Source organism: Lepidochelys olivacea (genome assembly GCF_965140295.1).
Source record: "Lepidochelys olivacea isolate rLepOli2 genome assembly, chromosome: 6".
Classification (NCBI taxonomy): domain Eukaryota; kingdom Metazoa; phylum Chordata; order Testudines; family Cheloniidae; genus Lepidochelys; species Lepidochelys olivacea.
In genome coordinates this window covers 50,969,663-52,123,095 of record NC_140416.1, presented here as the reverse complement: position 1 = coordinate 52,123,095, position 1,153,433 = coordinate 50,969,663, and the positions used below count along the sequence as shown (strand labels likewise).

General features: G+C 41.1%; 1 protein-coding gene across 4 annotated transcripts; it reads left to right on the top strand.

Annotated features, from left to right (window-relative positions):
- Nucleotides 1–265,866: 265,866 nt before the first annotated feature.
- Nucleotides 265,867–1,127,284, top strand: LRRC4C (leucine rich repeat containing 4C). 4 transcript variants are annotated; one of them, XM_084631105.1, is made up of 5 exons: nucleotides 265,867–266,570; nucleotides 630,717–630,806; nucleotides 759,426–759,559; nucleotides 964,282–964,368; nucleotides 1,124,672–1,127,284. In XM_084631105.1, exon 5 carries the CDS (start codon nucleotides 1,124,714–1,124,716, stop codon nucleotides 1,126,625–1,126,627), a length of 1,914 nt encoding a protein of 637 aa, XP_084487231.1. In that variant the 5' UTR covers nucleotides 265,867–266,570; nucleotides 630,717–630,806; nucleotides 759,426–759,559; nucleotides 964,282–964,368; nucleotides 1,124,672–1,124,713; the 3' UTR covers nucleotides 1,126,628–1,127,284. The 4 variants fall into 4 exon arrangements, with proteins under 4 accessions (XP_084487231.1, XP_084487232.1, XP_084487233.1 ...); XM_084631106.1 differs by lacking the exons at nucleotides 265,867–266,570; nucleotides 630,717–630,806; nucleotides 759,426–759,559; nucleotides 964,282–964,368 and adding exons at nucleotides 978,064–979,820; nucleotides 1,030,311–1,030,485; XM_084631107.1 differs by lacking the exons at nucleotides 265,867–266,570; nucleotides 630,717–630,806; nucleotides 759,426–759,559; nucleotides 964,282–964,368 and adding an exon at nucleotides 978,064–979,518.
- Nucleotides 1,127,285–1,153,433: the final 26,149 nt, after the last annotated feature.

Sequence of the window (1,153,433 nt, the reverse complement as noted above, 5' to 3'; positions counted from 1 at the left end):
AAAGGCAAATGCCTCCACCCTTCTTCTGCATTGCTACTATAGGTGAAACCCATTCCAAGGAGTCAATCTCCTCAATAATGTCCTTTTGAACAAGTTTTCTAAGTTCCTCTGAAACAGCTTCCTTGAATGAAAAGGGTAAGCACCATAACTTCTGTCGTACAGGTATCACATTATTCTGCATTTTAACTTTATGTAGAAACCCATAAGCACAGCCGAGTTTCTCCTCAACCTGGTGTTGGGTCCCAGCTGAAACTGGTGTGTGTACCGCAAGAGTGCTTTGCTGAGGAAGATCAATTCATCCATTAACTACCCTGAGACTTAAAGCAGCCAATAAATCTCTGCCAAGGATAGAAGTGCCTTTGTTGACAATGTAGAACTCTGCAGTTACACAGCAATCACCAAAAGTAACTGTTGCTGGCAGGCAGCCATGTACTGGAATATGGTTTTTCAAATAGCACACCAAGTGAAGTTTGGGTTCAGTAAGAGGCACATCTTTAAAGTAATGCAAATAGATGGAATCAGGTAGTATAGAGACTGCTGAGCCAGTGTCCAACATTAGCTGAATAGAGTGTGATTTGCCTGAGGGTCTGGCAGAAATGTTTACAGTGCACTTCATTTGTTCTGGAATATGTGCAATAGTGATTTTGTCCACGCTGAGCACAGTAACATCTTGTATTGTAACTGCATGCACCTGTTGATTGAACTGGCTGCTGTGACATATTTTAGCAAAATGTCAAATCTTTTTGCAATGATTGCACTTAGCTACTTTTGCCGGACATCCTGCGTAGCTTGCAAGGTGTTGTGGGGATCCACAGCGAAAGCATGCTTTTACTGTATTTTGAATTTGCTGATTCAGTGGTTTTTCATTAGTTTTCCTCTTGGAGTCATTTGTCTGCAGTGATAGTGAACCTTTCTGCAAAGGAGTCACAGCCTGGACTGTGCCTCCTGTATCCATGCTCATTATTTTGGCTTCAGCTATAGCTGACTCAATCTGAGTAGCAATGGTTATTGCTTTTTCTAGTGTAAGTTGTGCTTCTAGAAGTAAGCGTTCTCTTACATGAAGAATGGTTGTTTTCTCAATGAGCTGGTCTCTAATCATCTCATCTGCCATATTCCCAAAGTCACAAGTTACAATCAGACTCCTCAGGGAAGCAGTATACTGCATTATAGTCTCCCCCGTTTTCTGCTCACGCTGGCGAAATCTGTAGCGATTAGCTACTACATTCACTTTTGGCACAAAACAGTTCTTTAGTGCAGTGAGTGCAGTCTCATATTTATCATCTGCAAGGGGAAAAGTGTAAAATGTATGCTGCCCTTCTGCTCCAAGGCAGTGGATTAGCAGAGCACGCTTTCTTACTTCAGAAATCTCTGTAGCAGTGATTGCAAGCAGATAAGTCTCAAACATATGGATCCAGGCAGTAAAAGCAACTGGAGGCTCACCTGGGCTTTGCAGAAAGGGTGCAGGTGGGTTCAGAGGCAGAAGATCCATCCTCATTGCCAAAATGTTGTAACAACCAGGCCCGGTACTAACAAAGTTCAACAGGACTTTATTTTTAAAGTGGAAACCTCTTTACCAAGCTGCTGCACCATTGGTAGCTCTCACTCCGCCTCCTCAACTTCCTCCCCCTCCTTCCTGTTTCCTGTCCTTTCAGACTCCCAACATCCAGTGCTCCCTGTTCTAATAATTACAGAATTACCCCAGGGAGTGGCTTGGCAAAATAAAAATCTAGCAGGTAGGAGGAGTGTGTGATAATATAGACCCCAATCCTTTACAAGGGGAAAGAGCATGTGTCTCTAAGGTGTGATGCACCCATCAATTAGGGATTGGTAGCAGGTCCTCAAACAATTTTCTGCTCTTTCTCCCCACACCAGACAATTTGGGAACTGTTGGTAGTATAAATGGAGAATAGTAGTAATACTGTCTAGCACTAATTATAACAAATGGTTTTTACTGTGTTAGTAAGGACTGCGTTCTTTAATGATAATGACTAACCTTTGATTAGTGCCTTTCATTTCAAAGTTTCCCAAAGAGTTCTTCAAAATTTAAACCTGATCTTTCAGAGCACATGCAAGTCCTTTATCAAGGATGTCTAATAATGACTCGTTCTATTATGCAAAACTATTGATCTATTTTATCTTTGTAATATTTAGCTCTTTTGTAGTACTTATCATCCAGAGATCTCACAGCAATTTACAAAGGCAGGTGCTATTATCTGCATTTTACACATGGCAAAACTGAGGCAAAGAGAATAAATGACTCACCAAGGTCATACAAATCTGTGGCAGAGCTGGGACTAGAACCCAGGTATCTAGACTCACTCCAGTGCCCAATATACTTATTTATATATAAAATAAAACTACTGCGATGTGTGGTACGCATACCAACCTACCTTATTCTTTCCTCTGATCCTGCAATCCTCCAACTTCATACAAACTCTCCTCCATCATATCACATATATCCTAGGTTTTAAACTCCTTGGGGCAGAGACTTTGCCTACTTTCTTTACATAAGTGCCATGCACACATGATATTGTGTACCAGTATTAAATCATAACAATACTCATTGATTTGTCTGAGTCAGGACTTCAGAATTGGGCCCTAAATAATTCAGAAGCACTTCATCCATCACTGAAATGCAGTAATTCCTGAACAGATAACAGCACAAGAGTTCAGGAAAGGAAGTAAAGATGAACATCTTATTTTGCTGAAACCATAGGGGGAAGTTTAGGCAGGCAGAATGGAATTAACCAAATTAAAATCTGGCCAGGACATAAGGAAAAAAGTGCCTGGAGGTTTAATGACTACTAATAGCCAGCACCTCTACTTTATGCCTCCGCCAAGTTCTAGTATTTCCAGAACAACAGTGGGATATTGGCTCACTATGGAATCAGGGAGAAGAATGCCAATTAAGTAAGAGCTATCCTCTGTGCAGCGACTGAGGTTTCCTTAGAGGTCTCCATTCCAAGTATGGATGCTCCTCATGTCCGAGCAGCAAAACTAAAGCTTGGCTTTGAATAGCTGCATGCTTCTTTGGAACAAGATCTTCCCTGAATTAAGAAATGTGGGAAATTCTAACGACTCTGTGGACTTTATGCCTGCTGTTCCATCAATTTGATATTCTCTGAACCTATTTTATGAGTCACAGCTTTGAAATATGGCACAAGGGAGCCTGACTACTGTCTAAACCATTGACTTCAATGGGGTTTAAGCATATGCTTAAAGTTAACTGCTCAAGTGCTTTGCTGAATCTGAGCTTTTGTTGCTCAAGCCCCTCTTTAGTCTTATTGCTTTTCTGGGAGAACCTTTCTGCCTTTCTCAGCGGCAAGCATCAATAAAGAGGCCTGATTACATTCCAAAAATGTCTACCAAATACCACTGAATGCAGACTTTTCAGGTCATCACTGGTGGGAATAGCAAAATGGATTTTACTTTGCAAGGTAAGATTAATTTCTAAATAAATGAGGCTGAAAAATACCCTACACAGCATCTGTGGGTTGCGCTGCTTCCGCGACTGGAGAGAAAAAAAAAAACAGAACAGAGCATTTTAAAAGCTTTCAGTTTGAAATATGTTGCAATATCTTTTGTTTATTTTCCCTCATTAAAAAAAAATCCCAACCAGAAAGATTGTACGCAAAAACCATGGGTAATAATTTCTCCTAGTTGCTCTACTTTAAAATAAGAGATTGACATTTCCTCTGACTATAGTCTTATAATGCTCCAATGTTGAAGTAAATGAAATATAATATATATATAAGAAGGCTGATCAGCCCATTAGAGAGCCAGCTTCCAGTGTTCAATAAGCACCTTTACTTTTAGGAGTGCTGTAACAATACTGAGCAAAGCTTCTGAGACATATTCCAACTAGGGGGAGAAATGCTAGGGATTCATGAGCCATACCTGGCTACCGTCTGTGTGAACAATAACATTTACCTTGTGTATGTTCCACACTGACTTGGTGTGTGTCAGTAATTGCTATTCAATAATAGCTATACAATATATCATGCTTTGGTGGATTAGTGTATCACTTCAGCAGCCTGCCACTGATGCCGATTCTATAAAGCATTCTATTACACTAGCCATAAAGTAAAACTGGTCTGCCTCAGGCTAGCAGAACACTTAGGATGGTGGTGACTTAGGCAGTGGACAGGGACTCAAAAAAATCTGGTCCAGTTCCTGACTTTTGCTTGACATTTTGGCAAGTCACTGTGTGCCCCATTTGTAAAGTTGGTATAATGCTTCTTCCCTAATTCATAGTGGCGTTGTGAGGCTAAATCCATAAATACCTAGGAGATGCTCAACACCCATGGAGATGGGGGCCAGATGAATACCCCACTAGCTAGCCAGAACACTGCCTGGCCTCCATTGGGAAGAATGCACCCTGGAGCAGAGGGGGCCTAGCTAGCACAAGAAAGTGCATTTATACCCTTTTCCCATCTACCGGCCAGCACCAGTTTCTTTGCACCATTAACAAATTACTAATCTTCGCACCCCCTCAGTGAGGCATGTAACTACTGTGATCCCCATTTTACAGATGAGCAACTGAAGCCCAGAGAGTTTAAGGGACTTGCCTAAGGTTAGTGTCAAAATTAGGATTAAAACTGCAGTGTCTGTGGCTTCAATATTGTGCTGACTCTCCACTCAGCATTGCCAACTCTTGTGATTTTTATCACGAGCCTCGCAATATTTAGTATTTTTCATAAAGCCCTAGCTCCTGAAGTTACATGAATATGTGAAACTCTCAGCTTTCATTTAAGGAAAGGATAAGTTTCTAGCCATTGCGGAAAAAAGCTTGACAATGTGACCCAACTGCACCCTAAAACATCAGGAACTAGAAGGCAAAGAAAAAGAAGTCCAATTATACATATATATAAATGATTTTTAAGACAATCTGATGATATTTTGGGTGCCTGAAATATGAATTTTGCACTATTGGAATTGGCAGTACTCCTCACTAGCCTCTACTGCAACAGCATGTGTAACCCAAAATCTGTGAATCATAGAATCATAGAATATCAGGGTTGGAAGGGACCCCAGAAGGTCATCTAGTCCAACCCCCTGCTCAAAGCAGGACCAATTCCCAGTGAAGAGGAGGAGGACAAAACCAGGAGGCAAAGAAATGTGATTCTCCAACTTCCAAAATGTTAGACCCCAGGACCAGTTAATACATTACAATCTACATATGAGGCCACCATCCTTCCAGTTGATCTTGTTTCATTATTCTTTATATATAGGGTTGGAAGGATTAGATTGTTATGGGTAAATGTTGGTATCTCTTATTAGAGTCAATTTCACCGTATACACACAAACTGATGAAAAAGTATTACCATTGATAATAATAAAAATTTACATATAGGCAAAGTTAGAAAAATGCTACTTGAAAACTTATTAGAGTTTGATTTAAGGATATTTACTTTATTTGGACATGAGTTTTATCATTTGTGTTTCAGAAAATTAAAGCTTTATAACCGTGTCTCAATGTCTGTCATTAAATAATTATTGTCTGCCCCCACATAATTTCCCATACTTGTGAATATTAAAATGGATGAAAACTGGAAAAAAAAGCTTAAACATAAATATCACTATTATCTTGATCTTGTCAAAATTATTTTAAAAAAGGAATTGTGCCAAGTCTGTTTATATACTGTGTCTCATTTAAACGGTCCTTCATGTTAATAGGGTAAACTTGCTAAATATCAGATAGAAAAATGTAAATACAAACCCTGTTGGGTTTTATTTTTTGCTCCCTGGCAGCATGCAACTCCTACCTAGTCTTAATTGACCGTCTTTTCTATTTTTACACATCTTGATATACTAGGGGGTGTCAGTATTTTCACAATGATATTAACGTAATCTGAAATCAACTTGCATTAGCTGGCTGGCTGGCTTGCAACAAGGGGTTAAAAATTTTTGTTCTGTTCAGTAGGTATTTTAATGGATTCACTTACGTGCTTTATTGAGCCACTTACACCCATTTAATGACAGAGATGAGCAGGAATAGGAAAGAGCTACCTTTGCTGTTTTCCCCTTCAGAGCCAGAGGAGTGTTCTACCCATTAATCACAGGTGTATACTTTCTAGCATGTCATTACCTGCAGTGATTTGGGCAACAAACAATTATCTTAACTGCATCTTTGTGTAACTAGATGGAAAACTGATGAGGAGAAGGATAGTTTTTATTAGGAGAGAGAGCTGGATGCTAGGGTCCTGAACATGTGATTGGATTTGTGAGGATGGATGTCTGTGCCATACTGCACAGGCATCCATCCATGCATATTCAAGCACAGGATCAGAGCCTAAAAGTGGATCATTTGTTGAAATGAGAATTATTCACTTCCCTGGTGTCCTGTTGCTTTCTTTGTGATGCCAGAACAGAAACCTCCTATTAAGGCCAAATCCATTGAAGTGCAATGTAAAAGCAAGAAAGTTAAACAAAATAAAGTATTTGTGCATATTGTTTCTTGTAAGATGCATGAAAATGGCCTTATGATATTCATTTGGAAAAAGGTCTGCTTTCTGGTTTTTTAACCCTAGGAATGTCACATTCCGGATATCACCGTTATATTTAGGAGAACTTCAGCAAGTTTCTGAAGGACCAGACAAAGGAGATTGAAACCTCAGCAACAGCTTGTCCATCTTGGGGGGGCGGGCATGCTGACTAGTAGGGAATGCTATAAAAAAATTCTTACTGATCCTAACACCGGTGTTGCAGTGGCAGTAGAATGCCACTATAGTAGAATGCTCTGACAGCCATTTTCAGCGCCACTTTGGTTAACCCTGCTCAGGGCATGCCTAAGTCACATGATGTTGAAAATGGCTGCAAGTGCTGCAGAGCCATCTATAGTGTGGCTCCCAATGTTAATGCTGGTGGGAATGCTTTTGCTAAAAAAATTCTGCTGTAAGCAGCATCTTAAGCTGTGTGAGATGTATGATTACTATCAAAGGTATTTGTAATGTAGCAGATACTATCCAGTCAGGTGTTTCGCCTCTAACAGTAGAAAATATTCATTGCTTCAGAGGAAGGAAAATAAATTATAATATGCCTGGCCTACTCTGCATGAAACATTCCTCCCTGACCTCTCCTAATCACCCCACGGTCAATGAGCTAATCCCTTCCCTGAAGCATGAGATTTGGCTACTCTTACCACTATTTTACAAATGTTGTTAGCACTCATAAAATTGTTCAGTTCATTTACAAACCCAACAACAGCAAGTACTCAGTTGCAGCACTTTTGATTCTCTAGTGTCTTTCAGTCTTTCAAAGGGCTTTATTCTTGTGGTTGAAATGCGTTGGCAAGCTGCAGCCTGGGGTACCAGTACTTTTATGGAGACTTCCTTCTTCTGCTCCAGAATCTAGTTTTAAGTTGTTTTGTTTTTAAACAAAATCAAATCTCTAGCTCATGTGATTGCATAGAAAATCTTCAGTTTGTGAACCAAGTGTAACCAAGTGCAGCTGTATCTGCCTGTGCCTGCAAATGGCCCGAGACAATAGCTCTGAGAACGAGGAAGTGCCCATACTTGTCTCAGTGGCCTGTTAACTTTGAAGCCTAATAAATGATCTTTAAAAATTTCTAGATTGTTAATTCTGTAACTGAAACTCAGTTTGTGTTATCATTACCTCAGCCTCCCAACCCACGCTTACCCATGTTGTTTCATCCACCTGGTGTACTCTGTCAGATTGTGAGCTCTCTGGGGCAAGAACTCTCTCTTCTTTGCTAAATGTCTACAGAGCATCTTGCACAATGGGTCCCTGATCCTTGACTGCGGGGTCCTGGGTACTAAAGTAATATGAATAATAATAATAATTATAAAAAAAGAAAACAATGATCAGCTGACGTCACTAAAAGTATGGCACATAAGGAAAAAAGGGCCATCGTATTAGGAATAACTGCAGTCTAAGGTGAGTGGCATCTCATTTGGGTGTATGAAATGGGTGGGGCCCAGTTCATGGGCAGAGCTTCATAGAATCATAGAATATCAGGGTTGGAAGGGACCTCAGGAGGTCATCTAGTCCAACCGCCTGCTCAAAGCAGGACCAATCCCCAATTAAATCATCCCAGCCAGGGCTTTGTCAAGCCTGACCTTAAAAACCTCTAAGGAAGGAGATTCTACCACCTCCCTAGGTAACGCATTCCAGTGTTTCACCACCCTCCTAGTGGAAAAAAAGTTTTTCCTAATATCCAACCTAAACCTCCCCCACTGCAACTTGAGACCATTACTCCTTGTCCTGTCCTCTTCTACCACTGAGAATAGTCTAGAAACATCCTCTCTGGAACCACCTCTCAGGTAGTTGAAAGCAGCTATCAAATCCCCCCTCATTCTTCTCTTCTGCAGACTAAACAATCCCAGTTCCCTCAGCCTCTCCTCATAAGTCACGTGTTCCAGACCCCTAATCATTTTTGTTGCCCTTCGCTGGACTCTCTCCAATTTATCCACATCCTTCTTGTAGTGTGGGGCCCAAAACTGGACACAGTACTCCAGATGAGGCCTCACCAATGTCGAATAGAGGGTGATCACGTCCCTCGATCTGCTCGCTATGCCCCTACTTATACATCCCAAAATGCCATTGGCCTTCTTGGCAACAAGGGCACACTGCTGACTCATATCCAGCTTCTCGTCCACTGTCACCCCTAGGTCCTTTTCTGCAGAACTGCTGCCTAGCCATTCGGTCCCTAGTCTGTAGCTGTGCATTGGGTTCTTCTGTCCTAAGTGCAGGACCCTGCACTTATCCTTATTGAACCTCATCAGATTTCTTTTGGCCCAATCCTCCAATTTGTCTAGGTCCCTCTGTATCCTATCCCTGCCCTCCAGAATATCTACCACTCCTCCCAGTTTAGTATCATCCGCAAATTTGCTAAGAGTGCAATCCACACCATCCTCCAGATCATTTATGAAGATATTGAACAAAACCGGCCCCAGGACTGACCCCTGGGGCACTCCACTTGACACCGGCTGCCAACTAGACATGGAGCCATTGATCACTACCCGTTGAGCCCAACAATCTAGCCAACCTTCTACCCACCTTATAGTGCATTCATCCAGCCCATACTTCTTTAACTTGCTGACAAGAATACTGTGGGAGACCGTGTCAAAAGCTTTGCTAAAGTCAAGAAACAATACATCCACTGCTTTCCCTTCATCTACAGAACCAGTAATCTCTTCATAGAAGGCGATTAGATTAGTCAGGCATGACCTTCCCTTGGTGAATCTTGACAGAACACTACCATTATTTATCCACCTAAACTCTTGTTTGTCTATCATTTCATTCACCAATGAGCTGTAGCTGCCTCTGAGGTAACACAGCAGTTCTTGAACAATGCAGAGGAACTTTGACAGGGTAAGGTATAGAAGAGAAGAAGATCTTTGTCCAATTAAAACATCATTCTTGAACTGTGGATATCAGAAGTGGATAGAGTATTCCAGAAGCAGTTTCACCAGTGACAAATACAGAGGTAACAGTCCATCTCTACTTCTACTTGGAATTTCCTTGTTTATGCATCCCAGGACTGCATTAGCCCTTTCGGCCACAGGATCACACTGAGAGCTCATGTTCAGCTGATTATCCACCACCACCCCACAAATCTTTTTTCAGAGTCAGTGTTTCCCAGGATAAAGTCCCCAATCTTGATACTTCTTGATTTGCTTTGCTTATAGACACAAACTTTAAAGATATCACAGTGTAATTTTCTGTCCACCCACCCCGTGTTCTTGTCAAGTTTTTTTGTAATATTTTAGCTTTTTTTCTTCCTATTTCATTCTATCAAAACACCACCTTTTCCCACCTTCTTCCTTCCCCAGCAGGAGATGCACCATAAACCCCTCATGCCTATTTAAAAAGTGCCAGAGGCAGTCATGAGATCTTTTCCCTGCTGACTCATTGGGGTGTGACTTACTCTATGTACCAAAGGTTAACATAAAAAACACTAGTTCACCTTGAACAACTGTAGTGGACAGGATTTTGCTATGTTATATAAATCCTTTCACAATTTATATTCATTAAATATTCAGTCAAAATTTATATTCAGGTTATATTGTAAACCTTCCAGGACAGGAACCATGTCTTTCTATTTGCATCACAAAATGCTTAGCACACTTTTGGACTCTGTACAATAATAAAAAATAATTTGGCTTAGAGCTGCCACATTCTATTCAGAGGAAGTTACCTCATGGTCTATGTGTTAGGTGGCTGGTTATTGTCACAAATGCACACACACAGCCATTCAACGCAGGTGATGAGGTTTGCTGCATCTGCTCAGAAGTTGGGAATGAGTGACGGGATGGATCACTTGATGATTACCTGTTCTGTTCATTCCTTCTGGGGCACCTGGCACTGGCCACTGTCGGTAGACAGGATACTGGGCTGGATGGACCTTTGGTCTGAGCCAGTATGGCCAATCTTATGTTCTTAAGTGCTCATTTCAAATCCTGTGTCTCCCCATTGTGTTTGTCCTCTGCAACATGTGGAGGAGCAGGGCTGAGAACTGAACACACATTTTTTTCTTTCCAGGAATATGCATTCTGGCTCGTTTGCCCTGACCTCAATAAAAATTTATATTATGGCATTCAGCTAGGGGAAGTTTACGTGTTTGTTTTGCTTCAGGTTTAAACAGCTAGGTTTGCAATATAAATTGCATACGAAAACAACCAAATTACATTTTAATCCTCCTACCACTTTAAACTTCAGGTACTGGAGACAATAGGAACACTACATATTGCAAACCCTGACTTCCCTCCCCAACGCCCCAAGATCTGTAAATACAACCCAAGAGTTTTGATTCCCCTCTGATTTTTCTCCTAGCCAACAAACTTACCGTCCTTTCATGTGAGTGAGACAAACTTCTTAACACATTTCATTCCTTGTGGAAATAACTAGCAGAACTCACCATTACTGAAGGAGGGGATAGGGAGGGTGGAAAAATGGAACTTTCAGAGAGCTCTCCCAATCGCATTCTCTCCATTCAAATATGCATGAGGTGATGGGGCAGATAAATTGTTCTGCTATTTTACGTCTGTCCCGGCTCCCTCCTCCACGTGTGCATGCAGCAAGCACTTGCTGTCGCATTGTGACCTTGTGAAAGTTATTCATTTCCCACTCGAACCAGCTGTAACAAACAATTTGTGCATGTTGCATTTACTGAAGGAAAATTATACTTTTTTTTCCTTTGTATTACTGAGTGATTTTTATTTTGAAAACATTTTTCTATTCCTTGGGTTTTCCTTGCTCTAGATTACAGCTGGGATTTTTTCAAGCAGGAATATGAACAGTGCCTGGAACTGTCACATTCAGGTGTGATGAGACCATCATAGAATCACAGAGGATTAGGGTTGGAAGAGATCTCAGGAGGTCATCTAGTCCAACTCGCTGCTCAAAGCAGGACCAACCCCAACTAAATCATCGCAGACAGGGCTTTGTCAAGGGCTGGGCCTTAAAAACCTCTAAGGATAGAGATTCCACCACCTCCCTGGTAACCCATTCCAGTGCTTCACCATCCTCCTCGTTTTTAAAAAAAATAGTTTTTCCTAATATCCAACCTAGACCTCCCTCACTGCAACTTCAGATCGTTGCTCCTTGTTTTGTCATCTGCCACCACTGAGAGCAGCATAGCTGCATCCTCTTTGGAACCCCCCTCAGGTAGTTGAAAGCTGCTATCAAATCCCCCCCTCACTCTTCTCTTCTGCAAACTAAATAAGCCCAGTTCCCTCAGCCTCTCCTCATAAGTCATGTGCCCTGGCCCCCTAATAATTTTCATTGCCCTCCACTGTGTTCTCTCCAATTTGTCCATATCCTTCTTGTAGTGGGGACCCCAAATCTGGATGCAGCACTCCAGATGTGGCCTCACCAGTGCTGAATAGAGGGGAATAATCACTTCCCTCGATCTGCTGGCAAGGCTTCTACTAATGCAGCCCAATACGCTGCTAGCCTTCTTGGCAACAAGGGCCCACTGCTGACTCATATCCAGTTTCCCATCCACTGTAATCCCCAGATCCTTTTCTGAAGAACTGCTGCTTAGCCAGTCAGTCCGCAGCCTGTAGTAGTGCATGGGATTCTTCCGTCCTAAGTGCAGAACTCTGCACTTGTCCTTGTTGAACCTCATCAGATTTCTTTTAGCCCAGTCCTCCAATTTGTGGTTCCAATTCAGCATGTGCTGTTTAGATAGGAGATATTTGTCATGATGCTTGGACACCATGCTGATCTGACACAAAGTGAGCCAGCTATATCCTATACAGCTGGCTTAGAAGAGCGCTTTCCTCTAATGAAGAAACATCACTGCAACATAGTGAAGAGGTTGTTTCCCCAAAGGACTGACCCAGAAGAATCACTTGCTCTAGGTATTCATGCTTGGAGAAAAGGGCTAGTTGATTTTCCATGCAGCCAATCCAGGAGATGCCAGCTATTACACAGGGCCATGAGTTTGTGGCACTGGAATTTGCTACGTAATCCGTCTCCACATCGTAGCAGAATCTGAGCTCTCTTTCCTTTTTAAATAAAGAATCTGGCCCTTTTGACTGCAAAGAAAAGCTTCCATATGTGAACTAATGCAACATCATATGTCCAAATCTGCAGATGGCATGAACCAGTAGCTCAGCATGGCATATACGTTCTCCGTTCATCTCAATGGAGTGTTAACTCTGATGCCTAAGGACTACAATTTAAATGTTGACATTGTTAATTCTTTCAAGGTAATGATGTGACCTTTTGTCTTGGGTAAAATGGTTGTAGTCTGAAAGTTTACTCCCTAGCTGTCTTATTTCAAAGCAGAAACCACACAGGCAGCTTCTCAAATTGGCTGCAGTTACCTGGAAATGGAAACACTTGCTGTAAAGTGCTATGTGGGCCCACTAATGATGTTGTGGGATTCCAAGGTCCCATTGCAATCATCTAGTCTGATCTCCAGTGTAACACAGGCCAGAGAACTTCCCCAAAGTAATTCCTAGAGCAGAGCTTTTAGAAAAAAAACAAACCAATTTTGATTTCAAAATTGTCAGTGATGGAGAATCTACCATGACTCTTATTAAATTGTTCCGATGGTTAATTACTCTCACTGTTAGAAATGTACACCTTATTTCCAGTCTGAATTTGTCTAGCTTCAACTTCCAGCCATTGGATCATGTTGTACCTTTCTCTGCAAGACTGAAGAGCCCATTATTAAATATTTGTTCCCCATGTAGATACTTATAGATGTAACCAAGTCACCCCTTCACCTTCGTTTTGTTAAACTAAATGGATTGAGCTCTTTGAGTCTGTCACTATAAGCCATATTTTCTAATCCTTTAAACGTTCTTGTGGCTCTTCTCTGAACCCTCTCCAATTTGTCAACATCCTTCTTGAATTGTGGGCACCAGAACAGGACAATCACACCAGTGTCAAATACCTACTCCTACTCGAGATTCCCCTGTTTTATGCATCTCAGGATTGCATTAGCTCTTCTGGCCATAATGGAGGGATTAAAGGGATATAGTGAAGTGCAGTCTCTCTTTGAGATTAGAGAATGGAGAGACCAGGAGGGTTGAGGAGGAAGCCCAGGGGGAGAGTTGACCCTGGGATCCTCTCCTGAGTAGGAAAAGACTGGCAAGAGGCCAAGAGAGATTCAGAGCTGTCACTGTGGGTGAGCCCTCATTACAGAACAGGATGTGGAGGACTCCAGAGAGAGAGAGAGAGGCCTTCAAGGTGTTCAACTGGGGAATAGAGGAGGAAGAATGTCAAGTCTAAGGAGGGCAGAAAGGGATTTACATTTGTACTTATGGTTTGGGATTTTATTGGGAGATTCCAGGAGAAAACCCTATGAATCCTGGTCCTCAGAGAAGGGTGAACCTAGAACTGTTGTGGGGAAAAGGCCTGAAAAAGAGGCTACAATAGGAAGAAGTCCAGGGAGTCTGAGCAATAAGTTTGACATAACAGACCTTGACTGCCGCTTATAGGGTCCCTGGACTGGAGCCCAGTGTAGAAGGTGAGCCAGGGTTCCCCTACCAATCATTGATAGGGTGGCATGAGGCCCCTGAGAAAGAAGACAAGGATCACTTAAAGCCTTGAGAGAAGGGTGGTCCACAGGGACCAGAGTCAGACTTCAACCCCTTTATAAGGACGTTAGATGGTTATTTGTTGGACTTTGCTACCCCAGCAAAAGTGTGATGAAATGTGACCTGGCCAGAGGGGCAAGTCATGAGAAGAGGTGGAGTGCTACAGGGCCTCAGTGGCCACTGGCAGGTGGCATTAGGCAGAAAAGAGCTGCAACACTAGGCCTTGCCCAGGGTGTGTGTGCCCCTACCAGTAGGTCCACGCTTTTACTGGAAGCCAGCATTTAACTACCTTAATAGGCTGTCCAGAAGTCAATACCTCAATGCATATATAATGTTCTATGTGCTGATCTGAACTTACAGATGCACACATGCTTGAAAACCAAACCATAAATATGGTGTCAGTGGGAGTTATGCCTGAGCAAGCATGAAGTAAAGACAGGGCTTAATTTGTACAGAGGTGCTGGGGCTCAAGCAATTAGGTGCTGGGGTTCAAGCAACTTTTTTACATTCATAACTGGTGCAGCAAGCCTAGAGGTAGCAGGGATGAGCCCTGGTAAGCTTCTGCACAAATTAAGCACTGAGTCAAGACTATAAATTCAATGGGAGTTGTCATAAATATAAAGGGAAGGGTAAACCCCTTTGAAATCCCTCCTGGCCAGGGGAAAGCTCCTCTCACCTGTAAAGGGTTAAGAAGCTAAAGGTAACCTCGCTGGCACCTGACCAAAATGACCAATGAGGAGACAAGATACTTTCAAAAGCTGGGAGGAGGGAGAGAAACAAAGGGTCTGTGTGTCTGTCTATAGTCTGTCTTTGTCGGGGATAGATCAGGAATGGAGCCTTAGAACTTTTAGTAAGTAATCTAGCTAGGTATGTGTTAGATTATGATTTCTTTAAATGGCTGAGAAAAGAATTGTGCTGAATAGAATAACTATTTCTGTCTGTGTATCTTTTTTGTAACTTAAGGTTTTGCCTAGAGGGGTTCTCTATGTTTTTGAATCTAATTACCCTGTAAGATATCTACCATCCTGATTTTACAGGGGAGATTTCTTTATTTCTATTTACTTCTATTTTTATTAAAAGTCGTCTTGTAAGAAAACTGAATGCTTTTTCATTGTTCTCAGATCCAAGGGTTTGGGTTTGTGGTCACCTATGCAAATTGGTGAGGCTTTTTATCCAACATTCCCCAGAAAAGGGGGGGGGTGCAAGTGTTGGGAGGATTGTTCATTGTTCTTAAGATCCAAGGGTCTGGGTCTGTAGTCACCTAGGCAAATTGGTGAGGCTTTTTACCAAACCTTGTCCAGGAAGTGGGGTGCAAGGTTTTGGGAAGTATTTTGGGGGGAAAGATGCGTCCAAACAGCTCTTCCCCAGTAACCAGTATTAGTTTGGTGGTGGTAGCGGCCAATCCAAGGACGACGGGTGGAATATTTTGTACCTTGGGGAAGTTTTGACCTAAGCTGGTAAAGATAAGCTTAGGAGGTTTTTCATGCAGGTCCCCACATCTGTACCCTAGAGTTCAGAGTGGGGGAGGAACCTTGATAGGAGTTTTACACGAGTAAGGCTTGAAACTCAAGAGGAGTAATAATAAAGGGCAAATCCAACTTTATTCCCATTCATTCTGTTTCTGAAAATGCCAGTTGCAGGGCGTTTCTTTTGATGGACACCGAACCATAAGGTAATAGACTGAGAGCCACTCAAATCATTTACACAGGACAAGAAGATGGTAACAACTTGCAGTCCCCACTAACCTAGCCCTTAATCTAGCAAAACACCTAAGTACATGCTTAACTGTAAGCATGTTGGCAGCTCCATTTGATACTTATACATGGATTTGTGCCAGTGACCTACAAGTGAAAGGTTCTATAGTTCATTTTCAAGCCATCAAGTTATCCATTTGACTGCAAGAGTTGGTGGTTGCTCTTGTTATTGCTAAAAAAAATAAAAATAAAAAGCCCAGGTTAATCTACCAGGTATGGAGAGATTTTAAATTCCATGTCTGCAAAATGTCAGCTTTAAGTAAGTCATGCAAAAACTCTATTTAAATGAATAAGCCTATCACTGACTATGAGAAACCAAATGGGAAATACTATTCGGTAGTTAGAATAAAATGGTCTGTATGGTGGAGATTAGATTAGGTTGCCTCACAGTCACTGAGCAGAGATAATAGGAGATGATATGAATGTGGAAATAGTAATTTGCGATGGGCCTCATAACACTCGCAGCATGTGTGAACAGGAAGAGCACGGAGATCTGGTTCTTTCTTTCCTTATTTAATGAAAGCTGAGGCCCAGGCATTTGCCAGGGAGAGCTATGTGCAGCTGACTTCTCCACCCTGATGTGACATGTAGGGAATATTCTTTAAGCATCCGGGCATTGCATTAACTGTAGCAATATCTGGGTTACTGCAGTCAGAGAGCAGGAGTACCCAAAATTCACAAAGTGGCCACTGTTATTGTGGGACCTCTGTTTTGGGGTTTCCTAGTCCTACCTCTATTTTGACACCCAAAAATGGAAGCCTGCAAAATCAGTGTCCTCCATGGAAACATTCACGTACCATCTAAAGTCATGCAGAGACAGATACATCCTGGAGGTGAATGCCTGGCTGCGAGGATTTTGTCGCCAGGAGGACTTCAGCTTCCTTGACCATGGGGTGCTGTTCCAGGAAGAAAGACTGCTAAACAGAGATGGGGTCTACCTATCGAGGAAGGGGAAGAGCATATTTGACTACAGACTGGCTAACCTAGTGAGGAGGGCTTTAAACTAGGTTCAACAGGGGCAGATGACCAAAGCCCTCAGGTAAGTCAAAAACATGGAGACCTGGGAGGAGGATCAGAATCTGGGGGGAGCATGGGTCGTTATAGTAGAAATAAGGGAGAGACAAGACACAGCTGGGGGGTGGGAATCAAATCAGTATCTTAGATGTCTGTATACTAATGCTAGAAGTATGGAGAATAAGCAGGAAGAACTCAAAATGCTTGTAAATAAACACAATTATGACATAGTTGGCATCACGGAGACTTGGTGGGATAATACACATGACTGGAATATTGCTATAGAAGGATACAGCTTGCTCAGGAAGGACCAGCAGGGGGAAAAGTGTGGAGGTGTTGCCTTATATATTAAAAATGTATACACTTGAACTGAGGTTGAGCTAAAAAATAAGAGACAGACTTGTTGAAAGTATCTGGGTAAGGATAAAAAGGGTAAAAAACAAGGGTGATGTCATGATAGGGGTGTACTACAGACCACCAAACCAGGAAGAAGAGATGGATGAGGCTTTTTTTAAACAACTATCAAAATCATCCAAAGCACAGGACTTGGTGGTGATGGGGGACTTCAACCCAGACATCTGTTGGGAAAATAACACAGCAAGTCACAGATTATCCAACAAGTTCTTGGAATGTATTGGAGACAATTTTTTATTTCAGAAGGTGGAGAAAGCTACTAGGGGGGAGGCTTTTCTAGACTTGATTTTGACAAATAGTGAAGTACTGGTTGAGAATTTGAAAGTGGAAGGAAACTTAGGTGAAGGTGATCAAGAAATGGTAGAGTTCATGATTCTAAGGAATGGTAGCAGTGAGAATAGCACAATAAAGACAATGGATTTCAAGAAGGCAGACTTTAGAAAACTCAGGGAGTTGGTAGGTAAAATCCCATGAGGAGCAAGTCTAAGGGGAAAAACAATTGAAGACAGTTGGCAGTTTTTCAAAGAGACATTATTAAGGGCACAAGAGCAAACTATCCCACTGCATAGGAAAGATAGGAAGTATGGCAAGAGACCACCCTGGCTTAACCAGGAGATCTTCAATGATCTAAAACTCAAAAAAAGACTCCTTCAAAAAGTGGAAACTCAGTCAAATTACAAAGGATGAATATAAACAAATAACACAAGTATGTAGGGACAAAATTAGAAAAGCCAAGGCACAAAATACGATCAAACTAGCTAGGGACACAAAAAGAAACAAGAAAACATTCTAAAAATACATTAGAAGCAAGACGAAGACCAAGGATAGGGTAGGCCCATTACTCAATGAAGAGGGAAAGACAATAATAGAAAATGTGGAAATGGCAGAGGTGCACTTCTTTGTTTTGGTTTTCACCAAAAAGGTTGGTGGCGATTGGACGTCTAACATAGTGAATGCCAGTGAAAATGAGGTAGGACCAGAGACTAAAATAGGGAAAGAAGAAGTCAAACATTACTTAGGCAAGTTAGATGTCTTCAAATCACCAGGGCCTGACGAAATGCATCCTAGAATACTCAAGGAGCTGACTAAGGAGATATCTGAGCCATTTGCAATTATCTTTGAAAAGTCATGGAAGATGGGAAACATTTCAGAAGTCTGGAAAAGGGCAAATATAGTGCCCATCTATAAAAGGGAAATAAGGACAACCCAGGGAATTACAGACCAGTCAGCTTAACCTCTGTACCCGGAAATATAATGGAGCAAATAATTAAGCAATCAATTTGTAAACACCTAGAAAATAATGTTATAAATAACAGTCAGCATGGATTTGTTAAGAACAAATCATGTCAAAAGAACCTGATAGCTTTCTTTGACAGGGTAAAAAGCCTTGTGGATGGGGGAAAGCAGTAGATGCGGTATATCTTGACTTTAGTAAGGCTTTTGATACTGTCTTGCATGACCTTCTCATAAATAAACTAAGGAAATATAACCTAGATGGAGCTACTATAAGGTGGGTGCATAAGTGGTTGGAAAATTGTTCCCAGAGAGTAGTTATCAGTGGTTCACAGTCATGCTGGAAGGGCATAATGAGTGGAGTCCCGCAGGGATTGGTTCTGGGTCTGATTCTATTCAATATCTTTATCAATGATTTAGATAATGGCATAAAGAGTACACTTATAAATTTTGCAGACAATACCAAGCTGGGAGGGGTTGCAAGTGCTTTGGAAGATAGGATTAAAATTCAAAATGATCTGGACAAAGTGGAGAAATGGTCTGACCTAAATAGGATGAAATTCAGTAAGGACAAATGTGAAGTACTCCACATAGAAAGGAACAATCAGTTGCACACATACAAAATGGGAAATGACTGCCTAGGAAGGAGTACTGTGGAAAGGGATCTGGGGAATCATAGTGGATCACAAGCTAAATATGAGTCAACAGTGTAACGCTGTTGCAAAAAAAAGCAAACATCATTCTGGGATGCATTAGCAGGTGTATTATAAGCAAGACAGGAGAAATAATTCTTCCACTCTACTCTGTGCTGATTAGGCCTCCGCTGGAGTATTGTGTCCAGATCTGGGTGCCACATTTCAGGAAAGATGTGTACAAATTGGAGAAAGTCCAGAGAAGAGCAACAAAAATGATTAAATGTCTAGAAAACATGACCTATGAGGTAAGATTGAAAAAACTGGGTTTGTTTAGTCTGGAGAAGAGAAGACTGAGAGGGTCCATGATAACAGTTTTCAAGTACATAAAAGGTTGTTACAAGGAGGAGGGAGAAAAATTGTTCTTAACCTCTGAGGATAGGACAAGAAGGAATGGGCTTAAATTGCAGCCAGGGCAGTTTAGGTTGGACATCGAGAAAAACTTTCTGTCAGAGTGGTTAAGCACTGTAAAAAATTGCCTAGGGAGGTTGTGGAATCTCCATCATTGGGGATTTGTAAGAGCAGGTTGGACAAACACCTGTCAGGGATGGTCTAGATAATACTTAGACCTGCCTTGAGTGCAGGGGACTGGACTAGTTGACCTTTTGAGGTCCCTTTCAGTTCTGATTCTATGATTCTATGTATCCCTGTGGCTGGAAGGTTAACGTGTAAGGTGACAAGTTAGCTAGGTAAATTATATAAGTCAGCAGTGAGAGAAACCCTGACGTGTCTGTTTGTTTAGGATAGGGAAGCTAGGTAAAGATGCAGTTTATTCAGTTTATTGCCATGAGCATGACAAAGAAAGTCAACATGACTGCCAGAATTCAGGGTCCAGATTTTTTTCAATAGACAGTGGCCTAAGCAGCCGTGTTTGGATTCAGGTCCAGATCCAGAGTTTTGGTTTGGCACATTATAGAGATGGGTCAAATTGTGAAGTTTAGCTCCAGATAGAGAACCAAACCTCTCTAGAGATCAGGTCAGAGGGTTGGTTCAGTTTTGTATCTAATGCTGAAGTGGCAAAAAAGTTGTCAGTGTCAGAAAATAGTACCATGGCTATTGTGGGGCTGCCACAAACCCCCTCACTTTTTCAATGGGAGGAGGTTTCATGCCAATAGTGGCACCCTAAAATGATTCTCTGATCAATCACCACTGCATACAGAGGTGGGTAAGAGAAACGTTATGGCACTGAATTCTCAATGACATCTTGGAAAGGAGTCCTCAGATAGTATTTTGGCCCTTTGTAGTTTAGTATCAACTTTATAAATGTTATCTGTATCTATGTGAACCAGGGATTTTTATTCTGGCTTACTGGGGGAGGGGAAGTTACCGAGCTCACCCCAGGAACCTGTCAGCATATTGCATTTACTCTGAATGCCTTGATTTGCCACTGACTAGCAGTTGGATAGGTCATGTACACTTGTGTAAAGGACACCAAGATGCTATCGGAGGAGAAGGGTAATGTTTCTTACACATTTTGCGCTGGTGCAAATGACACCACCAGGGGCTGGGCTATCGTGAATCAGGCCCAATTTCTTTTTTAATTTCCTTGCCATTTTTAAGGAACAAACTGTGTTCAAAGTTGCATTAACCCTGGAACTCCTCTCCTTATCATACCATTTCGGATTTGTTGTTAATTAATATCTGTACAGTGCTCTGAAAATGTAAAATGTTGTGTAAGTGGCAAGTATTATTACAGTTTCTCGATGTAAAAAGAAAACAAAACAGACAAAAACCATGACCGCTTTATCTGTAAAAGTTAATTAATGACTGACCCATTAAACTAATAAATAATACTAGTAATGAAATACTACGGTTATATGTTACTAAGGCATCCAATTATCCACTTGCCATTCATTAAAATGGAATTTCTCTAGGCCTCACAAATAAGAAAGCCTAGCAGCTTCAGTTCTTTTGTGCAGCAGAAGGCCTAGGTTGTGTGTGTTTGTGTACTGAAAGGGAAATATGCCCTGTCAATCTTGCCCACCTGCTCTCCACGTTCTGGATCCCCTAATCCCACAAAACAGCCTTCTGTGACGCCAGGTGGAAGCAGGGGACCACTGTTGCATGGGCAACTGAGTCCCATTTTCATGCAGAACACAGAAATCCGTGCATAGAATATCCCCTCTGCACATGAATTTCTTTGGTATATTCAGCACCTGTATTATTATGACCATTTTACAGATGTGTAAATTAAGGTACTGTGCTGTTAGTGGCCAAGACTATCAAAAGTGTCTTTAGAATCAAATCAGTAGGAGCTGTGAGTGATGGAACACCTCTGATAACCAAGCCCAAGGCTTCTCATGTTGGGCACCCAAAATCAGTGGCCACTTTTGAAAACTTGGGTTCAAGGGACTCAACCTAAGTTTAGGAGTGAGTCATATGTAGAGTTGGGAATAGCATTTGACCCCGAGTTCCGTGCTCTAACCATCAGCCCGCACTCCCTCATTAGATAGGCAGGCTGTGTATATGTAACACTACTTTGGGCAGCCTTTAAAAAAAAATGACACCATTTTACTATTAGCAAGCATCACCAAGCTTTCTTCAATGGGATTATGTGTTACAGTACATGAGGAGTGTCAAAAGAACTTTCATCATGATTAGTGGGGTGACAGTAAATAACAAAGGAAGAAATAATAGTTTGCCACTTGTTATCAGGTAATTGCTGCTTTCTTTGTACAGAATGCTAATTTGTCAGGAAAAATCCTAGGCAACACTTCTGTGGAGATCCGAAAAACATATTCACTCACATGTGAGTGCCAGGCACCATGAGCTTTTCCACTAGACCAGACGGTGGCCTGGGCTGTGTACCTGTGCAGAGCATAAAGTGGAGGAAGAAAAGCCCCTTGCTCAAATCTTGTGTCTAGCCACCCACATGTAAGTAGATGTTGCATGCCGGCTCCCCTCCTACTCACTCACTAGGGAGTGGGCATTGCCTGTATTGGGGTGAGAGGATTACTACTTTGCTATTGGAATAGGTCAGCAGCAAACTATTGCACCCTCTATCTCCCTGGAGCAATGTGGAGCAGAGAGGGCTTATTAAAGGCTGGATTGTAATTTCCTTGGTACAGGCACAGACTTTTTGGTCAGTTTGTGCAGAATCTAGCAAAATACAGACCTGGCCTAGGAATAGGGCTCTGAGGCACTACAGAAGTGCAAATAATAAATAATTGTGCCTTTAGGAACTGCCCTTCCCCTGCCCCCGGAGGAGCCTCAGGGCTTGGAGAATCAAACTTCCTTCTCTGAAGCAAAGGGAGAAATATGGGAAGGGGTAATTTTTTTTATCAGCTGAAGCATACTCTCCCTGATCACTGTCTGAGTCCCATGGTTTGGTATCTGAGGGGGTGTGGCAGTGGAGCTGGTCTTTAAAAGCCCATGCAACAAAGCAAACCATGCCAGGCATACACAAAGTCTTGGCTTCCTGCTTTGAGCAGGGTGACCCATGCCATAAGCTTGGCATCAGTCTCTTAAACAGTTAAGTAACAAAATAACTCAGAAAGGTGGCTGTCTGCACCTTATAAACAGAGAAACAAAAAGCCTCAAAGGCAAGCAAGTTTTTAGTTGCAGCACATCATTCGGGGTAGCTCTAAGGCACACCTGCCCCACCACACTCTCCCCCAGGTCTGCCAGTGAGAAGTAGCAGGCAAAACTTCTTCACTGGCCTGCTGGTTCCAACTGACCAGTGTTTCTCCGGGCCCCTCTAGGCCTTGGGAGGATTGCCTTGTTGGTAGTCTGGTCTGAGTGGGTTTCTTTGAGTGGGGCTGCCAGGGTGCAGATGGCTCCAGTGGAAGGCAGAGAAGATCTGATAGACTCTGTCACAGCTGGGCAGAGCCAAGATTCCAACAGGTGGACCTGGTGCATGCCCCTGGATCCAAACTGTGCCAAGGACCATGGTGGCATCCTTTTTCCCCTGACAAGCCAGTTCAACTGCATAAGGGCCAAAAAACGTCTGGTCCTAACTAATCAGAATAAAATATTGGAACTATAAGCCTTTTTCCTCTGTGGCATAGATTTAGGAATCTGTGACATACTTCATTTTCACCTACAGATACTGAGTCCTTATAGAACTTTGTTTGATAAAGTTCAGATAAGCTCACTTGATACTAACAAGTTTTGATTCTCTCAGTGGAAGAAATTAGATTTGGGATTTGTTTGCTTCCAAAATGCTCTCTCACCCTTTCTCTCATTGAAGGAAGCAGAATCTTTGTGACAGACACTGTACTTACTTTTTCCTTTGTGAATTTCACAGACTAGCTAAGGACACTCCTGGCAAAAGCAAAGCTCTGACAGTTCTTTCATGCATAGGAACGCATAGGTCATTAGCATCTTCAGTCTCCTTTAATAATACCCTATCCTTTATAAATTTCTAACAATCTCTTACAAGTCTTTCAGCACCATCTTATAACTCTATGGAGTCACGCTTGCATTTTTCATAGAAAAGACCCAACAATAATTTTAGACAAATTTCCAGGAAATAATTTATTGATGCTGTCTTGGCATGACCACAGTCTATAGGAGGGAACCTCCTGGAAACAACCCACAGCTTTTTCAGCCATTTCAAACCAACTGCTGCATGCAACATAATGAATTATTTGTAAGGAGCAAAAGGGATCCCATTTAATCATGTATAGTTACACAAAAGATACTTACTTGCACAGCTTACTAGGCTGGTTGCAGATGCCCCACACTAAATTTGTGAGCCCTATCCTAAATGACCCACAGTGAACCCTGGGCCCTCTACTCTGAGGGCTTGGTTTGCTCCCAGGTTTCCACTGTCACAAAGCAATGGAACAAAGACTGTGAGTTCACAGAGCTGGGAAGTCCACCTGGAGGAGAGGAAAGGGCAGCAGTTCAAGGCACCCACAACACCCATGTTACTTTGTCAGGTGCTTGGAATAAGTCAGCTCCAACCCAATGCTAAGCAGTGCAGGTCGAAGAGAGGTCATGGTCAGGGAGCTCTGAAGATGCTCTTATTCAGGAAGCCTGTGTTGGCAAAGTTCCTAAGGGGAGCTCTGGATATGTTTGAAAGTTGGCTTCCCCTAGAAAGCTCAATGAGGGAAGGTAATAGTGAAAGTAGAGTCAAGGCTTGATTCATCCTTCTGTTACAATCTATCCCTTCTTAGAGTTTCCTGCTTCGGATAAGTAAATTCAATGATGGTGCTTAGTTCTAACTTTTTTTTATTCTCCCTATAATGTTACATGCCTGGCTCACTGATTGCATCTATCTGAGAGTTTTACCAGCACAGGACCCTAGCTGTTCTAATTGGTACAAGCTCAGTAAGTACCCTTCATCGCACCAAGTAGTGCACTTCATTCCTTTGATATCAACTACAACTCTGTGCATGTCAGGTAGAATTTTACAGACTCAGATCTGCTAGTGCAGATATCACAGCAATTACTAGAGTATAATTATATCGGGAACATATGCAAGCATTTATTACAAGTGCAACCAGTGTATGTCTCTGTACTTTTATACTATTCAATGTGTACTCCATGCCAGTTGCAATAAAGCATTACTGAAATGCACTCTGTTCTCCAAAGGTGCAGCTAAGTTGTATTCCTATCTGTATGAAAATCTTAGCCTAACCTACCTGCTCTAGAAATCGCAGTGAACAGGTTGCTCAGGCACTGTCTTCTGACTCTCTGGTTTCATCAAGGTAATAGGTAAAAGACAGGATTCTATTCCTGTATAAACCAAAGCCCATCACCCTGTGTGTCCTTCCCCTGAGGTTTCCCTGACTAACTAACCAGACAAGGGAGAGGGGTCTTTGCAGATAAGTGGCCTCTAAATGTTTCAGGAATAGGAGCCGATTAATTAGTCCACAGCAGACAGTTCTCACTTCAACTCTTCAGAGGAACTAATAAAGCTCAGTGTCTAAGCAGTGAATTGTCCTCTCAGCATCATTGGGAAAGCTTCCATGAACTGGAACAGTGGATCAGATCTTCGTTGCTTTGATTATGGGACAGGATGAAGAAACAAACTGCAATTACAACTGTTTCCTCTATCAGTGAACACTTTTGTACTGCTGCAGCAAACTTCCAGCCCTTAGTTAAGACCTGACTGTGCAATGCTTGTGGGAGGGGCTGAATATGTTATCTCGGGAACACTCCAAACACCTTGCAGCTTTGTGGGGCGGGAAAGAGAGTGGACCTAAGACTAAAACACCAGTGTGATACAAATCATGCACAGTTCCCAATGCAAAGCTCCATACAAAGAACACTACTGATCTGACTTTGGTGTTAGCAATCACTCCTCTTTGTCTCTGACCCTAACATTTCCTCTCTTGTATGTGAAAAGAAAAGGAGTACTTGTGGCACCTTAGAGACTAACCAATTTATTAGAGCATAAGCTTTCGTGAGCTACAGCTCACTTCATCAGATGCATATCGTGGAAACTGCAGCAGACTTTATATATACACAGAGAATATGAACCAATACCTCCTCCCACCCCACTGTCCTGCTGGTAATAGCTTATCTAAAGTGATCATCAGGTGGGCCATTTCCAGCACAAATCCAGGTTTTCTCACCCTCCACCCCCCCACACAAATTCACTCTCCTGCTGGTTATAGCCCATCCAAAGTGACAACTCTTTACACAATGTGCATGACAATCAAGTTGGGCTATTTCCTGCACAAATCCAGGTTTTCTCACATCCCCCCACCCCCATACACACACAAACTCACTCTCCTGCTGGTAATAGCTCATCCAAACTGACCACTCTTCAAGTTTAAATCCAAGTTAAACCAGAACATCTGGGGGGGGGGGTAGGAAAAAACAAGAGGAAACAGGCTACCTTGCATAATGACTTAGCCACTCCAAGTCTCTATTTAAGCCTAAATTAACAGTATCCAATTTGCAAATGAATTCCAATTCAGCAGTTTCTCGCTGGAGTCTGGATTTGAAGTTTTTTTGTTTTAAGATAGCGACCTTCATGTCTGTGATTGCGTGACCAGAGAGATTGAAGTGTTCTCCGACTGGTTTATGAATGTTATAATTCTTGACATCTGATTTGTGTCCATTTATTCTTTTACGTAGAGACTGTCCAGTTTGACCAATGTACATGGCAGAGGGGCATTGCTGGCACATGATGGCATATATCACATTGGTGGATGTGCAAGTGAACGAGCCTCTGATAGTGTGGCTGATGTTATTAGGCCCTGTGATGGTGTCCCCTGAATAGATATGTGGGCACAATTGGCAACGGGCTTTGTTGCAAGGATAAGTTCCTGGGTTAGTGGTTCTGTTGTGTGGTATGTGGTTGTTGGTGAGTATTTGCTTCAGGTTGCGGGGCTGTCTGTAGGCAAGGACTGGCCTGTCTCCCAAGATTTGTGAGAGTGTTGGGTCATCCTTTAGGATAGGTTGTAGATCCTTAATAATGCGTTGGAGGGGTTTTAGTTGGGGGCTGAAGGTGACGGCTAGTGGCGTTCTGTTATTTTCTTTGTTAGGCCTGTCCTGTAGTAGGTAACTTCTGGGAACTCTTCTGGCTCTATCAATCTGTTTCTTTACTTCTGCAGGTGGGTATTGTAGTTGTAAGAAAGCTTGACAGAGATCTTGTAGGTGTTTGTCTCTGTCTGAGGGGTTGGAGCAAATGCGGTTGTATCGCAGAGCTTGGCTGTAGACGATGGATCGTGTGGTGTGGTCAGGGTGAAAGCTGGAGGCATGCAGGTAGGAATAGCGGTCAGTAGGTTTCCGGTATAGGGTGGTGTTTATGTGACCATTGTTTATTAGCACTGTATGTAGCACTCAGCTGACTAACAATCTTGGAGAAGCAGAAGGTCATACCATGCCAATTTTGTCTAACTAATACAACTAAAGCTTTATTAATAGTCTTACAGTCTAATGAAATGGCAAGAGCCTGGATGGGAACAGAAGGTGAAAATTGCCATGCCAGTAAAGCCTGCATGAAATGACACACACATTCATCCATGAGGTGGTGTCAGCACATCCTAGGTCAGTGTTTCTCAACTGCTGGATGGTGACCTTCTGGGGAAAGGGGGAATTGTGAAGGGTTGACAATTTTATTACAATCTAAAGCAAATAAAATCTCAATTTCCCCACTCTCTGAACATCCTTACCCTTCAAAGTCAAGTATGGATTGCCAACCTACACACACACAAACTATATAGGTTTATCATTACCACAGATACATTTTTAGGGTTACAGTAAATCTAAGGGGCCTGTGAAATATTTTTACTTCAGATAAGGGGTTGCCAACCTAAAAAGGTTGAAAAATACTGACCTAGGATCATACCTATTTCTATCTATTGGCCCTGATCATAAAAGGTCAATATGCAACACCCAAGAAGCGCAGGGAGCCTCTCTCTGCATATGTAAAGTCCTGGCCCATTTAGACTTTTCTGGTCTTGTCAGATGAGTGTAATTGTATAACACTGAATGCCTGTAAAACAAACAAATAAACAAACAAGCAAAATCGCTGCTTTCCTGTAAGATTTAGTTGACACGGAGCTCAACCCGGTGTGTATGGACTAACAGCACCTGGGAATAAAATAAGATCCTAAGGCCAAGTGCACAGGCAATAGATGAGCCTAGATCTTCCTTGATTATATTTTGGCTCCGTCATAACATAGCAGGTTAACTTTATAACTGTTGATGTTGCAAATAAATTCAGGGTTGGGGTCAGGTGAGTACATTCTGACAAATCTCTTCTTGCTTGTCCGAACCAAAGCATCTCAATATAAATTTATTCCTCCAATTTGCTCACTAGTGTAATTAATTCTGCTTTGCTCTAGATCCAGGAATAGCTGTTTTACAACTGCTGCAAATCAAACTGCTGTGCCAATGAGGTAAGCACTTGCCAGGAGACTGTGACACTTCATTCATTAAATGGTTGATGTTTGAAAACAGCCAGCTTTTCTTTGTCCCTATGAGAGTGTCGCACTAAATGGACATCCTCTATATAGTTGTACTGAGGGGATGGGAGTTGAATCAGCAACATTCTTATAATGCTTAACCTCTATTATTCTACATCCAGGAGCACTAACATTTGCATGGCTTAGCAAGTTGCAAGCTGTAACAACAGCATTTAGAATGGGCAGCAGCAGGACTGAGATCCAACGAATGTAGAAGGTATAGCCCAATTTCAAAATTCACCTTACAGAGATATGCAGAGCTGTTCAGCACATGGCTAATGGTCCCTAATTCATTTGGTATTCATTGTAAAAGACTATTATTCATGCTACAGCTATTTGCTTTTAACATGGATGTAATGTACAATGCTATCAAAAATTCCAAGTAATCCAGCTATTACATTTTCAATAGCTTCTACTTCTCTGCTGTGCTTTGTCCACTTTGAAGGTAAGAGAAAAATGTACTGCTGACTGTGTAACTACATATGGAACAAAAGCATTTATTTCCCCTGCAATTTCATTCTACACGTGGTATATGCCAAATGTGTGTATGTGTGTGTGTGTGTGTGTGTATATATATATATATATACACACAAAAATGTCTATCTCTAGTTAAATATCTTTAAATCACTCTCCAGTTAAATATCACTATCATATGGATAAACATAAATGGTGAAATACATAATATGTAACTTATGTAAAATACACATGGGGAGAGATACAATGATGCTGAAATAAGGCTGTGTTGGATCTGTCTCAGATTTTTACAAGCTGTGAGCTATATATTTGATGCTAATGCTTTGTACTGATATACTTGTAGAACCTTTCATCCTAGAATCTCAAGGCACATAACATAGTTTATCCACATCTTTGAGGTGGGTAAGTATTGATATGCTTGTTTTACAGATGGCTAAATTACAGTCAAGAGCTTAATCCTGCAAACCTTACTTGCATCAGTAGTCCCACTGAATTCAAGGACTATTGATAAGGTAAGAATTTGCAGTACCAGATGTATCAGATGTCTTATTTGGAGCCGCACAATAAGTCAGTGTCACAATGAGGAAAGAAGGAAATAAATGAGGAAATAAAATCTGAATGGGGCAGTGCCATGAAAACCAAAATCCAGAGTGATGTATGTCATAGTTCATGGAAATTGCACCTGTATTTTCCCCCTCATGATCCAGCAATGGAATCTACTCCAGGCTCCTGGCTTCTCAGGTGTCACCTCTCTTGGGTGGAAACCCACATCTCTTTCCCTCATAACCAGGGTTTTTCTAGGCTGCATTATTCCCTGCCTCTACTGTGAGTTTCCTAGCAATACAAATTGCCTAAGCCTGTGTGTTTTGCTTTCTCTTCAGAGGACACATACAGTGTAATTATTTACAGTTGTAAGTTACCACATCACCCTTTCTAAGCAAACACATTTATTTTTAAAGTGAAAGCATTGTAGAAAAAACATTAAAAATAAAAAAGAACCTACATGCACGCTAATAAGCTTAGCAGAGATCACCAACTCGAACAAGAGTTATGGCAGATGATCAGAACCCCACCAAGGTTTTTCTTTCTGTGATTACAAGGCCAAAACAGCTATTATGTCAGAACAGTCACATGCACAAATCGTTCAGTCTTTCCTATATATGGTTTGGGCCTTTGAGCTTGTCCTCACATAGCAGGTGATCAGCAGACAAAGGTCCACTCCTCAGGATGAAGCTTCAAAAGTCCACGTTCTTGCATAACCAAAGGCAGTATGTTTGCTTTATATATAGCTTATAAATAGTCCTTTGAAGTTCATAACACTACTCAGGGTTTACTCTGGTCACATCTCCCCCGATAGAAGTTACATACACATTCACAATAATACATCAACTTTGCATTTTTAAAACAATGGACTCCAAAGCAACTTAAAGTTTAATTCAGTAAGATTTTTTCAAGGTTATAGTAGGAAACTGTCATATCTTAATTATGCATGGACGAAGAGGGGAGTTAAACCACTTCCACATGCCTGGACTTCAGGTATCAGAATGTAAGGGGAAAGCCTGCACTGCGCATCTGTTACCTGCCTCCTGCCATGCCCCAGTTGAGTGGAGAATGGATAGAACATTAGCTCTGCTGACCATCACAACTTAGTTAGCACAGTGTGGTATGGGTCACTAGCAGATTATTACCCGCCAGGTACAAGGAGGAGGAGGAAGGAATTGTGCCTATGCGGGGCTGCATTGCTTTGCTCTGCCTCTTATACAGTCAAGATTGTATAGCCACAAACTTGCCCCACGGGAGGACAAGATTTTGAGAAAAAGGGCATTGTCAGAAGTGTGAAAGGCAGAAGTGGGGGTCAAGAGGGATGAGGACTAAATAAAGACCATGAGATCTGGTCGTGAGGAGGACAGTGGATACCTTGGTGAGAGCAATTTCAGTGCAGGTGGGAGAGAGTGGACGCCAAACTGGTGACTTTATGGGAGAGTTCCTTTTTTTCTAATTAATTTTTTATATCTTTAGCAGCAAAAGGAATAAGAGGACATAAAGAAAAATATGATTTCATTGTAACTGGTGGGTTTCTTAATACCTTTCACTCTGTTAAATTGTCCAGCAGATGGTTAAGATTCTTTTCCCCAGATCTTTACTGGAGAAAGGTCAATTAATTACCAGTTAGATGGCATGCACAGTCTGGCAAAAATAAACCAGTGCCCTAGTTAATAAAATGAAATGCTGCTTTGTTAATATAAATTGTGTCCTCCAGCGGAAGAAAGCAAATAATTTCAGTTTATCAGCATCTGGAATGCACCCAAATGTTGTTCTCTGGCTAAAGCATTTATCACACTGAAAGGACAATTCAAAACAAGAACTCTAAACATTCTCAGGTTGGGTTTGCATTGACCTGACCATTGTTTATTATTAGGAATTGTAATAAATTCTTATTCATTAGATTATATATACACAATAAGAAAAAAAAACCTTATAAATGGATTAGGAAACAGTCTGGGTGACTGAAAAAAAACTTATAATAAATAATTAATAATAAAAAGTACTGTTTCTGTGTAATAAATTACAGGAAGTTGATGTGTAATTGTACAGCTTTATAGCTATTGGGTTGAATTTAAAATTATATGTACTGGAAATTTAGTGACTGTTGACATTTGAACAGGGTTACACTAATTAATAAATTGGCAGTTGCAGTTCTGATTACCAGTTGTGATTGTGATTAATAGCAGGTATTGATTAATCCCCCAATAATTCTGGCACAGTTTATGTCCAGAATAAGATGCATATCACGAGATGCTGGAAGCATGATTAACAAAAGCAATAATAAAATCACTTCATTCTCATTACAGAACTGTCTTTGGGGACAAGATTTGTGAAGCTGGGAAACATGGATAGACTCTCTGTAGGTGGAAGCCAAGGTAAAACATTTTGCCAAAAAATGCCTCAATAAAAGAGATTTATCGGAAGACTGGGTATATTTATATAATGATAAAGCTGCACCATGTTTACATTTATTACACCTCCCTACTACACAAGTCTGTTTCCACTTCAATGGTGTTTTCATTTCACATTGCTCCTGACTGCTACCTTTTTAGTTCTATGGAAAAATATATGTGTTCTTTCCAAAATGCCACATGAAGTGGTTCATTCTCAACTCCTTTTGCAAAGAATCACGAACTGAAGGTCACAAGGTGATGAAATATATTCATGCTAACTAGAGCTGACTGGAGGATGAAACTGAAAAACAAGAAGGCAGATTAAAAGAAACCAAACTTAATTGTTTTATTGTTGTTGTTTTTAATCTCATGATTTTTAAGTCCATCTCATGATTTCTGAGAGCCTGACTCATGATCTCTGAACACTTGTGGCTGATACTACAGTTCAGTTAACTATTTTACTGGAGTAAGGCACTGATCCTTAAATCCAATGTGTATGGAAAGACCCTTAATTATGTGTGGAGCCCATCTGACTTCAATGTAATGCATTCAAAAGGATCCCACTCACGTGGCCCCAAACGATGGACCAAGACTAGTCAGGCTGGTTCCCTGTCCCGAAGCTTTCCTAGATAATTCAGTGCCAGCATTCTCAAAACGATTCCAGACTGTGAGGTCTGACTGACTATCAGTGTAGGTTAAAAAAAAAAAAAAGATGGGCCTAACCCTCAAAGTTCTCCTCTGCATCTGAGCTTCCCTGAAGTTCAGTGTGTTTTGATCCAAGGTCTGGGTTTGGGCCTGCTTCTCTTAAAGAAAATGCACTAAGATTAAAAAAAAGCAATTAAAAAACAAACAAGGAAAACCAATGACTATAAATATGAAGGGAATCTGATCAGATGTATCAAAATGTTCGTAACAGCGCATCCAAATCACAAGCCTTCTAAAGCTTTGATCTATTTTATGTGTCTCTGGTGAGAAAGAAAGCCACAGGGTAAGAATTAAGATACTTAAGGATACATTTTTAGAGTGATGTCATGTTTACATGAAAGGAATTCGGAGGCTAGGACCAAATTCAGAAAAAATTATGACTCTAAAAATCTAAACAACAGGAAGAATGTTGACTTTTCTTTTTCCCTGACACAAAGAAATATTTTAAATATCACATTTAAATAAAACATGAGTGAAAGATTTCACTGTGTAGAAGCTGTCACAGTTTAAGGTAGCTACATGTGTATTTCGCATCCCTGCACACTAGCTGAGGTCCACTCCAGGAGTGCCCAGTCAGGTCTCTGGCCTCCAGCCATCATCTGTCTCTGGGCAGGTATCCCTGTCCCACTCTTTTCTGTCCAGGTGGTTTTAAGGCTGATGTACATACATTACCAGTGGTTCAAGGGATAGATTAAAAAGGAGCGGTAGGAGGGGGCAGCCCTTTTGTATCTCTCTTTCTAGCTGAAATGTGAGGGAAATAATTCCATTAGTTAATACTGAAGTGAGGGGAGAGTTGTAGAATACGCTGACCCAATTCAGGAATATTGATCCAAATCCAATTTTTTTTTTTTAGGACAGCCATTGAATAAGGCCATTCAACCCTATCAAAGGCCCTTTCTGCATCTGAGCTTGCTAGATCAAGTGAGTGATTTTTCTGGTGTTATCAGCAACCAATCATTCTATAATAAAACAAACCTGATCTGCATGTATAACTGATTGCATGATGGTGTTCCGTCATATCACTAAAATGTTTGCGATTATTTTGCAATCTATGTTCAATAGAGATATGGGATAGAAGCCACCACATTTGTGATCATCTTTGTTCTTCTTTAATATTAAAGTAATTAAAACAGTTCTCACATAATCAGAAATGGTTCCTTTTTTAAATGTTTCAGTAAATACCTTTGAAAGAATAGAAGATAGCTGATTACAAAATGTTTTGTACATATCTACTGGAAAGCCGTCCGTCTGAGGGCCCTTGCCAGAACTCATACTTTTTATATAGCCTGTTCAATCTCTTTGTTGAGAAGCTTTGTCCATAAACAACACTGCTTTTGAAAAGTTAGGGTATTAAAAGACAGGCCTTCAATAAAATGATTGAATTTATTAGAGTCAAATTGGTTGTCTGATTTATGTAAAGCTTGATAAAATTGCTTAAATTGATTATTCATCTTTATTAGTTTAAAGATGGCACTCCCAATTTCTTGTTATAAGAAAGAAATATTGTTTGTTGACTAGCTCCATACTAAGTCTTGTGGCAAGAGGCTTACCGGCTTTATGTCGCCATTCATAATATCCGTATTTGACAATGTTCAGTGTAAGTGCAGCTTGGCTGGATAAGCATTCATTATATTTATATTTGTCATTGATTAGAGAGTGCAGGAGGTTTTCATTTTTTTGGTCACTCTTGTGTGTTCTTGCCAAAGCATCTATTTCGTTGGCCAGAGAGTCTAGTATCTCTCTCTCCTTTCAGAAGGCGTACTTTATTCATTCACCCCTTACAGTCGCTTTCAGAGCTTCCCAAAAGATGGGATCTATGCGGAGTGCTTATTTTCTCATAAGAAATTAGAGATGATTGAATCACCTGTGCAATGAAAGTTTGTATCTTTTAGTAGCAGAGTGTTAAGCCACTGCCTAGAATACTTTAATAAGTTGTAATTAGTGTCTATGGTAAGTATAATTGCAGCATGATCTGAAATGAATATATTATCAATAGTTGCTTCCAGATATGCTGGAATCAGGTCTGAAGACACAAGAAAAAAAATCAATTCCCGAGTAAGATGAATGTACTGTAGAGAAATATGTATAGTCATGCACGTTGGGGTGTCTCCGTCTCCATATATCTTTTAATTGAAGTTCATTCATTAATGAGGGTTGCCTCTTATGCTTTGAGAGCTGGGTCTCATGTAATTGGATTTGCCCAGGTGTCTATCTGGTGTAGTATTCCAATTGCCTCCCAGTATTACCAGAATGCCTTTTTTTATTAGAAAGAATGTCTACAATGTCTTTGAAAAATTCAGAATTATCTTGACTTGGATTGTAAATGATTCTTAGAAATAGAATAAACTTTTTGAGTTGAAACAGCCTTCAAGAAGGATGTATCTTCCTTCAGGATCAGACCAAGACTGTAGACATTGAAAAATTATACTTTTATGAATTAAGATGGATGTGCCTCTCCTTTTAGAATTCAGTGATGAATGATACTCAACACCTACCCACATCTTCTTGATTCTATTGCATCTATTTCTGCTAGATGAGTTTCCTGCAGTAAAGCTACTTGGCTCTTTTTTGATCTCAGGGTTTTAATTTTTTTAAGGTTGATTAAGTCCCTCACATTCCAGGAGCACAGTCTAAAAAAAAATTCATGTCAGAGTCTTAAAAAGATATATTCAGAAATATAACCTTATTCTAAAGATACATATTTCCCCATTTATATTGTCTGTATTCATACATATTAGATACTGTTTAGTTTTGAATGAATTTGTCTTCAGTTGATCTTCTAAGGGTGTCAGATACAAATATACTTTGGAAGATACATTATATTTAACCATAGAGCCTTTTGTGTAACAGAAAACAAACAATTAACAGCTTTAAAACAAGCCATTGTGGGCATGTTCAGATACCTGTGGGTTTATGCTCCTCCCTTCCCTACATTATCTAATAGTATTCTAAACATCTCTAAAGGCAAATATATTTAAGTCAAATATTACCCTGTAAGTGCCAGTAGGTTTTCTAAGAACATGTATAATATATTCAAATGTACAGAAGTTGATATGTATGCAAACATACACATATGTATGTACGTACATATTTAGACTCATCACATGTAAATTTACAATTGCTTTGGCAAATCAACACAAATTAGGACAATCTAAATATGAAAAATACTATACATATATTTATATATTAAATATATATTAAAATGATATTCATAATCTGTCCAATGCCCTGATGAAATTGAGTAACTAGTGCTATTTAAAGTTTAGATGATAGTCTAGTTTACATGACAGAAGTATTAATTGCTCCAAGGGTCTTGTGGTTACCATAACATGGTCCATCAGAGGCAGAATTAGATGAGATTCTGAATAGCTGTGCAAATTATGATTAGTGTGACTAATGCTTCACTCAGTAGATGGTGCTCTATCCACCAGCTTAGTGCTAAACTGTTTCTCTACACATTGCAGTCATATTCAATTGTTGTTATTGATCTGTACAAAAGGAAATCAATAGAAGAGTTCAGCCTAGCTGGTTATCTGCTAGGAGCCGGAAGATTATATAAGAGAATATTACCATATCTATAAGGACACATATTAAAACAAACCAATTTTTAAACTTCTTGAGATATGGGTGGAAATAAACATTATGCTATTTTTGCTCAAATCTGTTCTCAGTCTTTGAAATGTCTGTTAAGCATCAGAGGGGTTTTGCAAGATCTTGTGGAGCCTGCTAAATCCATAGTGAAGGTGAATGGGTACCTGATGTTGTATCTGATGTTAGTTTCCCTCGGGATCTGCTTTATGCCATTGAATACAGCTCTCTTTTTGTTAAGCTTAGCTGAGAATTCAGGAAAAGAAATCTTGTGGCATTTGTACATAAGGGATCTAGTTTTTCTGGCAGCATTCATTAACATTACTGCATCATTGACCTTCAGCAGCTTGAAGACGCTGGGTCTGGGCTTCTCAGACTCTCACCTTCCAGTATCAGGAATTTGATGAGCCCTTTCAATATCTAACAGGGGTACTTGGGAGTCCAATTTAATAGTCAGGGAGCAGCTTCTGAAGAAAGATATTATCCTTCTCTAAACATTCACCAATGCCCAAGAGATTAAGGTTGTTTCTTCAAGATCTGTTTTCTAAGTCATCCTGTTTTTCCTCCAGTTGATCTAGTTTAAGCTTTAGGAAGGCAGTTTCTTCTTTAATTTCATTGGTTTCAATGGCAGCCTTTTGTAGCTTGTTTTCCAAGTGAGGCATTCAGGATTTTACATCACATACATCTTTAGAGAGGCCAGGGATACCTCTGGAGATTGAATCCAATCTTTCAGTGAAGAATTCTTTCAATATCCCCCTATCCTGGGCTAGGTTGGGCTGTGGCCTTGCGGTCTCCCACTTTAGCTACGTAGGTGATTCAGGCCTAGGTCTTTTGTTACTTCTCATTTTTTCATTTGAATCCATATTCAACAGTTTGATATTTATTCAGGAGATTAAACTTTTATGACAAACTTATTGCCAATTTGCTAGGAAAGTAAATTATTAGAGACTAATTAATATGTGAGGAGAGAAGAAGTCTGGGACTAGACAGTCATATTTCTCCTGGGTACCACATGACCCCATAGTCCTGTCTGTTTGCTGGATCAGAAAGAAGGCCCCAAGTCAGTTTAAACACAGTGTTTGGTTGTTTTTTTTAATCAAAAGCCCTTTATTTTTATATTCGTCTCCAAAAAGCTCAGTTGGAAGCAGTACATGCACGCCTCCCCAGGGGGTCATGCCTCTCTGGTATTTATAACCTAAATGATCTTAATTGCCCCTCACTGTTTTTGGTTCATGGAGGAGCTGTGGTAACTCTCCCCCCCCCTTCAAGTTGCTTACGATCCGTGGTCCACAGTGATATCTAAACTATTCATAAACTTAATATAATGTGATCCCCAAAGATATTTCATGGGGAATAGAAGCCATCATTCTATCCCTGTAACCCAGTAATTTGATGAAGCTGCTGCCTTTTTAGTCTATGGGGCCAGTCATGTCCTCATCCCCGCTCCTCTTGATTAGTGAGTAATTTTTAAAATGTATTAAGGAGTCTTTTGAGCTTTAAAAAGCATTGTTTTTAAGTTGGATGCCATTGTTTGGCTGCAAACCAGAGACAGCAAATACGAATAATGATGACCTGAATAACTTCGTTCTGCAAATGTAAGTAGCTGTTCCTAATCTTCTTGGGAGCACAGAAACACTAATGGGCATGTCTATGGAAAGTCATTAGAATTAGCAGCTAATGGGAAGTGATTGTCCTCAACTGAGGGGTCTTGTACACCTCTGGGATCTCCAGAATCAAAATACTGAAGCAGGTGGCCTCCTATCAAAAAGGTGAAAGAAATACAGGGGCGGGAGAACAGGAGTTGGGTCAGCTAGTTCAATAATAATTAGGTAGAATTAGCTTTTAAAGATGATATAGAAAAGAAGGGCTGTTAAGGCACTTTGCAAAATGCTGAGTTAGATACCCACAATGCAGTGACTAATCCAGGCAAAAATGTCACTCTGTGTCCTGGGCAGTAGCTCACATGGAGCCTTGGACCGGTTTTATTCACTCCCCCACATGCTAGTCTTGTCTTCACTGGAGAGTTAACTCAATTCATAACTCATTTGTCCCCTAACTTGAGTCCTGTCCACACACAAAACATCTTTACTCAAGTGCAGTGGTGCTTTGAGCTTGTGTTGGCTGGCCAGTTGGGGAATAGGCTAAAGTCTAAGTGAGCACAACTCATCAGCTGCTAACACAACCACTCTGCATAGCTTTAGTGATATTCCAGTGTGGCACACTCACCACAGCTAGGCTAACTCTGCAGTGAACTCAAGCACTCAGTGCAAGGTAGGCCCTGTACAGCCATTATTCCAGTCACTGGGTCACAATAGTTGCTGTAAACTGTGCTCTGCCTTCCTTTGTGTAGATGATTGTGGCACCTGATGCCAAATAAGTGCTATGGTGGGAGTTTTCTGGGGCTCCAGAATCCTCTGATTGAATTGTACCTATTCTAGGTTGTTTGAGTTCTTCTTGTGACTCACTGTGACATACCAGGGTACAATCCAGACTAATGCACCCTTTCCTGTAATCTGGGGTGCCCTTTATAATGCCTTGCTGTTGCAGCCTCCAACCTGGACTGCTCACAAAAGGCCTAGCATGTAAGTCACTCCCAGTTATGTCTGTGTGCTGCAGCCAGCCAGCCATACACTGGCTCTTACCAGTCTTGGTTATGCTGCAGGGTGACCCCAATATTGCTAGTCCCAGATTTCCCCCCCAGAATTGTGTCCTGTACTGCCCAGCCCTCTCCTGGACAGTACAAATACTGTAAGTCCGTTATTCCTTTAAGAGAATAATGCACACACAACTTGTTACACCAAATGGAGTTACCCAGACACTTCAACTTGAACACAGTGGATTAGATAAAACAATAAAACCAGTTAATTATTGACTAAAAGCTAGACTTTAAGCGAGTGCAAATATTGATGCATAAAAGTCAGAAATGATTACAAGAAAAATAAAGATACAACACTTACTGTTGCCAAACTTAACAAACTACATCAGAGTCAAAGCAAAGCTTTCTCACCATGTGGTTTCAGTAGTCTTACTGACCAAACTGTTTAGGTCAGAACCCCTCCCCAGAGTCCAATGGCTGCTTCCTTGACTCTTTAGATGCAGTGAATTCAATGGTTGAATGGAAGAGCCTTGGGTGTTTGTCCCTCTTTTTAATAGTTTTAGTCCCCCTCTTGAAAAACATTTCCAGCTGAGATCCAGGAGACAGAAAATCTATGTGGAAGGATATTCCCTGCTGGTTTTCTCCCCCGATGTGAACTTCCTTTGTTTTCCCTCCCTGCTTGATGACTATGTTTACTACTTAAATGCAATTAAGGCAAGCATACGTGCTTTCCTTTGTTTAGGACAAACCTGAATTCTGCCTGTGCAGGGCTGTGGGGTTTGGAACATGTATTAAGAACTTCCTAAAGGGGAGTCTGATAACTTCACACACAATGTTGCAACACATATTGTATCAGGACAATACTGACCAGCAAATTATGAGTTCTCAAATGATACTTTACAAGGCATACTTTGTACAAAGATTATTACAATAGTATGTAGTATAGTGTGTAACAGTATAATTACAATAATATATGACTAGAGGGGTGTTTTCCATCAAATTCACCCAAAAAGATGGTATAGGAACCCTGCAACAATTGAACTCCGCTGACTCACTGTAACAGGTGCAGCCCATCCTTAGTATAAGGAAGGTGGGGGTGGTTCTTCTGATCATAGTGCTCTTAAGAGAGGAACCGTAGTCCCAGCCAAGCCTGCGGAGAACACTTGTACTGGAGTTTATGCTGCATGTTTTGTATTAATTTGTTAATAAAATTAAACCCAAAGAAGAGGGTGAGCTTTGGAACCTAAGCAGTGCTTTGATTGTTGGAATAGAGTGGAAATATCACCCGTTTAATACACTCATATCAAGAAAGATTGTTGGAGTGAGTAAAGGCACACTGGTGACTGATACAGTTTAGGTATCACCACAAATGATCATAGACCTGGAGGGCTGAGAGGGATCTCAACATGTCAATTCTGTGCTGAGGCAAGATTTAGACTATCCTTGAGAGGTGTTTGCCTAAACTATTCTTTAAAACCTCCAATGACGTGAATTTCAGAACCTCCCTTGTTAACTTGTTCCAGTGTTTAACTATCTATATAGTTAGAAAGCTTTTCCTAATATCTAAGCTGAATCCCCCTTGCTGCAAACTAAGCCAGTTACTTCTTGGACTACCCTCGCTGGACATGCAGAACAATTGATCATCATCCTTTTCATAATGACCTATTATATATTTGAAGACTGCTATCATGTCCCCTACAGCCTTCTCTAAACTAATCATGGCCAGTTCTTCCAACCTTACATCACAGGTCATGTTTTCCAAACCTCTTACCATTTTTGTTGCTCTTATCTGGACTCCCTCCGGTTTGTTCATGTCTTTCTCAAAGTGTGGCACCCTGAGCTGGACACAACTGAGGCCTCACCAGTTAATATATCCCAGAATTCCAGTTACCTTTTATGCCACTGCACTGTTGACTCATATTCAATTTATGATCCACTATAACCCCAAGATTTGTTTTTGCAGTACTGTTGCCTAGTTATTCCCTATGTGCTACACAACCTGATAGGAGAGTGGGAAATCAAGAAATCCAGCTAAGTTCATCTCTAGGTTTATTTACTTACTAACACTTTTCCTTCAGATAGTTAACTATTTCTTATTGGAGCCTTTAGTGGCTTACTGTAGTCATTTTATGTTCTGTAGCATTGTTTATACTACCAACATGAATTACCTTATGCAAGAATGAGTTATCAACTATGTAGAGCCAAAATATGGGCCCCAGGCACAGTGGGAGTACCCACAAAAATGACCAGACTCTGTACATCCCTGCATTTGAAACATAAATTAGATAATTGGCCACATACCCATTCTCAGGCGGTTTCCAGTCGGAGAACACTTCAATCTCTCTGGTCACGCGATTACAGACATGAAAGTTGCGATATTACAATAAAAAAACTTCAAAACCAGACTTCAGCGAGAGACTGTTGAATTGGAATTCATTTGCAAATTGGATACAATTAACTTAGGCTTGAATAGAGACTGGGAGTGGCTAAGTCATAATGCAAGGTAACCTATTTCCCCTTGTTTTTTCCTACCCCCCCCCTCAGACGTTCTTGTTAAACCCTGGATTTGTGCTGGAAATGGCCCATCTTGGTTATCATACACATTGTAAGGAGAGTGATCACTTTAGATAAGCTATTACCAGCAGGAAAGTGGGGTGGGGAGAGAGAAAACCTTTTGTAGTGGTAAACACCCATTTTTTCATGCTTTGTGTGTATAAAAAGATCTTTTATACTTTCCACAGTATGCATCTGATGAAGTGAGCTGTAGCTCACGAAAGCTTTATGCTCAAATAAATTGGTTAGTCTCTAAGGTGCCACAAGTACTCCTTTTCTTATTACCAGCTCTGACTCTGGTCTGCTGCGTAAACTTGAACAAGTCACTTCACCTGTCTGTGCCTCAATGTCCCTATCTGTAAAATGGGATTATAATACTTATGCTTCCTTGTAAAGCTTTTCAAGACCTATGTCTAAACAATGCTATAGACGAGCTAAGTATTGTCATGACATGCACAAAATTATGGGGATTATCATTGCAACACACTTTTTGGAAGGGAATCCAGGATAGTAGTTTGGTCCAGTAATGTAAATTAGTGTCAAGGGTACAGATCGTGGAGAGTATTCATGAGAATGAACATGCTCGCATTTTCTGTGTTTAGGCCACGTATAGAGGAAAGGTTGTGTTTAATAGTATCATTTGCTTTAAGTTTGTCAGAGAAGTACATTCCAAAAGTACACAGGATCTTGAGGCCACATAGCTTCTAGAAGAGGTATTAAAGTGTGTATATCTTCAAGCCAGAGTCACTAATGATCATTGCAACCAGTAGGTTTCCTTTAAATTTAATCTAAATCACCTTGAGTAACTTCTGCTGCTCTTGGAAAGGATAAGTAAGAGGATGAATTTCCATAGGAGCAAATTTCCATTCTGAAGGTCCTCTGGAATCATTTCCCTTTTATCTGAGAGATTTTCATATCTGTTTCCATATTGGTTCCATACATCTTGCACTGAAGCAAGAGGGAAAAGGATATTCGCTTCTGTATCAGATAAATGCCACAAAGCAGCTAAACTTGGCCAAAATTATAAATGCCTTCCCTCAGCAGAACAATTTTCACTCCCCTGTAACAGGTGGAATCAATCACTATGCCCGTTCATATGCTAATATCTGTAGCTTCTCCACTTCTCCAGTGGAGACTTGGGCACAAGACTCTTACACACAGCAAAGGGGAGAACAGAACAGATTAGGAGGAATTACTAGATCTGAAAAACATATTGTTTAATGAATAATTATACAGTTACCCAGTGGCTGCCAATAAGCATTCTAGGCTGTGCTGTGGTTTACCAGGCCTCTGAGACCTTGCTGTCTAATTAGTGTGGCATCCAGGAAAAAATCGATCAGCATGTTTCCTAGCAAGTCTGTTTCCCTGTCGTCAGCTGGTGGTAGTTTTATTAGTCAAATGGGCTGAGTCATACTGTGTGGGGTTTATTTATCCAAATGAGGCTGTCGGAGACATACCAAGCTGAAATGTCTTTTGGCTTTGTGCTGAGAGAGCTGGCTGTGGACAAATACACGATAGTTCCTCAGCAGGCAATTGTAAGGAGGCAGGCACCATGTATACCAGGGACGGAAGTTAATTCAGAAGTAGCCCTGCTGGAGTTGATGGAGTGATATTAACTTAAAATGAATGTAATAGGACTCATGCACACAATTACTTATGGCAACAGCCAAGTTTTTTGTTTTTCATTCAGCCTGTTTCTAACAGGTGGCTAGACCTCTGTCTGATGGCACCTGCTGAATTAACTGTGTAGTGAAGAATCAGAAAGCACCCACTTTGAGTTTCTTAGCAAAATGCCAGTAATACATAGCCTCCAAAGAATGAGAAAGGAAAACATCAGTTTAACTAGCACCCTTTTCTACACAACTCCTTTTCCTGGGTGAGTAAATACGGATGCAGCATAGAACATTAATTGCAACAGTACATCATCTTTTGTCTTTTCCACTGTAGCCAACAGGAATGCATCAACTCGCAGTGCGTACAGTATAGGGCACATGTATGCACAATGAGATAGTTAATTTAGTTACCCAAGTAAAATATTGTATAAAACATGTATCTTATACTAGTGAACATGCTGTATGTAATCACTTGTGGAAAATTGCAGGCATGTGGATGATGATGGATTCATTAGTATATGCATACATTTCAAGTTGCCATTTATAACCCAGGATCAAGTGACTTGTGGCAATATTTTGTCTCCATTAAGAACACATGTGGTTTGGAGATAGAAGCAAAACTTCTTATTTTAAACACTGATCTGAAGCAAAATGAACCTCCAAACCTTCTGAGCTTTGTCCTGCCCTTGTGCTCATTAGCTCGGAAAAGATCAAGAACAGACCAAAACTTGAACACAGGTTCTGGAGGCAGCTATAGAGAATAGCACTGCCAGGAAGCTAGGGTGAGGGCAGGGAACCTGCACAAGCACAGGGCCTCCATCCATATAGCTTTGGCCTCATGGGAACCATGAGTTTTGGGGATGGCTCTGCTTCATGGTCATTTCCTTGGGGAAGGGCAAACCATGCTCCTCTGACAGGACGACAGGGAGAGACATTCATAAAGAGTTCTTTGTGCAGATTTCCTGTCTAGGAATCTTTTACATGGGTTCCCCTCCCCCGCCCCCATACATGGGATGATCTAGGCCTCTGGCCATCACTTTTGCCATCTCTACAATGTAGATAACAATGCTTCTGTGTCTCGCAGGAGGTGGTTGGAAGATAAAGTTACTACTGCATTTGAGGTGTTCAGATACAATAGGGATGTATGCCATAAAGAAGCTTATATATACAGTATATATAAAGAATGGTTTGGATTCTATTGCTCGCTCCACCATGTCTTACTGACTGGGCCTGCGAGTTACTTATCCTCTTTGCCTTGTTCTTCAGGTAAACAGATGCAATATTTAACAATGTGAACTGATAAGTATTTATAAAGCACTCTGAAATGCTAGTATGAAAGGTGCAGTAGAAGCAACAAAGCATTTTTAATATTTGATATTTTACATGTATAATGACCCCAGTGCTGCCCACTGAAAAGCAACAGAAGTTTGCAGACATCCAACAGGATTCTCATTCATTGTCCACAGGAAACCAACAGAACCTGAGAGACTCATGAACATTTCCTCACAAGATCCTGTTGTCTTTCAGCAGATGACACTGTAGGTAATAGTGTAATAAGAATACATTTTATTTTTATGGTCCTATCCAGTGAAACCTTCTAGATGCCTCACAAAAATCCACCATGCAGTTAAAATACTACATTAAAAGTATCTAAATCACTTAAAGTAATATGTGACCAAAAAGAAGACCGGCACACACAAAAAAGAAAAAAAAAAGAGGACTTCAGCCTTTTTTCAGAAGAAAATGATTATGTGACACTTCTACACGGTATTTTAATTACTATGATTATGACTTACATTACATTTATATGGTGCCTTTTATCTCCAGGGATGTGAAAGTGCTTTACAAACTTTCCATAGACAAGAATCACTTCTGCTGCTGTAAATCAGCCACCCTCTATGATGGAACATGGCAGCTGCTTAAATACCATTTAGAACAAGAAATGCAAAATGATTCTTTGATGTGCAGTCCCTTTAAATCTTTGAGCACTCTCCCATCTCCACCTCACTTTCATGTTGGTTTTGATTTTGCTGCCAGAACAATAAAGCTACCACCACCACAGACAGCTGTGTTTCTCTCAGCTCCCTCTGTGCCCATCTCCTCTGCGGGGGACAAATATAACTGATCCTGATTCCAACTGAAATGATACAGAGGGAAATTTGGGATGCAGATTGGAATGATCCATCTTGGAATTTGGGCTGGGCACTGGTTTTAAAACATAGGTCCTAAAGCTATTACAAAAATCTCACCCCCCACCCCATCCCCCAGAAAAATCACAAGAGGCCCTCGGTTCTGTTCTTTCTTCCTATGCCAATCACTGTAACACCTCCAGAACCAGTTTGCCCTGAATGTCATGCCAAAATTTTGTCTGAGTGCTTGCAATGAAGAGTGATACCTGCTGAATCATTAACATCCCATCCTTCATCCTAGATTTACCAAACATAACATCCATGGAAACTATGGGGAAAAAAGGGAACTGCCCTATCTTTACTCCTGTCATAAATTCAAGCCTTACTTAAGTTACATCCTAGTACATGTCATATCCATTTAATATCTTCCAATCTACTGTCTAATTAGAGGCTTCTTTCTTGAGTGAGGAAGTCAGACAAAGATATGCGTCAATGTTTAACTCTCCATGACATTGAATGAGCTTGATGTATTGTATCTTGCCAGGGTACTGAAGTGTGTCACAGTGTATCCAAAAAAAACCCAAATGATGGTCCACAGATGGTAATTAAAATCCGGTTTTTCCTGGAATCTAATTCTTGACATTTTCCCCTCCCCTCAAAAAAATAAAAGCTACTGAGAAATGGTGTTTTTCTTTGGAAACTTTTGTTTCTTGTTTGTTTCGCACTTGCAAAGTCCTTAGTGTCACCAATTAGGTTCCCTAGTCCAGGCCCATTCCAACACATGATTTCCCCAGTCACTGCAGGATGTTTCCAGAGCTTTCCCTAGTACAATTTTAAGTCACTCAAGCAATGGGGCTTCAATCCTTTCCCTTGGAACATTATTCATTTTTCTAATACCTCCCACAGTTAGGAGGATTTTCTAGTTATCAGTCCCAAAGTTTCCTTTATTCAAATTCATCCCCTGGGAACATCTTAAATAATCACTCTCCCGTCTTTGTGTGACCTTTGAAATATGTGTAAAATGTTACCATATTTACTACCCCAACATACCCCAATTTTAAGTTAGGTGAACTCTATGGGGGGAAAAGGGAGACCTTAGGGATACAGTTACAGCTCCCTGTACAGTTACACCCCAAGCCTATGGGACCATACATCATCTGAAAATTGGGATAGTGGAGTGCAGTTCTGCTGTGTGCTACCCTCAACACTCTCCTGTGGTACTTGGCATAAGAGCCAGATATGTTGCTTTATACTATCTCTGACAAAGGAGTTCCCAACAGGCCAGTTGCAGCCAGATTACATCCCCTTTGTCCCATTCAAATGTCAACTAGGGCTGAGAATGTGGTTCAATATATTTAGTTCTTTTAATAATCTTTCCTCTGAAATTTGATCCTCCTGCTCCTTAAAGTCATTGCTCTTCTTCATTGCTCCTAACTCTCCAGTTGGCCATGTATTTCTAATCTTGAGAAAACCACAATTGAAACAGTATTCCAGCTTTCTCACTAGTGATATATATATAGTAGATCCTGTAGTGCCAAAATAAAACCTAAATTCAGCAGGATATCAGGGAAAGCATTTCCACTAATGCAACAATTGACTTCAGAAGATAATCATAGAAATCTAAGGCTAACAGGAACCTTAAGAGGTCATTTGGACCAGTGGTACTCAGGCTTATTTGATCACACACCCCCCCTTCTTTGTGCCTGTAGTAGTTTACTCTCCTCCTGCCCACCATCCAAATACATATACTGGTTAAAAACACCAACACACAACTCGCACTAAATATAAAAAAAACAGTAAGGCATTGATTCAAACAGAGCTATTTAATTATATAGTATATAGCTCTCCAGCTGCCCAGATCCGAAGGCAGCGCCACCACCAGCAGCAGCAGAAAAATAAGGGTGGCAATACCATATCATATCATCATGACTTCTGTGCTGCTGCTGGCGGCCTTCAGAGCTGGGTGCCTGGCCAGCAGCCACTACTCTCCGCTTTGCCTTCTCCCCCTGCCCCCCCGCCAGAATACATTCTGCACTCTGCTGGAGAGTGCACCCCCCCCAATTTGAGAACCTCTGATCTAGACCATCTCTCACACTGATGCAGGATTAAGTATACCTAGACTATCACTGACAGATCTTTTTCTAACCTATTCTTAAAATCTTCCAGTGATGGGGATTCCACAACCCCTTTTTGTAGCCTGTCCCAGTGCTTAATTATCCTTATAGTTAGAAATGTTTTCCTAATATCTAACTTAAATCTGCATTGCTGCTATTACTTCTTGTCCTACCCTTGGAGGAGATGGAGAACAATTGATCACAATCTTCTTCATAATAATCTTTCACATATTTGGAAACTGTCATCATAATTCTGTCTCAAGCTTCAGCGATGTTGAAAAAAAAGCTATGTAATAATATGTAATAGCGCTAAGCCAACAATGCAAATAATTTTCTGCAAATATTCTTTCAAGTTTTTAATTAATTCAAATTTTTTATGTGCTACCCCTTTTGAGCTCATTTTCCACACATATTGATGTGATTGAGCTGTAGTGGCAAAATGTGAATTTCAAAGTCATGTAAATGAGAATTTGCAGACAGAACATTGCATTCACATTGTGTGTATTAGCTGCAGAGATACTTATAAACTGATCCAGTCAGGGAACAGAAACAGTGCCATGTGACGAAGATCTACAAGAATACCCATGTTTTGCACATGAATGAGTGTTTGCATTAAGTACATCCATTATCTTATCTAATCTAATCTTCTTTTATTGACATCCTTGTTCATGGGAAATTGAATTTGCATGACTTATTTGCATGAAGGAAAGCCATTCCTCAACTCTCTGTTCTTGGGTTTTGACAAATATTCACAAAAAAGTGATCAAGAAGAGATGCAGCTATGGATGGATAGGACAGTGAGCTGACATTTTCAAAGATGTTTACAAACAGTTGACCCATCTCTGGTCTGTACAGAAGAGATCAAACAAAGACCCCTGAAGGAGTCATGTTTGAGGGATTGTCTACATGGGAAACCTTGCCAGTATACTTATACTGATATAATTAAACCACTATCATTACACTGATATAATTCTCTCTGTGAACACTGTTTTTCTGGAATAAAAGTTGCTTGTTCTGGTTTAGATTAAACCTCTTCCAAAGTGACAAACTAAATTGGAAAAAGGCACTTATACTGGAATAAGTGTCCCCACAGTTATAGTGGTTGTGACTGAATGCACCCCTATATTCGTACCCTACACATTCTTGTCATATTTGTACAAAATATTCCTTGTGAGGTACCATTTAAAAACTAGTAACTTTCTGGTCAATGATATCATCATAAAATACTTGTAGCAATATTACATATAAAAATGTGAACATAAACTGAAATTAGATCTGAAATGTGTTTACCTAACAAGTCTGGTCAAAGACAAAGGACAAGCTGACATCACTAGCCAGGTGTCATCAAAGTTGAGGGGCAATCACCTGTCAAATGGTCATTCTTTGGCAAGGATGGGGGACAGGAACAAGGTCCTCATTTTAACAAACAACAGCACTGAACTTCTTTCACCATAAAACTTTGTCTCTGTCCTTAAGAAAATACATTTCAGAGGGTGACTGAGTTATAAAAGTGAGGAGCAAAAAAACCTCAAGGTATCGTTCCCTATCCATCTCTCTCTCCTTCACCTAAGAAGGCAAAAGAAACAGCCTTTGTACTGTGGGAGCAGATCCTGGCCTGAGAATTTGGTCAACAATGTTACTGGAAACGTGGTAAGGGACTTCACCTAAAGCCAAGTCTAGTTTATTGAGTTTTAATACTAGGGAACATTTTATCTTTATTTCTCTTGTAACCATTGCTGACTGTAATGCCTTATACTTGTATTCACTTAAAATCTCTCTCTTTGTAATTAAATAAACTTGTTTTGTTCTTTAATTGTTGGGTAACTCCATTTAGGGTAGCAAACTGTTATATTTTGATCCCCTTAGAGGAATAACAGTCCTAATATATCTGAACTGTCCAGGAGAGGGCTGGGCAGTGCCTAACACATGTTTGGGAGGAAATCCAGGACTGCGCATGTTTTGGGATCACCCTGCAAGTAGTAAGCAAGGCTGGTGGAAGCTGGAATGTGACTAATGTGTGGCGGGCAGGCTGCAGCTATGCACAGACACTCAGGGTGTTACCTGCACGCTGGTAGGCAACATCAGCAAAGTATTGTGAGGTACCTGAGTTTGTAGGGCAGGGGTGACAGAGCCTCTCACTGGTCTGGATTGCACCCTAGAATATCATAGTTCTAAAACTATAGTACTTTAAATTGACACCCAACCTTATACTGGTATAACTTCCCATGTAGACAAGCCTTGGCTCCTGAAGATGAAAAAGAGGTTTCCTCTGCAAGGAATTATTGCCATGCAGAACACTATTGCTTGGCTTGTCATTAACATCACAGAAAAGGATCCCAGTAAACACACATGGAGCTTCCTGTGGGGCTTTTTACATTTTTATATGAACAATTTATTTAATGATGTCACACAGCAATGTTAAGTAATTTCATTTTTAAATTAGTTTCTGGAATTAAAGGGGTTATATTTAGAACTTGTTTAATTAAAAATGGATAAACTATATTTCCCGTGCATAATACAGATATTCTCAGAACTTTCTACCATTTGCTATTTCACAGATATAATTAACAGGAGGGGTTCTAGTGCATTTCCAAGAAGAAAGGGCAAACATTTCTTTTTTTCTTTCTAATGATAACAAGCAGCCCCAATCCTCTGGACTCTGTAAGTGGATAGGAAGGGAATGTTTATTATTCAATGCAATCTGCTATGCTGACATTTCTTACCATTTTAGCATAACAGGGCCAGAGGGTCTGTAAATAGTATTTGCCTCCTGGCAATTTTACACAATGATACTATCTTTTGATGTCAGGGCTGTGCCCAACGGACATGGACCCTGAGGCTATCTCTGTACTTCCCAAAGTTGATAAACCTTTTTCTACAGCTTAAAAAATCAAAACAAAAAAGCAACAATCTCAGGGTTCCCTACCCACTCTGAACTCTGGGGTACAGATGTGGGGACCCACATGAAAGACCCTCTAAGCTTATTTCTGCCAGCTTAGGTTAAAAACTTCCCCAAGGCACAAATCCTTCCTTCTCCTTGTATGGTACTGCTGCCACCACCAAGTGAGTTAGACAACGATTCAGGAAAAGGACCACTTGAAGTTCCTGTTTCCACAAAATATCCCCCCAAGCCCCTTCACCCCCTTTCTTGGGGAGGCTTGAGAATAATATACCAACCAAATAGGTAAACAAGGTGAGCACAGACCAGACCCTTGGTTTTTTAGGATATTTAAAACCAATCCGGTTCTTAAAAGCAGAACTTTATAATAAAGAAAAAAGTAAAAGAAGCACCTCTGTAAAATCAGGATTGAAGGTAATTTTACATGGTAATAAGATTTAAAACACAGAGGACTCCCCTCTAGGCAAAACTTCAAAGTTACAAAAAACAGGAAATAACCTCCCTCTTAGCATAGGGAAAATTCACAAGCTAAAACAAAAGATAATCTAACTCACTTCCTTGCTATTACTTACAATATCTATCATATTAGATGTATCATTTCAGTAGAAGCTGGATTACTTGCTTGGTCTCTCTCTTTGTCTCGAGAGGGAACACACAGAGAGCACAAAACAAAACCTCCCACTCCTCCCCCGATTTGAAAGTATCTTCTTTCCCCATTGGTCCTTCTGGTCAGGTGCCAACTAGGTTAATGGAACTGATTAACCCCTTACAGGTAAGTGATTCTGTACCTCTGGCCAGGAGGGATTTGATGTTACTGCATATATAAAGGTTGTTACCCTTCCCTTTATATTTATGACAAACAGAAAAATTGCATTCAATAATTACTGAATTTATTTTTCCACAACAGAGGCAGGAACAACAAGCTTGACGGTTACTGGACAAATTCTAAATGGAGAAGAGGGTCCCTCAGAAATTTGTTCTGAGCATGCATTGTTCCACATACATACAGAGTATTTACCATTCTGTAACATAAATGGAGAGCTTTTTAAAATTTAGGAATCATTAACACCATATAGAGCCTGAGTTTCACAACTGTTGAATCCCCACAGTTCTCTCTAAAGTAATTTGGAGTTATGGGTGCTCAACACCTCTATAAATCAGTCGAGATCTCTTGTCATGTACAGGAGGGTTAGCAGGAATCTTTTCAAAAGTCTATTGTAGGTAACTCCAGCAGCATTATTATTAATTTTTTATTTATCATCAGTTTCTGGGAATGCTGTACTAGGTGCTTTTCAAATACAAAAGTAGGCATGATAACAGCCCCAGGGCATTTCAATCTAAAGGCCTGATCCAATGTCTATTGAAGTCAATTGAAAGACTTCAGTAGAGTTTGGATTAGTCACTAAGGATGAAATCCTGACCCCACTGAAGTTAATTGAAAAACTCCATTGATTTCAAAAGGCCCAGGATTTCACCTATTTGTATAATAACAATCTCTCGTTATAGACACTGATATATTTCTGTGGTAGGTGATGTGATTCCTGGAAATATATCAATATCTATAACAAGAGAGATTATTATTATACAAATACGTATAAATTTGTTATATTATAAATTTGTTATATTATAAATTATAAATACGTATAAATTTGTTATTATTATACAAATACGTAAAAATTTGTACTGAAATGGAATGGGGTATCCAAATACAATACACAGAGAAAGGGTGAGTTTCACCCAGGAGGGCTTACATGGGACTTGCATGGTACATAGACCTTGTGAGGGGTGAATTGCCCTGTAGCGAATATGATGCTGATGTGTCTTATATGGAGGAGTTTGGAATGGTGAAGTGACAAGTGAGTTTTGCTGGTCATCCCAAATGAATGGAATTGGTATTACAGGGAAATTGACACTAATTGTAATGCTGCACATGCCAGATATGACAATATCCTGGACAAACTTTATGGAATTAAGTTAAACACGGTTGAATTGGGGTTAGGTGCTTAAGAACTCATTGTATTAAAAATACAATGTTTATGTGTTATTGTGGGATTGTATATAAGCTTCAAAAGTACTTTAGGGGACAAAACCTGTGAAGTGGATTTCCTAGGAAACACTTTGGATGCGGGAAATGCAGATGGCCCCCCCCCTCCAAATCCACCCTTTTGAAGCTGTGACTTGAGCAGAAAATCTGTCTGGCTGAGTAGGTAATCAAAGTCTCTTCCAAGGCCCAAACTGGATAACTGAGTGACTCTCAGGCTGTAGCTACACTATAAGGCTTTTAGCAACACGGCTGTGCTGCTACAGCTGTGTCATGAAAAGTCACGCAGTGTAGCTGCTGTTTGTCTGCAGAGGAGAGCTCTCCTGCCAACAAAAAACTTCCACTGCCTGTGAGCGGCAGCAGCGTTGTCAGCAGGAGAGCGCTCCTGTTTGCACCAGTGCTTTTCATTGGCAAAACTTTTGTCGTTGGGGGGTGTCAAGGTTCCTCCCCCACTCTGAACTCTAGGGTACAGATGTGGGGACCTACATGAAAAACCTCCTAAGCTTATCTTTACCAGCTTAGGTCAAAACTTCCCCAAGGTACAAAATATTCCACCCGTTGTCCTTGGACTGGCCGCTACCACCACCAAACTAATACTGGTTACTGGGGAAGAGCTGTTTGGACGCGTCCTTCCCCCCAAAATACTCCCCAAAACCTTGCACCCCACTTCCTGGACAAGGTTTGGTAAAAAGCCTCACCAATTTGCCTAGGTGACTACAGACCCAGACCCTTGGATCTTAAGAACAATGAACAATCCTCCCAACACTTGCACCCCCCCTTTCCTGGGAAATGTTGGATAAAAAGCCTCACCAATTTGCATAGGTGACCACAGACCCAAACCCTTGGATCTGAGAACAATGAAAAAGCATTCAGTGTTTTACAAGAAGACTTTTAATAAAAAATAGAAGTAAATAGAAATAAAGAAATCCCCCCTGTAAAATCAGGATGGTAGATATCTTACAGGGTAATTAGATTCAAAACCATAGAGAACCCCTCTAGGCAAAACCTTAAGTTACAAAAAAGATACATAGACAGAAATAGTTATTCTATTCAGCACAATTCTTTTCTCAGCCATTTAAAGAAATCATAATCTAACACATACCTAGCTAGATTACTTACTAAAAGTTCTAAGACTCCATTCCTGGTCTATCCCCGGTAAAGACCAGCATATAGACAGACACAGACCCTTTGTTTCTCTCCCTCCTCCCAGCTTTTGAAAGTATCTTGTCTCCTCATTGGTCATTTTGGTCAGGTGCCAGCGAGGTTACCTTTAGCTTCGTAACCCTTTACAGGTGAGAGGAGCTTTCCCCTGGCCAGGAGGGATTTCAAAGGGGTTTACCCTTCCCTTTATATTTATGACAGGGGGTATGTGTTTTTTTTAACACCCCTGAATGACAAAAGTTTTGCCAAGTAAGTGCCAGGGTAGACAAAGCCACAGCATCATGAGAGTTCTTGTTCTGGGCAAAGGGTGTTATGAAGTTTAAAACACAGGAAACACCCTGTGTGAGTGTGCAAAGGACTGCTTACATGGTGATCTCTGGTAATCTTGTAAGCATGCAAATAGATTCTTCTATTGTTTTTACTATGTTTTTCTTTGTAGGAGAATACCTACTTTATACCTGGGAGGGAAAAGTGCTTGCTTAGAAAAAATGGTTTGGTAACTTAAAACTGATGGCAATTACTCTGCTAGTTTCTGAAGAGATACCTAAGGGCTGATGCTGGACTTTTGGATAGCCTGCATTTCTGGGGAATATCACAGTATAGTCAGGGAACTGTTCAACCTGGAAATACCTCAATCAGAAGAGAAAGAGATGCATATCTCCACCCAAAAGAGGGAACACCTGGGGAATCAGAAGACGAGGGTGGGTGCCTGCCTTTGCTGGACCACAGATGGGGGATACAGTGCAGCTGTCCTGAAATGTGACACTTCAGTTACCATATTTAATGTTAGAAACATTTTCAGTATTTTAAAAAATAATTTACATTTCCCCCCAATTGGCTTGTGCTCTGCCCTTTTTGATCACTTTTCCATTAACAGACTTGGGATTTTAACCCTCCTTCCCTCTCCTCCCGCCCCCCATACATGTACTGACAAGTGGCTGCTCTTCAGACAAACATCCATAGTCACATATAAGCCAGGGTATTCCTGTGGATCATTTAAAATGAAAATATGCAATTTTGTAGAACATGGAATTCTCCGCATGTTTTCCCTGTGCTTCCACCCCAAAGAATATTAAATCGTCTCTTCTCTTTAAACAGAGGATCAAATCAATGTCATGTCTTCATTTTTTGTCTTTGCATTTGTGGCTATGGCAGGCCTAAAAGTGCCTTTTGGGGCAGCCTCAAAGATTATTTTTCACTCAGAGAAAAAGTGTGCAAGACAAAAAAAATGCCTTTGAGATGTAATTATCTTTCTTTAGATAATGTACTAGAAGTATGCACAGATTTCTGTACTAGCTGCTCTTTTTGTTGTCAATGGCAATATCTTTTAAAATGAATGACACCACCTTCCTTTCTTTTCCCCTTTCTACTTTTCTCTTGCTCTCACTGTTTCTTTTGTGTGCATAGATGGGCATAGGAAGTGGTGGAAATAGGGAAAAATTACTATTGGAACTCACCATATTTGTGTGGCAAGAGTTGGTGAGTTTACTGCTGACCCATAGCTATTTCTCCTACAGGATCTGGGGTGGGTTGTGGAAGATCTTCCCATGTCTCTTGGTCAAAACTGCTCCTTTCACTGGGGAAGAGAAACCTCTTCCTTCTCATTCTGCCAGCTTATTTCCCCTTAGAGTTCAGCAAAAACAAACAAACAAAAAAAAAACACAGGGACTTTTTTTTATTGTCTGAAATGTCAGCCCAGCCTTTGCTTAGGACAAGCAAGCAGGAAAAAAAGTCCTTTCATTTTCTGTGTACTTGCCTGAGCCTCCTCACGAAGAGATCTGTCAGAGGAACTGTTTAGAATAAGCTATATCCTAAATCTATAGATGACACTATTGAGTGGTTTCTAGCCTGAAGTCAAATGCCTCCCCCCACCATATCCTGGTGCTTTTTTTTTTCTTTTAACTAAACTGGGCATGTCTAGATTACCCACTATTCCTGGAAGGTGAATTCCACTCCACCTGCATAAAGCCTAGGTGTTCGGGCTTTATATAAGCAGAATGTGGAGCAGTTGGGTGAAATCTACCCTCAGCCCATCATCAAGGTATGAGGCCCTTGTGCAGCCGCCTTCAATCCCCCTCCTGTTGCTATGCCATTCAGCAAAAGACGAGCTCTGTGGAAGATCAAAAGTTTCTCTCTCACCAACAGAAGTTGGCCCAATAAAAGATATTGCCTCCCCCACTTTGTCTCTCTATAGTTTTTTCTCTGTCAGCTGAGGCCATTGAGGCGTCTGGATCTGCAGCTTCTCTCAGGCCCCAACCCTGACTGTACCTTTCTAAACTATATTATACACGACCAGTGCAGAGACCCTATTCATGGGGAGTGCACAGGTACCCCATGTGATCATTACACCACCAGTTCATCAATGCAACTCCTATACAAGGGTTAAGTGATGCAGAGCGGCTTGCCCTGACCCTCCACATGATCATCATCATGACTCACCTGTCACAAGGACATTGTCAGGTCATCACAACTCTTCTCTCCAACACTTTTACAAATAGAATACTTGTTTTTTCCCACTGGTTTGTGGAGACAGTAGCTGACTTTAGATACATATGTGGTCTCTTTAAAATATTTCACCGTTGTTTAGGGCTAGCACAGGTAATCTCATACAATTTATTAAAGTCATAGGCAACTCTGTCCATTGTGAAAACTGAGCAACTACCAGCACAGTTCTTCTACATCACTGATTTCATCACTTAGCACTATGTTTCTGACCAGGACATTGGCCCAACCAAAATAGAGGCAACATCTAAATTAATGCTCTGCATTTTTTTCTTGCTTACTTTTGGCACCTACATTTTTTCCATGCTTGCTTTATTGGACCTATGATTTTATATGTACAAAAAACAAGGTGGGCCTTGGTACAGCATCTTCATGTGACCATGTCATAACCCTGAAAGGTATATGACTAAGAGGAGTGAAAACCAAGGGATGCATGTTATAGGCATTTCTTGACTATTGCCTCTAACCATCCCAAGGCACTTTTCCTAAAAGATCTTGTCCTTGAGGCAATTTATATACCCCTAGTTGTTGTGTAGCTTTGCTAGTTGTTGGATGATTTCTGCATTCCTCCAAGAAGTAGCTGAATAATACTGGTCTTTAAAGTGAATTGAATCCTTTGGAGAATATAACATTATTAGTATTATAATATATCTAGACTTCACTTTCAAGAAAGGAATTTTGCCCTAACATTTATTAGGGTTTTGCACTTCAGTGCTGAGTTTTCATTAATTAATGACAGGATCCCAGTAATGTGGAACACAATAATAAGATTTACTGAGCTATTTTCATCTATAGATTTGAAAGCTGCTTAAATATACTTTCCCTTTGTACCAAACAGGGAAATCGAGGCATGGAACAGTTAAGAGGCTTCCAGAAGTTAATTCAGGAAGACTGCTGGAAAGCAGGTGTAGACCCAGGTCTTCTGAATTCAACTTCTATCCTCTAGCCAGTGGGCCACACTGCTGCCTCAAGCATATACCTTAGTTATATGCATTTTACAATGCAACATGTTTTAAACCATGCTGTGTTATGACTGAGGTTAACACAAGGGTGATCATGTCAGATTGTTCTACCATTGCTTGATCCAGTGCAAAATCCTTGATGACATCTACTGTCAAGGGGAAAAGAATCCATTCCCACTAACAGTTGGTTTTGAGTGATTTTATTTTTTTAAGACAAAAAAACCCCTATTTTTTCAGCCATAATACTTTTCAAGGTTCACAATACAACCTTGTGTAACTTGCTGATTTTTTTAAAAGCCTATTTAAGCAATACGTAAAGATAAATGATCCATTTGCTTCTCAGGTACTTTTACCTTTATCCATATAGATGCTTACTGTATAATGTCAGACTTACTGTATAATGTCAGATTTCATCCTCCTGAGGCAAGTTAACTTTGCCTCAGGAGGACGAAATCTGACATTATACAGTAAGTCTGACATTATACAGTAAGCATCAATTTGCAAAATGTGCCGTCTGCTTTTCTCCAGGAGGAATGAAGAAAAGAGCGGATGCTAAAAGAGAGGCGTAATGTCCTAGCGTTTGCCTTAGACGTAAAGCTAAACAAACAATGGGCCAATTGATTGAATTGTAAATGAAGAAAGGAAGGAAAAAGCAACTCACAAAGAACTACATTTCTACTGCATCCTACTCCCTTCACATTTTCCCCAGAGAAGAAAAGCAGACAGCTGACATTGATTTAAAAGCTCTTGCCACAGGGAATGGCATTTGGTGACAGAACAGAGGAGCTGCACGTGTTTAACAGGGAGACTGTAGGCCTGATCTAAATCCGATTCCAATGGGAATCTATCAACTTCTGTTGCCTTTTGGGTCAAGTCCCATACGTAATGTGAAGGGAGAACAACTTGATGCTGGGAGGAATTGATTCATGAGGAAAGATAAAAGAAGGATTGAGAAAGAACTGGGTTGGCTAAAAAAATGATGGGGGGCTATCTATCTACAAGTGAATGAAAGGAGTTGGCTAATGTGGGCTACTGAGGTTTAGCCAGAAGCAATGGAGGGAAATTGAGGGTAAAAATCTAGGCTGGATATCAAGAAAACTTCCCAAAGCACAAGGGCTTTTTAGCCTGTAGAGAAGTTTTCCAAAGGATCTATCATTGGTATCATTTAAATTAGATAACTCTAAAAATGATACCTCAGGATACAATTCTGCACTGGCCGGGGGATGGACCAGATGGTCTCATGAGACTTTTTCATTATGATTTCTAGGATAATAAATCTCAGCACTTTGTTTTCAACTGGGTCATCAACAAGGTGTATTTTTTTTATGTTTTATTACTTGTTTCCTTCAACTGCATTATGCTTTAGATTGCTCTTTTCTGCTGATAGCTCCCTTAATATCAAACCAGAACAGATGTGCTTTACGAATGTATAGTTACACATCTTGATTGCTTTTCAGTGTTGAGAATAAAAAGAGGGTTTGATCCTGAGAGAGCAAGAGAGTTTGAGGGGGAAGGTATAAAATTTGAGTTCTCTAGGTGTGATGAACTGCACATTACATTCAAAGCTGCTGGTTTGAAAGAAGAGTCATGTTTGGGTATGTGGGGAAGAGAGTGGAAATGTTTTTCTTTCATTGGGGTGCATGTTGACTGTTGCTCTTCTTGAAGCCATCCATGCCATTTGCATAGAATTGATGTCACAGGATCACATTGCCCTTGTAATTCCATGATAGGATTGTGAAATAATTTCTTTCTATTTAAGGCACACTTCCTAATACATATATTTGGGAGATTCTAATCAAACAAATTACTGCCTAGAATTATTCCTTTCTTGAAAGGCCATAACAAAGTTTATTTCCTGTTAGGCACAATCAAATGTCCATTCTCTTGTTTGCTAGTGGTGATCATTTATTCTGAATCTTTGTTTTTATATCTGACCTTCTGAGAGTGTACTCAGAGAGAAAGTTAACAGATGACTTGCTCAAAGTCTAGAAATACCTACATGGATAGAAGATTTTTGCTAGTAGAGGGAAGGCTTTTCAATCTGACAAGTACACAGAAAGATCAAATGCTGGAAGCTGAAGCTACACACATTCCAATTCAAAATAAGGTGCACATTTTTTACAATAACCAACAGAACAACATATCTAGGGATGCAGTGGATTGTCTATCACTTGAAGTCTTAAATTCCAACTGGATGTTTCTAAAAGGTCTGCTCTAGCGTAACCAGAAATTAAGGGCTTGCTGCAGGAACCACTTAGTGAAACTCTAGGTCCTATATTAGGCAGAAAATTAGACTGGAAAATCGTAATGGTACCTTCTTACCTTAAAACCTATCAATCTATTAAACCTTCTACTTCAAGTTTCATTTGGTTACTGAACTGTGAGAATCAAATATTTACTCCAGAGCTATGGGAGAGTCAGCTGGATTGTTTTCTCTTACATCATCAGCAAAATTGTCCACTCAGTTTTGCTGCTCTTGCTTTATTATGGATGATTTGGTAAGAGGCAGAAAGAACCAAGAGACCAGGTGGAATTTGCTGAGGTCTGTCAGTTACAACAGCAACAACATCATCTTTTGACTTCTAAACTCAACCAAATTAACAGGAAATCAGTGAGAGGGAATGAACACAGAACCTCGGGATTTTATTTTTACTGACTCACTTTTCTGACTAGAATCATACTTTGAAGTATACAGAGTATATAGTACATAAGATACTTGAAAGCACTAACTTTTTCAGGAACTGCCTGCCCCAAGTAAACCTAATTTAAACAATTCTGGCTTTAGCATCACATCATTTTAAATTGACATAATTAAGCACTCTTCAAAGGAAAATAGACGCTGATGCCTCCAATATTATTAAATATTTAAATCACACATCATTGCTGTAAATTTCTTGATGGAGAATAATTTTACCGAAGTAGATCAAATGAGAACATCACATCCCCTTGTAGTAAGTGTATCCAGCTCCTTGAATTATTCACCACCATATAGCTATATACATAAAATATACATGCAGTAACTGTACAAAATAAAGTCTGGGTTAGTCCATGAAAGCATGTCTAGAATATGTTTTGCAAAACCCTAAATCTCAGTTTAAGCAGAAAGCACACTTAGCTCTGTGTGCTCCACAGGAAGTATTTCCCCCAAAGTGACTGATTGTTCCAAGTTGTGGTTGGGGAGAATTATAATTATATTGTGTATATCAGTGGTTCTCAACTAGGAGTACGTGTACCCCTGGGGTCTTCCAGGAGGTATACCAACTCATCTAGATATTTGCCTAGTTTTACAACAGGCTACATTAAAAAGCACCAGCAAAGTCAGTACAAACTAAATTTTCATGCAATGACTTGTTTGTACTGCTCTATATAGTATACACTGAAATATAAGTACAATATTTATATTCCAATTGATTTATTTTATAATTAAATGATACAATTCAGAAAGTAAGCAATATTTCAGTAATAGTGTGGCTGTGACACTTTTGTATTTTTATGTCTGATTTGGTAAGCAAGTAGTTTTTAAGTGAGGTGAAACTTGGGGGTACACAAGACAAATCAGACTCCTGAAAGGAGTACAGTAGTCTGGAAAGGTTGAGAGCCACTGGTGTATATGATTGTATTTCTTGGGGAGTTGTTCTCCATTTCACCTAATCAGGAAAGAGCTTGGGAATATTGTTCATTGCTAAACTACTTTAATGTGATGCCAAAATTTTGCCATGGAAGAAATGAAACTCAATTAAAATGGTTAAACAATAAGTTAGTGGAACCAGCATACTTTGTGGCACTGGAAGGAGGGTAGCATCATTGATAGTAACAGGCAAGCTGGATGAACTGAAATAATAAACTTCTTAAAAATTAATGTTTGAGGTGAAAGTGTATTTGTCTCATGTGTCGGCCTATGCAACATGAGTGCAGTGTGTCATTTTCTTGACCCCTCCCCCTTTCATCAAAGACCATCATTGCCCTTTTCCCTCTTGCTTGATTACTGCATCTTCCTTCCTATGGCTTTTCAAGTAACTGCTCTTAAAACTCCAGCATGTGCCAAATGTTGTTGCATGCTAGCTTCACTTATGACACAAAAGCCTGACTCCTCTCTCCACAAGTAGAGTGGTGAGACTATTTCCACCCGCATTTCCCTACAGAGAAGGGAAAGAGGAGGAGAAAGAAAAGAACCATACCCAAACAAAACAATGTGAACATGGAGCAAAAGAGTGCAGTGCCTTTATGGAAAAAATGTTATTGTGATCTCAGACTTGTATTTAACACCTAGATAATACAGTGTAGATCTCTAAATCTCCTCTGAGGATAGGAAGGATAACTTTGTGGGGGGATCAATTTCCTGTGTGATCTTGAGCAAGCATCTCCTCTATCTGTCTCAGTTCCCCAGCTCCAAAATGGGGAGGATCAGCATAGTGTGTCTTCACCAGATGTGCTACAGTGGTGCAGCTTCATTGGTACATCTGCGCTGCTGCAGCACTGTATGTGTGGACGTGGCCTAATTCAAACTCAAACTACAGGATTCATTTGTATGGAATATTATTGTTCTTGCCTTTGCAGACTTAACAAATCCAATGCCTAAAACGAGGACAGATAGTTTATATAAAATTCTGTAAACAGGTCTGAGTTAGACAGATGTTAAATGCTTTTCGAAAGCTACATAACTCTTGGCTGTATGGAATTCGAGGCAGATATGGGTGCTTTTCTTGACCTGCTGCTCACAAACCGGGTAGAATTAGTGGGGGAAGCAAAAGTGGATGGGAATCTGGGAGGCAGTGACCATGAGTTGGTTGAGTTCAGGATTCTGACGCAGGGAAGAAAGGTAAGCAGCAGGATACGGACCCTGGACTTCAGGAAAGCAGACTTCGACTCCCTCAGGGAACGGATGGTCAGGATTCCCTGGGGGACTAACTTGAAGGGGAAAGGAGTCCAGGAGAGCTGGCTGTATTTCAAGGAATCCCTGTTGAAGTTACAGGGACAAACCATCCCAATGAGTCGAAAGAATAGTAAATATGGCAGGCGACCAGCTTGGCTTAATGGTGAAATCCTAGCGGATCTTAAACATAAAAAAGAAGCTTACAAGAAGTGGAAGGTTGGACATATGACCAGGGAAGAGTATAAAAATATTGCTCGGGCATGTAGGAATGAAATCAGGAGGGCCAAATCGCACCTGGAGCTGCAGCTAGCGAGAGATGTCAAGAGTAACAAGAACGTTTTTTTCAGGTATGTTGGCAACAAGAAGAAAGCCAAGGAAAGTGTGGGCCCCTTAGTGAATGAGGGAGGCAACCTAGTGACAGAGGATGTGGAAAAAGCTAATGTACTCAATGCTTTTTTTGCCTCTGTTTTCACTAACAAGGTCAGCTCCCAGACTGCTGCGCTGGGCATCACAAAATGGGGAAGAGATGGCCAGCCCTCTGTGGAGATAGAGGTGGTTAGGGACTATTTAGAAAAGCTGGACGTGCACAAGTCCATGGGGCCGGACGAGTTGCATCCGAGAGTGCTGAAGGAATTGGCGGCTGTGATTGCAGAGCCATTGGCCATTATCTTTGAAAACTCGTGGCGAATGGGGGAAGTCCCGGATGACTGGAAAAAGGCTAATGTAGTGCCAATCTTTAAAAAAGGGAAGAAGGAGGATCCTGGGAACTGCAGGCCAGTCAGCCTCACCTCAGTCCCTGGAAAAATCATGGAGCAGGTCCTCAAAGAATCAATCCTGAAGCACTTGCATGAGAGGAAAGTGATCAGGAACAGCCAACAGGGATTCACCAAGGGAAGGTCATGCCTGACTAATCTAATCGCCTTTTATGATGAGATTACTGGTTCTGTGGATGAAGGGAAAGCAGTGGATGTATTGTTTCTTGACTTTAGCAAAGCTTTTGACACGGTCTCCCACAGTATTCTTGTCAGCAAGTTAAGGAAGTATGGGCTGGATGAATGCACTACAAGGTGGGTAGAAAGTTGGCTAGATTGTCGGGCTCAATGGGTAGTGATCAATGGCTCCATGTCTAGTTGGCAGCCGGTATCAAGTGGAGTGCCCCAAGGGTCGGTCCTGGGGCCGGTTTTGTTCAATATCTTCATAAATGATCAGGAGGATGGTGTGGATTGCACTCTCAGCAAATTTGCGGATGATACTAAACTGAGAGGAGTGATAGATACGCTGGAGGGGAGGGATAGGATACAGAAGGACCTAGACAAATTGGAGGATTGGGCCAAAAGAAATCTGATGAGGTTCAATAAGGATAAGTGCAGGGTCCTGCACTTAGGATGGAAGAATCCAATGCACCGCTACAGACTAGGGACCGAATGGCTAGGCAGCAGTTCTGCGGAAAAGGACCTAGGGGTGACAGTGGACGAGAAGCTGGATATGAGTCAGCAGTGTGCCCTTGTTGCCAAGAAGGCCAATGGCATTTTGGGATGTATAAGTAGGGGCATAGCGAGCAGATCGAGGGACGTGATCGTTCCCCTCTATTCGACATTGGTGAGGCCTCATCTGGAGTACTGTGTCCAGTTTTGGGCCCCACACTACAAGAAGGATGTGGATAAATTGGAGAGAGTCCAGCGAAGGGCAACAAAAATGATTAGGGGTCTGGAACACATGACTTATGAGGAGAGGCTGAGGGAGCTGGGATTGTTTAGCCTGCAGAAGAGAAGAATGAGGGGGGATTTGATAGCTGCTTTCAACTACCTGAAAGGGGGTTCCAAAGAGGATGGCTCTAGACTGTTCTCAATGGTAGCAGATGACAGAACGAGGAGTAATGGTCTCAAGTTGCAGTGGGGGAGGTTTAGATTGGATATTAGGAAAAACTTTTTCACTAAGAGGGTGGTGAAACACTGGAATGCGTTACCTAGGGAGGTGGTAGAATCTCCTTCCTTAGAGGTTTTTAAGGTCAGGCTTGACAAAGCCCTGGCTGGGATGATTTAACTGGGAATTGGTCCTGCTTTGAGCAGGGGGTTGGACAGATGACCTTCAGGGGTCCCTTCCAACCCTGATATTCTATGATTCTATGATTCTAATAGCATGCTCCAGCAACTGTGTCAACAGAACTAACGATACTGCAGTCAAGAAGCAATAAAACCAGAATAAGAAGCTTGCTGGGGAAAGAAGCATGAGCGAGTCAGTTCATTAGTGAGTCTTCCATGATGTTATGAAGCTACAAAGTACTGTATTAGCCCTCTTTTAATTTCTTGACTTTTGAGTTTGCATTTGTGAAAAGAAAGTATTTAGGTCATACGGTGAACTGATATATTATGGAAGGTAGAAAGGAAAGGGTACATGGAGGCATTTTCTCAAGCAGAGAGGAAGGGGCTTTGGGTATGGAGTGACGGAGTGGGAAATGTAGGCCAAGGAACCAAAATATGGATCTGAGTCTAACTGTGGTAGCACCTGTGTGCAAATCCAGAACTGACTTCATTGGGGTTAGTCTGGGTTTGCACTGGTGCTACTGAGATCAGAATGAGATCCAATTAAAAAGCAATCTGCTGCAGTCCCAGACACTTGAGACCTACAAAGATAAGACCATTTAATCACATGGCTGCCTGGGTGGATGAACATCCTACTTTGTATCATCAGTGTATAGGGAACACTGGTAGGAATCTGGTAATTGCCAAAATCTTATTACTTCCAGAACTGAATATTGGTTATCTGCAGGCTTACTCATGATGCTGGGAGCCCAGAGTGTGGGAATTCCAAAGAAAAATCAGTACAGGCTCATAGCCTTCTAAATCTAGTCTATTAATTCTGATGCAGCAGGCTTAGGGTCTAGCTGTGTCTGTTTGCCTGCAGAATCCATCACACTGGGTCATCTGCAGGGCTTCCTAGTGTCTCCATTGTGGATAATTCAGACTAACCTACATCTTAGGTAACATATATTCATTGACAACATGACAATTTGTGAAAGGTAATGTTATAACTTGGCAGCTATTAGCATTGTCACTGATAACAGTTAAGCCAAATTGGATAGGCTGTGCATTGTAGTCATCAGTCCCTGCCCAAGATTGCTTCATCTGAGAGAGGGAATCTGTAGTTCAGGCCTTATTTATTTGTTTGATTGTTTAATGAACCCAGTCTCCCCTTTTTAGTGGGGATCAGATGATGGGAACTCAAATTTTCCCATAACAAGCCTGTCCTAACCCCCTACTGTAAACAAACAAGAGTCCAGAGAGAAGGAAAATTGATTCATAAAGGCTCACTGTCACTGATACCTATTTCTCCCTCTATCATATATCGGACCAGGGTCCTAACTAAGGTAGGTGTGGGACAACTAAATGCAGATGACATCTCACACCATCCCACTTAAGATAGGTACTGTATGTCACCTTCACTTTCCCTAACACAAGGAGACAATATCATGGGAAGTGTCAGTGAAGATTTATAGCCCTTTGAGATCTTTCCCCCCTTTCCCAAGAACTAATGTGAGCAATAAAGTACACAAGCGCATGAAACCGCATAACTCTTTCTGTCAGCCATGTCACTTGGATTCAATATATCCTGGTACAAGATGACAACAGTGTCTGCTATTGTGTAGTGAATGTCCTAAAAAAATGTAATTCTCCCCCTTCCTTTACCCACACAACAAAAACCGGAATCAAAATCCTTGCACATGAGCAGGTCTGTCTAGCATTAATCTATTTGTCTCATTTATCCCCTGATTTTGGAGCGCCTTTCTTTTTTTGTAGCTTCTGTCACTTTTTCTTTCATTCAATCTTTTTCCTTTCATTTTTGTTTTTCATTCTTTGGATACAGAAGTAGCAGAATGCTAACAAATCATCAATAATTCTTGACAACTTACTCCTGTTAGGTCAAAACTGTAGCCATCTAAGCATTGTTGAGGCACGGAGTATTTTTTCTCCTCCCCAGATAGCAGAGATAAAGGTCCAAAAGAGATTTGTTACCTTCCAGAAATGAAAACTTGCAGTGAGTGATTATGTAACTTTAGGTTGAACTTCTCAGCATTTTTAAAATTTGTATTTTGTCAGCACTATTGCTAGTTGAAACAACCTTTTAAGGATCTGCAAATGGATGGCAGGGCTGTGCATGTGACACCACTGGGGACATGTAAATGTAAGCTGGACAAAGCACAGCAAAATATATTGGAAGGAACTGACAAATGTATATGTGTATCAGTGCTCTGTCTTGGCTGGAACTGGAACTGCTCTGCTGTGTGTTTATAGGCCTTTTATTACTAATAACGGAAAGGGATTCTCCTTTTGTTGAGGGACAGTTTTAGAGGAGGAGAAGCATGTTATAGGAGGCAATGTGGGCAGCTATTAGCAGAGGCAGATTATGATTTTGTGGGGCCCTGGCCCAAAGCAAGTGGGGACTCCTCCACACCCCTTCCACCTGCAGTCAGAAGGGCTGCCCCGCATCTCAGGCAGCGCAGCTTCGTGGCCTTAGTCTTTAATACAACTCTTGCTCTCAGAGCAGTGTGGTCTACTGGCCAGAGTCAGTACTACAGCCCTTGCTGTCAGGGCAGTGAGGTCCAATGGCCAGAGTCCATAATACTGGTGAGTGGGGCCACCACCCCAGTGGCCAGGATAGGGGGACCCAGGCCCACCCTCTCCACAGCGTCCCAACCCAGGGCCTATCGGTTGCCTGCCATCAGCTCATCGGGGCGCCAACCAAAACACGCCAAGCCTTGGTCCGGTTCTGTAACCGTTTCCCTGCAAAGCTTCCCTGGGTTACTCCCTACCCAAGTCTCTAAGGTTCTCCATCTCTGGGATTCTCCAATCTCTTCCCTCTCTACGATGTCTCATGCCAGTGTGTCGGGGTCCATCTCCAACTGGCGGGCCACTGCATCTTGGAATACAGGAGCTGCTTTCAGGAGCTGGCAACACACCTCCTTCCCCACCAGCAGTCAGCCCTGACTGAGCTGCTCTGTTGGCTTTTATATTCTGCTTCTAGCTGTAGCATGCCCAGCAGAGCCGGGGGTGTGTGGCCTCCTCAACTAAGAGAGAAAGGTTAACCCCTGCTATGCAGGGCTGATATACCCCATCGCAGCCCCCCAGTTGGCCTGGGCCCCAGGGCACGGGCCCCATTGGCCCAATGGCTAATCTACCACTGGCTCTTAGCATTGCCACTGATAACAGGGGAGCCAAACTGGATAGGCTCTGTTCTATCCCCTGACTGCTATAGTGAAGTGTAGAAAAAAATGGTGTCCTCTGCACAGCCTGACCTCGCATGCATGGTGTGTGGGAGGTCACATTGTGCAGAGGACACCATTTTGCGAACAAAATGGCTTTCTCTGTGTGGCAAAAGTGTCAGAATATTGTTCGAGTGTGGCTCAAGGGATGTACCCATCCAGAACCCATAGCAGACCCCAGGTGGTTTAGAGGAAATAAAGAAGTTTTCCTTTGTCTCATTAGTATCAGTAAAAGCCATTGTGAAATATGAAATATGTGAAAAATTAGTTAAAATAGTTTGCATTTATACAGAAGATATTAGATGATTTTTTCTTGAGAGAGCTCATTCACTAAATTGAAGAGTGGTCATATCGCAGCACCAGTGAGCCATTTTAGTAGATTCCACACTTACTAACACTGTACTGCTGTTTTGGCTTAAGTGTTGAGTCCTCTGCTATATCACACTGGAATAACTGGAAGCATCTTATCTTGTGGTCAGTCCATATGGTGTCTAATGCTGAACTATAGGCAGAACAAGTACCATCTCAGGGCTGTGTGAAATTAAAGAAATACACTGTTCTTCTCAAGGTGGTCCCTTTAAATTTAACTCTGGGCTCACTACTCTCCATTTACTTTTTTCCTCTAAATGTAGCTTGGGTGAAATATCCAGTTTAACAGACAAAGAAAATGAAGTCTTTTTTTAAATCTGGGCAAGGTGCTGTGCCATCGTCTCTCTGAATGTCCTGCCAATGTGCCTCAGTCCCAAACTGGAGGGACCATTTCTTGGAGTAAGAGGAGAGTGTAGTCTCTGTGGTCCATTAAATCATTGGCACGTCTGCTGAGAATAGTGTGTGTGTGTGTTTAAGGTATTTGGATTGAAACCAACAAGTCATTTCATGTAGCCCACCAAAAAGCTTCCAGGTGATATTTACTTTTGCTCAGATGTACTACCATCAGTCTGGAGAGTGTTCAAACTGGTAATCTACAGGTGAAATGTTTCATATCCCAATCCATTACCAGTGCTATGAACCATCCACTTGAATGCATGGATCACTCAAGGGCAAAGTTCTTATCTGTTGTGTGTAGATCATTTATGGACTTCTCCCCATTGTGAAGACATCAAAATAAATGGGGATCCTAAAACAAGGCCCAGATTCACACTATAGTGCACCTGGCAGAGGTACCATTTGTATGTCACTGGCAGGCCCTCAGGAAGAAAGCATGGCACAAAAAGTAGATGGGCCTGACTATCAACAGTGGATGGGCAAGGAGGCCAATGGGATATGCTATGGCACCAAGGCTTCTGTGAAATCCTGACCCCTAACTTAAAATAGTTTCCTGGTGAAGGAAACTCTGAAGGAAAGGGAGGCAGTGGTAAAATCATTTGCTATCCCTTTAGTGACTCCCCCCTGTAAAAGTGAGGGGTATCTGTTCGCACAGGGCAGAATTTGCTTGTCCTTGCACCAATTTAGATTTTCTTAGCTTCAGGAGTTTGATAAGAAGGATGATGAGATACCTCCAGGCTGTCTTCTCCCTAACTCCAATCTTCAGAAGACTGGAGAGCACATTCAAGAAGGCACGTCTGCTGCACAGGTCCAGTGAGCCGCTCCCAACTAACAGAAGCTCTTCTAAAGTACATTCAGATGGCAACTGCTATTCCATACACCCTTACACTCTAGCACATTTCCAGGCTCTTAGCTGCGGCTCATTACCTTCCTGGCCCTGAGGCAAGATTGGCATTTTAGCAAGGGCAGAAATGTGGGATTTTGAGATAATGAAATCTGTGTCCAAAAAAATTTAAACAACTTTAAAGGGTTTAAATTAGAAAAATTAATGTACTGTGTGCTTAGCTAATTATGTCTAGGGGTTTTTCTACTTTTTTGTGTAGCCAGAGTAGAGGGTGGAAAGCTGCAAGCTGTTTCTTATTTTGCTGTCTCCATTTAGCAGTTAGAGGGAAGGAAATTACAGTTATAATTTTGCTTTAATTTTATTGTTTTTGTGCTTTGTACTCATAATTAATATCGTGTTCTGCACTACAGAAGGATGAAATTATATGATCATTATGGAATTAATTAAAGTCAGATTAAGTCAATTGATTCCCCTACTCTGTCTAGACTTTTTGCCTTGTGTGGCCTTTTGGCAGTAACTACGATAGCATCTCTCCTCTCTGATTCCTTTGCAACTCTAGTGGAGTCTTCTGCTTCCAACAAAAGTCAGAAGAAATGGAATTGCTCTTCTGTTCTTTGGGTTTTGTTATATGCCCCGTAGAGGGGTGGCTGCCCCACTCCTGGAGAACAGGGGTTAAAAGCAGCCAAGCTAGGCTGATTGGGGAAGCAGCCACAGTTGGGGCCACACCCAATCAGGCCCAACTGGCCCTGATAAGAGGGCTTGGGGCCAGGAGCTGGGGGAGTCTTATTCTAGCCCTGGAGTGGAAAGGTCTAGCTGCCTGGGAGCAAGGTACCTGAGGTAAAGCAGTGCTGGGGAAGGGCAAAGGGAGCTCCATGCTGGTAAACCCCCAGGCTGCAGGTCTTGTTGGAGTCCTATGAAAGGTACTGGGGCTGCAGAGGGACAGCCTGGGGATTGGCAAAGGTCCTACCACCTTGCCAATGATGAGTGGTTTACAGACTGCACTCTGCCCCAGTGAAAGAGGGCTAGATGATGACTGGCAGTAGCCACTGAGGAAAGGTGGGTTTAGAAGGTTGGGGGTTCCCCTGGGAGGGGCGATCCAGAGCATGGACCCAGAGTAAGGGGGTACTGCTGGGGGCAGAACCCGGAGGTAAAGAGGCACCAGTGTCCAGGAGGGACATGGGGCCTGAGGCAGGTTAGACACTGCCCAGCAGAGGGGGGTCTGGAGCTGAGCTAATTCCCAAGAGGACCAGCAGGAGGTGCTGCACTGGTGCATCTTGACCTTAATACAAGCCCTCATTATGCTCATCTTATACATGTCCAAGTATGTTGTGTGTCAACCTGAGAACAAATCTCATTCTTCTTTGTCCTTTCACTTCACAAAATTCCTTTGTCTCCTCCATGAATTTAAGGTAGCTGGAGTAACCTCTGGACAGTGGTTCCACAATTGCTCCCCATGAAGCATAAAGGCCTTAAAAGCCTAAACATTCCCCATGGGTATGCTAAAAGAATTGTCAAGGAAGACTCCCCAAAAGCTTTGCAAATAATGCTAAGAGAAAGGTAATAGGAGCTTATTAACAGATATCATTTAAACTCTTTTCAAGAGTAAAAGATCATAATATAATTTTGCAATCCATTTTAAGACACTTTCTGCTATACTAACCTGTAGCTGAAATGGCAAGAAATGGTATGCCAGTTAAGAAAATGTAGCTCACCATGCAGGTATATGGAAAACTTGTTTTTGCTTGTGCTAAAGTTATATAGAAGCTATTAAAAATAGAGATGTTACAGCTCAGAGGAATTACATTGGTATTTCTGCTCTATGGCCCAGCAAGGTCACCCACTCTAGGCTCCATGCTCACCAGCTGTCACTGCTTTTTGGTGGAGACAAACATCTCTCACCCTCTTAAATAGGGTGTTTCCACGCTGCACAGTTCACTAACTATGATATGAGATCCCCACCAAAAGAAAAACTGAGTAAGCAGGCCTGTACTGCTTTCTTACACAGTATAATTGCCACAGGTATAAGTTACCACACAGCTCTTTATAAGTATGGTGGGGTAGGTACGCCCCCTCATGGGGTGTCAGGTCACACAGGGATAAATGGAAGGGCGGAGGCGATTCTGCAGGTGGTTAGGTCCTACGCTGATGACCCTTACTGTAACATGGGGTAGTGTTCCTTAGTGACTAGAGTCACTAAGCAGCCCTTCTATCAGGGTAGTGTGGTCCAATGGCCAGAGTCAGTGAAGAAACCCACCTCTGTGAAATTGCATGGCTGATTGGCCCATTGAGGGAGTGGGGTGCCACTTGGGGGGTGTGGCACCCCAGGTAAGGGGGCTCAGGCCCTCCTTGCTCCTCCGAGCCTCAGCCCAGGTCCCTGATGGTGGTGGGGGTGCTCACCACCGAGTCAGCAGAGATCTTCCTGAAACACGCTGATTGGCGAAGAGTTCAAGTCCCTTGGGCTGCTTCTTACCCTTTCCCTCTCATTGAAACCCCCAGGGTCTCTAGGCCACGCTCCCCTGGTGTCATCCTTTCTCTGGACTCATCGTGCAGCCTGGAGTTTCCAGTCAAGAGCCATAGTCAGAGTTTGTAGCAACTCCCTACAGGGCGCTTGCAGTCTGCATCCTTGCCCATCAGCAGCCTTCTGAGTTGGGCTGCTACCTTTTATATGCTTCCTCCATGCTGCACATACCCAACAGGGTCGGAGAGATGGGGCTTCCTCAGCCTGCCAAGCAGAGTTAACCCTTTCAGGGATGGTGCAGGGTAGGTACACCCCATCACAATAAGCAATCACATTTATTTGTAAGGTAAAAGCAACACAGAGAAAAACGTAGGAATGGCCATCCTGGGTAAGAACAATGGTCCATCTAGCCCGGTATCCTGTCTTTCAACAGTGGCCAGTGCCAGATGCCTCCAATTGGATGGACAGAATAGGGCAATTTTCAAGAGATCTGTCCCCTGTTGTCCAGTCCTAGCTTCTAGCAGTCAGTTATTCGGGAGTTGCTGAAGATTCTGGCTAATACCCATTGATAGATACATTCATGGAGGATAGGTCCAATTCTTTTTTGAACCCAGTTATACTTTTGGCCTTCACAACATCTCCTGGCAAAGAGTTCCGCAGGCTGATGACTGCATTTTGTGAAGAAGTAACTCCTTATGTTTAATTTAAACATGCTGCCTATTAATTTCATTGTGTTCCCTGGTTCTTATGCTATTTAAAGGGATATATCATAATTCCCTATTTACTTTCTCCACACCATTCATAATTTTATAGACCTCTATCATATCCCCCCTCAGTTGTCTCTTTTCTGAGAAGAAAAGTCTTTTCACCTCTCCTCATATGGAAGCTCCATACCCCTAATCGTTTGTTGTCCTTCTCTGTATTTTTTCCAATTCTAATATCTTTTTTGAGATGGAGCAACCAGAACAGCTTGTAGTTTTGAAGTTGTGGCCTACTATGGAGTTATAGTGGCAAGAAATATTTTCTATCTTATCTACCCCTTTCTTAATGGTTCCTAACATTGGTAGCTTTTTTAACTTCCACAAAACATTGGACAGATGTTTTCAGAGGACTATCCACAATGACTCCAAGATCTTTCTTGAGTGATAATGGCTAATTTAGACTCCATCATTTTGTATGTGTATTTGGGATTATATTTTCCAATGTGCATTACTTTGCATTTATTAACAGTAAATTTCATCTGCCATTTTTTTTGCCCAGTCACCCTTTAAGCCCAGAGGGGGCCAGATTTACACATCCCCAAAATGTGGTTATAAAAAAGGCCTAATGTGGCTGAAACTGGAACGGAAGAAAGAAGGTGCTCCCACAGGATTAATGGTTAGGGGAAAACCTAATCTCTTTAAAGACCTGGGACCAAGAGCCTGTTAGTGTAGAGTGGACAGGACTCCTGTCTCTATGTCAACTGAGATGAGGAAAATATATATATGCTTCCTTCTTCTTAACAGGAGGTGTTAGCAGAAGGAGGAAGCCTACTAGGAAAAGGGACTAAGTAGAAAATAGGGACCAACGGGAGAGAAGTAGCCAGTTGGCAGGAATTGCAACCCAGTTTTGGGAGGAGGCCTGTGGATTCCTGATCTCAAGAAGGAAAGACTTCCTGTATTTTATCCAGCCCTGGGAGGTGGGCTATAAACTCCTTATCCAAGAAGGTGTGGAGAAAGAGAGACTGCTTTACTCTAACCCAGCCCTAGGACAAGTGCTATAGATTACTGATCCAAAGAGGGAAACTGTGTCTATCTTAACCCTGCTCTGAGAGGGGACTGTGGACTCCTGATGCAAGAGGAAAGAGGCTGATTGAATTGTGACTCTTCCTCAAGAGCAAGGCTGTGGACCCCTGACCCTAAAAGAGGGAATTATTGGAATTGGTACCCACCCCACCCCCTGGAAGGAAGGCTTTAGACTCTTGGTTCCCAAAGAGTGAGACGAGAGTTACAACCCATCAAGGAAGCCTACCCAAACCTTCACACCAACCCCAGAGGGCATTGGACCACAACAAAGCTGAAGAAGATGGAAATTGAGACAGGGTGCCTGCTGAACTACCTCAGGACACAAGAAGATGTACTGGAGGTGGTAACCCTACAATACCCACCCTAAGAACCTGATTTTCACAGGTGCTGAGAATCTACAGCTCCTGTTGACTTTGGTGGCAGTTAAGAATGTTCAGATGCTATGAAAATAAGGCCACTGATGACTTGCACAACATCACATAGCAAATCAGTGTCCGAGGCAAGAACAAGAAACCAGTTCTTCAGTGATTACCAGTGAGACTAAATGCATCCCTGCATTCACATCCTACACATTATTGTAAGAATCTTTGTACAAAGTATGCCTTGTCAAGTATCATTTGAAAACTAATAACTTGCTGGTCAATAATATGATGTGTGCAGCAATATTCTATGTAAAGCTATAAACATAAACTGAAATTAGGTCTGAAATGTGTTTTACCAGACAAGTCTGAGGTCGCTAGCAGGTGTCCTTAAAGTTGATGGGCAATCACCTGTCAAGTGGCCACTCTTTGGCAAGGAACGGGGACAGGAACAAAGTGATCTGAATTTCAACAAACAGCATTGAACTTCTTTCATTGCAAAACTCTTTGTCTCTGTCCTCAGAGTGGAAATTACCTTTATCTAGGAGTAAACCTTAGGAAAATGCATTTCAGAGGGTGACTGAATTCTAAAAGGGAGGGGCAAAAACACCCAAGGTAACTGTCCCTATCCATCTCTAGCTTTCACCTAAGAACATAATGCCTTTGGACTTCGGGAGCAGAATTTGGTCAGCAATGTTACTGGAAACATGTGGTAAGGGACTTCACCTTGAACCAAGTCTAGTTTGTTGAGTTTTAGTAGTAGAAAGAATTGTATTTTAATTTCTCTTGTAGCCATTCTGACTTCATTGCTCTATACTTGTACTCAATCTATCTTCGTAGTTTTTTCTTTAATCAAAATTAATCCAGTGTTGTAAATTGTTGGAGTAACTCCATTTAGGGTAGTAAACTGTTGGATATTGTTCCCTTAGATGGACAATTGACCTAAAATACCTGAACTGTCCAGGAGAGGGCTGGGCAGTGCAGAACACACGTTTTTGGGGAGGGAAATCTGGGACTGTGTTGGGGTCATCCTGCAAGTAGTAACCAAGGCTGCTGGAAGCTAGAGTGTGGCTGGTGTGGTGTGGACTAGCTAATGGGGTCAGAGTTGCTGGACCAGGGTTGTGACATGCATGCTGGCAGGATGATTGTGAGTGACCCAAGTTGGAAGTTACAACAGCAAAGCAACGTGAGGCACCTAAGGTTGCAGGGCAGGAGTGACATGGCCCCTCAGTGGTTTGGATTGCACCCCAGAATGTCATCATAAATCTCTTGCTATAACCACTAGACAGTTGCTCCCTGAATCAATACAACACAATGAAAATTCAGTATCACAGCAGAAAGTCAGTGTACCACAGTGGGGAAAAAATCAGTACAACACAGTGAACACGTATGTAAAATAAAGAGCAGAAGTAAATTTCCATATTAAAGTATGGAGTTGAATAGAAGTATCAAACAAAGTGCTGCTGATGTATTTCAGTGTGGGCACATTTTCTTTAATTAGTAGGTGTCTATTTGCTACTCTAACAGAAAAGAAACCTCAACAAAATAGGAAGAGCCACATGACTCCCTTGGCAAATGCAAAGGAAAATTACATTCCCATTAAAAAGAATAGAAAGATCAGCACAAAGAAAGGAAAGGAGAGACAAGAAGCATAAGAAATGCATCCTCAACAAAATCTGGAGACAAGCTACAAGGTGGATGTTGCACACACAAAATCATTTGAAAATGAAGGGACCTCTTGTGGATTATTCACTCCAACAGCGTTCCAAATGTCAAGTGTTAGGTAAGTTCAAGTCAGGTGGTGCTTCCTTTGTTAAATAATACTTGCCCATATTTTTGTGTTTAGTATCTGAATTTCTTTTTAAGGAAAGAATTCGTTGAAATAATTGGAAGGGAAAACACTTTGCTTGCTGTACGAGGGAGGGATTAGCTTGGATCAAGTGATTAGGAGTCTGAAGTCTTGGTTTATTATCCCTGCTCACACTAACTTGATATGTGACTTAGAGTACTATTACCTAAGATGAAGATCTAAAATTAGACAAGTAAATCCATATTTATGCACTTAAATAAATGTTCTGAATTTCAAAGACACACAGCTCCCATAGACTTCATCTCAATATGAATGTAGCTCCCTAATCTTAAGCATCCAAGTTTGAAAATTTTGGCCTCGCTATCTCTGTGTGTCGGTTTGCCAGTACTTACTAATTGTTTGTGGAGTGATTTGATATCCTTGGAAGGCAGCAACATAAGTTCAAAGCAACATTATACTTAAAAACACCTTCTAGGGCCAGATCCTCAACCCCTGCCATGATCTTTCCCCACAATGCTATACTGGCTGTACACTACCTGCATATAGAAGGGAATCCTCAACTTCTCCTTTAGGGAAGCTTTCTGGCTGCTTTGCCTGCTGAGGAAGCACAAAATAATTTGGGCCAAGGATCTGCTTCTTTATTCTCTTTAAAAAGAAAAGGAGTTCTTGTGGAACCTTAGACTAACATATAGTTTCTAAGGTGCCACAAGTATTCCTTTCCTTTTTGTGGATACAGACTAACACGGCTGCTACTCTGAAACCTGTCTTTATTCTCTTTATGGCTCAAATATATTTTTCTGAGAATCAGAGAAGTGGCTCAGTAACCGAGGGAAACGGAAAATTTCCCCACAGAGCATTAACAGAGACTGCAATTGTAGGCAGTCCCTGTGGCAGAAAAGTTCTTATCGGAGCTGGGTGGGAACTAGATTTTTCTATTTCATTATTTCAAACTTTTTTCCATTACAAAACTAAAAATCAAGTAATTTTGAAATTACCCATGAAACAAAATTCCATAAACATATTTTTGGGTTGATAGTGATTTCATTTTGCTAAAAATCAAAACAGTTTGTTCTAATTTTGACATTTAATTTTTTTTTTCAAAAATCACTTGAAAACAAAACAAAAAAATCAGTTCCAGAAATGCCAAAATGGGACATTATGAGATTACAGAAATATTTTATTCATGGTTTTTTTTTTCAAAATGAGATTTCGGCACAGTTTTCTAAATGTTTTGATTTAGATGAAAATGGCATTTTTCCTTTTTTTTAAAAAAAAATCCAACTAGCTCTAATCTGATCTGTAGAAAGGATATGATCCATTTATTTTCACTTGTCTATCTTAGATACTTATGACTCCCATTATCCTACGGGGTGAAAACCTCAGTCTTTAATGTATTTATCCTCACAACAGCCCTGAGAGGTAGGAAAGTTATCACCATTTTACAGATGTGAAACCAAGGCACAGAGTGACAAAGTGACTTGGCTAAGGTCATACAAAAGTCAGAGCTGGTCTCCCACATCCTAGGATAGTGCCCTGACCCTCCTTCCTCACTTCACTGTCTTCCACCCATATACATGGATTGCAGTCAGAATTTCTATTAACACTAACTGGATTGCCAAGTAATTTTATCCGATCTCACTGCAGCATATTTTATGAATGTGCATCATGCTCCAGACCCAACAAATCCACAAGTTACATGCTGAGCAATTCTTCTTTTACTGACCAGTCTAAATCTAGTTGGTAACATTCCCTTTGCACTAGGGGGGCAGTGTGCATCTTCCCCCCGCCCCTCTAGATAAGCAATACATTTCACTGTGAATATTACAGCATCCTACTGTTACTAGGCCAAAAAACCCTGACTCTGCAAACAACGATCTGGCAAGACTGTGCAAGTGAAAGAAATAACCCCATGTCAGCAACCCTTTGCACTGTAGAAAGAAAGCAAAATATAGCACTGACAAGGAACAAAAGTCTATTACCTAGTCTTCTGAAGTTACGAATTAAGAGAGATTTATATTCTCCTCTGTTGGTAGAAACGACTCTGACAGTCCTGCTCCCTATTTGTTCAGGTGATTTTGATGAATGTAACTAATTGTTTTATTGCTGTTATCTGTTGCAGGTTGCTTAATAAGTCTTCATAAAATGCCTTGGGGAGGCCATTACCCTTCTAGTCTTCGAAAGGACACTATAAAATGGAACTATTAGACTATTCCTTTGAGGTTCCACACTGAAGACTGATAACTGGCAAGTCAAGAGTCTAGGCCAAATATATTTTATTAGGTGAAAGTAGTAATAGAGCTTCTACCAGGAATGGCACAGACCCTCAAGGGGGGAAGAAAGAGGCACTGTTATGGATCTTTTATTTTTCTCCTTGAATAAAAGAATGAGCTCCCTAGAACAAGGAGAGAAAAATCTTGCTAGCACCAACCAATATTCCTGGACAAATTTTCTAATCCCAGAACACTGAGAGAGCCAGCCAGGTGCTTTAGGGCAGGAAGTGTCACTTATATTTGCGCAGTGCCCAGCACAATGGAGCCCGCAATCCTGATTGGGGTCTTTGGAAGCTACCGTAATATAAATCTTCTGTGACATGGAAGATCTACAACGGAGAAGGTGGTCTGAAGTTTAATACTGTAACCCATTCTCTCTGCCATGGGTGGCCTCTGGGTGCTTGGCAGAAGTACCCCAGGTTAGAGTATGGCATTGGCCTCACTCCACAGCAAGATCTCGGGATGGATCAGGAGAAGTGCAGATGTGCACTAAGAAGACTTCCATTCGACCCACCTCCGTGGAAGGAAGGATGTTCACTTCAGTGTGGGGTGTTGATGAAAGAGAGAATAAGGAGACTCTCCCTTCAGAAAATCTGCACCTAAGAGACTTAATATTGCTTTGCAAATCTATAGCCTCTGTCCTTCAAGGATCTCAAGGCAAGTAGGAATCAAGCCACTCACACACTTGTGAGATGGGTTGTTAATATCCTCATTTTATAGATGAGGAAATTGAGGCACAAACAATCAAGTGACTTCCCCAAGGCCTCCGAGTCCATGGCAGAATTTAAAAGACTGAGTCCCTGACCGAGTGCCTATTCAACCATTAGATCTCACTCCTTTGAGAAGGCAACTGAGGATGACATGCAGATGTTATCAAATTCATTTCAATAAGAAGGGGATATAAGAGTGTAAGGCTTGCCATTTATGGCTCCAACTGTCAGGTAGCTCAGTCAATACTTCCATTATCTAAAAGGGAAAATAAAACCAGGACTGAACCATTTTCCATCATTCCGAGTAACTCTTTTGTGCTATTGACTCTGGAGCACCTGCTTTGGAGGTTCAGTATTTGGGAAAAGGAACAAACAACTTTTGTAAAGCTGTAGCTGTAGTTGTTCAAAACTTCAAATTATTATACCAAGTTCTACGTGGGATCCCTCAATGGTCTCTGCAATAAAGTACTAACCTGTACTTTTTTCAAATCTGAATTTGCTCTTTGTATATCATTACTTCCAGGAGGTATAAGTGAAAAGAAATGCAGAGGAATAACATGCACTGAATTAATTGCCTTCTTTCTGGCAGTCTTAGGAGATAGATGGAGACAGAGGTCGTCTGTCAAGGTTAGGTCACATTGTCAGGGAGTCATGCATGTGTGACGCTTGACCTACTGCTATCCAAGCTGTAACACTCACTGGGTAAATAAAGAACATCAAACCTAATTTGGAGCTATCACTCTATCACTTTTCAACAGCACTAAAATTTACTTTAAACAAACATGCCCATTAAGCAAAGGTCATTTAAGTTTGTCAGACATTTGACAAATGGCCAATAACTCAGTCCTTTTCCTATGTGATATTTAATAGCAAAAAGCATTAATTAAGCTAATGACCTTATCAGATCTTTGGCAGTGTTGAATTAAATTCAAGTATTAGGTCTGTAGAAAACTTGTTCCAGGGCAGTGCCTGCTGCTTTCTGATGATCCTCAGACATGAAGACAGTCATTTTCAAAAAGTGGTCACAGATTTTGGGTGCTTCAGTTTTTGCATGCTTAAGTTTGACCTGACTTTCAACTCCTGAAAGCATCAGCTGGAGTTGTAGTGTTCAGTTCTTCTATATATCAGGCTCAGACTTTAAAGAGTGCAAACACTTAGACCTGGTCTACATTACACCACGTGTCAATGTACGCTGACTTATGTCGACCAAGCTGTGGAAGTGTCTTTACTTAAATTTGGCTGCCGTAAGTGCCTCTCTACGCCGACTTAATAACACCACCTCCTTGAGTGGCGTAGAGTCACAGTCAATGTAATTAGGTCAGTGCAATGTCAGTGTAGATACTGCATGGCTTACACGGACTTTTATTGGCTTTCAAGAGCCCTCCCACAATAACCCATACTGACAATACAATCAACACAGGTGCATGAGGACATGCACCGCTGATACCAGGGGCCAAGTGTTCACACACACAAGTGATTTAATAACTGTGGTGGCTGTATGTTGGTGTAAATTCAGCTGACAATTTTATAGAGTAGACATGGCATGACTCTCTAGAATCAGCAGGATTTGACTTCAAGTGTCACTACTCACCTAGGTAAGGTTCTGCATGTGTATAGGTGGCTGCAGTTTGTTGCCCACTAATGCTCTTCATGCTTATGGAAGTTGAGAGGAGTAAAAGAGCTTCTCTTAGAGTGCAGTAAACTAAGCCAGAAAGCCCACCTTTTCACTACTCTGATCCTGCTGCTGCTCTGTGCTGGTCAGTCTCCCTGGACCTTGTTAGAGTGCTCTGAGGGTGGCCATGGTCATAGACTAGTGAAAGTGCAGTCAAGGTTTGGTGTACAGCAGGAACATCTATTCCATGCACTCATTCTCCTGCCACATCCTCTTTGCCCTACTATGCAGGCTGCAGGGTGTGGAGTAGCTTATAAGCCCCTGTGACCTCTACACAACGAGAAGTTCACCTTTACATGGGGATGGTCCTCTACAGGTTGGTTAAGATAGCTTCACAGATACCTTATGCCAACAATGTGGCACAAAGTGGCTGAATTGTGCTGGAGGATCTGGCCCTATGTCAACAATAAGGTGACAACAGCAAATTCCAGTATACGGTAACCAAATGTAATACAACTCAGGTCATACCTACAGTATTTTTCTTTCATTAAAATGAGCATCTTGCTGAAGTTACTTTGCTACTGTCTGTGTTTTGTCAGAATTAATCATTGACTTCCTGTCAATGTGGCCAGCTTGCCATGCTAATGAAATCTCTGCATACTTTTAAGGGATCAGGTTCATTTTTATATTCCTATGAAAGAGTTTGAGAATTCAACTGCCAGAACTAAGGGTCTATACTGTGTTTGAGCTGAGCTCCTATCAGCACAGGCTTGCACGAGGGTAATGGCAATTTGCTAGGAGACTGAGGCTAACATGCTAACAATGTATATATTTACATAAAATTTGTTACAAAAAATGAATGCACAAAGCAGTCCCATTTACCCGCACTTACGTCTTCCTTGGTACATAAATAAATATGTTCTGAGATTTGTCTACCTGTACCACACTCATCCTCATGATTTCTGATGTAAATGTAGTCCTTGCCCAGAAGTTACAGGAAGAGCGTAGCTAAAATTTAGAATTTCCTGGCTCCAATAGGGTCATCAGTTCCCACTTTATCCTCTCATAATGTAAAAAAGCTTCATGAATATCAGGTATCCTTCAATCAAAGCAACAGTATGCCTAGTATGTGGTAGATTTTAGAAGCACGATGTGGACTGTTAGGCCTAGGTCTATTTATGAAGATCCCAAATTAAACCCTTCGGATCTTCCTTTTCTACATATATTTTGTAAAATTTCTTTCCTAAGGCAGAACTATTGGAAGTTACCATAAGGAGGCCAAGGCCTTGTTACAGACATTGTGGGAAGACTTTGATATATCACAAATATTATCAATATATAATCTAGACACACAAGAAATAGAGAGAAACTGTAACACATCAGTGCAATTCAATCTAAGCTGAGATAGAACAGAAAGGCCAATGTAACAAATGCAGATAGTGGCACTGTTAAGAAGCAAAAAGGCTCCAAGTGCCACCTGCTGGTCAAATGTCTCAACATGCCCATATGTCATTGGAGGTCCTGAGCAGAGACATTTTTCATCCCTGGAAAAAATAGATACTACTCTATTCCAGGCTGTAACTTTAATTCTCTTGCCAGGAAGAGCAATGGAGCCATCAAGGGACAAAATGACATTTCCCCCACCCAAGGTTTTGAACAAGCTGGCTAACTGCAATCCCAGAGTTTATGTTCCATCATACAACACCAGTCATTAAAGGTTTAGGCAGGTTAATTGGCATGGTAAATCTGCAGCCAGGGAAATCTAAATGCAACAACAAATACTACTCCCTAAAGCTGCTGTACTTGACTGCGATAAAAACCAATTGGTAATTGTTAGTTTTTTGCCTTTTCGCTCTCCCTTGGTGGAATGGGAGAGGGGTATCCTAGGCATTTAGATAAGTCTCTTTCTTCTAACCTCTTTTATTCTCATCACTCAGAGCCTTCTGTGGGTGTGTGACCATTTCTAGTAGCTTCAACATATTGGAGAATAACCTTTTATAACCGTTCCATGCATCCCAACAAGCTCTCTGAGGGCCAGAGCAGAGACAAGGAGACAAAACAGGCCCCTTCTCAGCAAAATTCAGCCAGTGGAAGGTTTTGCTAAGGTTTTCTCTACACTGAAAGCTTACACCAGCATAGCTACCATCTTTCAGGTCTGTGAAAAATCCAGACCCCTGAGAGACATAACTATTCCAACCTAACCCCCAGTATAGACAGTGCTAGGTCGATCAAACAATTCTTCTGTTGACCTTTCAGGAAGGTGGATTAGCTACAGTGATTGGAAAACCCTTCCTGTCACTATAGTGAACCCTGGTCCACACTAAGAAATTAGGTCAGTATAACGATGTTGCTCAGGGGTATGAAAAATGTACACACGCACACAGACCCTGGAGCAATGCAGTTAAGATGACCTAACCCTCCCTAAAATGGGAGAATTCTCCTGTCAACCTAGCTACTGCTTTTCAGGGAGGTGAAGTACCGATGCTGATGGGAAAACCTCTCCCAGTGGCATAGGTAGTGTCTTCACTGAAGTGCTACAACAGCACGTCTTCATTGCTGACGCTGTGCCACTGTGCATTTTAAGTGTAGCCGTAGCTTAAGACAAATCCACACAGACATCAGCACTATTGTCTGCCTGGTGGCCCATGTTTTGCTTGAACCAGACATCACCTTCATGACAGAGGCAGAATAGAGTGCTGCTAATCAATCTTCCCTAATCCATAATTTAATAATCCTAACAGCCCTGTGTGAAGCAAATAAGTATTGCTCTCCTGGTTATTCAGATGGACACACCAAAATACAGAGATTAGGAACAGGCAGATTAAGAGTGGCCCATGTTTGGGGGGTGGTGAGGGGGGCAGTCAGTGCATGAGGAACCAAACGTCATATCATGATGTTACTGCTGCATGGCACTGACTTCTGCACTGCAGTGACCGGACATTAACATGATGCCAACACCATGCTCCCTGCTACCCAAGCAGGTGGGATTTTCTGTTTATTCTCAGTGGATGCAAAATTGTGCCAACTCCTGCCCTATAAGGACCTGGTCAACAGTTGTACTGCAGGTCCAAGCTCAATGTTGAGTTCTGGCATTATGTGAAGAGAAACTTGGTCTATGCTATATTATTAATTACTATTCTGAGTTTTATTTTATTTTTTTTTTCTTGCTGGAATTTGAAGACTTATCTCTTAACTATGCCGAGCGCAGCTCTACTGCCCAGGGCTTGCAGTTTCTTCCCAGAGTATGTGGCCAGCACAGATAACACTAACTCACAGTGGCAAAGCAAGCAAAGCATAATAACCACTATTCAGCCAGGCAATGCAGCCACATTCTTCGCTCAATTAATGGTTTCCTCCTGTTGTGGCCTTTGTTCAACTGCTGACAACTTCTCAGCTTTCTCATTAATTTCTCAATTCTATCGCGTGGTCTGAAATCCCATTTGTGGGATGAGTAGGCTCTTCCTTGCATGACGCTTCGAGCTTTGGAGCCTCTATCACCTCATTTAGTGTTTGCAAGAGTACGCTTCACTCCCATTCACTGCACTTTAAAAAAGCCTCCCTTCTTCTCCCCAGCTCAGTATAACAAGTTCCCATCCTGACTATAGCGCATTAAGATTTTCAACTAATGCTTTAAATTTGCATTGCTCTTGAGTTCACAAAGACAATTGCTGAATAGTAGTTACATATGAAATGATGATTAAACACTTTGTCATGGTCCTGCTTATACCCTTTTTTCATTCCCCTGAATACAGCCTTTTCGAGCATCAGGCCCAAGCCCCCTTCCTCTTTGAGATGGGGCCCCAAAGCACAGCCACTCCTGGACTGGGTCTCTGGATTGCACTCCCCTGGTAACCAGGTGTAATACCTACCACTTCTAATGGATTTAGCACTTGTCAGACTTTTCCTTTTGGAGCCTAGGAACAGGGTTAGTATGCAGTGATAGACAAGCAGCTCTCTAAAACAAAGTAAGATTTATTTGCCTATTAAATAGGCAGTGCTTAGAGAAGTGGATTTAAAATAACAGAGGCATATTGTCTTACCTACACTCAGCATTCATTTTGAGCCCTTAGGTGGACATGACTTAGCCTTGGCATCCCCTGTTCTCTTGGGGACTGAGTTGTAGCCTGCTTGCTGCAGACCCTGGATCTCAATCAATCTGGGTCAGTCTGAACCATGCTTTCTCTGCATCAAGTTCCAACAGAGCTGATCACTTCCCTCCTTTTTGAACAGGGACATCTTTTAACAGCTCGGTGTCTTCTGACTCTCTCTTCTCAACCTTGACAAACAAAGATGTTACTGTGGTCGCATCTGAGGAGTCCCTGTTCACGGCTGAAAACCTGGCTATTGTGTTTGAGAAGAGGTCATTGTTTTACCTTTCCTGCCTGGTTTCAGAGTAACAGCCGTGTTAGTCTGTATTCGCAAAAAGAAAAGGAGTATTTGTGGCACCTTAGAGACTAACCAATTTATTAGAGCATAAGCTTTCGTGAGCTACAGCTCACTTCATCAGATGCATATCGTGGAAACTGCAGCAGACTTTATATATACACAGAGAATATGAACCAATACCTCCTCCCACCCCACTGTCCTGCTGGTAATAGCTTATCTAAAGTGATCATCAGGTGGGCCATTTCCAGCACAAATCCAGGTTTTCTCACCCTCCACCCCCCCACACAAATTCACTCTCCTGCTGGTGATAGCCCATCCAAAGTGACAACTCTTTACACAATGTGCATGACAATCAAGTTGGGCTATTTCCTGCACAAATCCAGGTTTCCTGCCTGGTTACTTCTAAGGATCCTTTTTGCTCTAGCTGTGCCTTCAAGCAGTGTAATATCACACAGATACACTGAAGGGTATGTGATTATTTTTTATAACTATCAAAATATTTCCCAGGTTTCCACACAGTAACACAACCATTTTGTCTGTATATATCCAAGGAAAAGTTAATCTTCAATATTTTGCCTCAATGAGATGATTTAATTGGGCCAAAATCTTCAGTCATTCATCAAACAAACTCCCATTGATCTTAAAGGGAGTTTTTCTCAAGTCGGAAATGCAAGACTTGGTTGAGTGGCCAAAAAAAGTCAAAAATAGGAGCCTAAAGTTAGGCTCCTAAATCCCTATTTATGCTTCTAAATTTGGGATTTAGGAGTTAAATCTCATTACTGTATTGGTAATTAACAACTGGAACAATCTACCAAGGGTTGTGGTGGATTCTTCATCACTGATAATTTTAAAATCAAGATTGGACATTTTTCTAAAAGATATGCTCTGGGAATTATTTTGGAGGTCTATGGCCTGTATTATACAGGCGGTCAGACTATGATACTTTCTGGCCTTGGACTCCATAAATTTTCAATCTCTTCCTTAAGATGCTTAACGAGTGGCCTAATTTTCAAAAGCACTGAGCTCCCAGCAGTTTCCACTGAAGTCAGGGAGGGTGTTGACCACTTTTGGAAATGAGGCCAGTTATTTAGGAGTCTAAATATGGTTTTAGGCGCTTACCTTTACACCCCTATTTTTCAAAATCTTGGCCTAAGTGACTTCCGCAAGGTCACATGGGGATGTCAGGGCTGCTCAGGTTTGGCCCCATGACCCCTCTATCATGACCCTTGTGCACCAGGTCTCAATGCGACTCACTCAATTTTGGTCCCACTATCCCCTCCCTCCTATCATGACAGAGGGGCTGTTGGGCCAAACCTATGCTGTGCTGGTACCCCCATGTGCAGGTCACAATGCACAATGCACCACTCATTCAGTTTGAGAGGCCCGTGGGTCCAAACTTGAGTGTACAGTGTAGTTGCCAGTGCTGCTACCCCTTGTCAGTGCCGAGAGACCAGCTCCTGCACCAGTACTCCTCCCCTGAGGCCTACCCAGTGTCACCCTGCTGCCAGAAGCTCATGTCCCCTCTGCTCTGCCTGCAGGACTCACTCAGCAACAGCCTCAGGACCTGCAACAAGTACAGGAATTTGTGGCAAGTGCCTGCACAGAGAAGTCATCCAGGAGAGGGGCAGAGGTGAGCCCTGGGGAGGAGGGTGCTGACATGCGGGGGGTTTGCCTCGTGTAAGATGAAATAATATATGTGTACATGTTACACTACAATAAAGTGTGAGTGGCTCAGTTATGTGTACAGTGTGAAAGATTTCGGGAGTACCCTGGTTGTACTTTGAATTAACAAGCCTTGATTTGTGTGCCTAGTAGCTTAGGGGTGAATTTTAGAAGGGCCCTTCTTCCCCATCAGCACTTACTAGCCAGGAAGATCCAAGGTTCTGTAAATGTTTACGTTCTTTGGTGACACGGTATTGGGCTATGTCCTGCAGATAATAGTAAAATCTATAAAGCCTGATCCGAAGCCCAGTGAAATCAATGGGATTCTTTCCATTGACTTTAATGGGCTTTGGATGAAGCTTTGTATGTACACACCCCTTTGTATGTACACATGCCAAACTGCCTTACAGACTGCAATTCCTTCATTCGCCACTGAAGTTTAGCCTCCTCTGATGTGGAATGTAGCTGCTATCTAACAGCGCCCAACAATCCTACACAACAGTTTTGCAAAAAGTGAAGAATACCTTATTCAGTTAAAACCCACAGGTATTTGGATTAGATAGATGGATTGTAACTCCCCAAAATGGATGCTGGCTTGGAGCCTGAGGGTAGCACTTCTGACTCCTACTCTTGTCAAAAACTCCATGGGATCTTTAAAAAAGGAGTACTAGTGGCACCTTAGAGACTAACCAATTTATTTGAGCATAAGCTTTCGGGAGCTACAGCTCACTTCACGAAAGCTTATGCTCCAATAAATTGGTTAGTCTCTAAGGTGCCACTAGTACTCCTTTTCTGTTTGCGAATACAGACTAACACGGCTGCTACTCTGAAACATGGGATCTTTAGTGACCATAAATGATTAGGACTTTTGTTTTATGTTTAAAAAATGAAAAGAGCACCTCTAGGAGCCAGTATCAGCACTGTACTAGGACATTAGTTCAGTACAAAGAAAGAAGGCTTTTCTATGCTAACTCATTTTGATGCTGTGATCCCCAGAATGCATGTATTCTCACATACATACCTAGCACTTCTTTCTGCTCATTGGCATCAAGGCTCTCTTTTTGTTCTGTGTTTGTACAGCATCTAGCTAAATTGAGTCCTGATCCAAGACTGGAGTTCCTAGGCACTACTGCAATACAGAATGGCAACAAAGGTGTGACAAGATTATGACTATCAACAGATGGCTTAGGCAGTGGTGCTATAAGGAGGGCTTTGGGATGTATGGCCACTGGGAGGCATTCATGGACAGAGGACAATTCTCTTGGGATGGACTTCATCTGAGTAGGGAAAGAAATAGACTTCTAGGATGGAGGCTGGCACAACTGATTAAGAGAGCTTTAAACTAGGAATTTGAGGGAGATGGTTGGGAGATGTCCACGTAATCTCCACGCCAGATTTTAGCATTGAGAGGGAAGAAAACAAAGTAAGAAAGGATACAGCCATGGGTAGGAGAATGGATATAAGGAGGAAGAGCAGTGTGGATACCAGTCTAATAGGTTATACTGATTGTAGAATGACCGTGCCTAATCAGGTACAGAATGTGAACAAGGCCAAACAGCAAAAATTAAGATGTTTGTACACCAATGCGAGGAGCCTAGGTAACAAAATGGAGGAACTAGAGCTACTGGTGCAGGAAGTGAAACCAGATATTATAGGGATAACTGAAACATGGTGGAATAGTAGTCATGACTGGACTACAGGTATGTGCTGTTTAGGAAAGACCAAAATAAAGGTAAAGGTGATGGAGTAGCATTGTATATCAATGATGAGGTAGAATGTAAAGAAATAAGAAGTGATGGAATGGATAAGACAGAGTCCGTCTAGGCAAAAATTACATTGGGGAAGAAAACTATTAGAGCCTCCCCTGGGATAGTGCTTGGGGTGTGCTATAGACCTCCGGGATCTAATTTGGATATGGATAGAGCCCTGTTTAATGTTTTTAATGAAGTAAATACTAATGGAAACTGTGTGATCATGGGAGACTTTAACTTCACAGATATAGACTGGAGGACGAGTGCTAGTAATAATAATAGGGCTCAGATTTTCCTAGATGCGATAGCTGATGGATTCCTTCATCAAGTAGTTGCTGAACCGACTAGAGAGGATGCCATTTTAGATTTGGGTTTGGTGAGTAGTGAGGACCTCATAGAAGAAATGGTTGTAGGGACAATCTTGGTTCAAGTGATCATGAGCTAATTCAGTTCAAACTGAACAGAAGGATTAACAAAAATAAATCTGCAACTAGGGTTTTTGATTTCAAAAGGGCTGACTTTCAAAAATTAAGGAAATTAGTTAGGGAAGTGGATTGGAGTGAAGAACGTATGGATCTAAACACAGAGGAGGCCTGGGATTACTTTAAATCAAAGCTGCAGAAGCTATCAGAAGCCTGCATCCCAAGAAAGGGGAAAAAATTCATAGGCAGGAGTTGTAGACCAAGCTGGATGAGCAAGCATCTCAGAGAGGTGATTAAGAAAGAGCAGAAAGCATACAGGGAGTGGAAGATGGGAGGGATCAGCAAGGAAAGCTACCTTATTGAGGTCAGAACAGGTAGGGCTAAAGTGAGACAGGCTAAAAGTCAAGTAGCGTTGGACCTTGCAAAGGGAATTAAAACCAATAGTAAAAGGTTCTATAGCCATATAAATAAAAAGAAAACAAAGAAAGAAGAAGTGGGACTGCTAAACACTGAGGATGGAGTGGAGGTTAAGGATAATCTAGGCAGGGCCCAATATCTAAACAAATACTTTGCCTCAGTCTTTAATGAGGCTAAAGAGGATCTTAGGGATAATGGTAGCATGACAAATGAGAATGAGGATATGGAGGTAGATATTACCATATCTGAGGTAGAAGCGAAACTCGAACAGCTTAATGGGACTAAATCGGGTGGCCCAGATAATCTTCATCCAAGACCATTAAAGGAATTGGCACCCGAAATTGCAAGCCCATTAGCAAGAATTTTTAATGAATCTGTAAACTCAGGGGTTGTACCGTATGATTGGATAATTGCTAACATAGTTCCTATTTTTAAGAAAGGGAAAAATTGTGATCCGGGTAACTAAAGGCCTGTTAGTTTGATATCTGTAGTATGCAAGGTCTTGGAAAAAAATGTGAAGGAGAAAGTAGTTAAGGACATTGAAGTCAATGGTAAATGGGACAAAATACAACATGGTTTTACAAAAGGTAGATCGTGCCAAACCAACCTGATCTCCTTCTTTGAGAAAGGAACAGATTTTTTAGACAAAGGAAACACAGTGGATCTAATTTACCTAGATTTCAGTAAGGCGTTTGATACTGTGCCATATGGGGAATTATTAGTTAAATTGGAAAAGATGGGGATCAATATGAAAATTGAAAGGTGGATAAGGAATTAGTTAAAGGGGAGACTACAGCGGATCATACTGAAAGGTGAACTGTCAGGCTGGAGGGAGGTTACCAGGTTACCTTCCTCAAGGATCAGTTTTGGGACCAATCTTATTTAATCTTTTTATTACTGACCTCGGCACAAAAAGTGGGAGTGTGCTAATAAAGTCTGCAGATGATACAAAGCTGGGAGGTATTGCCAATTTAGAGAAGGACCGGGATATCATACAGGAGGATTTGGATGACCTTGTAAACTGGAGTAATAGTAATAGGATGAAATTTAATAGTGAGAAGTGTAAGGTCATGCATTTAGGGATTAATAACAAGAATTTTAGTTATAAGCTGGGGATGCATCAATTAGAAGTAACGGAGGAGGAGAAGGACCTTGGAGTATTGGTTGATCATAGGATGACTATGAGCTGCCAATGTGATATGGCTGTGAAAAAAGCTAATGCAGTCTTGGGATGCATCAGGAGAGGTATTTCCAGTAGAGATAAGGAGGTTTTAGTACCGTTATACAAGGCACTGGTGAGACCTCACCTGGAATACTGTGTGCAGTTCTGGTCTCCCATGTTTCAGAAGGATGAATTCAAACTGGAACAGGTACAGAGAAGGGCTACTAGGATGATCCGAAGAATAGAAAATTTGTCTTATGAAAGGAGGCTCAAGGAGCTTGGCTTGTTTAGCCTAACTAAAGGAAGGTTGAGGGGAGATATGATTGCTCTCTATAAATATATCGGAGGGATAAATACTGGAGAGGGAGAGGAATTATTGAAGCTCAGTACCAATGTGGACATAAGAACAAATGGATATAAACTGGTCATTGGGAAGTTTAGACTTTAAATTAGATGAAGGTTTCTAACCATCAGAGGAGTGAAGTTTTGGAATAGCCTTCCAAGAGAAGCAGTGGGGGCAAAAGAATCATAGAATCATAGAATATCAGGGTTGGAAGGGACCCCAGAAGGTCATCTAGTCCAACCCCCTGCTCAAAGCAGAACTAATTCCCAGTTAAATCATCCCAGCCAGGGCTTTGTCAAGCCTGACCTGAAAAACCTCTAAGGAAGGAGATTCTACCACCTCCCTAGGTAACGCATTCCAGTGTTTCACCACCCTCTTAGTGAAAAAGTTTTTCCTAATATCCAATCTAAACCTCCCCCACTGCAACTTGACCTATCTGGCTTTAAGATTAAACTCGATAAGTTTATGGAGGAGATGGTATGATGGGATAACATGATTTTGATAATTAATTGATCTTTAAATATTCATGGTAAATAGTCCTAATGGCCTGTGATGGGATGTTAGATGGGGTGGGATCTGAGTTACTACAGAGAATTCTTTCCTGGGCATCTGCCTGGTGAATCTGGCCCATATGCTCAGTGTTTAGCTGATCGCCATATTTGGGGTCGGGAAGGAATTTTCCTCCAGGGCAGATTGGAAGAGGCCCTGGAGGTTTTTCGCCTTCCTCTGTAGCACAGGGCACTTGTTGGAGGATTCTCTGCTCCTTGAAATCTTTAAACCACAATTTGAGGACTTCAATAGCTCAGACATATGTGAGAGGTTTTTCGCAGGAGTGAGTGGGTGAGATTCTGTGGCCTGCGTTGTGCAGGAGGTCGGACTAGATGATTATAATGGTCCCTTCTGACCTTAGTATCTATGAAACTATGAATACAGATAAGTAAATAATATTAATATTCAGGATTTCACCATCATGATTGCACTTGCTCAGAAGAAAACTTAGCACCATTGCTAAATCCTGGTCCTCATGCACCATTGTAGGACCATCAGCTACAAGTACTGAACCTGCAACAGTACAAATGGTGCTCCCTGTGCTATCCCTCCGTGCTGCTTCTCCATGTTTACTGACAGGCAACAGAGACGCTGCTTTTGTTCTTTCTTGATGGTTTACCTTAATCTAAGATAGTCACTTTTGTGTGTGGAAATATATTACTATTAATTATCTTTTAAAATCTTGGCCATTAAAAATGCTCTCATCAGTACTGGATGTGCTATGAGGAAGTAAAATTTCATCTGCTTTCTATTCAAACCCAGGCTTTATTAAACCATGTGTTTTCCACAGTCAAAGAAGCCATGTGTAGAATGCTCAAGACACACAATTCCACCCAGTGGCATAACACCTTTTTCAGAGTAGTTTGCTCTTTTCTTGGCTTAATTAGTCTTTGACAGGGACTGAAGCTTTTCTGTGTTATGTAGCAATGCAGTAAGTGATGTGGAGAATCTCTTGAGCTCTCGTCATGAAAAGCCTGTGCCATGAGCTCTCAACATGATCCCCTCAGTAATGAGCTGTTTCTAACTTTATCCACAACATCACAGACTGTCAGTACATTATGGATTTGAACACTTCCACCCAATAGCTGGCATCCCAGAGCAAGTCAGGATGCCAAAAGAAAATTATGTGTAATCCTTGATTTCCTATAAAATGTACTTCAGGATTATCAAGCTAGCAAGGAGACAAACTTTGGTTTGTTTTCCTTCAGCATAACTCCAGATGATCTGACGTCTGACAGAACTTGCACAGCATTTGTGCATTTTAATCAGGAAGGGAAAAAAATCCCCCAAACAACTCCAAATTAGCTGTAGAACAGAAGAAAAAACTCCATGAATTATTCACAAAGTAACATATGCTCCCACCCATCTTGTCTCCACATGGGACTTGTCAAACCTCTGTTGGGATACTTAGAAGCCTGAAAGCAAAGAGTGATGGTGTGTGCGTGTGCATGCATGTTTCTATCACAATATTGGTATTGTACAGTAAAACTCAGGTAAGGAATTTATCAACAAGATAAGGTCCCAGCTGCCATAACTCAGTTGGGACTGATTAAAAAACACTTTGCAAATCCTCAATCCTACAACTGGATCTATGTGAGTGGATATCAACTGAGCTAAGTGCATTGTGAAGGGGTTGATTTACCGGTGGCTCATCCTTGTGGCAGGCAGTGCATAGCAGCTCTTCCCCTGCAGGATGTCTCCTGCCAACAGCTACTCTGCCTCTGTGGTGACCTGTTTCTTTCAATGACTCAGCCGTCTGGGCAGGTCACTTTGAAGTCTCTCCCCTTCTGGGTTTGTCCATGAACAAAAAGCAAGAGAATCAATACAAATAACTGAGTTAATAAGAAATAGAGGGGACTGGTTCCCTATCAGGGTGTGTCAGGATCTGGCCCTCCCTTCCCTCAGGCCTGGTCTACACTACGAGTTTATGTCGGATTTAGCAGCATTAAATCTGAATTAACCCTGCACCCATCCACACAGCGAAGCCCTTTTTTCTATATAAAGGGCTTTTAAAACCTATTTCTGTACTCCTCCCCAATGAGAGGATTAGCGCTAACATTCACGTCGCCATTTCGAATTAGGGTTAGTGTGGAAGCAATTCAAAGGTATTGGCCTCCAGGAGCTATCCCACAGTGCACCATTGTGACCGCTCTGGACAGCACTCTGAACTCAGATGCACTGGCTAGGAACTTTTGAATCTCATTTCCTGATTGGCCAGGCGAGCTCATCAGCATAGGTAACTATGCAGTCCCTGAATCGAAAAAGAGCTCCAGCATGGACCGAACGGGAGGTACTGGATCTGATCGCTGTATGGGGAGAGGAATCCGTGCTATCAGAACTACGTTCCAAAAGACAAAATGCCAAAACATTTCAAAAAATCTTCGAGGCCATGAGGGACAGAGGCTACATCAGGGACGCAACACAGTGCCGCTTGAAACTAAAGGAGATCAGACAAGCGTACCAGAAAACCAAAGAATCAAACGGACGCTCTGGGACAGAGCCCCAGACATGCCGCTTCTACGCTGAGCTGCATGCAATTCTAGGGGGTGCCACCAGCACTACCCCACCCCTGTCTGTGGACTCCGATGATGGGGTATTCTCCGCCATGCCTGAGGATTTTGCAGATGGGGAAGATGAGGAGGAGGAGGGCGAGCTTGGAAAGAGCACACAGTACACCGTTCTCCCTGACAGCCGGGATCTTTTTATCACCCTGACAGAAATAACCTCCCAACCCAACAAAGCCAGAGAAGGGACCTCTGGTGAGTGTACCTTTTAAAATATAATACATGTTATAAAAGCAAGCAATTTTAATGATTAAGTAGCCCTGAGGACTTGGGATGCATTCGTGGCCAGTACTGCTACTGGAAAAGTCTGCTAACGTGTCTGGGGATGGAGCGGAAATCCTCCAGGGACATCTCCATGAAGCTCTCCTGGAGGTACTCTAAAAGCCTTTGCAGAAGAGGGAGAGCAGCCTTATTCCGTCCTCCATGGTAGGACACTTTACCACGCCATGCTAGTAGCAAGTAATCTGGTATCATTGCATGACAAAGCCTGGCAGTGTATGGTCCCGGTGTTTGCTGGCATTCAAGCAACATCCGTTCTTTATCTCTCTGTTATCATCCTCAGGAGAGTGATATCGTTCATGGTAACCTGGTTGAAATAGAGGAATTTAATTAAGGGGACATTCAGAGGTGCCCGTTCCTACTGGGCTTTTTGCCTGTGACTGAAAAGAAATCCTCCCTGCAGTTAGCCACGTGGTGTGGGGGGGGAGGCACTGGTGCTGAGCTGTTCGCGTTTGGATCTTCCCTGATACCAGCCAGGCTGTGGAGGGTGGGGAAAAGTGATCAACTCAGAGAAGTGGATGTGGGGAGGGGGTTAGTTTGGTTATTCCTACCATGGAGAACGGAATAAGGCTGCTCTCCCTCTTCTGCAAAGGCTTTTAGAGTACCTCCAGGAGAGCTTCATGGACATGCACGTTAACAGGAAAACCAGAGCACTAAATGGCCAACTCAACGGGCGTTGCTTGGTATGGGAAAGGAGGGGGCTGCTGTTATGAAGGTTGAAGAGGCTGAAAGACTATGGCTTACCATGGCTGCCTGCAAGCCGAATTCTGTTGCCCGGCACTGCGTGTGTGATCTCTAACACCAAAGCCACAGGCACTCAATATAAGATGCAAAATGCGACCTTGTACCAAAATCACATGTGCTATGTAATGTAAATAGTGTTGTTCATGGTGAAAGAGTATAGCCATTGTTCTGTAAAATGTATCTTTTTAAATACTTCACTCCCTTTTTTCCTTCAGCAGCTGCAAATGTTTCAAGCCTCCCTCCTCCGTCCCAAAGGCTATCTCAGATAAGGTGGTAAAAAAACGCATGCATGATGACATGTTCTCTGAGCTCATTCAGTCATCTGGCACTGACAGAGCTGTGTGGAAGGACACAATAACAGAGTACAGGACAGTGGCCAATGAACTTGCAGAGAGGTGGTGGCAGGAGGATCAGAGGAGGCATGAGGCAACGCTGGAGCTACTGTGGGATCAAACCCGCTCCGGCATCTGGTGGAGGTTCATGAACGGCAGAAGGATCACAGACTGCTGCTGCAGCCCCTGCTTAACCGCCCTCCCTCCTCACCAAGGTCCATAGCCTCCTCAACCAGACACCCAAGAATGAGGGGGGTGGGGGAGGCTCCGGGCACCCAACCACTCCACCCCAGTGGACAGCCCAAGCAACAGAAGGCTGTCATTCAACAAGTTTTAAAGTGACCTTTTCCTTCCCTCCTACCCTCCTCCCCACACCTCACCCAGGCTACCTTGTGAATTATCTCCCTATTTTTATAATCAATTAATAAAGAATACATGTTTTTTAAATGATAGTGATTTTATTTCCTTTGCAAGCAAGCTGTGATCGAAGAGGGAGGGCGGGTGGCTTACAGGGAATATAGAGGCAACCAAGGGGGCGGGTTTTCATCAAGGAGAAACAAACAGAAGTATCACACCATAGCCTGGCCAGTCATGAAATTGGTTTTCAAAGCTTCTCTGATGCACAGCACTTCCTGCTGTGCTCTTCTCACTGCCCTGGTGTCTGGCTGCATGTATTCAACTGCTGGTAGGACTGAATCACCATGAGACGAAATTTAAAAGGGAAATGACCTGGCTGAGTCACTCCCATGTTTGCCCAGGCGCCCCGACCTCATCGAGGTCAGTTAAAAGAGCACCCAGGACTACATCAACGACGGCTACCAGTCATACTGCACTGTCTGCTGCCAAAAGGGGGGCCTGAATTCTACCCAGAATTCAAATGGGCAGCGGAGACTGCGGGAACTGTGGGATAGCTACCCACAGTGCAACGCTCCGGAAGTCGACGGTTTCCTCGGTACTGTGGACACACTCCGCCGACTACATGCACTTAGAGCATTTGTGTGGGGACACACACAATCGACTGTATAAAAACGCTTTCTACAAAACCGACTTCTATAAATTCAACCTAATTTCATAGTGTAGACATACCCTAAGCAATCTAACTCTCATTGCTTTCCAGTGAGATTTAGGGGGAGATTTTTGAAGCAAAAAGGGGAGTTCGGCCTCCTTGTGCCTTTGAAAATCTCCATAAATTACCTTTGAAATGGGACTTTAATCTCCTAAGCCATTTAGGTGCTTTTGAAAAAAAATTATCTTAATCACTTGTACTTTAGCTTCTCCATCTGTAAAACAGAAATGTGAGTAATAATATAGTCCAGTATGTACTTTGGTTAACTCCTCTTTGATATATACGTTCAAACTGTTGTAACAATGGAAAGTATTATTAAGAGAGAGAGAGACTATGTTGCCAGACTTTCCTCTAGCAGGTTTTTCCATAGCTGCCAGTGACATTTTAACATCTTCCAATAGTCCTGTTATGCATTGCCTCTCCAGCTTTTTCTTCTTTTTTTCCCTGTAGGCTTTGGTCTGTGCCAGTAACTATAGTTACACTCACTAGCAGTGGCAGCCTTGTGCATGTCACCCCAGAGTTTTCTGAAGTTGCACTCCGCCAATAGCTATTGCAGCACAAGTGGCATGTGTTGGCTTTCCCTAGTGAAATGTCATTCAATATTCTTCCCTGTTATTTACCATTCACATCCTCATCATATACCCCGAAACTTGGAACTGACATGACCAACCCTGTTAGTTGCCTGAGCTTGATTTTAGCTGAAGGGTACCACAACAGGTATCAATTTGAGTTTCAAATTCTCTCTTTCCCTGGTGACCACCTAGCCCACCTGTTTATTGCAGTCTGCAAGTGGCTTGGGAAAGGCTGGTTATGGTTGGTTTTGGTTTTCAGTCACTGCCATTCATCCTGATGCTTGCATCTGATTACTGAGACTTGAAGATCCCTGTCCACTCCATTGGTAACCATTTGATGTGATAAAAGTTTTGCCTGAGCCAAATGTGTTTGTGGGAGGTAGTCAAGTGGGGAAAACACTTTGTGACATCTTAGTAGTTTCCATCTCATTTTGAAGTAGGCCTAAGGTTTTCTTGCAGGGCATACCTTTCCTATAACCATCTGTAATCATTTGGCAATTTAGTAGAATTTATTTCCAAATACCATGGGGCGACATACATTGCATTTATATGCTTCTGTGGATCACTGCATAGTTACACATAGCAGATCAAAAAGCAATTACCATGCAACCAGCACTGCAGTTTAGCAGACAGAAATAATTGTGTATTTATTTGCCTTACAAGAAGATTGTAATTACTATGTAATTACTGCATGATAATTAATTACTACGTAATTCAAGGGTAAGCGGTTACCATATAAAATAAGAAAACATACTTATTTCAATGTAAAGTGTGGTCTTTCATTTTATAAAGCTGTATTTTTCTAAACTGATTTACACAGTACATCTTGTGCACGTGTATGCACAGAGTTATGATACCTCATTGTACTTGTGCAACTGACAATGTCAATACTTTAATGACTGTACTTAATGCAAGTTTAAAATTGTTAACCATTGAAAAACGAACCCATGAATAATACCTTCTAGTTCTATAGTGTCTTCTATCTGAAGAGCTCATAGAATTTTACATAAAGTCATGAAATGAGCCCCGCAGTATCCCTTTGTCCATATTATTATCCTTGTTTTACAGCTGGGGAATCTGAGAAGCAGAATGATACAGGAAAATTTTCTCAAAACTAGCCATTGATTTTGGCTGCTTCTATTTTAGGTTGCCCAACTTTGGGCATGATTTTCAGAAGTGCTGAGCACTGGCCACTTCAACAGACTTCAGTTGGGATTATGGGTACTCAACACTTCAGAAAATCCAGCTCTAAGTGTTCCAAGGTACCAGAAACCAGAGGCCCCCCCACATCACTGAGCATTTACAAAAAAAAAAAAATTGGATCAAGTGATTTGGTCAAAGAAGCTTGTCTCAGAGCTGGGAATGGAACCCCAGTCTCCTGACTCCTAGCCCTATACTTTATATCTGTCCTTCCTCCATTTGTCTCCCTAAATGTGTTCAGCAATCTGTAAGTCAAGAAACAACGGAAGACCAAGGTCCATCATGGGCTGCGCCTTACAAGTGCACGGAATTGATTGTGTGGACATGAATCAGGTGTATGTTTCCCTATCAGCAATCCACATAATTGTAAACATTGTTCCCAAATCCCTTTTAATATGCACTATGCAAAACTCCTTCCTGGGCCCAAATTTGGTGAATGCCTCTGTTTCCCATACATAAAGAGCAACTGTGTACTTTCAGTCTAAATTGTGTTTACTTTAGATCAAGGAGAACCAACAGAACAAGCAAGGTAAAAAGTAATGCCACCATGAGACAGAACAGTGCATGTGTTGTCTCTGTAACAATCTACAACATAACTGAACACAAAATGGCAGCTGTATTCAGGATAGAGCACATGGCTGGGGATTTAAATGTGCAATATCCACAGAAATAAAATCATAATGGTTACGTAGCTTACGTGCATGTACAGTTCATGTGATGGAGAAAGCCCCATGAGTATATTAAGGATCTGGTAAATAGAAAGTTTGATTCCAAGAACACATGGATTTGGTACAGCCTGCAAGATGGCTGAAAAATCTCACCATGCTTGCAACACTGAGCAGAAAACCGATAGCAGAATTCAGCCCATCCAACAGAATTTAGTTTAAATTCTTTCAGTAATAAAGACACACATTGGATGGCTCCAATCCAGCCTGCTGTGACCATGTGCATTTCTTCTGGGCAGAACCTTAAAGGGAATTTAGCAATATTTGATGTCAGATAAATCTTCAAATGTTGTGGAACACAGTTTTATGTCAGTCAGCAATCCAGAAATGGATTAGATTTGTCTGTCTAAACAAGGGGCTTAAAATGAAAGTGCTAATCATGCATCTTGTAAGCACCTCTCTCCACTGTTTGCTTTGTGAACAGTGAGAGACAACTGCAACAAGCATAACTGAAAAACTCTCAATTCTATTGGTGCAACTGAAATTACCTCTAGATGTGTCTCCTATCTCTGCCCCCAGGGCTCATTCCTAGCATCTCAAACTGACGCATGAAAACAAGGCAGTGGAGGTAGGCAGCACAAGTGGAAGATGCTCTCTTTGGAAAGGACAGTGGGGAGCTGATGCAGTGGGTGGAATTATTGGTGTGAGGGCAGATGTGAGGTATCCACTAAAGACTGGATCCTGGGTGCTAAATTAACACTTACTTCATTCTGATACCCTTCCACCTTTTCTGGGGTAAAGAGCAACCAGACTCTGGATCTTCAACAACAGACACTGCCACTTCATAAATATAGGTCTCTCTTTTAGCTTCATACCCATTTGCTTAACAGCTCTGTTGACTTGATTCACATTTCTCTTCACCACCAATTCTTCTGGCTCGACAGCCTTGTGTTATATTACTAAGGATTATATCTGTTCTCATTTGAGTTAGAGTTACTTTCTCTGTCTGCCACATAATTGTGTATGAATGCAGCCAGTGAAGTCTGGAGAATAGCTATTCATCCTCATTCCTCTTATACCTCACCCTTATGTTTATCATCTGTATTGGTGTTTCTCACTCAAGGAGAAAAGAGCAACCCAAGTGAGACTCATGCCCAGCCAGCCTCTGGTTGCTGGAGTTGGGATGTTTCATGGAGGTGATACGTGGGGTTCTAGCAATAAGCGTTGTAATGGTGCTATGTTCTCGGAGTTTTCTGTTGTCTTATTTGTGGTAGGATTGATGGCGGCCATCTTGAAAGGGAAGAGAGGTAGCGTACCTTTCCCATGGTGCACACTGAACCTGGGGGTAGAAGGAGTCTCCTGGTGAAACCACAGAATGAGCAAGGTGATAGAAAACTGAGAACCATGTCCATGTCAGTCATCTGTTTGACTGACTGAACTGAGTCACAGAGTGATAGAGGGGCAATTCAAAAATAAAAATAATGATAGTGTCCATAGTAGGAATTTGGACAAATAAAGAGTGGAAACAGGAGAGAATTCCAGGATTCTATAGCAATGTATGAATCCTTTTAAAAATCATTGTGAACTCATATATTGGGCCATTGGCAAGCTGGCTTTCCTCCCAGAGATAGATAGTCATTTTTCTTATGGATTGTTCCAACTATATGGGAAAATTTAAGTGTACAACAGAAGAAATACTATGGAGATTAGTAAAATTAACTTGCAATGCATGTGTTTTATTGCAAAGACATCTCTGACAAGAGGCTTGTGCTTTGACTGTAGTCTTGAGGAATAGGTTGCCCTGGTACTGTTCTTCTGTACTGTTCAGTTGACTCATTTATTATTTATTAATTATTATTATTATTATTATTCAATATGTGTATAACAGTGGTGCCCAGATGCTTCAATTAATATCAGGGCCTCCCATTGTATTAGGTGCTGTACAAACACACAGGCATGGCCCCTGCCCAGAAGAGCTTATGATCTTTTCAGAAAATAAAAGTGATAGGATTCCAACCTAGCTAACAGAAACCAGAGCATTTCTAGTGAGAAATGAAGCTCTGTCCCTTCCCTCAGGCCATTGCATTGCATTCTGCCCACATCCAACACACACACACACACACACACATACACAAATTGTGCGAGTTTGGGGTGGACTTCAGCCTGAGAGATGCACTTTCCAGTTTAAGTGCACACTAGTCTGAGGTGACACATTTATATGTGGATGGACAATAGGTTGGCTGATTCACGCTATAGTCTCACGCTTGGTATTATCTATGTATTTCATAATGGAAACAGAAGGGATTTCTTCAACACAAATCCTGTGCCTCAGTCCCTTCTGCTCACTTGCCATGCACCAAAGAACAGTTAAGGAATGAGTGGACTTTAGTGTAAGGAAAACCAGACAAGGTATCCTGTCATCAGCAGGTGTTACTGTGAGTAGAACATCATGCTTGAAAGAGTCTGTCTCTTAGGCAATAAGCACCAACTTTGATTCTATAAAATGCACTTCCATGTCTTTTGGAAGAGATTGAAGTAATGCTGAGGAGGCTGCTCTGACAGACATGGCTGGTGCCACAATAGTGTTTGACAGCTTGTTATGAAGGAGTCAGATTGAGCCTGATAGTCTAGTATATGGGAGCCAAATGTTGCAAACCATGGGGAAAGCATTGACATATTTGGTTTCTTCTGCTTCCTTGATAGTAGTTTACAAATAGCTACTTAATGTATAATGCACATTACTCTTCAACATTATTACTGAAATCAATCCATGACTCTCAGAAGGAGGATAAGATAGACCTATATAACAGTTGATAAGCAAAAAAATCAAGATTCAGATATTGTATCTGGTGAAAAAGTTAAGTAAGCTGCAGTTTCTTACCATACCGCTGATTGTACAACTGTTTAGGAGTGTTATTTCTAGTATCTGTGCAATGATAAGAAATGTACAATGCTGTGGTTGTTAAGAATATTACCCAACAGGCAGGCAAGAGGGACAAAAACTTGTATCCAGCAGTTAGGGAACAAGAAAGTAGAATTATGCACAGAACAGAAGCTCAATTTCACAAAGGATTTTGAAATTGCTTTGTTCCAATAAGGAATGAAACACAAACAAAAAAAAAAAATTAAATTCTCCATGAAGGAGAAGTCTGAACAAATACAGTTTTTGGAGGAAGGGGGTTCATTCAAAATGTTTCATTTTGACAAAAGCAATTAATTTTGTTTCAATTTTGACTTTTTTATTTTGTATTATATGATGCATGATATTAAAACATATAACACAAAGAAGTTTAAAACAAACAAGTAATTTCCAACAGAAAAATCAAAATGTTTTGTTCCAAAAATGCTGAAATAGAATGTCTCAACATTGCTGGAACTTGTTTCCCCGATGTTTCTCCAGAACGTAATTCTGGCAAAATCAACCTGATTTCATGAGGTGTTTACATTTTGACAGAACTACATATTCCAATGGAATATAGTTCCATCACAATTTCTCTGATCAGCTCTGCAAGAAACTATCGAAGCTCAGACAGTACAGCAAAGAAAACCATATAAGTATCTAGACAGACACTGCAAAAAATCAGAGAAAACCATCTTTCTACTGACTTTGGTGCACAATACATATGTGACGTCTCTGGCTGGACAATGGAGTTGGTGGATGTGGTGTGGACAATGGAGGAATTCCTACTTTGTCCAGTTGGATGAATGTTCCAGAGAAGGCCTAACTGATGGAGAAAGCTTTGTTTAGTTGTCAGAAAAGATGAGCTCAAGATACATAATTTGGATTCAGATAGAGATTTAGAGTCCCAAAGTTCTCAGGTGTTTGGGTTAAAAAAAAAAAAGTTTCATCCACACCTCAGGCTTCCTGAAAAAATTGGGCAGTTTTCTGCAACAGGCAGGAAGGGAATTTTTATTTTTCTGGCCTACTTTCTAAATAGGTCTGGCCAGCATTTGAACACGAAACCAGGATTTTGTGTGCACAGTCCTTTGAGTTCTCAGCAAATCTGAATAGATTAACTGACATGAAAAAAGTGGGGTTTTGGAAACATGAACTATTCTCTAATTTTTGAAATAGTGTTTGAAAGTCTGGCGCTAGATCTGGCCTTGAGACCAATAGCATTAGCTGGATTCAGTTAAAAGGAGGGGGGAGAAAAAGCTAATAATCTCTGGCCAATTTCTGATCTCACATGAGTATAAAATGAGAAGTCAATGGTGTAAAATTGGTGTAAGAGACACCAGAATCAGGCTCTGGGTCTGCTATCCGTACCCATTTTGTCTTACACTAATATAAATATATAAGGCATTTTCTTTCTGATCTTTAATTTAATACAATGATTTCCCTTTGCAAACCCAGGGTATGAGAAGAAAAAAAAATCCATCACAATCTGTCCCTCCAAAATAAATATTAAATATACTGGAGTGTGAATAAACTTTAAAATTAACATAAAATTGATGGATTGTTTCAGATTTAATTAAAAAAAAACCTGAAAGAATCTTTGCCTTTATTTAATTTCCTTCACCTTCATTGAAGTTGGATACTTTTAGTTGTTTTTGCAATTTTAATTTTTATTTACTTTGAGGGCAAAAGCTAACATGAATTCTTAGGTCTGCCAGCTCAGAATGCAACTTTGATGGAGATTATAAAATTCAGTTCACTTACCAAAGGCAGCTCTTTTCTTCAGCACATCCAATTAAGTTTTCATCCTAAAGCAAAGTCTTTACAGTTGATGCTGGAAACAAACATATAAGGGGGCTGGCTTTGACTGTTAATCATGACTTCTCTCAATCTACCCCACGTACTGTGTGTTTAACTGTGACATTCAAAATACTATAAAAGAACTGCAAGCTGCGTTTTTAAAATAGTATGGTTTTAAAAGTATGTGATGAAGCCTGCATTCATCTGGTACAATGTAAGTACAGCTTTCTGAATTCCTAAGTTCAGAAGGTTTCTCTATAAAGAAACAAGTGTCAGGGAGCATTATGTACATGCACTTATTTGTAGAGAGAAGTATTATGTAATGGTTTAAACAAAGTTTTGTTTCTTGTAAAGAAATCTATCATGTTTTAACAAAGTAGTGGAAGAGCAATGGGATAATTCTGTGACTTCCCACCATCTTTCAAGCAACCCTGCAAATATGGAAGGAAGCTTTAACCTGTTACTACAGTTCAGAACACCTATGCTTTACTCATAAGCCAGGATGACTGAATGGTAATAAATGCCTGTGTTATGACAATTCACATGGGTCATGAGAAGAGTTTGATGTTGTGATCACGAGCACGACAGCACAGATCTCTCCCATTTGAATCAATGTGTGATTGATTCTAGCAGGTGTGACAATGTGTAGTAGGCATTTGCTGCCCCCTACGCAAAGGCCCCACTGCCTTGGAATACCTCTCTAAGAGCGTGTCTATGCTATGAAATTAGGTCGAATTTATTTAAGTCGACATTTAGCATCTGATTTTACAAAGTCGATACTGCATGTCCCCACTATGCACATTCTGTCAGCGGAGTGCATCCTCACTATCATAGCTAGCATCGACTCACGTAGCGATGCACTGTGGGCAGCCATCCCACAGTTCCTGCTTCCGACTGGAATTCTGGGTTAGGCTCCCAATGCCTGATGGGACAAAAACATTTCGTGAGTTGTTTTGGGTACATATCGTCAGCCTCCCATGATGCACTTGCCTCCTCCCTCCCTTCCTGAAAGAAACGGCAAACAATAATTTCCGTGCCGAAGCCTGGGTTACTCGTGCAGACACTGTCGCATGGACCCTGCTCAGCTGTACACTGTTGTTGTGAGCATCACAAATACCTTGCACATTGTCCTGCAGTATTTGGAGAGCCTAGCCAGGAGCCACCACATGGAAGAATGTGATGCCACGCAAATAGCCACGCTGAAAACCATAGAATGGAGCAATTTGCACATGCTGGTGGCGGCAGCCGGTCTTGTTGACATGATGGAACATCGCTTCTGGGCCTGGGAATCAAGCACAGACTGATGGGACTACATAGTTATGCAGGTATGGGATGAGGAGCAGTGGCTGCATAACTTTCAAATGCGTAAGGCCACTTTCATGGAACTTTGCGAATTGCTTTCCCCAGGCTTGAAGCGCATAAATAACAAATGAGACCTGCTTTGACAGTTGAGAAGCGAGTGGCGATAGCCCTGTGGAAGCTTGCAATGCCAGATTGCTACCAGTCAGTTGGAACTCAGTTTCGAGTGGGTAAATCTACTGTGGGGGCTGCTGTGATCCAAGTAGCCAGGGCAATCTGCTAAGAAGGGTAGTGACTCTGGGCAATGTTCAGGATATAGTTGGCTATATAGATGGCTTTCCCGCGATGGGGTTCCCTAACTGTGGTGGGGCGATAGACAGAATGCACCTCCCTATCTTGGCACCAGACCACCTTGCCAACCAGTACATAAACTGAAAGGGGTACTTCTCAATGGTGTTGCACGCACTAGTAGATCACAAGGGCTGTTTCACTGATATCAACGTCAGATGGTTGGGAAAGGTACATGATGCGTGCATCTTTAGGAACTCCGTTCTCTTCAGAAAGAAGAAACTTTCTTCCCAGACTGGAAAACTACCATTGGGGATGTTGAAATGACAATAGTTATCCTTGGAGATCCAGCCTACCCCTTGCTCCCATGCCTCATGAAGCTGTACACAGGCAGCCTGGACAGCAGTAAGGAGCAGTTCAGCCATAGGCTGAGCAAGTTCAGAATGGTGGTAGAATGTGCCTTTGGACATCTAAAGCAGAGCGCTGGGCAGCAGATTTTGGTTTGCAGGCAGGCATGGTAAGCACACAAGAAAGGATAGGTGGTGTCAGGACACACCCAGGAACATTTTTTGATGGGGAATTCTTGGCACATAAACAGGCTTTTCCAGGGAGCACCCTTTGCATAGCTGGACTGGCTGCCACTGAATCTCGTTTACTTCAGATTAACCATTAATCACAATTGCATTTAACCCCTGTAGTGTGATTGCAAGTGTGCACTCACCAGAGGTGCCTTCGCCGCCACCACAGTCCCGCACTAGTGGGTCCTGGGAGGGGATTGGCTCCAGAGTTAGGAAAAGGTCCTGGCAGTTGGGGAGAATGGATCCTCCACTTACCTGCTGCACATTCTGCTCCTCCTCTTCTTTCTCAACAACAATGTCCTCCCCATTGTTGCCTGTGGCCACCTGGGACCCCTGGGAGGTATCCACGGAAAGTGTTGGGGTAATCGTGGGGTCCCCGCCTAGAATCACATGCAGCCGCTCACAGAAGCAGTATGTCTGTGTCTCAGAACCAGAGCAATTGTTTTCCTCCCTTGTCTTCTGGTACGCTTGTCTGAGCTCCTTTATTTTCACACGGCACTGCTGTGTGTCCCTGGTGTAGCCTTTGTCCCCCATGCCCTGTGAGATTTTGGCATAGATGTCAGCATTTCTTCTGCTGGTTTGGACCTCTGCCTGCACAGACTCTTTTCTGCACACAGAAATGAGATCCAGTGTCTCCTGTATGCTCCATGCTGGAGTGTGTTTGTGGCCCCTGGCAGGCACGGTCAGCTGTGGTGGTGAGCTCTCCATGCTGATCAAAAGGAAATGAAATTCCAAAGTTCCCGGGGCTTTTCCTGTTTACCTGGCTGAAGTGCAGTGGAGTTGAAAGTGCTGTCCAGAGCAGTTACATTGGAGGACTCTGGGACACCCCCCAGAGGCCAAACCTGTCAAATTACACAATGTTGTGTCTACACCATCCCTAATTCGACCTGGGAAGGTCAACTCTAAGACTACTCCTCTCACCGAGGTGGAGTACAGGCACTGATTTTACAAGCCCTTTAGGTCAGTGGAAATGGCTCGGTAGTGTAGACAGGCACATTATAAATTTGACCTAACGTGGCATATGTCAATCTAACGACGTAGTGTAGACCAGGCCTAAGAAAGTGTCATTCTGAAAGGGAAAAACAATGAGTTCAGACCTCCAGGGATGCCTAGAAAGGCTTCCCATGATCAGCTGCATGCAGAATAGAACCAGTGAGTGTTGATTCTCAGACACATAGAAGGGCCAGAAGCAGGCAGAGGTCAATCAGAGCTCAAGGCAGGCAAGATAAAAAGGGCTGGCAACTTCTACTATGGGCCAGTTCTGGGAAGTAAGGATCTCCCTGCCTTAACCCAAATAACCTGGCCCAGTCAGGGGTTAACCTTGACAATCTTAGCCTTGGACCTTTATGAAAAACTAGTTTTTATATTATGGACTTTAATGCCCAGGAGATTATTCTGAGTTCATATTTAATTATTTTTCAGTTAACCCTGGAAGGGGAGTGGACTGAGAGCTGACCTGCCTGGAAGGCAAAGCCACGAGGCAGCACACCATTGTGTATCCAGGACACAAGTGAGGCGGCGAAGGTGCTAGAGAGGAATGCTGTGTCCTCCTGTGTGGGGGTGCTCTGGCAGTGAATGCATGCTATTACAGTAAATACCAGAAGTGTGCTGTTATCCTCATGGACATGCCACTAGAGAAGAATGCAATGCATACTTTACTAGCTAATTAGGAAGCTTTCCTCTTTCCTCTTGTATGGAGAGTTGACCAGGGGGTCTGAGTCAGGTGTTCCTTGCAAAGCTGAATTTTTGTAACTCACTATACCTGCAGTTGAAGTTGATAGCCACTTATTGTCCAGCTTATGTAGAAGGTGGCAGCATGTCTCCTCAACATATGTAGCTTCCAAAAGCACAGTTCCCTTCTGTTCTGCACCCTCCACTGATTCTCAATTCACATCTGAGGCTAATTTAAAGCCTTAGTCCTGATGTTTAAAAACAGCAACAGATCAGGACTCAGCAACATCAGACACCATGACTTATCCATACAACTGTGATTTCTTGGGATGTACTGGGGAGACCTGGAGATAAAATGTCCTTGATCGAAGACACAGTGGTAGGTGAGCAGAAGGAGAAAGGAGAGAGTAATGCAAGGGAGTAGGTTATTAATACTGTTTGGTAGCACAGTTTGTTCTCAAATATAAAAGAAGGTACAATACATGCTTTTAGATCCTCAAGTCCAGTCCAGTTCTGCACTAAACCACCTTTATACCTCCAAAATCTGAACAAAGGATAGGCACTGATTTGGCTTCTTGTACAATTTACAATTAATTTGTGCCTGGCTGGAAGATCACCAAAGGCCCGCTGGGGATCACTGGAACACAACAGCAGTTCAGTCATGTCCTCTTCTCGTAGCCATGTCCCAGCCATACCATATATGGTAGGGATAGCACAATGGATGGTATACGGTCAGATATATTGTGTCTATCTTGCCTGAGGTTCTCTTTACATGAGATATCCTGAGCTGCCCATTACATCCACCTTTTAAGTCTGTCCTGTGCCAATGGAGCAGCATAAATCAGTCTTAGTGGGGCTGAGAAATTGTGTCTCACAGGAGGAATGTCTATAACCATTGGAAAAGGCACACCTTGCCATCTATACAACAAAATTAAGCTAAGGATGAAATTTCTAAAGAAACCTCAACACATCTGGTAAATATGTCCATCTGATGCATGCAAATGACATATGCAGGCACAGATCTGAGTTTCAAGGTGTACAATTTAGAGGTCACTTTGGGAAATAGGAACATTGTTTTATTTCAGTGGACAATAATGATTCAAACCATATGCAAAATTGTAGGTTTACTTCAGCAGAAGCTGGTGACCTCTGAAATTGGACAGCCAAACTTGGTGTATAAAAGTACAGGTTCAGAGCCACTCACAGCAAAAGGTAGATGATATGATATATCTGATTCACAACAGCGCAGGTACTGCTCAAACTGCCTAGGGTAAGAAGTTTCACATACAAACTTTTAAAATTCTTGTATGTTTTTCTGTCATAATGTCCCCACATGGCAATACATACCCAATATATATATATATATATATATATATATATATATATATATATATATATATAATGTTATGTTGTTGCAAAACCCAGGCATGATAGCACAATGTTTACAATTCACTAATAACCTGGAATAATGAACATACTCTGCTAGAGTCTGGTTTTTCAAGGTAATTACATAGGTAAACTTTATTCAGATTCTGCAAGGAGAAGAGTCCACATTCTTAAGCAAATTATCAAACTTTAATGTACACAGAGGATCTTCAGGATACCTCTAGCGTGGGTACAAATGACTAGCCAGGTTTTTCATGAAGCTAATAACTGGCTGAGGTCATTTCTAAATTCACAAAAGGGCAAAATCTGACTGTTTTAAGGTTGCCCATTGTCTCTCTTTTTTTTTTTTTTTGGTGGGAGGGGAGGTTGTTGTTTAAGCAAAAACAAGCCTCTCTCTCTCTCTCTGTCCCTCGTCATTTCTGCCAAAATACAGGAATGCTGCTGTTTTCATTTTCTTGGAAACATGTTTTATTCATCTCTTTCACAATTGATTTCACATCTACTTGCCTAAAATGCTCTGTATGGTAGTACAGCATGTCTTGAGTGTATTTACCATAACATTTCTCCCTGTATGTCAGCTAGCTTTTGCCCTCCAATCTGCCACAGGCAGTATTTTGATAGCATCTGAATTTAACCCATGTGTGCTTGGTATTTTTTTTAAGGTGGGTGGAGGGGAATCAAATTGTATAAAGTACACTAGTCATGGTGACTGGCTTTTGTGTTCTTGTCAGACCTACTGGGGAACTGTGCATTTTTGGACAAGGTGCTTGACTGATCATTTGTTTTGTTATTTGCTGATGCTAATTATCTAATGTGCTCAGTGGCTTCTTAACAATGGGTGTTGTTGGATTTCACAGTGCCCCATTTGGTGTATTACAATTAAAAATCATTTGCTGCTGGTCAGGTAAATCACTTTTAATTATATTGTTCCTAGCAAGGAGCAGTGTAGCTTGATATATAACCAGGCATATAAAACATGCAGAAGCATGAAACTGTCCTTTTCTCATTTGTCTTTGGCACTGGGCTGCAGGCTGGAGTCATCAGCTACCATCCTAACATTAGATTATTAATAGAACCCACTCTTGGAACATTTCAGTTTATTTTTAAAGTGCATTTAATGCTGCAGAACAGTGCCAAAATGACAGATCTAAAAACTGACAACAGATACACTGCAAATAGCAGTTGTGTAGGATTCCACCCCTCCACCCACCATGTGTGCTTCAGCCTGGATGTGGAGGGACCACTTCTTGGATGAGTGGGGAAGTTAATAGCCCTACATCACTCACTGAGTCCTTTAGCCTATCTGCTCAGACTGATAAATAAGGGTGCCAACTACGGTCATTCAGGAAGGTATCTTTTCTTCTATAAACACTTTTCCATTTGGAACAGGTCCAAAACCCAGCGACAGGTTTTTTTTTCAGCTAGGTAGTCAATGATAACACACTTTTGACAGGAGTATGTTCCACACAAATATTTAGAAGATTTGTTTATTTTATTTTATTTATTTTTTGGGTAGAAAATCAGCAAAATATCTGGGGTTTTTTTTTAAATCATTTTTTCCCTTTCTACATCCAAGCTATTTCAATGTTCAACCTTCAATGTTATTTCAATGTTCAATGTTCAGGTTCAACTTTTCACAGCCTGGCTCAACCAAAACTGAAATAAAAAGTTTTTTTAAATTATTTTGTCAGCTCTATTAATTTAACTTAAAATAAATAAACAAATAAAAGAGTTCTCTGTGTCTGTAGGTAATGTCTTCTGTTTGAAGGTGTGCTAAATGAGAAGACAGGTCCTATCTACACAATCAAAAAGTAAGCAAAACATGCAGGTGGTTAAAACAAACCTAAACCATCATTCAAACCCTGTAAAAGTGAAAATTGAGTCTGCAACTTGCAGCCAGAGGAACTGCAAACTAAAGACAAAAAAAAATTTTTTTTAAAAATTCAGAAACATGAACAGCCCCAAATGAATGAATTGCTGCATTGACATTTCCATTGTTATTTATGTCTGGAAACCACTTGGTGGCAGAAAAGAATGCAATAATTTATAAGATAAGTACTGTCAAATGCTTTTGGATCTACACTGGTGAAACTCGTCCCTGTTTTGTTCTGGAACCTGATGACAACAAGAAAATCCCATTATGGCCCATCAGTCATAATAAGATGCATTATACTGACATGATGTAAAAGCATGACTGAAAATACAATAGCTTCAGAAAATTGAGATATCATCTGCCTGCATAGAAACCCTTATTCTGCCTCACCAACACCCATGTTAATGAAAATAGATTTCAGAGGTGAGACATTTATTATGGCAGCAAGTTAACAAAAAAGACTTGTCAGTTTGATGGAAGAGGTTATTTGTGCAACAAAACCAGAACATGATAAAATTTTCAGAAAAAAAAACTATGCCTCAAGAAGGGCCAACCCCCTTTCCTTCAGGCTTGTAAATGGGACATTGCATCTTGCCGACAGACGATAGCATGAGCCGGGACTGGATAATTCAGGAGATTGGGCTGCGGAGCATTTGCGTTCTAAAGCACAGTTTCAAATACATCCTAATATGGTTGAGAAATAGAGCTGGTCAAAGAGTTTCAGAAGAAAATACTTTTGGATGAAAAAGTGACTTGTTCCTAAATGTCATTTTTGCGTGGAATATGTTATAGTTTTCCAGTTTTTAAAACAACAACAACATTGTTTAGATTTTGCTGGACTGTTTTGGTAGGCATCCTGAATGCATCTTTAGTGTATGGGAGTGAAAGAGATCTGGTCGTCTAACAGCACCCCCTTGGGTTTAAAGGGGTTGTGTACTCAATCCAGCACTGCTAACTCACATGAGGATGCTCAGTAGGAGTGTGTTGGGGACAGAGTTTCAGCCCTTTGGCTAAGTCCTTCTGGGTGTTTACTTCTTTCAGGTTTCCAGGAGAACAAACAAATAGATGTAGTAGGAAGAGAGCCTGAGATGTAAGCCTCTGTATCAGAGGCCTGGTATGTGGCAGGACCTGCTCACAGAATTTGGCAAGAACAGGGCTGATATTACAGAAATACACATTCCTAAGAAGTGCTAGTCACAGAGTGCTCATGCAAACACATCCCAATATCAAGTGGTACCAGACCATCCCGATATCAAGGATGGTACAAAAACATTACCCAAGGATAGCAGGAACCCACTGGCCCCTCCTAAAAGATAAGGTCACAATGACAGTATGTAATAGAGATGTTTTGATAAAAACTAACATGTACAAGATGATGGGTGATAATCAGTGATGTCAGGGGGCAGTAACCAATTATGTCAAAGGAGCAGTACTAGCTTGTTTATATCAGGGTATAAAGATGTATCTCAGAGGGATTATCTTTTGTCTGGCCTAGGGAGGAATGGCAAGTCCCACCGTCCAGTGAGCTGGTCCGTTGTTATGGGCATACGTGTATTAGTGGTTCGGTAGAGTCTGCGGGATACTAGTACCATGCTTCGTCGACAATAAACCTGGCCCTTAATGGATCTTGTGATCATTGGGCAGTTCGCTCAAGGTCTGCCGTGCCAGCTGTATGTGCAGGGCTGGAGTGGCACACAGAGGGAACACACATATGCAGCCAAACATCTATCAACATCTAACCACAATAGGAACAGGAAAATAAACAAAGGGAACCAAAGTAGTCACTCCGAGCTGAGCTGTCAACCTCTCTTCCATCAGAGGGGCCTTGGCCAGACCTGAGTTTGGCTCAGAGTCTGGTAAGCTGGGAATGGATGACTGGGGGAGTGGGGGATTACTCAAAGATTGCCTGTTGTGTTCATTCCCTCTGAAGCACCTGGCATTGGCCACTGTCGGGAGACAGGATCCTGGGCTAGATGGACCATTAGTCTGACTCAGTATGGCCATTCTTATGGTTTTTCATCAGAAGAAATAGGTCCAGCCACCTATTGTCTCAGGGAGTTTATTCTTTCATTAAGTGAGGGAGCAGGTTCTGCCCTCTCTTGGGTCTTTTTCTGTGAGCTGGGGGGACCAGCAGTATACTCTCCTCCCAAAGCTGCCTGCTACTGAATGTACTACCCCCTGCTGCCCAGTGTCCATTTCTGACAGGACTTGCGGGTGGGATGGGGCAGGGCCACTCTATTTTTTGTCCTTCACTGAGTACATCTATAGCCTAGAACAGGGCTACTCCCAAATAATGTTCTTGATTTAATGGTTTAAGGGAGCTAGTCAAAGTATTTTGCCGCTATAAAATATTAATGTGTGTGTGATGGTGATGGTGGGGGTTTGGGGGGCAGGAGGTAATCAATTCAATTTCTACTGATTTCCATAGAGCTGGGGATCTGATTACCTTCAGCAGGAGGGCCCTATATTAATGAAGAGACAAGCTGAGATGGAACATGGTACAAAGGATTAAGTGTTATAAAGAGAACTCCTGTATCTGTGCTATATTTTTTCCTAAGTCAATCAGAAGAGTTATAAGTAGGATTCAAAATTTTAATACAGTCATAAAAGTTTAATATCTAACTTGCCAGGCACCTTCAATCACTGAAAAGAGGAAAATCTCTCCATTCCTATGCAGGAAATGGTATCTAACTCTAACACAGAACTTGTTCTGTAAGTAACTAGCAATAAGTATCAATCAGTATAACTTCCATGACTACAGAACCATTGGGCTGAGATATATTGTCCAGTGAATTTTGAATTCTCTGCCAACTTGTAGCTGCAAGTTTAGATTTGACATGTCCTTTCACTGCTGCTTTTCAAAAGGCAATAAAAACCTCAAGTCTGTAGGAAAAATTAACATCTCTTTCTAAATTATATACTCTCTGTGACTGTATCCTATTCTCATTCCACACAGGAGGTCTTTCAATAACTGTGCAGCTAGGGAAGTTAGAGCCAGAAGACAGAAGAGACCTCAAGAGGCTAACAAGTCCTGCCTCCCTGAACTTAATGCAGGTTCCTCCATCTATACTACATTGATTGTGCTGTCTAATGAAGGAAGAAGTGCTACATTATCACTCCTGCCCCCGCACTCCACCACCTTCTCCCCACAACCATCCAATAAAAATGGTCATGACAGATGGCATAGAAGTCAAGGCCCAAAGGAATGTCGATAAAAAAACATGAAGTTGCTCTCAGGCAATTTCTTCCTTCATTCTCTTGGTCCTAGCAAAATGCATAACTAGAGGCAGAATATGAAATCAAGGCTAATTGTGTGATGTCCCTTGGGAACCTGGAATAATCTCACAACTTGCTCCAAAGCCCATAGAAAATAATATAAAGACTCAGACCTTAAGACTCAGTATTCATGTAAGGAGCTATCAGCCTTCTCAATCATACCCACTCTGGTTGGACATGTACATTATGCTAACTAAAACTCTGAGGATCTGATTCTCATTTAAGATGCCCTAATTTCAAGGTAATTGCCCCTGTATTCCCCCTCCATGGTCCATCAAGGGCACTCACTTAAGGTTTCAGCTCCCAGCTTGGGTAGAGACTCACTTCTCTCTCCTGCTTCACTGGGGATTTTAAGGCTGCACAACCCACGCCCATCCCCAGCAAGCCAATGGCCAGCTTTTGGGCATTGTTTTCTCTCAGAGGACAAAAGCCTTACAGAGTAAACATACATAAAACAATAAACAACCAGGAATCATTCATCTGCCACAAAGGAAGTCTGATAGGCCAATGTCCTTTCCAACCCATCAGTAAGGGTTGGGGCCTCTGCTTGGACAGAGTGTCATGTCGATTTGCTATATCAAAATGAAGGCCACAAGTGATTTCAAGCTCATCCTTTTATACCAAAAGCTCTTTCTTTGTTTCCCCGTCTGAACTAGTATATGCAAACTATCCCAGAGTGTGGAACATAGCAAGTGGAACTTCTCTAGAGTTGTTTAGTCTCAGTGACTCTCCTGAAACACCCCACTATTTTTTAGTTCCTGTAGGAACAGTGGTAACCCTTCCTCATGGAGTATAACACAATCATTCATAAACCATTCATAAATTAAATACAATGGTCCCCAAAGTTACTGCATGGGGTTGCAATATTTGTCACACCCTGAGGCTACTTTTTGCTGGTCCCACAGTGTAACAGAGACTTAAAATTTGTGTGAATGTAATTCATGTCCGTACGGTAAATGGAAATCAGGCCCTGAAAGTCCTGTCCCACAAGGCGGTATATAAAAACATGGTATAGGTTTTATAAATTCAGCTTCATCTTCCATCATTACAAAGTTTTGGTGGGACAGTAACATGGACAGTAGAATAAAATCAGGCTCAGGATATTAGCTATTGAATGATACTGAGACACCATGAAATGAGTCCAAGTAATTTGTGATTTGGATAAAAAATAATTTCTCTTCTAGAAAAAAGTGATGGGTGCCAACTGGTGGGAAGGTAGACACCGTGTGGCTAAAAATACAACAACAACCCGCATCTACTGTGTATCCCATCTGTAGGAAAACAACTGGACAGAAAGGAAAAAAACATCTTAGCAAAATTTCCATAATGTTCTTGAAATTTCACTTAGTTTTTGTCGTCAGTGGTGCCCCAGACCTCACCTCAGCCTTGTACCTCACTCTGGCACACATGATGATTTATATAAATCTGATCGTGGTTATCAGCATCTGAAAAGCCCATATGTACAAACTTCTGGTTTATTTTGCATTGGGGCGGGGAGGGGAGGATAGTAAGTTACAGGAAGCCTCTTCCAGCACTGGAACACTCATACATGAGCAAGGCAGCTTGCAGACCTAAATTGTCCCAAGGGCCTGGTAATGAGGCAACAGTCTCTAACCTCTAGATTGGTTTCAGAGTAACAGCCGTGTTAGTCTGTATTCGCAAAAAGAAAAGGAGTACTTGTGGCACCTTAGAGACTAACCAATTTATTTGAGCATAAGCTTTCGTGAGCTACAGCTCACTTCAGCTACAGCTCACGAAAGCTTATGCTCAAATAAATTGGTTAGTCTCTAAGGTGCCACAAGTACTCCTTTTCTTTTCACCTCTAGATTGTTGTTTCACACCTGATGCGGGACAGTAGTGATGGAAAGTGGCCTCAGTATGTAAAATTAATTGGTGGCCACAGTTACTGTCAAGTGCCTAGTTGATAGGAGTCCTCACTACATAAACAACCATAACAATAGGAGAAGGGTGAAAGCTGAACCCAACTCTCTCCCCCTAGTTTTGGAATTTGAGATAAAATGGCAACCTCCCAACAGCAATCTTGTGTAAAAGCAAAACCACCTTGATTTTTGCCCATCTCTAATCGTGACTGGTGGTCTCAGCCAAAAAATCTAGCAATGAATGTACATGAAGACTGAACTCCACATCTTGTCTTTAGTACCTCCCTACAGCAGAGAGGTAATGGACGAGAAGTTGGTCTTGCCTGTTCTATGGCTAGAAACAGAGGATGTCAATCTCTGGGGCAGTCAACCTAGCTCTTTTCACCAGCACAAAATTTACTACAAACATAAAGGTATGAAGTGGTGTACAAGAGAAATCAAATACCTGCTCTCTGAATACCCATCTCGTGCAAGCAGTGAAGATATGTTAAATATAAAATGAAGATAAATTCATGAAGGGGTAGGAAGTTACATGAACATCTCTGGTAAAAGAACGATAACAGCTGTAACAGATTATGGCTAAAACAGATGGGAAAGGCAACTGACTTTTTGATAAAACATCAATAGAATTATTACTCAGCAGGAAAGGGTTGCTGATATAAATATGCCTATGCCACTTTACTTGAGCATGTCACACTGAGAAGGGTTGGTGTGTTCTGTGAGCGTATCTAAAGATACTTAAAAGCTTTTCACTGCTGTATGTTAAAGGAAAGGGTAATAAATAATTTAAGAGAACAAAATTTTAGCCCTTTTTTCCCCTCTGTGTCCCCCCCGCCTCCCTTAACTTGCCTCCTAAACTAGGTGAAAAGTTAAATAAATAAAACAATGATGACAGCAACAACAAACAATCATGTGAAATCAGGACAAGTTCACCGAGATCAAGAAAAAAAAGTTTTCACTGTCTATTCTGTCATAGCCACCAAAACTAAAGCCATATCGATGAGTTGGGAAAACTTCTGTCTATCCCTTAGAAAACCAATAACCATGAGCACCCAAGAATACAAAGATTGCGTTGGTCCTTGGATGTGAGATTTCTAGGGAGGGGAAAAACAAAAACAAAAACAAACAGTAACTACAGACAGTGTTGCTGGAACTAGGTTGGGTTTCACTAAGAGTATGTCTACACTATGAAATTAGGTCAATTTTATAGAAGTCGATTTTTAGAAATTGATTTTATACAGTCGATTGCGTATGTCCCCACTAAGCGCATTAAGTCGGCGGAGTGCATCCTCACTACCGTGACTAGCATCGATTTACGGAGCAGTGCACTGTGGGTAGCTATCCCACAGTTCCCGCAATCTCCGCTGCCAATTGGAATTCTAGGTTAAGCTCCCAGTGCCCGATGGGACAAAAACGTTGTCGAGGATGGTTTTGGATACATGTCATCAGTCACCCCTCCCTTCGTGAAAGCAACAGCAGACAATCGTTTTGTGCCTTTTTTCCGTACAGACGCCATACCACAGCTGGAATGGAGCCTACTCAGCTCAGCTCACCATCACTGCTGCTGTTGTGTCCTGGATGCTGCTGTCAGCAGGTGGTACAGTAGGACTGCTAACCGTCGTCATCCACCGTTTCCACTGCAACTCTGCTCTCCTGGTGCCATGAATCCACCTCGCAGGTCCTCTCATCATCGTTCTGTATAAATATCTATTCTCATGGCAGCTGTCGTCATCAACTACTTCCGCTGCAACTCTGCTCTCCTGCAGATGCCATACCATGGCAAGCATGGAGCCCACTCAGCTCACCGCTGCTGTTGTAAGCATTGTAAACACCTCATGCATTATCCTGCAATATGTGCAGAACCTGCAAAAGCAGGCGAGGAGGCAACGACAGCGCAATCACGATAGTGATGAGGACATGGACACAGACTTCTCTCAAAGCATGGATCCTGGCAATTTGGACACCATGGTGGTAATGGGGCAGGTTCCTGTCGTGGAACACCGAGTCCGGGCCCAGGAAACAAGCACAGACTGGTGGGACCGCATAGTGTTGCAGGTCTGGGATGATTCCCAGTGGCTGCGAAACTTTCGCATGTGTAAGAGCACGTTCATGGAACTTTGACTTGCTTTCCCCTGCCCCGAAGCGCAAGAATATCAAGATGAGAGCAGCCCTCACAGTTGAGAAGTGAGTGGCGATAGCCCTCTGGAAGCTTGCAACGCCAGACAGCTACTGTTCAGTCGGTAATCAATTTGGAGTGGGTAAATCTACTGTGGGGGCTGCTGTGATCTAAGTAGCCAATGCAATCATTGAGCTGCTGCAATCAAAGGTAGTGACTCTGGGAAATGTGCAGGTCATAGTGGATGGTTTTGCTGCAGTGGGGTTCCCTAACTGTGGTGGGACGATAGACGGAATACATATCCCTATCCTGGGACCAGATCACCTTGGCAGCTGGTACATAAACCGCAAGGGGTAATTTTTAATGGTGCTGCAAGCACTGGTGGAACACAAGGGATGTTTCACCAACATCAATGTGGGATGGCCGGGAAAAGTGCATGACGCTCGCATCTTCAGGAACTGTGGTCTGTTTGAACAGCTGCATGAAGGGACTTACTTCCCAGACCAGAAAATTACTGTTGGGGATGTTGAAATGCCTCATTATCCTTGGGGACCCAGCCTACCCCTTACTGCCATGGCTCATGAAGCCATACACAAGCACCTGGACAGTAGTAAGGAGCAGTTCAACTATAGGCTGATCAAGTGCAGAATGGTGGTAGAATGTGCATTTGGATGTTTAAAAGCTTGCTGGCATGGTTTACTGACTAGGTAAAATAGGAAACGCTGGCCAAACAGGAAATGAAATTCGAAAGTTCCCGGGGCTTTTCCTGTCTACCTGGCCAGTGTATCTGAGTTAAGAGTGCTGTCCACAGCAGTCACAATGGAGCACTCCGGGATAGCTCCCAGAGGCCAATACTGTCGAATTTCATCTGCACTACCCCAAATTCGACCCAACGACGTAGATTTTAGCACTAAACCCCTCATCTGGGAGGAGTACAGAAATCAATTTTAAGAGCCCTTTAAGTCAACAAAACAGGCTTGGTCATGTGAACGAGTGCAGGATTAAATCAACCTAACACTGTTAAATTCGACCTAAACTCATAGTCTAGACCAGGGCTAAATTGTGACCTTCCCTCAAAGTCAGTGCTGTACCCCTGCCCAAGTGTGACTTCAGATGGACTGAACTTCAGATGAAATGTTAAACAGAAACTTTGATTACTTGTGGTTATTAATGATTCCTTACCACTTTTCACAAGTTTAAGGAAGTGTTGTTAGCATGAGGATCTCAGGTCAAATTGCAAATTTGGGCACCTACATCCTACCTCCAAAAAATTCTGGTATCTCCATTCCATGCACCAGAGCTCAAAACCTTGATTCCAATTCTTTTCAAATCCATGAAATTGTCCTGTTTTAAATTTCGAACAAAACCAAAGTATAAAGCAAAGAAAACAACTTGACAGCAAATAAATTTTGCTTCTATCTCTTAATCACTGAGAGTTCTCCCTTTTATTCCACACAACAGTTTGATATGAGCAGGATGGAGATACCACATGTAGTGGTGCAAAGACCGATGGATTGTCCTCAGCAGATGAGTGGAAATCAATCATCATCCCTAAATATTATAGATCGACTTGCTTCAGGCACACATACCAGGTTTGTTATGAATGGGTTCTCCTCTAAATGGATTTGACAGCATGTGTTTTATAACACTGCACAGTGGATGCTTTACACTGTGTTTGAATTCTGTGAATGCTGGGTTGGAGAAACGCACTTACTGTGCTTACTGACAAGTTAATGTCAAGCCAGTATTAAGCTTTGGAGCCTGTAGTCAGCATTTGAGTCTACGACTGCTTAGTTCAGGTTAGGATTTACTGGAGACACTAGATATCAAAGCTATTCATCAATCAAGAGCTATAGGACCAGAGAGAACTGTGGGGTTTATCTGAACTTAACAGCCTCAGTCAAATCTTTTAAATTATATTAATCTGGGATGAGGTGCCTGCCCCGACACTACCAGGAAAAAGGTTAACCAGAGCTAGAAAGCTCAGCTAATGTGTCTGGCCACATCTGGACAGCCACAATTACAAATGAATTTTATCTGGGGAAGGAGCTGGAGGTTAGTATACAGAGAGGAAATTTATAGCAGAAATGGGACTGCAGGGAGAGAGGTAGGAACATGGCAGTCACTGTCTGGCCTCAGAGAATGGAAAGAGCCCTGGGAGGTGTTCAGCTGAGGACCAAGAGAGAGTCAAGCCCAAGAAAGGCAAAAGGGATTTTAAGTTTATACCTTTATCCGAGGATTTATTGGGGATTCCAGGGTAGAACCCTGTGAATCCTAGCCCTGCAAGAAGAATAAGCTTGGAGAGGCTGTGCAGAAGCCTACTGGCAGGCTCAGGTAGGAAGAAGTCAATGAGGTAGCAGGATTGGGTCGGAATATAAACAGACCTTGCATGTTAACTACAGGGTCCCTGGGCTGGGAACCAGAAGAGTGGGGGGTTTGGGCGGTGTCAAGGTTCCTCCCCCACTCTGAACTCTAGGGTACAGATGTGGGGACCTGCATGAAAAACCTCCTAAGCTTATCTTTACCAGCTTAGGTCAAAACTTCCCCAAGGTACAAAATATTACACCCGTTATCCTTGGACTGGCCGCTACCACCACCAAACTAATACTGGTTACTGGGGAAGAGCTGTTTGGACGCGTCCTTCCCCCAAAAATACTTCCCAAAACCTTGCACCCCACTTCCTGGACGAGGTTTGGTAAAAAGCCTCACCAATTTGCCTAGGTGGCTACAGACCCAGACCCTTGGATCTTAAGAACAATGAACAATCCTCCCAACACTTGCACCCCCCTTTCCTGGGAAATGTTGGATAAAAAGCCTCACCAATTTGCATAGGTGACCACAGACCCAAACCCTTGGATCTGAGAACAATGAAAAAGCATTCAGTGTTTTACAAGAAGACTTTTAATAAAAAATAGAAGTAAATAGAAATAAAGAAATCCCCCCTGTAAAATCAGGATGGTAGATATCTTACAGGGTAATTAGATTCAAAACCATAGAGAACCCCTCTAGGCAAAACCTTAAGTTACAAAAAAGATACACAGACAGAAATAGTTATTCTATTCAGCACAATTCTTTTCTCAGCCATTTAAAGAAATCATAATCTAACACATACCTCGCTAGATTACTTACTAAAAGTTCTAAGGCTCCATTCCTGGTCTATCCCTGGCAGAAACCAGCATACAGACCGACACAGACCCTTTGTTTCTCTCCCTCCTCCCAGCTTTTGAAAGTATCTTGTCTCCTCATTGGTCATTTTGGTCAGGTGCCAGCGAGGTTACCTTTAGCTTCGTAACCCTTTACAGGTGAGAGGAGCTTTCCCCTGGCCAGGAGGGATTTCAAAGGGGTTTACCCTTCCCTTTATATTTATGACAGGCGAGGGTGAGGGTCTGTAGTCTCCTACAAGCTTCTGGGGAAGGTGGTGGGAACTCCCCCCAAGAGACGGGGATAAGGCTGACTGAGCCATGGGAGAAGGGTGAGAGGATCACAGGGCCCAGAGCCAAGGCTAGAAAACATGATGTAAGGACTTACTTTCTGTTACCCTGTAAGATGTGGACCTAAATGTGAACTGACCAGAGGGATGAATCAGAAGAGCTGGAGCACCATAGGACTGGAGCGATGGTTCGCCAGGGTTGGTAGACAGAAATGAGGTGCTATGCTATGCCCATCTATGCCGAGGTGCACCAGGGGTGAGTCCACTCTTTTACATAATCTCAGTGAAGTCTTCTGTTGCAATTACAAATGATACAGCGGGGTGTCAATAGATGCAATCATAAATCAAGCTTTTTCTAACCATATCCATCTCCTGTCAAGTACTATGATTTAAGCCAAATAAGCCAAAAAATTACATTTAAACACTGGCACCCAATATACAACATAGTAGACCCTAATTACGTGACATTCCACTGTCTGAACTTCTCAGCACGGCTGACTATTGTAATGTATTTGGACTCATAACTATCTGATCTCTCAATTAAACATGTGTAGGCATCCCTTGAGTAATTTGGTTTCCTGTTTTCTAATGGAAAAACCTAAACAAATAAGTCAAAACCACTTATTGTTCTTTGCCCATCTTTAAGGAATGGCCCTCATAGGTATGTGTGCATGGGAGGGGAGGGTATTAGTGAGAAGAGGTAATACTGTAGTCGGAGATCTGGATGAATTCTAGCTGTGTCAACTAGATTTTCTCCTGGGACTCAGGGGAAGCACAAGTTATATAGAGAGCTCTGCCATACATAGAAAGGGTCCAGAATGTCATTCCCATGCATTGGCTTAACTGACTGACATAGTGGCATTTGGTAAGGAGGTGCTAACAGCCATGGCCCCAGCCTCACAGCATACCCTATAAAGTGGTTAGTGTCTCCACTTGCCTGAAACAGACCTTGCACCCAGTGTGTGCAGGGGCGGTAACATGGACTGGGTGGAAAAAGGTAGATTACCATCCCACACACAGCCATGCAGGGCAAGCTACAGTCTGGCCCTTTGTCTTTCAAAACAGTGAGGTTAACTTCCCTCTCCTCTGCACTTTCAGGCTCCAACTTGGAGTGGACAATAGAAGGGCCCAAGCAGATGGCAAGGACTCTGAAACATTCACTTCTGGCTACTGGTGGAGATATAAGATGAGGCTGCCTTTTTTGTTGCGTTCTGACACTTCCAGTTGTAATTCCAGTGGGACAGGGAACGTGGTGCAATGAGAGGGAGAAGCTCATCACTTCCAGACCTGGAGAATGTTCTGGACATGAACCTGGCAAAGCTCTGTTGGTTCTTCTATCAGAACTGGTTAAACCATCCCTGATGCAGTCTAGGCCATGATTCTAAGTGCTCTGGCATATGCAAGTGAATCCCAGCTATACTTCTACAAATTCTGGCTCGGCAACTAATGTAAAAATTGAGTTCCAGTCATAAAATTTGGTGGCAGATTTGGAATAGCCCAAAAGTGAAGAGGTGTTTAACTCCACAGTTTTGGTTTACATTTCATAGAATCATAGAATATCAGGGTTGGAAGGGACCCCAGAAGGTCATCTAGTCCAACCCCCTGCTCGAAGCAGGACCAATTCCCAGTTAAATCATCCCAGCCAGGGCTTTGTCAAGCCTGACCTTAAAAACCTCTAAGGAAGGAGATTCTACCACCTCCCTAGGTAATGCATTCCAGTGTTTCACCACCCTCTTAGTGAAAAAGTTTTTCCTAATATCCAATCTAAACCTCCCCCACTGCAACTTGAGACCATTACTCCTCGTTCTGTCATCTGCTACCATTGAGAACAGTCTAGAGCCAACCTCTTTGGAACCCCCTTTCAGGTAGTTGAAAGCAGCTGAATCCCCCCTCATTCTTCTCTTCTGCAGGCTAAACAATCCCAGCTCCCTCAGCCTCTCCTCATAAGTCATGTGTTCCAGACCCCTAATCATTTTTGTTGCCCTTCGCTGGACTCTCTCCAATTTATCCACATCCTTCTTGTAGTGTGGGGCCCAAAACTGGACACAGTACTCCAGATGAGGCCTCACCAATGTCGAATAGAGGGGAACGATCACGTCCCTCGATCTGCTCGCTATGCCCCTACTTATACATCCCAAAATGCCATTGGCCTTCTTGGCAACAAGGGCACACTGCTGACTCATATCCAGCTTCTCGTCCACTGTCACCCCTAGGTCCTTTTCCGCAGAACTGCTGCCTAGCCATTCGGTCCCTAGTCTGTAGCTGTGCATTGGGTTCTTCCATCCTAAGTGCAGGACCTTATTGAACCTCATCAGATTTCTTTTGGCCCAATCCTCCAATTTGTCTAGGTCCTTCTGTATCCTATCCCTCCCCTCCAGCCTATCTACCACTCCTCCCAGTTTAGTATCATCCGCAAATTTGCTGAGAGTGCAATCCACACCATCCTCCAGATCATTTATGAAGATATTGAACAAAACCGGCCCCAGGACCGACCCTTGGGGCACTCCACTTGATACCGGCTGCCAACTAGACATTTAACTTTACTATGCCAGGGGAGAGATGGTGATCTAAAGCTACATTACAGTTACATCTTAACATACCTCAGAGAGGATAGAGAGCAATGATGTTAGTGGAAATTACAGAATAATGTGCATCAGAGCACGTTTAAAATTAAACTCTCGACTTGTCATGTTATGTAAAGGGGGGGAAGGGGAGAGGCGGGGGAGCAAGGAGGAGGATCAAAAATAGTCACTGTTAGAAAAACAGATGTGTCCTAAGAGGTCTTTCATACATCAAGGTCTGTAGTTAAGCTGCTTTCTGGTTCCAAAAGATGCCTTGTGTTATTGGCAAGTTCTGTACACACTGCCTCCGGTGTTAGTGTTTAGCCTATGCAGAGAAGCTAGCAGCTGACTGCTGCAGCATTAGGAAGTCAGAGATTTACCCACACTGCCACCTACAGCATGTTAAGCAGATCAACAAGTAAGCAGAGGTGATTAAGCCAAACAGATGCTCCAGTTCCTTTTTTTGTTAGAATATGTAGCATTTGTCCAATCACTCACATTCTTCATAGCTTCATTATGGTACACTGCAATGCCGCACTCACTTACGTTCCTCCCAGGTTCACTGCAGAGCAGCACTGCAGCTCACTGCATCTTTTCCAGGTTCACTGTACAGCTACATTTTGCTCATTGCATGTTTCTATTGTTGCTCACCTGGTAGAGAAACTATCTGTGGATCATAAGGACCCCTGTTTGAGTCTTGGCTATGGTAACATAGTACCAACATATGTGGTCAATCCATCCACCATATGTAGAACTCTAATATCTGGTTAAGTGCCACTCTAGTGTCAAGTCACCAGCTGGCAGACTTAGCTTGACTACCACTCTGTTCATGACCAAGTCAGCATTTAGAGAAGAAGGAAAAGCCCCAGGCTGTTTCTTTTTCACTCATAAGACTCTACAGGGGAAGTAATAGCAACAGGTGCAGTCTCATCAGTAATCCTTGGCAGTTACAAAGGGATAAAGAAGGCTGAAGAGTCTCATCAGTGTTCAAGAAGTCTCTAAATATACTAGAAAAATACTCTACTTGTCATTCTTAATGACTCTCTGCTGCCACTTATGGTGATTGGCGCTCCATTTACAGTTTTTTCAATTGAAACCATCTCAATCTTAGAGCAAATTGAACAGATCAGAGAGTCCACATTTCAAAGTGCTGAATGGAAACTTCGCCACTCTGGATATACACACATACACACACATTTAAAAAAACCAAACCAAACCCTCCTTTTCTCTGCCAAGCTCCTTCTAACCCATACCAAACTCAATATAGTTTGTATACAAATCATTCCTTTCTAGTGAATGAATGGGTGTCAGCTGTGTAAGAGCTGCTGTATTCTCATCTGAATGTTCCATGCTTATCCAACAACAGGAAATAACATCATAATGTAGAAAGTCTCACAAAGCCAGTCTGTTTTGGGGGCAGAATACTGGGAGGGAATTTTGACCCTTGGCATTCATAACATTGAAATATAATGGGATTTCATATGAACTGAATATGTTTGTTAAACCTTCAGGATTTGGTGGAGGAGTGTAAAGAAGACAAAAGGTTATGAGGGGAGAGAAAGATGAAAATAAACATTTTAAATAACTCTTCTAGAAAGCTTTTACTTTTGAGAATTTAAAATCCATCCTCCCTAGAATAGTTCAGATGCCGCTTTATAAATATGGGAAGTTTTAACTCAATTTGGTTCTATCAATCTAGCCTGATCTTTTGAAAAGCAGCAAGATTTATTTTTTTTCCCCTCAAGAAGAAATAACAGGAATAGAAATAAAATCCTTCCTGACTTTCTGTCTCTTTCTTTTGAGGCATTAAGCAGCAGTCATGTTTTGATGCATGGTTTATTGTTGACTTATTTTGGAGGCAGAGGAGGTTGTTCCCCTGACAATATCAATAGCCACATTTGCAACAAATACAACTCCCTCACATTCAGAGTCTAACAAACTTCTCAGAGGGGGCCTGCTCCAAAGCTCATTGACATCTATGGCCTATTAACTTCAGTTGGCTTTAGATGAGGATCAAGAAGGGTGATGAATCTCCTTGGACTTGGCAAGGTATCTTGGATAATAAGAACTGGCCTGAAAATAACACCAAAACTCAATTTTTTAAAATTACATTTGAGAAGGTTTCATTTTTCTTTTTTCCACATTTTTCTGTTGCCTTTGTACCTTCCTGGTTTCTTTTCAAAGCCCTGGGATAAACTACGAGAAGAAGCCATTCCTGTGATGTTTCTGACACCTGAAACATTTGAACCTCCCTAATGGATTGCCTATTAGAACACAAGAAGCATTTCTTTCTCATAGGCATCCTGACCAGGGCTCTTAGAGTCTGAGGTCTGGTGAGCCATTTAGGATATATCTACAGAGCAAAAATAACCCTATGGCAATGAGTCTCTAAGTCCAGGTCAACTGACTTGGGTTTGTGCTGTGGGGCTAAACCAAAAAGCAGCATAGACATTTGGGCTTGGCCTAGAGCCTGGGCTCCAAGACCTGCCCCCAGTGCTGTGTTCAGAGCCCAGGCTCCAGCTCACACCCAAATATCTACAAGGCTATTTTGAGCCCTACAGCAAGAGCCCTATAAACCTAATCACTTGACCCAAGCTCAGAGACTCTGCCACAGGGCTTTTTTGTGCTAGACATACCCTTAGGATCACAAGGCAGATCCTCAGCTCCTGTAAATCAACCTAGCTCCTTTAAATAAAATAAAGATAAGTTGATTGACATCAGCTGAAGATTTAGCCCCATGTTTCAGGGAACAGCATACAAATATGTCTCCTTATACTCACAGGTCTGAAACAGAGCTGCCTTAGAGCATTCCTATCAAGTTTTTCACCAGGGCTTAGATCTCTGCAAACAAGATCACTAATGTTCTAGGGCCAAATTCAGGCCTGGTGCAAGTGCAGTTGCACCTGCCTAAGTTATAGCACCTAAGTTTGCCCCCCACCCAGATTTTAGAAACTTTAGGACTTCTTGAAAACTCTTTGCAGTGCTGTTCTCCAGTTCTGAAATGCCCAGTCTTACAGTGTTTGGCTTGGAAAATGGTAATGCTTCTTTGTGTTTAGATAGCAACTTGTGTCTGGGACTCTCAAAATGCTTCATAATACAAACAGTAATGAATTAATAGGCAGTCATGCTTATCATCATTTATCAGATGGAGAAACCCAGGTACAAAAACTTGCTCAAGGCCTCATTTATGGATCTGGGTATAAAAAAAAACTTTTGCTTCTCTGTCACCTGCTCTAATTACTACACTACACTTCCCTGTTGGATTGCTATGCTAAGAAAGTACAATTTTTTCATGCCATTTACATGTCATCCAACATCAACAAAGCATCACATCAGATAGTTACACTGAAAGATACTAGATAGCATTCTGAATTCATTTATTCCTTCCTTGAGGGTATTCATTGACTTAAGTACCCTTTTGTGGTTTCTTAGGGTCCAGATATGCAGTGCATCTCCTTAAGAAACAAACTATAAATGAACAAGACTGGTCTTTTTAGAAAACTGTGAAACTGGGGTTTTTATTCCTAGTTTTGGTGTTCCACCCATCACTAGAAGCTTAAATGTCTACTAAGGACCATTATGCTTCTCTCATAACTTAAGGAAGGAGCTGTCTCTTACAGAAAGTAATCCCAGATGACACTGGAGTAAAATGACACACCTGCCTGATGGGCTCACTCACTAGGCTGGGGAAATAATTGGCTACACCCCAATCAGTTCTGTAGGGCCTCCCATCTGTTTACAGTCCTCTACAGAACCACCTCAGCCTTGACTGTAGTTACAGGAGTGTTCCCCTACCTCTCTCCTGATCACAGGCACCCTAATTGAGCTGGGGCCCTCATCTGTATCTCCTAACCAGTAATCATCAAACCCAGTCACCTGATGCTGTCCAGATGGATCTAATGATTCCCAGCACATACTTGCTGGTCTCCTCCCTGGAACAGGGCTGGCCAGTCCCCAGGCCCACTGGTCCTTAAAGGGATAGACTTCCCTGTTGTGTGATGGTTTAGTAGTAGAGAGAATGTGTAGGTAGGAGTATAGGAATTAAGAGCTTCACTGACCAATTCAATAAACTGCTCTTTCTCAAGGTAAATAATCAAATGGTTCTATCTGTAAGGATTTGCAGTCCTAGCCCTATATCAGTACTTCCCAAGAAAACCAAAGGGATTAGAGCTATTTTGAAAAAAACTCACTTCTCTAGCAAACATGGAAGACCAAAACTGTTTGCTGAGAAAATTGTGAATTTCTATCCTGGACAAACTCATTGGCGCCCGTGATTTCTTTTATCCAAAAAAGTGACACATGAAACCGATGGTCACTAGGAAAACAAGCACCATTTTCCACTAGGTCCAGTTTGCAAGTGCTTGTGAAAGTTTTAGCAGTACTGTACACCATGAATAGCTCTGCTGATTTCAGCTGGATAGTTTGTGGACTTTTGATGATGACCCTCTGTGCTGGGGTCTGGTGCACCAACACTGCTGTTCGTCTCCAGTGCAGTCTGATGATTCTTGGGCTGCTCTAAACCCCAGCATCATTTACAAAAATCAATTATGCATTCAAGCATCACAAATGAATGGGAGGCAGCAGGAACTGATTGCTACAGCTGGCAAACCAGTACAGGTTCCCAAAAAGTTGGGAACCAAAGTACAACTTGCCTTCAGTCCCTTATCCATCCTCTCTTCCTGGACAGACTACAGGATACAAATGTCAGGCAGGAAGAGTTTCATCTTTATTAGCTTGTCCAGGTTCTTTGTTTTATCCAGTCTCTTTAAGACCAGATGCTGAGAGAAGCTTTATTAAAAGTGCGGGGAGATTTTTTTCTTACTTTTCTTCTGACCTTAATAAGCCACTGAGAAACTTAGATGAGATAGAGAAATCTTTTAAAAAGCCATTTTAAGTATATTTTCCTCCTCCTCCTTTCCCTTGATGATTCAGACCTATGCTGTCTCTTCAGAACCAGCCTTCTTGTGAAGGAAAAGGAAGAATACCTAGAGCATACCAGTGGCACTTTGATAAGAGCATGCAAAATGGAAATATTGGCTTGTCCCTGATACTTCTTTTAAATGCTTTTCTTTTTTCTGCAGTGCAGCAGATACAGTTCACAGATATTACTGTAAAGCAATAAGGGATGGCACTTTATTGGCTGAACATTCCACAGCTCAGAGAAACTGTTTGGAGAGAGAGGGTAGAATGCACTCAAACATGGAAGGGCTTCTTGTAGGGGAGTCATCTTGAATCTAGTACTCTATGGTACCTTCAGGAGCCTTACAAATTATAACAGAGAATCGCAAAGCACAGCCGCTGCTACTCTAAAGATGGTCACTCTTTCCCGAAAACTGCAGTGCACAAGCACATCTTCATTACTGTTTCACTCAGTAAGAGCTGCTGGACTATGTCCTTAAGAAGTCCTGAGTAAAAGGTGGTGCAGAAGTTACACTACCCCCAAGAGAATCCTGAGGAGGCATTGTGCTCAGGCACATTCCTAGGAAACACAATTCCCTCCCTGCTTCCCCTGTGCCCAGGGTTGAGGAAGGGGCAGTATTAATTTGGTGTGGGAAATTATGAGATCCCCTGCACTAGCTCAGTGAACGTGGCTAGTGCATTGTGGGAATGATTGTGGTTGGTTCCCTCCTGGTCCAGGGGTAAAGAATGAGCAGGCACACAGAACCCACTTACTCCTGTGTGTCCAGTCTCAAGGCATAGATAACCTCCTTACATTCTTGTGTGGGATATTACTGCCCCTTGCTTCCTTCTATGGACTGGTAGTCCAGATCAGAGTCTAGCCCTAAAAAGCAAACTCTCTCCCTATAGCAGGGAATATACAATTACAAGCCAGTATTTTTGTGTGGGCATTCACTATTTCATCTTTCTAGTTGACTGCAAGCCAGTTGTGGGGCTTGCGCTCCTGGCAAATTTCCAGTACAGTCATTGGTGTCACAGAGACCAGATATTCGTGTATGAGATGACTAGTTATAAATGTCATAGAGAGCATGGTGATAGGGGGAATTCCAATCTATGCAAAGTGAGCTTTCTTTGGTTTCAGTAACCAGCAGTTACCAGTAATCGGCACTTTATATCAAGTGTCCTCCTTCACTCTGCACTTCATTTAGACCTAATAAGATAGTGATTGAATGTTAAGTAAATATCAAACAAGTATTAAGAACATCAATTTTTTAAAGTATCACAATTATACAGCACAGAGATGAGTCATTTTTGTCTAATTTGAAAAGTGCTGCAAAAAACCAAAACAAACAAAAAACCAAAAAAACCCCACATATGTTTGCTCATTGCTAATCTGTTGAACTTTTTCACGTGCTCTCCCAGTGTTAGAGAATTGTTCACATCACATAAGGGGTGCAAAAAACTGCCTTGCAGCTGTGAGCTGCTCAGCTAGGGAGAGAATCATTTTTGGCTCATGTCATAAATATAAAGGGAAGGGTAAACCCCTTTGAAATCCCTCCTGGCCAGGGGAAAGCTCCTCTCACCTGTAAAGGGTTAAGAAGCTAAAGGTAACCTCGCTGGCACCTGACCAAAATGACCAATGAGGAGACAAGATACTTTCAAAAGCTGGGAGGAGGGAGAGAAACGAAGGGTCTGTGTCTGGCTATATGCTGGGCTTTTGCCAGGGACAGAACAGGAATGGAGCCTTAGAACCTTTAGTAAGTAATCTAGCTAGGTATGTGTTAGACTATGATTTCTTTAAATGGCTGAGAAAAGAATTGTGCTGAATAGAATAACTATTTCTGTCTGTGTATCCTTTTTGTAACTTAAGGTTTTGCCTAGAGGGGTTCTCTATGTTTTTGAATCTAATTACCCTGTAAGATATCTACCATCCTGATTTTACAGGGGGGATTTCTTTATTTCTATTTACTTCTATTTTTATTAAAAGTCTTCTTGTAAGAAAATTGAATGCTTTTTTCATTGTTCTCAGATCCAAGGGTCTGGGTCTGTAGTCACCTAGGCAAATTGGTGAGGTTTTTTACCAAACCTTGTCCAGGAAGTGGGGTGCAAGGTTTTGGGAAGTATTTTGGGGGGAAGGATGCGTCCAAACAGCTCTTCCCCAGTAACCAGTATTAGTTTGGTGGTGGTAGCAGCCAGTCCAAGGACAACGGGTGGAATATTTTGTACCTTGGGGAAGTTTTGACCTAAGCTTAGGAAGTTTTTCATGCAGGTCCCCACATCTGTACCCTAGAGTTCAGAGTGGGGGAGGAACCTTGACAGCTCACATTACAAAGCTACTGGCTATGGAAAGTGAAGGTTCTAGTAAGGATGTCCGTTTAGTGAGATCAGACTCAATTCCCACTGGACCAGATACCAGTTCCCATTAAGTCCTCTTGGTGCCACCCTAGCTTCTCTTCTGGGGAGTGTGGCAATGACAGGTGTGAGGAGTTGAAAGGGATTAAACCCAGGGTTGTGAGTTCAATTCTTGAGGGGGCCATTTAGGGATCTGGGGCAAAAAAAATTGGGGATTGGTCCTGCTTTGAGCAGAGGGTTGGACTAGATGATCTCCTGAAGTCCCTTCCAACCCTGATATTCTATGATAAGTGCTGCAGAGATACAGAGGGGATATCAGAAGTCCCATTCATGCTCCATTTACTTCAGTGGTTGCACCTAGCCTGTCTCATATGTAGTTGTTAATCACCTGCTGGTGTTAAACAACAATCAGTCGTTCCCAATCAGCTGCTCCCTTTGCAGCAGTCCCCTTCCCATTTTTCTTTCCAAAACAATATGCCCATATTATTGAATCCTTTGCCTGTGGACTTACTGGTTAATAGCAGATACATGTCAAGTTGTGCAGTGTTTTGAACTGGGGCTTTGGTTTCTCTATATGCAGTTCTATCTATAAGACCATTACTACAGTAACTGAGTACCACAAACACATTAATGCATTGTCTCACAATACCTCTGTGAGGTAGGAAAATAAGATCCCCAATTTGCAGATGGGGAAACTGAGACAGAAAGTTGAAGTGATGGTCACACAGAAAGTTTGCAGCAGAACCAGGAATGAAAGCCAGTTCCTCAGACTCCCAATCCTGTAGTATACCCACAAAACCATCTTTCCTCCCATCAGCCTTTTATAAACAGAATGTACGTCTGCAAAACACTTCAAACACTCCCATAGGCAGGCTATTTGGAACCTGGGTTTTAGCTCAGGGCCACATATTGTTAATACAACCCTTCTGATACACTTTGTTAGGGATGCTAAGTATTGAACAAGACCAATAGCACTGATGTACCATTAATCCTATGATTTTGTTAACAGGTTTTTCACTCAGAAATCAGCATATGTTTAATCTATCATTTTAAACACACACTGTTGACAAAGTGTTCTCTTCATTTGGAAGATTAATTTGTCTCTTATTACCCTTTCATAAAATCCTGCAGCCTCAGAGGAGGCAATACCCTCTTGACTTCTCTCTTTGAATTCTCTGAAAATCACAGGGAGTCAGATGCACAGGACTGGCTGATGCCGAGGCCTAGCTAAGTAAGAGCTCGCACACAGCTGCACACAAGGCCAGTCAGGGTGTTTGCTCTAGTTCATTGCGGGGAGAGGGGTAGGGATGATTGGTGTTCCAGAGAATTCTGTGAAGCTCTGTGCAGTGTTAGCGCCAACGTCTTTTGAATGAAACATGATTTCTCGTGGCTGTTAAATATTGTTATTATTTATGTAAGGCTAACAGTGTGCTAGGTGCTTTAACCATTATTCCCATTTTACAGATGCACAAACTAACTTTCAGATAAATTAATTATTTTTACATCTTTTCACTCAGCAAAGCAGTGAAAGAACCAGGATTAAACTCTGGGGGCTTCATTCTGTGCTGTGCCTCTCAGGAAGTGCAGGCCAGGAGGAAGATTTAAGTTATATGTTTGTCTCTTGAATGCTTTCAGGGCCACATGACAACCAGTTTGAGTTAGGACTGTTCCGTAGTCTGCTCTAATTTATGTCCACCGTCATTCCAGAATGACTGAACACTGAGCACCCTCTACCAGAGACCGCAAGGGTTGGGAGACGTGCAGAACTCTGTAAACTAGTTCTACGCACCTTCTGTGTCACGGAAATCTCAGTAGCTCAGGAACTATCAGGTCTAAAGCTAGGTTCTCTGTATCTCATCTGAAAGCTGGAAATCTCCCCTCAAAGAGTACAAAGTTCCTATTTCTAGCCCTGCAAAGTCATACGCGAGCAGACTGTAAACCTTTTTCTGGTCTTTCTCTCTCATGGGTCTCTCACAATTTTAATCTGTGTGCTGCAAATCTTTTTTTTTTTTTTTTTTTTTGAGATTGGTGGTGGAGAGAAGCAAACATTTCTCTGGAAGGTCTTTTGGCTTTTTTAAAGCTTCTCAGGGGGTTTGGAATGTCAGTAGTAGTCCTAACAGAGACGAATTAGTGAGCAGAGTTCAGGTGAGGTGTGACTGGTACATGGTGAATGCAATTTATCACAGGGCTATCACCATCACATTTGTGGTATGGTGATAGCTGGCAGACAGATATGTAACCCAGATAAGGAAGCCTGATATAATAACTGATACAAACAGGAATTACAGAAACGTGTAACCCTTCTGCCAGGTGCTAAGGCAGCAATAAGGGCATGTGTCAATGTGTCTAGGAGTCCTTATCTAAAAGAAATAAAACTATGGCTCAAGTACCCATCCAAAGTCATACTCTTTGTAATGCTGCCTATAGTGACTCAAGAGTGTGAATACCAACCTCAGGGCAGACTGTTAAGAACCAGGGCACAAATGACAGATTGGTTGTGAATTCTATCAGTTATCAAGTGTGAACTCCTTAAGCACTATAACAACCTTAACATGGTGTCACAGACAGTGCCCTTGAGTTATCTGATCTATCTTGCCACCCAGGTGACCTTACCTTTGTGATTAATGGTCCCTTACACCAAGAATCACTGAAATATTCAGGTTACTCCTAGGCCCAAAGGGCCAGTCACTTACCCCTGGTCAATTGTACCTTAGATTTCACACTAAGGACAATGCTTGTAACCAATCCTATAATAAACGGTATAAAGGTTTATTAAATAGGAAAAGGAAACAAGAGAGTTATTTACAAGGCTAAAGCAGGTTGAACATATATACACAAATGAGTTATAATCTTAAATTTCAAAAAGTAATAGAAGTTTCTATAATAAGCAAGCTCTACATGTCATTTAGGGCTAAGCAGCTGGGGATCTTTTGCTTATGCCTAGAAAACCTTGCCCCAAGAGTCCAAGCAACAGAGAGATCCAGTTACTTCTTGTTAGGGATTTTTAACCCCCTCCTCTCTTGTGCCCTGAGCTGCAAGCTCAGATGATGGGAGGAATCCACTGCCATGACTCATCTTCACAGGGAGGGGGGGAAACAAATGTATTGTGTCCTTTTTAATTTCCCACAATAGTCGGTCTGGTGTTGATGGACCTGGTCTGGTGTTGATGGACCTTGTCTGTTGGGCAGGATGTAGCGTCTTCTGTAGGAAATCAGCACTTCACACTAGTTAATCTCTCTCTCCTGTCTGGTAATTTGCACAGTCACAGAGACTCACAATACAATGGGTGAAATATTACATTGCAATGCGGGATGCAGAGGTTAGAGATGAGATAAATGCATGCAGCACTCACAGGTATTCAATAAAGTCTAAACATGAAGCACATTCTTATTATTTTAATACCTACTTTAACAATTCTAACCCATACGTGAACCACACTGACTCCAGCTATGTATTTGTTAGTATTCAATTGAGATGTGAGCTGGCACTTAGTCTGCCAGCATCACAACCCTATTTCTAAATCTGGGAAATAAAAATATAATCTCCATTGTCACCTTTCTAGTAGGTTCTTCTTTACTCACAAGCACTCAGAGTTTTTTGGAGCATGCTCTACAAGTATATTTTATTTGGGGAGCAAAGGAAAAACCAAACAAAAGAAACATATTAATCACATATATATTTACATACAGCTAGTAGCTGAAAGCCTGTGCCGTTTTATGAATGTAAAGTCACATGTGTAAAAAAGCTTAATATGGCAGAGAACTTAATAGTGGATGGTAATTGTGACACTGCACCCCATATTCTTCATAGTGGTCTGATTATGATATGATTATGACATAATTATGTTGCGTCTTGTACAAGATATGTCTTGTCAGGCGTCTATGAAAAAGTTATGATTTGCTGAATATGATTATCCTAGTTGTATGTATGTATCATTTTTTGTATTTGAAGTTATGAATATTCATTAGGTATCTGTATTTCATAGACTCATAGAATAGAATCATAGAATATCAGGGTTGGAAGGGACCCCAGAAGGTCATCTAGTCCAACCCCCTGCTCAAAGCAGGACCGATCCCCAATTAAATCATCCCAGCCAGGGCTTTGTCAAGCCTGACCTTAAAAACTTCTAAGGAAGGAGATTCCACCACCTCCCTAGGTAACACATTCCAGTGTTTCACCACACTCCTAGTGAAAAAGTTTTTCCTAATATCCAACCTAAACCTCCCCCACCGCAACTTGAGACCATTACTCCTTGTCCTGTCATCCGCTACCACTGAGAATAGTCTAGATCCATCATCTTTGGAACCACCTTTCAGGTAGTTGAAAGCTACTATCAAATCTCCCCTCATTCTTCTCTTCTGTAGACTAAACAATCCCAGTTCCCTCAGCCTCTCCTCGTAAGTCATGTGTTCCAGTCTCCTAATCATTTTTGTTGCCCTCCGCTGGACTCTCTCCAATTTTTCCACATCCTTCTTGTAGTGTGGGGCCCAAAACTGGACACAGTACTCCAGATGAGGCCTCACCAATGTCGAATAGAGGGGAACGATCACGTCCCTCGATCTGCTGGCAATGCCCCTACTTATACATCCCAAAATGCCATTGGGCCTTCTTGGCAACAAGGGCACACTGTTGATTCATATCCAGCTTCTCGTCCACTGTAACCCCTAGGTCCTTTCCTGCAGAACTGCTGCCTAGCAATTTGGTCCCTAGTCTGTACTTACCCACAGCTAGCCTTTCAGGTACAACAATGAGGAAGCTAAACAGTGCTGATGGCCCATCATCAAAGACAGTAGACTATGGAAGAGTTTTGCCTTCCCGTAAATGTTTCAGCTGGCCTGTAAGTAATGGCTGCTATGACTCAGCAAGGGTATGTGACCAGACCACATGATACTGAACTTTCCACAAACTGGGCTTGGAACTGAGTTTGGAACAAAGGTTTCATGCCATATGTTAAAGCTATATAAGGTGGGGTGTGACATCATCTAAGGGCCTCCCTGGCCCCACAAGAGAACTCCTGGAAACACTTGAGGAAGAAAGACTGAACTGGAGGTAGTACTGGTCCTAGACTAAGGGATTTCTGTCCTGTGTATGGAAACTTGGTGGACTGCTTGTAACATCAGTAACAGTGAGAAATTACTAATTCAAATTCTATCTAGTATGTTAGGCTTGATTCACTTTTTTGTTTATTTACTAGGTAAGCTGCTTTGATTGGTTTGCTATAACTTATTATCGCTTAAAATCTATCTTTTTGTAGTTAATAAACTTGTTTTGTGTGTCATCTAAACCAGTCTGCCTTTGAGGGAAGTGTCTGGGGAAAAATCTCAGCTTGGTTTACATAAGCTAGTTGTGCATATGTTTCCCACATTGAGGGGAAACAAAACATATTAATGAGCTTACTTTTTACAGATCCCTGTGCAGTGTAAGACAGTATAATTCTGGATTTACACTCCAGCAAGGGTGCAAGGCGGAGGAGCTGGTAAATTGAGTGTTGTCTCCTGGCTGTCTTTGAATGGCTGAGGTAAAGCACTCAGGCAGCTCATTTGGGTGTGTGGAGCTACCTGCCTTCATATTGGGTGATACAGCCAGCCTCACCAGACCCTGTTATCTCCAGCAAAGCAGTGTGAGCAGATCCCACCTAGCTGGGTGGTTAGAGGCGCAGCTGTTCCCATGGTTCCCAAAATGCACCATGGAGGTGGAAACCCGTCACAGTAATAAACTGTGAATCCTTACGGTGGTTGAACCTGCTGATATTCTAAACAAAAGGAGCTCTCAACAATGCTTGTAGCTGTTTCCATTGCTTCACACTCACTCAACAGACATCCTAGACTACAGAATGACAATCCTGGAATCTTGTTCTATAAATAAATAGATAAAAAACAATTAGTCTATCAGAAGTATGGCCAACACCACAGTTATAATATATTAACTCTCCATTTTGTTGAAGTCCAGAAGTCAGTCAGACAACACTCCTCACTCACCTAAAACCCTATTCACAGGTAGGGTCCAATTAGACTCTGTGATGGGGTATTCAGGGTGTCTAGCCTCTGTCTATCTGCTCCAGTCCAGAGAAGTATGCATCAGCACATTCTGCTCCAATATACAGCTAACTGGTCCAGTTCTGTGTTGTCCACTCTGCCACTACTAATCTTGTAAGGCCCTGTGTCATAAATATAAAGGGAAGGGTAAACCCCTTTGAAGTCCCTCCTGGCCAGGGGAAAGCTCCTCTCACCTGAAAAGGGTTAAGAAGCTAAAGGTAACCTCGCTGGCACCTGACCAAAATGACCAATGAGGAGACAAGATACTTTCAAAAGCTGGGAGGAGGGAGAGAAACAAAGGGGTCTGTGTCTGTCTGTAGTCGTCTTGGCCAGGGACAGAACAGGAATGGAGTCTTAGAACTTTTAGTAAGTAATCTAGCTAGGTATGTGTTAGATTATGATTTCTTTAAATGGCTGAGAAAAGAATTGTGCTGAATAGAATAACTATTTCTGTCTCTGTATCTTTTTTGTAACTTAAGGTTTTGCCTAGAGGGGTTCTCTATGTTTTTGAATCTAATTACCCTGTAAGATATCTACCATCCTGATTTTACAGGGGGGATTTCTTTATTTCTATTTACTTCTATTTTTTATTAAAAGTCTTCTTGTAAAACACTGAATGCTTTTTCATTGTTCTCAGATCCAAGGGTTTGGGTCTGTGGTCACCTATGCAAATTGGTGAGGCTTTTTATCCAACATTTCCCAGGAAAGGGGGGGTGCAAGTGTTGGGAGGATTGTTCATTATTCTTAAGATCCAAGGGTCTGGGTCTGTAGTCACCTAGGCAAATTGGTGAGGCTTTTTACCAAACCTTGTCCAGGAAGTGGGGTGCAAGGTTTTGGGAAGTATTTTGGGGGGAAGGACGCGTCCAAACAGCTCTTCCCCAGTAACCAGTATTAGTTTGGTGGTGGTAGCGGCCAGTCCAAGGTGTAATATTTTGTACCTTGGGGAAGTTTTGACCTAAGCTGGTAAAGATAAGCTTAGGAGGTTTTTCATGCAGGTCCCCACATCTGTACCCTAGAGTTCAGAGTGGGGGAGGAACCGTGACATGGTGGCACAGTGGTGGGATTAACCTGAAATCATTTTGAGATCCAGTTGAGATTTTTTGAACTAGAAATACAGATTTTAAAAAGGAATTTTTAGGAAGTCCAGGAAGCAGCTTTGAAACTGAAAGCAGCTTGGTTTCTCTCTGCTTTGTGGCCAAGCAGAGACAAAAGGGGATTATCTTGTGAATTGCAGGTTTTCTTTGCCTGGAGGCAGGGTACTTAACTCCTGCAGGGAAATTCACAGTCTTCCAACCCAGAGGTTTTTTTTTTTCTTTTCTTCCTAAAAGTAAATAGGGGGTGTGTGCTCTACCCCTTTGCCTGGAGACAAAAGTGGCAGGGTTTTTTTTTAGGATTTTGATTTTTTTTTTTTGTTTTACAAGGAGCACAGGTTTGAAAAGAATTTTTTTTTTCTTTGGGCTGGGTAAGCAGGTTTCGAAGTAGTTGGAGGTTTTTTGCTTTAATTTGGGCCCAGAGCAGAGACAAGGGAATTGTCTTTTTCTGTAGGCTGACAATCACTATCAGAGAATAGGTATTCTATTCCAGCACAGCAAAATTTTACAGCCAAGTTTTGTTTGTTTATTTCTAAACCTCGGGTGTAAAGTTAGTTAAAAACAGAGAGGTTAGAATGGCCAAATCCTCGGCTCGACTACAGCTGGAATTAGCCAAATTTCAGGCTGAGGAAAAACAAAGGGAACATGAAAGACAGATAGAACTCATGCGGCTGGAGAAGGAGGTACAGGAGGCTGCCCACAAGAGGGAAATGGAGGCAAGGAAGCATGTGGAGGAGATGGAGAGGATAAAGGCCCAGCAGAATATACCAACAAACCCTAGCAATCCTTCTCCAGGTACCACTTCCCATCCCAGAAAGTTCCCCACCTACAAGGCAGGTGATGATACTGAGGCCTTCTTAGAAAACTTCGAAAGGGCCTGCCTTGGGTACAACATCTCTACTGACCAATACATGGTAGAGCTGAGGCCGCAGCTCAGTGGACCCTTAGCTGAGGTGGCAGTTGAAATGCCTAAAGAACATATGAACAAGTATGAACTGTTTAAATCCAAGGCGAGAGTCAGAATGGGGATAACACCCGAGCAGTCTCGTCGGAGGTTCCGAGCCCTAAGGTGGAAACCAGACATGTCATTTACCCGACATGCCTACCACATTGTGAAACATTGGGATGCCTGGATATCAGGAGCAAGTGTTGAATCTCCAGTAAATTTGCCCTTCCTAATGCAAATGGAACAATTCTTAGAGGGTGTTCCTGAGGAAATAGAAAGATACATCCTAGATGGGAAACCCAAAACTGTAATCGAGGCAGGAGAGATTGGAGCCAGATGGGTGGAGGTGGCAGAGAAGAAGAAAACTGGTCGCAGTTGGAGCGGAGACCAGAAGGGACCACCCCAGACCACACCCTATTACCGGGGGCCGCCCAAAGCCCCACCTACCTCCCAAAGAACCCTCCAGACCCCTTATCGTCCCACCACCCCGTTCTCCAGCAACCCACCTCGCCCCGGTGACCCGTCAGCTGGACGATGTTTTAAATGTAACGAGCTGGAGCATGTAAAGGCCAACTGCCCCAAGAACCCCAACAGATTACAGTTCATTGCACCGGAATCACACCAGAGGTCCACAGGCCCAGATACCTCCCAGTTACCCTTGGAGCGGAGGGAAACTGTGAGTGTGGGCGGGAAGAAGGTCACCGCGTGGAGGGACACCGGAGCACAAGTGTCAGCTATCCATGCTTCCTTAGTGGACCCCAATTTAATCAACCCAGAGATCCAAGTGACGATTCAACCCTTCAAGTCCAACTCTTTCAATTTGCCTACAGCCAAGTTGCCTGTCCAGTACAAGGGCTGGTCAGGAATGTGGACTTTTGCAGTCTATGATGATTATCCCATCCCCATGCTGTTGGGGGAAGACTTGGCCAATCACGTGAAGCAGGCCAAGAGGGTGGGAACGGTCACCCGCAGCCAGGCTAAACAAGCCGTGGGGCCTAGCTCTGTTCCGGAAACTTCTATCAGGGCCCGGTCAGAGGTGATGGACCCGGACCCCAGGCCAATGTCTGCAACAGCAGTAGTGGATCCAGTCCCAGAGACCCAGACGGAACCAGTCCCAGAACCGGAACCAGCCAAACAACCAACACCAGACCCCGTGCCAGCACTGAATCCAGTACTTGCAACCTCAACACCAGAGGGCCCCACCGAACCTGAACTGGCAGCAGCCGATAACCCTACACAAGAGGCTCAGCCGGAGCCTGAATCCCAACATAGTGCACCAGCGGAGAGCGGTTCACAGTCAACAGAAACAGCTCCATCCCCTATATCGCTTCCAGAGGGACCAAGCCTATGTCCCCAATCCAATGAGGAACTGATGTCTCCAGCATCAAGGGAACAGTTCCAGACCGAACAGGAAGCAGATGAAAGCCTCCAGAGAGCGTGGACGGCGGCACGGAGCAACCCACCGCCTCTCAGCTCTTCTAATCGATCCAGGTTTGTTGTAGAAAGAGGACTTTTATACAAGGAAACTCTTTCTGGTGGACACCAGGAAGACTAGCATCCTCAGAGACAGTTGGTAGTTCCAACTAAATACCGGGCCAAGCTCTTGAGCTTAGCCCATGATCACCCTAGTGGCCATGCTGGGGTGAACAGGACCAAAGACCGTTTGGGGGGGTCATTCCACTGGGAGGGAATGGGCAATGATGTTTCTACCTATGTCCAGTCTTGTGAGGTGTGCCAAAGAGTGGGAAAACCCCAAGACCAGGTCAAAGCTCCTCTCCAGCCACTCCCCATCATTGAAGTTCCATTTCAGCGAGTAGCTGTGGATATTCTGGGTCCTTTTCCGAAAAAGACACCAGAGGAAAGCAGTACATACTGACTTTCATGGATTTTGCCACCCGATGGCCGGAAGCAGTAGCTCTAAGCAACACCAGGGCTAAAAGTGTGTGCCAGGCACTAGCAGACATTTTTGCCAGGGTAGGTTGGCCCTCCGACATCCTCACAGATGCAGGGACTAATTTCCTGGCAGGAACTATGAAAAACCTTTGGGAAGCTCATGGGGTAAATCACTTGGTTGCCACTCCTTACCATCATCAAACAAATGGCATGGTGGAGAAGTTTAATGGAACTTTGGGGGCCATGATACGTAAATTCGTAAATGAGCACTCCAATGATTGGGACCTAGTATTGCAGCAGTTGCTCTTTGCCTACAGAGCTGTACCACATCCCAGTTTAGGGTTTTCCCCATTTGAACTTGTATATGGCCGTGAGGTTAAGTGGCCATTGCAGTTGGTGAAGCAGCAATGGGAGGGATTTACACCTTCTCCAGGAACTAACATTCTGGACTTTGTAACCAACCTACAAAACACCCTCCGAACCTCTTTAGCCCTTGCTAGAGAAAACTTACAGGATGCTCAAAAAGAGCAAAAAGCCTGGTATGATAAACATGCCAGAGAGCGTTCCTTCAAAGTAGGAGACCAGGTCATGGTCTTAAAGGAGCTCCAGGCCCATAAAATGGAAGCATCGTGGGAAGGGCCATTCATGGTCCAGGAGCGCCTGGGAGCTGTTAATTATCTCCTAGCATTCCCCACCTCCAACCGAAAGCCTAAGGTGTACCATATTAATTCTCTAAAGCCCTTTTATTCCAGAGAATTAAAGGTTTGTCAGTTTACAGCCCAGGGAGGAGACGACGCTGAGTGGCCTGAAGGTGTTTACTACGAAGGGAAATGTGCTGGTGGTGTGGAAGAGGTGAACCTCTCCATGACCCTTGGGCGTATGCAGCGACAGCAGGTCCAGGAGCTGTGCACTAGCTACGCGCCAACGTTCTCAGCCACCCCAGGGCTGACTGAACGGGCATACCACTCCATTGACACAGGTAATGCTCACCCAATTAGGGTTCAACCTTAACGGGTGTCTCCTCAAGCTAAAACTGCTATAGAACGGGAGATCCAGGATATGTTACAGATGGGTGTAATCCGCCCCTCTGAAAGTGCATGGGCATCTCCAGTGGTTCTAGTTCCCAAACCAGATGGGGAAATACGTTTTTGCGTGGACTACCGTAAGCTAAATGCTGTAACTCGCCCAGACAACTATCCCATGCCACGCACAGATGAACTATTAGAGAAACTGGGAAGGGCCCAGTTCATCTCTACCTTGGACTTAACCAAGGGGTACTGGCAGGTACCGCTAGATGAATCTGCCAAGGAAAGGTCAGCCTTCATCACACATCTCGGGCTGTATGAATTTAATGTACTCCCTTTCGGGCTGCGAAATGCACCCGCCACTTTCCAAAGACTTGTAGATGGTCTCCTAGCGGGATTAGGAGAATATGCAGTCGCCTACCTTGACGATGTGGCCATATTTTCGGATTCCTGGGCAGACCACCTGGAACATCTACAAAAAGTCCTTGAGCGCATAAGGGAGGCAGGACTAACTGTTAAGGCTAAGAAGTGTCAAATAGGCCTAAACAGAGTGACTTACCTTGGACACCAGGTGGGTCAAGGAACTATCAGCCCCCTACAGGCCAAAGTGGATGCTATCCAAAAGTGGCCTGTCCCAAAGTCAAAGAAACAGGTTCAATCCTTCTTAGGCTTGGCTGGTTATTACAGACGATTTGTACCACACTACAGCCAAATCGCTGCCCCACTGACAGACCTAACCAAAAAGAAACAGCCAAATGCTGTTCAGTGGACCGGAAAGTGTCAGAAGGCCTTTAACAAGCTTAAAGCGACACTCATGTCTGACCCTGTACTAAGGGCCCCAGACTTTGACAAACCGTTCCTAGTAACCACAGATGCATCCGAGCGTGGTGTGGGAGCAGTTTTAATGCAGAAAGGACCTGATCAAGAATTCCACCCTGTAGTATTTCTCAGCAAAAAACTGTCTGAGAGGGAAAGCAACTGGTCAGTCACTGAAAAAGAATGTTATGCCATTGTCTATGCTCTGGAAAAGCTACGCCCATATGTTTGGGGACGGCGTTTCCACCTGCAAACCGACCATGCTGCACTAAAGTGGCTTCACACCGTCAAAGAAACTAACAAAAAACTTTTTCGGTGGAGTTTAGCTCTCCAAGATTTTGATTTCGACATCCAACACATCTCAGGAGCTTCTAACAAAGTGGCTGATGCACTCTCCCGTGAAAGTTTCCCAGAATCAACTGGTTAAAATCGTCCTTGAGATGTGGAAAATATTGTTAGTCTTTATGTACTTGGTAGTATATTTAGAGATGCATGTGTCTTATTAACTCTGTTTTCCTAGAGCTCCAGGAAGAAATCCCAGCCAGTGTTTCACCCTAGCTGAGATTTGGGGGGCGTGTCATAAATATAAAGGGAAGGGTAAACCCCTTTGAAATCCCTCCTGGCCAGGGGAAAGCTCCTCTCACCTGTAAAGGGTTAAGAAGCTAAAGGTAACCTCGCTGGCACCTGACCAAAATGACCAATGAGGAGACAAGATACTTTCAAAAGCTGGGAGGAGGGAGAGAAACAAAGGGTTTGTGGGTCTGTCTGTAGTCGTCTTGGCCGGGGACAGAACAGGAATGGAGTCTTAGAACTTTTAGTAAGTAATCTAGCTAGGTATGTGTTAGATTATGATTTCTTTAAATGGCTGAGAAAAGAATTGTGCTGAATAGAATAACTATTTCTGTCTGTGTATCTTTTTTGTAACTTAAGGTTTTGCCTAGAGGGGTTCTCTATGTTTTTGAATCTAATTACCCTGTAAGATATCTACCATCCTGATTTTACAGGGGGGATTTCTTTATTTCTATTTACTTCTATTTTTTATTAAAAGTCTTCTTGTAAAACACTGAATGCTTTTTCATTGTTCTCAGATCCAAGGATTTGGGTCTGTGGTCACCTATGCAAATTGGTGAGGCTTTTTATCCAACATTTCCCAGGAAAGGGGGGGTGCAAGTGTTGGGAGGATTGTTCATTATTCTTAAGATCCAAGGGTCTGGGTCTGTAGTCACCTAGGCAAATTGGTGAGGCTTTTTACCAAACCTTGTCCAGGAAGTGGGGTGCAAGGTTTTGGGAAGTATTTTGGGGGGAAGGACGCGTCCAAACAGCTCTTCCCCAGTAACCAGTATTAGTTTGGTGGTGGTAGCGGCCAGTCCAAGGTGTAATATTTTGTACCTTGGGGAAGTTTTGACCTAAGCTGGTAAAGATAAGCTTAGGAGGTTTTTCATGCAGGTCCCCACATCTGTACCCTAGAGTTCAGAGTGGGGGAGGAACCGTGACACCCTGTCCTGAAGTTCATCTCTGTGCTGCTGTGTAGTCAGCTCTATGCTGCTACTGCTGGTCTGGTTAAGACTCACTGCAAAGTCAGCTCTATGCCGTCTCTGCCATGTCCAATCCCAAAGCATCACTTCACACAAGTTCCAGAATCTCTAAGTGGGGAACACAGAGAAAAATTCTCCTGGTTTCTGACAGCCTTCTGTTCTCTTATGGAACTTCAGTCCTGTTCCCAAACCAAAGTCCACACTACCTGTGAGTTCGGGGTGATTCACACATTCCAGGACACGTCTTGCACAGTGTCAATGCTCTTTCATGTGTACAGTTACAGTATCAATCTATTATTTATACAATCAGAACACAAGAAAATTTCAGCTAAAGCAACAAAATACAGTATGTGGAACTGTGGGTAAGCAACATTATAATTCACCTGAAAGAGGCTGGCCAGAGTTGGTTTTTCCGATATAGAAGCAGCTTACAAATATACATATCTAGCTAATAAATGTCTGTAGTTGGATGTGGCATTCTTCACTTCCTGTCATAAATTGCTGCTATGTAATGCAGTGTTGTGCTGTGTTCTGTTAAAAAACTGCTGCCTTTCACCCCAAAGAAAGCTGCATTCACTTGGGGGAGTGAAATAATCCCTGCACACAGCTTGGTCAGAGGTCTGGGACCCATCAGGATAAAAGGCAAGCAAGTCAAGAGACAAAGCACTTTAAGAGCTGCTAAGTCTCTGACTACCATCAGTTAGGGACAAATTTGGCCATGTACCTATGAACAGCCTTAGGCTGCAACTCCAGACCACTAAAGCTTTTCACACACAATACTGGAGGCATCAGTTCATGAACAGCATTTCTAATGGACCTTTGAGTGCACTGCTTTCGGGTCGAAAAGTGCTGAAACAAAGGAAAACTAATGCCTAGGCAGCACTACTGATTCCCTGTGGCATGGCACTCACTAATAGACCAGAATGGGTGGGTTGAGTGGAGTAAGGAGGTTGTGGAGAGGCACACTGCTTTATTAAAGATGACTGTTTCTGCTAGAAGAGAAGAGAGAGCAGGGAGAGATTAGCAGAGCTGCTGACTGTGCACAGGGAGAACAGATGTTCATGGTTAATGGAGCATTAGGAAAAGAAAAAAAATCAAAGTCTCCTAATACCTGGCATGGTTATTGGAGTCACGAGATTCTTTTCAGAGATACACAAGGTTTATTCTCAGTTGGGAATTTAGAGTAAGGCACTGCATGGTACTGTTTAGCATAATGGCTTTTCATAGATATATATTGAGCTCTGACGTTGCCCTACATGAGTTTGTTGCATCAGCAGCATTATCTGTTATCAGGCTTTCCCAAGTATAATAGTGGCACCACCCCAAGCACAAAGAAAAAAAATGTTTGGGAGCCTCCCCTATGGAGTGATTTTATGTAATAAGATGACAAAGCACAGGATTAGAGATAGACATACACATTTGAGATATTTATGTATTGTTATTCTTCACTGACCAGGAGTTCTGACAACAAAAATTTTGGTGCCCTCAGAGTGCAGCCACCAACTCTTGCTGGTGACTGCTCTGACAAATTTTCCTAAAATACTTAATTAACTTAGGAAAAACAACTAAATATGCACATATACATGTCCAAATCATTGTAATGTATTTTATAGGTTTTTTTTTTTTTTACAAACTCAATAATAAAAATAATGTACAGTTATATTTTGGTGACTCTGCTGCCTCCCCTTCCCCTGCATCCATTCCCTCCCCCATCATCCTCCCGGGCCCTGATGCTTCCCCCCTCCCATTGCCCTCAGCTCCCTTCCACAGCCTTGCACCACAGGCTCACCCCATTCCTTGCCTCTTGACCATAGCACCTCATAAGGCCAGTCCTACTGAATCTCTAGCTCTGGGATGAACGAGGGGGGAAGGGGGCTTGAGCTTGTCCCTGGAGTTCCGTGGCTGAAGCTTCAGGCAGTGTGGCTGAAGGCTGAAGTCTGCCTCTGTCTGAACCAGGGGAAAGGGCAGAAGCCCATTGCTGGAGCCTCTGGCTGAACCAGGGGTGGGGGACTGAAGCCCACCCCTGCAGTCCCATGGCTGAAGCCAGGCGGGGGAAGCTGAAGTCCGCTCCTGAAGTGTAGCAGCTGAAGATGGGGAAGAGGAAGGGGGCTTAAGCTCTCCTCTGGAGCGCCTGGGCACTGCAGGGAGGGGCTGCTATTTTCCCCCCTCCCTCATCTCTGTCCAGGAGGCTGTCATGGCTGTAGGAAAACCCCCTGATGACCACATTTGAAAAATGCTGCTTTGGAGTACAGAAAGAAAGTAGTTAATTTACAAACCATATGGATTAAAAGATGTTTGCCATTTTAGCACAGATAAACTACAGTGATGGGAGATTTCAAAATGCAGAATTTGTACAAATATTTTTTATAATAATAAGGAACCTCTTATGCCATAAAAGTATAACTTCAAACCATACGGTTTTCTCTTCACTTGGTACAGACAGCAACTATCCTAAGCCATTAGACTAGGCAAGCATATTTCAAGAAAACCACCATGTGGATTTCATTGCCGGTTAAAGAATTGCTGTACTGACAGATTTGGAGATGAAACCATCTGCTTATCAAAAGAAGCACAGCACAGGCTGTAGCAATGTAAGTTTCCCTCAGACTGCCTGTCAAGGTGTGGGGTGCAGTCCAGACCAGTGAGATATTGTGTCATCACCTGCCTTGTAATCCTGCTGTTATTGCTCCCTTGTCTGGACACTCCCAGAGAGCATATGGGCATTCATTGAGTGTTTGTGTGATAAACAACTCTGGATCAGCAACTCTGGCTCCAGCAGCCTTCTGGTTAAACCACAGCCACATTCTGGTCTCCATCAGCCTTGTGTACATCTAGCAAGCTGACCTCAACACCCCCAAATTGTCCCAAAACCATCTGCTCTGCAATGTGCACCCTTTCCTGGCCCATTCAGAGGAATAATAAGGTTTCTTTACTCATCTGAGGGGACAACACACAGAGCTTCTCTCTTTAACTGGAGTTAATAATCACTTCAGTGAAAGTGTGACCCTGGGTTGGTTTAGATTAAAAGAAAGACAATTTTTTTAACAAAAGGAAATAGGATTTTAAGTGAGTTTGAATATAAAGGATAGTGTTAGAAATGGTTACAACAAATAAAAGTGAAAAATATGTTACAGAGACTAAGACTTAACAAAACTAGTCTTAGTTCAAGACTACACTACTTTCCACCAAGACGTCTGACAAACCCCCTTGGTCAGGATCTCCCACAAAGTCCAAAGTGCTTGGTTCCTTTGTCTTCTTAGATGAAAGATAACTTTCAGTTTTTTGCCCCTCTCTTTATAGTCTATGAACCTTTGAAATGGACTGTTCTGAAGATTATCCACCAAAGTAAAATTCATTCAAGCTGTGAGGAAGGCAACACGGAACCGGGTGATTAAGAAAGTCACATTCTGGTTTCTTTTTCCACTGGTGTTTGCTAAAATGCAAATTGATCTGGTCTTGCAATCTCCGCTCCTGCCGTGATATAGAGTGGTCATTTCCTCCCCTTCTTAGCTTTATGGTTTTGTTTACATTTTATGTAAATGGAATACCAGTATCTCTTAATGTATCCTGGAAGTATTTTCAAGGTGGAAGAACCACATTCCTTTGTCTAGGGTAGGTAAGTTCAGCCCTGCCTGGCAGACATACTTTAAGAACATATTTTCCAATATATTTGTAATTTTGCATTTTTCCTCCACACATACATCACACAGTAATATTAATGATCAGTTTCTGTTAGCTTTCTATTGATACCTTTTAGATACAGGTTATGGCATTATGAGTTGGGGTACAACTAACTGGTCAAGCCAGTTGAAACTCACTACCAAATGCCTGTGTGCCCCCAAACCTCTTGCATTGGGGTGCTGTTTGGGTCACACTGCCCCTAAGCAATGTGCCTCAAGCCCAGCGTAGAGGGACCATCTCTAAGGAAAATGGCCATGTCTCCTGGTTTTTCATATGATGCCCACTTGTCCCAGGAACTGCTGGCATATGCTAGTTTCCACTTCACTAATCAAGATGTTTTGTTTTATAACTACAAAATGTCTGTTCAAGGTGTATTGCTGTATCTAATACAATTTCCTCTGTGTTGACCAGGAACAAGCAGTCCATTGGAATAATTATCCAATGTGAAGAAGAGTGTTTGGGGTGAAGAGAAAGTCAAACAAGCATAGACACTTTATAAGCTGTTGTTTTGCTCCAGGCACTTAAATTACTGGTGAAAATCCTGCACTCAGAGAAACATGCATCTGTCACTGTTGAGTCAGAAGCTGGCAGTAGTCACACTGGTTCATTTTTTTTTAAAGGTTACTTTTGTATGAGTATTGTATGACCGTGAAAATAGCAGCACAAAAATGATTTTTGATATTGAAAATATGGTCATTCTATCTGCACAGAAAAACGCAGTCTCTGTGGCTGATCAGATACTACTGTTATGGACTCTGTGGAGAACATTAAGATATGTATTGTCTTGATATTATTTTAGGTATGAGGGTTGTGGGAGATAAAACGTGAGGATGGAAGTAAGAGAGTTGTTTGAAACCCAAGGAGTCTGTGAGGACCCATTGCGTTGCTAGGAGTCACCCCGGAGTACTGTTCCAAAGTCATCAGTAGGAGGAGGACTACTGAAGCAGTGAGTGTGGAAACTAGCCAGCTGGAGGTGGTTTTGTCCAGGCTTGTTGAGGTTGCCAAGAAAGGTCTCTCCAGGCTCCAGAGACTGGTTCATCATAGATGACAGAAGTCTGGACTACCGAGAGGATAACAGTGAGACCACATTGAGAGAACATCAGATCCTAGGGTTTATGAAAAGGAAGCCTTAGGTGAGGTATGAAAAAGGACTTTCTGGAGGCTTGAAATGGAAAGTGGGCTCTGCCAGATTATCAGTATTAGAATTCATGCAGAGTTCATATATGATAAATTATAAGTTGTTAAATCAGTCAGAGTGGAGCTGCGGTGAATGGGATTTTTGGAATGGCCTTTCAAAGAACACCTGCCACAACTATCACAGGACTCCCCCACACTCCTGGGAACAGGATACTTGTAAAAAAGGAGCAGAGGGAGGGAATACCAGAGTTAAAATGTCCATGTGAGAAGCATCGTGGTGGAAGCAGATAACCAAGATGGTTGCGATGAGCTCAGTTTAAAATAGATAGATTCAGTCCTTTGTCTCTCTTCTGAGACTATAAAGATACCAGTCGTGTTGGTGGTTTTGTGATGTAGATACCTGCCCTATTCACTGGGATGGAAACCAAGACCATCAGATTAATTCCACAGAGGACACTGACAGAATGTTTACTCTTCTTCTCTGGCAGAGAAACCTGCTGCTCATTTTTGGGGAGATTGGCTCATCTAATTTTACATCCAGTTCATTTGGATTGAAGCTCTGTGGGAAAAGGGGCAGAGTGAAATAAGTTTGGGCTTCTATTCAGAATCACCTCTCATGGATGTGCTCCAGCCTATATCACAATTCATGTCTGTCTCTCTAGCCACTACCTTTGCACCCACTTGTAATCAATCCCTGACCTTCTCCCTTGTCACCCCCACAATCTTGCTGCTGATGGTGAAAGAACCTGTTCTATTCTTTCTTCTGTGGTGTTCACTACTGTGCTGCCAGATGTTTTCTGATGTCTGGATCAGTGTTCCTGCATCTCTGCATCTCATTGGCTCACCAGTTCTTTTTTAAATCTCAGCTGAAAACAAATAGGGACAGATCCTCAGTTGGTGATTTCAGTGAAGCTCTGCTGATTTATACCCACTTAGGACCTCTTTCCTATCTTTTAATTTATTATTCCCTCTGCCATTATTATTTAAGTCCCTCACTATATTATTTAACTGTATCAAGCATGTGGGGGATGCAGTCTGCAAGAAAAAGGCTATAAACGATGAAGCTGACATGTATAGCACTGTAATCACCTCATCTGCCTATATATAACAAGGCTTAAAATCTGAACATCAATCTAAACATCCTATGTTGCTAGTGAATTTGTCTCATCATTGGAGAAGCTCCCAGATGTTGTCCCTTTTTTACTTCTGACATTCTTCTTCTGTTTCTTCCAAACAGCAGTTTTCCAACTTGCTGGCTCAGGTATGTCTGCGTAAGCATGTTCACCCCCTACCTAATGTTAAATCAAGCCCTTTAAAAAAATGGAAGAGAATTTTTTTTTGTTTACAAATTATTCTTTGAACTGAACCCATTCCCCTCCCATTATTCAGAGGACACATTTGTATCATTTCTGTAAATTCACACCCTGATGCAATGCATCGGAAAAATTAATTACTTGCAATATAAACCCTCAACTAAATAGTGATGTGTTGTAGCATAATAGTCTCCAAGGGTATGCACACCAAGGAAGAAGATGAGCTATGAGTGATCTGAATGGGTCTAAGTACAGTTAATAAGATGAAGCTGAGCAAAGGAAAATCTAAGATGAATAGCTGCAGAAATTTCTCAAAAGAGAGGTGTTCTAGACTGTGAAGAGAAGTGGTGGAAATCTTACATCATGGGGCATTAAAATTTGCGGATAACACAAAGTTGGGATGTATTGCCAAAATGGAGGAGGAGTGGAATATCATACAAGAAGATCTAGATGACTTTGTAAACTGGATTAATAACAATGGGATGAAATTTAATAATGCAAAGTGCAAGGTCATGCATGTAGGGACTAATAAAAATAATTTTTGCTATAATCTGGGGATTTATCAGTTGGAAGCGACAGAGGAGGAGAAAGACCTGGGTGTATTGGTTGATCAGAAGATGACTATGAACTGTCAATGTGATGTGGCTATAAAAAAGGCCAATGCAATCCTAGGATGCATCAGGAGAGGTATTTCCAGTGGAGACAGGGAAGTGTTAGTACAATATTCAAGGCATTGATGAGATCTCATCTGGAATATCGTGTACAATTCTGGTCTCCCATATTTAAAAAAGATGAATTCAAACTGGAACAGGTGCAGAGAAGGGCTACTAGGATGATCCAAGGAATTGAAAACCTACCTTATGAGAGGAGACTCAACGAGCTTGGCTTGATTAACCTCACCAAAAGAAGACTGAGGGGAGATATGATTGCTCTCTTTAAATACATCAGCAGAATAAATACAAGGGAGGGAGAGGAGTTATTTAAGTTAAGCGCCAATGTGGCCACAAGAACAAATGGCTATAAACTGACCATCAACAAGTTTAGGGTCAAAATTAGATGAAGGTTTCTAACCAACTGAGGAGTGAAGTTCTGAAACAGCCTTCCAAAGGGAGCAGTGGGGGCAAAAAACCTAACTGGCTTCAAGACTGAGCTTGATAAGCTTATGGAGGGGTTGGTATGATGGGACTGCCTATGATGGTATGTGGTCCATCGGTGACTGCTAGAAGCAAAAATCCCCAACTGCTGAAGGAAGGACTCTGAGTTACTACAGAGAATTGTTTTCCGGGTATCTGCCTCATGGGTCTTGCCTCCATGCTTAGGGTCTAACTGATTGCCATATTTGGGGTCAGGAAGGAATTTTTCCCCAGGTCACATTGGCTGAGACCCTGGGGGGTTTCCACCTTCCTCTTCAGCATGGGTCATGGGTCACTAGCAGGTTTAAACTAGTGTAAATGGTGAATTCTCTGTAACTTGAAAGTCTTTAAACCATGATTTGAGGACTTCAGTAACTCATCTACAGGTTAGGGGTCTTTTTCAGAAATGGATGAGGTTCTGTGATCTGTAGTGTGCAGGAGGGCAGGCTAAATTATCATGATGGTCCCTTCTGAACTTAAAGTCTATGAGTCTATTAAAAATGGACAAGACAAACCATTCAAAAATCTACTCTTGTAAACAAAATGTATCTCATAAGGTTATCATAATGAGGAAACACTTTAGAGAATAAACTTGTAGTAGCCAGGATGATAAATAAGATGATCTATGGGTCTTTTTCAATTCTATTTTTGGCAGTCTTTTACTGACAGGCAGTACACCAGTCTGAATGTTACCCAGTCCTTTATGGATGTAAGCAGAGTCAGGCCTTTGTGAGGGCCTGAAGCACCCATTGCACCTCTGTCTCTCTCCACTGTGGAATTTCAGAGCTAATTTTGGGTCTATTAAGAGTCTTGCTACAGGTACTGTGCTGAATTCACTTTGGCCTTATGGTGCACTAGCACTAAGGCTCCCACTACTATGAGCTGAAATCCCTGAGAGCTGAAATCACTGAGCACTGTGTCAGATAGTGGGGAGCCAGAAGATCTAGAGTGCAGCGGTGCTGTTTGTGGATAGGCTGGCGGAGTGTTCATGAGACGGCGAGCTGAGCAGAGCTGTTCGTGAGACGGCGAGCTGTGCAGAGCGGAGCTGGTCGTGGTGGAGCAGAGCTGTCCGTGAGACAGCGGTGTGTTCGTGAGACGGCGAGCTGAGCAGAGCTGTTCGTGAGATGGCGAGCTGTGCAGAGCGGAGCCGGTCGAGGTAGAGCGGAGCTGTTCGTGAGACAGTGGTGTGTTTATGAGACGGCGAGCTGAGCAGAGCTGTTCGTGAGACGGCGAGCTGTGCAGAGCGGAGCCGGTCGTGAGACAGCGGTGTGTTTGTGAGACGGCGAGCTGAGCAGAGCTGTTCGTGAGATGGCGAGCTGTGCAGAGCGGAGCCGGTCGTGGTAGAGCGGAGCTGTTCGTGAGACAGTGGTGTGTTTATGAGACGGCGAGCTGAGCAGAGCTGTTCGTGAGACGGCGAGCTGTGCAGAGCGGAGCCGGTCGTGAGACAGCGGTGTGTTTGTGAGACGGCGAGCTGAGCAGAGCTGTTCGTGAGATGGCGAGCTGTGCAGAGCGGAGCCGGTTGTGGTGGAGCAGAGCCGTTCGTGAGACAGCGTAGCAGAGCAGAGCCCTGTGGGGCAGTCAGCTTCAGGACACGTAAGGTGCCCCTTACCTCTTTCCCCCACACACAGGCACATTTTAGCCAGACTGGGGAGTAACACTATGCAGATGAACTTTTGAACTCCGGGGCTGGAATTTTTGGACTTTGGGTGATTTGTGGATTGCTGGACTCAAGAGACGTTTGGGTTCTGGGACTCAAGAACCCGAGGGAAAGGATGTGGCCCAATTTTCTGGGGTGGGTCTTTGCTCATGGTTTGGTTAATGAACACTAGTTGTGGCGTTTCCCCAATTTAATGCTGATGTCGTTTACGTCATGTTATTAAAGATTCTCTGCTACACCGAGACTCTGTGCTTGCGAGAGGGGAAGTATTGCCTCTTTGAGGCGCCCAGGGGGTGTGTAAGATTTTCCCAGGTCACTGGGTGGGGGCTCAAGCCAGTTTTGCATTTGCTTTGATGAGAGGGAACCCCTGTGTACTGAACCCGGCCCTTGCTGCTATCAACTTGGCCTGGCAGAAGGGTTACATGTAAAAGCAATTTTCATGTTTTGCTGCCATGTCCTCTATGCTAAGAATATAGGAATTGTCAAACAGACTAATGGTCTACTAGTCCAGTCTCTCCAGTGGCCCGTGCTGGATCCTTCAGCAGCACATGTAATGCCCCGTAACATCCCCACAGTAACTGCGCAGTACTGTACTATGTAGAGTAATCTTTTTTTGCCTCCAGCTGGGCATGAAGTTCGAGGATTGATAAAGCTTGTGATTTTCATTCTGTTAATTGTAACTGCTTATGTTATTCATATAAATCAGTGCTGAGTCTAAAATTTTGGGCAGTTCAGAACTAAAAATCAAATTTTGTGTACTGCTCTAATAGAATAGTTAACCTTTTGCTAAATCTTATCCACTTCATTTGCCCCAACAGTACCATGCACCTATGCATTTCCAAAGGTCAGTGATATGTTGCGGGAAAGGATGTCCTTTGATCTATTTTATAAATGTTCACTTTTTGTTTCTTTTATGATGCGGTAAATTAATGATCAATTAATATATTTCCACAAAGAGATAAGAACCCAGTACTTCAGAACTACCACAATTGCTTTAATTGATCTCAAAATTCTTTAACTATTAGGGGGTTGAGAAACTATTTTTTTTCTGTTTTCAAACCCAAATAGCCTCCAGCACTAGCCAGAAGTAAGCAGTGAAGGTAAGAAACTAACGAGGAAAAGATATAAATTATAAAGTCTCTGTTTTATTCCTACAAAATGTCATTTGAATGCAGACTCTGTGTTCCCAGTTTTCATCAGCTATAGAAATGCTGAGCAGCTCACAGTCTGCATATAAAAAATATCACTGACTGGTCAGACAAGTTGATCCCAGTTGTATAAAATTCCCTGAGGCATAGAATCTCTCTCTGTGTGTGTTTTATAACATTTCTTCTACAACAAAGTGAGAAGACGGTTTGCAAACTAAACTGTATCCCCTAGTGTTGTGGTAACCATGCAGAGGTACTGTATCTGAAATACTGCAGTATTTAGCTATATTTGTAAAGGGAATAACCTAAATCATCTTCCTATTTATCTAAGCATTTACACCACATTCACCACGGTAGCTGTCAAGGTTCCTCCCCCACTCTGAACTCTAGGGTACAGATGTGGGGACCTGCATGAAAAACCTCCTAAGCTTATCTTTACCAGCTTAGGTCAAAACTTCCCCAAGGTACAAAATATTCCACCCGTTGTCCTTGGACTGGCCGCTACCACCACCAAACTAATACTGGTTACTGGGGAAGAGCTGTTTGGACGCGTCCTTCCCCCAAAAATACTTCCCAAAACCTTGCACCCCACTTCCTGGACAAGGTTTGGTAAAAAGCCTCACCAATTTGCCTAGGTGACTACAGACCCAGACCCTTGGATCTTAAGAACAATGAACAATCCTCCCAACACTTGCACCCCCCCTTTCCTGGGAAATGTTGGATAAAAAGCCTCACCAATTTGCATAGGTGACCACAGACCCAAACCCTTGGATCTGAGAACAATGAAAAAGCATTCAGTGTTTTACAAGAAGACTTTTAATAAAAAATAGAAGTAAATAGAAATAAAGAAATCCCCCCTGTAAAATCAGGATGGTAGATATCTTACAGGGTAATTAGATTCAAAAACATAGAGAACCCCTCTAGGCAAAACTTTAAGTTACAAAAAAGATACACAGACAGAAATAGTTATTCTATTCAGCACAATTCTTTTCTCAGCCATTTAAAGAAATCATAATCTAACACATACCTAGCTAGATTACTTACTAAAAGTTCTAAGGCTCCATTCCTGGTCTATCCCTGGCAGAAACCAGCATACAGACAGACACAGACCCTTTGTTTCTCTCCCTCCTCCCAGCTTTTGAAAGTATCTTGTCTCCTCATTGGTCATTTTGGTCAGGTGCCAGCGAGGTTACCTTTAGCTTCTTAACCCTTTACAGGTGAGAGGAGCTTTCCCCTGGCCAGGAGGGATTTCAAAGGGGTTTACCCTTCCCTTTATATTTATGACAGTAGCCATAATGATGGTATCTGAATAGTACCAATATCTGTAGGTAAATACTGCCATTTTTATGAGCACTGTGCTTTATTAATTTCAGAAAGGATCAAAGTTTCTTTGTAAATGGATCCCACAGAGTCATCACCTACGCAGCCGTTTTCATTTCTATTATTCTACAGGAGAAATAAAACTAAGTTCCTGACTGCATGGGACCTTTAAGGACAATAGGGCATTTTCTGCAGACTTACTTTGTAATTAGAATTTCATCAGGGATGATAGGGATAACTACATTCTGCTTACATAATTTATCCCTACATTTCAGTGGAATATGGTATTCTTCTTCACTTCCAGTCCTAAACTGTTATGCAGTGAGCTATTGAACAGCACCTATTTTCTACCTAATAGGTGGCTGAATTTCAGTAGTGGAGGAAGTGATTCATGTGTGAAAGAGAGGGAGAGAGATAGATGTGTAATTTTCAGAAGCGCCAAACCTTCACAGCTCCAAACTGAAATCTATATAGTCTTCTTTAGTGCATTTGGGCTTTCCAGCAGGATGAAAAACATTATATAAATGAGAGAGAGATTAATTTATTATCACATTCCTTCAAGAAGCAAAAGAGAATTATCAGCTGACTTGGGGAACAGAACTGGCTGGCTTGGGGCACAGAACTGCACAGAAGGGGGCACTGCAACATAAGGAGGAGTTCTCCATCTCCCTCTTGGTTTGAAATGACTTCTTAGGTAAAACCTGCAGATTCAGGAAAAAAGTTTAAACTGTTTGGTAGTTTTCTCCTGTGAGCATATACATCAACTCTGATGGAACGGAGCTGACCTGGTGGAGTGTATCATTGGAAGTGCCTTTCCCATATACCTTACTCCTCCTGTATGCGTAGCTGATTTTGCACCTTGCACTGGAAAATCTCCAGGTTAGGAACGATTACGGAAAAAAAGCTGCTCATGGTGGGGAAAAGGAAGATACAGTGCTGTGCTAGTCCCAGATTTGCTATGCAAGTTTGTTTTTTTGATGGGGCAATAGAAAATGACAACAGAAGATAGTTAAATACCAAGATACCTAAAAGACAAAAAGTGGCTTCAAAGAGTGGGTGGGTTGAGAAAGTGCTATAAGGCTAATATTGATCCCAAATTGCCTTTCTATGTATCTTATTTGCACATAAAAAGCCTTGTCACAAAAGTTTTTGAGAGAACATCGCTACATGTGGAATGGGCATGTCTATTTCTAATTAAGACCAAATTCTACTCAGTTACTTTGTTGTAGTTGCACTTCAGTCACTGGGATAATACTGGTGAGAGCACATTTGGACCAATTTTTTTACATACTTATATACCCATTTTTTTCCTCTCAATTATACTGATACAAGGCCATTGAGTTCAGTGCAATTGGATGTAATAAGAGCCGAATTCGTCTGACAGAATGAAAAACAAACACAAACCTGTTGTATCAACAAAATAGACAGCCGACACTGACTCTTCACACTAATTACCACTTAAGTTCAGAATACTAGGAGGGGGGTGTTAAGGCACTCACCTAGGATATGGGTGACCCATGGTTCAAGTCCCTACTCTTCCTTATTCAGAGATTCACTCTTTCTTGTGGTTTTTCACGAACAATTTCTAAAGGTCTCAGTTTTGTGCCGATGTGGAACAAAACCAAATTTCAAAACCTTGAAATTTTTCATGGAATCACAATTGTTTTTCAGCCAATCCTAAAAACATTATGCTATAGCTGATCTGTTGTGATATGCTCAGCACAATTTAGCTAGTATGGATCTTAGAAACACTAATCCAAGTTCACAGAAAACATGCTAGAAGTGTCACCTAGCCCTCCTATGGCAAGATGTTACTAAATATACTAAATGCCTTTAGGAAAAGTAGTACAATAAAGGGAGCTGGAGAGGTCATCTCCGTTCATATAGACAAAGTGAATCGCACAAAGGCCATTTTAACAGGATCCAGTCCCTTCAGATCAGAGCTGTATAAATTATTACCCAGTCCAACTACGTTTTTCAATTCTGCTCATCTCACCACCCAGTCATCGGTGTCTGTATGCATGTCACTTAAGGAGTGTGTGTGTGGTGGCCTTACACAGTGTGCTATCCATTTCAGCAGTGCACAAACTATAGAGCAGTCAATAAAGAGGTGCTGCTTGAGAGCCTTAACCTGCCTTGACCTTTAGCCAGGTCTCTGATATGACTAACTTTGGAGTAGCACATGAGCACTCTTTCCCCTTTCTGCAAATACTGTTTGGGGACTGTGATACAGGAGGGCCAGGAAGCCATGGGAGAGTGCTAGATATATAAGATCAAGGCTAATTAAGGCGTGTTTCCCTGTAGACTAGGGAAGGTGGCTGCAGATTAATTGGAGCACCTGCATTCAATTAAGGCTCTGTTAGGAACCTGATAAAACCCCCTGCCTCAGGCAGACAGAGGAGGAGGAAGGACTAGAGCTTGGAGGTATGTTGAGAGATTTGGAAGACCTGAGAATTAGAATAAGGGAGACTCCCTAGCAACTAAGGACTGAGGTTAACCCCACTTAAGGGGGATGAGGGTAAGAAACCCACAGGGGTTGAGAGGGGCTGGGACTCAGAGCAAGGAGCAAACCCAGACCCCTTCCCTCCTCTAGCACCTTCCTGGGCCAGTAGTGGGGTCCATGGCACCCAAGAGCAGGGGCAAAGGGTGGTATCTTAGCTCCCTACCAAGAAAAGCACAGGACCAACCAAACTAAAATCTGGTTTCAGAGTAGCAGCTGTGTTAGTCTGTATCCTCAAAAAGAAAAGGAGGACTTGTGGCACCTTAGACTAACAAATTTATTTGACCATAAGCTTTTGTGAGCTACAGCTCACTTTATTGGATGCATTTAGTGGAAAATACAGTGGGGAGATTTATCTACACAGAGAACATAAACAATGTGTTATCATACACACTGTAAGGAGAGTGATCAGGTAAGGTGAGCTATTACTAGTGGGGGAACCTTTTGTAGTGATAATCAAGGTGGGCCATTTCCAGCAGTTGACAAGAATGTCTGAGGAACAAAGTGGGGGGGAGGGTGAAAATCTGCTATCTTGCCACAGGACCCACAGCCTCACCTCAAGATATTGTGCTTGCTGGGCCAAGCTTTTGTGTGTTTTGGCTTTGACTACTGCTGACTGATACAGTGTGAGTAAAAGCTCTGAATGCATGAGAACACTAGAAGATGCTCAGGGGCAGAGTCAGAAGAGGAGAATAAGATGGAGCTGTCCATAATATCAAAAATGGATTCTTTATTCAAGCAAACTCTCAAAACTGTGCAATGACACAAGTTTGTTTGTTTCCCTTTCCCTTTCCACCTGTCTTCTCTAAGCTCCTGGTAGGGCTGGCCAGTATGAACTGAAGCTACTCACTTCTGCTCGAGCAATTAGCAATATATACAGTGACATAATTTGCTGGCTGCCTCACTGTGTTATACTCCTCTTTTGTAAGATGAAACCAGGGGAGCTTTATAGGTCACATCACTTTTTTTAAATATAACCTAAGCAACATACTAGTTTGTACATCAAAGCACAGCTCTAATGGCATTAAACCAAAATAATTCTTTTGGGGATAGAATGGAGATAATCAGGGGTAGAAAACAAAAGATGGTCTCTACAGCTCTGCCTTTAATTATGAAACACTAATATAAAATCATTCATAACAGGTGCAATAAGGAAGCCCACAAGGGGCAACAAGTGTCAGTGTCCGTTTAAAAGCTGCAACATCCACACACTAAACTGTTTGGTTTTGGGAAGGGAAATTAAAATCCCTGTTCTCAAGTGGATTCCCAAGTGGGGCAATTAACAAGTAATACACACACTCATGCACAGCACCAACACTTTACAATGAAGGAGGCTAACCGCTCTCTCACTGAGCTGGCCATCTTAAATTTACAGGTAACACAGGCTAATAATTCTGCTGTTGCTGCTATCCAGTTAAATTAAAATCCCAGGATAAAAAAGGGGGAAATAATCTCTCATACATAGCAGTGAAATGGAATGTAAGTTAATTCTCATTTTTAATGAATGTTTTCCGTAGCTTGTTCCCTAGCAAAAGTAATATGTGAATGATTTTATCCAAACAGAAAAATTGCTCCTCTCATGTGTTGTGACGTGCAAGCAGAAGGGCCTCGGACATAATAGCAGCAAGCTTGGCTTGAGAAGTGTTATAATGGAAATGCTATGTTGTAACTTTAATTACTGTAAAAAGTGGCATTTGGGACCCCATAGAAGGCCCACCTGATCTTTGTCCTCTCTTTTTATATGATGGTTTATCAGCAGTTTGGAACAATCAGGAGCTGGATATTGCTCAATCTTCCACCTGCAAAGAGGTAATTTACGGAGAGGGTGTAGGCTACAGCTCTCTTGACTTTCTAGAGAGGAGGCTGCTCACAGCCTTTGTCACTTCAGAGACTGAGTGAGCAACATTAGGGTCATTCTAGCTCCTTTTTCCTGTCAAACTATTCCAGGAGTGGCAGTTGGGACAGGCAAAGTAACTCACCCCTACTCTGGAGCAGGGACTATAGAGGCAACTTGCAACTCCCCAGTTCTAGGGCTGCAAAGGCTAGTTTGTCCCTGATGTAGATGGGTACATCCCAGCTGACAAGCCCTCTACGTGTCTATCAGTAGACAGGGAATAGCTAGGGTGCAGGACTGCTCTGGCTATGCCTTTTACTGACTCTGACATGACTCCTCCTGGCCCCCATGCTGCTCGGGGAACAAACCCTGTGACAGTGGCTCCTGTGCCTGCTGGTTGTTCTTTGGGGTGGGGATGGGGGTTGGGACATGGGACGCCGTGTGGGGCTTAAACTGTCACAACCACAAAACTGCAGTAAAGTGGCAGTGAGGAATTCATTCTGGGGTGTTCAGGAGGTGTCATAAATATAAAGGGAAGGGTAAACCCCTTTGAAATCCCTCCTGGCCAGGGGAAAGCTCCTCACCTGTAAAGGGTTAAGAAGCTAAAGGTAACCTCGCTGGCACCTGACCAAAATGACCAATGAGGAGACAAGATACTTTCAAAAGCTGGGAGGAGGGAGAGAAACAAAAGGTCTGTGTGTCTGTCTATATGCTGGTCTTTACCGGGGATAGACCAGGAATGGAGTCTTAGAACTTTTAGTAAGTAATCTAGCTAGGTATGTGTTAGATTATGATTTCTTTAAATGGCTGAGAAAAGAATTGTGCTGAATAGAATAACTATTTCTGTCTGTGTATCTTTTTTGTAACTTAAGGTTTTGCCTAGAGGGGTTCTCTATGTTTTTGAATCTAATTACCCTGTAAGATATCTACCATCCTGATTTTACAGGGGGGATTTCTTTATTTCTATTTACTTCTATTTTTATTAAAAGTCTTCTTGTAAGAAACTGAATGCTTTTTCATTGTTCTCAGATCCAAGGGTTTGGGTCTGTGGTCACCTATGCAAATTGGTGAGGCTTTTTATCCAACATTTCCCAGGAAATGGGGGGTGCAAGTGTTGGGAGGATTGTTCATTGTTCTTAAGATCCAAGGGTCTGGGTCTGTAGTCCCCTAGGCAAATTGGTGAGGCTTTTTACCAAATCTTGTCCAGGAAGTGGGGTGCAAGGTTTTGGGAAGTATTTTGGGGGGAAGGACGCGTCCAAACAGCTCTTCCCCAGTAACCAGTATTAGTTTGGTGGTGGTAGCGGCCAGTCCAAGGTGTAATATTTTGTACCTTGGGGAAGTTTTGACCTAAGCTGGTAAAGATAAGCTTAGGAGGTTTTTCATGCAGGTCCCCACATCTGTACCCTAGAGTCCAGAGTGGGGGAGGAACCTTGACAGGAGGGATCAAGCATTTCCCTCCAGAGTTTAGAAGCTCTGTTTGCTGGGACTTACTGAAACTTTTCTACTTCAGTAATGACACTGGGCAATCTTTGGCATTGGCTAGTAAACATAAAATAGCCTGGCTTTTGAAGCTTGAAGGGTGAGGAAGGCTGAGTTGATCCTCTCCCAGCTGCTAGTCCCCCGTTCCAGGCTATGGCTTCATGACTGCTTATGTCACTCATGTAACATGCCACTCAGGGGTGTGAATAAGTCACCCCCTGAGCAACATACGTTACACTGACCGAAGCGCTGATGTGGACAGCACTATGTCAGCAGGAGAGCTCCTGCCGCCATTGCTGCCACCACTTGTTGCAGGTGGATTAATTAAGTCCAATGGGCAAGCTCTCTCCCACCAGCTTAGAGCACTTGACATTAGAAAGTTTACAGTGGCACTGCGGCACCAGTGCAGCTACACCACTATAAGTTCTCTAACGTAGCTATAGCCCCACACACTGATTCCCCGTGATGAGAAGGGTCATTTATCCAGTGGTGGCTGAATGCTCCCAGGTCTTTTTATGACCTCAACAGACACTGAAAACTTTTCTGAACAAGTAGATGTGAAAAGAGAGGAGGGAATGGAAGTTACTCTGCTTAGTCTGGCTCCTTCCCAAATGTGTCTATTACAGGGAGTTTTACTTTGTATTTCACATACACATGCCAAGAAATTCCCAGAAGCATTTTGAAATGTAATCAAGTGCAAGTGGGTGGGTATTCTTATTTTACAGATGGTGAAACTGAGGCACAGAATGGCAACACTGTTGCAATGCCAAGAACAGAACCTTTGGAGACCTGACTCTTTCTCCTGACTCTAACCACTAGAACATGCCACCATAAGGAAAATTATTTTCTGGGAAAGCAAGTCACTTTTCCATAAATATCCTCCCATTTTTAATTATCTCCTGAGGTTAGAGTTTCTCAACCAGAAATTTTGTGAATTTAGCTATACTACAATGGGGTAGCACAGAGTATAAATTACAGTGGAAAATGGCCTCTAGAGAGCAACATAAATTATACTAAAGTCTAATAAATAGACCCAGGGTAGAGAAAATAAAACAGTAAACAGACATTGAATCGTGTAATGGGAGGGAACTAGCTTCTATAGATGGGCCGAGAGAGTTCTCTTCTATATCTACCTTCTGTGAAAAATGCAGATGGTGACAAGGTGACATTTTTTCAGTTGCTTTCCTGACCCAGACATGACCTAAACATTCAGCAGCTATTCATAGAGCTTCTGCTTCTCTTCAGGCTCCCAGCTGTCTCCCTTAATGTTTGTCCCCTTTCTCCTTCCTTTGCTCTCACTTCCTATAGGCAAAGCTGATGTGCTGTTCATCCTCAGATGCTCCTCTCTTACATATCAGGCTCAGAAAGATGAAGCTTGGATATTTCTTCCATCTCTCTCTCTCTCTCTCGGTGGCATCTGGCTTCTTGGCAGAGGTCTTCAGGCAGCTGTGTGGCAGCTCCAGACAACACTCAGGGCATCTAGTTAGGGCCACTGACTGGGCCATCTGAGGTGCTTTGACCTCTCCAAATGACATTTTCTTTAACTCACCTTTTGATTCAGTCACATTTTTACACAGCTTTTTTTATTTTAATCTTGGTGTTTGAAACGGCCTCAGATGTAGACAAATGAGAGGAACTAAAGAACAGCCTAGAGATCTCTTCAGTTCCTAAATAGGAAAAGCCTTTTATGTAAGAAACCTTTATTTTGGAACAATGGGGCATTTTGTTCCCAGCCTGGATGACAAACAAGTCAGCAGCTATTCAAACAGCTTCTGCACCTAGAAAGAGGAGGTTGTGCACCAAATGACCTTACTGAAGTTGACAGCAAAGAGTATTTTCAGTTAGATTTGCAAATGGAGCAATTCCACGAGAACATAACAGCTATACTGGGTCAGACCAAAGGTCCATCTAGCCCGGTGTCCTGTCTTCCAACAGTGGCCAATGCCAGGTTCCACAGAGGGAATGAGCAGAACAGGTAATCAAGTGATCCATCCCCTCTTGTTCATTCCCAGCTTCTGGAAACGGAGGCTAGGGACACTATCTCTTCCCATCCTGGCTAACAGCCATTGAGAAGCTAGATTTAATACCCAGATGATGCTGAAAACTTTAGAGCAGGGAATGTTTAACAAATGAAAGCTTCTGTGACTAAGGGTAAGTAACATTCACTTGTTCACTGTACCTGACTATTGACATAGCCTCATCTGCTAGTCTCCATGACACCCATGTCACCTTCTCCATTCCATACATAGTGCAACTACCAAGATCTTTCTTACCAGCCCCCTCTCTGTATCTTCCATCCTTATCTGTATTTTGCTTTGCACCTTTGGCACTTGCCATGGAGCCAAGCAATCTTCCTAACTCCGCTCCAATTTTTTTTATAAGCATCCCACAGCACGGCTGGTATCGCTGCAACCCTAACATAGCAAAAGGGGGTGGGGTGGACCCTCCGGTGTGGACATACAGACCACTACTCAAGGAGGTTGTGATTTACAAAGCTGCCTAAGGGATTTGAACACCCAACTCCCATTAAACATAATGGCATTTAAATGCCAAAATCTCAACCTAAGATACTGGCCCATTAGTGCATTGTTTAATTGCTGAAAGCCCAGCGTCACACATACAGTGCATCCAAAGGGTTAGTAGTGAATGTAAGTGTGGGGAAAAACATGCTGATCTGCTCATCCATTCAACCATAGATATTCAGGGGACTGACAAATACAATTCCAAAGAAGCTAAAATGCCCCTGAGCTTCTGATGTTATCTTGTCAGCGATAAGGAAACCTCTCCAAAGAAAATATTGGAGTCTTTGCAAAGCCCAGGTGGTGCAGAAACAGAACGATAACAAAGGCAGCAAAATGTTACTTGGAGTTTGAAGCAGAGGCACGGATTAAAACTAGAAAGAAAGAGCCCTCCTATAATAAACCTTAGTGGTAACTTTAGTAAACAGTGGAAGCTGCTGCACTGTTACTTTAAGGACAATGAAAACTCAGGGCTCGTAATTGTATACAGGGAGGAGAATGTTGCTATACAGGCAGCCCTCCACATTTTTGTGCATTCTTCCATGTGCACTCACATAGAGCAGAGCCAAGAATTTACATTAAACACAGGGCAACCAAAAAGGCCCCTTGCAGAAATAACTTCATGGAGTCGCCAGTCTGAGAGGTTTTTTTTACACTGAAAATAATTAATCTTGCTAAACTCATGCCGGAATAAAATGTCTCCACTTCTGATGGCAAATGCAGCTTTTTAGTTAGCAAATGGGGCAAAATTATTTCCCATCAACCCTGGGAAAACCATGCTTTAAAAAATAAATGTGGTTGGTGCTTCTCCGTACAGATAAAATGGCAAGCTTCTTACCCTGAAGAGTTTATAATCTTTATCCCTGATCCTGCACCTATGTTGGGGGTGGGGTGGTGTGCATGGGTCTGCTAGTACATGGATATGCATGGGTCTCCGAGTGGCCGTGGTTCGCTGTGATCAGCCGAACCTGCAGACGTGACAGGTCAACAAACTGTCCTGGCCTGCCAGGGACTTTCCCCGCACAAGCGGCGGAACAAGTTTGGGAACCACTGCCTTAGGGACAGATTTTGTATTTCCTTTTATTTCAAGCACTGTGCACACTTAAATTACTCTAGAAATTATGGTTATCCCACTGGCAGCTACTGATTTACCAACTAAAAAAACTCCTTTTTTTAGGGAGTCAGTATTGTTCTATTTCACAAAATGGGCTTTTTTCTTCCCTCACCTCATTGGTAAGTGAGGCCAGAGTATTTTTTGCTGCCTGCTCAAGTAACCTGTAGTTAGGACCAAACAGATAATTTGCAGTAAATACTTACCGGACATACATAGCCTCCTTCTTCTGCATGCAGAATATCTGCAAAGAGATCACCTGCTCATTGCATTTGAATTTGCTCAGGTTATTTTTTTGCTAGTTTTTGTACTCTTAACAGTTGATCTCAAACCATTAGTTATAAGTAGTCAATACACTTTCTGAAATTCAAGCAGCTTATTTGCACTGGCTCACATATGGTACGTTGTTCTTTCTGCTCTCCAAGTGGATGAGTTTCCTGAGAGCTCTGGTTCCAGGACAGTCTGCCTGGTTGTCTACCCCTGTTTAACTCACCCACTTAGAGAATCAAAAGGTTCATATTATAGTCTAATCTACTGAGGGTGTAAATCTTTCAGGGAAAGAGTGTAGATAAACCAGATTTTATACATTTTTCCCTTCTGAGTGGATCTTGCAACAGGCATTGCCCCTAGTAAAACCAGCAGACTGTAAACTTAATTTATTGGCATGTTGCAGAGCATAATATAACCTCCATTAACCACACACACACACACACACAGAGTAACTGTGTGGGCAGGAAAGTTCTGAACTGCGTAGGTTGTGGTCAAATCCTCATCTGGCCAATTTAATTACTTCTGTGTGAGGCCTCTGAGTGGTTTTGAGGAACCCCGCTATCAAGCAAAATGACCCACAACATGTGAGTTTAGACTTTTGCAATTCAAGGTGTGCAAGCTTAAAATATGCTTTCAGTGAACAGCAATTACTTAGCCATATATGGATTGTGCACACAGAAGAGGTTGTGAGTACCACTAGAGGGAATTCATTTTTGTTCTGCAACATTGTTACAGTTTTGTCTGTTATGATTCCTAACTACACAGAGGCAGTGCTACACCCCATAATCATTAGTGGACCAGACACATATAACATGGGAAACAGAACACTAGACTTTGTGCTCCAGAAACTCAGGCCTCTACTGTCTGAGCTAAAGAAGAACTTCCATCCACTGTCAACAATATTAGTTTGCATCCTCTTTGCCAGCCCCAAACCACTAGACAGAGACAGTCACATGCACTCGAACACAACTGATTTCACGCAGTAGATGCCAGAGCTGGATTTAAAACAAACAAACAAAAACAAAAACCCAGAAGCCAGCACCACTGAAACTTACCTCTAGGTAGGCATCCTCTAGCATATAAACTCAGCTTTTCTTAGATGGTACTGGTGATGCTGCATTTTAGACAAGAATGTCAGACTTTCCTTCAAAATGCTGCTAAACATCAGCAGTATTCACAATGTCAAAGCTGGCATGATGGAGCTGAAGAAGAACCAGTTAACCCAGGGCAAAGCTATGGTAGCTAATGCAACAGACTTTTCTCTTAAAGATCTGGAGACAGACTGTTGTCTCTATCATCTTCCTGTGGATGCTCTCAGGAATTATTTTACACAGAAAAGCTTAGGAATCATTGCTGGGGGGGGGGAAGGTGTTTATTGACTGAAAAATAAAGAGAACATTTAAAATTCAGGTTCCAGAGCTATCTAAGGACCACATCAGGCTGGGAGAAATCACTTCTTAGGAGGTTGGGGGGGGGGAGTTCATTCACCTTAATCATTTAATTCTTGGTTACAGTGCTGAGACTGCTAATAAAGGAACCCAGTAGTGCCAATTGTGAAGGTGATTTGTATGACGTGGTACTTACCTAGTCCCTCTTACTGTTATCTATTTCTGAGAAATGAAAACCATGATCCTAATTGTAAGTTGCCACTGAAGTCAATGGATACGGAGCCTGTCCTATGTGAGATATATTCACATTTGTAACTCTGATCCAATTCAGGAAACCAAGGCCAGGTGAAATTCTGTCTCTGGCCACCACTCCTGTGTATCACATTTTTATGGTGTGGCAGCAGGAAAAAAACTTCCTCTCTGCAGAGGAGGAAATAAAGCTGTCTAGATCCCTCAATCCGGAACAGAAGCTGGCACAGAAGTGGAGGCAATTTAAAATTTTCCTGGGAGCAACTGGTATGACAGAAAAATCAGACAGTGAAATCTTCTGCAATGATGTATGTGCCAGGCCCAGAGGCATTACTGGTTTACAATACATTCCAGAAGAGACAGACGGATGCTGCAAAATGCCAGGCAATAACTTTCAAAAATATGAAAAATATTGTGCTCCAGGGAAGAATGTCATTGTGAAAGTCACATTTCCTTTAGAAAAAGCAAGCTGCCCAGGTAAGACAATTGATTGGAGCGGGGGAGGAAAAATCCATGGAATATTTTTTTTCATCTGAATTTGCCAGTTGGTCAAAATCAAAATGTTCCTTGAGATACTGGATTTTGATGAACTGTCAGAAACCATACAGGATTTTGATAGAAACCCTGCCTGGTTTCCAGCCAGGTGACCTGCGTGGCTCCTTGGAAGCCCTTGTGGTGGGTTAACATGGAGCTGAAAGACTTGAAGCAGTGGGAGCCCTATTTCCTAAACTCCTGAACAGCCCAGGCTCTTAGAGCTTCCAGCCACTCTGGCTCAAGGGTAGCCCAACAGACAGACTGTCCTGGAGCCAGAGCTCTCAGGAAACTAAACCTAATCAGAACAGAACCCAATTTTGAAATTTCAAAATCCTCCGCAAAACAGAATTCTCCACCCAGCTCTACAATTGATCCTTGTGTAACAGACTTCAATAATAAAGCTAAGTTACGTGAATTGGAACAGTTAGTAGATGGAACTAATTAGAAAAGAAATTGTTTGTAGTATGTCTGATATCATTTCAAAGCAAGGTCATATCAACAAATTGATTTAACAATGAAAACACTGGGGGTATTTGTAGGATTAATGAAAATTGTCCTTCCCAAATGAAAGCATTAGCAGGCAGTGAAATAATAACAATGCATCTAATTAAAAGTGCATACCTAGGTGTAAATATAGAGGCTCAGAGCCTCAAAGGTATTTTTAGACATCTAACTCCCATTGATTCTGAGCCAGAATGCTCAAATTGCAGATTCCAGATTTGTTTGCATTACACATGGAGGCAATCAGAATATAATGCAAAATGTCCAGCATAGAGTGTAGTGTCATACATGTAATAAAAGCAACCAGGGATGGGCTCTCAGTACAAATTACAAAAGAGATTTAAAGGCAAAGTTCATCCCAGAACAGAGAGCTGGATGATAAAGCTGTGATGCTGATACAGAGTTCAGTCTCCAATAAATTTATAAAGCAAGGTTTTTACAGCAAATTTGGCTTGTGATATTGAAATTAAGTGAGATGCACCTGATTATAGCAGGTATAATTTTTTTTAGCACCTTTAAAGAAATTAAAATTTTTAAGCCAAAGGAGAATCCTACTTGCTTTTCCAGAAAGATCACATTACCAACAAGCAAAATGTTTTAAAAGTGATGCTTATTCCTTGATGTGCCCATTGCTGAAGGTTTTTGCTTTTTTGTCTGGGCTGCTGTTTTTAGTGCTTGGTGTTTATGTGCAGGCAATTTAGATTTTTTTTTCCCCCCCATTTACATCCAGGTACTGTATCAGGATGCTTCATCAATATGAAAACCCAGTTGGAGGAAGCTTAATCAAACAGTCAGTCAATTTTTAAATTAAAAAAAAAACACCTCTAGCTTTAAAAATTACTTCCATTAATCAGCAAAGCAAGGGCAGCAAGTAATAAATGAACTAGTATCACCTCTTGCAAACTAAGACATTCATGGCTCAGTACAGAGAAGATCTGGTGTGGAACAGACCTGGACTGGACCTACATGCAGAATATTAGGGGCAAGAATTTCCATCATCGGTATTTTCCTACCTATATCAAAAACCAGTTTCAAAAGCTAGTACCTTCTAAGTGGAAATTTGCAGACCAGATGGAGTTAATTAATTTGCAATTAAAGATTGCCACAAACCAAACAAATATAATTAACTCCTTTGCAAGATTATGCTTAGGTACAAAACTGACCTGCCAGTTCTAAGGTGTTCCTTAAGCACATAATAGTTATGAAAACTGGTGGAGGTTTGAAGAGTCAGATAAGTGCCTTTAAATTCAGATGCTATAGCACACTATCTCAATTTCCTTAATCTACAAATCTAGGCTGGACACTTTGTAACAGATAGGAACTTCTGGTTGTTTGGCACCTCTATCCCTGCTGTCAGCTGCAGTTTAGATATGAAGAAGATGAAGGGGAAAAAACAGGCTAACCATTGAAAAGCTACAACATGGTTACATGATTGCAGAATCAGGTAAAGGCTTCACTGGGATTTGTTTTCCAGCTGCACTTCTAACAGACTACTGTACTTTAGACTGGGAATACTGGGAGAGTTTATGCTCTCACATGAGATTCTTGCTGGTCTTGATTTGACTCTGAATTACCTCAAAACAATCCTTCTTACTGTATTGGTGCATAAAGTGTTGTCTATTGATTAGCGAATGGGACTCAAAGTCAGGACTCCTGGCCTCTGCTATTGAATATGCCACGGTTTTGAGCTCTTAATTGTGTGTGATCCCACTGACATTCCAGTGCTATGCTTGAATGCAGCCTTCAATAAGGCTACCACCGTGAATAAGGGCTATGAAGACCGGAACAAGACTCTTCCCCTAATTTTGCCTCAGTTAGTAATGGGGATAATGATTCACAGGGGTGTTGTGAGGAATTCATGTTTGTAAAGCACTTTATGATCTTCACATTGAAGGTGTTATAGGCAATATACCTCCTAGAGACGAACTCTGGAAATGTCTCCCTAGGAGCTAGCCCAGGGGTCGTCAACCTTTCAGAAGTGGTGTGCCGAGTCTTCATTTATTCACTTTAAGGTTTTGCGTGCCAGTAATACATTTTAACGTTTTTTAGAAGGTCTCTCTCTATAAGTCTATACATTGTATAACTAAACTATTGTCATATGTAAAGTAAAGATTTTCAAAATGTTTAAGAAGCTTCATTTTAAATTAAATTAAAATGCTGATCTTCTGCCGCAGGCCCGCTATCAGCCTAGGGTTCTGTTCACCTAGGCTTGCAGCAGGCTGAGTGGGGCCTGCAGCCGGGACCCTGGCTGGCAAGGGGCCAGCAGCCAGAACTCCAGACTGGCAGCAGACTGACCAGGGCCAGTGGTCAGGACCCCAGACTGGCAGTGGGCTGAGCGGCTCAGCCCGCTGCTACTCAACCAGCTGCCAGTGTGGGGTTCAGTCCGCCGGCTCCTGCCAGCCAGGGTTCTGGCTGCAGGCCCCACGCAGCCCTCTGCCAGTCTGGGATCCTGGCCCTGCCCACATAGAGTGGGTACCTAACTTCTCCCTAACGTTCTCTTCCTCTCTCTCCGCACTGAGTGGAGGGTGGGAGTGCACTGAGCACAGGTCTGGGGGTGAAGGAGCAGGCTGGGGGTTGGGGTGCAGGGTCTGGCCAGGAGCTAGAATGAGGGTTGGGGCAAGAGGTTTGGTTGTAGAGTGCTTACCTGGGCATCTCCCATTTGGTGTGAGGGGTGCAGGTGGGAATGTGGGTGGGGTGAGGGTGCTGGGGTTGTGGGGGGGGTGCTGAGGTTAGGGCAGAGGGCTGGGGTCGTGGGGGTGCTCCCAACCCCCTGCCCAGAGCAGCTTATGGCAGGGGACTGGAGGGGATATGCCCTGATTCCATCCCCCTTTCCCAAGGCCCCGTCCCCACGTCTTCTCCGCCTCCTCCCTGGAGCAGCGAGCCCACTGCGGCTCCGCTTCTCCCCCTCCCTTGCAAGGGCCATCAGCTGGTCGGCGGCAGGGAGGGAGAGAAGGAGGGGCAGGAACCCAGCATGCTGAGGGAAGGGGGGGGGGGACACCTTGTCTGCTCTGTAGCAGCAGCTGGCAGGACCAAGCTTCTTCATCCTTCCAGCCGGGGGGTGGGGGGCACAACGCAGAGAAGAGCAGGCCGGGCAGGATTTTTAATGGCATGCTGCGGCCTGCCAGTGTCCCAGCCTGGGTTCGGCAACAGGCTGAGCAGGGCCAGCGCCTGGGACCCGGCAGGCAGCAGTGTGCTATTAAAAAATCTGCTCGCATGCCATCTTTGGCACGTGTGCCATAGGTTGCTGACCCCTGAGCTAGCCAAAAGCAGGGCTTAGTCTGTTCCTCCTTCTAGGGAAGGAGCTCCAGGAACTTCCTCTCCCCCACAGCCCATGCTTTGGCCACCGATGTAATCACTTCCACAACTGATGTTAGCTTGCTTGCTTACACTCCCACCCAGAGAAAGTGTAACCTATACCTGCTTGGTCTGGTGCTCTGTCCCCATCTAATGGCAACTAACCCAGCTAGAAATTGAGTCTGCTACAGACTTAACTAAGAGCTATGTGGCTTGTAGCTCATGTGGTGGAGGCTCATGTGCTAACCTTCAGAGTTCCCAGGATTGATCTGGTCTGCCGGCATGCTGGGAGACTGTCAGCATTACAGGAGCAATGGTAAGGTAGCCCCTCACACTTGCAGATGGGCATTCCTGTAAAGGTGTATATGCTAAAAAATGTCCACTGTCTCATGTCTACCAGTCCAGAATCCCAGTACAAACCAGCCTGCTGGCTCTCTGCGCAATGAGAGAGGCCCTGCTGTGCTTTTAGAATCTAGGGACTCATAGAAAGTTGGGAAGCAAAAAGGCCCTGAAGAGAACTGGTCATCAGATACCTGCAATCCCATCTTCAAGTCCCAAGGGTAAGTGGAAAAGGAGGACATCACAGACAAAGGTCTTGTAATGTGCATTCTTGACATTCCTTGCATTACAAAATCACTAAGAATTCCTGGTTCAACCACTTCTTGGAAAGAAGATCCTGACCCTAAGATATTGACTAATCATTTGAGTAGAAATGCATATACTTAGTCAATACAGCCCTGCACTATATCTAACATTGTTCTTTAAGAGCAATAGATAGGTAAGGCCCTTTTGCCTTAACCATTAATTTTTTGCCATCTTCTAATAAGCCCATCCCAACCCCTACTATACTGAATATAAGCTGTCAAGGCAGCAGTGCAAGACTTACTGATGAAGAATCATCAAACATTTTTTTGAGTGAGGGTAAAACCACCTGGAAATTGGAATTCCCTATATAAAAACTGTTTTTGTAAGAGACTTCCCCCAGGAGAGGTGTACAAAAAAACAACAATTGTTGAGCACTTGAATTGACACAACCCTATTCACAGAGAACTAGAAAAAAATAACCCAGAGGGGACTGATGTTTTTAGGAGTTGCAGGTCCTTAGCATCTCAGAGAAATCCAGCACAAGCTGTCTCAAGTGAAGCATCCCAAATTGAGGTGCACAAACTTAGTGACTGTTTTGGAAAATGCATATCTTACCTCTATTTTAATATTAGGGGATCTCAGGCAGAGAAATTAATACCTATCTCACAGTGATGTATACATATACTAGAATGCAGAGCACAGTTTAAATGACTGGATGGGAATCAGTTACCATTTGAAGATAAAAAGCTCTGTATTATTTGCTAAGTATTCTTTATTATACCAATATCTAGCAGCATTTGAGAAAGCACTGTCTTAGGACTTCAGATAGAACATACTGTAAGAAGCAGGCACAAAACTTTGGATAGCTCCTTCTACATGATGTTCTCAAAGCACTTCACAGCATTTATTAATTAATCTTCATCTTACCCTTATGAAATGGGTACAGTAAGTATATATATATATCCCCATTTTACAAGGGGGAAAACTGAGGCAGAGACATGACATGGATCTTCCAGGGTTATATCACAAGTCAGTGGCAGGCAGTTATAGAAGCCAAGGTGAAATCAAAGCCCCAGTTGAAGTCAATAGGAGATCCCCAGTTCAAGAGCCCCTGCTGACTGATGAAGAGAAGGGATTTGCACAGTGATCTACCACCTCTCAGGAGAATGTTCTAACCACCAAACTATGCACTATTCTGATGTGGGGCTCCCTCAACCTCTCCTGTTGAAGTTGTTCCACTTTAATTAAACATTAATTGGACAAGAGTGAGAATTATTCTGTTGTGCCCCCTCTCCACCTGGTTACTTTCTTTAATGCCAATCTGCTTACAGGTTTTGATGGACATGTCTGGGTTCTTCTGGATCCTGCCACCCACTCAGCAGGGTGTATCTTCTTTATTTTGCGGTGTCTCCACCCCCCTCGCTCCTTCCTGGCAGGGTCACCAGAGCAGCTTGGGAGGAAAACTCTAACCACAGGGTAATCCCCACTTACTTGCCAGATAGTTGGAGACTTCTAAGAAACAACACAAACACATACAATATATTCAACATAATAATTATATTAAACAGGAGACAAATATAACATAACAGGGTAAAACACTATTTTTAGCGTCACCGGTGCCCATACTGATAATACCCATGCCTTTCCCCAGTCATGGGACCTGATGTAGCAAATGTAAGATTAGTGTCCCATTGGTACGTGTACTTTGTTGGGGCCCTTGATCACCTATGAACACAAAATTCTTCTCTGCAGTGGTTTAGCAGTGTGGCTGACTGGGTTCAGTACAGCCCAAAGGACTCACAAGTGGGAGAAGGTGGTAAATCCCTCCACAGGTTTAATATGCAGCAGGTTATAAAATCCCCAAAACCTTACTCCCTGGCTTGAGGACACCGTTTAGAGAGTAGGGGTCCTCAAAACAAATTCCCTGACTAACTAAAAGATGGTGCACTCACAAACTCCATGAATGATCCTCAGGTTCAGAGATGACTTTGGACTCCTCAGTCACTGCAGAAGGGTGATCTCTGCTGGCAGGGATCCTCTTCAGACAGGAATCAGGCTGCTTCAGTCCCAGGATTTCCCCTCACCACAAAGGGGAGGAGAGTTCAAGGTATAGATTACACAACTGTACTAAAATCTAAACTGTAGTCTCCTAGCCCAGCTTCCAGATGCACACACACAGCAGGCAGCATCCCTAGCAGACAGAGCAGAGCTGACTATGTGGTGACTGGTCTCAGCTAGGGAGCTGGAGGGCGAACTCATCCTGGCTGGGGAAGTTTCCCAGCAAAACTCTACAAACTGGGAATCATCAGTGGAGAAGGAAAAGCCCAGCTGAAGGATCTTGCTTTCCCTAGATGCCAGTTTTCAGAGGGAACCCTGCATGCGGGCCTGGGACTTACCAGCTCCCCACACAGCCATTCCTGCCCTTGCCCTAGCTGGCTCCAGACTGACTCAGAAATGGCTTCTCCCCTTTCCTGAACTTCTGGGAAGGGCATCTCACTCCCTATTTGCTGTCGGGCAGACTCCGAGTTTACCTTGGCTCCCCCTCTCTACCAGGAACAGTGTGCCTCTCCCTGAGCTGCCAGCAGACAGAGCCCCAGGCATCAAGGTAATCTCCTTGGGGGTTACAATTCTATAGCCCAGTAGTTAGGGCACTCACCTGGGCTAAAGGGTATATGAGAGCGGCTTCTCCTTCTTCTCATCCCCCTACCTCATTTTATGTACAACTAGGTGGCCTCTAAGTGCACATACTGGATCATGCCCCACACTCAAGATAGGCATTCACCCACCTGCATTATTCTGCTTTGTGGATTGCAAGTGGAGATACCCACTCCCTCCAGCCAGTATTTAGGCACCTTCTCCATAAGAGGTGTGGGACTTAGAACTCACCCCTTTTGTCAGCATCTCATATTGGCTATCTTAGGCAGCTCCCTGCTTAGTGTGTTGTTGTTTGTGGATTGCATTTTATCAGCGCCAAAGCATCTAACCCAGTCTTTGTGCATCACATTGTTCCTGTGATTTTATGGCACTTAAAAGTCAGGCAACATCTACGTCCCTGACAGTTCATGATCTACTGACTTCTCCTTCTGGGGTGACCTTTAAACAGTCATGCCATCAAACTGGTTAAAAGCCATCATTGAAGTGAGAGGGGAGGGGAGCAAACGCTTTCTGAACTATGTCTATCTTCATACTACTGTTAGAGTACAGAACACGTGCTTATCCCTGCTCCCTGAAGGCTTGGGGAAATATTTGGCCAATATGAACCCTTTAACAATGGCAGGGGAGCTTTGCTTCTATCAAGCCTTAATCGGTTCTCCAAGCTGTTTGTTTGAGCTGATTAAAATGCAGAATCTCATCAAGTTCAGTTCCCTCATTTCCTCTTGCAGTCTCATATCTAGCTTCTTGCCAGTGCTCTCTGCCTGGCAGCCAGTCATGAAATGATGATCAGTGTACAGTGATACAAGCCTTTCCTTTTAGTCCTATTCCTGAGCTTTCCTTGTTTAAACTCCCTGAAGGGGAATGGGAGGACTTGGGTGATTCTGTTAAGAAATTACAGGCTGGTGAAGGAATATGTTTGCACCCAGAGAAATGCAATGTTCTGCTGTTTTTTCCCCATGAGCTTTTTCTTTTGTTGTTGCTCTTAAAGAGGATTGAGCTAATTATTTTCTGTTCTAAATAAAGCACAAATCAGGCTCAGATCTACCTTGTGTCAGGCATCTCATGTGGCACTCATTAATTTTGTAGCTCTGCCACACCTGCCCACTTCTCAGGTAAAATGTCCTGAGGGGTAGGGTAGGATGTAGAGGCTGGTACTATTCAGCCTTCCTTCAAATCCCTTCTAAACCCCCCTTTTTACATGATGGCTATATAGACTGTCCCTAGGTTTTTTTGTTTGTTTGTTTTTCCCCCCATACAAAAAGAAACCTCTTTTGCAATGTCCCAAATTTCAGCTGCTGCTCAGCCAAAAGGGCAACATTATTTGCTGTTACCAGCAGGAGAGTGGGGTGGGGGGAGAGAAAAACTTTTGTAGTGATAAACACCCATTTTTTCATGATTTGTGTGTATAAAAACAAACAGTTTCTGTATTTTCCACAGTATGCATCCGATGAAGTGAGCTGTAGCTCACGAAAGCTTATACTCAAATAAATTGGTTAGTCTCTAAGGTGCCACAAGTACTCCTTTTCTTTTTGCGAATACAGACTAACACGGCTGTTACTCTGAAACCTGTCATTATTTGTTTTGTGGTAGAGCTCTGGAGATCCCAGTCAAGGATTAGGACCCCATTGTGCTAGCACTGTACACAAATATAGTGAAAAGATGGCTCTTCCCTAAAGAGCTTGCAACCATATACAGGAGACAATGGATGGAAACAACAATTGAATGGGAAGAGGAGAAGGCAGGAATGAGTACGGCTGCAGTTCTTTCCTGGAGATCATGGAAGTCATGTATTCTGTAACTATCCGAGACCTCTGTGACTTCCGCAATGACTGGTGCAGCTAACTTCAGGGCCGCCTGAGTGGCTGCCCCAAGGCCAGCTGCTTGGGAACCCCATGGCCAGCTGCACCACCCACTGCTGGAGCAACCCGGGGCCAGCTTCTCCAGAGGTCGCCAGGGCCAGCCACACCAGCTGTTTCTTGGGAGGAGCAGTGGCAGTTCAGCTGGTCCCGGGGACTGCCCAAGCACCCGTCCTGGCGGCGGGCCCCAGGAAGCATCTGAGCAGCGGTCCTGGGGTCTGCCCCTGGGACCAGCCGCACTGGCCGCTGCTTGGGTGACCCCAGGCAGCTAGTTCTGGGGACCGCTGAAACAGCGGCAGGGGTGGCTGGCTGCAGGAAGCACCTGAGCAGCAGCCCTGGGGGTGACCCAAGCAGCAGCAGTCCTGGGGCGAAGTGGCTGTGGGGTAGTCAGCCTCCAGCACTGGAGCGGGGTCCCAGAAACAGAGATTTAGTCACAAGTATTTTTGTTAGAAGTCATGGACAGGTCACCAAAAATAGCCATGACTAAAACTTAGCCTTAAGAATGAGACAGTTAGTTCATTAGTGTAATAAACATTGGTCCCAGCTGTGCACCATTTTACCTTTGCTCTGGAAATTAAGAGTTTATTCAGTTCAGTTCCATGCCCAACTACAATGTGAAAATAATGCTTATATATGGCCCAACGTTTTGTTTTTCATAATATCTATTTCAGTGTTAGCCCCAGTTCTGGTAAACTATCTGTGAGCTGATTCTGATCTACAAATGATGAAAACATTCAAAGAGGATCATGCACTGAATAGTTTCAGTAAATAATTTTGAGTCAATGGCTCGTTCTGTGATTTGTCATCCAAACATTTCAGCTGGTTTTTTGTGTTCTGTGATTTGTCATCTAAATGACATAGTATTGTATCTACTCCTTGACTGGATGATTCCAATTTTTGAACAGGTGAAAAACAGATAATAAATAACCAACTTCCAGAACTAAATTTTGGATTACTAAACATTCTTGCTAAAATTAATGACGAGTTCAGATTCCATGTCCATTTTCACAAATACTTGTAAATAATGGATAACGTGACCCCATGATTCATAGTACCTGTTCTTATCGCTTTAATTTGTGAAGATACGTGTAATCTGGATTTAAACAAAAAACACTTTTTTGATCAGCTCTACTGAGATTGGAAACTAAAGCCAGTCTTCTCCTGAATTAATAAGTCACTGATTTGATAGGCAAAAGCTCCCATGAAGCAAAAAACACCTGTTCACCAAATAACCATGTTGAACCAGACTGTTGATTGTAGAGAGAGAAAGAGATGACACACAGATAATGTGACTAGGGGCCGGAACTCTAGCTTAGCTTAAATCACTGGCTTGGTTTTCTACTGAAGTTAGTGGGATTTGTACGTGCGTAGAGATTCCAGGTTTTGGCATCCTTACCTGAGCTTTCTTAATTACAAATGTTAATAAGCATAGAATGACTCAGCCTATAAACTCAGCCCTAATCTATGACTCAGCACCTTCCTGTGACAGTGCATTCTAGGGGCTGCAAGAAGCAGTACCGGTATATTTTTCCTAGCATTAAAAATTCTGCTGATCCTTTAATTTTATCAAGTGATTGTCTTGTTTTCACTTCATAGGACTATTCCTAGTATGGTTCCAGTTTAGCAGGTACCTAAAGTTAAACATATACTTAAATGCTTTGTTGTACAGTGGTGGATTGCTGCATTGGCACCTGTACACTTCATAATTTGAAACCTTCCACTTCAAGTATATTTCGCAAGTTTCCCTTCTGCAGCACTATGAAGAAAAGGAGACTTTGATGTCAATGAATATATCTTACTTTCTACGTGCACTAAATAATTTTTAACTAGGGGTATAATATAATGAGTATTATGGGGAAAATGAACAGCTACTCCAGTTTATCTCCTTAAGGAAATAAGAGAAAAATAACAATTAAGTAGATCTAGTCAGGAAACGGCTTTCCAATCCTGTGAGAATTTTCAAAATTTCTAGGTTTTTTTTCCCCATCCAATATCATGACAAAAATTTGAAATCTATTTTTTTTCACAGACTGAAAATCTAAAAAAATTCAAATCAATCAAAATGTTTCAATTTTGACCATTTTAATTTTTAAACTTTTTTACTATAATTTCTCTTTTTGTTTCAAAAATAAATTCAACCCCAGAACTGAACATGTTCACTTAAAAAAATCTTGAAATCTGACATTTTGACAATTAAAAAACAAAACAAAAACCCAACAACCTTGAAACAGAAGTGCTCGTATTTGCCTCTTGCAGAGATTTCATTGATGTTTAAAGGAAGAGGGAGGGATGCCTAATAGTGTTTTCAGAAGAGATGATGGAGTATTTGGAACTGCAGCTATGCCACCCTCTGTAATACAAACTGTAAGCTACAAATAACAGTAGTCCATGCTGAGCTCAGTCAGTCAGCTTTGTTTTTTTTCCCCATCAGTCATTTGGATTTTTCATGTTACCCATCAGGAACAAACTCAGACATGGTAAATCCCTATTGCTCGGAGCACAAGCTGGGGGTACTCACTCATTTTGGTGCTTCAGTTTTCAGTTTCAAATGAAAAAAAAATTGACTTTTGCTCCCTTTTGCCTCAGACTGAACAATTCACATACATATAAATATATATTTGTTCCTGGCAGATTGCAGCTGGGTCATTTCTAGAATATCATTCAAGTAATGCACAACAACAACAAAAATGATTGAATACATAAGTTTTGTATTGCTATTATGCTTGCTGAACTGGCCCTGAGTATGGTTAGAACTGAGTTAAAGGCACTCAAGCATCTCAGGTTACATTTATTACAAATGTTTCATCATTAGATATTTCTGTGTAAGTTAAAAATGTAGGTTTGTTTCGTCAACTGAGGGACTAGGTGAATCAGGTTGGAATTTCATAAATCAACAAGAAGTTTGGTCAGAAAGAGAGCATTGTGTAGAGGTGAACACAGGACTGGGACTTGAGTTCTGCGTTCTTTCTCTTGCTTCGATATTGACTTTCTGTGTGATCTTTGGCAACTCAATTAATCACTATTCTCTAGGTGTATCCCAGCAATGACATGGCTGATTGTCCACTTTTTCTCTGTAACAGTTTAGCACATCCACACAAAGCATGCTTTAAAACTGAACCTGTGTCCCAGTGCTGGCAACACTTCCTGCAACACATATCCATAATATCCAGCACAGTTCCTGAGGCCAGGGCTTTTACCAAACACAGGCTAACAATCTTCTTCCATGTGTTAAGGTGTACTGTGATTATGTGTTCACCCCTACACCAGCATGGAAGGGGTTAAGGTGGCCTAATTAACCATCACAGATGCACCAGGAGGGAGGATCAGGACTTTATAAATCACTAATTGCTGATGAAGTCTAGCTGGGGGAGGAGCTCAGAGAAGCATAAACAGAAGAGATGGGGGATGAAAAAAGGCTGTAGTGAGGAAACCTGTAGTTATTCTCTGGGAACCAGAGAGAAAGGAGGAAATCTAGTGGGAGAGTAGAAACCCTGGGGATCTAGGTCCTGTAGGAAGGATTTATCCAGAAGGGTGGTGGAGCAGAAGCCTGAGAGAGGCAGAGTAGGAAAAGGCTCAGGGAAATAACAGCAAGGTGGGACATTGCAGACCTTGACTGCTGATTAGAGGGTCTCTGAGTTGGAACCTAGAATAGAAGGTGGGCCTGGTTTCTCCTACTAGCTATGGAGGCGAAGTCTGGGCAGTGAATTGGAAAACTGCCTGATCAAGTTCGGATGGAGATCCTTTGATGCTCGGAAAGGAGGAAAACACATAGTGACCTGGCCAGAGGACTAAGCCCTGAAGAGGGAGCAACCAACTCATGAAATGGAAGTGCACAGAGTCCCAAAGAATACAAGGAGAGAAGGGAGTGATGGAAGGGGGAATCATCCCTTGAAGGATCGCAGAGCAGTCAGAAGGAGGTGTCCCAGTAGTGAGTGAACCCTGTTACAGGTACACAGACAATGTTGGTTTAACCGCTGGGATGGCTGTTGTATGTAAACATCCAACATAATATGGATGTTGCAATTTCAAAGTGTTCTAATCAACTCTTTGTGGCTGTAATTTTTTGCTTCTTGTAGACAAAGCCTCATTGCCTCAGTTTCCATAAGTCTGAAGTGAGGATCACAGTTCCTGCTTCACAGGAATTCATTAATATTTGCAAAGTGTTTTGAGATCCTCAGGCAGAAGGTGTTATAGAAGTACAAAATACTGTATTAGAGTAGCTGGATTAAATGAAACTCAAGTGGCCACTTTTGTTGTGAGTATTTAGATGGTATATTCTGGTTGTAATAGCAAATCAGAGATTTGCGTTTTCCAGAATTACTACAAGCAATTGAGTCAGGGACTGTACAGTTCACCTTTGCTCTAATTGGATAAAATCAAGAGCATTTGCCATGTTATATTGTCTATAGCGGAATACATCTAATAGCAAACATATGAACTACTTTCATTGGAGTTTCTTATGAATAAAAACTAAAGAAAACGTCAAATGAATGAAAAAAGTGCTTTTGTTTAAAAAAAACAAAAAAACCCTCACATTTATCTGGTAGCTAACTTATGCTGTCTGTATAATTTGTGATGGAAAAATCATAAGAGCATGCCTGGATTTGGCAGACCTGGGTTCTATTCACAGCACAGCAACTGGCTTGCTGTGTGATCACGAGCAAGTCACTTGATCAATGTACTGCTTAGATTTCCCACCTATAAAATGAGTGATCCATTCCAACCTGTAAAGCTGTCTGGAGTGGCTCACGAATGTGAGTGCCAACCTCAAGGCAGACTGTCAAGAAGCAAACTGGTTGTGTGTTCAGTACTTAAATTTCACCACCCTAGCAATACATGTTAACTCTTAAAGCACTATAACAGCATCACAAACTGTCCCCTGAGGCATTCCAGTCTAGCTTGCCCCCTGGCAATCTGGGCTTTGTGGTAGATGGTCATGTTAACCTAAATATTATTTTATAATTTTTCATGTATTCCCAATCCTAAAGGACCACCACCTTACCCCAGCTCAACTGTACTGAGATCTCAAATCAAAGAATACTTGTAGCCTGTCCTGTAATAAACTAACTAAAGACTTATTAACTAAGAAAAAGAAATGAGTTTTTTACAAGCTTAAATAGGTAAGCATATACACAAATGAGTTACAGTCAGGTTTCAAAACATAATAGAAGCTACTATTGTAAGCAAACTGAATATCCCTTAGGGCTAACCTTGGTAAAACAAGGGGACTCCTTGCTTATACTTAGAAACCTCACCCCTCAGAGTTCAAGCAGCATAAACATAATGATTTCTCCTTAACAAACATTTTTATTTCCTTCCCCCAGCACTGAAGCTGGGATGGGACCAGGGCTTGTGCATATACAAGGAATAAGCGTACCCCATGGGTACACAGAGGTCTTCTGGGGTGTACATAAACTCATCTGAATATTTGTCTAGTTTTAGAACAGGCTAATGAAATCAGTAGAAACTAAAATTTCATACAGACAATGACTTCCTTATACTGCTCTCTCTATATATACTATACACTGAAATATAAGTACAATATTTATATTCCAGTTACTTTCTCATTTTTACATTATAAAATAAGTTAAGCAATTTTTCAGTAATACTGTGCTGTGACACATTTTTATGCCTGATTATGTTAGCAAGTAGTTTTTAGTGAGGTGAAACTTGTGGGGTATGCAAGAAGAATCAGATCCCTGAAAGGGGTACAGGAGTCTGGAAAGGTTGAGAGCCACTGATATAAACAAATGTGTGGAGAATGTGTCTCTAATTACTGTAGGAATTAAATGTTTTGAAGCATAATTTATTAAGATGGATTGTTTTGAGTGAGATGACTTTTGAATTGTAGTTTGAGGGATTTTTTTTTGTTTCCCCCCCCACACCCTGCAGAAGCCAGTATATTTACAGAACTACAGAGATGCTGCATAAAGCAGCATGTTTTTTATTCTCTATTCTATTTAGAAGTGGAAGTAAATTTTTGCGTGCTTTCACACAAATTTTTGTGTGTTCTATATGTTGCCCTTCAGAGTAGACCTGATCAGGATTGCCCTGGTAATCGGCTTCATCCCAATCAGTATTCCATACTAGTCATGGAGAAATGGTAGCAAATGTAATCTAGGGGATTTGGGACTATGTGCACAGAGGTATCACAAATGAGATGGTTCTGTGTATGGGATCAGTCTAATTCCTATTAGAGTCAATGGAAAGACACCATTGAGTTCATTGTGGTTGGATCAACCCTATAAGCCTCTGGTGAAAACACACCTGGAATACAGTACTTTCCAATTCCATAGGAAGTCCAATAACTCTAAATAGTTTGTGATTAGTACTTTGTGTGTTTTATAGACTTTATTTTTGTCTCAGTGGGTCCTCTAAAGTTCTGAAACAATAATACTTTGCATTTGCCATCCTAAGATCTCAAAGGGCTGAAAATACCAAACTGAAGACACTAGGTGCTGCAGGTACTGTGCATCTTTTGAAAAATCAGCTGATGGATTTAGATGCCTAAATATGGATTTGTGTCTAAACATTGGTACCTGATGTTCATATCTGGGGCGTAAATAGCTTTAGCTTAGTTCAATGGTAAGTAATGGGACACACAAGAATCTACAGATCCTTGAACAGTGTAAACACACTGAGATCACTGTTTTAGTGTGGTATATGCAGGTCTAAATAGAGGTAGTAGGATGAAGTTATGAAAACCTAGCATTTAAACGGAGTATCAGGAAAGGTTTCTTAATGGTGAAAACAGTCAAGGGAAATAGTGAAACTCCCATTACTCAAGACATTTAAACAGATGATATGCCCCAGTAAAGCTGGTAGAAAATTATTCATCTTATTTTTTATGACAGAAAAGAGCTCTTCAGTGAAACTAATGCACTAAATCACCTAGTAAGTTCTTTACCATTTCTAACCAATATTGGCACATGTGCCACTTCCATCACTGTAGTATCTGAGCACCTCAGGACATACTGCAAAGGCCATGTAGACGGGGCATGCTGAGGTGCTAAGTGTGGGGTCACTGTTGAGAACTGGAGGGTTGGGAAGTTTAGGTTTGCTGGCTATAGGGTGGGTGCGATTTGCTGCTGGTCTTGTTCTTTGGCTATGGACTGTATTTTTAACTGATGGTGAGAAACCTAGATAGGCATCATTCGGGGAGGAGGGTTTGTCTTTTGATCAGCTGATGAGAATTGCTACATAATAAGATAATAGATACCTACCTCTTACATATCAATTTTCATTAGTAGAACTCACAGCATTTTTCAAAGGAGCTAATATAAGAGCTAGGAAATATTATAATATAGTGTGTCTCATCAGCAGATCAAAAGATAAATCTTCCTCCCCCAAAGATGCCTATCCCAATCTTAATCAAAAGGGTTGGAAAAAATCTCAGCCTTCTTGTTTAAGAAGCAAAACATAATGAATTGGACCTGACTTTATTTTGTAGAGGTGGATATAAATTAGGTAACTGTACAGAGTGAGATTGCTGGAGCCTTCATATAAAATATTGAAATAGCTTTTCTTTTTTTTGTCAGTCTCACAAGGAAATGTTTGTTCTTATCCTTCTATTCTGTATCTCTCCGAGAAATAGAAAAGATAGCATCTCCTTTATTGCTGGAATAGATCATCTTTAATGCTCCTGGAATTTCTCCTAGGTGTCTCAAATCAGCAGAATTTGGGAGCCATAATGAGAAATAGCATGGTGAGATTTAAAGGGAAATGCTTCAGAAATAGACATACATAAGACTGCCAAAAGCTTTCCATTTCCTGAACAGCAGTGCCACACTGACAGTGAACATGTAACTGCACTGCCTGGAAAATGAACCCTAGAAAGTTTTGAGTAGGACTAGAGAACCTTTTCAGAAAATGAGACCAGGGTAAAAATAGAAAAGGTGGGGGGGGGCGGGGTGAGAAATGAGTTGCCTGTGCCACACAGGTAGGTGTGAGAAATAAAGCCATGTGAGACTAACTGAGATGTAGGAGAAAAGTGATGTTCATTTGTTGCATCTCCCTCTTTTGAAGGAATGAATAGTATAACAGATATAAGTGAGCTGCGTTGAGCTCTTCTTCCATTTTCAGATGGGATGTCAATGCTGTGCATTTCTATTGCATTCACAATAGACCTGGGCTCTGCACTCAGTTTGATATATAAACTAATTGAATAATTGGTGCTACTCCACTGAAGATTCAGTGAGGACTGGTGGAGGAAGTGGAAGATATGGATTCCAATCAAGTGTGGGTGGAGGGTTCACTAGATTCCTCTTTAAGTGTGATAAAGGTATTGGGCCATGTCAGGGTTCCTTCCCCACTCTGAACTCTGGGGTACAGATGTGGGGAACCGCATGCAAGACCCCCTAAGCTTATTTTTCCCAGCTTAGGTTTAAAACTTTCCAAAGGCACAAATTCCATCTTGTCCTTCAACAGTATGCTGCCACTACCAAGTGATTTAGACAAAGGATCAGGGAAGGGAACGCTTGGAGTTCCTGTTCCCGCAAAATATCCACCCAAGCCCTTACACCCCCTTTCCTGGGGAGGCTCGAGAATAATATCCTAACCAATTGGTTACAAAGTGAACACAGATCCAAATCCCTGGATCTTTGGACACTGAAAAAAAATCAATTGGTTCTTAAAAGAAGAATTTTATTTTTAAAAATAAAAAGGTAAAAATCCCCTCTGTAAAATCAGGTTGGAAGATAACTTTACAGGGTAACAAAAGATGCACAAAACACAGAGGAACCCCTGCTAGCCTTAGTTTCAAAGTTACAACAAAACAGGGATAAACCTCCCTCCAGCAAAGAGAAATTCTTTGAGAAAACAAAGATAAACTAATGCACCTTGCCTGGCTGTACTTACAATTTCTGTAATATGAGAGACTGGTTCAGGTTTGGAGGACATGGATTGATGTCCCAAGAGTGAATGAACACAGAAACAAAGAACCCAAACAAAGCCTCTCTCCCCTTCTACAGATTTGAAAGTATCTTTTGTCCCCATTGGTTCCTTTGATTAATAGCCAACCAGGTTATTTGAGCTTCTTAACCCCTTACAGGTGAGGAGGGATTTAGGCTACCCTTATGGTTATGACGGGCAGATGCTGCCCTAAAGCAGGGGAGTATTGCACCATTCTGTTCGCACAAAATTGTCAAAAAGCTGGCCCAGCTGGCACCACCTTTAGGGCTGGTTCAGAGACAGTACCAACATCCTGAGTCCCAGGGATCACCAACTGCTGTATCAATAACTTAAGGCAGGGATAATCAGTTATTTTTGTCAGGGTTCAAATTTCTCTGTCAAGGGAAAAACTTGAGAAAATGATCCCCAATAAATAAGTAAAGAGATGTGGGGGTCTGAGTTTGGCCCACAGTCTGCCTACTGATTACCACTGACTTAGGGCCATTGACAGCCAGCACAACTTGGGGCACCCTTCAGAGTGCCCCAACTCGCACTGGAAGTCCACATAGGCTTGAGTAGCCCTCAGGTTCAGGGAGTACAAAAGTAGCTTAAACCAAAACACCATTAGTGTTGCCAATCCTAATCTCAAGAAAGAATATGTCCACAAACTGTTATATGCTATTTAAATCATCTCCTTGGGTGGGAAGTAAGGTGTCATGACTGCAAGGCTAGGAGTATGATACTTTGACTCTAGGAAAGCACTCGGGGGGGCGGGGGGGAGGGGAGGAACTGGAAGATGGGTGAGATTCTAGAAAAGTAGAGGGCTGATTGATTGGAGAGCAATAGGGTAAAAGTCCACAGAGGAAAGTGCATGCTTAATTTCCCCAGTGTGAGATGTGTATTATTGTTGAAGGATTACAAATATATATGGTCCTTTCCTGTTGCTGGTTGGCTATCGAGTGTAAGATACCCATTGTATTGTCTAGATGCAGTCCTCAGCCTGGACAGCCAACAATCCAGCACAGACAAAAAATCAGGATGCCAGTTCAGGTAAGGGGAGGATGTGTAATGATTACCAATGAAGAGACCAATGTAGGAAGATTGATTAGGAATAATGGGTTGAAATTGAGAGAGAGGGAAATTTAATTCTATGTCAGCAGAAAAACTTTTAGTGACGTTTAATTAGACTGTGGATTTAGTTTTGTAAGGAAAGTGGCAGTAGAAGAAATATTACTGGGGACATTTACAAGTAGGCTGGACAAAGCATTGGAGAACAGACTGTGGGGAGCAATTTTCCATTGTCAGGGAGATGAGCAAGATGACCTGATATCTTTCCCCATCTCTCATTTCTGTGATTGCCTTTAGTAGTACCCTGGAGCTAGGGGCTTACACAAAGTCCCACATTATCCATTCTATTCTGTATGTACAGAGGAGTAGATGGCTTCAATATTTTATATTAATGTTGACGCTAGCAGCCTCTTTGTATCCCATTGTTCCTGAATTGTTGGCTCATTGTTTTTAACTGCTGGCCATTTGCCATTGCAATTGGTCCTCTAAACTGCTGATCTCAGCAGGCAGCAAGCATTTCTGAGGGGCTAATCATGCTTCCCACCTAGCCCAGCTCAGTAGGCGTCAGACTAGCACCTTTCCGGCTGCCTGCACAAAATATGGAAGAAACACAGACCTCTTGATTTTATGTTGCCTTTTTTTCTTTACACTTGTTTTGACACACCATCTTTGTCCACATGTCAGATGCAAATACATGAAAGCAAAAGTGACTTATGTTTAATTAAAATGTTTTCTAAAGTGTTACTGAGCATAAAAGCTTTTGTAAAAGTACAGGCCTTGAGTAAGGACTCTAGAGAACCATCTATAGAAAGGGATTAAAAAAAACCCACAATACAACTACTTAGCAACCCGAAGTCCCAATTTAATAATTCATGCCATTTCTACTTGCTGTTATGCAAAGCAATGACAGGGAGAGGTCTGCAGAAACATATTACAAGGCACATTCTGAGTTTCCATCACATGGCCAACAGAATGGGTGACTACAGCCACATCCCAGAAATGTATCTTCTGACCTTAAACTGTTCAGGATAACTCTTTGGCGCGCGCACTCACAGTCAAAGAAAAGGCCTTCTTTTTTTCTGTAACAGTTTGTGTGTGTCGGGGGAGGGTTAGCACCCTTCATCTCAGTTTATGTACATGCTGCACACACAATACTTACGCTTCACAATCCCTCACTGAGGAAAAGATCTATTATCCCCTTATGGAGGGGTGAAATGAGCTATTGAAAGTCTGTCATTTGCCCAAGTTCAGAGAGCAAGTCTAGCTGATCTGGGAATGTAGGCCAGGAATCCTGACTCCAGTTTCCATGCTTTGACTTCAAAACAATACCACTTCCCTTCTAGTAATGAAAACACAATGCCATGCTGTGTTTCCAACTCTGGTGATTTTTTTTTTTTAAATCACAAGCATCATGGTATCTTAAAGTCCCAGTTTATTAGAGAAGAATTTTCTTAGCTGCAGAGAAAAATTTCGGAATGTGAGATGAGTGTGACTTAAAAGCTCAGAAACCAGAAAGTGAGGGGGAGGGAAACTGCACCAAAATGCTAGATTTTTAAACCTGGGTTTGGAGGACCTGATTCATGATTTTTTGAATGCTAGGGGATAGCAGTACTGTGCTCCTGACTGTAAATTTACCAGCATTTATTTAGGAGCTCAGAAACATGTTTGCCTCAAGTGAATAAGACCACTGGTCTTTCAAATCTGATATCTTGCTACTGGAGACAGGATGCATTAGTTAAGACTGACTAACCCCCTTGCTTCTCATAATACATATGGTCAGTTGTGTGCTGCCTTGGAAGGCGACAAAGGAGAAGAATGGGTTCTTTCTTCCTCTTTGTGCTGTACTGTGACACTTCTCCTTGAAACCATCCTTTGAAATAGACAGACCTCGATAGAGACATTTGGAGGACAGGGTGGGAAAACAGTTAAAACTGGTTATAAATATATGCGGGATGTGGCCCTCCCACACAGGAATAATGGCCTTATAAAATAAGAATATAGTAGTTAGCAGTATAGTATCCATCTCCTCTGCCCACAAAAAGAATTCACAAGAAGAGGGGAAAATCTAATTGTTTGGGTATTGTAAACTGCTTTCAAATTAAACTGCACTTGGATTATAGACATTGAACATACTATGGAAGTATTTTAAACTATCTGGACTTTTTATTTTTAAACGGTCACTTTAATTTGGATTCTACAAAGTTATGAAAGGACACAAAGAAAGAAGCATGTACCCAATTTTACTTTGCAAAGTCTGCCTATACTATGAGCTAAGGGTGTGATTTCCACTGTTTATATGCACACACACACACGCTAGCTTGATGCAGGAGTGGAGGCATGGCTTAGCCATGCTGACTATAAACACACTGGAAACTAGTGGGTATGTATGTGGCACAGCTGAGCTATGCCTCAGTTGCCCTTACCTGTTCTACCATGGCTACACTGCTATTTATACTCACTTACACTGTGAGTATGTGTCCCTGAGCAGGGGAAATCACAATCCTAGCTTTCTGTGTAGACGTAGCCAAAGGTGGATTTACTGTGGGTCATTGGTTAGCACAGTGATGCTAGGTATTTAAGTCAAAAACAGGAATCCTTACTAAATACATCCTCTAGCTGGAAGCCTGCATTTATCTTCTGGAGATTTATTGAAAATGTGCTCATTCATGAAATGATGACACAAATCCATACCAACTGGACCACTGTTAGCAAATAGCTGTCAAAGCTATTGTGTCCCACTCTTCCCTATTTTCCAAACTAGAGGCCAGCAAAAACAAAGTTGTCAGATTTCTGCTTTGGTGAACCAAGATGTATTCCAGAAGTGAGGTTCCTTTACTGAGCTTGCTCTGCCAACAGTCCCTTTCCATTTAATACAGGAGGTTGTTATCAGGAGCTAACGTGCCTCAGTTGATTGTAGTTGTTATGAATGTCTAACGGTGAGAGAAACTTTTGCAGTAGCCAGAACCTAGACAGTGATCATGTCCCAGCATAGATTATGTGTATGTCCCAGAATAGAATCAGTGGTAGTTGTTCCAAAATCAGGAATGCAGAGGGGATCTAATAGTTACCAAGTACTTCCTCATGTAATCACCTCCCATGCTCTGGCCCTGAGTCTCTTCTTCCATATACTTTTCATGAGACAACATAGAAGTCCATGTTCTTAGGAGAAAGCTGGTTGCTCTTCCAGGTGTTCCGCCTTCTCCTACCTTCCATCATCTAAGGAGTAGGCTCTGTGACCTACACATCAGTTTCAAGATTTGCAGCACTTTGTGGCTGAACACCAAACTCCCTTTATTTTTTCTAGATTTGTCCAAAAGCCTGACTGGGATCTTAAACGCCCTTTATATTAATTTAAAAGATTTTTACATTCATCTTTAAGTTGTCCCTTATTTTTTCAAACTTCATTTGCAATAACTGATTTTACCATATTCATTTAAAAGAGAATTTGCTTTAGCAGGAAAGAGAAAATTAAATATATTCTGGCACATATTGCATTTATTCTTAACAATTTTATTACAAGACATTTTGTCTAAATGGGCTTCAATGTATTATTGATTCTCTATCACACTGCATTTCCTAAAATATAGAATTTTTTCAATTTTGTCTTATCACCTCCTCTTGTGTTATAGCTCTCTCATAAATTAAAATTACATTATATTATATATTTTCATACTCTCATATTGCTGTCCTAGCATATTGCTTTCCATCTACAGAAGAGGTCTCCAACCTTTTGGCTATTACTGAGCCACATTAATATATATCTGTTCCAGGACTCGAAAGAGCCAAGCATCAGGATGCAAATGGATCATGTGGCAGAGGTGTGGGGAAGAGACGAAAAAAAGGGGAGAATTGTAGGGAACAAGACTCAGTAAACAAAGGGTTAAACAAAGTAAAGGGACAGCATGGTTTAGTGGTTAGAGCCAGGAACTGGAATCATGTCTTTGGGGTTCTATTTCCTACTCTACTACTGATTTACTGGGTGAACTTCCTAGAACTTAGAGGTAGGGAAAAGAAGACTTGTTCTGTACTGCAACTCCCTTCCAGAAGACAGCTGTCGTCAAATGATGGGGCTTTTATTTCATCTGCGAAATTATTTTTTAAACATATATAAAATGTTTTCCCCTGTATCTGGCCTAAATTTCTCCTTTCTAAGTTCATTTATCAACCTCTAATCTATTTATAAAGGCACCTATCGCCTTTCAGGGTATGTTTACACAGTGACTAGACATCTGCGACTGGCCTATGACAGCAAACTTGGGCTTTGGGACCCTGCAAGGCCTAAAGCCTTCTCAACACTATGAAAATGACCTATATCTGATAATAGGTGTCAACACTGGTAGTAGAACTGGTGTATAACCTAGCTTAACAAAAATAACTGCATTTGGTACTAAAACAAGTTTCTGAAACGCTGCCGAACACAGTTTGTCCTTGTCTGTGTTTGGGTGCTGAATAGGATTAAACAGTAATCGGCTGCACTCATTGTTGGCAACACTAGTCAGCAAGATGAACTTTTTTTAAAGTGTAGATAAGGCTTAAGTAATTTTCATTTGCAACTATTAAACACTTATTGATGAATTTTGTATCCCTGTAGCTATTGTGTGGCCAAGCTGCACATACTTAGTTCTTGACATTTTTTCCCCTTGTGCTGTATGTCAATTCCTCCAGACTCTTAATCATTTTTGTTTGTTTTTTTTCCTCTGAGTTGCCTCCAAACTAAAACATATATCAACATTACCCAATCCAGTTAAAAGAAAATAGATGACAGTCTTATCCAGAAGTGTACAGGAAAGTGGGGAATGAAGGATGAGTTCCCGTTCTTCCAAACAGCTTATGTAAGGATAGGCACATTCATTAATCCTGCTTTGTGTGCAAAAGCTTTCGTGCTGCTTCAGGGCACAGCACCACCTGTAGGGCTCCAGCAGAAACAGATCCAACAACTAGGTGAAAAACCAAAGCCGGGGATGGCACCTGGCTATAATGTAATTTGCCTTGATATTTGAAATTCTGCAATTCTTGGCTCAAGTCTCTTCCACTAAACATTCTGGGTGATGTAGTGTTCCCCTCAGCACTGCAGTATCAGCATTATCTGCAAGCCGATGAATACTGTTGACTTTGACTGGTATGGACATTCTCTGCCCGAAATCTAAGCCTGCAAAAAGCAAGCCAATGATGTAGATAAATATTTTATAATCCAGCTCTTCTCTTTGACATTGCCAGCTGCTGAGAGAATGTGATATTTAATTTACATAGGGAAAGAACTGTCTTTAAGAAACGAATTTACAAACTGTATCTAAAAGATTCAAAGATGTTGGTTCTTGTAATGTGTCAATGATCTGGTGAAATACAGTGGCTGACCCTGTGCTTTCTTTTTGAGTGCTTTTTCTGAACAATGTCATTGTGGTATTCAGTATTTATGCTGGATCTGCCTGTTGGGCCAGCAATAATAGGTTTTAACAACTGGAAGAGTTGGTAATTAATCAGAATCACTTAAATGGAAACTGCATAACTTGAGTAGCAATAACAATTGTCTGAAGCCTGGAGGTCTTCGGGACAAGTACAGTCATTATTACCAGCCATACAAGGTCTCCCTATATGCACGGTGGACCAAATTCTCATCTCACATTTGCTAGTGTGATTCTAGGGTAATTTCATTGGGCCAGATTCTGCTCTGTGCACAAAGATTAAAGAAGAAAGGAAAAGGAACAAAGGGTTGTTTGTGTGTGTTTTTTTTTTTTAAAGCATCTAATGGACAAGTGACAATAATCAACCATCACTTATAAGCTTCTTGCTGGAGCCATGGCTGTATTCCATTGAGTAGGCAGATTGCCTGGTTCATCTGAGATCAGGTTGCAGAAGATACTGTCCTATTGCTACATTGTTTTCCCCTCCTCTCCCAGTGACAGGAGCCAGTATCAAATGAGCAGGCAAAACTAAATATAGCAGTGTCCATGGTATTTTGATATAATCCAAAACCTATGTTCTGAGATTTCATACCCATACCGGGTGGTGGGGGGGGAATATAAAGGAAAGATCCAGACACAAAGCAACATGAAGATCTACTTGTCCCCTCCATTTTCTAAGTGACTCTGGAAAATTACAAGTTTGCTCATAGGTCTTCCCAGGGTGTTCCAATAGTCCTTCTAGCCCAAACAACCTTTATTTAGAAAACAAGAGATTTTGGGGCCATTTAAAAACATATCAGCAAGAGTCTTTGGTTCTCAAAATAAAGTTAAAAGAAGGTTCCAGCATGCAACAGGGTTTTTATTAAATGTTTAGAAGACCTTCTCTCAAATTTCTAAGGTAGTCATTTGCAGGCTATAATTCCATAAAACACTCTCCTGGAGTAGGTCATGGCGGCTGGTATACCACCATGACAAAGCTTCCATTGAACCTGGTCTACTTACATCAAGGTTGCATTTGACTTGGTTCACTTAAAGGCTTTTCTTTAATAATTTGTATCATAAATATGAAAAGTGATTTAAAAAAAAAGCCTTTGTTTTTTTCCATTGTCAATCCCATGCATATCCCTCATCCACAGACGTAAAAGCTGCTGTTAAGGCTCTTTAGGGTTTGTAAAACCTATTTCTATGGCGGGAGTCATTCCTGAAGTTAGATATACTGATTTTTGTTGTGGTGGTGGTGGCTTTTTTTTTTTTTAAGCTGGTATCCCCCTATTATAGTTGCTTTGCTGATTCATACTACTTCTCCCAGCTTTCTAGAGAACAACTTGGGAGAAGCTTATAAAATGTGCATTGATTTGTGAAATAAGTTTAGTGTTCAAAGCATTCCCCTTCTCTATCAATGTCAGTGATTTATTAGCCCCAAGATGTATTGCAGTGTTTTCTCCCCCACCCTCCTGCTTCACTACTGAAAACCATCACAGGTGTCTCTGTTTACAAGAGCAATGCCAGCTCCTCTGTAGGTAACTCACATAATCCACAGTTCTGGATAAGCTTTGTTATGGCATTTTAGCCACTGTTCCAAAGAAAATGTTCTCATTTTTTACCAAACTATTAATTTTGGCCTCTTTCAGCTCTCCCAAAATAAGCAGATATTTTTGCATCATGCTTAATACATGTTTAGTGCCTAAACTTGTACATATTAGCAGTGCCAAACCCTGCAGTCATTAAAGCCTCTCACTGTGATGCTGGGGTAATAAGGGCTAACGTGATCCTTGGGTACATAAATAGGGCCCTACCAAATTCATGGCCATGAAAAATGCATCACGGACCATGTGAATTCTGGTCTCTCCGATGAAATCTGGTCCGTGTGTGTGAGAGAGAGAGTGTGGTGGTACAGAATTGCCACACTTCAGCACTGCTGCTGTTGGCCGTACCGCCTTCAGAGTTGGGCGGCTGGAGAGCGATGTCTGCTGGCTGGGAGCCCAGCTCTGAAGGCAGCGCTGCCGCCGCCAGCAGCAGCACAGAAGGGAGTGTGGCATGGGATGGTACTGCCACCCTTGCTTCTGCACCACTGCCACCAGCAGCTTCATGCAGCCAGGGGAGGTTCCCAGGGGTGGGAGCCTGGAACTGGGCACACAGTATAAGCCCTTGGCTGGGGTGCTTCCAGCACTGACGCATCCTGGCTCCAGGTCCACCGCTTAGGTGTTAAAGGGACCTTGGGCTGGTTGTGCGTGTGTGAGAATGGGGGCCTAAGCATGCTGCTAAATCTGTAATACCAGAAGGACCACTGAAGGGCTGCTTTTTAACCAAGTATCACCTAGTAAATTAAAATACAAGTGGCCTTCCAATAGCTGCAATAACCTCAGTAAAACACTAATTTTTATGCTAACCTTTATAAAGGCAGCTATGCCCAATTACTCAAACTGTCAAGGCCAAAATGTACCCAGTGATTTCCATCTTCTAAAACCTTAAGCAACTTCTTTGGTTACCTTTGTATTATTTAACCTGCTTTTCCCTATTAGTACCACAAAGGACTCTCAATCTCAGATTATCGGAAACCAAAATTGAACAGTTTTACTTTAAACAGGCTTATCTTAAAACAGCCTAAAACTAAATACAAAGCAATGACTTGGACCTGCTTTCTCTGAAGTCAATAGCAAAACTTTGACTACAAAGAAGGAATGTTTAGATTGCAAATACCAGTAGTCCTTTCCCCAGAGAATAGTTGGTTACAGCAGGACTGAATGTGCAAATATATTATAAGGAGTCTCCTCTAATGAGAAACCTGCTACTGTATTTTATATTGCTATTGAATTCTGAAGAGAAGAGAGAATAAAAATGGGATCAGTGTCTATAAGAGGACCATATTGCAAGTTCTTGGGTACGTTAGTGCTAAAAAGTCTTTGTGTTCTCCTGTCCTCCTGCTTCTCTCTTTAGTCAAGCACAGCCATACCATCACTGGTGATTTTTTTTTTTTTTTTTTTTGCAACACTTTCAACCATCTACCACCTCTTCTTATATATATATATATATATATATATATATATATATATATTTTTTTTACCAATTGGCCTTATTATGTAGCGATTGTAATTTGCAATTAGAGACTGTAAAAGTTTCTGTATCACTCTGGCTGAATTTCCAAATGAACATCTATGCATTAATACTGGTTTTGGTTACAGCTGTATGTCTACACTGGATTCTTTTCTTCTCAAATGTTCATCAGCAAATCATAGTACAATGAAAATTAATTGTAAACTATGGTTTAAATCATGATCCTGATTTTAATTAAGAGTGTGTGTGACATCTTGGCTTTGTTGGTTGCAGCTCAAGCCTTTGTTCCGGCTGTTGTGTTGCTGATTGCACGCACAACAAGAACAGGGCAAGGACTGCCTTGTCAGTGACTTAATTATTTTCTCATCTATACTTGTTTTTGAAGCTTATCAGAGCAAAGTATTGTAGGCAGCCCAGCTGTCACTGTTATCATTGTATTCTGAATGTTGTAGTACTGATTTTCATTGTAATGCAATTAATCTTCTGCTGTGCACTAATGGATGAACAAGCATATTTACTACAGCATAAAATCCTAATTATTTTTGAACAGATGCATAAAGGGAATTTAAATTAATGGCAAGTGACAAATATGATAAATGTGGACTATATCTTTAAATACTAACATGGTTGCAATGCAGACTCTTTTTACTCATGGTGGCCAAGTGCTCCTTTACAGCAAGCAATTATCCTTCTAATGAGATGTGAATATCTGTGTGAAGTACTTTCCCAGGCCGAAGTTACAGGCTCAACAAGCATGGTGAGGAATATCGGAACCTTTGGGATTGGAGACACCCATTAGCTCCATGCAAGTTTGCCAGGAACCTATCACAGTCCACAACAAAGGCTCAGGTTCTTCTACCAGTGCTGGGGCACCAACATCAACCTTTCAAAAGTCAAGATTCAGCCCCTTTGCTCCCCAACCTAATGAGACTGGCTTAAAATCATGGAATGAGTCTTTTAGAAAATAACTGAGGCACTCTCTTCTATTTGCTTTTGTGGGTTTTGAGCCTTTAGGGTTCTTCTGGGTTGCATTTTCAAGCTTTTCTCTGCCCCACAAGAGCCCATAGCTAGCTAGCTTCAAAAATGAAAGCTGAGATTCTTAAATTACATTGCTCCAAGTTCTGGGAGCATCAAGAAAAACAGTGAGCCTCACAATAAAATCATGAGCCGTGGCAACACTGCAGCAGCACTTCCTTAGCTAGAAGAAACTTACAAAATGCAGTGTAGTCTTTCCCCTGTGGGGCAGAGGTTTAAGGAAAAAGTTGGCCTGGTTATGAATAAACTTGTATTCTACATGCAGGGAAAATAAGTTAGTTTAAAAGAGAAATATGTTTGAAAAATTATATTTTATACTTCTAGCAAAGCTGCTTACATGTACTTTCACTCTTGCATGGCTAGGATTTGTCGCATCCATGTGGAATCTCAGGTACTATGTTAATGGTGGACATGTAAGAACCTAAGATCAATGGGCAAATAGCGGGGTGTATGCGCACGTGCTTCTCTAAATCTTCCAAGGGTCAGATTTCAAATACTATGTTGTGGCCTTCCTGATAAAACACACTCCATCTTATGTATCCCTATTGTCTGTTGTTCGTTTTTAAGTGAGAGAGAGCTTGTATTTGACCATTACACCACTTTACTACAACAGGCTGCAGTCAACATTAGGCCTTGAAGTCCTGAATGCTGCCTTACAAAATGGAGGATGAGCCTTGATCCTTGCGTCTACACCTGCACTCTTAGAAAACAATAGCTGCTGCTCCACACTGTATTTGCTCTGCATTTACTCATATCTCCTCCATTCAGTTTCTTCCCTTCATTCACACAAACCATACCTCATTTGACCCAAATCAATCCTTGGGATGAGTGCGGCCTCATGGCAGCATACAATTCTCCCAGCAAAGAAAGTGCAGAAATGCAGGGAAAAAACAAAGCAAGATGCCTGTAAAAATAAGTAGGATAAAATCCTAATTGATAAAACATTCAACTGACAAAAAGCCCATTTTAACACTTCCAAACCACTTATGCCTTTACCCATTAGTGATTGGCTTCTTCCCTTAAGTATGAAGGCTCACATCCTTGTATGTTTATATCCTATGTAATATAACTGGGATGTTCTCATAACTCATGTAAGTACCTGATTTTTTTTTTAAATGCTACTTAATCTCTTGGCCTTGTGGCAATGAGTTCCACAGGTTAGTTATGCAGTGTGTTTTTAAAAAAGCATTTCCTTGTTATCTTTACATTTGAAGTCTAGACAATCCTTCATTATAACCTATTACAATTCATGTATTTTTCCTATAACCCGTCTGGCTGGTTCTCCAAAACTGGATATTTTTTTAGTTTGTTTCATGAGGAGGTAAGTTTGACACGTCATCCATTTTGAGTGTAAAAAGCTGTTCTATTTTAAAGTCATTCCATGACCTCTGTATCACCTGACAGAATGCTTCCAAGTGCATTCTACTTGAGGAACGGAACTTATTTATCCTACTGTAATGTTGTGACTTCTTGGCCCCTTGCGCACGTGTGTCTGTGTGTGAATGAATTCAGTCAAATTATTGTGCTTATTGACAATGTTCATCTTGTGCAAATCCATCCTACATGGGCTGGACTTTCAAAGCACAGGTAGAATGACAGAAATACAGGGCCCCAGAAAACATTATTGACATTCCCACCAAGCTTAGTTGCTACAAATACAGTCACTCTATGCAAATGTATTGTTCTGGCTAGATTTGAAAGCCTTACAAAAATCCACTGATCAAAAATAAGATCCTGGGAGATGGTCCATTTATGAGGCAGAGACCAACAAAGGCTTTTCTGGCATTAACACTGGAATGTGTGGTTATTTCTTTTATCGAGTCACTAACTGACACCTAATGTACAGGAAATAAATTTTCTAGGCATGGGAACTTAATCTACCAAAATTGACTCACTTTCTAGTCATCTGCTTATGTATCTGTCTACCTTCCTCCTCTCTATTGTTTAGGACATATTGGAAGAAATCCCCTGAGAAGACAGTGTAGGGAACTGCTTTGGCAGGACAAGCTGATTTAGTAGCTCTTCACCCATTGCCATGATGCTGTGGACTTTTTCCACAGATAATCTATCCATGTCCCTTTATATTACCATACCTTTGTGCTCTGCCATAGGATTGAAAGCACAGGTGTGGTCAGAAAAATGGCACCTTATTCCTTAACAGATGTGTACTCAGAGCAGAGACTAAGGTAAAGCGGCGTGTGTGTGGTGTTTTTGTTTTTTTGTTTAAGTATTGTTAGCTATACAGAGCCCACACAGCTATGAAAGAGTGTGACAGATTCTCTTCAGGCTTGTTCATCCTCAATAAAAATATCCTTTACTACAAGTTCAAATTTCAGGGCCAGGCTAAATTCAGTTAGACTCGTGTAATCCAATGAAGAATCTAGGTCTGCACTGTGTGGCATCTTTATCACTGATGATATAGGAAGCAGAAGGAACACAGTCTGACTCTTATCTAAGGCACTTGTAGCACACCCACTACTGTGGTATATAGGCGACTTTCTGTAACAGCCAACACTGAGTTTGCTGGACTGTCAGTTAGAAAAACGTTTCTTTGGGTTTGATTTGTGCCTTGTTAGCCCAACCCATTGTAAGGGGTGGCATAGAGCTGTATTATCCCAAAAGGAGCAATGAGAAGAATGAGTCCCCAGACACACACATGCTCCACTGCATGCCTTTTAATGTGCATCATACTAACCCCCTCACTCCCCCAGCCCCATAGCCAATGACTAAAAGGATCCTCCTCTCCATGAAGCCCCATCTCTTTTTGGGACACTGTGTACCCTCAGAGCAGTTCATAGTGTAAGGCCACCACCACCACCACCCCCACCACCCCCGAGGTAGGTTGTTGGCAGTAGGGATCAAACCTGGGATGTCTGGTTCTTAATGCATGAATCTCTACTGCAGAAGCTAAAAGAGACATCTCTTCGCCAAGTCTGTAGCAGGCCCACCAGTCCCTAGGTGGCCTCTGTACTCCTCTGTTGGGGGTGAGTCCTATACCAAGTGGGCATGGCTTACAAGAGGGAACAGTAAGGAGAATAAGTTCTTGTGCCCGTCCCCACCATTCTGCACACTCTAAGGAGCAGATAGACTCCCTCCTTTACTTGCAAATTGAACCCATTTGAGCTGGAGCCATAAAGACAGCAAGTATGGAGCCACACAAGGCTGTTTATCAGTCACATTTTAGAGTAGAATTGCATTTCAGTTCTCCAGACCTGTCATTCTTGCACGTTTCACCAGCCCTAAAAATCAACAAAACGCAGAGAAGAGAATTTAGAAAAATTGTAAAACTGAGCTGACAAAATGCACAAATCCATTGTTCTGACATCCGTTCAAGGGACTGTTTTATTCTATCCCAGTGATGGATTTGTGGGTATATTTTAAAAACACGTCTTGCTGTGCAACCATTCCCATAGACTGTGAGTAAAGTTATCCAAGCAAAAATACAATAAAGATTAGAAAAAAAATCTTCTGAGACACTGAAAATAGGTGACCTTCTCCCTTATCCCCCTAATCTGTATATTTATAGCATGAATTGGGATGGGAATTGGCTGTGATCAGCAGGCTGTGAAATGTCATCAGCAACAGCTAAATGACTAATGGGAAGAACCTTCATAAGTAGTTATTTGAGCTGAAATCCTGGAAAAATAAGGATTATGTCCCCTAATTTCTTTTTGATAGCTCTTAATAGTAAATGCTTTAGTGAATCCCCTCTAGTAAACTAATAATGAATTTAGCACATTTATGTTTATCTCTAGAACTCAAAGTACTTTACAAAAGTGGCTACACATTTATCCTTATTTTACATTTGGGGAAACTTAGGCACAGGGAAGTCAACTGTCTTGCCAAAAGTCACCTGGTGAGTAAATGGCAGAGCTAGGAAGAGAGCCCAGTTCGCTGAACTGCTATCCTGATATCTTTTTCTACTGAACCTTGTGGTGTCCTGAAGGTCCTGCTCCTCCATTTCTTGCACACTCAAGATTTTCCTGTTCTCAGTTGGGAGTTTTGGATGAGCAAGAAATACGTCAAAGGGTCAGAAAAGTAACTCCATAAAATATGAGGTCATTAAATCAAAGTCTGAGGCATTGGGGATGTTCCAGTTGGAATAAGAGAAGGAGTACTAGTGGCACCTTAGAGACTAACCAATTTATTTGAGCATAAGCTTTCGTGAGCTACAGCTCACTTCATCGGATGCTTATGATTATGCATAAATAAATTGAAGTGAGCTGTAGCTCACGAAAGCTTATGCTCAAATAAATTGGTTAGTCTCTAAGGTGCCACTAGTACTCCTTTTTCTTTTTGCGAATGCAGACTAACACGGCTGCTACTCTGAAACCAGTTGGAATAGAAATTGATGGAGTCTGGTATTTTCTTTAATGTAAACTTGTTTATTTACAAAGAATGTACAAAGTCCTTTCTGTCTGAATACAGAAGAAACCAAAAACCAAAAGGAACTGTTTTTAGCCAAACCTCTTTAGCCAAGAGATAGAAAAGCTTTTTCCAGGGTGATACTTGTGTAGGTCTTGACATGAGTACCTTAATGTGGGAGAAGCCTTAGTTTTTGGAAGACTGGATTAGGGAGGTAATAGATCAGCAGGCTGAAAACAAAATGTATGTGCTAAGATAAGCAAATGGGGCAATAAAGTAACAAAAATGTCTGAGCTAGCTAAAATGAGGGGCAACACCCAGGAAACCATTTACTAAGAACCAAACAAGGGATAAGAAAAGTCAGGAATGTAAAGATGAGGTAAACAAAAAGTTGCACATGAACAGTGCTTGGCCAGAGCAAGCTGTAAGGGATTGGTTCCTACAAAGTAACCAAGCCAATCCCAAAATGTGTAATGCAATGTCATGTAAAAAGAGTATCTAAAGGAAGAGGTTTACCATGTAACATTGAATGTGTTGTACATCCTATATCTACTCTTATGTTTTAGGCTGATAAAGTCAGCATAACTTTGCTATATGCCTGTCACATTGTGGGGCTCAATCTAGACCACTGCGGGGATGTCACTGTGATGGTCTATACTGTTGTGGTCACTACTTTTATAAGATTGATAAATTCTGTACAAAGTATGCTTTGTGAGCTATCCTTTGAAAAGTCACAATCTGCTGAATATCATTGTCTCGGTAAAATGTGTATCGACATTGTATATAAAGTTATAAGTTTCTCCTGTATGATTGTTACTGAAATACGTTGTAATTCTGGGTAACGCCCACAAACCAGTTTCTTAGAGATGGACATCATAGCACCCCAGACAGGTGATAAAGGGCCATCTCCTAGTAAAGCTTGGGGAAATACAAATACAACTTTTACTTAACCCAGAAGACAGAAAAGCACTTTTAATTCTCAGAGGGTAACTGTGTTAGTCTGTATCCACAAAAAAATGAGGAGTCCAGTGGCACTTTGAAGACTAACAGATTTATTTGGGCATAAGCTTTTTCTGGGGGGGAAATGGGGCATATCTGTTTTTTACCCGGGAAAGCTAATGCCCAAATAAATCTTAGTCTTTAAGGTGCCACCGGACTCCTCATTACTTTTAACTCTGTTTAACTAAAGTCAGAGTCACTGCACTGTATAAATGCATATCACATCATCAGACAAAGATTAGAACTCTTCAGGAACCAGGATTTCCATTTTGCAGGATAGCCCATGATTTTGAAGTTTTTGTTTTGTTTCAGTTTCAAACTGGAGCAAAACTGAATTTCTAAATTTCTTGTAAAACAGTTTCTGGGAAAAAAATTCATTTTGAGGTCAGTGTTTTTGTTTTAGATTGGGACCTTTTTCTAGTTTAAAAACTTTCAAAATTAAAAAATAAAAACATCCTGTTTTGAAACATTCTGACAATTTCAGAAGTGGTGAAATCCTTCCCCTCCCCCCCCCCAAAAAAAACAAATTTTCATGGAAATTGCCACTTTCCGGGGGAAATCTTTGGTTTTTACAAAATGTACTTTTCTGACAACTTTCAGCCAGTTCTAATACAGAGTCTATGTTGGAACTTGGATGAGAATTTTGATAATACGTGAAGCAAAATAGAATCTAGCTCACATTCCTATAGTTGTTCTGGCTCTGCAGGGCTAATGAGTGAAAACTTGTTCTGTCATGAAATCGGCAGATGTGATTCAAATATACCTTAGGAAGTATAAAATACTAATAAGAAGGGGACATTTTGTACAGACTTGTTTTCTGACCATTTGTATAATCCTGTCACTTATAATTGTACTAAATATGGGTCTCTTTAGAGCATATAAGATTGATCTCAACATTGAGATGGTGGTTTTTTAATTGCCATTTGGGCTGTGTATGCATGCTATCTGTGCACCATAATATGACAGAATAATGTAAAATATCCATTATTGCAATAACTGAGTGAAGAAAGCAGCCAGCAATCCGTGAGGGGAACATACACCGCACATAAAATGTCTGACTTGGAAAAAAATACCATTGACTATAAAAGGCCAGATTCTGTGGTCTGCAAAGACCATTTTGTGCCATGTATGTGGCACATAGTGACCTTAAAATGACTGGAGATAGTAAGTGGAGAACTCTCCTTGTTTAGGGAAACTGTTGGATGTCTCTTTTCCCACCGCCCCAGCCCACCTTCTGCTGCAATCACTTCACATCCTGTCATTAAATGGAGGGAGGGGGTCACATGAAGAGTATTCTGGAGTGTGGTAAGGGTGGGAGGGCTCCTCTATGCCATAGCAGAAATTAGAGAAGACCCCTGACTTTTCTCTAATTTCCTTTGGGGCTGGACAGCTGAGCATCAGGGCTGCTAGCTCTTTATGGCTGCCACTCCACTATGTCCAACTGCAGCTAAGACATAGTGGAGAATCAGAGCCTAAACCCTGGTCTACACTAGGACTTGAGGTCGAATTTAGCAGCATTAAATCAATGTAAACCTGCACCCATCCACACGATGAAGCCCTTTATTTCGACTTAAAGGGCTCTTAAAATCGATTTCCTTACTCCACCCCCTGACAAGTGGATTAGCGCTTAAATCAGCCTTGCCGGCTCGAATTTGGGGTACTGTGGACACAATTCGACGGTACTGGCCTCCGGGAGCTATCCCAGAGTGCTCCATTGTGACTGCTCTGGACAGCACTCTCAACTCAGATGCACTGGCCAGGTAGACAGGAAAAGAACCGCGAACTTTTGAATCTCATTTCCTGTTTGGCCAGCATGGCAAGCTGCAGGTAACCATGCAGAGCTCATCAGCAGAGGTGACCATGATGGAGTCCCAGAATCGCAAAAGAGCTCCAGCATGGACCGAACGGGAGGTATGGGATCTGATCACTGTATGGGGAGAGGAATCCATGCTATCAGGACTCCGTTCCAGTTTTTGAAATGCCAAAACCTTTGTCAAAATCTCCCAGGGCATGAAGGACAGAGGCCATAACAGGGACCTGAACCAGTGCCACGTGAAACTGAAGGAGCTGAGGCAAGCCTACCAGAAAACCAGAGAGGCGAACGGCCGCTCCGGGTCAGAGCCCCAAACATGCCGCTTCTATGATGAGCTGCATGCCATTTTAGGAGGTTCAGCCACCACTACCCCAGCCGTGTTGTTTGACTGACTCCTTCAATGGAGATGGAGGCAATACGGAAGCAGGTTTTGGGGACGAAGAAGATAGCTCACAGCAAGCAAGCGGAGAAACCGGTTTTCCCAACAGCCAGGAACTGTTTCTCACCCTGGACCTGGAGCCAGTACCCCCCGAACCCACCCAAGGCTGCCTCCTGGACCCGGCAGGCGGAGAAGGGACCTCCGGTGAGTGTACCTTTTTAAAATACTATACATGGTTTAAAAGCAAGCATGTGAAAGGATTACTTTGCCCTGGCATTCGCGGCTCTCCTGGATGTACTCCCAAAGCCTTTGCAAAAGGTTTCTGGGGAGGGCAGCCTTATTGCGTCCTTCATGGTAGGACACTTTACCACTCCAGGCCAGTAACACGTACTCGGGAATCATTGTACAACAAAGCATTGCAGTGTATGTTTGCTGGCGTTCAAACAACATCCGTTCTTTATCTCTCTGTGTTATCCTCAGGAGAGTGAGATATCATTCATGGTCATCTCGTTGAAATAGGGTGCTTTTCTTCAAGGGACACTCAGAGGAGCCTGTTCCTGCTGGGCTGTTTGCCTGTGGCTAAACAGAAATGTTCCCCGCTGTTAGCCAGAGGGAGGGGGGAGGGTTGAGGGGGTAGCCACGCGGTGGGGGGAGGCAAAATGCGACCTTGTAACGAAAGCACATGTGCTATGTATGTAATGTTAACAGCAAGATTTACCCTGAAAGAGTGTAGCCACTATTTTATAAAATGTGTCTTTTTAAATACCACTGTCCCTTTTATTTCTCCACCAGCTACATGTGTTTCAATGATCACAGGATCTTCTCCTTCCCAGAGGCTAGTGAAGCTTAGAAAGAAGAAAAAACATACTCGTGATGAAATGTTCTCTGAGCTCATGCTGTCCTCCCACACTGACAGAGCACAGACGAATGCGTGGAGGCAAATAATGTCAGAGTGCAGGAAAGCACAAAATGACCGGGAGGAGAGGTGGCGGGCTGAAGACAGGGCTGAAGCTCAAATGTGGCGGCAGCATGATGAGAGGAGGCAGGATTCAATGCTGAGGCTGCTGGAGGAGCAATCCAGTATGCTCCAGTGTATGGTTGAGCTGCAGCAAAGGCAGCTGGAGCACAGACTGCCACTACAGCCCCTGTGTAACCAACCGCCCTCCTCCCCAAGTTCCATAGCCTCCACACCCAGACACCCAAGAACGCGGTGGGGGGGCCACAAGCCACCCCGCCACAGAGGATTGCCCAAAAACCAGAAGGCTGGCATTCAATAAATTTTAAAGTGCTGTGTGGCATTTTCCTTCCCTCCTCCACCACCCCTCCTGGGCTACCTTGGTAGTCATCCCCCTATTTGTGTGATGAATGTGAAGCAACAATGACTTTATTGCCTCTGCAAGCGGTGATCGAAGGGAGGAGAGGAGGGTGGTTAGCTTACAGGGAAGTAGAGTGAACCAAGGGGTGGGGGGTTTCATCAAGGAGAAACAAACAGAACTTTCACACCGTAGCCTGGCCAATCATGAAACTGGTTTTCAAAGCTTCTTTGATGAGGACCGCGCCCTCCTGTGCTCTTCTAACCACCCTGGTGTCTGGTTGTGCGTAACCAGCAGCCAGGCGATTTGCCTCAACCTCCCACCCCACCATAAACGCCTCCCCCTTACTCTCACAGATATTGTGGAGCACACAGCAAGCAGTAATAACAGTGGGAATATTGGTTTCGCTGAGGTCTAAGCGAGTCAGTAAACTGCGCCAGCGTGCCTTTAAACGTCCAAATGCACATTCTACCACCATTCTGCCCTTGCTCAGCCTGTAGTTGAACAGCTCCTGACTACTGTCCAGGCTGCCTGTGTACGGCTTCATGAGCCATGGCGTTAAGGGGTAGGCTGGGTCCCCAAGGATACATATAGGCATTTCAACATCCCCAACAGTTATTTTCCAGTCTGGGAATAAAGTCCCTTCCTGCAGCTTTTGAAACAGACCAGAGTTCCTGAAGATGCGAGCGTCATGTACCTTTCCCGGCCATCCCACGCTGATGGTGGTGAATCACAAGGGACGTTTCACCAGAGCTTGCAGCACTATCGAAAAGTACCCCTTGCGGTTTATGTACTCAGCGGCTTGGTGCTCCGGTGCCAAGATAGGGATATGGGTTCTGTCTATGGCTCCACCACAGTTAGGGAATCCCATTGCAGCAAAGCCATCCACTATGACCTGCACATTTCCCAGGGTCCCTACCCTTGATATCAGCAGATGTTTGATTGCCTTGGCTACTTGCATCACAGCAGCCCCAACAGTAGATTTGCCCACTCCAAATTGATTCCCAACTGACCGGTAGCTGTCTGGCGTTGCAAGCTTCCACAGGCTATTGCCACTCGCTTCTCAACTGTGAGGGCTGCTCTCATCTTGGTATTCATGCGCCTCAGGGCAGGGGAAAGCAAATCGCAAAGTTCCATAAAAGTGCCCTTACGTATGCAAAAGTTTCTCAGCCACTGGGAATCGTCCCAGACCCACAACACTATGCGGTCCCACCAGTCTGTGCTTGTTTCCCGAGCCCAGAATCGGCGTTCCACAGCATGAACCTGCCCCATTAGCACCATGATGCATGCATTGGCAGGGCCCATGTTTTCAGAGAAATCTGTGTCCATGTCCTGATCACTCACGTGACGGTGATGTCGCCTCCTCGCCCGGTATTGCTTTGCCAGGTTCTGGTGCTGCATATACTGCTGGATAATGTGTGTGGTGTTTAATATGCTCCTAATTGCCAAAGTGAGCTGAGCGGCCTCCATGCTTGCCTTGGTATGGCGTCCGCACAGAAAAAAGGCACGGAACGATTGTCTGCCGTTGCTCTGACGGAGGGAGGGGTGACTGATGACACGGCTTACAGGGTTGGCTTCAGGGAGCTAAAATCAACAAAGGGGGTGGCTTTACATCAAGGAGTATTTCAGGCAGGACTTCATAGAGGGTTCCAATAAGAAATGGTGCACCTAAGTTATTGTTCTTATTGGAACAAGGAGGTTAGCCTGGCCTCTAATTGATACATGGCTAGATTTACCTCACTATACCTTCTCTGTGAGTGACTGCAGTGTGACCTAGAGGAATGAGTCCCCTAGACAGGGGAGGGGGGGAAGCAAATGAGTACAAAACAAATCTGGCCTATTTCTTGTTTTGATCCACTCCATCTCTCTTTTACATCTTTGGCTGGCAGCAGACGGTGCAGAAGGACTGCATGCCATCCTCCTCTTTTGGCTGCTCGGCAGAAGATGGTACAGTACGACTACTAGCCATCCTCATCTCTTGCCTGCCTGGCAGAAAATGGTACAGTACGACTGCTAGCAATCCATATCGCCTGCCTGCTCACCATAAGACGGTTCAATAGGACTGACTGCAGGACTAAAGAGAATGACCTGGTCAAGTCACTCCAAATTTAGTCCCTGCTCCCATGTCTGCCCAGGCGCTCCCGGCCGACGTGGCCAGGAGCACCTTGGACACGACGAGGACGGCTACCAGTCGTACTGCACCGTCTGCTGCCAGAAGGCAATGGGTTACTGCTACTGTGTAGCAATGCCGTACCGTGTCTGCCAGCACCCAGGAGACATATGGTGACAGTTACCTGAGCAGGCTCCATGCTTGCCGTGGTATGGCGTCTGCACAGGTAACTCAGGAAAAAAGGCGCAAAACAATTGTCTGCCCTTGCTTTCACGGAGGGAGGGAGGGAAGGGGGACCTGATGATATGTACCCAGAACCACCCGCGACAATGTTTTAGCCCCATCAGGCATTGGGATCTCAACCCAGAAATCCAATGGGCAGCAGAGATTGTGGGAACTGTGGGATAGCTATCCACAGTGCAATGCTCCGGAAGTCGACTCTAGCCTCGGTACTGTGGAAGCACTCCGCCGAGTTAATGCACTTAATGCCTTAGAGCATTTTCTGTGGGGACACACACACTCGAATATATAAAACCGATTTCTAAAAAAACGACTTCTATAAATTCGACCTTATTCCGTAGTGTAGACATACCCTAAGACTCAGTGACATTGAGTGATTCAGTTTAAAGATCTCCAACACATTCTACAGTACTTTTTTTTTCTTTCTGGCTTCAGAGACTGGGATGATGGAAACTATGTACTGACTGTTCAATATTAGCCCTAATTGTCATTTGAATTCACCTGCTCTATGATGATACAAAAGAAAATAAGTCATTCATGTCAAAAGATGATTGCACTTGACAAGCAAACTTCATAGCTTATTAATATTTCAAAATGATTTCAGTGTTCTGTTACTGATGGAATATTTAATTGCTTGTTCGGTCAATACCAATGTGCCATTTATTATTCATTAAAGGTAAATACTGTGTAATGCCTCTGGACTGAAATGTGTTACACAGAGATTATTAAGAGCACCCAGAGTTGATTTATTATTTAGAAATCGATTAAACTTTTGTACGGACTTTAATGACTTAAATAACCCCTCACCTCTTTAAAGTTAAAGTTTTTTGTTTTGTTTTGTTTAAAGAATGGGTGTGAGCATACATATAAGACAAAGGAGATTTACAACCTTGAGGTCAGAAAGAAGTTCTAAGCTTAACAATTATGTTGAGGTCTTAGGCCTGATACTGTGTTTCTTTCTTGCTCACACATCCACACACATGCTTTCTTCACTTTTGAGTGTGAGTGTGTCAGCCGCCTGCCTTTAGCACATGCTGTACTCTCTCATAACTCTGCCACACTTCATTCCAGTGCTCCATGGAATCAGAATATCCTCCTCCCCTCCCCCCCCTTCCAAGTTGAGTTAGTTGAAGGGCCTCATGTATAATTCATAAAGACTTCTCTCCTCTAATTCTTCTTTGGTTTCCCTAAGTGAGGCCAAAGCTCAGATATGGAGAAATCTATTTCCTTTGACTCCTGTCCCTAGTCTCTCACTGTATCTGAAAAGCAAAGAGAGAAATGATGCTTTCTTCTCTATCCCAACTGGTCAGTCAGTCTAGCAGTGAAAGGCCTACTGAGTTCCTACTAATGAGGCTTTCCATATATATCAGTAATGTCCTGAACATGTAGGTGGGTAGGGGGTATGCACACAGCTCTCCTCTAACTGAGTGAAAGCCAGAAGTGCTCAAGAATGTGATTTTTGCAGCTGTTTACTCAGGGAACGCTCACTTGGAGAAAAACAGTTAATGAAAATTCTACTTTAGCATACTGGGGGCAGATCATAGGTTTTTGACTCCCATGTGGCATCTTAGTGGTGTGACTGTAACATCTGTCTTATGGAGTGAATACTGAAGCTAAGATTTCCCCTAAAAACTAAGATTTCCCCCTCATCTTCCTTCCTGTATGTGGACCATACTACTTCAAATCTTCAAGAGAAAGTTGGGTACATGTGTTTTTATAGAATGAACAACAAATCAAGGTGAAGTACTAGCAACCCCCCCCCTCCCCCACACCCACTATCCCCTTTGAGACTATTAGGGCCCTGAGTGTGCTGTATCTTTCTCCTAGGTTAGAAAGAAACTGCTGTTTTCATTGTGTGGAGTTTTTCCTACTTCTTCTTCCCTTTTGAATATGGGAGCTGCTTGTTCCCCTGCCCCTAAAGGAGAAGCTTGCAGTCCTGATATCATGGATCCTAGAGAGTTACAGGGGTCAAGGACCATTCACAGATGCCCTCTGACTCATTCTGTCTGGAAAGCATACCTTCTGTGGGAACTATACCTCCTGGGTAGCTATGCATGCTAGACTCAGATACTACTGTGGTAGGCATAATCTAGGGAAAAAACCTAGGTGGACAAAAGCATCCCCACCTCACCCATCCCACCTCCCAAAACACAATAGGTGCTAGCTTTCTGTGTTAGTGCAATGTGGGGAAGGTCCGCACCTGGCTCTTCTGCTGTCACTACACCCCGGGGGCCAGCTGGCAGAGGGATGTGGTGATAGAGCAGCTGGAGTGGGAGGTCTTGGAGCTAGAGAGACACTGGCCACTAGCCCTGGGGATCCCTCTCTACAGAGAGTGCCAGGAAAAGCTGGAGGAGCTTCAGACCTTCAAAGGGTTCGGGGCACTTTTGTTCAATCCTGCATCTACCTCCTTCGGGAGATGGGTTGCAGCTCCCACTTCTATGCCCCGGAGAAAAAGAATGTGGGAGGGGAAGAGGTGGGAGCAGGAAGCACCTCACCTGCCTTCTGGCTGGAGACGACACTCCCCATCATGGATCCAGTGGAGATCTGTGGGAGGGCCAGGGCCTCTTCTCCCCAGATTCAACTGACACTTATGCCTGTGGGGTGCTCTGGGATGGACTCTGAATAGTCAGAGTAGGGGACCAGAACCGGCTGGAGTTACCTCTCACTCTGGCCGAGTTCTCGGAAGTCCTCCATCTGATTCCCTCTAATAAATCTCCAGGCATGGATGGGCTGACCATGGAGTTCGACCATGCATTCTGGGATGTCCTCGACCTGGACCTTGTCATCGTATGGGCTGAGTCCTTAGGGAGCAGAATGCTCCCCTGTCATATGGGCGAGCCATGGTCCTTGCTACTTAACAAGGAGGACCTCTGTGACCTTCTAACTGGCATCCCATCTCAGTCCTCAGCATGGACTGCAAGATCGTAGCAAAGGCCATCTCACTGTGGCTGGAGTCTGCTGGTTGACATGGTCCACCTCGACCAGACTTACACTGTCCCGGGCTGTACCGTCTTTTTGATTGTTTATTTGGTCTGGGTCCTCCTTGGGTGTAGGGATGGTCTGTCATTCACCGTCCTGTCCCTGGACAAGGAGACTGGACCACTGGTATCTGCTGGGCACTCTGTGGGCATTCAGCTTTGGGCACCAGTTTATGGGCTTTTTCTGGGTGTTATTCCCTGGAGGCAGGGAATATTTGGTCAAGCTCAACTGGCCGCTGAAAGTGAGCTTCATCTGAGAGGTGCATCAAGGCTGTCTCCTGTCAGTCCAGCTGTACGCTCTGGCCATTGAGCCCTTCCTCGGTCTTCTCAACAGGAGGTTGATGGGATTGGTGCTATGTGAGCCAGAGTTGCAGGTGGTCCTGTCAGCGTGTGCCAATGATGTGCTCCTCTTGGTAGAACCAAGGTGATCTGGCACACATGGGTGACTCATGGGAGGGACAGAAAGGGGCGCACCAGCTAGCAAGGGATCATGTGACCTCCCTACTTCACTCACCACGTGACCCCCCGCACACGTGACTCCTCCCCACCCCGTCTCCAGCCTGGGCCCCTGCACTCTCCCTGTCCCCTCCCCATTCCACATTTGCTGTGGGGGGAGGGGGGACTCTGTCCTCCCGCTGCACCGGATACCAATTTCAGTCAAACAGAGAGTGGCCCCATGCCAGCCGCTCCTCTGACATGGCTGTACTGCTCCCTGCACTTCCACACAACTGCATCTGCTGGGGCCTGTACAGCCCCATTGCAGGACAGGGCTGGGGGTAGTACCAGTATAGCCACACTGGAGGAGCTACTGGTATGGGGCACTGGGTCCTGAGAGTGGCGGCCCCACGTTCTGCTCCTTTTGCCCCTGTGGTTCACCTGGGAACCCTTGTTACATAATCCCCCGCTCAGTGTGCAGATGGTGGAGTTCCCATTGTGCCAGAGGTTGGTCCTGGCAGGTGCCACTAGGATCAAAGACATCCTGGACTATGACTGGGGGGACTGGTTGGATCCCCTGGCACTCGGCTGGTGCATGGAGCTCTCATCCCCTCCTAAGACCCAGTGTATAGTGCTAGCTGCCTGCCTCTAGGGTCTTTCTTGAGCAGGACGGTGCTCTCCGCCTGCCCTTCACCTCCTTCCTTTCAGACCTTGTTATCGGGCCCCGGTTCCATGAGCCCCCCCCTGGCCACCTCCTCTGTGTATCCCTAACCAGCTGCGTGATCTGCAGCCAGTTCATTTCTGAACCATACCTCGGTCACAGCTGTACATGCTTGTGCTCCACACATTTCATTGCCTCACCCTTGTGTCCCACCCCAACAACAAGTTATGGGACTTCCTACCACTCATGGAGGATTAGGAGCCCTGGTGGGCCAGTCTGTATTCTACCTTGGTCCCCACCAGAGATATCAGTTGTCTCTGAGAGGGCGCTGCCATGAGCACAGGCATGTACTTTGCACAGTTCACCCCTGCTCCCTTTCTGACACTTGTCCCTTCTGCACCCTAAGGGAGACTGCAGCCTGGCCCACTTAAGATAGATGTGCGCTATCTTAAGTGGGCCAGGCTGCAGTCCCTTTTCCGGCTCCTTCAGAACCTTCTCCTTAGGTTCTGGCTGCACTCTTCCCCACAGCACCTGATTTACACACAACCCATCTGTGGCCACCCACAGTCTTGAGACCTCTTCATCAACTTCCTCCTGGTGCTGGCCAACATGGCCACCCACCATACGAGGTGGAGGTTGTTGGATAGGGAAGCATTCTGTGACTGTGGGGCCTATTTCTGCTCCTCCCTTCAATTACACATCCTGGTGTAGTTCCTCTGTGCTGTGTCCTTTGGCTCCCTGGGTGCCTGTGAGGAGCTGTGGACACTGTCCAGAGTTCTCTGCTCGGTGTTCCCTTCTGCCTCCCTGTAACCCTCAAACCCATTCATGTTTTATCATTTGTTGTCCACCAACTTTATTTGAACCCTGGGTTTAGTGGTTTCTTGCATTAGGTTGGGGGAGGAGTCTTCAGATGTGGGCAGGCATGCACTCACCCACCTACCAGTACTTCAACAGGGGCTAGCTTCCAGCACTCTATCACAAGTTGGTTTAACAGTTCAGAAGGAGAAACTGTTAAACTTGTGCTGGTTTCTACCATATTTCTGGGATGGAAAGAAACAAGAGGCATTGAGCCAGCTCCTACCCTCCCCTCTCCTGATACTGGCCAGGGCCTCTGGCTCATCAAGGTTGCAGGGAACAAGCAACACATCACATGGGTGGACTTTCCCCCTTTCTGAAGCACGTGCTCTCCTCCTTACATGGCCATGATGGGAGGGGGGAAGGGGAGCCTGGTGCCTCTTGACTTTTCTGTGCATATACTTGGTACAGGTCTGTGTTTTACTCCATATTTGTACCTCACTAGCATTAGGACTCTCCATGAATAATCTTCATCGCAGGAAGTTGGTCTAGAAGCAGGTTTTTAGAGTAACCTTTGTGCACACACACACACCAGGTTAGTTTGTGTATGCAAACAAACTACCACACTCCCTAAATCCCATGCACAGGCAGACATCTTAGACATGAAGAAATTTACTTAGCACACTGTCAATCACAGTCAGAATTGCACATAACTCTGGAGCTGTCAGGAGTGATGGGGTAGCTTCGTTACAGGAAGACTAGGTAAGGGGGTGGGGGAATAAGAAGGAATTTCAGTGCTGAAGAAAATGTAGCCTTTGGCTGCATTCTAACAAATTGGATAATTTACAGTGGGTGGCCTGCCACTGGAGAGAGAGTACCGCCTTCTAAGCTGTCATATGAGTCTGGAGATGTCCACAGAGAATTGTCACAAACTTTACCCTCAAATCATCTTGTCATTAAAAGTAAAGGGAGAAAGGAGTGTAAATATCATCACCTTTGTGTAGCTTCACCTGATGTTGGCACTACTGAATCACAGCTCTGCTTTTCTTTCAATTCAGTCTCCCATAGAATGGAGGGTTGTGAGCTAGGTGAGTCTGCCTTGCTTAGCTAAAAGGGGTTTGTAACCAGGACTGAAGACCATATGGTGGCTCTGAATAGGAAATGTGATTGGTGGTGGATGGAGAGTGAATCTGCTGAAATAAACAGGTGTTTATTGGAAATAACTTGCTAATTTTTATAAATCTAAAATATGTATTGGCATATTTTTAAACCCATTAAAATCAACTTGATATTATACATGCCACATTCTTACAATTAACCTATGCAATAATTATATAAACTAAAAGAATGAAATTGAGTGAGTGAATTCTAGTAAACATAAGTAATCATATTAAAAAGATGTTGTTGGTTAATTCAGGACCAAACCTCAGCTTTGAGTAAAGTAAAGGGGGTTAATAGAACCTAACAGTAACTCCTTATTGACAAAATTATTTCAGAAAGCACAAAAAACATTTAAGCAGTTTCTGATGTGGTGGATCAGAAGTAAAGGGACTTACTGAAAAATTACTGAACTTTGTAACTTTTAAGCTTGGCATCCAACTACTTTTCACTGAAGAATATATGTCAGGATAAGTTTAAAGAAAAGAGGGTTTAAAATAAAGCTATGAATATCTAAACCTGTGGAATGTATGTGCAGTAATAACTCTTAGTAGAGTGCAAGCTACATGTTTAAAGGGACCAAACTTAACTTAATAACGTGCTTTTGTCTTAAAATGATTTCAGTGTCGCTCCATATGAGCAGACTTACAGGAACTAGGATCGGGGCCTCTGATTGTAGAGCCAAAAAAAAAAATTGCCATGGGACTCACTTTCATGACTACACCTGATTTTAATTTCCTTTAAAAAATGCAATAAAATATTGGCACATTTAAATTTAAATGTGTTCCTTTAAAGATAGATGTGATGTGCATGTGTGTGCAGCTAGTAGGTTAAAAGATGTTACCAGCTCCACTGGAAAGACCAGGAGAGCATTTAAACTTGACAAGCTACATAGTTTAGTTTTTTTTCAAAAATGAGGAGGAGTATATGTTAAATTATCATAATAGAATAGAGAAAATAAAGACAACGGGGTGTGAGTGTGTAATATATATTGAGAAATGCAACTGGAAACAAAATCCTTGTATTAACAATGGCAAAGACATGGAAATTTTTAAGATTCTAGCAACAGCCCTGATTCCAGCTGCTTCACCAAAATACTCTGTTTTCAACTCGTTTTTGTTTTTCTTGTTAAATGTGTAGCCTAACATATTATGATTTATCAATGTGTGTTTAAAAGTTCAGAACGTGTAATATGAGCTGATTAAATATTGCTTGATTTTAGGCCTGTGGACTAGTGTGATACAGTCCATATAATGTACTTGGACTTTCAGAAAGCCTTTGACAAATTCCCAAACCAAAGGCTCTTAAGCAAAGTAAGCAGTCATGGTGGGATAAGAAGGAAGTTTCTCTCGTGGATGAGTAAATGATAGGAAACAAAGGGGGAAATAAATGGTGAGTTTCCACAATGAAAAGTGGTAAAAAATCTCCCAATGATCTGTACTGGCACCTGTGTTCAATATATTCATAAATGATCTGGAGAAAGAGCTAAACACTGAGGTGGCAAAGTTTGCATATAATACAAAATTTCTCAGAATAGCTAAGTCCAAAGCTGGCAGAAAATAATTACAAAGGGATCTCACTAAACTGGGTGACTGGGTAACAGCATGGCAGATTAAATTCAATGCTGAAAAGTGCACAAAGTAATGCACATGGGAAAACATCATCCCAACTATACATACAAAATGAGGGTTCTAAATTAGCTGTTATCACTCAAGACAGAGATCTTGTAGTCATCGTAGATAGTTCTCTGAAAACATCTGCTCAATGTGCAGCACCAGTCAAGGAAGCTAAAGGTCCTAGGAACCTTTAGGAAAAAAGATAATACAGAAAATATAATAATGCTGCTATATAAATCCCTGATACACCCTCACAGTTGCGGTTGCAGGTCCACAGGGCTTCAGTACAGTGCTTCAGGCAGACTCCATTCTGAGTGACAACAGTGCCCAGCAAGCCAACCCTGACTCTGGTGCTGCATTAGTTCATCCTTCTGTGGTGCCTGTGATCACACCTAGGGCTGCTGCCAGGGAGGGAGGGAATAAGTGAGGGAGGAGGGGGGAAGGGGTACAGAGGAGGGAGCCAGCCATTGGACAGGGAGCAGCCTGCACACCCAGCTATCCCACTCCTCCAATAACTGACTTGTCAATTCTCAGGGTGCCCAGGACAGTGAGTCATCTTGTTACCACCTTGCCTCCAGTGAGAGATTAGTTTGTGCTTAGCTTAATGTCTCTTGATCTCTCCAGTCTGTTAGCCCAGAGGAGAGTGCTTGGATGGCTATGCAGCCTTTAATTTGCCTTGCAGGATAACGATAGGTGTAAGCCAGTCCCTGAGCCCCTTTGAAGCATTCCCTTGTAGTGTCCAGTCCTTAACCCCTGAGCACTCACCAGGTCTGCTGTCCCCAAGGGAACAGAGCACACATCCGCTTGAATGATTCAGCTCAGGATTAGCTACTGGTATAATATCACAGTATTGAGCTATAATCCTAGTGAAAACAATCATAAATTTATTATCAAATATAAAGATTTAAGACCTAGTATCAGAGGGGTAGCCGTGTTAGTCTGTGTCCACAAAAACAATGAGGAGTCCAGTGGCACTTTAAAGACTAACAGATTTATTTGGGCATAAGCTTTCATGGGTAAAACTCCCCACTTCTTCAGATGCATGGAGTGAAAATTATAGATACAGGCAAGGCACAGTGAGTAAGGATGATGGAAACGGAATGATTACAAATAAAACAAAAACCATAACATGATTCCTAGAGACTAAACTTGATGGGCTAACCTCCACTCTAAATAAGTTTCTCACCTCAAATGTCTTCTGCACCATTTTCAAGCAAGCCTAGTTGTAATCCTGTTTTTGGTTTTTGGGTTTTTTTTTTTGTGAATGTAATTGTACTGCCCGATTACTTCCTATGTGCAGGATAAAGGGTTGTCTTCTTTGCCTTTTACTTACATTGGGAACAGCAACCCTGGCCACTGGGAGCTGCGGGGGGACCATGCCTGTGGACTATCAATGTCCGCAAAATGTCTTGCGGCCTGCAATCAGAGTACCCTGATGGGCTGCAGGTTGCCCACCACTGTCCGAATGCCTTGAGAGCGCACCTCTCTCCCTAGTCACTAGCAATTAGGTTCTTCTAAAGTACTCACTAGTTTTCTTTAAACTTGAATGTCCGAGGCCGGGAGCTGCTGGTAGAGCACTGTGAGTGCGGATTCCTCCCAGCAGATCCAGGGTGTCTGAATCACCATAGTGCTGTGCAAAGCCCCACTATCCATGCAGGCTTTTGACTCTCCCATAGTAGCAGTGGTGGGATTTTTGTTTATAGTATTGCTAAAGTAGTGGGTTGGATTTTAACCTTGCTTCTATGTTGTTATAGCAGGGGGTAGCTGTAAATTTGAGGGCCTTTCTTTTGCAGTCTGCTGTTAACAGTGTGATGTTAAATGGTGTTTAATTTGCAATATAAATTCACCCAGAGTCTGAAGCAGTTAGAGTATTTGCTTGTTTTTTGTTTATTTGTAACTCAAAACCCCACATTTTTTGGCAAAGAATAACTAGAACAGAGAACAGTCTCTTCCTGCAATTGTAACTTGCACCAAAAAAAGGTTTTTTGAACCACGAGCATTCCACAGTACTGTAATTGATCTACTTTTGGATCAGCAAAATACTTCTGCTCTTGCAAGATATTTATTCTATTGACCTATATTTAGTTTCCTTTATAGAGGGCCCAATTCTACACTGCCACCAGTTTTATACTGGTGTTACACTGGTGTTACCAGCTTCCCTGGTGCTGCTTTTAAACCTTTCTTCTCCCTCTGTGGGGCAATAACCCCACCACAGGCTCTGTAAGGTGAGCCAGGCTCAGCCTTGCTTGTAAACAGACAGCTATCCCCCTTCCCCTGAATGTGATATGGAGACAATTATAATGATGGACCACAGCTGTTGGGGATGGAATCCGAGAGGGCTACATAAACAAAGTGCAGAAATACCCAGGAGAAATGAGGTAGGAAATTCTTTTTTTCTGGGAAGTACCTGTGGAAGGCAAATTGAAGAAGGTCACAGGGACAGAATTAATTCCTTGGGTGGTCCCTAGAAAGGAGGCAAGGCACAGAGACAGTCCTAGCAGGTTAGTGTTCCAGCAGAGAAAGAAGGTGTGAGGACCTAGGGAGAAGCTAGAGGCCTGAGAAGCTGAGGAAAGTTTGAGTTAAGCACAGGTTCCAGGGAAATAGCATGAGGTGCTCAGTAGCAAGAACTGGGGCAGGGAAGCAGCTGAGTGTCTGAAGAAGCAGCCCTAGCTGCTCAACAAGTGTCCCTGTGCTAGAATCCAGAGCAGAGGATGGACCTGGGTCCCTCTACAATCCCTGAGGAAGAGGGGTACAAGCCTGACTGGGGCTAAAGGATGGGCTGGAGAATAACCCAAGAGAGGGCAGAAGGCTCTTTTGGATTAGTTTGGTTTGGGATGTACTTCTGCCACCTAATAAGGGGTCTAGACTAGACAAGATATAGTCTGAGGGCTGAGTCACAACAGAATCAGACCATCACCAGGCCAGAAAGGTGACCAAGAGGGGGTGCTAGTGACAAAGACCCCCTATTGCTCCCTGACCTGATGCCATGAGAACTACAGTGGTAAGTACAGCTGCTTACACACAGGCACCCAGGATGTTTGGTATTGCTATTAAACACGCCTACTGACGACAGCACCATTACTGTGTATTTAAGATGCTGAACTGGTTCCCATTCAAATCAATGTTTTTTACTATTGCTATTAACTTCAATGAGAGTATGAGTCAATGAGATCTCAGAGGGCAAGATCTGACAAGTATTCAATTCTTTGGAACAGAAAAGAAATATGGCAGGGGTTTTTTGTTGTTGTGTTTTTTTTTTTGTTTTTTTTTAAATGCCAGAAGTCAGGCTTTCTGGTTACTGGAGGAAACCTGTATTAGACAGAGCAACTAAACCATATAATCATAGTCAGATTCCTGTCTGTTCAACACAGGGCTTTATTCTCCACTGTCCGGCACCTTATGTAGTCACTTACATCTGTGTAGACTGAGAGCAAAAGACTGCCATTCTAATTTGGTGGCATTTAAAACCCACTGTGCACAGATGTAAATGACTATAGACAAGGGAAGGAAGCAGAGAATCTGGCCCAAACACCTTACCATGCTCACTCTGAGAATGAGAGAGATGGTGGGCATTCTTGTAAACAGCCGGATATACATTTGGGTTTTCCTAAACAAATTCCCAAGAATTATAGGAAGGGTTTATGGGATTCTAATGAGGTGCAGAATAGGGTGGTTGTCAGTCTCCCACTTTGCTGACTATTAACTCTAATTATAGTTTGGTAGAGATGTTTCATCCTCTCAAAACCAAAATGTCTCCAAGGTTCAATTCAGAAACAACTTAAAGCTGCTGGGTGAATCTACTCAATATTAGAGCTAGGTTATTTGGTTTGCTCTGTTATGAACTTGATTCAATCATAAACAGGATAACTATCATGCTGGAATTCACTGCCTGTGACAATTACAGGAGCTCAGTCTGTCTCCAGATATGATTACAATAGTTCATAAGTAATTGTAAGGGCTGATCATTCAGCTATGGCTAATTATACAGCATCCTGAGATGCTATCCTGAAGGATGTTTGGCACATGAAGACAAGTTGTTGCCAATGTCAGGCAACCACTCAAATAGTTCCACCATATCCACTGCTTCTGAGAGGCTAAAATGATGAAATAAATGAATTTGACGTATTAAGGGGAAGAAAGAGAACCTCAAAGGGTTACTACTTCTTGGTTGTCTACTGCATTCTGTCTTTCACCATCTGTCTTCTAGATTGTAAACTGAGGCAGAGGTTGTATTCGTATCTGGTCCTGTACAGATATGAGTTCACCATCACTTAATAAACAAATAATAATAAAGTCATAGAGTTGAGAGCCGGAAGGGCCCATTAGATCATCTAGTCTGACTTAATGTACATTACAGGCAATTCAATTTCACTCTGGAACCCAATAATTTGTGTTTGGCCAAAGTGTATCTTTCAGAAAGGCATCCAGTCTTGATCTGAAGATATAAAGACATGGAGAATCCACATTTCCTTTGGTAGTTTAGTTCAGTGGTTAATCATCACAGTTAGACACAATCTTTTTTAACTTATATTTTGAGTTTGTCTGGTTTCAGTTTCCAGCCATTGGCTCTTAATTAAAGAGCTCTTTAGTACCTGGTATTCGCCACCAGGACAATACTTGTACACTGTAATCAAGTCACTTCTCAGTAGTCTTTTTTGATAAATTAGACAGATTGAGCTTTAAGTTACTCACTGCAAGGCATTTTCTCTAGCACTTGTGGGTCTTTTCTGCAGCCTCTTCAATTTTTCAATATTATTTTTAAAATGTGAACACCACAATTGTGTGCAGTATTTCAGGATTTGTCTCTCCAATGTCATATACAGAGGTAAAATCACCTCCCTAGTCCTACTTCGTATTCCCCTGTTTATGCATCCAATGTTCCAAATAGCCTTTTTTGCCACAGTCTTGCGCTGGGAGCTCATGTTAAATTGCTTGTCCTCCAGGACACTGTCCCCCATTATGTAGGTATTGCCTACTTTCCTTGTTCTTAGATGTATACCTTTTTGCATTTGACTGCATTAAAATGCATTTTGTTTGAATAGATACAGCTTATCAAGTGAAGTACATAGCTCTGTGTGATTGGGTTGTCCTCTTCATCATTAATTACCATGCCACCAACCTGTGTCATCTGGAAGTTTTATGAACAGTGGGTTTATATTTACTTCAAGATAATCTGATGAAAATGTTGAATAGCATTGGGTTTAGTATCAAGCCTTGGAGAAAGTTCCCTAGAGGCACCCCTATTTGATGATGATTCCTCATTGTGTCAGTTCTTAATCAGTTTCACCTGTGCTTCATTAATATTGCATAGTGCTAATTTTTTAATGAGGAAGTTGTGGGGTATTCAGCCCAAAGCCTTACAAAAGTATAGGTATTACATTATCATGGATCTTATGTGGCATACTCATTGGGCTCTCTGTCCTATAATATGGAGTTTCCTCATCATGTGACAGAACCGCCTCCTGACTCCACTTTCTGAAGCACAATCCATTCCCTGTAAGTCATGTGGCTCTTGTAATGTTATGCTATGAGGCAGATGCTGGAGATGTTGAGGACAGTCCTGGGATTCCTTGCATAAGACAACATATTTCTCTTCACCTCTGCTAGCTGTGAGTTCTTCCTTTCCAGCACTGCTGATGTATGCTCTCCTCCTTAACAAGTGCCTATCTACGAGAAATGGGGAACATTGTTCAGTATTTAGCGATGGACTATAGAATCATAATATGTGACTTAAGTGACCAATTACATGGCTCAAATTGCTAATATTCATGACTCATGGTGAACTGCTTGTGGACAAGCTGAAGACCAAGAGTTATTTTTCCAAAATTCTGCCTAATAATTTTGAGTAATAAATAATAATCATCTGCTTGGGGGCAATTTGCAAAGAGGAAAAAATGTGAAACTTGTCAAATTATCCATTTGCTCAGCTCAACATATTGTCTTGGAGACAAGCTGATGATGTTCAATAGGTCATAATTAATCTTGCAACTGAACTGTATAAAAGCCACTTATAACTTTCCATCAAATAACCTCCTTGGCATAGAGTATATTATTCAGTTTCAGTGAATAAGAGAAGAAAGAGGAATTCAAGCACATGAAATTGACATTTCATAAGACTTCCCCTCCCCTCCATCCATTATAATTGAAACCAAGTTTGAACAAAGCCCGCTTCATCAAGGAACAAAGCCTTTAAAGCTCATTGTCTACAGTGTACAACTGCATTTTTTAATAAGTTAAAATGTTTGTGTGTACCATAACTAAGAAATCCGACCACCTCTCAGTAAGGGGAAGCAAAGACAAGAGAAAAGAAAAGGGGAGCAAGGCTTTGTCTACACTAGCACTTTTGTTGGCAAAACTTGTTAGTCAGGAGTGTGAAAAAACACACCTCTGATTGGCATAAATTTCACTGCTAAAAATGCCAATGTGGACAGCGAGAGCATCTCCCACTGACATAGCTACTGCTACTTGTTGGGGTTGGTTTAATTATTCCAACAGGAGAGCTCTCTCACGCCAGCATCAAGGTGCTACACAGCTGCACCAGTACAGATGCACTGCTGTGAGGGCCGTAGCGTAGACATAGCCTGAGTCACAGATCCGGAGTACGCTTCCATAAACACTGGAGGGAAAGGGGGAAAAAATCTAAAATATTTGTTTATATATGCAGTGTGGGCCAGTCTTCACCTCTGATCTGGCCCATACGTGCCCTCTGAGAGGTTGGAATCTGCCTGCAGCTGTCAAGTTGAGAATTCTCTTAGCAGACATGAATTTTAAACTGACATAAAGCTAATGGAGCTGGATCCTGCACCAGCTGCCACCCATTCTCTGGTGTAAGGAGCATGTTGGGAATGGAGAGGTGGGGAGAGTATGGGACAGAGATTAGTCTCTCTGGAGCCATAGCTAACTAAGTCAGAACAGCCCCTAGATTGCTGTACCTCATGCAAGGGCTGGGGAAACTTGAGAGTAAAAGAGCCATAAACAGCTCCCTGATAGGCTTCTCTCTCTTTCGCCCTCTCTCCTTTATTTAATTTACATATTTAAGGCCTAACCACACAAATGGTGAATAATGAACAGGCAAAGAAAATAACTTGCCAACAACCCAAAGGCAGAAAATATTGCATAAAGTGCATGGAATTACAAATGTGGAGGGGAATTAAAAATCAAGGTGCATGGATCAATAACTTGTAAACAGAAAAAATGGCAAAATTCACTGAATACATTTGAAATGAATTCTTCAGTTACTTCTAATCCTGAGTCCTGTTCCAGACTTTGCTGGTGAAATGCAAATTTCACTCTCTTGAGGCTAACTGACTTGCCAGAGGTTACTTAGTGAGTCCGTCGCAGAGCCAGGAATAGACGGAATGAATACTGACCCAGGCTCCAGTTCTAATCAATGTGTTCTAGTCATGGGCTCCTAACACACCTGCCAAGGAACCATTTTTATGTCTTGTTGGAAATATGTTTCATAACCCTGAGTTGCTTTCTCACCAGAACCTGGCCTGGTATTTAAACAGAGGATTCTGGACATCTCTCATGCAATTCCAGCTTTCCCACTTACTCACGTATCCATGACCAAGTCACTTAAATGCTTTTTTACATATTTTAAGTCATTTAGCACCCACTGAAAAGTTGGCAACTATATAAGATAATACAGAATTGATGGAGATTTGGAAGGAAATGGACACAACAAACTTGGTAAGGAGCTACATATGGTAATTTGGGTTAGAGAAGGAAACAGTGTTTCATTTCAGTCCCATGTATCAGAATTTAAATGAAAAGTCTTCCCATATATTTTCTCACCTGTCGTTCACTTTGTAAACAATAGCTTTTGAGGGCATATTTTAGGTATAAGATTGTGATCTTCTGTAATATCATGTAAAGTGCTGGACAGAGTAGTATTTATCAGCTTATAATGGTGTTACTTTCTCCTCTCTCTGTGTTGGCATAAAAAAAAAGAAAAGAAAAGGAACCTAAAAGCTCTCTTGCTATAGAAAGCTAATGGGATATTTCTTTAGGTCTAGTCAGTGGCCTTTGTACAGGAGGTTATGACCTGAATTCTACACCTATTGTGTATAGAATAAGACTAAAGACCATTGTGGTTGGTTATATTTGGGGCATGAATTTGGGCAGCTGTTCCCCCTCCCTCCCTTTTTTTTTCAGGACATGTAAACTGAGCTCACATTCTTTAACAGAACGTGCTGTTGTCTTCACTTTCATTGGGGCTCCAGGCGTGCGCATGTTTGCCTGCGTGCGCGCTCTCTCCCTCTAAAAATAAATAAAATAATTTGGAACACACTGTACTTTTTCCCCCTTGCAAATTAGTACCATATGCAATAGCTTGACATCAGCCTTCATGTTGCTGAAGAAAACGGTTTTCTAAAGGTGCTTATAAACCCATCAGTATGTGCAGTGGTGAAGATGACAGTTTAATTTAAATACCACATCTGACAGGTTTGGATCTAAAAGGACACATTCCCTGGTTGAACACGTGTTTTAATACTGTCAGCTTGCCTTTGCCATCTCTCCAAGGAGATCTGCTTCTGTGCCTTGTGTTTTCCTAGCCACTGCTCCAAGAAAGAGCTGGGAGACAATCAATGGTAACTAATGCAGTGTTGGCTGTGATGCGGAGCTGTAAGTTATACATGATTGAGCCACATTCTAACAGACAGCCTCATTATGAGGAGCCCATTCCTCATCTAACTCAATCAAGCTTTCCTTTCACAGATTGTGGAGAGATAAAATGTTGCCTTAGCTCCTGGTTACAAAATCACATCCTCACTTGGTGCCCCTGGCTAAAGATCTGGCAAGACTCAAAATGGGGGTGACATTAGGTTTGTAGAAACACCTTTCCCACTTTGGTAGTGTATGTGATGGCCTTGCCTGAGCAATAAGCCACCAATTGCAGTGATGACACACCACAGGGAACTTGGTAATTGATTTTAAGAATTCTCTCATTCCAAAAAGCTGCAAGGGATGCTGACAAAAAGTTGAGGAACTGACTTGCTAAGGGACTTTCTTGATGGTAGGAACAAGAGATCTTGGTTTAGTTCCTCAGCTGCTGAGCTCTGTTCCATAGCTCTGTTCAAGTCAGTAGAACTACATCAATTTATGCCAATTGTGGGTCTGGCCTGGCATATCTGAAACAAAGCTGGAGACACAACTTATGTGTTTTTTGTGGGTTTTATACGAGAAAAAAAAAGGGCAGTCTGAAGGTCATAAGAAAGCAAAATAAGAGCTAGATAGCAAGGATCCCCCTTCTTCCCCGTTTGAGTCCATGCACGGAGCCCAGACATAAACCTAGTCCTTGAATTCAAGGAGCCCAAGGACTGCATGTGTGCCTCAAAAGGGGAATGTGGAGGGATAGAAGTAGTCCTAAACAGGGGCAGGGTGTGATGCATTTGTAGAAGTGTGTCACAGAGTTCTTGCAGACCCACAAGTCCCCTGGAGAATTGTGTCCTGGGAATTAAAATGATTAAAAGAGGCTGGAGGATTTAAGGAGTGGAACTAAGTAATTTTATGTCCATGAATCCTGAAACTCAAGTCTTATTGAAACTAGTGGGGCCTCTGCCACTAAGTTTAATTAGGGGCTTTTGAAAATCCCATCCTAGATTCATTCATTGATTTATTGTATTTTCATAGTACAGAAAACAAAACTACAGGAGTGGATGAGAGTTGGGTACTGATCAGTGTCAGAAAGAGCTTGGCTGTAGGCTTATCCTGCCTTTTGAAAAGGATTGATTTATGAGAAGAGAGATATCAGACTAGCTTGGCTGAATAATTACTATGAGCATACAGGACAAATACCTACAAAGGTTTGAAGAATATGAACACCAAGGAGGGAGATGAATTGTTTAGAGTATAATTAGGACTAATAGGAAGAAATTGTGCCTATGAAAATGTAGTGGGAATAGCAAGAAACCGTTCTTACAGGGAACAGGCCTAATCCTGTTCCCATTTACTTCAACTGGAGCAAAATCTGGTCTGAAACTTATTACTGTGAATAGTTTCCTAAAGGAATTGGGTGCTTGGACTGTACCTGATCTGTGGATAAACAGTAATCTTTACCCTCCAAGAGCTGTCAATTTGGGCCTTTTCACCTTTGACTTTAAGAAATCCAGCATTTCACCCCAAGAGTGATGGTTGAAACTGGGCAAAACATTTTCACCAAAAAAATCAGATTCAGGCTGACTGAAACATTTTGTGAATTTGTCAAATTCATTAAATTGTTTTGCCCCCCCGCCCCCCCAAATGAAAGCAAAACCAAAACAAAAAAAGCCTAAAAAAATCAAAATGGTTGGTTTGACACTTCCAAATTAAACATTTTGATTTTTTTTTCCAATTCAAAGTGACTTTTCACTTCAAATTTTACTACCCTTTAAAAAATGGGGCGGGGGAGGGGGGAACATAAACAAAATGTTTTCTTGAGCCTGGAACTAAAGTGACATGGGTGGGGGGTTATATTTTGTGGGGGGGTTTTTTCACTAAAACACTCACTTTTTTGTGTGTGGGTGTGGGGTGGGGGGAAGGGAAGGCAACAAAACCCACCAATTTATTTCAGTTCGACCACCGAACCAAAACCTCAGTTATTTCCACAGCTCTTGTCATAATTCTTATCCCTTGATCAAAGAACAAGAAAATGCTCTCTCGTGATCATTGTGGGCCCATTGATCCCTGAAGTTTGTGAATCTGTGGGATGGAGTTATAACAGGGGTGAATTAATTCCAACATGTTTAAATCTAAGGCTATGTCTATTTTACAGACCTTACAGCGGCACAGCGATACTGCTGCAGCTGTGCCACTATAAGGTCTCCTTGTAGCTACTCTGTGCTGGTGGGAGACAGCTCTCCCACCCGCATAATTCAACCACACCTAACAAGCAGCGGTAGCTATGTTGGTGGGAGATGCTCTCCCGCTGACATAACGCTGTCCACACTGGCGCTTTTGTCCGTCAGGACGGTGTCCATCTTCTTGCTACTCTGGTGGTTGAATCAGTTTCCATCCGAAGCACATTGCCAATGCAATGCCTCCTGGCAATGATGGTGCTCGTATTCTCTTGGCTGCACTGTGTCATTAGATATTGGTTTGAGATTGTTCTGGGCCAAACAATACGGAGAATTTTTCTAAGGCAGGTTGTATGGAATGAAGACAGTTTGGACATGCCATACTTTCTCATTCCCCAGCATTCTGCTCTATAAAGTAGTGTTGAAAGTATGCAGCTCTGATAAAGCTTGAGTTTGGTTTTGGTGTTGTATTTTGATGATGTCCAGACTGTATATAAGCTCCTGAAGGTGTTCCTGGCTTTACAGATTTTGTTCCAGGTGTCCTGTCTTGTTCTAGCATCCTGGCTGATGGTGCTGCCTAAGAATGTGAATGTTCTACATTGGTGAGAACATAATCCTCTATCTGTATTTGTGATGTTAAGGCAATATTAAAGGTCACGGTATGTATCTTATTGTGGTTGATTTTTCAGTCCAATTTGCTGGCTGAATGCTTTGAGTCGAGTTTTTTCTTGTATATGGTGATGGATATGTGATAGGAGAGTGAGATCATCTGCGAAGTCCAGGTCTTCAAGAGATGAGAAGCGTGTCCATTTAATGCCTTTTGGCATGTCTTCTGTTGTACACTGCATTACCCAGTCAATAGCAATATTGAAGAGAATTGCAGACCTGACACACCCCTGACATACTCCTGTTTTGACTTCAAAACTGAGCTCACTGTAATCAACGCTACCTGTAAAGTTGAAGTAGCTTTTGATGTTGATTATATGGAGAGGGATTCCATATGCCTGCAGAATGCACCATCGGCTGGTACTGTAACTACTATCAAAAGCCTTCTCAAATTCTATGAAGTTTATGTGGAGTTGCCGTTGCCATTCTAAGAATTGTTCTATTATGTCTCATACAGTGAAGATCTAGTCTGTACATCCACACCCTTTCCGAAAACTGGCTTTCTCTTTTCTAGGAACACTATGAACTGTCTCTGATACACACTGGACTATGATCTTGCACAATGCTTTGCTTGGCCCAGAAAAAAGTGTGATACCAGACCAGTTATTACAATCACTGAGAGTTTCCTTTCTTTGGTATCTTCTCTAACCCCATTAGTCCGTTCACCTGGCACTTTTTCCCTTTCCCAGAATGATGTAAATAGAGGGGTCAGGATAGATGCTGCTAACTCAGGATTTACCTTGAACAATTCTGCATTCAAGTTGTCCTTGCCAGGAGCTTTCCTATTTTTAAGGATTGATGGCTTGAGTGATTTCTTCCTTAGGTGGGGTGTCTGTGTTGACATCACAATCATCTTCTGCCTCCCTGGATGTTTGCTTCCTCTTTAGGTGACTCCCTGTTCAGCAGTTCTTTGAAATGCTCTGTCCAGTGCATTTCTAGTTATTTTTCTGTTAGTAGGTGGTCTTGTTTGTCCCTGATGAGTTTGTTGTGGGGAGGGGCCAGACAAAACAGACACCCTGGTCCTCCAGGTTAGGCACTGGGCTAACAGCCTTGTCCCATCAAAAACAAAATATGTTATGGAAACAGTGATGGAGAAATCGCCCATTACTGTGTGTGATGGCCTTTAGAAGTCTGACCTGTATCAATAGTCCATCTGGCTTATATACAGAACTGAAGATGGCGGTGTTTGCACGTGGAAAAAAGACAGTCAGTTTCTAAGGATATTAGTGCCTGACTAACAATAAAATTCCTTTCCAGTTTTCAAGCTCTGATTCATAATCAAGATAATGTTCCTTGTGTATATATTAGACCAAAATGAGCTCTCATTTCCTATGGTGGTTAGCTGCCTGAAAACAAGTCTGTTTAGATTAATGTAAAAAAATCCTCTACATATAACATAATAGGCATAATTTAATTATGAACACTGTGCCTTTTAAGCTGCAAGTGGAAAAAACGCTATTAAAATAGTCACAGTGACAGAACTATCCTAGATGCTTTGAGTGCCAAACTGTGCATACAAGCTCAAGAATAGATGAGTTGGAGAGTGGATAGGCCTGAGTCAGGTAGCAAGAAGAGAGGGGTGATGGTAAAATAGCAGTCTAACGTATGTAAACTCCAAGGTGGGAAAGGGAGTACTTATGATTTTCAAAGCCATAAATTAGGAGCAATAAGAAGATGAAAACTGAGGCTGAATGTTACAATTACCTCCTAATTTTGAAATCTAGTAATAAACTATGGAATGGTCTTGCAAGGGAAGTCTTGTTGTAGTTGAGTGGGAAGAGATGGGCAAGAAGATATAGGTGAGAGAAATGGAAAGACCTAGAATATGATGCCATGGAAAGCCAAACTATCCTGATGTGAAATTGAATCTAAGAGGAGAAGGCAATGGAAAAACAAGTGGGATTACTGGAATACCACACTCTGAAGTCAGTGGAGTTGAAGTAGTGTAAGAAATGACGTGAGGAATACATGGGTTACATGTGTACAGTAATGCTGAGTAAAATAATTTGCTGGGGTTTGTACAAACACTTTGTTAGGAGGGGGGACTCTTCTTCTTGATGAAGTCCAGCTAGCATTTGTCAGACTCAATGGACCACAGTTACTACATGAAGGGATGCAAAATGATCATAACACTCTTCAGACCATGACAGAGTGAAAGCCTTTTCAGAGAAACCTGTGCTAAAAGCTTTGACTATCTGCTCACTGTTTGTCTGAGGAATGGAGGGCTGGTCAGGGTGTGATACTGTTATCCAAGATGACTTCTTGTTTCCATTGGCCATACTGTCATGGCTGAACTTATTGGCCCCACCTTAATTCTGCAAAGGTGTTTGATTGGACTTAGTAACATCTGTCCACCCTCTCCTGCACCATCCTGCTTACTAGGATATACATGAAGTAAAGGTTGTCTGAGACACACAAACCCTAGCTGGACTGGAGTTCCCTTTCCACTCCTCTGGAGGTCTCAAGGTGGTATGTATGGTGTGGCATAAGGTTGAATGAAGATGATATTTCCCCAGTAAGGGAAATTCTGACAACTTGATCAGGTGGCAAAATACAGTTCTCCTAAATGTTTTGCCTTGGGTAAAATACAGTAAGTCAGAGATCAATGTACAGAAGGCTGTCTAAACTAGAATATCTGTGTGTGCCTTAATTTCTGTATTCAGAGTAGCAGCTGTGTTAGTCTGTATCCACAAAAAGAAAAGGAGGACTTGTGGCACCTTAGAGACTAACAAATTTATTTGAGCATAAACTTTCGTGAGCTACAGTTCACTTCATCCGATGCAATTTCTGTACTGTCTTGATTGGACTAACGGAGAAAGGAGTCTGACAAAAGCTTCTACTTAAGGTTTTTTTTGTTTTTTTTGTTTTTGTAATGGGAAATGTCTGCACTGGGGCACAAATGTATTTCCCTTCAGTGGGGGCTATTTCCTTTTCATATTTCATCTTTACAATCCCTGCTGCTCCAACACTAGAGCTGTTCAGAATATCATTGGAAGAATTTTTCATAATTGGTAAATTGCACTTATTTTTCACACTCCTACTCAAACAGCTGAACTGTTCCTTCTCAGACTTTCTAAATGTATCTGACTATAATCACAATGAAGCAGATGCTAAGCCAGGAAAATTTCAGCCACAAATGAGAATAAATTGGAAAGCTGTGAGTGGCTCAAAATATGGAGTTAGAATAGAAACATTCTGTGACCTTAATTGTGGTTGTCATTACTGCTCCTGTTATAATATATTTATATATCAATCATACAGAAATTTCTTTAGAGTACAAATCTGATTTATAGGTCTGAGACATCTTAATAAATGTACCTGTCACTTTCTCAGAATGAATAGCCTGTTTGGGACCATTCCTTGTAGTGCCAGTCTAATGATGGCTCACAGCTCTGTCTGTGTGCAAACCCAACCACCTTAACATTAAATTTTAATCATGATCAAATTACTTTTTTGTGCCTGGGACTCCCATCATATATGTCCTGGAATTGAACAGAAAGATAAGTTAGGACTGAATGTGGGGGTCTGGATCATCAGTGGAAGAGACGCAAAACCAAGGTCACATCTGCGTCTAGAACTGGGGCTGTATTAAATAAGTGAGAAGGATTTCAATTTCATTCTCATTTGACGTGCTTTATATTATTTTTTCTATTACTGAAAGAGTAAAAAAATACTTTGAGTAAAAAGATAAAATAAAAGCTCTCTATACTTGCATGTACATTCATAATTAAGTTTAAATAATTTAGCAACAGCCTAATCCTTTTCATTTTTAAATACATCACATTAATCAATTCGTAAGATATCATTATTTCTAGTTCTTTGAGACAGAATAGATGAGCTGAATCTTGCAGGGTCTTCATAAACAGAAAGGTGACTTTTTTATGAACCACTAGAAGTGTGATGCCTGATTCTCTAAGGCTCCTGGGAGCTGAGATTGTTTTCCGTAAGATCAGGCCTTCACTTCCTATTTTCAGGCAGGGGGGAATAAGCAAGAGCAGGAATCCCCCTGATACAAAGTTTGATCCAGCTCCCATCGAAGTCAATGGGAATTTTGCTATCCACTTCAGTGGATGCAAGAATGAGTCCTCCACTGAGGACTATGATTGGGAATTGTCCATGTTCATTGGTGCTGTCTGTCATATGCTGTCATTATTGTTTGAGAGGAGAAGTTGCCACAGGGATGAGGAAGATCCTAGCTCTGTAGGAACAAGAGATGCTTGTGATCTATAAGGAAAGAGATGGGATTTTAATGGTGTATATACTGGATGTATAAATGAGGATATTGAAAATGAATTGAACCCAGTTAATAACAAAAGGATTGCAATTGACCTATGCTCACTTAACCCTATAACATTGCCTCTAGGCTGCAGGGCTGCAGTCCCACTACCAAAAAAAAAATGGATTATTTTTCTTTTCTTTTGTCAATTACCAAATTTTACCAAAATTTGCAAACAATAGAAAATTACTCCAGGTAGTTAAATCTGAATCCGACTGCAAAGAGTTACGAAGGGATCTCACAAAACCGGGTGACTGGGCAACAAAATGTCAGGTGCCATTCAATGTTGATAAATGCAAAGTAATGCATATTGGAAAACTTAATCCCAACTATACATACAAAATGATGAAGTCTAAATTAGCTGTTACCACTCAAGAAAGAGATCTTGAGTCATTGTGTATAGTTCTCTGAAAACATCCATTCAAATGTGCAGTGGCAGCCAAAAAAGCTAACAACGTTAGGAAGGATTAGCAAAGAGATTGATAATAAAACAGAAAATATCATAATGCCTCTATACAAATCTGTGGCACACCCACATCTTGAATACTATGTGCAGATCTGGTCACCCCATCTCAAAAAAAGATGTACTGGAATTGGAAAAGGAACAGAGAAGGGGAACAAAAATGATTCTGTATGAGGACAGATTAAAAAGCACAGACTTTTCAACTTGGAAAAGAGGTGACAGAGGTCTATAAAATTTTGAATGGTGTAGAGAAAGTGAATAAGGAAATATTATTTACTCCTTCACATAACACACAAGCTAGGGTTCACCCCTGATGAAATTAATAAGCAGAAGGTTTAAAACAAACAAAAGGAAGCACTTCTTCACACAACGCACAGTCAACTTGTGGAACTCATTGCCTGGGATGTTGTGAAGGCCAAAACTATAACAGGGTTTAAAAAAAGAACTAGATAGGTTAATGGAAGATAGATCCATCAATGGCTATGAGCCAGAATGGGCAGGGATACAAGCCCATGCTCTTAGTGTCCCTAACCTCTGTTTGCCAGAAGTTGGAAGTGGACAGGATCACTTGATGGATCACTGTTCTGTTCATTCTGTATGAAGTACCTGACATTGGTCACTGTTGGAAGACAGGATACTGGGCTAGATGGACCATTGATCTGACCTAGTATGGCCATTCTTAAATTCTTATGTATCTAAAGTGAAAAAGTTTGGTGACTGTTAAAATCTCTTATATTTATACCTTTCTGCCATCGTTTTAACAGGTAGGAAAGGGAGTTTGAGTGGGATATGGGAAAACATTCACTAGTTGCAATATCTGCCTCATGATGATGGAATAATTTGCATTTAGAGTCACTTGTTACATCAACTTACATTCTATAGCTCCTTTCACCCAAAGGTGTTTGTCTCAAGTGTCATTGAGATTTACCAGATGGATATATAAACTCAAGGGTGAACTGCAACAGCTGGTGGTTTTTCAATAGCACAGAGCAACACACTACCCAACTCACTTGTGGCTGATAATTAGGTAGTGCCTACAATGTGTCCATCACGCTGTCTGGAGTGGCTCACAACCATGAGTGTTTTTTGACCATCAGCCCTGAGGTTGGCAGGGCAGGCATCCCGACTGGTCATATAATCTATAATTAGATTTCACCAATCTGGTAAAAAATGTGAACTTCTGAAGCACTATAACAGCCTTACCAAGGAGTCACAGAGACTGGAGTACCCAAGGAGCTATCTTGCCACCCAGAAAAGTTGGACGAAGTGATAAATGGTCACTTACATCAAAGATCACACAAGATTCAGGTTGCTTCCAGTCTCAAGAGACCAGTCACTTATCCCAGGTCAATTTGTACCTCAGATGGCATACCAAAGACAATGTTTGTAGCCAATCCTATAGTAAACTAACTAAGGATTTGTTAACTAGGAAAAAGAAATTAGTTATTTACAGGTTAAAGCAGGCAACATATATACTGAAATGAGTTACAATCAATGGTTCCAAAAGATGTTATAGTAACGTGTTATCTCTGAATGTCTTTTAGGACTAACCTAGGTTGACCCTGGGGATCTCTGCTTTTGTTTCCTAGCTCTAGCCCTGTTGAGAGTCCAAACAGAAAAGAGACAAAGAATTTTCATGTCAGCTATCTTTATTTCCTTCTTCAGAATTCAAACTGATGGGATTATCAGTACCTTGCGTGTGACACCTTCATGGGTGTAAGAGGGCCATCAACGCTCACATACAGCCCTACAGTGGCACAGCTAGACCAGTGTAGCTGCACAGCTGAAACCCTTTAGTGAAGATGCTACTATGCCAACAGGAGAGCTTCTCCCACCGGTGAAGTTAACCCACCCCTGAGTGATGTAGTTATACCAGTATAGGTCTGTAGTGTAGACCTGGCCCCAGTCTTTGTATCAGAATAGCCCATTTAGTTTTGATGATCTTTCTTGATGGGTAGGAGAACCACTCCTGCCTGAGCTCACTAGTTCAGAGTGGGCATTTGTACTGGCGCAGCTGTGCTGCTGCAGCTCCACGATCGTGAGGCATAACCAAATGGCAGATGATGTTGGATTTGACTTAGCCAGGGGCGACTGGAAGCCAGCATTCTGCGCTATTTGCAACCTCAGCAGTCAAGAGGTAGCCACTACAAATGGCATCCTGAATGACATCCAAGGCCATCCATATAAATCGGATTATGCCATCTGTCACGGTTCCTCCCCCACTCTGAACTCTAGGGTACAGATGTGGGGACCTGCATGAAAAACCTCCTAAGCTTATCTTTACCAGCTTAGGTCAAAACTTCCCCAAGGTACGAAATATTACATCCGTTATCCTTGGACTGGCCGCTACCACCACCAAACTAATACTGGTTACTGGGGAAGAGCTGTTTGGACGCGTCCTTCCCCCCAAAATACTTCCCAAAACCTTGCACCCCACTTCCTGGACAAGGTTTGGTAAAAAGCCTCACCAATTTGCCTAGGTGACTACAGACCCAGACCCTTGGATCTTAAGAACAATGAACAATCCTCCCAACACTTGCACCCCCCCTTTCCTGGGAAATGTTGGATAAAAAGCCTCACCAATTTGCATAGGTGACCACAGACCCAAACCCTTGGATCTGAGAACAATGAAAAAGCATTCAGTGTTTTACAAGAAGACTTTTAATAAAAAATAGAAGTAAATAGAAATAAAGAAATCCCCCCTGTAAAATCAAGATGGTAGATATCTTACAGGGTAATTAGATTCAAAAACATAGAGAACCCCTCTAGGCAAAACCTTAAGTTACAAAAAAGATACACAGACAGAAATAGTTATTCTATTCAGCACAATTCTTTTCTCAGCCATTTAAAGAAATCATAATCTAACACATACCTAGCTAGATTACTTACTAAAAGTTCTAAGACTCCATTCCTGTTCTGTCCCTGGCCAAGACGACTACAGACAGACACAGACCCTTTGTTTCTCTCCCTCCTCCCAGCTTTTGAAAGTATCTTGTCTCCTCATTGGTCATTTTGGTCAGGTGCCAGCGAGGTTACCTTTAGCTTCTTAACCCTTTACAGGTGAGAGGAGCTTTCCCCTGGCCAGGAGGGATTTCAAAGGGGTTTACCCTTCCCTTTATATTTATGACACCATCTGTCACGCTGGGTGGAACATTATCAGTGTCCTGAACCATCCCCCAGGTGCCACTTGTTCATAGCTGGATGATACGGCAGTCACTGCGGTTCCAGATCCAGATGAATACTTATACTGATGCACCAACATTGGATGAAGTGAAGTGTGCCATCTCTAAACTGAAAAATGGACATGCAGCCAGTGCTGATGGCATCGCCTCAGAGCTGCTAAAATGTGCTATTGATCCTGTAGCAGAATCACTTCTGGCCATCTTTCATCTGTTGTGGAGAACTGAAACCCTGCCAGTCACCTGGAAGGACAGTATTGTGATCTCACCCTATGAGAGTAAGGGACCGTGCAGTGAATGTAAGAGCTACAGACCCATCACCTTGCTGTCTATTCCAGGGAAGGTATTTGCGCATGTTTTTCTGGCACGTCTGGAGACTTTGTTACATCAGAAGCATGGTCCCCAACAGTCAGGCTTTACGAGGAACAGGTCCACATTTGATGCCATTTTGGCCCTTTGCTTGTTGTCGGAGATACATCGTGAGTTCAGGAAGCCCCTGCACGTAACATATGTTGATCTTAAGGCTGCATTTGATTCAGTAGACCATGTCACGTTATGGAAGGCCTTAAAGGGTGTAGGTGTCCCTACCACTCTGCTGGACATGATTAGAGAGCTGCATAATGGAACCACTGCTCATGTTTGTCTAGGGAACCAGATGTCAGCCCCTTTTAAAACAATATCTGGTGTTGGGCAGGGTTGTGTTCTGGCCTCTGCACTTTTTTGTCGGGCAATGGATTTCATCATGCAGCATTCCATCAGGTCCATAGTCATTGAGATTGGTGATCTCTCGCTCACAGACCTTGCCTACGCTGATGGCATTGTTCTCTTAGTACAGAGCCCTGACAGGTTTTGTGAGGCACGCCAGCGTATGGAAGAGGAGTCAGCTAAGATTGGTCTCCATGTTCATAGTCAAAGACAAAACTGCAAAATCTAGGACCACATCCACCTGCGACTCCAATCTCTTTGAACAACTAAACTGTTGAATCAGTTTCCAGCTTTTGCTATCTGGGTTCCATACTTATCAGCTCCTCCAATTCTCACACGGAGGTTCTCCATTGGATTGGCATCCCAGCATCTGCCATGGGATGCCAGCGGATATGGAATCAACATCATCTTAGTATGACAATCAAGTTCAGGATTTATTCAAGCTATATTCTTCACATACCGTTCTACGGCTGCGAAACATGGACGCTACGCCGCACAGACTGGAAAAAGCTGGAAGCTTTCCACACAAAATGTCAATGTCGTATATTGGGCATAAAGTGGAATGACTTCATCTGTAATGCAAATGTTTATGGTTGCTCGAATCTACAGACTACTGGGGCCATTGTCCATAGGCGATGCCTTACGCTTTTTGGACATGTAGCAAGGATACCACAAAACGTTCCAGTGAACGCCATTCTCTGGGTGGCTTGTAACATCTGGGATAAAATTCCACCAACCGAAGAGTGGAGGCAGCCCAGAGGCAGACCCGCTATTACATGGGTTCATCAAGTCTGTTCTGATGTTGGACTTGCAGGCCGTCAAGCCTTTGCGGTTGAGCAGGAATGGACGGAATGGTGAATGATCGCTGTGGCCGACTGTCTGGCTAAGCACTGAAGAAGAGAAGCTGTGCTGCTGTAGCACTGTATGTGAAGGCGCTCCTACGCTGATGGGAGCGTTTCTCCCCTCCACATAGTTAATCTGCTGCCCCAAGAGGCAGTAGTTATGTCAATAGGAGAAGCTCTCCCACCAACGTAGCACTGTCTACACTGGTGGGGTTAGGTCACTATAACTACATGGCTCAGGGGTGTGGATTTTTCACACCCCTGAGCCATGTAGTTATATCGGTATAAGTCAGCAGTGTAGACCTGGCCTTACATATTACTTTAGTGCATGGGATAGAGACATTACAAGTCAGATTAATGCATGGAGCAATTTACAAGCATTTTATAGCACAAAAGTACTAAAACACAAGTCTACAAGTCTAACACCACTTGAACAATAGAAACCTACAGTTGAACTGCTCTGGTTTCTAGCTATGAATTTTAGTGCTCAGAGGATACCTATAGCCTGGGCAAGAGCTGGCATCTGGCCTACCAGCATCAGTGCCTGGTGCTGGTTACACACACACAGAGGAAGATACACTGTGGGCCAAGTTCTTTGCTGATAAAACTTAATTGACCTCAGTGGAGTGCAAGAATGTCAATGGATTGACACCAATAGAGAATTTCACCTGCAGTCCCCAGAGCAACACAGAAGACGGGCTGATGAGGGAGTAGAGTTATTGAGACAAAAATAAGCAATGATTTGATTAGATGTTCAAATGAAAAAGTGACTTAATGACAAAGGCCATCTGTCTGTGTGTTCTGGTGCATTAAATGGCCATCAAATAGGTCAGCAAGGAATTGTACATGCTATGTTGCAGACTGCACGCTTCCTCTGTTGCATTTTCTCCCACCTTCCTCTGAAGCATCCAGTATAGGCTAGGATGCCAGACAAGATGGTCCAATTGTCTATTCCATTACAACAATGCCTAGCAGAACTTAGTTATTGTATTTACTTTGGATGTTCTCAGACCTAGAGCGCTGAGGGTTATCAATACAGTATCTGCAACCCATTTTGTTTTCTACATGTATACTGCATTATTAAAAAAATAATTGGAAAAATGTGAATATATAACCTGTAATTCTCCTCAGCAGTTAGTTATACAGTGTGTTTTATTGCATAATGGTTGAATCCATCACAGAATATACTTTTACCCATTTAGAAATGTAACTGTAGCATGGCAACTGGATTACTTGGAGGACTGAGCGTGGGATGTAGTTCAGAGCTGCACTAGCCACAGAAGGGTTCAGGGAGACCTCAAGGGCAGAAATCCTTTGGAGAACTACTCTTTCTCCACCGCACCCCCACAAAAAATATTATTCTTTAATGTTTTGAGTGAAAAATATGGAGAGGGGAGAAACTCAGCTTTTTGGATGTTGTTTCAGCATTTCTATTTCCAATGAGAAATGTCAGAAATCATCTCAAAAGTTACCTGCGTTTTGTAAAATCTCAGAGGCTCAGGCTGGTTATTATCTTAACTACATCAGTTCTCTATACCCAAGGGCCATATTCTGCCACTTTTCTGTACTTTTCTCCAAGAACAGTCACATATAAAGTAGGGAAATGGGATGAGATTTAAAGAGAAATAGAATTGGATGAAAAGACTGCTTCTTTGGGAAGCACAAGAGGGCAAGAGAACAGGACAGCTGAATGTAAGTAGTTTTGAATAACCAAGAGTTCCCATTTATCTTTTCAAATTAAGATATATTTATTCCTTGATGAGCTCTGCACTACAGAGCAATATATACAGGAACTGTGGCTAATTTAGTTTTCAGATGTACGCTAAGGGCTCTAAATAAAGTCAATGGGATGTACATATTCACTTGTGCTTTCACTTATTTATGTTTTTACATCTACACATAATCTATTTGGGTAAGATTAAGATGCCTCATGAACTGTCTTTCATGTGCTTTAGTTGCCTCCATCCCTTTCATAGATAGCAGATTCATTGCTGTCACAGACATAATGTAATAATGTTATGAATACTGAAATGTAACAATTGTCTGAACATTGTATGTGTTGTGCCAAGGAAGTATGCAGTGTAGTTATAGCTGTGTTGGTCCCAGATTATTTGAGAGACAAGATGGGTGAGGTAATATCTTTCTCTAGCCAAAAGAATTTGGTTTGAGACAAATTTTTGAGCCACGTAAGTTTTTATTCAGGTCTGGGAAAGCCTGAGGTACTCTGAATGTCATGCCTATCAGCTTCAAGGACCTTGCATCCTGTTGCCTTGGAAGATGTAAGCTTGTCTTGCCATGCTGAGAACTTGGAGATCAAAAGGATACTGAACAGTTTTAAAGTCTTCTGAGAAGAGGAAGGGTATCACTTCTCAGAAACTCTCTAGGGAGACAGAGATCCACTCTGCAGATGGAGTTTAAAGAAATTGGACCTTCCCAGATCGAGGGAATGATAAGCTCTGGGGAAAAGCTAGATATGTATATTGTTGTTTTTTAAAATATTTTCTTTGAAATGTTTTTCTTCTAGAGAAGTGATACTCTGCTTTAAGGAGGCTGCTTGGTTACTGATTATCACTGTCATTGCCCAAGAGGGAATAGAATAGCAGGGTTTGGATATGAGTCGACCTGCAGAGGTAAATCAGCAGAAGACTGAAATCTGAGGCCTAGTCCAAGAGTGGGAGAATCATGTGATTCCACCCCAAGAGACATGTGACCGCTAGAGACTTGAGACCTAGAAGGGGTGCACTCAGAGATACCAAAAGGGATCAGATGAGCAGTTTGCCCCGTAACTTTCAGAAAGAATTACTTCTGACCCATTGCAGCTTTGTTCTCCATTAAGTTATAGAAGTCCCCCCGGCTCCCCCGACCTTTCCCTCTGTTTTAGACACTTATTTCACCTTGTAAAAAGCCAGTCAGTTTTATCTGGATGTTTGGGAAAATCATACATGTTACTGTACGTGACAATTGCCGTTTACTGGCATGGGGTCCTGGACTTGCTAGAAGAATGACTGGTATGCTGGAAAGAAATGGCTAGCCAATTTTCCTGTGAAAATCCCGAGAGAGAGCCCTGCTGAAAGCATTAAGCTAGTCTGGGTTTTCAGACTTTGCAGTTTTTTGTGTGTATTTAGTTTTTTTCTAGGAGAGCATCCAAAGAAACAGGAGATTCTTTAAACCTCTGGATGAGTATTTCTTAGCTACCAAAGATGAAACATTTTCTTTAAAGAAAACAGTGGAGGTTTGTTTACATCAAAATGGTGCCTGGGTGCTTATGTAGCATTGAGAGTTATTGAGCTGTTTTTTCCTCTAGACATCGATGCTCAAATCTTGTTAAAGTCACAACTAAATGTGACTGTGTTAAGCTTGCAACTGGTCAAGATTTGGGGGCATTAAAAGATCTTGTCACAGTTCAGGGCAACTGAACCTGTATTCCCCCCTCTGTGGTCCACCAAGGGCAACCACTCTAGGCTCCTGGCTCCTCAACAGTCCTCTCTTCACAAGAGACCCATGTCTGTGTGTCTCCTGAGCAGGGGTTTTCCAGGCTTTATAGTTCCTGGCCTACGCTGTAATTTTTCTAGCAAGCCAGGCTGCCTAAATAGGCCAACATCTTCACTTTGCTTTCTCTTTGAAGGCTGTAATTATGATTCAGAATTTGCTTGCTGAGAAAGAGCTATCTTAGGATGGAAGCATTACAGAGAAAACATTTAAAAAACCAAAACAAAACAAAAATCCTACACACATCCTGATAAGTTTATCAGAGATCACTCCCCCCATCCCAGAAAGGGCTCTGGTAGGAGTCAGTCCTTCAAACCCCACAAAAGGGTTTGAAGTGTTCACAAGTTCATAACTGCCTTGGCTCAGATATGAATAGTTCAGTGTTTCCTTTCCTTGGGCCTTTCATCTTGAGACTTTGGGAACAGGTAATCAGTGGACAATGGTCCTCTCCTCAAGGTGTAGCTTTAGAAGGTTGGGTATTTGCATAACTGGAATTAAAGTTCACCTCCTCTTAGGTATTTCCCAGGAAATCTGCTTCACATGTGTTATCCCAGAAGTCCATTCTTGTTTGGCATGCTGTTCAATATAAATCTTTGATCAGTCACACCTCCCATCGCATCTCCCCACTAGACAGGCTATATACAACCCTGGCCCCACAATAATCCATAATTTTTTACATTTAGTACAACAGATCCACAAAGATATTTAAATGTAATTCAATAAAGTTTTTTTTTCCCAAAAGTATTGCAGTAAATCACCCATCTGTCACAGAGCTACGTTGGGGAAGGCTTGCACATACAGCACCTACCTACATGATTTGTGGCTATAAATCAATGTTCTCAAACTCTGACCACTAAAACTCATGCCAAAGTGCTTCAGCACTTTATCATCACATTTGCATTTAGGATAAAGGGAAAATTGTGTGTGTAGAAACTACTGTGAGTATTTGTGTGTGTGAATTTAAACCCCATTTCCTTTCTCTATCTTAAATAATCTACATTGACAGAGAGACCCCTATAGGAACTCATGCCATTGTATTTATATCCAACATTATAATTCTCATATGGAAAAGTACAGCACTCAATAGCAGTTGAGTGAAAAGAAAGAGATGAGAATACGGCAGCTCCTCTCATACAATAGTCGGAGCAATTGATTTCTTTTTAGCAGTAAGAACAGGTGGTTTCCACAGACCCGCAACTTCCTTTTTCATATTCCTGACCAGAACTTTGGAAAAGCACAAGGCGAATATCCATAGAGAATAGTCTCCAGGTTTTTACATTGGGCCCATTGTACACAGAGACAAAACTTTTGGAATTTAAGGCTTGATCCAAAATAAAGAAAAGAACCCAAAGGCATTCAGTGGGTTTTGGATCAAGACTTTAAGTGCTGTGTGAACAATCAACCAGTGCAGACATGATCAGTAAAATGTGGGGCACAGCAAGGATTCTCTTTCTCAATATGCTTTGCCATAGTAAAAACATGTCAACTTTTTTCTGGGGATGATTGATCTCAGGCCTCTCTCCTTTCCTCTCAGAATATAATAAACTACTCAAGATATGATATTGTCCAACATGATCCATTGCGTCATAGCTGTTAAAAGGGACAGACTAAGTCTCTGGGAAAAACATCTATATTTATAAAAAAAAGTATTCCATAGCAATGGTCCAAAATGCTACAAGTCATGCTAGTATGGCAGAATTCTGGGCTATTACTAGCCCTGGTCAAGAAACTTTTTGCTTTTGTTTTTTGTTAATTTGCAAAAAATGTTGACAATTATATTCCATGGGCTCTTGAACTCGATCAACTTCGAGATTTTTTTATTGATTTGTATATTTTTTTCAAAACCCTAAATATTCCAAGATGCATTTTCTTTTGAAAATGTTCAATTTTTGAAAAAAAATCCAATTGTGACTAAATTGACCAATCAAAAATGGCAAAACAACTGAAAATGTTCAATGATACTGAAAACCACACACAAAAACAAACTGCCAACAATTCTGGAGAAGTTGAAAAATGAGAATCAAAACAGGTTTGCAAAATATTTCTTTTAAAAATGAGAATTTTTTTTTTAAAGAGACAAATGAAAAATTCCAGCTACCTGTAAGTAACTACAAACCTTTATTTTTCAGTTATAAAATGTCTCCTAATGACTAATTTAGTGGAGATTCTACTGTTGGAGAAATAGAGCAACATCTTCACCCTGCATCCTTTAGAAAAATATAAGCCTTAATCTAATACCTTAGATTTTAAAATGAAGGTCTTTAGCAGGCTGGGCAGATCTTCCCATTTTCAGAAGGGATCTACTTCCCACTTGGCCAAACACTGCACAATCGGAGACAGCAGGACAACATACCTGCTACCAATACTGCTGCCGTGAGGAGCCACCTAATTGGAGCCCTAGTGAGGATGGGGGGAGGGAAAGAAAGCATACTGCAAAAAGAACGTTAGTGGGCCTGGAGGAGGAGAAGGAGGTGTGGGCAAGTTCCTTACAGACTAATAGATTTAGGGGTGGGAAAAGTGTGAAATTAATGGGCATGGTATTTTTTGTGGGGAAGGGGGCACAGTATGGAATTGATTTTGCTTTGGCTGTTTTTGGTGTTTGGGGGAAGAGTATTTTGCCCAAGTAATGGTACATGCTAATATTTTGGTAGCACAACACTGAGAATAAAATGGTTTTGTGATTGAAGGGCTTGTCTAGCACTTGAGATCTGGGTTCTCCTGATTCTGTGATAGATGGCAGGTGAGAGAGAGACACACACACAATAACCAAGTAACTTAGGTGGCTTGAGCTCAGTGCCCATAAATTAAGGTGCCTCAGGTTCATAGACAATTGTGAAAATTCAGACCCTAAATGTCAAGTTAAGTGTCCAAATTAGTGTATGCTTTTTAGAATGTAGGTGAATGAACATCTCTGGACCTGAATTCTTCCATGTGTAAAATGGGGCTAATATGATTTCTCTACTTCAGAGGGAGTTGGGAGGATACATTCATTAACACCCATGCAGTGCACAGACACTATAGTGATGAGTGCTATAGAAAGGTCTGTAAATTAAATTAAACACCCTTCCCGCCTGACCTTGGCTACAGCTATCTGTGAGAGAAGGAGAGTGCAAAATAACTATGAGACGTGGGTAATGTATTCAGTACTCTGAGATTCATTTTTGTTCAAGCTCCCAACATACACACGGCATGTCCTGAGGCTAGACCATGAATACCAGTGCAATCCTATTCTCTTTCAGCCACTTATCTACCTAACTAAACACATGAGCAGCAATTCTAATGTTTCTGACACATGCTTTTCTTCATAGCCAGAGACTTTGCTTGCCATTCACAACTTAAAGCACTGGATTTTATATTCAAATAACTTCTGCTGCTGCAGCTTCTCTCCCCCTCTGCTGGGAATCTGTAGAATTGCAGGTGTTTGCATAATATTTTTCCAGCAGCAATTTTTCCATCTCTATCCTGAAAACCACACATTTTTGCCCATCCTGTTTCATGTTTCACACACTCTCTGCTCTATGCTAGCTATGCTTCCTTTCTAGTCATGCTGCTCTCAAGTAGCTTTGAAAACTGAAAATTATTAGGGTATTTTTATTTTTAGTAAATTAAACCAGGTAGAAAAGCTCAATGTAATGTAACCAAAATGGAACTAATACTAATAATTAGGTTATATAAAGTTATTCTAAAACCCGATAGAAGATAATAGAGAATGATTTGTCTTTTTTCAGAAAAAACTATTTTATAGAGGTCTATAACAGGGATCTATAGAGAAGGTAAATGGCGTGTCCAAAGTCACATAGCAAGTTAGTGACAGAATCAAGCATAGAGCTCCCATGTCCTGGTTTTCTGCTCTTGCCACTGGTCAACAGTGCTTCCTTTTGAGATCAATTAGTACTCCGATACATGGGTATTAAATTTAAAGCAGAAAGCATAACTTTGTCAGAATAAAGTACAGACATCACTGTCCTCAGGGTAAGAAACAAATGTTTGTCAAACTAACAGCTTTCAAACAATGGCCTTAAGTAAGAGAGAAGGTCAGTGACTGATCCTCCTCTGAGGCTTTTCTCTCCCACCTTACAGGCACTCCCAGTCCTGAAGTCCCTGCTTTCAACTGCTGGGAATGGGCAGGTGTTCTCCTTTCCCTTGCTGTTCTGTAATGCTCCCTCAGCTCTCAATCTCTGCAAAACAGAATGGAAAAGCAGTTTGAAAGGAGTAAAGTGCCTGCTATAGTGAAGTTCCACTGTACAATTCTGTGATCAAATGCAGTGCATTAGATATCTCTGGTAATAGTATTTATACTTCCACATAGGTGCTGGAACTAGGAGTGTTGGGGGTGCTGCAGCACCCCCTGGTTTGAAGTGGTTTTCTTTACATACAGGGTTTACAGTTTGGTTCAATGACTCTCAGTATTCCCTTTATCCAAATTGTTCCAGCACCCCTGTATTCCCATGCATTAACTGTATCTAATCTATCAGGTTGTCTAAAGTGTCTGTTGTTGTAGGACCACATTTTAAGCTCATGTAAATCATCCCACTTAAACTTGCTGAGTATCTGGCCTGTAATATCTAGACACTGATTCAACATTCCTGCACGTGGATTTTCAAAAACTAGAATTCCCCTTGATACACTGTCATTCCAACACTATGGGCCTGATCCAGCCCCATTAAACTCAACTGGACTCTGCCACGGATTTCAGAGTGTAGAATTAAACCTTCTAGGGAAAAACAAAAGTATTTGTAGTACATAGAAAATAATAACTTAGGACTTGTGTAACATAACACTTTGCATGGTAGCTGAACAAACTCTGCGGGAAAGCAGCACTCTGATGATATGCATTCAGTGGACTGGATTTCAAACAGTGGCTGATATAAAGAAAATGCTTTGAACCTGAATTCCAAAACACTATGTGTGAAATAATTTGCTTCTGTGATTCTCATTATTCCCATGCAAATATACAATTTGCATGTGTGGTTGCAGCAAGTGTGGATTAAAATAATGTTTGGGAGGAGGGAGGCAGCTGGAGGCAGATGCAGAATCTTTTAACTTCTTCAACTTTCTCAAATAAGGAAGCAGTGATGAATTCCACTTAGGGGCAGCAAATAATGGAAGAGATCCCATAAGGAATCAGGTAGGAATCTGTTTCCAGAGAGATTGGGTTTAAATTGAACATCAGAAAGGATTTATTCAGCTGGAAATTATATGAAATAATATGACAGCTATACAACTTTGTTTTGTATAGTATCTTGCACAAAAACAGTATCCCTAAATTCTTTGTCATGTTAAGCAATCAAGTTTATTTGCAAAATGAAACTGCAATTACCATATTATAGACAAAACCCAGGGTTAAATTCTGTGAAAAAATCCTTTTTAACCCAGAGTGCATGTAATTGTGTAGTAAACTGGATTTATAGCCTGTAGAATGGCCTCTGGTGTTTGTGGAGCTTTGATGTGTCCTAGAAAAATCTCTGCAGCACCTTCATTTAATTGTTAGAAATTATTTTAATGAGTCAAATGTGAGAGTCAGTATGGCCAGAACAGTGTCCTCTGATAGGTATGTTGATATTTAATTCAGTTGACTTTTCAATGTGACTCTGAGCTATGTTATGACAACACAGATCTGCACTGTAGAAGTGGTTAGAGAAAACAGGAGACTTTGGCAGCTGGGGGCAAGTGGGGCTTCTGGAACTTCGGGAAGTGGGAGGCCAATTAGAATTGTGAGAAAAGAACAGTGGATGGATATTTCTGCTTAAATGATCAGTGGAGAAATAATTAGTCATCTTTTGTGCTATCGGCACATCTCTCAGAGCCGTAGTGTTTGGTTCTCTGCAGATTCAGAAAGAAAAAAAAATTGCTATCTTAAAATGAAAGCCTACATTCTGCAGCATGATTCTATGGTGAGGGGAAAAACAATTGTAAAATATACATAGCCCTGATTATAACATCTTGCATGCAGTTACTATAACTTTCTCAACTAAAAATTGGCTAAAACTTTTCAGGGTTGGTCTCTTCTTGGAAAGCTTGAATAATAATGATTCATCTCTCTTAGAGTGAAAGGAATAAAATAGTGTTAGGCTGGGTGGCTTGAGGATGTGTGTCTTTGATTTATAGGCAGGCTCAAAACTTATTAAAACTGGTGGGTATGATAACCTCTTTCCATTCAGGTTCAATGAGGGAACACTTAAGTGCCTCTCCATTTAGCTATAGCTGAAACAATAGAACCCACAGTCAATGTCGGAGATCAGCACGACAAAGCTGGAGGAGGGTTGAACCAGGCAGTCTGAGGGCTTTTACCTGGGGTCTAAATGCAAATGCCGTGTTTGGGTATTGTTTTAGTGGAGCTGTGAATAGTAATAAAAGTGTGGCTCAGAGAGCTTTTTGGTCAGTGCTGGCTGGAAAGAGGCTTGGAATTGTCAGCAAAGAAACTTTCCTGAGTTGTTTGATTCTACCTGTGTTCAGGAAAATAGGACTTTGTGTACATTCTTTTTAAATAAATGGTATTGCATCAAAGAAATACCTGACATAGTCAATTTCTCCCAATGGAAACAACCTGCAAGATCCCAAATATTGATTAACCTTTCAGCCTAAAAGGGGGTAAAATCGTTTTCCCATTGTAGAATAATTCTAGTGGCCTTTCTTTTTCTTTTTTTTTAAAGACTCTATTGCCTAGAATAAACCTAACTGAAGTTATTACTTGGTTTTTTGTGGCACCAAGTGTTCTAGATACTTTCCAAATAAAAAAGTAAGTAAAATCTACACCAGCCAAAGGAGTGGCAGAGATTGCTTTCCCACTTTTGAGCAGGAGGAAACCAGACATTAGTATGACTGAGTCAAGATCTGGTTCCTGCCCTCCTCCTGGGGCAATGCAACTGTGTACTGTCTTTTACTTGTTTTAGATTTTAAATTTATGATCCACCCCTATATAAGAAGAGTGTATTACGAGGAATGTGACTATGTAGCTAATACTTGGTAGGCTTTTTTTAAAAAAAATAGATATATATTTATTCCCAGTTACTCTTCGCACTTCTCAATATGTCAGTTTCACCATAGGCAACATGTATATTGTGAGGTTTCAGAGTAGCAGCCGTGTTAGTCTGTATTCGCAAAAAGAAAAGGAGTACTTGTGGCACCTTAGAGACTAACCAATTTATTTGAGCATAAGCTTTCGTGAGCTATAGCTCACTTCATTGGATGCATGTGAACTGCTTCTGTTGGTCTGTCTGAGTTATGAGATTTAGAAAAGTAACTCTTCCCAAACGTAATGGATGTGTTCTCCAGCATTTTTTCTCCTACAGTGTTTCTTAAAATCATGAGATGATAAAACCTTATTTTGAGGTGAATAAATATTTACGCAGTATTTATATCAATATTAGAGTAGCTTTCGAATAATGCAAAGTAAATTGTCAAGATATCAAAATGTTTGGTGAGTAGCAGACAGTATTTATCATCTACTAACATAACTGCTATATTTCCTGTGTTGGTCAATGCTGACATACATAGAAAAGGCAATAGATTCTAGTCCTTGTGTGTGCTTTTATTCTCTTTCGTGGTGATGCAAATTCATTCTTTGATATGTAATATGAAACGTCAGTAACAAACTACGAGAAACAAATCATTTCGTAACATTTTTGTACTTGAAGAGCTTTAAAAACTAGTAGGCCCGGATCCGAAGTTAATAGGAGCCTTTCCATATAATGAATTAAGTCTCACAGTATCACTGTGGAGTAAAATGTCCACCATGTTACAGGTGGGAAAACTCAAGGCACAGAGGAAAAAAGATCTCCTGAAATCACATACAATGGATGAATAAAAGAGCTTGGAACAGAACCCAGGAGAAGTTCTGTCAGTCATCTGATCATTAGCATATGACTCAGTCACATATTGGCAGTCATTAATGATAATCATGCTAAATCGATGACATACATGTATCTAGACATCAATAACTATTCCTGGATATATCTGAAGAGAAGATGTGCCTGGTGCTGGGAGGTAGTGGGTGGGTGACTGTGTGTGTGTGTGTGTGTGAGAGAGAGACATTCCAAGTGAAATAGCAAAAGCCCCAACACTTGAACAAAATGAGTCCTGTCAGTTTATATTGACTAACGTACAGAAGAAAAATCACTACTCATCTTAGAGAAATTACATTCAATAATTTAAAAAATATACTTAGAGATATCCATGAAACATTAAGGGTAGTCTGAAATAAGAGCTTTCGTGTTCATCATCCACATGGACTATATCTGGTCCAGCTGTCATAAATTTAAAATAATGACTTAAAAAAACCCATATTTTGTTCAATTTATAATTTCCTCTTTTCTAACTGCTTAAACATAATTTATTGCTAATAGTTTAGTATCCTGCATCACACAAAGTTCCTAAGCTCCTATAAAATGTAACTGATTACAAACCATGGTCCTCATCTTACAAATCTTTACACATGTAAATAACTATGCATGTGAGTTGTTTGAAAACCACTGCCCTGGAGTACAATCGACCAAGGGTCCGGGGCTCACTGGGGGCCCATGAGCAGGTTTTAAGAGGTCCACCTAGCAGGGCTAGCATTAGACTTGCTGGGGCCCAGGGCAGAAAGCTGAAGCCCACCTTCTGGATCTGAAGTCAGGGGCTTCAAGCCCTGCCACCCAGATGTGGTGTGAGGCCCTGGGCAATTGCCCTGCTTGCTACCCCCTAACACTGGCCCTGGCTTTTATATGGAGAAAAACAGTTGTTGTGGCACAGATGCGCCGTGGAGTTTTTATAGCATGTTGGGGTTCCTCAGAAAAAAAAAGGTTGAGAACCTCTGCTCCAAGGGACTACTTATGTACAGGAAATTACTATGTACTTAACCTCTGGAAGAACTGGGTTGTACATATATTATATACAGGACATTTCATGAACCACTGTACTGCAGTCTATTCTAGGGTGGTGGACTGTACACAGCAGCGGTGTAAATGTACAGTGGTGATGTAGCGTTAGTAAGTGAAGAATACTCTCTACACTTTATTGGGTGAGGTGGTTAGCACAAGAGAGCTAGGCAAGTGGATTAATAACTACTCAAACTGGAATTTGAACTGGTAATATCTGTAGTCTATGAGATGTGCTGTAGGATGTTTTTGGAGTGCCAGTGGTCAGAATCTAAGTTTTAGGGCACTGATTAATTTCTGCAGCATTGATTTAGAGGCTTACTAGGGCACTGATTGGGAGGAGATGGTTACGTGAGTGCTGGAAGGTATCTGGGATGTTGGGGAGATGGTGGTAGAGGGAATCTGGAATTCCTGATGGTGTCTGGGGGTTCTGGAATGGGTGGTAATGGGGTGTAGCTGGGTGGGAATCTGGAGAGTGGGTAGAGGGATAGTGGGAGTAAATCTGAATGCCCCTGAGAAAGCTGGGGAAGCTGGTGGCCCGTTAGCAGGGGGCTGGGTGTTTAGCAGGGGATCAATTTACAGTATTTAACCTAGGGGTTGAGGAAGGCTGTCTGGTGTGAGCTGGATGTTGTTTAGGTGTCTGGTGCATACACTGGGGGTTGTGGGTGCTTTCTAGGTGTCTGGAAGGGAGGGAAATCTGCAGCATGAGGAAGAAAGCAAGAGGGTAAACAAATACCGTTTGACTACAGCAGGTATTACATCAACCCTTAACCCTTAATAGCCAACAGCAGCAAGTGCTGCTTATTATGGAAGCCCAGGGGGATGCTGGATGTAGTCCAGCCAGATTACTACATCTAAGCTGGGCTGTGACCATGCAAAAGGGCCTGTCAAATGTGCAAGTGTCAGGCAACTCAGCAGCCCTATTTAAGCCACATTTACACCATTCTGATTCCAGCTTCCTTCAGGGACCAAAACAGCCCCAGGTATAATTGGAGCTCCTGGTGGATGTTCCAAGTTATAGAAGCCTGTGATTTCTAATGCAAACTAAAATTGCTGCCGTGGTGTGGCCTACGGCTCTACCCCTGGCACACCGACTGTCCTTACAGGTGTGGCCTCCTACAGAGGTCTACTGCAGCAGCTGCACTGGCAGAATTCTCCCTGGCACATAGATGCTTCTCCAGCAGTGTACAGGGCCTCTGCACCTCGAAGTCTTTAAACCACAATTTGAGGACTTCAATAACTCTGACATAGATTAGAGGTTTGTTACAGGAGTTGGGTGGGTGAGATTCTGTGGCCTGTGTTGTGCAGGAGGTCAGACTAGACTATCATAATGGTCCCTTTTGACCTTAAAGTCGATTATTCTGTGATTCTATGGAGCAGGGACAGAATCCCATTCAGAGCGAAGTGTCGTGCTGAAACGGAAACACAATGTCCATTGACTTGGATGGGAGCAGAGCTAGATCCCTAAAGAATGGTGTGTAGGTGATGTCCTTTATTTTATCTTTACATTGCCACAGAAGTAGCATCCCACCCATTTAACGCACATGTATTTTTCCAGAAAACAAAGTGTCATGTTTTGCTCCTCTAACAAAGAAACCTCACAGATACTACGGCCTGAAGAAGAGTTTGAAAGCGTATCTTTTTCACCAACGGAAATTGGTCCAATGAAAGATATCACCTCCCCATCCTTGTCTCCACGGCTACACCAACACTCTATCACAAGTTGTTCTCAGCTTATCACCCCAGTCTCAGTAGCATGTTCTTGGTGCATGCTCCAGTCGGAAAGGCAGGGCTTCCCCGGATCCTGGCTCATAGGAGGGGGGAGGGGCTCAGACCCCACTAGAAAGGCAAGCCCTTTCCAGAACCAGATCACATGAAAGTGAGGAGGGGCAGGTGGGTCAGACCCCATAGATGGACAGGGAACTCTTAGATCCTGGCACAAACAAGGGGTGAGGTAGGGAATGGGGCTCAGGTACCCCTATTTGGGCAGGGACCCCTGGATTATAAGGGGAGTAGGGAGTGGGACACACACTGCTCAGAACATGGCTCACATGAGGGGATCAGGAGGAGGGTAAGACCCCCCCCCCCATAAATGGGCAGGAGCCCCCAGATACTAGAATGGACATGCAGTGGGGCAGAGAACCGGAGTTCAGAACCTCTTAGAGATGCTCAGACCTCCTGATCTTGGTGCAAATGTTCATAGAAGGGGAGAGTATGGGACTGACAAGAGCCCCGCCCCTATTTTGCCCCAGTAACTTTGCCACTCAACCACATGTCCCCTTCCCAACGTAAGTCCCCATAATCCCCCTTCCCCTTGATGCAGCCCTCAACCCCTCCACCCCCTAAAAAGCCCTTCCCCTGCCAGAAAGCATTTGCATGTCTAATTTTTGGTTTTGTTACAAAAAATACTTAGAAAACATTCCTCTAAACTAAACCCCACCCCACAGAGACCGATTTTAGCTGGGGGATCAGGTTCAAAGGACTACAGCTTATCCTGATATTTAAATCAAGTGGTATGAATGGGAAAAGTTTAAACTTGTCAAAAACAATTGCTTGAAATTCTTTTAAATGTTGTACATCAATTTCCTTGGATTTATAAAGAAGGGCATCCTGATAACAGCCGTTAACTTCTAAAATATGGATACTTGAGATGTCCCTAAAGAATATAGACTCAGGGCTGGCCTACACTTAGGACGACATAGCTGTGTCAATCAAGGTGTGGAAAATACACACCCCGAGTGCTGTACCCATGACAACCGCAATCTACCGGTACAGATGCAGCCATGTCAGAGGAAGAATGCTACCATCATGCAGGGAGGAGGTGTTTCTACACCAATGGGAGGAGAAAATAAACCCTTCTGTCAGTGTAGGCTTATCATTGCTATGGGGTTAGGCCAACAAAGCTACAGAGACCTAGCTATGCCACTATAGGCTTCACAGCATAGCCATTACCTCAATAAAGTAACCTTCAGTTATCTATATTAAAGAACAGGGGAAATACAATCTTTGAAATGAAATTTCAGCACTTTTTCTTATCTCGGTAACACTGGACTGGGGAAGAGTACTTTCCACACAGCTGGTCCGGGAGTTGGTTACACTGTGGGATTCTGCAGTCAACTCCCACAAGATTTCAGAAGTTTATATATCCAGTGGCAGCTCTGCCTAGCTGAGGAGGGAACAGAAATTGCTGGAAACCCAAGAGAAACTAGAAATGTCAGCCAGGCTGAGGAGACCACTGTGCCTACCGCTCTTGTATGAAGCCTATTGCCACCCTTAAACCTCAAAGATTCTATGAGGGAAGAGGAGCCAATATGACTAATGGTTGGACCTATATTATTGCATATGCACATTTTGTGTATGAATATAAAGAATGTATATTTGCCTTATTTGAGGGGCTTCACCTATTTATGATAAATTCATGCACTTGTGGTGCTTGTACTTGTCATTTGCCTTTTAACTAACACTATTAATCTTTTTATATTTGGATTGAAATCCTGTAGGACAGGAACTTTGTCCTCCTAGCCATCTATACAGCACCTAGTACCCGACTGACACTATATCAATAGAGAGGAGGGATAGTCTTGAGGATAAGAAATTGGATTGGGATTTAGGAAATCTGGGTACTATTCTTGGCTCCCATACAAATGTCCTCTGTGACCTGGGCAAGTCACTTAACCTCTCGGTCTCAGTTTCTCATCTGTAAAATAAGGCTAATAATACTTACTTCTCAGATACTGAGAAGATAAATTCCTCAGTGTTTGTGAGCATTCAATTTGATTGAGATAAGGGCCAGAAAAATACACAGATATATAATTAATTAACAATATATATTTTCTTCAGCTATTTCATGCAATTGCCTGTCTAGTTTATTTGCATTTAGTATCTGTTTTCCCCCCGAATAGGCAGAGAAACAGCTAAAGCATTTAGTTGGGGTAATGTACATTTTCTTGGGGTAGTGTAAAATAAAGATCCTTTTTCGTGGTTATCTGAGTGTCTTTGTCCCTATAATAGAAATAGAAATCCCTCTACACAACCCCCTCATTTTCCACAACCACAGCTCCAAATCAAAAGTAAATCTCTTTGGAATTTCCTTTTTTTTTTAACTGTCATTTCTATCTCATAATAGCTGGGGGAGAGCACATTTTCATGGAATATCACTGCTCTTTTGGGGTGATTAAAGGCACGAGTCTGCTTAAAATCTCACTTGAGCTAAACAATAATCCCCCAGGAAAACACTGGTTCTCTTGAGCTTTATTGCTTAAAGTGAAGTTTTAGTCAGTAAAAATGACCTTGTGAGCTCCCCTATTTCATTCTCTCCCAATGACTCCAGAGCACATTGCTCAGAAGATGATTTTTGTAACAAACTCCACTTGGGATCTAAAAATCTCAGGTCCGGCTGGCATCATCACAAAACTAATCAAGATGCTGCAACTACGAATTTTTAGCAGGCAATTTTGCAGATAATGATGTGTAAGGCAGAATAGAATCTAGCTCAGTCTCTTTTAACTGGATTGGCTTTGCAAGGCTATGAAAAGTAAACATGTTTCTGTCAGAAAACCCAATAGTTATGACTCAGACATGCACAGGGATGAGTTTGTTGAGTAAGAAGGCACATATATATATATATTAAATAAGATAGATGATTATTTTTAAAAAAGCAACACAATATATTCTGAAAAGAGCTGTCCTAATCAACCTGTTTTAGAGAATATATTACCTAGAACAGTGGAGTCACCACATTGTCTGGGTGAGGAATGGTGTAAGAGAGTCTACTCTATTTGTATGAAATACATACAAACAATAACAAAAACAAGGAGCCTGGCTGGCTCATGAATTGGTAATGGAATATGGAACCTGTCACATCTCTCTATAGACTTTGATAGAAAGTGATACCCTTTCTACAGAGACTTGAACCATCTTCTAGAATTTTAGAGAATTTCATTACAGAATCATATTCCTGCTATAGAATTCAATAGGGTGCTTCAAAATACAGTAGAGAGATCATTCTCTAGTATGAGCTAAATCTTCATTGGCATGGATCAGAGAAGATGAGGAAGGTAGCTGTAAGCAGTATATTGCTGGTTCTGAATTTGTATGGGGACCTTTTAAGACACATCTAGCTGCTGCAGGAAGTGGCACTGGTGACTTGTGAATGGATGCACTTCTCTGAATCAGTACTAAACTAATTCTTAGAATGCTGTTTGTGGGAAGTATGTTGTTGGAGGTGCCATCTCTTGGGTGAAAGGTAAATCTTGAGTCCTGGACCTCTTGTGCAGTTTTAAAGACCCCCTTTAATTTTTTTGAAAGAGAAGAATGTTAGTTCTGTGAACAAGGCCACATTACAGTTCAGGCAATTATATTCTTCCTCCCAAGATTTTCTCTTTAGTTTAATATTCTTCTTCATTTGCTTTCCTAAATTGCTGTATAGGCTGTCTTCACTGCAGAAATAGGTGTTTGTTTACATGGAAATAACTCTGAGTACAACCCTGGTGGAGTGCAGTAGTTTTGTTCCTCAATGTAGTTTGTCTAAGTAAATCCCAGGTGGGAAGTACAGGATTGACTGTGACTAGCTACACTGAGGTAAAAATTACCTGTGCCTGGCCTCCGCTGGGACTTTACATCAACATAGCTATCTTGATGTAAAAGTACACCTATTTTTTGCAGGACAGACATAGCTATAGTGTTGCTGGGGGCTGTTAATCAGCTGTAACATTCCTTTCTAGAGGTGGCTGCCCTTTAGTGTTAGGTAAAGTGAACCTTAACCTACCTCACACAGGTGCTGTTCATGCTCACCGGTTAAAGTTCTTCGAGATCTAAGGATGAAGGGCAACGTGCTATTATGTATGTGTGAGGCAACAGCTTGTTGAAATGCCTGTTAGAAGCCTGAGGTAAAATACTTATAACCTGTATTTTTGTTCTGTGAAATGACAAGCGTATTTCTTTTATTAATGAGAAGAGCAGTCTTTCTGAAGTTGAACACTATCACCCAGCTGTGCAGTTTATTCCATTGTTCTGTTATTCCACTTATTCAACAGCACTAGGGACTCTTTTCCCCACCCCCTTCAGAACATGTAACAATTAGTAAACATTATTGCTTTGGCTGCTGACTGTCAAAAGTAATGTTGGTCAGGGTCATTCTTCAGTAATGTCCATTGGTCTGTGAAGTTAGAAATGTGTTCCTCTGTAATAACAATAGAAACCCCTAACTACTGCAGATTTTCCAAATTGCAGTGATTTCTATGCCTACATTTTGTTAAGGACACCGTTTTTGCAAGGGGACTAATGTAACCTAAGGACTGATGTGGTACCCTGTGGCTAAAGCTCTCACTATTGCACAGGAAACTGAGACTTCATGTCTTATTTCTCTGAGCTGGCTGACTTTGGGGGCAAAGTGTTAAAAGCCCCTTGAGCATTAACTGGGAGAAATGATGGGTGGAGCACCTAATGTTGCTCTGCAGTCACGGCAAAGGCTGATCTGGAGGCTTGTATACACACAGAATTCCACTGCTTTAATTTAAGGCATTATTTTAAACGGATTGAGGCGTGGTCTACACTAGGAATTGACATTTCTCAGGGGTGTGAAAAATCCACATATCCTGAGGATAGGCGCTGACTCCATGGGTGCTCCGGGGCTGGAGCACACTGGGGGAAAAAAACTGGTGGGTGCTGAGCACCCACTGGCAGCCTCCTTATCAAAGCCGCTTCCTGCCCACCAGCGGGCCCCACAGATCAGCCCCTCCCTCTCCCTACCCATGTCTCCTGCCCACCATGAATCAGCTGTTTTGAGGCATCAGAAGGTGCTGGGGGAAAGGGAGGATGAGCAAGGGCACAGCACGCTCAGGGGAGGGAGCGTAACTGGGCAGGGAAGAGGAAGGGCAGGGGCAGGAAGAGGTGGGATGGGGATACCGGAGAAAGGGGTAGAGTGTGGCCGGGGCCTGGGGGTAGCCAGGGGGAGGAGCATCCTCTGGCAGATTAGAAACTCAGCACCTATGCTCCTGAGAGATGTAGCCATACTGATGTAGCCCCCATCACTACATTGATGGAAGAATTCTTCCACTGACCTAGCTACCACTTCTCGGGGAGGTTGATTACTTATGCTTATGGAAGAATCCCTCCATCAGTGTCAATAGTCTCTACACTGAAGCGCTACAGTAATGCAGCTGCAGCAGCCCAACTGTGTACCACTGTTGCATTTTAGGTGTAGACAAGTCCTTATGTAAGTAGGTGTAGAAGATTGTGTGGATGCTCTTGTTTCAATTTAGTTTAAACAAATTGGGGAAGAGATTTAAAACTAATCCAAAATCAGACATGAATGGAATGGGAGTCTCTACACAGGGGTTTGAACTGGCTTAATTCAACCAGTTAAAGGGCTTGTCTACACACCGTTTTTGTTCTGCTGTAAATATAATGAGTTAGAATCTGATATAGTTCAGTGGTACAATAGACTAGTGTGGACCAAGTTATACTGGAATAAAAGGGTTTATATCATGATAGTTTTATAGGAATAATCAATAAAAGTACCTTTTTAGTGATATAACTTCATTCACGCTAGGGGGTTGTACTACTTTAAATATATTGGCATCTACAAAGTTATAGCAGTATAGAAACTATCTATAACAGCCCTAAATAAACCTGTGTGTGTGTTTTTTTTGTAGACAAGGTTGAGGGACTACTCAGAGATCCTTTTTAAGGGAGTCTTTTGTTGTCAAAGAAATGTCATGGGACAAAGGATATACAAAGAAGGATGGGGAGGTACCTGTCTTTATTCATGGAAGACTGGCCACTTACATTGGAGGATCACAAAGTGTTTTAGAAATACAAATGAACAAATCCTCACAATACCCTCAGAAAGTAGGCAGGTAAGATTAGCTCTATTATACCTATAGGGAAACTTCTGGACAGGGAGGTTTAACTAGCTTCCCAAGGCACACAGGAAGTCTGTGGCAGAGCTGTGAATAGAAATCATAACTTTCCAGACTCTGGGCTGCTCTGGGTGCTGGTCTGACACCTGATGTGGATTAGAGCAGCTCTGTGAACTGCTCTAACTTGTAGCAGCCTTACCTAGCTGTCTATAGGTTGTGCTCCAGCAACTCCCACTCCCACCCTGAAACACCTCCTCCTGGTCTTGCCAATGGCATTCCTTTACATTGGGGGCTTCCAGGGAGCATAGGGCTGTTTGTTTGTTGATATAGATATAGACATAGATATATAATTTTTTTTTCCATAGGAAAACTCAATGATGATCAGTGCTCACGAAACGGGAAGCTATAAATGGCTGGTTTTATCCTCTTGTTCAAAGTATAGCTCTAGGCCTTATTTACTGCACACTATTCAAAGACTGCAGTAAAGAGAGAATTATTAATTTTTTTTCCACAGGCTTTTCTATGGTGCTCATCACTGGAGTAGGAGTGTTTCCCAAACATGAATGTATTTATTTACACAACAGCCCTAGCACAGGAAAAGATTGTCTCGTTAGTCCAGGGCCAGTGTTGGGCACCACAGCAGCCCAGAGCAGCAATTGCAAAAGAAAGTCCCACTTAGTCCCTGGACTACAACATGGTTATTGTCAACAAAATCTTCAGACTGTGCTTGCCAAACTCTAGCACGTCTCTGCTGAGCCGATGTGAATTGAGATTTTCAGGGTCTCATTACAGGTCTGAATCTGGGTGATTTTTCACAGAAGCATCAAAAGGAACACCCCTGATTCTCCCTCCCTCTGCCACATTTCAAGTCCCTGCTCTGAAGCACGGAGGCACTAGAACTTCTTAAGAAAGCAGTTGTAAGATTTTATTTTTTGTAACTTGGGGGAAACCATGTATTTTCCCTGATCCCGTTCTCAGAAATGCCTGAGCTATTTTTGCTGAAGCTTTCCAAAAACTTGAGGAAGACACAGAATGGAACATTTCAGCCCAATAGTTGATGTTTACCAAAGTTCGAAGCAATTGGGAACAGCCTTAGTAAGAGAAGTGTCAGGCAATCTTAGCTCAGGTTGGTGCTACTAGCTCTGTCTAGAATAGTTTGTCATCGAATGTTATCATTGACAAAGGAGAGCAGAGCGGAACACATTTCTCCCGTTCATGTAGTCCCAGTGTTTCACACAGTAATGAAATCCTGATATCTGTATTCTGTACCTTCATGTTGTGTTCCACTTTCCTTTTGGTTTTTCCCTGCAGGATTATAAATGCTAGAGATGGAAAACACCTGCTGCATTAGGTCACCTACCACCTCTCCCTGCCAATAGCAAGATTGTTCCCTATTGTGCATTTACTACTGTTTTGTCCAGTCTCATTTTAAATAGTCTAAGTCAACGGGCTTTCACCATTTCTTTAATTACTATTCTACAGCCTAGTACATTGCATCACACAGGTTGTCTGATATCCAACCTAAATATTTACTTACCTTAATTTCATCTCACTATTACTAACCTCTTTATGACACAGAATTATTCCTATTCCTCCTTAAAGAAGACCCCAGTTGAAAGTTAACCTATTGCTCTCTTGTCCCTATACTGGATACATTTAATTTTTAGGGCAGAATTTTCGTCTGGTGTAGTAAATTGGTTCAGCTTCATTGAAGTTATCTGGTTTACACTAGCTGAGGATCTGGCCCTTTCTTCCTAAATCACTTTATAGCCATAAACAAGGCTTACAGGGTGGTTTTTTGGTTTTATTTTGGTTTTGTACAATGACTCCCTAAATCCCTCATTGTACTTCATTTCCTTGCTTAATCTCCCTTACCCTCTGTTCTTTCCTTGTTAATACAAAACCTGGTTGGATTTTAGTTAGTCTCGCAAACTCTTTCTGCCTTTTTTTATGCACATTTTCTCACTCCAATCAATATTCCTAGGGGCATTTCACATTCCCTCAAAGTCAGCTTTTCTGCTCCCGACATTCGTAGAGGAGATATTTAACTTTTTCTCTCCAGGTGTTTCCTTAGCTTTTCTATCTCTCTGATCTCCTACTGAGCTCGCCAGGAGATAGGATACACCCATCACTTTAGGATCTACTGGAGACAGTTTACCTTCTGCATTCTTTTTAACCTTCATTCCATCTCCAAAATATGCCTGGGGAAATCTCTGTAGTGTTTCATTGCAGTGCCCAGCACCATAGTTCTGAGTGTACTTGCTGAAAGTGTGAAGTTTATTAAGGTGGGAATGATGCTATGGTTTGTAGCCAATTAGTTTTATTTTTATTATTTAATTGTATTAGCTACTGTCATGGTTAACTCATTATTCATATTTAATCAATGTGTGATGAATAGATTTAAGTATATAAGGTAAAGATATAAGTAGGACAGGGTCATAGGAGTATAAGATCAACACTTATTTATGAATGATGAGAATGTGGGTGGTATATAAGTAAAGTAAAATTTCAGCTTAGTCATACTAAGCCTCGGCCCTGACATAAGTAGGTAACCCAGGAATAACTCTGTACCAGTAAAATTGCAAGATTTTCGTAATGAATGTGCCAGTAGGTGGTGATCATGAAAATATGCCACAATGTACCTGTTTAGACACATCATTGTAACATCATGGAAAGTTTTGCTCTCACCACAGGTTACCATGGGAAAAACGTTTACATAGCTATTAATAAGATGCTATTGAGACTAAGGGGAACTAAGAGAACACCTCTGAGAAGAAGGATATGGCAAAATGTATGGGGTGTGGAAGTACAGATTAAAAAAAAGGCTGTTGGAACCCTCATGCATATGAATAAGGTGGTAGATGTGGTCAGAACACAGGACAAAAAAGGGTTCCCTGGTATGGGAAGGGTGGTTCCTCATCAGGACCCACCTCTCTGTTGACCACCTGTTGCAAGATCCACCCAACTTGATGATATCTTTGGGTATGGCAGTATGAATACAGTATTAGCTATTGTATGGGCTCCCTCAGGTTTTGTATGCATGCTTGTGATTGTAACCTTGATTATCTGCTTAGTTAAATTTATATACAGACATAGTCATAATACTTGTGACTTTTTGCAATCGCTGTATTTGTTCTATGTTTACTCCTAATGATTCTCCTAGGTTGGGAGACTCTAAGGGTGATTCTCACCCTATTGATCTTAAAACCAGTGCAACACAGGTTCTGGACTCTCTCATTCATGAGGGACACTGTGGATTAACACACAACTATTGATTATTATATCCATTACGTTTAAGTAGAGGGTAGAGGCTCAGTGTGTGAGTAATACTACGCAGAAAGTTTTCCCTCTGGATCATCCAGCCCAGATAGATACTGACCAGAAAGTGCTAGCAAACAATGGTTGCTCACTGGTGTCAGTTGGGATTATCAAAGGAGCTTAAAGGAAATAGGCTGCACTCCCAGATCTCACTGAATTTGAAATGTATTTGATCATCTAACTCCCATGGATGCTTTTGAAAATCCTTAACCCAGTATCCAGATTCAGCCTCACAAGAACATTCCCCTTCACAATTGGCACATTTAGTGGCACTTGTAGCAGAGTAACCAAGGAATGAGTGGACGATGGTCCTCTCTCACCTTCAGAGGAGGTTTGTCTGAATGAGGGTTGAGGCCCAGTCCTGCCAGCTGACCCATGCAGCCAGACCATTGCTGAGACCCACTAACTTCACCCCCACCCTTGACGGATTGTCAGTAATTGATAGTGTAGCTAATACCATTTGTAGTAACTGCTCAATAACTAATGAGGCATACGCATCTGTGCATAGTTTCATGTAGTTGAGCAATGTCATAGGTATTTTTATATTTGTACTAGGAATAGCTGAACTGGTTCGGACAAAATAAAAACCAGCCTGCATTTGAGGTCCGAACTGAACTGATGGGCTCTAACTTTTCTTTTTCCTTTTAAAGATTTAAAAAAGTTTAGCACCAGGAAAACTGCTGACCATGGTGATGTGCAGGTGTTGTTAGCGAGGGTCAAGAAAAGACAGGTTGAGAAATTTCTTGTTTTATATCATGGACAAGGCTGTAGCAAATTGGCAAAAAAATATTAAACAGCTGTTTATACCCATAATAGCCTAGCCTCATTATGTATGAGGCCCCCCCAGCCCTGCTCCATCAACAGATCTATTTCTGAGATAATACAGCCTAGTACATATACTTACAGTAGCTCTTTACAAACATTAACTGTATTTGAGGTCTATTAGGCAGTAGAACAGTCTCCTAAGGAAAGTGCATGGGAAAACTTAAAATTAGACTGGACAAAGGCCTGGTAAATGCACATTAGGGAGCAATCCTGTGCTGACTGGGAGATGGACTCAATGATGTAATAAGTCTTTCCCATCTCTAACTTTTATGAAATAATTATGGGGATTGCAGTCCGAATGCAGTTACTTCATCAGCCTAGGCATATAACTAGATTCTCTCCTTTTGAATCCCTCTCATAATCATGCCTACTGCTGCTTTAGCAAGAAAACTGCCCCTTTTAAAAAACTTGCAAGTGCAGCTGTAATGTGTAAAAATTCTGATTTGCCTCTATTTCAACAGGGAGTCTTGGGCAGTCAATTTGCCTAGTTTAAGGAAAACATGCAAATTAGTTTCTCTTATAGTTTCTGCTTGATAGAAAAACATCTGAATAGTCCAGGTGAAAAAGAGACTGGGTTGGTCCCACAGAGAAAAGGATTCATATGTTCTTCATCTTTCTACATTCACCCAACTGAACATACAAGTGAAACCTCAGAAGTTTCAGTGGTCCCACAGACAAATGACGTGTTTATTTCAGACCCAACCTGGAGTAAGGTTAGAAGACCCATTCAGCTTTTGTTCAAAATGTCTTTAGTATGGTAAGAAGCAGAATCTCCCTATCTCAAAACCCTTCCTCCCAGGAACACAATTACCAGCTAGAACCCTTTTACCTTCATGTTGAATATGGGAAAAGGGAATCTTAGCCCAGTACAGTCCTTTGCACACCCCACTCCCTAGCATATCCACTTGCAATTTATGTATAATAATAAAAACCCTTAGTACTTCTGCATTTTCAAAACATAATACAAACACGTTTGAGAAATAACTTTCTCTGAGAGGTCATTACTGCCTTTCAGATTCTCTAGGCTGCATAAGGAATAGAATCACTAAAGAGGCTGTGTTCTGTTCAGATAAGCATCTGAACTACACTGAATTTCCAAACTCTTTTGGAGAGTCTCTCTTAGCCACACCTGCAGTGTAAAGATGAGTACAAAGCTTGCTTGCTGAATTCCTTTTCACGCAAGTGGGACTCTGAAGGAAAGTCAGACACAGCTGCTGAGAGAATGAAAATGTCTGAAGGGTTGAAATGTTGATGAAACTATCCCATTCACCCTATCTTTATTGGCAGTCAATAAAACTGGAACCAGTGTAAATATCAGAATCATGTTCATAGACAAAGAAAGCACAAAGTTGAGGTGCAGTTGAACAACTAAATGTTCCAGGGAGTTTAACAAATGTACTGAATCTTTCAGTGATCCAAGAGACACATGTAATAGTTATGGTTTATAGCTTTAAAATATTTCTCCTGTGTCTAGTTAAAGATCATTAAATGGGACTGTGACCTTCTAAAAAGTAAATTAAAAATAATCTGTTACTAATAATCTCTTAGAGAACTAAAATACAACAGATTGTAAAACTCTGATTTGACCATCGATGCTTTTACTGTGGTGAACCTACACTGGTCAGTCTTGTTTTAGATTAGTAAATTTTGCTCTGTTTCTCAAATAATAGCACAACATAGCGAAGGTGCCCTGTATGTCTTATCAACCAAGTTGTTTTCACTACAAAGACAAATGCCTGAAAGAAAGATGCAGACCTGTGGTTTGAAGAAGTCAAATTTTGATAATTGACCCGTCCACTCCCCTCCCCCTAATGAAAGAAAGGAAAGGCATAACATCAAAGATGACTGCAAGAGCCTATGTCAAATCAATCTTTCAACAGGAGAAAATTTTAATTTTTTAATTTTATTGATGTTGATAGGAGTCAGATATCACCTCTATAATTATGTTGGTTTTTTAGGAGGGGGCAAGAGGAGTTTGGGTTTTTTTCTTCAAAAACACACTTTCCATCACTTCCTTTTTCTTAAAAGAAAAAAAATCTAACATTTTAGATCTTAAATTACTGGACTAGGCCCTTTAAGAATGTTTTAACCATGAAATGAACTGTTTGTTTATTTCAAAATTATTTTGTTTTTGAAACACTTCCTCTCTCTAATCTTGTGTGTGTGTGTCACAGATAGGTGTTAGTCATCCAACTCTCACTGTTTTTTTTTTTTATTAAAATTGGGTGCCTAACTCTCCTAGGTCCCTTTTAAATACCCCAGCCTTAAAAAATAACAGCAAAAGAGCATAAATCAAAACCAGAGCAAGGGCATGCTGGAATACAAAACATAATCAACCAGAAATTATGGGCTTGATTTAGGAATTACTGAGTGAAATTCTATAACCTGTGCTATGCAGGAAGTCAGACTAGATTATCAGAATGGACCCTTCTGGGTTTAACATTTGCAGATGAATAATATTTACTATTCCAAAAGAAAATGAAAAAAAAATACTCAGACATTCACAAAGTCTCTATGAAGGGTAGATGGCCATACTTTGGGGGTGGTTAATGTTTTAGTGCAGTACCGGGATGCACTCATTGGGTGGCACAGTGAAGAACTCTGTGTGAGGCTGCACTTTTTCTTTTCTTTTTTTTTTCGGGCAAAGGGCTTATGGACAAGCCAAGTCATTGGGATTGGGAGTTCCCATTTTTGGAGAGTTGACCGGTTCAAGCCCATTGTGGATAGCTTTTTGATTTTTCCCTTTCTTTTGTAGAGGAGAGGTTTAGAGAAGACATTTATTATGATAAACTTGTACCGTATTGGTAGGTTGTGGTCGCATTGTACTAAGCACTGTACTATCTATCTATATTCATCACAAGTGTATACAATGAACATTTCTATTTGTTTTGGGCTTTCAGTCACTAATGCTGTGATTCTCTTTTTTGGGCAATAGATCCTCCTGTGGGTTCACCTTCCCTTCCAGACCCACAATCTCCCATTTCTGTCTTCCGAACATCTATATGTAGTGTTTATTCAGCATTCAGAAGACAGGTTGATTGAAGAGCAATAAAAACACTTCTGCTAACCACATAGCTGAGTCTGCATAGCCTTCTAGGAACAGTTGCTTCACACTGGGCATGCTCACAGGCTTCAACACAGTTATTAGCATGTCATTGCTTATACCACGTATGCAGTGTTGTTGTAGCCATTTCCGTCCCAGGACATTAAAAAGACCAGAGGGGTGAAGTAATATTGTTTATTGGACTAACTTCTGTTGATGAGAGAGAGACAAGCTTTGGAGCTACACAGAGCTCTTCTTCAAGTCTGGGAAAGGTACTCATACCATTATCTAGTCTCATTTACAGAGTGATAAGCTATATAGATAGTTCAGTACCTGTGTTGAGGCCATACAGCCATGATGCTTCCTTACTCAGTGATACTCCTAGTGAAGGCCCTGCCAAACCAGAGTGGCATGTGTTTATTTGTAGCTAAATCCCAGCAGGTGTTTTCAAAGAGACACTCCCTGTTGATAAGTGACTGGTCCAAGTGAGCTTAGGTAAGAGTTAGAACCTAAGAGGAAGATCAGCTATATTCAGGGAGAGGAAGGTGAAGGCTGGAAATTAAGAGAAGGAGCTCTAGAGACACCACATCTGTCTGAGCGGCAAAGAGTCCTGTGGTACCTTATAGACTAACAGTCGTATTGGAGCATAAGCTTTCTTGGGCGAATGTATTCATCCAACAAAGTGGATATTCACCCACGAAAGTTTATGCTCCAATACGTCTGTTAGTCTATAAGGTGCCACAGGACTCTTTGCCACTTTTACAGATCCAGACTAACACGGCAACCCTTCTGATATGTGACATTTTGTCTGGTGTGTATTTTTTGTAGATGGCTCTAGTTTTTGTCATTTGGTTGCCTAACTGCATAAACTGACTGTGATTAGAGGCTCTTATGGGATCTTAGTGGTGATTTTGATTGCATAAGAATCCTGTAAAAGTAACTTGAGACTCCAGAAGATATTTTGTCCCAATTGCAAATTAGCATGGCATGATCATTTGTGGCAGGGGGCAAAACTGACATAGAATGGGACTGGAAGAGATCTTGAGAGGTGTTCTAGTCCAGTCCTCTGCATTTGAGGTGGTACTAAGTATTATTTAGAGCATCCCTGACAGGTGTTTTTCTAACCTGCTATTAAAAATCCCCAATAATGGAGATTTCATAGCCTCCCTAGGCAATTTATTCCAGTGCTAACCAACCTGACACAATGTTTTTCCTAATGTCCAACCTAAATTGCCCTGGGTGCAATTTAAGTCCATTGCTTCTTATCTTATCTGCAGAGACATCTATTCTTATAATATGGACCTCTTCAGAAACTGAATGAGACTGGTGGCCAAGTGGCTATAGTTTGAGAATTGCTGCTAACAATAATTTATTCTAGAGCATCCTTTATTAAAGTCCATTCTTTCATATTCAGTTAATTTGAGGCAGAAATAATAAATTATAATGGAAAGTCTCTTTCATATAGAACCTCTTATTCAGAAGGATCCCAGAATTTTTAAGTATAAGGTGTGAATTCATCAAACCATCTTGGTGGTTACAGTTGTTTGATAACACACACCACAACAATGCTTGGGACAGGAAGTATACAATGCTTTAGTCAGCTGTAACTAGACCAGAGGTGGGCAAACTACGGCCCACAGGCCATATCCGGCCTGCGGGACCGTCCAAACCAGCCCCTGAGCTCCTGGCCGGGGAGATTAGCCCCTGCCCCCTCTCCTGCTGTTCCCCCTCCCCCGCAGCATTGCCACCACGCAGGCAACGGGGATGCAAGCTCCTGCCACTCTGAGCAGCCTGGTAAGTGCGGGGTGGCAGCGCGCACGTGGCAGTCGGGGGGGTTGGATAGTGGGTCCTGGGGAGCAGTCAGGGGATGGGGAGCAGGGGCGGTTAGGGGTGAGGGATCCTGGGGGGCAGACAGAGGACAGGGGGCGGTTGGATGGGGCGGAGATTCTGGGGCTGTCAGGGGTCCGGGAACAGGGGGGTTGGATAGGGCGTGGGAGTCCTGGGGAGCCTGTCAGGGGGTATGGCTAGGTCGGGGCAGTCAGGGTAGAAGAAGCAGGGGGGGTTGGATAGGGGGTGAGATCCTGGGGGCACAGTTTGGGGTGGGGGGTCCCAGAAGGGAGCAGTCGGGGGGGCGGGAAGTGGGAAGGGGCAAATAGGGGACGGGTGCCAGGCTGTTTGGGGACGCACAGCCTTCCCTACCCAGCCCTCCATACAGTTTTGCACCCTGATGTGGCCCTCGGGCCAAAAAGTTTGCCCATCCCTGAACTAAACAGATAACTTTAGTGTGGCAGATTGTGATTGTCCACACTGGAACTTGACCAGGACACTGGTGCTTCCTTACAAGAAGTTCTATGGGATATTTAATGACCACAAGTGGCAAACCTAGCTTCTTGAGAATCATTGAGCCTACTAATACCATGGTGGAGTATTGGTTTGGTCCTTATTTGAAAAGAAGAGCATCCGTGGTTCCCATTGTTTGGTTAGTGTCATTGATGTTTGTGGCTTAGGAAAATTATCTTCCTTAAGGAGTTTACAGACAGTGATGGTAGTAATTGTAGGTGGTCTGGAGGGGAAAGAATTGAAACATAAAAACAAAGGGAGTTGGAACAGTTATGCTAAACACATCTTATTCTGAGATTTTTTTATATAAATCATTTTATGTTAAAATTGGAGCGTGAGCTAAATTAGGGTTGGTTGGTCGGTCAGTGGTAGAAGGCTATTTTTTCAATCTTCTGAATCAGTTCCTTATAGCATCTTCTGTTTTCCCATCCAAATGCAAAAGAGATCCAGCCCCATTTAAGTTGAATGATCTGGTGAGCCCACAGTCCACAGTTTCATGGTTGTAGGGTTCAGTTACCAACAGTGCATCTTTATTCAGTACTTAACTGTATTCCCACGGATTATATGGGTTTCTGATAGGTGTGGAATTCTTTGCCCTGAACATTATTCTGAGCAGTAATAGCAGTGCCAGAGGCAGTTTCCCCATGCTGCCCAACCAAAAAAGGTCTGAACCCTGTCCAGGAAGGACCAGTTAAAACAGTGGGAAGATAATTCCATCTCTGTGCCCATTCAGTCACCATTTATTTTTCAGTCCTTGACCCAATGCTACTAATAAGGGGTTTGACTAAAGCTAATTGTGAAGGTCCCATTTGTGCTATGGGCATGTGTATGCTGAGACTACAAAACTCATTTCACATGTATCATTGACCAGCTATCTCTGTCTGGTATTGATAGCATTTACTGCTGCTCCACGTTGGATTCAAACCCTTAATTTGGAAGGCTCGATATCTCATTACCACTCCTCTGAGCCATCATCCAGTCTAAACATAGTCATAACATTAAAAAATATACACCTCTCTTTAAAAGTTTTTTTTTTTTTCTTTTGTTTGTAGGTTTCCCTTCCTCTGGTTCCTGAATTGAGTAATATATAGTGTAATCTGCTGGAAAAGACTGGGATTATAAATAATAAGAGATTACCTGCAGAACATCGCTCGAATGCTGAACCTAAACAGAAGAACCCAGTAAAAAATCACTGACTGAGCAGAGTCTTCCAAGAGAGCGAACCACAATGTGGATGGTGCTCCGCAGCTAGGATTTGTACACCCCGGATGCTCAAAGGCTAATGCACCGATGAAGGGCCACTACTTAACCAATATACTACAATTCCATTCTGTTGGCTGCATAGCATCATATTATTGAAGTACACTGTGCTGATAACTCCAAACTCATTTCACATCACTGAAATATTTCTGTAGAAGAATAGATCTCATTGAGAAACAGAGAATTATAAAGCACTGCTGGAACCATAATGTCTTATGTCTATCAATTCAAACCCTGCTTGACTCACTAATGTTTTTTCACCTAATCAAAAATCTGTCTCTTTTTATACCAATAATCACTCATCTTTGAATATTTGTTTGCCATCTCAAGATTGATAGGAAGGGGCTGCTTTTAAAAATCTTGTATATGCAGTGTAGCGGTGGATTTAAAATATTGCCTAGGTCCCTTTGAGCCTTTTTACTAACCTAATGCATCTCTCTCTGAACATTGTTTCTCTCACAACTGCCAGGCCATGGCCCCAGGCTTCTAAAGCATTTAGCACCCTCCTTTTATCCTAAATAAAATAAGATCTCTGGCTCTGATATTCCTTGAAAGTAATAATCCAGATTAATTCAGGCTTCTGTAGCAGTGTGGAAACAGTTTCCCATTTGACCTGCAACTAAATCTAGAGACTTCCCCACAGAAAATACACACACACATACACACCACACACACAGAGTACGTAGAATGCCTTGAAAAAACTGTAGCTAACCACCTTATTAGTATTCCTCCCTCCTCTGTGTTTCACTTGCAGCAACAGAGGGCTGAGCAAAATGCAGTAGAACAGGGACAGAGACAGAGCTGGCAATCATCTCAATGCAGGCTGCTGAATGTAGGGGGTGGGGGGATGCAGCAAAGCAAGATTAATAACCTTGCCATAATCCTGTGCACTCTGGAAGGAGATACCTCTGGTGACGGAGCCATTCTTGTCTTGATTAATTGGACTGAGTGAGTGACTGACTGGCAATCCACCTGGTTTGGAGGGGACCCCGGATTTTGCTGTTCTTTGAATCCTCTACCCATCTGAGAAGGTAACAGTGAGACCTACCATCTGCAGCACACACAGCAGCTATTGGAGGCTACTACTGACAGTTTGCACTACAGTTTTTGGTGAGCAAGAAGCCAGGTATAGTGTACAGTGGAGATTAATATACCCAGGCCACTCAATTTCACAGTCTGGTCCCCCAGCCACCTCCCCCACCAAACACCCTTTCCCAATTGCCTTTGAGTTCCGGGCTCACTTTTGACATAGACTTTTGGACACATTTTGCTGGGGATGGAAGATCAGTAAATGGAACCTTTGAAAACTAATCATTTTGCTCCTATGTGACTTGAAAAAATAAACAGAAAAGAAGAATCCAAGTTCATCTGGAGGATTTTTTAATTTCCTTTGGAGAAGTTTTAGGAGGGACCATCCAAAAGGTAAGTCCAAGGGCTTGCCTGCCCCTTCGTCCTCCTTATGTTGTTTATGCTTGATTTGTTTAATCTAGAAAGAAGCTAAAAGATGAGTATGGAGCACCTATAGTGCATGGTGACACTGTGTCGGTGTGTTGTGGACTCTGTGCTTGTCATTTGCACCCCCCACACCTCTATTTGCTTTCCTTTTTGATTTACCTAGTATTTGCAAAGCTAAAGTACCTGTAAAATAACGATCCAGAGTGTTGAGAAATGTTGGTAAAATAGCATTTGAAAGCTTTTTTTGGTCTGAGTCCAAAGGAATTCTCTCTCACACACTCGCAAAAAGCCCACGCAATAACTTCAGTGGGAGTCTCTGTATTTTCACAAATCATGTTTTTTTCACCCTCTATGCATTTCAGTCTGCTCTGAAGTGATGAATATGCGAGTACAGAAAGCTGCTCCTGCTGCTGTTAGCTGGAGCAGATGACAGAATGGAAATTGTTGAGGATTTGTGGACCACTCTGTTACGTGGAGTTTCTCTGCTATTGCTTCTCATTAACCTATTGAATGCATCTTGCACTGTTTTAAGGCTACAGCATTTGTGAAATATTTGGGGCCATAGCTCTAATCCTTCCAAATCAGATTGAAGTGCCAATTGCAAATGGTTTCTTATTGCCTCTCATTTATTTGGATGGGAGGGGGGACATAAGAGGGAGGTTTAAGGTAGCATCAAGCATACAGGTGTTCTAAGTAACTGCCTTGTCCAGCATGTTTTATTGTAGGTTAATGTTTCTCAGTATCTATTAAATCACATGTCTTTTGAGATATTCAAGGTCTGAACCTAGATCTCCCCACAGGTGCTTTTCTTCAGAAATGCTGAGACTCTTATAGCCATTCCCATCTTCCAATTATTTAATGAAAGTAAAATACTATTGTATCGCAATAACATCAGGGATCCTGCACTTGAAGACGTTTTATTGCTGCATTGACAGCACTTAGCTTTCCCAGAGAGGTGAGAGATCCATTCGTAAATACATTTCTGAGATTCCTGGTTCCCCAAGTGGAATTGCTAGGGACTTATTCCTTCTCAATTATATGAATACGAAGGACTAATATCGAAAGATGTGGTATCTATTTGATGGAATTATGTACAGCTGGCTAGGTGGTCTAGAAAGGCACAGGTAAAAATGTGGCAATACTGAATAGGCAAAATAGAAGGGTGTTGAAGTGTATATATAATGTATGTTACAATGCATCAGACCTCTGAAGGCTCATCCTCTTTGATGTGGCCTTTTTATTTGCTCCATTATGTATGAATAAATGTAATGAGGCTTTTTTTGATTGGGTGTTGCATTGTAAAACCAAACACTTAATGAAAAGGCCTCTGCTACAAAGTAATTGAATAATCTCATATTATTACATCTTTCCTGTCAGTCAGTCTCTCTGGCTGTGTTTGTGGCTGTTCTCTTATACCAGCTTGACAGAGGGATTAAACAAGGAAAGCTGGTTATAGCTGTGTTTCCCCTTGTTTTCTGCAAGTGATATTCCATCCCACAACAATGTTACTGTATAGGAATATGACAGGCAAATCTGTCTCCGGTCAAGGTATAATTTACCTTTTTTTTTTTGTTGTTCCACTATGCTTCTCTTCGACCCTCCTCATCTTCTCATGAGGCATGTGAATTGTGATTGCTTTTACATTTACATTGTCTCAGGGGGAGGATTTTAAATAAAATCTTATGGGAATCTCCAGGATTCTTTTCTTTTGAAGAGATAACTAAGCTAAAAAAGACTTCAGATAAGAAGAAAGTTAGGGGGTGGATAACATACAAACTGGAAATGAAAAACTTTCATATTCTGGGAGGATGGAGGACACACAAGATCCCCTAGCCCAATCCGGTCAGGTGCAAATTATCCTCAAATCAGTGGGACAACAGTGGGAATTGAAGGATTGTCATCACTTCAGTTGATTGGACTGTAATAATGCAGCCTAACCATAGCTAAATCCATAGAGAAAAGGCCACACTTCTCTTTGGTTTGGATGATCTCTGTGTTTGTGTGCATGAGGCCAATGTTTTCTGTTTTTTGTTTGTTTGTTTGTTTTTTGTTGGATGATTAAGCAGCAAAGATCATCTGTAGCCAACAAACTAATTTAAAAGTTATTCTTTAAAAGTGGGTAGATTAGCAAAGTTATTTAGGGAGAATGACAGGTTTCAGAGTAGCAGCCGTGTTAATCTGTATTCGCAAAAAGAAAAGGAGTACTTGTGGCACCTTAGAGACTAACAAATTTTTTTTGAGCATAAGCTTTCGTGAGCTACAGCTCACTTCATCGGGAATGCTTCTCTAAGGTGCCACAAGTACTCCTTTTCTTTATAGGGAGAATGCTTCATTTTACTTCTTGACCAACTGTTTCTCAATTTAGATTCCTACCTGGTTCCCTGAAACTAACCTTTCGTGGACTTGATTACTAATTTCCTAAATGTAATGTTCCATAGGCATTTTCTTCTGTGTTGTAAGTCTGATAACTCTATAGGATGGATGTTAAAGTTACTGAAACAGTATTAATTATCCTTATGGCATGGTGGAAGCAGATAAAATTCAGTATTGCCAGATTTCATGACAAGCTAGTTTATCTAGGAACTGACTTAAGCATCAGCTTGGAGTGTGTGGGAAAGTGGAATATAAAAATGTACAATTAAAACAACTATTTAAATGAAAATATTAAATGTCTCACTTGTACGAGGTTCCCATTTTATCCCAGTTCATGGCTGGGTTTGGAGATACAATTTTTTGCATTGCAGAAATATGGAGAATTCTGTAGTTAATACTGTTTTCCATGTATTATTATAAAAGCTCACTGTTCTGCATACTGTATGTATCAGCATGTTGCTATTGGAAGGTACGTAAAAGTCCTTACACCAAATGAATGTAGTGCCCCAGTAGAAGCTTCCTAGCAGAAATGTAGGTACAGTGAGATTATCAAAGACTGAATTGCCTAAATATTATTTTAAGAATATGTGGAAGATAAAAGGAACATTCAAATTTCTTCCCTATTTAGTTCCAGTCAGTTGAACAGTTCCTCTCTCTCTTTCTCTCTCATTGCTGAAGTCAGCCAACCAGGCACAATGATCCTCCAGCACATGTTTCTATGTTTTTAAGACCCTGGGTGCTTTACACATGAATTCTTCCCTTCCTCAGAAACAAGCTGAGCTGACAACTGGCAAGTGAGCTTAGGCACTCTGTACAGGCCAAAAAGGAAGAAAAAAGAAAAGAAACAAAATCCTTCCGGCAATGCAGGACTTGAACTAAAAGTAAAAGCTCTGCAGGTTGACAATGCATAGTTTTGATTGTTGAGTCACAGTATTAGTCTGGAATATTATGTTGCATTAAAGTGCTAACATTGGGACCAGTTTTTAAATAAATGGGTACAGTAGTTTAGTATAGAGAGAGTAGTTTAGCAGTAAACATGTACCCTGGATTGAAGAAAATGCACTTTCCTAGTGGCAGATGATTTTGCAGGTACCCTGTGACTGTTTACCCCTTTAGAAATAACTCTATGCCTAGAGCCAAAGGTGGACTGTAAAATTAGAATGAGGAGGAGGGTAAGAGGGGATATGGGGTTACTTGGTCTTGACTGGAGCACCTAGTAATAAAAGACCAACCAGGAGTTTCAACTGCTGTAACAAGTTAGCTATCTGAAACTTTTTAATTAATATAAATATTACTCGTAAATTAAATGTACCATGCACTCAACACTGCTTAAAAACAAAAAACATAGAGGAAACTGCAAGCTCTGCTCTACAGCCTGCAGTTTCAGTGCAGTCACATCACCAGTCTCTCTCTTCCCTTCAGCAGATGCCCAAACTAAAGTTTATTAGGGAGGCTGAACAATCTGTTCATCCCTAGAGAGGACAGTTCTTTCAGGCCGCCATCCAGGTTACCTGGGAGGCAGCCGATGTGCAATGTCTAATATGTCTCCTGGAAGAAGGCTTTATTTCTTGACATTATGAACTATCTTAGGTTCATTTTTAGTCAAGGTGAAATAAAAACACACTGACATAATCCATTTAAAAAAATGCTACTGTGGCCCAGAATCACTCCTGTACCAGTACACAGGATAGAATTTGCTGCATCTGTGACTGCATGTGGCCTGCTCAACAGTGTCATCTATTGGCATGTGACATTTTTATTTTCTGGAGACAGCTTTCATTGTTCTGCATTACTAACACAATTTTCTTATATTTGTAGTTTCACCAGCTATGTCATTGATCATATTTTGTGTGAGAGCACATCCACCTTGCCAGTTGGGAGGAATGGAACATCTGGTCTCTGTGACAAATCATGACCTGTTCCTTTAGCTTGTTCACTTTGTATCTAAAAAGTTTTCATGTTAGTAGCACAGCCTCTTGGTGAGTTGTTGTTGTTTGTGAGGATTGGATCTGGAACATCTGATCTGAGCTAAAAGATGCAGCTCTGTTACCTTAAAGGCTATATATATAGTCTCAACTTCTGAATGGGTCAGCCTCTGGAGAAGGACAGAAAGCCACACTGTAAGCATGGTTTACACTTACATATTTACCCACTAATGTCTTTAGATCTTAGTTAAGAGATAATTTAGAGAACTGCTGCAGGGGAAGTTACAAGATATAGCACTGGTGCTTCATGTTTGTTATTTCACTGTAGCATTTCCCTTTATATATACCCACTGCAGTTTAAAATATAATCAAGGTTGTGAAAGTGAGATTAGATAACTCCTGGAGATTAGTGACACAAGACAAGATGAAACAACCTTACAAAGGGATTTGAAGGAATGGAAAGCTTGCCCGGTGAACAGGAGAAAGGAGCCTGTTCCAGACATAGCAGTCAGCATGCTAAAGCTGCAGAGATGTGAGGACGGAGGACATGGAGGAGCACTTAGAGAAAGGTGACGAAAGTGCAGAGGATGAATATTGTGGAAGACAGTGGGTTGGAGAACGTGTGGGGGTTACTCCAATTAGAGGGGTGGGGATATGAGAGAAGGAAGATATGATAGGGAGTAAGGCAGTGAGGGGGTCAGTCTAGTAAGCAAAGGCAGAGCCCTGTAGGACTGTGAAGGTAAGAAGTCTGAATTTAAGTTAGGAGGATTGGGAGGAAGATGGAGTGATGGGTGTCAGAACAGCAGCTAGAGACAATGGAATATGGATCCAGTGGAGCTTGGAGAAGCAGTCCCCAGGATGGCACTAACACAGGTGGAATAGATGGAACCTTTCACATTTAAGTGTTGACCTGAGTGTCCAAACGCTATATCTGGAAGTCCTGTTCGGACTTACACTTTGAAATCTGCCTCACAGATGAAATATGGAGACCCTTCTATAAAAGCAAGGAACTCATGTCAGTGGGTATTTTAGTTCATTTTTAAAAACCCAGCCATTGTGATACTCTAATCTCTCCAGCAGTTTGTGCGGCTGAAGTAACCCCCAGGGCATTTGGGTTCTACAATGGCTTTTATGTAATCACACACCCGTCTTTGAGCGAAGACTGAAGCCAAAGCTAAAAGCTGTAAGGGCTTCTTTGAGTGTTGGTAGCGAAAGGCACCCATAAATGTTCCATGTATTATCTGTCCTGATATATATAAAGAAACCTTGCTATTTGTCAGTTGGACTAATTAATACAGACTTTGGAAGCCAAACAGAAAATACTGTGTGTTCTTTTCCAATTCTGCATGGTTTATATTGAGGCTGATCTGAAGGCATGTTTTTTTCTTTTTTATTTTTTTTAATGCTACTGAAATTTCAAGACTGTTCTACTTTTTCTGCAGAAGCCTTTGGCCATAATTGCCTAATCTTAGCAGTGCTTTTCAGATGCAGCTCTTGTTCTTGTGTATCATACAGAAGATACAGTGTCTGTCAGTGGAGTTTAATGGAGAACAAAAGAGTCTCAGCATAGCAGGAATTGCCTTAGTCCTACCATACTCTGTCCTGTTATATAACCACCACATGTCTTGGCCAAGCATTAAGTGAGAGAGGGACAGAGTGTTTATCTTGCCAGGCTTTTCCTTTCCTCTTTTGTCATAGATATTTTGTGGATCGCTGCAGTAACCTGGTGCCCTTATTCTGCAGGAGGTCACAGCCTTTCCAAACTGTAAAAAGATCTCTAAAAATCGGAATTCCCTGACAATCAGCTTTGTAGTATAAGCAGCTTTACCCAATCCTGAGAACAGTGACAGGGCAGAGAGGTAAATGAGAAGCTTCTCATAATAAAAATACTTGGCTTGGCAATGCCTCCTTAAGAGTCTTAGACTGTCTAAAAGAGTCTCTTAATCTGTGCTTTAATTCTTACATCCTTGTTCCTGAGGTGGGCAAGGAGGGAGGATCTCTCTCTTTGTCCCTTTAACTTAACACAGAGGTTCCACACTTACCTTCAAACCTCTGGAGTCTTTTGAGATGCCTCTGTTTTCCATGAAGTTCATCTGGGATAAGTTTTTCCTTTCATTGAATCATTGGAAGTCTTGGATCTTTCCATAACCTTGGAGACCAACTATCTTTCCTTTTCTACATAGAGAGAAACATGTTGGCTCCTAAGTGGGTCTACATAGTTTCTGTAAAGGAGATTGAAGACCAAGCAAGTAAACATTCCCTGTGTTGAAGTCTGCATGTGAAATACTCATTTAATGCAGGAGATCTCTATGTCTTTATAGAATATAGGTGATAGAACTAGGAGAGCCAGGACGTGCACCCGCACGTCCTGGCTTGACATAGTTTGCATCGTATACAGGGTTTACAGTTTGGTTCAATGGCTTTCAGCACCCTTACTATAAAGTTGTTCCAGCACCACTGCTGTAGAGAAAACTCATTGTACAGAGAAGAACTTGAGGAATAGAAAGCAGACACCTTCTTTCCACATGGAATTTAGTCAGACTCCCCCTGTAGTACTTCTCCAGCTCCACAGTTTTTGTTCTTTACAATTCTACCTCCCAACACAAATACTAGCTACAATGTGAACCTCATAAGGTTCAGAGATTGTTCAGAATTTTAATTGAATCTTTTGGTCAGCAAACTTGGACTGGACTTCTCCACTGCCAGACTTGTGTGACTATCCTGCACATGTCCATAGGCACGATTTGAAATAGCCCTTATTGTCCATGGGCAACGGCTCCACCAGGTGAGCCAGGCAGAGGTTGCTGCTGGTTATCCCCAGAAAATGTGGTGAAACTGTCTTGCCAGGATGTCACCCTTTGTTCCTTGTTACAGAGGGAGATAGAGGGAGGAAGATTTAGAAATAGAATTTTATAATCAAAATGATAGCTTTGATAATCCAGGGCTATTGGAAACAGGTAAGAATACTATTCTGTGATGGGCACTGATGTAGTTCCCATTGCGGGGAATTATTTCTGTGTCTTGTAGTGAGGGAGAGAAGAGACTGGCTCATCATAGATAGAAAGTCAGGATTGCTGCAAAGCCAGTGATATTAATTAGCAAAATGCCACGTCATCTTGGATGGATTTTAAGCAGTAATTCCTCCTCGAGGGATTTTGTCTGGATGAAATTCATATGTTTACAAATAAGAATATCCTTCCTTTCATCACAAATTACACCTTACATTACTAAGACTGAAATACTTTTGAAAATCTAATTTGCTTCCGAACACTAATGCCGTTTTGTTTTTCCTTTTTGGTTTCATTCACCTCAGACAGTGAGGCTACACTGGTGACTCCCTGGGCTGGATCCTCAGGTAATGTAAACAGGCACGTAGTTCCATTGGAGCCATGGCAGTTTGCTCTAGCTGAGGATCTGCCTCCCAGTGTGTAGCCAGTTTTAATTATGATCTTATTTGTATTGCAAAGCACTGTCTGGAACAGTGAATTGACACAGCACTCTGCAAATGTAGGGGCAATCTTGCAAACTCTTACTATCTGACTTGGGCCCATTGAGTTAATGAATTAAGCCTGGTAGTTAGCAGTACAACCAGTAGTAAAGACAAGGTCTTTGGGGCAAAGAACGACTTAAATCTAAGGCTCTGATTTTACATTTGACTTAAATGGGACTGTACAGATGCCCAGACCCATAAGGAACTGTTTAGGATAATAGTCCTAAAGGTCAGAATTTACTGCCGCTAAAATCATGAGCTTTTTCTTTTTCTTTTTCTTTTTTTTTCTTTTTTCTTTCTTTCTTTTGACAATGGAACTGGGACTTGTGTAGCACAATGATCTTATGTTTGAATTTCTAAGACTACAGGGGAAGCTTTAAAATAGGGGGACGGTGGAATACTTTCACTGGTTTATTTTCTTAAAGCAAAATTGAGAACTTGTCTATTCGTACATTAGGGTATGTGTCAAGCTCTTTGTCAAGCTCTTTTTTAAGGATAGATATCTTATGTTTTGGGACCTAAGCTCTGATTTTCTGCATTGTCCTTTTAATGTTCCCATTTTCTTTCTATGGTCTGGGATAGCTGGTGAATGTGGAGCTCAAAGGGAAGAGTGAAGTGATATATATAGGGCCGAATATATGAAGCCACACCTCCCTCCCATGCCCCAGTTTGGAGGTCTGTTAAAATTCATTGTCTCTTTATGCTCCTGTGACTCTTCTTGTCTTCCCCAAAAGCCTCTGTGAAAGTAACTCACATCAGTCTTTTGTCCCTCTCTTTCACATCGGCAAACCTTTCCCTATCCCAGTCGTGTCCTGAGAAACAAGATCTATACTGCTTCCAATAAATATGAATCTCCTTTAATTCTAGTATGAGGGGCCTGTGCTTTTGAAGTAGGAGGATCTATGTTTTGTCCCTGCTGCTCCCGTGAAGATGCAAGTAGCCATGTTGTGAAGCCATAGCTAGCCATGGATTTAATACAGTATGATTATGCACTTACCCTGTAGTTCCCTCATCTGTTTCATGTGTTGTATAGTGTAGTATAGTAAGGAACTTATTGATATGTCCAGGATGCAGACTACTTAGTCAAGATATTATATAGCTTCCCCCCCCCAAAGCAAGTCAATGGCTCCTGCTACACACAGCTAGCTAGTCTCCACGACATAAGTGGCAAAAATTTGCTTTTTTTTTTTTTAATTTCCCCACTCTTAAAAGTCATGCTAGTTCTGATTAATTTATTTTCTCTGCATTATTGGAACAAACGACTTTAATGACACTTCATTATGCATATAATGCTTTGAGTACTTTATACAATGAAAAACTGTTTTTCTTGCTAGGGCTTTGAATTTCTACTTGCAGGAGTTCTGCAAGCTGTAATCATTTTTGAATTTGTTCTTGAATAGTTTTTAACATTTGTTCTTTTGTGAAACAAAACAGTACTTCTGGCCTGAGATCATGCTGTCAACCTGGCAGAGTCAAAACAGGGGAAGGAGCACCATAAGGCCAACACATTGCTCTCTTTGCTGGCAGGAAAGGGTCAGGGATTCAGGCAGTATCTCAATCTAAGGTTTATTAAATGGCTTATGCTTAAACCATTTTCTTCTTCTCAGTCCCATTCCCCACAACCTTCTCCCAAGACCCCCTTTGCCCCTTGATAAGAACTCTGCTCTTTTCACCAGGTCTCAGCTCCCTCTCTTCTCCTGGATGCTTAGCTCAGTTTGCTTCTCAACTTTCTCACATCCCCTCCCCATCCATCCTGTTCACATCTGCCCCTCTTACCGTGCCCACTCAAATATGCATGTTCAAATATGCTTTGTTATGGGTAGTCACCCCTTTCATATCTGAGGCCTGGTGCCACCATTTCAGTTCTTGGATGATAGCATAATGGCCAGCTCCAGGAGCGCGAGGACTGAAATTGCAAAGGGAGCTATTGAGGCGTAGCGTCAAAGTGCATTGGCATAACTGGTTGGGATTCCAGCACCGCAGTAGTTATTTCAGGTCAGGAACAAGGTGTGGTGGCAGAGCTATGTGTGTAACACAATACTGTATAGTACAGTAACAGCTAGTGCTGATGCCTCTCATTCCTGATGCATGGTACTTTGCCAGAGCAATGAGAGGGAAGCTCCTCTGCACCTGCCCTGCGTAATTCAAGCCTGATCTATTAATCTCTCTTCACTTTATTTAATTCCAAATAATTAAATTAAACTATCATTAAATGTTTATCCTGGGCTCTAGGCATCCTTGTGATCAGTTACCAATACTAAGACCATTACAGAACAAAACAGTGTCTTATTCCTCTGCCGCACAGCCATCACAGCATACAGCTGCAAGTCAACAAGAAACCCCTCCTATACCAGAAGGGGTCCCATCTCCAACTGCCTCAGCTGCCCCAGTGCCTGTTCATAGGGGTGAGCTTTGCAGTGTTCCCAGAAGGTCGCCAAATCTGGATTATTTCAGACTAAAGGTGAGAGGGGAGTGAATTACACAGCTGAGGGACCCTTGAGGAAAATACCTTACTGGCAACTCCATTTTTTGTATATCAAGGGTGATCCAGCTCAGGTGCCTCTACTGACCTTCGCTAGGGCACTACAGCCTGGGGAAAAAGGGGGTGGTCATTCAGGTAGGCCCCAGGCTACTTTTGCCTCTATAAGTGAAAGGCAACATACTAAACTCCACCTAGACACCTATAGGCAGCCAGTACAGATTATAGAGCATGGACATTGTGTTCCTACTGAGATATTCCCACTAATCAGCAAGTTGATACGTTACACACTAGCTTCAGCTTGTGAATGGATTTAAGAGAGCACCCATAAGTGCACATGCTTTGTGGAAAAGTGCTACCAAATTTAATTTCACAAAGCCACAATTTTCTATTTTTAGACTACCCTACAGAACTTAATAGATAATTATATTGCTCTTATATAAGATTCTATTGGATGGTTCATCAAACCCTATAGAAAGATGATGTTCCATTACATTCCAACAGCTTTAAGAGCCCTATTACATTTTCCAAATTTCATCCATATTAAATGCTATAGGATTCTTATTAAGGGACATACATCCCTCTAAATCTGAGAGCAAAGAATCAAATACTGGAGCTACGTTTTCTTCAAAGTTCTTGCCAGAGAGCTTACTTCACTGACAACTGCAAATTCAGTTCTGCTGAGGACAGTTGGCCGAAATTCTGTAGGATCTGCGAGCCCTAGTGCTCATCTGACCTGAACTCCAAACCTTTCAACCTTTGCCTGCCACTGCTCTCAAAATGCTGTCAGTCTCCAGTTTCCACTGTACAGATGCACAAAGATTCAGACAGCAGAACACCTGCCTGGACTCCATAATATTCATCTGAGTTTCTCAAACTGATAACACAGTTCTGTTTTGTTGTTGCTTCTTCCCCACAATGAAACACTATCGACTCTGTGACCCCAGAAGACAGAGTATTGTAATGTGCTGTATTAATGCAGACTACAGCACAGATTATGGCAGGAGCTCCACACCCACTAGTAACAAAAGGCTAAGTAAAAGCGACATTTTAAGTGAGCTGCAGTCACCAGCCATGTGAGTCGAAGCTTCACAATGGGTTCGGTGACTCAGCTCCTGCTTAATGCTCCTCAAATTATTCTTAGATTAGCTGGTGTGGAAAAACAAAATTAGAAGTCACTTGTGTATTTATCTCCATCTGTCCTAATATAGGATGAACAAGCACATGAGTGAAATAAAAGGAATTGTTACAAGATGGCAGCAACATTAAAAAAAGACCTTGCTAATATTTCCCCACCGCTACCACCCACTTCCAAACAACTTGTATGTGGTTGTAGTGTCCATTACTTTGACATGCTGAATTTATCCAGTTTTGTAAGTATTTAATTTAGAAGACACAGTCGAGGGGCTACTGAGGATGGATCAGAGTGAGTCATTTGGAAGTGGATCATGCAATCATGATCTATTACTTTATCACGTCTACACTGGACTAACACAGTTCTCTCGGGTGGAGGAGTATGCACATCTCTAATGACTGTGTCAACACACTAACCCAATATCTAACACATCCTTCATTCTGGTACAGTGCTCACCATTTGCCAGTATAGACATTACTGTTGTATCTGGGATATCTGCCATACTGGGTAGAGGGATTACCACAGTAACACTAATCGGAAGAAAAAGGAAGATTGTAAAGATTTTATTGATGACCTCTGTATATGGAACAAATGTTTTGAACTTTTGCTAATGTTGGTAAATTCATTAGAACCAGAGTATAGCTTGCTCTCAAGTGGATTGTGCGTCCAATATGATCAGTTGCATCTCTAATGCACATGCAGAAGATGGAACGCTCCTTTAAACCTCTCAGGTTGATCAGACTGGACTGGACAGCTTTGGAATAGGCTTTCTCATGAGAGGTTATGGGTGTTTCCTCTCTCTCTCTAAGGCAGATGTTTTCTCATAGTATCCAAACCCTCCTGGGAAAATCGGAAAGCAAAGAGTCACAGGGAAGTGAAAATAATAATGGGGAATGGGGGAGGGGGCCAAAGGAGTTTGAGTTTTGGGAAAAAGTTCAGATGTGTTGCTGGTTTTCTAAAGTGGTTTACCCATCCCTATTTTACACCTCTATCCACCTCACACAGGTAGATGCTAAACCCTCTGAACACAGCCTACATTCAGTGAAATATGAATGTAAAATTGGTCAGAAAACTTGGGTGGAATCACTTTCTGTCAATAAATGCAGTTCCACCAAAGTCTAAATGCTTTGTAAGATCATATCATTTTCTCCAAAATAAAATTTTGGCATAAAAAAGCATTGTGACAATGTCAAAATGTCCTGTTTTGATGTTTTTTGGATGAAGTGTTCTGATTTTTTGTGTTGAAATGACTGTTTAGAAATTTAACAATTTGTATTATATAAAATAGATGAAATTTGAAACAATTTTTCCACCATTTTCTTTCATAGATAATTTCAAAATGCATGATTTCATCCCAAATTGGAATGAGGGTAACTGTTGAAATCTCAAATTCCTTCACAAACCAACTTCTGTCCTCTGCACAGTTCTAACTATAACTTTAATTTTACATTATTTATGTATTTAATATTATATGTTGTTTTGACGCCATCAAAATGAAATATTTTAGTAAGGTTGTTTTGATGTATCTGACTTGAAATATTTCAGAATATGTTGTTCTGCAGAAGATTTTTGTGCTGATTTGGGACAAAAACAAATTTTGAAATGTAGGTATTCCTTGGAAGAGAAATTCAATTTTCTGATCTGCTGTATGTGAACGTATATGGTTCTTTTCCCATGTTGCAGAACAATAAGTTTTCCAGACTCAAGTCAGGAATGGAAGAGACTGTCTGGAATCTTGCACTTCTCTCTAGTGCCTGTGAATAAGGAGGATATGGATGAATAGATATTTAATATGTAGTGCAGGTTCTTTCTTTACACTCTCTCACTTCTGCTGGAATCAATAGCAGATCTATTATACAAAGAGGAAGACTCTTGTAATTTCTGACCATAACAAGTACCAGAATTCTTTTTTTGAAAAATGTAAACTTTAGCTTTGCAAAACAAAAAGGAGGAACAAATTTCATAGCTTCCAACCAGCTTCTGCATGTGCATTAGGGATGCAACTGATTACATTGGGCACACAATCTGCTGGAGAGCAAGCTGTACTCTGGTTCTAATGAGTTTACCAACATTAGCAAAAGTTCAAATCATTTGTCCCAGATACCAGGTGTGCCAACCAATCTCAGCATACACGTGCCAGGCATGTTGAATTTCATGCTTCTCTGATTTGTCATTCCATTGTGGGCACAAAACGCCCATCTATCTTTTTTTTTTTAAAGTTCAAGTCCATATCCAGACTTTTCAAATATTTCTTTTGGTGATGTGTGGATCCAGATCCCAACTCTGCCATTACTTCTTTAAATCTTCTGAGGCTCCCCCCGCTCACAACTTTGTCTCGACTCTTTACTGAACTTTCTCATGTGGCCCTAACCTATTAAATGCTTTTAAATCTCCCACTTTTTTGTTTTATTTTTTTTCATGCCTTCGAACCCAACTATACATAGCTTTAATTTAGCATGATCTTTCAATCCAATTTATCATGGTGCACTATAAGCCTTGGGAGCACTAAGTTACCAGCAGTGCTCATGAAGCACCAGTTCAGCATGATTTCTCTCACCTAATTACAACTTCAAAAAGCACACAGCCAGTAAGAGGCCCTGGGGGTAATTACAAGTGGAATTTTTAAGGACTACAGTCTTGCCATGTGTCCTAACGAGCACTAGGTGTTGCTGTGGATCTGTGTTATATCAGGTCCAGAAGCATCCCCACAGGAGAAGCAATTTTTGCTTCTTAAAGATGGTCCACCTAACTCAGAATGTTTTACCTTATTAAAACAGATTTCCTCTAAGCAAACATAAGGTAGTTGTTCAAACAGCTAATTATTTAAATAGCTGCATGTGCTAATGTGTCTTAATATACTTAAAGGTGAGTACATCAATCCAATAAAGATCAAGGGAAAACTTGTCCATTACCTCATCTACCTTTTTCTGCTCTACTCACAATGATGATCATAGAAAACTCAACTTTAAAATTATTTCCTTTAAAAAATCATTGTTGTTCCCAAATTGTGGAACTCATTATTAATCTTTCCTATGCTGAAGTGCAGCTGCAAATGTAGCACAGCTGCTTGGCTTTTTATTTTCTTGGTTTGCTTTGCTCAGCATGGCTTGTTCCAAGACAGGCCACATTTGTCTGACATGGATTCTTCGCAGGGAACAGCTGGGCCAGAGTGTCAGAAAGTATATCTCAAATCCATATAGTGTTTATCATCCTGGAGATCCCAAAGTGGCTTCTGAACTGTAGGAGCATAGAATTTGCAGTAAAGAATTGGACCATTGGTTCATTAAATTTGGTCTCCTGCATCCAGCAGGGCCAATACCCAATGCTTCAGAGAAAGGTGAACATGTCCTGTATTGCATCCAGTGAGTTGTTCAGCATAATTATCATAGCATCAGGCTAAGAATGCCTTCTTGACCATAATATTGGGAAAATGTTGAAATCAGATGGGAAAGCAGTTCAAACTATTTTACTATTCTGCATATCTTAAAAAGCTATACGTAATATGTATTAATTTACAAATTATATTATTTTACATTTAACTCTTGATTTTGAATCATCATAAAGTGGTTTATAAAGTATGTGGAGCTATCACTGAAAGGAAGACACTTTGGGGGATGAATGTGGCAGTTGTTTTGTATCTCACTGCAGCAGTACATGAATGTTTTAGGATAGGAAGTGAAGAAGAATATAAAAACTCAAAGCCCTATGTGTACACCATACCAACTTGGACCTAAATTCTGGAGCAGACTCTCCAGATTCTGTTACATTCTGGAAATTTTATGGTACTTTCAGCTAAATTTTTTAAATTGAGGATTTTATTGAACACAGTGAATATTGCAATCGGTATAATAACTGCTGCACAATTTATTTTGGTATTTATTTTGTGCTGTCTCTGCATTTCACTTTCCAAATGCAGTAGACTTTTGCACTGATATTACCTAACTGCATCATAGAAATTGAGAGAGGAGAAATGGGAGACTGGTAGCAGGAGAGGGATGGGAGATGACTTGGGATTTTGGGATAAGTATACTAACTGAGTGTTTTTTGCTAAAATAATCAACAGTGAAGTAGCTAACAATATTAGTCTGTGTTTGTCATCTTTTGGTTTCAGAGCCAACGATCCATTGGTATGGATATGACAACATCTCACCTCTGGGTTATTTCAAGATGTATGGAGACTCAAAAGTACATTGCATTGGGTTACACTCAGGTCATGTTTTCAAAGTTACATTGAAACTGAGGCCTATTAACAGAGTTGCTATTTAGAAAGAAAGCTTAGATCCTAGAGCACCGTTCTGCTGCAAAGAGTGAATTCTCTGGCAAATTCCACAAAACGATGGAATAAATGAACATTTAATTATACCCAGATGAAATTGGCTAGGTCTAAAAGTAAAGTATATTTTCACAGTGGATCAGAACATTAGTCTATCAAGCCTGTATCTCATTTTCATTAATACCCAGTTCCTTACGGATCTGAAGAAGATGACACACCCTTATACTGCACCTTGCAAATTGTGTAACAATGTATGTGACTTTGTAAGGGAAGAATGTTATCCCCAATTCTGTGGTAGTCAACCTAATCCATGAAGCATGATGATTGATTATCCTTATCCTAGCATGTAGAACTATTCTTACAATAGGGGATTCCCTAGGGTGACTTAGAGATGGATTAGATGATCTAAATCAGTGATAGTCAGACCTTAGTGGTTCAGGAGCCAAATTAGCAATCAACATTACCCAAAAGACCTATAGTATTGTGAATTCATTGTTTCATTTTGTCTTTCTCATTTTATATAATAAAGATATATATATATATATATATATATATATATATATATATATATTCTCACAGCAAAATAACTGACCAAGTACTCTACAATTGGTTAATAACATAGTAAAAGCATCCTGATTGGTTAATAACTGAGATTGGTTAATAATTAAATCACACGGTGTTTTAATGTTATGTGCTGCAGAGAGCTGCAGGAGACACATTAAAAAGCCACTTGCAGCTCCTGAGCCTCAGTCTGAGTACTACTGATCTAAACAGTCTCTAATGTCTATGATTCAGGCAGTATGAAGGAGCATTGCCTTTTACTTGTTTTAACCTGAGCACCATTAATTTTAGACTTACAGTGGAAATATCACCTGTCACACTCCTCTTGTTTCCCTTGTTGAAAAACAAAGCATGTGAAAAAATTTTCATGGAAGTTTCCATGGAGCTTTTGCTGCTTGTAGAGAAGTGCTGGGTAAAACCTAGAAGAGCTGGAGAAGCATCTTGAAAGCTCAGATTCTTCTCTCAGGTTCCTTTTAACTTCTCAGAGCCTCTGTGGCTTGGAGCTGATACACAATCAGTCTTTGCTCTTCTGGAGGGAGCAGAAAGCTGTATTATTCCCTGTGCTGCCTGTTTAAGTTTCAACTGAAGCCTGTGCTTTCTGGATAGGTAAGAGGCTGAGGTGTAAATCAATACCATATACACAAAGGAACACAACATATCTGTTTTTCTCCCCAGTAATTAGATGCATTAAAATGAAACCATCACATTTCTAATACATTCAGGGAAATAGGGGCAAGTCAGGTACTCACAATAAGAATTTTTTGGCACATATGTATTGTAGCAATTTACATATATAAAGCTTTTTACAAGTATTAGAAAAAAAATCTCCTGGTCTCCTTGTGAAGTAGATAAGTACAGTGCATCTTTATTTTACAGACCTAGAAATTGAAGTTGAGAGTTTGGCATTCATGTGGGTGATGGGATTAGAACTCAGCTCCTTGGTACCAACCCAGCGCTAAATCCATAACATTCTCATTAGAGAATGGAGTTCAGAGGAACATGATCACCTGCTGAGAGGTGATAGGGGCTAGAAACCCAGCATAAATTAGTATATCATACACTGCAATAGAACCGGGTATTGTAAATTCAATTTAGGAAACATCCTACTGCATATTTATATTGTATACATAGTGGATCTGTAACAAAATGTCCCATAATTTGCCTATGTGCAACTATGTAAAATACATTCTTTGTTTTATTTTTGCTAACAAGACTCTTGAAGACCAGTTTACAGCTAGTCCTGAGGATAGAGTCCAGTTCTGAATAGCTCTTTGTTGAAGTAGTAGAGCAAAGCAACACACCATTTTATGGCACAGAAACCATCAACTCTCTCTCTCTCTCTCTGAATTTTGTGTGAATTAAATTGTGAATTGTGAATTAAAATTTTAATTTTAAAAAGAGTAATTTCAGCATCAGTGTAAATCAGTGTCCCAGAGATGCAGATTCAACATCTATAATTGATCTCTCCACCGTTTAAAACAAGGCCCAGTTGATGATTAGTAATTCATGTTGATGTTTTACAGATAGCTGAAACTGCAAGTAACCCTTTTTTCCTCTTTTTTTTCATCTGCATAAACTTTGTATTTTGTATTTTCCTTTCCCTTAAGAAATCTCACATGACATTTAACAAGGGGCATTTGTAAGAATGTCAGATTGATAAGAGCTGTTAGCTGAAGTCTTACTATATTTATTCAGCTGAACAATATCCATTGTTAAGAGCCATAATTACCATGAAAGTGTTTAAAGGACAAGCTTATTGCTGTACTTTGGCAACATGCTTTTGAGCTGCTGGTTACACAATAGTAATAGTTGGCACATATATTGCTTTTCACTTCAAAGTACTTTACAAATAGTATATAATGCAATTAATTAGTCAATATCTGTTGGCCCCTTGTTTTGTGGGAGGGCAGTTAATAATTGTGCTTATTCATTTATATAGCACAGTTCCTGAACATCCTAGTTTTTAATAAAATGCAATGGACAGGCAAAATAACATACACAATGAAAGATAAAGTACAACTACTAGAAAATGGAAAGGAAGTTTTAATGATACTTTTTAAGAAGTGAAACTGAATTGTTTGCTTCTCTGCTTTAATGATTTTGATTGCCATGGTCTGACCGATCGAATCCATGTACTTATAGCACACCTAGCCCTCTGGTGTGTGGGTTTTGTCCATATTATTACCGGTCAAATTCAGTTCCAATGGCTCTCTCCTCTACCTCTCTATCATACTGTGCCATTTGAGTGAACATGGAATTGGGATGGGTGTTCGTTTTTTTTGTTGTTTCATTTCAGTTTCTTATGTCCAAGGAAACGTACACAGGGCTGAGGTTCTAATATTGTTGGCAGAAAGATTGTACTAAGTGATGAGACTTACATTTTGCTTTAAGGTCGCCAGACTGCATCTCATTCTAACTTCCGACAGAATGGAATTCTGTAGCTGAGAAAGCCCTTCAGACTGCATGTTACTAGCATGGGCATGGTGTGACTATGCAAATGAGCTGACATAATGTTAGTAGGGAGGTGGCTTGCCAAAGCCTCTCGGAACATGCTCTAAGTGAACTAAATTTCCCAGAAGCCTCAGCAAATTCAGACAGAAATTGAGTGTTTGATTAGTTAATAAAAATGCAGAGTATTCTCTCCAAGCAGCCTGACCCTGGAGATTTTACTGAACCTTTTACTCTTGAGACCTCTACCCTGGACCTCTGTCAATAGTAGAGTTCCAGATGATGGCAGTTGTGGAGGGAAAAGTGGTAGTAAAGGCTCATCCTAGTGAGCGCTAAATAGAATCACAGAAATGTTGGACAGAAAGGCACCTTGATGGGTCATCTAGTCTAGTCCCCTGCACTGAGGCAGGACCAAGTATTACCTAGACCATCCCTGACAGATGTTTGTCTAACCTGTTTTTAAAAACCTCCAGTGAGGGAGATTAACTTCTTTTATTGTGTTTAGCAATTTTCAAAGGATCAGGGGCAGGACTGGGAATGGGGAATACCGAGTGGTAAACTCTCTAAGGGAATTAAGAAAATTTTGAGAAGGGAGTTGAATGAGAATTGAATGACAAGAATGAGACATCAGGCATATAAGAGAAAGGATCTATCCTGTGAAAGAAGGTGATGTACTGAATGTGTGGCATGACCACCATCTACTTGGAGAGGTTTGTAAACTAGGACAAGAGAAATTGATAGGGAACAAGGCCAAGGTTCCAGAAATGTATGGTAGTTGGTTGATCTGGGCTGACGGTCGATGAGTGATGAACTGACTATCCTTCCCTGCTTTATTACACTGAGATGGCATGGCTGTATATTGTTAGCCAAACAAAAATGGGCCTTCGGGCAAGAAATAAGTTCACACCTAATAAAAAATAGCAATAGCATTGTTCCACCTAGCTGTTCAATTTAGCTAAAGTATTCTACACTTCTTGTGCTGTGCTGCTGTCAACTGTGAGATGGGTTGTCTTGTTTTACTTCAGAGGTAGCCACATTTCACTGTTGGGTTGCAGTTATTCCTGCAGTTTGTAAAGCGCACTGGAACAGAAATTGCTTTGTAAATACAATACCATTATAGTGAGCTCTGTTCCTGTGAGCAGCCCTGAATCCATACACTTCTATGATCTTCACCCCTTTGTCACCAGTTGGACTTAATTATCTGATACAACGACAGCTGGTTCCTAGTTTTCATGAAGCAGATCAAATTCAGAGTAGGGACTGCTTTCCAACCTCTATCACTGGAGAGTGCTTCCCTTATTTATGTGGACAGCCCTTAGCACATGAGTAATCAAATGATGAACCTGACTCTGGGCTCTAATAAGCAATTTGTGCAGTTTGATAAAATGATTTGCTGAATGGCAGCACGGGAACCTAAACACATAATTGGGTCACATCTTGGAAGAGGTGCACATCTGGCCCATTGACTTGCTATTTCAAAAGTTTCTCTTTTCTTTTTAAGACAAATGTGGAAAGGTCTTGATTTCATTCTACATTAGAATGGAAATCAGTGTTGAAACCTCAGTTTTTCATGAAACCAGGTTCTTGTTTTCCAATCAGTTCTAGTGCACACCACCCACAGTGGGAGCCATATTCTTACAAGAACTCAGATCTTATTTGGGCATCTAAAGAAGGCCATATTGTAACAATTATGATTGCATTTTGAAAGTGAGCTCTCCCAAAAATCTGGCCCTTATTTTAGTACTGAAATGGGAGCTGAGCTCTTGGACATTTGGGTAGGCAAGTCTGAAGAACCTCAAAGATGACAACACAAGTGTGTAATTACACTTAGATTACAATAAGAGGTAAGTGTGGTGCAGAGTTCAGAACAGATTATTAGGAGTCAGGTTCCTGGGTTCTATTCCTGACTCTGCCATTGACTCATTGAAGTGGCTGGGAACTACAGTTAATCAGCAAGGGTCAGGCTTAGGTGTTCAGTACAGAGTATCTTTTCCTCCATATTCAGCAGCACTGGAACATAAGCAATAAACACTTCATTCATAGCCCTGAAGACCTATACCCTGTGATCCCAGAGTAAGGAGTTCCCTCTGAAGATGTAGGTTTGGCAGGATTATCTGAACTAGCCCTGGCTCCTGTGGTTACCTTTACTCTGAGTCAACAACTTCAGGGAGGTGTATTCCCTTAGCATTAAAGGAAGACTGTAAACATAAATACATAAATCAACCTTTCTGCTGCTCTTGCCATTATTTTTTCCAGTTATCTTTTTGGTGTCACTTTATCACTCAGAGAACAGAGTACAAGGCACTGTTCAGATTTTTTTTTTCATTCACTTGATATGAAATGGAGCATGAGTAAGTTGGATCCCAGTCTCTGAGGACCTAGAAAGCAGTTGCAATGACTCAGCCACATCAGAAAATCTCCATTAGTTGCTCTCCTTCACATGAACCAAACAAGCTGTCATTGAGAAATCCACTGTGGTGGTGAGCATTGCAAATACTAGTGATAATATTGATGTTGTGTGCACACACACCCCAACCCTGTATGCACCTGGTGATTTCACAGATGATTATACTTCCTTAATTAGTGTGGGAAATTCTAGGAGAGAGTCATTAAGACTGTTCTGGGCCTGGGGAATATCAGTGTGCGTATTAATGGGGTGACAGCGCCTCTTGAGAAACGTCATTGGGATGTTTCCTTCAGCAATATTGCTGCTGAGGCAGCAGACATTTTCTGTGTGTGAGGTTTGGAGGTGTGGGAAGCAGTTTAATAAGGATGTTCACATAAAAAACTTGTCTTTGGTTTAGTATTTTGACTGCTCCTTCTGCTTATTTTCCATCTGAAGTCAATACATCATCATCTCCAGCAACTGAGTGTGATTTAATAAATGGAACATAATAGGTTTGATGCAGTCCCATGTGAGAGGGAATGGGGTAGTATGCCCAGATGGGGTAGGGGTGGGGAGAAGATATAAATACAAGTGGCACCATCCTTGTCAAGGGAAGGCAACTTTAAATTCCAGGGAAGCTGCCTGGGAGGTGCACTGAATCAGCACATATCTTGGGAGACTTTGTCCTCAGCCAACCCCTTTGGTCAGCTCTGCCCATTTTTGGGGCTTCATCACTTTATGGAGCAGGAAGTTTATGGGTGGAGCAGAAGATTGTGAGTGTTCTGTGCAGCTATGCCTGCCTTCCAGGTAGATTTTCTGGCTCTCAGAGCCTGCTGCCTAGGTTTGCTCTCACATCCAGTGCCGTGAATCTAGCCTGGTCACTTCTGGAGGGAGAATAAACAGGAAGAGTGTAGGAATTCCTAAGGAGAGCTGGGCAAGAAACAGTTTCCCCATCTTGTGAGAAAAAAATTCAGATTTTCAAACTTTTCCCCATCCTGAATCAGGACCAAAAGGTCAAAATCTCAGATTTTTTCATGACACCTCATCCCATCCCCTCCCAACCTCCCAAAAAATTCAGGTCCTGTCTATCAAAACATTTCAGTCATTTAAAAATATATAATTTTTTATTTCAATCTTTTAAACTTTAAAATATTTTTGCTATAAATTAACTTAATTTTGAGTTGAAAAAGGTTTCAAAATGAAAAATAAACATTTCAAAAAAAATTGACTATTTCAAAACTTTTTTTCAAAATGGGAAGTTTGTCAAAAACTTTGAAAAGTTTTGATTTCAATAAATCAGCATTTTCCAATGAAAAAAACATCTTGTCAAAAATATTCCCAACCACCTCAACTTTTTAGGCAATCAAAGGGAACCTTACCCAAAACTTCCTTGGAGGCATTGGTGGCTCTTTAAATGGAAACTGACATCCCTGGCCCAGAATAATTTTCATAAACACCATCTTTTCCTCCAGTGCAAATGAGCTTCAATGGGGCCATGAACCTTTTCCAGTGAATACCTCTATAGCAAGAGGCCCCCTAAGAAGCTAGTTCTATGCTCAGCTGTGCAAGGCAGCTGGATTCTAAATTGGGGCCGTTGTCAGGTTTTCCCTAGCCTGTGCTGGGGGTCAGACCAGCCTGTGGAGTCGGAAGATGGGCTGCAGTTCCTTTTTTTCAGGCTTCTGACCTGTGTAAATCTTGCTCTTTGTTTGCTTCCCCCTTTGTCTATTCAGTCAGGCTTGGGCAGCCTTCCTCTTTTCTCTCTTACACATTTTATATTTATAATCTCTCCCTAATGTACCTGTACTTTTTTAATCTATTTTTCCTAAACTTCCTGTTTCTTCATGCTGTGCCTTTTTCAGGAACTTACACTCAGCAGCTGTGTACCTGACTTGTCCATACCTCTTGACAGTGAAGGAAGGAGTGCAGTCTAATGGTCAGAGCATGGCGTTGGCAGCCAGGACTCCTGGGTTTTAATACTTGACCAGCCACTAGCCCTGTGTAAATGATCTGTGCCTCAGTTTCTACATAAAACAGAGTTTAAATTATTTACCAACCTCCTAGGGGTGTTCTGAGAATTAGTGACTTTATGTAATTTTAGATATCCTGGAACAGAGGGGCAAAACATTTTGCCATTGTATATGTGTCTTCATGTGTGCTCTGTGGCTGATTTCCTGCTCATCCGTATTTCTGATTGATACCCCACTGTGGGACTCCTTCCCATCTGGGTCCCAGCTGATAGGCCTCCTTCCTGCATGATTTCTGTAGGAAATTTTAAAAATAAAGCTTTAAATGTTTCCTTATTTCCCCGTGCTTTTAGTCTTATTGTTGCTTATGCCATGCAGCTCTTTGATACAGTGCCTGTGAAAGGTGCCTATTAAATTAATCATGCAGTAGGGAAAAATCTATTTTATAGGAGTCAAAATGTCTCTAAGTAGTGTTCTGTGCCCCTTTCCAAGAGGCATATTTAAGCTGCATCACCTGAACTGATCTCACACTCAGATTGTTGAAGAGTTTGTTTTGAAAGTAAGTGCATAGTGAGTTTACAGAAGATGAAAGAGGAAGCTCTTAAGTTGCTACTTATTGTCTTAATTAACTAGGCAAACCCTCTCCACCTTAATGTTCTGCTTTTCAAAGCCGAATTACTGTTGCGGACTTTGCACAACTTTCAAATCTCGTTTGTAGCTTTCTCCCCAATGCTGGCCTGATTGGCTGCCTTGCTGTTGCTATTCGGCTTGCTCTGCGGCAGTCCTCTTTAAGAGGCGCTCTCTTCAGTAAGCCTGTCAATTGTTAAGATGCTGAAGGGAGTCTGAAAAGAGCTCTGGAGTCCCTAGTGGTGACAGATGGGAAACAAGTGGCTCTTTCTTCCCCGTTCATTCCAAGCAATGAGTGAGAAAGAAAAGACCGCAGCAGCACCTCAATGAATGCTAACGAGCGGTTGGTAAGGCACTGAGAGCTTTTTGATGCTGTTTACTGATTTTTGACATGGCGGTTTTGCCACTTAAGACTTCTGGCTGCTGCAATGTCATATTTACAATAAGTCTCCTTAGCCGGACCTTGTTTTCCTCAGGTTTCTTCATTTTAAAGGAAACAGCTTGACTTAGGAACAATATGGATAAAAAGGTTACTTTCCAGAGCTTGCTTGTTTTCTCTTTGCCCTGAGGTCAAATTTTTCATAGTGCAAAGCCGGAATAATTGTTTCCCCCAGCAGAATCTGTTTGTGTGTGTGAGATAACTCACTTTTTCTGCTACTGTGTTTAGTGTTTGTATAATTCAAGGAAAAAGCTGTGTTAACCTATTTAGAGTGAGAACGTTCTCTTTGACATTTATTTTTCCTTGTGAAATGTTGTGGTTGTAGTTGAACATTCATGATGATAGTGAGGGACTTTGACTCAGTACAGTATATTGTGGGCAGAAGATACATAAACTTCTAACATTCATCTACGGAATCTCTAGATATTCTAGTTTAGACCCCCTCTGCTGAAGCACCTCAATCCTTACCTTCAGTACTCTCTGCTCATCCATTCTTGAGCTCCCCCCACTTAACATAGGTTTGCTGGTGCCCAGTGCATCTGACCTACAACAGTTTGCTATGCCATGTCTGGATCTTCCTAGAGACTCTCATTTGTTATACATGGTGCAATATTTTTATGATATGGAATTGGATAATGATGATGATTTATTATTTGGGTTACTGAGTGCTATGACAATACAAGTCAATATTGGAGCTCCATTATACTGGGCATTTAGCAAACACACAGTAAAAATATACCCTGAACTGTTTACAGTCTAAATAAAGAGAGGACTTAACAGATGGGCATAACACACAATAGAGGAGGAGTAGTAGTGTGATCTACATGGGACTTCTGCCCAGGTTTCCTGATCCTCTCCATTCTTGACACTGGGAAAGTCCCACAATCCAGAGACCCCTTTGTCCCATTCCTGTCTCCTTGTTGGTACCATAAATACAGTGTGACTAACACTTGGGATTTATATGGCAGATACAATATTTTAACTATTTTGTTCTCCTTAATGGAAGAAAACTGGGGTGACCACTATCCTTGAGCTTTAAATAAGATTTCACCTGTGCTGCCGGGATGGAGGGCCGTTGTTGGTTGTTGCTGCAGGAAGCCTGGATTGTTCCAGCAGGACTCACCATTCAGGGGCATGGCATTTCCTTGCAGTTTGAAGGCTCCAGGAATGTACTGGGAGGATAAAAAAAAAAGGTTGGGATGTGAGCGGGGTGGGTTTGTTTTTTGACGTTCCACTTTTTCTTGCAGTTTCTCTCTAACTAGGAAGCAGCTGAATTGGTGCCAGTGGAATTTTGCAGCCTTTAAAGAAAAGCGACGTGACCCATATAATTTGTTTTTTAGTTGAAAAAGTGTTTTCTGAGCTGCCACCATGCGAGGCGATGACCCATCTGCGTTCTCTTGTGAACTGAGATGGCAGCAAAGCTGAGCCATTGACTGGCATCTTGTACAAACAGGCCACCTGCCAATGTCCAATAGAACCAGTAGAGTTCACTCTGCCTGTACTGAGGCAAGAGGCTGTGTGTCTGTGCATGCATGTGCTAGGGAGAATATGATGAATTGGCAGGTAGATACAGTGTCTCTGTTGGCATGGATAACTGCATGTGCTGGGGCAAGTATGTATCTAGTAGGCGTGGTTATGATGGAGTGGGTACGGCATGTGTTGGGGCAGCCATGACTAACTTAATTGTGGGTTGCAATAGGCATATATAATATGTGTGAGGGTCAGTTCTGTACATAAAAAGTGCCTACACCATTTTCTTACTTCACAAATCAACATACAAACATATTTCTGAACCCCAGCTGTATTCCCTTCCTAGGGAAATAACTGAAGTCACCTTCCAACAAACCTAGTTTAAGATGGAACACAGCTAGTAGAAGGTGCTAAATTACGACCAGTAGTAAACATTTAGTAGGTAGATATTTCAGATTCAGTCTCTCTCATGGGCTTGATGCACCTTCAATGAACACAAGGAAACGAACAAAAATAGGGTGACTTTGAAACCCTGAAAGGGAACATGGCTAGAGCACAGTTTTCTCTTATTGACCAATTATCTTCTTTTACTGTCCCCGAGACCTGCTGCAGTGTCGCATGAAAAGGTACACTCTGTCTCTCTGATACCATCCCTTCAGTGCCTGGACTGCCCTCTTGGTGGTTCCATCAATATTGCCTTGCAGTGCCACAGAATACAGGATGGAGTCTGTGCTGAGTTAGAATACAGTTCATCACAATATCAATAATGTTATTGATGCTATCTGCACTGCTGCTTGACAGAATTGCGCAAACCCAAACAACACGGTAATCAATTGTAGCTGAAAAGGTACTTAGCTGGGAGAGAGGGCTTGTAAAAAAGCCAATATGACCTTTCAAAATCATCACTCTATTTAGTACAATTAATGAGAAGGCTCCCATCTTGGGCTGACTTACCAAGGAATCCTCAGTTTTGGGGATTGTCTTTTAGGAGCCCAGAGGGAGCAAGGCTTGTGATGGGAAAATGAATATAATGAAACAGGCAGCCCTGGCGAGTGTCTCAGGTATGCTCTGTTTTGCTAACACCCTGTCAGATTATTGAAATTAATGTTGGTGTCACTGTTTACGTCACCACAACATGTCTTCTGACACCTTTGGCAATTTACCTCTCAACTGTGTTTCATTTTTCATCTTCACTATGCGCCAGGAATCTTTTATCACCACCGCAGAGCTGCTGTGTGCGCGTGCATAGCTCTGCTTGGAAGGAAACATTTTTACAATGGGTTAGGAACTCAGACAACCATAATTTCCTTTTCAGCAATGCTCCATTTGATCCATTTTTACAGATCAAATAAATGCACCAGGGTCAAGGAAAGAGCACTAAATCGAACAGCTTAAAAACCCACCATGCCAGTTAACTCCTGTATTTTATATAAACACTGGCACTCGATCCCCCTTTATTTAAAAAAAAAAATCCAAGTCCTTGCCAAAATCCAAAGCCTGCCCAGTTTGTATTTCATCACTTGTTTGTCACTGTCTGGCATATCTTGCGTGAATGGTTATTATACATTAATTCTTCTTTGTTGCTTTCTGTTGTTTTGCTGAAGCAAGAATGTCACTGAGACATTGCCTCTCACAAAAGGGGATCTTAGTGAATCATTTCAAACCTGTTTTTTTGGCTCTGTCACAATGATTTTGTGTATGTGTAGGAAGTACAATAGAGCCGGTCAACTGTTGTATCCATCTCTCTCATTGTCTTCAAGGACTAGTTACAACCTCGGTTTCTTCAGAGAAACACACACAGCTGCATGGTATTTATTCAGTCCTCTCCTAGTAGTTATTTCCTGGCAGGAACAGAGCGGAGTGAATTTAGAAATCATTTAGCGAAAGACTAAAACAGCTCATATGTCGGAGAATGGCCGGATACTATTGTTTAGGTGGTTTTTAAGAGTTTATTAAATTTAAAGTTTCAGAATGATAGATTGGGTTGGGGAGAGGGAAGAAATACTTACTGCAATGAAATATGTGTGCAGACTCTGGGATCATCTGTTAAGACCAGATAGCGTATATTGTACCATCCATTTCCTGTAAGTGTGTAGCGCAGCGGTTCTCAAACTTTAGCAACCTGAGGACCCCCATTTTTTTTATTAACATTTTTTGCGGACCCCTAAGCCGGTTTCTAATTTTCCCTGGGGTGCTCAACCTCTGCTCAGCCCCAGGCCCCACAACCACTCCCCCCCTCCTCCCACAAGGCCCCGCCCACCTTTCCCCACCCCTGCTCTACCCCTGCCCCTCCTCTTCCCCATCACTTTCCAACCCCTCCCTTGAGTGTGCCTCATCCCCTCTCCTCCCCCTCCCTCCCAGCACCTCCTGAACACTGCTGAACAGCTGTTCCGCGGCATACAGGAGGCACTGTTAGGGCGGGAGAGGAGTTGATCAGTGGGGCCGGACATGACGCATGGACCCCCTGGAATACCTGGGTGGACCCCCAGGGGGCCGCAGACCCCAGTGTGAGAACCACTGGAGTGGAGTATACAGGCATGGGGAAAACTCAAGCTGCCTTCTGCAATTTCTGTGCGTATGTCTACACAGAAAAAGTTGTGCATGAACTAGCTTGAATCCAGCTAGCGCAGGTAACAATAGCAGTGATGACCATGCAGCTCGGTCTTCAGCACATGTAGTATAAGCCTGGCTGGCATGGCCCTGTGTACATAGTTGGTTCACTAGCCCACTCTGAAGCACATGCTATGCTACCTTTGCTGCTATTGTTACCCAGGCTAGCTGGATTCAAGCTAGCTTTGGTAGGCTAGCCGATGCACAGGTTTTGCTTTGTAGACATGCTGGATGATACAGTGGTGACCAGTATTAACATGATGACTAGCCTGTGCAATTTTTAAGATTTCTCATAAGATCTCCCTCTAAAGAGAGACATGACAGAAATAACTTTCCGGGATCAGAGTCACCGGTCACAAACCATACATATTTACTGTTTAATTTTCGGTTTATTTAAAAAGTGCCCATTTAGGGCTTTGGGAACTGTAAAATCACTATGAACCAGGAAACTTAGTAGGTCAGAATCACCATAAAATAAAACTTCTCCACTCACCAAACCAACCTGCTCTCTTTCCTAAATTCCTAGTCAATGTGTATTTGTCCTCGCTCTACAGATTCCTTTATGGAGGCGGGAAATGCTTTCCAGAGTTGAGTGCCAATCAAGAAGATTGTCTGGGAGGTTCTTGCAGTGGCTGTCTTTAAAATCTTTTCAGTTGCCCTTGTAACAAATTACAATGTTACTGAAGTACTCATGGTATTCCTTATTCCAGGGGTTCTCAAACTTCATTGCACTGCGGCCCCATTCTGACAACCAAAATTACTACACAACCCCAAAGTCTGAGTCTGCCTGATTCCCACTGCCCCAGGTAGGGGGGCCAAAGTCAGAGCCCCACTGGCCTGGGCAGGAAAGGGGTCAAAGCCAAAGCCCAAGGGCTTCAGCCTCAGCCAGAGGGCCTATAACCTGAGCCCTGCCGCCCAGGACTGAAGCCCTCAGGCTCCAGCTTTGGCCCCAGGAGGTGGGGCTCAGGCTTCAGCCCTGAGCCCAGCAAATCTAAGCCAGCCCTGGTGACCCCATTAAAATGGGGTCATGACCCACTTTGGGGTCCAGACCCACAGTTTGAGAACTGCTGCCCTATTCTAAAAATGGAGAAAATTGGAAAGTGTTCAAGAGCAACCACTGTAGCTTCATCACTCCTGGATGAACGTACTAATCATAACCACCTTGGTATGAGGAGGAAGGTCTGAACTAAAGCTGGGTGAATTTTTTTTTCTGTGAATAATTTGTGCCAAAAAATCCAGTTTCAGTCAACCTGAGACTATTAATGAATTGATGTCTAGTTCACTGAATAGTTTTGACAAAACCAGTAATGGTAAAACAAAATGTTTTGGTTTTGACCTGATCTAAATTCTTCATTTCAATTTCAGGCATTTTCAGAAAAGTGAAAACTAGATTCACAAAATGTTGAAGGGGAGGTGTCCCTTATAACCGCTACCTCATTGGTTAGCGTACTCACTTGGGAGGTGGAAGACTGGGGAGAAGGGATTTGAACTTGGGTCAGAAAATATCCTGATGCCACTATATAAAGCCATGGTGTGCTCATACCTTGAATATTGTGTCCAGTTCTGGTTGCCCCATCTCAAAAAGATTATAGTGGAACTGGAAAAGGTTCAGAGATGGGCAACAAAGATGAACAAGGGTATGGAATTGGTAACATATGAGGAAATAGTAAAAAGATTAGGGCTGTTCAGCTTAGAAAAGAGATAATTAAGGGGCGATATGATGGAGATCTATGCAATCATGAATGATGTGGAAAAAGTGAATAGAGAAGTGTTATTTTCCCTTTCCCACAATTCAAAAACCAGGGGTCATCCAATGAAATTAATGTAGGCATCAAGTTTAATACAAAGAAAAGAAAGCACTTTTTCACAAGACGCACAATTAATATGTGGAACTCATTGCCTTGGGATGTGTGGTGATGGTCAAAACTATAACTGGGTTCAAAAACAAACTGGATAAGTTAATGGAAGATAGGTCTATCAATGGCAGTTAGCCAAGATGATCAGGGATGTAACCCCATGCTTGGGGCAACCCTAAACCGCTGACTACTAGGAGACAGGAAGGGAAAATGAGGGGTGGGATTCCACAAATTGCCCTGTTCTGGACACTCTCACTGAAGCTCTGATATTGGCCAATGACAGAGAGAGGATAGTGGGCTAGAAGGACCATTGGTCTCTTCCAGCATGGTGGTTGTTATATCTCTTATATTGCAAGTGAGTGTCCAAGCCACTGGGCTGTGGGATTTTCTGGTATGGGGATATCTGTTTATCTAGTTGGAACTGTTCCTGAATGAATACATAATTAGCCATTGGGGCAAGGACTTTAACTTGGGTCTCCCACATCTTAGGTGAGTGCCCTAACCACTACTCTACAATCCTTCTTGCTACTTTCTTGGCCCAATACCTATTTATTGCCGTTCGTAATGGCAATTCACAGTCATTCATAGTAACATTTGGGCCAGGGAAAGAGTGATAGATAGAGTTGTTATAATAATTTTGATGGGAAATGGATTAGATTCTTATCTAATACATAACAGTGTAAGATATGATATTGAGCTCCCAAGACTCCCGATCTCTAGGTGAGTTTCCCACGGCATGGAAGCTGAGTAAATAGAATGTGAAGGCTTGCAGTACCTTGGGTATAGCCTACACATTGCTTCTTGAACACCCACAAGCCCACCACTACCTGTCCAATCAGGTTCTGTTAGCTGATGGTTAGTAATAGAACCAGGGACTGGGATTCCTAAATTTGAGGGCTGAGGCTCTGTGGTTTAGCATCATTTGACCTTTGCCTCTGTCCACCCACAAGGATACTGAAATACCTACCTGAAAAATTAGGTAGTATATGAGTTTTCCTAGGGAGATTAAATATAGCAAGGAGCCTCTGTACAGAATGGTATGCTCCCCTCTGTTTCTCCTCACCTGCAAATATTATCCTGGATTGCCTCACTCAGATTTCTCGCTACTTGGTCATATTTGGCACTGCATGTGTCCTCATTGCCTTTAATCAAGCCCAACATTTGTGACAGTAGTGGAGTATATGTAATAGCTCTCCCTGTTTTCCCAAGCTGTCTTGGACTCTAAAGAGTCCCCATTTGTTTAATTGTGTCTTTGTTGCTTTTCAGTTCCCCCTGACCAGTGGAATGTAAAAAAAGGGGGCCATTTCCCCCCATACAGCTTGTATCAAACAGCAATGCTTTGGCTGATGCAAAAATTAGTCATTCAGCATCAGCCATCTGTTCCTCTAATCTAAATGCCATATCAGATTGGCAGGGACCCTTAGATTTTAAGGGAAAAAAAGCCCTTCGAGTGAGAAAATGACATTAAAGTTTTATGTCATCTTCTCGTGGCCCAATAAACAATATTAATGACAAAGCATACAAAGGATTAATATATCCTTCCTTCAGGGCCCCAGTTATGTAATCTGGAAGAATTCTGCCTGCTAAAATATGAGTCCTACAGTATCTCTGCGGGCATAAATTATTTGGCTTCTCTTCTCCTTGAAGGATAACCTGTCACTCTGAAGGCAATTTTTCTTTCTGATTTCTATGTACTGTAATTTTCATGCACTCATTCCAGTGCACACACCCACACACAGCATGTTGCTTCCACATCTACATTAATGTGGGTGCTTTAACAAAGAAATAAGTTTCTAAGATCCTATGTGGATGGCTGCTTGCTGGTAGCAAGTCAATTACTCTGGCTAACCTGAAATAGGACAGCAGCAGAACCACGGGGTTGTTGGGCAGTGAGTTCTCAGAACCAGACTCCAGAGAGCCAGGTGTATACCTGGTGTCTATGGGCAAACCCCATAAGGATGGATTTGGATGAAGAGCTGATTGGGGAATTTTCTGACAAAATGCTTTTTGCTGCAAAATACTGATGCGTCAAAACTGACTTTTTTTTGTGGAAATGTGTATTTTAATGATGCTTTCATTGGGCAGCTTCCTGAAGTGCAGATGGAATCTCTGGGGGAGGGAGGTGAGAGGAGAGGAAGAAAGAAAGAGAGAGACCCACGCCAGAATAGCCAATCAGCTGCTGGCTAGATCACCCACCTTGATCTCCCTCAGCCTAGGTGAATGCCCTAATCCCTGGGCTATAGATCAGCTGCTCTTTCTCTATGTCCCAATGAATATTTAATTTATATAAAGTTGAACAGCTTCAAGAGGAGAAACACACTGGCTCTGTACCTCAATAGTAAGGGCACTTGCCTGGGATATAGAAAACCCAATTCCTGCTCTCAATCAGACTGACTCGAACCTAGATCTTCTCCACCCCAAACAAACGTCTCTTGAAGCTCTTGATAGTCAAAAAAAATATCCCTCAAATATTGGAAAAACCCTCACAATGTCTGCGCACCCCCAACCAGGCCCTCTCAGAGGTCCAGAGAGGCCCGGGCCATAATAAAAATTACAAAATGATGATACATGAAAACAAAATAAGACTCCAAAAAAAGAGTAAACATAACTTTATTTTTTTTTTATTTAACAAATGCCTTTGTAGCCTTTTTCTGTGCAAATGCACTAATTATCGAGGAAAAATCTAGCTTTCGTGCTATGTCACAGTTAATATTAAGCATGGCGAGCCCATTCAAATGGTCTTGTCCCTTAGTTGAATGGTGATAATTCTTTACCTGCTTCAACACATTGAAGGTGTGTTCACCTGAAGCCACTGATGCTGGCAAACTCACAAAAAATATGCAATGCAAGTGTCTAAATTTGAGGACCCCGTTGAGCTTGAGGCCCAGGCCAAATGTCCCTCCTGACCCCACCTCTAATTGGCCTTTACCACAACATTAATATTAACTATGGATGTATCCCTGTTGGGATGGGGAGCCCACTTGGACACCCACGCTGTTCAGGGCAGGTGGTCTCCACTCAAGTACACTCGATATATCAACTTGCTGGAACTCAGAGCAGTCAGAAATTCCTGTACACATTGCCTCTTGCTGATCGGGGCAAGCACATAATAATCATGATGGACAACATCTCATGTATATTTTACATAAACCATCAGGGAGGAGTGAGATCACTTTCCCTTTGTGCTTAAGCAGTGAACTCAGGAATTGATGCATTCACCATCACGTCAACATCTCAGCTGCTTATCTCCCGGATATACAAAACACTATGGTGGATGCTCTCAGTAGACAATTTCAGCAGACACTTCTCCCCAGGACCACGAATGGGAAATAGACCCCTCCATTCTTGACTGCATATTTCTATGTTGGGGAGTCCCAAAGACTTATTCACCACAGTCAAAAACAAGAAATGCTCCCAGTTCTGCTCCAGGGCCAGTCAGGGTCATCACTCTCTTGAAGTTGCCTTTCTCCTACAATGGAACAGAGATCTCTTGTATGCCTGTTCATAACAGAGAAAGAAAGAGCCAGGGTTATACATGTAATTCCCACATGGCCAAGACAAACATGGCTTCCCTACCTTATTCACTTCGCAGTTTGCCAACCAATCCAGACCTCCCTTTGAACCCTTGGCCACCTGTTCCCTCCTACACCTATCTATGAAGATCACATTCCTAGTGGCTATCACTTGCTCAAAGAGTGGGAGAGATAGGGGCTCTAATGGCCTACCCCCAGCTTTACAATATTTTTTTGAAGTCAAGGTCACACTACGACTGCATCCAAAGTTCCTCTCAAGAATATCTTTGAACTTCCACATAAACCAACTTTCAACTTCCCAGTTTTCTTTCCAAAAATGCACCAGGACAAAAGGAATGTGACATTGCACACTCTTGATGTCAGGAGAGCACTAGCCTTTTATTTAGATAGGACTAAGCCCTTCAAGAAATCTCCCAGACTTTCTCTCCATTGCGGACAGATCTAAGTGATCCTCAATCTCTAAACAAAGACTCTATAGGTGAATATTGATCTGCATTTCCTACTGCTATTGGTCGTATGATCTTCAGCTTCTTTCTAGAGTACAAACTCTCTCCATGAGATGTCTCTCCACTTCCATATCCTTCCTCAAAAATGTTCTGGTCACCGAAATATGTAGACCTGCAACTTGGACTTTTGCTCATACATTTGCTGAACATTTGCAATCACCCACAACTCATCATCTGATACCATATTTGGCTCTGCTGTCTTATCCTCAATTCTAGACTTGACTTTGATGCTCCACCCTCCCTTAGGGATACTGTTGCGGAATCATCTAGAAAGGAGCAACCATAAGGATACTTCTACTCGAAGAAGAGAAGATTACTTGTCATGTGCAGTAACTATGGTTCTTCAAGATGCGTGTCTTTATGGGTGTTTCACTACCTACCCTCCTCTCCTCTGCTTCAGAGTTCTTTCCCATGAGCTCTGAGGTAGAGAAGGAACTGAGGATGTCCATTCAGCCCCAGCAGCGCTATATAGCGCAGTGCAGGGCACCAGACAGGGAGAGTTCATGCATGTGCCTAATGTATACTACTACCTAAAATCTCCGATCTGAGATGCTGGGGGCGCAAATGCACCCAGAATAGAACACCCATGGGGATACATATCTCAAAGAATTATAGTTACTGCACAGGCTGAGGAACCTTCTCATCACAGGTTGAGGTTTAAAGTTCTGCCATGAATTAGAAAATTAGAAACTGGTTGAGAGAGCGAGAGAGAGAAGTTTAGGAATAAATGGTCACTTTTTTCCATATGAAAGGAGGTTAACAGTATGGTGCCCCAAGGATCTTTATGGCAGTGCAGGACAGATGTGGGTTTTTGATTGTTGTAAATGATTTTTTTGGTGATTTTTTTTAAATTGAGTTTTCATTGAAATAACAAAAAAAAAAAAAACAAAAAAAAGAAACCTGGTATTGTTGCCAAAAATTGAAAGATACTTTTGTTTTTTAATGAACCCCCTCTCCCCCCCATCTCTGTGGAAAATAAATAAAAAGTATTGAAAAAAAATTAACACTTTTTCAGAGGAAAATAAATAATTTCCTGCTCTGCTCTATTCAATAATGATCTGAAAGAAGGGATGAAGAGTGAGGTGGAAACAATTTGGAGAATGAAATACCATTGTTAGGTTTGTCAATTCTAAAGTAGTTTATGGAGAGTTTTAAAAGGATCTTACAAAAATAATCCAATGCAGAAAAGTGCAAAGTAATGGAGATTACAAAGAAGAGTTTGAAATGTTCAGACACATTGATGGGTTATAAATTAACTGCAGCTACTAAAAAAAAAAAAAATCCAGGGTATCATTATGAACAGCTCACTGTAAACATCTACTCAATATGCAGCAGTAGTCATAAAAAAAGAAAAGAAAATATTAGCCTATAGTAAGAATGGATAGAAAATAAGATAGAAAATATTGCCAAATACAAGGTTTGTTTTGGTCTTTCCATCTTTAAAAAGAAAGAGAGTAGAAAAGATCCAGAAAAAAGCAGCAAAAATAGGGCTTGATCTTACACTAATTGAAATCAATATTAAGCTCACATTGACTTTAATGGTGCAGGATCTGGACTGTTTTAGGTTATAAATTGGGTAAAACTTCCATATGGAGAGGAATTATTTACTCAACAGTCCTAATTTTCAAAGGAAACTAATAAGACCTGACAAGATAGACAAACAAAATGATGAATAGCATGCAGAAATAAATTGGGAGCTTTCAGATAATTAGAGCTGGTTTACACTGTTTGAATGAAAAAAGTCAAAAATGGCCATTTAAAAAAAAAAATCTGAAAAAAATCATTTTAGTACTTTAAAAAAAAAATTCTTTGAAACCTGATAATGAAGTAAAATGGGGGTTTCCAGTTTCTCTTCTCCTTCATCCAATCCCTTTTTACTCATTCCCTCCACTCCTACTTGTCTTTTTTAGCCCCCCCCAAAAAAAGTTGGGAGGGGGAGTCCAAACATCTTCAATATGTTCTTTGCCATAATAATAATAATTAATAATAAAAATATGAAATAAATAAATTGTTCCTTTTCAAAAAATGACATTGAAACTTTTTGCAGAACAGCTTTACAAATAATACAAGAATAAGAGAGAATATTGAGATTAAAACACAACAAATTTAGAACAAATGGATATTTTTTTATAAGATGCTGCAAATTAGCCTGTGGAACTTGCTGCCACAGGGTATTACTAAAGGGAAGAGCTTAGTAACTTTCAGAAAAGACTCGTCAGCTTATAAGGAAAATAAGAATATGAATGCTTACACTATCCAAGAAAAATATTTACATTGCATGGCATATCAATCGTCATGCTTTAGCATAAACAAACCAGTAACTGTGTGGGATTGGGAAGAAATTTCCCTCATAGGCAGTTACTGCTTTATTTTCTATTATTGGGGATTAGAAGAGGAAATTTTACATTTTTCTTATGAAGCACTTAGTATCTCCATGGTTGTAGAGAAAATACCAAATGGAGCTGTGCAAATAACTGATTTGTCATTTTGCTGGCAGTTCTGAAAAATAAATAATAAAAAAATCATTTGGGGTCAACCCAAAACTGAATTATTTTAGAATTTTCTCTCCCCTCTCCAGTGAATGCCCTAACCACCAGGCCATAGAGTGTGTTTGGGGAGGAGGGGGGAAGAGGTGTCCTCTCATTCTCCTCTGTTAAAGCTGTCCCTTTCTATGTGAAATACTTATTCATTGGTTTAACAAGAAAGTAACAATGACTCTATGTCCTGCTGGTTAGGGCCCTTACCTGGGAGATGGGGAAACTTGAGTTCAAAGTGGGGATTTGAAATTGAGACTCCTACAGCCAAAGTGAGTACCCTGGGCTATTGGGTGTAAGAGGGCATCACTGCCACCATTTCTTTGATTTTGTGAAGGTACCTAAGTCCTCTTGTGCATCTAGTTCAAAAAAACAGATATGCCTCATGTCAAAGTGAATTGTTTTGACATTTTAGGGGGAGAAAAATGGAAACAATTTGAAACACACATGAATTCACTAACTGTTTCAGTCAAGCTAAATCTACATTTTTTTCTTGAAAAAAGGTTACAGACAAAAAGTACATCCATCTTAAATACTGAACTCAGTAGCCCATCATGAGTCCGATTTGGTATGGTAATTCCTCTAGTTCTACTTTTCAGTGCAGTTTGGGTCCTATGTACCTTAAAGTGCATCTTTCCCTCCATGCATTACACTATCATTGCTATCATCTTGAATGCTTTGAGCCAACATCTCCTAGGTTTGGTCATCTGTGTCTGGGGGCAAGGCCTAACTGGTGACAGGCCTGTGGCTCTGCAATCCACTCCCCCTTTGGTTTGAAAAGAGCAAGAGTGTATTGACTGTCAGAGCATATGTTGGAGGCCTTCCGTTTACTCAGGCCTGGTGCAAGAGTGAGCTAGTGTGAAGTTGCAGTGTACTTTTGTAATCTAATACTGTTTGGCTTGTGTATTGCTTTTATTGTAAATGTGGCTAGAGCTTGACAAAAGGTCCATCTTACAAATGGAACTGTGTAAATAAACAAAACAAAAACACCTGCAAGGGAAGGAACATGGCAAAACATGTGGCCAGCTCAGAATTACCATGGGCCGATGGGAGTTAGACTATAAAGTGGGACGAAAAGTGTTCTTTAAATGTGTTAATGTAACATACTGTGGTGTTTAGATGCTGCTTAGTAATTATTAGAACTGGGAGCACTGGCTGCTGGGAGTCTGAAAGGACAGGAGGGGGGGGCTTGAGGCTCCTCAAGTGAGAGTGAGAGCTACCAACAGTGCAGCAGTAGCTTGGTAAAGAGGTTTTCCACTTTAAGAATAAAGGCCTGTTGAAGTTTGTTAGTACCATGCCTGGTTGTTACAACATTTTGGCGACATTACAACATTTGGATCTTCTGCCTCTGAACCCACCTGCACTCTTTCTGCAAAGCCCAGGTGAGCCTCCAGTTGCTTTTACTGCCTGGATCCATATGTTTGAGACTTATCTGCTTGTAATCACTGCTACAGAGATTTCTGAAGTAAGAAAGCGTGCTCTGCTAATCCACTGCCTTGGAGCAGAAAGGCAGCATATATTTTACACTTTTCCCCTTGCAGATGATAAATATGAGACTGCACTCACTGCATTAAAGAACTTCTTTGTGCCAAAAGTGAATGTAGTAGCTAATCGCTACAGATTACAGAATATACAGAAGTATATTGCTTCCCTGAGGAATCTGATTGTAACTTGTGACTTTGGGAATATGGCAGATGAGATGATTAGAGACCAGCTCATTGAGAAAACAACCATGCTTCATGTAAGAGAACACTTACTTCTAGAAGCACAACTTACACTAGAAAAAGCAATAACCATTGCTACTCAGATTGAGTCAGCTACAGCTGAAGCCATACTAATGAGCATGGATACAGGAGGCACAGTCCAGGCTGTGACTCCTTTGCAGAAAAGTTCACTATCGCTGCAGACAAACGACTCCAAGAGGAAAACTAATGAAAAACCACTGAATCGGCCAATTCAAAATACAGTAAAAGCATGCTTACGCTGTGGATCCCCACAACACCTTGCAAGCTACACAAGATGTCTGGCAAAAGTAGCTCAGTGCAATCATTGCAAAAAGATTTGACATTTTGCTAAAATATGTCACAGCAGCCAGTTCAATCAATAGGTGCATGTAGTTACAATACAAGATGTTACTGTGCTCAGCGTGGACAAAATCACTACTGCACATATTCCAGAACAAATGAAGTGCACTGTAAACATTTCTGCCAGACCCTCAGGCAAATCACACTCTATTCAGCTAATGTTGGACACTGGCTCAGCAGTCTCTGTAGTACCTGATTCCATCTATTTGCATTACTTTAAAGATGTGCCTCTTACTGAACCCAAACTTCTCTTGGTGTGCTATTTGAAAAACCATATTCCAGTACATGGCTGCCTGCCAGCAACAGTTACTTTTGGTGATTACTGTGTAACTGCAGAGTTCTACATTGTCCACAAAGGCACTCCTATCCTTGGCAGAGATTTATTGGCTGCTTTAAGTCTCAGGGTAGTTAATGGATGAATTGATCTTCCTCAGCAAAGCACTCTTGCGGTACACACACCAGTTTCAGCTGGGACCCAACACCAGGTTGAGGAGAAACTTGGCTGTGCTTATGGGTTTCTGCATAAAGTTAAAATGCGGAATAATGTGATACCTGTACGACAGAAGTTATGGTGCTTACCCTTTTCATTCAAGGAAGCTGTTTCAGAGGAACTTAGAAAACTTGTTCAAAAGGACATTATTGAGGAGATTGACTCCTTGGAATGGGTTTCACCTATAGTAGTGACGCAGAAGAAGGGTGGAGGCATTCGTCTTTGTGTGGACTTAAGGGAGCCAAATAAAGCTATTGTGACTGACAGCCATCTTCTTCCTCACATAGAAGAAGTATTTGAAGAACTCCATGGAGCAAAGATGTTTTCTGCTCTTGATTTGCAGACCTCATACTACCAGGTTAAGTTGCATGAAGATAGCAGAGACCTCACAGCATTTATTACACACAAGGGACTATTTTGTTTTAAACGTGTTCCATACGGTCTCGCATCTGCCCCAAGTGCCTTCCAAAACATGATGTCATTGATTCTGAAGAATCAACATGGAGTTCCGTGATATTTAGAGGATATTTTCGTGTTTGGAAATACTTCTGAGGAGCATGACAATAACCTGAAGTCTGTACTAAACTGCATCAGCAAAGCAGGTCTCAAGCTCAGTAGGTCCAAATGCAAATTTAGACCAACTGAACTCTCCTTTTTGGGGCATACAATTTCACAGGCTGGACTAAAATCTGATCCAGATCATATCCTGGCACTTTCAAATGCTTCTCCTCCAACAGATTTGCAAACCTTATTTTCCTTCTTGGGTCTTACCTCCTGGTATGCAAAATTCATTCCCAATTATGCTTCTGTCATTGAACCGTTACGAGAATTACTATGGGGAAGTTCAACCTTAATGTGGACAATGGATGCACAAGCTAGTTTTGCAACGGTGAAAGACTTGATTGTACATAGTCTAGTACTGGCACTATTCAGTCCTGCATTGCCCACAATTGTAACTACTGATGCTTCTGAGTATGGACTTGAGGCTGTCTTCACACAACTTCATGAGGACAACACAGACAGGACTGTTGCATTTGTTTCAAGGACACTAAGTAATGCTGAGAGAAAATATTCTACAGTCGAAAAGTTGCTTGTGTCTGGGCTATTGAAAAATGGAGAACTTACCGGTGGGGCTGCATGTTCAAGTTGCTCACAGACCACAGCCCTTTGACATTGCTCACCACGAAAGGACTGGGAAGAGCAGGATATCGTATTGCTAGATGGTCTGCAAGACTACTCTCTTTCAATTATGAACTGGAATATAAGCCTGGAAATGAAAATGTGGTAGCTGATTGCCTTTCTCAACTGCCTTTGCCTTCACCAGATGGTCCACTGGAGGATGAGGATGTAGTAGTTGCTCTTATTACAAGCACTCTCACTGCAGTTAAAAGAGAACAATTTCAAGCTCCTTGTTCAGCGTATCCAATTCAACAAAAACTATGGGAATTTCTGACAAAGAGATAGCCCAGTAACCCTAAAAACCTTGACCCAGTTTTGCTACCTTATTTTAGAGTTCGGGATGAACTTTCTTTGCTTGATGGCTGTGTGCTACGAGGTACACACCGGCTGCTTGTGCCAGAAGAATTACAGTCAAAACTCATACACCTGGCACACGATACTCATCAAGGAATTGTCAGAACGAAACAATGACTACAGGATCTGTATTGGTGGCCAGGGATGGACTCTCAAACTGAAGCACTCATAAAATCCTGTGTCACTTGCCAAATGCATGATAAGACAGCAGTGACATGTACCCCTCCATTACACCCTGTTCCTCTTCCTGAATCTGCATGGGAAAAAGTGGTGATTGACATTGTAGGACCCTTTGATACTGCTCTAAGTGACTGCCGTTATGCCATCTCTTTAATAGACTATTTCTGTAAATGGCCTGAGGTAGCATTTACATCACAAATCTCTTCTGCTACAGTAATTAAGTTCCTTTCTTCAGTTTTTAGCAGGGAAGGTAATCCCAAAAAACTGGTTTCAGATAATGGTAGACAATTTACTTCCCTGGAGTTGGAAACTCTTCTAGCCGAGAGGAACATTTTACACAGAAGGTCATCCTTATAGTCCCTCAAGCCAATGGGGAAATCAAACGGTTTAACAGACGTTTGAAAGAGAGTTTGCAAACTGGAAGGGCATTTGCAAACAGCTAAACTGGAAGGGCAATTGTGGATCACCTTCACTACTGATTTTTTGCAAGCCTACTGGGCTACATGACGTGCCACCATGCAAAGATCACCCGCAGAGTTACTGCATGGGAAACAGATGAATACTAAACTGAACATTGTTGGATTGTTACAGGCACGACCTGATGCCCCAGCCAAGGATGATGTGAGAAAAACAGTTGAACAGAACCAAGCAAAGTATAAGGCTTTCAGAGACAAGGGGCGGGGTGGTAAGGAACCAAAGTTTGAGTGTGGTTCCTACGTTAGAATACGAAAACCTAGAATTTTACGAAAAGGGGATGATAAATTCACAGCTCCTCTTAAAATCATAGAGAAGAAGGGACCTTACACCTATCGACTTTCTGATGGGCAGGTATGGAATGCTGCTTATCTTGTACTTGCCTATGCACCAAGAGGAGATTATGCCAACACACGGTCTGCATTGGATGACTTCACCGTAGTATCAACACAACAAGACATTACACTGGAACCGGGGATTGAGAGATGGCCTGTCAGACTCAGACGACCACCTGTCTGGACTAGAGACTGTTATATAGTATCTACAATGTTTTCAGTGTCATATTTCTTCCAACAGTATAGTGTCTTGTTTCATATTTGTTCCTGTGGTTAGAACAACAATGTTTATTTTAGAGTTTCTTAAGAGAGAAAGTGGTGTTTAGATGCTGCTTGTAATTATGGGAACTGAGAGCACTGGCTGTTGGGAGCCTGAAAGAACAGGAAACAGGAAAGGAGGGGACTTGAGGAGGCTGAGTGACAGCTACTGAGGGTGCAGCAACAGCTTGGTAAAGAGGTTTCCACTTTAAGAATAAAGGCCTGTTGAAGTTTGTTAGTACCTTGCCTGGTTGTTACAACACATACTCTTAAAATATGCATAAATTATGGCTTCAGTTACATTTCAGGGCATTGGTGACACAACTCCTGTGGTTTATGATATGAACTGCCTAGGGTGATGGAATTAGAACTGTATTGTGCCCCATTGTGGGTATGTTATTCCTTATAATAAATTAGCACACAACAGGAATGAGTGTTTTTTATTTGCTAAGCCTGCAGTCTTCTTGGTACCAAATTGATACATGCAAGGAGAGGGAATTTGTTTCATACTTTATGCACACTAGCATTACTGAAAACATGCTGTGTCCCTGATATAAATGTGTGCTACAGTATTTCATAAATATAAAATGAGAGAGTATGTAGTGTTTTGGGTCTGCAACATATTGGCATGTCTTCAGTGACTTCATATTGTGACAGGGTTGGGCCAGATGGCTACAGGAGAGTGATAGAAGGCAGATATATTAGCACCAGGTTAAGCAGGTCCCTTTTCCCTGGGTAAGGTAACAGGGGCAGTTCCAGAACAATCAGGAACTTGCTGGAACCAATTAAGGCAGACAGGCTAATTAGGACACCTGGAGCTAAATAAGAAGCTGCTAGAATCAATTAAGGCAGGCTAATCAGGGCACCTGGTTTAAAAAGGAGCTCACTTCAGTCAGTGAGGGGCGCGCAAGGAGCTGAGAGTGAGAGGGTGTGCTGCTGGAGGACTGAGTACAAACACTATCTGGCACCAGGAGGGAAGGTCCTGTGGTGAGGATACAGAAGGTGTTGGGAGAAGGCCATGGGGAAGTAGCCCAGGGGGTTGTAGCTATCACACAGGTGTTACACGAAACACTATAGACAGCTGTGATCCACAGGGCCCTGGGCTGGATCCCAGAGTAGAGGGTGGGCCCGGGTTCCCCCCATCCCCCCAACTCCCCATTGGATACAGGAGTTGTTGACCTGGACTGTGGGTTCCATCAAAGGGGAAGGTCCCTAGCCTGTCCCCCGACCAACTAGGTGGACCAGCAGAGACGGTGGGGATTGTTCTCCTTCCTTTTCTCTATGCTGGCCAGTGATGAGGTTAGTTGAGTGAAAAGCAGGTTTGAGCCACAAGCAAAAGTGGCCAAACTGAGGGCTGCGGTGAATCTCTGAGGCAAGCAAATCCACCAGTAAGCACAGGACCCACCAAGGCAGAGGAGGAACTTTGTCACAATATACATTCATTACTTCACAAAGCAGTCTTGGGCCAGCAGCTTGCATCCTGTCTCCTTAATTGACTAATCTTGCTACTATTTCCAATTATGCACATTTCAGACCCTTGACCCTTGCACATTTAATTTTTCTCTGGGAAAGTGTTCGGTTTTTTTTAAGTTAGTGCTGGTGAGAAGTGCTACGTTGACAGCCCTGGAGCCTGAGGTCCTGCTTTTGTTTACAGAACATGTTCTACTAAAACAGCAGCAAATCAAACATGGAAATTCACATTGTATTGTCCAAGTGCCTTGAAATTGCCCTGGAGGAACTCCCTATAGGACTGAAGTGGGAACTTCATTCTTCACACTCATTCAGTGCTTGGCCTTTCTCTTGAGATTTCCAGGTGTGATGGTAGTTCTCCTTCTATGGACAGTCTTTTCTTCATCACTAGATTGAGACCACTAACTAATAAGCGTTGAAAGAGTCATCAGCTAGTAATGATTTTTGACCAACATCAACCTACACTCTTTTGTCAGAAAATGGATTTCATAATGCAGCATTCCATCAGATCCATAGGCATTAAGATTGGTGATCTTTCGCTCTCAGACCTTGACTATCTGGATGATGATGTTCTTCTAGTACAGAGCCCTAACAGATATTGCAAGGCACACCAGCAAGTGGAGAAAGAGTTGGCTAAGGTTCGCCTCCATGTTTCATGGTCAAAGACAAAGCTGCAATATCTAGTATGAGGTCCACCCGAAGCCCCAATTTCTTTCAATAATGAAACTGGCGAAGCAGTCTCCATCTTCTGCTGTTTGGTTTTTATACTCACCAGTTCCTCCAGCTCTCACATTGAGGATCTCCACTGGCTTGGAGCATTTCCCATGGGTCGTTTACAGTGAACATGGAATCAGCATCATCTTGGAATTACAACCAAGTTCAGGGTCTATTCGAGCTGTATCCTCTCCATACTACTGTACAGTTGCAAAACATGGACACTATGCCACTCATACTGGACAAAGCTGGAAGCTTTCTACACAAAATGCCAATGTTGTATACTGGACATAAAGTGGAATGACTTCATTTGTAATACAGATATTTATGGTCACTCTGGTCTACAGACTGCTGGAGCCATTGTCCTCAGATGGCGTCCTATGCTTTCCGGACATGTTGTGAGAATGCCACAAGAAGTTCCAGTGAATGTCATTCTCCAGGTGCCTTCTAACATCTAGGATAAAATTCCACCAACTGAAGGGTGGAGGTGGCCCAGAAGCAGAACCCCTATTACATGAGTGCATCAAGTCTGTTCCGACGTTGGACTCTCGGCACAGGCGATCAAATGGTGATCGATGGCTACTTAGCCGTTTGGCTAAGCATTGAAGAAGAACGTCCACTGAATTCACATCCGTGACCTAATGGGGAATTCTATCATCCATCCTTCCTGAAAGTATCTTATGTATTCTATTACCCTAACAATTTTTGTTTAAAGATCCTTATTCTCCAAGGAAATACAATGGTTATTGCCCAAAGAACACCATGTAGAGAATCTGATATTACCAGCAGGATCATGTTAACAACAAATACTTCTTCTTTTCAAACAATTTGGGTAATATCTGATTTTTCAGCTTTCAGAGGATATTGGATTATTATTTACATACTCAACAAAATACTAATGGTAAATTACAGACATGCTGACCAAAGATTTTTTTTTATGCCCATTGGTATTACATTTTGGTTCCTCATCTCACATTATTAAAATTAAATTTATGGTAAAGAATTATGGACCAAGGGACAAGGGTTAGCAGATTTATTTTTATGTGCTTCAAAGAAGGATATCTAGATGTCTCCAGCCTCATGAGTTTAGATACACATGGCACAATGGGCATAACAATTTATGTGGGGAATAATGCTAATACTTCCACATTAACTTTGAGATTTACAGTAGAACCTCAGAGTTATGGACACCAGTGTTATGAACTGACCAGTTAACCACATACCTTATTTGGAACCAGAAGTATGCAATCAGACAATAGCAGAGACCAATTTTTTTTTTAAAAGCAAATACAGTATAGTGCTATGTTAAACTTAAACTACTAAAGTAAAGGGAATGGGTTTTTTTTAAAGATTTGACAAGGTAAGGGAACTGTTTCTGTGCTTGTTTCATTTAAATTAAGATGGTTAAAACCAGCATTTTTCTTCTGCATAGTAAAGTTTCAAATCTGTATTAAGTCAATGTAAACTTTTGAAAGAACAACCAAGTTTTGTTCAGATTTTAGAGTTACGAACAACCTCCATTCCTGAGGTTCTACTGTATTTCAGATATTACTCTGGAAAAGATTTAGGGGTGATGGTGGATAATCAGGTGAACGTGAGTTTCCAGCGTGATGCTATGGCCAAAAAAGCTAATGCAATCGAGGTGGATAGAAATCAATGATTTTTTAAAAATAAAATAAAAAAAATCTGATTTTTTTTATTTAAATAGATTTTTTCCTCAGAAAGCATTTTATCAAAAAAAAATCCAATCTAAAGATAGTTTCAGTTAAGATACACTATAGCTCAAAGATATCTCATCATGGATTATAAATTCTCATTCTATAGTATGAAACAATATATTCATGTAATGTTTAAGAAAAGTTTTGTAAATGAGTTCCAATAGTTCATGGATTAGGGACCCAGTCTTATGGGGTTCCAGGGGCTTCTGTATAGGTTATTTAGGTTAATCTTTCTATCTACCCAATGGGACTCAGTCTAGAAGATACCATCAGAGATGCTTAGTTCTGCAGTTCTCAAACTGTGGATTTGTGTCTCCAGAGATGATAAGCTTGTTAACAGCAAAAATGTTTTAAAATAAATAAATAATATATAGAGCTGAGAAATAACAGATCTCAACCCTATTGTCCCTCTGCAAATTTGTGTACACAGAGTCGATCCCTTTCATCTCTCTAAAAGTGCAAAGTTTAAAAAAGTTCAATGAATAGAAGATCGTTGGGGGCAGAATAGATCTGGACAAGGAGAAGAAGTCTGGAGATAAATGTGAGAAGGGAGGGACAGGCAGGAGAAACAAAAGTAAAACTGTTTGAGCAGCATATTCCAGAAGTCTTGAGGTCTTTCTGAGTGTAGCCTTCGTTGATTTGAGACCTACCATATCATTCTCTCACTAGAAGGGAAAACCTATAATGGCAGCATGCCATAAAAGAGATCCAGTTTGTGAATATTTTAATGAAGTTCCTCTACCTGTGGGTGAGACAGGCATGCATACAAAATGCAAAAAGTGCAACAAAGAAATGCAAGGCTTGGTTGTCCAAATGAAGCAACATCATGAGAAGTGTTCCTTTTCAGGAGGAAGCTGCATTGAAGATGGTGAAAGGAACATGTCTGAAGATGCAGGATCTTCAGGGTGGTAAACTTTATTTCATACTTTTTTCTTAAGAACTGCCTGTCTTCCTTCTGGACTATTCTTGAATTCTCATGTTTGAGCACAAAATATAGTTGTTACTCTATGGTACAATCATTTTAGATGCAGTTGTGATAAAAAATAAATAGCTGAAATAGACAGATCTTCCTTTTACAATTTCTCCTTTAAAGTAGTATTGACTGTAAGTGAATGCAATAAGTAATACTAAATGAGCAGTATGGTAATAATAATTAAGTAACAGCATTGACTTATTTTGTTTAGGAGAATCCATCCTCAACATACAGGATTCTGAAGAGTATCCACCTTCAAGATCACCATCATTTTCTATAGTTTCAGAGTTATCTGCCAATGATAGTGTTTCAGTCACATCATGTAGGTCACATAGCCACAGTATATCACCAGTAGCAAAAAGAAAAAACAATTTCCATCATCCAGAAACAACCATAGATTAGTTTGTGATAAGAACCAGCAGATTACAAAAAGAGATAATTGATGAAAAAATTGCCCTTTTGGTTTATGCAACAAACTCTCCTTTCTGTATGATTTGAGAACTCACACTTCATTAACATGGTCCAGTCATTAAGACCAGGACACAATCCACCCAACAGAGCAGATGTCGCAGGCAAATTGCTAGATGAAGTGTAGGAAAGCGAAATTGAGCAGTGTGCAAAAGGTCTAGAGGGTGAAATTGTTAACTTGAGTCTTGATGGGTGGAGCAATGTCCACAATGATCCTGTTTTATGTGCTTGTGTGACAACAGAAGAAGGGCATGTCTTCCTTACAGAAACAATTGATACATCAGGAAATGCACACACAGCAGAATACTTCCAAGAAGTAGCAGTAAAAGCTATAACAAACTGTGGAAAAAAATTCAAATGTCTAGTACACAGCTTGGTCACAGACAATGCTGCAAATGTATCCAAGATGAGAAGAAATTATTTAGAAGAGAGTGAAGAGAGTCCCAAGCTAATAACATACGGTTGCAGTGCCCATTTGATGCACCTCCTAGCCAAAGATTTCAGTGTTCCAGAAATAAAGGCTAATGTTGAAATTGCAAAATACTTTCATAACAACCACTTTGTGGCAGCTGCTCTGAAAAAAGTGGGAAGAATCAAGCAAAGTTTCCCACAAGACATGCAATGGAACTCAGCAGTGGACTGTTTTGAGCACTATATCATAAACTGGCCTAATCTGATGACAGTTTGTGAACAAAATCGTGAAAAAAGAGATGGCACTGTCACAGCCAAAGTTTTCAACATTGGGCTTAAGAGAAATGTTGAACACATGCTGAGTTCCCTGAAGCTATTTCTGTAGCCTTGAACAAAATTCAGAGAAATAACTGTTTTATTGCTGATGCCATTGAAATTTGGAAGGAACTGAGTGAGATCTTAAAAAGAGAAATATGCAATGACAGAGTTAAATTAGAAGTATTTAAAAAAAAAACAAATGGGACAAGCACTATCTCTAGCTCATTTTCTTGCAAATATTCTCAATACTCGGTACTAGAGTCAAACCTTAACTGCTGAAGGAGTTGGCTATGACATGGACATCCAGCAATCATCCCTCCATAATCCCAACTATAATAAACTTCAGCGCTAAGGGTGAACCATTCAAGAAATATATGTTTGCTGACGATGTTTTAAAGAAAGTCACGTCAGTGAACTGGTGCAAGTCATGGAAGCACTTGGATTCAGAGACTGTTGAAGTGATGATCTCACTTTTAACAGCAGTAGCTTCTTCTGCCAGGCTAGAAGTAATATTTTCTTCCTTTGGACTAATTCATTCCAAATTGAGAAATTGTTTGGGACCTGAAAAAGCAGGAAAGCTTGTTTTATTTTTCCAGATTATGAACACACAGGAAAATGAACATGAAGACGACTTAGTTAGCTGCAGAAGCCAATATTTTAAGTTTTTTCATGTTGACCTGTCTGATCTAGTCAATTTATTTTTTGTGTTTTTTTTAAATATTTCATTTAACTATTTTAGTTAAAAACAATTTTAACAAAAACAAACCTGATTTTAAAAAACTTGAATGTTTAACTAAATTCAAAAATTCATATGCTTGTTTTGTTGAAATGTTATATGTTTGCTGTTGAAGAAAAAGATCCAGAATACATAACATTGTTTTACTTAAATAAAACAATTTAAATGTCTATCTGGTGATGATCTCCACCTAATACAGCATGGCAAGAAAATCCTCCAAATATTAATGATTAACCTGTTGAATTGAAGATAGTTCACCTCCCAGTGACTTCATAAATATCTGCTTCATTTACCTTTGGTAAATGAAATAACCAAACAATCATTCATTTTCTGATATAGCTGTAAAACTAGTCTGAAAAGTTTTCGAAATAAATCACTTAAAAATGTACAGTGTGTACTTCTAAAAATGAAACCTACATCTATCTCTGAGTTGTGAAGAATATGTATTAAGATTATAACAACGAACAAGAATGCACTTTTATGTAGAAATCCATGATTAAATCAAGTCTTCCTGACTAGTGATTTAAATCAAATTGACCCTGAATGCATAAACAGGGGAATTTCAAATACGAGCATAAAGGTTATTCTGCCTCTGCGTTTAGTACTGGTGTGTCTGCTGCTGGAAAACTGAGGTCTGGTGCCCACAATTTGAGAAGGATGTTAATAAACTGAAGAGGTTTTAGCTTAATAAAGAAAAGGTTAAGGGATGTGATCACAGTATATGTATCTACATGGGGAATAAATATTTAATAATGGGCTCTTCAATCTGTCAGAGAAAAGTGTAACACGACCCAGTGGCTGAAAATTAAAGATAGACAAATTCGGTCTGGAAATAAGGCATAATTTTTTTCAGGTGAGGATAATTGACCATTAGAACAATTTACCAATGGTCGTGGTGGACTCTCTGTCACTGATATACTGTATTTTAAATAGAAATTGGAAGTTTTTGTAAACGCTCTGCACTAGGAATTATTTTGGGGAAGTTCTATGGCTTCTTACTCTGGAGGTCAGACTAAATGATCAGAGTGATTCCTTCTGGTCTTGGAATCTATGAATCTATAGGCCTTTTTTTTCTACTTCGGGTCACTCATCTGGCACTTGCATCTTCTCTGTCCAGCTATACAGTCACTCATACTGTCAGTTTAAATGTCTTCTCCTGTCTACAACAGACTTACCGTGTATCTCCACCACTATTGGGAAATGTTGTGAAACTCTGAAACAAGAACAGAGAATACTGAAAGATGCCCAATAGCATAGGATGATAGTCACATAGCGTGGAGCATCTCTAAACACTCGGGATCCTTTATAGATCTATTATTGCATATTTACAAAATGATTGATGCACTTACAAAATAAATAAACTCTTGTGCATGTGGAGGAAAAAGAGAGCTGCTTTGTTCGTTATGCCCGCATGTATCCAGAGACTCAGTAGTACACAGACATACCTTCAAGTTCTCTTTCTTATTAACATAATGCAACCCATTACAATTCCTTAAGCATTTTAATTTTTTGAATACGTGCCAGTTGACTAAAATATTCATGTCTACGGTTAGCACAATTAGGGACGTTTACAACATCATTCAATGTTAATTGTAGTAGTGTGGTAAACTAGTGCTCCAATTAGCCAGGCCTCTGCATACATGGTTATAGCACGTCTGATCGAGGTCCAGTATCCTGATCCCGATATTACTTCAACATCAGTAATTGTTGGGGAAAATGGGAATATATGTTACATTGATTTTCCACAGTATGTTTGTGTTTGTGTTGACTGCTTCACAGCTGGGCTTCTACTCCAGTTCTTCTGATGCTGCAATTCTATTGATTTTTTTTCCCCACTGAAGCTAGTGAAATGTTGATCCTACATGTGGATGCACTTTGCTTTATGATTAGTGTGTGTGGGGGTGGGTGGGTGTGTGCTTGCACGTATGCATATGGGGGAGAGAAAATATGTATTTAATCTACATAGAGACCATGTATGATATTGATAAAGTCTGGGTACCCATGGGTTTCATTAACAGCCTCAGGACAGATCTGCTAGTGCTATGGCTTGAAAGGGGAAGACTCTCAATGAAACCTTTTCAACAAAGCCTGTTGCCTTGGGGTTCACCCGCAACTGTAAGTGGGTATGATACAGTATAAGGCAGAAGAGACACAGAAAGGTTTAAGGCCATAATGGATGGAATTGCTATTGTTTTTCCATAATTTACATCCTATCATGGGCCGAGCCCAAAAAAGCAGAAGACTAGCAAATACATTTTTCCCAAATATTTCATGAATATGGAATGAGTCTGTATATCCCAACAGCTCTCAATAGTCTTTTGTTTGAGCTTTGCTCTCGCATCACAAATACAGAATTCTTTGTGGAGGCTTCTCTGTTTTAGATCACACAAGCTTATCTCAGCGAACATTTTTTCCCCACAAAAAAGCTACTGATCTCCAGGGAATGCTGTATAGTATAAAGGTGCTTTAGAGTCATGTGGCTTTGTCTGAACTAAATCAGGTTTTTGGCAATCCAATGATGACAGGGCATGGCTACACTTGCAGATGTAGAGCGCTTTGAGTTAACCCTGCCTTCGGAAAGCGCAGTAGGGAAAGCACTGCAGTCTGTCCACACTGACAGGAACAAGCGCACTGGCGTGGCCACATTTGCCGCACTTGCAGTGGCATTGGGAGTGGTGCATTATGGGCAGTTATCCCACAGAGCACCTCTTCCCATTCTGGCCCTGTGGCTTGTGGAAAGGGGGCAGGGAGTGCGGGGCATTCTGGGTCCTGTCCCAACGCCCCGTGATGCATCGGTTCGCATCCCAGCAATCCCTGTGCTTCTGTCCACATTTGGCACCATCTTTCAACATTTTTTGTACTGCGCGCTCTGTCTTCCCTTTTGGTCTGCGAGAATGGAGCCTGAACTGCTGAGGAGTATGCTGACAAGTCTCGCCAGCACGTCACGTTTGGCAGTCGACTTATTCCTTATGATCCAAAGTGACAGTGAGGGCTCCGATGATGATATAGACTCAATTAACGTGTATGACATGAGTTTGCTTGTGGCATTCATGGACATGTTCACCACTGTGGAACGCCACATTTGGGCTCGGGAAACAAGCACTGCGTGGTGGGATCACATTGTCATGCAAGTCTGTGATGATGAGCAGTGGCTGCAGAACTTTTGGATGAGAAAAGCCACTTTCATGGGACTTTGTGAGGAGCTTGCCCCCACCCTGTAGTGCAAGGACACGATATTGAGAGCTGCCCTGACAGTGGAAGCTGACAACTCCAGACAGCTACTGATCGGTTGCTAACCAGTTTGGAGTGGGGAAGTCAACTGTTGGAATTGTGTTGATACAAGTTTGCAGGGTCATTAATCACATCCTGTTCAGAAGAACTGTGACTCCGGGCAACACGCATGACATTGTGGATGGCTTTGCACAAATGGGTTTCCCTAACTGCAGAGGGGTGATAGATGGCGCACATATTCCAATTCTGGCACCAGCCCACCGAGCCTCTGAGTACGTTAATCAGACGGGGTATTTCTCTATGGTTCTCTAGGCGGTTGTGGATCACACTGGGCTTTTCATTGACATTACTGCAGGCTGGCCCGCATGCATCTTTCAGAACACTGGCCTGTTCAAGAAGCTGCAAGCCAGGACTTTTTTCCCAGACCAGAAGATCACCGTAGGGGAAGTCGATATGCCCATTGTGATCCTTGGAGACCCTGCTTACCCTTTAATGCCATGGCTCATGAAACCCTACACAGGGAACCTTGACAATAGCAAGGAGCCATTCAACAACAGGCTGAGCTGGTGCAGAATGCCTGTGGAGTGTGCTTTTGGCTGTTTAAAGGGCCGCTGGTGCTCTCTGTATGAGAAGCTGGACCAGGCCGATGACAGCATCCCCATGGTTATATCCGCGTGCTGTTCCCTCCATAACATTTGTGAAGGGAAGGGTGAACAATTCACTCAAGCGTGGAACTTGGAGGTTCAACACCTGGAGGCTGAATTTGAACAGCCAGAGAGCAGGGCTATTAGAGGGGTGCAGCGTGGGGCTGCAAGGATTAGGGATGCTTTGAGGGAGCAATTTGAGGCTGAAAGCCACCAGTAATGTCTGGTGCCCTGCATGGGAGTGATGTGCAGTGGTTCCAATGTTAGTAGGAATCTGTGTTTGCTACGCTGACTTGCAGTGCCTGTTTCTTTCCTGAGCTAAGGTATCTTTTACTTCGTGCAATAATAAAGAATGTTTTCAAAGCCAAAAAATCAATTTGTTGAAAAGAAACAAAACTGCTTGAAAAACAGAAATGGCAAGGGGCTGGGGTGGGGAATGGTACAATCTTGATATTTGCCCGAAGGTATCGTAATTCCTACGGCTGGAGTGCAGCTGGGACTGGACAGCTTCCTCCTGCCAAACACTGATGAGGTCCAGCACCTCGCCATTGCTCCATATTGGGGATTGCATGGAGGCCTGGTCACCTGGAAAGATTTGCTGAGAGCACTGCACACCTGGCTGAGCAAACAGGAAGAGGATTTTCAAAATTCCCAGAGAATTTAAAGGGCGGGTCTGATGGTTGGTCACCTGAGGGCAGGGCAGTAGAGTTCAAAGTGATGAGCAGAGTGGCTAGCACAGGCGTTGTGGGACACTTCTGGAGGCTGATCAGAGCACACTATAGGACCAGGGCATCCACGCTGGTGCCGCGGTGCTCCAGCGGGGGCGCAGCAAACGTTATTCCACTCGCCGAGGTGGAGTACCAGCACCGCTGTAGCCGTGGAGTCAGAGCGCTCTACCTGCCTTGCCAGTGTGGACAGGTAGTGAGCTAGTGTGCCCGGGGCTCCTTTATCGTGCTGTAACTCACAAGTGTAGCCAAGCCCGTACATATATCTTTTGTAGATGTTTCATGAGAAACTCTATTTTAGCATAAAGAAAGGAGACTGGCACATATAGTAAAATATATTTTTATTGGTGCATCATAACATTTGCTCAGTTAGGAATCTGACACAAAAATGTGCCATGCCAGAGTTATCCCAGAAAATGATTGAGACTCACAATGTAAAGCAAAATACATGAATGCAATTTTTTTCTTTCTTTCATAGAGTTGATGGTGGGGAGATATGGTTATTGTCCTCAGCTATGATCCAGTTATCCAAGTGCAGTGTGGGTCAGAACATTTTCTTCTTTATACAACTATACCTAACCTTATTTGACTTGACCCTGAATAAAGCTTTACAAATAAAATCAAACTGTCAGATGGCAAGGAACTAATTCCTTTACTTCCAGAGCTACACTACACCTGCCATGCTGTCATTTTCCTCTACTGCCTTTGTATTTAAAACATACTTGGCTGTCTAAGCTTATCTAAGGTTTGATTCTACCTTGCTGGGCTGTGTTGGTACATATGGTACTACAGACATTCTGTAGTACATATGGTACCAGCAACACAACCCAACTGGTAGCCCAGCAACTGGTACATACAACACAACAGCAGGAGCCTTTCCTGTGGTACATTCTGTAGTACAGCACTGGCTCTCTACCTCAGTTATACTGTGTTCAGCAGCAGTCAAGAAGACTTTTCATGCTAAGTGAAGTCTGTAAAATGTGTGGGTAAGTGCTGGATAAAACTAAAATTCCTCCAAAATTTTGGTAAATTAAAAAGAGAATTTCAGTGGAATCTGGTTAAAATATTTGTGACTTATTATTTCCCCAACTGTTACAACTACCCAGAGGCGAACTCCTTTTCAGATTTCCCAATTATTTTCTCTATTTATGGAGGTGGAAAAAAACCCCAAACAAACTGCTAAGATTGTACCACATATCAAATTGTCAGTTTTAAGCTGAGGCAGATTAAAGAACAAATCAGAGTTGTGTTGTACAGAGTCCTCTATCTGTAAAGTGTCGAAAAGAACAGCAGAACTGTGTGAAGTCCCTTCCCCACTGCCGATTTTAGGTAAAGACAGTTAAATGATCTGTCATGTTTTACTAATGTATAGGAGAAATGATAATGAATTGAACCTCATAAAAAACAAGCCTAGGAAATCAATGCAAAAATAATATGAGCCAATACGCTTTTTGTCAATTATTTCCTTGGAGCCAAAATGCTGCTGCAAGAACTAACCATGTAGAGTATGTGTGTGTGTGTGTGTGTAGAGGGAGGGGGAGGCTAAGCTGAAATGAAAGTAAATTAGTTTGCTGTATGTTTTCATACAATCTTCCAAGAGACAAAATTGAGTCACTGCCTTTTAGGGGGAGAGAGTAGTTTGTTGGAGTAGAAGCCAGAGTTAAGATTCCTGATTTCTGTTCCTGGTTCAGCCGCTGCCTTGCAGTGGGATTTCAAAGAAGTGACTTGAACCTTGTGTGCCTCAGTTTCCCATCTGTACAAAGGGGATGATAATAGTAATCTACCTGAAATAGATTGTGGTCTAATTAGTGTTTGTAAAACATGCCCCCATGAACTATGCTGTGCAAATGCAAAGTATCAAGTCCTGGGGGAAAACACACCCCTATTCACTCATTAATAGAGGTTAGTGGCAAAAATATTATCTACTGTATTCCCATGCACAAAGAACATTCTTACCCACCAGGGAAAAGGAATATAGACTACAGAATAGTTGTACTGAGCTTTACTGTGAGAGTAAGAGAAAGATCTATGGGCAATCAACTGGGAACAGCTCATGCCAGAAGAGCTGCAATTACTTACTAAATGTGTCCTGCTTATCCTAAAGAGATGGATTAGCTATCTAGCCATTTGAAATGCCATCACTACTCCATGCTAGATAGGAATTAAAACTGCCTGCTCATTTATTTAAAGGTGCCTAAGAAGATAAGCACCTGCGTGTCTGTGCAATAGTCTAGGAAGCTGGACAGATTGGACTCTTGGCATGCTATATTGAAGTCACTTAAAAATAATTGTATCAAATTGAAGTGTTATGGGAAATGAATATATATTGCTGTAACAGTTAATATTATTGTCCTGAATAAATAGTTACATTCAACAATTATACTGTATATTCACATGAGGTTCCATCATATTTTACACTTACCTATACATAATAGTATATAAATTAATGCGTATCTATTTTCTCTGTGTGCGCTACTGCATAAAGGAAGAGAGACACTTCCAAATTCTCTTCTCGCCTAACTCTGTTAAAATCTATGGAGCTATGTCAGCAGAGAATTTGGTCCACAATGTATGTCGGGAGGGGATACAGGATTTGGATACAGATGTATTTCAGGTATAAGATTGGTATTAATGTAGCATTACAACTCAGAAAAATCAAAGCACTACAAAAGCTAGGAAATACATAGGTAAGGTTGAAAGCTCATCCTTATCTTTATCCACTGGTGCTGACTTTCATTTTTCTGGGTAGATGCTACACCCTGGCTTTGCCCCAATGACTGGCCCCTGCTCTGCCCCTTCCCCTGCGGTCCTGCCCTCGCTCTACCTCTTCCGTTACGGTGCTTCATTGCTGTATCTGTGTTCCCTGCAAAGCAAATATTGCATGAGAAAGTTGACTTGTTGCACATTGGTTTATTGCAACAAACTCTTTTCAGATACATGCTTTAGACCCTTACATAGTTCATGGCAGCTCACCTCTTTTGTCGCTGCATAAGGGTATCCTTCCATTCGGTGAACCAATGAATGAGGGAGAGAGACATGGAAGGGTGACTGCTGCCTTCATGTTTTTCTCTGCTTGAATGAAGGAAGCCCAGCTGCTTTTAGACAGCAAGACTAAGAGAATCAGATTACATACTGAGAATAATTAGGAGGCAAAAAATGGCTCTCATTTAATTATTTCAGGGCATTATTCAAACTATTGCACAGCAACTGCTGTGCTCTACTGCCCTCTGGTTCCCACGAATGCAAAATGGCCTAATTTAAAAATCACCAGGGCAAGGAAAACCAGAGGGAAAAATGTTGGGGAAATTCCTAAGAGCAAATTTACTCTGCCCTGTCTTTTCCCCCCGCCCCCCAGTCTTTCTGATTGATCCAAATAACTTCCCATGTGGAACATGAAACACCCTGAGATCATCTATAAAATAAGTCATGTGCCTCATCTCCTTTCTGCCCAGGTGGCTTTGGGAGCCTCCACTTTATCCTTCTTCCCTACTACTTGAAATTCAGTGCTCTTTTAGAATGTGCCGCACCATCTCTTCTGGGTGGGAGGGGAGAGAGCAATAGAGAGAAGGGACACTTGGATTTTGCAACTGTGAGTGTGAGGGGGAAGATGAGTACGCATGTGCGCGCACTCACAAACAGAAATAATCCAAAGGAAGAGCTGGTAACCATGGCAACACTGAGGGCATGTTTTGCATAAATGTAAAATCCCAGCTGCTTAGGACCATATGCAGGCTATATTTAACCACTGCTCAGTGGCAAGTGAGTTTGGAGTTAACTCTTCCCAAAGGCAGTGAGCCCTGCACTTTTAATATTTGCTAATGTTCCCCTTGCCTTAGTGCCGTGTAGTTTATCACTTCAGCAACACAATGGATGTGAATATGTGCAGGGAAAAAGCATTGATGTACCTGATCACAAAATTGATTCAAGTGCTCAGATGTCCTGCTTTTTACCTAATGCTTCAACAAATGGAGTGGTAATTTTGAAAAATTAAAGTGCAAAATAGAGCTGATTAGGTGGTATAATTAATGGCATACAGTTCTCTTCCTCCTAATCCCACTTCTGTTTCTCATAAAACAATAATAAAAATTTTCACTTTCAGTCTGAGTGACTTTCTTTCCAAATTAAGGAAATCAACCAAGAAAAAAAATGATAAATTTCCAGGTGGGGGAGAGACCAGATGTAAGTTACTCTGTAACAGGTTCCTTGACTGACTTTTAACACTCCCTTGCCACCTCATAGTTTAAGATGCAGTACACACAAAACAGGTGTGTATATATATGAAAAGCCTTATGATTGGATCTGGGTATACATCAAGCTCCCATCTTCCTGACAGGCTTCCTTTAAGATTTTCTGCAGTAGGGCTAGATCCATGCTGGCCATTGAGCCCTATTCAGCCCCATAGATGTTTCACCTGTAAGAAGTAGAAGCCCTTGGATACACTCTCCCTGAGACTGGAGAGCAATATTATCCTATTAGGATCATGCTGCAGCTTATATCTGCTGCCATATACCAGTGCTCTACAAATCCATCAAAGGCGTGCAGGTCAAGATCCTGATAGAAAAGATTCCTATTGTAAGGCCCTGTTTTCAGTTACTTATAACTTTGCCTAATTTTAATCACTGGAGCTGAAATGGTCCATACCAGGTGTTAGCTTGGGGCTGATTTTATTTCAGTCAAAATTATTCATCTGTTTGTCAGAATGAGGCTAGTGGGAAATCTGTTATTTTGCCCTTGATAAAAAGTCCTTGCCATTGTTTCACTGAGAAGCTTTAGTGACCCCAGGCTTTGGAGCAGGGATTTGAAATTTGGCAGAAGGGTCACTGTATTGTCAAGGATATGACTCTTTACCATGGGTGATGATCCACCCAAATTTGGCCAAGTTATGAGCCTCTGAAATTCTGTTTACAAATGCTCAGTAGAGACTTGTTAGAGTTTGACAACTAAATTCTCTAATTTCACTTTCACTAAATGAGCTCCATCTCCATGCTCTCTGATCTGTATTTGCACCATCACCTCTGAACAAATGAACGTGCTCCATCTTGGAGCTGGAGAGGCAGAAGAGGACTTCCTCTGCAATTGTTCCACCTGTTAGTTGGAGGCTGCAGTGGCTCTGGGTGCCAAAACTGAGAGCAGGGAGACTCACTCTCTTCTGTGGTTTCAATGTCTTCTGTTCTGCCCAGGCAGCAAGGAAGAAGGAACCACATGTGAGCGGGCTGGAGCAACTAGGCCTGGGGTGCTAGTGAGGGAAGTAACATGGAGAAGGGGGCAGGGATGAGAAGCCCCAGGAGGCTGGGATTGGAAGTGGGATGAGGTCCAGATGGAAGTACTAGGCATAGAAGGGGTCAGACTTGAAAGAAGGAGGCAAAAGGATCTGTGACCACTGACCTCTGCCACTTGAGCTAATAGCATAACTGACATCAGTAGCAGGATGCTATGCTCTGTTAGTCATCCACCACAGGCAGATAAGGACCCATTTTCTGTGGATTTTTCACAGTATTATCAGTATTCCCCCCACGTGCTGCAAATACCTTTAACACACTGGAAATACTTACGATGCCACCATAATGTCAATTACATTCTAATGGCAAATGTCAGCATTTTAATGGTGTCTGCTGTAGGCTGAACAGTTTCCATTTGTTCAGCAAAGTACACTTGCAGCTACATCTGTATCACAAAAAGGACGCATGTTGTGTTTCTACAGGTTAGATACAGAAATATGGTTCCAAGTTTAAAATAAGCCCAGGTGCACATTGCAGCATGTTGGTATCAGGCCCCTCAGTCTGGTCAACTGGTATTACCCACTTGGTATTAATCTGCAAGCTACATCCCTCATAGTGCTCCAGGCTCTAATGTGAAGTAGTAGCCACACAGTGTTTTCCTATTTAAGTGCACCCTGCCTACTCTCAGTGCGTTAGAAAGCATGCCAGCAGACAATTGCTATCTTGAACTCTTGTATTAAATTAAAACTGGGCTAATATTAAGGTTCCCTGTTAACGTTTAATTGCACATTAGCTTTGCAAAAAAAGAATCAAACACACTTCAAGGAAGGGAAAACAATTGCTTAACTTTGCTCCCTCTCTGAGCTACAGGCATGCATCTAATTAAACAGAAGCAATTTGGGTTAAAATGGGACTAAGGAGACTAGCAAAAACAACAAGGAAATAGTAGGGCAATAGGGGAGATGCACAGAGGTACCATTAATCCAAATGGTACAGATGCATCCCTCTACACTGAGCACAAGAGAACTCTCTCTGATTGTACTTCAGCATTCATGATTCTTCAATAGAAGCACTGAGAGACAATAGGGACAGTAAAATCTGACAGCTCTCCTGAGGGAGGCCAAACCTGAGTGGTGTTTTGACCCCCCTAGGCATCAGGTCACTAACAATATTGCTCACTCAGTTTTGGCCCCACTGCCCTCTTGTCACAACTAAGAGCAGGCAGGGCCAAACCTGAGCAGGCAGCAGGGTGGTCAACGCTGCTCCTCCGCACCACTGTCAATGGTACGTAATACATAGGAACTCTGGCAGAGGCAGGGATAGAATCCAATTGTCCGGAGCAGTATTCATCTGTCTTGACCATAAGTCCCCCACCTCATTCATTATACACATTCAAATGTCTTTTAACAAATGAGGTCTGTAGAAACCGCACAACACCCTCATTGACCATACAACCCCAATAACTCCCCAAGTACCTTCTTTTCTGTGCACTGAATGAGGTGGGTCTTGTGGAAAGAATAGTAGTTGATCATGTAATTAAAGATTGTATCATAATGCATATACTCAAGGAGGCCAAATCAAGGTTTCAAAGGCAACTGAAATTCTCCCATTTTCTAACCTTGGAGTACCTGTATTTGCAACCTTACCATTACTTTAATGTAGTTTGTGTGTCATTTTCTAGTTTTTTTTAAAAAAAAGGCAAACTGAAAAAACAAATTCCACCCTGTGGCATCATCCTGACACCCATATGGTTCATCATCAAAGACAGCCCTAGAGCTGACTGAAAAGCAGAATTTCTATCCCACAGAAAATGTCAAGGTTTCAAAAGAAAAAAATCATCCCACTTTGAGGCAAAAAGTAAAAATCTTGAAATTTTTCACAGGACAGATATTTAAAAAAAATATCAATTTTGGGACAACCAAAAGTGACTCCTCCCCCCCCCAGCTTGCAGGCAAAAAGAAAATTGTTCCTTTCAGGTGGGCTAATGGAAGCTGAATGCCCCAGTTCTCATCCTCCTGGCCTCTCCGGCAGCATAGCTGCCAGAGAGGCAGCTAACTATGGGGCAGGCAGAAAGCTGGGAAGCTGAGCCTTTTCACCTCCTCACAAGCCTTGTGGTGGGAGAGGCAGCCAGAGACGGGCAGAGAGGAGGAGGACAGCCAGGGCACTCAGCCTCCAGTAGCCAACCTGGAATACTCCTGTCAATTTCCTGATGAAAATTTTGATTTTGTGAAAACAGCTTTTGACATCAGAGAATCATTCTCAACCGGAGAAAATTCCCAACCAGCTCTGGTTAGAAGTTGAACCTCTGGATCTACCTCACAGACCTCTGCTCATTTGACATTTCTGATGGGAAGTGCCAACATTTTAAGGGTAAATCCTATAGCTCCAAACTAGCAACGTATACATTTCTTTTCCAGTTTGCATTTTCTTCAGTGATTCCATTATTCATAAAGGAATGACTGCCTCCCCTTATAGAAAAGCTCAATAGAATTTAGTAAGGTGTAAAATGATAGGGTTCTGCAGAAATTGCTGTTTAATGAAAAAGGAGGGGTGGGGAGAGAATATAGAGAATTTAATGAAGAATTTTATAGTTCTATGATTTATAATTCTCTGTTAAATTTTATAATCCTTGCCATTGAGTTTTATAAACTAGTTTACAAATTATATAAAAAAGTTATTATCTATTAAATTCTGTATGACTTTTCCCATAAGGTTTATCAGTGTTTAAGCTTTTAAAAAGTATATAGATGTAAATATTACTCTAAAAGACTTAACTCCCTGGTTAGGTAAATTTAGACTGCTGCAGATATCGTACATTTCTTTCAGGTGTCATTCCAAGTGGTTATTCCTTTAAGAGTAGGCTTGAATCAAAACCTTAGACCCAAACTTTGGGTTATTTGAGGAATGGATCTGAGTTACGCACTTGAACCCGTTAAAGTCCTACCCCAAATCTGATTGTTGCTCAAAGAGCTATACAACTCTTCCATTAGTTTGCAACCCTCATCTTTGGTGGAAAGAACTCAGCATGAGTCCTGGTATCATGAGTCCTGTGGGAGCTCCTTGCATCAGTGTGTCCCTTTTGAAGGACTCAGGCCAGGTGCAGTTGCACCGCTGTAGCGCTGTACATGAAGACAAGCCTTCAGGGCCCCTTCAATGGTAGTTCTCAACTGGCTGAATGCTTCTAACTCCTAGCCCATAGGTGAAGCAAGGTGCTTTGTATTATGGTGTAAGACAAAGGGACTGGTGTGAGCTACAGAGTATGGAAGTGCCCACATTTATGGGGTTAAATCCAGCTCATCTCTAAAGAAAAACAAATGCTAACTCTTTCAGTCATTTTTATGAGTGAAATTAATATTTTTTACTTGTCAGAAGATATAAATTTAAATAAAATGAATTCCCTGATCATTTATCAAAGTTTTATTCATTTGTCCAAGTCACTTTATTCAAACTTGTTACATCAGAATATATCCCTCAGCTTTGTGTCACAGGTCTGCAGCCAGACATCTGATCTGTTTACAAGGCCAGATTTAACTCCTGTAGAGACAATCTCAGAGGAGCATAGACGCGTACATTATAAATCTTTCATTTTGTAAGGCTTATTAACTTGTCATAAAAAAACACTTATTGCCAAACTGAATTTATTATTACAAGGTCATAGCCCAAGACCCTATTAATTTTCACTGAAATAAGCCTCTCCATTTTTGTTGTTGGAGAAAGACAAATTGTGTGTAGTGCTTTTTTGTGTGTGTCAATTTCAGCCACTTTTAACCTCTGAGTAAAAAAGTTAGTTTTAGAAAATATAACTTTTCAGGAGGGTGTCCTTATGAACACTACACCCCATTATGTATGTCAAATCCAGTATAAAAAGGGAATGGAAAGGGCTGTGCTAGCGAGGTTAAGAAAGCAGCTACTTTTCACATAGGGATTCTGTGGAAGTGAGCCTGCCTGGGACTTGAAAACAAGTAAGTAAAAAACAGATGGAATATATTTGTTCCCCTAAAATTAGTTTTGACTTGAATAGCCTGCAGCCACATCGTTGTGCTGTGTTGCCAGAAACCCTCACAAACAAGCAAAATCTGGTAAATACCATGCAAAATGTTGTGTATTTGTAACCATGCCTCAGTGGGTCACAACTGAGGATGCCAAATTAAGGACAAACTGCTGAGAAATAGGGCAAACACAATCCCAAACTGGTGGTTATTCTTTCATAAGATATACCAAACCACCCACAAAGGTAAACTCCTGTTCCACCACACTGAAGTCATAAAAGCAATTTTCTTTGGCATTCCAGTCTTTGTATCACCACCAAAAACACTGGATTCAGAGATGAGTGGTTCTTTACAACCAGTCTCATCAAATGAAAGGTTCTTCTGATCCCAAAGGACCAGCCACACACCCAGGTCAATACATAACTTAGATCTTCCCCCAAAATCACACTGATGTCAAACCTTTAGTATCTAAATTCTAAAGGTTTATTCATAGAAAGAAAGAAAGAAAGAAAGAAAGAAAGAAAGAAAGAAAGAAAGAAAGAAAGAAAGAAAGAAAGAAAGAAAGAAAGAAAGAAAGGTGAGAGTTAAAATTGGTTGAAGGAATCAAATACATACAATAATTGAGAAGTTCTTGTTTCAGGCTTGTAGCAGTGACGGAATAAACTGCTGGCTTAAGCCTCTGCTTGCGTCCAAATTATTGTAAGGACCTCAGTCCATTGTTAGAATGCTCTCATTAGTATAGTCCAGTGGTTTGGGCAAGAACGAGGCTGGAGCGGGTTAGAGGCAAAATGAAGGAGCTTCCAGAGCCATTTATATCCTCTGCCATGAGGAGGGAAACCCATTGTTTCAAACAAAAACCCCAGCACAGCTAGTGGAGAATCACACGTGATCAGACAGCATTTGGAGTCACATGGGCAAGTCACATGTTCGTGCCCAATTTTGCTCAGTCATTGCAGGAAGCCATTACGTATATTCCAGACAGCACGTTTATCGGACAGTCCACTCAGTAGAGATGGGAGTCTCCCATGGTCCACTGTGACTTAAGTGTCATTTTGATGGACCACTCAATTTGCTGGCTAACTACTTCGTGGGCATTACCCGAGGAGCAAACATTTGAAATACAGGTATAGAGTCAATATTCATAACTTCAAATATAAAAATGATACATGCATACAGATAGCATAATCATAACCTTTTCATAAATATTTTACATGCCACATTTTGTACAAGATTCATTGTAAATATATAATAGTGGTTCAACAATTATCTATATTGTCATATTTTAATCAGATAATGCCACAGATTTGTACAGTTTTTTTCATACTAATCATAGCCCCAGCATGTTTTTCAGGGTTAAGAGATGTGATTGCAGAGTTAAAATGTAGAGAGAGATTAAAGCAGCTAATGAAAGTAAAAGGTATTATTGGCTAGGGAGATGTTCTCAGTTAACATTTGTAAGGAGGCAGGAAGTTGATGAATCAGACTGATACAGGGAAGCTGCTGTAGGTGGAAGGGGCTGCAGATGAGAAGACACTTACATAAGGACCAGCAAGACTGAATCGAAGGGCAAGGAGAAGAGTGAAGAGTGAAGTTGAAGGACTGTAAAAAGGAGGGCTGTTGTGAATTAGAACCTGGAATGGGTGGTATTGATGGGAGGGGAGGGTCATTGCTTGGCGTGGGCGGGGGGGGGGGATAACTGACAGGAAACACTTATTCTGTTGAAGGAAGTGGTATTGATAATCCAACAGAGGTGATCCTTTTCCCTCTGAGTCCCACTGAAGCTGTGTTCTGGCATAGTTTAAAACTTATCAATCCTGTTTATTGGCGTGAAAGGCATAATCAACAGAACAATATGTTGCTATTAAAATCCCATGGCACTTTGGTATAGAGAGAGTTAACCTCAGTGTTCTAGCCCAAATCCAACTTGGGTAACTTAATTTTGCCACCCTAAATTTCCCCATGTAGTTTCAGTTGTATATGGCATTCTTTATCATTCCTTGCAAACTTGTGTATTATTGCTGTGTGCTAGATATTTGCCATATTTCTCCCAAGAAGTGGCTGCATTCAGAGCTTGGTGAAGTGATCACTTTCTTTAGTTGGGTTTATCAGTTTAAATTTGTAAATAACTTTGGGAACTTTAGGTTGAAATGACTATTAATGTAATATGATGGTATTGTGTTTGAAACTGAGGCCTTTGTCTAGATGTCAGAGGGATGTCAGGAAACAGATGTAATAGACACCTACAATGTTTTTGGTTGGATTGATTTATAGTTCAATTCTATGTACTGATTTATATGTACAACATTTTTCTTCAGGAGGCAGAATGATCCAGTGGATAATGGGCTAGACTCAGAGTCAGGATATGTGGCTTTTACTCCTGGCTCATCTTCTGTGTGACCTTGAGCAAGTTATTTCAACTCTGTGCTTCAATTTCCCCAACTACAAATGGGACTAATGATACTTTTCTGGGTAATGCTAAATATTAATTATTAGGGCTGTCAAGAATTAAAAAAATAATTGTGATTAATTGCACAATTAAAAAATTAATTGTGATTAATCATGCGATAAATCACACTGTTAAACTACAATAGAATACCATTTATTTAAATATTTTTGATGTTTTCTACATTTTCAAATGTATTGTGTTCAGTTACAACACAGAATACAAAATGCACAGTGCTCACTTTATTTTTTATTACAAATATTTGTGCTGTAAAAAACCAAAAGAAACAGTTTTTTCAATTCACCTTATACAAGTACTGTAATTCAACCTCTTTATCATGAAAGTTGAACTTACAAATGTACAAAATTAACTGCATTCAAAAATAAAACAATGTAAAACTTTAGAGCCTTCTTGTTTACAATGTCACCTGAAAGTGAGAACAGATGTTTGCATGGCACTGTTGTAGCTGGCGTTGCAAGATATTTATGTGCCAGATGTGCTAAAGATTCATATGTCCCTTCGTCTTCAACCATCATTCCAGAGGACATGCATCCATGCTGATGATGGGTTCTGCTCGATAATGATCTAAAGCAGTGCAGACCAATGCATGTTCACTTTCATCTTCTGAGTCAGATGCCACCAGCAGAAGGTTAATTTTCTTTTTTGATGGTTCGGGTGCTGTAGTTTCCGCAGTAGAGTGTTGCTTTTTTAAGACTTCTGAAAGCATGTTCCACACCTCTTCCCTCTCAGATTTTGGAAGGCACTTCAGATTCTTAAACCTTGGGTTGAGTGTTGTAGCTATCTTTCAGAGTAACAGCCATGTTAGTCTGTATTCGGAAAAAGAAAAGGAGTACTTATGGCACCTTAGAGACTAACCAATTTATTTGAGCATAAGCTGTAGCTCACGAAAGCTTATGCTCAAATAAATTGGTTAGTCTCTAAGGTGCCACAAGTACTCCTTTTCTTGTAGCTGTCTTTAGAAATCTCACATTGATACCTTTTTTGCATTTTGTCAAATCTGCAGTGAAAGTGTTCTTAAAATGAACAACATGTGCTGGGTCATCATCTGAGACTGCTATAATATGAAATACGTGGCAGAATGCAGGTAAAACAGAGCAGGAGATATACTATTTTCCCCCAAGGAGTTCAGGAAAAATTTAATTAACACATTATTTTTTTAACTAGCATCGTGAGCATGGAAGCATCTCCTCTGAAATGGTGGCCGAAGCATGAAGGGGCATACAAATACCTTACAATGCCAGCTACAAAAGTGCCATTCAAACGCCTGTTCTCACTTTCAGGTGACGTAAATAAGAAGCCGGCAGCTTTAGCTCCCGTAAATGTAAACAAACTTGTTTCTCTTAGCAATTGTCTGAATAAGAAGCAGGACTGAGTGGACTTGTAGGTGCTAAAGTTTTACATTGTTTTGGTTTTGAGTGCAGCTATATAATTAAAAAATCTAAATTTATAATTGCACTTTCACGATAAAGAGATTGCACTGCAGTACTTGTATGAGGTGAATTGAAAAATACTATTGCTTTTGTTTATCATATTTATAGTGCAAATATTTGTAATAAAATAATAATATAAAGTGAGCACTGTACAGTTGTTATTCTGTGCTGCAATAGAAATCAATATATTTGAAAATGTAGAAAAACATCCAAAATATTTAATTCATTTTAATTGGTATTCTATTGTTTAACAGTGTGATTAGAACTGTGATGAATCGTGATTAATTTTTTTAATCACAATTAATTTTTTGAGTTAATCTTATGAGTTAACTGCAATTAATTGACAGCCCTATTAATTATTAATCATAATAGTTAATTTCTACAAAGTTTCCACCACCAGGTTGTTCAGGGCATTGTGCCTGTAAATAATCATTTCTAAAAATACAGGAAAACATCATTTATCACTTCTGGAACATTTTTGCATCTTGTTACAGGTATTAATGGGCATATATATAGTTGATGGCGAAAAACTATGTTAAGGTTGCTTGGTGGTATGTCGTGCCCTTGTGGAATGTTGAACTGAGCAAAACTCAAACCGCTGAAAACCAGGAAATAAACTGTTAAGGTTGCCTAAGCAACCTTAACTCTGCCTTCTTTTGCAATGCCCCAGCACTCCTCATTAACATGAATTCACCTTTACTCTGCCAACCCCACAGTTGCTGGAATGTACAAGCTCTTTATATCCTTTCACTACCTATTCACTTTTACTCATAAGATTACTTTTAACACTGTTAAGGAGGGGAGAGGGAGGGAAGGTTTTCCATACCACCTTCCCTCTACTCTTTTTGAGGAATGCCTTAATATGCACATACTCACACTGATCCCTGATACTATAAGATTTGGGCAGTTCCATATCCTGGCATACACTCAAGCACTCTGCCAAGTCCCCAGAAAGAATAGCACACATGTACGCCTGAAGAATCAGTTCACAGCTTTTTACAACTCCCTTACTCTTTCACTTAACTGTCATAAAAACCTCTCAGATTCTGCCTCCCTGCTTACAATATCCCATGTCATAAAATTCTTATGTCCAGCTACAGACACAACTTATGCACTTCTGCAGAGAAACAATGCATACTGCATCGTGAAGGTACACATGCATCTTTTCCCTTTCCTCGCACAAATCAGGGTGTAAATGGCCTCCACCATTCAGTATAGCTATCCCTTCAGTATAGCTAATCACAGTTTACCTGGAGTGCATGCAGATCATAAATAATTAGACTGCTCACATATCCCTACTTGCTACTGACAATACCCTTTGTAATAAACGCCTGTGCTCTGCTAATTGTATAACATACAGAATTCTGCACTGAAGTGATGCATACTGGATCTTGAAGCTACACACATGTTTCTTCCCTTTGCTCACACACTTTGGAGGGTGCAAAACATAGATTTGCTCATATCATCATCATAGCTGTGTCACACATCTCAAAGTAATCCACATGTCTTTATAACCCAAACACACCTTTACCAAGCAGGCCCAACTCCTGCCTCCACTATTTAGTGTAGGTACACCTAACACACTAACTGCACCTGGAGTATATCTAAATAATTCCCATTAATAGTGATAGGTGGAATCCTGTGTGAGAGTGAATAGGTTGTAAAAGGAGGTGAAGTGCTTGTGCATTTCAGCAACTGTGGGGTTGGCAGAATAAAGATGTGTGTGTTAATGGGGCTTATTGGAGCATTGCTGAAAGAGGGCAGAGTTCAGGTTGCATGGGCAACCTTAACTCAGCATATCCAGATTTTCAGACGTTTGAGTGTGGCTCCTCAATCTACTTCAAAGGGATGACATACCACCAAGCAACCATAACTCAACATTACATTAACAATTTTTTGCCATTGAATTTCCTAGGCTTTTTTGGCTTGGAAAAGATAAGTTGTTGGTAGGAGTTAGTTGTCATTTAGGTAATTGCACATTGTTGTCCCAAAATTTGCATACCAACCGAGCCCTCCCCCTGCCATCCGTCACCTAGGACCCCCCAAAACCAGCTCTGGCACACTTCCCCAGCCATGACACTGACCCATTTGCTGTGTTCCCCCTCCAACCTGGCCCCCTCCCCACTACTGTACCCAGGCCCCTCCACTCCAAGCGGGAAACATATATCCTTAAGTCCTCACTCCCTGGTTCATGTCTATTGCCATTATGCCACACACCCCCAGCCCAACTCACATGCAATACCTGGACTAATGGTCAATGATGGTACAGAGGAATGGTGTTTCTGGTTGTGTTTCAGAATGGTCAGAAGGTGGAGTATGTGGCAGGGACAGCAAGAGAAATCACAGACAGGTTTTCTGTTCCAAAATACAGATCATTTTACATTTTTTACAGTGGTGTTGTATCTGTGTTGGTCCCTGGGTGTTAGAGAGACAAGGGTGGGAGGTAACATCTGTTATTTGATCAACTTCTCTTGGTGAGAGAGACAAGCTTTTGAGCTACACCAAACCCCTCTTCAGGTCTAGCAAAGGTACTCAGGGTGTCACAGCTAAATACAAGGTGGAACAGATTGTTTAGCATAAGTAGTTGACACATGTTGTAAGAGACCATTCAAGGTGAAGTGGTCTGTTACCACCCCTGTGATCATCAGACAAAAAGGAATTTTAGTGGGTTCAGATTGTTGGAATAGGCCATAAATCCAGTGTTTGACAGAGAGATCCTCTGATCCCTGTCCAGCAGATGTACCCCATCTCTGACAACTTGTCTTTGCCTATAGTGCGACTGTCGTGATTTAGTGAAGATGCTACTACACCAATGGGAAAGCTTCTCCAGTCAGCGTGGTGTAATTCACCTCCCGGAGAGGGGGTACCTACGTTGACGGGAGAAGCTCTCCTGTTGACATAGCACTGTCTACATGAGGGGTTAGATTGGTATTGCTATATCTCTAGTTATACTGATATAGGTCTGTAGTGTAGACACCTCCAAAGAAATCCTCTACATTTTTTTCCTCTTTGTTGGTGAAAACACATGGTAATCCTTCCTGACTGCATGTTTACACAAGCAAAGAAGTTGACATGTTCTTAAATGACATTCACATGTTGAGTCCCGCAAAGACTTAGTGGATACCATGTACTACTAATTGACTGATAGGCTATTTTGACCCACATCACCACAATAATTTAATCTCTAGATCTGTTCAGGAAATAAATAAAACAACAAACAACCCTACCAACCGAGATTTTTTTTAAACTACTTTTTTTTCTGGGGACTTATGTCTTCAGACCCCTGGCTCAAATAGCTCCAACTTTGGGTCACAAATTGACTTAGCACTCCCATGGAGCACAGCAAATTTCAAGAAAATGTGTGCAAATGTGAATTTTATAGCACTTTTAAGAATCTTCCATTAAACAGGAAGATTATAGTGAGACAAATGGAGGAAAAAGGCTCCTCTACACATTCATCAACACCTGCTACTGTAAGTAACAGTAAAAAGTACTTCCTGTGACTGTTGACCAGAGTTGACAGCTACAGCTGGCTCCCTCTGGAAAATCTTCTCTGGTGGACCCAGTGGTCAAGAACTGTGTGGACAGCCTAGGACATTAGCACTTAGGCAGGTGCTGAGGGAGTTGACTGATGTGATTGCAGAGCCGTTGGCCATTATCTTTGAAAACTTGTGGTAATTGGGGAGGTCCCAAATGCTTGGAAAAAGGCAAATACAGTGCCCATCTTTAAAAAAGGGAAGGAGAATCCAGGGAACTACAGACTGGTCAGCCCCACCTCAGTCCCTGAAAAAATAATGGATCAGGTCCTCAAAGAATCAATTTTGAAGCATTTGGAGGAGAGGAATGTAATCAGAAACAGCCAACATGGATTCACCAAGGGCAAGTCATCCCTGACCAAAATGGTTGCCTTCTATGTTGAGATAACTGACTCTGTGGATATGGGGAAAGTGGTGGACATGATATATCTTGACTTTAGCAAAGCTTTTGATATGGTCTCCCACAATATTCTTGCCAGCAAGTTAAAAATGTATGGATTGGAGGAACGGACAATAATGTGGATAGAAAGCTGGCTAGATTGTCTGGCTCAACGGGTAGTGATCTACGTCTCAATGTCTAGTTGGCATCGGTATCAAGCAGAGTGCCCCAGAGGTCAGTCCAGAAGCCGGTTTTGTTCAACATCTTCATTACTTATCTGGATGATGGGATGGATTGCACCTTCAGCAAGTTTGCAGATGACACTAAGTTGCGGGGAGAGGTAGATATGCTGGAGGGTAGGAATAGGGTCCAGAGTGACTGAGACAAATTGGAGGATTGGGCCAAAAGAAATCTGTTCAGCAAGGACAAGTGCAGCCCTTAGTGAAACTCGCCTAACTGAAAAAGGACAACTTACTGTAAAAGGCTAGCTATACCTTCTTCTGGAGTGGCCATAGTAAAGAAGAGCAACATATAGCTGGTGTTGGGTTTGCCATCAAAACACTGCTAGTTAACAAGCTTATGAATTTCTCAAAGGGTATGAATGATAGACTCAGGCTAATGGGACTCCCACTGTTTGGTAAAAGATAAGCAGCTATAATCAGCACCTATGCATCCATCATGACCAACTCATATGTGATCAAGGACAAATTTTATGAAGAGCTGTGGTCTAGGATGACCAGATGTCCTGATTTTATAGGGACAGTCCTGATTTGGGGGGATTTTTTCTTATATAGGCACCTATTACCCCACCACCACCACCCTGATTTTTTATACTTGCAGAAGTGCCGAAGGCAGGCAAGATCATCATCCTTGGTGACTTCAGTGGTAGAGTTGGTGCAGCTTGACAGGCCTTGGGAAAGGAAACAGCAACAAGCTCCTCCTCCTGAGGAAATGCGCCTAACATTACACCTCATCAACAACACAGTCTTCCACCTGTCAAGCTGCAACAAGATGTCTTGAATGCATCCACGCTCCAAGCACTGGCATTTCATTGACTATGTCATCATCAGTAGAAGAGACAAACAGGGTGTTAGAATGACAAAGACTATGAGAAATGCAGAATGCTGGATTGATCACAAGTGTATAGTCTGCAAACTGAATATCTAGATAAATCCTAGTAAATGACCACAAGGTAAAAAAACACCCCCAAAAGCTTAATGTCTCTAAATTGAAACAGGAGAGTGTGAAACAGGCTTTGTTGAAGAACTGCACAGCCAGACTTGTAACAATTGATACAAACTCTAATAACATAGAGGAAAGTTAGGCATCCTTTAGAGATTCTGTGTACTTGGCTGCATCTAATACCCTCAGTTGCCTCACACGTAAACATCAAGATTGGTTTGATGAAAAATATATTGACATAGTAAGACTATTGAATGAGAAACTTCAGCTCCATAAGGCCTATTTAGAAGACAGCACTTCAACATGTAAGAAGGCAGCTTTCAAAAACATCAAGAGCACTGTCCAGCACAAAGTTAGAGAAATGCCAAACTACTGGCTGAGAAACAAGGCAGATGAGATTCAGTCCCATGCAAACAGGAATGATATGAAGAACTTCTGTGATGCTCTGAGGACAATCTATGGGTGAGGGGTATCAGGAACATCTCCAGTACTGAGTGCCGATGGCACCACACTACTCTCTGACAAAGAAAAGATACTGCAAAGGTGGGCAGAACACATTAACAACATCCTCAATCAACAATCATCTATTAGTGAGGAGACAACTGGTCGACTGCTCAAGACTGTTGATCCCCCAATGCTGACTGAAAGTGCGAAAGTGATTGACCTGGTGTCAAAGGGCAGAGTACCTAGACTTCTGCTGGTATAACAGCTGCTTCACAAGGTCAGAGTCTCGCACATGGATCTGAAACTGATGGACTGTTTGACATTTTCTAGTCAATATGGACTCAAGGAACTATACCCCAGGAGTATAAGAATGCATCTATTGTCCGTCTATACAAGCAGAAAGTAACAGACAACCCCGCAGCAGCTATTGGGGCATCTCCTTGTTGTTAATAGCCAGCAAAATTCTCACCAAAATTCTACTGAATCACCTTGTGCAACACATTGAACAAGGACTCCTGCCTGAGAGTCACTATGGCTTCAGGAAGACGCAGGACCATAATGTTTGCAGCTCATCAACTTTAGGAGAAATGCCAGGAACAGAACTCCAACCTGAATATGACTTTCTTTGACCTGACAAAAAGCATTTGATACAGTCAGTCGGAAGAGCCTTTGGAAGATCATGACAAAATTCAGTTGCCCAGAGAAATTTATTGCAATGGTTTGGCAATTCCGTGATGGCATGCTCTCTTGCCTTATGGATGGTGGTGAGTCATCTGAACCATTCCCAATCACCAATAGAATCAAACAGAGCTGTGTGTTGGCCCCAACTCTTTTCAATATTGTGTTTTCTGCCATGCTTACAGATGTTTTTCATGACACTGACACTGAGATTGGCATCAGATACCAGACTGATGGCAAGCTTTTCAGTCTGAGGAGACTACAAGCAAAGACAAAGGTACAGGAAGTGACTATTTGTGATCTTCTGTCTGTGGATGGCTGTACCCTGAATGCCAGATCTGAGTCTGACATGCGGTGGAGTATGGACTATTTCTCCTCAGCTTGTGCCAGCTTTGGTCTCACAACATCAAGACGACAGAAGTGATGTACCAGCCTGCATCAGGAAAGCCTTATGTAAAGTCTATTATCAAACTGTGTGGCCAAACCCACGAGGCAGTGAACAAGTTCACCTACCTTGGCAGTACACCGCCACATTCAGTTCACATTGATGATGAAATCAATGCCAGAATTGCCAAAGCAAGTGTGGCTTTTGGCAGACTATGTGCCAATGCGTGGGAGCATAGAGGCATTAGTCAACAAACAAAACTGAAGGTCTACAAAGCCATTGTGTTGCCAACTGTGATGTGTACATGCAAAACATGGATGGTGTACAGATCCCATGCTCTGAAGCTGAATCACTTTTACATGGGCTGTCTGCGGAAACTGATGAGGATAAGATGGCAAGACAAGGTTCCAGACATTGAGGTTCTCATACAGGCAGGCAATCTGAGCATCCACACTCTGTTGATGAAATCACAGATGAGAACTACAGGCCACGTCACCAGAATGTCAGATGAGCAACTGCCAAAGAAGATGTTTTACATAGAGCTAAAGGAGGAAAAGCGCTCTCAGGGAGGCAAGAAGAAATGGTTCAAGGACTCTCTCAAGTTATCCTTGAGGAATTTCAACATTGACCCAGAGTTTTGGGAAGATCTCACTCATGATTGTTCTACCTGGAGAAGCCTCATCCATACTAAAGCTACAGCCTATGAACACTGGAGAACTGCCGAGGAAGAGCAGAAGCACCAGCAGTGTAAATCTTGCAACAGAAGCATGTTCACTGTTAGTCAAGTAACCCATCGCAGAATTTCCTGTTCAGTGTGCCACAGACAGTTCAAAGCTCAAAGTGGCCTGATCAGTCACTCACATGTTCACAGAAACCAAACCAACCTGTGATGCCAGGGTCATTTTTTAACTTGAAGGACCAACAACATTCTTCTGCAGCTGAGGAGGCTCTGAAAGATGTGAATAATCCCATTCATCTCAATGTGTTGTTCTCAGTTGAACAAGACAACTCAGTGGAGGTGAAGACCAACTGAAATGACTCCAAATGGAGGAGAAGACTCGAATGACTCCAAATTTGATTCACTAACCCTACCCTGTACCTTCTAAAGCAAGGTAGTCAATTGTTTTTTTTTCAAGGTCCACGTTTCTTGGTCAAGATATAGTCAAGGTCCAGACTCCAGAGAAAATATTTTTTAAAAAGCAGCAATAATAAGTAAATAAAAAGATTTTAGGGTCTGTTCAAAAGAATCTGGTAGTCCGGATTTGGCTTGAGGTCCTCCCACCTTGCTCCACCTACCACATTTCAAAGAAATCTAAGGACATAGAAAAGTTCACCTTTAGACAGATGATGTGATGCAACCTTATTGATAACGGTGCTGCTGTGCCACTATAATTAATAAGGTGAACACAAAGGTAACTGCAGAATGGACACTTAATCCTAGTAAAACTGGTGGCTTTCTTAGGCATCTTGTTCTTTTCCATTGGATGTATGAACTTGAAGACCCTATGTGGATATGCTTATCTGAGTAATGTTGTTTTCCCATGCCATTTTTTTCTTTGTGCAAGAATAAAAATATTCCCAGTGTTTTAGCCACGCACCTATTCTCTAACTAGAGTGGAGTGCTGAGCTTGTATTTCAGGGAGCAAAGTGGCATAACTTTTCTTATGTTAATATGTTGTAAACAGCCGGCCTTGGGCTTGTCTAAAAGGGTCTTTGAAAAGCTGTACGTGTTCACCAGCTCTGTTAAGGCTTGATATGCTTATCCAGTTTATTTTCTCTCATAAATATTTTATAGCTATTCATGCTTGAGTGGTTTTGAAAAGTCCTTCCATACTAGATTCTTTGCATTAATGATGCAAACTGAAGGAAATTCTCTGCTGCAATATTAAAGGGGAGCACAGGACTTCAGGAATGGGACCCACAGAGGACAGATCCCTGATTGAGTGCTAACAGGAGGCCTGCCCTTTCATTCTCATGCAATTCTCAAGGCTTCAATGTTCAAATTAAATTGGAAATGGACTTAATTCCCACTGTATGACGATGGCGTCTGATCTCTGTGCTCTGACTTTCCGGGTCCTGTTGGTTTTCCTTACAGCTAAAAACATCAGCTGTGTAGATTGTTAGGTTTTCTTTGCATTAACCTATATTTCCTGCTCTTCATTCTTTCTCTTCTTCCCTCCTTTATCTTCTAGCTCAGAAATGTCCTATGTGCCAACTATTGAGCCTGATTGACTGTGGTGGTAGGAACTGATTAGCCCAGATCGGTAATCCACCTGTCTCCTATCCACACCCCAATCTTTCTATTTAGGAGGTCACAAGAGGAATTTTTGCTGATTTGTTTTACTCATCTCACCCACTAATACCCAGTTTGGATTGTATGGACACCCAACCAGCCAGTTAGCTATAATATCCCTGTTAGTAGCTGTTCTCTACTTGCTTTACCTGTAAGGGATTTTAAAAAGCCCATATGTAAAAGGAAGGGAGTGGGCACCTGACCAAAAGAGCCAATCGGAGGGCTAGATGTTTTTAAAGTTGGGAAAAAACTTTCCCTTTGTTTTTCTGTTGTTGTTCTCTGGAGAGAGGAGACACAGAGCAGGAACAGGGCTGAACTATGCTGTAGGAAGTTTTAAGCCAGGTATGAAAAACCATCTGATCATACCTAGAGACTGTTTATTTGAAAACCCCAGATATGTAAGTAGATCAGGGAATGTCTAGGAAGACGTGATTAGGTTTATCTCTTTTTTCCCCCTTTTTTCCCCCCTTTCCTCCTCCTCTGTGCTAACCATCAAATGCTTTTGTTTTGCTTGTAACCATTAAGCTGAACCTCAAAAAGAACATTCTTGATGCTTAATTATTATATTTGCTCTTTTCAAATCTAGTAAGAATGTAAGTTCCAGATGTATTTTCTTTCTTTTTGTTTTTAATAAAATCTACCTTTTTTAAGAACGGGATTAGGGTTTTTTGTGTCCTAAGAGGTTTGTACATATGTTGTTTAATTAACTGGTGGCAACAGCTGATTTCCTTTGTTTTTCTTTCTCAGCTCTTCCCTAGGGGGTGAAAGGGCTTGAGGGTACCCCACAGAGAGAAATTCCCAAGTGTGCCTTCTTGGGTCTAAAGGGGTTTTTTGGACTTGGGCGGTGGCAGCATAGACCCATCCAAGGTCAGATAGAAGCTGATCCAGATTTGTCTTCCAACCCCACCTCAATGTTCAGGGTTGTTTGGATCCAGGGGTTCGGTTCAGGCCCAGCTCTGCTTGGATAAATAATGATCTCTGAGCTGTATTCCCCCTAAAATCTGTTTCTTCTTGTACTGCTCATAAGTGCAGTTGCATAAGAGCAGAAAGTGCTCTAAATTTTCCCTCAGAAGAGCATATACTTAAGCAGAATGTTGCTTAAACTTAGTGATACAGTCTGTCTAAATGAAGAGGAGAGTTCATTCCAGATACTGCTTCAATATTTGCATCACCAGTACTCATAGTCCAGCTGATTTAAGTCCTAGGTTTTTTGACAAGTCTTCCTCAGCTAATGGGAGTACTGTACACTGTCACGTGACAGGTCTTGGTTGAATACCTGATTCGTCTCTCTCGCTCATTGGGATGGGAATGCTAACTAAGCAGTGGCTGGAACATGGTCATATGCTACAGTGATGAGCATGGTATCAAAACTTATATAGAATAGAGCTGCCTTGCTGGATTGGAAGATGCACCTACTTACCTCTAGGAAGTCCTGGCAGCTGAAGGAGGTCATGACTCTGTGCTGGACAGTGTGATGATAGTTAAAGATGGGTGAACTGGTAGAGATGGGGAAAAAATCTGGAGCATCTGATTGAATCCCAACCTATGACTCCTGCTGGACATCCTTTATTTCATGATATCAGCAGGCTTTCTACTGTTACTTTGCAGAAATCCTTCTTAGCATCTCAGCAGGTCTTGCAAGAACTTTTGGTCATCCTCGTGGTCTCTTTAAATCTTGTAAATTCTGGGTGCAGGAGAATCAGAAACTTCAGATACATTTTGGAGGCTCATCAGAACCCGCAAACTTTGGGAGATTCACAGAATATCAGGGTTGGAAGGGACCTCAGGAGGTCATCTAGCCAATCAGCCATCTCTAACGATTCAGTGTGATATTTATGAAAGTCAGGGAGCTGTTACTCTTACATTTTGAACCACTGAGCAACCTGGGTTAGGAGAAGAAGATGAATTCCCTCCCCTCATTAGGACCACCTCAGGATTGTATGTGTCCTTCTCAACACTTTGTTTAGTTAGGAGCGTAGATGGACCCATCCCACACAGCCTTCCTCTAATTAAACAGAATGAATTGGTAAAAGAAACTCCCCAGCTTACCCTTTCCCCTGCTTTGTGAGCCATGGGGATAGGATCAAGAACCACATATCATTGTTTTCATTTAAACCATTGCCTGGAAACACAGTAACACTGTGCTGTGACTGCATAGTCCAGAGTTAGGGCATCTATCCTGCCATATAAAGGTATCACCACAATCCTCCTTTTACAAACTGAATTTTTCAGCAACTGTCACTGGCATGCTAGGATATTAGATACCATTAACACAAACATCAAAAATAAATTGCCCAGGGAGGTTGTGGAATCTCCATCGTTGGAGATTTTTAAGAGCCGGTTAGACAAAAACCTCTCAGGGATGATCTAGATAATACTTGAGTGCAGGGGACTGGACTAGAAGACCTCTTGAAGTCCTTTCCAGTGCTACGATCCTGTGATTAGTGTGCACCTGTAAGCTGGGACTTAATAATAATTAATAATATCTAAATTATATCACCATGTATGTATATGGCCCTTTACAGGTAAATACTTTTCCACTGGGTTTACAGTCTAAAGCTAGACTGAAACCAAGAACAAGGACAGCAGATCATGTAAGATGGGGATGACTGAGAGAGATACCAAAGTATAAAGGGTGTACCCTTTGAGAGCAGAATTTCTCAGAAAATATGGGACTAGTCACTTAAATTTCATATTTCTCATTTGTTATTTTTTTACACAAATATAGAGAGAGTTGGACTCCAGTTGGTGTAAACTGGCATAACTTTGTTGAAGTCAATGGAGCTATGTCAAGTTGCACCAAATGAGCATCTGACCCATTTTTTAAAATGTATTTATTCTGTAAAAAAAGACAAAATGAATGATTTTCTGATGGTGGATTTCCTTGATGGACCTTTCTCTGTATTGGGACTTCTGGAAATACAAGGCTAACAGCTAACCAGTCACCCCATATAATGAATGAAGGGGGGAGGGATCCTACTCTGGGAGACTGAAAGCAGCCAAGGACACTTGACATCACTGAGCAAGAAACTTTAGCAGCTGAGCATTAATTGGAGAGCTGCGTTCCTTGTTCTCATATGACTGAGTGGAGTACAGCCATGGCCATTTGTTTGTAAGAGAATGATTCTGAGAGAGAAATGCCAGGGCTTTTGTGTAAAGCATTCTCCTTTCACATCCTTCTCCTTTCTTTCTTAGGGTAGGTCTATACTTGACATGATGCATCAGTGCAGACTCTGCTGTGCTGATGGGAGAGCTTCTCCTGTTGGCATAGTTAATTCACCTCCGTGAGAGGCAGTAGCCACGTTGATGGGAGAAGTCCACATAAGGCTGTCTACACTGGGGGCTTAGATCGGTATAACTATGTCGCTCAAGGCTGTGGATTTTTCGCATCCCTGAGCAATGTAGTTACAGCAGTGTAACCTGGCCTTACACTTTTTTTAGTCTCTTGTTCTCCTGGAGGGACTTCTTTTTGGATGACACGATTTTCACAGGTACATACAAAAACTAATGGCTTTTCAGTCTTGAAGTGACATCTGGCATTTTGGCTGACTCTTTCCAAATGAAATCAGTATTTACTATATAGCTTTATATCTCTAGGGCTGAGATAGCATTTGCATAGCACCTGCATGTTACAAATAGCAACACACGTCTTCCCAGCAGCAGGTCTGCAAGAACAAATATTTAAAGGGACACTGTCAAATTATTTCAACTCAAACAAATGCCAAAACATAACAAAGAACATTCATTATTGACAGTAAAATAGATTTCTAAACCTTTCATGTTTAATGCTAAGTGTATATAGTTTATAGACATATATATATATGTGTGTGTGTGCATGTGTGTGTTATATATATATATATAAAAGTATATATAAAATAATTTTCATATTTTATATATAATAATATATATTTTAAATTTTATATATTTTTGTATATATATAAAAGTTGTCTGTTTACAGGGAGGAGAAGATATTCCACAGTAAAACCTTTATAGCATTACAAAACAAGTATTATTGCTTGTTGAAAATATGTGCTTAGAAATAAAATTCAATGACTATGCTTGGAGCTACAAAGGGAGATGAAGGAGAGACCTTCCAAAAAATCCTGTAAATACTCTGGAACATCAGGGCCCGAGTGAGAATACAACCAAAAGAGATTTTTAATATCGACTCCCCTCTCCTTTCTTGGACTCTTTGAGTTTGGAAGAATTTTGGCAATCCTGTGATGTCACAGATTATTTGGGCACAAGATCTTCTCTTGTGCCCATATATTTGTGTGACACTTTGAACCAAGGGTTCTCTGGCCCAGAGATGAGATAGCAGCCATGTGTTTCCTACTCTGCATTAGAAATATTGATTGATTGTACTCTTTAATCTGACTACTAATACTGCTCCAATAACATTTTCAACCCCAAGGATGTGAAAACATTCAACAACCTGAGTGAAACCTCATAACATATCCTATGAATCAATCTAATTTATTGCCTTGTTTTGCATATGACTAAACTGAGGCACAGAGTGATCTGAAACCTGACCAAGGTCACACACAGTCAGTGGCAAAGCTGAGAATAGAACTCAGCTCTCCTGACTTCCAGTTCTGTGTACTAACTACCAGACCATGCTGTTTTTCTAATTTCCCTTCTGCCCTCTAATATGAGTGACCAATAAATGACCCATGTTGGTTAATGTTGGAAACATATTTGTCTGATTTAACTTGATTTAATCTTCTCTGTTTAAGCATTTAATTTCACCTTCGATTGGATAACATTACAGCAGTGCTGTGTGGGAGCCTGAGCACCAGAGAGGGAAGTACAGCTCAAGACAGTTGGAAACTATTGGGCTCGCTCCGGGTTCTACAGGTGCAGGGGAAGATATTGCATGTGAGTGAGTGAGTGAGCAAGCAACCAAACAAACATCCTTCCCTTCCTTGGCACTTTGTCAGAACCTATTTGGCAAGCTTACTTTGGCTTCAGCATGTCTTACTGGTACAAAGAAGGCTGCCTCAGAAGACTCTTGCTTAGACAGGTACTTACGCACTTAGACTGATTTAGGTTCTGGGCCTGACTATCCTGAGAAGAGAGATCCCTGCCAGAAACTGATCAGACACTATCTTGAATAGTGGTTCCTGCTCACTCCAGTGGAGTTCCATTATAACTACATCATGAGTACCTGAGCTTTATTCAGGATGACCACTATTACATCAGCGGGCAAATTAGTTTCTAAAGCACATGTGCTGGTGTGGAATCTCTGGCTGCCTTCTGCCTGCTTTTATTAATGTTGATATTTAAACTTAATTTTCACATCTATGAAGGAGACACCATTGCAAAACTGAGTGCAGCATCCTGGTTGTTTGAATTTCTGTTGAATCAGTTTCAAACATTAGGATGTCTTCATCTGGATTCAGGGAAAGATAATAACTAGTCCAAAGCATCAATATTGCCTGGGATATGCATCCACAATACTGAGCTTAGAAAATCTTTTTTGGGGGGTGATATTCACCGAGAAAGATAATAAAATGAAACAAACTAATTACAAGGAATAAACTAGTGAATTATGAAAATGTGTTAGATTAATGGAAGATGGGATTTAAGAGATTTGTTAATGGGAGATGGTGACCTTAAATCTAACGTAGGTTGGTAGTGATTGAACGTCATTATTGCCTGAAGGCTGAAGGCTGGTTTATGTGAAATCAGCTGGTGATCTTCGTCCGGCATCCACATGGCATGAAAACTAGAGCTGGCTGGAGAACAACTATTCTGTTTGTGACAACTTTTACAGTTTCAAAGAGTTTTGCAAAATGGAATTGTCAAAGGTCAGGTTTTCAATTCAGCTCTCTCGCTTTCTCTCTGTAAGCAAGCAGATAGTCTGGCTGCTCCTCAGAAGCCTTCCTGTCAAAAATGTCATTGAAATCGATACGTCATCACAGAACATTTCAGCTTCCACAAAACAACATTTATGGACCAAGACCCTCCCTGCACAAACAAACAAACAAAAAGTCTCACCAGCATTTATTTGAAAATGTTCCCACCAGCTCTGATGAGAATCTCAGTCACAATATTAGCTGTTTGTGCAGAAAGACCCAGGACTGAATGGGCACATAGACAAAACTCTCCTTTCACCTTCAGGCTTCCTCCAGCTCATGGTGAAAGTACACAGGGCGAAGGAACTTGAACCTGCCATGTCCCTGCTGTGCCATTCTACAAAAAGAGCTAGGCCAGCTAGGCCAATCTTTCCCATTGTGTATAGTCAGTTGCAAGTCAAGTAGTAGAGATTTCTTGTCACACAGACCTTTTTAAAAGGGATGCCCAGTAACTGCGGTTAAATAAGAGAATATCATCCCAGTTTTAGCTGGACAGTGTACACTTTTTATAAGGAAAAGCCACTCTTTGCTGGAAGACTCATTTATGTGTACTTGCTGTGCTGTTTTAGTTCAAAGTTCTATGTGTTGGTAGGGCTCCCCTTGGCTGTTAATGGCTGGAGTCAGAGTTCAGAACAGCCTAGCATGCTCTCTGGCTTTGTGCTTTAAAAGGAATAGTCTGGAGACCGACTGATGGCGGACTGATAGTTCTGGGATCCAGGTGAATACATGGGGCAGATATCAAAAGAGGGAACTTGGAGGCCCCCATATGAAAGAAGGAATGACCCATCCTAAGGGAGTCCACCACAAAATAAAAAGGCATTATGGTCTCTGAAGAAAAGAGGGCTGTGTTAGGGATTTAGGGAGCCTGAAACAGGAAAGAATGTGATGGGGAAACTTCAAAAGTTTGTTTTCAGATAAACCCTAATGCTTATATATTTCACACAAGGGCTGCTACTTTCACATGTACAGGCTTTCTCATAGAATCTCATCACATCTGCTTCCTGGACCCAATTAAAAAAAAAATTAGCTGAACTGGTTTGAGAAACTTCCAAAATATTCCCTTAGGCAAAAGTTTGCTTCAGTGTTCACTTAACTGAATCTGTTTGCCCATATTTAGTGGTAAGCAGACCTTCATGTGATAGTGCAGTGAATGTCTCCTGGATATGGTTGATTACTCTGAGCTTTTTTTAAAAAAAATCTTATTTAGTGTTTGGAGCAATCTAAAGACAAACAAAATGATAAATTCTTCTTCAGACCCTTCTTGACACTGGTAACTAACTTATATCATAAAGTTTTATTTCACTTGAATTGTCTTACTGCTCTTAGTCAATCACCATCTTAAATGGATTTCTGTCCTCGCTGAGCTTTGTTTTTGTTGTTATCGCTGTTGTAAAACTACTTGTTCGTTTATTTTATTGTACATATTTTAAAGAGAATTTAGAGCTTAAGAGAGGTGCTCAATTTCAGAGCTTTGGGGAGTGAAGTTCTGTTTTTATTTTTTAAAAAAAGCAAAAAACAAAAACAAAAAAAACCCTACAGCCAGAGGCAGTGGAAACTTCTCCTTGGCTGCCCCTTTCTAGTTTAGTTCAATCATGAGTTAGAGGAGCACCTTCTAAGAATACGGAAAGGAGTCAGTATCTGTGGCCTTTCTGTCTTTAGTCTCTCTTCCGTGGCTGCCAATGACAGTGCTGCAAATTTATGATGGTGGTGTGGTTTGTATGCTACTGACCCATGTTCATTAGGAACAAGATTGAGACCCACAAAATCCATTTCAAGCAGGTTAGTAGGCCGTTGAAAAGTAACAACACCTTTATTCCCCCTCCATGGTCTACAAGGGAACCCCCTCTAGTTTCCCAGTTCCTCAGCCATCATCATTGTTGGGCAGAAACCCATGTCTCTCTCCCCCCCTCACCGTGTTTTTTCCCCCAGGTTGTGATATTCCCAGGAAGACAGACTGTCTAGACAAGCCAGCATTTAGGCATTGCTTTCTCTTGAGAGGCTACAAACAACATAATTGTCCACAACTGCAAGTTACCATACAGTCCTTTTCAAACAAGCAAATTTATTCTTAAGGTAAAAGCCTTACATAGAAAACATAGTAAGAATAAGAGAACCTACACACATGCTAAAAGCTTATCAGAGATCACCCCAACCTCAGGCTCCAGTGGGTCTCAGATTCAGACCCAGAACTGAGACTGAGCAGATCAGCCAGTTTCTTTATACAGCTCGGGCACTTAATCATGGCTTCTGGTAACAAAGACACTCTCCTCAGAGCAGAGCTTCATCAGGCTGATGTCACATGACTGGAATATGGACTGTTGTGCCTGCTGGTCAGAGCAAGAGTCAGTAGCTTGGAATTAGCATCCAGACTTTGAACAGGAGTCATAGGCCAGAGACGAGGGTCAGAGTCAAAATGAGGAATTGGAGCTGAGGGTCAGAGCCAGGGTTCCTGGAGTGAGGCAAGGCTGGGAACAAGGCAGGAGCTATTGTAGTCATGGACAAATGCTTCAGGCAGCCACTAAACTAGGGTGCCTACTGCTGCTGGGCTTAAGAACTGTTCTGCTGACTCTTCCAACCTATCAGGAAGACTGTTACAGGCCAGCTGCACTTGTTAGGTTGCCCGGAGACTGGCTCTGCTGCATGCCCTGATTCCTGATAGCATTTTGGTTTTGCATATCCGGAGTTGGGTAATTTGCATTAAACTCTCCCTAGGGAATCCCCAGGAAATCCACTTAATACTTATTGTCCCAAAAGTCCATTTTTATCTGGCACATTTTCAATATAGTACTATGAACTCCGAGACCTCACATTACATCCCTTCTCTAGGGATGTTATGTATGACCCAAGCCGACAATAGTACATAAACTTCACATTTAATACAATGGATCCCAAATATACTTAGATTAATTCAGTAAGGTCTCCCAAAGATATGCAGGAAATATGTATATTGCAATATATGTCACTAACAGCTTTCAGTCATTGCCAGCCTGGAATGGATTAGAACCAGCAACATAGAGGTAAAAAGCTTTATATCTTATTAATAACCCCTTGAGCCATGCCATTGGTGACATAGAAACTTGTAGAACAGATCACTCACCTAGATGCTTAGTTAACATGCTAACAGCTAGTCTTTGCCAGAACTGCATACCAGTGAGCATTAGGGTTGCCAGTTTTGATTGGCCGTATTCCTGGATGTTTCAGCACATGATATCTTTAATTAAAGATTAATCTTTAATTCCTGGAAACTCCAGGACAATCCTGGAGGGTTGGCAACTCTAGTGAGCATCTCGTTTGATTCACTTGTACTGGCACAGGGGAATACAGTTTGCAATCCTTGTACCAATGGAGTCAGCTGTGCCTGAGGGCATAGGAGCAGACTTCCCGCAACCAGAGGGTGCCCTGCTCCACCCCAGGCCCTGCCCCTCCTCCGCCCCTTCCTCCAAGTCCCCACCCCCCTCTTCCATCCCCCACTCAGCTACGTCCCACCTCTTCCATGCCTCCTCCCACAAGCGTGGCCCGTCCCCACTCCTCCCTCTCCCTCCCAGACCTTCCTACATGCCGCGAAACAGCTGTTTTTGGTGGGTGGGAGGCGCTGGGAGGGAGGAGGAGGAATTGGTCAGTGGGGCCACCGGCACGTGAGAGGTGCTGGGGAGCAGGGGGAGCTTGGCTGCCAGTGATGCTGCTGAACAACACCAGCCATTTTTTCTCTGTGGGTTCTCCAGTTCTGGAACTCCCACGGAGTCGGTGCCTATGCCTGAGGGGGCTATTACTGAGGCCATCTGAGCGTAATTCTGCCACAGGATGACTGTTTTAAGTATGGCTTAGCCTTCTTAGGAGGCCAAGAATGGAGGCAGCCCTGGGGCTCTGCCAAATCAGCATGTTTATTGGGCATCCAGGCCACAACCCTTCCATATCCAGTGCTACTTGTTTGTTCTCCCCGGGCTTTCAGTTACACCCCCACCCCTCATCAGTGCACTTCACAGTCCAGATTTTACTGGTAAAAGCTATGGCACTTTGAGCTGTGATATGGTATTACAGAAGATTGAGCCTGGTCAGTACTTGTGTGACAAACCTCCCAAGAGAACACTGGCAGAAATGCCTGAATAGCACAAAAGTGTCTGCTCTCATATTCAAAGATGCAGGTGGTTCACATCAGCTTCAGAAAAACACTCAGATATATGGATGTTTATCTAAACCTTACCCTTTTAAGGTTCACATTTAAAAAAAAAAATATCCAGCCTGGTTAAATGCCTTATACAGCCTAAGAAAGCATTTTTGATATAATGTGATGTTTTATTAATTAGTGTAAAAGATCAAAGAACCTGGAGAGACATCTGGGAATTTCTGGGGTTAGCAAGATAACAGCAGCACATCATATACATCCTGATTTTTATCCCCGACACAGCCACCAGTGAAAAGGCCCTAGTTCAGTTATTTCTCAACACTCCCTTGCATTTTTAATATAGACTTAGGTGTCTTTGTTCTTTCATAGCCCCATCTCAAACAGCCAAGATGACTGCATTATTGTGGAAGGGATTTCACCAAGGAAGGGAACATGGAAAATTAAAGCAAAGGAAAGATCAGAAATAAACTGGATTCTAATTGGATATTGGAACAGCTGCCCAGTTGAATTAAATCTTGCAGTGGACAGCGTCCAAGAGCCTGTGCTATTTGACCCTGGAGAATTAAATAGATTCCATCCAAAGTTTCAGATTGGGATGAAAGCCAAAACACCTTGTAACCTGAGCCAGCAAGGCAGTTTATCTCTGAACATGAAACTCCTGTACTGATTGCATTTGGCTGCCTACTGCTCACAAAGTCAAATCTGATGGGCTAAAGGATCTTGGGCTACCTAACTAAAAGGGGGGCTTCTCTTCATGCAGATGGTATTAAATCCCTTCCAAATTGATACCATTTGCTCTAACTCCTTGATCACAAAGCTGGGTTATCCTAGTCCTTGGAGATTAACTCTCAAGAAATATCTCTCCAAAGCTTCTACTTCCTCTAATGAGACGGTTTTGTAAGTGTAGCATGGTTGGTCTGTTAGGAGGGATTGAGGAAGAGAGAAAGTACCAGTGAGAATCCAAAGTAGATATGACGTTGACATTTTCCTTCTCTCTATTAGTAAATCAGTGTTACTTGGATTATTTAACCCATTTTCTGAGCTAATACATTTCTATTGTTTTAAAAGATACTAACACAAGTGACTATCTGCCATTTGCATTTGCTCATATTCTGTCAAGCATTTGTGATTAACTTTCCTATTCTGCTCTGAAATACATCAACTGCTAAGCATGGGTCTATTACAGTAAAACAATTTGCAGCCATGTTATCCCAGGCTATAATCCCATCTGAGTTTTCAAGATAATCAACGTCAGGCTTGGTTGGTATTCGCATGCTTGGTTATAAGGAAATTCTAGTAGGTGCCATTCTTCCCTCTAAGAAAGCATTGAACCAAACCCTCAGCATGATGTTAGGAGGCAGTGTTGTGTTGGAGGGTTTATCTTTTAGAAAAGCCAAGGTGCTCACTTCTTGTCATTGTAAATTCCCCCTGGGATTTTCTTGCAAGAGTTAGGGGTGTTATCTCCTGTGTCCTGACAAGTTCCATTTTGGGTAATTAGATTTTTCTTATTTAAAATCCCCCCTGTTGTTAAGTTCGTTATTTTGTAAAGTAGACTGTGGTATTGTGGTGCACATTTCCACACCAGAGGTGTCTGCATTACAGTCACAGGTGAAGTAATTCCAGTACATAGAATTATGGCCTTGATTGGGATGAAAGGAAAATTCAGCAGCAAGGAAGCATGGTTCAGTGGTTAGAATGCTGACTTGGGGGGCTTGGATTCAAATTCTTGCTCCCCCTTGCATATTTCACTTAGGAAAGCGAGGTACTGACAGGATATGTGTAAAATAGGGATAATAGCACTTCCATACCTTACAGGGGTATTGTGAGGATAAAATACAATAAAGATTTTAAAGTGTTCAAATTCTATAATGATATGGAGCCATATAAGTATATTAGATGGAAATATATCCTTTATCATTCACCTACAGACAGAAAGTAAGACAGATGGGATATACCATCTTCTGGGCTGAAATAAGAACAAACAGTAAGGAAAAAGAAATCTCTCTGTGCTGGATAGTATTATTCAATAAGATTTATCTCCATGGAGAGGTCCTTCTGTGTATGACATTTTCAGTGGTCTTGCGAGTGAGAAACACATGCAGTAATTTCAATGGGCTCACTGAAGCCCCCTGCAAGTGCAGCCTCCTCTTGTATTTTGGTAATGACAAGTGCTTTGCGCAGAACTGTTTGAAAGTGCTATCTTTCCACTCTTTGGAGTTGGTTCCTGAGCAGGTAACCTAGGGATGTCAGAGGATAGGAGGATGGCAGATGAGGTTCTGAGGCAGGGAGAATGGAGAGGCTAAATGAGTGTTGCTGCTGATTTACACAGGAGTCTCGTAGCTGTGCAACTGCTGGGACAATGATAGCTGCATCAACCCCGGATGTCTGCAGGCTTCTAAGCCCAAATCAGGGTAGTCACTTTAATGGTTTGTATCTGCCATGTTTGCAAAGAAGCCTCAAAACATGGACATGAGGAAGGCTTCCATAAACACAGCTCCACTGCACTGTGTGATGAGGCTCATCTTTGTTTGAGGTTTGAGCACTGTATCTTATTGCCTTGTGTAGTGTTGTTATGTCCTGATCCTGCAAGCTGCTGTGAATGGGCAAACCGTTGCATCCATATAGAGCTCTGTTAAAATCAATGGCGCTTTCTGAGGATTGAGCTCAGGGAACAGCTTGTAGGATCAGGACCTTTGGACATTATAAAATTTGGAAACATTTTCTTTTTTCCTCACTTTTTATTTTTCTCTCTTTGGGAACCCCTTTTAACCAGTCTGTAAAGCCTTATTTTACCATTGTTTTATTGCTGCTCACAGTCCTCATTGGATTCAAAATGCTCGCAAAGTTAATGATCAAAAAGTTGGGTATGGGTGACACTTATGCAAACCTTATGAAGACTTGCAAATCCTTGTGCATCTGCAAAATTTCTCTTGAAATATTATGGGGACAAAATATATTACTGTATTTTGGCACTTCCTTTTCCGGTCCCAGCCAGAACATAAGCATAGTCTAAGCAAAAATGAAAAATAATAATGAAAAATATAATTTGACAATTTCTGAGGGGTGGCTTCTAAAAAGGTCAGTTAACATTTTGGGTTAGTTAATGCATTATCCAATCTTAATTTCAATTGGCCATTCCTGATTGGCTTATCTATGTGAAGAAACCTTCAAAGAAATACAGTGTGAGTAAATGTTTTTGCCAAAATAATCTTTTGAGTCATTTAAAGATTTTCTCTATCTGCAGGAGTAAGACTCAAATTATACCTCTTCAGATAGCTTCCATGATTGTTAGTATTAGTTTTCCAAATGACATTGGAAGCTTGTTTCGCCAATAATTTTCACTTAAGTGCTATTTCCATAAATAGCGTTACATTTTTACTTCTTTGTATAGTGCCCAACAGATTTTAAATTCTGTGCCAAAATTTAGACACCTAAATCCATGTGGGTGCTCAGTACCTTTGAAAAATCAGGTCATTTTGATTAAGGTGCCTAAAATGGATTTAGGTGCCTAGCTCTTGTTTGAAAACATTGGTGGCTGTAAGTTAAGACACCCCCTTATATATATTTATTACAGCATCCCTGGTATAGCATCAGATGGTTGAGGTCCGAGGTGTTATATCAGGGCTGAGCATGGCCATAGATGTCTATTTCAATGAGGATACAGTTATCATAAATTAGACAGTATTTCATTCAAATTAGAGCTGAGTAAATAATTGAGGTTTGTGGTTCAGTAGCTAACTGTGGGGGCGGGGACAGAGAGGATGGATCATTTTGAGCAAAACTGATTCCCCACCCTCCCATTTTCTTGCTGACATAAAAAACCAAAAAAAAAAAAATGTTCAGGTTGATTCAAATTGTCCTTTTGGAAAAGGTTCATTTGAAAAGGGCCTAACTGAACCATTTTGACTTTTTTGAAAAAACAAAACAATTGTTCCTCTTTTTTTTTTTTAATTCAGCAGAAAGGCCAAAATGTTTCATTTTTCCTGAAACTGCATTGTTCACCAAAATGTACTATTCATCGGAGCGGGGGGGGGGGAGGTGAATGTTACCCAGCTCTAACTCCAGTACGTCTGCTTCTGTTGTACAGAATGAATTATGTGTTTTTTGATGATTTCATAATTTGGCCTGATACATCCAAATGCTATCAAAATAGGGTTGGTTCAATGCACACAGTAGAGTGGCCATAATCAAGCAGGAGCATGTGTGACACAATAGTGAAATGATCTGGCTTTCGTTTGCACCATTGCCACATACTGAATAGAGTCAGAATCACTGAGCTGTGTGGTTTTGGCACTACACTGCTAATTGAGGCTCTCCGCTAGCTCAAGTATTAGATGCCAGGAACTTTTGTACAGGAGGACCTGAGTTCTCTTCCTGCTGTGGTGAAGTTCCAGATGGCCAGAGTATGTACTGCAGTGACAAATGTGAGGTTTCCAGGGCGTCCCAGATTTGTTATATGGGGGCTATATAGAATACAGGAATAGACTTTTGGTTGGTGGCATGGGAGATTTATATTCATATTAAATGAAGTGCACCAACCTGAATGAAGTGGGGGTTGCTCTGCTGGGAGAGTACTGCACCAGAGAATTTCAAGCTATGTTTCTGTGCTATGCTGTGTACCGTCAGGTCTGTCATTGTTGGAGTCAAGGGTAACAACATGTATGAATCACAGTTCTTTCCACAGTCCTCCTCAGTTGGGGTTGAATACTGCTTGGCCTTCTATGTGGTCTTTTCCAGGCTTTCTGTGTCAGAGATACTGAATACAGTTTGCTCCCATCTACATCAGCAGCCAGACTATATTTAATCCCAGCTGAAGGAGGAGACAGGGAGGCTGTGATTGATACCCATTCTCACCCAGGTTTCCAGATCGTAGTTCTGGTACAGCTTTTTACCTGCTGTCAAGGGAAGATTCTGATCATCCACGGACACTTTTCTAGGAAGCATCCATCAGAGTTTCCATATTTAGCTAAAGGAGATGACAAATTGAAACATCACTTTGAAGAGTAACTACGCCATGGTATTACCCCTGTGCTGACCAGCTAAAGTCTGACAGCTTAAAGAACAGACTTGTTGGTGAGCTCAGCTAACTGAAAACCAGCTTATTTTGACAAACCTTGTTCTTTAAAATGATGTTACCTTTATGAATGGCTGGATTTTTGACACCTCCCCCGAGTGCAATGCATACACCACAGCTCTGCATACACAGCCACAGAGATTGTTCACTGGGATTTTAGGTGGACTTAACTGTGCCTCAGTACATGGCTGTCTGAGGGGCTGGGTGCATTTATATGCTGGCTCCCTTCTTTCCCCTCAAATTATTAGTGTCAGAAAGAGAGAGAATTAAAAGGTTGAAGATGAATGGCCTAATCCTCTGCCTTGAATTCTTTCATTTTTCTGCATTATTCATATTTCTTGGCTGGGTTCAGGGAGATTAGGCTGAATACTAATGCTTGTGCCACTTGCTGGCTGCTCGCTGCCACCATATTTCTTTCCAGGAGGATCTCTCCAGTGAGTACCTATTCTTAAATTCATGATTTTTGGAAGTGTCACAGCGTTGAGTGTCTGGCATTCTTTTAATCCTATCCTATCCCCCTGCTTTATTCATACAGCATAAGAGTTTTCTAACTAGGAAGGAATACAGGCAGTGCTATTGCCTGGAGAATGTAAGCATCCAGGAAGGAGATAATTTTGTGTGTCTGTCTGTCTCTTTCTCTGGTAGGTGGTTACCCTATGGCATGTTTTCTTTTTCTCTGGCTGTTCTGTTTTCCCCTCTTCTTGCCTTCTGAAACTGTGCCTGTTCCCTTGTATGAGATGGAGTTCCCATCTATCTTATGTTACTGAACAAAGCCCCACATTTTCACCCCTGCCCCACTACTTCCCGGCATAGGACCAGCTGATGCACTGTTTTGAAATGTTGCTGTCTGTGCAATAAGCAAGGCCCAGCTTCCAGATTGCATAAGTATAAATCCATCTGAGATACAGCTCCAGGAGGAGGACCTTTATAGCTGTCCTTGTAAATCTGATATCTATGAGGGTCTGAATTCAACTTTTAGCGGAAGCAATGTGCAAATCACACAGTCAGCAAGATGGGATTGTGGATGATGTCAACTCTGTTCATAGATTAAAGGTGAAAATCAATGGGAGTTGTGCTCCTAACTCACTTAGCGTGGAATTTTAATCACTTCAGGTAACTGGCCTTCACCTGAGAGGCTATTCCTGTTAAACCCTTGTGGATGTGAGGTAGAGTATCCACAGGTAGATGCATGGGAGAAGAATTTCATTTGCCCATTTTCTCTCTCTCTTTATTTTTTTATTTTTATTTTTAATGTGAATGGGTGGAAAGGTACCTGGGGAGCTATCCTAGTGTAGGACATAGTGGAATTCACATAACCACAGAAATTGTTTTGTACACTCTACTACTTAAAATTCTGTGGCTAGGTTTTCACCGGCACAGATGAATGGCAAATAAAAGTTATCACAGCTGTTCAATGAAGTGAGTTTGTGCTATCAGTCCACTTCTATTGAAAAGACATTCAATCTACATCCCAAAAATCATCACACTTTGAAATACTTGGCACCTTTGCTGGCACACAGCAAGGGAGGCCAAAAACTGAATGAACCACAGACACTAAACTATAGAGATTGGCAGGAGATAGATTTTCTGTTTTGTGGGAGAGCTTGTAATTTTTATTTTTATTTTCCATTCTGAAATGGGATAAAAACAAATTTGAAATTTCCCACAAAATGAAATCCTGGAAAAAATTGCTTCAGGTGGACTGAAATGTTTCATTCTGATTTCAACTTTATAAATTGGGGGTGGGGGGGATGAAATGCAAAGTCATTTAGAAATGGAAAATTGAAACTTCCTGTTCCAAAAAAGTCACACTGGGATGTTTCAACCTTATTATAATGCTCTATTGCAAGCTTTTTCTAAATAAAATTTCACTGAAATCAGAATTTATCTGCAGAAAATTTTCGGATTGGAAAAATGTTAGCAGGAAAATTTCTGGCCTGCTCTACTGGATTATCAATTCATGCTGGGATGAGCCCCTCCAGGTCAGGCTGGAAGCACATTTGTGAGATAAAAAGTTATTGGATCCTTTAATGATCAAGTCTCATCCTGGAAGGACACCTCCGGGACAGCATGCTGTAATGCCACAGGGGGACATTTGGTTCAGTAATGGGGCAGCACCTCCAAGTGAAGTAACCCTTCCTGCAGCACCTGGATTTGTCTTAGAGACCTTCTATCCAAGTACTTACAAGGACCAACACTGTTCAGCTTGCAGTGCTCTATGTGCATTCATTTTGTGGTCTCACTGCAAAAACGAACACAGATGGCTATTGTACCAGCTGTTACGGTTTTATAGTAATGTGGGTGACTATCTGTGAGAGAGTATGCTAAAGTTTCCAGCTCATGTCAAGACACTTGAAAGACATATTAAACTGAATTCTAACTGGGACTCTGTTGAAAAGTTTTCTGCTATGCTATAATCTTTCTCCATGCATCCCCACTTCACCACCCTGAGAGTCTCTCTGTAGGCTTGGTTCCAAGTGGGGAAAGATCAATCGCAGATATTGCTATGACCAGCTTCATTGCAGGCTGAGATACTAGACCCATCCAGCAAATGTATGATTCTGGAGCCACCAACAGCACCAGCCCTTCCAATTAGAGCTGTTTCTGGGCACCGGGCTATTGCAGCAGCAGTCAAGGGGTTAATAAGTGAAACCCAGGAGTGGTAACTCACAGCTCACCTAGGATGACCTCAACTCTGTGAGACAACAAATTAGCATCTTACTGACTGGAAAGCTGAATCCTGATTGTACAATGCCTGCTCATCTGAGCCATGTGTCAGTCTGCACAGAGTCAGTGTGAACAGAATGCCAATTAATGCTCAAGTAATACCAGTGCATGCATAGCCAAACAATGCCTGAGGCACAAGGTATTCCCTAGGAACAGTGACTGGCTAGGAGGAGCTACATCTCATCCCTGGGCAATGCTCTGAGCTAAGGCTCTAAATGCAATTAGAAACTGAATCTAAAAATACGTCAGCAGGTATGTGGGAGGACTTTAGTGCAGTCAGGCATCTGGATCCTCACTCCCTTCTTCCCAGTGGAAATAGGAATAAAACGAGAAAATATCCCCTTTTCTATGGAGCAGTGATTGAGAAAACAGGCATTTGTTTGAGGACAGAAAGCAGACCTGCCTGAGGAGCCCTGGTGCTGCTTGAGAAATGACAGTTGAGGGCTCCTTCACTGATAATGACATGAGTGAAGAGTGGCCACACCATGGGTGTAGCAAGGCAATGTAGAATTTGTCCTTGAAACTTTAAATACTGGTCTAGATTGATTCAAGCATCCTTGTTTTTTTACTCTGTCTCTAGGCATTTTGCTTACTCCTTCTTGCTCTGGTATTTGGGCTCCTAGAAAGACTCCAGTAACTCATGCTATTTGTCCGGGGTGCTGTAAATATTTTGCCTGAGCATGAGAAGCTTTGCTTTCCCTTGTGTGTTGGTCTTCTCCCCTTGCACTGGCAGTTTCAAGTCACCCCATGGACTGGTTCTTCCTGATTCCATGGCAGTTTTGGGTTCCCCCCACGTGTTGGTCCCCCTTTCCTTACACTGGAAATTGCAGATATGCCCACTGTGCTGGGTTTTTTCCCAAGTGCTGGATCATCTCCTCATGCACTAGCAGGTTCAAGTATCCCCCATGTGCTGATTCCTCCCAAGAAATGGCAGTGTCAGGAATCCCCCAGGCCCTGGTTCCCCTCTATATGCACTAGAAATTTCAAAAAAAAAAAATCCCACACACCTTCATTTCCACATTGTGGCAGGTTCAAGTTTTCCCCACACACTTATTCTGCACCATGTACTGTTAGTTGCTCCATGTGTTTAGATTATCAAATTTCTGCCTGGCACTCTTAAGAACTTGTTGTTGGTGGGACTCTTTGCAGGCAGCTTTCTGGAATAATTCCTCCTGTTTTTTTATTATCATTATTCCATTTACGGAATGAACAGAATGTGGTGGAGCCGGAGATTAGGTGGGTCTTTCCCTCCTCCTCCTTGCTTCACTTTTTTGTGATAAGGAGCATTGCTGTCTCCAGCACATAAAATATTAATGACCCTCATTGCAATTTCTCTCTTCAATGTGCTTTATTTTGGTACCAGTCCGAGCTGTGGAGATGAACCCCACTCTCCCCCCCTCGGGACCTGATGTAGAATATAATTTGCTCTGCAGTTTTGGCTGTAAACATGATAATAAATTAGAGGATGCGATGAATATTCATTGAAGCATGCAAAGTTCCTTCTCTTCCCCCCCCCCCCCACTCCATCTCTACCCGTCAATTCCCCCCGCCACCTCAACCCTGATAAAAGAGCCTTTCATGGATGTTGGCAGCCAGTGACTTGATGTGTTCACTGCATTATAGACAAGATATCTGCCTTGGGAAAAATATTTACGATAAAAAAGGTCAGAGGTGTCTTGTTCTTACAAAACCCACTGCAGAATCCCCAGGTCCCCGAACTTCTGTTTAATGTAGGTTAGCAAATTGCAGGCCATAATAAGCACTTCTTGATGTGGGTACAGCACCATTAACTTAAATGGGGCTATGCCTGCTTATACCGTAGTTGAATTTGGCTCCTTGACTGCAGTGAGATCCGTGTCTGCAGCCCATGGCTTTTCAGGTGTACTTCTATCAGGTCTTGCTTCTCAGCACGGTCACCCCAGGTCAGTTCACAGTGAACTTGGTTACAGTAAAATTCAGTTTATAGAATAGGGAAAGAAATGTCCCAGGTTGCTACAGTAACATTACATTGCATTTTCAGCCCATTATAGTAAAATTTTACTCCGCTCATAGTGACATTTCACTGTACTACAAAAGTACCCTTGAGATTATAACTTGGAAACTGTCACTACCTTATGGGGAGAGGGGAGGAGGAATCCCTGGCTTCTGAATTATTTATTCTGTGGAATTGCTGCCATCAGATGTGATTGAATCATCAAATACTGTGGCTGGATTTTCAAAAAGGGCTGAATCAACTGATGACCAGTGATATTTGTATTCTGCAGGCTTGTAATAACGGCGGTGAAATATTGGGCTTCAGAGAAGAAGCTGATCACTTAAAGGGTTGGGAAATATTTTTTTCCTATGCATAGCACTGAATTGGTAAAACATATTATGGTAAATTTTTACTTTCCACAGGAAGGAGATTAGACTTGTGGTCCCCTTTAAAACTGATTGGTGTAAAGATATCTTTATGAAAGATTGTGATTTGGATATACTCCCTCACAAAGGACAGTGCTGTGAGTGTGAGAATTTGGAAATGTGTCCTGGAGACAAAGGTTGGGAACAGTGCATGGCTGTATGCAGCAGTTCACCAGAGATGCTATCCAGTATTTTTAATTAAAGTTTTATTCCTTTCTCATTCACTGGGTTGTTATTTAATGAACTCAAAGATAGTTACAGTTGGAACATTTCTGAATATAAGGATGGTATGACACAATATGTCAATGATTTATCTAGCCCAGAATCCTGTCATCAGACAGTGGCCAGTGCCAGATGCTTCAGAGGGAATGAACAGAACAGGGCAATGTATTTAGTGATGTATACCTTGTCGTCCAGTCCCAGAATATGGCAGTCAGAGGCTTCGGGACACCTGAGCATGGGGTTGCATCCCTGACCATCTTGGCTAATAGTCATTGATGGACCTATTCTCCACGAACTTGTCTAATTATTTTTTTAATCCGGTTTAACTTTTGGCTTTCACATCCCCTGGCAATGAGTTCCAGAGGTTGACTCTGTGTTGTGTGGAAAAAGTACTTCCTTTTGTTGGTTTTAAATCTGCTACCTGTTAATTTTCATTGGGTGACCCCTGGTTTTTGTGTTACAGGGAAGGGTAAATAACACTTCCTTATTCATTTTCTCTGCGCCATTCATAATTTTATAGATCTTTGTCATACCCCCACCCCCCCCTTACTTGTCTCTTTTTCAAGCTGAACAGTCTATCTTTTTAATCTCTCTTCATTTGGAAACAGTTCTATAAGCCTAATCATTTTTGTTGCCTTTCTCTGTACTTTTCCAAATTCTAATGTCTTTTTGAGATGGGACATATGGTCACAACATGGATTTATACAGTGGATATATATAATGGATATATATGATATTTACGTTCTTATTAGATATCCCTTTCTTAATGGTTCCTTACAATCTGTTAGGTTTTTTTGATTGCCACTGCACATTGAGCAGATGTTTGCAGAGAACTATCCACAATGACTCCAAGATCTCCTTTTTGAGTGGTAACAGCTAATTTAGACCCCATTCTTTTGTATGGATAGTTAGGATTATATTTTCCAATGTTCATTACTTTGCATTTATCAACAATATATTTAGTCTGCCATTTTGTTACCCAATCACCCGGTTTTGTGAGATCCCCCTGTACTGCTCTTCACAGTCTGCTTTGGATTTTACTATCTTGAGTAATTTTGTACCATTTGCAAACTTTGCCACCTCAAGGTTTACCCCCTTTTCCAGATCATTTATGAATATGTTGAATTACACCAATTCCAGTACAGATCCACTATTTACCTCTCTTGATTCTGAAATTTGACAATGTATTCCTACCCTTTATTTCCTGTCTTTTAATCAGTTACTGATCCATGAGAGAAAGCTCCTTTTTATCCCATGACTTCTTACTTTGCTTAAGAGCCTTTGTTCAAAACCTTTCTGAAAGTCTAAGTACACTAGGTCCACTGGATCACCTTTATCCACATGTTTGTCGACCCTCTCAAAGAATTCTCCTAGATTGGTGAGGCATGATTTCCCTTGACAAAAGCCATGTTTACTCTTCCCCAATAAATTCTATTCCTCTTTGTGTCTGACAATTCTGTTCTTTATTGTAGTTTCAACCAATTTGCCTGGTACGGAAGTTAGGATTACTGGCCTCTAATTGTCGGGATTTCCTCTGGACCTTTTTTTAAAAAAAAAATGGCATTACATTAGCTAACCTGCAGTCATCTAGTATAGAGTCTGATTTAGGTGACAGGTTACATACCACAGTTACTAGCTCTGCAGTTTCATATTTGAGTTCCTGCAGAACACTTCGGTGAATACCACCTGGTCCTGGAGACTTATCACTGTTTAGTTTACCAGTTTGTTTTAAAATGTCCTCTATTGACAGCTCAATCTGGGACAGTTCCTCAGATATATTACCTAAAAAGAATGGCTCAAATGTGGGAATCTCCCTCACATCATCTGTAATGAAGACCAATGCAAAGAATGCATTTAGCTTCTCCACAATGGCCTTATCATCCTTTAGTGCCCCTTTAATAATTTGATTATCCAGTGGCCCCACTGTTTGTTTTTCAGGCTTCCTACTTCTGAGTACTTAAAAATATTGTTAGTTTTTGAGTCTTTTGCTAGTTGCTCTTCACATTGATTTTTGGCCTGCCAAAATACACTTTTACACTTGACTTGCCAGAATTTATGCTCCTTTCTATTTTCCTCAATAAGATTTGACTTCCAGTTTTTAAAGGATGCCTTTTTGTCTTTAATCAGCTCTTTTACTCTTATGTTTAATCATAGTAGCATTTTTTTTTGACAGGTTTCAGAGTAACAGCCGTGTTAGTCTGTATTCGCAAAAAGAAAAGGAATACTTGTGGCATCTTAGAGACTAACCAATTTATTTGAGCATGAGCTTTCGTGAGCTACAGCTCACTTCATCGGATGCATGCCCTGGAAACTGCAGCAGACTTTATTTATATACCTCCTCCCACCCCACTGTCCTGCTGGTAATAGCTTATCTAAAGTGATCATCAAGTGGGCCATTTCCAGCACAAATCCAGGTTTTCTCACCTTCCACCCCCTCACACAAATTCACTCTCCTGCTGGTGATAGCCCATCCAAAGTGACAACTCTTTACACAATGTGCATGATAATAAAGTTGGGCCATTTCCTGCACAAATCCAGGTTCTCTCACCCCCTCACCCCCCTCCCAAAAACCACACACACAAACTCACTATCCTGCTGGTAATAGCTCATCCAAAGTGACCATTCTCCCTACAATGTGCATAACTAAGGTGGGCCATTTCCAGCACAAATCCAGGTTTTCTCACATCCCCCCCACCCCCATACACACACAAACTCACTCTCCTGCTGGTAATAGCTCATCCAAACTGACCACTCTCCAAGTTTAAATACAAGTTAAACCAGAACATCTGGCGGGGGGGGGGGGTAGGAAAAAAACAAGAGGAAATAGGCTACCTTGCAAAATGACTTAGCCACTCCCAGTCTCTATTTAAGCCTAAATTAATAGTATCCAATTTGCAAATGAATTCCAATTCAGCAGTTTCTCGCTGGAGTCTCATCATCTGGACCCATGGAAAAGAAGCCCTTGAGGAATTCCACCATGATTTCAACAATTTCCATCCCACCACCAACCTCAACCTGGTCCAGTCCACACAAGAGATCCACTTCCTGGACACTACAGTGCTAATAAACAATGGTCACATAAACACCACCCTATACCGGAAACCTACTGACCGCTATTCCTACCTGCATGCCTCCAGCTTTCACCCTGACCACACCACACGATCCATCGTCTACAGCCAAGCTCTGCGATACAACCGCATTTGCTCCAACCCCTCAGACAGAGACAAACACCTACAAGATCTCTGTCAAGCTTTCGTACAACTACAATACCCACCCGCTGAAGTAAAGAAACAGATTGATAGAGCCAGAAGAGTTCCCAGAAGTTACCTACTACAGGACAGGCCTAACAAAGAAAATAACAGAACGCCACTAGCTGTCACCTTCAGCCCCCAACTAAAACCCCTCCAACGCATTATTAAGGATCTACAACCTATCCTGAAGGATGACCCAACACTCTCACAAATCTTGGGAGACAGGCCAGTCCTTGCCTACAGACAGCCCCGCAACCTGAAGCAAATACTCACCAACAACCACATACCACACAACAGAACCACTAACCCAGGAACTTATCCTTGCAACAAAGTCCGTTGCCAATTGTGCCCACATATCTATTCAGGGGACACCATCACAGGGCCTAATAACATCAGCCACACTATCAGAGGCTTGTATACCTGCACATCCACCAATGTGATATATGCCATCATGTGCCAGCAATGCCCCTCTGCCATGTACATTGGTCAAACTGGACAGTCTCTACGTAAAAGAATAAATGGACACAAATCAGATGTCAAGAATTATAACATTCATAAACCAGTCGGAGAACACTTCAATCTCTCTGGTCACGCAATCACAGACATGAAGGTTGCTATCTTAAAACAAAAAAACTTCAAATCCAGACTCCAGCGAGAAACTGCTGAATTGGAATTCATTTGCAAATTGGATACTATTAATTTAGGCTTAAATAGAGACTGGGAGTGGCTAAGTCATTTTGCAAGGTAGCCTATTTCCTCTTGTTTTTTCCTAACCCCCCCCCCCCCCCCAGATGTTCTGTTTTAACTTGGATTTAAACTTGGAGAGTGGTCAGTTTGGATGAGCTATTACTAGCAGGAGAGTGAGTTTGTGTGTGTATGGGGGTGGGGGGGATGTGAGAAAACCTGGATTTGTGCTGGAAATGGCCCACCTTAATTATGCACATTGTAGGGAGAATGGTCACTTTGGATGAGCTATTACCAGCAGGATAGTGAGTTTGTGTGTGTGGTTTTTGGGAGGGGGGTGAGGGGGTGAGAGAACCTGGATTTGTGCAGGAAATGGCCCAACTTTATTATCATGCACATTGTGTAAAGAGTTGTCACTTTGGATGGGCTATCACCAGCAGGAGAGTGAATTTGTGTGGGGGGGTGGAGGGTGAGAAAACCTGGATTTGTGCTGGAAATGGCCCACCTGATGATCACTTTAGATAAGCTATTACCAGCAGGACAGTGGGGTGGGAGGAGGTATTTTTTCATATTCTCTGTGTATAAATAAAAGTCTGCTGCAGTTTCCACGGCATGCATCCGATGAAGTGAGCTGTAGCTCACGAAAGCTCATGCTCAAATAAATTGGTTAGTCTCTAAGGTGCCACAAGTACTCCTTTTATTTTTTTTTGGTCCTCTTACTTTTTGTTTTTTCTGGTGCAACTTTATTTTGCTGAAGCTGAAACATTTTGCATAGGCATATTGACCTATTGGTTTTCATTGAGAACACTTTTAGGGAGACAGAGACTAATTCTCTTAAACTATAATCAGCTGATTACGGCACTAGTTAGGGATGTAGGAAACTGCGGTTAAAATCCCTGATCAAATTGGAGTGAACTTAGATGAAAAATGTGCTCTTATTCAGGCAGAGAAAGGACTAGAACTTGGCTACGTCCCATGCCAATGCCGTAAACCACTAGGATATAGAGTGAGAGTCAGTTTCTCTTGACAGAAGTGACCAGAGTGCCCTGGATGAAGAATCCTTCCTGAATCAAAAATTTCTGAAAACAGACATTTCCATAGAATTTTGTTTTCACCAAATAGCTTTGAAATATTTCATTTTTGTTCCTCAGTGGAACAAAAACAAAATATGAAGCCCCCAAATGTCCAGGAAATGGAATCATCATCCTTGAGACAGCTGTAGTCTCATTCAGTGTAGCAAAATCTGCATTCCTGATTTTTGCAGTTGCTTCTTAAGATACTTCACAAAGAGAAGACTCAGATGCAATGAAATACTGTTTTACATACATATAATTACCTTGTGAAACTTGCCACAACAACAGGATGTTCTGAGTTTGGAAAATGGATTAGACATACATAAATAGGAATATTAGCTGTAGTGACAACAGTGTAAGGGACCAGAGCATAGGTTGTCTGGCTTGAGTGAAGTAGTGATCCCACCAGGGATGGTAGTCATCAGGTAGGAGTTGGAGGAATAGCAAAAACTAGGTTCCATAAGCAAGAGTCATGGTCAGAGTGAGGCCAAGGTTGGAGACCAGAGATCAGAGGTAGTACCAGGCTGGAATCAGGAGGCAAGAGGGTCAGGGTCAGGGTCAGAGTCAGGCTGGAGTCAGAGACAGGAGATGAAGCAAAGTCTGGCATTGCAGCAGGCTGAAGTCTGTACAGTTGCCCAAACAACTTCCTGAGGCAACCCTTCAGGTTTAATAGGATGCTTGGCCAATCAGAGGGCCACAGGGTACTATCACTCTGGGTCTCTTGGGCAGTACTTCCTGTGTCACTTACTCTCCACAGTGCTCTTTGGCTGTGCTTCTGCATGGCCTTCTGGTTGTACTGTTGGAATATCAACTGTCCTGAGTGCTGTACACCTGGTTTAAGTCCTTATAAATAGTTATGACAAAAATGTTAATAGTTATCAATGTTTGAGCTTTGTAGTATATCCTGAAGGCCAGTTAAAGTTGGGAAGAAATTTCCTCCAATAATAAAATAATGAACAGTTAGACACATCATGAAGATTTTATGCCTTCCTGTATAGCATCTGGCATTGATTTTATGTGTGAATCACACAAAATACCAGATTTAGAATGACCATACATCTATCATGACTTGGCATTTCATAAGAAATCTGGCTCCCATTAGTCCAAGGAATCAAAGTGGTTTATTCGCTCATCAATATGTCATTAATGTAGTGTAACTCCACTATCAGGTTTTGTAGTCCCCAAGAATACCCCTGTGCTGTAACACTGGGTAAAGTATACACCTCCTGCCTCAGTATTGTTAGTTCATGACCTGCTTGTAATCTCAGAGATTTGGATTGGCCTTGACTTCAATACATCTTGCCTTATACATACTTTGTGTGTCAAACAATTAACTACGTAACTGCTGGTCCCTAAAGGGCATGGTGGGGAGAACTCATGTTAAGAAAAAGACTTATTTATTTATATTTTAAACATACAAACCTTAGAGAGCCTATGTCAGGCTCTGCATGCCATAGACAATAAAAAAATGCAACCCTACAAAGACACAGGCAGCAGCGGCAAACTAACAATCTTTCTTTGCACAAAGTCACGAAACTGAAATTTTCCAAACTTCAGCTCCTAGTAAGCTGATTTCCCCTCTAGTAAGTCCTAAAGGTCTAAACATGTGACCTACTTCAGACCAAGATGTGCATGGAGGGAGAGGGATGAAATCCAAAGTGAAAGGTCCCTTCACGGACAATGCCCTGACAGAAGCAACCCCTTTTATTTACCAAGATAATTTCAGCTTGAGTACCTCTGCATTCAGTTGGGACATTACGGCACAGAGAAAGAAGAGGTCCCTTGTGTAGACAGTTGTGATGCACTCAGGGGCACCAAGGGTTGTGAGGCACTCACCACAACCTGCCCTTATCTTGAGGAAGCCATGTTTGTGTCTGCTGTGGATCAGCTCCCTGAAACCAGTAGCCTCTGGTAGCACACACACTAACTTCCAGGCCTTGCTTGCTCTGTACAGATAGCAACAGACACACATCAATCCCTGAGTCCTCAGAGTGTTCCCTATAGGGTCCAGCCCCTTATCCACCGGACACTCACAGAATTACCAGGCCTGCTGTTCCCAAAGTACACACCAGTTTGACAGCTTAAATTTAGGATCACTACTTTGCTTAATACCACAGCACCATAGGCACCGATTCTGTGGGTGCTCCGGGGCTGCGCAAGGGCAGTGCAGGGGCAGGGCTGGTCGAGCACCCACTGGGAACAGTGGGAGTCAGTGCCTATGCACAGCACTTAGAGATATTTATAGTGAAGATCAGAATAAATGTATTATCTGAGATCCGAGATTCAAGTGAGTAAGCATATTGGAAACTAATAGTTACATAGAAAATTTATAACGTGCTTTCTAGAGACTAAACTTAACTAACAGGTTAACCTCCTGTCTGAAAAAGCTTATCTCACCCAAATTGCTCTCTGTTGTTTTCAGTCAAGGCTGGTTGAGATCCTTCTTTCATGAAGAAAAGGTGCTGTCCATTTGCTTTCTAGGTGAAGGATGATACAGTGTCTTCTTTGCAGGGGCAATGCTAGAATAATTAGTTCAGGGGAATGAAGGGGTTGCAAAGATTGGGGGAGCAAGGATTTTGCTACACATACTTTATAGAATGGGGATAAGTAATGTTGGTAACATTTTATTTACCATATTGAAGCTGGCTACACCTATTGTGAGCAGTAGAAAAGCTGTCAACAAATCTCTTCAGAGCAAGAGACATTGACCACTTTTTTTAATAGCCATGACAGCAAAGTCCCATAATTGGTCACGTGTCATGCAGTTCGTCAGGTAATCTTTCACCCGCTGAAGGCACGAAAATGTTCTTTCACATGCAGCACTTGATGGAGGAATATTAACACCAATCATACATAATTTATGCAGTTTGTGGAAGTCAAGTTTATATTTATCCAAGAAAATTAGCAGCTGCAGCAAACTGTCAATCTTGGACTTCTGTTATTCTTCATAACATTCAGTTACTATTGGCGAGAGTTTTACCTTGGTCTTCACAATGTTAATATCATATTCATAGTGTTCTTCAAGTGGCTTTCATTTTAGAAAGTCAAAAAAGTTCTCATACTTTGAGTTAAGGTAATAGACACCAACAAGAACAGATATTTTCAGAAAATCTTCTTTGAGGTTCTCTTGTTATTTGATCAGGCACTTGCAAAAAGGTGCATTTCCTGAAGTCTCCTTTATCTCAAAGGGGCTGTTCTGCACTTGACACTTCTTCAGTCAAAATGTTTTCCTGAAATTTTAAGGCACTTTCATACACGGCTGTGTATTCCCCAAACTTCACAGGGCTTCAAATAATTTTCTGAAGCTATGTTAACAGCTTACATAAGCATATCCATATTAGGTCAGACAATGGTTCATCTTGCCCAGAATCTCGTCTTCTGATAGTGGAAAGTGTCAGATACTTCAGAGGGAATGAACAGAACAAATCAATTTATCGAGTGATCCGTCCCCTGTCATCCGGTCCTAGCATCTGGGAGTCAGAAGTTTAGGGATGCCCAGAGCATGGGGTTGCATCGCAGGCCATCTTGGCTAATAGCCATTGATGGACCCATCTCCCACAAACTTATATAATTATTTTTTGAAGCCAGTTATACTTTTGCCTTCACAACATCCCCTGGCAACCAGTTCCACAGTTTGACCATGTGTTGTGGGAAGAAGTACTTTCTTACGTTTTTTTAAACCTGCTGCCTATTAATTTCATTGGGTGACCCCTGCTTCTTGTGTTATGTGAAGGGGTAAATAAAACTTTCTTATTCCCTTTCACACTGATGAGTGTATAGATCTCTATCATATCTCCCCTTAGTCATCTCTTTTCTAAGCTGAACAGTTCCAGTCTTTTTAATCTCTCATTATATGGAATCTTTTCCATAACCTGAATCATTTTGTTGCCCTGTTCTGTACTTCACTCCATATTTTATCAAATGTCCCTTCCAAATCTGTCATTTTCAGAAATTCACTGATTAATATGTCAAGAAATACGTATGCCTGAGACAAGTCACACTCAACTGCTTGCAAGTAGTCATGTATAACTTTAAGCAAAGAATTTTTGTGAACATGCAAAGGAGGACAGTTAATTTAGTCCTGAACTAAAACTTCGTGCACCCAGTTCCCTGTCTCTTCTTGACATATCTTGAGGTAGTACGGTGAGTGTCACAAGCATGGATTAAATTGTCTTTTTTACAACATTACAAGCAGAAACTTCAATTCCAAGGCTTTATTTTTGGGTTGTACTTTTTTTTGGAATGGCTATGAATTTTGCCTGTATAGCTGATCTGGAGAGAAACATGTACAATTTCTCCAGGATAGTGGAAAAAATCATTTCCTGTTTGTTTCCTTTGCATACATCAACAATACCTAAATTGAGGCTGTGACAGAAACAGTGAACATGCTATGATTGCGGTACTTCTTCCCATAAGAGAGCTTGCACACCATTAAAATTTTTCATTGAACACTGGCATCTGAGAAATACAGTTCTGTACATCAATACCACACCATGTCAGTGTGTTCTTCATGTGCTGAAGGAAAGAAATCAAGTGACTTGGCAGGATAGAAACCAAAAAATCTTCCCCATGCAATGCCATGCAAATAATATCTCAACATGACTGACACTTGTTCTACTTTGTAATGTCTTTAGTTTCATCAACGATTATATAGAAACATTACCTGCTTTCATTTCTTGGCTTAGACATTCAAGTACCATTTCTGACATAACGGGAATGATTTCATTTTGTATTGATGAATGGGTGTATTTTGCATTGCATGTTCCACTTTAAATTTTCTTTCTTACCATATCATGGCATTTGGCTATTAGAGTCAGGTGCTCTAGGAAGTTGCCTTCCTGGTCGAGTCCATTCAGAGGGAAAGAATGGAGTCCTGCTTGCTGGGGTGGGGGACAGAGAGGGAGGGTGTGTGTGTGTGTCACTGTGACAGTTCATTGCAGTCACATAACCTTTGAGGATATTCCCCAAAGAAGCAAAGACAAAGGACGGTCATGAGTGTGAATCTCACTTCTGCGGGTGTGTGTCCTGTAGGCTGTGCATTGCAGCAGAAATCTCCCTGCTCCCTGAGGTAAGGAACTACTTGCTTGTATTTCACTAATCACTTCTACAGTCACAGCTCACACACTATAGTAAGGGAACAAACGGCCTCTGCTGCTTATTCAAGTGGAGTAGCGGAGAGGATAGTAGGATGTATTTTGGGTGGGGGAGGAGGGGAGGAGAGACCAGCATTTCTCAAATTGGGGGTCCTGACCCAAAAGGGGGCCACAAGGTTATTTTAGTGGGGGTTGCGGTATTGCCACCTTTACTTTTGTGCTGCCTTTAGGGTTGTGTTGATGGAGAGCAGCAGCTGTTGGCCGGGTGCCCAGGTCTGAAGGCAGCTAGCAGCGGCACAGAAGTAAGGGTGGCAGTACCATACCATGCTACCCTTACTTCTGCACTGCTGCTGATGGCAGATCTGCATTCAGAGTTGGGCTCCCGGCCAGCAGCAGCCGCTTTGCCAGCTGCCCAGCTCTGAAGGCAGTACCACCGCCAGAAGCAGCACAGAAGTAGGGCTAGCAACCTTCCCTACAACAATCTTGCAACACCCTCACAACTCCTTTACGGGTCAGGACCCTTACAATTACAACACAGTTAAATAGCTGACGTAATGAAATTTACAATTTTAAAAATCCTCTGACCATAAAATTGACCAAAATGGACCATGAATTTGGTAGGACCCTATACATAACTCCTTACACAACAATCACATGTGAGTTTCATGATGATATTGATTACTTCTGTGACACCCAGCTTTTATTTCAGATTTCCCATGACACTCTTTGCTGAACTAGAATGTATTTGCCAGACCCAAGAGATACCCATCATCTCTCCGGTTGGCAATCAGAGGTTCTTGGATCACAACAATACCCAAGTCATTTATGGCTTTATAGATTAGAAGAAACCTGAGTCATGCTCACATGCTACTTGAGGAGAGAGCTAACCCTTTCTGTGTCAGTTTTAGTTTTCAAATTGATTTTAACATGGAGCTCCATGTGTAGCATATTGCAAGTGTCTAATCTTGAAGTGACAAAGGCATGGATGACAGTTGCAAGGTCCTTACTGAAGAAAAATGCCATAAATTAAATAAATTTACATCTTGATCACTTTTATCTCAGCAGCCATCAATTTTTAGTTCAGTGATCAATTCATATTAATTAATCAGAATAAATCCTAATATAGCATTACCCTCCAGTTGGCTGCAAGACGTTTTGTGTTACAAAGTTATAATCTATAATTTTTAGAAGCACCAAGGATGATTTCCGAGTGGAAGCATGAGACCCCTAGCATGTGCCCCCAGATAGAAGTTCCCCAGGATAATGTAGTTTCTCTTTCTACACATTATAGATATTTAAGGAGCTGCTCATTCTGTCCCCTTGTCTGATTTGGTGGGTTGTAAGAGACCCCTTCATGTTCCTTATTTTGGGGGTTATCAGTTAGAACATTGATCCTTAAACATCTCAGCCTTCTACATCCTGTCCTTTTGAATTGTTAGTAACTCTAAAGTAGGTAATGGTATCTTTCATATAGGTCCTCCTCAACGCACCACCTCCTCCCATTCTATCTTTCCTATATAGGGTGTATTCAGTGATTTTTACCATTTGAGTCATGTAACTCATCCTATCATTCCCGTTCTGATCACTGGACAATGCAGCCAATAACCTTAACTAGTGTATGGGAATCTGACCTTCTGCCTTCCAAACTGCTTTCAAATAAGAACTGGCTCACCCCATAGGCCTTGAGGTCAGGGATTTCTTGACAGCCACAGCTAATGAAGATCACATTAGCAGTCATTTTCTGTAAACCTTGACACAGCTACTTTGAAGATAATTTAATATACATCACTTGATGCATTTTAAACATTGAGAAATAGTTTCTAAAATAGAATTCCCACCTTCAAGAATAGTGCAGAACAGCTCTCAGAACCTGGCTTTCGCTAGAGAGTCACCCAGCGTATAGCCTTAGAATGGAACACCCTCAGGAGAGGAACCTCATAGCTCTCAACCCCACCGGATTACAACTTTAACAACTCACTTCATTATTAACAACATGAAGTAAGAGAGCTGCTTTTTCCTGCCTCTTGAAATGTACTTATCAATAGTAATGCAATGCATCAGGCTATTAAGTGAGAGGAGATAGCATGACCTTTGAGGAAATATGGGATTTACTGCAACCTCATGAATTGTGTCAGCTGCCTTGCTCACATGGCCTGAGTGAGTGGAAATAAGATTGATGTTTCAATGGAGCCATTACTGTGGGCAGACTCCAAGGGTCCAGAGGCATCTCACCACAGTGCTAGGTGAGAGAGAGGAGTTTCAAGTCCATGCCAAGGCTGTAGCTGCAAACAGTGCCAGGCTTCTGAAGGTTCTATTATGGCAGCACTCCCTTGCAAGTGGGACCCCAGCCCATTCTTGCCCTGATGAAAGGTGCCTTGATCCCTCATGCAAGTGCTAGAACCCCCCCGCCCACACACACACCCTGCTAACAAACACCCCAATCCCCCTCCCAGCTAACAAAACCTTCCAGACCTATGACTGTCAAAGTCTGTAGCACAGCACATGGCATATTATGAACAACAGTCCTCGTGCATTCCTTCATATACCCCCCTGCACATCCTAGGGTCAGCACTGGCTATTCAGCCTCTGGGAGCTAGAAAAACTTTTTTTTTTTTTTTTGCTCTCTGTCTCTCCCTACTCAAATGAATCAAAATCAACATTAGCAGCCTCCTGGGGGGATGATGGTTGCAACATTTCTTTGATGAGAATGGGTCAGTCTTAAGTGGAGTCCTGGATAGGGAAAGGAGAGAAATAAAGGGAAAACATGAGCGGATCCTGAAGTGCCCTTCTCCCACTCAAAAACAAAAACTCTGTGAGATCTAGAGACAGAACTGAGCTATGAGGTTCCTCTCCTGAGGGTGTTCCATTCTAAGGCTATACGCTGGGTGACTCTCTAGCGAAAGCCAGGTTCTGAGAGCTGTTCTGCACTATTCTTGAAGGTGGGAATTCTATTTTAGAAACTATTTCTCAATGTTTAAAATGCATCGAGTGATGTATATTAAATTATCTTCAAAGTAGCTGTGTCATTAAAAATAGATCTTCACAGTCACTATCTGCTGTTAGATCTTCCTTCTTCTTTCATTTCTCTAGCTAATCCATTATAGGGCCACACGTGTGCCTCTCACCTAAAAGCCTTTCATTATCAGGGCAAGGATGTAGGCAGCCAGGCCTAGAGATCAGCATAGGGCAAAGGACTGGATCCCATTGCTAGGGTTCAGAACCAGGAGGTCAGAAACCAAGAGTCAGATACCAGGAATCAGGTCAAGTCAAGACTCAGGATGTTAGGACAGTCCAAAGCAGGGTGGAGCCCAGTTCTACAGATAGCTTCTGTTCCTCAGTTTCTCTAAGGTAAGGGGAATGAGCCAATTAGGAGCTCTGGTGTTCTCCCAGTCAGAGCCCAGGGGTTGACTCATCTATCTGTGATGAGCTTCAAGAAATTCTGGTTCTAGCTGATGCCAGTGAGCCATTGAATGGAGGATTGGAGCATAATGACCCCCCAAGAAAGCTGTGGACTTGGGTTTAAGACCCAGGGTTCATGACGCTCATACAGGGTACATCATCTTACACAACACAGAGCCTTATGCCCACTCTGATAATATACAACATGGTCCCAAAAGAAAAGACAATTCTTAGTTTGGGAGACAAAATCTTGTTGTTTTCACTAAAGAAAGTCATAAAACGTAATACATGGCCCTTCCCTTTGATCTTAAAGCATTTTGCAAATGCCACTACGAGGTAAAGAAGTTGCACCATTTAAAAACATATTAGCAGAGGGATCCAGTGGCAGTAATTTACTTAAGGACACAAAGCGAGTAATGGAAGAGCTGGAGGCAGAACTCTACCATTAAGATCCTCTTCTTCAAGTATTAGACCATGCTCCCCATTTGAAACGAGAGTGGGTAACCTAGTGGTGGTAGTCTGCATTATTAGGATGAAAGTCCACTATGAATTCTAAAAAGAGACATGGAGGACACCCAGGGAATTTTGTGTGGTGGAGAAAATAATGAAGACAATGCCCAGGAAGAAGCTTAAATTGTAAATAACTGCACTTCTGACTGAGTTCACCTCTTCTACACAGAGATGCAGCATGTCATGACTTCTTCTGTCATATGATGATAATAGAACAATGAAAGCAATGGCATGATTACACTTGGAACTTAAGGTCTATTATCCAGCCCAGCAGAAGGAGTAGCCATGTGAATGGCTGCAACATGTCCAGGATGAGGATAGATTGGGCAACTGTCTGTGACATATCTGAAAGTGTGCACCATATCACAGTCGCAGTTCGGCAATTCCCGCACTTTCCATTTATGGAGTAAGAATGTGTATCTTCCATGTCAGCAGATATAGTTTAGAGCTGTCCATATGCACCGTGGGGAGAAGTCCAGAACTTGCACAGTGAGGTCATTGATCAGATTTTTTTTGGAATGTCGGTAGCCGCCCAGGCTTCAGATCATCTTCTGTGAACATCCTTATCTTCCACAAAGAGGGCTGTGGCACAATGCCATGACTAACCTGAAAGAACAAAGAACTATATAAAATCATAGATGAATTACTCTGTAACATCCTGGCTCAGATATCCCACTTGCCTTTATAGGATAGAATCTATATTAGATCTTCTCTTATCTTAGTTCCTATTGATCTGGTCCTCTGATGACTGGAGAAGTGGAAACGAGGCAATAAGCTGTTACAGCTACCAACAGGTAATGGAATGAATTTCAGCTCAGTGTTAGATGCATGTGGGGTCATTGTCAGATGACTATGATCTCTTTGTACTGTGAGTGTGCAATAATTAGTTTGCTAATAGCATATGGTTTTCAGACATCAGATACTTTACTAGTATACACAATATTTGACTTGAACTTAATATTGTGGGAGATACAGGCAAATGAAAGTGAACTTAATGTCAGTACCCAAATAACCTCAAATATCAGTATCATGACTTTTTTTTTTATCAAATATTTAGACTTAGGAGGGGAGAACTGGTATAGTGATCTCCATCTATCATAACATTTTCATTTAAAATATCACATCTATAAATTATGACAATGATGATAAACATCTCCAAACTGCTCTACAGAAATGGATTAACTAAACCTCACAACACTCAGTTGTGTGTATATATCCTCCTCCTTTTACAGACAAGAACACAGAGGTGCAGAGCGGCAAAGTGACTTGCCTAAAGTCACACACAACAACGGGGCACAGGTAATAGTGGAACCCAGGATTGACTCCCCACAAGTCTGTTCCAACCAGTAGCCCGCACTAGCTAGTGTGTATAATACATCCATCCACAGCTCACATATGAAACAGCTTTGATTGAAGTTACATTTAGCGAGCAACTCTCGGAGGACACAGATTTATCAGAATGATTCAGCTGAGCTGAAATTTCTGGTGAGCTTTAAAATCCTTAGTATGTTCAATTAAAAGTGGGGAGGGGGAAAGGAAGAAAAGAAAAGAGAGCTATTTTTTCTGGTTTGTGTTTTATATACGCTCCACCCAAAAAAGTAATGAGGGAACTCCCGGGTGTGTGTGGTTATCACGAGATAAAGTCAACTCGGAAGGATTAGGTATACTTGACTGATCCTCATTCCTTATCACCTTCTTTTTAGGGGTATAATAGTCTTCTGATAACTGCACCTCTTTTTTCTGTCATTAGCGTTGCAGCAATTTTCTGTCAAATCCTGTGGTTAGGAAACTCAGGAATGGGAGTTGTGTAGGCAGGAATAGAATGCTTGATATAACGATAAATAATATTCTAGGAGAATTACAGATGAAATTAATAAAGGGAAAAATACCAAGACAAAAATTCAAAACCACAAAAATGTTCATGGGAAGGGATTAAAAAAAAAATCTCTCTCAGAAGAATTGAAACAGAATTTTGCAGCTTCCCAGCCACTTGCCCAGAAGGTTCTTATCAATTTCACTTTCTGCCTGCAGGAGTGCTCTGCCTCTCCACCCACAGTCCTGCAAGGGTCAGGATGCTGAGTAGCCAGGCTCTCTGCCTCTCTCTGCCTCTCAGAGCTGGGAGGGAGGCCGAGTGTACTGACTCTCTGCCTGTTTGGTCCTAGAGTTGGGGGGGAAGTGGGAAGGCAGGGAGGTGGGGGGTATAGACACTGACTTCTGCTGGCGCCGGTGGGTGCTCGACCCCCCCCCACGCCAGGTCCCACCCCGACTCCCCTCCCTCTCGCCCCTGCCCTGCCCCTATTCCAACCCCTTCCCCAAATCCCCTCCCCGGCCCCGCCTCTTCCCCGCCTCCTCCCCTGAGTGCGCCACATTCCTGCTCCTTCCCCCTCCCTCCCAGAGCTTGTTACACTGCAAAACAGCTGGTTTGTTGCAGCAAGCCCTGGGAGGAGGCGGAGGTGGAGGTGAGGTGAGGAGGGGCAGGGAGCTTGGCTGGCTGCCGGTGAGTGCAGAGCATCCACCAATTTTTCCCCGTGAGTGCTCCAGCCCCAGAGCACCCACAGAGTCAGTGCCTATGGTGGGTGGAAGAGAACTGGGTTCTCAGTCCAGCCGTTCTGGAAGATTTTTGTCATTTTTAGTTTCGGCCTGCAGAATTGCAAGAGCCGTCCAGGTGGGCAGCTGTCATTTCAGTCTTTTGCCTCAGAATTAATGGGGGGAGGAAATTATTTTTTTTCAGCAGTGAATGTTGATTTTGCAAAAAGGGTATTTTCTGTCAGCATATTCCAAATGAGCTCTAATGACACAATATTGATGGGCTTTTTCACTGGATATATTTTCCAGTTTGCTCATTGCCACAGATTGACAAATGAAACAGACATTTCCAATTAGCATTTGCAAACTATTGTGTAACACCAGCCAAAGGAAAGTAGATTAATGTTGATCTGTAAAAACAAATTATGCTGCAAAGTACAAAATGTAAATTGCTGCCTTTTTATTTCTGATGCAGTGAGGGCCAGGGTCAATTCATCGTTTGAAATGCTATGAAAAATCCTTTTCTCTGTTTCATTAACTGATTCACTGCTGCTGAATTTGTTAGGCACGTGTTTTCAATGCTGCTGAAAAGAACCTGTTGGAGAGGGAATGGATGCAAAGACTTTCTCCCATTAAAACCTAGCCAACTCTCGTCACTCAGCCACCACTGAATCGGTAGTTCCTTCACTGATGAATTGTTCAGCATGGAGAAAATATTGCAGCCAAGGAAACAAATGCTGTGAAGGCTGGTCAGGGCTCCCATAGATTCTCCACAGCAGTGGTTTGAAGGGGAGCCAACCTCTTGATGAGGTTGGCTCTGCTGAGAGGTAGGTGCATGGAGGTGGTCATAGGAGAGAACAGAAGAATAGGCATAAAGTGGGGGAGAGTTGCGGAGAGGCCCAGGAGAGACAGACAATTTTTGCATTATTTAAATGTGTAACCTTAACTTTATACTAGCATATGCGGGTTTTTTTGGTTTTTTTTCATGTACATTATAATTAGACCCAAGCACACAGTTTCAGTATGAATGTCCCCAAAGTTCAGGGCTGACTGTTGTGTTATATGTTGCTGTATACTTACAGCAAAAAAGAGGTAATTCTGTTTTCTTTGTACTGCTTCATTAAAAGTAGAGGTGTCTCCCTTTCTGCTGTGGCTGGTTCCCATTTGCTGCATTCAAATCAGATGTAGATTTGCTTTCTCTGGGCTTGCTTGCTTTCTCTCATGGAGATTTCATATTATTCTTTTTTTTCCTTTGTATTTTCCATAATCTGAAACAGTTAATATAGACTGAAAATAAGGAGCTTGGATCCAAAGTTTAAATGCTGAGTTTGGATTTGGATCAGACTCTATTTATATTAAATGTCCTTTCCTATTTTAATATAATACTTTAGTTTATTTAAACTGACTAATTATTATTAATGGTTATTTATATTAAGATGTTGTGCATACACACTAGTCAGGATCAGGTACAATTTTGCTGGGTGCTGAAAAAACCTTAGAGATGTATAGATTTTAAGGCAAGAAGGGGCATCGTAATCATTTAATCTGACCTCCTGCATATCTCAGGCCACAGAATCTCACCCACCCAATCTTAGAATACAGCCCACCCATAACCTGTTGCTGAAGTCCTCAAATAATGATTTAAAGACTTCAGCATAGGAAGAAATGGTCCCAAAATTCTTATAGTCCAGCTCAAATGTGTATTTTGTTCACTTTGTACTTCTCTCAGTGAAACTTAGGCTGGTCAGTTTCACTTCCTGATTACTGTGCATTAGTGAATACTATTGTGTTTGGGTTGCCAAAAATGCAAAGGAATATTTACATTTTGAAAGAGGAACAGAAGGCAAAACCCTGTTTTCCATGTAACTTTTAAAATTCATAAGAACACTTTTGATTTGTTTTGGTGAAAAGAAATATTTTCTCTCAAACCCTACACTTTTAGCCTAAGTTAATTGGTATATTCTGCTATACACATAGTCTCATTTTCTCATCCTACCCCATCCTCTACTGCAGAATGAATGGAGACATGAGCAAAGGAAATCCATTTATGATTGTTATGATTAAAATTGCATTGGTATTTTGAATCAACTTTTCCTAGTCAAGAATGATCTTTTCAGGGGAGCAATCTGTTTGTCAATTATATGAAAATAATCATAATAAAAAAATAGCCATGAAACAACTGTGAAAGAGAAATTCCACACTGAGAAAAGTCAATGTAGAATTACCTTGTGATTACAGACACGTAAACTCATCCTGATATCTGACAGTGCTGTTTTTTTTTTTTTTTTCCTGGCTCATGCCTCTCCATGAATAAAGATTAAGCAAGTCTGATTCTATCTTCAGTTAGCCTTTTGCAATTCCCATTGCCTTCTGTGGGGTTATAATTGAGGGCAGAACTTGAACATGCAAACTGAACTTCATTAACTATCTCCTTTGAAGATGCAGGAGCCAGAATAGAATCCAGCTCACTTGCCTGGCTCTGCAGTGAAAAGCAGTAAAAGCTATAGTTGCTCAAGTCATCAGAAAGAAAAGCAGATCATGCTGAGTAAGACTGTCATTTTTTTTACATTAAAAACAAATCTTGGCATTTTGAATTAATGGAAAGATTGGGTCAAAAAATAATAGTTAGCACTTACAGTACCTTTCCCATTACAAACATTATCTAACACCTATGAGGAGCTGAGGGACCTCTTGTCCTTGTGCTTTGCTGGAGAGGATAGTGAGATGCTTTCCATGTTGCTTGTTCTGTCAATTCCATTTTTTAGTAATAGGGTTGGGGGGGGGGAGGAGTTTAGACTCCAACATCCCCCGCTTCTCCAACTCACCACTTGATCTTCCTCTTCCATCTCCCTTGGCAGTGAGATCAATAGGCCATGTAAATCTTGGCTTTCCTATTCTGGCTGTGGGAGGAAAAGGGGTGCCTTTTCTTTTTTTGCGGGGGTGGGGAGGGTATGAAAGCTTTTTTTATATACACACAGTTCCTCCTTCTGGAAGCCTGGACTTAGGGATAGGCTCTTGGCTTTTGGCATCCACACAATAGCTTTGCCATTCAGTGCTCTGTGAATAGTAAGGCTATCCCTGATTTAAAGAGACAGTACCTCTGTCTTATTTGTTGGAATTACAGATCCAATGGAGATTATTGAGCAATTAATCTCAATTAGCAGATTAGTTTATGTAAAAACAATTTGTCTCCTTCCTATTCGCTTCCCTATTCCTCATGCTGTCCCTCTCCTTATTTGTTTCCAGTGTTGGCTGGTTAGTGCAGCAGTTCTTCGGGAGATAACTTTAAATTACTATAGCTGGTCATTAAAAATGTATTGTGTTTTTCAGTTAACACACAAAAAAGAAATAACATCCCCCCCCCACTGCTTCCTCAGTTGTCCAATTGGAGACAATAAAACTGAAGTGGCCTAATTGCCAACGTGAGTGTTTGAGGGAGGGGTGGGACGAAATTTGCCTGTAGAGGAGAAAATATTCAACAGCCGCTTTAATATGGCATGAATATTTCACAAGAAACAAGACATAAAATCTTCTGTTTACAGCAAAAGTAAACAAACAAACAAACAAACAAATAAAAGCCCATTCCTGTGAAGTGCTGAGTGCATTGTGAAAGTGTTGTGTAGTATGCCCTCAACTCCTTCTGAAATCAATGAGAACTGAAGACTCTTCCAGGATTTGGCCTTAAGCATCTTCAAGTGACCTATAAACTTTTTTCAGGACAGAACTGGCATGCTGGACATAGAGTTGAACTAAATGTGGGATCATATTATTGCTACCGTCACCCTTCCTCTCTCTCTCTCTCTCTCTCCCACTTTTCTTGCCCGTCTGTTATTTCTGTTTGTTCTGTTGGATATGAATTCAGATTTTAAGCTCTTTAGGGAAGGAATGATTTCTATTCTTGTTTGTATGAAGCATCTAGTACTGTTTGAGGTGCTCACACATGAGATATAACAAGGACAGTAAAGAATATGACTTATCTCAGAACATGTCTACACTACAAAATTACGTTGCCGTAACTTACATCAGCATACAGCCACCACCGTTGTTAAATCACTTGTGTGTGCACACTTGGCTCTTTGTGTCAGTGCTGCATGTCCTCACCAAGAGTGCTTGTATCGATTGTACTGGCATTGTGGGATGGCTCCTGAGAGCCATTAGCAGTCAGTGTAAGCAATGCAGTGTCTACAGTGACACAGCATTGACCTAATTACATTGACTGTGGCTCTGTACCACTCAGAGAGATGGCGTTATTTAAGCTATATCTACACTGCATCCCTTAAAATGGCACGGCTGTGCAACCGCAGCATTATAAGGTAAGCAGAGGAGCCTCTCTTTGTCACTAGGAGAGAGCTCTCCAGACAAAAAAAATTAAACCACCCCCAGTGAGGGGCAGTAGCTTTGTCGCTGGGAGAGCGTCTTCCGCCGACAAAGTGCTGTCCACACCGGTGCTTTTCATCGTTAAAACTTTTGTAGTTCAGGGGGTTGTTTTTTGACAAAACGTTAACAACAAAAGTGCATAGCCTAATTACATAGCCTAAATCAGTATAGAGAGGCATTTAGGTTTGTTGGAGCCAAATTTAAGTGAAGACACTTCCACAGCTATGTCAACGCAACTAACACTGCAGGGTAGACCAGGCCTCAGACTCTTAGATACGGTAGTGATCACAGTGTAAAATGGTTGGATAGTCTGGCAGAAGAAGGCAATGCAAATTCAGAAAACATTTTACTAGTGCACTAGGAACCTAAAGTAGAATGGATTAGAAACAAGAGCTGATTGAAAAATCTGTTTTTAAAAAAAACAAACTCCAAAAATTTGGTGTTTTCTTTCCCCACTTTTTTTTTTATTAAATTTCAAAGTTCTGCTGAAATTTTAACGCTGAAAATTTTCAACCAGCTCTACTAGAAACACTCTTGAGATTGCCCTCTCTAGTTTCTCTGTCCAACATTGGTAGGAAATTGTAGATGCTTATGTAACTCGTACAAAATAATGACACTGTTTTTCTCTTGTACTATTATTTTACATTTGCATTTCACCCACCTTGGACAGAGAACCTAGAGGGGTCAGGTTTACTTTGGCACTAGTCAGTTTCATTTTCATTTTCTATTTCTAATTTTCTATCATCAGTCCAGTCACCCACACTGAATGGATCTTAGTCTAATTCTACAAGACTATTGTGTCCCATGTTAATGTAGATGATTATCCAGAAAAACGACAATGAAGAGGCTGAAAATTTTGAATAATAAACATGTAATTGACATCAAAATTGATGGCATTGGTAAAACTAGGGGGCTGACAGGGGAATTGCAGAACAGGACTGAGGTGCATTGGCACTGCTATGTATGTTGGCAGGACCAGGACCTGAATAGTGGAGGGAAAAGCTGGAAGGGTGGAAGAGGGGGCAGCACATCAAGACTGAGCTGCACTAGTAAAACTGTGCAGTTGCCCAAGATTGGGATCACAGAGGGTCTGCAGCTCAGCATTAAAATACATTAAGATACATTAAGCTGTGAGGGTATACAGAGTGTATTGCACAGTCTTTGCCTGCATGATGGTTATCTCTTGAGAGTAACTGCATCCAGGCTCTCACTTTTATAAGTATTACATTCACTCACAGAAGAATAAAAGTTAGTTAATTGATATTTCAGCTGTAAGGAAAAGAGGAATAGCTGGTCTTTATTTCAGTGTGAATAAAACCAGGATGAACAGATTCAGCTTCTTTTCCTTTACTGTACAGACGACAAGGGGCTTAACTTCCCATTATTGAATTTCATATTACCCTCGTACCATATAGCAATGAAACATCTGTCCATCGTTTCTGCTGAAGTCAGGTACCATTCTTCCAGGGAACAGTGAATAGGAACTATCTGTCAGACAAGCAGCCAGGCAGGCATCTAAACAACAGGTGCATTGTGTACTTGGAAAGCGAACAAAGATTAGCCCTAACGTTTTAAATTAAAATAGTTATGATGCACGGACCATGAAGGAGGCAGATCTCGTTCTCCCCAAACACTCTTTCATAAAGAAAAGAGAAGAGAGTGAGAGGATTTAATGAGGTCTGTTGCTTTTGACCAGATAAAGTACTCAGTCTACTTCATCTCTTTCTGCTCTTGGCCTCTGCTGCTCATAAATAGTCCTTGGGATCTGCACACTGACAAGGCCACTGTAGGCAATAGGTTTCTTGCCCTTGCTAGGTATTATGATTGACAGTGTAATCTGTGAAAATGTTGTGGTGCCATGCCTGTAGTGATATATATGAAATTTCTATATTGGCTACTGGGCTTTTTCTTAATTGTGATGGAGCACAGAGCTGGATTTATTGATATGCAAAATATGGGCAGGCTAACCAGATTTCCAGCTTAACCTTCACAGATCTTCAGTCTTATTTCGCCGAGTGCCTAGGCCCAGCAAGATCTTGCAAATAACTTGAATGCAAAAGCATGCACCTTTCAAATGGATGTTTTTTGTGTTGATTTTATATAGCTTATAAGCATTCTAGTAACAAATCCAAGTGCTTAGACAGGCACAATTGCTAAATAAATCATACACACACACGATTTAGGGAGCTGGGACTAAATTCCTGGTCCTTCACCTTAAGAAAACACAGGATTTCATCACTTGAACTAAAGGAGAACTTGCTTATACTAGAAGTAGGTACCATATCCCCTCGATGGGCTAACTTCCAGAGGACAAAATAACTCATTCACCCATAAGCATAGTATCAGTATAGTATATACTATATACTATATATATATATAGAGAGAGACAGCCTATTTCCCCTGACTTCTATAATCACGTTCTACTATGACCCCAACCCTTGGTAACCTACCAACTCTCAACTCTGTCCAGAGCCATGTGCTCTAATATACATGGAAACATACGTTTGATGTGCAGGCAGGTCACTTATTGACTTTGTCTGTACTGAGAATTTTGAGAATTCTTCTAGGGTTAGTCTACGACCTGTGCAGCTCCTCAGGTGCTAGCCTGATAGACTGGTCTCCACTCCTCCTCCTCCTGATAGGAGCAGTAGTGGAAACCAGTCTCAGGTTGGGGTGCTCAGTGTGTGTGTGTGTGTGGTGGGGGGGAGGTTAACCACAGTGTCATGTAGAGGTACTCGGGGTTAGATGACGTGTTGGTAGAGGGCAGCAACAAGTTTGCACTGCTGCTTCCGCCACTGTCAGCACCAGTACTAGATCAACCATGGCAGAATCCCCGAAAATTCTCTTTGTAGATCCAGCCATTGAAATGAAGACTCTCTCGACCTGAACCTGTGCTGTGCTTTTTTGTTTTTGCACAAGTTTGACACAGAGCTTTTGTACTCCAACCACTCACATGTGTATTGACTGGTAAACACACTATGAGATACAAGTAAGACTCTCCCTTTTTAATATTTCAGTTGCCCTGAGGTTGCTGATAAAATACAACAGAGAACAGAAAACTAGCTCAAGTCTGCCCAGTAATTTCTTCCAACAGCTTTAAGGAGGTGGTCGGGTCAAACGGTGTGTCAAAGCTTCTTTTCAATTCCTAGTTCAGCCAAAATGGAACATGAATGGAATACAACTGATAATAACCCCAGGGAGGCACAAATTCCACAGTTAATAGTCTAAACATTCTGAGGCACCTTCAGTTTCATTTTGACTCACCTTAGAATGCTGGCCACAGTACTGGTTCCAGATCTTGCCCATCTACACAGGTGACAAACTGATTAAAGTAGATAATATTAGTTGCAATAGTCCATAATGAAAATACAGTGCATCTAATTTAATTGCAAGGAAATTGTATGGTCATATTGTTAGCCTCCAGGTTGCCGAATTGCTGGTTTTTATTCATGGCTCTGCTACTGTGTGACTTTGGGGAAATCACTTAACCTTGCTGTGCCTTGGTTTCCTCAATGGTGCCAAGAGTACAAACTATTAAAACTGAGGTTTACTCATTTATAATCTGTGAATGAAGGGTCACATCCTCAGGTGGTGTAAATTGTCCTCGTTCAATGGAGCTATGACAGTTTCACCAGCTGAACATCTGCCCCAAACAGTTTCAAAGTCAGATTATATATAATATAGTAAATTGCACTGGACCAAAGCTAGTACTGGATTTTCCTTTGTCTCCAGAACTAAGCAAACAGCTTGTTGGCATGAGTTTATTTTATGAGATCTATTCTGCCCTCATTGTGCACACACATACCGCCCCCTGAATCTTAATGGGAGTCATACCTTTGAAGGCATTTAGTAGAGAATATGTCCCTTTAAGTATATGCTTTTGCTTCCAGGGCCAAATTGTGCCTTCAGATATGAGCCACTGTGGGGTGGGAGGGTCCGAGAGCCAGGGCTCCAGCCTGAGCCCAGAAGTCTATCCAGAAATGAAACAGCTCTGTGAGCCCAAGTTGGCCATGGGTTTTTCTTTTCCATGTAAACATATTCTGTCGCAGTAGCATGCATGGTGTCTCAGGCTAGCCACTGGAACACAAACCTGACCAGATGCCCTGGACATGCATCCATATGGCTGGCCCAAGCTACCATCCATGCTACTGTGAGCTACACTGACATTATTAGCTCACTAGCTAAAGCAGAATTAACCCCCATCTATCTACCCATACTGAAAGCATTGTCCTGGCTGCAGTGTAAATGTACCCACAGAGAAGGAACTTACTCTAGCAATAGGAATTTTAACAGGGAAGGGACCCAATTTACTGTAAACATTTACACACATGCTTAACTACTGCACGTAGTCCCTTTGATTTAAAAGGTACTGCTCATGGTAATAAAGTAAAGTATATGTTGAGGTATCTGCAGGATCAATTCTGCTGGGTGCTATAGAAATTTATCAGTAAATATACAAGTGAGATTCAGAGTCACATGGGAGCAGATACTTCAAATAAGAAGGGCCAATTCTTTCAGTCATTGACAGTAGCCACCTTTTCCAAGGCCTCAGGTGACCCCTGTGGTGCTAAGAGATACTACAGTATATTGGCCTGTGAACTCAGATCTTTGTTTCAGAAGAAAAGGAACAGAAAATAAAACAATGATTTCTTTGCAAAAATCCAACTTTGTAAAGTCGAGCTTGTAAATGATGCAAAGTGTCTGGCAGAACCTAACCTGTCTGATGTACTTAGCACAAGTTGCTAATGACTGACTTTATTTCTACCCTGTGAAGTCACTTGTTATTTCGGCTGGAATGATCCTTATGGTCTCTCTTCACAGCCCGACAAGGACAAATTCTGGAATACGATTTCAAACACATACAAAAAATGTGGTGGAGAATTTTGATATACAGTGGTTGCTACTTTTCAATTATTAAAGTAACCTCCTGTTATCTCTTCTGAATAACAATAGCCTTTACTGTAAGCAACAATGACAGGCCCATTATGGTGGGAACACAACCAAGGTTAATTATGGTGGGTCATGGGAAAGATAAAGAATTATGGAGTTACAACATTAAACAAATACTCCTCTCCCAAAAGACAAATATAGTTGGTTGCACTGTAATTCACATGTAAGTGGGAAAAATAAGTCAGAAAAGTGGATTCTTATAGTGTATTTCTACCTTGCAGCTGTGAATGTGGCAATGCTGATGTAACAGTTCCTCACGTGGGTCATGGGCAGGGTTTGATCCTGGGGCTTTCAGTACCACAGCACACATCTCTGCTACCTGAGCTAGAGTAACTCTGTCAGTTGGGAGCACTCGTAGGATGTCATTCTCTGTGTGTACTAGCGAGAGAGAACCAGCACATGCTTTGTCAGTCTTACGTAGATCCCCTTGTTTGTCATAGTTCACCTATATGTTATAATGGTAGGGCATATTCTAAATATCTGATAGGGAAGGCTAAAGCTGGCCTTTGAAGCAAACTCATTAGAGAGGGCCGGTGACTGAATGGTCAAAGGAGATTGAATTCCCTGTTCACACACCTAGAGATTGTCCCACCAGACAGGGCTAGGTACATTGATGCAGGGAGGAGGGGAAATAACTGTGTGCTGGAAACTTGCACTATTTCTGTTCCATGTTGTCTCCTTTCTTTAGCTGAAAGGGGACATAATTTTCCTGGGCATGTCACTATGGGCATGTCACTACTTTTCACCCACAGTTTTTCTATCTTTAAAACAACATGTAGTTTCTAAGGTGATGATGGCTGAGGGCTGGGAGTGGGTTGAATTGATGCTTCGGTCTTATCTCCTGTCTGTAGATGAGATCTCAAACCACTTTATAAACATTAATTAAGTCTCACGGTTCCCCTGTTTGACACAGTAGTGTCAATAGTCCATATAACAGACAAGAAGACTTAAGAGACAAAGACCGGTAAAAATCACACACACACACACACACACACACACACACACACACAAAAGGTCTGTTTTACATCATTGAACAAAAACAGTGTTGAAATTTTGATTTTTTTCTTGAAAATCTGTTTTAATTTTCTGACCAGCTGTACTAGTGATTTGGGAGCTGACATTTTAAAGAAGCCTGACTTCTGGAAAGTGCTAAGGCACTCCAAATGACGAGTCAGTTTTTAAAATTTGGATCACAAATTTGGGTCACAAGGCCATGTCTGTATGTTGTCAACTTATGTTGGCAAAACGTATGTCGCTCAGGGGTATGCAAAAACATACTTCAAGCAACATAAGTTTTGCAGGCCTAAGAGCTCGTGTGCACAGCGCTATGTCGGAGCCAGAGTGTCTCCCGCCAACATAAGTACCACGACTCACTGAGAAGGTTTTATTATGCCAATGGGAGAGCTCTCTCCCGTTGGTGTAGAGCGGCTACATGATCAATCTTACAGTGGCACAGCTGCATTGGTACAGCTGTGCTGCTGTAAGTTCGCTAGTGTAGACATGGCCTAAGTTTATACCTGGGTTTAGGGTCTCTTTGTTGGACCCAGCTTGCTTTTCCCTGTGCAGCCAGCTATGCTCACTGATGAGTGTGTGTGTGTGTGTATGTAACACTAAGGCTCTGCCTACTGCCCCTCTCCCCGCCTCCACTTTGTATGCAAGGCATCCCCTGCACTCATCAGACAGTAGGGGCTGTAGTTCTGCCAGGTACATACATGGCTTGTGCAAGTGAAGGGAAAGTCTTGAGGGCGCTGTTTTACAAGATAAGGACGAGACAGAATTAGGCCTTTTCTTTGTAAACAGTATCCCAGGGTTACATAATATGTGACGGCAGGTTGTAGATGGTCCAAACTACAACAAATGGTGGTGTAAGAGCATTGCCTAGTGAATTAGTCAGACCATTCAGTCATAAGGTCCAAAGTAGAAGGAAAGAGAAAACAAGAGGGTTAGGTAAGGGAGACATTTTTGGATGAAATTTGAAAACAGATACATTATCAGTGAGGCAGAGAGATGCAGGAAGGCTGCCCCAGACAACGGGAGAATACTCATGCAGCCACAGTAAGCCACTTGCTTTCAGAAGAATAGCTTCTAAAATAAAAATGTTTTCCCAGCAGTGTCACCGAGGCAGTGGCAGCTTTTCTACTGTCTGCTTTTCTATTACTTTTTGGTTTCAGGACGCATTGGTGCCATACTCCACTGCAGAAGGCAAAAGTCAATATTGTCTAAGGATTACTACAGGGGACCAAGAGTCACAATGCATGGATTTTGATCCAGCTTTTGCAACTAACTTGCTGTGTGATCTCTCTTCCTGCCTCAGTTTCTTCATCTGTAAATATACTCCCATGGTGGGGGGGGGGGGTTATGAGTGTTAATTAACTTCTGTAAAGTGATTTTAGATCCTCAGAAGAAGGGCCAGTGTAGATCCACAGTGGTAATATGATGGTGAAAGAGGAGCAAATTCAGCAAGGGCAGTAAAATCTCAATTCTCTGAGATGTTTCTCCATTACACATTCTATCCAACTTAATCATTTTTTTAAATAAAAGGATGAGGGAAAAAATCCATCTTTTATTGGGTACTGCTGTCCTCCTAAACTTCATTAAAGAGACACACACAGTCTATCAATAATGAGATTCTCCATCTCAGCCAGCTTCATTGTCTATTCATTTTTCTTTCCCACCTGCACTCACAATAGTGGCTGTTTGCTCCCACATACATTCAACAAGGCATCATTTGTAAGCTGGCCCTCATTCATTTCATTCCTGTTTGAAAGGCCTGACAGAAAGCCCTGTTTAAAAGCCTTTCAATGCAAATGCCACTTTAATGACTTGGTTCATTCAGCAGAGGCGAATCTGCAATAACTTGACTTCTTCCCGCCGCAAATACAAGAAAATGTTTTCATAAAGCCCTTAACGTGTCCCGATTTTTAATGAAATGCCTCTAGTTTGAAAACAGAAAGCTGCAACTGGAGTTTTCAGTTAATAAAATCTCAGAGTCCTGCTAATATCTTACCCAAATATGTGGGGGTGTGTCCATCTGTCTATCTCTCTGTCCATCCCCTGCTTTGGAAAAATCGGCAGCTTTCTAAGGCTTTAATTTGATTCATTTCCTTAGCAGAATGGCATTTCCCCTTGGGGATTAAACCCTTGTTTGATTGGTTCTTTCTGAGCATGCTTAAATATCAAATTATTGGAGAATTACATGTGTAGTTACCCTTGTTAAAGCCAAAGGACAAACAGACTTAGTCTGTTTCAACAGCTTGGTTTGGAGTTTGGTTTCAGGACAAATATTATTTTTCTTAAATTAATTTCCTTTTATTTTTTAAATCTTTTGTTTACTTACTACACAGCGAAAAAGGAAAATCAATCCTATGGTAATGTAACAGTGAGACCCTCTCACCAGCTTGTGCATGTATGGTAGAGACTTGAGTATATGATTATGGCAGTAGTATCGTAAAAAGAAATATACAGAATATCTGAGTTGTGTTTAAATTTAGAAGAGACAAATTAGTTTGATTTATGGGGAAGTTCTATGAAACTGAATGAGGATGAAACCATCAGAACTTATATAGAAATATAAAAAATGCTATAGAAATGAATCTTGCAGAATTTAACAGAGAATGATCTCCTTTCTGAGCCAGTTTTTTAATGCAAGGGATGCCATTGAATTCAACAGGATGATTTGAATAAGATAACAGAGTGTGAAGCAGTAGCACAAGTTTCCCATAACTGCTCAACCAAGACGCCTAAACTTTAACTCAAGAGAACCATCTCTAATGTATTGTTCACTTTCCAGGTCCATTCAAGCCTTGATCTTTCTAAAGCAACATTGAAAACAGGTGGCAGTTTGGATGGTGGCTTTTGAGATATGGATCCCTATCTTATGTTTGGAACTGACAGAGATGCTTTCAAATAAATAATAGAGCACAACATACCAGCTGTAGGTCAGCAGCTCTTACCTTGTTTTTCGACAGAGAAACAGACTGAAGATGGCTTTTGTTGTCCCATAGCTTTAAAGTGATACTGTTAATGTGGACCCATTTTCCTGTGCAAAGCCATAACAGTCCTTCAGGAGAAAAGGGCTCCTCTGACTCCAGTTCCACTGATGATGATGCATCTTTCCTATTTTACAAATAGCTTAATATAAACATTAAAACAAATAATTGATGCCCAGACTCCACCCCATGTCCTTTCAGCAAGCGGTTGCTTGCACATAGTGAAGTTTGAGTCTTGTCTTTACCACAGATTCAGCTGGTTTCATAGTCTTTGAGACAGTTTGGTGTTAGCAGGTGCCAACACTGGGAGTGATCCATCTTTGTCTCCTTGTGACCTGTCTCCAAGTCTAACAAACTATTTCTCTGTGGATTATCTCTCTTCCCTGTGAGATTGGCCTCTGGCTGGCCCTCTGTCTCTCTGTTTTGTGATGTTCTCAGTATGCTCGCTCAGGCTGTTGTCTACTAGCTCATTGGTGCCTCCTGTTCCCTCAGGTCACTTTTCCCTCTTGTGTGGTCACCTCATATAACTAACAGTATCTCCAGGAACACGGGCCCTCTGACTCTAGTTCCCCTGGTCGTGGTACATCCCTAGTATAAGACCAAGAGCACATTAGGAATCAAAAGCAAAAAATGGTTTAAATTAGGCCATGGAACTGCCACTAGATAGCAGTAACATTTTGTCACTACTGATCTAAGCCAGGTGCAAAGCAATGCCCCTTGTGGAAGCTCCTTTGCTTGTGTATTTTGAAACTGGACTGGACAAAATATAATGTAAGGAAACATTCTGTGCTGAGCGTAGGAAGGAAAGTGAGGGGGAATGTAGTGGTACGTAATACACTGTTGCTACATCTGTCTTCTTAAAAGATGAAAGGTTTCACTTCTTATTACCAATCCCCTGAGCAATCCACTTCCCGAACACAATTTTAAATGCAATAAAAACCAAACTACTTTTGGCAGTATATAGTGAGACACATTTTCCAGATATCGTAATACTTAGCAATTATGCAAAGCTTTTCATCTTCAAAGAGCTTCACAAATATTTGTTAGTTAATTAATCCTCACAACAGCCGGTGATGTTGGGAAGTCTCATCCCCATTTTACAGACAGGGAAAGTGAAGCAGAGAGGTTAAGCCATTTGAATAAGGCCACAGCGAGAGTCAGCATAAGAGCCAGGATTAGAATTCTGCTGTTCCTGCTCCTATCTATCTAGAACTGTTGGACGTGTTAGGTTGTTTTTGGTTTTTTTTAAATCCTCAGTGAGTTTTTGCCATTTTATTTCCTTCTCTTTGTGTGCAGAATTTCTAAGTGTAGAAACTCTTTTAAAAAGCCACAACAGCATACATGATTAAAAACACTTTTTCACCTCATACACAGCATGTATTGCAGCTCAATTACCCTCACCCTTGTTAATTCGCTTCTGTGCTGCAATAATTTTATTAGGCTGCATTATGAAACATGTACCAACATAAATAGCCATGGATCATGTCATGTTTTTGTGTAGTGTTGGTTGCTCCTGAAACATAAAAGCAAATGAAAAACAAAACATTATGCAGTATTTACCATTAGAGAAGACGGAGGAGAAGATGTTACACAGTAATTCATTTTATTAAAATAATAACAAAAGCATTTTGAAGGGTGTGATTCAGATAAATGAAAAAAAAAAAACTGATCCGAAGAAGCAGCAGAGTATATTAATTGTATTGTTAGTATCTAAATAATTCAATTAATCCATTATCTATACATCTATAAACCTCTCTGCCTTGTCACATTTATGCACACACTCCCACACAGTTTATCCCACTTAGGCAAAAGATTCTGTCTCTCCATACACTTAGGTCTTATATGTCCCCTACCACTGTAATATCTGTTTTTTGTTGCACATTTTTGGATCAGATTTTCATTATTCTTCTTTATTTGTATTGTGGTAGCAGCTAGAGGCTCCAACAAAGATCACAGTAAAATATAGTCCCTACCCTGAAGCATGTACAGTTTAAGGGTGGGAGGGGAAAGAGAGGACCCAGTGACTTGCCCAAGGTCACATAGTCAGTCAGTTGAATAATCACAAATAGAAACCAGGTATCCTGACTCCCAGTCAGGTGCCATCTGCTAGCCCCAGCTGTCTTCATTGATCTCAATGTATGCAGAGTATCTTTAGGTAGTCATGGAAGTGAATGACATATATTTAAAACTAAATGCATCATTTAGAGTTCCTGGAATCTGTACGCTGGTTTGGATTGCCCATGCTTTTGTTTTATCCTCCATTCGTGTAGAATCTTCTCCATTCACTCTCCTTGATATTTTCAATTTCCAGAGGGGTCCCAGGATTATCCCATGGGATCTCTGATTTTTCTAGGGAACTGCACTATCTGATGGAAAATACTCCATCAAAGATTTTCCATTCAAGGCCAGTCTTTATCCTCCCTGATGTCCATGCTGCCCTGTGCATCACTACAAAGAGCACTTAAGAGTTATGTTTGGATCTGCTAACTGAATGACAGTTGTGAGTCTGACCCTTTCATGACTTTTTTCTTTATTATCTTTTTTTTCTTTGTGATTGAAGCTCTCTGGAATACTTTCTTGGCACCTCTGCTACTCTGTGTAGAAAAGAAATCACAATGACTGACCCACTGGTTTCCTTATACTACATTATGACACAGCAACACAAGATATGAGAGGGAGCTAGGATCGTAACTGGTACCTGCCTCATCCACTTTCAAGCAAGCTATCCAGAAATCATGGCAGAGAGGGCGGGAGATTGAAAGAGTGTGTGTGACCTTATACTTCCGTAGAAAAGATGGGCACATCGTCCTATATACCCGCTTAATGAATTTAAAGCTGAAATAAGTTTCTGAGAATTTCCTTTCAGCATATTCTTTTTAGCAATAAAAGTACTGTAACCCACGGGAAAAATTAGTTGCAGTGTCTGTATGATATTTTTCATTAAACGGGAATTGTAAAGTTATCTACCTTTCCAGACTAATTTCGGAGATTCTCCTGCTACAGCTCAGCAGGTGACATTAACTGACACTCAAAGAATTGGAGGCAGCTGAATTCTATGTGTCTTTAAGTGTTTTCAGTATAACTCTCTGGGGATCGCTGTGATGATAATTATTGAAAGAAAGACAGAAAACCCTGAAATGTATTCATTACTTCCAGAAAGTTTGAGATAATATTGTGCACTTACCACACACAGCATTTTTTCCATTTCAACCTCTAAAAGCACTAGACAAATCTATCTATCATCTGCTGTATACCACTGCAGTTATAGAGGAAGTCTGGGGCACGAGCCGGGAACTGAACCCAGCACTTCTAAGGTCCAGTCTAGTGTCTTGGCCACCGAAACGTATGTACTCAGGTAGTCCCGGGTGGTGGTTTCTTTACTCCCCCTCCACCCCCCCCCGCCCGTATAGTCAGTTTCACTTTCTCATTCTCAGTTGCTGATATGAACATAAGACTCTTAGTTTTTGAATTTCCAGTGTGAGGAAGGATATTTAAATATCAATCATTTTAATTGATTTTGCTTTTAAAAATCACTATGCTATTGTTATTCATGTATGATTTTGTAAAACACTTTCCCATCTCCTCCAACCCTCCTCCCCAATTACTACTTTTTTTTCCCCAACAAACCTTTCTTTATGGGTTTAAGTCCTGGAGTGTAGTTGAAAGTAAACACATATAAACAGGGTGTACCCACTTCTCATTTGAGGACCGTGGAATTTAGTTAGGTTACCTGCTCCTTTTTTTACCACTACTCCACAGCATCTAACCCCACTTTATACTGCCCGTTAAATACATTAAAATAACCCCATTGCATTTAGTACCTTTATGTTTGTTTGTATTTTTAAAGCAATGGTGCTATGAAGTTTATCAGTCTCCCATTAGTGAATTGTTTTACTTACAAGGCTTATGCTTGTCTCTTGAGCCACATAGCCTAAAGATTTGGATCATCCCTCTGAGAGAAGTGGTTTGAAAATCATGTACATGAAGTGAGCCAGGGAATGAATGGCAGTCTGTTGAGTAGTGAAACTCTTGGGATGGAGCAGAGTAAGGGAGGTGCTGGGTTTCAATAGACCAAAGAAAAGAAAAAGGGAAAACAAATTCCTATAGCCAATCAAAAGAAGAGTGAAGTTTGACTACTACAGATGTAGCCCTGCCACCTGCTTTCAGGCGTGGCTGCATTGATTTATGCATTTCAGATTATTTTATCATTTATTTAAAAAATAGAGAGAGTTAAATTTTTGTGTGTGTGGATATACTGCTTATGAAAGATGCCAGATTGGCTGCTGTGTCTGCTCTTTTTCCACAGAGTATATACTTTGCAGGCAACAGCAAAGCAAACTTCCCCTCTGCCCCCTGTGAGGTACCTCACCCTGACCTGGTATTACCTCCAGGTACCTCCACACCAGTTGAGTCTGTGGCCTTTCAGCTGAGACTGCCAGTGAGGATTCTAACTGTGCTGGTGGCTGTGTGCAATGTCCACCTGTCCCCTAGGAAATGCACTGAGACCACTAAAGGAAGCCATTGATTGGTAACTGTGTTACATCCCTTCTGTCTTGAGTCAAATTTGAACCAGCATTCTAGAGATTTGATCTTGATCCCATTCCCTGTCCCTTGGACTATCTAGTCCCCAAATGTGTCTCACTTACATACACAAACATATAATATGCTGCTTCAAGAAACAGGCTATAATGCCATGGTGGGGAGATATTTCAGACTATCCTTACAGGTTTGCTTCTCAAGATGTGCATTGTCTGTGTCTGAGAGGGAAAAATTGAGAACATTTGACTATGCCCCGTATGTGGATTGTGAACAAGGCTACTTTCTGGAGTGGCCTTAGTGCCATTTTTAAATCTCAGTGATGACATCTCTCATTATTTTGTAGTCTCATTATTTTTTATGTTTTCTTGTTTGAGCCCCAACTCCTGTATTCAACTGATTAGGTGAGAATCTCCACTTTTCAATGTATTTACATATTTAATTACTGAGCAAGTTTTAGCCCTTATAGTTGCAGAGAAAAGCTTTAAAATGTGACCTGAGTGCACCCTAAAGGCTCAGAAACGGAAATTGAATAAAATGACCCCAAATTATTATTATTTTTAAAAAATGTAATAATTTTAAGTCATGTTCACATTTGTTTGGGCCTCACTGATCATTCTGGAACATTTTGGGTCAGCAATACTGAAATCTGCCGAGGATAGTAACCTCTAGAGACCCATTGACTTTTTAGATCTCTTCTAAAACACTTAGGAACCTAGATCTCTTAATGCTGTTTCCTTGTTATATAGAGATTTTGTGTAAAGAAAAGCAAAGTTATATGCTTAGAGCTGCAGAGAATAGCTCTGGATGAAGAAAACCAAGAGCCTGACATGAACATTGCTGGTACAAGTGATCAAGATAGGTATGAAAAATGATGGTTTCAGTGTGTAACAACCACTCCCTGCTCCATTTCACTGCCAAAATGTGAGACTGCTCTAGCTTTAACCAAATGGCTTCTATGGGCTCAAAGATTTTTGACAACTGTCAGCGTTCAAATGTCTAGGAGAACATTCAGGTTCCAGACCAACAGTCATGACCTGGAGACCCAAAACCTGCAGGCCCAGAAGTGAAAAGGATTATCCCAAGCATTACTGGGGAGGACAGATGTGGAAGTATGGCCCTGCAAGGAGAGTTCTTAGGATAATGGGTTTTCTTCAGGCCTACTGTAGATTGGATTTTTGTCAATAGTTTCTTGCACAAGGAAGGGTAAGAGAGAATGAGAGGTGTGATTTAGGTCTCAGAAATAAAGTAAAAAAACCTCCTTTAATTACCAGCCCAATGCACATATTTTTTTTATGTCTCAGTTGTATTCTGGCCTCCAAATCATTCCACGTATTTGCTTCTGTTCTCTCAGAAAAGAAAATGCTTTGCATATCAGATGTGTCTAGAGATATATAGCTGAGCAGTCCCGCAGGCTTCTACAAGAGTTTTAAATTTTACCCTATGTTGTGCCAGCAATCTCTTTCTATTTCTGTCGGTGTTGAAATTATGCCAATTGAAAGGGAGAGAATGTGTGCCCAAGAATAAAAAACGGTGCAGAGGATATAGTCTATGCGGGGAGCAAACCAAAATCTGCAACAACAACAAAAACAATTCCCAAGGTATCTGTTCTTTTCTTCTTTCCTATGCTGACCAAAGAAAATAAGGAACATTGACTATTATTTCCTGTAATCACGCCTAAGTTCCCTTCAAGGTCACAGATGGAAAACTCTGTATATCCACTAGGCACAGTCCTTATTATGACAAACAGAGGATGTGGAAGGTAGAGATTTCCGAGCAGAACTACAGCAGGATATAACTTTTTAATATTAAAGAATTTTGGTGTAAAGGGTCTGATCCTGTATCCACTGACTTCAGTGGGCACAGAATCAGGCCTCAACTGCTTCACAGTAATGATGATACCAGTATCTGCCATTATCTCATCTACCAGGCACAGATTCTAAGCCGCTGCAAAACTTTATAAAATTAACTTTATATAGGGAGTCCTCTACCTGCTACTGAAATTCAGCCACATCTGGGATAGGGTGTGGCCACATTTAAACTACATTCAGCACTATTGCAAAAAACATTCTAGATGTACAGTCTTCTTTACTTGAAAATGGAGAAAAAATGTGGGCGGAATGCAATTACCTAACTGGAATTTGGCCAGGACATCTTATTCTTTCAAAAAGTACCCAAGGGTATGCAATGACCACAAGTGTTTAAATCTAACTTTTTACATTTCATCCAGAAGTCCAGTACGTCCTAATTCTGTGCTAGGGCATTGGTTCAGTGATGACGCAGAAGGAAGAACACACCTTATTGAAGCACCAACACCTCTTTATACCTCCACCAGCATCTTCCCGAGGGGTCCCTTATGGAAGTGCCAGCTGGCTCACTTATGGAAGGAACCTGGCTTAATTTATGAGGCTGTTGAGATTATAGTGTGAGGTGTAGAATGCCTGATTTGACTTTTAAGGGCTGGGTTTATAGCCAGTCTCCTTCCCTAATCCTGCAAAGAAAGTTTAATGTCAGCTCCATTGCTGCCATTGAGTAGAACCACTGATCTATCCACAGGTCAGCTGCTGGTGTGCTGTATGAGAAATTAACAGGGGAAGTTAATCTGTCTAGGGAGAGGACAGTGGAAGACAAGGGCCTCAGTGGAATTTGTGGTTTGGTAACATCTTTGGGTTGCAGCTGTGGCAGTTAGTGATATGGCGTCAGCAGAGGCTAGTGACAATTAACAGGCCTGATGATTATATCATTTTCTTCAGGTATTTACATCCACTAAGGTTTCCCGATGACCAAAGACATCAATTTCAGTGATTGCTTCCTCTCAATATCTTGTTTTCAGTAACATAGGGAATTTTCTTTCCAAAATGCTGCTGAAAAACTGTTTCCTGTTCCTTCATCCCTATGACAATGGACCTTAACGTTCTCAGCAATGGAACTCTCTATACTTAGACCCCATGAGTTCACACTTTGCAGCCATCCCTCGGCTAGGCCTGGATCTGAGGATCCATAGGTAAACCCTAGGTGTCAGTAACCAATGTCTGATTAATGGCCTATAGTATTTAACTGTCATTTTCTCTTTCCATCAGGGAAAGGCTTACTTGACAAGGTAATAAATTCACCACTGTCACTAATTGACATGGATAATATCTCTTCAATTGTGATGCATTGCAATGTCATTTATTGCCTCCAAAGCACCCTTTTCATGAAGGATCACAAAAGGCTTTCCTGTTGGCGGCTGAATGGAGAGTCCTGGGCTGTGTAATGGCTTCTGAATGAGCTACCAGAATGGAAGTATCTCTGGACTGAGACTGGAGTTTGGTATACTTTGTAAGCTAAATAGGAAAACAACTCAGAAGGAAGTGCAGATGCAGGTAGATGGGACAGTATTAGTGGATGAATCATTCCCAGCTGTGGAGTGGGGAGAGCTGTATGAGGAAGAGTCAGAGAAATAAGACTGAGTAAATCCATCAGAATGCAGGAGTTTTCAGGAAAGACCAGGAATTTTATGCATATAATTTTTTTTATTAGATCTTACTCAGCAATTTGCCATATTATATCCAGTGGCAGTGAGTTCCATAGGACAAATGTTTGTGTATAGCATTTACTGTCTTTGAATGTCAAGGATGCCTCCTTCGTCTTGCTTTAGCAAAAAGGATAACTAAGAGGGCCTGATATGTTAGAGACAAGGTCATACTCCTCTAATTCTCCTTTGCATGCTAATTACATCTGTTTAAAAAAAGCTTTTTACGTCCATTGCCTTTTCATCAAGACATTCCCTATTTCTGTCTAAACTAAATGTAGTAGTCAATACAAAAGGAGCTGGTTGCATTTCAATAATGACGCAGTTATCTATCCCTTCTTATTACTCCCTCAAATCTTTTTTATCCTATGGCTGGCACTGAACACTAAGCAGATATCTTCCCTGAGTTGTCAAATGAGCAATCTCAGTCTGATAGGTTACAGCTAGAGCATGGAGGGAATCAGCTTTCTCCTCCCATGAAACTTCTTGAGATTTAATTTTTTGTTCTCATTTTAAATTGGGACAAAACCTAGACCTTTCAGGTTTTTCATGAAAAATCAGTGGGAGATCTCTGCTCCAGAATAGCTAATAGCCCTGTGGTTAATCACAGTCATCTAGAGGCATGAGCGACCCAGGTTCCACTCCCTGGTCTGAATCAGACAGACCTGGCACTTGAATCAGGGGCTCCCCAATGAGTGCCCTAACCACTGGGCTAGAGATTCAGTTCTGGCCTAATGAATATTTACTTATTTATACAAAATGCAACAGCTCAAACAGGCGGAATTGAGAGAGATCCAGCCCAGAGTCACGGATCCTGTGACTTTTCGTGCTCTCTGTGACTTCTGCAGTGGCTGATCCCAGGGCTGCCCAAGCAGCTGGCTCCGGGGCCAGCTGCTCAGGTGGCTCCGGGGACAGCCACACCAGCCGCTGCTGAAGCAGCTTTGCAGCCAGCCACTTGGGTGATCCCCAGGGCCACACCAGCTGCTGCTCAGGCAACCCCGGGGTCCACCTGAGCAGCAGCCGACTCGACGGCCCTTGGCAGCGGTCCCTAGACAGCCAGAGCAGCCGCTGTTGGTGACCTCTGGTAGTAGTCCCCGGGCAGCCAGAGCAGCCATGGTTGGCGGCCCCTGGCAGCAGGCTTGGGGTGGCTGGAGCAGCCGCAGTCAGCGACCTTTGGCAGCTGGTGCCACTGGCCCCACCCCTACCCCCAAGTAGCACCCATCCAGACACCATCCACAGCAGTCCCCCCCTCAGATGCCTTCCCCAGAAGTGTCCCCCCCAGCAGTGACCCCCACAAGATTTAGTCAGGGGTATTTATAGTAAAAGTCATGAACAGGTCATGGGCCATGAATTTTTGTTTATTGCCCTTGACCTGTCCATGACTTTTACTAAAAATACCCCTGACTAAACCATAGCCTTATTTATAACTAAATCAAGATACAGCCTCATAGGGACAAACTGTTAAAATCTTTCCTCCTAATGTTCATTATCTTCCACTTGAAATTCAAACTAGAGTCATCTACCACGTCTGTTGCCCAGTTACAAGGTTTTTTTAGGCCTTTCTGTGTTCTTCACAATCTTCTCACATCTTGATAGACCTAATTTATTCTGTGCTTTCAGCAAATTTTGCCACTTTGTTTCCCCCCCCCCCTCACTTCCATGTGCCTAATGAACATGGGATCAAGACATGTTCAAGAGCTCAGGAAAGCGTATATTCTTCCTTTCTCATATGTTTGATTTGCTGCACAGCATAAAGAAAACTGTACAATAGATATTAGTAATATCCGTATGTTTGATGGTTTAACCACTAACTGTCTGGGGTTAGGAAGAAATATCCTCCATAGGCATGTTATTGAATAGCAGTCTATTATGAGCAGTATACCCTCACTTTGAAACATCTGCTATTGATCCCAGAGATGGAATATCATGCTATAACATTTCCCAATCTTTTGATATCTAAGTCTCACTTCAGGAAAATAAAACTAAGGCTACATCTACACTGGCAAATGAACAACAAAACTTTTGTCTTTCAGAGGTGTTAACCCTCCCCCCGCCCTGAAAGACAAAAGTTTTGCTGCGACAAATGCAGTGCGAACAGCATGTTGTCGGCAGGAGCGCTCCGCTGCTGACAACGCAAACACCGCTTTTTGGGGCTGGACGTTTCTGTTGGCAGGAGAGCCGACAAACAGCGGTTCCACTGCACAACATTTAGCAGCATGGCTGTAGTAGCACAGCCATGTTGCTAAAAGCTGTGTAGTGTAGACATGGCCTTAGTACATCACCCCCACAACCCAGCATGTGCTGGCAAAAGGTCTGCACTTCTTAATAGACATACATCTTCCATACCCCCAAATATTACCTTTGTAATCTGATACTCCCTCTCCTTTACAGGCCTTGCTGATGAGTGAAAGAGTCAACAATGCTGGCATTTAAAGTATCTCCCTTGGCATCTAAGTTAGCCCCCATTCAAATAAATCAGGCCGTTCACCCCTCATAAAGATTGTTTGAGGCGTTCTGCAAACTCAGGCAGATGTCTCTGTATCGGTCACACCTGCTTCATGCTTTGAAGTTTTTCTTTGCAGCCATAACAGCCACGAAGCTTTTAATTGTTTTTAAAGTGAGTCTCTGATGAAACACTGTCCCTCTCCCTACATGTTAAGCATTTATGTTTCCGATAGTGGGTGCACTCACACTCTGGGAAACTGCTGTACCGGCAAACCATTGGCAAGCTGTTCAGCACCTTAGCTATACTGGGTGAGCTGGATCTAAGCTATTAACATCTATGCTGAGCAGCTGGTCATACTTCTAGTCACTGTTTGCCTAGTTTACAACAGCCCTAGACTTTGTTTTCAGGACTCAATCACCCCATTTTTTTCGTGTCTTCACTGACATGTGAAGTGTATCATTTTCAAGACGTGTCTGTAGCCCTATGTCATGTTCTGCCCGTTCCTAGCAAAAAGATAGGAAGCTGTATGGTCTATTTCCAGATCAGCTATGAATATTTATATATTGTCTGCATCTTTACAAATTAGAAAGCCTCAAGATGAATGAGAGTAGTGAATCAGAGAAGACACACAGTGTAATGCTGGCAGAAATTTACTATCTCATTTTTATTTAAAACCTGATGACTCAGAAGGAGGCAGTCCACGTCCATTTCAGTAAATTCTTTAATGCTCTCAGACATGGAGGTTTGAATTTCATTGCTTGGTGGGGGCTATTTGATTTGTTCCCAGAAAGAACCAATAGATTAAAAAAAAAACAACATTTTAAAGACAGCCCCAATAATTCTAGTTTAGCTAATCTCTAACTTGTCTCCTTTTTCAACACTAAGAAGCCATAGCCTCTGGCAGTAAACTATGCACACATCACTCTTCACAGGTTGTTTGTGCACATATGATATGTGGCCTTGTTTTGCAAGTAAAACCTGAATTGGCACGTAGATACCCTGGTGACTCTGTTACCTCATTGTGCCTGTGCTTGTGCTATGCAACAAATTCAAACTTTGTGTCCTTGTTCTCAAGGACTTATCTAACTCAACAACATTTGCATCTTTGGTCTGGCTTCTCTTTGCATCCCTCTTATGTGCTCTGTGCTCCACCAATGATGCCAGCCCAAATACGTCTCTTCCATCCTCCTTTCACAGCTGTGTCCTCACCCCCTTCTTTGTTGGCCCTTATGCTTGGAACCTCTTTGTCAAGTCACCACCTTTGCCATATTCAGACACCTCTGAGAAAATAATTTCTGCCATTAAGCCCATAAAAAAGCTAGAGGGAGGTAAAGAAGATAACAACAAAGTAAAAGAACCTTCAAGATGTGTCCATGCCTTACTGAGTAGCTCTCTTGCTAGTGACCTACTCATCATCCTCTTCCCTTCCCACCATCTTGTCTTTATGACCCTCCCTCATTGTGTCATGTAAAATCAGGGTTATGTGCTCATTTTATGAGCTGTCTGGAATGTCACTGATTGCTAGAGAAATACTAATGAGTAAAGTCAATAATATAAATAAATGAAAATATTGTGTTATCTCAGAGGTCAGAGAGCAATAACTGGGAAAAATAAAAAGCTAATGTGATGGTGGTGTAAAATTAATATCTGTGATAAAAATTAACAGAGAGTCCTAAGCAGCATGTAGTAAAATTGAATTGTAATACTAGATACTAACCGAAACATTTTGTTCTTGGTAGTAGTGTTGCTTGCAAAATGAAAATATGACTTTTATTATAGAATTCTTCACCAACAGTGAAACAGTGGGCTGAAAATATCCAGCACATTCTATAACTGGAAGAAGCCTGCTACCAAAAAGAGGTCAAGGTATTGACTTAGGTCACATTTGACTCCCTTTTATTGATCTCATGAATGAAAACTACCAATCCTCGAACTGAAGTCAGCCATGACCTACCATTATCAGTGCAAACATGGGAATACTGACTACATAAACAGCTCAGTGGACATTAATGATGATAATTATTCCAGAGAAACATGGGGCCAACTCTTCAGCTGCTGTAAATCTTCATAGCTCCAGTGAAGTCCGTGGCATGACATTTATTTACACCAATAGAGGATCTCGACTAGGTAGTGCAAAATGCTCACGACATACACGCCAAATTTGCTGTTTGATTATTTTTATTATAATGGTTGATTTTAACTGTGTTATGTTTAAATTCACAGAAGTAAGACATGAAATTTCCCTTTGAATACTTTTTGCTGGGAGGTGAAATGTCTGTCTTAGAAGTACTGTGAGAAATGTACAATGTTTTCACTCTTTGACTCTTGCTTGACATCACCCGTCTACATCATTGTCAGTTGTATTGGTCAAAAAAGGTGTTGAAAAGTTGATATAATGTGAATCTGAATATTTTCTGGCACAAAGGCAGTATTTGAGAGCTTCTCATGTATTTGTGGGTTCACTTTTAGAGGATGGGAAGGTGGATGTTGAGAAGGGGAAATTATATCTGCTTATTTGTTGTTTGATGAGCTCAGGTGGAGGATATTGCATACTAGCAAGGGACCATAATGAGCCTGAATGATTTGTTGTTTCCAACCACTCAGTGGGAGCTGGATAAGTGGTTCTTGCAGCCAGCTGATAGCACTTTATTTCATACCAGCCTCTTCCTTCAAGGCCAGATATTTCATCTTAATGCATTCCATGGTATAAATCCATTGGCCCCTGCTTTGTTCTCTCTAGGAGAGGTACGACCCAGGTAATAGTAATATACTGTATTTGATCGAAAAGGGTAATCTTTATTTTTCACCCGGAGGAAGGAATGTAGCAGCTGTTCTTATTTTGCAGGGGAGGAAGAGTCTTCATTTGTAAACCAAGTAACCGTAGTGTCATTATTTTCCAATGGTGCCTTCAAAAATGCTCTCATCTCAATGTATATCAATGGAGTTAGCAGGTGTACCTTGCCCCCCGCCCCTCCTCACATTGTCCCTATTTGTAGCTTTCAGATGTTGGCAGGTACAGCATGGGGTATGTGTTAGTAAACTGCCAAAAATGAAATCTGCAAGGGAATGTTAATCAGCTCTATGGAAAGACACTTACTGGCTGGATCTTTATAGAGAAGCCAGGTTTATTTATTTATAGGCATTTCTGGTGTGCTCATAACTATAGTATCTGATGACCTCACTACATTAATATATTGCAGTAGGAAAGCAATAGTCCCCCCAATTTATAGATATGAATCTGAGGCCAGGGAGATTAAGGGAGTGATTTTCAAAAACACAAAGGGTGATGTGTGCCTTTGAAAATTTCCCATGTGACTTAACTAAGGTCACAGAGGAAGTCTGTGGCAAAGGCAGGATTTGAACCAACATCTCTTGGGTACTGGTCCTGTGCTTTAGCCACAAGGTCATCCTATCCTTCCTTGTTGCTAATAATCAAATATTTGTAAAGAACAGATTTCTTTACCTTTGTTATGAATAACCTGAAAATATAAATCCAAAAGAATTGTTACAGTGCAATGCACTTTTCTCCTCCATTTATTATGTTACTGGGTGTTATTTTTTGCAGCCCACTTTGCTTGAGCGCAGGTGGAGGATATTACTTGGTAAGTGAAAAAAATGGACTCATCAAACTCCTGTCCCTAGTCAATTTCACTTTCTGGCTTTCATATGCTAGTGCAAAGCTGCAATGCTTCAGTGGCAAACGGTGCATGGGAATGTTCATATTCCCCTTCTAGCCCCCATCCCCCCAAAAAAGTAGTTTAATCCTTTTTTTAAAATGGTGTACATTTTCAAAAGTGACTCGTGATTTGGGAGTGCCCCAATTTCTACTTGAGACTTGACACCTGAAAAGCACCTGATTTTCAGCGGGTGGGGTGCTTACTACCTGAAATTGGGTGTCCCAAAACAGAAGCAACTTAAAATGCTAGTAGCTCCTAAAAATGTAGGCCTATGAAATTAGGTTAATATTTGATTTGGTGAAGCATTTTTTTTTACCAAACTAAAATATTGGTCCTAAGCTACCTCCCAGTATATGCTTAATGGTAGCTTCCACATTTTATTATCTTGCAATTGATATTATCCTTGATACTTCTGGCTACGATTGAACTCATTAACTCATGGAGTATAAATGGAATATACCTGATAAAAACTTAGTAAGGTTGACAATATAATCAGGGCTGGCCATTAGGTACAATTTAAGCAAACATCTAGGCCATACGTTTCTGGGAATCCTGCTATCTAACCATACTTTGCAACTCCTGGGTTAACAGTCTGGGAGGGTGACCAAAGAAGGGAAAATTCCTGACAGTGAGCTGTTACTCATTCATTTCCCTACTAGTACCTTTCTGTCTAAATTCCCATGGAGCATTTTTTTTTTTTTGCTTATATGTTATATGCTCCTTGACTTGCCAAGGATTCTTCTCAGGGGGATTGTAAGCACTGGCCCCACTTCCCACTTAACTTTATTTTTTCTAATATATGAGTCATTGTTTTAAGGTGCTCTGCTGCTGCTGAATATTAATACAGCAATTGCTCAAACTTAGAGGGTCGTCCCTTTCCATGTTTTCTCTTGGAAAGAGATTGCAGCTTCCTGAGCAAGTTGCAGGGTATGGTCACACATCATGAATGACCAATGATAATTTGGGGGGCAATAGAAATATACCTTTAGAAAGGCCCATGCACATGGGCTAGTTCTGCAGTCTATTCCCCTGCTATTGAAGATATGGGTCAAGTTTAGACCCAGTTTTAATCAGGTCAGGAATTTGCAAGCAATTATATAGAGCATGGAATTTCACATGAACAAAGCTCCATAACCTCTTTGTCAGGCCGTGTAGCTACACTTATGGTCAACAGGAATGTAATCTAGATAGAGAGGGCGTGTTAAAATGTATGAGCTAGGTTGTGATTTTCCCTTATGTGGGTACATGGCAGGGGTAAAAAGTGCCCCACAAGGAGCCTATGGGAGGGGTATAGGTGCCACACAAGAGCAGATCACAATAGCAGTCACTGTAATGCTCGAGTCTTGCTCCATCTGGGGAGTAAATCATCCAGAAAGAGGCAAAGAGGAGGCAAGGCCATGGCCTCACTTCCTCTGGCTCTAAACGCTGATATGGAGGGAGAAGTTAATGTTTACAAAACAGAGTAACAGAATCCCCCATAAATGCCCTGTGATTTCAGGAACACATTTCTAATGTGACATAAAATAGCAACAAGCAGTGCATTCACAGGACAGCTGGTGGATGCTGTTGTCAGCTTCAGCTTTCATTCCAGAGGAAGTATCCTATAAAACTTTCCCTTAATTCAATTTACTGTCCTTCACTGAGTCCACATGTTCCCAGAGTGAACACTTTGGATCATACTTTTACTTCATTCTGAAAAGGTTTAAAGAGATGTTGCATATTGCTGTTAGATAACTTTCCATAACATTAAGAAGGAGGGTAGTGCTGGATCCTTTCTGTCCAGAGCATTAATGAAATTTACCCATGTGAAACACAAACATCTGCACAAGCTATTTTGGGTTAATATGTCTCTATTATATTTCATTTGTTGCTTTCAGTAGAATGATGGGAGATGAACAAATTTAAAGGTTTTGAGGATGTTTGGTTCAGATAAGCAAAGTGGAACCTTATCTAAACTGTCATCACCTCCCAAGATCGGAAAATCTGGGCTGGAAATCTGACAAAGAACAATAGTCGATTGTGAGATTTCTGGTGCTTGTCATCTGCTTGGCTGCTCAAGACCATTTAATTTCAATTCACTTCCTGGGAAGCTGTGCTTATTTGAAAATATTTTCATCATATCAGATCGTTTTGTCTAAACACAATAAAATTTTCCCATTTGCTATCTATTAACAAGAAATGATTTTCCTTCCAATGTCAATTGGAAAACCATTTTCCTGATATAAACAATGTCAGCAGAAGAACGAAATGTGATCAGTGTCACAAAATTCAAAGAGGTAACATGGCTACAGTTTCTTCTAGACTTGTGAAATTGCTTTGTATTTAATCAGAAATCTCAAAACCCAATCAGGTACAGCAAATGAGCACCACTGAAATGTATGTTTTGGACAAGTTATGAGAGTAGAGCTTGTCATCTGTCTATAAATCTTAAAACAGAACTAACTGAATGAACTTGTGCACTAATTGTATTGTATAAGGATTTTTACTATATTCCTGTGACAGGGTTCATTAAAATGTATCAGGTTATATTCAGTTTAAAGGGCCAAATTCCTGTGGTCTTTGCTTGGTGTTTATCGGCAAACTTCTATTGAAATCAGTCAGAGTTTCCCTGAATGACTGAGTTGGGTGTTCCGCATGGTATATTTACAGCTGGTAAATGAGAACAAGAAGTGCTTAGATACAGTGGTAATTGGCCATTATAGAAACCCCATGATAGAGCGAGATAAGGTCTGACCTAGATGTATATCATGGCCTTTTCCTGTCCTTATGTGTCTCAATTTTTTTACATGGATTATTTCTCTTGTATTGCATGCAGATTCTGCTGCCAGAGCAAATTGATTGACTATTTTGAATGATAATTTACCAGAGACATGTTTGTGCTTTCATTTCTATATAAATTCCACTTTTAAGAACCTTTTTCACTTGCCCTCCTTTGCCTTGACACCTAAAATAAAGTCACTGACTTTTTGGTCTTGACTGCTTTGGACTTGTGTGACCGTGTGTGTGTTCAGCCCATGGGTAAGATAGTTTAGAGCAAGGCTTGAAAGAGCCACAGCGCTTGTGGAAAAGAATACACCTCTTCCAAATATACTTGCTATGCTGTCCTTACAGTGGTCATCTGTTTCTATCTGAGCATTTAATCTCTCCCATTTCTATTTTCCTTGTTAGGAGATTGTAATGTGGACTCTGGGTACAATGAATTTGCAAAATTACTTTTGTCTGAATCTCTTTTAATATTGTTTTCTCTCTTGCCTTTAAGTTATTATTACACTTCAGACACTGTGGGTACAGATTACTATCAAGCTGCCTTGCTAATATTTAGATAATTGCTTTCGCTTTAGGAAAGGAACAGGACAGGATTTATAATCCTGACCTGGTCCTTGTATTGTGGTTATACCATGTCAGATAATGGTCGCCTCAGGGAGAGGTATTTGGTGCACATTCTCCTAGTTTTTATTACATTTCTTTAAGTACATCCATTCATTGGACAGATGCACCAAGGAAAGTAAAATGCTATTGAATGAGCAATAGACTGAGGGATGAATTCACCTAATAAATCTATTGTAAACCATAAGAGTTTACAGTACATGTATGCTTTAAATAATAATAATAATAATAATAATAATAAATAGATAAATAACTCACCCACCACTCAATCTGCCTTCAGAAAGTTAATCAACTCATGCTAGAAAATACTGAGTATTTTCTGTTTTTAGAGCTTTGCATCTTTAAACAACTTTATAACCATAAATGAATGCCTCCCAACGCTCCTTAGAAGTGGGTAAATACATTCATCCCCATCTGAGACATCAAGAAGTTCTGACTTGCCCAAGTCTCCAGAGGGCTCCAGTGGCAGAACCAAGATTAGAACACATGATTTCCTGACTCCCCATAAGTTGATACTTGTTTTATTTACAGAAGATCGCTGTGTGATGTTACGCTGTATAATAGTTAATTAACATCACAAATTGTGTAATTTCCAATTTAATCATTGTATTCATCTCTGAGAGATAATCTAATTTGATGTGTGTTGTAGATATGCTTATAAAGCAATGTTTGTAGTTTTGTTTTATTGATGTTTTTGCTTCTAAAGCTCTGCTGGAATAGCTTTGAGAGTATTTTAATATTTTAAATGAGAAATGTATCTTGCTTGTCTAACTTTGATATCCAAAATAAGTTTGGCACTTATATCGTGCATCCTCCAAACACAAACCAGTGGATTCCTCAAGTCCCTCGTCTCCATGGCTCATTCCCTTGAGGATGGTAGTTCATCACCACTAACAGAATTGACACTGATTGTTTATGCCCCCATAGAACTCTCAACCATTACTTCATTTATCCTCACAATACCCCTGTGAGGTGAGGAAGTATCATCCCCATTTTACAAACAGGGAAACAGTGGCTCAGGGAGTTTATGATTTACCCAAAAACAGACAGGGTGCATATGGCAGAACTGGGAACTGAACCCAGGTCTCTTGAGTCTGATCCATGGTTTTAACACAGGGTCAGCCTTCCTACGTGTTTCAGAGTAGCAGCCGTGTTAGTCTCTATCCGCAAAAAGAACAGGAGTACTTGTGGCACCTTAGAGACTAACAAATTTATTTGAGCATAAGCTTTCGTGCGCTACAGCCCACATCATCAGATGCATGCAGTGGAAAATACAGTGGGGAGATTTTATATACACAGAGAACATGAAACAATGGGTGTTACCATACACACTATAACGAGAGTTGTCATAACTATAAAGGGAAGGCTAACCACCTTTATATCCCTCCTGGCCAGAGGAAAAAACCCTTTCACCTGTAAAGGGTTAAGAAGCTAAGATAACCTCGCTGCCACCTGAGCAAAATGACCAATGAGGAGACAAGATACTTTCAAAGCTGGTGGGGGAGGGGGGAAACAAAGGGTTCTCTCTGTCTGTGTGTTGCTTTTGCCGGGACCAGAGCAGGAATGCAGGTCAGAACTCCAAAGGGCTAATAAGCAATCTAGTTAGATATGAGTTAGATTCTGTTTTTTTTAAATGGCTGATAAAATAAGTTGTGCTGAATGGAATGTATATTCCTGTTTTTGTGTCTTTTTGTAACTTAAGGTTTTGCCTAGAGGGATTCTCTATGTTTTGAATCTGATTACCCTGTAAGGTATTTACCATCCTGATTTTACAGAGGTGATTCGTTTACTTTTTCTTCAATGAAAATTCTTCTTTTAAGAACCTGATTGCTTTTTCTTAAGATCCAAGGGTTTGGGTCTGTGTTCACCTGTGCAAATTGGTGAGGATTTTTATCAAACCTTCCCCAGGAAAGGGGGTGTGTGGTTTGGGAGGATTTTGGGGGGAAAGACGTTTCCAAGCAGGCTCTTTCCCTGTTATATATTTGTTAGACACTTGGTGGTGGCAGCAATAAAGTCCAAGGGCAAAAGGTAAAATAGTGTGTACCTTGGGGAAGTTTTAACCTAAGCTGGTAAAAATAAGCTTAGGGGGGTTTTCATGCAGGTCCCCACATCTTTACCCTAGAGTTCAGAGTGGGTAAGGAACCTTGAAAAGAGTGATCAGGTAAGGTGAGCTATTACCAGCAGGAGAGGGGGGAAAAAAACACCTTTTGTGGTGATAATCAAGATAGGCCATTTCCAGCAGTTGACAAGAACGAGTGAGGAACAGTAGGGGGGAAAAATAAACATGGGGAAATAGTTTTACTTTGTGTAATGACACATCCACTGCCAGTCTTTATTCAAGCCTAAGTTAATGGTGTCCAGTTCGCAAATTAATTCCAATTCAGCAGTCTCTCGTTGGAGTCTGTTTTTGAAGTTTTTTTGTTGTAATATTGCAACTTTTAGGTCTGTAATGGAGTGACCAGAGAGACTGAAGTGTTCTCCGTCTGGTTTTTGAATGTTATAATTCTTGACGTGTGATTTGTTTTCATTTATTCTTTCGCGTAGAGACTGTCTAGTTTGGCCAATGTACATGGCAGAGGGGCATTGCTGGCACATGATGGCATATATCACAACGAGCCTTGTGTGGCTGATGTGATGAGGTCCTATGATGGTGTCCCCTGAATAGATATGTGGACACAGTTGACATCAGCTTTGTTGCAAGGATAGGTTCCTGGGTTAGTGTTTTTGGTGTGTGGTTGCTGGAGAGTATTGGCTTCAGTTTGGGGGGCTGTCTGTAAGCAAGGATTGGCCTGTCTCCCAATATCTGTGAGAGTGATGGGTCGTCCTTCAGGGTAGGTTGTAGATCCTTGATGATGCGCTGGTGAGGTTTTAGTTGGGGGCTGAAGGTGATGGCTAGTGGCGTTCTGTTAATTTCTTTGTTGGGCCTGTCCTGTAGTAGGTGACTTCTGGGTACTCTTCTGGCTATGTCAATCTATTTCTTCACTTCAGCAGGTGGGTATTGTAGTTGTAAGAATGCTTGATAGCGATCTTGTAGGAGTTTGTCTCTGTCTGAGGGGTTGGAGCAAATGCAATTGTATTGTAGAGCTTAGCTACTGAGGAATGAACTGAGACTACCAGTTCACATCAGACAGGCAGTAAAACAATCACTAATGGCAATGGCAAGATTTGACCCTGTGAGCTAGGAAAGGAAAAGCTCTATATTTGTTTTCCAATTGTCTGAGCTCTCCAGATACCCCCTATTTTTTTTGTTTTGTTTTGCTTTGGTGTCTCCCAACCATCTCTGTCTTTTGTTAGAGCTCTCAAAGCCTGCACTTACTGTGAATGTGTTTATTAAAAAAAAATCTTTAATCATGCATTCTAACTAGATCAAAATTAAAATGACCTGACCCTTGAAGAGGTGAGTCAGGTTCTATTGGGGCAGATTGGTGGATTAATAACAAAAGACAGCTCCACACTCAGTATGTCTAATGTGGTTTTATTGTTAATTTATAAGTAGTGATTACTATTAGACATTGGTACAAAATAGCAGAGGTTAGAGACTGACTCTAATTGTGTAAATATTTGATACAGGATAGAGAATATGATCAGGAGATTTATACTGGGATATATAGAGCCTTTCACGCCTATATCAATTGTTTAACTCCAGCCCATAGGGCAGAGAATGAGTTGCTGGTCCTACCCATATTTAAGATAAAACACAATAATATTTCAGGTTATACAGTCCTGAATTTACGAGTGCATATTTATTTGTATTACAGTTTGGTGCAAAGACTCAGTTGAGACTTGAGATTCCATTGTGCTGGGTGCTGTACAAACACATAGGAAGATATTGTCCCTGCCCTGCAGAGTTTAAAATTGAAATAGACGAACAAAGAATGAGAGAAAAAGGAGAAGTGAAATAATTTGCCTGAAGTCTCCTGACTCCCAGTTCAGTGCTGGGATTAGAATATAGGTCTTCTGACTCCCAGTCCAATGCTGCATGCACTCTGATGTAGAGTTACTCTGTAGTAACTCTGTTTGTAAACTATAACCATTACTGTTGATAATTCATTTTCTTCTAAAGGGTGGTCTCTCCACGTCAAAGTAGAGGCATATAGTTGAATGTGGTCAACTGGGTTGTCTTTCGCTGCTACTGGCCACGTTGCACTTGCTGTATGAATAACTAGGGCTTTAGTCTTTGGCATGTCAGTCTGGCACCTTTCCCTAGTCCCCAAATTTACTCTAGGAAAACATGACAAAATATAGATTTTCATATCATGTAGCAGTGAGATATCACTGCAAAAGATTCACCTGTCAAGTTGTGTATTAATATAAGGGAGATGGCAAATACAGAGAAACAGACAGATTTGTAATATATTGTGCCTGATTGCTGTGGGGATATATGTGTTAAAAAGCAAAGGATTTACTTTTTTTTTTTTTTTTTTGCTATGCATGTGTCAGACAGGGAGAGATTGAAATTACCTGATGCTTATTTTTAAATGAGGATGGAAGTTCTCTGCTGTCCTTCTGTCAGTGTAGCTGATGAAATGCCAGAAAGAAAAGAAGGTGATGCCCAATCAGTTTTCATCCTGATGGATTACAACCCCTTTTTTTTAATTTATTTTGCCATTTTTCTATTTCATGAAGAATATGAGACAATTCAAGTTTGGATATTTTTCATAACTTTGTTTTGCCAAATTTATCAGGTCTGACAAATTAATCTATATATTTTTGAAATGTAGAAGTTTCATAAAAAGATGTTTCTTTAAGCTCATGACAGTAGCAACCATCAGAGCATGAGAAACATTGGATAGTTTATGAAATACTGAAGACAAAATCGGATAATGTTACACTTCTAACTTGAAGTTGATAAAGGCCAGGCACGTAGAGGTGAGACAAAACTAAGTCTCTGATCTGTTCTGCTGTGATCTGGAAAAACAGGGCAGTCTGAATGTGCTTAAACTGTCACAGATGCTGCAAGGCCTGGGCACCAGTAGTGGACTAGGGATGGACAAAGGTGTTTGTTAGCCTCTGCATCTCTTAGCGTTAAGTTGACACAATTGACAACACAACTTGGTGTTAAGTTGACAACACAATTGCAAAATGAACTTTTTTTTGGACACTGGAATTTGTTTTATGAGGAGTGGAATTGTGGGGAAGCTTGGGCCAGAACAGCTTGTGATAGGATCTTTAAATTTAAATTTGTGTAGCCACCAGAAGCCTTTGTGAAAACCTTTTCTGAAAGACTGTGTCCCTAGCAGTGCAGCCTGTTCCTACCACCTCAGGAAGATGCCTCCAGTGTTAGTACTGGGTATAAAGTCAAAGGCTGGTATAGGACTCTGAGCCATAACATGCTGGTTCAGAGGTAAGTACTGATAACTGAGCCATACTGAGACAGTATCCTTTCAGTATGATGTTTTGGAAAGCTTCTGGTACCCAGGAAACAAATATGTGTCCTAACAAAATGTCTGCCATTCTAGGAGGATTTCAAGCAAAAATTACTCTGGGAGATGACAATGGATAAATTGTATTGTTCACTGTGATATGCCTGCTTTGGAGACCTAACTAGTATAGGGGACTAGTATGTCCTCCAGGGCAAGTTTTCACTGTGCAAAATCCAACATGACTATTAACACTCATATCCTTCTGAACAATCTCAGTGGAGAATATGAGACCTTCTTTACCCTCTTTCAGTTGTATGGATGGCTCCTCTGTGGAAGTGTTTAGACACACAGAGACTGCACTTGAATGTTGCTTATGAAGAACCCATTCTGTAAATAACTAGAGATCATCTCTTTCCAAAGTTATTAGTCTACTACTTTCCATGAACAATATTTTTTTTCTTAAATCTCCCAAAACTCTATGGCAGTCAAACATCAAAAGTCAGTTGAACGGGAGAGGAGTTGTGTTAGGGGCTTCCCCCTCACCCTTTCCCCTGCTTCTTGTCACGTAGACAGAAAGCAGAAGACCAGAAGTCCGAAGTGCAGGCAAAGTGATGTTTATTGGGGTTAGTTCCAAGCAAGCATATCCATAGCTGTACACGCCGACAGAGACTGTTTCCCAGTGGTCCCTTCCCAGCTCTGATGCTGCAGAGCATTTGCCCTGTGTCCCCCTTTCCAGCTCTGATGGTGCAGAGCCTTGCCTGTGTCTCCGTTCCCTATTCCGCCCTCCTCCTTTTTAGCAGGCCGAAATATACCTGCCATGCATGCCCCTAGTCCCACCCCTTACAATTTATGGTCATGTTCTGTTTTGGAGGGTTGTGAGTCTGGGGTCTTTGTCCCACCTCTTTTGTATCCTATGGGAGGGGTAAGGAGTGAGGTTGTGTATTGGCCAAGGCCAGGCTTTTCTTCGGCTTTTGTGTGTCGTATGCCTCCCTTGCATCCCCCCTTTCACTCCTAACTGGTTGCCTGACCTTGGCTTGAGAGAGGAGCAAGGCAGCCTTCCAATGTATGCTCATATATTACACTCCCACCATACCCTGTAACACTTTTAGCACTATCCCTTGTCTTTTCTCATTGTACTTAAAACTCCATCTGGTTGTGGGAAATGTAGCACACAGTGTCTTTGTTCATTGTTCTTCACATAGATTAGTAAGGATACAAGAGTATCAAAAGTCAAATCCAAAATTCTATCTCAGGCTGACAAACAAACCTATGTACTAACAAGTTGTAGTGGGGGAGTTGCAAAGCTTAACAAAAACACAGCATTGTCATTTTATTCCAAAGCATTCCAATTTTTTTGAGGAATCTTAAACTGTTGCTGGTTCTCTGTATATTATTTTCCTTTTCTTTTTTTCTTTTCCCCAGTCAATGAAAGCTAGTTGTTCTTATCACCAGTTTAGCAACCTGGAACATGTGAGTGCCGTAATTTATGGATATTTTATTAACTCCATGGACTAGACTCAATAGAACAGTGATATATTTGAAGCTCAGGAACACCAAATTTCACATTTCCCATGCAAGTGTTTGCATATTTCCGACACAAGGCCTTTGAAGATGTTATCTCTTCTGTCCCTGGTTTCAGGCAATATTCACCCAGTGTTAGTCATTGCTCTTCCGCTACATTAAGAAGTAATTTGTGTGAGTTTGGCTTCTGTCTGTATCTATATGTAACCAGTATCCCTAACTCTTAATTTTCACAAATGAACAGTTCACTACACTTAATTTCAAGGACAGAGTACCTGGGCTCCTGCTTAGCAATTTGCTACTTGGTTAATCAGTCCAAGGGTATCTAAAGGGCAACTCAGCTTACACACAGAACCATTACATTAAAAAAACAGACTCTCTCCCTCTTTCTTCTTCTTTTTCTTGAAATAACAATATCTGCTGGGCAAATTCTTGCTGAAAGGAGCTGCAGACAAAAATAGCATCCACAAATAGGAAACACTGGTATTAAATTAGACAAGCAGCATACAAGGAAATGAACTTTATTTTCTAAAGTGTCTTTACACAGGAAATGTGGTCTGGTGTTACAGCTGGTGGCTAAGACCTCAGACTAGAGAGTTGCCATCCTTGCTCTGGTACTGACTTATTGTGTGACTTTAGGCAAAGACTTACTAACTTTTATGGATGGGATTTTCAAAATCATCCAAGCAAGTTAGCAGCACACACCATTGACTTTCAATGGAACGGATGCACTTAACTTTCTTAGGTGCTTTTGTGGGATCCACCTGCAGTGGGTCCCTTTATTGACCTGTCAAATGGAATAATACTTTATGGGATAAAACTTCCAACCCAACTTTATAGGCTAAAGTATGTAGATGAATATATCAAAGGTGCTATGAGGCTTAATGGATGTTTGTAAATTGCTTTGAGATCCTTGGATGGAATCTTCCATAGTCATATAAAGTATTATTTTTTATTCTACAAAAGAATTGCCAGATGATCAACAAAGAGTACAGAAAACACTGTGCCTGGATCTAGAGTTGAATGTGAACTCTGTAAACAGAGCACTAGCCATGAAAAATCCAAGAATTTTTTTGTACTTGTGATGGGGTATACAAATGCCACACTGTGCAACGAGGGGTTAAGGAGCTCATTCAGCCCCTCCCTGCCACACCTGCAAAGACATGCACAGGCTGCTGAAGGAGTTAAAAGGGAAGCAGAACAGTACACTTGTGGGCAGAGCAGGGAAGAGGTCAGACCTTTTACTTGCAGCCCCTGAAAAAAGGGCGGAGCTTTCCTAATAAGTGCCTAAAGGTACCTCCCTGAAAGAAGGGAGGACCTGACTCTGATAAATCCTGAGAGGGAGGCATTTGCCCCTCTCTCATATTGACTCCTTTAGTGTTAATTCCCCTTGTTTTTTGTTCATGGACTACCCTGGAAGGGGAGAGACTTGGAAGTAACTTTGCCAGAGAGCCAAGTCACAGGAGAAGGCAACATCTGTGAAAATGGAGCAGCCGGTGGCCACAGCCCTCTTAGAGAGTGAGAGCTGGCATACCATGTCTGGTGATGAGAAGGCGTCAGGTGGTGAGCTGACCTTTCACAGTACTGTAAGTGCATTGGAAGCATATTCTGTGAATGGAAAATAATTCCAAAAAGATTTTACGTATGCACATGTAACTACCGGGAACTGTCAGGACTCAGACCCTGCATCTGTATTGTCTCGGTAGTCCTGACACCCCCACAAGTCAGCAAGGCTGCCTGACATACCACCCTGCCTGCTTGGCTGAAGAAGCCAGCAGACTGGCTTTTAAGCCCAGCAGCAGCAGTAGCTCGCTGGCTGCTCAGTGCACACCACGGACTCTCTGCCTCCCTCTGCTCATCTCTTGCCAAGCCCTGCTCCTGGTTTACTCCTCCATGGCTCCAGTCTAGCTCCTGCCCTGCACTCAGTCTTGTTCTAGTCCTGCCCCAGCCTTGCTCCTGCCTCAGAACCAACCCTGTTCCTGCCTTCCCCGGCTCCTAGTAATCTGGTTCTGACCCTTTGTTATGATTCCTGACTCCAACTCTGTCTCGACCCTTAGCTGTAACATTCAGGCAGTGACTTCAGCTCTGACTTTTGGTTCTGGTTCTTGGTTTTGACCCTGTCTCAACTCTTGGCTCTGGCGTTTGGACTCCAGCCATTAGGCCAGACTCTTGCTCTGACCACTAGGCCTCACTCCTTCTTCAACCTGGTCCCCTGACAGGAATACTATCGTGGCAAGAATCTGTTTTAAATGAGGGGAGATCAAAGTGCTGTTGTCCAGAGTTGAAGTATGTATTTTAAATACGGCAGGGTATTTAGATTATACATCATGGAGTATTAAAGAAATGCCTACAGTAAATTACCAAAGCCCTTGTTTTTAGCCTTTTGAAGGACCTTTCCGCATCTCCCTCATTCAGCTGGCTTCAGGTGCCTCATAGAACAACTCTCTAAAGAAGGGTTGCATTGACAATAGTATTTATGCATATACAATGCTTACTGTAACATGTCTCCAGAACATCTGCTCACTATGATTTAGGTCTGTTAGAAGCCCTTGTTGAATATTAATTCACACAATTTTGACTTTCTAGCTGAAAGAACCTAATCCAATGGTAGAATTTTAATTCTTGGTCATGCTGGCTATAAAACTGTAAAAAGACTAAAATTCAAACCACATCTGTTGTGGCCAAAACAGGTTCTTGGTTGTGAAGCCAAGAAAGGTTTAGAGTCTGCAGCATCTAATTGGTTTGCCCATACCTGGGTGGAAAAAGAAATGTTTGTCTAAAATAACCAAGTCAAAATGATTTATCAAAATACCCACTGGATAGCCTTTCCATCTTAACAAAAGAGTTAGTACACTTTGTGTGTGCATTTGCAGATGTTTCAGGAATGAGATGTGAAAAATAGCACAAAAAGAGGTTGACTAAGTGGCATTTTTGTTTTGTGCTATTTCCCCTGTAGTAGTCAGTCTTCTAAGATAACCTGTTCTTGGGAGATTTCAGCTGAAATTTTGAAAGCCGTCTTTCATAGTTTTATAGAGTTTAGAGCCATAAGGGACTATTACTTCATCTAGTCAGACCTCCCATATATCACAGGCTTTTAAATTTCACCCGTGTTGAGCCTTATTTCCATTCAGTTTTATTTTGGATGTCTAAAATGGCAAAGGGGTGTCTGAATTCTTTAGGTGGCTTTGGAATTCTCAAACTTCCAGCACAGCTTTTGTAGACTTAAAAAAATGTGGTTTGAAGAAACATCAGAATGTTAAAACCAAGATTATGTACCTCATGGTGTACATAACTTGACTGAACTCCTGCTTGGAATCCTTTGCTCTGTCACTCCCATGTTCCAGCCATGTAGAGCTCATTATCACTGGGGCAAGGACCACGGAACCTCTGGCTAGTTTAAATCCAAGCCAGTCATATATTTGGAAGAGCGACCCCCAGTTTCAAAGTTTAGAGACATGTCTCTAAGCTTTAGTGGAGCAGATTATCCCACATCTGCCTCCTTTGGGGTTCTAACACCTTCCTCCTAAAGCATTTAGTTCTGGTCACTGCAAGAGACAATGGATGCTGGATCTGCTTCAGTATGGCAGTTCTTATGTGACTTTACCCAAAAAATCAATGGTGTTAGGAATCAGTTTTTTGGCTTCGACCTGTCACTAATATTAAGAGATGTTACTAATTTTATTTATTCATTTTTTTATTCCATTTAGTTGTGTCACTGTGAAGCTCTCTGTTTTATTTCGTACAAGGACTTCCTCTACCTAGAGAGGCTGCCCGTATCACAATCTATTTGATAGATGGGCTTCCACACATATTGCCCATCCAGCACCTGTTTGGGGGCTTCATGGCCCCTTGAAGGGCATTTAGCTGACGTAGCTGAATGTTAAGAGCAAACCTCAAAAGCTTATTTGCTGCTGGCTATTGGAACACTAATGACAGAGGTGCAGGGAGGGTGTTTCCTGGGTTTTAATGGGATGAGTAGATGGCTCATGGCAAAGTTTTGGGCCATTAACTATGTACAATGACTCATTAAACCCCATGAAATGTACTGTTAGGATCATTATTGCTATTATAACCTAAATATCTTTTGAAATCAGTTTATACTGGTACCTTTTTAGGTGTATTTTTCCTTGAATTTCCCATTCTTTGTGCACGATTCCATTGATGAGGTTGATGCTGTTAAGCAGCAATAATGTGTTCAGCTTTGATTCATCTCATACTTTATGGAGTGCTGATCCCTATTTATCACCAGTCCTTCCTCCAATCTCCTTTCAAAGACCTGCTTTCAGGTGGAATTTAACACCAAAGTCAGTTATTGTATAAATAAGCTTTCACAGCCCTAACACCAATAGATTTTTTTTTTAAAATAGCTGTTTTGGTTTTTTTAAATAAACTTTCCAACACTACTCCCGGAATAAGCTGCTATTCAACATACATACATAAAGTTAGAATGCTGGACATTATGGTTTTCATGATTTATATAGCACTATAAAGGAACATGACCGTCACAATTAGAGCGGGCTGAAACTCAGGATTTCTGATTTGCAAGACTTTTGGCATCTTGAAATTTGGTTTCATTCTGATTTGGAACAAAACCAATTTTTTTTCAAAAATTCGCATGCACCAGAAATCTCTCCTCCCCCCCCCCCCGCCCCCCTCCCAAAAATTGTTTTAGAACACTGACACCTGGTCCCTGGTACCAGCAGCTGCTGTATGAAATTGACATTTCCCAAGAGGAAGGATGATCCAGCACAGGACTTGGGAGACTAACATTCAATCCCCTGCTCTGCCAGTATGTATGACCATGGGCAATTCCTGTATGACCATGGGCAATTCATTTAGCCTTTTTGTGCCTCAGTTGCCTATCAGCAAAATGGGGATGATATTTATCTTCTAGGGTACTGTGAGGAAAAAGACAGTGAATAGCTTTGAGATCTACTGCCTGAAAAATGTTGTATATGAGTTACATAATATTGTTATTTCCAGGATCCCTGCTGTGGAATTGAGAGCCTAGACTCAGCATTCTAGTGAGAGTTGTTCTCCCAGGGTTGCCCCAGAGCCATGGACCCTAGAAGCATGGGGTCACTGACCTTAGGCTATGCCAGAGCTGTCAACCCTAGAAACCCAGGATCCCGGGCTCCAGGGCAGGCCATATGGCAGGGCTCCCCAACAGCCCAGTAGTTGAGCTGGCAGGGAATCAGGAAGATTTCTAACAGAAAACGCTGCCCATGGTTCAGTGAAAGTGTTTCAAGCCTAACTCACTTTCATGTGAAATTTCAGGTTCAATGGACCACCATTTTCTGATGCCACAGAGGAAATTTCCAACCAGCTCTACTTGCAACCTGCAAAACCAAAGCATCCGAAACATTTCCTACCTGAAGTTGTTGCAGTTGTCTTAATCTGATGAACTCAGATATCTTACTGCTTTTAAAACTAGATCTTATATCCCTAGGCTTTTTCATTGGATGCCATCTCCTGCTGTCCAACCTTCTCTGATCTAATAGACATCTGTAAAGTTCATGTTTGTTTTCCACGGCTCTGACCATGTCCAATTTTTCCTTCTGTCTTTACTCTAATTCCCTGTCTTTTCCCCCCATGCCCATGACATTCAAATTTCCCACTGAGTTCTGTCCTTATTTCCCTCCTATACCTTCCTTTGCTCCCTGCATTTCATCCATGCCTCCCCTCTTGTCCTGACTGCTCCCTTTGGGCCAGTCTGCTGTACAAATACATCAAAGTGAGGGGTATTGTATTACAATGTGGCATCATTGAAACATGTTTGTAATGTATAATGTAGATGAGTCCTTTATTGTGTTGCATAACTAGGCTAACACCTCTTTCCCTTTGATAGCACAATGCTATACCTTTTGGTTTTGTATCTTTCACTCTGTTCATGATGGGGAAACATGCAAGGGTGTTTGCGGGCTTGTGGTTTCTGTTTTTAGTAAGTGTCTGTTGATAGTTTAAAAGAACATAATTTGCTACTGGTGAGTCATTCTGCTACAGAATTCAAGATGAACAAGAAAGAAACACTTGATTTTTTTTTGTTTGTGTGTACACTCTCCCTTTAGAAATGTCATAAAATCTTTCACAATTCAGGATTTTGCACCTAGGGTTTCAAACTTCCATAGGGCAAGGATCCCCAGAACCACATGTTTTGAATTTATTTTACATGAAACAAAATTTCCCCTCTTAGGACCAGAGCCTCCACTGGTATAAACTGGCATAGCTTCCTTGACTTCAGTGGAGCTAAGCCAATTTACATCAGCTGAGGAGCTGATCCTCAGTGTTGTCATGTGTAATATAGCTGGCCAGAAACAAACAATTCCATTTTGTGAAAAATATAGAGATTTGAATTTTTTTTTGTTGTGATCCAGCACGAAATCAAGACTTTTGATTATTATTATTTTCCTTTTGCCAAAAATACATGAGAGAGACAGACACCTCTTTTCCAGAATATCCAATAGCCTGGTGGGAAGGGCACTTATCTGGAAAGTGGGAGGCCCTAATTCAAGTTTGTGCTCTGTGTGATTCAGAGAAGGATCTTGAACCCAGACCTCCTAGGTGAGTACCCTGATCACCAGACTATTAGCTCTTTTCATGTGGCAGTTGGTCTCTAAATTCCATTCTGGACCTGAGAAAACTGATATAATTTTCATCATGACAAATATACTTGCACAAAACATTTCAGTGTTGATAAACCTGCATTTTTAGTTGTAAAAAAGTTCAACAAAAAAGTTTTGATCATCTCTCATTATACCGTACAGAACATAAGAATGGCTATACTGGATCAGACCAATGGTCCATCTAGTCCAGTATCTTGCCTTCCAACAATGGCCTCTGCCAGATGCTTCACTGGCAGTGAGCAGGGTATTATGTTGAGTGATCCATCCCCTGTCATCCACTCCCAGCTTCTCGCAATCAGAGGCTTAGGGACACCCAGAGCCTGGAGTTGCATACCAGACCATCTTGGCTAATAGTCATTGATGAGCCCATCCTTCATGCATTTATCTGATTCTTTTTTTAACCCAGTTATACTCTTGGCCTTGACAACATCCACTGGCCACAATTTCCACAGATTGACTGTGTGTTGTGTTAAGAAATACTTCCTTATATTTGTTTTAAAACTGCTGCCTATTAATTTCATTGGGTAACCCCTAGTTCTTGTGTTACATGAAGGAATAAATAAGTTTCTTATTCCCTTCACACTATTCATGATTTTATAGATCTCTATCATATCACCCCTTAACTGTTTCTTTTCTAACCTGAACAGCCCTAATTTTTTTAATCTCTCCTCATATGGAAGGTGTTCCATGCCCCTAATAATTTTTGTTGCCCTTCTCTGTACGTTTTTCTGATTCTAATATATCTTTTTTTGAGATGGGAAGACCAGAACTGCACATGATATTCAAGCATGGGTGTACCATGGATTTATATAGTGTCGTTATGATATTTTGTCTTTTTATCTATCCCTTTTCTAATGGCTCCTAACATTAGCTTTTTTGACTGTTGCTGCACATTGAGCAGGCGTTTTCTCCCTCCAATGACTCCAAGATCTTTCTTGAGTGGTAGCAACTTAACTTAGACCCCATCATTTTGTATGTATATAGTTAGGAATGTTTTCCAGTATGCATTACTTTGCATTAATCAACACTGAATTTTATCTGCCATGTTGTTGGTCAGTCACCTAGTTTTGTGTTACACTTTGTAACTCTTTATAGTCTGCTTTGGACTTAACTATCTTGAGTAACTTTGTATAATCTGAAAACTCTGCCACCTCAGCGTTTACTTATTTTTCCAGATCATTTACGAATATGTTGAATAGCACTGGTCCCAGTACAGATCTTTGGGTGACACTGCTATTTACCTCTTTCCATTCTGAAAACTGACCACTTAGTCCTACACTTGGTTTGTGATCTTTAACCAGTTACGGATCTATGAGAGGACCCTTCCCTTTTTTTCCGTGACTGCTTAGTTTGCTTAAGAACCTTTGGTGAGGAACCATGGCAAAGGCTTTCTGAAGGAGAAAGTAGTTAAGGACATTGAGGTCAATGGCAATTAGGACAAAATACAACATGGTTTTACAAAAGGTAGATCGTGTCAAACCAACCTGATCTTTCTTTGAGAAGGTAATAGATTTTTTAGACAAAGGAAATGCAGTGGCTCTAATTTACCTCCATTTCAGTAAGGCATTTGATATGGTTCCACATGGGAAATTATTAGCTAAATTGGAAAAGATCGGGATCATCATGAAAATTGAAAGGTGGATAAGGAACTGGTTAAAGGGGAGACTACAACAGGTCATACTGAAAGGTGAACTGTCAGGCTGGAAGGAGGTTACTAGTGGAGTTCCTCAGGGATCAGTTTTTAAATCTTTTTATTACTGACCTTGACACAGAAAGCGGGAATGTGCTAATAAAGTTTGTGGATGACACAAAACTGGGAGGTATTGCCAACACAGAGAAGGACTGGCATATCCTACAGGAAGATCTGGATGACCTTGTAAACTGGAGTAACAGTAATAGGATGACAGGTTTCAGAGTGGTAGCCGTGTTAGTCTGTATCAGCAAAAAGAACGAGGAGTACTTGTGGCACATTAGGGACTAAGCAATTTATTTGAGCATAAGCTTTCCTGGGCTAATACCCACTTCATCGGATGTATTCAGTGGAAAATACAGTAGGAAGATACATATATACGCAGAGAACATGAAAAATATGGGTGTTGCCATACCAAGAGTAATCAGTTAAGGTGAGCTATTATCAGCAGGAGAAAAAAAACTTTTGTAGTGATAATCAGGATGGCCCATTTCCAACAGTTAACATACAAACACATCATACATAGGTGTTTGAGTAATAGTAGAGGGAAAAAATAAGCATGGAGAAATAGTTTTACTTTGTGTAATGACCCATCCACTCCCAGTCTTTATTCAAGCCTAATTTAATGGTGTCTAGTTTGCAAATTAATTCCAATTCAGCAGTTTCTTGTTGGAGTCTGTTTTTGAAGGTTTTTTTGTTGTAGTATTGCGTCTTTTAGGTCTGTAATCGAGTAACCAGGGAGATTGAAGTGTTCTCCGACTGGTTTTTGAATGTTGTAATTCTTGACGCGTGATTTCTGTCCATTTATACTTTTACGTAGAGACTATCCGGTTTGGCCAATGTACATGGCAGAGGGGCATTCCTGGCACATGATGGCATATATCACAATGAGCCTCTGATAGTGTGGCTGATGTGATGAGGTCCTATGACGGTGTCCCCTGAATAGGTATGTGAACATTCAGAGTTACCAATGGGCTTTGTTCCAAGGATGGGTTCCTGGGTTAGTGTTTAACCCCCTCAAAGAATTCTCATAGATTGATGAGGCATGAATTTCCTTTACAAAAGCCATGTTGACTCTTCCCCCAACAAATCATGTTCCTCTATGTGTCTGATAATTCTGTTCTTTTCTATAGCTTCAACCAGTTTGCCTCATACTGAAATTAGGAATACTGGCCTTTAATTGTCAGGGTCAACTCTGGAGCCTTTTTTTAAAAAAAACAAATCAGCATTACATTACCTATCCACCAGTCATTTGCTACAGAGGCTGATAGTGGTGACTGTTTGACTGCTACTGTCCTACAACAACAGTGCTACTTTTGTTTGGTTGATCATGAACCTTTCTGGGAGACATGAACTTTGTCTCAGAGTAACACCTTCTCTTGTTCCTTTTGCCTTCCCCTTGCTGCATTCCATCACCACAAAATGACACAGTGGCACATTGTCATGTGAGCTCCCTGTCAGATACTTCTACCAGTGATGATATAACTCTATATCTGGTGCCTGCTAGCTCTGTGCACAATGTATATTACTATATGTAAAATACTTTAGTACTTGTGAAGCATATTACTGAAGAGGAAGAAACAATAACAAGAAGTGGTCAGATTATAATGCTTATGAGCTGCAACAGTCTGGGTTTTGTCTGCACTGAAAACGTTTTCAAATGCATTAGTCGTAATTAGCAATCTTCTTTTCTGGCCATATTCGTTGTTAGTATACTAGGTAGTGGCATAATGGAATCTGACCGACCTCAGAGTCTCCCACTTCCTGTTGTCTAGAAAGGCAGCACAATTCATTAGTGAGCGTATCTAAAAAGTGACACTAAAGAGCTGTGCAGTATATTAAGATAATGGGATGGAAAAGCAATCAAAGAAGAAAGCTGCTGATGGAATTCACACAGTGGCCTGGTCCGAGAGGAATACATGATAAATTCTGCAGAATCGCAATGTGGTTTTCTATGTAAACCCTGACTGAATTTTTTTTTGCAGTGACTACTAGACCTAAATGGTGGTTATAGGGGTAAAATCTGTAGCAGGAGTATGGTAAGCATAGAAAGCCATGACATATTTATCCATCTCTATAAACTTTGCCACTTCAGTCCCATTCTATTCTAGTCATGTTTGATTCTGCTTTGGTGTAGAATTTAATCCTTACTGTTTTTAGGAAGGCACTTGACAATAATCTTTAGGAAAACTGTTGAAGCTTCCCTTGTTGTTTCACTATATTTTAAGTAAATCTTAGTGCAGAGAAGATGTTTAATTGGCCAGTAGTTGTGGAGGTTTGCCTTTCTGATTCAGAAAAGGGACTTTAACTTAGGTTTCCCACCTCCAGATACCTGCTCTGATCACTAGCCTAAAGAGTCAGTCTTCTCTCTCTCTCTCTCTCAATTAATATGTATTTATACAAAATAGAACAGTTCCAACAGGAAAGCTTGAACCTGCTCAAAATTTGGTAGAGCTTCAAATTGAACCTGGTTTCCTGCACCTACCTGAGTGCCTTCATGACTAGGCTATTCTGTGGCAGGTCGGTCTGTCTGTCTCAAACCTTAAATATTATCCTAGAAGTAAGAAAATTTCATAGAAACAGATATGTTTCTATGAATTGGCATTTTCTGACAAAACATTTGGTCAAAAAATTCCTCACCAGCTCTAATATGTACTGTTTGTAGATTCTTGGACAAATGTTTGTATTTCTAGATAGTATTTATTACAGTAAATTCAATTGCTTTCTGACCCTCAGGTTAGGATTAAATGTAATTGTCTGTTTTAGGTGATCTGAATATAGCTGGGAATATGGGGGCTGTCATATGTAAAACCAAGAGTAATGTAGCCCTGCCTAATAGCTTTCTGATGCAGGATGAATATTAGAACCACAAAAAGCAACCATTTAAAAAAAATCCCTGATCTTTATTCATTACCCAAATTTATTTAACATATTTTCCATTCTGTTATTTCTAGCCGAGTAGCACAGATGGAATGTTTGGGGTAACGATAAGCCCTGTTGCTGCTAGATAGTTGTGATGGTTAAGTAAACACAGCAATCCTCATTTAGTCACTGGATGGGTTCACCTACTTGGAAAGGCTTGGGAAACTAAAAGCTATGGCTTGAAGATTTCTCAAGGATGGAGATGTGTTGGAGGCAGCTTGCTCAAAGTTGCAAAACTGTGGATCATACAACTGTATATTAGGTCTCTGGAACCTGCTGTTTCCAAGACATGCAAGAACACTGGCATTGGTCCACTTTTTCTGTGGAAGATGGAAACATTTTATCTAAAGACTGTAACAGTCAATGTCAAACTGTTCATATCAAGCTACTTTTTCCTAAACTGCCATTCACTATGAACATGCACTCATATAATAATTAATTGCCGCTTAAGTGGGTTAAGATTCTTTCTTTGCTCCAATTGGTTCAATAGATTCATAAAGTTTAAGATCAGATGGATGACTGGATCATCTAGTCTGACCTCTTGCATATCACAAGCCATTACATTATAGCTTGTTACCCTTGAGCCCAATAACTTATGTTTAGCTAAAGCATATCTTCCAGAAAGGCATGCAGTCTTGATTTGAAGACTTCAAGTGACAGAAGAGACATCGCTTCACTTGGTAGTTTGTTTCAATGGGTAATCACACTTACTGTTTTTAAAAAATGTGCCTTATTTCTAGAAGCTGTGATTTCCTTTATAAATAAGAGATTCAGACACAGTCCACTAACATATCTGTGTTCCGTGACTGAGGTAGTCACCCTGGTAGGGCGAGATGAGTAAAATGCTGTGGCTAATTTAGATTCATACTGTACATTTACCATATGGTTCAGTGGATATGATTCTTCCCTTTTGAACAACAAAACTAATTAACTTCCTACCAGGACTTGGACAGATACCTTAGTGTGGCTGATACCACGATCCAGAAAAAGAACACTGCACAGTTGGGGAGGTGTGTTCCTTCACAGGAAACAGTATGCTGAGTTTCCATCTGTCTATTTTCAGCAGTTAACCAGTGTATAAAAAATATCTCACAAGAGGAAAGTAAAAGGGGCAATAACTTCAGCATCCCAGCTAATGATCCATCAGTGAATCTACCCCTCATGCTGAAATCTGCCCCCCTCTCCTTTTGGATGTACAATATTGTTCAATGCAGTAAAACAAATGAAGAGAAGAGACCAGGAGACTAAAAGGCCAATGGATTATCTGTTAAGCAGCCCAATCTCAATATGCCTCAATTTGTCTAATGCTTGATTTATTGCCTTTTGTGCAAAGGTCAGAAACTGCCATACTTTCCTTTGTGGTCCACCTCTCTTTTTACCAGCTCCATCTGGTTTGGGTAGATCCAAGCCATGACCACTGTGGACCACTTTATCAATTGACAGTTACTCTTTGGAAATGACTTTTAATCAGCAGAGAGCTTTGACAATGGAGACAAGGAGAGGAATGTTTTGAAGGTTAAAGGCAAATGACTTGGGAAAAGCTAATCTGGTTAGCAGAGGACTAAGAGCCATCTGTAGTGTGCTCAGTATATGGGGCAGATAGCCAAGTTTTCTCTCCAGCCGTAGCCTGTTAGGAGGGGGAGGAAAAAAAAAGCCAAGGCTGTAGAGTTTCTGTGGAGCCTCTATTCCCCCCCCACACACACACACATTTGGAAAGTCTGCTCAGTTCCCAATGGGTTAAGGCAAATATAGCACTGTACATTAATAAAAAGCTGTTAAAAGCAAGTCTGTAACACCAACATGACTCTGTCCCTCCTCCTCCTTATTAAACATTATGATTCAAGTGGACCCTTATGCAAGGGATGCCTTTTATTTTTCATTAAAATAATGTAATTACTAGTAATAAAAGTGACTATGAAATAATATGCATTGCCTGCTAATTTGTTCTATAATTCTTGGCTTTTGATAGGCTTATAAAAGGCAGACCACTGGCCTCCTGGTTGTATCCTTGACAAGGGTTCCTTAAATACAGTCAAGACAGTCCAAAGAAAATTAAAACATTCCCCATCTGCAGTTTATTCACTCTTCATGCGTACATTGGCCCTCCAGTCCCCAACCCAGTACACTGTTTCTGTCCCTTTAGTTGGAGGTTTCCTAGTGACCTTTGCCAAAGCTGGGCACAGTTCAAAGTCTCTTCAAGGACTTGTCTTTCACACCCTCTGTTTTCTGAGCATCCCCAGTGTACTGCACTCACCTGCTGCTCTTTGTAGGGAAACGGCTAGTCTCCCACAGGTGTGCATCCTTTAGTAATGAGTGTTGGCTAGCCCCAGGCCTTCTAGCCATTAATGGGCAAATAACCCACTGATGTAGGAATATAGGCCTTTTTTAGCCAAGAGTTTCAGTGGGCTATATTGTGTACTCCATTTGTAGACTACATTGGAAAGCCTACACTGTAATATTAGAAAAAAGATCTATAAAATATGTGGTTTCTGCAAAATTTTTGCAGAAATGAATTCATTTTTCCACCAGGGAAAACCAAAATGAATTTTTAGTTTGGGATAGGGCCAATGTGAATTGAAACTTCTGGGTTTGTATAACTGAATCAAAATGTTTTAATTCAGGATCAGTTAGATGTTCCCCAACTGAAGAAAGAATCCGAACCTCCCTGCCCCATAATTCCTCCTTTCTGGAAGGAGGTCTTGTGATCTCACTTCTCATATCCAATTGTCATGGGGTCATCAATGCCCTTGCCAGCCAAGCAGTGGCACTCATTGCTTTATTTTCCTTTGGGGGTGGATCTTCAGACGTTGGTCTGTTCTGCTGATGTCGTTTAGCCCTATGGCCAAGTCTCAAACTTACTTAATACCTTCTGGGGTATCAAAAGCCCAACTAAAGGGTCCCAGCAACCAAAAGTTTCCTTTGCCTTTTGAAACTTCTCTCTGCCTATCCTCGGGACCTTGTTCCCAGCTCCTTTCTGGGCTATCTTTAAGAATCTTTCTAGCTCTGGGACAGAGCACCCAGACTACTTCCCTGGAATACTGTTCTCAGTCTCTGCTGGTCTCTGTTTCTTTTGTCTTTCCCCACTCATTATGGGGCATTGGGTACTGAGCATCCTGCAAATACAAGCCCAGGGCCTTTTACAGGAGCCTGCTCACTCATTGTGGTTCTGTTCCAGACTATGCACTCTCAACGTTGTTATAAGGCCTGTGTGTCCATTAAACAGTTTGCTGATCCCCTTAGCCCTACCCCCTGAGGCTGGGGGGAAACTAATTAAATCTGTCACAGGTGGGTCTGGCCCCAACTCTGCTGAATGGTAGAGGGTGCCTCATGTCTGCTTTTTCTTCTTTGACTGGGCTCACTTGTTGGATACGTATTTCCCAGTTCAACTGCTGTGGTACATTAGGGAAGATGTGATTGCAGAGCCTGACCCATAGAAGAAAATGGAAGCATGGGGGCACCTGAACTAAAATTTCTCTGTAGCACCACAGTGCCTCTGAAGTTCTGGTAGTTCCAGGTATGGGTGAAATGAAACTTATGTTCAGAAGTCTCTAGAGAGTACTTGGTTTGGAGGCCCTTTTCAATCTCTTAGAGATCTAGCTGAACCCTAATATGTTCTCCAATACATTTACTTATTTATATTCTTAATGGAAATGTAAAATTGCACTTTTCCCCTTTTTTTTTGCATTAGCTAGTCATATTGAACCAGCTGGGATGACACAAAGGTGGCAGTAAATGCCATGAGAGAAACTAAAAAAAAAACATCTCCTAAATATCTTCAGCCTCCATTTGTGCACAAAAACATGATAGGAGAATACACAGAGCAAGAAAAATAAGAGCAGAGGAAAGAGCTGGAGAGGAGCAGGAGGTTATTTACTGTGTCTTGGGTCCCAGGTAGAAAATGCATATAACAGGCAGTTGACTGTACAACAAATTAGACGCTGTTAAAATCTAGGCATGAGTTGTGCCAGATCTGTATGTGGCCCTGTTTGTTATGTCTGGCAGAATGAAATCGACATGAGGGCCATGTCGCACATCTCTCAAGTTCTGAATATGAAAATGGCAAGACGTCAAGCCCCACCCACCGTAAAAGATAATTCTGAAACAAACGTGCAGAATCTCAGATAGCATATTCTAATCTGCAAGGTGGGTTTTGGTGAGGACCCTGCCTTATATTAAAAATCTTGGCCACCTAATGAAAAAAGTCAATTAAAAGGATCTATCGCTGTCAGACAAGGTAAGCTAGGCGAGTCGTATAACATTTAAAAGAACTCACTGAACTGTGAAGACTGACGTTTGAGTCATAAAACCAGACTTTGTTTAACAAAGTTAATACATTTTAAGCTTGTTCTGTCTTAAGATTTAATAAAACTGGAGCAATGAGTGATTGCAGAATTGAAAACAGATTGGCTTGCATTTCAGACCACATCAGGTTTAATTTAACAGAGATATTAATTTTGATTTTTTACATTAATAGATATGGAAGGCGATTGTGAACAATCTGTCAGTTTTACCATTCATATGCACTGCACAGAAGGTCTTTAAACTACCTTGAGATGCCAAGTAATTAGTTTCATATGCTTCTTGGTACCTGTAGTTGATGCTTGTTGCAGAAAAAATGTTGGAAGCCTGAACTTTTCCCTCCTCTCTCCACAAAAACAATGAATTATAAAAATATGTTGTTGCTACTAAGAAACTCAGAGCAGGATTTGTACCTGAAATGCCAGGTGCACTGGAGACATTGGCAATGTTGGGATGTCACATTCTAACTACTTTCCTCCCACTAGTCCACCCAGCTTAGCAAGAACACTTCCCATACCTTGACTGTACTTCATCCTCTTCTGCAGTGGTCCGTAAGATTTCACATGCCAACCAAGCATAAGTGGGTTCTGTGCTTGGATAGAAGATTTCAGAATAACTATTTAGAGGCTGCAGGAGGTTGTGCCGGTGATTCAGTAGTTGCCATTATTTGTTGGGATTGTTGAACTGATACCTCAGCATGGTGCTAGAGGGTGCTGTACTGCTTGAGTGATACCACCTTTCAGAAGAGAAGTAAATCATTAGGGCCAAAATGCTCAAAAGTGACCACTGATTTTGGTTATCCTATTTCTTGGATGCTCGGTCTGAGAAACCTAGGAACTGGTCTTGTAAGGGCTCAGCAACCATAACTCTATTTGAAGTCATTGGGAGCTGCAGGTGTGGAGCTTGTCTGAAAATCAGACTCAAAGTTTGACAGCTGGGGCACCCAAAATCAGTGGCCACATCTAAAAATATGGACCAAAATATCACCAGTTTGGCTTCTTTTTGGGGGAAGGAGGTTTGATGAGGATGAAGGGTGTTAGCCCATGAATTAGACACACTCTACCTGGGTAATTCTAGAGCTGGTTAAATAATGGAGACAATATGTTAATTTATTTGCAGGTTGATGACAAATATCAAATAATGGTATATGATGAATTTTAATCTGAATAATAAACCAATTTATTCATAAATAATTTATTCATCGGTTGATCGGGAAAATGTATTGTATGAAATAGTCTTGACTTCCATGGCTGAGTGAAATATTCTTGGCTGCTGTTCAACCAAATTACATTCTGCATGGTGTCTGTATTGCCTCTGTAGTTTCAATGGGATACAGTACTACTTAAAAAGGTGAATTGCAAAACACTTTCCAACAAATATTCAAACAGTTTTTAATGAAGTTGTTTTGACTCTTTTTTTTAATGCTCTTTTTAAAATTTTCTTTCTATGGACATTATAAAAACATTATTGCTTGTAACTCAGTATTAACTCCAGTTCAGGAAAACAGCCCTGTTTCAGAAGAGGGCTTAATCACATGCTTAAGACCTGCGTCAATCAATGGAACTTGAGTACATACTTCAGTGTTTCCAGATTTGGGCCCTTTTAACTTAATATTGGAATAGAATTGTGGAATGTCAATTTTGAGCTTGTACTCAAAATATTAACACTGGAAACCTAATTCTAATATTTACACTTATCCAGTTGGGAAGTGAAATAATACCATGTGACCTCTGTGTCCAATCAGACTAATAAAATTTATCTTTTGGTTACTACTTGCAAAAGATTTATTTAGAGCAAACTACAGAACAAGAACTGTTTACCAAAGTTATTCATCAAATGAGCAGTTGGTGTTTTCATCTTGCTCCAAATAAAGTCTACATGTGTTGTAGAAGGTTAAACTTTTCCCCTCCGTACAGTTTGTCTTTATTATTTCAGAAATTAATAACATAAACTTAACCCTAAACTTTTTCTGTGGTGCTGGTTGTTGTAGGATATCTCTGACCTTAATTTCCTCTTTCCAGATCCACCTTTCTCATTTCCTGGTGGAGTTCAGGAGCTGCACTAGCCACAATGAGTAAGCAAAATTTTATCACCAAGTTGATGATGATGCAGGGTTCTAACTCTGGCCAACAGGTGGAGTTCGAGAAAAAACCTGCATTCCTGTGTGGTTGTATATCATATTTCATGGAATGTTGTTGCTATTCCTGTTAGGAAAAGTTATGGTAATCTATGTGTATACAATATAGATTGCAATGTCCTGGCTCCAGTGTTTGCCACTGCCCTCTGCTGGATATAATCAGAACAGATTAACTGTGTACCTCAAGTGCTATAGTGCCAACAGCTAGAAGAAAATTTCCTTTATCTTAAGTGGCAGGCATTAAGAATCCAGCTGTTGTCATGAGTGGCTGTGTTCTGCTTACTGTCAATTCCCTAGATGGTTATGGATATGTTAGCTTTTAAAAGAATCGTGTGTCTGTTCCAGCAGTCTTGCAAGATGACTAATATCAGGACTAGGAATCTCTTTAAATAATTCCTCAGAGGTGTTCCTGAGCACTGGCTTGATCATTTGGATTCTGTCTACACTAATCTACATTAGCTGTTGTGGTACTGATGACAACAAGCGGGTGTGAGCCTCAGAAAAATAAGAATCATTCAGAAACTTCAGTCTGGTAGCTGGAAGAATATTTAGAAATAGAGAATACAACCAACCCCTGGAGTGACATTTTATCTCCTGCCTAAAATAAACATAGAGTGACTGTTCACCTTGGGGATCCAATATTTGTTCTTCCTAATACCAGGTTTGGGTCCAGTGCATAGGTAAAATGCAGATTGTGTCTAACATGACCTTAGAACAAGCATGTCATATAATTTATGCTAAGAATTAAATTCTTTAGCTAACTTATTCTCAATCACTTTTCTTTATGCAGTGTCCTCTATTGGCTGTGTCACATTCTGGGGTGCAATCTACACCAGTGAGGGGTTGTGTCATCACCTTCCCTGTAACCCTGGGTGTCTTAATTGCTCTGTTGCTGTGACTCGCAGCTCAGACACCAACAACCAGCAGACAAGCATGCAGTATCCCAAGTGTTTGAGTGCTATGCAGCCCTGGTTCAATGCTTTGACTCCAGAAACCATCCTATAATATGACATCCCCACTCTGGTTTCCACCAGCTTTGGTTACACCTGACAAGATCACCCCAACACTCCCCAATCCCGAATTTTCCCCAAATTGTGTGCTCTGCAAGGTCCAGCCCTTTCCTGGACCATTCAGAGGAATGATCAGGTTTGTTTGCTCATTTAAAGACACAATATACAGCAGTTTGCCACATTATCTGGAGTTAACATTTACTTCCATTCAAATACAGCACTGGTTTGGTTTAGATTAAAAATAAAACCAATTTATTAACAAAATAGTATAGGTTAAGTGATGCCAAGTGGAAGGAATAAAGTTAGAAAGGGTTACAAATAAACAAGAATAAAAATATACTTTTTAGTGGGTAAGACTTAACTCAGCAAGCTAAGGCCTTGGCTTGAAGTACATTTCTACCCAATCTTTGGTTCCCAGCACCTTCAGCCCCCTTAACTGAACCGCTTGCAAGAGCTCTAGCCCCTTTATGTCTGTCCAGTGATGGATGCCAAGATGGCTTCTACTTCTCCTTATATTGTCTTTCCAAACTCACTGTGTTATCCCCAGACTTAGGATGACCTCACACTGTTCTTCCTTTCCTGAAGACTTTCCATCCACTTGCTGATTTGTATGTAAATAGAGCTTCCATTGTTTTGGGTCACACCTTGCTTAAATTCATTGGAGAAAGGTAGATATCTGTGAGAGAATCAGTTTCTCGGTATGTTTTGGTCACAGACTTTAAAACAAAATATCATTAAGTATCCATATTTTATATAGTGTTAATACATACATATCACAATGATATTAATCACTAGGTTGCCATTAGCTTTCAGAAAAGACCTGACACACTTCTATTATACAATAATATTGTATATAATCAGTTGATTCAATTAATTTCATTTGATGGTCAGGTTTCCCCTCAAGAGGCAACCTCCCCCCTTATAAGTGTGATGTCTTTGTTTACCTTTTACATAAATGTGCTTTCATTGTCGCTGCTTGATGACAAGCAAATACACATTCCTTTGTCTAAAGCAGATTGGGTTTATGCACTGCTTGCCAAACACATTTTAAGAATATAATTTCAGCACATACTCATAAGTCTTTATACACACCCTGTAAATACACCATGCAAGAATAGTAATGATCAGCAAATTTGTAGTTTTCCAATGATATCGTACATGACACAGAGTACTGCACCACCGATGGGCCTGTGTGTCATAGGCTGAACAAATACAATGAAGACATGCTCCATGCTCTGTGGAGCTCACTATCCTCTGCGCTTAAGTTCTGAACTCCTACAGTAGTTAATATTCTAAACGCCATTTGAAAACTGGGATTACAAGCACACTGAAGCTGTACAGCATATTGTCTAGCTCTCGTAAGTCTTGACTAACACTCTGAAATGCAGTAGATTTCTCTTGTTGCAACAGGATATAAAATTTAACTGATCCTTTTGTTTCATGAGAAATGGGGCCTCAAAATGGTCACCGGTCCCTCTTGCTGAAGTGCCATTTGGGCATTGCTCCAAAAATTAATTCAGTAAGCTCCGCTCCTTGGACCAGTGACATTTTCAATCTCTAGTTTTGTATTATTTTCTTTATTTAATTAAATGTAGTTATATCATGCTTGCTGCAAAGAAAGTGAGAAGTAGACTGAGAATAAGTAAAGCAAAGATGTCAGAGCTGTTGAAACCTAACAATTACTTATTGATTCACATAGCATCTTTCCTAGGGCTCATGTACACTGACAAAATTGTTGCTTGCTGTATGCTATAGATACATAGTCCATTTCACCCAACACCAAAATTGAGAGGCAAGCTGCAACCATTATAATGGCACTTGAATGCTACCTAACAATTTAGGAGCTACAGGGGGGGAAAAAAGATACTTACAATTAAATCAGTAGGGAATTTTAGGCAGAGAGAGTGTAATTTCCATACTGTAATTCAGCTAGGACTTTGGGGCACAAATCTTCCAAAAACTGCATAGGATCTTTAAAGACTAGGAATATAGTCAGGACCTTGGTTTTATATTTCATCCAAAAGACAGCACCAGCAATAGCATGATGTCCTCTAGCATGATCTTGACAGAGAAGAGCACCATGCACTCAATTGCCAACATCATTTCCTGTAGCATCTTGCTTTTTCTTCTCATGCAGCTACCAACCTGGCTCAACTCTGCTTAGTTTGTAAACTGTAACAAGAGGACAGCCTGAGATGGCATGGCTGCAGTTGCTCAACTCTCTCAGGCTAAACTTTCCTGCCACATCACCACTTTAAGACAAGAACATTGTTTAGGTCCCTACCTTGCAGTGAGCTGGGACAGAATCTCGGTGTTCTTCTTTCCATTTCAGACCAGTGACCGGTTTGTCAGTAACTTCCTTTTCTTCATAGCAGATGCCAACTTGGCACGATGCAAGCTTCCTCTGAACTAGATGCCACTACTGTTTCCTAGACTGGTAAACAGGGAGTTCTTATGTGAGTAAATGCAGCTGGAATCCTCTTCTCCCCCCACCCTCTCTGGGACTAGAGAATATTACCTCTTTGACCCACCGCAGGCTGCTGAACCGTGGAGCAAGAACACAGAATTTCCTGCCAAAAGTGAGCCTTGTGCACAGCAGTGCAATCTACCACAACTAAAATCCTGAGCTAACTTGGAACTACCACTTGATTCAATTAGATTAGTATCTGATGCTCAGTTCTGCATAGTAGCTATGCATGTAATTTGGTTGAAATGATGCGTGACATACAGCTCTGCCACCCATCTCCCTTCCATTTTGATTTCCTGTTGCAGTTGATTGAAATGACTTCCCTGGTCTAAAAAAAGAACATTACGATTTCTCCTCTCCCTCCTCCCCCTTTTTTAAACTTTTACTGTTGCTTCTGAGACAATTAAGATAATTCAGCCATTTAGAAAGCAACAGTCACGGTGGTCTTAGAACCATTTACATTTTTAGTGTTAAAATGCAATAAAATGCCATTATTGCCTACTGGAGTGTTAATGTTCTCTTATTGTGTTTGGGCTGTAAAGAATGGCTGTGTTACGTCTCTGTGTGTATAAGGAAACTTGTTGCTAAGACCAAAGAGGAATGAAAAAAATTATGTGTCATTTGCCCTAAAATGGTTAATTTTTTTAGGTTTCCAAAGAGTCATTTTCTTGAGAAGGAAGGTTAGTTGTGCATTAATAATAACATTTAAATAGTGTATTTCAACAGTAGATCCTCAGCTGCTTTACAGGCGTGGGCAAGCATTAATATCCCTATTTTACAGATGGAGAAACTAAGGCACAGAGATATGAAATAACTTGCCCAAGTCAGTTGCAGAGCCTTGAACAGAACCCAGGTTTCCATGACTCTGACTCTAGTCCCTATGCACCTGCTCATCTTGGCTAAACATGATGTTGAACTTTCTGTCACCTTTTCCTAGTTATCCTTTCCTTTATTCTCTGAATCCCCTTATTCTTTTCTTTTCCTTCCCATGCCCTCAGTCATTGAAGAAATATTTAGTTTCATTAAAGCCTTCTTCTGCACCCACTGAGGCCAATGTGAATTTTGCACTGACTTCAGTAAAAGCAGGTTCAGACTCTACAATAGAAATATTCTGCAATATCTTAAAAGAAACCCAACTAAATAAATGTAATTCACATGTTATAAATATATATTTCTAATCCAATATTTAAATCACTGTGAAGCTTTTTATAATGTTTTACAGTAATGGTTCAATGCTCTACTCATGTGAATAACATAAAATATGAAAGAAACCTATGGTTAAGAACATAAGAATGGCCATACTGGGTCAGACTAAAGGTCCATCTAGCCCAGCATCCTGTCTTCCAACAGTGGCCAATGCCAGGTGCCCCAGAGGAATGAACAGAACAGGTAATCATCAAGCAATCCATCCCATCACCCATTCCCAGCTTCTGGTTATTTTTGACTAATTCTTTGCCAGAGATTGCTTTTGTACAGGTGTCTGATAACTCTTATTATGCATCTCCCCCACTGTCCACCTCCTCATCACCCCAACCCAACTGCAGTGTGGGGAGAGGGAAGCGATTAGCATTTGGGAAAAGTCTGGGTTGGTTGTTAGGAATGAATTAGGGTCTACAGAACCAGCAGAGATAGCACAGCTAATCTAAAACCCAGGTACTGCCTTGTAAATGTGACTGTACTAAAGGAATTTTGATTAAATTCATAACCTACTGGAAACAGAGACAGAGACGGACTGATCCTTGCATTTGCATTATGGCACAAATGTGGGCATGTCTATATAGCAAATTAAGGTGTGATGGTAGTGTGCATAGGCATACCATCGCTAACTTTAATTTGTCTAGCACACATAACAAACCTGTGAAGACATGGGGGCATCGGCTTCAGCACTGGCTAGCCACCCCAGAACAAGCCAGCTGGGAACCCTATGCACATTGTGCTGCTAGCCTTTGCTGATGTCCATGCCGCTACATCTTCACTGCTATTGTTACCTGTCCTAGCTACATTAAAGCCAGTTTGTGTACGACTACCTGCATTACAATTATCTTTTGCGGTGTAGACATACCCCCCTATGTAGCCTTATATCCTCAAAGAGCAAGCAACATACTGGAAAAAAACTACTGCACCCTGCTTTCAATTAGAGCATACTGCATCGGACTTGTTCACTCTATCCTCCATCTCACTGGGGACTGACTTACTTGTAATGTTCTAAGTGTCTGGAATTTAACTGAAAGATCATACTTAGGGCAGGCTTTTCTACACACACAAGTTGTAGTTACAGTGGTACACAATATAGTTAAAGACTATAGAGTGTAGACACAGCTATATTGCTATAAAAGTGCTTGTGTGTAGAGCTTATTCCGGCACCGGAAGGGGACTACGCTATATTGATAAAAAAAATAACGAGGAATCCAGTGGCACCTTAAAGGCTAACAGATTTATTTGGACATAAGCTTTCGTGGGTAAAAAACCCCACTTCTTCAGATGCATGGAGTGAAAATTACAGATGCAGGCATAAACATACTGGCACATGAAGAGAAGGGAGTTACCTTACAAGTGGAGAACCAGTGCTGACAAGGCCAATTCAGTCAGGGTGGATGTGATCCACTCCCAATAATTGATGAGGATAAAAAGCACTTTTAGCTGGGTACAACAGCATTCACACTAGGGCTTCTACTGGTATAACTATTTCTATAAAATAAATTACACCCTTAACTGAAATAGTTATGCTAGTACAAAAACTGAGCTCAATAATGGGCATCATCGACTTGAAGAATTAACTGGATTTGCTAGCCTTCTCAGGGCCTGTTAGAGATGCTGCTAAAGGGATTCCTAATGGACAGGTTCTGACCAACAAGCAGAGTTCTAGCTCATCTGATTGTTCCTGTGTTGTTTTCTTTTTCTCCTGTATGTTGGTCTCTCATCCTTCCAGAATCCATTGTTGCTATGGGTTTGGAAGAAGGGAAGGTTCACTTTAATTATTTTTTTAAAAAAAACAAATGCATATTTGTGATTTTAATTTCACTTACCAAACCAGTTCCCCCACCCCCATCAAAATGATCAGTGTTCAGAGTAAATTGAAACACCATAATGAGAGCCAAACTTGTTTCCCAGTAAAAATCTAGCCTATTCACTCGACAAACATTATAGAAGTGGAAAGTATTATTATTATTATTAGATGTTCTGTGTCTGAGACAGAAGTGTGAGGTGGCAGTTGCTACGGAAACTAGTACAAAATTGCTATTAACAGCAAATCTCCTTGTAAGACAGCTGTCACTTCTGACACATAGATTAGGTCTATCCTCATTTGTGAGGCTCTTTTAGAATAAATACAAAGTTCTTATGTTTTCCATATTTATGATGGGAATTTTCCTTTGTCAGTGTCACTTTGTCACCCATAGGAGCTGTGTAGCCTTAATGGAGTTTATATAGTTTGACATATAAGTTCCTTCCTGTACTGGAGTGATGTTTGCTCTCCCAGGCTGGTGCTGCAGAAAAAGATTTTCAGTTTCACAAGTACTGGAGATAATGACAACACATCATAGAACACTGAAGGCTTTTGTTGCCACAGTGGCAGAATTCTAGGTTTCATAGTTATGCTAGGACTGCTGCCTTAGACTTGTGGATCTTTTTGCTATTCCAGTAGCTCCTGAAACATGTAATATGTGGAGTTGCCATTGTAATTATCTTCTGTTAGATGATGTCCTCAGCCATTTGTAATTTAGCATGACCAGACTTGAGGCTGTCTATGTCCTTCAAATATCAGACAGAATGTCCACTGTTTTTCCATTGTCTCCCTATCATATTTTCACTTCTCATGTAGAAATTTCTTTACCTTTCATTAATGCTGAGCCCATGCTATGGGTCTGTCTAGTGTCACATTCCTTTGCTTCTCAAAGCCCTTCTTCCTGAGCCTCGTGACCTGGAAGATGAGAGAAGCAGATACAGAGAAGAAAGCTTTCACCGTCAAGGTTGTGAACATATTGACCAAATAGCCTCAATCAAGAAACTTAATCATGGGTGTAAATAACTTTTTATAACTGGTGCAGTAAAGGTATATCACACCCTCGAGTTGTTCCCTACAAGAAGTCTATTTGTTTTAGCCAGGTCTGATAGGGTACAGAAGCTTTCTTCACTTTATTCTCTCTTCCATCAGAAATCCAATGGCCCATCACTTCCTGTGCTCATCCCTTCCTATTTTTTAAAGCCCTCTCCTTAAGGAGAGCAGTTTTTGGAACCATACCCCCTTGATGTGATCTGTGGTGGATATACATGAAAATTTTCCTTGCACCCATTAACTGTGGGGATTAAGTTTTCTGATTTAACTCCCATTCTTAGTTTTTGGCAACAAACTTTTTTCCATCTGCCTCAGAAAATTTCTCCTTATGTAGTTTTGGGCTTCCATGTGAATGAGCATTTATGCCCACTGATTCTCTATCCAAATACCTTATTTCCCTCTCCCCCCTCTCTATTTTTAACCTGGTAAAATATGCCATAACACTGATTGTCTGAAATTTTCCTCAGGATGGGAGAAAAGGAATCTGAATTACAGTGATTACAGTGTATAAGGATCTTCATGGGGAGAAAATGCGGGGTACTAAAGGGCTCTTAAATCTAGCAGAGAAAGGCATAACAAGAAACAATAGATGGAATAGATGGAATTCAAATTAGAAATAAGCACCATTTTTATTATAGTGATTAACCATAAAAAAGCATGAAGGGAAGTGTGAGTTCTGATCTCTTGATGTTGTCAGATTAATACTGGATGTCTTTCCGGAAGATAACCTTGCATTTGGCTAAAATATTTGGGCTCAGTACAGGGGTAACTGGGTGAAATGTAATAGCTTGTCATATAGAAGAGGTCAGCCTCCAGGCTAGTCAATTATTTCTTGTCAAGGTCCAAATTTCTTGATAAAAGTCCAGACTCCAGAGAAACATTTTTCACACCACAATAACAATAATGATAATAAGTACATCAAATATTTTGTGATCCGTTCAAAAGCATCTGGTGGTCTCGATTTGACCTGCTGTCTGCCTATTGACTAGCCCGGTCTAGACACTTGTGCAGAAGGAAAACACTAATTAATCAGTTAATGGTAGAGATTATGTAATAGGATGAAATCAGTTCAGCAGCACAGATGCCCATTAGAGGTTTGCATTTAATGACTAGATAAACATTAAAACAATCATTTAATTATATTCAGAGGTGAAAGACAGTATTTTGTTTTGATTTAAGGCAGAACTTTTCATATGACTGACAAGGCAGTCAGCTCAGATTCTTCTGCTTCTGATACTGGTGACTGGCATAAACATTGATAATTAATATCATTTGCATTATTAGAAGTTTATTTCAGTTACATTATGGTTCTATCTTGAAGTGGAAAAGAGAGGTTTGGGATTTGAGAGGCAGCTGCCAATTGCATGCACTGCATTTTGTTTTCTGCTTGCTGTGCTTGGTTGGTTTTTTTTTTTAAACTATTCAAATTTGAGACCAGAAGATGTCAAATATCTTGCTCCCAGGAGGTGTGTGGTGCCAGGGTTAGAAATCTGTGCGTGATTGCTACACATCTCTGACTTTTTAGCTTTAGCAGAGTGTGCACAACTAGGGAGAACAGCACTGAGGGAATTTAGTGAGAAAACTTTGGAGTTCAACCCAGACCAGTAAGGGTTTGTGTCACCACCTGCCCTGCAGCTCTGGTTCCTTAAATGCTATCCTGTGACACCAACATCCAGCATACAAGCATGAAGGTCACTTCCTGGCATCTACCAGCCACTTACTTTTTGCAGGGTGACCCCAATACCTGACACAATAAAAACAAATTCCCAATGTTCATGGCAGAGGGGACAAACTGGACAGTCTCTACGCAAAAAAATAAATGGACACAAATCTGACATCAGGAACCATAACATTCAAAAACCGGTAGGAGAACACTTCAACCTCTCTGGTCACTCAGTAACAGACTTAAAAGTGGAAATTTTGCAACAGAAAAGCTTCAAAAACAGACTCCAAGGAGAAACTGCTGAGCTTGAATTAATATGCAAACTAGATACCATTAACTTGGGTTTGAATAGAGACTGGGAGTGGCTGGGTCATTACACATATTGAATCTTTCCCTATGTTAAGTATCCTCACACCTTCTTATCAACTGTCTAAATGGGCCATCTTGATTATCACTACAAAAGTTTTTTTTTTCTCCTGCTGATAATAGCTCATCTTAACTAATTAGCCTCTTACAGTTGGTATGGCTACTTCCACTTTTTCATGTTCTCTGTATGTGTGTATGTGTATATATATATATATATCTCCTTACTATATGTTCCATTCTATGCATCTGATGAAGTGGGCTGTAGCCCACGAAAGCTTACGCTCAAATAAATTTGTTAGTCTCTAAGGTTCTACAAGTACTCCTGTTCTTATTCCTAGTAAATAATATGTTTGAATGTAGCCCTTGTTCTATTCAGGAATTATCCACAGACATTGATTTTACTGATTTATTTACTTGCATGTGTATTTGTGGGACTTTCACTTTCTGTGAACAGTCTTCTGAACAAAAGAGTCACTCATACTAACATTCGCTGAAAATAAATAAAAAGGATTATGAATGCAGGCAAAGTGAATTCCCTGCTTTCATTGAAACGAATGCTCATGAATATTTCTTGCAGTATTTTCTCAGCTGTTGTGAAGACAGATTTCACTGTAATAGATTTAACCATTGATTGATGAACCTGAGTATGTTCTGAGATTCAGTTCCAAATGATTGTAACTTCTTGGGTCTGCAAAATTGGGCTAGAAATCTTGTGAGAACAGCCTTTTGTCTACCCCATGCTTCCAATGAGTCCCATAAAGTGTTTAGAAGAGACTATATTGAAGTATCAGAGGAAGGCTGGTCTTGTGCATTAGACATTGGTCTGTGGTTTGGGAGATTTACGTTTGGTTCCTACTCTGCTACAGATGCCCTATGGGAAGTCACTTACGCTGGGATTTTCAAAGAAGCCTAACGGAGGTAAGTACCCAAATCCCATTGGAATTCTGTAGAAGCTGGGTCCCTGACTCTCTTAGCGTATGTCTACACTACCCGCCGGATTAGTGGGCAGCGATCAATCCAGCGGGCATCGATTTATTGTGTCTAGTCTAGATGTGATAAATCGACCCCCGAGCGCTCTCCCGTCAACTCCTGTACTCCACCGCCGCGAGAGGTGTAGGTGGAGTCAACGGGGGAGTGGCAGCAGTTGACTCACCGCGGTGAAGACATCATGGTAAGTCGATCTAAGTATGTCGACTTCAGCTATATTATTCACGTAGCTGAAGTGCGTAACTTAGATCAGTCTTCCCCCCACCCCCTCCAGTGTAGACCAGGGCTTAGATTTGCTTGAAAATCCCAGTCATGGTTTCTCTGTGCTTGATAGATTGTCACTTCCTCTTCCACTCCTGGTAAGAATCCAGGCATACAGACAAATAAAAAATAGGGAAAATCAGTTAAGGTAAATATGTATTTTATCTGAATTGGCTTGGCCAGCCTACATTTTTAATCCTTTAAACACCTTAGAATATGGCCAAGAATGGGATTGCTGTGAGCCCTTGTGACCTGGTATCTTTCCCCATAGTCTGGAGAAGCTGGGACTAAGCAAACCTGATTACAGAATGAGCACCACATGAGGGGAATCAGGCAGTTCCCCATAAAGAGCAGAAAGGGGCTGCAATAAAGAGGGAAAGCAGGTTTCAGTGGAGACAAAGGGTAGCTGGAGAAAGAGCTAGAATGAGATCCAGGAGGGAAGCTCAGAGCCAGAATAAAAGCCTTCCATGCAGGGAGGCCTCGGAGAGACCCTGGCAAAACAGAGAAGAGATGGAAAATCTCCCTAGCAGGGAGGCATAAGAGAGAACTGATTAAGCAGGGAAGAGACTGGGGTCCCAGAGGGGAACTTAAGAAGCTGGGTAGAAACTGACCCAAGGAAAATTGTAGCTTGATTGAAGGAGCAGACCTAGTCTGTGGGCACTGTGCCTACTCGGGGCACTGTGCTGAGTAGAGGGTGGGACTGGATTTCCCTAGTGGCCCCTGGAACGGAGGCATACAAACTCATTGTGGGGATTATTGAGCCCAGCACAGGGGCTGCAGGCTAAGCGCTAAAGACAGGCTGAGGAATAGCCATGGAGAGGGTAGAAGGATTTTGGTTGTGTTACAGGCTTTTGGGGACTTTTGTTTGGACATTTGTGACCCCAGAAAGGGTGAACTTAAGATGGTGACCTGGCCAGAGGGCCAAATCATTGGAAGAGAAGTCACCACAGAACTGGAACAGCTGTTGGCAGAAGGTGCCAGAGAAGTGAGAGCTGCTACAGCATGTATTGCCATGAGGGGGCACTTGCTGGTGAGTGAACTCATTTATAACCCTAGAGATTTCCATTATACACTGGTTTCACAGTAACAGCCGTGTTAGTCTGTATTCGCAAAAAGAAAAGGAGGACTTGTGGCACCTTAGGGACTAACCAATTTATTTGAGCATGAGCTTTCGTGAGCTACACGAAAGCTCATGCTCAAATAAATTGGTTAGTCCCTAAGGTGCCACAAGTACTCCTTTTCTTTTTTCCATTATACACTGGGTATTTTGTGATATTTTTAAAGACAGTCAGTCTAGACACAGAAGGAGGCATGATTCAGGAAGGTTTAAATAAAATTGCAGCCGGGCAAACCCCTTCATAGCATAGCACTTATCTTGCCTCAGTTTCCCTCCTGGGTTTTCTAATAGCTGACAGCCAAGGGTAATTAAAATGGTATTTCCTGTCTCAGGGTTTAATGTATAAAGTCCTTTATAAACTCAGTTCTTGTGGCCCTTTCAATTTCCAAATCTTCTCATTTCTGGGGCTTTAAACCTTGGATCTCTTGGCTCCCAATTCCCTCCAAGCAACAGAACTCAGTTGGTCCCATTCATTCCCCTGGCTTCTCTGGAGAGTCTCTTTCCTCAGGTCTATTCTCAGCCCCAGTACTGGGTTTAAATTTCTTCTTCTTTGGGACAGGATAAACCCCATCTCTCTCTCTCTGGGGATTTCCTATATTACTAGGAGATCCCAGTTTCCAGGTTCTCCTTATGGTGGATTCTGGGCCTCTGAGAGTTCTTTCTCCAAGGTCTCATCCTTGCCTCAATCCTGGACTCAAACCTCTTCTCTGCTGGGACAAAGTAACTGCAGTCGTCATCCTTGAAACAGTGCTTCACTTCTAGTAGGCTTCCTCATCCCACGAGGATTCAGTTTTGCTCAATCCTTGGGATATCCCTTCAAGTATGTAATTCTAGGCTCCCACTTAATTGAGCTCAGGGCAGGGCTTTATCATGCTCAGGAGATAGTCATCTGATTCTAGAATCAGGTGATTATCACTAGAAAATGGGCCAGAATAGCTGTCATGTCTCTCTCTAGAGGTAGCCGTGTTTCACTGGTGGAAGGGTGGTGTGTATACTGAAAAGAACAAAAACATTCTGGCTTCCCACTCAAAATTTTTCTGTTCTTTTCAGGTTCTACACTCATCACCAGAGTATCTGAGCACCTTCCAGTAGCGTATTAAGCAAAATGACTACATGTCTGTCACACATCTTTCTATGTAAACTGATGTTTTCAGTGTGTGACACTGTTCACTCTGGAAACACATTGACTTGAGGTTTTGTGGGTTAGGGAGGGCTGAATGAGTGGAAGGGCAGAAGGAGAGAGAATTGTATATTACATGGGCTACATTTGGGGGCATTGGACCCATTTTATATTTTTCATACTGTGATATATTAATACTTTCTTCTGATTCAGATTACATCAAGGGAAGGGTTCTACCCAAAATTTGGGTTTTGATTTTAACTTCAGGTGTTTTGGTAGTACTGGGGTCCAAGGCTTTTGTTAGTCCCTATTTTTTATGATGGACCAATCTTCACATTTCAGACTAAAAAAAAATCCCAAAGTTCAGCCCCAATTCTGACTCTGTCTGAGTAGATTCTTAGGCCACTTCCCACGTTTGTGGTATCTGAGCACCTCAACAGTTCTATTGATAAATTGAGAGCCCATCTTGGTAACGTATATCTTGCACATCCAGGACCAGCTCAGAATATGTCTGGAATTACCCAGGGAGATAATTCACCACTTGCATGATTTAATTTGTATCTGGATTACTTCAAGCAAGACAAATAGTAGTGCCACAGAGAGAATAATGAACAAGGGCAGCTCATTATTGTAACCAATGTACAGTATGGATAAGATGTCTGCATTTAAAATGTTTATATCTTATGATTTACAAATGCTTTCATGAAACTTTGCTCCATAACTCAAATGCTTTTTAATGCCTCATCTGAATCATGGAAAGGCTTGAGAGAGGATGTGGTTGCACAATAGTTTAGCTGTGATCACCTATAAATACAAACCTGATCAATCCAGCTCTCATCCTAGTGAGATTTGCCTATCGTAGGGATTATTGGTGATGGGTTGCTTTTTTGTGGTTGTGGTGTGTGTTTGTGGGTGTTTTTTTTGTTTGTTTTGCTTTTTTAATTTTTGCTGTAAAATAAATTATGCATGACTTCAATAAATTCCCTAAAATTTTTGTACAGCTGGAAAAAGTGTGGATTGAATCCCTCTATATGGGCTTGATCATGCCAGATGCTGAAAAACCTCTGAAGTGCAGAGCCTCCTCAAGTTGCATTGAAGGATGAACCCTCTATCTTGAAACTAGCATGTTGGGCTCTAGCAGTTCAATCTTCCCTTCCACTGCACTATCCCCCTGAGAGGGTCCTTCAGCTGTGGTCTGGAGTGGGTATGCTTGCATGTGAAAGATTATTTCAATTTGCTGAAGCTGCAAGTAAGGTAGCAATAGTGATTTTGTGACTCTGAACATCACTTAATGGCTGACATGCCCCGAAGAATAGAGATTTATATCCCATGTATTAACTCCTTCTAGCTGTAGATGTTGAAATTAGCCATGTAAATGATTTTTTTTTAAATCCTTCTTAAACCTCTTGGCTCAAATGACCTCTAGTGACAATGGATTCAGGTGGATAAATATACATGTTAAAACGTTGTCATCTTTGTCCCAGTTTAGGGATGAAAAGCTCTGTACTTTTGGTATTTAAGGTAAAATTTCCAAAATTTTCCAAGTGACTTAGGAGCCTAAGTATCTTTTGAAAATGGCACTTAGGCTTTTAACTTGTTTAGGCACTCTTGAAGATATGACCTTCAGTCTCTTCCATACTTCCTTTTCCCCCAGCCAACCCCTCCATATGATGGCACCATCAAATATTTTGATAGTACTGATTGTTTTGTTGTTGTAGGAAGTAATAGGTGGAGCTCATGAAAAGAAAGTTAATATTTTAACTCCTCTGTGGATGAAGACAGAGGGAAAAGATGGTCTTGTGGTTAATATAAAAATATAAGGGGTACTGTGACCTGTTGGATTAAGTGGAAACTTAGTGTCCATACAGTTTGGTTCAAATCCTAGCTCTATACAGACTTCTTTGTACATGGGATCATCCTTCTGTGTCTTTGTCTCTATTTTCCCCTCCCCTACTTCTTTATCACTCCATGTGATGATACCCAAAGTGTTTACAACAATACCAATCAAGTATGTTGGTGGTGTTGGCCCATTTAACACTGAGAAGTAGATAGAAGTTCAGGTGGGAAAACCACTTGGCAGTAAATGCAGTTGGCCTGCCTAAGTCTTTTGCTGCCAGTATACTATTGTCTGCTAAATTTATCATTAAAAATATAGCCAATTATGGAAATTATTAAATGAGTTTTTTAGACAGTCAACCAGCTCAAATCATTAACTAAAAAAGTCTTAAATGGTGGTAATGGCCAATTTCTTGGGGATTATTGCTTCATTAATTATCCCATCTTGGCACTTCTATCTTATTAGAATTAAAATGTGGAAGTGTTTTTCTGCAGGCAGGCACTGATTATGTTAGTGTATGCAATGAGCTCTTTGCATGGCCTTGTTTTTAAAGCATGGGGCTGGGAATCAGAAGATCTGCATTCTGTTCCTAGCTTTGCCACTGTCTTGCTGAGTGAACTTGAGCAAACTATTCTCCTTGCAATGCCTCTGTTTCTTTTCTCTAAAATGAGAATATGAATACATGTCTACTATCTACATAAATAATTGGAACTAACATGCAGTTACCCATTGCTCTGTTTCATTCCTTTCCCTTGCCTTTCCTCCGTCTTGTCTATTTAGACTACATGCTTTTAAAACAGGGTGTTTTTTTCATATTACGTTTGTGCTAGGTGCTGTACAATAGGGCTTTCACTGCTGACTTGAGCAGTGTCAGTTGCTGCAGCATACACAATAATGACAACAATAAATGCAATCTTTCTTTCAAATGGCAGCATTGTTATAATTACACAATTTCAGGACAAGATTAATAGGCTCTAAGGCCTGACCTCCTGCTTAGCCCAAACTGTAGAATTTCACACAGGGATTCCTGCCTCTAGGTCTGCACCTTATGGCTGAGGTAGAGTATATATTTTTGAAATTTTGATTGAAAAATTTAGTGATGGAGAACATATTGCTTCCCTTGGTCATCTGCCTCAATGGCTAATTACACTCATTGTTAACCATTTGAATCTTTTCTATGATTTAAATGTTGCTGACTTCATCTCCCAGCCATTGGCTCTTGTCATAGCTTTATTTACTAGATTAAAAAGCCCTGTGGTATCAGATATCTTCTGCTTTTCTAAATCACTACAGACTAATCAAGTTGCCTGATCTTCCTCTCCCTCCCCCACCTCCCGAAAAAAAGAAAAGGCTCTTTGAAGATGGTCATGGACCTGGCCCCAGGAGGTGCTCTGAGTTGGGAACCTTTCCACTCCTTCTATTCTGAGGAAGAAACCGAACCATATGCCCTTCAGACCACTACCAGCTTAAGAAGTCTCAATGCCTCTCTGAACCTGGTACAAATGCATAGAAGGGGCATTAAGCCATCAGAAATGAGCCTGAGGCTGGCCATTACATGGCTGAACAGATATAATCTTAAAACTACTATGCTCTAAACAGGAGACCCAAGCACTGGTATATGCATGTTCTATTTGTGATATGCATTGATTAGTGCTGAGATCGATGGTGACACTCTTCTCCCTTCTCCCCCCTCCACCCCCCGGAATAGTACTACTTTTGTGGTCAGTCCATCTGGTGTGTGTGCATGTGTATGTACTCCTACATCAGCAGTAAGGACGAGTGTCCGATATAAGATGAGAATGTAGCACAACAGAGACCATAGGAGTTGAGAGACCATGAGTATGCATCCACTGTATGCATTCCAGTTCTAGAGATATGGTTCCAGCAATGTTTCCCATTTTTAGGTATAGATAATATTGCTGGAATCAGTAATATCACTAAAACCTGGAATGCACTTTTTATGTAGGTTCACTGTATTTTAGACTATTTCAGTCATTTTGCTTTTTTAAAGCAGTATTTCCCGTTTGCTCACTCTGTCCTCAGAGTTCAATTCTTAACCTAATACATGCAGTAAATGGGGGAATGGGGGAGTTGTTTTTTCTTATCCACGTTTCCACAGTGAGTATTTGTTGTTTTGCAACGATATTGATGGTGTATAGTGAAATGCATTCATTAGCTGCAGTCATCAGGATGCTAAAGCTCAGGACACTGGGATGCATGACAAGTTTAACTGCAGAATTCTGCAAACAAAGGAGCTCAGGTGGTGTAATTTCTCTGCAAACACTCAACAGATTCATCGGGTTTGTGTTTAGGCCCTGGTAAGATGTAGTCTATGCTATTTGGGGGAAAAAAAATCTTTAAAAAGCGTAAAGCCAGCACTTGAATAAAATTTTCATACATTGGGATGTTAGAAAAAGAAAAGTAGCCTATACCTTCATCAAAAACTGAAGCAAGTACTACTTCTGAGCAAGGAGTTTGTCTCCTTTCCCTTGTTCCATTAGTTTTCATTATTATTGACTCAAACCTCCGATCTACCTTGGACCAGAAGTGAAAGACAAACTTGGGGCTTGTCTACATAGTGTGTCCGTACTCATTAGAGGAGTGTAAACTGTAGCGCATTCTACAGTATTGCACTCTAACTGCCTTGTGCAGACCCTGCTGGGTGCATTGATGTAGTCTTGTCTGAAACATTACTGTACGCTAGGAACCTTTTAGAACATATCAGCTGGAGCTACACAGGGCAGTTAGACCACACCATCTTCAGAGCTCTGTGGTGTGCATTGTCACACTTTGTAGACAAAACCTTGGACAGTATGCTCCCACGGTTGTAAAGAGAACTGGAGATATGACACATAGCATATATGGCTATAAGATTCTCCTCAAATGGATATCTTATGGCTGGTTGAAATATAAATTGCAGATTTAGCCCTTTATTTTTCTGTTTGAAGAATTTTGTGAACCAGTCCTAGTTGCTGTGATTTTTCTCAAGTTCTTTGTGCGTGTTCAGATAATTCATGCAAATAAATTCCAGCGAACAGGTTATCAATAACTGTTAACTTTGAGTATTAGCAAATTCATTATGATCTGTGACAGAACACCTAACTCACCTGCTGTTTCTGTTCCCTGATTGAATGTTGGAAAAAGGAGGCGAACAAATGGGTAATGATATAATTTCCAGTACAAATTTTCAGGTGAATAAATATTTGTGCTAAAAATTCATGAAACTTTTGGAATTGGGGTGCTCATAATTACCAGGAAGCCACCCAGATACTTGCAAACTACAAATAGTATGATCCTGAAGTAATGATGAACTGAATTTCCTTCTTTTAGTCACATAATAGTCATAGATCACTTTTGTGTCTTTTGACCAGTTCCAGATTATCATTAGCTGTATTACAGTTGTGTTCCAAATGTGCGACTCTCTACATGGAGATATAGTGAAGATATAGGGTAAAAATTGCAAAGACACCTTTGTAATCTAGGAGCATGCAACCCATTTTCCAAAAGGCTGTAATATTTTGGTCTCCTTTCATTTGTCTGGTTTTATTAGTGGGTGATGGTGCTGGGTGAGGGTGGTGTTGGGCTTGACATACAAGAGATCAGCTCAGATGATCTAGTGGTCACTTCTGGCCTTAAGCTGTATGAATAGGGGTCAGATTTACATAGGTGTTTAAGCATCGAAAGTGCTTAGTGGAATTTACAACATTTAATGGGTAAGTCAGTTAATTGTAAGGGAAAGTCAATAGAAGTTAGGTATCTACTGGTATTTACAAAGGCACCTAGTTGAGTTATGTGCCTAAAGATGTAGATAAATACCTTTGTAAATCTGGTCCTTGTATTCAGGAGCCTAAATTTCATTAGAAATAAATTAGTTAGGTTTTTCCATAACTTGGGCATCTTTACCCACAGCCCCGACCCAAAGAGTCTATATACATAGACGGGGTGGGAAAGCACTTTGTACCAAACAATCATAGTAGTACAAGTATCAAGTTCAAGTGAGGCATAGTGTGTAGAAAGTCCAGAAAACTACTCTGAACTTGAGAATGTGCAAGAAAGATTTTTATCTCGGGCAATTCAACTGTTCTCATTTCGGTTCATGCGCGATATTTGTCACACAGCTGCAATGGATTTAAAAACATGAGTGAAGCTCTTGGAAAGAAACCATATTCTTTCTAATAGCCACTTAAAGGGTTAAAAGAACAAGGAGTACTTGTGGCACCTTAGAGACTAACAAATTAGTGTGCAGCTACCACTAGGTGTCACGCTGGGATCATCTATTGAAGCAGGACTGACTGGGGAAAGTGCTGAATGAGGGGATGGGACCTCTGTGCTGATAGGTTAGTTTCTGTCACTATTTATCTTCATTCCCACTGAAGCTGTTCCAAACAGGCTAATTTTGCAGGCTGTAATCACAGTGGTCAGGTCCAGTGTGTCAGGTATATTTGTGAGAAGCCATAATCATTCATACATGTATCGCTGAATTAGAAATGATCAGAGAAGAAATTCCATACACCAAGCAACACACTCACTGTCTTCTAGGAACTGTATTTATTCTCTTGCCTTTTGAAAGGCACGGGGGGGAAGAGGAGTTCTGAGACATCCACAAGCCAGAATGGCCTTTTCCTAAAACAAAAAATGTGCTTCAACTCCCTGGAGAGAGAGTTGTGATATATTTTTAAAAAATAAACTTTTCCTTGCCTGATGATGCAAACTTGCAAGGATTTTTTTTAAACTCCTAATTTACTCTTCTTAACTTATACGATTCTTGGGAGAGGAATTATTTCTTATACAGCCCTGAGCACGTTGTCAAATAACTATTACTGTTCTATCCATCTAAGTATTTTAATTGCCAATTACTATTGGATTTAGGTCTCCAGACCCAGTAGGTGGGCATAAATCTTGGACTTATCTCTGCTTATGCCATGTCCTGCTTGCACTTCAGTCTTCTTGGATAATGAAACTCCTCAGTTTCAGTGGGTTTGTAATGTTTGTTACAACACTTTACATCTTAAAAACACACTGAAGTGCCAAGCATTACAATGAGTTAAACTTTGTGATTCTCATAATAGAGCAATGATCTTCTGTTTTGCAGGGAAATGTTTTGATTTTAAAAAGAAGAAAGTCATGTTATATTGAATTAAACAAAAAAAACCCTATCTTATTATTGAAATGTTTGTATCTATGTTAAACTAATGTTTTGGCTCAAACTTTAATTCATCTTAAAGTATTCAAACACAGTGGATTGTCCTTCCTTATTTTTAAACTTTGTTACTAATCCTCCATGCCCTGACATTTTCCATGTTGCAAATCAAATAATTACTATGGATTATCTAAAATGGCCCTTTCATGGTACTTTCTTTGGGGTCAAGCTTGTGAACAGCAAGCACAGAGATGCAACAATAGTTTAAACAGGCAAGCAAGCAAAAAGTCTACTCCATTCCCCTAAACTGCAGGAAATGTTCAAATTTGGTTTTGTTGTGGTTAAGCCCTTACTTTTTACCTGAACTGGTTCACCCCTTCAACAGCCACCTAGCAAAGACAAGTAAATTGGACATCCTTTTACTATTGGTTGTAAGTAATTATATTTGTACAGTGTATAGTACATTTCCTGTTCTTGAACCCAAAGTAGTTTACAGAATGAAGAAAATAGGGATCATTCCACTTACCACTATAGGCATTTATTTCTGAGGTGGAACATGGCAACTGTTGAACAGTGTGCCTCCACATTACCCAGGAGTTTAGGACAGGAACTAAAGACTAAAGGGAATATTTATGATAGTGAAAGGTAATTACACAAATTGGAATCCAAACAAGACATCAGGGTACATGTATCCATTCCTGACAGAAGTGTCATGGGATCTGCATTGACTGCAAGTGGGCTAGATCTCAATCTTCTGTTCCATCTGAAAGATGGATCATTAGCATTTTGGGTTTATGTGGTTAATCCAACTACTACATTAATGAAGAACAGCTGCAAACATGTATAACAATTGTGTGGCAAAGATTTTGAAAAATAAAAGCATAAGGTTCACTTCTAACTCAATGTTTAGGCACCTAAATAATTGGTCTGGCTTTCAAAAGAACTCCCAACAGCTCCTTTTAGTTGATGGATATTGCTGCGTACGTGGTACTTTTGAAAGGCCAGCCATTTATTCATGTGCCTTGAATACAGATTTAGGAGCGAGCTCTATTTATTTACACAGCACCTCCACCCCAACCACTTCAGAGTAAAATTAGAAAAGAACTAGTGACCTTCAGGGCGGGAGAGGGGAATCTAGTTCTAATCCTGTTGATCACCATACAGAGAGAATGAGTTGAACAGAACAGGTCTGATGCAGAGTTAAATATTGTACCACAGATCTGTGATTGAATGGGAGAAAAATAAGCTGAGCAATATGTTCTGCCTAGCTTAATGAAGGCATAGACAGGCTGAGGAATGGTTCACTTGGCCAATTTTCTAGCCAGCCGTCATTGCAAAGTCTCCATTTGATCACACTTGAGTTTCTTGTGCTTTACCTTAGCACACTAGAAACAAGCTCTTGAGACCAAGGCAAGTCATCTCTCAGTGAAGGGAGGGACAGAGTTTCAGACACTTTTTTTTTTAAAACTTTTAGGCAAGAATGGCAGGACTTAGCTTCTGCCCTCCAGTTTGCTACATATTCTTTGTCATGATGCTATTGAAAAGAATCCAGCTGTTTCCATGATTGTGGTCAATCTTCTGTTTCGTAGAGCATAAGCAGGGCAATCCATTCTTTTCCAGCCCTGCCCTTCCAGTATGTCTCAACCCTGAGTTGGAGGGACCACTTCTGTGGGGGACTTATTAAAACTGCTTTGCAAAAGAAAAATAGATGGGGAAAGGTGCACAGGAAATGTAATATTTAGCACTTCTATGGAACCTCCCACCTAAGCACGTCAGAGTGCTTTATGCTTCAACAAACTCCCCCCTAGATAAAACACTCCTGTGACAGATGCAAGAGTTTTCCCTTTTTAATGGAAACTGAGGCACAGAAGTTAAATAACCTCAGATCACACAGCAAATAGCTGTTAGTCTCAGTCCTGTGCTCTAGCTATTAGACAATACTCCCTCCCCTGCCTTTAAAGAGCTATTTGGGATGCTATAGGAAGAGATGAGCAGTATCTTGGTATGATATGAGGGATATTCCCTGTTGCTTAATAGTTGGTTCCAGCCCTGCTCTTGCTTTACTCTTTGCCTAATCATAAATGTCTAACTGCAATTTTGGTCAATTTCATTATTTCAGCTCCCACCATCCTGCTAAAAGTATTCCATTTTAATTTCACTTTTTAGCCTCACTGAAGTTCCCTTGCTATTAGCAGCATAGCAGAGCTTCTCAGCTTCACCTGAGAACAGTAGTGAAAGCCTGCAACCATACCTTGAAGGACTTGACTTCATTGCAAAAGTATGCCCTAATCCTGTAAGAAGTTCTACACATGCTTACATTTACTGTTAATTGATTTCAACATGTAAGTCTTTGCAGGATCAAGGCCTGAGTTACTTGTCATACATTCAGTGAGAAACATAATAGAAATGGGGGGGAGGGAGAGGTAAAAGCCACTTGGGTGCCTTAGTAGAACACAAGAACAAGGAAGTACTTGATCAAATAGTAGGCAATAGATTTGAAACTGAAATATGTGTATTCTAGTAATGTTAGGTGCTTTCAATCTTCACATCACAGGGAGTAAATTAATTGTTTGCATATGTCAGGAAAAAAATCCTACCACTGATTATTACTCCCACTACCATAGCTAATTGGACACTTATTGGAAAGAGCTTATCTTCATGCAAAAATTGTGTTGCTTTAACTATGCTAGTAAAGCTAATGTGGTATAACTCCCCTAGTCTGGATGCTGTTACACTGATAGTCATAAAAATTTAAGACTAGAAGGGACCTGCAGATCGTCCAGTCTGATCTCCTGTATAACACGGGCCCTCAACAGCACGCAGCATCCACTGATCCCATTTCACTTGTTGGGTTTAAAGTATTATGCCCCTTAGAAAATTACGATATGCTACAGACAGACAATAGGAAAATCCAAGGTGGAGCAGTGCCTAACACCTCCCACAATGGCAGGGAACAGATTAAGTGAGATATACCCAGATAATCCTGGCAAATGACCAGGAAAAACCCTCAACCTCACTGCCAATATGATCTGGGGTAACATTCCTTCCAAACTCCACATATGGAGATCACTTAGACCATGAGTATGTGAGTGACAATCAGCCAGCAAGGCACCTGAGCGAAAGACTGCTTGGTGCCACCTCAGAGCCCTGGCCCTCCCTATTTGCTATCCCAATGGTTGCCATCTCTGAAGCTTCAGAAGGAGGAGACCCAACCCCTCTCTCCCCTGCCTCCCAAAAATGGTGTGTGTAGAGGGAAGGGGAATCTCTTCCACACCCCTGTAAGGGATGGGTTAAAACCCTGAAGCAGGAACCTTTAGGAACGTAAGATATACACTGAAAGTGAGCCCCAGGGCTGCTGAGCCCTGCCCCCTTCCAACACAAGTACCCCTGTAATACAATCACACTTATGAATTGGTCCAGCTCTCTCTCAGAACCAAATAAGTTGTTTTCCCCCACAACTCCTATTGAGAGGCTGTTCCAGAACTGTGTTCTTCTGATGGTTGGAGACCTTCTAATTTCTAGCCTGAACTTGTTCATGGCCACTTTATATCCATTTGTTCTTTTGAGAACATTGTCCTTTTGCTTAAATAGCTCTTTACCCTCCCAGGTGTTTCCTTTTTGAGGTATTTATCGAGAGGTGCTTATATTTGCACAGCTAATTCCTGTAAAGGAAAGGGAATAACCTGTGGTGCTATAAGCATCTTTACACCATTATAATTGCATCCACACTAAGTGTTGTAATGGTATAATTTCAGTAAACAAACAATACTGCGTGCTTAAAGGAATTAGTTATGCCAATAAAAAAACTGCATGTAGACGTGAATTTGCTGTGGAGAGGTATTTGTCAACTTCCCTCTCTGAATTTCCTTTTTTTTTTTTTTTTTAAACAAACATACATACATGCAACACCATTATGGGTCAACTCCTGGCCTTATTGATGATGATAGGAGTTTTGCTATTGACTTGAGTGGGGCCAGGATTTCACCCCAGATATTTATTTTCACCATCATACCTTTCCCCACTCCCCATGAAAGATGAAACAGGTTTACTACAATGGATGACTCCCCTATTGTTGGGGAATGCTGTGGAGCTTTATGTGGAGGGTGTTGTATGAGAGAGGTTGTGGGACCAGACAACTGCTTGTCTGATGTATTCCTTCTTTCCTTTATGCTTTGTCTTTTTAGACTGTACGCCTTCAGGCCAGAGGCTCTGTTACTCTGTGTTTTGAAAGAGCCCAGCACATCTTGAGAGCTATTAAAATCTAATTAATAGTAATTCAAGAAAATGGAGGCCATTGTGCTCCTATTATGCCTTGCTAAAGCATAAGAATTCCTGCTATTCAGGCAACAAATTGTAGAATGGAGTGAACCATTTCAACAGGACAGACCCTCCTCCCAAGAGGTCCAGAATATAGTTTTGAATAAGCCTTTGAGAAACACTGAACTTTTGTATACTTCGCTGAACCTAATTTGAAACTTCACACCTTTAGAAATTTACTTTTTTGCTAGTTATTTAATCAGCCAAAAGGGTCAAAAGTCAAATGTTTGTCTTTCCTAAAGAGATTTGTATGGAATCTTTGTGTATATGTCACAGTGAGCCTCTACTCTTCCCTCTGCTGAATGGAATCCTAACTGATGAGTTGTGTCATAGGCTATATACTGTTACAACTTGCTGGGGATTCTCTAATAGCAATTGGTGTGTGTGAGGGGAAAAACCTTATTTCAGCCCCCTTATGAGTATGCATTATGATATACTCTTTAATTACATGACAACATACTGTATTTTCCACAGGAACCCTGCTTCATTCAGTACACAGAATGGATGATGCTTATTAATCAGTAGCTATTCAATATGTTGTTTTCTCCTTTTTTGTTCAATGTGTGGCCACATGCCTTATTTACTGCACACAATTCCAACCCTTCTATGAATACAGATTTATTTATTTCTTAATGGGCTTTTTTATGTGATCACATAATTAAAGACTGTGTCATAATTAAAGCTAGTCAGGGATTTTCTAGTAGAATAATTTTCCAAAAATATACCTTTGTAAAATTGAAATTTTCCAGTTCAAGACTGATCTTTTTCCCTAACAATTTTTTTTTAATGGGAATGGATTTCCATTTTCTGGCCAGCTGTAATCATAATGCATATGTACAAGGAGGCCGAATTAAGGTTGCACAGGAAACCTTAACTAACATGTCCTGAGTAATTGCCTTTGAGTAATTGCCTTCACAACTTTAATGTTCTCTTAACGTAAGTTTTTTGTGTGTGATTGCCTAGGTTTTTTTCTTAAATGGAAACAGGTAAAAGAGAAATTCTATCATGGTATCCTGTTAACTCACAGGCAATCAGCAACATTGGCTCACAGATTCACCACATAGACCATTGACATTTGAGCAAATGGAGTAACTGATAGCAATAGTGGGCTGTTATCCCCTATGTGGACCAGCACTAGAAGGGGATGAGACACACTTTGGCAAAAGGTTCATAGATATTTGCTGACAGCAGAGGAATAGTGAGACTCAGATCTTTTTGGTTCTATTCCAGATGCTGGAGGAAAGTACGTTCTAGTGAGCACAGACTTTTCTTCTGCCCATCTACCCGCCCCCGCAACTTTATCACCTTCTGCCCCATCTCTGACTCTCCTTACCTACCTTGACCCTATCTCAACTCCTGGGGGTTCTCATTTCAGTCTTAGTCTCCTTACCTACCTAGTCTCAGTTCCTTCATCTCAGCTCACTGTCCAAGCTGTCTCTTCCCTCCCCACCCCAGGGGCTACCAGTACCAGTCTCCCTTCCCAGGCTTCTCATTCAATCTCAGCCTTCCTCCAACCCTCTGTCTTGGGGTTTTTGTCCCAATCTCTTTGAAATGTTTTGTTGGACCTGAACCATTCCCCCCCGCCCCCCCCAACCACCAGTGGTCCGAAAAAAGCAGTACCCGCACAGCTTTCGTGGTGTCAGAAGAGATTGTCCCTAGGCTGTTTGAGATTGTGGCCCAGAAAAAAACATACTATGGAGGAGTAGGTGACACTTCCAAATTCCAGAAGGGAGGCGATAAGGGGCACTGAATTGGCTGTCTTGCCTGAGAAGGTCTCAGAAAGACAACCACAACAGGTTGAGACAGCTAAGTAGAACCAGAACTAATGGACTTACTACTGCCTGACAACAATGGTGCTGATGTCTCAGGGGAGACCCACATGTCCCCGCAATAGTGATGGGCAACTCAGAACCTGTTTGAACATAATTTGTTTAGGTAGTAAATTGGCTATAGTGTTTGAAATTCTGTGTTCTATTGATGTTGATTGATAATGGTTTGGCTGCGGAAGGATGATGTGGGGAACTGCATCTTTAAGTGGCTCTAGCAAGGGCCAGTTAGTATGTTATGCATGCTTATCAGTTAGAACTTGAACACTGAATGATGCAGAGCTCAGTGAGACTTCTTGGTTCGGAGTGATCATTGAACACTGGCCTGGAGCAGTCATTACAAGTAAAGCATGGCTTCACCCCTGTAGCCCTGGGCTGGAGGAAGCATGTTCAGATGCTTTGTGGGGATGGTGCCTGGGCAGTCCTGTCATGTAGGAACTAAGAAGGGATGGAATGTGCTCAGTTGCACTGTAGGGATGGCACATACAGAATCTGGCCACAGGTAGGAACTGTTAGGGGACAGAGCATATTCAGTGAGATGGAGTCTTCAGAGATTTTAGCTGCTAAGTCTAAGATGTCTCTACTGAGTAGATGTGAACTGTGATAGCAAAAGGCACCTCTCAGAAACAATGGTCACTCCCTTTACCAAACTTCAAGCCCCTGCTCCAAAGCTGGGGGGGGGGAGGTATTACAGCTGTTCAAAACCAAAAAGTCACCATATTTTTTAACATGGGGAAAACAACTTATTTTCCCTAAAGCTTGTTCTTGGAAATGGTTGAAGTAACTTTGCTGAAATTTTCCATAATAATTCAGCCTGAAGCAGACATCCAACATGGCATGGAGAAATTCAATGCAAACTATTAACATTTGGCAACATTATACGTTTCTGATATCTAGGGTCTTATAATAGGAAGCACTGGGCTAGCTTAATATAGTCAGTGCTACCAGCCCTGCCTATAATAATATTTCAAGTGAAGACTTGAATTGGAGTGATAGGTTTTCAGCTATACATAACATGCTAGAATGTGAAATTTGACTGAACAAAAAAGAATATTGTGCTGCCTGCAGGTTTTAATCAAAATGAACCATGACATGAGAAAATTTGGTGCAAGATGGTAGTGAATCTGCAGGAGGTGATAGAAATATTCTGATGGCACTGCAGAAACAATTTGGATAAAAGCATCAATAATAAACTAAGATAGCTTGGTGATTCTGGATGCACCTTACAATTAGTGGAAGTCAATTGCTCTTGTGTGTAAAAGCAATTCTCAGCCTCTAAGTAGGCTTGAGTTTTGATCTTGCGGAACTTGAAATCTGTTTCTAGAAGTAGTGCCAACTTAGTCTCATCTCCAGTTTGTTCAACAATCTATACCATTAGAGGTCTTATTTCTTGGTTCCATTCAAGAAAGAGGCCAACAGGAGAAAAATAAGACTGAAGTTAAAGAGATTTCAAGATCCAGCACTCCATGGTTTGTGATGCCCATGAGAGAAAATATCTAGGGAGAAAGTAAAATAAGAAATGTAAGTTCTAGGTAGGATGACTCAAAGGGAATATACACAGCTCCCAACAGAAATGTGATATGAATTCTAATAATGAATATGAACCCTATACTATAAGGGAATGAAGAACAAGATCATTTCAGGATCAGTGTTAGAGAAGCAAAAAGTGAAATATTACAGGGTATTTCAGATGAAATTCAGAAGGAAACTGAGCCTCAATCAGTTTAGAAGGAGTCTGACAGTGTATTTCTCACCTGCTTTCAGTTCCACAATTATGTTATCACACTTCAAATAAATCCTCAAATTATATTCAAAGACAATTATTTAAGTTGCAAAGTCAAACATTCATAAGTTATAAAAATTCAGGTTTATGGCTTTCCATGGAACCTGAATTTTGTGTGTCCCTCCTGTGCACCAAAAGAAGTCAGGGTCCTGAGGGAAAAAAATAGTATTAAATCATGTAACTGAAGACTGTACCATAATGCATAAATGCAAGGGGATTGAATTCAGGTTGCATGAGCAACCTCATAGCTGGCACTTCCTAACTTTCAAGTTCTTGAATTTGCAACCTATTTTTTTCTTTCAATGGCTTTTTTAAATATATAATTCCCTAATTATTTTAAAGGAAAAAGTAAAGCAAATTCTGCTATGTTCATCTATAATAATCCTTGCATCCCATCTCAGTAGGATTTGAACTCTAATCTATGCACATCACAGCACAGATTTCTATTATTTGATCCACTGGACTATGTACATTAGCAGGTAACAAAAGAAGGCTGTTATCCTGAAGGCTTGGGCCAGGTGCTGGATCCGGGAGTATGGTTGACAGAATCTGGCCTGTCCACAACAGTGAAGGAGGAAAGGAAACTAACCAGAGGGTGTAAGAATAGGTAAGTTAAACCACTCATGACCTACTGCAACTTACACCTTCTCGTCCCTTTTTCCAGCTCCTCAGTGTGTAAGTTTTGGGAAATGGGTGTAAATAGGTCTAAAGAGAGTCTGAATCTAAAAGTCAGAGTGTAAGGGTGTGTCTGCCACATGATACCTTTGAATTTTACCTCTGGATCTAAAGAGGATAAGTAGTGATTTCCCATCCCCCACCCACCCCTCCCCCGTACTCTATTTTCTGAGCAGACAATCAGTATTAAGAAAGGTTTCAGAGTAACAGCCGTGTTAGTCTGTATTCGCAAAAAGAAAAGGAGTACTTGTGGCACCTTAGAGACTAACCAATTTATTTGAGCATGAGCTTTTGTGAGCTACAGCTCACTTCATCGGATGCATACCGTGGAAACTGCAGAAGGCATTATATACACACAGAGACCATGAAACAATTCCTCCTACTGACCGCTATTCCTACCTACATGACCGCTATTCCTACCTACATGCCTCCAGCTTTCACCCTGACCACACCACACGATCCATCATCTACAGCCAAGCTCTGCGATACAACCGCATTTGCTCCAACCCCTCAGACAGACAAACACCTACAAGATCTCTGTCAAGCTTTCTTACAACTACAGTACCCACCTGCGGAAGTGAAGAAACAGATTGATAGAGCCAGAAGAGTACCCAGAAGTCACCTACTACAGGACAGGCCTAACAAAGAAAATAACAGAACGCCACTAGCCGTCACCTTCAGCCCCCAACTAAAACCCCTCCAACACATTATTAAGGATCTACAACCTATCCTGAAGGACGACCCAACACTCTCACAAATCTTGGGAGACAGGCTAGTCCTTGCCTACAGACAGCCCCGCAACCTGAAGCAAATACTCACCAGCAACTACATACCTCACAACAGAACCACTTACCCAGGAACCTATCCTTGCAACAAAGCCCGTTGCCAACTGTGCCCACATATCTATTCAGGGGACACCATCACAGGGCCTAATAACATCAGCCACACTATCAGAGGCTCGTTCACCTGCACATCCACCAATGTGATATATGCCATCATGTGCCAGCAATGCCCCTCTGCCATTTACATTGGTCAAACTGGACAGTCTCTACGTAAAAGAATAAATGGACACAAATCAGATGTCAAGAATTATAACATTCATAAACCAGTCGGAGAACACTTCAGTCTCTCTGGTCACGCAATCACAGACATGAAGGTCGCTATCTTACAACAAAAAAACTTCAAATCCAGACTCCAGCAAGAAACTGATGAATTGGAATTCATTTGCAAATTGGATACTATTAATTTAGGCTTAAATAGAGACTGGGAGTGGCTAAGTCATTATGCAAGGTAGCCTATTTCCCCTTGTTTTTTCCTACACACCCCCCAGACGTTCTGGTTAAACTTGGATTTAAACTTGGAGAGTGGTCAGTTTGGATGAGCTATTGCCAGCAGGAGAGTGAGTTTGTGTGTGTGTGTGTTCCCGGGGGGAGAGGGGGGTGAGAGGGTAATCTTAAACTGGATTAAGTTTAGAAGTGTGTGCAACAAGAGTGATGTAGTGGTGGGAGTCTGCTATAGACCACCGGACCAGGGGGATGAGGTGGATGAGGCTTTCTTCCGGCAGCTCACGGAAGCTACTAGATCGCATGCCCTGATTCTCATGGGTGACTTTAATTTTCCTGATATCTGCTGGGAGAGCAATACAGCGGTGCATAGACAATCCAGGAAGTTTTTGGAAAGCGTAGGGGACAATTTCCTGGCGCAAGTGCTAGAGGAGCCAACTAGGGGGGGTGCTTTTCTTGACCTGCTGCTCACAAACCGGGTAGAATTAGTGGGGGAAGCAAAAGTGGATGGGAATCTGGGAGGCAGTGACCATGAGTGGGTTGAGTTCAGGATCCTGACGCAGGGAACAAAGGTAAGCAGCAGGATACGGACCCTGGACTTCAGGAAAGCAGACTTCGACTCCCTCAGGGAACGGATGGCCAGGATCCCCTGGGGGACTAACTTGAAGGGGAAAGGAGTCCAGGAGAGCTGGCTGTATTTCAAGGAATCCCTGTTGAGGTTACAGGGACAAACCATCCCGATGAGTCGAAAGAATAGTAAATATGGCAGGCGACCAACTTGGCTTAATGGTGAAATCCTATCGGATCTTAAACATAAAAAAGAAGCTTACAAGAAGTGGAAGGTTGGACATATGACCAGGGAAGAGTATAAAAATATTGCTCGGGCATGTAGGAATGTTATCAGGAGGGCCAAATCGCACCTGGAGCTGCAGCTAGCCAGAGATGTCAAGAGTAACAAGAAGGGTTTCTTCAGGTATGTTGGCAACAAGAAGAAAGCCAAGGAATGTGTGGGCCCCTTACTGAATGAGGGAGGCAACCTAGTGACAGAGGATGTGGAAAAAGCTAATGTACTCAATGCTTTTTTTGCCTCTGTTTTCACTAACAAGGTCAGCTCCCAGACTGCTGCGCTGGGCATCACAAAATGCGGAAGAGATGGCCAGCCCTCTGTGGAGATAGAGGCGGTTAGGGACTATTTAGAAAAGCTGGACGTGCACAAGTCCATGGGGCCGGACGAGTTGCATCCGAGAGTGCTGAAGGAATTGGCGGCTGTGATTGCAGAGCCACTGGCCATTATCTTTGAAAACTCGTGGCGAACCGGGGAAGTCCCGGATGACTGGAAAAAGGCTAATGTAGTGCCAATCTTTAAAAAAGGGAAGAAAGAAGATCCTGGGAACTACAGGCCAGTCAGCCTCACCTCAGTCCCTGGAAAAATCATGGAGCAGGTCCTCAAAGAATCAATCCTGAAGCACTTGCATGAGAGGAAAGTGATCAGGAACAGCCAGCATGGATTCACCAAGGGAAGGTCATGCCTGACTAATCTAATCGCCTTTTATGATGAGATTACTGGTTCTGTGGATGAAGGGAAAGCAGTGGATGTATTGTTTCTTGACTTTAGCAAAGCTTTTGACACGGTCTCCCATAGTATTCTTGTCAGCAAGTTAAGGAAGTATGGGCTGGATGAATGCACTATAAGGTGGGTAGAAAGCTGGCTAAATTGTCGGGCTCAACGGGTAGTGATCAATGGCTCCATGTCTAGTTGGCAGCCGGTATCAAGTGGAGTGCCCCAGGGGTCGGTCCTGGGGCCGGTTTTATTCAATATCTTCATAAATGATCTGGAGGATGGTGTGGATTGCACTCTCAGCAAATTTGCGGATGATACTAAACTGGGAGGAGTGGTAGATACGCTGGAGGGGAGGGATAGGATACAGAAGGACCTAGACAAATTGGAGGATTGGGCCAAAAGGAATCTGATGAGGTTCAATAAGGATAAGTGCAGGGTCCTGCACTTAGGACGGAAGAACCCAATGCACAGCTACAGACTAGGGACCGAATGGCTAGGCAGCAGTTCTGCAGAAAAGGACCTAGGGGTGACAGTGGACGAGAAGCTGGATATGAGTCAGCAGTGTGCCCTTGTTGCCAAGAAGGCCAATGGCATTTTGGGATGTATAAGTAGGGGCATAGCGAGCAGATCGAGGGACGTGATCGTTCCCCTCTATTCGACATTGGTGAGGCCTCATCTGGAGTACTGTGTCCAGTTTTGGGCCCCACACTTCAAGAAGGATGTGGATAAATTGGAGAGAGTCCAGCGAAGGGCAACAAAAATGATTAGGGGACTGGAACACATGACTTATGAGGAGAGGCTGAGGGAGCTGGGATTGTTTAGCCTGCAGAAGAGAAGAATGAGGGGGGATTTGATAGCTGCTTTCAACTACCTGAAAGGGGGTTCCAAAGAGGATGGCTCTAGACTGTTCTCAATGGTAGCAGATGACAGAACGAGGAGTAATGGTCTCAAGTTGCAGTGGGGGAGGTTTAGATTGGATATTAGGAAAAACTTTTTCACTAAGAGGGTGGTGAAACACTGGAATGCGTTACCTAGGGAGGTGGTAGAATCTCCTTCCTTAGAGGTTTTTAAGGTCAGGCTTGACAAAGCCCTGGCTGGGATGATTTAACTGGGAATTGGTCCTGCTTTGAGCAGGGGTTGGACTAGATGACCTTCTGGGGTCCCTTCCAACCCTGATATTCTATGATTCTATGATTCTATGAGAGAGCCTGGATTTGTGCTGGAAATGGCCCACCTTGATTACAATGCACATTGTAGGGAGAGTGGTCACTTTGGATGAGCTATTACCAGCAGGAGAGTGAGTTTGTGTGTGTATGGGGGTGGGGGCGGAGGGTGAGAAAACCTGGATTTGTGCTGGAAATGGCCCAACTTGATGATCACTTTAGATAAGCTATTACCAGCAGGACAGTGGGGTGGGAGGAGGTATTGTTTTATGGTCTCTGTGTGTATATAATGTCTTCTGCAGTTTCCACGGTATGCATCCGATGAAGTGAGCTGTAGCTCACGAAAGCTCATGCTCAAATAAATTGGTTAGTCTCTAAGGTGCCACAAGTACTCCTTTTCTTTTTAGTATTAAGAAACATCATGTCAATAATATTCTTTTAGACATTTTTCCCCTCATGATGCTGCCATTTGTGGTTCTTTGAAGACTCCCAAGATTCATATGCTCTTGTCACACTGCTTCCCCTATGAAATGCTGGGGTTGCAGGTTATGCTGTGTGACTCTCTGGCAATTATTTCTGTAGCTGCAGAAGTATTTGGTTCAACTTGAAATCAGCCCTAGTTTGAACACTAATAGCATCCATGGAACCACCATGTTTTCTTTATGCCACCCAAACTGTTTATGCTTTTTTTTCTTTGCTTTATTAGTTTACCACAAACTCTTTCAGCTTGTTCTGATATTTGGTTCATTTCAAGACTGCTTAATTGGGATGGGCAGTATGCGGCAAATCACATGGTTATCTTTCCATTTTGGGTGGTCCTGTTTCATATGCAGTCAAGAAGGGTCATCCAAGCTTAGAAGCAATTTTCAGCTGGTTTCTCAGAGGAGGAAACTACATCTCAGTTAAGCCTCCTGATCCATCTAAACAAATCTTGGATTTAAATACTCTCCGGTAGTCTACCTAGTCTTCATTTCCATGCCTGCCTGACTCTGACACACAGTGGGATAGTAGAGTAGAGTCTCAGGTACGAACATCATGGGAATGGAGGTTGTTTGTAACTCTCAACAAAAAATTATTCTTTCAAAGGTTTACAACTGAACATTGACTTAATACAGCTTTGAAACTTTACTATGCAGAAGAAAAATTCTGCGTTTATCCATCTTAATTTAAACGAAACAGGCACAGAAATAGTTTCCTTATCTTGTCGAATCTTTTTTTTTTTTTAAACTTTCCCTTTATTTTTAGTCATTTACATTTAACACAGTACTGTACAGTATTTGCTTCTTTGTTGTATCTCTGCTGCTGCCTGATTGCATACTTCTGGTTCCAAATGAGGTGTGTGGTTGCCTGGTCAGTTCATAACTCTGAAGTTCTACTGTATGTTCATTGTTGATTGAACCTTAACAGTAGGTTCAGCACTGTAAAGAACAAGATGTCTAAATAACATTTACTACCTTGTGTCATTCCTCTGGGAACAATTTTATTTTTATTTTATATTGGCGTGACATAATTCTCTCAAACTAAGCAGTTTGTCTCATCAATAACAGCTCAGTTTTCTCTTGCATCCTGAGCATTGAGGCCTACAGAGAGGAAATGGCCCCGGCTGATTATAATATGAAAGAGGGAAGATGAGAAATTCTCACTTTTGTGTCATGTTTTCTTTTACAGAACACACAAACTGCCCACATAGCACCAAAAGTTTGGTTTGGCATCATGAAATGCCACATACTATTAAGGAGAATGATGATAATTCTGCTGGTGGTCCTTCTCATGCTGCCACTAATCAAATGGCATACTCAGTGTCTTGTGCTATGGTAGAAGACAGAGAATGGGCAAATTATCCCTTACTCCCAAGCACATGCTTAACTCCAACAGTACCAGTCATTTGGTTTGCACTCATCAAAAAGTGTGCTCATTATCGGACTGTGGTTTTGTGTACATGTTAAAGTTTCAAAACACTTAACTCATTGCATAAATCAAGGTCTTGGACAGCAGAATGTTGAGCAGCAGCAGGTGCAATTGTCTCTAGCTTTTATACGTGCTGTGGATGGAGGGTAACCCACATGACCCCAGTGTCCTGTCAGGACAAGTGTTTCTGTTATGGATAAAGCCCTGCAGCAGCTGTAGTAGCATGATATGCACCAAACTCCTGGTTGCTGCTCTTTACTTGTTTTCTTCTACTATCTTGTAATCACTAATGATATGGATGGTGCTGGTTGACAGCACTGGCTGCATAGTGAAGGATGTCAGCACCTTACCAAAAAACTGTAGGCTACGCTCATGCACACACAGGATTTTGAGCTTATAGGAATGTGCAGTATTCTTTCAGTTTGCAGCTCATGATTTGTACATGGCCTGTGCTGTCAGGGACAGGCTGTAAGAAATCGGATTGAAAGTTTTCGCTTAGTTACAGTTTTAGGTACGTAGGACTGGAAGGGATCTCCTGGGCCACAGAGTCCAGTCCTCCGCTATCATAAGAACTTAGTCATCTAACCCTGTTCATAAACGTAAGTTTAACTTGTTTGGTTGCTTGCTCACACTGCTCCTTTTGGGAGACTATTTTAGAACCTCACCTCGCTGGTGATTAGACAACCTGTCTATCATTTCCAGCCTAAATGTATTCATGTCCAGTTCATACCCATTTGTTCTTGTGCCAACATTGTCCACTAGTTTAAATAGTTCTTCTCCCTCCCTGCTGTTTACCCTGATGTGTTTATAGAGGTGTTCATATCGCCCCACAGCCATCAATATTTTGGAATTTAAGCCTGTGTAGGCATATAAGAAAATAGACGATATAATAACAGTCCATACAGAATTAATGCATTATCACCTGCATGAATATTGCATGCCTGTTTTGACACCCCAACCCAATTCCAACACAATTAAAGGTATGTCAACACTGCAGTCAGAGGTGTGACTGAAGCATGCGCCAACATACAGGAGCTACCTTTGCTCTAGCTAGCTCAGATAAGAGCAGCATGGAAACCTTGGCAGCATGAGCTGTACAAGCCTGTGTGGGACTTGGGTATGTACTTGAAGAGGTAGCCCATGCTGTGCTGCTGCAGTTGGAATTTGAGCTAGCCAAATCAAAGCTTGTGGGTAGGTCCACACGTGCTGCAGTCACACACCTCTGACTGCAGTGTACACATAACGTACAAGTACACAATACTACAACGCATCTGCCTCTACTGCAGCAAACTCCAAAAAGAGAGGACATAAAGACTGAAACCAAGGTGGGCTTGTCAGACACCTGTGTTGAGGAATATAGGCTCATAGGAAGGAAATAAGGACATATAGTAAATGTATAGCGTGGATGGCAGAAATAAAAATGAAAGGATCGCTGTAAAGGTGCCTGGAGAGGATATGCTGATGTTAACAGCAACCCTTCATTGTTTTATTGGAAGACCATATCCCCCACAAGGGATTGACTCTCTCTTTTGCAGCTATATACCTGGAGAACACTACACATGGAAGCATCTGTAACTTCTGTATGTTTTAGAGTGTGGAAGAATGTTATGGATTATTCATATAGCACTGAATGTGTTTGGTGCTTTACAGACAAGCAAGAAGATGAGGTCTGTCTGGGAAAGCTTAAGTTCTGAATAGATAAAATACTGATGAAGGGGAAAGGAAAAGGGATGAGACAAAATTACAGACAAGATGTGGTGGTGATGGCACATATCTTGTTCCACTTCAATTTTTATGCTTGAGATTCAGATTTAAGACAATGAAGTCTGATTCTCATTTGAGGCGGCATCACTTGTGCCTTCTGTATTTGGATTATCCAATACTTTACCAGTTCTTGAGTGCTTCCAAGGGATGCACTGTAATGGAAGTGGTGATATTTGTTGAAAGTATTTTTCTGTAGCCTTGATTGTTCAGGGAACAGCGGGGGAAGGCAATGTGAAATCTATATGCGTGCACAAGAAAAGTTATAATGCAGGTGTATTCCTACTCCATTCTGAGCAGTAGTACTCTAAAGCTTCCTGTATGTCGCTATCTTACACTGTGCCCCTTTGCACATATAAGTGTGCAAGAAGACATGGGCTAAAGCACTTTCCTCATCTTACTAATGGGGCACTTAGCTATGTTCTCACCTTGTAGACCTCCCTCTTCCTACTAGGCAAGAGCAAGTTGGCACCATTCATTTATGTTCTTATTTCATGCAGGATTGGGTTGCCCTGCTCATGTCTCTAAGTATTTCTTGTAAGCACAACATTTCACACCTGCTTTGGGCAGTATCAAGACTTCCAAATCTATTTGTACGTGATAATTTCATCATAATAGAATAATTATATTTTTAAAGCATGTTTCAATTATTATTGGGGGGGGGTTCAGTTCAGAAGATGGGAAGCAACCATGACCTTTATATTATCATTGTGTTATAAAACAAAAATAATGTAACATTTTTCATGAAGACCTTTTATTACCACTTTTTTAAATTAAAAAACAAATAAATATTCAGGTTTTTTTTCTTGCTGTCCAACATCTTGAACTCAAGAAGAACGGGTGGGGGAGGGGGAAAGAAATCAAAGCCACCAAATTAAGCACCAGTTGGTTGGCTCTCTTTAAAGTCTTGCTTAATGCACTTGACCAAAATTCAACCTCTTTCCCTTACATTTTGATGCTATTTCTTGCAATTATACGCTATCCAGAATTCCATGCTTAACCTAAAAACATAGTTCCTTGTATATAATAAATGATGGATGGCTGTGTAAATGTTGGACTGTTCAACAGCAGATGCACGGTGAGTTGTTCACTGAAGCAGCACAGAAATGGTCCACGTTAGAGATATTTGAGCAAAAGCTTCTTCCCCCACACCCTTCTTCTTTATTTTTCCACATAATGGAAAACGATTTGGCTGCATTCAAGAACTTCTGCTTGTGTCTTCTCCTTGCATCCTGTCTCTCTTCTGACCCCAAATCCTTTTAAAAAGAATGAGCCAGACACTGGAAGGTGAAGAGCTGCCACATCTCCCATTGGAATAGGTGGTATTTGCAGGCTCTGGGACTAAGATGGTGGTAATAATAAATAGTAAAAGTACTTTCTAAGGTCCAGATCCTGTTATACTCACTGACATGTTCGTTCGTTCTCCAAGAATGGTGGTCATCATTAAAATATGTCAACTCTGCACCATAGATACCTCACAATGCCCTACCACCATTATTTCCTGTGCTGAGGAAATGGAATACAGTGGCATACTAGGAACTGCTTGGTGATACATGTGGGTATACACTGGGTTTTTAATGTTTTTGGTCCACTTGAAAGTAGGAGAAATGCTGAAATCTTTAAGTCTATTCTTGAGGAATTGCTTGTCCAACTTTGCAGATGCAGGAGGTCAGGATGATTTGAAGGTATGTATCATCTATCTACAGATGCTTTCAACTGGGCTGCGTAAATTGTGCTAACCTGTAAATACTGAGAGAAGTGTGTGTGTTTCTGGGGGTCTGAGGAAAAAATGTAACCTGATGGAGCTTATTGTAAAATGGGTCTTAATGTTAATACTTCAAGAAACCCTTAGCTGTGATAGCACATAGCAGAGACAGTTTTGCTTTTCATTGCTAAAGTATGCAACATTCTATTATTAAAGTAGAGTAAAATATAGGACTGCAGACTATATTAATTTGCATAACATTATGATAAAGTATGTATGTGAGAAAAATCTCTATTCCAAAAGTAAGTAATTACTAGAGCTGGTTGAAAAATTTTGTTCAAAAAGATTGGTCAAAAAAGTCAGTGAAGATTCAGGAGTGGAGAAAGGGATGTTGATTACTTAATCTGAAATGATTCACCTATCCTAATTCTCATTCTGTTAGTTAGTTTGACAGAGAGTCTTGTCCAGACTTGGGGGGGGGGAAACTCTTTTTCCTGGATATTTTCACCTTCCCCCAGCTGGAAAGAAATATTCTGCTGTCATTGGCTGAAGACAGTGGCCTTTGGAAGAGTTATCTATGCATTTGATATTGAGAGCTGAACTATCACTTTTCCAAAAGAGAGATCTAAATGTTGGAGGAGGAGAGATCCTCTTTTATAATTGCTTGTCACATTGAGGAATGGAGGGACTGCTGAATGGTAAGCCTTTGCCTTTTTTTTTTTTTTACCTGAAAGCCTTTGCCTTTTTTTATGATCCAATCTATTCTTATCCTGTCAGTGCTTCTCTGGAATTTTCCATTGGGACTTAATTGGCAGGAAATCCCACTTTATGCATCATGTAACCTTCAGCTGAGCCATCCTGAGTAAAGAGTGTGTGTGTGTGTGTGTGTGTGAGAGAGAGAGAGAGAGTGTGTGCATGTGTAAGTGAGAGTAAGTGATGTTTGTTTGTAGGTACTAAGGTTTGCATCTCTTGTTCCATAGTTACCACTTAGTCCATCCCTTAGTTACCACTGCAGTCCTCCCACACTGATAGGGCCCAGCTGAATGCATGGAGGCAAACAATTGCGGAGTTGGTAAAGTGTTGCATGAATACAAAGAGAGGAGGGACGCAAGCAATGAGAGCAGGCTCAATGCTATGGTCAAGCTCATGGGGGAGCAAACTGACATGGTCCGCTGGATGGTGGATCTAATGCGGGAAAGGCAGCAAGACCACAGATTGCTGCTGCAGCCCCTTTGTAACCGCCCTCCCTCCTCCTCAAGTTCCATAGCCTCCTCAACCAGATGCCCAAGAACACGGGGCGGGGGTGGGGAGGGCTACGGGGACCCACATACTCAAGCCCAGAGGATTGCACAAGCAGCAGAGACCTGGCATATCCAAAATTTTGATTTGGTTTCTGGACTTGTCCTTCCCTCCTCCATCCTCATCCCCCTGTACCCCCCCATCTACCTTCTGATTTCTCTCAATGTGCTCTGCAACAAATAAATAATAAAGAACATTTTTTAAACAATTGTGACTTTATTTCCTTGTGTGTGTGTGTATGTGTATGTGTGTATATATATATATATATATACACACATATATATAGGGGCCGAGTAATTTCAAGAGAAACAAACACAACTGCGACACCGTACCCTGGCCAGTCATGAAACTGGCTTTCAGAGCTTCTCTGATGCGCAGCGCACCCTGCTGCGCTCTTCGAATCGCCCTGTTGTCTGGCTGTGCGAAACTGGCCATCAGGCGAGTTGCCTCAACCTCCCACCCCACCATAAATGTCTTCCCCCTTACTTTCACAGATATTGTGGAGCACACAACAAGCAGCAATTACAATTGGAATATTGGTTGTGCTGAGATCTAACCGAGTCAGTAAACTGCACCAGCGTGCTTTCAAACATCCAAAAGCACATTCTATCACCATTCTGCACTTGCTCAACCTATAGCTGAACTGCTCCTTACTACTGTCCAGGGTGCCTGTGTACGGCTTCATAAGCCGTGGCATTAAGGGGTAGGTTGGGTCTCCGAGGATAACTATAGGCATTTCAACATCCCCCAACAGTAATTTTCTAGTCTGGGAAGTAAGCCCCTTCCTGCAGCTGTTCAAACAGAGCAGAGTTCCTGAAGGTGTGAGTGTCATGCACCTTTCCCGGCCATCCCATGTTGATGTCAGTGAAATGTCCATTGTGATCCACCAGTGCTTGCAGCACCAGGGAAAAGTACCCCTTGCGGTTTATGTACTGGCCGCCCCGGTCTTCCAGGGCCAAGGTAGGGATATGCGTTCCGTCTATCACTCCTCTGCAGCTAGGGAACCCCAGCGATTAAAGCCATCCACAATGATCTGCACATTTCCCAAAGTTACTACCCTTGATAGCAGCTGGTCAATGATTGAGTTGGCTATCACAGTAGATTTGCCCACTCCAAACTGATTCCCGACTGACCGGTAGCTGTTGGGCATTACAAGCTTCCACAGGGCTATGGCCACTCGCTTCTCAACTGTGAGGGCTGCTCTCATTTTGGTGTCTTTGTGCTCCAGGGCAGGGGACAGCAAGTCATAAAGGTCCATGAAAGTGGCCCTATGCACACAAAAGTTTTGCAGCCACTGGGAATCATCCCATACCCGCAACATTATGTGGTCCCACCAGCCTGTGCTTGTTTCCTGGGCCCAGAATCGGCATTCCATGGAATGAACCTGGCCCAACGCCACCATGATCTCCCAATCGCCACAGGCTGTGCTTCTAAGAATGTCTGTGTCCATGTCCTCATCACTATCATAATCGTGCTGTCGTCATTTCCTCACCCAGTTTTGCAGGCACTGCACATACTGCTGGATAATGCGTGAGGTATTTACAACAGTCAAAACTGCAGAGGAGATCTGAGCGGGCTCCATGCTTTCCACGCTATGGCGCCTGCATGGGTAATCCTGGAAAAAGGGCGTGAAACGTAGGAGAGCAGAGTGGCAGTGGAAGAGGTGCTGTTCGGTTCACGATAGTCGAAAAAAGGCCGGGAAATGGTTGTCTTCTGAAGCTTTCACGGAGATGGGAGCCCAGGACAGACAACATGGAGAAGCTCGGTAGCATGGCAAGAGTGGGAGAGCAGAGTTGGCGGCGAAAGCTGTGCTGCTCGGTTCACAATGGCTGAGCAGATTTGGCAGCGGAAGGGGTCGATGAGGAAGAGAAAGAGTAGATACTTATAGAGATTACATAGAAAGACGAGAGGAAATGTGAATTGGATTCATAGTACCAGGAGAGAAGCAGTGCACTGTACTGCACCGTCTGCTGAAAGCAGTATGGCGTCTGCATGCTAAAAAGGCACAAAATGATGGTCTGCTGTATCTTTCACGGTGGGAGGAGCGACTGACGACACACACCCAGAAACACTCGCAAGAATGTTTTAGCCACATTGTGCACTGGGAGCTTAACCCAGAATTCCAATGAGCAGTGGGGACTGCAGGAACTGTGGGATAGCTACCCACAGTGCACTGCTCCGACATTCGATGCTAGCCTCAGTACTGTGGATGCACGCCGCCAAATTCACATGCTTTAGTGGGGACACGCAAGACCAAATGTGTAAAATCACTTCCAAAAATTTGAATAGAATAATTTTGAAATAATTTCATACTATAGATGTACCCTTATTAATGTTTCTTTAATCAGTTTTTTCCCAAACCTCCTCTTTTGACACCTCAATTTGGATCAGTTCCTCAGATTTGTCACCTAAAAAGAATGGTTCAAGTGTGGGAATCTCCTTCCCATCCTCATAGTTCCCACTAAAATAAATAGGTACTTGGAGCGCTCAGCACTACTGAAAAATCAGGCCATCTACATAGTGCCCAGGCTACCCAGTACAAGGCTACCTGGTACCCAGCCAGTGAGCATTGGACAGAAGAGACTGCCAATTGTTACAGGCAAAGCTGAGACTGATCTCCTTAAAGGGCTAGCCCATCTGTGGCAGGCCCAGCTTTACCTGTTACAATTGGCAGTCTCTCCTGTCCAGTCCTCATTGGCTGGGTACCAGGTAGCCTTGGATAATGATTGGACGCAGCTGAGAGTGTGAAGGTTTGCACAAACAGCGGAAAGAGCCCAATTAAGGCCTGGTTGCAGCTGGAGGGAGTGACAGGCCCAATTAAAGGTGAGCCCTACTGGGAGAGGAGTTTGGCAGTTACTGTGGGCTTCATCTCTTCATAGTAGAAAGAGGCTTGTGGGGAGAGAGGGGAAAGAACTTTGTAGTGCCTCTCTTGGCAGTAGAGAATGTGGCTCTGAGAGATACAGAGAAGCCACCAGGGAAGTTCTGGCGGTGAGTCCTGATAAAAGGGCAGGATTCAGACCTCCAGGGAAGAAACCCAGAGTGGTTCAACTGCAGAACAGCATGCAGAGTGAACTTAAGTGGTATGAAAGTTCAAGCCAGTGGAGGGCAGGAGTATTTTAATTTGGGATTTGTTGAAGGACTCCAGGCAGGAGCCCTGTGAGCCTCTGCACTGAAAGAGGGGCAAACCTAGGGATGCTATGCAGCCAGGAAACACAGAGTAGTCATGAAGCCCCGAAGTAAAGTGTGTCAGAACCACTGGGCTTGAAGTCAGGCAGAAGAACTGATGCAAAGTCTTTGAATTATTCATTGGACTCTCAAAAAGAAAAGGAGTACTTGTGGCACCTTAGAGACTAACCAATTTATTTGAGCATGAGCTTTCGTGAGCTACAGCTCACTTCATCCGATGGAGTGAGCCGATGAAGTGAGCTGTAGCTCACGAAAGCTCATGCTCAAATAAATTGGTTAGTCTCTAAGATGCCACAAGTCCTCCTTTTCTTTTTGCGAATACAGACTAACACGGCTGTTACTCTGAAACCTGTCATTGGACTCTGTTAGCGCAGAAGGGAGTGGAGGGAGGGATCTACAAGTGGCTGGCTGAAGGGCCAAGTTATAAGAAGCAGACCACGTTAGTACCAAAGAGGCTATTTACAGGAGGCACTGGACTGGAAAAGCCTGTTAAGTACCACTGTGACATGAGAGGGCATGCTACCAGAGAATCCACACAGCTGCACTGCCCCTCTGAATAAGGAGGTTTTCCTGAGCCTATGTTTATGTCATGTTTTTTGCCTTTATCCACAGTCTTAGACTTTTTTTTCATTTCTAATTCCTCTCCTTCAGGAACTTCCCAAATCACCATGGGGGGAAAAATCAATTATCTTACTCACAGTGAGTGATGAATGGGGCTACTTGAGTGAGATGCCATGCAACACCAGTAAGAGTGTCAGAATCTGGTCCTTGTTTTGGCAGGGAGGAAAAGTAAAGTTAATCTACCATACAGCATCTTATACAATGCAACTTAGGGGGGGGAAATGCAGTGGGTATGGGATGGAAACAGCAGATTTAATAACAAGTGAATTATGTTAATGATATTTCTCAGTGTTTGATAAACCCCCACTTACTATCTGATTTTTAGCTTCTTTCTCTTTTCCTATGAAACAATAGTTATTGAATTTATTTATAACCAAAGGTTCCTAACTGTTGCCTTTTCAAGGTTATTGTCTAGCTCAGGAGTTTACAGAAGATGGATGGCTGCAAATAGATCTATTGTAGTGTGAAGAAGTGGTTCCCCCCCTTTAAAAATAGTTTAGCAGACAGTCCTTTGGATCGTTGTTGGAGCTGCATTTCCCAAATAGTCCTACAGATAGAATAATGTAAAACATTAAAGGAAAGAATTAAGAGAATTAGAGAGAACCAGAGCCAGACGTTACACCCGAGCATTTAAGTAGAAGAAAACCAAAGTCTAAAATGACCCCTGACACACTTCATTTTTTGTAATTCTAAATTGTGGGACCTGAGCGTTCATTATGATGATCTAATCTGACCTCCTGGAAAAATACAGACCAAAGAACCTTACCTAGTAACTTCTGCATCATGCTTATAACTTGTCTTTGAACTACAGCATGTCTCTTAACACTTCAAAATGTTTATTTTTAAATTAAACACACATTCTGTACTATTAAACATCGAATCTCTGTTTGTTCCTATATAGATAGCTGTCATCACTATATCTGTTAATCTCTGACTGCCAAAGAATTTTGAAACTCAGTGGGTTGATATTGGTGAAGTGAATCTTTCATGACAAGATTATAAATTCAAATCTACCCCTAAGGATATAATTCCATTCTCAGATTTTAGCAGTTCTCAGCTCTGTTGTTCTGATCTGGAGGGATTTAATTTATCTATATGGATAAATCATATGTGATCACCCAAAAACTAAAGGTCAACAATGATTGCTCTCTCCCACTCCATTTGTTATTATTTATTGTCTATATCATTGTAGTGCCTAGGAACCCTTGTCATAGACCAGGACCACACTGTGCTAGGCACTGTACAAACAGAAACAAAGACAGTCCCTGCCCCAAAGAACTTATAGTCTAAGAATCAAACAAGACAACAAATGGATACAGGCAGACAGACATGGGAGTAGAAGGAAGCAAGGAGAATATTGGTGAGCATGATCAGCAGTAGTGTCAGCATATCAGTGGCCTCACTATTGTCAATATTTTTTGTAGGCATCACGGCAAAGAAGATTCTTAAGAAGGATAATGGATAGTTTTTGGATATTTACAGGAAGCTCCTCCCAAGTGTGAAGGGCAGCATGGGAGAAAGAAAGAATGTTCTTCTAAGGAAATTTAATAAGTGGGGTTATATTTAGACTGACATTGGCAGGTGGGAGTTGACATCTTAATAATGAAAGAGAGATAACTAGGGTAGGGTTAGGCTGTGAAGGGCCTTCAAAGTAAAGACAAGCCCCTTATGTTAGATATGCTAGGAAAGGGAAAGACAATGTAGAGATTAAAAGAGAAGGGTGACGTGATCAAAGCAATATGGAGAAGAATTCTCTTTTGCAACACCATGTTAAATGAACATGTGTGGGACAAGATTGTATTTGTCAAGTCTGGAGAAAAAGATGATGGCATAGCAATCAGGATGAGAGACAAGTTTTAGCTACGAAAGGCTGTATCTTAGGGATCTTGTACAGAAAGAATTTGCAAGACATAGATATAGCCTGGATGTGAGCAAAGTATCAACATTGTGGTCTGAGGAAATTGATTTGAGTCAACAGTCATGATAGAAGTGGGATCTTTGCTTTGGCTGTCAGTACAGAACCTAATTTTGGTGGTGTTTTTTGTGTGTTACTAACTGGACCAACACCCACTTCTTTCACAGAAGCAAACAAACTTTCTCAGTAACCTCAACCACTATAAAAGCAAGGATAAATCCTGAATGGCCCCTGCCAGAGGATAGGTTTACTTTAAATGTATTTCAGAATATAAATTAGACAGACTTGAGAAGAAAACGTAAGCTATAGTATACCCAGAAGCAAATGTTATCTTTAATCTTGTGAGATATCTAGATATCTGCTGTGAGTGTGGGCATTGCAAAAATAAATGCCAATTTTAGATAAAGAATTTCATGCATTATTCCTTACACTGTTTTTCCTTACACTGTTTTGTTTTGTTTTTTAAATAAATGTTTGCTGGGAGAATAGAGGGAAGAAGTGCATTGCACAGAGTATGTGTAAAGGAATACAGAATATTTTATAGCAAGGTTACCAGTCTGAATTCAGCACCAAGATGAAGTAGTGACTAAATGTCATTACCTTCTGATGGCTGTTGTTGGGTGGCCTCTGTGAAGTGATTTAGGGTCCCATACAAACCACTAAAGACACCTTCATAATTCTTATTCTTCTTCATAGTCTTGAAAGAATGTCCAAGAAATGGTCTGTCAATAGTGCTTCAGGCTCATGGGCAAGATAGACAGGACTAGTGCTGGGAGCTTGAAAGTCAGGAACTGAAGCCATGAGAAAGAGCCAGTATAAGGGTCAAGGCAAAGATAAGTGAGAGTCAGGAATCAGGCAGAGGGGTCAATGCTAGGTATCAGGTCTGTGTTGGGGTTCCAGAGGTTGATGGGGAGTCAGAATCCAAGTCAGAATCCTAGTCAATAGTGGGAGTTCAGAAATGGTGCTACTTCTCTATCATGATAGCTAGCTAGGGATCCACATTGTTGCTTGGATGCTTCCGATTCGCCCTATGGGCTTGTATAGGATCAAGGATCCAATAAGGCATTGCTAAGACAACTGTCAATCAGATCACTCAAGACAGAACTTCCCATGGTGTGCAACCTCTGCAGATTGTGGATGTCAAGGAGCAGCCAGGCTACTGCTGCAGCCAGACGACAATGTGGGGATGTTGTCCTGCTGGGCAACCTAGATTCAGGTACCACTGATCCTTACATAGTGGCTTACCATCTCACATCATGGTGGGCACTTTCTAGGTCAGCATTGAGACATGTTGGTGGAGCAGCACATGGGGAAGCTTGCCCTGAGGTTGCCCATGCTGTACTTGTTCAGAGGCTTTCAGTCCTGGGCTTTCAGTCTGGCATCTCTTCACCAGGAGCAAGATCACTCTAGGACATTAAAATAAAAATGTAAAATATCATTCCCCCAAAACTCTGATGTAGAACTGGATTTCTATTTTCTAATGCTTAACCTTATTTTATATATCTACTTAAATTTGACAGAATAAATCCACAGGAGTAGTTTATTCACACTGTTTATTCAGATTATCCTAGCACTCATCATGTTATCACTAACAGCAGTAACCTTCCAATGAAGAGCAGTGTGTCTGCCCATCAGATCCACTAACCTGGATCGATTGGGTTTCTTTTGGAGGGGGCGATGACTGGTAGCATTTATATTATTCTTTCTTACATATATGAAGGCCCCAGGCCAGTTTGTACAACCCTATGAGAAACTCCTAATCTGTTTCCTGGGATAGGTGGCAAATGGGATAATAGGCCACAGAGTGAATTAAAGCTAAGCTGTAACAAGTTTTGACATTCACATTCTGGTGAATGAGACCATCCAAGCTGGTGAGCTCTAGAAGTTCTTCACCCCCTGTTCATTCAGGCTTTCATCCATCAGCATTAATATCTGATCTTGGTATACCTGCATGTAACATCACAGTTAGTCATAATTGCATACAACCTTGCTATGCAATGAACTTCTGCTGTGGGGACCCAGCTGCTGTGCACCAAAAAGTTGTGTAGTGTGCTTTGACATTTCAAACGGCAGTACGTAAAGTGCACTACAAAACTTTGGGCAAGGGAGTTGACTTCCTACATGTTTGTAAAACACTTTCAGTAAGTGGTGCTATATAAATTACAAATGATTCATTGTCATGTTGCTGAAGAGCAGAAAAATTTCATTCTTAAGGTTTCCCATGAACAGCCCTAAATATACCCCTGTCCAGCTAATGGAGGGGAATGGAAGGGATGAACCATAAAAACAGAGAGATAGGACAGCTATGTTTTCCATGTGAGTGTTTCTTTATTTGATTTTCCTTTTTATGTGTTAAAGTTGCAAGGTCAGGTTCATGAAAAGATTACAAGGTATTGTGCAAGATTATCAGGAACTCTTCAGAGTGCCTCCAACTTGGGAATGGGGCTTATTGATTGAGGGTGGGGAGAAAAGATGAGGAGAACGGTGGATCAAGACATGTGGATGAGGAAGAGCTTCATGGGAGAGAAAAGACAGGGAACATCCATATCAGCCACAGGAGAAAAGGCAGATACAATATCTTAGTAAAGAGGAGAAGGAGATGCCTGACTTGGTGTGTTTGGTGGTTGGGGGGGGGGGGGGAAAGGAAGAGGGAGGGGTGAGAAATTGAGTTTCTGCTGTCTCCTGTCATTTTTCCCGTTAAAGGAATCTGTAATATTCTGGCCACAGGGGGAGGATTATTTTTTGGGAGAGAGGGGGGTTAGAGACATTAAGGACTGGATCTTCAGCTGTTGTAAGTCAGTGCAGTTCCATTTATTTCAGTGTAGTTCCTGTGACACTATGTTGATTTACTCCATTTGAGAATTTGGTTCTAAGGCATTCATGGCAATGTTTTTATGAGGAGGTTATCCTCAATACAGTAGTGAAGGAAAAGGGAATTTCATCAGCTGGATGGTATCATTCGCAGCAGAGATGTCTGCATTTTCACTGTGTATGTAGTTTATGAAGCATATTGGGATCGTTTGGGATGAAATGTGGTACCTGAAGGTAGAATACCATTGTTGTTGTTCCCAGTTCTAACTTTTGACTGCTCCAAATGAAAATCCACAGCAGTGAATGTTCTTGCCTTAATTAAAATAAATTAAAAGTTTAATTTAACAGTACCACAGCACTAAAATAATCCAGTTGTGTTTTATCTGACCCCTCCAAATACTTCAGGCAAAGGAGTGTGATATAAATGTCTGGGTAAAGAAATAGCATCATTGTCTGGCTGCTTTGCATTTCATAACTGAATCCAAAATGCTAAGCGTGTTCATCCCTAACTCCCCAAAGGATGAGGATGGGTAGTTAGTCAACAGGAATAACACACTCCTTTGATCATTACAGACTCACGGGTATTTGAACTGAGGTCGGACCATCATTATTTCTTCCAGCCATTCTGTTTATCAAGCTGGAAACAGATTATTGCTTCATTTTGCATCACTTTACAATTTATAGCAGTAAATGTTTTCTAATGGCAGCCATAGATGTCAGGCCATAATAATAAAGCAGCAATATAATGAATCCCAGCCTGCTCTGCAGAGCTCATAAGGTAAAGCAAAAATAGATAGATTTAGATGCCCTGCCAATAAGGTCTCTCTCTCCTCCCTCTCAGACCCTATAATAAAGCATCTTGGACCCACCAGCAGACATTTCCTTGATTGCAATTTAACAGTGCTAGACAGCTATTTATTTTTAAACAAAAACATGAACCTTCATTTATCTCTGATTATTATGATCAGAATTTTGTCTGCATGAAACTGCCAAATCTAAAGCCAACTTAATTTTGACATTCAGATCAGGATCTAAATCTGTATCTGGTCCCTGTCCTGTTTCAGAACAACCTGTAAGAGTGAGTCTCATTAACTAATTCAATTATTAATTCATGTGTTTAAACTGCCAACATGAGTGCCAGTTGTGGGGTGGACAGCTGTCCAAAAGGAGCTAGTCTTAACACCAACAACTTAATTCATACAAGTCACTAACTGGGACAGTTAGTCCTCCTGTCTTTCAGCTACTCGGCCTGTGCCGCTTATAGCAGCTCCCATTGGCCTGGAGCAGCGAACCGCGATCGGCCGAACACGCAGACCTGGCAGGTAAACAAACTGGCCCAGCCTGCCAAGGGCTTTCCCTGCACAAGCGGTGGAACAAGTTTGGGAACCACTGCTCTAAATGATAATTACCATACCCATTTAAAAATGAAAATTCCCGAAATAAACCTTGTTGACAACTCTACTAAATTTCTTGGCCACCAAGGCTCACAAACACATGGTCATGTTTGACTCTTCTCTTTTTCTTCCCTATCTATCTCATAGGTGGTTCTTCTGCTGTCTAACCATATTGGCATTGGTCATTGTTGGAAGACAGGACACTGGCTAGATGGACCATTGGTCTGACCCAGTATGGCCATTCTTATGTTCTTGTGTACGCTCAAGCCTTTGTTAATGCCTTAGCCTGATTTCACTTTTCTCGGCAAATTTTGAGACAGCATGCATTGCAGTAGCTTCAGTAGAATTATGTAGATTTATACAACTGCAGATCTGGTCCTTGGTCTGTGAATGCTCTGTGCTTCACGTCACCCTCCTTCAGTCCACTCAGTAAACTGCTGCTGCAATCCTCTTTCTATCTTTTCTCTTCCTTTTTTGGTTTTCCCTCTTACTTTCACCATCATTTTCAAATTTCTAGTCCTCACCTTCAAGGGCCTTCCAAAACAATCTCCTCCTTCTTGGTGTGTTTGCACTCATTTCCTTCTAAGCCCCCTCTTACAAGCTCCATTCTGAAGCATCTTTCGTAACCACAAAATTTTTCTTTTCCACACTTGCCCCTCATGCTTGGAATTGTCTTTTTGTGCACCAACCTCCACCTTGTGCTTTAGATCATTCCTCATACTAAATTCCTTCTGCAAAGCCATTGAGAAATGACCTCCCCAAGATTCAACCTTAAGCTCTCATTGAAAATTCAGTTTGTGCTATTTAGTCTATACTGGAGTGTAAGCTTCCTGGCACAAAGACCTTGCTTCACTGTAAGTTGGGAGAGTATAGTGAACACTGTTGGCACCCAGTAAATAGCTATTTACAATCACTCTGTTTATTATTTTTGTCTGTCTCTTAATCTAGGTTCTCCTAGGATCATCAAACACCCTGTTTTGGGGGTTTTCTTGTTTAAAGACATTCCTCATGGGATCTGATCAACTAACAAAAAAGGTAATTCCAAAGTAATAGTGCATGAAACCAACCTAAGCCGCCTTCACAGGCCTGACTACTCCTAGGGTTCCCTTTCTGAGGTTTTCTCTTCCAAACTCTAGTTCTGAGTTCTATTCTTATCTCTCTCATCTCTGGGTGAGGTTATGATCCAACTGCTCCCATAAGTCAGTAAAACCTTTTAACCTTTTCCCATTTGGACCAATATTTACTAACTGGGGTGTTTCATGCAAATGCTGCTAGCCTGTTACACTCCACCCATTGCTATGGTATCTGTGAACCTCTATGGTATGTGAAAGGGAGACACCATGTATTATAGCATCTCTGTCTGAATTGGCATTATCCAGTGCCCTGATTCAGAATGTCAGGTATTCTTTTGCTTTTATCCTCACAATGTCCAGCCAGACAGAAAAATGTTTCTTTAGTTAATGGAGCAGGAACAAAGGAAATAAGAATAACAAATAGCTGAACAATTGTTCAAATAAAATATCTTCATTTTTCCCCTTCGTGTGTAAGTCTCTTTAGTTTAAGAGAAATAAAGTAGCCTTCTCATGCAGGTAACAACAATAAAAACAAAATGGTTGCCAGATGAAGGTGTAAAAAGAAATGTGTAAGTGGATGAGTGAAGCTCTGAAAAACATACTTCAAGGATCAGTCTCCTATAGAACATGTGTAGGGAGGGGAGTGAATGACATACTAGAACTCTAAATCTCCAGCTAATTTGAACATGTGCTTATCCTCCCTCAAAAATATGTTTTCAAGATCATATTTGATGTCCAGTATTGCTTGGATGCTGCAGACCTCTATTGACCACTCACAGCTCCAGCTTGTGTCAATGGGAGTTGCAGATGTTCACTATCCATGAAATCAGGTTCTGAGCTTTAGAACATGAGTTTGAAATTCTACATGGAGATCAAAACCCCCTAGTATTGTTCAGATGATAACAAAATGAGTAAGGGATGTAGCCAAATCATCTTAATCCTTTAGGGGGAAACTACCTGTAAAATTCAGATCACAAAATTGTTAATTCAGATTAGTTGGTGGTGCATGCTTTGAAGTTGTCCATGAATGAACACATGGCATGTGATCTAAAACCTTCTGTTAGTGGAAAGCAGTCATTTCAGATTAAGGCTGTAGTTCATTAGTACAGGAAGACAGAATCTGTTCTCTCAATAATGGGACATCTCAGCAATAGGCTTGATCAGAAAGATTAATTAAACAAGAGAAGGTACAAAAAGAGTGTTCTGTTGGTGCTAATTATATACTGGTGTGTATGGTCTAGTAATTTCAGAAGGGGAGTAGAAATCCAATCTCTTTAGTGTTCTATTCATGAGTCTGCCTTTGGAAAGTTATTTGTGTTTCACTGTGTCTTTATCTCTGATACTTCTTAAGGATGTCATGAGACTTCATTAATACTTCTGAAACACTTTTTTTAGATCTTTAGGTACAAAGCACTGTGTAAATGCTGTATATTGTTGCTAGAGAAAGTAAACAACAATACAGTTAAAAATTAATTGTATCGTAGAAAACAGAAATTTGATAGCAGCATTATAAGCAGTCTGAGTACTCTGTCTTTGTAATGGATTAAGATGACACAATTATGCCTGGAAAAAAAAATCTTTCACTTTTTGTACTGGGAAGATATAATCAAGCAAAAATACAACTACATGACCCATTTCTGCAAGACCATACTCAAGGGTGTAGCCAAGGCTAATAGGAGCAGTACCTGTCCCATCAAAGACAATGTAAATATGCAAGTGAGTAAGGATTAGGACAGTGGGACCCTCATTATATCGAGCATTTCTCATACCAACTCTATCCCCAAAGACTTCAAGGTGCTACCTAATAATAGAGTGAGTGAAGAGTTAAGTAGGATAGCCATAATGGTGGGAGTGAGGAAGAAACAATGGGAGGGATAGAGGATTCTGATGAAATTTGAAAAGAGATGAGTGATAGAGAAATACAGGGGAAGGGGCTACAAATGGCAGGAAGCACATCATAGGCAATGGAATTACAACTGCCTCAGTACTGCCCTTTCATTGTTCCTTCACCATGCCCTGAGGGGGATGAGTGTAGGAATGGGAGAGAATAGGTCATTCTCCAATTCCCATTCCAATTCCCCTTATTGTCCGTGGTGAAATTGTCAAGGAGAGAATCCATTATGAGGTGATAGCTTTTGTGAGGACCGCTGTCCACTAAGAACTGGACGGAAATCATCTCTGGGATTTTTTTTTAATGAATTGTAAAAGTGCCATGCAGTAACTGACAATCTTTGGTTATCAACAAGCTTTGATTATTCTTCCTCTGGGGGAGAGAACTCCATATCAATTATGTATAAGTACCAAGAAGCAGAGAGAGAGGGAAAAGAACCTTTGATCTTTTACACATTTCTGCTGAACTTACTTGCACTCAGTGTAGTGTTCAGTTCCAGGGCTCTCCTCCTTTAACCATCAAGAAGAAATCCACAGTCTGCTTCTAGTATTAATTCAGAGGTGAGGCTGGGGAGCAGCCACTGATAAGAACTTTTGGTGGGTGAGAACACACACAGAGAGAGGCTGTGAGGCAAATCCTCAGATGGTATAAATCAGCATAGTGTGTTAGCTAGGATAACATGATGAGCATTTTCAGTTCCTATGCCCTGTACATAAAAATCACTATCTGGGATCTGGAAAAAAACCACCATTTTGTGGCATATTAGCACTTGGTTTGGTGCATTAGTAGGGTTTAAAATTCCTTTGAGCATCTGGTGTTGGCCAGATATTCTGACATAAGATGTTGAAATTAGATGGATCTTTGGTCTGTTTTGGAATGACAAGGGCTGACAGAAGGAGAAACTATCAGAGCACCACTTCATATCCTTCATATGATTGTGAGAACTAATTCATTTTAAGTCCTGTATGTATGAAGAGGCCCCCGGAGAACTGGAACTCCCTCTTGGTTAGGTGGTAGTCTTCAGAGACCAAGGGCTGGGCCTGGATAGGACAATGTTTTTGTTCCCATTAAGTGTACATTCTATTCACAGCTGCTTGAATAATCCTGTCACATACCCCAAAGCCTCATGTGGAGTGAAATTATTCAGTGACATTTTAAATATATGTCCTTGTCTCTCTATTTGTGTTTCCTAAGTCTAGTGGATATATTAGTAGTGAGGGAAGTTTCACTTTTTTTTTTTTTTTAAAGCCTGCTGGAAAGTTGTTAGATCAGCTAAAAAGTTGCATTGATTTGAAACAAATAATTAAAGTTAATTTCATAACAAATTGATTTGAGCTGAACAGCCGTCGAACTTCTAGGAATTCAGTAAACAAAGTGAGGACTCAAATGAGTTCAGCTATCAAGCCTTTGTCATTCGTCAACAAGCTAATCGGAGTCATCCTCGCTTACAAAGTAATAATTGCTCTTGTTCATCCTTTGTGCTACCGTTATTGTTTTTCTGTTTGCTTTTTTGGTAAATCGATTTCATCAAGAAAGATGGCCAGTTTGTGTGTGTTTAAAATTTGCCTTAGAGCAACTCGGAGGCAATGCTATGGCATAGCAAATAATGTCATCCTTGATTAGCAGGGTGTTCCATGTAAGACTGTGCTAGAGTTGGAATGAACTACTTGTCCATTCCAGCATGCACACTATTATCAAAGTACTGCTTGGTCCAGAGCTTGAGAACTGGTTTCTTTGCTCTGCTGGGGATAGAGAATGGCTCACCTAAAGTTTTGTTCATAATACATTCTGTTTCTTTGAGGCATGAAGTACAAAAGAACATAGTAATTGCTATTGTGGGCCAGACCTGTGGGCCATCTAGTTCAGTGTCCTGTCTCTGACAGCAGCCAGCACCACTCGCTTCATGTGAAATTGCAAAAATTTAATGTAATGTAAAAATATAAAATAATGTATCTATAGAGGATGTTTCTTCCTTCCCCCAGTCAGTTAGTGGTTTTTGACCTGAACCAAGAAGGTTTATATTCTTATTTAGGTTTATTTTTCTAATCCTGTCCAATGTAACTGTAGATTTTCTCATATTAAACCTATTTATTTTTTGTCTCAATTATATCTCGTAGCAATGAGTTCCCTAGGTTAAATATACATTTAAAAAAAATCATTCCACAGTTATCAGCTTTTCATTTGTGGGCTGATACAGTGCTTGCTTGATAGAAAGCCTCCCACTGATGTCAGTGGGCTTTGGGTGAGGTCCTTGTTTTTGTACTGAGGGGTATATAGCACCTTGTGTACTTGTTCTGTACTTCTGGATTTCTTACATCTCCTTTTAAGCCTTGTCTGCATTCTCTTTTCTTTCCTAAAAATTCCCACAATTGTTACTATTGGTGCAGTTCCATCCGTCATAGCAACAATGGGATCTGTAGTGTACACAAGTTGCCAGTAATCAATCTACATGAGTGCTACCCACGAATGCCATGGTGGAAACATTTTAGGGGGGCAGGGGAAATGCTCGTGTTAGTGCACCTTATTCATCTTCCTTCTAAATGAAAGAATGTTAATCTTTTCATTCTCTGTTCATGTACAAGTATTTCCATGTCTCAAATCACTTTTGAGACATGGACTCTTGACTCCTTCTATTGAATTTATGTTGATTTTTGCTTTGACACTTTAAATTACAGTGCACAACCATCATGTAGCTATTCTTTAATTACATGGTACTTTATTGTTGTTTTCTGCTGCATCTTTGGCATTACAGTGAATTAAGATGGCATTCCTTTAAGTGACAACAATCAATGGAATGTTGGCCCTTGAGTGGAGATATACTTGATAACATAGGATAGACCTAGAAACTTTCTCCTGTATACTGGTGCCTAGAGGTAGCTCTGAGGTGGCTAAGAGGTTTTGCCCCCAAATGTCAAATAATGGAACAGTATTTATGGGCTTTAGTGGATAGCAGTGTAATTATGCTTAATGGAGCAAAAATTAACTAGTATAAAATCTGCGCTTGTTTAAAAACAGTAGGTAACTTGCCACGTTCCCACTGATGTGGCATTTATCATGCCATCCTCAGTCACTGTATGTCAGTTACTGTGTTTGCAGTTAAAATGTTAATAATGAGTAGGATATGAGAAGTGGCATTAGTATTCAGTACGGTAGGGTGCACTTTCTCTTCTGTCAGCAGAAATGAACTGATTTCCCATCATGGTAAAAGGCAGCACCATGCTGCAGGAAGTACCCCTTCTCTGAGATGTACAACCAACAACCTCTGACTTCTGGCCATTAAAAGTCCAATGGCACTTTTTTCAAGTGTCTTTTTTTCATGGTGTCCTGTTTAAGATCCAATCTGGATAACTATATTCTTCCTCCCTACATTCTCCCTAAATTTTCTGTGTAGGTATTTTATATTGTCCCATCAAAGTAATACGTGAGCACCTCTGAAACATTTATGGACTTATCTTTGTGATAACCCTGTGAGAGAAGGAAGTATCCTTATCCCCATTTTGTAGGTAGGGGACTAAGGCACAGAGAGATTAAGTGTATTGAAATTATCACACAGACCATCCCATGACACAGCTGGGAAATTAACCCTTGCGACCCAGTCCATTATCTTAACTAGAACTGGTTGGAAAATTTATGTTGAAACAGTTTTCCATCTGGAAAGGTCTTTGTTGAAACTAATTTTTTTCATGAAATCATATGAATTTTGACAATTTCATTTAAAAATGAGAATAAAACAGGACACTACAACATGTTTAGAACTAGAAGTTTGATTTTTAAAAGGATCAATATTGAAATGATTTATTTATCAAATTTATCAAAATGTAACATGTTGATTGACCCAAAACATTTTTTAATGTTACTTTGCCAAAAAAATTGAAAATGTTGGCTTTGTCACAATTCAGGACAAAAAAAAATCTATTTTTTTCCCCACAGGACAGAAAATCCATTTTCTAACTAGCTATAATTTTCACCACAAAACTATCCTTCCTTTTAGCTATAGTATTCCCCCCCCCTTGTCCTACACTGTTGTGTAGTGTTGCTGTATTGTGTGCTATTGGACAGCTGCTATGTTCCATCCCGTCGGTGACTTCCTTTTGGTGATGACTCCTGTATATGTAAAATGCCAGATTCCACACTAAAAAACTAAGATTTGATATATGATGTTGTATAAAATTACAGGGTGTTCTAAGTGCAGTATATTCTAAAATGTGCCCCAATCCAAAATGGTAAGTCATTGCTTCTCTAAATCTTTTGCCTTAGTCCAGAGGATTCCTTTTCTTAGTCAGTTATGTTTCAGCTGCTGTGATGTAAAATGAAATGGTTGCCACAGTCCTATCCCAACATCTCATGTTAACACTAGCATGCAAACAAACAAGCCTTGTTTTCCCAAAGCCACCAGTACAACAGCTGCCAATAACTTGTAAGATTCTGTGCTTCTGATTTAGCCTTCTGTTTGCTTCCTTTACATTCGTGCTATATAATGAAGGGGTCAGGGTAATACCACATCTTTTTAAAGCAAACGGTTTTTTCCTTGATCACTTGAGATATGCCTCATTAATAGCATGTTGTATTCAGCTATGTAAATGCCTTTTGGTTTTTAGCCACGGCAGCTCTTAATCTTTGTGAAACCTTTTGTCTACAGAGACAGGTAGTCATTTTGAGAGGCAGAGCTGCTGCAGCCAGTTAACAGAGGAGAGAGACATTGTTTTCTTTTATGCAGCCTTCACTTTTTTTTTCTTGGTTTATTTTATTTAATCTAAAATAAAAATATTCTTACTGGTGTTTTCATATACCATGTGCTTGGTAATACCCTGAAAGGACTCCATATTTCTAAAACTAAATTGGCTCTTTATTAAGAGAACTATTTACAGAGGTGCTGCACTAGCAACTAGCATTCCAGTCATGTGCATACAGACTGACTTTCTGGTGTCTCCTCCAAACTCTTCCCTTTTGTAATCTGTGCTCCAAGTTCCATGCAGATTGCTACAGCTGGAAGTGTCTGCTCTTTCTGTATAGAGAAACATAAGATAGTCCTGGAAAGTGATGCCCCTCCCCCCACCGCATGATAAAACTGATTTACCAAGTGCAGCAACAACACATGTTTTCCACACACTACCCTGAAAAAAGAGTTTGAATTGTGACCGAGAAGGACCCTCTCTAGAAAGGATGCTCTGACTTCATGTCTAGTCGTACCTTTCCTGTCTCCATTGTTGGGACAAGTGCATCAGCTGTGATGCTGGTTTTTGTGATATGGATTCCTTTTGACTGAAGTCACCCATTTTGCACTTAGATATTTCTAGGGTGACTAGTAGTACCATGAACGGATGGGAGAGGGTGTACAAAGGTATAATTGTGGCCCACTGCGCAGCAATCTGATCATGTTTGATCATTGTCAATTTGAACACAGCGATGACTACAGGACTCTATTGTCATTCAGCTATGCATCCTTGTTACATACTTAGCATGTCTTACATTGTGTGCTGGTGTAAGGGTTTTCAATGGTACCTAAAAGTTGAACTTCAGTGAGAGTTGGGTGCCTAACTTCATTAGGTTCCTTTGATAATCCCAGCCATTCACAGTAAGGATGAAGGCACAGGGCATTTGTAAGGGATTCCAGATACAGGAGGCATTGCTGGCTAGAGGTTCAGCACTTGAGTGTCATTAATTCCCAGCCAATGTCCTGCACTGGATTATTGCTATTATAAATTGAATTTAATCACCGAAGTTGTTTTGTTATGGAAGCTGCAGTTTCAGCCTTCACACAGGAAGTATTACCTGACAAAACTGGCCATTCAAATTCTGTGAAAGTCTCTGAATTCCATTCATCTTCTAATTGGCATTTATTTTTTTTTTTATTGCATTAGGCAAACGTGCTGCAGGGTAGCAACAACTCCATAGCCATATTGATTGAATATGCTTTTAGTATTGTTAAGTAAAGATTGTGATTTGAACCAGAACTCTACCAAAGTTGAGAGCTATTTGAGTTCTTGCCAAAACAGAATCCCCTCCTCCCCCTCACCACTTTCTTCTTTTGATGATGATTAAGCTTGAAATACTTGAGGGGAGAAATGATCTTTTAGAACAATATAAAGCTGTCCAAAGGCACCTTTCTTTCAGACTCCAGGACTGAGTGGGCCCATAACTCCAGTGCACCACAATCAGTGACTCATATCAGGCACCTTGGGAAATTGTAGTGATCCCATCTTGAATGGCTATGTAAAAATCCTAGCCTGAACTTTAAAAATAACCGCCAATAAAAAGAAATGCAGGGAAGGGTCAGCCTGGGTTGTGAGGGTATTAGCTGTTTGCACACATAACAGAAGCTCCTGTCCTTACACATGCTGAAAAATGTGTGACTTCTGACTGTAGATACAATTCACAGAAACTGCTGTTGTAAATATGCTTTGCATCAAGCATCACAAAGCACTTTACAGAGAGGGACTCAGTCAGAAGTTAGAGGCACTGCCTGGTCAAGAATGTTGTTATAAAAGTTTTTCTTTCTTGTCGTGTAGCTAATAACATTGTGTACTCTGGAAACTGAACACATTAAAATCCTATATTTTTTTCCAAGCATTCAATGATGATTATTTTAATTTCAGTTAGCTTAGATAATTAAATTAGACTGGTCAGTTTCAAATTCAGTGTAGTGCCTTTTGTGTTCATTTCTGTTTATCTCAGAACTTAGTTTTCCTCCACTGTGGTATCTTAGGACAAAGTTTAAAGCAAACAAGTTTACTGGAAAGAATCAAAGAAACAGAAAATTTTAAGTAAATATTGAGGAACTGCAGAAAGTGTTTGAGCATTAGTGTGTATACTAGGTTTCTATACCCTTAGAATCCTGCTAAGGGTTCCAGGAACAATTCCATGTAGCCTTTGTGCACAATCAAAACAAACTATGACAGCTTAAATATAATACACGTAATACTCACAGTGAACTGTTCCTGTCTGATTTGTAGGCCAAGAATTTATTCAGAAATGTTATGTACAGATAAAGGCCTGAAAAATATACAATCTAAAAGATACATACAAACAATGGGATGCCATGAAGACTGGGGGAGTTGGTTTTTGTTCATATAAAGTCCTTGTGAGCCTTGCAGAAAGCAGAGAGTTGAAGAGAGACTAGAATATAAGAAGGAGATGGCTTTTGAAATTGTTTCAAATAACAAATGTAAGAAAAGCCTGTTGTAAACAGACAATGAGGCAAAAATAATCAAATAAAAAATTGCTGACTTATTTTCCCAGCTCGAGTATTTCGTTCCTAGTGCAAATGTTTTTGGTAGATCTGATTGCAATTTTTTGCATCTAAAAGGAGTTTTTTGTGAAAAAACAATCTCTTTATAGAAAATTTCCAACATTTTCAAAATATTTTTCTCACAAAATAATCCATTATTTAATCAATATTTTAGTCAACTGAAAACACAATTGTATTAAAAATGTTCAATAAAAACATCATTTAAAATGTTACTGATTTTTTCACAAAAAAATATGGAATGGGTCCATTTCAAGCCCTGTAAAATAAAAACAATTTCAAAATTTAGCACAAAACTGTTTCTCCCACCACAAGCTCTACCTGCTGGGGAGTATTTAGGGACCAAACACAAAAAACTATTTCACTGGATGTTTTATTAAATGTACAAATATTTATATCAATGTTTGTTTTATAAAGTTTGAGCCTTCCATATCCAAAAGTTGAACCTAAATCAAACTGGCAGTGCACCTCTTAAGGGGAAGAGGACACTTTAGAGACTTGTAGAGAGGAAATGAGGAGGAAGTGAGAGAATTCAAGACACCTGGGGTATCACAGATGAAAGATTCATCTACCCAGATGCCAACTCCATGTGGAGTGTCACCAGGTCCAGGCTGGAGAAACAAAAGCAGGTGTCATGGGACTAGTTCCCTGGGGAGTTGTGCAGTCTACGCAGGTTTTTTTATTATTATTTATTATTATTTTAAATGGATTCTGACCTGGGCTATGTTTGTTTACTTCATTATCGGTTGTTTTGGTAGAAATGGCTATAATGACATGAATTCAGCATGGTCTCATGCAGCAGGGTCAGGAAGGATGAGAGAACAGAGTGGAGCAGAACAAAGCGTTATTTATTTTTAAATAACAATGAATAACAAACACATTAGGAAAATGAACTGGAATTTGTTTAAAGTAGAATATGCTTTGAAACTTTCCCTAGTGTATGAGTTATCCTTTTACCACATAAATAATACTAGTTAGCATTCATGTAATTTTTTTTTCACAGCCAGAGATCTTCACACAGCTAATTATTCGTCACAGTAAGTCTGTGTTCACAAGGATGGGGAAGCAGAGGCAGACCTGTTACCCAATCACTGTGCAGTAACGTTTACCAAAGGCAGAATTAGAATTCGGGCATTTCTGATTTCTACTTGATTGATAGCCTACCTAAACTACTAGCCCCAGCCATTTTCTCTGAGAACATCCTAAGTTTGGCCTGGAAATATCTAAGCACCTTTATGATTCATAGACTGACTGACTTATACCAGCTGATGACCCAATTTTGAATTAAATGGAACTAAACAAGAAAAGAAGTTGTCCCAGAGTTTCACTTTTAAACTGGGAAAGTTGGCATAGGAAGAAAATTCATGGGCCAGAAAAGTGCCCAAGTAGCTCCATTGATGTCAGTGAAATTAATTTCCCCCCCATTTTTTATCATAGCTTTTTATCAGTACTGAAATTCCCTCTTCCCACCCTCCAAAAAGGTCCGAAGGATAACAAAGGGATCATAAGTTCCTTGTTACACACATGGAAAATTGTGATACTGAATTCATTTTTAAAGCAAAAGTTATTTTGCTTTCACACAGTCATATCCCGTCTCCTCCTGTGTATCTTCATGGAGTTAGAATGCACTGCTGTGTGTTTTCTCTCTAAATATCCCTGTTTGTAGATTTTGGACCATCAGGTTGATTGTCAGTCAGAACGTAGGCAACACATGCCTGAATACACTGAATCCACCATATACCTACTATGATCACCTTTTGACTGATGTGGTTTGTTTTTTTAAAGATATTTGAGTTAATTTCATGAAACCAGGGCTCATTCAATCAGTCCCACACAATTCTAGTTAATAAAACAGAAAATCTTCCTGCACAGTGCTGAAATTCTCCCTCTGACTCAGAGATCTCCTTTCCTTCCCCCATCTTGGTGAGTCATCCTGCAGATTGTTTTTTATTATTATTATTATTTTATTTTAATAGCAAATTAGTTTGGATTCCCTTAAATGTGTATAGTGAGGAAGTACAGATTGTGTGGATGGGTGGGACTTGCTTATAGAAGATCTGATTATGAAGGCTAATATTCTCTTCACATATATAAAGTTACACATTAAGTATATTTGAGCAAATATAGGGTCTGATCCTGCATAAGCTTACTCACATCAGCAATCTCATTGACTCCAATGGGACTAGCCATGAGAGAAAATACTACTCACAAGAGTAATGACTGTATTTGTTCCATATTCCCTTAATCCTGCCCCAGACACAACTGTAATTTGTATCTGATTTCAAGGAATTTTATACATAAATTTGCTTCCATACCACACAGACCTGGCATTATCTCACTGTTTCGTACAGTGAATCTTTGGTGTCAGAAGTGTTCTATCATGAAACCCAGGTTCTAGAAAAATGGAGACTGGTTAAAGAAGTGAATCTGCACTACTTCTCAGATTTCTTCTTCCCTTTCTTTCCTCCTTTCCCTTTTTGCACTTCCAGTCAGATTTAAAAAAAAGAGAGAGCAGGAAAATGAGCAGGAAAAGGTGAGAAAAGAGTCAGAAAACAAAAATAAAATATGGGGTATTTGTTTTTTTTTAATGGAAAAAAATCAACTATGTTTAGTCAAAAAGCCATTTTCCATCATTATCATAAAAGATATAACTTTTCAACCAGCTCTACATCATAGTTAGTGTCTCATAATAGAATTATTCTCAATAAAGTTCTGAAAAGAATCGGCTTCCATAAATATGGCATCTGTAGGAATGGAGTTTTGTCATATAATGGGGCAATCTTTGTCCTCCCTGGTGACAGTAATGTTGGCTTGAGCACATCACACTGCGGGGTCTTCTGGTCAATACCATGAGCTCAGCTAATCCCTGTGTCTTGCATGCTGTCTTCATGCTGACTGTTGTGATATTCTGAATACCCCAGAAGTCACTAGATATCACTCTAACAGGCTGAGATTCATTATTTAAGTAACACCCGCAATTCTTAAAGTTACATTGTTCTGTAAGGCCCAAAACAAGCTGTATGGGCCATTTGTGTAGCTAACAATGTGAGAATGACAGGTGCCATTTAAATGTCCAGTTTCTGTTCAAAATTAATTGAAAACACTTAAACTACATAAATTGGCTGACATCCCAAATCATTAATTGATGCAAGGCAGATTAAAAGATTACAAATGAAAGTGAACAAAGAGCAGTGTCAGTCTTTGTTCTAATTTTCCTCCACCCACACCCTCAGCAGTCTTGTCTAGACGAAGATTTTAAAGTGTGATACTAGCATGTGTTAACCAATACATGAAAACTAGCACATTTTAAAAGTTAGTGTGGCCATTTCCTTCAACATCTGCTAAACTGGTCAAGTTATGCTTAGAGGGAGCCTAGGCTATAACCAGAAAGTAACACCAGAACTTTAGGTCAGTTAAGATTCTGATTCAGATCTGAGTATCATGGGGAAGCCCTTAACATGGGTAAATTGAAACTACAGTTCCCGGCCAAATTTGGGGTCCTAGGCGCACTCTGCATTGCCCCATCCTCATGCCATGGACCCACTCTGCTTGGTTTGATAGTGACCTGGTGTGGGTTTCTTCCTACAAAGGCAGGTACAGAAGCATGAAGTCCCCTTTGTCCTCCCAGGAGTAGAAGCAGGATCTCTTCCTCCAGGAGTATCAGGAATGGTAGCAGGGGTCCTATCTCCCATCACCAGAGATGCAGAGAGTGGCAGCCTGGTGAGCCCCCCAGTACTTTCCCCAGCTGCTGGGGCATCTGGTGTACCTGAGTGGATAGGCTAGTCCTGCCGTACTCTTCTTTTCTTGCCACACACACACGGAGGTAGGGTTGGGTTGTAGGGTTGCCAAATTTCTAATTGCACAAAACCAAACACCCCTGCCCTACCCCTTCCCGAGGCCTCACCACTTCTCTGACAAGGAGCCTGTCTAGAGATAGGAGGCAGTCCTGGCTGAGCAGAGCCTGGCACAAGTTAATGACCCGGCACCTCTTCAAACCCTGCAGTAATCAGGCTTTTAGTGTCTGGTGGATCAAGCGGATTTTCCAGTTGAAAACTGGGCACCTGGCAACTCTAAATGTCACCCAGAAACAGAAGCCAAAAACCATACTATCTGGTTAAACCCTGGACAGGCAGCAACCCTACCTGATGATGGTGGCAGGAGCCCCCAGAGGCATGCTTCTTGACACTAATATCCCATTGAGATTAATGTGGCAGGATACACATACCAGTGCTGCAATTTTAGTCTCTTGGTAGATCAGTTCACAATTTTAAGCTTTTTCTTTGTACTCATGAGGACTAGAAACATTTTTCCCCCTAAGTGAAAGTGTAGATTCTGCTTTAATCACATGATTTCAGGAGCTGGGACCCCAGGCAAGGACCTTTAGGGTATGCAATCTGATGCCCTTGGTTGGCCCGCGCCATCTTAGTGGAGCTTGCGATGCTCAGGCTGTGGGGCTGTTTAACTGCAGTGTAGATTTCTGGGCTTGGGCTGGGACCCTCCCATCTCACAGGGTCCTAGAGGTAAGGCCCCAGCCCAAACTTCGAAATCTACATTGCAGTTAAACAGCCCCACAGACTGAGGCTCACGAATCCTAGTCAGTTGACACTGGCCAACCATAGGTGTCTAATTGCAGTGTAGACGTACCCTTAGTGCCTATGCTTTAATTTGAGCCTTCTGACTCCTCAAACTTGGGAGATGCTTGCATCTGACTCTGGAGCCAAAATCCATGGTTTGGGCACAGCTAAAAACTGATGCAAATGTACCCATTTTAAGCATTAACTCTGGAATTTGTGGCGGGTGTTTGTTGGTCCATAGAAGAAATGGCTGTGGCTATGACAGGCTCTTGAGGCCTACATAATTTTCAATCTCCAAAATCACATTTTTGTGATTGTTTTCAAGCAGCTGTTTTTTACTCCTTTCCCCTTTTTCTTTTTTCAACCAGAAGAATAGTGAGTGGGACAGATTGGAATTGCTGGGTTGTCTGAGTGCCTCTACAATCTGTGTGGGAAGATTTTGTTTTATTTGTAATTGCTTCTGCTAAGAAAGGAAGAGCCTTGGATGAGCAAAACACTTTGTGTGTGTGTGTGTGTTTCCTTCTCTCTTTTAAACCTACCATTCTTCCTATTTGGTTTTCCATTTTCATTCATTTCTTCTGATTCAGGAGTCTTTTGTCTCTTACAAGTTTGCCTGTTTATTTAATCTACAAGCAATTGCAAACAGGGTTCCAAATCACTCCTCTGCTCCCTCTTCCATTTGCACTCTGGCCCCTATAGGTTGAACTTTGTCTCCCTAAGTATTTTCCCCATGTGAGATAATCTTTTTTTCATCTCAAGAAAATCTTATGCTGCAGTAACGGCATCCTTGGAAACTGGTAATACAGTGCCCTAGCTAACAGTAATTTTATTCCCAACTGAAAACTGTGGAAGTAGCTATTATGTTGTTAAGTTGCAAGCAGTGCAGTTTACCTTCAAGAAACTCTGCAACCTGCTTGAAACAAAATTTAGGATGAGAAATTATTATTGGTAGCCAGTATTCTTTAGTGTATTAAGCTTAGTTTGCCTCTTTTATTTGCTCAGTAATCTGCTTTGTTCTGTTTGCTATCTCTTCTAGTCACTTAAAATGTACCTTTTTGTAGTTAATAAACTTGTTCTTTGTTTATTCCAAAACCCAGTTTGTGTAATTCATAACTGTGTGTGTGTGTGTGTGCAAAAAGCTGTTCATATCGTCCTCCACATTGAGGGAGGAGGCGTATTTCATGAGCTTACACTGTATAAATTTCTGTATAGTGCAAGACAATATAATTTTGGGTTTACACTCCAGAGGGGGTGTGCACCAAAGTGCTGGGCAATTCCCTGAGCTGAGTCCTCCCACACACAGCTGGTTGCAGACTCTGTGTGATTCTACAGCTGGGCATGTCCCTACCTGTGTGTGTGCTGAAGAGCCTGACACAGCAACACAGAGTGCAGGGGGTGAATGGGAACCAAGGCTGGTGGGACAGGTGGGCTCAGTAGGACCCCAGTACAGATGGCACCCCAGAACGGGGATCCAGCTCGTCACAAAGTCCGTGCAGTATGGTGAATAGCACTCACTGGGAGACAAGTCAGGGGCAAATCTAGCAATTTCTGAAAAGCAATGGATATGTCATAATTCTACTATACACATGTGCACGTCAAAGAGGTGGTCTCCATGTCTCCTGTGTGCCGCCATGCATTGCCACTGTGGAAGTGATCTCAGCAGTATGAAGATGGCATAGGAGAGGTTGTGGCTGGAGGTTAGAAGAAGGGTAAGTATAAAGCCAGTGGATTCAAAAAGCTGAGCATACACCCTCAGCATAATGGTTTAATTGAGGGTCACAGCTACTCTTACATTAGCAAGGTTAGATGCTCCTTGCTCCAAGTGGGATTTATTTGTAGCTCCCTGTGACAGAAAGTAAACAGGTTAGCCTGCACTCTGATCACGCAGATGCTAATTAGCTGCCCAGAGGAACTGATTGGAGTAATAATCTGGTCAGGTTGTCTGGCTGGGATAAGAACCCAATTAGCCCATCAGCCCAAGTCTGATAAAGAGGCCCAGGAAGGAAATGCTTGGAGAGAACTACCTGAGCTCAGTTACACAAAAGCCTCAGGAGAACAGGACCTCTGTTCTGCTCCTCTGTTGAGGAGAGAAATTTGAAATGAAAAGGTGGTGTGAGTGCCCAACCACTTCATTCTCTGCAGTTTCTGCTGGGATGAAGCAAAATAACACCACGTTATGCTCCCGTGTAGTGTTTTGTTTTTTGGGGTTTTTTTTGCATTAGGCTTGTTTGCTCCAGCAGCATAGGCAAGGCTTGCTCCAGGATAAGCTTGTTGATTGTTTGGTATTACATTATTGGCCGGTAGGTGACTGTGCTGAAATATCTTTTTTGCATTGTCCTTTTGCATTTGTTCGATGAAGTGAGCTGCAGCTCACAAAAGCTTATGCTCAAATAAATTGCTTAGTCTCTAAGGTGCCACGAGTACTTCTTTTCTTTTTGTGAATACAGACTAACACGGTTGCTATTCTGAAACCTTTTGAAAAGAGTTACTTTTCTCACTGGTTTTTCTCTTCTCAAGATTCTGATATCCATGACTGACAATGCTGTTTATTTGGTGTTTCTTCTACTAGGAAACTATTGCTTTTCTCTTAACTGCTGTTCCTTTCTACTTCCCAGAGTTGTGGTTGTGTATGTGGTGGGGTGTTGTTCTTCCCTCCTCTTGTCTTATATTGTGAATAAGTAAATTTCTCCTTTTCTGGGGGATCTTGATGGAATATTATTCAGTTATATGGTGCTCAGTGAAAACTTTTTGGGCTCCTTTTATTTTGTTCCATTTATGTTTCTGGGCAACTTTTCTGGTAGGTTGGTTGTTCTTAAACTTTCCAAACCACAAACCCATGCTGCAACAGAAAAAAGGTTTCAGAACACATCTCCTGTCTAGCCAAATGGAACAGGAAGGTGGTGGTAACCCCCTGAAGCTCTTTATGACCCAAGCAAAGGTTATGACCCCAGGTACATAAACCTTGTTACTAGATCATTCTTTCTCTGCTGTCTGGTTGGTGGATCTTGCCCAGGTGCTCAGTGTCTAATTTATCACCATATTTGGGATTGGGAAGGAATTTTCCCCTGGGTTAGATTGGCAGAGATGCTGGGGTTTGTTTGTTGTTGCCTTCCTCTGCAACATGGGGCATGGGTCACTTGCAGCTTTAAACTAGTGTAAATGATGGATTCTATGTAACTTCAAGTCTTTAAATCATAATTTGAGGACTTCAGTATCTCACCTACAGGATAGAGATCTATTACAGGAATGGGAGAGTAAGGGACCCCACCTTGATTATCACTACAAAAGGTCTCTTTTCTCTCCCCCCCCCCCTTCCCCTCCACCAGCTCTCCTGCTGGAAATAACTCACCTTTCCTGATCACTCTTGTTACAGCCTATATGGTAACACCCATTGTTTCATGTTCTCTGTGTATATAAAATCTCCCTACTATATTTTCCACTGAATGCATGTGATGAAGTGAGCTGTAGCTCACACAAGCTTATGCTGTAATAAATTTGTTAGTCTCTAAGGTGACACAAGTACTCCTTTTCTTTTTATGGATACAGGCTAACATGGCTGCTACTCTGAAATGTGAAATCCACTGTGCAGAATAAAATGGTCTTGTATTTTAAATGCCTTCTCTCTCTCTCCTGCTACCAACTGCTCAGACGCATCCAAAGAGCGAATGTGTTCCTTTGTTAGGAAGCTCTGTGTAGTCCAGGAGAGTAAAGTAGCTAGGATGGTTATGTGATTGTGAAAAGAGGGGAGCAAAGCCAGTTATAGCTTTTAAGATCGCTGGTACTTTCATGGCTTATTTAGAAATTACATTAAAAGATTATGTGTGAGAGAGGGGGACTTTCTGTAGGCTTTGAAATAATCTCTTTGGTGCATTAGGACAAGAAAGTCTGAGGCTTTAAGCAAGCTCTTTTCTGGGGGTGGAGAGACTCCAACTTAGTTCTTTGTTCAAAAGGAAAGTCAGAAGTCAAAAGTGTTTGCTAAACCTTCCACAGCTATTAGGAGAGAGAAGTGTTCTCAGAGCTTTAAAAGTCTCTCTTAAAAGTCCTTTGTTTCAGTTTCAAAGGAAGTTTAATTACAAAGGAAAGCTTGAATTCTCCCTTGAGGGGATAGTATTTTTTTATAGCTATAATAATCTTTTTAATGTATCAATCTTCTTGAAAATAAGAAAGCTTCCGGTTTTTGGAGCACATGGATACTTATTGAAATGTGCACCTACTCCCATTGGGCTATTCATGAATGAAAATTGATATATTCATGAGGCCTGACATCTGTTACAATTGTATATTTAGTTTTGGCTTCCAATACTTGTTCTTGAGATATTGGAGAATACTGACATAGTCTTTATACCAGTAGTGGATGGATGGAGAATTTTTTTTTTCTTCTAGGCAATTACCTGTTACATCCATCAGAAACTCAAGAGCAACATGATAGTTGTTCTAAGAGTGAAATGGTTCATCCTGAATACTTTGCTTCAGCTATTTCTCACTGTACTACCTAATGCTCATCACACATTGAACTGTATACAACACTTCTCTGGAAATGCTCGGACTATCTGATTATGATATGGGAATGACTTATTTTACTGAATGCTTGAAATAATGAACCAAGTGGAAATGTTAATCCTTCTTCCAAGGCCAAATCTCCTATGAGTTAACATCAGGAGCAATGTATAGTCACTAGTTGCTTATCTCATATGCAATAGGATTTAGCAATTATTTTTTTGCCTAATTGCCACCTTTTACATGATATCTAGCTTATCAATTCTCGCATGTCAGTTTCAGAACTTGGGACAAGCATCTGGAATTCAGACACTTCTCTGAACATCTGTGCTCTAGAAAACAGAATTGAAATTTCTCAAAACCTGTCAGTCTTGTAAGATTCTTTCGTCTCAGCTGGGTTGAAAGTACATAGGCTGACTTTGATCCTCATCTCCCCTTGAAGACAATGCGGGGGGGGGGGGGCGGCGGCTTTTGCTCTGCTGTACAACCCCTTCTGCAGTCACGTAAGGTGAGTGCAATGTAGAAGTAAAATGATGCCATTCTGAAATGGTAGCACGTCACACTCTGCACAGATTAAAATGACAAGACTACCAAAGTACAAGTTAGTGGAGAATTTAGCCCTGGGAGTTAAGGGAGCTAAACATCACACAAGATCAGACCACATTATGGTGTTGTCTGGACTAGGTGTTAGATGTGGCTTTCATTGAGTTCAACTAATTTGACTGAGAGAACTTGACTGGAAAAAAGCAGCTTTTAATAAGACCTTATGAGAACATACCCAGTGTAGCATGGAGAAAGTAGAGTATTCCCATTTCCTAGCCTGTCCTGAAAAATGTCACAAAAGGGTATACGATCCACAACAAATATTCAGATTTTAGGAAGAGGCCTTCAATGATTGGGGAAAAGATGTGGCCTTATTTTTATAACAAACAGCTTCAGCCTTCTTTCATTTCATGGCCTCCCCCTTAAATCCATTTTAATCTTTAAAGCTGCAGCTATGCAGCTACCTTGACGACAACAAAAAAGGGAAAATGTAATTAAAAAATGAAATTGCTGGGATTGCTCTAGCAATAAAGTTCCTGGCTGCAAGCCTTGTCCTTCTGTGCACACTTGTAAATTTGTAACTTTTTATTAAATTTTGTGCATAGGTGCCATGCCTTTATGCCAAGCAGTCTCAGAAGTTTATAATGTTTTTTTTTCATCAGCTTCTCAATTGTGGAATTTTATCTTCAAAGGAGCTTCCAAAACTGTCTCCACAAAGTGTGTGCTAGCTCTTCATTAGTACATGTAAACAGATACTTATGAATATAACTGTCATATTGTACTCAATGGTTTTGCACACATTAGGCATTTCACTTAAAAGGTTAAACTTCTCTGAACCTTCTAATCATCCATAGAACTAATAGAATATGGGCAGCAGCACTGATTGGTTCTTCAAGACCTGATTAGAGCTGGTTGGATCGTTTCTGGAGAAATTTCATTTAGCCAAAATATGCTGGTTTGTCAAAGCCAAATTGTTTCATGGAAGCCTATCTCTTTCATTGGACAGGGGTGGGGGAGAAACGGAGAGAGAGCTGTGTCACCATTTGTAGCTTGATGGTTAGGGTATGGGCCTGGAAAGTGGGAGATCCAGATTCAAGTCCCTCCTCTGCCTGATCCTGAGCAAACCTGGGTCTCCCACATCCTGGCTAGGCTCTAAAACCTCCTTTCTCCTCCCCAACCCCACTTCCTGAATTGAAAGGCTGAGGTTTCACTCTGAAAAAGGAAATCTTCACTAAAATAGAACTGTCAGTGTTTAAAAGGTTTTATTTTAATTCCAGTGCATAATGAAAACAAATTTTGAAGCATCAAAAATTGATAGAAAACAGAATTGTCATCAACCAGTTAGCTCTAGACATGATGTCTCAAGGCTGAATGACTTTAGGGTTATGAGATGGTAGTCTTGTCTCTGGGCCCAATGCTGAGTCTGCCATTTAGAGTAAATTATAAAGCTGGCTTTTGTGATATGGTCACCTGTCTACTAAGAACTAGGATTTGGAGACATCAACTCATTTCACATACACTGCTAAACAGCCACCAATGAGTTTAAAACAGACTCAGTGAGATTTAGATTTTGGAGACTTTTAATGTATGGTAGTGGTAAGTCATCATGCCATATGATATTTGCTTTCATCCATAACTAAAGCAGCCAATTCTTCAGAAAGGGTGTTTTAACCACCTTTTCATCTCTGATCTGTGAATAACAAATGTGCCTGTTAATTTGTGACATGGCATGTAAGCCCATTGAGACCCAGGGTGCCCTCAGTGCCAACACCACACCATGAGTCCTATCAGGTCTAGCACCATTGCCCCAACATACCATTGTCATAACTTGTCCAAAAGGTGTTATGTAAGATTATATGCAAACGGGTAACCTGCTAGCCATTAATATTATTGTGTGTGTGTATGGATGGTGCATAAAGAATTAAAGATGTGTGATAGATATATGTGCTTAAAAAGTGTTATGCACTGCTTCCAAAAGCCGAAGCTTTCCTAGACAAAGGGATGCTGTTTAGCCTGTTTTCCTATGTCTCCAATGTAAATTGAGCCAGATATACTTTGCATTGTCCTCTGAGGTTATTTACATACAAGGTAAACTAAGTAATCATGCTATACAAGCAGGAGGTGGGGATTGGACTGCTTACTGATCATGGCAGGATCTGACAGACAATAGACTTTGGGATATACAAGCAAAGGCAGAAAACCATTTTGGCATCCATCACTGAGGGGAGGATAGGGTACAGCAGCCTTTGAAAGCTGGGTCCTCTTATTCTGGAAGGCAAAATTTGCTGGAGACTTAGGACTTGTAAAAACTTACCGGGGATCAATGCATCAGCGGCCGATTTTTAGTGGGTCTAATGGTGGAAGCCAGGGTAAGGCTACTGTGCTTTGAGCAGGCTGCTGGTTTCAGGGCTCTAAGCCAAAGCTGCACATCACAGAAGCACCCAGAGTTATGGGCCAGGAGGTGACATAACCCATTAGTGATCTGAGTGAACCCCCAAAGCTTCACACCCATATGGTGAATAAATGCATTTCCTTTTGTTCACCCCTCCTTAATCAAAGAGGGCCTTTGATTTTCAGTTTAAAGCTGGATGAGAAAGCAGATAGTGTAGATGAATTTATCCTTTGTATATACTGAAAGCTGATGAATAGGACAATACTTTGATAATAGTGAACAAGGAATGGCCTGGGGTTGCAATGTGTAGTGTATGTTAAACCAGATTTTCAGGCTGCTTTTCCACAAGTGTCTTAACATTTCTAAGGATTTTTAGATGTTTTTTCAAGCTTATTTTCTGGAAGTTAGTATTGTTTATCTGTACTTATCCACTGTATAGTACATGGTAATTATGATGGCTAAGTTTTTTTTAATGTAGATGTCTTAAATTTGATTTCCAAAGTAACTTTTTTTTGGCAGAAAGTTTTCACTAGTCAGCAAGACATTTAGCATTGTATTTAGTGCATAACATGTGAAGATGTGAGACTCGTACAGAAATTGTGCACCCTGTCTCCTGGGGAATAAAAATACAAGTAATGAAATCTTAAATGAACAGAAGGGGTGAAGGAAGGGTGGGTCTCCATAGAAGAAGGAGTAAGAGCAGAAAGGCATTTTTAGATAAAAGGAACAGGGGAAGGAGAGGGCATGAGAAGAGAGGCAACTACTGTAGTTGTAGAAGGGCAGACAGCGAAATGAGGCTGGCGGAAGTGTGGTAGAGATAAGTAGGCAGTTTAGAAGTGAAGTAAAAGTTGGAGCAGGAGTGCAGCTCTATGAAGAATGGGGGAGTGGGCACAACAATGTGAAACCCCAGCTAACTGAAATGTTCTTAGCACACAGCCAAAAACAAACCGAAGTCCTCATCTGCTATTAAGTTAAAACCGGACCCAAGAATTAGGGGCAAGTCAGCTGTTAATTGAAAAGGCCATGTGCTTGGTTTCTGTCTACAGCAATGCAGACGTCTGAATTTGGCAGCAGTAGAGATTTGTGACCCCAGAAAATTGGGGCCAGTGACCTGCCAGGAACCCTGAAAGTGAAGGTGTGTGCTCCTTTTTCACTCCATATCTCTACATCATCTCCCTTTAGTTGCTCCCTCATGCTACCAATTTAGGCCATGTCACACACTCCATGTTCATTTTGGCGGTCTCCCTGGATGCTAAATTACACCAGTGTATTCGAAAAAAAGCTGCGTTTCCAGTAATTCTAATGTTGCGGGGGGGGGCATGTTTCAGGAATTCATTACCATACTGAATTCTTTTCACAAAAGACAGTGAAAATCAATTACCACAGAGGGGTATGATAAGGGAAAGAACCTTAAGCCTGGATGAAAACCTGATGCTTTAAAGGTGAACATTATGAATCAAACATGTTCTCCAAATCCCTGTACAAAGGGAGACATTGTTCAACGGACAGTGTTGCTGATCTTGCATCTTATGTGCAGTGGAATAAGGTTTGCTTTTTCTTGTGGCTCACCAGTAAAATGTAGCACTGGAGGGAAGTTTAGGCCCTATCCAAAGTCCTCTGAAGTCAATAGGGGGAAAAAAAATTCTGCTGACTTCAGGGGCTTTGGATCAGGGCCTAATTTTGTTCAGTTATAAAATATTACTTTTTTTGCCTTTCAGATCTAAAGCCGAAAGCATTTCACTAATAAAATAAAATATGCCTAAAATACACTCTTTTCACAAATGTTCTTGACAGTAAGCTCATTTAACGGAATATAGAATGGAAACAAAACCAAAGGGGATGTGAACAAAAATTGTGTGGTGGCTTTTTTTATTTTTATTTAATTTGCTTTGATTGCCCAGCTCTACTGATGGCTAGCTCTGGTGATACACCCATCAGTGTTGCTAGAATATTTAGTTGAATTGCATGAACATATAGAAACCTCATGAACGGAAGTCCTACTGTGGTATGCATAGTGGAAACCTAGATTAGAAGCTCTTTGAGGCAGAGACCTTTTAATAAGTATAAGACAACAGTACATTTGGATAAAACAATCAGATGGGGTGCATAGTATGATAGGCAATGACTTCAGTATAATAGCGCAACATGATGTTTCTGGAACCTCTAAAACTAATAGGATCATAATGTAATTTTAGATTTCTCACTTGAGCCTGATGTTGTTCTCCTACCCACACTCGCTGATAAAGTAAGAAGAAGCAGTAAGGGGAGTTTACCTACATTAGCGTGATGACATCTTATGGGACACTTTGCAGGTTTTTTTTTTTTTTTTAAACTTTCTAAATCCTAGAGGGGAAACTATAGAGCATTCTAGAAATGTGTGTAATAACTGCTGCTAACTAAGTAGGGAGAAGTTGTTTGTGTGCAAACTCTAAAGTTGTTATCCTCCCAGTAGGGCTCTTGTGGGAAAGAGGTTCCATCCTGAGACTAATATAGTCCCAAAACAACCAACACTGACCGTATTCTTCTGTTTTTTCCTAGATATTAGCTCTAGGGTTTTTTCCTCAGCTGATATGTTTTTCAGTAGGCAAATCCCAGTGTTGTCCTTTCCAACAGAACAAACAGTGTTTCTGGCAAGGTTGCCAAGTTGGACAATGAAGCTTGTGCTCCTTTTACTGGAACTAGTGCAATGCCATCCAACAAGAGGACATCTGTATAGGTAGTGACCCAGTTATCAGCTCTCACACTCACTTCATTCTCTGTCATGTTACTTTCTCACATTCCTGTGGGTAACTGTGATGGAGTGTATAGACTTTGTGCTGCAAGAGTCACAATGGGGTTAATGGACAAAACAGTCACTTACCCACCTGCAGCTAATTATTTAACCCGCAACAGCTGGAGCCAAGGGCTGCAGCTCAGGCAGAGAGGAGCTACTGCCAGTCAGCCTGAGGAGCACTTAGCAGTGACTGCAAACTGTGAGAAAGCCTTGCAAGAAGTCAAACCTCTAAGGAAAAAACACTAGAATCAGCTGCTCTTTGAGGCTGATAAAGGTCGGAAATATCCCAAGGAAGCAGCTGTGAGTCTGAGGGAGAAGAACTTAGTTGCTTACTACAGGGTCACTTGAGCTAGGATTCAAAGCAGAAGGAGGGTCTGGCTTTCCACAATTTACCATCAAGGAAGGGAATGAAAAACTCTCCTGGTGCAAGGCCTGTTTGAGCTCACAGAGTGGCTGAAAACCTGGCAAAAGGTCACTGGACTATTTGATTCTGTTACTGCAGAAGGAGTAAGTGACATGGCTGTAGGGATGAGTTGGGACAAGGGGTAAACCAGTTGCACTTTACAATGGGTTCTTGAATCTAAAAGACTGATATAACGCACCTGCCCAGTGAGTGAACCTTCTACAGTAACATATCATCAGCTTAATTAGCTGTTCAGCTTTCCAAAGAAGACAGGTTGCTATGTAAATGTTTTTGGGATTTTTTTTTTTGTTTTTTTTTCCAAAGGAGACTTCACATTTGTTATGTATCAATATTAAACGTCCACTGATGCTTTCTATAAAAGTTGGAATTTTTTGACTGGAATTTTGTACTTTCCACATTGCTGTGTAAAATCATCATGTTGTAGCTGGTTGCAGCCCTCAATCCCAGAGGTGGCTATGTTTTTTGAGGTTTTTGTTTATTTGTGTAGTATTATGCATAAATAAAATGCACTATTGGGAACATACAATTTCATACAGTAACATAGGGTGAGACCCCCTCCTCCCCCACCCTGATAAGCTAAAGAACTGAGGAAGAATGAGAGGTTTCTTGGTATATGGGAGGGCAGTATTGGTCCTTGAGTGTCTTACTGGAGGGCATGATCTCCAGTCCTCAAATCGTTCTTGTGGTTCTTCTCTGAACCCTCTCCAATTTGTCATCAGACTTTCAAAAAGGAGATAGGAAAAATTTAGGGAAGGTTCAGAGAAGAGCCATAAGAACGATTTGAGGACTGGAAAACCTGCCTTAAAGTGAGGTCAATCTGTTTAGCTTATCAAAGAGAAGGTTAAAAGGTGACTTGATCATGGTCTAAATGTCTAGTTTCAGCTTTCAGGCACTGAATATTGTTGTACCTTAATCTGGAATTCTCCTCCTTCTGTAGGTACAAACTCAAACTAAAAATAACTCTTATTTTTTTTTATAGTGAGGGTAATTAACCATTGTAACAATTTACCAAAGGATATTGGAGCTTCTCCATCACTTGAAATACACTGCTGTAGCTCAATCAGAAATTGTCAGGCTTGATGCAAGAATCACTGGGTGAAATTCTATGTCTCTGTTGTGTAGACTGGATAATGACAGTGGTCTCTTTGGACTTAATGCCTACGAAGCTGAAAAGCAAAGCTGTTGACGTAAGTAAGGGGGGAAAAAAAGTAAATGGAAGGAGGAGACAAAGCATTAAGGAGGGAGGATTACATAAATGTTATGTTTCTCTTCCATGAATGTTCTCTCTCGCTCCTACTAATATGCAGCACACACCTTACATTTCCTATTATTCATACACAGCGATTCATCATATCTCATACACATAGATTTCCGGCTAAGATTTAGAAGCTTTATGAGTCTTCTTGACAAGGTTGTTTGAGGGGAGCTTAAATCCCAAAGCCACTAGGCCCTGAATATTTGTCTGCATTCTCTAGCAGAATGTCTGTAGTTATTGCTTCTCTTTCTGAAGTTACGTATATTTTTCTTCTCCTTAAATTGCATGATCAATGCTGCTCATTATTCTGACGTTGGGCTTTTGTGTTGTCATTCCCTTAATTTGGTACAGAGCAACAATGACTTCTTTTTTTTGGTTTGAAGAAAGCATTAACTTTATTTCAATCAGACGCAATCAATTAAACATAATTTCCAGGAAGTGGCTTGTAATCTGCATAAATTCTAGAGTTAAACTGGATGTTATCAGATAAATGAAAGACACTGTTTAAGGTTTCCAGTGTCATCTTAAAGACTAACAGATTTATTTGGGCATAAGCTTTCATGGGTACAAAATCTGGAGTGTTTTTTTTTTACTTACAAAAGCTTGTGCCCAAATAAATCTGTTAGTCTTTAAGGTGCCACCAGACTCCTTCTTAGTCTGTATTCACAAAAACAACACGGCTACCCCCTGATACTTGTTTAAGGTTTGCTAATAGTGTCCATTTCATAAAGGGAAACTAGTGATGTGTGCTTCTAATGCCATAAAGATGTATCATTTTGGGAGATAAAGAAAATTTTGATTGTCACTATCATCTTTACACTTTTAAGGAAAACATTTAAATGAAGTGTTTAAACAAACATTTTATGATCCTAGGATTGGGGTTTTGATGACCTGCAGTATCAAATATAACAGCCTTTCAAAACCCTTATGCTTTTAGGGTAACATTTAACCTTGTGCAGTGGGCTACCACGGGGCATATGAAACATTTTAGTTCTATTTATGTTCTATTCTGAAGATTTAAGTGGGATTTAATTAATGCTATACAGACCTTTTACTGGCCTTCTGCAACATGGTGAATTTAATCTTACTCCTCAGGGCACTGAGCAGTTTCTAGGGTGGATGACATCTGAATTCTAGATTTCCCTACCCCCCTTGGGGGGGGGGGGGACCTTGGGTTGCTGGTCAAGCAAAATGTGCTAACCCTGGGGTCAGGGAGGATTTACAGCATCTTGGAGCCAGGCTTAGTCAGGGATCTTTCCTCCTTGCTAAACACTCAGGTGCTTGGTACTGTACATGCATTGTACAGCATATGATTCTATTCAGAGGAGCTTATAGCCTCAAAGCTATAAATAGATGAGACTAGTCCCATTAAAAAGTCTGAGTAACAGCCATGTTAGTCTGTATTCACAAAAAGAAAAGGAGTACTTGTGGCACCTTGGAGACTAACCAATTTATTTGAGCATAAGCTTTCGTGAGCTACAGCTCACTTCATCGGATGAACATGACAACTTCTGTTTTTTGTTTGTTTTTTAAATCTTAATGTTGGGATGGAGAGGGCAATTGGCCAAGGTTAGTGTCTGTAGATGGAATCAAATAAGTGGGTCGCTTCAGGAAGGAATTGGAGGAGGCTGGTGCTTTACAGGCTGGGCTTGGGGTGGTGTTTTCTACAGGAGGGTGGCATGGAAGAAGGAACAAAGGCATGTGGGGGATGGGGATGGAGGGTTATCATTACTGTGAGAGTGAATGGGAGAGGAAGGGCAAACTTGTTAGGAGTAGAGATCTGAGATGTAGGCCAAGGTGGGGGATAAGAAGTTTGAACTTGATATGGATGAGGATGAATCAGTGCATGGACTCAAGGAGGGAAGAGTAACATGGTCTGACCGGCAGACAAGGAAATTTTGGAAAAAGGGAGTCCCAACTTGCTTTGTCTCCCTACTGCAAGAAACCCTCCTTGATCTCTTGGTTATTCTATCCCAGCTGTTTGGTAAGATAAAGTGAATATCTGGGGAGACAGTGGCACTGCAGGAAGAGTCAGGCTGATGTAAAATTACTCTCAAGAAATTACAGAAGAGCAAAGAAGCTAGGAAGGAGTTTAAGCTCTTGTCAGGCCTGATCAGCGGTTTGGAATGGTATGGGTGGCTTCAATTTCCTATATTCTAGTCTGCGTAGTTTCAGAGTGGCAGCTGTGTTAGTCTGTATCAGAAAAAATAACGAGGAGTCCTTTTGACACCTTAGAGACTAACAAATTTATTTGGGCATAAACTTTCATGGGTTAGAACCCACTTCATCAGATGCATGGAGTGAAAATACAGGGAGCAGATATGAATACACAAAAGGATGGGCGTTGCTTTACCAAGTGTTAGGTCAGTCTAACAAGATAAATCAATTAACAGCAGGATACCAAGGGAGGAAAAATAACTTTTGAAGTGGTAAGAGTATGGCCCATTACAGACAGTTGACAAGAAGGTGTGAGTAACAGTAGGGAGAAATTTAGTATTGGGGAAATTAAGTTTAGGTTTTGTAATGACCCAACTACTCTGTCTCTATTCAGGCCTAATCTGATGGTTTCCAGTTCTGCAGCTTCATGCTGGAGTCTGTTTTTGAAGTTTTTGTTGTTGTTGAAGAATTGCCACTTTTAGGTCTGATACTGAGTGACCAGAGAGATTGAAGTGTTCTCCTATGGGTTTTTGAATGTTATGATTCCTGATGTCAGTGCACTGTAGGTTTAACCACTACAGTGGATTGGGTTTTAATTGGTGAATATACCTAGAAGCACTAATGTATTTCATGCAAATGGCTGGGTGCTAGCCCCCCCAACTCCACCTTCACTTGCATTTTGATTTGAGACAATGTTAAAAGGAAAAAAAGCAGAACAAAAGAACTTGTGAGCAACACTGAAGAAGCTCCTTATTTTATAAGCTTGAGATACAACAGTACTGTAAAAGAGGCATGCACAAGGTATTTTCAAGACACTTTGTTGGATGATGAATTGCCCTGGCCATAATAAGATGGCAGACTTCTTTTGAACTGAGTCTTTGGTGTGACTTGAAAATTAATAGTGTGTGTGAGGGGGAGAGTAAATAGTTTGTAATTTTGTAGAATTATATTAAGTATTCTCCTGCCCCCTTTAGAATATTAGCTTTTACAGTGGGAGGAAAAAATATAGACATTGAACACTCATAGTTTCTATTGAACTCCCCAGCTGCTCTAAACTGTCAGCAGCCCACAGAGCTTTACAAACTGTTTCCCCTTCATAGAACCAGTGCTAACTGTACTTGAAAAGTTGGAAGTACGGAAGGCCTTGTTCCACCCCCTCCCATCCCCCTCAAATAAATAAATAGAAGTTATTTTATGGGACAGTCATTTAGGATATCAGTCCATAATTATGGACTAAGAGGCACAACTTGCTTTCCAGTTGCTGTAATGATGCTAAAAACAAGACGGAGGGGCGTTTCTTAGGGACTGTCAGAGGAGTGTGGGGAGGTGGGCTCCTGTGAACCTAGGCACCCCTATTTTCACACCCCACACAGTACTGCAATAATATTTGTACACAATATGCCTTGTTATCATATGAAAGCTAACGTGCTGGTTATTAATATATTATAAATACATGTGTTGTAGAAAGCACCAGCATGGAAGAAACTCTATAAGATTGCATGGTGCCTTTTCTTACAGGAAGGGCACTGGGCCTTGAGAAGTATACATTCCAAACGTTCACTGGACTATAAAAGAGAGGCAAGGAACTCCAAGTTTTCACCTAAAAACACAAAGGAACCAAGTAGTTTGTACTTCATGGGAGATCCTGACAAATGGAGTGGTCAGCCATCATAAATAAACTCTTTTACTTTTATTCTAAATCAGCCTAATACTGTGTTTGATGTGAAGTGATTGATTCCAGTTAAAGCAACAAGCTGCTGTGCTTTTGCTCCTTTAAGGGACTGACAGACCTTATTAGTCCTCTGAATGTCCCAGAAGAGGGCTGAACATTTTAGGGCAGAAGGTCTTGGAAAAATTCAGGACTGAGGGTGTGCTGGGGTCACTTGGATAGCAGAAACCGACGTAGGTGGAGACTGGGGTATGAATGTGTGGTGTAACAAGCAGGCTACTAGAGTCAGTAGCTGAACCAGGGCTGCTGCACATGCGCACAACCCCTACCTCTTGAGCTACTGCACCAGAGCAGTTTGAGGAATTCAAGGTTACAGGACAAGAGGGACCCAGCCTCTCACTGGTCTGAATTCCACCACCAGAGCATGAAAGCTCCTTAAGGGCCATCTCCCCTTTCCAAAGACAAATGAACATATGACTCTTTACATTTGGTAATTTATCCTCCAAATGGAGCCTAGCCTTATGCTGACTGATCCAGTCGGTATGTGAGAACTAATTTTACACAGCTCTCTAGGCCCAACACTGGGAAGCTACAGTAGGGGGCCTGAGGAGGGATCTCTAACACAGCTGTTAATAGGGAGCATGGGCTTTTAATGCCTTCTGAAAGCACTGATGTGCTATATTCAAGCAGCTTGCTGTACCAATCTGTTACCAACTGCTCCTGGATCGGAATGGTGCTAAAGAGCAATGGCAGGGAAATATGCAAGTTACAATTTCTCCCCTGAATAATAATCATGTTGAGTTATACGTGCTGTAAATAATAAAAAATGTAGATTAATCTTCTATTATGCTGATTCCTAAGTGCCTCTCAGAAGCAGCTCTTCCTGTGGCACAGTGTAGTCAAAGCCATTATCCTACCATACAGTGCAATAATGACAGAACACACGCAGTGTAATGTAAACTTACAACCCAGTTCTAGGCAGACATGATTAGTCTGTCATCTTTTCCAGCAGCAGCAATGAAATAAATATAAATAACCTTATTCATATTTATTAGATAGCTTTGCATTAGTTGAAGAAAGGGAAGCCTTGTGCAGACTTTTTTTTTGTTTTGGTTTGGTTTTTCGCTAGCTGGGGTTCAGATAAACCCAATCCACACAATCTTGAGAATGTGATCTTCAGGAGGATTTTTTCCTTCTACTTCTGAGTATGCATGAGAGAGTTTTTCTGTTGAAACATTTTCTTTTTTTGGTGGGGAGGGACAAGGAGAAAGACCTGGAGAAACAATTTTTTAGCGAATGAAGTTTCCCACAGTAAAGATTGGTCCACTCATAAAGGCTACATAAGCCCTTTATGTGGGTTCAAATCCAGGTCCTGTCAAAGACTGTCTATTTTAGATACTTACATGCCCTTCATTACTACAGTAACTGAGGACTTCCCAATCTTCAGTGTATTTAATCTCTCAACTCCCCTCTGAGGAAGGGAAGACTTTACATATCACAGCATTACTTGCTCATGGTCACACTGGAAACCTGTAGCAGAGCAGGGAATTGATCCACTGGGTCATCTTATTCTCCAGTTTCACTGCTCCCATTGACTTCCTGAAGACTAGGTTATGGTGCTAAAAGCTGAAATGATGGGCAGGCCTTTGTCTAGGCCTTTAGCTCTGGTGTGAATTTCTCCTGTAGAGCTTCACATTCCCTTTGCTTGAAAATTTCTTGTTTAATTATATAATCACATTGCCACTCTGTCTGTTTTTGTGTGTTCATTGAGTTTGTGTGTGTACTATCTAAATTTTCAGCTATGGAAAGTGAAGCTCTCTGATACAGACAAGAGGACAAAACACTTCCCAAATTATGGCAAAGAGGCCTGTGGCACCTTATAGACTAACACGGCTACTCCTCTGATACTTCCCAAATTATATGCCTTAACCCGGGGGAGGTGGGAGAGGAGAGAAGGAAGACTCATTTAGGAATGAGAAGTGAGTTCAATCTCCAGGGGTTTGTACAGTACTAGGTCTGTCTGCTGAGACTGCCAATCCATATGCCTAAGAAATGCTGTTTGCCAGGGTTCCGCCCCCCCGGCCCAAGGTGGTGGAGAACTTCTCTCACTAAGAACTTGGTCAGACAAGTAAGTCACTCCACCCAAGCCCCAGAACGTATGATGGTTTGATACATGGATCCATTGTCATCACATTTTCTCTTATCCCACATCATGACGCCATGGATTATTCATACCACCTTCTTTGACTGAAGCAGCCTGCTTCCTCCCCTACACCATGAAACGTTTTATTTTTTTCCTTCAAATCCTTCCTCAAAACTCCCATCGTATTGCTGGCTTCCCATTACCAATCTCTACTTCAGGGCACTCTACTGCTTCTTTTAGACTTGACCATGCAAACAAAAAATACATAAAAAATCAATATGTGAAACAGACACTTGTATGATTTGCTTTCCTGTTAAAATAGAGCTGCCCTATACGTGAGTGTCCTTCCTTTTGGTTGCTGTGTTCTTTTCCTCTTCCCTATACTCTTATGTGTGTGTTTCTCCTGGAATTTCTATATAGGCAAACTCCTGGGCATAGGGACTTGCCTTATTAGATGTATATAAAGCACCAAACACGGCACTGTAAACAAATAATCCAGCCATGGCCCTGGATTATGATATCCATAAAATGTCTTTCTGCCTAGGTTCCCAAGATGCACAGAGAATAGAGCGCATGGGAGATATCCCCATCAAATTATTGCAGAGGTGGACATGCTTATAGTCACCTGTGCACAGTTATTCACTGTTTCTTACATAGCAATTAGATATGTACAAGTCCAAATTTAAAAGGAACTTTCTGTGTGTAGTCCTACTCTTTGGAAGGCAGTTTTGTGTAGGTCCTATAGAAGCTACAAAATCTGCCATTTCATGCCCTAGAAATGTCTTCCTCTTCAAGTAGAAGCATGTTACTTAGAGAGATTTTCTTAAGATGACCTATCACACGGTGCTAATGTACTGACATATCTTTCTATTTGGCCTTTATTTTGAACATTTATATTAGAGTTTGGCCTCAATTATGATTATTAGTTCTTTAAATTGCCCACAATTTGCCAAGGGCTTCCCAAATCCTTATGAATATGCAATCCTGGTGGAGCAAGGAATACAGTCTAAAAATCAGATCAAAATTTCCTCTGTTCATGAAGTCTTTAGATCTGTGAGTTTGGTTTGACTTGGCTCATCATATGGGTAAGAGCCAACCCCAAAGTTCAGATGAGGAGCTTTGGGTCAGGCCTTTCTCTAGTTTACAGTAAAGTTCTTTTACTTATGTGTGCAATCAGTTAGCAAGGAAAGTGAAGCCCCTTAAATAAAATCTCCTCAACTAACAGGTAAAATGGAATGATTTGTGGTTGGTTCGCTGCTTGAGGTTACATTCCTTTGTGGGAAAGAACTGTTCGAATGTTCAGCCAACTGAGTGATCTGATGGGCTGAACGGTTTTAAGTGCTTTACAATGTGCATTAATCTGGTACTAAGTCTTCCAAATTGAAGACAAACACATGGGGGGGGGGAGGGGCACAAACAAATTAGCATTGCCAAGAAAGGATTGTGTAACCCTCAGGATTTATCTCCAGCCATGAACAGTTTTCCCAGTAGATGGGAGGAAGCAGAACATTTTTAAACAAGAAGAAAAGGAGTACTTGTGGTACCTTAGAGACTAACAAATTTATTTGAGCGTAAGCTTTCGTGAGCTTTCTTTTTCCGAATACAGACTAACACGGCTGCTACTCTGAAACCATTTTTAAACAAGGAAATTCTCAATTTGGCAAACAGACAGGAAGAAGTTCCAAGATTTTATCCAGAAACACTGCTGGAGAAAAGGGAAATGTTTTGTTATAAAACACTCACTGTCAAATGACTGTTCGATATTGCCCATGTTCAGAAGAGATGGGCCAGGATAAGAACTTCCCATCTGAGCCCCCTTAGAATTTCAGGCGGAGTTTCTCAAATCTTTGGGACAGACGCCATCCTTTACAGTTTTTGTGCCAAAATGGGGGTGATATTCTGATTCTAATTTGGACACTTCTGAAATTTTGCCAGATTTTACAAGGTTTTTGCTATTTGAAAGTGGTTGGCCTTGTTCAATTTCCACCACTTTGTATCAAAATCTGATGAAAATTATGGTGGTTGTGAGATTACCTGCTATCAGATCCATACCCAAACTTTCACCTTTACTCCAAATCCTTGTCCAAATCTAATATGGCGGTACGTCCAAAACTTGTCTCCTTTCCTCCGCCTTTGTGGTGTATCTAGCTGTGATTCTGTATTTTTACTTCATTTTTAAATGTAGGATGCCTGCCTGCTGTGCATGGGAAAAAAGGAGAAAGAAGAGGGATCTGTGAGACATGTTGAGATTAGAGGCTCTTACAGAGTGAGAGACTCACTCAGCTTTCCCTGTCATGGGGAGTTTATTTTTGTTGTTTTCCTTAATCTGAAACCATTTGGATGGAAAGTATGTATTTAGCTCTGCATTCCCATGAAATGACACAGTAACTAATTCTGAATTACTTGAGTATGCCAGAAGCATGGTTTGGAATCACAGGAGCATAACACAACACCTAGTTGATCAACCAGCCCATCTCCTGGCCAGGGCAGATTATGGCTTTTCAATAAAAGAAATAGAAGCTGCTGCTTCTATTTCCTCCTGTCATTGTGCCTGGATAAAACAGAATAATTCTACTGTCATGTCCCTGAGGGCTGAACTATATTTGTGATGTCAATGGATGTGTGGCTGTTATTACTCCTGAACCTTTAACTCTAAAGATTCTGCTGTCTGCAGCAAAAGGCAGCCATTTTGTGTTAGGTCCAGTTCAGATTGTTAAATAGGGGTTGTGTATTGTCTGCTGTCTCCTGTGGACAAAACAAATATGAACAAAGTAAAATCTAACTCCCACTGAATTTCTGTGATTAAAAACATCTGTTTATTCTTTGACTTGGTAGAAACATAAGTCTGACTAGTAACATTAGTAGTTCTACAGGTTAAGATGGGACCTCCAAATGATCTCTTCTTATCAACTCCACCCCCTTTTAAATACATCCACTGCATCTACCAGTATGTTGTCTGCCTTGTAGACCATACCTGTGCACGCACTATATCTTTGTGTCCACAGCTGAGCACACTGTCAGCATTTAAGTAATGAATAAAAATTATAGAAATTTTGACAAGAATTCATAAGTTTAATCATGGTGTAAAATGTTGCACAGGCCTACCTGAGTGCTCATGATGAAAAATGGTAAATCCCCCACTGAAATAAATGATTGTTTCTGTAACATAACTACAGTTTGTGCTCTTGTCTCCCTTTTGTGGCTAGTCTGTATCAGAAAAATGTTTACTGCAGCTGCTATCTAGAGACATTACTCTGTAGGCTCAAGAAGAAGTTTCTACTTTTAGTGCTAAAAGTCCCAGGCTCAAACCCCACTGGCGGTTAGGGGAGTGTTTAAAAGTATAAATTTGCTGCATAATAGGGAGAATAAATACAATGCTGCATAATGGAAAATGGAGAGTAAGAATAAGATGGGGAAAAAAACACACAGTGCCAAGTCATTTGAGATCATTTCACATCATTGCTGCTCCCAATGAAGAGTTTGTCTACAAAATGTCTGCTATAATAATATGTGGTCTTTCATAGAGGATCCAAAAGATAAAAATGTGATATCATTAAGCCCCATAATGTTGCTGTGTGTCAGGTTTGCCCCCATTCGTCACAAGGATACATAAGTCCCTATTTAACTCAGGCAAAAAACAACAAATAATGTACACTAACCACTAGAAAATAGCGTTTTATAGCATTTCTGGTACGTCTGTTTTTCTTTCTTTGGAGGAAGATAGTAAAAATGTCTCTCTCTCTCTCTTTCTCTCTCTGGTCGAACAGGGAAAGCTAAAGATAAACAAGGCTGAGAAATGGCTCAATTGTCTGTAATGAAACAAATGCCCTCAGTGGACACTTTCATTTTACAGCTATTACCCTTAGGACCCTCCTTATTCTCTGAACTAGCTTTTGCTGATGATTAAAGTCTTGACTGATGATTATTCTCTGGGTTGCTTTGGCAGGATTTATGGCTTTGAAGTGGCCACCTTATTTGCTGCTAAACTATTTCACTCCTCTTTTCCCACCCCACCACCTCCTCCAACCAAAAGGGGCAGGCTGGGCTGGAGCTTTATTGAAATTTGAATCATAGCAGCTTTGCCAGTGTAAATGTCCTGAGACCCAATTTAGTACAAAGACAAGATGGAAAAAACAGGTTTGCCATATTTTAGATGATGATTATTCCTGGGGAAGGTTTAATGATGTAATTTGTGAAAGTCTTTTTCTATGTTTTACATTATTATTGAAGTGAATAGGAGGTTTGAACAAATTTACAATGGAAGTTATATTTGTTTTATGTGGACACAACAAGAAAGTAAAGATTTATTTTTTTTCAGTAGGCTTCTGGCTCTTTTCTTCTTAGTATTAATAAAGAGTGAAATTGAGCATGCTACTTAGAGCATATTAAATAACTTTAATGACTTGAGTTGCAATGAGCACCAAAAAAAGTTCTAGGATGCTGACAGCGAGGATCTTCTTTTTGATATATTAGTGGGAAATGACACAACTCAGTTAAACCCAAAGGACTCAGAAGTGAACTCTCATAAGCCAGAGCCAAAAGGAGGGGAAACTAAGTCAGTTCTAACTGTCGATAACCAAAATACCTGGTGGATATGGGGAAACTGAGGCACAGATAAACGGTGATGTGATTCCAGCTCCCACTGGGAGAAGGGAAAATTAATGTTGGTAAAAGTACTGCCAATGTTATGATATGTGCTGGAGACCCAGATAAGTGTATCAACTGCTTGGGGAACACAGGGAAAATGGAGATGGAAAATTTTCCCTCAGTCTACAACAATTTTCCCTCAGGTTGGTTAGTAAAGGTGTAACTGAACCTGAGAGGGGTGAGGGAGCATGCAACAGCCCACGTCTCCTCAGCAGATAGAAAGGAGAAGAGGACTTGCCTTAGAGGGAAGTGGGGAGATTTTAGCTCACCAAGGGTCAGGGACCTCTTAGCTGCTCAAAGTAGACTACTAAGACCCATTCTGAAAGGGGTCAACCCTAGTGTGGCTTCTCTTCCCAATTACAAGTACTAGGATCATAAGAGGATGTGGGGACCAATGAACTCTGCCCCTATTTACTCCTTCCCAGGGGGTAATGAGGGAGAAGATTTGCATGATGTAGATGGGAAACCTATAATGATTTTCAAGAAACTGTATATTGGTCTAATCATTAGACTCTTGCTGTATGAATGTATAATGTTTCACTTAATAACAGTAATGGCAGATGTTCCCTCTCAAAGAGGGGTCTAAGAACTTTCCCCTAAGAGCAGAGTCTACCTGCACCAACAAAAGCTTAAGAACACATGGGTACAATGGGTGAGTATCCAAAGGGGGGCTCTGACACTAGGCAATGGGACTGGGATTGGCTTGGCAAGGAGCCAGGGTCTGGGAGATGAGTACAGAAATGGGGAAGAGGGAAGTGAGAGCAGTATGTAGAAGGGAGGCTGAGATGTGATGTAGAATCAGGGAGGAGACTGGAACTGCCTGGACAAGGAGATGGGGGCGAGGAGGAAGGACAGACACTGATATTAGACGATGTATCTGGGAAGGGTATTGGGACAGGGGAAATGAGAGGGAGGGGTACTGGAGGCCAGGCTGCAGAAGAATGACAGACTGGATGATGACCCAGGAAGGAATGTACTGGGACTGGCTGGACAAGGAGACTGGAGACAAGGAGCTTGCAGGATTATGGGGGAACTGGAAATGGCTGGGGAAGGAGACTGACGCTGCAAGGGGACACTGTGATAAGGAGTTTGAAGGAGTGAGACTAGGGCATTTTAGACAAGGATTCTGGAACTGGAATTAAAAGCCTAAAGAGTGGAGATTGGCGAAGTGGGGAGACTAGGACAAAGTCAGGGATAAGGAAGAAACAAACCTGGGACGGGGCAAGTTTTAGAGGATGTGTTAGAAGGAGTCATACTCAGGGGGAATGGACATAAGAGTCTGTTTTCACTAGAGTCCACTGGAATGGAATCCAATATTCCTGAGTGATACCATTCCTCTGCTCTTGGCAAATCTGTCTGGTTCTGGTCCACACAATCTACTATTGCTATCAGTTCATTAGTTCAAGTGGCAGAGGTCTTAGTGGTGGATCTAAGGATTCCAACCCTGCTGATAGAAAAGGAGTACTTGTGGCACCTTAGAGACTAACCAATTTATTTGAGCATAAGCTTTCGTGAGCTACAGCTCACTTCATCGGATGCATACTGTGGAAACTGCAGAAGACATTATATACACAGAGACCATGAAACAATACCGCCTCCCACCCCACTCTCCTGCTGGTAATAGCTTATCTAAAGTGATCACTCTCCTTACAATGTGTATGATAATCAAGTTGGGCCGTTTCCAGCACAAATCCAGGTTTTCTCACCCTCCGCGCCCCCCACACAAACTCACTCTCCTGCTGGTAATAGCCCATCCAAAGTGGGTCGCTATCTTAAAACAAAAAAACTTCAAATCCAGACTCCAGCGAGAAACTGATGAATTGGAATTCATTTGCAAATTGGATACTATTAACTTAGGCTTAAATAGAGACTGGGAGTAGCTAAGTCATTATGCAAGGTAGCCTATTTCCCCTTGTTTTTCCTACCCCCCCCCCTCGCCCCTGCCCCCAGACGTTCTGGTTAAACTTGGATTTATGCTGGAAATGGCCCACCTTGATTATCATACACATTGTAAGGAGAGTGGTCAGTTTGGATGAGCTACTGCCAGCAGGAGACTGAGTTTGTGTGTGTATGGGGGTGGGGGGGTGAGAAAACCTGGATTTGTGCTGGAAATGGCCCACCTTGATTATCATGCACATTGTAGGGAGAGTGGTCACTTTGGATAAGCTATTACCAGCAGGAGAGTGAGTTTGTGTGTGTGGTTTTTGGGAAAAAGGGAGAGGGGGTTGAGAAAACCTGGATTTGTGCTGGAAATGGCCACCTTGATTGTCACACACATTGTAAAGGGAGTGTTCACTTTGGATAAGCTATTACCAGCAGGAGAGTGGGGTGGGAGGAGGTATTGTTTCATGGTCTCTGTGTATATAATGTCTTCTGCAGTTTTCACAGTATGCATCCGATGAAGTGAGCTGTAGCTCACAAAAGCTTATGCTCAAATAAATTGGTTAGTCTCTAAGGTGCCACAAGTACTCCTTTTCTTTTTGCGAATACAGACTAACACAGCTGTTACTCTGAACCCTGCTGATGACCTATGTGGGCATCTATATGTCGTCACATGATAGAATTTCTGATTTTTTGTTTGTTTTTTCTAAAAACCTAGGTTTTTGTGTGTAATTTTTTCCTATGCTAAAACAAACTTATTAGGGTTGCAAAGTCAAGCGTTCAAAAGATAGGAAATTGAGAATTAAAGTTTCCTATACAATCATACAAAAGAGATACAGCGGGGCACTGGCAAGTTTCTTCTACCCAGCAGTTACCACCCACATCCCCCTCCATGTGACAAGTCTACAGGGCGTCCTCTGGGTAGGTCAGTTAATCTTCATGTGCATCCAGTTCTCTTCATCCCCACTGAAACTGCCAGTGAGGGTACATTTTTTGACAGGTGTGGTGGCCAGAGCTGGTCAAGAATTTTTTAATGATACATGTAACATCAGAAAATGTCCATTTGTCAAACCAAACACTGTGGGAAAGGGTTGCTTTTGACAAATTTCCCTTTTGGAAAAAAAGAAGGCAAATGACTTGTTCTGACACATTTAAAAGGAAAAGGTTCTGTTTTGTGAAGATCAAAATGGTTTTTGTTTGAAATTTAAGGTAATTCTCAAGTTGTTTTGTTTTGTTTTTAAGTTAAAACTCATAGATTCTATGGCCAGAAGGGACCATTATGATCTTCTAGTCTGACCTCCTCCTGTAAAACACAGGCCATACAACTTCCCCCAAATAATTCCTTGAAAATATATTTTTAGAAAAACATTAAAATATTAAAAAAAAAAAAAAAAACATTTTTTTTGACCCAGTCCATAATTTTGAAGGGGATTTTTTATTTGCAAAACTTTTGATATTTAAACTTTATTCTCATTTGGGATTGGATTTTTTTTTAAACCCATTCCCTGCTCAGTTTCTTTGCTGTCATTTTCTGTGAGCAGGATTACCTGTTTCACTAGCAAATGTTCTGAGGTTCCCAGTTCATTTCCCTTAGGCCACAGCAACTTGTCAGATGAACAGTATTTCCCTCATGCTATTCACCTGGGCTAGGACTGCTTGGTGAAAAGCTCTGTGTTACCCACATTCCTTTGAGGTATTCAGCCCACACCTCTAAAGCTTCCAGTTTATGTGAGGATTCTTGCAACTCAGCAGAACTGCTGCCTCTGGTGCTCCTCATTATTTGCTTTTGTCAAGCATTTAAATATGTAACAAAATTCCTTTAGAGGAACTTAAATTGAAAAAAAAAATCACTGCTGACTCTCCCACCTCTCTAAACTTATTAGTTTCTGTGATCCAGAGTGGATGATGAAGGCTCCAGATCAGTACCCTGCTCTGGCATGAAGGTCTGAGCGCCACTGATTAGCCTTGTTATGTGCTTTCCTCTGGATATGATGTCCACGGTTAACATTTTTACCATTAAGTGGTAGGGTTCAAGGACAGAGGAACTGCAGTGAACGCAGGCTGTGAATTTCAATCCTGTGTGTTTACTCTGTGCCCTTGGAGAGATTACTTTTCAGCTATTGTCTGACACCCGCTGTGCACAGGAACATTCCTGAACCGTAATGCCAGATTCTCATTCTCCCTCAGTTAACAACCCAACATACCTTCTCTCCCCCCTCCCTTTAAAAATAATTGCACAGATATTTTCCTTTCTTTCTCCCACACACCTCACCAAGCATCCCTAGAAAAACTGGCTGAGATGCTGTTGCGGTATTGACAAGAAATGTATGAAAAGGAATGAAAGACGAAACACACATGTGAAAGGTAGCTAATTTACGCCAGCACAGAGCATGGTCTCTCCAGGTGCAAGATGAGACAAAAGGGAGGTGAATTTGGTGGCACTATAGAAAGACCTTTTCATAGTACAAATGTACTAGAGTTTGTATTACAGATACAGCTAACATCATTACACACATCTTATGATAGAAGATTACTACAGGAGTGAGACTCTAAAATATGGCTGTTACATTACTTGGAATTAATGGCTGGATTGTAAATTAATGTCCCAGGGCAAAGTAGAGAGTCATTTGTGTTCTAACTAACCAGTCATTAACCATGGTAATGGCCATTTTTGGGAGAGGATTATTGCTGTTATAACCATAACCAACATCACACAATATCAATCCCTGCTACTTTATTTCATCTGTTTGTTTGCTTTTCTGGACTGTTGCTAACCAATGTGTCTGCTTTGGAAAATTCGTCATTTCTCGCAAGATAATTATCAATTTTTCAACAAATCGATAAAAATAATACAAATTACAAATACAAATTATTTTGCTGTAGAGAATCATCCATTGTCTTGACATGTACTGCAATGTGTGAGGAAGAATTTTGTGATGGGGTCTGGCTGTCTCTGAAATATTAATATACCTTTCATCACATCCCTCTAGAAACTTGATTTCAAATGAGTTTTGAATGCCAGCCTTAGCGTTTCTCCCCTCTGGCGATGGTGGGCCTGGGATAATCGGTCCCACTAAGGCAGGGTCTGCCTTCCCCCTTCGGTGCTCCCTTGATTGTGTCTTCAGGGTGGGCCTGAGGTGTGGGTGTGGAGCTGCTGTTCACAGGCCCAGGGCTCCTTTGCTTCAGCTTCTTGTCTGGGCCAGACTCGTCCCGCCCCTGAGGTTGCCGGCCGGTGGACTCCCTGGTTGCTGCTTCCCCTTGGGGGTGGGGTGGAGTGCTGCTGGCCTGCTCCCCGGAGGCGGAATGAGGGCCTGTGCCCCTGCTGTTGCCGCTCCCACCACCTGAGGGGTCTCTTCCGCCTGGTTGCCAGACTGCCTGCTGGTGCTGCTGTCTCTGCTGCTGGGGGAGCATGCAGGAACCCTGCAGGACACTGTGGAGGAGGCCTCCTGAAGGACTGAGTAACTTTCCAACTTGGCTCTTCTGGTGGGGGTCTTGACTGTTGTTGAGGAAAGATGGTGTGGGGTGTAGCATGAAGCCAGTCCCCTGGTCCGTCTGTCCTCCTTACCCCACCCACCACCGTTGCCCCCTCCACCACCCTCACTTACCATCTTCCCCCGCTCCTTTGTCCAGGACTCAACTACTTGCCTTGCCCCTTTTCCACCTCTTGAGCCTGTAGCAGCAGCAAACATGGACTGGGCTTTTGCAAGCGCACGTGGGCACATGTGCCTATTTCCTCCCCTTAAACTGGCCCTCACCGGCCCTGCTGCTTTTGGCTGGTGGCCTTTCCCATCCTCTGTCTTGCCCACAAGTCTCTCTGCAGCAGTTTGCCCCCCTTTCACCTTGCTACCTATTTCTCCCTCCCCCCCCCGCTTTTTTTTTTCCCCTGGCCTCCAGTAGCTTCAGTTTGCCTGCCTCGCCCCAGCCCCTGAAGCTAGTCTTTTCCGTTTGCCTGTGCTGCCTACAGCTTACTTCCAGCCTGTCTGTTTCTCCCCTCCCCACCCGCACTGGTTTGCCCCCTTGCTCCGTGCACCCACATCTCCCCCCCCCCCCTTTTACATTGAATCCTAGTATTCACTGCACTCCCCAATGACTTTATAGTGCTTCTACTTCCCCTAGTGCAGCCGGAGGAGCCAGTAATCCCTTCTTGTGTCGGTGACTGTGTAATACCGACAGACCCTGGTCACCAGCAGGTGGGATCGAACTTGGGGCCTCTGGCGTTTAGTGCATGAGCCTCTACAGCATGAGCTAAAAGCCAACTAGCTGTTAGCTAACACTGTAGATCAGACTCATTTTAGCTCTATCTCTAAGTGGTCTTGGTGCAACTTGATGGGTCTGAACACCACACGCAAGAGGTATGAGTTACAACTGCACCCCTTCTTCCCTGCCTTGATAGGTGCCCCATACCCCCTCCTCTTCTAGCACCCTCCTCCTTCGCCTGCAGCCGAGTGGTCAACCTTCAACTCTGGCTTCTCTCCCACACCCCCCGGTGTTAGTCTTACGTCCCTACTGACTATGGCGGGGGATAATGCGGATGGGGCCCCTCAGGCGGAACCTGCTGTCCCCCCGTTCCATCTGTGGCTACCACCTCAACCACCGCTGCCAAACTGCCTATCATTACCCCCTCAGGGGCACCGGCGGCGGGGGGCACTGGGGCGGACTGCATTGCTGCCACGCCCCTTGTCTCCCCCGACTCTGGGGGAGCCCCTCCTCCCCCCCAGTCGGCAGGAAGGGCCAGTGGAATAAGAAGGGCCATTGGCCACGACATCCCTTCCCCCTCTCCCTGTTATCCCCGCCCCCCAGCTCTGGGGCTGTCATTCTCCCGGCCACCACGACGTACACCCAGGTGGTGGTAGCCCCCTTGCCCGCTGCCATGTCATCTCTCCTGGCCACCATCTCCGGTTCTAACTCTGGCGGCCACAGCCCCTTCCCCACCTTGGCCAGGAAGTATGGTGTCCGCTGCCTCCTGGTGCTCACCTTGCCCCACATGGAGACCTACGTGTGAGCATTGGCAAGAGTGGTGGGGCCTATGGCCATGGTGGCAGCCTGCAAGATGTATGGGAAAGTGGTCTTCCTCCTGACATCAGAGGCTGCCACCCAGGAAGCGGTGGACAAGGGCCTGGCAGAGGGGAGCGTGTATGTCTCTCTCCAGGCACTGGACGATCTGGGTGTACAGATGGTTCTGACCTCTGTCCTGCCCTTCCTCTCTAATGCCACCCTCTTGCCTTCCCTTTCCACGTTGGGGAAACGGCTCTCTGTCATTAGCCCTCTCCCACTGGGCTGTAAGGACCCCGCCTCTGTCACATCCTCTCATTCCGTCGGAAGGTGCAGCTTCAAGTGTCGCCGCAGCACGTGATGGAGAGGCGCTCAAGGGGTCCTTTTTGGTCCCCAACAGGGGACCCAATACCGAGTGCATTATTCCTTAGGGGAGGCCCAGTGCTACCTCTGCTGGATGATGGGGCATTTCTGGAGGGACTTCCTCCTGGCCCACCATGGAGTGGTGTCCAGGACACCTGAGTCCCGGCAGGGCGCTGGCCTTGTCACCGCTGGTGATCTTGGTTGCCCGGCATCCATAGTTGCCCCTCCTCTTTCCCAGCCTACCACCGCTCCACTTGGGCCTTGGGTGTAGCCTCCCCAGCACACCCAGATGAGCGGGCAGGCCGTGCCTCCACGATGTGCAGTATGGTGGGGTCTGTGGAGGAGGGTGCGACGGGGTTACCATTGGGTGTGGTTGAGGGGCTGCCCATGGGGGAGATTTCCCTTCCCCATGCTGCCTACCCCCCCAACACCCCACACCATCTCCCTTGCCCCCTGGTCCCACCCTGCTAGGCAGCCTCCTGCTAGCACCTCAGGGCTGGGCCCTTGTTTGGGGGAAGCGGGCTAAGCGGAAGGTGCAGTCTCAGCTCCTCCCCACCAATGCGGGGGGACCGGAGGCCCCCTGTAAGACCAGGAAGGGGGTCGCTGGGGCTGAGCCTTCTGCCTTGCCCCCAGATAAGCTCCAACCACCGGAGCTGGCTGGGGAAGTCATGGCAGCAACGAGGGACAGTACGGCCCCCCTTCTGGAGTCCCTTCTCATGGGGGCCTCTGATGGAGCCCCCCCTCACTCCCTTGCCATCCGCATACCCCGTCGGCACTGAGGCAAGTGTTGCCTTGGATACCGGCGGGGAAACCCCCAGGGTAGTGGGTGGAGACTTCTCCATTTTCGAGGAGATTGAGGCCCTGAGTCTGACCCCAGTCACCCAGCGGGAGGACGACCCTCCATCAGCGGGCCTTGATATGGGCGGCTTCACACCTCTCCCTCTTCCCTTCCCCCAGCCGCTGCTCCCATTCTGACTCCCGGGGAGCTCTTGGAATTATCCACCTGCTCGGCTGTGGACGGCATGCCACTAGTGGCCGCCAAGCCCACTGCGGCGATGGCCAGTGCCATGTGGCCGGGTCCTGAGCCATCAGGAGCACTCCCCATTGGAGTGGGGTGACCATTTTCCATCCCAGATGGGGGCCCCACTGTTGAACTTCCATCTCCTGATGCCATAGCTGCGGGCACGAAATCTGCTCTGGTGTCCGAGCCCTGCATCACCGAGGGGCCCCCTTCTGCTCCTGTTCCCCTCACCCCTGGGCCCATCCAAGAGATGCCACAACCCAGTAGCTTAGCTGCTGGGACCCGCAATCCCGGGTTTGACCCCCTCCCCGATCCTGCCCCTGATCCCAGTCCCATCCCTGTTCCCGATGCTGCTCCCATCTCCCCCCGATCACTTCCTGTGCTGATGCTGCCCCTGGAGTCATCTCGTTCCCTTTCCCATCAGAGGACCCTCGGGGTGGCCTTTGTGTTCCCCTGCCCAACCCCTTAGGGGTTGCTGTTTTCCCTCTGCTGCCCCCTCCTGAGATGGGGTGTGAGACAGCCTGTGCGGCGCAAGTTCAATGGGTGCCATGCTGAGGGTGTGCCCCTGGCCTGTCTTAGTAGGCCATGGGGCTGTCATGGGGACCCCACTGGAGGATGGCCAGGGACCAGTGACCCCATCCCCTGAAACACTGAAAGATGAGCTGTGCATTTTTCTCTGGGATATCTGTGGGTTCCAGAATAAGGTACAGATCGCTCTCCAGCACTGGGGGGATTTCCGTCCAGTCCTCCGGGCCATGAGGGCCAGTTTGGGGGAGTTCCAAGCAGCCATTAGGGACAGCTAAGTCACAATTACAGAATCCTGTGTGGTAAAAGTTACCTATAATTCTGGCAAAATATTATAGGTAAAAAACAACACTGGATTAAGTTAAACTAGAACTGGTAGAAATGATTAACAGGTCTCCAATTTTCTTAAAATGATATGATCTCTGCAGCCCATGTGTGAGTTTGTTGGTCTTCCTCTACCTAAGTATATGTATGGCCCCCATCATTGTAATTTTAGAGCAACTCACATAATAATGAATTTATCACCACAATATGCCATGGATGTATTTATTAACATTAACGTACAGATGGCATTTCCCTTACAGCTGTGTTTGTTTATTGTCCAAATCGTCCTAAATGTTAAACTTAATGACCACATTACTGAAAGAGTTGCTGCACTGCCTCACTAATGCAGAGAGAGATCTGAGATGGTCTGCAAGATAAAATCCCATTATACTTTAAAAATGGTCATTAGAATGGATTAGGTGTTGTAACATTTGCTGCTCACATTTATGGTTATGATCACAGAGATGGATTTAAGTTGTACAGTTTCCTGTTCTTGTGGAATATAAAATCGGAATTTGAATGGTCTTCAAAAGAGGGTTGTAAATTATACAGCTCTGGGATCCTTTTAATGTGATGATTTGGATATTCTGACTTCCTTGCATGGTTTGGTAGGACCAGTAGAAGACTGGCATTCTCCTCCCATTGACAACATCCATCATCTATAAAGAAAAGGGAACATGTAGTCAACCAGTACAGATGCAAAATATTTACGTATTAGTATTATGTTATAGTGTAAAAAAAATGCTAGATTCCTCCCAGTACAAGTAAGCCATGGTCTCTGTCTCAAAGTCTGTTATAAAAGAGTGGATTTAGGAGGTTGCATACATCTGACATTTCTATTAACACATTGTATAGTATGGCGGTGTAGGATACAAACTGGTAGAACTCTGGTGATTATATAGATCACCAAATTGGCTAGCACATGTTTAATGATGTTTCTGTAGCACTTTTCATTCAAATATCTCAAAGGGCCTGATTCATTCCAGTTGTCATTAATGGAAACTGCAGATGCTCAGCAACTTTTGAAAATAGGCCCTACATAACCATACAAACAAGAATCACTTCCTCTCTGATAACCTCCACCTACTCTAGCCTCTTTTCACACAAGCACTCACAGCTAGAGCCAAACTGTGCACACATTTGCCCGAATGTAAATCTGGAATAACTGAGTTGAAGTCACTGTGAGTCTGGTTTTACACCATGTAAATGAACTCTAATTTGGCTCCTGCTGAGTGTGCTTGTGAGGAGAGTTCAGGAATGGAGTTTTCTTGCTAAACCAAAAGGGAGGGCTGAGAGCCCTGCCAAATTCACGGTCCATTTTGGTCAATTTCACGGTCATAGGATTTTAAAAATCATGAATGTCATGATTTCAGCTATTTCAATCTGAAATTTCACAGTGTTGTAATTGTAGGGGTCCTGACTCAAAAGGAGTTGTGAGGGGGTCACAGTACTGCTACCCTTACTCATGCGCTGCTGCTGGCGGTGGTGCTGCTTTCAGAGCTGGGCAGCTGGAGAGCGGTGGCTGCTGGCCGGGATCCCAGCTTTGACGGCAGATCAGCCGCCAGCAGTAGCGCAGAAGTAACGATGACATGGTGTGACTTTACCACCCTTACTTCTGTGCTGCTGCTGGCAGGGCGCTGCCTTCAGAGTTGGGTGCCCAGCCAACAGCCGCTGCTCTCTGGCAGCCTATCTCTGAAGGAAACACAGAAGTATGGGTGGCAATATCGCAAACCCCCCCGCCCCCCCGCTCCCAAAAAAAAAAAGAAGAAAAAAAAACAATTTTGCAACAGCCCTGCAAGTCCCTTTTGGGACAAGACCCCCAATTTGAAAAATGCTGGTCTCCCCTGTGAAATCTGTATAGTATAGAGTAAAAGCACACAAAAGACCGGATTTCAAGTGCGGAGACCAGATTTCACGGTCATGACATGTTTTTCATGGGTCTGAATTTGGTAAGGTCCTACACTTGTGTGTTGGTGTAGCACTTTGTGGTTGCGGGTTTGGCAGCATTATCTGAACTGTCTGTGAAGCCCTATTGGCAATGAAATCCTCATCGAGGATTTCAAATCTGCTCCTCTGCCAACATTTCAAAGCTGCTTATTTTGTAGTGGAATTTTATGACAGCAGGACTAATAATTATAAAGAGAGACCTCCCTCTCTCCCCTTAGTATCACAGGTCACTCAATTTTCAAGTCATTAAAACAATTTCTACTATTGGCATGCAAATATATTAAAAAACGCTCTCTCGTCACAGCCTTTTAGTCTTCACTGGCTAAAAGAGAAAAATCTTCTGAAAGGAGCTCCCAAGTAACCGCAGATTTGTTCACAATAAGCCTGGCAGGACCTATTTTGCCACCTCTTCAGGTATGGCCTAGAGCACTTGCGGAGTGGAACATGTGCCCTTCAGCAGTTCACAAACCCAGCCTGATGGTGAAAGCCACACTGAGCTAGGGAGATGACACCACAGCTGGTAACTAGAGTGCAAGGAAACACTCAAGTGAAAGAAAGCATCTGGGCACTCCGCCCCCAGCACTGATTATATGGGAATAACTTTTCAAATAGCCAGTAGGCAAACCCCCATCTGCGCACACCCGCGCTCGCTCTCTTTCTCTCTCTCAGATGCAGATGTGGGGAAAAAAATAAACATGACGAGAGACAGTGATAACTGCATGAAAACCAGGAAGCTGCTCTGTGATACTAAATTGGCTGGAGTGCTGTGGTAAAGAAAAAGCAGGCAGTGCTTCCTGCACAGTGCTGTCTCTATTAGCTTTTAGACAGGCTGCTCATTAGCTTTGCCAAGAGCAGCATGTTGGCTCAGGCCCCTGAGTTTTGTTTTGAGCCTGTTCTTAGAAGGAACCTTGAAATGGGCGAGTTTCCCATTGTTTTGCATTTATTCCAGAGCTCTCTTATGAACTTTCCAGGGCCTGAAGTGCTGTAAAGGAACTTGACTATCCTGCTGATCCTCTACCTCTTGTTGTTGTATTTACAGGTGGAACTGAGTCACAGATCTCAGTACCTGGATTGGGGATTTGAGTTCATATACATTTTGTTGTGTTCCTGGCCAGTTTTAACACGTTAATCAGCAGGTAAACACACACACACACACCTAAGTACAAACAAGTGATTTTTTTTTCTGTTTTCTGTCAATTAAACAAAGTTTTGGGTCAACTTGAAAACAAAACTTTTTTCAATATTTTGGAGAATATAAAAGAAAAGAAAAAAACAAACCAATTTTGGGAAGAACTGTTTTGTTTGACCACACACTATAGGCCTGTCTACACAGCAAAGAAAACCCCACAGCTGGCCCATACCAGCAGGCTCAGGCTCGGGCTGCGGGACTGTTTCATTGCAGTATAGACTTCCAGATTTGTCCTGGAGCCTGGGCTCTAGGACCCTCCCACCTCGCAGGAACATCAAACCAGGTGAAATCATCTCATGAAACATTGTGACCAGGTGAGAAGGGGTTTTTTGGCAAACATTTCACACAGATTTGTTTTTAGTAAAGTGTCTGAGAGGAGTTTAATTAAGTTTCCACTGCTCCTATGTCTTGTGCTGGCCTCTTAGCTAGAGACTGCATATCAGCTGCACCTATAATAGCCAGTATTTAGGTCAGAGTATAAGATCAAGTGATCATTTATATTCAGCACACTTGAAGCAACTCACTAGTGTGTTAGCTTCCGGATCAGATCTGGGCATTGTTTGTTTTTGTTTTTGTGTTTTGTTTTGTGTATTTCCTCTAAATTATAAAGCGCACGCAGCGCAAGCAGCCTTTTGTCAAGGAAGCCTGAATATACATTATAAATAACTAAAATATTGCCCCAAATAGTCATAAATAACACTTTGCTTTTAATGTATAATTAACACTGAATAGTAGCTACTAACACAGTTGAATAATAATGCCACATTTTAAGGCTATTTTTTTGCCTACTTCAGCCACACAGTCAAGCCGTTAAAATATGTCCAAATCTTCCGAGTCTGGCACAGTAATTTTGAGTTACAGATTCCCAGTGAGCTCTTTAAAAATCTAATTAGTAACAACCATTAGTGTTGGCTTATTCCTCTGCATTAGACAGTAAATTAGGAGCATGTGTTTGCAAAGTAAACTCCTCTTAATGCATTCCGAATACTAACCACAGTGGTTTCTGCCCCCTTAAGCCCCTCAAGTTCCTCTGGTTTATCTGCTGGATTGAACAGTTCAGTAGGTTGGAATTTCACACACAATCCCTTTCGGTACACAAGTGCACACACAGTTCCTTCTCTTGCTACCTTTCATTTTGATTTTGGCTCCCACCAGCAGCCCTTTTCTGTGTGCACACACAGGGGAGCGTCTTCACTCACAGAACTGCTGCATGGCAGCTCTTCAGTCTTTTACCATATTTGTACTGTGGCCAACGTAATGGTGTCCTGATCCTGATTGGAGCCTATGGGTGTTACCTGAAAGCCAATAATAAAACTGCATGCTGGAAGTTAGTTTATTATTTTTAGGCAGTCAGGGACAGGAGGAGAACTGCTTCATCCCCACTCCCCTCTCTCTTTTCTTGGTTAGAGGGTATCAAAGCAGATGGATGTTATGTTTAACTTTGTTTCAATAACTGCAATTGCCAAGATGTGGAAGACAGCCCCATGCATGATAATCCTAAATAATCTACATTTCTAAAGCAATCACCACTTTGGCTTACATGTGCTATACTGATGTTAGAGAACACAGCCTAGCAACTTCCTCTCTGGCTCTTTGGCTCAATCATTGGCCTCTGCCTCGGTGCTTTATTTAACACTCCTCCACATTCAGGGGGTAATGTTGCACCCCATGAACATATATGTTGTGATAATTCATGAACGAGTGGCCCTCCAACTATGCTGGTTTTGGACATTGTCTCTTAGGCACATGCACATAATTCAACAGGGAAAAAAATAGCAAGACACAACATTTTTCTGTATCAAAAAATATGTGGGGTACAAACGTACCCCAAACATGCTGCATCAAGTACTTGTAGCAGTTCTATGCCCATGTTTGCTTCTAGTGAGAGTATCTTGTATTGTAATAGGTAACATATGCTAACTGATAATGAATTGCAGTGACAGTGGTTGTGGCCTACAGTCATCCGAAGGTAGAAGGTATTCCAGGAAGGCTTGTTCCTTCCAATCCGGGCTTGTTAGGTATCCTTAACAGAGTAGGCAGATGCTGGCTCTCTTTGCCTAACACTTTTTGAGGGAATTTTCTGTGGAAGTACTGTGCTCCAAACACTGCCAACTCAGAAGACTCTCTTGAGAGGATTTTTTGTGTTGCAGAATTCAGGATGGTGAACAAACAGGCACAATATTCTGCTTCTGACCTTATACAAATGATTTGAAACTCTGAAAATGAGTTGTCATCAGATGTCAACATATTAGATTATACTGACTTTGTGCCAGATCATGTTAAGAGCTGCTCTGAGAAGGAAGACCATGTTTCCCTTGATGGTTCATCTTTGGACAGTGGGGAGCTCATGTTTAGCCCCGGTATAAGACAGGAAGATATGTAGGTGGAGATAGTTTCTTCATTAGTATTCACTTACTTAGGATTTACTCAATGAAAATTTGACCTATGTTGGAACAATGTAATGAAACAAATTAGATATAGCCAGTGAGCTACATTCACATCACAGCAGAGAGAAATTATAATCAGGGGTTGCTAAGTCACTCTCACCCTGGTTTCCATTGTTCCAAAGAAAGCATTATTACTGACTTGCCAATCGATGTATCACAATGAGGTTGTAGAAGGAGACAAAAAGAAACCTCAGATAATTCTCCACTATAATGACACTAAAAATGGACCATTTTGCAAGAATGAACTCCTGCAGGTGCAAAATAAGAAGGTGGCCAATAATTCTTTTCTTCGATGTGCTTGATGTTGCTGGCATTGCAAGTTTCATCACTGCAACAATCCTGTTTGGCACCACACCCTGACAAAACAGATTCCTCTTCTGTCTCGGAGAATGAGCCCTATATACACATATAAAGAGATGAATCCTAGATACCCATCATCTGACCATGCCCTTCAAAGCAGCACTCTCGTCACTGGGCTCCCACTGAAAACCAGTCACCATGTTGGGTAGTCAAGTAGTAGAGCTCTTTCTCCAAAACAGGTGGTTTAGAGTGCAGGTGAGCAACTGCTGTAGCTCTTGGAAGTGTCAGATCAACATCCTTCCTCCAGGCTCAGTTCTTTCACCAGTACTGTTCAATGTGTACTTCAGCAACCTCTCGCAGAAGTTTATCTATGCTGACAACATCTGACCTTGGTAGCTGCAGCAGTCCTTCTCAGAAATTGACAAGCTCTTGAATGGCAGACTATTGTAGTCGATGGAGCCTGCAGCTGAGCTTTTCCAAAAACATTTCTAGTGTGTTTCATCTCCATAATGCAGGTGCAAACCATGCCTGTGGCATGATCCAAACGCAGTTTACTTTCTACCTTCCTTTGGGAACTTACAGTGGGATCATCCATGCAGATCAGACAAGCGTATATACTACATGATAGATTACCTACAGTTGTATGGTGTGGACAGGTATTTGCTTCTTTTTAAACAGAGAACAGCAACAAAGCTCCTTTCTTGGGAGATCTTGATGCCTCTGTCAGAAAGAGGAAAAGTTCAGTTGGAGGAGTTGTTTGTGAACATTGAATTGCCCTGCCCAGTTTCTAATCTGAATCAAGGAATTTGTGCTAGTAACCTGTACAAAATCTTATCTGATTGCTCCATACAAATGACTTCTAGTCTCTGAGGTAAGTATGACATAACTGGCAGAGAACATGCTGGGTGAGAGAGAGAGAGAGAGCCTTTAAAGCTATTTTATATTGTTAATGTACTGAATTCCCTATTACCCTGGTTACAGGGGGAATTCAGCATGTATATCTAGAGCTCTTTAATTTACACTAAAATAGCTTCGCAGGTCACCTTTAAGAAGCTCAGCTGGCAGTTGCTATGGAACACACACACACTTCTCCCTAATAGGGGCCATACTGACTATATTATAGACGGCACATTTTCCACACTCTTCCGCTGACCATGCTTAGAACTCCCGTGAACATTACAGAGGCACCTTACAGAATTTTTGCTACTTTAAAGTATGTCTACACTGAAATTAAACACCTGCAGGTGGCCTGTCAGCTGATTTGGGCTCGGGCTGTAGGGCTGTAAAATTTGCAGTGAAGATGTTTGGGCTTTACACCACTAGCATATGGTTGTCCCTCAGGGACCTTACACCAGTGGAAGATTTGTTGCTGTTCCATTCCCCCTTGCCTCCTCCCATTCCCCTCCCTGTCCTGACCACACAACCTGCCCCCTCCTTGCCTTTATGCTGGGGTTCCTGGAACAGCTGGCGTAAAAGGAGGCACAACTGCCTCCTCTACTCTACATGTATGCCAGTGGAGAGCTCTGTTGTGCCAGGAAATGTTCTACTGTCCTCTCCAACCATTTTAAGGTCCCTTTGCAGTGAAAAGTGGCCTTAGCAGACTGGAAAATCTGGCTTGTGCTGCTACTACCATCGTTGCTAGTGAAATACTTTCACAACACCAGAGAAAAGACTGTCTAGAGATTGCATTGTTGTAGGGGACACAAGAGCCTTACACTTTGTTCTTTTCAAATGTGTAATTTGGTACAGATGTGTCAGTAGATCAGTAATTATTATTGTAGAGCTGTGAGCCTTGTGGTCTTGACATGCAAAAAAAAAAAAGAAAGTTGCCTTGAGGCATAGAAACGCTATGTTCCAATGGGATCTGATTACTTTGCACAGCAGAAGAAGGGAGTTAACTGAAAACCAGCCAGTTGCCAAAGTAGGAAATAATAATTCTGCTATCTATCTGAAGATCTAAAAAGTCCTTTATAAATGTAAATTAATTAAGCCTCCAAACACCCTGTGATATAGGTGGGAAGAAACCAAGATATGATTAACCAAAGTGGGCAATAGGACCTGACCTATATCTCCCAGTCTTGTGCCTTCACGACTAGACCATCCTTCCCGCAAAGGGAAATTATTTGAAATGTTCTGGCTCTGTTGAACCTGCACTACATGTTAGAACATGTGGTGGCTGGTTGGTTAGGTGAGAGCTCAAAACATCTTCTCCATTATTGCTCTGCTTATAGAACCTTTGAACAGTCCCTACATTAGATTTATTTGTTATGGGTGAAATTCAAAATGCCTGCACAGAAGGCTAACACAAGGGCTATGCACAACTTAGTGCTCAGAGGGTAAGTATCACCTAGGACACATCAAAAGGTAGTTATGTTGTGAAACCAATAAATGAGAACACAAATGGTACTGCACTGCAAGAATGTATTAACATCTTACAGTCATTCTCAATATCTTCTGTTTGCAGAGTACTTTCAGAAATCCTCTTGTTGGCCCCCTAATGTCTCCGTCTTTGACAGTCCTCACAATTTTTTCTGTCATTTTGATTGTCCGGTGGACTCAGGGTTCTTGCATCATAGTTTGGTATATGTATTATTCATAAGGATACAGCAGTGAAGATCCCAGAAATTACTTTTTTAAGTATAGGGGAGTGATTGCTGTTGGAAAAGACATTGGGTGCCATCTCCTACAGCTGTCACTATTGGCTTCATATCCTATTTTGATTGTACCAGAGAGAAGAAGGTCAGAGAACAGAGAGAGGAAAGCCTGGGGCAAATAAAACTTATTGTAGCTAAAACTATGACACCCTTTTGAAATGATCTCCTCCTCCTCCTCCTTCTTCTCAACAATATCTATGTGAGATTTGATTTTTAAGTCTTTCTATTATAAAAGGAGATCTTAGATTTTGAAATATTCAAAGTCCCTTGCCTTACCTAGAACTGGGCAAACTATTCATAAAAAATTTTAGTGAGAGAATTTAGCCCCCCTCCCCAAAATAACTGTGAGCAGACTCTGATTTTTTCTTATATAATATATTACTAATCCACATATTGTTCAAAATGCTTCAACAAAGACTTTTACAGACTTTATTTAAACCTCTGGGAGGTTCAACCTATTAATTCTGAAGATATCTTCAACTGGTTGCTGTTTGAGCCACCTAAATCACATGGTGGTGTTTCTACTTCCTAATTGTATGACTGACATTTGTTATGAAGAGGAGGGAAAACAAAGATCTTACAAGGTGGTGGCATGCAAATGGTCCCACAAATGTTTATTAATGTAAATATTTGTGAGACTTTTTTTCCCTCTCCTCAAGCATTTTTTGGGGGAAAAATAGTACACAAATGCCAACTGATAATGAATAAAAGGGTTGTAAATATCGTTGAAGTGAATCCAGTGGTATTTTGCAAGGGATTTTTTCTTCTTTTATTTCCACTGACCCAGCTCTATTTTTCACCAAGAATGGACTAATTGTTTGAGTTCCACTTCTTAAATAACAATCTGTCCCATCTTTCTGTTTACTTATAAACTTTTTTTTTTATTTTATCTAACACAAACTCTATCTGACAGATATGTCTGTCCCATCCACATTTTCTAATGAGGGCTGTGTTTTAGGGACAAGCATGAGGTTTGTAGTGAAATAAGAGTTTTCAAGGACTTAAGGTGAACTTCAATTGTAATCATAAACATCACAAATTTCAGAGTAGCAGCCATGTTAGTCTGTATCTGCAAAAAGAAAAGGAGTACTTGTGGCACCTCAGAGACTAACAAATTTATTTGAGCATAAGCTTTCGCGGGCTACAGCTCACTTCATCGGATCATCAGATGAAGTGAGCTGTAGCTCACAAAAGCTTATGCTCAAATGAATTTGTTAGTCTCTAAGGTGCCACAAGTACTCCTTTTCTTTTTGCCATCACAAAGTTTGCCAGAGATGTCCGTCACCCCACCCCTGGTCTATGTCCATAACTCTTATAGGCCATTTGCTGTAAGGGCTGATTATTTTGTCAAGTCATCTGAACTTGAAGCAAGACACTCTATTGTGCCTGTATAATATCTATCCTACATAGGCAAAGGCCTGGAGTTAAGCACAGGGAAATGCAAAGTGAAATATCTTGTTTACTTCAAAAACAAAGAGCAGCCAATTTAAGACACTTGACTTCAGAACATAATGTTATGTAGAGTTAACGTTGAATGGATGTTGTCAGTAAGAATTAATCCTGTGCAATATAACTAATGACTATATCAGTCAGTAGATTGTCATGGTTAACAGGACTAATTGCACCTATGTCTCCTTTCTGGTCTCTGAGTGCACTCATTGAGGTGTCAGGCCTTATGTCTTTACTAGTCCTGGGGTGCAATTCCATAGTTAGTCCACACTTAGATCAGGCCCTGGGCTACCACACTTTGTGTCTCAACCATGCATACCCAGCAGGACTGAGTTCTGCAACCTGTGTTTCTTCCCATCAGAAGTGCGACCACTGATATACAGTGATCGGATAGCCTTCCTAAGACCAAAATATTGTTCGTTTTTAACAGCAGAAACAAACATTTATAGAGAAAAGGATTTTTAAACCGTCTACGCTCATGTCTATCTTACTTAAAGGCTTACCAGCCCCTGAAGGGAAGCTAGACGGGAAGCCTAACTTCTTCACCCACCCCACCAAGTGCCTGTCTCAGTCTTGTTCCCCCAAACTACTCCCCTGAAAAAATACACCTTTCCCATGAGAGAGTCCCTTTTTAAACTGCTGTTGGCCTTTTGATGTCTGGTGTGTGCAGGCCTTTTCATTTAGTAGCGTTGCTTAGCAACCTTCAAATGTTTGCAGAAACATGGCCTTTTCTTGAGCTGTTCTGTTTCTTTCCTGCTTGTTTTTCCTTACATCCTGCTATTTAACTAAACTGATACATATTCATACAATAAACTTGAATAACCAGGTCAACATATGGTATTCAAAAATAACTACAAGGCACCTCCAACTCCATTACACGCATTAGAGTATATATGTGCATAGATACGACTGAAACTGCCAGTCAGTGGGCTGTTGAGTATAAAATAGTGTGAAACGTTCATTGAACTCCCAAATACTGACATGAGTGACTTATTTTGATTTGGGGATAAGAAGGAGGTTATGGATTTTTAGGAAAGCTTTGAGGTGTGTATTTAAGTATTTAGATGGGTATATTTAAGGGTATAGAGATAATTGTGTATGTATTGCACTTGTGCATGCTCATAGCTCTACTTTCTACCAGACTGAAGCAGAAGTACCCATGTGTCCGATGTTGGTAATAGCTAGTGGATATATTTTTTTAGTTCCCAAAAGGGCAGAGGCCTGTGCTGGTGAAGCAGAGGGTCTGAGTTCTATCCTTGCTGTTGGCGTTGCATTTCAAAATAACTGTGGTGTGCAGCATAACAGTATTTTGGTTACGAGTAGATCTGGTCATCTACTCGTAACCAAAATACTGTTATGCTGCACACCACAGCTATTTTGAAATGCAGCTGTGGTAGATCTATCAAAATGCTCTTGCCAAAAAATATGGTCTCTGCAAAACTGCTAGTTTTTTAATTTAGTTTTCACCAGGAAAAATTGAAATGAAATATTTTATTTTGCATCAGGCTGACCCAAACTGAAACATTTTGGTTTGTCAACCCCCCTTTTTTTTTAATAGGACTTAAAATTCAACATTGATTACATATTTGGAGATAATCACTGCCGTTTTTGATCCATTTACTTCACATTTAAAAGTCAGACGATAAGATTCATATTTGTGTTTCTCTTTTTGAATTTTTTGTCAGTATTACCAGTTCTATTTGGTTGCTAAGATGACTTGCTATGTATAAAGATCCAAACCCTTTGCCAAAAGGAGTTATAGTTTTCTGATTTATGTTAGGGCAACAGTTCTGAAGAAATAATGGGCTATTCTGATGGCTAACAATGGCTAATCATGGACTGTTTGTCAAATGGAGTATAGCCCAGAATGAAGTTAAGCCAGGGAGAAAGCATTGTGTTGTGGTTACAAGGCCAGGTCTTGACATAATAGTCCCATAGATTTTTGAAGCCAGAAGGGACTAGTAGATCATTTAATCTGACCTCCTGTGGAACACAGGTCGTGAAATGTCATCTAGTTACTGCTGTGTTGAGCCAAGTAACTTGTATATGACTAAAACGTACCTTCCAAAATGGCATCCAATTTTGATTTGAAGACTTCAAGAGAGGGAAAATCCACCACTTCCCTCAGTTGTTTGTTTCAAGGATTAATCACTTCTATTGGTTCATGTTTCCCTTTCTCGACTAGGTTAAAGAGCCCTTTCGTGCCTGGTATTTTTACCCCATTAAGGTACTTATACAGTGCAATCAAGTCCCAGTCTTCTTTTTGATGAACTAAACAGATTGAGCTCTTAAAGTCTCCTAGTGCAGGATATTTTATAGAGTCCTTGATTTTTTTTTTCTGAACCCTTTCCAATAAAGTGGACACCAGAACTAGATTTAGTATTCCAGTACTGGTCTCAACAATGACGTATACAGAGGTATAATCCCCTCCCTACTTCTACTCATTATTCCCCTCTTTATACATCCAAGGATCACATTAGGCCTTTTCCCCCACAGCATCTCATTCTCAGTTAAGGAGAACTGAATTTTATTTTTTAGCTCTGTCTTTCCCTGGGCAAATCAATGAGTTTAAAATGTTCAACCTGGGCTGCCTACACCTAGGCACCCACGTGCGTATTTAGGCACCTAAAGGTGGACTGATTTTCAGAGATGCTAAACACTTAGGGGATGTCAACACAGCAATTAAACACCCATGGTTGGCTTGTGTAAGCTGCAAACTGAACTGTCTAAAATGTGGTTTATGTTTAATATTTGCATTTTGCCACTAGATTATGAGCTAGCTGGTTATTATGTTGGTACTATACATACTTGTTTGTTATTAGCTTACTCCACATTGAGCTTGCAAATTGCCTAGCCACAGAATGCAGGACACGGCTACAAATAATGAGTGACATTGCAGTTCTGGAAAATAGGAGGTATTTCATATGCTTGTTCATTTTATTTACAAATGAAATTATTTGGCACAGCCAAAAAGTGGAGTATAGAAACAGCTATCGGTACTAATCAAAAGTGATGCACTCTCAAGGATACTTGGAAGGTCTTCTCCCCTACTCCACCCTCACTTTCCTGTTCAGATTATCTCTGATCCTTAACTGATCAGCTGTTTGCCGCAATAGTTTGATGAATCTTTTCAATAAAGTAGAATAATTGTAAGGTTTTGCTGCCACTGAGTTAACCCTATTTTAAATATTTAATTGTCAAGACTTTAGTATGTCTCCATTGATCCCCCTTTTCATACTAGTGTACACGATTCAAAAGTGGTGCCCTTGGACTCCATTTCCCCCCCTTCTGTATATTACAATCATTATTTTATGTCACCCCACAAGATCCAAAGTTAAAAAGTACTTACAGAGTCTTAGACTAGCAATGGGCTATTTAACTGATATACACAACAGAGAACAAAAACTGAATTAGTCCTCAAAGAAGAACAGCAGCTAGAAAACTGCTGAGCTCATTGGAACATAACTTTGAAAACAAAATGTCAATGAAAAATGAAAACACAACAAAACAAACAAAATCCTGCTTTCCAGTTGTCTCTGACTTTTATGTTGATATGAATTTACACTTATGTTCATACCATGTCCTTGTCTATGGTCATAAATTGTGTCCCTTGTCCCTTGTCTAAGTCTTGAGAATGAGGGTTAGTTTTCCTTTATAGATTCAGCTCATAGGCTACCTGCTAGTCAGTCTGTGGGAAGTTCTTTATATTAAAAAATCAGATCTATCCTCCATTCATCAGATGAACCTGGGACTTCATTTCCTGTCAAAGCACAGCCTCCACTCAGCCCATTTTAAATGAATTCCCTTTTCCCTCAGGAAAAATATTAAAATGTGCATTTCATGTGTTTTCTTGCCAGCCACCTCTTCTCCGTTCTTGGCATTTACTCCTTTCAGTCACTTGCAGTCAGTTAGCATGGCTTACCCCTAGACTGGCCAATCTTACAAATATGTAGTTCTTTAAATCTTTGCTTATTGGACAGTCCCTTGCACCTTCTAATCCTGTCTACTCTACAATATGAGCTGAATTGCATTGTGATTCAAGAAGGGGAAACCTGGGAAGGGATAGCAATTGCTGTCAGTTTAATCTCTGAGCATAGATTTTGACCTTTCGCTCCATGCCCAGTAACCCCTCAACCCTCAGAAACCCTCCTCCTAAAATGAACTGGCAATATACAGTATTCTGAATGCCAGTAAACATGATTTGCTGACACTGCTGGTGCTTGCACCTGTGGGGTTCCTCCTGCTCAGATGTGGAATTCAACATTCCTTTCTTTTGGAAGAGCAATTTCTGAGGCAGAAATTGAGAAGTCAAGATTTCATGCCCCTGCTTTTAAAACTATGCTCCCCTTTCCCCATGTCACCCTTCCCTCTTGGCATGTAAGATGCATCTGAATGTTACCCTTGCTTTCCCTTGATTGAGCCAGCAAGTAAGCTTGTCACTGCATGCTAACACAGCTAAAGCAAAGGACAACATGTTTGCCTGAATTATTGTCTGATCTGCTGGTTCTCAGATTGTCTAGCTGGGAGTTCTCATTTTTTTCCCTGTGTCTCTTAGTTCCATCTCTTAATCTCTTTATAGTACACTTTGTCCTTTCCCTGGCTTTGTTTATCCAGGCAGGTGATGGGAGTCACTCCAGCAGGGACACTGCAGACATAATGGTTCATTGCAGAGAGAGCTGAAGGCAATGGCCTTGAAAGGCATCCACCTCACTTCTATTCCCTACTATGGTCAGAATAATTTTTCCTGTAGTAAGAGTCTGTTTGCTGATACAGTCCAGTAACTAAGATTTCTGGCCTGCATGTATCCCTGGTGTAAATCACTTATTTGTCTGCAGTGGAGTTATATCGGGGATGAATTTAGTTCTCTCTCTCTTTAAATAAAATTCTTTCCTATTCCTTGGTTTTCTGATTTTCCCACAATATGGAGTACTGAAGCACTGCCTTGGATCAGCTTTTTATTTTCAGTGTGATATCTGCAAATAATTGTTTCCAAATGTTGAGATAAACTGCAGGTAGCAATAGGATGAACTGCATTAAAATGTGTATTGAGGTTGTGAGTTCCTCTGGTATTTTGTGGAAGGAGCTGAACATGAGAGCTGCCTGCAGTGCAAATCAAGGCTTTTGAACAGTTGCTGAAGGGAAAGCCTCAGGTAGAAGAGGTGGGAGGAATCCAGTTTTGTCCATTCAGCTTCATCTTTTTGACTGTGTGAGGAGAAACAGAAATCCCAAGAGTCAGCAGAGACATACAAGCCAGTTGCATGGTCATTATTCATTACCCAGATGACTTTGGAAGGACCTGAATGTGAGAAATAATAAATGATGTAGCTAGTCCTGGTACCATCAATATCTAAACCCACACAAAATGGCCAGTGGGGGAAGGTGGGTTGAGGACTCTTATGACCGTTAGCCCACTGGGTAGGGCACTCAGTGGTGATGTGGAAGACCTGGGTTCAGTTCCTCTCTGTGCCTGAGGTGGAGGTAGGGACTTGAACTTGCATTATCCACCTCTCAAGTGAGTGCCCTAACCACTAAAACAGCTTAGGCTCCTGGAGAGGGTTCCAAGCTGTGAATCCCAAGTAGAGATATGTGCCTTCTTCTGGTCCAGACTTCAGTGCCTAAGTCAATGAGAGGAACCAGGGTTAGGTCACATACCTCTCTTCAGGATTTCCTATTGGCTACAGTAGGTGGCTCTCTGATCAGAGTGGTTGTTGTGAATCCCAGTTTTAAGCACCTAACTCTCCCCATGTATTGTAAAGGGAGTCTAAGGGCATGACTGCACTTGCAGATGTAGAGCGCTTTGAGTTAAACCAGTCTTCGTAGAGCACAGTAGGGAAAGCGCTGCACTCTGACAGCTTCAAGCACACTGGTGTGGCCACATTTGCAGCACTTGCAGCGGCATTGGGCATGGTGCATTATGGGCAGCTATCCCAGCATGCAGGTGACTGCAACGTGCTTTTCAAATTGGGGTGGAGTGTGACAGGGAGTATGTTGTGTGTATGTGGGGGGAGAGAGAGTGGGTTTTTTGGGGGTGGAGATCATGTCAGCATGCAGACCCCCCACCTCCCCTCCCTGCCTCTCTCTCTCTCACACACACACACACAGCATTCCACACTAATGGTTGCTTTGTCTCGGAGCAGATAAGCAGCTGGCTGTCAGAAACAGAGCTTTCAAAGGGCATAGCTGCATTCCTACAGTGATTCAAAAACAATGACAAGAGTGGCCACTTGACTGAAGGGGATTATGGGACATTTCAGGAGGCTGATCAGAGCACAGTAATGCAACACCCAATCCACACTGGCACCATGGTGCTCCAGCGAGGGCGCAGCAAACGTTATTCCACTCACCGAGGTGGAGTACCAGCAGCTCTGTAGCTGCAGAGTCAGAGCGCTCTATCTGCCTTGCCAGTGTGGACGGGCAGTGAGCTACTGTATCTGGGGCTACTATATTGCGCTGTAACTCACAAGTGTAGCCAAGCCCTAGATGCCTAACTTGGGCTGTGGATTCCATTGTATGGGAAAGTTCATAAAGTTAAGCCTTGTGATATCGAAATCCCTTTGAGGATCTAGTCCTAACTAACTGTATTGGTATCCAAGATCTATTCTATAATGAAAATTAATCAGTCTGCAAAGTTTTAAGCTATAAAAGTGTGTCTCAGACTAAATGATTAATTTGCATTTGTTTGACTGAAATAGATGGCTCAAAGAACAGAGAAGATACAGAGCCCTTAGCCTTAGGTTGGTAGTCACTAAAAATCATTATCTGATGGCTGGTGTCATATGGAAATTTAGCCAAAGATTGAATGGACCATGGAGTCTACACTACCTTCATACTATGAGAGGAAGGTCTGTCCAAGCCATTACTGAAGCACACTGGTCGGATGGGGACATGAACTGGGGTTGGCGTGTGTTACTGGTCCTGTGAATAAACTTCATTTTGGGCTCCAGGGCTTTAAATCCATCGTCTGTCACCAGGACCAAATTAATTTAGTAAATAAAACAATCTAAAATATGTTCTCCTGGGGACACATTGATGTTTCTTTGACCTGATATTAGGGGAGGAAGGCCGAATACTGGGGATGTGAACTCAATAAAGGCTTGGGAACTTGGGTGTGGAGGCGAAACATATTTTGGAGAGTGTTGATTTGGCCTGTTGAAGACACACACAGACTGTGCCATTCTGATGGCCATCATTGCTAACTATTCTGTTCTCATATGCACTGAAGAATAATATTTTTTCTCTCTTTTGCTTTGGCTAAACGCTAGGCATTACAGTGACTGGCTTCAAGGTACATGGAGAATTTAAGGGTTCAGCAAGAAATTATACATATGGAAGGAGTCAGGAATAAAATGAAGCTATAGAGCTAGATTCAGTAAGGAGATCTGCCATTATACATTCTTATTAAGGGGATGAATCGCAGAGTTCAGCTCCAGACTTTCCCAAGCTTCAGGAATGTTAGATTTTAAGATCTTTTTCAGGGGGGTGGGGGGTGGAGAGGGGTGAGGCTTCTACAGCACAGTATTAGGATCTGGAGATCACGATTCTTTTCCTTACCCTATTACAGTTATGAAGCACGACCCTAGGCACTTGACCTCCACCCATAAACTGGGGATAAAAACACTTCATAGATGTGTTGGAAAGCTTGATTCATTGTCTGTAAAGCTATGATGCTCTGATGGAGGATGTTACATATATGCAAACTATAACGCACAGGAGACAGCACTTGCAGTTTGTATTGCTATATGTCCCATTTCACAGAAGCGGAAACTGAATCACAGAGTTAAGTAGCTTGCCCAAGGTCACTCATAGTTGTGATTAAAACTGAGAAGCACCTATCTTCCTGTCTCAAACTTGTTCAATTAAACGCTCTGCCTCTTTCAATCATGTGTAGCCTTTCTTTGGGCCAGATTCTGACCAGCTTGCTCATACTGAGTAACCACATTAAAACTAATGACGCTATTCACAGAGTAAGGTATGATTCAGTATGAATAAGGATGGCAGGATCTAGCCCTTTCTTACCTTTGGCAATTTTCCTGTGTAAAAGAGGCTAGGCACCTATAACAATTTGTTCTATATTAAACTGATTTCACAAGGCCTTCTTAGAAATTGCAGTATTTTAACCCAATGTGCCAGTGTACCATCTGCACTGGGTAACTGGATCTATATATTCTTTCTTTTATGCCTTGTTCTTGTTCACCCCCTAGGTCTCCCCAGCATGCTGTGAGACAACTTCCTTTGATGTGCTCAGCACCATGGGAAGTAGGGCAAGGGATGAACAGGATACAATCTTTAGCAGGCAACCACTAAGGTCTGCCCATCTAGGAAGGAGGAGCAGTGATAAAAGAGCTAAGCTTTTCCCACCAGGGGGGTTTGATTCAACACTCAGTTGATTTTCCTCAGGGTTAAGGACAACAAAATGCTGTGCTGAATGAACACTGGGGGGAGAGAGTGCTCTCTCTGATAGCTAAAGCATGTGCCTGAACTAAGGAATGGATGAATCAATCTGAATAAAACAAAAAAACAATGTGGATTTTAGCAGAACCTGTCCGTGTTCTGTCGATCCCCTCTATAGATAGAATTCCCCCTCCTCTGATGATATCTGTACCCTTTCCTCCTTAAAACACACTGATTCTGAGATGTCTGTAAACCCTAGACAAACAACTATTCTTGCTTCCTCTTTGCCCCTTCCTGGTTGGAAATTAAGCGCTGGATTAAGAATTCTTCTATTGCTTTCATCCAGTTTTTCAGGCCCAGGAAATCCAGATGCTTGGGATAAAGTTAATTATAGTCCCACCTGATCAAATTATTCATTGCAAATAATGTGCATTGTGAATGTCACCCCATTTTCTGTAAGTCAATCTTTTTGCTAACAGATCCCAATTTCTGTGAATGTGTCTGTCATTTGTAAATACTTGCCGAATACTTCTAACAAATAATTCCCAGCCTGTGGACTTGAAACAAACTGTTGAATGTGAACAAGCTGTTTGTTTCAGTTTCTCTCTGTTCATTACTTGTGGTATTGTTTGTCATCCTGGCATGGCACAGAAACTCTTTAAGCATAAGAATCCTCTCCAGCTGCTACACCACATTCAATACTTTCTTAATTTTAATTCTTCACATACACAATTGTTATAGTCATGGTAGGGACATTGTTTAGTGGGTGGGTAAGTGATCCGTATAGTCACAAAGAGGGGAGGCGGCAGTGCGGAGGTTCGGGAATGGAAGAAAGTATGTATGACTGTGAGAGAATCTTCCTATTGAGATATAATGCAAACCATGAAAAGATGTGGAAAACTCTGTCTGATGGTTCTCAGGGCACACAGGACTATGAGTCCCCTAGTTGCTCACTCTCTGTAGCAAGAGTGAGACTTTCCATGGAGCTGGATGTCAGCTCCCTATCACCACCAGCCTTTCAGTCACTCAAGTACTCTCCTCCAAGTTATGCCAGCCCTGTCTTGGCCTTTCAGGCTAATCAGAGGTACACACAGTCCTTGAGCGCTCTTGAAGCATTACCCTGCGATATCCATTCCCTGGTACTGGCTACTCACAGAAAGCCCGCATCCTCTGCTCCCAAGGAAACATTGCATCCCAGCTTACCAGTTTTACCTTAAATAACAGCTCCTGTATAGACCCACAGCACTTGCGAGTACTGATAATAAAACAAAAGTAGGTTTATTTAAGAAAGAATAGTGATTCAATTAGAAACTAGAGTGTGTGATAGAAGCAAATTGTTATAATACAAAACAAAATAATAAAACACAAACTAGGGCCTACACTTATGAATAGTTACCTTTCCTATCTAATAATCTAGGTTCCTCTCCCCGTCATTTCAATCTGTTGTAGAGGTGGTTAGTTTCACAGAATACAGGATCCAAATGTTCTGTTCCACAAGGGGTATCGTCAGTACTAGGATTTAGAGAACCTCTCCCACCTCTTTGTTATACTGAAACAATATTTTGTCTTTATTCATATGCAGGGCCATCCCCTGTCTGTTATAGTGATCCTTTTTACCTTTAAGTGGTTTTGACTATAGTTTCTTTGAGGGTTTTCCATTGACTTCTCTGTGTGTTATAATAGTGGACAATTGAGCAATACATTACATATTCAGCTAGTTAGGGAGGGGGACAACTCCCTCCCGCTTGAAGGGGTCATCACCAAGTCCTATAATTTCCTGATGGCTCACTTTCACTCCAAGATAATAAGGGCATAATTTGAATATAGGTACATTATTTCTTAAATATCACCCATGCATATATCTCACAATGACTGTGAGAATTGATAAGTGACAAGCTTTCGGTAGAAACCTCACATGCTACCCTTTATGCATAAATCCCATGAAGGTGGTATATTTGATGTAGTGAGTTTGTCAGATCTGAGATGAGTTATATGGAAAGAATGGAGCCCTTTTACCAATGGGCCATTGTGTCACACCCTGTTTACACTATGGGCAGTTGGATAACTGGCTTTGTAATCCAAAAGTAGTAGAAGTTCTTAAACTATCAGGTAAGTCATAGAGGGCATCTTTTTTTATTTTATTTTCCCTTTATTTCTTCCTCATTTCCTTTTTCCTTTCTGCTCCCCCTTCCTCTCAAGCTCCTTTTTAACAGATATCCACCATGAGGGAAAGAGTTAGATTTACTCAATATGTCAGTTCTACATGACTCATGCTCTGTGTATGTGTTATTTATATGTGACATACTGTCCCAGTGCAGGGCAACTGTACCCATACAGTATTTCCTCTCAGTGGTCCAGCAAGGGCATGTGCACTTAGGCTTCCACCTCTCCAGCTGTGGCCTGTTTTGGATGGAGACCTGTGTCTCTCTCCCTTCTGACTCAGTTATTTCTGGGATGAACAGTTCCTTGCCTTCACTGTGTAATTCCCAGCAATGACAGTCTACTTAAACAGACGTACTTGCATTCTCTTCAGAGACTGATAACAGTGTAATTGATACAGATATAAGTTACCACACAATTCTTTCTAAGTAAACCTACTTCATTCTTAAGGTAAAATTCTCTGCATTGCAGAGAAAACACATTAAAAACCATGAAAGAACCTACACTCAAGCTAATAAATTTACCAGAGTTTGTCCAAAGTCTCACATGGGTGACGGCAAGATCAGTCTTTCAACACCCGATCCTAGCGGGCTTCCTTGTGGTTACAAGTTCATCAGATCTTTCAGCTCAGAACAAGCATGCAGTCTTATGAGGGCGGACTGATCTGCAGCTGTTAATTTGTATCTATCTATCTATCTATCTATCTATCTATCTATCTATTTTAGGTACTTATATGGCCCCCATTACTGCAGTATCTGAGTGTCTCACAATCTTTAATGTTTTTAACCTCACAACACCCCAATGAGGGAGGAAAGAATTACTTGTCCCATTTTACAGATGGGGAGACTCAGGCACAGAAAGACAAAGTGACAAAGTAACTTGCCATTTCAAACAGCAGTTGATCAAAGCACACTACAAAACTGTTAGTGCGCAGCAGCAGGGTCCATGCAGCTTCTTAGTTTGTGGCAGGATAGTGTGCTGTAACTTTACACCACAGAGGTCATTAACTATGTGGCTGATTAGACAAGCCCTAAGAAACATCCGTTGTTAAAATAAGAATAATAAATAATAGTGCACTTCATCCAGAAAGAGAAGTTGTAATTAAAGCTTACATTCCTGTATGGAGGTTCTGTGTGGACTCAGATTCAGATGTTTGGCTTCAGAAGAGGAAAACTGTATTAATAGATGTGATATGAGATTTGCCACTTACTCTGTTGAGCCATTCCCTGCAGAAACCATGAGCCTGAGGCTAGTCCAGAAGTGAATTTCCACATATCTATCCAAGAGAAGACCCAGAGTTCCCTAGCCTCCTGGTAGATCTAAGGGTAGATGTTAGCTCACAGTAGCTGTGAGCCTTCGATCGCTTCTTCAGCCAGACATTTTCATGCTACCCACAGTCAGAAAACGAGAGGGAAGAAAACCACTGGATCAAACAGAAAACTTGATGTTAAAAGGAAGGATTATTCCCCTGCCATGCTTTTCTCTTCCTACTGCAGCCTTTGTGCTGTGCTTCCTCATCCGTTGTGCAATGAGAACTCAGAAAGCTTTGGCAAGAGATTATTGGAATACAAAGGTGCAAACCTTGCTTGGTGTTTTGTTTTTTGTTTTTAATTTTCATTAAGTAATTGTATCATATCTCAGAGACAGGCATGCCAATTAACACTAGATTATTTTTTTTAAAAGGGTAAGATCTAAAAGACAACTGTTAAATTTATTACTGTGTGTGTGCACGCATGCACAATTGTATGCCACATATTTTCTCTGCTTAGTCTTTTCTCCATCGTAAAAACACACACACAGAAATAATGAAGGTGCAGAGTGACACACATTAAAATATGAAATATGGATCAGCATGCAATTACTGGTATTATTGTATTGTCCATTAGCAAACGACAGGCTTCTATTATACACTGAAAAACACAAAGACAAATGATGTGAGTAAGTTGCACAGAAATATTAGAGTGAAGTGATGGAAGGGTACGTCTGGGGAGAGGTGCGGTGAGGAAATATGCATTAGACAATAAATGATGCCTCAATTTTCATCTTTCCACCTACACTCCTTATGGCCCCGCCATGTGGTTCTTTTTATTTTTTTTCATGTCTGTCTTTGTAGTTGAACAGCTTCAAAAACTTTTGAAAGGATGAATAACTTTGAGATATAAATATCTGAAGAAAAACAACTTTGTCAGGCTCTGCCCAACAAGCTGCATTTGTGGTTCTGGCAAACACTGAGGACATAAGGACCAATGTCAGTTGTTCCTCCCTTGTGAGCTTTTGCATGTTCATTTTAAAGACATATTTGGAGTTACGAGTAGGCTAGCCTCTTGTGCTCCTTCCCGGGTGCGCTTGAACACAAACTGCGGCAAAGGAGCAAAAAGCATGTGGAAATGGAATGTAAGTAAAGGGGGGAATCCGTTTTTACCAGACATCTCCCCAGCATAAAGATTCTGAGTGAATTCTTGGTATATTGAAGTCAGTGGCACCAGGATTTCACCCTTTCTTTTCCTTGTATGAGTGCACAAGTAGGTATCCCTTCATCACATCCTTGTGCACCTGTTCAGGAGTCAGAGGGCATCCTGGTGCTTACAGTGCAGCACTATGCATCCCAAGTGGTATGGCTGGGTGGGGTTGTAGCCAGGTCCCTGTCTCCCGCAAACAAATGCCAGCACTGGTGGAATACTTATGATTCTGCTGTTAGTCTATAATCCCACCCCCAACACAGGGTGTCTTTAAAAGCCACAGTGTGGACATCTGGCGGGGGCGGGGGGGAGAGAACAAAGAGGAAAAGGCAGAGAGAGGTAGAAGAAAAATTAGCAACCTCATAGAAAGAAAGGAATGCAGTGAAAGGAAAATGAGAGCAGGAGTGAGGGAGGGGAAAGGAGACTTGAGAGAGAAGGAAGACCTAGGAATGGGACAGATGAGAGTTACAGAAAAGAAAGCAATACTCTTGACTGATTAGAACCCCCACTGAAATAGGTGGGTATGTTTTATTTTCTAGACTTATTTTTCTCTACCAAGAAAAGGGGAGATGTGATTTGGAGAGGATATGCTGGCATGCCTCCTTTCTTCTTTTTAATCTCCAGCTGCTGATTCCTTCTCTCCCCATCTTCCCTCAGAGGTGAATGGACTGTGACTTCTGAGGGTACATCTACACAGTAATTAAAAATTTGCGGTTGGTCTGGGTCAGCTGATTTAGGCTTGCAGAATTTGGGCAGTAAGGGCTGTAAAATTGCAGTGTAGCTGTTCAGTCTCGGGCTGCAATCCCAGGAGAGAGGAGGGTCCCAGAGCTTGGGCTTCAGCCCAAGTCCAAACATCTGACTCTACACTTCTTCCCTGTGTGTGTGTGTGTGTGTGTGTGTATATATATATAGATAGATATGTGTGTGTATGTATATGTCTATAAATACACATCTTCCTACTGTGATTTCCACACCATGCATCTGACGAAGTGGGTTTTAGTCCATGAAAGCTTATGCCCCGATAAATTTGTTAGTCTCTAAGGTGCCACAAGTACTCCTCGTTCTTTTTGCTGATACAGACTAACACAGCTACCATTCTGAAACCTGACTCTACACAGGAATTTTCATCCCTGCAGCCCGAGCACCTGGAGCCCAAGTCACTTGACCCAGTCAGCAAGCTCTCAGTGTTTTTGCCCAGCTCTATGCCATAAAAAGGCATGTTACTTATGTTTTGGTGAAGCTTTTGAGACACTGCTTTAAGGTGGTGATGGTACAGCTGCAGAACTCACATCCAGATTTCAAATCTCAAAGTCAGACCTATTCACACCTGGATTACAGAGGCTAAGGGAAAGCCAGACATGAAGTTTAGATCTGGATTTGGATGTGGATGCTCAATCATCCCCAAATTCAGAGATCTGGGATCTGGTTTGGGCTCATCTTTACTAGAAACCAATGACAGAGATGAACATTTAACAGTGGCAGGAAAAGTTGACCACTTCTCATCACCCTGGCTTGATTGACTTTCTACCTTTCCTGTAGAAGCCTCACTGTACTTTCAAATTGGCTTTGAAGGGAGTTAAAAGGCACTCAGCAACTTGCATCATGGAGCCCAAAATATACAGTCAAGTGGGAGTTTTAAGGCATTTTTTTTTCTGTTTCTTAGAATACTGATCTCTTTTAGGTAAGGTGCCCTGAAGGTTTTGGGCATGTGCCCTGTGATGCTCATTATAGCTCCTATACATTAAAATTTATATTAACTGTTATTATTTTGACAGCTAAAAGAACTAATTCTTGACCTGCATTAATATAAACAAAACCTGATAATTAGAGAAGGAAAACAATTTCATTTAAAACATTACCAGAATCAATGTTTCCTGCATTAAATCATGTTATTCCCATCTACAGATTTTTTTTAAAGTAATATTTTTTCATACTGAATAAATGGTAATGAATCCAGCTGTGTGTGTCTATACTACTGTCCTCTACAGGATGAAAGCATAACTTGTTCTGCAGTGTTTCATAGGCCTTATACTCCTAACAAGTACTGTACAGCAAGTATCTCTTTTAATTCAAGTTGAAGGGAGCAGTGGTTTTGGAGCAGGAGGATTTGAGTTCTATTCCAGCTGTGGTCATAAGGTTTGCTTTCAATATAGTGGTAAGTACCTACCTTGCCATTCTCTTGTTATGTGTACTGAGTGCATAGATAAAAATATGAATGTCAGTTCCTTCAATGGCTTGCTTTCTTGCTCTTCATTGCATCAGGGCAGCAGTAGTAATGAGACATGCTCCATCAGTGTCAATGTCACCATTCGTTTCCTTAAATACTTTAATAATATAATCAATTCTCCTTGATTCTGTTGCATTAAGACAAAAATGCTTTCACCTTGTCAACTAGACAATGCAATCTAACTCACTAGCCGACACCACAATATTTTCTAGCTAGAATTACAGGGACATAGGGAAGCAAAAGAAAGTGGAAATGAGCTGAAACTCTCAGGGAAATACCTTACCTAGAAGAGCCAGAATCTGCTGGGAAATTAACATACAGAAGGTAAATCAATAGAAGCATGAAGCAGGACTAGCAGTTGAGGTTTAGAAATAAAGGGGAAGGTAGCTAACAAGGGATTTTTTTAAAAAAGATATTGGCAGTCATTTCTTCATTTTGGTGATACCACTCATTCAAAAATCTCAGTGCTCATACACATTTTATTCATTCCCCTTTTGTCCTAAACAGTATAAAAATTAATTTAATGGCATTGTTATACCAAATTTTATATGAAGTGTTAATTTGATCTTTATTGTGTCATTTTCAGTGTTAATGTTCATAATGTCTGGCTAAACTCCAATCTAGGTAATTACATTCTGCTGCTCTAAACTCTCCTGGGAGTTTCAGGCAGAGTATTCTTCTTCCCTTTCTTCTGTGCAGCATGACTGACCACTGTTAACACTGTTATACCCCAGAAGCGACTTCATTATAATGGTATGGAGGCACATGGTTCAAGGTACAGTGTAATGCAGTGGTTCTCAAACTTCTGTACAGATGACCCCTTTCACAAGCCTCTGAGTGCGACACCCCCCCCCTTATAAATTAAAAACACTTTTTAAAATATATTTATGCCATTATAAATGCTGGAGGCAAAGCAAGGTCTGGGGTGGAGACTGCCAGCTCGCGACCCCCCCGTAATAACATTGTGAACCCCTAAGGGGTCCCGACCCCCAGTTTGAGAACCACTGGTATAATGCGTTGTTGTGGAGACCGAGCATCTCTTTCAGCCTCAATTCTGAAATAACCTAATTGATGGACAAAACATCAACCACTTTCAACAGTAACTTGCTCTAAGTTTCACTTGTTGAGTCTGGGAATTCCTGCTGCTCAGCTAACAAGCGGTTCAGGCCTGTAATTAATCAGCTGGGCCCTGATCCTGCAAACATGTACATGGGTGCTTAATTTACTACCATCAGAAGGCCTGCTGTTTTCAGTGGTGCTACTCACAGTAGTAAAGTTAAACATATGCATAAATGTTTGCAGGATTAGGGATTTTAGTTAGTGAGAGGGAAATCTCTTTAAGCCTTTAAAATTAGAAAATCTCATTTCACAGTATAGAAACTGCAGATTACTTGTTTAGCATCATCCAGCTACCAAAGATCTTTAAACTCCAAAGGAAGTATAAGGCATATGTTGTTGTGTTTGTGCGTATAGGATAGGGAGGAGAGTATTTTTATATCATTGTGTTTTTATTGCTAAACACATTTATGCAATATGTTGTTGTGTTTGTGCATATAGGATAGGGAGGAGAGTATTTTTATATCATTGTGTTTTTATTGCTAAACACATTTATGCAACATGTCAGGCCAAACGAAATAAAGGTCCATATTTTTGGAGTTTTCCAGAAGTAAACCTTCAAGTTTTCCCCTAAAAGGGTTTTCCTTATTCAGTCTATGCCACAAAGTCTTTCAAACCAAAAGTCCAATGTTTCTCTGGTCCTGCTTAAGATGGAAGTTCAGTCCACTTCCCTATGTTCTGACTTCTAGTTTTGGTTTGCCCTTTTATGAAAGCCTTCCCTGCCAGCTTTCTTAGTGGTTGCTCCTTTAAATTTGCAAATGACATAGCTGTGTTCAAATTTCCCCTAGCTGCTTCAGGCCGCAACTTCTTCCTTTTTGGCTAAATAATTATTATGCTTCAGGGAAAGTTGGAAACACTCCATAATGGAGAGTTATACATTTCCCTCACCAATCCCAGGCAGTTAGTGCATGGTTTACATCCGGTAGCAAGAGGGTTTATCCATTTTGTCAATTTTATATTACTCTCTATATTATCTCCATTTTACAGATGCATAAACTGAGGAATGTAATACATGGATAATTTATTTTGAACAGCACCATTTTTGTGATCATATAATACATGCCTACCAGATGAGTACAGCCTAGGCATAAGAGTAAATATAATTAATATTATTTATTTGAGGAGCACTTGCATTATTGTGCTCAGTAGTGCAAAGAGGTCCTTGCCCTGAGGAATTTATGCTTTAAGACCAATCTAAACCACTCACAAAACATATAAGTGCTGGTGGTCATTGTGAGAGACTGACAATATCCTATAGTATCCTGAACAAACCTTATGGAGTTAAAATAAATGTTATTGAATTAAGCTAAACCTTTTTGAATGTTGTTGAATTGGGGTTAATACCTTAGGGATACATGGTATTTAAATACAACTGTGTATGTGTTATTGTGATATTGTATGTACCTTGGTAGTGAAGGGGGATGCTAACGGACTCCCTCAGTTACCAGCCTTTGAAGCCACCCCCATACTAGTTCAAATTGGATACTTCGGACACCAACAGACAAAGAAAAGACTTTTGGATAAAAGCCTGGCTTTTAAACTGACTCGGGGTTTTAAATCTTCCTGATCCAGCAAACTGAAGTGAACGCTGGTCCATGGAGGACCCCAGTCCTTAGGAGAGGATTGGGAGAGATTTGGTATACTGAGGCCCCATAGGACTATGTGCTTGTTCTGAGCTGAAGCTCTGATGAACTTGCAACTACAATGAAACCTCTAACATGGTGTGATGCCTGGTAAGCATATTGCATGTAAGTAGGTTCTTTTATTGTTTTTAATATGTTTTCTCTGTAATGATTTTTACCTTAAGAATAAAGTTGGTTTGCTTAGAAAGAACTGTATGGAAACGTATAGCTGTAGCGATTACACTGTTGTCTTCTCTTCTCTGAAGAGAAAGTAAGCAGTTATGTTTAGGCAAAGACTGTCTTTGATGGGAAATGTACAGTGAAGGCAAGGAACTGTGCAGCCTGGGAATATCCTGGTCAGAAGGGAGAGAGACAGGTCTCTTCCCAGAAAGGGAACAGCTGGGGAGCTGGAAGTGTGGGTACCCTTGCTGGACCACTGAGAGGAAACACAGTTGCAGTTATCCTGCAAGAACCATGGTGAGAACTCTGTGTTTATTAAAAGAACTTTTTTTTTTTGTTTTGTTAATGAATTATAGCTCTTCTGGTGGGAGGAAGTGGGTGTGGAGAGGGGAGATTTACACTGCTAGTCTTCTGGTAAATTTGCTGCAGTATGTGAGTTTCTCTTTAATGCCTTAACATTGGGGGTGGGGGAATCATCAAGGTTGCTTAAACAAATTCTGTAGTACCTTTGATGAAGTCAATGCATTGTAATGGAGATTTCAGTCTCCTGTGTTGCATTAACTGCAGCATGACAGCTGTTTTAAACAGCCTTAGTCAGCTCTAAGTACTGATAAGGGAGAAGGAAGGCAAGTGGATAATTTATTAAATAAACAAGATTTGGATAAACAGTGTTGAGGGAGGGAATCATATTCACATCAAACTGTGAACTACATGTGAACATGAATTCACTCCTGTCTCATTACTTAAGGTATAATGTAAGGGGATTTTAGATTTTCCAATAGGGTCTTCATAGCAACAGCGATGAAATGTAGTTTTTGTTTTTGATTTTTTTGGACAGCATGCTGTAATATGGGCTATAAAGAATGTAATCCAGGATTCCCCTGAGCATGCATAACAGTAGGAAAAGTGATAGAAAGATACGGGCTGTTTATACAATTCAACTGACGAGTTAAATTCTCTTAAGATTAAAATCACCTGTGTACAGGACTAGCAACAATGCATCACATAAGCCTTCAAAATAGGATTTAAGAGGTTCATAGTACAGTGTTCCTACCTCTCATGATTTTTATTGTGTCATCATATTTGGTGTTTTTCCTAAAGCACCAGCTCCTGGATTTATGTGATTACATAAGAATCTCAGCTTTAATTTAAAAATAAAAAGGGACGTTTGTAGCTGTGATGGTTGCAGAGATTGGCTTGAAAACATGAAGTGAGTGCACCCTATGAGCTAAATTTAAAAAAAAAAAAAAACCCTCAAAAATTACCCCAAAATTACTATTTTAAAAATATCATGATTTTTAAGCCAATCTCATAATTTTTGGGAGCCTGATTCAAAATTTTTGTACCCTTGGTGTTTACAGTACTGTGAAAGTTGTCTTCTGGCTTGTGCAGGCCTGCTGCACAGGGATGAATTTTACCCCATAAAAGAGCATCCTTTTGACTACCTTTCAGTTGAAACATTTCAGAACTCGAAGGGAAACCCTCCTGTATCTTGAGGCCTTGTGCAAATACAAGCAGCAAAAAGAGAGGTTGAATCTAGCCACTAATTCCAAGGTGGTGATGGTGAAGGTACAAGAGACATCATGCCAGATGTGTTCATTTAAAAAAAAATTACAAACAAAGCAACCTCAAGAAATTATCAGCATAATATTTATGGAGGCACAGCTGCTCTTCTTAACACCTTTCTGCTCCATCTGTATTATGACCTTCTTATTGCTTCCAATTGCTGTGAGTGTACAAGAGCTTATTATTTCACGACCTTCCAAGTACAGAATTTTGGATTGTTTTTTTAATTAGCATTTTAATTGCTCATCAAAGTAATTGAAGACAGTGTTGGAAAAATGGAACATTTGCTAATCCCTTTGGTAACAGTCAACACTAAGCTTTTCCCAAGGTCAAGTGTTGTGCAGTTGTGATAGAGGGAGCTGTCTTTGCTGCTCCCTTACTGACTCATAGCATCCTAACCTGATTCCAGTGACTTGGTAGGGGGATATGTATTGATTATGCCCTGCAGACTGCCTATAGGGTACTTGTGAAGGGATAAAGGAAGAGGAGTCACCCCGTGCATAGCCACCTAGGCAAAATTTGCTTTGAGAAGACATATTACTCCTAAGAACATAAGAACGGCCATATTGTTTGTACCAATGGTCCATCTAGCCCTGTATCCTGTCTTCTGATAGTGGCCAAGGCTGGATGCTTCAGAGGGAATGAACAGAACAGGGCAATTTATTGAGTGATCCATGTCGTCGAATCACAGATTCTGGTAGTCAAAGGTTTAGAGAGACCCAGAGTACAGGGTTGTGTCCCTGACCAGCATGGCTAACAGCCACTGATGGACCTATCCTCTGTGAATTTATCTAATTCATTTTTGGACCCAGTTATACTTTTGACCTTCACAACATTCCTTGGCAATGAGTTCCACAAGTTGACTGTGCATTATGTGAAGAAATATTTCCTTGTGTTTGTTTTGAACCTGCTGCCTATAAATTTAATAGGATGACCCCTAGTTTTTGTGTAATATGAAAGGTTAAATAACACTTCCCTATTCACTTTCTCTATAGCATTCATGATTTTATATACCTCTATCATATCCCCCCTTAGTTGTCTCTGTGATGGGTTGGGTCACAAAGACCCCCTTGGAACTGCCACCTGATGTGCTGAAACTACCTCTGAGCCCATTTTTCCTGACAGCTTTGGGACTTCAGTACCCTGTCTTGCTGAGCCAGATATGCTAGCCTGCTACAAACACAGACCTAGGTCTGAACCACATCCCTGACAACTGCAGACATAACTGAAAACAGCTTAAGAAATGCTCCTGTCTCCAGCAGCCAGATACCCATGTCCCAGTGGGGTCCAAACACCAAATAAATCTGTTTTACTCTGTATAAAGCTTATACAGGGTAAACTCATAAATTGTTCACCCTCTATAACACTGATGGAGAGATATGCATGGCTGTTTGCTCCCCCAGGTATTAATTACTTGCTCTGGGTTAATTAATAAGTAAAAAGTGATTTTATTAAATATAAAAAGTAGGATTTAAGTGGTTCCAAGTAATAACAGACAGAACAAAGTAAATTACTAAGCAAAATAAAACCGAAACACTCAAGTCTAAGCCTAATACAATAGGAAGCTAAATGCAGGTAAATCTCACCCTCAGAGATGTTCCAATGAGCTTCTTTCAAAGTGACTATCCTTCAACAAAAAAAAATTCGAAAACAGACCCCAACAAGAGACTGCTGAATTGGAATTAATTAGCAAATTGGATACAATTAATTTAGGCTTGAACAGAGACTGGGAATGGTTGAGTCATTATAAAAAATAACCTATTTCCCCTTGCTTATTCCTTCCACCTCCCCCCCCCCCCCACTGTTCCTCAGACGTTCTTGTTAAACCCTGGATTTGTGCTGGAAATGGGCCACCTTGATTATCATACACATTGTAAGGAGAGTGATCACTTTAGATAAGCTATTACCAGCAGGAGACAGTGGGGGGGGGGGGGGGGAGAAAACCTTTTGTAGTGATAATCACCCATTTTTTCATGGTTTGTGTGTATAAAAACATCTTCTGTATTTTCCACAGTATGCATCCAATGAAGTGAGCTGTAGCTCACGAAAGCTTATGCTCAAATAAATTGGTTAGTCTCTAAGGTGCCACAAGTACTCCTTTTCCTTTTGCGAATACAGACTAACATGGCTGTTACTCTGAAACCTTTCACAGACTAGACTCCTTCCCAGCAATCACTCACACCTCCGTAGTTACTGTCCTTTGTTCCAGTTTCTTTCAGGCATCTCTTTGGGGTGGAGAGGCTATCTTCTGAGCCAGCTGAAGACAAAATGGAGGGGTTTCCAGGGCCTTTTTATATTCTCTCTCTTGTGGATGGAAACCCCTTTGTTCTCCTGTGCAAAATCACAGCAACAAGATGGAGTCTGTAACCACCTGGGCAAGTCATATGTCTATGAATGATTCAGCTTTTTGCAGGCCAATGGCATTGTTTACTAGTTAGTTTGAATGTTCCCAGGAAAGCTCAGATGTGGATTGGCATCTCCCAAAGTCCATTGTCAGTTAAGTGTTTCTTGATTAGGCACTTACTGAGAATAGTCCGTTCACAAGAAGCTGACCAAATGCTTCACTGAGGCTACGTAGAATCAAACAAATACATAGCCAATATTCATAACTTCAAATACAAAAATGATACACGCATACAGACAGCATAATCATAACCAGCAAACTACTACCTTTCCATAGACTTCTCACTTGGCCTCCTCTGTACAAGAACTGGTGCAACAATGATCTATATGGTCACAGTTCATGTCAATAACATCACAATCTCTTTTCTAAGCTAAACTTTCCCCATCTTTTTAATCTCTCCTTGTATGGAACCTGTTATATACTCTTAAACATTTTGTTGCCTTTCTCTGATTCCATTTCTAATACATCTTTTTTTAGGATGGGGTGACCAGAACTGCACTCAGTATTAAAGGTATGGATGTACCATGGATTTATGTCTTATATTATGATATTTTGTGTCTTCTTACTAGCGCTTTCTTAATGGTTCCTAACATTGTTGGTTTTTTTGACTGCCACTGCACATTGAGCAGATGTTTTCAGAGAACTATCCACAATGACTCCAAGATCTCTCTCCTGAGAGGTAACAATTAATTTAGACCCCATAATTTTGTATGTATACTTTGGATTATGTTTTCCAATGTGCATTATTTTGTACTTAACAATATTGAATTTCATCTGCCATTTTGTTGCCCAGTCACCCAGTTTTGTGAAATCCGTTTCTAACTCTTCACAGTCAGCTTTGGACTTAACTAGCTTGAGTAATTTTGTATCACCTGCAAATTTTGCAATCTCACTGTTTATCCCCTTTTCCAGATCATTTACGAATATGTTGAACAGCACTGGTCCCAGTACAGATCCTTGTGGTGGTGGTGGTGGTGGGGGGCTCTCTGCTATTTATCTGTCTCCATTGTGAAAACTATTTATTCCTACTTTTTGTTTCTTATCCTTTAACCAGTTACTGATCCATGAGAGGATCTTCCCTCTTATCCAATGACTGCTTAATTTGTTTAATAGCCTTTGGTGAGGATCCTTTTCAAAGGCTTTCTGAAACTTCAGGTACACTGTATCAACTGGATCACCCTTGTTCACAAGGTCAATGTCTGTCATAGCCAGAGCTCCCTTATTGCAAATGTGGGAGATAAATGTTAGGAGGCTAAGACTGGTTGGGCAGTTGCTTTAATTTATGCACTACTCTTGGACAGTGAGTGAGCTCCAATGGAGCGATTCCCAGGACTACCATTTAACTTTATATATCAGTACAAACTAAACTAAGGCTCAATACTGTCCTGTCTAGGAAGAGTGACTAGAGGGCATTGCATAGGCAAATATTCAAATAGGCTAGGTCACATGGAGCTGCAAACTTTGGGGGAAGGGGGAAGAAGGAAAGGCCTATGAGGCTTGTCATAAATATAAAGGGAAGGGTAAACCCCTTTGAAATCCCTCCTGGCCAGGGGAAAGCTCCTCTCACCTGTAAAGGGTTAAGAAGCTAAAGGTAACCTCGCTGGCACCTGACCAAAATGACCAATGAGGAGACAAGATACTTTCAAAAGCTGGGAGGAGGGAGAGAAACAAAGGGTCTGTGTCTGTCTGTAGTCGTCTTGGCCGGGGACAGAACAGGAATGGAGTCTTAGAACTTTTAGTAAGTAATCTAGCTAGGTATGTGTTAGATTATGATTTCTTTAAATGGCTGAGAAAAGAATTGTGCTGAATAGAATAACTATTTCTGTCTGTGTATCTTTTTTGTAACTTAAGGTTTTGCCTAGAGGGGTTCTCTATGTTTTTGAATCTAATTACCCTGTAAGATATCTACCATCCTGATTTTACAGGGGGGATTTCTTTATTTCTATTTACTTCTATTTTTTATTAAAAGTCTTCTTGTAAAACACTGCATGCTTTTTCATTGTTTTCAGATCCAAGGGTTTGGGTCTGTGGTCACCTATGCAAATTGGTGAGGCTTTTTACCAAACCTTGTCCAGGAAGTGGGGTGCAAGGTTTTGGGAAGTATTTTGGGGGGAAGGACGCGTCCAAACAGCTCTTCCCCAGTAACCAGTATTAGTTTGGTGGTGGTAGCGGCCAGTCCAAGGATAACGGGGGTAATATTTTGTACCTTGGGGAAGTTTTGACCTAAGCTGGTAAAGATAAGCTTAGGAGGTTTTTCATGCAGGTCCCCACATCTGTACCCTAGAGTTCAGAGTGGGGGAGGAACCTTGACAAGGCTAGTGGTTGGAGCATTATAAATATACGTTAAAAGAAAAGCAGTACTTGTGACACCTTAGAGACTAACACATTTATTAGAGCATAAGCTTTCGTGAGTAGCTCACGAAAGCTTATGCTCTAATAAATGTGTTAGTCTCTAAGGTGCCACAAGTACTCCTTTTCTTTTTATAGATACAGACTAACACGGCTGCTACTCTGAAACCTATAAATATATGTTAACAAGCTCACTGAGCCTTCAGAATTTTCTATGAAACTCCATCACTATATTGTGAAAGATCTCAATCTCCTTTGAGGCCACTTTCTAAATTCTTGTTAACAGTTCTTCTCCATCTCTAATTTTTATGAGTCATCTTGTGATTAACTTCTTAACCACACTTGTGCTATAAGATCCACTTTGGAAGAAGTTAAGCAGCCTCTCAAGAGAGATCACTGACCTCTAAGAGCACTGAAATATTACTTTCTCCCTTTCCATTTTAAATGTACAATCCTCTGTAATTGAAGCAGCCAAGGGATTTCTTTTCCTACTGCAGTGGAAGTAACTTCCGCTCATACCAATGCGAGGTGAAATCAACATGAAATGGTGGGGGGAGGAAATTGGGCCCTGAAAACATGGACAATTTATACACAAACCCATTTTAAAATTGCTCTTTTCCAGAGTACTAAATAAATTTATTTTTAAGACTAAGGGTACGGCCTTGTTCTCATTAATGCCAGTGGCAAAATGTCCAGTGACTTCAACGGGAACAGGATTGGGCCCTCCCCAAGTTAGATATTATACTAACCATATTCATGCAGCATTGTGGAATGGAAGTCATAGCCTTCTGCTTCAAAAAATGTAGGCCTCTAGCTGTGTGAACTAAAGAATCCTAATACCTGTTATTACTGGTACACCTTTTTCGGCCCATTGTTTCTCAAATTGGCCATGGTTTTTGGGTATTTCAAATTTTGAATGCCTATTTTGAGATTCCTTGGGCCTCATTTTCAAAAGTGCTGAGCCTTCACGGCTGCCACTGAAGTCAGTGAGAATTGCAGGTGACCTCTGAAAATGGGGTCCAAGGTGTTTCATGTTATGTACCCCATAAAACAGTGTCCATTTTTTAAAATGTAGGCCTCAGAGTCTTTAGTTACCCATTTGCCAGAGGGAAATTGATCAATACAAGGCAATTCATTGCACTAGCTCTGGTGAACCCTAAACAGCCATACCAGCTGTAATAATGGTCACAGATTCTCAGAGGGTTAAGGAAAAACATATTGCTTGGAGACGCTTTACATTTTTCTTCTGATCGCTCCTTGGTAAAGGAGGGTTAATATCTCGCTGAGCTTTTTATTCCCATGAAATGAAATTCTGCCAGCCATCACTGAGTAGACTTAAAAGACAAAGCTGCCTGGCTAGTTGATTTGAAAGTTACAAATGCAGTCTGCCATGTTTGAAATAATAAAAACAGCCAGAGTCTGACCCACTAAAATACCTCATACTTTTCACTGCCAATGGGGGATCCTCAGTGAGGCAGAGAAAATGTAATTATTGACAGAGCACAAAGAAAACATGTTTGTTTGCCCTGTTGTAATGGGGACAGCTCAGCAGGCTTGGACCTGTGTGTGCTAGATCCTGAATGAGACGCATGGTGATATGCTGCAGAGTTGGCAGGGGGTCTGAACCATTTAATTTTAGGGAGTTATTTTACTTGTGTTAACATCAAATTTTTTTATTAAAGTTCAGAGACTAGAATATTTAACCAGCACTTTATATCTTCAAAGCACTTTACATTCATTAAACAGTTAGCTGATACCCCTGACAGGGCAGCTTGAGTTTAAAACACAACCATACTTGAGTGAGCTTTCAGGTATAGGGTTGGGGGCAACACTTGCATAAGAACCTAAGTTAACTTTGTAGCGAAGACATGCTTTTGTGACTTTCCCAGTGTCATACAGGGAATATTTAGCACAGTCTCTTTGGGGTTTCAGTATTGCACCCTAACCACTGGACCACCCTTCCTCTTTAGTACTTGGCATTTCTGGTAAATTCTGCCTTGTAAGTGATCCCCTCAATACCTATGTATGCTGTTTTATTTAAATTAAGCTGATATTAATTTATACACAAAGGAACCTGGCTTCGCTTCCTCTTCCATTCACCTGGAATAATAACGGAAACCTAGAAGATCCATAGATTTTAACAGTCACAGACTGTGCATCTGCAAAATGCAAATACCAGTAATGTCAGTTGAGAAAATACTTTTAGAACTGTTCTGTTTTTAAAAGCCTGAAACAAGACAGGGTGATGTGTTCTGTTTCTAGCTTTGATATTTAAAAAAAAAATAAATAAATTGGGGTCTTTTTAAAGTGTTTTTCAACCTGTAAAAAAGTGTGTGTTTGATTATTAGGGTGTCATTAGTTAACCTACATTTCAAAGTATTTAAAATCCATAAACCATTTCCAAATGGGTACAAAGAATGTAAATTCATTTTCCTTATTTACCTACAAAATGTTATTGAGTCTTATTATCACTATGTCCAAATTTGGATTTGGAGCAGAAGAGTATTGGGCTCGCCATTGAAAAATGAACTTTGAATCCCTGAACTTAAACAGCCGTTTTGGGGTTTTTTTTGCATGTGATATAAACCAGACTGCAAAATGTAACCCTTCATCTAAGGAATTTTTGAATGGAATTATTTCTTAAACAACTTCTGAATTAAGTACAAATGTTTATTTTATCATTTCTTTTTGCAGGAATAACAATTATTGAACTATTTATCTGAAACAATCCACCTTGCTTGTGGAGAAAGTATTAAGTGGGTTTTGCTGAATGAGGCCAATGACTTTTTACCCCACTGCATATAATGAAAGTGAGAGTTATTCTCTAGGAGAGAGAGGATCTAGGACGTGTCTTTGCAGTTGACCTTTGTTACCTTATTGTTAATATCTTTACTAATACAGCTAAACTTCAGCACAGGGGATGAGTTTGGAGTTTGCATTGTGTGTCAACTATGGATGTAGAGCAGGTTAGGGAAAAAATACCTGCTCAGATACACCATGTGCTCTGCATGCATTTATTAGAATTTAGGAGAGCAGAGACTCTAAAATATCTTGGACAAGATTTTTTTTTTTCTTATGGCTGATATCTTAGAATCTAGGGAGTTCTGATGACTCATGAAAAATCATGGAGCAGGTCCTCAAGGAATCAATTCTGAAGCACTTAGATGAGAGGAAAGTGATCAGGAACAGTCAGCATGGATTCACCAAGGGCAAGTCATGTCTGACTAATCTAATTGCCTTCTATGACAAGATAACTGGTTCTGTGGATGAAGGGAAAGCAGTGGACCTGGTGTTCCTTGACTTTAGCAAAGCTTTTGACACTGTCTCCCACAGTATTCTTGTCAGCAAGTTAATGAAGTATGGACTGGATGAATGCACTATAAGGTGGGTAGAAAATTGGCTAGATTGTCGGGCTCAACGGGTAGTGATCAATGGCTCCATGTCTAGTTGGCAGCCAGTATCAAGCGGAGTGCCCCAAAGGTTGGTCCTGGGGCCGGTTTTGTTCGATATCTTCATTAATGATCTGGAGGATGGTGTGGATTGCACCTTCAGCAAGTTTGCAGACGACACTAAACTGGGAGGAGTGGTAGATACGCTGGAGGGTAGGGATAGGATACAGAGGGACCTAGACAAATTGGAGGATTGGGCCAAAAGAAATCTGATGAGGTTCAACAAGGACAAGTGCAGAGTCCTGCACTTAGGACGGAAGAATCCAATGCACTGCTACACAATAGGGACCGAATGGCTAGGCAGCAGTTCTTCAGAAAAGGACCCAAGGGTTACAGTGGACAAAAAGCTGGATATGAGTCAACAGTGTGCCCTTGTAGCCAAGAAGGGCAATGTCATTTTGGGATTATAAGTAGGGGCATTGCCAGCAGATCGAGGGACGTGATTGTTCCCCTCTATTCAACATTGGTGAGGCCTCATCTGGAGTACTGTGTCCAGTTTTGGGCCCCACACTACAAGAAGGATGTGGATAAATTGGAGAGAGTCCAGCGGAGGGCAACAAAAACGATTAGGGGACTGGAATACATGACTTACGAGGAGAGGCTGAGGGAACTGGGATTGTTTAGTCTACAGAAGAGAAGAATGAGGGGAGAATTGATAGCTGCTTTCAACTACCTGAAAGGGGGTTTCAAAGGGGATGGATCTAGACTATTCTCAGTGGTAGCGGATGACAGGACAAGGAGTAATGATCTCAAGTTGCAGTGTGGGAGATTTAGGTTGGATATTAGGAAAAACTTTTTCACTAGGATGGTGGTGAAACACTGGAATGCGTTACCTAGGGAGGTGGTGGAATCTCCTTCCTTAGAAGTTTTTAAGGCTTGACAAAGCCCTGGCTGGGATGATTTAATTGGGGATCGGTCCTGCTTTGAGCAGGGGGTTGGACTAGATGTCCTCCTGAGGTCCCTTCCAACCCTGATATTCTATGATTCTATGATATATGAATTTTCAGTAGAGTAAGAGAAGGGACCACATGTCCCAAGACGGTGGTAGTCTGTGAAACCCACTCAGGTAACGTAAAGATTGATGATTTGATTCAATCTACTAATTGCTGTCTCTCTCACCATGATATATATTTGAGTCCCCACACTGTAAATGAAAGGAGGCTTGTGGCCAGGCATTCTCCCTGAGGATGCCTCAGCTTTGAAACTTGCTGTCCCTCAGCTGCTGAACCCTGGATTTGTTAACTTCCCTGGCATACTCTGAAGAACATGTTTTCTTTCTCTTTTCCCTGAGGTTATTGAGGATGAACTATATTGTGGGTAGGAGCAGTTATATTAATGGACAGGCCTTTTGTATTAGTTTGTGTGTTTTCACCTATGATTGGCGTCCAAAGCATAGGGTGGGTGCTTATTGCCACATTAAAAATAAAAAGGCATAACAAAATCAATTGTTCAAGGATGAACTAACTTGTAAAGAATCTAGGGAGTTCTGATGATTCATGAGATTTGCCATGACCTTTCACCAGGAGGGTACCTGTTTGGACTTGTCCCAGTCATTATCATCACACAGCTGTTTGAACTATGTGGAATGACCTGGTCATCTCAGCCTAAGGGACAGATGTCCACATCACAAAAATGACTGTCATAAATGACATTATGCAGTGTTGTTGTAGCAGTGTTTGTCCTAGGATATTAAAGAGACAAGGTTGGGGAAGTCATATCTTTTACTGGAACATCTTTTGTTGGCGAAAGACAAGCTTTCGAGGTACGTAGAGCTCTGTTGAAAGCTTGTCTCTGTCACAATAAAAGATATTATCTCACCCACCTTATCTGTCATAAATGACATTGTTGGCAAACTTAGCAGAGAGGCAAAGTATTGAATGTGGGCCATGTAGACTCAGAGATGTTTCGTTCAGGTCAGACACATGGCTCATTAGGAGGAACAATATTGGGGGAAGTGTCAATTGCTGCTGCCCATGCTACACCTGCTCATCACATAGATGACTTAAGTCTACATTACTTGTATCATTAGTACTTAAACTCATTCTCTCCACCACTACCCCCAGCCCAAACCCCCCTCCCCCCCCCCCAAAAAAAGGATTAATTCTCTGTATTCCCTTTTGCTGCTTTTGGACTGGTGTTTTGTTTTTGTTTGTTCGGAGACTCTCTTGCATTCCTTCTAGTAAATTATAGTTTTAAGGATAAGCGTTGAAATGATTATTTAAAAAAATCAATTAACACTTCTTTTCATAAGCAACATCTTGTGATCTGATGAGTGCACAAAATGTTTTTAACTATAAGGAAATGACTAATTCCCCTTCCCCATCCATGTTTTAGTGTAATGATGCCCTGGTCAGGTTGTGGCAAGGACTGAATCCAGAACCTCTTCAAAAAGAATGAGTGACTTGAGCTGAAGGACCAGGTCAGTTGTTTCAGAGCTAGAGTGGACTCATAAACCTCTATATGGACACTAGAAGGACACTGAACACTAGAAGGAAGCAAAGAGCCGCTGTGTTAAATGTACACCTGATCAGGAATTTCCTAGCAAACATGGTTTTATTTGAAAGTGTCGAAACCACAAGGTTTCACAGAAACATTTTGGTTTTGACAAACTTCCACAAAACATAGGTGCAGGGTTCACCTGGAGGGTTGCAGCAGACCCCAGCGCTTCCAAGGTCTGCTGCTCTGGGGCAGCTCTGCCATGTGGACTTCCATGAAGCTGAGGACCTCAAGGCTTCCAGGTTCCCTGCTGCAGAGCCAGGGGGAGCCTTGAATCTGAGCTTGAGATGGGGCTCTCAGGGTTTCTAGGCTCCTCATTGTGCATTGGAGGACTCTCTTGACCCCGAGGGACTCCCCATGTAGCCCTACCTCATGAAGTCAGGCCACCTGGGAAGTCATGTGGAGTTGGGGCAGTGAGAGGAGTTCCCTGGGAGTCAGGGCAGCTGGCTGCTGTTTTGCTTCAAAAAACCACCTCAGACTGAAAAAATTTGATTTTTCCCAAGTGATTTTTGGGGGATCTCTGTTGCACTGGAAATTATGTATGCAGCGTAATTCTAGCTGCATCAGTCCCAGGATATTAGACTTGCTTTATTATTGGAAATTTTGAATGTCTTGTTTTTTCTTGTCTGATTCAGAACAAAATCTTTTTGGAAATACCAGAATTTCCTGTGGAATAGAAATGCCTAGTTTCAGCCCTATCTAGTTAAATATGGGTTGTATCAGTAAAAATATTGGCTAAGGTAACATGTTCCTCAGTCTGTTTGGTTCAAGTCAAGCATAATGATTCTGTAGAAATGTATGGAAAAACATTACATATTCAGCAAATTCAATTAAAAAAAAATCTTTGTTCTTGTCTTGGGTGTACAACAGGAGGTTCTTTGAGGTAAAAAATGGTTTTAACTCCTCTATATCCAGAAACAATTGAAATTTTTTGGTGTTCCTTTTTACTTGTTTTTTTTCTTGGAAGAAATTTAATGGTTTGGACTTGTGCGAAGTTGGTGAATGTTGTTTTGCCGAACATCAGGATTTTTATTTTGCCAATTTGTTTTGCATGTTTCTGCATGCCTTGATTGGTTGCTCTCTTATGATTCCACCCCCCCCCCCCACACACACACACACCCATCCATACCAAAAGCTACTGCAGCTTGAAATATTACAGGTGTTTTCTGTCTGAAGTAAAAGGGGGATCTAGGGAAATGGATGTATATTTGTGCACTTAAGGAGGATTCATTCCTGAATATCTCAGTACTGATTGAATGTTTACATGGCCAAAACTGATTTCCTTCCAAACTGTCTCTGCTCCCTCTATTCTCTGTTACTGGTAACAATATCATCCTCCCTGTGACACATACCTGTAACCTGGGAGTCATCTTCCACTCCTCCATTTCCCTTGCTCCTTATATTAGGCCAGGTTCAAATCTTGCCACTTCTTTGCAAAACATCTTAAATATCTGAGCTTTTTTTCTGTCCAGGCAGCTAAAACTCTTCTCCATGCCCTTATCAGCTTGAAGTTTGATAATAGTAACCTCTCCTCACTGACTTCCTTAATATACACTGTAGCCCACTATAGTTCATATGAAGTGCAGCCGCTAAGATCAGTTTGCTGGACTGTCGTTGTAACCATATCAGCCTACCCCCATCTCCTTGAATTCCTCCACCATCAGGGCCAAACGTAACTATCCTCTCTACTTACTGTCCTTGTCCTTTAGCACATTTTCCCATTTCTTACGCTCTGCTTCACCAGTGTGGTCAGCCTCAATGCCTTATTTGTCCATTTTTTCACAACCATCTCCTTGGTGAGTAACTATGTTTTCTTGATGTTACCTTTGTCTGTTACCCTCCTAATCAGGTACTATCTAATACTGATTTGTAGCTCCTTGTCCAGGAACCTTGTATTTTTTTCTGTACTGCTGAGTGCTCAAGTACACTGTAAAGAATAATAAGTAATAATATAAGCACTATGCCTTGGTGGATTAAGACCAGAGCTATAATCTGGGAGATCTGTATTCTTCTGACACTACCTTAGGCAAGCCTCTGAACTCGTGCCTCAGTTTCCCTGCTTGTAAAATAGGAATACTATTAACTTACATTAGAAAAGACTTTCTGAGGCTTTGCTACACCATATGGGTAAAATGCCAGATAAGTGTAAGAAGAAGCAGGACTAGGACCTGGGTCTGTGGATTGCCCTGGAGGCAACCACTCCATGCCACCACCTAACAGCTGTGGCAGCAGAAACACTTGGCAAGTCATGAGCCTCAGGGGCCCAACCACCACAGGATGTGCCAAATGACAGGATATTTGTGTCTGGCCCAGACATACTATTTCAGTTGGGGGAGGATACAGGAAATTTATCAGTGCAACTAAGCAGATCCCCAGCTATCTGCTGCTACAGTCCCTGCTTTCTTGCACTGCTCTTGATCCCTGGGTCTTGATCTTTGCCTTACCTCCTGGCTCCAGTACCCAGTTTCTGACTTGGTCTTGTCTCCTGTGTATGACTTCTCATTCTAATCTCAGCCTTACCTCCGAGCACCAACTCTCCTGACTTAACCTTGATGCCTGACTCTGGCCCCAGGTTTCTGACCCCCTGATCAATCCATGACTCCAATTCCTGACAGCTGACTCTGACTCTAGCCCCTATGCTGATTGCCCATGACCCAGTCTTCACAGTATGTGCTAAGTATTGTTAAAGTTAGTCAGTTATAGAGTCTGGCTTCAAATTTAGCCCTGTGTTCAATCTAATACACAGGTACACATGAAAAAAAATTCTGATGTGTCATGGAGGTTTCATGAGCTTTAGATAGGTCAACTTTGTCAACACCACCACAAACCTTTTGCAATTAACATTTATCTTTTCCTGGGGTTAATCTGAACCTCCCATTTCCTCTTTGCCTGCTGCTACTTACTGCTCCATGGACGGACATTTGGCACTCATCCAGCAAAGTGGCACTGCAGTTGTCTGATACCTGCTTTAAAAAAAAAGAAGAAGAAAAGAATCATCCTCATTAAATTAGATGACCTAGCATTTGCCATGGACAAATCTTTTTGGCCCTGGTGTGAACGCTGCATGCGACCCTCAAAGTTCATTGGATTAGATGTCCCCGTGAAAGGATCTGTGTCCGGTTAACCACTGCCCTCTGCTGGATAGGATCTGACCTATTTAAGTGTTTATTATGTCACCCTCTAGTTCTGGGAGGCAGGCTAGATACCAGGATACCACCACAATAAGCACGATACCACCGCTACCAAATAATGGCAATTTGAGTGAGATAGTAGATGCCTGAATTGTTATACCAATGGGCTCTGAACTCTCTAATACCTTCTAGATATGCCTGGTTTAAGTAGTAGAGATCATGCTATCTGTATGTTTGTGTGTGTGTTGGTTATAGATTGGTGTCTGAACAGACATCTTAAACTTAATTCAGACCATGTGAAATGTAATCTGAAAGGAACAGTTCAGGCGAAGATGCTCTGTTACCGACTCTTCTGAATTTATCATGAGTCTCGCAATATTTGGTGTTATTTTTAAGGCCCCAGCTCTTGGAAACATATTATGTGAGAATTCCAGCCTTCATTTTTAAAAGAAAAAGTTTCTCGATATCCTGGTTGCAGAGAAAAGTTTGAAAACATGAATCAGAAAGCAATTAAATAAATAAATAAACCCTCAAAGGTCATTTTTATTTATTTATTTTTTGAAAATCTCATTATTTTTAATCCAATATCATGATATTTTGGAGCCTGACTCATGACTTCCAGATACATGTGATTGGCAATAATGCAATATCTTTTCCTCCTCCACATGAAGCCCTTTGCATGTGAGGAACCAATCATAAGTTATACATCTCAGCTATGTCAAGGGAAATAGAAATACCCCCCGACCAGGGTCAGTCAGCAGGCTTAAAACATGATCCAGGCCTTCTTAGAGTGTAGGCCACCCCCATACTGAGTCATCATCTCCAATATTATTCTAGTGAGCTAAGAGCATATTGCAGTGTTTGTGAAACAGAACAGTAGCTTACATCCTTGGCGAGGAACAATAGGTGGTCACTGAAGCAAACAAACCTCTTGTTTGTTGTTTCAAAAGTGTAACAGCAAAGGAGGAATATCTATTTATAGCCAGATGAGAAAAGGGAGAGGGCTAGAGAAGAAACAGTAAGCAGACACTATTTATTAGTGTTACAGGAGAAGTGTCATCAGCCCCACTTTTCTCCTTTGCTGGAGGGATTTTCAGTTGCAAATTGTCTGATATATATATATATATTTCTTTCATATAATTTATTTTTCCTTTTAAAACTTTTTTTGCAAACGAGTTTCAAAGGAGCTTTGATTTCCACCCTTCTACCTCCATTCCAGAGATTGTGTCTATACCTGAGTGACTGATTGGGAAGGTAAAAAGAAAATTCCATTTCCAAAGTTAAAATTGGCTGGAACTTCATGTCAGCTGTCTTCACAAAGATTTGACCTGAAGAGGGGGATAATTGATTATTATTTTTAGCTAGAGGCCTTTACCTGTTGGCATCATGTAAAGACAATAAAAAGTAAAATGAAGGATATGCTTTGAGACATTACCAACTGTTAGTTTATTTTCGGAGCTCATTTCCCCAAGGCTTCCCCTTGCCTCCCAATATACAAAGAATAAGAAAACATCCTTGTGTATTTAGGCATTCAATAAATATTTGATACATACAATGTGTGATGGTCAGCCAAAGGTTCCTTATCCGTTACCAATAGTAATACTCCACAACAATGAGGAATAAGTGTTGCTGCAATGTCCTTAGATTCTCTGACACTCTAATGGATATTGTGAAGTGATGCATTAAATAAATTGAGATTTTTATTGAACAACACTGTAGCAGAGAGTTATCCAATCGGCTGTGGGCTTGTCTGCTGCCTCAGTTTCTCCTTCTTCCCCAGATAATCACAGAGGGTTTAGTCCCAATAATCTTCACTTTTGGGGAGTCTGCTTTATTAACTTAAAGATCAAACCAGCACTGATTTCCCACCTAAGCAAGATCACTACCCTTAGTGCAGGGTTCTAACATCCTGTACCTACTGAGACTTTCCTCTAGCATGATCAACTTCCCTGCAGATCTTTCTCCCAAGCCTTCTTCAAAGGAGATCTACTCAAGTTAGGCCTCTTCACTAGCCCTTTTTTCCCCAATAGTCTTTAACAAAACACTCACTCTCAGAGCTGCTGTACCTGGAGTCTCCCTCATTGAATGCGGGCTGTTCTTCATATCTCCCAGCAGGCTTGGTTCTGAGTCACATGCTTCCATCATGTGATCCCTGGACTCCATTCTCTTTACTTAGGAGTTGGGCCACACCTGATACAAGTGAGACTGAGTTCCAACCTCCTTGAAGAGCCAGTTCACCATACGACAAACACAATCAATATGCTAAGTGCTGTGTCATGAATTTTTATATTAAATTCAGTTTATTGTATGTCATTCCCACATTTTTTGCTTTCAGGATGATGCAAATTTTTCTGACACACAGAATACTCCCTTTCAGCAGGTCAAGTTGAATTTTAAGGCTTCCAAACTGTACCTGTTGCACAAATATCCCTATAAGCATCCCATCTCTGAGGTTCATCTGCAGTCAAACATTCAGAGTTTGGGGGAGGGGGAGGGAGTTAGAGAGGAGTCTCAAGAAGAGCAGTTATAAGGAGCTTGCTCTAAACTCCATCACTTTGGGACCTGCAGCAACCCTCTGTTATTTGGGTGGTGGAAAGCCTCACTCCACTTCTTCCTGGGCCGTACCTTCTGCACTGCAACTCCCAAGAGCTGCCACACACGATCTTGTGCAGTAACAATTTGTTGTGGAAAACACATAAGACAAATAATTTAAATAGGTAGAAAGGTGGTTGGGGTCAAGTGCAGGAAAAGTGAAGCACAATTTAGGATCACTGTTTGGTAGCAATGAAGCGAGCTCCCTCAGAGATATGGGTCCCGTTGCCTATAGCAACAGATAACTGCATTAAGTGCTTTACCGGTAAACAACCACACTGTGTACACAGTTACTGTAGGAACTGTGGGTAACAATAGTTCTCCCAGAAGTGCATTTTAAAATAGCAATGTAATTAAATTTAATAACAATAATTGAACATTCCCTTTCCTCCTCCCCTTGCCCAAAAAGAGGAAGATACAGAGTAGTTTAACAGGAATATAGCCTATTTAATTCATTTATGTTCTGTGGTAGGGGATTATACTGTAATGGCTTTATTAATCACTTACAAATGAAGGGTTACAAAACAACAGATTGTCTTTTCTGCATTGAAGTCACTGGAAAGACTCCCATTGACTTTAGTGAACCTTGGATCAGAGCCTTAGTGATTATGAAAGGTAACAGATTGACAGCCCTGGAAATTTAATTTTTTTATCCACAGAACAGGTATTATACAGGCATAAGCAGTGCAAGCATCGCCATATAGACCAATTCTAATGCACCTCAACCATGATTTGAAAGAGAACCCAGTCAAGAGAGTTTATATTGTCACTGCATAACTCTAAGGATATATTTCCCCCCACAGAGCTGTAATTATGGCATAGATTTTAAATTTATCTTCACTCAATTTTAGCCAACTGTGTAACCCACACGGAGTATGCATATGATATATTTCTGTTTTTATGGGATACATTCAAGAGTGGCCCCTTTCATTGGACAATGTGCTATGCTAATGATAAAGGAAATTTAGGACACATGTTTAGGTTTCTTTGTTAGCATTACGGATGCTGTTAGGATTGATTTTGCTTTTATTCATATGTCTTACATATAGATATTAAATCTGATGTAGTTCATTATACTATGAGAAAAGCAGAAAAAATGTGAGTTAGAATAGTTGATTAACTTCTCAAATAATTAACATTAATATGGGAGTTGAATTATGTCACTTAAAATATGTATAAGGTGAATAAGCAGCCTAGGGTGGGGACAAATGGAAAAATATCATACACTTCTTTCCCAGGCAAAAGCAGTCAGACATTCAATTAATTTGGGTTAGTGAGAACACTGTAAACTGAAGTGCAATTATACTCCAAATAGCAACCTGTAAAAATTATTCTTATTCACTGTTTGTGGCTACCATGTTTCTTTACAAGCCAAAAGAGATTTTTCTAACTTTCCAGTATTTCAAAGCCCACCAGGGATCTCAAGCTTCTTATTTCTTTCTGCCTCTTACAGTGTAGCATGCGCTATGTTTCTGGTTTTATAGGATAAATTCCCTTCCTCTTGGAAAATGTGCTATACTCATTTTTAAAAGATGTAGGATAAGTACAGTACTTTAGTTTTCCTTGCTTTTCACTCTGAAAGCATGATTGCTTTCAGCGTCATGCTTACTTTTATACTTTCATTGTGTGTACAGATATTAAATGTAATGAAATGGAGTAATTCTACCTGGAAAGGTGAGACAGCATTGTCCAGAGCTTAGAGCAGGGGAACCCTTAATCATGATAGTGGTAATTGATATCAGGTGAACTAAATGATCATTGACTTTGTTCCTGACTTCTAAACTGTTGGGCAAGTTTGTTTTCTCATTTGTTAAATTAAGACAATAATACTTTCTCCCTTTTTTCTAATATTGTCTGAGATCTCAAGATTGCTCCTGCTATATGTTGCAGGAGTATAATAGTTATTTTAAGTTGTTATCATTAATCAACTTTCTGCAATGAAATCTCCAGTCATATTTTCTTTTTAAGGCAGAACAAGCATCCAGCTCTGTCCTTAGTGGCATTGGTTCTGCATGGCTAATACTAGGAAACACTTGACATTATTAATAATGTGATAAAAAGTGACTTAGGCACATTTACTTCAATGAGGCTCTGCCCAAGTGCAGTAGTGGGCCTGCACATAGTGAATTGGTGGATGAGGGCCTTAATGGATATGGCTACGCAGCAGCTGGGAGTGTGGTTCCCAGTGCGTGTAGACAGACCTTCACTAGCTCTGCATGAGCAGCACACTAAAAATAGCAGTGTGGCTGTTGCAGCACTGCCCCAGTCCGAGCCTGCCTGATCCCCTGCGTCTAGCTTGGGTGGCGAGCCAGAGCCATTGCCGCGATTTCCACAGTGCTCTTTTTAGCTTTGTTCCTCAAGCTGAGATAATGCAAGTTTGCCTACCCGCATTGGGAATCCTAGCTGCTGTGTAGATCTACCCAATGATGCACAAGGGAGCAGAAATGTGTTAATACGCTGGCACAGTGTAGGTCATGTTATCCTTTAGGATCTCATCCACTAGAGCAGAGGTGGGCAGACTACAGCCTGCAGGCCACATCTGGCCCACGGGACCATCCTGCCTGGCCCCTGAGCTCCAAGCCAGGGAGGCTAGTCCCCGGTCCCTCCCCCGCTGTTCCCCCTCCCTTGCAGCCTCAGCGCACTGCGCCGCCAGACCTCTGGCCCGCCACTCCTACCGGACAGCACGGCGACATGGCTGGATCCGGCATGATAACAGTGCGGGGAGCAGGAGAACCCAGGGGGGCAGCCAGGGGACAGGGAGCAGGGGGCGGTTGGATGGGGTGAGGTTCTGGGGGTGGGGCGGTCAGGGAATGGGGATGGGAAGGAGGGCTGGATAGGTGTGGGAGACCCGGGAGGCCTGTTAGGGGGCGGGGTAGTCAGGGGAGGGAGCGGGGGGTGGTTGGATGGAGCAGATGTTCGGGGGGGGCCATCGGGGAACAGGGGGGTTGGATAGGAGTGGGAGTCCCAGGGGGCCTGTCAGGGGGTGGGGCAGTTGGAGAGGGGGTGGGGTCCAGTGGGGGCGGTCAGGGGCGGGGGTCCTGGGAGGGGGCGGTCAGGGGACAAGGAGCAGGGGGGGGTTGGATGGGTCGGAGGTTCTGAAGGGGGCAGTCAGAGGGCAGGAAATGGGAAGGAGCAGATAGGGGGTGGGGACCAGGCTGGTTGGGGAGACACAGCCTTCCCTATCCAGCCCTCCATATAGTTTTGCAACCCCGATGTGGCCCTCAGGCCGAAAAGTTTGCCCACCCCTGCACTAGAGGATGATAACCTCTCGATTCTGTGCAGAGGAAGGATGGGCCAGTAGTTAGCTTGCTGGCCTGGGGACTCAGGATTCCTGTGCTGAATTTCCCGTTCTGCCACAGACTTGGTCACTTCGTCTCTGAAGTCAATGGGAGCCTTACTGTAGTTTGCAGAGGGCACAGGATCAAGGTCTTTGTCTCTGGGGGTCTACATCTCCACTGCAATACCACACTTGTGACTCAGGCTTGCGGGGCTCGGGATGCAGGGCTATACAGTTGCAGTGTAGATATTCAGGCTCACTCTGTAGCATGGCCCCTGGGACCCTGTGGAGGAGGGAAGGCATCTCAGAGTGCAGGCTCCAGCTCAGGTCAACACTACAGTTTTATAGCCCCACAGCCTGAGCCCCAGAAGCTGACACAGTGGCAGGTGTTTTATTGCAGTGTAGTCGTGAACCCTCTGTGTCTCAGTTCCCATATGTACAATGGGGATAATAGCACTTTCCTACCTCACAGTGATAGTGTGAGGATTCAGACATGTATTAATGCTTGTGAGACACTACAATAATGAAGACCATATAAGTATCTTAGATGGATAAGATAATTAAAAGCTAATGGAGAATGTCTTTAGCTCTAGTGGTCTGTGGTGCAGAGCTGAAAGTCTTGGGTTCAAATGCTGCAGATTATTCATGCAGGGAAACATTACATTACAAAAGGAGCCCTTTTTCCTTAGCTTCTTATTTAGTGAGGGTTCAAGGTCAAAAGTTTTGGTGAAGCTCCGTAAGTTACCTTAGATGCACAAGCACTTGTGAAAGTGCACTGCTGTAGCTTCCAGGTTATTCAGTGTAGTCCTACTTTTGAGCTGCCTTCTGGAACATGCACTATACTCTGTAGGCACTTGTCCGCAGATCCTTCATATGGCAGAGCTGTGAATGGCGCATAGAATTGGGACCAATCATTTTACTCTGGCTTTGCTTTCTTATTTTTATGAATGTACCAGAGCTTTATCTGCCTCACTGACAGAACCACCACCAGATTGATTATTTATTATATCGCCCTTTGTGACGTGCTTCATAGCAACTGAAAAATGATCTCTTGAATAAGTGCCTGAATTTAATATGCACATCTAATGAAAGATTTTGGAACAGCTTCTTCTATGATCATTGATTAAGAACTTATCATTAAATGTCTTTTAACTGAAAGTTTCATAAAGATCTATTAAATGATGTAGCTGAATGCTGTTTTCTGAAGGCATAAACTTCAGTTTGGCTTTCTTGCAGGGTCTCTGAGCGTTTCATTATATACTGAGGCCTCTTGTAGTGACAAGGTAAGTATACAAAAAGTAGTATGTAATTACAAAATAACTGCATGTTGTGTCTTCCAAAACACTGAGCAGGCTACATTATAATTACTTTTGGAGTGACTAAATGAAAATACACAGCAGTATTCAGGAACATGTAATTACTCATAGGATTTGCTTATTAAATCTCTAGCTTTTGTGAAAATATTAGTTCTTTTCACTTGTACAGTACCTTCTACTGGATGACTTCAAAGCCCTTTACAAATTTTGCTAAATGTATCCCCCCATATAACTCCATTCACCTTAATGTTATAACACTAGAGGTTAAGCCTGGCCCATTAATTAAGCCTCACAACAGTCCTATGCACTATTATACTCATTTTTCAGATGGGGATATTGAAGCATAGACAAGTTAAGCAATTTGGACACAGCAAATCAGTGGTAGAGATGAAGTCCTCACTCTAAGCCCCTTGCCTTAATCACCAGTCAACATTCACTTCTAATATGTAAATGATAGATAGCAGTGGTAAGTTATTTATGCATTGCAAAATATGGCAATATTAAACACCCACTCAAACAGTTTACAAGTGGAACTTGCACTGTACAGTGTGATGTCCCTTTTCTGTTTATCAAGGCTTATATCCATTTCTCACATGCCTTCATGTAATACAGCTGTTCATTAAGGGTCCACAATTCTGCGCACTTTCTTTCTGAAGAAAGAAAATCACGGCCTCAAAGTAGGCCATTTTCTCGCTGAAGGACAAATACATCTGTAGGGATTTCAGATGCTGTGCAGCACGTCTTCTAGGAGGAATTCAGTCATTTAGACATTTTCAACATGTAGACAGTGCTGAGCTGTACAAATACCAATATACAACCAAGTAATTCATTTGCATATTAAGACTTAGTTTCAATAGTGGCAGGTCCCATCTCATTCACTTTTCTCTTTTTTTGGTAAGATTTATGTTACAAAATACAGTTCAATCACCTGTAGAAGCTACAAGGATGAAAATGAACTGAAAGTATCTGGATGTGCCTAATAATTTATAGTGGTCAGGGAAGAGCATACATTATTGACACAAGTCACAAAACACTGAGACAATTACATTTTACACTTTGTGTTGTAATGTTTCAAAAGATTGGTTTAACAATTGATCTGCTCTGATGTCTTAAAAGAGAGAGGATCTACTATGCCGAATAGTTAACTGAGACATTAGGCTGGCAAATTTTAAAGGCACTTGTGAAATGGTGGGGGGGGGGGTTGTTGAGAGAGCAACTGTACCTAGGGATGTGAGGTTTAAAAGTAGCCTAAATCAATGTCCCAGATTTAGCAGATGGAAAAGTAGCTGGAACTCACATCACACAGGATTGCATTTTCAGTAGGTGATTCTCTGGGCACTCAGTACTCCAAAGAGCATGGTCAGCTGTGCATATTCAGCACTAAAAGAAATTCACTGAAACGTGTTCGCACAACTAGCTCTTCAGCACACACCTCCAGGAAATTATCTGTATGTGGGAACTGTCCTCATGCCTTTCTACAAATTTGTTCCATGTACAATATGTTGTCGTTTCAGGCACCTTTGCCAGGTGTTGGCAGAGACAAATGGTGGGTTTGAAGTAGAAGTGGGGGGAATGCCAATTCACCCAGATGAAAATCAGGTACCCAAAAGAGGGGAGACTTGAAATGTGAAATGCTTTAAATGAGACCATTTTAACCAGGCGTCCTCCGAAGATGCCTACTATTAGTAAAGTAGCAGACACTGCCTGAGTCAGTGGCAATGTCTGAATGAGTGGCAATTGGATTAAGAATGACAAATTGTGGTAAAGTGAGTGGGAAGATTGATTAGTGAGCTAATGCCACACCTCTGTTCACTTGCAGTGGGCACCCCAGGGGCAATTGCTTTCATACACTTCAGCAGTGTCTATATGCTTCAGCAATGTTGCTGAGCAGGTCTTTACCACTGTACCATACAGCGGGCCTGAAAATGTGGATACGGAATATGTGTATTAGTCCACATTATGTCCTTTATTTTAATTTTGGATAAGACCTCAGACTGAATAATAATGGCAGACTGTTTAAGGGGAAAAAATTGTGATACATATTCATCATGGAAGGGGAAAGTCCAAGGCCTTAAACTGATTCCAGGCTCCAGGACGAGGGACTTGTGAACTGTTTCCAGTGAGAACTTCATGTCTACAAAAAGTAGGGGTTCTCCCTTTACTTGCCATTGCCTTCAGATTGCTACACTGCTGGAAGGCAAGTAAATAGGACACATGAAGTACACACCTCCTCTTGAGAGTTGATAAATACTTTTGTAAAAGTAACTGGACTTCTAGTCAAAGAAACAAGATTCTTTTCATTGGCCCCTGGATGTTATTTTTTGAGCATTAACAGTATGGTATAATATGTAGGGGCAGATGCCATCTCTGCCCCAATCTGGCAGGTGAATATAATTCTATTCACTAGGGCAACAGTGGATTATAGGGTTTGCTATATAATACATAACTCATGGGCCAATGGCAGATGGTCTGGATAATCTAACAGGTATTTTCCATCTCCAGCATTTGGTATCAGAAAATGCATGAGACCTTGCAGGTGATGTATTAACTGGGGTTCAAGTTTTATAGCAAGGTTCATGACTTTGTTTGTTCCGTTGGCTGGCAGTATTACACTGCATGCTGCAGAAGAAAATTTGAGATGCTTTGCCACTCAGGGAGGATGGGATATTGCTGCAATTCTTAGTATACTTCAGCTGTTCCGTAAGTGCCTTTTTAACTGCTTGAGCAACTAGGTAAGCAATGTGTAATTTCATTGAGAGGCAGGGATCTTTGTTCACCAGGAAATCTCTACCGTATTCTTGACAGACTTGGGGCCATGCATGAATGTACAGTGGGTTAGGATCTCCTAAATTTGGATGTGGCTTAAATTCTGGTGGAGAAGAAAATTTCCAAGAGACAGGCTGTAGCAATGCAAAGAAACTTCCAGGCAGCAGTGAGGGCTAAAGCAGCCCTAAATGTGGATGGCACTGGCTGTGTTGGGGGCATAGTTCTGGCATTAGGGAGGAGGTATTTATCTGAGCTGGAAGTAGGCCAGGACACTATGTTTAACCTTTCCGTTTCTTATTCAAAGTGCCACTTCAATGACTCCCCTTTTTACATTTCACCCTGTGCATAGAATGGTGGAAAGGTGAGTAAATCATCAGGAAACCTGTCCTTAATGTGCTGACTTAGCTATAATTCTTGCAGCTCACTGTATGGTGACAGGTGCTTGATAGAGCAGGCAGCACAGAGGTAGATGAAAGCCGCACTACATCTAGCACTGTCTGCTAACTGTCTTCTATTTATGAAACTGACCTCCTATGAGGCTTTTCGTAATTTTAGCAGGAGCTGCTCAGTTGAAGCTTACAAACTTCAGGCAGAGATACAATAGCAAGATGGATAATGTGTAATCAAAGAGTGGCACTTAGGGGGAACCTCATGCCAGCATAATCACCTTGTGTTTATTAAAATAAATATCCCCAAGCAAGGCACTGCCAAGAAGTTTAACAACAGAAATATTTTCCCCATCTTCCTGCTGGTGAGTGAGCTTAGACTAAAGGTGTCATCTTCAATTGAGAGCAGCCTATGTGCTCATAACGGTTAAAGTTAATTTAGTTGTATATGATAAATAACTGCAGGTCGGAAAGTGGTGGTTTAAAGCAAAATTGAGAAATTCTCCAGCTGTCTGAGAAAAGGTAGCAAAGTCCCCTGCACTATTACAACCAGTGATGATGATAAAAATGTTATAATGTAAAAATGAGCCAAGGCAGTTGCAAGCCTTACCCTGGTTTATGGGTGCATAGGTTTTTCCAGTGATGCACTTATATCGCAGTGTAAAATGTCTCTAGGTCCAGCAGGAATATGAACCATGCAAAAATGCCAGACTGATTATGTGAGAACTGATGTCACTAAACCAGGAGTAATCTAAGCACCTGAGGGTCAGAATCCATTTACCTACTCTTGATACTAGAACTGGTGGGAAATGTTTAATCACAATGATTTTACTGACAGGGGAAAAAAGGCCCTTTTCACAAAACTACAGTTTCCTGTAGTAAAATTTCAGTTTTGCCAAACATTTTCAGGACTGTTGAAATGATGATGGCTCCCTGACTGCCCGCTTGGATGCTTTTTTGTCAATTTAACTTTGGCCTGCAGCCAGGACATGAAATTGGCAAAAGCTTTCCTTCAGGGCTGCCCAGGCTGAGTGCCCTGATGCTCTACCTTTCAGTATCCCCTGCCTCTCCGCAGCTCTGAGGCTGGAGAGGCAGAGATCCCACTCTCCTCCCCATCTCTTTGCCCCTCTGAGTCCCAGAACTGGACGGGGAAGTCTAAGTACTGAGGCTCTATGCCTCTCCAGCCGCAGAGCTATTGAGGAGGCTGACTGATCAGATGCTGTGCCTCTACAGTGTCTGAGATCTGGTCTATACTAGGAATTTACTTTAGTATAGCTACATCTCTTAGGGTTGTGAAAAATCCACACTCTGAGCAACACAGTTAAACTGACCTAACCCTCAGTGCTAGGTCGACAGAAGAATTCTTCCATCAACCTAGCTTCTTCCTCTTGGGGAGGTGGATTACCTATGCCAATGGGAGAAGTCCTCCTTTTGGCATAGGTAGTGTCTATACTGAAGCACTACATTTTAAGTGTAGACATACCCTGAGTGCCTCACAGTCATTAACAAACATATCCTTACAACACCCCTGCAAGGGAAGGGAGTATTATCCTCTCTTCATAGTGGGGACTGGAAGTATAGAGAGGTGTAGTGACTTGCCCAAGTTCACAAAGGAATTCTGTTGGCAGAGGTTGGAAATAAATCCAGATCTTCTGAGTTCCAATCCAGTCCTTTAATCTCAAGGCTTTCTTTCCCTGACCATGAAGGATCCATGTTATATATAGAAGCCAGCCAAGTTAAGAATTGGTTAAATTATCCAATCAATAAACAAAGTCCTTCCAGGAAACCAATTTCATTTGATTAATATGGCAGGTCAGGTAAGGGCTTTATTGAAATTCAACACATATTTGTATTGTAAAAGCATTTTTTAATTGCAAACAGTCCTTAGTATGTAACTCAGTCAGTGAAAGACTTTATAGAAGAACAGGTGCTAGACAGAGCTCAATTGCAATCTGACAGTGACCCTGATTGCCTTGTGATCTATTACAGCAACCTGCCAAGGATGCAAAGACTTAGCTGATTAGCACCATATGCATTCAGATTTCCATATGACATTAAAAGGTTAATTAAGCCAGAGAGTGAAAGAAAGGAATGTGATGAATGGGCCTTGAAGTGGAACTTTGGATATAGAGCATAAATCCTGTTTCTTCCAAAGACAGATCAGAGAGGAAAGTGAGCATTGTGAGATGGGTTTTACTAAAATGGGAAGAAAACAAAGCTGACTGTTAATGTGCAATGATTGCCATAAAAAAAGTCAGCATTTACTCAGAGCTGACTGTTAGGTGGCTTATAAATTTAAATCAGAGATTTAAAGAATATCATTTGCTTTATAAAAAATCAAAAGTGGGAGAGAAACCAGCATGGCATCAATACCAGACAGCATGGTTTCTATACCCAGCATATATAACCTCTAAGTTATCCTTCACCTGAGGAGAAAAAGAAACCCAGCTTTTGGGCTCTGTGTGTTGGATCCTGGTGAAGAACCATCCAGCCATGCTGGAAGAATCACTATGGTGAAGAAACTTTGAACTAAAGACACTGATTTGTAAAGCTGAGTTTTGGTAGCATGTTTTCATTTTTGTTTGTTCGTAACCATTTCCTACCCCTATTACTTCTACTTGGTATTACTGAAACCTATGTCCTTATGTCAATAAACTTGTTTTACTTTTACTGTAAACAAACTCAGTGCTGTGATTCAAGAGAATGATGTGTTATTTCAGTTAAGTTAATGAGTTGCTGGACATTGACTCTTTAAATGAGCAGCAAACTTCATACAGTTTTGGGGGTGTTACAGCAAGAGGGGCTGGGCACTGCAAAAAGATGTTTGTAGGGCTGGAAGGATTGTTGAGGTCCCCCTGCAAGCAGTCCCCCTGGGAGCCACAGCTGCAGACCATTAAAACACCCAGAGTTGCAATACAGGTGATAACTGAATACCTTACTGGCCTGGATAAACTTCAAAGTGTCTCAATGACATCCAGTAATTGAAATCTGAAGCCAGACAAAGTCAGAGTAGAAATAAGGTTCAATTGTTAAGTGAGGGTAATTGACAACCAGAACAACTTACTGAGGGGTTTTATGGATTCTCCATCAATTGAAGGTTTAAATTAAGGCTGGCTATCTTTCAGAAAGATATGCTGTTGCTCAACCAGAGATTATGGGCTTAAGAACATATGGGCTTGATGCAGAAATGAGTGGGTGAGGTTCTTTACTCTGTGTTATGCAGGAGGTCAAACTATATTAACAAAAGGGTCCCTTCAGACCTTAAAATCTATGACTGCATGATCATACACAAATGTGGGGTGGACGGTTTCCCCCTAAAATATCACAACAAATCTGCATTTATTTAGTTATTTATTTAAAATCTCAGTTTTATGATCCCATTTGGAACCTGACGCCCCAAGAGTTTTGGACTTCTGAGTTTGTCAGTACTGTCCTTAGCTGCATAAAAAGTAGGAAATAAACCCTGAAAGAGGGCTTGAGCTGCCAACTTAGAAGAGAAGAGCTGACAGCTGCGGCTTATTGAGGTGCTGGGAGGCAGAACTGACAGCTGTGCCTCCTAAGCAAAATAAACTGAGAAGAGAGAGAAGTTGCTCTTTGTCCAACCTAGGAGTCCCCAAAGCCAGACCACAGGTAAGGGAAAGGAGTAGTTGGGAATTCTTTGCTTTGTTTCTTCTGAGGATGACTATATTGGTGTGCAAAGAGTAATATTTACTTTTGTTTTCTCAACCTAGAACATTGGCTTAATGAAACAGCCTTGTGTGTTTTGCAGACAGTGGGAGTAAATAGAAAGAAAACACCATGCTTAGCTTGTTTCATTTGGACCGGTCTGTGATTTTTTTATTTCCTCTGGCAGTGAGACCTGACTTATAGGGGACTCTGTGGAAAGCTAGAGATCCTACTCCATGATCCCTTCTTAAATATCTTTTTAGATAGTGCCTTTCCCACAGGATCCCTAATTACCTGTCCCTATCCTTGTGCCCACACATGTACAAGAATTGTCTTATAAAACACTGAAATTGAGCAATCCCTTGGGTGAATCATGGTAGCTCTTTAACAGTGTACAGCAACACTATGCAGAAGTCTAGGATAGGAAAATAAAAGTAATATATATCTGATTGCAGATTCCTCTGCAGCATTGAGAACAGAATACAACTGAGAATGTGGACAAGTGCAATTAAGTACTAAAATTAAAAAATCTAACATTACCCATAAAAGACATTACCCATAAAATGACAGTCCTTTTTGAGAGTTACGGAGTGACCAGAAAACTCCACTACAGTGTATTCTCCATATGGAATATCTTCTAAAGGGGGATGGTTTGGGAGCAAGAGCAAGATGGAAGCATTCTAGTCTTCTAAATCTAGTGGATCATTGAGGAAGGACATATCATCATCCATGGACACAGGATCCGTCCTTCACAAACTGCTCCTTTCCATGCTGCTTCAGGGATCAGAGTCCTGCATATGCCTCCTTTGGTTTTGTGCTGTGGTTGCTTTTTCCTGCGGCTGCTTATATACCACAGGAGTCAAGGGTGTTTCAAGAAGGATTGCAGGTATACAGCTAAGCTGCCATTTGGTCAGCAACAGACTGCTGTGTTGGACTCAACCTTTGGATCCCTTATGTTTTTAAGCCTAATGGGTCTCAGCAGCATCCAGGCACTGTCTCTACAGCTATACTTACACTACAGCCTAGGGGTGTGGCTTCATCTGCTTGCATAAACATAGTTGTGAATATAAACAGTAGTGTAGCTATGATATCATGGATAGCAGCAGTGGAGGTGTGGCTTAGCCATGCAGCATACGAGCCCACCAGTTTCAGATGGGTTGTTAGACCCTCTGCTAGGTGTAAGGATTCTTCCCAACACCACCTGAGTGTCCGGACCAAGAGGAAGGCTATGATGCAAAAGTGATGGGCGCAAAACAGTTTACAATCAAAATAGCATTCACCACACAGAACAGAGTTTGCAGATTGGTTATAGGCTTTTTACAGATGTACTAAATACTCACACAGGGAATATAGAATGGCACCATGGAAGTGGCTCTTCTGTCCCCATCTTTATATGCCAATGAAAAGTTCATCCTCATTACGTTGCTTTTTCTTATGGAAGTCAAGGGGACCATCTGAGCCCAGGTCATGCCAGTCTCCTATCTGTGGTATGTTAGTGACAAATTTACTAATTTTAGATTGTTACTTTCAAAGACAGTGAAAACATTGTAATCCCTTTGAGCAAGTGACTTTTAGTCCTTGCTGCCCATCTACCTCTTCAGCTGATATGCAGCTGTTTGAAATGCAGACCATTTAATCAGGAGAAAATCTTTTTGTGAACACTAAGTTGGAATGACTGATAATACTGGGGATTTTATTCTGTAACAACAGCCAAGTGCCTAGACACCTTTATTGATGTGTTATCATGACGTGGAGTGAACAAACCTCAGCAGGAGAGGCAAGGACATGTTCCTTGTGTTTTATTGATCTGCAGTCTCCTATGTAAAATACCACATTTCTGAATTTCTTGAGTGGTGTTATTGATGTAACTTCTGCCAGCATAAGATCTGAACAGCAGCAACAAAATTGATTTGTCTTGTCAGATTTGAAACTCCAATCTCCTCCACAAAAATAAATAAGCATATAAAAAATAAAAGTAAATAAAATAAATAAAATGGAAAGGTTTGTGCAATATCTCAATGTTCCATTCAGGTCTTGCTACTACTGTGAAGAGCTGAAAGAAAACAAATATCCAGGCAGCCAGCCAGTTGGCTCTGAATGCACTTAGAAAGCGTGGCACATATACTCAGTACAACATATGATTGTTGTATAATGGAATCCTACCTGGGAGCTCAGAAGATGGTTGTTTATCATCATTACTTGGCCATCCTGCCAAGGGTAGAGCTGTCATCCAAAATGATCACCAAACTGCCACAGCAACTTCACGAAGGGCTAAAGTAATGTCATTCCCCAAAACATAAGGAGGTAACTCTCTTTAGACAGGTTTCAGAGGGGTAGCCGTGTTAGTCTGTATCAGTAAAAACAACAAGGAGTCCTTGTGGCACCTTAGAGACTAACAAATGTATCTGGGAATAAGCTTTTGTGGGATATAACCCACTTCATCTGCATCTGATGAAGTGGGTTATATCCCATGAAAGCTTATGCCCAAATACATTTGTTACTCTAAAGTGCCACAAGGATTCCTCGTTGTTTCTCTTTAGACACTGTGAATGACTGATTCAACCAAAAAGGCCAACAATGGTTTCTTTCTGGAGTTATCCCAGGTACCTTTTTGTTTTTGAGGGTGTTGTCTTGTCTTATTGTAATGAAGAGTCTGTATTAGTGCCCTTTTGTTTGCTTTACATGGACATGCTCAGAAATGCATCTTGAAAGGAGCATGTACAGTTACAGTGAATTTTAAGCAAATATTAAAAAATATTCACAGAAAGCTTTTAACTTATAAATATGAGTATTGTACCCAACACTTGAGTGGGAAACTATAACTTCTAATCAGGGATTTGAAACAGTCATGTTTTCTATGTGTGCATTCCAAGGTCAGGCTTGACAAAGCCCTGGCTGGGATGATTTAATTGGGGATTGGCCCTGCTTTGAGCAGGGGGTTGGACTAGATGACCTCCTGAGGTCCCTTCCAACCCTGATATTCTATGGTTCTATGTATTGAGTGTGCTAACGCTTGAATGTTTCACTTTTAGCCCCAGTGGCGTTTGTGGATATAAATTCTAGCACTTGCATGCCTTTGGGAGTTAGATGTCTCAAAGAGCTCTCAGGTAACTGTAAGCAGGAATTTGCACTTGCGAAGTGTAGGCACAAGCTATGGCAAACACAAGTAGAAGCTGAAGGCTGGAAATATCTCCCCTTTTGCCATATAGTAGCTGTTAAATCAATGGAAGTACGAAAAATGTTTCTCTTGCTGTTTCTTTGGAACACAATTGTGCTTAGCTCTTTGGTTCATGGAAGAATAACCTCATCCCAATACTTGTGAGATTTCTATAACGTTTGCTGGATGGTTACCAAACGGATGTGTTCTTAGCTGCTAATTTGCAATGCAGATCAAAGAGCACTTCAGCAGCAAGACTTCAGTGTTTTGCCAATAGCTTAAATGTTAATTTAAAACAATGTTTAAGAAGTGTTCAGAAGAGAAGAGAACATAACAGAACTCATTAAGGGGGAACATCAGTGTAATATACAAGATATTCTAATCACCGCAACTAATTACAAAGAAGAATAAATATGTAAAAAATGTTTTCAGAAGTGTCTTAAATATATTGAAGTAGGATTAACAATAAAACAAGAAGATGACTATTTGATAGATATAAAAAATGTCTCAGTGAATTGGCGTCACCACTAGAAAGCATTTGAAATGAAAAAACTTTACAACAAATTTTGAATTTCTCCATTCCAATCTCTCCTCAGACTGTAAGGTTGGAGACCCCACTTGAAGAAATGAGTCCTATAGGCTAATGGAAATACTGAAACAGTGATAATCATTTCTTAAGATTCACTATTTTAATGCATATTTTTATTATAAAAGAATATTTTTGCCACTACATTGTCTATGATTCCTGCAGTCTCCCATTATAATCCCACAAAGGAATTTACAAATTCTTATGATTGTCACTGTCTCTTTCTAACATCACTTGTTCCTATTCATTTTCCTGCCTGCTGTATTGTTAGTACAAGTAAAGATGGACTCAAATCTAAATTGTCAAAATCTGGACTTAAGTTTTCAAATCCAGGTCCAGAGCCAAACACTCCCAAATTTCCCTATGCTCAGCCCGTTTTAGAAAGATTTCAGTTAGAAACTACCATCTGAATCTGTTATCATGAACCAACCTGAGGTCCAAGCCCATCTCTGAATAAAATAGTTTTGCCAACTCTTCAAATATTTTGTGTAGAGGAATATTCATAATATTTTTAAAATTATTCTAGTCCTTGTGGTTTCAGATAAAACTTGTAAACGTGACCCAGGTGTGACTGAAAAGCTCAAAAACCAGAAGAAAAAGAATACAACATTTAAAAAAAAAATCTAATTTTTGAATGTTTTGGTTTGGCAATGTCGATAAGAGCTTCCCCCTCCCCCTTAATTCATGGCTTGATCCTACAACCATTTGCTACTTAGTTTAGTGCTTATTAACATGAGTAATTGTGTTAGTCTACTCACAATAATAAGCCCCACTGGTGGTAATAAGCATTTGCTTCTTTGGACTCCTTGTCCCAAAAGGAGTCATCTTTAGTGAAACAGAGTGTAAAATGGTTACTCTTTACATTAAATTTCATGCTGACCAGAATAATTGTTGCTTTCTTTATTAAATGCATTTAAATAAAAATATTCAGTAAATAACAATGTACTTGGAAGGGGTTGAAATACTCTTCCTACTCCAGCCAAACAAACCGATTTGAAAATGGAAACAAAATAGCGAGGAGACAGCAATGAAACCATAACATTGTTATGTCAGGAAATCTTTGCCTGTGCAGACAGGCCCTTTGCATACAGTGTTAGGGGCTTGTCCATCATTCCACACCAATGATTTTCAGAAGCATTAAACATACTCAAGTGGATGCTTTTCTTCAAGCAGTTTCACTTCAACCTGATACCTAATTTGATGATTTTGACATAAAAAGATTGTTAAAGATGAACTGGAAAGCTTTATTTTATGTAAATAAATTCTTTAAGGTCTCAAATCAATACCAAATACATGAGTAGGTCTGAAAAAGTAACGAGGGATTACGTTTTAAAACAAGAGGGTTGAAAATCCTGCCACAGCAGCAGTTGATGGTACAGCATTGTAATGGCTCCAGTTGTTCCTCTTCCGCAGAGCTTGTTCATGTTGGGTAAAGGTTCCTGCTCTATGAAGGCCCGCAACTGCAGGGTCCCACCTATCAACACTTCTCCTCAAGATCTACATGAGAACACTGGGAGAGACAGTGAGATGCCATAGGCTTGGCTGCCAACACATAGTACGCCAGTGACACGAACTATATGACTCATTCTCAACTGACGCAACCATTGCCACTACTAAAATATCAAACTGTGTCTAGGAAATGAACTCTTGGATGGAGAGCAGCTGGCTCAAGCTGAGCCCAGGCAAGACTGAAGTGATGATGGTGGAAAAGGGGAAACATTTCAAAGAACTGGACATGAGGCTGTTTTTGCCTCCCGTCAGATGTATACAGTTCCCATTCATCACAGGGGAGCAAAGCCTCAGAGTCCTCTTGGTAGCTCATATTTCCAAAAATGTCATCTTTCACCTCCAGCTGGTTAGGAAACATCATCCCTTCCTCCTGCAGCAGGACCTAGCCACAATAACTATGGATTTGTCACCTCCAGGCTGGATCGCTGAATGTGGAGATGACACATAGGCTCCAACTGCTACAGAATACAGCTGCCCACCATCTACATGGCTCAAAAGTAAACTGATCAATCCATAGCTACATCAAAGACCAAATTTTGTTGTATGAACCATGACAACAGATACAGACTTCTGAGACAATCAGACCACTGGAGGAAACTTGAGAGCTGAGGACAAACCGTTATCTGTCAAGGGGATCTAGATATGTTAATCTTCCAGAGAACTTCAGGCAAATCCAGAATCTGACTATCTTTAAGAAATGCTGTAAAGCCCTTCCCTTTGAGAAAACCTTTCCACCATAAGTGATGCTCACAATTCCAACACCCTTTTTATTACTGACTCTCTCCCAATGCCTTCACACACCCCTCTCAAGAAAAAAAAACCTATCTGAAACAGAATTGATCCAAGAAGAAGACTTAATGAAGCCCCTTGTGGATTTCATGATTGCTATTTATTTTACAAGGAAGGCACTCAGATATTACGATGATGGATGGGCCATACAAAACTCTGAAGGAAGTTAAGAGGGAAAACTCATTTGTACTTCAGTTGATTGATTTTTGCCTTGGTTTTGCATGAGAAATACAGAATTCTGAACATAAATGTTGGGACTTTAAAAACATAAATTCTACAGAAATTGGCCAGATTATTGTCGTGATACTATATTTATATGACACCTTTATACCCTGCTGCAAGCAGAATCCAGGGAAGTCAACTATGACATTGAGTCACTGAGAGAAAATACATGTAGATTCTTACAATGTGGATTCTTTACATTTTTGGGGGACTGTCTCATTACTGGAGTGTGGTGTGAATAGTGACACTCTGAAAGTGGCCTACCAGGTTCTGATGTTCTCTCTCCATGATTCAAAATCAAATTTGTCAATTTCTAAAATATATTTCCTATTGATTTTTTTTTTTCAGAGCTGCAAAACTCCTACTTTGGTTTGGAGAATTGGGATTAATTCTTTGCTTCTTGTGGATCATCACCACCAATAATACAGAGGATATAGGCAAAATCATGCTTATTACATTCTTCTATTATGCCCTCATTTAGAAGTGTGCTACTCCATTATGCTTCATTGGTGTGGCACAGGATATAAATGAGAGACTAACTTGCACTTCAGAGGAAGAGGAAATAATCCACCTTGACTTTCAGATTCTCAGAATTCGCAGGGCTGGAAGTTAAAAAAAATCTTCAACTTTTAAATGGTGAGAACACAGTATTAGTGAGGACACTGTAAACCCCATGATGCCATTTTTACGTAAGCACCAGTCTCTCTAAAATGAATTCTTCCTTATTAACCTGAAGTCTGCTCATGCAGAGGCACGAAGAAGGGTCTTAAGACATATCAGAGATTTAGCTCTTTTGGAGCTAAATGCCTGGGGAAGGTCTAGAATTGAAATAATACTGAAAATCACATGAGGAAATGTGAAGTTTTGCTGGGAAAGGAGATACCTGGCTAATTTAAATGAATAAGAATTAATAATCTCTGGTTTGCTTATGAAATTCCTCTTCTAACTCTACTTGGAGAGACTTTGATTCAATCTCCAGTTCTTATGGGACCCATTGTTCCTCCTTAAAGTAATAAGAATTACTGGAGTAAGGAACTGACTTGGCAGCTTGCCTCTTCCCAGCAGTCTTGATGGGAGTTCTCAGAATGGGAGAATGCAATAAAGGATAACAGAAAAGATCCATAGTCCTCTCTACTGGAAATATGACCATGTGGTACAATCTTTTTTTAAGGGTTAAGACTTTTAGTGCAAGGTAAATTGGATCAAAATCTTTATTTACTCAAAGACTCCTCAGCAAACATGCATTTTACCATGATCCAACCAGTTACTGTAATTTCATCCATAAAAGCTGCAAGTCTAATGAAACATAATCCAGCAAATTGACTTTTATGCTATTCCAGGTTCTCTTCTTTTTATGACAAGTTGTTGACATCTAGGAGAGGAAGCCTAGTCCATGTTGAAAGTTAAGAGTCTGCCAAATGCAGGCTATGAGAAAAGAGAGCAGAAAACACATCTTTGTTACCACAGCAACAATAAGGAACTTTCCCCACTCCTATTAACTTAAAAACACACTCTCTTTCTCCCTTCTTCTCTTGCCACCATTTCTGCAATAAATTAGATATAAAACATTAGCCTTAAAAAATTCTCCCGTCTTGACTGGACTGACTAGTGCCTTTATGAAAGTAGAACAACAAAAAAAAAGTGTGTTAACCCAAGGGTATCATAATGATGTTTTTAATGATCCTCAACCCCATTTTAATTTAAATCTAAATTATCAGGATTTTATTGAAAAAAAAATCAAAACTCCAATAATTTTAACTTTTTTTTTTTCTTAACCTCATTCTTTTTTTTAAAAGGAATTAAACCTAAATCCTGCACAGCTGGAGCAGTGTTAATGAGTGTCAGGTCCGGATCAGAGGCACATTTCATTGCCATTGGAGGAACATCAGTTGTCATGGTGATTCTTTATTGCAGTCATTGCCTTTAAATACAACAGCCTTTCTTGATTCTGCTTTTCTGTACTGATCTCTTTCTGGCAAGGAGAGAGCCAGTGGCTTGCTGGCTGCACTGAAGTTTACCACAGGTTACGTGAAGGACCCCATACTACCCTTTATTTGCAGGCAACCTGTACTACTCTTTATCTGCATGCAAAGCTTCTTTTAGTTTGTGTAGGAGTAGCGTGCACAGACTGAGGGACTGTCTAGGATTGTAGACTGTTTTCTTGTTTTAACTGGTATTACAAATGTAACAGGCTTGCAACCATATTACAATACATGAAAATTGCAAGCCTCTAAGTGCAAACAGAGTGAAACTCATTCCAGTGCAAATGGCTGATCCCAGATCTATGCAAAGCTTAAGACTCTCTGGTTTCTGTGTGAGTTAAGTTGCATCCACCTTTACTGATCCTCTGCGCAGGGCTGAAACTCACCTGGAAGGACTATGAATAGGGCACGTTAGACCATACATTGCATGTCTCCAGATCATTTGGAATCAATCACTGCAAATATAATCCATATTAATACTGTACAGACAATCTAGCAAAACTATTTTGATTAAATCTGTAGCTAGATCACTAGAGTGTACAACATATCCAAAATTAATAATGTTTCACCTGAAGACTCTATTTTTTAAAAGAAATCCCTTAGCTGCCTCACTTAATTTGTCTGCCAGCTGTGTTTTTGTTTCTAACATATGTCTAAAAAACATCAGATTTAGTGGACACAATTGAATTTGTAAAATCATCTCTGTTCCCCCCCGATTGTTTACTCCTTCTAATTTTTATGGTATACGTGAATTGCTTAGTGTACCAGTTAAAACAAGATAAAATATCTATTGGCCCTGGCAGCACAGTCCATCATCTAGAAATCCAGTCGTGTTCTTTCTGCTTTTAGATATTATCACCAGTCATCACTGAACAATAAAATCTTGGAATGGAACTAAATTGACCAAATGGAATGCAGTTCTGCTTTGCCCTGGTTACATTGGCTTGGTAGTGCTGATTGCAATAAAAAGGTATTTTTGTCAGTAAACTAAGCAGCTATGATGCAGAAGGGAGGTGGGGCCATCCACTACAGTTGATATGTAATAAAGTGCTATTTTTTTTTTTTTTTACAGATTCAGTTTTCTAGCCATAAGTGTTTTATGTATCACATGATGGGTAATAACATGAAAAGGATTCTATGCTTGTAAAACTCTCTTTATTAAGAGAACTATTTACAGAGATGCTGCCACTGCAGTTAGCATTCCAGACATTTGAATACACACTGACTTCCTGATGCCTCCTGCAGACTCCTCCCTCCATCTTCCATGCAGGCTGCTACCTTAAATGTATTTGATTTGTGTGTGTTTTTTCCCCTCTTACCACATAGACTTTACAGTTATGAACATTTGACTTGCCACACCAGAACAGACTAAAGCTCCATTTACTGTGATAGTAACTCCAGCAGTGTCATGACAATTACACAGGGCCAGTTTTCCAATGGTGCCTATGAGAAAAGAAAAATTGTAGAATAGTGTAACGTACCGGATGTATATGCACCACTGAACTTCACTAGATGGAATATCAGAGGTGTACATGACTTCTGATCCAGTGACTACAGTCTAGAGAAGATGTAAGATATACTACTACTACATAACAAATGTTATTCTTTAGCTCAAATGATAAACAAGTGGTCTCTTGAACAAAAGGGCCTCCTGAATTAGAACAGAAGAATGGCCATACTAGGTCAGACCAAAGGTCAATCAAGTTAGTATCCTATCCTCTGACAGTGGCCAATGGCAGGTGCCCCAAAGGGAATGAACAGATAGGTTATCATCAAGTGATCCATGCCCTGTCACCCAAACCCAGCTTCTGGCAAACAGAGGCTAGGGACACCATTCCGGCCCTAGTTAATCCTGGCTAATAGCCATTGATGGACCTATCTTTAATGAATCTATCTAGCTCCCTTTTGAACCCTGTTATAGTATTGGCCTTCACAACACCCTCTGGCAAGGAGTTCCAGAGGTTGACAGTGTGTTGCATGAAAAAATACTTTCTTGTGTTTTGTTTTAAGCCTGCTGCCTATTAATTTCATTTGGTGGCCCCTTGTTCTTGTATTATGAGAAGGAGTAAATAACACTTCCTTATTTACTTTCTCTATACCACTCATGATTTTATAAATGTCTGTCTTATCCCCCCTTAGTCGCCTCTTTTCCAAGCCAAAAAGTCCCAGTCTTATTAATCTCTCCTCATATGGAATCCGTTCTATACCCCTAATCATTTTTATTGCCCTTTTCTGAACCTTTTCCAATTCCAATATATCTTTTTTTGAGATGGAGCGACCACATCTGCATGCAATATTCAAGGTGTGGGTGTACCATGGATTTACATAGAGGCAATATGATATTTTCTGTCTTAAATTCTATCCTTGTTGGTAACTGATTGGTATACAGTCATGGTATGCAGAATAGCTGATGTCCATGAAGTGCTGTTTAGGCATGGTGCCACTACAGTAACTAGAATGGTTATACATTTTCTTAGCCATTTCCTACACCCTCAGTTTGATAAGCTGCATCTGTTTGAATACTGGTGCTGAGAGGAAGAATGTTTTTTTGGTTAAGGGTCTGGACTTGATCTTAAGAGAGCTGGGTTCAGGTTCTGGATCTGCCACAACTTTCTAGGTGATCACATAATCTCTCTGTACCTCCAATCCCTATCTGTAAAATGGAGAATATAAAACTTTGTGTTTATATTGCAAGTTGTTTGGGGAGGTACCTCAGTTTATTATGTGTTTTGTACAATTCTTAGCACCACAGATCCCTGATTTCAGTTGGGGAGCTTTGAGCACTGTCAGAACCCATATAATGGTCTTAAACAAGAAATCTTGGGATGGGGAGAGGGACACCAAGTCAGTGGGAAGTTCCCAACTAATGGGACATTCATTTAAATAACATTGTTAAGACTCAAAGTCCAGTGACACCTTGTGCTAGCATACAGCTTTGTGCTGACTGACAGCAGTGTGGAAAAGTAACTAGATTCTCCTGAGGGTAAAAGAGAACACACCAGCTCAGCACACACTCCCTACCAGCCTCCTACTCCCCATCTGGCATTTGTGGTACAGGGAGGAGGTCAGATAGAAAGACATGCACTGAATCTTGGTCTTCCTTGCCAGGGTCTCAAATGAAAAGCCTCACAGAATTCCCCAGATCTGCCAGAACAGGCGCTATTGAGACGTTGATTTTTTTTAATGAATTCCCAGGTTACCCTTAGCACACATTTATCTCCTCACCCAAAAGTAGTGGAAGGGGGCTTTTCTTCCCTCTGGACAGAAATAGGGCTGGTCAGGAAAGTTCACACTACATTTTGACTTTGACCAACTTTTGCAAAAACAGGCAAGTTTCCATCAGAAGCTTGGTGGGCTACTGGGGAGACTGGGTTTCCATAGTTCCTGGCTCAGGGGCAGTCCCACTATGCAGGCTGTCCCAAAGCTAGGGACCCTGGGTTCAATGACTGTTCCACATGACAGTTTCAGTTCTATATATTTTTTCCAAATGAAATGGACTCCTTGGGCTCCTCCTGTCTCTGGCGGACTTTCTGGGCTATTCCTGGTGAGGTAGTGGTAGCCTATGAAATCCTCCAGAGTGAGGAGTCCCACACCAGGAGGGACCCTAGAAGCCTTAAGAGTTCTGACTCCATCTGGGGCTCTTGGTGCTTCTAGGCTCCCTTCTGGGGAGCTAAGGGCCTAGACCCTGAAGCCCCAGATTGACTCATGGCTTTCAAGTTTCCTGCCACAGAACTGGGCAGCCAAACAAATTGGAAACAGAAACTGTTAGATTTTGCTGATTTTTTTGGTAATTTTATATTTTGTGGGAAATCTTGAAATCTCTAGTTTTTGTTCTGAGTAGCGTTGTGGATTTTTTTTTTTCTTTAGTAGTGTTAGAACTTCCTAGGGATAATTCTGAGTTTCAACCAGCTCTACTCTTAGACACAACTCTTACAACACACTTATGTTTATCTAGGGCAGAATGGATTCTCATATGTTAGGAACAAAGTATCACACTGGCACTGAAAACTTCATAAAAGTAGCACTTGGAGCTCAGTAGTTTGGTGAGGTAACAGGATATATAGAACTAAATGTAAAAATAAATGCATCCTAATGTATTTCGAAGCTAAAGGGGAGATGACACTGTCTGGTTCTACTATATCTCTGTGTCAGGGGGCTCAGAGGGCTAGGCAGCCTAGGAGTCAGCAGACCTTCTTGCCCTTCTCAGGGCAGCAGCAAAATCTGTTCTTGACCTTAAGCCATGAATCTTCCACCTGCTTCTGGGCCCTTGAGAGGGTGCAGTAGTGGGGGCCAGGGCACACCCCTTCCACCAGGTCCCCACCCAGGGCCCTGTAGGAAGCAACATCGGCAGGCTCCCACCTGAAGTAAGGCCAAGTTTGTCTCCCTGGGCTACTTCCTACCAAAAGGTCTTTTCAGTCTGGGGCATGGTATCTGTAGTCCAGTCAGTCAGTCTCTCAAGAAAAAAAGAGTCCAAAGAAGCAGTGCTCTGCAAGTTCTCAAAGGGGATGGTAGTTAGAGAAGGCCCAGCCTGGGGTCCACTCTCAGACTCAATCTTCTATCTAACTTCCTAGAGAAGGTTTCCTCTCTCCTGCAGCTTATTTACCACCCTTTGCTTGGGCTTCTAAGCTCTTTTAATGCATTCCCCCAGCTGAAGCATGCTTGGCAGGCCTGGAGTGGTGGGCTACTTGGGCCCTATGTGGTCTTTTAATCCCTCTGACTCTGTGCAACATTTGTATACCCCATCACAATCTCTTTATATCTAAGCTTTACAATATCTAGATTTTGCTAATGAAGGGGGATACAAATGATGTACTGAATATAAAAAAAAAAATCCTCACTTTTTTTTATTCTTATAGCACTGTTTTGTGACTTAAATTGGAAAAGTTTTAAAAATGGAATGTACTTTGTCTTAAACGTGCCTTTTCTTCACTTTTTTCCTATCATGTATCTTGGACAATAAAATTAGATGGGGCAATGTCACTTTCTTAGTTTGAGTCTCCACTGTCTATGCCAGGTTTATAGTGGGGTGAATCCATTAACTACAATGGATTTACCCTAGCATAAAATCAAAGTAATGCACCGTTCAATATGTCCTCATTTCTAGTCAATTTCACTTTCTGGTTCTCATGTACAAGCCTGATGATGATGATTGAGTTCACAACACCGTGGGAAATAGATAATTACAGAAAGGAAAATTTAAAACAACAACCCATCAAAAATATTTCTGTTCACATAGGGTTTAGTTAATATTAGATCTTTGTTCATATTCATTGGAATTATTTCCCCCCTTGATAGTTATTAAAAGTGGAAGGAAAATATCCTTCAACCAACCTATATTTGGCAGTTGCAGCCAAAGAAAGAAACCTTCTTTCAGTATTACCCATTCTAATAAAAAGAATATTTCAATTCAATGAGCACATAGTTCTGAAAGACATAAGAATACATTTGTCTTTTACTTGAACTTGTTTCGATGGATTTCTTTTGTTGGAGGAGTTTGTTTCAGTTAAACCAGAGGGCTGCAGATACTAGGGTTTTAGTAGAATATACTGTACCCAGATGTTTCCTTTCTGTGTACCATCATCAGACTTCTGCTGCTGCTTCTTTCTCTGTCTCCTGAACCAGATTGCCTTATGTGGATATGACAAATTACATCACTGGGAAACAGCTTGACTTTTGCAGTGTGTTTTCCTAAGTCCATTTCATATCTCTTGGGAAATGGTTTATAAACGTGAAACATCATTAAATATTACACATAAGCAAAATGTACATACAGTTAGAATATTCACTCTGTAGAATGACTAAAAATGAAAATAGCTCTTGTAGCCTCAGAGGTGGGGGATGTGGTCTTTTGTGGTTTCTCTTAAAAAAAAAAAAAAAAAAAAAAAAAGTGAAGGAAACAGGAAGGCAAATCGCCAGTCAAGCTGTGATTTAATCACTTGTCTCAGTTTCAGAAGCTAGCTGTGGTTCCTCAGCTGGGGTATTTTAGGTAGTCAGAATAAAAATACTCTGCCTCAGTGCCCTAGGGTAAATTTTAATTTAATATTCCTTCTCTTACACAAAATTCACCCATCACTAAGGTCTTCCTATTGACTCAAATTGAGGCCATCTAATTTGAGCATCTGACAAAGGTGGATGTTCCACAGCTTCCGGAGATTCATCTCCTATTGTCTTCATAGATGTCTAGGATAGAACTTGTTAGAACAACTTTGATGGACCAGTTTTCTTTTTAAAATGCTGTTCTGTCAAAATCTAAACACTTTGCAAAATTATGTCTTTCACTGCAATTTCATTTTGTGTTTAAAAAAAGTGTTTGAAAACATTCTATTTCAACATTTTCAAAATGAAATATTTCAATTTCCCACCTCACCCCTTTTTCCTAACATTTTGGAAAATGCATAAGTAACTTAGGAGTCTCTCATTGAAAACTAATGAGACTTAGGATCCTCAGTCACTTAGGACATATTGCCCATTACTCATACTAATATCCCTCTTAAGATTCCTAAATTTAACTCTGTGTTTCAGGGGTAATCTGAAAACTTTGCAAAACAGTATCTTTAAATTTAAATTTACAATAGTCTAAAGCATCTTCAATAGGCACTCCACTGAATACATTTTGAGCTTTACCAGTAATTTCACAATCAGGGTAGGAATTCTCTTATCTGGGATTTTATGTATTACGCACAGCCTTTCAAAGGTAGTCAGATATTCAGCAATGTCATCGTCCTCACTGTATGTGGGACATAAGTGTTCCCACTTGTGGATTTTTGGAGTGATGGCAGTCATTGGGGTCAGTGAGTTCTGGATCTGCTACTCTATGTGTTTTCGCTCTCTCTTTCAATTGCAATAATCTCTGGTGCTCCTGCTCCTTTTCTGTAATCTGCAGCCTAAAAAGCTCCAACTTCACAATCACTCACTGCTTCCACTCATTTTCCTACTTTTCTGTCCCTATTTCCCTTTCCTAAAATAAGCAAATGGAAAATAGACAAATCTGTGACCTCCTGACTGTTCTTAGGCACTGCATTTAAAACTCACTTAAAATCACAAATATCCGTGCTTAAAGTGTGAACTTCACTAGGAGTAACAAGCCATACATACATATACAACTGTAGAACTAAATGGACACATGTGACTGGTTGGATGGAAAAAGCACAAATCGAGTGAGTCTTTCAGCAGATGAACTCAGATGTATTATGGGAGACTAGATAACTAGCCATCCTTTCCATAGAAATGATCCCTTCCATCTCTAGCTCCAATGTGTCGTATTCATTGTATCTTAATTATTTCTGTAGCACTTGTCACCTATGTATCTAAACCCCCCAAACATTACAGGTGACTGATGGATGATGTGGACTTCCCAGATACTGCTGTGAAGTGAGTGGTCAAATTTACTGTCCTAATTTTGGTATGCCCCCAAATTAGAAATACTGGGAGAACCACATATAACATGGAGTAGTACAGCTCATGGACCCGATTCTCCTGTCACAGGATATTAGTATTTCCCACTGGGAAATATAAAACCATGGAATAGGGCCTCAAGATTTTTAAAGATATCCACTGCAGGTAAACTGTATTATCTCATTTCACATCTGAAGAAACAAAGGGAGCAAAAGATAGAGATTTGCACAAGACAGAAAGAGTGTGCAGCTCTCCTGATCTCCGGATTTGTGTCTTAGTCACTTTTCTAACTACAAATACTTTAATATATATGATAAAGATAACCATGTGGCTCTCTTTAAAACTGAGTTCATAAATCTATTCTGTAGTTAATCTCCCTTAATTATTCCATAACAATTTACTCAAGTTACAAGTCAAGAGAAGATTTGCTTTTTGTTGCTTTTTTCAAATGATCAGCTCTGTGAACTCTGCCTAGAATTTACACATGCTGTTTGTTTCATTCATGAAGAGTGATGCTGAATGCAGGTTAAACTGACCCAGGTGGAACTTTATTAAACTCCGTGCACTGCTCTACCCACAGGCTAGAAGCAACTTAGCCACAACTCCCTGTGTTCTCTGTTCCATGGGTGTCCCGTGAATAACAGTCACTCTAAGGAACATGGACCCTCTGACTCCAGGATATTTTCCCTATTTTATAATCATTTAAACATAAACATTACAAACAAGTAAGTGATGCCAAGGCCTCTGCCTCCATCCCTTCAGCCAGAGGTTGCTAACACAAAGCTGAGTTGGAGTCTCATCTTTACAACAGACACCGTAAATAGTTTGCTCTCCTCAGCAAGCGACCATGCTGGGAGTGACCTGTCTCTAGCAAACTATTCCTCTATGGAGTCACCTCCTCCCTGTGGGATTGGCATCCAAATGGTTGTCTGTCGGCTTTCTCTAAGTGTTGTCTTCTGGCTCATTAAGTGCCTCCAGATCACTTCTCTCTCTTGTGTAATCAACTCGATGACTCCTTTAGTCTACTCCTTCTGGTGTCTCTCTAAAGGCTAGATCCTTACAGGACTGCCTGTCTCCAGGGTAGGTAGGTCCTTGGCTGACCTGTCATACTCCTGTGCCTGCTTTGTCTGATTGGTGGTGGTGATGTCCTCTCCATGGTGTCCCCATTCTTCTGGATGTAATACATCTTCCCTCATTGGTAACAGGGTTTTGGTCCTTCATCCCATCAGCACCTGAGCTGAACTATTTTGGCACCCCATGATGGGATATTCCCATCTGCTGAAAATGCTAATAAGGGGTCTGATCCAGAAGAAACAGCCTTGTGTGAATTTCTTAGCTGTTTTCGCAGCTGATTTCACCTTACCAGTACACTGTGGATATACTGGGGAGGAGGTGTAATGGTCAAGTTCCCATTTATCTGCAAATTCCTTGAATTCTTCTGAGGCAAATTGGGAGCTGTAGTTGGTGAATGCAGTGTCTGGAATACCATCTCTCACAAGATGGGCCTTCAATTTGCCAATCACTAATTGCTTCTTGTATCAGACAGGGTACGGACCTCCCAAAATTGAATATTAGTCCACTGTAGTAAAGTACTGTTTTTCACTGAAAGTAAAAAAGTCGTCTCCCACCTTTTTCCTATGGTTGAAGGGGAAGCTCACGCGTTAAATCTCTTTTTGCTGCCAGTGATGGAAAATCCACTGAGACCCTTGGTAAATTGTCCCAGTGGTTAATTAGTCTAATTTAATTTCAGAAATAATTTTCTGCCCCTACTGGTACTTGACTTTTGTCTTCTGGCCACCATGCTAATATCCCTTTCTTGATTCTCTGCCACTGGATGTACTTTTTCCATAGCCTCTTTGATTTCTATCAGGCTTGCTGTTGAAACTGGAAGACAGTGGAGCATGTAAATGGATTCAGTGTCCTGATCCCCTTCCCCATACTCGTTGGTGCAGGATATATATGCCCTGCTCAGGGTCCTGGATAATACCTGATCTCTAACTGGTCTCACTGGAGGCACATGAAATGTGCCAATGTCTGTAGAGCACTAAGAAAGGCTTTGTTATGATTGTGTCTAGGTTTGAAGTGTGATTGAATTATTGCTGGGTGGCAAATACTATAGCCAGAAGCTCTCTCCCTCACCCCTGGCATTTGGGCGTATCCCTTATCAGTCTCTGACAAGGTTCAGCTGGCGTAAGCAACCAGCTGCTCCTGCAAAAGGGTGACTTCCAATCCTTCTTCCAGTGCATCTCACTGGAGTGTCAGTGCCTCTTCTGGCTGGTCGTACTTCAGGACAGGGGCATCTATTTGTTTAAGCATATCAAATTCTTGCTGCTGGGCACCTACCTGGTCCCACTTAGCATTCTGCCTCATGAACTGGTTCTCCTGCTGCAGCCAGGTGTGGGCACAGCTTGGACAGAAAATTTGTCATTCTTATGAAGTGCTGTCCCCCTTTCACGTCCAATAGAATGGACACATCTGAGTGCCTTGATCCTGTTGAGATTCTGCTTTCAGTCCCTGTGCTATGAGCAGATGTTCAATGTATGCCATCTCACATCATTTAAGTCACATTTTTCTGGGTCGAGATTTATGTTCTTGTCCCTGCATCACTATAGAAAAGCTTGTAGTTTTCTGCCATGCTCTTGTAGTATTCTCCCTTCACCTATAACAAGGATATCTTCTGCAATTATTTTCACCTAGGGTGAATCTTTTGTGGAACGCCTCTAGTTCTGGGTTTATGGCCATTGATGTGTAGATCCATCTTTAGTGACCAAATGGTGTTGCAAAGGTTACCAGCATTCTGGATTCATTTTCCATGTTTATGTGCCAAAACCCATTTTTCAAATCACAGACCATAAAGCTTCTGGCTTTGGAAAGTCCTGGCAAGATGTTATCAATTTTGGACAGTGTATAGTGGCATTTTTTCAATACCCACTCCAGTGGCTTTAGGTTTATGCAGACATGTAATTTGCCTGATGGCTTCTCTACCACCACGATGCTGCTTACCCAGGCTGTACTGGCTTCTACAGGTGCTATGATAACACTGTTCTGCAGACTTTCAAGCTTCTTGAGTGCTGGATTATATAGTGCCACTGGAAATTTCCTTTGCGGTAAGCGCACAGTTCCATTGTTGTTGTTCTGCATGGCTAGGTCTATGTACAACTAAAATTCCTCCTTCCATTGGGTCCATTGCTGAGCTGGGTTTGTTTCTCCAAAATGTGCAGCTCTGTGGGCTTCATACCAAGTTCCCTGGCTTATGTTGACACCTTCTGAACTTCAGACACCTCACAGCTCAGTTGCTGCTGTGATGGGTTCAGTCACAGAGGCCACCTTGGGACTGTCACCTGACGTGCTGGAATTACTTCTGAGCCCGTTTTCCACTACCGGCGTGGGACTCCAGAACTCTGCCTTGTTGAGCCAGACACGCTAGTCCGCTGCAACACAGACCCAGGCCTGGTCCATGCCCCCAAAGCTGTAGTTTTTAACCAAAAACTGCTCAGCAAGTCACCTATCTCCAGCACCCAGACACCCAGTTCCCACTGGGATCCAAACCCCAAATAAATCCATTTTACTCTGTATAAAGCTTATACAGGGTAACCTCATAAATTGTCCATCCTCTATAACACTGATAGAGAGATATACACAGCTGTTTGCTCCCCCAGGTATTAATCACTTACTCTGGGTTAATTAATGAACAAAAGTGATTTTTTATTAAGTATAAAAAGTAGGATTTAAGTGGTTTCAAGTAATAACACAAAGTCCTGGAGACACTTCCTCTCTGTTTCACTACACCATTTTCTTGCTCTACACTTCAAGGAGGGCCTTCATATTCCCTTGCTTGAAATTTTCTTGGAAGACTCTCTTAAAGTTGTAGTATGTCACTCTGCTACTAACATAGACATTTGGCGTTATGTTGTGTTCATTGTAAGGTGTATATTTTCATTGGGATTAGTTTCCAGTTCTTTACCTTTGTAATGTTGACAAGCACCTGAATGGGATAGTGAAAGCTGTTTCTGCTTCAATTAATCTTTGCATTCTGAGGTAAAATAAAACCAGTTACTGAAGTTAAAAAAAAAAAAAAAAAAAAGGAACACAGTGAGATTACAGGAACACTTATCAAGATACAGCAATACTGTAAATTGACAAGATATTGCTGCTAGGATCATCTGATTCATGTGTAATTAAGCCATCAGAATCTTCTCTCGTGTCAAAATGTTTAGGGCAGCTAGAGGACATAATGTACTGTACTTTCTTCTTTCAGAATGTATGTGATACATTTTTATAGGAAGAAAAAAACAAACGGTCAATTGCAGATCCCAGGAAAATATTTACAATAGGTAGAGTTATTAAACTGCTGAATAGTGGAGGAGCATTGGATACTATACCGTAGGGGACAGTCTTACACTGGGGAGATGGGAGGATAGACGGCTTCACAGAAGATGAACGAATACGTCTTTCTGGTGTACAAATTCTGATCATAATATGGTGACAGCTGCATTATAAGGTCACATGAGTTGGCTGATAGCAGACACAGGATGGTTTTTTGCATACAAGAAAAGTTTTTCAAATCAGTTTTCAATATCCTTTTGTTAATCTAGAATCATTTCCCCAAGATATTGAAAACAGCTGCTCCTCTAATTAGTACTAATTATACTGATGTATATCTTTACTATATAAAATTATCAAACTGTCAGACTTTTTCATTACAACACAAACATGACATACATTGTTCAAGAAAAGAATATAGGATGTTTCAATCACTACTAAGGAGCACCGGTCCCTAATGATTCTTAAAACAATATTAATTGAGAATTTTGATGATGTCATAGTATGACAAGTCAGATGTAGTACTGCATGATATGACATATTGCACTACTACTGACATATAATGAAATAATGTAAAAAAATAAGAGTAATATAAAAGAAAAAAATAATTTTTGAAACAAAAAAAATCTTGTTGAAAATTTTAAAAAATGTTCTGAAATGATTTTTTCCCCAGATTTTTGTTTCAGAATTTCCATGTCACAGGAAATTATGAAAATATATATTTTGTTACAATTTGGAATTAAAGTAAATTTATAAATTTCCCAGAAAATGGAAATTCTGAGTTTCAGCCAATTCTAGAAATAAGCCCCTTTTATTGAAAAGTAGGAGCTTTCTCTGTCTCTTTTGTCTTCTTCCCAAGCATGTACAGGGAACATTCATTCTACTACTGAGCCTCTATCCTTCTCATATGTGTTGGGTATCCTCTTGCTGGGCTGAAGAAAGTGAGTGCCTGCTGTAAGTAGGTAAGAGGACTACCCTGCCCTTATGATCACTTTGAGTATTTTAATGCTTGCTCAGCAGTCCATCTTTGGCAGCCTGCGACTGAACTGACATTTCCTTGACTAGAGGCAGTGCATGAGAAGAGACACTTGGCAAATAATATTCAAAAGCAAGTGAGTCCTCAAACAGCACAGATATGCCCTTTTTATTAATCACAAACTCTGTGCTTGGAGCGTTCATCAATTTTCCAGACAGTTGTCTGGGATTTCAAATAACATCTCCATCTTAAAAGAGATGCTTTTTAAAAGACTACAATGTAAGATGCTCTGGATATGTGGATTAAACAAATACATTCTGAGTCTTTGTAATGGGAGATAAGATACTGAACTCTTAAGTTTCGTGGACTGGAATGGGGGGTAGACACAAATGTCACAAAAGCGTGACATTTCTATGTTTAGAAAAAGCTGGCACTTGGCTTGGGGTGAATCTTAACCATCCTAAGCTTTGGACAGAGGCAAATCCAATATTTGAATGCAGAGGGGAGAAACATTTCCCTTGATGGTGGATTAAAACAAAAATGGTGAAGATCCTCAGGATTTGGAAATGTTAAAATAAATCCCAAAGAGGGAATATGTGGTGTGGTCAGCAGTATGTGTTAAATACTTCTATCACATGGATATTGTCTTTCTTGTATGATATAAATGCTAAAAAGGATCTTGGGTATACTTGAGAATTGCTATGGCCATTCCTTGTAAGCGATTTGGAAAAGGAGTCCCATATTTTTCATTCTCCTGTTAAACAAATGGTTATGTGTATAACCCACTCTAGATAAAAAAAAAAGAGCTATTTTGAGAACTATTGAGATTTGAGAGCTCTGAATTTCCACAGAAGATCTGTCGCAAGTTTCCAATCCCAGGTGTTTCAGTAATTATGGTACACTTGAAATTTCACATTGTTCAATGGCTCTTGGCTCAAGGGTCCTCAGACTCTCATTCACCTGTAATATAGTCTGTCAGTAAACTGCACTGTAAAGAAAGAAATAAGATTATCAACTGTCTTGAGAGATCCAACACAGATTTCCCCTCTACACTCTGTCTTTATCATCTAGTGTGTTTCTGCTTTGTATGCAAAAAAAAGGAGCCTTAAAGGGGGAGCAAGATATATGTTATGAGACTAGTTTTGAAACTGGGAGTCCCCTGGTTTTTCAGGTGTATTGACACACAAACTGATGAAAATTTATTACAATCACCTCAAACTGCTTTTCCACTATCAGTCTCAGGTGAACAAAGCATTCAAAATGCCATATACTCTTTTAGCCTAGATTAATGCGCTGAAGTTTCATTAATATTTGTGTTACATCTACTGCAAGATACAAAACTATGGTCCTTGCAAACTTTCTACTGTTAAACTTAGGCTTGCTGTTTACCAGAAGCTATCACGATTCATAATACCAAATTATAATAGTTACACTAGTGTATATTCATAGATTTCAAGGCCAAAAGGGATGACTGTTCTCATCTAGTCAGACCTCCTGGACTTCTTTGAAATAATCCCTACAACATATGTTTTTTGGGAAAAAAAATCTTGATTTGAAAATGGTCAGTGATGGAGAATCCACGATCACCCTTTGTAAATTATCCCAGTGGCTAATTACCATCACTAATAACGCATAATTTTTTATTTCCAGTCAAAATTTGTAAAGTTTCAACTTGGATCTTGTTATATCTTTGTCTGATAGACTGAAGAACTCATTATCAAACATTAGTATCATTATCATACTAAGAAAGGACAAACAGCAAGTTATCTCAAGTGCCTATACACAAATGCAAGAAGCCTGGGAAACAAGCAGGGAGAACTGGAAGTCCTGGCACAGTTAAGGAATTATGATGTGATTGGAATAACAGAGACTTGGTGGGATAACTCACATGTCTGGAGTACTGCCATGGATGGATATAAACTGTTCAGGAAGGACAGGCAGGGCAGAAAAGGTGGGGGAGTTGCATTGTATGTAAGAGAGCAGTATGACTGCTCAGAGCTCTGGTATGATACTGCAGAAAAACCTGAGTGTCTCTGGATTAAGTTTAGAAGTGTGAGCAACAAGGGTGATGTCATGGTGGGAGTCTGCTATAGACCACCGGATCAGGGTGATGAGGTGGATGAGGCTTTCTTCTGGCAACTAATGGAAGTTACTAGATCGCAGACAGTGGTTCTCATGGGAGACTTCAATCACCCTGATATCTGCTGGGAGAGCAATACAGTGGTCACAGACAATCCAGAAAGTTTTTGGAAAGTGTAGGAGACAATTTCCTGGGTCAAGTGCTGGAGGAACCAACGAGGGGCAGAGCTCTTTTTGACCTGCTGCTCACAAACTGGGAAGAATTAGTAGGGGAAGCAAAAGTGATGGGAACCTGGGAGGCAGTGACCATGGGATGGTTGAGTTCAGGATCCTGACACAGGGAAGAAAGGAAAGCAGCAGAATACGGATCCTGGACTTCAGAAAAGCAGACTTTAACTTCCTCAGGGAACTGATGGGCAGGATCCCCTGGGAGAATAACTCGAGGGGGAAAGGAGTCCAGGACAGCAGGCTGTATTTTAAAGAATCCTTATTGAGGTTACAGGGACAAACCATCCCGATGTGTAGAAAGAATAGTAAATATGGCAGGCAACCAGCTTGGCTTAACAGTGAAATCCTTGCTGATCTTAAACACAAAAAAGAAGCTTGCAAGAAGTGGAAGATTGGACAAATGACCAGGGAAGAGTATAAAAATATTGCTTGGGCATGCAGGAGTGAAATCAGGAAGGCCAAATCACACCTGGAGTTGCAGCTATCAAGAGACGTTAAGAATAACAAGAAGGGTTTCTTCAGGTATGTTAGCAACGAGAAGAAAGTCAAGGAAAGTGTGGGCCCCTTACTGAATGAGGAAGGCAACCGAGTGACAGAGGATGTGGAAAAAGCTAATGTACTCAAAGCTTTTTTTTGCCTCTGTCTTCACGAACAAGGTCAGCTCCCAGACTGCTGCACTGGGCCGCACAGCATGGGGAGGAGGTGACCAGCCCTCTGTGGAGAAAGAAGTGGTTCGGGACTATTTAGAAAAGCTGGACGAGCACAAGTCCACGGGGCTGGATGCGCTGCATCCGAGAGTGCTAAAGGAGTTGGTGGATGTGATTGCAGAGCCACTGGCCATTATTTTTGAAAACTCATGGCTATCGGGGGAGGTCCCGGACGACTGGAAAAAGGCTAATGTGGTGCCCATCTTTAAAAAAGGGAAGGAGGATGATCCTGGTAACTACAGGCCAGTCAGCCTCACCTCAATCCCAGGAAAAATCATGGAGTAGGTCCTCAAGGAATCAATTCTGAAGAACTTAGAGGAGAGGAAAGTGACCAGGAACAGTCAGCATGGATTCATCAAGGGCAAGTCATGCCTGACTAATCTAATTGCCTTCTATGATGAGATAACTGGCTCTGTGGATGAGGGGAAAGCAGTGGACATGTTGTTCCTTGACTTTAGCAAAGCTGTGACACGGTCTCCCACAGTATTCTTGCCAGTAAGTTAAAGAAGTATGGGATGGATGAATGGACGATAAGGTGGATAGAAAGCTGGCTAGATTGTCGGGCTCAACGGCTCCATGTCTAGTTGGCAGCCGGTATCATGTCGAGTGCCTCAAGGGTCGGTCCTTGGGCCAGTTTTGTTCAATATCTTCCTTAATTATCTGGAAGATGGTGTGTATTGCACCCTCAGCAAGTTTGAAGATGACACTAAACTGGGAGGAGAGGTAGATATGCTGGAGCGTAGGGATAGGATACAGAGGGACCTAGACAAATCGGAGGATTGGGCCAAAAGAAATCTGATGAGTTTCAACAAGGACAAGTGCAGAGTCCTGCACTTAGGACGGAAGAATCCCATGCACCGCTACAGACTAGGGACCAAATGGCTCAGCAGCAGTTTGGCAGAAAAGGACCTGGGGTTACAGTGGACGAGAAGCTGGATATGAGTCAACAGTGTGCCCTTGTTGCCAAGAAGGCCAATGGCACATTGGGATGTATAAGTAGAGGCATTGCCAGCAGATCGAGGGACGTGATCTTCCCCTCTATTCGACATTGGTGAGGCCTCATCTGGAGTACTGTGTCCAGTTTTGGGCCCCACACTACAAGAAGGATGTGGAAACATTGGAAAACATCCATCAGAAGGCAACAAAAAATGATTAGGAGACTGGAACACATGATTTATGAGGAGAAGCTGAGAGAACTGGGATTGTTTAGTCTGCGGAAGAGAAGAATGAGGGTGTATTTGATAGCTGCTTTCAACTACCTGAAAGCGGGTTCCAAAGAGGATGGCTCTAGACTGTTCTCAGTGGTCTCAAGTTGCAGTGGGGGAGGTTTAGGTTGAATATTAGGAAAAACTTTTTCACTAGAAGGGTGGTGAAACGCTGGTATGCGTTACCTAGGGAGGTGGTGGAATCTCCTTCCTTAGAAGTTTTTAAGGTCAGGCTTGACAAAGCCCTGGCTGGGATGATCTGCTTGGGGATTGGCCCTGCTTTGAGCAGGGGGTTGGACTAGATGACCTCCTGAGGTCCCTTCCAACCCTGATATTCTATGATTTGTTCCTCATGTAGTTAGTTACTGCCAATGATCAAGTCGTTCCTTAACATTCTCTTTAAACTAAATAAAGTAAGTTCCTTGAGTCTATCAGTATAAGACAGGTTGATTGATCCTTTTAAAGCATTTTCTTGGCTCTTCTCTGAACCGTCTCCAGTTTATCAATATTCTTGTTGAATTGTGGAGATCAGAACTGGACAAAGTATTCCAGCAGTGGTTGCACCAATGCCACATATAGAGGTAATATAACCTCTCTTCTCCTACTTGAGATTCCCTTGTTTTTGCATCCAAGGATCATATTAGCCCATTTGGCAACACCATCACACTGGAAACTCATGTGCAGCTGATTATCCACTGTGACCCCCAAGTCACCACTTCCTAAGATTGAGTCTCCCATCCTGTAAATGTGGTCTACATTCTTTGTTCCTAGATATATACGCCTACATTTAGCTGTATTAAAAACCATATTATCTGCTTGCACTCAACTTACCAAGCAATTCAGGTTGCTCTCTATTGGTTATCTGTGATCTTCATTATTTACCATTCCCCAATCTCTGTCATTTGCAATCTTCAGTGATTATTTTGTTTTCTTGTAGGTCATTGATAAAAATGTTATAGTGCAGGGCCAACAATTCTGTAGGACCCCACTAGAAACAGACTTGTTCAATGATGATTCCCTGTTTACAATTACATCAGTTAGCCAGTTTTAATCCATTTAATGTGTGCCAGGCTAATTTTCTATCATTCTAGGTTTTTAAAATCAAAATGTCATGTGATACCAAATAAAACACCATACAGAAGTCTAAGTATATTACGTTATAAGTTTCATAAATGTGTTAATATATATTTTTTTTTAAAAAAAGACACCAGGATCTATCGACAGGATCTATTTTCCACAAACCTATGTTAATTGGCATTAATTATATTAGTCTTCTTTAATTCTTTATTAATAACTTCCCATATGAGCCACTCCATTATTTTGCCTAGGATCAATGTCAGACTGACTGGCCCATAGCTACACTGGTCATCCCACTTACCTTTTTAAAATATTGACACAACATTAGCTTTCCTCTAGTCTTGTGGAACTTCCCCAGTGTTCCAACACTTATTGAAAATCAATATTAATGGTCCAGTAAGCAACTCAGCCAGTTCTTTTAAAACACCTGGATGTAATTTACAGGGCCCTGCACATTTAAAAATGTTTAACTTCATTAACTGCTCTTTAACATCCTCATGAGTTACCACAGGAATGAAAAGTATCATCTGTTTTTTTTCCAAAATATAGAATGGAAATATATATAGAATGCTTCTGCCTTTTCCACATTCTCATTTATAATTCTACCCTTTCCTTCTTGTAATGGATCAATAACATTGTTAGACTTTTTTTTGTTCATCATATCTATTTTAAATATATCTCCTTGTGTCCCTTTACTTCCCTTATCAGTTTTCTGCAGTTCCATGCTTCTGATTTATAATCATTACTATTGACTTTCCCTTTTGTCTGTTTTTTATATATGTGTATACAAATAGCTGCCTTCACTTCCCCTCTAATCCAGGTCATTTTTTTTTAAATTAATATGGTCTTCTTCCTTGATTCTGTTTTTTGGGTCATCTGGTCAAGTATTCTTTAAAGAATTCCAAGTTATCCTTCTCCTTTTTTGATTAAATTCTTCCTCATAGTTAACATGGCTTACAATTATTTTCAGCTTTATGAAAGAGGCCCTTTGAGAGCACCATATATGTATCCCTGGTTTGGACTTTATTCTGTTTTGCACATGACAAATGTGACCAAGTCATGATCACTTGTAGACTAAACTACCACTATTTTTTTATTTCTTATCAATTTTGTGTGTGTCAAGACAAGGTCTAATGTAAAATTTCTTCATGTTGGAAACACCAGTTTTTGAGATTGGAATTTCTAAATATTATAGATGAGTTTCCTATGACGTTTTAGTACTGGCAGCGTGAGATCTCCTGTATATGTTACTCAGATTGAAGTCCCCCGTGATTACACAGATCTTTTCCCCTTTCGTTATAGATAGGTGTGTAACAAGCCAGTCATCCTGTTCTCTAGTGTAATTAGACGGTCTGTAGCAGACACCAACTAATACCCCATATTGTGCTTTTCTGTTAGGACATTGAACCATAACGATTTAAGATTGTTTTCTTCCAAGTTGTCAGTGACTCAAACAGGTAATGGCATTTCTGACACAGAGTTCTGCTCCCTCTCCCCCACTCAATCTTTTCTAAATAGGTTATAATCATTGATTTTAACATTCAAGTCATGTGAATCATCCCACCAGGTTTCAGTAATACCAATTAGACTGAATTTATGCTCATAAATGAACTATTCCAATTCCTTTGTTTTGTTACTCAAGCTCCTAACATTGGTATATAGGCAATTAAAGAATTTCTTCTCTTCACCTCTTTTGTTTACTTGAGTAATTTTGTTCTAAATGTCTCAATTTTGTGTTACATAAGGGCTCATTTCTTCCCCTTTTCACTCTTCCCTTTTGTCATTAATGTAATGCCCTCCTGACTACTCTAGCTCACTTGTCCCAGAGAAGCATGGTTTCACTTCTACTTAGATGGGGGCCATCTGAAGTATACAGCCCCCTCTGTCCTCGTAGAAGGTGGAACAATGTTCCACAAAACTAAAATCCTTTACTCTACACCACTTACCCAGTCACCAGTTCACTTCCAGAATCATCTGCATTCTTTCATCCTTCGCTCAAGGGAGAGAAAGTATCTCTGAGAAGATTACTTGGATGTTCCTCTTCAGTACTTTTCTGAGTTCCCTGAAATCATTATGCAGTGTCATTAGTATCTCTATGAACCATCATCAACCAACATTTGGCCACTGACTTCAGAAGCCTATCTTATTGTAGAATGATGTTTGTGTACTGGCTCTGAAAAGACAGCACACCATCCTGTTTTCTGCCTTTCTCTTGCAGAATGTTCTTTCAGTTCTTTTTAGTGTAGAATCACCAACAAGGATCATCTGTCTTTTTTTTTTTTTAACTGGTTAGAGATCTTTGCAGACAAGCTTGATTTTCTTACAGCTTGGGCCAAGCAGCCATCTTCAGGTGTTTCCTGTGCATCTCTCCATTCCCCTAGACCACCTGGATCTTCAGAGAGCTCTTCCACAGTTTCCAGACTGAGGATGCAGTATGGATCGGAAACTTCTAGCTTTGTGGAATTCTTCTTGGTCCTCTTCTCTCTCTCTGGTGGCCACGCACAGCCTGCCCATCTTCATCTGTCTCTAGTCGAATAGAATGCTGCCTTGATCTCTTGCCTCTAGTGTATATGAACTTCCAAACCTCTTCTTTAAGTTCCTCTCTCTCCAAATCTTTTATGGCCAGTTCTGTTCTTCCTTGAACCTGGGGTACTCATGTTTCCTGAAGCTGGTTGTCTAGAAAAATCTCAGATTCTTTCATTCTCCATAGATTCTCTCTTGCCTTTCCAGTCCAAGAATCTTTTCTTCCAGCACAGTCACCAGCTTGCTGTCTATTAACAGGAAGTATCTTCTGGCTTCAAGCAAGAAAGCAAACATGGCACTTCCATTGCAGATCACCATTACGCTTCCATCATTGGCCAGCCTAGAATTAAACATAGACCTTGAAGGAAAGCCTCTCACACTCCCTCTCCAAACTCTTTCTGAAACTCTCCTGTTAGCTGTTCATGGCTCCTGACTTTTTATACCAAGTATCTCTACTAAGCTCAGTTCAGCTCTGCTCCTCACCATCAGGGAATGATTAACCACTCAGAGACTTTGGCCAGTGGAGCTACTCCTGATTTACATAGATGTAACAGAGCTCAAAATTTACAGGTAGAAAAGTTGCATTACATTGTTTAGTCAACCTCTTTAGCAAAATAGGATTGGTCCCTGTTAAACATGGCCTTTATCCATATCCAACACCAATCTCTATGGTACCACAACTGATGACTCCTGCCAACTCAAATTGTCATTTATCATTTTATTTGTTTTTAAATGCAGGCCAAGTTAATTTAGATTACTTTAGAGAATAAGATTTCATGAGACAGTGTACCAAATTATTTTCTAATATCTTGTTATTTTACAGCCACTGCTTTCTCTCTAGTCGCTAATTTAGTACTTCTATTAAAGAAGAAATCAATCAAGATTTTTTCTAGTAAAATCTATTCTGTAATAAACCTCAGTGCTGCCTATTGTTTGTTTCTGTTATGCTCTAGAAATTGTGATTTGTTTTCTCTTACTATTTGTTCCAATATTTTTTCTAAAGATAGATGTTAGATTTATGAGGTGGTGTTGGCTGTCATAATGAAGCCACTAGCCTTACAAGAAAGAGAGCCTGCAGAAACTATTTACATTTGCTTTGCTTAGTCAGCAATATTTTTTGCAAAGGCTGAAGCCAAATAAACAACTGGGGATACAGATGGGGGGGGGGGGGAATAGGCATGTTCAGAATGAGGTCAAGATGCAGGAAAGGTAACATAAAGCCACATTGACTATTGTGCTACAGCAAGTGAGATTGGGGGGGGGGGGGCTGTGACTGAGCGTTAAAATTGCATTTTTTTAACATGTCTGAATTGCGTAAAGGGTGTCTAATGGAATGACAAATGAGTGTTGATTGAAAGTCAGAACTACACCTTTACATGCTCTTCTGGCTCCCAGTAAACTGTTGCCCAGCCAGAACATGCACAAATAAATAGTCGACTTTCAGAAAGACCTTGGATGGTGGTAGCACGTTGGAAGACCGTGGAGGCAGTCTCTCAGGAATACATCAGTGGAGCTATGAAGCCTGCTGCTAAAGTCATCTCCCTTTACTAAAGTTCTGATCACATCACCCCAAACCTACTGCCTCAAATCTCTTCTGACATCCTACCTTTTTATCACATTAAGTTCAAGCTGTTTTCCCTCACCTTCAGAGCTCTTCACAATTCCTCTAATGCCCTTTTCATCTCACAAACTATTTCTTTTTAGTCTGAGGGCATGGCTACACTTGCAGATATAGAGCTTTGAGTTAAACCAGCCTTTGTAGAGCACAGTAGGGAAAGTGCTGCAATCTGTCCCCACTGATAGGTACAAGCGCACTGGCGTGGCCACATTAGCAGCTCTTGCAATGGCCACAGAGAGCAATGCATTGCGGTAGCTATCCCAGCATGCAAGTGGCTACAACATGCTTTTCAAATGGGAGGGGTGTGGAGTGTGACAGGGAGTGTGTTTGTGTGTATGTGGGGGGGAAAGAGAGTGGGTTTTTTGGGGGGAGGGGGGCTGAGAACATGTCAGCATGCTATCTTGTAAGTTCAGACAGCAACAGACTCCCCTCCCCCCCGCCTCACACACACAGCATTCCACACTAATGGTTGCTTTATCTCGGAGCAGATAAGCAGCCGGCTGTCAGAAACAAAGCTTTCAAAGGACATATCCATATTCCTGTAGTGATTCCAAAACAATGAGAAGAGTGGCCACTTGACTTAAGGGGATTATGGGACATTTCAGGAGGCTGATCAGAGAACAGTAATGCAACACCTCGTTCACACTGATGCCGTGACATTTCAGTGAAGGCGCAACAAGTGTTAATCTTCTCACCTAGGTGGAGTACCAGGAGTGCTCTAGCCATGGAGTCAGAGCGCTCTAAGTGCATTGCCAGTGTGGACGGGTAGTGAGCTAAGGCACCCGGGGCTGCTTTAATGTGCTCTAACTCGCAAACGTAGCCAAGCCCTTACTCTTTACAGTCCTCTATCTATTGTCTCCATTCACTTTAAGCTTTGCAACTTCTTTCATGCCTCCCCTGATGCTTGGAGTGAACTCCCACTTGTGCTCAAAGTGTCCTTTCTCTCTCTGACCTTTCAAATTCTTTTTTAAGCACAGGGGTCGGTTTTTTTGCAAAGACTTTCATCATTTTTTGCCCTCTAACCAAATTGTTCAGGATAGACACTTTTTTCCTTGCTAAACTTTTTAGATACTTTTGACACAATATTAAAAGGGTACAATGACATAAATACACCAGTAGGTTTCCACAAATGATAATATGTCTGGAATTCGCAAAAAGAAAAGGAGTACTTGTGGCACCTTAGAGAATAACAAATTTATTTGAGCATAAGCTTAAAGCTCACAAAAGCTTTACTTTTCTTTTTGCGAATACAGACTAACATGGCTGTTACTCTGAAACCGGTCTATAGATCATTCATTTAAAAAAATCTTGGTTCATAGTTATATTTAATTTAGCGCTGGTCAATTATATCAGCGACATGACATTTGTTTTTCTTTGTTGAATGACTCTTGACTAACCAATACCAGTGCAAATTTTGAATTGAATATTTGAATATATTTTGCACTTTGCATAGTTGTTGGCTTACTCTGCAATTTGAAATTTGCTGTTTGTGAACATTCAGTATCTAATATTTGCCTTTTTAAAAGTGTTCATGCTTGTAAGGCTCATTCACTAGAATACTCACGTAAAGCAAACTGCAAAAGGATAGCAACGTGGTCAGAGCAAATCTGTTTAAAAATTCAAATGACTATTTGCAGAAAGTGATTGTTAGTATATTCCCACCTCTACTTGATCCCATGCTTTGGTTGTTATCTTCCATAAATGCTGGCATACAGCAAAGGGTTACCTCAAGTCAGATGAGCACCACCATTCAAAATACTACTGTGAATCTGTTTTCTTTCTACCTATGGTCATGATTCATGAAAGCACTTAAACACATGTTCTTAAGTTGAGGAATGTGTTTAAATCCCACTGAAGTCAATGTGACTTAGTCACATATTTAACGCTAAGTGTGTGCTTAAATGCTGTCCTGAATAAGTGTACTTTCTTGAATTGAGGTCTAAGTATTTGGCACTCATCATCATAGTGCCTGAGAACCCCAGCTAATATGCAAGGCTGTTTATATAGCCGAACCAAATGATTGCAAGTATATTTGTTCAGCAGACTTCCAGGAAATGTGAACAATCAATCACATGAGTATTGCAAATCACTAGGTGTAATTTCAGAAAGCATCTGTCTCAGGCACTGGCAGGGACTTTTGAAAACAATCTGTACTTTATCTTGGTTGCTGTGTGATTTTTGTTAAACACCAATACACCATCAAAGCCACAAGAGGAAATGAATGAGTGGCCTACTGCTGCCTAGTTTTTTGATAATTGGCAATAGAGCTAATACAGTTACATGCAATTCATAGTTATTTCATTGTAATTATCATATGGATGTTCCTTATCCTAGACAAACCCCATCACTCATATCAAATGCTGAGTGACACAGAGTCCCTCTGATATCTCTTAATGTTGCTAAGTGGTTTACTCTTTACTAATTGTAGTCACAGTTTGCTCTCAAGTCATTATTTCCCCTCATTTTAAAGAAATAATAATTTTGAGAATGCAGGGAGAATAAAGCAAACATTATAGAAGCCTCGCAGTACCTCTGTGAAGTACGCAAAGATTAGATTACCCACTTGTAAATATGAAATAAAATGAAAAGAGGTGGGAGATATGAGAAGTTGCTTAAGGTTAAACAGTGACTCAGTGGCAGAACTAGAAATATAAACCAGGGTTTTGTCTCCCATTCTCTTCTAACCACTCCATGGAGTTTGTCATCCTTAGTCTGCTTTTGAAAGCCTGAAATTGGGGGAGGTTTTAAATAAAGCTCAATTTGGTGGAATTTTGCCCTACTCTCAGAACAGAATTTCAGAAGCAGGGTTTGAAGAATGGCATCAATCAAAGTCCAGAACCTATTCTTCTGAAGATAGACCTGCATATACTGTTTATTTTTATATATTTCACTCATTTATATGTACAACTCTATCTTTCCTCAATGACAAATGGGAAAATTAGATGACATGACAAGTTTGATAAGAGAGATCAAAAATAAGAGGTCCTATCTTGGGAGTTGCTGAGTGCTGCTTTTGTGGTGCTGAGCATCCTCTACTCCCTTTGACTTCAGGTGGCACTCAATTGCTTGAAGGATTAGGTCCTTGATGCACTGTTTTGTCATCCTTGTTTATTTCCAATGGCACGCACAGACTCATCCTGTGTTTTTTTTTAAATAGATTAACATTCAGAAGGGCCCAGTAAATTATGTGAATAAAATGGAAAAAAGACTAAATAGCATATATATTAGAAAAGAGTACTCTGTGTATAGCTAGAATGTACCACATTGAAACAAACACCACACAGCAGTCCTTGTTTTGTACTCTCCGAAGAGCTTCTGAAGTCTTTTCAGTCCATGGTGATAAATTTTGGAAGTAGGTACGATAAACTAGAAATTCTGTCTCGTCAGGGAAGTGTCTCACATTGTTAAATGCATTTTGGCCGGGGGGGGGGGGAGAGGGCAAAGGAGAGAGTGAAAGGATAAGGATTTGACAAAAGAACCAACTCATGAACTTTTGTATCTCACTTGTGAGAGAGATTACTGGCTTTAAACCCAAATCAGTGCTTCCCAATATCATTACTATACCCATCTGCATAGAACTTTGTACAGTAATTAATTTAAGTCAACTCTCACAACCTCCTCTACTCACGTAGAAGCTTAAAGTGGTCCATTGTTCAGCTGGAGGATTGGGCCAAAAGAAATGTAATGAAGTTCAACAAGGACAAGGGCAGAGTTCTGCACTTAGGAGGGAAGAATCCCATGCAGCGCTACAAGCTGTGGACCGACTGGCTAAGCAGCAGTTCTGCAGACAAAGACCTGGGGATTACAGTGGATGAGAAGCTGGATATGAGTCACCAGTGTGCCCTTGTTGCCAAGAAGGCCAATGGCACATTGGGCTGTATTAGTAGAAATAGTGTCAGCAGCTTGAGGGAAGTGATTATTCCCCTCTATCCGGCACTGGTTAGGCCACAGCTGGAGTACTACGTCCAGTTTTGGGTCCCCTACTACAGAAAGGATGTGGACAAGTTGGAGAGAGTCCACCAGAGGGCAACAAAAATGATTAGGGGGCTGGTGAACATGACTTATGAGGAGAGGCTGAGGGAACTGACCTTATTTAGTCTGCAGAAGAGAAGAGTGAGGGGATTTGATAGCAGCCTTCAACTATCTGAAGGGGGTTTCTCAAAGAGGATGGAGCTAGGTGTTCTCAGTGGTGGCAGATGACAGCAATGGTCTCAAGTTGCAGGGGGGAGAGGTCTAGGTTGGATATTAGGAAACACTATTTCACTAGGAGGGTGGTGAAGCACTGGAATGGGTTACCTAGTGAGATGGTGAAATCTCCATCCTTAGAGGTTTTTAAGGCCTGGCTTAACAAAGCCTTGGCTGGGATGATTTAGTTGGTGCTGGTCCTGCTTTGAGCAGGGGATTTGACTAGATGACCTCCTGAGGTCTCTTCCAACCCTCATATTCTATGATTCTACTTAGCCGTACTCTGCTTAGTATTCACTGACTGTTCCTTAAGCTGGTGTTGTAAGATGGGAGAAAGATATAAAACAAATTGTGTTGGTGAATCATTAAGTCCTACTGTTCCTTTCTAATGCAGTGGTGAACCAGTGCCTTAGAAAGGTGCAGTCTTTTTTTTTTTTTTGGATGATATATAAAACCAAGTTCCTGACTATTTATAGTAATTAAACATTCATTAGACTCCTTCTGTAGTAGTAGAGGTCTCAACCAAAATATCAGTTCCAGCAGTTGCATTCTGCCTTGAACAACTTCTGAAATTGCAATTGGGGAAAAAAAATATTTTTTGCTTCCTATCCTAAACCGTTGTATAGCATTGCTGTGTGCATTTAAACTGCTGCCTTTTATTCCAGAAGTATTTGAACAGTGGGTGAAGTGACTAGAGGTGGTTAGGAAACCAAAGTGGTGTTGCATGAAAGCAAGTTTTCAGAAATATTTTTCTTCCTGAGTTGGGATGAAAAGCTAAAACAACATTTTCGAGGAACAAAAATCATAAATTTAGTTTGGAAACAAGTTCCCAAGTTAACAAGAATCTGGTCAATTTCACCGCTGCTATTCAGGGCTGGGCAGCAGTGAAACTGATGTTAGTTTCAGTCAGCAGCTGCTAGGGCTCCTAGGGTCTATGGCTCCATAACAACCAGCCTGGTACGCTGCTGGGGACCCAGGGAGCCTGGAAGCCCTGGCTCCCAAGCCTTCAGGCTCCCAGATCAGCCAATGCTACCATTGTGCCTGTTTTGCAAAACTGTCTGATTTCAACAACTCTGCAACCTCCATTCACAAAGTGTTTAATCTGAATTCTTCTGACCAGATCTAAAGGGGACTCCTCTGTGTAGTTTGTATGGCACTTTGTAATATAGTTTAATACAGTATAAATGTGTAGGTGACTTGATTTAGATTGGTCAACAAGACAGCAGATAGCTCAGTTGATGTTTATTAGTCAAAGATGGATCAGTACAAACAGAAAGGTAAATACATACCAAACCCTGGGAAACAGCCCTGCAGTTCAAATCTGTTCAAAGTTGATCACAGACCTGTGGGCTTTTATAGCCTCCGTGTTTATTTCTCTCTACATTCTGTGATTAGTTGTATAACATTTATTTTTTTTCCTGTAGTCAATACATCCTGTACAGGTACTATGATTAATTTCTCAATACATTTTGTTCCATATGTAATAAAGTTCATCTGCTAGTAATTCTCCATTATTTTCGTATAACTATGCAAAGCTTTATGGGAGACTGGTTCAGGTTTAGTACCAAACTCTGTGCCTCCAGGTTTTAATATGTGATTATGCAGTTAAACCATCCAACACAGCTGCAAAAATAGGTTGTGGAAATGGATCGCACCTTAGATATATTCTCCTTCCTTTCAGGGCACATCCTATGTAAGTTCAGTATGCTCATAGTCAAGTATACCTTTAGTTCCCCTTGACATAACCATGAGGGATGCTGGGAGCTCTAGGCCTATATGGGAACACATGTAAGATCAATATCCTATGAAATCCAAGCAGATTAGTCCATTTCTAGATGGACCTTGAATGTACTACTGAGTGTGTCACAAATTCTTAGTTGGCCCTTCTTTCTTTCTGGAACGGTTTAGGTCAAGGGCTAATCCATGGTGTTAATAGAGGAATCTCTGGAGAAGAAATGTTGTCACTGCTTTTTTTCTTAACATTGTCCCATTCTGTCATAAATATAAAGAGAAGGGAAACCACCTTTCTGTATACAGTGCTATAAAATCCCTCCTGGCCAGAGGCAAAACCCTTTCACCTGTAAAGGGTTAAGAAGCTAAGGTAACCTAGCTGGCACCTGACCCAAAATGACCAATGAGAGGACAAGATACTTTCAGATCTGGATGGGGGGAACAAAGGGTCTGTCTGTGTGATGCTTTCGCTGGGAACAGATCAGGAATGCAGCCTCATAACTCTGTTAGTAAGTAATCTAGCTAGAAATGCGTTAGATTTCCTTTTGTTTAATGGCTGGTAAAAAAAAGTTGTGCTGAATGGAATGTAGTTTCCTGGTTTTGTGTCTTTTTGTAACTTAAGGGTTTGTCTAGAGGGATTCTCTATGTTTTGAATCTGATTACGCTGTAAGGTATCTACCATCCTGATTTTACAGAGCTGATTCTTTTACCTTTTCTTTAATTAAAATTCTTCTTTTAAGAACCTGTTTGATTTTTCATAGTTCTTAAGATCCAAGGGTTTGGGTCTGTGTTCACCTGTACAAATTGGTGAGTATTCTTATCAAGCCATCCCCAGGAAAGGGGGTGTAGGGCTTTGGGGGGATATTTTGGGGGAAGATGTCTCCAAGTGGGCTCTTTCCCTTGTCTTTGTGTAAGACGCTTGGTGGTGGCAGCATAGGGTTCAAGGACAAAACAAAGTTTGTACTGTGGGGAAGTTTTTAACCTAAGCTGGGAAGAATAAGCTTAGGGGGTCTTTCATGCAGGTCCCCACATCTGTACCCTAGAGTTCAGAGTGGGGAAGGAACCTTGATACACCCCTCTCTACACACACATTCCCTCTTTGTCCATAGCTTCATTTGTTATTATTTAAAACTGTTTGAAGCCTGGATTCCTGTTGTATTACAGACTACAGTGCATTCTCATGGGTACAGGATTATAGATAGTTATACTTGAACCCTACCACAAAGGGTCACAGAAATCAGTTAAAACAACAACAACAAAAAAAACCCTATGTCTTTAGCAGAGGAAAAAAATGCTCAGACATGCCACAGAATTCCAGATGCTCCAATGTCAGCTTAGAGAGACCAAAACAGAACTAGTTAGGATCACAGAAACTGATTTGAGCCTTTGCCAAAAGTTCACTTTGAATCCAGATTTTTTAAGTTAAAAAAAAAAAGTGTTTTGTTCACTTGTTTCTTAGGGGGACTGGGTGTGCACAAACAAGGAATTTACTGCTTAACTCTGGGAACTGGAAGTTGGGGATTTCAAGTTCTATTCCCAGCTCCGTCACAGACATGCTGTCTGACTTTGGGAGAGTCACTTGACTCCTTTGGGCCTCAGTTTCCCCTTTCATCAAATGAAGAAATTGACTTTATTCACAAGGGAGTCTTATTAGGCTTAATTGTAAAATGCCTTCATATTCTCAAATGGAAAAGATTTCATAGCAAAGCTCTGGATTTTTAAAATATCGCTTTTCCTTCAGGAACTGCTTTTTTTACAGGAACTCATCGCTGTTCAATAGACTGCGGCCTACAGGATAATAGGTACTTTAAGAGGGAAAGGAATGAGTAATACTATTCCCATGATATTTCTCATGAACTCAATAAATCTTACAGATCTTACTACATTTCCAAACTATTTGCTTTCTCAACAAAAATGCCAAACTCTTTTCTGTTTCACACATCACTAAGAACTTCAGCCTTCATTAATCTATGTTGGGATTTCATGATATTTTGTAAAATGTGCTAAACTCAGTGCAACAGTTAAAAAAAAAAAACTATAGAAAACTATTCTTTTGCTGTGATGGTTATTTTTAGATTCTCACTTTCTGCTTTTTTAATTTAATGTAGCTGAATGTTTACTAGCACTAAATCCATCAGATATTGTTTTTCACAATGAGGAATACTTCCCGACGCAAATCCTCAGCCTCACATTCTCCTCAAGGGTTGATAACAATACTAATATGTCATGCAATTTTCCATCCCTTTCTGAAGTCTCCCTCTTCCCTGCCCCCTTTCAGTTCTCACAAAACCCACCCCCTTCTTAATTTCTTATCAGGGTGTCTTAACTGTTTGTTTCCCTGTCTGCAAGGCTTTTGGATAAACTGTGCATGTGGGAGAAGGGAAAGTAGTAGGATTGTACCAGTGACAATGACCCATCCACTGGCTGGTGACATCACTTGACATGACCCATCTCCAGTGACCAAGCTAGATATCTCCACCAGCTTCCTCAGTCCCTTCTCTCAAGAAACCCCGCTTCTCTTATCCTCTTTTCCATCTCCCTCCTGCAGGCCTACCACTCCCTCCACATTTCCAGCCCCTTCCCCAATATCCATCAACTGACTCCAGAGCCTCTATTGCTGTGACAAGGGTGCTCCAGAGCCCTACATCTCCACCTAACTCCTGAGCCTCCATCTCCTCTGCACAGACGAGACAATTTATTGCCCAGGTCTGTACATGAGGGGAGGGGTCATGGAAGAAAAAAGGGGGAAACGATCTGGGGTCCCCAGCTCCAGGGAATCCCCTTTACTTGAGCTAGTACCCTCTTCTCCCCTGATAGTGCACCTTCTCCCCCTTCAAAGCTCCTCTTTATGATAGGGGCTGTGGGATGTAGCCACTCATCAAGAGCAGGAGATGCAGCTGCCTGGTTCTGCGATAGATGGGGAAAACAACACTGGGGGAATAACCACTAGGTAAAGGCTCAAAGAGAGCAGCCGGGAGGAGAGGAGGCTCCTCCCTACCCACCAGGCATCTGGTGCCACTACTGGGGGTCTACTGGGATAGCTCACCCAACTCCCACCCTTCTTGTTACCTATTTAGCATCAAATCCTCATCTCTCCCTCCAGCAATCTCTACCTCTCCCTCTGAGGGTCACTGGAGTTTTGCTCCTCTACTTCCCTTCTCAGCTGTCTCCTCCCCAGTCCTACAGGAGGCTCTTTATTCCCACTCAATACTGCTGTCCTCTACCCACCTTCAATCACTCCTGATATGCATGTACCAAGTTCCCATGTTTTCCCTCCCTTTGCAGCTATTGTCTCCTGCCTTAGCCAGGCCTCAACTGATTGGAACTGTATTGTTTCGAAAGAGAATTGTGACTTTATTTATGACTGGCACAGTTAAAGAAGCATGCTGCTAAGCCTTTTTACCACAAACCTTCCTATAGTGCTTCCAAAAGCTCTCCCTCAGATTATTATTCTGAAAACAGAGGTCCATCTCTCAACACTGACAGCTAAATTGCCTTTACAAAGTCCAAAGACACAAACCTCTGCCTTTTAAAATAACAATCTCTGTTAAAACATCTCTCTGGCATTGGTGGTATTAGGGAAATATATAGCAAACAAAATATGTCCTCCTTCACCCATCTGCAGCTATCTGACCCTGTACCCTCACCCCAGTTCCATTCCTCCCTCCTTCCCTGACTGTTGACCACTATTCCTGTCACTCATTTTCATCAATATCTTTACACAAGGTGCCTCCGGCCCCACATCATCCCCTTAGTAATGGGAAACCTGGTGTCTGAGTGCACCCCAATGGTGGTTAGTGTCCTCTTCCACACTAATAGCCTCAACTCCTGAGAAGACCCAGACAGTTCTTTGTGCTGCTGTTGAGTCTGTACTACATTGACATCTGAAGCTGTCCTAGAGAGCCCAAGCAGTAAAATTCCACTTCTCATACCTGTCTCCTCAGGTTTTTTTTTTTTAATGATTCTTTTCCCGCTACTTGGGAAATGTTTGTTCCCTAATCAAGGAGGTTAGCCTCTATTTGATTGTCTCCAACCCCACCCCTTCCATTTGTACTCTAGTTCATCCCAACCCCCACACTTTCCTCTGCCCCATGTGCACCTCTATTGGGCACAGCCCTCAAACCAAGCTCTGTTTGAGTAATAATTGCCTTCACCACTAGCCTCATTCCTCTGGCACTGTGAGCCAGTCTCCTCCACCCACTACTTCTTCGGTCCTCTGCATCAGCTGCTATTGCCAGATCTCATGACTCAATTCCCACCAACAGCTAGGGGGGTGGGGGGGAAGGTGAGCAAGGGGCTTTACTTGTGCCCCTGTCCTCTTTCAACACCCCCTGCTTTTGTCACTGCGCCTGTTCTACTATGAAATTTGCTGCAACCACCCTGCCTAATAATGCCCGTTCTTCTACCCCAAGTCCTGTAGCTGCTACTGCAGTACAGCTCTTCACCTTCTCCTGGGTCTCCTTCCCCAACCTCTCCAAACTACTAGTCCTCCTGCACCCCCTGTGACCTGGTCACAGGAGCCTTCTGGTTTACTGGTTGCAAAAACTAACCCTGATGTAGTAGGCTTACCAGGGAAGCTCTTCTTCCACTCCCAGACTTGCAATACAAGCCCCTTCTCCACTGCCCTAAACTGTTCTCCAATACCTCTTTCTACCCTCGAACTCTCTTTTCTCCTACATCCTTCTTTTCCCCCTCCTTGAATGAAAGCCTTATAAAAGACAATTGGACCTTCCCTCAGGTGTCTCTCCTGTAGAGCTGAAGGGCAGCCACAGGCCCTCCTGACTCAGTAACCATCTCGTACCTTTCATCTAAAACTGATGGGATCAGGTACCCAGTCTACCTGTGATAGATTCTGCTAAGGAGAATGAGCTGCTCCTTTGAGTAGTTAATTACCTAGGTAACTGAAGAGCAGTCAATTAGCTAAAGGCAACATGGGCCTAATAGAGGGTTATGAGGGCTCAGTCAGCAAATTCTTAGATCCAGAAAGCTCCTAAGGAGATGTATTTCTTATGGGAGCTGGGTAGGGAGCTTGTAAGAAAAGGAAATCTATGAAGGGCACTTCTGAAGGGAAGAGGTTTTGAAAGGGGAAAAAGCTGAGAATGCTAAGTACCTAGGAAAGACCTGACTTGAGCAGAAAGACTTTTTAGCGGGTGGATCAGATTGCAGAGGCAATACATGCTGCTCTGTAAACAAGTTGCAGTAGTTTGACCTAAGTGGGGATCCTGTGTTCAGTAAAGTAACCCTTCATCTGGTGATGGCAAGAGACTTGACTCTGGAAAGGGGTCCCTGGTCAAGAGGACTTTACTAATAAGGAGCTTGGAAGGAGGAGACAAATGGACTCAAGTGTGGTAGACAGACTAAAGATTACTTGCCCCCCTTTTTCCACACTCTTTTCCCACCAGCTAGATACTGGGGTTAAGTCTTGCTTGTGTACCATGTTTGGCCTTTGGCTAAATAAAGTAGATTCATAGAGGGGACACTATTCACTACATAAAAAGTTCATTGAACTTATTGAAAGCTCTTTAGGGGAAACTGAAGTTGTTCCATAGTGGGTTGGCAAAGGGTGTGAAGGATAACAGGCTAGCCTTCACACAATGGGTCCCTCCAGGGCTGAGTGCCCTCTGTAACACCAATATCATTAGCTCACTTTAGTTGGAGCGCAGGTTCATATATCTGAATTGTTAATATTGTAACAGGGCCAAGTTTTGCTCTCAAACTGCTTAAAGCCAGTCTGCATCTCTTAATAATTACACAGATCTAATATGTCATAATCATAGCTCCATGGAGGGCTGACAAAATTGTAGAGTTGTATCACACTACCTGCTTCCACTCCATGAGTATCCAATGGCAAGACTGATCTCTTTGCAAGTATTTCAATCGTAGACTTTAGAGATGACAGGCCTATTTGATTATCCAGTGCATTGTCTTCTAGTTCTGGATTGTCTTCAACAGTGTATTCTTTCTCTGATAGTGTTCAGTTTGAAGTTACTAAAGTCTTCTAAGCAGTGAAGCCTATACCACATTATATTTGGAAAGCTATCCGATTTTGCCAGTGGAGTGACCAAAAAGGGAACTCTGCCTAAAGCTGAGAACTGTCACTTCCACTGCAGGGTTATTTTCTATGGGTGGGATTTTTCAAAAGCTCTTAACACCGCTCTAACTTTACTCCCATTCAAGTTAATGGTAAAGCTACCTTTGCCTTCAGTCAGAGCAGTTAGGCCAATGCTGATCACTCTAGAAAATCCTATTGCACATACATACTTACTAGTGCCTTGTCCAGTATATTTGAAGTGGTCAGTCTTACGCCATTTCCCCAGAGAGACCATTCCAAAGTTAATTAGATTTCACTGGTAGAAGTTTGGCTTGCTACAACACTCAAATTTCCCTCTTCTTCGTTTTTTCCTATTGGTAGCCATTACAAACGTGTAGAAACGGGTGCTATTCTGGAGTACCAACCAAACAAATTTCTTCAAAATCCTTCTGTCCATATTGACCAAGGTGAAATGTCCTCATTTTCATCAGGAAACAACCTTTTAGTGACAATAATGGCACAGATTCATGGCCCTCAGCAAACCTGTAAAATGGAGGTGTTTTGCCACAATAGAAAATACACTCGTTTTTTCTAGTAAAGCATAATCTTTTTCTCATAGGAGAAAAGAGAGGGAGAAAAAAAAAACCAAACAAACAAAAACTGCTCACAGTCAAAATTCCTTGTTTTCTACATATGAAAAAAAAATTGTGTCAATTTTGAGGTACAAGTGCTGCAATAATAAAACCCTACTCTCTTTGTTACATTGTGATTTCCTCCCCACTCCCCCATAGATGTGTCAATTGGGAAGGTTTTGTTTTTCAGCGCTTGTCACTTATGTGCAATCTTCAGTAGTCTAACTTAATGTCTTTTTTTTTATTTGTCTTCTCCAGAAATGAATTTCTCTCTTGCAAGAATTCAAGATAGTTTAGTGATGTGGGAGCCAAACAAGCTGACATTCGATTGGATAGTCTGAACATCATGTAAGTTCAATGGGTTTATGTTAGTGATGATAGCATATGAGTTTAGGCTAACGGGTGTGACTGGTTTCACCCAAAGAGCTAATGGTTAGAGATTTAAAAAAAAAAAAAAAAAAAAAGCATTTGGGTAATAGCAGCACCCAAAATAATATGAGAAATTCTGTCAGATGTCAGACCTTTCTGTTGCCTTTAGTGTAATTTTGCCTTATACCTTATGGTACACAGTCTCTTCTAGGTGAGATAAGCACAGAGAACACCTTATAAGTGAAAGCCCCAATTTTCCTTTAAAAGGAATTAAATTTAAAAGGTCCATCTGCAAGATAAACTCTCTTTGGAATCCTCCTTAATTATTCATTTTCTGTCTTCAGACTTAATTGACATCAATGGGAATTGTTTTTCCTCAAGAATCAGGCCCATAGGTAAGCTGTATTAGGGAACACATGGAGGCAGCAAGCCATGAAACTAGCCCTCCTCTTCTGGTCCTCTGTCAGTGCTGCTGACTTGTGTGTCAACTGAAACATGAATGTAAGGCCATAACATACTAGATTCATGGTGATCAGTGGGAATTCTGTCTCTGCTGAGGATGCTGTCTCTTAGCCTGACTCATAAACATTAGTCTTCATCACATGCTACTATGCAATAGATAACCTCAGCTCAGGGAGAATCCATGACAACACAGGCCAGGATTTATGATAATTCATAAAACTAAGCACTAGAGAAAATTATACAGAGCCTGCCTGGCCAAAGTCTAGATAGACCTCGCTATTAATTCTCTTGCCCAAAAATAGCATCATCTTGACCTTTATGTAGCAGGAATGCTACAAACTAAGCTACAGAGCGGCAGCCAGTGATGTAAACTTTGATTAAACTTTTCAGCTCTGAGAAGATCCTAAGTAATATTAATGACCTTCTCAGGTTTAATGTACTAATACACCAGGGAAGGACAAAAGGCCATTTCTTCCAAGTCTGATTGCAATATGCACTAAGCACGGTCAGTCTAGAATAGCAAAATCATCTCTGATATTGCTGTTAGTGGGATTGTAATTCTTGATTTTTTTTCCCCCTATATTTGTTGGACATTCCTGACTAGAGCCCTTTTGGTCTGATATAGGTCCAGTGTAAGATTCCAGTGCAAAAAGATTCTGCAAAAAGAGTGTCTGTGAAATTCCATTTGAATTTTGAATAGTGGCTTGGTTCTACTATGTTCATACTCTTGTTTACCTCCCTCCTGCCCCATCAACACTATTCATAAACATTTGTGAGAGCAGGTTTTGTTCACCCAAATACTTGGGAACTGGATGTTTGTCCTGTTTATAATACCCAAATTATCGTGACTGCAAAGGATTTTGTGCATAATCAAAAAGATTCACTGTTGTTTGATAGTTGCTGTTCACTGCTTATAATTCTTTTAGTTATTCTTGTGCTTTAAAAGCTCCAGTGAGAGAGTAGAAACGATACTATGTGACTTAAATGACCAGTTACTATTCCAGAATAGTGAGTAGCCAAATTGTAAAGTTTGTAAACAACCAATATGCTAAAATTTGTTCACAAACACGTTTCAAACAATTATGAGTAGTAAATTAATTAGTACAAGTTGGTCTGTTCACAGATGACTTATGAAAAGAAATATGGGCTAAATTCATTGAAGTTCTTTTGAAACCAGTCATTCAACTATCTGTCTGTGGTATCCAGATTCATCCCTTTAAGTAGGATATTGGCGATATTTATAGTTTTATTCATGATAAATGCAGGATTAGATTGCAGAGGAAAACAAATATTTTCATGAGTCTGATCTGTACATCAAAATGTTTCTGTTCAAAAATGTGTTTAAAAGATCAGTGGTAATGTGGTTTAAGTTCAAAATGTTCATTGTTTTGGAGAGAAAATAGATTTTCAAAACTTAGTTTGTTCACTAAAAATGTCCTTTCCATTTATTTTAAAAGTTAATGTTTTAAAAACTTACTATAGTGCTGATGTCTCAAACCCAATACACTTGTTCTAGAATGAGTGAAACTGACCATAGAGCAATTTAAAAATAAAAATGAAACTACTGACTACAGGATCTTGGGGTGGAGGGTTGAACAAGAAGCGTCCCAATCCCCTTGCATAGCTGCATGCAGTAGCAGTCCATTCATCCTCTGCCCTCTGGGCTGCACAGGGATTACTTGCTCCTGCTCCCCTTTGAGGAACAGAAGAACAAGAAGGATGCAGAGATAAAGAGGGGCATGCCCCACTTCTGTATCAGAATACACAGCAGAGCCAGGGCACCAGTGGAAGCAAGTGTAATGGTGGAGCACATTGTTCACACCCTATACGCAAAATTTCTGCCTCTGGCGGCACATGTGGATGTACTTGTGGTAGCTGTAATCTAGCTAGTTCAACAAAAATAAATGTGAGGATGCAGAGGCATGGGTTTCAGCACAGGCTGACCAGCATGTGTGTATCCAGAGGGGTCAGGCAGGATCGTGCAGTCTAGGCTGAAGCCTGTGTCACTGTGTCCTCATGTTTTTTTTTCGTGAGCTACCTAGAGTACAGCTAATGTGGATACGATACAAACTGCAATGTACAGTAGACAAACTGTAAGTGAAGTTCCCAAAAAATGAACAAGATAATTAAACATACCCCAGTGTTGGGATTTTCAAAATCTTTATTCCCAGCTAAATAAATGTTAAAACTTCCACTGACTTTCGGCAATGGCCTAACCCTCCTGCCATTGAGCATTTTAAAAATACTTTCAGTTTTAACAGTTTGGGTGGTGCTAGTGGGAACCCATATAAGGAATATCTTCAAATGGGTTTTTATATTGACAGTGCCATTTAAAATTGAATGCATTGAGAAGTGATGCAGGAGGCTGTAAGAGAAATGGCTTCTAATTAAAAACATCACATTCTGTATCGGCACATGAATCACTACTGTTTTCAATTTTAATATAAAATGGACACAACACAAAGCACAGAAATGAGCAACAATATGTTTAAGGGGACCCATGCAAAAATAATCTCTGTTTACTGAGGTTCCAGCTTGCATGCGAAAATACAATTTAGCTGTGACAATAGAAATTACACTTCAATCAATAGGCTCTTTGCTATTAGTCCATTTTTTCCCCTTTTCCTCTGAAGAGCCCTTAATAATATGTTAGACAAATCATACTGTTTAAAAAGTCATTTGAAACAGAAGTGCCTTTGAATTCTTGCTTTTCCTCTCTTTTGTTTCTTATTTTCTTTAATTCTCACTTAGACTGAGGTTATATTGGCAGCTGTTACCATATTACCACTGAGTTACAGTTTGCATCCAGCCATCTCAAAGTACTATGTAAACAATTACTCTCCTCGCCCTCCTGAGGTAGATGATATTATTATTTGAGATACTTCCATATCCCTTTGCCTGTAAAGTCAGATTCTTGTCAACCTCAAATCCAGCTGTAAAGATCTCAGTGTGTGTGTGTGTGATTGCGGGGAGTAAACAAGCTGGATTTGGAATGCTAGAGTAAATCCTGGGGAGATGGAGTAGTGATTAGGTGACATAGTCATAAATATACGATAAAGAGCATTGGCATTTGATAAATAAATTGTAGCATGCAACTGATTGCACAGGCATGTAGTAAATATATTACAAGTTTCTTCAGTTAATCTAATTGAAACCACCTCCATAAACAGGGTGGATGGGCGTGTATATACACATAGCTGTATCTATATCTATAGAGAGTGAGTGTTCTGAATGGAAGCAGGAACTATGTGAAATGTCATGAGATCTCCAACCAAATATTGCAGAATTAAGTGGTTGGGGTAGTTCAGATAAACACTCCAGTTTCAGACACTTAGCAGAATGCTCACTCTGTATGAGATTTGCCAATGTTTGCAATAATGAACTCCGTATCTGTAGTGTTTGTGCTTCTGAATTCCTGGCTGGGCTTGCCATTAGCTTTGACTTATGCTGTAACTTCTATCAAACACTATAAAGATGAATGTAGCTGTTGTCGCACTAAAGACACTTGAGATTAATCAAACCAGCTATGTGGCTTCAGATGTTCTCACTGTTGCACAAAAAGAACCTGACAATGGATCACTTCCATTTGCTGAAATGTGTCTAAACCAATTTGGACAAGAGAATCATAGAGCTGCCACAAGCTGTCTCAGGGCAATAGTCATAAAATACTTCAAATATCTCCTTGGCTAAGACTCGAAGTAGCTGATCTCAACATACCAGTAGTTTCTATTTAATCTGCAGCAAACTGTTTCAGTCAGGACACTGAGCTTCAGTTTGAGTGAACCAAGTATCAAAGTAGTCACAAAAGGCATTTTTACGTTGCCTTTACATTCAGAGTTTTTAAGCATGTTGGGCTGAATGAACCACGAAGAAAGAAAGTAGGCCTGGCCAGAAAACAAGAATTCCAATCTCTGGAAAACGTTGTGGTTTGATTATTTATTTTCATTCCAGTGAGGAATGAAACTCAGACCATTTAAATGGTTTTTGGGGGGGGGGGTGGAGAAACATAAGGGGACGGGAGGAAGAAAAAGATACGGGGTGGGGGAGGAAAGAGAGACCCACCTATTTCAGAATACCCAATAGCTCCATGGGTAGGCCCTCATCTGGCAAGTGGAAGACCCAGGTTCAGGCAGAGCCTGGGAGTCTCTCATTTCAGGTGAACACCTACCACATAGCTATTATGTGATGGGGTCTCTCCCTCCTGGACCTGAGAACTTTTTATCAGAAGTGACACATTTCCACAAAAAGTTTCAGTTTTGACAAATTGATATTTTCTGACCCCAACAAGCTCTGTTCAAAAATTCCCTACTGGCTCTGGAAAAAACAGGGCAGGGGAGGTAGTTTCTGAAGTCTTAAGATTCTAAACAATCAGACTTCATTTAAAAGTTTGGGTACCTATGTGTCACCTGTTTTATACCCCTCATTCCACTTTAGGTACCTATTCTGGGGTGTGTACCCCACACAGGCCCTAAAGGAGTTAAAGTGGGCTGAGGCCAATTAACATACCTGGCAGTACGTGCGAGACAGAGAGAGCCAGGTGTAATGGATAACTAAGTCCAGCTGTGGAAGGGCTAGGTAGTGGTTATAAAGCCACAAAATCTGTAGCAGAAAGGGGGCTGCACAGAGAAAAAGAGAGTGTGTGTGCACGCGTTAGAGTAAGTCAGTCTGTCTGCAGTCATTATCGGGGGGCAGAGTAGTGCACCTGAGAGACATCAAAGAGTATGAGGGAGCAAATCTTTGATGCCGGCTACAGGGTCCCTGGGCTGGAACCTACAGAAGAGGGTGGGCCTGGGTTCCCCTACCAGCCACCAAGGAAGGGGAGAGGAAACCGTCTGAAAAGGTATAAAGATAATGGAGCCCAGAGACTGATAGAAGACTTCCTGTAAGGTTATTGAACTATAGCTGGGTGGGACTCTGTTACGCCAGAAGGGGTGGACTAACGTGTGACCTGGCTGAAGGGTCAAGCTGTGGGAAGAGAGATCACAGCAGTGACAGAACAGCCATCAGTAGAGGAAGCTATATGAGGATACAGCTGCTATGCTGTGCCTGGCCATGAGGAGGCTCTCCTGCAGTGAGTGGATCCCTCTACGCTACCAAAATGGTAGTGTGACTATATATATCAGGTAGGTCAATGCCAAATATAGGAACTAAACCTAGGAATCCTGTTTTGGTGCTCTGCAGGATTGATGCTCTACAAATGCCTGATTTTCACACAGGCGTCAGAAGCTCTCCAAGACCTTTTAAAAAAAAATACAACACTTGTACAGTTGAAAATATGGTATAGACCATACAGGCTGGCCACAGCAAAATACACATTTTGTCCAATAGAGAGTGCAGGTAGTCTTTTCTGCTTGTTTTGAGGGTGATTTTTGTGCCTGTCTTTCATTGTAGGAAGTTCAGTCACAAACTGAAATGAATCTTAGATTAATAAAGCAACTTGCCTAGGACCAGATGTTCATCTTGTGTAAACCAGCGTAGTTGCAATCACTTCCATGGAACTATGGCAGTTTATATCAGTTGAGGATCTGGTCCTAAACATTGCTACTTTTTTGTGGGGAATCTTGCTGGGAATTATGAGAAAAACTCTCTGCTTGGTTTACTATATGCAGGTGTCTTCAAGTGGTGTATCATCTTAATGCTATGAGGCATAGTACTAGCTTTGTTGTCTGTGCTATAAGTTAGGTCCTGCTAAGGTTCATCACAATGAACTTGTGTGAAAAGCACTGTCCAAATCTGAGTGCTCACTTCACCTGTGTGAATGGAAGCAGAGGGATAGCTGAATAAAGAAGTTGCTGTCTAAGAACAGTCCTGCACTGCTGGAGGCCAGCCCTGAGAGCAGAAGAAAGAGAAGGCTGTTCCTCATTGGTCTGCCATTCACTGCTGCACTCCCTGGGTAATGTGCTCGAGGGCTGTGGGTGGTGTAGTGGATTCATATTTGATGTAAGTTTGTGGTTGGTTCCAGAGTCTGCATATCTTATGTTCCCCTATCCAGTGCTTGCTCCTCAGTATTACACGGTTGTTAGGACACTGACTGGACTGAGTCAGTGGCTCCGGGTTCTACTCTCAAATCTTTCACTGACTCATTGTATGACCTTGGATAAATCAGTGTGTCTTTGTTTCCAAGTCCATAAAAGTAATTTGGTAATAACCAGTATGAGACATACAGATGAGAGAAGTGATATGTAAGTGTTAACAATTATAATTTACTTTATGATTATTGGACAGAATGGTAAGGAGGGGAAAATGTCTTGTTTAAAAACAAAACGCAAACTCTTCCCATTTCCCCACTCACTATAATACATTCAAAGTTATCTATCACCTTATCATGTTTGCACTTTCATGTCTCAAATTAAAGCATTCAGCTAGTATAGGCTAGAAGGAGTCAAAAATATAAACAGCAGGTCTGGATTTCCTACACAAACAGATGCCCTTATTAGCTGCTAAGTCAGGAGAGCTGTGCCTTTGCAAGTGTGTCCACATAGTGTTGTGAACGGAAAGCGACATGGAGGGCAGACATAGACAAACTTGTTTCTGGCTATACCATATTTATTATTAACTCATTTAATTCCCAGTGTCCACATAACTCCTCGGACATCTAAAAACACAGTGCAAGATAGCTTTGGGTGATATACTTGATTGCTCCTGACATGAGGTCTTCCTCCTCTACAAACTGCCACAGAGTTTGGACATGATTCTTCTGTTTTGCTTTACAGTCTTGTCACCTGATATCTGAATCATTCACAATGTGCAATGTTCTTTAATTTCAATAGACATAACCAAGAGGCTCATAAACATACATACATAAAGCACCTGAGAGAGTTCATCTAGTCAAGTTTATATGGTGGGTTGTAGTAGTTTAAGATGCTAGTTGGTACAACCCCAACTGGAGGGTGCTGCATTTGCACTGTTTAGATGAAGAAGACAGTTTGGTGTTCCAACTGTGATGTTTTGTTTTACTTAAAAAAATAAATACATGAAAAATATAATCTTGAAAATTATTATGGATTTTTAAAAATGCTTAACTGTGTTTTTTAGTGTCTTAGCCCCTGAGCCTGATGGCATTTTCTTTGTTACGGGGAGCATGTGCTCACAGCTGACATGAAACATTTCATATTATAATGTATTCATCAAACAGCAGTGGGCTTGGCACTTTTCAAACAATTGAGACCTTATGGTTCCTACCCAAGGGTCTTACAATCTTATGTCATGGTCTGTTTGATTCTGTCCAAATTGCCCAAGTGGCTGTTATCAACATTGGAGCAGAAGAAGTAACTGCTGTCAGGTGGAGTAAGCAATGTTCTGTGTCCGTTCATATATCCTCTCAGACCACAGGATATAATGTTTTGGGGTCTGATTCCTCTAGCATCTTCCTGAGATCACATATCAGTTCATAGTATAAAGTGCTGCCATTAAGTCAAATGGGGTCATTACAGAACAGTGTTCTGCTTAAAGGTCCAAGGTTGGGGAAGGCTGCTTCCTGAACCTTCTGACTGCTGCAGACAGCCAATGCATCAGCCCATCCTCATGCTCAGTTCTCTGGGCAAAAGAGAGCTGTGTAGCTGCCCTGAGCATTTGCTCGTGTGCAGTGTTTGAGGAACAACCTCAAATCTAATAATGTTCATGTTTGGCTCATCTGTAAAGTGCCTTATCATGTAAACAACATTCTAAGGTGCTGAACACTTTGAAAAGGATTATACATGAGCTCAGCTAAATGCAGTCTTAAAAAGAGAGAGTCTTCATCTTACCTTTTTAAAAACATGGTAGCAAGTGAACATCATTGACTGTGAGGAGTTCAGGCTGCTTTGCAGATAAAAAAGGGCAACCTGTGCAAAAAGCCTCATTTACCGGTTGAACAACAAAAGTAGAGTTCTGGAATAGCAAGTGACTGAGAACCCAAGGGAACTGTAACCATCATAAGTTTAGGGTAGGAAGCCCGTGAAATAGGACAATGCAAGATCAATGGAGATATTTCTGGGTAAGAATTAAGATTATACGATCAATATTTTGGCAAACTATCACTGTAGCTCATTCAAAAAACACATACACCAGAAAAATGATATGACCAGATGATGGATTAATGGACAGGAGCATGCCTGGTATGATTGTCCCCTATGTTGGAGGTACAGAACTAGAACCATTTAAAGGGGACTTCTAAACATACTCTGAGCTGACAAATAAGACAGTGAGAAAGTGGAGAATAATTTGCATGGAAATACAGCACAAACAACATTGTAAGAGTCGGGCTCTGGGCTCTCCGAGTGAGGCTTGTAGAGTGGGGCTCTTTTACCCAGGAGACAGGACATTGCTTTTCAAAATTAGAAGTTGATGAGGTAGGGCACGACTGGCATTTTCTTCCCATGCTGAAGTTTGTTGGTACAAGACTTTTTCACAGGAGGAAGAGTCTTGGTTTTTTTGGGTTTTGTTTTGTTTTGAAAGTAGTGGCCTGATCTTCATAGGGCTGAAGCCAGGCCTGGCTTCATAGGAGACAAGAAAGGCAAGTGCAGTCATTCTGGCTTTCTTGAGTGTCCCGCCACCCCACCCCCAGGGGTTTCATTGCTAGGATTTTATATGGTTTCTGAATGAAATAGAGTGGACATTTTTAGTGGAGAAGATAAACATTCCAGGAAACTTTCCTGGCTTTTTTTTGTCATGAATAATGTCAGTTCCAAGAGAGGTTACTGAAAACTAGAAAACCTGACCTGCAAAGTAGGAAACTGGGGTCCGGATAGGATTTTACACATAATTGTTTTACTTTTGAAAAATATAAATATAAGAAAAGAGAGAGGAATTCAAAGGCATGCTGTTTTAATTGAATTTTTTTTAGTGTTTATTTTTAGGAAATATTTGGTTAATTTCTATTCTTTTTTTTTTCTTTTTTTTGGAAAGAAGAAAGTGTTGTTTTTTTTTTTGTTTAAATCTATGGTTATGATTTTCCTCCTTGAATTATATAATAAAAATTGGCCTTCCAAAGGCTTGCACTCCCAGATTTCTTCAAGCATTTTTTAACATTACAAACAAAATATAAGATATTACCGGTGTATGTTTTCTTAAAAAAACAAACAAACAAACAAAAAAAACCCAACAACCCTCATGTGTTTGCTTTACCTGGAATTTCAAGGAAAAGGTTGGATCAGTTCAAACTGAATTTCTGAAATGAACAAGGAATGAATGGAAGGTAAATGGTTACTGAAGTTTTAAAAATTATCAATGAGCTTAAGAATTGGAAGAGTTCCTAAACTGATAATCACAGGGAAGGAAACCAGCCAATTGAAATAACTTTAGGAAAGCAGGAGACTTGCTGGGGCCACAGTCATTCTCTGGTTTTACAAAGTTCTTATTGTTATCCATGACACTTGACCATGATGCTGGGTTTCACTTACTCTCCATTGATTAGGCTATTGGTATAAATGCAATAGGGAGGGCAGTATATTTAGTGGTAAGAACAGGAGCCGAGAGTTAGAATTTTTTTCCTATACTACTTGTACTAATGACTTGCTGTGTGACCATTTAACCTCTACTGTTCCTTGTTTTATCCTTTTATAACATGGAAATAGTCATATAAATGTTGCAGAGCTGTTGTGAGGAAAGGTTTGTAAAATGCTTAGATTTCCTTAGATGAAAGGTGCTATAGCAGGGATCGGCAACCTTTGGCATGTGGCCTGTCAGGGAAATCCACTGGCAGGCCGGGACGGTTTGTTTACCTGCTGCCTCCGCAGGTTCGGCTGATCGCAGTTCCCACTAGCCGCGGTTCGCTTTTCCAGGCCAATGGGGGCTGCGGGAAGTGGCGTGGGCCGAGGGATGTGCTGGCCAGAGAAGCATTTTACAGTGGTCCTTTTGGACTTTGTAACCCCAGAATGGGTGGACTAGATGGAGCTCTGATCAGAGGCCCAAGTTACTAGGAGAGACTATCATAGAGCGAGCAGAAGGGGACAATCAATGCCATGTGTCAAGGTTCCTCCCCCACTCTGAACTCTAGGGTACAGATGTGGGGACCTGCATGAAAAACCTCCTAAGCTTATCTTTACCAGCTTAGGTCAAAACTTCCCCAAGGTACAAAATATTACCCCCGTTATCCTTGGAATGGCCGCTACCACCACCAAACTAATACTGGTTACTGGGGAAGAGCTGTTTGGACGCGTCCTTCCCCCCAAAATACTTCCCAAAACCTTGCACCCCACTTCCTGGACAAGGTTTGGTAAAAAGCCTCACCAATTTGTCTAGGTGACTACAGACCCAGACCCTTGGATCTTAAGAACAATGAACAATCCTCCCAACACTTGCACCCCCCCCTTCCTGGGAAATGTTGGATAAAAAGCCTCACCAATTTGCATAGGTGACCACAAACCCAAACCCTTGGATCTGAGAACAATGAAAAAGCATTCAGTGTTTTACAAGAAGACTTTTAATAAAAAATAGAAGTAAATAGAAATAAAGAAATCCCCCCTGTAAAATCAGGATGGTAGATATCTTACAGGGTAATTAGATTCAAAAACATAGAGAACCCCTCTAGGCAAAACCTTAAGTTACAAAAAAGATACACAGACAGAAATAGTTATTCTATTCAGCACAATTCTTTTCTCAGCCATTTAAAGAAATCATAATCTAACACATACCTAGCTAGATTACTTACTAAAAGTTCTAAGACTCCATTCCTGTTCTGTCCCTGGCCAAGACGACTACAGACAGACACACAAACCCTTTGTTTCTCTCCCTCCTCCCAGCTTTTGAAAGTATCTTGTCTCCTCATTGGTCATTTTGGTCAGGTGCCAGCGAGGTTACCTTTAGCTTCTTAACCCTTTACAGGTGAGAGGAGCTTTCCCCTGGCCAGGAGGGATTTCAAAGGGGTTTACCCTTCCCTTTATATTTATGACACGCCCCCCAAATCTCAGCTAGGGTGAAACACTGGCTGGGATTTCTTCCTGGAGCTCTAGGAAAACAGAGTTAATAAGACACATGCATCTCTAAATATACTACCAAGTACATAAAGACTAACAATATTTTCCACATCTCAAGGACGATTTTAACCAGTTGATTCTGGGAAACTTTCACGGGAGAGTGCATCAGCCACTTTGTTAGAAGCTCCTGAGATGTGTTGGATGTCAAAATCAAAATCTTGGAGAGCTAAACTCCACCGAAGAAGTTTTCTGTTAGTTTCTTTGACGGTGTGAAGCCACTTTAGTGCAGCATGGTCGGTTTGCAGGTGGAAACGCCGTCCCCAAACATATGGGCGTAGCTTTTCCAGAGCGTAGACAATGTCATAACATTCTTTTTCAGTGACTGACCAGTTGCTTTCCCTCTCAGACAGTTTTTTGCTGAGAAACACTACAGGGTGGAATTCTTGATCAGGTCCTTTCTGCATTAAAACTGCTCCCACACCACGCTCGGATGCATCTGTGGTTACTAGGAACGGTTTGTCAAAGTCTGGGGCCCTTAGTACAGGGTCAGACATGAGTGTCGCTTTAAGCTTGTTAAAGGCCTTCTGACACTTTCCGGTCCACTGAACAGCATTTGGCTGTTTCTTTTTGGTTAGGTCTGTCAGTGGGGCAGCGATTTGGCTGTAGTGCGGTACAAATCGTCTGTAATAACCGGCCAAGCCTAAGAAGGATTGAACCTGTTTCTTTGACTTTGGGACAGGCCACTTTTGGATAGCATCCACTTTGGCCTGTAGGGGGCTGATAGTTCCTTGACCCACCTGGTGTCCAAGGTAAGTCACTCTGTTTAGGCCTATTTGACACTTCTTAGCCTTAACAGTTAGTCCTGCCTCCCTTATGCGCTCAAGGACTTTTTGTAGATGTTCCAGGTGGTCTGCCCAGGAATCCGAAAATATGGCCACATCGTCAAGGTAGGCGACTGCATATTCTCCTAATCCCGCTAGGAGACCATCTACAAGTCTTTGGAAAGTGGCGGGTGCATTTCGCAGCCCGAAAGGGAGTACATTAAATTCATACAGCCCGAGATGTGTGATGAAGGCTGACCTTTCCTTGGCAGATGCATCTAGCGGTACCTGCCAGTACCCCTTGGTTAAGTCCAAGGTAGAGATGAACTGGGCCCTTCCCAGTTTCTCTAATAGTTCATCTGTGCGTGGCATGGGATAGTTGTCTGGGCGAGTTACAGCATTTAGCTTACGGTAGTCCACGCAAAAACGTATTTCTAGTTCAAAAAATCTCAACTGGATCTCAAAATGATTTCAGGTTAATCCCACCACTGTGCCACCATGTCAAGGTTCCTCCCCCACTCTGAACTCTAGGGTACAGATGTGGGGACCTGCATGAAAAACCTCCTAAGCTTATCTTTACCAGCTTAGGTCAAAACTTCCCCAAGGTACAAAATATTACCCCCGTTATCCTTGGAATGGCCGCTACCACCACCAAACTAATACTGGTTACTGGGGAAGAGCTGTTTGGACGCGTCCTTCCCCCCAAAATACTTCCCAAAACCTTGCACCCCACTTCCTGGACAAGGTTTGGTAAAAAGCCTCACCAATTTGTCTAGGTGACTACAGACCCAGACCCTTGGATCTTAAGAACAATGAACAATCCTCCCAACACTTGCACCCCCCCCTTCCTGGGAAATGTTGGATAAAAAGCCTCACCAATTTGCATAGGTGACCACAAACCCAAACCCTTGGATCTGAGAACAATGAAAAAGCATTCAGTGTTTTACAAGAAGACTTTTAATAAAAAATAGAAGTAAATAGAAATAAAGAAATCCCCCCTGTAAAATCAGGATGGTATATATCTTACAGGGTAATTAGATTCAAAAACATAGAGAACCCCTCTAGGCAAAACCTTAAGTTACAAAAAAGATACACAGACAGAAATAGTTATTCTATTCAGCACAATTCTTTTCTCAGCCATTTAAAGAAATCATAATCTAACACATACCTAGCTAGATTACTTACTAAAAGTTCTAAGACTCCATTCCTGTTCTGTCCCTGGCCAAGACGACTACAGACAGACACACAAACCCTTTGTTTCTCTCCCTCCTCCCAGCTTTTGAAAGTATCTTGTCTCCTCATTGGTCATTTTGGTCAGGTGCCAGCGAGGTTACCTTTAGCTTCTTAACCCTTTACAGGTGAGAGGAGCTTTCCCCTGGCCAGGAGGGATTTCAAAGGGGTTTACCCTTCCCTTTATATTTATGACACCATGAGACACCTTTCCAAATCTAAACACAAGGAGGTGCAGTAGCAGTGAATGAGAACCCTGTAACAGGGCCCCATAAGACTGATATGGTGACTTCTTGTGAGGTTTTAGCCTGCATACAGGAACTCTTATTATATTTTTTTCTGAAATGCTTTTACCTTAAGAATAAATTTGCTTACTTAGAAAGAGCTGTGTGGTAACTGATAACTGCTGGCAATACACTGGTCATGTGCTCTTGGTGAGAAAATAAACTACAGGCAGAGTGGCTTGCTGGGGATATTGCAATGTAAGGCAGGGAACTGTACCACCTTAAAACCCTTGGTCAGGAAGTAGAGAGGTACAGGTGTCTACTCAAGAGAGGTGACAGCTCGGAGCTGGAAACCTTCAGTTGTTCCTTTGAGGGGCCATGAAGCAGGAATACAGGTGCAGTTATCCTGAAACTGTGACAACTAGAGCATGCAACCTAGTTACAATATTCATGAATTAAGACACTTTCCCTGCAGTGAATATTAGCCAACATTTTAGACCTGGAATGGTGCCAGCAATGATGAGACATATATGTATGGTATGTTACAGTAACTCGTTAGCAAATGGTGTTAATAACAAGCCTATTACCTTTGCAAGTACTCAGTCACCTTTACAGCATGTCAACCAGTGACACGATTTTAAAATAAACCGTTTCTAACAGTGGAAAAACGGCTTGACATGCTGTCAATATGCTGTGCACAAAACATTCTGAAACAAGAAGGGAAAGGAGCATGTTCCATTCTAGAGATGGGTTAATACAGCAAATAGTATTCACAGGAACAGCAGCTGATGGCAGGACTCAGGAGAATATTTTGTCAGTTTGCTAATTGTGTGCTTGTTTGGTTTTTTTGGTACTTAAAGGTTTAGTATTTGTGAGGAAAATATTGGCAATTATTTTTTTGCATCTAGTCTCCAGTTAGCATTTAATACCTCAGTGTGAATAGTTGCTCACAAATTCTGTATTTGCTGATTTTTATATTTATAGCTATTTATCATATGTTTAATCTAGTGAGCAGGAGATTTAAGATACTTGAAAACAAACAACTCTTCAGTAGTTCAGTTCCCCGAGTGGTACAAAATGGTTTCAGATATAAACATCACAAGCTTATTGTACCAGCAGCTCAGAGACTGTATCCAGCATTGTTCTATGGGATACATAACTGGACCCACAGAAACGCCTTTATTTATTTTTGTGCATGAAGAAATGTGTAAAAGGATAATTAGGGATCTAATTAACTGATATGCATGTACAAATGTCCATTTACGCACGCAAAGGCTAGACTATGCATGACCAAGTACTAGGATTCAGATATAAAATTATTTCTTGGCCCTGCCATAGATTTCATTATGGCCTTGTGAAAATCCCTTAACCACATCATTACTCAGTTTCCTCAAATGTAAAATGGGGATGATATTTACCTCAAAGTGGGGCTGTTGGGACACATTCATGAATGTTTTTCGATGCTTGGGGAGCATCAGAAGGAAAGTGTTATGGAAGCACAAAATGGTGTGGTGCTGTTAGGGAAGTGTTATAGATACTACTACAAGTAGCTGTCATTTTAGGGGTGTGCATGCCCCCTGCTGGCTCTTGTTTGGATATTTTTGGTACCGGTGCCCACAGAGTCTTGCACCCTAATCTTCCTCATGCTCTAATACAAGGACATATGGGGAAAGCTGACCACTGCTCCAGTTCCTTCTCAACTACCTGCAGCTAGAGGTGGAGTTTTCCAACCGCCATTAGCGTCAAGCATAGCTAGCTTACTTATTTTTATCTTTTTTATTTTATTTTATTTCAATTTAATTTTATTTATTGTTTTATTAATTCCTTGCACATAGTATGTGTGCTCTGGGGACTTGAGAGACAAAGGCATCCTTGAGCAAAGGTTCCCCATTCTTTGCAAACAACTCTTATCTCAAACCTGAGAAATTCACTATATTAAATAAATTGTTTATAGGGTATTTGTCCATAAAGAGTAACATGTAAGGTCTCTATTGAAAGCTTGCAGCTTACTGATGTTCATAATCATGGCATGCTGTGTATATGGGTAGTATTTAACTATATGTTAATGTAACTATCATAGAATCATAGAATATCAGGGTTGGAAGGGACCCCAGAAGGTCATCTAGTCCAACCCCCTGCTCAAAGCAGGACCAATTCCCAGTTAAATAATCCCAGCCAGGGCTTTGTCAAGCCTGACCTTAAAAACCTCTAAGGAAGGAGATTCTACCACCTCCCTAGGTAACACATTCCAGTGTTTCACTACCCTCTTAGTGAAAAAGTTTTTCCTAATATCCAATCTAAACCTCCCCCACTGCAACTTGAGACCATTACTCCTCGTTCTGTCATCTGCTACCATTGAGAACAGTCTAGAGCCATCCTCTTTGGAACCCCCTTTCAGGTAGTTGAAAGCAGCTATCAAATCCCCCCTCATTCTTCTCTTCTGCAGGCTAAACAATCCCAGCTCCCTCAGCCTCTCCTCATAACTCATGTGTTCCAGTCCCCTAATCATTTTTGTTGCCCTTCGCTGGACTCTCTCCAATTTATCCACATCCTTCTTGAAGTGTGGGGCCCAAAACTGGACACAGTACTCCAGATGAGGCCTCACCAATGTCGAATAGAGGGGAACGATCACGTCCCTCGATCTGCTCGCTATGCCCCTACTTATACATCCCAAAATGCCATTGGCCTTCTTGGCAACAAGGGCACACTGCTGACTCATATCCAGCTTCTCGTCCACTGTCACCCCTAGGTCCTTTTCCGCAGAACTGCTGCCTAGCCATTCGGTCCCTAGTCTGTAGCTGTGCATTGGGTTCTTCCGTCCTAAGTGCAGGACCCTGCACTTATCCTTATTGAACCTCATCAGATTCCTTTTGGCCCAATCTTCCAATTGGTCTAGGTCCTTCTGTATCCTATCCCTCCCCTCCAGTGTATCTACCACTCCTCCCAGTTTAGTATCATCCGCAAATTTGCTGAGAGTGCAATCCACACCATCCTCCAGATCATTTATGAAGATATTGAATAAAACCGGCCCCAGGACCGACCCTTGGGGCACTCCACTTGATACCGGCTGCCAACTAGACATGGAGCCATTGATCACTACCCGTTGAGCCCGACAACCTAGCCAGCTTTCTACCCACCTTATAGTGCATTCATCCAGCCCATACTTCCTTAATTTGGTGACAAGAATACTATGGGAGACCGTGTCAAAAGCTTTGCTAAAGTCAAGAAACAATACATCCACTGCTTTCCCTTCATCCACAGAACCAGTAATCTCATCATAAAAGGCGATTAGATTAGTCAGGCATGACCTTCCCTTGGTGAATCCATGCTGGCTGTTCCTGATCACTTTCCTCTCATGCAAGTGCTTCAGGATTGATTCTTTGAGGACCTGCTCCATGATTTTTCCAGGGACTGAGGTGAGGCTGACTGGCCTGTAGTTCCCAGGATCTTCCTTCTTCCCTTTTTTAAAGATTGGCACTACATTAGCCTTTTTCCAGTCATCCGGGACTTCCCCGGTTCGCCACGAGTTTTCAAAGATAATGGCCAGTGGCTCTGCAATCACAGCCGCCAATTCCTTCAGCACTCTCGGATGCAACTCGTCCGGCCCCATGGACTTGTGCACGTCCAGCTTTTCTAAATAGTCCCTAACCGCCTCTATCTCCACAGAGGGCTGGCCATCTCTTCCACATTTTGTGATGCCCAGTGCAGCAGTCTGAGAGCTGACCTTGTTAGTGAGAACAGAGGCAAAAAAAGCATTGAGTACATTAGCTTTTTCCACATCCTCTGTCACTAGGTTGCCTCCCTCATTCAGTAAGGGGCCCACACATTCCTTGGCTTTCTTCTTGTTGCCAACATACCTGAAGAAACCCTTCTTGTTATTCTTGACATCTCTGGCTAGCTGCAGCTCCAGGTGCGATTTGGCCCTCCTGATAACATTCCTACATGCCCGAGCAATATTTTTATACTCTTCCCTGGTCATATGTCCAACCTTCCACTTCTTGTAAGCTTCTTTTTTATGTTTAAGATCCGCTAGGATTTCACCATTAAGCCAAGCTGGTCGCCTGCCATATTTACTATTCTTTCGACTCATCGGGATGGTTTGTCCCTGTAACCTCAACAGGGATTCCTTGAAATACAGCCAGCTCTCAACTATATTGAAATGTATGCCCTTGTCATCTAAATGTTAAAAGGAGTCACCTAGGAGTGATATTACTTGATGATGGCCTATTCATACAGGGGAGAGTTGCCACTCATCCCTCGTTAGCTGGTAATGTAATGCAAGACTCAATTGTCTACCTTTGCCCCATCACAGAACAGTCAATGGAAGATCATAAAAGACAACTGCAAACAACTGAAACCACTTGGAGGTTAAAAAAAAAAAGAAACATAATCCATAGTCTGTTATAAAGACAAGAGACTGATTCAGATTATCATAGTGGAGAAAGACACTCTTTATCCATTCATTGAGGAGACATGTTGTGGAACGGTGGTGTGTTTTCCTAAACATTTGGATCCTGGCTCCTGTGAAGTCAGCCAGCTCTGCAACAAACTGAACTCTTGACTGAAAACTATTTTAAGGAAAGGTAACTTGATAAATGTAGGCCCTAGCTTGTATCTTTGACAGGTTTCAGAGTAACAGCCGTGTTAGTCTGTATTCGCAAAAAGAAAAGGAGGACTTGTGGCACCTTAGAGACAAACCAATTTATTTGAGCATGAGCTTTCGTGAGCTACAGCTCACTTTGAAGTGAGCTGTAGCTCACGAAAGCTCATGCTCAAATAAATTGGTTAGTTTCTAAGGTGCCACAAGTACTCCTTTTCAGTTTGTATCTTGTGATTTTTGTTTTATGTTATAGCTATTTGTTCACATCACTCTCTGTTTCTAATGGAGTTTTTCATAATCATTTTTTTTTGTTTTATTGTAAGTGCTCTCAAGTGATTTAATTGGGGATGGGTCCTGCTTTTGAGCAGGGGGTTGGACTAGATGACCTCCTGAGGTCCCTTCCAACCCTGATATTCTATGATTCTAAGTGTGGTGTATTATACAGGAGTGGTGACTTCAGGTTAAACCAGGATACGCTGTTCCTCTGGGAGCAGGGAATCCATAATTTCTATGAGTAGCTTCTGTCAGAGCTAGATATCAGAGAGGAGTACTTCAAAAAAACTTGGGAACTGGGGTGTACCTTGGGTTAACTTGTAAAGCAAAAATCAGGGCTGACATCGCCAGTGGCAGAATGATTGATTGAGTGGCTGTCAGGCTGGTGATATTAAGGAGCCACCACAAACTAGACTCCATCTAAATGGAAGCAGGAAATAATAAGGTGACTCTCACTCCAGCGTACCCTGAGAACTGTCAAAGGGGACAGCGGTCCCTCCCACTTTTTTGTTTTTGTGTTTGTGACTCCCTCACATCTGACCTGGGCTGCTTCTCTTTGCCTGTGGCCTTCTGTCTTCGGGGGTATGGCCCAAACTCCAGACTTCAAGTCCTGCCAAATCTGAAGTAGTTCTTTTTCCCACAGAGTTGGACATTCCAGCTGCTTCTGCTCTCTTGGAGAGTACCACATTCTATCTAAGTGCAAAGATTGCATTGGCTTTAAGAGCAGATCCAGGAAGCTGAGGAAAGGCTCAAATTCCTTCTTATGGAATGTTGTTGTTTTGAAACCTGCTACCACTTTGTGGCCCAATTTCTTCCCCTATTTCCTCCACCCTGGTACGTCACCCTCCGTCTACCCGTGTGCCTGGGCAACTTCCATTTCTCCAGCTTCATTGAGGAGAAACCTGGGGTCACCTTCAGACATTCTGAAATCTTCTAAGAAGAACAGAACAGATCCCACAATAGAAGGACTAAGAAGAGGTAGAAGTTGCCCCCCAACCAAATCTGGTACAAGTACTGGCAAGGCTTCTGCCTCTTCTGATACTGAGATCTCTGTACTGGCAAAGGCAGCCTCCAGTGTGCTTCACACTGAGGTTTCTCAACAAAAGCCCCCTTCTGCACCAACTTTGGTACCCGCCTCGGAGTCCTCCAAATGCAGGAATTCCTCAGAGAAACCACATGCAACCCTGACCCCGGCACCTACTTCTTCAGGTTATGGTAGAAGGAGCCCCACTATGTTTGCCGGGGAGTTCTGTACCCCCCGCCCCCTGCAAAGATCACCACCACAGATGTCTCCTTAGCAGGCAGGGTAGCTCACCTTCGGAACCTCAGAGTACAAGGCACATGGGGTCTCAGTAGTTTCCTCTTTAAATCAATCTACTTGAGCTCAGAACAGTTCACTAAATATGCAGCCACTTTCTACCCAAGATCAAGGGTAACACAGGCAGAGTCCCATAAGACAACAAAGCAACTGCCAAGGAGGAGCAAGATTCAAATCCTTGTGTGCAAAGGCAATAAAACTTTGGAACTGGAGCATAACCTACTGAATCAACATCTTGGCAGTATGTCTACCAGGTCTGGAAAACACTGTAGCAGACACAGTGAGCAAACATTTCTGTCTGGATCATGAATTAGAGCTGAGTGATCCTATTCTATGGAAGATTTTTCTCACTTTGGGCTTCCCTGGGATAGACCTTTTTGTGACATCGTCCAACACAAAATATTGTTGTTTTAAGTGTGAGGAGAAGACATGGTTGCAACTCTTCAGGAGATGCCTTCCTTGTTTCCTTGGCCTCAAACTCTGGTATATGCATATTCAGTGGGGTCCTGCAGGGATCAGTTCTGGGTCTGGTTCTCCAATATCTTCATCAATGATTTAGATAATGGCATAGAGAGTACACTTATAAAGTTTGTGGATGATACTAAGCTGGGAGGGGTTGCAAGTGCTTTGGGGAATAGGATTAAAATTGAAAACGATCTGGACAAAGTGGAGAAATGGTCAGAAGGAAATAGGATGAAATTCAGTAAGGACAATCAGTTGCACACATACAAAATGGTAAATGACTGCATAGGAAGGAGTACTGCAGAAAGGGATCTGGGGGTTATAGTGGATCACAAGCTAAATATGAGTCAACAGTGTAATGTGGTTGCAAAAAAAGCAAACATTCTGGGATGGATTAGCAGGAGTATTGTAAGCAAGACACGAGAAGTAATTCTTCTGCTTTGCTCCGTGCTGATTAGGCCTCAACTGGAGTATTGTGTCCAGTTTTGAGTACCACATTTCAGGAAAGATGTGGACAAATTGGAGAAAGTCTAGAGAAGAGCAACAAAAATCATTAAATGGCTAGAAAACATGACCTGTGAAGGAAGATTGAAAAAATTGGGTTTGTTTAGTCTGGAAAAGAGAAGACTGAATGGGGACATAAGTTTTCAAATACATAAAAGGCTGTTACAAGGAGGAGGGATAAGACTTGTTCTTAACCTCTGAGGATAGGACAAGAAGGAATGGACTTAAATTTCAGCAAAGGAGGTTTAGGTTGGACATTATGAAAAATTTCCTGTCAGGGTGGTTAAGCACTGGAATAAATGGCCTAGGGAGATTGTCTAACCTACTCTTAAAAATCTCCAATGATGGAGATTTTACAATCATTTATCAGGAATGGTCTAGATAATAGTCCTGCCATGAGTGCAGGGGACTGGACTAGATCAGTGGTTCTCAAGGCTGGTCTGCTGCTTGTTCAGGGAAAGCCCCTGGTGCCCCAGACCAGTTTGTTTACCTGCCGTGGTTCACTGCTCCGGGCAAATAGGGGCTGCGGGAAGCGGCGCGGGCCAAGGGACGTGGTGACCACCCTTCCCGCAGCCCCCATTGGGCTAGAGCGGTGAACCACGGCCAGTGGGAGCCACAATCGGACGAATCTGTGGATGCGGCAGGTAAACAAACCGGTCCGGCGTGCCAGGGGCTTTCCCTAAACAAGCGACAGACTGGCTTTGAGAACCACTGGACTATATGACCTCTTGATGTGCCTTCCAGTCCTATGATTATATAATAGAACATGAAATATAAGTCAAAATGGGAACAAAATAGTTTGATCAACCTGAAATGTTTTTCATTTTGTTTCCTGGGAGATTGTTGGAAAAAAAAAATCTTTGTTCTGTGGGGAAATCAAAATGGTGGAGTTTCCTGCAAAATAGAAAATCAAGTATTCTCCAGTTATTAATCTTGTGATTTGCTAATCTTAAATCTAAAGATTAAAAAATAAATTTGTTTGATGTCCTAAAACAGCAGCTGAATAGACTTACTTCAGTGCTTGCTGCTAGGAACTCATCACTTGAGTTACCCACTTTTGAAAGTCTTGGGTTGGGTGACTAAATATTTCTTCCTTGAACCGTTGCCTTCTCGCTTTGCCTACTTTTGATGTTCACTTTGACTCCATTACACAGGACATGATCAATCATAATTTTAATGGGATGTTTTTATATTGTTCTCCCCAGTCTCCCCTCACAATCCTGCTGCCTTGAGTTTGACAGCTGCTCCCTTGATACCTCCCCAAACTGGTCAGACCTTATGAGTAAATGATGACAGGCAAACTGAGACATAGCTGGGTGAAGAGGCAAATCCCGCACTATCTTTCATGCTGACAATCATTTTTCATTCCCAGAAGAGACTGTCAGTTTCTTGGCTGACCGCTCAGGCTTGCTGCATTGCAGCTGCATTTGTTTTTATTTTTGAGAAGTTCAGGAGATAGAAATGTGAAATGAATGACCCCCTTCATTCTTCACTTTGAAGAAGAATGAAATTGACAAACTTGTGTCACTTTCAGAGTTAGTTCAGCATTTTTTGTTTTTCCTCCTTTGATCTAGAATTTTTTTTTTTCATTGTGCCATATTCGAAATGGGAAAGTGCAGCACAAAAAGTATTCATGATATTCTAGCAAATACAGCCTGTCGGTTTGCTACACTCGCATTCTTAATCTTGTCAATTAAGAACTCTTGCAAAAATGAGGAAAAATATATATAAAAAACAAAAATTAACATCCTGTTAATGAATATTTATATACTGAAATATCCTGTTAATGAATAATTTATATACTGAAAACTGAATTATTCCTGTTTTTTGATTGGATGACTTATGAGCAATACCATGCGAATTATGTGACCAATTACATGCAAGAATAAAAAAAAAATCTCAATCATTAATATCAAATATTAAGTAAGTTAGCCATCATTTAAATCATATTTTTCCAGTAATTATCAATAATGGACAAATCAGTAAAAAAAACAAAAACCATGATCTCTGAATATTTTGAAAAAAGGGAAAAATAACACCACCACTAGAAGCAGGAAATTCCTTGCATGAGCTTGGAGCCTGCTCTCATAAGGAACCCATCCCACTTTTTGCAGACCCCAAAGTTAAGGATATTCAGAATCCACATATTAGGCTTATCTGAAACAAGAAATTCACATTGTGGGATTTTCTATTGCTACTTTGATGGCACATTTATGGTATATATGTGATAGCTTTTAGTGCACAGACATACATAGCAGTCTGTTTCAATGGTGAGATACTGACGGTGTCATTTTGGTCATCCTACTGGAAGCATGATAGAATTTCAACTTTCTCACAAAGGAAGGTCTCACAAAAGGCCTATACCTCAGAAAGCAGAATGTGCTGTGGTGCAAATGAATGTCCACTGAAAAGAGGCGGGAGAGATTGGAGCCAAATGGGTGGAGGTGGCAGAAGAGAAAAAAAACTGGTAGCAGTTGGGGCAAATATCAGAAGGGGCAACCTGAAACAAAACCCTATCACCAGGGGCAACCCAAGGCCCCACCTATATCCCAAGGAAAACTCCAGATACCTTATCGTCCCACCACACCATTCTCCAGCAACCCACCTCGCCCCAGTGACCAGTCAACTGGGAGATGTTTTAAATGTAAAAAGCTGGGGCATGTGAAGGCCAACTGCCCCAAGAACCCCAATAGATTACAGTTCATTGCACTGGGGTCACACCAAAGGTCTTCAGGCCTAGATGCCTCCCAGATACCCTTAGAGCAAAGGGAACCTGTGAGTGTGGGCAGGAAGAAGGTTACAGCATGGAGGGACACTGGAGTGCAGGTGACAGCTATCCATCAATCCTTAGTGGAGCCCAACTTAATCAACCCAGAGGCCCAAGTGATGATTCAACTCTTCAAGTCCAACTCTCTTTAGATTTTCTTACAGCCAAGTTGCCTGTCCAGTACAAGCCTTTGGGAAGCTCATGGGGTGAATCACTTGGTTGCCACCCCTGACCATCATCAAACAAATGGCCTGGTGGAGAAGTTTAATGGAACTTTGGGGGCCATGATACGTAAATTCGTAAATGAGCACTCCAATGATTGGGACCTAGTTTTGCAGCAGTTGCTCTTTGCCTACAGAGCTGTACCACATTCCAGTTTAGGGTTTTCACTATTTGAACTTGTATATGGCCACGAGGTTAAGAGGCCATTACAGTTGGTGAAGCAGCAATGGGAGGGGTTTACACCTTCTCCAGGAACTAACATTCTGGACTTTGTAACCAACCTACAAAACACCCTCTGAACCTCTTTAGCCCTTGCTAGAGAAAACTTACAGGATGTTCAAAAAGAGCAAAAAGTCTGGTATGATAAACATGCCAGAGAGCGTTCCTTCAAAGTAGGGGACCAGGTCATGGTCTTAAAGGTGCTCCAGGCCCATAAAATGGAAGCGTCGTGGGAAGGGCCATTCATGGTCCAGGAGCACCTGGGAGCTGTTAATTATCTCATAGCATTTCCCACCTCAAACCAAAAGCCTAAGGTGTACCATATTAATTCTCTAAAGCCCTTTTATTCCAGAGAATTAAAGGTTTGTCAGTTTACAGCCCAAGGAGGTGATGACGCTGAGTGTCCTGAAGGTGTTTCCTACGAAGGGTGAAGTGATGGTGGCATGAAAGAGGTGAACCTCTCCATGTCTCTTGGGTGTATGCAGCAATAGCCGATCAAGGAGCTGTGCACTAGGTACGCGCCAACGTTCTCAGCCACCCCAGGACTGACTGAACGGGCATACCACTCCATTGACACAGGTAACGCTCACCCAATTAGAGCCCAAACTTACCCGATGTCTCCTGAAGCTAAAACTGCTATAGAATGGGAGATCCAGGATATACTAGAGATGGGTATAATCCACCCCTCCAGCAGTGCCTGGGCATCTCCAGTGGTTCTAATTCCCAAACAAGATGGGGAGATACGTTTTTGCATGGACTATAGTAAACTAAATGCTGTAACTCATCCAGACAATTATTCAATGCCATGCACAGATGAACTATTGGAGAAACTGGGACAGTCCCAATTCATCTCTACCTTGGACTTAACCAAGGGTACTGGCAGGTACCACTAGATGAATCCTCCAAGGAAAGGTCAGCCTTCATCACACACGTCGGGCTGTATGAATTTAGTGTGCTCCCTTTCGGGCTGCAGAATGCACACACCACCTTCCCAAAACTTGTAGATGGTCTTTTAGCAGGATTGGGAGACTATGCAGTCGCCTGCCTTGACGATGTGGCCATATTTTCGGATTCCTGGACAGAACACCTGGAACATCTACAAAAAGTCTTTGAGCGCATAAGGGAGGCAGGTCTAACTGTTAAGGCTAAGAAGTGTCAAATAGGCCTAAACAGAGTGACTTACCTTGGACACCAGGTGGGTCAAGGAACTATCAACCTCCTACAGGCCAAATATGCTATCCAAAAGTGGCCTGTCCCAAAGTCAAAGAAACAGGTCCAATCCTTCTTAGGTTTGGCCGGATATTACAGGTGATTTGTACCGCAATACAGCCAAATTGCCGACCCACTGACAGACCTAACCAGAAAGAAACAGCCAAATGCGGTTCAGTGGACTGAAGAGTGTCAGAAGGTCTTTAACCAGCTTAAAATGACACTCATGTCTGACCCTTGCTAAGGACTCCGGACTTTGACAAACCATTCCTAGTAACCACAGATGCTTCGGAGCGTGGTGTGGGAGCAGTGTTAATGCAGGAAGAACCGAATCAAGAGTTCCATCCTGTCGTGTTTCTCAGCAAGAAGCTGTCTGAGAGGGAAAGCCACTGGTCAATCAGTGAAAAGGAATCTTTCACCATTGTCTACGCTGTGGAAAAGCTACGCCCATACATTTGGGGATGGCATTTCCACCTGCAAACCGACCATGCTGCGCTACAGTGGCTTCATACCGCCAAGAGAAATAACAAAAAACGTATTCGGTGGAGTTTAGCTCTCCAAGATTTTGATTTCAACATCCAACACATCTCAGGAGCTTCTAACAAAGTGGCTGATGCACTCTCCCATGAAAGTTTCCCAGAATCAACTGGTCCAAATCGTCCTTAAGATGTGGGAAATATTGTTAGACTACCAACTGTATGACGACTATTTAGAGATGCATGTCTCTAACTCTGTTTTCTCCTAGAGCTCCAGGAAGAAATCACAGCCAGTGTTTCACCCTATCTGTGATTTGGGCGGGGTGTGTGTGTGTTATAAATATAAAGGGAAGGGTAACCACCTTTCTGTATACAGTGCTATAAAATCCCTCCTGGCCAGAGGCAACATCCTGTTACCTGTAAAGGGTTAAGAAGCTCAGCTAACCTGGCTGGCACCTGACCCAAAGGACCAATAAGGAGACAAGATACTTTCACATCTTGGCGGGGGAGGGGGGGAAGGCTTTTGTTTGTGCTCTTTTTTTAAGTGGTTGTTCTCTCTTGGGACTGAGAGAGGCTAGACAGAAATCCATCTTCTCCAACCCATCCTAATCCAAGTCTCCAATATTGCAAACAGTACAGGTAAGCCAGGCAAGGCAGATTAGTTTATCTTTTGTTTTATGTGAATTTTCCTTGTATTAAGAGGGAGGTTTATTCCTGTTTTCTGTAACTTTAAGATTTTGCCCAGAGGGGGATCCTCTGTGTTTTGAATCTGAATACCCTGTAAAGTATTTTCCATCCTAATTTTACAGAGATGATTTTTACCTTTCTTTTTTTTTTAATAAAATCCTTCTTTTAAAGAACCTGACTGATTTTTCCATTGTTCCAAGATCCAGGGACTTGGGTCTTTGATGATTTTGTAACCAATTGGTTAGGATATTATTCTCAAGCCTCCCCAGGAAGGGGTGTGTGTAGGGCTTGGCGGGGATATTTGGGGGTGGGGGGAAGACGTCTCTAAGTGGTCTCTTTCCCTGTACTTTGTTTAAAACACTTGGTGGTGGCAGCATACTGTTCAAGGACAAGGCAAAGTTTGTACCTTGGGGAAGTTTTTAACCTAAGCTGGTAAAAATAAGCTTAGAGGGTCTTTCATGTGGGTCCCCACATCTGTACCCTAGAGTTCAGAGTAGGGAAGGAACCTTGACAGTGCATCTGTGTGATCATAAGATAATATTGAAGGTAAAGCTTCAGAAAATGATTACACATTTGTAGGGGTAATGAGCACATATACAATTATATTAAATACAAAAAAAGTGTAAGGAACGTGAGACCTTGTACTTCAGAGTATAAACCAACCCCTAGCAGCCTAGATGATGGGAAGAAACTTTCCATCAGCAAGTTATTCAATAACTGTGCACTTTCCACTGAAATATCCAGGAGTGTACACTGTGGGGACAGAATAATGGATCACCTCTGATCTGATATGGCATTCCCAATATAGTGCAGTTACACAGGCACTGTCTACTGCTGAGAATAGGAGGTGGGAGAGGACATAAGTGGAGGGAGAGGAAAGAGAAAGCTAGAAAGAGAAATAGCGTTCAACAGTGTGAACTGTGAAGGTGTTCAGTTGATGGATATCTTTTTGTCTTTGCATCACTGAGACTCATTCTGCATTCAGATAGTCACAATACAATTTTTATAGCTTACAATTATCTTTTTATTGTAGGGATAAGCAACCATTCATTAAGCTAAATGGAAGATAGTGATTATGCACAGTAAAACAACCTGTCAATTCATACATACCCTGTACAGTTTCAGCAACATATTAAATGCTTGTTTCTAGATGTTTCTTCTGTCCCTTTTAGGTGTAACTGCATAATATTTGAGTCTGTTCTCATTCAACAGGTCTAAAGAGCTAAGAGAAGTATTTTGGGGTGCAGAGAATCTGTATTTAATTGGCAAATAAGTTAAAACTCTGCAACTGGCATTTTTCCTTGCTGCAGCATTGCAAAAATAAATAAATAATCCCCAATGCTTAGTGGGAATGAGGCTGTGCTCCATTGGGGCAATTACTTTATTGAGGAGGAAAACTAAGAAATACTGACATTATTTATCTGTATTGCACTATCTCTGTATTCAGAAATAAAGTTAGATACCTGGAGTGTTGGGATGTCAGCAGAACGGAATATCTCTGTCTCATAGTCTTGCAAGTATTACTAGGTGCACATCAAACAAATACTGTCTCTTCAGTCGAGCTGGCTCCTAAATATAGTTATTAATCAATTTTTCCTAACAAGCACATATGCAATTAAAAACAACCACATGCAGCTATAACAAAAGGTCATGGTTTTAAATGTATTTCAATTTCAAAAGCAGTTTAGTTCTTATTCACTAATAATTCTATACAATCTCTTTTTAGCATTACTTTTTGGCAGAACTTTATGGGTGCTCTTTAGCATAGCCATAATAAATGCTTAGGATTTAGGCCTTCATATGCCAACAGTTGGAATTGGGGAAAACTTGTACAGAGAGCTATACAAAGACATGTAAAGAGAACCTCAACTCCAGAAAGCTGACACCCTTAACAGATAAAGGGTTGGAGACATGGAAATCCTTCTTAATCTTTTCCTGTTTGCTGTATAGGATGTTAATCAGGTGGTTTCCCAATTTCTTTGAGAGTGTGTGGCACAATCTCTCAGCATAGTCTGTGTGATATGTAGATTGTAATGGGTTTGTTATCTTTGGTCCTTTTGGTATGATGTCCTTCTGTTTGCATTTGGAAAGGAAGATGATGTCTGTCTGTATCTGTACGAGTTTTTTCACGAAGTTGATGGATTTCCATTCCATATGGCTAAATTTCATGCAAGACCTGGAAATGGCATATAAGCAAATTAACACAGAGGTGAGCTGCACAGTTACATGTTAATTATGTTTTACTGTTTTGTTTCTAAATTGGAGGAAGAAGTAGGGAAAAAGACAGAGATGTGACATCTTAGATAACTCTTACATTAGATAATATAAAAGGAATATTTGTGTTCTCATCTAAAGCCTCACCAGCTTAAAATATATGTTCTTCACCATGTGGAAAAAGAATCCCTTCTGGTCAATTATTGTTTGTTTCACACTAGCTTCCAGAAGCCCCAGTTAAGAGAAAAGTCCATTTGTGCCAGGGCAGAAGAGTTAAAATCTTTCTGGATGGAACAGTCTTCAGTTTAAAAAAAAAAAGTTTCATCAAAATTTTTGTGTGAACATGTTGACTTTTGTCAACATTTTTGTGTGAACGTGTTGATGTGTGTCAAAATATTTAAAAGTATGAAAGTTAAAACAAAGTGCTGACTTCCTTATCTTTTTTAATAAGGTCAAAACATCTCTAATTTCAGACAGTGGTGTTTTCACTCTACTGTTTTGATTGATGTTATTCTGACATATTAAAATATTATTTCAATAATATCAAAGTTAAAAAGATATATTTCTATCAAAATAAAATGATTAGACATTTTGTTTCAATAACGTGTCAATAGACCTGAAAGAAGAAATTTCATAATTATTGTTTCTTGGGAAATTTTGGCATTTTTGCTCTGATTAATATTGTGTAGAAGGAAAGTCTTCAAATGGACTTTTTGTTGACCGTGTCCTTTAAGTTGATTTGTGCGTGTCTTTGTCTGCATATATGTAAATATACATGTATAAAAGTTGGAATTTCCTGAGTAATAGAGATTCATGTTCCCAGCAAGCTCTTGTGCTGCATCATGAGAAAATGCATATTAAAGCACAGCTTCTGTACCAAAGATGTAACAGGTGGATTTAGCAGATGACTGTATGTGTTGGTAAAGGTTGGTGATGGGCAATGGCAGTGACACTGAGTAGGCTTGGACGGTGGTTAAAGCACTGCTGACTGACCCTTGCTTCTTATTGGTTTTATCACCAATAAGAAGCAAATTCATTTCAGTAAGAAATCATGTCTCTTTTTCTGTTTCTCTTTCTAAGATGTCATTGGATGTTAAATGTAGAAATGGAATAAAAAATCCGTTAAAAATATAACCAAGCTTAACTGAAAATATAACTCTCCAGTCAAGAGATTCAACTGTCAATGAGATAAACAAAATATTAAAATATCATCTCAATGTGAGGCATTTGTACGTCTCTGTGTATCTGCTCTGTAGCTGTTATTTGTAGTTGGCTCAACTACATTACTTTTTTTTTCTCTGCACATTATGTGAACCCCTTTAGCCAGTCGTTAAGCAGATACCTTAGGGCTTTAGCTGCTCCTAATGATAATGTTTAAAACTTATAAAATGTATTCTAAGCACACTGGCCTGTGTTGTAACTGGGGATGAATCTCAAAAGGATCAGAGTCCAAAAATGTGAATACTGATCAAAACTCCTTTAGAGCTCAATCCTGTTCCCATCCAAATAATTAGCAAATGAATAATTGTCCTTGATGCAAAGGAAAACAAATTATATAAAGTCAAAAATAATATTTTGGGTTTTTTAAAGAAAAGTTTTCCATGAGGCACCAGTAACTTTTTAAATGGTGTCACTGATTCTCTGTCCTATATCATTTGAATGCTGTTGAAAGGATGCCTCTTGATGTTTCTGGAGACCCTACAACCATCCCAGAAAAAGGAAACTTGCCTTCAGCAGTGGATTTGACTATAGACGCATGAAAAGGTATTGTGACTTCTGTTTTATTTATGTGCATCTCATTTTTCAGCTGTAGATTAGTTAACACTAATCGCCTTTGAAAGGGTCAGCAAATATTTGTCTCATCTGGTGGTGCAAAAAATATAAATACTAAAAGCGGGGCGGGGAATGGAGTGGGAAACAAATGAAGCTGGAGTGCTAATGGAAATCCGATGAGGCAAAGCTGTTTAATTATCCTCCAGGAGGAAAGGACGGACTATTTTTGTTTGACTAATCTTAGTCGTCATGAATTCGATGTGACAAAAATGTGCAAAGTAAGATTTTAGGCCTACTGGGGAAAACTGTCCTAATTCTACCAGGCCAGGGAATAATCTCCCAATGGAAGATGATTCTCTCAAGGAATCTAGTGGAACTGCTTCTGTTTGGCTCTTGTAAAATTAAACTGGACAAAGTACTCGAGAATGTACCATAGGGACCTGAGGATAGACTAAGGACCTGGTTCTCCAGTGCCCTTCATCTAGTGTAATAATTTACATATATGCAAAGTAAGTGCAAATTGGTAATAAAATGCTGACACCAAAAGTAAGTCAGTGAAAACTTCATGATTGGGTAGCATTGTATGTCTGCTTTGCTCAGGCTGTGGAGAATCTGGCACCAGGTTACCTGATAAGCTGCTGTTCTTGAGGAACTAGTTCATCGTAACAACAGGAAAAAAAAAATCTGTAAAATGAACCAATCCTGGGTTAAGATAGTGAAGAAACTTTTCCTTCTCACAGTCCCTTCCGAGTGACTAATAATTATCTAGATGTGGCTCTTGTATGAGGGCAGTGATTTGTGTTCACTTGGTTAAGTAGACTCACTGCCTGGTATGGGGATTTTTTTTTAAAGTAAGTACAAAGTGAAGGGGAAGAGAGAATACATTCACAAAGTCATAAGTTTAATTAAGAAACGTTTTATACTTCCATGGTAGTTCCAGGCCCTTTAATACTGGTCAAAGTAGATATATTACCTCTTTTTAGTAAAGCAAAGCTAGCCAGTAAAGAGAACGATCTTTGGGGACTGAATTTATGTCCTGTAGAGTCCTAAATTGTCTTGCTCTTCTGTCAAAGTCTGATGGTGAATTTCTTCTTCTTCGGGCCTTGCGACCAGAGGACAATAAGTTGCTGAATCATTGCAAGACCCTGAGGCTCCATGAATTGCTTGTAGAGACTAGAAACTATCAATAAGGTTTTTACATTAAACACATGAATAGCATGTCTGAACAAACATGTTTCTGAGTAGTTGAAAGTATTGGATTAATCAAAATGGTAATAGACAGATATTTGGTTTATTGTTACTAAATACACAGTATTTCTGATGCCACTGACTTCTGATTTTCAGTATCTTATTTTTAAATCCATTTTCAAAGTAAAGCTTGCAATTATAATACAGTTTAAATAGCACATCCAAACATGAGACGTCACAAATTAATAAGGAGTTGGAATGGGGGCGGGGCAGGAGAGGGCAGGGCAGGGGTGGAGTCATGGTGGGGCTGGGAGGGCGAGCACCCACTGGCACCAGGAAAAGTTGGCGCCTATGTCTGTAGCCCATGGTATAAAGCATTGAGTGTTTGCATGGAAAACTTCTGTAGTTGGGTAGCTCACCAAACAGGAAAGAAGCATTAATTAGTGTAAAATGCTGGCTTCTTACACAAGGTATTAAGTCTTGAGGACAAGAAGGCCCATTGAAACCAAACGAGTCACTATGAAACATTGAAGGGAAAAGATTTTGTTGATTGCTCCCACCTACACTCATGAAGAGGGGACCTGTGTGTAAACTCATCCCATCAGCTTGAACTCTGTGGGAAGAGAATAACAATGTCCAACCAGAAGGAACTGTATCACTATTTTACTTGGAATTTGGAGAGGGTAAGATTTCTAAGTCTGAACAAGGGATCCCCAAGCTTCTTAGTTTGGGTTAGCCCTAAAGGACATACAAGCTTGCATATATAGCAGCTATTATCACCTTTTGGAACCTAAGGCTGTAATTCAGTTGTGTGTGTGTGTATGTTTACTTTTATGCTTTAACCTTGTAGATAACTATCTTTTTGCTAGTTAACAAACCTTTTAGTTAGTTTATTATAGGATTGGCTCCAAGCATTGTCTTTGTTTTGAGATCTTAGGTGCAATTGGCCTGGGGTAAGTGACTGGCCCTTTCAGATTGGGAGTAACCTGAATATTGGTGTGATCTTTTGGTGTAAGGGACCATCTGTCACAGAGGCAAGCTTACCATGGTGGAAAGATAGACCAGAATACTCAATGGGACTGTTGTGACTCCATGTTAAGGCTGTTGTAGTGCTTGGAGTGTTCACACTTGATACTTGGTTGCTGAAATCGAAGTATAAAACACACAACCAATTTGGGGTTTCTTCTGTGTTTCTTCAGCCTGCCCTGACGTTAGTGTAACCCACACACCTCCTGGGTGTGGTGTGCTGTCCCATCTAGTGACACCGAGACCACTTAGAGAGAAAAGAGATTGAGTTTGTTCTACAGTCTTAGCTAAAAGTCATATGGCGTTTAGCTCATGCAGTAGTGGCTCATGTACTAAGCTCCAGAGGTCCCAGGTTTGATTCCACCCACCGACAACCAGGGTCTGTTGGTATTACATTAGTACCCATGGTCATGAGCCACTCTAGACGGCTTGAGACACGCACACACACACACACACACATTCACCCAAACACATACATATCTTCCCAGTTATAGAAATTAATCTAGATTCCCCAAGACTCTCCAGCTTTTTAGCTTCACTCCTGCTTAGGAACTTGGTAAGAATGTCATTTTAGTCATATATTGCACGGAGGGGGAAGGATAGATTTTTATTTTTATTTATTTATTTTTAAGATCAATATTGTATTTATTAGGTACCCATCATGATGGTATCTGGTTGCCTCACAAGGCTCATGTTGGTACATTGAGTTATAGGCATGTTTAATCCTATTTGTTCAGGAAGCAATTTCCAGAAGCACAGACCCTGCTACCTGGAAAGCTTGAATAACAAAGAGGGGTTTTTGTTTCATTTTCTCTTCTTTTTGTTTTCTGATTTGGATGATACTTTCATCAAATCCACTTTATAGCATGAGACACATATTTTACTATTTTAGTCAAATCCTTCCCAAGCTAAATAATCTTAGTTTTATCACCACAGATAACAGCATAAATACCTATGACATGTAACCTACATTGATGAAGATTAACACAGTATTAAGTTTCAGAAATTAATCTGATCACCTGTGTAATGCTTCACAGTTGGCATTTTTGCTTTTCTCTGAATTATGTATAATATTGCCTCCAGGAGCAGAATATTGGATGAGACAGACCAATAGTATCTTTCGCTTGAAAGCCAAACATTCTCTATGCTGCTTTAAAATACTGCTGAGGTTATATCAAAAGAAGCAGTAGTGACCTCAGGAGACCAAAAAAAAAATATCCCTACTATTTTATAACTACTGATTCAGCTATGGTTGAAAACCGTTTAGAGCTTTAAAAATATGAAGGTGTGGATGCTCATCAGAGTTGAAGAAGATTGGATTAGGCAATTAAAGGAAGAGAGGGATTTTTTAAAAAAAAGAAACTTTGTTTTCTTTAAGTGACAGTCTCATTTTTATTTTTGGTTGCAAAGGAAAGGTCAATTTCAGCCCATATTTATCTCCTCTTCAGTCCGTGGACTTACGCATTGATTGCATTTGATCTTGAAGTTTTCGTCTACTCTTTGTAGTGTAAAAGTGCATCCCATATCACAAGTACAACTCCAGTGCCATAGCTTTGCTAACATAGTGGACTCATCAAAGATCGCTCGATCCTGCACCATGGCAGCAGTGGACCCCCAGCACTGCAGCTGTGGGCTGTCATTTTAATTTTCAGATTTCTGATGAGTAACATTCCATGCAACATCTGTGGCTTTTAAAGTGACTGCCACCTTTGGGAGGGTATGTGAGTGGATGAAGGGGATAGGTGCTGCATGAATGGCAATTCAACCACATTAAGGATTATGCTTGGGGGAGCACACGGAGGCGTAATCACTATACTTTTTACAAGAGTAAAGAATATTCTTCTATGCTAGCAGGTGGTCTGGACATAGTGACAGGGAAGGAAGATACTCTTTGGGCTCTCTAGCATGAGGATGATGCAGAAGTTCTTGTCTTCACAAATTGCAAACTGTGCACAAGGCATTATATGGACTCCCTGCACCCTTTTCCCCTACCCAACCTAGGGGACCCAATTGTAGCTTTGTTTTTATGTTCACAGCTTACAAACAGAAGTTAGAATTAAAAAAAATAAACCACATAAATACTCTTGATGGAAGGTTCCAACATAACACTACTTTATTTCTGAGAATTCAGAATGTTTTTGGATTCTCTCGTGTTATCAAAGGGAGAGAAGAATGAGACAGTTCACCCGCAACTCGCTTTAAACGGGATCTCCCCAGACTGCACCTGCTTATACATTTTGCTGCAGAGCCCTGTAGTCTGCAAGCAGGACTAGGGAACCCCCTACCCACCCTATTCTACTCTTAAAGCCATAGCTTGCAATTGCAAGACAGTCCTCAATACACCACACTTTTTCATTTGAAAAACCTGGGCAGTATCTGTGCCATATCACACGTGCTCTAATAAGCTTTTTCAGGAAAAAAATTGAAATGTTTAGAACAACTGAAAGCATCTGCATTTATTTTCTCCTGTGAGGAACAGATCCCACATGGTGGCTGGGATTTGGCCATTAACTTAGGACCCTTCAGACCCCCATATCTTGTTCTATTGGGTCTGTGTAGATTTCAAAGGATGGCCACTGTACCGTTTACATTACATAATACATAATATGCATGTGGGGCATAGATACGCATCAGGCGCTGAATCTTGGCAGGCCTCTGAAAGATTACATTTAGATTCTAGCTTTCAAATTGGGCATGCCTGTCAAATCTAAATCTGGTTTCCATTTCAGCTGTTGCCATTCCCGCTGTAGTACTGTATGAAGCCTGACTTGAAGCTGTTAACAAAATGATGAAATTATGAATTATGAAATTATGAAGCTGAGGGATCCTGAAAAACCTATTAACAAATTTGAGAATGGGATTTCTATGGCATTTGATAAGCTTTATTCTTCTTTCATCACAACGGCAATATCTGTTGGAGAATAGATCTGCTTGTTCTCTTAATGGGTGTAGTGTTTGTGAGAGGTGTACCATTAACAGCCCTGGAGTCAGGTATGGCATCCGCAGTGCAAGCTTTCCTGTGCTGTTGCCTGCTACAATAATGTAATGATTGTAATGATACCTCTAACTCAGAGTTAAAGGTATCAGTTTTTGAATTAAAGTAAAGTTCACTCATGTGTCTATTCAGGTCTTGGCCTCTGTGCTTAGAGTCGGGGGGGAAGTGGAAATGTATACTACTTTTTACCCCATATGGATACCTGTCTGCTGTGAATTTGGCTATGACTATGAAACGCATTCCACTCAGGCAACTGAAAAGCCATAATAATTTTTTCTTGTTGTTAACCTGGGCTGAAAGGTTTCAGAGCAGCAGCTCAGACAGTTGAGCCTTCATATTGCATGACCCTTTGAATTATCCAATCTGTTTGTGCTTAGGTTGTAACCTGCTTGAGTGTAAGATTCAGTTTTAGGCCAACTTTCACATTTTTGGTAGGTAAAGCTTTTACTCTATAACTGTGACAGAGTTTGGTTACAGAGACCCCCTTGAGATGGTCACCTGTTGTGCTGAAACTGCCTCTGAGCCCATTTTCCCATCAGCTTGGGACTCCAGAACCCAGTCTTGCTGAGCCAGACACGCAAGCCTGCTGTAACACAGACCCAGGGTCTAAACCACATCCTCAAAGCTGGAGGCTTTAACCGAAAACCACTCAGCAGGTACTCCTGTCTCCAGCACCCAGACACCCAGCTCCCAATTGGATCCAAACCCCAAATAAATCGGTTTTATAAAATGTATACAGGCTAAACTCATAAATTGTCCACCCTCTATAACACTGATAGAGATGCACAGCTGTCTGCTTCCCCAGGTATTAATCACTCACTCTGGGTTTAATAATAAACAAAAGTGATTTTATTAAGAATAAAAAGTAGGATTTAAGTGGTTTCAAGTAATAACAGACAGAACAAAGTAAGTTACCAAGAAAAATAAAACAAAACATGCAAGTCTAAGCCTAATACATTAAAGAAACTGAATACAGGTAAATCTCACCCTCAGAGGTGTTCCAATAAGATTCTTTCACAGACTAGACTCTTCTTAGTTTGGGCCCTGTCCTTTCCCCTTGTACAGTCCTTGTTCCAGCTCAGGTGGTAACACAGGGATTTCTCATGACTGGCAACCCCCTTTGTTCTGTTCCACCCCCTTTTATAGCTTTGGCACAAGGTGGGAATATTTTGTCTCTCTGGGTCCCCACCCCTCCTTCTAAATGGAAAAGCACCAGGTTTAAGATGGATTCCAGTACCAGGTGACATGATCACATGTCACTGTAAGACCTCATTCTCCATTCTTTCAGGGTTGGCCTGCATGGACCCAGGAAGGTTTGCGAGTAAACGGAGCTATTCACAACCAATTGTCCTAGTTAATGGGAGCCATCAAGATTCCGAGCCACCATTAATGGCCCACATTTTGCATAGTTATAATAGCACTTCAGAGTAATACTTCATATTTCTAGCTTCAGATACAAGAATGATACATTCATAAAAATAGGATGAATGCCCTCAGTAGATTGTAAACTTTGTAGTGATACCTTACGAGAGACCTTTTGCATGAAGTATATTCCAGTAACATTATATTTACCCTCATAAGCATATTTCCATAAACATATGGAGTGCAACGTCACAATAACATCATACAGTTGTCAAGGGTTATTTGAAAAAGTAGCCAGGTTTTGTAAATATTGGCAAAACTAGTGTGCTCTGCTGATTTTTCTGTTTCACCATATTTAATCCTCTTTCATTTTACAATAAACTCACTGTCCCAATAGTGAATTTTGATATAAGAAAACAAGATATAAAACTATGGGATGAATTTTTTTAAAGAGATACTGCCAACCTGAAGATTACTTGTAACTAGTAAGTACAACGTTTTCAGGTGGAAATGTAAACTCTAAAAATGTTGACTGAAATATTAAATATTAAAAATCTTTTTGGTTTACATTTTACAGTTGATAGCACTTTATAGGTAATCAGTTTGTTTTGTTGATGAGCTGTACTCTTCCCCAGGACCTGTGAGAGTCTTTCCCAATAGCAGTGGCAGCAAATCTGAAACTGAAGAGGCAGCAGTCAGAAGTGTGCATAGAGAGAGGAGTGGGGAGAAGGATTTATATCTAAGTACCATGCAGTGTTGCTCCTGGGTCTGCTGAAAAGGTCCTGCTAAACATCAACAGGGAACAGAACCATCCCTCCCCCCCCTTTTATAGCAACTTTAAAGAGTAATTACAAACCATCAATATATGCTATCTAAAGGTTCTATATCATAAAACTTGTTTATTTCTTCAGACAGTTAAATAAAATAAAGTTGACAGTATTCCTTTAAACTCATCAGCCTGGAAAAAAAATACATTTTAAAAAATCCCAGCCAAATTTTGTATTGGCTTTAAGGGCACAACACAACTCCTTTGAAGTAATTGGAGTCTTTTTAAAGATTTTAATGGTTGTTGAATTGCGTTCTTGGTGCAAATCTTTTCCTACCATTCTAACACAGATCTGCTCCAATGAATCTGGCTTAGATAATAGCAGATAACGTATCTAACCTAATAATGACACGTATATTCATTAACTGTCATGTCATCATTCATCACTTGCTGATAAGTTATGCAATAATGATGTTACTGAATGAATAATGAAAGAGCAATTTAATATATGCACAGGTACACCATGCTGACCAAGAATACAGGCTGTTAAAAATGCATGATCTCTGGATAGTTCATGTGAAGCATTTAAGCATCTACAACTTAGATTTTTGTTAATGATGTCTTGTTTTATTTTTTATTCATTATTTGGTATGAATCTACTGAACGATCTAATTGCTGCCCTCCATTCCCTTCCCTCTCATCCGATTATAAATTACCATGTGATGTCTTAAGTTAGGTCCTGATTCTGCAGACTCTTACTCAGTAGTTCTTACTCACATGGTTAATGCAGTGGAAATCCCATGCAAACATTTGTTGCTATGTAAAAATGGTAGTTATTTTATCTGTGGTGTCTCCATGCATTTTCCTTTATAAGCTCCCTCCAAGATTCTTTTCTTTTAACTCCCATTAGGCTTTTTGTTCAAATTCTACAAACATCTCCTTGCCTTGTCCATTTCGCTTTCCTTTCCCCAGTCCCAAAAATCCTAATAGGAAATTATCCCTTGTCTCTACTAAATTCTTTGTATTTTGAGTGAAAGATGCTCTTCTCTTTCAATTTTTCCTATTTTTTTTTCTTGCACTAGCCAAATTTTTTTAAAAACCAGTGGAAAGGAAATGCTACAAAAACGAATAAAAGCAGCTTCTTTCCAAGGATTGCTTATTCTGAAAATATCAAAAACACAATAGGGACCAACCATGAAAGTGTTTCTCCTGATCATACGAAAAGATCATGTAAAGTTCCTAGTAGACAGACAATGGCCAAAGCTAAATAGGCATACAACGTTCTGTGCTTCAGCTAATGAGCCTTAATTTGAAAAGAGAATTTGATGAAGCCAATGGAACAGAACAAGATGTATTGGATTATCTCTCTCTATTTTTTATTTGGTTGAGGCGCATCCTGAAATTCACTTCATTTGCTGGTTTGTGCTCTTAATGCCAAGGATATTTACATTTAGTATTAGAGAGACAAATGATAAAGGTTGTTATAATGAGTTAATACTAGTAAATTGTCTTTCATCTCAGAGGCTCTCAAAGAATTTTATAAACTATGCCAATGGATGTATGGTTTTTTTTTTAAATCAACATGCAGCAATTGCTTTTTCTATTATTACATTTCCTTAGGGAAATATGGCAACTTTTCAGTAGTGCATGTCATGGTTCTGTCATGGTTCCAGGGCAAGCTGCACTTTAGACCCTGTTTCTCAACTATGTTAAACAAGCAGGCCCAACTGTGTTTGGCACAACTTAGCCTTTTTTCTTCAAGAGTCTGTGACAATGGCTGATTATGGTGACTTGGAAACAGTTTATTCAAAGCAAAGCATTATTTATCCATTCACTGACAGGTACACAGCAGGCAGAGCAAAGAGTTTTAAAAAAAGTCTACATAAACATTTCTCCTCAACCTAAACCTTAATTTTTCCTTGCAAACTTTAGTAAATTCCATTCAGCCCATTTATGTCCTTCTCCATGTTGGCAGACAGCCTCCTTTCTCTGTGTGTCTTTCTCTCTGTCAGTGTCTCCTCCCTGGGAAGCTGCTGATAACCCAGTCAACACCCTTTCTTCCCTAAGCTAACATATTTAAAGTTTGAGTGTCTTCTTTTTTTTTTTCTAAGCTCACACATGGGAAGAATAAATTTTTGCCAGCCTGGCTAGAATCAGGCAGAATATTCCCCAATTAATAGCTTCCCTGTTGTTTCCTCAAGGAGCCTTGATATTTTCTACATTACTCCATATTTCTGTAATTGTTTTGTTTCCCTCCATCAGCTTCCTTTAATTTAACTCTTTGTAGCCAGAAACGGTAATATCACACCGGTGCTAATATCAAACTGAGGTGCATGTGATATTTATTTTAAAAAAAATACATACCTCTCTCGTTGTCTACAAATACTATACAACAGGAAAGGAATAATAGGACATGAAATGAATAATATTGTGACCAAATGGGAATATATAATGGGAAAATAATTTAATAACAATGCTTTCATTTCTGATGCCTTCCATCCATGGCAGCTTTTGATAAGCACTAACAAATGACCACTCACAACACCCTTCTTAGATAAAATTCCATTATCCATATTTTATATCTGGGGAAATGGAGATACAGGAAATCAGTGGCAAAGTAAGGAACTAAAAAACAGATCCTCTTTATCCTGTTCTTTAGTCACAAGAGTATCCTTCTTTCTGCACAAGGTACTAGTGTCAAGCTTTCTGGAGTGGCTCAAGCATGTGAATACCAACATCAGTGCAGACTATTACACAGCAAGGCACGAATCCCAAACTGTTCTATACTTAGATTTCACCAACCAAGCATGAAGTGTGAACCCCTCAGGCACTACAACAGCCTTAACATGGAGTCACAGACAGTCTCCTTGAGTACTAGGTCTATCTTGCCAGCTAATCAGCTAATCAATATTCAGGTCACTGCCAGTTGGAAAAGACCAGTCACTTACCCTAGGTCAGTTGCACCTTAGATCCTACACCAAAGACAATGCTTGTAGCCAATCCTATAATAAATTAACTAAAGATCTATTAAGTAAGAAAAAAGAAATGAGTTTTTACAAGGTTGAAGCAAGTAATCATACAGTTGCAAGCTCTATATATCATCTCAGGCTAACCTAGTCTAAGCAGCTGGGGATCCCTTGCTTGTGCTTAGCAATCTTGCCCTCTCCAAGTCCAAGGACCTTAGAGATGCAGTTTCTTCCTGTCAGGGATTTTTATTCCCTTTTCTCAGAGTACAAGCTGATCTGACAAGCCCCATGCATATCATCTCTTCATGGGTGCGAGGGGAGCAATTAACAAAGATTTTTGTCCTCTCATGTTCCACAATGGTTTGTCTGCTGTTTCTGGGCCTTCTTTTGTTGGGCAGGAAACAACACCTCTTGTGGTAAACCAGCATTTCACATTTGGTAATGCATCTCTACTGACGGCAGGGTTTAGAGTTTCAGATTAAACACTTTTTTTATACAATTACTGTGCAAGCATTTAAATATTACCTTACAACATGAGATACAGATATTATAAGTGAGATTTTCATAAACATAATACCTTTTTTAACAATTCTAACACATAGGTGAGCCAGACTGGTTTCCAGCTATTTGTCAGTGTTCACTTAAAGCTTTGGGGCTTTGGCATGAGCTGGCACCTGGTCTGCCAGCATAACAACTAGCATTCAACCTGCTAAAGTAATCTCACCTGAATCATACCTCAAATTCTTAGTGTACTCCTCAGGACAGAATTGTGATGATGACTCATACTATGAATTCTCAGGTTTATTAGGAACCATACTGGATCAGTCCAATGGACAACTGAGACTGATATCCTGTGACTAATGCTGCCTAACACCAGAAGCTTCAGGACAAGAAATCCTGAAGTGTGCAACTATGGAATAACCTGCTCGTAAGAAAGTATGTCATTTGTAAACAGTAAAATGGCAGCTTTACTTTGTTATGGGCTGATTTTGGTTCAGCATTTGTAAAGGACATGAATGTTTATCGGAAGGCAGATGTAACATTTTCAAGTACTATCTCAGTTTCCATTATCTACGATGGCTGCCATTTAGAAAGTGGTTACTTAGCCTGGGAAATAATTAAGTTATCACAGATAACCCTGCACAAATGATAATCTTTTAATGGTGACTTTTAGTTCCCTACTTCCAATGTAGCTGTCTCAGGATTAGTAATAATAATGGTGTGGTCAATTTTGTATAATAATACTTCAGGTCTATATACCTACTATATTGAATATGAGGATCACGGTTTTTCCATCCCAACTGGACATCAAAACAAATGTCAAGGGTAGAGTGTAGTCACATCCAGGCTGCTAAAATTGACTAAAATTAGTTAAAAAGAAATAAAAGCTCAACTTGTTGCAGGAATTTCATATAGTATTAAAGAACTGAATTAAGGAAAAGCCTGTATAAGCCCTTTTCCTTGCAGTATGGAAGTTGCAGCTAGGGTGACCAGACACCCAAGTACAAAAAATTGGGACTAGAGGGAATAGCCACCTATATAAGAAAAAGCCCCAAATATTGGGACTGTCCCTATAAAATTGGGATATCTGGTCACCCTAGTTGCTGCTGTAGATAATATTACTTAAGAGTCCCAGCTTCCAGAGCACATCAACTACCTGACATTTTAAATGTTTAGATGGATGAAGTGGTTAGGAGAAAAGATACCTAATTCTTTACCCACAATTCAAATACTATCTTTCCTTCAGGTTCAAAGCAGTCTGGTTGACTTACTTTTAACAAACCTCTGGAGTTCTGGGCTACAGTCCAATACAAAATTGCTGAAATAGTTTGAGATTGGCCCTACATGTGAAATTCAGATCTGCTTCCAAGTGCCGTCTAGATTTAGATCCAGTGTTTTGGTTTAGCCTATCTCAGAGATGGCAAAATTGAGACTGGCTCCAAACTCAATCAAATTTAATATCCTGGACTTTCATCTCTAGAGAGAATCTGCTGTGGTAGCTCAAGCCCAACTGGAAATACCTGAGCTATCAGGAGGGAACCCCCTTTTCCTGACCTTTTCAGCTCAGTTGTAAAGACCAAAGAACATTAGCTGCTCATGTGAATCATCATGACATATGGGTACATCTGTGAACACAACATAGGAATCTTTGACATTTGCTTGTTAATTATTCACCTCATAATGTTTTGCTCTCTTTCTTTCACACTATATTGGGTCTTTTATGTTCAGCAGGTCTTCCACTGAAAAACATTTGAATTCTTGCCAAAAATAAACAATCCCCCTCTTCCCCCTACCCCCACAAAAAAACATTGCCTTCTTCAACAATGAGAGAATTTTAAAGAGCCAAAATTGTATATACCAAAAGATTTAAACTCTCCCCTCCCACCCACCCCCCCAGCAAAAAAAAAAAAGGGAAGTTCTGCCTTATTCATAATTGGTATACTCCAGCTGATCATGAAATCTGCAGAAAGTGCACTGGGAAAGAATTGAAGTATGTTCAAAACAAAACTGTTACACCCTTTAAAAACTATTCTTCTTCTTCTTCACTAGGGAAAGACTGAAACCCAGAGAGTCCTTTTGTGTTCTATAGGTGTTTCAGATGAAAAGGTTTTCTTAGTAAATATATAATTCATAAGGGGAAGGGTGAAAAAGCTCTATTTTTGAAATTCCACCAAATTGTATCCTGCTGCAGATACTGGAATTTGCAGAATCTAATAATATATATGGGAACAAATGGCCTCGTTTGTGAATAGACCTGAAAGGGACACCCCTTGGCGCCTCTCCTCACCATATACATCATTCTATTTTCTCCTTTACCCTGTGTTTAGTACTTAATTTATTTTCTCTCTCATTCTCTTAAACATCTGTGCTGGTGAAAGTTTATTCACTGACAGCCCTAGAGACTAACAGCTTTTAATTATCTACAGAGCAAGTATGGCATAGGCAACTGTTGTGCACATTTCCTACAGATTGCCAGTATGTCTCAAACCTGACCTGGAGAAATCTCCTCTGGATGGCAAAGACGTTTCAGTCTCTGTGGCCACTTTGCTGGATGGCTCATGATGAGGACATTTACTAGGAAGTATACTAACTAGAGCTAGTCAGAAACCAGATTTTTCTGTCCTGTGAAAATTTTATGTATTGTTTTTCTGGCAGCGGGGGAGAGGGGGAATCTTGAATCAGGATGAAAATGTTTATTTGTATTTTTTTTTTTTTTGCCAAACAAAATTCGGGCGGGGGGACAGGATATCAGATCAATCAAAATGTTTAGTTTCTATACAGTCAAAGCATTTTTGTTTCAATTTCAACTATTCTTTTTATTTTTTACATGAAATACATTTTGAAATAAAAAATTGAAACTTTCCATTCCAAATGTACCAAAACGGGGTACTCTGACATTTACAAAACTCTTTCCCCCCCCTATTTTTAAAACTAAAATTTCATTGAAATCAATATAGTTTCATAACACAAAATCTGTTTAGGAGAAAGCATTTTTTGAGAAAAATCTGGTGTTACTAAATTTTTTTGACCAGCTATAATACTGACACCAACCGCTGCGTTTCACTGAAGAGGAACCTTCCGAAACTCATTGGATACTAAAAACTTGCTTGGTCACTACAGGGAACTTAGAAGTAAAAAGCCCAGCGTCTGACTGAGAGTCCCTAGAACGAGGCAGGCCTTTTATGTGCTTTTTATTGCTAGTGTGTTAGATTATCTACATCTGCTCTTTTGGGGGGCTGGATTTGAGCTGACACTTACTTTTAAAGTTGGAATAATTATAAAGTAGAATTTATTTAATAGGAAAATCTCATCTGCATTTCCAGTATGGTACATACATTAAAAATTACATATGGTTTCTGCTGTGAGTAATCCGCTCTGGGAGTTCTGGATTTGATTCAAATTACGTGTACAATATTTGGAGCTCTTCTTGGATTTTTTTTTTTTTGAATGAGGCATTAGATTCTAAGGCTAAGAAGTTAAAACTTGCCAAACAAAACTTGTAAAAAAAAAAAAATAGTAGCTTCATTTTTTAAAAAAAGGACACATTTTTTCTTTAACTTTCCGTAACTTTTGCCATTTTTTAATATTCAGTACAAATATTGAAAACAGCAAAATGTTTTCTGAAATTTTTCCTTTACCTAAAACTAGGATTTTCTGTGACTAAAAAAATCCAGTAACAATTTTCTAATAATTTTGATAGCAATGCTGGGAAAGAAAATATTGAGAGATGGCACTTTGTTTGCCAGCCACCATCAATGCTGACTTCTGAAGGCAGTATTTCAACAAAAACTGTTGACCAGCTGCATTGCTCTGTAATCCTGTTGGTCCACCATGACAGTAAGGGATACTGTTACCCACTTTGCCCATTACTTTGGGGTGTGCTCATTTATTAGGGTTACTTTTCTGGGGAGGGGTCTGTACTTCTATCGATGTACTGCTTGTGTTACTTGTGTTCTCATATGGAGCTCTACTTCTCCCTGCTGCACGGTCCCTCTCAATGGAGCTATCTTTCAGCCCCAGAATCAGATGAACAGACACGCTAGCAGAGTGTGACTGAAAGGACCAGGTTAATCAGCATTCCCAAGCTGACCCTTTATATGTCCCTGGACTCAGCAGGGCTGGGTCGAACAGCACCCCTAAGCTGTCACCCTCATATGCCAGGGATACCGCATCAGAAGAGAGCACTCCTGAGCAGGCTGGGTCAATCAGTACTTTCAATTTGCCACCCTCCTATGCCCCTGGACTCAGCTGACTGGGTCGAGCAGCACTTCCAAGCTGCCACCCTCGTGTGTCCAAGGTTCAGCATGTCTTTATCGCTACTTTCACATTACAATTGTTCTGGTAGTAACCTGCTAGATGAGCAAACCCCACAGGATTTTTGGGCGCTGCAGGGATCTTTTAGCTTAGGTATGAGGAGCGTTGCTGAAGAGCAAATGAGGAAACCAAAAAACACCCATTAGGGGAAGTGGGGGAGAGAGAGAGAAGCAGCCAGATTAATCATGAAAATTATTTATTGCCAGGTAATAGCCATAGGGTAACCAACCAAACAAAACAGTTATAAAATTAAATCTAATTTAAACTTAATTATAAAAGCCATGTTTAGAAAACTATAACCGATCAGACAAGTCAGGGTCAGAAGTTTATGCTTATAAAGAAAGAGGGCTGGGTTTTCACCGCTCCATGAAGCTTGAATCGATTGGGGGTCCCAGGTAGTGGTGGTAGCTGGGTATCCGGAGTGCTGGAGACAGGCAGATACCCCACCATGATCAGTCAAGAGAAGATGAAGTCCCAATGGAACTGATGCAGATTTTGGTTCCAGGCATCAGAACACTTAATTGAGCATAGGTAGAGCATAGGTTTTTGTAGAGAAACAACAATGGTTCAAAGGAGAACACTAGCTTTGTTTATGTATTAACAAGGGAGTATACCAAAGTTGTTTTGTTCAGGCTAGACAACAGGAGCTGATCATTCCTGAATATGGGCAGTGTTCCTTGGAGGGAGCTCACAATGCAATTTGGGAGCTTCACTATTTTGGATACTAACAAAGGATTTATGAATAGAATTCGACTGATAACTACTGAGCTGGGTGTGTGCAGGCGTTGGTTCATTAACATCTGAAGCAGAGATCCCCCATCATGCAGTTCTTCTCTGCCTTTCTTGTCCCAGAGTTCCAAGCGGTTCTTGCCTTGGAATCTCTGTTCTCCATTCTGTATGCTAATGGAGATGCCTCCTTGTCCCATCTCTAATGCAAATGAGGCTAGGGGAATTTCCTTAATCCTGTCACCTTTATCCCAGGGGCTTAGGTGTGTCTCTCCCTGCCTTTTCATTGCTTTTTGTAAGTCTTTCTTCTAATCGGTTTTGATTCAAGCAGCGGCTGGAGGTGGGGATTGTGCGGAAAGGTCTTTTGTGAGTCAGACAGGCTGGGTACTGTGTTCTGGTTCCCTAAGAACACAAAGCTGCTAAGTAATATTGCTATACAGTTAGAATATGACCTTTCTCAGGGGAAGTAACACAAAGGCCAAGACTCCTTGGTTGGGAGCCAGTCCTATGCTTATTTACAAGTATCTCCATTGATATCAGTATAACTACCCATGTGAGCCAGGACTGCTCATGTGGATAAAGGTTTGCAAAATGGAGCTCACAGTTTTAATTATGTATAGCACTTCTAGGCTTGTGAAAGAATTTATTCAGAAAGTAGCATTTTGTTTATTTCCTGGAATTAGCATATTGAAAGTTGGGGGGCAAGGACAGAAAATCATGAAGGTTAATCCGTGTAAGGCATTAAACTGTCTTTAAAAGAAATAAAACATTGGAAAGAGTCCACAGACTAACTATTACAAAAGGCCAAACGGTGATATTTTTAGGCAGAAACAATTTCTATTGTATTAGTAGTTTTAATGGGATTTTCTTGGAACCAATGGGAAAAAATATGAAATGGTTACCATGACTAAAAGACCAAACACAAAATATTTCCATTAGGATCTATTTAGTTCTTGGATGAATTCCTTTTAGTACTGAGTCAGAGTAAGTAATTGGAACAAGTATATTTTATCCTCTAGTTCTAGCATACTTCTTCAATGTTTCTTCCTTGGGGGTTGGGTGTGTATGAGAGAGAGACTTTTAAGGTGGTGGCGGCGGTGGGGATGTGTGTGCGTATAATACACTTCTAAGCCATTTGAGACAGGGACTATCATTTTGTTCTGTGTTTGTACAGTGCTTAGCACAAATGGGTCCTGGTCCAGGGATGGACCTCCTTCATGGTGCTACAATACACATTGTTTTTGAGGGGTGTGTGGTTTTGCTCTATTGTATCACCTGCTCCACTTCAAACTTAACCTGAATTGGATAGTAGAGGGCATAGAAAGTTTATAATTCACTGGAGGGAAAAATCACTGTTTTGAATCTAAATTACATGGTGGCTTATTTCTCCCTGAAGCCAACCTGCTACAAATACCAGCCCCAAAACTCTCGTCACTTGGTACTGTTTAGTATTGTCGGAGGCAAGGACCGAGGGTGGCATACATTTAATCACGATGCTACTGAAGCACACGTACCTGATGCACAGATGAAGGCTATGTTTATTGTACAGCCTGTATGAGAATGAATAATGTTTTGCACATAAAGGGGCCTGTCTAAAGATCTCAATGTCATTTATAAAGGTGGCTAAGCATTATTAACGGCGTCTCATTTTCAGATCAGGAAACCAAGACATAGAAGTTCAGTGACTTGACAAAGGTCACACAGTGGGTCAGCAGAGTTAGAACACTGGACTAACAACCTGACATCAAATAAAACCCTGTGCTGACTCATTCATATACTAGATAAGTCTGTGCAAAGCCTTTGTCATTTGGGTATAGATAAAAATGTATTTGAAAACCAGCCTGAAAACGCCTTCACTTTTTTTAATTTAAATATGTAAAATCAAATCCATCCATTCATTTAGAAGTGGAACACACTATATTCTCAGACATTTTTTAAAAATGTATAATTTTAAACAGTTTTCTTTTCAACAATTGTTTTAATAAAATTGATTTAACATTTTTAATTTCAATACAAATTTTAGCCTATGGCAAATTTTTTAAGGCTCATCTATAAATCATTCAAAATTGGGTTAGAAAGATAGTAGGTTGAATAAACTCCTGAATGTATACAAACCTTGTGACACTTTTTGAATAAAATTTTCACCATTTTTTATTATTATTCATCCATTTCTAGGCTATAAAGAATGTGCAAATGTGACTGTCAAATGCAGCAGTGTGACCGAAACCGCTGAATTACATCATCTATATTATATATGTAGAATGGCTTCTTTGTTGCCTGTTTTTCTCTGATATTACAAAGCTTACAAGAAGATGAGAAGTCTTGGGGAGATTGTATCTTCCTCTGTGTTTGCACAAAGGCCCTTCTGATGTGGGCGTTGGTCACTTTCTCAATACAAGAGATGTTAAAATAATAAACTCTTCATCTAGTTGGTGAATACCAAATGCTAGGAGCACTCAAACAGCTATTCAAAGGTAAATGCTTTCTATACTCCTAAGGGGATATAAGTAGAGAAGTTCTTCATATGTTGTAAAGCACTAGCAAAAATTGATGTATAAACACATGCTTGAAGCTTTCTTCAATAAAGCTATTCATTGGGTATTTTGCTCCATTAAATGACACACATGTTTGTTTTAAAGCAGTTATCAGAGGATTCGGTACAGTAGAAGAATCACCTCTAGGATTTAGAAGGTAGTTTAGCCTTCTTGCTGATATTTCATTTAACGTTTATATTATGATAACACATAATGCCCACAACCAGCTTGGATGCCATTGTGCTTGGTGCTACACAAACATCATAACCAGCACTCATGTCCTATTCATTTTTGGGTCTGTCCACTGAGGAAGCTAACAGGAGCCCAAATAAAGCCAACTTTGCTTGCGCTTTTTGTGCCGTAGATTTGTGAAGTGTTACCATTTGCCCTGTTTCATATAGGAAAAGCCAGAAGAAGGTAACAACCAGAAATGGGCCTGAGTCACAAAACCTAGATCAAGAATCAAATTTTAATCGTAATGTATCTAAGGTTTGCAATGTATATGAAGGTAGTGGTTTGAAATAGTAAACCTCCGGTTCTGAATCCCTTGAACTGTGATGAAATTCATATCCCAATCTGGATTTGGGAGTTTGGGCCTGCCTCCACCAGATAGAAACCTCTCACAGCCCCTTTGGCATTCCTAGTTTTGTCCCCCAATATTAGGTCTGTTTTGTAATAAAATATACACTGACCACATGTTTCAAAAGTGACTTGTGAATGTTGGGTGCCTCAATTTTTGCGTGACTATCTAGACACATTTTAATGAAGGCTGATTTTCAAAACTTTTTAAGGCATCTTAAGTAATATATGCAACAATAGAGGTAACAAAAATCACTAGTAACATGACCCAATAACCATAGCAGGAATCTAGGAAAAGCTAGAAGATAAATCTGAACAACACAGTTGGAGGACACAGGACATGATGATGATCTCAAGACACTGTAGAATATGAATTTGATTCAGATGATAACTTGGAACAGGAACATAAAAGTGTAAGCTATTAAAAAAGAATTAACTCAGAAATGGTACTCACAACATTAACTTCGGACATGTTTTTCCTTTCACTGACATAAGTAAAGTTAGACTCTTTCTTTTGAGAACATAGCCCAATCTGACTTCGGGGTATGTAATTCTGACACACAATATGGATAAAAGTCATTTTGCTAGTGCTAGGAATTCTAACCAGTCAATCTAATTTAAACAATGAAGTGCTTCCCTAAGCAAATTTGTTCTGCCTCATTAGTTAAATGAACTTGATATTTGATAAAGTAAATAACATTTTGTTCTTCTATAATGCCTTTTATCCAAGTGTCTCAAAGCATTTTGCAAACGTTGTGTTACAGTACCCCTACAGCAGAGGTTCTGAAACTGTGGTCCATGAGCTCCATTTAAGTGGTCCGCAGATAGTTCCCCCTGAGGTGCGTGCCTGGGCAGCGGCACACAAGAGAATGAAGGGCCACCCACCAAATTAGTGGAGCCGTGCAGGCATGGTGGAAGCGGGGAGTGGGGTGAGAAGAGGGTGGGGGGGGGATTTGGGATGTACAGGGTTGCAGCAGCCAGAGAAAGAGGTGGTTTTTCCCAGCTCCAGGGCTGCGGCTGCATAGGAGAGATAGCCCTCCTTCTCAGCCCCAGCTCAGGGGCTGCCGTGGCAGAGGAGAAACTCTTCTCCTTCCCAGCCCCAGCTCAGGGGCTGCCGTGGCAGGTGAGAGAGGGCACATCCATCGCTTTAGAAAGGTAAAACTACTGATATTAAAATATGAGTAGTGTGCTATGTTAATTATTTTAAAGTTTTATTTATATAGCACTTTGATCTAAAGCCCTGTATAATAGTTAGCTACCAGTACAAACATTTGGAAAGTTCATTAAGTGGTCTGCTGAGACCCTCAGCAATTTTCAAGTGGTCTGTGGAAAAAAAAAAAACATCTGAGAACCAGTGCCCTACAGGATGGATATTAGCTCTAATTAACAGATGGGGAAACTGAGGCATGGGTAAGTGAAGTGAGGCATGGGTAAGAGACCTGAACAGCAGCTGCATCTGTAATGGAACACAGATGTATAGGAGTTACACAAACAAGGGGGTTCCCAGTGTCTTTGGCAGCTCTCTAGAATGTTACATACTTACTGTTTCTCAACTGGTTTAGTCTGGAGGCCCCAGTTGTTTTCTGGTGGTCCTTCTTATCAAGATTCAAGAATTACAAGCAACCAGCTTCCCTGCCTCTTTCACAGCAACTTACTCATTTATCACTACATAATTGTTCCTTTCTTACAAGCAGGTGAGCTCTGGACTTGGTTCCCACCATTAGGCAGAGTTCTAGAGCTTTGCCCTTTAAAAGCACAATTCTTGTACTGTAATAACTCATCTTGGTGGTTTGACAGTGCTTCCAGCTGCAGTTAAGGGGGTAAAAAAGGTCACCATTGGATTCTACTGGAGCTTTCTTCAATGTCCAATATATTTTAATTGAAGTTATTTATTTATTTAGACTTACACAAAGTAAGAAGTGCCTATCCTTTGTGCCGGGAGTTCCTTGACAATGCTTAAATATACAGCTGTAAAAAACTATTCCCTTGTTTTATAGGAGTCTCTTCAATGGTAAAACTTCATATTACTAAATCCATCTCTCCTGTCCCTCTGAATATGTATCTTATTACATACTTTATTCTAATACACAACAATCAAAGTGTGCAGCTGTTACATTACTTACCGAGACCAATATAAAATTGCTGTTTCCTGAATTTAATGTGCCTAAGGCAAAAGCTGGTTGAATTCATCTGGTATAAAGTAGACTGCTTCCCCTCCTTCCCCCACAGGCAATCTCGTGTTTATAATCGGCTAGCACTGTTGCTAGATTCTTTTTTACTGAGGTGACCATCCACTTGAATTATCACTATGGCTGAGATTGGTGCTGAGATGGCTGAGATTTTATGTTTGGCAGAGAAACTGTACTTTGTCATTGGTTCTCTTGACATTGCTGACAATGGGATAGGACACAGGCAAACAGACCTGCTGAAATTAGACAGGGGAGCAGGAGTGACTGAGAAAGCAAAATAAAATACAACACTGCTTCATTTGGCATAGTTTCTTTCATAAAAACTTAATTCCAATATTATCTACCAAGTCTAAAAGTGACAGAAATTAAGAGGCTTAGGTGAGCCTTTTTCAGACATATTTTAAAAAAAAAAGAGATGGAGAAACTTGCTGCTGCAAAATCGGCAGGAGCTGCAGCAGAGAAGGTGGTTGTACCAACCGCAGCTCGATTATTATTATTAATTTTATTTGTATTGATTTTGGAGACACAGATGAGGGCTGATTTTTAACAGAGTTGGGACAGTGTTTTAAAAAGAACAGAGACAGTAGGTCTGCAGGAGAAAATGCAGCCTAGTATATAGTCAGATCTAAGAAGGAGATCAGTATTGAAAAGGATTTTAAACAAAATATAAATCCTGTGGAGATTGTTGAACATGTATGCATTTTGGGAAAACTCCTTTTCCTATGCAACGGACGCAGAGAAGAAGGGCTAGATAGTTTAAAAAGCAAATTCCACCATCAGCTTTTCCAGGATATTAAAAATAAAATTCTGGGTAAATAGAAACGACTAATATATATTTTCTCCATTCCCCACTCAAAGATAGAATGCATGGCTGCACAATGGGACTCCAGTGCCTCTCTAACATTTGTCATCTTCAGATTAGCAATGTTTAGCTCTTAAACTATCACAAAATGGCAAAATATTAATTGTGTTTCCTGTAATAGCTACAATCCATTTTAGACTGTCTTTGAAGAATGATTAAATTCAAATGTTAGTCCTTGTGGCTATATTTAAATATATCTTCACTCTGGATTCGCTCAGTTTTGACCGATGATGCCAGTTTACAAGCTAATGCTTGTAACATCTGTCATCCAGCGACAAATACCTGTACAATAGTAATCTGTTCCGACTAATATGACACTGTACCTGGCTAATTATAATGCAAAAGAGGATGCTGATGACTTGATTTGTCAAGGACCCTTTTTTTTAAACAGATTGCCAATGGAATTCTTGATTTATAATCGAGACAAGTATACTTTAAAATGTACTTAGAAATAGAGAGTGCTTAAGCTTCAGATTGGATAAACCCACTTGGGAAGTGATTCCTAGGTAACGTTAAAAAAAATCTATAAGAAGTAACATTGGCTTTGGGATCTTATGAAGTTCGATGGGTTAGACGAGCCTGGATCAGTACCTGAATGGGACACCTCTGTGGAAGGACCCAGATGCTACATATGTTGACTTAATATGTGGTGGTCTGTCTTGCTAAACCAGTGTTCAATCCAGTTTCCCATATGGTGATGTGCTTCTGCAGATACCATATTTCTAGTGAATTAAAATGATGATCCTGAACACTCGTTATCATTAAAGATTCCACTGTACTTTTTTTTGTAAGAATAGGGAATGGTTAGTTTTGATCTCTTAGTAAAACTGCAATTTTACTAATACTAGTCAAACTGTCTAAATGCACCCTGTAACTTTACATGAATAAGGGTTCTGTTCTAAAGGGCTGGCAGAGTTCCTGAGTGCAGTTAAACAATTGCTGTGCTATACTCCAGAGTTGGTTGCATTCTCGTAGTGAATGAAATGGCTCAATTTATTATCTAGTTTGTTAAATTCTTAAGGTGGCTGTCAGAGTGTACAATGCCTTACCTCAACATCATCTGCCCCTAAAACAAAGAAAGAAATTAAAATTGGCATACATGTTGTTAATGGGTTGACACTTCCATGAGCATTATTATTTATTTACATTACCATATTAGAGAAACACACGTTCTGAGAAAAAACTGATATATGCAGGATCCTCTTGCCAATTTCTTAGGAGTACACTGTAGAGTTCTGAACTCAGGAAAAACAAACTCCTATTATATGGCATGATCTTGTTCCCTCTCTAAATGTTGGGCAGGTGGAGAATTTACATGGCATTGTATGCATTTACACTGAAATTCCCATTTCTAGAGCACACCGATTGTAAGAGGAATTTCAGAAATGCTCTCTCCTTTTCTTTACAGATAAGTAGAGGTGTTTTCAGCAATATATTCCCCACGCAACCCAGAAAGCAAAAAATAACTCTTAGTGTCCAGCATGTAGTGCTTGAATGCAAAACCTTAACAGTGATCTCAGCACTGTTAAGGCAGAATAACTTCCCAACTGTGTGGACTATGTGATTGTCAGATGTCCTGATCCATTACAACTGATCTTAAAGCTTAAGGGGTCACTATTAAGGTTTTGCATTAGAGTGAAAGTAGGGTATGTATTACTTCTTTCTCTGACAGAGACAAAAAAGTAACAGCCTTATGTGGAGCACTGGAGCGTGTTCCTGATAGCATTGTAGCCAATGTGGAGCGGGAAAGACGTACACAAGTGTTTCTCCTTAACTACTTATTTCTGTGTTTTTAAAGTTGTAGGTAGATGGAGTGCATCCTGCCACAATCTTAACTGCCACTAAACCTAGTTTTTGTTTGTAAATAGAGATAGCAATAAAGGAATAAAATAAAGCTACCAACATTTTAGGCTGATAATCAGGACACATTTCCAGGAAGTGACCTTGAAACAATTTCCCAGGGGATTTCGTGGAAGTCCCATCAATTCAGTTATTCAAAGGGGACTAGATAAAAGACTGGAGAATATCCTATATTGGCAGCAGGATGGAGTAAATAGTGAAGTCCTAATAGAACTTCACTGTCTTTAATTTCTGTAGTTCTGTGAACACTGTCAAGAGGGGACAGAGGGTAAAATGGTGAAGATCTTAAATTTCAAACTGCAGGCAAAGAGACAATATCCAAAACTGAAATAACTAAAACAAAATGATTCAAAAAATAGATGTAAAAGGACACTTAGGGAGAAACAGTCAGGTCTCCTCCCCTCCTCCCCCCCACCAGCCTTTCACTGTTGTTTTAGATTAAACTGTTGGCACCTTTGAAACTGAAAACTACTTCGATACTGAAATAATCCAAAAGCATTTGCTAGGCAAACCTGGGTAGCCAGAGATGTTGGAATATGGTCTTGACTACAAAAAAGTGCTGGAAAAGGATTGCATTGTTTCCTGTTGTAGAAAAACCAAGGGCAGAGATAAACCACCAGATGGTAAACAGATTAACGTTGCTTCTAATGATGTTTGTTATAGTCAACTGTATGTTGTTTGCAATTTTATGGCATTTGGCTTTCAAACAACTATTTCATTCATGTGAAGAATCCATTATGAGCCTATATAAAATACTTCTTTTGATGTTTAAGTCATAGCAGTGAGAATTTACAGGAGTTGCAAAAAGAAGGCTTGCATTTAAGGTACAAAGAGTTTGAAGGACCTTCTGTAATGTATTTATAGGAGAACTTCTTGTTCTATGGCTGCTAATGATTTATGCTACATGTGAATTGATGGGGCAGAATTTGACGAAGATCAGAGTGTAGTTGTTTTTTGGATGGAGGACTTTAATTTCCAGGATTGTAGATGTCTATCACTTTTCACCAGTACTAACATTTGTAAAACAAACAAAGTAATAATAATAATAAATAAAAGAATGTGCTGTTTTAAGTAGGTTAAGAAACTCCAGCAGAGTTGCAGTCAGATGGCATATGTTGTATTTCCAAACATCCAGTCTCTTTCTGCATTACATCGCTCCAATATGCAGCATGTTGTGAAAGAAACGCATCGGCTTTTCTGAACAGCAGATCTAGAAATTATGATTCATGTTGGTGGCACGCCTAAGTTGCATTAGGGACTAAGAGGAGAAGCAACATCAGTTGTGTATGAATAAATAGAATCCAGGTGGTATCATCTCCAAATATTGGCTGCCACAGGGAACGTACATTTTTCATGATCCCAGCGGACGACAGTCTAAGAGATGAAACATTTGCGTCAAGGTTGCAAATATTGACAAGTTAAATGCAATGCCAAGTAAATTTTCAGCAGTTGTTTCAATTAGCAAAAGCCATCTGAAAAATCTCTTAACAAATGCAGAAAGAAAAGCACATGTACACCCTTCCCCCTTTTCAACCTTCACTCATAGGTCATGTTTTCTAGACCTTTAATCGAGACTTTATTGTGATTATTAAAATCTGAGCTACCAAAAAGAAGAGCAGATTTTTTTTAATTAAATCTCCAAACAGTACATTTGATATACCTGTAATGGATTAAATTCACCAGTGGCATAAATGCAGCCAGAACGTCTTATGTCACTTTATGCTGACATAACAATAGCAGAGGGGAGTAGACTTCACTGTCAGAAAGTGGCCATGTTGGCTTTATAGAGTGTGGAGCCATAAACAGTCAGTGCAACAACAAAGTTAGGTGGAGTTTTGTGATGAAAGGGATTTAGGCAGATCAGCCAGAATGTCCATGATGCAGTGACCCTGGCTGGCACACTGACAATGGACTGCCTAGTGCAAGTCAAAGCTGCCTATCTATAAACCCAGGTAGAACACAGATCAGAATTATGGTCTGCTAGAAATATAGGAATTCTAGGATAATCATTTGATTGGGGAAATAAGATGCTGAAGTTCTCAACAAATCACATTGACAAAAAACTCTTTAATCAGCTTTACTGCCCATCTCCTACTAAGATTATCTGGACCCTGCTACCATGGGCTTTGCTCAAGTGGGATGAACAAGAGGCTAGCTATACCAGTAGCTCTCAACCTTTCCACGCTACTGTACCCCTTTCAGGAGCCTGATTTGTTTTGTGTACCCCCAATTTTCACCTCATGTAAAAAACTACTGGCTTACAAAATCATACATTCACACCACTGAACAATTACTTACTTTCTCATTTTTGCCATATAATTATAAAATATATCAATTGGAATATAAATATTGTACTAACATTTCAGTGTATAGTATATAGAGCAGAATAAACAAGTCATTGTCTGTATAAAATTTTAGTTTGTACTGACCTCACTAGTGCTTTTTATGGAGCTTGTTATAAAACTAGGCCAATGAGTTGGTATACTTCTGGGAAGACCTCCGCCTACCCCCAGCGGTACACATACTCCTGGTTGGTTTCAGAGTAACAGCGGTGTTAGTCTGTATTCGCAAAAAGAAAAAGAGTACTTGTGGCACCTTAGAGACTAACCAATTTATTTGAGCATGAGCTTTCGTGAGCTACAGCTCACTTCATCGGATGCATACCGTGGAAACTGCAGAAGACATTATATACACACAGAGACCATGAAACAATACCTCCTCCCGCCCCACTGTCCTGGTGGTAATAGCTTATCTAAAGTGATCATCAAGTTGGGCCATTTCCAGCACAGTATAGCTCCTAGTTGAGAACCACGGAGCTGTACAACTCCCTGCACCAGTATTGCTGAATTTGGTCCATCAGACATTTTATTTGAAAAGAATTAGCCATGTTCAAAAGCATATTTCTACAGAGACATTTCTGTGATTATATGTGGATCTGCTGCATTTTATATTTTACAGTTTGGCATATTTCAACAAAGGTACATTTTTTAAACCTGTAGGCTGCCTTTATGTGTTTGACATTTATTGACTCACGTCCCAACCCTGCAAACACCCCTAGTTTAATTTTACAGGTCAGTCACCTCGTTGATTTAAATGGAGCTGTGAAAATTATTAGTGTGTGTGTGTGCGTATTTGTGTTTTTTCAAGCTTGGGGTCTTAGTTGTTTTCTTGGTTGAGTTTGGTAATCAGTAAATCACTTGAGTAGCTCCACCCTATATAGATGGACATGGACAGAGGTCTCCAAGTTCAAGTAAAAAGGAAAGGCCCTCCAGTGTGCAGATGATCTTAAATGTTCATATTCTTCCTTAATTTGAGCAAGGATGTCCACCAGGAGTTGTAGAAATTGGATCATTTTTTTTCCTCCTCACCAGTGCCTTTTCTAAGGAAGTGGCCTTTGAATATAAAGCTTAAAATTTATCAAGATTTGGAATCCAAATATCAAAGTATCCGTTTACAGCATGCATCTGTCATGAAGCTTCTTTAGCAATAAATAATTATTTGCTTTCTTTTATTTCCTCATTTAACCCCCTCCCCTCATTAATTGTTATTGTTTAATTGGTATCACAGTGTCTCTTCTCTTTACTAGGCTTTTTTTGTGGGGGGAGAAGTTCATAACCATAACTACATGTGTATGTGTTAAGCTATTTAGGATCACATATTAAGACTTCTGTTGAGAGTTGTCTCATACTTGGGTCGATCTAGTCAGGTGAATACAGTAACAAAATTACTGCAAAGGGACCAAGAGAGACCAGCCACTTAATAATTCTGGACCTAATTTTCTTCTGGCATAGCTCTAAGGAGCTCCAGGGGTTTCAGTAGAAGAGAACTTGACCCTCTGAATCTAACACTTAAAACTGGGGCAGGACCTATGTCTTCTTATGTATTTGTAGAAAACCTAACACAGTCAAGGAACTGTTACAAATGGGGAGTTTGGACACTACTACATTATAAATAATATTTTATTTTGACATTTATTAATTGTAAAGTCAACTTAATGCTGAGGGGAGGGAGCTGCTTATATATGTCAGAAGTGATGAGTATACGATAAATATCCAGTACAGATTTTGGTTTTTGATTCCTCCAAAAGACACAGATTTAGTGGAACAATTTGTATGCAACTTAGCTTCTATACAAGTACAGCATGTATGATGTGCAGAGAGAAAATATATCATCTAAGTAATCTACAGTGTATTTCAGATTAAATTCAACAACTTTTTGTCCTGTGCAGGTATAAAACAAAAGAATGTTCAGTTCATCTGGCAGACAGCACTAAAAACAAAACTAACAAAAAAAAGCAATCCATAATTATTACAAATCATATATTTTTCTATAGTTTTTAGAAATACCTTTTACTGTTTCACTGTCTCTATAGATGTGAATGTTCTCTCAGGAGCGGCTATTGCTGTTCTGAATCTTTCCAACTGGGACTATGTAGAATGCAGGGATGCTGCTCCCATTTTGAATGCATGCTGTTGCAGGGGTAGAAATCACCCAAATTATAAATTCTCGTAAATATTCCACATTGTTAAAGCAATAATCCTGTATTGGAAGGCAGAGGGACTAGGTGACACAAATAGCCTTTTCCTTTTCTAGCTTGTATGATTCTATGATGATTAATTGAGCAGTTATTAACAATTTATTACAGATGTATAGATCTTACAGTACATTTGAAAGGCCTTTGGCATTTGTAATGAATTAAAATAGAAGATCTGTTCCTGTACGTCTTTCTGAGAACTTTCAGATTATCAAAATGATAGTATCATATCTGATTACTGTTCCATCTTTATTATACGGACCAGATCTAGAGTTGTGCTGATTTATACCAGTGGATAGTTATTTTTTTCAAATCCAGGTTTATAAATTTAGTATTGGTTAAGTTATAAGAATGGAGAATGAAGTAATCTTTTTAGCCACAGGTGAGATATGTACAGGTAACAGCAGTAGAAGCTGCTTCACACCTGCTACCACCTGCCCAAAGAGGCTGTATATGTGGGTACCACTGCCTTTGACTAGGTACAGTCAGAACTGTTCATCTGTGTATCATATGCTCTGAACTGTTGATAACTAATGGGAGATTGTTCTTGAGAGGCTTGTATATATGAAACAGCAGAATCTGTATTCTATCTGTACTGTCACCATGAAAGTCCTAGGTGACCACAGTTTTGCTACTATTTTTACTACCTGAGAATTCTCCTTTTATGGAAGAAATGGCAGTGTTGCTGGTGAAATGGAAAAGATGTGCAGTCAAAATGTGGTGATTCCCGGCTCATAGCACATATTGTACTTGCTTGACATAGATGGGTTCAGTGACCCAACTGAAACTTGTAGCAGGTGTTTGAAAGTACTGTTGTGTGATTTCCTACTGTTATACTGTTGTCTTTACTGTCAAAGGAACTACAAGATAGACCAGTCACCTGAATGACATTAAGAGAATCTGTTCTTTTTGTTGCTCTGCCTGATGGTTTAGCAGATGAATTGTGGCAAATGTTATTGCATTGACTGGAATGAGTTTTAGGGTCATTGAAAGGGTCAAGTTTTTCTTTGACTGAATGTGCAACATTGCTTTCAAATCACTCCAGATAGCCCAACACCTCTCTTCCTTATTACTTGCAGTAAAGCATCTTTGACTGGGAATGCAATCTGATCTGCATTTGCAAAGGACGCACTAAAGATGTGCCCTTCTGTTGGATCTCTATATTTGTGAAGAAGCTGCTGATGTCCCTAAGTAGCCTGAATAATGCACCTCTTTGCACTCTTCCAGGCAAAACTGTTACCTGATTAATTTGCTTGGTGCTTTACCATACCATGAATTAGTGGTACGTGCACCTCAAAGTGAGCTGTAGCTCATGAAAGCTTATGCTCAAATAAATTTGTTAGTCTCTAAGCTGCCACAAGTCCTCCTTTTCTTTTTGCGAATACAGACTAACACGGCTGCTACTTTGAAACCACTCAAAAACTTTAGGTTTAGATTGCCTAAATAGCTTATAAACATGCACAGGAAGAAGCCTGATTGCTTATTAACTTACTGAGTTCCTTGGATCTGTGACTTGGAAATCTCAAGAGAACTGTAGCTCTCATGAGTTACTTGAGTACTTTGTACCTCTAGTCTATCTAGTATTTGGCACTTTCGTTTTTAGTCTTGGATGGATCCCCAGAAGGACATGAAAATAAAGAATAATGTGGGAGAGATTGTAGGAGAAGGAGTCAAGTTAACCATCACTAAAGTTTTTATAATATACATTGAAAAATATGGATCATTGGAGATTTTCAGGTTTCAGAGCAACAGCCGTGTTAGTCTGTATTCGCAAAAAGAAAAGGAGTACTTGTGGCACCTTAGAGACTAACCAGTTTATTTGAGCATGAGCTTTCGTGAGCTACAGCTCACTTCATTGGATGCATACCGTGGAAACTGCAGAAGACATTATATACACACAGAGACCATGAAACAATACCTCCTCCCGCCCCACTGTCCTGGTGGTAATAGCTTATCTAAAGTGATCATCAAGTTGGGCCATTTCCAGCACAAATCCAGGTTTTCTCACCCTCCGCCCCCCACACACAAACTCACTCTCCTGCTGGTAATAGCCCATCCAAAGTGACCACTCTCTTCACAATGTGTATGATAATCAAGGTGGGCCATTTCCTGCACAAATCCAGGTTCTCTCACCCCCCTCCAAAAACCACACACAGTCCATGGCATTGGGGTGGGTGTTTTGAGACCATGGATTTGGACTTCATTTCTTTGTGAGAATAGACTCTCAAAAGCTTTAATTGAATCTTTAACATCATATCAATCAAAGATTATATGTACTCTTTTGCAGCTCACATAGCTCCCTAAAGCCAGTGTACTATTCTGAAAACAAGTCCAGCAAGTTCTGCAAATTTAGTTGCATCTCTTTGCCTAACTATTTGCATAACAGCCATGCCATTCACTATCCAAGCTGTTGGCATGTTGGATGCTGAAAGTTGATACACTGATTTTGTATTTTTTTTCTAATTTAGGCAATAGCTTACTTTCGCAGTTTTGTTCCGGATAGCATCGGAGTAGAGCATATGGAACTGTGGGAAGCTCACATGTGAAAACTTCCTTCAGACCAATCTCTTGTTTTTGCAGCTACTATAAGATTGCGAAACAACTCCACGTCTGCTCATATAGTCACTATCTTATCAATATTACCTCTCAATTTAATCATCTTGCTTAGAGATGCAAATGTCTTGTTCTTGAACTTGTGCTGTTGATCAAAGAATCTAGTGGTATTTTGAATGTATGTATTTATGTCTGTGATGCTGACAGTTGATTGACTCTGTCTTTTTCTAATTTAGGCAATAGCTTACTCTTTGCAGTTTTGTTCTGGGTAGCATCAGAGTGTGCCAGACCACTTGCCAGCTTAAGCTAAAGCCCCCAGGCCTCAAATGAACACTGAAAAATGCATAGCTGGAACCAGTCTGGCTCACCAGTGTGTCAGTATGGTTAAATTAGGTATTAGAGTGATAAAAATGTGCTTAGTGTTTAGACTTTACGGAATGCTATTAAGTCGCTGCAGGCATTAATCTCACTTATTATATCTGGGTCCCATGTTATGAGGCAATATTTAAGTGTTTGCTCTGTAACTGTAAATCACCAGACAGGAGAGGAACATTAATAAGTGCAAAATATTAGGTTTCAGAGTAGCAGCCGTGTTAGTCTGTATTCGAAAAAAGAAAAGGAGTACTTGTGGCACCTTAGAGACTAACCAATTTATTTGAGCATAAGCTTTCGTGAGCTACAGCTCACTTCTAAGTAGCTCACGAAAGCTTATGCTCAAATAAATTGGTTAGTCTCTAAGGTGCCACAAGTACTCCTTTTCTTTTTGTAAAATATTATTTTGGTAGAGGAGGTGGTATCTCCTGCCTAATAAAAAAAAAAGGCCCATCAACACCAGACGAATCATTGTGGAACATCAGAGGACAAAGACTTTGTTCACCCCTCCCTGATCCTCCCCTCTCCATGAAGAGGAGACTTGCAACTGAATTTCTCCCAACAGCTGAACTTGCAACCCAGAGTAGAAAGAGGGAAGGAATAAAAATCCCTAACAATAAGCATCTTTTATGGTGCTTGGAACTGAGGGGCAAGATTTGTTTTGCATAAGCAAAGATCCCCAGTGCTTGGCCTGGGTTAGCCAGAAAAGAGACAGAGAGCTTGCTTATTATAGAAGCTTCAATTAATATTTGAAATTTAAGAGTGGAACTCATTTGTGAGTATATGTGTTTATCTGCTTTAACCTTGTAAAAAGCTCTTATTTCCTTTTTATAGTTAGTTTTATTATAGGACTGGCTATCAGTGTTTTCTTTAGTATGAGATCTAAGGTCAAATTGACCTGGGGTGAGTGACTGGTCCTTTGGGACTGGGAGTAACGAAAACACTGTTGTGATTTTTGGTGTAAGGGACCATATATCTGTGACACTACACCCCCTATTCTTCATAGAAATATTGTTATAGTAGGAGTATGGCATAATTATGATGTATTTTGTGCAAGATAAGGCATGTGAGATATAATTGAAAAGGTTATGATTTACTGAATAGGATTATCATATTTGTATGCATGCATCATTTTTGTATCCAAAGTTAGGAATATTGTCTATTCACCTATTACAAATGGGCTTACAACTGGGGAACACCCATTAGACAGAATGGAAACAGTCTAGATTGCTTGCTGGAAAGAGCCATTAGGAAGAACAGTAGGTCTTAGAACATGCTAATCTTTCATCTGGAAAGTCTTCCTGGGGATGGTGCAAACAGACTCTGAGTTATGGCTGCAGGGTCATGTAATCAAGTCACTTTAAACTGGACACCATGATAATATTAGTATTTTTCCACTGGCTGGGGTGGGAATCACACTGGAAAACAAAGGATTCCTGACATACATAAAACCTATTTAAAGCAGAGGAGTTACATAATCAGGGTTCTTCTCTGCATCCCTGCTCTAAGTGACTGCTGTAAACATGTAAGAAACAAAGACTGAACGAGGGGAGAAGGTTCTCTTGCCTTGAATGAAATATCTGATGGTTTAAGCTTGTGGCAAGTGCAGCTGGTTTTCAAGAATCTCTGAAATCTTCCTGAAACATTTAGGATAATAAATTACTACTTGTAACCAGTTTCTTTAGTATTTTAAGCTTAGATTGTGTTTTTGTTTTATTTGCTGGGTAATCTGCTTTGATCTGTTTACTATCCCTTATAATCACTTAAAATGTATCTTTTTTTTAATACATTTGTTTTTGTTTTATCTAAAACCCAGTGTGTGGAATTCATAACCGGGGGGAAAAAACACTGTGTTGCATATCTCTCTCCACATTGAGGGAGGGTGCGAATTTCATGAGCTTACGCTGTAAGTTCTCTCTGAAGTTCTCTGTGCAGCACAAGATGGTACAATTTTGGGTCTACCCTCTAGAGGGGGACGTGCACTTGAGTACTGATCTGAGTCTTCCCATGCAGAACTGATCTCAGCATCTGTGTGTGTAAAGCTGCAGCTGGGTATGTCTCTACCTGTATGTGAGCTGGTAAAGTGCAGTCTGAAGCCTGAGGGAGGGCTTGGCTGGCTTGCCTCAGCAATACAATGTGAAGAGAGCCCAGGCTGGTGGGTCAGGCAGGCCAGTTCCAACTGGCACCCGGAGGTGGGGGAACCCATCACACTATCTCAAAGGCAAACTTGTCAAGATGACCAGATAGATGGGAGCACCCAAGGGACAGTCTGTGATTTCCTGTTAGGTTGATATAGTGCCTGAGGAGTTCACACTTGATCCTTGGTTGGTGAAATCTAAGTATAGAACTCGCAACCAATTTGGGATTCATGGCCTACTTCTTAACAGTCTCCCTAAGGTTGGCACTCATGGTCATGAGCCACTGCAGGACAGCTTGGCAGTGTCTTCCACAAACTGTTTCATTGTTTTGATTCCTGTATTATTTTCAGTAACAAGCTTGGTAGAAACCTCTGGGGGTGAAACAATACCAGTTGCAATGTTGAGTGAGTGCTATCAAGTCAGCATTCAAATCAAATGGTTTTGTCATAGGGTTGGTGGTGGCATAAACAAACTCATTTACATTTCCTTCATCAAGTTCCTTCATCAAGTGATGTGATGCAGTCTCCTTGTGTTTTCCTTGTGAAAGAGCTGAGTCTACCTTATCACACGTTGCCTTAATGGAAGTGATGAGACATCTAGCCAAGGCTTCTGGTTTCAAAGTGAAACCCACTAGTACTCATTTTTACTTTACTGTCACAGTGTACTATTTGGTCAAGTGCCATGTCTCCACAGACTTTGCTGAAGTTTTAACTCGACTGAGCCACAGCATGGTTTCCTTGCACAAACTGCTCATGAATTTCAGGGGCATAATTTGGCAGAAGCTTCATATCGCTCGCGTGCACAGATATCCAGCAGGCATAACTGATGCAGAGAAAGGCAAAAAATAGCAGTAGTATCTGTGTAAACACTGCAAGATGCAGGTTCTAGTTGCTTTCATGTTCTGCTCTAATGAAATGCATTAGGATGCTAACCATTTCTATGTAAGTAACCCAGGAGGCAAAGGTTTGGGAAGTTGCTGTTCCAGTGCGGAATCTGTGTGATACATCCTGTACTTTCTGGAAGGAATCACTGAGCTGGGAAAGTGTTGCCATTAGACTTGTTGTATCATTGTTAGAAATTGCATTTTGACATTCCTGGAGCTTGCTGTTGGTGAGGTCTACAGCACAGTCAACCTCATTTTCTTGTACCCATTTACAAAATGCTTGCCACTGCAGCCTGGCCAGTGTCTCCATTACCAGCCTGTGGGCTCTCATTCCATGGCTGGATTATTTGCCTTGAAGTAGAGTGCTTTCTGTGTTGCTACCAAACATCTGTGATTCTATGAGGCTGTCTTCCATACCACTGTCTTCATAGTGCTTTCCAATCAAATCAGACCAGAAATGTCTGTGCTATTTTGAAACCACCCATTCTGTAGATTCCTCCTCACCCCCCTGAAATTCCTCTGTTCACCTCCATTGAATCTCTTTAACCTTAAAATAGATAGCCTCGTCAAATATCAAGACACTATAATCTTGTCCAAGTGTCCTAGACATCTTGCTGATGTTCTTCATTACAGAGAAAACTGTGCTCCTTTCAGTGGGTGATGCAGCAGCACTAGATAGTAGACATTACTGTTGGTACGGCAGATGAAATCATCACGTTAAAAGCTGGCCATCCTACTACCTGCTGAGCATTCACCTTTTCAAACTCAACCTCAAAGAAAGTGGTTGGGCAGCATCTTAGAATTATCGATTGCAGACGAAGGTTGGCAGTTTGTTGGTAAGCCTCAATATTAGTATACAAGTCACTTTTTACTTTTCTCACAAAGTTAGGTATAGGGTGTCTCTCTAGCAGGTATGAAGACACCCTTGTCCACCTTCTATTGCTATTACAATATGCTGAAAATAAGCTGTTATTTTCTTAGAAATTACATTTGTAAGTAGATCATCAATTACATATATTGACAAAACAACAAGCAGAGAACATATTTAAAGTTGCATTTGCCATCATGAAATCAATATAGTATGAAATCAATGTATAATTGCACACACATTAAAGAAGAGTAATTACTTTGACTTTTTCAAGAAATTCATGAAGGCAACTTGACATGCTTTACAAAAGCATCCATAATTCTCAAAGTTAACACTGCATAATGCCACATAATGGCAAAGCCCTCGCTGGGATGATTTAGTTGGGGATTGGTCCTGCTTTGAGCAGGGGGTTGGACTAGATGACCTCCTGAGGTCCCTTCCAACCCTGATATTCTATGATTCTATCCCTCCATAAAATCAATCTTGGGGGTTACTCCCTTCATAAAAATGTCTTAAAGCTTTTCTGAAAGGGAGGTGCTATGAATTTCAAATTTAGGCCTGGTTATCCATTTGGGCCCCCAGACATAGTTTCTAGGCTCCAGGTCTTCTCCTAGTCCAGCACCTCTCATGCAGAGCTTTTAAATCCTGCAAATTGCTCCCTGAATAATGGTCCTGCCAACCAAGTCGGGTTTCTGATCTCCCCAGAGGTTCCCCATTCTGGCTTGTTTTACAGCCGTGTGGAATTTCTGTGGTTCATTTCCTTCCCTTTTCCCAGTATCTCTGTGCTTAGGAATGCTGACCCCACCCAAGAAAATAATCATACCCAATTATCTTTGCAATTGGATACTTGAATGGCAAAAATACTGGGATACAGAAATAACAGTTCAATGGAATGTTGGAAGAATTGCTTCTACACTGGATTTGTTTTGAGGCTTCAGTAGCTCTTTAATAATTTGAGCATGAGAAAATGAAGCTCTGTAGAAATCCCAATAATAAACTCCTTCAACCTGATTGTTTTGCTGCTTTAAAGAGGCTCTTCCTCACTTCCCAGAATAATACCACAGGATGTTAGTGAAGTAGCAGCAGGGTTCCGCTTCAGAACAAATCCACATTTGCAAGGCTCTTTGGTGTTCATGTGAATTTACATGCTGAAATCTGAATGCCCAGCTGATGAAGTTTGGGAGTTCAGTGACAAATCCAAATGGTTAGTTTGTTCCATTCACCGCCAGAACACATAGGCAGCATCTTTAGTTTCTTCTGAGGTTTCAAACCAGGAAAGTCTGTGGGTTTTCATCTCCCCACATGTTTAAAGCAGGAGCCATATTCTCAAAAGAGGCACTGCCTGCTAATTTCATAGCATCAGCTGAGAAGGGGTGCTGTACAGCTAGTCTGTAGAGAACCATCTGGTCCCATGCTATCTCCTATTCCTTGTTTCCAGCTACTGAATCACACATTAAAAGGACAGTTTTACACAATATTATTTCTTAATCTTTACTTTTCCACGTAAGGAAATGCTTTAGGTGCTTCAGAGATTGAATGCAATCACAAATAGGAGAAGAGGTGGGGCATACATGATTATGCAGAGGAGAGGAGGTGTCCATAACACCATTTGCCTATTAAGGTGTGGTCATACCATCAAACAGTTTAAGAATCTCTGATTTAAGCTGCTTATTATTATTTTCCCCTAAGACAACTTCAAAATGTGTCCTTTCCTAATGCTAAAGCCCTCCCACTTTAACTACTGTGGCATCCTTATTCCTTTTCTCCCTCAGTCTCTTATCACTCCCAGCAAATCTTTCCAACATGCTGCAGCTAAATAGCCCTCTATGTACCTCCCACCCTTTTGAATCCTTTTAGTAGTTCCTGATCTCCTCCTTTAGCATTATATTGAAACTACTCATCTTTATACTTCTAGTCCTGATTATGTCTTGTTTCTCATCAACCTATTAGTATTGTAACTTGTAAAGAATGCAAAACCACTATACCAGGCTGTCTTCTTCTAGTGGCAATGCCTGTTCTATGGAGACCATAACTCAGAGATGGAAGAGAATTACTCAAGGTTCTGTTGTTGTTCTTAATCTTTTTTCTGCTTAGAAGCATGACAGCAGGAGGTTAAGCAGCTGATGCTTCCTAATGTGCTGAGATGTTGCCTGTAATGGTCCCCTGAAATGAATGTATTATTGTAACCTGCCCAAATAAAATAAATAGTAATGTTCAAAGTAAAAAAGAAAAGAGAAGAAGAAGAAGAAGGGGGAAATAAAGGAACAGCAATAAAAAAGTACATACATTGAAAAGGTCACAAAATTCATTTTGCTCATTTAAAAAAGCAGCTACGTCTTGTCAATTTTCAAACACATTGTAGAAAGTATTAGTAGGTAGAAAAAATATGTGTTCTTTCCATGAACAGTCTTGCCTGTGAGCAAGAAATCCTCGTGTGAGAGATTTAAATCCTAAGGCTACAAAGTCTGAAGTGCAGGACACAGTAAGGATGTTGGAATAAAGTTCTCCCCAGCGCTTTTTTTTTTTTTTTTTTTTTTGATAGTTGCTCTGGTGAAGGTGAAAGAGCCTCATGGGACTTCACAAAGGAATAAAGAGGATGTTGCCAGCATGCTGACCAACATTTCCTCTGACACTATAAAGAGGCACGAATTACCAAAGTTGCATTAAATAATGGGTGTGTAGACGCTCCACCAATTCATCCTAACTCCTCATACTACAGGAAACCTTGAGTGTGAAAGATGGCTTCTGACAGAAATTCGTAGTTTAGAAACCAAGATGCTGGACTGTTCTTTTGGTAAAGCCATTAACCCCTTTCAGCAGCAAGAGGGTTGAGATTCTCCAACTGGCCTGAGCTTGATGATCAAATGTTTGAATGGAATGATGAATGAAAGAAAAATAATTGTTTGAAAGAAATTTGACATTTTCATTTATTTTAATACCGTAAATTTCAGCGGCTAAGGGCCAGGTCATGGCTGATCCACATAGGTGGAAGCCATGGAGAGGAAAGCAAGCATCACCCTTCAGAGAGGTGGCAGTGACCAGGGTTCTGCGTTGCCTGTGCCTGATGTATACACTGACCCCAAACTGATCAATCTGTGCATTTTACTATAGGAAGGAGCTGCCCAAAACCCTGGGTGAGGCCATCCCAGAACTTTGGGGAAGTTTGGATTTTGATCCAGACCGCAATCTGAACTTTACAACCAGTCCTTCTCTCTGCACTGTAACTCCAGATCCAAACCTTACCACCCCAACTCCCCTTGAAATTTGGTAAAGTTCACATCCAGATTTTAATTGTAGCATGTAACTTCCCCAAACCCTGACCCCACGATGTTGTGGAGGTTGGTCTGTCTGTGGTCACTACAGGAGACACTTTGGTCCCTTATGTGCTGTCTTCTGACACATGTTTTGCTTCTTCTGTGTATAGCTGAGGCCGCCCTTAGTTTGTTGACTGCTTTGGGATGCTTTTGCTATTGGTTTAATTCACCTCTGTGCAGAGGACCAACATAAGGCCTTTAGGGCTTAAGTGGGACTAAAAGCTTCACAGGCCTTGAGCTGACCTCCTATTAGGGATGAATGTCACTGTTTATAAATGTAAGATGCATTTATTTATTTTATTTTATGTTATAATTTTATTAATTCTTAAAAATCTGGTTTTGTTTTTTTGTTTTTACTCCTGTGATACAGAAATCAAACACTGACTCAGGGTATTATTGTACCTCCTTTGAAATCATCAGTGGAGCAGCGAGAGCTCTCTTCCCTGGCAAGTGGGGAATGGCAGGACCAGCAGGGAACAATACAGCCAGTCACATCTCATACCCGTCTCATCTGATGGCTGTGTGCAAGGACTAATTTTAATGCTCATGTCAGATTGACATAAATGTGGATTACTGCATAGCTCTGTGCAAGTGCAAGTAAAAACTGGAGCCCTGCTGAAACTGCAGAATCCCCAACCCCATTCTCCTATGCTACATCACAGAGTTGTATGCGGAGGAAAAGTTAATGGCATTATTTTCTACCTTATTTTATTTATGGGGAGGCTTAATGGGGGGTGGGGAGGGAAGGGGAGAGAAAACAACTAGGAAAAAGGGAAATAGAAGAAGCAAATAGGTATCTCCCCCGCAGTCTGCTGAACAGCTCAAGAATCCCTTTTCTATCTGTCACTAAGACTTCTTCTCATCCAGATAAATATTGTGTCATCTTGCCACAGCTACAGACATACTAGCAGGTATGTTTGCCAAACAAGACAAGAAGATTATCAGGTTTGTAGTTAACTATCACCTGACTGATACCCTTTCAAACGTACACATGATTCTGCCAAAAATGAGACCTGAGGAGGATATAGTGTGAGAGGCCCTGTTTAACAATCTAGCACAATAGGAGAAAGATAAGTTTTTCTATCTATCTGTATATATATAGCAGAATCTCTCTAACTTACGCTTACTATTTGAGAGATGAGTTGTAAATTGCTGAATTTTACAAATTAGCAGGCTTAATAGGATGTACAGCACTTACACAGTGCCTTACATGTCAAAAAGACTTTCCAACCAATAACTAATTAATCCCCTCAACACTGATAAAAGCTATGTAAGTAAGCACTGTTATTCCCATTTAACAGATGGTGAAACAGAGAGGCTACGTGATAGCACTGGAGCCAGGACTATAAATCTCAGGTCGTCTGGATCCCAGTCCTGTGCATACACTTCTAGGCCATGCTGCCTCTTGAACAATTCACTAAAATAAGAGAGGCTACTGCATCAGAAAGTTTGCCTTGATCACTTATTTGAAGAAGAGTAGTTCAGTTTTAATTATTTACCATAGGGTTGCCATGTGTCGGGTTTTCGACCTGAATGCCCGTCAAACAGGGACCCTGGTGGCTTTGGACAGCACCGCCAACCGGGCCGTTAAAAGTCCAGATGGTGGTCCTGCAGGTCTAAGGCAGGCTAGTCCCTACCTGTCATGGCACTTGGCTCGGGGTTACGTCGGGCGGTTCCCAGTCAGCGGCTCAGCAGGGCTAAGGTAAGCTCCCTGCCTGTCCTGGCACCACCTCGGAAGCGACCACTGGCTCCTAGGTAGGGAGGCCACTGGGCTCTGTGTGCTGTGCCCACCCCAAGCACTGGTTCTGCACTCCCATTGGCTGGGATGTTTAGTCCTGGCCCCACCACCTAGGAGCCGGACCTGCTGGCTGCTTCCGGGGTGCAGCGCGATGCCAGGACAAGCAAGGATCTTGCCTTAGCCCCGCTGCACCACTGACCGGGAGCTGCCCGAGGTAACCCTGATCAGCAACCCCTTGCCCCAGCCCTGAGCACCTCCAAACTGGGAGCCCTCTCCTGCACCCCAACCCCCTGCCTCAACCCACAGCCCCCTCCTACATTCTGAATCCCTCAGCCCTAGCCTGAAACCCCCTCCTGCACTCCAGCCCCTTGGAGGGAGAATGTAGTGAGCAGGACGGGGCCTCGGGGAAGAGGTGGGGCAGGGGAGGGCCTTCAGGAAGGGGTACGGCTAGGCTATTGTGTTCAGTTTTGTGCACTTAGTAAATTGGCCACCCTAATTTACCATCCTACTTCATCGCATAATAGTAAATATTCGGTAGTGTATCTTGAGTATTAGTGATATGAGGTTTCACTACAGCACTGTCTTAGCTATTTAATTTATGCTGAGAAGTGAGGAAAAAATGCCTTGGTGTTCTTGTGTGGGAGAGCTATGGACTGTGTGAATAAGCAATTTCTATTGTATCTCCTTTCATGTATATAGAATTATATTGGTAATAACAAAGGCACAGCAGCTGACTGTGTAGACTCTGTTTTCTAATCTGATTCTTTCAGAGATGATCTGCTAAAACACTCTTGCATCCCTTCAGTTAAAATAATTTCACACAATTCACTTTGATATGCAAGTGTTTCCTGGAATCTGCTGCAAGTATTTGATAGGGCAGCTGTTTATAGTTTGCCTATCTTCCTGTGGGCATATTGTAAGACGTTCTTGTCTTTTGCGGTTGGCTTGATACCATCAATGCCATCCATGCGTTCATTTGTTACAGAGTGACTCTGGCTCTCTCAATTTGGAATCCCACTGACCTTTTGGTCTCCTTGAGCAGCACTACCATAAGAATGAAACTATTTGCTTGCTGGAAAGAAAACTGCCAACTCTCAGACTGGGAGATTTAAGATGAAATGTGTGCCAGAGACATCAATTGATTTTTTGCTTTCAGTTATTTCTCAAGTAGTTTATGTAATAAAGAGATGCAAATAAGCACACGGAACTACCAATATATGTGTAAGTTTTTTATCTGATCACTAGGAGTATAAAAAACTGTGTATTCCTTCCTCCCCTCCACACATCTGAGGTTTAGTGTTTTGTTTCTTGGTTTGGTTGCTTCAGATTTTGTTTACTTTCAGGCTGTAAGCTCCTTGGGGCATAGACTGATTTTTTTTTCTGTGTTTGGAAATTCCTTGGCACACTATGGACAATAAATACGGCAATATCAAGAATAAATAATCACCCAAATTTTCAAATTTAGGACAAGATTTTTAAAGTGGGTACCTAAATTTACATTCTGAAAAACTTTATTTAAATGTCTAGGGTGTGTGGGTTTTGGGTTTCTTTTTTTTTTTTTAAGTACTAAGCATTAACGTAATTAAGAAATTTTTGAAAATCCAGACACTTTTGAAAATTTGGGCCTGAAGTGCCGAAAGGTAGACTCTTAGATCCATATTTAGACACCTAAAGATCCATAGCTACAAAAGGATCTCACAATACTGGGTAGCTGGGCAACAAAATGGCAGATGAAATTCAATGTTGATAAATGCAAAGTAATGCACATTGGAAAACATAATCCCAACTAAACATATAAAATGATATGGTCTTAAATTAGCTGTTGCCATTCAAGAATGAGATCTTGCAGACATTGTGGATAGTTCTCTGAAAACATCCACTCAATGTGCAGTGGCAGTCAAAAAAGTGAACAGAATGTTGGAAATCATTCAGAAAGGGATAGATAATAAGACATAAAATAACCTATTGCCTTTTTATAAATCCATGGTATGCCCACATATTGAGTTATGCGTGCAGACACGGTCACCCTATCTCAAAAAAGATATATTGGAATTGGAAAAGGTTCAGAAAAGGGCAACAAAAACTATTAGGTATATGGAACGGCTTCCATATGAGGAGACTTTTCAGCTTGGAAAAGAGAAGACTATATATGATAGAGGTCTATAAAATCATAACGGGGTGGAGAAAGTAAATAAGACAGTTTTATTTATTCCTTCTGATGATTTCATTTGGTGACCCCTAGTTCTTGTGTTAATAGGCAGCAGGTTTAAAACAAACAAAGGGAAGTATTTTTTCACACAACACATGGTCAACCTGTGGAACTCTTTGCCAGTGTATATTGTGAAGGCCAAAACTATAACGAGTTTCAAAAAAGAACTAGATAAGTTCATGGAGGATAGATCCATCAATGGCTATTAGCCAGGATGGGCAGGGATGGTGTCCCTAGACTCTGTTTGCCAGAAGCTGGGAATGGCAACAGGGGATGGATCACTTGATGGTTACCTGTTCTGTTCATTCCCTCTGGGGCACCTAGCATTGGCCACTGTCAGAAGACAGGATACTGGGCTAGATGGATCTTTGGTCTGACCCAGTATGGCCGTTCTTATGTTATGCTCTTATTTAGACACCTAAATAAAAGTGACCTGATTCTCAGATGTGCTGAGCACCTGTGGCTCCTATTGACACGAATGGAAGCTGAAAATCCCCAGCACTTCTGAAAATATATCTTGATCATAGTAAGGGTTTTGACACAGTCCCACATTACATTCTCAAAAGCAAACTAGAGAAATGTGGTCTAGAGAAAATTACTATAAGGTGGGTGCACAACTGGTTAAAAGGTCATACTGAAAGGGTAATTATCAATAATTTTCTGTCAGACTTGTGGGGTGTATCTAGTGGTGTCCCACAGGAGTCATTCCTGTGTCCAATACTAGACAATAATTTTATTAATGACTTGGATAATGGAGTGGAGTGTGTGTTTTTATAAAATTTGCAGAAGATGCCAACCTGGGAGGGGTTGCGAGGACATTAGAGGATAGTATTAGAATTCAAAATGATCTTGGTAAATTGAAGAATTGGTCTGAATTCAACGAGATGAAATTCAATAAAAACAAGAACAAAATACTTCACTTAGGAAGGAAAAATTAAATGTGGAACAATAAAATAACTGGGTAGGTGGTAGTACTGCTGAAAAGGATCTGAGGATTATAGTGGATCACAAATTGAATACAAGTCAACAAAGTGATGCTGTTCTGAAAAAGGGTAATAATATCATCCTGGGGTGTATTAGCAAGAGTTCTGTATGTAAGACGCAGGAGGTAATTGTCCTCCTCCACTCGGCACTAGTGAGACCTCAGCTGGAGTATCATGTTCAATTCTTGGAGCCACACTGCAGGAAAAAATGTGAACAAATTGGAGAGAGTCCAAAGGAAACCACCAAAAATTATAACAGGTTTAGAAAACCTGACTTGTGAGGAAAGGTTAAAAAAACTGGGAATGGTTAGTCTTCAGAAAAGGAGACTGAGATGGGGACCTGATAATCTTTAAATATGTTAAGGGCAAGAAGAGGATGGTGATCAATTGTTCTCCATGTCCATTGGAGGTGGAATGAGAAGTACTGTACTTAACCTTCAGCAAAGAAGATTTAGGTTACATAATAGGAAAAACTTTTTGATTATAAGGGTACTTAAGCGCTGAAAGAGGCTTCCAAGAGAGGTTGTGGCATTTCCTACATTGGCAGTTTTTAAAAACAGGTTGCACAAACACTTGTCAGGGATGGTCTAGGTTAACTTGGTTCTGCCTCTGCTCAGGGGCTGGGCTAGATGACCTCTCAAGGGCCCTTCCAGACCTTACATTTCTGTGATTCTGTAAACATCAGGCCAATTTTATTAAGGTGACAAAGTATAGATTTAAGGGCCTAAATGTAGGCACCCAGGTTTGAAAAGGTTACCTTTTAATAATAAGTAGTTAGCATCTAAATACTTCCATTTTCCAGCCCTTAAAATCTCTGCAGAATTTCATTCAATAATTATGACTAGTTGGGGGGTGGGGAGCAGCTTGTTCTATTAGGCAGGCTATTTAATTAATATGTTCACAGCTGGGATGTGAGAATATAGGTCATGTCTCTGTTAGAACATACCTAATCAAATAGTTCAGATAAAAGTGTTCCTTTTTATAACATGCTCACTTTCTTGTTGTTAATCTGACAGTTTGTTGGGCTAGAGTTAAAGAATAAGGTGCAGGTCAACCAGTGCACTGGGGTGATGTTTTTCCCATTGAAGCCAGGCACAGTCGAAGCAACAGGAGTCAGTTTTAATGAGACTGATGCTGCCTGGGACAGACATGGACCATAAATTAACAGCACGGGAAAAAAGAGACATAAAGGGATCCAGAGAGGAAATAAAGCACGCTTGGCTGACAAAATAAGGTGGCCTCTTACTGACGGCAATCACAGGCCTTCCAAATGAAAAGACTGTGGCAGTGGAGCTATTGTCACCAAGATAGGGTTTTTTGACGTGAATTATAGTATATTTGTAGGGGCGTGTGTGATAGGGAGGCAGAGTGAGGGGATTTTCTGGGTTCTTGGTGTACTGTCTCCTATCCCACCCAAATAGCTTGGATTGTATCGAGGTTTGAGTCACCTCATTGGGTTGTTGTCACCACAGAGCACAAAGGAATGCTTGCCTTGAAAGTGCCTGGCTTTTTGAAGCTTCACTGAAAAGCTTTAATGTGGACTCATGGAGGTTAGTAATTAAAATTGAGCATTTTGAACGCAGCTCCACTCAAGAGAAATGGGCTCCCCTCTCATGGTGGCCTGGCACTCCCTTTCACCTTTCATGTGCTCTCTTTCATCATGAACATTTGTAAAGAACAGGATCTGCAGATGTGTTGCAAAAACAAATAGATAATTAAAAGCTCCCTGTGCCCTTTGGTGCCTTAATCTTTGATTATTCTAATGTTGGTAATCATAGGTTTTCATTATCCACAGAAGCTGCTTTTATGATGAGAGGAAATTAAATTGTGTGCTGGGATGCTTGCCATTGGAGCCTTTAGCCACGAGTTTCTATAACCTACATGTATTTGTCCTTTCCCAGGAGAACAGTGGTGATATTTATTTTAGGGACATATTTTTGGTAAAAGAAAAACAGACATCAGCTGGCATCTCCCTTTTCTTTCCTTGTTTAAGCTTAACACTGGGCCTGATTAGAACAATATCAACAACCCAGACTTAAACCAAAATCTATCTTCATTCATTAGTTTTCCTGGTAGCCTGATTTTGAAAAGGTTTGGTAGGCTAGTAGGTATCAACATAGCATTTGCTTGCCTCAAAAACATTAATGAACTTATCCTCGCAGCAACCCTATGAGTCAGGGAAATGTTATTACCCACATTTTATTGCTGAATAACTGAAGCACAGTGAGACTAAGGGCCAGATTTCAAATGTGATTAGCATCCACAATGGGGACCTGATATGGAAAAGGGCTCAGCACTCACCATCTCCCTTTGTTCTAGCTGCTGTGTGTTTAGCTCATTTGCCAATCTGGTCACTTGCTTAGGTGCTGAACTGTTGTGAAATTAAGACAGACAGACGGGATAATAAAATCCTGGTCCTATGGAAATCAGTTGTAGTTTTGCCATTTGCTTAATGGAGCTACATTTCATCCGAGGCTCCGTGAGACTAAGTGTCTTGTCCAAAGTCACACATTAAGTCTGCAGAAGAACTGAAAATCGAACATGCCAGTGTCTCAACCATGATGCCATGCTTCTTCCTAATGCAGTTTTACTTCTTCTTCAGAAGGAATTATTTCATTATTCAGAGATATCTAGTTGCTGGTTTGTTTGTTTTTTTTTTAGTATCACTCTTGCTCAAAAGAGAACTCGCTTGTTCATATAGTATAAAAATGACACATCATTTTCATATAGTCTTCAAATTGTATTGAAACAGTCTGAAGTTGGCAGCCATCTGTGGTATAGTTTGATTATTTTTTAGCTGTGGTGCTGATCCCAAATTGGCCAAAATCATGAGTCAGATCCCCAAAATCATGAGATTGGTTTAAAAATTATGATAATTGTAAATAATACATTTTAAGTTATTTGTCTTTGTTTCTGTTTACTGAAACTTTAGAGCACATTTCGGTCATTTTCAAGTTTTCACCGCAACCGTGGGGCTAGAAACTTGCTTTTCTTTTTTAAAATGAAAGCTTAGACAATCCTGAAATAAAATGACTCCAGGACCTGGGGCTTTAAGAAAAACGAACACAGATCTTGAGACTTGTGATAATAAAATGAGCGTTGGCATTACTTATTAGTGATTTGAGACTGATGATTTATTCAAAAAATCTGCTTTCTACAAGAAAGGTCTGTAAATACCAGAATGTTATACATCATTGATACTGTGACATTGCACTATATATGATTTTATGGAAATATGGTAATGAGTGTGAATATAATGTAACTGGAATATGCTTCATGCAAAAGGTCTCCTGTAAGGTATCATTACAAAGTTTATAATCTACTGAGGGTGTTCATCCAATTTATAAGAATGTATCATTCTTGTATCTGCAACTAGGAATATAAAATATAACTCTGAGGTCCTATTGTAGTTATGCAAAGTGTGGGCCATTAATGGTGGTTTAGAATCTTGATGGCTCCTATCAGCTAGGACAATTGACTGTAGATGGCTCTGTTTACTTGCAAGCCTTCCTGTGATTCAGGCTGGGAAGAATGAAGGCTTGGGGTCTCACAGGACATGTCAGCATGTCACCTGGTACTGGAATCCATCTTAAACCTAGGGCTTTTCCATTTAGAAGGAGGGGTGGGGACCCAGAGACGCAAAAGATTCCTGCCTCATGCCGAAGCTATATAGGGGTATGGAACAGAACAAAGGGGGCTGCAGTCATGAGAAATCCCCTAGCTACCACCTGAGCAGGAACAAGGACTGTACCAGGGGAAAGGACTGGGCCCAGACTAGAAAGGAGTCTAGTCTGTGAAAGAAGAATATTGGAACATCTCTGAGGGTGAAATTTTATCTGTATTCAGTTTCCTACTATATTAGGCTTAGACTTGTGTGTTTTTGTTTTATTTTGCTCGATAACTTACTTTGTTCTGTCTGTTATTACTTGGAATCACTTAAATCCTACTTTTTATATTTAATACAATCTCTTTTTACTTATTAATTAACCCAGAGCAAGTAATTAATACCTGGGGGATCAAACAGCCATGCATATCTCTCTATCAGTGTTATAGTGGGCAGACAATCTATGCGTTTACCTTGTTTTAGCTTTAGACAGAATAAAACGGATTTATTTGGGGTTTAGATCCCATTGGGAACTGGGTATCTGTGTGCTAGAGACAGGAGCACTTCTTAAGCTGTTTTCAGTTAAGTCTGCAGCTTGTGGGGGACGTGGTTCAAGCCTGCGTCTGTGTTTGCAGCAGGCTAGCGTGTCTGGCTCAACAAGACAGGGTACTGAAGTCCCAAGCTGCCAAGGAAAACAGGCTTAGAGGTAGTCTCAGCATATCAGGTGGCAGTCCCAAGGGGGTTTTTGTGACCCAACCCATCACAGATACTATGATTGAAATAAATCAGATGTTTATTTTATATATTGTAAAGTAAGTGTGTGTGTGTGTGTGTGTGCACGCGTGCGTGCTCAAAACTTTTTCTTAAACTGTTGGACAGCATGACAGCATATCAATAACAGCATGAGACAATTTCTCAGAGCTTTGGTGGCAAAGATGACAGGGGTCCCAAAGACAATCAAACATTTCAGTTTCATTCTCCTGTTCTGTGACACTTATGTGACAGTATATGAAACCCTGCCTTGGCCCCTCCTGGTTATCACCACAGTTACAGAATGTGATCAACAATCTTTTTAAGAATGCAGCCCCCCCACCCCACCCCCCAACACACACACACACACACACAAAATCCCTAGTACTCTTTAATTTATTTATTCCATTCTCTCACTCACTGAGTTGATAGGGGTCTAAGGGGAGATAACTCCAGCCTCCACCTTGTTGTGCTATGAACAAATAAATTGTATATTTCCAAGATCTCCTTTGACAAGGCAAGAGTCTTGAGCATTTCTCCCCACACCCCCCAGTCTGTTGAATAATTAAACTTTCATGCTCTAAAAAGAAACAGAGCTGTCTTCCTGAAGAAGTAAATATCGCCAAACTGCTTAAAACATTTTAGGGTAGGTAATTTCCCTTATATTTTGTTTTAATCCCTAGTTACCTGATACTGCCTTATATACACATTAATTTAACCCTGAAATCCCAGTTTTAAGAGACTACGAGAGCAGGGTCTAAGAGACTGTGGTAATCCAAAGCTCACAATGGCACTGTGCCATCCGTAAGCAAACACAGCTCTACATGTCTTCTTGGCGTTGCAGATCCATAAATGTCTCTGCTTCCCAGAGTTCTAGGGCCCTGTGTAAATGTGCAACACTGCTTTGTTTACTCATTGCCAGTCTTACAAGGTGGGTCTTACAAGATGCTTAACAGATGTGGAATAAGTTTTAATGACAGTTTCTGGAATGTAGCTGAACATAATTTTTTTTCTGGCTATTTTTGCAGTGAAATTATATTCAACACCAGTTCAGCTAAGCCTGAAAATTTCACCCATCCTGAGCCACAGGTAACATCTGTAAGGTAGACAAGCCATGGGTTTCTGCGAGTCTTATGGATTTCCTGTTCTTAGGCTTCCTGGAATGTGAAAACATGCTCCTTGCATGCCTCTAAAATTATTAATAATGCTACCATTTAAAGTGTGTTACAGTTTTCAAAGTTAACTGAAATTGAGATGAATGAGGAGAGGGGAGGTCAGACTTCTCTTACAGTGATGGTTTCAGGCTGTCCTGCAGCAGACGGAGCGCAGCATCGGTTTATACGCCGTTCATGTTCAAAAGGTTTTCTTAACAATCATAAGGGCTTGAAATGTGTTTTGTTTCTTTTTTTCTTTAATTAAAGCTCATATTGTCCAGATACTGATCATCCTCAGTGGAGTCAGCATGCATTTTCTCCCTCCTCCCCAGCCCCCGGCCAATTCCCCCATGCCCACAGCAGTACTCCTAAGAGGACACACAATTTGCTGTATGCAGAGAATTTGCCGTTAACAGATCAAGTAAGATCACCATGGAGTATATTTTCTGCCAAATACAGAGGTGAGAGCTTACTGATAATTTTTTGTTTTAATTTATGCAGATTATTTATTTTAAAGAAACCAATTTAAGCCAAGCCCTTTTTTTTTAAAGTTTATACTCTATCCTAAACTACAGTTTGTTTGGTGATGCCACCACTAAATCTTGCCTTTTATAATATTATATTTTACTGCATTACATCTTTCAGAATTAAATTATTGTGTTGGGTGGGTTCATGACATGTAGTTGAAAAAGTCATCGTATTTGGCCACACTTGCACTACCTAATAATGTTTGGATCCCAGAATTCTTTACGGTTACTCTAATCATAGCTTTTGGAAGTTAAAACCGGAGGTGGTTTCATTCTGTGGCCTGTGAAGGATTGCTTTCCTCCTATGGCCACCATGGAAACCCCTTGTGCCAAGTACTGCTACTTGATGGAGGGTAGTAGGAGAGTGGTGAGAGAAGGAGAATTTGAATTGGGGAAGAGATCCACAGAAAATACCATACAGTATCCTCACAGTCGTTGCTTAATTATAATATTTGTAAGCATTTTCCATGCAATGGCTCTGTCTATGTTGATACACCAACCATTGCACCTTTCAGAACAGATACTGAAGTTATGGCCTGACCAGGAGAACACTTATTACTGATCTTTCTGACATGACTTCAGTAGACATGTGCTTGCTAGTAAATGCTTAATGAGACCTTTATGCTATAAACCATTCAGGGCAAAGGATTCTGGTTGAGATTTTCAAAGTACTATAACAAATTTATCTTCCTTAATTTTAATAGGTTGTTTGTTTAAATTCAGTCAAGATGGCTGTGAAGATCTCATTCTGTCTTTTTGTGATGTGTACACAAATATTTACATTTATGGTGCTCTATAAATAAATTAAATAATCAACATAGTAATTAATAATGTAAATGATTTATTTTCATCTGTTCATGAAGGTAGAGCACAACGGATGGTCGTTTATTTTAAAAACATTCCATTTTTTTCTTTTTACTTTATTTAAAAGTATTTCAGTAATGATAATAGAGTTTTGCATCCCAGATCACTCTGAATCAGACAGATCTACACATGGATTGGTCTCCCCATGCCAATGTCATACCACAGGCAATAGCGTCTGCCTCGCTCCCTTTCCTTCCTTCCCTGCCTCTTCCCTCTCTCCAGATGTGACCAAAAAGCCCTGGAGCCAAAACATCTTCCTGACGAAAGCTACATTGGAAATGTGTTGACTTTGGTGAAACAACGTATTTCAACAAAATTTCATTTAGTCAAAAATTTTCTGACAAGATCTACCAGTCAGGCTGCTTCAGTCACCTCTCACTGTTCCCATCAATTTATAATAATAATTTTTGCTCAGGTTTTCATTGGCCTGAACAGTGTTGACCTTTATTTTGTTTCCTCACTAACTGCACTGTATTCATAATATTTTTTATCATAGGGTATCTAAATATATGCATTTTCACAGCAAAACAGACAACATAGTCTACTAATGGGAAAAAATAAAGTTACAACTTTGTGGAAGGGGAAAAATACAGAAGTATTTGGAAGGATTTTGTTTTAATCCCCATACAAAGTTTCCAAGGTTACAATTTTATTTCTTATATGAGAGAGAGAGAAAGAGATTCCTCTTTTTCAAACAAAATATATTGGTTTCTTAGGTATGTTGTATATTTTTCAACTCTGACTTTCCGAAAGTGTTGACAAGTGGATCAAACATAGAGGTAGTTTTGGCAGACATTGTGATAGGGACATTAAACTTTATTAATATCTAGATTGAAACTCAACAAAATCATCCATATGTTATGTGTTTCTGTATATATAGAACTCTTTAAAATATTATAGTTAATGTTGAAAGTCAGTTTCAGTGGAGTCCTGACAACACCACAAAACCCCAACCCCATTCCACTTTTTTTTACAAAAATTCTGCTTTTATAAAACTCAAACGGTTAGAATGTCTAGAGATGAACAACTAATGTATCCAGTCTGCTCCCCTGTGTATTTGAAGAAACCTTGCTATGAGAGGATAATAGATATAATTAGGTGTCTGGAAGAACTAACTTATGGGGAAAGAGATTAAAAGAGCTAAAAATGATTGGCTTGGCTAAGCATGATTCAAGAATGTCGTATCAGTTTAAATATGTTTGAAGAATATGTACACCAAGGAGGGGAGAGTATTACTTAAGACAGTATATATGGATATAGCTAGGAGTAATGAGACAAAATGAAGAAATGGAAAAATATAACATGGATATCAGGAAAAGGTTCCTGACAGTGCAATCCCTTTGGCTGTGGAATAAGGACATTGGAGGAATCCTCATCGTTTGGGACATTTAAAACTAGACAGGACATAGCGAAATGTCCTGCTCTAGCAGTGTGAGGATCATAATTAGGTCTATAGAAGAAACGTCTGACCCTAAATATTCCAAATTTTCTTAAATATAAAGCACTGAAGGCTTCAAGAGAGGTTCTGAAATGCCTCTACTCCGATTGAAGTTACTCAGAGAACTCAATAATTCACAAGATTGGGTTCTTAAAGAACAAGGAGAGAGTGTGTGTATGTGTGGTGTTTTTGTTTTTTAACTTATGCAGGCAAACAAGCCTAAAATATGATTACACTACCACCTCCCACACAATGTAAAAAACCCTAGCACATCCCATAAATAGATAATTTCAGATTTATTTGTTTTCTAGCGAGTACAATTCGAACCTTGCTCTGCAGTCTGGTACATAAGTTGTAAAACTGACTTCACACCAGTGAATGCTCCTTTCCTGGGCTTTGTCAGCAGAGCAGGGACAGTGGTATGTAGCAAATGTGCTGCTCTGTGCTGGAGTTAGCATCACGGTGGGAAGGGAAGATGCAAGCTTGTTGTTTTTTCTCTAATACTGAAATTCTTCAGTAAGCACCAAGAAAATATCAGCAGCAGTCTAAAGGGCTGGTTTGTCTCTATGAGTTAGTCCTGTATCATCGCTCCCTGCAGCAAACAGTATACTTTTAATGTAAATCCCCTGGATGTTGAGATGAACAGGACCGTGTACTTTAGTGTTCAGTATCTATCGCCCACATACACTGATTAGGTACTTTACTTGTTTTATACCCTGCTTCTCACACAAACTGTGTATTAATGAAACTGAAACAAGCTCTGTGTGTACTCAAATCACATGCTATGGCTGGATTTTAAAAGTCTGGGAGGATTCATGACCCACAATAGCATTTATAGCTATCCAAGTCAAATTATGAGTGATCAAATAACGGAGTACAGATACTAATCCACCTGTAATAGATATCTTCATGTGGTAGAATATAACATAATTGACTGTGGGCTAGATTTTCAAAAACTTCAGGTGCCTAAAAATACAGAGGGATTTCAATGGGAGTAAGGTCCTGAACTGCTTGGGTTCTTTTGAAAATCTTGCTAAGTGGTGCTCTGCACTTTTAGGTGTGAAATACCTTTGAAAAACTGATCCTGTGTGCATTAGCTACTTTTTTCATCTTCCGCTAAAACATTTTGGAAACAGCTACTACTCAGGGCCTAATCCCGAATAAGCTGGACCAATGGTCTCATCCACTCTGTCAAGTCCTATGTTATCTTGAAATGTTTTTGTAAATATCTGACGTTAACAAAGCTGAATCATGACTGACATTGACTCTCTTTGTGCACCACTACAGAAGGTGGAGGGATGGGAGGTGCAAGTGTAAAGCCTGCAGACCCCGGTTGTCGGCAGGCGGGATCGAACCTGGGACTTCTGGAGCTAAAAGCCATATGCCTGTTAGCTAAGGCTGTAAAGCAGACTCATTAATCTCTCTCTAAGTGGTCTCAGTGCCACTAGATGGGACAGAAAACCACACCCAAGAGATATGTGCATCACACAAGGGCTATATTTTGCATGTCTCATATGCTACTAGTGACAATGGTAGAGCATGTGAGAGGGCTTTTCCTCCTAATAGTGGCTGTGGCCATATCAATAGCAGGAACAACCTGCAGCTCAGCCTCAGCAGGGGCTGCCAAAGTTAACATGTCATGCCAGCATTTGCATTTTTAGGTGAACCTTCCAAATAGTCCCACCCAAATCATATTTAAGTTAACGTTGTTTGCCAAGATTACCACTGTACTCAGGGCTGCCTTAAAGATGCGGGAGGATGGCCTAGCAAGATGACTCTTTGGGGTGTGTCCCAAATTTAACTGATCCATTTTACGTACAAAGTGAGCGAGTATTTGATGGGGATGCTCATTGTCTGCCCTTTCTTTAGAAGTGCAGCCCAGTTGCTTGTTCTTTTCCGTTTGTCATTTTATGTTTTCAAGGCTTTTCACAAGGAAAAGGGATAGAACGTTTTTTTTGTTTTGTTTTGTTTTTCTCCCTAGCAGTTTTCTCCCTAGCAGAAGATGAGGCAGTTCTTCATGGTCTGGTTCTGTTAACTAGGGAGGGGTTATGTAAGTCTCCTCCATCTCCTCAGTGAGTCTGATGCACCTTCCTCTTAGGTCAGTTGCATACCTCTCATTAATGTCAATGTACCAGGGTTAGGTCATTTTTCATGTACAATAGGAAATAGTAATGTGTTCATGGGCTAAAATGGATCTAGATAGTTTGCAGGAAATCAGATAGACCCATTACCTCTGTAATGTACTAGCTCTGTGTGCATGCTTGTATAATGATCTTCTTCTGACTCTGCCCACCCTGAGGATAAGATCTACTATTAGGAAAAGCTACAGACATTTTTTACCTCAGGCGGTTGGTGCCTGTAATTCTGAAACTGAAACACCAAGGTTTTAGCACTAGCTTCCCTGCATGCGTGAATTCTTTTTAATAATTGTGCCTATTGGCTGTACTGCATAACTTAACTACACCTCACACTTTATCCAAATATACTATACTTTGAAAATGAATCACGTGCTGTAAAGTAACATGAATGGCCTTTCCATGGGCATGGAAAACAACAGTATGTGAGCACCATGAATCAATAAGGTTTTCAGGTGGTGCTTACAGCCAAGATATCAATCCATCTCTGGGTAATGGCCATAAGGCTGACACAGAGTACTGAGCAGTGAACCTTCTGAGCCCTGCTTCTCTGCCAAGGTTGTGCTGAGAAACAATACCGTCAATAACAAAGGCCTTCTTGCTATTGTATTCTGCAGTGTTGTATTCTCATTAGGATGATTGGTACTATAATTAACCACCAGGGAAAATAAAATTAAAACAAAAAAATTCCATTATAATTAATTTTCACAGAATGTCTTGGAAATCTTACAGGGGACATTATTGGCCAACATCGTGTCTGTTTATAATTAGCATATCACAAACACTAATGGATTTCACCAACAGAGACAGTGAATGGAAAATTGTTGTTGCTGGGGTGTCTGAATGGATTCACTCTCTTAATGTGTGTCCCTTTAAGACTGATGTCCAGATGGGGTAAATTCAATACCATGCCTTCCATCTGAGCCAGAGGGGGAGACATCTCCTTGTCTCATGTGACAGAGCTGCTGCATGTGGACCATAGGTTTCTGCATTGAGCCTCATCTGCAAATTCATGTAGGACACAGAGCAAGCCTAGCCGCTGGAGAGGGGAATTCTGCTCTTGCTTAAGTTCATTTTAATAATTGATGTTATATAGGTGGTAAAGACAACAGAGATGAATTATCCATAGTTCACTGCCATTTACCCATAAATATGAGCAACAGTGGGATGAGAGGTTTCAGAGTAACAGCTGTGTTAGTCTGCATTCGCAAAAAGAAAAGGAGTACTTGTGGCACCTTAGAGACTAACCAATTTATTTGAGCATAAGCTTTCGTGAGCTACAGCTCACTTCATCGGATGCATACTGTGGAAACTGCAGAAGACATTATATACACAGAGACCATGAAACAATACCTCCTCCCATCCCACTCTCCTGCTGGTAATAGCTTATCTAAAGTGATCACTCTCCTTACAATGTGTATGATAATCAAGTTGGGCCATTTCCAGCACAAATCCAGGTTTTCTCACCCTCTGCCCCCCCCCCCCACACACACACACAAACTCACTCTCCTGCTGGTAATAGCCCATCCAAAGTGCTGGAAATGGCCAACTTTGATTATCATACACATTGTAAAGAGAGTGGTCACTTTAAATAAGCTATTACCAGCAGGAGAGTGGGATGGGAGGAGGTATTGTTTCATGGTCTCTGTGTATATAATGTCTTCTGCAGTTTCCACAGTATGCATCCGATGAAGTGAGCTGTAGCTCACGAAAGCGTATGCTCAAATAAATTGGTTAGTCTCTAAGGTGCCACAAGTACTCCTTTTCTTTTAGTGGGATGAGAGCACAGAATCCCAGTTCCACAACACTTTCTTCTCAATCTTGCAAAGTGATGAGCACTTTGTCCCAAATCCAGTAAAACACTTACACACTTGCTTAACTTGAAGATCAGTGACACTTTCACACATACACACTTAAAGGTAAAAAGAACAGGAGTACTTGTGGCACCTTAGAGACTAACCAATTTATTTGAGCATATGCTTTTGTGAGCTACAGCTCACTTCATTGGATGCATTCAGTGGAAACAGCTCACAAAAGCTCATGCTCAAATAAATTGGTTAGTCTCTAAGGTGCCACAAGTACTCCTTTTCTTTTTGCGAATACAGACTAACACGGCTGCTACTCTGAAACTTAAAGGTAAGTACATGATAAAGAGCTTTACTAGATCATGTCCAGAAAGCTCAACATTTTTCAAGATTGAGCTTTTAGTAACGATTTTAGAATTCAGCACATCTTTTAATTTAGACTTCATGGGCCAATCATAATATGTTAAATACCTAGAGGTGGAGCTTGCAGTCTTCCACATCCACTCAGTGCCACATGTAGTGCTAAATGGAGGATGACGATTCCATTTCATAACAACGTTCAATATTTTGAAAATTTGGTTTTCGTCCGCTAAACAAAACCTTTTTGCAAAAGTTAAATTGTGTTGCCATGTCCATTTTCAGACCAAAACCTGAGTTTTTCAGTTTGAGGAAGAGAGTTTGTCCTAACACCAGGCTATAGAGTATACTGATGCATCTCTACAAAATATTTCAATTTCAATAAAACAGCATATTTTGGTAAATTTCATTGAGCTGAAGGTGTTCCAACCAACTCTAGCTGCATCATCTTATGAAGACAGCATGGCCACTTCCTGTGCCAGCAGTCCCCTGCCTCCCTAGTACAAACAAGTTGAAGGGGGCATGAAAGAGTGGGGGGAAAGGGGAGGGAAAGGTATGGCAAAACTGAGTGTTGCTACACCTGGTGATCCCTTACAGTTTTAACTTATGACACGGTTGGGATGATCAGCACTGGGAAGCTGCAACTGGCTTCATTGTGGTTATCCTGTCACTGCAACCAAATATCACTGGCCACTGTTTATTATCTTAAACATATTTATTGGCATTTATTTATCTTGCACATCAGTTTTCTTTCCATATAAATATGGTGGGGGGTTGTTTGTTTGTTTTTTAATCAATTGGTATTGGAAAAAATATACAAGTGTAATTCTGTTCCTATTAAATGTAACTACTTAGAATTAAAAAGAGATCAGTATGCTACTAAAGCAATTGCAATTGATGACTAAACAGATGGTTACTGTGACTTAACTAATTGTTGAGCAAAACATGTACTTTACTTGATTAATTTATTTAATTAATTTGGCTTCTCTCTTTTTCTTGGTAGGGTATCTTTGAACACATAATAACTGAATCAGTTACTATTTCTCACTCTTTGGATTAGTCACAAATATTTGAAATTCAGGTTGTGTGCCAGGATTGAGAATGGTTCAATTAGTGATATTATTTCTGTTAGCTGATTAGATGAGGTCATGAGCATTTCTTGTAACCTGCATCAGACTATGGCTCCTTTCTAATACTTCAGAGACAGCTAAAAGAGGGTTCCTATGTGACAACATCTTCGCCACACGTGATGTTTAATCAGTTGTATCTATGCATCGCTGTATGTGAGCTGGAAAAAGCCGATTGAGGTTTGCAGATAATCAGTATGGGTCCTGAAGTGTGAGATTTGATCACGCTTATAGTTTGCTCTCTAGCTTTACAGAGTAGCAAATAGGAATAGTAGTCGGACAGTTATCCAGTCTTTTTATATTCCAGATATTGTATTTATCTCAGTCTCTTGCAAAAGCCACAGAATGATACACATGTATGCTTTTGAAAAAATACTATTTCATATAGTCCATCCTTCGAGATTAATTCAATAGCTCAATAAATCCCATATCCTTACAGTTTTGTTTCAAGTTAACTAGCCCTTTGTTTCAAGTGCTTATTTCTCGCTGCATTCTAATGAGAGAGGTTAAAAGGAAACACTTTAAAAATAAACTTAGTACAAGAATATAAATTAAATCAGAAAACCATAAAACAAACAGGAGTCCAGCAGTTCTCATCTAATTCAAATCAGATCATAAGTAGCCTGGCTATTATCAGTCCAAGTACTGTAGCTCACCAAGATGTACAATCAAGGAGAAACCAAACATTGTGGACTCTGTCAGGAAGCTATATTACCAAACCATTAGCATTATAATATGAATACACAATATTATATCCTGGGTAGGCATAAAGTTCATAGAAGGAATGAATGAGAGATTATAGAGGGAGGAAAAAAAAAGAAATGTGGGAGAACAACTTAAACTGTCTGAACATCTAAAATTGCTTGGTAATTTACAAACACTTCTCCTCATGGATGCTGAAGAAATTGCAGCAATACTGTTAGCGCTTGAGCAAGAATCAATTAAAATATGACAAACAGTCTTGAAAAAAAACTTTCCAAACCTTTTTAACACAGAAAAAGAAACTAATCTATTCTATATAGTTATGAGTTATTTACACTATTAACTGTGGCGGAGAGAGAATGTATTCACTGATACAAATAAGACCTGTAATATATCCTTTAATTTTATCACTTGAAACAAAATTTAAATAGAATTGTTAAATGGTTTATGGCTGTTCCATTTAACATGTCTAACAGCTGTAAGGCTAAGAGTTTTAAAAATGAAGTATATATTATTATGATAGTTTATTATATTGCAGTAGTTTTTTGAGGCCCTAATCAGGGCTTTGGATCTCACTGTGTGAAGTGGTGTACAGCCATATTCTTGCCTACCGAGCTTACAATCTTGGTTAATGACAGGAGGCAACAGGCAGATGAAACCAAAAACTTGGTTGGAAGACAGGGAAGGAGTAGGAAGAAGAGTTGGTAATGAGTCTATGAAAAATAAAGGGAAAAGACCATGTCTAAATTTACACTCTGAGGTTTATTGTCAATCCTAAACCTCAAGGAACAGTAGCTGGGCTTTTTTAGTGAATTGTAAGATTTCAGACACTCTGAGGTCCATCTGTTATCTTATATATGGTATTCGTTCAGCTAATCCATTTACAGGGGCCTGTTGTGAGCCCGCCAGTTGCTGTGCAAACAAACAAAGCATTAACCACAAAAAACACAAAACCCTAACTAGCCCAAATACAGAGCCAAACAGCATAAAGAAAAACCTGGCACAAGGGCAAACTGAATTTCCGTCAGGGAAACTACCTATCTCACAAAGAGATCATTTCTCAACTAAGGTAAATCATTGGGGGGAAAGGGAATAAAAGATGCAAAAACAAGGTGGGAATCAAGAATAAGTTGACTGAAATGGATAGGACTTACAACATGCTCTATTGAAAGACACTAAGGGATTCCTCTGGAACTCATATGGGGGTGAGTTCCACAAGCAAAGACCTTCAGCTAAGAAAACACTTATCCCAGCCCAGTACCAGTGGAACCTAGGAACCAAGTACAGTTTTCTCTCCTCAGCTGCAACTGTTGGGCAATTAAATAGGGCTTTTAAAGAAAATACACCAAAATGGTACAGCTTTAGGAGAAATAATAAAATTCTGAGTGTGCTTTCATGGAGACTCACAGGATTGTACATTAGTATAGGTTTGTTGTCAGAAAACTCAGCTTTAAAGGAAGTGCTATTTTTTATATTTCCATATATTAAGCAGTGTGAATGCAACAACTTTAATCAGAGTTTTGACCTACACATGGGTAGTAGTCCACTTTTGGCCGCTAAACTCAGTTTATTGCCATTTGTGCACATTCAGTACCTGTTTTTAAAATTCACAAGCAAATAGGCAATATAATCTTGTTTTTAAATGTAGTCCCTTATCTCAAAATATCCACCCTCCTCCCAGCATTTTGTAAATTGAAATCATTTCGCTCACCAAAGATATGCAACCACCTTTGAGGTGAAACATGACATCTGGTTAGTATGTACAGAATTGCTTCAGTAAGGACACGGTCCTGCACAAACTTTGTACTTAGAATGGGGTGACAAAACAATTGTAAATGCTCTGAGAGTTTTCAGGAGAGAGAAAGTAATTACCAAAAGTGGATTTGACCAGGCCATGGAACCTAACAAGATTCAGCAAATCTTCTCGCTCAAAAAATGTTAAGGAGGAATGTTTTAGAACTGTCTAAATTGCACATTCTGATAATGTCAAAATGAAAAGTTTAGGATTTTCACTTCAAAATGACTTTTTGTTTTTAAATTAATTTTATTTACACTAAATGAATGGGAAAAGGTTGAAAATGGAACAAAAAGTTTTGAAAATATCAAAATAAAACATTTTGATTGATCTGAACTGATTTAAGATTTTGGTATACAATTTTTTTTGTTTGTTTTTTTGAGATATCAACTTTCCATCCAGATTTGAGATGGGAATTATTTATATACTGAAAATGTTAATGGGACAAGGAAACGGTTTCCCACTCAGCTGTAATTAATAGACTCATTTAAGTCAGTAGGACTCATATGCTTAAAGTTAAGCTCATGCATAAATGCTTCACTGATTGAAGCCAGAATGCTCAGTACCTTGCAGGTTAACAAATAAGAGTAGTTATAAATAATAAGAGTAGTTAAAAAGTATCAGTGTTTAATATAACGGCTAATCTGTGTGCATACTACTAACATCTACTGGACCTGTTCAAACCCTACTACCACTGTAAGTAAAGGTGATTCTTCTTTAGCTCTAGTGTTTGAGGTCTGGGCTTCTGAAGATTTGGAGGCCTGCTCTAGACTATAGAGTTAAGTTGATGTAAGGCAGCTTACGCTGACATTACTCCATAAGCGCTTACACTAAAGTGTAGCTCCCACTGATGTAACTCGCTGACTTAACTCCATCTCCGCAAGAGGTGAAGTAGTTAGGTCGATGCAGTGTCAGGGTAGACACTGTACTGCTTACATTGACTGTTCCTGCCTTTCAGAAGGCGTCCCACACTGACCGTTAAATGGGTGTAAGCACTGCTGGTGAGGATGTGCCCCGCTGACACAAGGAGTGTAGTGTGGACATGCAAAAGCAATATAATTACTGCGGTGCCTATATGTCGACGTAACATAGGTGGGCTTAATTTTGTAGTGTAGGCTTGCCCTGAGTTCTATTCCAATTTATGGCTATATTTGAGTTGCCATGGGTTTGTTACAGGCCCAAGAAAGGAAAGGGAAAATCTGGCTATGAATCACTCAGTCTAAATGTGAGTATAGAAGAATTTTATGCAGAAGTCTGCATAAATGTTGCCATGTAAACTAAAAAGCTGTGTTGGGGAGGAAATAAGTTTTAAGGACTATTCTGACTTAAACAAGGAAGGCAGCAAAATGTTGCTGTGGTGAGGTGAGATGTTGCTGAAAGCAAATCTGCCAAAGCATAATTAGGGCAAATGAAAGTCCTAATTAGTGAAATACATTGAGAAGCTGACTAGAAAGAAAGTGATTCAAAATATATTGCTGTTTGGAAGTGAAATCAGCAAGACTCACTTTGACGGAGAAAAAATGTTTAAGCATTCATTGTCATCTTGAAATTAAATTAAAGCAAAGGATTGCAAATCGGTAGCACAATAAAAGGTGCACGGAGCTAATGGAACCTTTGTTTCAAATTATAAATGACATTTCTGAAATTCCACAGTAAACCCTAAGTGATGGCTCTATTAATTACAGTGTAGAAGCTCTGCCATTTCCCTTCCACAGCTGTACTCACCCAGCTGCCCTGCTGCTTTGATCTGTGACTCTCTTTACAATGCCTTTCAGAGATGGGGAAATGGGAACTCATCACTGAAAGGCACTCAGTGATTTTGATGATAGATTTGCAGTGTCACTCCCTGATCCCTGAGACTTGGAGTCTTCTTTAAAAGAGGAAGTTAAGTGAAACCTAAGAGAGTGTTGTCTATGTTGCTGTTTCACAAGGCAGTGAAACTATTAATTGAGTGCATGAGCATATCTGTTTATAGCCACTTCAATGTGGCAGAGTAGGGCAAGTGCTCTCTTTGGTAACGTAGAAATAGCCAAAAAGATCAGTAATACCTAGTGTAGTCTCCTGTCTCTATCTCTATTTTAGACTATGTCTACACCATTTACCTTACAATGGTGCAGCTATGCTGCTGCAGTCACACTGTTTTAAGTTAAGCAGCGTAGCCGCTCTTTGTCAAAAGGAGAGTGGCTCCCACCGACAGAGCACTGGCACTTTTCGTCATTAAAACTTTTGTCATACAGAGGAATGCTTTTTTCACACCCCTGAGCGACAAACATTTTAACAACAAAGTGCCAGTGTAGACAAAACCTTATAATTTTCTGAACCACTTATCTCGGATGTGTAAAATATGAGGTATATCAAAACTGATCATAGTATTGAAGATGAGGTAGCCCAAGAAAATATACCATACGGGAAAAGCTGATACTATTAGGGGAGGAATGTGTCCTATTAGTTCTTTTCCATAATTGTTCTGAGTCTATGCTCATTGATTTATGTAATGCGTTTCTGATATTTTCTGTAGTATTCTCCCTCTTGTTAACCACTTTGGTACCTCCAAATTTACTGGGGGTATAGGTGAAAATGACTCCACCAGTGTTGCCTTATGTACTTCATGCATCTCCTCTGGACTATCAGCATCCCAATGGAACGTATCTGAATCTTGCAGGTAGCAAGATCACTGTAAATGGAACAGCAAGTAGGTGGAATAGTGCACCAACCTTTCACATCTGATGTCCTGCTCATGAGGGGCTTGCCAGACTCTGAAGAACAAGATAATAGTTTGTAAACTCACTAATATCCATTGCTTAGGCTTTCTTCCAAGAAAGAGACTATTACTGCTAGTGGCAATGAGTGCTGTAGTTTGTATCCCAACTCCTTCTCAAAGATAAAACTGGTCAAAAATGATAGGTATTTTTTTCTGAAAAAAAATTCATTTTCTCAAAAAATTTCACAAAAATATCAAAATTTTCATCAAAAACTGAAAATGCTTTTTTTTCTTTTTTCCCAGTTATTCTCTTATTTTCATTTTTCTTCCTTTTTCCTTCCCCGCATCCAGGCTTTTTTTGGTCTTTGTTTTTGTGGTAAAATCAGAAATTAAAAAAAAAAAATCTGGGAACATTTTGTCTTCCAATGTAGCCAATTTTTCATTTTGTTTAAAAAAATGTAAGCATTGGAAGCAGCACTGAAATAGTGATAAGTTGTGATGAGTGGGAGTCTTTCTGATGGTACCAATGATTTGGTTTGTGACTTAGGATCCAATTCTGCTTCCTGCAAATTTCATGACAAAACTCCTGTCGACTTCACTGGAATAGGATTGAGTCCTTAACTTCTCTGTACCAATTTCCCATTCTGTAAATTTTTGGATAATTCATCCCACTTAATAAATGCTTTGAGGTGTTCAAATGAAAGTTGGTATATAAGAACAAAATGTAATTAATTCACAATCCTTTAATTAAACAGATATTCCAAATTGATCTATGTCTAGCAATCAGCAAAGAAAGACTTTCCCAAATAACTGAGATGATGATGATTTGACTTTACTCAGGAGTGTTTTGCATTTAATAGGTAGTTTGTTCATTGTGTTGAAAATGTGAAGTACTATGCACTTGATCCTGTACCAATGAAGTCAATGGGAGTTTTGTCATTAATTTCAATGGGAGAAGGATCAGGCCCAATAAAAGTGTTAACTCATATTACTGTTACATCTATAGGGAACAAGACAAAGAATTATATCATGTTTAGAACATGGGACTTGGAGTCAAGAGTTAAGGGTTTTCTTCCCTTAACTCCCTTTTACTTCTGTACCTTAATTTTCTAATTTGTAAAATGGAGATAATAAAATGTAAATTCTAATTAGTGTTTTTAGGTGTGGCGAGTTTCTCAGACAGAAATTGCTATAGAAATGGAAAATATTGTTTTATCATTATCATGTTAGCTTAGTTCTGTGATACTAATCTTCATTCATTGAGAGATATATCATAAATCACTCCACGTCTTGTGCATTATTTCTCTCTCTTTTGAGAAGTATGTCACATCAGCAACAAACTACCATGTATTTTGTATATATGTACAGTATATTCCTATGATATGTGAGAGAATAAGTGTTTATGATTTTGCTGAATATAATTAACGTTCATTGATTGCAGTGACTCCATTATTCCAAGTGGCAGGTTCTGTTTTTACCACATCTTTTTTTAAACTCTGTTCAATATTTTGAATGCACAGTTGTCTTTTGTGAATCCAGCAGACTGAGCTATTGGGAGGTGAGGCTCCAACTGATACTGTGGCAGCTGAATTAATTAGCATGGTGGCAGTTCTGATATACAATACGTAAGGTGTTGAGTTGTATGTGTGGTTAAGGCACACAATTAATTTAAGAAGTGTATAGGTATAACAATGTAATTCCACATCATGATTCTAACTACATTAATGTATATCATACATCAGGGGAAGTACAGTACTTTACCTTAAAGTTAGAGGTTATTTACCATTGTCAAGGTGCCCAATACATTAATTTTCTGGAATAAACTGGAAGAAATACCATGTATGATTAACGGGGAGTAACCAGATGGCATGCTTACCGTTGATTTTACAAGTTCTGTTTGACTGTATGGAGAGATTGTGGGGCAAATATTTTGTGTTAGTGGTTGTGCAATTCCTCTGTGTGTATTTTTTTAACAAGTCCATTTTGCTTTAGTCTCTTTGAGAGAATAATTTCCTAGATGAAGAAATAGTGCCTACAGGTTATTCTGATGCAAGGAATAAGAAATATTAAATGAGGCCAAATCAATACATGTAAATTATAGACATATTGTGGAAGTGCAAGAGTTTCACTGGATCAAGTAGAATATTTGTGAATTACTGAATTTTCAGGGAGTAAAACTGTGTAAATTAGTATTAATGTTAAGGCTACATTAAATTGTTTACAAACTTTATGCTATAATAACTAATTTGCATCTGTTCTTTACACATGCAGAGGTCATTATTAATAACTGATAGATTAGACACTAATCATGTAAATCATTAGTTTACATACACAATGTCAATGATATTCACTCTGTTTTTTTCTGCAATGCAATGAACATTCATACAAATATTGCATAATGTACACTCACGGAACATTTCTTTAAAGACTTCACTTCCAAAGCCAAGCCCCTCTTTTAAGTCAGCATTTTAACGTATACCTAGTGTTTCTAGTAAAAATTTGCTTGATCACTAGTCAAAGGTGAGGGGCCTGATCCTACTATCATACTAAAAGTACAGGAATGACTCTACTGAAGTCATTTTATATCATCTCATGGATATAAAACTAATGTAACTTATACCAGAATCAGACACTGGGTCTATTAGATGGCATAACTTTGCTGGTTCCTTGGGAGATTGTTTTGTTCAAAACAGGGTTTGCTGTGTATAGGGTTGTGATTTGAGCTAGGTGAAATTTTTCAGCTGAAACTTTTTTTCAGCAAAAAATGCAGATTTGGTGGCACCGAAACATTGTGAGAATTCATGTGAGTTTGGCCAAATTATTTGTTGGAGGCAAAATAAACCCTAACCAAGATTTAAAAATTAAAATAAAAACAATCTAAATGTTGTGTTTCAATATTTTCTAAATGAAATGTTTTTTTTTTTTTTTTCAAAATTACTTTTTGGTTCAAATTTCCTTTGATTTTTATATAAAGAAAAATCTAAACAAAAATCCAATCAAAAACATTTAAAAATTATCTCAAATTGAAATTTTGTGTTTCTAGTTTGTCTAAACAAAATGTTTCATTCAGTCCAAAGTGCATTTCAAGAAATATTTTGATTCACCAAAAAATTAGAAAAAAATGTTTTTGGTTTGACCTGATGTGGTGTGTGTCCCCCCCCACACACAATTTTTTGGAGTTGACAGTGAACCAACAATGTATTCTTATTAACACAACACTAGTTGTGGTTGTATGGACATGTTATTGCCGTGCAAGGGGTATTCTTGCATAAAGAGTATAAAGAGCCCATAAAGAATAATTCCTTGACCTTTCTTGAGTTTCTGTGGAAAAGATGCACCATAGGATGAAAGTAATAATTCAGGGTGATCATATCTGCGTGCGTGCAGGTGTGCATTTGAGAACTGCTGGAAAGTAAAGTTTGGTTCCTGATGTGAAGTTTTCCAAATTATAAGGACTTGATTCTGTATTGCCCTTTACCTTGTGTAGTCAGATAAGTGCAAAGTGACTGAAAAGTGGGTGTAAAATGTCAAAAAGTAGCATATTTACACACACTTTTCACTAGTGTGAGTGCCAACCACAGGTGGAAGGCAAGAGAATGATGTCCTCAGAAACAGTATATAACACTGGTGTGTGTGCATATACACACACACACCTATGCACACCTGCTTACCTTTAGTACTTCAGTTTTTTTCTGTGTGTGTGAAGGAACACATTTGCCAGCATTACATTTTGAAATAAAATGTGCAAGTTAATGCAAATGTCTTTAACTCTATTAATGTTAAAATTTGATCTAGAGTGGATGTGTTGCAAACTGTTTAACCTCCAGTAAAGAAGTTGTTGCCCCAATCAGACTAATTTCATTTATGGCACAAGCAAACGGAAGTGATTCATCCCTGACAACTCGAATGTTTTCATTAACTTTAGTACATAATGAGAAAAAGGGTAACTTCGTGTAACATTATGACTAATGCAGAATACTTAATTTGGAAGATAACATTTCTAATCACAAAACAAGACTTTAGCTTGTTAATACATTTTGATCTGAGCAGGATTATTTTCTACTAATGGAAACAGTGAGACTGTAATACTGTAATGTTTTGCAGATGCATCAATTTTTTCTTCTGATGGGGACTGCAAATACTAAACTGCCCTACACTACGTGTGTGAGGTATGTAAGGGACACACTGCAGAGAGAGGCTTAATCAAGATGTCAGAGACTTTTGCTGAACTCCTGGTTTTATTGACATCAATAGGAGTTTTGCAGTTGACATCAGTGAAGCCAGGACTTCACCTCTCAAATCTTGATTTCCTTCTCTAGGTCTGAGTTGACCAGAATTGGAAACCACACAGGTGCACTGAAGATTTGATTTGTTTCTTTGGATCTGTGGATCCTTTCACTTAATTACTCAGCCTCTTTGAGGAGAAAGTTGATTGTGTAAGCAATTTTTTCTACTTTTGCAATAAATTATGAGAACAATTAGTTTCTTTTCAAATAGTTCACATGAATAGTTCAGAATTGTTGGCTTCCCACAGTTTTTCCTCACCATTTGCTTCCCGGTGAGGGATTTTTATAGAATAATAGCAATGCAAATCCAGTCCACGGCTTACTTCTGTTTTGTGTATGACTCTTTTTCAACAAAAAGGTCATGTTTGCAAGGTATTTGATTGATTTTGAAAGAACCTACATAAAAGGGAACACATCAGCTTTTGCAAGCTTCTATCAATATCTAGTGGTGAGTTGTGTCTAATGAAACAAAGATCTATTCAGAGGGTAATGAATGTCCTTTTATTCAATAAAAGGAAGTGATTTATTTTAGTTAAATATGGTCTGTTAAGGAGATTTAATTTTCTTTGCTGGTGTTGAAGCTTGTTGTGACCCACAATAATTTTATTTTTCTTTTGAGGCTGCTCTGTGTTTAGCACATCGTTTAAGGATGAAAGACAATTCTGACACCAATCAATGGACTTTATGTAGGAAATGGCCAACTCATTTTGCCAAGCTTTGAATGCTACTGTAAGATTGCAGGCTTGACCCATATTCAAATGGTGTTTGGTTTTCATTCTGTTTGAGAGATACAGTGGGAAAAGAAATGGTAAGAAAATATCCAATGGGGGGGAAAATTGGGAAATAGAGAAGAAAGAAAATCTGAAAATAAGGAGAAGAGAGAAAACATATACTGAAGTCAGAGGGTGGAAAATACAGCACAGGGCAGATTGAAAGTGTGTTTCAGAGAGAAAGTGAAAAAGGAGAAGATGAGATGGAAGAAAAATTGTAGGAAGGCTTGGAAGGATTTGGCCTACTGAGGCCTGATAAGACTGTGTGCTAGTTCTGAGGAAGGCTGTTATGAACTTTTGGCTACAAAAGAGACCCCTTTGTGGGTGAGGGAAAGGAGATCTTGGTTGGGCAGGGTGGTTGGAAGACTAACCTGAAAGAACCCATATTGCAGACAGTTGGGGTGGTCTCTTGTAATCTCATTAGCATGTGTGTAGGTTCTTTTATTGTTTTTAATATGTTTACTCTGTAGTGTTTTTACCTTAAGAATAAAGTAGGCTTGTATAGGAAGTGCTATGTGGTAATTTGTAATGTAGCAATTCAACTGTGCATTGTCTCTGAGGGGAGAAGTGAAGTAGTCCTGCTTAGGCAGACTGTCTTTTGCTGAGAATAAACAATGAAGGCAGGGGACTATTCTGCCTGGAAATACCTTGTTCAGGAGGGAAGGACAGGGATGTGGATCTCCACCCGAGAAAGTCAATAGTAGATGGCCAGACACCTAAGAGTGGGTACCCTTGAGGGCCCACTAAAGGGAAATATATGTGCAGTTTCCCTAAACTGCGACAGTCACCATGTTGTCCAGAGCAGTTGACCTTGCTACTGACCATCAATTTTGTTAGATGAACAGGGCTTATGATGCTTTGGTTTAAAATGGTGATGAGCAAGCTGTTACAAAGGGCATAGCATGCAGTTAAACATGTCTGCATTGGAGGGAGGACTCCACGATAGATGGCAGTGGGGAAACAAACTGTTAGTTCATTCACTCCCTCTTTCTTTGGCCAGAACAGGATGGTTCCCTACAGATCTATTTTCTAGTGCTTTGTCTAGGCTACTTGTAAATGCCTCAGACTTCCACCATATTCCTTTGGAGACTATTCTGCTGTTTAATACATCTTCACCTTTTTTTTCTAACATGCAGCCTATCCTTTTCTTTTCTTAAAGTTGCATCACATTATTTCTAAAATTATACCCGTTATAACATGTTGACTGATTATTCTTGTGCTTGCAGAAACTTATGGCTACCTATGTTCATCATTATATAGCCAAGCTATATGTATATAATTATTTTAGTTCCCATTAAATCAATTCCTCCATCCTTTTAATTATGTTTTTTTTTCCCCTCTGAACTCCCTTCCAATTTTCTTGAAGTTTCATCAGTTTTGGAGAGGCCATCCCAGGGAGTGACCAATTACTTTATGATTTGGGGAGTACTCACCAGAAGTGTAACTAAGCAGCTCACCTTCCATGTCAGTGTCCTTGTCTAGTAGCAGGTGCTATGAAGTTAAACACGTTAATTTAAAATTAAATGAATCCCAGTTGAATCATGCCAGTATATCACCCATGAAAATACAATTATGTTGCTTTGGCTCGTGGAAAGCTCTCCATCACCATGTTAAAGTACTTTCCCCCATTCATGAATAAATCATGTTCCTCAGGCTTTGTGAAGAGGATATATTATTGGTGGGGGGAGGGATGCAGAGACAAGGGAATGTAGATATATAATTGTAGAGATAAGGGGAAGTATATTGGATGAGTCTAGCCCCTTAGGCCTTCCCCAGAGGTCCTTAAAGGGTGGAGAACATAACTGAAGGATATTTTATACATTGGGCTTGTTAGGTCCTTAACCAGAGGTGCTGATCAGCAAGATATCCCACTGACTTGAGTGGGGGTTGAAAGTTCTCAACACCTCTCAAGATTAAGCCCTTAATGGAGGTGACTATAGAATAATCATGAGTCTAAATTGTACTACACCAGAAGATCCTTTTAGAGGTTAGAAGGACATGTGTCCAGATATGAACAGAGAGTGTCATTTGGGAGTGTGGTAATAGTGTGTGGGTATATAATGGGGGTCAAACAGGTCCCTGCTTTTGACTGATGTATTTTGATGCATTCCATGCATTAAGGATATGAGATGTCCATTGACATATGTGCTTCACCATCCCTTTCGATATATAAAGGTTCTACTGTATAATACAGTATTAGATCACAAAAAATAAAAATAGTATTCCTACAGTAGTGTAAAAATATCATTCCTATATATCTAACCCAGTGGTTCCCAAACTTGTTCCGCTGCTTGTGCAGGGAAAGCCCCTGGTGGGCCTGGCCGGTTTGTTTACCTGCCGCATCTGCAGGTTCAGCCGATCGCGGCTCCCAGTGGCCGTGGTTCGCTGCTCCAGGCCAATGGGAGCTGCTGGAAGCGGCGGACAGTACGTCCCTCAGCCCACGCTGCTTCCCGCAGCTCCCATTGGCCTGGAGCAGTGAACCACAGCCACTGGGAGCCGCGATCGTCCAAACCTACAGGCGTGGCAGGTAAACAAACCAGCACAGCCCGGCCCACCAGGGGCTTTCCCTGCACAAGCAGCAGAACAAGTTTGGGAACTACTGATCTAACCTATCCAAACTTTTTTTTTTTTTTTGGCCTATTTGCCTCTGTCAAATACCTTCCTATTACACCTAGTTGTAGCTTATTTTCACTCCGAGTAAATTCTATCTTGCAGTAGCACAAACTCATTCTGGGATCTGAAAATCCAGGTGTATTTTTGTTCTTTCTCACATGGTCACCATTCAAAAGTGAACTTTCATACAGTAGTGTCTGAGATACTTCATTTATTCTGGACTTGGTCGACACCACTTAAAAGTTTCAATGAAAATTTTTTTTCCCAACAAAAATCTATTTTTGACAAAAAAAAAAAAAAAGTCATCACATATTCATAATTGGAGAAATGTGGACCAGCTTTATTGTTGGCTGAAAAAAATCCAGCCAGCCAAGAAACAAACACACAAACAAACAAAAAATTAATGAAATTTTTCAAGTCTTTTTCCCTGCCAAAAATTTTTTTGTTTTTTTGTTAAAAAATTTCACTGAAAATTTGAAGTTCAGAAAATGTTGAACCCCTCCAGCCAACTTTTCAGTGGCTATTTCCACTTTTACTTTTTGATAACGGAGCCAGTTGTCACTTTGGAGCGATCATCACCGTAATAAAGTTTCTGTTTTCAGAACTTAGCTGATAGCATTATTGATGGGGTTCTTAAGAGTTTGTGCAAGATTATGCATAGTAGAACACACCCTACTCCTTTGCAAATGTGTGTACCCTGCAGGGCTCAAAGGAGCACAAAGTTACGATCAGGGAAAGTCAGCAGATATTGGCTCAAAGCTGCACAGGGGCCAGATGTGCTGAGTGCCATTTTTTAATAGTTACTCTTCTGAATATGACAGCACTTTAAATTAATGCCAAATTTTGTCTGCTGCTGAGTAATGTACCTAAACTGCCCCTTCATCTTCTCTTGTAAGAAGACCTGACCTAAATATGTTTGCAGTAATCCTTTCCAGCATTGCCATTAAGTACTTTTCCCCCTGCCTTTTAATGATGATGATTACAAGCTCACAGTTTACAAAGTATTGTACTCATTTCAGCTGAAAATTGTGAGCCTTTATCTTTTGACAGCAGAAGGGAATTACTGCACATTTGAATAGCCTTCGTATTTTGTTCAAATAAATTATTCGTACTTCTGATTTCATGATGTCTTCTGTTGATTTCTTTGAATGTGATCACCAGCATGTGAAACACAGAGAAATTCACATTTTGAAGATGTTATAAAATTATATGTTTTGGTGGATGAAAGATACTATCAGATATAGTTCTTTAATCCTTTTTGTTCCTGCTGGATGTTGTTACTACAGCACTTCAGGCAAAGAAGAAAGAATAAACAAGGGAGTAGTAGGTCAGGAGGAGTAAGTCAATGTTGGGGGTACTTTTTAAATTATTATTCATGTATGTCTGTTGTAATGCCATGCTAATAACGGCTCAAATCCTGAAGTGCCTACTTAGTCCTTGGGTGCAAAACTTCCCTTGCCTTCAGATCAGGACTTGGTCCACATTAAGTAATTAATACCATTGTTGTTTGTTTGTATTCTAGTACCATTTGGGGGACCCTTTGTACTAGGCACTGTAAATACACGTCCATAGTAATAGACAGGCCCTGTCCCTACGAGCTTTTAGTCGAGATAGACAGGACAGACAAAGAATAGGAGGGGAGATAGGTACAGAGAGGTGAAATGACTTGTTCAAGCTCTCAGAGCTGGGATTAGGACCTAGGGGTGAAATCAATAGGGCCAGGATTTCATCCCAGATCTCCAGATTCTTCTCCCGGAGTCCTGGAGCTCACTGCCTTTATTAAATCTATATATTTCTAATTAGTAATAAATACTAAGTTCACACCAGAATTCCACACCACAGTGATGGTAGTGGTGATGATGACGCTAAGGGTTTTGGGAATGTCTAGAATGCAATTAGACACCCATGGCTGGCCCATGCCAGCTGACTCAGGGTCACAGGAATCAAGCTGAGGGGCTGTTTAACTGTGGTGTAGACGTTTTGACTTGTGCTTCAGCCCAAGCTCTCGTACCCTCCCACCTCACAGGGTTCTAGAGCCCAGGCTGAGCCCGGACTTCTACGCTGCGATTAAAAGGCCCCTTACCTGCAGCCCTGCAAGCCTGAGTTAGCTGGCATGGGCCAGCCATGGGTTTTCAGTTGACATGCAGACATACCCTTAGTTTTTAAAGGTAGTTGCAAGGAATATCCTTAAAAATGTAAGGGTATTTGATAATCCTTGCATTTCTGGATGCACATTAGCCAATCACCTGATGACAAGATGACACCTACTTGATTTCCTAAATTCCCAATTTCATGTGTAAATATGAGATTCCATAAGTGCATTAGCTGCCACAAGCTTTAAATAAAGGGGGAAGGGTATCCACGTGAAAGTTGGTAAATAAATCAAAAATTAAGTTACAATAATAATTCAATAAAATTTTCTCTGAGCCAAATAGAGATGCGTGAGAGAGGTAGGGTGAAATGAAAAGCCTCTTTTCAGCATGATTACAGGTGTTCTTCACATTTGAGTTCCTGAGCAGTGTGATAGTAAGATTGCCATGGAGAGTAGCTATCCATCCTTCCCCTTGTTATAATTTTTTAGGCTTCAATTCCAAGTATGTCATCCATTGGCATGTCTCCAAGATCACTCATGCCACCTTGCGCATCGTTCTGCATTTTAGAAAGAATGCAGCAAATAACCTCATATGTAGCAGGAGGCCAGATAAGAAAGGTCTGGGAGACAGAGCAATTAAACAACATAGTTTGTAGGTAGTTCCAAAACTTGTTATTAAATCTCTCATTCAACCGTGACCTGCTTGGTGCAATGTGTAGTGCTTTCTTTTCTTATATGCTGACTCCAGTGTAGCTATAGAGGGGGGAAAAATGCTGGAAGCACTGATCTTGGATCCAGTTTTATTTCTCCCATAACTTGTAACAAACAGCTCTCAGGACTCCAAGAGTCCCTAAATATATACAACAGTGTGTGCTCATCACACATGCAGCAAGCATCGATGGTGTGCTTGGACAACAATTTTAGTGAAGTCCAATCCACAACTGTATGGAAAAGTGTTAAGGTCCACAGACACGTTGTTCTGCTTTCTGTCAGGGAGGAAAGAGAAACAGTAAAATGTCTCTGACTTATGCTTAATTGATCGGGCGATCTTAAATGGCCATTCGTGGCTGTAGAAAACACTGTGGAGATGGCCAGACTCACATTTCTTCACATGCCTTACACTGTGCTGAGATGAAGTGTCTGAATGTTAGGAGTTGTAGCACATTTCACTGTACCTTGATTGTAGGCAGATGAATGAACAAACCTCCCTAACCTCAAGATTTTAGCCTAAGAAGCAAGGTTTTTTGTGGAATTCCTAAATCAGTCAGGTCTGACTTCAACATTTCGGAAGTTTTGATTGTACAAACAGCCATTAAAGTGATGCTGAACTGAAGGGGAAATAGAGGGGCTAGGGAGAACGTAAAGTAGTTTAAAATTAGTATAGGGGACCAGAAAAAGGGACACATTTGCATCTTTTAATGTGTGTGTTTGAGGGCAACAAATCAACTCGTGTGTGTGTGTGTGTGTGTGTGTAATTATTCATACCTAACAGTACATTTAATGTTCAAAATACTTTACAAACATGAGGCCAGATCCTCAGCTGATGTAAATCTATGTAGGCATGCCAGTTTACAGCAGCTGAAGATCAGTCCATTGTCTACGGTAATTAATTCTCTGTGATGTAGACAAGTAAATTATTTCTATTTTATAGATGGGATCTTGAGTAGGAGTAGAAAGGCTTTTACCTCTACATTTGGCACTGATGTAGCTGCTGCCAGAATACTCAGTTTTCTTCTTGTGTCCACAATTCAAGAAGCATGTTGATAAATCTGAGAGGGTTCAGAGAAGAGCCATGAGAATGATTAAAGATTTAGAAAACCTGCAGTATAGTGATAGACTCAAGGAGCTCAAGCCATTTAGCTTAACAATGAGAAGGTTATGAGGTGACTTGATCATTCTGTTTAGTACCTACATGGGGAACAAATTTTTAATAACTGACTCTTCAATCTAGCTGCCGAAGTATAACAACATGATCCAATGTCTGGCCATGGACAAGTAGAGACTGGAAATAAGGCATGCATTTTTAACAATGAGGGTAATTAACCACTGGAACAACTTACCAAGGGGTTTTGGTGAATTTTTCAGCACTAAGATTTTTTTAAATAAGATTGGATGTTTTTCTAAAAACTCTGCTCTAGGAATTGTTTTGGGGAAGTTCTATGCCCTGTGCTGTGCAGGAGATCAGAGAGATAATCACAGTGGTCCCTTCCAGCCTTGGAATCTATGAATGTATGAGCTGAGGGAGAGAGATGAAATGATTTTTGCACAACCAGAGAGAGAGACTCTGATTAGAGCCCGGATTATAACAGGGCTTCCAGAGCTTGTGCTTTGCATCACAGACCTCACCATTCTCTCACTTTCTGTAGTAAACTGTTGTGATGCACCTTTTATCAGATGCAATGTTCCATCAAAACCTTGAGGACATGCTACAGATTATGGAACAAAGGATGATTGTGATGGATGGGGAATCAGGAATTCGGGGTGGGAGATAAAATGGGGAGAAAAGGAGGAAGAAAGGGACATATTATAGAACTGATCAACAGAAATACTTTTTTACACAGTATGTAATTGAACTGTAGAACTTGAACTATAGAACTCATTGCCACAGAAAATCATTGAGGCCAAGGATTTAACAAGATTCAAAATGAAATTGGATTTTATATGGATATCAAGAATATCCAAAATCACCATTATTAATGGCAACAAAAAGTTTGGAAGGGATATTAAACCTTGTGCTTCAAGGCTTCAGCCAATCTCTAACTGAAGAGATCGGGATGGCACCTAATGTAGGGAACTGATTAACCTATCTCTGCCTACTGCAGGGTCTGCTTTTGAAACTTCTGGTACTGGCCTCTCTCATCTACAGGATAGTGGAATAGATGGACTTGAGTCTGGTCCAATATAGCAATTCCTATATTCCCACATGGGCAGGCCAGGGCTGCCATGGATATCCTCCTGTTGCTAGTTATCCATCAATTCTTATATTGATGTACTCTAACTCCTCCCAAGTAGCCTTCCTTTTTACCCAGCATACCTGTTATTTGTATGAATTCACCCCTTCTGTTATATACTGTCTTCCCACTTCATTGCTCCCCGCATCTCCCTATTCAGTCTTCTTCAACAGAGCTGAGGAACTCTGGTGCTGTGCGACTCCATCAGGAGACTCCTTCACCCCACCCCATGAATATTAGGAATGTTTATGGGAAGAGGACATGTCAGGCAGGTAGCAATGAAAAGGAGATTCATATGGCACCTCCCTCCCCCCATATTACTACTCTCCTCCCTTACCCACCAATCCTTGCTGTCACCCCAACATTTCCCAGAATCCAAATCCCTAACCTCTATAATCTCCCAAAGTATATTGTGATGGTCATCCTTATCGTTCAACTATATCCCTCCCCACATAATGGTTTCCCAATAGTACTGATCCCCTAGAATCATCTGCATCCTAGTGTGGGTGATAAGTGACAACTATTTGAATGGTCCCTTGAAATATGTGTACCAAATTATGCTAGAACAATCGGTTACACCTTGTATTTAGCTGTGATACTCTGAGAATGTTTCCCAGACCCGAAGAAGAACTCTGTGTAAGCACAAAAGCTTGTCTCTGTCACCAACAGAAGTTGGTCCAGTAAAAAATATTACCTCAATCATCTTATCACTCTAGTAACTATCTTGGTAAAATCCTTTAGGCTTAAATGAATCATATATATGTATAGTTGTCACCAATGAAAAGTCAGTGATTGCCAACAAATATTATTACCAAAGTTATTTCATCTGATATAGGGACATTCTGCAGAATCGCAAGGGCCAGAATGTAGAAACCATTGGCAAATTTTGGACTTCTTAGTGATGATTAACAAATATATTTTACTTTGGTTATTCTCTGAAGTTGCCTTTCTTGACCATTTGGCATGTTATAACACTCTTCCATGAATATTTCTTCTTGAGACTAAACATTTTGAGGTAGGGAGAAAAGGTAAGTGAATCTTTCAGACTCTTCTGAGCTTTACTTTTAATGGTGTGACATATTAATGCTGCCCTACAGGAAAAGAATCAAAGGACTTTAATTTAATACTGTGGTTCAGAAAGGAAACATGACAGTCGTACATTACTGCAAATTGAATTTAATGAGCTTCTTAGTGCTACGCGAGTGATTCTTTGAAACAGAAGCTATTCAATTTAGATAATTTTGATTATAATTAAATCATTTTACATTTACCACGGGCAAATTTAATCTTAATTAATTAGACACTTGTACAAAAAGGTGATGCCATATCATCTCTCCATATATTTGTTCAATCAACTATTAACAGGCTCACAATATCTAAAATTTTATATTTAAATTTAATGTCATTTTATTTTATTTTAATTATATTTTATATATTTAATAAGAAAATAAATACATAAATGGCAGGACTTCCTCTAGTGGAGGTTTCTGTATCAGGGCACTTCCTGTTTCTGAACTGGGAGTACAGTTGATATCCATGGAAATATCTACATACCCACAATTTCCACACAGTGGCATCTGAAATATCAAAGCACTTATCTACCCAGACCAATATTTTCTTCCTTGGTCCAGCCACTAGAGGGGGAAAAAGCCAGGCTCTGTCAGGATTGGTTACACTGATACTTAGAATAGTTAATAGCTGTGATTAGACCTTGGGTATCTGTAGACACATGTCAACTTTTATTAATGGCGACTCTTGTACACCAATGTAAAAAGCATAAAGATTCAGTAAAGAAATAATCTATTTCTGTAATTGGAATTTTTTTTATCTATTATATGCCATGCAATGGTTTCTCTTGTAACTAATTTGTCACTATTTATTAAAATTAGTAACTGTTATTTCTTATTTTCATTTGCCGCTAATGTCATTATTCTTCATAATGTTTGAATGAATATAATTTTAAAAGCCCTTACCCTGAACTGGAGTCTAACATGTTCCCATGCTTGGCAAGGCTTATAGCATGTCACCTTCCCTCTCACTCTTCACATGTCCCTGACAGGTTTTTGCTCTGCAGGAATGGGCAGAGACCTGAACAATTGCTCTGTCTCTCCCATAATGAAGCTCTTTAGCAGCACTCTCCTGGCTGCCTTTCTCCACACAGAAAGAAAAGGAGTTTGTTCCCCACCTTCTTTTTTGTTGGGCATTTAAAGGTCCAGACAGGTTAAAGTGGAGAGCCTACCACCTGATGGCTTTTATCCTGGCAGAACTGTTCCAGGCAGTCCTCAGGGTGCAAAAGGAAGGGAGTGCAGGTGTATTGTGGGAGGGGAGACACTGGCACATTAAATCACCTTGTTGCAGGTGGCTGGGGATGCAAGAGGGGTAAAAGACCTTGACTAGGGTGAGACACAGGATGGCTGTACGTAAGTTGTGGCAGTAAAGCTTATATGGTATTCTTTGTACAGGAAGAAGTCTAAGCTAAGGGTACAGATTGTACACTTGACTGTGATTGTGAGAAATAAGGTATGTGTACTGTTGGTTATATGTTGAAAATGAAAAGGAGTTGTTGTATCCGTAATTGTATTTGTATTAGGATGTTGGAGTAGTAACACATCAGTTGTGGTCAATACGCATGGGATTGTGACCTACATTAAGGGGTGTGTGTGTGTGTGTGAAAAATATGTCCTCATTTAATTTAAGGAAATATTTTCAAATATTAAAAAATAAGCTCTAAAGTTAAGTGTTTTGTGGAGGATATTTTTGATTGCAGTCTGGGCTGTTGATTCACATTCTGACATAACATAAGCCATGTGGAGGCCTATTAGAAATGAGAACTTTTGCATTTTGTTTTGTTTTTGTTTCTTTAAACAAAAGAATTAATTCTTTAAACTTCAACTTTGAATTAATTTGGGCTGTTTTTTGTTTTGTGTTTGTACAGGAGGGGAGATTTGATGATAAATTATTATTAGTCACTGGGCATGAGGTCAGAATTCATGCAAAGCTACTTCCTCTGCCAGGAAGCACAGTCACCTCTCGCACATGGCAACATTATTATAATTTATTTATCACTTGACTCACTGTGGCACCTAGGACCCATGGTTATGGACCAGGACCACATTGTGCTAGATGTTGTACAAACACAGAACAATAAATTAATCCTTATCCCAAGGAGCTTACAACTGAAGTATAACACAAGAATCAACACACGGCTGCAGCCAGACAGATAAGTACAAGAAAAAAATGAGAAAATATTGGTAGGCAGTGATCTTAATACACCAATGGCCTAACCATGATCTAGGTTATTGTAGGCATTGTGGAAAAGGAGAGATTTGAAGGAGGATAATGAGGTAATATTGCGGTTTTTTATGGGGCGTGCCTCACAAGCATGAGGAGGAGCAGCATGGGAGAAAGCGTGAAGATGCTTGTTTGAAAATGTAACAAGTGGGCAATGGAGACTGGTATCATGGGCCAATCAGAGGCAATCATGACACTGCAATAGTGAATGAGAGATGACAGCTATGGGGGAGGATAGGTCATGAAGGGCCTTGAAAGTGAAGACAAATAGCTTATTTTAGATACCATAGAGAAAGCGGATCTGATGTAAAGAGAAGGGTGACATGGTCAAAATGATCCTTGCAGTAGCATTCAAAATGGATATGAGTGAGGCAAGATTGTATTTGTGAAGGCCAGAGAAAATGATAGTGCACTAACGAAGATGCAAGATGATGACGGCCTGGGTTAGAGTTTTAGCTCTGTGGATAGATGAGAAAGTCCATATCTTAGATATGTTATTCCGAAAGAATTGGCAAGATTTAGATATAGCCTTGATGTGAGGACTTAGAGACGTGAGAGTCAAAGATTATACCCAGATTACTGGCCAGAATTACAGGCAGTAGCTGGTGTTAACCACATTGATCAAGAAAGCAGGTATTGGGGATGGCTTGGCAGGAAATGTAAGAGCTCTGGTTTGCTTAAGCCAGACATCCATGAAGAGATGTCTGAGAATCAAGCTGAGGGTTTAGCTTGGACAGTAGAAGACAAATCTGGAGTTGAGAGTGAGATCTGTGAGTTGTCAGCTGAATTTGTTTGTGGACAAGGATACTGAGAGAGAAGATGTGGAAGGAGAAGAGAAGGGAACCAAGGACAAAGCCCTGTAGAACCTGCACTTCACCTTTATATGTGTGTCCTAAATGTGCTGCTTAAACAATTCATGTTTTATAGGGCATGCCACTAACGCATGCCTCATTAGTTGAAACAAGTGGGCAATGAATTTTTAGATCATAAACTTGAGTTAAAGAAAAAAAGAATTCAGGTGAACACTGAAAGAAGATGGGCTAGATTCAAGGCAGAGATATCATTCTGGAAATATAAGTTTGGAGTATAAATGGAATCGAAAGAAACTTGGCACACAACATTTCCTACCACTGAATTTGAATTTTTTCCGTCAGATTTGGGGCTAACTGATTTATTTATTTTTTCAGAATGCTGGCTTAATTCTCTTTTGTACAATATTCACAATTGATGAGGTGGAAACTCTGGACCTGAATCCAAAGGGATCTCACAAAACTGGGTGACTGGGTGACAAAATGGCAGATGAAATTCAGTGTTGATAAATGCAAAGTAATGGACATTGGAAATCATAATTCCAACTATAAATAAAAAATTAGCTATTATGACTCAAGAAAGAGATATTGGAGTAGTTGTGGATAGTTCTCGGAAAACATCCAGTCAATGTGCAACGGCAGCCAAAAAAGCTAACAGAATGTTGGGAATCATTAAGAAAGGGATAGCTAATAAGACAAAAAATATCCTATTGCCTCTATATAAATCTACGGTATGCTCACTTGAATACTGCATGCAGATGTGGTCACCCATTCTCCAAAAAAGATATATTGGAATTTGAAAAGGTACAGAAAAGGGAAACAAAAGTGTTTAGGGCTTCCATATGAGAACTGATTAATAGATTGGAACTTTTCAGCTTGGAAGAGATGAATAAAGGGGGATATGATAGAGGTCTATAAAATCATGACTGATGTGGAGAAACTAAATAAGGAAGTGTTGTGAAGGTGAAGACTATAACAGCATTTAAAAAATAACAAGATAAATTCATGGAGGATAGGATTATGGCTATTAGCCCTATGGGGAGCCCTATATCTTATTTCTGTTTGCCAGAAGCTGGGAGTGGGCGACAGGGGATGTATCACTTGATGATTACCTGTTCTGTTCATTTCCTCTGAAGCACCTGGCATTGGCCTCTGTCAGAAAACAGGATACTTTGGTCTGACTCAGTATGGCCGTTTTGATGTTCTGAGTCTGATTTCACTTACTCTGCTTTTACACATGGGTAACCCCACTGATCTCAGTGGAGTTACTCATGATTTACACAAGTATAACTGAGATCAGAATTATGCCCACAATAGCATATTTGCCTCAGACTTATCTAACATAGAATATAGGAACAAAAAATGTAGGCCATACTTAGGGGATGGAGGACTCTATCCTGGGAAGCAGTGATTCTGAAATAAAATTGGGAGTTTTGGGGGCCAATCAGCTGAACATTAGCTCCCAGTGCAATGCAGTGGCCAAAAAGGTCTAAAGTGGGATCCTTGAATTGATAAACTGGGGAATCGCAAGTAGTAGAGGTTATTTTAACTGTATTTTTGGTACTGATGTGACTACTGTGGAATATTGTGTCCATTCTGGTGCCAACAATGCAAGAAAGATGTTGATAAATTGGAGAAGGTTCAGAGAAGAGCCATGAGAATAATCTAAAGATTAGAAAACCTGCATTATAGGGATAGACTCAAAATGCTCATGCTATTTAATTTAACAAAGAGAAGATTGAGTGGCTTGATTAGTCTGTAAGTACATACGTGGGGAACAAATATTTGATAATAGGATCTTCAGTATAAGAGACAAAGTATAACATCATCCCATGGCTGGAAACAGAGACTGGAAATGAGTAAACTTTTAATAGTGAGGGTAATTAACAATTGGAACAATTTGCCAAGAGTTATGGTGGATTCTCCATTGCTGGAAATTTTTAAATCAAAACTGGGTGTATTTTTCTAAAAGATATGCTTTAGGAATTATTTTAGGGAAGTTCTATGGTTTGTCTTATACAAGAGATCAATGGTCCTGTCATCTTTTTATTTTGAATTTTAATTGAATATAATGTTGGTGAAAGATGCTGTGTTGACAGATCTGGAAGACAAAACTTTCTGTTCCCAGAATGGACTTAATTCAGAAAGGGGTAATGCAAATTTCTCCCTGCAAATGCTTCCACCTTGTTATGGAAGGACAGCTTTCTCATGGTGAGCAGTTATTTTAGGGTTCACCTTTCTTGGAAGTCTCAGCAGAAACAGGAAAGATTTAAGCCCATATTTTCAAAAATGGCTGTTAATTTGGGGTTCCTTAATTTTGAGGTGCCTGATCCAAGACACCCAGGGTCTCATTTTTCAGAGTAGCTAAGTACCAACTATTTCATTTTGAGGCAATGTAAGATGCTGTTGCTCATCGCTGAAAATTAGGTTCCAGGTATCTGAGTTTGGGCTCCCAAACAGTAAGTCATCCAAAATCTTCAGTCACGTTTGAAAATGTTGGCACTTATCATTCTGGAAATTGAATAAGCCTCTTATCTTTAACAATGGTACCTCTATAGCCAGGTGGGTGGTGTGGTTAAAGGAAGCCTGTAGTACAGCTACTCATGGTGTCTCTATTCTGTGACTGAATAGAGGACTTCATCTCCATGGCTGTCAATGCAGCATGAAATTCAGGTATTTTTACGAGTATTATTTTAGCTCTGTGAATCATTCTATGATGTGTCAGGAGATGTGCAATAGATAGATAATGGGTGATGTATAGCTAAAGTGTTGAGGTGTGATGCTTGAGATACATTGCTGACACTTTGTGCCTCTGTATCATTTTGTACAGATATTTCTGGGCATATGAAAAACAATGATTCAAACCTGGGCAACAATTTTTCAAACTCAACTCTCTGGTGGTAAACTTCAAGACCGACAGAAAATAGAGTACAAAACATGTTATTGCCATATCAGATCAGATGATTGACTCCCCAAATTCAGTTTTCTGTCTCGACTGATGACCAATATCTGATAGCTCAAAAGAAGGTGAATGTCCATTTATACCTTCTCTCCCTGCAACTCCTCAAACAGACAGGCAAACTAATCCAAGGCCCATAATGCTATTTAGGGAAGAGGGAGCTGGTGACGGCAATTGTTTTCCTGACCCCAGCGGAAATCAGTTTTCACCAAGGTTGGGACTGAGAAATGCTGGGAGGAGGGAATTGCATGGCTGTCTCATGTGCTGTATTTTTTCCATGCAGAGAAGACTAATTGGCAGTATACGGTTGATTCATTAAGAGCACATCTCAGAAAAGGGTATATTACCTCTTTTATGAACAGGAATCACTCTTTTTATCAATTCTATACTATATCACAGTCACATCCATCAGAAGAACATAATTTATTACAATTTCAGTACTATATATTGTATTAAATCAGTAAGAGGAAGTAATGTGAATGAATGCAGCAAATAGTTACTTGAGAAAGTTAAAAGGTACAAATCTCCCACCAGGGTTTATAAAGTGCCTCTTCAATACTAGAATCTCTTATTTCCTACTGCCAGGTAGCTGAAACTAAAATTCCTGATGGTCAGCTGTCCTTTCCTTTCTAGCAGTGTTATTTATTCTTCAGAAAAGCATGTAGCTGTTAAAGGTTTTATTTATTTATTTTTTATGTCAATTTTGTCAAGATTTCTTATTTAATAAATTTAAGCTGTATAGGTTCATTTTACCTTTAATTCCTTGACTAGTGAATGTGTTCATTTTTGTTGTTTTCCTCCAGTTGTAAAATGACTAGATAGCAGCAGCCTACACCCCATAGCACAAATTACGACCAAGCACAAAGTGTTTAGAATTGTTCCATTGGCACCAATAGCAGAGCTGTAATGAGACAGCCAACTCTCACGCAATGGGCTTTTTGGCTTTTAACCCCGTACCCCCGATTCCTTGGTGGTGTGCAGACTCCATGATCTTGTAATATCATCTCACCTACTCACTTTCCCTTTCTTTCTATGATCTGGAGAAATTGCTCTTCACACAGCTTAACCTCTCTTACTTTTGCCACTGGCATACAGTATTAAGTTACAGAAACTCTTGGGAAACTCTTATATCACTTGGGAGGCAGGCTAGGATAAACCTTTTCAATGACTATTTCCTGAGGGCTGATTACTAGACTGGTGTACACCAATCATCAGAGTGGCTATCTTTATATATTTAATCAATGAAGAAGGGGCATGTACCATATGGGTCAAGAGGATGGGGTTGGGGGAGGTACACATGTCAGTGTGCCTACAGGGTTTCTTTTTTTCATAGAGTTTAGTACTTCAGAAACCAGTTGTATTTCCTAAAAAACATGTTAAAGAACCATTCCAAGAGATCCTCAGAGAAGGAAATTTGTGAATGTCAAGCCAACTGTAACAGGCAAACTTAAGAAGGTTTACAGGTTCTATCTGGATAATCAAACACAGGTTTGGATACTTACCTGAGCTCTTTAAACTAGGAATTTGGGGGAGGTGGTTTGGAGATGCTCGTGTAATCTCCATGACTGTTTCTAACATTGAGTGTGAGGAAAATCAAGTGAGGGAGGTTACAGCAAAAGAGAAAGGAACAACAGAGAGTAGGTGAATGGACTTCAAGAGGAAAGATAGTGGCAGTACAAATAACATTAACAGCAGGTAGGTGATACCGGCAGTAGAATGACTGTACATAATAGGGTGAGGAACCAGAGTGAAGCCAAGGAGAAACAACTAAAATGTATGTATACCAGTGAGATGAGCCTGAAAGAAAATGTAGGAATTAGAACTACTGGTACAGGAAGTGAAACCAGGTATTATAGGGATAATAGAAACATGGTGGAATAGTAGTAATAACTGGAGCACACGTATTGAAGGTTATGTGTTGTTCAGGAACGACAGAAATAAAGGTAAAGGTGGTGGAGTAGCATTGTATCTTAATGATGACTCACACTGTCAAGAAATTAGAAGTGATGGAATGAATAAAACAGAATTTATTTGGATCAAAATCATTTTGAGGAAGAAAGATAACAAGGGTTCCACTGGTATAGTGGTTGGGGTCTGCTACAGACCTCCAGGATCCAGGTTAGACATGGATAGAAATCTCTCCAATATTATTAAGGAAATAAATATTACTTGGAATTATGTGATTATGGGAGGCTTTACTGTGCAAGATATAGTTTGGAGGACAAGTGTTACTAATAATGGTAGGGCCCAGATGTTTCTGGTTGTGATAACTGATATATATCTTCACCAAATAGCTACTGAACCAACACAAGGAGTTATCATTTTAGATTTAGTATTTGTAAGTAGCAAGGACCTCATAGAAGAACTGGTTGTAGAGGACATTCTTGGTTCAAGCGATCATGAGCTAATTCAGTTTCAACTAAATTGAATGGAAAAACAACAGTAGGTCTACAACTAAGGTCCTTGATTTCAAAAGGGTAAAGCTTAAAACATGAAGGGAATTAGTTAGGAAGCTGATTAGATTGGACTGAAGAGCTCAACGATTTGAATGTGGAAGAGGCTTGGAGTTATTTTAAGTCAAAGTTACAGAAGCCATCTGAAACCTGCATGACAAGCAGGGGGGGAAACTCATACAGAAGGGTTGCAGGCCAAACTGGATGAGCAAGCATCTCAAACTGCTTCTTAAGAGAAAGCAGAAAGCCTTCAAGGAATGGAAGATGGGAGGATCAGCAAGGAAAGCTATCTCTTGGAGTTCAAAAAGTGTAGGGAAAAATTAAGAACTGCCAAAAGCCAAGGGGAGTTGGACTTTGCAAAAGAAATTTAAAACCAATAGTAAAAGGTTCTATAGCCATTTTAATAAAAAGAAAACAAGGAAAGAAGTGGAACCGCAAAGCATGGAAGTTGGGGTGGAGAGTAAAGATAACCTAGGCATGGCTTAACATCTAACCAAATACTTTTGCTGAGATCGTAATAAGAGTAATGAGAATCTTATGAATAGTGGCAGGGTGGCTAATGGAAATAAGGATATGGATGTAGAAATTACCACATCCGAGGTGGAGGTCAAACTCAAACAGTTTAATGGAACCAAATCATGGGGCCTGGATAATCTCTATCCAAGAATATTAAAGTAATTGGCACATGAAATTGCAAGCCCAATAGTAGAGATTTTTAATGAGAATCCATAAATATACCCTATAACTGAAAAATTGCTAATATACTACCTATTTTTAAGAAAGGGAAAAGAGTGATCTGGGAAACTACAGGACCATTAGTTTGACCTGAGTTGTATGCAAGGTCTTGGAACAAATTTTGAAAGAGAAAGTAGTTAAGGACATAGAGGTAAACAATAATTGGTTTTACAAAAAGTAGATTGTGCCAGACCACTGGGATCTTTCTTTGAGAAAATAACTGGTTTTCTGAAGAAGAAAAAAAAAAGGAATTGCAGTAGATCTAATCTAACTGGATTTCAGTAAAGCATTTGAAGTCTTTAAATCATGATTGAGAACTTCAGTAACTCAGCCAGAGCTTATGAGCCTACTACAGAAGTTGTGTCTCCTGCAATGTGCAGGAAATCAGACTTGATGATCACGATGGTCCCTTCTGGCTTTAAAGTCTGTGTGTTAGAGCTGCCAAAATATTACAAAATCATGTTCAGAAATAATCATTTAACTACTTAATGGCTGTTCAATATTTGAAGACATTATTCAAACATGTCTTTTCCCCACACATATTTGAAGATGGGTTATTCTTCATTCAGACAAAACCCCACATTTGTGGGTAACCAGGGGGATTAGTTTACTAACAAGGTTATTGACATTTGTTTCTCACTATTCATTATTCTTCCTAGAAAGTATGTCATCAGTGCTAGATTAAGGTGATCGGGGCCCTAAGAAAATGATGACATAGGCCCTCCTGGCTCTGACCTCAGACTGTGACCCTGTTCTCCTTTGAGTGGGCATGGATCTACCTCTCCTCCTAGAGAGGTAGATTCAGTGACATGGGGCATCTTCTCTACCTTTATAGATTAGGAGCCTCCTCCCTTCAGGATCAGCAGTGGTGGTCCCCAGAGGATTTCTGTTGAGGTGAGTGGGTTAGCCTGCCTCATTTTTCTTCTCTTGCCATGTGCACAATCTCCTCCTGGGGTGAGGTTAATGGAGCTCCCCTGATCAGTAAAGTTTTGAGTTAACACCACACTGAGATGCATTGGGCAGTTTATGCTCCTCAGACACATATTCTTTACTGCTTTCTGCAGACTCAGGCAGACATCATTCCAATAGGTTCACTTTGGTCATGTCATTTGACTTAGGAAGCAAGTCAGACACCACAAATAATGACTAGCGACAGCAGTTTATGAACAAGCCATAAGCTGAAAAAGGTTTGGCTGAATGATTTGGTGACTATTTCTAAATAATAAAGATGGTCACAGAAATCAGGATTGGTTTGTGAACAATTCACATATTTATTGTATTTTATACAATGGTTGAACAATAGCAATTAATAATTCATCTGGACCTACAAACTATTCAAACCCATATATACATTTTCAAAACTGAGGTAGATGTCACACACACAAAAATATTTTTCTTATAAGATTCCTGAAATGGCCAGCTGATGGCCAGGCTGGAAATAGCAAGGCCAATGCTGCTGTTATGATCATTGTAATTTCAGAATGTAATCATTCCCATATTCATAATTTATGCATAGCTCCAAGGTGTCAACAGCCATTTAATCTGGGTATTTTTAATGGATTTTAGAAAAATTACCACTCCTACAGAACCTCACAATGTTAAGTAGTTAACTCTCAAAACATACCATTATGGAAAAGAATAGAATATACTGATACACATTGTTGGGCTCTAAATTAGCTGTATTCATCAGAAGGAAGACCTAGGGCATCACTGTGGACAGCTCTTTGAGTATGGATGCTTGATGTGCAGCAGCATTAACAAAAGCAAATAATGCTAGCCCAGAAGAGCCCATGCTTTGGGGCCTGACTCTGGAGGATAGTCAACAGACAGTGGTCAGCCAAGAAAAGCCCTTATCTTTGGATTTGCAGCCCTAGAACTCAGGGAGAATAAAAGAACTAGATGCTCCCCTTGGTTGGTTCTCTGTTGCCAACCACAACTTCATGAATGAGCTTCCAGAGCACAAGACTTTCTACCAACCATCCTTCTCTTGCCAACCACACTCTGGGTAGGAGCTCCCAGATCAGAGGCACTTATAAGAGTAACTACCATGAAGCAGCCCTTCTTTGCCAAGAACTGATTGTTGTCCTGACACCTGCTCTATGGGAACAAGTTGAAAGAGCATAAAGGTAGCCAAGTGACAAAATTGATTTATCAGTGCAGCATGGAACAAATATGGTAACTGCATTAAACACTTTGGGCTGAGTATATCTCCTTTCATGGCTGCTAAAAGTTTGAATCCAAATGATTTCAGTTTGTGCTAAAAAGTTCAGTTCCTAGGCTGAAGAAAGAGCGGTGATACTCAACTTTGTCCTTTATTCTGCCTGCTCTTTTCCCCCTTTGGTCATATTTTTTGCCTCCCTCCCTCCCCAGTTCTCTCAAAAACTGTGCTTTGTTTTTAACTGTAAGTTTGGAATGTATGAATGTAGAGGAGCTACATGAAATTCATAGGTTGGGCCTATTTTACCTCTTCAAGGCCAATAAGGTTGCACCAGGGATACATTTGGCCCCTGAACCCAATAATAATTGGCAACCACAATTAAATCCAATCCTATTAAGAGCTAGGGGATGACCCAAATGAATATTAAATCATTGCAATGAGCTATTGAGCAATTTGGCATAGAAAGACTATCCTCCCCATTTTTATCTCCAGCCAATGAGGGAAACATTTTCACATTACATAAGATTGGATGTTGTGACCAGAAGGGAAAACAAGCTGCTGTGTTCACAACTGACATACCAGCCTTGCTCTGTGGCCATCTGGCCCATCTGCATGTCCAAAGGATGATAGCAGTGGTGGAGAGAGGTGAAGGAGAGGCTGGGGAGGGGGAGTCCTCCATAGAGAGATGACTTTTACTTTCTTTTTCTCTCTTTGTTTCTCCACTCAGTGCAGAGATTGTCAACAAAACTATTATTCCACTCATTGGTCAATATATGTTCATTTTCTGCTGACTGCCTGGGGAATCGATGCATTGTATGCTGATCTTTTTTCTCGAGTTCATTTTCCCAGGGACAGTAATGTCTAATCCTCAGTTCATCTGCATCATGTAAACATCCTGATTATAAGGTTTTCAGAATGCTGAACTAATTATTCACCTCTGTGGTGACTCAAGGACAAAAGGGGCTGATGTGCTTTTCTCAGTGCCTTTCTTAAAGGAAACTGCTGGGGTTTTTTTATCCTTACATTTTCCCCCTCCTCTATTTCATTTTTTTTTTTTTAAGGAAAGCAGATTTGTGGTTTTACACTCTGAATGGAACTTTAAGTGAAACAAAGATAAGGGAGAGCAAATAACTAACTTGAAGTGTTTCTCTGTACTTTTTAACCCAATCCACAATTTCTAAAGGGATGCTGTGACATTAATGTAAAAAAAGAATGTCCACTCCGTTAAACAGCTGTGCTCTCTGGTATTATTTCTTGTAGACTTTCTTTGCCAGGTCATTATATATAAATCAGCCTATGTTTTCAACACCAATGGACCAGGTTCTAGACCCAGCTCAAGAGGGATATATGAGTGATGTGTCTGATATTTGCTGTGTATGGATTAATTACACTAGGAAATATGTAGGAAAAAATTAAAAGTAGTAAAACTACTTATGCCAACAGGAGAAAATTGAACAGTGCTGGAAGAGTTCAAGTTGCTTAGTTAATACCAGACATATCTAAGTTATATGGGCAGCAAGATGAGATTCCATCTGACCTAGCCAATAGCAAGTATAGATTCATAGATATTTAGGCCAGAAGGGACCATTATGATCATCTAGTCTGACCTCCTGCACAATGCAGGCCACAGAATTTCACCCACCACTCCTAAAAAAAGACCTCACACCTATATCTATGCTATTGAAGTCCTCAAATTGTAGTTTGAAGACCTCAAGGAGCAGAGAATCCTCCAGCAAGTGACCCGTGCCCCATGCTACAGAGGAAGGCGAAAAACCTCCAGGGCCTTCCAATCTGCCCTGGAGGAAAATTCCTTCCCGACCCCAAATATGGGGTATCTATCTTATATTAAGAGAAGTGCACAAGCTAGTATTGGTCTGTCCAATACGTTTGTAATGCTGATCAGTATCTGACCATAAAGGAAGGATAAAATAATAATAATTGTAAAAAGTATCATCCAATGCTATTTACAATGCTTTATTACAATATAATAGTAATTAACACAACTTCAAGACAATCTGTATTGTAAGATGCTATTTATTTAAGTATTATTTATCCAGATGCATGCATTTCTTATAATAAGATAATTATCTTAATGTGAATTAGATATGGAATAAAGTGTTCTATGCGTATAGGAAGTTTGTGTATATAAATATATTGTGATTTAGATAGTACAGTTGCTAATGAATAAATATGAAGCTTATTTTTCAAACCACTTACACATTAGGATCTTTTTGGTTTAAGCCATCTTTATTTTCTCACATTCAATATAAAATTAGAGACTGGCTTGCCTTGAGAAGTGAAAAACAATTCATGTGCCAATCATAGTGTCAAAGATGAAGTTTCAGTCTTCACATACATAAATAATAATCATGAACACATTTTTTGTCTTTGTCTGGAGCCTTTCCTTCTCTCTAGTGAGGGGACCTACTGTACCTCTTTTTCCTAAGCTAACAGGGTCTAGCACAGAATAGTATGATGAGGAATTAAGGCTTGTCCACATGCAAATTTGCTCTGAAATGACCAATTCAGTTGTAATGCATGCCTTCAGTTATTTGTGTACACTTATATTTCAGAATAAAAGTACCATGTTTTGACTTAGCTTGTCAGTACAAAAATAACTTAAGCTAAATCAGTATAGGGTGCCCTGAAACCAGGGGTGAAAAGTAACATTAATTTCTTACAGGTTCCAGGGGCTGGCTCCGGCCCCCAGAAGGGGCGGAGCTAGGGGTCAGCCTCCCCCAGCCAGCCCATCCACGCTGCCTGGTCCCCGCCACCTGTGGCTCTGGCGACTATTTAAAAGGGCTCGGGGCTCCAGTTGGTGCCGCAGTAGCAGCAGTGGCTGGGAGCCCCGGGCCCTTTTAAATTGCTGTCCCTGGGTCAGCTGCTCCTTTTGCCCCCCCCCCCCCCGACTGTCAGCGGCCCAGTGGGGGAAAAGGGACAATGACATTAAAGTGCTGCCGTGGCAATGGCCCCTCCTTTAACGTCGCTGCCCCTTTTGCCTCCCCCGTCGGGGGCCCTGCTGGTAGGGCTGGGGGGAAGGGGCAGCGACGTTAAAGCGCGGCCACAGCCGCGCTTTAAGGAGGGTCCTTTGCTGCAGCAGCGCTTTAACCTCGGTGCTTCCACCTCCCTTGTCAGTGGCCCTACCGGCAGGGCCACAGATGGGAGAGGCAAAAGGGGCGGCCGTGCTTTAATGTGGGCTGCGTACGGGCCAGTACCGGCTTCTTACCAGTACGCCATATCGGCCCACTTTCACCCTTGCCTGAAACTGAAAAAGGAATGTCCACACACAGACTTGCACTGACATAACAGAAAGTGTGAATGACAACTGAATTAGTTATTTCAGGGCAAATGCATGCGTCAACCTTTTCTTAAAGGCTTTCCTACCAATATTCAGCTACATTGCATTCTATTGATTTCCATTCTGTCTTGCTACCCAACATGTCAGGCTGTTATTGTCACCTTTTTGTGGCTAAGGGGAATGGAACTTGTCATCGTTTGAACGGGAGATCTCCAAGGAAACCCATTCTGCTGCAGAGAATATAAATATATTAAAGCCTACTCTCTATCTGTGGCACTGTGTCACTTTCCGTTTAGGGGGATGCTCCACTGCTGGTGTTTATCTTTTGGCTAAGATCTGAAGATAAGACCCTTACCACTTACCTTAATTGAATATGGCACTCTTCACACTGCCTTTCAATATAAGTAATCATTATACATGTGTAAACTGGGTTTAAAATGCTCCCATTCTGATGTGGTAGCATTATACATCTACATTGTATTCACTTTGCACAGGTATTACTGACTACACAAGGTGCTGGGCAGCGGAGAATCAGACCCAAGATGAATGCATCAGTGGTAAAAACAAAATTAACTACTGTTGTCTTGCCGATTGCTTCATTTTTGAAAGGGATGGGGGAATAGAAAGAAAAAATATGCCTGAAAGTTATCAGGAGTGAATGGCAATATCAGGAAGCATGGAGGCCCAGGAAAATAAATAAATAATCCATTTCAAAGCAATTGTAAGAAAAGGTATTCTAATAGAATAATGGTAATGAGGAAGCAGCCATACTATGCACCATCCAAAAAAACATAGTTTATAAGCCTGCCTTTGAGTCAGTTAGTCTGTTCTCTGTAGGGTGACCAGATAGCAAGTGTGAAACATGCGTTGGGGAGTAATAGGTGCCTATATAAGAAAAAAACCCGAATATCAGGACTGTCCCTATAAAATCGATCACCCTAATTCTCTAGTTGTCCACTTCACTGAAGACTTTTAGAAACTGCAAATTTAAAACCCACATATTGCTCCCCATAAATACATCAAGGGGCTAAACACCAGAGAGGAAGAAGAGGGTTTAAGCTAAATGACAATATTGGCAGAAAAATAGATTGCTATAAACTGGCTATAAATAAATTTATGCTGGAACTAAGAAAGAATCTAACCATTAGAGTGGTGAGGTTCTGGAACAATCTCCCAATACAAGTAGTGGGGGCAAACAACCAAACTAGTTTTAAGATGGAGATTGATAATTTTATAAGTATGATTATTTGACAGAGTTGCTGAGGTAACAGGGGACTGGGCTTCATGACCCAGGAGGTCCCTTCCAGTCCTGTGTCCTGTATTCCTATGCTGTACTTATGAGACAATTTTTATATTGTCGGTGTGCATTCCAAATTTGCATGATTTTCACATTCTACTCCACCATAGGTGTTTATCAGATGATTAAAGAACATCTTTAGTAAGCACACAAATGAACTTTCAAAGCACTATCTTTGCAATTGATTGATACGGAGAGCATGAAATGTTATGTTTGCAGGCATGAAGATGAAATAAGAAGCTTGTCTCCTCTGAGGGCTATTTTTATGTGTAGGTCCATAACTTCAACAGAAACTGACCCGCAGCAGATCTCCTAACAAGGGACAGCTGCTATTACGTGCCAAGATGACACCCTGAGATCTGGTTCTAGGTGGGATGGATGCCCCCATTGGCCAGGATATGGGTTTGATGCTCTAATCGATCTTTCAAGTCTCTAACTTTTATGATTTTATTATTTGAAATGGAAAGATGAAAAGAGTGAGTTTCAAGGGTTTTCTTTTGCCTCTTTTTTCTTCTTTCTGTTTTGCAGGTTATGTTTTTTTTTAAAAAAAAAAGTGACTGTGACTAGTCAATATAAATAGAAAAGGGATCAAAAAGGGAAACACTCAACATTCGACAGAATAAAAGAGAGCTTACAGCTGAAACTAATTGATTGAATTTGCATGGATGATTATGCTAAAGGCCCTTGTCAAAGTTTGAGTGCTAAGAAACACGTTTAATCCGTTTTCCATGCCTAGAAAAGAGAAAGACGTGTGTAGTTAATGCAAGTTTTATAACTGTGACAATTCCAGAGGGTTGCCTGAGCTGGCAGTAAGACCAAGAGAATAATACTTAGAAGAATCATGGGTTTAAATCCCACTGAGTCGACTACAACTTGTTTGAATCTGACCTTGTGTCTCCTGAACTTAACTTGAAAAAAAAAATTACCTAATTTCCTAAAACAAGCAAGACCTTGGTGAAAATCAGATGCCCTGTATTAGATGAATGCTCATGGGTAATATAGTGCCATATATATATATATATATATATGTTCTGGAAAAGTTCATAAAAGATTATATATTGTTTGTTGCTTTTATTTTGTTTTGTTTTATTTATTAGAGTTTTGGATAATTCACATTTGTAATTTCACACACATGCACAATTCTGGATTTTCCATGTCTCTAACTCAAATTTAAAACTCCATTAATCAGAGAACATAATACAATGGAGTTTCTCTCAGTTTACACCAGGGTGACACAAAAGCAGAATGTGGCTGAGTATTTCTGTAGGGAATATGAAGGTACAGCTATTGCCTCTTACTCTATTTAAATATAAAACAGGGAAAGATGAATACTTCAGCCTTTCCAAACAGCGTAGTCTCTGTGGCAGCGCTGGTTAAAAGATGAGCCCAAGTGAGATTCATATTGAGACATCAATGTTTATAAAGCAGAAAACAGAAGCTGGTGATGGATCACATCCTCTTGTCAAACTGCCAGAAAGCATGGCCCAATCAGAATCTGAAATGCAAGGGCCACAAAGTGAGCTGAAGTGAGTTGGACGACAGGTTTTGATTGAAATACAGCGGAGAGTGGTATGTGTTATAAACCTCCTTCCATTAAAAAAAAATAAGAAACCGTGTGTGTGCTGCTGATGGATGAAAGGTCAGTCTTTCCTCAAAGACTGCTACACTTGACCAGCTGGAAAAGCAGGATCAGGAGCTGAGTTTCTGGGAATGCAACGGAAGGAGAAATGAGCCAGGAAGTATCTGTTTTGAGGTTAAGGATATTTAAGTGCTCACTTTAGTAGCACTTTCCAAGTGTAATATAAGTGACATTGAAAGCCAGTTTCAGGAAATTTGCTATAGAGACTTTAAATTTAATTGTATTTTCTCTATGTATCTCAAAATAAGTTTGACAATTAAAAGGGGATATAAACAACAATGGAAACTGGCTTTGTGATTTTCTTGAGGCTGAAAACATTTCTAAAGTAAACAGAACAGGAACTATGAGCAAGAGATTGAAACGCAGAATGCACAATACCTTTCTTAAGAATAACATTCTATCTTTAGAAACTGGAAAGAAAGTATGGAATAATCCGGTTTTCAAAGCAAGACAATTGGGTATAGAGTCCCTTCCCTTCCTATAAAAGGAAGTACATGGTCCCTGTCATACCCTGGAAAGCCTCAGGTGTTCCAACCCTGCCCTGCAGAATATGAAATGTTATCCCCCTTCTACATAATCAAAGCTACCCCTACCCTACAAACCAAGATAGTTTTGAGGTTATGTTTTTTATTCCCAAATATAAAATGCATACAGGCTGCAATCGATTATCTAGCTACAGTTAGTTAGTCCAATTTAAAATTACTATTATCTGAGCTATTCTTACCCGTAACCTGATAGTTTGGAAGTCTGGTTAGTGGGTTCTTGTAGTATTAGGATCACTATGTAGTATTTTCAGATGTTTTGGAAGATTGATATTGAATTTGGATTTTACTCATTCCCTGAAAGAAGGTCCCATATACTCTTCACAAATATGAAACGTAGTAAAGCAAGAAACCCCCCTCACAAAAACTAGATTTGATCTTGATTTGTTTTTTAAAATAGGCATATGTTTACACGTGGCCATTAAAAAGTCAACAATTCCCACTTGCTGGTAATCTTCACTGCCTGGGTTTAGTAATCCTTTACTAATAGTTCAAATTATCTAGTAAATGAATTTGCAGCTATACACCATTGCTGAGTGCTTAGTTACATGTGCTAAGTTACATTGATCAAGTAATACCTGAGTAACCGTAAGAAGGATTTGGTGGTGGTGGTGGTGTCGTCTAGAGGCCACTGTTGTGCCAGGCATTTTACAAATCCATTGTAACACACAGGCCCTACCCCAAAGCGTTTACAGTCTAAATGCAGAAGTTGGACAATGGATGGGTGAAAGGAAGTATTACTATTCCCATTTTACAGGTGTTGAACTGAAGCATAAAAAAACTAAGCAACTTTCCCAAAGTCACATAGGAAATCAGTGACAAAACTAGGAACTGAACACAGATTTTCTGAGTCCCAGCACAGTCCCTTAAACACTAGACCATCCCGCCTCTTAATTTTTGGGCAAAGGCATAACTGTGGATACAAGATGACTTAATAGTGACCACTATACACATGAAGTATAAAAAATAATGAAAAGCTTATCATAATGGCACAATAGCTCAACTAACTTGAGTTCATGTTACAAAGTTAGCATTATTATTTAACATATTGTTAACTCCAAAATGTTAGGTGCTATTTATCTTGGTGATATGCGTTAATTAAGAGATTGAGGACAGGAATTGTTTACTGGAGACCAGACCTGAAAATCTCAAACTAAAAGGAGGTTTCTTTGTTTTCATTCAAGCAAAGAAAGTATCATCTCCCCATCACTTTGGCATTCTTAATATCAAGGGACAATGATGAATATCTTTATACCAGGATTTAATATCTTACTCTAGGAAAGAAAAATCTGTGATTTTGTTTGGAAGTCAGGACTGCATCTGATCTACTTCTAACCTTCATTTGTGTGCATTTGTCAGAGATGCTGTGTAACATCCTTGCGGGAGATGAAATACTGATGGCAGATACATGTAATAAAAGATTTGAAATTCATTTATGCTTTAATAAAACAATATTGAAAGATGAAATATACCTTCCTGTTCCCTGCTGGAAGGTTGGCTCTCATAATTGTCTCTTAAACATAATATATGTTACAGGATCATTTTCTAATAACCTTTCCTTGGCTTCACTTTTTGCTTTGGTTTCAAATGTAAGTGGAATGTTTGAAGTGTTAATACTAACATGGGACCAAATCTTGGACCATGTGCAAAGCCTGAGTAAACTGGTTGTCTGTAGGGGCAATTTTTGGGAGAATCTTGTCCCCAAAGCCTTAGAATATCAGTAAACTTTGCAGCAGCTGCTCTATATATATGGGTAGGATAGGGTAGCATGTGGTGTGGCCTATGAATTGTTGTAATCATGGATACACTCGGACATATCCCCTTCCTCACTGAGCTATTTTCCCACCATAAATCTTCCTTGTTTTTTTATGGCGGATGATTTCTCCCATTGTGACTAGAAGAGTGGCTGCCCAAGTAGGCAACTGAGTAAATTTAACAAGTAACATATTTTTTAAGCTATACCTTAGTGGAAATGCCTGTTGCAAATAATAAACTGGTTCCTGTGAGTTCCATTTAGCAACCAGGTTTTAGAGCAATGGGTACAGGGGATACAGCTCTTCCAGTAGAAACTACAAAGTGTCAGTAGCAATCAACAATGAATAGAGGAAACTGAATGAAGAATTCTAATAGAGTTCATAAATATTTCCACTAGAGCAAGCTATGATAATAAGGTCAGTCAATGATCAAACCTGATTCTCCATGATATAAACTGATGATCTGTAGAAAACAGGGTTGTTGGTGTGATCAGAAAATATTTTTTCCATGTTAAGCCTTGCACATTAGGTAGATGCATTTTCTGCTTCCCTGAAAATACTAGGTATTGGCTATTGTTTGAGCTGTGATATGCCAGTAATGAGAACCAGCATGGCAATTTTTATCTTTCCAAGGAAAACAAAGCAAATATAGAGTATCTTGGATAATGTGAACAAATCTGTGTTAAATGTGGTCCCATAGACTTTAAGGTCAGAAAGGACCATTGTGATCCTCTAGGCCCATTACAGGCCACAGAACTTCACCCACCCACTGCTGAAATAGATCCCTAGCCTCTGGCTGAGTTACTGAAGTCCTCAAATCGTGGTTTAAAGACTTCAAGTTACAGAGAATTCACCACTGACATTAGTTTAAACCTGCAAATGAACCGTGCCCCATGCTGCAAAGGAAGGTGACGCCCCCCAGCCAGGGTCTCTGCCAATCTGAAGTAGGGAAAAATTCCTTCCCATCCCCAAATATGGTGATCAATTAGACCCTGCGCATGTGGGCAAGACCTGTCAGGCAGATACCCAGGAGCAAATTATCTGTAGTAACTCAGAGCTCTCCTCATCTAGTGTCCTGTCTCCAGCCGTTGGGGTAGTGCAAAGGCTGCCCTAGAGAAAAGCTGATTTGGTCAGTTCAACTGTAGTTTCTCTGGAATTTCTCATTCTTAGGCAAAAAACAACAACAATAAAACACTTTGAAAAGATTAGGGTAGGGGGTGGGAATATGCTACAGACCTGTAATTTATACACTGTCAATAGAATGAAGAAGTCTGTTCTTTAAGTCTCTTTCTGCAGCTGTATTGTATGACGTATCTGATATGATTTCCTGCCAAAAATACACACGTGTAAGAGCCACCTGCCATTGCCAAGTGCATAGCCCTTCTTGCCAAGCTCCATACAGCACAAGTTTGTCACCTTTTAAGCAGTAGCAGATTATCCAATGGACAGACGGGGCTCATTCCCAGGAGCCTTGGAAAAACTGGCACCTGCCCACAGCTGAAATCTGCTGCAAAGTGGCAGAAGCCCGGAGTCCTGCCAGAAGCACTGGGCAGGGCAGGGGAAGCCCCCGCTCTCTGGCAGAAGTGTGGGTGGCACAGGATGCCCCAATGCCTGGACATCAGCTGTGGCTCTGAGATTTCAGGAGTTCTCGCTCCCTGCCTGATCTCAGGGCTGGGGGAGCTTTCCCTGCCTGATCTCAGGGCTGGGGGAGCTGTGGCCCTGGGGCTGTGATGGGGGGACAGAGTTTCTCCAGTCTTGGGGCCATAGTAGGGGCGGAGGGGCAGAAAGGAGCAAACGGGTTGCTGGGCCACAATGTGGAGAGGAATGTGGTACGACCATGGGTGGAACAGGGGCGGGACTGCAGGCGGGGGGGGGCCGGGGTTTGCAGGAAACCTTGATCCAGCTCTGCTTTTAAGAAAACTAATCAATAAACATAAAAACTGTACTTCAAATTGAAGGAGTTATTTTTCATTTCCTAGCCTAAAAAGAAGTTAGATACAGCTGATGTCAAAGTAATCTTGCTGATTTCATTCCAGAGGCATCTGCATTTCAGTAGTGGGTTAGGAGATTTTCACGCTTACAGATTGTAAAGTATTCTGGGGTCCATCAGGATGAAAAGCTCTGTATACATAAAGTGCAATTCTTATTTATTTTTATTATCCCCTTTTTCACACAGGTCACCAGGGGAGCAGGAATGGACCGTGAAATTTGTTGCTAGGAAATATCCTAACAACATGACATGCCAATGAGAAAGGAAGTGGAATCCACTTTGGCAAAGAAGAGAATTGTCCAATGAATGATCAACTACAGGTAAACTGAAAGTCGTCTTATTTCATACACCCTTAAGATGTTGTATGTTTAATTAGATCTGACATCTCCATCCCACACATCACTGTATTTACCTAAAGTTTTGATCACTGCAACCATATTTTTTTCTTATTTTCAAGAAGTGAAAAATGATGGTGGTGTTGGTGATTTATTCCTGTGATGGGTGTCCAATTGACCCTCAATGTGATATTTTTAAGCATCTCACTGGGAGCTGAAACAACAAGAGGTTGAAGTGCTTAGGATTCATCTGCATAAATCTTGCAAATGTGCTCTGTTTTGCTGACAGCATTCTGTGTTCTGTGTCTGGGTGCCAATTGTATCATTACCATGGAACAAAGTGTTTTGGAAAGCCATCTTTTTTTTTTTTTTTTTTTTTGAGAGGCTGGCTTTGGCAGCTCAGTGCTGCAGTGAAATGAAGATGTTTTCTGTTAGGCTGACATAGAGGCTGCTGCATTCTAATCAAGACGGGGAGGTAATTCAAAGTCATATGTGGAGTTTTCAAATCACATGACTTCCTCTGAGGTCTGTGGTGACCTCAGAAACATGCACTCGTATATGCTGTGTCGAGAGAAATAACACACACATCCCCCTGTAGACTACGGGAATCTTCAAACCAGAATTTCTCAACTTTGTTTCGTGCTAGATCTGTCATAACCAATATTACCCATCACTAATGAGAATGGTTTTCAGTTTGGTCCTAACCAGAGTTCTTCATTCAGTAAATATGAATATTATTCAACAGAATTAATGCAAACTTGTATGTAGTTTTTGGGTAGGGTCTGGGGCATGGTATCAGAACAAACATAATATGATGATTTTAGGACACTCTGCTGTTCTGGGTTTGTATAGCATCTAGAATAATGGGGTCATGGTCCATGACTAGGGTTTCTAGGTGCTATGGTAATACAAATAAATAAAAATAATATAGTAGATGTTTCATCCTTTGACTACAGAAACCTCTTAAAGACAGTATACCTGACACTTCACTGTCTAGTTCCCAGACTTGTTCCGCCGCTTGTGCAGGGAAAGCCCTGGGTGCTGGGCTGATTTGTTTACCTGCCGCATCCGCAGGTTCAGCCGATTGCGGCTCCCAGTGGCCGTGGTTCACTGCTCCAGGCCAATGGGAGCTTCTGGAAGCGGCGCAGGCTGAAGGATGTACTGGCCACCGCTTCCGGCAACTCCCATTGGCCTGGAGCAGCGAACCGCAGCCACTGGGAGCCGCGATCGGCCAAACCTGCGGATGCAGCAGGTAAACAAACCGGCCCGGCCCACCAGGGGCTTTCCCTGCACAAGCGACGGAACAAGTTTGGGAACCACTCATCAAGCAGCTTGTATAATCACTTACAGTGCACCCACTTTTCACAGCTGTAACTCCAGGTCAGAATAGTAGCAATTTATATTTACTTTGCACAGAGATAAATGACTATTGAAACTTTAAGGCAGGGGAGGATCAGGCACAATTAGTGTTTGCTTTTATTAGAGGGAGCCCTCAGTGCTTATGAGTTTGTTTTGTGTGTGTGTTCACTAAGCAAGATGAAGGAGCCTGCGATAGTGAGATCCACAGTCCTCTCCCTTAACTAAAGGATTTCAGAAACATGTGGGAATAAATAGAAATAAAGAGACTAATGGAGAAATATTTTAAAGTAATTAATGAAAAGTAAGAAGTCACTATAAACCATGACAGAGCACTATTGACAACAGGCTAGTAAAGGAATACTTTGAAATAAACAACCACCACCACCACCCTGTTTGGAATCAGTTTTATGTCCCATAGGTTTCTTAAATAAAGTTCTGCCATCCACATATATATACACACCTCACATCATAGGCGCATAATTACATAGCAATGAAGCTGAGAGCAAAGGAAGATAAGTTGTTTAGTTATGGAGCATGCAATGCTGTTGAATGTTTATACATTATATTTCTGGCAAAGTATCCCACTGAGTACAATAGTGACTCTCACATATTTCCAACTGTGGTAAGAGACTCTTTGGAAACATCAATTAGTGTTTTAAAACAATGAAATCAAGGACTTTTCAGTGCTGGTGGTAGGGATGAAGCTGAGTAAATATTTGTTTTATATCAACTGGCTTGGAGTTTAGGTACAGTAAATGAACCCCTAAGAATGATGAACTTTTAAAGATAATTCCCAAAGCTAAAGAAGTGAGAAGAATGAATGAGGATGGTAATGGAGAGTGGACTGATTTTTGTGTGTGGTTCTTTCCACTCCTGTGGAGAAAAAAATAAATAAAAATCTGCTGTGCACTGTAATATTTCCAGTTCTTTTTCTCTTGAGAAAATGCCTCAGGCAAAATGCTTGTCACCTTCCTGCTATGGTGGAGCCTTGCTTTTCTATTTGTGTGCTTTGCTACTTCAGTCAGTTGCCTGCTCTCTTCTCCCAAGAATTCTTCCCTGCATGAGCTATTTTTTTATGGGTAACACACTCCGGCTGTAAAATATAAAGAATGGGAAACCAGTGGCCTTGACCTCACCATGAAAATTTCTATGCTAACCTCAACATATCATGGAACTGCGTGGCTGTTGGAGGGTGATGAGCACCTCTAAGGGTGGAACCTCTCAGAATTTTAATGGCTTTTAATAAGTCCATGATTCCAAGGCAATATTTCTTGAGGTGCCTAAGGAAGTTAAGATTCCTAAGGGAGGTGTGTTGTATATTGCTAACATTAAGGGAGATTCTTCTTCAGCTCAGGTAGTGGGGTCCTAAGCTTTTAGAAAAGGAACATCATAACCTATCCCTCAACCACTAAGAAGTTTTGAGGGGCCATAGTAACAACTGTAACAACAACTGGTGACAACAAAATGGTGACAACAAACTGGTTGCACTTACGATATTTAAGGTAGAAAGAAATAAACACTCTTATAATGAAGCCGTTGTTCCATGGACTATCATCGCTCTAAATGAAGTTCCCCATATCCTTATTCATTCTAAGCAGGTTCCACTGTAATTACGAAGAAAACTTGGACTTGTAACACATTTTAATTTTAAAAAAATACAACTATGAACTGATGTTTACATCCATCAGTTAGTCAGTGCTACTCCAGTATGGTTTTAAACGCATTCCTTCATAACAATTTTCACACACACACGGTATTATTCTCCTTATGTGGGCTATCCTAGGGGAAATAAAAGTTTTAAAACTCCCTTTCTAGAGAATTTTCATATCTTTTGAAAAGAAAAGCAAGGCCATTATAAGTTCCCCTAAAAAATGAAACAACAAACTCTTCCTTTTAAGAATTGGCCCACCTACCAGTGACTTGGCAAGATTTCCTCCATCTCAGAAATGTTTCAGAGAGCCCTTAGGGTGAGTTGTATCAGTCTGTTCCATCATCTCAGAAGATGAAGAGGTGTGCTGTAGGCATTTTTCTCTGAGCGGTCGTATATAGCATTGACTCTCAAAAGTCTGGGTAAATTACCTTTCTCCAGGGAAGAAAGAGCTAAAACTCCAAATACACTCACTCTCTCTCTCTCTCACACTCACACACACACACACACACACACACTCCCTTGTACAATGTATCAATACATTTAATTTTCAATACATTTTATGTCATGCCTGGAAAATTAATTGAACCTACTCTGCCCAAGTCCTAAAGATGTTATCATATTTCACCCTCTCTTTACTTAGGCAAAATTGCAGTGAATTTGTTTGAGAATTTTGAGTGAGTAAGGATCTGAGGATTAGGTTCCATGTGAGTATTGCATTGTGAGACAAGCAGAACTTATGCCAGTAGTTTCAGGTATACTACAAATGCTAATTGTTAGTTCAAACTAATTATTCTCTATTTATTGGCACTGTAACCCAGCTAATATAGCCCCAAAATCTTCAATGAAACACTAAAAAAAAAAGAATTACAGATACTCTCCAAGAAACACATTGATCACATTGCTGAATTAATTTACTTTGGATGGCCTAGGGATTCATCTGTTAGATTATTCTAAATTGGTTCTTGAACTATTTGTCTTTATCCATTAGGAATTCATTACCCCGAGCAGAATATACTCTGAATAGGGAAACTTACCTGGCCATGAATATAAGGCCCTTTCCAGCCAGTGGAGTTAAGAAGACTATTTTAGCAACAGCTCCCAGTTCTCAGAGCTAGTGTAAACCTCTTTATTTTTTTATGGTGCCTCAGTGGTTACTGAATTGTAGATGTCTGAGATAGAAAAAGCCATAGTACTATTGACTTTGAAGGAAGAAAAAGGTAAAGCGAAAACAGGAAGTAGGAGGTTGAGAGTCTAAATGCTTGAAGCCAAAATCTGCTCATAATTTATACTAGTATAACTTAATTCCAGATCAACATTCAACTCTCTAGCTCAGTGAAGCTACTCTTTATATAATCAGTGTAAATGAAAGCAGAAATTGAGCTTCATTTTTGGGATAAATTCTCAATACATATTCCAAGCTAAACTCAATCAGTGTCACTTTGAAACTCAGCACTTTAAATTTCAAGGGGGATTGTGCAAACATTCTTTAGTGTGAGTTCTCTTGAGCTCACATCTTTTGAGTTTCTTTTGGAGGCATTTGATTCAAACATTATCAAACAAATCCAAAGTGTTGCCAGAGCCATCATGTTTTCCCTAGTTTCACCTGGAACCATAACTGCCTCTCTTGCACCCTCTTTCCTGGGAGAGAGATCATTCAGTAATGAGACCATGTTCACCTATATAGTTTGAAAACCTCTGGCAAACCTTGCCTATGTTTTGGGTTCATAATTAATCTTGACAACAGTTGAGCTTTTCATGTTTTGGTTTGTTACAGATCTTTCTTTCTTTCTTTCTTTAAATTCTGAACTCTTATTTAACTCTCAAATTCAGATTATGGCTGAAAAAAATGAAATATCCTGAAGATGCTTCAGATGTCCCTCAGTTATGTCACATCAGAAGCCTTACTTTAAGAAATATCTAAAGTAATCCTTTTGCTGACAAAATATCCACAAGAGCAGTAGCCCAATAGAGATATATTCTGTCTTTTTTTAACCTTGCAGTGTGCCCTCTTCAAATAAACTAGATTTTTTTAATGTCATGAAGGTGAGATTTTCATAGTACAATACAAATTAATGGACTCTGTGAGTCTAAAACTCCTGGGTGGCTTTGAAAACATCAGCCTAAATCTGTGTGCATGTGTGTCCTTATTGTAATATAGAAGGTGCATGGATACATTTTAGTGGTTTCAGTTCTAAGACATGGCATGAATGTACCTTTAATGGCTAGTAATTAGGAACATCAATAGGACTCACCATAAAAGGGAAATTGTAGAGAAGACATAATATGGGTGCTGAGCTCTGTAACCCCAAAATAACTTAAACTGAAATTTACTTTTCTGTGTGGCTTGGCAAACATCACAATATAGTGACACATTGAAAATTTCTTACAGTGGCAATCCAGCCTGTGATGCAAAATATTTTCATGGTGGTGTACTGTGGGATGGATGTTTTCCAGTTTGCACAGGACAGGAGAAACCTCATAACCGCAGGAAGCCATTTACTAACATATTTGATAAAGGGATGAAATGGTGAACCCTCTTAATAGTCAGCAAGAGGACTTTGTTTTGTTTTGTTTTTGTTTGTTAGCTAGTTAGCCCGCCAGCCACATGGTACAGTGTATGGAAGAAGAAAATCATAGACTGTTAAGGTAAACCAAGTAATAATTATTCACTTTTACTTTTGTAACATTAGAAAATAAATACTATTAATTAAAAATATATAAATACATGAAAGCTCCTCTGGATTCTTCCAGCTATTCTTCCCACTTTCATTCCCATTCTGAGGTTCTGTCCTCTAAAGTTGTTGCTTTTCTTCTGGCTGCCTTGGTATTTTCCAAACCATGGTGGCATGTTGCAGTAATCTTTGATATTTTTGGTTTTGTGTTGGAAAAGGCAGCCTTAGTATGAGTGGATGAAATTCCACTGACGTCTATGCCATGCCTGAGTAGTTCAGTGGTGGGCTTAATGTGTTTCCAAGTCATCACAGTAGACACTGCATGATGCAACTAGCAACTTTCACTAAGATATTTCTATCCCTGAGTGTTTGCCGTTAACAGGTGACAATAATTATTTAAAATTGATATTGCAGTAAGATCTGGGATCACTGTCTGGCCTCCAAAGTGTTAGATGATGTACAAACATATACGAAGACACAGTCATTGCACCAAAGAGATTACTACTCAGAACTGTTGTCACTGTACAAAAGATGAGAAGAAAATTTCAAATATTGTGAATAGAAAAAATAGTTACAAATGCCTTCCATTTTTGTTTCTGGGTGATTCAAACTCTATTTCATCTAGATTGCACACACACACAATATTAGCATCTAAAAACCAGTTGTGCAGGTCACTTCAAACAAGTGTCACTTCAAGCTTCATACGACACCACACAACTCCTATAGTCTGTGTGCCACATTCTACAGCAAAACTATTTTTCTAAATACTTTTGAGCATTGTTTGTTTGCTCATTCATTTGTTGTGACTACCTTTCATACATGGCTGCCTACAGGTTGCCTTTGTTACCATGAGTGCAAGTGTACAGGCCCTGGAGGGAGAGGGAAATTCTAATTCACTTGTTTTATAATCCTCTAAAAATAACTGGAAATAGATTATCTATTCAGGTGCAATATCTTGGGCCTACCCAGGGATATAGAGAGCAAATGTGTTCAGTTGAAGGAAGGGAATCTCCTCTTCCCCAAATTTCTAGCTCTGCAGAGTTATGGGATGTAAATCTCCTGAATACACGATTGCTGATTTCCAAGCTAGGACCTTGGATAGCTATAAGGTTAGGGAGAAATTCCACAGTTAAGGGGCAGAGCATGAAACTTTTTCTGGCATGTTGTTTTAAAATACAATGGTTTGAGGCTACTCAGAAAGTTAGTAGTAGACACTGTAAAGAGAGATTACTGGGCAAAACGTAGGTGAGGGGTTTAAAGGTGCATGATAAATACACTTTATCATGTAAAAATGACCACATATGATCTATGTTGTTGTAAGGGTGGGAAGGGCCTTTCTGGAAGATTACTTTAACTGGCTTGGTTGCTATATTTGATTTAATAAATGTGGTTTAGACTTTTTTCTTAATTTACAGATATTACTATCTAAATTATCTAATACATATTATATTTTTGAACACTGAAGTTAGGCTTGAGGAAATTTATTGTAAAGAAAATAAGAAACAAAACCCCATATAAATACAAGCTATACCATTCTCACTTAATATTGGAGGTCTGTGATGAACTGTACGACCTGTATAAGGCAGACCTCTGAGCAAGACTGACATATGAACGGTAATATCCTGTGGGGAAATGTACAGTGTAGCCAGGTAATAATATCCCTACCTGGGAAGTAAAGGTCACATACAATAGCAAATGCCAAGAAATAATCATGGATTTTTTTAGAGCCTCGTCGGTCAGTAAAACCTTGGTAGACTTAGGTATTTCTTGAGCTTTGCAAGAGTGTGGGACAGGGAATACAAGGAATTGAAGGTAAAGTGCAAACAAATGTTTTTTCTGGCCTGAGCTAATATAGCTTGGTCTTCTAGGAGGACGTTTTCGGTTAGGAAGTTCAGTTTTATCACTGGTTTTTCTTTGTAATTGCAGAGTAATTGGCCTGATTTGCAGAGGTGCTGATCATCCACAAATACAGCTATGGTCAACAGGAGGTGTAGGTGCTCAGTACCTTTTGAAAATCCATTCTTATGTTATATGCTATTTTAGGGACATACGTTTTAAACTGGCCATGTATTTAAAATTGTTCTGAGACACTGGATTGCCCAAGGGAAAGGTATGGATACAGAAACTTTTCCCATTCGATCACCCTATTGCCTCCAGCAAAATAGTAATAAAAGTAAGTGGCACTGACAGTTATTCAGTGACCTTTGTTAAAGAGATAGTGGGGCTCACTCCAGTTTCAGATGAGTGGATGTTCACGTCACAAAAATAACCACCATACATAATTGGCACTAGTTTGGCCCTTGCTGCTAGTCCCATCAGAGAGGCCCAATGGAGGAATGGATAGTGAGGTAATATCTTCTTCCCAGTGTTCGTGCTTACACATAAGTGTTGAGCCATATTGGCACAAGAGAAATTAGCAGTGTCGTTGCCTATGCTGTGCTTGGATAAATAGAGAATTTCAGTGACCAAGGCTGTCAATCCAGCACCTTTCATGATAACTATAAATAGCCCAGCTACCCTCATTGCTCTTGTAAACATATTGATTGACATATACACCATTACTTTTATACAGACATATGTGAATGCTTCTGTTCATGTTTGTGTGTATGCAAAACATATCATTACTATCAGAAAACCATTAACCTCTGCTTTCAGTTTTGATGACCAAATGCTTTTTCAATCTGAAATTTCCGTTTGTCAAAGGTTCATCTAAATCTAACCAATATCTTTACATTCTCCTTTATAGAAATCTTTTCTAAAGTATTTGTGCCTTGATTTTGAGCAGAATTTCCTTGCTCTCAAAAACCTGACCTACGGTGGAACATTGTTTGTTTGTTTTTTCTCCTCCAGGTCATGAGATGATGGCTGGATAACATCTCTAAGATAACAATCTTTCCTATCCGCTTCCATCCAGACTGTCTTCATGTCAATCTCCATTACTGCAACATTCTTCTCTCTGGCCTTGAAAAATGCAATATTGTCCCATTCATATCCATTTAGAATGCTGCTGCAAAGATCATTTCTCTAGCTTGTTGCTTTGACCATGTCACCCCCCTTCTTTGAATCCCTCCACTTGCTCCCTCTATTGTGTCAAACATAATCTACTTGTCTTCACTTTCAAGGCCCTTCATGGTCTACAGCCGACGTACCATCATGTCTCACTTATTAACTCCCACCTCCTAACCATTGGAACAATTTACTAAGGGTTGTGCTGGATTCTCAGATTTTTTTAAAGCTATGCTCTAGGAATTATTTTGGGGAACTTCTATGGTCTGTGTTATAAAGGAGGTCAGTCTAGATGATCACAGGAGTGCCTTTTGACCTTGGAATCTATAAATCTGTTATTGGCTCATGATGCTGTACCATCCACTTGTTAAATTTTCAAACAAGCACCTTTGTGATTTCCCCCAGGCTGCTCCTTGTGCTTGGAAGGAGCTCCACATAAACCTCTGCAAAGCTACCTCATTATCCTCCTTAAAACTCTCTTTTGCTGTGATGTCTACAAAAAAAAACTTGACAATGATTAGGCCACTGGTGTGTTGAGAACACTGACCATTATTGTTTTCTCGTGCTCTCCTCCTGACAGTATCCATCTGCTCTCTCTTTTCTTATAATTAGTTGTAAGCTCTTCGGGGCAAGGACAGTCTTTTTGTACGGTTTGTACAGAGCCTAGCACAATAGGGTCCTGAGCCATGATTAGCACTCGTAGGCATCATGGTAATACAAATAGTAGTAGTAACAATAATGGCAGACACGTCTTATTTGTTGTTCTCTGATAGGATGTGAAGATTGCCTGTGTTTTGGGGATACAATTAAATGCAGATAGCTTATCTTAGAGGAGAGTACCTCCAATATAAATCACAAAAAGAAAACCCAGGCTGTCAATTAAAGCTCTTTAATATTCCAAAAGAATCTTCTGAACCATCTAGACAAAAAAAAAAAGTATCATCTGTCAAATTAAGCTATGTCTGAATGCTGGAGGGGGATGAAATATCCATTGGTACATACCATAAAGTTGTGTCTCAATCTGTCAATATAGGAATCAGAAAGCTTGGAATTTTGATAGATATGATCTTTACTGGACCATCTAATGGAACAGTAGTAACAAATTATTGTTAGCAAGGGCTTTCAGGGCCTTATCTAACTCCCACTGAAGTCAATGGAAGTCTTTCTGTAAAATTATATCTAACTATCCTTTCAGTCATTTCTCTGTTTTAGGGTTTTGTATAGTACCAATACCCAACCTAAACCCTTAGGTTTAATCTGTGTATCTCTATATTACTTGTGTTTGTGAAGCACTGACAAAGTCATTGCCAATTTCATACTACTATATAAATAGAATGTTATATTTTACTTTATTACGTTAACCTATATTGTTCATCCTGTCTCTTGACCAATGAAGGGAGTTTCTTCTAACTCACTGTATTTAAGATTCCTTGTTAAAAATAGTTGGTTGCTATTATACAATTCTATGGTTCTTTAGAGGCTCCATTAATGGGTGTTAAAAGTGTTCAGTATTTCTCAGGTGCTGAGCATCTTATAGGATTTGGCCATAAGATACTTTTGCTTACAGGTGTGCTAAAGCAGATAAAGCAATTAAAGCTGATCTTGTATAATATATTTTTGGTATACTGTCAATGCTATTGGATGATATCTATGTGACACTGAAGATCACTCATGAGATTGATTCAGTAACCATAGTATTGGAATAATACTACTAAGTCTCATACTTTAAACTTCTAAACTATGACAAAGAAACAGATTCTTGGGGGGGGGGGATGATTCTCTTCCTTTACCCCTAGTCAAATGCAGCACTCTGTGTATTTGCATGTGATGGCATCCAAAAAGTTGTGATTCTGTTTCTTCATTATCAGTTGTTGTTCGTGTGAGATATAGCTGACCCAGCAATATCTTGTGGGCTCAATTTAGATCTTGATGTGCAGGCTTTTCCCTGGGACAGGTAGTGTCTGCTAGTTGCATTTGTAACTTCTATTCTAGAAAGAAAAAGAGTACTTGTGGCACCTTAGAGACTAACCAATTTATGTGAGCATAAGCTTTCGTGAGCTGCAGCTCACTTCATCGGATGCAACATCGGGTGCATCATCGGGTGCATCCGATGAAGTGAGCTGTAGCTCACGAAAGCTTATGCTCAGATAAATTGGTTAGTCTCTAAGGTGCCACAAGTACTCCTTTTCTTTTTGCGGATACAGACTAACACGGCTGCTACTCTGAATCCTATTCTAGAAGTACTTTCCTCTCTTGGTGTTGCCCAATATGTCTTGGTTTAGTAGTTTATCCATCAAAAGTTACTATGGCTTCCCAATGTTACTTTTTTTCTTCTGTAGAATCCTACATGTTGACACTAATGCAATAATGGAAGCTGTTCTTTATATATAATATCTTTGTACCTTTGACTTTCCTTTGATCTTTTAATCACAAGACTTTCTTTGGGAATCTGGGGTCCTCCAAATAAAGTCCTCAGAGGCTTTTATAGCAACATTTTGCTTTTTATTTGAACAGTTCAATGCACTTTCCGTAGTTTAAATAATTAAACCTTTAAATGCACATTTTCAAAGGGTAAGCATTATAATCCTCATTTTAGAAATAGAGAAATGTGAAATGATTTCCAAATGTTAAATAGTAAGTCACACAGTTGATATGGCAGAGGTGAGGATAGAACCCATCTCATATCTCCCAGTACTATAATTTTGTCAGTAGTCCATATATTCTCTAATGGGAACCTACATTTCTTAGGAGATCGGTAATGGGTCATGAAGCTTTTTATTTGTTCACATCCAGCCTGTAATGAGATGAGGAGTCCCTTTCATGACTTCTTATACCAGAACTTAGGGAGACAGTCTGTATGGTTAGACTGAGAAATGCAGAGCCTTAGAAGAATTACAAAATTTGTGTTTATCTAATAGTTTAAAACAGGACTCATAGATATTAAGGTCAGAAGGGACCATTATGAGCATCTAGTCTGACCTCCTGCGCAATGCAGACAACAGAATCTCACCCACCCACTCCTGCGAAAAACTTCTCACCTATGTCTGAGCTATTGAAGTCCTCAAATCATGGTTTAAAGACTTCAAGGTGCAGAGAATCCTCCAGCAAGTGACCTGTGCCCCATGCTGGAGAGAGAGGCAAAAAAAAAAAAAAAAAACCCAGGGCCTTTGCCAATCTGCCCTGAAGGAAAATTCCTTCCCGACCCCGAATATGGCGATCAGCTGAACCCTGAGCATGTGGGCAAGATTAACCAGCCAGATACCCAGGAAAGAATTCTCTGTAGTAACTCGGATCCCACCCCGTCTAACATCCCATCACAGGCCATTGGGCCTATTTACCATGAATATTTAAAGATCAATTAATTGCCAAAATCATGTAATCCCATCATACCATCTCCTCCATAAATTTATTGAGTTTAATCTTGAAGCCAGATAGGTCTTTTGCCCCCACTGCTTCCCTTGGAAGGCTATTCCAGAACTTCACTCCTCTGATGGTTAGAAACCTTCATCTAATTTCAAGTCTAAACTTCCTGATGGCCAGTAATACACATTAGAACTGATTGCTTCCTGTCTTTTCTGTACCACGAACGATGCTACACATTCCAACTTGTGACTGATGCAGTCATTACACTCTGCTGGATATTTAGTGGCTTATGTGAAATGAGTCCCTGGTCTCACTCCAGCTTCTAATGGACACATGTCCACATCACAGGTGACACTAAGTGGGATCCTCATTGGAGGACTTATCAAAGAAGCCTTGGGATAAATAGGATATGGAAGCTGAACCACTTTTTCATCCTTAGCGGGGTTCCGTGTAGACTAGGGTTGAGATGCGCTCACAGGATGTTGCACAGTCCTTGCAATTGCTGTCTCTTATGAATGGAGCAAAAGCTTATATTGTTTGGCTGTTAAAAACTTTATATTTAAGTAAACCAAAGATGAGCTTTGTGACCCAGATATGCACTGAGCTATCTTGCACCAGACACCTCGCTAAGGCTGAGATCTCATTCACTGCATTGTTAACCTATAGAAATCTAGAACACAAGCGCTATGTAAAATGTAAGGTTTTATTATTCGATAGGTTGTTTTTACAAAGATATTTATACAATAGAAATAGTGTGCTAAGTGCTGAACAGACGTGTATGGAGATAAGATCTGTGCCTTGAAAAGCTTACAGTGACGATAGACAGTGTACACACCTCAACTGCTAGAAGAGGGCCTCATCCTCCCTGATTGAACTAATCTCGTTATCCCTAGCCTGATTCTTGCTTGCATATTTATACCTGCCTCTGGAAATTTCCACTACATGCATCCGACGAAGTGGGTATTCACCCACGAAAGCTTATGCGCCAATATGTCTGTTAGTCTATAAGGTGCCACAGGACTCTGCCGAGCGTACAGTGAGAGGATGGACAGTGGGGCTAAAGAGAAAAAAATAGCCTATGTCTTAGTGCCATGAATTTTGTGGAGTAGAGGCATAGTGATTAAAGATTTTCCACTGCTTTCTTGGTCAACACAAGATATTAGTTTCAAGATTCCACTTAAGAAAACAAATCAAACCACTCCACCTGATTGCAGGGGGTGCTCTTGTAACATTTTCCCTCCTCAGTGGTTTAGCAGGGTAAATCCATGGCTTGTTTTAGACCATGTGCCGATGGCAAGCATGCTCACGTTGCATTTCATTGAGTCCTCTGCACATCCTGAGGCTTGTTAAAACTCAGTCAGCTCTAGCCCATCTTGAGCAGAACAGAGAGGAGGAGGAGGAGGAGGAAAATATATAGCATAAGATTCTGCAAGAGATATTTCAGCTCCTTTCTGGAAGAGAGTTTGCAGCATTAGCAGCGTGCTCCCGTCACTGAGGAGTTTCACTTGAGGGATTGCACAGGCAGATTAGAGAATCAAGCGTCTTTTCCGCTATTCTCCAGATGGAGTCAAGTCAGGGTTGGTTGGTTGGCTGTTTGTTTATTATCATTTTAGTGCTTTGAGGAATTGCTCTTTCATTGAAACAGAATGCCTTCAATTATCTAGCATCCATTGATTCGAGGAAGTAAGGAACCCACTGTGAAATTGAGTGTAGTCACGGGGGGTGTGGGGTGTGAGAGAGAGAGAATCAGATTTTTAATTTCAAAACTCCCATTCAGTATAGCAAGCAGGTATGCTGGGAAGGAAGGGACAAGAGAATGCCATTCAGGCTCTGAACCTCCCAGCTCTTGCCCAGTGCAAGTGGAGGCATAGTATGGGTATCAGAAAGGTACGGCACTAGGTGTGTCCTTTGCTAAGTGTTAGTACATCTCAAGTGCCTTACACACCTACTCCCTTTGTACACAAGAATACAGGATAAAACGGGGCAAGGTTTAGGTGTAAAATTGGCTTGAATGGAGAGACATGGATTTAGATGTAATGCTTGTAGTAATAAGGTATCTGGTCACCCTCCTAGCTCTCTCGCCTGGTACTAGGCAGCTGCAACTTGATACCACACAGCAGCAGTCCCATTAATACAGGATCTTAGTCCCCTGCACTTCCACCATTGCTCATCATTTTTTACTTGACTTTTATTCATGCAGGCAGCACTTTGCACCCGATCTGGACAGGATCAAGTCCTCACTGCATGTTCGTGCTACTCACTGACACTGAAGGGTCCTGGACACTGGAATAAATAGTAGTTTGTGGTACAAATTACTTGACATTCTAATGTTGCAAAGAGTGATGAAATCCCAAAGCAAAAGCTGAAGCAAAAAGGGAAAAAAACAAAACAGTGTGCAAGCTGGATCATTGTACAGACTGCAGTAATGACTTCCAGGTATCATACTATCAAACTGGCTCTGAATGTAAGGAAGAGGCAGACAAGAGCAGCATCTTGTCTTGAGCTGATCAGTCTGTCTGTTTAATATGGTATTTGCCTACGGTATCCTCAGCCCCACTCCCAGGTCTGTCATTCTGGAGAGAGCTGGAGGCTGGCTCCTCTCTGTCTCTGTCTGCTGATGGAAACTGTTTTTGACTTGGTGTCATCACTGTGTTGATGCTGAAAAATGAATGATGAGGTGTGTCTTGAAAACTCTCAAATCTACAAACAAGAAAAAAAATCTTTCTTTGTTTCAGATCCCATGCATGAAGAGATGGGAGGGTTACTGGCGCCAAGGAGAATGATTTGTTTTTGATTAATCCCAAACTGCAAAGGGTTTGAACTTCACTAAACTTTTTACTTGTATGCTTGACCCTTCATTGCACCTTGAAGCATGTGGGAATAACATTCCACAAGGCTTTCCCTGCTTGGAACCCTCCCTCACCTCCACATCCAAGAAAGGCCCAGATGCAGTATAAGTACTGCTCTGGTATTTTGTGGAGGGAAAATATATATATATTGTCTGTATAGAATGTATGTGTGTGGAAGTCACTTTTTCTGTGCTTTCACAAATTTGCCTCTCTCCATATAGCACAACATGGAGAATATGTGGGCCAATTGCTTCCCACTTGTTCGAACCCCAGCCTTGCCTGGAACTAGCCATGAGAAGCTGCCATTGCATGCAAGTGGCTGCTTCTGGTTCTATTGACCCAGGAAAAACCCTATGTGGAAAAGAGAAGCTAAGGTTTAGTTTGACTGGCCTGTGGATAAGACACTGAATGTTCTGTATTCCGTATAACTATATATGCACAAAAACATGATTTAATTCTGTTTGTTTACTTGCCCATTTATTTATTTATTTAAGAAAAATATCATGACACATTTCAAAAACAGATAGGGCCATACCCTTATCTGGTGTAAATTGGCATAGCTCCACTGAAGACAGTGAAGCAGCACCAACTTATATCCAGGTTTTGAGCCACGTACTTTTTAAAGTGAAATTATTTGCAAGGAAACATGCTAGATTGATAACCCTTTCAGTGCACAGAACAGGACAATATGGTACCGAACTTCCAAGCATACTGCCCCTTCAGGTAATATATCGCAAGTTTGATCTATGTAATTTGGCCAATAGTAATAATAATTAAAAGAGTCTCCATGACTATCAATCCGTGGCTTCTGCTAGGACTGCCAGCAATGGTGCCAGTCTAATTCTAGTGGCTATGCTGGTGATTATGAACACCTGTTTGCCAAGAACTGGGCTAATATCTATCAAACTTATTTCAAATAACAAGTGAGAAAAAATCCACCATTCTTAATATAAGGTTTGTACTCAGATCAAAGCTGTCAGACAGTTTCTATGATCTCAACATCTATACTGATTCCTGCTTACAGAATAAATGAGTCATCAGCTAAAACAGCATTGAAGAGCAACTGGTGAAGATCATGCCCATATGTATATCAGCCCTTAGAACAGAGATATATATTCAGAGCTACATTTGTTTAAATTACTGGTTTAGCAGACTCAAAAGGGCTAATTTAGTTCAAGGATTAACTTTATAAAACCTTTACAATGAAAATACAAATGTTAAACAGATCCCTTACCAAATTGCTTCCTGTTGTAATTTCAGGCTGTATAAAAGGACATGCCATTTCCCCTTCCTACTTACAGAGCACTGAGTCACTCCGCTTCTGAAAACACAGCTTGCTTTTTTAATTTTTTTTTTCTTTTCAGCAGACAACACACAGAGGCATTAGATTTTGTGTGCAGTGTGAGGTATATTAGATAGGTAGTACCCAGTACAGATTAGCTGAGTTGGTTCAGCAAATCTGACACCTCCAAACACATGTATGTATTGGTTGAGTGTTAAATCAGAGTATATTGGAATATGAAGATGAAAGAGGCTGGATATGGCTGGAAGAAATGGAGACAGACTAGACATAAGACAAGTAACCTAGCTGAGGATGTCCGGGATGGAGGCGGTGGATGGTGAGAGATGTGGAAAAGTGAGAGGTCAGTGTAGTATAAGAACAGGGTAGACATAGCCACTGTTCCCTCTAAGCTGTGCGTGTGTGCGCACGTACACAGATCCTAAACTCCATGCACACTGCGAAACACCGTGCGCACAAAAATTTTCACAGAAGCACAACAATTTGCACAGAAGAAATTTTTTGTGCACACAGCCTGTCAAAAATTAGAGGGAACATTGGACATAGCTATTGGAGATTATCCAGTAATAAGGTTGGAAATATATATGTAGATCTCATCAGGGCTAGGTAGACATGGCCAGTGGAATCTGAGGCATATAGCTAGCAGTGGCCAATGGGAGCCAAGAAACAGGACTGGACACAGCTGGGGGATGTTCAAAGACACACACTATGGCAGATACATCTGTGAAATCTGATGTCTCATGCATATAATCACTCTTGTAGCATGAGTGGATGGATGGAAAGCAATAGATCTAGTGGGTGAGAAGAAGAAGAAATTCAAGTGGCAGATTAATCTGCTTTGGTATTTTCTGAGAAAAAAAACTGGGTAACTGGGCAACAAAATGGCAGATGAAACACAGTGCTGATAAACACAAAATAATACATATTGGAAAACATAATTCCAACTATATATACAAAGAGATGGGATCTAAATTAGCTATTGCCACTCAAGAAAGAGATCTTGAAGTCATAGTGGATAGTTCTCTGAAAACATCTGATCAATGTGCAGTGGCAGTCTAAAAAGCTACCATTGTTAGGAAACATTAGGAAAGGGATAGATAAGACAGAAAAAATATCATAATGCCACTATATAAATCCATGGTATGCCCACAACTTGAATACTGCATGCAGCTCAGTCACCCCATCTCCAAAAAGATGCATTAGAAATGGAAAAAGTATATAGAAGGGCAACAAAAATTATTAAGGGCATGGAACAGCTTCCATATGAGGAGAAATAAAAGATTGGGAGTGTTCATCTTGGAAAACAAATGACTAAGGGGAGATATTCATGAATTTATAGACCTCTATCATGCGGAGAAAGTGAATAAGGAAGTGCTATTTACCCCTTCAGCTAACACAAGAACCAGGAGTCATCCAATGAAATTAATAGGAAGCAAGGTTTTTTTTAAAAAAAGAAAGCACTTCTTCAGACAATGCGCAGTCAGCCTGTGGAACTCATTGCCAGGGGATGTTGTGGGTGCCAGGGGATGTATAACTGGGTGCAAAAAAGAATTAGATAAATTCGTGGAGGATAGGTCCATCAATGGCTGTTAGCCAAGATGGCCAGGGATGCAACCCCATACTCTGAGTGTCCCTAAACCTCTGAATGCTAGCAGCTGAGACTGGACAACACAGAATGAAACACTTGATAATTACCCTGTTCTGTTCATTCCCTTTGAAGCATTTGACAATGGTCACAGTCAGAAGAGAGGATACTGGATTAGATGGACTGTTGGTCTGACCTAGTATGACCATTCTTATGTTAAGTTATGAATGGTTAACTCTTTATCTTTATTTATGGCTGCAGAAACAGAGTGGGGCGGGGAGCAGAGGGGGATTGACAAGGTGAGGTTTACTGTGCCAATATTAAATGTCAAGAGATTGAAAACATCACAAGAGTCTGTGTTCTCCACTTTCTCACTTAGGAAAGTGGATCTACGCAGTCCTAAAAGCATTCCCTACACATACAAGTTTGTATCTGAAACCACCATGTACAACTCTTGCAGGCCAACTGTGCAGAATTTATTTAGCAGAATAAGCAGTTGTCCATCCAATAAAAACACATCTTGCTCCAATACACAAGGGCACTTGTATTCTGGAGTGCAGGAGCAACAGCATTTCCTGGCATGCACTTTGACAAGAGTTTGTGTCTGTGTCTATCTCTTCTTTCCAGGAGCCAGCACAATAAATCCAAACTAGGATTAAGAATTCAAACCCACCCAGCTAAAACCTCTTATTTGAAGTATCACTGCCTGCCTTCCCTTGGGTTGTGCAATTCAGGAAAGCATAATAATGGCTTTCATACAGCAATGGCACATTTTCAGACTGTGCCTCTTCTGAGCTCTTGGGTAATTTGTCACGCCAGCAGTTTGTGGTCAAAGTAAGTCACATCAAGTTGCTAATGGTGTCATGTTATGAGCTTACCATGTCACCTCATTATCAGGTTCGGACTCCTCATAACTGGGTGTTCAAAGCACTACCTCAAGGTGATGTCATGTGATAGAAAGCTAAATCTACCCTCATTACACTGTGACTACAGCTGGAATATTATTTAACAAACTTGGCATTTTTTTCAAATTATTTGAGAGAACTTTTATTTCATGGTTCACATAGGGTGAAATTCTAACTCCACTGAAGTCAATGACAAAATTCTCATTATTTCAGTGGGGGTCAGATTTCACTCCTGTTATAACCAGATGGTGAAATAATTTGCTGATGAGTTATGCAAATAACTTCTTCAACTAATATTATGAACATTTTCAAATAAAATAGTCAATTAATATTTTTCTCCCTGGTATGTTCACCTCTAAAGGCAGCCAAACATTCCTACTCAGGAAGGAGGGAATAAGAAAGGAAAATAGTTTTGGATGGTCATGCCATTGTGAGCAAAAAACTCAAATGCAATACCTATCTGATAACCTAGAGGTCATTGTGGCCAGTATAACACATCATATATACCATGCATGGGATTTTCAAAAGCACTCAGCATTGGCCTAACTGCTCCTATTGGTGCTAGGCCAACTGTTAGTGCTGTTGAAAATTCCAAACCCTATTGCTGGGGGCTGAGTGAGTCCCACAGGATATGGTGTTCGTGGTACATTTAGGGAGGCAGTGTGACCTCATGGTTAGCAGAGAACGCCTGGGAGTCAGGAGATTTGTGTTCTAGTTCTGGCTCTTGTCAGATGGCAGCTCTTTAAGCTCTCCGGGCCAGATTCACAAGGGGGATTTAGCCTGTTCATTACAAAACCTAACCTTTAGGCACCCTGCCACTAGTGAAAGTCACAACCCCAAGTTATGCACACAGGAGCCATATATGTTGCTGGGGAGATTTAGGTGCTTCAAAAAGGGATCCACAGAAGCCAGATGCTGCATGGAGAGTTGCCTAAGTTATCCAGAAGGAAATGCCAGGAGAAGGGTGTGGCCTAAGCCCCACCTCCCAAAGGGAGTTAGTTGCGTAAGTCTGGTGCCTCCCTCCATTCAGTATTTACAGCGGTGAACCCTCTCCTGGAGGTAAGTGCCGAAGGCCCATCTTTTTTTGAGAAAAGTCAAGGAGTTGGTGGTGGCCTCCTTTTACTCAATCACCCAGTGGTTACAGCACTCACACAGGCCGTGCGAGACAGGTTCAAATCCTCACTTTGTCTGATGTGGAGCAGGGCCTTGAACCCAACTCTCCTAGTTTCCAGGTGAGTTCTCCGTCAATCTCTCCTGTTAAAGCTGTTCCATTTGTTATACAATATTTCAATATTTAGTAAGCATGGGAGTTACTCTTTAGCCCAGTGATTAGGGCATTCACCTGGGATGTGGTAGACCAAGGTTCCAGTTTTTGCTACAGTGATCATGTCAATGTGATCAGGTGAAATAGATAGGGGAGAGCAGGGCTAAGATGTGAATTAGTCGGTGAGTTACTCGGTAGTGTCAGGACTGGGGCAGCTGTGCTTATATCCCACAAGGAGAAATTTTGGCATCTGGAGAACTTCATCAATGAAAATGTAGGCACCAGCAGGGTTAGGTGGCACCTCAGCAGGGATTTTGAGGATCTACATTTTGGACTCGGATGCCTAAAGTAGCAATCGGGTACCTAGATCACCCTTGTGAATCTAGCCCTCAGTTCTACGGCTGTAAAATGCAAATAATTATATTGTCAACCCCTTTGTGAAGCACACTGGGAATTTTCAGATGGAAAAACGTTATAAGTGGAAGGTACTATTTATAATTTATTACTGTTGTTTTATTTTATTAATGCTACCACATGGACCAAACACTGGGCCAAATTGTTCCCTCGTGTAAACATAGCAAATCAAAGAATTTACATTAAATTGACCCAGTGACATTATCTGATCTCTACCCAATCCCTATGTGAATGGGCAGGGGCTAATGGAGAGTCAGGAGCACAGTTTGTGGGCCATGTTCTCAGCTACTGTAAGTCAATAAATTAGTGTTGCTCCATTGAAGTCTGTGCCCATTACACCAGCTGAGAATCCTACCTGTGTCATTAAAACTGCATTTGTATTGCATTCTACTGTTAAGCTCCTGATTTCCAGGAAAGCTGAGCACTCACATATCCAGGTAAAGTAAAGGGTAATGAGGGTTCATCAGCAATCTCTGAAAATCAGGTCTTTGACTTCTAATAGGTGAGTGCTGTGTATAAACATAGGGTTAAATTCTGCTCTGACTCTCTCTGCAACCCCACTGTACTCACTGGGGTTTCGTGACTGGATGGTATATCCAGGAATAATGTGGTTTATAGTCTGAGTAAATCCCATTTGTTTTCCAGGTTTATTCCGAAGACGTTTGTTTTGTTCTCAGATAAAATTTGTACATTTCAGTCTATCACATCCTTTTGTATTCCCTGGGCTTGAACCTTTTTGTGACAGACTGTGTCTGGAGAAGGAAGACAGGGTTCAGTAGAAAGGGGTTGGCTGATGACTTTGAAGAGTTTGGGGGGGACTTAATAAGATGTTTGCTGCGGGGGCAGTGGAGTTTGAATGCCAATTCCCTTGCACTGGAAGCAAACTATTTCGGAGCTTGGGTTCTTTCTAGTGCAGAGAAGTAGCATTAACAAACGTCAAGTCCAATTGAATTTTGCCCATGCTATAATCTATCCATCCCCTGGACACATATTGTGCACGAGGGTAACAGAGAAATGATTGCTTTCTCCAACTGCAAGGAGTTTTCACACAAGCATTGGGGATTCTGCTGATTCCCTCCATTGATTATTGCTAAAAAAAAAAAAAAGTGTTATACTAAGGCCAGTTTGCCGGGCCTATTACTCTGGATATATGAGGGGTGGGAGAAAGGAATCTTATGGGGCAGAAGTCAAAAACCCGAAGTAATGTAAACTTCTGTTACACTTGACATTTGAGCTTTTCCAGTGAGTTCTTTGTCTTCAAGTCCATTCCTGGGCATTACTGTCACTTCTGCTTTCACTATGGAACATTAACTCTGTTTTTGTTGCTCACATCTAGTAATATCAGATGGAGCGTGGCATATCCAGGCTGATAACCTAGCATTTTCTTTCATTTTAAACAAACACACACACGCACATGCACATGCACATATACCCTCCCTCTGCTTTTGCTGAGATTCTGGTTTCCATGTAGAAGAGAAAGAAAGTAACAAGACATAAATACATGCACAGCCTCTTCACTCATGGGGATTTTCTGCTGGGGCATTAGGAATTTATTGTGTGCGATGCTGAGCATCATCTAGCTAGCTATTTATCATTATGTGAGCCCTATCACTCTCAACTCCATTTCACAGGACAGAGTGAATTGTTCTGAGGATAAAAGGAGTTATTCACTATTAACAACCTGGGCTGTAATAGGATGGATGTGTCTCAATATTCTAATGGTTCTAAATGGAGGGTGGTTAGAAAAAAGTATCCTAGGGAACTAGGAGTGATGCAGTGAGTTAGCACAATGACCTTTGACCTCTAGAGACCTGATTCTGGTCTAGGACACTTGTGAAACCACAACGTAACACACTGTACACATCACCAACTGCTGCACTATTTAGCATGGTTGCCAGTCACCTATCTCTGTTTAAGAAAAAAACAGCAGTTGCAGCTGGAGATTAAGGCACATTGACAGAGCAGTCTACCTGGTTGGAATTGAGTGGGCCAGGACAGGATTGGATTGCGTTGGCAGAGCAGTGTGGGCCTGGGATGTTCTAGGTCTGGTTTGGGATGAATCAAAGTTGTTTTTGGAGGTGAGTGCTGAAACCTACAAAGTTGAGAGTGTGTTGTGCCTTGATCTGTTCAAGGTTACCAATGCCTGACTTTTATGCCAGCTGGCTTATTAATAGTTTTAAATGAGTGAAGTTGGTCCAGGAGGCTAGAGCAGAGCATTTGATGTGAGGATTTAGGAATGTTGGTCTCTCTTTCTGGCTCCTTTACTGACTCTGTGGCTCCAAATAAACTGCTTAATGTGGCCATGCCGCTGTTTACCTATCTGTAGTGTGGGTATAATAGAATTTTCTACCTCACAGATACATTCTCCTCACAGGTGGTTTTGTGAGTCATGAATAATGTTTGTAGCATGTTTTAAGATCTTTGGAGGACAAGATTTGTGCTTAAACTGAAAATAGGAGAGTGAGGGCACTTGTGTAGTGTAGCAGCCTGTTAGGCATTGCTCAAAATAGAGCATGGGGAGGGGATTTGTAAGAGTGAACATGGACAGATAGGGCTATTCTGAATCTCAGATTAATTTCTACATTTCTATCCACCCTTTTCCCCACCATAGCCTTAAAAGGGAGACTGGCCAAGGATAGATAGTCCATAAAATTGATCTATTCTAGGTAAGAGTTAAGTTTAGTGCACCTATCACCCTGGTTGGATGACCGGATACCATGGTGATAGGCACACTGGAACACTATGAATTAGGTAAAGCAATGTGGAGGAAGTTTGCACTCATCCTGTCAGTGTTGTTAAGTCTTCTGTTGAGCACTGGGTGTGATTTGGCTTTGAATAAAAAAGTCTCAAGTTTTGCTACAATTCTATGTATGTCTCCTATGCCTGAAATCACTAATACACTAGGACTTCCTTATGTCCACAAGAGGGTCATTCATTTTGTGAATTGCTAATTCTTCACATAGAACTATAAGCACTTTGAGATTTTAGAGGCAGCCAAGTGTGTATGAGCTTCGCTAATTTCCATGACTGTCTTGAAAATTATCCAAAATATTTTGCATTAAAATTTGAGTTTCATATCTGCACACCTTCCATATACCACTGCTGAAAATTAAACTCACTTGTAAACTAGGAATGGAGCCAATGCAATCACAGTAGAAGGCTGAAGTGCCGGAATGATGTCCTGGCTTTAAGCTAGCTCTTTTGTTGCCTGTGTTGGCACATTTTCAGCACCCCACTTTCACTCGAGCATCACTCCCCAAATTAGTAAGCCTCCTGAGAGTCATCAAAATATATTACTAGGATGATTTGTGGGGTGAGGAGGATGTGAAGCACACACCGAGAAGTTAATTTGATATTATAGTAGGACTTTCAAACTGTGCATTTGCCAATCATGGAGAATGTGTTCTTATGTATGCACATTGTGTAATCCAAAATAGAGGGACAAGCTAATGACTCCTCCTTCACAAATGTCACAGGGGTCTGTTCCTTATTAGGACATCTGACATCTAGTCGAGCAGACCTTCCTATTTTTTTCAGCTGTTGGACCAAAAGCATCAAGTTTATTGGTTCACACGGATGTAATTTGTGTCAGAGCCATACCACTCAAGTTACTAATTCAACAAAAACATTACATATTTTTGTGTCCATTAAAGTATTTTGTACAGCTGGTTAATTTTTTAAGACCTTCCTTCTGACTTTTTAGACATTTTACATTTTTTGAAAGTTTTCATTTAATTAAGTTTAAGAATTTGTGTATTTTTTCATTTATTGATCAGTAAATGAAAAATCTATGTAGTAATTTTATAGCATTTCAATTAAAAATTCACAACTAATTTTGAAAGAACAAAAAATAAGTCAGTTTCAAAAACTGAAAAATGAAAACACTGAAATTCCAATTTTTTTCCCCACTTGTTTTTTTTTTTTCCATTTTTTGACCAAGCCTAAAATTGTGTGTGCTTAAAAGCAGATTTCCTTCACTAACGGTTTCAGTATAAATATGTCCTCGTCCTCAAAAGAAATCTGCAAAACACCTTCAAAAGTTGAGCTTGGGTACTTAAATTAATAGCTCTGTTAGACACTAAAAACAGTGGACTTAAGAGAAACACTGGTTTTATGGCTCATTACAACCCCACTCTACTGGGATACTGACCTTAATTGCTCACTTCATTTTAAATGGTATCCTACAGCATGTGTGAACCCTTTATGCTTTACAACCTATTCCACCTTGTATTTAGCTTAGATAGTCTGCTTACCTTCCCTAGAGTTGAAGAAGAGCTCTGTGAAGCTCGAAAGCTTCTCCAGTCCACCAACAGAATTTGGACCAATAAGATATTCTCTCCTACATTGTTTCTCTGGTGATGGATTAAGTCATTCCTGTCGTGTCCCCCTTCCCCCCCCCTCCGTTTGTGAGGGCCTAGTACAATGGGGTCCTGTTTTATGTCTAGGATTCCTAGGTGCTACTGCAATATAAATAAAAATTAATAATATAGGACTCAAATGATGGCTCTTTGAGTGAGAAACGCACTGATGATGCGGGGAAAAACAATTGACGCTCTACCTGAACTGAGATGGATGGAGGCATTATGCTAGTACAAGCAGAAGGAAGAATATTACAGGGACACTGGGGATAATTAGCATATTGCTTTGAGTTACTATACTTTTTGCAGAGTGCAGACTGTGTACCTCTCACTATTGCCCCAATGGTATGCAGAGTAGGCAAGGTTACAGAGAAGTTCTCCAACCATAAGATCCTATTATCGTTAATAAATGGGCATAAAAAATGTGGGTTCTCACCTTTATCTCAAAACCTATACAATCATTTTGACCCTCTTTTCATTAATCTGTTTTATATACCATAATGAAAAGTTTGGATCAGGAAGCTGAGTGCATTAAAAAGTGGGGTACAGAGGGCAACGGAGTTCAATTGTCTGAGCTTTGGGCTGGAGTCTTCTCATTATTTGCATGGCATAAGCCCATCATAAAACTCATTAGTTGCATTAATTTGCAGTGCAAAGTCGTACCACATAATGTATTGTTAAAGCCACAGCAATATATCCATGTGTCTACTCTGTCTTTCTAGTAGCTTCCATACCAGATCAGACCAAAGCTCTGTCTAGTCCTGTACATTCTGCTTCTGTCAGTGCCCCAGTACCTGATGGTTCAGAGGAAGGTCAATCCTATTTCCCTCATAATGTACCTAGGCTGTTGAGCAGTGGTGGAGTATAAAGAGAAGAAAAAATGTTTCTCCCCCTGGTATGTCTGTCTTAAAACATGAATCTTGTGTTCCCTAAGCAGAAGCTGCTGATCTCACCTTTGCATGCCCAGAAAAATCAAATCTTGTTTTGCGTTATGCCAGTCTATTGGCTTCTGTGTTTAGCATATCTGTGGATCACGTCTGTGTATTGTACCCACACATATTGTAATATTGCACAAGGAGACATCTGTTCAGTAATGGGCAAATCCCGCTTCTGTGCTCAGTGTCTGTAGCACAATCAGTCTGGTTCTTCTGGGCTGAGGGAGCAGAACACCTGGAGCCCACATGTGGTGTGTATGCTCGTATGCCATACCACCATATAGGACAGGGTTTGTGGAAGTGTGGGGCAGAACCCTACAATTCATTATTCCAAGGATCCATTGGTCAGTCCTCCACCTGTAAAGCAACAGTGATGCAGCTCCAGGGCAAAAGATTTGCTCCTTATCCTATGCCATGCCCGTGTTGGTGGTGTTTTTGTCCATGGACTCTCTTAACAAAAAGAATATGTTTTACAAGGAGATTAAGCTCTCTTAGTGAAATATCTATCTCCACAAGGGCTACTTAAACTAGGGTATGCATGTACATTCTCTTACCCAAGGGTCGTGTCAATTTCTTTCAATTCAGAAACATGGCTACATACTCCAGATAATAGGCAATTGTACATGTATTGAATGTGTACCTAGATTCAGACAGAGCAGAGAAATAGAGCCAGTTTTGTTACATGGTCCATCCACCTTCCCCTAATGCACAATTGTCTCCTTCAATGTATCTGCAATGTATCCTTCAGTGTATCTCCTTCAGTGTATCCCGAGCCATGAAGGAATGTGTTAATCCATCCTGGGAAAAAGCTGCATGAATAGAGACAAAGGGCATTTTTTCCTTGTCTATTTTATTCATTCTGACTGAAATTCAACCCATGCACAGTGCCAGCATGAGGAATAGGAATGTGAACCAATTAAGCACTCAAAGGTTCCTTCCTTTATCCTAAATAAGGGCAGCAAAAAGAGCTGTGAAACTTCACAGAAGCAATTCCACTCTCATAACCTCTATCTCTGAACATTTTGTCCAGCACCCATTGCCCCCAGTCGGTATGAATACTGATACTTCTGACAAAGGTACACTATTTAACATTTGCATATTTAAGTGTTAGCAGCTGCTGTGCCTGCAAAGTATAAGCACAATTTTGTGCACACACAGATAGAAACTGAAAGTCACAAATGTGCCTCTGTATAGCTGACATTCATATCTCTTAGCCCCCATCCTCAAATATATGTCTCCTCTCAAAGGGAGGAAAGCATTCTACCATGATAGGTATCAAATCAGGCAGCTACTGGTCATGCCTACTGCTTGGCAACCCCTAATGCTGACACATAATAGCATGTTGTTTATTTTCCACAAATGAACTGCTAGCCTACAGCTGGACCACATTGAGTTGTGTTATCTTAAGTTCCTATAAGCTAGTAAGCAGCACCTGGGCTGCTCTAGACATGACCCTAGTGAAACCTAGTGGAGGCAGGTGAGGTGAGGGGGAAGCTTGTAATGCTATTGTAAGTAAGCTAGTATCTCTTTGATGAAGGAGGGATGGATGGATAGACAAAGGAATTCAATCACAAGTGGAGAAATTCTCTTATGTGGCACATGTTTGTCAGGAGTAGCTTACATCCACTTTAAGAAGAGAGAAGAATGTGAGTGTCCATACAGATTTTCTCCCACGTAGACTCATAAATTTTAAGGTCAGAAGGGACCATTCTGAACACCTAGTCTGACCTCCTGCACGTTATAGGCCACAGAATCTCACCCACTCCTGTAGTAGGCCCATAACCTCTACTTGAGTTACCAAAGTCCTCAAATAATTGTTTAAAGACTTCAAGTGACAGAGAATTCACTACTGACAGTAGTTTAAACCTGTAAGTGACCCATGTTCCAAAGGAAGGTGAAAAAACCCCAGGGTCTCTGCCAATCTGACCCAGGGGAAAATTCCTTCCCGACCCCAAATATGGTGATCAGTTAGATCCTGAGCATGTGGGCAAGACCCACCAGGCAGATACCTGGAAAGAATTCTCTGTAGTAACTAAGAGCCCTCCCTGACTAGTGTCTCATCTCCAGCCATTGGGGACTTTTGAATTTACAGTCACCAATGGGCCACAGGTCAAAAAGGCAATCTCATCATCTCCTCCCCTCCATAAATTTATCAAGCTCAGTCTTGAAGACAGTTCGGGTTTTTTTCCCCCCGTTGCTCCCCTTGGAAGGCTGTTCCAGAACTTCAGTCCTCTGATGGTTAGGAAACCTTGGTCTAATTTCGAGCCTAAACGTGTTGATAGCCAGTTGATGCCCATTAGTTCTTGTGTCCACATTGGCGCTTAACTTAAGTAACTCCTCTCCCTCCCTGGTATTTACCCCCTTGCTATATTACAGAGAGCATTGCTGTAGGAAGTGTCTGGACCAGGGATAGGCAACCTCTGGCATGCAAGCTGATTTTCAGTGTCACTCACACTGCCCGGGTCCTGGGCACCAGTCCCGGGGGCTCTGCTGCTGGCCTGGGGTACCGGCCGCTGGCCCCCTTCCAGCCAAGGTTCTGTCCGCCAGCTCTGCTCAGCCACTGCTGGCACCGGGTCTTGGCTGCTGATCTGGGGGGCTCTCAGCTCTAGCCTGGGGCTCTGCAGCCACCCCCAGCTGTGGCCCACTGGCCCAAGCCTGGGGGAGTGAGGGGTGCAGACAGGGGGAAGAGGGTGCACAGCTCAGCACCCTTAAAAATTGTTCCAGCACCACTGTACTGGGATATTTTTAATTCCTGATTTGCTGCTTACATTACTATCACGCCACGTGGAACAGCGCACTGCGTTTGTCGTTGAGATTAGAATGTACATGCAAGAACTGGCATCAGAATTTTCTGACAGATTTCAAGATTTCCAGCGATTTGGCCCAATGCTTTCTTTTCTAATTAACCTGAAAAGTTCAACAAAAGCAACTTAGATTTGTCTGTATTTCAGTGGATGGGTGTTGAAGATTTCAAAGTACAGCTCATTTAGTTAAAAAGCTCAGTATTGTGTTTGCCGTGCTTTCAGCATTTGGATCTACATATCTGTGTGAACAGGTATTTTCATACATGAAATCTATCCTCTGTCCCTCTTGGAGCCAGTTAACAACTGATCACTCAGAAGCCTGTGTGCAGCTCAAAGTATCCAAATACGTTCCAGACATTGGAAAACTCAGCAAGCAAAAGCAAGGGCAAGGATCACACTAAACTGATAAGATCAGCATTTTAATTTAATTTTAAATGAAGCTGCTTAAACATTTTGAAAACCTTATTTACTTTACAACTAAACTATTGTTGTATGTATATTATAGACTTTTATGGCAAAAGACCTTCTAAAAACTTTAAAATGTATTACTGGCACACGAAACCTTAAAGTAGAGTGAATAAATGAAGACTCGGCACACCACTTCTGAAAGGTTGCCGACCCCAGTCTAGACTATAGAGCTACAGTGGCACAGCTGTAGTGCCCTAGCTATGCCACTATAGTGCTTACAGCACAGACATGTCCTAAAGAAGCTTGATCTGAGTGGGAGTTGTGCTGGGTACTCACATAAGGCATCACCAAGAGACAGGGGAATTAGAGGGCCATTTTCTCAGGCCTAGCTGATTGGTGTCTGGCATAGCTTGAGTTGGTATGTAGCATTTCTAAGCTTTGGCAACTTTAAGGGGAATCAGTTATCTAGGTATATTTATGTCCCATCACTGTAGTTTCTGAGCACCATTTGAACTTCTTTCACAGCCATGAACACATTTTCAAAATTTGCTTTGGATTTTATCATTATAATTTACACAGAGCAGTGACAAAATGAGTCTTATCAATTTGTGATGCTTGTTTGAGCCTCATGTTGCTCAAAAACCATAGGCTAGGGGGTCCCTTCCCCTCCCATGAGGAGAGGAGTACTAGAGGAAAGCAGCAGCTCTGAGGATGGAGAGCCTCTGTGTGGACACCGTTTCATTGGAGATCTGAGTGTTTGGAGGGGTGTAACAGGGTAGAAGAGTGGCTGCTGTAGGAGGCATGCTACGTTGTGCAGAAATACTTAAATCTGCAGTATTTTCCCCTGGACATTATCTTGTAAGGTACCCCACCATGGCATTAATGACTGTAGAGGGAGTTGTAGCTGGTGAGCCAACGTATAAGAGCCATCCATTGCTACTAGTTCTGGCACGAGGCTGGCAGAGTATACTGTGAGGGTGTTTTGTTGCACAGGTCTTATCAGGATCTGCAGGGTAGGATTGTATTTCCAGCAGATACCCAGCTTAACTTTCCCTTTCATGAGACCACCCACCCTGCATACCTGTGGGAAAATCACATCAGAATCTTCACTCACAGCAACTTTCTCCCTCCTCATTTTTTTTCACGTGGGAGAGTATGAGGGATCCAAACACTAAATAAATGTTCTTTAGTCGATATTGCAGATGGAGACCATCAATATTTCGGAATATGGAAGGATCTAAAAGTTGAACAGTACAAATAGCTGGTGGGCCTATAAAAGGACATATATTTTGTAACATTATGGTCTCTGTAATAAAATGATCAATAAAGATGTTGGGTTATGCCAGACCTTTTAGCGTTCTCTTATCATACTTTCTGTGCATTAATTAATATTAATCAGGATATATTTTAAGTTTTAAAAAAATTATAATTTCACTCACTGGGTCGCCTGGCTCATTAATCTCTTCAATGGTGCCATTTAGGATCAAATGCCTCATCAAATAATAGTGCTTTAATCAAAGTTCACACAGCCCAAAACCTCTCTCAGTTCCTAGCATTCTGTTTCCTAAATGGGACCAACTGTTGTCTTTCTTGGCTCATTTCATATCAGCAAAATAATTCCTTACTTTCATGTGGAAACTTTCACCCTTACTGAGGGAAGTGTATAGGCTGCCTATGCAAGCTCTTACTTTATTACACCTTCAGAATGCATTCACCTTTAGGGTAGAACTCAGTGGCATAATTACAATCTTGCCATTTACTGCTACTCAGCGATAAGGGTTCTATGCGTTGTAGAGAGACGTTTCTGGAAGATTGTGATTTGGAGATACTCCCTCATAAGGGACTGTGTTGTGAGTGCGGAAGTTTAGAGATGTGCCCTGGAGGCAGTGGTTGGAAAAAGCCCATGACTGCATGTAGCAATTCACCAGAGATACTCTCCAGTTTGTTTTATTAAAGTTTTATTCCTTTCCCATTCACTGGTTTGTTATTTATTGACCCCCAAAGATTGTTAAATACATTACCTTCATAGTGGAAAAAACAAATGTCGGTACCTTGTATTTTAGCAGCCACACTGATGATGTGATATTGGGCTACTTCAGGCGATCAAGGTTCTGAGCATTTCTTTTGTCCTATAGTGCCTTCAGCTACCCATCTTATAGTGCTTTATGATAATGAATGAAACCTCAAAGGGCCCGTATGAGATAGGTGTGATGGCTTCCATTGAAATTTAACATTTACCCACAATTACCGTACAGGGATAGCTGAAGTACCAGTTGTTTCCTATTCTAGGCATGACTATGTGGAAACTGAAGGTACTTTCAATGCCAGCGACTGTGTTCCATTTTAGAGATGTGGATACAGGCATATAAATTGGGATTCACAAGGGGGGGCGTAGGCAACTAATTTCCACTTTAGACACCTAAGTCCAGAACCTGTGGTCACCTGCTGCTTAACCCTGTAGATACCTAACATTGCTAGCATCTTAATTTCCACCAGTGAAGTCTCAGTGGGACTCTAATTTCTGCCTCTGGGTGTGTGTACAGCTACTTCAATTCTGACATCACGGAGCACCTCGGCACCTAACTCATGCCTCAGCCCCATTGAGATTCACAAACAAGGCATTCCCCCAACTACCTCACCTGCAGGGCCTGATCTTGTAGACAAACTCAGAGGTCACTTCAGAGCATATCAGATCAATCCCCCATAAAACAGTTGGTAGTTCCAGTGCCACCCTTACACCCAATAGTTAGAGCACTCGCCCCACATGGGGCTCAAATCCCCACTCAACCAGCTGTGGAGTAAGGTCTGTAACCCAGCTCCCCTACCGCCCATGTGAGAGCTCTAACCACTGCGCTTAGAGGTATTCTGGAGTGGGTCTCTCTCAGTCTCTCCTGTTGAAGCTGGTCCTCTTTGTATAGAATACTTAAATAATTATTCGGGCAGAAACTTTAACTTGGGTCTCCTAAGGATGTGCCCTAACCATTGGGATATAGAGTTTCTTTCTCTGTTGCAATGATACCCCAAAGCCCAGTGGTTTTGGCACATAATTGGGAGACAGGAGACCTATGTTCCAATCTCTGCTCCCCACCAGGCAGAGGAGGGATTTAAAGTGGTCTCCCACAGCCTAAGAGAGAGATCTAACTAGTGGGTTATTATTATATGGGGTGGCACCACCACCTGTTCTCAGGATTTCTTGAAAAAGGGCTCAACTGGCTTAGATTCCAAACTCCAGGAGAGGGTTCACTGCTGTGAATCACAACTAGAGCAAGGCACCTACTTCTGAATGGTGGTACTTAGGCCATACCCCTCTCCTTGGCATATCCTATTAGCTAACGGAAGCTACTCCCCACTTAGCACTCTGTCTTCTGTGAATCCCCTTTTTAGGCACCTAAATCTTCCCAACATAGTATTGTGATCCTGGGCACCTAACTTGGGGGTTATGAATTCCATTTGGCAGGAGGATGGTAAAAGTTAGGTACTACAGTGCTCAGCCTAAGTCCCCCTTGTGAATCTAGCCCATAGTAATTGTGGCTTGTCTCATGTCAGTGGCAAATGGGGAACAGAATCTACAAATCCTACTGTTAATCTCCTCTTATAACAACTATCCTGCTCTTTCCAGCTCCTGTGTTAATCATACAGTGAGCAGTCTTAATAGAAGGCTGAGAGATTAAAACAACCCTCCAAAATGAGCCGCAATTAACTAATATACATTACCATCAAACAGAGTCCACTCCTGACTTCATTATAGCTGAGGGAGCAGAGGGAAATGCAGCTCCTCTTTCTTTATCATTTAGCTTAACCCGCAATTCCAGCACTAGTAGGTTAAACTCTTTCTATGTCACATGTTACCTGGTCTTATTTTCATTCTTTATCTCTCTTTTTCACTACCTTCCCCTCCTCCATTTTACTTATGCAGATTCATGCACCCCAGAGGAAACTTGACTGTTCCTTCCTTTGAGTTGCTCTGATTCAATTTCAAATCCCAGCTTCACTGGGCATCCTCTGATTTACACTTCCAGCCACTACAGCTGTTGGATGATCAATTTGGCTCCAGCACCTATTGAGACATTTGCAAAACCTAATTTTACTTGTGATTTATGCCATTTGGGACAGATAAACTGATAATCTTCCGGAGAGTAGACCAGCTGTATTCTTACTCCAGTGAATGATGGCAGTTCAAGATTTATTCCCATTTCTTGCTCTTTTTTTTTCACTTTTCTTTTTGGTTTTGCTGTCCATTATGGGAAATCTCATATCTCCTATATATTGTAGGAAGCAGTCCATATGAAAGCTTGTGTCTGCTAGTGCATCCAGAGTGAGTGATCACTGATTCCTTTACAGATCCCTGTAGTGCACGTGGGGATGATATATAATTCTCATGAGCTTGTAACTTCACTAAGTGTATGTGAGCCCCGGCATGCAACCTTTATAATTACTTACTAGTACAGTGTTTTCAAAGGTCTTCAACTAATGTCATGGTTGTTTAATATATCAAGCAGAGAACCACAAAAATATTTTTATTATTGCTATAGCTATCTCTTCTAGATATATAGCTTTCCATCTATATATATATATAAAGCACAATAAATTATGAATATATAATTTATAGGATTGTAAATTATTAAATATTTTCTCTATGTACTCTTGTAGCTTAAAAGTCAGCTCTATTCTTTTTAGTGGCATTTCAAAGTCGCCCAATTCCTTAAAAAATGAAGAAAGAACAAAACAATTGAACGGCATAATTTTCAGGGTTTAAAGGCTATTAACACATATGTGCCTAGCACTTTTTTGGAAGAGTATTGACCTGGATGTCCTGGAGGTAATATGGTTGTGCCTCCCACAAATCCCCATCTAGTTTCAGTTAGGTAAAGTATTCTGCTTCATTTTCAGTCCTAAAGTATTTTGTAGGATTGCTGTGCATTTTTAGGACCTGTTTCTACTCCAACTGAAATAAATGGGATTTTACTATTAAATTTAATTAGGGCATTATCAAACCCTTAATCAGCTACTGCATTTTGCCATAAAGGTGGCAGCATTTCAGTGGTGGATAAAGTAATTCCTGTAAAGTACTTTGGGATCCCTCCAAAGAAAAGATGTGCTACATAGGTGTATATTAATTATCACCATAAAGCATTTTTATTTCACATTCTAAACTATATAATGGAAAGATGATTTGCAAATGTTCTGAAGCTGTTAATACACTTCCCCCAGCGTTTCAGACTCATTACTAGACCTGCTGTGAATGCATTCATATTAAAATTAGTAGAGCTGTAGACCTAATTCATCTGTTGGCTGTGTCTGCAGTTGGAGCTAGGGGTGTGATTCTGAGCTCACCTAGACATACCTGTGTTTGCTCTCATCAAGCTAGTGTGCTAAAAGTAGTAGTGTAGCAATGATAGCACAGATACTGGTGAACAGGCGCTTGGGCTAGCTGTCCCAGGAGGGCCAGCACATTTGCACGTGGTGGCTAGCCCATACCACCACTCATTACTGCCCATGATTACTGTGGCTACATTACTATTTTTAGTATACTAGCTTGACCACAGCTAGGATGAATATGTCTCTGAGAGCTGAGAATCACACACTTAATTCCTAGTGCAGATGTAGCCTAAGGCTGGACAGCTCCATTGATCTGATATTGGGTGTGAATAAGGTCAGTATCTCATTGCTTATCAATGGCACAACTTCTTATCCTTTTTTTAAAGACTTAAACCACCTCCTTCTCTATTCCATATGCAATTAAACCTGAAAAAGGTATGTTTTCATAGTACTGAAGTGATCTGCACAGTTGTAATTCAAGTCTTTCCATAACTGGTCTTTCACCAACCCATCTACTGCTGTCAAACTTCAACCCTTTCAACACTGCATTTTTCATTCTTCTAGCACAATAAGTGCTTATGACTCATGAGTTAACACCGCATGGTGAAGAATGTCATATACATATAAATAACAACATACAATGATATCAGTAAGCATTAGGAGCTACTAGTAAGTGGTATACACATGGATGTAGCTAGTACAGTTAGTAGTTCAGCAGCTGGACAAACATAGCTCACTAAAAAACACAGCAGATATACTTGTGTCCTGGTACATTCAGTAGCATAATAGCCTTGTTCTGCCTGGATACATCTGCTATTCAGGACCACAGTAAGTGCATCTACCTGGAAATACTTGGTATATACAGCACTTGTGTTCTGCATGACTGTATATGATACATCCAGTATCACAACCACTTGCTCTACCTAATATAACAGTTAGAAAGAGGATAGCTGTAATGAGAGTTATTTGTACACCCATCCATAGGTAAATATACTGTTTAGAATGTGGCTTATGTCCAGAAAATGAAGGAAATTAAAACTTAAGGATGATACTTTAAACTTTACCATTGTTCTTGAATATCTACCCAGTTTCTAAGCATTAAGTGATATCACCTGCAGTATGCAGGGATGAGGGGAGATGTCAAAGATTGAATTTCTGTTCTTTAATGAATTTAAGTCAATAACCTGGCTAATACCAATACAAATGAACATAGTTCTTTATTGTTTTAACAAATGTAGGAGCAAAAATCTTGTCCCAGTGAAGTCAGTGAAAGTTTGTGTCAGTGAAAGGGGGGAGAGATAGCTCAGTGGTTTGAGCATTGGCCTGCTAAACCCAGGATTGTGAGCCCAATCCTTGAGGGGGCCATTGGGGATTGGTCCTGCTTTGAGCAGGGGTTTGGACTAGATGACCTCCTGAGGTCCCTTCCAACTCTGGTATTCTATGACTTCAGTGGGACCAGGAGATGACCTGAAGTTATTTGTGAAAGAAATGTTGTTTTGCCGGGTGATGGCTGGCATGGTTGTCCAATCTTTATCTTGGATTTAACCAATGAGTGGATTCTCCTTGTCCCATAGACCCACTGTCAGTGAGTTTGCATGCAGCTGGGACTGGATCCATAGTCCACCATGTGAGAAATGAACCTCCCTCCTGGCCCAGTCCATTGGAGCTGTACTGACCTAGTCTAAACATGCACCTCTGTGCTTATTTTAAAGTAATTCTTACAGTTCAGGTTAAATCTTGTAGTTCCTTATGCATTTAGTGTGTTCCTCTGCCAGCATTAAACCATCATGTAAATAATGTGGGCTTGTTTGGGACATGAGGTATGGGATATTTCAAATTATTTTTTCAGCTTCATGATCATTAATTAATATTCACCCATCTGTCTTTTTGCAATTCCAGCTTCTCTATTTATGCAAATAAGACTATCAATTAATCTAGAGGCTGGCAGACCAATAAGGGTCTTTTATACAAATGTGTTGCAAACACACACTTTTTATTTCCTTAGTTAGAAGGCTCCTACATGGCTTAACACTGACTATGAAAACATAAATAACCTCTAGCATCAGTTCTTTGGAATGATCTATATCAAAGGTTTATGTGAAATGTGCCAGGGATGTATCAGGTGTATTGCTGCAAGGGTTTGGATCAGTGAAATAAGATGAGGAACTCATTATAAAGCAGACCACGGAGGCTGTTGATGGGGTTAACACAGGATCAAGGCCACTCTGTTATGGTACCTTGCAGTCACATCCAGGCTTATCTGATAGCTTCTTAAATTCAAGCACTTTACGCTTCCCTGATCCGAATGCCCTTGTTGAGGATTATAAGCCTTTCTGTTTTTAGGTGGGGAAGTACATGAGAGGAGAGAGAGTGACAAGGGAATCAGGACATGCTTCACTTGAGTCCTAATCCAAGCCCTGATTTGTTGTGACTGAATGTTAGGTATTTATATGACCCTTATTGCCATAATACTTCAGTGCCTCACAACCTTTAATGTATTTAAAATACTTGTGAGATAGTAAAGTGTTATCCCCATTTTAGAGATAGGGAGCTGAGGCAAAGCGAGAATAAGTGACTTGCCCAACATCTGTGGCAGAGTAGGGACATAAACCTAGGTATCCCAAGTCCAAGACTAGCACCCTGAGCACTGGACAATCCTTTCTCCAAAACCTAAACCAAGTAACTTTGCCTGGCCAGTATCTCAATTTCCTCATAGGTCAAATGGAGTTAATAATGCCCACTTATTTCAGAAGAAGTGCTATGAGGTTTTATTAATGCTCATAAAGCATTTTGAGAGATCCTTGGATGACTTAAATGTGCTGTACACGTGTAAAGGAGAATTATTCCCCCTGCTAGGGTTTGTCTTTGTCTGTGCTACTGTAACTTCAGATTTCATGTTCAACAAGAACCTAAGAACCTGTATTTCTATTTCCAACAAACAGGCTAAATCATGAGTTCTCCTTATTTTTCTGTCTCTGTATGTGTAATCAAATACACGTACTGTCTGCATATGCATATTCTCTGTGTCCCTGTTACATCTACATAGCATTGATTTCTAGTACCAATTAAAAATTTCTCCTCACCATGATTTTTTCTCTTATATAATGTTAATATATATATATATAAAGGCATATTATGGATGGATTTCTGCATAGGGTTCATAGAATCATAGAAGATTAGGGTTGGAAGAGACCACAGGAGATCATCTAGCCCAATCCCCTGCTCAAAGCAGAACCAACCACAACTAAATCATCCCAGCCAGGGCTTTGTCAAGCTGGGCCTTAAAAACCTCTAAGGATGGAGATTCCACAACCTCCCTAGGCAACCCATTCCAGTGCTTCACAACCCTCCTAGTGAAATAGTTTTTTCTAATATCCAACCGAGACATCTCCCACTGCAACTTGAAACCATTGCTCCTTGTACTGTCATCCACCACCACTGAGAGTACCCTAGCTCCATCTTCTTTGGAACCCCCCTTCAGGTAGTTAACGGCTGTTATCAAATCCCCCCTCACTCTTCTCTTCTGCAGACTAAATAAGACCAGTTCCCTCATCCAATCCTCATAAGTCTTGTGCCCCAACCCCCTAATCATTTTTGTTTCCCTCCACTGTACTCTGTCCAATTTGTCTACATCCTTTCTGCAGTGGGGGGCCCAAAACTGGATGCAATACTCTAGATGTGGCCTCAGCAGTGCTGAATAGAGGAGAATAATCACTTCCCTCGATCTGCTGACAATGCTCCTACTAATGCAGCCCAACATGACATTAGCCTTCTTGGCAACAGGGCACACTGCTGACTCATATCCAGCTTTTTGTCTACTGTAAACCCCTAGATCCTTTTCTGCAGAACTGCCGCTTAGCCAGTCGGTCCCCAGTCTGTAGCGGTGCATGGGATTCTTCCATCTTCAGTGCAGGACTCTGCACTTGTCCTTGTTGAACCGCAGCAAATTTTTTTTGGCCCAACCCTCCAATTTGTCTAGATCACTCTAGACCATATCACTACCCTCCAGCTTATCTACCTCTCCCCCCAGCTTAGTTTCATCAGTGAACTTGCTGAGAGTGCAATCCATCCAATCTTCCAGATCATTAATGAAGTTGTTGAACAAAACCAGTCCCAGGACCGACCCCAGGGCACTCCACTTTACATTGGCTGCCAACTAGACATCGAGCCGTTGATCACTCCCTGTTGAGCCCGACGATCTAGCCAGGTTTCTATCCACCTTATAGTCATCCATTCATCCAATCCATACTTCTTTAACTGGCTGACACGAATATTGTGGGAGATCGTATCAAAAGTTTTGCTAAAGTCAAGATATATCACGTCCACTGCTTTCCCAATATCCACAGAGCCAGTTATCTCATCCTAGAAGGCAATCAGGTTGGTCAGGCATGACTTGCCCTTGGTGAATCCATGTTGACTGACTGTTCCTGATCACCTTCCTCTCCTCCAAGTGCTTCAAAATGGATCCCTTGAGGACCCGCTTCATGATTTTTCCAGGGACTGAGGAGAGGCTGACCAGTCTGTAGTTTCCCAGATTCTCCTTCTTACTTTTTTAAAGATGGGTACTATGTTTGCCTTTCTCCAATCATCCAGTTTAGAAATCAGTGGGTTTGCATATGTGTATCTGAGGGTGGAATTTGTTCCTATTGTTTATATGAGTGTTTAGACATAGCAGAAAAATTACCAGAGGAACACAGGAATTTCCAAACTGGATCAGACCTATTATCAGTCTGGTCCAGTAACCTGTCTCCGATAGTGCCCAGTATCAGTTACTTCAGAGGAAGGTGCAAGAATCTCTGAGGTGGACACTTATGAAAAACAAACCAAAACTTATTGTTATCCTCCATCAGTTAGTGGCTGGTTTATGCCTAGAGGTATGAGAGTTTAAATCCCTCTTTTAAAAAATTACCCTACTTCATGTAACTGTTAATGTTCTTATTTAGTACATACATGTCTAGTCTTTTTTAGACTATTACTAAGCTCTTGGCCTCACTTACCTCGTGTAGCAGTGAGTTCCACAGGTTTAATTTAAATACAATGCCTCTTCAAAAAAAGGTTTCGTCAATTTAAAACTTGTTGCCTTTCCATTTATAATTGAACGTGTCCCTGGTCTTATACTACTAGAAAGGTAAATATGAACATACACTTTGCCTTCTTTGTACCACTTTTTTATTTTGTATAGCTGTACCATGAGGGGATGGTTCCATGGTTTAAATATCACGTATGAACTACCTAAACATCCTGTGGCAAAAGCCCAGGGAAAGTGAATATTCTGCACCTTCTCTTTGAATTGTGCAGTCTGATCCCCCAACATTCTTCACCAGCTCGTTGACCTTGTGTAGAAGGAGAAGCAGGGCCAATGGCCCTTGATCTCTTCTTTGAAGTGGTTTGCACTAGTATGGAGATGATTCAGTGAGGAGCATTCTATCCTGGAGCTCCTCTTGGTGGGTGCATATGTGTCTCACCTCTGACATGTGCCATTGTCTAATGGCACCATCTAGTCCCGAAACAGTCAATGCTGTAGCCCTCAAGATAAAACTCCTAATGAAGTCAAAAGAGGGTTATCCTAAGTAAGTACTGAAGACACTACCCTTCATTAGAGTGAATAAAATTAGTGGTTAAGATAAATTACACATCTGGAAGTGTTGGGGTGAGAAACACACTCAGAGGAAAGACAGTCATCTGTCTGCTCATCAGAATGAGATAATCAGGCTGTGGGGAGGGTGTGGGGAGAAAGAGAGAGAGAGAGAGAACACCTGCCTGACAGTATATTGAGTAATATACATATTAGATGAGATTGTTATTCAGATGGAACATATGTACAAAAATCCAAAGTTCAAGGGTGGTGTGTGTGTTTTGTACTTATCACTTTTATTTTTAGTAGCTGAAATGGTCTCTTAGGCAACATCAGAGGAAGGCAGATGAGAATGTTAAGGTCAGAATATGAGTAGTAAAATAATACTGGGCATTTCAGAACTGTCATAGCTCCAATCTGTGATCTAATTACAGTTGTGTCAGCAGTTTAAAACATTCATTTTAGATTCAGTTGGTAATAAGAATCACTAAAATAATACCTTTCTTTTCCCCCCCCTCCTTTTTCATTCCCACATAAGTTGGTATGGAGAACTCTTCCAGCACCTTATGCAGCATTCTTCAGCAAAGATTTTAGAGAAATTAGCAGATTTTCTGCGGCTCCTTCATACAAAACGAAAAACCCAAGGGGACTGAATTGCAAAGTAATTCATTAATGCAGTGATCGCTTAACACAAAGAGTCACTTGCTGATGTGTCCCCTGAGGAGAAGGGCATTTGTTGAAAAAGGGGCTCAGAAGAAATATCCAGACCAGTGGGCATTCTCATCTCAGAAGAATATTTAAATAATAATAAACCAATTCCAAAGGAAAAAAATGCTGGCGTGAAGGGCAGCTGAGGACATTTGCAACAAGGAGAAATTCAGTTAGTAGAACTTACGCTTAGAAATTAGTATCAGAGTAACAGCCGTGTTAGTCTGTATTCGCAAAAAGAAAAGGAGTACTTGTGGCACCTTAGAGACTAACCAATTTATTTGAGCATGAGCTTTCGTGAGCTACAGCTCACTTCATCGGATGCATGCCGTGGAAACTGTAGCAGACTTTATATATACACAGAGAATATGAAAAAATACCTCCTCCCACCCCACTGTCCAGCTGGTAATAGCTTATCTAAAGTGATCACCAGGTGGGCCATTTCCAGCACAAATCCAGGTTTTCTCACCCTCCATCCCCCCCCCCCCACACACACACACAGATTCACTCTCCTGCTGGTGATAGCCCATCCAAAGTGACAACTCTTCACACAATGTGCATGATAATAAAGTTGGGCCATTTCCTGCACAAATCCAGGTGAGAACCTGGAAGGATTTTTTCCATAGCTGAGGCAATAGCTTGTTCAGATAGTATTTGAACCCAGCAGGGGATGTGTACAACAACCTGCACCTGCACTATTTAAGGTAACACAGCCATGAGGAACCAGCCCCTAGTACTTCTGGGCATTATTCTGAGTGCAGTGGTGACTTTGAGCTGTGTTTGTCACACCACCCCAAGCCCTGCACTGAATGTAGCTTGGTTGGACTCAAGGATCAGGTCCACTGGTTTCAGGGGGACTGCTTATAGTAGCAACACCACCTCTGCTGTGACTTATGGTTTATACTGAAAATTTTATCAAAACAGTTTTGTTTTTGATGAATTTGCATATTCCAATGAAAAACCATTTGGTCAAAAGTTTCCCACCAGATCCATACACAACACATGGACAACTTAGTATCTGTTTGTACTAGCCAGCTCTTGTATACATGAAGCCAATGAATTGTGTGTTATATGTATGTGTAGTGCTTGCAGGATCTGGAATGGTTCTCAGCTACCATAGGTCACCTTGGACTTGATTAAATATTTAAACAAGGCCATATTACTGACAACACATCAATGACTCTCTACCTGTTAAAACCAAGATCTGTGTTGATAGTGTCAAACAAAAAAGCACTTGAAACATGAGACTGACAGGCTGTGAAAGGGTAAAGATGCAAAGACTTGACAGACTTAGGTGGATCAGCTTTCTTAAGGGGTTCTTTGATTGTTCTTTTGAAAGTAAGAACTGCCAGGGCTACAATAATAATCTGACATCTAATAAATTCAGTCCTGGAGGGTGGAGAAATGGGGTAGAGTGAAAGGAAATTTGTTTTTCATATCTTATCCTTTTATAATTGCTTATTTGCTGTCAGTAGGTTACAGTGCAAACAATTACAGGAAAAAGATGCTTGCACTCACACCTAGGAGTGTATGGATGCTCCCTGTCTACTGAAGGGAAAAGCCTGTTCCATACACAAATCTCCATTTCCAGTTACAACACTGAGCTGGTCTAAGTATATATGTTCCTGAGATGACAAATCTTACATTAAATGTTCAAACTAGCATTTGAGGCCAAGAGAAAGAATGGAAATGTTCAGACTTGAAATGGAGAAAAGAAATGGGAAGATAAAATAAAGCAAGAGATGGAAATCACAGGTGTGTAGCGATGGATCAGAGAGGGAGCAACCCTACTACCAGTTTGAGTGAGATTAGGAATCAGCAGATCTGTGTTCTGTTCCTAGTTCCCTGTGAAAACTAAGAGCAAGTCTCTGCACCTCACTTTTCCCAGTGGGGATAATATAACTTCCCCATCTTTTAAAAACACATTATTATCCTTAGATAAAAGCACAAAGCATTATTGTTGTTTCCAATGTTAGGTCCAAAGGTTTTCAGTAGAGCTAAGTCAAATCAACTTCTAAGGCTATTTTATTTATCCCAGTCAGTACACTGATACATTTATACGTTGTTCCAAGGTACAAAGATGGTTGCTAAGAGATTTTTTTCGTTGATTGAATGAGGGTCACCTAATCTTTGGTGGCTATATCACTGCAGTCTCTGTTGGGTAAGTTCTTGGCATCAGTGTAGGTGGCAACACTGCTAAGGACTTATGTTGTCTCTGTCTATTGTCTTCTCTATCTGACTTTAATAGGACTAGCATGCTTAAGGTTTGGCTTGGAGTTACAGACCTTCTGAATAATCGTTGTAAACTTCCTATATCCTCATACAGCATGTCACCTTATATGTTTTCACAGTGCCTAGCACAATGGGATGCTTAGGTGCTGCTGAAATATACATATTAATTATAGGATTTTGCCTAAGAAGGCACTGAGATGCTATGGTCTTGTTTACAACAACAAAAAGCTAAACAGATTCCTAGAAATTCAAAGCATATGAGAATATATGGCAGAGAGACAATTGTGTTGGCCACGATGGCAGAGAGGATATTTATTACCTAATAAGTCTTTCCACCTCTTGTTTCTAGGTTTCTCTGAGCAAATCGTTTTCACATTTTGAATTTACTTTCAGATTTGATATGTTAAGATTCATAGAAGTGCAGCTTCTATGGACACTGTACTTTTAAAAATCACATAAAGAAAAAATTCTGGAAAAAATGCTTGGTTTCTAATAATCTGAAAATTTGTTCTGAGTTGTTGGAACTTGACTCTAAGTGGGCGAATTGAACATATCATTTTGTTGCATGTATGTATTTATTTTATGCCTTAAGAGTAGGTAGTCACATATGGTTGTGGTTGGTTGCAATCCTGAAATTGGATTTAAGTGATCAAAAGCCACATTAGCAGAATGAGTTGTTCATTTCTTCTAATGAATCAACTGATAAGACTATTTCCATGGCAGTATACTTTATTCACACCAGAGCTTTCCTCCAAACATTGGAACTCAACACTGTGAAGCCTGACTTCATTAGATTGGCTTTAGCTCTGAATCCAAAGGACTTTTTACTTAGTACTTGCTATACATTAAAAAAATAGCAAAAGGACCTTGCAGTTTTTGACAATGCCTTAAGCCTCACAGGCCTCTCTTTCTAAATTAAATCAAACATGAAGTGCAAACATGTTTTGTCATTCTCCACTCTGTGATGCCTCTTAGCATTTCATTACAGTAAGCATGATTAGGTTAGTATATTGGTTTTCCCATAAGAACTTGTTGTGCGTAAGAAAAAACGGAATTGTTCTGTGTCTGGGAATATTGTCTTATTTTCTCTCCATGGAATGACATTAACATTGACAATTATAAATATATGATAATCTCACATGCCTGGTATTATAACAGTAATTCTGATCATATCATGTATGAGGAATATCAGTGGGTGTATCCCATTAGCTTATTTCTAAAGTTACTAATGTCATGGGCACAGTATGAAAATCTGAATAGAATAGAACTTGTAATAACTCTTACCCAAATGGCTGCATGTCATCCAGATGGATACTTTGAAAAGTGTAAGGAAAGGTGAAAGTCTCTGTGAAGTACCCTTCCTGGTACTTCTTCCTTTTTCTTTCAGCAGGGTGGTGGTGGCGATAGGAATTGCCTCTTGAAAAAAGCAACACTATCCTGCATCATTAGGGTTTGAACCTACCTGGCAGCAGTGTCATCTGTAAATTTATCAACTAGACAGGGGTAATGTAACATAGAACCAATTGGGTACATGCTCCTCCTGACATCAGATGCTCGCAGAAGAATGATGACCCTGTGGTTAAGCCACTAGTCTGCTACTTAGGAGGTCAGGGTTATTTCCCCAACTCTGCCACAAGCTTCCTGTTTGACCTTGAGCAAATCACTCAATTCCCCATCTATACAATAGGTATATAATACAGGTTTTCTTCCATCTTTTGTCTATTTGATTTTAAACTTTTCTTGGCAAAAGCTGTCTTTTTCTATGTTCAATACTTAGCACATTTGTGTCCTAGTCTAATTTGGGGGACTGTAAATGCTAGTGTAATATAAGTAATAACAAAAGGGCTACCAGAATTCAGGCATTAATTTTTCAAAGATTCTCACTTGTCTGGCATGGTATGAACCAAAAACTTTCAGCACCATAGAACAAATCTCTACAAGTGAGCTAAAGGAATCTTTCCCTTGGCTAGCAGCAGTATTAAGCTGTTATTCTCCGTGGCATATTCAGAAGACAGGACCATGGACTTCTGAATCACAAAACAGTGGAGAAATAGCAGAACTGCAGGGCAGAAGGAAAATTGGGAAGATCCTCCAGAAAATCACCCTTGATACGGAGGGTGAGTAGGCTGCAATGAATGTAATAGAATACAGCAAGAATGTGACAGGAGTAGTAAAAGAACTATGATGATTTCTGCAGTGGCCTTGTGGATGGAATAGAGCTAAGTGAGGAGAGAAGCAGAGAAGAGGACTTTGAGACAGATGAGGTAGGAGAAGATCAGAGTTTGGAAACAGGTTTCAGAAGTAAGGATAAATAGAAACAATGCATCTGAAAGACGTTGCAGAGAAACAATTGACTGAAGTCAGCAACATCCTAGATGTGGGATGTGGAAACAAGGAAAACAACAGACAGGAGATAATGTGACATTGAGATTGCATTGCCTGGTTATAGGGAGGATACTGCAATTATCAACTGTGGTGAAGAAGAGAAAGAGGGAGAAAGGGTCTTGAGGAAAGACAGAGATAATTATCCATGTGTAGCTATAGAAATGACTTCAAATATCCATAAAACAAATGGTCAGCTACTGTCACAATAAAATCTGCAGTGAACCATTTCCAGCTTTGCATAACGCCTACTGAGTCCATCTAGGTGCAGGCTCCTTTGGCTCACTTGGCAGAGCTGCTTTTTCCCTTCCTCAAGTGTCCTGGTTCAAGTCCCAGTTGAGAAAATGTTCAAGGTGAGCATACATGCAGCATGACCCATGGACGGAGGTTTGGCTGATTGCTCCCACCTACTGTGGTGTTTGCCCTCCTGTTTGCAGACTGTAAGTGTTATTGGCTACTTAGCCTCTACAAAGCACACCAATATTTTTCCTTCCTTTCCTACCCCTCCACCCCAATGTAGTCACGCAGGTAAGTCAACCATGAAAGGTGAACCAGTTCATTGAACTCAACAAAACGCTCAGGTTAGTAAATGCATGGCCTCAGGCAGCACTCCTGATAGCTTTTTCTTCTCTGTTGTTGTTGGTAGTTTTTTTTTAAACTCAGTTGCTTTTTTGTGTCTGTGATGGATAATGTGACACAAGGATTCTAACAAATTGTGAATACAAAATGCATAGTGGGGGCCATCCCACCTTTGGCTAGCACTGGGAGCTGAGTGCATGGATGTGCTTGCACTGAGGTTTACATTCTTCAGGGGGGCTTTTTCATGTCTCAAAAGGCACTTATGTAGAAGCTAAAATAACATGGTTCTTGTTACCTTGTGGTATTTCAGTTTATGAACAGTGGGAACACCATGACTGAAGAATAGATCTCAATTCATTTTAGTCCTTACAAATGGCTGTCTGGGGCAAGAAAAACCAGTGGGAAAACATGCAAACATATAATTGCAGTAATTCAGCACTACACAATTATTGAGAAATGAGGATTTATTTAGGGTCTCAACAAGAATTCATAGCCACCCCTTTTCCACACGCAAACAGTTACAAATAATTGTGAGTTGAAAACATTCATGAAAATACTTTATACCTATATCTGCCATCTAAGAACCTCAAAGCACTCTACAAACAATTAAGCCTCAAAACATCCCCGGAGGTAAGTAAATGTTGTTATCCCCATTTTAAACCAAAACTAAACACAAAGAGGAGAAATCACTTGCAGTCAATTTTGGCATAGACAGCAATAGAATCCTTGAGTATGGATTATTAGTACCCTTCTCTAAAGATTCATACCACAGCTGCCCTCCCTAAAACATCAAATTAGAGCAATTTGGTCTGGATGAAATTACTATAAGATGGGTGTATAACAGGTTAAAAAACTGTATTCAAAGAGTACTTATCAATGGTTCTCTGTCAAACTTGGGAGCACGTATCTGATGGGATCCCACAGGGGTCAGTCCTGGTACTATTAAATATTTTCATTTATGACTTGGATAATGGAGTGGAGAGTATGCTTATAAAATTTATGGGTGACACCAAGTTTTGGGGGGGGGGGTGGTTTGCAAGAACGTTGAAGGACAGCATTAGAATTCAAAACAGCCTTGAAAAATTGGAGGAATGGTCTGAAATCAACAAGATGAAATCAGTAGAAACAAGTGCAGAGTACTACACATAGAAAAGAAAAATCAAATGCACAACTACAAAATGGGGGATAACTGGGTAGATGGTAGTACTGCTGAAAAGGATCTGGGGGTTATAATAGATCACAAATTGACTATGAGCCAACAATGTGATGCAGTTGTGAAAATGACTAATATCTTTTGGGGATGTATGTACAAGAATGTTGTATGTAAGACACAAGAGGTAATGATCCTTCTCCACTTAGCACTATTGAGGCCTTAGTTTGAGTATTTTGTCCAGTTTTGGGTGCCACACTTTAGGAAAGATGTGGACAAACTGGAGGGGAGAACAACAACAATATTAAATAGGTTAGAGAACCTGACCTATTAGGAAAGTTTAAAAAAACTGTACATGTTTTTGAGAAACAAAGACTCATGGAGACCTGATAAGTCTTAAAGTACATTAAGGGCTGTTAGAAAGAGAATAGTGATCAATTGTTTTCCTCTTCCAGTGAAGGTAGGACAAGAAGAAATGAGCTTAATCTTCAGCAAGGGAGATTTAGGTTACATATTAGGAAAAAACTTCCCAATGATAAGGCTAGGTAAGCACTGGAATAGGCTTCCAAAGGAGGTTGTGGAATCTCGATCATTGAAGGAAGAACATATTAGACAAATACATGTCATGGATGGTCTAGGTATACTAGCTCCTGCCTCAGTGTAGAAGGCTCGACTTTATAACCTCTCGAAGTCCCTTTGAGTTCTACATTTCTATTAACAACATTTTTTTTTAAAGATTGCAGTTACCATTTGCAAACATTAACCTTCCAAAATAAAGTATTTTTAATAGAGTCTGAGGGACGATGTTCCGTGAGTGAATTAAACACCCTATGGGCCATCACATCAAAGGCTTGGTAACAAGACCCTCTAGAAGGCAGGTAGTGTCCAAACATAGGTATCCATCAAGATAAAGGACCATGACCTTGGACCTGGAATATACTTTGTCCTTGCTCATTGTTGTCTGAAAATTCCAACACAATAGTCTTCACAGTCAATGTGGCTCTTTGGAAGCAGCCAGGATATGAGTACGATGCAAGAGTCAGCAGACCATCACTGGTCATTGTAGTAATCAAATTCTTTACCTTTCAGCACAGAGACTGAGTGGTCAGAGATAATGGCTCCACTCGAAAAGATGGGTAGATAATGATAGAAGGATATTTGGGGGTGGGGGACATTGCTATTTTCTCACTTAGGTTTCATTCCTTTTATAGCTGCTTCTCCTACTTTACCATTTTTCACTTTGTGGCATTATTTTAACTTTCCTTCATTCCCTTGGAAATTCGCCTCACTTCTCTTCAGTCACCCCTCCTATTTTTTCCCTCTCTTCCTCTGTAGAACCCCCTACAGTCTTTCCCAGTCAATTTCAGTGTCCCACATACACAATATGTTTCTTTCCCTCTGCATTTCCCCCCACTTCTCACACAGTCTATCTCCACAGTCATGTCCTCTCCTTGTGGTTTATTTCTCCAACATGCAATTCTTCTATCCTTCTACCATTTGCCTTACTTCCTTGGAAGTCCTCTTTACTCCTGACATGGACATCCTCTTTGCTTCTCAACAGTGCCCCTTTATCATAGGACTCCTCACCTTTTCACAGCATCCTGTCCCTCAAATCCTTCTCTTTGCCTCTCCAATCTTTTCATCAGTCCTCTCTTCTCCTCACACCACAGTTCTATACTCTCCTGTGTATCCTTTCCCGATTAACTCTCATGCTACAATGACCTTCCTCCATTTCTCTTCTATTTCACTAGCATGATGAATGCTGCTGATCCCAAGGGATTAATGTGTGGGAAGGTTCTGACTGAGATCTAGTGACTGTTGCACAAAGAATCTGAATATTTCAATTCCTTCCTTGCCTGATGATAAATCATAATCTCTCCCCTATGCCCACCACCACGCCCCAGAACAAAAATTGCTTTCCACTTACAGCAAAATGTGAAGGAATTTCACTGGGCAACAAGTGACATTTTTCACTGGATTTCACAACTGGGGTGAATAGGAACATTTACTCATTGTTTTCTATGCCTTAATCTGGAGTTTTGATTTATTTATTTATTTGTTTGCACTTACCTCCTCACATTTGTATCAGAGCCACCAGTGCAATGTAAAGGGCACTGGGGGCTGGGGCTGGGGCAGAGAAGAAACTCTGTTTCTGAGCATTAGTCTGCTAGTATTTGCACAACAATCCCCGCCTAATAAAACATCTGGCTGAGTGCTGCTGCAGTGTTGTAGGCTTGCGAACCTTAGAGTCCCAGGTGGAATGAACAGGTGGAGTTCTCAGGGATTTAAACTGACTCCAAGGCAACTGATGTGATTCAGGCCTGTCACTGTGTGTGTGTGAGGAAGGGAAGCAAGTTAATGGCTCTGTAGCAATAAGTACCGGTACTACTTTCTGTATCAGGTATAAATAGCATGGCACCATAGTAAAATAAATCACAATGGTCTAGTTAGAGCAGGAGACCAGTAAATCCTTTCCCAGGTGCTGCCACTGACTCACTGTGTGAATCTGGGACCATTTTTCTGAGTTTTTCCATCTTAAAAAAACAATGATAACACTGAATTTCTCACAGGGTACTGTGATGTTCATAAAGAGCTTTAATATCTTCAGACAAAAGCGGCTATATAACTGTAGTTATATTTGTGTTTTGTTGTTGCCACTTCTGTTTTTCAGCTTCCTGCACCTGGGTTTCCATGCCCTCCTAACCCAGTCTTAGGATAAAAGATTGAGGGCCTTTCTCCATGATACAGTTGACAAAGCAGTATATTGACTGTAAATACAAAATTTATATAGTCCAGGGACAGAATTTGATAAAGGAGGAGGTAAAACTTCTGGATGATGTCATTTTTGGAGTTTGGCTCATTGTATTAGTGAAAAATTCATTTAAATTATGTTCCAGCTTCCTGGACTGGAGGCCCCATGGAGATGCAGTAACTCACAGATCAGTTCAGTCTCCATCTCCACTGCTAGAAAGGCAGTCCAGAGGGGGAAAAACTGCTCTGTGGAGCTGAATTGGAAGAGTAGGAGGCTACTGGAGGGGAAGACAACTTTCTACTAGATCTCTCCCCACCTCCAACAGTGTTGCTAAGGGGGAAGAGAACTTGTAGTCTACTTCACTCCTTGCATACTTCCATGTGTTTGAAGTTTCAATCTTGCGAAAATCCTGTTGATCTAAGGGACACATATGGCTTCTTTAAGAAGCCAGTGAATGGTGCAGCTAGAGAACCCTGAGCAGCAGCATTTCAGGACTGTCATCCTTCCGGGATTTACCAAGATAGCCTCTGAGTGGCCCAGTGACTTGTTAAATTCAAGACTTTTTTGTTATCCGAAAAATACATTCTTCTTATAATGCAGAATGCTTTTCAACCACATAAATAACTTAACATCTTGTATACTTTCATTATTGATGATGAACCTAAAGTGACCATGGCAAGAGGTATTTTTTTTTCTATTTACTTTTCCAGTGTCCCACTTTTCCCCCCTCTCCTTTTCCCCCTGCAGTCAGCAGTTCTTTTTTTCTTCCTGTCTAGTCAGCTTCAACATACCATCAGATATTTTACAATTGCAAAAGTTCCATTAGGTCATCTTCTCCATCCCTAAAGAGCCAGTGCAGGATTTTTTCCTTCTAGTTTATACTTGAATCATAGAATCATAGAATATCAGGGTTGGAAGGGACCTCAGGAGGTCATCTAGTCCAACCCCCTGCTCAAAGCAGGACCGATCGCCAATTAAATCCCAGCCAGGGCTTTGTCAAGCCTGACCTTAAAAACTTCTAAGGAAGGAGATTCCACCACTTCCCTAGGTAACTCATTCCAGTGTTTCACCACCTCCTAGTGAAAAAGATTTTCCTCATATCCAACCTAAATCTCCCCCCACTGCAACTTGAGACCACTACTCCTTGTTCTGTCATCAGCTACCACTGAGAACAGTCTGGCGCCATCCTCTTTGGAACCCCCTTTCAGGTAGTTGAAAGCAGCTATCAAATCCCCCCTCATTCTTCTCTTCCGCAGACTAAACAATCCCAGTTCCCTCAGCCCCTCCTCATAAGTCAGGTGTTCCAGTCCCCTAATCATTTTTGTTGCCCTCCGCTGGACTCTCTCCAATTTTTCCACATCCTTCTTGTAGTGTGGGGCCCAAAACTGGACACAGTACTCCAGATGAGGCCTCACCAATGTCGAATAGAGGGGAACGATCACGTCCCTTGATCTGCTGGCAATGCCCCTACTTATACATCCCAAAATGCCATTGGCCTTCTTGGCAACAAGGGCACACTGTTGACTCATATCCAGCTTCTCATCCACTGTAACCCCTAGGTCCTTTTCTGCAGAACTGCTGCCGAGCCATTCGGTCCCTAGTCTGTAGCGGTGCATGGGATTCTTCCATTCTAAGTGCAGGACTCTGCACTTGTCCTTGTTGAACCTCACCAGATTTCTTTTGGCCCTGTCAAGGTTCCTCCCCCACTCTGAACTCTAGGGTACAGATGTGGGGACCTGCATGAAAAACCTCCTAAGCTTATCTTTACCAGCTTAGGTCAAAACTTCCCCAAGGTACAAAATATTACCCCCGTTATCCTTGGAATGGCCGCTACCACCACCAAACTAATACTGGTTACTGGGGAAGAGCTGTTTGGACGCGTCCTTCCCCCCAAAATACTTCCCAAAACCTTGCACCCCACTTCCTGGACAAGGTTTGGTAAAAAGCCTCACCAATTTGCCTAGGTGACTACAGACCCAGACCCTTGGATCTTAAGAACAATGAACAATCCTCCCAACACTTGCACCCCCCCTTTCCTGGGAAATGTTGGATAAAAAGCCTCACCAATTTGCATAGGTGACCACAAACCCAAACCCTTGGATCTGAGAACAATGAAAAAGCATTCAGTGTTTTACAAGAAGACTTTTAATAAAAAATAGAAGTAAATAGAAATAAAGAAATTCCCCCTGTAAAATCAGGATGGTATATATCTTACAGGGTAATTAGATTCAAAAACATAGAGAACCCCTCTAGGCAAAACCTTAAGTTACAAAAAAGATACACAGACAGAAATAGTTATTCTATTCAGCACAATTCTTTTCTCAGCCATTTAAAGAAATCATAATCTAACACATACCTAGCTAGATTACTTACTAAAAGTTCTAAGACTCCATTCCTGTTCTGTCCCTGGCCAAGACGACTACAGACAGACACACAAACCCTTTGTTTCTCTCCCTCCTCCCAGCTTTTGAAAGTATCTTGTCTCCTCATTGGTCATTTTGGTCAGGTGCCAGCGAGGTTACCTTTAGCTTCTTAACCCTTTACAGGTGAGAGGAGCTTTCCCCTGGCCAGGAGGGATTTCAAAGGGGTTTACCCTTCCCTTTATATTTATGACACGCCCCCCAAATCTCAGCTAGGGTGAAACACTGGCTGGGATTTCTTCCTGGAGCTCTAGGAAAACAGAGTTAATAAGACACATGCATCTCTAAATATACTACCAAGTACATAAAGACTAACAATATTTTCCACATCTCAAGGACGATTTTAACCAGTTGATTCTGGGAAACTTTCACGGGAGAGTGCATCAGCCACTTTGTTAGAAGCTCCTGAGATGTGTTGGATGTCGAAATCAAAATCTTGGAGAGCTAAACTCCACCGAAGAAGTTTTCTGTTAGTTTCTTTGACGGTGTGAAGCCACTTTAGTGCAGCATGGTCGGTTTGCAGGTGGAAACGCCGTCCCCAAACATATGGGCGTAGCTTTTCCAGAGCGTAGACAATGGCATAACATTCTTTTTCAGTGACTGACCAGTTGCTTTCCCTCTCAGACAGTTTTTTGCTGAGAAACACTACAGGGTGGAATTCTTGATCAGGTCCTTTCTGCATTAAAACTGCTCCCACACCACGCTCGGATGCATCTGTGGTTACTAGGAACGGTTTGTCAAAGTCTGGGGCCCTTAGTACAGGGTCAGACATGAGTGTCGCTTTAAGCTTGTTAAAGGCCTTCTGACACTTTCCGGTCCACTGAACAGCATTTGGCTGTTTCTTTTTGGTTAGGTCTGTCAGTGGGGCAGCGATTTGGCTGTAGTGCGGTACAAATCGTCTGTAATAACCGGCCAAGCCTAAGAAGGATTGAACCTGTTTCTTTGACTTTGGGACAGGCCACTTTTGGATAGCATCCACTTTGGCCTGTAGGGGGCTGATAGTTCCTTGACCCACCTGGTGTCCAAGGTAAGTCACTCTGTTTAGGCCTATTTGACACTTCTTAGCCTTAACAGTTAGTCCTGCCTCCCTTATGCGCTCAAGGACTTTTTGTAGATGTTCCAGGTGGTCTGCCCAGGAATCCGAAAATATGGCCACATCGTCAAGGTAGGCGACTGCATATTCTCCTAATCCCGCTAGGAGACCATCTACAAGTCTTTGGAAAATGGCGGGTGCATTTCGCAGCCCGAAAGGGAGTACATTAAATTCATACAGCCCGAGATGTGTGATGAAGGCTGACCTTTCCTTGGCAGATTCATCTAGCGGTACCTGCCAGTACCCCTTGGTTAAGTCCAAGGTAGAGATGAACTGGGCCCTTCCCAGTTTCTCTAATAGTTCATCTGTGCGTGGCATGGGATAGTTGTCTGGGCGAGTTACAGCATTTAGCTTACGGTAGTCCACGCAAAAACGTATTTCCCCATCTGGTTTGGGAACTAGAACCACTGGAGATGCCCATGCACTTTCAGAGGGGCGGATTACACCCATCTGTAACATATCCTGGATCTCCCGTTCTATAGCAGTTTTAGCTTGAGGAGACACCCGGTAAGGTTGGACCCTAATTGGGTGAGCATTACCTGTGTCAATGGAGTGGTATGCCCGTTCAGTCAGTCCTGGGGTGGCTGAGAACGTTGGCGCGTAGCTAGTGCACAGCTCCTGGATCTGCTGTCGCTGCATACGCCCAAGGGTCATGGAGAGGTTCACCTCTTCCACACCACCAGCACATTTCCCTTCGTAGTAAACACCTTCAGGCCACTCAGCGTCGTCTCCTCCCTGGGCTGTAAACTGACAAACCTTTAATTCTCTGGAATAAAAGGGCTTTAGAGAATTAATATGGTACACCTTAGGCTTTCGGTTGGAGGTGGGGAATGCTATGAGATAATTAACAGCTCCCAGGCGCTCCTGGACCGTGAATGGCCCTTCCCATGATGCTTCCATTTTATGGGCCTGGAGTGCCTTTAAGACCATGACCTGGTCTCCTACTTTGAAGGAACGCTCTCTGGCATGTTTATCATACCAGGCTTTTTGCTCTTTTTGAGCATCCTGTAAGTTTTCTCTAGCAAGGGCTAAAGAGGTTCGGAGGGTGTTTTGTAGGTTGGTTACAAAGTCCAGAATGTTAGTTCCTGGAGAAGGTGTAAATCCCTCCCATTGCTGCTTCACCAACTGCAATGGCCCCTTAACCTCACGGCCATATACAAGTTCAAATGGGGAAAACCCTAAACTGGGATGTGGTACAGCTCTGTAGGCAAAGAGCAACTGCTGCAATACTAGGTCCCAATCATTGGAGTGCTCATTTACGAATTTACGTATCATGGCCCCCAAAGTTCCATTAAACTTCTCCACCATGCCATTTGTTTGCTGATGGTAAGGAGTGGCAACCAAGTGATTTACCCCATGAGCTTCCCAAAGGTTTTTCATAGTTCCTGCCAGGAAACTAGTCCCTGCATCTGTGAGGATGTCGGAGGGCCAACCTACCCTGGCAAAAATGTCTGCTAGTGCCTGGCACACACTTTTAGCCCTGGTGTTGCTTAGAGCTACTGCTTCCGGCCATCGGGTGGCAAAATCCATGAAAGTCAGTATGTACTGCTTTCCTCTGGGTGTCTTTTTCGGAAAAGGACCCAGAATATCCACAGCTACTCGCTGAAATGGAACTTCAATGATGGGGAGTGGCTGGAGAGGAGCTTTGACCTGGTCTTGGGGTTTTCCCACTCTTTGGCACACCTCACAAGACTGGACATAGGTAGAAACATCCTTGCCCATTCCCTCCCAGTGGAATGACCCCCCCAAACGGTCTTTGGTCCTGTTCACCCCAGCATGGCCACTAGGGTGATCATGGGCTAAGCTCAAGAGCTTGGCCCGGTATTTACTTGGAACTACCAACTGTCTCTGAGGATGCCAGTCTTCCTGGTGTCCCCCAGAAAGAGTTTCCTTGTATAAAAGTCCTCTTTCTACAACAAACCTGGATCGATTAGAAGAGCTGAGAGGCGGTGGGTTGCTCCGTGCCGCCGTCCAAGCTCTCTGGAGGCTTTCATCTGCTTCCTGTTCGGTCTGGAACTGTTCCCTTGATGCTGGAGACATCAGTTCCTCATGGGATTGTGGACCTAGGCTTGGTCCCTCTGGAAGCGATATAGGGGATGGAGCTGTTTCTGTTGACTGTGAACCGCTCTCCGCTGGTGTACTATGTTGGGATTCAGGCTCCGGCTGAGCCTCTTGTGTAGGGTTATCGGCTGCTGCCAGTTCAGGTTCGGTGGGGCCCTCTGGTGTTGAGGTTGCAAGTACTGGATTCAGTGCTGACACGGGGTCTGGTGTTGGTTGTTTGGCTGGTTCCGGTTCTGGAACTGGTTCCGTCTGCGTCTCTGGGACTGGATCCACTACTGCTGTTGCAGACATTGGCCTGGGGTCCAGGTCCATCACCTCTGACTGGGTCCTGATAGAAGTTTCCGGAACAGAGCTAGGCCTCACGGCTTGTTTAGCCTGGTTGCGGGTGACCATTCCCACCCTCTTGGCCTGCTTCACATGATTGGCCAAGTCTTCCCCCAACAGCATGGGGATGGGATAATCATCATAGACTGCAAAAGTCCACATTCCTGACCAGCCCTTGTACTGGACAGGCAACTTGGCTGTAGGCAAATTGAAAGAGTTGGACTTGAAGGGTTGAATCGTCACTTGGATCTCTGGGTTGATTAAATTGGGGTCCACTAAGGAAGCATGGATAGCTGACACTTGTGCTCCGGTGTCCCTCCACGCGGTGACCTTCTTCCCACCCACACTCACAGTTTCCCTCCGCTCCAAGGGTATCTGGGAGGTATCTGGGCCTGTGGACCTCTGGTGTGATTCCGGTGCAATGAACTGTAATCTGTCGGGGTTCTTGGGGCAGTTGGCCTTTACATGCCCCAGCTCGTTACACTTAAAACATCGTCCAGCTGACGGGTCACTGGGGCGAGGAGGGTTGCTGGAGAACGGGGTGGTGGGACGATAAGGGGTCTGGAGGGTTCTTTGGGAGGTAGGTGGGGCTTTGGGCAGCCCCCGGTAATAGGGTGTGGTCTGGGGTGGTCCCTTCTGGTCTCCGCTCCAACTGCGACCAGTTTTCTTCTTCTCTGCCACCTCCACCCATCTGGCTCCAATCTCTCCTGCCTCAATTACAGTTTTGGGTTTCCCATCTAGGATGTATCTTTCTATTTCCTCAGGAACACCCTCTAAGAATTGTTCCATTTGCATTAGGAAGGGCAAATTTACTGGAGATTCAACACTTGCTCCTGATATCCAGGCATCCCAATGTTTTACAATGTGGTAGGCATGTCGGGTAAATGACATGTCTGGTTTCCACCTTAGGGCTCTGAACCTCCGACGAGACTGCTCGGGTGTTATCCCCATTCTGACTCTCGCCTTGGATTTAAACAGTTCATACTTGTTCATGTGTTCTTTAGGCATTTCAGCTGCCACCTCAGCTAAGGGTCCACTGAGCTGCGGCCTCAGCTCTACCATGTATTGGTCAGTAGAGATGTTGTACCCAAGGCAGGCCCTTTCGAAGTTTTCTAAGAAGGCCTCAGTATCATCACCTGCCTTGTAGGTGGGGAACTTTCTGGGATGGGAAGTGGTACCTGGAGAAGGATTGCTAGGGTTTGTTGGTATATTCTGCTGGGCCTTTATCCTCTCCATCTCCTCCACATGCTTCCTCTCTTTTTCCTTCTCCTTCTCCACATGCTTCCTTGCCTCCATTTCCCTCTTGTGGGCAGCCTCTTGGTGTTGTTCTGCCTCCCTTTCTTGTTCCTTCTTCAGCTGCATGAGTTCTATCTGTCTTTCATGTTCCCTTTGTTTTTCCTCAGCCTGAAATTTGGCTAATTCCAGCTGTAGTCGAGCTGAGGATTTGGCCATTCTAACCTCTCTGTTTTTAACTAACTTTACACCCGAGGTTTAGAAATAAACAAACAAAACTTGGCTGTAAAATTTTGCTGTGCTGGAATAGAATACCTATTCTCTGATAGTGATTGTCAGCCTACAGAAAAAGACAATTCCCTTGTCTCTGCTCTGGGCCCAAATTAAAGCAAAAAACCTCCAACTACTTGGAAACCTGCTTACCCAGCCCAAAGAAAAAAAAATTCTTTTCAAACCTGTGCTCCTTGTAAAACAAAAAAAAATCAAAATCCTAAAAAAAACCCTGCCACTTTTGTCTCCAGGCAAATGGGTAGAGCACACACCCCCTATTTACTTTTAGGAAGAAAAGAAAAAAAAAAAAAAAAAAACCTCTGGGTTGGAAGACTGTGAATTTCCCTGCAGGAGTTAAGTACCCTGCCTCCAGGCAAAGAAAACCTGCAATTCACAAGATAATCCCCTTTTGTCTCTGCTTGGCCACAAAGCAGAGAGAAACCAAGCTGCTTTCAGTTTCAAAGCTGCTTCTGGACTTCCTAAAAATTCCTTTTTAAAATCTGTATTTCTAGTTCAAAAAATCTCAACTGGATCTCAAAATGATTTCAGGTTAATCCCACCACTGTGCCACCATGTCAAGGTTCCTCCCCCACTCTGAACTCTAGGGTACAGATGTGGGGACCTGCATGAAAAACCTCCTAAGCTTATCTTTACCAGCTTAGGTCAAAACTTCCCCAAGGTACAAAATATTACCCCCGTTATCCTTGGAATGGCCGCTACCACCACCAAACTAATACTGGTTACTGGGGAAGAGCTGTTTGGACGCGTCCTTCCCCCCAAAATACTTCCCAAAACCTTGCACCCCACTTCCTGGACAAGGTTTGGTAAAAAGCCTCACCAATTTGCCTAGGTGACTACAGACCCAGACCCTTGGATCTTAAGAACAATGAACAATCCTCCCAACACTTGCACCCCCCCTTTCCTGGGAAATGTTGGATAAAAAGCCTCACCAATTTGCATAGGTGACCACAAACCCAAACCCTTGGATCTGAGAACAATGAAAAAGCATTCAGTGTTTTACAAGAAGACTTTTAATAAAAAATAGAAGTAAATAGAAATAAAGAAATTCCCCCTGTAAAATCAGGATGGTATATATCTTACAGGGTAATTAGATTCAAAAACATAGAGAACCCCTCTAGGCAAAACCTTAAGTTACAAAAAAGATACACAGACAGAAATAGTTATTCTATTCAGCACAATTCTTTTCTCAGCCATTTAAAGAAATCATAATCTAACACATACCTAGCTAGATTACTTACTAAAAGTTCTAAGACTCCATTCCTGTTCTGTCCCTGGCCAAGACGACTACAGACAGACACACAAACCCTTTGTTTCTCTCCCTCCTCCCAGCTTTTGAAAGTATCTTGTCTCCTCATTGGTCATTTTGGTCAGGTGCCAGCGAGGTTACCTTTAGCTTCTTAACCCTTTACAGGTGAGAGGAGCTTTCCCCTGGCCAGGAGGGATTTCAAAGGGGTTTACCCTTCCCTTTATATTTATGACAGGCCCAATCCTCCAATTTGTCTAGGGCCCTCTGTATCCTATCCCTACCCTCCAGCGTATCTACCTCTCCTCCCAGTTTAGTGTCATCTGCAAACTTGCTGAGGGTGCAATCCACACCATCCTCCAGATCATTTATGAAGATATTGAACAAAACCGGCCCCAGGACTGACCCTTGGGGCACTCCACTTGATACCGGCTGCCAACTAGACATGGAGCCATTGATCACTACCTGCTGAGCCCGACAATCTAGCCAGCTTTCTATCCACCTTATAGTCCATTCATCCGGCCCATACTTCTTTAACTTGCTGGCAAGAATACTGTGGGAGACCATGTCAAAAGCTTTGCTAAATTCAAGGAACAACACGTCCACCGCTTTCCCCTCATCCACAGAGCCAGTTATCTCGTCATAGAAGGCAATTAGATTAGTCAGGCATGACTTGCCCTTGGTGAATCCATGCTGACTGTTCCTGATCACTTTCCTCTCCTCTAAGTGCTTCAGAATTGATTCCTTGAGGACCTGCTCCATGATTGTTCCAGGGACTGAGGTGAGGCTGACTGGCCTGTAGTTCCCAGGATCCTCCTTCTCCCTTTTTTAAAGATGGGCACTACATTAGTCTTTTTCCCGTCGTCCGGGACTTCCCCCGATCGCCATGATTTTTCAAATATAATGGCTAATGGCTCTGCAATCACATCCGCCAACTCCTTTGCCACTCTCGGATGCAGCGCATCCGACCCCATGGACTTGTGCTCATCCAGCTTTTCTATATAGTTTAGGGAGGGGCACTTTTTTGGGATAATTCAAATAAGAATTCATATGCAGTTTCAGGAACATTTTCAGATGTTCTTCTCATTACATATAAGCAAACAAATCCACCCCACAGAAATAGTGTACCTACTGTATGCACATTGTCCTTACTCGAAAGTATTCTGCTTTCTCACCAGTGTAAAACAGGAGTAATTCCACTGAAATCAGTAAGGTTACCCTGGTGTAAAATCTATGTGAGATCACATTCAAGTCTTTTGTCTTTAGAAAGTCTCATTGATATTCAGAGGTGCTGAGCACCCATAACTCCCAATGACTCAGCACCTCTGAATGTCAGACCTATACTGTGCTTATCTGCAGCCTTTTCCAGCAAACAGATCCCTAACCAGTCTGCAAACTTGTGAATTCACCTTACCCATCTACTTAGTTTTCTTTTCTTTGCTATAATTTAGCAGCAGCCAGCAGGAAATTCTATGCTTGTGCATAGGGAACTGCACTTTTTTTTTTTATGTCACCTTTTTTCCAGCTATGAATAAATAAACTGTGAAAAGAAAGAAAAGAAGGAGAAGGTTCTATTCTGACATACTAATTAAATCTTACAAGACAACCTTATGCACTGCAGGACTCAGATAAAACAAAATACCACATAGAAAGTAATTGTAGTTTTGTTTTCAGAATATAAAATATTAATGCACTATCCTCAAAGTACATTCAAAGGTGTGATGGACTTCATAAAAAATGTAATCAGATCCATCTTAAGCACTAGGCACCCTTGGAGACATATTTACATGCAGCAAACTGTGGTGTTTTTAGCATTGAGAGGATTTGTGTTTCTGCTGAGAAAAGAATAACTGGCACGTTTGTAGAATGCCATCACTGTCTTTGACTGAGATACTCTCTTTTTTAAACAACAGTTGTTAATTTTTTATTTTAGCTTCCCTGTATAAATGGAAACCTGTGACTGTATTTATGGTTTCCCTTGGTCAGTTGAGGCATTTTTCCGTTCGCATTCATGGGTTGTTTTTTTTCTTTCCTCCTTATGATTTGAGGCTATCCAAAATTAACAAAGCTGCAACCACAATGTCTACAGCATTAAATAAAAAGAAAAGGAGTACTTGTGGTACCTTGGAGACTAACAAATTTATTAGAGCATAAGCTTTCATGACCAACAGCTCACTTCATCGGATGAATACAGTGGAAAATATAGTGCGGAGATTTTATATACACAGAGAACATGAAACAATGGGTGTTACCATACAGACTGTAACAAGAGTGATCAGGAATGGTGAGCTATTACCAGCAGGAGAGCCGAGCAGGGGGGACGGGGGACCATTTGTAGTGATAATCAAGGTGGGCCATTTCCAGCACTTTACAAGAACAGTAGAAGGGGAAATAGTTTTACTTTGTGTAATGACACATCCACTCCCAGTCTTTATTCAAGCCTAAGTTAATTGTATCCAGTTTGCAAATTAATTCCAATTCAGCAGTCTCTCCTTGGAGTCTGTTTTTGAAGTTCTTCAACAAAAAAATTGCCACTTTTAGGTCTGTAATCGAGTGACCAAAGAGATTGAAGTGCATAACTACTTCACATTTGGGGACAATTTATACCTTCAAATCAGTGGCACTGCTATGGGTACCTGCATGGCCCCACGGTATGCCAACATTTTTATGGCTGACTTAGAACAATGCTTCCTCAGCTCTCGTCCTCTAATGCCCCTACTCTACTTGTGCCACATTGATGACATCATCATCTGGACCCACGGAAAAGAAGCCCTTGAGGAATTCCACCATGATTTCAACAATTTCCATCCCACCATCAACCTCAGCCAGGACCAGTCCACACAAGAGATCCACTTCCTGGACACTACGGTGCTAATAAGCAACGGTCACATAAACACCACCCTATACCGGAAACCTACTGACCGCTATGCTTACCTACATGCCTCCTGCTTTCATCCAGACCACACCACACAATCCATTGTCTACAGCCAAGCTGTACGATACAACTGCATTTGCTCCAACCCCTCAGACAGAAACATACACCTACAAGATCTCTATCAAGCATTCTTACAACTACAATACCCACCTGCTGAAGTGAAGAAACAGATTGACAGAGCCAGAAGAGTACCCAGAAGTCACCTACTACAGGACAGGCCCAACAAAGAAAATAACAGAACACCACTAGCTGTCACCTTCAGCCCCCAACTAAAACCTCTCCAACGCATCATCAAGGATCTACAACCTATCCTGAAGGACGACCCATCACTCTCACAGATCTTGGGAGACAGGCCAGTCCTTGCCTACAGACAGCCCCCAACCTGAAGCAAATACTCACCAGCAACCACACACACCACTAACCCAGGAACCTATCCTTGCAACAAAGCCCGTTGCCAACTGTGTCCACATATCTATTCAGGGGACACCATCATAGGGCCGAATCACATCAGCCACACTATCAGAGGCTCGTTCACCTGTGCACCTACCAATGTGATATATGCCATTATGTGCCAGCAATGCCCCTCTGCCATGTACATTGGCCAAACTGGACAGTCTCTACGTAAAAGCATAAATGGACACAAATCAGACGTCAAGACTTATAACATTCAAAAACCAGTCGGAGAACACTTCAATCTCTTTGGTCACTCGATTACAGACCTAAAAGTGGCAATTCTTCAACAAAAAAACTTCAAAAACAGACTCCAAGGAGAGACTGCTGAATTGGAATTAATTTGCAAACTGGATACAATTAACTTAGGCTTGAATAGAGACTGGGAGTGGATGTGTCATTACACAAAGTAAAACTATTTCCCCTTCTACTGTTCTTGTAAAGTGCTGGAAATGGCCCACCTTGATTATCACTACAAATGGTCCCCCGTCCCCCATGCTCGGCTCTCCTGCTGGTAATAGCTCACCATTCCTGATCACTCTTGTGGGGGGTGTGGGGGAGATTAGTGGGGAAGGGAAGGATTTACAAAATCTGAGATATGAGAAATATTTTCAGGTTTCTGGGTTTTGTTCTTGTTTTACTTTGATCTCAGTGAAGGGGTGGAGTGTGTATGTGAACATGCATGCTTGTGTGTATGTGTGTGAAAGAGAGAAACATTTTCCTACTGAGTTGGAGTCTCATATCTTGCAGCATTTTGCACCGACATTGAAAGTGAAACTGACTACTATTAATATTTTTTTAATTTAATTTATTTTGCAACTATCGCCATGGGATATCATAGAATCATAGAATCATAGGGACCTCAGGAGGTCATCTAGTCCAACCCCCTGCTCAAAGCAGGACCAATCCCCAATTAAATCATCCCAGCTAGGGCTTTGTGGGATATGGGCAAGGCTTAAGATGGAAGAATTTTTTATATCTCTTTATGAGACACCAAACACTTTCTGTCTGATTATTTATGTATTTAAACTATTCTCATCATTGTAGAATTTACATTAGAAGCTCTTTAAAGAAAGGACCATGTGACACTTATCTGTACTGTGAGATATCTAGCAAACTTTTAGGAACTGTAAAATAATAAAAAGTGAAGATCTAGAATAGATCATGGCTTTATGATTCATTTCATCTATGAAAGCTTCCACTCCCTTTCATAGATCCTGTAGGTATCCATATAGATTATAGTGAGACGTGACCAAAGAAAAGAAGGTGGCCTGGGCTGGATGTATATCATTTTCCTTGCTCCCTGCATAATTTTCCCCTTAAATTTAATACAGACAGGGCCTGTCCCTCCACAATGGCCTTCTCTCCCCTTTTAATGCAGGTTTGGAGATAGCCACATCCATGGAAGTCCCTGATAACTTTTAAACATTCTCTATCTCCTGTTGAAAAAACAGTATCATAATAAAGCTTAACTGAAACTGGCAAAAGCTAAGGAACTTTCATCTAGGGTTCTTAAACACAGGAAAAGGTTGTGCAAGGACTCAAAGAGCAAAGCAGCAGTAGATGATGCTATAAGAGCACGTGCAGGGCCAGAAGAGCATTGGACGAACTGTGGACAAGAATATTGGAGTGTTGGTGTGGAACAGATGCACAAGAGACGAAGGACAAAATAAATGAGAATTCTGTAAATAAAAGGCTATGCACATCCTCTATTAGGACTGATGGTGCAAACAAGTTCTTAATGTACTGTGTGGGGCAGGTATTCACAAGAATATTTATCTGAGACTAGTAGAAAGGTCAGTGCAATACTTCGGTTACAATAATTTATGAAAAGAACAAAAGAGAATGCAATTTAGCTGGATAACTTGGAGCTGTGAGGTTATATATGCTGGAAGGGGTTTGTTTGGCATCTTTGTACCCATCAAATTAATGCTCATATGGTTGGTGGTGTTATGTGTATAAGTCTTAGTTGCAGCTCAGCTTTGCAGTGGCATGTGTGTGTGTGTGTATGTGTCTGTATCTTATTCACATGACAAGAAGTGTCGATGAAAAGGTCTTGCTGTGTTTTTTAGAATAAAAATGCTTTTATGTATTTGAGATGCATGTATTACACCTGCAGGCAGGTTGCCGCAACAAATAAATGATCTCTCAAGAAGTTTAAAAGCAAATTATGACTAAATCAATGATAAGGTTGATTGCAAAAGACACATAGGGATAGCGAAGTTGCTCTTTTTCCTCTGACTGTCTCCTGCCTCTGGTACAATGAAAATGAAATGTAAACAGTAAACATTCTGCTATCGGACCCAGAAGATCACTGGCATTTTTGTAAACCAGTCTCTGCAGATTTGGAGAGATACAGCTTCTGGCATAAAACATAATTTCAAACAATTTATTGAGCTTACTTAGAGACAGCTGTGTGTGTGTTCCTGTCTCTCTCTCTAATGAAATCTGAGTGCACTACTGAGGCAATGGCCTTTCACTTCTGATCCTGGTGCAAACAGCGCAGGGAAGAGCATTAAAGTCTGTGTGTTGGGTTAACATTTCTGTGGGTTTAGAAATACTTTGTACCAAGGCAAACAAAACAAATTAAACTACCGCAAACCAGTGGTGGAAAATAAATACTGCTCTGTTTGGTTCCTCATCTAATTGGGTCTTAAGTGAGCTGCCCTATTGGCTGGTCAAAGGGCAAAAAAACCAAACACACACCAAAACTGTCAGCACAGCTAAAAAAGTGGGAAGAAAATATATTAAGGAAGGATTAATATCATGGGAGCCCCCCACATTTCCTTCATTTGTAGAGTGCTTCAACAAGACGCTCCTGCTGTAGTGTAGTGGGTTGGCTCATAGTACCCAATTAGTTCATATTTACAACTTTCAGTGATGCTACTAAGTTTCACACTTCCTTGGGGTAGATGATAATGTTATTGCACTTTTACACCTGGATAAAGTTAGGCATGGAAAGTTACATCAGAGGTCTCAAACTTGTCGCCTGTGGGCCATCTGTGGCCCAAGAACCTCCCCAATGTGGCCTGGGGGGCTCCAGCAATTTAAAATGGCCCAGAGCCCCACTCACCACCGGCTTCTGCCTGCTCGCGCCACGTGTCTGACAGCCCCTTCCTGCAGCCCCGGGGTGGGGCTGTGCTTCTGCATGCTGCCCCACCCTGAGCGCCCCTGCAACCAATGGGAAGCTGTGGGGGCAGCAGCCTGCTGAGGTCCCCCAACCTGCCCCACCTTGGAGCCCCAGGTAAGTGTCACATCCCCCACCCCCCTCCCAAAGCCTGCAACCCCTCCCCTTTCCCACACAACCTTTCTGCCCCCAAACGCTCTTCCAGAGCCTGCAACCCCACCCCCTCCTCCTGCACCCGCACCCCCTGCCCCAGCGCAGAGCCTGCACCCAGCCTCCAAACTCCATCCCAGAATCTGCACCCCAGGCTCCCTCCCAGAGCCCAACCTCTCGCCCCTTCTGTGCCCAAACTCCCTCCCAGAGCCTGCACCCTAATCCCCTACCCCAGACCTCCTTCCCCACCCAAACTCCCTCCCAGGGTAGGGTGACCAGATAGCAACTGTGAAAAAATGGGACAGGGGGTGGCAGGTAATTGGCGCCTATATAAGCCAAAGTCCAGAAAAACGGGACTGTCCCTATAAAAATGGGACATCTGTTCACCCTATCCCAGAGCCTTAGTCAGGTGGGGGGGCGGAGTTTTGGGGGGCGGGTTCTGGGCAGCATGAAGTGACATTATTGGCCCACTGGGAGGTTTTGAGGACTGGCACTGGCCCTAAGGGAAATTTGAGTTTGAGACCCCTGGGTTACATGATTTGATCCACATTTCTGTAGGTCACCTGCAGAAATGGGAGTAGTAAGAACCAAGGAGGTCTTGACTTCCTGTTGAAATTAAATGAATCTGCTGTAGGATAAAGGATGACTGATTAAAGGTGACTGACTGACTGACCTCTTGATGGATCACTGATTCTTTGTATTCATAAACTTTATCTCTTCATATATACCATTGTCCTCTAAAGTTGCTCTTTTTGCTCTCTAAGTAGACACCTGTGGGTTTTGGGTCCCAGACATACTCCTGAGCTTTAGTTCTGGTGTTTCACATTTGTGGCTGGTCGCAGCCTACAGTTTCTGTGCAGGTATTGGACCATGGATTTGCATTTTATGAAGGAGCTGGATTTTGCAGGGAGGAGTTGGGGAAGGTGTGCTAGAGAATTAGTGTGCTTCCAGAGCTGAGAAAGTGGTTCTTCATTGAGAGAGGCTGTGTCTGGATATTCTTTTGAGTCAAGTTACTTTAGGTTCCTCATTTAGTTTGGATGAGCAACTGTACTATTTTGCTTGAAACATATTAGAGCTGAAAAATATTAGTGATGAGCCCTTTTGTACCACTGGCCTATGCTGGCTTCATCAAATATAATGGACTCCGTCATTCAGATGAGAATTGAAATTGGGGCCCTGGCCATATGTTAGACATCCCATGGTATTTTTTCCCCTAAGCTTCAGTAGGTTGATAAAGTATTATTTATAACTTCATAACTATTGTGTGATACTATTATGCAGCTGCTGTGGTCCACCCCAGTGGTGGGAGAAGTGATTAAATGTTATGTCAGTCTTGAAAAGCAGCTGTGGATTCCTTCAGGATGAAAAGACACAATATTAGTTTTAAGAGAGTATCGCTGTTGTTAGTACCAAAGCTAACAGTGTTGATTTTAGATCTTAGAAGCACAGCCTGATTATGGGTCATGAATATGAATTTGGCTGCCTCCTAGAGAATAATAATAATTCCATAGCACTGTAATAATTTTATAGCACTGATATCACTGTCATAGAGCTTTCTATAGAGGGTAAATATTATTCCCTTTGAGGCACAGAGAGGTTACACTGCTTGCCCAAGATCTCATAGAGAGACCGTGGCAGAGCTGGGTGGAAACAATGTCACAGTTATCAGGGGAAATTCACCTCTGATCCCTCCTGGCCTCACTGAATGCACCCTTCTCTTAGGTCTCAGGCCACCAGCTGTAACTTGGCTCCCACTCTCAGCCCAGGCCCAAGGTTGTAGTCTGTCAATGCTAAAACTGATTTACCTCAACAGGTTTGAGGTAGGTCTGGACCCTGCAATTCTAAACCCTCTGGGTCAATTAGACCAAAAAGCCTCTTTCAAGCAAATTATCATTTATTCAACAAAATAATTGAACAGAAAATTATCTTAAGAACAATAAACCAGCCTATAAGTATGTCTGCTTTCCAGGTGTTTAACTGTCTACCACGTGGGGACCCTGGAAGCACTAACTGCCCACAGACTCTTCCACAAAGCATCACTCTATGTGTCAGTTTGTCTCCCCATCAGAACTCACTGACAACTCCCTGGCCAGCCCTTGGCAACTAACCCCCCTTCACAGAAATCAAGTCACTTTTTAACTGCTTACAGACCTTTGATTTGATAACTCCCAGCTCTGGCAAAACAAGGTTTGCTTCTTTGATGGAGACAAGATCTTTGAATATAGTAGCTTGGCCATTGACTTTCAAATGCATGCTGGGTGTTCATATCGGAAAGCCATTGTGTTGTTTCCCTATCCTTCCCAGGCCCCTCAATATAAGTTAGATCAGTACAGTTACACAGGAAATTCTTATACAATAACTTCCCCTCCCTGACCCATTCACATACAATGTTCATAAAATTGTTACATCTCAGCATTCATAACATTATTACATATCACCTCAACTTCTGCGGCAAATTAGACCAATAATCTCTTAACTTCACCACACCACATTGCCTCCCAATTAATCTATGGCTAGTCGACTAGCTACCACAGTTTGTATATCATACGATATTAATCTCAGAATGAATACTGCATTTCAAACAGACCTTTGCTCTGTGGATGAAGCAGGAAGACAATGGTTAATGTTGTCACTGGCCATATTCCTTCTGGCTGCTGGAAGCACGCAAATACTCTAGACTCAAGCAACTTGCTGCCTCTGATTGCTTACAGTTGTTTTCCTTAGTGGGTGTTTCAGTAATCAGTAGGAATTTACTTGGAGTGAAATGGGCTAATTCAGTTATGTAAAACATAGAGTTATTCAACCTGTCTTCGTCTTTTCTTGTTTTAAGATTAAACACCAATGAAAGTCAGAATGATTCACATAACCTGCGTGCTCCCAGCAGCTAGACAGTTCCATAGTAAACCTGTACTTAACAAGGAATCTTAAGCAATGTCTACACTGCACTTTTGTCAGTCAAGGGTGCGAAAAAAACACACCCCCAACCGACAAAATTTTACCGACGAAAAGCACTGGTGCGGACAGTGCTTTGTTGGCAGGAGACACTCTCCCACCAACAAAGCTACCACCCCTCATTGGGGGTGCTTTATTTTGTCAGCAGGAGAGCTTTCTTGCTGACAAAGAGCGGCTATATTGCATACCTTACAGCAGCACAGCTGTGCCGCTGTAAGGTTCGCAGTGTAGACATAGCCTTAGTCTACATAGGTAAAACATTTCCTCAAAATGGCTTTCAGAGTAGCTTGGAAGAAGGTAATGGGTGCCCCAGGGACCTGGAATAAGAGTATAAATTCATAGATATAATTCAAGAATTCATGATGATTGTCTAGTCTGACTTCCTGGAAATGAAGCCTTTCACTTCTTAATCACCAGTTCAAGTCCATCCCAGAGTAATTACCCACTATATTATGTTTGTTGTCCAGTGGGAAATGAATATGATGGTCTTAGTCAATTTTCTAATGGGCAAAGATCCACACAACACTGTTAGGATATAGATATGCAGGCCTATACTTTAAGAATTTAGGGATATGTTTATCATTTAGCTCGTTATAGAGGTATAAAAGAAAGAATCAAAATTACTGTCTGCCTGTGTAAGGTCCTTCTCTCACTGTGACAGTCTGAGGCCCTGTTCTTAAGCTAAGGCCTTTGGCTAAGCAGCAGAGGCAGCCATAAACTGGGAAGCGACCGGTCACATCCTCACATTCCAAACTAGTCACATTGAAATAAGGTGTTATTGGGCTGTTAGGAATACAATCCTGTCCTGATTATGCCTAGCACCACCAGAGAAAGATGGTTAAAGAAAACTTACTTTGATAGCATCCTGTCTGGCAAGAAATGACTTATCAATGGTTGTGGTTGTGAAACTCTCATTTCTGTATGTTTTATCTTATGTATGTATGCCCCCACTTTTCTATTGTTAATCTGTCTGGTTTTCTAATTGTTTCTGTCTGCTGTATAATTAATTTGCTAGGTGTAAGTTAATTAGGGTAGTGGGATATAATTGGTTAGAGAATTATGTTATAGTATGTTAGGATTGGTTAGGTAAATTCAGTAAAATGATTGGTTAAGGTATAGCTAAGCAGAACTCAAGTTTTACTGTATAGCCTGCAGTCAATCAGGAAGTAAGTGGCAGGTGGGGGGGGGGGGGGACGGGAAATGGAATCATGTTTTGTTAAGGGGGGAAATGGGAACAGGGACACAGGCAAGGCTCTGTGGCATCAGAGCTGGGAAGGGGGACACTGAGGAAGGAAATTGGAATCATTGCTTTCTGGAAGTTCACCCCAATAAACACTGAATTGTTTGCACCGTTGGACTTCGGGTATTGTTGCTCTCTGTTCATGCGAGAAGGACCAGGGAAGTGAGAGGGTGAAGGAATAAGCCCTCTAATGAACACATACCACCATCACATTTTACACTAATTGTCAGCCTCAGTAAAGAAGCCAAGAAATCAGTGGGTCATGGAGACTAAGCTATCCTTTTATTCCAAGAAATGCATTCACCATCTGATTAAGGTCAAGATGCAGAGTAGGAGAAGTTTTCAGAGCTTCTTCCTGTAGAGCACTACTGCCATGAAAGGGGCAAGGGGGGTAATATATGAGAACAAATAGCCCAGAAGTAATATATATTACATCACATAATATATGAGCTAATTTGCTTTTCCTCAAGCCTGAGGCTCCAACCGATTTATTTTGAACTAACAGGCATGGAAGTCCACTGAAGTCAATGGAGTTGCAGCCACTTGTACCTAGTTCTTATTTTCCCAGACTCTTTAAAATAATTTGATGGCACATCTAATTACTCTGTTAAATGATATTTCATTAACAAGGGTTGTGAGTAAATTTTGTAGTATTAAATTAGGTGGCCTTGAATTTGGGGGGGAGAGAAGCAATCTCTTGCATCTGACAAGTGAAGCAGGTACCTGTTACAGCATTGACAAACATTAATAACTGCCTTTGATAATTATTTAAATAACATGCAATGATTCAGATTTAATCACACACTAAAATGCACAGTTAGGACTATTGTCAACTACAAAATCTTCTAATTTGTTATTCCAACTGCACCACCTGCTACTCACCTTGAGGTTTCTGAAGCTGCCTCTTCTAGCCATAGGGCACTTTATGGCAACAGTTACACGCATATACTGTAGTATTATTTTCCCCGTGATGACACCTAGCTACAAGAGCTGAAGTGACTCGCTGATGGTCATCAAATAAATGAAGGCTGAGGAGGGAATAGAATGCCTGACTCACTGTCCCCTGATTCTAACCATAATCTCACTCTCTCCCAGTGCTGGAAAGGGAACTCAGGAGTCCTGGCTTCTAATTTTACAGAGCCACAGCCAATCCTTTCCAAATCCTCTGCTGGGAGGAAGTAATTAACCACAAATTCCCTTCACAAAAATAATTTGTTTCTTCATTAATCTAATGGACCAGTTAAAAATCTGTTCAATACCTGTTTCTTTGTGCTGCCCCACAGGCAACCTGAGTTCAGTTTTTTGTCTTCATAGATTACAGGTATATCTGGGTATTGGTTGACCCCCCTCCCATATCCTAGTGGTAAACATGTCTCTTGGTGCACCTGTATCACCGATATTAACAGAACCCTGCAAGTGTTGTTCGAGTCGAAGGAAAATTAGGCACCAAAATTAGGACATTTAGAGGGAAAAAGAGAATTTTCAAAAACTGATGTAAAGTAAATAGACATGTTTTTGTTTTGTGTTCTCAGTTTACTTTCAATGAAAACTAACCTGGGTGTGATTTCTTTCATCTTTAGGTGTATGTAGCCGTCTCAGGCTTTGTAGTCTAGTATTTAAAGTTCTGTACAGCCATGCAAGGGCCTTGGTAATTTCTTGTCCCACTCCTTAGGATCAACTAGATCTAAGTTTAGAAGCACCTGGCTTCTGCCCTGCATCACCTAATTAAGGCAGGTAGTTAGTACCTCTGTATTTAAGAGATCTTGCTGCAGTTGGGAATGGAGACCATTGGGATTGAAACCACTGGTAGATGCAAAAATAAAACATGCCACTCCATTTCTTCCACTGTGTAGAACAAAATATTCCAAGAGCATTTTTTTCCTGGTGTCTGGAGGCCAATTTGAGACATTGTCTCAGTTGCATCAGGAACTTTGACAGGTTACTTCTCTTGACAGTAAAGCCAAAAGGCACTATTCACCTAACTATTGTCAGATTCTGCATCAAATGTATATTGCCTCTCCTGGGGCCTGACTTCTCACTTTCCCCCTTTCTTTCCAGAAGGGAGACTCCAGTGCCAAGCTTGCATAAAAATAGCTTATGGTGTGAGTGGTTTACATCTTAACTCTGTGCTAGCAAGTGTCATGATTTCCCATTGCTGAGTTTCAAGCCAAGAATGAGGGAGAGTCTAATATCTGGTGCTTCACTAGGTGGCAAACTGAAATCACACTGCATGCAGCCAGTTGTACAATGCTGCTATTTATTTTGTCTAAGCCAATTTGTGCTTCCCCAGTTATATTCTCCGTTCAGTGTTCAGAGGGGGTGTGTGTGTGTGTGTGTATGTATGTATGTGGAAATTTTCCTCCATTAAACCTGTACTTGCAAGATTTCTTTTTAGCATGCACATCTTGCCTTTCCTCGTGCTCCCACAAAGTCAGATGATGTGTCACTGCCTTACACTGCAAGCTTCTCTGATCAGAGACCATGCTGTTTCTATGTCTTGTAGAGACCGGAGTTCAGTCAATGTTTTACCTATCTATCCCATGCACATCACTTTGTTGTCTAAGCACCTAAATTTTCCTGTTGCCATTACAGATGGCAAATCTGTTGCATTATGGTACTGTGATGTTTGGGAAGTTATGGTGCTTCTCCATGAAGACGTTTCAAGATTTAGACTTGAGTATACCCAATGGTGTCAGGATTGTCCCTTGGATAATGGATAATCTTTTTACACTTGCCCCAAAGCTTCCCTTTTTCAGAAGAACCTACAGATGGAAGAAAATAATATAAGGCATGAGGTTCACTTCCTGCATTTGAACATTCTCATGATCAAGGAAATGGGGTTTTGGCCTTCCAGATGGTAGACATCTGTAAATCTTGTGGGCCTTAAGATATCCTGGTGGATGGTCTTCTTTCCACCCTACTCTCTGGGGTATCTTCCTCCCGGGCAGCAACGTTTTCTTATGAGTAAATGTAGAGATAGTTCCTCATCTGGTAGAAGTCAACATAGCTCCACGGAAGTCACTGGAACGATGTTAGTTAGCTCCATTGACTTCCAGTTTATATCAGATGAGAACTGGTAAAATCAAGTGTGTATGTGTATACCAAAAAGGAATTTGGGTTCCCCTTGAGAAGAGGGGAGAGGACGAACAAAGGGCACTGGGAAACTAGTAACAGCCAATACCTTTCCAGAGGAAAAAGTACTGTGCCAACAGAATAGGTCTAGTTGTGGCTGTGCTAAGGGATAAATATTAGTTATTCCAAAATTTACCAAGGTGCTAAAAGATATGCCATGCGACATCCTGTACCTTATTGTAGCCTTTTATTTAAAGTGAATTTAGTAATGGTGTATTATACCACCATGTTTGGCTTTGATGGCTTCAGTTTCAAGTTCAGAGTGAAAGTTTCCTCTGCTACTTGCTTCAGATTTAGTGCCTATAGGAACACATGACGATCAAGGATAGTGACCACACATGCATTCACAAGTACTAGGCCTAGTCTCTTTTACAAGATTTATTAAAGTTGCAATTAAGGTTATGATTACCATGCATATCGAAATCCTATAAAGACCTATGCACAAGTAACCAATATAGTTATACTCACATTCTTAACAATATTCTTAGGGTCTGATGGATGTCTTGCCAATTGATCATCAGCAGAGGGATGGTGCCTGCTGGAGTTTCCCGTCGGTAGCCCATTTTACCCCATCCAGGAGCCCTCTTTTATCTTGTGATTCTAACTACACCTAACACTCTGTGCATGTGTATGAAGTTGCCAGCCCTCTTTTTCCTTATCTGTGTTGCACCCCGTAAGAATATGCACCATTTTTCATAGGTTGTTTATAGTTCCTTTTATTCTCATTAGCATCTACGTATAACATGTACCCTGTGATGAGGACACATTAGAAAAAGACATTACAGCAAAGTATCTCACGATTTTTGAATGGTACATTGCAATCCGTTTTTCATATCACCACCCATTAGCACATCTTTCTCATGATCTTGTGGCATAGGGTCATTCTTTGGCCATTTACTTATGTCAAGCATTTCTTAAGCCTATGGCCTAGTATAGCTAAGCTGATGTTTTACAGGCCTCAGCCTGTAGGCTTTGCTTTTCAGCCCTGCTTTTACTTAGATACCTAATGTATACTTATCACTTCTAAATAGTTATTCATTTTATACTTCTTGAATCTATTTAGCATACAATGATTATATATGGCATACCATATGAGTTAATCGTAACATCACACAATATACAATAAATTAATGATAAAATGAACCCATTGGCTACATTACTGCAAAACGTTCAGGCATCAGGTGCTCATTATACCGTATCATCACTGATACATTCAGTTTGCCTTGTTGACTGAATAAAATGATAACTACAATAACATGAAGGAGGACAATAGTAGACAATAGTAAAACTAATGGTAGAGGCTGCTGCTAAAGTTGCCATTGTTAATGGCTCTGTCGTATTTTCATTATAAGTTCCCCCACCCTGCAGTTTTCAAGGTTTATAACTAAGCCATGAAAATTCCCTGAGGGTGAAAGTTGACATCCAATATCTTAACTCAGGAACAATTTTAAAAATCATCTTTTGTTTTTCAATTTTTAACTTGATAAAATATTTAAAGCCTTTTCTGATCCTTCCCAGAAAACTTTTGAGAACCATTGTACTCAGAAACAGCTCGTGCCTATGTGGTATATTCTCCCCCTCTCTTTTGTTTAATGGGTACCTGCATAGAAAGAGGATTTTGCTTTCAAGACCTGAAGAAGAGCTCTGTGTAGCTCAAAAGCTTGTCTTTCACTAACAGAAGTTGGTCCAGTACAATAGGTTACCTCAGCCACCTTTTGTCTCTAATATCCTGAGACCAGTGTGACTACAAAAACACTGAATATGGAAGATCATTCTGTTAGTAAAAAGAACAGGAGTACTTGTGGCACCTTAGAGAATAACAAATGTATTTGAGCTCAAATAAATCTGTTAGTTTCTAAGGTGCCACAAGTACTCCTGTTCTTTTTGCAGATACAGACTAACATGGGTGCTACTCTGAAACCTGTCATTCTGTTAGTGATTTCAGTCCTTTCTACTGCATTCAGCAAGGAAAATTACAAACAGAGGACTCTGATTTCAGGAGTGGGAATCAGCAGCAGCACAAGGTATGTTCTTAGAAACAAAGATCCTGGAATACCTTCTCTCTTGTCCTGTGCCATAGACAAAGCAAACAAGGAGAGAGGAGAGGTAGAGAAAAAAGCTGAACACTACTTCAAACTATGGACATTCAGGAATGTGCTTCAGTTCACTGTAATTGACTAAACTATCAGGTCACTACCTTCACTGGCTTTCTGTGATTCAGGGGTAGAACAGAATACTTACAAGAAATTAGCTCTTAGATGAAGAGCAGCTGGCTCACACTGAACCTAGGCAAGAACAAAGTGATGCTGATCAAAAAGAAGAAACTCTTCAAAGAATTGTCCAAGATATTGTCCTCTTCTCCCATTGAAGGCATATAGTCCCTATTTGTCCAAGTTTCAGAATCCTGTTTGACTCCTCACTAAGCTTGAGTGACCAGGTAACATCAGTTTCAAAAATGCCTTCTTTCAGCTCTGGACAAGAACAATCCATGTGTTTTTGCCCCTGGGCTGGATTACTGTAACTCACTGTATCTGAATCTGAAGACAATACACAGACTCCAGCTGATACAGAATGCCCATCTTCTCAGTGGCTTAGACCACTGGGAGCATATCAGGCCTATGCTCTAAGCCCTGGTGGGGTGGGGTGTCAGTATGACAGCACCCTCCTCTGGCCAAGCATGGTGTAACCCGTGGGCTCACATAGCCCAGTAGGGCTCTCCGTCTATTCTTGGTCCCAGGAGTCTGAAAACACTTTCTCCAAAGTCCATTAGGGGGTTGGTGGAGGAACCCAGGCCCACCGACTCCACTGGTTTCCAGCTCTGGGCCCTCAAGTTAGGTAAGCAGGGTCAGGGTTCTTCAACTCTGACAGTGCCCTGAGTTTCTTCCTACCTTCCCCTGGATTTGTGCAGGCTCTCCAGCCTATTGGTAAGTTCATCTCTTCCTGGGCTGTTGCCGCTGGGCAGCTCTTTAAGTAGTTTGCTGGCAGGAGCTCCTTTCTGTAACCTTCTTTTTCCTCTGGTAGCCAGCCCATCCCTCTGCTTCTCAGCCCTTTTATACTCCCAGATGCTATGAGGCATTCTATCAACAGTTGCTGGCCATGTCTGTATTTAACCCTTTGGACTGTGTGCCAGTGTGGGGTACATACCCCGCAGACAGCCCTCCACTGCCTCCTGGTCAGCTTCTGATGCCTGTTTAAGGTCTTAGTATTAATATGAAAGCAATTAATGGTCCATGTCATAGCTACATCAAAGACCAAGTTTCAATATATGAATCACTGCAACAGCTCCATTCCTCTGGGACAATGAATATCACAAAGCCCAGTATAAACTTCAGTCTATGAAAGTAAGTGTGCGCGAGTGCTGGGGGAAAAATGTTCTCAGTTCCACAGCTGGATCCCCTTAATCTTCCTGAGGAAAACAGCTGAATCTAGGATCGTAACTTTTGTAAGGATGGTTAAAACCTGAGAAATGAGAGTGTTTTTCCACCAGAACTTTCACAGTATAAATACCCTTGCTATTCCCAAACCCTGTCGACCCCTGTTATTGTCTGGAGTGCAATCCAGACAGTGAGGGGTTGTCACACTGCCTACCCTGTAATCTTGGGTGCCTCACAATGCTTTGTTGTTGTAGCTCCCAACTGGACAACTCACAACCAGACTACCAGCATTCAGATCGCACCCTGAGTGTCTGTGTGCTCGGCAGTCCTGGTTCAGCAGCTCTGATCCCAGCCACCCATCTGCAGCTCCACAGCCCAACTCTGGGTTCCACCAGTCTTGACACTATTTGCAGAGTGACCCCCAACACGCTCCCAGTCCCAAATTTTCCCAAACCCTTCTGCTCTACAATGTTCAGCCATCTCCTGGGCAGTTCAGAGAAATAATATGGTTCATTTGCTCCTTTACGGAGACAATACATAACAATTTATCACATTAACTGAAGCTGACATACAGTTTACAGCAAACACAGCCCTGTTGGTTTAGATTAACAGTCAAACAAGTTTATTGGTCACAACCCTCCCCTCTCCCTATGGTTCTTGCCTCGAAGCGCTGTAACATTTTTGTTAATGGCCTGAAAGAAAAAAATAAAATCTTCTCTGATGAAGTTTGCAGATGATGCAAAAATTGTGGGAGAGGTAAAAAACAAAGAGTACAGGTCACTAGTACAGCGTGACCTGGATTGCTTGGTAAACAGGATGAAAGCAAACAATATACTTTTTAATATGGCTAGATATAAATGTATACATCCAAGAACAAAGAATGTGGGCCAGATTTACAGGATGGGGGTCTCTATCCTAGAAAGCAGTAACTGCAAAAGATTTGGGGGTCATGATAGATAATCAGCTGAACATGAGCTCCCAGAGCAGTGTTGTGGCTAAAAGGGCTAATGCAATCCTTGAATGCATAAATAGGGGAATCTTGAGTAGGAGTAAAGAGGTTATTTTACCTCTATATTTGGCACTGGTGTGACTGCTGCTGGAATACTGTGTCCATTTCTGGGGGCCACAATTCAAGAAGGATGTTGATAAATTGGAGAGGGTGCAGAAAAGAGCCATTAGAGTGATGGGTAGCAGTATAAAACCCTAAGATAGATAGAACAGAATAGGGACATGCCCCAGGGAAAGTAAGTGTGTTACACTTATTCATCAGCTTTCTGTCCAGTGCTCTTCTAAAATGGCAGAAGTCCTACATGTGTAGGGTGCAATTCACCCAGCATGAGGTCTATATTGCCACCTAAGTACCCAAATAGTACTTAAGTGTAATTTAAATGGTGCATATAGGCATGGTATTAGCCTTTTGTACATGGGTACTTTTTCACCAGGAATGAGCATCACTTAGTTCAGCTCTACACTGGAATAAGTCAGCATGGACAGTGCCAGGCCACCTGTGCCTCCCTGCCAGCCAGCAAGGACATTGGCAAGAGAAGGTGAATCATGGATTTGTCTCTCCTGTCTCCACTGGAATTCTGGGAATCTGCCACTACTGGGCCAAAGACAGTGTTTCATATGCACCTGTATTGTAACAGAAGAGATTTGAGTGGTTTGTTTCCATGCAGATATTTATCCCTGGTATAATAGAAATATAGGACCAGATTTTTGCCAACCTTACTTACAATGACTAGTACCCTAGTCTTCAAGTAATCACATTGATTTCAATGGAACTACTCAAAAAGTGAGGTACCACTCCTCATGAATAAAATTGGCAAAATCTGACCTATAAAATATTGAGACAATGAGATACATAATTGGAATTATCTGTAAATATGATGATCTATTTCCTGTTCCTAGCCAGTTTTGCTTTTTGTAGCTCATACACTAGGTTCCCAACGCTAATTAAATCAGGGAACATATTTTCAATCTTAAAAAACCCTGACATTTATGTTAGTTTACATTTGGGTCCTGAACTTCTTGATTCTTTTTTTACATATTGCCTAAGGGTGTTTTTACCTACTGGACCATATGGCTCAAAGTGAGCACTGCTATCAGTGAGAGGAGTTACATTTTAACTATAGCTCTGAAATTTCTCTGCATCTATTGATGTTAGTGAGACCTTGAACATTATTTGAGCTTAGTTTATAATTATTTTTGTATAGTTTCAATAATTAAAAGGTTTTAATCATATTCTCTGTGGGCCTGATCCAAAGCCCAATGAAATTGGTTGGTGTACTTCTGCTTACTTTACTGGGCTTAGGATCAAACCCCATATTGGTTTAGTTTTGCTCACAAAGTTATTTACTATATATGTTAATAAAAACAGTGTGTCACAACCTGACCTGGGTACTCTGTACAGTGGTCAGTCTATTACAAATGGACCCAGTCGTTGGATCCCACATGCTTTCAAGCCAACTAGGTGTGGATAAAGTCTAGTCACTGTATCTGGCTTTGGGGCTTTAGGGAACACTCCCAGGTCCAGATCTCTTTTACTGATGCCTTTCCTTGGGATATCAGGTGCCACTTCCCAGCATAGACCCTGAAAACCGATGTCTGAGTCCTCACAAGCCCCCCCGGTTGCTTACACATGCTTCACCACATCTCCATTTTGCCCTTCTAGTTTAACTTCTGATGGGGACAATGTGTCAGGAAAGAAAGGACACAGATTTAGCAAAGGAATTTCTTAACCATACTGACTTTCTTTTTTAAGTGCTTGAGAGTTATAGATCTTTGAAAACAACAAAATTCTTGAGATGCGCCCTCTTCTATGAGTCAGAGATTTGTCAGAATTGCAGACTGGGCAGTGTGCCTCCTACGCGCTCTCTTTTGCATGTCCTCCTTATGTGTGGCAATGGTTGGTCTCTTCTCAGAGCAGCACCAGGCTCTTAAATAGTCTCTCTCTTTTGCCATGTTCTCAGGGCTGGTTCAATGCATAGACAAAGGAGGCACATGCCCAGGGCCAAATTTCATTGTATCTATTTTTATTGATGTGGGAAACAATTCCATTCACTGGTGTGAGTGGCATTGCAATCTGGTGCATAGGGTTTCAATGCCACTCAAATTTGCCCAGCACACCCCTCCCTAGTGATGTAAGAGTGTCTGGGCCAAATGTAAGAGGTGCTGTGATCTTATGTGCCAGATTGCAATGCCACTGACTCGATGAGTGAAGTTCTTTCAGTTTTTGTGTAAATTCACACCAGTGGATAAAAGGGCAGAGGTAGTCCTCAGACCCAGCTGAGACTCACTTTGCCATTCCCAGCAGAGCCACTGATAGAGGAGGACACTGGGTAAAGAAACCACTTTCTTCTCCAACAGCAGTAAGAGAACAGGCTGGGATGGGAATTTGCTGCAGTGACAAGTATGGGAGGAACATAACTGAAATGCATTTCCCCCCATCTTTCCTTCCATCTATCCTCCTTCAAATTAGAGGATAGGGACCAATAGGTGTATGTTTGCCAGTGATGGGTTAATCCAGCTCTTCATGTGCTCCATTCAGATGTTCTGGCTCCTCTGTAGAAAAAAAAATGGTTCCATGAGGTTGCCAGTAGTTGAAAGACAATCAAAGTCAATGACCCAAGATTGCAATCTCGATGGCTTTTCCGGTAAGATTTTAAGCGCCTTTTAAGCGCCTCTAAGATTTTAGATTTTAAGCGCCTTTCCCAGGTAAGGCAACTCTCTGGAATGCAATGCAATAAGCTGTCCTCGGGCAAGTTTAGTCATGTGTTCAACACACACTGCAAAATGGAGTTCATAATTTCATAAAGACAAATCCACTCGGAAATAAGATATTGGTTCAGTAAGGTTTGCCTGTGTGTGCCTGTGAAACAGGAGTCATAGAGCTGCTGCTGTGCAGTGAACTCATTATTTTGCTTTTTGCCCTTCATTTGTGTAATCCATCTCCTTTGTATGCACTGAAACACACTCAGTACTATTGCCAGATTGAAGTGAATTTATATATATGTAGCGTAATATATATATATATATATATATATATATAATGTATATTTGTAACGTAATATGAAGCATTCATGGGGGCAGGATGAAGTCTGCTTCATTCTCCTCTTAAATAAATAAATAAATTGAAAGTCTCAGCAAGCCTGGAATAAACTTCACCCCAGTTGTCGGATTCCGCAGTGGAACTGATGAAGCGCACCCTGGGTGCATGATGATCTCACCTGAGATTCTGCAAACATCGTCTATTTCTGTCAAACACTGTAGAGGGAGAAGGAGCTGGTGAGGTAATAGAAGAAAACCTAGTTTGGGGGAAAAAGGGGGGATAAAAATGTTCAGCATTAGCCATGTAGAATGTCTGAGACCGTAATGCAGAATGAGGATAGAAAGGGGGATGTGTGGCACACATACATCAGAAAAGGAGGTCAGGCTACAGGTTGTCCCAGAGACAATTGCAATTGCATTAGCAGTGCTGAGCTTGACATTAAATGTCATGTTCAATTGCAGCTTATTTAAGGTGATGCCTGTGGCTGTAGGAGTGGTGAAAAGGCAGATGAATGTTTTATCTAATAATAACCAGGAGATCAATGGGAGTTTGGCCAAACACTGCTGAAAGGGAGAGAGAAAAATGTATCCACAACTTTGTGTTACCAAGCTGCATTTTTCTGACATGAATCTTTGATCTAGTTTGAATCTCTCTCTCTTTCTCTTTTTTTCCTATTAGAAAAGAAATTCAAAAGTGTTCGGGTGAACAAAACACTTTAAAATATACACTAGGGAACAATCCTGTGTTTTCAGGGAAATGGACTGCATGATCAAATAGCTCTTCTCCATATCTAATGTCTGCAGTGATATAATACAATACAAGGAAACTACAATTTGCTTTTTACAGTCAGAGTAGGATCTTGCTACATCCATTTGATCAGAACTCATTTTGGGCTCCAGCCACCACACGCCACACACAAGGGAATGTAAACTTGAAAGATTTCATCATCCTTTTGCACCCACAATGCAGTGGCTCTGCACCATATTAGTCCCTGTTATCTCTGCCACTCAGCATCACCACAACCTTTAGCCACTCCAGAGAGTGCTGGGAGGATAAGGTGCAATAGCACCATCCTAGAGCTGAATATCAGAATTGGCTGCATATGCAGGGGAGCACATTCTATACCATTCTATGGGATAGAATGGTGAACATGCTCTGGGGGCATGCTAGGGAGCTCTGAAACAATCTTGATTGTCTGGGGTGGAGCAGCTCCTCATCATTCCAAGAGTGGGGTAGCTGAGCCCTTTGGACACATTTTTAGTGGCTGGTTCTCCTCCCTGCTCCAGTTGCTTCCTTTGATCCTTGTGATGATGTTGAATAAGTTCGGGGACTATTTATTTAATCCTTCCTTGCAAGCAGTCTCTAGATTCCATGCTGGAGATTACTGCAATTTCTTCATATCTCAACTCTCAGCACCTGTTTCAGAGTTTGCATCTTTGGTAATGCTGGCATCAAGCAGAATTAATTATTACATTTAATTGCCTCCCATCTGGAAGCACCATGATTTGCTTTTTATTGACAAATCTTATAAAGGATCACCTAAACAGTGAAGGCATCTAGCCTAAGAGACTAAATGTATAAGAACATAGGAATGGCCATACTTGGTCATCTAGCCCAGTATCCTCTCATCCACAGTGGCCTGTGCCAGATGGTTCAGACGTAGTGAATGGAACAGGGCAATTATAGAGTGATCCAACCTCTGTTGTCCAGTCCTACCTTCTGGCAGTCAGAGGCTTAGGGACACCGTGGGCATAGGGTTGCATCCCTGATCATCTTGGCTAATAGCCACAAATGGACCTATTCTCCATTGATTGACTGTGTATTGTGTGACAAAGTACTTCCTTATGTTTGTTTTAAACCTGCTCCCTATTAATTTCATTGGGTGACCTCAGGTTCATGTGTTATGTGAATGAGTAAATAATATTTCCTTATTCACTTTCTCCACACTTTTCATGATTATAAATACATTATGATGAATTAAGCATTAAGTTCTTATTCACAACTATTTTAGAAGAGCCATTATTATTATTCTTATTGCAATACTGACTAAAAATCCCAATTAGGGATCAGAGCCCCATTGTACTGGTTACCATACAGACAAATAACACAAAAACAGTCCCTGCACCAGAGAACTCGTAATCTAAGATTTAGGCAAAACACAGTGGGTGAATAAACAGACAAGCAAGTGGATAGGAAAGAGGAGAAGAAATTATAATAGTGACAGGAGTGTATTCATAAATTACTCATAACAATGATCTCAATAGGCACAGGTGGCACCAGCCTAGGCAGTGCCAGATGGTAGTGATCTATAGGCACCATGCCAGACAGAGGTGGGTTTTAAAGAAGGATTTAAAAGAGGATAAGGTGGTGGCTTTGTGAATTCTGAGAGGGAGTTTTTCCCAAGTATAAAGGGTTAATTGGGAAAAAGCATGAGGGTGTTTGTGGGAAAGGCGTGATCAAAGCCAGCATGATTGGGGGAACAAAATCAGGTGCTGACTTTGTGATAAGAAGTTATATTTGAAAGATAGGGAGGGCTTTGTGGTGGTGGGGAGCGCTAAAATGTGAGAATGAGGAGCTTGTGCTTGATGCAGTGTAAAATCAGGTGACAGTGGAGATATACTAAGGCTGGGGGAATGAAGTAGTCAAAACAAAAAGCCAGGGAGTTGATTCTTGAAGGAATACATTTTGAACGGACTTAGTGGCAAGGCTGGAAGCATCCAGACCAGAGAGGAAGAGATTACTGCAATCCAGGTATGAGATAAGGGCCTAGAGAAAAGTGTTAATAGCCCAGGTAGACACAAACAGCCAGATCTTTGAGATGCTATAGAGGAAGAAGCAGCAAGATATAGAGACAGTCTGATATCCGGGGGTGAGGGCTAAAGCCAGTGAAAACATTTTTGACAAAATGAAATTTTGCCAGCGTATGCTGTTTCATTGAAACTGAAATGGGAAGATTTTGAGAAAGGTAAGGAGAGAGACATTATAGCTAGGTAGCTAGCGTAGTGTGTGGGAGGTGGGAGAGACAGCTGCAAGCCCCTGATTTGGAGTCATCTAGGAGGGAAGCACTGCTCTTAATCAGATAGAACAGGAACTTGAATGTGGGTCTTCCGTATCCCAGACCAGTATCTTAACTGCCAGGCTATAGCGTGACGTGTACACGTATTTTCTTTTTCATGAAAAGATTCTAAAAGTTTTGATTTAATTCCAGTTGCAGCGAAGCAGAATTGTATGCAGTGCTATTGTAGCCATGTTGGTCCCAGAATATTGGAGAGACAAGGTGGATGAGGTACTATCTTTAATAAAAGATATTTAATAAAGATGCCTTGAATAAAGATATTCCCTCACCCACCTTGTCTTTCTACGAAACAGAATTGTCATCCTCCAGTCAGCTATGGAGAGGGCTGAGTCAATGATAACATCCAGATGATGAGCCTGAGTGACAGACCGTTTCCTGGTATCCTTCATTCACATCGGATTTTCCCCAAACTGCCAGTCATGTATTGTGATGTAGATTAGGGATAGGTAAAATGGTTCCAAAGAAACAACAACCTTCTTTCCACTAGAAACTTTGCCCATTTCAATATCTGAACACCGAAACAGGTTCTAAAGTATAGAGTAAACGTTTCCCCACTGTTGCTTATTATCCTACTCTTCTGCACTTCTGGGCTCTGATCAGGATAAGAGCAGCTGAAACACCATAGCAGAGGCTGGACACCTGGTATTTACAGTCCAGTCAGAAGCAAGATAAGCAGAAAGTACTGTAAATTTCACAGGATGTGATTTCCAGACTAGATCTAGTGCTGTAGATTACATGCTTTAGATACCTCTGCAATTTCCTTCATGGTAAAGCAAATCAGTTGAAAGTCCAGATCTTCATTTTTTTTCTTTGCAGTGTCTAGGATTCTCTGCTTTCCCTTTAACAGGTTTATGTCATCACTAATTACTTAAGGCACTGTAAAGGATATACTTCCCTTGCCCTGATTTTCAGTGTTGCTTATTGATAACAGCTGTTAGAGGGGAAACACATAACCACAAACTCAGACCATAACAAATACAAAATTTTTCACTTCACCATTAAGGCCTGATTTTTCAGAAACAAGCTTTAATTATTGTGGTTGCAACTTTGTACCAAAAATTAACTGAAGGTGCAAATGCTAGCATTTAGACATCTTAACTACCTGATTTCAATTATAATTCAGGGAGTTATGTATTTAATTGTCATCAAACATGTACTATGTTATAAGTGGTATTATTTGTGGATGTAGAATCAGACACAAAAATATGGTCTTTTTAAACATAAGTCTTTCAGTTCCTCGTGATGAATATATGACCTGTGTACATATCTCTAGTTACAGTACAAAGCAGCAACAACAAGACCACAAGATGTATTTCTAAAGCCTCTTTCTTCTTCACATCTTTAACTGTAAAATTCCAACCGTGCTTGCTGAGAGCACCATGCAAAATATGTCTTTAACTCTCAGCGGAAGTGAAATGTATTGTTTAATAAGGATTTTAACCTATCAAGGTCTTATATTACTGTGGCACTTGGTAACATTGTTATGATTAAGATATTTTGTTAATAGCCAACCATCTATCTCTTATAAAATGTTCATCATAGGCGGCAGAGATGGGGAAGATTTTAAGTAGAGCTGGCCAGAAAATGGAAATCCCTTCCTGTGTGAAAAAAAAATCCATTTTAAATTTTTCTTTTCTTTCCTGAATTGGGGAAAAAAGTCACAAATGTGTCTGTTCCTGCGCCCCCCGAATGGATTTCCATAAACATTCTATTTTAGGAGAATCCAAACAGTATTTTTCAAGTTGCTGGCTGCCCTTCTGGAAGGTTTTTGTCAATTTTACTTTCTCCCTGCAGAAAGATAGTGAAATTTAACGAGAGCCTTCCAGATGGGTTGCTGTGGGTTGTGCACCTAGGCTTCCCTCCTCCTGCCCAGCTCAGCTGCTGAAGAAGCAGCTGGGTTGCAGAGCAGGCAGAGAGCCGGGGTGCTCAGCCTGCCCAGCTCCCAGTCCTGCAGCCCAGCTGCAGCTCTTTGGCTTCCTGCCTGGGTAGCTCTTGTCAATTCCACTTCCAGTTTTCCAATGGAAAACTCTAATTTTGCAAAAAGAACATTTTCTATTGAAAAATTCTAGACTCACTGTACTTATAAGGCAATTTATCTTCCTGTTAGGACAGGATTTCTCCATAGAAATACACATCTTCCAGCACTTTGCCCAGTCTCCTTCTAAATCACACAAATAATAGGAATTAAGACTTGGGAAACTATTCCACATTCTACTTAGATTGAACTACACCTGATATTCCTCTCCTTTAACTTCATTTTAACTCCATTGATGTCAGTTGAATTACTGCTGATTTACACCATTATTTTTGCCCATTATTTGGAATTTTTCCTGATATTCAGCATAAACTTCCCTGATATGGAGGCTTGGGATGAAATCCTGGACATACTGAAATCAATGCGAGTTTTACCATTGACTTCAATGTGGCCAAGATTTCACCCTATTTTCATTTTTCTGAGTTTCATCCTCTTATTCTTAAAAGAGTTCAGGTGATGCCAAAACTCTTACCCTGGCCTGTGATTCATCCCAGTATGGCTTGTGACTCTCATCACTTTTGAAATACTTACCACAATCAGATTCTCTTTTCACTTACATGGTGGTGCAAACCAAGAGTAACTCCACAGAAGTCCATAGAGCTACACCAGTATAAAACCAGTGTAAGTGACAACAGAATGAGACCCTTTGAGACATGATATAAAGTTAAATGCAAAGAAATTTCTCTTTACTGTACCGAGATATTAATTTGATCATATTTTGAAGCAAGGTTTAAATTTAAAAAAATGAAAATCTATAGTTATATTTACACTAAGCAGTGATTGAAGAGTTTCTATTTGCTGAATAAATTGCAGAACATACTTCTGTCTATACCGTGAAAAACTAGCATACTGGTTGATTCTAAGAATGGCTTAATAAGGGCACCAGTACTTACATGATGAAGAATAGTAGCAAGGTAAATATGGAAAAAGCTCCTTCGCCACAAATGCAGCATGTCTCATTCCCATTGATTGTAGCACTTTGCCTGTAGATGCAATTCCTCCAAAAATGGTGGTGATAAGACAACTTGCTGTATTTTAGGACATGACATTAGCCCACACAGAGAGGAGAGTGAAAAGAGAATGAGAAGCTTCCTGACTCATCTGACATGTTTAAAATAATGTCCATTCGTGCCTATGTACCATAGCATCAGCCTTCTGCTGAATCACTAAACCTAAGGATATAAGATACTTTGATTTCTTTGTAAGCTTCCAGTCATGTGTATCTCTATAAAACTTTGTAGTCAGGCAGGGAATACTGGATGTCCTGCTTCACATCTCTGAAGTTCTCAGAAACCACAAATCTTATTGAAGTTCATGGGAGCACAAGTCTTCAGCACCTCTGGAAATCAGACTACTTTCACCCTACTGTGCAAGGTGCTGTACAAGGGTAATAAAGTGATGGTCCCTGCCCTGAAGAGATTATCTAAGTACAAAGATAACTTTAATTTTCCCACATTGTGCACAGCTTTTCACTAGGGTAAGTTGTTGCATCTCAAACCCTTGCTAAATTCCAATTTAGGTAAAACATTCTGCCTTCCTAAATTCCTTCCATAGTTTTTAGATGAATACAGCATTCTTCTGCATTTATTTCTTAAAAGTTTTCTGTCGGGTTGCTATGTACTGCCACTTTCCACCTCCACTCTGTCTGCACTTCATAGGCAGCTAATATCTGTATGTGAATTTAGGCAAGGATTTGGGATGTATCAGCTTATTCTAGTGAAAAGTTTCCATTAAGGAGTCGAGAAATTCAAAAAGTAAGGTTCCTGGGATGATGCTGATGATTATGTATTATTTGTATTGCAGAAGCATGTTGCATCTTCAACTCCATTGTGCAAAGTGCTGTCCAAGCATACCAAACTGATGGCCTCTGCCCTAAAGAGGTAATCTAAGTGTACAGATATCTTTAAGTTGCCCACACTGCACATATGGGGAGATTTTCAAAAGCACCTAAAGAATTTAGGTTTACAAATTCTACTGACTTTCAATGGGATTTTTGCTCCTAACTCCCTAGGGTGCTTTTGAAAATTATCCTCCATATGAAATATTTTGAAAGACAGTGGGCTCAGTTTTGCCTTCAAATATGGACACATTTTCAAAGGGAGTTTCAATTATCTTTATTTATTTATTTATTTATTATTATTATTACAGTAGCATATAACTGTCCCAAACAGGGATCGGATGTGTCAAAGGACTTAATTGTAGTTATCTATCTATCCACCCATACATGCACAGAAACACAGTACACTGCTACACAGTCTACTTCAATGCCTGATTTTAGTTAATGTCTCTAGTTTTCTCCAAATTACACCTAAAAAGTGTAAGCAGAGTAACATTTTGTGGTAAACTGGAGAAAAGACTTAACAGCTTGATAGGAGCATAAAGAGAAATGGGAACAACAAAGAAATCAGAGGGCACAAGTGTGCCAATGTAATACGTGTGACTAGATCTCACTCTACAAAAGAGCATGCAGCTGAGTTTGAAACCATCCTTCCCTAACTAATTTCACACAGGAGAGGCACTAGCTCCTTTATGGAAGTTCTGGGTGGGAGGTGAATATGGAAGTGGCTAGTTTTCAGTGGAGCTATGTGGAACATTCTGTATCTGTAGCTGTGCAGGTAAAATTCACCCTCGTTCATGTTCTTAATGTACACCAGGATCTTAATGTAGCACTATCCATCTTAGAGGCCCAGGTGAGTCAAGAATTTTAAAGCCACAAAGAGTCTAAACTGTGTCATGTTTTCAGTAGTAATGGTGGTTTTGATTAAATAAGAATTTACCTAGTCTTTCTGAGGTTGGAAATTTTCAATTTTAAAAACATTTATGTGTCATTTTTATGCATCTTTGGGTGTCTGGGTTCCCAATGCAGAGAGGCCTCCATCCTGTCTGTATGAGAATTTCAGCCCAGCCTTGTAGTCACAAAATTGGACCTTGGACACATTAGTATTTTTCTTAAAATTTCCCACATAGCATCTTTATTCCTAGTGCAGCCATGTGCCAGCTACATTTGTGCATCTATAGCTACCATACTACTTCAATTTGTTTGAATGTGCTCTGGAAGAACCGAGCAGGTTTCTCATAGTGCCTCAATGAAGTGATCAGAGGACATGTACTCTGACCCCAATCCAACAAAGCACTTAAGCACATGATTAAAATTATGTACATGATTAGAACCTTTGAAGTCAATATGAGTACTCACAAGCTTAAAGTTAAGCACATACTTAAGTGCTTTTCTCGTTCAGAGCCACAAACTGGTATATGCATCCTATGTGGCATTTTGAAATGTCCTGCTGCACTGGAAGAAGAAATAGTAAAAGATATTGTTCTAGGGTTTTGTCTACTTTGTTGTTTATTTGGGGGGTTTTGTTTTTGTTTTTAAAGCACTGTGCCAAACCATTTATATACCTTGCTATGCTAATAGCATCGGTAAAACATTTTTACCCACTATGGATACTAGCTACAGGTAAACTATGTATTTACAGACTAACACGTTAACTGTGTATGTAGAAACAAAGGTTTAGACTTGCCTATATTGCTGGTTACAAACTCAGTCAAATATAATGTTGTTTGAAGGGTCTTTGTAACTTTTTAATTTTCTCTCCTCTTTTGGCATTTACCTCTCAACCTTTTTTCTACTTTCCCCATTTTTTTGATTTCTGTTTTCACTCCACTTTCGTTCACGCTCCTGATCTTATCTACACCAAAAACTAACTAAATAAATAAACCATGCAGATTAAAACAGTTAAAAACTAAAACTAAAACAAAACCCACTCCTCTTTGTATTTTTTTAAAGAGTAACATAGAAAAGAACTGCTAGGAAATCTCTCCTACTCTGTATCCAAGAAAAGCAGCCAGCTGTAATTACACTCTGACTGCTAGTTGCCTGGGGAAAAACACATTCAGTGATTTTGATGGAGTCCACACTTTTGGCTGTGGTTTCTGGTTGGCACAAGTATAGCCTCGGTGTGGTTCTCTGTAGGACATATTCTGTATCTGAAATTAGGATAACAGTTAGTGGAAACTGATTCAGAGTGGCCTGTATTCAGGGTATAGCCATAAGAAAATTGTGAACCGAATGTGAAGACTATCAACACAACATCAGCCTCATCACACAGCACTGTCAGCCTGTTAGCTCCCGTGTTCAAGGGAATGTAGCAGGGCAGCAGAAAACGTCTAGGAAGGTTTTAGGAGTGCAGGGCTCTTCTTTACAACTTGTTTCTCCATGAGCCCTCTCCTTGCCTGCTGTAGTAAGTCCATCGGTTTTAAAAGGCAGTAAAGCTGGAAGCCCAACTCTGCGGCACCATCTCACTGTTCCAGTCTATGAAGGTTCAGGCTACATAATGTGCAATAAGTTCAGCAAAATTACCCAAAGCTATGTTACATAGCCTTGACTTTCTTTATAACCCCTAAACCATTTACCAGAGGCATCAAGTGTTCCATATGCTTTTGGCTGGTGAGAGCAAAAAGCAACAGCAACAAGCAAAGGCTTAGCAATCAAAGCATCAGACGGGAAACCTCAGGGCGAAATTCTGCACTGTGACTCCAAGCTCAGAAGGAAGTTGAGAGGAGGGAGGCAGCACTCATGTAGCTCTTTAATCCATCTGTGTGTCCTCCAGATGCTGGTCTGCTCCAGGGCCCCCAGCAGAATTTACACAGCTCTGGGGACCTGTCTAAGGTATAGCACTTATCTCTAGCTTCCTTTGATGTCAGTCATTTCCCCGTGAAAGATCTGTCCCTGTATCTAGCAGTCCATGGTCCCAGAATCTCTGCAGTGCTGTGTTTGTGACTGTAACCTAAGCTCTGTCTCTGCTATGTCCCCTTTACATCTGGGCTTGCAAGGTGGGTCCTCAGAAATTGGGGTGGGGAATCCTCCTTCACCTTGATTCCAGGTCCTTTAGAGCCCCTTTTCACCACTGTGGCCTTTTAACCTGACATAAAGGAGGCCAGAGCAGCGTGAGGAACTCACCCCTAGATTCTGTATAACCACAGGTTCAAATCTAGATGGATCAGACTCAGCTTTTCATTCTCCTGAGGTAGATAATCCAAATTCTACGCAGAGTGTGGGTATTTCTGATGAGAAGTGGCAAAATGAAGTTCTGTCTCCTCTACAGGGGCATTAAAGTTGTCTTGGCATTTTTTGTAAACATAAAGGATAATATTCTCTTTCTCCCTAGTCTTATACTGTGTGCGATGTAATGGATACTTGTAAAGGTGCAGTTACACTGGGGGTGTTGGTGAGTGGAAGGATGGCTAAAGAGTGAAAATGAATCCTGCAGCATCATAGAGGGATTTCAGTTTCAGTAGGATAATAAGAAATTGGTGGGATGTGGTTCCCACATTTGCCTAAACGTATGAATCCATGGTTAGTCACTGCCTTCCAACTCATAATTGGCTATATTTCAGTGATGCTGTATACATAGTACACCATTTTCTAAATGCTTTGGTTCCTTTGGAGTGAAGAATTCTATTTATATGAAAAATCTCTCTAATAGTAAACTATGTGGGTCTTTCGCCTCCTACAAGGTATATGCATGTGACAGATTGGATCCCCTTTCGGGGTACCACCTGATGTATTGGGGTCCCACTAAGTCCGCCCGTTACACCAGCCTGGGCTCCCTCGCCCTGTCCCGCTGTGCGTGCGCGCACACACACACACACACACACAAAGGTACGGATACACCCAGCTATAAAATCACGCAGAGTCTGCAATCAGCTCTGTGTGGGAAAACTCAGCTCAGGGAATTTCCCAGCACTCAGGTGCACACACCCCCTGGAGTGTAAACCCAAAATTATATTGTCTTCCTCTGTATAGAGATATACAGCATAAGCTCATGAAATTCACTCCCTCCCTCAATGTGGAGGAAAATGTGCACAGTTCCCCACCCCCCCACACACACCCCCGCCCCCCAGTTATGAATTGCGCAAACTGGGTTTTAGAATAAACAAAAAATAAGTTTATTAACTACAACAGGTAGATTTTAAGTGATTATAAGGGATAGCAAACAGATTAAAGCAAATTACTGAGCAAACAAACACAAACTAGGCTTAATACATTAAAGAAATTGGCTACAAATAATAATTTCTCACCGTAAATGTTGTTTTATGCAGATTGCAGAGTTTCTGGAAGGTAAACTGTACTGCTTGCAGCTGAAATCTCCAGGGATATCCTTCACAGGCTGACCTTTCTCGCCTGGGCTCAGCCCCTGTCCCCTTCCCCCCAGCTTAGTTCCTTTGTTTTTTCAGGTGTTTTCAGCAGTCTTCCCTCTTGAGCAGGGAGGCAGTAAGAAGAGCCAAGATTAAGGGTATGTCTTCACTACCAGCGTTAAAGTGCTGCCCCGACAGCGTTTTAACGTGGCTGTGTAGTTGTGGCACCAGCACTGGGAGAGACCTCTCCCAGTGCTGTAAAAAACCCACCGCCACGAGGGGAGTAGCTCCCAGCACTGTTGCACTGTCTACACTGCCACTTTACAGTGCTCAAACGTGCATCACTCTGGGGGCTGTTTTTTCACACCCCTGAGCAAGAAAGTTTTGGTGCTGTAAAGTAGCATTGTAGTCAAGACTTAACTCACTTCTCAGCCTTCAATAGGATTTGCAGATGGTGGGAATCCTTTGTTTCATAGTTTGACCGTCACCCCCTCTTAATGGAAAAACACTAAACGTCCAAGATGGGGTCTAGTACCAGGTGACACAATCACCAGACACTGCAGTGTCCAAGCAGAATCCCAGGAAACTTCTCAGGAAGGAGGGAGATTAGTATCTTCAAAGTCCTGTTGTTCTTCCTCATGGCCCATTGCAGGCTGATTGTCTACTGTCTGGTGGGCATTCCCCAGGTGAAAACACAGTTGTAATTATTACATAGTCAATATTTCTAACTTCAGATATAGAAATGATTCATGCATATAAATTGGATAATCACATACAGTAAATCATAACCTTTTCAATGATACCTCGCATGCCCCATCTTGCATAAAACATATCTTAGTTATGCCATATTCATATCTAAGCATATCTCTCTGAAGAATATGGGACATAGGGTCACAATGTGCACCACTCCCTCCTACTGACTACATAAGTGAGTTTCATTGTACCACTTTTAATCGGTATAGATTACAGAGGGTGCTAATGCTACAAACTGAATGTTAATCACAGAATCATAGAATATCAGGGTTGGAAGGAACCTCAGGAGGTCATCTAGTCCAACCCCCTGCTCAAAGCAGGACCAATCTCCAACTACATCATCCCAGCCAGGGCTTTGTCAGGCCTCACCTTGAAAACCTCTAAGGAAGAAGATTCCACCACCTCCCTAGGTAACCCATTCCAGTGCTTCACCACCCTCCTAGTGGAAAGGCTTTTCCTAACATCCAAGCTAAACCTCCTCCACTGCAACTTGAGACCATTACTACTTGTTCTGTCATCTGGTACTACTAGATCCATCCTCTAGATCGGGTCACTTGCTGGAGGATTCTCTGCATCTTTAAGTCTTTAAACCACGATTTGAGGACTTCAATAGCTCAGACATAAGTTAGGGGGTTGTTACAGGAGTTGGTGGGTGAGATTCCATGGCCTGCATTGTGCAGGAGGTCAGACTAGATGATCATAACGGTCCATTCTGACCTTAAAGTCTATGATTCTTTGGAACCCCTCTTCAGGTAGTTGAAAGCAGCTATCAAATCCCCCCTCATTCTTCTGCATACTAAACAATCCCAGTTCCCTCAGCCTCTCCTCATAAGTCATGTACTCCAGCCCCCTAATCATTTTTGTTGCCCTCCGCTGGACTCTTTCCAATTTTTCCACATCATTCTTGTAGTATGGGGCCCAAAACTGGACACAGTACTTCAGATGAGGCCTCACCAATGTCGAATAGAGGGGAATGATCACGTCCCTCGATCTGCTAGCAATGCCCCTGCTTATACAGCCCAAGATGCCGTTAGCCATCTTGGCAACAAGGTCCCACTGTTGACTCATATCCAGCTTCTCGTCCACTGTAATCTCTAGATCCTTTTAAGAAGAACTGCTGCCTAGCCATTCAGGCCCTAGCAATGTTCCCTCTAATTTTTGACAAGCCGTGTGCGCAAAAAACTTCTTCTGTGCAAATTGTTTTGCTTCTGTGCAAATTTTTGTGTACGCAGAGTTTTGCTGTGTGCGCAGGGTTTAGGATCTGTGTGTGTGCGCACACAGCTTAGAGGGAACAGTGGTCCCTCGTCTGTAGCAGTACATGGGATTCTTCCTTCCGAAGTGCAGGACTCTGCACTTGTCCTTGCTGAACATCATCAGATTTCTTTTGGCCCAATCCTCTAATTTGTCTCGGTTCCTTTGTGTCCTATCCCTGCCCTCCAGTGTATCTACCACTCCTCCCAGTTTAGTGTCATCTGCAGACTTGCTGAGGGTGCAATCCATGCCATCCTCCAGATAATTAATGAAGATATTGAACAAAACCAGCTCCAGGACCGACCCTTGGGGCACTCCACTTGATACTGGCTGCCAACTAGACATGGAGCCATTGATCACTACCCATTGAGTCCAACGATCTAGCCAGCTTTCTATCCACCTTATAGTCCATGCATCCAGCCCATACTTCTTTAACTTGTTGGCAAGAATATTGAGGGAGACAGTATCAAAAGCTTTGCTAAAGTCAAGGAATAACACATCCACTGCTTTCCCCTCATCCACAGAGCCAGTTATCTCATCATATGTTTACCAGATTGCTAGTTAATTAATATTGTATAAAAGGTGTATATATAAAGAATTAGAATACAAACAGGCAAAGTAAAAGATAAAAAGAACACTACAGTAATGTTTAACTGGAAAATGTACTGTCGTATTTACCATCCGATGTATCTAGTAAGACTATATAAATATTGGTGTCTAGATACTACAGTAATTGGTGTATTAAAAATGCCTGCAGTAAATAGAGAGCAAGAACTGAGAATCTAGTATGAGAAGTCAGACAATGATGGTTTAGAAGTTGGGTATGGCTTTTCTAAAATAGTGCAGAGTTGAAGGTAGCTGATCAGCTGGAGATTGACAGAAAGACTGGCAGTTAGTCACCTGATCAAAAACCAGTCCCAGTTGTAAGCAATAAAAGCAGGCTGTGAGGGATACAACCTCCACCGTACAGTTATAAATAGGTGTCAAATAAAGTGAACTTTCACTTCTGTGTGTTGAAGTCTGTGCCAATCCTTTCAAATCGCAGAAGAAATGAAATAGTACAGAAACTGATGGAATGAAGCTAGCAAAAAGAGCACCAGAATTAATATATCGAAGACCAGAATCATAGGCTTGTGATTAGATGAGACTGCAACAACAATAGTAATAAATTAATCACAGGTCACATAGTTTCTGGGGTCAGTGATTTTTGGCTGCATCAAGGCAACATTACTTTTTACTTGACCATTCAAGCAGGTACCTCAATGTTACTATTCTCCCAATCCTTATCTTTCTGTCCCTTTTTTAAACAGAACCTGTCCAACTACGTGATACGGCAGCCTATCCTGTTGTCCTGGTAATTTATACCATAATACAATGGGTTGAGGTCCCATGTTACTTAAAAATTACCCCTCTAAAGTAACATTTCTACCACATAACTTACTACAAAGGATTAGGGAACACTGAAGTGGTCAATAGTACTCCTTTTCCCTCTGGTTACCTGTGACTCCAGTGCCTTTATGCAGGTTTCCTTCAACAGGTGGGCATGTGAGATCACATTTACCATATATGGTTAAACATTACAAATCATTTTTGTTCCCCAGTGTCCATTCTGATACCTAGTTGGTACAATTCTTGTGTCTTGGGTGCGACATCTTGTATGATTACAGTAGTGTCATTAGTCCAGCTTGTGAATTTCATGAACTCATTTGTATGGATGATCTTCCTGCAGGTAACATTCTTTGGGGTGCATCTCCAGGCCATAATGACATTATACGTAGGCCCCTACCAAATTCACAGTCTATTTTCATAAATTTCACTGTCATAGCATTTTACAGATTTTGAATTTCATGTTTTCAGATATTGAAATCTTAAATTTCATGGTGTTGTAATAAACATGAATATATATTTTAAAATGGCAAAATATAAACTATAAAGCCTTTAAGACTTAGGATTTCTCAAGCTGTTGTACTTTTGTATGCTTTTACCCTATAGTACCGTATAGTATAGAGCATTTTTATAGTATATCATAAAAGTACACACAAGAGCAGTTTTCATAGGGGATGGGGGGAGGCGGTGGTGTCCGTGACGTTTTTCATGGCCGTGAATTTGGTAGGGCCCCAGCTATGGCGTTGGGATTCATACCGGTCACTTGCCTTACCCCGTATCATTATAATACATTTGGTTTCTTTGATTGATTTATCTGTCCAGTGGGAGAATGCCTTGTCCTGGGCAGCACTGGAGAATGCTGCTCCCAAACAGAAGCCTCCACATGATTTCTGCATATGGACATTATGTCTTTTGAACAGAGTAAGCTGATTGGCATAATAGATTTTATCAACCTCTTTATTTCTCATAATTCTAATGTTATACACTGATGAGCTTGGTTTAGCCCTTATATAGCATGGACCAAGCTATTTGTGACATAAGTTATGCTCTGATACAGCATATGAGAGAAGCATGACCTGGTCTCCTACCTTCCAATATTTTTTTTTCAGTGACAGCATTAAGTTGGGCAGATAATCACTCCAATTCATGATAGTCTTGTGGAATCAGTGACTTGGGGTAGGGAGGAGGAAATGTATGAGCTGGCTATGGGTAGCAAGGAGGGTTAGAGAATGATAGTGGTCCTTTGCCAGACCAACCAAAATGTTGTCCTCTATTTGAGCCATAATTGAAAAATCCTTGTCTTCTACCATAGCCTGGAAGTTTTTATTTTGACAACTATCACAACTATATTTCCCTCAGCTGGGAAATGCCTGCCATCTTGATGTTCTCCCAGGACTTTCAAGTGTAACCGCAGCAGCAGCTGCCACTACCTTTTTTCTTTCTACTTTGGCCTTTCCTGCAATTATGCTGTGATATGTCTGAGTCATTAATTCCAAAACATCATTTACTTTGAAATCCAATCAAAACAAAAGCTCCACCCAGTTCTTTGGGGCAGTAATTAAATTCTTTACTAACAGGATAATATAGTGAATATCATTTGCTCTATTGTCCATATCATTTCTTATCCACACTGAAGCTGACCATTCATGATAACTCACAGGGACTTCTCCTGGCTTTTGTTTGAGCTTGTCCACTAAGGTAATGCATACGTGTCCAGACTGCAATACGTTTTGGAGCTGAGATATGGTGCCACTAAAACTCATCTCTATTATTTTGTAGACATGAGGAAGAGCATTCCATGTGGTTTTGTCTCTTGTCATCTGCACTACCTTAACGAAGTCTGGATCCTCTAAATCAAACAGCTGTGCCTGTTGAGCAGTCCTAGTCCTGTGCACTGCCATTAGATCACCCTTTTTATTATCCTCACCTTTTTTGGTACTAAACCCAACTTCTTTATATCAGTGGATGCAAGTGTATCTCCCTGTTCTTGTTCCTTATCTGGGGCAAAGTCAGGGTTTTTTTGGAGGGGAGTCCTCGTCATCCAAGTCAGTGCTATTCCTATCATCCGCTCCTGGATTTTCAGTACCCCTTCTGGCATGTAGTTCCCTCCTCTTTTCTCTGCCTCACTTATTGCTGCCCTTTGCCTCCTATTTAATGGAGCTACAGGAATTTTAACCTCTTTTTCCTCTTTTTTGTTTGGCTCTTTATTATCTAACCAGGGTTCATCCTATTCATAGACATGTTCCTTGTCATCCTCATAAGGAGAATTTGGGTAAGGAGGCATGGAAGGTCATGTATTTTAAAGCTTCAGTGCCACCATCTGTCTCTTAAATGCATGAGACTCCTCTTTTATAATCTTCTCTTCCTTTCTACATGGTGTATGCAGTGATTTGCCTTGTTCAACTCCTCCCTGGCGACCAGGTAAGCCCCTTTGTACTCTTCTGCTTGCTTCTGCCAGGTCAATCTCTGTCTGTTCTCTTTGCTGTATCAGATCTGGCTCCTTTATTTTCTTTACTATTTTCTTCTTTAAAACTATGTGCTAGAGATGCATTTAACCCACTTGCATTTTCAAACTGTAATCTTAATTCCACATTCTGTTCTTTCTCCCTTTCAAGGTTCTCTTTTATTTCCTTGAGACCCTTTTCCATATCTGTAACTGTATAATCTAAGGCATCACAATAAACAATAAACAAACATTGGACAGTCATACCTTTTATCTTTGTCCTTGACTTTTTTCCTACCTTGGATGCAAACAATAAACACATATGACTCCATGGGACAGATCCTTGGACCGTGACCAGCACAATTGAACCCCTTCTTTGTTCAACTGTATATTTACAAACAATTCAATACTCTCTCTATTATTATTATTGTTTATTTATTTATTAGTATTACTCCTATTAGCTAGGAATTTATTCTTTATGGTGTTTAGTCTAATTAGCATTTCAGTTTATTATATTTTTTCTTATATTACTTATTCAGTAGTATTTTTCTCTGTGTTCTTGCATTTCTTATTCGAGTTTTCTTTTTTAGCATTCTTATTTTCCAGCTCTCCCCCACGCTGCAAGAGCTCTGTGGTGCTTTATACATCTGAATTGTCCCAGCCAGAGTCCAGACCTCTACACTGTTAGCTTTTTCCCCTGATAGGTAGATTGTAACCCTGCTCTGTCAGGTTTCAGTCAATAGCATGGATATGAGGCCCACTAAGGGTGCCTATGTTTTACCAGTTCAGGTTTAATCTTGTTTCATGATTAAGGAAACCTCCGATACCTATGCTTGAATGATATTTATTAATCAATTATTAGTACAGCACATAACAGAAAGGTATATACATTACCAAGTCTGTGGAAACAAAACTTGTAGACAATGGCAAAGATGACAGACTGATCTCGGTTCTGTCTAGTTCAGCTGCTTGCATATTTCTTGGACTTCTTATAGCTTGCTTGTTTACCATTTACAACTTCCTCTTTCCTGTCATAAGAATAAAAATATATGTTTGTCTGGTATATTTCATAAATTTCCAAGTTCGTGATCACACATCTGTTGCTTAATCATAATCTTTACCATTAGTGTATTAGTTGTGCATTTTTGTTTGTTTTTGTGATTAGTACATTCCTTGCAAAATCATTTTGTAACTCAAACAACAGGGTACTGGACTAAAGGTTTCACAATCTGGCATTTCCACATTTTACAGCAATCAACAGCCTTCTTAAAAACATCTTGGGAGTTTGGTTCACCAGTAGGCTTTATGACTACTACAAATCTGACCTATGGGTCAACATTGCACATATATGGTATCTTTTCTGCACTGATTTTGAAATGCTTAATTAAGACTCAGAATATCCCTGCAAAATAGATGGTATTATCCCCATTTTGCATATAGGAAAACTTAGTAATGGAGAAAAAACAATGAGGAGTCCTTGTGGCACCGTAGAGATGCCCAAATAAATTTGTTAGTAAGCTTTCGTGGGCTAGAACCCTCAAGTTGCTAAAGTCATCACCCTGAATTTTGGTAGAACGAGGAATAGGACTCACTCCCAGACTTCTGCCATAACCACTAGACCACTCTTTCTTCCTATTTCAAATGGTTATTCTGGGCTTAAATCTCTGTCGACTTAACCATGTGTTGTCATCTAAACATAGCAAGGTGAGTGCAGACTGAGTGTAAAATGCTACCAAACCAAAATTCTCTACTCACTTGCACCAGTAGTAGGGATTTGCACCTATTTTGCTCTCACAATTACTCCATATCTTATTTATTTACATATTTAGTAAATTTACTTACATATTTAGTGTAATACTAAAAGTAAAGTTAGACTAGCATAAAACTGATATAACAGAGTGGAGGATAAGATATTTTGTGTCCAATTACAAATGACTCTACATAATGCAGGGCAATGGAGAACAAGGCCTACTGGGTGGAGAGGTACTTTAAGGACTTACAGATTCCCGAAGATCATTATGTCAATGGTGTGTAATCAGGTGTGATTATTCTTTCTAGACTACAGACAACAGTATTGAATCAAAAGGAATGTATGTGGGTGTATGTAGACTATTGATACTCCTTAGATGTATGCTAATTGAATTCACACTGTAAATAGGATGTTTGGAAGGTGGCTGCCATGCACGTTCTGAACTTCTGTTAGAGTTGGGATGGGACTTGGACACTGAAATGAAGAATGTTAAATGTTACCAAAGCATTAAGTAGGACCAAATATTTAAGAAACCCACAGTCAGACCATCTATGTAATGGAAAAGCCTTCACACCAAATACATACACAAGAGAAGTGCCAGAATGGGGGGAGGGGGTGTTTAGAAATTTGGTCTCCCTTTCTAGCATATTCAGAGGAGACGGGCTCCCCAGCTAACAAGCCAGAATCTTTAGTCAGGTTCTCTGAATGTTAACTTGATCCCGAATAAGTAATGTATACAAGATGTAGTTTGTTAACATTTGATTGTAACTTTGCCTTAAAAAAAAAAAAAAGAGGTTAGAAAGAAAAGGAAGAAAGTCCAACTCCACCTCCTAGCTGATACCAAATAGAGACTGAAAAACAATGCATTATAACCAAACTATTAGTTTTGGCGTCTGATATCATAAACACAAAATACTGACATTAAAGGAAGCTACTGTAGTAACAGAGTTATGATGTGTCATGCCATCTGAGTTTCTGGTCTTGAATGGGATACCCCCAGTGATGAGCTGCCAAAATCTTAACAACCGGTTCCCTATAAAAAGCTCTGATTTAAGGGATGTGCCCCAGTATGTATTTTTTGTACCAACAGGGTTACCATACGTCCGTATTTTCCCGGACGGCGATTTAAGAACCAAAAAGCCTGACCTGTCTGGGAAAATACAGATGTATGTTAACCCTGCCTAAAGTTCTTTTTTAAAAAGATGGGCCTGAACTAGAAATGAGCTCCGTTTCACATGTGTGGGTCCCCGCCACTCCCTGGGGGTGTGTTCGGGTGACCAGATGTCCCGATTTTATAGGGACAGTCCGGATTTTGCAGTCTTTTTCTTATATAGGCTCCTATTACCCCCGACCCTGTGTCCTGATTTTTCACATTTGCTGTCTGGTCACCCTAGGGTGTGCACATGTGTGGGTCCCAGCTGCTCCATGCCCCCCCCCATTGAAGCAGGTGTGCAGGGTTAATGCCCTGGGAACTGCAGGGCACCAGAGGACGTGGGGCCAGCTGCAGACAGGGGAGCGGGGCAGGGCTAGCTGGAGGCAGGGGGTACGGGGCTGGCTGAAGACGGGCTGGCAGCAGGCAGGGGTGCAGGGGTGGCTGGAGACGGGGCTGGTGCGGGCAGGGGGTGCGGGGGTGGCTGGAGGCAGGGGCTGGTGCGGGCAGGGCAGGGGGTGCGGCAGGGGCTGGTTGCAGGCAGGGGGAGCAGGGGTGGCTCACTTCCCGGCCGGAGCCCATCAAAGCCTCAGCGCCCCCTGCAGGGAAGCGGGTTAACAACCAGTTCTAAAACTGCTTCAAAAGTTAAAAACAACCGGTTCACCACTGGTTACGTGCTACTGCCTCCCCTCATTTCTGCAAGCGCAGAGCTGCCCAGCTGCATCTGGGCTCTGCTGACTCTGCAGCTGAACGATACCTTCTGGGTCGTAGTGCCGGTTGTGTTCCCCTTCTGTGTGCTGGGAGCCTTCCTGGTTTTGGTGCAACAGTGAGTGTCCACGGTGGGGCGGGGGGGCAGAGGAAATGAGGGAAGTGGGTGGGATGGGATGGGGAAGAGGCAGTGGGGAAGGAAGGGGGTGGCATAGGGCAGGGGGAGGGGAATGTGGTAGTGAGGGGAGGGGGATGGAGAAGAAAAGGGGACAAGGGAATTGTGGGGGAAGTGGGAGCCCGGCATGCAGCATCCCCTCGGCAGCCCTTAAGCAGGCCCATCAAACCCTCATCCTGAGTAACTCTACCCATCTACACTTGGACCTCTCTGATGAGCCCTTCACAGCCAGACCCCCACCCTACTGATCCCCAACCAGCTCCACCTGTATCCTTGCCCCATCAAGCCCCACTCCTCCAGCACCCAGACAACCCAGACCCACCCCTGCTGAGCCCCAACCACCTTCATCTGGATCCCCTGAAGAGTCCCATTGCCCCTGCACTCAGAATCCCCCAGTGAGCCCCTGTACATCCAGATCTCCCACTGAGCTGCCTGCACCCAGATTGCCCCACACAGAAACCTCTCACCCCATACCTGGATCCCCCAACATTAAACCCCTCCATACTTGGGTCCTGATGTGCTGAGCCTGCCCACCCACATCTGGTGCACGTGGTACAGAGGGGCAGGGCCCCAGGGTGTTTCTGGGGCAGGACCAGCCTGTGTCAGGGTCAGGTGCAGCCTCATTGCCAAGTCCCTGTACCAGGTGAGGTGAGGGGCTTCATGGTGATCTCCTATCTCAATGCAGTCAGTGGCCTGTGCTCACCACTACAATGCTGGAGCCACATTTGTTTATTTACAAATAAAATTTGCAGAATTTTAAAATATTGTACACACAATTTTTATTTTTTGGTGCAGAATTCCCTCAGGAGCATCTAAATACATCACAATATAGTACCTTTCTTTGGTTTACCCTGTAGCTTTGTCCCTTGTCCAGAATCCAGTGGCATGGAACTCTAGCTCAGAGGTGGTAATAATCACAAGTGCACACTGCTCACAGTGGATAGGACATAATGTTATACTGAGAACTGGGATCTGAAAGAGCTAATCATTGTAGCTAGATTCTTTGTTATGAGGGTTCTCTGAGCCTGACTCTCATCACACTATGGAACTCATCACGTCTGCTACATAGCCATTGTTCTTCATTTATTTTCTCATTCTTTTCCATTTAGATTAAGCTTTTAGAAGCAGTTAAAGTGGAAATAAGGATGGTTTCTACAATTATTATAATTACTTATTTTTTTATATTGTGGTAATAACTAGGATCCCCAGTCACAAAAGTACAGTGTCTGTATCAGGTAATGTGATACAACAAAATTAAGAAAACGTGTTTTTCATTTTAGGGTTCTTTGTCAGTAGAATATGACCCAGCAATTGAACACCTCTTCTATAACTTTTTCCTTAAAGGATCTTTTCTGGAGAAAGCCACATGTTCAAAACCTCATGGCTTAACTTCTGTCACTGAATATTTAGAATCCATTTCAATCCTTTAATCACTTTAAATCATAAAAATGTAACAATTGACATCCCCCAAATAAACACTTCTATTTATGGCCTGTCCTTACCTATGAGTCATAGTCAAACAACCAAAAAGATGTGCCTCATGACAAACTTTGAAAATAAACAAATAGATTCTGATGACTCTGAGGAGGCTCACAGTCAGGGACATTCCACTAAATATTTCAAAGCACATTTCTAATTAATAAAAAAAAATCCTCACTCTATCTCTGTAACAGGAAGAGTGATAGTCACTAATGTAGTTAGGTCTTTCCATGTGGCTTTATATATTAAAACCATCACCTTCAATTTCAACTTAATGTCATATGGGAGGCCAATGTACTTTTTGAAATATGGGTATAAAGGTATGTAAGCGAAGGGGTTTGTAGGATAAATGCTCAAAGGTAGAGAATGGGCTATATGGAGATTTTTACTTACGTGCCACTAGTTCAAATCTCATCCAGGTGTAGAGTAACCAAAAAGCATCATTTGATAGCCGACTCATGTCATACAGTATGTGTAGTGATTTGGTGATTGCAGTTCAGTTTGTAGTGGACTGGTATCCACGTTGCAAAATTAAAACAAAACAAAAAAACAACACTTACACCGTATGCACACACAAACATACATTTCAGTCATAACTGGCACCCTTCTTGTCATTATCATTTGAAAGACCTGGATTGATTGATCCATGGACAATGAATAAACTTTCTTGTCCCGAAAGGAGGCACTGTAACTGCCTTACTGTATCAGTGCAAGATAAACAGGAGGTCTTCAGTTTGTCCAGCCTATAGCTTTCTTGTGCTAAGTTAAAAACAAAACTGTGGTGGTCATTTGTATTCACCTTGTATTCTGTCAGGTATATACACAACTGTATACTTAGACTACCTACCAGTAAATCAGAAATAAAGTTGTTGCTCTAATTTTCACTGCAAAGCTCTAATATGTTTGGATTTAGATTTTGTTTCCCCTGAAAGATTTCTATTGTTTTAATTATGTTGGAATAGAGAGAATTGAAGCAAAGTCTTGATACTCAAGGACCTGTGTGGGAAAGAGAATGAGCCTTAAAAACTAGCAGAGATGTAGCCAGCTACTAAATAGCACAAGAAAGCTGCTGAATTATTAATAGGCCCTATTATTACTCTGCCATCCCCACAGGAGTAAAGCAGGAGAATTTTTTTTCAGCTTATCCCTCCTTTATCTTGATACCTTAGTGTAAATGTTGGTCTCCTTTCTACTGAGTTTGGTATCTAACAGACCTCAACACTGAGTAGCCAGTTATGCTCCAGTTTCTTTGATCATAGAATCATAGAATATCAGGGTTGGAAAGTACCCCTGAAGGTCATCTAGTCCAAGCCCCTGCTCGAAGCAGGACCAATTCCCAGTTAAATCATCCCAGCCAGGGCTTTGTCAAGCCTGACCTTAAAAACCTCTAAGGAAGGAGATTCTACCACCTCCCTAGGTAACGCATTCCAGTGTTTCACCACCCTCTTAGTGAAAAAGTTTTTCCTAATATCCAATCTAAACCTCCCCCACTGCAACTTGAGACCATTACTCCTTGTTCTGTCATCTGCTACCATTGAGAACAGTCTAGAGCCATCCTCTTTGGAACCCCCTTTCAGGTAGTTGAAAGCAGCTATCAAATCCCCCCTCATTCTTCTCTTCTGCAGGCTAAACAATCCCAGCTCCCTCAGCCTCTCCTCATAAGTCATGTGTTCTAGACCCCTAATCATGTTTGTTGCCCTTCGCTGGACTCTCTCCAATTTATCCACATCCTTCTTGTAGTGTGGGGCCCAAAACTGGACACAGTACTCCAGATGAGGCCTCACCAATGTCGAATAGAGGGGAACGATCACGTCCCTCGATCTGCTCGCTATGCCCTTACTTATACATCCCAAAATGCCATTGGCCTTCTTGGCAACAAGGGCACACTGCTGACTCATATCCAGCTTCTCGTCCACTGTCACCCCAGGTCCTTTTCCGCAGAACTGCTGCCTAGCCATTCGGTCCCTAGTCTGTAAGCGGTGCATTGGATTCTTCCATCCTAAGTGCAGGACCCTGCACTTATCCTTATTGAACCTCATCAGATTTCTTTTGGCCCAATCCTCCAATTTGTCTAGGTCCTTCTGTATCCTATCCCTCCCCTCCAGCGTACCTACCACTCCTCCCAGTTTAGTATCATCCGCAAATGATGGGGAGCTAAGGGGGAGTTTCCTGAAGGAAAGGAAGCTAAAGTTCTCATAACATTTTTCCCCTCTGAGATTTCCTTCCTCTCCTTTACCCTCTGCTAACTGGAGAGATAACCTCACTGCATAGCAATGTTGCGGTAGGTCAAAGTGTCTCTTCAGTGGGGACTCATGGCATTCTTGTACTGTCTGTCTAGAAAAGGCATTTGAATCTAAGGAGTAGCCAAGACCTTTTATCAGGATGTCATCTTCTTCAGGCCAAAGGTTATTGCCCTTTTCTTTGATGTCAGTGCTAGACTGAAGGCAGGAAGAACATTTCAAATCAATTGGCTCAGCAGGACATTCTAGGATTCAGATGAAAATCATATGTTAATGCAAGTCATCCATCATTACTGTGCTTCTTTTAAGTAGAAAGCTATGCCTTCTTCCTCCTTTTTCAGTTAATCCTGGTCAATGTGGAAGTGACACATTCTTTTGCATGTATATAATATTCAATTCATGCAGTTGTAACATTTTTTTCTTTTGTACCTTCTTATTTTGGCTCTGCATCTTAACAAGTCCCTGTTTGGCCTCTATTACCCCCCAAATAAGTGAGCCTATTTCATACACATGGAGACTGAACTACTATTGAATCCATAATGCTATTGATTGCTGAATCTTAAAGGTTCATACACATTTACATTCCAAGGCATCAAGTTCAACCACTTACAATCAGCTCCTCCTCAGAGTGACCTCAGAACCCTTACCATTAGTTCTTGCAGTATTTCCTAGGAGTCTTTTGTAGGACCTGGTGATTTGATATATGAGGAGATAAGTTATTCTGAGGATGACTGTGTCAAGTGGCTCAGCAAGACCTCTTCAACAGCATATCAGAGACAAGGGTATTGGATCTGGCTGGGAATCCCTCAGATAAATAGTAGTGACTCTGGGATATTTTACTCCACAGATTAAGAAATGTTTAAAGTATGCTAAACAAGCGTGTATCACCCCCAAAATATTGTACAAAATATCCTATTTATGGGCTTTTATTGAGGCTCGGGGAAGACAGAGGATATATCCTGGAAGAAATTATATACAAGTCTAGAAACTATAAATCCAGAATTATTTATGTTATTTTTCCAGCATCTTTAAAATCAGAGTAATTCCAGCATCCCATTGCAGGATAGTAGTGAATTGTGTAGCTTTTTGATGATTCTTTGTAATGGTATTGGTGAACTAATGATAGTCAGGTGTTTTATATGTTATTAAAGAACAGCTTCCACTTGGTCAGACTCAGGGCATTCTCTTGTGTTGGAAATGTTGTTGAAAACAAGTATGTAATAAAAAGAAGGGAAAATTGCTTTTTGATGGGGAAGCCCATTTTGGTTTGAATCTTGTTTGTGCCCCCCCCCCATCTAGCATATCTAGTTCAAATCTGAAAGACCAAATTAAAGACATATACAGATTAACTCCGTTTCAGTAAATTCAATACAAGCCAAACTGAGTAAATAGTCAAAAACTGGAGGTTGTGAAGGAAGGTTGTGAACAACACATTCCTTTGTCCATGCTGTTCCTCCACCTTTTTGATGCTAAAAGAACGGAGCCAGGTAAAACATGGTTATTGTTAAAAGAATATGTAAAAATGAAACTTTCTTTGCTCAACTAAACTGTTCCAAGTGCATCTTGAAGTCATCTCTATTTGTCAGCATTTTACTGATGCAAGTCTTCATTCTTGCTAGTTCTGCATAGCAAATAGTTATTTGACAGTGAACTGGGCTCTATCCTATCTGATGTACTAAGAAAAGTATCCATTAAATTCATATTGCAGAATATTTGGTACCAGGGAAGTAGTAATTAGTAGAAAGAACACAGGTGAGCACAGATTTTCAGATCATAGGTGGGATTTGTAATAATTACAGGTAGAGAAATCATCTTCCCACTTGAAAACTGAGCAGACTTTTTAGTGGGATTCATTGGGAGAGGAGAGAATACTTATAATATAGAAGCTCACAGTGGGTTTGATTGAGCTCCTATTGAAAGCTTTCCATTGACTCCGTTGGGAGTTGGATCAGACTCAAAGTCATTTTTATGGACTATAACCACGCTTTAAAAGTTGTCTTGTCCTCTTCTCTTAGCTTCACTGAGGCATTGGGGAAAAAAAGACCATTTTTAGTTCCTGACTCCTCATGCCCTGCCCCTTCCATTCATGTTTTACCCTCCTTTAGCTGCAACAGGATTTAGATTCCTACAATTGAGAACAAAGTTGTGTTCAAAGTTAGATTATATTAATGGTTTCCATTTTTCTATTCTTCTCTTATCTAATTGGCCTAGATGCTATTACTTGTGTTGGCAAAGTCTCAATTGTAACTTAGATATCCTTGCTCAAAAATGACAATATCCCAGTTTCCCACCACCTCCGATACTATATTTTTCAAGAGGGCAAATATGACGTCTGAGTCTCCTTCTCACTCTTATCTACTCTGTCATCTCTGCTCTCTCCTACACCTCAAAGCTCATCTTGTACAATCTTAACCCTATGACCTCTCTAAGAGGTCCCTGAGTCTTCAATGTCTTCGAAAACATTCACTTAGCTGTTCAGGCAGGAAAATGTTGTTCTGTAGAAATAATAATAATTAAAAAAAACAACATTAAGTTAATCATGATACCAGAGAGGGACTGCTACAAAATCAGGCACCTAAGCACCATGCTATTTCACATCCAGGATCACAACTATTTTTTTTTAAAGGAACAGTGCATACGGTATATTCCTCAAAGCATGCAAGAGGTTAAATAGTGAACTGAGAGCCATAAGACACATTCCACCTCTTCCTTCCCTCCCCCTTCTCCCCCGCCCCCAAAAAAGACAGAAGAATGTTGCAGGTTTCCTTATAAGAAGTGGAATAATTTCCTTTTTAGAAAACCCTGTGACCTTAATCGGTTAATTACTTGATGCACATATTGATCAGTAGATCGGACACAGCTTACATGTGTGTATGCATGTCGCATTCTATCCTGGCATCAATGTGGCAGCAATCGGGCAGCATATGTTGCTGATCTGCTGCTTGGCTACAGTGAAGTTGTCCATTAATGTGCTGCATAAATAAAGCTGGCTGGTGATTGATGGGCCTTGACATTTTGTTACAACATATGGGGTTGGATTGCCAGGTATTCAGATTTTAATTATTTATATTTTAACCAGAAAATTTGTTCTGATTGAGCCCTTCCTTCAAGCATATGAGATTCTGTGGAAGATTCATGATATTAAGCAGGTTTGATTCATATTTGATGCTCTGGAATGTTAAATTACATGACTAAAAATAAATATTCTGTGGTTTTATGAAACAGTTTCTCTTTTAAATACTAGTAAATGTGTGTCTCCTGGATGAGACATAAAACCAAGCCCTTGAACCACCATCTGAGCACATTAAAGATTCTATGGTATTTTTAATAATGTTAGTCCGACTGTCCTGGCCAAATTCCATTTCGGTTAATAGTTATATTCTGACATCCTAAAAAAATGTCTTCTGTGTTTTCCAGTGGGAAACCTACGTGGCTTCATTTTAGGTCCTTAATGGTTCTGTAGTGTTGCTGTGTGCTGTTCACCCAAGTTTGGCCTGTATTTCAACTTTGGTGGAATATGGCTGTGAAGGAGGGGGAGGGCTTCTGGCACCACTTAGTGATTAGGCAAGGAAGTGTTAGGTGCTCTTCAGTGTTAATGCCACCAGTTGACAGTCATCCCTGCCCTGCAGTGGTCCCATTTTCTGTGACTCAGCCCTCCAGCTGAACCACAAGTTGCATCGACCCATTCAAGGGTACCCAAAGAATCCAACCAAGGCTAGTTCCATTTTAGGCCTCACCTGGCCAAAGTTCCAATGTCAGGACTCTCTGTGATATGGGGTCTTCCTAGCCCTGGGTCTCTGATATCAAGTATAGGCTTTTCACCATATCAGGAGGTAGGTAGGGGAACCTAGGCCCACCCTCTCCACCGGGTTCCAATCCAGGGCCCAAAGGGTAGGCAGCTAAGTCCTGTACCTACCACCCTCCCCATACAAGAAAGTACAGCAAAGGCATGTAAACAAAATAAATCAAAGAACGAGTCTCCAGCCTTGCAGAAGTCCAGAGTGTTTTTCCCTGAGCAGGTCTGGTAGATTATCAATAAACAGGGCCCCGAATTTGGGCCTCCCATAGTGCTCCTTTTGGAGAGCTTTATAGCATAAATCTGATCATCTCTACTGGCTGCCTACAAATGAACTACTCTGTTCCCCTATTAAGCTCCTCTCCAGCCTGTGCATGTATTGCAGATGTGGCAGGACAGAATTGCCTGAGCCCAGAGCAGCTCCTCAACCCTTGCCTCTCCAGAGGGGGTTCTGCATACCCTATTCTCTATTGGGCTACACTTTTTGTAATCCTTTCTACCAGTGTAAAATGAATTGTTGTTTGTCCTTCGAGTTTGAAGATGACCATGGCATCACTGGTTGGTTTGGTTTCTGTGAACACGTGAGTGGCTGATCAGGACAATTTGAGCTTTGACCTGTCGGTGGCACACTAAACAAGAGACGCTGATATGGGTTACTTGATTAACAGCAGACATGCTGTTGTGAGATTTACGCTGCTGGCGCTGCTCCACTACTTTGACAGTTCTTCTCTGCTCATAAATTGTAGTTCCAGTATGGATAAGGTAGAACGATCATTAATGAGATCTTCCCAACACTCTAGGTCAATGTTGAAATGCCTCAAGGATAACTTGAGGGAGTCATTGAAATGTTTCTTCTGACTTCCCTGAGAGCGCTTTCCCTCCTTTAGCTCACCCTAAAAGATCTTCTTTGGCAGGTGCTTATCTGTCATTCTGGTGACATGGCCTGCCCATCTTATCTGTGATTTCATCAACAGAGTGTGAGTGCTCAGATTGCCTGCCCATATGAGAATCACAGTGTCTGGAACCTTGTCTTGCCATCTTATCCTCTTCAGTTTCCTCAGACAGCCCATGTGAAAGTGATTCAGCTTCATAACCTGGCGTCTGTATGCTGTCCATGTTTTGCAAGCATACATCAGAGTTGGCAACACAATGACTTTGTAGATCTTCAGTTTTGTTGATGACTAATGCCTCTACATTCCCACACATTTGCACATAGTCTGCCAAAGGCCATGCTTGCTTTGGCAATTCTGGTGTTGGTTTCATCACTATCAGTTCGTCATTACCATTACCAGTTGGTTACCAGTGAAGTTCCTCAGGGATCGGTTTTGGGACCAATCTTATTTAATCTTTTTATTTCTGACCTCGGCACAAAAAGTGGGAGCGTGCTAATAAAGTTTGCAGATGATACAAAGCTGGGAGGTATTGCCAATTTAGAGAAGGACCGGTATATCATACAGGAGGATCTGGATGACCTTGTAAACTGGAGTAATAGGATGAAATTTAATAGTGAGAAGTGTAAGGTCATGCATTTAGGGGTTAATAACAAGAATTTTAGTTATAAGCTGGGGAAGCATCAATTAGAAGTAACGGAGGAGGAGAAGGACCTTGGAGTATTGGTTGATCATAGGATGACTATGAGCTGTCAATGTGATATGGCTGTGAAAAAAGCTAATGTGGTCTTGGGATGCATCAGGCGAGGTATTTCCAGTAGAGATAAGGAGGTGTTAGTACCATTATACAAGGCACTGGTGAAACCTCATGTGGAATAGTGTGTGCAGTTCTGGTCTCCCATGTTTAAGAAGGATGAATTCAAACTGGAAGAGGTACAGGGAAGGGCTACTAGGATGATCCGAGGAATGGAAAACCTGTCTTATGGAAGGAGATTCAAGGAGCTTGGCTTGTTTAGCCTAACCAAAAGAAGGTTGAGAAGAGATATGATTGCTCTCTATAAGTATATCAGAGGGATAAATACCGGAGAGGGAGAGGAATTATTTAAACTCAGTACCAACGTGGACATAAGAACAAATAGGATATAAATTGGCCATCGGGAAATTTAGACTTGAAATTAGACAAAGGTTTCTAACCATCAGAGGAGTGAAGTTCTGGAATAGCCTTCCAAGGGAAGCAGTGGGGGCAAAAGACCTACCTGACTTCAAGATTAAACTCAATAAGTTTATGGAGGAGATGGTATGATGGGATAACATGATTTTGGTAATTAATTGATCTTTAATTATTCATGGTAAGTAGGCCCAATGGCCTCTGATGGGATGTTAGACGGGGTGGGATCTGAGTTACTACAGAGAATTCTTTCCTGGGTATCTGGCTGGTGAATCTTGCCCACATGCTTAGGGTTCAGCTGATAGCCATATTTGAGGTCGAGAAGGAATTTTCCTCCAGGGCAGATTGGAAGAGGCCCTGGGGTTTTTTCGCCTTCCTCTGTAGCATGCAGCACGGGTCACTTGCTGGAGGATTCTCTGCACCTTGAAGTCTTTAAACCATGATTTGAGGACTTCAATAGCTCAGACATAGGTGAGAAGTTTATTGCAGGAGTGGGTGGGTGAGATTCTGTGGCCTGAATTGTGCAGAAGGTCAGACTAGATGATCATAATGGTCCCTTCTGACCTTAATATCTATGAATCTTTGAATCATTGATGTGAACTGAATGTGACAGTGTACTGCTGAGGTAGGTGAACTTGTTCACTGCTTGGAGGGTTTGACCATACACTGTGACAGTAGGCTCTATGCAAAGTTTTCCTGGTGCAGGCTGATACATCACTTCTGTCACCTTGATGTTAATTGTGAGACCAAAGTTGTCACAAACTGAAGATAAATAGTCCATACTCTGCTGCCCGTCAGACTCAGTCATCAGCAAACAGAAGATCATGAACAGTCACTTTCCATGCCTTTGTCTTTGCCTGTAGTCGCCTCAAATTGAAGAGCTGGCCATCAGTCTGGTATCTGATGCCAATCTTGGTGTCACAGGAAAAAAAAAGGCATCTGTAAGCATGGCGAAGAACATCATACTGAAGAGGGTTGGGGGCAACACAGAGCCCAGGAAATTAAAGTAGAAGTAAAACACTATCAAATCACAATGCCCTGTAGTGGCTGTAGTACATGGGCGATATAAGCCCTAGAACTATGATAGCTAGTGACTGGTGTTATGGTGAATGTCCTTTAGCTCAAGTGCTTTTGATCCTGGGCCAAAAGATCCTGATTTCTATCCCCACTGATGATCATGTATGCAGCTATGAACTCATTACTAATATGAGGGCGGTATGAGAGTGAGGTATTGGAGGAAGGATACACTTTTTACTAAAATATAATAAACCACCTTTGAATTTTCAAAGATTATTTTTTAACAAAAAAGGAATTCCATGACTCTTGAGTCAGAATCTTACCTGGTGGTCAGCTGCTGGACCAGTGGCCACACTCACGAGGCTCATGGCAAACCCACAACAGAGCTGAATTTTCCCCCACAAGAGATCAAAGTCCAGATTTTCAAAAGTGCCCAGGCACACTTATTTGCATAGTTGGTGAGCACCCACAACTCTAGCTGGAGTCAATGGGAGTGGCAGATGCTCTGCATTTGAGAAAAAGAGGTGCAAAGTATATCCAATTAACCCCCTTCCTCTCCCCATATTACTATTTTAAAATAATCTTTGAAACCTCCTTTGCTTTCCCCAAAACAGCACCCCTTATATTAGAACAATCTTATGCTCACAGTCAAGCTGTGAAATTTCTCCTCCCAAAGTGTAGGGATGACTCCGCTTTATGCTAATGTGGTTTCTGCCAGCATGCCCACAGGACAATACATCTCCGTCTGATATGAAAGCTTCTGTCATGCTCAGCATGTAAGATAAAAAGAAGGTGTCTGTTTCATGTAATTGCTCCTTTACGGTTATTTTTGGGGCAAAATTGTGAGGAAAGACTAGCACAGATGGTCAGTATCCTTTCAGGTTACTTTGATAGCACTTCATGTCCTTTACAGAAGGTGGAAAAATGAATAAACCAAATAATACTGCTATCATCCAGCTGCCTTTTGTTTTCACGCCACCTTGAAAAATAGTAAGAACCATAATGGCATGCTGAGTATGTCTGGCAATAAACAAGGCCCTGAAATGCTGAAAACCACAAGTCAACTTGGCTATTGACTATGGTACAGAAGCCAAATAGCAAAAAAGATGGGTTTGTCCATTATATTCCACAGAACTTCTTATTAGTACATATAATAATGTAATTATTGCTATGGATAATAATATTGACTATAGCACTCTTACTCTGAGTGACTTGACAGACTCTGGCCCTGAACCTTGACTGAGGCCAAGGAGGCTATGGCATTGGAGAGGAAGGTGCGTCCAGGGTTAAACTGCTGGGGTCTGAGGGCTTAAAAGACCCAAATTCAATTCTGTGCTCTGCCAAAAGCTTCTTGTATGACCTTGGGTGAATCACTTAGGCTTTCTGTGGCTCACTTCTATAAAATATGGATAACAATATTGCCTACCTCACAGGGAAGTTATGAGAATAAATACATTTAAGACTGAGACTTTCACATATTATAGTTATGGGGGATGTCTACACAACAAGCATCAGCCCATGTCAGAGAGTCTGACCTCTAGCCCAAGCCCAAATGTCTACACAGCTATTATTAGTGCCAGAGCACAAGCCCAGGACTTCAGATGCCAGACTCTGAGACTCGCTGCTGTGGGCTTCTGTTTGCTGTATAGAGGTGCTCATGGTGGCCAAGACAAACACAGAGCATAATCCAGGCAACTAGGGATCATGCAAAGTTTAGGCACTAGCTTGATCCTAGATTAGCTGTGCACTAGACCGGTCTGCCAGTATAAATTAATGCAACTTTGAGGATGCCTTATTTTGTACTGGCTGTCAAAGACCCCAGTGGGTTTTTATAGCAACAGAAGAACCCAGGGATATGGGGAATGGCCTGGTATTGCCTCAAAAGTTGTGATCCTCCCATAGTCATTTGGGTTCAGGGCCAATTTGTTGGTATTGAGCTGTGCAAAATGGCCAGACCATAGCAAGGAGCAGGACCTCAACTATTTCTGCTGGGCACAGTAAAACAAATTCCATATTCCACTCAACTACAGAACAAGGTTTAGGAAGGGAAGTGAATAACGTCTCCAGCTGAAAAAAAAATGAAGGGAAGGGAGAGAATATAGGTTATCAAAATATATCCATCAATTCTAGAAACCGGTGAGGACATTAGTTGCTATGCTTTGCCAAAGGCACTGTGGAATTTGATAAAAACTACTAATTGTCAGGATTTAGGTTTTACAGCTTGTCCAAAGAACAAATGTGGACAAAACCTGGAGGACGAACTATGTAGCTTTTTATATTTATGTGAAATGTATACATTATATTGTGCTACATTCCAACAGTGCATTCACAAAGACATAGACAACCCCGATATTTTTTACATTAATTTGTATAGCATATATCCTCTCCAATGTGAGACTTAGACAAGTTGTCTTTTGTTTGTCTGTCTGTTTTTGTTTGTTTTTTGTTTTAAATTTAATAGAAATCAGCTGATATGTTGGGTTTGACAGCAGTATGATGGTCCGTGATCAAGTTCAGATTTCCAAAACGGGACAAAAAGAAAATAAATAGACTTATTCACCAAATCTCTCCAGTGATGCTCTCCCTAACATCTGTAGGTGGCATCATACTACCTTTCTCACAGAAACCACCAAGAACTAAATGGGCCATGGATACTGAAAGATCTTTTCACTCTCTAAATGTCATACATGTAATGCAGGGTTGAGGCATAACAGAAGCTCACTATATGGTTAACCATGTTGTACCCGTTCATTTCACCAAATCTATTATTACTATTAGTCTGCTTAGTATTATTTTTTTCAGTTTTATTGTTTTTATTTGTGTAGCACCAGTGCAGTTCTAGACACTTTGCACTCTTTTATGAAGACCAAGTCCCTGTCCTGAGGGTCTTTCACTCAAAATCCTATCTTTTTAAGAGCATTAAATGCATTTTAAAACACAACTAGAGCTGACCAGGAAATGTTTTTTCTGTCACATGAAAAGTATTGAGATTTCAGTTTTATTCACTATTCCACACTGGGACGAAACCAAGCCCTTTCAGAATTTTTTGTGAAGAAAACAGAGAGAGAGAGAGAGAGACCTACCATAGATTAGTCAAAAGCTACTAGGGCTCTCACCTGGGATGTTGAGACCCAGTTTCAAGTCTCTTCTTTGCCTGATTTGAAGTAGGGACTTGAAACCAGGTCTTCTGTATCCCAGATGTGGGTCCTAACTATAAAGGCTACAGAGTCAGTGTCTCTTGCCTAATGAATGTTTAATTAATTATACAAAGTGGATCAACTCCAAGAGGAGACACGGAGAGAGACTGACTGCACAGCCTCTTGGCTGGGGTACTCACCAGGGATACGAGAGACCAGGATTCAAGTGCCTGCTCCAAGTCTGACAAAGCAACAACTTGAACCTGAATCTTCTTTGTCCCCACTGAGCACCCCGACCACCAGGCTCTTCTGGAGTGAGTCTGTAACAAAAGATATTTTTAACAAAAACCAATTGTTGAAAAATTCCCAACCAGCTCTAAGTCTACTCATGATGAAAGAGAGCCTGCTGTCAGATCACCAAGTCAGCAAGTTTTCTAGGTTTATCACAGTGAATTGAGTATTATGTGGAGTGTCACACAGAGCAGTAATATTACCATGAAGATGTGAGGTTTTTTTTTACGAGACCAGGTCATCTAAATCTGATTTCAGCTTGGCTGCCATCTTCATATTTGCCAAAAAAACCCAAGTCCAATTAGCAATGACTGAATGGAAGCAGAAATTATTTTTACTTCATATCTTGGATTTCAGGAGAAAGACTCTAAATATTCAGTGTTTGCAGACATATTGAAATATCTGACATGACTCGCGAAAAAATACATGGCAGATGAGGAGAGAGGTGTGCGCTGCGGGGCTTCTGCTTGTCTGGTTGCCAAGCGTATCCAGTTGCAATTCACTTGAAGTGAAGTTATGTTACCTGTGTCAGTGCTTGATGCTGCTGCTGTATTTGGAAGGACAAATTACAGAATATTTCCTTATCAAGGGATTATTAGTGGTTCATTAAAGGACCGGTCTGCCAAATAAGGAACAGAGAGTGACAGACATTTACTGAAACATTTGTGAACATGGGGGGTTGCAGGTTTGTAGCTTAGCCACTTAGAAACAAAGAGGGAGTGGGAACCATGTGTCACAAAAATGAGAGCATCACTCCCCACTCCTTAAAACCTTTACTTAGAAAGAGTAGCAGGGACCTTGGGAGTCTTACATTAGCACCACCACGCCCAGAAACTTTGGATCCTCCACCATCCCCGTGAGCTTCTTAAATCTGTCTCATCAAAGTGAAGTTTAGCGTGCATCTAACATGATAAAATAAATTCTCTTTGATAACTATTGCAGAAACATGAGGAGACAGAGCCTTAGTACATTGTAGCTTATTGTTTTGACAGTAGAGCCAGGATACCTATCCTGAAGTAATAGAAAATACTATGGCATAGCAGGAAATTCCCTGTCCTCTTTCAGTAAAGCATATCCAACAAACTTTAAATACATGCTCTACATTCTGTGTCAGGATTCATATTTGTTTGTTATTACAATTAACATAGCCTCCGAGGGGTTTTCAGTGCTTTACTGATCAATAGGCAAGAACTTGTGATGTGGGTCAAACTAAGCTAGACCCAACCAAAAGAGGGGACATGTAGGCTGTGAGGAGCAATTATAGACTTTGAGTAAATCCTGGCTGTGAAAAGTCCAACTTTTGAATCTTGGGGGGGGAATTTCAGAAGTACCTAAGTTACGTAGAAGTTTAAGTTGTTTTCAGAAGTGACTTAGGCCCAGAGTTACATAAATATTGAGAGGCCTAAAGATGCACATAGGTTCCTAGTAGGGTTTGCAAAAACATCAGTTAAGCACCTAATTCCCATTGACTTTCAATGGGAGTTAGGTGCCTAACCGTCTTTGGAGCTTTTGTTTATCCCACTAAGTGCCTATTTGCATCTTTAGATGCCTAAATAATTTGTAAATCTGGCCCTTAGTCACTTAGTTCAGCCCAAGTCTTACTGAAAATCAATGGGTCTTAAGCTCCTAAGTGTCTACGTCAGTTTTGAAAATAGGATGCATGCTCCTAAGTCACTTAAACAGTTTTGAAATGTTTATCCCTTGTCTGCAAGAAGTCCTTTGGCTTGAGCTCTGGGTGTAGGCAGTCCTGTTTCCTTAGGTTATTGGAACTCTAAACCTTCGAAGATTGTTCTTAACCTTAATTGTCATGGCTTGTAAAGACCTAAATTTTTAATACATTTTCACCAAAGATAGAGTCCTGCGGACAATTCCCATGCGATACTGAAGATTTACTTTACTGCATTCATCAAAGGATTGCTTAGAAGAACATGATAATGATTGTTCTCTTTTTATTCTCAGGGGGTTTTTTTCCCCAAAAGAGAAAATAGACTATATTAATTAGGATTGAATGTTTTAATGTTCAAACTGTTCAATGTACTCAAAAATACATTTCTTTCTGATTTAAAGTCAAAACCATGATTTGAACTCTTATTCCCATTTCAATCAAGTTGAAGTGCAAGAAGTTTACCCCTGGCAAATATAGAGTTTAGCATTCGGAGTGTCTTCTATTGTTGCTACCTAACTCTTAAAGTCAGCTAAATGAATGCAGGATTTTTTTTTAATTTGCATTATAGTAATACCTAGGGGCCTCAATTAAAGATCAGGGACTCCTTGTGCTACACACTATACAAACAAGTAATAGAAAATGAGTCCCTGCATCAGAGAGTTCATAAACCAGGTTTATGGCAAGATGCACCAGAACAGACAAACTTCAGGTTAGGGGTGGGAGGACAAAGTTATGGTACAATGCAGATGTTTCATGTAAAAAGCAGTATTCTCAATTCTCAACCTGCCTGAGCATTGTTCGCTATGTAGCTAAGGAATGTAAAGAAACTGGAGAGTGCTGCTCTGAATTGGGTGAAGTGTAGTGATGGCATTAACTGTTGTAGGGGAAACAAAGACTTGTGAGTTCAAGACTTGGGCACGATCTTGATCTGTTTTGCTTTAAAATGTATTTATTTCCAGTATTTAAAAAGACACTATTGTCTTTATGTCAGTCAGTAGTTACAGTTAAGTGATTTTACACTTGTCTCCAAGTTTTCTGGACAAATTTTGTGGTTTTACAGCCACATTCTCCTGTCTTTCTTTTCCCTGTAAAAAAATCCATATAAACAAGGGGGAAACTCATCAACCGACTGACATATGGGTGGTAGGGGGGGAAGGGAAGTGAAACTGACAACACAAAAAAGTGCTATCAAATATGTAAATTAAACAAGCTGAAAAGGAAAGCAAATTGTCTTTTTTTTTTAAATGCCTTAGTCTAAATAATTTTAGGTTTACTAATAATAGTTGCACAGAGATGTGATTTTTAATCTGGTGTCCTTTTAAAGGTGATTACAAAGTTTGCAAAATAAAGTAAAATGAAATATAAATAATTTTATAAATAAATAAAATGAAATAATTTTATTGCAAGATTGCAGAGGGAACTTTACCTAGATATTTTATTTGTATAATCTATTATTGCTTAATTCTGGAAAATGCTGAGTACCCTCAACTCCCAGTCCCTCAGAGTATTTTCTAGTTTATATTTTCAAGCAGTTTTTCAAACAACTTTCCAGTGTTGGGGTTTTTTGATTGTTTATTTTCTTTGTCTCTGTTCAAACAATGTAAAAGGGAAAGAACCCACCTTCCTGTGTACCATCATTGCATCCAGATCCTTTTAGTCATTTGGTATGGTGGCGTATTTGTGAGCTTTCTAGCTATTCTACAAAGTCTTCCTTTTCTGATCAAAGATGGGTTACCTGATTAGAAGTCTAAGTAATAGAAGGTGATGGCAACCGTTAGCTTGTTTGGCTCTAATGAGGTAGGTAGAAAGGTGACTCTGACCGGGGGACATTCTTAACTTTTCCTCCTTTTATATTTTTATTTAATGGTTTGACATTCTATGATAATTATCATTGTTTCTGCCCAGTTTTTTCCATCTGAAATAGTTCTCACACAGATCAGTGCATCTTAGTATCCATTTTTTTTAAATGCAGCAGCAATGTTAGACAGTGACAGCTGGAAATCTTAATTGGTCTGATAACAGAAAACGTAATGACTATTCATAGAGTCATTTATTCTTTCTGACCTTGCCATTCAATCAAAAGTTAAATGCTCATTTTTATTTGGGAATATTAAGGATGCTGAGAGACGGAGATGGAAAAATCACTCTTGTGAAAAAGACATTGTTAAAAGGGCCAAATAAAAAATTGAGCCTCATTTATGGCCTGGAGGAGCCACCTCTCAGGGACCTCACAACCATTTCAGTGATAGCCCTGCCTTCTGACACTGCCCATAAGAACATAAGGATGGCCATACTGGGTCAGACCAAAGGTCCATCCAGTCCAGTATCCTGTCTACTGACAGTGGCCAATGCCAGGTGCCCTAGAGGCACGAACCTAACAGGTAATGATCAAGCGATCTCTCGCCTGCCATCCATCTCCACCCGCTGACAAACAGAGGCTAGGAACACCATTCCTTACCCATCCTGGCTAATAGACATTAATTAACTTAACCTCCATAAATGTATCCAGTTCTCTTTTAAACCCTGTTATAGTCTTAGCCTTCACAACCTCCTCAGGCAAGAAGTTCCACAGGTTGACTGTGCGCTGAGTGAAGAAGAGCTTCCTTTTATTTGTTTTAAACCTGCTGCCCATTAATTTCATTTGGTGGCCCCTAGTTCTTATATTATGGGAACTAGTAAATAACTTTTCCTTATTCACTTTCTCCACAACACTCATGATTTTATATACCTCTATCATATGCCCCTTAGTCTTTTCTTTTCCTAGTCTCTTTAATTTCTCCTCATATAGAACCTGTTCCAAACCCCTAATCAATTTAGTTGCCCTTTTCTGAACCTTTTCTAATGCCAGTCAATCTTTTCTGAGATGAGGGGACCACATCTGTATGCAGTATTCAAGATGTGGGCATACCATGGGTTTATATAAGGGCAATAAGATATTCTCCATCCCTTTTTTAATTATTCCTAACATCCTGTTTGCTGTTTTGACTGCCGCTGCATGCTGCATGGACGTCTTCGGAGAACTATCCATGATAACTTCAAGATCTTTCTCTGATTAGTTGTAGCTAAATTAGCCCCCATCATATTTTATGTATAGTTGGGGTTATTTTTTCCATTGTGCATAACTTTACATTTATCCACATTAAATTTCATTTGCCATTTTGTTGCCCAATCACTTAGTTTTATGAGATCTTTTTGAAGTTCTTCACAGTCTGCTTTCGTCTTAACTATCTTGAGCAGTTTAGTATCATCTGCAAACTTTGCCACCGCACTGTTTACCCCTTTCTCCAGATCATTTATGAATAAGTTGAATAGGATTGGTCCTAGAACTGACCCTTGGGGAACACCACTCGTTACCCCTCTCCATTCTGAAAATTTACCATTTATTCCTACCTTTTGTTCCCTGTATTTTAACCAGTTCTCAATCCATGAAAGGATCTTCCCTCTTATCCCATGACAACTTAATTTACGTAAGAGCCTTTGGTGAGGGACCTTGTCAAAGGCTTCTGGAAATGTAAGTACACTATGTCCACTAGATCCCCCTTGACATGTTTGTTGATCCCCTCAAAGAACTCTAATAGATTAGTAAGACATGATCTCCCTTTACAGAAACCATGTTGACTTTCGTGCAACAATTTAAGTTCTTCTATGTGTTTGACAATTTTATTCTTTACTATTGTTTCATCTAATTTGCCCGATACTGATGTTAGATTTACTGGTCTGTAATTGCTGGGATCACCTCTAGAGCCCTTCTTAAATATTGGCGTTATATTAACTATCTTCCAGTCATTGGGTACAGTAGCTGATTTAAAGGACAGGTTACAAACCAAAGTTGATAGTTCCGCAATTTCACATTTGAATTCTTTCAGAACTCTTTGGTGAATGCCATCTGGTCCTGGTGACTTGTTACTGTTAACTTTCTCAATTCCCAAACCACCTCTAATGACACTTCAGTCTGTGACAATTACTCAGATTTGTCACCTACAAAAGACGGCTCAGGTTTGGCAATTTCCCTAACATCCTCAGCTGTGAAGACTGAAGCAAAGAATTCCTTTAGTTTCTCTGCGATGACTTTATCATCTTTAAGTGCTCCTTTTGTATCTCAATCGTCCAGGGGCCCGACTGGTTGTTTAGCAGGCTTCCTGCTTTTGATGTACTTAAAAATTTGTTATTACGTTTTGAGTTTTTGGCTAGCTGTTCTTCAAACTCCTTTTTGGCTTTTCTTATTACATTTAATTTGGCAGTGTTTATGCTCCTTTCTATTTACCTGACTATGATTTGACTTCCACTTTTTAAAAGATGCCTTTTTATCTCTGACTGCTTCTTTTACATGGTTGTTAAGCCATGGTGGCTCTTTTTTAGTCCTTTTACTGTGTTTTTTAATTTGGGGTATACATTTAACTTGAGCCTCTATTATGGTGTCTTTGAAAAGTATCCATGCAGCGTGCAGTGATTTCACTCTAGTCACTGTACCTTTTAATTTCTGTTTAACTAATCTCCTCATTTTTGCATAGTTCCCCTTTCTGAAATTAAATGCCATAGTGTTGGGCTGTTGAGGTATTCTTCCTACCACAGGAATGTTAAATGTTGTTATATTATGGTCACTATTTCCAAGCGGTCCTGTTATAGTTACCCCTTGAACCATAAGAGTGCTGGATGTCTTGTGGATTCTTGCTAAGATGCAACTGGATTAAAACCATCAACTGATTTAATAAAAAAACCCATAAACATAAGAATGACCATACTGGGTCAGACCAGTGGTCCATCTAGCCGAATATCCTGTCTTCCGACAGTGACCAATGCCAGGTACTTCAGAGGGAATGAACAGAACAGGCAATCATGTCATCCAGCCCCTGTTGTCCACTCCTAGCTTCTGGCAATCAGTTGCTAGGGACACCTAGAGCATGGGGTTGTAGCCCTGACCATCTTGGCTCATAGCCATTTATGGACCTATCCTCAATAAACTTATCTAGTTCTTTTTTAACCCTGTTATAGTTTTGGCCCTCACAACATCACCTGGCAATGAGTTCCACAGGTTGTCTGTGCTTTGTGTGAAGAAGTACTTCTTTTTGTTTCTTTAACACCTGCTGCCTCATTATTAATTTCATTGGGTGACCTCTGGTTCTTTTGTTATGGGAAGGAGTAAATAACACTTCCTTATTAACTTTCTCCAGACCAATCATGATTTTATAGATCTCTATCATATACCCTCTTAGTCATCTCTTTTCCAAGCTGAAAAGTCCCAGTCTTTTTAATCTCTTCTCATACAGAAGCTGTTCCATAACCTTAATCATTTTGTTGCCCTTCTGTGTACCATTTCCAATTATAATATATATATTTTTTGAGATGGGGTGATCAGAATTATATGCAGCGCTCAAGGTATGGGTGTACCATGGACTTATATAGTGGCATTATGATGGTTTTCGTCTTCTTATTTATCCCTTTCCTAATAGTTCCTAACATTTTGTTTGCTTTTTTTTACTGCCACTGCACATTTTCAAAAAAATTATCCACAATGACTCCCAGCTCTCTTTCTTGAAGGATGACAGCTAATTTAGACTGTTTCATTTTGAATATATAGTCAGGATTATGTTTTCCAATGTGCATTACTTTGCATTTATCAGCATTGAATTTCATCTGCCATTTTGTTGCCCACTCACCCAGTTTTGTGAGCTCCTTTTGCAACTCTTCGCAGTCAGCTTTGGACTTAACTTATCTTGATTAATTTTGTATCATCTGCAAATTTTGTCACCTCACTATTTATCCCTTTTCCAGATTGTTAATTAATATGTTGAATACTGGTCCCAATACAGATCCCTGGGGAACACCACTATTTACCTCTCTCCATTCTGAAAACTGACCATTTATTCCTATCCTTTGTTTTCGGTCTTCTAACCAGTTACTGATTCATAAGAGGACCTCCCCTTTTATCCCATAATTGCTTAGTTTGCTTAAGAGCCTTTGGTGTGGGACTTTGTTCAAGTGCACTATATACACTGGATCACTCTTGCCCACATGCTTGTTAATAACCTTAAAGAATTCTAATAGATTGCTGAGGCATGATTTCCCTTTACAAAAACAGTGTTGACTCTTCCCCAACATATAATGTTCATCTATGTTTCTGATAATTCTGTTCTTTACTATAGTTTCAACTGATTTGCCTGGTACTTATGCTAGGCTTACTGGACTGTAATTTCTAGGATTGCTCCTGGAGCCTTTTTAAAAAAAAAAAATGGTGTCACATTAGTTATCCTCCAGTTATCTGAAATAGAAATAGGTTATGATATGTGATAGGTTACATACAAAATATGATAGGTTACATACTCCAGTTAGTATTTCTGCAATTTCATATTTGAGTTTGTTCAGAAATCTTGGATGAATACCATCTGGTTCTGGTGACTTATTACTGTTTATTTATTTGTTCCAAAACCACCTCTATTGACATATCAATCTGAGACAGTTCCTCAGATTAATCAGTTTATGTCCTGAAACATGAGTTAAAAATATAAGAATGGCCATTTTGGGTCAGATCTATTGTCCATCTAGCCGAGTATCCAGTCTTCCAACAGTGGCCAGAAGACCCTTATCACTATCTTCATTAGTATTGCTACAGGCATATGAAAAGTCTTTAAATTATCTGTTTCTTTTAAACATTCCATTCAGAAGCCTTGTTTGGTAGATCTGTTTCAGGAGACTGAATTCTGCAGGGCAACTACAAATTGTGTCTCTAAATGTAGCCTGTTTATTGTTGCTATACTTACAGATTTTGCAATGAAATTAAACAAAAACAAAACAAACATGCAGTGACTATTTTTGATTATATTCCCAATGTTAAATCAATCTCTAAGGATCTGGGTACTGCTGACCAGTAGCAGCATTTCATGCCTTATCTGAATTTCTTTGGGCACTACTATGTAGATGCATTCCAGTAGTGAAGAGAACCAATTCTTGTGTGTATTTATGTTGGTGTGTGTATTAATTTATGTAGGTGTATGTACAGTAAGTGTAGTGCAGGCTTTCACCTCATCCATTACTCTTTCTCTGGGTAAAAGATCCTATCTTCCACACCATCAATATTCACGTCATTGATTCTCTTGATCAAACACTGTCCTCTGCATCAGTGGAGCTGGTTTTATTAGTGGAAGGTACAGGTCTTGTTTTGTGTCGGAATTTTCACAACTGTCCGTGTTTGCTCATTTGCCAAAGGAAAGTCAGAGAGAGAGTGGGAGAAAAAAATTAGTGAGTCACCCATTAGATATTAACATGGAATATATAAGTGTTGCTATTTGGTGCTAAGGATGGGAGTTGCTCTGTTTGGAATCTAAGCTGAGATACAAAATGAAAATATATTGGACTCTGTGGAGGGCAAACCCTTGGCAAAAGCATCCCATGCTCTTTAGTACTGTTGACAAGCTTGGAAGCATAGCTTTCATTAATTCAGCCTGTGCAAGGCACTTTCCTTTTAACTCGCCTAATTGAGCTGTTGCCTACAGCTTCCTGAGTGAGCCTTGGCTACAGAAACCTGGAGGACAAACACATGTTGACTTGGATTAGAAGGGGCTCCGCTAAGTAGTAAAGTCTGATCTAGTTTTGACAGATGCATTAGTATACTCAGTTGTAACAATTTCTTTACCTGCAAGAAGGGTTTGTTGCACTCTGGATAACTTTTGTTGGAAATGGTGTATTTTTGATTATTTGGCAATCTGTTTTTCATTCAGGCTTCTGGAGCTATAAAAAGACAACACATTGTTTTCTTATACACCAGGCCTAATCTCGCAAGCAATATAAGCCCAAGCCTGAACAATTCTTGGATGGGAGATTTCCAGGGAACCCAGGTTGTTAGAAGATATGGTAATGGTGATGTCATAGGTAACATTTTTCCTTTTGAATCTGTATGAACCAACTCACCAACATATTGGTAGAGGGTGATGTGTGGCTGGAAATGAAGACAGAGACGGTCTTGACAACTTGTGGTCATTACAGATCCACTGGTGCTATATGGTGCTATATGATGCCTTAGTGTACTGGCCAAATTTGAACTGGCTAATTACATTCCGCTGCTCTAAATTGCCGTGCTCTTTCCACTATATATAGTGAGCCTGATTCTCTGTTGCCCTGCACTTCGTGTAGTCATTTACACAGTGCAAAGCGAATGTGGAAATGCTACCAAATCAGAAGCGTAGTGTTTTATCATTGCATTGGTGTAAGTGACTACATTAGGTGCAGGGTAATGAAGAATCAGACCCACATTTTCTATCCTAAGTGCTGTCTGATGTGAAGTGTTAAACAGTTTCCATGTTCTCCCCCAGAGGCAGCTGAAACAACTCCTGAAAATCTAATGAGCTGAAGTGTGGCTACACATGTGCAGATGCTCCAGCGGGGGAAAGGATACAGATGGCTTCTTTTCCCCACATATATGATGCCCATACATGAGGCAGCCAATATACTGTCTTATAGCATCTCTGAGTTGCAAGGCATCTCCAGAGGAGTAGAGAGTTCATGCTACGGCCTCCTAAGGAGTGGTACACTAATATGCTTCCTCTATGTGCTGAACAGCTATTGGAGGTTCTCTGAGCTACAATGAATCACATCGTTCTCTCAAAAGATGGTGTAGTTTCACCTCCAATATGGGCCTTTGCCTAATAGGATGATTAGGGCTTAAAGGTTTATTAGAGAGCAATAGTTTGTCTCCAGTGTTCCCTAACATATTCTCCCTGCACAGTCAAAATATCTCTGACTCCTTCAGTTCACTCTCTACATTCTGTCTTATGCACCTCCGGCTGTGAAAGAGAATGTGGCCCGTGGTTTGAAACACACTTCGAAATCCTTCGGGAAGCAAAGAGCTATATAATTGTGAGATGTCATTATTATTACAGTATGTAAACTCATTTTCCTGTGCAGATGAGTTTCTTTGTTTTACACTTGCTCCTAAAAAGGCTGAACAAAATCTATTTCCTGAAATCCAAGGGAATAGCTAATTCTCTAGCGGAGCAGAAAGAAGAACCTTTCACTGACTCTCCTGTCTGAAAAGCATCACTGATGTGCAGTGGGGGGGAACAAGTAGTAAATTTAATTAATAATGGATTTTTGCACCTCTCAGCTTCCAAAATAGAATGTTTCTCCCATTTTATAGGGTTTTATTTTATTAGCCACAAAAAGAGAAATAATGGTTCATTTAACTATGTCAAAGACAATCTAAACTCTCTGCTATTTACTTTCCTTTGTATAAATTTTAATGCGTTTTTAATTCCACCCCACTGGTTGGTAAACCAACCATTGAAGTTATTGTTGCCCTGTAATGTATTTCAGTCATTTCTAATAAACCTGGACTTTAAGATGATGTATTATTATCTCTGTAAGCTATGAAAATGTATCCACTGCCTGCACTGGAGTAGGAGCTTCAGCCCTTTCATTACTTAGAGTAGATTTTAGTGAAACTGAACCAAACAAAAATGACCAAGTGTAATACAGTCAGTTTTTAACTTTGCAGCTTTCTTTGATGGAGGAACACAATTCTATCTGATTCAGTCACGCTATAAAATAGTGCAGTCCTAAAATATAGGTTTTGTGGAGTAACAGAATAAAAGGCAATGGGGTTATATAATCTAATATCAATACTTTTTTTCATATTTTTTTTTATTTCAAAGATTTTTTTTTCTATTTGAACTTTACCCCTCCAGCAGTTTGTAGTCTCTTTCTCCTTGACTTAGTGGGGGTTTTTTTCCCCCTGGTAGTGCTCAAATATCCTTTGTGACTAAAATCAGAGAAGGAATCCTACACCTTAAATCTGAACTTTAATAATTGGAAAAGTGTAGAAAGTAAAAATAATCAAATAAAATTACAAAGTTCTACACTAAAATATGTTATCACGAGATGCACAATTTTTCTGTAGAGATAATCTTCCCTGATTGGCACTTGTACCATAACCATAATTCACTCAGTTCTTAATTTCCTGAAACCATATTAGAATTATTTATTACTATTGTTGGTTTGTTTGTTTTTGTCAGGGCTTTGGAGCTGTGCTCCGGCTCCACTCCAGCTCCAGGCAAAAACCTGCAGCTCCACAGCTCTGGGCTCCACTCCAAAGCCCTGGTTTTTGTGTTTACTACAGTAATGCCTAGGAACCATTGGAGAATGGGTCCCCATTGTGCTAGTCACTACACAAATGGAGAATAGTAGCTACTCCAGTCCTTGCTGCTGCAATTCACAGCTTCCTAAGAGTTTCCTCTGTTTCTTTTACAACATGCTTGCATCTAGAATCTTCCAGTTCCTGAAACTGGCAGCTTTTTGTATCTCCAAACACGTATTATAATCTCTGTGTGTAAATAATTGGCTACTCAGCTGGTGCTTTTGACTGGCAGCTCGACAATTTTCTTTCAAGAAATCTTTCTCAATTCATCCTGAGTTTCCCTCACTTTCAGATTGCTCAGGTGCATTAGCAAGGTAATGTGGACAAGCTTATGCAGACATTGTTCCTGCTGTTAGTCTTTCACTTTCCACCAGCACTAAGTATATCTTATCAGGGAAGTTCTGTCTTAAAAGAACTAAAGGGTTCATTTATTCAGGACTTTGAAATGCCTTTGACCATAATTTCTAGAGATGAGCTATTCAAGTAGATAAGTGATTTCTTATGAAATTTCCCTTAAACCTTTGTTATAACTCTTTCTGTCTGTATATGGCAAAATACATACATTTGTATTAAGCAGCTGCTCTGTCTGACCTGTTTACTGGAATCTGCCTAATTCAAAGTTTTCATCATTCAAATTTGTATTGCAATTCAGTGGAGCAGCTACTTATAAGAGGACTTTCCCTCCATCCTCTTCTCCCCAAGCTAAGTTAAGGTACACCAAGGGACCATCCTATGAACAGCTAGCCCAGGCTAAGATGGGTGGGTGTGTGCAAACACTTCCTTTTTAGGGTACCACTCCCATATTAAGCTGAGTTGTATGCTCTTTTTGCTGGAAGATATGGGCATCATATGGGGAGTTGAAGGCTATGGCAACCAACTCTGTTTCTTTTTTTGTTGTGAAACAAATAACTTCACCTCTCTGGGACTCAGTTTACATTTGTCTGTTTTTTAAAAGGTAGGTAATGACAGTGTCAGAGTGGTGCTGTGAGGATTATTTTATATTAATTGCACTAACAATATTCTGGATGCTGTTCAAATACAAGTTGAAACACATCCCCTGCTCTGAGTAGCTCACAACCTAAAAAAGATTAATTAGTTAATGTTTAAAAAGCATGTTGGAGTGCTAACTATTATGATTCATTCAAATGACTACCAAATACCATTTCATGATATTCCACAATTACTACTCTGTATTTTACAGATCACTGGTGGAAGGAACCTGGCACGCATTTTATTGATACCTGTCAGCTACAGTCAGCTGGCTTTTCATAACACTAATAAAAAGTAAATGACTGGCTATTTATTTTCTATTGCAAACCACAAACCTCATGAATGGTTATGGACTATTTTGATTCTAATCTTTACTGTACTGCTAATACAGTTAAGATCTCCTTGTTCATGACCTGAGATGTTGTTTCCGCTATCAGATTGCAGTTGGGATGGAAAATCGGCATTTCTGCTTCCCAGATTCATGTCAAGTATACATCCTCAGATTTGTGACATACATTTCCATTTGCTGAATTTGTTCAGGATGAGACCTGAAAATCTATGAGATGGTGGGGGCAGATAATAAAAAGTATGTAATAAGTGGATAAGAGCAGCAAGAATGATTAGGGACTGCAGGGAATGATTTATGAGCAAAGATTAAAAGAGCTAAATATATACTGTATAGTTTATCTTAATGATGGATTGAGTTAGGGAGAAGGACTCTAAGGGAAAGACATTATCATCATCTGCATTACACCAAGGGCTGAAATGTGCCAGTTAGTTGCAGCCCTGATTTGGGCCAGTGCTGGGAATAAGACACAGTGCAACATTCCTTGGGAAACCCTAGAGTGTTGTAACCTGCTCTCCTGGCATGCTGGACAAGCTTCATGGGTTGGTGTGGAATTGAGTAGGGACATGATCCCCCATCCTTGACCCTTTTGCGATGATTTGTGTCTCAAGAGGCAAAGAGAGAGAGAGAGAGAGTGCACTTCCTGCCCTCCCCTGAATGCAAGGACTCTGATTGTCCCTGGCTCTTGTATAGGGTATGGAAATAAGGAGCAGTGAGAGGTATTTTGTGCTAACCCTCCCCCCACACCACCATGACCAAAAACACATACACACCCATGCAAGGCTCTGGACAGTCAGGCCCAAAGTACCAGGCAAAACATCTTAACGGTGAGATCTACCATGTTCTGCAATAGTCTCCCTATTGGTTGGAACATTAAACACTAGAAAATAAATGGCAGGGAGTAGTCTCATAATGACTCAGAGATGGACTGAATTATTTATTTGATCCTTTCTAAAGTTAGAAGTGGATCCTGGGATCTGAGCCCCATAGAACATAAGGGAATTTAGGACCCAAATCTGGATCCAGACTGTGTGTGTAGCGCATATATTCACAATAAACTGGAGCCTCAGATACAGACACCCTGAAACTTAATCTGAACTTCTGAGCTCCAGCCCTTCCCCACGTCTGACATCTGTAATCCTGTGAACAGTTGCCACTGCTATAGCACCATTCCTCTGAGCATCTTAAAGAAGGTGACTAACCTTAATGAGTTAAACTTCACAACACATGTGAATAAAATATCTCAGACTTGCAGATAGCTGAAATGTGGCATAAGTGATATACCTCAGGCCTGCAGATCAATTCAGTGGTAACCATGGGATTAAAATCCACTATTGCCAACTGTCATGTCCATACTCTGACCACAAGTAAATACAACTACTGAGCTTCCCTATTTAGCAGATCTTCCACAGTAATTCTAAAAGTTGTTGCAAGTCCATTGCTTCTTTATTTCTGTTGGCAGTATTGTGCATTGCTTCTACTGCTGGATATTGGCTCATCTAACTGAATGTTGATTAGAAACTTACATCTTGCTTTGCAAACATCCATGTTGAATCACAAATTTAACCTGAGACATTGGCTGCAGGAAGTTCATTGCAGCATTTCCTGAAGACTTGACTTTTAATTCTGCATGTTGTGAGCTGCAGGTTTATGTTTTTAATGGTTTTCACTGTTAATGGCTTTCATCTCTGAATCTTAGGCATAATTGTTTCAAACATTAATTGACACCCCCCCACACATACACACACTTTAGAACTCCTGTTGAGCTTCAGCTATAAGCTTAGTTTTTGCAATGACATTTATATTTGGTTTGGGTAATAGGCTGGTCTCTTACATTAAATGAATTCTTTATACTGATTGAATTTGCTTGCTGGATTTGTTTAAATAACTTGTCCATATTTCAAGGTTAAATACCAAAAGTATTGCTGATGATTAATTCTTTCTTTGAATAATGTGCGTAGTTTGATCTGGTACTAGCCATTAAATTAATTTCTACCACTAGTTTAGCCCTGCCTTTTTTTCCCCTTCCCCCTTTTTGTTATGAATCTATGGCACTCCTGCTCATTTTGATAGGAATGAAGCAAACTCAAAAATAAACTAGTCCTCATTAAATTGATGAGTTTTGCAGGCCTCCTTTGATCCAGTATATTGAAATATTACATTCCTGAAGAATGCGTTTAGCTGTAAGAAATTCAGAAATGAATACAGTGCACCCAATCAAAAGAACTTAAATATCTCAAGGGCAACTGGAAATGAAAATCGATAGGCTTTTTCCAGATGATGACAAACAGGAAGATCAATATGACAAGCTTGGGGTTTGCCTCCACTAAAAGCCTAGGTCATATCTCAGGTAGCATATGTCTTTAGAAATCACTGTAGTTTCCTGATTCTGCAAATCTAGATACTTGGAATCATGTAAGATTCCTTCCAGCTTGTTCCGCTTTCTGAGTTTGTTTTTTAGCCTTGACTGAAATTCACATTGGACTCGGGAGTTCATAGCATCAGACAAGCCTAATTGACAATGGCTATTTCTGTCTCCAGAGTGGATGTTTCTGTTTGAAAGTATCTGTATCAAAGATATACACAAATCATTAGGACAGGTTTCAGAGTAACAGCCGTGTTAGTCTGTATTCGCAAAAAGAAAAGGAGTACTTGTGGCACCTTAGAGACTAAGACTAAAGCTTATGCTCAAATAAATTGGTTAGTCTCTAAGGTGCCACAAGTACTCCTTTTCTTTTTACAAATCATTAGGACACTTAAAAACTCAAGTGGCAGCTGGGATAAATAATCTATTGCAAATGAGCAATGAGGGAATAAATTCATCCCACATCTATCATCTTCAGTGTATATCTTGTGTGACAAAGTTCCTCCTCTGTCTTGGTGGGTCCTACGCTTATTGACGGATTTGCTCGCCTCAGAGGTTCACGGCAGCCCTCAGTTTGGCCACTTTCGTGGCTCAAATCTGCCATTCACTCAGCTAACCTCATCACTGGCCAGCATGGGGAAAAGGAAGAAGAACAATCCCCGCAGTCTCTGCTGATCCACTTAGTGGATCAGGGAACAGGCCGGAGACCTTCCCCTGTGTTGGAACCCACAATACAGGTCAACTCCTCCGGTATCAAGTAGGGAGTTGGGGAGATGGAGGGAACCCAGGCCCGCCCTTTACTCTGGGTTCTAGCCCACGGCCCCGTGGATTGCAGCTGTCTACAGTGGTTCCTGTAACAGCTGTGCGACAGCTACAACTCCCAGGCTACTTCCCCATGGCCTCCTCCCAACACCTTCTTTATTCTCACCACAGGACTTTCCTCCTGATGTCTGATAATGCTTATACTTCTCAGTCTTCCAGGAGTACGCCTTCTCACACTCAGCTTCTTGCGCCTCTTGCTCCCAGTTCCTCGCATACACACCACAAACTGAAGTGAGCTCCTTTTTAAACCCCAGTGCCCTGATTAGCCTGCCTGTCTTAATTGATTCTAGCAACTTCTTGATTGGCTGCAGGTGTTCTAATCAGCCTGTCTGCCTTAATTGTTTCCAGAAAGTTCCTGGCTGTTCTGGAACCTTCCCTGTTACCTTACCCAGAAAAGGGACCTACTTAACCTGGGGCTAATATAGCTGCCTTCTATCACTCTCCTGTAACCTTCTTATTTATGCACTCCCTATCCGTGGCCCCACAAAGTCACGGGACCTCCGGGTCAACCTCCTCCTTGCCCTGGCTAAAATGGCCATATATAAAACCAGAGTGAGGAGGTTGGCCGATGGAGTCTCCTGTGACTGTGGGGCCTGTTTTTGATCCTCCATCCATTCACATATCCGGCAGAGTTCCTCTGGGTGGCGTCCACTGACTCCTTTGACGCCTTTGAGGAGCGGTGGGCGCTGTCCAGGGTTCTCTGCTCAGTGTCCCCATCTGGTTCCCTTTGTTTGACCCTTTGACCACACTCCTGTCCCTGTTATTCCATTAGTTGTCCCCCGTATTTATTTGGTGTTCAGGTCCTGTAGATCCCCCTCTTAGGCTGGGGGGGAATCCTTTAGCTTTGCCCACCCACTTCCCAGATCCCAATAGGATCACTCTCCTGTAGCCATCTGGCATGACCCCATCATACTTGTTACACATACACACACTTTGCCGGGAGTGAGAGAAACAACTAACATTGATCCCTTTCATCTATCTAGGGATATACGTCCAAAATTTGTCAATTACAATATTTCATGTCCTAATGTTACCAGCATCTGCACAACATTTGGATTAATTAAAGCAGCAAAGGTGCCTCCTTGGTAATAATGTATGGTTCTCATCCAGACTCAGAAAACAATATGAATATATTAAGTCCTCTAAACTACTCTCTGGGCAAAGAGATTATCTTGGTTTGGTTTGGTTTTTAAAGGTTTTGCTTTTCCAAGTGTGTTGTGAATTCTCTTTGGTTTGAAAGACCAAATAAATTCTTTCTGTATCTCATGCATCAGATGTGTGGCTGTCTAGCAGTAGAATTGAAATTCCTTTTCACATAGACTAATTTGTATCATTTGAGACTTCTGAAAGCCCCTTAAAGCTCTCCAATTTGTAGAATGTGCCAAGATCTGATAGTGTCATAGTCTATTGCCTTACAATATCTTAAATCATTGTAGATATAGAGCTTGATTTTCCAGATGTCAGAAGTCCTTGGATGTCAATGGTGAAATACACACACCTATGTGTAGTTCCCAGAAGTTCACGTACATAATGTTTGAGTAAAGATGCCTGGCTGGATATCTGTGCATACAAGTACCTGAGTTGTGAAGCTGATCACAAAATTAAAGGGGTAGAGGGGGAGGGAAGGAAAAAAAAATAAAATATTTTCCTTTTGTATTTTTTCTAGTTTTGAAATTTTGCTGAAATATCAGCATTTGAAAAAATTCAGCCAGCTGTACTGATTTGTGTCTGTGCAATGGAGATAGCTATAGATAACAATATTGCAAAATATTCCTGATAATCTAATAGGTCTTTTCCCATCCCTACTCTCTCTGACTGTATGAACTCTTCATTTATTCCAGGTGCATCATTGCATGGATGATTTTACTGGAAACCCTGGGCTTCTGCTCCATTTACTAGATTTTCTATTTACTAGAGCTAGCATTTGCACTAGTGACTATGATCCAACAAACTCCATGCTTAAATTTAAGTACATGAATAGTCCCATTGAATGCAATGAGATTACTCATCTTCTTGACAGGTTTCAGAGTAACAGCCGTGTTAGTCTGTATTCGCAAAAAGAAAAGAGTACTTGTGGCACCTTAGAGACTAACCAATTTATTTGAGCATAAGCTTTCGTGAGCTACAGCTCACTTCATCGGATATCCGATGAAGTGAGCTGTAACTCACGAAAGCTTATGCTCAAATAAATTGGTTAGTCTCTAAGGTACCACAAGTACTCCTTTTCATCTTCTTGAGTGCTTTGCCAGGTTGGGACCAGTATTATGATAAAGTAGAATGAAAATTGGTGTAAGTCCCATCACTGTTAATCTCAGAACTAAACACTGACGTCAGTTACATTTTGCATAACTGTCATTCAAAACTCTGTGTGTTTCATTCAAATAATTTTAGACAAAATTGGGTTTTTAGGCTTTTTTTTTCCAGTTTTGATCACTATATGTTTGCACCCCATAAGCTTACTTGGAGTCTGGGGTTCAGACAAATGCATATTAAAATGAAAATTCCGCCAAAACTACTGAGCCTCATCTAGTTTATAAAAGAACCATAAATTGGATCTACCTTCGTATGAAACTGGGCCCAGTTTTACTCAGACGTTTCACAAAACTTTTGAAAAAGCAGGGCTGAGTTTCAGGTTTGCAGAGAAATGTGAAGCCACTGAAGTTTCATACTGTTGCATACTACAATTTTTTCCCAGCTTAATTCATAATTGGAAAATCCAGATTCATGTGCTGGAGAAAATATTGATACTTTCAATCCTTACCGTGTACTTCTTCATGATGAGCTAATTTATGTTTTGCCCTAGTAGTTTTCTCTTTCAATTGTAATGGGCAAATAGAATGTGATTACAAGAGCTGGGTAAATAATTCATAGGAAATTATTCAGCAAACTTTACCTCTTTTTTTTTCTACCTGTAGGCTGCAAGTAGGTTTGTATTTTCTTGAACATATTGATTTGAAATTATTTGCAGACTGATTTTTGCTTAATTTGGATTGGGCTCAGAGGTCACATGGAATTGTTTCTGTTCCTTGATTGGATAAGTATTACTACTGGAATCATGTTTCCAGTGTGAATATGCACAGTAGATGAATTAAAAATTTCTTATTGCAAACGTTTTCCAATATTTTCTCTTTCAGCTCAGATTTCAGCCAGAAAACTGTAATATTTGCTTGCTGAATTAAAGGGAATCACCATCTTACTCTGAAGCATGTAGTATCACTATAACAGAGGAACAGTATAGCACCACATAGACCACTTGTCTAGCTTGCTGTGCGGAATAATATCTTTACAATCTTTAGTACAGTAAGTAAAACTTTAAAAAAACCCCACAAAGTTAATTTCTTTGGTGTTTACATCATGAAAGGCTTCCTTCCTCTGTTTCTACTTTATGCGGAGAGGATGTGGAAAAGAGAATGATGTTTCTCGGAATGTCTGCCCTTCTTGAAAGAAGGGAGCCATATGTCAGGGCCCTGGCATTACTGAATATAGTATCTATGAAGACTACCCCTCTGAGCAAGAAGCTTGTATCTAAGGGTATGTCTACAGTGGCAGAGTTACGGCACCAGGAGTTACAGTGCCACTCATCGAGCACCGAAGGGAAACCGCTGTTGTGTGTTCACACTGTCAGCTGCCTGTGCAATAGCGTGTTCACACTTGAGGCACTTGCAGCGGTATTCGGAGCGGTGCACTCTGGGCAGCCATCCCACGGAGCATCTCTTCCTCTTCTGCCGCTAAGAGTTGTGGGAAGGCAGAGAGGGTTGCGGAGCATCCTGGGTTCTGTCCCAATGCCCCGTGATGCATTGCTTCGCATCCCAGCAATCCCTGTGCTTTCATCTGCATTTGGTACCATCTTTCAACAGTTTGTGTATTGCGCGCCCTGCCTCTTCAGTCTTCAGGAATGGATCTCAAACTGTTGACCACTATGCTGCCTGCTTTGACTAACACATCACGAGTGGCAGTGGAGTTATTCCTTAAAATACAAGGGCAAGAGGAATGCAACTTTGATCTTACCATGCATAGAATCTATGACATGAGATTGCTTGTGGCATTCATGGAGGTGACAGTGGAATGCTGCTTTTGGACTTGGGAGACAAGCACTGAGTGGTGGGATCACATCATCATGCATGTATGGGATAAACTTTAGGATGAGGAAAGCCACATTCATGGGACATGTGATGAGCTTGCCCCAGCCCTGCGGTGCAAGGACACAAGAATGACAGCTGCCCTGCCATTGGACAAGCACATGGCGATTGCAGTGTGGAATCTGGCACTAACCAGTTTGGAGTGGGAAAGTTGACTGTTGGGCTTGTGTTGACAGAAGTGTGTAGGACTATTAATCACATCCTGCTCTGAAAGACTGTGACTCTGGGCAACGTGCGTGACATTGTGGATGGCTTTGCACAAATGGGCTTCCCTAACTGTGGAGGGGCAATAGATGGCACACATATTCCAATTCTGGCACCAGACTACCTAGCCACTGAGTACATTAATTGGAAGGGTATTTCTCTATGGTTCTCCAGGTGCTTGTGGATCACCGTGGGCGTTTCACGGACATTAACACAGGTGGTCTGGAAAGGTGCATGACGCATGCATCTTTCGGAATACTGGTCTGTTCAGGAAGCTGCAAGCAGGGACTTTCTTTCCGGAGCAGTAGATCACCAGAGGGGAAGTTGAAATGCCCATTGTGATCCTGGGAGACTCCGCCTACCCCATAATGCCATGGCTTATGAAGCCATACACAGCAAGGAGCAGTTCAACAACAGGCTGAGCAAGTGCAGAATGACTGTTGAGTGTGCTTTTTGCTGTTTAAAGGCCCTCTGGCGCTGCCTATATAGGAAACTGGACCTGGCCAATGACAATATTCCTATGCTTATAGCCACGTGCTGTACATTTCATAATATTTGTGAAGGGAAGGGTGAACGCTTCATTCAGGGCTGGACTGCTGAAGCTCAGCACCTGGAGGCTGAATTTGAACGGCCAGAGACCAGGGCTTTTAGAGGGGCTCAGCGCAGGGCCATAAGGATCAGGGATGCCTTGAGGCAGCAATTTGAAGCTGAAAGCCTCTAATATTTGTTGCTATGCTTGGGAGTGCAGTTCTTGTAATGCTAGGGGGTGATTGTGATAGGTGCAGACGATGCAATATAAAGGTTTAAGATAATTGTCTGTTGCTTTGCAGGGCTATGTTTGCTTTCGCTTAATAGAAGAGAGATTGTTTTCAAACCAGAACAATTCTTTTATTAAAAAACAAGATCCGGAGGAGAGAGACAGAAAAAACAAAACACATCAGCACTGAGAGGACTGGGGGAAGCAAAGGTCCCAGAAAGAGGTGGGGTCCCAGGATGGTTAAAGATTTGTGTATGTCCAGGAATCATATTCAACCTTCTCTTTGGAGTACAGTGCAGCGGGTACTGTACTTCAACAGGGCTAAACTTCAGAGGAATGGGTGTTGAGTGCAGTGGGTACTGGGAGTCTGCTGTGGTGGGGGAGGAGTGGATGCCGCAGGTACATACTGGAGCCAGGAGTTTGATAAGAGTGTGTTGGCGGTGTCTGGGGGGGCACATGGAAAAGTGTTTTGTGGCAGCAGCTTCAGGGGAGGGTGGGCCCAGAGGTGCCCAGTTTGCAGTGCTAATATCCTCTTGGCGCTCCATAATGTTTAGGAGCTGCTTCATAGCTTCATTCTGGCACGCCACATTCTCCTTTAGGTCCCTCTTCTCGCTGTCCCGTCACTTCTTCAATTCCTGTTTTTCAGCCGCGGAGTGCATCATAACCTCATGTAGAAAGTCCTCTTTAGTTCTTTGTGGCCACTTTCTAATTCTGCGCAGATGATCAGCTGGCGATAACAAAGAGGGAGGCAGGGCTCCCAAAGTCATCTCTGTGAAGCCAAAATGCAACATTTTATGGAAGCAGTATTGTTTGCAACATACATAACACTGATTCAGTGTTTTAAAACACAGTCACTATTCACATACCTGTCACTAACTGTCAGATACCCCAGGCAAACACACATGAGCCACAAGACCCCCAAAATCGTGAGTAGCCACAGAGTCAGGGTAAATCAGTATTCCTGGACCCTACTGTAGAGTGGGCACATGGCTCTTGGGGAGAGCCAGCACTGTATGGTGGGCCTGATAATCATTCTTGTCCCCACGTTTTCCACAGGCTGTGTTCATTGTGGAAGATATCTCGCTGCTGAGGGTGAGCAGGGAATCAAGGGAAGGTCTTCTCCAAGACTGCGGCTTAAACTAATTGCTTGTGTGCAGCAATGGTGTGTCTGTCCCCCGTCCATGTTCCTCCCACATCCATGTTCCTCCTCTTCCTGGCTGTAGCTCTTGTGCAGAAAACCGTACGCCTCTCTTTTTAGAGCGTTTTTTTACAGCGTTGCAGCTGCGCAGTTTCTGCATGCTATGTGACTTGTCCATGTGTACACCTCAGGAGTTACACCGCAGAAAGCTGTTTTGCTGCGCCGAAACTTGCCAGTGTAGACAAGGCTTCAGAATGATAATAAAGTTGATGAATGGCCTTCACGTGCTGTCTTTGGAACTGGTTTTGCCAAGTCTGAGACATTCCAGGAGGCAAGCACTCTCACTGCCTCATATAGCAGGCCCATTTAAGCAACATGCTAAGTGATTGAATTCAGTTCAAACTGAGGTAGGAAAAAAAATAGAAAACACTGTGAAAGCAAACTTTGCCAAGTAATAGAGTGCCAACATCCTTTTGTTGGAAGGATAACATTTCATATGAATAATTGGAGCAACTGATTGCTCTGCATTTAGTGAGCTAGTTATTCAATTTATTAGGGATGGAAGCACAACAGCAAATGATAATAAATCCCTGGAGGAGAGGAAGGTGTAGGCAACGCTGGGAATATTTAAATTCTCTTTTGGCTCACAATCCACACCTTCTAACGTGCTCAATTCTGTTTAATGACAATGTTAATTTCTCCCCAACATGAATAGTGTTGCATTTTATTGCTTTCCAACAAGGTCGATCAATGTCTCTACTCAGTCAGATGTGTTTGCAGGAAATAGTGTTCTTTTTAAGGTATTTTGTGGGAGATGGGTGTGGGGAGGGCGAGATTTAACCGCTGTTTCCAGGGCTGAGAAATGAATTTGGTTTTTTCAAATCACATCTCTTTGGCCAGCGAGGCTCAGCCAATGATGACAGCAAGATCTATTAGGATGTGAAATCATTTCATGAAAGAAGTGGTGGAATCTATCACAGTCTCCAGAATTGAAGTCAGTAGGTGAGGACATGGGATTCTTCCAGGGGGAAAACGAGGATTCTGTAGCAAGTGGTATGGGTGATTTAGTAGATGACATTTTTCTTTCTAAGTCAGAATGGAACCAGAGCCTTGGCCCTAGGGAAGGTGCAGTGCATCTTCATGTGCCACCTTTCACACAAAGTGTAAATCTGAACCTAATGTGTTGACCAGATTCCAACTCTGATAATTATATTCTGTTCATTTAGAATCCCCTTGCTGTTTCAACAGAATTACTCTTCTTCACCTCTTTTTTCCTTAACTGTTGCAATGTGACTAGTGTCATCATTCTAGCTGCTGTATCCCACAGGTTCCATTTCAATGCAAGGTGAAGTGGTCTCTGCACATTCCAGGACCCTTAAAATGTCAATGTCCTTCAGCAAAGGGGGAGCGTCTTTATTACAGGCCCTCAATGTTATTCAGTGGAATGCACTCTGCATGAATGATAAAATGTTAAAGTTCCAGGATTGGGTGTATATTGATAATTTTGTAAAGCACCTTGGTATTTGCAAAACTGCCCTCTATACCAAAAAAATATTTAACACTTATCCCAGCACTTGATCTGCTGGACAATACTCCAACACCCAGAAGCATTCAGATTATGAAAGGGTCACCCACAGTCTTGTCTCATGTCATCCTCTTATCTTGTCTTGTTACTAGAGGGATATATTGGGAAGCAGTGAACTAATCCCATCAAGATGGAATACTGCCAGTCAGCTAGAATGGGCTGCCCATCTTCCTTCAAATTTTATGAGCTGAATATTTTTGATAGTTTCATTTCTATTTCATTACCGTGCAAACAAAACAAATTGACAGAGAAAGCAATCAGCACATGATGCATCCTCCGGAACCTCTAATGTAAAATGTTGGCTGCTTCTGCAAACACTGCCAATTATCAGAGGAACTGAAAATGGAAGTGATAGCCTTTTGCAAAATAAGCAGCAGGGCATTATGGACCACAGCCCACATACCTATTACTGTGTGGAGAGTGGGCATAATATGTTGGAATATTTTATAAATCAATCATTCTGGACATGAATCACATTCATACCACATAATAGCAAGAATACATGCTGGTGGACATACTGTATGGAAGATTGCAACATTTACACTAAATTTTAATGAAATGCATGTTTGTTTTTATCAGTCTGTCCCCTCACTCTGTTCCTTTCAACTCTTTTTCCATTCTGTTTTGCACATATGGTAGTTTTCCTATTAGTTTGTCTTACTGATGGGTCTGGAGTAAAAGTATGAAAGAGTCCAGAATTGAATGAGAGAAAACAGCAATGGACTGTATTAATAAAGACTCAATGAACTGATATCAACTGAAAATGCATGAGCATGAGACAGTCTCCTTCATTGTAATAAGGGACAGATTTCATTTGTCCTGAAAAGTTCTTCCCACCAAGAGTTCCCAGCAGGATATCCTATTATAAGAAGCCTCAGAACTAGCTCTCAGTGGTTGATCATACCCAAGAACATGACGCATGAAACTTCAGGGAGCTGCTTTTACTAATTTAATGGTTTTTAAAAAAAAATGTGTTCTAGTTCAAACAGGAATTAATTCAGGGAATTCCTATGGCTCGTGTTAAACAGGAGGTCAGACTAGATGATCATAGCAGTTCTTCCTGGTCTCAGAATCTATGAAATTAACCATTTCTTGTGTGTTTTATACATTCTGGTGAGAATCAACAGTTTCCAACTGAAAGAGTGGATATAATATACCCAGACTTTAGCAATGCTTTTGAGACAGTCTCACATGACATTTTCATAAGTAAATTAATGGGCGGAGAGTGACCCCTGCATTTGGGGAGGCTGAGCATGAGCACCTTAGAAGCTCCTTAGAAGCTGGCGGGGGGGGGCACCAGTGCCCAGATCGTGGCCCTACCCCATGGTCTGCCTTGAGCCCTGCCCTCAACAGGTTATCTCAAGTGCTTATATACAAATGCACAAAGCCTTGGAAACAAGCAGGGAGAACTGGAGGTCCTGGTGATGTCAAGGAATTATGACGTGATCGGAATAACAGAGACTTGGTGGGATAACTCACATGACTGGAGTACTGTCATGGATGGTTATAAAATGTTCAGGAAGGACAGGCAGGGCAGAAAAGGTGGGGGAGTAGCACTGTATGTAAGGGAGCAGTATGACTGCTCAGAGCTCCGGTACGAAACTGCAGAAAAACCTGAGTGTCTCTGGATTAAGTTTAGAAGTGTGTGCAACAAGAGTGATGTAGTGGTGGGAGTCTGCTATAGACCACCGGACCAGGGGGATGAGGTAGATGAGGCTTTCTTCCGGCAGCTCACGGAAGCTACTAGATCGCATGCCCTGATTCTCATGGGTGACTTTAATTTTCCTGATATCTGCTGGGAGAGCAATACAGCAGTGCATAGACAATCCAGGAAGTTTTTGGAAAGCGTAGGGGACAATTTCCTGGTGCAAGTGCTAGAGGAGCCAACTAGGGGGGGCGCTTTTCTTGACCTGCTGCTCACAAACCGGGTAGAATTAGTGGGGGAAGCAAAAGTGGATGGGAATCTGGGAGGCAGTGACCATGAGTTGGTTGAGTTCAGGATCCTGATGCAGGGAAGAAAGGTAAGCAGCAGGATATGGACCCTGGACTTCAGGAAAGCAGACTTCGACTCCCTCAGGGAACGGATGGCCAGGATCCCCTGGGGGACTAACTTGAAGGGGAAAGGAGTCCAGGAGAGCTGGCTGTATTTCATGGAATCCCTGTTGAGGTTACAGGGACAAACCATCCCGATGAGTCGAAAGAATAGTAAATATGGCAGGCGACCAGCTTGGCTTAATGGTGAAATCCTACCAGATCTTAAACATAAAAAAGAAGCTTACAAGAAGTGTAAGGTTGGACATATGACCAGGGAAGAGTATAAAAATATTGCTCGGGCATGTAGGAATGATATCAGGAGGGCCAAATCGCACCTGGAGCTGCAGCTAGCAAGAGATGTCAAGAGTAACAAGAAGGGTTTCTTCAGGTATGTTGGCAACAAGAAGAAAGCCAAGGAAAGTGTGGGCCCCTTACTAAATGAGGGAGGTAACCTAGTGACAGAGGATGTGGAAAAAGCTAATGTCCTCAATGCTTTTTTTGCCTCTGTCTTCACGAACAAGGTCAGCTCCCAGACTGCTGCACTGGGCTGCACAGCATGGGGAGGAGGTGACCAGCCCTCTGTGGAGAAAGAAGTGGTTCGGGACTATTTAGAAAAGCTGGACGTGCACAAGTCCATGGGGCCGGACGAGTTGCATCCGAGAGTGCTGAAGGAATTGGTGGCTGTGATTGCAGAGCCATTGGCCATTATCTTTGAAAACTCGTGGCGAACCGGGGAAGTCCCGGATGACTGAAAAAAGGCTAATGTAGTGCCAATCTTTAAAAAAGGGAAGAAGGAGGATCCTGAGAACTACAGGCCAGTCAGCCTTACTTCAGTCCCTGGAAAAATCATGGAGCAGGTCCTCAAAGAATCAATCCTGAAGCACTTGCATGAGAGGAAAGTGATCAGGAACAGCCAGCATGGATTCACCAAGGGAAGGTCATGCCTGACTAATCTAATTGCCTTTTATGATGAGATTACTGGTTCTGTGGATGAAGAGAAAGCAGTGGATGTATTGTTTCTTGACTTTAGCAAAGCTTTTGACACGGTCTCCCACAGTATTCTTGTCAGCAAGTTAAGGAAGTATGGGCTGGATGAATGCACTACAAGGTGGGTAGAAAGCTGGCTAGATTGTCGGGCTCAACGGGTAGTGATCAATGGCTCCATATCTAGTTGGCAGTCGGTATCAAGTGGAGTACCCCAGGGGTCGGTCCTGGGGCCGGTTTTGTTCAATATCTTCATAAATGATCTGGAGGATGGTGTGGATTGCACTCTCAGCAAATTTGCGGATGATACTAAACTGCGAGGAGTGGTAGATACGCTGGAGGGGAGGGATAGGATACAGAAAGACCTAGACAAATTGGAGGATTGGGCCAAAAGAAATCTGATGAGGTTCAACAAGGATAAGTGCAGGGTCCTGCACTTAGGACGGAAGAACCCAATGCACAGCTACAGACTAGGGACCGAATGGCTAGGCAGCAGTTCTGCGGAAAAGGACCTAGGGGTGACAGTGGACGAGAAGCTGGATATGAGTCAGCAGTGTGCCCTTGTTGCCAAGAAGGCCAATGGCATTTTGGGATGTATAAGTAGGGGCATAGCGAGCAGATCGAGGGACGTGATCATTCCCCTCTATTCGACATTGGTGAGGCCTCATCTGGAGTACTGTGTCCAGTTTTGGGCCCCACACTTCAAGCAGGATGTGGATAAATTGGAGAGAGTCCAGCGAAGGGCAACAAAAATGATTAGGGGACTGGAACACATGAGTTATGAGGAGAGGCTGAGGGAGCTGTGATTGTTTAGCCTGCAGAAGAGAAGAATGAGGGGGGATTTGATAGCTGCTTTCAACTACCTGAAAGGGGGTTCCAAAGAGGATGGCTCTAGACTGTTCTCAATGGCAGCAGATGACAGAACGAGGAGTAATGGTCTCAAGTTGCAGTGGGGGAGGTTTAGATTGGATATTAGGAAAAACTTTTTCACTAAGAGGGTGGTGAAACACTGGAATGCGTTACCTAGGGAGGTGGTAGAATCTCCTTCCTTAGAGGTTTTTAAGGTAAGGCTTGACAAAGCCCTGGCTGGGATGATTTAACTGGGAATTGGTCCTGCTTTGAGCAGGGGGTTGGACTAGATGACCTTCTGGGGTCCCTTCCAACCCTGATATTCTATGATTCTATGATTCAGCCTCCTCCCCTCCGAGGCCTTGCCCATGCTCCACTCCACTATGCCCCAGGCCCCACTCCTGCTCGGCCCCTTCCCCTGCCTTCACCTCTCTGCTCCCTCTCCTGACGTCCCCCGCCTGCTGCTCATGCCTCCTCTCTCCTTCCCCCGAGGGGCCCCCCACTAACTGCTTGCACCTCTTCACACACCCCCTTGAGTACCGCACCCCCCCCGATGCCCATGAGTAAACTGGAGAAATGCAGGTTCATTAGAACTACCATTAAGTGCATACCTAATTGGTTAAACAATTGCAAACAAAGAGTAACTATTAATGGAATGATATTGGATTGGAAGGAGGTCTTAAGTGGGGTTCCACAGGGATCTGTTCTGGGTCTGGTGTTATTTAACATCTTTATTCATGATTTGGATGTAGGAATAAAGAGAATTTTCAGATGACACAAATATCTGGGGCGGGAGTTGCAAACACTTTGGATGATAGAGCTAAAATTCAAAGGGATCTTGATAACTTGAAATGCACTAGAGACAACAAAATGAAAGACAAATGTAAGGCACTACTCTTAGGGAAGAAAAACCAAATGCATAAATACAGAATGAGGGATAACTGACTCGGCAGCAGCACTGCTGAAATGATCTGGGAATTGTGGTGGATCACAACCTCAACATGAGTCAGCAATGTGATACTGTTGCAAAAAAAAGCAAATGCTATTTTTGGGTTGTATTAACAGAGGTATAGCATGCAAGGTGGTAGGTAAGGCTGCGAGTCTGTCATAGAGGTTGTGGAAGTCACGGATTCTGTGACTTCCACAGCTGCAGCAATCAGGGCAGCTGACCCCAGGGCAGTCCCAGGGGTAGCCTGAGCACTAGCCGGTGGGCAGCCCCAGAGGTCTTGGAGCAGCAGACAGCCAGAGTCAGTTCCACCACAGGGCATCAGCACCATGGGGCCCCTAAGAGCAGTGGTGCCCTAGGAGCAGGTAAGATTTAGTCAGGGGGATTTATAGTAAATGTCATGGACAGGTCATGGCCGTGAATTTTGTTTTTTGTTGCCCGTGACCTGTCCATGACTTTTCCTGAAAATACCCATGACTAAATTGTAGCCTTAATGATAAAACCACTCTATTTAGTGCTGGTTATGCCTCAGATGGGGTACTGTATCCAGTTTTGGTCACCAGTGCATATAAAGGATTTAGAGAAAATGGAAAGGATCCAGATACAAGCAACAAAGATGATCAAAGGGATGGAATGGAAGCTATATGAGCAAAGGCTGAAGGCATTGGGTATGTTTAGTTTGGAAAAGAGGAGATTACAAGGTATATAATAATGATTTTCAAATACTTGACAGGCTGCCATAAAAAGATGGAGGAAAAAAAATTCTCTCTTGCCATGGAAGGCAGGAGACGAGGCAATGGGTTCAAACTTCAGCATGGCAGATTTAGATTAAATCTCAGGAAAAACTTCCTAATTTAAGAACACTAAAACAATGGAATAAACTGCCTAGGGAAGTCATGGGATCTCCTTCACTGGAGGTTTTCAAAAAGAAGCTGGATAGCCATCTATCTTGGATGGTTTAGACACAATAAATCCTGCATCTTGGCAGGGGTTAGACTAGATGACCCTTGTGGTCCCTCCTAACCCCAGGTATTGTTAGCCCTGTTTTACAGAGAGCCAGAGAGAGATTGAATAACTTGTCCAAGGTCACACAGGATGTGAATGGCAGAGTTGGAAACTGAACCTTGTCTCTTCAATCCCAGCCTGATTCATTAACAGCAGAACCATTCACTGGTCGTGAAAAATAGAGAGACTCCTCACAGATTCTATAAAACCTTGTCAGAAATCAAGAAAACCTGTGGTATAAGAAGACATTCTTTCCTGAAACTAAGGATGGCCTGAAATTATTATAAAGCACCTATTAGGTCTCCAATTTGGAGAATTGGTGTCTGTGACATGGGAACATAATAGTTGCCTTGGAGACACTTCACGCTACCTGTTCGGAAGCTTTATGATGAGCTCTTTATTAAGTAAGAAACAATGTGCAGGGCAATTTTTAGCATTCAAAAATCTGGAGATTTATTTAGTCTTAGGGATGAGTAGCCTCGGAAACACATCAGGAAAAAAAATCCTCATTTCCTAACTGTGCAATATCTTTAGCATTGCCAGGTATTATCATGCTATGGAGTGGGCAGCATCTGGTGCTTTGTTATTACTGGACAGTATCTCGGCTCTTCAGCATCATTTCAGACTCTGGTATTTACTAATTCTACATTTTCTGTTCACTTGCTGTGGACGGGGTACTGCAGCTATCCAGTATCTTGATTTGTAATCACAGATGGAAAATTATCATTTTTAATAACCCATCTGTATAATCACTGGCATGCCCCCTTTTTCTTTGTTTTTAATAGCTAGTTTAACTTACATTGTTTAAAAGACTGTGGTACAACATTTTGTACAGAACCTTCCAACCAGAAGAGCCCCAAAGTGCTTCACATACAGATGGATTGGAGCTGTATTGTTGGAAATGGATCCTCAAATATGAACTCCTCCTTTGGATTGCTGAGAAATATAGACTCATATCCCTGGACTTGAACGCTGATTACAAACCCCTAATATGGATTTGAACGCTGCCTCCTTAGGCTATAGCTAATTATATTTATCAATCATTTCATCTACAAACGAAATGCAACTATTTCTATATTGGAATGTTGCTGGTTTTTTGGTAGAGGGTATTAATACCAAGTTGGGCTGTTGGGTTAGTGCTGGCTCAGAGATGACACCATGTGCAGCAATGCCCTGGGATTTCTCTGGAGGTCTCTTATCCAAGTATTAGCCAGACACAGCCTGCTTAATTTGTGGGATCTGAGGAGCTCAGAGCCCAAGGTTGTATCACTGCAATCTCTTCAATGTGGAGATAGTGCTGTCTGCAGTTAATTTATTTATGAAGTTTCACATTCTGGGGTGCAGTTCAGTGAACAGTTGTGTCACTGCTTGTCCTTAAAATGCTCTGCTGCTGCAACTCCCTGTCTGGATGCTCCCAGCCAGCATACACACATGTACTCAATGTCTGTGTGTTGAGCAGCCCTGGTTTAGCAACTGTGGGTTCAGCAGCCTGTTGTTATACCTCAGTCACACTCTGGTCTCCACCAGCCTTGGTTACTGCTAGCCAAGTTACCCTAACACACTCCCAGACCCAAACTGCCCCCAAACCATCTGTTTTGAAATGTACAGCCCTCTGCTGGAACATTCAGAGGAGTAACAAGGTCTGTTGCTCCTTTAAAGAGTGGAAAGCACAGCAGTGTGTTGCTTTAACTGGAGTTAATTACTTCAAGCCAAACACAGCACTGGGTTGATTTAGAAAAAAATAAAACAAGTTTATTTAATCAAAAAGAGAGAGGTTTTAAGTGAGATCCAGTATAAGTGATAAAATCAGAAATGTTGGTTTCAAACAAATAAAAGTGAAAAACACTTCCTAGTGACTAAGACTTAACAAAACTATAGTCTTGGTTCAAGGTAAGATTCTTAACACACCTCCTTACAACAAGATGCCTGGCCACCCTCTTGCTCATGATCTCCCTCAAAGTACAAAGTGTTTGGATCCTTTGTTTTCTTAGGTGAAAGGTAACTTGGGGTTCTTTGCCCCTCTATTTTATAGTCCTGTCAACTTTTGCAATACAGTAAAAGCTTTGTTATCCAATATGTTGGAGGAATTGGAGGTGCCGGTTAATCAAAAATTCCAGTTACCTAAGAGTTATACTTACCAATGGAGGGAAGTAGTTTGGGAGTGGGAGGGGCCTCGGGGCACGGGAGGAGGTGTGGGATGCAGGTTCTGTGGGGGGTTTGGGTGTGGGAGGGGTTCAGGGTTGAGGGTTGGGGCACAGGAGGGGGTACTGGGTGCTCCCTGCAACTGGCGACATGTCCCTGCTGCTCCTAGACGGAGGCACGGCCAAGAAGCTCTACACACTGTCTTCACCCGCAGGTGCTGCCCCTGCAGTTCCTATTGGCCATGGTCCCCAGCCAATGGGAGCTGCGTAACCAGCGCTCGGGGTGGGATGGGGGCAGCACACGGAGCGCTTGGCCATTCCTCTGCCTAGGAGCAGTAGGGACATGTCACCGCTTGTGGGGAGCTGCTCAGATCCAGCACTTCGAAATGCCGGTTTCTAGAGCTTTCCAGTTGGTAATGTACCAGATGATACAGCTTTTACTAAATATCCTTCTCAAAGTTCAAAGCTCCTGCAGTGAGGAAGGCTACCATGGAGTCTGATGGAAAAGTTTGAATTCTGGTTTCTTTTCCTGTGCTGCTTTCTACAATGCAAATTGATCTGTCCCTGCCATCTCTCATATGCCAATGAATGGCTGCTTGACTGTGATTGCCTATTGTCTGTGATTGTGTTTGGATGGAAACAGCCTTTCCTTTATCTGGGGGAAAAAAACTGTTTACCGTCTCCCCAGATCTTTCTGATTCAATCACATTTTATTAACATCTGACAGAGGGAAATCATAACTTCACTTATAATGCTAACACATGCATTTTACAATGACATTAATAACCAATGTATTATTAGCTTTCATGTGATAACTTACATGGTGTATATTGTACAAATATTACTGCAGCAGTGTGTAAGGTGTGAATACAGGAGTCCCTAGGGTCACATGAATTTATTCAGATTTCAAGTCCCATTCCAAACCAAGAGTATTAATGCACTATATCTAATTCTCTGTCCTTATGTCTTCCTCCGAATACTTATATTGATTTAGCCCAGTTAGTCTGTAGAAGTTCCTTTTTCAGCTGTTCAGTGCTGTTTCCTAGACATGGAGCCCAGTGAATTTGTTTAAATCACAGTGTTTCCTGTGTTAAGTTTTTGACACAAAGAGCTTTATCCCTCTCTTCATTTCCCAGACTTTTTCAAACATAGTAGCAGATTTCTACAAGGCACAGACATCCCCATGTGACAGTGGGCAGTGTTAGGAGTGTTCAGATTTGGAAGCTGTTTTACAGCCTCCACTTCATGTTATTTAAAATGGAAATTACTTTATTAAAAATAACTTGGTTTGCTTCAGTGCATCTATTTCTTTGCAACAGCAAAGGCACCCGTGTTCTATTAATATTTGCATTATGCAGCACGTTTGGAAATGTTATAACTCAGGTGGAATACCCTCAAAGGAACTACATGTATTGTTCCTGTCTCAGCTCTCATTCTCTGTAGATGTTCAATTGTTAAATGATCTTCAGGTTTCCCCAACATGTTTGCATCCAGAATCCTTAAATAGGGATTACTCAGGAAAATAATGGAGAAACTGGTTCTATCACCTCACTACCTCTTCTGAACTGTTCCATTCTTTTAGAATATCATTTAACTACATCTGCTCATCATGAGCTTTGTCCTCTGCCCAGGTATAACTAGCAGTAGCTTTGGAGCTATTTTGATCTGGATTAATTATTTGTAATCATAATATTGAAGATTGTGGTGGTATTTTTTAAAGTAGGTTGGATTATTGTGTGGCCATAGCAACAGTGTAGTTATAGTACACAGGCTAATGGAAGATAATCAAATCTGATGTTTCCTCTGATTCCCAGAAAGGTAATGAAGGAATCTATTCCCCCCTCCTCATCCAGCTCCCCATAAAACCAATGGCATAACTCCCATTTTCATCAGCAGTGCAGGATGGGCCCACAGAACACTGCTTCACTAGCTAAATGCACTGTGGAACTTTTTCACCTCCTGCTCCTGCATCTTCAGTTTCAGACACTGCCAGATTCAGGATATTGGATGTGATGGACCAGTGCTCCAATATGTTATGGCAAATCTTGTGTTCTGCTATGCATGTACTGGCTGTCCTGCTGGTTAATAAGAATAGCTCTGGTTCCCATATCCCTAGGCTACTGAACATTTTGCTTGGTCACCACATCACTGTTCTCCAGCCAATATTTTTACAGGAGAATGACTTTGACTAAATAGGCTTTACTGAGGAAAACTTATACAACAGATGAGCCTACAGCAGTTGGAATAATGGTTGTCCAAACCAGGAGTGTCTGATTTGTTAGTAAACACTCAAGTAACCGTTCTGATCAGTGACCTAATAATTATGTTTCTTTACTCACCTTTACCAGACCAAATCTCACATGCACTAGGACACGTAGGCCATAAAAGGCCTTATGGCAGCCTTATCATGCCAATATTTCATGTATTTGAACACAAGCATTGGCTTCTGTCCTTCTGACATTTATTTCCCATGTTCTGATGGGGGTGTTACGACAATATATGGCAGCTACTGCAAAAAAAGTGCAGTGTTTTCCAACTGATTTCCCTAGGTCCCTGAGGAAGAATATGGAAAAGGATATTGTGTTGTTCCATTGCCTTTTTACAGACTCTTTGAGTACCAGACTCCACAGTATTTCCTTGGCCTCATACAGATTAACACAAGGAAGATTTCTTTTGTTTACCATTCACTTGGATATCAATGTAATTTTTCAAAACCAAAGTTGAGTGACATAAAATACCTCCAAGGACTAGTAATGAGATAAAAATCATTTCATACCCATCGCAGATTAGCAGTGACTCATTTGATAGGAGATGCGTTGGTGATATCGTTATTTACATAGTGTAGCCTAATAGGAAGAAGAAGACAAAGAGCCCTTGAGGAGTTTACAATGTAAATTACCATCACACTAATTTGGCACCTTGCTGACAATCTCACCAGACCAGGATGAAAGGACTCATGGCCTCTCCTCCCTGGAGATGCTCCCTCTATGTTAGGGTTGAGGCATATCCACAGGGCTGTTTGTAGGATGCTCATTCGATTGCTGCTTTTGCAGTGAAGAAAGTATTTCAGTCTCCAGGGCTGGCTATTTCACCAGCATTAAATTCACTAACACAGACTAGTTTGTTTTCCAAAGTTAGAGTGCATGTGAACTATTTTCCTTTTTGGTTTTTTTTAAAAACCATCATGACTCTTGACTCATTCACCCCGGGCCTGTTTGAAATGTAAACCAATGTTATCTTTGTGATGATGATTTCTCTGCATCATTCTTGAATTGATATCCAGATGTCAAGGGTCTGCATGGAGCCAATAACTCAGTTCTGTTTCCCGTGCTTTGCCATAGAAGCCGTAAAAAAATTCTGACAACTTGTTCTGTTCTGTGGATTTTGGGACAGGAGGTACAGCCCTGATCCCATGTGAGTGAAACAGTTTGTGACAGGTACAGTGTATGATTTATTGAAAGGCCATGTTATCCTGTCAAATTAATCATTGTATCATATCCACTTCCACCATGGCTGTGACTTTGCTCTTTCTCCCCCATCTTATCCTTTTGGTTTAGAGGTACATCTTTAATAGTCTAAATTCCTCAAACAAACAAGGTCATTTGTTTCCTTTTTTGACTTAGGGAAACAAAAATAAATGGTTGTTTCTGTAAAGAAAAACCCTTTATAATGTCTCAGGTGGTGTTTATATAACTGTTCATCTAACCTTAAATAGGAAATTAAATAATTATAATGTTTATAAAGGAAGAAGACAGTGTATTTTGTACATGAGTACAATAATTTTAAGGTCCTCTTTATGCATTCTTAATATCCCATAGAAAACCTCCATGGCTATGTGTGAGATTGCAAGGAGATAATCATCTATCTGAATAAATTGCAAGGATGATTAATTAATCAGATTGGCAGACCCCTGAAATTTGCATGTCAGTGGTTAGCCTCTGTATGCAAGTAATTCCCATCTCCACCCTAACTCTTCAACATGCAGTGATTAGTTGAAGAGGGGGGGTAAAGTGTGATGATATCTAAATGACAGTCAGTCTCACTTGGCAATGTTTAAATACTTTTGGACCATTCCAAAAAGGTGCCACCTACCAGGAGACTTCCAGTGGATTCAATGAAATGGGAAGGATGAGGATCTTCAGTATTTCAGCAGATGCCTAGCATCGTGCAGGATTGATCCCTTTGGTGCTTAAATGGGGAGGGATTTTATTGATGGGGGTGGGGTGGTGATAGTATTCACAGAATTTTTTTTTAATATATGTCAGGTTTTTAGTCCAGTTATTTTTTCTCAATATAACCTTGTTATACCCAGCTAAACTAGTGGGTTTCCAACAGAAAGCTTGCCAGTATTTTGGTTTCCACCCTTCCAATTTTTTTGCAGTTTTCCTGATTTCATGGGAATGATCCTTCAAGCTTGTGGGGCACCACAGCGTCCTGAATGACATCTGATTCTGCCATATAACACTGTGTTGTGATGTGCTGATCTAACACTATGATTTAGCTATTTCATCTGTATCTAATTTATCTTTAATCTAGGTTTATCTAATCTATCTCTCTAACCTATTTCTGAATTTCACTAATAATCTTCATAGTCACTGAGTATCATGGCAAAGTTACATGAAGATTATCCTGCAGTATGAAACCGTTAGAGATGTGAACTCTCCTCATCTGCAATGCTGTTACATAGCAGAAGGTCAGTTGTTAGAAGAGTACTACTTTGTAGCACTTAGAGGAGAAATCTCCCAAGGATTGACTTAAATATAGGACATACCAGCTGTCAGAGTTTATCCAGAAGATTATTACAGCAGAGCTCAGAAATGTGAGTTAAAAAGAGCAACTTCCCAAAGCCGAGACAGTAGCTATTGCTATTGTGTTCATTCAGTTGGTAGTACTTTAGAATGCAGTTGAAGTGTATTTGTATATATTATGAACCTAATAATGTCAGGACAATAGATAAGGACATAATTTGCCTTGAAAAAGTGAAGTCATGTCCCAATGGATGCATAAGAGTGACTAACAGATTAATAGATATGTGACCTTATTATTATTGACTCAGACCAAGTTGATCATTCATTTCCTGTTTTAAATGGCAAAATAATTTCAAACAAATGTATTTACTGCTCCATTTCTGAATGAAGGTTAAACAGGTTGGAAGACATGTAATAAATAAAATGAAGACACATTCTGGAGATATGCTACTTTTCTCAGATATAATGTAGATTTAAAATAAATAAATAAAAATAGATATGGAATAAGAGGGAAAAGCCTTATAGACCACTGTATTAAATTGAGAAGCCATTCATTCCACAGAGAAGACCAAGCACAGGAGGTCAAATAAGGTGTAAAGTTTTTAAAGCAAAGGGAAATATCTGTGGAAATAAGTTTTATTTCACACATTTTTTGTTTTGTTATTTTACTACAGTACTACACACCCAATAAGTCATCTTACAAAATAACTTAAAATCTATGACAACATACCTAGCTCGAACTCAAGATAATTTGAAAGTGATATGGAAAGGATGGGAAGGAGCATGGAAGGAAAGAATTGCTACTGTTGTGATTATTACTGTCACCTCTAGTAAAGTCATGACTAATTTGCTTCCTCTGACTTTCATTTGATCCTTGCTGTGGTGGGGTACATCCCCGTCCCAACCAGGAAAAGGCTAATGAGCTCCTCTGGGCTCATTTGCTACCAAACAGACACACCTACAGAGGCTGCTCCAGCTGGAGGAAGCAAGCTTAAAAAGGAGAACTAGTCACAGAAGGGATGGCAACCGGGAGAAAATCTGCTGCACCTTGGAAGGCGCTAACACTTGCTACAGAGTAGGTGAGAGGGTGTGATCCTAACAGCATCTTAGTGCAAGAGAGCCAGGGGTTCATGGGTATCTGGTACAGTTTCTGCTGGCCTGACCAGTTCAGTGTACCCCAGCTCATTAATGCCTTAATCTGTATCTAAAAGGTGTCATGTAAGATATAAAGAGAAAGCTAATAACTACTGATCATTATTGTGTGGCATATATATGGAGGACAAATTCAAAATTACAAACGTAGTGGAAATTATCAAAGTGTGTCTTCCAGGCAGGCTACTCCACCCTAGACACAGGAATGTGGTTCAGCCACCTGCAAGTCATCTCCAAGGTACCTTAAAAAACAACAGGAATGCAAATCAATTAGAAGGTAAACAGGACTATCAAGACGGCAGTGGGAGGAGAATGTAGGAAATGGCATTTTGGCAGATGCCAACTGGGGGAAGAAACTAGCATGGAACTTCCTGCACCAGGAGATTCCATCTCAACCTTCCTCACAACTTGAATAAACTTTACTTTGTGGGGTAATCTTCAGAAGAAGCCATTTCAATGGCTCACTGGTCTATAATGAGAGGGGCAGAGAACCCCAATTTGTCTTTCACCCAGGAAGACAAACTAGCCAAGCACTTTGGACTATGTAGGAGATCCTGACCAGAGGCATTGGTCAGCTGTCTTGCTGCAAGGTAGATTGGTAAACAAACTACCTTGAACAATGGCTTTAGCTTAGCGTCTAGAAAGCATTTTTTACTTTTATTTGCTTGTAACCATTTCTAACTCACCTACAATCTTATCTTTTGTTAATAAACTTGCATTACTTTCAATGTAAACCAATACAGTGCTGTGTTTGATTTAAAGTGAATGTTAACTCCAATTAACGTGGCAAGCTGCTGGGCATTGTACCTCTAAAGGAACAAACAAACTGTAATAGCCCTCTGAAGGGTCCAAAAGAGGGCTGGATATTGCAGAGCATGTGGTTTTGGGAGTGAATGTGTGGTGGGGTCATCTTGCTAGGTGTAACCAGAGTGTGGCTGTGGTGAACAGAATTGCTGAATCAGAGCTGCTTAACCTACAGACACTCAGCACAGTCTTCTATGCTGGCTGGGAGCTTCCAGACAAGAGAACCACAGCAGCAGAGCCTTTTGAAGCACATAGGGTTACAGGGCAGGCAGTAACATAATCCCTCACTGCTCTGGATTGCAGCCCAGAACATGACAGGTAAAAATATCTGACATACCTCCATTGCCTACAAAGACTCACCAAAAACCAGAAAGGCCTTTGAAAGGGGAAAGGGCTCAGAAACCACCTGAGTGTGATCCCTGAGAAATGCCCTGCCTATCACATTTGCAAGGAACAATATTGCAGTGGAACGCTCTGAGATGTGGAGGTAAGTGTGTGGTGCCTGCAGAACTTCATAGCCATGAATTTCTTTTCTCTCTTTCTGTCTCAGTCTTGGGCCCTGTTTCTCTATAGCTCCCCATGTCATTCCTTTAAAAAAATGTGAAAATGAACTAAATAGACTTTTTTAATAGGTCATTTGATATTTCTTCTAACAAAGGCTATCAATGGAGCCTTGGTACTGAGCACAAAGCATATATTACTGCTCTTACTTTTATCTGAAGGTCATAAGGGCCTCATCTAATGCTTATTGAAGTCAGTGGAAAGGCTCCTGTTTGAACAGGTTCTAATTTTCCAGTGGCTATCAAATGAAAGAAGAAACTTGAATAACTGAAGGATTCAGTCTCCCTTTCCTTTGTCTTACCCTCTCCCCAATATATGGAGGACTAGGTGACCCAGGGTGGCATTAAAAAGACACGTGGCTTTTTCCTATGTCTGTAGTAGAAATCTACACATGGATCACTAGTGACCAAAAGATTTTACCTTCTGGCACTGTTCGGTGGCTGCTATTGACCTGGTGGAGTCCAGGTCCCACTGGACAAGTTTTTTTCCACGCTATTTAAATCATCACTACTGCCACCAGTGGTTGCCTCAGCCAAAAGTATAAGGATTGAGTGGTTATGGAGAACGAATTATCTATTGGCATCGAGGTGGTTCCTGTATGTTGGGGTTTAGTCATATTGACTGGATAGCGTGGGGAAGATTTTGCTGTTTCTGCCTGTGCTGCACTTGTTTCGATAAAAAGAACATCAGAAAGCAGATGTATAAGAATGTATGTCCAAAGCTAGGGAGGTGAGACAAAACGTTGCAACTTCAATTTTAGATAGTGGGAATCATATATATAAATCCTCACATGGTGCTTAATAATGTATCAATAAAAAGATGAGCGTTCTAGTCTGGAATTGAATATACCCAGTGCAGGTTATACCACCAGTCCCTTGAATCGTATATGTAACTGAAGGGAATACTACTTGCTGTGGATCCCCTGGGTGCTGCAGGTCAGGACTGAGATGTAGCAGCAAAGAAGTGTGTGTAAAAATTGCTCAGCTCCTGTTCCCCACAATTGTTCAGCTTGTCTCTCACCTTCATAAGCACTAAGTGCTTCACGACTTAGGAGCCTAAGGCCTTGTTTACATGGTGCATTAGCCTGCACCAAAGGCATGTAAATTCTAGGGTGCAATAGCAAGTTGCACACTTACTGTCCCATGTGGACCTTGCTGGAATGCACAAAAAGTTTCCTAGTGTGTGTTAATGTAGTCCTGTTTCAAACAACATACTAGTGTGTACTAGACTTTACACCTCTGTAGTATGGACTAATGCACCATGTAGACTAACCCTAAGTCCCATATTCAGAAGTAATTTAGGCACTTAGAATCCTAAGTCCCATTGACTTTCAAATGGGCTAGATTCACAAAGCAGACTTAGAGTCAGCATTGCAATGCCTAATGTTTAAGTGCCCTGCTGCCTAGTATAATTCACAGCCCTGAATTAGGCACCCAGACTCCTTATAAAATGCATGGAGAGAGTTAGGCACCTAAGAATGGGATCAATGAAAGCCAGCATGCTGAATGGGCAACCGCCTAAACTAGACAAATGGAAATACAAAGGAGAGGGGTGTGGCCTAAGTCCTGCCCCTCAAAGGTATGTAGACACGTAACTCCAGCCTAGAGGGAGTAACTGTCCTCTGCTCGGGATTCATGCTATGAACTAGCTTCTCAAGTTAGGTTCCTAAGCCAGGTCAGACAGACCTTTCCTATCCAGGATGTGTAAGACACAGCTTCATATACCCAGTCTGCCTGATGCTGAGTAGGGATTTGAATCCGGGTCTCCTACTTGTTTGGTGCATTCCCTAATTCCATTGTTTTTTTCTGAGGCAGGTCTCACTGTTTCTCCTGTTGAAGCTGTCCTATTGTGTGTAACTATTTAAATATTAATTGGGCCAGAGAGAGTTAGGATGACTGTATAGCAATACCGCAACGTGGAAGTTAGGCACCTAAATCCTTTTGTGAATCTAGCCCTAATTGCCTAAGGTATTTTTTGAAAATGGGACTTCTGAATCATTTAGGTACTTTAAAAACATTTACCTTAACATTGTACACAAGTTTTATGGACTTGTGTATGAATAACATTTTTTATAGAATTTCCTGCCATCAGCCATTGTCTCTGAGATAAGGTTGTTTAATGATCTGTAGTTGGTTTTATGCGTGAAAATGACAGAGACGTAAATGAACTGCATACAAAAAGTATTAGAAATAAATCTCACAACTTCAGATTTAATGAAAACATCAGCACTTCTACTCAGCAAACTAAAGGAGCAGATCCTCTGGGTCCACTAATAGAGTAAATTGATACAGACAGTGTTTCTGTTATGGAATATATTTGGCTTGCTGACAAATACCTAAGATCACCAGTCAACCTAAATAACCTCACCTAGTTTCTATATTTTGAGTTTTGTTATAAGGGTTATCTTGTACATCACCATCTTTTTAATCTTATGTTTGGTCCACGATAAAGGGGAGGGAGTAGGGCAGTACCAATAACAATGGAATCACTAAATACGCACCCATAGTTGTTTGTTTATAGTGACAGTCTGATTAGTAACAAAGGGTTGGGGAGGGGTTTTTTTGTTGGTTTTTTTTTTAAGTTTTCTTGCTGGTTTTAGAAAGACTTGTTCTACCCTTGGATTTCTCCCTCAGTGGTAAAAGACAGAACTTTCAGATGTCACCACCACCAAACAGCAGGAATGAACATCTGCTCCCCTCATAAACTTATATTAGAAACTTTCCTGTATAGAAGCATCCTAGACCCCTGAGTATAAGCTTGAGTGTGGCCATATAACTATATTATACTGAAGTATTGTCTGGGCCAGATGGTTTAATTAAATGTATTTATTTATATCACACTGCCAAATTTTTTAAACATACATGAAATGATCCATAAAAATACAGTCTGAAAAAAGGAAAGAGCCATGGCTACATTAATTTAGGGGCACTTGACACTAAACAGTTTAGGGCTGTCAAAAATGTACCCAGTAGTGTAAATCTAAGTGCAATGTCCGTGAAGTTTCATTGTTTCTGGAAAACGCAATGTGCTCACAAGTGTTGGGCTTCTGATTTGCTGACAATTCACAAAAGGTACATAGGATAGATCCAGAGTGAATTGGTTGAGACACTTGCCTTACAAAACAACAGAAATTAGAGATGGAAAAGATCTGTTAGATCATCTAGTCTATTCCCTGTCGGGGTCAAGATTCTTCCCTACAGTATATTCTCAAGTACTTTGGCCTTTACTGTGATTCGGGGTCTACCAAAGCCCTGGAGAGATTATGCCACTATCTGATTGGGTATTTTTTCTCAGTTTAATCTCATTATGTCTCATTAAAAACACCAATGAGAAAACATCAATGGAAAAGCTGCAAGTGGGGCAGAAAGTGGAAGTTCACCTCCTCAGCAATATGGGCTATGAAGAGTACATTGTATCTGTATACTGATCAATTTACTAGCTGGTTCCCTGTTGAAAACTAGATCAAGTTTTTCAATGTCCATAATGGAGAGGATCCATTGATACCTAAAGAACTGCATTACTCTTTGATAACAGTATATACATTGCAGTGGCTGAGTGGAAGTATTTGTTATAGCACAGAGAAGGAGAATGGAAAGGAAACTTTAAATATGTAGAGTAGATCACGTTTTTGTTTGTTTTTGTTTTTACCCAGGAAGGTACTCAGATACAGCAGTGATGGCTGCATTATGAGAGCCTTTTTAGAACCAAATAGAATTATTATACCCTTAATTTCATCTTCAAAATCTAGCTTGAGCAACACTGTCAAGACTCAAGGTAATCATAATGAATGGACTGAACCTTACCTTAAATGATATAGCAAATCCAAATTCATTTTCTGAAGGTTGAAAAAAATAATCACACCTCTTCTCTTGGTTTCTTCTAGGATAAGAAGAAATAGAGAAATTACATTATCTTTATATTTGGCCCAAGTAAACACTGCAAATCTGTTGGGAAAAAAGCATATTTTTAGGAAACATTGAGCCTCCTTTATAGAGAAAGAGCTTCAGAATAGTTAAGCAATAATTCAGTACACTGGAAATTTGTTGATCAAGAGTGAAAACTTTTTTTTTTTTTAAACCAGGGGTCTAGTTTCTTGCTGGTCAAAATAATTTCAAGTGGTATAGTATAGGATTTTAAAACAAAAAATACAAAATCAAATTGGCTGAATACCAATCAGATATGTATGCCAGTAATTCTCTTAATCCATCATATTATAAATGAGGATAATAACTGCAATATCAGCACACTATGTGGTTTATATTTAGTACTGATTGAAACTGAAAAGCCCTCATGTCTATATGCACCCTCATATATATAATATGAAAGTACAGCTGTTTATCAAAACACACCCTTTAGTTTATGTAGTAATGTAACTCTGATTGTTGCAATTTTGAGTAAACTGTTAATAGGCTACATCCAAAGGCATTTCTTGTGAGTTAGTCCAAATTGGTTGATGGTATAGTGAGTAACACGTATTATGCTCTCTCTCTCTCTCTGTTTGTTTATTTGTATTTATTAAGCCAACATTTCAATGATACATTAATATACTGCATCACACATTGCTTATTCAGGATCAGGTTAATATTCAAAGAACCTGGCTAAAGATGCTCCTCCTCTTAGTACTTTTTAAATTTGTTGTTCCCTTTAACATTAAAGTCATTCATACTGCAAATTCATGCAGTATCAATGACTTTGTCCTTAGGAAAAAAACAAAGCACATCAAGTCTCTTCAGTGTAGAATCTGGGCTGGAAATCTTGTTCCTGAGAAATGTATACTACTCTTGTAATCATATTAAAATAACACTGTGGGACACACCTACTAGATTTTAATAGATTATCTCTGCTTATTGCATCAAAAGAAGGGGGAAAAGTTTCCTACCAATATTCCCTGAGGTAAAATTCCTTCCTAAACCAAATTTAGTTAGTGGTTCAATCTTGATCCATGGAAAAGATTATAATTCACAAGAAGAAAACCTGAAAGACATTTTACAACAATGATGCTTTTTTTTCCATTCCTACTTAAAATAAGGATTAAAAAGTGGATTTGGTCAGAAAAATGACAATGTAAAAATTGCACCTTGAACCACTTTACTCCACATTTGTGATCCCATGTGAGCCTTTAAGTCTTATCTGTTGACTTCACTGAAGGGAAAAAATGTTATTTTTCAGCTCTGGGTTGGAATTTGTGGTATTAGAAGTTAGAAACAAATCATCCTTTGATTTGTAAATTTGAGCTAATTTTCTGTGGAAGTGATTGAGAAGGGATACATATGGAATAACATAAGAGTGCTGTAAGTATTTTGACTATAAGACACTTCAAGCTTCTGTTCATAGATCCTGGAACTAGGGGTGCTGGGGAGGCTGCTGCACTCCCCGGCTTGAAGTGATTTTCATTATAGACAAGGTTTAGAGTTTGATTCAATGGCTCTCAGCACCCCCACTATATAAATTGTCCCAGCTCCCCTGCTCCTCTTTACATGGAAAGGATAGAGTACTGTGACATTCCCCAGGGTACAACCTGAAACACTGAACTGCTGTGTCACCTTAATTCTCCAGATCAGGATGTCTCTTACACTGCTCTGCTAGTGAAGAACAGTCTTTCCAGGCCATCCTCAGACAGCCATTAACATGTGAAGACATAACCAGCAAAGTCACATGAACGCTCTCCCAGCCACTCATGAACAGGGCAACACCAGCATATCCCTCAAACCCAGCATATCCCTCAATCCCTTGCACCCCATAAATGTGCATTTTACACTGTTCTGGGCCTGCCTCCTCCCCCCAAACAGTGCAAGATCATTAAAAGTTCTTCATTCCAACAAGGGTAATGAATATGAGACAGCCTTTGTTAACCTGAGTAAAGATTCCCCAGCCACTTCAACCAAAACCACACTGATTTGGATAAACAATTAAACAAGTTTATTAACTGGAGAAAGACAGATTTTAAGTGATTATAAATGTATACAAGTAAGAATTGGTTACAAAAGAAAATAAAAGTATAAAACCACAATCTAATTCCTAGACTTTACCAAGCTAAATAGGATTTGAAAGCAAATGGTATCTGTCACCCAGAAAGTTTCAGCAGTCCACACTAACTGGAAAGCCTACTAGTTAGGATCAATCCTTCTAGTTCAGTGATGGTTCTTTGTCTTTCAAACGATCTTGCTATCATGCATAGAGATAGGGGAGGAGAGGTAAATTGTGTGTTCTTCATTCTTATACACTCCTCCAGTCTTTGAGGATTACTCCCACCCTCCGCTGGGGCTTAGACAAAGCAGTCCCCTGTGTACAAGTGTCTTTCAGGTGAATTGCAAATTTCTTGTTCACACCTTCTGCCTACATGATGTTTGAAACTTCTCCAGGATGTTATGCAAATCTTTTGTTTACTGTCCCCCCCAATGGCAAATGGTTGCTTCAGTAGCTAATAGTTTTAGAACATCGGTGGTCAAGCCTTTATTGTCACTGAGGAGCTAGCCTATGAGCATTCCCCAGAATTACATGTTTCAGTCACAAACATATAGCAAAATCTCATAACTCCATATGCAATGTTCAGACACATCTTTCAACAGAACAATGATGCTCAGCAGATTGAGTTTTCAAATGATATCCCACAAGGCATACTTTGTACAAAATATATCATAACCATACAAAAGTGGTGAACATGGGGTACAGAGTATCATATGGGGAATATCATGTCACAGGTACACACTCTCTAAAAGAAAAATTATGAGTAAAAGTTTGTCAAATGACAGATCTGTAAGAATACTCCAAATATCTTCCTCCAGAGGGCCTGTGGAGAGAAAGAACCCTCTCAGTTTTATAGGTAAAGCCAAGATTCCCAGGTGAAGACTGCTTTGGCATTCAATAAGGAAGTCTTAAGTTTAGAACTTAAATAACCTCTCTGATAAATACAGATAACATGGTGATTAGAACTATCTTGATCCTCCCACCTCTGCCCTCTTGATTCGAATATGATGGTGTGACAACCAGAAACTGTAGATCCAAGAATGCAGTGCTGCATCTTGATCTGAATGAAAGTTTGCTTGGATCAAGATGCAGGGTCCTGTAGTTGTCTTATGGCATGCATCCCTGTTCATGAAATAGGATAAAGAAAATTATTTTTGAGGGAACAAGATTGATGGTGAAGGCTTAATTTCTTCTCTCTTCGTAACAGTCTGAGAGACTTACCTTCTTCTGATGTTTATTTCAACTCTTCAAAGAAATGTGCCCTGTATTGGGTTGGTTTGTGTCTTCTTTAACTAGGATTTCAAACTGTGTTTTAATTCAATGCCTGCTTCAGAGGTTTAGTCCCTATTTCAATAGTCAAATAAATAAAATAAAATTACTATTACACTGTCATTTCAGAAATTTCTCTCTAGCACGTGTTTTAATTGAACTGGAATGTGTGCCCTTATTTTTATCTCCAAACTTTTAGATTTAGGCAAATACAAAATGGATCAGTTGACCATCTGATAGGTTCAGTCAAGCTGTCAGAGTCACAGTCTCAACTTGCTGACACCAACTGTTATGAAGTGAAGTTAGGAGAACTGATTAAAAAACAGGTTTTAGAGTAGCAGCCGTGTTAGTCTGTACTCGCAAAAAGAAAAGGAGTACTTGTGGCACCTTAGAGACAAACAAATTTATTTGAGCATGCTCAAATAAATTTGTTAGTCTCTAAGGTGCCACAAGTACACTGATTAAAAAACAAAGATCTAATCTGATTTTCTTGACTCCTTAACCTTTTCAGTGAGTTCCACTCCTGAATTCCAACCAGCCTGAAGAAAGGCAAGTAATTGCATTGTGATAAGGAGAGGTGCACAGAAGGATTTGCCTGAGGCTTAGAAGACTGAATGTCCAATAAAACCCAAAAATGTCCATGAGCCCCAGAAGGCCACTGAGGCTGGATCTGCTGCAGGCTAATGAGCTTAGGGGAAAGGTCAGCCAGTTATGGAAGTGCAAATAGCAGACCCTGCCTCTCATCTCAGCAGTTGAAAGAGTCTAGCATCCAAATGGGAGGGATTGGTATAAGTGTTTCCCCTGTTGCTCTAGGGTTTTATTTTACTGTCTTCTATTTTACCCTGCCTATTCCCTAGTCACCTTAGTAGGTGGCTGTGCTCCAAGTGGACATAAATGGACTCTAATGTGAGCCTCCTGCACAATTGCTATGAGATAGGAAAAGCTAGGAGTGCCAGGTCCATTCATCACCTCTATGTTTTTTTTCTCTCTCTCTCTTTTTAATCATTACTTTACTGAGCTTCCCTCTTTCATTTTAATATAAACACCCAGTACAGAAAAGTCATCCTGCCCTTTTCACTCACCGATGTGAGGGGTGTTTCCAGAGTAGACAGGGGCATGGATGGGGTCTCTTATGCCCCAGCAATCCCCTAGTCTCAGCATGTCCTGTTGGGTCCATTGGCAGCCACCAACATTTAAAGAAGCCCTCAGCTTTAACTTAGGACTGGAACCAGATCATCATCTCCATAGCTTCAATCAGGAAAGCACAATGGCAGCTTCAAAGCACTGTTATTGACCATCACCCCCACCTCATCCCCATCTAAGGTGCTCCATGAACTTTGGCTGCATTCCAGGATCTTGGCCATGGGATTCTTTAACAGTCCTTCAGCAGTGAGTTCCACAGGTGGTGATTACACAGAGTGTAGTTTTCCCTTTCATTTCTTATAAATGTGGCAGCCATTCATTTAGGTGAACATGCTGGCTGTTGATTATGGAAGTAGGGTAATAGGAGAGACTAATGAGATGTAATACAACAAAAAATCATGTATTCATTTGGTACATGTTTCTATTTCATGATCTCTCTTTATGACTGGAGTATTTTCTTTCCCCCAAGATCTGGCTGTATCAACCCCTAAAGTGTTTCAGTATTTTCACCAAGGGACTAATTCTTCTTTCAAACCAATTCACTGATTCAGGCTTGTTAGAATGTTCTTGTGGTCTAAAATTATATTCATCCTCATAACCATTGGATTAAATACATATTACACAATCAGCTGTTACAGAAAGATACTCAGAGGATGCTTATGTGGTTGTCAAGGAAACTATATAAGAATTCTCTGAGTAGCAGTATTTTAACCATGTGGAGAGTGGGGGGTTTCTATTAATACCAAACTAAATGCCATTTAGCTCATAAATATTTTTTTTCATGGATGAAGGTCAGAAAGAGGAGCTCTCTGTACTACTATTAATTATACTTTCAATGTCATCAGCAAATCCACACCCTTTCCCACACTTCTTTATATATATATATTTCTAAATGACCAATTTGTATGAGTTGGTGCTAGATTGGCAGCACTGGAAAATGAAGTCCTGCTTATCCACAAAACAGATAACAAGCTTTTTTCCTCTGCCAAAGTACTTCAGTCTTGGCTGGAGAGATCACCTATAGGGATGAGCTGTGACCTGATAAGTCAAATTAAGTCAACATTTAGTGATAACTGTGATGGTGGACATTTTGTGATGGACAATTGAGACCAGCACTTCCTCTCACAAATGGCTGCCACTAGATGGTAATGATTTTCAGACAATAATTATCAGATCCAAACTGGTGACTTTCTCTAGGAAATGTCCATGAATTCAGCACTTTTATTTGGGTTGGTGACACAAATCTCTGCACTTTTCACATTCACTATTCACCGTTCCCTAGCTTTGTTCTTACTGATGGAGTTTGAGGGAGGTCAGTGTTTGAGGTTGTTTGTTTTGTTATTTTCTTGTTTTTAAGTAAAGACAGCTGTCATTAATGTTAAAATAATGTCAAGGTCAAAATTTCTGCTCCTAGTTCTCCCTGAGTAAACTCATTAGTTCTTATGGAGTCTTATGGGGGTAAATGAAGGCAGAGTTTGGATGCATAATTGTAGTGCAGCATGGTAAAGTTGCCACTTCAGCCCACCCTCTCCTGACTGGAGAGTATTGTAGTGCCCTTTTGACCCAGTTTCCCTCACTTTCCTTTGGCCAACTCCAGTTGTGAGAGTGTCGTGGCCCTCCACCCAGACCAGTTTGCCCCTTCCAAAGCCGGCGAGTTCTTTACCAAAGTCCAACAGAAACATATACAAAACTAAGCCTTCAGACCAGCTGAGCTCAGCTGGTAGCCACCTCATCGCAAGTGTTCCTCTGCTGTACTAGATCACCCTCATGTCTAACCACGGGCTTCTGGGCCTCCGTCAACGGCATGGTCCAGAAGTTGGCACACTCCTCCCTGCACTCAGGGGTTCAGGCACACTACAGATCCTCAGGATGCTCATCTCCAGTGAAGTGGAAGCCTGACCCCTGAAGAAACCTCTCTGCTCTGCTTCTCAGACTTCTCTCAGGCTGCCTGAGAAAGAAAACTCTCTATCTCCTCTCCTCTGGGTTTCCCTCCCGCAACTGTGCTCACCCACCTCTTAGGATGGGGATGTGGAAACTAGCTCTCCCACAGCTGAGCTTTGTCTCTAATTAGGCCTGGACCACCATCCAGGTGTACCCAATGTGGGTAATTTGCCTCTCAGGAACATATTAACCCTTTCCTGGTGTGTGTGAGGTAAACACCCCATCATACATAAGTATCAGAGATTTGCTGCCAATATTTTAACAGAATATATTTAAACCCATGTGCTGTGTTGCTTGTGCTTGCAGAAAGGAGAGAGTCTAAGGGATCTGCTCACTACTTTCCCCATTTCCTCACAGGTGTAACACCGGTCAAGGGAAACACCATTTGGAAAAGAAAGTTATTAAACTGTGGTAGAAATGAACTGTGTCCATCTTCAGACCAGATCCTCAGCCTCAGTTCTGACTGCATTGCACTGGCTAGGAAAGCCAGCTTATCCAGCAGGCCTGGGAAATCTCTAAATGACAGAGAGTAGGCATAGCTGGCTCCTACATCGCCCTGCTTCTGTCATAGAGAGACTCCTGGGTATGTGGTCAGGAGGAAGGGGGCCTAGCCAGAGCTCTACTGTACTCCAGTGATCCCTAGTGGGCTATAATCAGCTGGTACTGTTTAGAGCAGCTCTGAGGTTGCTCCCTTGTGTGCCACTCAGCCGTGACGAGTGAGTACTAGCTGTAGCTGTGGAGGTTAGCCCACAAAAATGATTTTGGATGGTGAGTAAAATGATTTTGGATGGGAAACACAGGCATCTCCTTGGGGGTATCTCCACTGGCCAGTGTGGAAGCCCATGAGCCCGCCTCCTTCTTTAGGGTGGCTACTGTTGTCAGACAGAAATAGCCCTTGGTCTCAAAGGAGAGCAAAGACTGCAGTTGTGCCTCTCTTCTTGGGGAGGTTCCTTGCACCTTTCTGTTTCATGCCCAGGCAAGCAGGATCTGACTGTAAAGGCCGAAACAAAACAATGCAGATGGTGATTTGGATGACCAAAGGGAGACTGCAAGGAGGTTGTTTTCCTGTTTTAAATAGGAGCACAAAATCTCTTGTAACTGCTGGGTTAACACTGTGTGTAGTTTTGCCATAAGGAGTGTGTTTGGAGCCAGATTTGAACAAGGAGAGGGTGGTTGCCTTGCACACAAGAGGTGCTTCGTTATAGTAACACAATTGTCATCAAAACCACCTGTAGCCATTGTTTGGCATCTGTTGTCACTGTTGCCCACTAGTGACTTCTCTCACCACTAGCAGTGCATGCCAGGCACTTGAGGATACTCTCATCTTTCTGTGTACAGCAAAGAGTTATTACTTAAGCAGTCAGGTGCCTTGAAATGGCTTCTTCTGAGAGTGAATGTCAGTGGCAGTGCTAAAAGCTCTCTTCCTAACAGAGACAAACACTGTGAAAATACGCACAAGCACATTTTTAGAGCTGGTGAAAAGAGCCAAACAGGATACTGAAGTCCTCTGTTTATCCACAGCACAGTCACAACACAGGCAGAAGCAGTACAGGCTTCCCACTTGCATTGAATCCTTTTAGTGTGCCTCCACCTTGTTCCAGAGGGAACACATCTAGGTTTAGACTGTTATTTGTGCTCCTTGGTCTCTACAGTCCTTGGCCTCACCTCTGAGAATGCCAGTCAAGGTTCAAATGATGTTGCTTCTTGTGACTTGGACCATCCTTGTCTGAGAATTGAAATTAGCCGTTGACTTATTTCACATAGGCCACCACATGGTAAAAAAAAAAATCAAGCCTGATCCAGATTCGAATCACTGACTTTCAAGTGGAAAGCTTTGTATCCTAGTACCACTTCTGCAACAAATCTAGTATCTCACCCATTGCCCCTTACACCTTTTCCGAGTACACAAAAGAGTGTGGTAGCACATGGCAGCCAGCCTTTTTAGCATATTGCAAACAATTTGAGACAAAAACAGCAGTGTTGTTGTAATCAGAAGAAAAGAAACCACACTTCAGCCACAGTAGTGTAGGTGAGGTGTAAGAAAATGATGGCATAATGGCCAGGTGTCTGCCTGCAGGATATTTTGGGTTTGCTAAAGGGGTTGGAAATGTCTCCCCAGGTGCAATTTTTGTTGAGGCATTTTAGAATTAAATTCAGCATAGCTGGACAAGGAAGGCAACAGTGCTTAACAAATATAGTTTAGATTTTCAAACCCACCTCTAGGGCTATGTCTACACTGGCAATTGAATGACAAAACTTTTGTCTTTCAGAGGTATTGAAAAACATCCCCCCTGAAAGAGAAAAGTTTTGGTGACAAGAAGTGCCAGTATGAACAGCACATTGTTGGCAGGAGCACTCTCCTGCCAACAATGCAAATGCCACTATTGGGGGTAGAAGTTTTTTGTCAGCAGGAGAGCTGACAAACAGCAGCTACACTGCACAACTTTTAGCAGCAAGGCTGCAGTGACACAGCTGTAGAGTAGACATAGTTTAGGAAACTTTGAAAATCTCAAATTCTAGCTGATTTAGCTGAAATGCCTCACCTATAAAAATAGGAAAAACTACATTTTTATCACGTTGATTGTTGACCACAGAAGTGAGGAGACTGTGCCTCTATCCCTGGGGTAGGGTATTTGATTAATAATTAGAGCTGGATGGAGAAAGGTAATTCCTTTCTGGAGGATTTTGGTATTTTGAAATTTGGTGTCATTCCAATTTGGAATTAAAACCAGAAATTTCAAACTTCTCCTAAAATGTTAATGGAACTCTGTATGTAAGGAAGTTTGGCAAGTGGGTGACCTGGAGCCATGTATCCTAGAAGTCCTGGGATCCCCAACTCCAGAGCTGTCTAGTAGGCAGGCTGCTGATGAACTGGACAGGCAATCTGACAGGAAACTAGGCAGGAGCTTTCTCACAATTGAACTGTCTCCACAAAACATTTCAGTTTTGACAAATTCAAATGAAAAAAAAAAAAACCCTCAGGATTTTTTTTCCCAGCCAGCTCTATCCAGAGCTGTAAGCCAAGCTACAGGAATATGAGAGAGCCTTCACATCAATATGTTCCTTTCTACAAAAAAAAAATCATGGTTGAAGAATGGAAAATAAAAGGGTGACCTTTGAGGAAAAAAAGGGACTGATGCTGCCTTCCTCCAGTCACACGTCAGAATTTTGAAAAAAAAAAAGTTCATCTTCCTGATTAGACAACGCATAGGCCTGATTCTGAGGTTGACTGCACTCATGCCAATCTGGAATAACTCCACTGAAGTCTTTGGGGTTAGCCCAGGTTAACACCTGTGTAAGCAAATTTATAATCTGGGCCACACAGTCCAAAGGTGAAGGCACCATATGGTTTTTTGTGTGTGTTTCACTATAAATATGAGCAAACATAAAAAAGCCTCTTAGTATCTCTAAGCCATATCTTACTCAGAGAGACAAGGTGGGTGAGAGAGTATTTTTTATGGCACCAACTTCTATTGCTGAAAGAGACAAGCTATTGAGCTTACACAGAGCTCTTCTTCAGGCCTGGAAAAGGTACACAGAGTGTCACAACTAAATACAAGATGGAACTGATTGTTTAGCACAAGTAGTTAACACACATTCTAAAAATCTAGAATCTATGACCTGTGAATTCTTCTGATTGTGGTGAGTGGGAACGTTTGCGATCTCTCCTGTTCACTTCAAAGTTGGTAACTTTATCAACTCCACATATGCCAAATATTGCTCTGCAGCATCTGGCTGTTAAGATGATTAATCTTCTGAAAGTATCTTGGTTTAAATCCATGTCTAACAATCATATACAAATATACAAAAATCAGATACAGACTAACAGGGCTGTTACTCTGAAACCTATCATATACAAATATGCCCGAGCAGATGTCTTTCAACTTTCATAGCTTTTGATATTGGGGTGTGTACTCTAGTTACTCAAGTTTTCAGAATATGCTCCAAGCAAACCAGTCTTTTTTTTTTCCTGAAATTTCTATAGGAAGGACTTTTGCAAACTAAACCTATACATTTTTAATTGGTTCCTTGACTTTAAAGGTTAGAGAGCTTGAGGATGTTTCCTACATCTCCACTTTTGTCTTGAGAGAGTTGATTCAAAGGGTTAAGATCATTGGTTATTCTGTAGTTTGGGGTTGATGCTCTTGTGATACTTTGGGTTGCGGAGCCTTTAAGATCTGACATGCCATGTTAGAGGATAAATTATTTAAAAAACAGAGAAAAAAGCTAGATCACACACCAAAGGGGAGCTAACTGTGCTTGTAGATGAATAAGAGATGTTTTAAGAGTGAGCACCTGTACAAACAAGAACAGAAACAATCCCTGCCCTGAATTATTCCTTCTGTCTCTGTAGGGGGAAATTCTCAGCAGAGCTTTAGAGTAGGAACTTTTAACTTTCTTATATCTTGTTTACTCTGTAAGATATCACTTTAGTCTTTTAAGCTTAATAAAATATGTTTACATAATTTAATCAAATCTTTTAAAGGGTGGACTTGTATCTTTTTGAGTTTGGCCAGGAAATTTGCTTAAGTGTTCCACATAACCAGTTAATTCTCATTTAAAATACATATATAAAGCTGATTGGAAATAAAATTAAAAAGTTCAAAAAAGAAAACAAAAGGAAAAGGGGTAGAAAAAAGTCAATTAGGGTAAACAAGAAAAAGGAAATAAAAAACTGAACAAAAGAAAATGGAAAAAGGAATACCCATTAATTTAGTTGCACATCACCATTGTGTGGTAGGTTAAGATATTTATAGCTGGTCAAAAAACCTGGGGAAATGCCCTTTCAAATTTTTTCTATGGGAAAATTCAAGAATAGGGAGAGTATTTTTTCCTCCATGCTTTTCCGTACATACTTCATTAGTACGAAAGAGTGAAAAAATGAGAAGAAAAACATTTCTCACTTTTAAAAGTTACACTCACTTTCAGTTGCTAAAATTCCACTTTCTCTCTTTCAACATTTATTACAGTTTTCTAAAAAGCAAACATTGAAAAAGAATAACAAAGTATTTTTTCCCAATTTCTTACATTATTTGATTTTTTTCCAACTTCCAAAAGTTGGAAAACAATCAAGTGGGAAAGCCCCACAATTTTGAAATGAATAACGTTTATCAATTCACCAAATATTAGTTTTAACTAATTTTTAAAAATGGAAACTTGTTCATATTTTTTCCATCTAAAAAAAAAATCAGAAGACTGAAAATGTTGAAAATATTTTTTTTTCTTTGAAAAGAAAATGTTTTTGGAGCAACCCTATTTTCTGCACAGTAGTAATAAAATCATAGGAGAGTCTTCAGATCGAATTATCCCCATTTTTCAAATGTGGAAACCAAAGTTCAGAGAGATTACTTGATATACCCGGGGTCACACACACATTTTGTGGGAGAACTGAGAACATAAGCCAGGAGTGGGTGGGTGTAATTCTACAGCTTGCAATGTGCAGAATCAGTCTAGTCTAGATGATCATGATGATCCCTTCTGGCCTAAAATTCTGAGTCCAAGTGTCCTTTCAGCCCGGCTTTTCTTGCTTTGGTAACTAACTTGTAATTATTTGGACCATTTGTGTTTGTGTGTGTGTGTAAAAATTCAGTAGTGGGTAAATAACATTGTGTGCGTGTAAAAGACAGTGGGGCCTACGAAAGTTGTGTGTCCTTAAAGTGAATTGGGAAATGTCATATAATCCCAGCCCACAGTCTGAACCACATGCTAAACGGTCACTAAATGTTTTAATGCCTTTGGTGATTCCTATTCATCAATTAGCACAGAACCAGCATTGAGGGCTCTCTCTCTCTCCTTCTTATTAAGATGTAATAAATAAACTCATTCTATTGGATGAAAATACAGCTATAATTATTCTCCAGCAGATTCAGTTTAAAAGGAAGTATGAAAAAGACCATATCCAGTTGAAATTATAGAAAGATTTTGGGCAGTCAGAATGTAATTACATAAAGGAAATTTGGCTGCACGCCACCCTTAGTCTTGTTTAAGGTATTATGGCCTCAGCTGTACATCACATCGAGAGAGAGGCACCTTTAACATTGGCACAGCAGTGACTCAGGGGCAGGTATGCAAATTACTAAGGTAAATTTTTCAAAGGGTTAAGGCCTGTAAAATTTGCACTCACACATGTGCCTGCAAAAATCTATCAATGATGATTGTGTGTGTTCAGTCTTTGCCTGGGGTGTGGGGTGGTGGGTGAATGAACAGCAAAAAACAGTTCCTGTGGTATCAGCAAATTCTGTGTCAGGCTCTATTTCAAGCCCTAAAAAGCATATGTCTGAAGATATCACATGCTAAAGCAGATTAGAATCATAGGGTTAGAAGTTCCGCCAGGGTCATGCAGTCTAACCCCCTGCCAACATGCATGATTTGTTGTGTCTAAACCATCCACGACAGATGGCTATTTGCCCTCTTTTTGAAAACCTCCAGTGAAGGAGCTTCCACAATCTCTCTATACAGTCTGTTCCGTTGTCCTACTGTTCTTACAGTTAGGAAGTTTTTTTCTGAGATTTAGTCATACTGTAGTTTGAATCCATTCCTCTTGTCTCACCCTGTATAGCAAGAAAAAACTACTTTTCTCCATCTTTTTTATGGCAGCCTTTCAAGTATTTGAAGACTGTTATCATATCCGCCCCTTAATCTCCTCTTTTCCAAACGAAACATACCCAGTCCTTCAGTCTTTGCTCATATGGCTTGCGTTCCATCCATTTGATCATCCTTGTTGCTCACCTCTGGATCCTTTCCAGTTTCTCTACATCTCTTCTATGCATTGGTGACCAAAATTGGACACAGTACTCCAGTAGAGCAGTACTATCACCTTCTATGACTTGCATACTCTGCCTTTGTTAAAGCAACCTAAAACTGCCTTTGCTTTTTTTGCAATAGCATGACATTGCTGACTCATACTGAGGTTGTGATCCTCCACAACTCCCAGATCCTACTCAGAAGTTCTGCTGCCATGCCAGTTATCCCCCATTTTGTATTTGTGCATATGGTTTTTCTTCCCTTACAGTACCACATTACATTTGTCTTTGTTGGATTTCATTTTACTGTCTATAGCACAGTTGTCCAATTTATCCAGATGCCTTTGAATTTTAGCTCTATCCTACAAAGTGTTGGCATCCCCTCCCGCCACCCAGCTTTGTCTCATCTCCAAATTCGATCCGGATGCTCTCTATTCCTAAATTCAGGTAATTAATAAAGATGTTAAACAACACTGGACCCAGAACAGATCCCTGTAGAATCCCACTTGAGACCTCCTTCCAATCTGACATCATTCCATTAATAGTGACTCTTCATTTGAAGTGGTTTAACCAGTTATGCATCCACCTAATGGCAGTTCCACGAAGTTCACATTTCTCCAGCTTACCTATCAGAATGTCATGTGGGACTGTGTCAAATGTCTTGCTGAAATCCAAGTATACTATGTCAACCCACATTCCCCCTATTCACCAAACCATTTACCCTGTCAAAGAAGGAAATCAAGCTGGTTTGGCACGATTAGTTCTTCGTAAATCCATGCTGGCTGCTAGTGATTAACCCTTTCATCCTCCTAGTATTTGAAAATAGAACGTTTTATATATTGCTCTATTAGCTTCCCAGGTATCAAACTCAGGCTGACTGGTCTATAGTTCCCCAGTTCTTCCTTTCCCACCTCTTCCTGGACTTCTCCTGTTATCCATGAGTTTGTAAATATTATTGCCAGTGGTGCTGAGATTTCTTCAGCTAATTCCTCCTTCGGTGAATAGTATCCAATCCTGCTGATTTGAATTCATTCAATTTGGTCAGAAGATATCTGACATGTTCCTTATTTATCCTGATCTGCATCCTTTCCCCTTAATTGTCTGTTACTTCGCCAGTCATCTGGTCACATGTTATTTTTTGTGAAAAGACTGAAGCAAAGTAGACATTGAGCAACTCTGCTTTCTTATCATCTTGTTACCAGTTTACCTTCTCCACTGAGCAGTGCACTCACACCATCCTTGATCTTTCTTTTTTGTCTGACATATTGGAAGAAACCCTTTTTGTTTTCTCTAACATTCCTTGCAAGCTGCAACTCATTTTTTGCCTTGGCTTTCCTGATTTTGTCTCTACAAAAACACACTATTCCCATGCATAATTCCTTGGTGACATGCCTCGCCTTCCATTTCCTGTATGTATCCCTCTTGGTTTTTAGATAGCTAAAATGCTCCTTGTACAGCTACATTGGCTTCCTGTGGCTCTTTTTATCTTTCCTTTTTGTTGGAATAGCTTGATGCTGAGCCTCCAGTATTACATCTTTTAGGAACTAACATCCCCCTTCAACTTCTTTTCCTCCTAATTGTTCTTTCCAATGGGATCTTGCCTACTATTTCTCTGAATCAGTTGAAATCTGCCTTTCTGAAGTCCAGTGTCCTTGTTTTGCTGTTCTCATGTTCTCCTTTCCATAGGATCTTGAATTCTATCAGATTATGATCACTTCCTCCCAAGTTCCCAATCATCTTCACTTTTCCAACTAATTCATCCCTGTTGGTCAAAACCAGATCCAAAATGGATGACCCCGTAGTTGTTTCCTCAACTTTCTGAATCACAACGCTGTCCCCTATACACGCTAAGAATTTGCAGGACATATTATGTTTTGCTGTAATAGTCTTCCAACAAATATCTGGGATGTTGAAATTTCCCATTAACACTAGTTCATCCTGTTACCAGCTTGTAGAATGACTCATCCACTTCCTCTTCCCTGGTTTGGAGGTCTGTAATAGACCTCCACCATAGCACTGCCACCCAGAGACTGAGTAGGTCTATTGCTTGCTTCCTCTTGGACCTTGAGGCAAGTGTATACATTTTGGATATACCGTGCAACACCTCCTCCTTTTTCTCATACCTATTCTTTTGGAACAAGCTATATCCCTCAATGCTGGTACTCCATTATTACAGCTGCCCAACACTTCCCACCTATTGTTTTAATTAAAACATCCTTTTGTTTTAACAAAATATTTATTTATTTATTGCAACTTTTGACAAAAATATTCCTGTCAAGGTTCCTCCCCCACTCTGAACTCTAGGGTACAGATGTGAGGACCTGCATGAAAACCTCCTAAGCTTACTTTTACCAGCTTAGGTTAAAACTTCCCCAAGGTACAAATTAATTTTATCCTTTGTCCTTGGAATAACCACTGCCACCACCAAACTCTAACTGGGTTTACTGGGAAATGTAGTTTGGACACGTCTTTCTCCCCAAAATCCTCCCAACCCTTGCACCCCACTTCCTGGAAAAGGTTTGGTAAAAATCCTCACCAATTTGCATAGGTGACTACAGACCCAAACCCTTGGATCTGAGAACAATGAAAAAGCATTCAGTTTTCTTACAAGAAGACTTTTAATAGAAATAGAGGTAAATAGGAGTAAAGGAATCACCCCTGTAAAATCAGGATGGTGGATACCTTACAGGGTAATTAGATTCAAAACATAGAGAATCCCTCTAGGCAAAACCTTAAGTTACAAAAAAGACACACAGACAGAAATAGTCATTCTATTCAGCACAATTCTTTTCTCAGCCATTTAAAGAAATCATAATCTAATGCATACCTAGCTAGATTACTTACTAAAAGTTCTAAGACTCCATTCCTGTTCTATCCCCGGCAAAGCAGCATACCAACAGACACAGACCCTTTGTTTCTCTCCCTCCTCCCAGCTTTTGAAAGTATCTTGTCTCCTCATTGGTCATTTTGGTCAGGTGCCAGTGAGGTTACCTTTAGCTTCTTAACCCTTTACAGGTGAGAGGATTTTTCTTCTGGCCAGGAGGGATTTTAAAGGGGTTTACCCTTCCCTTTACATTTATGACAATTCCAAAACAAAATTTAACATTTTTCAATTTTGGGGTGTTCAGTTATTGTCCCTCAGCTCTGTTTTCCCTAGCCCCTGTTAAGCAGCAAAATGGAAAAAGGATGTAAAAAAGCAGGGAGGAAAACATATTTTAAAATATTTGGCTTTGGTTTCAAAAACATTCTTGTTTGGGGGTTTTGTCCAAAAAAAAAAAAAATCAGAAAAAGTTGAAATTCTCCACAGCAATTCTTTACAGAAATTTCAAAACAAAATTGTTTTGAAACTTTTTATGGAATATACTTGCACTTAATCACTAGCTGTAATTCTTATGTATTGTCTGAACACCAATGCATAGTTTAACTTCGTGTTAGAACTACCAACTCTCAAAGAAGTGAATAATTCAGCCTCAAAGTGTATGTACAATGAATTATTTCTTGTTCATATACTAAAAAACATTATCTAACCTTTGTTCTACAAAACATTTTCTTCTTTGATTGCTTACTAAAAATGAAGCCATTTTCCTTGCCTCTCACTATAGCTAAGGCTGTAATCTTTTCCTACCTACATCACATCTGATATAGGTGTTTGTGTGGCTGATCCTTGATTTTAGTTTTATACAGGACTTATGAGGCTCATCAGTTTTGTCTAGCCTATTATTATTATTATTTTATTATTTACACTGATAAAATCTGAATAATTTCCTCTCTATTGCCCCATCAGCTGAGCTTCCTACTCTACTCCTGAGGGAATTCTGTTTTAAAAAATTAAAATTCTATGCACAATATTTTAAAATTCTGCAAATTTTCTTTGTCAATAAATAAATGTGAAGGCTCCACAATGGCAGTGGGAAGCACAGGCCACTGGTTGCATGGAGGTGGGAGATCACCATGCAGCCCCTCTGCACCTCTTCTAGGGACATGGACTCATCAGTGAGGTTGCATCAGACTCTTACACAGAGCAAGGGCCGGGCCTGCCCCAGAAACACCCCGGGGCCCTGCTCCCTGTGCCATGTGCACCAGGTGTGGGCAGGCAGACTCAGCCCTGCAGGATCCAAGTGTGGAGGGGCTTAGTATGTGGGAATCCAGGTTTGGGTGAGAAATTTCTGTGTGGGGCAATCTGGGTGTGGGCAGCGCAGTGGGATGGTACGGTGGATCTGGATGCACAGGGGCTCATTGCAGGGTTCGGAGCACAGGGGCTATGGAACTCTGCAGAGGGATCCAGGTGAATGTGGTTGGGGCTGAGAAGGGGTGGTTGGGTATGGGGGAATGAGGCTCGGCAGAGGGGGTCTGGGTACAGGGGGGCTCCAGATACAGGGGGTGAGGCTCGACAGGGTGGGGTTTGGGTGCGGGAGATTTGGTGGTGTTGGGGTTCTAGGTGCAGGAGGTGAGGCTCAGTGGGGGGGTCGGGGGCTGGGGGTTCCAGATGCAAGGGGATGGGTGGATGGAGGAGCACCTCCCCATATAGTGACTCCTTCCCCAATGGCTGAGGAGTGATAGGGGCAGGAAATGGTGAGGAGGTGAGGAGCTTTCGGCAGCCAGTGGAGGTTTCTGGGGGAGGAGGTGAGGAGCTTCCTCCAGCCCTGGCTACTCCTTGTAAGGGAAGAGGAAGTTCCGTCATGCCCAGCCCAGCAGGGACTAGCTGCTGAGCGCGGTGCAGGGTGGGAGTTATGAGCCAGGGCATCCCCAGCCTCCCTCCATGCTGTTCTACCTCTTCAATGGCTACTCTGGGTGCCATAAACAATACGCCCAGGCTGCTGGGGAGATTCATGTGACCACTCTTTTGGCTTCCCTTTGCTTTCCCATCAGAAAGTAATTTTTTCTGCAGGGAAGCAATAAATCTGCAGGGGGACATGAATTCTGCATGCATGCAGTGGTGCAGAATTCCCCCAGGAGTACTACTCATATCATATTTGTCTAGCTAAGTTTAATGATTGTCCTACCTCATTAGCTGGCCTTTTGCAAGATGTTTTGAAAGATTGCAACCAGTTGAAAATTCATTTCTCAGCAAAGCCAAGAGTCCATCGCCATATGTATCCAGTTCTTCATGAGCCCTGTGACCATCCTATGCACCCAAGTATCCATTGCATGTTTCTTAAATTAACTATTAATAGATGAAACAGGGTAGGTGAGGTAATATATTTTATCTATCTAATATCCTCAGAACTGATATGGCTATACTGCATACTAATTTTGCAAAGTTTAGAGCTATCTACTTAATCATAGACCATCCATCCAGTTACTAGTCAGGATTGGTGGCTTTTTTTTTAATCTTTACCCTCAGTAGGTTCTTTCCATGCCTATTAAATATAAGAAGAAAACACTTTAGCATAGTTTTAAGTAAATGTAAGATCATAATGCAGATTGAAAATAGAATTGTCCTGCCTTTTGTTCTATTATAAAACATCCAAAGTTAATTACTGATGTGGAAAATGATCTTTTGAGTTTTGTTTGTTGTTTTGTGCTAACAGCCATTAGCACTGCAATAGAATAAGAGAATGTCAATATATCTCACTAAAGAGCTCTGAAGTTGGTATCAGATACTTCAGAAGATAGGTGCCCCTGATGCTAACCAAATTCTTGAATCCATTATGTGAAACTTTTGTATGTCGTCTCAGGTATTTCATAGTGAAATTCCTCCAAATTGTTGTTAAAGTAAAGCAGTATTATAGGTTTGAATCTTCCTATTATTTTTACAGACAAGAATGTTTCACATCTTAATGTCAGCATTGGACAGAATGTAGTATTTCTTTTTATCCTGTGGTTCTGAGAGGCAAATTCTCTTAGTTGTATAGAGAGAATTAAGTATGCATCTCAAGTAAAAAATGAAAGGATGATTAACTCCACATTCATCCCTTCATCTCTGAAGTTCTCAGTGCATGTTTTGTGTACTGATGGGTGAACTTCAGAAGGTTTGGAGGTTGAAATGATTCTAATTGGATGTGGCTTCTTTCACTTTCAGCTAAACCCACAAGACCTAGCATTGCAACACCTAGCTACTAGGCTTCTTGATACCCAGTGGAATCCTCCACCAGGAGCTAGGTGCCCTGGCTCCCTATACAAAGCATGAGGAGAGCTAGGTGCCAGGGATGGAATTCACATAGGCCAGTATGCTGAGTGGGGAGCCATCTAAAATAGATAGCAGGAAATTCCAAGGAGAGGGGCAACCCTCAAAAGGAGTTAGGCATCTAACTCCATTCTGGATTCACAACCATGAACCCTCTCCTGAAGTTAGGCACCTAAGCCAAATCAGGTCAGCCTTTTCTCATAAAAAAACAGAGAGGAGAAACCCACCACATTATACCCAATACCCCAGTGATTATAACACTCACCTTGGATGTAGAATGCTGAGTTTCAATTGGCCTGTCTGCCTGATTTTGACCAGGGACTTGAACGTCGGTCTCCAATCACCTGGTCACTGAACTATTGGGTATTCTGAGATGGATATCTCTCAAGCCTACTGTTGAAGGTGTTCCACTTTGTATAAATAAATAAATATTCATTCAAGCATGAATGACTGGACCTGATTCTCCAGTATCCCACTTGAGTTCCCTAGACACCAGGCTATAGAGTCAACCTCTCTCTTTCTCTCTCTGGCCCAGTTCACTTCATTACTTGATTCTTTTTCCATTGTACATGGAGTCCGAGGTGCTCATGATTCTTCCGCCACTCCTTCTGATCTATGGTATGGGTTCATAGATCATGGAATTAGTCTTTTTCACTTCAAACTTCTATTGATTGAGTCTTTCCATCATATCCTTGAGTCCTTCCACATCCTTTCTTGCTGTTCTCTTCCTCTCGTGCTTTTTTGGCTGATTATTTTTCTTCCATTATTATCACATGTCCAGTCCACCTCAAACATGCACTCTCCAGACTATCAACCACTTAGAGTCCCAAGTTCATCTTCCTCCTAATTTTGTTCATGCACAGTCTACCTACCCTCCTCATGCCTGCAATTCTCCTCACCATATTATTTTCTACTACCTGTATCTTCTTTTCTTCCATCTCCATAAGACTTATGGTTTCCAAACCATAGACCAGGCAAGGACCAAAACTTTTCTGTTCAGTCTATTAGTTAATTGCTTGTCCCACTATACTCCTGCCACCTTTTTCACTACCACCAATGAACACTGGGGTCTTATTTACAGTTCTCCAGATCTCGCTCTAAGAGTAGTTCCCAAGTACACGATTTTTTTTCTTCTGAATCAGCTTCTGTTCTGCAACTTTAATCAAGGACTATTTTCCACCTTTTCTTTGTGCATTACTTCAGTTGTCTTTGTGTTTACCTTCCAACTATAATCTTCAAATACAGATGCATTCTGATATCATATTTACCAATTCCTCTTTGCTGTCAGCCAAAGGGGCCAGATCATCAGCATACATTATTCTTCTCTCATTAGTCTCTCCAGAGGCTCAGTTCTCCTACTAGTTAACTCCATAATTAGAGTGAAGAAAAGTGGACTCAGCACACTGCCTTGTCTCAATCCCATCGTCACCTCAAAACTTTCTGAAATTCCATGTTACCACTTTAGCTCCTCTATCATCTCCACTTCTTATGCTCCCCTGCCATCCATCTCAATACATAGACAACTCCCACAGAACCAAGTCATATGCTTTATCTTTCAAACTTCTGTCTCATTGTAAATATTTTATGTGTGGTATGCCTTCCATGTTGCTCCTCTCATATTTTTCTCGACCTTGCCATCATTCAAGATTTTATTTTTGCCTCTGTAGCGCCTAGTTTCCTGCAGACATATTATCTGCACTTTCCTTCTAGCCATTGCCTCAATCACTGCTACTGACATTCCTGTAAGTGGACCTCCATTCTAAGCTGCAATTTCTAGGTCTTTGCCAGTTTCACACTGTTGCCCAGAAGAATATGCATTGGTTACCCCAACACAGTAGTATGTTTTAAGTGACTCAAGCATGAAGAATCCATGATATACAAAGGACTTGGGTGCTAAGTAGCCCTCTGGCACCGTCCCACTTTGCTGACCCTGTGATGGTTTTCATTTGTAGTTTACCTTCTCTTAGATTATCTGGCATCCAAAGCTTTCAAGAGCCAAGTTTCCAAAAGCTTTCTGAGAGCCATTTTCTGCTCTCAGGGCAAAAGCTGCTGTTCCCTACACACTCATCTACCCAATTAGCTTTTGGCAATTTTGGGGGTTGGTCACTTATACTTGCAAACACTCACACCTCAAAGATGTATTTGCTATTCAATGAGTGTTACCACCCTCTAACATGTGTTGGGATTTTCCGTTTGCTTCTCTTTCTCTCTCTGGCCCAATTAATATTTAATTATTTATACAAAGTGCAACAGCTCCAACAGGAGAGATTGAGAAAGAGAGACTGACACTATAGCCTGGTGATTAGGGCACACATTTTGGATAGTGGAGACCTAGATTCAAGTCCTTCCTCCAAATCAGCCTGAGTGAAGAAAATAGGTCTCTCACATCACAGATGAATGTCCTAACACTATTGGGTTTTCTGGGGGACACACACATGCATGCATGCATTCCCAGTCTGGTCACTCCAGCTTTCTTTTGGGAGAGGCCTGATCTGGTAGGTGTGCTTTGAGCATGCCTATCAAGTCCTGCCCACAGGTGAGATGGGAGAGGATAACGCCTAGCTGGTGAATCTTACTGGGGCTCTTACCTGACCTAGGACACCAAGGAGCCTGGGGGCATCAGGACTTAAGTGGTGGAAGTTTTGGCACCCAGGGGACTTTACTGGCAGAAAGTTAGTCACCTAGGGAATTTAGGCAGCTACAGAGTTCGGTGGCAGCTGAGTAGTAGGGAATTGAAGGATCTCAGTGGGGCCTAAGACTCTTTCTGGCTCTAGCCCGTTGTGACTTAAACTGCTGCAGTGTTGTGTGCTGTTTAACAGCTGCCGTATCCCATTCCAAAGCCGATTGCATTTTAGGCTATGTCTACAGTATGAGTAAGAGGCGTGATTCCAGCTTGTGCAGAGAGATTTGTGCTAGCTCCTCTAAGGGAGCATGCTAAAAATATCAGTGTAGCACAGGCAGCAGGAAGCAATGCAGGCTAGCTGTGCCAAGTCCACATCCACAGAGTATGTATTCAGGGCAGCTAACCCAGGTCACCATTTGCCAGCTCACAGTTACCCCAGCCAGGCTACTATTTTTAGCATGCTAGATCAATGAGAGCTAGCACTAATATGTATATGCGAGCTGTGAATCATGCTCCTTGCTTACAGTGTAGCCCTCGTGGTGGGTATTTCTACCTGCTTATATTGAATGACACACTGCCAACATCTTTGAGATTCATCTCAGTGAAAGGAACTAATAAATATAAGATCAGAAACTCACCCAGGAAATTAGATGCTTAGAAGGGCTCTCCAATCTTCTTAAGTATCCAAACATGGGCTGGAAATCTTGTAGAATAAGTATATTAGGCCACAAACATAAAAGGAGTAATGCCACTTTTTGTCTTGGTTGTAACCAGGAAGGGCCTGATTTTGGAAAGTCTGAGTACCCACAGCTCTCATGGCTATAAGCAGGGGTTACAAGTGCTTAACAGATCTCACAGTCAGGGTGCTATTAAGGCTATTTAATGTTGGTATACAAACAGGATTGAAACTTTTCACCATCACTAGTTATTAAAAGTGATAGTGGTCATTCGGATGGAGGCAATACTCAGTATACAGCTCAGTTTCTCTCCTGCACACAGAAAAAGCTTTTTTTTCATTAGGGTGAAATGTTACCCTGTACAGAAGACTCATGTAAGGTATTATGTTAATTCTGACAGAATAAAATGAGCTCAGAGAGTCAAAAGTGTTAACATGACCTTGTTATTGTACAACATTAGACCATTAAACATGGTTTGGGATTTTGGCCTATGGACCACAGATGACTTGAAAATAGATCTTAAATGATATGCAAGTGTCCCTAGGCCTTGTATTGGCCCACAGAACAGGGATGAATTCTAAACAGTTTACTGATTGACATGACACATTGACAAGCATAGTAAAAGACCATAATAATATTGAAAGACTGCTTTGTACAGAGTTTCTGGGACATGCATTATGCACACAGTTTGAAAATATGTTGTCCTCACTGCTTTGGTGTCTGAAGAGCAAATGAGGGACCCTAAAATGAAAGGAAGCTAGTTTCAGTATAGATTTTCTTAGCACTTTGGATCCTGAAAATGCTTTGCAATATGATTAATAGTTTCTATGCTTAGAATCTGGGTGGTTGGTGGGGGCGGGGCAGTAGGGAATTCACATCTAATATGAACACTTCCCCTTGATATCTTTCTGAATCTGAAGCCGGCCTGCTATGCACATAAATAAGTGTCTCAGTGTGAGGGCTATATTTGAACTCAGTGCTTCAGAAAATGAATGTACAGTTGCAATTAAATATGACTCACACAGCATTAAAACTCTGCAGAGGACTAATTTAATTGTATATAAAAAAAAGAGAAAAAGGTAAAACGCAAAATAAATTTTCTCATAATAAAAGAAAATCTCTTTTTTCCCCACAAGAAAAAGGTATTCTATCCATCCATCTGTCCCAAGTGCCATATTCCAGATAGTGGTCAGGATTTAGCCAAAGCCTCTGGGTCACTGGTGTGATAGGTCAGGATGCCTTTCAGAATGAGAATGAGGACAGTCAAGACCAGTGGCATCACAGTGGATTCTGAGGTTCCAGAAAATGGTGGGAATGGCAGCCATGATTGTAGAGCTCGCTCCTTTTAGTCCCATATCTACACTCTGTTGATTTCCTTCCCCCCTCCAAGTCTCTATTTTAAGGTCCCCAAAAGGGGATGGTGCACAATCCCCACTCATCCTATCATCTCTCATTTAATACTAAGTTGTTGATGCTCACCTCCAGTCATCACATAATGCCAGCCTCCACCGTCCACTTATTAAATTTTCAAACATCTTTTCATTTTCACCCATGCTGTCACACATGCTTGAGAGGGTTTCCCCATAAACCTCTGCAAAGCTTCCTCATTATCCATTTTCAAATTTGTCCTCAAAACTTTCCTTTACCATGATGCCTAAAAAAAACCTTGACAATGGTTAGGCAGAAACCATTGCCTGTCATGCTGACCAGTGTTGTCTCATTGTTTACTTGTACTCCTCATCTGTCTGTGTCCATATATTGTCTCACATCTTATAGCTAGTTTATAAGGTCCTTGGGGCGGGGAACGTCTTTTTGTTTTGAGTTGTACAGTTTCTAGCACAGTCAGGTTTTGGGTCATGAGTATGGCATATAGGTACTATGGTAATAACTAATTTTTAATAGTCAATTAATAATACTATTAGCCCAATTTTACAGATTAGGAACTGAGATACAGATATATTAAGTGACTTGCCACAGGAATGCTGTGGCTGTATACAGAATTGAACCCAGGTTTCCTGAGTTGCACACTAGCACCTTAATCAAGTATCATCTCTTAAAATAAAAATCAAATTACACTTTGTTTGGGAATTACATTTTTGTATGCTTTACACTTCTAATTGCAAACTATCAGGAGGAAAAGAGAAACACTTTTGAGGAACTTGTTAATATTCTAGATGTAAGAAGTTGAGGAAAAGATTGCAACCACTCAAACTGTTGTTTGGTCAGCATGGTACAGCTAACATGACACCTCTTTTGAAAAGTGCATGGAACATAACATTTTTCAGAGTAGCAGCCGTGTTAGTCTGTATTCGCAAAAAGAAAAGGAGTACTTGTGCACCTTAGAGACTAACCAATTTATTTGAGCATAAACTTTCGTGAGCTACAGCTCACTTCATCGGATGCATAAAAGTGGAAAATGCAGTGAGGATGTTTTTATACACACAGACCATGAAGTGTTTATCACTTCAAAAGGATTTCTCCCCCGACCCCACTCTCCTGCTGGTAATAGCTTATCTAAAGTGATCACCCTCCTTACAATGTGTATGATAATCAAGGTGGGCCATTTCCAGCACAAATCCAGGGTTTAACAAGAACGTCTGAGGAGTGGGGGGCGAGTGGGGGGGGAGGTGGAGGTGGTAGGAAAAAACAAGGGGAAATAGATTACCTTGTCTAATGACTTAGCTACTCCCAGTCTCTATTCAAGCCTAAGTTAATTGTATCCAATTTGCAAATGAATTCCAATTCAGCAGTCTCTCGCTGGAGTCTGGATTTGAAGTTTTTCTGTTGTAATATCGCAACTTTTATGTCTGTAATCGCGTGACCAGAGAGATTGAAGTGTTCTCCAACTGGTTTATGAATGTTATAATTCTTGACATCTGATTTGTGTCCATTTATTCTTTCACGCAGAGACTGTCCAGTTTGACCAATGTACATGGCAGAGGGGCATTGCTTGCACATGATGGCATATGCTTTCCAGGACCCTATTCTTCCTTCCCTCACCTCTTTAATAATATACCTCTCATCCACAAAATGGGGATGTCAGAAGTCTCCAGTGTCTGCTTGGGGCATTCTGGAGTGTGTTGGGTTTAGAGCTGTGATATTGCACTCCATATGTTTATGGAAATATGCTTAGGAGTGTAAATATAATGTAACTGGAATATGCTTTATGCAAAAGGTCTCTTGTAAGGAATCATTACAAATCTTATAATCTGCTGAGGGTCTTCATCCTATTTGTATGAATGTATCATTCTTGTATCTGAAGCTAAAAGTATGAAGTATTACTCTAAAGTCCTATTGTAACTATGCAAAGTGTGGACCATTAATAATGGCTTGCAATCTTGATGGTTCCCATTAACCAGGACAATTGATTGTAAATGGCTGTGTTTACTCACAAACCTTCCTGAGTACCTACAGGCCAACCCTGAAAGAATGGAGAATGAGGTCTTACAATGACATTTGGTCATGTCACCTGGTACTGGAATCCATCTTAAACCTGGTTTTCCATTTAGAAGAAAGGGTGGGAACCCAGAGAGAGACAAAGGATTCCCGCCTTGTGCCAAAGCTATAAAAGGGAGTGGAACATAACAAAGGGGGCTGCAGTCATGACAAATCCCCTAGTTACCACCTGAGCTGGAACTAAAAAGAACTGAAACGGTGGAAAGGATTGGGCCCACACTAAGAAGGAGACTAGTCTGTGAAAAAAAGCTTATTGGAACATCTCTGAGGGTGAGATTTACCTGTATTCAGTTTCTTAATGTATTAGGCTTAGACTTGAGTGTTTTTGTTTTATTTTATTGACTGACTTACTTTGTTCTGTCTGTTATTACTTGAAACCACTTAAATTCTACTTTTTATACTTAATAAAATCACTTTTGTTTATTAATTAACCCAGAGTAAGTGATTAATACCTGGGGGAGCAAACAGCTGTGCATATCTCTCTATCAGTGTTATAGAAGGCAGACAGTTTATGAGTTTACCCTGTATAAGCTTTTAGACAGAGTAAAATGGGTTTATTTGGGGTTTGGATCCCATTGGGAGTTAGGTGTCTGGGTGCTAGAGACAGAAATAGCTGCTGAGTGGTTTTCAGTTAAAGTCTGCAGCTTTGGGGGCATGGTTCAGACCCTGGGTCTGTGTTGCCACAGAGTAGCGTGTCTGGCTCAACAAGACAGGGTTCTGGAGTCTCAAGCTGGCAGTGGAAAATGGGCTCAGAGGTAGTTTCAGCGCGACAGGTGACTGTCCCAATGGGGCCTCTGTGACCGAACCCATCACAATAGCTATATATTCCTTTATATATTTCTCTTCACTAACCTATTCAAAAAGGTCAACAAACAACATTGGAATAGAGTTCAGGATTCAATCCAGTATTGGTATGGTAACATGACATCATCTTCACTTTATCTCACCTAACTGTGGGCCAAATTTACCATTGCCCTAAATGGTAATTTACCATTGCAAAATGGGTGTAAAAAGTGGCTGCCTTCTGTTCTGACCAGTAGTGTTTTGCACCCATTTCATTCTCATGCTGCACAGATTTAAAAGATAACACAAGGTGCAGGGCACCTGTAAACCCTTTGTATTTTCAGTGAAGTATCCAAAGACATTCCAGCTAATAAAGCTTATTTCTATGGATTGCCTTCCCCTTTAGCCTACTTTTATACATTCCTAGTAGGGCTCAATGCACAGAGTTTAGGATTAAAGCATTCATTTGGTCTAACTGGTGGGAAGAAGCTTTGCCTCTTAGGATGACTTTCAGCACTAATAGCTTTATTAATCCAAAGAAAAACTGATATAGATTTTTTCTTATAAAACCCACACAAGTACTTTTAATGGCAAAGAAAAGAGATTGTAGGAAGCAACGATTATTTGTACCTCATCATGTATCAACAATGGCACTTTTCAAAGGTAGCATGAAGAGCTGACTGTCATCAGTCTGAGTCATGTACAGTGACATTTTACCTCATCTTCACTTCTTAATGTAAAATTGCCCATGTTTCCCTTCCCCCCTCCCACTTTGCTACCCCAAAATATAACCATTAAGGGAGCTGGGACACCTCGAACAAATTAGTGAGGTGTCTGGTGTAAATAGTCACGTTTCTTGGGGTGCATGGTCTTTTCCTGCCACTAAAATATAGGATTCTATATAAGTCTAAGGAGGAAAAAGATGAAACCAGACCAAGGAAAATTTAGACTGGCAACAAAATTCTTAATGGTGTGATCTGTTCCACTGCAGAATAGTCACCCAAGAGAAGTGATGGAAGCCACATTGCTCAAGTTATTTGATGCTGATTTTGTATCAGGGAATATAAGTATCAAGGACTATAACATAAGGAATATTCCTGCAGTGACGAAGAAGACAGACAAAAAGGGCCACATTTTCAAAAAGTGGCTTCTAAATTTGCATTTGCACAAGTTTTCATGACTGAGTTCTTGTACGTGTACAAACTGCATGTACCCTGCCTGTAAATTGGGTTGTCAGATTGATGAACCGGTTTACATGGGCACCTGAAGTTTATGTGAGCATTGCCATATTTCTGATATACACAAAAACTTAAGCATGGAAACATTAGTACAAAAATGGAGGTTGTAGAGCCAAGATAAAGCATTTTTGACAATGCAGCCCCACAGACTTCTTTAATCTCTAATTTCTGACTATTTCCTTTTGTATCATTGCCTTGCACACAATTTTCAAGGAAGTTTTAAGGTGTAAGCCTATTGTGAGTTTTTAAAATTCTAAACAGACTTATTTATACTGCATTGCATGATCCTCAAATCTCTCCCTTTAAAATAATAATAATAATTAATAATAAATAATACATGATTTATTTTTATAGACTCTCCTCATGTATTCTCACAATGTAAAACCCCAATGGTTTTCTTGCAGACTGCAACAGACTGACTTGTTTTTCTTAAACAGAAGCCATAATAGGATGAATTAATTAAACCAGTGTCTTAAGCCAACGATGATCACTTGCAAGAGAGAAATAAACTGTTTACGGTCATGTGGGAAGCAATCCATGAGTATGAGGTGCGGAAATAACACAAACTCACTCTGAGCCAGATATCCAGAGCTTTTGGTAACAGAAATGAAATTATTTTCTCTGACATTTGTTTTATACTGACCATTAGTAGGTGATGAATCCAAGAAGTAGGTGGCTGTATGTGAGACAGAGCTATTTCTCTAACCCTAAAGACAGGGAGGCTATTGCTGAGATCAATAAATTCAAAGCTAGATTATTGTTTTGCTCAAAGATAAACAATTGCACATTTATGAGATATCCATTATATGTGTTTTTCCCCTCAGCACCACATCTTGTTCACTTGGGTGGCAACTGAAGTGTGCAGTAATATGCTGAATTAAGTGAAGGGCTAACTGAAGCAATTAATTCCATTCTCTCCAAGACAACAAAGGTACCATGCAGAATATAGAGTAGCTGTATTTTGACACTTCCTGCTATTTGAGTGAGAGCGAGAGAATCAAATGTGACCATACAGTGTTTATCCAGGATCCATTCCCCAATCTGTTTTTGCTTGTTTTCTACCAGCTTATTTGAAGCTGCATGTGGAGTAGTTGGGCTGCACATTGGGGAGCTCTACAGGAGCTAGGAAGGAATCAGTCCTCCCTGCCAGGCCATGGTGCCACATCACATCTTCTTCAGGGATGCAGTAGCCCTCGTGGCCACTGCACTCCCCTTCATACCATGAAGACTAGCTGGTGAACACTTCAAGACCCCTATGCACAGTGTACTGTAATACAGGGCCACTATCACCCCACAGACACACAAAGCAGAGCTTTGCATTGAGAGGGAAAGTCACATAACTATACAGAGTGCCCAAACCCTGCTCCTTTTCCAAAATAGAACTACACTGGCTTTCCATCTGTGAAGGAGGGGACAGGATTTATTCATACTTTCTCAGTGATTCTGAGAGCAAACATAGCTCAGGCATGACAGCAGTCCAGCCCATGGAATTCTACAAAGCAGTCCTCATTTGCAATATAGTAGTGCAGGCCCTGGGGACTGCAGGTCCCAGTATGTAATACTCAGCTCTAATCCAAGAGGAAGGTTGCTCAGCGTGGTATGCTGAGAGCTGGAGTCCTTAAAGGCCTCAGGGCCATACTGAAAGTAAGGATGCTTGCAATCTGTTTCATTGCATGCAAACAGGATGTGGCTCTCAAGCCCTGAGGCAAAATGACAGTGCAGCCTTTAGCAGCTTCCCTGATCTGATGCTTTGTGCTCACTCTTTGAATTTGTGGAAGGGCCCTTTGTGATTTTTCTTCAGCTAGCTCTGTGCTTTTCTAGCCAAATAAGAATAATTCAAAGATGAATTGGTTCAGACATTTCAGATTTAGAACCTAAGACTGAAGTGAAAGTATTATCAGGGGAAGCACACACACAATATGTTTGGGGACATTCAGAGCTCATGTTTTGGTAATTGAAACAATGGAACTCAAACTTTCTCAGCACTAAGAAAAGGAGGACTTGTGGCACCTTAGAGATTAACCAATTTATTTGAGCATGAGCTTTCGTGAGCTACAACTCACTTCATCTGTGGCTGTCCAGATCTAGGATTTTGATTCAAGATCATTTCAAAAATTTTGTTACCATCTGATGACTCTTGGGTAGCTTAGGTTATTTTAACCTACTTCCCAGTCCACATCCCATAAACTATCACTATAGTTGCCACTAATTTAGCAACATTATAGAGGCCCCAGATTTGAATGGACTACAGAGAATGAACTCCTGAACTTCTCTTCTCACTCCTACAGGGTAGTCTTTAGAGTCAGGGATGATGGACTTTAGAATGAAAATCAGTGTGGAAGTGGGTAAGGAGAGTGAATGCCTGTGGAGACTGAAGAGGTCCATCCATGTCAAGGTTCAGGCAATTAGCAAAGCAGTGGAGGTAGGGAAGTTTGCATTGTCACTCTGCTTGCTACACTTGCTTTTGAACAGAGAACTTAAGTCTTAAGGCAGGTTTCAGAGTAGCAGCCATGTTAGTCTGTATTCGCGAAAAGAAAAGGAGTACTTGTGGCACCTTAGAAACTAACCAATTTATTTGAGCATAAGCTTTCGTGAGCTACAGCTCACTTCATCAGATGCATTCAGTGGAATGACTCATCGATTGCACTCAGTGGAATGCATCCACTGAATGCATCCGATGAAGTGAGCTGTAGCTCATGAAAGCTTATGCTCAAATAAATTGGTTAGTCTCTAAGGTGCTACAAGTGCTCCTTTTCTTTAAGTCTTAAGAGTTATCAATATAACACCTAACATCCATACTAATTAACTAAATTTACTTTGAAAAACAAAGATGTATGTATTATTTGGTTTAATTTTCTTGGGGTGGGGGGAGTAATGAATATGAAATGGAAAATCTGAGATTGATGTACTGTACTAATCAAGCTTTTCTATTCATTCCAATCATTTCCATTTACAGGGGAAAATAATGTGGGAAATAAAACGGAATTCAAAATTTAGGTGAATCTCTCCTTCCTATATTTCCTTCATTTTCATCTTTGCTTGCAATGACAAGTTCACCTCTAGCTGAGACCACAGTATTCTAACCCTGAGTACCAAAGACAAGGTGAGAAACTGTAACACAACAACAAAAACTTCCCATACCAACCTGGACCAGCATACTGCCAAAAGGTCAGGTATGATTCACAAAACTCTTCTCTGTGAAACAGTAGTATAAAGACAGGTTTAAGAGTAGTAGCCTTAGTCTGTATCCACAAAAAGAAAAGGAGTACTTGTGGCACCTTAGAGACTAACCAATTTATTTGAGCACAAGCTTTCTTGAGCTATAGCTCACTTCATTGGATGTATGCAGTGAAAGATACAGTGGGGAGATTCATATACATGAAACAATGGGTGTTACCATACACACTGTAACAAGAGTGATCAGCTAAGGTGAGCTATTACCAGCAGGAGAGCCGGGAGGGAGGAGGAAACCTTTTGTAGTGATAATCAAGGTGGGCCATTTCCAGTAGTTGACAAGATTGTGTGAGGAACAGTGTGTGTGTGTGTGGGGGGATAGTTTTACTTTGTTTAATGACACATCCACTCCCAGTCTTTATTCAAGCCGAAGTTAATTGTATCCAGTTTGCAAATTAATTCCAATTCAGCAGTCTCTCGTTGGAGTCTGTTTTTGAAGTTTTTTTGTTGAAGAATTGCCACTTTTAGGTCTGTAATTGAGTGACCAAAGAGATTGAAGTGTTCTCCGACTGGTTTTTGAATGTTATAATTCTTGACGTCCGATTTGTGTCCATTCATTCTTTTACAGAGACTGTCCAGTTTGGCCAATGTACATGGCAGAGGGGCATTGCTGGCACATGGTGGCATATATCACATTGGTACATGTGCAGGTGAATGAGCCTCTGATAGTGTGGCTGATGTGGTTAGGCCCTAAGATGGTATCCCCTGAATAGATATGTGGACACAGTTGGCAACGGGCTTTGTTGCAAGGATAGCTTCCTGGGTTAGTGTTTTTGCTGTGTGGTGTGTGGTTGCTGGTGAGTATTTGCTTCAGGTTGGAAGGCTGTCTGTAAGCAAGGACTGGCCTGTCTCCCAAGTTCTGTGAGAGTGATGGGTCATCCTTCAGGATAGGTTGTAGATCCTTGATGATGTGTTGGAGAGGTTTTAGTTGAGGGCTGAAGGTGATAGCTAGTGGCTTTCTGTTATTTTCTTTGTTGGGCCTGTCCTGTAGTAGGTGTCTTCTGGGTCCTCTTCTTGCTCTGTCAATCTGTTTCTACACTTCTGCAGGTGGGTATTGTAGTTGTAAGAATGCTTGATAGAGATCTTGTAGGTGTTTGTCTCTGTTTGAGGGGTTGGAGCAAATGCGGTTGTACCACAGAGCTTGGCTGTAGACAATGGATCTTGTGGTGTGGTCAGGGTGAAAGCTGGAGGCATGTAGGTAGGAATAGCGGTCAGTATTCCGGTATAGGGTGGTGTTTATGTGACCATTGCTTATTAGCACCGTAGTGTCCAGGAAGTGGATCTCTTGTGTGGACTGATCCAGGCTGAGGTTGATGGTGGGATGGAAATTGTTGAAATCATGGTGGAATTCTTTAAGGGCTTCTTTTCCATGGGTCCAGATGATGAAGATGTCATCAATGTAGCACAAGTAGAGTGGGGGCATTAGGGGACAAGAGCTGAGGAAGCGTTGTTCTAAGTCAGCCATAAAAATGTTGGCATACTGTGGGGCCATGCGGGTACCCATAGCAGTGCTGCTGATTTGAAGGTATACATTGTCCCCAAATGTGAAATAGTTATGGGTGAGGACAAAGTCACAAAGTTCAGCCACCAGGTTTGCCGTGATATTATCGGGATACTGTTCCTGATGGCTTGTAGTCCATCTTTGTGTGGAATGTTGGTATAAAGGGCGTCTACATCCATAGTGGCTAGGATGGTGTTTTCAGGAAGATCATCAATGGACTGTAGTTTTCTCAGGAACTCAGTGGTGTCTCTTACAGACCTAAAAGTGGCAATTCTTCAACAAAAACACTTCAAAAACAGACTCCAATGAGAGACTGCTGAATTAGAATTAATTTGCAAACTGGATACAATTAATTAGGCTTGAATAAAGACTGGGAGTGGATGTGTCATTACACAACGTAAAACTATTTCCCTATGTTTATTCCCCTGCACTGTTCCTCACATGTTCTTGTCAACTGCTGGAAATGGCCCACCTCGATTATCACTACAAAAGGTCCCTCCCACCCCCGCTCTCCTGCTGGTAATAGCTCACCTTACCTGATCACTCTTGTTACAGTGTGTATAGTAACACCCATTGTTTCATGTTCTCTGTGTATATAAATCTCCCCACTGTATTTTCCACTGCATGCATCCGATGAAGTGAGCTGTAGCTCATGAAGGCTTATGCTCAAATAAATTTGTTAGTCTCTGAGGTGCCACAAGTACTCCTTTTCTTTTAGTAGTATAAAGATGACTCCTGCTAGCATTTCTACCATATCTACCATTATGTAATGAAGAATGTTTGCTACATTAGGAATCTGTTGAAACAGAGTCTCTCTCTCTCTCTCTCTCTCTCTCCTTCCCCCCACATTTTGCAAGATTGTATCCAAATAGTCTAGTTGATGAGCTAGATTTGTTTATAACAAGTCAGTTTCTGATCTTGCTAGATTTTATAAGTCAAGGAGTGTGGAATCTATTCTATTTGGGGACGGAAATCTTCAAGGCAGTGAAATACCAGGTCCTGAGTCAGTTTTGATCCAATATTCATTGTATTGGGGCTTGTCATGCTGTTGAGTATTGTGTTTTAGGGAGGTTCAAAAGCTTAGGTCAAGAACTAACTGAACCTCTGTGCACTTTTTGCAAGAGTTGGAGTTTTAACCCATGTGTTCTAGCCAAATTCCAATGTGGATAATTACATTTTGCCTGTCTAACTCCTTCCTTCCCTGCCCCCCAAATTTTCAGGTGTATAAAGAGTTTATTTTTATTTTTTTTCCTTTTTATCCTTAACTGTTGTGTAGTTTTGTTTATAATAATAAACAGCTGCCACATTCTAGTTCAGAGGTGGCTGTGTTGCAGTGGTAGGAAATGGGATTCCCACCTGTAATTTGTAAAGCAATTCGGAGTCCTTAGGACTATTAGTGTAAGTTGTTCTCATGAATCTTCCTCTGCACAACCAGGTCTGAAGGGGGCTGGGGTTGATTTAAAACTTGTGCGGGGGAGTTAAGTTCACTATATATGTTTTCCTTTAATTCTTTTGTTTTGGTTTGGTTTTAAGATTTCATGTGACAATTAAGTACAGTTCCATTGAGGTGGGCTTTTTTTGAGAGAGAGAGAGCTGAAAGCAAAGCACCCTAACACTGTTAATAAACAGTTCAGCATAAATCATGCACAATCCAGTGGACATGAGTAAAAATAGCACTTTACATTCTCACAGCTGCTCTTCCATTGGCTTGTGGCCATGCCTTATACATTTGAAAAGCACAGGGTAGATGTAAACAAAAGTGTACACTGCTATATTATCCATCAGTGTCTTTTGCACTGAAGCCTATACAGAGAGAGCTCCTTGATGAGATAGCGTAAAATAACAGGTCCTTTAGGAGGCTTTTACAATCCACAGTTGTTCTTGCAAATGGGTGATAAAGAAGAAAAAAATCCAGTTCCCCTTTACTCTGCTTTTCTCATGAGTTGGGTTCCATTTCATCTGTCCTTAGTATTATGGTAGTGCTTGCAGACAGCTTTGGAAAGAGAGTATCAATGTTCTGAGACATCGCTGTATTGCTTGTCTGATTATTGGCACAAGATTCACAGTTGTTGGTAAATACCTGGATTTATGTGCTGATCCCTAATAGGGCTTCCATGTCCTTTGATTATTTCCTTTCTATGTCCTTTTGTAATTTCCTCATATCTCATACAGAACCTTTTCAGTTTTACTAGTGATGTCTCAAACTTAATTTCTCTGAGTTAATATTTATCACCAAAATTCCAGAGGACAAATTTCATTCTGCCTTTAAAAATTCAGAGGTCTGTAAATACACATATGCATGTGCATAAACAAGAAATAGTTGCAAATGTAAGTACCCACAGCATAATATAAAGGGTCAAATCCTGCTTACCTTACTCTTGCAATTCCACTGAAATCCCTCTGTGGAGAAAGAGGTGGTTAGGGACTATTTAGAAAAGCTGGACGTGCACAAGTCCATTGGGCCGGACGAGTTGCATCTGAGAGTGCTAAAGGAATTGGCAGCTGTGATTACAGAGTCATTGGCCATTATCTTTGAAAACTCGTGGCGAACCGGGGAAGTCCCGGATGACTGGAAAAAGGCTAACGTAGTGCCAATCTTTGAAAAAGGGAAGAAGGAGGATCCTGGGAACTACAGGCCAGTCAGCCTCACCTCAGTCCCCGGAAAAATCATGGAGCAGGTCCTCAAAGAATCAATCCTGAAGCACTTACATGAGAGGAAAGTGATCAGGAACAGTCAGCATGGATTCACCAAGGGAAGGTCATGCCTGACTAATCTAATCGCCTTCTATAATGAGATTACTGGTTCTGTGGATGAAGGGAAAGCAGTGGATGTATTGTTTCTTGACTTTAGCAAAGCTTTTGACATGGTCGCCCACAGTATTCTTGTCAGCAAGTTAAAGAAGTATGGGCTGGATGAATGCACTATAAGGTGGGTAGAAAGTTGGCTAGATTGTCGGGCTCAGCTTGTAGTGATCAATGGCTCCATGTCTAGTTGGCAGCCAGTGTCAAGTGGAGTGCTCCAGGGGTCGGTCCTGGGGCCGGTTTTGTTCAATATCTTCATAAATGATATGGAGGATGGTGTGGATTGCACTCTCAGCAAATTTGCGGATGATACTAAACTAGGAGGAGTGGTAGATACGCTGGAGGGCAGGGATAGGATACAGAGGGACCTAGACAAATTGGAGGATTGGGCCAAAAGAAATCTGATGAGGTTCAATAAGGATAAGTGCAGGGTCCTGCACTTAGGACGGAAGAACCCAATGCACAGCTACAGACTAGGGACCGAATGGCTAGGCAGCAGTTCTGCGGAAAAGGACCTAGGGGTGACAGTGGACGAGAAGCTGGATATGAGTCAGCAGTGTGCCCTTGTTGCCAAGAAGGCCAATGGCATTTTGGGATGTATAAGTAGGGGCATAGCGAGCAGATCGAGGGACGTGATCGTTCCCCTCTATTCGACATTGGTGAGGCCTCATCTGGAGTACTGTGTCCAGTTTTGGGCCCTACACTACAAGAAGGATGTGGATAAATTGGAAAGAGTCCAGCGAAGGGCAACAAAAATGATTAGGTGTCTGGAACACATGACTTATGAGGAGAGGCTGAGGGAACTGGGATTGTTTAGTCTGCAGAAGAGAAGAATGAGGGGGGATTTGATAGCTGCTTTCAACTACCTGAGACGTGGTTCCAGAGAGGATGGTTCTAGACTATTCTCAGTGGTAGAAGAGGACAGGACAAGGAGTAATGGTCTCAAGTTGCAGTGGGGGAGGTTTAGGTTGGATATTAGGAAAAACTTTTTCACTAAGAGGGTGGTGAAACACTGGAATGCATTACCTAGGGAGGTGGTAGAATCTCCTTCCTTAGAAGTTTTTAAGGTAAGGCTTGACAAAGCCCTGGCTGGGATGATTTAATTGGGGATTGGTCCTGCTTTGAGCAGGGGGTTGGACTAGATGACCTCCTGAGGTCCCTTCCAACCCTGATATTCTATTATTCTAAGTCCCTGGGTCTACTTATAGGAGTAAGGGCAAGCAGAATTTGCTCAGTAATATTAAAGAAGAGAACTGAGAATCATACTTTGATACCTCTGCCCTTCCACTGCAACTAATCTACACTGTACTAAACCAGATCCAAGGATCTGGTTTATTTTTTCTAGTACTAACTGGAAGAAAAATATTTTAATATCAGCAGTAACTATATATTCCCTAATATATCAGTATTCTAATGTTACCTTTGTCTTTGTGTATCTTGCAATTTCTGCCTTTTTATTTGGTTGAATCTTGAATTTTCCTCTAATGACAAGAAACTAACCTTCTTTCTTAACTACCAATATATGAAAGAAACTTTTAAGATATCTGCATCAAGAAAGAGAAAATGCTGCAGTACTTATTTCAGAAACCTTCTTCTTTTGACCCTGACTACTTCTAATTTGGAAACCTTTCTTCTTGAGACACACTTAAATGTCAGCCAGAAAAAAAACCTATCTACATAAACCATAAATAAGAGCATACATTTAGAGGACAGTTTCATCCAGAAGGATCCAAAAGCAGTGTTGTATTTTGAAATGCAGCCACCTCTCAGGTGGAAAAGCAGTAGCCATTTTGTGCTAGTCATGCTGCACAACATACTGTATTTTAAGGTTGAGAGGAACTTCTGCAGTTGAAAATGTGGCCATAACACCAGAAAACCATCTGTACCTGCATGATTTCAGTAAGGCTCATAGATAATGTTCAGATACCTTACAACACCTGGCTAATAATTTTACAGATATTATCACTGCTGTCAGTCACTCTTGTGTTAACAAGATGTTATTGGAATGAAGAATTTATGTTGTTCATTTCTAATCCCTGTCTGAGTCACCTCTGCCATATTTTCTGTCTAGATGAATGGGTGATAGAGCATTTCCCTCATAAAACACCCCTACTATATGGATTAGCACAGTTAATGCTGCTTTTCCCTGAAAAAAATGTGCCAGACTCCTAGAGTACACAACTTCAATCCCCTCCTTACAATGGTAAATCCAGCACCAAGGACAGCAAGGAACAGCTGCCACAATGCTGAGCATCCCTGGAACATCACTGACTGTCTCACAGCTCACCCACTTCATGCTGTTTTGCCTTTCGCAGAGGTTAAGAAGAATGACTAAATCAGATACTACAGCAGGAGCACCACATACTGGGATATCATCCCTCTCAGGTTACTTTTATTTAAGCTGCTAGTCAACAATGCAGCTGCCTTCTGCTGTCATGTGACACATGGCATGGCCAGTCTACACTCAGATTGAAGCAGGTTTAATTAAACGTTGACATTCCAACAGTCTCTGTGTAGGATTAACTGTTATTTTGGTTTTCCCTGTGCCATTAGCAGCATATGTAATGAGTTACAGTGAGGTGTGGAAATAGTCCTGCTTATGTGATAAAACATTCTATTATTCACCCACAGCTTCAACAAACAGAGAATTTCTCTATTCTTCCCATTGGGCCCATGGCGTCTTTCCTATAGGCACAAACATACAGTGAACACTGTCTCACAGTCATGGAAGTTACGTTCAGCTCCAGCTGAAAGATGAGAAATGGCCTAACAATGATTATTTATTGACTCTATCTATAAAAACAAGTGTTTAGAAGTACATAACAAGGAAGTATTTTCCTCCCCATAACGTGCCCATTCCCACTCTCATTCAAAGGGTAACAATGTTGAATGTTATGAAGAATTATATACAGAATAGAATATTAAGGGCACATTCAAGTAATTTGATGTGTTTGTTTCCAGGGTGTTAGTTTTTCAAGAGTGCCTTAAAATTTCCGAATAAAGTTCATCCTGTACCTCTTCGCCAGCTGCAACACTGCCTCTAATTGTGCTCTTGTCACCACTCACAAGCTAAGTAGGGTCAGGTGTGGTTAGTACTTAAATGAGACACTGCCTAGGAAAACTAAAGGTGATGGAATAGTAAAGGGTTCTCTTTCTTCTCCTGAGGGAATTCTGCACCAAAAAATAAAAATTCTGAACACAATATTTTAAAAATCTGCAAAATTCTGCAATTTTTATTTGTTAATAAATAAATGTGGAGGCGCCAACATGACAGTGGGGAGCACAGACCACTGGCTGCATGCAGGTGGGAGATCACCCTGCAGCCCCCAGTCCTGGGACATGGACTCAGCACTGAGGCTGCACCCAACTCTGACACAACGCCAGGGCCTGTCCTGTCCCAGAAACAGCCTGGGGCTCTGCCCCTCCATATCAGGTGCACCAGATGTGGGCAGGCAGGATCAGTTCAGCAGGATCAAAGTGTTGAGGGGCTTAGTGTGGGGATATCCAGATGCGGGTTGAGAGGGTTCTGTGTGGGACAGTCTGGGTACAGGCAGTTCAGTGGGGGGCCATGTGTGTCGGGGGGATCAGGATGCAGAGGGGCTCAGTGAGGGATTCTGGATGTAGGGGCAATTGGCCTCTACAGGAGGGTCCAGCTGAAAGTGGTTGGGGTCAGCAAGGGGTTCTGGCTGTGGGGGGATGGGGCTCGGCAGGGGGGTCAGGGTGAGGGGAAGTCCAGATGCACAGGGTTTGGGCAGATGATGGGAGCAGCATCCCATAGAGTGACCCCTCCCCCTGTGGCTGAAGGACTAGCAACTGAGCCCAGTGCATGATAGGAGCCACTGACTAAGGCTTCCCCATCCCGACTTCCTATCTCCCACACTGATTTACCACTCTGCTGGCTGCTCCAGACACCTGAAACAATACACCCCACATTGCTGGGCAGGGGTGCGTGCCCATTCTTGCAGCTTCCCTTCACTTCCCCGTCAGAAAGTCATTTTTCTGCAGGGAAGCAAATAATTCTGCAAGGATAATGAATTTTGTGTGTGAGTAGTGGTGCAGAATTCGCCCAGGAATATCTTTCCTGTGAGTCAGTGTAGACCCAGAGTCCTAACATGTTGAGAGGGGAGCATGTTGTGCTGCTTGGAATGTTATATTCCAGATTAAAGATGGTTGGGAATTTACTGACAAAATGATCTTTCGTTCGGAAAATGCTGATTTGCCAAAACTAGACCATTTCATAGAAACATTTTTGTTGTGACTAACTTCTGCCAAAATACAGGCAGGGTTCCAATGAAACAATGCCTCCTTGGGCTTACCTTGGAAACCTGCCTGACTTCATGCCAGCTTACTTGGTGGGCTGCTGAGAAACCCAGGCTTGCAGGGTCTACAGTTCAAGGGCAGCCTATGTCATGTGAACTGCTTCAGAGTTGGGGATCCTAGAGCTTCCAGACTCTCTGATCTGGAGCTTGGAGCCTGGGAGCCCTGAAAGCCTTAGTTCTTGATCAAGGTTTTCAGGACTTCTGGAGTCCCTGCTCTGTGATGGGTGACTTTCTGGGGAGTCAGGGCCATCTAGGATATCCACTGGAGTTGGGGGAGTCCCTGGGAGTTGGGCAGCATGAGGGATCCTCAGGATTTGGGGCAAATGGCTACTCAGTTTCATTCTGGAAAAAAATAAGGAAAATATTTTGACTTTTCAAAATGAAAAAAAAAATGGGATTTCCATAAGAAATATTAACATTTCAAGTTTTTGTTCTTTTTCAAAATGTCAGAATTTCCCACAGAATGGACATTCTGAGTTTTCGCCATCCATGTGGTCATTAAAGTTTCCAGAGCACCTTTTTCTTTTTCAAGAGTTACTTAGCAGGTGATCTGGCCAAATTCTAGTTTTTATAATTATGTTTTGCAAAATTTCCATGCACGTAGACCTGCAGACAACATTCTTTGCTTCCTGTACAAAAGTGCTGCATGTTGTCAGCCGTTAAGCACAAGTTGTGTTCCTCCACCACTGCCGGATATGTTTGTTGTTGGCAAAGTGATTCCTACTTAATGATTTTGGATGTATTGTAATGAAAAGTACTATATGAATACAACTTCTTGTGGTTTTTTATTGTTATAATATTTTTTAAAACATGTAGATTCTTTCATATTATAATGCCAATAACAAATGAATGAGTGATCTAAGGGAATAATGGTCATTAGTTTATATCACCCAGTCATTATTCCCCAAAGAAATAATCTGCACTCCATCATTGTTGCTTATATGTTGCTCTAATAGGGATAATTACAGTGGGATTTAATGTAATTTCCATTGAAGCTGGTTATCCATAGTATTTTAAAAGAATCAGTTTAGGGTGGCTGAAGTGTAGATGTGACTAGAAAACTTTGGCACCTGCTTTCACTGCTAGAGAGAAGAAACCTTCACTGAGAGCAGGTTGAACTAACTTTACAATAGTGCCTCCCTGACCTGCTAATTGTATTTTAGAATCATTTCCTCATGCTGACTTTTATTTCTCCCCTTCTTAACTTCATATCAGAAGATTAGAAATACATAGTAGATACCCTAGTCATGAACTGAAGCTATTTATGGGAAAGGAAAGGATGAAAAAGCAGGAAAGGTAAAGCAGATGCTACCAACGGTCACCCTGTGAAAACAACAGTCTCTGACGCTGTATGGTCTAGAACAGTGGTTCTCAAACTTTTGTACTGGTGACCCCTTTCACATAGCAAGCCTCTGTGTGCGACCCTCCCCCCTTATAAATTAAAAACACTTTTTTTACATATTTAACACCATTATAAATGCTGGAGGCAAAGCAGGGTTTGGGGTGGAGACTGACAGCTTGCGACTCCCCACCCCATATAATAACTTCATGACCCCCTGAGGGGTCCCGACCCCCAGTTTGAGAACCCCTGGTCTAGAAGCTAGGCCAAATATTTAATTGCATTCATGTTTGGCCTAGCAGTTAAAGCAGTGACCTCGGTGGGTTCAGGAATGAACTTTTGGGTTATGTTGGAAATTTTGAAAATGAGATACTAGGCAAATCAACTATTGTCACTGAACCTCAGTTTGTGCATGTACAAAATGAGTACAGCAAGTGGAAAATGGGGGATGACATATTTGAGAAAATTGCTTTCCCTGTTTTTCATCAAAAATTCAAAATTTCAACAAAAATGTGTTGACATTTTGTATTTTGTCAACCAGCTGTCAAAATGAACTTAATATTTTGCCAGTCTGAACACTCAGGAGACATGCCATTCAGGTATAGATTAAGTGTACATCTCAAAACATTTCCCCCAAATATTTTTTCTCTTGAATTGAGAGAGGCTAAATGAGTTTATCCTTTTGCATTCACTTATTTATAATATCCTAGCAAATGAATTGTAATAGAAACAGCAGATAGAAGACTGATAAGAGAGAATGTTCTTACAAAATACATTTCAAAATTGTGTGAGTTTTTATTTATTACTTTTGTCATACTAGAAACCTGAGTTTTCTGGTTCAAAAAAATCATAAGCTGCCACAACCAGACTAAATTCATCTAATAGAATTAACCACTATGAATGATTCATTTAGCTCCGTCTCCGCATGAGTTTTGAGGCACTCTTGAAAGGGAAGGGGACAAATGGGTGTTGGAAGTTTGTATGGCTGTTGTGTGTCCTCTGCCCATTCTTGGGTGAAGAGTGATGGGCAGTCTCCAAAATTCTAAATCCAGCACCTTTCACCAATACTAAAATTGTGTATTTTTTTAAAGTAGAGATATTAAAACTCTTTGTGCAGTCCTGATTGTGTTGATAATCCATTCCAAATTGGCAAGGGATTGTGAACATATAGTTTTTAATATTTCAGGCTGCATTTCTCAATAGTTAATTAATTGTGAACTTAGAGCTTGAAATGTTGCACTGATGATTGGGCAATTTTAAAGATGAAACTTGTGCAACAAAACCTGGGAATTCTTGTTCCAGCACTTGGAAAGTCCTCCTGATCAACGACCTCTTTATTTCTGACTTCCTTCTCCCTGAGGATACCTGGTTCTCCTCATTGGACTTGTCAGCTGTTATTGCCATCTCATTTAGTAACCTCTCCTCTCACTTCCGGCTCCTATGGCCTCAGTGGCAGCTTTGGATTTCTCCTCTTCCCCTCTGACTGTTTTCAGACCCTTCCCTTTCCCCCCTCTTCATTTCAGTCTTCACTTTTCCTCTCCCTCCAACTAGCTACTACCTCTTTTCTATTTTTTTAAAAATTCTGACTGTGATGGCTGGCTCTCTTTATGTCTCTCATCCTAATCCTATATATGCATCCTGAGAGATTTAAATTTCCATATTCATGTCTTTGATTTTTCCCTCTGAGGTCCCCTCTCATTAACCTCCTCACCAGACATGCCAAACCCATGGAAAAAACACAGAAATTGAGCTTGTTTTTGGCTTAATTGGCTTGTGAGTTGCTTGTTTTTGGCTTGTAGCTTGTTGCTTCTTTTTTTTTTTTTTGATTGGCTCCCAGAAATCAGGGGCGGGGAAGGGACAAGCAGGGGCAAGGGAGGGAGAGAATCCGGGGTGCACAGTGGGCCCACCACAGTCCCAGACTGTATGCCGGGGGAATCTAGTCACATAGAGTGTTTGGAGTTCTTAGGGATGGGCTTGTTTTGGCCTTGTTTTGAAATAGGATTAGCTTGATTTTTGGCTTCTTGTGAAAGTTGGGGTGCTTATTTACCACGTGAAAGTTGTCAACTGTTTTCCTCACTCAGTCTCCAGCTTTGGGCTGATTCCCTTACTAACTGTCGTGGTCACTCTCTTAAAGTGCTAGTTGTTCAGTTTCTATTAATTCTATAAATTCTAGACCTGGTAGAATAGTAGTCAGTGAATTCTAAACTTGTTGAATTGTGACCCTTTTTCAATTCATGAAGCCTTCGCAGGCCAATCTTGATTAATAATTTATGTATTTATTTCAGTGGCTGTTAGTACCCTGACTCATATTACCAGATGCTTTACACAAACACAACAGTGAATCCAGGGCCTGGAGGCTGACAGAAGCATTTCCAACCAAGAGGCCTGCCTTCACTTTCAAGGCTTCTCATTGTTTGTGTGCTCTGCACTGTGCTTTATGACAGTTGCTCTGAGTAACCCTCACACAATGAATAATAATGTGTCATAGCTGCATCTCATCAGACTTTCACTCTCACTCCTACTTCTGTGTCTAACAGACTCCTCTACTCCCACACTGTTGTGAGACAAAGGGCCAACATATATTTACATTCAACCAAAACATGGAATCCCTGTCCCATATCACTTACAATCCACAGGCCTCATCCCATGAGTTACAAGGTAACTATCCTATAACAGTGGAAATTGAGGGTGCTCAGCAGTGCTTTTCAGAATCAGGACCCCAAAGGTATGGGTGGGTACAGTACAGAACAAACAATCCAGAACAAGCAGAGTGGTTGTGAGTTCATTGCACTTAGGATGCATAATGAAACAGGTGTTTAAAGATTTTATTAAAATGGAGAGGGAGAGTGCTTAAAATCTTATGTTTTCTCCATCCCAAAATAGCTGCATGTTCTTCCAAGTAAATTTGAATCTTCTAGTGCATTGTCAAAGGCACAATCCCGCTGCACATTCCTCCCATACTGAATTATTTTGCTGACCAGAAAGTTTAACTACTGAAGAATAATCCCTCTGTGCACAGCCTCCCAGCTCATACTGCATGCTGATAACAGGCTAATTATCTTCTGCTCAAAGGAAATAAGCTTAACACCTTCAAATGACAAGAAAGAAGCTGGGGCAGGGGGAGAGGAAAGAACCACCATTGTCCTGATATCATTAAGATGACTTGAAAGATACTGATTATCTTTCAGAAACCCCAGGGTAGGCTTGGGAAAGCCCCAAAAGCTTAAGCACTCAGCATATATTCTACTTTCTGTGGATATATTAACAAAACAAAAGCATTCTTGTTTGAGGGTGTCTCCAAGATTCACCTACGTAAAGTCAAAGAGAATTAAGTGCCTAATTCAGTTAGGCACTTTTGTAAATCTGAGTGCTGATCTGCACATGTAGGCACCTGCATACCTTTATAAATCTGGTCCAAAGGCTTCATTTACAGAATAAAGTTAACGGAGATAATAGGTGAGTTTCATATCTGATATATCTCAGATTTGAAAGAAACAAATCTTTGGACTTTATTAGCCAAAAAAGAAACCCCATTTAAAATGTTGCTCAGTATAGCCTTGAATTTCAAAAGGGCCACCTGTTTCATAAAATTATGTGCATATATGTTTGTAGGATCTATATATGTCTAGAGATTGGAAGAGAAGATTGCAGTGATAGGTTCAAGGCCTGGCCCACAACTACTGTGGCTCTAGTCTTTTCATTATTGCTCAAATATTTTTTTTAAAGTTCTGTGTTCGGTGATTATGGCAAGTCAAAAATTGCTTAAGGGAATGGATTTTTTTTTTTTTAAAGAATACCAGATGTTTGGAATGTTCTTTTATAAAAATAGATCTCCTCATGCAATTGTATTGCTCCTAACATATCTTGTAAATAAAGGTTACATAAAATGATGCAAATGTTTAAGGCAAGCATTCCGGAGATAGTCGTGCACATACACACAATACATATATACAAACAAATAAATAATACACAATAAAGAAAGAACCAAACCAAATCTTGGCTTTAAAGCTGTGCAGGGAACTGGAATCTCCGTTCACCAGAAATACTGCAATTTCTAAATTTGTTTTCATTCCAAATTGGAAATAAATTTGGAGAGAGCATGATTTCAAAATGAAAATCAAAACATTCTGTTCTGAAATTGTTGAAATGGGATGTTTCAATCTTACCGAAATGGTTTTCTTCATTTTTTTTTAAACAAAGATTCATTAAAGTTCACATGTTCCTCTAGAACAACGGTGGGAAACCTGCAGCCCGTTGTCCGCACTCGGCCCATCAGGGTAATCCGCTGCCGGGCTGCGAGACAGTTTGTTTACATTGACCGTCCTCAGGCACTGTCACCCACGTGCCGGTCACCGCGTGCTGGCCACCACTTCCCACAGCTCCCATTGGCCGGGAATGGCGAACTGCAGCCACTGGGAGCTACAGGTGACCGTGCCTGCAGACAGTCGATGTAAACAAACTATCTTGCGGCCCATCAGCAGATTACCTTGATAGGCCGAATGTTGCCAACAACTGCTCTAGAAAGTTTTGATTTTAATGAAATTGCATTTTCCCGTAAAAAGATATTCTGATGGAGATTTTTCAACCAGTTCTACATCCTAGGCTTTGGGAAAGGTCACACTGGATCTTATCTTTGAGTGTAGCTATTATCTCTACAATGAGTTGAAGAGAAGATTGGATTCAAATTCACCTGAAATTTTGGAAAGTTCTGACCTGGAATGAGACATGAACATTGCAGTCCAGAGTTATTTCTATTGTGCAGACTCATGGAAAGAGGAGACCTATTCCAATCTGCAACACTTCCTGTTTGCAATACCATACACCTCTTGAAGCAGTATAGAACTTCTGATAGAGTTTATATATATATTTGTATAGCTCCTGCTTCTTGGCCAAATGCTAGCGATGATATAAGTTCCTCTAGAATTCTCAGAAAAGGTTTTCAAAAGTGATGAGTGGTTTTGGATGCCAACTTAAGACTTTAAATGGGCCTTATTTTCAGAAAGTGCAGAGTTTCTGGAAATCAGGCCCCTTTAAAATGTCTCAAATTGGCCCCCTAAAATTGGAGGCACCCAAAATCACTAGTCACTTTTGAAAATTTTGGCCAAGGTGTTTAGTTTCCTGAGAAGCAAAAGATTGCTTCCCCTTACAGTAGCATTCCTATCTACTGTCAAAAGACTGTCAGTGTTGTAATGTATGGTATTTGCCAATGCATTCTAATCTACTACATGCATTTTGGCCAAGGTGTTTAGTTTCCTGAGAAGCAAAAGATTGCTTCCCCTTACAGTAGCATTCCTATCTACTGTCAAAAGACTGTCAGTGTTGTAATGTATGGTATTTGCCAATGCATTCTAATCTACTACATGGCAGCTAAGTTTATCAGCATTGTAAAAGGAATTCCACACTACTGAAGCAATGAAGTGGAAGCCATATGTAATAATGAGGAAACTCAATTCCAGCATAAACTAGTGGAGAAGGAAGAGGATTATTACAGAAAATGACAAAGAAAAAACAATTCCTGCAGGTAGTGAGAGATGCCCAAATTCCTACTTATATGGACCAAGCCCGGACTTTCTCATATCACAGACTGCACTTTCCTGCATTGTTGTGTAACCAACATGTGCAAACTTGTAATATCTGTGTGTCTTTCCTTGCAGGTGTTGATGCCCTCTTCATCACCAGAAATTATCCTCTTACAAAGCAGCTCTTCCCTAGATCTTGAAGATCAGATCAGATTTGTTAAGGTAGGACTGTATGTTATGTTGCACCAGGCAAAGTGAGAAGGAAAGATGGAGACAGGGAGGAAAGAACCAGAAAGATCTATGTATTAAAAATAATGACCTAATACATTAAAACCCTATATATTCTTATCATTTTCACAAACCTGGACTGAAGAGACTTCCCATCTTATTATCCTGAGACCTAATGGACAAACAGAATAGAATGAGAACAGTTCACAACAGCCAGTTCCTATTATACCTTTTTAGAGAACCCTGTCTTAGTAGTATCTATATATATACGCTTATATCAAGAATATTCCCCTTGCTCATTCCAGAGTATATGTTCATATTTTTCCCTATATAATCCTCAGTGTGTTTGTATTGCACATGCTAAAGAAAATCAAGATGTATATTGCTCGGATAACAATCCAATATTCTGGCATATCATGAGCAGCTATATATCACTTTATATATATCTATATAATAGATATATATAATCTATCCATCTGTCTGTCTATCTAAAATACAGCTAGTAATATGACTCAGGAACCTTCCTGTAACCTCTGTGAAGCCCAGATGATTTAAATAGATAGTAGTTCCAGGAGTATATTTCAACACCGTAAGGCTAATTTGATTTCTGAACACTAGAAAACCATGCTGCATATATTTGAAGAAAGGAAGCTAGAGAAAATAAAATAATGCATTGTGAAAATTTGGTACAAAGCACAATTTTAATAAGAGTGAAAGAATAGGAAAGTGAAAGAATAGGGAGCTGGCTATTCACGGCTCCCTATTCAAGGTTAAGGCTGTTCTTTTAACTATATTTTAATACATTTGTGTGCATATATGCAGAGCCTCACATCTCTCTTCATTGTGGGCTAAATCCTAAGACCTGTACTCAGTTTTTAATTGGCGATTACTCAGGCAAACACCTGTTAAAGTACAGGCATGTTATATAGCATACACAGATCTCAAAGCATTTAACAAAATCAAGGGTTGGTCTGTTCTGGGAATTTACATCAGCATTGCTATGTGTCTTGAGGGTGTGAAAAATCCAGTCTAGTGTCCTATTCACTCGACCACACTGCCTCAAGAATTGGCTATTAGAAAATAGTGTACAGTGCATGAACATTACACTTAGGCTTGACAGAATTTGATTATTTTTATAATTTTTTACAGATAATATTGATATTTAGTTTTAAGCATTTAAAATAAATGTTCAGAGTTGTGTAAAATTATGGAGTTTTAGCATTTTGTATTTATTTAAATAAATAATTAAGTCAGATAGTTATTTAATGACAGTCAATATTGAAATTCAAAAAGTGAAAGGACAAATTGTCAACATCACATGTCAAAATATACAAATTATTTATCCTTAAATCAATGAGTCAGACATGTTTTTGCAATTCATTTGCTAGTCCATTTGTAACAAGCCTAATTCAAAAGTCTAAATCACTAGATTTTGACACAAATATGTTTCCAGGCATTTTTTTTTCTTAATCTGTAAATGTTGATTATTATTGATGGAAATATTTTTATCAGCTTTTGTGTGTACAGTGAAATGGATATTTACCAACATTTATCATTAAAAATATAATCTTTCCAAGCATAAAAACACTATTTTCAAATCTTAAAACTTGAACATGTCTAAACAAAGTTTCGTCTCACATGCCAAAGGCACTTTTGCTTGTTGAGGATGAAGTATATACTAGGGGGTATGACAATTTTAAAGAGGAGCCTTCTTTAATTTATATAGACAGAAAAAAAGTCTCTGAAAATGTCTTAAGTGTTGGGAAAATACCACTTATTTTATGTTGAGAAATCTCAAAAAAAGGCCAGATAGAATTTTGTCTGATCTCCAAAAATTATGATCATATTTTGGGCTTAGAACATGTTGATAAAATTTCAATCCAGAGGTTAATTTATTTAGAAAGTTATAGCACTTGAGAATAGAGGCTTAAAATGAAAGTATCTCCTAAACTACTGTGAAGTCTAACAACTTTCAGCTGTGAGTACTTGAAAAGAATACAGGAAACTTCACCTAGAGCAGATGTGTAAGACATAGTTATTATATACTTATGCCATGAACATTTTTCCTCTTGGCAGGGATCTTCTCTATCTCTGGCAAGTTATTCAGATACAGACCATTCCTGTTTCCTCACTTTATACCTTTCTTCGAGGGCTTGCATTGATGCCTGCAAAGCATTATCCCTCTGGATGATGGGGACTTTGGAACCAGCTATTGTTCCTTCATCCTTGGCTCAGAGTTCTCTGTTAAACAATGTTTAGCCTGCAGAAGAGAAGAATGAGGGGGGATTTGATAGCTGCTTTCAACTACCTGAAAGGGGGTTCCAAAGAGGATGGCTCTAGACTGTTCTCAATGGTAGCAGATGACAGAACGAGGAGTAATGGTCTCAAGTTGCAGTGGGGGAGGTTTAGATTGGATATTAGGAAAAACTTTTTCACTAAGAGGGTGGTGAAACACTGGAATGAGTTACCTAGGGAGGTGGTAGAATCTCCTTCCTTAGAGGTTTTTAAGGTCAGGCTTGACAAAGCCCTGGCTGGGATGATTTAACTGGGAATTGGTCCTGCTTTAAGCAGGGGGTTGGACTAGATGACCTTCTGGGGTCCCTTCCAACCCTGATATTCTATGATTCTATGATTCTATGAGGCCCTTTTCCTCCTCAGAACACATCATTCTGAACCTGTGCTGAGCAAGGAAACAAGACAGCAGAACTTAGACCTATATATCTCCTGCTTGGCACTGCAGAGCAACATGGCTGCTTGGTTGTCTTCTCATGAGTATTTTTAGGCACATACAGTTAAGATTTGATTCTCAAGTAAATAAGAATTGTATTTTCCAGTCACAATAACTTCTTAGGAGAAAAAATTAAGATGTCTGAAACATCCCCTTCGATATCAATGCGTCATATTCTTGCAACTTTAAAAACATAGGGGAAAAAATGCTGTCACTTTTTAAGTAAAAGCGATAATTCCTAAAGTACTCTATCATTCATGTCCATGTCTTCTTGTCTTAGGGTTTGCAATCTTATGAATGCAATTTAGTAGCAACAGAGAGCTATTCTTCCTTCTCACTCTACTGACATTTACAAAAGCAGCTATATATATGTAGAGGATGGTGCATGAACCATTAAGGGCCAAAATATATTCCCATGTACACCAAAAGAAATCTGGAGTGACTTCACTGTACTCAAAGAAGTTACTCCTCACTTACACCTGTGTAAATGAAATCAGATTCTGACCTCAGTGGGGCTCCATCTTGGTGTAGGAGTCCACTGCTGTGTGCGTCATACTGAAGGATCAGGACTTGAGGCTGCAGAAGTGTCAAAACTTGGAAGTGGGAAATTTTGAATGAAAACATTTGGCATTTGGTTACAAGCCATTTTGTGAATCAGAACTTCTGTGGATTTATGTGGAAAATAGGGTCATTTATGAGCAGGGCTGGCTCCAGTCACCAGCTTTCCAAGCAGGTGCTTGGGGCGGCAATTAGAATGGGGTGGCAGTCTGTGTCCCGTGGCAGCAATTCAGCGGCAGCTCAGCCACTTTCCCCACCATGGCGGCAATTCGGCGGCCGCTCCACCGCTGCTGTGGCGGCAGCAATTCGGTGGCGGCTGCTTGGGGCAGCAAAATTGCTAGAGCTGACCCTGAATATGAGAGCGAATTCATCAATGTTCACTCAGAAAATTGTCCAAAAATGACATATTATAGGAAATTTGCAAAACGTGGCCATTTTCAAAAATTCAGAATGAAATGGAAAAACCTTTTGTTCTTAATTTTTTTTCTTCAGGGTGCGTGTGTGCATGTACACAGTTCTCGTTGTTTGCTATGACTACCACTGTGAAGGCACATTTTGTCTGCCCCTACGCCTTTGACTTTTGGAATGACTTTACAATTTGGAGAGCCCCAGATTGCCATGGTGGTGGGAATCAACCTATGTATTTCTTCTGTATCTACTCTCATTGCTGTAGGGGCTAATTAAACCAATTTGTGATATGAATTTAGTAAAGGACCAGAGTCCCAAGATGTCATTTGTGTAATTTGTACCTAATGCCTGTCCAATTCAGTACATACTGCTTTGCCCCGCTCTTTCAGCACCTCATGTTGTTGCGAGGGACAGCTATCCTGCTTATGCCTAACTAGTCGAGGTGAGTAAAGGACTGACTCTGAATCACCTTTGTTTTTTTTCATTTACGACATAGCCTTTGTCCGCTGTGATAACTGTAGCAGTAAAGTTGGAGCAGAAGTTATTAAAAGAGAATATTCTGAACAAAGATTTCAACACAGAGAAAGAACCTACGGAGATCGGACACAACTCAAAGTCACATGAGAGGTAGATATTTTGGATGAAATTCTGGCCTCATTGAAGTCAGTGGGAGTTTTGCCGTCGATTTCCATAGAGCCAGAATTTCATTCATTGAGTATTAAGAAGACATTTTTACACGCCAATTTTCTGATTATATTCATACCATAAAGTTTTACAGACCTGACCCTTTAAATGTCTGAGCAACTTCAAATCCCATTAAAGACAATAGGGCTTGAAGGTGTTTAGCACCCTTTCAGGGTTGAGCTCTTATGCCTTAAATTCATAGGGACCTAAATTTATTTTAGTAAAATCCTGGACACTAGACCTGCCAATTTGGTAATATTACAGCCCAAAGAGATGCTTAGAAACAAATTGACTCTCTGTATTTCTTATAACTTTGTCTGTTTATACCCTTTCATTAATGCAGTTTTTCTTCACTTAAATATTAAGGACATATTTCTCCTCACAGATCTACAGTGCTCATCTTTGTTGCTCATTCTGTTCTCATTCTATGTGCAGTCCTCTCAGGTGAAAAAGAGAACCTCACTGCAGATTAGAAAGGAGAACTTTGCCCGAAGAGTAGAGGGCTTTTTACTTTCTTTCACAAAACTTTCAGTCACTAAATGTTAGGCCTCTGTTTCAAAGAAGCTTGGATGCCACTGAATTCCTTTTCACAGATCAGCTGATCTTTCTATGCAGCAATTTGTGTCCCATTGAAGAATAGTGCACATTAAAACCCAGACATTTTTAACTGCAGATTGTGATATTTGTGTCTGCAGCTGTCCAGTTGGATTAGCAACACAAGATTCAAAAAAACATTCTGAGAATTTCACTGTGTGAAGTGGAATCAAGTTTACAAGGAAGATATTTACAAATGGAAGATGCAGCATCTGGTATTTTCCTTCCAAGCAAATATTTTATGGATTCATAGCTTAATAGCGTTTAAGGACAGAGGAGACCAACAGACCATTTAGTCTGACCTCCTGAGTATTTCAGGCCATTAAATTTCACTCTGTTATTCCTGTATTAAGCCCAGTGACTTGTGTTTGACTTCTCCTAACCCACCCCTGTGTTCCAACAACTGTATAGCTGTGAAACCTAATTTCACATTTGGGAACTGTGAATAGGATGAGATTAAATCTCATATGAGCTGGGGGATCCTTATATATACAAAACAGTATCTCTGAACTCCTAATGTTGAAGGCTTTGGAGCTGAATTTGGTATTACTCACGCTGGAGTAAACCAGTGATAATCAGTGGAATTGTATATGTGTAACATTAGTGTGAGTCAGATCAAAGTCAAGCTTTGATTTTCTTACTGTATCACAATCTCCCTAAAATATACTGTTGGATTCTCACCATCCCTTAGTTCCTGAGACAAGCTGTTAAGTTAATTAGAATAGAAAGGGTCTAATGCAAAGCCCATTGAAGACAATGAAAAGTTTCCCACTGACTTGAACAGATTTTGGATCAGATTCAGGCAGTTTTCTTTCTTATTAAAAGTATCAGACTGAAAAGAACCAAAATGACAGTGATGTTTCCATGCACAAATAACTTCTTGTCAGCAATGTTTTATAAGGAAGGAGGATTATTTTCCAGAGTTGCTTTTGTGACTATATACAAGGAAGGTGAAATGTAATTGTATCAGAGCAGATAGATAGCTCTGAAACTGCCTCTCACTGTCCTTTTTATTAGCAACATTGTTTAATTTTCCTTTTTCACTCCTCTCCCTATACTTTGCCAGTATTTACACTATTTCTTTCCCCCTCTTCAGGCTTTTCTGACTGTGCAGTTGATGTCTATCTCACCCTCTTTATCCGCAGGTCTGCATTATATTAGAATATTTGCTTTCCCAGGGACTAAAGATATTTCTCTTCCACCAAATGATTGACGACTTTGAGTATCCAGTCTTTTACCTTTAACCATTCTCAATTCCACTCCGACATAGAAGTTCAATTCTTTAGCCCCAATTTCCTGCCAATAAGGAACAATTGTGTTATTGCAACCTGCTGTTATGTTGCCAGTCACATCAACATTTGCTGCACATGCCAGTAAGCATTGATATTCTCCCTTACCTAGGATCGGGGAGATCTGTTCAGTTGATGAGAAACAAATGTGAGTTGTTTTAGTCCATTTGTCAGAATGTTACTAGTTATCTTCACTAATCAGCCTCTTGGTCCATAATCCTCTTGGTCCTTAAATGGAACTGGAAGTCATTGAGACTCTGATTGCGGCCTTTGTCCATGTGCATCACCAGCCGCAGGATAATGGACTTTAGCTGCACTGTTGCAGGAGGGGTCTGTGGATCCCTATAAGCAGCCAGAACTGCTAGTTGTCCAGGGGCTGCATCTCCAAAGCATCCATTTAGGCCACAGTGTGCGCCTTCATCATTCAGACAGCTGCTACCCTCCTTCAGACCTTCCTTCCACCTAAATGGAGCAAAGGTGAATGACCAGGTAAAGATGAAACCAGAGTACACATATCCCTAGCTACTTCCTTCCCCACTTGGCCTTGTCTGTGTCAGTATTTGTGCTTTGTAAGTGTGTGGATGGATGGCTAGGTGTTATTCTATTCCTTCCACATGATCCAAGATATCTCCCAAGGTACTTCCATGTGAAATGTAGAGCTATTGTAGAAGTGGATTTTGCAAATTGATCTGCAGGGAGTTGTTGGCTCCTGAAAGTTCCATGCAAAGAGAAAGATTGAAGACTCAAAAACAGCATAAAACAAACTTGAGAAAACAATTAGTATAAAGTGTCGGGGGAAAAAAATATTTCACCCAACCAAATTTGACCAACTTGTAATCATTTACTTGCCTGATGGATATATGCATTGGTGAATGATTAAATGTGCTGATAGTTTTTAAAAATATGTTTTAAAGATATTTGGCACCTAGACTAACAAGCCTGGAAACCCGACAATTTAATTCCAGATTGCTTTGAGGTTATGTTGTGAGTGACTAGTCATTTTATTGTCTTTGTTTTATTTGTTGATAAACTATAGTTAACATATTAAAAATAGAAATTTTAAAAGAGGAAACCATAGTTTTAGTCTACATGAGAATGGCTATAGTGGGTCAGACCAATTGTCCATCAAGCCCAGTATCCTGTCTTGTGAAAATAGCCGGTGCCAGATGTCTCGGAGAGAGTCCCCAGAACAGGGAAATTTATTAAGTGATCCATCCTCTGTCATCCAGTCCTAGCTTCTAGAAGTCAGAGGTTTCAAGACACCGAAAGCATGGTGTTGCATCCCAGACCATCTTGACTAATGGCCATTGATGGACCTACCCTCCATAAATTAATCTAATTCTTTTTTTGATTCAGTTATTTTTTGCCTTTCTCAACATCCCCAGGCAACGAGTTCCACAGGTTGACTGTGTGTTGTATGAAAAATTACTTCTGTATATTTGTTTTAAACCTGCTGCCTTTTCATTTCATTGCATGACTCCTGGTTTTTGTATTATGCAAATAGGTAAATAACACTTACTCACTTATTGACTTTCTCCACAACATTCATGATTTTATAGACCTCTGTCATATCCTCCCCTCATTCATCTCTTTTTCAGTCTGAACTTTTCCAGGTCTTTTCCAGGTCTTTTCCAGTCTTTTAAATCTCTCCTTGTATTTAATCTCTCCATACTCCTAATACATTTTGTTGCCCCTCTCTGTACTTTTTCCCATTCTATTATATCTTTTTTTGAGATGGGGTGGCCAGAACTGCACTCAGTATTCAAGGTGAGGGTATACTGTAGATTTATAGAGTCGCATCATGATATTTACAGTCGTTTATCTATCCCTTTCCTAATAGTTCCTAACATTCTGTCATCTTTTTTGAGTGCCTCTGCCATTTGAGCAGATGGTTTCAGAGAACTATCCACAATAACTGCAAGATCTCTTTCTTGAGCTGTAACAGCTAATTTAGACCCCGTCATTTTGTATGTATAGTTGGAATTGTTTTCCAGCATGCATTACTTTGCATGTATCAACATTGAATTTCATCTGTCATTTTGTTGCCCACTTACCCAGTTTTGTAAGATCGCTTTGTAAATCTTGACAAACTTTGGATTTAACAATCTTGAGTAATTTTGTATCATCTGCAAAATTTGCTACCTCACTGTTTACCCCTTTTCCCATATAATTTATGAATATGTTGAACAGCACTGGTCCCAGTACAGATCCTTGGATGAATCCCACTATTTACCTCTTTCCATTGTGATAACTGATCATGTATTCCTATCCTTTGTTTCCTATCTTTTAATCAATTACTGATCCATGGGAGGACATTCCCTCTTATCCTAAGACATCTTACTTTGCTTACAAGCCTTTGGAGAGCCTTTCTGAAAGCCCAAATACTATATCCACTGGATCAGCCTTGTTCACATGTTTGTTGACAACCTCTGAGAATTCTAATGGTGAATTTTCCCTTTACAAAAGCCATGCTGCCTATTCCCCAACATATCATGTTCATCCATAAGTCTGATAATTCTGTTCTTTACTATTGTTTCAACCAATTTGCCTGATATTGAAGTTAGGCATACTGGCCTGTAATTGCCAGAAAATCATGTCTGGAGACTTTTTAAAAAAAATGATGTCACATTAGCTGTCTGCCAGTAATCTGGTACAGAGGCTGGTTTAAATGATGGGTTACATACCACAGGTAGTATTTCTGCAAATTCATCTTTGAGTTCCTTCAAAACTCTTGTGTGAATACCATCTGGTCCTGGTGACTTATTACTGTTTCATTTATCAATTTCTTCCCAAAGCACTTCAGTCTGGGATAGTTCCTCAGATCCATCAACTAAAAAGAATCGCTCAGGTGTGGGAATCTCCCTCACATCCTCTGCAGTGAAGACCGATGTAAAGAATTTATTTAGCTTTCTCCACAATGGCCTTGTCTTCTTTGAATGCTCTTTTAGCACCTTGATTGCCCAATGGCTCCACTGATTGTTTGACAGGCTTCCTGCTTCTAATGTATTTTAGAAAAATGCTGTTATTTTTTGTGTCTTTTGCTAGCTGCTCCTCAAATTCATTTTGGGCCTGCCTAATTATGCTTTTATATTTGACTTGCCAGAGTTTATGCTCCTTTCTATTTTCCTCAGTAGAATTTGACTTCAAATTTTGAAAGGATGCCTTTTTGCTTCTAACCACCTCTTTTACGCTGTTGTTTAGCCATGGCTGTTTTTTTTGTTTGTTTTTTTGGTGGTATTACTGTTTTTGTTATTGGGATATACATACTGTTTGAGCCTCTGTTATGATGTTTTTTAAAAAGTATCCATGCAGCTTGCAGGCATTTCACTCTTGAAACTGTTCCTTTTAATATCCATATAACTAGCTTCCTCATTTTTGTGTAGTTACTCTTTTTGAAGTTAAATGCTACTATGTTGGGTTTCTTTGGTATTTCCCCCCTGTAAGGATGGTAAATTTAATTACTTTATGGTCACTATTACATAGTGGTTCAGCTATATTTACCTCTTGGACCAGATCCTGTGCTCCACTTACGACTAAATCAAAGATTGCCTTTCCATTTGCGGGTTCCAGGACCAGCTGCTCCAAGAAGCAGTCATTAATGGTGTCTAGAAATTTTATCTCTGCATCTGGTCCTGGTTCCTAGTAAATATGGGGATAGTTGAAATTCCAGATTATTGTTGGGTTTTCTGTTTTTGTATCTCTCTAATCTCCCTGAGCATTTCACAATCACCATTCTGGTCCGATGGTCATTAGTATCAGATCTGAAGGTATATAAGCATGGAATTTCTATCTATAAAGTTTCTATGGTACTGTTTCATTCATTTAAGATTTTTACTCTATTTGACATTGCTTTTTTTCACATACAGTGCTACTCCCACACCAGCATGACCAACTCTGTCATTCCTATATATTTTATACCCTGGTACTCCCGTGTCCCATTTATTATCATCATTCCACCAAGTTTCTGTGGTGCATCTTATATCAATATCATTGAATACCAGGCACTCAATTTCATCTGTCTTAGCATTTAGATTTCTTTCATTTGTATAAAAGCACTTTATAAAATTTCTCAGTATTTATTTGTATTCCTTTGTGATGTAATTCAATGGGACTCTCTTTCATTTGACTGTTTCTCTTCAGTTCCTACACATACTTTATCAGCATATTACTGCCCTGATACTATTTGTTTAGCTAAATCATGTCTACTTTAGCTAATATATTATTTCTATATATATTTCATATAAATACTAGTACCATTTAACAATTCATGTTTTAATGCCATTTGGAATGACATCAAAGCTGCATAAAGTGCTAATGTCTGGTGAAAGGGTAAATGAATATTAGTCTGTGTCCAAATAACTGATGTATCTACTGCAGAAGATTGCATTTGAGAATCAGATTAGATCTGCAACAGCTAAGCATCACCCCACTTACAAAGACCATTTATTTGATTTTAAAAAACAAACAAAAAACTTCAGATTTGTTCACAGACTCTTAGCTTTAGTAGGCAACTGTTAAAGGCACCTTTAATAACAAAGTCAAAAATTTTAGCCAGGTTCTTTGAATATTAACCTGATCTTGAATAAGTAATGAGTAGTGTAGTATGTAGTATGTTAACATTTAGTTGTAACTTTGCTGTATTAAAAAGTGATTTAAAAAAAGGTTGATGGAAACATTTATTGGGATGTGATATTTTTGCACTTCTGAAAAAAAATGTTTGTTTTGATATTTATTTAGATTAAAATAGTAAAAAAGATAAAAGTGCTTATACAAAGCTCTAAGAGTCCTAATGCTTGATAAATATCACAACATAAGTTCAGTAGCGTCAAACAGACGGATAGGTAGGAACTTGAACAGACAGCTACCAAAAAATGTTCCCTTCTATCCCTTCATCATTTCTGGTGCATACCCTCAGCTACCTTCACAAAACCCTATTGAATAGAATGCAGCATGCCTGGAAAACCACCAAATTTGGGTTGCTTGTTATTGATCCAGGTCCTGATCCTTTACCCATTTAAGTCAATGTGTATTTGCCACTGACTTCAATGAAAGTAAATCAAAAGCCCTAAAATATATGATTGATTAAGAGCCAGAGGATGATTCCCTTATTTGCACTAATGTGAATGATACTTCACAAGTTCTGTCACTGAGTCACTACAACTAGAAGTAAGACTGAGCTCCATGGTCTTTGCTATTGATCCAGTAAATTTGTTACTGAACTGAAATTAACCAGAAAATATACTCTACAATTAAATAAATATTTATATAGCTACATGTTCAAGTCCCATACTTGTAACCGTGACACTTCCATTCTCTCTTCTCATTTTCACTTTTGCCGAGATCATATCAAAGAGCTAGATTAAGTAAGGATACCTGATATATATATATGTATGTGTGTGTGTGTGTGTTACTATTGTGGAGAGCAGAGTGAAGGTGTAGCTGTGTTATTTCATGCTAAAAATAACTGGAAACAACTGTTTGATTTATGGAATCCACTATAATTACCATCAAAGAGCTTGGCTCATTTTTGGGGGGTGGGGTGTGCATGTGGCGGAGTTGGATCTATACATTCTTTCTTTCTCATTATGAGAGCAACAAATGCAGGAGTAGAGTGTATCATCCATACTCTGCTTGCTTGCCTTGCTCCTATAAACATTTCCACATATAACTTTCCACATGTGAGAACTTCCACTGAGTTTAGGTCCCAATCCTGCAAACACTTATGAACATGCTTAACAGTGAGCATGTGAATAGTAATTCAATTGACATCAAATTAAACACATCCATGATCATTTTCAAGATCACAGGCTTAGTTTGTAAACTTGAACGGAACATTGCATTACAATTCCAGTCCCTCTTCCCTCTCCCTCACTTCTGAAAAATCCTCATTCCAATGGAGTTACACCAGAAAATCTGTGAGTCTAGTAATTGGGCTGGTCTGCACTGAAAACTTAGATTGGCATAGCTACTGCACTCAGGGGAGTGAAAAATGCACTCCCCTGAGCGCTGTAGCTATGCTGATCTATTCCCCAGGGTAGTCACAGTTAGGTTGATGGAAGAATGCTTCTGTCAACCTAGTGACTGTCACTCGGGGAGGTGGAGTTTCTACAGAGATGGGGGGGGGAAACCCTTCATTGCTATAGTCTGTGTCTACATTATGGGTAGGCTTGGAAGGATTCAATTTCTATTTGTAAATGTCAGTAAATGTCGATTTCACCAAACACACACAAACTGACTGACAAACTGACAAAAATATTTCCATCAATAATAATAAAAATAAAGATAGGCAAAATAAGAAAAATAATGCTTGTGAACTTATTAGGGTTTGTTTTCAGGCTATTTCCTTTGTATATTCTGACATGTGGTGTTGACACTTGTGTTGTAATTGTTATAAAGCTTTTACCTTTTGAATCTCAATGTCTACAGGCATTAAATAATTATTGTCAGATCTCCCATAATTTCCCTCAATTGTGAACATTTAAATAAATAAAAATAAAAAAATGCTTAAAGAATATCATTTCGCACTACTGTGAAACTTTAAATTGTTAAAAATTTTTAAAATGCTGAAAAATAAACATTGAATTTTGCCGTACCCAATTATGAGATTACAGAAACATATCTATGGCACTGTAGCTCTGCTGCTGTAATGCTCGTAGTGTAAACATGGCCATTATATTGTGATCCTGCCACTTAACTGCTCACAAATCTCCTGAAACGAGAAGGCACTTTAAAGATCTTCCAGTCTGTTAATTAATGTGCAGGTGTTTTGTACTGAGTGACACTTGGGTTTCTTCAAATTATGGAGATAAATGGTTTAAATGTGTATTAATGTGTGTTTGGGTGTGTGTAATGTAAACGTGTATATGTGTAAAGGTATATATGGACGTCGTGTTCACAATTACATGCCTAGCCACAAAAGGTGAGAGAAAGTTACTGAGTAAAATGAAATATAACAGATTTCTAAGGAGTGATTTTATAGAAAATCATTAACTTTCCCTATCCTTCTGTGGCTAGGCATGTACCTGTGAGCACAGTTGAGCTGCCACAATCAGGCGGGCTTTTAAGAAAATGAGTTTTGACATTCCTTTTCTCAAGACGAGCCTTTGTTTTTCAATTACTCCTTCCTCACTTGGAGGTTTCTTGAGGTAACAGTGAGCCTGTTCCCAGACTGTCCGCCAGGTGGCAGCAGTGCCCTATCACAAGAGCTCCTGTACCCTTTTCCTTGACATCAAGTGTTAATGCAATTGACCAATCAGTGCTAGGATGATGGGAGGTAATTGGGTAATTGTATTTTACTGATCACAAGCAGAGAAAAGGAGGAGGGGGGGGGGGGGAGAAGAGAGAATTGAAGACGGGAGAAGGGACGAGTGTAGGAAGAAAGACTGATCCTGGGACCTTTGGAAATACTGGGGTGCCATTGCAAAGGTGGGGGGGGGTGAGGGAGAGAGAGAGAGAGATAGAGAGCAAAGCTATTCCCTGCAGCAGCTGACTGGAACTGGATATATGTAAATACATATACATACACACATATAAATATATGTAGGGAGAGTTCGAGCTGAAGCTGATGGCAGGGAGGAAAGGTTTCTGCGGTGCAAAGGGCTGTGCATTTCTGGGATAAGGAATGAAAGAAGCGGCTGCGCTCCTGGGAATGTGTCATCTTGGAGAGGAGGGAGGAAGGGAGAAGGTAACTGGAATGTGGAAGAAGATGGGAGCCTAAGCCACTGCTGTGCAGAAGGGGATACCAACTTGTAGATCTGAAATATACCAGCCTGATCTTGGCAATGAGATCAGAGCTGCAATTGCAATAGATAGGGGGAGGAAAAGGGAGGCAGAGATTGGAGGGCTCTCTCTGTGTGTGTTTCTCTCTCTCTCCCAAGAAGAAATAGAAGAAGTTTATCCGTCTCGATACTGCTGGATCTTTATTCCTGCTGGACAAAAGATGGAGAGGAAGCAGAAATGAAGAGGAAGGGGAGCCCCGTGCTTGTGAGATTCAGAGTTAGGAGGACAAATCACGCCTCCCCAGGGAGCTTTTGTGCCCCATCGGAGGAGTTTTAACGTCAGGAAGATTTTGAGAAGTGGGGGCAAAGAGAAGAGGGAGAGTCAAAAATACCCACCCCACGTGTGTAAAAAAAAAATAAACAAGGGATGGATTTATTATTGACAGCTGGTGGGAACCTTGAATTTTCCTCCACTCTCCCCCACCCCATTTCCATTTAATGTGAGATGATGAAAATGCAGAGGAGTTGGAGTGAAGGCAAAAGGAGATAACGTGGAGTTTGAAGAGAGGAGAATGGTGATGATGCTGTGAATAGCTGGCTTCTTTCTGAAATCAAAAATCCAATTGCGCACTGGGTTGTGATTGGAAATCTAATCAGATCTTTGGAGAGGGGGGAGAGAGAGACCAAAAGTTTATTGTTTTAACATTCTAAATGTAAGAGGAGACTCTGGTGAAGGTGTGCGTGGAGGAAAATAGGGAAAACAGAAGAATGGGAACCCCCTATCTAACGTGGAAACACATGTATTGGATAATTGATAGTGCAGCAAAGAAGGGGGGAGAAGAAAATTGCCTGGAAAGACCTGGATCTTAACAGTCACAACAAAAAATGCATTAAAAGCAAACGGCCTTACTTCAGATAGAGGGTCGTTTAAAATAAAGAAACCCCTCTCTACCCTCCAAAGGAAGAAGAAGAAAAAAAAGTTGGCAATGGAGAACAGAGGAGCCAGAAAGGGAAAAACCCTCAAAGAAAGGAAACTAGGAAAAGGATCCACAATGGAATGAAAAGTTTCAGAAAGGAGAAGGACCATTCTTGCTCTGAGGGATTTTTTAAATGTTTAGTTTTTTAAAAAAACCTCCCCCAAGAAGACAGGAATTTAATGATACAGGTACGACCATTTTAAGCAGAAAAGTTAAGAGCGACGGGGGAAAAAAAGCCGGGGGGAGTGGAAAAGAAGAAGAATCTGGTGAGGGAGAAAAAAACAGCAGGTTGGGCTGGATTGGAGCCTGTGTGGCCTGAAATTGATCGAAAATTGAAGTTGGATATTTTATTTTTAATTTAATTCCTTATTTTTAATTTTCGCTTCGCTGCTGCAATGAAATAGTTTGCCACCTCCTGCCTTTTTTCCCCTTCCCCCCCTTAAACACTCGGATTTCCATCTGGATAGTCTTCTGTGCAATCTGAAATACAGTGAGTGCCTTTGATATTTTCTTATTCTTATTTCTTGGGAAAGAAATCATGCCCCTCGCTTTCTTCCCTTCGGATACAATCTTGGTGAATTATACGAACTGATTTGGTGGGGCGGGGGGTATAACTGATAAGTTACGGTAGATCCAATGTTATGGTTAGTAAAATTCAAGCCCCGGGAGGATGTTGCAGATGCTTGCATGCCTGGGTCTGCAGGGTTTGTACATGTTCACTAGCAAAGAAATCTCCCAAGGAAGCCCCTGCAGTGTGTGGTGGTGTGCTGCTTGATTGCCCAAACTGTGGAAGAGCGGCAAGTTGCACGGCAGCCTCAGGAGTTTGATGCACAACGATTCCCCCCCCCCCCTTTGACCATTGGAAATCGAAGGGATCCAATTTAATTTTTATTATGCAACCTGACCGTGCAGCTCAACATGGTGTATTAACATGGAAAATGATAATAAGGAAGGCAGGTGAAGGGTGGATGGACGCGGGGGGAGGCAGTACAGGGAGAAACGTTACATTGTGCACGGAGTGATTAAGGACGGTTAGCAGCAGCGAATGGGGATGGGTATTCACTGTTGAAGGAGAGTTTATGATACTTGCCACAGATGTGCTCCAGATCTCTTAGGCAATTTGTTGTGGTTCGGTGGTAAATCCCTCTCGCTCCCAGAGGGCTTTCACAGCAGTTGTAGATTTACTGTTGATAAACAGATAGTATTCTGCAGCGTTAGGAGTTAACTTTAAAAAAAAAAAAAAAAAGGGAGAGAGCGAGTCTGTCTCTGGTAGGGTTTATTGATTAGGAGTGATGGGTAGATAATGGGCCGAGCTAGTATCCACTAATTATGTCGGTCCTTGCCTGCAGAAACGGAGATTGGGGGAATAAAAGCGGGATAATGGTATTTGAAATAACTGGGGGTCCCTGTGTGCTAGTGGGGAACAGTGCCGCTTGCCTCCTCGCTTTTCTGCTGGCAAAGCTGCTGGCTTATTAGATATTCCCTTTCCCTGCCCCCAACCCTGGCCTCCATGTCCAGGGACTCAGATTGAAGGTCTTTACTGGAATAGACTGGAATGTAGTGAAGAAGGAAGTTGGAGGGGGACCTCAAACACATAAATAAATGACCCATAATGGACAGATAATGGCAATTTTTGCCAGGCAATGTGCAGAATTAGCATCACCACTGATTTCCTCCCCCTGCTCCCTTTAGCTACAATCTAATAGGGGAAGGGGAGAGATCTTGATTAGAACTCCTCACTTGCTGACAATCTTTCCCTCTTTCTCAGGCTTTCTGTCTCAGAAACCACAAGTTCAACATAGCTAGAACTTCTGGCAATAAAATAATAATAATAATAAAATAAAGGTAAAAAAAAAACCCGAAAAACTTGCCCTATTTATTTGATAGAAACCGTCCTGACCTTACTGGTTTAATGGAAATTTGAGTTTCTGACATTAAAAAATATCCCATTCTTCTGCTCCTCAGAGGTCATGTCCCTTAAAGTAAACGTTGGTTACTTGGGAAGGATAAAAGAGGTTGGGGGCAATCCTGCTCCCAGGGAGGTCCAAGGTATTTTTGTTTGCCATGGGCACAGAATCAGGCATTTTATTCTGCTGGGTTTAAAACAAGAAGCAAGTTGGCACAATTAAAAAAAAATCCCTTACATCCATATCTATTCTTACCCTTCTCTTAAGTCCTTAACTAAGCATGTTTAGTATGTAATGTTTTCAGTTTCGTTTATTTTTCTGGAAAGGTGTTTCCTGTGGGGACACTGAGTGGGCAATAAATTTGTTAGTCTGTGAAAACAGTCGCATTGTTTTCCTCAACCCTGTGTAAGGTCCTGAATATCTTACCATAATTCTGGGCCCTATTGGGGCTACACTGACATCACCAGTTGCAGTAATAGAGCAGTTAAATGTGTGTTTAAACTGTTGCTCGGTAATTACTGTAAGAGAGAGAAGCTGGCCAAGTGAGGTGGGAAAAAATCTTCAAGCTTTTCACTGGATTGTTGCGAAGTGAGCCCATAAATAGAAAACCTCTAGGGAAAGCCAGTCTAGTCTTTGACAATAGGACGCCTGATTCATTTTTTACAGTAAATAGCACGAGGGGTTTTTTTATGTGCTGAAGAAAATGTAGATACAAATCTGGGCTATGAAATAGGCAAAGCTTGTCAACATTAGAAATATGAAGATGTGTCTCAGCTTCTAAAGATGCAATAGTTGTACACTTCATGAATCACTCACTTGGTAAAGTAGCCAAAGACACATGGAATGTAACTCTTTCAGTGATGTAATAGAAGAGTGTTTTGCATTCAAATAATTTGCACTCTGATGTTGTCTAGATCTCAAGGTGCTGGGCAAGATAAAAATGGTAAAAATATGATAGATAACAAAATGAGGTGAAAAGTGAGGATTTCATAGGAACCTGAGTAGAAATGATTTTGCTATTTCCATCTCTCATGTCAGAACACCAGTGTAGCATTCAGCAATATATGATATGCAAGCTGCCTTCATTTTCAGAGTATTGGGTAAACCATCTGTTAATTACCTAGGCAGGTAGGAAACTGGTCTGAATAGTGTGTGTGAAGAGAAAGTACAGTGTGTATAGTGAGCAGTTATGTGAATAGTAACATGTCAAATGCCAATGCAGAAGAAATCAGAATAATGTGTATGAGGGCCCTATTTTATTTGTTGTATTTGCTCCCCTGGGGCCAAAGATTACTTAATCTAAAAATGCAGCCTCTCTTGGTAATCTGTGGTTGTGATGCAGAAGTTATTGCTGATATAAAACCAAGACAATCCAGGTCTTTTCACACTTCAGAAAGGTCTTTCACTGAAGTATAGTGGGCCCCAGATCAGTTTTTATTGCTGAAGTAGCCTCCGGATCACTGTGACTAGGATTGTAATCTTGGTGGAAAAGAAGACTTGTAAAGGCAGTTAAATAGAATGTCAACATATTTATATGCTATATAGACATAGATTTATAAACTCATATTTTGCTCCTTCAGTGTAAGCTAAAGGATGTGGAAGAGATTCTCAAAATATTAAGAGTTTAAGATAAGGTGTGAGTATCTTTAAAAACTAATTCTATTGCACATGGTTAGCCAGTGTCATTCTCGCAGTAGTTACATCAATCAGCAATATGAAAATGGAGACCCTCTATAGCAAGACATACCAGTAAGTATGTGGGATTTCAGGAGGGTTAAAAAAGTGACTTGCTTTTTCATTAAGATTTGTTTCCCCATATTTAAAATGTAGAGGAAATTTTGATGCTGGTGAAAAGCACCTGTTTGACAGCCCTGGGGCTGAAGTCCCTAGTATATACTATGGGGTTGCGGGAAGAATTGGGGGAGGGAGTACATCACAACTAACTGCAGTGTAAACTTCACTCCCAATCCTTTCAATGTGTTTCCACCTTGAACTGGAGAGATCCCTTGACCTCTCTGATGAGATTTACAAAAAAGGGGGCAATTAGCTCCAATTGCAATATGGACACCTGTCCACAAATAAGAGGACTGGAGATTCACCAACCTATTTCTCGAGCATCCAAATCTCTGCCAAGCAGTAGTGGCTTAGATCACTGCCTACCTGGAGCCTGATCCTGCATATCCTTACTCATGTCACCAGCCTAAAGGAAATGAACAAACCCTGCTGCTTTAAAAGGTGATTGATTACTCATGTGGTTAAAGCTTGGCAAGAAAGATTGGAACTAACCAGCCTTGTACAATTCCATTCACCTCAGCAAATAACTTCTTGAAAACTGTCTTTAGGAGGGTCCCCCCCACACATCTCCCCAATATCAGCATCATGGAGTAAAGGACAGGAAAGTAGCTTTTTTTTGCCGTCACTGGTAAATTTTTTTAAGAATTCTGCAAGACTGCCTTTATCCCATGACCAAAAGATGAAGGGCTCCATGTTTCACTGTACAGCTCCAGAGCTATTCATTCCCTCTCTCCTTCAGAGAGTTTTGTTGTCTACTGTGTGTTCCTTCCCCCTCTTTTAATTGCAGATATACAAGCTGTGATATGTCTGGATGAATTAAGAAAAAAATGATCGGGGTGGGGGAGAGCAGGAATATTCTTATATACATTAGAGAGAAAAGCCAAAGTCAGGCACGCATATGCACAAAAAGAGGGAGTGAAGATTTGCATTTGGTATCCAAGGAAGCAAGAACAGAATCCTGCAGGGTTTTCTGTTCATTGTTTAAATGTTGCCATGGCAATATCTTGGGGCACAAGTTACATGTTTTTCACTTCTCTAGTGGAGCTTTTCTTAACAACAACAAATATTCCTATTGAACTTGGCACAACAATAGGCAAAAGAGTGAGATGGCCTCATTGTCTGTCCCTGGCCTTCTGCAGTTCTACCCTCAGATCTGTTAATGTACAAGAGACCTAATTAAGATAGAACTGCTGGATGGAAGGCTGCTTCTTGTTGTGAGGACACCGAGCATATTACAATATTTTGTGTAGTGTTGATATGTTAATTGGATAGCTGCAGGCAAGTGAAATGTAGCAGTCACTGACAATTAGAAAGAACAATGAACTTGCTAGGACTCAATCCATTCCTCTAATCACTGGGTGGATTAAAATGCATTGCAGGCATATGCTAGAGTTTCTGTAAATTTGAACACCACAATGCTACAAGCTCTGTAAATTCTGCTTTCATAAAGCAAGGACCAGATTTATCTTGCTGTTTGCAAAAGTGAGAGAGAGGCAGCACTGGATCCCTGAGCAAAGTCTCTGTTTGCAATTGCTGCAGAACACGTCCTGCCGTGCAGGAGTGTTTGTGTGCAACGTACCACTGAAATCAGTGCATTTTTTAACATAACAGTTTTGTTGGCCCCATGTCGAATTAGTTAAAACCAGCTCAAGAGAGTCACTGCAAAAGAAAGGCTTTTGTCTTGAAAGACATGAGAGATTCAGGACATTGGAGATGCCCTTTGTGTGGAGGGATCTCCCTTTGGTTATTTTTTGCAGCAGCTGGATCCATGAAGCCTGGTGCAACAAAATAACTCATGGAAACAAGGATATGTTTTTCTGTCACGCTCAGGTGGCCAATTTAATGTGAAAATTGACTTCTGAAGAGCGTCAATAGTTAGTACTTTTTTACCGCTATATGTGTAAGAATGATTCTCGGATGCTTTGAAGGTCATACCCAATCCTGAGAGCCTAGTACTGTATTACATTTTTAAAAAAGTATTTAGTGTAGTTCGGGTCTTCTCATTTAGCACTAGTGAAATGTTGTCATCTATTTATCCACAAGATTAAGTACAGCACTCACATTAGCTATCTGAATGCCTCAGTCATAACCCTAAGTTAAGGTTCACCTTCAGAACTGGGACAGGCTCTAAAAGAGTTTCCCTAATTTGAGCAATCCTGGGCGTCTCTGACATGGTCAATAAAGTTTGCTAATTTTGATTTGGACTGAGGTCATCAATTCACTTCATATACCTAGGCAACTGACTAGCCATCAGATGGTTAAACACGTTCAGATGCTGCTGACTTGAATAGAATTTGAACTAGTGACCTAGAAATGAAAGTTTCTTCCTGCATATTCAGTTCTCAGAGCCATGCAGTATTATGTGTTTTGATCTACAGGGTAATTTATTGTTGGGAAGGGGTAACTGACACGGTGAAGTGTTTATACAGTGTCATTAACGTTAATAAAATCATGTACAATGACAAAACTATTATTTTGATTTTACTTATTTGACATTTATCTGTTCAGTCTCTGATGCACTCACCACTATAGGGTCAAGGTGCTGGCCCATTGTTCTGTAATGCCTAAAAGCAACCTCGTGGTTTCATTTCATTTATGTATTTGTTCCTCTTTTCTCCTTTAATCTGCAATTCCAAGCTCTTGTCTCCCACTGATCTCAATGAGAGTTTTTTCAGTGACTTCCAGAAGGGCAGGATTGATTCTCTGGTTTATTTTTTGTTTGTCTTCTTTCCCTGCCCCTCCCACTCCTGAATTGTGAAACCTGTTTAAGTTTCCAAATCAATAACAGGTTAAAAGTTTAGGCTTATATAAAAATAAGTATTATCAAAGTTATATGCTGAATCACAACATTTTGAAAAGTTTCATAAGCTCACGAAAGCTTATGCTCTAATAAATTTGTTAGTCTTTAAGGTGCCACAACTGCTCCTAACATTTTGAAAGTCCACGTCCTTATCTATCGTATTTGCCAAGTGTTCTGTGTTACCTTTGCCGTTCTTGATGTCATCCCAAGCCGTTAGAAAGAGGAAGGAACATTTCTCTCTCTTTGCCGTTCAGAATGCTAGTGATCAGTGCTATTTCACCAAATCTTCATCTGTTACTGCAGAAGCACAAGTCCAGTGAACGTTTTTCAGCTCTTTTGTTTATAAAATGTCAATGCTTCATACTTTAAGGCTGAGGTTCTCACAGGAGCCTAAATTAGGTGCCCATATCCTTAAAGACTATATACACAGAACATTCTGTTACTGATGTAACCTAGTTATTTTATTTAAAGCTTTGTCATTAACCTTTTAATGACTACAGAGGTGATCTGGAAGGTGGAATAATGGTGCAGAGAAAGAAAGGGGTTAACTTAACACTCTCCCTCTCTCATTGCATGAGAAAAGGAGGACTTGTGGCACCTTAGAGACTAACCAATTTATTAGAGCATAAGCTTTCGTGAGCTACAGCTCACTTCCTCAGATGCATATCGTGGAAACTGCAGCAGGCTTTATATATACACAGAGAATATGAAACAATACCTATTCCCACCCCACTGTCCTGCTGGTAATAGCTTATCTAAAGTGATTTCCAGCACAAATCCAGGTTTTCTCACCCTCCACCCCCCCACACAAATTCACTCTCCTGCTGGTGATAGCCCATCCAAAGTGACAACTCTTTACACAATGTGCATGACAATCAAGTTGGGCTATTTCCTGCACAAATCCAGGTTCTCACATCCCCCCCACCCCCATACACACACAAACTCACTCTCCTGCTGGTAATAGCTCATCCAAACTGACCACTCTTCAAGTTAAAATCCAAGTTAAACCAGAACATCTGGGGGGGGCGGGTAGGAAAAAACAAGAGGAAACAGGCTACCTTGCATAATGACTTAGCCACTCCAAGTCTCTATTTAAGCCTAAATTAATAGTATCCAATTTGCAAATGAATTCCAATTCAGCAGTTTCTCGCTGGAGTCTGGATTTGAAGTTTTTTTGTTTTAAGATAGCGACCTTCATGTCTGTGATCGCGTGACCAGAGAGATTGAAGTGTTCTCCGACTGGTTTATGAATGTTATAATTCTTGACATCTGATTTGTGTCCATTTATTCTTTTACGTAGAGACTGTCCAGTTTGACCAATGTACATGGCAGAGGGACATTGCTGGCACATGATGGCATATATCACATTGGTGGATGTGCAGGTGAACGAGCCTCTGATAGTGTGGCTGATGTTATTAGGCCCTGTGATGGTGTCCCCTGAATAGATATGTGGGCACAGTTGGCAACGGGCTTTGTTGCAAGGATAAGTTCCTGGGTTAGTGGTTCTGTTGTGTGGTATGTGGTTGTTGGTGAGTATTTGCTTCAGGTTGCGGGGCTGTCTGTAGGCAAGGACTGGCCTGTCTCCCAAGATTTGTGAGAGTGTTGGGTCATCCTTTAGGATAGGTTGTAGATCCTTAATAATGCGTTGGAGGGGTTTTAGTTGGGGGCTGAAGGTGACGGCTAGTGGCGTTCTGTTATTTTCTTTGTTAGGCCTGTCCTGTAGTAGGTAACTTCTGGGAACTCTTCTGGCTCTATCAATCTGTTTCTTTACTTCTGCAGGTGGGTATTGTAGTTGTAAGAAAGCTTGACAGAGATCTTGTAGGTGTTTGTCTCTGTCTGAGGGGTTGGAGCAAATGCGGTTGTATCGCAGAGCTTGGCTGTAGACGATGGACCGTGTGGTGTGGTCAGGGTGAAAGCTGGAGGCATGCAGGTAGGAATAGCGGTCAGTAGGTTTCCGGTATAGGGTGGTGTTTATGTGACCATTGTTTATTAGCACTGTAGTGTCCAGGAAGTGGATCTCTTGTGTGGACTGGACCAGGCTGAGGTTGGTGGTGGGATGGAAATTGTTGAAATCATGGTGGAATTCCTCAAGGGCTTCTTTTCCATGGGTCCAGATGATGAAGATGTCATCAATATAGCGCAAGTAGAGTAGGGGCTTTAGGGGACGAGAGCTGAGGAAGCGTTGTTCTAAATCAGCCATAAAAATGTTGGCATACTGTGGGGCCATGCGGGTACCCATAGCAGTGCCGCTGATCTGAAGGTATACATTGTCCCCAAATGTGAAGTAGTTATGGGTAAGGACAAAGTCACAAAGTTCAGCCACCAGGTTAGCCGTGACATTATCGGGGATAGTGTTCTTGACGGCTTGTAGTCCATCTTTGTGTGGAATGTTGGTGTAGAGGGTTTCTACATCCATAGTGGCCAGGATGGTGTTATCAGGAAGATCACCGATGGATTGTAGTTTCCTCAGGAAGTCAGTGGTGTCTCGAAGGTAGCTGGGAGTGCTGGTAGCGTAGGGCCTGAGGAGGGAGTCTACATAGCCAGACAATCCTGCTGTCAGGGTTTGAAATGGGAAGTGAAGAAATATATTAAATTCTCTAACCTTATTTGCCAAAGGGCATACGTGGTATGCTAGGTTCTTTCCTTGCTGTTTGGTGTTTCAAGACTTTGCTGTGATTGTAAAGCTGATTGTGAATCCTTATTTGAAGGGAAGGCTCTTAGACAAGGGGTAATATATTATTTGTCTGGAGGCAAGTTTTTATTTTCAATACATCCTTAGGAGAGCTGAGTTTCATTTCAATTGGGACTCTTTACTTCATAGCAACCAAGGAGTTTTGATAGCCTCGTTAGCCTTTCAGGCTGCTCACATGTAGTGCCTGCTCCCTTCAGTCAGATGCAGGTTTTCTTTCTTTGAAGCCCATGTGAGGTTTGTATGTACGTGACGTATGGAATTATGACCAGAATGGTTTTCTCTTTTGCATTGGAAAAAGTGCGGAGACACTCATATTGGAATATTGTTCTTTTTGATATTTTTCTTTCTCTAGTGTGAATCTCATGAAGGGGAAAGCCATTGGCTTGACAGCCTTGGAGACGAGAGTCCTCTATATGCTCACTACAAAGTCCTGGAGAGAGTACTCTGGGGGTCTCAGACAGACGAACACGCACTCACAAACCCCACACAGAACAAGATGAGTTGTTCCTTCAACACCTGTTTGTAATACGTGGAAAGAAAAAGTATTTTGATCTGGAGAAATTCAGTTTGGGAGACGTATGCTAGTGGTCTCATGCAGCCAGCATTAAAACAGTAGAGTTCCTATTTTATTTAAGGTAATTTTCTAACACAAAAGGTCTGGTACTCAACATGAGGTCAGCCTATTTTGGCCCTCATAATGATGGCTAACAATGAATTAAATCATTCAAATGGCAGTTGTTGATTCCCTAGGTTGTGCCAGATTTACAATGACACCAGTGGCTCCATGGAGCCGGGCCCATGCTCAGAAGGGCCTGCTGACTCCCCGCCGCCCACCACTTGCTCCTCAAGCCGAGGGCTCCTCTCCACCCCTCTGCCCCCACCCCCTTGCTCCTCTCAGCCCCCTGGTTGGACCCAGTGCATCTCCGGCTCCAGGCAGTCTCTGCTTCCCATCACCTGTGGGGCCCCATCTGTCTCCCCAGACCTGAGCTGCCTGGGACTGGTGCAGAAGCCTGGCCAGTCTCAGCCAGGTGTGGGGGGCAGGTGACAGTGTATGAGGTTTGCCTGGGCCCCTCCAGGCAACTGCATCTTGAGAGAGCCCAGCCGGGGCAGGCCCCGGCCTGGCTGATCATGTGATTCCCATCCCTGGGACCAGCTCTGGCTGCGCTGCTGGATCAGCCCAGCAAACAAAGTCACCTCCCAGCAAGGCTGGTGAGTGCAGCCAGAAGGCAGCGGGTGGGGAGTGGGTCTCTGGGGGTGCTGGGTGGGGAGGTGACAGGGAAGATCTGTGTGTGTTGAGGCACTAGGGAGTGGAGGTTCTGTGGGGGGTGCTGGGCAGTTGTGGTGGGGTTGTGGGCAGGGGGGTGCTGGGCAAGGGTGGTGTTGTGCAGGGTGCTGTGCATATGTGGGGGGATGCTGGCCATAGCAGGTCCAGGGGGCCTCTGGCCACAGGGAATCGGGGGGGAGGGGCTATGTGGCGTGACATGGGCCCGTACCCGAGGGGAAGGGGCATGCTGACAGCACAGGGACAGCTGGGCCACTGTGCGTCTGGCAACTGCTGGTTTGTAAATAGTGCCCTCGCACTGGGCTGGGCAGAGTGGAGCTGCTCCAGCCATGCCATGCCCCATTACCTCTGGCTGGCCCCTTGCTCTGGGGCCTGACGTCCCTGCAACATGGTTCACTGCCTCCATGGGGGCCCACAAATATATTCGGTGCCGGGCCCACAAAAGGTTAATCTGACCCTGTGCCTAGGGAGCAGTGATCATGACCTGATTACATTCAAGATGACCAAACAGTGGAAACTCCCAAACAGTAAAGTATATAGTTGGTACTTCAAAAGGGCAAATTTCCTGAAGCTGAGATAAATTGTTATCAAAATTGATTGGGAGGATAAATTTAGACAGAAAAATGTGAATAAAAATTGGGAATTATTTAGAGTGTATTATATGACCAAAATCCCACAATTCCCTAATCAAGAAAGAGGACAACTTTGGCTAATAGCCCATTCTGATTCAGTGGCAAAACAAAGGCAGCAAATAGAAATTTAGAAAAATGTACCAAATGGGAAAGGAAACAATAGAAAGAAATTGATATAAATTAGAAGTTATGAAATGTATAACATTGATAAGGGAAGCTCAAGACATCAAGAAAAAAACAGTGGCTGGCAGAGTTAGGGACAATAAGACAGAGTTTAAAGTATATTAGGAACAAAAGAAATCCTAACAATGGTATAGGCACATTACTTGACGTAGATAGTAAAACCATTAATAATGACATGGAAAAGAAACAAGTCTTCACTAAATATTTTTTTCTCTATTTGGAAAGAAGTAGAAGAATGTACTTGTATCATATGACAATGATGAAGTACTTTCCTGTGCATTAGTAACTGAGGAGGATGTTAGATAACAATCTGCTAGTATTAAACATTTTTAAATCAGCAGGCCCAAATAATTTGCACCTGAGATTCCTAAAAGAGTTGGCTGAGGAGTTTTCTGGCCACATGTTAACTTTTAATAAATCATGGCATGCTGAGGAAATATCAGATGATTGGAGCATGCCAATATTCAGAAAAGGCAACCTAGATGACCTGGTGACCTATAAACTGGTTAGCCTGATATAAATCCCAGGCAAAATAATTGATAAACTGATATGGGATTAAACCAATGAAGAATTAAAGGTTATGCCAATGAGCATGATTTTATGGAAAATAGGTCTTTTCAAAGAAACCTGATTTAATTATTTGGTGAAAATAGAAGTTTGGTTCATAAAGGTAACTACTGCATAGATGTAGTAGATTGTTGTAAGGCATTTGGCTTAGAATTGCACACATTATGCTTAAAAATAGCACTATATAATATCCATAGAGTACACATTACATGAATGAAGAAATGGCTCACTAGCAGATATCAAAGTAATTGTGAATGAGACATCATCACTAAATAGGGACATTTCTAGTGGGATTTCACGGGGTAGGTATTCAACACTTCCATCAATGATCTGAAAGTAAATATAAAATCTCTGCCAATAAATGTTCTGGGCGACACAAAGATTGGCAGTGGGAAATAATGATGAGGACAGGGCACTCATACAGTGATCTGAATTATTTGGTGACCTGGGCCCATTCAACAAAATGTGTTTTAATACTGCCAAATTCAAAGTTATACATCCAAAAACAAGGAATGTAGGCAATACCTACAGAATAGAGGACTGTATCATGGAAAAGAGTGACTCTGAAGAGGATTTACAAGACATAGTGGACAAGCAATTGCACGAGCTCCCATTGTGATGGCATAATGGGCTAATATGATCCTTGTATGTATATAGAAGGGGGTAACGCATAGGAGTTGGAAGGTTATTTTACCTCTGTATACAGCAGTGGTGAGACCAGTACTGAAATGTTGTGTCCAGATCTGTTGTCCACATTTGAAAAAAGCTGTTCAAAAATTAGAGAGGGTGCAGAAAAGAACCACAAAAATTATATTAGAACTGAAGAAAATGCCTTATAGTGAGAAATTTCAATAGCTCAATCTGTGTAATTTATCAAAAAGAAGATTTAGATGTGACTTGATTACCGTATAGAAGTACCTCCATGGGGAGGGACTACCAGCTACTAAAGGGCTCTTCAGTCTAGCAGAGAAAGGCATAAAAAGAAACAATGGCTGGAAGCTGAAGCCAGGTAAATTCCAAATAGGACCAGAATCAGATTTTGAAGTATCAAAATTGTACATGAAACAGAATTCCCTTTCTCTGCCCACTCTGCTTATTTCACACAGATCACTAAACAATTCTGAGATGATCTGTACAATAATGGTGTCTACCTCTTTCTTCTCAACCTTTAGTAAAAATAGGTGATTAGTTTGTTTTTTTCGTTTGTTTGCTGTTTTACTTTTCTTCATATATGTGAGGATGGTGGTGTATGATATGTGTATAATGAAATTTGTGGGGGAAAACTAAGTCAAAGATATGTTCTGTATTTAGTGGTGAGATCTGTGGTCATTCTTCCCTCTTATAGGAGAGAGTTTTGTAGTCTAAATCTGATTTCTGCCTCCTACATTCAATATTCTCCCTTAGTGGTTGTCATTTTCATTGTTCCAGTTGCATGTAGTTATCATGAGAGGTCATGGGCACATTTTCATTGTTCCAGTTGCATGTAGTTATCATGAGAGGTCATGGGCACAGAGAGAGAAGCAACCTTTCAGGTATCAAGGGCAATCCATTGGAGGTAACTATATTCAGTCACTACTGACTGTGAATTGTTAGCAGGTTCCATATCCTGAGACATCCAGTTTCTGTATCTACCCCCTTTTAGAAAATACTTGTGGAATTTGCAAGTCTAAGGAGATCCCAACATAAAGTTTCCAGTATACTTTCTCTGCCAGTGATGCTGCAGCAGTACCAGAGTGGAAGGAGGTATATCACAAAGTGACAGGGGTTGCTTTCCTTTTCATATCACCTTCTTACCCTACTCACCACTCTCTATCCAAGCAGTTAATTAATACACAAATGTAATTAAATATGTAAATAAAATAGTATCCTCTATGGACGCTAAATGTAATACTCTTCTCTTTACCATTCTTCAGACAGGGAGTGAATAGGATAATGGGATATATTCCTCTTGCAATTTGCCTTCAGGAAATGCTATTGGGGGTACTGAGTCAGTGCATCAGGAGGAGAAATGGCTACATGGTGTGGTAATGCACCCTGTGCGGGGTTCATTGTTAAAGTGCACTAATATGCTGCACATTAATGGGTCCAGATGGACCCTGCTGGTGTGCACTAGAGGCTCCCTATGGCTCTTTAATGTAATTCTATTTCAAACGGTGCAGAATTAAAAGTGCACCAGGGAACATTTAGTGCACACAAGCAGGGTCTACATGGAACAGCTAATATGCAACACAATAGTACACCTCAGAGATCACACCCTATTAGCATGCATTGCTGCTCTGTGTAGACAATGCCTTAATGGGTCTGATTCTCCACTGCTTTCTGTCATCATTTGCACCTGTACAAAGAGGGTGTCAGATGCTACCAAACCCAAGTAGTAGAATTTTTCACTCATTTGGCACAGGTGGGAATGACTCTATGAAAAGTGGAGGACAATCAAGTGCTTTGTAAGGAAATTAGATTCCCCAGCAGTTCTGCAGGCACTGCTGGTCTTGGCCAAATCAGGAATATTTTGAAGTGCAAGCATCTAGGTAGAGAAAACATCATGCCTCCAACAAAATTAATGTCTCACAGTAGTTTTACCTATTTATTTTTCTGTTCTTGTCATTTGGTGGCCTTGAGAAATTGTGTGTAATTTTTAAGGTGTCATTTTCTTTGTGATTATTTGTTTTACTTTTACTCTCTCCACTCCATTCTCAACTTCCTACCATTGCCCGGTGTCATTCTCAGATATATCATTTTCATTTTTTAAAAATATTCTGTTTAGTGGTTTTGGAGGAACACTGTCACATCTCCTTAGGGGAAGGAAGGATGGATCTAAAGCCTTCTAGTGGGGATTTTCATAGGGGACTAAGAGAGTTAGGTGCCCAGATCTCACTGGCCTAACCCAAATCAATGGTCTAACTCCCCTAGGGTCTTGGAAATCCTATTAGCATCTGCATCTAGGATTTTTCTGATTCTCTTTTCATTCCCACCCCCTAAGAACCCATCACCTATTTATAGTTTTCTTTGTGATTGCATATTGTATTGTATTTCGTTCTTTGTATACTCCCTTCATTTTATCACAGATACTTCTGGCTTTCTTCCACTCATTAGACTGTGAATATAATAGGGGAATTAATTGTAGCTGAATATTTGTTTCATGTTTCTTGTAACTCGTTATTGTCAGTGCCCATTTGAATGTCAAATAATGAAGCCCTAGTCTATCAGCGGAGACTCGACCAGAACACTTTACCTCCACCCATATCTTCTTGCCTTCCCACCCTAGATAGCTATCCAATCTCTCTCAGAACCATTTATCAATCTGGGAAACAGCCAAATGATTGAAGCAGCTTCCAGTAAGAATTTAGTTTGATTGACAAAACTACCTTTAGTCATTCCACTCCTCAGACCCAGAGCTGAGTTCCTCCTGGGTGATGGTTGTCTGTGATGTCCCATCACTGGTTCCATAGTTGACATTGTAGAGTAGCAAGTGTGTATTTTCTAAGGCAGGAGTAATTTTAGGATACAGATGTCCCAAAGAACCCAAGAACCTAGTAATATGCTTGCATCTAGACTCCGTATCCAGCCTTCCTACAGCATGGTCGACGGATATTGACTGTAAAGCCACCTGTTGAATCTAATTTGTTCTTCATGATTGATCTCATGATAACCAGAAGCAAAAGATACATGTATTTCTATTTGTCACATTTTCTGTTCTTACTTAGTTCTCAGTTTTGCAAGATGAACGAATGTGTTAGGCTACAGAACTCATGTGGAGTCATATTGACTTTGATGGGTCTCTATAAAGGGTTAAGGGTCTGCCATTGGCAATCACTTTGTAGGATCAGTGCCTGAGGTAGCTCAGTTTCTGACATTTTTCAAATCAAATACATTAAAAGCTCTCGCTTTTCTGTTGCATCTTAATGTATATCTGAAATCCTAAATGTGAAAGAAAATGAACCACTGCAAACATGTATGTAATCAATACACTATATAAAATATCTAGATAAGTTTTTCCAAAAAATATTGCAAGATTTATGTATTTGTTTGTTTTTAAAATTTTGGATAAAACTTATTTTTTCCTACTCTGTTTCCTATCTAATAGTGTGGTTACTCACAACTGTAAAGTTAACACTTAACCAGGTGTGTGCCATAGACTGTAAGACCTTAGAGGTAAAGCCCTGCTATCAGTATATCTGTTAAGCACCATTCATATAGAAGGTGACATGTAATAATAGCATCAAAATCCCTACAAGAACAAAAAAAATCAAATATTCCATTATCCTGCTTCTCTAACAATAGGATCATTGTCGTTCTTGCTGCATGATGCACACTAGGGAACAGATAAAACAGTCAAGTAGCTGCTCTTTTCCATATTGTCACAGCCCAAGGGGAGATGCAGGAAGAGAAATACAGATTTCCTTAAGTGTGTTTCTATCCGTTTCTGAATCTGCGTATCATGAAAAGCTTTCGCACGATCCAGTAATCCAAAATGCATCAGTACTTGTCTTTACAGATACAGTTTATTAAGATGCTACTGTCCTTAACAGGAAAATCTGGAGTTTATGTTTCATATTGACATAAAAAAATACAAATATATTTATTTAACTGGATATGCTGTATATATACATATCATTTTGAACTAAACCCTTTGGAAGAGGATATATACTATGTAAAAAGTGGAATTACATTAGCAGCTGAAATAGTTTGAGAAAGCAGGCTGCAGTTTCCCAAATGCTGCATTCATTTTCTGTAATGATCTATAATAAAGCAAAGAGATAAAAGAGATGCATGTAACTGTTTTAATCGAGATAATATGCTCAGAAACCTAGGAACTAGGAATTCCTAAATTCTAATCCTGGCTCCTCCACTGACTTCCTACATGACCTTGGGCAATTCCTAGCCCTGGGATCTCAAGTATTTTTGTTTTCTTCTGTAAAATGGGGATACTATTTCTCTATTTCACAGGGCTGCTGTGATGAATAATTAGTTAACGTCTGTAGATTTTTTGAAAACATACAGTGTACTGCCATATCTCTTTGTAGTTAGGAAGGCTAGTCTTGTTGCTAAGGCACAAAAGTTGCAAGATGGTCAGAAGGTCTGAGCTCAGTTCCTGCCTCTGCTACAGAGTGTTCTGTGGGATCTTGGGCAAATCATTTAGGCCCAAATTTAATAACCAGGGACTTTGAGTGCCTCCATTTTTGACTGCTAGAGATCACATGCATCAGCTAGATAATAATGAAATCCAAACCAGTGATATAGAGATTTAAAGTGGCCAATTTCACAAAACTGAAAACAATTATGAGCCAAATCAGCTGGGAGGAGAAAGTTACTAGATGCCCCAAAAGCCACAGTCATGGAAGGAGGCCATATTGGTTTTTAAAAACCACACTGGTTTACAGGCAAGTGAAGGCAGCTGTAAAAATAATATATAACAAACGAAGAAAGGGGAAGTGGTAAGTGGTAAGTGATGAATATAAATCAGATGCTAAGAATTGTAGAAAATCGTTAAGGGAAGCAAAGGATGCAAGAAGAAATCTCTGGCCAGCAGAGTTAAGGACAATAAGTAGAAGGTTTTAAAAGATATATATTAGGCACAAAAATAATGCTAAAAATGGTATTGGTCCATTACTAAATGGAAATGTTGACATTTCAATAATAATGCAGAAAAAGCCAGAAGTGTTCAATAAACACATTTGTTCTGTATTTAGGAAAAAAACAGATGCAGTAGTCAGAGCTTATGATAACACTCTTTCCATTCCCCAATATGTCAGGAGGATGTTAAACAGCAGCTACTACAATCAGACATTTTAAAATAATCAGTTCTGGATAGCTTGCATCAAAGTGTTTTAAAAGAGCTGGCTGAGGAGCTTGCTGGACGATTAATGTTAAATTTCAATAAATTTTGGAATATTGGGGAATTTCCAGAAGACTGGAAGAAAACTAATGTTGTGTCAATATTTAAAAGGGTAAATGGGATAACCCAGGTAGTTATAGGCCTGTCAGTCTCACATCAGTCCCAGGCAAAATAATGGAATGGATGATATGGGACTTGACTAATAAAGTATTAAAGGAGTGCATCACCAGACCCTTCTCCCTGACTCCAAAGCATGTGCTGCCACATCCAGTCCTTTCAAGGAGGTCTGTTTCTTTAACAGGGGTTATCAAACAGAAAATAGTCTTAACTCAGTTCTTCAGGGCCACCTCTCCTACGGGTATCTGGCACTCCAGCTCCTGGCAGTCTCTCAGCTGCGGTCAGCTTTGCTCTCCTCCTAGAGCTTCTGAGTACCTGGCTCCTTACTCCAGGGACCCACAACAGGAGTTGGCTCAATTCCAGTGTGATTTTCCTTCCCAGGGCTCAGCCTATCTCAGTCTTTCCTAGCTGCCTACTAGCAGCCGTTTTATAGGCCCAGTTGTAGCTCCAGCCCTCTTTGGTTTGATTCAATTGCTCTGATCCAGGGGAACTGGGCTCAGTGTATCCACAGGGACCAGCTACCCTGTGACAGAGGGTAATATATTCAATGCAAATCAACATGGGTTTTGTGGAAAATAGATCCTGTCAGACTAACTTGATTTTTTTTAAATGAGATTACAAGTTTAATTGATAAACGTAATAGTATTGATGTCATATACTTAGACTTCTGTAAAGAGGTTTATTTGGTTCTGCAAGAGATTCTGACTAAGAAAGCTAGAATGATATAAAATCAACATGGCATACATTAAATGGATTAAAATCTGGCTGATCTCAAAATGTAACTTTAAATGAGGAATCACCACTGAACAGGTGTCTTTCTAGTGTGATCCTGCAGGGATCAGTAGTAGGCCCTATGCTATTTAACATTTTTTATTAATGACCTGGAACAAAACTCAAAATCCACTGATAAAGTTTGCAGATGAGACAAAAGTTGGGGAAATGGTAAATAATGAAGAGGACAGGTCACTGATTCAAAGTGGTCTGGATTGCTTGATAAACTAGGGGCAAGCAAACGATACACATTTTAAAATGGCTAAATGTAAATGCATACTTCTAGGGACAAAGAATGTCTCCCTCCCTTGGTCCGCAGAAGCGACTGGAGTCGACGGTATTTCTCAGTGTTGTGTATATTTGTAGCTGTTATGATACTGGTGCACAGAGGGGACAAATGAGAAAACGGCATTTTTCTGCCAAACAAACTAAAAATACTCAGATAGTGAAGTACAATGACCATTAATATAATGAAGGCAAAAGGGGACCAAAACTGGTAAGGAGGTGAATTAGGTCTGTAAAAAGAGGATGATAGAATCAGAATGAAGTAAAAACAGCCCTATAAGAAGGGCAGCTGAGTGAGTCATTTAAGTATTTCCCTGACTTTCTCTGGCTAAGATTAACATTACTCAGCTAGAGTTCTTGGTGAAGGGTTAAAACTTTCAAAATATGGCCCTAATCCTGCCAAATTTCCAAGGAGGTGGATTCCTGAGTTGGTATGGAGTCTCATGGAAGACAATGGGACTCTATACTGGCCAAAAGCTCCACCCAGAAAGCTCAACTTTGAGTGGTTTCAATAGCTTCAATGGGATTACGTATGAGAGTAAAGTTATGCATATGCTAAGTGTTTGCAAGATCAGAGCCTATAAATATAATGGGCTGCACATTTGGGAAGAGGAAAATAGTGTGTATTTGTTTAAAGTATCTACTGCATTTTTCCAATGTGGAATGTGTTTCTTTTTGCTTTATAAATTGCTTTTAAAGGGAATCAGATAGTGCCCCTATGGACAGGATATCTCCACTGTAGGAAAACAGCAGGGAGGTATTCCTTTTGATTTATCTGCCAAAGCACCAGATTCCATAAACCTCTTTGTGGGGGAGGGGAATAGAAATCTCCACATTTTACTCAGCTGGTTCTCTCTGGCATTTGAAGCATTGGGTAATACTGTAGCTAGCTGCAGTGAAAACTGTTATTCAAAGGAAATCTGTTTTAAAATGAATGACTTTTTTTTCTTGATTTGTTTTGTTTTTTCCCCAGTGTAGCACTTTCATTTTTTTTTTTTGGAAGAAAATATGCATCAGTGATTATGTTTTTCCTGTTTCAAATTTTATATTTTAAAGGGTAAATGATAAAAGGAAAATTATAGGGATCCATTAGGCTGGGGGGAACAGTGCTAGAGTGCTAATCACAGAGGATTGAGAGTCAGGACTCACAGGATTTTTTTCCAAGTTTGGCCTATGATTCATTGCATGGTCTTGAACAAGTCATTTAACCTCTTTTGTATCTCAGTTTATCTCTTTGTAATGTGAAAATAATCATATTTATAAACCCAGGGCCAGATCCTGCACACCTTACACAACCAAACCTCCCTTTGAAGTGCAGGTGTTCATGAAGGGTTGGGAAGCTTAGTTAATTTATGATTGCATGGTTCTTTGCAATCCTAGAATGAAATATAAGTGCAATAATTACATCCACTAACACCATATATAATACATAACACTTCAACATGGAGTAACAGAGACAAAAGAGCATGCATATTCTATGCACTGAAACATTTTCTTAGTTATACAGTTGTAGAAGCAGAGACCATTTCTTCCTTCTTATGCCTCCATCCTAGCAACTTCCTTTTTTCTAAATTTGCCAGCATTTTTGTCCTACCCCTAACCACTTCTCAATATTCAGACTTTTAACAAGTGGATTTTGTTTTCATGACTTATTTTGCCTGAGGCATAAACTGAATTAAAAAAAAATCTAGGTAACAAGCTGAGTTCTTACTCATAAGAATAAGTGCTTACACACATGAGCGTGGAGTCCTTACTTATGTACGCAGTCCATTGATTTCCATGGATCGCCTAGGTGAGTAAGAAGTATTTGCATGCATTAAAAGTTTGTAGGATCAGGCCCCTGCATTTTCTGGGCTGGATGTAATATTGATTTATTTTTATTTTGTACAATGGAATGATTAAAAAGACAATGCCTTAACTCTGTTTTCATTGGACAATGTGGAATTTTTAATTATATTCCTAAATGCTGCAGTCGCTTGTGAGCTTTAAAAGTGACTAGTTCATTTTGCCATAATCTACAACTTTGGTGTTTCTGTGGGGGGACATGATTAGTTGTTGTATTCCGTCCATGCACCACTGCTGGATGGAAGAATTTTAAATCATCCCATGACTGTATAGATTTCCTCTGTTGGCTGAATGAGTGGAACTGATCACTTTAGCTCACTTTAGGAGAAGGTCATAAGTGATTGATCGTTGATGATGCAGACAGCTGACTCATGAATGGTGGTGTTTCTCTGTAAGTGGCTCTGGAGAGTTTAGCTACATTAATGACCAGGGACCTGATCCTGCAAATCTTTCCTCACATAATACTGATATTATTCTGGGGGGCTGACTATTCCTGATATTTGTGTCTTTGCATTATTTAATGCTGCTTTGAAAGTCTAGGGTGAAATTCATCCCTGCTTAGAGGGTCAAATCAAGGTGCAGGCATCACTCAAACCTCACTATGCCGAATGTTAAGGATTTAAGTGGTATGGAGGGGCCTCTGCAGTTAACCGAATAATAAAGGAGAAGTTGTTCACACACTGAGTTCATCTGTCACGTTCCAGACAGTAAATAGTTGTGGTGAGTTTTGCAGTCAGCTACTCTCACTGGGACATATTTATCTGGCGAACGTGTGTTAGACAAAGAAATATCTGTAAAATCTCCAGTTGATGGAGAGAACAAGATATTGGAGGGTTTTAGGTAACATATTTACCTCATATAGAATTCCTCAAACATATCACAGCCCTGGTTTGCCATTTTACACACCCTCATTACCAGTGCAAATACCAATAAGATGTTTATCTCTTCTAGAACCATGGAGTTATTTCAATTCTCTGGAGATATTATGTGTTCAGTGGCAGGCCAATGTGGCAGTAATGTTTTAGATTCTCCCACCCACCTAGGGTATATGAAAATAATCACACTGCAGTGCTGTGAAATCAATGTCCTACCACTTCTCCAAAAATCTGCCCATTGAAATAACATATAACTTGTGTCCCACTGATTTGTAACATTGTGGCCAAAAGAAAAGGAGTACTTGTGGCACCTTAGAGACTAACAAATTTATTTGAGCATAAGCTTTCGTGAGCTACAGCTCACTGCAATGCATCCGATGAAGTGAGCTGTAGCTCACGAAAGCTTATGCTCAAATAAATTTGTTAGTCTCTACGGTGCCACAAGTAACTTTTCTCTTTGGAACAAGGGCTCCCAAGCAGTATGCAAACTAATGGAAAATGGCTTCACTAATTAAATGAAACATCACTGTATTTAAGTATGATTGGCAGAAACAACAAATAGTCTGCTGCATCTGTCTTCTGTATGTGAAAGTGGTTTTTTCTTGTGAGAGGGAAAATAATATAGCACGGTGTTTCGGAACATATCTTTAAAAGGTCAGTGCCAAAATAATAATCCTACATTTTAAAAATGCGCTCAGCTGTGGTACAGTCAACACCTGAGATTAAAACTGAAAGAATTTTAAAAATCTAATTTTTCATAGAAAAAAAAGCACTTTGCTCAACACGAACCATAAAACTATACTGGTCAGTTTAAGTCATATCTAGTTAGTTTCACTTACTGGTTTTGAAGCACTATAAAGAGGTTATTGTAGATTCATAATCCAGCATGAGGATGTTAATTCCAGGAGAAAATACTGTCTCTGAAATTTAAAAATACCATGAAAACTTTTCTGTTCATCGTAGGTTCAGATAAACAAATATAAATAAATAACAAATCTTACAGTTTTGGCATCACCTGGGTTGCTTGCATCCCATTCAATTGCATTCCAGCTGTTTGTTATGATGGATTTAAAAGTCTGACCTCTAGTAGTAGTAACCTAATCTTTGTGTGTTTGAGAATAAGCAGCTGACCAGTTTGATTCAGAGTCCATCGCTTGTAAAATTGTCGTCCAGAAGTCTAGATTTTCATTGTAAATCTGTTGGGGGTAGGCTGAGGGGGATTCTAGCCCTTTCAATTGCAAAGGAAACCTTGGAAAAAATGCACCAAATATAAACAATGTTTTCCAGAGGCTGCAGACAGCTTGAAAAATAGCTGTTTGAGATATGATTTGTCCATTTCATTTCAATGAGATATTGACTCTGAATGCTAATGATGAGAATTAAACCTAATTATAGTTGACTATGACAGACACTGCTAATCATTTTGGCAGAAACCTCCATCTAATGTGCATATCTCACGATTCCAAACCACCTTCCAGGCCTTTTCAAGTGTCAAATGCCCAACCTAAATATTTCTGTATAGTTTGTTTATTATCCATACAGATATGGTTGGTATTAAGCACTGAAAATATAGGAGTGGTGTAAAATAAAATAGATTATTTTTTTTAAAAATGGACACAGGACACTGATTGCCTTATTCAATTTCTTTTTTATTTACTTTTAAAAATAACATCTAGATTTTAATTTAAATTAAACCACATAATTTCCATTCTGCCATAGCAGAACATCAAAGAACCCAGGAAATTTGTAGCAGAATTTAGACCCAACTTGACATGGAGCCTCAGTTATAATCAGTGGCTACGCTGTAGGCAGCTGTAACTAAGATGGAAAGTTCAAGAGAGGAATGCACATGTGAAAAAGGGAAGGTGAATTAGAAATAGAAGAAAACAGAAAAGCAGAGAAATCTTTCCCAGCTGCTTGGCCTCTGTGGTGATGTAATTCGCTCCTCAGCAAGAATACAATGTTCAGAACCCTTTTCCTGTGCTTCAGAGTCTCTGTCATCTAAAGAGATTACTATCTAGCGAAGGCATGTGCTCTCTAGAAAGTCCCATGAGTTGGTTTCAGCAAGTCCCAATGGCTTTTACCCTCTCAGATAGAAAAAGAGGGTTCAGTTATACCCAACAGCTATAGGTTACAACTTAAATAGGGTTCATTGAGAGTGACTTTGGGGGGGAGAAAGAGGGGGAATTTTTTCACTACACAAATTGTAGATTTTGAGGTGATTGGGAGAGAACATGATCAGGAAAACAAACAAGAATCCCAGCTGATTCTATATAATTAATTATCAGCTGTCTGTCAGAGTATTTCTGATCCAACAGAACAAGGTTTGTAACAAGACCAGAGGTGACACAACCAGTCTGGCCGTTCAGAGGCATTTTTCAGTTTTGTATTTATTTCTCCATAAGGCTGAGTTATAGAAACCATTTTCTTAAAAGCCCAAACTGTGGTTCACCAAGCACAATTGTACAGCAGAATCTGTATGGAAGTGGGGATGGTTGTGAATAATCCTACCCCAGCTCTGCTGGTGGACCTCTGTCCCACATAGTCACATACCCCCACATAGTTTCTCTGCCCCTGGGATGTAGCAGAAGCTGTGGTCCATGAGTCCCTGCACAAAGCTTTGGACATGGATATGTGTAATCCATGCGCAGAGCCACTGGCCATATCTTTGCCTGTCTGTGAGACCCAAGAAAGAGCCACTCTGCAGTATGAGTATTGGAGTTCTGTACATTCCCTCTGCAATCTGGCACTTCACCATCGGCAGCAGAATAGCCCTCATTCTGCTGCACTTCAGGACTTGTGTTCTCAGCAGCATTTGGCTGATACAGAATTTAGCACTCATGAAACATGCTTGCATTGACAATGCTGAAGACTCTTTGTCCATAGTACATATGCAGCACAAGCAATAATGAGGCTGTGCCTTGTGTGCTATGCCTCCAAAGAAGCATGGCATAGAATCAGACTGCAAGAGTTTTTGTGACATCAGATGGGGCATCCTGCAAACTTTAGCCAAGCTAATGTCCATTAATATGGGAGAAATTCTTATGTACCCTGATCAAGAACAAAAAGCAAGGTCTCAAAAGGAGTGAGTGTATCTGAAATGGGGGGATTGAACTCCAAAGATACTATATTAGTGCACTGGGGCCAATATAATTGATTCTAACTTTGGAGAGTTTTGATTAGTAGTTTCTTTACCTCAGTTACTCCCCATCCATTATAGAATGCCATAATCAAATGCCCTTATGTGTGATAGCCGAGGACATAGGCTAAAATATTCAAACTTGGATGATTCATATTAGACAGCTAAATCCATATATAAGTAACTAAACAAAAAAGGCCTGATTTTTCAAAGGTTTTGAGCACCTGCAGCTCTCATTGATTTCAGTTGACTTCAACTTTAGGGACCACATTTAAAAATCTTGGCCTCTAACATAATGCAAAGCACCTATTTCATTAGATCTGTCTCTCTCTCAAAAAAAAATTACTGTATTTTAGTTTTACATGTGCCTTTTAAAATATTATATTGCTAGATTATATGTCATTGTGCTGGAATAGATTCGAAGATGGATGATTGCTTTTCAGTTTTGTGATACAGGCTGTACTTATGAACACTTAAATCAATCAATAAAAGTGGTTTAGGTGAGTCGTACAAGTCCATGTATTGCTAGATATATTCTATATAGACAATACATATATCACATCTAAATCCAAACCTGATACAAAACAATATATTAAAGTGACATGCACAATGTTTGTGTGGTACAATTTATCTTTATTCTTCTTATAGCTTATTCCTTTAGAAAAAACACTTTGTGTCCCTAAATGGAAAGTGTATTATGGAGGGTATATAAAGCAATGAGTTATGAGTGCTGCTGTCTATCTACTTTCATGATCACTGTGCAAAATATAATTAGGTTTAACATCAAATATGTAATCAGGAAGCAGATAGATCTCTTAGCAATAGCCCATGGCTGGCCAAGAAAATTAAATGTGAACCAATTCTGTAATTTGACACCCTTCTCCTGTGTGTGCTTTTGCTCTCATGTGTGTCCTAACAGGTGACCCTGTTGCAACAAAAGAATTAGAAAAAATAATTTAATAAATGTATAAAGCAATGTCAATGCTCAGGAAAGGCTTGATATTTTCTGTACTTATTTTTTTTTTCTATAGCACCCATTCCTAGCATGGGTGAATGGATGGCTAGAAAGTAGGGCACCATATAGCATTGGTTAGAATTAAGCATATCGCAAGTATACACTGTGCATGCTTCCAAACATGGCAGCAGAAGCATTACAAAATTCCATATTGTGAATACATATATAGTCAATTATTGCATACAATTATTTGTCTATGATCATATCTGTTAAGTAATTACAAAGGTAAAACAAAAGAGAAACTGACTTCATTAGGTGCAAAATATACTTAATTAAAAATATAATGAAAAACTTGGACAGTCTTGTAAAATGGAAAATATTGTGTGTACAAAAATAACCCTCTCCATGTAAAATGTATTGCACAATTAGGATGTGACTGGGAAACCCATACTTATGTGAATAGTCCCACTTGCTTTAATACATGAAATTCAAATTATTGTATTGGGTATGAGTTAGCAATACAGATGGCACTAAATTAAGAGATAGACTGAGCAGTTGCTCAAAGCCCTGCATAAGGCAAAGAATGCAACTACACTATCCAGGAGGAAGTCTGGGGAAAGGAATCATGACTCAATCACAATTCATACCCTTCTCCTGCCTTGATCCATGGGGGAAATAATTTATTGCAGTGCACTGAAGGGTTCTTACTTCCCCCTTTGCACCGGCTCAGCTCTGCTTACTTGTGTGTTGGAGGGAGGAGCCAAGATCCTGCCCACTCCACCTCTTTCAGTCTCCTCACCTGAAAATGGGTGCAGGAGACGTGAAGCCACAGTCTGCTTTCCCCACGTACCTATAGTTTGTGATCTGCTTGGGTAGGACCGTGGGACCTTCAGGAATCAGGGCTGTGCTACAGAGTAACTCCTGCAGGAACTGTAGAGATGCCACACTTTTACACTCTAGATGCAGTCTTTGGTTTGCTAGACTGGACACACTTCCTGTTTGGGCAGAAACAAAGACAACAAGGAAAGGGGAGTTGCATGCTACAGCTACACAGTGTGGTTTTGTTACCTCCTTTCTATATATAGTCCCTGTGTATAATAAGGTTTTATCTTGACCGGGGTGGGCAATAATTTTCACAGGGTGGGGGCACTACACAAATTTTGGTAAGTCATCACGGGCCGCACATTTCTACTATATTAATGGAGGAGATGCGGGGTCTGGGAGGGAGTTTGGATGCAGGAGGGGGTTCTGACCTGGGCCAGGAGATTGAAGTGCAGGAAAGAGTACGAGGTGCAGGTTCTGTCCAGAAGGTACTTACTGTAGGCAGCTCCTGGCTGGTGGCACAGCAGGACTCAGGCAGGCTGCCTATATGCCGTGGCCCCCATGCCACTCCCAGAAGTGGCTGTGGCCGGCTGCTGCTGGCATGTCTCTGTGCGCCCCTTTGGGGAGAGGTGGGCAGCAGGTCTCCGTGCACTGCCCATGTCCGAAATGAGATGGTTGAGTTCAGGATCCTGACACAAGGAAGAAAGGAGAGCAGCAGAATACAGACCCTGGACTTCAGAAAAGCAGACCTTGACTCCCTCGGGGAACTGATGGGCAGGATCCCCTGGGAGAACAACATGAAGGGGAAAGGAGTCCAGGAGAGATGGCTGTATTTTAAAGAATCCTTATTGAGGTTACAGGGATAAAACATCCCAATGTGTAGAAAGACTAGTAAATATGGCAGGTGACCAGCTTGGCTTAACAGTGAAATCCTTGCTGATCTTAAACACAAAAAAGAAGCTTACAAGAAATGGAAGATTGGACAAATGACCAGGGAGGACTATAAAAATATTGCTCAGGCATGCAGGAGTGAAATCAGGAAGGCCAAATCACACTTGGAGTTGCAGCTAGCAAGGGATGTTAAGAATGACAAGAAGGGTTTATTCAGGTATGTTAGCAACAAGAAGGTGGTCAAAGAAACTGTGGTTCCTTACTGAATAAGGGAGGCAACCTAGTGACAGGGGATGTGGAAAAAGCTAATGTACTCAATGCTTTTTTTGCCTCTGTCTTCATGAACAAGGTCAGCTCCCAGACTACTGCACTGGGCAGCACGGTATGGGGAGGAGGTGACCAACCCTCTGTGGAGAAAGAAGTGGTTCAGGACTATTTAGAAAAGCTGGATGAGCTCAAGTCCATGGGGCCGGATGCACTGCATCCCAGGGTGCTAAAGGAGTTGGCGGATGTGACTGCAGAGCCATTGGCCATTATCTTTGAAAACTCATGGCGATTGGGGGAGGTCCCAGATGACTGGAAAAAGGCTAATGTAGTGCCTATCTTTAAAAAAGGGAAGAAGGAGGATCCTGGGAACAACAGGCCAGTCAGCCTCACCTCAGTCCCAGGAAAAATCATGGAGCAGGTCCTCAAGGAATCAATTCTGAAGCACTTAGAGGAGAGGAAAGTGATCAGGAATAGTCAGCATGGATTTGCCAAGGGCAAATCATGCCTGACTAATCTAATTGCCTTCTGTGACGAGATCACTGGCTCTGTGGATGAGGGGAAAGCAGTGGACATGTTATTCCTTGACTTTAGCAAAGCTTTTGACATGGTCTCCCACAGTATTCTTGCCAGCAAGTTAAAGTATGGGTTGGATATATGGTCTATATGGTGGATAGAAAGTTGGCTAGATCGTCAGGCTCAATGGGTAGTAATCAATGGCTCCATGTCTAGTTGGCAGCCGGTATCAAGTGGAGTGCCCCAAGGGTCGGCCCTGGGGCCAGTTTTGTTCAATATCTTCATTAATGGTGTGGCTGATGGGATGAATTGCACCCTCAGCAAGTTTGCAGATGACACTAAACTGGGAGGAGTGGTAGATATGCTGGAGGGTAGGGATAGGATGCAGAGGGACCTAGACAAATTAGAGGATTGGGCCAAAAGAAATCTGATGAGGTTCAACAAGGACAAATGCAGAGTCCCGCACTTAGGACAGACCAATCCCTTGCACTGCTATAGACTAGGGACCTAGTGGCTAGCCAGCAGTTCTGCAGAAAAGGACCTGGGGTTACAGTGGATGAGAAGCTGGAGGGGACAAAAAATGATTAGGGAGCTGGAGCACATGACTTATGAGGAGAGGCTGAGGGAACTAGGATTATTTAGTCTGTTGAAAAAAGAATTAGAGGGGATTTGATAGCTGCTTTCAACTACCTGAAAGGGGGTTTCAAAGAGGATGGATCTAGACTGTTCTCAGTGGTAGCAGATGACAGAACAAGGACTAATAGTCTCAAGTTGCAGTTGGAGAGATTTAGGTTGGATATTAGGAAAATCTTTTTCCTTAGGAGGGTGGTGAAGCACTGGAATGCGTTATCTAGGGAGGTGGTGGAATCTCCTTCCTTAGAGGTTTTTAAGGTCAGTCTTGATAAAGCCCCGGCTGGGATGATTTAGTTGAGGATTGGTCCTGCTTTGAGCAGGGGGTTGGACTAGATGACCTTCTGAGGGCCCTTCCAACCCTGATATTCTATGATATTCTAAGCACCACCCCTACAGCTCCTATTGGCTGATTTCCAGCCAATGGTAGCTGTGAGGACGGTGCTGGGGGTGGGAGCAATGCGCGGAGCCACCTCCTCCCCGCCAGGGGCACACAGAGATGTGCCAGCAGCAGCCGGATGCTTCCAAGAGCAGCATGGGGCCACAATAGGCAGGCGGCCTGCCTGAGCTCCCCGCTGCACCGTGGGACTTTTAGCAGCCCGGACTCGGAGATCGCAAGGGGCAGAGGAAGCTGGACAGAAATGTTAGTCATGGTGGACCAGACAGAAATGTTAGACAGGCTGGATCCGGCCCTCAGGTTGTATTTTGCCCACCCCTGATCTTGACAATGGTCTGCTCATCCGTGAGATACTGCCTGATACTGGACATGAAAAATACAACATGCTGGAAGACCCAGTGAGAGAAGTAGCATGGCAATGGCTGCTGCAGAGCCTATGTCTGAGAAGCAGGGAAAATGCTAAATGTGTCTGAAAATGGTTCAAAGAGCAATTTGAGCTATGTATGAAAGACCCAGTGGCAAATAAACTGAAGAATTGCAAAAAGATTGTTTTGCTGTTAACAATGACAAGCTCAGAAGCCCGAGATGTATACTATGCATTCCATACAAATGGTGGTAGGGAAAGAGAACAAAGCTTTGCAGAAATAATGATAATGTTTGAGAATCATTCTGTCCCTAAAAAAATACTTAAAACGATTTATGTTCAGGATGTGAACACAGCACAAAGGGAACGAAGTTCTGTGAATATGGAATATTAAACTCTTATTAAGGACCAGATTGTCCCAGGGTTTAACCATGAAAAAAGGTCATGAATGGTTACTAAGGGAGATGGATCTGACACTAAAAAAGGCTATATATATATATATATGCCAAGCAGCAGAAAAAACAGAAACATAAACAAACAGCCTAGAGAAAGGCACAGAGCACGTCTGTGAGTACTGTAGTTAAATCAGCAAGGGAAAAGTTACTTGAAATTAAATTGGCCAACGACAGAAACATGGAAAGCAGGAAACAATGCCAGCCATGTGGTAACCCACATGATTATAGGAAATGGCCAACATTCAGGCAAATGTGTAGAAAAGATAATAAACCCAAATGTTGTGAAGAGCTGTTCTTAAACACAGTACTGGAAGAGGCTGAAATCTCCAAAAATATTAATTAAAATGTGCACAAAGGGTTTTTATCTAACATGCAAGATGGATACAGGCTCAGAAGTAAGTGTAACAACAGAAACTGAAACAGAGAAATATAAGGAGCACATATAAAAGTGGAAGAGTCAAAAGTGAAAGACTATCCTGGAAAAACCATTCCAATGATGGGTGAGTGCACACTGACACTCAGATGTAAAGGGAAAACAATAAAACAGGGGCTTGTTGTGGTGCCCTGAGGCAAGGAATCAGTCTTGGTCCTATGCACTTGTAAGGTCCTTGGTCATGTTAAGAGGATGTATGCCATAGAGAGCCAGAAAGACAACGTATATGAAAGTTTCAGAGTAACAGCCATGTTAGTCTGTATTCACAAAAAGAAAAGGAGTACTTGTGGCACCTTAGAGACTAACCAATTTATTTGAGCATAAGCTTTCGTGAGCTATAGCTCACTTCATTGGATGCATACTTGCATAATGACTTAGCCACTCCCAGTCTCTATTCAAGCCTAAGTTAATTGTATCCAATTTGCAAATGAATTCCAATTCAGCAGTCTCTCGCTGGAGTCTGGATTTGAAGTTTTTCTGTTGTAATATCGCAACTTTCATGTCTGTAATCGCGTGACCAGAGAGATTGAAGTGTTCTCCGACTGGTTTATGAATGTTATAATTCTTGACATCTGATTTGTGTCCATTTATTCTTTTACGTAGAGACTGTCCAGTTTGACCAATGTACATGGCAGAGGGGCATTGCTGGCACATGTTGGTAGATGTGCAGGTGAACGAGCCTCTGATAGTGTGGCTGATGTTATCAGGCCCTGTGATGGTGTCCCCTGAATAGATATGTGGGCACAGTTGGCTTTGTTGCAAGGATAGGTTCCTGGGTTAGTGGTTCTGTTGTGTGGTATGAGGTCGCTGGTGAGTATTCGCTTCAGGTTGGGGGGCTGTCTGTAGGCAAGGACTGGCCTGTCTCCCAAGATTTGTGAGAGTGTTGGGTCATCCTTCAGGATAGGTTGTAGATCCTTGATAATGCTTTAAAGGGGTTTTAGTTGGGGGCTGAAGGTGACGGATTGTGGCCTTCTGTTATTTTCTTTGTTAGGCCTGTCCTGTAGTAGGTGACTTCTGGGACCTCTTCTGGCTCTATCAATCTGTTTCTACACTTCTGCAGGTGGGTATTGTAGTTGTAAGAATGCTTGATAGAGATCTTGTAGGTGTTTGTCTCTGTTTGAGGGGTTGGAGCAAATGCGGTTGTACCACAGAGCTTGGCTGTAGACAATGGATCTTGTGGTGTGGTCAGGGTGAAAGCTGGAGGCATGTAGGTAGGAATAGCGATCAGTATTCCGGTATAGGGTGGTGTTTATGTGACCATCGTTTGTATGCCAACATTTTTATGGCTGACTTAGAACAATGCTTCCTCAGCTCTAGTCCCCTAACGCCCCTACTCTACTTGCGCTATATTGATGACATCTTCATCATCTGGACCCAGGGAAAAAGAAGCCCTTGAGGAATTGCACCATGATTTCAACAATTTCCATCCCACCATCAACCTCAGCCTGGTCCAGTCCACACAAGAGATCCACTTCCTGGACACTGCAGTGCTAATAAACAATGGTCACATAAACAGCATCCTATACCGGAAACCTACTGACCGCTATTCCTACCTACATGTCTCCAGCTTTCACCCTGACCACACCACATGATCCATTGTCTACAGCCAAACTCTGTGATATAACCACATTTGCTCCAACCCCTCAGACAGAGACAAACACCTACAAGATTTCTATCAAGCATTCTTACAACTACAATACCCACCTGTGGAAGTGAAGAAACAGATTGATAGAGGCAGAAGAGTTCCCGGAAGTCACCTACTTCAGGACAGGCCTAACAAAGAAAATAACAGAACGCCACTAGCCGTCACCTTCAGCCCCCAACTAAAACCTCTCCAACGCATTATCAAGGATCTACAGCCTATCCTGAAGGATGACCCAACACTCTCACAAATCTTGGGAGACAGGCCAGTCCTTGCCTACAGACAGCCCCCCAACCTGAAGCGAATACTCACCAGCAACCACATACCACACAACAGAACCACTAACCCAGGAACCTATCCTTGCAACAAAGCCCGTTGCCAACTGTGCCCACATATCTATTCAGGGGACACCGTCACAGGGCCTAGTAACATCAGCCACACTATCAGAGGCTCGTTCACCTGCACATCTACCAACATGTGCCAGCAATGCCCCTCTGCCATGTACATTGGTCAAACTGGACAGTCTCTACGTAAAAGAATAAATGGACACAAATCAGATGTCAAGAATTATAACATTCATAAACCAGTCGGAGAACACTTCAATCTCTCTGGTCACGCGATTACAGACCTAAAAGGCGCAATATTACAACAGAAAAACTTCAAATCCAGACTCCAGTGAGAGACTGCTGAATTGGAATTCATTTGCAAATTGGATACAATTAACTTAGGCTTGAATAGAGACTAGGAGTGGCTATGTCATTATGCAAGTATGCATCTGATGAAGTGAGCTGTAGCTCACGAAAGCTTATGCTCAAATAAATTGGTTAGTCTCTAAGGTGCCACAAGTACTCCTTTTCTATATATGAAAGTGTTATAACATCATATGAAGATGTATGCACAGGAAATGGGTGCTTCTGGTAACATACAAGAGAAAGTTGAGAAACGATGTAGAAGCTGTGGTTACATACCGTAAGAAAGAGGTTAGAAAAAAAGCGGCAAAATATGACAGCAAATGGTATCATTCAGAAACTAGAGGAACCAACCAATTGGGTCCACTCATTAGTAATTGTAAAGAAAAGGGATGGGGACAACAGCTGCGGATAGACCCAAAATTGATTAATAGAAACATAAAAAGAGACCTTTTCCATTTGCCCGTAAGAAGTGAACTGTTATTTGAGATGGTATGAGCCAAATTTTTCAGCAAATTAGATGCATCAGTGTGATTTTGGCAGATCCCCTTGGACAGTGAGAGCTGCAAGATCTGCACTTTCAACGCACCATTTGGCAGATATTGCTTCTTAAGACGATATTTCAGAATAGGTTCAGCTCCAGAAATATTTTACTGTACAATGAGCCATACGCTAGAGGGTCTAGCAGTCACGAAAGTGTACATTGATGACATAATAATTTGAGGCAGCACTGCCATTAAATGATCAGGAACGATTGAGGAGAGTACTGGAAGTTGCAAGAGCTAATAATCTTAAACTGTATAAGGCCAAATGTTAATTTCAAACAGCAAAAAGAAAATACTTGGGAGAGAGATTGACTTCCAAAGGAATCTTGCCTGATGAATTAACTATTCAAGCAGTAATGTACATGCCAATACTAAAGTTAAAAAAGGAATTCAAAGGCTGCTAGGCATGTTGACTTATGTCTGCAAATTCATACCTAACTGTACACAACTCACCTAAGACATTTCCTCCACAAGGTCACTGAATGGCCCTGAATGCCAGAGCATGAAAGCGTTCAGTGATTTAAAGCACTTTCTGAGATCAGCTCCAGCATTGCAATTTTTTGACCCACCAAAAGGTATCAAATTCTCCACAGATGCTTTGAAAGGAAGTTTGGGAAGTAAGGCTATTACAGATGCAGAGAAGATGTACATACAGACTGAAAAAAAAAAGACACTAGATCTAGCAGACATAGTTCTGGTACAAGATTTCATGACTTTAGTTTCTGCTTGAAAGCTAAAACCATAAAGAATCACAAATCACTGATGGAAATACACAAAAAGGAACTTGGAGAACACCACCAAGGAAATCGTGATTACTTTTGAAATTACAGAACTACGATCTCACCCTGGAATTCCAATGTGCATGCCACTTAGGAATGGCAGACACACACTCAAGAGTGTGTGCGCCATCTGACATTACATGGCTTGATAATCTGGAACAAGCAGTAAACATACATGGTAACATGATAATAGTGTCACATGCTATGTCCCCAGGCATATCGGATGAATTAGTGACAGAAACAGCTAAAGATGAAATTCTGAAAACAGTGATACATGCAATAAATAAAGGAAGGGGAAAATAACATTTCTCAGCTGCATATTCCCACTATAAAAATGAGCTTTCAGTGATCTCAGTTCTCTTGAAGGGAACACAGATCATGGTTCTCACAGTTTGATGAGAAGGAAAATATTGGAATGAATACATGAAGGGAACCTGGGAATGACCAAATCAAAGAGCAGAACAGGAGAAACTGTATTCTGGCCACAGATGAATAGTGACATTTATGAAATGGTGAGCAGGTGTGGAACATGTCAGAAGTACAGAGATTCCCAGCAGAAAGCACCAATAACAAGACACAGACAACTAGCAATTCCGTGGGACAAAGTTGGGATTGACATGTTCAGTTTAGGAAGACACGAACCTGTTTATAATGGACTACTTTACCAATTTCCCAGAAACTTGAACACTTGAAGACACCACAGCAGCAACAGAATCAGGCACATTAAATCTGTATTTGCAAGTCATGGACTTCCAAAGACAGTAATAGCTGACAATGGACCACAGTTCAAGAATAAGGAATTCCTGGACTTTGCTAAAACATATTACTTTCATCATGAGACATCTAGTCCCAGATATCCTCAAACTAGTGGATTAGCTGAATGTGCTGTATGTATAGTGAAGCCATGGATACAAGAGAAGATCCATATTTAGCAATTCTCAACTATACTGCTACTGCTGTATTCCTCTACAACAGACATATACATACTCAATTACTAGATATGCATCAGAATGCTTCCCGCAGCTCCTATTGGCCGGGAACAGCGAACTGTGGCCACTAGGAACTGTGGGCGGCCTTGCAAACGTAAACAAACTGTCTGGAAGTCCACCAGTGGATTACCCTGATGGGCTGCGTATGGCCCGCAGGCCACAGGTTGCCCACCACTGCACTAAATGATCCTGTTATTGACCAATAGACTGAACAGTCTGTTACAGACAAGGATTTGACTAACGAGTGTTTGCAGTACAGCAGATTGGGAAGACTGCTGAAATTGAGACAAGTTTAAGCAACCTGAAGAGTTGTCAGTTATTGTACTTGTAATAGTTCGATAGTTTATTTTTAATAGTGTTTCAGTTAAGTAAGGATATTTTTAAAAGAGATCTGAAAAAGGGAAATGTGCTATAGAATAAGTGTTCCAGGAAGTACAGAGGTGCCACACTTTGTGTACATGCTAGTCTTTGGTTTGCTGGGACACACTTTCTGCTTGGATAGAAACAAAGGCCAGATCAGGGCAGTCACAAGCTGCAGCTACACAGAGCAATAGAAAGTTCTGTTGCCTCATTTCAGTACATAGTCCCTGTTCATAATAAAGGGTTTATCTTGCCAATTCTCTGTTTGTCAGTAAGATATTACAAGGGCAGGCAGGTGGTGTTGGAGGGCTTTATACCTCCTCACTCTCCTTTATGGATTCGTTAGGGCCAACCACAGCCTGAAACTAAGGACCCAGTCCAACAAAGCTTAACTGGATCTGGGTTCTGCATCTGGCAGGATTGAGACCCGTATCAGAAATATAAATTGAAGTAATTACTCAAGTGTCCAATTGAATCATGAAATCATTGTAGGCTGTAGTTTTTCAGAGCCTTTCAGGATCAAAGATTATTAAACAAACAAGAATGATTTTAGATCACAGGCACTGTGTGCATTGGAACTTGGGTTCATTATATTTTCACATAAAAAAACCCTCTTGCACATAATTTTGGAGTATATAACGTATACAATTTAGTTTATCAAACATGTAAAAGCAGATTATTGTGTATATAAAAACATTATCGAATGTATAAAAATAATGTTGCAGATTATTTTTGTGTTCAAAAGTTGGATGTTTAGATCAGTGATTCTCAACCTGTGGCCAGGGTCCAGAGACTATGTCTAAGGGGTCCACAAAGACTTAGATTGAACAAAACACACACACACACAATAGATTTCCAAGGGTTCCGCACCTCCATTCAAAAGTTTGTAGGGGTCTTCAAATGAAAAAAAAAATTGAGAACCATGGTTTAGATGAAACTGAAATTTATTTTCCTGTTTTGAAATATATTTTAGGTAATTTTTTCAAACCTGGGTACCTAAAGTTTGGGGACTTAAATAAAAGTATCCTGATTTTCAAAGTTACTAAGCACATTTTTGCACATATTTACTTGGGTTTTGTATTTAATTATTGAATATATAGTGTATTGTACTGGAAAATGTGTGTATGCATTACAGAATGGAATCAGAACTGCATAACTGTGTCATAGGAAGGATGGTCTAGGGGTTAGGGTGCTGACTTTAGATTCAGGAGACCTGATTCCTTCTCCACTGCAAATTTCTCTGTGACTTTGGGCAAGTTTTCTCTCTCTGCCCCTGTCCCTCCTTCCCCCTGCACCTCGTAAAATAAGGACAATAATGCTTCCCTATATCAAGGAAGACAAATGCATTAAAAATTGTGAGATGCTTAGATGTTATTGTAATGAAAACCATATAAGTACTACTTCTGAGGGCATTCTGCACCAAAAAAGTGAAAAAAATCTGTGCACAATATTTTAAAATTCTGCAAATGTTATTTTCTCAAAATAACACTACATAATCATGCCAGTTTACATTATTTTGGTTTTATTTTTTTCAAAATACCTGTCAGCAAGTATGTCTGTAACAATACAGACAGACACACACGCAAAAATTCCCCTGAAAGTGGAGAGTTAAAGAAACCTCTATGACAACCCAGTTCCAAGTTCTCTGTCCCCTTACACCCCTAGAGCCCAGCTCGGGGGGAGGGGCAGACACCCACAACCCCTCCCCCCCAGAGCTCACCTGTGCCCCCCCATCAATACACCTGAACTCCCTCCTCCCCAGAGCCCAACCGCAAGGGGGTCCCCAGCCCAGATACCAGCACCCCATCCCCTCCCCCCCGAACCCAGCCATGGGGGTCCCCCTTGCCCAGACAGACACTCACACCTACTCCCCCCCAAGTCCAGGCATCCAGAGGGAGAAACACCCTGATGCTCTGTCCCAGAAGTGCAGAGTTTCCTGTGCACCACCCTTTCCTTCCCTCAGGGCTTGCTGGGAACTGCAGCTGCCAGAAACCCTCTAGCTCCCTCTCCCTCCCCCCAGCAGTGTCTTCTATGTGGGAGTTGGGCTCTGCTGGGTCCAGTGGCCCCTCGTGGCAGCTAGTAGCACTGCATCCTATTTCTGTGGGGGGCGGGGAAGAAAATTCTGTGCACACTGTTAATTTCTGCAAAATTCTGCATTGTGCAGTGGCACAGAATTCCCTCAGGAGTAAAGTATCAAGAAAACATAGGTTACTAAGAGGTAATTGAGATTCCTCTTTAGTTCATGTAGTCGGTAGGGGTCTGGGTTTGGGAGGAAGATTGGAGCTCTATCGTCTCTGCTGTTGTGACGTTCTGACAAATTACACTATTGAATATAGTGTCTCCTCTGTGTTTCATGTGCCAGCAAATAACATGAAAGGACTCCATTCTTCTAAAACTAAACATGCTCTTTAGTGAGAAGAAAACTATTACAGAGATGCTGCAGTTGCCACCAGCATTCCAGCCATGTAAATATAAGACTGTATTCATGGTGCTACGTCCAAACCCTTTCCTCCTGCAGCCTATGCTCCTTCATCGACATTGCATGCATATTGCTACACCATGAAGGATCAGCTGGCCAAAGGTTTGTAACAATGTGAATGTACTTGTCACTCTGCCTAAGTAGGTCACAGCTGAGAGTACCAAAGTCAGGAAAAAACCCTGAGAAATAAGGCACCCCAAACTGATGGTTATTCTACCATTAGATATACCAATCCAATAACAAAAGTAAACTTCTGTCTCGCCACACTGGTTAACAAGAAATCAAAAATGCAGTCTCCTTAGGCATTCCAGTACTTATTTCACCATCCAGACTCGAGACTTTATGATGAGTGGTTATTGAAAACCAATTTCATTAAAAAAAAAAAAAGAAAAAAAAGTTCTTCTGATCCCAAGAGATCAGCCACACAGCCAAGTCAATATATAACTCAGATTTTATCCAACAATTACGCTGTTGCCAGTCCTTTAGTAAATAAAATCTAAAGGTTTATTTATAAAGAAAATGAGAGTTAAAATGGTTAAGGAAATCATATAGATAAAGTAATTGCAAAGGTTTTATATCAGATTTGAAGCAGTGATGGAATAAACTGGAAGTTTGGAAAAGTCTTTCTAGAAATTACCCAAACAGCTTGGAGATCATCAGTCCTTGTTTAGAGCTTCCTTGTTAGAAATTCAGTCCAGAGAAGTGAAGCAAGAAGTGGAGACTGTTCCCGGGTCTTTTATACCTTCTCCGATATGGATGGAATTTTACTGTCCAAAACAGCACCCGCAGTACAATTTGTGGAAAAGTACAGTCACAAGATGGAGAGTCCAGGGTCACATGAGCAAATCACATGCCCTTACATGGCTTGCTGACTCACAGGGACAAGCCACTGGCTGCTTGAAAGAAGAAGCTCTGCAGGAAGAGCTATCTGGGTGTAATGAGTTTCTTCCATGATCCATTGTGAGAGTCAATTGCCTTTGATGGGCCAACAACACAAAGCTGTTTGGCATCAATGTGATTTTTCTTGGTGCGTTACCCAAGAAACGGACACATTTGAAATACAGGTACATAGTCAATATTCATAACTTTAGATACAAAGATTATACATTCATATAAACAGGATAATCATATTTGATAGATTCATACCCTACATAACATACTTTGTATAAGATTTGTTGCAATTGTATAACAGTGGTAGCAACAATGATATACATGGTCATATTTCAATCATACAGCATCACAGTACTGCATTTCTAACACCCTAATATCCTGTTCCTTCTCCCCCAACATGCAAACACTGACAAATTGCAACTCATTTCTAGATATGCAAACCCCCTACTATTCCATTCTTGAGGGCTTCTTGAGTGGAGTCTGCCAATTGTCAGTTTTCACCAGATTAAGCTATATTTTAGATCAGTTTAGCAAACAGAAAAAGAGAGAGAAAAAGTAACTCCCCCCCATGCCTGGTTAGAAATGGTCACGTAATCTGTCAATCAAGAATCATTATATGCCTGGTGCTGAAAGGGAAGGGGTAACAGTTTCTTGAGAGTTTAAGAGGATATTTAAATGATGTCTAAAAATTAGAGTTTGTTTTTGCAAAAATGATTTTATTACTTTTTTAAAAGACCCTTATCCTGCAAACACTGAACATCCCCTTAGTAAATTCTCATATGTAAATAGTTCCACTGAACTTGCACGAGCAGAAGAGAGTGGAAGCCCCAAAGGTAAAACCGACCAGTCTTGTTGACCTAGCTGAGTAAAATGCAGAAGGAAAGCAAACTGAATAACCAGTAAAGACTAAATTTGATTTTCAAATCATTTCCTAATTATTTTATTTTTTAATGGGACTCAAGCACTTGTGCTTGGCTGAATAGGGATGATCATAAGCACATGCTTAAAGTTAAGCACATGCTTAAATGCTTTGTTCAATCAGGGCCCATGTGCCTTACACTGCTACTTAGATGTAATAATGAAAATGTGTAGAAAACTGAGATTTAGGATTCTTGTATTTCGGAACACTCATTGCAAAAGAATCATAAAAGCACATAGTGATTTTTGTTTTGAAAAGGTAACAGTCTAAGTGGTTCATGTTAGTTTCAAGAGGAAGATATCCTTATTTGAGGCTGATGATATGAGCATCTGTTGAAGGAAAAGGTAATATCAGGATGCCTGCAACTATTGCTGGATTATATATTTTTTTTCTTCCTTTGCCTTTGACATTTCAAAATGTATTTGCACTTTATTTTTAAATATGAATGTGACTTTTCAAATTAAAATCTAGAAAAACCACCAAGCTTTTTTTTTTTTAAACTAGAAACTTCTCAGAACACTGAAGCTCAGAAAGATTTACAGATACCAGGTATTTCTTATCAAGTATTATAACTGCAATTTCCCAGTAAAGGTCAGGATATTTTGATTGTTTTTAAAAACATGCAGTGATAACTATTTATTTTCCTATGATATCAAAAGCTTTTAGGTCCTGTTTTCTACAGTTGCATGGAATCTTCTATATCACGTACTTACAGTTTTGTAGACTTTTTCACTCACGTTTTAGAAAGCTTTTGACTTTTGGTCTTTTGTGTTTTAAAGAAAAGTGTATGTGCGTGTTGGGGGATGGAAGACAGTCATGGCATTTAGCATTTTTTCTGCCCAAGCCTTTCTTCACCCATCTATCTATCTAGATTTTTATAAGGTCACTAAGATACCACGGTGATGGGTGACCTTATAAAAAAAAAAAACAGATGAGTGCAGAGGGGCTCCATTTTGCAGGAAAGATGCTAAATGCCATGGCCAGTGGCTGCATAAAAGAGGTTTTCAGAGATAGAAAATGAGTCAAGTCTGAAAACGTTAGGATAAATACAGTGATGATATAAGCTCTTTATTTAAAGTAGAGGGAAAGATAAGAGAAACAAGGTCACAAAATTATATGTTTTCATGGCTTCTGTAAGAGTGCTGAAACACAGTGATGTTCAAAAACAGTTGACTAGAGGGAACATTCTCACAGAAATTAGAGATCTAAATAAAGACATATTTAAATAATCTAGTACACATCTACTGGGGTGTTGGGGACAGTGCATGATTGTTTCTTTCTGTCTTGTGCTTTATCTACTCTACTTTCAACAGTTCCAAGCAATAGGTCTAACACCACTCCCCTCAAAAGATTATTTCACAGCCTGACAGATCTTAGGCTTATGAAAGTTTTCTTAATATTCAGCCTACATTTTTCCTTCTTTATTTCATCCATTTGCTCCTAGTTTTTTTTTAAATTCTCATCTTCCTTATATCACACTAAATAATTCTTCTCTCCTTTTGATGTTTATACCCTTCCCTTTTGTATAAATGATAATGTTCCCTCTCAGTTATCAGTGACCATGCTAGACTTATTTAACTCTTCCAGTCTTTCCTCATAGGTCAGTACCTCCAGTTTCCTGATCATTGCTGTAGCTCTTTTATTAATTTCTTCTGTTTGGTAATGAGGTATCCAGAACTAATGCAATTTTCCAGGCACAGCTACCGCAGACCCATGTCAAGAGACTATTGCCTTTCTGTTTCATTATGTGATGCTGCTGGATTTGGCTAGTGTGGAACATGTATCTGAAATAGCTGATTCAGCATTTTCAGCTACCTCTTTCAACCTTCTTCAAATACAAGTGATACACCCCTCCATAGCCATATCAAAAGAGTTTTCATCTCAACTCCAGTGATAGCCACTTCTTGTCATGGATGGGGGTAGGGTGTGCCGTGAGTAGCTGGCACTGTTGTTGTCCAGGATCGTATTTGCTCGGTGGCAGAGAACTTTTAATCCCCAGCATCTTTCACCCATATAAATGGCTGAGTTTTGGGGGAAAGTTTTATTTCTGCCAAAAACCTTTTAAACATTATTCTAAAGGGTCCATTCTCCCCTCAGCATGGTTCCCATGAGAACTTATGGGAGCAGTAGATCTGCATCAAGGATACAGCTAAAGATCTATCTATTAATTTTTGAATAATTCAAATAGAAAGTAACAATAATATGCAACAATATAATAATACTTAGCCTTTCTATAGGCTCTACTGTCTGAGGATCCCAAAGTGTTTGACAGATGTTAACTAATTAAGCCTATAACTCCTATGAAGTAGGTAAAAAATGTTATTTCTATGTTAAAGATGGGAAACTGAGGCACAGTGAGGTTAAATCTCATATTTTCAAAAGTGTCATCTAAGTTTGTGGTCCTTGGTCAGTGGATAACCAACTTTAGACACCTGCAAGGCCTGAATTTCAAAAGTGCTGAGCACATATTACTCTTATGGAAATCAGTGAGAGCTCAGCACCACTGAAATGCAGGCCTCTATGTTTCCAAGGGTGGACACACAAAACCCAAGGCCCCCAGAATTAGAGGTTCCTTTTGAAAATGTGTCTCTAAATGACATACTCCAAAGAATCAGGAATTCTGTGGAAGAGCCTTGAGTATAACCCAGATCTCCTGGCTCTCATACCTTACAAGACCATTCTTTCTATTATATGCACAAAGTCAGGAATAAATATATTAGACTATTACAAGCCTGCTCAATAATAGTTTGTAGACTATAAGCAGTAACCTCAAAATTCAGATGCAGAGGTGTATTAATTTGAGAACATCTGTCATAGGTTGCTGCATTATTTACATCCAGAAATGTTCATATTATGCTAGATGCTTTCCAAACAGGAAAGCAGACAGCTCCTGCCCCCCAGGAACTCATAATCTAGTTATTACCTATTCAGTTTGTTGTAGAAGGAAAGAAAACCATTATGACTCTCTTAATATTTTGTGTAATAGTAAGAGAGGAGACAAATATAATAATAGTTGTGTTAAATGGATGGGTCTTGCCTGCATATCATCCTGCAGATATATGTTCCATTATAGTTTCTTCAGTTGTATACACAGACATTGAATAACATATTGTCTACTGCTCATTTTGAGTACTATCTGCATAATACGGATATGACTCAAATTTCAGTTTGCCTGTGTGTACAGTACTTAAGCAATGACACCAGGTCAGGCCTTTCATGGCAGCTAACGACTGACTGCAGCCCCTGAGGAATCTTAACCCAGCTGGTTACTAACTATGAAGAATGGCCAACCTAGAGGCCATTACTGCTATTATAAACTATGACAGTAAAGCAATGTAAAGGGGGAAAGAATACCCTGTTTTTAGTCTACTGTGTCAATGTTTTTATCTGCTGCTGGTGGTACAGTTGCATTATCTATATACTTCTTAGAAAAAGACAAAGTAGCCATCTAGAAAATGGGATTTTATGCTCCAGGCTGCATTAAGTTTATAATGAGGTGAAGTAGTAATATTGCATGAAGTCCCAGGTGAAAGGTTGTTAATACAATAGCAACACAAGTCCCATAATTGTTCTATTGATTTTATACTTGGCCTGAAGAAACCACAGTGGAAATAGGTGGTGACCAGTGAGTGAGTCACCATTGTCACAAAAAGCTTTTAAAAACCCCTGTTTCTGCACAGCAAACAAGCTTTTGTGAACTAGATTTCTCTTGTTGTAGAAAAAAGGTGCTCAATTTATTGATTATTAATATAGGCTAACATTGTTCTTCTCTTTTAATTGGATTAATTTTTGGCCTGGAATGGGGAGATTTAAGTTCTATTCCTGGCTCTGCCATAGATATCCTGTCGGCCCTTGGACATGTCACTTCACATCTCTGTGCCTCAGCTTCTTCATCTGAAAGATGGAGTAGTAATATTTGTCTGCCTCAGAAGAGTGTTATATAGCAAAACCTACTCTTGCATTTTTTGTTTAAAACTATGGAGAAGCTCTTGGCAGAGCAACTCTGAGTATCTAAGTGTTTCATCTCTCCTGTATCAAGCTGGGTATAAACCTGTGTACCTCACAGAATCTTCACTGGTTGCTTCTTTTGATGATAGATAAAGTTTAGCTGTCAATGCTTATTCTATTAGATCTATTATCTGCCTTCATGCCCTAATGGGAGTAGATAAGGATGAGTTTTGGTGGCTTCATTCCTTTTGCTGGTGGTTTGAGGATTTGGGGCTGGAAATATTTAGTGTTGTTTGCTTATAGTTATGTTCTGTTGTGTTAATTTGAGTTAATATGGGGTCCCCACTTGCTCCCTTTGGAGTCACTGAGAGTATTTGGATTGACTTTCATAAGAACGGATTAGGAATGATGTCTCGTAGTTTTGGTGTGGGCAGCATGGGTGTCATCCTCTTATGGTGTCTTATTTAATTTATCTATTAAATATTTTTGCATTCCTGAGTACATTGAAAGTGCCCATCTGTCATCGTGATAGATGTTGCATATATCATATATATAATTTTTATATAAAAATAAGGCACATTCTTTTAACAGTGAGGGTAATTAACCATTGGCACAATTTACCAAGACTTGTGATGGATTCCCCATCTCTTGAAGCCTTTAAATCAAGAATGGATGTCTTTTTGAAACATGTGCCCTAGCTGCAGAAGTTATGGACTTGATGTGGATGTGAATGAGTGAGATTCTATAGCTTGTATTATGTAGGAGATCAGGCTAGATGATCACAATGGTCCTAAATTCTATGAATCCATCTAATTTTGCATCCATCATTTTCAAAGCACTTTACAAAGGAAGGTAAATATCATTAGCCTTATTTTTTACAAGTACAGATTGAGACAGGAAGAGTGAAGTGATTTCCCGAAGGATAGAGGCAGAACTGAGAATAGAACCCAGATTCTCTGACTTCCAGTCTAATCTGTTGGACTGCCCAGCCTGCCAGCCATGGTGATAGATATAATATCTATTGTATTAGTCTAGGGCCCTTTTGTTATTTAAATCACATCTGTTCTTGCCACTATGGTTGCAAAAAGTGGCTCATTGTTTGATCCTGCTGGGTTTAGCAGGAGGTGAAGGTGCTCAGCACCTCACAGGATTGAGCCCTGAGTCAGCACAGTTATTAAGGGCCCGATTCTACAATACGCTGAATGCCTTTCAGTCCCACTGAAAGCAGTGGAAGGTTGCTAGGCATCTTCCAGTGTTAGTGGATATCATCGCTTGCTTAACACATGTCAGCGTATATAACGTCATTTGCAGTATTTGATTAACATGACATTTCTTTGCCCTCACCATGGTCTTTTCCTGGGATTACAAGTTTACAAGAAGTGGAAATTTGGACAAATGACTAGGGAGGAGTATAAAAATATTGCTTAGGCATTCAAGGGTGTAATCAGGAAGGCCAAGGCACAATTGGAGTTGCAGCTATCAAGGGAAGTGAACGGTAACAAGAAGGGTTTCTACAGGTATGTTAGCAACAAGAAGAAGGTCAGAGAAAGTGTGGTATCCTTACTGAATGAGGTAGGCAACCTTGTAACAGATGATGTGGAAAAGCTGAAGTATTCAATGGTTTTTTTGCCTCCATTTTCACAGACAACAGCAGCTCCCAGAGTGCTGCACTGGGCAGCACAGTATGGGGAGAAGGTAAGCGGACTTCAGTGGTGAAAGAACAGGTTCAGGACTATTTAGAAAAGCTGGACATGCACAAGTCTCTGGGTCCAGATCTAATGAATCCAAGGGTGCTGAGGGAGTTGGCGGATGTGATTGCAGAGCCATTGGCCATTATCTTTGAAAACTCGTGGCGATCAGGGGAGGTCCCAGACTGTTGTAAAAAGGCTAATGTAGTGCCCATCTTTAAAAGAGGGAAGAAAGAGAATCTGGGAATCTACAGATCAGTCAGCCTCACCTCAGTCCCTGGAAAAATTAAGGCACATGTCCTCAAGGAATCCATTTTGAAGCACTTGGAGGAGAGGAAGCTGATCAGGAACAGTCAACATGGATTTACCAAGGGCAAGTCATGCCTGACCAACCTGATCGCCTTCTATGATGAGATAACTGGCTTTGTGAATATGGGAAAAGCAGTGGACATAATATATCTTGACTTTAGCAAAGCTTTTGATACGGTCTCCCACAGTGTTCTTGCCAGCAAGTTAAAGTAGTATGGGCTTGATGAATGGATGGTGGATAGAAAGCTGGCTAGATCGTCAGGCTCACCAGGGAGTGATCAATGGTTCGATGTCTATTTGGCAGCCAATATCAAGCGTAGTGCCCCAGGGGTCTGTCCATGGTCCGGTTTTGTTCAACATCTTCATTAATGATCTGGATGATGGGATGGATTACACCCTCAGCAAGTTTGCAGATGACACTAAACTGGGGGGAGTGGTAGATATGGTGGAGGGTAGGGATACGGTCCAGAGTGACCTAGACCAGTGGTTCTCAAACTTTTGTACTGGTGATCCCTTTCACATAGCAAGGCTCTGAGTGTAACCCTCCTTATAAATTAAAAACATGTTTTTATATATTTAACACCATTATTAATGCTGGAGGGAAAGCAGGGTTTGGGGTGGATGCTGACAACTTGCAACCCCCCCTGTAATAACCTTGTAACCTCCTAAGGGATCCCAACCTCCAGTTTGAGAACCCCTAGACAAATTGGAGGATTGGGCTAAAAGAAATCTGATGAGATTCATCAAGGACAAGTGCAGAGTCATGCACTTAGGATGGAAGAATCCCATGCACTGCTACAGGCTGGGGACCAACTGGCTAAATGACAGTTCTGCAGAAAAGGACCTGGGGATTACAGTGGACAAGAAGCTGGATATGAGTCAACAGCGTGCCTTTGTTGCCAAGAAGGCTAACGGCATATTGGGCTGCATTAGTAGGAGCATTGGCAGCAGATTGAGGGAAGTGATTATTCCCATTTATTCAGCACTGGTTAGGCCACATCTGGAGTATTGCATCCACTTTTGGGCACCCCCAACTCTAGAAAGGATGTGGACAAATTGGAGAGAGTCCACCAGAGGGCAACAAAATTATTAGGGGGCTGGTGCACATGATTTATAAGGAGAGGCTGAGGGAACTGACCTTATTTAGTCTGCAGAAGAGAAGAGTGAGGGGGGATTTGATTGCAGCCTTCAACTATCTGAAGGGGGGTTCCAAAGAGGATGGAGGTAGGCTGTTCTCAGTGGTGGCAGATGACAGCAATGGTCTCAAGTTGCAGTGGGGGAAGTCTAGGTTGGATATTAGGAAACATTATTTCACTAGGACGTGGTGAAGCACTGGAATGCGTTACCTAGGGAGGTGGTGGAATCTCAATAGAATCATAGAATATCAGGGTTGGAAGGGACCTCAGGAGGTCATCTAGTCCAACCCCCTGCTCAAAAGCAGGACTAATCCCCAATTAAATCATCCCAGCCAGGGCTTTGTCAAGCCTGACCTTCAAAACTTCTAAGGAAGGAGATTCCTTAGAGGTTTTTAAGGCCCGGCTTGACAAAGCCCTGGCTGGGATGATTTAGTTGGGATTGGTCCTGTTTTGAGCAGGAGATTGTACTAGATGACCTCCTGAGGTCCCTTCCAACTTCAATCTTCTATTATTCTGTGAATTGAAATCCCTGTTTGAAAAACACAGTACTCAATCACTTGAACTAAAGCAGTTTGGGGCCCCTGAAAGAGATGAGCAGTTCAGAATATGTCCAGCTGAGGGCAGTGCTGCACATACACACTAGCCAGTTTCCTATAATTTATAATACAGCCTATATTTGGAGGTGGAGGGGGGAGATAGTCCTTGGAGATCTTTATAAAATGGGATTGCTAGATCTCACTGAATGTGTGTAAAGAAAGAATGACTCTCCTCAACTTTACAATTATTCTAACATAGGCTAGGTGTGGTGTTCACGGATCGTCTTTTGCTGTTGCCCACTCTGTACTTGTTCTGCGCATAAATCTAGAACTTGTCTCCAGGCTCGTCAATCCATCTACTTTAACCAACAGACAATTTATTCTGTATTACATAAATGAGATACAGTATTGAGGAATGCAAGTGTTCATAAAACATGAGTCCAATTGCCCCCACCCCCAATCCCCAAAGAAAACCCCAAACACATGAACCTAGCTTAAAAATAATGACATTTACAAATAAATAAATACATTTTTGGTTCTTTTAATTGGCCTTCTGGTTTATGAACCTTTAGAGTGTGCTTGCTCTAGGTTTTCACGATTTTCTTTTCAACTAAGAGGACTAGAAGCATTTTTTTTAAATTATATTTATAATTTTTTACAATCATTCCAAATACAACAAATATATCAAAATTCCAGATTGATCATAATATACAAAGTAAGTAAAGAGGGTTAGGATAAAGGGAGAGGAGGGGAAGTGACATACCTATCTTCAGGGTCTACACTAATCAGAGATTTCTAAAATGTAAGCCCAGTTCTTTTACATGAAAACTGAGATTCTCACCTAATCACTTTCCAGGAGAAGGGGCTTGAAGAAAATCACCTGTTGTTGTGAGACTCATGGTAAAATCATGAGCTTTCAGAATGCCTCAGATAATTTATAGATAACTGGATGTTTTACAAATCACTCCCTGGTCACATGTGGGATATGGTTAATATCATTACAGATTATGGGTATGAGCCTGACAGGTACTGTTCTTTTATAACTCTTCTGCTCGGAGTTCCAGGGTCTCAGCCACTCCCAGGGTCAAGCCCAATGTCTGTTGCAGGGAGAGTTTTTCCAATGTCTTAACAGGAATCTCAATAATCAAAACTACATTTTAAACAAATACGTGCTAGTTCCATCATAGTTCAGGTTTATGTCTGCATTTCCACTTCTAAACTGCTGTCGTTAGCATCATTTGGGATTCTTCTTTTATAATTACTTAGTCATGATGAATATCTGTTCCAAGCTGAAATTTGGCACCATGATGCAAGGTTTCTGCCAAAGAATTATTATTTTTGTACAGAACTTGAAGAGAAAAAAATCTATCTTTATTTGTTATTGAATTTATAGGAATGTCTTTAAAACAAAAAATGTTGAAAAGGTTTCAGGTACTTTTTAAAAAATGTGCTGATACCTTAAAAATGGCTCTTGTGCTGAAATTTTACTACTGATTGCTAGGGCCCTACCAAATTCACCATCCATTCTGGTCAATTTCTTGGCCAGAGAGTTTTAAAATTGGTCAATATCATGATTTCAAATGTTTATATCTGAAATTTCAAGTTGTTGTAACTGTGGGGGTCCTGACCCAAAATGGGATCATGGGGAGGGGGTTTGTTGTAGGGATTGCCACCCTCACCTCTGTGCTTCTTTGAGAGCTCGGCACTGAATACAGCACCGCCCCAGCTTCCTGAAGTTAGAGGAGGTTCTCGGAGGTGGAGATGGGTAGGATCTCCCCCATGCTGCTGGGAGTGCCCCAGCTGGGGATTCCTAATTGCTAATCCGTGGTAGGGACATATTAAGGTAAGGCCCCCAGCCAATTTGGGTCCTCCCTCCCCCAGGAAAAATGGGTGTCCAAGCCCCTGAAGAAGCACCAGGACAGAAGCCCCTACCAGGTCACCCTGAGCCCCAGCAGCAGCCACAGGGGAAGAAGCCTCAAACCCAGGTAGCCTCGAGCCCAGACTGCCCCAAACCCAGGCTGTAGTGGCAGGGGGACGGAAGACCTGAGCCCATGCTGGGTTGGGGGCGGAAGCCCTGAGCCCACACTGCCCCGGCTAGAGCAGCAGAGGAAGCCCCCAGTCCCGAGCTCCCCTGAGCTCGGCGACTAGAGCTGCAGGAGGCTCTGTGTGTGTGTGTGTCACCCTCATTTCTGCACTGCCTCTGGAGGTGGGTCTGATCTCAAGTGCGGATCAGGTGGGATCAAGTGCAGCCGGGCTAGGAGCTCCAGGCTCCCAGCAGCAGGGGAGATCAGATTTCACGAGGGAGGGCTGGTTTCATGGTCCGTGACAAGTTTTTCATGGCCGTGAAATTGGTAGGGCCCTAGCCATTACTCCTTAATTTGGATGAGTGTTTTGGAAAAAATTCCAATGTTTCCAGTTGTTTGAAGCAGCAGCTTTATTGGTAAGCAATATATACAACTTGTCTAAATACCTATTTCTCGGGGATTGTACATAAGAGTATCACATGAGGTCATAGTCTAGTTTCTGTTACACTGTTTTAAATCTGGAGCAACTTCATTGATTTGGTGGAGCTACACTCTATTTATGCAATTGAAAGTGAGAGCAGAATCTGGCCCAGTGTTTTCTTCCATTTTGTCCTGTGCCTCATTTCCTAATTTTTCAGGGTATTTGAACCTCTTTTCCCTTAGGACATAAGAACGGCAATACTGTAATATAAACATAAGAACATAAGAACGGCTATACTGGGTCAGACCAAAGGTCCATCAAGCCCAGTATCCTGTCCTCTGACAGTGGCCAATGGCAGGTGCCCCAAAGGGAATGAATAGACAGGTTATCATCAAGTGGTCCATGCCCTGTCACCCAATCCCAGCTTCTGGAAAACAGAGATTAGGGACACCATTTCTGCCCATCCTGGCTAATAGTCATTGATGGACCTATCTTCCATGAGTCTATCTAGCTCCCTTTTGAACTCTGTTATAGTACTGGCCTTCACAACGCTCTCTGACAAAGAGTTCCAGAGGTTGACAGTGCGTTGCATGAAAAAATACTTTCTTGTGTTTGTTTTAAACCTGCTACCTATTAATTTCATTTGGTGGCCCCTTGTTCTTGTATTATGAGAAGGAATAAATAATACTTCCTTATTTACATTCTCTATATCACTCATGATTTTATAGACCTCTATCATATCCCCCCTTAGCTGCCTCTTTTCCAAGCTGAAAAATCCCAGTCTTACTAATCTCTCCTCATACAGAAGCCGTTCTATACCCCTAATCATCTTTGTTGCCCTTTTCTGAACCTTTTTCCAATTCCAATATATCTTTTTTGAGATGGGGCGACCACATCTGTACGCAGTATTCAGGTGTGGGTGTACCATGGATTTATATAGAGGCAACATGATATTTTCTGTCTTATTATCTATCCCTTTCTTGATGATTCCTAACATTCTGTTCACTTTTTTGCACATTGAGTATATGTTTTCAGAGAACTCTCCATGATGACTCCAAGATCTCTTTCTTGAGTGGTAACAGCTAATTTAGACCCCATCATTGTGTATGTATAGTTAGGATTATGTTTTCCAATGTATAGTTATGATTATGTTTTCCAATGTTTCCCTTGCAGATCCTAGACTAGTCTAAGTGGTTCCAAGGCTACTGGTTTCACAACAGATCTAGCAGGACTTGCTTCCCCAGTCCTTTGCTTGGGCAGGCCCTGAACTTCATCCACAATGAATCACTCTATTGTTTCCTCTTGGGGCAAAGGCAACTCCCAGGAAATTTGGTACTTAAAAGAGCAGGTAGGAATTAGGTTATATGCTTTATCATGATCTCTATAGCCATTTATATAGCACTTATTACAGGTGTGTCTTTGCAAGGATGTAAAATGCAGGAAAGTTTGCATGAATCAATGAGATCTTCATCCTCCTCGAGTTGCGATAAGGTCCCTACTAAGAACAAGAAGTCAGTTTTCTGTTCCGCACTAGGTTTAATCTTGCACTGTTATTTTTGAGAACCATTGAGTTTTCTTCTGATGTGGTTCTTCAAAGAATGCTATGGCAATGATGGCAGAGATGGGAAGCATCTGGGCCCCTTTAAGATGGTGTTCTTGTGAAGAGGTTATTCTTTTTGTTCTCTTTAGACTATATATGGGTACTGATGAGTGTGTTTTGTCCAATGCTCATAGCTAGCTTGGAAGTTTCTGAAAATAATGAAATTTAGAAAGTAGTGTTATTATTTAACATTGGTATGTAGCTATTTATTTGCTCTGTAAAGCATTATGCACCCTGAAAGACTAGAAGGGCTATCTTTGCTATATTGAAATTAGTGGGAGTTTTGCCATCTTTGTGCCACTTTTTGTTGGTTTGTTTCATTAATATTCAAACACTGATTTATGAGCATACAAATACATGTTGGGGAGACGTCACCCATGAATGTGATTTTGTGAGTTCATTCGCAGTTAGGGATGTTCACGTGCAATTGATATTATTCATATTAGAAGTGTCAGTGTGACAAGAACAAAGCAAATGTGAAGTGTGCTACCAGTGTCTCTTTGCCCCTCAGTAAGGGAACACAGCTGATTTTAAATCTGACGTCCATGTACGCAGCCAAAATACTCTTTCTTGAGGACAGGAACATATCTGAATTGTCCTAAAGTTCACTAGGTCTGCAATCTCTCTTTCCCTCTACCAAAGGGAATCAAAGCCCCAGAGACTTATCTTGGTGTGCTTTTGATCTGCAAAGCATAGTTCATCCACTCAGGGAACAGAAATGGTACCGTGTGATTTAGGTAACCAATCACACACAATAAATAATAATGGATTTATGAAGTGCCATTATTATTATTATTTATTAATGCTTTGGAAAAAATAGTCATTACAACTAAGAAATAAAATAAGAAAATTGGCAATTGTTGCATGAACAGTTAGCAGACAGGATAAAGGACTAATTTCAGTGAATAAACAATTTATGATTACTTTGGTCTACTCTAGTGGAGCAAAACGAAGCAGTTCAGATACTTCTGAGAAATAATCTTTCAATCTAGAGTGTCCAGGGGATTTTAATGGTGGAGTGCATAACATGCTCTGGCTCTGGCTCCTTTTTTCTGCAGAAACCTATTCCAGCCTTTGCATAAAATATTTTGCAGCATTTACCTGAAACTCAAAGTCCTTGGACTTCAGTTCAGAATATTGCAGAGAAAATTAGTTATACACTTCCTCCTGCTTCCACTGAAGTCTCCACCTCTTTTTATATAAACCAATTATTTAAATTACTAATGACATGTTACTGATGCCCTTATCACTGCTCTTGCTTGGCAGATTTGGTTTTAACGTAAAACTGCTTGTTAGAAAAAAAAAGTTAACTGGCTCTGTTTTTTTTTTATTGGACCAACTTCTGTTGATGGGAGAGACAAGCTTTCAAGCTTACATAGACTTATTTTTCAGCTCTGTATACTCTCGAAAGCTTGTCTCTCTCACCGACAGAAGTTGGTCCAAAAAAAGATATTACCTCACCCACCTTGTCTCTTTAATATCCTAGGACCGACACAGCTACAATAACACTGCATGTAACCAATTTGATGGATGACAGAAACCGAGTTAGGAATTTTTAACTTTTTAAAACATGGCATACCCTATGATCTATGAACAGAATATTGTGCATATTAACCCAAAGGAGTTAATTTTCCTGTTGGTTATGATGATATGTTGGTAATGTGGTAAACTGCCAGAAAGGTTGAAAATGAGACTTCAGTTCCATTAGACCCAGCTCAGATTTTAATTGAGACCCAACAGCTGTGCTATTTAATACTCAAGGTTAATATCATTAAATGGAATGTAGCATTTAATTAAAATAATTATTATTAAAACTAATTTATATTGCAGCATAAATTTGCATAGTGCTTTACAAACACAGAGTAAGGCATACTCCCTTCATGAATGTTGAAAATGTTTAAGACAATGTCTTAAAAGCAAAATGTGTTTCTGTTATATTCTAAGATAATCATTTAATCTGTTCAGAGGGAATTGCACTGAATGAGTTAGTGTGTGCTTTGTAATTAAATGGATAGTTGTGCAGTTGCACCCCTTCCCTCTGTTGGATAGAATCAGTACTGCTCAACTGTGGTCATAAACCCTATGCAGCTAATAACTGATGGAGATCCTTGTTTCCTTTTGGAACACAACAATCTGAGTTCTACCCCATCACCACTGTGAATTTCTGAGTGGCCAGAGTGTGCAGTATAATGATTATCATGAAGTTCCTAGATGGCCAAATGATTTGTTAAGTATATCTAAATTAAACAAAAAGTCATGGGTTGAAGCTATGTTATTCATTAATAAGTAGGATTGTGCTAGCTAATTCTAGTTAGCAAAAACATGGATATCTAGCTATTTGTCTACAGAATGTAAGGATGAATGCTATTTATTATTTCTATTTTGTTTTAAGAGTGTCATTTTTAGGAATTCTATGAACTCCAAGGGGGCTTCCTCCTTCCTGAAGTTATAGGCACATTTACAACAATACTCCATAGACATGGGCATATAATACAGAAAAAAACATGTTCTTCATATCTTCATGAAGGAGGACTGGCATTTTGTAACTAGAGGGGAATCTTCAAAAGGGTTTGTTCTCACTAACCACAAGGAAGCATTCCCTTCTGAGTGACAAAAACAGATGGTGTTGCCTCCGGTGCTTCTCATGTATTGGCCTGGGAGAGTGTGGGGCAGAGGATGGACTAGACAATCTGGTAGGTCTCTTCCATCTCTGATTTCTTTGAAACTCCTTGATATTGTTACTAGCACTAGCTAGATTAAAGCTAATTTGGATATGTCTATGCATGCTGTCGTCATACTTTTGATTGCAGTGTAGACATACCCTAAGTGTCTGGTAAGACTTTGAGCAAGTTGACTTCTCAGAACCTCATCTTCCTCTTCTATAAAGTGGGGATAATGCACCGACAGATGGCTATGAGAGGCTTCATATGTGAGGCAGATACCTCAGATGGCTATGTGAGGCTTCATCTATACAGGTTTGTGAAATGGCCTAGGAACCTTGGCTGGAAGCTGCTAGAGGAAGGCAAAAAACTATTATCATTAATATTGAAGAGTGGAAGAATACCAGGTCTACCATCAGGGATAGAGGTCTAAAATGACACAGCGAGTGCCAGGGTACAGTTCAACAGAATACACTCTAGAGCGGCTGAGATTGTGGAGACTGGTCTCTTCGTCCATGGTTTACTTTACAATGTGTCTATCCCACCCTTCCTCTCTCATTTTAGTCACTCCAGACTTAGCGGTTGGTGAAGATAACACTAATTTATCTCTCTCACTGCATTTAAAATGCTAGACAGCACTATTGAATACTCCTCACTTCTAGTCTCTTTTCTTCTTTGTGAATGTCACACTGTGTTGTACAAACACAGCAGGGATGAAAGCTAACACAAATATATATTTGTATCTACAGCACATAAATGTGTATTTATAGATGCACAAACCAAGGGAAACCTTTTATAAGCAGAACAGTGTTAAACAGCCATTTGTCAGAGGAGTATTTGGAAAACAGTATTTGCTAGAAGAGCTGGTCAGAAAATAGGGGGAGGAAATGGGGGGAAATAAGCAAAACATTTTAAAAGTGTATCTTTTTTGGTCAAAATTTCATTTTTCCATTTCTAATCATCTTCATGGTTTACTAATTTGTAAAGTGCTTACTCTATTTCACACTGTACTTAGGTGCGCACCTGTTGAAATCAATGCAAGTTTGTAGTAATGAGTGAGAATGCAGTAAAACCTTAGTATTTGTCCCAAAAACAAAAAAAGGCAGTCAATGGTTAGTAAATTAATTTCCCCATTGTATATAAAAGAACGTTATCCATCAGTTTAGGTAGGCTTTCTCCTACATTAGAGGGGAAGAGATGGCATATACAAATGACAAGCCTCCTATTAATTATGGACCTGAAGTGTGAGGGGGAGCAGATGTAAAAGAAAGGGATCCTTTGCAATGCTGTGTCCTAGAAATTTCAGTGTGAACTATAGTTCGGATTGGTAATGATTAAAATGGTCTGATGCCTTTGTGATTCTCTCTGTGAAATTATATCATGTGATATTATTAAAGGTTCACGTATAGTGCACATAGGTGTCATCGTGCTTCACAGTGTAAGGAAAGACATGGAGTCTTCCCCAAAGAACAAACTGATGATGACAAGGCCTGGGTACTCAGGGAATTAATTACAGGCAAGGAGTGAGGCCAGGAGGAATACCCAGAATAGGGTTAAATGAACACCTATGCTTAGGTGGGTAATATGCAGCATATAATTTTCTAGCTCTCTGCTTGTTTTTGTTTTGAGTTGGGAAGTATCAACTCAATTTCTAGTAGACGGATACATCCACAACTGAAAACATTTCCCTTCATCAGAAATCATGGAGTTGGATGGGCAGGAAGGCCGAACAACCTTCCACATCAGCAATCTGAGGCTCATTCATAGTAGGTGAATTACACTGTCACTGCCTAGGCTATACCTGTTCATGGATATATTATTGTTAGTTATTTAACATTTATGTTGGAGGTAATACCTGAAGGCCACAACCAGGTTGGTGCCCATTGTGCTAGGTGCTGTACAAACATAAAATACATGACTATCCCTGAGCCAAAAACTTACATTTTATTCTCCATGGCTGTCAATCTGTCATTTTCCATAAATTCTAAATTCTAATTTCACTTTACATCATGACAGTTTGTGGTATCATCTCTAAAACCATATATAGCAGAGTATAACCCCTTTTGATTTCACTACACACTCTACTCTAGCACTTAAAGTAGTACTGACCAGGAGAAATTAAAATTGTCAAAGACAGTGTTCCACATCATCAGGAAACCCATGGTAGCTGGATATTGTGAAATCACTCGGGATTCATTCACAGGATGAGAATTCAGGTTGCCATCATCATATCCACAGCTAGTAATAATATATGGCTGTAAAGAGAATATCTCTGTATGCAACTGTACAGAGCAGCTTTTTCCTCTGTATCTGGAAGGACTGTTAAATGGTTTATGTGGGCAGATAACATTGTGACTTTCACATTTTAATAACTTTGTCCTCACTGTGCCTACTAAAATATAGATGTAAACACCCAAAGCACATTTATTTTTCTTGACAATATGTCTCATCTCTTGCTTTATAATGTAGGTAGATTCTCAAATGCTGTACATTTCCTTAAAATAGTGGATTTGTTGGTATTGGTTATGTTTGGTTCTATGTATTTTTTATTTATTATGCCATTACTACAGTACTTATAAAGTTTTTATGTAAGTACCTCTCACCAAACTTACTTTGATCACAACTTTCTTTTTATAGATATCTTTTTGTTCAGGTAACTGTATTTTGAGCATTTAACAGTGCCTGAATAGAGCATTTTGTAACTTCAGGGATTTCATGTCTCTTATTTTTCCAATATGTTTATAGCTGATATTTAAAGAATTGGGCCAAATTCTGATCTCATTTACACTGCTATATGTCTGGAGTAACATCAGGGTAATGGGGATCAGGATTTGACCGCTGGAATAATGTGTCCTGTTGTTAAGAGCTGACCGGGGTGGAGAGGAGGTAGCCGGCCAAAGGGACAGTTTGTCCCAGGCTCCCACTTCATGACTTGGCACATGGGGTCACAGCACCACTCAGGTTTGGCCCAGTCATCTTTCTGTCATGAAAGAGGAGGCCGAGCCAATCCTGAATGGTACTGCAGCCCTGGCTGCCAGATCACAAGTCCTGAAGCATGGAGCTGAGCACAGCCCCTCAGGACAGTAACGCTGCTGTGGGGCTAGTGTAGGGCTGCTTTGCGCTCCAAGACCCATGCATGGCCTCCTCTCAGTGGTAATGTTTTTGGAAGGATGCAGGGAAGGGACTCAGTTTCAGGTTTTGCCCTGGACCCTCCAAAACCTCTGTGCAGACCTGCTTGCAGTCTTCCTTGGTTAATTAGGCTGACCCATGTTTTAATCATTTATCTATAGTTTGTGCAGTGCTGGCCCATTTCTTGATAATACTTTTGCCTTGCATCACCTTGTTGATTTATTTCATCACCATCTTTGCATCTCTTTTTGCTGCTTGTGTGTGGGAACCCTGATGCACTTCATATTTAGGGAGAGATCATAAATTGCAAACCAACCCAGTCTGCAACTCTCTTTCCTAGGAGGGTGAAGTGAACTCCTGGCTCTACTAATTTTTTTAAGATAAAAACCAAGGCAGTTGGGGTTTTCCTTCTTTAAAATCTACTTTCAATCTTCAGAAATTAGGCTGTGACCTTCTTCTAATATCCTTTTCCAATAACCTGTACAGCCTTCTTTTTTCTCCAGAGTCCATTTTGGTGCTAATCACACTTTCTTCATTATACAGTCAAATCCATTTTTTAGAATATTTGATAAAAGAATAAAAGTGTGTGCATGCTTATTTTTGATTGTCCATTTCCATGATTTCAGCTTGGCTTTGAAGTTGATCCCTCACCTGGGTGAATGTGATGGTAGACTTACGAGTTTGTATGTCTGCTGCTGTTTATTTGAAGATGGTTCTCTGAAAGGTTGGGTTCACAAGCAGCAGCACGAGATCTTACATTTATTCCTTGCAAGAGGAAAGAGCCAGCAACTTGATTTTTGTTTTAAACCGAATGCTGATTGTGATAGATATGAGACCTGGGAAGTATAAGGAGTTTGAATGACTACATTGAAATGTACCAGACAGGCATGGACTTTTGGGACAACAATTACGTGTGTTTCCTGAGGAATCCCTGGGTAGTGATTAATGCAAATGTCACAAACCTGGTTATGCGAAAATTCAGCCTTTTGAAACCTATGTCCTATGAAGATAAACATTGACTAGTGATCTCCTGTTCCTGGAGATTAGATCAAAGGCTCCAGCTGTATAAAGAAACAATTGAACTGTCCAGCTGGAGCCTGGTTCCTGATCTAAAAACTGCCATGAACTTGCAATCAAGGGGGAAAACCCAGGTGGGGCGTGAAAGACTGGAATTTACCAGAGCTCTATATTGGAATTGGGGATGTCCTCTGGTAAACTTTTAGCGTGCATGTAGGTTTTCTTTTATTGTTTATATGTGTTTTCTCTGTAATGCTTTTGCCCTAAGAATAAATGTGGTTTGCTTTGTGAAGGCTGGTTTGTAACTCGTGTACTCTGTTAGAGCTTCTGGAAAAAGATTAACCGCAGATGCTGGACCCAGGTCATAGCTGCTAGGAAGTCACAGTAAGGTGCAGAATGACTGCAATCCTAAACCCGCAGTCTGAAGGGAGAGAGATATGGATATCCAACCCAAAAGACAGGTTTCCAAGTGATAGCTGTGTTAGTCTGTATCAGCAAAAATAACGAGGAGTCCTTGTGGCACATTAGAGACTAACAAATTATTTGGGCATAAGCTTTCATGGTTTAGAACCCAATTCATCAGATACATGGAGTGAAAATACAGGAGCCAGTATAAATACATGAAAGGATGGGGGTTGCTTTACCAAGCGTGAGGTCAGTCTAACGATATAAATCAATTAACAGCAGCATACCAAGGGAGGAAAAATAACTTTTGAAGTGGTAAAAAAGTGGCCCTTACAGACAGTTGATGAGGGGTATCTACAGCCAAGCTCTAAGATACAACCACATTTGCTCCGATCCCTCAGACAGAGACAAAAACCCACAGAATATCTGTCAAGCGTTCTTAAAACTGCAATACCCACCTGGTGAAGTGAAGAAACAGACTGACAGCCAGAAGGATACTGAGAAGTCACCTACTACAAGACAGACCCAAAAAGGAAGTAACAGAACACCACTAGCTGTCACCTGCAGCCCTCAACTAAAACCTCTCCAGCGCATCATCAAGGATCTACAATCTATTCTGAAGGATGATCCCTCACTCTCACAGATCTTCGGAGACAGGCCAGTCCCTGCTTACAGTCAGCCCCACAAAGCAAATACTCACCAGCAACTACGCACCACACAACAAAAGCACCAACCCAGGAACCAAACCCTGCTACAAACCCCGTTGCCAACTCTGTCCACATATCCATTCAGGACACCATCATAGGACCTAACCACATTAGTCACACCATCAAAGGCTCGTTCACCTGCACATCTGCCAATGTGATATATGTCATCATGTGCCAGCAATACCCCTCTGCCAGATACATTAGCCAAACCAGACAGTCTCTACACAAAAGAATAAATGGACACAAATCTGACATCAGGAATCATCACATTCAAAAACTAGTCGGAAAACACTTCAGTCTCTCTGGTCACTCAATAACAGACCTAAAAGTGGCAATTCTTCAACAAAAAAAAAATCTTCAAAAACAGACTCCAATGTGAAGCTGCAGAACTGGAATTAATTTGCAAACTGGATACCATCAGATCAGGCCTGAATAGAGACTGGGAATGGTTGGTTCATTACAAAACCTAACTTAATTTCCCCAGTACTAATTTCTCCCTATTGTTACTCATACCTTCTTGTCAACTGTCTGTAATGGGCCACTCTCTTACCACTTCAAAAGTTATTTTTCCTCCCTTGGTATCCTGTTGTTAATTGATTTATCTCATTATACTGATCTCACACTTGGTAAAGCAACCCCTATCCTTTCATGTATTTATACCTGCTCCTGTATTTTCACTCCATGTATCTGATGAAGTGGGTTCTAACCCACAAAAGCTTAAGCCCAAATAAATGTGTTAGTCTCTAACGTGCCACAAGGACTCCTCGTTATTTCAACCCAAGAGAGGTGATGGCTAGGAAACCTAAAACCTTAAGGAAGATTTTCCTGGGGTCAAAGGTGCGGTTAACCATGGAACTGCAGCACTGATACTCAGTGGAAAGTGGACGTAAAACAAATTGCATATAATTAGAGGTGATCAAATATTTAATTTTGAATAATATTTATTATTATGTCTGTGTATTATGGTAGCAGGCAGAAATCACAATTGAGATCAGGGTCTAATTGTGCTAGGCACTGTGCATACATTTGGTAAGAGATGGTCTCTGTCCCAAAGAGTTGACAGCAGGAGGATAAATAGAGGCACAGGGAGGTGAAACAACACTACAACACGGTGGTAGAACCAGGAACAGAATTTAGGTCTCCTAACTCGCAGACCAGTGACCTCTGCTTGCCTAACTTAGTCCCCTTTTCAGACAACGAACAGTCTGCAGATCTATTCCATTTTCTGTGAATATCTTCATTATTCATAAGTATCCATAAATAAATAAAACATTTGAAGCCTGTGGCTGGTCTATGAATGATTTTCAAACATTTCTTGTTTGTTTGTTTGATTGGTCACTTAAGTCATCTGATATTGTTTCTGCTTTCTGATTGGATAATGGGAAATTTTTCAATTGAGAATAACAGATAGCAAATACTTCATTTCCCAGTACAAAATTTTGGCAGAATAAACATTTGTGCTTAAATGCAGGCAAATGCTGAGATTCACAAACATCTTTACACCAAAATGGTTTGCATGAATAATATCAACTTGAGAATCATAGCAAAACAAGGCAGGCACTTTTATTGGTGTTTTTTGTTTGCTTGTTTGTTTGTTTTTTAAATAAGGTGGTTTTTGTTATTGTTGTCTTTGTTAACTATTTACCCAGCCCTACGTGTTAAGGAGATCTGGGTTCAGTTAAATTACTCCGCCTCTTCATGCCTCAATTTCTCTATCTGTAAAACAAGGTTAATATTATTGACCTACCCCATTGTGGGGCAGGATGAAGTATTGATCCAGTGATATCTGTAAAGCCCTGGTTGAAGTAACAAGCGAAGTATGAGTCTTACTTAGCAGTGGGGAGGCGGTGTTCTGTGCAGCCATCAATACACGGCTATGTCTACACTTGGAACAGGGGTTGTGATTCCCAGCTTGTGTAGATGTATCTGTGTTAGCTCTGCTTGAGCTAGACTGCTAAAAATAGCTGTGTAATCAGGTTAGCGCAGGTGCTGGCTTGGGCTAGCTGCCCGACTATGTACCTAGAGGGTCCAGGTGGGTACGTACCTGGAGTGGCTAGTTCAAGCCACTGCCCATATTATCCCAGCTACACTGCTATTTTTGGCATGCTAGTGTGAGCAGAGCTAGGGCGGATATGGCTACGTGAGCAGGTAATCATGCCCCCTGCTCCAAGTGTAGATGTAACCAAAGAGCAATAGAACCTAATAATCAACCATAGTAATTCTTGATAAAATGGGGAAGAGAGTCAATCAGAACAAGACTGAGGAGATAACCCCACTCCAGGAAAAGCAGAAGGAAGCTATCTTTCCTGTCCCTAGCTTGATAGAGCAGCACGTATCCATAACTCCCCCCTCCTCATTGGCTGGTGCAGTGAGACACTCCCCCACCACCTACTTTAACCACAGCGCCTTCCAAACCTGCATGCCTTGAAGAGCAGACCCAGTGAGAGATTGCAGAGTTTTAAACCTCGTTTCCTTCCATGGCATGGATGCTGTAGCGGGGGTGTGCTAGTGAGTCAGTCTTGCAGTAGTGAAGCATGTGCATATTATTCAGGAACTCCATGGCTACTGGCAAGCAGGAGGCTTACACAACACTTGATATTCCAGGGTGAAAAGGCTTATGCAGACTCAACCAACACAATTAAAGAGGCTGAAAAAGAGCAGTGCCCGTTACTGCCAAGAGCCACTGGAAGGGTTCCAAAGTCTACCTGCCTTAATGAAAAGTAGGGCTTTTTCAATTTCCCAGCAAATCCAGGGTGTGGTGGTGGGTTATTGGATCAGTGACAACTGTGTTCTTCAGTGAGGTGGGGTGCCTTGGGTCTGTCGTTTGATAGAGAGAACAAACAGCTCTTTGTTTTCATATCCTCCTTATATGACATTCCAATAAATAAAGAAATGAAAACCCTCCAGAATCAGTATAGACTAAGAAAGCTCTGTTGAGGTTGCTAGGCAGCAGACGCCAAAGGCATAGAAAGCAGGCAGGGCTTTGAAAACAAAATCTGTGACTTATGGGTTATCTGAAATAACCACTTATTGTGTCATCTTTGTTATAAATAAATAAATGTGGAATTTGTTTGTTATTTCTTTGGTAGATGAGCAGCATCTTTAAGAAATTTGAAATGAAAGACCTGTTTTTGTATCTCATTCCCTTTAGGCTTTTGGGATTATACATATAACTATTATTTACAATGGTACTGATTGATTTAATTGAGATTTTTGACTCTGCAGGTCCTGACTTGTGCCTATATTCTAGAAGCAGTTTGGGGCAGCAGGTTGGTTTATTTGTTTAATTGTTGCTTATGTTTGATTTTATATCACTGTGTGTATGTATATATATATATGTAAGAAAGACCCAACCTCCAAGGGTCAGAGCACCACTTGAGATGTGCTTGCCTCTTATTGATATCAGTGGGAGATGAGGCACCTCAACACCTTCTAGGATCAGTCTCTATAACGAGATCCCTCACTGTCAAACTATTGCACTAACACAAGGCTTTTCCTATCACCACTACCCACCACTACCCAAGCCAATAGCACTCCCAATAGCCAGGGAATTCAGACACAAGGTTAAAATTTTGGGCCACTTGATCTCCTTGACATCCATGTTTAAATAAGTGAATTCAGGTTTCTCTGGAGAGGACTGTCTCCTCAGGGTCAGCATGTGTATGTTTATGGAAGGGTCCAGCCACCTCTGTGGCACGGTCTTTTACACCCCTAGTACTCCAAGCGCCCGGCAAGATGAGGAAGTCCTCGGGTTGTTTGGGAGTGGACGACAAGCATCATCTCCCCCTGCTGGTAAACCACAGAAAAGGTAATGCAGTGCCTGACCTTGTATACAGTCTGCTTGCTGAGCTCTGGAATACATCCTTTGGGGGGGGTTCTGGGAACATCCACCACAGGAAAAGACCTGACATTATGTTGGAGGGGGAAGGGAACACAAAGCTTCAGAAATAGGAGGCCCAAGTCCTCTCCATGGTTTGTCCTGTACCTTCTGAAGAACTCCCAGCGTCCTCAGGATTTAGGGTCCCAATCCCCTTCTTTTGCGTGTGAGGCAAAACGTGCCTTGTCCCATGGGATAGTTCAGAGGAGAAACCTTCTGGGTTTTTTATATGTGTTTGATTTTTAGACCCTCTGATGGCCCTGTTAGGAATTGCGTCTCACAGGTTTCCAATGGTAATCCGTACAGTACTGTCCACTCCTGATAATACAACCATATCAGCTGTATAACAATTGAACAATAGGGGCATGTGCTGGGGAATGGGGAGGACTGAAAATATAAATATTTTTCTGTAATTCTCTTGCTTGGTGTGTGATTTCCTTTTTTAAACCACTCTTGTTGATGTTAATTGTCAAAGCTTTGAGACTCCAGAGAACGTACGGACTGCAGGTCCATAGTCTCACAGCATCAGGGTGAAGAACATCACCAGGTGACCCAATACATTTGTACTCAAGGTGATATTGTCATCCTTATTGCATCCCAATCGAACTGAGCCATGATATCCCAAATGAAATAAACCATTGTAGTTTTCCATTGGCCCAAATAATCAGTCACCTGGTGTGAATCTGCCACTTAGTTCAGAGCGCTCTTAGCTTGCAGTGGTATCTTCACTACATACGTATTTATTGGTTCTCAGCAAAAATTAGGTTTGCAGAGCAAATAGATTTTGTGCAGTTATCCTAAACAGATTATTCCCAGGATGCTTTAGGAAAAATTTGACAAGATGACTCATTCCTTTCATTTATTGTGCTATAATACCTGTGCAGGGCGAGAAAATGTAGACAATGGAAAATCATACTAATTAGACAATGCAAACTGAAATGGAATTTCTGATGGAAAAGTTACATTAGTAGTGTCTTTCCACTTCTCACTCGGGGCAGGGGAAGCTAGATAGAAGGTTATCTCAGCTAGGGAAGCTTTTGCCTCTGCTCAGCTCTTAGTGACGTAGGTAGGCTTGGCTGCTTGAGTAATAGGCTGGGCTTTCAAAAGTCTCAGGGAACCACCTTCCTTTTTTCTTGCTGGTGAGCTCCCTCCAGTTCCCAGGCATCCGTTAATTAAAGCCATTCAGAGTTACCACTGCTGCAATTCACAAATCGCTTCCATGCTTTGCCAACCTTGGCTCCCTCAAGACAACAGACCAATCTGCAATCATAATCTTGCTGCGAGTTACATTTCTACATGGCCTGCAGCCCTGACAGAGTGTGAGATCGTGAGGCCTCCATATCTAAAGACAGGTTTCAGAGTAGCAACCATGTTAGTCTGTATTTGCAAAAAGAAAAGGAGTACTTGTAGCACCTTAGAGACTAACCAATTTATTTGAGCATAAACTTTCGTGAGCTACAGCTCACTTCATCGGATGCATTCAGTGGAATGACTCATCGGATGCACTCAGTGGAATGCATCCACTGAATGCATCTGATGAAATGAGCTGTAGTTCACGAAAGCTTATGCTCAGATAAATTGCTTAGTCTCTAAGGTGCCACAAGTACTCCTTTTCTTTTTGCATATCTAAAGAGAGCAGCTACCTTTATTGTGTTTGATTGAGAGGAGCTGATAGATACATTCCCAGAGGAGAGGGAGGGTAGGTGGCTGGGGGGGTTGTGGTGAAGGCAGGGGGATAGGGTGAATCTTACATTTGCCAATGTTCAGATCATTCTTTTTATTCCCCCACGCTCCATGGATGTATAGAATTTTGCTTTTCTCCCTGTTCCACCTTCCCCTGCAGTTTTTAATATTGGCCTCAAAATTTTCAGCAAATGTAGCATTGTTTATTTTATTTTGTTTGAAAATCTCCAAAGAGCCTGCAGAAATTGGTTTCTCAAAAGCTGGCACCAGCAAAGGGAAGGAATAATGTGCTTGTAGTTAAGGAACTGGGTTGGGACTCAGGTGATCTGCATGCACTTCTTAGCTCTGTCTCAGATGTCCTCAGTGACTCTGGGCAATCTATCTATGCCTCTATTTTCCACCTGTAAAATGGGGCTAACAATACTTTCTTACTGCACAGAAGTTTTGTGAAGATACCTTCATTAATGTCTGATAGCTACTTTGATAGACTGTGATTAGGACTTTGAAAGTACCTAGATAGATAATCCTGGTGCTGCTGGTGTCAGTTATGATTGTGGGCTTTGTAGCCAATGGGAAAAATGATTTCCTCACACTAAGGACATAGCTAAAAATATGTGTGAGAGAAAAGTGTCTGAAGTTAGACCAGCTGGAGTTAAGATCTTCAACTGCACATACTAATTAGTGTCAGCACTTAACCTGGGGGGGGACGGGGACAGGGTGCTGCAGGAAGTGGGGTTAATGTCTTAATAGAGAGTGCTTTTCAATATGATTCACCACAGAGTCAATGCTCTAGGTGGAGCAAGGGGGGCACTGTGTCGTTGGAAGTGTTGTGTGGCGGGGTGGTGAGTTATAAAACTGAGCTCTTGATTGTAACTGATTATTTAAGACTTGGCTCCAATATTTAATGAAAGAAGATTTTGTTTTAGCTGAATTCTAACTTTGGATATTTAAGTAGAGCCTCCTCTTGCACCTTCAATTGAATATGGTACTCTCCTTCACTTCTTACCAAATTTTGCATCCAGTTAAACATGTTTAAATTTAATATAAATCCAATGAAGTCACTCAAGTTTCACATTGGTGCAAGTGTGGACAGAATTTGGCTCTTCCTCTCCTCAGCTCCTGTATAATATTTCTGTTCACTATTAAACAGCTGCCCCATTCAACCCCAGAGGTGGCTGCATTTCACTGTTAATTTTTTTGACTAAATAATTTGTTCGGGTTTCTTAAAGATGAAAGGTTTCAGAGTAGCAGCCATGTTTGTCTGTATTGACAGAACCAGAAGAGTAACCAGAAGTCACCTACTACAGGACAGGCCCAACAAAGAAAATAACAGAACACCACTAGCCATCACCTTCAGCCCCCAACTAAAACCTCTCCAGTGCATCATCAAGGATCTGCAACCTATCCTGAAGGACGATCCCTCACCCTCACAGATCTTGGGAGACAGGCCAGTCCTCGCTTACAGACAGCCCCCCAATCTGAAGCAAATACTCACCAGCAACCCCACATCACACAATAAAAACACTCACCCAGGAACCTATCCTTGCAACAAAGCCCATTGCCAACTCTGTGCACATATCTATTCAAGGGACACTATCATAGGGCCTAATCACATCAGCCACACTATCAGAGGCTCGTTCACCTGCACATGTACCAATGTGATATATGCCATCATGTGCCAGCAATGCCCCTCTGCCATGTACATTGGCTAAACTGGACAGTCTCTACGTAAAAGCATAAATGGACACAAATCAGACGTCAAGACTTATAACATTCAAAAACCAGTTGGAGAACACTTAATCTCTCTGATCACTCGATTACGGATCTAAAAGTCACAATATTACAACAAAAAAACTTCAAAAAAAGACTCCAAAGAGAGACTGCTGAATTGGAATTAATTTGCAAACTGGACACCATTAACTTAGGCTTGAATGAAGACTGGGAGTGGATTGGTAATTACACAAAATAAAACTATTTCCCCATGTTTATTTTTCCCCCTACTGTTCCTCAGATGTTCTTGTTAACTGCTGGAAATGGCCCACCTTGATTATCACTACAAAAGGTTTTTCTTTTCTCTCCTGCTGGTAATAGCTCACCTTACCTGATCACTCTCAGTTACAATGTGTATGGTAACACCCATTGTTTCATGTTTTCTGTGTATATAAAATTTCCCTCCTGTATTTTCCACTGCATGCATCTGATGAAGTGAGCTGTAGCTCATGAAACTTATGCTCAAATAAATTTGTTAGTCTCTAAGGTGCCACAAGTACTCCTGTTCTTTTTAAAGATGAAAGATGCTAACTGTTAGATATATGGGATCACAGTCTCACCTGGTGTATATCTGAATAGCTCTGTGAAAGTCACGGCTCTATGCTGAACTATACCAGCTGAGCAATTTGCCTGTTGTTTTTATTCCTGTGGTTTATGGTAAAGTGTAATCACTTTGTGGCACCTTATAAGAGAGTTTGATGTCCATCTTGAAAAAATGGCAGTTACATGACATGCAGCAAGTGTTAGAATGTTTGTTATAAATGTTGAGTTATCACAGTAGGCATTGTGAAAAACCTGTTGGACCCTAATTGATTAAGTCCCATGTGCAGATTAAGTAAGAAGTATAAAAAAGAGTGATTCAACTAATAGTTTTCAGAGTAGCAGCCGTGTTAGTCTGTATTCACAAAAAGAAAAGGAGTACTTGTGGCACCTTAGAGACTAACCAATTCATTTGAGCATAAGCTTTTGTGAACTACAGCTCACTTCATCGGATTCATAAAGTGGAAAATACAGTGAGGATGTTTTATACACACAGACCATGAAAAAATGGGTGTTTATCACTTCAAAAGGTTTTCTCTCCCCCCACCCCACTCTCCTGCTGGTAATAGCTTATCTAAAGTGATCACTCTCCTTACAATGTGTATGATAATCAAGGTGGGCCATTTCCAGCACAAATCCAGGGTTTAACAAGAACGTCTGAGGAACAGTGTGTGTGTGGGGGGGAAGAGGGGTAGGAAAAAACAAGGGGAAAGTGGCTAAGTCATTATGCAAGGTAACCTATTTCCCCTTGTTTTTTCCTCCCCCCCCCCCCCCCCGTTCCTCAGACGTTCTTGTTAAACCCTGGATTTGTGCTGGAAATGGCCCACCTTGATTATCATACACATTGTAAGGAGAGTGATCACTTTAGATAAGCTATTACCAGCAGGAGAGTGGGTTTGTTGGGGGAGAGAAAACCTTTTGAAGTGATAAACACTCATTTTTTCATGGTCTGTGTGTATAAAACATCCTCACTATATTTTCTGCTTTATGCATCCGATGAAGTGAGCTGTAACTCTCGAAAGCTCATGCTCAAATAAATTGGTTAGTCTCTAAGGTGCCACAAGTACTCCTTTTCTTCAAGTAATAGTGAGGGCTCACTTCTTTCCACCTCCCCCCTGTCCCCCGACAAATGCACATACCCACATATAGACCTATGCATGCCAGATGTATTCCCAATGGCTACAGATTTTAACCTGCATATACACATCTATTTCTGGACAAGCAGAAAGCAGTTGGGAGTTGACAGGACAACAGTCATTATCAGGCAGTTGTAATTTTTCATGTAAAATTATGTGGGCAGCTTCCATTGCTACCAGGCAAATTTAGACAAATAAAATGATCAAATGAGTAATTTTTGATATTCTGTATATGTATAAATGAAAGCTGGTAAGCCTCTGTTCACTCAGTTTTACTACTAAGATGTCTGTGGGGATTTATTTTAGAAGAAAGGACCCTTAGATGGAACCAAAGCCAATAACCCTCAAGAGACAAATGGAGGCAGGAGAACTTAGTAGCAATTCCTTTTTATATTTCAGGGTGGAATAGAAATAGTGATGTGATATGAATAGATCATTTTGGATCTCCTTGGGATAAACTGAAAAATGAAATGTAAAAGGAACAAGCTTAGCCTGGTGAAAATTACAAGTCCAGTCATGCAATCCTGAGTCACCTGCCATACATGTTACTCATTCACTTTCCAAAGCACAATGTTGTTGCTAGAAGCATCTTACCCATTGTATATCATAAATTTTAAACGTTCATGGCATTCGGGTGAAATTCTGTCCCCATTAAAATCAATGGCAAAACCCCCATTGACTTCTGTGGGGTAAGAATTTCACCCAGTGTCTCAATTATCTTTTGTTTTTCATTCTTGAGACCTTTTTTCAGTATGTTTTTTTTTTCTTTCTGTGCTTCTGCCACTATCTTTTAAAAATCATCACTCTTTTCCCTCTTTCATCCTTTCTATGCTATTCTCTCTCCACTGTTATGTCTCTTCCTTCCATTTCTCACCCACCATGGTCCTCTCCTCCATTTCACATCCCATCCTTCCCATCCCTCAAGTGCCTCCCAAGTTCTCTTAGGATGGGGGATGGAATATGGATTTCCCTCACCCTCCAAATGCAGGCAATGAGCGTGTCATGGAAGATGATTGTGTGGGAGAATGAATGTGCATGTTTTACCTCCAAATGTGGGTAAGACAGCTCTGCCCCATGGAATTCAATGGTACAATTAGACTGCAATTAAAAATCTATGGTTGGCACATGTCAGCTGACCCAGACTTGCAGGGCTTGGGCTACGCAGCTGTAAAATTATGGTGAAGAGGTTTGAGCTGTGTCTGGAGACCGGGCTGTAGGAATCTATCCCCATGTAGGATCCCAGAGCCTGGGCTCCAGCCTGTGCTTGCATGTCTACACCAGAGTTTTACAGCCCCACGAACCCAAGTCAGCTGACATGGGTCAGCTACAGGTGTTTAATTGGAGTCTGGACATACCCTTAGAGACTACAGGTACACACCCTAAATCATTTGAAATCTCTCTACACAGCAGGCTAGTTTCAAATAGTAAGTTCAAGAGGCTCTTCTAAGGAGAAGTTTAATAGTCAATACCCCTGTTTTTCTTCTAGACACCCACCTGCATAGTGACCCACTCATGTTGCTAATGGAGTCTTGCTACATTTTTGAATTCTGATAACTGCAGATTTCGTTGTACAGATTTTCGGATTAACCTCCAAAACAAAAGCCATTAAAAACAAACAAATAGCCCTGCATTTCATTCCATAAAGCAAGCAAGCTCAAACAAACCCTTAGTACATGGTATGCAAAATATAACAGCTAAACACCTATGTGCAATTAGCTAAAGGTAACTTTTTAAAAAAATGATTCTACAAAATGTTTCATGTGAGTATATTTTCAATATACAAAAAACTTTTATTCCATATTGTACAAATAGTCTGTTTACAGTGCCATAGGGGCACGCTATATTTTGCTCACATATACCATAACAATGAATCAGGAAGCTTTCTTTAATTCTGTTGATGTGTAGGCTTTTTTATGTTGCTTATAACCAGAGTATCTGAATGCTTCAGAAACTGTAATTAATTTAGATTTATAAAATAAGAGAGACCTCTCTGAACAGTCTAGCTACATCTGACCAATACTTAAAACTACAGTAAATGAAAAAAGGAAACAGCAACCTATGACTTACAAGTGTACTAAATAATCAGACCACAGAAATAATCAAAATTCCTAAATATTGCATCTATGTGCTTGTGTAGCAGTCCTTCTTAAAAGATGTCCCGTGTAGTATACTCTAAATGTTAGTAGATCAGTGGCATTATCTTTGTGCACACACTCCGTGAACATTATAATTGTCCCATTTTACAGATGGGTAAACTGAGGCACAGAGATTAGGGACCTGACTGAAAGCCCATTGAAGGCAATCAAATGATTCCCAGTGACTTCATTAGGCTTTGGACTGTGCCCTAAATTACTTGCTCGAAGTCAAGCAGGAGGCCCATGGCAGAGTTTAGAATAGAACCCAGATCTTCTAATACTGATTAAACAAAACAAAACAAAATGGCATCTTCTACTTTATGGCTCCAGTCCAGCAATTTGATCTTCTAATGTGAACCCTTTTTCCTGTGCAGAACCCTGTTGGGGCTAGCAAGAATCCCTCCTTCCTAGTGAGACATACAATACTTGTTTGTAGCCCTTGAAGGTTCTGTTGCATCAGACTTCAAGTCTGTGACATGTTGAGGTAAAAAAAATGCTTATTGTAGGTCATTTTTGGAGGTGGTTATAGAAATGTTTATATCGATCGCTTCCCCTTCCAATTCCTGTACACTCTTTTAAGGGTGGGAAAATGTGAAGCTCATTAAAGCAAAGAGCTAATAGCTAAAAGCAAGCCTAGTAAAGACTTGCTGCTGTGCAAATTTCCCCCATGTTGTTCTGCTAAGAAAGTTAAAGTGCCAATGCTGCTCAGTCAGTGTGTTTTGAGTCCTGATCTACAGCTCCTCCTACTATTCTAGTCCTGAGCTGCTTCTAAGTAGGCACTGATTATCGCAGCTGATTGCATGGTTGTTTAATAATGCTGGCAAATGTTCACTAGCTACAGAGTTGAGCCCCACCAAACTCATTTCATTCTTTTACACCAATTAAGCATTAAATTGAACCCATATTTCCATAGATGAAAAATTTAAGCGGTTCTTCTAGAAATGGAAGAGAATTTGAGACCCAGCTGGTTACTTGCAAAAGAAGTTTCAACCTGACATGTTGCCAAGCAATATACCTCTGAGAGATTGGGCTTATAATATCTACCAAATGAACCTGAATTGTGTCAGCAAGAATGAATGAAAGCCACATCAAGCCTTTGTGCTCCATGCAAGGTCTCAGAGTGAAAGCCCCCAGTTTCTCGCTGGTTTAAATCTTAGTTCTAATTAGTATGATTAAGGATATTTTTTTTTAAAAAGTGCAATGTGTTTATAAAGTCATGTCAGCCAAGTGATGGTCTCTACCCCAATATACCTACCATACCAGCTGTATGAGAGACAAGCAATTGGCTAAGGATTGCCACTTGAGCTTTCTCCTGAACTCAAACCTTAGCCTGAAACATTTCTGAGCTGACAAAAAATTTGGCAAACCTTTTTTTCATATGCATATACCTTGAAGTTACCCAGAGTAAGAAGTGCCAGAATGCTGTCGGAAATGCTCTTCTGATGAGATTTCCAGCATCCTGGTTTTCAGCTTGATGAGGTTCATGAAATTAAGGACAATGGCATTTTTCTTTTCTTTGTTTGGTGTTTGATTGTTTTTGTTTTATTTCAACTTGAACTATAGATAAAATAATGCAAAAATACTGTTGTTTTGGGAGGTGAAAAGTGAATCCCAACTTTATTTGTTTGCGATTTAATCTGGTATCATGGTGTTATAAACTGAGTTTCACAGTTATTTAGGTGTATTAGTAGAACACATTGATGTGCATCATCAGTTGCATCTTCAATGAATCTTTCCATCAGCTACCTTTGTTCAGGGATCTGGATGTGATGGAGAAGGGAAGATCCATATTTCCATGGCTTATCTCAGTAGTTCTCAAGCAGGAGTGTGGGGCTGTGAGCAGGTTTCAGGGGGGCCACAAAATAAGGCCAGCATTAGACTCGCTGGGGCCCAGGGCACAAAGCTGAAGTCCCAGAGCATGGGGCTGAAGTCTGGGGTCCTGAGCCCTGCCACCTGGGGCTGAAGCCAAAGCCTAAGCAATGTAGTTTTTGTGGGGTGCCCTGTGGTGTGGGGCTCTGGGCAGTTGCCCTGCTAGCTACCCCGTAACGTTGACCTTGGCTTTTATATGCAGAAAAATAGTTGTTGTGGCACAGGTGGGCCGTGGAGTTTTTATAGCACGTACTGGGGGCCTCAGAAAGAAAAAAGTTGAGAACCCCTGGCTTATCTGTCTGGCAAAAAGGTTCAAAGCTTTTGGGGCCAAGGAAACAGGAAGCGGAGTTCCAATTGTTCTTTATTCTGTCATGCTCAGAAGTAACTCACTGAGAGAAGTAAACTTCTTTGGCCTGGTCTATACTAGGAAAGTAGGTCGGTATTCCCACTCCCGAGTGACACAATTAAACGGACATAATCCCTGGCGTAGACAGTGCTGTCAACAGGAGAGTTCTCCTGTCAATCTAACACTGCCTCTCATGGAGGTGGAGTTCCTACACTAATGGGAGAACCTGTCCCATCAACGTAGAGAGTGTCTTCAGTGAAGCGCTACAGTGGCACAGCTGCAGTGTTGCAGTGCGGTTTTGTACTCTCTTGCTATATCACCCGCACACTGGGCAGAGAAATGTCAAGTTAAAAGTAGGGAACAGGTAATAATTAAATCGCAGATCATCCAATTTCCAGGGTTACATTAGCAACCTAACCTGTTTTTATCTCTCTGAAATGAACCTCCAAATGTTTTCAGAGTCATTCATCACGCCTAAATTCTGGAGTCTTCAGAGGAGGCAAGAGGGAAATGAGACAAAACGCAAACCTTCTCAGGAACATGGGACTTGCCCTATGCAGGGCATGATCTGAGGCCCGTTAATGCTGATGGAAAGACCCCTTTTGACTTTGCAGGGCTTTCGGCCAGCTCTGTGGAACAGACTGTTAGTGATTTGGGAAGATGTGTGAAGTATTTCCTTGAATTTGTTTTATTCTCCTTATTCTCACATTTTCCCCTCACGACTACTAATGAAAAACTCTTATGTGTGTGTGTTAATTCCAATTTCACCCTCACATTTTAGTCTCATTTTCATAATGCTCAAGATCAGAATAATCTCCAAATGTATGAGAAATGTCTAAAAGGATGGGAAAAAGCACTCATTAGACCTAAAGGGAACATTATTTCTATTATTATTATCTATTAACTAGTCATTCAAGACTTATATTCAAGGAAACCTAAAAGGTATGATTCTGAAAAATGCTGAACATTCCCAACCCATGCTGAAGTCAATGGAAATCCATGATCGATGGGGGTGCTAAGAACCTCCTGCATCAGGCCCAGATTGTCATAAATGTACACAGAGCTTTATAAACGAATAGAGGAACATTCACTCCAATAAATATATATAATATTTTCTTTCTGATGTGGGTGCCTATCTGCCAGTTATAATCTTAACTCATTTCTTAAGTAATATAATCTTAATTATAGTCTTACCTCATGAACATGCTAGTAGGAAAGAAATCAAACTGATAGATTTTTTTTCTGTAAACAGCAAAAAATACCCTGTATGTTAAAATAAAGCAAAACCAATGTGGGATGCAGTTAGAAAGCTTGACAGTATGTAAATCATTTTGAACTTTATGTTTATCCATTAGATTCATGATTTTAACCTCTATTACTCCTAATGACAGAGGTATTTGTGCTTATCTTACTCGTGTTATATAGGAGTCACCACTGTAATTAAAGGTGGAGTGTAGCATCCATTATAAACCCCGTTTTCTCTGTTGCTTATAACTGTCTTCAATAAATCCGATTGGGGTGGAATTTTACCCTACTTCTTCTCAATACAGTAGTAGACATTATTTTATTTATTCATTCATTTATTTAATTTCAGCAAAATCTATTCACCATTGTGAGTTTTGTTCATATTAAAAACTGAACATTTGTCCCCTACTGTCTAATCAAACATTCTGTGCTCATAATTGCTAGTGGCAGAACTTGATTTGTTCCTTAGATCTCTTTGATTTCTTGACATTTCAATGTGAGATTTTGCAGTAGTAACATTGTATTGAGCCTAAATCTTCACCATGGGATTTATCTTTGTGGGTATCCACACGCTAAGAAAAAAGGTGTTTTCATATCTCATGTTAAGTGGGTAAAATCCTAAAGAAGACAAGGCAGTTTGTCATTTTTACTTCTGTTAGCATGTTGAGAGAGGCGGGAGAGCTTAGGGTTCAACCTGACCTGCTAACATGCATTAAAACTACAACGTTCTTGTCTTCGGTAGGATTTCACCTCATGTTAGTTAGCACATTACCCAACATGTGGTTAAAAAAAAGAAATCACCTTTTCTTTGTAGTAAAAACAAGGTGTGTATGCACGTGCGTGCACTGGTATCAACCCTTATTTAGAGTGCCTAACATTTTCCATTTAAAATATCTCTGAGGCTTTCCTTGAGAAACTCTTAACACCTCCATTGCTTGCAGTAGGCCTTTAAAATTTGGCGAAGCCTTCAAAAAGAAGAGTGAAGTGCCTTTTCTGTACTGCATGAAATTCCATTCAGGTTTGACTGAGTTATAAACTGTTAAAAATAGTCATTTCTCTTGCTTTGGAAGAGAACATTTTGGCAGCATGCCAAAATAATAACAAAACCAAACATTCTAAAGAGCTAGGCCCATGCCAACACCAAAGCATCAGCAGCCCTGGGAATGCCTGGGAGCTGACTTAGTAGTGAGTGCGGGGAGGAGGAGGAGGAAGGTCAGGTCAAGATAGGCTCCTCCTTCTCCTCACTGAGCACACCTCCCCGGAGCTGGAACAGGTCCCAACATCCCATCCCCCTTTCTGGCAGCAACAGATGAGGCAAGAGCCCACTCACTGCCTGGAGCATGTGGGAAGGAAAGAAAACCAGACTAAACTGGGTTTCTCCCACCCATCTCCTGGATCCAGCATATGGTGCCAACAGTCCATCACCCTTTGGGGTAACAGTCTTTTCTTGCTGTCAGCTCATATAGTTAGTCACAGAGGTCAAGTTGTAGACATCTGTACTACATTCCTGAATGTTCAGGATTCAAACCCTGCTGATGTTGCCTGACGGAGGGATTATTACAGTTATATGTGACAGAATTTGCTTTTACGTTTTTCTGGGAGGACACCCTATGAAATTACCTAAAAAAATCCTACAAGGCAGGGTTATTAAAAATGTTATTTTAATTGCAAAAAGTCAAATACTTGAAAGGTCGGAATTCCCATATTTGTCATTCTCTTGAAGTACGTGATCACACAAACTATTTGTTTTTGTTTCTGTTTTCTACTGGACCGTACATCATTTCAGTGCACAGTTGCATAAGGGATAAGAATTATGGTTGCAGGAGCCATCTTAAATCTGGCATTTCCCAACGTTGGAGTGTTTGACTTTGCAACCTAAATAACATTTTTTAACTAAAAACTTCCACTTTCATCTCATACCCACATTGCAGATTCTTAACTCTGGTAATCCACTCCCTGTTCAGACACAAAACTGCCCTCCCCCCCCCCAACTCCCAGTGAAATAAATGGGAGATCCGGGCATCTAGAGACAGTAAAATATTGCACTGAGCTCTGGAATGATGCTCAAAGTGGAACATTTTGCCCCACATCTGTATTTCCTCAGGTTGTGGGTACTGTGAGTTTAAAGGGATGGTGAGAGTGAAACAAACCATGTGCCTGAAGACTGAAGTTAATTGCTTACCTTGTATTCCTTCAATCTCTCTTCCCAGAAGACACATGTATGTACTTTTCCTATAATAGAATTTACCTCCTCTATTTAAACCTGATATTATTTGTGAAAGTTAAAAGGAGAATTGATTAACCTTCCAATTGCTTCCCCCCGTCCAAAGTCTGAAGAGATGGTCTTGATTTTTTGGTGTTTATTTGATTGTTGAGTCATAGCTAAGGCTACATTTTAATCATGGATATTTTTAGTAAAAGTCATGGACAGTTTACGGGCAGTAAAAAAATTCACAGTGTGTGACCTGCCCATGACTTGTACTATATACCCCTGACTAAATCTGGGGGTGCTGTGGATGCTCAGCGGGGTGGCCTGGGGGACACCGTGGATGTTGGGGGGTGAGACACCAGCTGGTGCAGGGGGGGCAGGGGGGTTAGGGGGGCTGTCAGACTCCCTACCCAGCTCCATGCCTTCTGGGAAGCGGCAACATCCCTCAGCTCCTAGGCAGAGGCTGAGGTGCAGCCATGCAGCTCTGTGCGCTGCCTGCCCCTTGAGCACTGGCTCTGCAGCTCCCATTGGCTGGGAACCATAGCCAATGGGAGCTGCAGGAGTGGTGCCTGCAGACTGATGCAGCACATAGAACCCCCTGGCCACGCTTCTCCCAGGAGCCGAGGAAGCCCCCCGAGGTAAGCACTGCCCAGAGGCCTCACCCCCTCTCGTGCCCCAACCCCCAGCCCTGAGCTCCCCGCCCAAACTCCTGCTGCTGTTGTGGGGGGCGGGCGCAGAGGGGCGGTGCCTCAAGACTGCCCCAGCAGCGGCCGGTGCAGCTGGCCGCTGCAGAAGTCACGGAGGTCACAGAAGGTCACGGAATTTGTGACCTGTGTGACAAACTCACAGCCTTAATCATAGCATATATTCATATGATACGTACTCCATGAATCCATTAGGGTCTTTGCTATTGATTTTCTGTGGATGGTGGTGAGATACTTTAGTACTCAGGAGCAGAATAAAGCCGTAAGATAGACATACCTAGCTCTTAAATAGCACTTTTAATCAGAAGATCTCAAAGGAGGTAAGCATAATCATTCCCTATTTTACAGATGAAGAAACTGAGGCACTGAGCAGTGAAGTTACTTACCCAAGGTCATCCAGCCAGGTGGAGGCAGAGCCAGAAATTAAACATAGTCTCTTGTGTCTGAGTCCAGTATCCTATATGCCTGTCATGTCTGCAAGGCAACCTACAACCCTAAAGTATCCCCACACCTATTAAGTACAATTCTTGTTTAGTTCCAGTAAGCAACTAAAATTTATCAGCTACTTTAGCGCTCACATAAGACAGTTTTTATTGCACTTATTTTTACTAATAAGATAGGTCTGATTCTTGAAGGGTCTGAACATCCTCAACTCCCATTGAAGCTGATGTGATTTTAGGGTATTCAGTACCTCTCAGCATCAGGTACTGTAATGCTCTACATCACAGATGCCTATTGGCTTACACTTGTTCTATTATCCAAATGCACTCTATCATGAAAGTGAGAGAGCAGCCAAGCTTTGAAACAGAAGTTGTTGAAAATATCATTTATGTTAAAGTAATTGATTCCTGATCATTTTAACCTCTCTGCCCTCTTCTTGTTCTGGTGCCCATCATATTGTGTGCTCATGACACATCTGGACCTTGGCTTAATGGATTTGTTAATCGATAATGCCCCTTTTGTCATGACTCTGCCAGTCAAAGAACTGGCTGTGATGGGAATTACATCTCTTATGCCAAAGGCATATAGCAGATGTCAAGGTCAATTATCAGGTATAAGAGTTTGTATTGAAAAGGAGCTAAAATAGTGCTACTGGGCTTTGCATTTATGCACCACTGAGAAAACACTAAAATGTTTGCTGTGCTTGACTTGAATACCAGGGTTTTGCTATTGGCACTCATGTTTCTGTGTGGGTCTTTAGAGATCAAAGGATTCAGGACCAGGAGTGTGTAGAAATTACCACCAGAGCCCTATGCACAGAATTGACAGGCAAGTGGTGATGAGTGGATATGTAAATTAAGGTGGCTTGGGACAGATCACAGACGGGAAAAGAGTAAGATGCTTCATAAAGAGCCCTATGAAAGCTAGAGCTGTCCCTGAGCTTAGATTTTGAGAATTGTAAATTCCTATTTGCTTGTCTACTTGAAGCATTCAGTCAATAAAATTGTATGTGCAGTTGCAGCAAATGCATGTGCAGTTCACTAACTTTTAAACACACAACTGTGCATGCAAATTAGATGCACAAATACATTTGCACAATTCTGAAAATTTGAATTATCATGCTTCCTGATCACATTACACAGAGAACAGCGTTAAAAGGAAACGGGCCGATTCTGATGAAACTTGAGTCCTCCAATTTGCCTAACTATTTGAACGTGAGTTTGACTGGCTGCTGTACTGATGACATTTTCTAATTCAATTTAATGATTCCAGCATTTTCCCAAGCTGCTACGGAAATCTCCCATCAACTGCTACCCATGTCATCTTTTCATCTGCTTGGTTTTTTTATTTCTGTTATAATCTCCTACTCATTTTGCACCGTCTGATCAGATGGATCTCCAGCAAATGCCTTCTATCAACTTAATCCCAATATTGCCTACAATTTCCCGTAATGATTCTACCCCATCTCTAGTTCACATTAGGTCTTCTCTCTCTCAGTTACTAACTAAACCTTGCTTCACAGAAAAAGACGACTAATTTCCCCTCCGTTCCTTTCAGTCTCCAACTATTTCCTTACTCCTCCCTGAGCTTTGATTCCTTACAATGTTTTATTTTAAAACCATGATGGTCAAAATCCTTTCTGCATGTACAGAATATATTTGCATTTTTCCAAATTCTTCACTTTGTTTTTTGAAATATATATTTTACAGACAATAGTCAGTGTTGTCTAGTTGTCAGAGTACCAGGATTCTTCTCCAGCTACTGACTCACTATGTGCCCTTAGGCAAGTCACTTAAATTATTTGTACCTCAGTTACCCAATCTATAAAATGGATGCCATAATATCTAATTCAGAGGGTGTTTATGTCTAATTAATGAACTATATGAAAAGTGCTTTGAAATGTTAATTTGAAAGGTACACAATAATAATTTCCTTTAATTTCATGGGTTTCATCTGTTTCCTGAGGGTTTATTTTTCTCTCCCACACACACACTGCTTCATTTTTCTAGGTCATACTTATGTTATTTCACATCTTAATTTTGCCACCAAATAATGACTGGGTATTGTGTATACATATATCAAAGAGGATTTTAAGGATTAATTATTCATGTTCCATATGAACCACTGCAGTCTTAAATGATAAAATAAGCCTTTTGAAAAATGTAGTTTATTTTCTTTTCACATTTGTCTATGTTTTGGAGGCATACAGTGATAATAACAATATCATAAATTAGGCTGTACAATACTACAGTGATGGAGAACTTAGAAAGATACTGCCATTTAAATTTTCAAGAGTGAAAACTGTGATTTTGACCTTCTCAGTTTGTGGATGCCCAACTTGAAACATCTTTTAAAAAGCCTAATTTTCAGAGAGTGAATGCCCAGCACTTTCTCCAAATGACGGTTCTTTAAAGTGTCTCAAATTGGGCATCAGAATCACTAGTCACATTTGAACTTTTATGCCTTTGCCTCTTATAGGAAAGGTTTTACAAACTCTTAGATATACCCTGTAATTTCTGAAATGGAACCACAGTTAGAGTGTAATATGAAAGCTGTTTAACACAACAACACTACACAAAATTCATGACTGGAAGTGAAGAAGAATATTGAATACAATTGAAACTGTAGTTAGAATATTAGACTGGCAGCATATGGATTGGGGCAGGACTCTGAAGTTAAAGGTGCTATTACTCAGGTGAAAGATGCTGTGGGATCTTTAAAGATCACAAGTTGTGAATAATCACTTTTCAGTTTTCTGTCTCATCCTAGAGACCTGGCTTTATTTTGTGTATGTGAAGAGCCAAATACCAGAAACATTCATGTAAATAAATTTATTCAAAAAACAGGCAATTGCAGGATTAGGACCCAAGACTGGCATCCTCTTTGTATCTAGTAGCAAATGGCTCCATTTTTTATTTATGGCATATATATATATATATATATATATATATATATATATATATATATATTATAATATAATTTTTCCTTCATTTCAAATTATTCCATAAATAAGAACATGGGAGTGAAGAAACAGGACAATTTCAAAGCTAAAGTGCTTTTCAGCAAATTATACAAGTTACTGGCATCATTCACAATTTGCTCAGCACCACTTTACTTAATGTAAGATGACTAGCTTCAATAAAGCTGAAATATTAACTCGTGTGAGAGATGGCCAACTATAGACTAGCAATGACTCCATCCTCAATTGTTGCTTAGTCATTTGTAATCATCAGGCAAAAATGCCTTCTCCAGAATAAAGAAAAATATGTATTTATGGATATAAAAATAGTTGCCAACAATTACTGTGTAGCTGACAAAAGTAAAAGAACATCAGAGACTTGGAAAAGATTTTAGCACAGCTAAGATTAAATTAGAATTATGTGAGGATAGATAGTAAAACGGAAAAAATGTTAGGGAAAGAAATAAGAGGACAATTGTTATGATATCAATATAACTATACTTTGCACTTCTGCAGCATCTTCCCTTCAGTACATTAACAACTATTAATTAACCCTCACAGCACCCCAGTGAGTTAAGTATTTTTAGTCCCATTTTACAGACAAGACACACAGAGATGAAGTGACTTGCCCATTATCACAAAGCCAGATGCTGGCGCGGCCTTGCATAGAATTTAGAAATTCTGCCTACAAATTCCTTGTGGTAACCTCTAAAATATACCCTCTCTTTATTATTTATTATATTATCTATATTTGAACTTGCAGAAGAAGTTCAAATATTTATTTTTGTATTTATAATAATCACTGACTTTAAATGTTACAGAAAACTCAGACACCTACCTGCTTGTGTTCCCTATGAAAATAACTAGCTGTACAGTAAACTGATTCTTATATTTAGCATATAACAAAAACTTATTAAGAATAAGACCACATTTTCAAATGTGGCCACCTACTTTTCAGTTACATAGTTTGTTATCACAAATAACAATGCAGGTTTTCTATGAGCAAATGAGCAATTAACATAGAAGTACAATATGCTAGATTTGCATGCACACGTACCTGCTTTCACATACAAACACTGGCTTTGAGTGTACAAGCCATGTTACAGCTACATTTCCAAGGACCACTTTGAAACTTCTTCTGGTATATGGCTTCTCATGGCACAAACAATGAATTAGGTATTGGATAATTGTTGTAGCTATAGCAGCAGCATCTGGAGACATGAAACATAGCAATCCACCATCAAGATGATAAAGAAGTCCATCCGTAACCAGATAGCACATTGTTCATGAACTTCACAGGGGCAGAACAGGAGCACAAGAAACCCCAGAGTTACAGGTCTGAGTTAAACTGCCCATGACATATCCATTTGTAACTAAAAAGAATCTTTCGGTTCATATGATTGTTCTGAGGGACTTGCAAGAGCTGAACCGGAGAGACTAGGACATGCAGATCTGAGTTGTCAATCTGCCAAGAAATGTGCCACTGATCCAAAATGCTGCCCCACACCATCTATTGCCACACTTCCTTAGGAAGGTTATGTCTGATGTACTGTCTGACAGGCTCAACTATTTCAGGAAAGGACATCTTGACTTCAACTGGTGTTTTTGATGTAGCTTTGAAATAAAATTGTGAAGTAAGCTATCTTGACAGTTGGCTGCATGCAGTAATGCAGCAAAGACCCTGATTCGACACCTAATCGCTGGGAGAGCAATGCCAGCCAGGACTGGAAAGTTGGACACCTTATATATGTATATACAAAAGAGCATCAGCGTGAGTACAGATCCCTGGGGATATCTTGTTCATATGATGTGGGTGAGATGATTCATATCATTCGGCTATTTGAACTATCTCCATTCTTGGCAATCATTGTTCTGTTAGAAATCATCTGGATAGTAAACTGTACAAGTTCTTGTCTGGGACCATAGACTAGTCCACGGTGCCACACTGTAAAAGTCAGCAGAAAAAGCACCGACCTTCTGTCCTGCCTCAAAAGCATCCTCAATTAAAAAAAATCAGTCTAATCACTTGATCCTTAGCACTATGGCCGAGTTGGAACCCTGCCTGGTAATGAGGTAACTGGAAGTCAATTAAAGGCAACAGTCGTTTATATACCAGTCAAGCAGCTTAAAAGTGATGCTGATCAGAGTGGTAGTTCTTCTCGTCATCTGCCTTCCTTCCAGGCTTAAGAAGAGCCACGATGTGTGACCTTCACCAGGGCTTTTGAACTGTACAACATTCCAGGCAAGTATTATAGAGCCTTAGTAGAAAGTCGCAACAGGATGAGCTGATGGGATGCAGGAACTCCCCATGGATGTTGTCAAGCCCAGGAGTCTTGAAGATTTAAAAAAAAAGAAATAGCTGATTCCAGTTTCTCCTTAGTGAATGACTGGGATAAGCTGGAGTCAGCTGTGGGGGTTAACAAATCCTTGTGAGAGCCGACAATACTTCCAATCATGATCTCTGTTTGTGATTCCTGGTCAGCTGTTGGCCACAAGGTGGACTGCTACAGCATTTGCTGAGACACATGCAGGGCATTTAGGGGTCTCCTCTGCCTGAATGTGAGGAAGGAGGCCCCACACTGGATGGCTTGAGTTCTGGATGGCTTGAGTACCTGAAGTCAGCACTTTCAATTCATGCCACCTTTCCAGCCTCTTAACACTAAGATGTTCCATTAACATATTAGCTGCTTGTTTGTCCCCTCAGGTGAAGCAGACTGTGTGACTTTTTGAAAGAGGTTGTCACAGACATCATCCCAGCAGGGGATAAATGCCCTATGAAAACCACATGGAATGAACTTTCTAGCTGCACTTAACAAAGTCTCACAGAAGACCATGTAAGCAAAGTTCACATCATCAGCCACATGCTGTGATTTCCTGACTGTGAGGAATTTGAATATTTTCCTTCAATAGTATCCTGTAGTTTGAGAAACAAAAGAATTAAAGATGATCTGATTAAGGGCCTGATTCTTTGTTTCACCACTTCAATAAACGGCCTGATTTCCTAAAGGGCTGAAAACCAATGGTAACCTTTGGAGTTAGTGACTTATGAGCCTAAATTTGGGCACTCATTTCTGAAAATCTTTTTCCATGGAAGTCTGTAGGGATCTGATATAAGCAATTGATTGCTTATTGATATAAACAATATTAGAGTAAGGACTCAGTCTTTTAAATATCCTTTTTTCCAGCATTCAGAGTAGTAGCCGTGTTAGTCTGTATCCACAAAAAGAAAAGGAGTACTTGTGGCACCTTAGAGACTAACAAATTTATTTGAGCGTAAGCTTTCGTGAGCTACAGCTCACTAGTGATGACTACTGGTGATGATGTGAATGATGACTAATACTTTGGGTTTTTACATGAGGAATGGTCTGTGTATACAAATGAACTAGATCCCAAACATCTGGACCATTCTGTATTACTTCTATCTACTTTGCTGGCTTAGAGTGTGTGAGATTTTCCTAATTGTGCTAATAAAATTATTGCAAATTTAAAAGGCCTTTCCTAAGTGTGAGTGTCTCTTGCACATCAGGCTTCTCAACTAATAACTCTGGTTCTGATCTTGAGACAAGACCCTGCAAAACCACTGAATGTTAAGCTGTAGCTCATGAAAGCTTATACTCAAATAAATTTGTTAGTCTCTAAGGTGCCACAAGTACTCCTTTTTTCCAGCAGTCATAAGAACAATTATTATGCAAAGGAATGATTTTTTTACAAAAAATATTTAAAATACAGTTGTGGGAAACATATTTTATTTTAAAAACAAGAATCAGAAAATGAGAGTGATTGTTTAATTCCAAAACCTTTTTTGTTCTGTTTTTATTATTTTCTGTAGTGAAATATTAATAGAGATGGTTTCTCTTAACCAAAGTCATTTGTATCATCTGACTAACCTACATGGAATTAAAGAAGAATGAACTTCAGCTCTTTAAGAGAGCAGCAGATAACAATGCAGCATGACACAGAAATAATTGAATTTGCCAGCAGTATTTGTGCAATGCTTGCTAATTTACAAGGGCATTTTCAAGTGTTTCAGTGGCTGGCAATCCTCAGGGGCAGCTCACTTGGGCACTGAAACTGAATCAACGTTTAAACAATTTTGTTTTTAGAGTGGTTTAAAAAAATCCAAAGTAAATAGATGTTTTCATAATTAATACAGTAACTGCAAACCATGCAAGGACCATTTGCCTTTGAGGGAGAGAGAGAAATACATTCTCATTTGGCTGGGTCTTCTGCACTGTGTTTGTGTGGAAGTGCAAAGAGGAAAACACAGGTTGCTGGGTTAAGATCACCCAGTGGTTCACCAAAACTGGTCTCTATCTAGTGCTTCTCCTTTTATAGATAATGCATCGCTAGTGGAGGCCTTGTGGTCTGGTGGATAGGGTACAGCATTGAAAATCAGGGAACCTGGATTTCCTTCCCTGTTCTGCCATTGACATGCTGGATGACCTTGGGCAAATCACTTCATGCCTCTGTGCTTTGTTTTCCAGATAAGTAAAATAGGACCGGTAATGCTCTATTATAAAATATTGCCCAAGGGTTAAGCATTAATATTATGTGTTATTGGTTCACACAAAGCCCTATACAGGCAGAAGTATTTCCACTTTACAGAGGACATCTATTCATCACATCGCTGGTTTGTGCTGTGCTAGTTATGTGGGGCAATGTATCATTATAGTCTTGCTGAAAGTGGCAACATTCTAAGGGGTCAGTATGAGGGAAGCTTGCATTACTTTTGCCCCTGCTGTATTTTCTCTGGGCATTTATGGAGGGTTGTTGTAGCTGTGTTGGTCCCAGGATGTGAAAGAGACAAGGTGTATGAGGTAATAACTTTTATTACACCAACTTCTGTTGGTGAGAGAGACAAGCTTTCAAGCTCACATAGAGCTTTTTCTTCAGGTCAGTTGGTGTCATTCTTCACACTTGAGAGCAGCATCAATTTAAATCAGCTGAAGATCTGGCCCCAGAGCTAATGTAAACTTGTTGGGCACCTCACAGCTGGGCTGCAATCCTGCAAGGTGATTTCTGAATTCCACAGCTATGTCTGAATTTGTGTAATGGGGTAACTCCTGTCTCTGCGATACAACCGCATTTGCTCCAACCCCTCAGACAGAGACAAACACCTACAAGATCTCTGTCAAGCTTTCTTACAACTACAATACCCACCTGCAGAAGTAAAGAAACAGATTGATAGAGCCAGAAGAGTTCCCAGAAGTTACCTACTACAGGACAGGCCTAACAAAGAAAATAACAGAACGCCACTAGCCGTCACCTTCAGCCCCCAACTAAAACCCCTCCAACGCATTATTAAGGATCTACAACCTATCCTAAAGGATGACCCAACACTCTCACAAATCTTGGGAGACAGGCCAGTCCTTGCCTACAGACAGCCCCGCAACCTGAAGCAAATACTCACCAACAACCACATACCACACAACAGAACCACTAACCCAGGAACTTATCCTTGCAACAAAGCCCGTTGCCAACTGTGCCCACATATCTATTCAGGGGACACCATCACAGGGCCTAATAACATCAGCCACACTATCAGAGGCTCGTTCACCTGCACATCCACCAATGTGATATATGCCATCATGTGCCAGCAATGCCCCTCTGCCATGTACATTGGTCAAACTGGACAGTCTCTACGTAAAAGAATAAATGGACACAAATCAGATGTCAAGAATTGTAACATTCATAAACCAGTCGGAGAACACTTCAATCTCTCTGGTCACGCGATCACAGACATGAAGGTCGCTATCTTAAAACAAAAAAACTTCAAATTCAGACTCCAGCGAGAAACTGCTGAATTGGAATTCATTTGCAAATTGGATACTATTAATTTAGGCTTAAATAGAGACTTGGAGTGGCTAAGTCATTATGCAAGGTAGCCTGTTTCCTCTTGTTTTTTCCTACCCCCCCCCCCCAGATGTTCTGGTTTAACTTGGATTTTAACTTGAAGAGTGGTCAGTTTGGATGAGCTATTACCAGCAGGAGAGTGAGTTTGTGTGTGTATGGGGGTGGGGGGGATGTGAGAACCTGGATTTATGCAGGAAATAGCCCAGCTTGATTGTCATGCACATTGTGTAAAGAGTTGTCACTTTGGATGGGCTATCACCAGCAGGAGAGTGAATTTGTGTGGGGGGGTGGAGGGTGAGAAAACCTGGATTTGTGCTGGAAATCACTTTAGATAAGCTATTACCAGCAGGACAGTGGGGTGGGAATAGGTATTGTTTCATATTCTCTGTGTATATATAAAGCCTGCTGCAGTTTCCATGATATGCATCTGAGGAAGTGAGCTGTAGCTCACGAAAGCTTATGCTCTAATAAATTGGTTAGTCTCTAAGGTGCCACAAGTCCTCCTTTTCTTTTTGCGAATACAGACTAACACGGCTGCTACTCTGAAACCTGTCTCTAAATTAACACTTCTCTTTGTTAGGCTAAGATCAATAGAAAACAGCTGGGAGACCAATTATTTTGACACACTGAACAGATGTGTTTGTTTATTTAATTTAACTCCAGATAGCAGCTGTCAAGTTCAATTATTCTTGTAAAGTATCTTAGCTGAAGTACTATGCCCAGTTTTAAGAAAGATGTGGACAAACTGGAGAGAGTCCAGAGCAGTTTAAACATTGAGGCAATGCACAGTTGTTCTCTAACCAGGAACGATACTACGTTTGCGAGCTCTCTCTCCACCATTAATTAACGGGAATATTGTCCAGGGGTTAGATCAGGAAACTGAGTGCCAGTAGTTTCTGTTTCTGTGCTTGCCCCTGGTTTTTTGTATGGCATTGCGCAAGTCTCTTCAATTCTTTGTGCCTCAATTTCCCCAACTGTAAAATGAGTTTTTAACCTACTGCAGGCACAACCATGGCCTCCAGCTGCTACTGCAATGCAAATACTACTACCACTGCTAACCATTAATAATTTAAAGTGTTTGACTTATTCTTGCATGAGTTATGCTATAGTGTAAAATATGTATTATTGTTCATATTAATGCGTTAGCTTCACTTCAGTGAGTCAAGCATGTGACTGTTCAGATGTCCCCTACAAAACTATGCTATTCCTGGCTGTGACCAGCATTATTAATCACTGGTTTATAAATCCATTCCCAAATAATAAAACACTTTTCATGAAATTATGTTTTGCTTTATAATTTTGAGTGAAGGAAAATGTGTATGTGTTGTGATACGGTAGGAATAGCTTAATCCCTGTTTTCCCTCCTTTAGCTGTAATCCCAGACATTAACAGACAGTAAAGGATAGCATCTGGCAGGTGGTAGAGAAGAATGATGGGTTTAGGGTAAAAAGAACGAGAGGTACTTGTGGCACTTTAGAGACTAACAAATTTATTTGAGCATAAGCTTTCGTGGGCTAAAACCCACTTCATCAGATGCGTACAGTGGAAAATACAAGTAGGAAGATATATAGATATACACAGAGAAACATGAAAAAATGGGTGTTGCCATACACACTATAACGAGAGTGATCAATTAATGTGAGCTATTACCAGCAGGAAAAAAAAACTTTTATAGTGATAATCAGGATGGCCCATTTCCAACAGTTGACAAGAAGGTGTGAGGAACAGTAGGGGGCGAAAAATAAGCATGGGGAAATACTTTTTCTTTGTGTAATGACCCATCCACTCCCAGTCTTTATTCAAGGCTAATTTAATGATGTCCAGTTTGCAAATTAATTCCAGTTCAGCAGTTTCTCATTGGAATCTGTTTTGAAGGGTTTTTTTTTGTTGTAATATTGCGACTTTTAGGTCTGTAATCCAGTGACCAGGGAGATTGAAGTGTTCTCCAACTGGTTTTTGAATGTTATAATTCTTGATGTCTGATTTGTGTCCATTTATTATTTTACGTAGAGACTGTCCAGTTTGCCCAATGTACATGGCAGAGGGGTATTGCTGGCACATGATGGCATATATCACATTGGTAGATGTGCAGGTGAATGAGCCTCTGATAGTGTGGCTGATGTGATTAGGTCCTATGATGGTGTCCTCGGAATAGATATGTGGACAGGGTTGGCAACGGGCTTTGTTGCAAGGATAGGTTCCTGGGTGAGTGTTTTTGTTGTTTGGTGTGTGGTTGCTGGTGAGTATTTGCTTCAGGTTGGGGGCTATCTGTAAGCAAGGACTGGCCTGTCTCCCAAGATCTGTGAGAGTGAGGGATCGTCCTTCAGGATAGGTTATAGATCCTTGAGGATGCATTGGAGAGGTTTTAGTTGGGGGCTGAAGGTGATAGCTAGTGGTGTTCTGTTATTTTCTTTGTTAGGCCTGTCCTGTAGTAGGTGACTTCTGGGTACTCTTCTGGCTTTGTCAATTTGTTTCTTCACTTCAGCAGGTGGGTATTGTAGTTGTAAGAATGCTTGATAGAGATCTTGTAGGTGTTTGTCTCTGTCTGAGGGGTTGGAGCAAATATGGTTTTGTCTTAGAGCTTGGCTGTAGACAATGGATCGTGTGGTGTGGTCTGGATGAAAGCTGGAGGCATATAGGTAAGTCTAGCAGTCAGTAAGTTTCCGGTATAGGGGGTTGTTTATGTGACCATTGCTTATTAGCACTGTAGTGTCCAGGAAGTGGATCTCTTGTGTGGACTGGTCCAGGCTGAGGTTGATGGTGGGATGGAAATTGTTGAAATCATGGTGGAATTCCTCAAGGGCTTATTTTCCGTGGGTCCAGATGATGAAGATGTCATCAATGTAGCGCTAGTAGAGTAGGGGCGTTAGGGGATGAGAGCTGAGGAACCGTTGGTCTAAGTCAGCCATAAAAATGTTGGCATACTGTGGGGCCATGTGGATACCCAGAGCAGTGCCGCTGACTTGAAGGTATACATTGTCCCCAAATGTGAAATAGTTATGGGTGAGAACAAAGTCACAAAGAGTAGTTACTCATATCCAATAGCAGCAACAGTTCATTGCTCTTAAGCAGTAGGGAGAAGTGGTTTTTAATTTCTTGGAGACATTGTTATCCAAGTTCCTGAGCAGGATTTATGGAACAACCAAGGAGACTGCCCACTCAGAGAATCCTCCCCAGATTTGGTTTTGCACAGGACCTTGTGTATGCTGAGAAGTCTTTGGAGGTGTGTGTGTGTGTGGGGGGGTGTTAATGAGTACAGTGTGAACACTCATGCATTCTAGATATTGTCAATAGAGCTCATAAATATAATAAGCATAATGGCTTTAGATTAACATATGAGTTTAAGAGATATATGTACTCACTCTCCTCTTTCAGACTCCCTTGAAAATTCCAACCATAATGTAAGTAAATAACATACTGGGACTCAGCACTGGCTTGATTTAATGTGCTCCCAGTCACCTAGGATATGATTACCATTATTTATTTTACGGCAATGTTTCTCAACGACCAGTCTGTGGACTGGTTCTGGTCCCTGAGCTCTACCTGATGCAGTTTAGGAAGGCAACAAGCCAGTCCTGTATCAAAGAATTGAGAAACACTGTTTTAGAGCACCCTAAAGTGTACAAGACATCTCCTAATACAGACAAGAAGACATGGTCCCTTCTCTTTAGAGCTCACACTCTGAGAGCAAACATGACACATGAATAAGATTATGGGATTACTCAAGAAAGACTGTTGCACACCAGAAAGATATCTGTGTACCAATGCCCATACAAATAACATTAAATTACATTGTTGGCTTGTGATAGAAACAGCCTCCTTAAAGAAGCATTTGCGTGAGGAGCACCATGAAGTAATCAACTAAATCTTCATTCCCCCTGATGAATACAATCTCATGCACCTAGCTAAATGATAAACTGTGCTTTTGCACTGTAGCTTTGTTTTGATTAAGCACAGATGCATTTAATTAGCAGTTTGTTCGATCAATTAGAAAATGAACCCTAAAGTTACCTTCTTGCTTAGATCTGCTTTGAGCAAGAGTTTTAATCACAGTGACATCTCCTAAAGAAAAGAAGGGGAAACAATATATTTAAACTATTAGTACAAAGAAAAAACTTGACCTGACTATGCAGAATGGAAATAAAAATATTTTATCTCTAAAATGTAGAGATTACCAAACAAGACCGAAAGGCCAAAAGTTCAATGTCTGGGTAATGGGAGTTCTTTTCACCTCTTTCATCATTAGTTTGGATCTCATCTAGGTCAGTAATGACTACGGATGAAAATTTCAGCAATACTTACCATTCACCTAGCTCTGCTCCTACTTCCATTGATTTTAATGGGAGCCAAGTTAGATCAATGCTGAGTGCTTTTGAAAATCTAAAAAGTCACTATGATCAGACTGTTGTTTGGCCAATGTGACATAAATTTGTATGTCTTACTTCATACTTAGACTTCTTTGAGAATGTCAGCCCTATTTCCCAGTGGACAAGTGGGCAGGTGTGCTGGACACGACTATGTAGAACCAAAGAATCATAGACTTTAAGGTTAGAAGGGACCATCATGATCGTTGAGTCTGACCTCCTGCACAACGCAGGCCACAGAATCTCACCCACCCACTCCTGTAACAAACCCCGAGCTATGTCTGAGCTACTGAAGTCCTCAAATCGTGGTTTAAAGACTTCAAGGTGCAAAGAATCCTCCAGCAAGTGACTCATGCCCCACACTGCAGAGAAAGGCAAAAAAACCCCAGGGCCCTTGCCAATCTGCCCTGGAGGAAAATTTCTTCCCGACCCCAAATATGACGATCAGCTAAACCCTGAGAATGTGGGCAAGACTCACCAGCCAGACACCCAGGAAAGAATTCTCTGTCGTAACTCAGATCCCATCCTATCTAGCATCCCATCACAGGCCATTGGGCATATTTACCGCTAATAGTCAAAGATCAATTATTTGCCAAAATTAGGCTACCCCATCATACCATCCCCACCATAAACTTATCAAGCTTAGTCTTGAAGCCAGATAGGTCCTTTGCCTCCACTGCTCCCCTTGGAAGTCTATTCCAGAACTTCACTCCTCTGATGGTTAGAAACCTTTTGTCTAATTTCAAGTCTAAACTTCCTGATGGCCAGTTTATATCCATTTGTTCTTGTGTTCACATTGGTACTGAGCTTCAATAATTCTTCTCCCTCTCTGGTATTTATCCCTCTGATATATTTATAGAGAGCAATCATATCTCCCCTCAGCCTTCTTTTGGTTAGGCTAAACAAGCCAAGCTCTTTGATCATCCTAGTAGCCCTTCTCTGTACATGTTTCAGTTTGAATTCATCCTTCTTAAACATGGGAGACCTGAACTGCACATAATATTCCAGATGAGGTCTCACCAGTGCCTTGTATAATGGTACTAACATCTCCTTATCTCTACTGGAAATACCTCGCCTGATGCATCCCAAGACCACATTAGCTTTTTTCACAGCCATATCACGTTGGCGGATCATAGTCATCCTGTGATCAATCAACACTCTGAGGTCCTTCTCCTTCTCTGTTACTTCCAAGTGATGCGTCCCCAGTTTATAACAAATATTCTTGTTATTAATCCCTAAATGCATGACGTTGCACTTTTGACTATTAAATTTCATCCTATTACTATTACTCCAGTTTACAAGGTCATCCAGATCTTCCTGTATGATCATAGAATATCAGGGTTGGAAGGGACCTCAGGAGGTCATCTAGTCCAACCCCCTGCTCAAAGCAGGACCAAACCCCCATAGTTGCCCCAGATCCCTAAATGGCCACCTCAAGGATTGAACACACAACCCTGGGTTTAGCAGGCCAATGCTCAAACCACTATTGGCAATACCTCCCAGCTTCGTCTCATCTGCAAACTTTATTAGCACATTCCCACTTTTTGTGCCAAAGTCAGTAATAAAAAGATTAAATAAGATTGCTCCCAAAACCAATCCCGGAGACAACTCCACTAGTAACCTCCTTCCAGCCTGACAGTTCACCTTTCAGTATGACCTGCTGTAGTCTCCCCTTTAACCAGTTCCTTATTCACCTTTCAATTTTCATATTGATCCCCATCTTTTCCAATTTAGCGAATAATTCTCCATGTGGAACCATATCAAATGCCATACTGAAATTGAGGTAAATTAGACTGTGTTTCCTTTGTCTAAAAAATCTGTTACCTTCTCAAAGAAGGAGATCAGGTTGGTTTGGCATGATCTACCTTTTGTAAAACCATGTTGTATTTTGTCCTAATTGCCATTGACCTCAATGTCCTTAACTAGTTTCTCCTTCAAAATTCTTTCCAAGATCTTGCATACTACAGATGTCAAACTAACAGGCTTGTAGTTACCTAGATCACCTTTTTTTCCTTTCTTAAAAATAGGAACTATGTTAGCAATTCTCCAGTCATATGGTACAACCCCTGAGTTTACAGATTCATTAAAAATTCTTGCTAATGAGCTTTCAATTTCATGTGCCAATTCCTTTAATATTCTTGGATGAAGATTATCTGCCCCCCTCCCCCATTTAGTCCCATTAAGCTGTTCAAGTTTGGCTTCTGCCTCGGATGTGGTAATATCTACCTCCATATCCTCATTCCCATTTGTCATCCTACCATTATCCCTAAGCTCCTCAATAGCCTCATTAAAGACTGAGGCAAAGTATTTGTTTAGATATCGGGCCATGCCTAAATTATCCTTAACCTCCACTCCATCCTCAGTGTTAGCGGTCCCACTTTTTCTTTCTTTGTTTTATTCTTATTCATATGGCTATAGACCCTTTTACTATTGGTTTTAGTTCCCTTTGCAAGGTCCAACTCTACATGGCTTTTGGCCTTTCTCACTTTATCCTTACATGTTCTGACCCCAATAAGGTAGCTTTCTTTGCTGATCCCTCCTATCTTCCACTCCTTGTAGGTTTTCTGCTTTTTCTTAATCATCTCTCTGAGATGCTTGCTCATCCAGCTTGATCTACAACTCCTGCCTATGGATTTTTTTTCCCTTTCTTGGGATGCAGGCTTCTGATAGTTTCTGCAACCTTGACCTGAAGTAATTCCAGGCCTCCTCCAGCGTTAGATCCACAAGTTCTTCAGTCCAATCCACTTCCCTAACTAATTTCCTTAATTTTTTAAAGTTTCTTTTTTGAAATAAAAAACCCTAGTCACAGATCTATTTTTGTTTATCCTTCCATTTAGTTTGAACTGAAGTAGCTCATGATCACTCAAACCGAGGTTGTTCCCTATAACCATGTCTTCTATGAGGTCCTCAATACTCACCAAAACCAAATCTAAAATAGCATCCCCTCTTGTTGGTTCAGCAACTACTTGGTGAAGGACTCCATCAGCTATTGCATCCAGGAAAATCTGAGCCCTATTATTATTGCTAGCACTCATCCTCCAGTCTATATCTGGGAAGTTAAAGTCTCCCATGATCACACAATTCCCAATGTCTTTACTTCATTAAAAACATTAAAGAGGTCTCTATCCATATCCAAACTGGATCCCTATGGTCTATAGCAGTGGTTCTCAAAGCCGGTCTGCCACTTGTTCAGGGAAAGCTCCTGGCACGCTGGACCGGTTTGTTTACCTGCCACGTCCACAGGTTCAGCCGATCACGGCTCCCACTGGCCACGGTTCAATGCTCCAGGCCAATGACGGCTGCAGGAAGCAGCGCGGGCTGTTTGGCTTCGCTCACATTCTTTACCCGATTAGGCACAGACATTCTATGACCTGTATCACCTATTAGACTGGTATCTACACTACCCTTCCTCTTTATGTCCATTCTCCTATTGATGGTTGTATCCTTTCTTACTTTGTTTTCTTTCCTCTCAATGTTAACATCTGGTGTGGAGATTACCTGGACATCTTCCAACCATCACCCCCAAATTACTAGTTTAAAGCTCTCTTAATCAGTTGTGCCAGCCTCCATCCTAGAAGTCTATTTCCCTCCCTACTCAGGTGAAGTCCATTCGAAGAGAACAGTCCTCTGTCCATGAATGCTGCCCAGTGGCCATACATCCCAAAGCCCTCCTTATAGCACCACTGCCTGAGCTATCTGTTGATCATCATAATCTTGTCACACCTTTGTTGCCCTTCTCTCAAAACAGGCAGAATCCCAGTGAAGATCACCTGAGTCTCAATTTCCTTAAGCGTCTTCCTCAGCCTGGCATAGTCTCCCTTGAAATGTTCCAGCAAGAATCTAGCCGTATCATTTGTTCCCACATGAAGGACAATCAGTGGATTCTTTCCCGCTCCTGTTAGGATACTCTTCAGCCTCAGGTCCACATCCCATATCTTAGCACCCGACAGACAGCACACCCTTCTGTTCTCTGGATCAGCTCTGGTTACAGGCCTGTCTATTCTTCTCAGTAAGGAGTCTCCAGTCACGTAGACTTGCCTTTTTCCTGGTGATAGTGCGATTCTCCGGTCTATCCCCTGTTCCCTCTGGCTGCGTGTCCTCTCAATCCCTATTGTCCCTTTCAATTCTCTGCAACCCATCCTGTATCCTCCTGGGGCTCATATTTGGTGGTGTTATCTCCATTGACTCTTCCCCTCTTCCTATAGGACTAGCTGCTCTTCTCTTCTTCCATGCCCTCTCACCTTCAGTGACCATCTGCTGTGCCCCTTCTTCATTTTTCAACTCCACAAATCTGTTCCTGAGCTCTATTTCTCCTTCACTAGCCCATCTTTTCCTCTGCCTGATTCTCTTAGTTACATGCTTCCACTGTCCACTTTCCTCACCCAGCAGTCTCCCCTCAGAGTTCTTTGGTCCTGCTTTCATCTGCACGTCTGAGCTTTTCCCTTCAGCCTCCTCATGTCTTTCCTCCATTATCCAGTTGAACCCCCTTCTAAACTCGACCAGAGTTTCCACCTGCATCTCCAATCCTCGGATCTTTTCTTCCATCAGCTCTATCAGGCAGTACTTCATGCAGTTAAGAGTTTTATCAGTTACCCCCTCCAGGATCATGTACATGCCGCAGCTTCCACATCCAGTCATCTTCATGTGTCTTCCGCTGCTGCTTCTGTATCTGTCACAGCCTTCTCACCTAAATCCTGTTATTCCGGGAAACACAAACCAAACCAAAGTACCATCCCCCACATCAAAACAAACCTCCAAAGAGCACCAAAACGCTGCCAGACCACTACACACCCCCTTCACTAGCCTGTCTGTTCCTCTGCCTGGCTCTCTTAGTCTTCCCCCCAAACTCCCCTTGCAAACTCCCACTCAAACTCCCCTGTTTACAGCTCTGTTTGCTGGCTCCTGTGACGCTGCAGCTGTCTGTGAAAATGCTTGCAACTAGGATGACCGGATGTCCCGATTTAATAGGGACTGTCCAGCTATTCAGGCCTTTTTCTTGTATAGCTGCCTATTATACCCCATCCTCTGTCCCAATTTTTCACACTTGCTATCTGGTCGCCCTACTTGCAACAAACCAGAAACCACACAAAACTCTCCTAGTTTGGGTTTTACTAGGAAGTGAGTAATCTAATCAGGTTTCCAAACTCTCCCAGTAAAGTGAAACTAGGTTTGAGTGGATCTGAGACCAATTAACACTTTGCCAGAGAACCAGGAGAACCTCAGCAATTACAGTGTTTCTCAATGAGTTGTTGAGTGTCAACTCCAAGGGAAACTCCATTCAGGGCATGGAAACAAAGGAAATATACCTATGAACACTTGTGAACAGTGAGGTCCTCACAGCTCTAGTGATGAACTGGCATATTGCAGGAAACCAGAGGCAGTCCTAGGGGCATGCAAATGTATCACATGGCAGCTCCTCGGTGACCAAGTTGCAGTGTGTGACACGTGGGGGTATAAAGAAAATTATATTATTGTTGTTATTATATATTAATACAAAAACGAGAAGGGGTGAGCGTGGTGGGAGTGTTATTGGCAGAACAACTAAGCCTTTGATGGCAGAGGGAAAGAATGCGATTAATGAAGAAACCAGTGTGCTGTTGTTATGTATTATTATTCGTTGATATTAGTGTAGCACCTAGAAGCCCCAACTGAGACTGGAGCCACGTTGCGCTAGCCACTGAATAGATAAATGGTGAGAGATTATGTGTCTTGTGTAGATTTCACACTAAGGATGGTGGAAGGGAATATGATCTCCATTTTATAGATGAGGAAGTGAGGCACAGAGATTTAGGCCTTGTTACAAAGGGAAATTGACAAACATAGTTATTGCAGAATAATCTATTCCTCAATAGCTCCTTTTGTGGAATTCTATTCTGGAATAAAAGTGATTTTATTGTAGAATAATTAATCCTCTTTGTGAGCTGCGTAATTATTCTGGGATAAAGTTACTTTTATCCTGGAATAGAGTGGCCACATGGAGAGTTTATTCTGCAATAGCTATACCCATCAATTTCCTGTGTAAACAAGGCCCAAGTTATATGCACAAAGTCATACTGAAGGTCTACAGCAGAGCCATGAGCTGATTCCAGATGTCCTGAGTACTAATCCAGAGCCTTAACAAGATGATCATTCCTCTCTGAATATCCTATTCCTCTGGTGATTCTCACATTTTCTCTGGCAATATGTAAGTCCAGCATAGATGGGAACCCTCTCTCCCCAGAATTGATACACCCTTAACTTCAATACTATTGAGTTTTTCTTAGGAAAGGAAAATATCATGTTTTGTGCTGTCTATCTGCACGGCTGGACCTTTGCAGTCCCATCTGTAAAATTTTATGTATTAAACTATGTCAACCTGTGGAACTCCCTGCCTGAGGAGATTGTGAAGTTTAGGACTATAACAGGTTTTAAAAGAGAACTAGATAAATTCAAGAAGGTTAAATCCAGTAATAGCTATTAGCCAGGATGAGTAAGGAATGGTGTCCCTAGTTTCTCTTTGTCAGAGGGTGGAGATGGATGGCAGGAGAGAGATCACTTGATCATTACCTGTTAGGTTCACTCCCTCTGGGGCACCTGGCATTGCCCACTGTCAGCAGACAGGATACTGGGCTGGATGGACCTTTGGTCTGACCCAGTATGGCTATTCTTATGTTCTTACTGAATAAGGCTCAATCGTGCAAGTTGTTCTGCATGAGTAGACCCCAAACTAAAGTTGTTGAGGCTCCATTTAGGCATGGGGGCCTGGTGCAGAGCTTATTGAAGAACTGGGGCCTATGCTCCAAATCCTGCTAAGCTAGTGAGATCTCAAAAGGTCACAGTCCAGTGGGAGGACCCTTATATACGCTGTATAGTAAAAATAAACAGTAGGGTTTCTGTGTGAGGAGAAGAAAATACAAATTTTGAAGGACTTAGATTTATACCTACCTTCTTCAAGATTCATATTTTGTTCTATTTCTATACATCTACAGTGCCATTTCAGCTGTTTGACAATCCAGAGGATGCTTCCACTGGACCCTGCAGCTTGGGACATTAATAAGGGTTTGGACTGAATACAAAGGAAGTTGCTGTGGCAGGCAGCCTGCTTTTTTCTTTTTTTAAATAGCTACAATTACTAAATCACATACCAGATTGTCAAGGGAGTAATAGTCTCCTATTATGCACCCAACTTTAGCCAAATAAATAAGAAAACAGGCTCAGAAGAGAAATCTGAGTTATTTGAAGTAATTTAAGAGGCAGAAACTTAATCCAAATAAAAGTTGGGAATCAAATAATATCAGACTTGTATACATATACTCATCAAAAAATCCTGGTGTCAAATACGCTTCCATCCATTGTGTTTCATGTCACCAAGGTTACTTGGAAGTTTATTTCCTGAAAGAAGACTAACCCCCCTTTCTCACCTTTCTACATACTTTACTATGTGATATTGGTAGGATATGAGCTGTTTAGCAATGGAAAAAGAAAACTGCCTCTGTCACCCCATTGTGACTTAAATATTTCACTCGAATGATAGTAGTGAATGGTGTGATGAGAGGTACAGTTCCACTGGAGACATTTGATTCAATCTCTCTTTCACGGTCCTAACCTCCTGTACAACTGGGATTTTTTTTTTAAATATCTGTTAATGGAAAACATCAGCACTAATCAAAATCCACCTGAGCTCTCTCTTCCACCTTTGGTGTTTGAATTTAAAAATATAGTTTGTTGTAATAACATTTATAGAGGCACTTCTGAGATAAAAGAAAAAAATAAAAACTATTTGTTAGGAGATTCCTTACATTTGTGTAACAAGTCGGTATTATTTACCTGAAATATCCCACCCAGTTATTGCTGCAGGTATTGAAGGAGCTGGAAAAAGGTTAAGAGGGTTCTGCTGACCCTCTTACTCCCAATCCCAATAATTCAAATATCAGGAGTCAACTCCTCCAAAATTATGAGACTTTAAAATATGAATATTTGAGGAGGGGTGTGGGATGCTTATTTTTTTCCATTTTCCTTATGGCTTTTAACCCTTTTACCAACTGTTTGCCCCCACATTTGTGTGAGCATTTCAGGGTCAAAATTCAATCTGATATGCAGATGTAAAAATGCAGGCTTCTCCACTGGTTGCTAAGAGTGGACCTCCCTATACCTTCTCCTAGCCATTGGATGGGAGAGCTGCCATTCTATCCCTCTCTGTCTTCCTCCCTTACTGCTAATCTGTCTCCTTCCTGAGCCCACCTGGGCTTCCCACAGTCTCCTGTTCCCAGGCAACCCTCCATAATTCTCTCTCTTTCCCTTTAGACTCTCGTATCAGTTGCACTTTCGCTTGCATTCCTGCATCTTACTTGCATGTTTCCCAGCATCTCTTCACAGCTCCTCTTCAGGATGTCTCCTGCTTCCCACATACTCTTGTCTCCTCACAGTTTTCTATCCAGAGTATTTACCATAGCACCCAGGAGATGGCCATCTTCCTTGAAGGCTGCCTGCTTCACTCTCATTAAAAATAACAAAATTTATCCATCTTTACTAGCAGTCTCCTTTCTACAGTCAGAGCCTGTATGAAGTGATGGCTATGCAGGCTGAGGGACATTTGGCTTTCACCCTATTTAAAGCGATGGGTAATGGCAGTCATTTTGAATAAGGGAAATTTCTTTAGGTTTGGACCCAGGAATTGTTCAAATTAAAAAAAAATAATGAGACATGATAAAATCATGAGTTGGCAACTGTGTTCAGAGGCAGGTAGCTTATCACCTCGACATAGCTATAAGGAAAGTGGGAAGGGTTCTCTGTGGAGAGAGGGTCTAGTATGTGGGCTGAGCAGTCCCAAGGAACTATATGTTATATTATGGTATGTTGTTAGTTTCTGATATATAATAAAGCCAAATTCTTTGTACATTGTATGGACTTTGTTTTGGAGCAATCTGGGAAAGATGCCCTGTCATACTGTGTTACTAATAGTACCCTAAGTTATTAAAGCTGTTTACTTTTAAAAAAAAATAAAATCCTTCTTTTAAGAACTTGACTGATTTCTCTATTGTCCCAAGACCCAGGGGTTTGGGTCTGTGATCACTTTGTAACCAATTTGTTAGGATACTATTCTCAAACCTCCCCAGGAAAGGGGGTGTAAAGGCTTGGGGGGATATGGGGAATAAGAACTCCAAGTGGTCCTTTCCCTGATTCTTTGTTAAATCACTTGGTGGTGGCAGTGTACCGTCCAAGGGCAAAGAATTTGGGGAAGTTTTAACTTAAGCTGGTAGAAATAAGCTTATGGGGTCTTTCATGCGGGTCCCCACATCTGTACCCCAGAGTTCTGCGTGGGGAGGGAACTGTGATAGGCCCAGTGACTCTTTATTTATGCAAAGTGGAGAAGCTTCCACAGGAGAAATTGTGAGAGACCCCCCCAAAAAATATCCCATTGCCCAGTAGATAGGGGCCTCTTGTAAGTTTATAGGCCTAAGTTCTGGATTCCTGCTCAAATTGGGCAGAGAGTGGGGTTTTGAATCTGTCTCTCCTACACCCCAGGTGAATGCTCTAATTACTGAGCTAAAGGGACCACAATCACCACCACCATCATCTTATGCAGGCCTTGATCTGTAAGTGGCCTCTAGAAATATTTGCCAGGTTGACCCTCACAGGTGAGATAGGTGAGGCAATGCCTAATTTGAGGATCCCACTAGGGTTTGGGGCATTGGGACTGCGGTGGCTTTGTGCATGCATAGTGGCAGATTGTTAGGTGCCTAATGGACTTTATTGGTGGAAACTCAGGTGACTAGGGACTTGAGGCAACTGTAGAGTTAGGTGGCAGCTAATGTGTGTTTTGAGGATCTAAATTTTGCATTTAGGAACTTCAAAGTGTCCCTGAGGTGCTTATGTCCCTTTGTGGGTCTATCCCAAAAAGATCAACCTATTTAGCTTATGAAAAAGAAGATTGAGAGGTGACTGGATTACACTGTACAAGTACCTTCCTGGGGAGAAAATATGGGGTATTAAAGGGCTCTTTGATCTAGTGGAGAAAAGCATAACAAGAATGACAGAATTTTAAACAGACAATTCACACTGAGCATTTGTGGTCTTTGCACTCTGCACTTCACTCAGCTTGGCAAGACTAGTCAGTTTTGCTTCCTATTTCTCATGCCCTAGCACAATGTTATTTGGGTTCACAGCACTACAGGGGATTGTTAAAAATGTTTAAAACAACTGTTTGTTTAAATTAAGTTTCTGTTCACAATTAAATCTTGTAAAATTCCCTTCTTTAATACAAAACTTAAAGGTAATGTGGAATCTAATGACCTTGACAGCCCAATTGAACTTAGCCCGGTTCTCACTCTTCTCAGTGTTTCTAATAAGGCAAACCCATTTGTATTTGTGTATGTAGGCAAAAGGTTAATTTCTATGGGCCAGTCATATTTTCAGAATGAGTCCTCCAGCTACAGATATTTTTATGTGTGCAAGTGATTGGACACACTTTTTGCACACTGTCACTTGTACACATAAACAATAAAATTTACAGGTGCCAAACTGGTTTGTATTTGCAGATCTAGGGTAAATTGGGATTTTGTAACACCTATAGCTGCATACACCAGTGATACTACATAAAAATTGTATACACACAAGTTGAACCCCCTTCGTTAATTTAGTGATATGGTGTTTGAGAACTGAGCATTGGTTTATAATACAATCAGGCAGTTTGAACCTTTTTTTTTTGTTTTTAACCAGACAATGACAAGGAAGGCTGTAGGTATGCTAAATCAGTCAGGCTCACAGCTATGGCAAAAATAAATAAATACATAAAAAATAGAGCTCTGAAGTGAATCAGAGACATGATTGGTTTCTGGCAAGAGGCTGATCTGTAGTAATTGGCAAACAAGGAACATATTGTTTACTACTTAAATTCCTTGGTGTTTTACTGAATATTTTGTGCTCTTTTCAAGAAATGGTGCTGCTAGAAATGGCTCTAATGTGCTTGTGCATGGTCTGGGACTGAGCTTTGTGTGTATTTCAGTTTGGAAATAAAGGTCATTCGTTTATTTTGAACTAAGCTCCTAGAGGATGGTATCACTGTTGTTTGCCAAGAGATTCAGCATCACTTTATACGGTGGTGTTGCCACTTTGGGTCTATCTCTGTGTATGTGAAGGCAGCCGCTCAGTGTTTCTGTGATTGGCAAGTTCAGACCATTTCATCAGGGAGTCCTATTCTCTCTCCATTTCCACTCCTTGGCAAGTTACAAGTAACTGTCAGTGAAGTCCATGATCTTTTTTCATATCCTGCTGAGGGAGGTCTCCACTGCACTCTGCAATATCTAGCATTTAAGAGACTCCTTCCCTGCAGAAAGCAGTTGCACTAGAAATGAATAAAACAAGTCCTAAAATTTTGTCTTAGTCTAATGAAATTCCATCATCAACCAACAGAGACCTGGTACTTCTCTGAGACTTTTTTAAAGCTCAAATTAAAAAGAAAATTAAATTTAAAATGGGGAAAAAACAACAACAAAATAGCCTTTTTCTTGACAAGAGGTGAGTCCAGGGTGTTGATGGTTCTCCATACAGTGAGCCTAAAGGAGCACAAAGGGCAGTTACCTGCACTATGCTAGGAGGTCAGTGAAGTTATCTCTTATAGCAGTAAAAAACACAGACTCCTACACTTGTCAGTGTTTGATATGCAAGTGAAAGCCGGAACTGATTTTTAAATATTGTATTTGGGCGGGAGCGTTAAATGGAGATTTCAATGAGGGCTTAAAGGCATATATTTAAAGAAGGATCTCAATTCAGAGCCTACTGGAATAGTGACCCCCTCTCACAGAGAAATGCCCCCCTGCCTTGGAATTGGTTTGTACTCTTATCTTTGAGCCATCTCAGAAGAGAGAGGAATTGTCATACTTGATAAGACTAGTGGTCTGTCTAGTCCAGCTTCCTGTCTCTCAAGGTACGTCTTCACTGCAGTCAGGGGTGTGACTGCAGTTCGTGTAGACCTACCTGAACTACCTTTAGTCTAGCTAGCTCAGGTACCAAACCGGTGAACGTGCGGAGTCCAGGCTTGTACACCCCAACTGAAGCCCATAGTGCTGAGGCTTCACTGCTCCGGTAACTAAGCTAGCTAGATGGAAACTATCTTGTCTATGACTACATGAGTTGCAGTCACATCCTGAGAATGGCCAATAGCAGATGCTTCAGAGGAAGGTGGAAAATCCCCATAGCTTGTACCTTCTCTTGGATACAAAGCAGGATTTCAGTCTCCAACATGGGAACTCCAGCCCCTTTGACCAGCACTAAATTCACAAAGAAGAACACAGAGAAATATTTCTCTTTGTAATGCTCGTATCCTTGGGTCAGGATCCTGAACAGCTTTTAGGATCAAATGAAAACAACAGTTCTGCTGTGAGAGTCCTTGCCCACCCCAGCATTTCTCTCTCAGCTGCTCAGGCTCTGCGTGTGAGAGTTCAGATGTAATTTTGCATTGGGCACCAAGCCAATCTCTGAGAGAAGTGATAGTTCAGGGCTGCTCTTTTACTTCTTTTCATCACTGCTGAATGTTGTTTTACTTTCTTCATTTCAGAAAGAAACCGATCATCCAGTGTGTGGGCTGTCAGCAGCTCCCTGGGTCTCTCATTTTTCCTGCAGCAGCCCAGAGAGGATTGCCAGCAATTCAAAATGTCTACACATCCTAGCTGATGCATTCCTCCCTTCCCCCCACTGCACCATTGCCTGCAGTGCATACCCATAAATCCCCTAAGGCAGACATGCCATTACACGCAATATGATCACTAAGGCAGCAGCTGCAGTTACATAAAGAGATCTAGCAGTATGCTGCATAGGAGCATAGGTTTTACCATATTGGATCAGATCATAGGACCATTAAGTCCAGTATCTTGCGTCCATGAAATGAAGCTGAAGGCACCACACAGGGTAACTAGGGAATTGTGACAGGTTTCAGAGTAACAGCCGTGTTAGTCTGTATTCGCAAAAAGAAAAGGAGTACTTGTGGCACCTTAGAGACTAACCAATTTATTAGAGCATAAGCTTTCGTGAGCTACAGCTCACTTCATCAGATGCATATCGTGGAAACTGCAGCAGACTTTATATATACACAGAGAATATGAAACAATACCTCCTCCCACCCCACTGTCCTGCTGGTAATAGCTTATCTAAAGTGATCATCAGGTGGGCCATTTCCAGCACAAATCCAGGTTTTCTCACCCTCCACCCCCCCACACACAAATTCACTCTCCTGCTGGTGATAGCCCATCCAAAGTGACAACTCTTTACACAATGTGCATGACAATCAAGTTGGGCTATTTCCTGCACAAATCCAGGTTTTCTCACATCCCCCCCACCCCCATACACACACAAACTCACTCTCCTGCTGGTAATAGCTCATCCAAACTGACCACTCTTCAAGTTTAAATCCAAGTTAAACCAGAACATCTGGGGGGGCTGAAGGTGACGGCTAGTGAAGTAAAGAAGTAAAGAAACAGATTGATAGAGCCAGAAGAGTTCCCAGAAGTTACCTACTACAGGACAGGCCTAACAAAGAAAATAACAGAACGCCACTAGCCGTCACCTTCAGCCCCCAACTAAAACCCCTCCAACGCATTATTAAGGATCTACAACCTATTCTAAAGGATGACCCAACACTCTCACAAATCTTGGGAGACAGGCCAGTCCTTGCCTACAGACAGCCCCGCAACCTGAAGCAAATACTCACCAACAACCACATACCACACAACAGAACCACTAACCCAGGAACTTATCCTTGCAACAAAGCCCGTTGCCAATTGTGCCCACATATCTATTCAGGGGACACCATCACAGGGCCTAATAACATCAGCCACACTATCAGAGGCTCGTTCACCTGCACATCCACCAATGTGATATATGCCATCATGTGCCAGCAATGCCCCTCTGCCATGTACATTGGTCAAACTGGACAGTCTCTACGTAAAAGAATAAATGGACACAAATCAGATGTCAAGAATTATAACATTCATAAACCAGTTGGAGAACACTTCAATCTCTCTGGTCACGCAATCACAGACATGAAGGTCGCTATCTTAAAACAAAAAAACTTCAAATCCAGACTCCAGCGAGAAACTGCTGAATTGGAATTCATTTGCAAATTGGATACTATTAATTTAGGCTTAAATAGAGACTGGGAGTGGCTAAGTCATTATGCAAGGTAGCCTGTTTCCTCTTGTTTTTTCCTCCCCGCCCCCCCCCAGATGTTCTGGTTTAACTTGGATTTAAACTTGAAGAGTGGTCAGTCTGGATGAGCTATTACCAGCAGGAGAGTGAGTTTGTGTGTGTATGGGGGTGGGGGGAATGTGAGAAAACCTGGATTTGTGCAGGAAATAGCCCAACTTGATTGTCATGCACGTTGTGTAAAGAGTTGTCAATTTGGATGGGCTATCACCAGCAGGAGAGTGAATTTGTGTGGGGGGTGGAGGGTGAGAAAACCTGGATTTGTGCTGGAAATGGCCCACCTGATGATCACTTTAGATAAGCTATTACCAGCAGGACAGTGGGGTGGGAGGAGGTATTGTTTCATATTCTCTGTGTATATATAAAGTCTGCTGCAGTTTCCACGATATGCATCTGATGAAGTGAGCTGTAGCTCATGAAAGCTTATGCTCTAATAAATTGGTTAGTCTCTAAGGTGCCACAAGTACTCCTTTTCTTTTTAGGGAATTGTGCTATACTATATGTGTGAGGAACAGAGATTTCTTTCCTGAGTCCCTGATCAATGAGCCAATGACCTGAAATTAAATTATGATTACCCCTAGATCCAAGTAGTCAGAAGTCCCTTTGATGACTGCTGAGTCCATGCTAGGACTTAAGGAGACCCTGTGTGATAATACCAGGCAGCATAGGCTGTGTGCACTGAGTCTGGCAACTATACAGTGAGAGAGCCACAGAGTCTGTGTGTCCACCGGCCTCAGTAAAGAATCCCCTTTATATCCATCACAATCAAGTCTCTTCTGTAACAAGAGGAAGTACACATGATGATATTGGTCATGAAATTATCCAGCCTTTTTAAAATCCTACCATGGTGCTTCACTCAATAAACTCTTGAAGCAGCCAGTAAAATCTTACCCCTGCCCCTGATCACAAGGAATGCTGTCTGTACTAGGGTGGTTTTTCCCTTTCAGGGCCAAAGGCCTGGAGCTGGCCACCCTCTTACAATTAGCTCTGTCTGCCACAGAGGTGTGGTATTTAATTAGTAGAATCAACAGTGTATGGGACAGTTCATTCTCCTACAAAGAGCAGTAGGAAGCTGAAGAGTGGAAGGGGAGGCTGGTTCCCCTACTTTCTCTTTCCAGGTATGCCAGGCAGGGCTGCAGGCCACTGGCCCTGAAGGGGACAAGCCACCCCATTACACTGCCCCGTCCTCTTCAAACCTAGCCACCCACCCTTCCCCCCAAAAATAAACATTCCATGGAATGTACTAAAATATCCTATCTACTCTGAAATACAGTTTTCACTCGGTTTCACTTGCTTTGTTTGTCTTGCCTAAGCTACCATTAACCAAAAGGTTGAGAAAAGCTCTTGATTGGTTTCATAATGTGGTCATTAGCACAGTTCTGCCACGTCACTGAAGCTGCTTTCTGCCCATTACTCCTGGGGGAATTCTGCCCCAAAAATTAAAAATTCTGCACATAATATTTTCAAATTCTCCATATTTTATTTGTCAAAATAACACAATAGAATCACACCAGTTTCACTTATTTTCGATCACTTATTTCAAAATACCTGTCAACAAGTATGTCTGTAACAATACAGACAACAAAAAAGTTTCAGGAGATTTTTTTTCACAAATAAATTCCTTACTAGGCATAGTAATACAGAACTCTGAGTAATAATTTATTTAAACAACAATACAGAATCATATTTCCCTCACCCTTCAGAAGCCCTTGTCCCCATGTGTCTCTGTGCCCCCACTCAGCCACCTCCTTCCCGCCTGTGGCCCTGTGCCTCCACTCCCAATCAGCCCCTGCCCAAGTCTGTCCTCCCACACTAGCCCTTATGAGCCCCTGTCTGTGACCCCCTACCCAAGCAGCCCCACGCTGTCTGTCTCCCCATAGCCCCTGTCTCCTGACTTGGCCTGACATGGTGCTGTGAAGAAGGCACTACAGGCTCTTTTTCTTTCCTAGTTGGCCGGGAACTGCTGTTCTGTTCTATTGCCACAGTGCCCTCTGGTGGGCAAAAGGCAGAACTTCAGTAACTTTCTGGCAGAAGCTTTTTTCTGTGCAAAAAATTTAAAATATGTCTGGCTCATTCATTATGTATGCATGCAGTGGAGCAGAATTCCCCCAGGAGTAGCCCATCCATAAATCACACTGAGGTGCCTGAAGGTCTCTACACAATGTATCTGAGCTATTAGGTATCTTGTCTGCCTCTGCCAATCTTATGTCTTTGGCCTTCCCCAGCATTGAACAGCTTGGATTTATATTCCCCCCAAATTGTGAGATTTATGAGATTAGTTTCTATGTTGGTGGGAAGCTCTTTGCAGGTAATTTTTCTTGGGTAGGAGTGAAAGGATATCACTTTTTTAATGAGTCTTTTACGGTAATATTATAGATAATTGCAAAAGGAAAAAAGCACTCTATGCAAAAATTAATGGTTAATTTGCTTTCCAGCCACCTCAGGCAAATCTGATTGTGTTTGTAATCCAGTGTAATGACTGATTTAGGGAGAACTTTCCCATATTGAAATTCCTTTTTTTCTGTAATGTATGTCTTTGTTTTCTTCCTAGTTGCTGTCAAATAGTCAGCACAGCCAAGTGATCTTGTGTATCCATCAAATGAAAGCCTGCAGCAGTGTAGTCTCAGAGTGAAGTTTAGGAGGGGGACACAACCTGGGAGAGCTGGAGCCAAACTGAACTCTGAGGCAGGCCATGTTAGGTGGAAAGCAGCGTTGTCAGGGGACTGCATGTCAAGGCACCTAGCTTCTGTTCCCAGTTCTGCCACTGAGTTTCTGTGTGATTTTGGACAAGTCATTTAAGCTCTATGTGCCCTCGTTTCAGTGTACATCTCTGAAGTCCTCAAATGAAAGGTGTTCTATAAATGCAAGCTATTGCCTTTGTTTATTTAGAATGACAACCAAAGAACTACGTTCTTGAATACTAACTGCACCGATCAGGGGGCAAGGCTGCAGTATGCACAACCTTTCAATCAGCAGAGGTGACCAAGGAATCCACTGACAGGCTAGAGGTGCGTAGTCACTGCCACTTTTAGCAGGGCTACAGTAAACTCCACTCAGCAACTGGATGAGGTAAATACATATTATACCTACCAGAGCCAGGTTGCAGCAGTATGTGGGTTCTTTACCCTCAGAAAGCAGCATAACTATACAGGAATCTCCAGATTAGATAAAGTACTGCTGCAATGCTCTTGAATGTAGGAGGCAGGCACATCATACAGACCATTGGATTCAATGAAACATTAACACGGACCATGATATTACAGTGAGTTTAGTGAAGGACAGGCAGACTAATAAAGCCTGAACCTAGTAAGGTAGTGGGGGAATCTTCTTGGACTTCTATTATGAAGGATGAAGTTATAGTTCATTCATTTAAATGACCATTTCTGGAGTCCTGGCTCTTGTGCTAACTTAAGAAATCCTTCTAATTTGGACCCTCTTGTTCCTGTTTCTTTGGAAAGCAGCCTTACTCCTTCACTTCAGGATTCTGAAAGGATAGATGCTTAAGCATATATACATGAACAACTGGGTAAAACGTCTCTTCTGTAATTAGTGTCTTAGATAATTACACAATTACTTTACTGTGAGCACCAACAATAAAAGCCTTTAATGTTTTTATCAAATCTTAGTTTTAAGAAAATAATTATTTGACTACAATTTTTCACCAAATCAAGAGACCAGCCCACCCTGTAATATATGCAGAGTGGGTGGCTGCTCAGAGGTATGGGAAGACCTTACTATTGACATACACATTCTCGCAGTTACTCCTTGCATTCCCTCTCCCCATCCCCTGGCCGATGTGGCCCTTCTGGAAATATCACTTTCCTCCAAAATCTTTCTAGAGCAGAGAAGACAGAGATAGGTAGGCAGGGGAGTGTTGCTACTGCAGCTGATATACAGTCTGGAAAACTCTCCTCTTCCCTGTATCTGTCGTCTGTCCTGGCTAGTACCTATTGGTGGCGGCCTGCCTGGCTCACCATCTTTCCTCCCAACCTAAGGGATGGCATCCTTGAAGACTTGCTGGAGCACAGCTATCTTTGAACCTATCACACCCAACTATGTTCTGCTTTGGTAATCAGGTCAAGCGATAGAGGAGAGACAAGATTGCACAAATCTTGATGGAGAGGCACCCCCAGCTGGAATCACCCAGCTACTAAAATCATCCCTAGACTTCATTGGTTTCTCGTTACTGTATCTATATACAAAATGGAGACACACTAGTCCCTAGCTAATTTTACATGATGCCAGATCTCCATTGTAAGTTTTATGGGCCAGATTTTCAGATGATATAAAATTACATCAGTAGTAGATCTGCCCTGTATGTATGCAATAATTGTGAGGCAAGTTATGACCTATAACTTACAAATTGATATGAGGGTTGGGATGATGTAAAATTAGTTTGTGTGTGTAGCTTAAAGGCTTAATGGAACAAAGAAAATATAAGCACACATTTTTTTAAGGAACATATTGCCTTCCTGTATTACTGATATTAAAAATGAAATTATTTTTAAAATCATTTTTGGCTTGGCAGCATTGCTGGGTTCTTCACTCTTAAAAATCTGTCACAGTTTGAGGAATGAAAACACAAGTCAGTTTGATTTTGATTTATAGTCAGTTTCACTCTCTGTTCTTTAAGTACTAATGCAACGCTGATGCCTTATGATTGGAAGGGGGATGTTTAAATCCAAACAAGCAAAGGAACAACCAGATTAACTCTGTTTTTATATTTCAAAAGTATTTTGGTTTAGCTATAAAAAAAAGTTAACATTATTATATTCTGTAAAATATTTGCAATATTGCAAAAACATCACAAAATTTAAAAAATAATAAATGTGGGGTTCTAGTAATTTGATTTATTGGTTTTGGACCTTGCGGGGAGCACATTTTCAAGCTTTTTAGCTTAATATCTCTTAAATAGAAGCCACAATTTTCACGTAATGACATGACTCTGGAGGTTTGGGCTTTGAGAAAAGTGCAAACGATCACAAGACTTGCAATGAAATCACAAGTGTTGAAAATATTACATTTACAAAATGGAAGAATGGATAGTAAAAAAAACAAATTTCTAGCTACACCATAAACATAATCCAGATTTTAAGATGGCAGGCTGGAGGAATGAGTTATGAGCCAGACTATTCCACATTTTCTGATGTTTAGTACTTTACTCATTGTTTCATCGTAGATGTGACAGAATCTGGCTCCGCACATATCACTTAAACAACTCATATTCAACAGAAAGAAAATATAGACAAGTTGTCAGTAAGATCTAGAAACTAGCCAAATGTATTGAATTATACTCTGCTCAAACTGGGGCATTGTGCTATTAATGTAGTTTCATTATATTTTATTGCTGATTTCTGGGACACTTGTATAGAACACTGTGTGTTCAGATAAAGCTCATCTAAAGTGCCAATTTATTGAAACAGTGGAACCCTGATAGCAATGTGCAAGTTAAGATAGCTTAATGGGTTATAAAAGCATGTCCACCCTAAGGCTATTCTTGGAATCTGATAATATTTTCCTCGTTCTAGCGATCATAAAGTGATTGTGTGGTTTTTTAGAAAATGGTGATCTTGAGTTGTTTTAATTTTGGTTGAAAAATGTGTGCTAATTATGATTTTGTAACCATATTATCACAAGCTATGATCTCATTAACTAACCAGGATTGAGATGGGTCAGTACATGGGTGGGAGACTAAAATGTAAAATCTTTGGTGATGTTGGTGTTGACTGTTCAATAGGAGGCTGTCATACTTCTTTATAGATTCTAAGACCAGGATCATTGTGATCATCTAGTCTGTATAGTACAAGTCATAGAACTTCCCCAAATTAATTCTTAGCACATATCTTTTAGACAAACATCCAATCTCTTTTTTAAAATTACTAAGTGATGGCAAATCCACCACATCCCTTGGAAATTATTCCAATGTTTAATTACTTTCAGTGTTAATAATGTATGCCCTATTTCCAAACTGAATTTGTCTAGCTTCAACTTCCAGTCATTGGCTTGTGTTATAACTTTCTCTGCTATACTGAAGAGACCATTATTAAATATTTCTTCTGCATGTACTTGTAGACTGTAATCAAGTCACCCCGTCACCTTCTCTTTGTTAAGCTAAATACAGTGAGCAACTTGAGTCTATCACCAGAAAGCATGGTTTCTAATCTTTTAATCATTCTTGTGGCTCTTCTCTGAACCCTCTCCAGTTTATTAACATCCTTCTTGAATTGTGGGCACCAGAAGTGGATACAGTATTCCAGCAGTGCATGTAGCAGTGCCAAATACATAGATAAAATAACCTCTACTTGTACCTGAAATTCCCCTATTTATTCATCTCAGGATCACATTAGCTCTTTCGGCCACAGTGTTAAACTGGGAGCTCATGTTCAGCTGATTATCAACCACAACCTCCAAATCTTTTTTAGAGTCACTGCTTCCCATGATAGAGTCCCCCATCCCTACATTCTTTGTTCTCAGATGTATACATTTACATTTAGCTGCATTAAAATGCATGTTGTTTGCTTGTGCCCAGTTTATCAAGCGACATAAATGGTTCTGAACCAGTGACCTGTCCTCTTCATCATTTACCACTTCCCAATCTTTGTTGCATCTGCAAACTTTATCAGTGATGATTTTATGTTTTCTTTATAAGATGTGAAATGTTAAACAGGGCCAATAACTGATTCCCACAGGAACTCACTGGAAACAGAGCTGCTCAGTGATGATTCCTATTTGCAGTTACAATAAGTTTAAGACTTATGAGTTAGTATATACTAAGTATATTACATCACCACTATTATCTTTATCAACCAAATTTGTAATCTCATAAAAAGATATCAAATTCACTTGACATAATCTGTCTCTCATTAATTCCTGCTAATTTGTATTAATTACATTACCTTTCATTAGTTCTTTACTACTTGAGTCCCGTACCAGTCCACACAAATTTATATCCCATCTTGGAGTTAGGGGATGCTATTCTGCTAGAGGTGTCATCTTTCAAATGAGACATGAAACCCAGAATATGATCATTTGTGACCATTGAAGATCCCATGACACATTTCACAAAGATAGTAATGTCTTACTTTACAAAATGAAGAAAGCCTCTCCAGGTGATTTGATAGTATGAAGGCTGAGGTGAATATTAAAGTGAATGTGCAGAGTCTGGTTTTTTTGGTTGATGGGCCTGTTTTCCAAGGCTACTCAGTCTGAAAGACAAACTGGGATTTGGAGACATTCATTAACTACAGTAACTAAAGGTTTGAGCTAACAGCTTCATTTTGTTAAAACATTTATTTTTCAATCCCTTAAGAACAAACATTAGACACATTTGATGAGGATTTTGATTGTACCTGGAGACTGAATGGAATTCTCCTTTTCTCTCTGGCTCCGTTCTGATGCAGCACACCACTAATTAGAATTATGTTCGGTTGGTTCACTGTACACAGATTAGCTTAATTTCGGTGAAGGCATAATATTGCGTCCTTGAGTTAAAAATAGGTGCTGCAGATGTTTCTGCAGAGCAAAGCACTTTGAAGTATTTCCTTGGGTGTATAAGGCTCTGTGCATTTGTGCTTAGCAGTGGAGCATAATTAGATTTCAAATTAATGGGTTGCATATGACTACCCTGGAACAAAGCTGAGCTATGGTGACTCAGTAGCTAAGTGCTTTAATTTTTTCCTTTGAGGCCCTAATTCCAGTCCTTGACTCTTTGTGTGTATGTGTGCATATGTATTTTGTATGTACTCTGTGTGTATTAACCCCTTAAACTGATCACATAATCAGTTGTGCTAATGCCCTCAGCAGGAAGAAACAGTGTATGTCAGAAGTCGTGATGTGCTCTTCTGAAAAGTGTGGGAGCTGGAAGAAGTTGCTAAGAACGAACATTAACAAAAGGGGAGTATCTGGCCAAGGTACTCATTCTGTGTTGTAAAACACTGTTCTGGGACCCTCGATCCCAGCTTTGGAAAGAAGCTGTTGCTAACAAGGAGAACAGCTAATACCAGCAGTTTTCACCTCCTCCAGTATGTATCCATGAAGGGCTCCCTAGGGCAGTTCTGCAGCTTCCCACATCTTTCCAGCTGGTGTGCACTGGAGAAGAGAGGAAGGATTGGGGATAAGAGGGATGCTACTTTGAAAATTACCTATTGGAGGGAAAAAGAGGACTTCACAATCTCTCCAGGAAGTAAGATTTTAAAAAAAAAATGTTTCAGACATTACACCCATCTCCAGAATGATTTTATCCTTCAGGTTATAAATTACTTCTATTGCCCTCAATATTTGTATTCTCCAAAGAGTCACTCACCCCTTTTTTTCTCTTTGTGACTCTATATTTAGCTATGAAACAGAGATACAAGGAAGAAGTGGGGTGGGGAGAGGGTGTCAGAGAGAGATGGGATCTGTATCTCTGATGAAATCCTCCAGTTTTTCATACAGATGGAAACATCATGGTTCTGTAGAAATTAAACAGGGTTCTACAGAAGTTATTTTAAAAACATACAGGGTCAAATCCTGGTCCTACTGAATCTAGAATTCTTTGAGAGGATCAACAAAAAAGGGGTAAACAGTGAGGTGGCAAAGTTTGCAGATGATACAAAATTATTCAAGATAGTTAAGTCCTAAGCAGGCTGCACAGACTTACAAAGGGATCTCACAAAACTGGGTGACTGGGCAACAAAATGGAAGATGAAATTCAGTGTTGATAAAGGCAAAGTAATGTACATTGAAAAACATAATCCCAACTATCTATGCAAAATGATGGGTCTAAATTAGCTATTACCATTCAAGACAGAGATCTTGGAGTCATCGTGCATAGTTCTCTGAAAATATCTGCTAAGTGTGCAGCAGCAGTCAAAAAAGCTAACTGAATGTTAGGAACCATTAGAAAAGGGATAGATAAGAAGACAGTAAACATCATAATGCCACCCACATGTTGAATACTGCATGTAGTTCTGGTCACCCCATCTCAAAAAAAGATATATTAGAAGTGGAAAAGGTACAGAGAAGGGCAACAAAAATTATTAAGGTACAGAACAGCTTCCATATGAGAAGAAATTAGAAAGGCTGGTACTACTCAGTTTGGGAAAGAGACTGTGATGGAGGGGGGACTAAGGGGACTGTGAGAGGTCTATAAAATTATGAATGATGTGGAGAAAATGAATAGGGAAGTGTTATTTACCCATTCACATAACACAAGAACCAGAGATCACCCAATGAAATTAATAGGCAGCAAGTTTAGAATAAACATAGGGAAGTACTTCTTCACAAAACGTACAGTCAACCTGTGGAACTGGTTGTCAGGGGATGTTGTAAGGCCAAAACTATAGCTGGATTAAAAAAAAAAGAATTAGATAAATTAGTGGAGGATTGGTCCATCAGGCAATTAGCCAAGATGGTCAAGGATGCAACCCATGATCTAGGTGTTCCTAAGCTTCTGACTGCAAGATGCTGGGATTGCATGACAGGGGATGGATCACCTGATGATTGTCATGTTCTGTTCATTCCCTTTGAAGCATTTGGCACTGTCAGAAGACAGGATACTGGGTTAGATGGTCCATTAGTCTGACCCAGTATGGCCATTCTTATGTTCTTATGAAGCCAGTGACAATTTTGCTTTTGATTTCATTGCGGATCAACATTTCAACCTTAAAATTTAATTGGGCATGCTCTTTTCTGTAGCATTGTTGAGCCGCCCTATAGAATTCTATAGCAAATTTATCATTCTCTATTAAAGTCTATGGAATTTTTTTTAAACTATAGTAACGTTTTCATTTTCTATTAAATACTGTAAGTCTTTCCCCTAGGGGATGTGAAAAGTTTTTCCTGGCCTCTGTCCAGTTTATTATTACCAAAAGTATTGTGTATGTTGCATTACGTTGTATATCAGGCTATAGTTCAATAGGTTTTGTTCATGGTTTTTTTGGAGGGGAGAATGGAATAGAATAACAAAAAATTCAGAATCAAATAAGTATCAAGAAGACATAACTTATCGTCTACCTGCTTTGCTCTTACATTATAGATAATTCAGGTGAGTCAAAGAGGTAATTAACAGTCAATCAAAGATTCCACTTCATTCATAATTATGAAAGAGAATCTTTTGAGTGTACTCAGTTGGTGTGGAACCTTTTCAGTTGTGATTTCACACCACATGAGTCAATGGTACTAATGAGCCGGCTTTGGCTATAGTAATTAACTCTGTAGAGCTGCTTTTTTTTCCATCTTCAGCTGACCCTTTATAGGGGAGGACCATTTAACTCCATGATCTAGAGGCAGGAAGTTTCTCTGCTGAGCTTCAAAATCAAATCTGCTTCATCATAGATTGTGCAATGACCCCCAGCATGTTTCATCAGAAGGGTTTGAATCTGCAGTCTTCATCACTGCCACACAGACTTTCACTACTTGTACTAAAGGAGTAACTCCTTTAGCTGTAGCAAGTTGTAAGTTGTTTTCTCCTCTGTAGAGTTCCCACTAGAGGGTGATGTGACACACACTATTCAGGTGTGTTATGTCTGGGCAAATAGTGGGGAAATTATTCACAACAATGTTTGCAAAATCCAACTCATCATTCCATCCAACCACATTTGTGCGCTATTGTATTTACATTGTAGCAAAAATAAGTGACCATATTTGTTTGTTTGGGGGTGAGATTTTTATCTTTGCAAATCCATGCATGACTGTGCGCAGTTGCATGAGAAGCACTCACTTGAGTTTATCCAGGTGTGGAACAGACACCATACCAGGTGACTGTTGATCAGTCACACATGTGACTGAATGTGTTGAATACTTAATATTGAATATCATAGTTATGTAAATAGTGGTGAAAAACCCATAAGCCTGAATATGGTTTGTATATTAGAAATAATGAATAAGAAGTTCATTTAGGAAACTCACCATAAGTTTGTAGATAACTTGGAAACAAAAATAGGGCCAAATTCAATACAAACAACTCTAGTTCTGTCCCTTAATAGTGCTTTTAGAGTCTGACTCCTTTTTTTATTCAATATTTGTCCTCTTCTTCAATGCCCTGGATAATTCCCTGCTGCATACAAATCTGACTTAATCTCTTCTGGTATCATCTTTTTTCTTAAATGTAAATGTGACCAGACTTATTTGTCCACTTCCCCATAATGAACCTCTTATTTTTCTTCCAATCTACCCATAGCTTTGGAATTTCTCCCATTTGCATTCTTCTTAGCTACTACCCACTACTTCATTTAAATCTCCCTTACACCTGACTTCTCCCACAAAGCCTACAAGACATGAGGCAATAATATCTATAGATAGAGATATAGGCTAGGCAATTCAAAGCAGCCTCAGGGAGTTAGCTCTTATGTCCCACTGGAATCCAATGGGAGTTGGACATCTAACCACACTACAAACTTTGGTTGACTCAAGTTATATTGGTGCCAAAGTTTCTATATCACTTGGACACACACATACCTGGTTGCTTGGGTCAGTGTTGCATGTCCTCACCAGAATTATGTTTTCCAGTACGCCACGCACCACTATCTGGTGCAGTGTCTTTTGGGAAATCTTCATAATGTGTTACAGGGTAGAAATTACTCTCCCAGAGCTCTCGCTGTGCTTGCCAAGGTGGGCAACCAGGAAAAGGCAGGGGATGGCTTCCCATCTCTGTGACCCCAGGACTCTAGAGTTTAAAACAGTGACCACAGTGGTCGCTGTCATAGTAAATGGGGCATTGTGGGACAGCTGCTGATGGACTGTTAGCGTTGACACAGATCATGGAGTGTCTACACTCGCACTGCGTCAACTTCAGTAGGTTGAGCAGGGCTCCGTACTGTTTGAGGAGGTGGTTTTACTGCATCGCTGTGAAGGGTGCTTACATGGTCAGACAAATCTGAGGGTAGACAAGTGCAAACATAGGTCAATGAAAGGCAACTTATGCTTACCTAACTGTAGGGTAGACCAGGCCTAACTCCCATACGCTCCTTTGAGAATCCCAGCCAAAAAAAACATATTTGTATTACTAAAATATCTGCATAGCTATTGAGCAGCTACATGAACTTTTTACTATGTTCATCTTCACCCCATCCCTCCCCTACAGCTTATTAAACCCATTTATTGTATCACATCTACAATCAGACTGCAGTCTCTTGGGGGCAAGAACATCATCCTTTTACTAGTGCTGTCAAGTGTCTAGCACACATTATAGCAATGATTAATATCTTATATATTAGGAGTAGATATGCAGGGGTGCCTGAAACAAGCAGCCACATGGAGCACCAATATGGTAGGGACATTCTACAGCAAGTTCCAGTATGTGGTGCACCTTTTCCTTCCATCAACACCACCGTAACTTCTCATAGCCACTGTGCCTGTCTCTGACCAAGATCTAAACGCATTTAATCACATGGAAGATTTGATTTACGTTGCCTTCCATATGCAGGCAAGCCAATGCCATTATTAACTTCTCTGTCTGATCAATGTGAGAAGGAGAGAATGGGCTTTTATTAGCATCCATTTCTTCTGAAGGGAAGCAAAAATCTAATCTTTCATTTTGTTAATGAAATCCCCTGCTGCTATAAAAATCCCTCCCCACACTAATCCCATAAGAGATGTTATCTGCTTTCATTTGTGGCAACGGAGCTATAGCTCACCTTGTGACAGTGCATATTTGGCCAGAACAATTAAAACCATTTATACATAAAATAGGAATTGATTTAGAATATATATGTAGTTTTCATTTCTTTTTTAGGCCTTGCTGAAATTTGTGCAGTGTGCAAGAATTTTTATTATTATTATATAGTCACTTAAGCAATCTGTGAGTTAAAAGATTTTCCTGGCTTTATTTAACAAGGAGGAACCAGAGTGTGGCATTATCAAAAGGTTTGTATAGCTCTGTTAAAAATTTTAAAAGGCCTTATGCAAGCCTCAAGGCTCTTCCCTGCATTTTTTAAGAGGATAGCAGATTGAATAATGGAAACATTTATTTGTGAACAGTTTATTCAATGACCGATGGAAAAAAATGTTATAAAATATTCACCTACTATTATGTGATCATCAAAAATATGCTCAAATAATAAAAAAATGCATCGATGCATATTTCTTCCACACCCACTCCTGGTATGCATGCATGTAATCCCAAAGGGTTAAACACCACCGGTTCTTAGATACTACAGACAGAAACACTAAACATAGCTACAGTTGAAAGGAGTAACAGACATAATTATAGCAAAAAAGAAAAAAAGGGGGGGGGAGCGAAAGGGGACAAAGAATGTTTTATTTGGACATGTGCCATTTTCCTGTCCAGAAAGCCTAGAACTCTACCCTTTTAAAGGAATATGAATCATTTTCCCTCTGCTTACATTTGTGAATGACACCATAAACTACAGCAAATCATACTTTTAAATATGATTTTTGACGATAAACTGCAGGCCTTCAATCAACCTTAGGTTAATTTCTGAGCTACAGTCTCTTGGCAAAATGCTTTTGTAGTTTCCAGATTTTGCAGCCTGCTGCTTTGAGTAACAGGAAAAATTCTATTAGCTCACACTTGCCTTTGTCTGAATAAGAAAGGAATCAAAACATCAAAGATTGTGGTTACCTTTTTTAATACAGCCCTGATATTTTGGCACACTTTGTTCTAACTCGTTTGATGTGCAGTCATACCCTATTAAGATCAAACATTCAAGATCATGGAAGACTCCAGTATGTATTGTTAACTCATGTTTAAAACGAATCTGCAACTTTAAACAAGAGTAAAGGTTTCTGTATATCACACAAGAGAACGTGCTATTGGTAAGGAGTATGGCATTGTCTGTGGGCAATATGGTAGGCAGCAGCTTAATAGGAACATGTGGAAGGAGCAATTATAATTTCTGTTCTGGACTCTCCTTAATCGGTCTCTTGATAAATGGCCCATCAATTACCCTTGAGTAAAGTGACTAGGGAAACAGGAAATAGAATCAGTTCATTTCATTTCAGGACCTCTAAAAAACTGAAAAATGTCACACCTGCTTGTGAAAAGTAAACTGCATGACTGGCGTGGTATTTGGTAAGTGTCATGGGTGGTTAGAGGAGAAGACTTGGATTTAGGACCTATGAGTATTGTTCCTGAGTTTGTCACCTACTCACCAAGCAACTTTGGCAAGCCATAGTGAGAAGAGTGAAGAAAGGAATTCAAATGTCCTGATTCTAAATTTCTTGTTCTAACTGCTTCCACTGGGGAGACAGCACCCTCACCAGTTCCAAAAACCTGGCCCTTTGTGACCTATTCCCTAGAACCCCCAAACCTCCTGTTGCTGATTCTTGTGATACAAATCCAACAATCAATCCAAAGGGCTATGGAAAAGTACCATGGAGGTTTGCAGGATAATTGTGTGGGTCATTCTGCGGTCTGAAGACCAACAATTTTGAGAACGATTGCACTAGATAAGACTATCCCAAATACCATGAACTGAATACTAGTTAGTTAAGTATTAGGGCGCCTATAGCATCGGAGGATTAATTAACATTGATATTTAATAAATAAGGACATTAAACTTGAATGAATAAAAAAGCAGAGGGGAAAAACATAAACAAAAACAAAACAAAACAAAAAGCCAACAACTCCCAACAATGAGCACTATGAGGCAAAGAAAAGGACAATGAATACTATTTTTTTTAAATATATTTCCAGCTGCTCCCAATTGTCCTTAGTCAGCATATTAATTAAAACACAAGAGGATATGACTGGACAATGTGAGTGAGAGGCTGTCTGAATGGCTATATGGAGCCAGGTCCTCTGCCAGTATGATCTCGCATAGATCCATTGACTTCAGTGAAGCTACATTACTTTACACAAGCTGAAGATTTGCCTTATGAGCTGTATTTTTGACAGTAACTGTGGCTACACCAATGTGAGGACTTTTTACAGTCATTGTTCGTATCACAAAGCATTAGACCTACATCCATAGCCCCAACAATGGTCGTGTTGCTTCTTCTATACAGGCACCAGAGGTCTGATAGCTCTATTCTGTTTCAATTGACTTCAATGGAAAATTCTCATTGAGACAGGGACCAGAAACGTCTCCAAGCATTGTAATCCCAAGTGGAGATGGGGGGGATACATCATCATATCATCTCATAAAATATATAATACAATCTTATTTTCTTTTCTATACTCTGAGAGACTAAGGGTCAGATTATCCCATGTGCAGTGGCACAAGAAAGTCTGAACCCAAGGAGTTTCAAGTAACTTACCCGATTAAGGTTTGGCCCACTGTGGAATGGAGAGTGGCATGGCCTCAAGCAGTGCATGGAGCATTCCATGGGATCCCTCTGCAAACTCACACAGCTGAAGGGAGAAAGAAGGGATGGGATACTCCATGGACCCCCAGATTACCTAGCACAGATGTCTCTGGAATTTGTCTCCAGATCCATACTGCCCATTCTCAGATAGCTGTGGGGGGGGATTTCTTACTTTTTTCTTGCAGATAGTTCCATGATGGATCAGCATTGTTCCTTTGCAAGTTATGAAGGAGATGATGCAAGACCCCACTCAGAAACCAGATTCCTAAAGCATAGAGGGTGCTTGAATGGCTTCAGGGGGAGGAGAGCAGTACAGTTTCCCCACCCTAAACCCTTTTAGAAGTATCAGCCACTGCTTGTGTATTCCCTGTGTGATGGTCTGTGCCCAAATTATGTCTCTCAGTGCATGTTACCTTCTTCCTTTACCTCTCAGTAAACCCCGGAAAATGAAATAGAGGAGTGAAGTGTGATCAAATTCAGCGTAGCAAGCGCCTTTCTCACACTTAATTGCTGTTGGTTTAATTTTTGAAAAATGAGGATGTTGTTACTGTGAGTATGAGGGGGCTTGACAATGAAAAAAAATCCCCCCCAAACCATTTAAAAAGCTGTGCTTTTTGCTGCTAAGTAATTTTCAAATGACTAAGCAATTTGCCCTGTGTTTGAGAGGAACAAATAAATTGCAACTGAACTGACAACTTGGATGCCAAACTGCAGGGAAATGCATTTTTAAAGGGAATATTTAGTATCCCTTTGAAGAAAAAAAACCAAGGTTTTAGATTAGAAATGCTTGACAAACTCTTAATTAAACTGAAAGGTGCATTGTTGTGCTGCTGTAATATCTTCGGGAGAGACCATTAATATGGCCTCTCTGGCTGCAGGATACTGCAGTCTTGCAGTTCTCACTGATGGGCTCCAGCCCAGGGTGGCTTCCAGAGGCCAGAGAACTTTGCCATCTTAGACACCATTAAATGGTTAGAGACAAATGTTGCTGTGGTTGTATTCTCTTGTTCTTGTGCCTGCCCAGAGTGAGGAATTTAAATCCCAGTATTTGTCATTGCAGAGATGCTATGGAGTCACCCATTTTCAGCATAGGCTGATACAGTAGTTACCATAGGTACCCAAGGAGGTAAATATTGAATTTTAATGGTACCCCCTAGATGACAGTTGATTTCTTACACTGTTTACACTTCTTCACTTGTATGGAGAGAGAGGATAACAAATGGCTAAACAACAGGTTTCAGAGTAACAGCCGTGTTAGTCTGTATTTGCAAAAAGAAAAGGAGTACTTGTGGCATCTTAGAGACTAACCAATTTATTTGAGCACAAGCTTTCGTGAGCTACAGCTCACTTCATCGGATGCTAAATGGCTAAACAGTTCTCAAATAATCCCTCATATTCTGGATTATAAAGATAGATATCAGAGACTAGCTAGTCCATATCTTTGTAGAGTCTGAGGGATAGATTGGGTACCAATATGTATATGTTACTATTGCTTCCACCAAGTAATGAAATTGTGCTCAGACCCCCTTGGATAGTTAGTTTGCTGTGTATCCTAAACTGAGCAACATTGTGTTTGCTCACCACTTTCATGGGAGACATCCAAGGAAAACACAGTGGGTTGCAAGAAATGAATTTGGTGACAATACGAGGGAGTCTTTCCCTTTTAGCTAGTCTGGAGACAGTACTCCAATACTGTGCTATTGGAGATACTATCTTTGAAATGAGATATAAGAGAGGTGTCCTTTCCACTGTGGTCATTAAAGCTTCTATTTCACTTTCCTCAATGGCAGAGATGTTAATCCTATTGCCTTGGCTGAATTTCAATTGTAATTACATTGTTGTGATGGGTTCGGTCACAGAGACCTCCTTGGGACGGTCACCTGATGTGCTGAGACTTCCTCTGAGCCTGTTTTCTCTGCCAGTTTGGGCCTTCAGAACCCTGCGTTGTCGTGCCAGACATGCAAGCCTGCTGCAACACAGACCCAGGGTCTGAACCATGCCAAAGCTGCAGACTTAACTGAAAATAGCTTAGCAAGTACTCCTGTCTCCAGCACTCAGACACACAGAGTTCCCAGTGGGGACCAAAACCCAAATAAATCCATTTTACTCTGTATAAAGCTTATACAGGGTAAACTCATAAATTGTCCACCCTCTATAACACTGATAGAGAGAGATGCACAACTGTTTGTTCCCCCAGGTACTAATCACTTATGCTGGGTTTAATAATAAACAAAAGTGATTTTATTAAGTATAATAAGTAGGATTTAAGTGGTTTCAAGTAATAACAGACAGAACAAAGTATGTTACCAACCAAAATAAAATAAAACACACAAGTCTAAGCCTAATACATTAAGAAACTGATTACAGATAAAATCTCACCCTCAGAGATGTTCCAATAAGCTTCTTTCACAGACTAGACACCTTCCTAGTCTGGACCCAATCCTTTCCCCGGTACAGTTTTTGTTAGCTTTAGCTCAGTTGGTAACTAGGGGATTTCTAATGACTGGAACCTCCTTTGTTCTGTTCCACCCCCTTATATAATTTTGGCACAAGGTGGGGATCTTTTCTCTCTCTGGGTCCCCACCCCTCCTTCTAAATGGAAAAGCCCCAGGTTTAAGATGGATTCCAGTACCAGGTGACATAGTCACATGTTCTGTGAGACCCCAAGCCTTCATTCTTTCTGGCCTGACTCACAGGAAGGCTTGCAAGTAAACAGAGCTGTTTATAACCAGTTGTCCTAGTTGATGTGAGCCATAAAGATTCCAAACCACCATTAATGGCCCACGCTTTGCATAATTACAATAGGACCTCAGAGTTATATTTCATATTTCTAGTTTCAGATACAAGAATGATACGTTTATACAAATAGAATGACCACACTCAGTGGATTATAAGGTTTGTAATGATACCTTACAAGAGACCTTTTGCATGAAGCATATTCCAGTTACATTATATTCACACTCATTGGCATATTTTCGTAAAATCATATGGAGTGCAACGTCACAATTGTATCTCCCTAATTTCCCTTTGCAGTTTGAATTTAATATGGTATTCTTCATCTCTTCCTGCCATGTTGTGGTACATTGTTATCAGGTGCTATATTTCTCCCCAGAATGGCTGCATTTCAGTGGGGAATAGAGTGTTCTTAATACAATATGTATGTTGTTTATCAGTGTATTTTTAAAGCCCACAGGGATCCTTCAGGATAAAAGATGCTATATAAATGTAAGCTATTGTTATCTATTAGTCAATTTAAAGCCTCCTAAATCCCTTGCACACCAGACATAACACATTATAAAGGCTGTAGATAAAGACCCCTCTTGATTCATCATAGTGCATGCCTGTTGTATATTATTTTGCAGCTGCCATTGCAAAGAGGCATCAAATGGTAATAAGGAGTGGGAGGAAGGGGATTGCTTATCATTTGAGAAAAAAAAAACTAGTTTTCAAAGTTTATTTTTACAAACTAAAAATAAATGCAGCCTTCTGATGTGTTATTATCCCCCTTCCAGCATTTTAGCAATCTGAATGCAGATCTCTTTAATTAACACAATTAAAACAAATGTGTTTATATCATCTTTAACAGTACCAGCCTATTTTTATAAAGGGTGCTTCATATTAGTAATTTGTTATCTAAACTTCTCAGTTTTAATTAAGGATCCCAATTCAGAAAATAATAAGGGGCCCAAACCTCAGCTGCTGTATATTGGTATAGTTCTATTGACTTCAACGGAGCAGTGTCAATTTCCACCAGCTGAGGAGTGGCCCAGAATTCATAGAATCATAGGGGAAAAGATTCCCTTGCACTTTCTGGAGTGGAAGAGTGGGGGAAAAAAAGAACCAAGTGATTTCTCTGTGACATTCTTCCCAGAACCAGGGGGTGGATGGGGGAGGGGAGGGAGGGGAAAGGGAGAGGCTCATGTGTAAAGGGTTAATTATTTTTCAGGTTATGCAAGAAAAAAGAGACTAAAGAATTAGAGCTATAGTCTTACTAGTAAGTCAGGTTCCTATGGCTATGCCTGTTTTGTAACTCTGATACCCAGAAAACCTCCTGCCTTTGCTAATATCCATCTTAGAGATTTAGGTCCCCATCCAACAGCCAGGTCCGCTATAGACCTCTCCATTGGTTATAGGTACTGTTGGCATATCATGTCAGTTCCTGGGCTTTCTTGGATTGTGGAGGCATGAGGGAAGCAATACATTGTTGGGAGTAACAAGGAGGAAAAGGCTGTAATTTTGCAAATTTTCTATAACGCAGGCCTTCAGACTGCTCTGTCGGAATGTGGCTGGACACCCATTGCCACTTGGTAATAATCATCACCGTATATGTGTGCACAAGTACATATACCTGGGGATGCCAGGTGCATGGTGAAAAATACCCTAGATTTAAATGAACAAAATTTCGGTGCCATCGAGGATGTGCTGCAAACAGCACCTCCAGTGATGATGATCCATATACCAGGCCCTGTAAAGTGCTGACATTCTATGTATCCAACTGTACAGGCCACAATGGGAAATGAAATATTTCCTTTAGATAATAATATCATATTTTTATGGTCCCATATCTTACAATCTACCAGAACATGAAATAAGTGTCTTATCTCACTGGTAAGGGCATTCATTGGTTCCTAGTCAGATAGAATTCTCATTTTTAGTCTTTATAAGTCCCAAGATATTGGACCTTAAACAAGTCCTGGGTCCAAGAGTAAATTTTGCTCTTCCTAAGTCTCACACCATTATTGATTTGGAGTACAATTCTGCATTTGGGAGAAAAAAGGAATCATCTTATTGTCAGACTCTTCTTCTTCTAACGATGCAGTTTGAAGAGCTTTGTAATGATAACAGTAGTCCTTGGAAGAAAGAATAATGGGCAGAATACAGATGATATGATCAAAGTTGCATGATGAATGCAGTAGTCAAATGTCTTTGTCATTTGTCATGCAGATTTAACCATGCTGGGTGGCATAGATTTGAAAAATATTTAGCGAAATCTCTGCCCAGCAGAGTTAAAGACAATAAAAAGGAGGGGTTGTATGTATAGTAGGACCAAAAAAACCCTCTTCAATTGTATTCGTCCATTACTAGATGGAAATGGTAGATGTCGAAAAGACAGAAGTGTTCAATAAATATTTCTATTCTGTATTTAGGAAAACCATTAAACAAACAAAAAAAATAGATGATGTAGCCATATCATATCATATATGATTAAACACTTTCCATCACAATAGTAACTCAGGAGGCTGTTAAATATCACCTACCAATCTTAGACGTTTTAAGATCAGCAGCTTGGATAACTTACATCCAAGAATTTTAGAAGAAATTGCTGAGGATGTTGCTGGGTCACTAATCCTGATTTTCATTAAATCTTGGAACACTCGGGAAGTTTCAGAAGACTGGAAGAAAGCAAATGATGCTTCTATTTTTCACTTCCTTGGAGCTATCTGAATAATTACCTGGGCTTCAATCCTCAGCTGAGCCCAATAATTTCTGGGTGCAATAGATGACATGGTGGAGGATGGTCTCTCTGATCATGGGGCAAGTTCAGCCTTCTGCTCTAAACAATGTCCATTTAAGGCCATCCATCAGCCAGAAGTTTCTGGAGTTCATTGGCATTCCAGCCACATGCACGCACGCATGCATGCAGATAGACGCAGGGGAATCCTCAGGTAAAGAGATCTGGATGCTCTGTTTTGGAATGACTCAGTATTGAGGTCTGATTAAACAGTAAAGCTCCCAAAACCTCAGTTTTGGCTATCATCCTTATATTAAATTAAATAATTCTGGGATAAAATGTTGGATTATATTCTAAAAATTATTTAAAAAGCCCATTATAGATATAAATAAATTATACACACAAACCTATGTGAAAAGAACATTATTAATGTTTCAAAGTCACACACTCAAAATTTAGGAAATGCCAGGCCCCCTTCTGCATATGTATTATTATTATACAGTCTTTAATTATATGAGCACATGTTATTTTTCCCCCCACAGGATCCCCTCCATTCAGTGTGCAGAATACACAGGCAACTTTAATTCTGGTATCTCCTGACTTTTGAAAGCTTGACTTAGCAAACCTAATAATGCTCTTTTAGCATTGTTTCTTAGGTGTTTGAAAACTGAAAAAACAGACATTCCAAATCAGAGCATTTATTGACACCCACATGAATCATCAGCAGGATTGGAATCTCTAGATCCACAACCCAAACTTGTGCCATTTGAGCTAACAGATAGCAGTAGTAGGTTGTCATCCTCTGAGTGGACCAGCACTAGAGGGGACTGAGACACACATTTTGCTGCTGAGTTTCACAGATATTTGCTGACAGCAGAGGGATGGTAAGGCTCAAGAATCTGGGGTTTCATTCCAGGCTCTGGAGGGGAATGTTTTCTAGTGGGCACAGACTCACCCATTCCTCTCAAGCTTGATCCCTTTTTGCCCCATCCCGTCCCTGTCTCAGTCTCAGTCCTGTCCCTTCTTCACCCCTGGCTCCTCATCCCAGGCCCATTCAACTCACATAGACAGTCCCAGTCTCCTATCCTTGTCATTCTCATCCCAACCCTACTCTCCTTGCCCAACCAGTTCTAATCTCACCCCTCCAAAGCCCCATCCCACTTCCCTCCTACTCCCACTCCATCTCTTTGACTTAACCATTCTCAATCTCCCCCATCCACCCCAGCTCCTTGCCCAGCCAGCCCAAGCCCCCGTGCCCCAAACCCTCATCCAATCTGTCTCTTTCACCCCCAGCCTGCAGACACCCTCCCTGTCCAAGTTCTCTTTACCCATTGGCTCCATTCCCAATCTCTTTCCCCAGGCTTCCTGTCCATTTTCCTTGTCCCTTGTCCTAGTCCCTTTGCCCATTTCTCCCCTGTACCCTGCTCCCTGTTAAATTTATTTTTATTCCCCCTTTATCTCCTTGCCTCTGCCCACTAGTTCTCAGTCCAAGTTTTCTCGCCCTGCCAATCTCCTCCTACCTACTGGTTCCCGTTTCTCCCATTTCATTCCCTGACTCATAGTTCTAGTCTCCTAACAAATGTTAGTCTTACCCCCACCCCAATCCCAGTGCTAGTTTCTCACTCCCCCGCTCTTCCAGCCTCCACTTCCAGTCTCCCACCTAATGCTCCTTCTCCCAATCTATTTCCTCCATTCACAGAGGCCAAGCTCTTGTCCTCTCTGCATTTGAATCAAGCATCTTCCTCCACCATGCTGCCCAGGCTATCAGGGGGTCATTGAGAGCACAGGAAAGACAGGATCTTTGCTTTCAGTTCAAATGTCTGGAACTGGACCTGGCTTGGCCCGCAGTACCCCAGAGCTACAATTGCAGGGAAAGTCCTGGTGTGACACAGGATGGAGCATGCCCAGTTTGGATTGAACCCTCTGGGATTTTAGCTACTAAAATCTAAGTCTCTTCTGAGTATGCGGAACTGCAATTTTTCAAAGGCTTATAGTGTGGCTATATTTGGGTGGACTTTCAGGGCGTGAGCAAAGGCACATCTCACAAAGGCCATTCCTTGCCCAAGACCCTGCTCCAAAGCTTGTGGGTACTAGAGCTTCTCAAAGAAAAGGTCACCAGAATTTTTAGCTTGGACAAAACAATATATTTTTTCCCTAGCCTTGTTCTCAGAAAGAGCGGAACTGTTTTGGATGATTTCTTTCAAAAGTCAGACACATGGCATGGAAAACTTCATCTCAAATAATTAAAGTTTGGCAAAGTTCTAAACAACTGAATATAGGCTCATATAACAAGAAATGTCAGGCAACCTTAATAGTAGGTGATGCTACCAACCCTGCCTATAATAAAAGTATCTCTATTGATATATAAATCAGCATGAGTAAAAGAAAGGCTTACTGCAAACAGGAATATTTGTAGGCACTCTAATAACATTAGCCATCAAATTTATACTTCATTGGAAAGATAATTTTCAAGTATGTATTGACCCATAGACTTACTCTGTTCATATAATATATACATTTTAAAGGGCTACAGCTGTCAAGCATAATAGCTTGGAGTCTTTTATTAATATTCAGAATCATATGTATTAATTTCTTAATAATTGTTAAGTCTTAGACCATTTTTACTTCATAGCACTCTTTCATGTATAGCAACTTTATACTTTTAGCTTGGTTGAGTCTTGACTCCCTACCATATTTTGCTAATGATTATATTTTCTGAAAGTTTTAATTAAAATGTTTAAAAATTTTCCCCCACTAACTGCATTCTACAAGAATGGTACCAAATCACTGCAGCTTACAGCAATGATATCACTATGGCCCTAAATCTGCCATTGGATCTGCATAACTCAAACCTTATTAAATTTGGGAGTGAAATCCTGGCTCCATTGAAGTCAATGGCAAGACTCCCACTGACTACAGTTGGGCCAGGATTTCATCCCTAGTCTTCCCTTAGTGGACCCAATGGCATGATTGAGGCCTGTATTTAGGTTATGATCTAAGGAAACTGTATTATCATTTGGGCATTCTGAATAAATGATCAGTTGGACACAAAGTCATTCCAGATTGTTGAGAATGTAAGCTAGGAATTTAAGATGTGCTTAACTTGAGGTCAGCAAAGTACTCATGTGCTTAAAGTTGAATACATGCTTAAGAACCTGGCTGAATTGAGATCTCAGTTTCTACCACATGTACCTTCCCTTTGGTCAAATGCAAAATGTTACTACAATTACTTCAGTGAGCTATGGGCATTCAAAGTGTAGGCAATAGACCAATAAGTAAATGTATATTTGTAAATTTATGACAATTTCATCAATTTACCAATCATGTTCCTACCATGGGAATATATAAAACAGGTATGCCTTCTCACCCTTACCAAGTGCTGCCACAAAGTAAACTATCAGGTAAAACTGAAGTATCACAGATGCTTGAGATAGAAAGAAACCTAATAGGTCATCTAGATCAGTGGTTCTCAAACTGTGGCTGATGGATTATCAGTCGTCCGTGACATATGAGACAGAAATAATTACATTACATAGTTTACCATGTCAGAAATTGCTGTTGATGAAATAAAGATGGAAATCAAAAATAAGTGGTTATTGTGACTGTGATTAGGAAAGGAGGTTGGGTCCACACTATCATGAATTAGTGGGAAGGTGGCCAGAAGAAAACCTGCCTATTACATGGTCCACACTATGAGAACATTTGAGAACCACTTATCTAGTCCATTTCCTGCTACTGCAGGATTTTTTTCAAGCAGTATGAGATACTGCTCTCTGTGAGAGAGGTGGCAAGCTTCTTAGGAATGCATTAGAATGATTTAAGTATTTCCTGGAGGGACGCATCGAAAGAGTAGTGATGTGAAACTGCACCTGTGCCACTAGACCTCTCATTTAGAGGCCCACAGGATCAATTCTCTGTCTGGTTCTATTCAACATCTACATGCAACCACTAGCTGAACTGGTAAAATGACATGGGCTCAAATGCCAGCATCAGTATGCAGATGACACACAGCTATACTTATCTTTCACCACATATGAACATACCCAACCACCAAAATGGCCCAGTACTTGGATGAGATCAGTTCACAGATGAAGAACAGCTGACTGAAACTGAACCCAAGCAAGACAGAGGTTACGCTGGTGGGCAAAGGAAGAGTTTGAAGAATTTGCAGCCACAATGCATTCTTCTTTGGTTGAAGGTTCACACTCACAACTAATCAGTTCAGTCTGTAGCTTAGGTGTTCTCCTAGATTCCTCACTGATGCTAAGCTCTCGTATCCCTGAGTAGCACTTTCTATTATCTCTAGTTGGCTAGAAAACTCTGTCGCATGTGGGCAGATGGTGGGTGGATGATCAGTTACTCACACCTTCATAACCTTTCAGATGGACTACAGCAATGTGATAAACCAGAGCCTGAAACCATCAGCCCTTACAAAACTCCAGCTAGTACAGAACAGTGCAGCACACTCTATTGCGAGCACATTAGATCTGTCCTCTACACTGGCTTCACATAAACTATTGCGTCAAGTACAAGATCTTGGCATGTATTTTCAAGGCACTCAGTAGGCTGGGCCCAGAATAGCTAAAAAATTGTGTCAGGCTTTGTAATGAATACTCCACTCCTTGAGCACAATAGAACTTTCTACCATTAAGATGAAGATCATTGGCGTTTTCTCAGGGCCTGGTCCAATAATATGGAATGAACTCCCAGAGGAACTAAGAACTATCACAAATCTCAACATGTTCTGCTCCAAGTGTGAGGCATAATTCTTCAGTCTTGCCTTGTCTGATATAAATGCATAGCAGCATGTATGTACAAAAAACCAACAAATAATAAACACTACCAAAAGAAAATACTCCACAGCATACACAATTCTTCTCTGGGGAGAGGATTAGAGATAGAACAAATTACATGTGACATATTTTAGTCACATCTCTTAATGCACGACTGGAAGGTGCTCAAATGTTACAGTGATGAGGATAGCACAAAAACTTATATAAAATAGAATAGAATACAGTATATTTTCTAATGGTTTTACCAAAGTAATTTTAAATGTCATAAGAAAATGACAGAACTTCACCTAGAAGATCATTTGACAGCCTAATATGGATGAAGTATGTTCTTGTAGGAGTGAGAATCAGTAGATGTAGGTTATTTTCCCGCCTTTTTCACTGACCCCAAGTCATTTTAATCTCTCTGTGCCTCAGTTTCTCCAGCTATAACATAGGGATAATATTACTTTCCTCGTTTACAGGGGTATTATGAGGCTATATTAAAATATGTTATCTCATTAATGTCCTCTGGTCAAGGGCACTGTGGAATGCAAATCATCATTTTAAGATCTTACCACTAGACAGTTGTTTCTGATACTAAATGCATCCTCCTTTTTGAGCCTTAAACAATTCATTTCCTGGTGCCTAAGCTTATAATCCTTGTGCAGCCAAAGAGAGTATAGTATCAAGTCAAAGTTTGTTGTTCCCACCCATGAAATACTTGTGAGCAGTTGTATTTCCCCTGAGTCATCACAGAGCTTCACTCTTAATTTTATTTCACTTGGTACCTCCTACATTGACTTGAAATGTTTTCTTGGTTGTAATATTCAAACCTGTACAAATATTGTATGCAGGAGCTCTTGTGACCTATTCATCGGTCAGCCGTGATAGATCTGGTAATAATGTGCTTGCTATTCTAGCTGTGATGCACTTTACTAACACCAAGGGTTTAACTGAAAATACAATCTGACCTTGGTTTTGTTCACTGGGCACAGAAAGGACGTAATTGCTATATATCTGCTGAAGGACGCTATTGAGAAATGTCACATTGCTAATTTTGGCTTCTCATCCACCTTCAGAATCTCAGATCCCAGTAAAAAACAATGTGTTGCAGTTGCATAAAACTCCAATAAAACTAGTAATTTTCCAAAAAATTAACTTCTTATTTCTCTGTATCTATTTGTTGTATCCAAAATTCTATCACAGTATGATAATTGCATTGTCCCTAACAGTCTCATATTCCATCATAATTAAATAAACAGCTTGTAAATTGCAGGCCATAAAGTATCTGTGTGCCGTTCTTACCTTAAGGGGTTTCCATAGTTACCAAGGACAAGAAGTTTAACCATCATTTGCTGGACTCCAGGCTATTCACAGCATTAACTTTTTCTCTCTTGTCTCCCTTTTCTCCCTATCTCTTTGTTTATTAACAGAACAAGGGAGTAATTTGGACTCAGTTAGTAACTGCAAATGCAATAATGCAAAATGGACTCTCATGCTTCAGTGTCATTTCATTATTAGCTGGATATGTTGCTCCAATAAATGTGGGAAAGAAGTTTTCTCAGAAGAAAACATGCCAGGTGGATGTAGCCTGCAGTCACTATGGTTATGTAATACTGTTATCCATCAACAAGCCAGCTCAACACAGTATACTGAGACCTTGCTATTATAATACAGTGGTGAGGGCCCTATAAGTAGACCTTTTAATTCACATCCCAAAATGCTGACTTATGCCTATGTTTCAGTAAAGGTTTGATATAAGACCATTGCAGGGAGACCTCATGTTACTAGGCTGTCATTATTTTTTCAAAATATTATATTTTGCACATTATCAAATACTCTTCTTGTCAAAGTAAATGATCATCCATATCCCTGAAATGGACTTTCCACCTTAACTTCAGCTGAACCAAGTCTTCTGTCTGGTTAGTCTCAAGACAATGGGAAGAAAGGAAATGGTCTTCCCCCACCATCTCAAAGTTTGGTCAGAACATATCTGTTGCATCAATATGTAAGATGCTACTAATTCATGACTTCAATGCATGTTCATCACTCTGAAATATCAGGCCTCAATATTTTTGTCTCCTTCTTAAGTTTATTGTGAACAGGAGCAGGGTTGATATAGTACATTGAGTTCAAGAGCTCAGCAAGGTTCCGAAAAGGATTGGACCTTTATATGGATAGCAAAAATATTCAGAGTTATAATAGTAAATAAATAAATAGTAGTTTGGAAGGGACATAATTCCTCATATTTTAGGACATGAGCTAACCTCGAACTTTTGGAGGTAAGGAAGAAGCTTTCTTAAGGGACAGAGTATCCCATAGCTGTCTTCTTTCCCTGGAAATATCTGGAGTGGGCATTGTCACAGATAGGCTACTGGACTAGATGTCTGGCTGGTCTGATCCATTATGGAATTTCCATTGTTCCTGTTTTTCATTTTGTGGGCTTGAGGCCTAATGATTGGTTGGGATTTGGTGATATAATTTTGGATTCTATCAGCTATTTGCTTATTAAAAGGTATTACAGTAATGACCCTAAATCCTGTAATATTTCACTACTTTAAGCTGCAGAATTTTGGAAAACTGCTTTAGAATACTACATTATTTCATCAAAAAGTGAGGTTGCCTATATGACTTAAGCTTATATAACTAAATCACAATAGCAATGCATAGTAATGGTCCAAAATGCTCCATTTTAAAATAGTCTTATTGCAGGAGTTTGGATAATTACTGTAGTACCTTAAAAGGGATGTTAGACCTTAGATCAGGGTTTCTCAAACCCCTCGTCCCCGAGGGGAATCCAGGTGGTCCGCGGGCCCTGCTGAGAAACTCCTCCCTTCCTCAACTCCTCCCCATCCCTCCCAGGTACGCCTCCAACATGCTGGGAAACAGGCTTTACCTGTCCCAGCTCCCCACTGCTCCCAGAAGCGGCAGGCATGTATCCTGGGGTGGGAAGGCCATGGGGTCTCTACGCCCTGCCCCCCCGCCCTGGGCGCTGACTCTGCAGCTCCCATTGGCTGAGGAGCGGTATCTGCAGGTAAGGGTAGCGCGCAGAAACCCCTGGACACCCCTCCCCACCCCCACCCCCCGCCTAGGAGCTGCATCCAGAGGGATGTGCTGGTCGCTTTCGGGAGCATCCCAAGGTAAGCAACAGCCCATCACCCTCTCCTGCACCCCAATGCCTGCCCCAGGCCAGAGCCTGCACCCTGCACCCCCTCCTACACCCAAACTCTCTCCCAGAGCCTGCACCCCCTCCCGCACTGCAACCCCCTGCCCCAGCACAGAGTCTGCACCCTGCACCCAAACTCCCTCCCAGAGCCCACCCCCTGCACCTCCTCCTGCACCCAAATTCCCTCCCAGAGCCCACACCCCCTCCTGCACCCCAACCCCCTGCCCCAGCCTCGTGAAAATGAGTGAGGATGGGGGAAAGCGAATGAAGGAAGGAGGGGGGTGGAGTGAGTGGGGGGCAGGGCCTCAAAGAAGGGGTTGGGCAGGGGCATGGTCCCAGGGAAGGGGTTGTGGCAAGGGCTGAGTGGGAGGGTTTGGGGGTCCCTGAAATTTTAAATCAAAATGGGGGTCCTCAGCTTGCTAAAGTTTGAGAACCGCTGCCTTAGATGACTGGAACACTGTAGAACTTTAAACTTAAGAATAGTAACAAAGTAACATCCCCAACCTCTTAGTAACACTATTGGAATCTGTAATGTTTTGAACATTGTTTTAGAATACCAGGCAACATTTATTGTGGATTGTTTATGCATTATTTTTTGTTTAGGTTCCCATGTGCCTTCCAACATAGGAACCTACAGATGTGTTTTGGTTATCATTATAAAGCAAATGTCAGCTTAGAACGTGCCTCTTTAATTTCAGTTTAATCATTATCGGTCGAGAGATTTCTGGCATGAGAGAGTGGTATCCAGAAGGTGCTTATCTGACTTTGATTCATGGTACAGTTAGCATGTGAGGTGAATTAACATGCTAGTGCGAATAATTACAAACTCTATGTAGTCAGGGTTATTACAACAGTATAATTGCTTATTTTGATCTCCCTGCTTCCTTCCTCATAAATATCTTCCATAAGAATATGGAAGATGAAAACAGTAAAAAAGCCTTCACAAGAGCCATCAACAGTTACGGAAGTGAGAAAAGCAAGATTGGACTTTAGTAACCCAAGGGATGAGTAATGGGGTGGCAAATCTTTTATTGTTAGGGAACTGGTTGGAATCTTTTCCAGAGCAGTAGAGAATGAAAGTTGCTAATACCTAATACCACCAAATCAGTGCCCTGTGCAAAATTAACTTAGATCAGTTCTTAGTGGACAGATCACAAGTGGCACCAATTAGCCCCACTCTGAATAATCTAGCAGAGAGGCTAGGAATTGATTGGGTCATACTGTCCTTGCAGTATTCGATATGGTTACTCCAGATCAGAGGGGAGCAGATAGGCCAACAAATTCTTCCTCGTATACTTCTATATCCGCCAAAATATACTTTGTCTTATGCTCTCCAGAGTTCTCATTCATGACTGAAATCAGCAAATATTAGGAGCAATAGAAAGGAATGCAATGTGCAAGTGAAAACTGAGATTAAAAGAGAGTTGCTTTGGAAATAGACACTGTCGTCAGATGTTCAGCTGTGTGTGTGTTCTCCCTGTGTGCTATTCCAGCTCTGCACAATAGCTGGCACAGCAGATCTTGAGCGAACCGCCCAATGACCACAACATCCGTTAATGCACGGTAATAGCTCCCCAGACTAATGTCTACAGTTGCACTAGTACATATATGACCGTGACTATGGATGCAGCTCAGCCAGTGGCGGGACTTTCCACTGCTCCCTCGGCTGGACAAAGGCACTCCCTCTGAGGTATATCTTTGTACACCAATACAAACAAGTTACGTATCACCCTTGACATATCAGGGTGCCACCGTCTGATGTATTAGGGCGCCATCCATTGCCTTATACCTGTAGGTTTGATCAAAACATCTCTGTTCATCGTGCTGTCATCCTGACCTATCCTTAAAATGGGTTATCATGTTCCTGTTATCTTTGGGGAATGTATTTATCGGGGTCTTCTGATACCACCCTTCTGGAATATGTTTCCATGAGTATTTTGTGCCTAGCACCTCTTAGGAATATGTGTTTTTGAAATATCAACTCGATCCTTGCCAAATTCTGTGAGCAGGATCTGCCTCTTGCTCACTACTTAACTTTGCTTTATATCAGCAAGGTTTTGACTACTTTAGCCCAGGCCTCAGACCTCATACCAGGCCTCTGATACAAGGGCTCATGTCTCAGGCTCTCTTCCTACCACAGACACATGTCAGAGTTCACTAGCGTAAAAAGCTTTCCAGTGTCGTAACCTGATACTGCTATCAGAACATGCATGTACTGACTGCCCCACTTGGAAGAATATGTACATGGGCATCATTTGATTTAATTGAGGGGAAACTGCATGAGAAATTAGGAAGATATAAGGGAGAAAACAAGAAACCCTGTTGGAAAAGACAATGAAATAAACCTATTTACTGTGAAATAAACTGAGAAACATGAGGAGAAAGAGAAATCAAACCAAATTCATCCCTAGAGGATTCAGTGGAGATTCAGTAGGGATCAGCTTGCCAACTGAATTTAGATCTTTTAGGGGAGTATCCTACCACAAGTGGCTGGGCTGAGTGCTGGAGATAGGGTAGGGAGAGGAAGGGATTTGTGGAACTGGAGTATTTGCTGTAGTTCCTGTACTCCATGAGAGGCCGTGGTGTCATGCAGCATAGCAGTGGATCTCCATACTTGCTTCTCTCTTACGCCATTCCTGTCCCCTGCATGACAGAGATACCAAAGAACTGTGATCTGAAGCATGCAAGATTTAGATTCCTTTTAGATGACTCCAATGCTGGATTTACTCCTGGGAAAATGAGAAGCGATACGTAAACCACAAAAGTAATGTGGGATCCCCTGATTTCTATTATGAGGGAGAAGGGGTTGTGTGGGACATATGGGGACTGCATCCTCCAGGGCTCACAGAGAACATAAATCATCCCAAAGATAGCACCATGGCCCCTCTCCCACATGTGCTGGTTAGTGCTGCTTGGTGAAAACAGGCTGTACTATCAAGAGATGGTATATTGTGTGCACGTCCCTTGCATGCTGTGTCACTCAGGAAATGTCTGTGGTTCCTGAAACATAATCTCTTCTCTGAGATCCACCTGAGGCTGAATACTTCCACTTTTCCCTTAACTCAGGGCTAACTCAGGGCTCTGCTTAAATGTAACCCCATGCTATTTACAGTCCTTGTTTTTAAGGTCTTCTGGTTAAAGGAATTCTGAATATATTTGATACCTTTTGATGGATAGATTTTCAAAAGCGCAAAGGGTAACAAAGTGCCTATTTCCCATGGAAAATCAATGAGAGTTGGCCCCTAACTCCTCTTTGCACCTTTGAAAATCTGCCACTGAATTTGTAGCCACAGAGGTCATCCTCAGAATGCCCCAGAATGTGCAGAGTTTAATAAATGCTGATACCTTTGGAATGTTTTTTCTTGCTAAGTTCTTCAAGAAGGCTGCGGTGTACATGGATACATGATGTGAAAATTGCACTGAAGGGGCCTTTCCCTGATGCATGCATGTTTGGTTAACTTCATGTCAAAAGTGAACTTGCATGGCGTTCAGGGAGGGATACTGCCTTTGGAGACATACCTTAATGACTTGATCTCATGCTAACACACAGATAACACAGGATATACAGTTTCTCTACAGCCTGCATGTGAGTAGCAACTCACATTTTCATGTGCTGCTTTTTTGTGTGCCAGGTGCATGGCATCCACCAAAGTGGGCAAGAAGTACACAGTAAATTGTATTAAACAATTACTACAGATTAAGACCTAGAAACTTGACAACAGCTGAGCTTGAGGAGTGCTCAGCACATCTGAGGAGGTTGGGACATAAATGTGCACTGGGCATGCCCATGCTTTTCACAAGGCCTGTCCCTAGACTCATATGAGAGCAGCCTGCACTAGCTGCTAATGCCCCCACCTGGCAGCTAGGAATCACCAGTGTTGGGGAAATCTCAACTATACCCCCTTGCTTCCTTCATCCTCAGAGGAATGGGGGAAGGGACCTTGAGTGGGGTATAGGGGAACTCCTACCCCACTCGTGCTGGCTGCTAGTGTCAAATGTATGGCTGGAAGCAGACCTTTGACGCAGCCAGGACAAGGAGTGGGGTAGGAGTTCCCCTATACCACTTGAGGTTCCTTCCCCCACTCCACTGAGAATGAGGATCCTTCAAGGCTCTGATTTGCTAGATTCATGGTCACGGTATACTGGGAGAGTTGTACAAAGAAATAAAAGTGCAGCCCAGGATTGGGGCCTAATTATACATCACTGAGTAACAGTGAAACTTTGGCATCTTATAGAAGCCACCTAAATTTATGGTTAAATTACTATTATAGTTAACTGCCTTTTATTAGAGAGACAGGGTGGGTGAGGTAATATATTTTATTGGACCAACTACTATTGGTGAGAAAGACAAGCTTTCAGAGAGCTCTTCTTCAGGTCTGAGAAACTTACTCAGAGTATATTGCATTTGAGATACTGTGTTCTGCATGTGTGTGCAGGTAGATTAGCTTTGCAATTACTGTAACTGCTTCATCCCATGAGTTGCACCTAAGGAAAGCGATGCTGTACATTTCTGCACAGGTACATTAGCTTCATCTTTAATTGCTCCATCCTCCATTTTGCAACTAGAGAAGGCTGTGCTGGTGCCTCAAAAGAAAACGTAAAGTGCACAGGACCTGACTGAATTATTGACATCAATTCCTCAGGGAGAAGAGTCTATTTCAGTAAAGTTCTTCAGAATAATTGGCAATGAAAATAATTTAAACAGTCATGAATGAAACAAAATTTTACAAGGTATGTGTGTATCTAAGACTGCAGAATAAATATTATGGCATTATAATGCATTATTTAACATGTAGCATGTGATTCTATAATTAGAGCAGTATCACAAGTCATATACTCAAGGGACAGCACTGAAGTTATGCATGCAAACTTAATTCAACAATTTCCTGACTGCTGTGGGGGTTAACTGTGTAACAAGAAAATTCTCAGCATTTTAATGGAGTTTTAAATATATACAGCAGAGGGCAGCAGTGTTATTGAATTGACCATAGAGTTTGTACCTCTGTCACTAGGAAAGAGACACAGAAAACTTAGGTTTCAGAGTAACAGCCGTGTTAGTCTGTATTTGCAAAAAGAAAAGGAGTACTTGTGGCACCTTAGAGACTAACCAATTTATTTGAGCATAAGCTTTCGTAAGCTACAGCTCACTTCATTGGATGCATACTGTGGAAAGTATAGAAGATCTTTTATACACACAAAGCATGAAAAAATGGGTATTTACCACTACAAAAGGTTTTCTCTCCCCCCCCCACTCTCCTGCTGGTAATAGCTTATCTAAAGTGATCACTCTCCTTACAACGTGTATGATAATCAAGTTGGGCCATTTCTAGCACAAATCCAGGTTTTCTATTGTATCCAAATTGTATCCAATTTGCAAATGAATTCCAATTCAACAGTCTCTCGCTGGAATCTGGTTTTGAAGTTTTTTTGTCTTAATATCGCAACTTTCATGTCTGTAATCGTGTGACCAGAGAGATTGAAGTGTTCTCCGACTGGTTTATGAATGTTATAATTCTTGACATCTGATTTGTGTCCATTTATTCTTCTACGTAGAGACTGTCCAGTTTGACCAATGTACATGGCAGAGGGGCATTGCTGACACATGATGGCATACCTACATGCCTCCAGCTTTCACCCTGACCACACCACACGATCCATCGTCTACAGCCAAGCTCTGTGATACAACCACATTTGCTCCAACCCCTCAGACAGAGACAAACACCTACAAGATCTCTATCAAGCATTCTTACAACTACAATACCCACCTGCGGAAGTGAAGAAACAGATTGATAGAGCCAGAAGAGTTCCCAGAAGTCACCTACTACAGGACAGGCCTAACAAAGAAAATAACAGAACGCCACTAGCCATCACTTTCAGCCCCCAGCTAAACCACCTCCAACGCATTATTAAGGATCTACAACCTATCCTGAAGGATGACCCAACACTCTCACAAATCTTGGGAGACAGGCCAGTCCTTGCCTACAGACAGCCCCCCAACCTGAAGCGAATACTCACCAGCAACCACATACCACACAACAGAACCACTAACCCAGGAACCTATCCTTGCAACAAAGCCTGTTGCCAACTGTGCCCACATATCTATTCAGGGAACACCATCACAGGGCCTAATAACATCAGCCACACTATCAGAGGCTCGTTCACCTGCACATCTACCAACATGTGCCAGCAATGCCCCTCTGCCATGTACATTGGTCAAACTGGACAGTCTCTACGTAAAAGAATAAATGGACACAAATCAGATGTCAAGAATTATAACATTCATAAACCAGTCGGAGAACACTTCAATCTCTCTGGTCACGCGATTACAGACATGAAAGTTGCGATATTACAACAAAAAAACTTCAAATCCAGACTCCAGCGAGAGACTGTTGAATTGGAATTCATTTGCAAATTGGATACAATTAACTTAGGCTTGAATAGAGACTGGGAGTGGTTAAGTCATTATGCAAGGTAACCTATTTCCCCTTGTTTTTTCCTACCCCCCCCCCGACGTTCTTGTTAAACCCTGGATTTGTGCTGGAAATGGCCCAACTTGATCATCATACACATTGTAAGGAGAGTGATCACTTTAGATAAGCTATTACCAGCAGGAGAGTGGGGGGGGGGGGGAGGGGAGAAAACCTTTTGTAGTGGTAAACACCCATTTTTTTCATGCTTTGTGTGTATAAAAGATCTTCTATACTTTCCACAGTATGCATCCGATGAAGTGAGCTGTAGCTCACGAAAGCTTATGCTCAAATAAATTGGTTAGTCTCTAAGGTGCCATAAGAACTGCTTTTCTTTTTACAGAAAACTTAGGGTTTAAAGGGGCATCAAGAAGAACTGGAGAAACTGGTTGACTGTCCACGAATGCTGTTCCTGTCTGGATTTATAAAGTCAAACCTTTATATGTCTCTAGCACAAGTGAGGGAGATACTGAATAGCGAATTGCTAAAATACAAATTTGCAGTTGGGTCTTTATGTGAACCCTGTTAAAATTATCACCACAATATTTTTTAATTCTTTAAATGAATTTTCCACATTTTTTATAGTGCCATATATTTTTCAGTTTCTTATTAAGGTGAAATTGAGCCGGACCTGCACAAAAACTTCCACGCTGCTTAAGTCCTGAGGTGAAGGAGTCACCAGCAAAACAGGGAGGGCCATTTGTAACCCAAGTGCACTGGAGGGGTAATATTTGTGCTAGCACATAGTTGATGCAAAGGCAGCAGACCAGAGGAGATTGCAGATAACCGTGGCTGTTATAAAACACACAAGTGTGTTGGCATGACTACAGCTATCCCTTCCTCTCCCTTATTGGCCACAGGGGCTGTTCTGTGGCATCAGACCCCAGTTTGGGGAGACTGGATTTGACCTTCCCAACCGTCCCACCCCTGTACTTCAGCAGCACAATGCCTGATTAATGACCTTCTGCTGATTAAATGAATTTCACCTCACGTATGTGAAAGAGAAAAAATATTGAGTTATATAAACACGTCCAAAAATAAAATCAAACAGTAGCTACAATAGCTAAGATCCCTTCGCCCCTGAAATAAGATGCTTGTTTATAGATCTTTAACACTCGCATGCTAACAAAACCCGGAATAGGATCCAGAGATATTCAGAGAGAGAAAGAGACAAAATGAACAAATACCCCTGATATGTGTTAAAACAACTGCACATCTTTCTTCCTCTTTGTCCTTTCATTATGGACAGTTTTCAAAAAGTATCTGGCTTTGAAAAATTATATTTAAAGCACTCAATTAGTTGGGCAAACTATATAGGTTGTGATGCAATTGTGTACATATTTGAAGGGTGCAGAGCAATTGCTGACGGTGCTTTCAGAGAACATGAGCCTGGTGCTTGGGTGTGGATGATATATGTTTGCAACAGGACCCAAGGGGGAAAGGTAAAGATGGCTGCAAGCCTGGACACTGCCTTGAGCAGGTTTGCATTCAATGAAACTTTGAGCAGTTCTTGGCAGCTCCACATGTGAGGTTTCTTATGAATCAGAGTCGCCAATTCCTTAGTTCCTGAGCAGTGGCTATCCTTCCATATTCACTTGAAATAGATGATGGGAGAGCCCGTAAGCATGCATACAGACCATGTTTATATGGATGATAGAAGAGGGAGCTGGAGGCGATCTTGCCGCTGGCCTTGGTGAAAAGGAGAACATGGAGCAGGGTTTTTGGTGAGGAAGGGAAAAGTGTTCTTGGCACAGCTGACTAGGGGAGCATTTGGTGGAATTGGTGGAAAATGCCTTTTGTATCTTGAAGGTCTTGTCTAGGGCAGCTGGGTTCATGATTTAAGATGCCTATGGCAGTTGGGTGCGTGGGAATTAGTGGCAGAGTATATGAAAGTGGGGATAAGAACATAAGAATGGCCATACTGGGGCAGATTAAAGGTCCATCCAGCTCAGTATCCTGTCTACCAACAGTGGCCAATGCCAGGTGCCCCAGAGGGAGTGAACCTAACAGGTAATGATCAAGTGATCTCTTTCCTGTCATCCATCTCCACCCTCTAACAAACAGAGGCTAGGGACACCATTCCTTACCAATCCTGGCTCATAGCCATTAATGGACTTAACCTTCATGAATTTATCCAGTTCTCTTTTAAACCCTGTTATAGTCTAGCCTTCACAAACTCCTCAGGCAAGGAGTTCCACAGGCTGACTGTGCGCTGAGTGAAGAAGAACGTCTTTTATTTGTTTTAAACCTGCTACCCATTAATTTCATTTGGTGGCCCCTAGTTCTTATCTGATGGGAACAAGTAAATAACTTCTCCTTACTCACTTTCTTCACTCATGATTTTATATACCTCTATCATACCCCCCCTTAGTCTCCTCTTTTCCAAGCTGAAAAGTCCTAGCCTCTTTAATGTCTCCTCATATGGGACCCATTCCAAACCCCTAATCATTTTAGCTGCCCTTCTCTGAACCTTTTCTAATGCCAGTATATCTTTTTTGAGATGAGGGGACCACATCTGTATGCAGCATTCAAGATGTGGGTGTACCATGGATATATATCAGGGCAATAAGATATTCTCCATCTTATTCTCTATCCCCTTTTTAATGATTCCTAACATCCTGTTCGCTTTTTTGACTGCTGCTGCACACTGCGTGGACGTCTTCAGAGAACTATCCACAATCTCTTTCCTGATTAGTTGTAGCTAAATTAGCCCCCATCATATTGTATGTATAGTTGGGGTTATTTTTTCTAACGTGCATCACTTTACATTTATCCACATTAAATTTCATTTACCATTTTGTTGCCCAATCACTTAGTTTTGTGATATCTTTTTGAAGTTGTTCACAGTCTTCTTTGGTCTTAACTATCTTGAGCAGTTTAGTATTATCTGCAAACTTTGCCACCTCAATGTTTACCCCTTTCTCCAGAGCATTTATGAATAAGTTGAATAGGATTGGTCCTAGGACTGACCCTTGGGGAACATCACGAATACACTATGTCCACTGGATCCCCCTTGTCCACATGTTTGTTGATCCCTTCAAAGAACTCTAATAGATTAGTAAGACATGATCTCCCTTTACAGAAACCATGTTGACTTTTGCCCAACAATTTGTTCTTTTATGTGTCTGACAATTTTATTCTTTACTATTGTTTCAACTAATTTGCCCAGTACTGATGTTAGACTTACCGGTCTGTAATTGCCAGGATCACCTCTAGAGCCCTTCTTAAATATTAACGTTACATTAGCTATATTTAAAAAGCTTGGCAGTGCCAGTATTCTCCCCCAGCCTTGTCTTGCTCTTGCTGCTCCCTCTTGTAGTACTGTCACTGCCTCCCTGCTCTTGCAAGCTGCCCAAGACTGAGGAGAGAGAGCCCGAGTAGCAAAAACAGTGACAAAAAGGCATTTGGCAGCCTGCAGATCAGCTGCTGCACAGTAGGCCTTTGATGGGGACGGAACGAAGAGTAACCGCAGAGCTATCCCTACAGCTTTTGTGGATGCATGATGGAGCTCCTGACTGCATGTCATGCCAGATCCATAATGACCCTTGAGAGCTCTGATGTTAAATATAGTTGGCCAAGTTCTCTTCTCAGCTACATTGAAGTCCATGGAATTGCACCAAAGCAATTGAGAAAAAAAAATGTTTCTTTGTTTTATTGATTGCTGATGTGATTAATTACTGAAGCCAAGATGTTTTGGGATAAGACAATTAAAAAAAAAGCCACAATACTAAAAACATAAACAATAAAAACTTAATAAAATCTTGCCCAGTGTTTCCAAAAAATAATTATAACGTGCAATTCAATGGCAAAATTTATCCAACAATATCAATTCATCTTATAAACAATAATGGCCTGATTCTGGTGTCATACCAGTTTTACACTAGTGTAATCTATTGATTTCATCAGAGTCACTCCTTTTTTTACCACAGTGTAGGAAAGATCAGAATCAGGTCCTGGTTAATTAAACCTTAGCACTTCTCTCTGAGGTTGCTAATATAGAGCTTTGTTTTAAAGTTGAAGAAATTAAGACAGAGAGAGTGAATGGGACATGGAAAAAGAGAAACAAGTGACTTATGTGAGGTTGCAAAACACACTGGTGTTAGTTTAATCAATAGATACTACAGTGATTGGTGTCTATAAATAGCAAAAATAGACTAGATAAAGCAGATAGATACAGCCCAGATCTCCTGATTCCCAGTCCTGTGCTTTAACCATTGGACTATGATAGTCAAGTTTTAAGAGTGCAAAAGAAAGCCCTTGGTAATTCTGAGATGTTGTTGCAAATTACTACCAAGCATGCATAATTAAATTCATAAATATATATTGTCAGAACATATGATTATAAAAATTGTCTTTCTTTAAATGGACTGCTCTGATGTACAACATATTTTTTTAACTGAGATGGCTTTTTATTACAAAATGAAACAATTTGAGGTTTAAAGTAAAAACCTTTAGCTGATAGTTTTTTGTTCTGCTGAATGCATGTATTATGCATCAGGGTGCTCAGGGTTGTAAATGTGCTTTGAGCTTGCTGTAATTTATGAGGCTTCACTTGTGGCTGATTTATAGGAAATTTCATTAATCTCTACAGTGGAGGGACCTTGCAGATAGTAGCAGATTGAAAATGTACCTGGGACTGGGGGCTTTAAGAACTACCACAAATGAATCAGCACTGAAATACTTTGAATGGTGATGATCATTTGCAGAGTGTAAAGGTCTTCTCCCCCGTTATACTAAGATCTGAAGGAATATTTTTTTGGAGGTAACAGTGAAATTACCAACCCTGCAGCTACCGAGATTTTTTTCTTTTTTTAGTTTGAACAGCTATTCTTTATTTCTGTGCTCAGCACACGTTTACTAATGAGTGTTTCTCTGCTGGTAAACCAGAGAATAGAGGAGAAAATATCATGAAATTGAATGATCCTGTTTCATGGTGGGGGAGAGTTGATGCTCAGCAGTTCTCATAAAGCTGGGTTTTTTTTTTCCACTTTCCTGAAATAAGCAAAATGTTTTACTAGCATTTTTGTGACCTTCTACATCCAGTAGTAAAAACTTTGCTTGCAATAAGACCCCAGTCTTGTAGTCACATTTGCAGTGGTGTAAGGGTTCACATATGCAGTTCCAATTGTAAAACTGGGAGTTGGGACTTTCGCTTGCACCTGCCAGTGTTTCTTTGTAATGGTTCTTTTATTTAGAATGTGCACAGCAAGTTTAAAACTATGCATAATTTGGGGGTTCCTATCCTAACCATTATTACCTATACTGCCTTTTCAGGTTCTTGTCACTGATACTCTGGGTTTCCCTTCTGTACCTTAAGGATGAGTCTTTCTGCTAAGCACTGTTGTGCTGGTACTGGCTATCTGTCATCCAGTTTTGCACATTACAACCTAAAATGAAGTATGGACTGAGAGTCTAGTTTCTGGAATGGCCCAAGCTCCATTGCAAGTTAGAGCCTTCAGAGTTTCAAACATTAAAATCTGTGCCTAATAGTATAGGTAGAGTGTCACTGAAAAGTGTGGAGATATATTGATCTATAACACTGTAACTTTTAATATTTAGAGTTAATTTAATGTTATTTTTCCCCTCTTCCTTTCTTTCTTTCAGACAATTCAAACTCCAGAAGGACCAACACCAAATAAATTATGAATGTTGAACAAGATGACCTTACATCCACAGCAGATAATGATAGGTCCTAGGTTTAACAGGGCCCTATTTGACCCCCTGCTTGTGGTGCTACTGGCTCTTCAACTTCTTGTGGTGGCTGGTCTAGTCAGGGCTCAAACTTGCCCTTCTGTCTGCTCCTGCAGCAACCAGTTCAGCAAAGTGATCTGTGTGCGGAAGAATCTGAGAGAAGTCCCAGACGGCATCTCCACCAACACACGGTTATTGAATCTCCATGAGAACCAGATCCAAATAATTAAGGTGAATAGTTTCAAACATTTGAGACACCTGGAAATCTTGCAGCTGAGTAGGAATCACATTAGAACTATTGAAATAGGGGCCTTCAATGGTCTGGCCAATCTCAACACTCTGGAACTTTTTGACAATCGTCTTACCACCATCCCTAATGGGGCTTTTGTATACCTGTCAAAACTGAAGGAGCTTTGGTTGAGAAACAACCCTATTGAGAGCATCCCTTCTTATGCTTTTAACAGAATCCCTTCCCTACGTAGGCTGGATTTGGGGGAACTAAAAAGGCTTTCATACATCTCAGAAGGTGCTTTTGAAGGTCTTTCCAATTTGAGGTATTTGAACCTTGCTATGTGCAACCTTCGAGAGATCCCTAACCTCACACCACTCGTAAAACTGGATGAGTTAGATCTTTCTGGGAACCATCTGACAGCCATCAGGCCGGGGTCCTTTCAAGGGTTAATGCATCTTCAAAAATTGTGGATGATACAGTCCCAGATTCAAGTGATTGAAAGGAATGCCTTCGATAACCTTCAGTCACTGGTGGAAATCAACCTGGCGCACAACAACCTAACACTACTGCCTCATGATCTCTTCACACCACTCCACCTAGAAAGGATCCACCTGCACCACAATCCTTGGAACTGCAACTGTGACATTCTTTGGCTCAGCTGGTGGATTAAGGACAAAGCACCCTCCAACACTGCATGCTGTGCTCGCTGCAACACACCTCCCAATTTGAAAGGAAGGTACATCGGTGAGCTGGACCTGAATTATTTCACGTGTTATGCTCCGGTGATAGTGGAGCCACCAGCAGACCTCAACGTCACAGAAGGCATGGCTGCAGAACTGAAATGCCGAGCATCGACCTCCCTGACCTCTGTATCTTGGATTACTCCAAATGGATCGGTTATGACACATGGGGCATACAGAGTTCGGATTGCTGTGCTCAGTGATGGCACATTAAATTTTACAAAGGTGACCGTGCAAGACACGGGCTTGTATACCTGCATGGTGAGTAACTCTATTGGGAATACCACAGCTTCTGCCACACTGAACGTGACTGCACTGGACAATGGTTACACATACTTTTCAACTGTTACCGTAGAGACTATGGAACCTTCTCAGGATGAGGCCCGGACCACAGAGCAGATTGGGCCCACGCCAGTTATTGACTGGGAGACCACCAATGTGACAACTTCTCTTACTCCACAGAGCACAAGGTCAACAGAAAAAACATTTACCATCCCAGTCACAGATGCAAGCAATGGGATCCCAGGAATAGACGAGGTTATGAAGACTACCAAAATCATAATTGGTTGTTTTGTGGCTATCACTCTCATGGCCGCTGTGATGCTGGTAATTTTCTACAAAATGAGGAAACAGCATCACCGACAGAACCACCATGCTCCAACACGGACTGTAGAGATCATTAACGTGGATGATGAACTTACTGGTGATACACCCATAGAGAGTCACTTGTCCATGCCAGCCATAGAGCATGAGCACCTAAATCATTATAACTCTTATAAGTCTCCTTTCAACCACACAACAACAGTTAACACAATAAATTCAATACACAGTTCAGTGCATGAACCGTTATTGATCCGAATGAACTCAAAAGACAATGTACAAGAGACTCAGATCTAAAATATTTACAAAATTGGGGGGAGGGGAAATACAAAAAGGACGGTTTATAAAACAAATGACACAAATGACTGGGCTAAATCTACTGTTTCAAAAAAAAGTGTCTTTACAAAAAAAAGAAATTTATTTATTAAAAATTCTATTGTGATCTAAAGCAGACAAAATTATGTGTATTCCTCAAAACCTCTTTTTGCTGCACTTATTTACCCCACTTCCTCCTTTCTCCCTCCCCTACCTGCCCCAACCCCATTTGCCATATTTTTCATAGGAGATCTTGATTCCCTAAAAGAACTGGTCTAGGAAATTTTGTAAGAATTCTGTCATACTTTGGGAATTTTTATGGTGAACTCTAGTGGTGAGATTCAGTCGATTTTGTCTCTTTTTTCTGTTTTATTTTTTCTTTTCTCATACCCTTCTTGAAACGGTTCTACAGGGAATGGAGCATTAGCAGTAGATTTGTAAGTGAGAACCAAGGAACAAGCAACAACAACAACAAAAAAGCAAAGCCTTTTTTTAAATTTTTCATGTAATGACCTGTTCTGTATTTACCAAGAGGACCATTCTGTGGAAGAAGAAACAAAAATCTAAGAAAATAATTTACTTGTGAACATCTACAAAACCCATGATCTTTTAAACAATTCTAGAACCAGAATTTGTAGTTCAAACACTAAAATAAGATTATAAATAAAATATTGTTGGTTTTTTTCTGTACTCGGATACAGCTTATTTTCAGTGTGGCTTTAAAAAAATTAAAAGTTTGTTAGAAATTTTACAGTATTCTGCTGTGATGGTCTAAAACACAACAGTTTAAGAGTATTACTGCTGTATTTTGGATCATTACTGAAGAATAGCGTTGTTTTTATTTTAGGATATATATATATATAACAGTGTACTAGATAATAAAAATACCTGACTTTTAATGCAAAATTATGATGACTCAGTGTAAGGGAACTTTCAATTATCTCCATTGTATTCAAAGAAGTATTCCGCAGTCTCTGGAAGATGTCTAGACAGTGTTCAGGTACAAAAGGGCTGACTAGACAATGGTGGAAGTTTTGTTCTTATTTTAAAGAAATGTTACTTGTACATAGGGGGGTGTCAAAATTAATAATATTGATTTTAATCTTCAAAGCCAGACATTTTGATTGCTTTGGAAGTTCTCCTAGGTGTAAATATGAAATGTATTTAGATACCCAAGATACATCTCTGAGTCCATATTCCTGATCGTTGCAAAATGAAATCAAGGTGCTTTGAAAGAAGTGGATTAACCCAGAAGAAAATCAATCTAACACACCCTTTTGGCCAAATTCACAGATGAGTCCAAGTTGCTGTAAACTGCACCTTCTTTTGGTCCCCTTTACATGTATGTGATGCCATGACTGAAAGGATAAATGCTCTAAAGTAGCATGTATAATCCTAAAAGTTGTAAGTGAATATTACAGCTGAAAGTCTAATCTAAAGAAGAAACTGGAGAGAGGTGACACTGAATCACAATGTGCAGGAAGTATAAGTATATTGCAGAGGGAAACCCAAAGTCCTATAATAATCTCAGAAAAATATTTGGAGACATTATCCTTCAATGAATTACATGAAAAATAATATATATTCTAAGGGAATTTTAATAGGGGATGAAGAAAGATCTGGATTAGACATACTGAAATACTGGGAAGAAGGTTGTTTTATGGCTACTTTGCTTGCTAGTCCTTCACTTGAAATGCACTGCTCCATTTCAGTAGTGTTCCTGTTGAATTCCATATGAACGTTGTGGCATAGTCTATCCAGAAACCTTGCAGATGCACTTTGTTCAAGGTAAGGTGTTCAGATAGTCTGGTGATGAGAGTGCTAGAAGAACCTATGTAGAACAGAGTATCTAGTCTGTCCAGGAGGTGCATTTTGCCTAAGGTGTCTGCTCCATCCAGTAGCACCGGAGGTGTGTTAAATTTTTGTTTCTTGTACCTTGGTCATCTGGAAACAGCAGATTGGCTGTTGGGGAGCTTTCCATTACAAAAATGATGTCCACTTTTTTGATTAAAGTGCTGCTGAGCACAATTTTTTTAAAGCATAAAATGTTAATTGAGCTATAGCTTGACCCTATTGCACAATCAAAGATTTTAAATAAATAAATAAATTAAAATGCATAGAAAATTACAAAATACTCCCCTACACCCCACAAGTGGATATGCTTAGCTGCTCATTATAGGGTTAAGGAAAAGACCCCTATTGGCATTATCTTGGGGGAGGAGAAGAGGAGAGGATGGTGGTTTATGTACATTAATGAAGAAAGGGGTTGGAAAGGCTTAGATGGCTCCCACACACAGAGTTTATTTAAGTTTAAAGTAGCTATGGGATATCTCTGAAGCTTACTTGTATAGAAAAGATGTTACAAAAAGTCTGGCGGTAATGTGCATTAATTTAAAAGAGCCCTGCAATTTCAACTTCTGATGTTTGCATATTGTTGGGAGATGTTCCTCAAATGGAAAGGAGACTAACAGAGTACATCTGACGCTATGGAAAGTGTCCCCCCAAGATTAACAGACACTGTCACCTAGATTAAGGTGCAACATTTTGATCATGCATAGGAAGCACGAAGTGAAACTAACTGGTCTAATTTTACTTGTCAAATGAAATGCAAAAAAATAAACATCAACAAGCAACAGTAAATCAGTATTTTAAATACTCTTGATCTGAATAAATAAGTTGTTCTTAGTTACATGGTAGGGGATTCTCTCTAACCATGGTTAATTACAGCTGACCAAAAAAATGGCACTTATTTTTCACAGGATTTTGGAGCGGGGAGAGGGGGTTGTTTTTGTTTGGTTGGTTGGTTGTTTTTTATCAAAATGTCCTGAGAGAATTTTTTTGGTTTTTCAAAAAATAACTGTAACCAAAATTGGGGGTCAGGGGGTGGGGAGAGGAAGTTTTCAAATACAGGTTTTGATCATTATTTTGTTACTGAACATTTTTTGGTTCTGTAAAATTATTTTTTGTGAAAAAAAAAATCAGCCAGCTCTACTGATCCATATGAAACCACACCAATGTTGACACCCATGGGGGGCCTCTGCATCCTTGTTAGACCCCTGAGGATTCCTCTTGTTTTTCCCTACTTCTCTTCTACCAAGCTATGGCACTGTCATTGCCTTTCCAACCCAGAATAACTGCACATGGTCCTCCCCAGAGCTAGTCAACCCCACACCTTTAACTGCCAGAGGGGATATGGAATAATGTGAGAGAAGTCACTATCTGCTGCAGGTCTGCCACTTCAGAGTCAGAAGTGGGGAACAAAGCCTATATGTCCTGTATGGCAGAGCACAGCTACCAGGTTGCTATAATGAATTTGTTTTTATTGGTGACACTTTAGACGAGCAATGAAATATTATTTCCTGCACAGGAGTAACAAATGTAATCTTGATTATGAAGTGTCATTTTTTTTAGTTTACACTTGGGAAAAGATGAAATAATCTTCAGTTCACCAGATCAAGTTGTACAGAGTTAGCTGCTTTCTTCTACAAATCCAAACTGCAGAAGATTTTTTCCTGAGGAATAGCCTTCAAGTGCACAAAAAGAGGTATGATTATAGGGCTTGAAGTATGCAGGAGCGTGAGAAAAAGCAAATAGGTTGCATTTCAGTTCCCAACGTAACACGAGCATGTTATGTTACTCTGAAACATGCTAAGTGTACGAAAATTGTTATGTTGCTGGATTTCTCTTTCTACAGAAAATAGTCTGTACATTAAAGAATAATGTGGAAGGGTTTCCAGGTTCCCTTTTACATAGATGACACTGTGGCTCAGTTGTAGTATAAGAAAAAGGGGAAAACTAAATTGACATTGTATTTGGAATTTGACATTCTAGATTTCATGTGGTGTGAATATTATGCATGACTTCTGTTGAAGGCTTCACTGGTGTGAGGTATGAGCATTATTTACCACAGTCCTTTGGACAAGAAGGATGAAGAATTCCATAAAGCCATTTCCTCCTTCCCTCAAGTGCATATTCCCATATATTCATGTCTTAAGGATAGCATTTTGTATTAATTAAGGTTTGCTGTTCTTTTTGAGATCTAAAAGATAAAGGTCCAGGAAACATTAGAAGCTGAAGGGGCAGAACTTTACAATTTCACTGCAAATAAATAAACAAACAAACCAAGTTTTAGCCTAGTCTACATGATATAGTGAGAACCACATATATTACCAGTTATCTCAGTTCCCCCTCTGTATAAATATGCATGTATAACCAAAGATGCACTTAATCCACGGGCACACCGCTCTAGCAGCTCCATTTACAGTTGTTCTAGTAGGACAATAACCAGAGGGTGGATGTTTTAATGAGTATTGAGTTCCAGTGATTATAGTCTCTGTATTGGCATTAACTAGCAAATCCCTCCACTTCTGCTGCTATTCAGATAGTCAGAAGTGATGAGGGGATTATGGGCATGCATAGCTTAGGGCAGATGCTGAGGAGCCTACCCAGAGGGGCTGCACTGCCTCCGCACCATGAAGCCGGTCTTTGTGGTGTTCCCGCCACAGAGCAAGGATCCAGCTGGGAACAGGATTGTGTAGGGGTGCAGTTTTATTGTCTGCTCCCCACCTCGGAGGACAGATGCAGAAGTAGTTAGTACGGACTAAAGTAATGCAGTATCCAGCGCATAGTGACTGGAAACGGAGGGAGAATTCCTTCTTTCCAGTCTCTGGTTAACTCTGCTACACCAAACCGCGCTTCTAAATCTTTAATTCAAGCAATAAGATTTAAGCCTTAGTCAATATGGCTGAATCCCATACATTGGCCTACACTGTGAATTTTGCATGAGTGGCAAAGTCATCATATTTTCATAAATGTTGCTCTGGAGTAGTCTGGCCTTGTGGGTCATGCACTAGAGTGGGACTCTGGAGACCTGGGGTCTTTTCCTGCCTCTACTATTGTCCTGCTGGGTGAGCTTGGACAAGTCACTTCAACTCCCTGTATTCCAGTCTCCCTAGAGACTAGTCCAGAGTTCCAGAAGCTGAAAAATTCCAAGATGGGGTTACACCTATGAGATTTACATCAAGCAGGATTTGACTTGTGGCAGTCAGCAACCTACCAGAGCACATGTGTTCTTGCAGTCATTCCTTTATAGCTTACATTTATACGGTATGTTGTATCCTGAAAGCTCCCAAAATGCTTTACAAATGGCTGGGTAAGTAAATCTATCTTGAACTTGAACCCTGTCTGAGGTTCACAAATGTTCCAACCCCATTCCAGTACTTTATTTTGGCTGAATGAGGAAACACTGAAGTACCCAGAGAAGTGACTATGGTTATTTCATATAGACAAGGATAGGAAAAAATCTATATTTTTTGCAACTTTGAAGAATTTCATGTTAAAAATATGGTAGAAGATCAGTACATTTTTTCTGACATGAAGAAGGAATTTCTATAGTGATTAAAGCATGTACCGGTAGTCAGGCCTCCTGGATTCTATTCACAACTCTGCCACCAATGTGTGACCTTAGGCAACTCATGTAACCTTTCTGTGCATTATTTTCCCCATTTGCAAAAAGAGGATTAACCTGATGTCTTTCCCCACAGGTGGCTTGTGAAGCTTAATTAACATTTGAAAAATGATCAGCTGAGTGCTGCATGCAAAAGTTGCTATGTAAATGTAAACCCTACACATTTAAAAGTCACATATATCACAGTGTCCTGACAGAGACACCTGCTATGGCTTTTAGACCTTTACAACCAGGCTGTGCAGAAAGGGGAGGTTGCTGTAGAGAATAAGTGCCAGCAGAATGCCGCTGGGGGTTCTGAGAAAACATATGCCTCATGTCAGCCCTAACGCTCTCTAATATTAATGAAAACATTTCTCCATACTCAGGGACTGCAAGGATTCTGGCTGCCCTCTGTCTACTGCTGATGTGTGTGGACTTCCTGGAACTTCTAATTTGCTTGCACACCCATACAGCTGCATCCAGTTGATCTTTCAACTCTGGAATACTCTCCCAGGGAGAACAGACGTGGAAAACCTCTGTTAGGTCATCTAGTTCCTCTCCCCATGTTACTTTCCCCAGCCAGCACAGGTTCACTCCCTGTGTTCTCCAGGGGTTGCTTGAGTCTAGTTTTAAAGGGCTCAACAATGAAGTTTCCTGCATTTTCTCTGATTCTGTATTTCAGTAACAACATTTTGTTATGTATCCAGGGCTTCAGAAGCTTGTTTTGGATCTGGTTAACAATCAAAAGAGTAAGGGTAAGTTATAGTGGTAGTTTATATATTAATAATTAATTAAATCCAATTATTATTAATACAAATGTACTCTAGGTCCCTGTCAACATACTGAGATCTACTCACCGCGGTGTCTCTCCTATGGTGAGTTGACTGCTGCTGCTCCCCCGTCGACTCCGCCTGCACCTTTTGTAGCAGTGGAGTACAGGAGTCGACAGGGGAGTGCTCAGGGGTCGATTTATTGCATCTGGACCAGACACAATAAATCAACCGCTGCTGGATCGATCGCTGCCCGCCGATCCGGCAGGTACTATAGACATGTCCTCAGTCTCTCCTGTTAGAGGTGTTCCACGGTGTATACGTAATTAAATGAATGTTAATTGAGTCAGATATTGACACTGTAGACTGGTGGTTAGGTCACTCACCTGGGAAGTAGGAGAGTCAGATTTAAATCCCTCTTCTGATTCAGAGACAGCAGCAACTTGAATCTGGTGTCACATTTCCTAGGCATGTACCCTTACCACTCGTCACTATTCTGTGCTGCCTGTCTCTTTCTGGTTTATTCTAAAAAATATCAAAAGTTTTTGGTTTCATCACATTGCAGACTGGTAAAATATTTGAAATCATGGAAATTTTCACAGCTCTCGTCTTAGGCTCTCTGTGCTTCAATTTGCTCATCTGTAAGAAACGTGGATAAAAGTATTTTACTCTTCTTTGAGATCTATAGATGAAGTGGGCTGTAAGTACTAAAAGCTGGAACTCAGATACCTATCAGGTAAGCATATTACTTAGTTGGGAGGACTCTAAGAAGAGGATTTTACCATCCATTGTGTAACTCTGTTCAGGAGTAGTGTTATTTGATCCAGCAGCAGAGGTCACCACAATATGAACAGTGTGTGTTTTGAATAATGGGACTATACTCAGTATTATGTGTTATGCACACAGGAATTCCTCATTATTCCTTCAGTTGAACAAACCAGTTTTATGTTTGGTTTCAGAGTAGCAGCTGTGTTAGTCTGTATTCTGAAAAAGAAAAGGAGTACTTGTGGCACCTTAGAGACTAACCAATTTATTTGAGCATAAGCTTTTGTGAGCTACAGCTCACTTCATCGGATGCATTCAGTGGAAAATACAATGAGGAGATTTATATACGCACAGAACATGAAAAAAATGGGTGTTATCATACACACTATAAGGAGAGTGATCACTTAAGATGAGCTATTACCAGCAGGAGAGCGGGGGCGGGGAGAAAACCTTTTGTAGTGATAATCAAGGTGGGCCATTTCCAGCAGTTAACAAGAACGTCTGAGGAACAGTGGGGGGTGACGGGGGGGGGAAATAAAGATGAGGAAATAGTTTTACTTTGTGTAATGACCCATCCACGCCCAGTCTCTATTCAAGCCTAAGTTAATGGTATCCAGTTTGCAAATTAATTCCAATTCAGCAGTCTCTCGTTGGAGTCTGTTTTTGAAGTCTTTTTGTTGTAATATTGCGACTTTTAGGTCTGTAATTGAGTGACCAGAGAGATTGAAGTGTTCTCCGACTGGTTTTTGAATGTTATAATTCTTGACATCTCATTTGTGTCCATTTATTCTTTTACATAGAGACTGTTCGGTTTGGCCAATGTACATGGCATTGCTGGCACATGATGGCATATATCACATTGGTGGATGTGCAGGTGAACGAGCCTCTGATAGTGTGGCTGATGTGATTAGGCCCTATGATGGTGTCCCCTGAATAGATATGTGGACACAGTTGGCAATGGGCTTTGTTGCAAGGATAGGTTCCTGGGTTAGTGGTTCTGTTGTGTGGTGTGTGGTTGCTGGTGAGTATTTGCTTCAGGTTGGGGGACTGTCTGTAGACAAGGACTGGCCTGTCTCCCAAGATTTGTGAGAGTGATGGGTCATCCTTCAGGATAGGTTGTAGATCCTTGATGATGCATTTGAGAGGTTTTAGTTGGGGGCTGAAGGTGATGGCTAGTGGCGTTCTGTTATTTTCTTTGTTGGGCCTGTCCTATAGTAGGTGTCTTCTGGGTACTCTTCTGGCTCTGTCAATTTGTTTCTTCACTTCAGCAGGTGGGTATTGTAGTTGTAAGAATACTTGATAGAGATCTTGTAGGTGTTTGTCTCTGTCTGAGGGGTTGGAGCAAATGCGGTTGTATCATAGAGCTTGGCTGTAGACAACGGATCATGTGGTGTGGTCTGGGTGAAAGCTGGAGGCATGTAGGTAGGAATAGCGGTCAGTAGGTTTCCGGTATAGGGTGATGTTTATGTGACCATCACTTATTAGCACCATAGTGTCCAAGAAGTGGATCTCTTGTGTGAACTGGTCCAGGCTGAGGTTGATGGTGGGGTGGAAATTGTTGAAATCATGGTGGAATTCCTCAAGAACTTCTTTTCCATGGGTCCAGATGATGAAGATGTCATCAATGTAGCGCAAGTAGAGTAGGGGCATTAGGGGACGAGAGTTGAGGAAGCGTTGTTCTAAGTCAGCCATAAAAATGTTGGCATACTGTAGGGCCATGCGGGTACCCATAGCAGTGCCGCTGATTTGAAGGTATACATTGTCTCCAAATGTGAAATAGTTATGGGTGAGGACACAGTCACAAAGTTCAGCCACCAGGTTTGCCGTGACATTATCGGGGATACTGTTCCTGATGGCTTGTAGTCCATTTGTGTAGAATGTTTGTGTAGAGGGCTTCTACATCCATAGTGGCCAGGATGGTGTTTTCAGGAAGATCACTGATGGACTGTAGTTTCCTCAGGAAGTCAGTGATGTCTCAAAGATAGCTGGGAGTGCTGGTAGCGTAGGGCCTGAGGAGGGAGTCTATGTAGCCAGACAATCCTGCTGTCAGTGTGACAATGCCTGAGATGATGGGGCGTCCAGGATTTCCAGATTTATGGATCTTGGGTAACAGATAGAATACCCCAGGTCGCGGTACAGGGGTGTGTCTGTGTGGATTTGTTCTTTTGCTTTTTCAGGGAGTTTCTTGAGCAAATGGTGTAGTTTCTTTCGGTAACCCTCAGTGGAATCAGAGGGTAATGGCTTGTAGAAAGTGGTGTTGGAGAGCTGCCTAGCAGCCTCTTGTTCATATTCCGACCTATTCATGATGACGACAGCACCTCCTTTGTCAGCCTTTTTGATTTTGATGTCAGAGTTGTTTCTGAGGCTGTGGATGGCATTGTGTTCTGCACAGCTGAGGTTATGGGGCAAGTGATGCTGCTTTTCCACAATTTCAGCCCATGCACGTCGGCAGAAGCACTCTATGTAGAAGTCCAGTCTGTTGTTTCGACTTTCAGGAGGGGTCCACCTAGAATCCTTCTTTTTGTAGTGTTGGTAGGAAGGTCTCTGTGGATTAGTACGTTGTTCAGAGGTGTGTTGGAAATATTCCTTGAGTCGGAGACGTTGAAAATAGGATTCTGAGTCAGCACAGAACTGTTTCATGTTCGTGGGGGTGGAGGGGCAGAAGGAGAGGCCCCGAGATAGGACAGATTCTTCTGCTGGGCTAAGAGTATAGTTGGTTAGATTAACAATATTGCTGGTTGGGTTAAGGGAACCATTGCTGTGGCCCCTTGTGGCATGTAGTAGTTTAGATAGTTTAGTGTCCTTTTTCTTTTGTAGAGAAGCAAAGTGTGTGTTGTAAATGGCTTGTCTAGTTTTTGTAAAGTCCAGCCACGAGGAAGTTTGTGTGGAAGTTTGTTTTTTATGAGAGTATCCAGTTTTGAGAGCTCATTCTTAATCTTTCCCTGTTTGCTGTAGAGGATGTTGATCTGGTGATTCCTCAGTTTCTTTGAGAGCGTGTGGCACAAGCTGTCAGCATAGTCTGTATGGTATGTAGATTGTAATGGATTTTTTACCATCAGTCCTTTTGGTACGATGTCCATCTGTTTGCATTTGGAAAGGAAGATGATGTGTATCTGTATCTGTACAAGTTTTTTCATGAAGTTGATAGATTTCCACTCCATACAGCTAAATGCAGTGCCTTGCATAATGACAGGTTTCAGAGTAGCAGCCATGTTAGTCTGTATTCGCAAAAAGAAAAGGAGTACTTGTGGCACCTTAGAGACTAACCAATTTATTTGAGCATAAGCTTTCGTGAGCTACAGCTCACTTCATCAGATACATTCAGTGGAAAATACAGTGAGGAGATTTATATACACCCAGAACATGACTTCTACAATCAGTAGTCACTTTTCTGAGTGCCTCAATTTTGGGGGGCTCAACCTAAGCCACAGAAAAGGGTACAAATTTTGAGAAACCACTGAACTCTTTGAAAATCAGAACCTTTTAAGGCATCTCAAGTTGGCTAATTCAAAAGTCAAGGAACTTAAAATAACTTGTCTCTGTTAAAAATCTTGGCATATGTCACTTTGGAGCAACTGATCATTTTAAACACCACAGACATGGGGAGGTTTTATTTTGGATGCCTTTTCATTTTGCCATGGACCTATCATTTTGGTATGCTACCCTGTTCGGAATCCACATTAACCCAATATGGGTCTTTGACCACTTTTAAAGATGTATCAGCTACTAATGGACCTTATCATTTACGTCAAGCAACAGAAGCAAATGGTTTTAAATCTGGAGGTCCTAGGATCAGTCCCCACGGACAATCTAATTAGATGCATTGGCTAAAATGTCCAAAAGTACCTAAGTAATTTTTAGAGCTGAAATCCAAGCAATTTAGAAACCTGGGAGTCTAAGACCTATTGGCTTTTATGAGCCCTAGCATGCTAAATGCCTATGTCACTTTTGAAAATTGAACTTAGACATAAGACACTTATGACTAGATCAAAAAGGGATTTAGGCATTAAAACACTTAACTCCTAGGTGTACTGCCAGCTAGCATACTCCTTAAGCCTGAGTTAGCTGCCCCAGCTGCTCATACACTGCATGGGGGAAATGAAGCACTTAAGAGAGCAGTCCTCATAAACCAGTAAGCTGAGTCAGAGCACAAGGGTCGGATTTAGGGCCCAGATTCACAAAGCACTTAGGTGTCTAACTCCCTTTGATCTAAGCCGTAGGCACCACACTGACAGGCTGGAGGGAGGTGTCTATCTCTGTTCAGGATTCTCAGCTGTGCATTCGCTCCTCAGATTGGGTGTCTAAACCAGGTCACCCTTTCTCACAAAGGGAATGACTGCACAACCTCTGGATGTAAGCCTCCCAGCTGGGATCGACACACTCAGGCTAGCAGGCCTTGTGCTAGTGCCCTACAAATAGCTGTGTAGACAGCAATTTCAAGTTGTGGCTTGGGCTGGAGCTCAGGCTCTGAAGCCTAGGAGCTGGCGGTTGGGGAGTGGGGGGGAGAGAGAGGTTTAAGAACCTGAGTTCCAGCCTGAGTCTCAAGTTCAAAGCACTGTCAACACAGCTATTTTTAGAACACTAGCACGAGCCCTGTTAGCCCATGGCTGTGAAGCCATGGGTTTGAGAATGTCAGTGGCACGTGACAATGTTGGACTTAGGCACTTAGAACCTCTCTGTATCTAGCCCTTAGGCACTTTCAAAATGCTACTCATTGTTACACTTGGGTAAGAACCCTTCTCATGTCCTTGCAACTAGTGTCTCCGAGTATTTCTCTGGTACCCTACATGTTTTCGTATTCAAGTCTGCCATTTCTAAACAAATTGGCCCTGAGAGACAAGTTTATGAAATGCTGTTTATTTTTTCCAGTGCCACACATCTCTTTCCTTATAATCAAGTGTGCTCTAAAGCCAGGGGTTTGAAAACAAGAATTATATTCTTTGGGCATCTGAAATTTTAAAGTTTGCAAGTCATGTCTAGGCTTATCTTTTAAAAATTGAGCAAATAAAAGTGCTCTAAGGTAGTTCAAAAATAATTGCATGAACAAGTGATGGTTTTTCCCTCACTTTTTCTCCCATCTTTTCTCTTTCCTTAACAGCTGCTTCTCCTTTGACTCTGCATCCAGCTCATCAAGGCCCCTGTCAAACTGGTATCAAGTCTAAGACTGTCAGTCACCATGGCCTGCATGTAGGGTGTCAGCAGCCTCAAAGAGATCTTTTCTTTCATTATAAATTTCATTGCTTAGTTCCAGAGTGTTCAGCACAGAATGGATGTGTGCATTATTGGCAGTCATCTCTTCTTTCTTCTGCCTGGAAAATATCGGTCCCCTTCTATATCCCTGCTGATTTCTGACACTGCAATGGGGAGACAATCAATTCTTTACCAAAAGAGTTTAGCTCACCCAGAGCTTTCATTAATGAGACAGAGTGTCTGCCTGCTCAGCCAAAGAAGAATGGAGTAGACGGTACAGAGGGTGGGGAGAAAAGACAAGGGTGAAATGAGCACTGTTGAGAGAGAAGAAGATTATGATGAAGATAGAAAGGGGACGAAAAGAAGAAGGGAGAGAGAGGGAGGGTAACCCCCCCTTGCATGCCTCTCCTTGTCTTCTCTCATTCTTTTTATTTTTGCATTCCATGTTCTTGTCTCCTCATTGATACAAAAAGATCCCACAGTGGTTGGCATATTATAGAGAGATTGAATTGAAAACTGTCAGAAGGACCATTTTAAAAAGGTAATGTAAAACTAACATATAGGATTAGGTACAGGTGTTTAATCGGGTTTGGTTCACACCCATCTCAGATGATTTTTAGGGTGTTCTGATGTTATACAGCTAAGAGAAATGGGATGACAGTAAGCACATGAAAAATTAGATTGAATGGTTGGAAAATATTCCAGATTCAAAAAAAGCCTCCCAAGGGAAGTAGTGGAAAATTTTATACCGGGGTGGCCCAACCGTGGCTTGTGAGCCACATGTGGCTCATTTACCATTAAAGTGTGGCTTGTGAAGCTCCCACCCCCCATTCTCTGCCTACCAGACTTGAGGGCATGTGCTTTATTGCATTACCCTTCTGGTGCTTTCTGACTTTACTCTTTATATTTTCTTTGTCTCCTTTGCATGTTCCCTTCTTTCCCTGTCCATTTTCCCCAGAAGCACATCCTGTTCACCCAGATATTCACTCTGTGGTGCAGTTGTTGTAAAATTTAAATCCAGGATGCATGTAATTAAAAAAAGAAAAAAAAACAGAATTTTATTAATGAAACCTAATGTCAGATAACATATCCCTCCAACACATCAAGTTCCAGTTCTGACCTCCTCCAAAGCTCCTGACTCTCAAAGAAGATGGGGATTCACATAGTAGATATGGTTTCTATAATTGCCTTGTCACCACCAAATTGCATAGATTGGGTACACCCTGTTATAGGATCCTTTCCCAGAATGCTTTTCTTGGTAGCTGCTCCTTTAAATTAGGCAGAGACAAGCAGCTACAGCCTTAAAATGACCCTTGTCCATGTGACTGCTACAGACTACTCCTCCCTGTCTTCCAGCTGGTAAGTATTTTAAACTCCTGTTATGTTATCTTCTGGTGTTCCCTTTTCTCTTAATAGTAAGGAAGTTGCTCTCCTGCTCTTCCATCGTCTCTCTACTCTCCTTCTCATCCTCTTTCTCTTTTGCACTTCCCCCACCCCCATTATTTTCTGCCCACCATTTTCCTCTTGGAATTATACTTGCCTTCTCATCGGTTTTGTTCCTTTCATAAACTTAGTCTGCAGTTCGGGTGTGCACTCTTAAACAGCTATTCTCTTTCACCCCAGGAGAAGGAACTTTTAAATGATAAATGAATCTATCCATGCTTAAAGTTTGCATAACAGTTTATATGACTTTAAAAATGCGTTGGCATCCTTTGGTGCAAATGTGAGGCCATGATTTTTCAGCTCTCTCTCACTGTCTTGCCTCTTTTCTGTGCCCTCCATGACTTTTTCATATTTATTTGTCTTGGGTTTGAATTTCTTTTATCTACCCTGTCTGGCACAATCTGTTCATATTTTGTTTTTAAAATATTATTCTGGTTAGTAGTACTAATAAAAATGGTTGGATTAGCAGGCCTGAAGATGGAAGTCTTCTATCTATACACCCACCACACAGATACAGCATGGCAACTACCAAATTCCTCACACTGCTACACCGATAGAGGGTACTTCGCCTCTGACCTGAAGGGCACACCTGCATGTGTGAGAGAGGAACTTAGGTCTAGATCTTCAAAGGTATTTAGGCATCTAACTCCCATCTATTTCAGTATCTCCTAAATATCTTTGAGGATGTGGCCTCTAGTTTCCATATCTTCTTTACTGTGAGTGTAATCAAATGTGAAAATTAGTGGCAATGTGGTGGTGGTCTTTTGTATGTGAACACATATTTGCTAAGAACAAACTGAGACCACCAAATTCATTTCAAATAGGTCTGCACATATCCACCAGCTGGTAACAAATTTAATTCTTCATCCCTGTTCGGTTTGATGCATTGATTAAATGTTCTGTATCCAAATATCAATCCAAAGACCCAGTAAGTTCTCAGTATCAGTACCGTTAGAAGGTGTTTGATTTTGAAGGGGATCTCGGACTTCAGCTTCTGAGGGGAAGATATTTAGATAGACCACCATGTATAGGTCAGCCAAATGCAAACCACTCTCTATGCACCTGTGAAGGAGCAGAGAAACTGCTGCCTCGCACAGCAGGGGTTAAAGAAAACCTGTAGGTTCAGCTAGCCCCTCCCAGCTATACCTGCAGCCAATGCCAGGCCTGGAGGGGTGGGGGGAAGAAGACAGCCTGGCTCATCAGGTGCTGACTGGCAAGGAGGCAGGAACTTGCTGTTTACCTGCCTGAAGGGACGCAGCAGCAACCTGCCACCCCATGCAGTCACTGGAGACAAGTAAGCCTTCCCCTTGCCAAAGGGAGCCTGCAGATAAGCCCCAACTGCTGGGTAATTAGATTAGTTTGGGACGTGGCTCCTCTAATGAATCTTTAGTAGGACAGTGGTTCCCAAACTTGTTCCGCCGCTTGTGCAGGGAAAGCCCCTGGCGAGCCAGGCCGGTTTGTTTACCTGCCGCGTCCGCAGGTTCGGCCGATCGTGGCTCCCACTGGCCGCGGTTCGCTGCTCCAGGCCAATGGGAGCTGCTGGAAGCGATGCGGGCCGAGGGATGTACTGGGAGCTGCTGGAAACAGTGGCCAGTATGTCCCTCAACCCACATCGTTTCCAGCAGCTCCCATTGGCCTGGAGCAGTGAACCGCAGCCATTGGGATCCGCCATCGGCCGAACCTGCGGACGCGGCAGGTAAACAAACTGGCCCGGCCCAGCAGGGGTTTTCCCTGCACAAGCGGCGGAACAAGTTTGGGAACCACCATAGTAGGAAGGAGCCTGGGAAAAGAGCCCACTGAAGACTCTATCACAGCACTGTTCACTATAGTATATATATTTCTCTGCATTCTTAATTGAGAAGATTACATTTCTTTCTTCCGTTTAACCTCTTCCAGTGCTTCAGAGAAATGAGACAGGTATTGGAAAAAAATGCTGGTGACTTTGTTTCAAGGGTATATATCAACATAACAAATGTTTGCTTGGAGAGCCCAGGCAAGCAGCTATTATAAGAGAGAGATCAACTCAAATGTGAATGCCCCAAAGCAAGTGTAAATTCCTTCCTTTCCCCCATTGTCTTGCTTTAAGTGTAATGGTATTTAGCACATGAATATTGTAAACCAATGGTGACTCACAACTGATAGATAACTGATCCTAGAGATTTAGCCTTCTCTCTGGGAAGCAGCATGATTCAGTAATAGGGCACTGGACTAGGAGACCTTGGCTTTATTCTTGGCACCACCAGATCTACAGTGTGATCATGGCCAAGTCATTTAATCTCTGTGCCTCAGTTTCCCCATCTGTAAAATGAGGATAATGATAATTTCCCTTATTTGTAAAATGCTTGAGAACTATAGATCCAAAATACAATGCAAGTACTAAATATTATTGTTGTTGTTCTTGCAGAACTAACAGTTTCTTCAAGTTCACTTTTGGCTCAAAATTATTTAGCACTTTTCTTTGAGAATTTCAAATCTAGGGATTGATGATGAAGAGTTCTGTAAGTACAATCAATGCACTATTAGAATTGTCTTGGGTTACTTGTCAGGTAAATCACATGGTGTTGTTTCTGTTTCTGATTGGATGAGCACACAAGTGTTTCTGCCACACAAGTGTTTCTGGTGTGCAAATTGTGGCTGGTCCTAACACAGCCACATAAGGTATGTCTACACAGTATTATAAACCGAGATGTCATAGAATCATAGAATATAGGGTTGGAAGGGACCTCAGGAGGTCATCTAGTCCAACCCCCTGCTCAAAGCAGGACCAATCCCCAATTAAATCATCCCAGCCAGGGCTTTGTCAAGCCTGACCTTAAAAAGTTCTAAGGAGGCAGATTCTACCACCTCCCTAGGTAATGCATTCCAGTGTTTCACCACCCTCCTAGTGAAAAAAGTTTTTCCTAATATCCAATCTAAACCTCCCCCACTGCAACTTGAGACCATTACTCCTTGTCCTGTCCTCTTCTACCACTGAGAATAGTCTAGAACCATCCTCTCTGGAACCACCTCTCAGGTAGTTGAAAGCAGCTATCAAATCCCCCCTCATTCTTCTCTTCTGTAGACTAAACAATCCCAGTTCCCTCAGCCTGTCCTCATAAGTCATGTGTTCTAGACCCCTAATCATTTTTGTTGCCCTTCGCTGGACTCTCTCCAATTTATCCACATCCTTCTTGTAGTGTGGAGCCCAAAACTGGACACAGTACTCCAGATGAGGCCTCACCAATGTTGAATAGAGGGGGACAATCACGCCCCTTGATCTGCTCGCTATGCCCCTACTTATACATCCCAAAATGCCATTGGCCTTCTTGGCAACAAGGGCACACTGCTGACTCATATCCAGCTTCTCGTCCACTGTCACCCCTAGGTCCTTTTCCGCAGAATTGTTGCCTAGCCATTCGGTCCCTAGACTGTAGGGGTGCATTGGGTTCTTCCGTCCTAAGTGCAGGACCCTGCACTTATCCTTATTGAACCTCTTCAGATTTCTTTTGGCCCAATCCTCCAATTTGTCTAGGTCCCTCTGTATCCTATCCCTGCCCTCCAGCGTATCTACCACTCCTCCTAGTTTAGTATCATCCGCAAATTTGCTGAGAGTGCAATCCACACCATCCTCCAGATCATTTATGAAGATATTGAACGAAACCAGCCCCAGGACCGACCCCTGGAGCACTCCACTTGATACCGGCTGCCAACTAGACATGGAGCCATTGATCACTACCCATTGAGCCCGACAATCTAGCCAACTTTCAACCCACCTTATAGTGCATTCATCCAGCCCATACTTCTTTAACTTGCTGACAAGAATACTGTGGGAGACCATGTCAAAAGCTTTTCTAAAGTCAAGAAACAATACATCCACTGCTTTCCCTTCATCCACAGAACCAGTAATCTCATCATAGAAGGTGATTAGATTAGTCAGGCATGACCCTCCCTTGGTGAATCCATGTCTGTGAGACCGGGTCTTGTAGACTTGGTTTTTCCAAGTCCATCCTTCAGCATCCACACTGCGTTATAAGGCTGGGTTTACAATTGCTGGACACAGGTCTCACAGCCATGCTAAGGCATCCATCTATGCAAAGCTTCTGACTCTGGTCTGCAGCTTGAACTGTACCCACACTGCAAAATGACAGAGCTTGCACCTGAGTTACAAAGTGAGGCTCTGACCCACTTTCATAGCAGTGTGCTAGGACCTGGATCCTGAGTGCTTGTTGACCCGAGTCAGACTAATTTGTGTGTGGACAGAAGTGGGGCTTGGGCTTAAACCTGAGTCAGAGACCGGGTTTAGTGTGCAGTGTACACATACCCTTATGCACATAAAGGGAGTAAGATGCTCTTCCCCAAATCCCTATGTAGCCTCCTCAGACTTTGACTTTCGATGCAGAGGTGTAGCAGACTGCACACAGCTGATAGTCCCTACCCTCAAGCAGGGAGGTGGAGAGAAGCAGTAAATGGGAAGAACCTTGACCTGTTCCCCCAAAATACCAGTCAGAAGAGATGAACTAGCATGAGTGAGGGTAATGTGCTACACTTGGTAAGGGGCTGTATCAAATTACATTCACTCGTCCCCAAAGCTGAGCTGCTCTTGGGGCAGTGCTGCTTTATGCCATCATTGGCCCTTACACAGGGCACACTCTAACCCTTAATTTTGATTTTAGAATTTGCTGTCTACAAACATTTGTGCACAGTAAAATGCAGGAAATGTTTGTGGAAAGGAAATACAAGAGGCTGGAGCATCAGTGAAGCAACTGTTTTGAAAAAATAAATGAATATTCATAGATTTTTTTTTTAAATTAAGCATTCAAGAATCCTTCTACAGAACCATTCAATAGGGGGTTTCAAAACCCTTTACAAATATTTATTCAAAGCCTCTTCACACCACTATGCACTAGGTAAGTATTATGTCCATTTTACAGAGGTATATATAGAGGCACTGAGGAGACCAATGACTTATACCTGCTGTCTCAGTGGCTGACCCCGAAATAGAGCTGTGATTTCCTGACTCTTATTCCTCTGCTCTCAACATAAGAACATATAGACTTTAGTTTTCAACTCTTCCCTATTGTACATGATAGTCTAATGGAAAGACAATCTGTTTTCTAAGGGAAATTTGCAAGGGTTAATTACCAGTGTGGCTTTTCATGTCTCAGTTCTTGGGATGATGTCCCCAAATAGTTAGCAATAGAAGCAGCAGCTCTTTCAACCAAATGGGTGAAAACAAAAGGGTTTCATCACCATCTTTTTCTCACTTATTCCTTCAGTGCATCTTTACGGGGGGTTGAATGCATTTCTTTAAGTGCCCTGTCAATCACTTAAAATAAATCTTTAGTCAGTTTGTTCACTCAGCAGATTATTTGTAACCTTGTACATTTCAGTTGTTGATGCCTCATGCATTGGGATCACTGCCCTAACAATGCAACATCATTTCATCACCATATTGGGGAAAATATAAATGAAGAGAGAGAAACATGATTAACTACTACATTAAGTGAAAATGAGAAAGAAACCATAATTCAGTGAAAATTTGCCGCCAAATTTAGGTTTTGTAAAATTTAAGGTTTTACAAAACCTAAAGCAAATAGGAACAGGTCCTGTTTTTTGTTGGTTTTTTTTTTTTTTTTTTTTTGATTCAGTGAAAACAAGGAACAGTTTACATTCCCTGTTTGCAGCTCAAACATTGCAGCATTTTTCCAATGTGTAAGAGAGGGAGCATAAACCGACCAGAAGCTGACTAAAAAAGACCAGAAACTCACTAATCTCTTTCCTTCACTTCTTTTCCCCAAGACAGAAAGGCAAAGAATAAACAAACAGCATAAATATTGAAAATTTAATTAGATTTCACTAATGGTTTCATCTTAGATGCTGCTTTAGATAATTACTAAAAGGAACAATCACTGAGATTCAATCCCACTTTATTGTGATAGCTTCAGCTTTCACTCATGTTCCTTTTATCTGACATCCAATGTGCTCCCCTTCTAGCAAAAATAGAACTATTCTGGAAGAGATCTATGTATGTAAATTTTGTAATGTATACAAGATCAATCAATTTTTCTCTGTTTCAATCAGCTGAGTGGTAGGAATGTTGAAAGTGTTATAGTGAGGCCATTGGACAACTTGAATTGTTTGTCTTCTAATAATGACACAGAAGCCTATCTTCTCTAAGTGAATACAAGGCATACTGTCTAGCCTGCAAACTTGTGTCCTGCTTCTGTGCAAAAAAGCAAGTGAAAAGGGATGGATTTGGGCTTTGAGGGGAAGGCCCCCTTTATCTGCTCCCGACACGCACTTTTTCACATGGCTCTTCTTCCAACAGTGGTTAACTTCCACAGGCTGTACATGATTTCATCACTGGGATGACTACCATTTGGTGAGAGATGGTGCTTTGACTGTGTGATGTACAGTGGGTGAATATATTGGGAAAAATTACGAACCAACTTGGATTTTTATCCCAAAACTTGAATTGAACTCCTCTCTGTGCCCCATCAGTGGAATAAATAAATAAAATAAAAATAAAAATGTTAAACTAACTTAAATTTAATACTTTTTTCATCCACCTGGCTCAGGCTGGAAATGCTAATACCAAAATTCCAGGAAGGGAGAGATTTATTTCATGGCGTGTCTGAACAGCAAGGATTCATATACAAGCAGGAATTACTTTAATGAAATATGACAGAAAAGCCTTTTTTATTAGATTTACAGCCCTGTTTTTCAGACTGTTGATTTGGGTCATTCTAAATTTTGAGATTTTTTTTAGTCACTGTGAACTGAGCCTTCTAATCCAGGGGTTCTTAACCTGGGGATTGTCAGTGGTTGTCATGGGCCATAACCATCTTTCCCTTCTCATATTATTAACTTGAAAAGGAATCCTGGCTTCATCTTGACTAAATGGGAGCCAGCTCCTTCCTCCTCCCCCCATCCCCACCCGCTGATGTCTGGGCAGGGGGGAAAGGGAGGGGTTGGTAGAGAAAATGTTGAAAAGCACAGCACTTGAAGTTTTCACCTCTCATTAATTTATAGCACAAAACCACACAGGATGAGGTTGTTTAAGTACTAATCTATAAACAGAGATGGGGCTGACCCAAAACCATGGTCCCACAAAAAACGTGAATTTTTGGTGAATTGAGATGCAGATCCTAGCTGGCCTATGTGGACCAAATCAAACTGATCTGAACTCTATGCCTTGGGCCTGTCTCTGCTGTCTATTTGCACGCTTATTTTGTGATATAACCACTGTCTGTGTTCCGGCCTCCTCCAACTCCTCTTTTGTCTGAGGGATTTATAACAGCTTTCTGTATTTCTTAGCATATAACAGTAAATTAATAAGAAAGTCCACAGCTTGAGACTTTAGCTGAAGAAACAAGGGAGGTAGGGAACACTCTGAAGTTTCCTAACAAAGGGGAAGGATTTCCAAGGCTTTTCTAGGGGATGTTTCATGCTGTTATGTCCTGAATGCGTACAACATAAACACCACAGTTGAATGCTGTTTTCCCAAACAAATATTACATTAGTAGGATTGTCCCCCACCCCATACCTTTAAAAAAAATCCGGAATTATTGGGGGAATATAGGAGGCCATACAAATAAAAAGCCAGGTGTTCAAGCAACCGTGACCAAATTTTAAATTGCTTGGTTAGTTCTCTGTAGTGGCTGATTTGTTTTATTGTCTGAAATAATACAATGCTGTTACATTTCATTTCCATCTCTACTCACCACAACAAGAAATTAAACAGCTTTTAAATATGTTCTGGGTCATAATTATCTGAGAGAGCCAACAGGAATTGTGGGGTGGTACAGGATGGAGCTGATATCTGATTCATAATTTGGCAGCCAGTGCCTGGTGGGCACTTAATCCACAAGGATTTTTAATCGTTTTTGTACTGCTCCCCATATACACTGGACTTTAAAAGGTTTCTGTTTACCTACTGCTTAATGGAAATCAATTGTGTTGTGATGCAAAGGGATGGCTGTAGCTCATCCACCAGAGGTCCCTTCTAACCCACAGGACCTTATGTTGAGTTGGTCTGAAAGCACATGGGTGTGACAGTATTTTGCAAAATTCCTATGAGAATTTTCAGAATAGTCATAATACTCACTATGAGTATGCCTGCACTGGTCAGTCTCTAATCCTATTGTGAACAGAAACATCTCAACAATAATCAAGGGTTAAATCTGAGTACCATTTTCATTTTCCATCATTCCATTTTCTATGTACTGCTACCAGTATAATTGTGTTGAGTGCAAGTAGCAGAATTTGAACCTTAAAACTCAACTTATGTTGAGTTGCATTGCAAAGACATACAAGGCCAGCTTCACCCCCAGATGAAATCTACTGAATATGACCCATTGAGTGTGCAAAGACAAAACTGTATCTTGTCCTCTGTGGGAATGGAGGATCCTCTGGCAGTGGAACCTTTGTTGTTTCACTGCCATGAGCAAAAATGTTGTGATTTGGAGACACATACAAGCAGGTATGCACTCCTTGCGTGGTGGAGAGCTGCATTTGGTGGCAGCTTTGCACATGCTGTCAAGAGTGGGGTGGGAGGATCCTCTCCTCTGCGGATCCTCCAATCCTCCCTTGCCACAGAGGGGGCGCATTAGAGACAATTAAGGAGGATATTGCAACCTCAGGATTGCAGTAACAGCTGCAGAGTTGGTCTACTGCTGCTTCATAGTCTCTGGGGGATTACACAACATAAAACTCCCTCTGACGTAGTACCTCCATAGGAATGCATAGAATTGGTCACAAAGACACTTACTAAAGATTAATGGGGGAAGGGGAGATTTTCATAGTTGCAGATGGGAATTAGATGCCCAACTCCCACGGAAAGTCAACTGGAGCAGGTGCCCAATTCTTATCTGTACCTTTTGAAAATCTCATCCTTAGACCTTGTCATAAATATAAAGGGAAGGGTAACAACCTTCCTGTATACAGTACTATAAAATCCCTCCTGGCCAGAGACACAAAATCCTTTTACCTGTAAAGAGTTAAGAAGCTCAGGTAACCTGGCTGGTACCTGACCAAAAGGACCAATAAGGGGACAAGATACTTTCGAAACTAGGGCCGGGGGGGTGGTGGTGGATGGGGAAAGGTTTTGGTCTGTCTGTTATGGAGGAATAGGAACTCCACATGGTCCTTTCCCTGAGTTTGTGTAAATCACTTGGTGGTGGCAGCGTTACCTAATCCCAGGTACAAGGTAGAATTTGTGCCTTGGGAAGTTTTTAACCTAAGCTGGTGGAAATAAGCTTAGGGAGTCTCTTATGCAGGTCCCCACATCTGTACCCTAGAGTTCAGAGTGGGGAGGGAACCCTGACTTGGTGGCAGAGCAGTGGGATCATTTTGAACCAGAGATCATTTTGAATCAGAAGCACAAACCTTAGGTATTTTTTTTCTTCTTTTAGCTGCTTGGGGAAAGCAGGAGCTGAGAACAGCTGGAGGGTTTTTTTTTTCCTTTTCTCTCTTTTTGCCTGGAGGCAGAAGGTGTTAGAGTTTTTTTAACAAAGGTGTTAACTACAGCCAGGAAATTCACAAGCAGGTTTTTTTTTTCTTTTTAGCTCTCTGGTAAGCCAGGCAAGCAGAAGCTAGGGTGGCAAAAAACAAGGTCGAACAGTAACTAGAATTAGCTAAATTTGAAGCAGAAGAGAGACAAAAAGAACATGACAGACAGATAGCCTTAAAACGCTTGGAGTTGGAAGCAGAGGAGAGGAATGAGGCAAAATGCTTGGAGACAGAGAAGCACCGCTTGGAGGCAGAGTTAGCGCTGAAGTGCTTAGATCTGGAAAAGGCTAAGCTGAATTTACCAGCTAACCCTACCAATCCTTCTCTGGGTACCGCTCCCCACTCAAGGAAATTTCCTACCTACAAGGTAGGCGATGATACAGAGAACCTTAGAAAATTTTGAAAAAGCCTGCCTTGGGTACGGCATCTCTACAGATCAGTATATGGTGGAGTTGAGGTCGTAGCTCAGTGGACCCTCAGCAGAGGTGGCAGCTGAAACGCCTAAGGCAACCATGAACAGCTACGAACTTTTTAAAGACAAGGCCAGGATTTGAATGGAGCTAACACCTGAGCAGGCCCATCGGCGTTTCAGAGCCCGAAGGTGGAAACCAGACGTGTCATTTACCTGACATGCCTTACTACGTTGTGAAAAATTGGGATGCCTTCATATCAGGAGCAAGTGTTAAATCTCCGAAAGAGTTGCCCTTCCTAATGCAAATGGAGCAGTTCTTAGAGGGTGTTCCTGAGGAAATAGAAAGGTACATCCTAGATGGGAAACCCAAAACTGTAATTGAGGTGGGGGAGATTGGAGCCAAATGGGTGGAGGTGGCAGAAAAGAAAAAAACTGGTAGCAATTGGAGTGAATATCAGAAGGGGCAACCCGAAACAAAACCCTATCACCAGGGGCCACCCAAGGCCCCACCTACATCCCAAGGAAAACCCCACACACCTTATCACCCCACCACACCAGTCTCCAGCAACCAACCTTGCCCCAGGGACCAGTCAGCTGGGCAATGTTTTAAATGTAATGAGGTGGAGCGTGTAAAGGCCAACTGCCCCAAGAACCCCATCAGATTGCAGTTCGTTACACCACAATCACACCAAAGGTCCCTAGGCCCAGATGCCTCCCAGATACGCTCATAGTGAAGGGAAACCATGAGTGTGGGCAGGAAGAAGGTTTTCATGTGGAGGGACACTGGAGCACAAGTGTCAGCTATCCACCAGTCCTTAGTGGACCCCAAATTCATCAACCCAGAGGCCCAAGTGTCAATTCAACCCTTCTTGTCAAACTCTTTAAACTTGCCTACAGCCAAGTTGCCTGTCCAGTACAAGGGCTAGTCAGGAATGTGGACTTTTGCAGTCTATGATTATCCCCTTCCCATGCTGCTGGGGGAAGATTTGGCTAGCCACGTGAAGCTAGCTAAGAGGGTGGGGATGGTCACCCCCAGCCAGGCTAAGCAAATCTTCACAACTAGCTCCATTCCTGAGCCTTCTACAAGGGCGCAGTCTGTGTTACCAGAGACTCTAACTGAGGTGGTGGAACCGGACCCCATGCCAACATCTGCAACAGCAGTAGTGGATCCAGTCACAGAGATCCAGCCAGAGACAGTCCCAGAACCAGAACCGGCAGAGCAACCAGCACCAGAATCATTGTCAGCACTGAATCCAGTGCTTGCAACCCCAACACCAGAGGGCACCACTGAGCCCGCACTGGCAATAGCAGCTAAACCTGCACAAGAGGCTCAACCGGAGCCTGAACCCCAACATAATTCACCAGCAAAGAGCGGTTCACAGTCAACGGAAACAGCCCCATCCTCTACATCGCTTCCAGGGGGACCAAGCCAGAGTCCACAATCCAATGAGGAACTGATATCTCCAGCCTCAAGGGAACAGTTCCAGGCTGAACAGAAAGCAGATGAAAGCCTCCAGAGAGCTTGGATGGTGGCACAGAGGAACCCACCACCTCTCAGCTCTTCTAATCGATCCAGGTTTGTTGTAGAAAGAGGACTTTTATACAAGGAAACTCTTTCTGGTGACACCAGGAAGACTGGCATACTCAAAGACAGTTGGTAGTTCCAACTAAGTACCGGGTAAAGCTCTTGAGCTTAGCCCACAATCATCCTAGTGGCCATGCCGGGGTGAACAGAACTAAAGACCGTTTGGGGAAGTCCTTCCACTGGGAGGGAATGGGCAAGGATGTTTCTACATATGTCCGGTCTTGTGAGGTGTGCCAAAGAGTGGGAAAACCCCAAGACCAGGTCAAAGCTCCTCTCCAGCCACTTCCCATCATTGAGGTTCCATTTCAGCAAATAGCTGTGGATATTCTGGGTCCTTTTACGAAAAAGACACCCAGAGGAAAGCAATACATTCTGACTTTCATGGATTTTGCCACCTGATAACCGGAAGCAGTAGCTCTAAGCAACACCAGGGCTAAAAGTGTGTGCCAGGGTAGGTTGGCCCTCCGACATCCTGACAGATTCGGGAGCTAATTTCGTGGCAGGAACCACGGAAAGCCTTTGGGAAGCTCATGGGGTAAATCACTTGGTGGTGGCAGCATTACCTAATCCAAGATACAAGGGAGAATTTGTGTCTTGGGGAGTTTTTAACCTAAACTGGTAGAAATAAGCTTAGGGGGTCTTTCATGTCAGTCCCCACGTCTGTACCCTAGAGATCAGAGTGGGGAGGAAACCCTGAATATTGTTAGGTTTTATATAGTCAGTAGTATATCTAACAGTACATGTGTCTTATTAACTCTGTTTTCTCCTAAAGCTCTAGGAAGAAATCACAGCCAGTGTGGAACCAGCTGTCCAACACTATCTGTGATTTGGGGGGCGTCTCATAAATATAAAGGGAAGGGTAACAACCTTCCTGTATACAGTACTATAAAATCCCTCCTGGCCAGAGGCACAAAATCCTTTTACCTGTAAAGGGTTAAGAAGCTCAGGTTACCTGGCTGGCACTTGACCAAAAGGACCAATAAGGGGACAAGATACTTTTGAACCTGGGGGTGGGGTGGGAAGGGAGGTTTTGGTCTGTCTGTTCTGTGTGCTTGCCGGGCACAGATCAAGGAAGCAAGCAATCCAACTCCATTAGAATCAGTAAGTACTAGCAAGGGAATGTTTTAGCTTATTTTTGTTTTGGCTTGTGATTTTCTCTGTGCTGAGAGGAAAGTGTATTCCTGGTTTTCTTTTTGTAATTTTAAAATTTGGCCCAGAGGGAAATCTTCTGTGTTTTTTAATCTGATTGCCCTGTAAGATTATCTTCCATTCTCATTTTACAGAGGCGCTTCTTTTACCTCTTTTCTTTCTAATAAAGTTCTGTTTCTTTTAGAATCTGATTGGGTTGTTTTTTCGTGTGTCCTAAAAAAAAACCAAGGTTGGTCTGTGCTCAACTTGTTTATTCTCAAGCCTCCCCAGGAAAGGGGGTGTGGGGACTTGGGGGGATATTAGGGAAGAGTAGGAACTCGAAGTGGTCCTTTCCCGGAGTTTGTATAAATCACTTGGTGGTGGGAGCATTACCTAATCCAAGATACAAGGGAGAATTTGTGTCTTGGGGAGTTTTTAACCTAAACTGGTAGAAATAAGCTTAGGGGGTCTCTCATGCAGGTCCCCATATCTGTACCCTAGAGTTCAGAGTGGGGAGGGAACCCTGACAGACCTCTAGGAAGCATCTGCTTTTTGTATCC

Bases quoted from the DNA above. Each gene is read 5' to 3' on its own strand.
- LRRC4C (XM_084631105.1), top strand. From the start codon at position 1,124,714: ATGTTGAACAAGATGACCTTACATCCACAGCAGATAATGATAGGTCCT.